The 1,153,433-nt window shown below is 41.7% G+C and overlaps 13 protein-coding genes and 9 long non-coding RNA genes across 91 annotated transcripts in view; 13 read left to right on the top strand and 9 right to left on the bottom strand.

The window, feature by feature from the left end:
• LOC310847601 (specifically androgen-regulated gene protein) overlaps positions 1–7,959 on the bottom strand; it is a 17,007-nt gene extending 9,048 nt beyond the window's left edge. Inside the window, exon 1 of one of the 3 annotated variants that reach the window (XM_083745537.1) lies at positions 7,895–7,959. The gene's annotated coding sequence lies outside the window, so the exon portion shown is untranslated. Of the gene's footprint in view, positions 1–7,583; positions 7,727–7,788 lie in introns of those variants that run through there. The other 2 variants (XM_083745535.1, XM_083745536.1) reach the window with 2 other exon arrangements.
• Positions 7,960–17,001: 9,042 nt separating this feature from the next.
• Positions 17,002–160,731, bottom strand: LOC310847648. The gene is made up of 2 exons (XR_014565934.1): positions 160,598–160,731; positions 17,002–19,322 (listed from the first exon to the last, which is right to left on the bottom strand). It is a non-coding gene; the product is annotated as an uncharacterized lncRNA (long non-coding RNA).
• YOD1 (YOD1 deubiquitinase) lies at positions 19,308–26,185 on the bottom strand (the record flags this gene model as incomplete). Its single annotated transcript, XM_083745636.1, has 2 exons — positions 19,308–23,781; positions 25,978–26,185. 2 exons carry the CDS (start codon positions 26,183–26,185, stop codon positions 23,075–23,077), a joined length of 915 nt encoding a protein of 304 aa, XP_083601762.1. The 3' UTR covers positions 19,308–23,074.
• On the top strand, positions 26,445–61,621 carry PFKFB2 (6-phosphofructo-2-kinase/fructose-2,6-biphosphatase 2). Of its 16 annotated transcripts, none has more exons than XR_014565913.1 (17): positions 26,445–27,000; positions 27,766–27,910; positions 31,307–31,432; positions 32,131–32,227; positions 33,031–33,097; positions 34,594–34,668; positions 35,282–35,338; positions 37,181–37,305; positions 38,299–38,506; positions 39,969–40,115; positions 40,683–40,787; positions 42,330–42,459; positions 43,142–43,204; positions 44,124–44,194; positions 47,521–47,712; positions 58,761–59,026; positions 59,121–61,621. XR_014565913.1 is itself a non-coding variant. In XM_083745556.1 (17 exons), exons 2-17 carry the CDS (start codon positions 27,811–27,813, stop codon positions 58,774–58,776), a joined length of 1,602 nt encoding a protein of 533 aa, XP_083601682.1. In that variant the 5' UTR covers positions 26,866–27,000; positions 27,766–27,810; the 3' UTR covers positions 58,777–61,621. The 16 variants fall into 16 exon arrangements, 13 of the variants coding, with proteins under 13 accessions (XP_083601686.1, XP_083601683.1, XP_083601675.1 ...); XM_083745556.1 differs by adding an exon at positions 49,394–49,416 and having other exon boundaries at positions 26,866–27,000; positions 58,761–61,621; XM_083745548.1 differs by lacking the exons at positions 58,761–59,026; positions 59,121–61,621 and adding exons at positions 49,394–49,416; positions 51,478–57,106 and having other exon boundaries at positions 26,866–27,000.
• LOC310847617 (membrane cofactor protein-like) lies at positions 66,054–99,258 on the top strand. 2 transcript variants are annotated; one of them, XM_083745603.1, is made up of 13 exons: positions 66,054–66,458; positions 67,804–67,992; positions 69,744–69,840; positions 71,326–71,411; positions 73,245–73,442; positions 76,045–76,227; positions 76,979–77,044; positions 77,938–77,970; positions 78,004–78,111; positions 78,517–78,555; positions 95,611–95,637; positions 96,515–96,590; positions 98,643–99,258. In XM_083745603.1, exons 1-13 carry the CDS (start codon positions 66,371–66,373, stop codon positions 98,716–98,718), a joined length of 1,266 nt encoding a protein of 421 aa, XP_083601729.1. In that variant the 5' UTR covers positions 66,054–66,370; the 3' UTR covers positions 98,719–99,258. The 2 variants fall into 2 exon arrangements, with proteins under 2 accessions (XP_083601729.1, XP_083601728.1); XM_083745602.1 differs by lacking the exons at positions 95,611–95,637; positions 96,515–96,590; positions 98,643–99,258 and adding exons at positions 80,022–80,051; positions 81,234–81,309; positions 82,767–83,824.
• On the bottom strand, positions 68,585–76,035 carry LOC310847653. Its single transcript, XR_014565941.1, has 2 exons — positions 75,799–76,035; positions 68,585–70,268 (listed from the first exon to the last, which is right to left on the bottom strand). It is a non-coding gene; the product is annotated as an uncharacterized lncRNA (long non-coding RNA).
• LOC310847644 lies at positions 85,798–90,882 on the top strand. Its single transcript, XR_014565928.1, has 3 exons — positions 85,798–86,261; positions 89,890–89,955; positions 90,822–90,882. It is a non-coding gene; the product is annotated as an uncharacterized lncRNA (long non-coding RNA).
• Positions 102,664–121,770, top strand: LOC310847627 (membrane cofactor protein-like). 5 transcript variants are annotated; one of them, XM_083745629.1, is made up of 12 exons: positions 103,130–103,484; positions 104,268–104,492; positions 105,502–105,594; positions 107,218–107,303; positions 107,772–107,969; positions 110,193–110,375; positions 110,811–110,864; positions 117,888–117,926; positions 118,205–118,246; positions 118,936–118,965; positions 119,872–119,947; positions 120,806–121,770. In XM_083745629.1, exons 3-12 carry the CDS (start codon positions 105,554–105,556, stop codon positions 120,912–120,914), a joined length of 858 nt encoding a protein of 285 aa, XP_083601755.1. In that variant the 5' UTR covers positions 103,130–103,484; positions 104,268–104,492; positions 105,502–105,553; the 3' UTR covers positions 120,915–121,770. The 5 variants fall into 5 exon arrangements, with proteins under 5 accessions (XP_083601752.1, XP_083601753.1, XP_083601751.1 ...); XM_083745628.1 differs by having other exon boundaries at positions 103,131–103,484; positions 104,268–104,488; positions 105,498–105,594; XM_083745626.1 differs by lacking the exon at positions 104,268–104,492 and having other exon boundaries at positions 102,664–103,484; positions 105,498–105,594; positions 110,193–110,376; positions 110,815–110,864.
• Positions 129,598–191,122, top strand: LOC310847596 (membrane cofactor protein-like). 13 transcript variants are annotated; one of them, XM_083745504.1, is made up of 19 exons: positions 129,672–130,087; positions 136,552–136,740; positions 137,952–138,140; positions 142,528–142,627; positions 143,824–143,909; positions 144,319–144,360; positions 144,556–144,600; positions 160,377–160,565; positions 166,375–166,471; positions 168,148–168,233; positions 176,489–176,686; positions 178,939–179,121; positions 179,221–179,271; positions 181,801–181,866; positions 182,702–182,737; positions 183,002–183,046; positions 185,838–185,867; positions 187,041–187,116; positions 190,219–191,122. In XM_083745504.1, exons 1-19 carry the CDS (start codon positions 130,021–130,023, stop codon positions 190,304–190,306), a joined length of 1,863 nt encoding a protein of 620 aa, XP_083601630.1. In that variant the 5' UTR covers positions 129,672–130,020; the 3' UTR covers positions 190,307–191,122. The 13 variants fall into 13 exon arrangements, with proteins under 13 accessions (XP_083601635.1, XP_083601631.1, XP_083601632.1 ...); XM_083745509.1 differs by lacking the exon at positions 182,702–182,737 and having other exon boundaries at positions 129,598–130,087; XM_083745512.1 differs by lacking the exon at positions 187,041–187,116 and having other exon boundaries at positions 129,663–130,087.
• Positions 191,123–191,274: 152 nt separating this feature from the next.
• Positions 191,275–233,022, top strand: LOC310847587 (complement receptor type 1-like). 2 transcript variants are annotated; one of them, XM_083745463.1, is made up of 32 exons: positions 191,275–193,127; positions 198,422–198,604; positions 198,807–198,906; positions 200,632–200,720; positions 201,990–202,181; positions 202,458–202,640; positions 204,516–204,695; positions 205,282–205,461; positions 206,934–207,128; positions 207,270–207,369; positions 208,278–208,363; positions 213,244–213,429; positions 215,428–215,610; positions 216,630–216,812; positions 217,650–217,829; positions 219,762–219,941; positions 220,856–221,038; positions 221,599–221,781; positions 221,893–222,075; positions 222,258–222,443; positions 222,915–223,121; positions 223,292–223,474; positions 223,827–224,009; positions 224,121–224,303; positions 224,486–224,671; positions 224,869–225,075; positions 226,931–227,113; positions 227,878–228,054; positions 228,768–228,797; positions 230,516–230,597; positions 231,433–231,527; positions 232,729–233,022. In XM_083745463.1, the coding sequence occupies exons 1-31, from the start codon at positions 193,055–193,057 to the stop codon at positions 231,488–231,490; spliced, it is 4,887 nt and encodes a 1,628-aa protein (XP_083601589.1). In that variant the 5' UTR covers positions 191,275–193,054; the 3' UTR covers positions 231,491–231,527; positions 232,729–233,022. The 2 variants fall into 2 exon arrangements, with proteins under 2 accessions (XP_083601589.1, XP_083601588.1); XM_083745462.1 differs by having other exon boundaries at positions 227,875–228,054.
• On the bottom strand, positions 211,968–215,522 carry LOC310847662. Its single transcript, XR_014565951.1, has 3 exons — positions 215,389–215,522; positions 213,656–213,726; positions 211,968–212,835 (listed from the first exon to the last, which is right to left on the bottom strand). It is a non-coding gene; the product is annotated as an uncharacterized lncRNA (long non-coding RNA).
• Positions 233,023–235,555: 2,533 nt separating the features above from the next.
• Positions 235,556–278,256, top strand: LOC310847599 (membrane cofactor protein-like). Of its 11 annotated transcripts, none has more exons than XM_083745523.1 (14): positions 235,556–235,922; positions 239,080–239,259; positions 242,733–242,924; positions 244,348–244,450; positions 245,049–245,134; positions 247,714–247,905; positions 249,951–250,136; positions 252,556–252,747; positions 256,420–256,611; positions 267,035–267,061; positions 268,227–268,290; positions 269,987–270,182; positions 272,631–273,164; positions 278,106–278,256. In XM_083745523.1, the coding sequence occupies exons 1-12, from the start codon at positions 235,790–235,792 to the stop codon at positions 270,180–270,182; spliced, it is 1,743 nt and encodes a 580-aa protein (XP_083601649.1). In that variant the 5' UTR covers positions 235,556–235,789; the 3' UTR covers positions 272,631–273,164; positions 278,106–278,256. The 11 variants fall into 11 exon arrangements, with proteins under 11 accessions (XP_083601649.1, XP_083601648.1, XP_083601645.1 ...); XM_083745522.1 differs by having other exon boundaries at positions 252,556–252,778; positions 256,424–256,611; positions 273,059–273,164; XM_083745519.1 differs by having other exon boundaries at positions 252,556–252,778; positions 256,424–256,611.
• A 2,380-nt stretch (positions 278,257–280,636) lies between these two features.
• On the top strand, positions 280,637–300,502 carry LOC310847628 (zona pellucida sperm-binding protein 3 receptor-like). Of its 2 annotated transcripts, XM_083745630.1 has the most exons (8): positions 280,649–281,310; positions 284,132–284,305; positions 287,647–287,826; positions 290,403–290,594; positions 292,061–292,252; positions 298,039–298,065; positions 298,988–299,051; positions 299,958–300,502. In XM_083745630.1, exons 1-8 carry the CDS (start codon positions 281,226–281,228, stop codon positions 299,986–299,988), a joined length of 945 nt encoding a protein of 314 aa, XP_083601756.1. In that variant the 5' UTR covers positions 280,649–281,225; the 3' UTR covers positions 299,989–300,502. The 2 variants fall into 2 exon arrangements, with proteins under 2 accessions (XP_083601757.1, XP_083601756.1); XM_083745631.1 differs by lacking the exon at positions 290,403–290,594 and having other exon boundaries at positions 280,637–281,310.
• Positions 300,503–303,027: 2,525 nt separating this feature from the next.
• On the top strand, positions 303,028–324,963 carry LOC310847615 (membrane cofactor protein-like). Of its 13 annotated transcripts, none has more exons than XM_083745600.1 (10): positions 303,032–303,197; positions 308,036–308,218; positions 311,520–311,702; positions 313,110–313,301; positions 316,024–316,215; positions 318,214–318,240; positions 319,350–319,416; positions 320,225–320,516; positions 320,676–320,738; positions 324,816–324,963. In XM_083745600.1, exons 1-9 carry the CDS (start codon positions 303,113–303,115, stop codon positions 320,688–320,690), a joined length of 1,236 nt encoding a protein of 411 aa, XP_083601726.1. In that variant the 5' UTR covers positions 303,032–303,112; the 3' UTR covers positions 320,691–320,738; positions 324,816–324,963. The 13 variants fall into 13 exon arrangements, 12 of the variants coding, with proteins under 12 accessions (XP_083601715.1, XP_083601716.1, XP_083601726.1 ...); XM_083745599.1 differs by lacking the exon at positions 324,816–324,963 and adding an exon at positions 321,483–321,547; XR_014565920.1 differs by having other exon boundaries at positions 303,031–303,197; positions 320,225–320,738.
• Positions 321,564–350,629, top strand: LOC310847624 (zona pellucida sperm-binding protein 3 receptor-like). Of its 6 annotated transcripts, XM_083745614.1 has the most exons (9): positions 321,564–321,689; positions 325,318–325,418; positions 329,894–330,088; positions 332,083–332,265; positions 332,676–332,867; positions 334,676–334,867; positions 337,178–337,204; positions 346,028–346,094; positions 349,800–350,629. In XM_083745614.1, the coding sequence occupies exons 2-8, from the start codon at positions 325,400–325,402 to the stop codon at positions 346,090–346,092; spliced, it is 873 nt and encodes a 290-aa protein (XP_083601740.1). In that variant the 5' UTR covers positions 321,564–321,689; positions 325,318–325,399; the 3' UTR covers positions 346,093–346,094; positions 349,800–350,629. The 6 variants fall into 6 exon arrangements, with proteins under 6 accessions (XP_083601740.1, XP_083601741.1, XP_083601739.1 ...); XM_083745612.1 differs by lacking the exons at positions 321,564–321,689; positions 325,318–325,418 and adding an exon at positions 326,366–327,071; XM_083745616.1 differs by lacking the exons at positions 321,564–321,689; positions 325,318–325,418 and adding an exon at positions 327,084–327,213.
• A 14,590-nt stretch (positions 350,630–365,219) lies between these two features.
• Positions 365,220–394,844, bottom strand: LOC310847645. 3 transcript variants are annotated; one of them, XR_014565929.1, is made up of 5 exons: positions 393,364–394,844; positions 391,022–391,240; positions 384,044–384,183; positions 366,917–379,266; positions 365,220–365,765 (listed from the first exon to the last, which is right to left on the bottom strand). It is a non-coding gene; the product is annotated as an uncharacterized lncRNA (long non-coding RNA). The 3 variants fall into 3 exon arrangements; XR_014565930.1 differs by lacking the exon at positions 393,364–394,844 and adding an exon at positions 392,071–393,357; XR_014565931.1 differs by lacking the exon at positions 393,364–394,844 and adding an exon at positions 392,282–393,357.
• On the top strand, positions 392,762–395,276 carry LOC310847650. Its single transcript, XR_014565936.1, has 2 exons — positions 392,762–392,830; positions 394,841–395,276. It is a non-coding gene; the product is annotated as an uncharacterized lncRNA (long non-coding RNA).
• A 39,032-nt stretch (positions 395,277–434,308) lies between these two features.
• Positions 434,309–569,229, bottom strand: CD34 (CD34 molecule). 2 transcript variants are annotated; one of them, XM_083745611.1, is made up of 9 exons: positions 568,830–569,229; positions 560,916–561,075; positions 455,367–455,513; positions 453,907–454,151; positions 453,098–453,178; positions 442,641–442,776; positions 440,448–440,500; positions 437,192–437,356; positions 434,309–436,440 (listed from the first exon to the last, which is right to left on the bottom strand). In XM_083745611.1, exons 2-9 carry the CDS (start codon positions 560,938–560,940, stop codon positions 436,249–436,251), a joined length of 1,044 nt encoding a protein of 347 aa, XP_083601737.1. In that variant the 5' UTR covers positions 560,941–561,075; positions 568,830–569,229; the 3' UTR covers positions 434,309–436,248. The 2 variants fall into 2 exon arrangements, with proteins under 2 accessions (XP_083601737.1, XP_083601736.1); XM_083745610.1 differs by lacking the exons at positions 560,916–561,075; positions 568,830–569,229 and adding an exon at positions 473,499–473,685.
• On the top strand, positions 463,755–503,464 carry LOC310847659. Its single transcript, XR_014565948.1, has 4 exons — positions 463,755–463,878; positions 468,325–468,391; positions 494,730–494,865; positions 502,789–503,464. It is a non-coding gene; the product is annotated as an uncharacterized lncRNA (long non-coding RNA).
• A 4,343-nt stretch (positions 569,230–573,572) lies between the features above and the next one.
• On the bottom strand, positions 573,573–988,995 carry PLXNA2 (plexin A2). Of its 2 annotated transcripts, none has more exons than XM_083745460.1 (32): positions 988,401–988,995; positions 943,203–944,479; positions 939,843–940,025; positions 827,035–827,169; positions 758,009–758,109; positions 739,465–739,588; positions 737,122–737,275; positions 735,361–735,457; positions 731,832–731,946; positions 712,470–712,670; positions 708,622–708,718; positions 702,797–702,996; positions 685,271–685,422; positions 677,662–677,779; positions 669,748–669,884; positions 664,133–664,300; positions 659,958–660,051; positions 649,777–650,016; positions 648,987–649,130; positions 645,973–646,207; positions 638,591–638,733; positions 635,673–635,941; positions 616,133–616,199; positions 613,651–613,797; positions 611,928–612,087; positions 611,637–611,740; positions 598,767–598,866; positions 595,356–595,567; positions 594,283–594,452; positions 586,254–586,466; positions 585,513–585,663; positions 573,573–583,027 (listed from the first exon to the last, which is right to left on the bottom strand). In XM_083745460.1, exons 2-32 carry the CDS (start codon positions 944,388–944,390, stop codon positions 582,932–582,934), a joined length of 5,715 nt encoding a protein of 1,904 aa, XP_083601586.1. In that variant the 5' UTR covers positions 944,391–944,479; positions 988,401–988,995; the 3' UTR covers positions 573,573–582,931. The 2 variants fall into 2 exon arrangements, with proteins under 2 accessions (XP_083601586.1, XP_083601587.1); XM_083745461.1 differs by having other exon boundaries at positions 595,356–595,546.
• On the top strand, positions 859,511–875,824 carry LOC310847665. 2 transcript variants are annotated; one of them, XR_014565954.1, is made up of 3 exons: positions 859,511–859,588; positions 870,463–870,547; positions 875,684–875,824. It is a non-coding gene; the product is annotated as an uncharacterized lncRNA (long non-coding RNA). The 2 variants fall into 2 exon arrangements; XR_014565955.1 differs by lacking the exon at positions 859,511–859,588 and adding an exon at positions 868,303–868,397.
• Positions 988,996–999,173: 10,178 nt separating the features above from the next.
• On the bottom strand, positions 999,174–1,088,672 carry LOC310847657. Of its 2 annotated transcripts, none has more exons than XR_014565945.1 (4): positions 1,088,603–1,088,672; positions 1,087,510–1,087,623; positions 1,085,422–1,085,502; positions 999,174–999,256 (listed from the first exon to the last, which is right to left on the bottom strand). It is a non-coding gene; the product is annotated as an uncharacterized lncRNA (long non-coding RNA). The 2 variants fall into 2 exon arrangements; XR_014565946.1 differs by lacking the exon at positions 999,174–999,256 and adding an exon at positions 1,009,037–1,009,180.
• Between the last annotated feature and the right edge of the window lie 64,761 nt (positions 1,088,673–1,153,433).

Genomic DNA, 1,153,433 nt, shown 5'->3' with positions numbered 1-1,153,433 from the left:
ATAAACTCCTCCTATCTTCATCCATCACCGCATGCTGTTCTAGGTGTTCTCCCAATGCCACGCCCCACCCCCACCCCCAGGCTGACTGGGTTGGGGGTGCGAGTGGAGGGAGGAGAGGAAGAAATCTCTGTTGCACCAGTGCAGCTCATTGCTCCCACTAGCGCAGCTATTTCGTTGAATCTATCCCTATGACCGGATGTAACCTTTGTAGAAGAGTTTGGATTTGATATCCCGCTTTATCACTACCCGAAGGAGTCTCAAAGTGGCTAACCATCTCCTTTCCCTTCCTCCCCCACAACAAACACGCTGTGAGGTGAGTGGGACTGAGAGACTTCAGAGAAGTGTGACTGGCCCAAGGTCACCCAGCAGCTGCATGTGGAGGAGCGGAGACGCAAACCCAGTTCCCTAGATTACGAGTCTATCGCTCTAAACCACTACACCACACTGGCTCTTGTAATGAAAGAAAGGCTCTATGTTTCTCCAAGTTCAGCCTCAGGACAACAGAAGACCTGCATGCATGAAATGCACTACATTAAAGCACCAGCTTTCTTTGCACAGGAGCACATTCCTTCGGAATGACAAGGAGAGCAAAGGATGACATTTCACAATATCATATCCCTTTATTATTACTACTAATGCTGACTCTGCCTATGAACCAGCAACGCTGCAAAGTCACAGATTAACTTTAAATATTGCAAGGTTGTCACAGGCTGTATGGGCAACCTGCTTATTTACTTAGGGCAGAGGCCAGGGTGTGCATTTCCCTACCTGGCACATACCTCACATTCCTTATGTGAAGGAGAATGCCTTAAAGGGACAGGCCACACACATATGGTAGGACAGGGGTCTTTTAGAAAAGGCCCGTCCAGACAGCCCCTTCCCACGTTCCCGCTTTAAAGCTATAGTGCACAATGAGTGGTGTGGGATGAGTTGGAGGAAACCTAAGCAGGTGTCTTTCACCCCTACTAGGGATGGAGAAATCTGCCAGTTTAAGATTTGCATTTTTCCAGTGTTAAATTCAGTCCATCACATTTTCACACCTGACTGTGATTTTTTAAAAAAATATCTTATTCATTAGCATTTTATTCCACATTTTGCCCAATGTGCACACTTTTGTAAGCAATTTTACCTAACGGAGTGTATTTTTGTAAGTTATTTTCACTATTGTGAGCGTTTTCATGTACATTTCCCCATAATATATGCAAATTCTGAATCTTTTGAAAGAAAGTTGACTTTTGGTTCACATTTTGTTTTGGTGAAATATAAATTAGGTACAATTATGGAATTGTAGAGTTGGAAGGGACCCCAAGGATCATCTAGTCCAACCCCCTGCAATGCAGGAATATGTAGCTTGTCCCATATGGGGATCAAAGCTGAAACCTTGATGTAATCAGCATCACACTCTAACCAACTAGATTCACATTTAAGCGTACACTGAAATGACTTTCTTCCCCATCCCTCATCCCTACACACATATACGAGAGGCCACTGAAAGAGGCCAGCTGCTCTGGTGCCACTGATATAAAATTAACAGCAACAACATATGTCTGATTCCTTACCCACCTGTCACCATAAGCTTCCAGGGAGGATTACAGCAATTTAAAAATACAATATTAAAAACAATTAAAAACAAATTATAGTCACAATAATAGGGTGGATCCTAATAATATATATCTCATATATATCTCAGGTCATGTACCAGAGGCCAAGGTACAATGGAGACTACACAAGGAATGTGTCAGATACACCTCTGTGGGGAGGGAATTCCAAAACTTTGTGGTGGCCACCAAAAGTGCCCTCTCCCAGGCCACCACGCACAAATTTCTGAGGGTGGTGGAACTACCAAGGTGAGGCCCAGATGAAAACTGCAGCTGTTTTAAAACAGAGGTTGATACATAGGGGACTAGTGGGGGATTAAGCTGACTGAAGTGTGGAATTTAGGGCATGTCCGGAAATTCTACACCGGTTACAAAAGGCAATATTGACTACACCCCAGCTAAGCTTCAAAATCGTATTAAAGCTTCAAAATCATATTAAAGAGCAACTGAGGGGGTAGGGGTATGATGGACAGGTGGCATTTACAATTCAGAACATTCATCAGTTCATGTGAAATTTGTGCAAAGTTTGCCTCAAGGTGATACAACATCCGCTGTTTATTGAGCCTTCATTCCAATTTGTTTGCACAGTTCATAAAACTTCACTTTGAATTATTGTTGTCCCACACTTCCGAGTGCACGTCCTCATTTTTTAATAGACTTTTTCTTTTATGGTGTGTATAAACACTTCCTTATATACTGCTTTTCCTCCAGGGAGCTTGAGTATGTGGTTTGGCTATACTTTATCCTCACAACAACCCTGTGACGTTAGCCTGTGATAAGATCATCCACCAAGTGTGCTTCATAGCTAAGTGAATGCCTTTCCAGTCCTAGTCATTTAGCTTAACTTATACTAACAAAGACCTGATTGGACAGGAAATAATACAACCATAGAAATACAATGGCTATATTCACATCAACCTCAATACAGCCTCATGGTATCATCCTCTATGTCACATACTGTCTTATTTTTCCCACAGTCTTGAGACTCGAATTCACCACGTGCTGGTATGCTCCCTCTTCTCATATATTGTCTCCTTCACAGTTTGCTGCGACAGAGCCAAGCAATCAGAATTGCTTCAAAGCTATAATTTACAAACCTTCACCAAACACATTTAAAGCCTTTTAATCCTAGTTTGGTCCTAATGCAAATCCTACAGAAAGGGAAAAGCACACCTCTGGTGAACCTTGAAGCCCTCTGCCCCATATTGTTTTATGTCAAACAGCCCTGGCCACAGCCCTCATGTTCCCCAGCTTCCCCCTCAAAAAGTTTAGAGTTACATACTAAGGCAACTCTACACACTGAAGCCATTCATGTTTCACCCTGATGCTTGACTCGCACCCAATCCCCTCTGCCTTCTGTCCTTCCAAAATAAATAGACATAAGCCCTAGTCCATAGACACTGAGTCTCTTTGTGTGTGAACCTCCAGGCTGATCCGCAAGGTCAGATTTGAATCTTCAAGCTACAGATCCAAGCCATGATCCAACAGCCAAGCTATGTGAGAGGCACCCTACAGCTTCTGTTGAAGCAGCTACTGGACTTGCCTAAGACTATGCAACAAAATCAGTGGCAGAAGCCAAGAGTGTCACCCATCTTTTCCCACCACTCCCTCCCCATGCTTCGTTCAGTACATGAAGCCATTCTGCCTTGTGAGGATGTGGTCACAAGCTTTCTAACCAGAAAGACATGTTTCCAGCTCCACCCCTCTGCCTGTCACATTCTGTAAAGTCATCCAGCAAGAGATGGGAAGACTACTCCCTCTTAACATGGATAACTAGTATTTAAAGCTCAGCAGCACTGAAAAGCTTCTTTTCAAAATGCAGGCATGTCAGTTCCGTTCGTAAGAAGGCGCTAGAGCATCACAGGGTGTGTTCATTCAAATTGCAAAAATCAGCGTGATCAAGGGTGCTATCACGTCAGCGAATCATCTTATATAATAAAAAGGAAACTCTCAAAGATTGCAGTGCACGTGTGCCAATCATAATATTTACAGTTTTCACATGGGAGACTGAATGCCTTCCATTATTCCTCAGCCTTGGCCATGCCCTTGATGCCACATACATAAGCAACAATCTAGATAGGGGTCAGTCCCTGCCTCACTTCCCATCTCATCTTCCTTAGGTTAGGAAGGACCTTTATGAACTCTGCTTGGGGGAAATAAGCTATCTTGTGTTGTACAAAATCCAGCAACAGGGTTCTTTCACATCACGGCACTGTACACAGAGATTAAATCAAGACAAAATCCCACAGCCTCCTATCAAAGACAGCAAGCTCTCCACTCGAGTTACCGTATTTTTACGTGTATAAGACTAGATTTTTTCCCCTTAAAAATAATGTCAAAAATTATGGGGCATCTTATACACGGATACATCTGCCCCCCCCCATTTTCTTAAATCTGAGTCCCCCAAAATAGGGCGTGTCTTATACATGGGGGAATCTTATAGATGGAAAAATACGGTACTCTTGTGTTCCAGTACACAGTATTTGTGACGAAGTTGGATAAGAGAGTGACTAACAGGTATTTAGCAACACCACCATCATCAGTGCAGAATGTTCAGTATGGACAAAAGGAAAGTTGCTCAGACACAGATACACATACATCTTACCTTTGCTTTAACAGGATGAACACTGTTGTTTTGTGAAACAGTTTTTCTTAGCCATCAATTATACCATTTACTTTCAAGTGTATAAGGAGGCAACCATGACAAGAGAGTTACAGGACTGGCCCAATACATTTTAGCACCTGAGGTGAACTACAAAATGGCACCACCACCCCTTCCCCCAGGGAAGAATGGGTGAGTGAAAGTCTACATCAGGAACAAGAGGGGAAATAAACATCTACATCTGGATCTGCTGCCCCTGTGGATCCTGTCGCCTAAGACAATTGCCTCACTTTGCCTCCTGAGTGGGCCAGTCCTGCAGAATTATTTCATTAGGAGGATGCCTCATAGTAAGAAAATGGGGGTGGGGGGAGAGACTCTCATCACATTGGATCAACAATGATCACAAAAGAAGATATGTAAAAAGCAGTCTTCTGACTTCTGTTACTAAGAGGAACAAACATGTGTCCAATATGATATTAAAGGGTTTGGTGTCCTGAATAAGCAGCCAAGAAAATTACAACCTAACTTGCCCAAGACTGTATATTACTACTTAAAATTTTGATCCCTAGCATCACAATTAAGCAGCTGAACCTGGAAGGACAGTTGAGTAACCCAGAGCCTAGATATTCAAAAGGCTTTAGAAGCTAACAAAGGTGTAGTTAAAGCTCTAAAATCTGAGATATTAAATATTAACTCACAACCTGAAGCCACAGTTCACTGATAGTGATTATGAACATAGGACACAGCAGTAAAATGTTTTCTTGCTGTATTGCCACTATTCTTAAGGAAATGAAACCAGGGTGTGCCCAATACCCGATATTGTTATGAGTTTGAGGGAGAGCAAATAGGCTGTAGGTGAGATCCTTGTAACCCCTTGATCCAGCAAGTGTTAAAACATAAGCCAGGCTATGATAGGCCAGCTAGATGAGGTGATAGCCTGGGTGATGGGCCATTAAGGGGAAAACAAAGGAAAGGGGCAATTGAGTTTAGAGTTGAGTTGCAGTGATGTGGGCCAGATTTCAAGCAGCAAACTGGGAGGAGAAAGAGAGAGAGAGAGAGAGAGAGAGAGAGAGAGAGAGAGCGCAATGTTTGATGTCTGTTTGACTCCAAGGCTGTGGATATGGGAGAAACAAGATCCTTTTGGGTGTTGATGCTATGATAGGCTCAGGTTGTATACATGTGCAAATAAACCATATATCATAAAGGCACCACAGTCTCCGCTATGCCTCATTCCCAAAAGGAAACATAACCCCTGGGTAAGCACCTAGAATCCCTGTAATCTTGCCCCACTCGGAGATTAGGGTGGTGTGAAACAATATCAACAACGCATATCATATATGAGCCAACTGAAGGAGGCAGGCATTTTCGATTCTTGGCCTTCAGCTACAGTGGAGTCCCTGTAGGCTCTGGGCCCACAAAACATATGTTTACCATCATGTAGTGAAACGGGTACCAACACTGTGGAGGGAGAAGAGGGAATGGGCAACTGTGCACAGCCAGCTCTAAGAAGGGAAGGAATGAGTGAGGCAGCTGTACCCACTACCACCTCAATTTAAAGGGGGGGTAAATATGGATTTGAATCCAAATTGCTTCCTGCAAACTGAGAAGACAAGCCCCATTGGAGCTCCCAATGAGGAATTACCTGCTGGATCTGATCCCAGCTGGGTTCCCTCTCAGCATCTATCCCTTCAAGTTCTCAATTGTGCCTTTGTAGCTGTAGCTGTATCTGTCCCGCACTGACATCACCTATGACATCATTTGTGGGAAAGGGCCTCGCTGGCCAAACTGGGACTCTTGTGGGCTAAATTACCTATGCCACGGAGCAGAGGTTCCCCACTGCTATTTTATATCATAGGTATTAGAACAGACTAATAAAATAAAGGTGATCTATGTACATTCACAAAGAGCCCTCGGTAAATGTAGTAATGCTGATTACTTTTTAGACAGAGGCAAAATACTTGGGTCTACAAGATCAGATCTTCTCCTCTATAACTAGTTGCTTTTTAAACTATAAGAAGATTTAAGTACTAGGTCCTACAGTCAAGAAGGTAAAGTCCTTCCACCAAGGGGCATTATAAATATGGTTTATTGTCAACAAGTGACGTTAAATGCCAGCTCAGGTCCTTCATTTGACGCTTAGCTGCAAGTGGATTTTAATAGTATAAAATGCAAGTCTCATCCAGATCCCTCCTCCTTTCTACAACCTTTTTACAACCAACCTATTTATTATATGTGCACTGTTACATTTTGTTTATTGTATATTTTAATTAATGTTATTGTGTATTTTAAGTATTGTAGTAAACTGCTTAGATTTTGGCATATACCATAAGTGGATATAACAATAAATAAATAAATAAAGCTGATGAAGCAGTGCATACTGTTGGAATTTAGCATGCATCAGGACAAATAGCAAGAGTCAATTACTATCTCTTTTCCCTATTAGATCATTTCATGGTCCCCTCAAGTAGAGGTTACTTTAATTTCTTTTATAGCATTTTCTTTGGAGGTATAGACTTGCTCCAGTTTTTAACCTAGCACACAGAGCTTAGCTGACTGACCGATACATTGCCCAAGAATACCCTGCAAATGAAACTCAGTGACTCCATTGAAGAATTTAGATTTTGTTTTTAAATAAGCTTTGGTGGCATGTATTCTTATGTATTAAAAACCAACAGAATTAAAGAGAGTTGCCAGTTCACTAAAAAAAAAATATGCTACTTTGAATGCATCTGCATGGACTAATGCTATTCTGCATCCCAATGGCCAAACCACATCAGAATAAGAGACAGAACGTGTCAAACATACATGCACAAGCACCTTGACCCTGGAGACCCATCCACTTCTACCTACACAAAAGACTCTTTAATCATTACCCTTACAGCACCAGAGCTGCACAATCCTAGTTTTCCAGTTTCAAATTACAAGCAGGCATAGTTCTGCATGTTTACCTACATTTAACTGATAAGGAGCACATTTCCACCCCCATCTCATGTTAAAAACAATTTCCATCCAAGTCTCTGAAGATTTATTAAAATAATTGCAAAACTTCAAGTAAGCTTATTTTCCCATAAGTGTGATAATTATATATATATAGAGAGAGAGAGTATAATGTATAATATATAATATATATATAATATATTATATATTATATATTATAGAGAGAGCGCATTTATGCTAGGTTGCATCTTCCAGATTTTTTGAAAGGAAGCCGCTTTTCTTACTATATATTTTCATTGTTAATAAGCCTGAACAGAAGCCATGAAAGAGACAAACATTTGTCATTCACAGATTTACAGATTAAAAGTCATTTTAAAAGCAACTAAGCTACCAACAGAATTCCCCCTAAAATCTGTCAGGAAAGGTTTGAAACATGCATGGATTACCTTCACTAGGAAACTCGAGACTTTCCATAATCCTTTACGAGCCCAAAGATTTCAGTAGGAACAACGGCAAGAAAGATAGCACGAAATAGGGGAAGCGTATAAGCAAGACTGGACAAGCCAGCTATCTGGTCGGCTATTTGTATCTAAATCCAGGAACACTCCTTTTCCGCCTAAGCAAACATAGTTTAGTTAGAGTTTAACTCACCTTTACTAGGAAATAAAAACAATTCCAGCTACTCTGCTATGAAATGACACGACCAAACAGGCTATACCACCTTCTCTGTTCTCTTCTTGACCTCCTACTGACTTACCTAGACAGGTAAATTCCTCCTCTGTCTTCCTCACTCCACCCTACTTCTGACTCTCAACCAATCATGCATCTTCCTTCAAACTCCTCATTCCAGCTGTTACCAAAAGGAGGGGAAGGCGGGATTACAGAGCTCTCGGCCAACCACTTTTTCCCCCAGTTCTAAACTTTGGCAACCAGGAATGAAGCAAAACAGGTAAATGTTTATTTTTAATCTGCATTTTCTGAAGATGAATCGTTTTGCAGCTAAAATGTCACAGGTTATATTTCCCATTCAGGGGGAACTGTAGGATATGAGTTTTCTCTTCCACTGAAAAAGGGGGGTGGCAAAAAAAAAAATCAGAAGCCCATGCTTGGCGTGGGATGCATTGCTTCATTCTTTGAAGCCCCTTGGCTTTCCCGTCTTTGTTAAGGCTGTATTCCTACTGCTTTTCTTCCCCTACCAATTGCTCAAAAATGCAGGCAGAGGACAGTCAATAACTCTGGAGAATGGAGTTGTAGACGTGGGTCACCTTCCATCAGCTATCTGGCTTAGATCCAGCAGTGTGTGTTATTCATTGTTTTTCTTCTAACGTTCTCAGTGTAGCCAAGCTTCCCCTATCTCATTGTTGGCATCCGTCTGTCTCGGGAGACAATGGAGGAGTGTGCCTTTGGGGGTGAAGTCAAACCGTTGGAAGAGTTACAGCACCTGCTGCGGCTGTAGAGACCAATGCAGGCGAGACATGTTTTGTTGCAGCTGGGGGAGGTGAATACATCTGGTTGTGCTGCTGCAGATGCACCATGGCATTTCTTCTCTCTGTACTCATTTCTCCTCTGGTGTGTGCTACACACTCACAACCTATCAGTCTCCAAGCACTATGGTTGTCTGTAAGGAATTCCAACCCAGTGGAGTTGTTGTCAGCCTTCATGTCTCACAGACATTTTTGTAATGCAGAGTTAATGTGCCAATGGGCCAAGTGCCTGAAGCCAGCTTTCCATAGAGCACGACCTTTACACCTATATGTTAGCATCATCGCTACCCCTTTACAACCATGAAAACTAATGAAAAGAGAAATGGACCTCCCTCTGTGAACAGACTGCAGGTGTGGGAACTGAATCTGTGATCCACAGGTACCAGCTGCTAGAATGAGGCAGGGAAAAATGAAGGATACAGAAGTGCATCTGCAGGCCTTAGAGTGGATAGTCATTGCCCAAAACAGACTCAGGCTTATCACCATGTAAATATGCTTGGATATGAAGTCTTATTTTCATTTCTGATCCATCAGAAGTTTCTTGGCTGATGCTAGAACTTGTTCAGATAAATGGGTTGCTATTATATGCAGCGACACCTAGCTGTTCCTACACCTAACCCATGAAAGGCTGGCATCGTATAAATGGGAAATAATAATAGTAATTGGGAAATTGTAGGCTTGCTCTAGATTAGTGGAATTTAAACTTCCTACCCTCAGGAAACACTTTCTACATCAATCCATCTCCAGAATACCCCTTGTATAGTACAGAAAATTCAAGGACATACCAGTAGTTCCAGTATGCATTCTAAAATACATAGCCATCACTGGAGTCTTGCTCCCAAGGAAGAAAGTGTTCATAGGCTCCTAGCATGGGAATAAGGACACCCTATGTACACTTATCCTATGTACACCCTATGTACACTAAGGGACGCGGGTGGCGCTGTGGGTTAAACCACAGAGCCTAGGGCTAGCCAATCAGAAGGTTGGCAGGTTCAAATCCCCACGATGGGTGAACTCCTGTTGCTTGCTCCCTGCTCCTGCCAACCTAGCAGTTCAAAAGCACAAAGTGCAAGTAGATAAATAGGTACCGCTCCAGCAGGAAGGTAAACAGTGTTTCCGTGCGCTGCTCCGGTTTGCCAGAAGTGGCTTAGCCATGCTGGCCACATGACCCGGAAGCTGTACACCGGCTCCCTCGGCCAATAAAGCAAGATAAGCGCCGCAACCCCAGAGTTGTCCGCGACTGGACCTAATGGTCAGGGTCCCTTTACCTTTATGTCCACTTGCATGCATATCCTAAGTGAGCAAAAGGGCCTGCTGCTATGCCCTTGGCTGGTGAACCAGTCTCTAGTGATGAGATAGCCGTTTATACATATGAATATGTGGAGCAGAAGCAGGAAACCCAATTGCAGCAACAGTGGCAGAATTCTTGTGGCTTAAGAAAATAGTGGCACCAGTGGGCCTTCAGAACTGGAGTAAAGTGACCAGACTTGCATTCCTATATGCACTTTGCTGAGAGCAAACCCAGTAACCCACTGAACTATGTGGGATTTACCTCTGCATAAACAGTCCTGGTATTGCAAATATTAGGAAACGAAGTATTTCCAACCCAAAATACAAACCAAATGAAGTCTGAATGAAGTCCAGTTTAGTAGTCCTATGATTAGTTCATATATATATATATAGAGAGAGAGAGAGAGTTAGTTTACAGGTTATTTCTGTTTCTGTCGTTTGCTGTCCCTCCTCCACCCAACCCACTTTAGAACACATCAAAGAGAGTAAGAATGGTGGCAATATCAACTATGCAACCTCCCATCCCACCAACCAATTAATGAATGGAACACAACCTTTCTTTGTCGTGCTCTCAAGGCTGCTGGGCTACCTCAGAGATGGCAATAAGCTGCCTATATTTTCAGATGCACAAGTGCCTTTCTTTTGCCTCATACATTTCACTGGGAGGCACCACCTTCATTTGGCATGTCGCTCTTCTGCATAGTTTGCAAGTGATACCTTCAAAAGAGAAACTCATAGCTTTGACTCTAATATGCTCCTACCTATTAATTAGTTCCTTCTAGGATGTGGCTTAAAATATATTAGTTCATCAGATTTATTGTCCTAAGTGATTTAACATGGCGTGCTTTACAAATCGGCAACAGGAAAAGCTGAAGAGGCTGGTTCTTTCACAAATTGCTCATGAATCAAGCTTGGGCTGTGCTTTACAAACATTTCCCCAGCACCAGGCATATACAAGAATTCAACCTGAGCATGAGAGATTTACAATCCAAAAATTATTGTCATCCTTCCATTGGCTGTTTATAAAGATTTATGGACTGCTTAAACACAGAACTCTCTCAGTGGTGTACATAATAAAAATTGTAGATAAAACACAGCTAAAATGTAGCAAATCACCACTATACAAATACTGGGAGCCTACTGTAGTCCAATAATGAGAACAAATTGCCCAGCAGCTATGATTTATTTAATTTTACAGATTAACAAAGATTTGAATAGTAGAGTGAAGAAAAGATAAACTACTTATCAATTCCACATTTACTCTTCTCAATTCCACATTTTTCAGAAAAGGGCAAGAGACTTTAAAACATAAAACAGAGCAAAGAGGAATGGATATTTGAACAAAGAAATGTTGGTAAGATCCCAATAGAAGACTAAGGTCTAATTTTGAAAAATTCTAGGAAAAAGGCAGCCAAGCCTCATTGAATTATATATAACTCATTATTTAACAGACAGGTATAAAATATAGTCTACACTAGGGATGCCGTATTTCAAAAAGTAAAGTTTGCTGAGCTTTTAGAAAACCCACCGAAATTGTTGAACTTTATAGTAAAAGCTACAAGAATTTTAATCCAGGACGCCTTTTTAATCCAGACCATATAGCAGCCCTTGTATATACCAATTTTCAACTATGGGTATAGAATGTATTTTCCAAATTTGTTAAATGAAGCCTAAAAGCAAGAGACTACATAGCAAATAACTCTCGTAACAGCAGTTTCTCAGACCCTCTCATGACAGAGACAGATTTAGGGAAGCTCAGTTGGTTCCACTGCACTGGGCATGGGCGTTGCATGCAACACTGCAGGGGTATTGCAAATACATGGCCAACTGAGCAGAATGGAAGGCGAGGGGTAGCGGGTGCTGAAATTTGGCCTTGCACAGCACAATGCTGAAATTTGAAATACCAGACTCCACCCCTGCTCACGAGCATCTTCATGGTTACACAGCTACACAGCTTCACTCCTTGAGTGGGGCTTCAACTTCTAAGATTTGTTCTCAGAATTAAATTTAATGTGCTGTCTATTAAGTGCTGAACTTTATATGGTCTTTTTTTGTTGAATTCCAGGTGTGTTCACACTTGTGCTTTACAGCACAATGGGCTTTTTAGTGAGTTTCATGGCACTTTGCCACCTAGCTGTTTGCATCAAGCCAGCTTCATTCAGAATTAGGAACAGCTAAAAGACACCATAGGGACCCAGGTGGCGCTGTGGTCTAAACCACTGAGCCGCTTGGGCTTGACAATCAGAAGGACAGTGGTTCGAATCCCCATGACTGGGTGAGCTCCCGTTGGTCGGTCCCAGCTCCTGCCAACCTAGCAGTTCGAAAGCACGCCAAAAAGTGCAAGTAAATAGACAGGTACCACTCCGGCGGGAAGGTAAATGGCGTTTCCATGCACTCTGGCACTCATCAGTGTCCTGTTGTGTCAGAAGCGGTTTAGTCATGCTGGCCACATGACCTGGAAAAACTGTATGCAGACAAACGCCGGCTCCCTCGGCCTGTAAAGCGAGATGAGCGCTGCAACCCGAGTCTTCTGCGACTGGACTTAACTGTCAGGGGTCCCTTACCTTTTTAAAGGACACCATGCTGGATGTTAGGTTTTCATTTTTTAAAAAAAGTAATGGAAACTAGTCCAAATGCAAATGCTGGAGAGGAGAGGAGAGGAGCTGTATTATTAGTGTTAAAGATGAACACAAATTTTAATAAATGTTACCATGTGGAAGTTAGGACAAACAGGGCCCCCCTCCTCTGCCCAACACTGTCTACTCTTTCTTTTGACATCACTGAAGTATTATTCTAAGTTGGCACACAAATGTCACCTCTGCATATGCTTAGCATTCCATTTTCTTAATTATTAACTAAAAAGTACTTGATGGAAGGGGAGAGGAAAAACTCAACATTTATTCCAGCTCAACCAGTACAACACTCCCTGAAGTAGGTTGTGAAAGTGAATAAAAATCAAACAGCAATTTGCTTCCCGTTAGTCCACCAAGGTAACATTTGAATTAGGACCCACATTGCAATAGTATGGAATGGACTTCCTGATGAGATGGTCCCTAGAGTGCTGTGACCAGCGGAGTATACTGCACTGCAAAATGAACTACTTTAAGCCACCACTTAACGGGCAATATTTGTCCTGAAGAAGCTCAGTATTTGAGAGGTACCAATTTTGGCATCAACAGTTTGATGAGGTCAAAGGACTAGATAGATAACTTTCAGGTTGCTCCAAAGGCTGTCGCTCATGAGTCACTGCGTTATGATTAACACCAGTGCATTGGCCATTGGACTGGCCTGCTGTTTTTTGTATAAGTTCTGCCTACAGCTGTCTTGCTTGTCCTTTGGAAATATGGAGCTCATAGTGGTAGGCCTTACAGATTGGTTGTTAAGAATTTTTAAAAAGTAATGTATCTAAGAAAAGGATTATGAAATTAAGCTTAACACTAAGTATTTCCATGTGTCTGGATATCTCTGTGTCACTTGGTTCCTTTCCTTCTATAAAACAGACTATGGTGAACTCCTCAAGACAACAGAAAATAAGCAGTATGTTTGATCTGAAATGCTGCAGCACAACTCCAATGGCACAGGACACTTTCTAGAGTGTGTTCTAATTTTGTATTACGGTAATTGATTCAAAATACTTTGTCCTTATATTCTCAGCAATGCAACTCACAATTCCACTTTACTTCTAAAATTATCATTCCACCTTTCTTTTCAAAATAAATTCCAAGAAAACTAACAAAAGCCATAAAATATCAAAAAATGCAACAGAAAACATCACATGCCACAAATGCCGTTTTGCCCAAAGGTTTCTGAACGAGAGAGAAGAGATTTGGCAGGTCATCTCAGGAAAATTCTGTAAGTCGAGTGCCACAATCACAAAAGTGCCTTAACAAATTTACTTTATGTACTACTACTACTACTACTACTAATAATAATAATAATAATTTATTTATACCTCGCCCATCTGGCTCGCTTTCCCCAGCCACTCTGGGCGGCTCCCGAAAGAATATTAAAAACACAAAACATCAAACAATAAAAACTTCCCTAAACAGGCCTGCCTTCAGATGTCTTCTAAAAGTCATAGTTGTTTAGCTCTTGGAACAGGGCTTTTAACTAGAGATTCCTGTGGTCAAATGATGGTTTATGAAACAAGACTGCATATGCAGGATCTCCTAAGAGTTTTATCTGAGTTAAGCGATTCTCCAGGTATGGAGCCTTGTTTTACAACATATGAAGTATCTTGCTGGATCTGACTAAGGTCCCCCTGCTCAGCATTGTTTGCAAGAACTCCCCCCCCCCCCCGTCGGAATTCCCATAGTCCACTGGAAAGAGACCAGTAGCCCAGTGTCTGCTTTTCACAGGGTCCTGTCATAATGGATGAGTCATCTTACTATAATTAGCATGTACAGTGCAGTGATACCTCTAGTTACAAACTTAATTTGTTCTGGAGATCTGTACTTAACCTGAAACTGTTCTTAACTAGAGGCGTGCTTTCGCTTATGCGGCCTCTTGCTGCCGCTGTGCCACCGGCACACGATTTCCGTTCTCATCATGGGGCAAAGTTCTCAACTCGAGGTAACTCTTCCAGGTTAGCGGAGTTTGTAACCTGAAGCATTTGTAACTTGAGGTACCACTGTATAATATTAAATACCATATGCCTCTAGAGATTTGAAACAGAGAAAATAAACAGACATACAAGAAAAAGAAGTTTTAGGACTCAGCCCTGCAATGATACATAATGGTTAAGATTTATCACTTCAGCTGCTGGTCAAACCAGTATGCAGGTAAATTTTGTTGTGGCCTTTACTCTGGATTTCATCCATGTTTTAACTTTAATTCCAGCAGCAAACTTCATTTAAAGAAGCGAAGCGCAGATTGTGGTTACTGGAAAAAAATCCACAACTGATTTTGTACATATATTGGTACTCCTTATCATAATGCATCATTTTTAGTAACATGAAAAGTGGAGGGGGGAAGGAAAGTTCCATTATTCATGATTCAAAGGTATACAACCCCAGGCTGCTAAAATGTGCTATGGTCTGAAAATAGGACTAAAACCATTTGAAGTACGAGCATCAAACATTAACCCACAGGGAGCAGCTAGAGCTTTGAAAACAAGTTACACTGCTTTTGTGGGAAAACATTTTAAATTAAAAGGCTTTGTTAATAATGAGCAGAGCGCTGAAACCCACTAGAATGGCAGCAGTCAGACATTCACTGTTAGCTTCCCACAGATTTTATCCAGCCACCAGCTAAAGCAGGGGTAGGCAACCTAAGACCCATGGGCCACAAGCGGCCCAGGGGGGTCGTTTAACCGGCCTCCGAGCCGCCCCCGAACCAAGCCGCCTGCTCAGTGAGTCCCCACGTGCTGTGCTAAACCAGCACGGTGCAGGGACTCACTTCCAGAAATTGTCTGTGCATGCCCAGATGCCGAAAATCGTGGACATGTGTGCTCGCACACAATCCGGCCCACAGAGGAATCACCGCTGGAGTGAACCGGCCCAGGCGAGGTAAACCTTGCCGACCCCTGAGCTAAAGCAAAGACCTACAGTAGCAGAAGACCCTTTGCACAAGTGAGCACCTTCTTCCAGCTGAGTTAATATACTTCCATGCACAGGTGAGCATAAGCTGTATAGCCTATGCCCAAAGCCCCTCTAGTCTTAAGGAAACGACCAAGGGCTGTTTGTTCCGCATTCAACCAATCTGCATTTAATCAATTCATGCAATCAGTTGCTTTGCTCTTTTTTGTTTTCAATCAGCTGTCATTTCTGTTTGGAGTGCTGAGAGCTACCCTGATGGCTCTAGTAGTGAGCCACATGGCAGTATACAAGTTTAAGAACAATGCACTCCAAAGAAAACTTGACTTTTATTGCCTTTCTTCTGGTGTCAGAAATACTGTACAGTATGAATATGGAGACGCCCTCTGCTGTTGGAAGTCTCCTGCATGTGAAGCACCACCAAGCATTTCTTTTGGTCTCTAGAAACAAGACTTAGCATTCAAAAGCTTGTGACTAGCTTTAAATGAGCAGAATATAAAATCCCAATTAATCTTGCTTAAAACGTAAACATTTTCAGTTAACCAAGCATCTAGTAATGATTACATTTGTAAAGACCAAGCATCAGTAGTTAATAACCTGGATAGAAGGCTTGATAACTAGCCAAGTGATTACAAGTTTTACACACCAAATTAATGTTTCAATTTTTTTCGAAAAGTTAAGGGACATTCATTGCCATATTGTAGATTTACAATTTTGTAATTCTTCTAGGGAAGAAAAAAAATGATCCTGTATTTCTGATGTGCAATTGCAACAAGACCAGCTAAAGAAGCATTAGAATGAAACATTATTCATTCTCCCACCAGCCAATCTTAAGGGAATAAATGTGGGGGCGAGGGAAAGAATGGCAAGCCAAAGATTGTATAGGCACACCTTCTTCACACTGTACTCTGTGACCCAGGAGTTTGTGCTCCTTGCAGCAACAATACAGATTATTGCTAATTTTACACTATAGATTAGTTCCAATCGATTTTTACAAGCTCTCCTTCCCTCATAGACATGCAATACGCCATGCAAGTGAGATGTAGTTTATTGATGTATTTTGTTTTCTGACCCAAATCATGGTCATTTCCAGAGCATGAGATTAAAGAAACTGAACAATTATGTTGCTGTTTTTCAAATGAAGGAAAAGCATCCCTTTTATAAAGCACCATTACCTCCCATAAGTTGCTCATGTTTTATAATATTCTAGGAGGGCTTCATAGTTGCTCATCAATGCCTACCGTACAAGTAAGCCATATGGCATTAAATGCATTGATGGCCAAAGCTCAAATGGAGCACACGTATTGCACATAGGAGAGCCAAGTTCAATTAATTTAACTGAAGAAGGAAGGGATGAGATAGTAGATGATAGGCACGATGTCCGCTAGACACCCTGGAGAACTGCTAAAAGTATGAATAGACAATATTAGGCTAGATGGTTCATCAGTCAAACTCAATAAAATGCAGCTTTATACATTCATTTAACTGACGTAAGTACTTTGGCAATCTAAACACATTTGTAGTTCATCAATTTCACTACAAGAAATAAACTGACATTTATTGGTTCGGTTTGGTTTTTATTATGTATTCTGTGTTTTTATTTTGTCTTTTTATGCTGTGAACTGCCCGGAGATCTACAGATGAAGAGTGGTATACAAATTTAAATAATAGTATTTTTTGGTAGAAGAGGCAAGAGTCACATTTTCAGTAGAGTTTGCAGCAGTCCTTGTACTCTATGCACATGTTCAAATACCAATGTTTATTCAAGATAAAAAGCAGAAAGAAGTACATGTGATCACAATGTTGAATATGCATGCATAAATATTACAGTTTATTGCTGCTATAACGACTTTAAACTCAAGGGCACATGTTCAACAGAACATACTTTAATGGTATGAAACAGCAAGATGCAGTGCCATTGGGAAATAGTTACCAGGAGTTTTAAAATGTTGTATATCAGAAAAATAATTAATAATGCACTTTCTGCACCACTTAACTCCTAGGCAAAAACACTAAACTTGTAAACTTTGATTGACAAGCTTTTAAAGTGCTGTTAGTTGAGACAGTCATCTCATATAAGAGTGTGCGAAAGGCCACATGCTTAAGAGTAAGTGAATTTTCTTCATCTTTATGGAAGTTAGTGCTGGTGATAGCTGCCAGATCTGCAAGTCTCAGAAGAGAGCTTCAACATATAATCCAGTCATGTAACATTACAGGTTTGCGTTTCATTAACATTTAGACATTCAATATTTATACCACACCCAGTTCTCAACATTTACTGAAGTGTTCAAGGTTAATGATAGCACTCAGAACATTAATATGGCAGTTGTATGTAGCAGTACATAGAAGCTGGCACTGAACAGAGACTAGGAATAGGTGCATCTGTTCATCATTCCAGACTGAAGACGATAGCAGGAAAAACATTTTTCCCTATTATAAAAGGATATAGTATATTGTAACATTAAATAAGAAAGCTACTGGAAGAGACGTCTTTCTATTGTCCTATGTCAACATAGTCATTTTGAGAAATTCCTATTATGTATTCTTTTCCACCAGAGATTGAATGTGTTCAGTAATGATGCTTTCAACCAATAATTTTCAGAATGATATTTCATATCAACTCCTTCCACAGGACATGGAAGTCCTATGAATTCATTGATATTTCTGTATCTATAAGAGGAATGCAGACAGTAGCTTCTAAAGACAATGCAGGTGTAATTTTTAAAAAAATAATAATAAAAACATCACGAAGGAACAGGGAACACTGACTATTTGATAAATACAGTTTTTATTTTTAAAAATGTGTTCTAGGCTGTGACCTAGGCCTCGGATTTACCAGCATACTTGAGTTTTCTGTGCAAAGTAGTTCTGTAGGCAATGGGACATCCTGACAGAAGAACAGTATTTCCTGCAGGAAGGTTTATGTCCTATTTGATTGGTGCTTGGAGGAATGGGGGTATCATCCCTACAAGGAAAATCTTAAGTGTTTAGGACTAGTCTAGAAGAGGCAAAGGGAAACATGAGCGATTTATGAGATTACAAAGCATGGGGGAAGCTGGGAGGGTATTTCCCCCCACTCATTTCATAATAATAGCACTCAGGGTCACCCATTGGTGATTTGTGATTGATTCAGTACAAAAAACCTTAACAGACAACCACTGGAATTTACTACTAAAGCATATGGTAAGGGCTGCTAGCTTAAATGGCTTGGTCTATCAACGGCTATTTGGCAAAAGTCAAATGGCACCTCCATGTTCAGAGGCAGCATGACTTTGACAACCAGATGTTAAAGAGAAACGGGAGATAACCATCATCTTTGTGCCGAGCTTGAGAGCTTTCAGATTAAAACAGCGAGCGAGATTTAACAGGCTTTCAGTTTTAAAAGTCTGTTTCAAGGCGGTTTGTATAATTTCAAACATTTTGCTCCTCAAATGCACCAATCTTTCATGGTCCTTTGAAGGTACACGGCTCCTGGTTTCAGCAAAATCAACCTGATCTACATTTGAAAATATTTTATCAAAAAGAATTAAAACGTAACGTGCATACATAATACTGATGGTCAAATTCAGGAAGACAAAATAACACTTTTGCACTTGTTTTCACTTTTTTAAAGATAGGCTGCAGGGGGGTTAAAGTCTACTAGTTCAATATTAACCATTATCAAGCGTTGCCTCCTGAAAAACCACAGCAAAACCATAAAACTATAGCTTGAGATATACTTCCAAAATTAACATTTACTAGGAAAAAGATATACAAAACTAATGACCTAGGGAATCTTTGTCCATGCAAACAATAAGTCACCTTCACACCACTGTTGTGAACATTACTAATTTCTCAACCAGCCAAACTGAGGACAAAGTAATAGCCTACCAACAGTCTGAGACAGTCAAGGCTCACCTCAAGAGGTTCTGCCTTTGCCCGACCCCCCTTTCCCCCAGAAAATCCGCTCTTTAGTGCTAAGTTGAAGCAAACGTTAATCCACAGAAAACCTGACTGATATTTGCTTCGATTCAGCAGTAAACAGCAGGTTTTCCTGGGGCAATCAGAAGTGTGGATGAGCCTTAAGTGAACAAATACGGGAATATAAATTTACTCTGAGCTAAAGGACCACAGGGATTCAAGTGAATTTCACTCAAATCAGTACTTTCAGATCACAGCTTTTGTATCTTATTTCAAATACCGTATTTTTGCTCTATAAGACTCACTTTTTCCTTCCCAAAAAGTAAGGGGAAATGTGCGTGCGTCTTATGGAGCGAATACAGGGTGCACAGCTATCCCAGAAGCCAGAACAGCAAGAGGGATCGCTGCGCAGCAATCCCTCTTGCTGTTCTGGCTTCTGAGATTCAGAATATTGTTTTCCTCCTCCAAAAACTAGGTGCGTCTTATGGTCTGGTGCGTCTTATAGAGCGGAAAATATGGTGCATTCAATTGGAGGTCCTACTGATTTTAATGCAAACTTCTTCGAAGTACATGGCTTTAGGACTGGTGTTAGGCCAGCTCAAGTATTTTGTGTAAAATGTGTCACATATTTATTTCCTCTATTCTTCCACACATTTTAGACCTATATGCACAGGCTTGTAAAAAGTTACTGGAAGAGACTTAAAACAGAACTATTTTTAAAAATTAAATTAGTTCCACAGTGCAACGCTAGGCATATCTACTCAGAAGTAAAACCCACAAGTTCAATTAGACCCACACCTAGGTATGTGTGTGCTGCACTCTTAGTCAGTCTGACTTGAAAGTCAACATCAGTGCCAATATTACTTATTTAAAATCCATCTGTTTCATTGGCTTCACTCTTCATATGCACTACTTAAGACACAATCAAGCAAAGCCTAAAACACATTAATTGGAATTGCAGTTGTACCTCGGCTCCCAAATGCCTTGGGAGTCGAACGTTCCGGCTCCCGAACGATTGAAAACCAGAAGTGAGTGTTCCAGTTTTCGAACGTTCTTTTGGAAGCCGAATGTCCGACAGGGCTTCCATGGCTTCCAATTGGCTGCAGGAGCTTCCTATCAGAAGCCGCGCTTTGGAAGACAAATGTTTCGGAAGTCAAACTGACTTCCAGAATGGATTATGTTCAAATTCCGAGGTACAACTGTATTTACTCCTTTACTTCCTTCAGCCAAGGAAAAATTGGAAGTGTCTTCTTGAAGCATAGCCCTACTGTACTTGGCTTGTCCAATTAAGGCTTCTGTCAAAATATCAGAGGACAATTCTATGTAGTATCTGCACTAGCCTGAACCAGCTAGTTAGTTATGAGGATGCAATCCTATGCATCTTTCTGGGAGTAAAACACCACTAGACACAGTCAGACTTCGTTCTGAGTAGCCATGCACAGAATTGTAGTGCAAGCTTTGTTGAAAGCAATGGAAGTATTTCATTCTAACTTTTCCCTTTGCTATAAATGGAACTTAAAACTAACATCACCTGGCCAGAACAAATCTGTTTTCATCAACCATTCTGAGCACTTATAACTGGATGAAAGCGTTTCAATGTTTCCAAATGGAAATAATGTAGAAGTATAGCAAAATGGCTAAAAAACATATGTAGTGAATGTAAAGTACCCTTCAAAAGGTAAAAGCATAATGTTAAGGTCTAGCACCCCAAACCAACAGCACGGACAGCTGAAAGCACAAACAGCCATGTCAACATCGTAGTGCAACACGTCAGTAGTGCATGTCAGCTGCAATCTCATTCCAATACCAATCAAATATTAGACTCTGGGCGGGATTGATGCCACTGACTCTGTCATGGAATAAGCCTCAACCTGTTTATGTTGGACAACTTTATGCTGTGCTGAAATTGGCATTTATGGCTGATCCCAGCATAATGTAAACCCATAGTAGGCTGCTAGCACTGGCTCCTTGCAATTCCAAGGCTCATGCTACACTCTTGTCTACTGATTCTATCCACATTCCAACCATTTATTTTCCCACTTAACTATGGATGAGTTGGGGGACTTTTATAAATATGCAGGCCTTTAATTATAGGAAAATAAGAAAATAACAAGTGTACCTACTGGATCTTAAAAAAAATGCCTTTAAAAAGATCCTTGCCTTAAAAAAAATGTTGTAACTTAAACTGAAATTAAAATAGCCCAGGGGTAAATGTGGGTGTTCTGCAATCTATTAATGACCTGGTTTCTACTAAAAAATAAAAAATGTACATGTAAACCAAACTATTAATTATTCATAATTAAAGAAGACAGAAGCATTCAAGTGATCAAAGTTATTTAGATACCAGGTACAACCCAAATACTGAAGCAGTTTCAAGACCCAACGCCAAGAGCCCATGTACAAAATAGCTTACACTAACCAGTGATACGTCACCCACTTAAAGGCCTCAGCAGCAAGAAGACTGTGGCACTTAACCATGCGATATAATAAGAGTTGGATCACAGTATAGGAGCACTTGCTGTCATATTAATAATGGCAACCACAAATGTATAACTAGCAAGTCACCAAATTGTGGTACTGGATATAGATCAAGAACTACCACTATTGGTGAGAAGCACCAATCCCAATTGACAGATTACATAAACATGCTAACCCCTCAGTTCACATCATAAAGCAGGTACATGTTTGAGGTTCATCTTTCTTGGACATGTTTCAAGAGGAGACAATCAGCAGTTAGTGAAATCCAGCACTGCCATATTTAGAAACCAGAAAAGAGGCAGACTTACTTGGAATTTGGCCCCAAAAGTTCCACTTTAAGCAAATAAACATGTGGCAATTTGGGAGGGGGCATGAAATATCCCCCCATGCACCTTGAGTATATGATTTATCTGTTGTTTTAAAAAACTTTTATTTGTATTGCTTGGAATGTTGGAATTTCATTAATTTTGAAGAACGTGCCATGCACGTAATGCACGCAAGCCTCCAAGCAGGCAACAACCGTTTAAAATGTAATTAATGGGACCAATATATTAAGTACTAAGGAAATGTGGTCTTATTGGTAGCTTTTCACTATCTAAGACAGCTGAAGACTAAACCTCCAAGCTGAAGCCCTTTATCACAACAGCTTCACTTACGCAAACATGGTATGCTTGTTCAGTGATTTGAAATAAACCAACTTTGGGATTCCTATACTGAAGAGGCAACTGTGTAGCTTATCTGCCTTTAGTTAAACAAATACACACATTTTGCATGAACAAAGCTGAGAGACACAAGTAATCTTACCAAATTTGAATGGAAACTAACTTAAACTCTTCAGTAGATTGTATAATCAAAAACTCTGTAACCAAGCTGACATTTTTATTCCATCAGTGATTCTAAAATCTTATATGCAAGCCTAGCTAGCTACAGTAGTGAGTGCATAACCAGTTGTGTCACAGAGAAATTCCTGCATCAGCTGTTCAGATTCTTTCAAGAGCAGTTGGTATCAATAGTTGTCTCTAGTTCTCTTAGACATGCAAAAGAACACTCCAAGCCAGTTGGAAAATGACACACATACACGCTTGTAAACTTCTCAAACTAACCACAGCAAACCTGTGCGCATCAGCCATAATTAAATTTAGGTCTTTCAAGCTTATAATGGATTCATTTGATTACATACAGCTTATTTAAAAACCTGGAGGCTTGTTCTTGTTCCGTGAGGTAGTAGATATAACCAACCCCACAGAAAATTCACACTTCTCCAAAGTTGGTGTGCCCAGTCTCCTTGGCATGTTCTCTGGCTTCCACTTGCCCTGTTAATCCTTTCTGACACACCATACATCTCAATGTAAACCGGTTTACGTCAGTAAACTGTCTTTTTCTTCTGGCTTCATCTGCTAACTCCAAAGCCTGTGCAAGGACAATGTCATCAGATGCTGAAAAAATTGTCTGGGGTGGAATATCTGAGTTGGGAATTTTACGCTCAAGTGGATCATAGTGAATACCATCATAAATTAAAAGAACCCGTTTGGCATAGCCAGCATCTTCCCCAAAACGATCAATTCTAACCGTCTGAGTGTCCACTACACAAATTTCACATTGATAGAATTTAGACAAAATGGAAACCTCAATTGCACCTCCCCATGTATCTTCTCTTCTGATCCATTCACAGTATTCCTGGTTAGTTTTTCCTAGTACTGCCTCACTATAGGATTCTGGATCACTTGCTACTATCTGAGCTATAAGATTTCTCATCTCTGGGGCACATCCTGGGTCATAAACCCCACCTTCTACCACATAGTATATACTGGTAAAGAGACATGAGTTATCTGCTGGAACAACCTTCCGAGCAAGCACAGGGAGTGCTTCCCTGACTGAATTAGGAACAGTCCGTTTTGTAACTATGGGTGACTCAGTCTTGGGCTTGGCTGCATCTTCTTCAACTATTAGTGTATCACCTGTCAAGAAAAACAGAACAAAGAAATAAAGGTATAGTTTACTGCAGCAATTAAGAGCATGAACTACAAGTCCCTCCCTACTGAGTCTCAGTTGACCATGAATTAATCTTTCAGATGCCCCCCCCCCCTGACATTATCTAATAGGGTAATAATATTCTGTAGGCTGAAATGAGAAAATATATTAAGTACTTTGATACTCAGGTAAAGCATTATAAAAACTGGTCATGAATATGTAGGTAAGATTTAGATTTTACTGCCAGCATGATTTCCTGGTGGCTAAATGCAGAAATCAGAAAACTCAAAATTTCATTGTAGGGCTTCTAGAAATAGCTTTAAAATTTAACAGTCAACAATTTCTGAATGTTTTCTTCAGATGTCAACGGGATTATTGTGCATATAGAACTACAGCTCGCTGGGTTTTATGACACATTAAGTGTGTTTTTGGAATTACAACCTATTCCTGAACAAGATTTATACACACAAAAAGAGAAAGAGAGAGAGAGAGAGAGAGAGCGCATATTCCCCATTTTAAATAGATGGGAAGCTACACTAATCCTCTTGTGCATCAGGGTAGGCTGAGAATATTCAATACTAATACTAACAGCAAAAATCTGAAATTTAATTAGTGGGTAGTAACAACCAACACCCAGTCAATTTTAGACAATTATAGGATGTCAAAACATCTGTGTCATTGTTTCAATATTTCCTGTTATGCGATTGAATACATGCTGTGCTTCAGAAATATTTTGCAATGTATAGTTTCCCTCCAAAGAAATGTTGCACCACTCATCTTTTGATAACTACAATTTGTTAAGAAGACAGCCTAATATTATTGCTGGACAGAACTATTCCTCTTAAGCTGCCAATACTAAAGAGGGCAGGTAAGAGGAGAACATGAAAGAAAATTGAACTGCTTTATTCTAAGATATATAGGACGTAAGCCCAGCAGAGCGGAAGCAAGGGCACTCCTGCATTTCTATCCGTTTCCTGCTGTAATCAGAAGCAAAAGTAAAGAAAGGGAAGCAACGTATTTTGGCAATTTTTGGAGTGTCTCTAAACTTCCTCCTCCCTGTACAGTGGTACCTCAGGTTACATACGCTTCAGGTTACAGACTCGGCTAACCCAGAAATAGTGCTTCAGGTTAAGAACTTTGCTTCAGGACAAGAACAGAAATCGTGCTGCTGCGGCGCGGCAGCAGCAGGAGGCACCATTAGCTAAAGTGGTGCTTCAGGTTAAGAACAGTTTCAGGTTAAGAATGGACCTCCAGAACGAATTAAGTATTTAACCCAAGGTATCACTGTATGTGGACTTGTGGGGGGGCATAGATAGTTTTGGGTCCTTGCAGCTTCCTAGAACACCCCCTTTTTGCCCCACCATGTTGGAGCTCCAACACTGTTTGGGCCAAGACACCTAAGGAGGAAGAAACAGAAAAGGAGACTCTGACATCAGGTCTCCTTTCCCAACAGTAAAGGGGTAGATCCATTCTATCCTATAGCCTCTGGGACACACTTCCAAGGGCCACAGGATTGCATTCTAAAACCATTTGTGAAAACACTCATTCAGCTGCAGCAACTGAAATCAGGCTTGTCCCTTCCTTACCAGCTGGCAGAAAAGGAAATGACTGGTGCCCTCCAGATGTTACTGGACTATGTCTCCATCATCTCTTACCATTGGTCGTGTGGCTGGGGCTGGAGGGAACTGCTTGAAACACCCAAGAGGGCGCCAGGTTGGGGAGGAAGGATAGATACATCCATTGTAACTGGCCAAAAAACTGAACGAAAATCCCAACCTATGTTACTATTACATGCTGCTTTTAATCAGTGTTGGACATAACTGGATCCGCTCACCACCTTGGATCTTACCTTTGAAAAGTGTGGGGATAACAACCAACTTGGAAGCTTTTAAAAAGGGGAACAGAGAAATTCGCGGAGCAGAGTAAGACCAGTAACACTTGGTTGCGATGCCTACCTACGGTACCCTGTGTTCCCAGTTCCGGTGTAAGATGCCTCTGAATGCCACTTTGCGAGGACGCATATCCCAAGGCTACTCGTGAACTGACCCTTTGTCCAGCTACACAACAGAAGGCTACACTACCACACATCGTACAGGGCCAGGAGGAGCTTCGAGGGACGCCCCCCGGCTTCTCAGGAGGAAGCTAAGACACCCCCCAAAAAATTCTCATCTGAAGAGGCCTACCAGAGTGGATGCCGAGCTCCCCGAGGCGCCGCTCCTCGTCGCTGAGGTCGAGGCCGAGCGGGGGGAAACCGAGCAGCAGGCGCTGGGCCTTGACGGGGACCCCGGTGAGGGTAGCGATCGCGGCCTGGAGCTCGCGCAGGCGGGAGTGCGCCGTGAGTCCGGGCAGCGGATAGGAGCCGCTCCGGGCTTTACAGCGCAGCCGCAACATCTCGCCGCCTGATGTTCCAGTGTTGTCCCGGCGGCGGCTGCCGGGTTTCAGAGCCCCCCAACAGCAAAATGGCGGCGGCTACCGGCAGCCCTCGCGCCTCCTTCCTCAGACTTTCTATTGGTCCCTTTCTCCCATCGAACCAACGTGCACGGCACCGGGGCAACCAATCAGATTCGGGGGAGAGCTCCCAGCCAAAGATCGCTTGAAAACATCCGGCTTAGGCGACTCCCACGCCATTCCTTCCACGCGCATGCGCGGTAGAGGAGGCTCTGAGCCCGGAGGCTTAAGATGCCTCGCCGCGGCGGCGGCTTTCTGCGCTCCCTTTCCCCCACATTGTTTTGTAACAGGAGCCGCTGCTACGCGGAGCCTCTTTGCACATGCGTTTGCGGCGTGGGTCCCGAACCGTTTGCTGCATTACATTTTGCCCATTATAAGTGCCACCAGCCCTCTGGATAAGTTTCCTGCCCTCGGTTACCTGTCGTCCCCCCGTGGACGGCTTGCTTTTCAAATTCAGTCCGCGAACGTGTGCACGCATTGAGTGTGATGCAACACCCAAGAAATATGATGGATGTACAAGGCTTATGTAATTTCATGCACATCGTTAAATACACCACCACCCTTGAGCAATACCCTTGTGATCATACGCAAGTGTACGATAACCCTCCTTTTGCCACTGTTTTTTTCCGTTTCCCTCTTTCTGCGTTTCTTTGCGTCACTTACTGAATTCGCACCTCGTAGCCGGCGCTGCCGGTTGGCCGTTTTCATTTCCGCATCTTCGCAGAGCCGGCCTCCTTTTCCCTCTCGGCGTCTGGAAGGTAAAATAGGATGCACCTGGATACCTGCTGCTGAGGTTTCGGATGCACTGCAGTGCCCTGGCTTCACTGGCCTTTGGGGGCAGGCAGGAGGGGGGGCGGGCTCTTTCTTAATCTGCATTTCTGCTTTGGAGCTGCCGGACCGGCTCCCGTTCTGTGCTCAAGACGCTGGACTTGCTGTCCCCAGCGACGGCGTGCTAAATTCTGCAGGTGTGTTGGGCCCGGTGGGAGGAAAGCCTCTGAGCTTGAGCAAGAGATTTTGAGGCTCCAGCTGCCGAACTGACAGGAGGGCTCTAACTCCAGATATAAATCCTCGTCAACAGTTATTCGCGGCTACATGTCTGGGATCACCGGTGTGTGTTGCTGCTGGCTTTGGGCTGATCACTGTAATGCCCTCTAGCCTAGAAAGGTATTTAGCCATTGGAATTCTGCAAAAAAGAGAGAAAGAGAAAGATGATGTAATTGTCAAATGAAGGATGCTAAGGATTATATAGGGTCAAATACCTATTTCCTGGTTGTAAAGGTTTCTTCAGGGAGAATGACACCTTTTCCTACTTTCCTTCTTTATGGGGTTTGTGTCATCTTTGAAAATAGTACGATGAGTATCTCTTGACCTTGATTAGCAACTTCAATGTAGCTTCCGCTTTTCCCTGCCCCACTTTAGTCCCTCTTGGAAGGAACATCAGGGACAGATTGCTGTTTGTGCATGTTATTATTTTACTGTCAGAGAGCTGAGCATTTCATAATACTCCTCCTTTGGTTTTCCAGGAGAAGGCTGGCGATCAAAAGTGAGGAAGTGTGTGCCTTGCAGCAATGTCAGGGGATGCAGCTCCAGTACCAGAGCTGGTAAACAGCAACGGTTGCAACCAAGAAAACAAACCTTCAAATCAGCGATTCTCGGAGAAAAAGTGCTGTGAGTATTTGTGATGCTTTGCTTTGCTGGGCAGCACATATATAAATACTGAAAGAAAAGTGGTGTGTGGGTGTGGGTGGGTGTGCTCCAACTTTCAAATTTAGCACAGTGCTAAATATAGGGATGAATTATTCCCTGGGGCACAACCCTTGATGTTATGAGACCAAGCTAAATTATATATAGTGACAAGCTTTCTTTTAGCCTCACCTGTTTCACAGGGGTTTTTTGAGGAGAAAAAGAAAACTCTGGAAAGAGAAGAGGGAGAACCATGTTACTTTGATATGTGAAGTTCTGTGAAAGGCAGAATAAAAATAAAATTGGAATAGAAATACTTTAAAGGAATTGATAATGGGAGTAATCTTATATAAATTACTGTCAGCTTGGCCCACAGCTACTTGTGTCATTTCTGTTAAAGTGACTAAACTACTACCGCTTCCCCCACTTTGAATACTTTTAAAATGTCAGCCACAGGGTTAGTTGTATGTGTAGGACCCTAGTTTCTAGGAGACTTCCTACAACTGTCACAGAGTCATGAAATAGTTTGCTAATGAAGAATAAACAACCTCAGTACCAGGATCCTTTAACCTATATTCTTAGAACTCATTATTTGTTTTAGATCCTCTGGGAAGAGGGTGAATAAGTAAATGAATGTGAAGTCCAGTAGGTCAGTAGGGTAACTTACATTCAGTTCCTTCTACGCTGGTAGGGCTTCTTGCAGTCTTGTGATTACAGAAAATATACATGCAACTGCCAGTCTCTCTCTACCACCAGGAAATTGCTGGTCTGCACCCCATTCCAAATATTTCTCTGTGGCTGTATGACTGTAGTCCCTGCAGTATTCCTGTAATCAGTGCTTTTTTCTGGGGGGACGTATACCCTAAACATTTTGTGAATCTTTGTACTTTTGTTCATTTACTGTTTTTATTTTTCCCTATTTGAACTATAAAATGGTGATTTTCTTGAGTCAAAGTTGAGAGTACTCCTAAACATATTTAAAGGGAAAAAAGCACTGCCTGTAATAGCTAGGTTTGTTGCATTGTTCTAGTACAGTGGCCTGCATACAATTTGTTTTTGCTGACATGACAAATTTTTTTATTTTAATTTTTTGACTCTGTCTTGAACCCTATCCCTCAAATTTTTGTAATGGCACTGACTTACTTTATTGGTTGAATCCTATACTACTGTAGTGCACCAGCCTAATCTCTGAGTAGCAAGAGACTGTGGGGGTGCCTGCACTTTACTCAAGGCTTCATTTCGTTGGAATGAAGGTCAGCAGACTGTGGTGCCTTTAGGATACATGGTTTTATTTACACTTATATACAATATGAGTATACGATGGAGGGGCTCATATAGCATTAACACCACACCATATCTTGCTTCTCCATTAGGCTTCCAGGGAAGCCCAAAATTCAGCTTCAGATCCAGGACAGAACAGATATGTCTAGCTTCCAGCACCAGCTAAACAAACACACACACACACACACACACACACACACACACACAGCACTCATACCATACTATTGTTCTTCAATCTAAAATGACAGTGGCATCCAGTCAGATGAGGGGAGTGGAGAGAATGTCAACCCTCCATCCCTGGACAGCACTATCACTTAGTTGTAGCTATTGCAGTCTAGTTCATTCTCTTTGACATGCCAATGAGAGTACTTAAGTGGCCAGCTAAAGCCATTATCTTACATAGAAATTTTGTCTGACCTGTTCAGCAGCCTCTCCTAGATTGTAACTCTCACTGGGTACAGGCTCACAGGTCTGGAAGGAATCCAAGGATATAATCCAGACTGACACACAGACACCCAACTCACAACACTATTCTTTGAAAATTAAGGCCAGACAGACCCTTAGTAGGGTTTAGTCATGGTAGACTGACAGTTTGAGCAGACAATCCGTGTAGAGCAGGCTTCCTCAAACTCAGTCCTCCTGATGTTTTGAGACTACAATTCCCATCATCCCTGACCACTGGTCCTGCTAGCTAGGGATCATGGGTGTTGTAGGCCAAAAACATCTGGAGCTGAAAAAGCAGCTTGAGGAAGCCTAGCTGCTTTTTCAGCATAAGTTGCCCAATTCCTTCAACACAAAATTTTGATCTGGAAAATTGCTGTTGTCTGTGGTTTTGTACTTTCAGGACTGTCACACTGAAGCTAAAATGTGATTTAACTCTTGTAGAAATAAGCTATTAAAATTGTTCTTTCTCTCAGACAGACCTAGCTCATCTTTACATGTCTCCTTATTTTTGACACTAAACCCAGTGAACTTCTTTTGCTGATGCCCCGCTGAAAACAAAGCAAGTTGCATAAAAATAGAGATTTCTTCATCTGCAACTTCCATCTATTTCAGCCCAGCTTGCAGAATTTTTATGTTACAATCTACTTCCTTTAACCTTGGGATAAAAAAGAAATTTTGTTTAGGTTATTGCCAGATTACATTTGAGAGGGAAATTTATCTCATTAGTAAAATTGGTAGGCTTGGGGGTTCCATCTTATTTCAAGAGATCCAGACAAGCCAGTAATGAAGTAGCTTCAGGTTTCTCTCATATGATATCTGTCAGAGATGGATATGGCCACACATTGGTAAAATGTTCAGTTATGCAATTTAATCCTGGATCCACTATAATAATTGAGAATGCTGGTGCTGACTGAAATGGAGCCAGGATTTCTTGGAGTAGTAGCTACAGCAGCCACCCCCAAACTAGTCCTTCCATAAGCTGGGGCTATAAATGGGGAGAAATTCTATTTAGTTTGCTTTTTAAAATAATGACATCTAGACAGTATCGTGTTGGGAAGGTTTGTCTGCAGGTTCCACAGAGATCTTTTTTTAAAGCTTTTGATCATTGCTGTACCGAATACAAATCATGTACATGAACTGCAGACTATTCTTTCACTGAAGAAAAATTATATATTTCTTGATAAGCATCATACGCAGCTCCTATTCATTTGAGGGCAGCATGAATGTTAGAAAATTCAGCGTCTTAGACAAAAAGCAAATAAAAGACCAGTTTAATTTATTTTAGATCTATATTCATCATGTTCAGAAAGGAAGCTGGCTCCATTGGTGTTCTCAAGAGGGATCGTGACCTTTTTCTGTTAACCTTGAAAAGCCCACAGCTTAATTGGGAAATATTTTTAACTGAGTGACACACTCGGTTTGAGGCACATAGTCAGTGGCTATTTTTTGCTTGGTTAGCCTTCTTCATTAGCAAACACCTGATACAACCATGCCATAGTCCGCTGATTGATTGGGAGCAGAACACAGTGTCCTTGTCTATGGCAGATGTATGGGCAGAAGGAGTTGTGGGAAGCCTTCATTATTTTGGCTTATTGCCAGCATTTTTCTTTTTCAGTCTTGTAGAAGTCACCTATTCTGTCTTTGCTTTCTTTGCAGCATGGGCCTCTTATATGACCAATTCCCCTACTCTGATTGTAATGATTGGCCTCCCTGCAAGAGGCAAGACCTACGTGTCCAAGAAATTAACTCGCTACCTCAACTGGATTGGAGTGCCTACAAAAGGTTTTTTATATTTCTATGCATGAGATATAATAGTTATTACGCAGTTAAAATAATAAATAGTTTCTGATCAGCTGCAAGTGGCTGGGAAAGTTGGTAGTTAGAAGCTTGCATTAATCCAGTCCTGGTTGAATGATTATGCCTAGATGTGGTTATCTTTTTATTTCTTCCTATAATTGAAAAGTTGTTCTCAACAAGTGCTAAATAATACTGACACTTTTTGGCAGTGTCAGTACAAGGCAAAGAAATATGTTTCAGTGGTTCTTTAGAAGTCTAATTTCAGCTCTATTTTTTGAAAAAAGTTTCTTATTGTGATCCCCAGAGTCTTTAGGTGGTTGAGAATCCCAAACAAGTTGGTGGGCCTCTATAAGCATAGTGTTTGTGATTCAGTTTTCCCCATTTGGAAAATGGAAATAACCAGACTTTCCTTACTTCATTTATAGGTTAAAAATATTAACAGAGATATTCATGTAGTACAGCAATATTTGTACTTAGATCACAAACAGATGCATTGATGCCATGTTTTTAATTTCTTAATCTCCTTTTTTAAGTGAGGCCCATGAGGAGGGGAGTGAAGGCAAAATCTGAATGAATAGTGGTATTTCGATGACTGGCATTTAGATACCAGATTTCCATCTGCTATTAGTACTGTAACACTATTTATTATGAAATGTTGACAACTGAATTTCCGTTTTGTGAAGTATTTAACTTAGGAGTCTACCGCCGTGAAGCAGTACAATCGTACAAGTCATATGATTTCTTCAGGCATGATAATAAAGAAGCCATGAGGATTCGAAAGTAAGTTAATGCCAGCATCTCTCAAAATATTGGTGACTGTTAAATAATAACAGATAATCATAATTCAGTATTTATGTTGCTAGTTTTGGAATTCACGTTACATACGCTTCAGGTTACATATGCTTCAGGTTACAGACTCCGCTAACCCAGAAATAGTGCTTCAGGTTAAGAACTTTGCTTCAGGATAAGAACAGAAATCAGGCTCCAGTGGCACGGCAGCAGCAGGAGGCCCCATTAGCTAAAGTGGTGCTTCAGGTTAAGAACAATTTCAGGTTAAGTACGGACCTCCGGAACGAATTAAGTACTTAACCTGAGGTACCACTGTAAATAAAAGGAAGGGCAGAATAGTAGGGTAGAGAGGGGCATGTGAAGAAACTATCCTGCTGTACCAGGGGCAGCCCATCCCATTTCACCACCCCCATATCTGATTCAGTGGTTTGCACTATGAAATAAACAGGGAGAAGGCTATTATTGTATAACATATTTCACTCACTCACTACTTCCAGTACAGTGGTACCTCGAGTTACAAACACCTCAGGTTACAAACTCTACTAACCTGGAAGAGTTACTTTGAGTTGAGAACTTTGCCCCAGGATGAGAACAGAAATCATGTGCCGGCAGCGCAGCAGCAGCAAGAGGCCCCATTAGTGAAAGCATGCCTCTAGTTAAGAACAGTTTCAGGTTAAGAACGGACCTCCAGAGCGAATTAAGTTCGTAACTAGAGGTACTACTGTAGTTTGGTTTGATGTCGTCTTTGTTTTAAACCATCCTACTCGATGATGATGATGTTGATTATCTTGCAGACAATGTGCCTTGGTGGCTCTTGAAGATGTGAAAGTTTATCTCATGGAGGAGTCTGGCCAGATAGCTGTAAGTGCACACAAGATTATTGTCCTTCAGCTGGTGGTTTGGGACCCACTACAGGCGGGACCGAGACACAAGAGCACCACTCCCATCACGTAAATACATACAGGGGAAATTAAGAATTGGCCTCACAGTGTATGTCTGGGCTAATGGCGTGTCCAAGATCTCAAGGTGGGCCCTAAATGAATTAGAATTTATGGCACAAGCCCAGAATACATCTACTCGTATCTAATAACAGGATGTAATTTCTCATGGCTTTCTCTCCAGGAAAACCCGCTCTTTAGCAGTGAATTGGAACAAACAGCAATTCAGTTTTTCTGTGGAACTGTTTTCAGCAGTAAAGAGTGGGTTTTCATGGGGAAAGTGTCGGGGCAAAAGAAGAAGAAAGAAAAAGCTCTTAGACACATAGAATCATAGAATTGTAGAGTTGGAAGGGATCCCAAGGGTCATTTAGTCTAATCCCCTGCAATGCAGGAATCTCAGCTAGATCATACATGAGAGATTGCCATCCAACCTCTGCTTAAAAACCTCCAAGGAAAGAAAATCCGCCACCTCTCATGGGAGTCCATTCCACTGTCGAACAGCTCTTACTGTCAGAAAGTTCTTCCTGATGTTCTTGCTTGGACTCCAAGATCATCTGCTAATGCCCTTCTCTGAGTACCTCTCCCATCAGAAACTGATAAAGTGAAGTGAAGTTGGTATCAACTACAGAGAGGACTTTTCTTGGCTAGACTGCCCTAATTATGGAACTTCCCTCTCCATGGGGACTTGTCCAACCCCAACATAATCTTTTAGGTACCAGGCAAAATGTTTTTACTCCCCCAGGCCTTTTAAGCACAGTTTCTGATATTTTATCTGCTGCTTTTATTTGTGGTCAGTGTCAACATGTTCATTGTTTTATTGTTGTGAATCATCGTAGCATCAAATTTAATGAAGGGCAGTAAACAAATGTTTGAATACATAATTAAGGCTGTCTCCAAATACTGCTTTCTGAAAAGATTGGCATGTGTTGGACTTGTAGGTGTCAAGAGGTGAGAAGTTCCAAAGATTGGAGCCACAGCCGTAAAAAACTTCCTTGTTTGTCCCCGCCAATCTCATTTACCTGGGTAGCAGGGTCCCTACCCCATGTCAATCTATCCTAAGTTTGAGTTTTTATCTCTGTTTATATTTGTTGTGTCACTCTAGGCTCTCGGAGAGGCAGCAGATTAAAATGTAATAAAGATTTTAGTATGTGGTTTGAGTTGTAATTAAGACCTGGAAGTTCTGCTTCATATGTGCAGTGAGATTCTGCCAGCTTATCTATTTAAAAATAATAAGGTGTGGAGTCCAGTAGAGTTCTTTGAGATTTTGTTATGAGGTGGACTTGAATTCAATCCATTATTAAATGTTTAGCTGAGATTTATAGCTGTCTAGGCATGTGTGTATTTGTATGTTATCTGCCTATTCTTCCAATGTTCCGTGGATACCTAAGTTTGATGGGCACATTTGTCTATCTCTTTAAGGTCTTTGATGCAACTAACACAACTCGGGAAAGGAGGGACATGATTTTGACCTTTGCTAAAGAAAATTCTTTTAAGGTGATGACTTCATTACAAGCTTGTTCCCAGTTCAAAGTCAAAAATGAGCTTGTCTATCATTGTGTGCTAGAGCAGGAGTGGGTGCAGGTGGGGGGGTGTATAATAAGTTCTCAGAGCCGGTTACCCCTCATTTTGGATTCTTTTTAATTGGGAAGGAATTATCTAAATTTCTAAATTAGGACTTTCTGATTATTAAATTATTATTACTGAAGTAGAAATTTTAGGGGCCTGATGACAGCTGTAGATACAAAATCTAAATGAAAGTAAAAACCCATTCAGGTGGTGGGCCCATATCAGGCAAAGCCAGAGTAAAAGTGGCTGGACCCCCCCCCCCCATTTCTCTCTCTTCACTTTCATTGTTTCTTTCACTTCCTCCCTCTGCCTCTCCTCTTCTGCTACCTTCTTTTCTGCCTCTCTTTCTGCCCTCCCTTTTCTCTCCCCAACCTTCCTCTCTACCCAGTGATCTGCCTGCTGGTGGCAGAGAATTCCAGGGGGCGGTATGAACTGATTGCATACCAAGGCCTTTTGAAATTAGGCTGAGGGGGCTGCAGCCTGTAGAGGACCTGCAATTTAATAAGCATCTTTCCTCCTCCAACCTCCAATCCTTTTGCAGGTGTTTTTTGTGGAGTCTGTCTGTGATGATCCAGAGGTCATTGCTGCCAATATATTGGTGAGTATTTGACATATTCCAAAGGTTGGCCTACTTAGATTTTCTTTGTTACAGAATACTTAACTGGCATTAGTTCGGTGTTGCTAGAGAAAGACCACCATTTTGTGATGTTTTAGACCAGCTCCACATTTCATGCATCAATTGTTCTTCCTGCTGGTTTGCCAGTGTTGTGTGGATATTCATCAAAGAAAAGGCATACTACAGATTGTATGTAGACTTCCTGTGAGAGGAACTCTGTTCAGGGGAATGCTTCTGCCAGGGAAAAGGGTGTAGGCAGCAATTTTCATGGGTTCCTCCTTCCCCCTGCATCTCCCTGGAAATCTGGTCTTGAGGGTTGAATCTGGATTCAGTCCAGTTTGAACACCACTTGAAAAATATCAAACAAAATAATGGCACATACTGAAGAGCTTAGTTCTTAGTTCTCGATGAGAGCTGGGGCTGGCTCATCCATGAGGTAAAGCGAGGCTACCATCTCAGGTGGCAGAATCCATAGGGACAGTAGATCTCAATGTAGATCTTTACATTTTCTCCCTTGTTCTTCCCTGGTGGGGAGGGGGATGCCATTTTGTGGTTCACCTCAGGTGCCAAAATGTCTTGGGCCTGCCCTGATGAGAGCTGTCCAAGGTCATTCAGTGGTTTTGTTTTTTATATTGCAGTATTAGACAGTGCTGCTGCCAACACTATCTGTTCCAAGACTCTTGTTTCAAGTTCTCAAAGGGCCACTCTATACTGTGGCTGGAGTTCCCTGGTATGTGTCTGCATATGTTTATGGTCACATATTGCCCTTCACATGTTATGTAGTACACTTGTTACAATGGGGTGACCCTGGTCTTTGCCAGAGTAACCATGTAAATTGGCTATCAGCACTGCAGTTAGACTTCCTGCTAGCAGCACACCTGCATTTTAGTGTCATGCTTAGATGCCAGGTTACACAAGATAATGTGTGTCTTTACAGATTCATCAGTCCAATTTTCAAATGGCATGTGATTTTAATGACAAAAGCTATCTGCACTTGTAGAATGTTGAAACCCCTTTCCCTCACCTAGAAAAGGGGGTTCAACACTTGAGGTTATTTCCCCACATGAGGTTATTTTTCCACCAGCCAGGCTGCAATATCTGAAGTAAACCCAGCTGGGAGAAATGGCCCTGCAAATGTAGAGGAGGGATTGTTGGCCTGGCCTTAGAGATCAGTGGAACGGTGGTTTGACCCCATAAAAGACACTTTTTAAATAATTTCCGGGCTTTGTGAGTAAATAAATCCAGAACATCTTAGTGATCATTGGGTTTGCTTATTTCTATTTCAAAAGTAATTTTATCAAGTTTATATGTATCATATACTTCCCCCCTCCATAATTTTACTCCAATGGGGTGGGTGAGTGGGGGATGTAAGTAATAGCTTTTGGCAATGGCTACTTCCTTATATGCAGAGCTTGAAGAAAATAGTGTTGGTTTAGGTATGGTAACTTAAGGCTAATGGATGTATTTACGTAAGTTATGTAAGACTTTGGAAGCTAAAATTAAGTCATCAAATTATTGACCTTGGAACATATTTTTGGCACAAGCTTGCAAACAGCATGCATTGAAAGGTAATAGAAAGGGCAGCCCAGTCTATCTATTCCCAAAGCAAATAATGCACTATTCATTTAGTATTGTCCTTTGTTTCTGTGCCAGGGTGAGACAGACATTTAAACAGTATCTTTTTGTTTGGAAGCTTAGGGATGTGTGTTGGAGCCACACTGCTTCAGGAGCAACCAGTCAGACACTTATTTCACTAGTGTTTTTTCTTTTCTTTTTATGTATAAAGTTTGCTTAATTTTTGAAACAACTTTCTTTGTTGATCAGGAAGTGAAGGTTTCCAGCCCTGACTACCCAGAGAGAAACCGAGAGAATGTGATGGATGATTTCCTAAAGCGAATAGAATGCTATAAAGTCACCTATCAGCCTCTTGATCCAGTTAATTATGACAAGTAAGAGGCAGGACAAAGGAGTCGGGAGGTTTTCAAGTTGTTGTATGTGTTTGGGGTGGAAATGAAGCCAAGAAGAGAACTACATGTGGTGACAATTCAGCATTTCCACAAGGATATTGTATGAGATATCAGAAATTCATATGTTCTAAACCAACAAGGGGAGAGGAAGTTCAAATGAGTTGACTTCCTTTTTCCCCACACTTGTTTAGAACATGCGAAAACACTCTTCATAGTAGCAGAAACAGCAATCTCTTATACAAATATCCATTCTTGCGTCCTGGGAATGTTCTAATATTCCTCTCTGCTTAGAATTTTAAGCACTATCCTTGCATGTTTGAAGTTCTCCATCACTGATAACTGGAAACACTTTGTAAAGAAAAGAAAGGTGGTTTTTTCCTTGTTGTTCTGTACTCTTAAGAGACTAAGCATTCATCACCTTAGCACAAACATGTCTGGTTTGGCTCACAGAGTTGCACTGTCGCTACTGTAAGTGTCAGTGTTGCCAAAGTTCATAATTACCTGGTTTGGAAAATGAATTTATCCAGCTCATAATCGACATCATTTCCTGTAGGTATTTCTCTGCACATATGCAGAAAATCATTTCTGAGCTGAGCAGTGAGTTTTCAACTGCCCTATGCATATTTATGTATTTTTCATCGCCAGCCCTATTTCTTGGTTCAGGCTGGGATATGTTATACAAAAGCCTCCCAAAAATTATTTTTAAGGCCCTGGCAGATCTCTGATGAAGCTTATAAATTCTGAGCCAATTCCAAATCCAGCTGATGGGAATTCACACCACACTGTATCCTGTATTTATGCAGCAGTTTGTGATCCCGGTGGATATGCTGTTGTGAATGAGTTCAGTGATCCAACTTTACATGCAGCTCTTAATATGTATACATTCACTTATGGGTTGTGAAACATGTACATATGGAAGAAAATACGTATTGAATTATTATATTGATAATGTTTCTGGTGTTTTCTGAATTCCAGAGACCGTTCTTTCATTAAAGTGATCAACGTAGGGCAGCGCTTCCTTGTCAACAGAGTCCAAGATTACATCCAAAGTAAAATTGTCTATTACCTTATGAATATCCATGTTCAACCACGCACCATCTATCTCTGTAGACATGGTGAGAGTGAGTGCAACCTGGTTAGCAAGATTGGTGGGGATTCAGGCCTGTCAGCGCGGGGGAAGCAGGTATGGTCTACGCATAAGTTTTGTTGCTCTCTGTATTGGCATTTTAAGAGCTAAGTTGAGGGTCAGATTTTCTGCCAAAATTCACCTTCATTTGTGCTAAGCATAGTCACAAGTCACAGCAAGCCATACTTAATGGTTCAACGTGAATGCTCCTTCCTTGCACCAGGAGGAATCAAACAAGGATCCCTTCATTCAGTTCATTCAAACCAAGGGTTGTAGTTTGGGAGTGAGACAAATATCAATCCTTCATTTTGGGCATAACTCTTAGCCCAGGGATTTTGATTTGTTTCCTCCTACTGTGAGTGGGGACAAGGTGCAGTTTGCTCGTGCATGTTAAGCCATGGTTTACGGTGCACCATGATGTGCCAATGCAGCCAATAATTGCAAAGAAAAGAATCATAATCCTAAATTCATCACCCTGCTAGGGTTTCTGATGGTAAAATTGTTCCGTTTATTAAATGGCTTTCTGAGAAAACACCTACAGATGTTTCATTCATTTATTTGAAACCTCAAAGCAGTTTTCTTCATTATTTAAAAACATGCAGAAGATGGTTAAAATCAACAGTAGCTAAAAAGAGATAAAACACGTATAACTTATACATATCTGAAAGTTACACAACTACAGTCGTACCTTGGAAGTTGAATGGAATTCATTCTGGAAGTCCATTCGACTTACAAATCACGGCTTCTGATTGGCTGCAGGAAGCTCCTGCAGCCAATCAGGAGCCTTGGAAGCCCTGTCAGCTGTTCAGGTTCCAAAAGAACGTTTGCAAACCAGAACAATCATTTCTGGATTTGTGGCACTTGGGAGCCAAAACGTCCAAGTTCCAGGGCATTCGGGATCCAAGTTACAACTGTATTGCTTGTGTATCGATTTAATCATTTATTTTTTTTTGTAAGTCGAAAGCCTCGTTCTTCAATTAATTTTATAGAGTTGTGTGTGATCGTTCATATTGGATAGGTTCCTAAACTTAAGTCAAAAGTATACTTTTACTTGTCTTCACAGATACATTCTTTCTAGAACAGGAGTGAGGAAATGTTTTCGTATGAAAAGTCAATAGCCCATAGGAAAAGTCAGTTGCTTGTCACAGCCAGTGGTAGACAAAAACCACAACCAAAGCTGGTGGAGTTTGCTGCACTGCAAATCTCTCTTTGTTTTTGTGGAACCCCATTCTTGTGGGCTGCATGAAATTAAGGTTGGCTCTACTCCTATATAAAAAAAATATGGCAAATTCTGTACCAAACTGTGTTTTTACATACTTTTGGGAAAGTGTGCTTTTCCAAGGACTCCCATCATCTGTCTTGATTCTGCATGCCCTTGTAGCTACCTGCCCTAGCATTGTGAGCAGCATCAGACTTCGATTGGTATTCTCATATTCTTAATAAAAGAAGAGGAATCTTTCCCCAGGACAACAAGCTAAAAACTGCCTAGGCATCTCAATTGTATTGTATTGTATCCTAGTTTGCACAAGCATTGAAAAAGTTCATCAAGGAGCAGGAGATTGTGGATCTGAAGGTTTGGACTAGCCAATTGAAAAGAACTATCCAGACAGCAGAGGCCCTGGGAGTCCCATATGAGCAGTGGAAGATATTGAACGAGATTGATGCTGTGAGTAAAATTACAGAAAGGCCACGCACTGGTGGCGAAGACGGTGGTGGGTGTTGCAAGTGATTTGTTTTGATGTAATGATAATAATCTAAATTAAACTTTACTTCCTTCCTTCAATAAATTACAAGTAAGCCAATTTTTTCAAAAAGTATACCGTAATTAGTCTAAATTTCAAAAGTTTGAAGCTCAGTCTTGTGAAAGGTTAACACACAAATTCATGAAATGTTCTGCATTTTTGGATGTTACTCATTTTGGTGCATGATGTCCTGAGCTCTGATAGGAGGAAGGGTGCAGTTAAAACATAACAGACAAACATTTAAATCAAAGGAAGTTCTGGCATACTCAGTAGTGTTTACTCCTAAATTAGTGGGCATGAGATTACAATCTCAATGTCATCAAAATTATGGAACCTCCATGTTTTGAGATAAAACCTTCTATAATCCACTGAAATTATTTTCACTCTTTTGTAAGTGAATGCAAGCTGGTGTCACATATGTTAAAAAGGGGAATTTCTGAATGCAGATAGCTTTTCTTTTTATCTTCTGGAATTAATTCCTATTTTGCTAGGGAGTATGTGAAGAAATGACCTATGAAGGAATTCAGAGGAAGTATCCAGAAGAATTTGCACTTCGGGATCAAGATAAATACCTTTATCGCTACCCTGGAGGAGAGGTATGGAGCTTTTATCATCAATTAATAAAATATTACTGCTTTTGACTTTATAGTTTTGAAGGGATAGGCGGTGATCAGTGGTAAAACTGCTAATACAACTGCAAAATACAGTAAAACAGGAAACTACAGCAGGGACTCTTACTGAGCTGATTCAGAAGCTAAGACAAACCATTGTATCTCATAATGGAGACAAGTCAAAGTGAGCTCCTCCTCACCTCTCTTCCAGAACAGTAGTAAAGAAGAGATCAGAAGCTTGCTTTTGTTTTTGATTAACTGCTTCTTGTTGTTTTGTCCACTCTAGCAAAATGTGGATAATCTTTACTGTACATTCTTTGAACCAAGCCAAATTCAAACCGTGGTTACAGTAGGGATACTACTACTACTACTACTAATAATAATAATTTATATCCCGCCCATCTGGCTGGGTTTCCCGAGCCACTCTGGGCAGTTTACAGCATATAAAACACAACAAAACGCCAAACATTAAAAAAACAAGATATCCTATACATGCAACAAACAAACCAATAAATCAAAACCAATAATAATAATAACAATACAGTAATAATAAACAGTTTACAATTATACCCTAATTAAAGTAACAACCAACCCCAACCCAACAAAAATGAAACAGAGGAACCAAAATTAGAACCGTTTAAAACATTTTAGCCAGTTCCCCCAACCCTCCTTGCAGCTGTGCTGATGAAGAGAGAGAGGGGAGCCTGGGAGCCTGATGGTCACTGCAGCTTGTTTCCATAATAGTTTATCATATTGTCTGAACTGGCCCATTATTAGATCTCAATTTTGTAATGTGAATATCTGAATTCATTGTGACTTCCCTAGGTAGCCTCCTTCCACATCATCAAAATTTGGTGAAATTTAAGTGTTGTTGTTTTTTTAAAAAAATTAAGGCATACTCTTAAGCTCTACTTAAGTATGGTCGGATAGATTTCAGGCATTGTGATTATTCTCATAACTTGGAAGAAAACCTGCTGATCTTTAAACTAGTAATTACTTCTAACTGTGGGTGATTCTGCCATAACTTAGAATTGTCACAAGGGTCCACTTAAGGCATTTGTTGTTTGTAAAGGAAGAGTCAGAAAATAAGTCTTAATAGATTATGGTGATTGATTGATTGATTGATTGATTGATTAAATAACTAACTAACTAACTAACTAACTAACTAACTAACTAATTGTAACAAACTCAGCTAGGGGGCATATTCAACTACCCAGTTCCAGTAGCGAAAGCCAGAACAAGGACTTCTGCTAGTGTAACAGGGCTTCCTCCCTCTCTCTGTCCCTCCATAGTGCCCCTTCACTTCCTCCATATCTGCACTGGGGTGTAAGAAGAACCCCAAGAACAGTATATAGGGGAGCAGAGGTGAGATTGTTCCATTAGTGCAAGCATTTCTCCTTAGTACCACATTGAATTCCACTGCTGGTTTTTTTAATATATATATTTCTGATCGCTTTGAAACTTGTGAGGTTGTAAAATCAGGTGAGTGCCTTTTGTTTCTGGTAAATATTTGTTTTTCTTTCCTAGTCTTACCAAGATTTGGTCCAACGCTTGGAACCTGTGATTATGGAGCTGGAGCGTCAGGGCAATGTTCTAGTTATTTCTCATCAGGCAGTTATGAGATGCTTACTGGCCTATTTCCTTGATAAGAGTGCAGGTAAGGCGCAGAGCTGTTTTTTGTACATCTGCTATTATGAAGCACGTTGTTATCTGGAACAATGCGGGCCCAAACTGCACATGACCTAAATACATTATTAGGAACCACATCACTATTAAAAACATACTGATGCAAATCACCCAAACGCAATATTTTCTTCAGGGCTTCAGTGCATGGGAACCAGATTTATCATGACATCCAAAGCTCATTCCCCTCACTGCAGTTCCAACATTAACAACTCCTCTGTGCCTATTATCCTATTTCATTGTTCTTAATTTTCATTCTCATTATGACTGTACGCTTTTATTTTAAAAAATGCTTTGGCTACAGTTCCATACACACACTTCACCTAGGAGTTATTACTGTGTAGACAAGTGTAGGATCTTACTTCTTGTAAACCACTTTGCGAGTGATTTATACTGGATATAATTGCACAGACTGATAGAAATTATCTCTTGCTAATTGGCTTTTGCACATCTACATCCTCCAAGCATTATAGTCAAGGTACATTCACACGTTTACCACAAAGTTCCTTCTGAGTTGAGGCAACAAGGAGAGTTGCATAAAGTACATTTTGGACCATGCTTGGTAGTTTTTAATTCTTATTTTAGTTGAGATTCCTGCATTGAAGGGGGTTTGACTAGATGATCCCAACTCTATTATTCCACTTCTATTCTTATAGATGAGCTGCCCTACCTGAGGTGCCCTCTTCATACCATCCTTAAACTCACACCAGTTGCTTATGGTAAGTATTTGTTTGTTTATTAATGTGGGCAGGGAGAGAGGAAGGAATGATTCTAGTGCTTACTAGTGCTTAGAATGTTAACTTGAGACAAGGGTTCAGATTGCACCTGTTTCACAGAACTAGCAGAAAGTCATTTCACCACCCTGAATCATCTCCCCCCCACCACTTCCTGTAAAATGAGGGACTGATAGGGTTGTGTTCAGTTGGTGCCCTTTTATCTGCAGAAGTGCCTTTGCCATAGCAGACACAAATACAGTTGTACCTTGGATCCCAAACGCCTTGTGAGTCGAACATTTTGGCAAACCCAGAAGTGAATGTTCCAGTTTATGAACATTCTTTGGAACCCGAACGTCCGATGTGGCTTCCGCAGCTTCCGATTGAGTGCAGGAAGCTCCTGCAGCCAATCGGAAGCCATGCCTTGGTTGTCGAACATTTTCAGAAGTTGAAAGGACTTCTAGTACAGATTCCGTTTGACAACCAAGGTATGACTGTACTAACAGAAGAGGAAGTTCCCCCCTACAGCTCCCAGCAGCCCCCCAAATCAGCTCCAGAGTGTTGGAGGACTACCTGGAGCAGGTGGAAGGTAGCATGGAAGGAGCTGCAGAGAGAAAGAAGCAAGAATGGTAAAAAAACGCCCCTTCTTCTAGCAAAAAAACAAGAAGCACTAATTGGATTGCACCTATAACCTGTCCTGTCCTGTGTTGTTGAATTCTTTGCCCAAATAAGAAACAATCCAGACCGAATGTTGAGAAAACTTGGGTGCATACAGTGGAGCCCCCATCTCTTCCTCAGAAGCATCTTTGCATTTCAGTTTTGGAGTTAAAATTAACGGTTCAAGATTTTTTTTCCCTCTGTGTTTATTGTCTAATAATGTAGTAATGCATGATTTTAAGTGTATTCCATTTTCACATTTATGAAGGCTGTAAATTGGAAATGATTTCCCTGAATGTGGAAGCTGTGGACACACACCGGGACAAGCCACCCACAACAGTATGTATAATATATACCAGCCCTTTCCTGTGTATTCTGTTTTGTTTCTTGCTGAACTGAAAGTTTGACCCACGACTGTTAACTTGATGTACCTAGATTTGAGCTGTCAAGTCTCATTAACTTTTACAACTTAGGCCCAAGTACTTTGGTTTCATTGGCTATGGGTACAAAACACTTGGAAATCAATGGGAAGCACCTAGTCCACTTCAGATGGGGCCTATTGTGCTTTACTCATGAGGAGGGTAATCTTTTTCTAGCACACTCAGCTCCCCCCCCACCCTCGGTTCTGAGAAATATTGTCCCCTTCTTGTAGTTGTTTTTTTTTCCAAAATAAGCCATGGAATATATTATCAGATTAGAACTGAGGGATCAAATTTACAGTGGGAGAATTCTCATATATGTGTGCATGTGTGCCTATTCTCATTTTTTGAATGCTTTGAAAATACTGTTTAGGGATGAATAATGTATTTCTTAGGCTATTATTTTAAAAATGCATAAAGGGCTATCATGATAGTATTTCTTTAAAAACCTCAGACATAAATGTCTAATCTTCAGTTTGAATGCTTTAGAGCTTTAAAGTATACTGTTAATGGTTTGGGAAGTAAAACAACAACAACACAGTTGCGTTCCAGATATGGTCCATTTGTTGAGTTGTAAAATATAAAGATGCGTCTTTAGACTTAGTAGCTCAGGCTGCAACCCTGTACTCATTTGCCTGGGAGTAAGTTCCACTGAACTCGCTGGTGTTTCCTTCTGAGTAGGCACATCTAGGCTTTGTATTGTTACTCTTGGCATGCAAGATACGTGAACTGCATATCTAGATACGTGAACTGTAAAATGAATCCAGGCAAGTATTCACCAGGTCACTATGTACTCCCTGTGGACATAATCACTTGAAAACCTTTACCTCCCCTGTCTGTCTAACCTGATTGGAAATCTGAGAAAGCAGAAAAAGAAGTAAAATCTCACCTCACCCATGCAGCAGTCATCATGTAACAGGTGCTCTATTGCCTCTTTAAGAGGTTGCCAAAGTACAGGATGAGTCCAAATTCTTGTACGCACATTGTATGTTCTTGTACTGTACTAAAAGGCTGAAATGTAACCTTTGCATATCAGTTTGTCATAAGTGGAGGGAAATCTTGTACATTATTTCACTGAAGTGCCAAAATAGCAGCAGTATATTTGATATACAGTAGTTATTTGGGGGAAATAAGATTACATTATTACAGCTTGAAACCCAACTTTGCCTTTTTTTGGTTGCTTAATTTACTGTAAGAATGTGATTGCTGTGAGCTTAGTGCCACCAACAGATCTAATACAGGTTGCTAAAAATGGTTTAGTCACAATTCAAGATTTATTTATTTTTAAGCATTCAGTTAGGCCTTTTGCCCTCAGCTCTGTAATAGCTAGTATGCAATAGATACTGCTTAGCAATCTTATAGCAATGGTTCATTCAGTTCAAAAGCAGTAAGTGCTTTGAATATGCAAAATCCGCATGAAACTGGTACTACATTACAGCATGACATATATATCCTATGAATTTGCTGGTTTGAAGTTTTTATTTTACAAGGAAAATAAGTCCCAGGGCATTGTTATGACCAAAAAATACTAGGTGGTTTCAATATACTGGGAACCACTGCACTTTTGGGATATTTTAGCCTAGCTTCCCTCAGTTTTTACTGTGAATAAAATAAATGACCGGAATATTCTTTTGAATTACAAAGGTATTTTTTCTTCTTTTTCTCTGAAACAAGATGCCCTCTGCTCTGCAGGAAGGCCTTCTACCCCCTACCCTCCATCCTCACCTCTCTTACGCCATCTAGATTTCAAATCATTAGATTTCCTGTTTTTCTGGGACTCACAGAAAGCAAAACAATGATGAAAACGCTGAAGAGCAGAAAAATACATTTCAGTGTGTAGCCACAGTAGGGTGAAAGTAAGCATGAACTACAGGATTCAACCAAGATTTTTTATGACTTTGTTTAAATCATCTTTGTTTTGTTTTCGGGCTTTTCTTTCTTTCTTTCTTTCTTTCTTTCTTTCTTTCTTTCTTTCTTTCTTTCTTTCTTTTTTGATCCCATTCTAAGCCAGGGTCAAAAGCCAGGAAAGTGGTGTGCAATACTGTGTCGCTAGTAGGCACTAAATCCATAGAACAGAAGGCAGTATTTATGTGGTTTTTGGGTGGTTACCCATCCAAGCCCTGACCAGACCCAGACTTCCTTTGGTGGCTTCATGGGCCTTCAGGCAATTCCCTGGCCAGTATGCTCAATAACATTTGGAACAAGTATTACTGTATTCACATGAGTTTCCCCTTGATTTCAGGACTAATCAAGGAAACTTCATGAAAAATAGAAAATAAATGAATGAAACTGAACAGCTTGGCATTGTCACTATGTTGACTGATTCACCCAAAGGGAACAGGTGTTATAGTTCAAGTGCAAAGGACAGTGCTGAACTTTTGCTTCTTGCCAGTTCTTCCGTGACATTGCTGTGCTATAAAAGAGACCACGGGCTTAAAGCAGAGGAAGGGTTCGTAAAGACTTATTTCTGTTACTTCCTGAGAGCTCTTAGACTAGCCCAAGAAGGCTTGTGTTGGCCCAGCCCTGCAACCAGGAATTTGTTTGCTAAGGAGCTCTGAAGGAGCTCTATTTAAATTGAGCATCACAGTGCTGCTTTAGCTGCAGCAACAAAACATTCACTCGAAATGCTGTAGCCAAAAGTAGACCCTGAAAATCAGGCTGCCCTAGTGTCACACTTCCAAACAGCTTACGTAGGAAAAATAGCTGAAGTCATCTGATCAGTGAGCAAGAATTATATCCTGCATGCAGAGACCTTGAGCATGCAGCATTTAATATTTAACCTGCCTGAGCGGTACTGAAGGATTCCCTACCTGGTAATACTCTACTCATTCATTTGTATTTCCCTTTTCTTCTCTAAGAAAATACAGCTGGGTAGAAATGAACCTTATTTAGGTTTATTTTGCTGATGTTTTACTTACAATATTTATACTGTTTTCATAGGCAATAACAAGGCAGGGTACAAAAAAACTAGATGTATATAAAATAAAACAACAGTTCACAATAACATGGCAGCCTTCTCCCTGTACTTATGAGAAGCACTTGGAGGAAGAGAGAAATGTGCCCTTACTCCTTCACCGCAGGACAGCACAGCATATGAAGAAGATATGAATATCAGTGGCATTATATATATATATATATATATATATATATGCCTGGCATCAACAATATCCAGTGGTGTTTTAACTGTGGTTTAAAATTCTGTGATTCGATTTCTCACCCCTTATAATATCCTCCCTTTTCAATCAGAACAACCTTCCCAAGAGCCAAACCCCTGTAAGGATGAGAAGGAACAGCTTTACACCACTAGCCAGTCCGGACACATTAAAACGTCCTCGCAATTACAGTGTTGGGAGCCAGCCTCTCAATCCGGCAGGGTCTCTTCTGTTCCGGGAGGCTCAAGACGGGGCTGATCAACAAAAGCTGCAAGACAGTGTTCAGGTGGTAATATCTCTATCCTAATCTTCTATTCCAATTTCAAGCACGGCAAAAATTGTGCAGTCACTCCTTACTTCAGAAATTGACCTTTTCAAGCCAATTGAAAGCTGGTGATGCTTTACGTGAGATTATTAAACAGAACCTACCATCAAAAGTCAGGATTCAAAGAACCTACTGTGCATGATTAAGATGCTTCTGTGCGTGCATTGCGGGGAGGGGGCGATAATTTCCCTTCCAGCTGCAGCCTTTTGCACCACATTTGTTAACCTTTAGGGTGTGACTTTCACAAAAGTGGAGTAGCTCAGGAGGCCTTGATGCAAAGAACTCTGTGTGGCCTTTTAGATTTTGGCCAAAGGGTTCATGTCAGGCCACTCCAAATAGCTATGTACTTTGAAGTATTCTGGTTTGAAAATTATGGGTGGACACTTAAAAGTAATAATGATTTCTGTTGCTGCAAAACTTTCCTTTTTATGAGGAAAATATGTTTCTAATGCTAAGCAAAAGCCCTTTGAATAAGGCTGTTGTCTAAAGTGAGCATTTTAAGACAGATTTGTCAGATCCATAGTAATTTGTAGCTGAGTGCATAGGCTCTACACAATATACCCAACATATACATAATTTCTTACAGTGGACAGTCATATTTGCTATACAGTGGTACCTTGGTTGTCAAACGGCTTCACTCCCGAACAAATCGGCTCCCAAACACCGCGAACCTGGAATTCCAGGTTCCAATTTGCAAACGTTTTTTGGAAGCCAAACATCTGACACAGCTTCCGATTGAGTGCAGGAAGCTCCTGCAGCCAATCGGAAGCCGCACCTTGGTTTTCGAACAGTTCTGGGAGTCGAACGGACTCCCAGAATGGATTAAGTTCGACAACCAAGGTACCACTGTACTATATATGCAGTAATTTGCTGCAGTTTTCTTTGACCCATGTATATCCCTCAGATTGGATAAATAGTTTTCAGCAGCATTTACAATATCACTGCAATTTTGCTTGCTGATTTGCATTTTGCTTTTTTGCTTTTTCATCAGCTGCTTATTTCTCAGGCTACAACATAGTGCTCTGTTGCTTAATAAAACAAAGACCCAGTTTCCAGGGCGTATGTCAGACACTAGTCTCTGCCAGAGCAAGTTCCTGGAGTGAGGCCGTAGATGAAACAGGATTTCAGACTATTTGCAATCTCTTTATTTGATATGGAAGTCCAGGATCTTTTAAAAAAAATAAAAATACCCAGGTTTGTCACTGTAATATATGAGAAGCAGATTGATGGAAGAACAGGAAAAACTGGTGCTGAAATCTTGTTCTTTGCAGAGCCTTTCGACAATGACTTCAGTATAAAAAACAGTAATTGGCCTCACCTCCAACTAATAAGTAGTTCATGCTAAAACTGAAATGTGTTTCTTGGGCATGGTGATAAAAAAAAATGCAGATGACCATTTGTTCTTGTAGCTTCTGCTCACTAGCTTTGCTTGCGGAGGGAAAGAGCTATATGTAATTATGCTAGGCCAGTAGCCATTTAACAGTCACTGGCTTGCATTTTACAATAATTTTGGATGCAAGTTAACATTGGTCTTCTTGCTCATGAAGTCTGCTTTCTATGTGCTGTTCTGCTTTCTTGCTTTTTATATCTTCATTGAACTGCAGCTTGAGCTTTCCTATACTGTTTTTTTCTTTCTTTGCAGCTTCAAGTGGGAAGTGCTTGCCTGTGAGTATCGTTGTGAAAAGCTTGCAAGTGTAATTGTATGTTTTTGAGAAATAAACATTTACCAAGAGATGATTAGAAGTCTGTTTCAAAGGAATGTACATGGAGAGAAAATACCAAATAATTCTCCTACAAATTAGAGCCCCTTTAAGTTGGGTATAATATTTTATAGCTCATAGATCAATATCCATTTATAGAAAAGTGACTTTTCTTTCAAAATGAGCAAGATGGATGAAGCACAACAAAGAATCAAGTATAAAACCTTTCTTTAAATAAGCTTGCTGAAGCTGTACAAGCATTATCTTATTAGGACTACTACAATTTATCTTTTTCATACTCCGAAGATGTGCTACGTTTTAAGCCAAAAATGAAAAGCATGACTGCAGGGGTTTGCAAATGAGTTTAAAACATGAATATAAAAGTTTGCCATGTACTGAGTCAGACCACAGGTTTAGCTAGCTTAGTATTGTCTGCTATGGTGTGCACTGATCTCAGGCTGTGTTCCATCCAAGTCCTGCTACTTATGATCCTATTTCAACTAGAGATGCCAGACACTGAACACAGAATAAAATATTATGAATACAAAGCATGAGCTCTGCCATTGAACTGTGGTCCCTACAAGACTGCATGCTGTTGCGCTCATGGGGAAGCTGCACTAGTTTGCAGTTACCTATTGAGTCTACAGTTATTTGTAATTTTCTCTAATGGGATGAATTCTGGGCTAAATTCACAGGAGTGTATTCTAGGCATGCCTTGCATGGCCATGGAGACAGGATAAAAGCAAATTAATGACAAAGCATTTTGACAAAGGCATCTTCTAATCCCTTGATACGCAATCTCCTCTCGAGGCTCGGTTTACAGGAATTTTGTAAATCATATATTTGCTTCCCAATAGCCCTGTAAAATGACACGTCTGCATCTCACAAAAAGTCGGAGATTACTGTTGAGAGGGTAAGGCTGAGAGCTGCTGGTCACATTCCAGTACCAGGAACAGTGGGAAGAAGTTCAGAATAGTGGAAGCAAGCTACCACGTTGCAGAAATTGCCAAGTGTGACTTGGTACCTGTAGATTCTTAGAACCTGTGCACTATTTTGAAGAGAGAGTATCTGTTAAGTAATATGACACACACATTCTCTGGCAATATGAACTAATATAATCCTACCAGGAGTGAGTACAGAAATGAATGCAGGAACATCAGACCATTGGTCCATCAAGCTGATAGACCAGTTTTCCACACTGACTGGCAGCAGCTGTCCAGGTTTCAGATGGGAGACTCTCCAAGCCCTACCTGAAGATGCAAGGGATTGGACCAGGGACCTTCATCCAGCTGCTCCACCACCAAGTTACAGCCCTTCACGCAGGAGTAAATATAATGAGGAGGTGTAGGTTATGACCATGAATTAATGAGAGAATGAGAGATAACAGAAGAGTAAATAAATATAAGTGGAAGAAATAAGAAAGGAAATTAAGAAGACAGGAGAAGTTCAGAGATAGGTAGGAAGTCACAGAGGCTCCTATACCCCTGTATCTGACTTATACCCATGTATAAGCTCTGTCACACTCAATGAGACTTATTTGTGAGCAGACATGCATAGGACTGTGTTGTAAATGTGAGTCATAAGCCATATGAGGAGACAGACTTTCTGTCATAGAATGTTGCGTGAAAGAATTCATCTGTTAACAGTTTGTGAACATTCTGTGACATCACATTGCTGCAGCCAATTGCTATTGGACATGCTTAACAAATCATCTAGCAATTGTGAATTGGTTATTGCATATTTGCTCACACACATACACACACACTTTGTAAAAGAATCCTCTGTCTTTTCTTGGTAAGGAAGGTAGTCAGATCAGATCTGATTCTGCTCTTGCAGTGCTTGTGTGCTGCAGTCCTCCTGAAATGTCATGCCTTAAGAGTGCCAGCTAGATGTGTCTAGCACACCTAGACATTGTCAGTTGTCCCTGAGAAGCAGAATACAAAGAGTTGGAAAATACTATGCTGTCTCTTTCTCACATTATAATGTGAGAGGATATGTCAATGGCATGTTATTTCCCTCTCTACAGGGAGAAATCAGACGCAATCATCTGTGAGCCCCTGGTCTCGCTACCATCAAGTGAGATTGTCCCATGAAGGAGGCATTTGCTGCAAACCTGCACAGAATGGCCAGTCTCTTAAATTTCCTTCCCCTTCTATTGCTCTGCAACTATGCTGGTCTGCATTCCCCTTTGCAGCATTACTAAATGTGACTGTGGCAAGTCTCTCTTTGATATCTTAGCTTTTTCCATTTTGTGTGTGGACCTCACCTGTATTAATATTTGTAAATCTGTGGTTATTTTTGTAACATTCCCCAATAGCTGTGATCGTCCTGTACAATTGTGTGTGTGGAAGAGAGAGAGGGAGGTTGTGTATTTCTGTTTGTGGTATTTTTGCTTTGTGGAGTTAGATTTCTGCCCTGCATGTAATGGTGATTGTGACAGCTGCCATGCAACACATGTGGGAGTCGCTTTTCCTTGCCATTTATGGAATGCATTTTTTCCTAGAAACTACAATCCATTTGTGGTCCCTAGCTGCTTTATGGGAGTGATTTCATAATAGAGATTTTTTTTGTTAAATATTTGCTGCATATTAGGAAATAGATGCAGGGATATGTGATTCAGGGTCTGGAATGCACTTTCGATACTTGGCACTGTTCCCGTACTTTGCCTTAATGGGAACACTCCCAAAGAAAGATTATTTGCCTGCACAATGTGCTTTATTGTTTGCTGAAAATGTTTCAGTTTTGTCCCTGGCTGTCCTGGAAACCTTTTCATAGGTTCCCATACCCTAGTGCTTGCATTTTCCCATAATTGCAATCTTGTTGGTGTATGTTTTGTAAAATGATAATAGTAATAATAATCTTGGTGAATGCTACATTTGTGAACTTTCAATAATCCGCCCCCTGATAAACTTGATTCACTTTGCTGGAGGGAAAGAGAAGGCAACAGGGTGGGTCTCCTTGGTTCAAGGATTGTGAAATGCAGCCAGGTTTTGATGAATGACTGAATATTTTAAATTGGAAATTTGTTCCATTATTTTTAAACGGCTTGATTAGTAAAGGAATAAGAGGGTGGGGCAGTGATGAGGAAAAATGAGAGCATGAGACTTCTGCCCAGACCAGCCACATAAAGTAAGGGTGGGCAAGCTGTAGTCCATCAGATGTTACTGGATTTCAGCTCCTATAACCCCTGGTCCTGCTGGCTCTGAGACTGATGGGAGTTGGAGTGGGGGGGAAACCCACAGGTTTTGTTTGCCTCCAGACTGTCAGTATTTTGCAGGAGGGCTTCAAGCTCATACTAAAATTAGGTTTGCACAATTAAAGTGGATTAAAGTTACCCTGGTGCAACAAATCTACTTAAAAACAACCAACCCCACAGACTTTCTGTGGTTAGAATAATGACAGTGGATGTATCCTGGTTTCTGCTTCCTGATACACATTCAAGATGCGTAGACGTGCTTTCATCCACTGTACCTACTTTTTACAGTTTTAAGCACTTGGAAAAAGACAGAACCACTAAGAGAGTGGTGAAACTCTCCTAGAACAAAAGAATTAGTGGACTGCATACTTGAATGATGGTCACTTTCAGAGTAAACCCTCAGAATAAATTATATTCTCCAAATACACAAGCCTATAATTACATAGTAGACATCTAAAACATACAATTCCTGTTATGGTAGATCTACACAAAGCCCTTTAGAGCCTTGGGACAGCCCTAAGAGGCAAAGGTACGATTGCCATATTTCAAAAAGTGGCACAACATTGTTGAAATCTCATAACAAAAAAAGTTAAAATTTTCTTTAAAAACTAAACTTCCAATATGCATACAGATTTTCCAAGCCATTTCTGCATTTTCTGTCCAAACACAGTTTCAAACAGCCAAATCATGGCTGTGTCAGGGAAATTCCGGACATATGGCAACCGCAGGCATAGGTGAGGAGTTTGATATCTTACATTTTGATGTATACTGTTAACTTTTAAACCACCACCCTTTAAGGAATTCCCCAGTAAAGGTACTAGACTGTATCTTGATGGTTTTTGTAGGGAAATCTCCACGAACTGCCACCTTACAGTTTACCCAGTCACGGATATGTACATGCTTAGTATGGAACCCGTTACCATACTTATTATTAGTTGTTTTTATTAAATTTGTTAGTTGCTTTATCTTGCCCAAGGCAACCCAAAGCAACTTATAAACAAACAGTCAATAAACACCACATAGCTACATTAATACAAAGAGTGATGGGAATACATTAAAAGCATTTGTAAAAGGCACAGATGGTAAAAGGCCAATAGCCTAGTTATAGAGAAACATTTTTGCTTCTCACCAAAAGTTAAATAATGATGGCACCAGGCAAGCCTCCCTGGGGAGAGCATTCCACAAATGGGGAGCCACTGCAGAAAAGGCTCGTTCTCATGTTGCCACCCTCTGGGCCACTTGTGGAGGGGGTACATGAAGGAAGAGCTCAGGTAATGAGTTCAGGGTTCAGGTCAGTTCATATGGGGAAATGTGGTCCTTGAGGTATTGCTGTCCTGAGTCATTTAAGGCTTTATAAGTCCAAACTGGGACGCGGGTGGCGCTGTGGGTTAAACCACAGAGCCTAGGACTTGCCGATCAGAAGGTTAGCGGTTCGAATCCCCTCGACCGGGTGTTGCTGGGTCCCTGCTCCTGCCCACCTAGCAGTTCAAAAGCACGTCAAAGTGCAAGTAGATAAATGGGTACTGCTCTAGCGGGAAGGTAAACGGCATTTCTTTGCACTGCTCTGGTTCACCAGAAGCAGCTTAGTCATGCTGGCCACATGACCAGCTGTACGCCGGCTCCCTCGGCCAATAAAGCGAGATGAGCACTGCAACCCCAGAGTCGGCCACGACTGGACCTAATGGTGAGGAGTCCCTTTACCTTTAAGTCCAAACTAGCACTTTGAATTGGGTAGCTGGATGTAATGCTGTCATCACAGCATGCTTAATTCCAAATTAATTAAGCCCTGTATAACATATCTAAGTTTTGCTTTCAGAGGCAAAAATGCATTAGCCTGCTCATCTTAGGCAAATGAACACATAAAGGAAGTAAAAGAGAGTGGGGAGCACATACTCTTTGGGAATCTGAGCCAGGACACCCACACTTGCACAATTTTTTACCCCTAGTGCTATACATTCATTTGCTGTCGTCTGTAGTTGAGTGGCCTTAAATTATTCTTTTTACTGGTAGCTCAGCATACAAAGCCAGTTTTCATGTAGACGTTACAAATGGAAAGGTATTTAGTTGCTAATACTGAAACACCATGTTCAGAATGGACTGGTAGGGGGTTTGTGAATGGCATTCTATCATCATGTAAGACAAAGCTGTAGCAAAACCAATATAAGCGTGCATTGTGATTTTTCTGGTTTTTCCTGAGCAGTTATTTCAACACTAATGCAAGCTGAGCAGGCATAGAAGTAGTTTGTGCACAGACACACAAAAGATACCCAGACTACTGTTTCAACTAACTCCCAACTTTGAGAGATGACCTCAAAAAGTGATCATGTAGTTTAGCTTCTTATCTAGGACTTTATTCTGTATTACCCTTACAGAGCAACCCCAACCCTGGGTCATCCAGGCCTGGGGGCATTCAGAGTGTCAGAGCCACTACTGCATTCAAAGCAACATCAGCTCCTACCAGTCAGGAAAGGGGAGAGACCAACTTTTTTAAAAAGGAGCACCACCAGCACAAGCCAGTACCTTTGGCAGGCACAGTGAGGTCTTATGTGGTGGCGGAGCCTCCCCACCAACACCCGAGCCTGATGGAGGGACACCTCTGGCATCCTAATCGCCTCTAGTTCTATGGATCAGGGGTTAGAATTGCTCCCTTAATCTAGAAGTTCATATGCTAGACTTCAGCAGTTTTAGTCTGCAACATATGACCCAAGATTAATTCTTTTAAAAATCCTATGTGATACTTTGTTGTGGTAAGGACGCATAAATGTGCAGGCAACCGGAGAAACGCTCACAGCCACTTTGCTCTTCCCCAGTCTTTTGAATGCGGCTCATGGCTAAAGCACATGGTTAGTGGGATGAGAGCTTAACCACTAGAAAATCAGGGCTGTAGAAGATAGTAGAGACAATTTTATGACTAGGCTGGTTAAGCTGGGTTCTCCATCAGTCTGCACACCCAAGCCAAAACACATTAGACTTCAATTAGTTCATTTCAGCAAATTCATTTCCTAGCATGTTTGGACATCTCTTTTTTTCCTGTAGTCTCTTGCTCAGAGATCTCTGATGGTTCTTTAAACCTTTATTGGAAGAATGGAATTAGGAGTAAGTTTGGTTGATTTATTCTTCATTTGATAATTTGTGGTCAGCATTTTCAGAGATGAATCACCGTCCTGTGTTTCTTAGAACAAATGAATGTGTTTCAAGTTAGAGGGCAATGTGCCTTGTTTTCCTTGGCTCTCTAATGGTGAACTTGAAATAATAGTGAAATCATAATAAATATTATGTGTTTATTTATATGTACACTGTAAGCAATTTGACTTTTACCAAAGCTGCAATAATGCACAAGCTTAAATAATGATCTCCTGTATGTGTAAATATGAATGTTTTGCATATGGTCAAAGGTAACTTTATAAAGATGGCATCAGAGCACTGTGGAGGTCTCTCTCAGCACGTGTGCACGCGCACACGCACACCCCCACACACGTGTAATTCATTTTGCCCATCTGTTTCTTTTATAAACCTCAAAATTTTCCAAGTGCCAGAACAAGGATGTTATCATATAGAAGATGATGACTTTTTGCTGCAACAACTTTGTTATACATTCAGTGGAAATTTTTTTAATTGTATAATTGAAGGCTAATGCACATAGAACTGTTTTGCTGTGCAATTTATGGTTTTGACACATGTATGCTACCTTCCATAGGCAGGAGCAACTGGATAATCAAGGATGCATTGCTTATGCTGGTTCAAATGCAGGAGGGCTCCATTATTACTGTATTGCCCCATCATTCCAGATTATCGACTAAGCAGGGACATACAAATGAGACCATTATTACACTCCATGGGAATCCAAATACTAATGCTGTTAATTGTGGCTTAAATTAAGACCAAGGCCTAGAACCACTATTAAGTTGCATTGCCCAGGAAACAACTCAAATTTAGAGATGCACCATGGCTTTATGTGGTGGTGCATTTGTAACTATAGCCATATTTATGTTCATGTTGCTGTCGTGTGAATGAAAGCACTCAGGTAGATAATGATATTTTTCATCCTATATAATTGTAAGTTAAAATACTGCACATTGTTTCATTTTTCTACATAATAGTTTCATTTAAGCAAAAATTTACTGCCCAGTTACCTACGAGAGATTTATTAGATCTTACATCTCAATCATGTCTGCTCTGTATGCATATCTTCTTGGTTTATTTCATTTAATTTGCGGGTGTGTATATGTGCAATTATGCTGTGTGAATGTATACTTCTAAAAAGCATCAAACTGCCAGTTGTTGACTTTCTGTGCAGAAATAAGTAGAAGTCATAAAACCAGCAGGTTTTTTCCATAAAGGTTGGCAGTTTTAGCCTGGAAGCCTGAATATCAATATTGTAATGAGTCATCTTAAATAATTGTATTAGCATTGTGAACTTTCTTGTGGACCAGGTAAATAAAATTTCACCCACTGCAAACCACCATGCTGCAATGCTTTTCTTTCTCATTACTTTGTGCTGGCACTCTTTTCAAAATCAGTAACAATTTGTAAAGCTGGAGGCAAAAATGCACTTTCTCAATTGTGTGGAGCTCAGGCAGATGTAAAGGGTAAGTGGTTGCTTTGCACATCGTGGCTGGAATCCAAACACTCACATCCATGTGCAGGTGGAAAGCACTTGTATGGGGAAGGACCAGCCAGTGGTAGGGCTCCAGACTTTAGAAGAGCTTCTTGGGAGAGCATTGTAAGGGAGAACTTGAAATCACCATGCTTTATGGAAGGTTGACCGTTGGGTCCCACTCTACATCTTATACATACCTGTATAAATGTGACAGATATGTTCGCAGACATTGCACAATCATCAAGAGCTATGACTGGCCACAGCCACTTTCAGTTTTCAGACTGAAACCTAGCATCTCTTAACCCTGGACAGGTCTTTGAGCATTTAAAAGAGGTGTATGAAAGACAAAATATATATATATTCTGATGTGAACCATACCCTAAAGCAGCCTTCCCCTAGATTAGTGTCTTCCAGATGTTTTGCACCACAATTCCCACTAGTCCCAGCACAGGGTTGGAGAAGGCTGCCCTAGAAATAAAAGTGCTTTTTGGTGTCAAGGCCTGAAATACAAAATAAGGTTTAAAGAACTCTTGAATCAAGCATTGTTTGTTTTTATTCCTGTGTTCATTTCATCAATGTCCATTAAAAAAAAATGTGCCAGTGACAGGTCGCTTAAGCTCAACTTTGTGAGTATTTGCAAGTATTTACATTTAATAATCATATATGATCAACTATGAATGCATGAAATACATATTATAAAGAATGATTTTGCAGATGAAGTTATTGGACACCTCCACAAAAGTTGTCTTTGAGCAAGTTTTACTCAAAAGTAAATCCATCTGAGTTGAGTGGGGATCTCTCATAAATGTGCTATGGACTGCAGCTTTAATTGGTTTGAATGCACTTCAAAATGCAAAATTAACAAATGTGATGAGCAATGCAAAATTATTTTTTGAGCATGTGTGGAATTCATTGCAGTCAGATTTGTTATACTCACTTGAATTCCATATGAACCCTGATTAAAATTATTATATGGAAAGATAATAACACAGGATATAGGTGTGACAAGGACAGACAGTGGACTTCCCTGATTCTGTAGTTTTAATTTGTTTTTGTTTTAATCATAGTTTGGAAAATGACAAGTTAAAGTTTTTTTAATGTACGATACCAATTAGCCATTTTGGGGAGGAAATAAAGGCATGTGTTACAAGTTAAAGATGGTCAAGGGCTGAGTTAGGCTACAGTAGCATAACAAACATGCCTACAGATGCTGAGAAAAGGGATGGTCCTATGAACTTGGCAGCTAGATGAGTATATTGAATGAGGTTTTGAAGGTGGAGATGCCATGAAGACTTAATCATTCTAGAAGTAGAGCACAATTTTGTACTGTTTGTGAAACATTACTTTAATTCCAGTGATTTTATGTGGTCCAACATTATGCATTTAACATGCATTTAATTAATCTTACAGTTAATTAAAAAGTGAACAGAAATATTGAGAATGGCAATGTGGAATTCCTTTAGGATCTAAATGTTCATAGTTGTGACTTTTGCATTTGGTTTCTCCTTTCCAGAGAACAGCTGGCATAGCACTGTAGAAGCATTCCGCTTGTGTGATGGGAAATCGTCACGGAGGCCTCAGAAAATAAGCCACCTGGGACTGCAACCCTTTGCACTTGATCAACATCCTGAGTGCTAAATGTAGTTGTTGTCTCAGGAGACTAAAGTGTGGTGGACTAGCTAGTTTTCTGGACCAATGACAAGTTCTCTTAATATCTCTAAAAATGGTAGTGCTGAAAATCTGCTTTGTGAAAAATACGCTACTCAACATCTAAATCAGGCATAGGCAGACTCGGCCCTCCAGATGTTTTGGGGTACAACTCCCATCATCCCTAGCTAACAGGACCAGTGGTCAGGGGTGGTGGGAATTGTAGTCCCAAAACATCTGGAGGGCCGAGTTTGGTTGTGCCTGATCTAAATACTAGAGCAGGTGTGGGGAACCTTTGGCTTTCCAGATGTTGTTGAACTCCCATCATCCTGATCATTGGCCATGCTTACCAGGGGCTAAGGGGAGTTGTAGTTCAGGAATGTCTGGAGAGCCAGATATTCACCATACCTGCTCTAGAGCAAACTCATTTTGAACCTCTCAAGCTCTGGTGATGCACTTTTAGATCTTCGAGAAATCATGTATCTTTAAGACATATTTGCCATTCAAATTTAAATCACTTTCAAATCTATTTAAATCACCCAGTTCCTGACAAGGTAAGCTCTGAGAAATGTAGTTCATGATGGTCACTATGAGCACAGGATGTTGGACAAGATGGGCCTTTGACCTGATCCAGGAAGCTGTTCTTATGTGTTATGTTTCTTGTCTGCTATCATCACAACCACAACCCGTGTTTTGTCTGCCCAATCTAAATTGCATTGTTAATACTCAGGAAGATTATTCCTTGTAGAAGAGATCCTGAGAGGAGTCTTCTGCCTACATATCAGGCATGAAGACATGATGAATTTTCTTAAATATGTGACATTGAAACACTGACAGTACTGCCACAAAGTCCAAGCAAAATCTAGTTGTTTTTCTCATTTGGTTCTGTGGGAACTCTGAAATGTTTCTGGAGCTTTTTTTCATAGACATTCAATCATGGGGAGATATGATATCTTAGCTTTTCAGTGCCCATTCCAAAAATAGACACAGCTTAATGAAATTGCTAGCATTAAGGTTTCCAAGAGCACAGGCAAGATTCATTTGGCTATGGAAGATCCATTTTCATGGCTTGGATTAATAGAAATAACGAGAGATAACAGACTCTAGAATGACACTTTCTTGCTAACCATCCTGAAACATCTGTCTTTCACTGTTGGTAGACATACTACTTAAGATGGGCCATTGGCTTGAGAAAGTCAGGCAATTCTTATTAAATACTAATAATTTATTTTAATGTATAACCATTTGAATATATGCTATGGGTACACTAATTTCAGTGTTTCAGGTTTACCTATGGGAAATATTAGTTATATCCAATGGCGTCCATCAATGTTGATGAAATGCTCTTTGATCTAATGGAGGTTTCCATCAAGAGAATGGGGAGGAAGGTGTTTTTTTTGCCGATTCTCCTTCTCTCCTGCAGTTCCCACGCTATTCCAAGGAGTCCCCCAACCTTCTGGAGCAGATTTTGAGGGTCAGATAAAATGCTTAATGCAACTTACTGTTGAACTGGAACTTACTCCCACAGGAGGCAGGGATGCCTACCAACTTGGATGGCTTTAAAAGAGGATTGGGCAAATTCATGGGGAGATCAACGACTACTAGGCACAATGGCATTTTCCATCTGCACTGTCAGATGAAGTATGCGTCTAAATGTCAGCTGCTGGAAATGGCAAGTGAGCAGATTGCCGTTCTGCTTGTGTTCTGCCTGCCTTCAGGCATCTCTTGGCCACTGTGAGAACAGGACACTGGAATAGATGGGCTAGTGGCCTGATGCAGCAGGCTTTTCTTAAGTTCTTAAGGCAAGCCATGGCATAGCTACAGAATGGCCAGGGAGGAGCAAAGTCAATGCCCACCATGTCTCTCAGAGCCCACACATTCATACCCAGGCATAGTTTGGCATAGCGTAATTTGCAGGGCAGGGCATTGTAGGTTCAGAAGTTCATTCAGGCATTATTGTGTGTCTTTTTTTCTGAATCCTGAACAGAATGGAGAGGAATCTATATGCAGTGAGTTTGAGCTTTCCAAACTGTGTGTCGCGACACATTCGTGTGCCAGTGTGTCGCGCTTCTCTCGGGGCTGGAAAGGGGTTAGTTTAATCTCCGGTTTGCCAGCAAATTACTGTGTCTCAAAATGATGCATGTCTAAAAAGTGTGTCACCAACATGAAAAGTTTGGAAAGCTCTGTGTTACATAATGGATTAATAGCATATTTTTTATTTCTGCTGATTGAGCCCACTAAAATGGGTTTAGTGTAATCATTCCTATTATTAATATTATTAATTTATTTATGCTCTGCCTTTTTCCTGGTGGGTCTCAAGATAGCTTACAGATAAAAATAAGAATTGCTTTCCTACTCTTATCCTTGTTTACTCAGAAGTACCCTATTCAATAGGAGTTATTCCCATGTAGGTATGCATAGGATTGCAAACTTACTGTTACTCTTGATGTTTATAAAGAAAATATATAGGGGACAGTTCCACAAAATTAAGCAATTTCCATAGAATATATTTAAGCATACCATAACCACATTCCAATGTGATGCTACCGAAGTACACAATCCTGCTTACAATTAGGATAAATATGTTGCCATAGAATTAATCTACTACCTATTGCCTCTACGCACAATATACTGCTGTATCTTTTGCACAGTTTTATGAGGGAATGTTTTTGATAATGACTCCCTGCTTGCATCAAGAGGTAAATAATAAATATGTTTTAAATGCCAGGACATATGAATGTGACTGCTTATTAATGAGCAGTTTGATCCTAATTGACTAAAATCACTGCTGTAATATAATAATCTTCTTAATGTTGGGGGTTGTTTCTGCCACAAACAGCCTGCGTTGACCAAGATGCTTTCTGGTCAGGGATGTCTGAAATTTCCTTTTGTATATCTAAAACTAGTGTTGTGAGTAATGTGCTGTTGTCTTAGATTCAGAATGCAAATATGTGTTTTAAAAGCACAGCCATTAGTAGGTAATCATTCAAGTGCAATCCTATGCTGATTTTGGTTCATTATAATGGTACCCATGCTCAGTGCCTCAACAATAAAACAAATCATTATGACATCTGATAATCATTCAGTAGATACATACTGCAGACCCTCCAAGTGTCCGTATTTTCCAGGGGCAGTTCCAGATTTACAGAGGCAGTCCCGGTTTCTATTTGATCCCGGAATGTCCCGCTTTTCCTTAGAACATCCCTATTTTCATCGGAGAAATGTTGGAGGGTATGGAGTTATGTGACCACCACCCCTCCCCCCGAGACAAGCAGATAAGTAACTATGCAAGCTTTAAAAGACATCTGAAGACAGCCCTGTATAGGGAGGTTTGTTAATGTTTTATGATGTTTTTATATATGTTGGAAGCCACCCAGCATGGCTGGGGCAACCTGGTCAGATGAGGGGGGTATAAACAATAAAATTATTATTATCATTGAATAGGGTGTCCCTATTTTCATCAGATAAATATTGGAGGGTATGATACTGTCGGGACGCGGGTGGCGCTGTGGGTAAATGCCTCAGCGCCTAGGGCTTGCCGATCGAAAGGTCGGTGGTTCGAATCCCCGCGGCGGGGTGCGCTCCCGCTGCTCGGTCCCAGCGCCTGCCAACCTAGCAGTTCGAAAGCACCTCCGGGTGCAAGTAGATAAATAGGGACCGCTTACCAGCGGGAAGGTAAACGGCGTTTCCGTGTGCGGCTCTGGCTCGCCAGATGCAGCTTTGTCACGCTGGTCACGTGACCCGGAAGTGTCTCCGGACAGCGCTGGCCCCTGGCCTCTTGAGTGAGATGGGCGCACAACCCCAGAGTCTGTCAAGACTGGCCCCTACGGGCAGGGGTACCTTTACCTTTACCTTTATGATACTGTCACCCCATTGCATGGCTTACCAAAGCTGCTGTTGTCTTTGTGCCCTTAACTGTACAACTAGGCTCTAGTCTAGTACACATGCTCACAAAAGCATTTTATCTTAGTTAAACAGTAGCTTCTAAGATAGGTTGGATAATGAGCATGTCTCAGTCAGAGAACTTGGCACCACCCCAGGCTTCTTGATTGATTCACTTTTCCAGATAGAGAAGGACCAGTTGATTGAGCACATGGAAAGCTTAACACTTCCAGGGCTCAATCCTTCTTTTCAGGGAGGAGCCCAGTTTTCATCTAGTAGAGTCTCTGGTTATCTAGCACCTCTGGCCAGCTTTAAAGTGGGCCTACTACTGCTACTATAATACTACTACTATTTATAATAATAATAAATTTATTATTTATATCCCATCTATCTGGCTGGTTTTCCCCGGCCACTCTGGGCATCTCCCAACAGAATATTAAAAAACTGATAAAACATCAAACATTAAAAACTTCCCTAAACCGAACTGTCTTCAGATGTCTTCTAAATGTCAGATAGTTGTTTATTTCCTTCTGATGGGAGGGCTTTCCACAGGACAGGCGCCACTACCAAGAAGGCCCTCTGCCTGGTTCCTTGTAACCTCACTTTTTGCAGTGAGGGAACTGCCAGAAGGCCCTTGGCACTGAACCTCAGTGTCTGGGCTGAATGATGGGGGTGGAGACGCTCCTTCAGGTATACTGAGCTGAGGCCGTTTAGGACTTAAAGATCAGTACCACCGCTTTGAATTGTGCTTAGAAACATACTGGGAGCCAATGTCAGAGCAGTGTGCCCTGACACAGAGCAGGGGTTTTGTTTCACAGCAGCCTGTAGCAGATATAACAATATACCTTAGCTTTATATGTGAGAATTCAATGCAATGGGGCGTACTGCCTTCAGCTTGGACTGTTTTAATGCCACTGAGTAGGCAATGCAATCCAAATTCAGGTTTGTAACTGAAATGTTCAGTGTCATCTTCAGACAGATCACCATTGGCTACAACAGAATATGAAGCATTCGATCACACAAATACACACTGGAATGAATGTAACAGTTTGAGTGTTAGGAGTTTGCCACACAGCATTCCATAGATTGCACACCAAATATTATACAATATACTAGTTCCAAACAGACATGAAAGCACAGATGTTGGAGCTGTAGTATATGGGAATGATAAAGAATAAAAAGTACCGTATTTTTCGCTGTATAAGATGCACCGGACCATAAGATGCACCTAGTTTTTGGAGGAGGAAAACAAGAAAAAAATATTCTGAATCCCAGAAGCCAGAACAGTAAGAGGGATCACTGCGCAGCGAAAGCAGCGATCCCTCTTGCTGTTGTGGCTTCTGGGCTAACTGCGCAGCCTGCATTCACTCCATAAGACACACACACATTTCCCCTTACTTTTTAGGAGGGAAAGAGTCTTACAGAGCAAAAAATACTGTAATTGTCAATGGCCCAAAGTAAGTGAGGAGTTGGTTATACATACCAGTTTTGTCCATATTAGATTAGTAGCTAAATGTGACTTATCTTCTCTTTTTATTACCCAAAGCTCTGCACATAGCAATAATTTTAAAAATGAAATATGATTGAACTATATGCTTTATGAAAGAGTAATTATTGCACTGTTATGCACTTTAGTAAGTAAATAGAAGCATGCCTTGTCTTTGCATGTTCCTATTAGTAGAACATAGATATGTTTTGTTTTTTAAATACATCTTCAGTTAACCAGGTCAGGATTAGTTCAGACCCTGAAAAAGGACATGCATGAGTGTGTGAAATAGGCTAAACTGGTAGGTTTAAGTGAAGAACTAGCAAACAACACATTTGCCTTCAAATTCTATATTTGAGGGGGAAATGCCTAGAATTTCTTTCATGTTGCTGTCCAGGTTAAATAGTACAATGCTGGAATCTCATGTTCCAAGGTATTTGCACAATGTTTTTTGATTTGTGAAAAATAATAAAAGCATTCCACTAATGTAACCTTGTTTCTCCCTGTTACTTTCCTGCAATTGTTTATCAAACTGATCTGTTAGAAGGATTCAAGAGCTGCTGCTTTGTTTGCCTTCTATGCCACGCCTCTCCAAACTTGCTCAAATGGAAACACAGGTAGTGGCAGGAGCTGTGAAGCACTGCTTAAATGCTGACAGCAGCTCCATGAAAAGCAGGATGCTGAAGGGAAAGTAGCAGGGAACTAATAAGTGAAAGGGAACAGAGGATGAAGGAATCAAAAGAAGAAAAATTTAACAGGAGGAGGAAAAATTAAAGTGAAGGTAGGAGAAAAACCGGATTGGCTGCAAGTAGAACTAGAGGGAAGAGCAATTCTGGATTGTTAAGCCCTGTGGGTGAGCCAGAAAGAGGCATTATAGGATAGCGTAGGTGGGTGAAAGGAACTACACTACCGGCATTATGGCACTAAGGCATTATGACGGGTCTAAGTAATACGTAACTACACAGGACAGAAAAGGGGTCTTGTTATGGGGGGGAAAATGTCCAAGCCCCAGGGCCGGATTTAGGTCTGATGAGGCCCTAAGCTACTGAAGGTAATGGGGCCCTTTATATGTCCAGCTGTCTTTTGTCAAGAACAAATTGTCACTTTTTTGTGTGTGTTGAATATATGCTATATGGTAATTTATGGACCTACCGGTAATCTAAAACTATTTTTTATTTGCGCATAACAAATAGGAGCCTACACAACACAAAACACTGTTGCTGTATGTTTTATTTTATTTTTATCTCATATTTTGGGAAATGTACATCCATTCCCTTAAAATTTTTGGTGGGGCCCCAAGAGAGTGGGGCCCTAAGCTATAGCTTGCTTAGCTTGTACGTAAATCAGGCACTGCCAAGCCCTAGTATTGTGTATGGAACTAAGCATAGGTCCTGGGTGCCTGAGCATCCACAAAATTCCCCATGAAGGGGCCAGGCACCCACGAATTTTGGCGCCAGGGCCATTCACGCTGCATGGCACCCACGGCCCCTGGCACCCAAGTTGCCGGGCCATGTTGGCACTCCTGCAACTAAGGCTGCCATTTCATGTTCGCCTACTGTGGAGCGAATTCAGCGATCCATCGCATTCCCTAAGCACATCCAGGACGCCAGAGCGCAAGGCAAGTTGGTTGTTGCAACTGCTAGGAGAGCTCCTGTGAGCAACTTGCTCTGATGAGGGCTAGAATTTTAAGTGGAGAACCGTCGGTCAGCGCTGCTCCTCCCCACACCACCCGCGGGTGACCGCGTCCCAGCGGGGGCTCGCGATCTCTTCCCCCCGCGCGATACCGAGCGCACTACGCGGCTCTTCTACCTACGTTCCCCACCCGCCAATCCCGAACGCGCGCCTTTCCCGCCGCCTCCAACCGGCATGCGCGCGGCTCTGGGGCGGTAAGGCCGGGAACCGATAACGGCGGAGACGGCTCCTTCTCTTCGCCCTCCTCCTAGAGTACCTTACCTGAAACCACGCTAGTGCTCACGCCCCTTGGGTGAAAAAAGCGCCGCCGCTCCCTTCCCCTCGAGTTGTTCCCCGGGCCCGCCACGTCGCCTTGCTTTTCCGTTGGGGTGCTTTCTGTTTTTCTGACTCTGGGTTCTCCTTGCTGTGCTGCTGCGATGGCGCCTCTTACAAGTTACTCCAGCGGGCCTTTGTTGTTGGCATCGCCGCCGCTGCTGCTGTTTCTCTCGTTTTCCAGAGTTCGAGGTGGGGTGGGGTGTGAGGTAGGGTGAGGGGGTTCAATGCATTTCGGTAGTACCCCGCCTTGTTCAGACTGTTGGCATATCTGCCAGATGAGCTGCCGGCCTCTTGTGTTGTTTTGGAAAGCTAAGCGCAAGGCGGCCACTTTCTGTGTATGGACTGAGAGGCCAGTTACTTCAGAACCTGTAAATTTAGGGCATTAAATTTCGCTAAAAGTTAAGGGTGTCCTTTTCTTGTTGCCTTCAAAACTTCATAAAACAGCAAACTGTCAAACGCTGAGGGTAAATGTGGTTGTTGCATATAACCTATCTTCAGATAAGAGGATTATACTTTAATTCTTGAAAAACTGAAGGTCATGGTATGGCAATAATAAATAGTTGTTGGGACCAACCAAAAGGTTACCAGCAAGGTTTCAAATGAGCTAGGATATTTGTTGGGGATGTGCCATGAATGAATCCCAGATTGGAGGAAGACAACATGGACTTTGTATGAATCTGCAAAATTATTTATTAGTTTCATCTACTCAAGATCCCTCAAGAATACAACACATTCACACAGGCTCTGCAGGGATATAATTATAAAAGGTAGTTGCTCTAACTAGATGGCCAGTCTGCTCACACAAAGGAATGGATAGAGCTGGCCAGTGATGGAAGATTCACATTGCTCCTTGGCCTTCTGAGCTTTCTGCCCCAAAATGGCCCTATGATTTTTATACTTTAACAATATTGCCTCTTGGTAACATGCCATATTGGTTCATCTTCCAGCCCTACTTTAAGTAAATAGACATAACTGTCCTAAAATATGGTATTATTCCAAGGAAAGTTCGGCAGTGTCATCTTTCTGGGAATGCTCCTTAATCTGCTATTTTAAGTCCTGTTTAGTTAAAATAGCCACCATTCATTGGACCTGTTCCCTCTTTGCATCCTTTGCACAGAGCTCCCTCTGACTCCTGTTAGTCATTAGATGGTGGTAGCAGGTGTGCCACCCATATGGTTCTCACAAGTCTGTTTAGATGAAAAGGCAACCACTTGCGGTATTTTCCATGTGAGTAGCAGGTGGTAAATAAGGCTTCCATCTGAACCTCACTTACCTACAAGCAAGCCCCTTAAAATTCGAGAGAGCTTACATCTGAAGAGACATAGTTATGATTACTCTATAAGTCTTAATGGTGCCAGTCTTCTTCCAGCTATCCTCTGCACATGAACTCCCAAAATCGATTGGAACATGGTCCTATAGATCCCAGTAGAGGAAAATGTCATAAAGATTTATGAATTATCCAGAGTTCTGCACTACAATGAACCTTGTTTTCTCTCCCATAGCTTCAGAACTTCCTCTGAATTTTTATTTCCAGGTGATTGCTCCTATCTGTATGTAACCAATGCTAGCCTAAGGACTGGGAGTCCAAGAGACAGCTATCCTACTGGGACTGTTTTGCAGTACCGTTGTATCCCAGGTTATGAGCCTATTCCTGGACAGAATCTTTCTATTACATGTCTTGCCAATTCAAAATGGTCAGTAGAAAATCCTAGGTTTTGTCAAGGTAAGTTTCACTTAATTTTCTGAATATCTAAAACTGTTGAACAGCCACCTTAGATCAGACCAGTTATGTCAGTAACTTGCTTATGAACTGGAGGAGGTCCAAACATTGCAGAAAGTTAGGAAATAATAAAGGAGGCTTTTCTTTTGTAGAACATTGGAGACTTAAATCAGGGAAATGGAATATTCTGAGCATCACTTCTCCTAATGATGAACTCAAGTGGTGAATGCCCTTGGGTCTGTAGATACAAGGTGCTTCTAAGAAACAAGAAAGAGCAATAGCATGTTTGAATGAACCCCAAAGTTTGCAGAAGTACCAGATATTTAAAAGGGAACTAAGGGGGCAAAACAGCCCAGTGAAGCTTCGCTGTCTTAAACCTTAGGCAGGAGCTCCAGCAGGTCTTGCTGCACCCCCCCCCCCCCACACACACAGGCATGACGTGGCAGCTCCCATAAGCTCTTGGGCAAGAGTGGTGTCTAGCACACTTCCCTGTGCCTCTGAGCCTTCAGACTTCTTCCTGGCTCCAAGCAGAGTATCACAGCAGTGGTGTGTGCCTTGTGTAGGTGCAATAAATTGCAGTACATACGCAAGCTTCTTTCTAATCTGAAGAGGCTTTAATGAACAGCATAGCTGGGAGACCTAGCAGCCATCCTCCCGGTTCATCAGCCAAGCCACACCTTAGTAGGCTAGACAATACACAGAACTGTTTAACCCTGTAAGTTCTGATTCTCCTCACAGAACATAGCTGATGGACTGTCCTTCCTGGGAGGTTTTTAAGCAGAGGTTGAATGGCCATCTGTCATGTATGATATAGTTGAGATTCCTGCATTTTAGGGTGTTGGACTTGATGACCCTTAAGTCACACTATACACTATAATATTGTGAAGGTGAGAGGTACCAACACTGTCACCTCTTCTCCAAAAGTAGGTGAGGAGGATGTATTGGAGGTTCTCACCTTAAATAATGACTAGAAGCTGCCCCAGCCTGATTTTTCTCCACCATGGAAGATGAATAGTATGCTTCCAAAACTACTGTACTTAAAAGTATAACTGTCTTAAAATTATTTGAACAAATATACCTTTGTTTTACCTATTGTCAGAAATACAGGGGTGTGGGAGTACTATTACAACTTTATAGTAAACAAAATAAAGCTTTTAATGATCTCAGATGTCAACTTTTTGATACTGGATAGTGTCAGCAGCAACAGTCCAAAAACTTTGAACATCTATATGCCAGAGGCAACAAAGAAATAAGTGTACATAAAGCAAGAAATGGTCTCTCAACTGCTTTCAACTCATGAAGGAATAAAGAAAGAACACTTAAGGCTGCATCCATCCCTAAAGATCACATTATTGTGAACCACCAGTAAAACTGGATATTGAATTATCCTTTAATGAATATAGTATTTCCAAGGACACTTTCAGACTGTCTCTATATTGTAGAAGGGATTCAATTAAATACCAACAAATTCAGGTAGCACAGTTGACATGTATTTGGTTCTCTTGTGCACCAAATCTGATTTTTTTTAAAAAAATGGACATTTTGCAGTAAAGAATGTGACAGGGAATTGCACTGGAGATACTGAGATAATTTTTTTGATACAATGTCGTATAACCTCTCCCCAAACAAATCAGGATGACTGCTCAAACAGATCATCTGGAAGTGGCCTTGGTGTCTGTAGTGTACCCTTTTTATTTTATTTTTAAAGAAATCAAGGCTGCATGTGCTAATGCTTGTTTTGATTTTCCTGTTAGGAAGGCGATGTCCTACTATAAATTTAGAGAATGGCAGAATAATAAAATCAAGAGACTTGCGGCTAGGTGATGAAATAACTCTAGGCTGTAATGAGGGGTGAGTTGTAGGTTGCCTTGTACCTACTTTGCTTTGTTTAGAACTCCTGGGAGGGGCTCGTGACAGACATATATTAATTGTTAAAATATTAGGCTAGATTTTTGACATTAATTCTTATCTAGTTGTGTTGTTATTATACTCCAAATAAATTAATAAACACAAATAAGCAGCACCTAAGAACAGGTCTACCATTTCTGGTTGATTTGGTAACTGAGCAACGGCAACCTCTGGCTTCTGAGAAATGTGTATTCAGGTCTTTCATTTGGTTATTTCTCAGTGTGTAGAACTGTCTTTCAATGCTGGCATCTGGATGTGTTTCCACTCACTGATGAAATCCCCAGTTCTTTCCCTGGCTCCTTTTACTCCTTGCAGCCCTTAATTAAGTGCACTGCTGCTTCAAGCAAGTTCACAGTTCTCTGTTCATTTCTCTAAAAATAAAATAAATATGCTAGAATAACTATATTAGAGGGTTTTCATATGCCCCTCTAACTTCCTGTTCTCTCCAGCAAAATAGACATAATAATATTTTGCAGAGTTCATGTGATCCACACTTTCTCAACCACAGCTCTGCCCCCTATGATATGGTGTGATAATCATGGATTTTATCTACAATTGTGTTCTACAATCCCTTCTCTCCAGCAAAGTAGACACAATAATATTTTGTGTAATCCACACTCTCTCAGCCAGACAACCTGCAATATAGTGTAATAATAGTGGATTTTGTTTATAATCGCTTTGGGAAAGTAATTTTCTTAATGGCAATACCCTCAAGTAGGGTGGGATGGCATTTTTAATGACATAAGGTCTGTTGGGAATATCATGAATTCCTGCCTTTACTGCTCCCCTTTGTTTTTGAGGTCACACACTACTCCCCATCATAGCTGAATGTCAATCCTGGATTAGATACTTGAATTGTGTTTCAAGTACTTCACCTTGAATTGAGGAAGTCCACTATGATGAAATTTGAAAGCCTAGGTTGCTGCTTACAAAGGCACTATGTCCAAGCTACTGGCGTTTTTATGTTGGTATCACTTTTTCTGGGCACTCTTTAACAAAGAGATAATTCCTGTATCTGGAATTAAATTAAATTGCTAGCTTGTCTCAACCTCGACTGAGAGCACCCAGAGAATGGGCTTTTTCAGTTGCCCCACCTTTAGAATCCTCTCCTCAGGAAGTTTCCCCTGGTCTCATTTTCACATTGTTTTAGCAGCAAGTGAAGACCGCTTTACCAGGTCTCATTCAGTGTTGTTTGAACTGGCTTCAATCCTACTGTTATTTATATTATTGCTGCTGTGTTGTTTGTAACTGCTTTTGAACTGGTGGTGGTTGACTTTATTTTTTTCTGTTTATGTCAACTTAGCACAGTGGTGACTCTGTAAAATGGGATATAGTCTAAATAAAGCAAGTGTACTAGATAAGAAATATGCTCTATCTGCACACTTTATGTCGCGTGCATTAAAATACAAGATTTGTCTTTCTCTTTAGGTACAGAATAGTAGGCGTAAATACTCTTCAATGTAGGCTTATAAACAACAACGTTAATTGGAATAGAGACCTTCCACTTTGCCAACGTAAGATGATCTAGTTTGATTTTATTAAGTGTGAGCTCAATGTGTTACTGTGTTACTTTGTTTATTGCAAAAGTGTAACCAATATACAGAGTTCAAGATATTTTCTGATCATGTACCATATACACACCGTCATGGTTGTTGCCAACTAGCTGACTTCACCTACAGCTTTCCCCAGAGCAGGAAATTGGTGTTCTGAAATAACCCATTTGTTTGCAAAATCACACATAGATGGGAGCTGATGGAATTGGTATTAGATCAATGAGAAGTCGTGTGCATAAGGAATTGCTGCAGTCATTCAAACCATTGCCATTCCCTACAAATGGATATATTGTTAATCAGGAACCCTACAGATCCTGTCCATTAAGCCACTTTTCAACGTTTCTTGGAACAGAAACGATTTCTTCCGTTTAATTTAGCATTTAAGTTTTAGTGGAAGCATCTTTGCTTCATTGTTCTTATTAAGACAAGAGAATCTAAGGGAGTAAAGCAGTGCAAATAGAACATGTGCATTGCACTAATCCCACATTGTGCTCACTGAGCCACTGGTGAAAGGGGTTAGTTTGGGGAGCACCAGAAGGTCATCATCTCTGTGGTTTTTCATATGGGAGCAGGGGAGAGAATCATGTATACCACCTTGAACTCATTGGAGGAAAGGTGAGATAAAAATATAATATGAAATGAAATGAATTAATTAATTTGGCTACAGCAGATTCCATAATGCTTCAACATTTTTTACCTATTTTTTGGGCTCACCTTTTGGCCTGAGTGCTTAATACTTAACAATGGCCTCTGAGGAGCCTGAATTTGAATCATCCATTGGTTGCCCTATATAACTTATGGGGACTTACATACTCTTGGAATTATGAGTTTCACCTGTGGGTGGATTGGGGAGCAATTGGGTCAGATCCCCCTGAATTACTGGAAACCTCCTGGAACATCATGTGCCTTTTCATCTAAAGCAGTCTCTTGTGGGCCTCTTTACATACGTTTCAAGTGGTTTTCTGCATGCGGAGGTTCTCTCTCCGCTCCCAGTGGTTTTCAGGGGTTCATCCTTTATTACATCATTTAAAAATACTTTTTATTAATTTAAAAAAACTATGGAATTCAGCAAATTTATTTGACCTACAAGCAAATATGGTTGATAAAGTGACTTAGGGCATTCATATACTCTCATTGCTTTCCCTTGGTATAATAGGGTCCTTGTTTATAACCTTTCCTTGTCTGACCATTCTGTCTATGGTATATACAGTTTTAGTCACTTCCTTTCATGCATTCACATACCTGTGGTTTATCTATTTTGGTTTTATGTCATGTATGAATTTGTTCGACAGCGATATGAAATTGTATATGGACTATGTATATTGTCATTAAATCCCATTTGATACCCTGCATTTTGGGGTCAGCCTTTATTATTTTTCTGTGCACAGCTGTGAAGGCAGCCCTGTCTCCATAGGCATGCATGAGGGGAAATAAAGGCTAATAGTAAGGAAGCTGAGGCCACAGCCGCCGCCCCTGAGCATTCCTTGCTCTGAAGGTGGCACTGGGGCTTTGACAGCTCCCTCTGTGAAGCTTCAAGGCTAGCTTGCTTCACAGAAGATCTAGTTTGCTTTTGAGGAGTTTGTAATACCTACACACCTAATACCTAAAGTCCACTTTAGTTCAGTGTTTGGGTGACAGCTAAAATGGATGCTCAGGCCTTGAATTATGAGAAGATTACTTCATAAAGTGGAACATCTTTTCCATGAAAATAACTTTAGTCCAAATACAATGCTAACAGAGATGCTTTTACAGTTGTCGTCCTACTGAACGGTTAATGTTGCTTTTGATCCCCAGGAATCCCCTGTTTCCCCCCTCCTAAGATTGCCAATGGTCAACACAGCGAGTCAATCGATAAACATTATGACTATGGCACAACAGTGACGTACACTTGTAATGCTTATTACTCACTTATTGGAAGCCCTACTATTACATGTTTAGTGGCTGCAGATGGTGTAAACGGAGAGTGGCGTCCAGCTGCACCTGAATGTAAAGGTGATGGAAACTAATGTTTGGTACCTTTCCTGTACTATGTTAATGTCCTTTGTGAACAGTGGCAGGAAAAAGTAAATCCTTCTTGGAATTTGCTAACTTTGCAGTCTGCTAAGCACTGTGCTGCTGCTGTTCAGCCTGTGAGGTTTTCAGTGGGATTGCAAGTGATTCAGTGTGGGAGATGCCCACACTGCACTGCCCCCTCAATGAGTTGCTTGTTTTAACCTGAGTCATTTTCAGAGGAGCTTATGGTCTGGTCCAATTAAAATAATCACTATTATGTCCCACTGAGAACAAAGGAACCTAGATTTGGTTGTGAGCTATGTATTTGATTAAATTAATTTGGACTTAATCATTGCCTTTAGGTTGTTTTGCTCAGGGTGCTAGGAAGAATAAAAACAATATAAATATAATGTTTCCTGCAATAAATGGAGGAGTATTAAGTAGTAATTGTTATCCTTTATAGATTTAGATTTGTTTGGCTTTCTACATTCTAAGAGCTATCTGTGCAGGAAATGCCTGTCTCTGAAGTAGTTTATAGACCTGTAGAAATTTAGTTGGATTGAAATTATATATTTTAATCAGCTTAATTAGTTATCTGAAGTCACCAGAAGTGTGTCAACCTATCCATAAAATAAAATAAACCCCAAACAGGTGTGCTAAGAATTTATTTCCAAACCACCCCTTAATGGTTCATGCCTAGGTGAAGAAATAACACCTTAAAGCAAAATGCAACCAAGAGAGCTATACAAACTCAGCATCTGGTAAGGACCCAGTTTATTAGAGGAACCATTGCAGTAGGGAAGCCTCTCTAAACCAGAACCACCAGTTAGGAGAACTGCTTCAGAGGCACATTCTACCAAAGCTTTTACAAGATTTTCCAAACACAATACATTATTAGCCAATAACACTCATACATAAAGAGAGGTCGCAGGTCTTGCTCCTCTATATTATCTTCTTTCGTTCATTATCTTGAGTACCCCCATACTCTGGAGCCTCAGGAATCATATTTCATCCACTTATCGTCCATCTTCCATGACAACCAGACCATTAAAATGTCCTTAACATACAATTCCTGTAGCTTCCCATGTTTTGGAAGACTCAAGGTAAGAGCAGCCTATATTCTAAACATCCTAAACATTTGTGCTGATAAACTATGCAAACAATTTTTGAGAGAGAAATATATAGGAAATTTGTAGTTCAGAGGTTCACATAAGGTATCAGGAATACAGGAATTGAACCATTCATTGATACATAGCTTTTACATAGAGAATAAATGCAAAATAAACATACAGTGGTACCTTGGTTCTCAAACTTAATCCGTTCTGGAAGTCTGTTCCAAAACCAAGGCACGCTTTCCCATAGAAAGTAATGCAAAATGGATTAATCCGTTCCAGACTTTTAAAAACAACCCCTAAAACAGCAATTTAACATGAATTTTACTATCTAACGAAACCATTGATCCATAAAATGAAAGCAATAATCAACGTACTGGACTATAAAATAAATAAGGCAGTACAGTGGTACCTTGGGTTACATACGCTTCAGGTTATATACGCTTCAGGTTACAGACTCCGCTAACCCAGAAATAGTGCTTCAGGTTAAGACCTTTGCTTCAGGATGAGAACAGAAATCATGCTCCGGCGGAAGCGGGAGGCCCCATTAGCTAAAGTGGTGCTTCAGGTTAAGAACAGTTTCAAGTTAAGTACGGACCTCCGGAACGAATTAAGTACTTAACCTGAGGTACCACTGTATTGTAGATGATTAAAAAATGCACTGATGATAGTCATTGTTTGGATGGGGGGGGAGGGGTTATCCATTTCCATAGTCACACAATCAATCAGTAGCTAAACTGGGTTCCACACAATCAGAAAAACAAATTAACTGAAAAAGCCACAACAAAAACACAAAATAAATAGCAAAAACAAAAGCGCCTAATTTAATCCGTTTTGGAAGTCCATTTGACTTCCAAAATGTTCGAAAACCAAGGCGCAGCTTCTGATTAGTACAGGGGCCCTGAAAACAATAGCTGACAGCCACATCGGACGTTTGGCTTCCAAAAAACGTTCGACAACCAGAACACTTCCGGGTTTTCGGCGTTTGAGAACCAAGGTGTTTGTGTGCCAAGGTGTTTGAGAACCAAGGTACCACTGCAATTATAACAAGTGGCTAAAGAAAAAAAAATCTATCACCGGCATGGCTAATTATATTCCCTTCTTGCCAGAGTTGGGAGGTTTACAAGTTTAAAGTCCCTGCTGCTTCTTTGGTGGAACATTGGTCTGGTTTGCATAGAACACTAGCCCATGATACAACAAACCACAAGTAAAATTCAAATTTTTCCACAGACAAATAAGCAAACCTTTGTTTTGTTTTCCGGGCGCTCTTCCTTCCTATCATTGCAGTTTGGCGACTGTCTGAGGTGGGATGGCTAAACAAGCCACGGTTAAGAAAAGGGTGCTGGGTGCACCTGTAATGCAAATCCACAATTTAAATTTTATATGCTAACATCATACTGTAGTTTATTGGCAATAGTTAAGTCCTTGTGCAAGCTTTAGCAAGCCATAGTTTAAATAACAAGTATATTTCTAAATGCTGTTCTTTTCAGTGGTCGTATGCCGTAGACCTGACATAAAAAATGGAAGAATAACAACAGCGTATAAGCCTGCATACACCTATGGAGATCGTATAATATCTGTATGTAATCGAGGATATACTATGGTGGGGAATGACAGTAGTATATGTGGGGCTAACAATGCCTGGCAACCTCCTATTCCAACATGTGTTAGGCGTAAGTATCTTCCTACACTTAAATGGGTTCCTTGGGAGGAATCACAGGGTATAAATTCAATAAATAAATATCCATAGAAAACGGGAGATACGTAGCCGCTCCAGCAACATATCTCTATTTCCTCACATCCAGAAACGCAAGAAGGGCTTTTACTCTTGCTAGAAGCTCGGTCTTGCCCTCACCAGTTCTGGAAGGCTTCTATAGAAGAATACTGTACGCACAGAGACTTTGTGCCTGCCCATTAGGGGAAATAAGCCCTGAACATATATTTTTTTAGATGTCCTTTTTATGTTGAGATATGTAGAGACACCATTGATCCATTGCTGAAGAGGCTCGCCGATCATGCAGACAAGTCTAAACTTAATTCTCTCCTCTTAGGCAAAGATCACAAGACAACCTGGCTGGTAGCCAGATTCTGTGCCCAGATTTGTAGGCACAGATCATCCTCTAGAATAAAATAGCTCACTAGGGAAATGCTGAAGTTGCCCTTTAGGTCAATTTTTTTATGATAGCCCAAATCTCAGTTGTATGGGTGTATGTATATATCTCAATTTTAACTCATATGAGTTATTGCTGCAATCTGCTCCGATTGTATATTTTATCTTTATGAACGCTGTTTTTATTGTGTTATGTTACGGGAGCTGGTCTTTGACTGTAATAAAATCTAATCCAATAAATAAATGTCAGAGCTATTGTGTTGCACTTTAAAGCAGATCATCCTTATTTCTTTGCCCCCTCTCTTTTCTGCTAGAATCCACCACCACTGTTGCCACCATCCGTCCAAGTGGAAGTACCAAAAAAACAACTTCTAGCAGACGTGAGTTAGAAAAATGTGACTTAAATATGAGATATTAAAGTCAGGATTATCTTACTCCATGTATGCTAATAGGATATATAAGATTTCATAATGAAACCTCTTGGTGGCAGCATGGATGGGGCTCTGTTGTTTCCCTGACTTCTTGGGTCACAGCCACTTACCAAGATGGCGGAGGAGTGAGGAGAGGGGATCACTGCATCTGGTGGACCTCACACCTCCTCATCCAGTAACAATCCATGATATTGGTTAGTGATTTCGCCCTTTCACCACCTGCTTCACCTGTCTGGGCCAGTGACTCACTCGTTGTTCCTGCTGGGGCAGGAAGACCAAGGGGCAGAAGGAGTATTCTCCTTCATCCCCACCCCCTGCCATATTGACCCACAAAAGAAAGCCCAAGTTTTGAAGTGCAATCTTCCTTCTTTTGGTGGTGGCAGCAATGTGGGCATGGCAGTGACTTCTTCCTGGGCCACTTGCTTGCTTTACTCACTTCACCAGCCTACTCAGACATTCCGCAGTCCTGTCTTCCGCATCAGTGGTAGCATCAGTAATGGTAATCCTTGACTGCCCACATGCACTCTGTTACCTGCCCAATGATGGACAAGTACTAGAGGAAAAATGCAGATAAAATGAGATGTTGAAGAAAAGTTGGCCTATAAAAAATTCAAAATATAAGTAACATCAGATTATTATTATTATTATTATTATTATTATTATTATTTTAAAAAACTATTTTAACTTTCTAAAGCTGATTCCAGAGACTGAGACCATAGAGGACCTGGTGTCCTGAGACCATATGGCACCCTATACGGACCTTTCTGACTCCTAATTTTGAAAGAACACATAAATGCAGAGCAATCAGCAACTTGAAAGTTGATATAAATCTCTTTACACAGCTGGTTCAACCACTGGAGGTGGTGGTGGTGGTGGTGGAGGAGGAGGAGGAGGAGGAGGAGGAGGAGGAGGAGGAGGAGGAGATGAAGGAGGAGGAGGAGATGAAGGAGGAGATGGAGGAGGAGGAGTAGATGATGGAGGAGGAGGAGGAGACGATGACCTAAACCCAGAAAACGGTAAACAATTGCTTTTCACTGTTATGAGTTGATGTATTTCAATAAGTGGAGAGTGACCAAGGAGTAAGCTTATGGATAGAACCAGAGTGGAGGAAATGGACCCTTGTCAAGAACTGGGGGGGGGGGGGCTGGTGCTGTGGTGTTTGTTATTGTAATTATCTGTATTTTTAATAGGTCTCTCACTCTCTCATACACACACAAACAAACACACACACACACACAGAGAGATAATTTAATTGTTTTTACATTACTTTTTAAAGCTGTTACCATTTTATCTATAAGCTGCCTTGACTCCCTGTCTGGGAAAAAGGTATGATATAAATAAATATAAAAATAACAATCCCTCCCCCTCTTTTGTATAGGACCTACAAACAAACTACTGACAACTCCCCTCTTTTTTTATAGGACCAGGTCCACAGACAACGCTTCCTCCAGACGATATAGGTACAGCGGAAAGGTGGTAGTGACAGCAAATTTATAAGCTTGTTTTTAGATTCAGTATAAAACTTCTAATGAGTGTGGCAGCTTTTTAAAAACAGGAAATGGTTTTGAGCTGAGAATGGGAAGTTGCCTTCCACCCAAACAGTTGGTAGCTTGCTAAGTATTGTCAACTCAAACTGGTAGCAAGTCTCCAGGTTTTCAGACAGCGGACATCCTGGGCGCTACCTGGAGATGCTGGGCAGTGAACCTGGGACCTTCCATATATAAATATTCATTCTTATGTATTTATCTGTCTTGTGACTATCCTTCCTCTGCATTGGGGAGGACTCATTAATCTGATCCGCCCCCCTGAGACTTAATGGAATTTGATGGGTTCTTCTGGGGTATTTTGTAGTAGGCAGCCAACAGTCCTCCTGAGACCTTAATCTCACATTGGAATAGGGAGATACAGCGGGCTTTCAACATAATTGCCCCTGTATGCCTTCTCTGGCACTGTTGAGCCCACTTTGCTGCCTGGTTTTCTGCGGTACTTGCAGCAGTGAAGCAGGCTGGATGACAACTAGAGTGCAGGAGATGTAAGGCTCCATATGAAGTTAACCAGACACATGTTGGAGTGTATGGCAGTGAAAGCTACAAAGGCTTATTTTTCTGTCTTGTTATTGGCATGTACAGCCCTGAACAACTTGGAACCAGGGAACACCTTACCTTGTATACTGCTGCCTGGACACTTTGACCCTCAGGAGATACACTCTCAGTAGTGCCATGTTCTGCTGAGGTTCATCTTATGTCTAATAAGACCAGGGGCTTTAGTGTGGCAGCACCTGCCCTTTGGATTGCGCTTCAAGTGAACATCAGGCAGCCGTCTTGTCATTTAGGCAGCTGCTTAAAGCTTGCCTATTCACTCAGCCTTTTCTTGGAAGGTGATTCAGCTGTGTTGCTATATTAACTTTGTCTACAGATTTGTGATACATTTTGTATTTGTTTTATGGGTGTAAGACACTTAAAAATACATTTGTATGCTCAGACCTTTCTGACTAAATATTATTCTACTTAAATTCTATATATATCTCTGACATTGTTTATTGTTTGCTGCTGATTTTATTTTAGTTTGTTTATATTTTAATACCTACAAAAATGTTTAACATGTTTAACATTTTAGTATTGAATTTTATTCTATAAACTGCTTTGGGATCTTTGGAAGCGAAGAGGCTTAAATAAGTAATTAGAATGTGTGTGAATTTTTTTAAAGTGGGAAACCCATTTCTTGGTTCCAGCGAAATACCTCTATATTCAGTCTTCCATTGAGTACTGGAGTAGATTATTTCCAGTTATTAGTTGTACTATATTTTATTCAGTGTGTGACACACACAAATGCATACAGGCATAGAAAGAGAGAGAGCACACTACGATCTGCCACAATTACATTGCTTCAAATTTTAGCTCACAGTTTTTATTTACTTCTTTTCTAGAATATGACAACACCGCAACAATTATTATCGGTAAGTAATTACAGAGCAAGTTACTTCGCTGCTATTGTACTTTCATGCCTTGTAGTAATGTGTGTTTCCTTTACCTTTTACTCCAGTTTTGGTTTAAATGTTGAAGACTCCTACTTGGAGAAGATGTTGATTCTTTTTCAAATATGCTTAGAGTGAAAACTTTTCTCCAAGATCTGCTGTTTATTTATTTCTTTGGTGAGGCCAGCTCTGCTTCCTCCACTGTCTTTGCTCCTGTAATGTACATAGCTGTCTCTAAATTCAGCCCAGACTTCCCCCATGCTGTGACTTCTAATGTTCTTGCATCTGGGTGTGACTGGGGCTTTTCAAAAATCCTCAGGAGTAAGGGTGTCTTGAGCTCAGGCATGCCAACTCTAGGGGGCCTAGTGTTGAGGTGGCTGTGTGTGAGAGACACATCGCAGGGCTAATGGGCAGCTCCTTCAGAATGCTTGGTCTCCTCCGCTGCACATGCATGACACGCAATACGTGTGACATCACACACATGCTGGGCCCCCTCAATCTTGGGGGCAACCTGGTGACTCTGTTTCAGCTTCACACACTGCTTGGGTTGGAGAGTTGCTCTTTGACTGTCATTAGGGCCACTAAGTCTGCAGACACCTGTTAGGGGCAGGAAGAACTCGTTGCTGCAATCAATCTCTGAGGACAACGGCACATCTGCGCCAAAAGGGGGTAACTGCAGATGTACAGTGGACTCGCTGCTGAAGGTATATATGTGCCAAGTAACTCATCCACCCGAGTGGCTTTAATGTCCATTGAGCAGTACAAGGTAAGAAGAAGAAGAAGAAGAAGAAGAAGAAGAAGAAGAAGAAGAGGAGGAGGAGGAGGAGGAGTTTGGATTTGATATCCCGCCTTTAAGGAGTCTCAAAGCGGCTAACATTCTCCTTTCCCTTCCTCCCCCACAACAAACACTCTGTGAGGTGAGTGGGGCTGAGACTTCAAAAAAGTGTGACTGGCCCAAGGTCACCCAGCAGCTGCATGTGGACGAGCGGAGACGCGAACCCGGTTCCCCAGATTATGTGTCTATCGCTCTTAACCACTACACCACACTGGCTCTCAACAACTTGTCTCGTGACTATTGCTTTTCCTCAACACAAAAATAATTACTTTGTCTTATTAATTGGTACTACGGCATATCACTGGATTTATTTCTTTTTTCCCTTCAAGGATTGATCCTGGCTATTTTAGTTGTGCCTTGTCTAATTGTTGCATTTTGGAAATACAGATCGTCCATGAAAACTAGGTGAGCCAGCCCAAGAGCAGCTGTCCCTGATTCTCTGTTGCCTTCTTGGTTGCTGAGTGAGCTACCATATGCTTCTTGACTTCACTTTGCCTTCTACTTTGCTCACACTTTCCGCATACATGTACTTAGTGTTCAGAAAGGGCTTGCACATTTTTTGTTGAACAGTTGCACTAATCTGCTACCACAGAATAAAAGCACAGTAATTTTTCTAGAATGGGTAGTCAGTATTTTATCCCATTTGGTGTTCTGATGTGACAGAAATGGTCTGTCTCCATTTACATCAGCTGTCCATCCTAATGCTGACTTCACAATGACTATTCTGGCCCTGAAAATCTTGAAATCTGCTATTAAATAGTTATAAAACATTCTGTATTATACTGGGGCCACCAAGGGTACTTGCAGTTTGTGGTTATTACTTTCAGAAATAGTAAGCAGAGGCGGAGCTAGCTGCTCCAGGACCCGGAGTGGACGGCGGAGGTGCGCCTGCAGCAGGGAGCGTCCCAGGGGGGTACGCTGGCAGCGGTGCGCGTCTCATGGGGGTGCTACCCATGGCGATGTCACCCCCCTCAGGGATGACACCAGGGGTGGGCTGTACCCACTTTTCTCCGCTACTGATAGCAAGAAAATGGATTTGTTGAATAGTTCTGTCTAAAGGCAGTAATGTTTAGTTTTGATTTTCCCCCTAGAAGAATCTAGGCCAGTGCTATAATCATTCTAAACCAACAATTTGCAGCAATAACTTATTCTGCACATTTCTCTTACATGGCTTTTCTTTCTTTATTTGTATCCAGGGCTTTCCATTTTTGTTGTAGCATTGTATGCATGATTTTACTGTTTAGATATGATGCATATATCTTCCCATCGCTTTGTGAGTGCTAATTAAGCTGTTTCCATAGATTAATACAGAAATTATTTACTCATTATGAATAGCCAGTGCAATAATTTCTGTCCCAGGTAGGTTACATGTCTTTTAAGTCTTCTGTGGGATTCAGATTTGATACCAAAGCATGCTGATCATTTTGTCAAAGGCAAGAGTTCTGTTTTATGCAGAGGCAATAACAATCCCAGTAGAGGAAATGGCAGGCTCATCTAAGAGGAATCTGTTAGTAGTTACTATTTTCTATAGTTAGTGTGTTAGTCTCCCACTCTTATATCTGTTTTGCTTATATAATCCTAATTCACGTCATCTGCTTTACTTCTAATATCCTGCAGTTGCCAACAATCAGTGCATTACTTCTGAAACTTCTGAAATTTATTTTCCTGCCCAAGAAGCAACAGCATGGCTACTGTTTCAGTGTGAAAGTTACTTACAATACTTTTAAAATTTGAATAACATGAAGTGGAATGCTGATGTATTTGTGTGTTGCTTTTTTCCTTCCCGACAGGAAAACAAAACAAAATAATACAATGTTTGGAACATAGGTATTAATTTTAAATATTTTATTTTATTTTTACAGAGTACCTGAAGCTCCTTCTAGTCCTGCTCAATTTGACAAGTCGGTATCAAAATCTGGATTGGAAGCCAAAGGTTCTCAATTGAACAAGGTTTCTTCAGTAAACCTGTAATCCAGCACCCTTCCAGTTGATCCTAACAGTTCTAATTTTTATAACAGGAAATGAGAATTAAGGGAAGGACTATGTGAAAAGTCAAAGCCTTTTTCATTAAGAACTGGCCATCCAGCTACTTGAAGCATGAAGCAGTACTGGACCCCAACACAACTCTCATCATTTGCTCTTAGTTTTGCATAGAACTGGGTTCCAGCTTTCCTCGAAGAATGTCTCTTTAAGTGCCTTAATCAAATACAGAGCCAAGCAGAACTGATTGTGTATCTACCCTGGCAAGGTGCATTATTATTTCTTCAAACCTTGTAAAGATGTCATGGGTTCTGTGTAGGAAATGTGAAATGTTACCATTTGTTTCCTAGAATCTTGTTCATCTCATGAAACGGAGGGGGCAAGTGTAGTTGTTAAAATTTACCAAACTTTTGACTTCCTCAAGACTTCCTCATGCATAATTCTAAAAGCTGCCTTGATTTCCTTACAGAATTTTCAAAAATGTAAACAACAGTAATATGTGCCTAATATGATATGTGCCTCTGTGTGTGTGTGTGTGTGTGTGTGTGTGTGTGCGCGCGCGCACGCCTAATACACACACACACACACACACACACATATATATATATATATATATATATGGTCATAGGCAAACAAAAGCTCTGCATCCTTAACCGAAAAATCCAGGAACACTTTTACAACACCTTAATTTCAATGGGAACAAGTTAAGTAAAATAACTCTCCCATTAAAATCAATTAGAGTTAAAAGTGCAGTGCTTCAGATAGCTAAATTAAAGCTTGCTATATTCGTGAAGGTATTTTGTTTGTTATACACTGTTTTTTAAAATCTAATTGTGCATCTTTATTTATTTAAATTGATTAAATATGTATAGAGAAGAAAAGTTGTTTATCTTAGAATGCGTGCAAATAAATTGAAATGTTGAATAAAAGACATTAGGTATTATCACTAGCTTTTCTACTCCCAATGTGATTATGCAGTACAGCTTGAGTTGATATAGCTAATGCTACATAGCTGTTTCAAATCGCTTTCTGGCTATGCATAGATACACAATGCAGTGAAGATACAGTGATACCTCAGGTTACAGACACTTCAGGTTACAGACTCCGCTAACCCATAATTCGTACCTCAGGTTAAGAACTTTGCTTCAGGATGAGAACAGAAATTGTGCGGTGGCAGCAGGAGGCCCCATTAGCTAATATGGTAACTCAGGTTAAAATATGGTAGTTTCAGGTTAAAAATGGACCTCCAGAACGAATTAAGTTCTTAACCCGAGGTACCACTATAGATGTTTGTGGGCGGGTATTTAACTTCTCCTTTACAGCACCTAGCCAAGCATTTTGTGCACTCTTTTTTCTTATGCAAAGCCTCATGCATGGTGCCTTGAACAGAAGTGAGTGTTCTCGGTATCTCAGGTGGGCCCTAGTATCTCAAGTGTTGCTGCTGATCAATGCTAGGTCGGTGAATGGCAAAACAGCCATCGAGGAGTTGATCTGGGATGAGCATACTGGCCTGCCTTGTGTTACAGAGACCTGGTTGGATGAACTGGCAGGTAAGTAACCTCTCAGCTTTGGCCACTAGAATTATCTGTACAGGAGGAGGCAAAATCAGTGCAGTGGGGAAGCAGAGCTGTAACGGTCTGTCATGATTGCATCTCCCCTGACCAGGTGCCCTTTATCCCAGTTTGTTGGGTTTAATTGTATGCATCTGAAGATGGGTGGCTGGGACAAAACAGGGATTCTGCTGCTGTACCCTGGGGCTCACAGTCTCCCTCAGTTAGCCAAGGAGTCTTGGGGTTGGTGCTGGAGTCCCCCAAAGGTGTGCTAGGGAACTTTCATTCATGCATAGATACCTCTGTCAGAAGCCCGACTCTGTCCCAAGTAATTTCTGGCCCTACTCATGCATCTGGGCGCACTCTGGACTTGGTATTCTGTGCAGAATTGGATGGTGGTGGTCTTAGAGTGCAGGAACATTCTATAGCTCCATTGTCATGGTTGGATCACTACTTTGCGGAGTTCAGACTCGCTGAAACTGGATACATTTCAATTTGTACAGCCTAGAGACATACAAAGGATCATTGGAAATGTGAGAGCTACCACGTGTACCTGTGGTGGGGGGCATGTTGTGCACCTTCTGGGATATTTGTCTACCTTCCCACTCTGCACTCAGCTTTCATCTGTGGTTCCTAGAAGCTATCAGCATATGACATCTACACACCAGGAAATGGCTTCAGCTAGCTGGCGAAACCAGGTGGTTAGGGACTTGCCCTGCATCGGAAGACAGGCTCTGGCAGATTGAGTGGACAAGACTAATAGTGGTCCAGTGATCAATAAAGCAGTTTCTCCACGTGTTGTAGAAGGAACCTGGGTAGGTAGCCCATCTAGGATGATTAATTCTCTGATTCTAACTCTCCCGCTGCCATGTAAGATCTGAGCCCGGCTTCGGCTGGGGAGGGCGGGATATAAATAATTTTTTATTATTATTATTATTATTATTATTATTATTATTATTATTATTATTATCTCTTTGGGAGAAGAAAAGGCCTTTTGTAACCCTACACAAATTCAGAATACAGTCCCAAGGATGGTTGGATGGCTCCTTTCGGCAGTTGCTGCAGCTCAGCTGGAGCCAAACGTATTGCTCTACTTTCCACATCGAAACAAAAAAAATTCCTTCCAGTAGCACCTTAAAGACCAACTAAGTCAGTTCTTGGTATGAGCTTTCGTGTGCATGCACACTTCTTCAGATGCACACGAAAGCTCATACCAAGAACTGACTTAGTTGGTCTTTAAGGTGCTACTGGAAGGAATTTTTTTTGTTTTGACTATGGCAGACCAACACGGCTACCTATCTGTAACTTTCCACATCAAAGTGGCCGAAAGGGGTCTTGCCATGCGCAGATCCCGCGATCTCTCCCCCTTGGCGGTGCAGAGAGCAGACCAGGCACCACGCGGCTCTTCTCCCCACGTTTCCCACCCGCCAATCCTGAGCGCGCGCCCTTGCCGCCACCTCCAACCGGCATGCGCGCGGCTCTGGGACGTTAAGGCCGGGCACCGATAACGGCGGAGACGGCTCCCTCTCTTCACACTCCTCCTGGAGCTCCTGAGCTCAAACCACTAGTGCTCACGCCCCTTGTCTGAAAAAAGCGTCGCCGCTCCCTTCCCCTCGAGTTGCTTCCCGCGCCCGCCACGTCGCGTTGCCTTTCCGTTGTGGTGCTTTCTGTTTTTTCTGACTTGCCCCAAAGGGTTCTCCTTTTTGTGCTGCTGCGATGGCCCCTCTCAGCTGCTCCTTTGGCGGGCCTTCTTTGTCGCCGTCGCCGCTGCTGCTCCTGCTGCTGTTTCTCTCGTTGGCCAGAGTTCGAGGTGAGGCGGGGTGTGAGGTAGGAATTCCTTTCGGTCATGCCTTGCCTTGCCTAAAAGATGGAAAATCTGGCACCTTAAATGTTGTCTGAGGGCTAAGCAAGGCTTTCTCAGGGATGGGGAGAAGTCCAACTCCTCCCACCACTCAGTGTAGGGCAGTGATGGCCAAACTTGGCCCTCCAACTCTTTTGGGACTACAACTCCCATCAATCCTAGCTAACTGGACCATTGGTCAGGGATGATGGGAATGGTAGTCCCAAAACAGCTGGCGGGTCAAATTTGGCGGCTGCTAGCATTATGTATCAGATGAGCTGCCGGCCTCTTGTGTTGTTTTGGAGAGCTTAAGCGCAAGAAAGCCACTTTCTGTGTATGGACTGAGAGGCTAGTTACTTCAAAACATGTAAATTTAGGGCATCAAAATTCACTAAAAGTTAAGGGTGTCCTTTTCTTGTTGCCTTCAAAACTTCCTAAAAGAGTAAAGTGTGCAGCACTGAGGGTAAATGTGGTTGTTGTATATACCACCTATCTTCAGATATGAGGATTATACTTTAATTCTTGAAAAGCTGAAGGCCGTAATATGGCAAAATATACATTTGTTAGGGCCAACCAAAAGGTCACCAGCAAGGTTTCAAATGAGCTAGGATATTTGTTGGGGATTTGTCATGAATGCAACCCAGAATTGGAGGAAGAAAACATGGACTTCATATGAATCTGCAAAATTATACATTACGTAGTTTCGTCTACTCAAGATCCCTCAAGAATACAACACATTCAAAACAGGCTCTGCGGGGATATAGTTATAAAAAGTAGTTGCTCTAACTAGATGGCCAGTCTGCTTACACAGAGGAATGGATAGAACTGACCAGTGCTCCTTCGTTTTCCAAGGTTTTTGCCCCAAAATTGCCTGTTCCTATGATTATTGTACTTTGGGTCTGCCTCTTGATAACATGGGATGTTGGATCACCTTCCAGCCTTACTCTGGTGCATTTAAGCAAATGGGTACAACTGTCCTTAAAAATGGTATTCTTCCAAGGAAAGCTGTTCTGCAATGTCATCTTTCTGGGAATGCTCTCTAACTTACTCTGCTATTTTAAGTCCCGTTTATTTAAGATAGCCACCATTAATTGGACCTGTTCCCTCCTTGCATCCTTTGCACAGAGCTCACATTTATTCAAAATTTATACAGTTATTCAGACAGTTTTGAACTGGTTATATCACAAATAATAATATTGTGTGATAGTTCCATCCATATGTTCCTTCCTTCCATTTTTGGGCATAGATATTTTGGGCAGCTGTGGTAGCATACATAAATAGTTTTTTTTCTGTTCAGTAGGTACTTCTCCACCAATTATACCTTAAAGAAAAGCTGTTGTTTTGTTTTTGTTTTTTGCAAAGTGTGATTAAAAAAATGATAATCAAGGATAGAGATGCAGTTTTGTTCTTCATCACTTCTGGGTTTCTAACACAGCTCAAAGAAGAGTAATGTAACCATCATGGATGTCCTATGAAGCATACTATTCTCAAACAAAATGTCATTATTATTATTTTTTATCTTTTCCGCGCTAATGGTGGAAGGCTAGATCTCCCTTTGTCTTGGATGTGACGCACTGAGATTTGCCTTTGTGTGCAGAAATTGAAAGTTGCTTCGTTGAGGATTTTGGATTACAACAGGAAAATAAAGAGAAGAAACTTAAAAATATTCCACACAGAAGCACAATGGACTAACCCACTTGCTAAACTAATTCAGATACTAGGGGTGATGAGCCTCCATTACCTTCTTTTTATATACTTTACATTTGCTGTTTATTCTGCAAATCTCCCCTGAAAGACTGATGTTTGAAATGCAAGCGGGATTGAAAGAATATCTTGTTATTGCCATTGTTACGGTTTAACTACAAAATTGACTGTGTGAAATTTTGACTTTGATTCTGGCAACAATCCTCAATGGAATGATAAAAAGAATTATTGATGGGAGTTGTGGGGTTTCTCTGATGCATCAGCTTGTTAGCAGCTGGAACGAGATCACAGAAGGGAATTTCGGATATCTGACCGGTGTTAATGGTGGAAGGCTAGACCTCCCTTTGTCTTGGATGTGATGCGCTGAGATTTGCTGTTGTGTGAAGAAACCGAAAGTGAGTAGCTGAGGACTTTGGATTACAACAGGAAAATAAAGAATTCACACAGAACTACAATAGACTAATCCACTTGCTAAACTAATTTGGAGGCTGTTAAAAAAAAAAGAAGGATCAACATTGGCAATGTTTTATTTGGACTATTTGGACTAATTAAGAAATGCAGTATGAGATTAGATTATCACCCCCTGAACTTCAGAGCATGGGAAGCCACCCAAAAGATATAATTTGGCATTGAATATTTGGGGGTTTTTTTATTGTATTATAATTTGGAATGTTTTAATGTGGTTTTTATTGGATTGTTAAAATGGAAAATTTAATAAATATTATTTTTTAAAAAATAGAATTACATGTAATGGTAGGCAGCTGTTTCCTATGCACTCTTTTATCTTATAGTTTCCCCCCTTATGTTTTGTACTGCCTTGGCTAAATCTCTCCAAAGTAAATCTTTTTATATATGTATGTAAATTTTATATATTTTACACCACATATGATTAAAACAAAACAACCTGGACATTTTGCAGTAAAGAACATGATAGGAAATTATCTTTGATACTGTGTCGTATAGCCTCTCCCCAAACAAATCAGGATGAATGCTCAAACAAGGCCGGAAATGGCCTTGGTGTCCGATTCTTTTCCTTTTAAAGTATGAAGGCTGCATGTGCTAATGCTTGTTCTGATTTTCCTGTTAGGAAGGCGATGTCCTACAATAAGTTTAGAGAATGGCAGAATCATAAAATCAAAAGACTTGCAGCTAGGTGATGAAATAACTCTAGGCTGTAAGAAGGGGTGAGTTGTAGGTCACCTTTTGTACCTACTTGTCTTTGTTTATAAAGGTAAAGGACCCCTGACAGTTAAGTCCAGTTGCAGATGACTCTGGGGTTGCGGCGCTCATCTTACTTTACAGGCTGAGCGAGCTGGTGTTTGTCCACAGACAGTTTTTCCGGGTCATGTGGCTAGCATGACTAAGCCGCTTCTGGTGCAACGGAACACCGAAACCAGAGCAGCGCATGGAAACACAATTTACCTTCCTGCCGGAGCGGTACCTATTTATCTACTTGCACCTTTGGGCGTGCTTTCAAACTGTTAGGTTGGCAGGAGCAAGGACCGAACAACGGGAGCTTACCCCGTTGCGGGGATTCGAACTGCCAAACTTCTGATCAGCAAGCCCAAGAGGCTCAGTGGTTTAGACCAAAGCGCCACCCGCATCCCTTGGCTTTGTTTAGAACTGAAATAAAAAATGGAAGAGTGACTCTGGTCCAGCCCGTGAACACATACAGTATAACAGTTGTGTAAAGTTTGTATGTGATCCTGCATACACTCTGGTGGGGAGTAGCAGTAGTAAATGTGGGGCTGACAATGCCTGGCAACCTCCTGCTCCAGAATGTGTTAAGGGTAAGTATCTTACTACACTTAAATGGGTTCCTTGGGAGGAAGCACAAGGTATAAATTCATAAATAAATGTCAGAGCTATTGTGTTGCAGAATCCTTATTTCTTTGCTCTCTTTTCTGCCAGCTACCACACCAACTGCCCCACCAGCTGCCCCCACCATCAAACCCGGAAACACAACTCTTACCCCAGGTGAGTGAGAAAATGTGACTTTAATATCTCAGATTTAAGTCAGGATAATCTTACTCCATGTATGCTAATAGGATATATATGATTTCATAATGAAACCTCTTGGTGGCAGCATGGATGGGGCTCTGTTGTTTCCCTGACTTCTTGGGTCACAGCCACTTACCAAGAAGGGGGAGGAGTGAGGAGAGGGGATCACTGCATCTGGTGGACCTCACTCCTCCTCCTCCAGTAGCAACCCATGATATTGGTTAGTGATTTCGCCCTTTCACCACCTGCTCCACCTGCGCGGGCCAGTGACTCACTCATTGTTCCTGCTGGGGCCGCCTGCCATATTGTTTTTCTCCTTCATCCCCACCCCCTGCCATATTGACCCACAAAAGAAAGCCTGCAGTTTTGAAGTGCAGTCTTCCTTCTTTTGGTGGTGGCAGCAATGTGGGCATGGCAGTGATTTCTTCTTTGGGCCACTTGCTGGCTTTGCTCACTCCACCAGCCTACTCAGAGTTTTCTCTCCTTCATTCTGTCCCGTCTCCTGCATCCACACTGCTAGTGGCGGCAGCAGTAATGGTCATCCTTGACTGCCCACGTGCACTCAGTCACCAGCTGGATGATGGACAAATCCAATATAGTATTAGAGAGAAAATACAGATAAAATCAGATGTTGAAATAAAGTTGGACTATCAAAAAAATCAAAATATAAATAACAACAGCAATTTATTTTTCATTTTAAAAACTATTTTAACTTCCTAAAGCTGAGTCCAAAGACAGTGTCCTGAGACCATGTGGCACCTTATATGGACTTTCCTGGTTCTTAATTTTGAGAGAAGGAGTAAGGACAGTTGTAGTCAGCACTTCAAAATCTCTTTACACAGGTGGTCCAAAACCACCAACTACTGAAGACGGAGGAGAGGGCGCCGTAGACCCCGGACCAGGTAAACAATTGCTTTTCACTGTTATTGGTGGATGCATTTCAAGAATTGGGGGGGGGGGGGGAGCAAGAATTGAGTTTATGGATAGAACCAGTGGAGGAAATGGTCTCTTGTCAATATGTATAGAGATACGTCGCCAGAGAGAGGATTGACTTTATTAGAAGAATATCATGAGGATACTTGGGTACATGGTAGTGCTGTAGTAGTTTTGAGACAATGGAATTATACACCATAAGAGCAACCTGTAACAGAATGTTGTGGTGTGTGGCCTTCCTTCTGAACTGTGCCTATTCAGAATTTAGCAAGCAATTTCCCCCAGTCAGTGCATTGCATTTCCTTTGCCCGATCCCACATTCTGTTTTTGTTTTCGAACTGTCACGCTGTTCAGCTATTCAGCAAGGCCAAAATTGTCTATTTATTGAAATTTCAAACCCTCATAACTCAAAAATAAGATGAGATTTTTAAAAAGATTTAAACTTAGTTTTGATCATTCAATAAGTGTACAAAATATGAAGCAAATTGGATGACATGAGGTAAAAAAGTTGGATCACTTGATATGAAATGACCCTTAAAATATAATTGTGATAGAGGGTCTGGTCTTTATTCTCTTTTCTTTTTCTTCTTCTTTTTCTTAATTTTCTTCATTTGCTTATTCTTACTACTTTCCTATTTGTGGGGCTTTTTGCTGTTTTAGATGCTAGAGAATCCTTTAGTTCTGCCTGGCTTTCTGTGAATTGTGTAACTTATGGAATGCTACTCTTTGTACTAAGACATGTCTTTTACTGTATAAGAAATTCAAGCAAGCTTTCCAGTTTTCTTTGCTTTCTTTTAAAATTTTCTAAACTGCTTTTCATAAATTCCAGTGCAATGTTTTATGAATTGGTGGGGCTGGTGCTGTGATTTTTTTATTATTATCTCTATTTCAATAGCGCGTGCGCGCTCTCTCTCTCTCTCTCTCTCACACACACACACACACACACACACAGTTATATTAGTGTTAATTGTTTTTTTTTTAGCTGCTACTATTTTATCTGTAAGTTGCCTAGACTCCCTGTCTGGGGGGAAACACATGACATAAATAAATATAAAAATAACAACCCCCTCTTTTTTTATAGGACCAGATTCACAGACAACGCTTCCTCCAGACGATATAGGTACAGTTGAAAAGTGGTAGTGACAGCAAATTTATAAGCTTGTTTTTAGATTTGGTATTGCACTTCCAATGAATATGGCAGCTTTTTAAAAACAGGAAATGGTTTTGAGCTGAGAATGGGAAGTTGCCTTCCACCCAAACAGTTGGTAGCTTGCTAAGTATTGTCAACTCAGACTGGTAGCAAGTCTCCAGGTTTTCAGACAGCGGACATCCTGGGCGCTACCTGGAGATGCTGGGCAGTGAACCTGGGACCTTCCATATATAAATATTCATTCTTATGTATTTATCTGTCTTGTGAGTACCCTTCCTCTGCATTGGGGAGGACTCATTAATCTGATCCGCCCCCCTGAGACTTAATGGAATTTGATGGATTCCTCTGGGGCATTTTGTAGTAGGCAGCCAACAGTCCTCCTGAGACCTTAATCTCACATTGGAATAGGGAGATACAGCGGGCTTTCAACATAATTGCCCCTGTATGCCTTCTCTGGCACTGTTGAGCCCACTTTGCTCCCTGGTTTTCTGCAGTACTTGCAGCACTGAAGCAGGCTGGAGTGCAAGAGATGTAAGGCTCCATATGAAGTTAACCAGACACATGTTGGAGTGTATGGCAGTGAAAGCTACAAAGGCTTTTTTTGCTGTTTCCATGGCATCCTTTAATAATTGTTCAGAGCTTTTTGGAGTGTTGTAGGAATAACTGTCATATATTGCAGTTGGAGAACGGCTGAGACAAATTTGCAAAGCATTTTGAGAAGAAAGCCATCTGTATTTTTGCTGCCTTGAATGCTACTATTACTGAAGTACCAAATGAGGTGATCAGTGCCCAGTCTTAACCCAGTTTTATGGGACCAGTTTTATTTTTGTGGCCTGAGGACATGGACCAGATACTTGTAGCTGTCCAACTCACAACCTGATTTATCAACTCTTGCTCATTATGGTTTATTTGAGCTAGCTGAGGGGTACAATAGAGTATGTTCAGGGCCTGGTGAATCCATCTCTGCATAAGCTGGTAATGCAACCCCATTAAGAAAATCCTGGACCTGGTATCACATCTCAGTCATTCCTGGATTCAACTTCAGGTAGTTTGCCCTCATCCAACCCATCACTGCCTCCAGACAATGAGTACTCCTTTTGGCATTATCATTATCATTAGAAGAAAAACCCTTTGGTTGCTAGCAAGCACCTATCACTAGTTTTGGCTAGTGCCCCAACTATGCTCTTACATGGACAGGATCTTACCTCTGTGGAGCGCACATTGGCAACCTCACATCTGGAGTGCTGTCGTATGCTTTGTGTGGGCTTGCCCTTGGGATTGCTCTGGAAGTGGCAACTAGTGCGGAACACAACAGCAAGAGCACTGAGTGAAGTAGCCTGTTGTGCAAACATTATACCTGTGTGAGCAACTCCTTGGATGGCAAGTGGCAAGGGTCTGTAGACACAATCTCTTCGGAGTGTTCCAAATGATGCTATGGCGCTCCCTGGTACTGTGGGGACTTGTGGACTAGGAAACAGGACCGCAAATAACTAGAGATAAATTTCACTCCAAGTCCTCCTGAACACAGGTAACCACACATAATTGTGCCTACTTTCTGCATGTACTGCAAACTCAAGCCACCAACCAACAGAACTCTTCAGGTAGAGGATACTTTGTGACCAACAGTTGACAACATAAAAGATAGGAGAGTGTGGATAATGAGGTAAAGGAATTTATGTATATGCAGTTAAGCAAGAAGTAAAAAGAACTGTCTTGGAGTGCTGGTAACAGGACTACTGTATAAAAATAGAAAATGATGTAATTGAAATGATGTAACTGAAAACTTAAAAAAAGGGAAAGAAATACGATTGTGTTTGATACCATCAAACTTGATATCCTCCTGGATTGGTTCCATAGGATGGGTATGGGGCACAGTTTTACAGTGGCTCCAATCCTATCTCCCAGGCCTGTTCCAAAGAGTAGCACTGGGGAAGTACCCTTCAGCCCCCTGGCACCTGTGGAGTTTTATGGGGCATGATTTTATCCCCAGTGCCTGGCACAGTGGTGGACTCAATGATGGCTAATAAACTGAGCATTAAACCTGGTAAGATGGCATGTCTGCAGGTGAACAGATCCTGAGACTGGGAAACAGTTCAGTTGCTTGTTCTGAATGGGGTTGGACTCCCTCTAAAGAAGCAGGTATGGAGCTTGGGGTGCTATAGGGGTGCTATTTGTGTAACCAGGGGGCCAAATGGGTTCAGTGGCTAGGAGTGCCCTTCTCTTGACTTCAGCTGGTGTGATAGATACAGTTCTTGGGTACCGTAATTTAGTATGGTAGTACAGGCAACATGCTCTGTATGGTGTTTCCTTTTTTAATATTTTTAATAAAGTTTTCTTGGTTTACAAAGGTATGCGCAATGTCTCTTTAATATTGGGTTTAGAAGCTGTAGCTAGTAAAGAATGCTGCTATAAAGCTGCTGAAGGAGGTGCCCATGGACAGTACCTAACATCTGTGCTGAAAGCTGCACTGACTGCCAATATGCTGCTGAGCCAGGTTTAAAGTCTTGTTATTGGCGAGTACAGCCCTGAACAATGTGGAACCAGGAAACCCCTTACCTTGTATACTACTGCCTGGACATTTTGACCCTCAGGAGATGCACTCTCAGTAGTGCCATGTCCTCCTGAGGTTCATCTTACGTCCAATAAGACCAGGGACTTTAGTGTGGCAGCGCCTGCCCTTTGGATTCTGCTTCAAGTGAACATCAGGCAGGCTCCAGCTTTCTTGTCATTTAGGCACTTGCTTAAAGCTTGCCTATTCACTTGACCTTTGCTTGGGAGGTGATTCAGCTGTGTTGCTATATTAACTTTATCTACTGATTTTGAATATATTTTACAATTGTTTTATGGCTGTAAGACACTTAAAGATACATTTGTATGTAAAGGCTTTCCTGACTAGATATTACTCTATTTCAGATTCTGTGTATATCTCTGACATTGTTTATTGTTTGCTGTTGATTTTATAAATGTATATTTTAATACTTACATTACTTGATATGTTTCTAACATTTCCATAAACTGCTTTGGGATGATTTGAATCACTAAAGTAAGTGATATAGAGGAACAAATTTGGAATGTACAGTTGTACCTTATTTTATGACCGGGATCTGTTCTGAAGTCCCGGATGCTAGACAAAAAGTACGCACGACAAACCGCCACTCTGCACACACACACGGAGCGTTTGCACTTCTGTGCATGCACAATTTAGTACTTCTGTGCATGTGCGAGTGGCAAACCCGGAAGTAACCCATTCCGGTACTTCCGGGTTTGCCGCAGACGTTTGACGAAACGGACGCTCGACGAGGCAGACTCAAAACTATATGTGAAATTTTTAAAAGTGGGAAACCCATTTCTTGGTTCCAGTGAAATTCAGTCTTCTGTTGTGTACTGGAGTAGATTAACTCCAGTTATTAGTTGTACTATATTTTATTCAGTGTGTGACACACACAAATGCATACATGCATAGAAAGAGAGAGAGCACGCTACGATCTGTAACAATTACGGTACATCGCTTCAAATTTTAGCTCACTTTTTACTTACTTCTTTTCTAGAATCTGACAACACCGCAATTATTATTGGTAAGTAATTACAGAGCAAGTTACTTCAGTGTACAATCGCTGTTATTGTACTTTTCATGCCTTGTGATGTTGATTCTTTTTCAAATATGCTTAGGGTGCAAACTTTTCTCCAAGATCTGCTGTTTATTTATTTATTTGGTGAGGCCAACTCTGCTTCCTCCACTATCTTTGCTACTGTAATGTACATAGCTGTCTCCAAATTCAGCACAGACTTCCCCCATGCTGTGACTTTTAATGTTCTTGCACCTGGGTGTTACTGGTGCTTTAAAAAAATCCTCAGGAGTAAGGGTGTCTTGAGCTCAAGCATGCCAACTCCAGGGGGCCTAGTGTTGAGGTGGCTGTGTGTGAGAGACACATCGCAGGGCTAATGGGCAGCTCCTTCAGAGTGCTTGGTCTCTTCCGCTGCACGTGCATGACACGCGATACGTGTGACATCACACGCATGCTGGGCCCCCTCAGTCTTGGGGGCAACCTGGTGACACTGCTTCAGCTTCACACACTGCTTCGGTTGGAGAGTTGCTCTTTGACTGTCATTAGGGCCACTCAGTTTGCAGAGTTGACATCTGTTAAGGGCAGGAAGAACTCTTTGCTGCAATCAGTCTCTGAGGACAACGACACATCTGCCCCAAAAGGGGGTGACTACAGATGTACAATGGATTTGCTGCTTGAGGTGCGTATGTGTCTAGAGACTTGCAGTACCCAGTAGCACATGAACCTATCCACCTGAGTGACTTTAATGTCAATAGAGCATTGCAAGGTAACAACCTGTCTTGTGACTTCTATTGATACTATTGCTTTTCCTCAACAGAAAAATAATTACAGTACTTTGTCTTATTAATTAGTACTACGGTATATCATTCTCTTTTTTCCCTTCAAGGATGTATCCTGGCTGTTTTAGTTGTGCTTGCTCTAGTTGCTGTATTTTGGAAATACCGATATTCTGCGAAAACTGGGTGAGTCAGCCCAAGAGCAGCTGTCCCTGATTCTCTGTAGCCTTCTTGGTTGCTGAGTGAGCTTCCATACGCTTCTTGACTTCTACTTTGCTCACACTTTCCTCATACATGTGCTTAGTGTTCAGAAAGAGCTTGCACATTTTTTGTTGAACAGTTGCACTAATCTGCTAGAACAGAATAAAAGCTAACTAAAGCAAAGTAATCATTCTAGAATGGCTAATCAGTACCGGTATTTTATCCCATTTCCAGCATTGGTGTTCTGATGTGACAGAAATGGTATTTCTCAGTTTACATCAGCTGTCTATGCCAATGCTGACTTCACAATGACTATTCTTTCCCTGAAAATCTTGAAATCTACTATTAAATAAAGTTATAAAACATTATTCTCTCTTTTACAAATGTGTACTTGTGGTCTGTGATTTTTGCTTTCAGACATAGTAAGAAAATTGATTTGTTGAACAGTTCTGTCTAAAGGCAATAATGTTTTGTTTTGGTTTTTCCCCTAGAAGAATCTAGGCCAGTGCTGTAATCTAAACCAATAATTTGCAACAATAACTTATTCTGCACATTTCTCTTGCATGGCTTTCCTTTCTATTTTTTTATCCAGAGCTGTCCATTTTTGTTGTAGCTTTGTATGCATGATTTTACTGTTTTGATATGACGCATATATTTTCCCATAGTTTGTGAACACTAATTAAGCTGTTTCCATGAATTAATTCAGTAATTATTTACCCGTTATGAATATTCAGTGCAATGATTTCTGTCACAGTTTGGTTACATGTCTTTTAACACTTATGTGGGATTAAGATTGGATACCCAAATCATACTTATTGTTTTGTCAGAGGCAAGAGTTTTGTTTGATTCAGAGGCAATAACAACCCCAGTGGAGAGAAGGGCAGGCTCTCTAAGAGGAATCTGTTAGGAGTCACTATTTTTCTATAGTTAGGCTGTGTGTCTCCCATAGGCCTGGGTGATATATTGATCTCAGGAGTGAAATAATGTCACCTTCACTCAGCAGTATATCGCTTGTGAGACTGCCACCGCTCTTGAGTCCCTCTGCTAGCAGCGCTCGCTGAGTGAAACCACCACCCCACTCTGCCCTCATATGGTACAAAGGGAGAAACAAGCTGCATAGTTCCTCCCTCTGCATCTTTAAACTGCTCGGCTGAGGAGTGTGTGGCTGCCCTTGCCTCAGTTGAGCAGTTTGATGGAGCATCTGATCCCACCATTGGCTCACATTATCCAGTGGGGGTGAGGGCTCCGTGAAACTGCTTGGCTGCGGAGCGCAGTTGACGCTGCCCTCAGCTGAGCAGTTAAAGGATCCCCCAGCCCAGCATTGGCTCTTGCAAGCCAGCCACGTGGTGGGGGATCCTTTAACTGCTCGGCTGTGGGACGCATGGTTGCCTCCCCTTGGCTGAGGGGAGGTGGAAGAGAGGCTTCTTCCATCCCGCAACTGAGCAAAGCCGGATGCTGCTGAGGGATCGGTGGTCACTCAGTTGGGGGGTGGGAGCCTTTCTGCCCCCAACTAAGCAGGGAGCGGAGGCCAGCTGCATTGACCCCAGCCTGTAAGGCGCTAGGGTGAAAGGGCCTCAGCTCCTGAAGTGAGAACTGCCTCAGTTTCACCATACGTCTCGCCGGCTGGGGCAGTGCAGCTTGTTTCAGCATCGCAGTGTATCACCAAACTGTGATGTTGGGCTGGTGATATAGTGAGATGCTGAAAACTTAACATCAGCCAGCCCTAGTCTCCTACTCTTATATCTGTTGTGTTTATATAATCTGCTTCACTTCTAATATCCTGCAGTTGCTAACAATCAGTGCATTACATCTTTTTCTGTAGCTTCTGGAATTGATTTTCCTGCTCAAGAAGCAACAGCATTGCTACAGCTTCAGTGTGACAGTTACTTGCATTACTTTTAAAAAATGAATAACATGAAGTGGAATGCAGATGTATTTGTGTGTTGCTTTTCTCCTTCCTGACAGGAAAAGTAAACAAAATGATGTAATGGTCAAAATATAGGTGTTAATTTTAAATATTTTATTTTATTTTTACAGAGAACCTGAAGCTCCTGCTGGCCCTGCTGAATTTGACGCGTCAGAATTGGAACCCAAAGGTTCCAACTTGGAGTAGCCTTCTTTAGTAAAGCTGTGCTCCAGCACCCTTCCAGCTGATTGTTATTTCCTAACCGTTCTCATTTGGAGCTGTTACTCTACAACTGGAAATGAGAATTGAAGGAAGAACTATGTGGAAAGCCAAAGCAATTTTCATTAAAAACTGGCCATCCAGGCTATCCAGCTACTTGAAGCATGAAGCAGTACTGGGCCCCAACAAAACTCTCTCCATTTGCTCTTTCTTTTGCATAGAACTGGGTTCCAACTTCCCTTGAAGAATGTCTCTTAAGTAACGCAATCAAATACAGAGCCAAGCAGAACTGATTGTATATTTACCCTGGCAAGATGCATTATTCTTCCTTCAAACCATGGAAAGATGTAATGGGTTCTGTGTAGGAAATGTGAAATATTACAATTTGTTTCCTAGAATCTTGTCCATCTCACGAAACAGAAGGAGCAAGTGTAGCTGTTAAAATTTACCAACCTTTTGACTTCCTCAAGCCTTTCTAATGCAGAATTCTAAAAGCTGCCTTGATTTACTTACAGGATTTTCAAAAGTGTAAACAACAGTAATATATGCCTAATTATATGTGATATATATTGATATGATATGATTATGAGAGTCATAGGCAAACAAAAGCTCTACATCCTTAACCAAAAAATCAAGAACACTTTTTCAACACCTTAATTTCAGTGGGAACAAGTTAAGTAAAATAACTCTTCCATTAAAATCAATTAGAGTGAAAAGTGCAGTGCTTCATATGGTTTGAATTAAAGCTTGCTATATTCATGAAGGCATTCTGTTTGTTATACACTGTTTTTAGAATCTAAATTGTTCATATTTATTTATTTAAATTGATTAAATATGTATAGAGAAGAAATGCTGTTTATCTTAGAATGTGTGCAAATAAATTGAAATGTTGAATGAAAGCCACTAAGTATTATCACTAGTTTTTCTACTCCCAAATGATCAAAGCAGCTGATTATACACTGCAGTTTGGGTTGATACAGCTAATGCCACATAACTGTTTCCAATCGCTTTCTGGCTATGCATGATGCATAGAAGCATGATGCAGTCAAGATAGATGTTTGTGGGCAGGTACTTAACGTCTCCATTACAGCACCTAGCCAGGCATTCTGTGTACTCTTTTATCTTATGCAAAGCCTCACGAGATGGTGCCTTGAACAGAAGTGTGTGTTCTCAGTATCTCAAGAGGGCCCAATAGCTCAAGTATTGCTGCTGATCAATGCCAGGTCCATGAATGGCAAAACAACAGCCATCCCAGACTTGATCTGGGATGAGCATACTGACCTGGGTTGTATTACAGAGACTTGGTTGGATGAACTGGCGGGTGAGTAACCTCTCAGCTTTGGCCACTGGAATTATCTGTACACCAGGAGGCAAGATCAGTGCGGTGAGGAGGCCGAGCTGCAGTGGTCTATCATGATTGCATCTCCCCTGACCAGGTGCCCTTTCTCCCAGTTTGTTGGGTTTGAATTTGTGTATCTGAAGATGGGTGACTGAGACAAAATAGGGATTCTGTTGCTGTAGCCCCAAAGAGGTCTTGGGGTTTGTGCTGGTCTCCTTCCAGCATATACTGGTGGACTTTTAACATTCATGCTGAGGCTGCCCTGTCAGATACATGAGTCTGTCCCAAATAATTTCTGGCTCTACTCATGCATCTGGGCGCACTCTGGATTTGGTTTTCTGTGAAGGATTGGATGATGGTGATCTTAGTGTGGAGGGATTTTCTATAGCTGCATTGTCATGGTCAGATCACTACTTGGTGGAGTTCAGACTTGCTGAAACTGGATACATTTCAATTTGTACAGCCCAAAGATGTGGACAGAATCCCTGGAAATGTGAGAGCCACCACATGTGTACTAGATCCTTGCTCTTTCTGGCCCATCAAAAAGTCCAATGGGCGAACTTGCTGGGTGGGTGAAGGGAATGGTCAGTGCCGCCTTACAACAAAGTTCTAACATGCCTAAGGGAGACAGTTAAAAGACCTCTATTGAAAAGGCCGTCCTTGTATTGGATAATTATTGGCCAGTTTCTAATATTGCAGGTGTGGTGGCATCTTGTCTCCAGGAGTTTCTGGAAGAGTTACCCAGATCTATTTCAATCAGGTTACAGGCCTGGTCATAGGAGAGAGACAGCTTTGATCACCTTGGTGTGGATTACTTACACCAGGAAGTGGACCGTGGAGCGTGACCCTCTTCAAGATTAATATTGGGAGGGAGAAGCTGTACTGTAATTACTCTAGGGGCCAAGGCAGGGCGGTAGAGGATTGGGGTAATTTGTACATGCTTGAACTTTTATGGGGTGTATGGGGTGTTATGGGAGTGTTGATACCTGTGGTGGGGGACATGTTGTGAACTTTCTGAGGTATTTGTCCACCTTTGTTCCCCACTCTGTATTTAGCTCTCACCTGTGGCTCCTAGAAGGTATCAGCATGTGACAACATCCATAATCCAGGAAATGGATTTAGCTGGATGGCTATACCAGGTGAGGGTAGCTAATGAGTCTCAAACCCTCAGTGTGTTAGGGATTTGTCTTGCATGCAAAGACAGGCTCTGGCAGATTAACTGGACAAGACCAATAGTGGGTCCAGTGATCAATAAGGCAGTTTCTGCACCTGCTGTAGAAGGGAAGGTAGCCCATCTGGGAGAAGGAAGTCTCTGATCCTAAACCTCCCCTGCATTGTAGAATATCTTTAGGAAGAAAAGGCCATTTGTAACCACAAATCTGGAGTGTAGTCCCTAAGATAGTTGGATGGCTCCTTTCAGCAGCTGCTGCAGCCCAATTGGTGCCCTGCCTTCCTTTGAGCCACATCAGTGAGGCTCAGAAAGGGGTCTTGCTGTCTAGGCCGCAGAGGTCACCAGTGCTGCTAACACCGCTGTTTGACTTCACCCCTGGAGACACATGCCATTGTCTCTCGAAACAGATGGGTGCAGACAACAGCAGAACTTGTGTGTATGTGTTTGCAGAGATAGTGCTGGTGGATGGATGGTGGCAGTCAGCACTGCCCAATCCTCTTCTAAGCTAAACTAATGAAGAGTACAGGAGAACTGCAAAACCTTGGCATACCTGCTGCATTGAAACGGCAGTAATTCTTGGCCTATTTGGTATTGATACCAGATGCCCAATGTTGTGTTGTTCACTCAATTCCTATCTGTACTGTACACTTAAAGCAATATCCTATCACCTTCATCTGCCCCAGCTACAACAAAACATGTCTCTACTGCATCATACTCTACAGTCTAGGCAGGCGCTGCAACCTTCCAACCGTTTGACTTCACCACTAAGGCAGATGGATGCCAACAAATAATACGTCAAACAGTCATGGGATATGTAGTTGGTAAGGGTGTTGAGACTTCAGGGACTCTTATTTCCCTCCCAGTGCTAATTTGCATTGAGAGTGTCTTTAAACCACTTTTGTTGTCCACTGACATTATCTTACCATTATTAATTTGGGAACAGTAGTTGCTTTGGAAAACGATAATCAAGCATCTCTGAACGACATGACCAGTCCAACGAAGCTGATGTTGAAGAATCATTACTTTGACACTGGTGATCTTTGCTTCTTCCTGTATACTGACATTTGTTCGCCTCTCTTCCCAAGTGATATGTAAAATTTTCTGGAAACACCGTGGATGGAATCTTTCAAGGAGGTGGATATGTCATTTATAAGTGGTCCATGTTTCACAAGTGAATGTCTGAGTCCTTAATCGAGAGAAAGCTGCACTCACAGACCTCAGGCAATGCTGGGTTTCGGTATCATTGTTGGCCGTTGTTGAAAGATAACTGCCTTGGTAGGAAAAATTATTGATATTTGCCAACATCATAAAGTTGGATTTGTGGTGCTGTGTGTGTGTGGGGGGGGGTGTTTTGTGCTTGCTTGTTGGCACAGCACTTTGTTTTTTTGGATGTTGAGCAATAGGCCAGGCTTTCCATAAGCTTCTGTTAACATATTTAGGATGGTTTGGAGGTCATCTTCTGAGTGTGCACACACTACATGCTTTGAGCCTACTTTGCTTTGAGCTTTCCATCTGTTTGATATATGATTTCTACACCGGTGGGGAGTATCTCTTTTACAGTGTGTAGGGTCATGGTGCTGAAAATAGTAGGCGTTCTTTATTATCTTAGGAAGTGGGATGGGTTGTTAAACCGTTCTGAGAGCAGAATAAAGGGTCTTTTTCTGTGGGAATGAATTCGGGCCCCTCGAGGTCTCCCAGTCCCAACACCAGGAGCAGCTGGACACGCCCCAGGTTGGGCTGCATTGCGCGGAGCCCGTTATCTCTTCCCCTCAGGGGTCCAGACCCACCACACGGCTTTTAACCTAAACAATAGGGCGCCTTTCCCCCTCAGTTATGGTTTCGCCCACATTTTCCACCCGCCAATCCCGAGCGCGCTCTTGCCCGCAACCTCCAACCAGCACCGCGCGGCGGCCTTGGAGCGTTAGCTAATACCGGGAACCGATAACGGCGGAGGCGGTTCCTCGTGCGGCTCCTCCCTCTCCGCCTTCCTCTCGGTGGAGCCTCTGAGGCGACGCTGCTGCTCACGCCCCTTGGCCGGAAAAGCGCGCCGCCGCCTCTCCCTTCCCGTCCAGTCGTTTCCTGGGCCCGCTCCGTCGCTTTGCTTTTCAGCTGCGGCGGCGCTTTCTCTTTCTCTGACTCCGGGCTCTCTCTTTCGTGCGATGGCGCCTCTTCCTGACTTCCCTGGCGGGGGGCGGTTTCCGTTAGCGCTGCTGCCGCTGTTTTCCTCGCTGTCCAGAGTTCAAGGTGAGGCGGGGGGGGGGGGGCTTCGGGATGCCCGTCGGTTCTTCTGTCAAATGGGAGGCGCCCCGCCTCGCTCCAGTGACGGGCGAAGCAAGGCTTTCTCGGGGATGGCGAAGGCAGTTCCCGCGTCCAGGGCAGGAGGGAACTAGGAGCCTGTCTGTGTTTACCTGAAGTTAGCTCTCTTCCCCTTCCCACGTGTTCGTTCTTATTCTGCTCCGCCTTCGGCTGTGACAGCACTTCAGATATAAAAAAACAGCCTTAACGTCTCCTCTTCAATCTTCCATCTTCCAAGGCATCCTCTTTCTATTGCGCTTCATAAGACCTTTAACCATAGTTTCTCCCACACAGATTCTTTCTCAAAGTAATGGCTCCATCATGGGGAAGGAGACAAGGAGTTGCTGGTGTTGTTTGTATCTTTCTCCCTCTGTCTCCTGTTAGTCATTAGATGTGGGTAGCAGGTGTGCCACCCATGTGGTTCTCACAAGTTTGTTTACATGAAAAGGCAACCACTTATTTTCCATGTGTGTAGCAGGTGGTAGATAAGGCTCCCATCTGAGCCTCAATTATCTGTGAACAAGCCCCTTAAAATTCAGCTTACATCTGAAGAGTCATAGTTATGATTACTTTATAAGTCTTACTGCTGCCTATCTTGTTCCAGCTGTGCTCTGCAAATGAACTCCCAGAGTCTATTGGAACATGGTCCTATAGATCCCAGTAGAGGAAAATGTCATGGAGATTTACGAATTATCTACTACACTCCAATGAACCTTGCCTTCTCTCCTATAGCTTCAGAACTTCCTCTGAATTTTTATTTCCAAGTGATTGCACCCATCCACATGTAGCCAATGCTACCCTAAGGAGCGGGGATCCGAAAGACAGTTATCCTGCTGGGACTGTTTTGCCCTACCGTTGCATTGCAGGTTATGAGTCTATTCCTGAAGACACTCTTTTTCTTACATGTCTTGACACTTCAAAATGGTCAATAGAAAATCCTAGGTTTTGTCAAGGTAAGTTTCACTTAATTAGCTGAATATCTAAAACTGTTGAACTTCCATCTTAGATCAGATATCTTGTTTGAGGACTGGAAGAGACCCAGAGACTAATAATAATAAAGGAGGCTTTTCTTTTATAGAACATTGGAGACTTAAATTGAGGAGATGTAATATTCTGAACATCACTCCTCCTAATGATGGACTCAAGTGGTGAATTCCCTTGGGTCTGTAGACACACGGTGCTTTTAAGAAACAAGAAGAGAGCAATAGCATGTTTGGAGGAAATATTACAACATTGTAGTAAACAAAATAGAGTTTTTCATTATCTCAGCTGTTGTCTTTTAAAATTATTTGAACAAATATACCTTTGTTTTACCTATTGTCATAAATACAGGGGTGTGGGAGTACTATTACAACTTTATAGTAAACAAAATAGAGTTTTTAATGATCTCAGATGTCAACTTTTTAATACTGGATAGTGTCAGCTGCAACAGTCCAAAAACTTTGAACATCTATATGCCAGAGGCAACAAAGAAATAAGTGTACATAAAGCAAGAAATGGTCTCTCAACTGCTTTCAACTCATGAAGGAATAAAGAAAGAACACTTAACGTCTGCATCCATCCCTAAAGATCACATTATTGTGAACCACCAGTAAAACTGGATATTGAATTATCCTTTAATGAATATAGTATTTCCAAGGACACTTTCAGACTGTCTCTATATTGTAGGAGGGATTCAATTAAATACCAACAAATTCAGGTAGCACAGTTGACATGTATTTGGTTCTCTTGTGCACCAAATCTGATTTTTTTAAAAAAATGGACATTTTGCAGTAAAGAATGTGATGGGGAATTGCACTGGAGATACTAAGATAATTTTTTTGGACACAATGCCGTATAACCTCTCCCCAAACAAACAGATCACCTGGAAGTGGCCTTGGTGTTTGTAGTGTACCCTTTTTATTTTCTTTTTAAAGAAATCAAGGCTACATGTGCTAATGCTTGTTTTGATTTTCCTGTTAGGAAGTCGATGTCCTACTATAAATTTAGAGAATGGCAGAATAGTAAAATCAAGCGATATGCGGCTAGGTGATGAAATAACTCTAGGCTGTAATGAGGGGTGAGTTGTAGGTTGCCTTTTGTACCTACTTGGCTTTGTTTAGAACTCCTGGGAGGGGCTCGTGACAGATACATATTAATTGTTAAAATATTAGGCTAGATTTTTGACATTCTTGTTTAGTCTGTGTTATAATTATAATTATGGGTGTCCAGGGAAAGCGTGAGGTGGGGAGTAAATACTCCAAATAAATTAATAAACAACTTAGCAGCACCAGAGAACAGGTCTACCATTTCTGGTTGGTTTAATAACTGGACAGTGGAAAGCTCTGGCTTTTGAGAAATGTGTATTCAGGTCTTTCATTTGGTTATTTCTCAGTGTGTAGAACTGTCTTTCAATGCTGGCATCTGGATGTGTTTCCACTCACTGATGAAATCCCCAGTTCTTTCCCTGGCTCCTTTTACTCCTTGCAGCCCTTAATTAAGTGCGCTGCTGCTTCAAGCAAGTCCACGGTTCTCTGTGCATTTCTCTAAAAATAAAATAAATATGACAGAATAATGATATTAGACCACACTTGAAGGTTTTCAGATGCCCCCCTAACTTCTCTCCAGCAAAATAAACATAATAATATTTTGCAGAGTTCATGTGCTCCATACTTTCTCAACCACAGCTCTGCCCCCTATGATATGGTGTGATAATCATGGATTTTATCTACAATCGCTTTGGCAAAACAATTTTCTAAATCATTATAAACTCAAGTGGGGTGTTATGACATTTTTAATGAAATAAGATCTGTTGGGAAGATCATGAATTCCTGCCTTTACTGCTCCCCTTTCTTTTTGAGGTCACACACCCCATCATAGCTGAATGTCAGTCCTGGATTAGATACCTGAATTGTATTTCAAGTACTTCACCTTGAATTGAGGAAGTCCACTATGATGAATTTTGAAAGCCTAGGTTGCTGCTTACAAAGGCACTATGTCCAAGCTACTGGCGTTTTTATGTTGGTATCACTTTTTCTGGGCACTCTTTAACAAAGAGATAATTCCTGTACAGTGGTACCTTGGGTTACAAACGCTTCGGGTTACAAACTCCACTAAACCACAAGTAGTACCTCGGGTTATAAACTTTGCCTCAGGATGAGAACAAAAATTGTGCGCCAGCGGCAGGCCCCATTAGCAAAAGTGTGCCTCAGGTTAAGAACGGTTTCGGGTTCAGAACGGACCTCCGGAATGAATTAAGTTTGTAACCTGAGGTACCACTGTATCTGGAATTAAATTAAATAGGTAGCTTGTCTCAACCTAGACTGACAGCACCCAGAGAAAGGGTTTTTTCAGTTGCCCCACCTTTAGAATCCTCTCCCCAGGAAGTTTCCCCTGGTCTCACTTTCACATTGTTTTAGCAGCAAGTGAAGACCGCTTTACCAGGTCTCATTCAGTGTTGTTTGAACTGGCTTCAATCAAACTGTTATTATATTTTTGCTGCTGTGTTGTTTGTAACTGCTTTTGAACTGGTGGTGGTTGGTTTTATTTTTTTCCGTTTCTGTCAGCTAGCAGAGTGGTGACTCTGTAGGATGGGATATAAATAATCTAAATAAACCAAGTATACTGCATTTGAAAATATGCTCTATTCACATACTTTTTAATGCCCAATTCACTAAAATAAAAGATTTCTCTTTCTCTTTAGGTACAGATTGATAGGCGAAAAGACTCTTCGATGTGTGCTTGTAGGCGACAAATTGGAGTGGCATACGGGACCTCCATTTTGCCATCGTAAGATGAATTGTTAATTTGAATTTAATTTAATATAAACTCAATGTGCTATTGTGTGACTCTATTTATTGCAGAAGTGTAAGTGTCCTCAACCAATATTCAGAGTTCAGGATGCTTTCTGATCATGCTCAATATACTCAAACCCACCCCCACCCCCGCCGAGCATTCCTTGCTCTGAAGGCGGCACTGGGCTTTGACAGCTCCCTCTGTGAAGTTTCAAGTCCAGCTTGCTTCACAGAAGATCCAGTTTGCTTTTGAGGAGGTTGCAATACCTACACAGCAGTCTACTTTGGTTCAGTGTTTGGGTGAAAGTTAAAATGAATGATCAGGCCCTGAATTATCAAAAGATTACTTCATAAAGTGGAACATCATTTAAGTGAAAATAACTTTAGTCCAAATACACTCCTAACAGAGATGCTTTTGCAATTGTAGTCCTGCTGAACTGTTAATGTTTCTTTTGATTCCCAGAAATCCGATGTTACCCCCCTGAAAACATTCCCTTTGGCTCACACAGTGGTCGACCTTTTGAAGAGTTTTATTATGGCTCATCAGTGACATACACTTGTAGAGAAGGTTTCTCCCTTATTGGAAGCCCAGTTAGTACATGTTCAACTTCTGCAGATGGTACTCGTGGAGAGTGGCAGCCATCTCCGCCTAAATGTAAAGGTGATGGAGATTATGTTTAGTATCTTTGATGTACTATGTTAATATAATTTGTGTGCAATGGCTGGTGAATGGAATTCTTGTTAGAAGGAGCTAACTTTGCAGTCTACTAAGCACTCTATTCCTGCTGTTCAACCTGTGAGGTATTCAGTGGGACTGCAAATGATTCAGTGTAGGAGATGCAATAGTATTGCCCCCTCAATGAGTTGCTTGTTTTAATCTGAGTCAGTTTGAGAGTTTATCCAGGCATATCCAACTCCCAAGAGACTGTGATCTACTCCCAGTATAAAAAAGCTGGCAGTGATCTACCCATTGTCTTTGGAGGGAGGAGGAGTGTGCGTGGGGTGGGTGGATTGCCCAGAATTGTTGAGCTTTTTTTAGGAGGGAAGTGCCCAGAGTTGCTGAGCTTTTTTGGGGAGGATTGCACATAGTTTTTTGTAGCTTTCCCCCATAACTTTTTGTACATAAGGATCCCATGATCTACCAGGATCAGCTGGCGATCTACCAGTAAATCACGATCTACTGGTTGGACATCCCTGGCCTCTAATCCAACCAAAATAACCACTATTGTGTCCCACTGAGAACAAAGGAAATTAGATTTAGTTCTGAGCAATTTGTTTGATTAATTTCATTTGGACTTGGTTTGGCTTTCTACATTCCAAGGGCTCTTTGTGCAGTATCTATACTAAACAAATCTTGCATTCAGATGAAGTAATCAGTATATAATGACCTAACTTTACCCATAGTATACTGGCATAATACTATATGCCATATATCAGCCTTATTAGGAATAGCCTGCATAGATGTGGTGGTTGTTTAAGAAAAATATTCAGTGGGTCACGAATACTTTAGTGAAATAACTTCAGCAGACGGACTGAGGGCAGAGGATGCAGTCATCTTTCAGTAGCTAAGCAGATCTAGGAAGGCAGGTTCTGAATGTACTAAGTAGATCTACACCATTTAACATCAAAATCTGAGGCATTGGAAAACCTGATCCAAAAATTGTATAGGGCTTTAAATAGTTCTTAGCAGTTTCCAGAAAGCTTTCCCTGAAGTGCAACTCAGCCTATTTTAATTTTATACTTGCTGGAATGATGTTAATGTTTCTAGAGGTTAGTCTTTTGTATCTTATCTGATTTTATCTCATTGTACATCACTTTGATAGTTCCTATCTCTGAAGTGGTTTACAGACTTGTAGAATAAATACAGGTGAAACTCGGAAAATTAGAATATTATGGAAAAGTTCATTTATTTCAGTAATTCAACTTAAAAGGTGAAACTAATATATGAGACAGATTCATGACATGCAAAGCGAGAAATGTCAAGCCTTTATTTGTTATAATTGTGATGTTTATGGTGTACAGCTGATGAAAACCCCAAATTAACAATCTCAGAAAATTAGAATATTAAATGAAATCAGCAAAACAAGGACTGCAAATAGAGCAATATTGGACCTCTGAGAAGTAGAACCGTGCACATGTACTCAGTACTTGGTTTGGGCCCCTTTTGCATCAATTACTGTCTCAATGCGGCGTGGCATGGATGCTATCAGCCTGTGGCACTGCTGAGGTGTGATGGATGACCAGGAAGCTTCAATAGCAGCCTTCAGCTCTTCTGCATTGCTCGGTCTCATGTCTCTCATCTGTCTCTTGGCAATGCCCCATAGATTCTCTATGGGATTCAGGTCAGGCGGGCTTGCTAGCCAATCAAGCACAGTTATCCCATGGGCACTGAACCAGGTTTTGGTACTTTTGGCAGTGTGGGCAGGTGACAAAGTCCTGCTGGAAAATGAAATCAGCATCCCCATAAAGCTCATCTGTGGAAGGAAGCATGAAGTGCTCCAAAATCTCCTGGTAGATGGCTAAGTTGACCCTGGACTTAATGAAGCACAGTGGACCAACACCAGCTGATGACATGGCTCCCCACAGACAAATAAGCAAACCTTTGCTTGTTTTTCTGAAGTTTGCTTAGTTTTTTCTTTCTTGCCTTTGCAACTTGGTGAGTGTCTGAGGTGGGATGGACAAACAAGCCACAGTTAAATAAAAAGGTGCTGGCCGCACCTCTAATGCCAATCTACAATTGCAACAAACTGAAGTTTATATGCTAATAACATCAGACTGTAGTTTATTTGCAGTAGATAAACCATAGTTAAGTCCTTGTGCAGAGTTTAATCAGCCATGGTTTAATTAACAGGTAGATTTCTAAATATTGCTCTTCTCTTTTCAGTGGTCCGTTGCCGTGATCCTGAAATAGAAAATGGAAGAGTGACAACAAAGCCTCAGCGTTTTTACACATATGGAGATCGTGCAGATTTTGAATGTAATCCAGGATATGTTATGGTGGGGAGTAGCACTTGTACATGCGGGCCTGACCATGCATGGATTCCTCTTTTTCCAAAATGCTTTAAGGGTAAGTATCTTACTACACCTAATTGGGTTCCTTGGAAGGAAGCATAGGGTATAAATTCAATAAATAAATGTCAGAGCTATTGTGTTGCACTTGTGTTGCAGAACATACTTATTTCTTTGCCCCCTCTGTTTTCTACCACCAATGTTGCCACCATCCATCCAGATGGAGGTCCCAAAAAAACAACTTCTAGCACACATGAGTTAATAAAAAGCAGGGTGGATTTGATTTAAATGAATGGATTAATGGGATTCATTTACCAAAAAATTTAAACATTGCATATAAAGCCTCATGCTACATAATTAAAAACAAATCCTTATTTCCTTATGAATAGCCTTTGGACTATAATGTTACTTAAATAGAAAACTATCTTTAGAAAGATTTATCCTCCAAAATACTTTTTTTTAAAAAAAATAAATCCATTTTTATCCTCCACAGCGGGAACGCCTGGAGGAGGAGCTGGAGGAGATGACAACCCAGGCCCTGGAAATGGTAAACGTTTGCTTTTCACTGTTATTGGTGGATGCATTTTAAGAAGTGGGGAGTGAGCAAGAATTGAGTTTATGTATAGAACCAGTGGAGGAAATGGACTCTTGTCAATATTTACAGAGATAAGTCAACAGAGAGAGAATTAATTTTATTAGAAGTATATCATGAGGAGACTTGGGTACATGGTAGTGCAGTAGTTTTGAGATACTGGAATTACACGCCATAAGAAGAACCTGCAACAGAATGTTGTGGTGTGTGGCCTTCCTTCTGAACTGTGCCTATTCAGAATTTAGCAAGCTATTTCCCCCAGTCAGTGCATTCCATTTCCCTTGTCCCGTCCCATGTTCTGTTTTTCTTTTCCAGCTGTCACTATGTTCAACCGCTGTTTGCCCTGCTCTTTCTTCATTAGTCTATGTTTTGAAGGGGTTGCCTCTTTAGGTTTTCTTTTACCAAGCATGCAAATATCCACTTGTTTCACAGTCGATCTTCTGGCTGCAGTTCAATAGGCACTCAACAATCCGAGTTTGCATTTAGGTTAAGGCAAACTAGGTGGTTAAAGTTCAAAGATAGCATGATCTGCCAGCTAATTAGCACCCAGAGAGCTGGTGGGTTGCTGGGGATCCAAAAAGCACTGGTTAACAGGCTAGAAAGAAAATAAATAAATAAATAAATAAATAAATGCAAGCTAGCTAGCTTAAAGGAATTACTTGATTTTGAAAGAATACAACTGATAAGATAAACACTGAACCTTCAGTTTATACTGCCTGTAAATCTCCATCTTGTACATGTGTTTGCTGCGAAAACAAAACTGAATTCTGTCTGTGTGAGAAAGGAATCGGAGTCAAATGAAAGGAATTGGAAGACTATCTTTTTCTTTATTTCTCTTCTTAGCTCGCTTTTCTATTATCTTTAATTCTTGTTTTCTCTCTGCTAAGTTTATCTATCTATCTATCTATATGCTTTTTGAAGTTTCCTATCTTGGATTGATGAAGATACACACAGGAAGGTGATGGATGGAAGATGAAGGGCCCTGCTTAAGGGGCAGTGGAGAGGATCTCCCAGGGTGGGAGGCTACGGGAAGAGGAAGAAAGTCCCACCCACGTGAGAGCTGGGAGGGTTCACTTCTGTGTGTGGAATAAAGGTTAAGGTATAATTGTGATAGAGGACCTGGTATTTATTTTCTTCTGCTACTTTTCTTTATGATTCATTATCTTCTTATTTTGGTTATTCTTGCTTCTCTCCTATTTATCTTCTTTAGATTAGTTCAGCTTTTATTGTATTTTATGTTGAAAACTCTTAATAAAAAAGGATAGCAGGGGAAACTGAAATGAGAAAATGTCAGTGGGAAAGCTAATCTACAGAAATTGTGAGAACCTGTCTTGTGGTAAAATGGAAGGGAGAAGTGGAAGCATTTGTTCTGTTGTGTCAATAGATGTAAATTTTATCAATAGTACATATGCTCCTTATTTTTTGTTTTTGTTTTGGTACAAATTTTATTGAGAGAAACTAATCTACAAGAAATAACATAAAAGAAACTAAAAAGGAAGAAAAGAGCAAGAGAACTACACCATCCTTTCTCACCACTGTATCTTAAATATTATCCTATTATCTAATGCTTCTTGGGTATCTCAGATACCTTCTGACTGCTTGGTCAGTTTGGTCAACTCCTAAACCCACTAGTGTCTGAAATACTTTTTTTAATGCTGAATTTTCCCATGGAAAAATCACTCAGAAATTTTGAGGAGTAACTGCTCTGAGGGTTTTTCCCTTTCCACTTTAGTTCTTTGTGTTGGATATAAGCAGTGTCCAGTGCACAGCGGAATGATGAAAAGTACGTGCCAACATGCTCTATATTACTTTATTTACACTTCAAAGCTGGTAATTTACAGAAAAACATTTTTCCCTCTGCCGGAGCAGAGAAAGGCATCCTCTCTCCTCTAAAGCACGGAGAGAATCACACTGAACTGCAAAGAACAGTGAAAAACAGGAAACCAGTGTACGTCACATCCAGTCTCCTTTCCCGTGAGAAAACCCAACAGCACTTGACTGTGGAATGTAAACATTGTCTTGTGACAAGCACTTCGCTGCTCAGTGAAAGAAGCAGAAACCAACATCCTCCCCCTTTCTGTGAACATCACTGGGCAGCGTGTTCGTACAATATCAGTACAAACCCAACTTCTGCACATAGGTACAGTGTTGATCCTTTGATACAATCTTGGACAATACATCAGCAGGAATTTCATTACCTGGCATATAGGACACCGTTACGAGTCCCTTTTGAATACGTTCCCTAGCATGTTGCAACTTCAATTGCAAGTGCTTTGTGCTTTGCTTACAACCTTCAGAATTCAGCAAAGCCAAACATGCTTTGTTGTCCTGGTAAACCTGGATTGGACATTTGACAGGAATTTTCATGTCTTTGCACAATTGTAACAACCATTCACAATCCTTAAGTGAATAAGACAGTGCATTCAGTTCAGCTTCACAAGTACTTAAGCTAACTGTTGTTTGCTTCTTGCATGACCAATCAAATAGACCCTGATTGTACTTATAGCAAACTCCAGACGTACTTTTCCTGTCTGTAGTGTCACTTCCAAAACTTGCATCTGCAAATATCTCAAGACCACCAGACTTCTGATTGTTAAATCTCAGTCTGTAATGCATAGTGCCTTTCAAATACCGCGCTATGCGTTTTAGAGCTTTCCAATCCTTAACAGTAGGATTGTTGACTTGTCTGCTTAGCAAATTACAGCTAACAGCAATGTCAGGTCTTGAACATCTGGCAATGAAGTTTAGCTTGCCTAGCACACTTCTGTACAGTGTAGTATCAGAAAATGCTTCTCCAGTGTCATCTACCTGATAACCTGTTGTCATCGGTGTGTCAACAGGGTTAGCATCCATCAGGTTTAGTTTGCTTAACACATCAGTAATTTTACGTGACTGGTGTACTAGAATGTTACCATCTTGATCTCTCTCTATTTCCAGAGATAGGTAGTTGTTTACCTCACCAAGATCTTTCATGTCAAAGTGCTCTTTCAATTGAGCTAGGGCGTTATTGTACATTGTGACATCTTTCCAAAAGAATAAAAGATCATCAACATAAAACAAACAATACAGTTTCTTTTGCCCCTCCTCTTTGACAAATACACATGGATCAGCTTTCCCTTGCTTAAAACCTAGAGAAAACAATACTTCAGTGAGTTTTGTGTGCCAACACCGTGCACTTTGTTTGAGACCATAAAGGGACTTCTTCAGAGCACAAACAAATCCCTGTTTTACCTGTACGCCATCAGGTGGAAGCATATAAAGTGATTCACCTAGAGATCCGTACAGAAAAGCTGTATTCACATCATGGTGACTAATGTGTAGATTCTCTTCTGCAGCTAGCTTGAGCATAAGCCTAATGCTCTCATACCTCACGGTGGGTGAGTAGGTCTCATGATAGTCTTCACCTGGTACCTGTGCAAAACCTCTGGCTACCAATCTGGCTTTGTGTCTGACTATCTTGCCATTTTGATCTGTCTTCGCTTTGAAGACCCATTTGCTTCCAAGCAGTTTCATTCCTGGAACTACTGGAACAAGGTCCCATGTTTTGTTCCTTTCCAAGGAATCAAGCTCAGCCTTCATGGCATTTAACCATGGCTCAGCTTCCTTTGAATCCAAATCCTGGATTTCTTGGAAACTTGAAGGTTCAAACACCTTCTTGGAGCTTTTAACAGCTGTTACTGCTATCTTAGCAAACTCATCAGCAAATCTCTTAGGAGGTCTGCCTTTTGTGGCTCTCTGTGACCTACGAATTAGCCTTAAGTCTTCAACACTCTCCTCTTCCTTCTTAGGAGAAAAGTGACCTATTGTGAACAATGGTTCCTCCAATTCTTGATCAGAGCTTTCAGAGGGTCGCATAGAGGCTTTCGCACTCTTGAAATCCTCTGAATCACCTGATTCAGTTTCAGACTCAGAATCAGAACCTTCATCAGTGGGTGTGGGTTGTTGCGGTTGCTTTTGACTATCCTCAGTTTCATCACTGTCATCAGGATAACATTGGAAAATTCCCACATTCTCCCCCCACTTGGCATTGTACTCAACACTTCTTGTGAGCTTAATTGTCTTAGAGTCAGTCATCATTATTCTGTAAGACCCTTTCTGATAACCTAGAAAGATACCATGCAATCCACGCTTGTCCAACTTGGAGCTTTGTGGTGAGTGAACCCACATGTCAGAACCAAAAATTTTCATGTGTTTGATGTATGGCTTCTTGCCAAACATCTTCTCATAGGGGGTACAACCAATCGCTGAAGATAACCTGCGATTATAACTGTAAGTGAAACATGAGAGAGCTTCGGCCCAATAACTCTCTGGAAGATTGGCATCATGCAGCAAGGTTTTTAACCCTTGAAGCAATGTCTGATTTGCTCGTTCCGCAAGTCCATTCTGCCATGGCGAACGAGGACTAGACAAATCGTGTTGAATTCCTTTCTCAGTCAGAAAAGCTTCAAACTGCTGAGAAGTGAATTCTCCCCCGCGATCAGTGAAAAGAATTTTTATCTTCTTACCATGCACATTTTCCAACCAAGCACAGAATTCCTTGAACCTTGGAAAAGCCTCTGATTTCTGCTTGAGATTGTACACATAAATATACCTGGAAAATGCATCAATGAGAACCATGAAGTACCTGTTTCCACCCAAAGAGGGCGCTAGTGGTCCAACCAAATCAGCATGAACAACCTGGTATGGTTCTGTAGCTTGCCTACTAGACACCTTACCTTTCGCAGCCATTTTTACCTTGTTTGCTGCGCATGCCTTGCACTTCATGTGGTACCTGCAGGGTTTAATAGTCATACCTTCAACCAAGGCAGGCATTTTAGATACTGCCTCAAAATGCAAATGACCAAATTTTCTATGAAAATCATGAATACATTCTGCATGCAAACTTTTGTTAGAACCTGCAATGCAACAAGTGTCATCCTGCACAACATCATCAAAATACAAAACATACAAACGATCAACATATTCAGCATGCAATACATAATCATTTTTCTTTGTGATGATGCACCTTTTGTTCTTAAAGGAAACGTCAATTTTCCGCTCATTCAGCTGTCCAACGCTGAGCAGATTATGCTTGGCATCTGGCACATAAAGCACATCCTGTATCGATAAGTCCAAACTGTGAAGAACAACAGTTCCGTAGCCTTTACTGGGGATTGTGTGGTCATCCGCCTGGTGAATCGCACCTTCCTGCGGTGTAAAAGACACGAACAGTCGCTTATCGTTGCACATGTGGTGGGTCGCCGCTGAATCAACAACGAAGAAAGATCTAGATGTCTTCTGGACCTCTGCAACCTTTGGAGTGAAGCGTGAGACCATTGCCTTGTGCTGCGTTGTCCTGGACACCGGACCTTTGCCTTTGCCTCGGCCTTTTCCACGCGATGAGCTTTCGCTGCGCTGCTCTGTCTTGGCCCTGGGATATCTGCATTCCCTCTTCATATGGCCTAGACGTCCACACGTGTAGCATTTCACTGCCTTCAAAGCTTTGGCGCCATCTGGTGGTTCCACTGCACTATGGGATGACGTCTGTGAAGACTCCCCCTTGCCCATGCAGCTATCACCCTGGCGGTCTGCTTCATTCTGAATCATGGCAGTATCACTGGCTACTGTGAGTTGAGCATTTGGCTGATTGGCATCAAATTCCCCACTTGCCTCATCCAGCCTTCTGCAGCTAGCCATCATGACTTTGGCATTAGCCTTCTGCGTCATCTCTGCTGCTTTAAATCAGGCTGCTTTATACATGCTGCGTCTGTGTACAGCTGCTTCAATCCAAAAGCAAATTCAAAAACAGCCTCTGCTTTGTGAACCTGTGCCTTTCTGCTTAACTGCTTTGCTTATCTGCAGCTGCTTCAAACCGCATTCCAAAGGCAAGGTCAAAAGTGAAAGTTCTCTCTGCTGTCTTAAATTCATGCTGCGACACTGCTGCAGCTGCTTTACTTTCGATTTCCCCCAGCATAGGAAAAATTTATCCTTCTAGCCTTTTGCCTGTGCCACGGCAAAACCGGCTATAAAAGTTCAAAGTCCAGCCATAAAGCCATTAATTAGAAGCTGGCAGGCTGCCCGGAGCTGTAGCACATACCTCATCAAATCATCTTGACGCGCAGAGATATCGTCCGATCCGGCCCTCTGCATTCCGATCCTTTGCCGGCACTCCAATTCTTTGCTCCTTTGTTCCTTTGCCAGGAGCCCGACTTCTGGAGTCCATTCTCAAAACACTGCGTTTTTCTGGGCCCGGAACCAAATGTTGGATATAAGCAGTGTCCAGTGCACAGCGGAATGATGAAAAGTACGTGCCAACATGCTCTATATTACTTTATTTACACTTCAAAGCTGGTAATTTACAGAAAAACATTTTTCCCTCTGCCGGAGCAGAGAAAGGCATCCTCTCTCCTCTAAAGCACGGAGAGAATCACACTGAACTGCAAAGAACAGTGAAAAACAGGAAACCAGTGTACGTCACATCCAGTCTCCTTTCCCGTGAGAAAACCCAACAGCACTTGACTGTGGAATGTAAACATTGTCTTGTGACAAGCACTTCGCTGCTCAGTGAAAGAAGCAGAAACCAACACTTTGTGGGGCTTTTTAGATGCTAGAGAGTCCTTTAGCTCTGTCTGGATTTCTGCAAATTGTATAACTTATGGAATGTTTTTCTTTGTACAAAGACATCTCTTTTATTGTATAGAAAATCCAGGCAAAGCTTTCCAGTTTAATTTGCTTTATTTTAAATTTTTCTAAACTGGTTTTCATAAATTCCAAAGCAGAACTGGTTGGGCTGGTGCTGTGATGTTTTTTATTGTAATTATCTGTATTTTAATAAGTTGGTCTCTCTCTCTCTCTCACCCCCCCCCCCCCAGTGTTTAATTGTTTTTACATGACTTTTTTAGTCATTTCCATTTTATCTGTAAGCTGCCTTTACTACCTGTCTGGGAAAAGGCATGATATAAATAAATATAAAAATAACAACCCCTTCTTTTTTTATAGGAGCAGATCCAGAGACAGTGCCTCCTGGAGACAATACAGGTACAGCTGAAAAGTTGTAGTGACAGCAAATTTATAAGCTTTACAGTTTTCTTTGCTTTAATTTAAAATTTCCTATACTACTTTTATGAACTAGTGAGGCTTTTTATTGTAATTATCTGTATTTTTAATAGGTCACACACACAATATTGGTGTTTAATTGTTTTTACATGATTTTTTAAAACTGTTTCCATTTTATCTGTAAGCTGTCTTGATTCCCTGTCTGGAAAAAAGGTGGGATATAAATAAATATAATAATAACAACCCCCTCTTTTGTATAGGACCGACACACAATCCAGAGACACCTCCTGGAGATGACACAGGTAAAGCTCTATGCTGGAGATACGGCAAAGACAATGCCTACTTGAAACATAAGTTTGTACAGTGTTGTATACGCACTATGCTTTGGGAGGAAGTGCTGGACTGTATAACTATGACTATGCAGAAAAAGCTAAAGCTTTTAGCAAAGAATATTCTTTTGAACTATATATCTATTCTTTTAAACTATATACCTATATGGAAATTAACAACCAGACAATGAAAATGGATTCTATTTGCCAGAATAGTGGCCAAGAGACTGATGAATTGGAAGAATAAAGATAAGATTCCTTTCAATCAATTGATTGACAATATGACAACACTCGTGACTTATGAATGGCCTGCTTATAGACATAGACTTTGTTTGGGGAAAAATGACAACATTTGAACTGAGTTTATACAGAATGTAGCATTAATATCCACATATTTATTAGGATTATAACATATCTTATTTATATAAGTATGCATGGGAGTACATTACATTGCAACTTTGTATATTGATTCTTTTGACACATATTTATTCTTTTTTTTCTTATCTCACCTTTCCTTTTTTTGTCTGTATTACTTTATTTCTTTATAACTGGAATTCCTTCAATAAAATATTAATACATACAGCAGAGAGAGAGAGCCACAATCTGTCAGAATTAAATTGCTTCAAATTTTAGCTCACACTTTTAATTTTCTTCTATTCTAGAATCTAAAAACATCACAGCAATTGTTATTGGTAAGTAATTACAGAGCAAGTTACTTCAGTGTACAATTGCTGCTATTGTATTTTAATGCCTTGTGCATTTCACTAACTTTTTTCTCAAATTTGTGGTTTAAATGTTAAAGACTCCTGCTTGGAGGGGAAAAATGATTCTTTATCAAATATTCTTAGGGTACAGACGGATATACTTTGTCTGTTTGTTTATTTGGTGAGGCCAGCTCTGCTTCCTCCACTATCTTTGCTCCTTTAATGTACATAGCTGTCTCTAAATTCAGCCCAGACTTCCCCCATGCTGTGACTTCTAATGTTCTTGCACCTGGGTGTGACTGGGGCTTTTAAAAAAAATCCTCAGGAGTAAGGGTGTCTTGAGCTCAGGCATGCCAACTCTAGGGGTCCTAGTGTTGAGGTGGCTGTGTATGTGAGACACATCACAGGGCTAATGGCCAGCTCCTTCAGAGTGCTTGGTCTCCTCCGCTGCACGTGCATGACACGTGATACGTGTGACATCACACGCATGCTGGGCCCCCTCAATCTTGGGGGCAACCTGGTGACTCTGCTTCAGCTTCACACACTGCTTGGGTTGGAGAGTTGCTCTTTGACTGTCATTAGGACCTCTCAGTCTGCAGAGTTGACATCTGTTAGGGGCAGAATGACTCGTAGCTGCAATCAATCTCTGAGGACAACTGCACATCTGCCCCAAAAGGGGGTAACTTCAGATGTACAGTGGACTCGCTGCTCAAGGTATTTGTCTAGAGACTTTGCCCAGTAACACCTAAGTGGCTTTAATGTCCATTGAGTATTGCAAGGTAACAACTTGTCTTGTGACTTCTATTGATACTATTGCTTTTCCTCAACAGAAAAATAACTACTTTGTTTTATTAATTGGTACTACGGTATATCTTTCTCTTTTTTCCCTTCAAGGATGTCTCGTGGCTCTTGTAGTTGTGCTTGCTCTAGTTGCTGGACTTTGGAAATACAGATCTTACAAGAAAACTGAGTGAGTCAGCCCAAGAGCAGCTGTCCCTGATTCTCTGTAGCCTTCTTGGTTGCTGAGTGAGCTTCCGTATGCTTCTTGACTTCTACTTTGCTCACACTTTCCTCATACATGTGCTTAGTGTTCAGAAAGAGCTTGCACATTTTTTGTTGAACAGTTGCACTAATCTCCTAGCACAGATAAAAGCTAACTAAAGCACAGTAATTATTCTAGAACGGCTAGTCAGTATTTTATCCCATTTCCAGCATTGGTGTTCTGATGTGACAGAAATGGTATTTCTCAGTTTACATCAGCTGTCTATCCCAATGCTGACTTCACAATGACTATTCTGGCCCTGAAAATCTTGAAATCTACTTAAATAAAGTTATAAAACATTATTCTCTCTTTTACAAATGTGTATCACAATCTGTGGTTTTTGCTTTCAGACACAGTAAGAAAATGGATTTGTTGAACAGTTCTTTCTAAAGCAGTGATATTTTGTTTTGTCTTTTCCCTAGAATAATCTAAGCCAGTGCTGTAATCTAAACCAACAATTTGCAACAATAACTTATTCTCCACATTTCTCTTGCATGGCTTTTCTTTCTATTTTTTTATCCAGGGCTGTCCATTTTTGTTGTAGCTTTGTATGCATGATTTTACTGTTTTGATACCATGCATATATTTTCACATAGTTTGTGAGCACTAATTAAGCTGTTTCCATGGATTAATTCAGTATTTTATTTTAAAATTTGAATAACATGAAGTGGAATGCAGATGTATTTGTGTGCTGCTTTTTTCCTTCCTGACAGGAAAACAAAACAAAATGGTGTAATGTTTGGAACATAGGTATTAATTTTAAATATTTTATTTTATTTTTCACAGAGTACCCGAAGCTCCTTCTAGTCCTGCTCAATTTGACAAGTTGGTATCAAAATCTGGATTGGAAGCCAAAGGTTCTCAATTGAACAAGGTTTCTTCAGTAAACCTGTAATCCAGCACCCTTCCAGTTGATCATTAATTCCTAACAGTTCTAATTTTTATAACTGGAAATGAGAATTGAGGGAAGGACTATGTGAAAAGTCATAGCAATTTTCATTAAGAACTGGCCATCCAGGTTATTCAGCTATTTGAAGCATGAAGCAGTACTGGGCCCCAACAAAACTCTCATCATTTGCTCTTACCTTTTTCGTAGAACTGGGTTTCAGTTTCCCTTGAAGAATGTCTCTTTAAGTGCCTTAATCAAATACAGAGCCAAGCAGAACTGACTGTGTATCTACCCTGTCAAGGTGTTTTACTATTTCTTCAAACCTTGTAAAGATGTAATGGGTTCTGTGTAGGAAATGTGAAATGTTGCCATTTGTTTTCTAGAATCTTGTTCATCTCATGAAATGGAGGGGGCAAGTGTAGCTATTAAAAATTACCAACCTTTTGACTTCCTCAAGCCTTTCTCATGCAGAATTTTAAAAGCTGCCTTTATTTTCTTACAGGATTTTCAAAAGTGTAAACAACAGTAATATGTGCCTAATAGAAAATATTCTTTTAAAAAAATCATCATAGGCAAACAAAAGTTCTGTATGCTTAGCCGAAAAAGCAAGGAACACTTTTGAGACACCTTAATTTCCGTAGGAAAAAGTTAAATAAAATAACTCTCCCATTAAAATCAATTAGAGTGAAAACTGCAGTGCTTCAAGTGTACTGAATTAAACTTGTTACATTCATGAAGGTATTTTTTTTACAATGCTTTTAGAATCTAAATTGTGCATCTTTATTTATTGATTAAATATTTATAGGAAAGAAAAGTTGTTTATTTTAGAATGTGTGCAAATAAATTGAAATGTTGAATAAAAGACACTAAGTATTATCACTAGCTTTTCTACTCCCAAACTGATTGTGCAGTGTAGCTTGGGTTGATACAGCTATCACCACATAGCAGTTTCAAAGTTTTCCTTTACAGCATCTGGCCAAGCATTCTGTGCACTATTCTATCTTATACAAAGCCTCATGGGATGCTTTTATTGAAATATATTTGGAGGCCAAATGTGGCATTACAGTAACTGTAAAATAGGTTTTTACAGTTTCTCTTCCTCAGCTAGCCATGGTGGTCTTGGGGTTGGTGCTTGTTCTCGGGGACTTTGGAGCTCCCCTGTCAGAAGCCTGAGTCTGTTCCCTGTTTCTGGTTCTACTCATGTAGCTGGGCACATTCTGGGCTAGGTTTTCTGTGCAGGATTGGATGACGGTGATCTTAGAGTGGATAAACTTTCTATAGTTCCATTTTAATGGTCAGACCACTTCTTGATAAGAGTTTAGAATTACTGAAACTTCTGCAGAGGTGGGGGACCTACTAAGATTGTAACTACTTAGTAACTACTGGAACTGGACAGGGGTAGTGTGGCTCTATTGGTTCTGCTGAACTTCTTGGCAGCTTTTGATACCATCAACCATGGTATCCTTCTGGGTTGCCTCACTGAGATAGAAAAGGAGACACTGTTTTTCACTGACTCTGTTCCTTCCTGGAGTGACAAACCCAGAAAGTGGTGGGGGAGAACTCCTGTTTGGCCTGCAGGGTTCCTCAGGATTCTGTTCTGTCCCCCATGCGATTTATCATTTACAGGAAACCACTAGGAGGGCTTGTCTAGAATTTCAGGGTTCATTGTTACAAGTATGCTGATGACATCCAGCTTTAAATCCTTTCTACCTAAATTGAAAGAAGTTGCCTCAGTTCTAAACTGATGTCTGTCACAAGTTACAGACTGCATGATGTTGAAGAAATGGAAACTTAATCCAGACAAGACAGATGTGCTCTTGGTCAGTTGCAAGGCAGAACAGGGAATAGGGATTCAGCCTGTGCTGGATGGAATGTAAAACTCTCCCTGAATACACAGGTCCACAATTTGGGTGTTCTCTTGCACCCAGCCCTGATGGGTGCTCATGTTCTTCAGTGCCCAGAAGTGTATTTGCACAGTTAAAGCTAGTGTGCCAGCTGTGCCTGTTCCTTGAGATGTTGATTTGGCACACCTTAGTTACATCCTGTTTGGATTACTGTAATGTGCTCCACATGGGGCCTTGTCAATGTCCTCTTGTGTATACACACAGAGAAATGAATCTGACACTGATGAAGCTGTGCTGATCTGAACAGCTAGAGGGGAAAGAGCTGCAAAACACACTGGGAAGCGGGGGACAGACTGTGTTCTAATGCAGCAATGTGAACACACCCTGAGTTCGCCTAACTCAGCCCAACCAAGGATGTGAGGTTGATGATCTTGCAATAGATCAATATCATTGTTTTATATCTGTCTTCCGGGCTCTGTATGCACGAAATTGGTATCTGAAGAAATGTGCATACATACGAGAGCTTATACCAAGAACAAACTTAGTTGGTCTCTAAGGTGCTACTGGACTATTTTTTATTAGTTGCTATAGTATAGGTAAAGAAAAACATATAGCATATAAAGTGAATCATACCAGTAAATAATAATTTCATATTCATATATATATTCAGGTACAGAATAAGCTATCTGCCACCTCATCCACCATGACACTATGACAATGTTACTATGAATATTCAGTAGTAACAAATGCATGTACACAAGCATGCAAAAGATAAAAACTGCAACAACCTCTTAAATCAATGGGTGCTTTGATCATGCATGTCCTTTTTAAACACATTTTTGTTCTAGTTGCATTTGCTTTCATTTGCCATCTGTTTGGCATGCTTCTCTTCTGCTAAGCTACCCAGTCATGAAGAAGTTCTGTACTTGGCAAGAGAGTTTTAATGTGAGATAAGCCGACTTTGCTACTATCAGATGACTCCAGGCATATTTGAGTCTAGAATATAGATTGCATGCATGTGACTAGCTGAGCTAATGGCCCCTCCAGACGTCCTTTTCATTACACATTCCTGATGCTTTGTGCTTATTCTGCTTTCAATACAATAAATATTTATTGCTTGTAGCAAATACAATAAAATACACAATAATAAAGGATACATAAATATACTCTCCAGTGAAAATAAAACCAGAATCAAAATTAAAATCAATTATAAACTTTTTTTGAAGGTAGTTCTTAATTTTAACTTTTTCAAATTTACAAGCTTCCTTTACAAACCATTGATGCTTGGCTCAAAATTCTTGCTTAGATTTTATTCGCTGCAGCTGCAAACAATGCAATTTGATAGACTAATACAGTATATGTGCTCACATTCATCAGATAACAATACTGTTTTATCCTGCAAAAGCTTTGAGGTGGTCACACTGCTTCATTCCCAATCAGTGCATCTCCCATAGCTCACTGCTGAAATTCTATAAATATTTATACCACAAATGTACTGGTTTATTTTCATTCTGCTTTTGTTGTGCAGAACAGCGGGATAGCATTGGGATAACATCGCAGAAGAATCTAATGCAGGATAAATACACCACTAATGCACTTTCCCACAAGTCAAGAGCAAAGATACATAGAAGACAATGTGTTAAAGCACTGGTCTGGATGGGCCATAACATCTCATTCTTGATCCGTAAACATGCACATTGTGCATATTTTAAAACACAAGGCATGAGATTTCCAGCAAACTGACCAGTTTTTGCAGTGGCAAAAGTAATGCCTCAGATGGAGGGAGTTTCTGTACAATGGTAAATCAGATATTTCAAACTTACGTCAGGTTCAAATTCCACTGGGAAGGGAATAACTTTATTGGGAAGGCTGAGGTTTTGCAGTGAGTTTTCAAGCCTGATAATTGAGCTAAAACAGAACTGTCAGGGGTTGTTTATTCATATATCTTCACCCCTGCCGTCTTAATTCCTGGCAAGAGTCTTATGTATTTTTCTCCCAGCCTGACTCCAATAGTGAAAGTGAGCTGCTCGGGGAGAAAAATATCTAAAGCAATGGAATGCAAAGAGGAAGAGCAGAGAAGGAAGAGGATTAATGTTGTTTTTGATGTTGACATTGAACTGCAGCCACCCTCTACTCCACCCTGCTGTACACATGAACAGAGCAGACATTTGAAAAACAGATGCAGAGGCCGCCATCAGGTCCACTTTACCTATTGAATAAACATAGCAAAAGGACAAAAAATAGTGTGGGGTTCAACAAATGAATCCCATCAGCAGAAGCCCCGTGCAAGGACTTTGGTTTGGGCAGTGGTGCTTTCTGCCCTCTCTTCTCCTGTGTCCATCAAAATGCGCTTGGGGGTGTCACGAGAGCCTCCAGAACAATGCAGCAGGGAGAGGGGGATTTTGCTGTCTGGCAAGCTAAAATGCTTGCCCAGACACAATGAGCATTGTAGAGCAACACTGAATTTCTCACAGTATCTTTTAAGGGCATGTGGCATTGCGTCTTTTGTTTACATCAAAAAACTGATAGAAATATTGTCAACACATAGGACTCGGCTACATTCGTCACAATAATACTTTTTGAATGCATTATAAACATGCAACACCAGATGGCACTAAAGAGCAAAAAGGAATTTATATGGCTTTTTACATAGGCCTTTTTATCTTTTGTTGTAACGATTTAATTTCTGACTTATTTATAGCATTTTTAACCTGTGTCTAGATCCACCCATAGATGAAATAGTTTCTGACCCAATCGTTTACAGAAATGGATCCAACAGATCTTTACAGAAAGACTGCAGATAAACAGTTAATCCAGTTAGGAGCTTTCCAAATGTTAATTCACCATTCTGAAGAACAAAAACTATGCTCAGCGTCAGCCTGGCCTTTGGTGGTACAGAAAGCTCCTCCTTCAGGTAATTTCTAATTTATTTCTGTGGCATGAAATAATTCATGCCATCAAACTGATTTACCAATTGTCAAAGGCAGCAATAAGAATGAATGGGCATGCCTCTTGATCCATTATAATATACAGAGAAATGAAACAAGATTGCTCCCCCTTCCCTCTGTTATTTGTTCTAGCTTCGAAGCCATTGGTGGTGGCATTAAGAGCCAACTTCAATAATAAAGGACCATAATAAAGGGAAAGGAACATTTGATAATTTTATTTGCTGACAATACAGTTGTAATGTTATCTGGTCCCTTGGTGGTTCCAATGTAGTATATAGCACAAATACTACAAAAAAGTGGCTAGGATACAAATAAACTAAGCTATAAAAGGAATAAAAAATACTACAGACCTGACAGAAAATGATAGGATTTATATTGAGAGCGGGGCTTGAATCAAAAAGTGCTATTTCTTAAAGGGAGAGGGAGGATGGGCCATATACATACTTATTGTGAGGCAAACCAGTGGGAGGCAAATTTGGCCTTTCGGTAATAAAGATGAGGGAAACCCCTGGTTGATACTGAAAAACAATGGTCTAGATGGAATACCTGTAACAACAGCTTTTTTTCTCATTAAAAACTTGGGGCATGGAACCTAAACTGAGTTTGTAACCCTTATTAAAAAAACAGAATTTTGGAAATGTAATCAAAGGTCAAACATTTAGTCCCCGCCCCCCCATCTCCACTTACTTCTCTTTTCTACCATCCACATTTTATGGTAAAAATCAATCCCAAAGTATCTTGTGATAAATCACTATGTAGGCTTTATTATTTTTACAGTAAAATAAGGATGTGAACTTTTAGAAGAACAAGTGCATGACAAGTTAGCTCTTTTATTATAAAAGCTTTCATTAAGCAACAAGCAAGCAGAGAGTTGATTAATGCATCTATTAATGCATCTAAGATGGTCTCAGCATGAATCCAAAACCGGCACTAAAAACAATATAGAGATGATGCTATACTCCAGTCCAACTCCCTCTTATATGAACCTCCACCTTTCACCACAGTGACGGTGTTGTAAACAAATTAAATGCTCATACCTATATTTGTCCCCTTTGGTTTGTGTGCCATCTACTGGCAGATTTATGGGATATGGTACTTCAGGAAATCAATTCACTCTCTAGATAGGACCTCATGCCAATACCTTCCCTAGCATTGTTAGGTTTCTGGGATGGATTATATGAAAAATGAATAAAGAGTTGGTTGAGTTTTTCTTGAGGCTCAAATTTGTTGATGTTTAGTCGTTTAGTCGTGTCCGACTCTTCGTGGCCCCATAGACCAGAGCATGCCAGGCACTCCTGTCTTCCACTGCCTCCCGCAGTTTGGTCAGACTCATGCTGGTAGCTTCAAGAACACTGTCCAACCATCTCGTCCTCTGTCGTCCCCTTCTCCTTGTGCCCTCAATCTTTCCCTACATCAGGGTCTTTTCGAGGGAGTCTTCTCTTCTCATGAGGTGGCGAAAGTACTGGAGCCTCAGCTTCATAATCTGTCCTTCCAGTGAGCACTCAGGGCTGATTTCCTTAAGAATGGATAGGTTTGATATTATTGCAGTCCATGGGACTCTCAAGAATCTCCTCCAGCACCATAATTCAAATGCATCAATTCTTTGGCGATCAGCCTTCTTTATGGTCCAGCTTTCACTTCCATACACCACTGCTGGGAAAACCATAGCTTTTACTATACGGACCTTTGTTGGCAAGGTGATGTCTCTACTTTTTAAGATGCTCAAATAGTTATTGCTAAAAAAATTGCAATTTGCTTAAGAGGTTTAGTTTATCAAATATGGCCTGTTGCTGGGCTTTTTTCAGGGGGAACTCACAGGAACTCAGTTCTGGCTCCTCTCAGGTGAGCACTATTGCCATTCTAAGAGAATGAGGGAGGTGTTCATGGTGAGTTCCGGCACCTCTTTTTCTAGAGAAATAGCACTGTCTGTTGCAATGGCAGAAAAAATTGAACCAAGATTAAGACTGAGATAAAGGAATAGAGCTTTATCTTTTTTTGTAAATTATGATAATAATATTCATACAGTTCCAGCAAAATATGCTAGTATCCTTTTTCCCCCCTTTAGAATTTATAAGGAAATTTTCCCTAGGTAAACATTAAAAAGAGGAATGCCTTTTGACATGACAGAATGTGTCGTCATCAAACCTTCTGTGATTGCTCTCCTACTTAAGTTTGTATTACTTTGTTACAACATCTCTTATGTATGCAGATAGACAGAAAAATAGATATTTATAAAATGTTGGGACACAAATGATATGTTCTTTTCTTTTTTGTGTTATAACTTATTTTTTTCTAACACTGTGTTTTTAAAATGAGAAATAATCACTATTTTTATAAGAACTTCTTTTTTAGACCTCAGAAAGTTGACAGTAATATTAGACTTCAAAAGCACCTAACATTTTCAAAGCACTGTACAAATATTAAAAGAGTACCTCTGCCCCCCACCTCCACCATACAACACAAAGAGCAAAAAAAGGATGGGGAGGGAAGAGGAAACACAAACAAAGGAGCAGGTGCTTCTTCACTGCCAATGTTGGATTGGATAGGTTAGTCTCCCCTTGTGATTGAAAGCTATGTCAAAGCTATAAAGATTTCAAAGCAATGTTCATGGAATTGATAAAGAGTACAGTATTGGTTATTTCATTTTTTTCCTAATCTTGTTTAAAATTTTAATAATGAAAAATGTATTAGTGGTGTGATTGTGTTTTTGAGTTTGTTTGCCCTTCATTGCACGGAATCAAATATATTTTTTTGGAATTTGACTACAAATAAACATTCATGTGTGAATGTCCTTTGAGGGGGTTTGGGGGGGGTTCTATGTGATTTCTGCTAATGCTGTGAATTCCTAGCCTACCATTTGTGTACTTACAGGCAGAAAGGCTTCTGCATGCCATTTGACAAGGGCACACAACACAAGTATCTGATTAATGTGGTTTTGCTTCTGACTGCTGGACCAGATGACTCAGTATACACTTGACGTTTAAAAAGAGAGTCTGCTTGGAAATGTCCTTAAGATGCATAAATCCTCAAATTGTTTATTAAAACTAAGCACTGGCATTACGTTGCTACCACAGTTTTGACTTTTCTGTCCAAATGGAAATGGCCCAGCATTGCTGCTAAATCTGACAGTCAGGGAGTATTTTACTGTGCTTACAAATCATATTACATTTGGTACCTTAGTGCTGAGATCCGAAAAGTCAGCTTATTCCATTCTGTCCTGGCTCCATTCATGGCTGCCAGATTCTAGTTAGTGTGGGGCAGTGGTTATTTTGGAAGACCTAGGCTCAAATCATCACTCAAAATAGCACACATCCACAAACCTCCATGGGTGACTTAAGTCTCAGCTTACCCTACCTCACAGACTTGCTGTATTAATGTTTATTTTGCAGGTAGCAACATTTGCCAGCATGGCAACCAACTGTAACTGCTCACAGCACCCAGGATGTGGCAGAAGAACAGGATGTAACCGGAGAAATTTCATTTATTTGTGAAAAAAAGAGGAACTCCACAGTTTAACATAATTGCAATGTTAAGAACACAAGAAGAGACTGCTGTATCGGGCCAATGGCCCAGCGACAATTCTGAGGGCCAGCAGCCAGCCAGGCCTGGAGGGCCACATTTGGCCCTGGGCCTGAGGTTCCCTATGTGTAGTAAGCCTTCTGTACATTCTCCAGGGCCTGACACTAATCTAATATGAAATACAACATGGTTCAGGCACGAGTGAATATGAGACTCCTGGACTGCAGGGGGTGGACTAGATGACCCTTGTGTCCCTTCCAACTCTGGAGCGAGTTCTACGAGTCTATGTATATCTTTGAGAAAAAGACACATGACGGCATTCCCACACACGCCTTGCCAAAAAACCAACACCACCACCACACCTTAACATTCCGCTTTGGGGCGTAACTAGAACACCGAGCGAGGCTATAATTCTGGGCTGAGCCTTAAGGGTCTTTAAACTTTCCAATTCCCCAAACGAGTAACTATTTTCATTCCGTGGTAGCAACATCCTTGGCAAGTCTGACAACGAACCGCCGAACTTCCCAGGCTTCACGTCATAGCGGGGGGAACAAAAACTGTGTAAGAGGACCGAATGATTTCCTCGCAGCTTTTGCACTTCCCAGCGCGAAGAGGAGGAGGCGGGCAGAGGTTCCCCTCGCGCGTCGCCGCAACAACCCCCTGAACCTCCCGCTCTCCCCGCCTCGACGGATTCCTCCCCTCGAGGCCCCGCCCCGCGGACTCTCGCGGCGGCGTTCTCGGAAGCCTTAATCGCTCCCTGGAAGAGGCTCTTCTTGGAGGGCGCGGACGCTGCGCGCTGCGATGCTCTCGCCGCCCAGCCTTGGCCCGAGGCTCCTCGCGCTTTCTTCGCTACTTGCCGGCGTCCTGAGTGAGTAGCTGGAGGGAAAGCGGGAGCCGCGACTCGACAGAGGGGATCCCACCCCCTGCCCCTTGGAGCCACTGGGAGCCAGCTAGGAGCGCCCACCATCCTGCCCGACTTCAAATATTGGTTCTTTATAGGAAAGGATTTCCTCTACTTGTGGCTCAGAGAGGCAGGGAAACCTACACCCACACCCACATATATATGTGTGTGTGTGTGTGTGTATATGTATATGTATGTGTATGTGTATATATATATATACACACATATACACCAGACCCACACTTCCGCCTTTAGGTGTTGTTGAGCTGCAACTCCCATCATCCCTGACCACTAGTCCTAGTAGCTAGGGAGGATGGGAGTTGTAGTGCAACATCTGGGGATTCGAGTTTGAGAAAGGCACATATCTCTGCACACACACTTTTCTGCACCTGTTTAAAAACATTCCTATTTAGACAGACCTACCCGGCTGCTCAGAAAGTTGAGGCAATGTTAATTTGTTTTAGTATTTTAACTTTTGTACATTTTACAGTAGGGTTGTAATTTTTTTCTTGCTTTTACTGTCCTTTGTAAACCACTTTGGGGATTTTTACAATCAAGCAGTGTATAAAGTTTATAGAATAAATAAACACACACATATGTAGTATAGTATTTCATCTTATAGAATCATAGAAGGGTAGAGTTGGGAGGAATCCTGAGGGTCATCCAGTCCAGCCTTCTGCAATGTGGGTATGTGGGGGGGGGGGGGAAGAAAAGGTAGTATTTCATCATAGATGCCTGTTGTTTTAACTATATAATTGTTAACTGGATTTCAGTAAATCTTACTCAGCAGCATAAGTAGGAATGCCAAGCAGAAACTAACAAGTATTATTCTGAATGATGTTTGAATGAACAAGCACATTTTTAATCTAAAATGGAATACACTAATAGTATGGATGGAGGGGTGGGGTAGGGAGAAAGAGACCAAAACAACTTCCCAGCCAAGTGGATGTCAAGCCTGTTCCTATCTTTTAACTCCCCTGATATTTCGTTCCTTTGTTTTTATTTGATGTAATTTGCCTCACCCAAAGAGCGCTTTTGAAAGAAAGAAAGAAAATACCAAATCGTTTCATAGAACTTGTATACTCATAGAACTTAAAGTCACCCTAACTGAAGTGGTAATTCTTGGTAGTATGCTACTGAAGGTCAGCTGCTGGAAATTGCAAGAGGGGAGCTTGGCCACTGTGAGAACAGGATTCTGGACTAGGTGGATCACTGGCCTGGTGCAACAGGCTTTTCTTAAGTTGTTTTGTATATGGTGCAACTCAGGAATAGGTGAAGTCCCATTGATTTTGGGGGGAGTAAGGCAGGACTGGGCCTTCTTAGAATGTGATATTTAAAGATGACGTATTACATTTTCACCAAGTAATTGGTTCTAAAAACACAATATCCAAATAATCAGCTTAAGCAAAATAATCCGCTGTTTGTATGGATTGCGTTTGTATGGATTGCGTTTGTGTTGTAAACTGCTTTGAGAGCCTGTTTGGCAGAAAAGTATGGTGGAAATGGGGGGGGGGGACCTGTCAGTAGTTTGCTTTTAATTCTTGAAGCACATCTAATTTGATGGGAATAAACTACCTCCCCACGCTTCCCCCCCAAAAAACCCCAACTACAACCATAGGTATCAGGGCCGAAATAAGTGCTGGAAATCATGATGACATCTGAACTTGACAATTTTGCTCTCCTTTCCTCTTGATTACTAGTGTTAGTGACCAAAAAAGAAAGCACATTCCTAAAGCAATTTCTACAATTTCACGCTGTTGTTGTTGTTGTTGTTTTCATCATCATTAATTACACACCCTTTACCAACAGGTCCCAGGTTGGGTTACAATTTAAAATTCAAAATTTAAAACAGTTAAAACAGTTAACAATCAAAGGAATAGAGTGGGCCCCGGAAACACACATCTCAAAGGTGGAGAGGTTCATCTTCAGCTTTTGCCGAAAGCTGAATAGTGAAGAAGCCAGACACATATCTGTGAGGAGGGAATTCCACAATTTAGGGGATTCCACAGAGAATACAATCTTCTGGGCCGACCCCCCCCCCCCAAATTCTGAGGGCTGTGAAACTCCCAAGAGCTTCCCCTCTGCTGATCTTAACACCTGTGAGGTTTTGCAGGGAAGGTCTTTCAGGCTATGTGGGGCCTAAGTTATTTAGGGCTTAAAACACTAAAGTGAGTACTATACAGTGGTACTTCAGGTTACATACGTTTCAGGTTACATATGCTTCAGGTCAAACACTCCGCTAACCCAGAAATAGTGCTTCAGGTTAAGAACTTTACTTCAGGATGAGAACAGAAATCGGGCTCCGGCGGCACGGCAGCAGCAGGAGGCCCCATTAGCTAAAGTGGTGCTTCAGGTTAAGAACAGTTTCAGGTTAAGTATGGACCTCTGGAACGAATTAAGTACTTAACCTGAGGTACCACTGTAAATTGAACCCAGAAATGAACTGGCAGTCAATGCAGCTCTTTTGGAACAGGGCCTATATGAGGTGATGTTCAGAGGTTATTTTAATACAATCCAGTTTGAGGGAGTACATGGTTCTGGGGCAGTTAGCTTAGCACAGTATTTAAGTGTGCTCTGTACCATTCTGTTCAAAAAGACAGTGAATTATTATTATTATTATTATTATTATTAAAAATTATTCATCTTTTTTACCAAGGTAATTCAAAGCTTTCAATATATGTACATACAAACACATACATTGAAACCGGCATAAAAGAAAAGAAAAAATAAAGACCCTAAAGGAAAATCCTATTTTTTAAAAGGCAGGATTAAAACATTCCACCCACTCAAGGCCAAAGATAATTAAAAGGCAAAAGCCTGGTTAAAAATGATTTTATATAATGTTGGTACCACAACATTCCACAAACAGGGAGTCACCACTGAAAAGGTCCATTCTCACATTGCCACCTTCCAGATCTTCCAGGTGACAAAAGCCAGGTCCAGAGTGCTTTACAGGGAGAGGTGGTCTTTGAGGTATTGGGATCCTGAACTGCATAAGGCTTTATAGGTCAAAAGCAGCACTTTGAATTGGACTTGGAAACTTAACTGGTAACCAGTGTAGTCAGGCCAGGATTGGTGTTATGTGCTCAAGCCATCTTGCCCTATTGAGCAATCTGACCACTGAATTCTGCACCAACTATGATTTCTGAATCACCTTCCATTGCAGTCCTCTGTGCAGTGATCTACCGTAATGTAGACAACAGAAGATAGGCTATCCCTGCCCAAATAAGAGTATAGTTGGGCCTGGTCTGCCATCTGAAGCTGATGGAGGGCACTCTGCACCACCAGGGCCACGACAGTGATGGATCCAGAAGTACTCCCAAACTACTACCTGCTTGTTTGGAGGGAATGTAATGCCATCAAGAGGAGGCTTCGCCCCATCCATCCAGTCTAGGGAACCACCCACAAACTCCATCTTATCTGGATTGAGCTTTGCTAAGCATGGGCATGAGACTGCTCAGCCGGAAATCAGCTTTTTATCAGAAAGCAGTGATAAGTTAATTGCTGAAAAAGCAGTTGCCTCTACAATAGCTGCCACAAAGAATTTGCAGGGACTTTTCAAATACCAGTGCTGTGTGAATATAAAATGGAAGAATGGTATAAAGAGGTGTGGGATATAGTTATTAATGATAAATTAACATGTGCTATCAAGATAAGGTGGGGAATATACAGGAGAAATGGTTTTGATGAGATATAGGAGGTATTTGTAGAATTTGCACTGTTAAAAAGGAAAGGGGTCAGACCATCACATTTTTATTTGTTTATTATTATTACTTTGTTAAAATTAGAAATAAATAAAAATAAATTTAAAAAACAGTTGCATCTACAACAGCTGCCACAAAGAACTTGCAGGGACTTTTCAAGTACCAGTGCTGTGTACTGGTGGTGAGTTAAAATTATGGGCAGTATCCAACAAAATGGTTCCATTAGTCCAAGGATTTCTGTTTGCACGGTGTAGTGGAACAGCCTCTCCTTTTCCTCTCCCTGTATGCTCCCTCAATATGCTCCAGAAAGGAAGAACCCCAAACTAGTTTAGGAGGCGTGCAGGGAGAGAGAAAGGGGAAGTTACGGTATATTGCGGAACCAGAAGTCCTTCCGCTACCTGAGCAACTTAATTGGATACTGCCCGTTGACTTAGATATATTTTTGTTACTGCTGTATGTTTAGTCACATCCTTCCAATGATTCAGCATTGCAAGCTGAAGAAGAACTTTTATAACTGTTGAGGGGAAAGAGTATATGTAATTATGCATACTCAAGCACAGCCCGCTAGTGACATCATCATGTGATTTATATCCTTAAAGAATACTCCTTCAAAAGCTGTGAGAACAAAGTTCTGATATGCCTAATTTGGTGTATTGAAATTTGGCCAAGATGCCTAATACTTGGATACTGTGTGTGAGAGAGAGTAGGGAAGAAGTGGCACTGAGACAGCGTTCTGGTTGGATACAAATGTTTGGCCAATATGAGTAACCTTGGCAATGGCCTCTTGTGCATCTACACAGCTGACAACACTCGTAAACACTTGGTGGTTAGGAGTGGCTATTTCCACTGTGATAATAGGATGCTGCACTAGATGTCTCACTGAGCTGATCCAGCAAGACTATTTTTAGGTTCTTACAGCTTTTGCCAAATGCTGATCCCTGGCCTTTGGCATGCCCCAGTATGCTCTGGAGGGTCCCCTATCCCTACAGGCCTGATTTTGAGGGCATGCAGGGGGCTGGAAGTGACAGGAAAATAGAGTTAATTTTGATGTGGCACATGGAAGCCTGTTGTGTAGGCAGAGCAGCACTGTTGGATAAATACGGTTTGTGGTGAGCCCTGTGATGCTTGGCTGGTAACGCTGCAATCATATATGTTAGTGTAATGCTCTTGTCTCCACGTTTCTCCCAGCTGCAATAACAAAATTACTTATTAAAAAGCTCCGTGGCTTTTCTGTAAATATTGTGAGTACAGGAAACATGATTTTGCTAACTCCTGTTTTATTTTCTTCTCCTCCCTCTGCCAGCTTTTTTAAAGTTCAGTTTGCAAGCATCTTAAATGTGGGTTAAGTGTGGCATTGTGCCAACAGCTGGTTCCTGGGCACGCTGGTGGTTTGTCATTCTTGTCTCACCACAAGATGATATGGCATTTTGCTGTCTGAGGCAAAGATCTGGCTAGCTTCCTACATTATTCCATGCCCAAAAGCTCACTGAACTAGCAGCTGATATTCAACAGGTTCCATCACAGCGCCGAGGGAAGTTGGTAGCCTTAGAGGGGCAGAGGCATACATAGGCAGTTCTTTCCTCCAACACTTTTAAGACTGTAAGCCCATTCCATCCCCAGGGCTAAAAGTGTGCACAGAATGATCACCTGTATACAACACAGCAGCAATTTTATTTATTTATCAAAAGTATTTATAATCCACCCTTCACCTAAAGGCCTCTTCAAAAACAAAAACTTCAAAATTTGACTTCACCATAAATCTAAAAAAGGCATAAAACAACCCAATACAAAATCCAAAACAAAGACTGAAAAGCAGCAGCACCAACCAAAATACACAAATCCCTTGCACACTTTCCCCCTCCACAAGGACATAGGCGAAGAGCTGTGTTGCCATCAAAATGAAAGCAATGTGGTGGTGAGACACACCTCAGAAGAGAGGGTAAAGCAGAGAACGCACCACCATGGGCCCCTGCACCACAGTGCTTATTAGGCATGGGAACCGCCAGCAAGGTTTCCCTGGCAGATCTGGAAACTATGGTAGGTCGGTATGGCAGCAGAATAACATGTGCACAAATGTAATGCTTGCTAAAGTGCATGTCCTGGGCTGGCTGCCATTCTGCCTGCTCACTCAAACAGATGACTTTCCCAGCACTACTGCCTATGACATATTGGGAGGTGACCAAATGAGAAAACAGGCTAATCCTGCCCAACTCAGAAACAAGCAAGTTCCATTGCCAGTTCAGGAGATTGGAAAAAGCTAAATACATGTAGGTATTGAGGGTGGGAACCAATAAAAACCACAGGAAGCAGCTGCCTCACCTTGCCTAATAGTAAGGTCAGCTTTGCCTGATCTGTTTGGTTTTTTATTCTTACAGTTATTGCAGGCTAAAATAGAGAATTAGATTGGCTGAGAGTCTTGGGATAAATGACTCTATGTTAGTTCATTTCCCCTTTGCTAAATAGGGACTGTCTCAGGTTTGGGAAGATGGATGGATGAGATACTGGTTGTTAAAAGGTTTGTGCATTTAAGGTGTTTTAAAAGTGCTTGGTCATCCTTGCAATATACATCTAAAATGAAATACAGTATTCTGCATGAAAGCTGAATGAAACTGAACAAGGTAATGATGTGTGTTTCTGCCAGTTCTCAAGGTAAATCCATAGTAATATTTTTTTAATACAATGCCAGCAATGCATTGATTTAAAAGCAATATTTTCTGCCTATCATAGGTGATTGTGGCCCTCCACCAGTCATTCGCAATGGAGTCCCTCATAAGAATATTGAGGGCGCATCTTTCCCTCCAGGCTCAACGGTAATTTACAAGTGTCTGGGCAACTTTTTTAATGTCTATGGAAAAGTAGATGTTGTAACATGTCTTCCAGATTCAAAGTGGTCACACATAGAACAGTTTTGTGTGGGTAAGTGTTTATTTTTTTAATGTACCTATCCTTGACTTATTGTTATGGGTGGGGAGGGGGTTGTTTGTGGCTTTTTAAATGACTATTCGTTTTAGAATCAAGGGTGACATCTTGTTTAATTCATGTATTGATGGATTTTAAGCAAATGTTTTATATCCCATTCTACAGGTTCTCAGGGTGTCTTACAATTGCATTGCTGCTGCCGTTTTCCCTGCCTCTGCCACCGATCGCTGTTGCTGTGGCAGACACAGTAGTGGCTCCCACTTTGGCCGTGCCAGCCTCAGCCATGCCACAGCCTGGCTGGCAGGAGATTTGCTTGGTCCACCACAAAGCTTGGTGAGCTGGGCTAGGCGCTTGGGCGTCTCCCAGTTGAGCACATCTGCGATATCACAGGTGCTCATTACATCCCGTGCAAGTGATGTCACAGGCGTGCCCCACGCTTGTGATGTCACAAGTGTGTGGCACGGCACTGAGCCCCTCCAATATTGGGCCCAAAGTGACTCCTCTTGTCACCCTCCCTCACTTTCAGGGAGGGAGGAAGTTAGGGTTATTTCCTGGACTTAAGTTAGTTGGATACAACCCCTTATTGTGTATGCCCTCCAAAATATTCCGCATGAGGTTTTGCTGGAGCAAATATGCCTAACATTATGAAACAATTAAATGGAATGTTATATGCAGTCCTGGACTCTTTAAAAAGCAGTTAAGCAGTGTCCAAGCTGATCTCTGCAATCCGCATTCCCGGAGGTTTGCTTTCCCCGATAATGATGGATGGAGGTTTCTTCAGAACATCTGAAGTTTGTTCTCTGACTTCCTCCTAATCAGAGAGTGGGGTTCGGCTGTCAGATTGAGACCTGACTGCCTTAAATAACTGCAGCTGAATATTATTATATTTTATGTAAAAAATAAATCAATAAAAATATATTTTTTAAAAAACTGGCAGGTAAGACCACATTTTCCTAAAATTCAGCTAAAACTCCTTGGAGTGACTCTCAGCTCCTCATTGAAATGGCAGAGTAATACCAACAGCCCACAAATGGCTCAGCAATCAGGAAGGTATTTACCTGGCAGCAAAATGCCGACAGTGCCAGTTGCCTGCATTTGTGATGTAATGCAGTATTGCAATCAAAAGGTTCAAAAATCAAAAGTCTCTTTCTCTCTGACAAATCCTTCCCAGCACATTTCCCCATTCTTTTGTCTGCTTTTGTTGCCAGGCAGTTGCATGAGCCCACCAAGGTCCGCATTTGCTCAAGTAAAGAAAGGGCAAAGGAAGGATTACTATATTGCCAACACCACCGTGGCCTATATCTGCCGCCAAGGTTACGACACTATCCCTGAAATAACTCCTGTTATTACTTGTCGTGAGAATTACACTTGGACAGAAATCCCAGCTTTTTGTAAAGGTCAGTATCTTGTTGCAGTTAACTTCAAGATCACATAGTTGAAATCTTGTTTTCATCTGTAATATGTTTAGAAGAGTATGATACTGTACTGCCGTACCTCAGAATTTGAACAGAATCCATTCCGGAAGTCCGTTCAACTTCTGAAACGTTTGACTTCCAAAGTGAAGCTTCTGATTGGCTGCAGGAAGCTCCTAGCCCTCAGAGCAGGAGAAAATAAGCTTGCTTCATCCTCTGTGTGGCATGACAGCCCTTTAGATATTTGAATACAGCTATCATATCTCCTCTCAGTCTCTCTTTTCCAGGCTAAACATACCCAACTCCCTGAACTGTTCCTCATAAGGCTTGGTTTCCTGACCCTTGATAATCTTGGCTACCCTCCTCTGCAAACATTGCATCTTGTCAATGTCTTCCTTAAATGTTGGTGCCCCGAACCAGACACAGTGCACCAGGTGTGGTCAGACTGTTACTTCTGTTGATGCAGCCAAGAATACCATTAGCTTTTTTTTTGCTTGCTGACTCATGTTACGCTTGTGGTACACTAGATCCTAGATCTTTTTCACATGTTGTTGTTTAGTCGTTTAGTCGTGTCCGACTCTTCGTGACCCCATGGACCAGAGAACGCCAGGCACCTCTGTCCTCCACTGCCTCCCGCAGTTTGGTCAAACTCATGCTGGTAACCTCGAAAACACTATCCAACCATCTCGTCCTCTGCCGTCCCCTTCTCCTTGTGCCCTCCATCTTTCCCAACATCAGGGTCTTCTCCAGGGAGTCTTCTCTTCTCATGAGGTGGCCAAAGTACTGGAGCCTAAGCTTCACAATCTGTCCTTCCAGTGAGCACTCAGGGTTGATCTCCTTCAGTATGGAGAGGTTTGATCTTCTTGCAGTCCATGGGACTCTCAAGAGTCTCCTCCAGCACCATAATTCAAAAGCATCAATTCTTCGGCGATCAGCCTTCTTTATGGTCCAGCTCTCACTTCCATACATCACTACTGGGAAAACCATAGCTTTAACTATACGAACCTTTGTTGGCAAGGTGATGTCTCTACTTCTCAAGATGCTGTCTAGGCCTGTCATTGCCCTTCTCCCAAGAAGCAGGCGTCTTTTAATTTCGTGGCTGCTGTCACCATCTGCAGTGATCATTGAGCCCAAGAAAGTAAAATCTCTCACTACCTCCATTTCTTCCCCTTCTATTTGCCAGGAGGTGATGGGACCAGTGGCCATGATCTTCGTTTTTTTGATGTTGAGCTTCAGACCATATTTTGCGCTCTCCTCTTTCACCCTCATTAAAAGGTTCTTTAATTCCTCCTCACTTTCTGCCATCAAGGTTGTGTCATCTGCATATCTGAGGTTGTTGATATTTCTTCCGGCAATCTTAATTCCGGCTACGGATTCATCCAGCCCAGCCTTTCGCATGATGAATTCTGCATATAAGTTAAATAAGCAGGGAGACAAAATACAGCCTTGTCATACTCCTTTCCCAATTTTGAACCAATCAGTTGTTCCATATCCAGTTCTAACTGTAGCTTCTTGTCCCACATAGAGATTTCTCAGGAGACAGATGAGGTGATCTGGCACTCCCATTTCTTTAAGAACTTGCCATAGTTTGCCGTGGTCGACACAGTCAAAGGCTTTTGCATAGTCAATGAAGCAGAAGTAGATGTCTTTCTGGAACTCTCTAGCTTTCTCCATAATCCAGCGCATGTTTGCAATTTGGTCTCTGGTTCCTCTGCCTCTTCTAAATCCAGCTTGCACTTCTAGGAGTTCTCGGTCCACATGCTGCTTGAGCCTTCCTTGTAGAATTTTAAGCATAACCTTGCTAGCGTGTGAAATGAGTGCAATTGTGCGGTAGTTGGAGCATTCTTTGGCACTGCCCTTCTTTGGGATTGGGATGTAGACTGATCTTCTCCAATCTTCTGGCCACTGCTGAGTTTTCCAAACTTGCTGGCATATTGAGTGTAGCACCTTAACAGCATCATCTTTTAAAATTTTAAATAGTTCAGCTGGAATACCATCACTTCCACTGGCCTTGTTATTTGCAGTGCTTTCTAAGGCCCATTTGACTTCACTTTCCAGGATGTCTGGCTCAAGGTCAGCAACCACACTACCTGGGGTATACGAGACATCCATTTCTTTCTGGTATAATTCCTCTGTGTATTCTTGCCACCTCTTCTTGATGTCTTCTGCTTCTGTTAGGTCCTTTCCACTTTTGTCCTTTATTATGGAAATCTTTGTACGAAATGTCCCTTTCATATCTCCAATTTTCTTGAACAGATCTCTGGTTCTTCCCATTCTATTGCTTTCCTCTATTTCTTTGCATTGCTCGTTTAAGAAGGTCTTCTTGTCTCTCCTTGCTATTCTTTGGAAATCTGCATTCAATTTCCTGTATCTTTCACCATCTCCCTCGCATTTTGCTTGCCTTCTCTCCCCCGCTATTTGTAAGGCCTCATTGGACAGCCACTTTGCTTTCTTGCATTTCCTTTTCATTGAGATGGTTTTCGTTGCTGCCTCCTGTATAATGTTACGAGCCTCCATCCATAGTTCTTCAGGCATTCTGTCCACCAAATCTAAATCCTTAAACCTGTTCCTCACTTCCACTGTGTATTCATAAGGGATTTGACTTAGATTGTATCTTACCAGCCCAGTGGTTTTTCCTACTTTCTTCAGTTTAAGCTTGAATTTTGCTATAAGAAGCTGATGATCTGAGCCAGAGTCAGCTCCAGGTCTTGTATTTGCTGACTGTATAGAGCTTCTCCATCTTTGGCTGCAGAGAATATAATCAATCTGATTTCGATGCTGCCCATCTGGTGATGTCCATGTGTAGAGTCGTCTCTTGTGTTGTTGGAAAAGCGTGTTTGTGATGACCAGCTTGTTCTCTTGACAGAACTCTATTAGCCTTTGCCCTGCTTCGTTTTGATCTCCAAGGCCAAACTTGCCAGTTGTTCCTTTTATCTCTTGACTCCCTACTTTAGCATTCCAATCCCCTATAATGAGAAGAACATCCTTCTTTGGTGTCACTTCTATAAGGTCTTGTAAGTCTTCATAGAATTGGTCAATTTCAGTTTCTTCAGCACAAGTAGTTGGTGCATAAACTTGGATTACTGTGATGTTAAAAGGTCTGCCTTGGATTCGTATCGAGATCATTCTATCATTTTTGAGATTGCATCCCAGTACAGCTTTCGCCACTCTTTTGTTGACTATGAGGGCCACTCCATTTCTTTTACGGGTTTCTTGCCCACAGTAGTAGATATGATGGTCATCCGAACTGAATTCACCCATTCCCGTCCATTTTAGTTCACTGATGCCCAGGATGTCAATATTTATTCTTGCCATCTCATTTTTGACCACCTCCAACTTACCCAGGTTCATGGTTCTTACATTCCAGGTTCCTATGCAATATTTTTCTTTACAGCATTGGACTTTCCTTTCGCTTCCAGGCATATCCGCAACTGAGCGTCCTTTCGGCTTTGGCCCAGCCGCTTCATCAGCTCTGGATCTACTTGTACTTGCCCTCCACTCTTCCCCAGTAGCATGTTGGACGCCTTCCGACCTGAGGGGCTCATCTTCCAGCGTCATATCTTTTATATGCCTGTTGTCTTTGTCCATGGAGTTTTCTTGGCAGGGATACTGGAGTGGCTTGCCAGTTCCTCCTCCAGGTGGATCACGTTTGGTCAAAACTCTCCACTATGACCTGTTCATCTTGGGTGCCCTGCTCGGCATAGTTCATAGCTTCTCTGAGTTCTTCAAGCCCCTTCGCCATGGCAAGGCAGTGATCCATGAAGGGGTTTTCACATGTAATTTTCAATTAACCACAGTATGCTATGTAACAAAGACCCATCATGTAACCTTGACTATGGTTACTTTCAGCAAGGTAGGATAACCTATAGTTGGTACAAGACACTGCAAACTGCAGGCCAGCTGTTGTGGTGGTGGAGTGTGTGAGCCTGTTTGCTTCAGCATATTCATGCACCACTAAAGCATTGTCTACTGTCTTAATGTGATGTATGGATATAACCACAGACTTGAAATACATTTAATTTGCTTTTGATTTGGTTGGAACAACAACAGCCTTTTAACAATAGCAATTCCATGATCTGTCAAGCAAATGAGTGTGCTTAAAGCCATTAATTTCAATGGACTTTTTATATCTAAAAGCCTTGTGTATTTTTTGTCACCCACCTCGAAACCCTGCATCAGCGTTCTTGTTAATTTCTTCTCACTTAAAAGGCAGCTTTTCTAACACTGCAAGGGGCTGCTTCTTGAAAACATAGGCAGATCATAAGCTTTCTTAGTTACCCTTTGACCCTGGGGCAGAATATTTGATGAATCAAATTGTCAATGAATGCCATATCCATATAATCCTAATATGCTAATTCTCACCTTTCTGTAGGAAAATCATGTGGTGATCCAGGAAAACCAGAACATGGTGATGCTGTTATTCTAACTAATCTCCTGTATTTGGCAAAAGTAAATTTCACATGTGAAGATGGGTGCGTGTTGACTTGGCTCTGTTAGCAAGTCTTAATTAATACATAAAATTTAATGGGTGAATTCTGGAGAACAAATCTATAGTTTACCTTTTTTTTAAAAAAACCAAAAACCAATAACTTAAGAGTTGAGGCAATCATGCCAATAGTACTTTCTTAAAATAAACTTCAGAGAAGCTAAGCACAGCTCTCTCCCATAAATGTTATGGTAGTAAGTATGATACGTTCCTATTTATTCTGAGAGGATGAAGTTTTTCCTCAGTAAACTGAAATAAGCAAACCAAATGTGGTGCATTGCAAAATAAACCAGCTCTGAACTTCCTTGTCAACTATTTCACAAAGGACCTCGCAGGAAGAATGCAATAAAATACATTCCACAGGTGTTGAATATGCTACATTCTTCAAGTAGAAAGTAATGCTCTCCTCTACCCACTTTTTTAAAAAGTTGCTATTCTGAAGAATTTAGGCATCTAGAGTTTGAGATAAACCAAAGAGAAACTGTTTGTTAATCTAACAGAGTTAAGGGTTCTTGGCCCTGCCTTATTCTTGTGTTGGGATTATTTTGCAAATTTTTTATCAGATGATTAATGCTAAATTGTATAGGATTTACTGTATGATATTTTTTTACATGTCATTACTTGACAGAGACAGCATCAGGTTTTGGGAGACCTTCAGCCAACTTTAATAGGTCTCGTAACTGTCCAGGAGTGGCAGAGCATTGCCTGATGATACAGAGGGTAGCAGAGGGAAGCAGGATATCAGAAGCACTTGCTCTGTGATAAGGAATTCTATGATGAACCATACATTGGCCCATTTGCACTGTCCATCTAAAGCAGTGTAAATCCTGGAAACCATGGTTTGTTAAGGATTCTGAGCATTGTTAGGAGACCCCTTTCAAAGAGCTACAATTCTCAGAGTGGTTTAATAATCAATTCCTCTTCCTTAGGGAACTCTGGGAACTGTAGCTCACAATAACGTTTATAAACAAAGATGGTAGAACCTTCATTTATGGGGAATAAGGGAATAATAGGGAAAAAACATTGAAACTGCAATGCAGAGACAATAAAAATCTCTCTGTTAGGATGCACAGCTAACTTCTTTGATATTGGTAAAGTGCATGCTTCAAAATTAAGAGTTATTAAAGGTATTGCTGAAGAATTATGTATAAAGGTGCACCTTGTACTTTTCCTTTTATTTAGGTACACATTAAATGGATCACCTACTATTCAGTGTCAGTGGAAGAAAGATCATGTTGAATGGAGCCAGAAGCCTCCAGAATGTCAACGTAAGATTCTCTTGTGACAGATACCAGATTAATTAGGACTGACCACCTTATATTGTGCCACCTAACAGCAACTAAAGTCTCCAAGGGGAGCCAAGGAAAAGCCATTATTCTTCATAGAAAAAAATGCCAATAGACTCTCATATCTGCAGTAAGAATATGAGGATGCCAGGAAGTATTGCAGAGGGAAACCCTTCTAGCTGGCATGCTCATCTTCTCTGGTACAGAGTTGTTGTTTATGTATATGGCGTGCGTCTGTATATGCTTGATAACCACAGAGAGTTTTAATTGCATCACTCATGTCATAGGCCATAGCCCTCCGTTACACTAGATTAAGGAGTAGCGAAAGCTTTAAATTGTAATGTTTTATAAGAGTGAGAACTAAATATGCCTGTATGTGCCTCTTATACAGGGCTAATTGAGAAACCCACAGAAGATGGTACAAACACAACAGGTTAGAAACAAATTATTTAATTGCAATAGCTTGTGTGGTCAACACAGAATTTTTAAATTAGGTTTTATTGGGATTATGTTGTTATTTTTGCTTTTTCTGCAGTTTGTTCTAAAAGCTGTTAATTCATTTGAGAGTTTTGATTATTACCATTTAAAGCAAAAACTTTAAATCCATCTGCATGTGCCTCTTATACAGGGCAAGCTGTGCCACCATCAGGAGGCGGTGCTACAAATAATACAGGTTGGAAAACTTTTTTTTTTCATTTCAGTAGCTAGCATTGTAATCGCTTGTGGTACTAGTGGTTAATTCAGAGCTTTTATTAGGATTTCAGAATGTTCTGTTCTTTTTGTCTTGTCCTGCAATGTAATTATTTGAATACCTGTTAACTCCTTGGAGAACTTTGATTTTTACCGTGTCCGTAGTGTTGGTATCTGATCTGTCTGTCTATCTATCTATCAGATTTAGCATAGTGCACCCTACAAACCAGCTCAATATGTGGCTTGTTGCTCAGAAACAAAAAAGAAGCTGTAATGAGGGTTCAAGCATAGGCTAAGCCTTTATACAGAGGTGTACCTAGGGTCCCTTGCAGCATTGGCGTCCATCCCCAACAAAAACACTTTACAGCTATAGCCACATTAGAAACTGCTACATTTTACACAACCCAAGTACTCAAAGCATCCAGAGTGAGGGGAGAAGGGTGAAAAAAATCTCATGCCTTTGTGCCGCAGTGTGAGAAGGATGGGAAGCTTCTTCTGCATTTGATCTTGCTGCAACAGGTCTCTTAGAATTTCTGTGCGATGCTGGGCATGAGGCTGCTAGTTGTTAATAATCATGTGATATTGTTTGATTTATTCTGTTTTCGGTTTTTATTAACCTGTCTATTTAATGTCTATTGCGTGCAGCCCCGGGACCCTTGGGTGAATGGTGGAATATAAATTAAATAAAGTAGAAGGCTGAGTTTTACTTTTGGATTCCTCTTAAGAGCTTGATTATGCAATGAGGGCTTTTCTTTTCCTTTTTTAATTTTTTTAAAAGGAGTGGAAGAGTATTTACACAGCTAGTGAGATTACCTTTTCCCACCGTTGGTGATGAATGTAAAGGTATGTAGAGTGCAAGAGAGATTTCATTTGGGTGCTAATGCATTTACCAGTAGGTGGCATATGGCTTCATGCATGGTGCTTTTTCTCCTCAGGGTTCAGCATTGCAAAATAATAGTGCTTTGGGTGATTTGACTATATTAGGAACCAAGTGGAAAGTAGTGCATGTGCATATTCTCAAGATCCCAGGTCTGCTGAATAAAGTGTGGAGCTACTCTTCCAGCCTAGATTAATGAAGGCCAAGTGTACACCACAACTTTGTCTTGGTGACTAACCCTCTGCTTAGTATACCTTCTGGAGCAAATGAAGGCTTTGGAGTCAAGGTGCTAGGGAAATAATTTGAAATCATAGTATTTTAGTTGCTTTTGTGACTTGTATCGTATATTATTAGGAGTATTTATTCATGTTTCCCATTTGCTACCCTCTTTGCTAAAATTCTTCCACACATCTTTGAATCTACTAGAGTGAAGTTCTTGAGATGAATTAACTAGACTACTGAACATAGAGTAAGGTTTTGATGTGTAGTTCACTGGTGTATTCAATGTGTAGTGCTATGTATAATGATTGGGGAACTGCACCTGGTGTTTGGATGTAGTGTTAGGGAATATCCATGCTCAATGGCTCATATTTTTTCAAAATCTGAGGTTTTGTCTACATGTTATTTGGTTCCAATGTGGTTGGTTGGCTGCCCTTGCACTGTGTTCCAATGATAGAAGCAATAATGTGCATTGATTTTGGGGTTTATTTTACATTGTTTCCTTTACATTGACATATCAGTGAAAGTGGTTTCAAATACAAGCTTTATACCTGTGATCGTATTGTTCAGAGGCTGTAGCTGCATACTAATTTCATTTCCAGCTTATCGTACTTTGTAGTAAGGCTGTGTTACCAAGCACTTTGATACACTTGTTTTCTGTGTTTGCATTTGTGTGTGTGTGTGTGTGTGTGTGTGTACGTGTGTGTACTACACCAGAGAACGCAACTGGCACATCATTAAATATATTAAAATGTTTTTGGAAGAACAATCTATTGAGGCACTACAGAGAGTGGTTTTAAAGAGAGATCAATGGTGATAGATGCTCCTTAGTCTGGAATCGGGATTAAATTGGGCTTCTCTATGTGCAGACACCAGATCCTCTGACAAACTCCTGCAATCCTTGTTCTCCCTGGTAACAATCTCTCTCTCTCTCTCTCTCTCTCTCTGTGTGTGTGTGTGTTTGTGTGTGTATATATTACTATATACATAAAAATGGAACACTGTCATCATGGTGTGGTTTACGCCAAAAGGAGGAGGAGAAGGTTAGACAAACCTCTCTCTGGAGTGCCCTCCCCAATTAAACCCGCCTGCAGTGAGGTTTAATGGAGAAGGGAGGCATGTCAGATACTGGTTTGCCAAATGGTTCGCTGAAGCGCCTCCTTTAAAAGGGGTGGGGCTTAGAGTGAGGGACGGGCACACTATGAGGGTATAAGCAAGGGGGTTGGTCAGGTGGGGGGGAAGGGTTGGCAAAGGGTTTGAGTGAGCAGAGGCGGCATCTGAGAGAGAGAGAGAGAGAGAGAGAGAGAGAGAGTATGTGTGTATATGTATATAAGATCTTGTATATAAGATCTATATTATATGTGTGTGTATTCTCTCTAAAGCGACACTGCCCATGTCTACTGCTTTGAATCAGTAAGTCAGGATCAGCTTATAGCAGATTTGGTCCTATAATGAATGATATCTCCTTAAGTAACATGTCCCTGCATTACCCATGGCCTTTGAAAAACATTTCTTTTTTATTTTATTTTATTTTAAGGACCACAACTTCGAACTCTACTTTATATTTGTAAGTTATCTTATTATGCATTTGTTTGACTCTAATCAGGCATTTCTTTAACTATGATTGAAATACTTTACAAATAGTACTGTAAGTTATTATGTGTTCCTCTGATTTTCTTTTCCCACTAGTGTGAGAAAGTGAAACATTACTGAATAGCGCAGTATGAACACACTGTTTCATAAGAGGAAAATCCATAACAAGGAGTCATATGGTAGCCACTGCCAATAAATTATGTGGATACTCCCTCCCTCTCCCAAATTATGTGGCTATTGCGCCATAGTGAAATGGCATCTAAATGTAGTCACTCAAGAATGTAGAGTAAGACCAAGGCAGCACAGAAGCCAACTGCTAGGGACCATGGGAGTTTCGGCCCCCACAATAAAATATTTGATGGGGCCAGGCCCCTGCAAAGTTGATGTCAATTCCCATTCAAATGGTGTGTGCGCGCACTGCATCATGTGATCAGTTATGCAGGGCAGGGCTTACCTGGGCCCCCACAATATATTATTCAAGTTGGCACCCCTGCAAGGCCATGGTTCCCTCAAAATGTCGATGAGCTGCAGCTTCAGTCATCCCTTACCATTGGCAATGGTGGCTGGGGTTGATGGAAGCCAGAGTCCAATAAGATCTGGAGGGCATCACCTTGACTATCCCAATATAGAATCTCAGACTTTTCATAATATCACAATGAACAATTTACATTTGTAGCGAAAATCTGTGGATCTATATAGTGAATGCATACACACAAATGCTTTCATCTCTGTAGGGGCTTGAATTGAAAGCAAAGTGTAAACTTTGCCACTTAGTAATGATAATATTCTGGTTATTTTCCTTTTCAATATTATTGTTTTCTATTTAGATTAGGGACTGGGCATTCTAGGTTTGTCCCCACATTTTAACAGAGGATAGGTTTGTATGGGACGTGGGTGGCGCTGTGGGTTAAACCACAGAACCTAGGGCTTGCTGATCAAAAGGTTGGCAGTTCGAATCCCCACGACGGAGTGAGCTCCCATTGCTTGGTCCCTGCTCCTGCCAACCTAGCAGTTTGAAAGCACATCAAAGTGCAAGTAGATAAATAGGTACTGCTCTGGCGGGAAGGTAAATGGCATTTCCGTGCACTGCTCTGGTTCATGACCTGGAAGCTGTACGCTGGCTTCCTCAGCCAGTAAAGCGAGATGAGCACCACAACCCCAGAGTCGTCTGCGACTGGACCTAATGGTCAGAGGCCCCTTTACCTTTACCTTTAATTTTGTATGTACTATTAAACCATGGTTTAGCATTACAAGGACAAGCTGCAGTGAGCCCAGGCTTGCATGCTCCTCCTCCCCAATTTGTTGCCTGAGATTAGTGCTGCTAATTAAATTAGTGCTATATAGCACTTGCATTGTGGTAATACTTCATTTATAGTTTCCATCACCTGCTTTTCTCCCCCATCTCTCAGCACTTCTGGTTGTGGCATTTCTTCTTACTGTTGGTATTTTTTTCCTAAAGAAAGTTTTTGAAAAGAGAAGAAGGTAAGCTGGTCATAAATTCTTGTTTAGCACAATATTCATATCTAACCCATTGCCAGTTTCTTCTCTGTAGCACCTTTGTTCAGTCATGTCTTGTGTCAGGGTCACATCTGGGGACGGATGGTGTGTACAACAAAACAAAACAAAACTTGACTCCCCTCTTCTTCTGAGCATCCTTACTGTTTCTAGACCTGATGCAGCAAGTGGTCCAAGCTCTTTGCCTTGCTTACCAGGCTCTGGGATGCTTTGTGAAATCTTGTGGGGCCATCTGAGTTTTCACAAGAACTCACAAGACTCTCCCGGAGCCCAGTAAGCAAGTCTGAGAGCTTAAAAGCTCTTTCCACACCAGGAAAACTATGCACAAAAGGAGCTTTTAAGCTCTGCCTTTCATGCATTTGATTTGTTTTATTTCAACTGGCCGTCCTTCAACCACGTAAAGCTGAAATCACACATGTCAAATGCCTGGGAGTTGCAATCGTACTTTTTAAAAATCTGTTCTTATGCATTTGTAGACGCTTTAGGGTTTCTTCTTCTTACAATGTAAGAAAGCAGGGGGTGGAGAACAGCTTGTAGCCACTCATTGTAATAGTATTCTTAAATCCAACATACAGTACTGTACGGGATACATTGGAATACATTCCCTGACCTAGAGATGAGAATAACTCATCCTCTGCAAAAAATAGTGTTTACACAACACAGCAGAGAGGTACATATTTGAAACCTGGCAAATAAAAGGTTAGGCTGAAATCTAAACACCTTATTTAGGGAGTAAGGACCACTGCCGATTGTGAAACTTTCTTCTGAGTAAGCATGTATAGCGCTGTGCTCTTAGTCATTCTTCTTCTTTATATGCCTGCCTCTTTCTTTTGCTTGTTCAGCCGCTTGAATCAAGGAACTTTAAACCATGCAGTCTTATGAAATATGGTCTGCAGAAATAGGAAACAGCACAGCTGACTTTAGCATCAAAAGGTATTATTTTTAAAGTCATTTTAATGTTGAAAATTAAATTAAGTAGCAGTTGTGACTTTGGGAGGGAGAAGGGATTCTCTTTGTTCTCCTGACTCTGGAATCATACATGCTCCTGTACCTCTACCCTTCCCAAAATAGTTATGGGGATTACAGTACAGTATATCTATGCTGCCTTTATACTGGGCAAGCTGGCTGATTCTCATGCAGATTTTCACAAACAGATATGATTGCTTAACATAGGAGGGACGGGTGGCTGAGCAAAGAAGCTTGAAGAGCACATTTTCTTGCATGGCGAGTTTTCGTTTGATAACATTTCAAGCCTCCTGGAGAAGACATTCATAGAATAAATCAAGTCAAGTTCATTAATAGTCCACATATCTTAAAAGAACAAATATTTGATTTCATGCAGCTGAGTTTATTTCATTTAAGAGAAACTAAAAAATATATAAGAAAGCACAATAAAAGTATATTTTTAAAAGATTGGGACAAAATTGAAACCAGTGCCTCTTAATAGTTATGTAAAAAGTTGTTCCCAGATATTTATAACTTGATATACAGACTTCACAACTGATTTAGGGTGCTTCCAGATAGGGCTTGCCGATTAGAAGGTCGGCAGTTCAAATCCCCGCAACGGAATGAGCTCCCATTGTTCTGTCCCAGCTCCTGCCAACCTAGCAATTCGAAAGCATGCCAGTGCAAGTAGATAAATAGGTACCACTGTGGCAGGAAGGTAAATGGCATTTCCATGTACTCTGGTTTCCGTCACGGTGTTCCGTTGTGCCAGAAGCAGTTTAGTCATGCTGGTCACATGACCCAGAAAGCTGTCTGTGGACAAAGGCAGCTCCCTTGGCCTGAAAGTGAGATGAGCGCCACAACCCCATAGTCACCTTTGACTGAACTTAACCATCCAGGGGTCCTTTACCTTTTACCTTACCTAATATTGTAAAACTGGTCGTGAGATAGCACAAATGGGTTACTGTACTAAAAAAAGTAATCCTTTTTTTCCTGGAAGGGGAAACCAGGCTAAATGGAGGGACATGTGTTCTAGCTAGCATTTTTTTTGCCAACCACTGGAAGCACAGTTACCTAAGTGTGTTAGATATGACCATTGTTGAATGAATAAATCCCGGTTTCCTCCTATAGAGGGCACATGCTATCTTTTATGTTCTCTAATTCTACTGCTTTTTAAATATGAGGAACTTAATGTTTCCGTTGGTGCAGCCTGTTTCAGCGAAAAGAAAAGAAAACTTGTTGCCACATAAATAACACATTTTTCGCACGAGCCTGTTTACATTAAACCTGTTTCTTTGGTGATATAAAAAATTTATATAGTTGCAGGTTATACATTTATTTACAGAATGCTTTAAAAGACCAAGGCTGCATACACAATCTCCTGCTTGTAGCAAAAAAATATGTTTTTTTCAATCCGAAATATTCATACTTGTCCTCATAATGTTTTCACTCTAGATTGATTCTATATCTTGCATCCTGCATCTTGCATCCTGCATCTTGCATCTGTGCACCGCTAATAAACTAGCAAGCATAACACTGGAAGTAAAAACTTAAGATTAATCTTCATTTTTCCTTTTTCTGCATACAATTTGTGGATCATATTATGTTTTCTCTTCTTAGACTGCACTACAGTAGGGAGCTGTTGAGTTGAGGAGAAATGAGAAAAGCAACAGATTACCCCTGTATCAGCTGGTTTTGCATGCAAATGTAGATATTCCTTAGCTAGAAAAACATTTCCCTGAACTTTGAAGGCATGTTTGATAAGGCTTACTTACAGTATTAAATGTTACATAACTTTGACTTAGATTTGCATAGAAAGTCAAGTCTTTTATTGTCTTGGACAGAATCTAATTGGATGTACTGTATAAATAAAGAACCCATCCTATTTTTTGGCATCTAAGATTTATTTCTATTTTTTTGCACATCTACCATAAGGAACAGCTAAAACATCACAAATTAGGGAGTAAGCATTTGGGTTCACTAGAACTCTGTCTTCAGGCTTAAATGTTCATTAAAGACAAGAAAAGGGAAAATGTGTGTCATGGGCATATGTCATGAAACATATTTTTTCTCTTCTCAATCTTTGGCTGGTTGACCTTACTGAATATCCACCTTGAAGAAGAGTTCTGAGTAATTCAAAAGCTCACTCATTACATTATTGCAGTAATTTAAGAACTAACAGTAGGTATCCAACGTAATGCTTACAGTGGATTTTTGGGGAAGAGAAGCAAACCAAGACCACCTAAATATCTATATCTCCTCTGATCATAGCCCTGATTACTTAAATGTATTTTAAAATTGTGCTCCTGGAAAAGTGCTTATAATGTTTGGCTCTGTTTTCTGCTGCCTTAAGAAAGGAAACAATTGAACATTATATCTCATTGATAGAGTTTATAAGCAATTTTCTTCCAATGAGAATTTTTATTGGGATAGTCTTTGATATAGGTTGACACTAGTTCTCAACAAATCAAATTATATATACAAGGTGGTGGTTGCTGCCCCTGTGGTGCCAGGATTAAGGAATGAAAATGATTCAGTATAAACTGCATCCTATTTAATGGTGTTGTAATGAAAACCCATTAGGCTGCAATCTTATACCCATTTTACCTGGAAGTAAAGCCCACTGTACTTACATTTGAGTGCATGTGTATAGTTTTGCACTTTGAATCTATATTTAGCTTATCTATATTTGACTTATATTTAACTTAAACGTTGGATCAATTTTATGGGTGTATTAAATGGCCATAGTTGCTAAGTGTTTGCCCAAGATGAGAAACTTTTTTAATACACTGGACTTTGGGTAATGCTGAAGCTGCTGTACCTCCACCAGTCTTCTTCCACATACCCCAGCTGTGGTGCAAAATTAGTTGTCCTCGCCTGGTTGGTTGGAGAAGAACAGGGTGGAGGCACAGAGGTTACAGATTTCCTCTGTGCATCAGAGCATATAAAAGCTCTGCCATTGTCTTAACGCAAGAATTGGCAAACCTGCTGGTCACAGTTTTGTTTACAATGAAGTTGCTAGGCATCTGACCTGGTTCTGGCCAAATAGGCATAGCCAGAGCCTGGGAGTGATGTACATCTGGAACATGCATCCAGGTATCCCTGTTGGCCTAAGAAGCTTTTAAGGGGATCTAGGCTTAACATATCACTTGTTCTGAATGATTCTTGTTCAATGGGCTTCTTTTGTGGTCCAGTTATCCTATAATCCACTTCTTTTGCCAGAACCTGGTGGTGTATTAACCTTGGTTGTGTATTAACCTGAATTCCCCTGGTACCTTCTTGGGCACCGTAGCTAGGGAGTCTGGTTGAGAGAAGGTGCCCACAATCCAGTTGGCCATTGGCTGCTTGTTTATTTTTGCTGTGGCAATTTTGGGTAGCTCTTGAACCACTTTCTGGCTTGACACTTCCAATACCTGCACTCACCTATGGCTGGTATGTGAAGACCCTGGTAAAGCCCTCCCAAAGGTAACCCACCACTTGGCAGTCTGGGAACAAAAACAGAAGCAAGAGGAAGGCAGCAGGGTGTACTGGAGAGACGGCAAGGGAGCATAGGACCTGAGGTTTGGGTGGGTGATTACTCCCTCTCTCCCACACCAGTGGAAGGGGCAGGGTGCAAATATCCTTCCTTAGTCCCCCCAGGACCATAGCCCCAGGGTCCTCAAAAGAAGCTGTGGGGGGCAAGAGTACAGGTGCAAGTGGGTTGAGGGTGGAGAGCGAGGCAAAGTTCACACGTGTGCATGACCTTACATTGAGGTCTTTGGCAGGCCTCCTGATTAAACTTTCAGCAAACATGGCGTAAGGGGTCCCGCTTGGAAGCAGGGCTTCTTTGTTTAAAGGCCCTCTGACCTCTCCCTGATATGGGGTCCACCAGCTTGAACCAGAAAACACTGTTACGTAGATTCCACCTGGCATGGGGATTGCTGGAGGCCCTCTTATGGAAGGCCTTGTCATAGTGGAATAGCCCACTCGGTGGAATAACCTGAACCCTCCCCTTTTTTTCATACCTCCAAGATATTTTAGGTTTCCTTTTCCCAATTCAGGAGGCAACAACGTAAAAAGGTAAATGTATTAACCATTGGCCTCAGCCCTGACAAATTGCTACATGCCAATGGTGGGTGGGAAAGTAGATGGAGCAACTGATGTATCTCTAACATTTTACAATAGGGTACTTCCCGGCCACGCAAAAGTTAGAGGACATCTCTTTGCCCTCCATCCAGGCAAACAAGAGGCGTTATCACACTTCAAGAACACGTTCCAGCCAGGCAAAAGCACTATCAGATTGCGCAGAGCAGAGCTGGGGAAGAAGCATTAGCTTTGGAGAGGGTATAGCCTGGCTGATTCTTCAGAATAGAAAAGGCATAAGGACTTCCCTGCTTCAGGTTGGAGTGGGGCCAGGAGGAACCGCACATCATAAGGGGTGGGGTCAAATGCACAGCACCACAGCATATTTATTTAGTTATTTATTGCCCATTCACGCAAGCAAGATATAAAGGGGTGTTTTATCCTCACTTGAGTGTCTTCTCTCCATTGCTTTGCATTTTTGTATCAAGTTATAAGGCTTCTAACCAGGAAGTAAAGTCACTGTTATTGTTGGCATGGGGACAGCATTACAGTAAAAAGGAAGTTATTGATTTCCACTGAAAGCCAAACAAATATTATAGAAGTGAAGTACTTTACTGCTGAACTTAATGCAGGAGTAAGCTGCTTGAAAAGGCAGGTGTGAACACATCCATTTGTGTCCTTCAATTGCTGATATATTATTAGCTATACTCTGTTCAGCAACCACAGGAAGAAGTCAGAAAGCGGAAAGGGTGTGGGAACTGAGTATTTTCATGACATCAGTACTGTGCCCATCCGTACTGAACATTTCAGAAAGATAACATCATTTTTTTAAATAGTCTGTCCAATAAAAAGAATCAGACTGTTTGTTTTATAAAAGGAAATCACATCCTCTACAGTGCCACGAGGTAGTCTCTCAGAAGTCAGCACTTAAGTCATAAACTATATTTACTTTAAAAATCATTATGGGCTAGTTTATGTGGAAATAGATTAACCATGGGAGGGTTTAATTACTCATTTGTGCCTATGGGCAGCTGACAATAGTGATTTTCCTTAGGCAAAAATCTCCCTAAGTATTATTCTCCAAAAATAATGTGTGTATCTGGTCTGCCCACTGCACTATTCAGTAACAATAAAGCAGCCTCCCTTCACCCTAATTTCAGCCTTCCTGTGTTTATGCAGTGTGTGTGTGTGCATGCGTGCGTGCGTGTGCTAGAGGAGAAAATATATAGTAAACTGAGTGGGGGGAGCATATCCGTCCATTTTTTAAAGCTTTTTACATTTTTATTCCGTTTTTCCTTTAAAAACATTATATACAGGATTTGATTTGGGAGCATGGGTAAACTCCCTGAGTTTATAATGGTGTCAACAAATTACTCATTAATCCCATAAGATGCTAGACTTAATTTCATAATGAACAGAACAATTCATTTCACCATGAGATTTCAGCATTCTAAAAAAGGTGAAGGATTTAGAAAGATGAAAAGCTGCTCTCACCTTATTTAAAATACTTTTGTAGCAATTACCACAACAACACAATGAAATGGTTCTGCTTTGAGGAAATAAAATGTTATGCTCCAGGAAAGAGCAAAATATCTGAAGAATTCTCTTGATTATCCAAAATCTGGATGTCCCAACAGACCTTCAGGATGATAATTCATTTATTGCTCATTACTTTATCCCACCCTTTTTATTTTAGTTTATTTATTTAATTTCTATACTGCTTTATATTTTTAAGAAAAACCTCAAAGCGGTTTACAGCATATTAAATCAAGATCCTTCTTCCAAGATGCTAATATATGGTTATCTCACATTATCTGTAGGTTAGGCTGTGAAAGAGTGACTTAAGTGGGCAGTGCTATGGCAAGGTCTGCCGGGAAGAGCACCTTAGGATGCTACAAATACCTGGCTCAACCAGCATTGAGGCCTCTATGTTGGTTCAGCAGATGATTCACTGGTGTAACTTGTTCAGCTGGCTGCGCTGAAGCCAGTGTAAGTCCCCCCAAAAGGGGTATTCTGAGGCAGGACCAGAGAGTGGGGACTTAGGCTGCTTACCTTGTTCAGCTCAGTCATGTGACCTGGCAACTTGGCATAGGCACTATTTTCAAAGCTTGTTTTCCGTCTACAAGGCTTATAGGCAAAGCAACAGCAGCCCCACTGCTAAATGAGATTTGGACCTGGTGTAATGTTACATTGCCTTACCCAAAGGAAGTGAATGAGTTTCATGCTGAATGTTTGAAGCCTGGTATCCCAGGGGAAGTCTTAACATTGGTCCATTAGGCTACACAACAAAGAGGACTTACTTGCTACTCAATGTAAACTGATAATAATAAGTTTTATTTCATTAAGTGCTTTTGATCTCAGGGTTAAAAGATTTTAAGTTTTACTCAGACCCATTTAAGTTAATCATGTTCATCATTTTTGGAGTAGGACTAGTATTAAATACAACCCAATGACAATACTTATTTACTGTTTCATGCCACAGAGCGAACAAGAACTGCACATTTAATATATATAGAGAGAGAGTGCCAAAGGTTTGATAAGCAGCTGAAGGTATCAGCCTTAGAAAAATGAATGGGTAGAACAGTTTAAGCAGCACCCACGACATAAAGGTAGACTGGTAATTTTTTTCTAGAGATATTTATACTCTTTATTTTTTCCTCATGTTGCTTTACAAAACTTATCCCCCATTTCCTCATATTGTGAAAGACATGAATATATGCAAAGCAGAGAGTGGGTGAGGCTGTAAGACAAATAAAAAAATACCCTGCTTTCATACCTTGCCTTGCTTTGGATGATGCAACAGTTCTTCAGAAAGGGAGTAACAACAATTATTTTGGCAGGATTGCCAAGAATGTGGTTGTCATGCCAGTCCCTATGTCAAGGAATTGAATTTGACCTCATCAGTTATACTGCTTTCTATCCTAAGTAGGCAAATCCAACTAATCAGATTACTCCTTATCTGTTAGCTAACATAAATGCATAAGAAAGATAAACACATGAGAAGAACAATGTTGGATTTGTACTTCCTGCTTTTCTCCCACTGTCATAGCAAAATTCTTACCAGTTTCAGAGACATCACTAATGAGAAGCTATGTACTAGAAAATGAAATCTTACAACAAAAGGCTAAGAAGGGTACTAAAAGTGGTATACAGAGTGTGGAAAGAGGGAATAAAGAATCTTCTGTTATACATACAGGGATTGGCAAGAAACTTGAGATAGACAAACAGAAGTACACCAATGGTGGGTCCAACAGTCAAGAAGGTGGTTTCTGCGTGTGCTTCAGAGGGAAGTGGGGGACAGATGGGACACACCTCATCAACCATCTGGAAGGAAAACTCAGTTCCTAAACCTCCACTGCCTTATGAAATATATTTAGGAGAAGAAAAGGTTAAAGAGTAAACACTACAGAAATATGTAGTCTAAGACAGTTGGAGGGTGCCTTGTACCCCGCCTTCTGACAACTCCTGCAGCCAAGTTGATACAAAACACTGCTCTGCTTTCCTTTAGACCATTATCAGCATGACCAAGATGGGGGTCTTATTGTCTAGGCAGCACAGGACCTCCATACACACTGCCCAGGCTTGCACCCTGGGGGTCACTTTGGTGCTGCTAATGCAGCAGACGGCTTCAGCCCTGGAGGCACACACCATTGCCTCTTGAGACAGATGGATGTCAGATTGTGTGCATATGTTTGCAGGGGTAGTGCTTGTGGATGAATAGTGGCAGTCAGAATTGCCCAATCCTCTTCTAAGCCAAACTAATGAAGAGAACAGGAGAATTACAAAAACTTTACATACTTGCTTCATTGAAACCATAGCAGTAGCTGGGGCGTACCAGGCCCAGGTGGGTCCTGTAGGACGACTCTGTTTGGAAATGATACCAGAGTGTGGGGTTCACTTAGGTCCTATCTGCACTATACATTTAAAATAGGATGCCTTCATCTGCCCCAGATGCAAGAAAACATGTCTCTACTGCATCATACTCTACTACAGCATAGGCAGGCGCTGTAGCCGTCCAGCACTTTGACTTCACCCCTAAGGGCACACTCCTCCATTGTCACCTTAGGCAGATGGATGCCAACAAATAACACTTTAAACAGTCATGGGATGTGTAGTTGGGAAGGGCGTTGAGAGGGGGCTTTTATTTCCCTCCTAGTGCTAATTTCTAGGGTTTCTTGGGAAGTGGGATTTATTGTTAAACCACTCTGAGAATTACAGTTTATGTGGGAATGAATTCGGGTCCCTCGAGGTCCCCCAGTCCCAACACCAGGAGCAGCTGGACACGCCCCAGGTTGGGCTGCCATGCGCGGAGCCCGTTATCTCTTCCCCTCAGGGGTCAGAGAGCAGACTCATCACGCGGCTGTTATCCGAAAGTTAGTTTCCCCTCAGTTATGGTTTCGCTCACATTTTCTACCCGCCAATCCCGAGCGCGCTCTTGCCCGCAACCTCCAACCAGCACGCGCGCGGCGGCCTTGGAGCGTTAGCTAATACCGGGAACCGATAACGGCGGAGGCGGTTCCTCGTGCGGCTCCTCCCCCCCCCCGCCTTCCTCTCGGCGGAGCCTCGGAGGCGACGCTGCTGCTCACGCCCCTTGGCCGGAAAAGCGCGCCGCCGCCTCTCCCTTCCCGTCGAGCTGTTTCCTGGGCCCGCTCCGTCGCTTTGCTTTTCAGCTGCGGAGGGAGCTGCGGCGCGCTTTCTCTTTCTCTGACTCCGGGCTCTCTCTCTCGTGCGATGGCGCCTCTTCCTGGCTTCCCTCGCGGGGGGCGGTTTCCTTTAGCGCTGCTGCTGCTGTTTTCCTCGCTGTCCAGAGTTCAAGGTGAGGCGGGGGGGTGGGGGTGGGCTTCGGTTCTTCTCTCAAATGGGAGGCGCCCCGCATCCCTCCAGAGCCGGATCATGACCGAGGGCGAAGCAAGGCTTTCTCGGGGATGGCGAAGGCCATTCCCGCGTCCAGGGCAGGAGGGAACTAGGAGCCTGTCTGTGTTTACCTGAAGTTAGCTCCCTTACCCACGTGTTTGTTCTTATTCTGCTCCGCCTTCTGCTGTGACAGCACTTCAGATATTTGGAAACAGCCGCCACGTCTCCCCTTAAATCTTTCTTTTTTCCAGGCCTTACTTCATAAGACCTTTAACTATACTGGATGCCGTACTCTTGACATGCTGCTGGGGCATATGAATAATGTGTTGCAATTCTGGACAAGCCCAGAGCTTCCCTGACCTTGCTGTGGGTCCTTTTTGCTTTCTTCTTCCTTTATCTTGTACTGTTTTCAAGAGTCAAAAACAAATAACAGGGAGCCTCCTTGACTAATGATGTCAGTACTAAGCCAGGCAGCCAGGCAGTGCTAGACACAGAGCCACATAAGATCACTGCATGCAGGGGAGGGCTCTTAAAAAAGCGACAGCCTGCCTACCGGATGCAGGAGCTTGTGTCATAAATGAGCATCAATGGTATTCACAACATACCTTGATTTGAACATTGCAGCATGCTCTATAAGCATATTGGACATGTGCTGGACAGGACTGGCATTTGAATACTATGTGTTTGTTTCCTTTTGCTGTCTCTTTGAATACAATTTTTATTGCATGGACTTGAAGTAGTTGTGAGACAGCTACCTAACATTCCAAATGGCATTTGCAGTTACTAGAAAACATGTAAATTTATTTGGTGCATTATATGTCACTAAAATTTAAGGGTGTCATTATCTTGTTGCTTCCAAAACTTCCTAAGCAGGAATAGCCAAGTATGAAGCGCTGAGGGTAAATATGTTTTTTGTACATCGTCTCACTTCCAATAAGAGGATTGTGTATTAATTCTTGAAAAGCTGAAGGCCATACTTTGGCAATAATATATGTATTTTAGGGTCAACCAAAAGGTCACAGGCAAGGTTTCAAATGAACTAGGATTTTGTTAGGGATTTGTCATGATTGCATCACAGGATTGGAAAAAGAAAACATAGATGTAAGAATTTGCAAAATTAATTAATGTTTTCATCTACTCAAGATCCTTAAAAAAGAAAACCAATGCTGCAATAGTTAATTGCTTACAGCTCTAGTAAATTTGTTGTGAAGAAAATAGTTCTTAATGTATGATGAAATACGTTTCTTTCTTAAAGCATTTCAGCTAGCTACTGCCTTTTTGAAAAGCATGTAATTCTTTGGCAACCTGACACTAGACTCACAAGCAGTGTGTGCAATGGGATATTAAACATGCTTCAGTGGATAGTCCCCTTCATCTTTCAGGATTTTGGCCCAGTACAGTAAGGCTGCAGTCCTATCCTCACTTACCTTCAAGCAAGCCCCACTGAAGTAAGTAGGGCTTACTTCCAGGTAGCTATGGTTATGATTGCTCTGTAAGTCTTTCTGTTGCCACTCTTGTTCCAACAATGCTCTGTAAATGAAATCCAGGAATCTATTAGGACATGGCTCTCATTAGATCCCATTAGAGGAAAATCTCGTAGACATTTCTTTATGAATCATCCAGTGTTCAATGCTACAATGAACCTTCATTTCGCTCCCATAGCTTCTAAGCTTCCTATCAATTTTTATTTCCAGGTGATTGCACCCATCTGAATGTACCTAATGCTAGCCTAAGGAGTGGGGATCCAAAAGACAGTTATCTCGTTGGGACTGTTTTGCAGTACCGTTGCATTCCAGGTTATGAGCCTATTCCTGGAGTGACTCTTTCTCTTACGTGTCTTGCCACTTCAAGATGGTCAACAGAAAATCCCAAGTTTTGTCAAGGTGAGTTTCACTTACTTTGCAGAATATGTTACAGATAGGTAGCCGTGTTGGTCTGCCATAGTCAAAACAAAAAAAATTCCTTCCAGTAGCACCTTGAAGACCAACTAAGTTAGTTCTTGGTATGAGCTTTCGTGTGCATGCACACTTCTTCAGATACACTGAAACAGAAGTGTATCTGAAGAAGGGTCTGGAAACTTCTGTTTCAGTGTATCTGAAGAAGTGTGCATGCACGAGAAAGCTCATACCAAGAACTAACTTAGTTGGTCTTTAAGGTGCTACTGGAAGGAATTTTTTTTGTTTTGCAGAATATGTAAAACTATTGAACAGCCACCTTAGATCAGAGCAGTGGATTAGAGGAGATCCAGACACTTCAAAAAGTTAGGAAATAATACAGAAGGGTTTTCTATTGTATGTTGAGGGCTTAAATTGGAAAACTAGAATATTCTAAGTATTACTCCTCCCAGTGGTGGACTTAGGTGGTGGATGCCCTTGGGACTGTAGTCACAGCGGTGCTTCTAAGAAACAAGAACAGAGAAATAGCATCCTGGGAGGAATCCCAGAGTTTGCAGAAGTACCAAATAACAACTTTTAAGAAACCAAATAGGCAAAAATAGCCTGATGAAGATGGAACATGAACTATAATAATAATAATAAAAAATTTATTTATACCCTGCCCTCCCCAGCCAGAGCCGAGCTCAGAGCAGCTAGCACCAATAAAATCACAGTAAAAACATAATAGGGGGGAAAGGGGGGGGGAGAAAAAGGAAAAAAAACAATTTAAAATACAGGTTAAAATGCAATTTAAAATGCAGCCTCATTTTAAAGTAGCTGATAAGGTGGTTATCAGGTGGTTGGCTAACAGCCGGGGGCGGGAACTGAATGGAGAGGATGAATTTGTTTGGTGGAGAAAGGGCCTGACTGGCTGTCTACCAACCTTCTCTTGGAAGGTGACTGAATATCACAGCATTTTGTTGTAGCTGGTCCTATTTGTTCTTTCTAATGCTGTTTCTTTCTAGTCCTTTGCACTGTTGGCCATTATTTATTTTGATTCCAAAGTTCCATACACAGAAAAGTATTTCCTTGTGTTTAAACTGAACCTGTGTTACGTTAAGCATGATGTGTCCTTCATAGTTCTAGAATTAGATGTAATGGTAGGCTCCTGTTCTCTATTCACTGCCACATTCTGCATTCAAATGCATTTTTCTTGCATATCTCTGAAGTATTCCCTTTTAAATTTAACAATGATTACCACATAGATGAGGGTTCTGCTTCAAGCAATCCAAATATATAAAAGATGAGATTGACCCAAAAAAGGCTTAAAACTGGCCTTGAGATGTCAACATGTTTGATATACTGTTCTGATTGTTAAGCCATATTAAATAACTTTTACTAGCTATAACATCTTATTTTCCAAAGCTTTGTTCATGTGACTAATTCTGTTCAAATTTATAAGGTTGCTCAATTAACATACAATTAACCAGTAGGAATTTATTGCTCCTTGTTATGTTCTGAACAACCTCTTACTCTCCAGTATCTCATATCTGTTGCTCATTTCCTTCTCTATCTGATCTTAAGTCCCTATCTTGCCCACCTAACACACCTTAATTGGATTTTTGAGGAGGCTGTGTCATGTATTTATAGTATACAACTGTGACGTAAAGCTCAGAAAGAGCAGTGTAGTGATGCAGTGCTGTGAAATTCCACCAGGGTGGTGTAGCTTGTAGGGCGCTGGCTGCAGGTGCAGCTTGCCTGAGGGAGGCGGAGTCAGCACCTTGGGAGGGAAAAGGAAAGGCAGTTGAGAGTTGATGTTCTTTGTGTTTTGCTGGATAGGAGCATAACTCCTGAGCTGTGTGAGAGGGATCTGTTCTGAGGATCATATCTGTAGCCAGGGAAGGAAGTCTCTGAGCTTAGTTTGAAAGATAGTGATAAGTGCCTTTTTAAGGAGTATATAGACAAGAGAAAAACTGGGAAATTGAATAGGGGACAGGAGAAAGAGTTTTTAGGGAACACACTACTTGGGTCTCCATTCAGTAAGAAGCCTCAGGAATGTGATTTATAAAAGGCTGGGAGACCATGTGAAAGAACCCAAGTATTAAGACCTAAGCTGTAACATCTATACAGTTAAGTTTAAGGAACTGAAGTGAAATAACTGAAAAGAAGCTGTGTGTTTGCCACCTTGTATGGAAGCCTATAACATCCACTAAATTTAATATAAATATAAATAGTCTGTTTCTTGAAAGATTTCTATCTCCTTACACATCCTTTGTTTTACTAGTTTTGTTCTGTAAAATAAAACCTTTTTTCCTATTTAATTTATCCAAGTCTCCAAGAACCAGAGTTTTCCTCATAAAAGCAAAAAATTAACCAGTAGTTAATAGTTGGTTCACCTCATTTTCACAGCCCAAAGCTGTGAGAGACATCGGCAGCAACACCAGACCTGTGGAATTCCTGGCCTATGAACGACTTATATCTGGCTGCTTTAGCACCCATTTCCAGGCCAGGAGATTCAGCAGCAGAGTGGTTGTCAGAACATCTGAGAATGGGGGTTAAACCTGTATAGCTATTGGCCCTGTCCTAGTGAGTCTTCTCTGTTTTATTGTATTTCTATATAAAATATATAGTAAGCTGCCTTGGACAATAATTAGCTGTAAATAAATAGTGAATAGAAATTGTATTAGGCAGCTGCTATAGCAACCTCTTTCCTAAGACATTTAAACTGTACCTGAAGGTTAAACTAGCTTCTTTAGCTGGATGCTTTAGCTGAGATTCCTGCATTGCAGGAGGGTTGACTAGATGACCCTTGGAGTCCCTTCAACTCTACAATTCTGTGATTCTTACAATATCATGATTGTAAGAGGTGTCAGCAGTGACAGCTGTTTTCCTGAAGCGGGTGGGAAGGATCTTGTGTATTTAGCGGCATGAGGTGGACTGACTGGAAAATATGCACATAAGTGCACAATAGCCTAGCAGGCACACAAAACTACTGTACTTAAAAGTACTGTACTTAACTGCCCTGTCATATTCACATGAAGGCTGGTAGATCAATTTAATTAATTAATTAAAGTATAACTGTTAAATTTATTTGAACAAAATGCCTTAGTTTTAACCAGTTGAGATAAACACAAGGGTATGGAAGCAGTATTACAACTTTGTAGTCAACAAAAGAGAATTTTTAATTATCTCAGCTGTCTTCTTTTTTGATACTAGACAGTGTCAGCACTAACAAAACTTAGAACATCTATTTGCCAGAGGTGAAAAAGGATAAGCATACAATAAGGGGAGAAATGATCTTTCAGCTGCTTTCAACTCATGGCGGAGAAAAGAAACCACCCTAAAGGCCGGATGCAGCCAACAGATGACCTTATTATGAAAACCCAATAAAACTGGATACCTGTTAGAGAAGATAGTATTTTCAAGAGCATTTCAGGACTGTCTCTATTTTGCAGGTGGGATCCAATCTAATACCCACAAATTCAGACAGCACAATGTATTTTGTGCCTTTGTGTAGCAAACTTGTTGCTTTTAAAAAATAGGCTTCTTGCAGTAAAGTGTGTGACAGGAAAATGTACTGAAGATTGTGGTATAACAGTTTTTTGACACAATGTTGTATAACCTCTCTACACACACACAAAAAAAGCATGAATGCTCTAACAGGTCATCTGGAAATGACCTTGGTTCCTGTAGTGTTGTTGGCATCTGTCTCAAGAGATGTGAGCAGCACCCAAATGACCTCCTAGGGATGCAAGCTTGGGTGGTGTGTAAGGATGTGCTGGGCAGCCCAGACCACAAGACTCCCACTTTTGGCCTCTTTTTTTGTAAAAAAAAAATTATTAAATTTTCCACACACACCCCTAAATTACATTACAGTGGTGCCTCGCAAGACGAAATTAATCCGTTCCTCGAGTCTCTTCGTCTAGCGGTTTTTTCGTCTTGCGAAGCAAGCCCATTGACGGCTTAGCGCTATTAGCGGCTTTTAGCGGCTTAGCGGATAAGCAGATAAGCGGCTAAGCGGCTTAGAAAAGGGGGGGAGGGGAAAAACCCCGCAGGAACTCGCAAGACATTTTCGTCTTGCGAAGCAAGCCCATAGGAAATTCGTTTTGCGAAGCACCTCCAAAACGGAAAACGCTTTCGTCTAGCGGGTTTTCCGTCTTGCGAGGCATTCGTCTTGCGGGGCACCACTGTATAACATATATCATAATTCACCAATCCCAAATTATCCCTCCCCTCCCCCAACTTCTCTCAATCTCCTTTTTCTAGGTTATTTTCAATATCAAATCCTGCTTATTTCCTTTCCATTCATTTTTTATATTTAATCTTATAATTTATACAAATTTTGTTATTTGTAAATGTTTACTTAAAACCTGCTAATGAGTCCAATTCTTTGCATTGTTTCTGTAGATAAACCGAAAATGGTTCCCAATCTTCTTTAAAGGATTTCCCCCCTTATTTCTTAGTCTTTCAGTTTTGCCATTTCGGCATATTCTGTAAGTCTTTCTTTCCATTCTTCTTTCGTTGGTATTTTATCGCTTTTCCATCTTTGTGCCAATAACATCCTTGCCGCAGTTATAGCGTACATAAAAAGTCTGTGTTTCCCCTTTAGCAAATCTTGACCTAAAATTCCTATCGAAAAGGTTTCTGGGGTTTTAACAAAAGTTACCTTAAACATTTTTTTCATTTCATTATACAGTGGTACCTTGAGTTAAGTACTTAATTCGTTCTGGAGGTCCGTTCTTAACCTGAAACTGTTCTTAACCTGAAGCACCACTTTAGCTAATGGGGCCTCCCGTTGCTGCCGCACCGCCGGAGCACGATTTCTGTTCTCATCCTGAAGCAAAGTTCTTAACCTGAGGTACTATTTCTGGGTTAGCGGAGTCTGTAACCTGAAGTGTATGTAACCTGAAGCGTATGTAACCCAAGGTACCACTGTATATCATTTCCCAATAATTTTTAACTATTTTACAGTTCCACCATAAATGATAAAATGTGCCTTCCTTCTCTTTATACTTCCAACACTTATTGGAGCTTGATCTATACATTTTTGCCATTTTCATTGGAGTAATATACCAACGGTAAATCATGTTCATATAATTCTCTTTTAATAATATACAGTCAGTAAATTTCTCTCCATAATTTCTCCCAGTCCTCTAATTGTATCTTGTGCCCACTTAATCATTGTGGATTTCACCTCCTAATCTTTGGTCTCCCATTCTAATAAAATACTATACATCTTTTTTTAATAGTTTAAAATTTTCATCTACAATTTCTTTCTGGAATCTAGATACTGTATAACAAAAACCTTTCTTGTTATCTTCTTTAAATATCTCATTTAATTTTTGATATTGCAACCAGTCTTGAACAGGTTCTCTTATTTCATCAAAGTCTTTAAGTTTCAATTTTCCTTCTTTCTCCTCTAACAACTCTCTATATGTAGGCCAGACTTTTTCCTCTTTTTTTTTTATACTATTATTATTTCTATTTGCCCACTTTTGGCCTCGTTAATGTAGTCCAAAGGAAAGCGGAGCAATTTGTTTGGCACCAGCTTGGCTGCAGGAGGCTTACGAGGCGCCATCCAACCGTCTTAGGGACTCTGCTCTATATAGGGTTTGCTCCTTAGCCTTTTCTTATCCTGAAGATATCCTGCAGTGCAGCGGAGGTTTAGGATCAGAGCTTTCCTTCTCCTAGATGGGCTACCTTCCAAGGTTGAGGAGCCCCATCTGTCCCTAATCTGTCTATAGGATACCCTTTTTAAAAAAATGAATGAATGAATCAAGGTTGCATGTGCTAATGCCTGTTCTGATTTTTCTTTTAGGAAGGCCATGTCCTGCTATTACTCTTGAGAATGGCAGAATAATAAAAGCAACAGACTTGCGATTAGGTGATGAAATAACTCTAGGCTGTAATGAGGGGTGAGTTTTAAGTCAACGTTTGTAACACCTTGCTTTGTTTAAAACTCCTGGGAGGGGTTGGTGACAGACACATATTAACTGCTACCATATTAAGCATTACTGTACTCTTAAAAATCTGCTCTATCTTATAATTAGAATCATGGGTGTCCACAGAGAGGGTAAGGTGGGGAGTAAATGCTCCAAATAAATTAATAAAGAGGGAACAGATCTACTGTTTCTGGTTGATTCTACTACCTAAGCAGTGGCAATTTGAATTCAGATTTTTCATTTTGTTTCCAGGCAGCCCTCTGTTTATGCACATTCAATATTGGGAGCAACTGTGTATATGCACATTGCGCCGAACCTGGAAGTGACCTGCACAAACATCATAAAGATGTCACTGAAACATCATGGGGTGGAGCGGGGTATTAGCAGGTTTTTTCCAATGGGTTTTAATTATCCATGATTTAACCAGCATGCACAGTGCTTTGGAATGTAACCCCGGTTAAACAGGGCTGCCCGTAATTCTCATTTGGCAGAACCACTGTCTTTCTATGGTTGGACAGCATCTGAATATCTTTCCAATCACTACTGAAATCCTCAATTCTTTCCCTGTTTCCATTTGCTCCTTGCAGCCCTTAAGTGATTGCACTGCTGCCACAAGCCACTTCACAGCTCACTTCACAGAAAAACAATATGCCAGAATAGCACCATTACCATTAGATAATAATAATAATAATAATAATAATAATAATAATAATAATAATTTATTAGACTACACTTCAGGGTTGTCATATATTACTTTAACTTCTCCCTTTCTCCAGCAAAATAGCAAAATAGATATAAGAATATGTTGCAGGGCTTGTTTAACCCACACTTTCACAGTCACAGTCCGCCCCTTGCAATATGGTAAAATAATGATGGGTTTTATAGATAGTGGTGTTGGTATTGTTATTTTTTTTATGGTAATCAAGGATGGGGACTCGCATAGTTTTAATGAAATAATACATGTTTAAAAGATAATGAATTCCTGCCTTTACTGCTCCCCTTTGTTTTTAAGGTGACATTCCACTCCCCATCATAGCGCAGTGCAAAACCCTCATTAGATACCTGAATTGTATTTCAAGTAGTTCATATTGACCCGAGGAAGTGCACTATATTGAAATTAGAAAGCCCAGGCTCTCTTATGAAAGCACTACAGCCTGTCATCCAAGCTATCAAGGTTTTTATGTTGATATGACTTTATCTGAGCACTCTTTTTTAAAAAAGAAATAATTCTGTATTGTGAAGTGAAGTGAATTGCTAGGTTGTTTCAACTTAGACTGACAGCAACCAGAGACAAGACTTTTCAGTTGCAGTACCCCATCTATGGAATCCTCTCTTCAGGAAACTTCTCCTGACCATATTTTTGTAACATTTCAGCAACAACAGAGACTTTTTAAGCAGGCTTCATTGAATATTACTTGAACAGATTTTAATACTACTGCTGTTAATATTCGTACTGCTGTGTTGTTTCTTTTTGCTTTTGAACTGGTGGTGGTTGGTTCCATTATTTTCTTTTTGTGTCAACTAGCAGAATTGTGACACTGTAGGGGAGAGTATAGTCTAAATAAGGTATATGTACTGGCTAAGATATATTCTCTATCTGCACACCTACATCCTTTGCACTAAAATATAAGGTTTCTCTTTCCCTTTAGGTACAGAATAATAGGCCAAAAGACTCTTCGATGTTCCCTTATAGACAGCAAAGTTGTTTGGAATAGAGATCTTCCACTTTGCCAACGTAAGATGATTTGTTAATTCTAGCTTATTAAGGTTAATCTCAATGTGTTATAGTGTGGCTCTGTTTATTGCAAGTGTGCAAGTGTCCTCAACTGATATGTAAAACTCAGGATACTTTCTGATCATGTTCCAGATACTCACCATAATTGTTGTTTCCAACCAGCTGGCTGTATTTGTAGCTTTCCCCAGAGCAGGAAATTTGTGCAATGAAATAACATATGTTAGTTGACAAAATCACATGTGTCAGGGGTTCAGGAGCAGAGACACAGGAGATGGAGCAAATGGAGAGTGAGGAGGAATCCGAGGGGGGTGTAGGCAGTGACAGTGGTCAGAGAGATTCCACGAGTCTCTCCAGCGAATCGGAAGATTCACAAAAAGGAGCGCCGATGGCCAGGGCAAGGGGGGTGCCAAGGGGGAAACCCCAGAAGGAAGGGGCCAGTGGGGACTCCCTGAGCAGCAGTTGGAAATCAGGACCAGCTTCCCCACCAGAGCGCAGTGGGGGGAAGGAGTCCCAGGCATCGGGACCAGTGTTCTCACCACCAGAGAGAGGAGATGAGTCAGGATTGACCACGCCTCCATCGGAGAGCGGGGAAACGGTCAAGAGGAAAGTCACAGGCTGGGCGCGCGTGCCAAGTTCAAATGTACAGGCGAGCGGCACAGCAGGTAGCCCGGATAGGGAGCCAGGTGCTAAAGCCCGCCGGAAGGAAGGGCAAGACTCAGGGGGGTCAGCGTCAGAAGAGTCCAGGAAGGAGGAAACCCCAGGGGGCAGAAGGACCCAGAGGAGGAAGGAACAGCGCAGGAGGTGAAGCCGGGCTAGGATCTTAAACTGGTGCGGAAGGGATAGTGACTCAGAGGGGACTTCGCCGATCTAGAGTCAAGACGTAGGGCTACACGCTCTGGGGTTTGAAATGGAAACTAAACTTCAATAAAGACTTTTGTACATTACATCAACCGGGCGTTGGTCCTCTGTGAGCTGGGACCTAGAGGCAGCTCTGACAGTAAGTCCCCTCCCGTCACCTTTTAAAACCTCGCAACGTGAAGGAACGCAGCGAGGGGCGAAGATTGGTGCTTCGCGAGCTCACGAAAAGGAGGCAAAATGACTACCGAAGAACACATAGCCAGTCTGCGGAACGCAGTAACACAACTGAACGCGGAAATTTTGGCATCCAGGAAAAACGAGGCGGAAGCAGCGGCTGCCTGCCAGGATCTGCGAGCCAGGTTAGAAGCGTTGACTACACAGGGGCTGCCGGGACCCAGACCAGAGGGGATTGGCCTGGGGAAAAGAGGAGGGAGCCTGGTGTCTCATTTCGATGGGAATCTGCAGCAGTATCCTAACTTCAGAGCAGACGTGATTTATGCGCTAAAGTTGCTGGAGAAGGACTTTAGAGATGAGGAGGAGAAAGTAGGCTTCATAGTCAGTCATCTCCATGGAGAAGCTAAAGCATGGTTGCGCAATCTCTGGAGAGATAAGGATCCAGCCCTCCAGAAGGCGGATGCCTTCATTAAAGCGATGGATGCGTGTTTTTTGTCAGAGATTGATGTAGATATCGCCAGGAAAGAGGTGCATGGACTGAGACAAGGCAGAGCCACTGTGAGACAATATCACTCCCGTTTTTTCGCATTGGTCAACGCACTGGGGTGGGAGAAAGAGTCAGCTGCCGTCAGGGACCTGTTCTGGGAGGGGCTGAACGGTGCTGTGAAAGACGAAATCGCAAGGGGGGAGAGACCCCAGACCACCAAAGATGTGGTGCAGAGGGCGCTAACGATTGGGGTGCGCCTGGAGGAACGCCCTTGGAGCAAGGAGGAAGGGCGTTGGGGACGCACGCCAGCAAGAGCACCGCCCCCCTTTCCCAGGGAAACAGCGCGCGCTCAATCCACGCCTCCGCTGGGAGGGGGAGAAGAGCCGATGGAGATAGGTGGTGCTAAGGCTCAGTCAGCAGCCGGAGCCCTAACGCCGGGAGCAGTCAAAACGAAGCCTCCTAGAGGGAACAGGAAATGTTACATCTGCGACAGTGCTCAGCACATGGCGAAAGAGTGTCCCCGGAGGATTCACAAGCACACTGCAGCCTCAGCAACAGTAACAGAATCAGTTCAGCAAAATGCACCACAGCAGGGAAACGGAATGGTCTGGCTGGAATCGGAGGCACTGGGGCCCAGCCAGACAAGTCAGTGAAGCAGTCCCCAGGAATTTTACAGCCCACAGACCCCCTCCCACCCAAACCAGTGGTGCAGCTCACCGCATCCCTCCAGCTTCCCAATGGGCTCACCATGGAAGTCCCTATTACCATTGACTCTGGCAGCAATGCAGACTTTATCGGAGTGGATTTTCTCAAACAACACAACGTGGCGCTCCTGCCGGCCGCGATGCCCCTGAAAGTAGTCACGGTGGACGGCAGAGAGCTACTAGGAGGGCAAGTGCTGCAGCAGACACCTCCAATGGTGATGTGAATTGGTAATCACTGCGAAGTCATCAGCTTCAATGTCACCCACCTGTCAGACACGCCCATAGTGTTGGGCATGAGTTGGCTGGACAGGCACAGCCCGGCATTAGCATGGTACCAGCGTCAACTGACCTTCGGCTCCTCCTACTGCGCAGAACACTGCATCCTCGCTAACGCGGAAGAGGAGGGGCACGAGGATGGACCACAGCTTAACTTAGGCACGTTGCAAGCAGTACCCAACAAGTACAAAGAGTTTTTGGAGGTTTTCTGCGAGAAGGAAGCGGACAAGCTGCCTCCCCACAGACCCTACGACTGCAAAATTGACCTCCTGCCGGGGGCGACGCTGCCGACGGGGAAACTGTATTCCATGTCTGAGGATGAGCTGCAGGAACTCAGGGAGTTCATAGATCACAATTTGAAGCGGGGATTCATCCGAGAATCCAAGGCGGTAGGGAGCAGTCCCGTGTTCTTTGTGAAGAAGCGGGACACACCCCAAAAGAGGCTGGTAGTTGATTTCAGAATCTTGAACTCGAAAACCAAGCCCTCAGCCTTCCCCATGCCCAAGATCGACGACCTGCTGGCGACGGTGAGGAAGGGTCACATCTTTACTAAGTTAGATCTACGCGGAGCGTACAATCTCATACGAGTGAGGGAAGGTGACGAGTGGAAAACGGCCATGTTTACGCCGCTGGGCACCTATGAATATAGAGTTATGCCTTTTGGATTGCAGAATGGTTCCCACTGTTTTCAGGCCTTCATGCACCACGTCTTAGCGGGTCTCCTCTACAAGAAGTGCGTCTGTTTCCTGGACGACATCCTGATCTTCTCGGAGTCGCAAGAGGCCCACGAGAGAGATGTCAAGGAAGTTCTGCAGCGGCTGAGGGACCACAGGCTTTATGCCAAGCTGGAGAAGTGCCAGTTCGACAGGACGGAGGTGGACTTCCTGGGCTACAAGCTGTCCGACAAGGGACTCGCCATGGACAGCGCCAAGGTCCGCTCGGTGCTGGACTGGAACAGCCCGCGCAATCGGAAGGAGGTCCAGAGGTTTGTCGGCTTTGCCAACTTCTATCGCAAATTCATCAAGGGTTTCGCTATGCAGACGGCGGCCATCACCGACACCCTCAGTTCCAAGAAGAAGAAGTTCATCTGGACTGAGCAGGCGGAGCAGTCCTTTCAGAAACTCAAGCGTCTCTTCGCGTCTGAAGAACAACTACTACATGTGAACCCCACCAGGCCCATGAGGGTGGAGACGGACGCCTCAGACAGAGCCGTGGGGGCCGTCCTGTTGCAGCAAGACCACCAGGGGGACTGGAGGCCGTGCGCTTTCTACTCCAGGAAACTCAGCAAGTCGGAACAGAACTACACCATCTGGGACAGGGAGTTGCTGGCCATTCATGCAGCCTTCAAGGCGTGGCGGCACTTCCTCATCGGAGCCAAACACACGGTGCAGGTCCGCACGGACCATAAGAACTTGGAGTACTGGCGCACGGCGAGGTTCCTGAACCAGAGGCACATCCGCTGGGCGGAGTTCTTTGCAGATTTCGACTTCAGGATAGAATACATCCCGGGAGACAGCAACATCATGGCGGATGCGCTATGCAGGAAACCGCAGTATCTAGAGGAAGAGGTACCGGCGGCGGCCAAGCACATTTTCGCACCGGAAGCGTGGGCATGCGCCTCAGCCACGGTGGACCTGGACGCGGTACGTCGCGCGCTGCAGACGGACCCCTTCGCTCGAGCCAAGATGGAGGAGGTGTGCAGCGGCACAGCGAGGGGCGATGAGTTCCAGATAAGTGACGGACTGCTCATCCGCAAAGGGGCCCTCTACGTGCCGGGAGATGACCTCCGAGCGAGAGTACTGCAACAGTTGCACGACGCGCCCAGTGCTGGGCACTTCGGCAAAGAGAAGACGGTGGAATTGGTAGCCAGAGACTTTTGGTGGCCCAAGATGCGGGGGGAAGTCGCGGATTATGTCAATAGGTGCGACACCTGCCAAAGGGCCAAGCCGGTACACAAACCACCGGCGGGGCTGTTGGAACCGCTACAGACACCGTTCGAACCGTGGGAGAGGGTGGCTCTGGACTTTGTCACTGATCTGCCCAGCTCGAGGGGGAAGACAGCGGTACTCGTGGTGGTAGACCTGTTCACCAAGATGGCCCACTTCATTCCTTGCGCGAAGGTGGCCACAGCGGAACAGACAGCCAAGCTGTTCATAGACCACGTGTTCAAGGTGCACGGCCTACCACGGTCTATCCTGTCCGACCGGGGGCGCCAGTTCATCTCCAACTTCTGGCAGAAGCTGATGGGCATCCTGAACGTCAAGGTCAACCTGGCGTCGGCGAGACACCCGCAGACCAACGGACAGGCAGAAAGGGTCAACGCCGTCATGCAGCAGTACCTGAGATGCTACGCGAACCAGCAGCCATCGACTACCTACCGCTGGCCGAGTTTGCCTACAACACGAAGCACGTGTCCACGGGGGTGACACCGTTTTTCGCCAACAATGGGCGGCATCCCAGAACCTTCCCGGGTTTAGAGAAGGTGAGGGAGGGGGAGCCGCAGGGAGCAGAGGCCGTGGCAGCGGAGTTACAGGAGGTCCACGAGCAGCTCAGGAGGCAGTTGGAGTTAGCAAAACAAGCTTACAAAGTGCAGGCAGACCGACACAGCAGAGTTGGGGAGGACATCCGGGTGGGGGACTGGGTCTGGTTAGCAGCCCAGGCAGTCCCGGCCAGATCGTTAGCCAAGAAGAAGCTCGGGCACAAGCAGCTAGGGCCTTACCAAGTCGAGGCACAGATCAACCCGGTGGCCTTCCGGTTGACACTCCCGAGGGATCCAGAATGCACCCGGTCTTTCATAGATCAGTGCTAACGCCCTACAAGGCACCTCACAGGTTTCAGGCGCCAGGGACAGCACCAGAACCGCTCAGGGGGGCACCTGAGAAGGGGGGGGTCGCCGGGAGAGGAGCCACTCAATGAAGCCACAGAGATTTTAGACTCGAGGTGGGGGGAGGAAGGGATAGAATATCTCCTCGCCACAGAAGACACCCCAGCCAGCGCCAACAGGTGGGTGCCGGAGTATGCAGTGGAGGAGCAGTGGCTCAAGGAAGAATTCCATACCATTTTCCCGCACAAACCCATGCCAGCGGATTATTTCGACGAATATCTTTTCACGCCCACACTCTCAGCCAGCACTTTCCAGGGTTTCTCATCAGCTGAGGAGACGACTCCGGGGACTAGTTCCCCAGAGGGATCACTCTCAGGGTTTGGCACGGGAGGGTCTTATTGGTGGGAGGATCAACCCGAAGTGGGCTGGCGCAGAGACCTGCCGAAGGGACCTTGGCACGCAGTGTCGTCCCAGGAACCAGGGGAAGAGGGGGTCTTGGGGGATCTGGGGGTGGCTCCAGGTTTCGAACACGCCTCCCAAGAGATGGAAGCAGAGGAGATCGCCGTCGATGAGCCCATGCAGGACTTCCCGGACTTATCCCGATGGCGGCACACCACGGGGGACAAACTGTATCCAGCGCTCACCCCCACAACACTGGAGCTCCCGGAACCCGCACCTGAAGAGGGGGAGGGGGGGCTTCGAGGGGGGGATGGATGTCAGGGGTTCAGGAGCAGAGACACAGGAGATGGAGCAAATGGAGAGTGAGGAGGAATCCGAGGGGGGTGTAGGCAGCGACAGTGGTCAGAGAGATTCCACGAGTCTCTCCAGCGAATCGGAAGATTCACAGAAAGGAGCGCCGATGGCCAGGGCAAGGGGGGTGCCAAGGGGGAAACCCCAGAAGGAAGGGGCCAGCGGGGACTCCCTGAGCAGCAGTTGGAAATCAGGACCAGCTTCCCCACCAGAGCGCAGTGGGGGGGAGGAGTCCCAGGCATCGGGACCAGTGTTCTCACCACCAGAGAGAGGAGATGAGTCAGGATTGACCACGCCTCATTCGGAGAACGGGGAAACGGTCAAGAGGAAAGTCACAGGCTGGGCGCGCGCGCCAAGTTCAAATGTACAGGCGAGCGGCACAGCAGGTAGCCCGGATAGGGAGCCAGGTCCTAAAGCCCGCCGGAAGGAAGGGCAAGACTCAGGGGGGTCAGTGTCAGAAGAGTCCAGGAAGGAGGAAACCCCAGGGGGCAGAAGGACCCAGAGGAGGAAGGAACAGCGCAGGAGGTGGAGCCGGGCTAGGATCTTAAACTGGTGCGGAAGGGATAGTGACTCAGAGGGGACTTCGCCGATCTAGAGTCAAGACGTAGGGCTACACGCTCTGGGGTTTGAAATGGAAACTAAACTTCAATAAAGACTTTTGTACATTACATCAACCGGGCGTTGGTCCTCTGTGAGCTGGGACCTAGAGGCAGCTCTGACAACATGTTACTGGGAATTCATGAAATTGGTATTAGAGGAGAGAGGAGTTAGATGCATAAGATATTAGAGCAGGGAACCTCTGCCATTCCTTGCAAATGGGTATGTTTCATCAAGAACCCTACACAGCCTGTTCATTAAACAACTTTTCAACGTTCCTAGAAACAGAAAGGATTTGTCCCTCTCAATCTAGTTTTAGTGGAAGTAATGGAAGCAACTTTGCTTCATTATCATTATTCAGAGAGGATCTGAGGGAATAAAGCAGTGTATATAGAACATCCACACACTGGTGAAAGGGGTTAGTTTGAGGACCTCCAGAAGATCCTCTTCTCTGTGGTGATCTTGTATAGGGAGGTAGAGAACCATCCCTGGAGGAAAATTGGGATAAAAATATAATAATAAGCAGATTAAAGAAGTAAAAAATTATTAGACTTCAACGTATTCCATTTTTTTTACCTATTTGTCTTGGGCTCACCTTTTTGCTTGGGTGTTTAAAACTTAACAATCGCCCATGAGCAGTCTGAATTTGCGTCATTCACTGGTTGCCCCATATCATTTTTGGGGACCTATCTTTTTCTGGAGTTAGTATCCCACATGTGTGTGGATTGAGGAGAAATTATGTACCTTGATTACTGGAAGCCTCCTGAAACATCATTAAACTTTTCAGCTGAAACAGTTCCTTCTTGGCAACTTTGCATAGCTTTCGAGTAGCTTTGCTGGGTAGGAATGTTCCCTCCTCCTTCCAGTGGTTTTCAGGGGTTCAGGCTTTGTTATTTCTCTGTGTTCAGATGTGAAGGCAGCCTTGTCTCCATTGACGTACATGGGAGAAATAAAGGCTGTACCCCTGGTAATAGTGAGGAATCTGAGGATAGTGGAATCCCTACACAAGGGGCCACAAGGACCATCCTGGGGAGCAGGGGTTCCCGCTCAACTGTTTTCAGAGGACAGCTTTTATTCCCTGGTTTTACTGCCTCCATAAATTTCCATGAAGAAAATAAAGCCCACTGTAAAAATAAAAGCTGGGAGGAAGTTTTCTCCACCAAGGAACCTTGGGGCAACAGAGTTCTTGGTTGTGGGTTGGGTTGTTTTTTTTTGTGTGTGTGTGTGTACTATTTATCCCACCCCCACAGCTTTCTTGATAACTCTTTTTTTCTATAGCAGTCCCTGCTCTGAAGTTGGCATGGGGGCTTTGGTAGCTCCCCCTGTGTATATTTAGGGGCAACCTGCTTCACAGAAGACCCAGTTTGCTTTGGAGGAGGTGGAAATATCTTCAAAACAGCCCACTGTTTCAATGTTTGGGTGTCATCCAAAATGGATGCATATGCCTATAATAAGTATCAAATGATTACTTTATAAAATGAAACATCTTTTCAGTGAAAATAAATTTAGTCCAAATACCCCCCTAACAGGGATGCTCTTGCAATTGTAGTCTAACTGAACTGTTAATGTTGCTTCTGCTTCACAGGAATCCCCTGTTTCCCCCCTCCTGACATTGCCAATGGCGTACACACTGGCAAAGGTTTCCATGAGTTTGACCATGGCACAGCAATAACGTATACCTGTAACCCTACTTTCTCCCTTATTGGAAGCCCAACCATTACGTGTTCAACTGCTGCAGATGGTATAAATGGAGAATGGCGTCCAGCTGCGCCTGAATGTAAAGGTGATGGAAATTTATGCTTAGTAGCTTCCTTGTGATACGTTAATGTAAATAAAGTTATTGCTAGAATGAACTATATTTGTAAGCTGCTGCTATTCAGCCTCTGAGGTTTTCAGTGGGATTGAGATGCAGTATGAGATGTGCAATAGCATTGCCCCCTCAATGAGTAGCTTGTTTTAACCTGAGTTATTTTGAGGGAAGCTTATGGCCTGATCCAGTCAAGGATAGCCACTATTAAGTCACATTGAAAACAAAGAAACTTAGATTTAGTTGTGAGTAATTTATTCCATTGAGGGACGCGGGTGGCGCTGTGGGTTAAACCACGAAGTCTAGGGCTTGCCGATCAGAAGGTCAGCGGTTCGAATCCCCGTGACGGGGTGAGCTCCCATTGCTCGGTCCCTGCTCCTGCCCACCTAGCAGTTTGAAAGCACGTCAAAGTGCAAGTAGATATATAGGTACTGCTCTGGCGGGAAGATAAATGGCGTTTCCGTGCGCTGCTCTGGTTCGCCAGAAGTGGCTTAGTCATGCTAGCCACATGACCCGGAAGCTGTACGCCGGTTCCCTCGGCCAATAAAGTGAGATGAGCGCCGCAACCCCAGAGTCGGTCACGATTGGACCTAATGGTCAGGGGTCCCTTTACCTTTACCTAATTTATTCCATTAGTTTCATTTCGACTTAAGCATTACTACCTTTAGCAGGAATGGGTTGTTGTGTTCAGAGTACAATGAATAATCAAAATAATATAAATTTCCTGCAATACATGGAGGGAAGAGTATTAAGTAGTAATTGCTATTCTTTGCTGGGTTTTCTTCCTTCCTTTTTTTTTTTTTTTTTTTTGGCTGTCCACATTCCAAAATGCTTTGAGAAGAAATCAGTTATCACTAAAATACGTAATAACCTAATGTTACCTCTTAGTATAGAGGCATAACACTATATGCTGCATTTCAGCTTCATAGAAAATGACTTGCATATTTGAGTTGCTTTTTTAAGAACAATACTCAGTAGGTAGAAATTGTCAAGTATACCTTGGTGAAATCACTTCAGCAGATGGTCTGTGAGCCAATCAATGATGTAGTCACATTGCTGAAACTAAGCAGATTTGGGTCAGATGTGGTCAGTTCACTGCCCAGATGGAAGGAAGGCAGGTTATAAATGTACTAAACAAATAAACACACCCTTTAACATCCAAATCTGAGGCACTGTGTAACCTGGTCCAAAGTTACAGAGGGCTTTAAATAGTTCTTAGCAATTTCTAGAAAGCTGTCCTTGAAGTGTGACCCAGACTATTTTATGGGATTGTAATAGTATAATTGCAGGAACAGTGTTACTGTTTTTAGAGGTTAGTCTTTTGAGTCTAATCTGATTTTATCACTTTAATAGTTTCTGTCTTTGAGTTTATAGACCTGTCAAATAAATAATGTAATATAATGAAGATTATATATTCAATCAGTTACAGTGGAACCTCTACTTACGGGCATAATCCGTTCCGGAGGTCTGTCCACTGGTCGAAACGGTACGCTAGAAGAAGCGTATTGTGCGCATGCGCATTTGGTGGTAGCATGCTTCTGCGCATGCGCAGACGGCAGCAGCCACTTCTGTGCACACGCAGGTGGCAGAAGCCGCTTCCGTGCATGCGCGAATTGCGGCAAATCCGGTGTGTACTTCCGGGTTTGCCGCGGATGCAACATGGAACGTCTATGAGACGAGAGGTATGTAAGTCAAGGTTCCACTGTAGTTGTTTAAATCCACAATAAGTGGACTCCTCTTTTGTGTCCACTTTCAATTTGGAATATGCAGATTCTGTTAAAAAAAATTTTTTGCCAAATTTGGGTGGTTCTTGGTGGTTTGCATGTATAAAGTCCCTGCTGCTTCTTTGGTGGAGACATTGGCCTGGTTTGCATAGAAGCCACTGTTTAACAAGTCATAAGTAAAGTGTGAATTACCTCACAGATAATAATGCAAACCATTGCTTACTTTTCCAGTTTGCTTTCTTTTCCAGTCTCTCTTCCATTGTGTCTTTGCAGTTTGGTGAGTGTCTGAGATGGGGTGGCCAAACAAACCACAGTTAAGAAAAGGGTGCTGCACCCACATGTAATGCCAATCCACAGTTAAAACAAACTGGAGTTTAAACACAAACAACTTCAGACTGTGGTTTGCTGGCAGTAAATGAACCATAGTTAAATCATTGTGCATGGTTTAATAACCCATAGGTTAATTAACAAGTATCTTTTAAAATGCTGCTCATCTCTTTTCAGTTGTCAGCTGCCGTAGACCCTCTATTGCGAATGGAGGATTGACAACTACATTTCGACCTACATATGAATATAATAATATTATAATGTATGTTTGTGAACGTGGATACACTCTGGTGGGCAGCGACAGTAGTAAATGTGGGGCTGACAACGTATGGCATCCTCCTCCTCCAAAATGTCTCAAGGGTAAGTATCACAAGGGCTCCTTGGGCGGAAAAGCAGGGTATTGTGTTGCACTTTAATGCAGAACATTCATATTTCTTTGCCTCCTCTCTTTTCTTGCAGGTATTTTCACCACTGTTGTTCCAGGTCCTGGAAATACAACTTCTAACACAGGTGAATTAGAAAAAATGGGACTTCAATCTCTCAATTTTCAGTTTGTTTGTTTTTTATCTTGGGTCAACTGCTTCAGCATTTATATTTTATGTTTTAATTGAACAATATTTAATTATTAAAATCTTTGTAAGTGGTTTACCAAAAATATACATTAACTGGGGCTGTGCCCTTATTTGTGTAGCTCGCCAGCCCCGTGTGCCTACCTTTCAGACACTACCTATCTCCCGCATGCTCCCAGCTCCTTACATTCTGCAGTGGCATCTGGTGAGGCAGTATGAGTGGGGCATTGTTGCTTTCCTGACTTCTCAGGTCACAGCCACTTGTCAAGATCGGGTAGAGTGAGGCGCAGGTATTGCGGTGTCTGGTGGACCTCTTTGGAGCTTGTTTCTCCAGTAAGCAGCAACCAGCCCGTGGTATTGAGAAGTGGCTTTCCCCTTTCACTACCCACTCCACATGCTTGGGTGACCAACTCACTCACTGTGCTAGCTTGGGCTGCCTGCCACCAATGGGCAGAAGGTCAAAAGCCTGAAGCATTTTCTCTCCTTCACCCTCCCCACCTTAGCCCAGAGAAGAAAGCCTGTAGTTTTGAAATACAGGTTTCCTTCTCTCCAGAGTGGCAGCAATGTGGACCTAGCAGCGGCAACTTCCTGGGCAGCTTGCTTGCTTTGCTCACTCCACCAGCCTGTTCAGACATTTCTTTCCGTCCACTGCTAGTGATGAGGGTAGTAATGGTCACATGCTCCGCTCGCTTGAGGCTTTCCTCATCCTGTTTAAACTTGACTGCTCATGTGCACTTGGTCACCAGCCCAACAATGTACAAGTAAAAATAAAGTGTTACAGTATAGAGAAGGTACAGATAAAATCAGATGTTAAAAACAAATTGGCCTATGAAAAATTCAAAATACAAATAAGATCAGCAGTTTAAAAAATATGCATGTTAACTTTCTAAAGCTTATTCCACAGACAATATCACGAGAAAACCCTGTTTGTGTGAATCTCATTAATGGCACCCCATACAGAATTTTCTGACTATTAATTTTGAAAGAAGGCATAAATGCATTAGTAGTCAGCACCTGAGAGTGAAAGTGAAAACTTGAAACTGGTAAACAATTTCTTTTTACTCTCATGGAATTATATTTATTATAGAAATTATGTACTGCTCCTCAAGAGAAATTTATAGGTCTGTTCATGTGTTTGGTCATAGTGTCTTGAGCTCAAAGTACATAGATGCAGAGGGAGATAGAAATGCCTGTACAATTTAAATCATTGCTCCACCTATGTGGTTTGGTGTGCTCTGAGTAACAACAGCTTTTCAAAGGCTTTTTTGTAGTAAATACTTTTCTCAGTCCTGATACACAGTGTCCTTTAGTTAGGAGGCTATGATGGGCCTTAAAAACAGACAAAACTGAAGGCTTTGATGCTGTAGGTTCTCAGTAATATGTAGGCTGCCTAGTAGACATTAAAGTTAAAAGCTTGCAGGCAGAAATTTGATTTTAAAATAATAAAATTGAGAACGAGTATATGGCAGGTCCTCTACAATATCAAGTTGTTGGTCTCCAGATGATGTTGGACTCATAAGTCATATCTTTTATCATGCTACTGCTGATAGAAGTTGAAGGGCCGCATTTTCCACATTCTTGCTGTAAACTAGCAGTGTAAAACCTCCAGCCCAGGGGCCTAATTAGGCCTGCTAGGCCTCTCCATTGGGTTACAAGACGCTGTTGGCCAAGCCACACTCTCCTGCCCTACACTTCGCATCACATATGATGTGAAGGGTTGGGCAAGTAAAGATGCAGCTGGGCCAAAAAAGGGTTTGCAGCTTTGGAGGTTAACATGCTTCAGGACAAGCTTCCCCTGTTGGGCACCTGCATAGCATCGCTTGTGGCTTTTTGCAAGCCCTGAGAATCAGTTGATCAGCGGTCCTTGCAGAGAGCAGCGTGCATTGCTTTAAAGCCCCAATGATTAGCAAGTTTGACTACCTTTCACACTTGGCCTTTTAGGGGGATAAAGATCTGGCCCACTGATTGGATCCAGTTTCCCACATCTGATGTAAACGAATCCTTGTGAACTGTGCTGGCTTCATTGGTGGTGGTAGCAATATGGAAATTTCTCCCTTTCATTCCACCCCTCCTTCTTCATGTCAGTGGCTGCTGCCTGGGATGCTTGCTTGCTCCACTCCTCTTACTCCGCTGGACTGCTCAAATGTTTCTCTCCTTCATTCTTTCACCCCCACCCACACACTGCTAGTAGTGGTTGCAACAGCAACAGTTGCTTCCGTTGCTTACTTAAAATCTGATGTTAAAAACAAGCCAGCTTTTTAAAAAATCAAATTATGAAGTAGCATCAGCAGTTTTAAAATATATATACATTTTAATTTCCTAAAGCTGATTCCAAAGACTGAGACCAATGAGGAGCTGGTGTCCTGAGACCATATGGTACCCCATATGGATTTTTCTGACTCCTGATTTTGAAAGGGCATAAATGGAGAGCTGTCAGTACTTGAATGTTGATATCAGTCTCTTTACACAGCTGCTCCAGGAACGGGGGGAGGAGGAGGAGCAGCAGGAGGAGGTAACACCCTGGACCCTGGAATTGGTAAACGTTTGCTTTTCACTGTTATTGGTGGGTACATTTTAAAAAGTGGGGAGTGAGCAAGAATTGAGCTTATGGATAGAACCAGAGTGGAGGAAATGGACTCTTGAAAATATTTACTGCTGATAAGTCAGCAGAGAGAGGATTAATTTTATCAGAAGAATATCATGAGGAGACTTGGGTACATGGTAGTGCAGTAGTCGTTTTGAAGCACTGGAATTGCACACCATAAGAAGAACCTGCAACAGAGTGTTGTGGTTTGTGGCCTTCCTTCTGAAAAGACTGCATGTTCAGAATTTAGCAAGCTATTTCCCTTAATCAGTGCATTCCATTTCCCTTGTCCTGTCCCATGTTATGTTTTTCTTTTCCAGCAGTCACTCTATTCAACAGCTACTTGGTTCCCTCAGTTCTCATTAGTCTATTTTGAAGGGTTTCCTCTTTAGGTTTTCTTTCTCCAAGCATGTCAATATCTCTCTGTTGTTTCTCAATGGATGTTCTGACTGCAGTTACAGTCCATACTCAATAATCTGAGTTTGCTTTTAAGAGTGATTAAGGCAAACAGGGTGGTAGAAGTTCAGTGATAGTGCTAGGCAAAACTGAAATGAAAAAATGTCATTGGGAAAGCTAATGTACAGGAAATTGTGAGAATATGTCTTGTGGAAGAAGTGGAAACATTTGTTCTATTTTAACATTAAATGTAAATTTTATAAAGAGAACAATTGTTCCTTAGGCTTTTAATGCTTCTTAGGAGCTCAGATGCCTTCTGACTGCTTAGTCAAATGTAATCCAACTCCCAAGTTCACTACTTCTTAAAAATGCTGAATTTTCCTTTGGACAGCTTCAACAGCAGACAATCACTCAGGATTTTTTGGGGGTAAATGCTTTGAGTTTTTTCTTCCGTTTAGTTCTTTGTGGGGCCTTTTGCTGGTTTGCATGCTAGAAGGTCCCTTAGGAATGCCTGGCTTTATGTGAATTGTGTAATTTATGGAATGTTTTTTCTGTGCATCAATGCATTTCTTTTATTGTGTAGGAAATTCTGGCAAAGCTTTCCAGTTTCCTTTGCTTTTCTTTAAAATTTTCTATACTGCTTTTCATGAATTCCAAAGCCAGTGTTTTATAAACTCCCTCTTTTGCATAGGATCTACACACAGTCCAGAGACAAAGCCGCCCAAAGATGACACAGGTAAAACTGAAAGGTGGTGGTGGTAGTGACAGGAAATTAATCAGCTTTTTTTTTTTTAGATTAGCTATTGCACTTCTATTGCAGGGTGTGGCAGCTTTTCTAACACAAGAAATTCTGAGCTGAGAATGGGAACATTCCATTTGAGAAGGCAAGGTGACGTAGGGGAGGATTTCTAGTCTTGTGAATTATTCCAGGAATGTTTCTTACTCAGTCCTTACTAATCAGCTTGTTAGGCGGTGGCAGAATGAGGAAGGAAGGATTCTGCGTGTTAGACTCCAGTGACACATCTCTGTATAATCTCTGTGGCCTTGGTGTCTCTTCCTTGTAGTTCTGAAGGTGAGGGGAAAGCTCATATTTGCTGCTTAGTATCTGGAGACACTGTCTGGCAAACAAGTACCCATAAGAACATAGGAAGTTGCCTTCTACACAGACAGTTGGTCCATCTAGCTCAGTAATGTCAACACTGCCTGGTAGTTCCCCAGGTTTTCAGACACAGGACATTCTGAGCTCTGCCTAGAGATGCTGGGCATCGAACCTAGAACCTTCTGCATCCAGGACAGGTGTACTACCATTTAACTGTGGCCGTTGCCCTTTAGATTTCTCTCCTTAGTATAATGTGGAAAGGATTAAGCTGGTAAAAATAGTTTGTTTTCTGAAACTGAGTATTTCTCTTGAGGCTTGCATACCATAAAGTTCAACTTGCATATAATCCTCAACTGAATAGATCACCATGGTTGGCTTGTTGTCCCATGATTTCCCAGTGCAGTTCTGGAATTAAGTTTGACTTTGATTAAATCCATTAATTGTTCTCTTCAGTTCTGTAACTCACTGTAGCTAGGCATGATGATGGCTGCACTCCAAAAGCCCAAGCAATGTGTTTCCTAGGTTTTGTGTGCTGTCCTAGTACAAGTGATTCATGGGCTGTGCCAGTGGGCTTCTTCTCATTATCAAGAAGAGGAGAAGGCTGTAGCATATTAAAAAAAACCCTGAAATAAGAGAATGTTGTCTTTTAGACAAATGTTGACAAACAATAACAATGGTGTTCCAACAAGCCCTGTGCTTGTTAAAGCAGAGACAGTCTCAAATGTGGTTTTGGACAAGCCCAGGGACTTAAATACCTACGCTAAGGCCCTCTGACTGGGGATTTATGCCATCTAATATATGCCCAGCCATTAGGCTTTCTAAAATGGTCATTAGGTCAATGGGCAGGGCATACCTTCAGTTTAGTTTTTGCCTCAGGGTATGAGGGTGAGAAAGCTGACAGTTCCACCAAAGCCATGGTTTCCCAATAGAATGGTCAGATGAAACGGGTGGTGAACATGCTCACCCCCAAATTTCCTCATTGTGGAACCAGGGTGGCTCCTTGGTAGTCTGGGGAACTTTGGGCTGTGGAACAAGGTTGATGAAGACTAGAGCACAAGTGGTGGAATTCTTGCTCCAAAGCTAACCAAACACTGCTTAATGGTTGCAGTCACAGAGTCCAGAGAGAAGCATTGGAAGTGTGTTTTTGGGCTTCCTGGCACGTGTGGTATAGGGTGCCACAGGAACCTATTTCATCCATAATGCTATTCAGTATCTATATGAAGCTGCTGGGAGTGGTCATTAGGGGTTGGAGCAGGCAAGGTGCCAGCACTATAATCATGACGCTCACCTCCGTTTCTCTATAACATCTGAATCAGTACCTTTATGCAGTAGTGGGATGGGTGGAGGATAATAAACATATGTTGAAACCTGGCAAGATTCAGTACTGTGAGTGAGTTGTTCCTTTGTCTGAGAAACTGAAGAGTTGCCTGCCCTTGATGGGGTAGCATTCCCCCTGAAGGAGCAGGTATGTAATCTGCAGATGCTTCTGGATCCAGCTTTGTCACTGAGGGCCAAGTAGCTTCAGTGGCTAGAAGTGCTTTTTATCAGCTGTACTCGGTATGGCAATTATGACTATTTGTGGCCCTGGTGAGTTTGACCACAGTAATTCAGGCAGTGGTGAGTTGAAATTGGATTACTGCAATGTACTCTATATGGGTCTTACCTTCTGCTTGATACGGGAACTACAGTTAGTTCAAAGTGCTGCAGCATGGTTGCTCAGAAATCCTATTTGCTGCCCTAACCAAACCCTTATATGCCTACTCAACCTCTTTAATCTGTGGAACTGGCACTGTTACAGGTGCCACATAATATTCATTCCACACCTGTAAGAAATATGTTAACATGACAACACCTATACTTTGGAACTCCCTGCCTAAGGACATCAGTCACTATACACCTTTTGGGATCTGCTTTAAACACTTTTGTTTAGGCAAGATTAATTTGGCATGTTACCTATTTTTAACTGCCTTTTATTGATAATTTTAATGTTGTTTTTTGGTAAACCACTTAAAGGTTTTATTACCACCAAAATAGTATATATAATAGTATATATATGTTGTATATAAATTTATGTATATAACTACATAACTGTCTTGTGACCTAAACTGGTAGTCTCCTCCCCTGCACTGGTCTGCCACCCAGGACTTTTAAGTGAGAACCCCATTTCTTGGTTTTCAGCTGGATCAATTGGATTAATTATTAATTATAATTATTTATCAGCTAGATAAATGCTTCTAATTAATAATTAGAACATTTAGTCTTCCATTGTCTACTGGAGCAGATTATCTTCAGTTATTAGTTGAACCTTTAATAATACTTTAATGTACTATATTTTATTCAGAGTGTGCGACAGATGCAAATGCGGTGAGAGAGAGCTAGAATCTGTCACCCTCACATAACATCTAACTTTCTTTTTCTTCCATTTTAGCACCTAACCACTCCCCAGGAGTTATTATTGGTAAGTAATTACAGAATGAGGTACAATCCCTCATTGATTTGCCGCTGTTCATTCTCCAAAGCCTGGAGTTCAGCACCCATTGTACATTATTGCCTGGTGGAAATGTGTGTGTTCCTTCCTTTTTTTCTCCAGTTTGTGGTTTAAATGTTGAAGACTCCTACTTGAATAAAAAATTTGATTCTTTTGCGAGAATTCTTAGGGTGCAGACAAATATACTTTCTTCCAGGTTCTAGTGTATTTTTATTTTATTTTATTTTATTATTTATTTATTTATTTATTTATTTATTTATTTATTTATTTATTTATTTATTTATTTCCTCCACTACCTTTGCTTCTGTAATGAACATAGCTGGCTCCAAATCCAGCACAGATTTCCTCCATGTTGTGGTTTTTAATGTTCCAGCTTCTGGGCGTGGTTGGTGCTTTAAAATTATTTCAAGAGAAAAGGTGTTTTGAGCTGGACGCATTGCTTGGGTTGAGGAGTTGCTCTCTGATTGCCATTAGGGCCATTCAGTTTGCACAGCTAACATCTGCTAGGAACAGGAAGAACTTGTTTGTAAAACCAATCTCTGAGGAAGACTGCATAGCCGCCCAAAAAGGGGTGAGTGCAGATGTACAGTGGACTTGCTGCTCAAGGTATGTATGCATCTAGAGACTTGCTGTGTCCTGTAACACTTGAATTCATCCACATGAGTGGCTTCAATGTCCATTGAACATTACAAGGTAGCAACTTGTCTGGTGACTTGTTCATACTATTTCATGGACTAATTAAAGTTGTTTAAATCTTACATAGTTTGATAAGCCACATATTTCTAGGATTCCTGGCTTCACTACGAAGTCTGATATTGGATTCAGAGTACAAATAGTGGAAACAAATGGAAGTGGTCAAACACTGAAAGCACAGCTTTTATGTTAGTTCTTCATGTGCAAAACAAACTGACAGGTTTTTCTCATTGATTTTAATAGTTTGTCTATCTTTTGTTAAGTCTGCAGTAGGATTTGGATCCTGTTGGGGGTTGTTGTCTCAAACCTATTTTGAAGTTACTGATGTGATTACATTTCAGCCTTTATTTAGAACTGGGCCAGTTTTTTCTTCAACAGAAAAAAACTATTACTTTGCCTTGTTAATCATTACTACAGTATATCACTGGATTTCTTCTTCTTCCCTTCAAGGATCTGTGGTGGCTGTTATATTGGGGATTTGTCTTATTGCTGCAGGTTGGAAATACAGATCTTGCTTTATAAAGGGGTGAGTCAGCTCAGGAGAAGCCATATCTAATTATTTGTAGCTTCGTTTGTGGTGGTGTGAGCTAATATATGCTTCTTGGCTTCACTTTGCCTTCTATTCACTTACACTTTCCGTATAAATGTGCTTGGTGTTCAGAAAGGGCTTTAGTATGTATGTATGTATGTATTTATTTATTTATTTGGTGAACAGTTGCACTAATATGGCAGCACAGAATAAACATTAACAACTAAAACACAATAATTTTTCTAGAACGGCTAGTCAGTATTTTATCCCATTTCCACCATTGGTGTTCTGAAGTGACAGAAATGCTCTGTCTCAATTTACCTGAACTGTCCATCCTAATGCAGACTTGACAATGAATATTCTGGCACTAAAAATCCTGCAATCTACTATTAAATTAAGTCATCAAACCCTCTGCTCTAATCTAAAGATGTTGGAACCGTCAAGGGTACTTGCTGTTTGTGATTTTTACTTTCAGACACTGTAAGAAAATGAATTGGTTGAAAAACCCCTCCTGAAGCCAGTAGATTTTTTCTGGAAGAATCTAGGCCGGTCCTGTAATCTAAGCCAACAATTTGCAGCAATAACTTATTCTGAACATTTGTCTTGCATGACCTTTCTATTTTTGTGTCCAGGACTGTCCATTTTTGTTGTAGCATTGTATGCATAGTTTAACTATTTTAATATGATGCATGTGTGTATGCAGACAGGTTCGCTTAATTTGTGAGCACTAATTAATGTATTTCTGTAGATTAATACAATAATTATTAGTTTTGAATATTCATTGCAATAATTTCTGTAACAGATTGTTCACATGTCTTTTAAGTCTTTAAGATATTCTGAGATTCAGTTTTGATACTAGAGAATACTGATTTTTTTGTCAAAGGCAAGAGATCTTTTGGATTCAGAGGCAGTAATAATACCAGTGGAGAGAAGTTCAGTGATTTTATCAAGTGACAGGCTAAATACAAAATACTAATCAGTGAAAAAGACTTTCAGCAGAGTAATATAACATAAGCAGGACCAGATATTTCCCCATTCATTTGTCGGGAGCCCCAGGGAGAGACCCTTTCTGGCCAACATGCAGGATCCAGCTGGTCTGGGCCTATGTCAAATCTCAAAACTTATGTTTGCATCTGGGAGATTTATGTACTCTAAATTCTTCGTAGCTGTGTACTTGTTGGCATAATGTCCAAAGCCCTCAAACCTGCTTTGGAAGTTGTTATTTAGAAGGCGTGAGGGATACGATAAGCAAATGGACAAGGCCAGCATAATTAACCTTGGGGTCCTGCTGTAGCTATAATACTTCTGGCAGGCGCTTGACCTTCAGACAGTGACTCCTGCCCCATTCTGCAGACACCTAACCTTGGAATAGTCAAAGCAATAAAGCAAACAATGCAGGCATGGAGGAATGATTGTACCAACCAACCTACCTCCTCAAAATACATCTTCCAGTGTGGGTTTCCCCAACACTGATATAACCTCATACTCATGATTATGGGAAATATAAATATAATCTATTGTTGGGACTGCCAACTAATTGCACCTTAATGTGCATACCTGTAGAAGGCCTAGGTGTGTAGTTCTGCACAAATACTTGTTAAGGAATTGGGGGGGGCATAGCGCTGTTTTGCAATGGGTCTTAGTTTGATTTTTGAACAACTATAGGGTTATATTTACTTTGAGAATGTTTAAACCCATTAATGGCATCTTATCTGCTTGACGTTGTTCATGTTTATAGTTTTCTATTGAATATTGAGCATCTCTGCCTCATTTTAAATGTATTGTAAAGTACAATATTGTCAAGCCTTTCCAGTGCTAAATATAGTCATCCTACTGTATGTGCTGAATAAGCTTCTCAATCTTAGTCAAACAACCTAGAGATTATTCTTTGAATAACATGTTTTGTGTTTGAAGATTCTCTTTTTAGAGCGATCTGGTGAGCTTGTGGGAAAGCGTTTTACGTTTCTTTCTCGTGATTGTTAAATGTCAAACTGTGAGCAGGCATTGATTAAAGCACAGAAATGGGAAGGACATTGGAATCACCTGTGTGGGTCAGGGACATTATTCTGGCTCATGGGTTCCCTTTTCCCCAACTCACCCTCTTTCTTTTCTGTCTCAACTGATCAACCAGTCATATATTTTCAGCTGCTAGCATGTTTTGTCCTGAAGTCAAGGATGTTTTTATGTAGATGGTAACCTGTATTTTTAAATAGTTAATTGTGGTGTTATATGACAGCAAAGGACTCTTCTTCCACAGTGTGTAGCAAATAATGCACCCTGCCTGGGCACAGACACTTCTTAAACGTCATTTAGCAATAGCTACTCCAGCCGTGAATTATAACTATAGTCACATTTAAATACTTGAGTGTTACAGGTGTGTGAGAGAACTACCAATGCTCTTTACTAGTGGAAATAAAGTGGTAAGTGAGAAGGTTGGTACATGTACCTGGCCTCCTGGCAGCCAGGGGTATAGTGCTGTTCCTGATCACCAACCACTCCTAGTGGAAGCATTACAGTGAGAAATTTTATTTTGTAGGTCACATGACATCCACACAGTTATTCCCATCATCTTGTAATCGCTTTATGCAGAGAAGTAGACAAAAGTAAATTCATTCTTGTTGGTAAACAAAAGGCAGTACTCCTTGCTTACAGAAGCTCCATTGCTGACACTTGTCCAAGTTTCCCACATGGACAGTGGTGCCTGTGGAATGTTGATTCAAGGGCAGATTCTACAAGGAATGTTAGAAGGGACCATTTTTCTATACTGTACTTAGGCTGTCTCTCTCTGTTGTGTTTATATAATCCTAATTCTCTTTATCTGTTTTACTTCTAATATCCTGCAGTTGTTAACAATCCGTGTATTACTTCTGCTTCTATAGCTTCCAGAACTAATTTTCTTTCCTAAGAAGTAACAGTATGGCCGCTTCTTCAATGTAAAAGTTACTTACATTGCTTTCAAAATGTCAATAGTATGCGGTGGAATGCTGATGTATTTGTGTGTTGCTTTTTCCTTCCTGACAGGAAGACTAAACAGAATGATATAATGATTCAAACATATCAAAATCAATCAAAAATATTTGTAACTTTTTTTTTTTACAGAAAAGCTGACCCTTCTTCTTGCAATCCTGAGTCTTACCGTGCAGTTGCCACTCACACAGAAATAGGATTGGAACCCAAAGCCTCCTGATTGCAGTAGAGCTGTGCTCCAGTAAGCTTCCAGTTGATAATTAATTCCCAGCAGTTCTTATTTTGAGAACTGGAAATGAGAATTGAATGAAGATCTGCATGGAAAAAGCCAAAGCAATTTTCATTAAAAACTGGGCATCCAGGTTATTCAGCTACTTGAAGCATGAAGCAGTATTGGGCCCCAAGAAAACTCTGATCATTTGCACTTACTGTTTTTGCATAGAACTGGGTTGCAACTTCCTTTGCAGGATGTGTTTTAAAGTGCCTCAATCAAATACAGAACCAAGAAGAACTTATTACAGTTTGTTTCCTAGAATCTTGTTCATCGCTTGAAGGGGAGGGACAAGTAAAGCTGTTAATATTTACCAAACATTTGACTTCCACAAGCCTTTCTCATGAAGAATTGTAAAAGTTGTCTTGATTTCCTTACATGATCTTAAAAAGTGTGAACAAAAGTAACATGTGCCTAATTGAAAATACTCGTTTTCTTTTTGATATATTTTCATAGGCAAACAAAAACTCTGTGTACTTAACCAAAAAATCAAGGGTCACGTTTACAACAGCTTAATTTCAGTGGAAACAGGTCAAATGATTCTCCTGTTAAGATCAATGTGAGTGAAAAGTGCAGTGTTTCCGATGGTTTGAACTATAGCTTGTTACAGTCATGAAGGTAACTTGTTTGTTATATGCTGTTTTAAAATTTTATGTTGAAATGTGCACTTCTTTTGTTTAAATTGATTAACTATGTAGTATGTATACAGAGAGAAAAATTGTTTCTCTTAGAATGTGTGCAAATAAACTAAAATATTGAATAAAAGGCACTATCATTGGTAGCTTTCTACTCCCAAGAGATAAGAGGAAACTGGTGATGCAGTGCAGCTTGTGTTGATACGGCTAATAGCACATAGCTGTTTCAAATCTGTTTCTCACCATGCAGAGATACACAATGCAATGAAAATAGATGTTTGGGGCAAAAACTTCCTGGTAACTTCCTTTACAGCACCCAGACAAGCATTCTGTGCACACATTTTAACTTTGCGCAAAGTATCATGAGATGGTGCCTTGGCTATAAGTATGTGTTCTTAGCATCTCAAAGTGGGCCACGTGCTGTTCAGTGTTGCTCCTTTAATTTTGAGTTTTGAATGTGATGGACACGTGTTAACTGGCTGAGATAAAAGTACATACCTTTGTTTAAAGGTCATTTGGTTATGGTAGCTACAATGAGCAATACTAAACATGGCCTTTCCTTGTAATAGTAAGACTTGCATTGTTTGTAACTAATTTCTCCATATTCCCTGCTGTGGAAAAAGGCATCTGTATAGCGGCTTTGTTAATATGTGCATTAATTGAAATGTACCGGCAATTGGCAGCTGACTGTAGAAATTTATTTTAAGTTGGCGGGGTTTTTATGTAAAAACCGTTAGATCTCAAAGTAGCTAAAGCTTTCCAGATAATTTTGGACCACAACTCCCATCAGCCTCGCAAACATGAATGTTTAACTTTGAGCTTGCCTGTGGCCACCCAGTCCTTCATGCATAGTAAGTCCATGTGCCTCTGAGCCTCTAGTTAGCTCTGCTACTACAATAACAGCAGGAATAATAGTTCTGTTATCCCCTGCAATCACTGAAGTGTTGCGTACCATACTGGGTCCTGTCTTCTGCAGTGGGTGATTAGCAGGGGATGCATGTGTGTTCTGCAGTTGCATATGCATTGGTACTGCAAATCCCTTTCTGTATTATGTATTTCATACACTGAGAACACTTCTGTGCAGGAAATGCTGTAAAAGGTTGTAGAAGGGAACTGCTTGCTCACATATCCGAGTGTGTGAACATATGCTGGGAAGCCACAACTGACTAAAGTTTTCCAAACTGGAATGTGGACACAGGAATGGGATAAAGGAAAGGAAAACTCATGTCTGAATCCACTATTAATTTTCCTTTAATTATTTAATTGTAAATGGCATGTACCATTAATTAAGAACAGTTTCTGTCTACTGGTGTCCTTCTGTTTTTAGTAAGCTCAGTGCCTTACTTGCCAAGCAAATCCCATGAGTAGAATTTGCAGTGCAAAGCAAACAACTGAATTCAGACCGTAGATTTATGGTAAGCAGTAAAATGCAGTGCTTACTAATCAGCTTGGAAAGTAGGCAAAAACCCCAGCCTCTGGAATCACATCGCTGTTGGTAGGTGCATTTTAAGGTGCCAAATAGTAAAACTTCATCCTAGCATAACTCATCCTAATCTTCCAATTTCAGTATTTCCTAGGACAATAGGGGTGCTAATTCTAAAAGCCAGTGACTATGCCAACCTTTTTGCTGTCCAAAGGCAGCAGCTCAACCGTAATGTAATACAGTTTTTTGTATCTTCTTGGAAGAAATGGAGGCTGAGCTGAGGACAGTTTTCAGCAGTGGCACTATAGTAACTGTAAGATAGGTTTGGAGGTAGGATGGCCAGAACCAGTGCATAATTTCTCAAAAGAGAATCTCATCAACTTAACCCTTTCTATTTGCTATGTTCAAACTGAAACCAGACTCTGGGCTAATGTCTGCCTGGAGCTTACACAATGCTTTTAAGTGCTGAGAAAGACTGGGAAGCCTTTTATATAGTTCTCTGTCAAGCTTCCTTTGGGTTTTTTTCTGTAAAAGCCCCATTTATTTGCCTGCTGCTGCTGCTTCCTCTTCTGCATTTATTTATATATCCCTTTTAGGTTCAGCAACTTCTCATTCATTGCTGTGACCTGAGTGAGAGCTATGATGCTTGCATGCATGCTTCCCTTATTATGGGGCTTGATGGAACTTCTGGCCATTACTTTGGAAGATCAAGGTGAGAAGTTGGGAATAGGGACTCTTTATGTCTAGCTTCTGTACTTCTCCTTTCCCATCCTTTTTTGCGGGGAGAGGCTCCCTTCCCCATGGAATGTGGCAATACATTTTTGTTCTGCTTCTGTTGGGAGAAAGGAGCTTAAGGAAGGGTCATCGGCAGTTAAAAGGGATTTCAAGAGGGTAGCTAATGGGGAGGGGAGGGATGGCTCCTAATCCTTGCTTTATATTGTTTGTTGTTGGTTGGCATCCATCTGTCTCAGAAGACAATGGAGGAGTGAAGTCAAACCATTGGAAGGCTAAAGTGCCTGTTGTAGCTGTAGAGGCTAATACAGGAGAGTCATGTTCTGTTCCAGCTGGGGCAGATGAAGGTGTCCAGTTGTTGTGCTGCTGCAGCTACACCATGGCATTTCTTCTCTCTGCACTCCTCCCAGCAGTCATTCTTCCACTGGTCACTGCTATGGATGCACAACCTGACTGTGTGTCTCCAGCACTCTGGTTGTCTGCAAGGGATTCCCATGACGGGCTGATGTTGCCTGCCTTCATGTCATATTTGTAACACAGGCCTGGTACCTGAAGTCAGCTCCCTGTAGAGCATGTCCTTCAGGTTTCCTGCCATCTTCCATTCCATGTTCATGACTAAACCAGCATAGATGTCGCTGAGAGAGCAGTGTGAACATACTGTGTCTGTGGGCTTGGAAAAGCACATCTTGAGACTCTGTTGTGCAATATGATGCTTATGCCTAGTGCAAAAGTTCAGTCTGTTTGGGGGGGTAGACTCAGATTTATTGGGTCTACTAATTAGCATGTCCAGCATCTCCTCTTGGTCTCATTCAAATGAAAACTTTTGATTCACTTTATGCTTCTTCCAGCCTTTCTAGTCCATTGTGACTGCAAAGTAAAACCTGGGAAACTCAACCCCAGATTGGTATAATTCTGCTTGTAGGAGCATAGGAAGATGTGTTATACTATATAGTCAGACTAATGGACCCTCTTGCTCAGTATTGTTTACACTGACTGGTAGTGGCTATGCAAATATCAGGCAGGAGTGTGGCTTATCTAACTTTTCCAGGGGTCTGTGGATGGCAATGGTACAGTATGTTTAAACTATGAGAACTGTGGGGACATGGATTACTATATATCAGTGCTATTTTTCTAGAAAAAGAGGTGCCAGAACTCACACTTGATTTTTTCTAGTTGAGAGGTGCCGAAACTGAGTTCTGGCTGAAAAAAACCACCCCTGCTTTATATCCTTTTAAAAGTGTATTTTAAGTGCCTTAAGACCTCAGGTTAGAACAAGGTATAAATATTTCTAGGCAGACCCAAGCCCACAGTGTTAGAAGGAAAAATGAGGGACACACAAGGGAAACACAGCAAGTGAAAGCAATTTTTAGAAATGAAATCACTACATATTTAAAGTTTACTTTCATGTAAACAGCTGCAATAATATGAGTAGGATGCTAAAACCAGTTGGCTCATGGTTGAAGGAAAGGGTTTTGTTTATATAAAAGGGAGTTAGATTAGTCAAGTTAGATTAGTCAAGTTTAAGAGCAAGAGCTGACATTCTATGGCTTTTAAAAATAGTGTGAGAGTCTAATGTTTGGATGATCCCCCTCACATGTTCACCAAGTACATGAGGAGAGTGGGATGATGCCTGCTACTGACACATCCCAGATCTAATGCTGTCAGTGGTCAGACCCTTCTGGTTGTATGTGCATGGTACTGTGTGTCTGTCCATAGGGTTCTTCTGCACAATCAAGAAACTTGGGACAATCAAGGTTTCTGGTTACATTGAAGAGATGTACATGCTTACATTTAACATTAATGCCAAACACACAGCCACCACAGCATGTAGTCTATAGTAACACTGGTATTTTAGGGTGTAGCCAGGTTGGTACAATTATGCTTCTTTTATTCTTCTTTTTACAATTGTGCTTCTTCAGTGAATGAGTGAAGAGAGTCAGTTGAATACTCCTATAAATCCATTACATAAAATAGCAAGAGGAAGTTTCTGAAGGAAGAAACTGCAAAATATTAAACTTCCTCAGTGTCTTCTTGTAAATAAACAATTTTAAAAAGTCCCATTTGATTACTAACTTTTGTATTAGAAAGTGGGCGGAGCGGGAGAGCTGTCTAATAAAACAATGCACCTAATATATGGCAATCTTATTTAGGATGTTCCTCATTCATCAATGGATTATGTATAAATATTTCACTATGTGTCCCTAGACACTATTATTAAGAAATAAGTGGATTTATTTATTGTGCTATCTGATATAAAATTGCAATATATATGCTGTCTGATGTAAAGTCTCAATATTTATCTGTTAAGTTTATTTATCTCCCTCCCTCCCAAAAATGCAAGGACAACTAACAAACAACATATCCAACAATAACAAAAAGATTTCTAAAGACAGTTTTAAAATCTACCATGCCTAAATGTTTTTGTCAGCTTACAAAGGCCTGAACAATAAAATGTATTTAAATTCTTCCTGAACATGACCAGGGAAGGGAACTGTCTGATCTTTCCTGGGAGGAAATTCTTATTATTATACCAAAAAAAATGGGGTGTTTTGCAGCTCAACTCCCAATCAAGAGACCCAGTATCCTTTAAGTCTATCAACAACAACAACAACAACAACAGACACTACAGAAATTGCCCAACCCCTTAGCCAAAGACCACCCAAAATCATCATGCAAGCTTTACAGAAAAAGGTCTACAATAGAAATTTGAGAGTATGACTTGTCTCCTGTTGGTCAAGGTACCTGACAATACCTAATTGTCTCTCCTGGCCCCAATAGGAATTTTCACCTATTTGTAGGTATATGCTCTTTTGACAGGCCTGCTCTGTTTTTAACAGATACTGGCCAAACTGGTTTTGCAAAGCAGTGGTCCAATCATACAAATATGTTTATCTATTTACAGCAGTGGTTTTCAACCAGTGTGCCATGGCACCCTGGGGTGCCTTGAATGATGTTCAGGGGTGCTGTGGACAACACTGGCCTCTGTCCCTCTTACCTTCCCTTCCTCCTCTGAATAGTGCCTCTGTGGCTGTCCAGGGGGTGCTTCCCAGGCCCCTGTGGGGCAGTGTGAGGAGGCATTAAGAGAGTAAAGATGGCTTTGGGATTGCTCAGTGAACTCAAATAAAATGTCTATATTTTTCAGGAAATCTTCCCTAATTTTCGAAGGGCAAAGGATTGGTTTTCTGTGGAGCATGTACCTGCTCTGTGTATGCACCTTAAAATTTGTATAACAGTCTGTTGAATAGTTTGTTGTAGCTGGGGTTTTTTTTAATCTACAATTAGGGGAAATAATTATTGATCTTTCTATTAGCAGTCTTTTTGATCAACATTTTGCCTCTTTGCTGTCATTCCAACTTTCCACAATGCTTACTTTAGATTCATATGCAAGTTTACTTTACTCAAAAGCAGGCTCCACGATATTCAATGAGACTTAATCCCAGGTAAGTGTGTGTAGTATGATAGCCATTGGCCACTAAGGCTGAAGATGCAAGCAATACGTCCATTAATATAAATAATAATAATTAGTACAATCTTTGGTACTATACAGATTAGTAAGAACTCTTTTCAACATTTGGTTAAATGAATTTACTGAGTTCCAATGTAGTGATTGTCAAAAACTACATTTGCCTGGCAGCACATCCACAGGGGAGTTGAAATTTCCAGAATCGTGTGGTTTTTGATAATCCCTAATTGCCAATTGCAACTTATGGAAACCATCTATTGTGTGGATCAGTTTGATCGTTTGGAAAGTCCCCATGCTAGGTCCATGGGGCATTTTGGTCTCACACTGAACTGTTGCCACATGCTCTTTGAAACTTCAATATGGATCCAAAACTTTTGAAGCATGAAACAAAGGTAACCATTTCTGATGTGATTATGAAAAGCCCGGAGGCAGAAAATTCATTTGAGGGGCCTTTCTTGATGTAGCATTTGTCCTCATTCCCTTAGCAACCATGCATATTTTAAAAATGTATTAACATTATCCTTCTCTCTCTCTCTCTCTCTCTCTCTCTCTCTCTCTCTCTCTCTCTGTGTGTGTGTGTGTGTGTGAGAGAGAGAGAGAGAGAGAGAGAGAGAGAGAGAATGAATGAGTGACACCAGAAGCAGTGTATGAAGATTTCGTTTCTAAAATTCATACGCACGTACACACACACACACACACACAATTCACTTCAATTGTTGCTCCCATGTCCCATCTTAAGTAGAACATCCAATTAATTTCCTCAGATCATCTCTAAATAAAATTAAAGTGCACACACATGTACATATTTATGCCAATATGTCCCAGGCCCTGACTGCTCTACTTTCTTCCTCTGCTAGGCACAGGCCTGAATCCTCTATTGTCCTTTCCCCCAGCCACATTACATACATTTCTTCCTTGGTGATGGTGTAGACATTGGTGCTAATTTGTTGTCTCCTAGTCTCTCTACATACTAGCAGCAATCCGTTTAGAACTTTTCTCTCTACAGGCTTTTTCCAGCTAGAACTATCCCCAGAGAGAAGAGGAGGAAGAGTCCTAATTGGTCTCTCTTTGATCTTTGCTGGCAGCATCCAATTAGAGTAATTCCCTATCTCCTCTCCTCTGAGTTTCCTGGAAATGAGCTGCCTACAGGTAAAACAGGCTTGAAAAATAGCCTGGTGGCCCAATCTGCCCAGAAGAGACTGGAATGCAGTGCAAAGTTGTTGACTTTTCAGGGTGTAAGGCCTTTGTCTTTGCCTAGTTGTAATTTGCTGGGTTGTTGTCTTTCCCATCATGTTAGGTAGGCCCACAGGTATCCTATTGATAACATCAATGCCAGAGGTTATCCTATTGCTCTCCCTCACAGTTCCTCACCAGTGGCCTCTGGTGGGGGGAGCCCAGCCCAAAGGGTGAGAGAGGCAGTGAGTGGAGATGGCAGTTCCCTTGCTGTCTGTTGTTTCTAAAAGTTGTCAGCACCACAGCAATACCAATGCTGACATGGTCCCACCATGTGTGAGGCCTGGGGCAATTGCCGCCTGAAAAAGGCCCATGGCAATTAATTATTCCAGAACAGCTAGAAGATAAATACAGAAAGCCTAATGCATTAACATTCTAATACATTTAACTTGTGGCATATCCCACAAGGAATCAGACTCCCACCAGTTCTGTACAGCTACTGCCCCAGGGGTTACTTTTGATGATAAGGAATGGTCATTTCCATGTTAGAGGTGGAGGAAATGATATGGTGGTTCAAAACACAAAATTGCACTGAGCAGAGCTTCACATTTCCTTGATTTCCCCTTTTTTATCATTAGGTGGCTGTGGCCCTCCACCTAGGTTAAACTTTGCTGAGCTAACCGACGAGTATAAGGAAAAGAATTTATTTCCTGTTGGCTCGATTGTGAAATATATGTGCCGTCCAGGCTATACCGGACTGAGGTACTCTATTAAGTGCCTTCAAAGCCAGGAGTGGTCCAAAGTTCTGGAGCTCTGTAAACGTGAGTGTCATAACATTCTTTGAAATACTTGTGAGAATATGCTGTGTATCAATCTGAATCATTTCAATGGTTTGAATACAAGAGATGTATTGAGGTGTGCAGTTCTGCCCTTGAGAATTTATTAATTTAAAACGAAAAGCAGATGGAAACTTTAGATCAGCATTGTACTTTAAGGCACACTTTGTCTCTTTCTTCCTGCTAGGACAATCTTGTGGAAATCCAGGGGAACCAGATAATGGGAAGTTGATTGTGCCCCAAGGTATTTTATTCGGTTCCACTGTAAATTACACCTGCAATGAAGGGTAAGCATCAGAAAAGCCAAGAAGGGAGAATTCCTCTGCTGCCTCTGGCCTGACTTCCCACTAGGGCTGCTCTATCTCCCCTAGTTGCATAAGCAGAAATAATCTGGTAAAGCTTTTCCTCTCACTTTTCTCTCCCATCAGGAAAATCTCATCTGACTTATTTCTGTTGGTTCACTATGCAGTTTTTAAAGGCACCAAACACATAGAAAATGAGAGAGTTTGTAACCCTAGAGACTAACGATTTTCTACACTTAACCCTAGGCCTGTTGGTTCAGAAAGGAATGAAGTACTTTGCATTCATGTCCTCCTTAGGCATATGGTTGGTCACTGTAATAGGTGAATGATGGCTCTTTGGTTTGGTCCAGCAGAGCTCTTATGTACTGGGTGTGGTGATATTTTTGTTTTTAAGAATCTGAGCACACAGGAACGTTCCTACTGTGAAGCATTTCAGTTTGCCAGGCAGATCAATCCCCCCCATGCTCTCCTCCCACTGTTCTGGGGGCAATTTCAGGAGACACACAGGAAGGGAGAGAAAGTCGCATTGTACAAGCAGAAGTCTTTGCACATGCTTCCATGTGCAAAAAATTACTTATTAATTTTTCATACCGCTCTTCATCAAAAGATGTCAGAATAAAATACAAGATAAAATAATTAAGCCAAAACAATAGCCCTCCTTGTCAGCCAAAGGCCTTGTTGAAGAGGAACGTTTTCACCTGACACCTAAAAATATATAATGAAGGTGCCAGGCGAATCTCCCTGGGGAGAGCATTCCACAAACGGGGAGCGACTACAGAAAAGGCCTATTCTCGTGTAGCCATCCTCTGGACTTCATGTGAAGGAGGTACACAAAGGAGGGCCTCAGATGATGAATGCAATGTCCAGGACCACCACAAAGCAGTGCCACCTATCCCCAACTCAGACAGCTACTCCAGAAGGATGCTATGGTCAATGGTATCAAAAGCTTCTGAGAGGTTGAGGAGAATTAACAAGGAAACATTTCCCCTGTCTCTCTCCCAACAGAGGTCATCATGCAGGGCAACCAAAAGAGTTTCTGTGCCAAAACTAGGCTGAAACCCCAACTGAAATTGATCTAGAAAATCAGTTTCCTCCAAAGGCACCTGGGTCTGGTCCACAACCACCAGAATCTTGACAAGAACCTTGCTCATGAAGGGGAGCAAGGCAGCTGGCCGGTAGTCAAAGATTTCTGAGTCCAGGGAGGGTTTCTTAAGGAGTGGTTTTACCACTGCCTCCTCCAGGCAGGAACCACCGCCTCTTGTTATGAGGCATTGATCACCCCCCTGGCCCAGCCCAACTAGCATTTATCAGTGTTGGCATGTAACCATTTTCAGTCATTCCTTTCAGAGGACAATGTATCATATTTCTTAACATACAAATAAAATAAATTAGGTATGTTGCATTATAAATCCATATTACCCCAGGAAGTGTACTGGATTGCTTGCTCAATGGATATTAGTTAACTGGGACACTCGACACCAAGAACAATTGAAAGAGGGGTGAACATATTACTTAAATGAATATTGTAAGATATGTTGAGATAGCTGCACAATCCTGGCTGACAAGAAATGTGCTTCCCTGTCTTTCAAAAAGCATTTCATTTGTTTGTGGAAAGTCAGTAAGAAGAACGTTCACATTATAAGCACATCAGTTCTATGCATCTCACGAGGCAGAACAAGACAACCCACAGCTACTTCTTTCTTGATACAGGCACAGGTTAATTGGTAGTACTTCCAGCAGAAAGTGTGTCGTATTTGGCCGAAAAGTAGGGTGGACTAATGATGTTCCTCTTTGTCAGCGTAAGTAAAACATTTTTTACTGCTATGTTTGTAAATAGTATTCTTATATGGCACCAGGAACACCTCAAAATCAATTTGGTATGGATGGTAAAGGGTTAATACATTTGCATGCTCTCGTCTAGCAGTATTACAGGTAAATCAGTGTCAAAATGTTGTTCTTGTTGTTACAGTGGACGCTCGGGTTGCAAACGTGATCCATGCGGAATGCACATTCGCAACCCGTGTCTGCGCATGCGCAGGTTGTGATTCGGCGCTTCTGCGCGTGCACAAAGCGCGATTTAGTGCTTCTGCGCATGCACGACTGCCGAAACCCGGAAGTAACCCATTCCAGTACTTCCAGGATTCGGCGGTCCACAACCCAAAAAAATGCAACCTGAAGCTGCTGTAACCCGAGGTATGACTGTACTTTGATTTCTTACCTATGCTGCACCTTAAGGTTCCAAGGCAGGTTACAGCAACTGAAAATACAACATTGGTGGCGCTGTGGTCTAAACCACTGAATTGGAAAGTTGGTGATTCAAATCCCTGCGACGGGGGGCGCTCCCATTGCTCAGTCCCAGCTCCTGCCCACCTAGCAGTTCGAAAGCACATCAAAGTGCAAGCAGATAAATAGGTATCACTCCGGCAGGAAGATGAACAGTATTTCTGCGCACTGCTCTGGTTCGCCAAAAGCAGCTTAGTCATGCTGGCCACATGACCCGGAAGCTGTACGCCGGCTCCCTCGGCCAATAAAGTGAGATGAGCGCCGCAACCCCAGAGTCGTTCACGACTGGACCTAACTGTCAGGGGTTCCTTTACCTTTACCTAAAACAAATTATGGCATTGAAGCTTTGTTTCACGAAGCGTAGTATAACTCACTCTTTGGAATAACCTCTGAGACTCTGCTGAAATAAGCAAATAAACATAGGAATAGACAATGGTTCAATATTGGTCACATTCAGTATAAGAAAAAGTGAAGCAGACTCCTGTATCTTCAAGCTATTTTGCGAACCTACTTCTTACAAAAGAAATTCAATATAACAATTCACAAATACAAAAATAAGTGTTCAAAAATACAATTCCTGTAGGGCATTAAAAAACTTTCAGATTTCTAATTTACAAAGATAATAACTGAACACCACTGCATTTCCTCAAATTAAATGAAAGCACTAGTGTTTCCTTAGGTAGGGAGATATTTAGATGCAAAATGAACTAAGACACAATAAATATTAAAAAAAACACCCACTAAAATATTTGTCTTTGGCATGTATCTTCTGCTTATGTTTCTAGGTATTCCATGCTTTCCACCACCAGATGTTCCCCATGGCAAGCACAGTGGCAGGTCCATGAATGACTTCTCCTATGGGACAGCTGTAACATACACCTGTGACAAAGGCCACCCCCTTGTGGGAAATGCCACTATTTACTGTACTACTAAGGATGGATTAAATGGAATTTGGAGTGGCCGTGCATATTGTGGAGGTGTGGTTTTCCAGTGTTACTCTTTGTTCTTCTATTGTTTATATGGAAAGGTCCAATTTGTGTTAATTCCTAAACATGATGATTTGGTAATGTGGCAAGCATTTTCTTCTGATAGCTCTAACAGAATAACTATTAGGTATCAATACTTCTAAATTTTCAAAACCAACCCACCTGTCCATGATGCAGCAGATAAAGGCACAGATGCACTGAGTGAGGGTCTATTCTTTTACTTTGTCCTTTGTAGCTGTATGTTTATTAAACACATCTTCTTTTCAGTGGCTCACTGTCCAGCTCCTCAAATTGAAAATGCAAGAATAGTAACTGGTTATTCCGCCACCTATACATATAACCAAAGGGTGACATTAGACTGCAATGCTGGCCACAAAATAGCTGGCTCGAGAGAGATCCATTGCCAAGTGGATGGCACATGGGACCCTCCACTACCTCACTGTGAACAGGGCAAGTATCACTTTGAAGCTCTTTCATATGAGACTCCTCACCCGCAAACAGACTTCTCTTTCAGGCTGCTTCTGACTGTGTTTCTAATATGAGGGCTTTTAACCTGAGCCACAATAGAAGGCAATGCCTTTTTGAACTATAATAAGCAGAAATTTCCCATGACTCTTTCTGGTTTCTGTTCCTCCTAAAGTTTATGTTCCTAGTAATCAAAGAAGCAACATACAAATCACTAGAAGCAACCCACAAATCACTTGCTGTAAAATGTTTGACTGTTTCCACTAATAATTGTTTGAGAAAACCATCTAGTGCTTTAATGTAATGTTCCATAAATTCATTTTTCAATCATTAATATGTAGGAAACATAGTTAATACCTTGCAGTGGAATCTTACATATGCTTACTCAGAAGTAAGGGCCATTGAGTTCTGTTAAATTTACTACTACGTAAGTGTGATAAGATTGCAGCCTTCATGTTGAATAGATTGTTCTGTTGGCACCCATCTGTCTTGGGAGACAATGGAACACTGTGTCTTTGCGAGTAAAGTCAAACATTTGGAGAGTTACAGCACCTGCTGTGGCTGTAGAGACCAATATGGGAGATACATGTTTTGCTGCAGCTGGGGCAGATCACAGAATTGTAGAGTTGGAAGGGAACCTGAGGATCATCTAGTTCAGTGTTTCCCAACCTTGTGCCTCCAGCTGTTTTTGGACTACAATTCCCATCATCCCTTGCCACTGGTCTTGCTAGTCAGGGATGGTGGGAGTTGTATTTCATAAACAGCTGGAGGCACAAGGTTGGGAAACACTGATCTAGTTCAACCCACTGCAATGCAGGAATATGCAGCTGTCCCATATGGAGATTGAACCTGCAACCTTGGTGTTATCGGTACCATGCTCTAACCAACTGAGCTATCCAGGCCCACATTAAATAACTTGCAGCAGTGGGATAAAGGTGTCCAGTTGTGCTGCTGTAGGTGCACCATGGCAATTCTGCTCTCTGCACTCCTCCCAGTGGTCATTTTTCCTCTGGTAACTACTATGGATACATGACCTGACTGCCTGTCTCCAGGCACTGTGGTTGGATGCAAGGAATTCCTACACAGCGAGGATGATATTGCCAGCCTTCATGTCATGGTTGCAGACAGCTTTGTAACACAGAGCTGGTCTGTCAACAGGCCTGGTGCTTGAGACTAGCTCCCCATAGAGTACATTCTTGGGGATCTTGCCATCTTCCATTCTGTGGACATGTACAAACCAATACACTTCCTAATTATCAGGAAAGTGTTAAGAGGTTGTCTATGATCCTAGAAAGTTAAGATGTTGAATTTTACATCAAGGTTTTATATTTTCTGCAATACACCCTTCTTTCAGGTCTCACATATTGTTGTTGTTGTTTAGTCGTTTAGTCGTGTCCGACTCTTCGTGACCCCATGGACCAGAGCACGCCAGGCACTTCTGTCTTCCACTGCCCCTGCAGTTTGGTCAGATTCATGTTTGTAGCTTCGAGAACACTGTCCAATGATCTCGTCCTCTGTCGTCCCCTTCTCCTTGTGCCCTCAATCTTTCCCAACATCAGGGTCTTTTCCAGGGAGTCTTCTCTTCTCATGAGGTGGCCAAAGAACTGGAGCCTCAGCTTCATGATCTGTCCTTCCAGTGAGCACTCAGGGCTGATTTCATTAAGAATGGATACGTTTGATCTTCTTGCAGTCCATGGGACTCTCAAGAGTCTCCTCCAGCACCATAATTCAAAAGCATCAATTCTTCGGTGATCAGCCTTCTTTATGGTCCAGCTCTCACTTCCATACATCACTACTGGGAAAACCATCGTCTCACATATTATAGAATTTAATAATGGCTTTATCCTTTTTCCTTCGCAGTCACTGGTTGTGAAAATCCAGAAATCCAGAATGGAAGAATAACAGGATCTAGAGGGAAAGTTAAACCCAAAGAGACAATTACATTTGAATGTGACCCTGGCTATATCCTGAAAGGCAACCATACAATTCAGTGCCAATTTGACAGCACATGGGATTCTCTTGTGCCCATTTGTGTTAGGGGTAGGTACTAGTATGTCTTTCATTTGCTTCTAATAGTTAGAAATACTTTCCTTTTGTTTGGATCTCCTTTGACAGTTTCAGATATGAACCAAAAAGAATGAAAGTCTCATCTGAGCTTGGGCTCATTAAAGACTCTCTACAAATCAATACCATACAGGGGTGTGTAAGTACTTAAATAATTCCACTGAATAAAGATAGCCAAATTGGTGCCCTTCATGTGTTGCTGGACTACAGTTCTCATCAGCCCCAGTCAGCATGGCCAATAGTAAAAGATTATGGGAGTTATAGTCCACAACAACTGAAGTGCACCAAGTTGGCTACACCTGCAATAGAGTGTGATTGAGGAAATAAGCCTTTGGGGGTTTATTGATTGGACTGAAACCTGAAATAGGAATCATAACAAATAATGACAGACCATTGCAAATGCATGACCAAAAAGAAGTGCACCTGCTTGATATCAATAGGCAGGGAGTTCCCAAGTATAGGTGCTGCCACACTAAATGATTGAGTTCTTACAAATGTGGAATTTACAGTCAAGGATGTTTGTAATGTGTTTTTCCATTGTAACCACCTTTTTCCCTTTCAGTGATTCAATGCCAGCCACCCCCACATGTTCAAAATGGGATGTACAACCAGGAAGCAGCAGTGTTTACTAATGGAATGTCTGTGAAATACACATGTGAGCCTGGCTATGGTCTAATTGGAGAAGGGACTATTTACTGCACAGCATCTGGTACATGGTCTTCCCCTGCCCCTCGTTGTGAAGGTACATCTTTTGACCATGTGATTGTCCATATTGGCTCTAGCAGGGCAAGCTACAAAGCAATGTTTACACCATTTCTTCCATTCAGCCTTGGAAATTTGGTTTCAGGCAAATAATTAAAGTAGTGCTGCTTCCTATAATGAAAGCACACACTTAGAGAACTGTCACACAGAATTCAGTTTTGTGCAAGTTAATGGAACTTCTGAAGGGTTCCTTAGAAGAGACAAAGAGTGATACTGCAAGGTAAAGGTAAAGGGACCCCTGACCATTAGGTCCAGTCGTGACCGACTCTGGGGTTGCGGCACTCATCTCGCTTTATTGGCCGAGGGAGCCGGCGTACAGCTTCCGGGTCATGTGGCCAGCATGACTAAGCCACTTCTGGTAAACCAGAGCAGCCCACGGAAACGCCGTTTACCTTCCCCCCAGAGCGGTACCTATTTATCTACTTGCACTTTGACGTGCTTTCGATCTGCTAGGTGGGCAAGAGCAGGGACCGAGCAATGGGAGCTCACCCCGTCATGGGGATTCGAACCACCGACCTTCTGATTGGCAAGCCCTAGGCTCTGTGGTTTAATACTGCAAGGTACTGTAGTTCTATTAGTGCAAGGACTTTTGGTTGTGCGGTATAACTGCCCCTTCTCCCCCTCCCCCTGTGCATACCCTAAACCTTTTCTAGGGTTCCCTCATCCCTTCTATAGCAGATTTGGAGAAGGCACAGGGAAAAGAGTGGGGTGGGAAGTTTCGTTGCACAAGCAGAATGCAATTACTTTGCTGGCTGCTGCCCAAAGTCAAACTGGCAACTGTTGAAGGAAGGCCCTTCTTATAATAGTGAAGGCACTACCACCTTCCAAGAAACAGAAGTAATAAAACAGCTTGAATGTTCTTTAATCTTCTTGAGTAAGGAACTGCACATCACATCTTGTTCCCACTGATGAAATTGCTTCTCTCATTTTTGTCTTGTGCATATTATTTCCTGCTTGATGCAATTATCCTATTTTATGTTTCACATACATATAAACGCATAAAATAAACAATTTTTAACTTTTTATATGGTTTTATGTATGTATAATTGTTGTAAACTGCATTGATTTTCCCCCCCTGAATAGCAATATATGCATATTTTTAAATAAAATTCAAATGAATAAGTAAATACAGTACAGGTGAGAAGAGAGAGGTGAGGACCACCGCTATATTATAGTTGGAGGAACCAGTGGCGCAGCGTGGGGGGTGCAGGGGGGCCAGCCGCACCGGGCGCAACATCTGGGGGTTAGGGTTAGGGGGCGCAAATCCACAGGTTAGTGGGCACAAATTACTTGCCTTGCCCCGGGTGCTGACAACCCACGCTACGCCACTGGGAGGAACTGGAGATTAGTTTAAAGTTAGAAGCACAATATTACACTTTGTAGACCTTCACAATAACTACTGGCCTCATTTTCCCCTCTCTTCCTCCCCACTTCCTCCCTCCATCTCATCAGGAGGTAGCTGTGCACCCCCACCCAGTTTACAATTTGCTGAACTTCTCAATGAGTATAAAGAAAATAATTCCTTTCCCGTTGGCTCAGTTGTGAAATACATGTGCCATCCAGGCTATGCTAAGCATCCCGGATTGAAGGCCTCTCTTATGTGCATTAGAAATCAGGAATGGTCAGGAGTTCAGGAGTTCTGCAAAAGTGAGTCTCTTACCATCCTTGTATTGATTGTTATATTAATATAAGTGGTTTGATTAAGTTTCTTCCTTTGTGCTTTAATTAAATTTGTTTTAAAACAAATTACAGAGAGAAATTCTGTATGGTTTGCTTTTTTTCTGACAGGAAAATCATGTGGATATCCAGGAGAACCAGATAATGGGAGGCTAATTGTAACAAAAGATCTTTTATTTGGTTCTACTATAAATTACACCTGTGAGGAAGGGTAAGCATTGGAAAATCAATAAGGTTACTTTTTCTGGTAGGGCTCCTCTTCCTTTAACAATTTAAGAACAAGTCATTGGTGTTAACTTTCTCCCCTCACCTAACCTCCTATGCAGGAAAAGGTTCACAAATCAATTTCTTATTGTAATGCAGCTTTTGAAGAAACAGGACCCCTGCGACAACAGATTTAGCCAATCCCAGGCACTAACTTGTCTTGCAGCCTAATACTAATCATCTGAGGGGAATGCCAGTAGGATTGGAGACAGAACCATAGATAGAGGGAGATATCATCATGCTTGTGCAAATTGCAGGGTTTGCAGAAGAGAGAATTCTGGTCTGAATAGAATATATTTTGCTGTGATAATCGCTCAGTATACAGTTTTGGTATTGGTTGTGAATGGGTACACATGTTAGGAAGTCATTCTTCAAAGAAACAAAAAAAAAGGTTATTATAGTGTTAAAGAAGTTTTCTTTAATAGTTAGGAGTGACATTCTAGGCTGATTGGTTACAGCTGGGGATGAAAATAAAAAGAGGAAGTTGCAGGTTGCAACATCCTGCACGAGGAAAGAGTACCCACAGGCTGTGAGTTTATACCAGATGTATGTAAATAGTTTTGTATATAGTTTGAACTAAAATTCTTGTGAACCAGTCAAGAAATAAAGGTAACTCTTGACTGAGTATTTTGCACAAGTCTCGTAGTCTCTTGTCATCTGCCGCAAGGAAGAAACTGCTACAAGCTGTTTAAAGCAATTTTATTGAGGAGCCACTACACTAGCAGCAAGTGCAGTAGAAGTGTGTGGGCTGTGACCTCTAATAACACAGTGCATACATTTTGTAATATGCATTTAATTCTGTGCATCCTGGGATAAAGAATTTGACAATCCATAATTGCTTCTATCTCAATTCAGGTACAGGCTAGTTGGTCTATCTTCCAGACAGTGTGTGATATCTGGCCTAAAAGCAGTATGGACTGGTGAAACTGCTATTTGTCAGCGTAAGTAGAACACATGTTAACATACAGTGGTACCTCGGGTTACAAACGCTTCAGGTTACAGACTCCACTAACCCAGAAATAGTACCTCGGGTTAAGAACTTTGCTTCAGGATGAGAACAGAAATCGCGCGGCGGCAGCAGGAGGCCCCATTAGCTAAAATGGTACCTCAGGTTAAGAACAGTTTCAGGTTAAGAATGGACCTCCAGAACGAATCAAGTACTTAACCGGAGGTACCACTGTATATCATTTTTCCAGAGGGCAACTGAGAAGTTCCACCAGGATTTAATAACTTTTACTTCACCTGAGCCTAAATCAGTCAATGCAAGTTCACTTTCTGGACACTGCTGTGCAATTACATAATGGACATAATGGAAAGCTATTGGCCACTGCACATACTTATATACTTCCAGCTTCTACCCATATCACTCCACAACTTAAACAGTGGCATCAGACATGTATCAGGGTATAAAACCTACCCAATGAAATGGGGGAGAAAACAGATTGACAAGGTAAGGCTGGCACCGAGGGAAAATCTACTATAGGATAGGCCTAGAAGAGAACATCACTTGTCACATGTAACATCCAGCTAAAGACACTGAAATGTATAATCAATTACCTACAACCTGTCCTGAACAATAACACTTCCCTCTCGTAGGCTTACATATATCACAGCCTTGGGCTCATATCTGCTTACAGACAGCCCCCAAACCTAAATGAAAGGCCACATAACAAAGACACTGACACAGGGACCAGATCTTATGACAGATCCATTTGTCAACTGCGTGCCACTGTCCTTGCTTGCAGTACCTAATATGGTTATTTGCAATATCACAGATTCATTCACCTGCTGTACTCTGCTGCCAGCGCCATGGCGATGCCCGCGAAGCAGTGGCACCAACGTCTGGTGAGATCTTGTGAGATCTTGTCAAAGTCTCATTGGATCTTAGGATCTTGTGAGATTTTGGCAAGATCTTGCCCCAGACCAGTGCCACTGCCAGTGCTGCTGGGGTGGGTGGAAGAAGTGAGGCGGGTGCAGCATTAGATACAAATCTGTTTGTCCTCATTAGTGGGCCAGGCCTACATTTAAATCTCCACTCCCTCCCTCCTGATTGGATGACACACCACCCAGCTCTGAATGGCTTCTGGGTCCCCAGGAGGCTGATTCAAGGCCCGTCCACCACAAGGGTTGACTATTAGCTATGTAAAAATAGCATCATTGACACAAAAATATTGACAATTAGTGAATAACTAGTAGGTGTGGTTCACTTCTACAGCTCTTCCAGTCTTTTGTGCCTTGGGCAGCATCTGATATTTGCAATATTGCAAATAGCCTTTGGATATTTGAGTCAATGCCAGTCAGCCCAACTCTTGAGAACCATTGCAGCAACCCTTCAAAAACCATACGGTTGTTGGAAAATTAAAGAGAGTCTTGTAATCAAATAATCAAATAATATATATTATTTCAATCAAATAATGTGAAAATAATTTTGTTTGCCCCTATTTTTATAGGATTTTGAGCAGCCTACATATCTTTGTGCTTTTACTATTTCACCAGATTCCAGATAAATTAAATTTTAATTTTTACAAGTAACACTTAATTTTAAAGGACATAACTATTTGCACTCATATAATAGTGTGCTTTTGACTTTTGTGCTAGTTGGCACTGAAAGACCAGTTGTCCCCAATCAATGAAATCATATGGTTCAAGAGGCCTGAATTCAGAATAATCTAGTTAAGGTAGCATATTCACATTTTTCTATATCTAACCTAATCAGTGTCAGTCACATAGCAAAATTACATAGCACAGGAAGCCTGGCAAGGGATATTTATCATGTTGAAAGTATAAATGTTGGGGATTGACATGACATCTAAGAATGTGAACTTATTTAAAGATAACTATGATAAATGTTGGACAGAGGTAAAGAAAGATCTAGAAATATGGTCAAATCTGAGACTTTCCTTGTTAGGCCGAATTGCTGTAATTAAGATGAATGTATTGCCTAGAATGCTATTTTTGTTTCAGACATTACAGATTGTGGACAGAATGGACTGTTTCAGGAAGTGGCAGAAAGACATATCTAAATTTGTCTGGCAGGGCAAAAAGCCCAGAATAAAATTTAAGATATTAACTGATGCAAAAGATAGAGGGAGGTTTGCCCTGCCGGACTTGAGACTGTACTATGAATCGGCAGCTTTCTGCTGGTTGAAAGACTGGCTACTTCATGAAAATACAGACATTTTGGACTTGGAAGGATTTGATAACAGATTTGGTTGGCATGCATATATATGGTATGACAAGGTAAAAACTCATAAAGGATTTAAAAACCATATTGTCAGGAAAGCACTATACAATGTTTGGATTCGATATAAGGACTTGTTGGAAAATAAAACCCCTAGGTGGCTGTCACCAATGGAAGCAAAGGAGGTGAAAAAACTTAACATGGAATCGAAATTGCCAAAATACTGTGAAATTTTAGAGCAAGAGAGTGGTACAACTAAATTGCAGAGTTATGAAAAAATGAAGTCTAAAGTACGAGATTGGCTTCATTACCATCAAATAATGGAGGTGTTTAAACAAGACAGGAAAATTGGCTTCCAGATGGAGAGATCAAAATTAGAAACAGAACTGTTAGAACCCAATACTAAGAATTTGTCAAGAATGTATAACCTGCTGTTGAAGTGGAGTACACTAGATGAGACAGTTAAATCAGTTATGATTAAATGGGCACAATACATTGGTTATGACATTATGTTTGCAGACTGGGAACAGTTATGGACCACCGGTATAAAATTCATGGCATGCAATGCCTTAAGAGAAAATATTATGAAAATGATTTATAGGTGGTACATGACCCCAGTCAAGCTTGCAAAAATTTACCATCTGCCCAATAATAAATGTTGGAAATGCAACGCGACTGAAGGTACCTTTTATCACCTTTGGTGGACTTGCCCGAGGATTAAAGCCTTCTGGGAAATGATTTATAATGAAATTAAGAAGGTACTTAAATGTACTTTTCATAAGAAACCAGAGGCATTTCTCCTGGGCATGGTCGGCCAATTGGTGCCAAGGAAGGATAGGACGTTTTTTATGTATGCTACCACAGCAGCAAGGATTCTTTTAGCAAAGTATTGAAAGACACAAGAATTACCCACACTGGAAGAATGGCAGACGAAGGTGATTGACTACATGGGATTGGCGGATTTGACGGGCAGAATCCGTGACCAAGAAAAAGAGACGGTGGAAGAAGATTAAAAGAAATTTAAAGTATATCTCAAGAACTGTTGTAAAATTAATGAGTGCTAAAATGTCAAGGGAAAGGAAAAAATATAGAATTACAGCTGTAATTGACTAAGTATGAGAAGAAGCTAAAAAAAAGAAAATGAGCAATTAGTTAATTGGAGTGAGGGGTTGTTGAAGAAATTTTAAAACAGGGATGCAGAAAAGGGGAGGTAAGGGGAAGTCTGGGAAGTAAGGTTTATGAAAAAGAGGTTTTGAAATTATACATGTTTATATGTTTTGTTTGTCTATGTATTGTGCGTTGTTTTGTATTTTAATTTGTGTTGGAAAATCAATAAAAAATTATTATATATAAAAAAAGAAAGTATAAATGAAGGGGTTGGGGGATTGTAAGATATATGGTTGCCACCTAGTGGCCAAAAGGCAAAAGTATTTATTGAGAAAAAGTTGGAACTGAACAGGTTCAAGGCTTGCGCTCTTGGGAGTGGTTCCAAGATGGATGCCAGACTAACAGAAACTGGTGTAACCTACATACATTATCAGTATCATAATCACATGGCAAAGTTATAAAGCACAGGAATCCTGTGGCAAGAGTATCAGAATATAGTATCAGGTTATCAATGAAATCATGAGAATAATGGAATACCATTATGGAATATCTTACACCTTACACTAGGTAAGGTAAGGTAAAGGTAAATGACCCCTGGGCAGTTAAGTCCAGTCAAAGACGACTGTGGGGTGTGGCAGCCATTTTGTTTTTCAGGCCGAGGGAGCCAGCATTTGTCCACAGACAGCTTTCCAGGTCATGTGGCCAGCATGACTAAACCACTTCTGACACAACAGGACACTGACAAGTGCCAGAGCGCATGGAAACGCCATTTACCTTCCCGCCGGAGCAGTACCTATTTATCTACTTGCACTTTTTGGCATGCTTTCTAACTGCTAGGTTGGCAGAAGCTGGGACAGAGCAACGGGAGCTCACCTCATTGCGGGGATTTGAACTGCCAACCTTCCAATCAACTGCCAACCTTCCGATGGCAAGCCCAAGAGGCTCAGTGGTTTTAGACCACAGCACCACCCATGTCCCTAGTCTTACACTATTAAAACAATGTTTGTAATATTGCTGCTTTCTTTGCCCTTAGCACAGAAGTGTAGTTAACAATATCATTGCTGACTGACGTTCCTTCCAATTTTCCAGCTGAGGAGCATTAATCCTCTCTCTTCTGATGTGTATCTGCAGCAACAACAAAAATACTTTCTTTATTGTATGCTCCTCGGTTGTATTTCTCCTAAGCTGATAAATCTTTCAGCCTAAAGAAAGTGGTCAGTCTCTGTCCTGTTATTGTTATTATTTAATTTATGTGTCTTACAGAATAGTTCATCTCTCTATTTTGGTATTTATAAGTAGCCATTGTAGTTCTTGCGTTTCATGTAATCTCCATGGCAGATTATGGAACTCTGGATGCCTTGTATTATTTTCTTCCTTTTAACTACTGGCTGTATTCAAGGGATAATCATAGTTTAGCAGTCATTAATATTACATACGCTGTTAACTTCATCTGTTGGCTCCAGTAGTAGCCATCAGAAATAGAAAACAGAATACATCATTTATGCTATATGTTTGTCTTCTATCTTTCTCTAGCTATTTCGTGTTCTCCACCACCAGATGTTCCTCATGGCAAGCACAGTGGCATAGATGACTACTTCTATGGGACAGCTGTATCATACACCTGTGAAAAAAGCCACCCCCTTGTCGGAAATGCCACCATTTACTGTACTACCAAGGATGGAGTAAATGGTGTTTGGAGTGGCCGTGCATATTGTGGAGGTGTGTTTTTAAATATCCTCCATCCCATTTTGTTAATTGCAGGAAGTTGTGTTAATCAATAAGCATGAACATTTGGCAAAATCACAGCTGTCATTACTCTATTACTACCCAACAAGAAGAATCATTAGCTATATGCATTCCTAAAAAAATGCAAAGGCAAGGGTGGGGGATTCATATTGGGGCAAAGCAAAATGTCCCCAAGTATTATACAAGCTGCAATGCCTACCTGCAACTATAATTAGGACTGCTGGGATGAAAAGACATACAATGGTTGATTCCAACATAACAACCCCATTTCTGAAAATACAAAATCCAGTTGTTAATCAGATCTGCATTCCTCCTTAGGTGAAACATGCAGTTCTTTGGTTGGGTAGAATAGGGAAGTGGAGAAGAAACTCCTGCTTAATGTCTGGAAAGAGAAGGCAGGAATCCTCACTCCATCACTGTCTCCATTGACAACCACTCACCTTTCACCCACTATCTCTCCTACTTTTCTCTTGCTTTTTCTAATTGAAAAGTCTTTTATCAGATCCTCAAAACTAATCTTCCATAACACACATGCTTCTATACTTTGTAGAGATAAGGCATCCAGCCCACCTTGCTGCATAGCTGTTCTGTTAGGATTTTTAATATACTTCAACTGAGAAAATAAACACTCAGCTGAGCAGTCTTTGACGATTTGTGACTATTAATATTAAAATATATGAAAGCAAATGTCTGCATTTGGAAAGGCAGACTCAACATTGTCTTCTACAATTGGTTTATAAAGTTCAGCATGACTGAATCTTGTTTTTACATTTTTGGTTGCACTGAACTTACGATGCACATATGAGTGAAGCTGCTGAAGCTCAGCTGAGAAATTAATAAATTGATGAGTTCATAGTGATGCACATATAATTTCATCATAAATTGACACATCAATTGTCTCCCAAATCTGTGTGGTTATTATTTTGCTGCCCCAACACACACCCAGAAAAGCTGTGGAGATAACCATTTTCACCAAGGCCTTTAAAAATCTGCAAATTTGAAGGAAACCCCCCCCCCCCAAATCTGGCAACACTGCACTGAACACTGCTCCACTCACTCTCAGTGGATGACTGAACAGGACAGCTGAGATGACCAAGATAAGAACGATTACATGAGCCTCAGTGAACTGAGTGGCAGTTTACCAATTACCAGATTCTAATTTCGTGGTTTTCCCAAGAATAATGATTGTGTGGGCAGGGTGGTCCCTCCCGCTACCTGGCCTGATCACCTTGGCAACGCCTCCCCAGGCAGGATTGGGCAACTGGCTGAGGTAGGCGGAGACCTCCAGGTATCCCACCTGGGGAAGGCGAAGCCAATCCTGTGCTAATGGTGCCACATAGGGTCCAGGGGGCTGTGTGCGACCATGCAAAGGGCGCCCCCCATTTAATGTGGGGAGTGGTCATTACTCTGTTGTTACTAATTCATTGTTACTAATTTATTATTATTATTTGTGTGTGTCCGTGTGTATTCATTTTTCACTTATTTTGGGAAACTTTTTTGTGGAACCTGGTTCAGCTGCGCCATATGGCAGTGGCGTAGCGTGGGTTGTCAGCACCTGGGGCAAGGCAAGTAATTTGCACCCCCTAACCCGTGGATTTGCGCCCCCTAACCCTAACCCCCAGATGTTGTGCCCGGTACGCCCTGCACCCCCGCTACGCCACTGCCATATGGTCCATGTTAAATCCAGCAATGGAATTTTTTTGTGGCACCCCCTTCCCTTGATGCCCTAAATACGTGCTTATTTTGCTTAAAGTTTAATCCAGCCCTGAGCGTGGGGAGAGACTTGAGGGTCAAATAGAGAAGCAGGGTGGGCTACATTTGGGCCCTGAGCCTGAGGTTCCTCACCCTATTCTATCAGCCCTTAATCCACATGTCTATAATACTGCCAGCTAAACGCACAGATATGCAGAGAACAGGTATATTCCTTTTTACCTTCAGTACTATATGCTTGTTGAAACTTTGTCTTCTCAGTGACTCGGTGTCCATCCCCTCAAGTAAGGAATGGAAGGATAGTAACTGGTTATTCAGACACCTACACGTATAACCAAAGGGTGACTTTAGACTGCAATGCTGGCTACAAAATATCTGGAACAAGAGAGATTCATTGCCAAGTAGATGGTACATGGGACCCTGCTCTACCTCACTGTGAACTGGGCAAGTATAAATAAGAAGCATCCATATATATGCAAGCATGAATATGAGCCAGATACATACATGCTCGTAACTTCAATATTCAGGGAGCATTTGTAATTCTTTAGTTATAGAAGGAAGCAGGAATATCTGCAGTAAATGTTCACACAAGTAGTGATATTGCTATACTTGCAAACAGATTGCCAGATCTCATGCGTATGGCATAGACAGCGGGACATGCGCAAAAGACATGGGTTCAAATCTTCAATCCTATCAACTTCACTAGTTGTCCTTGGGCCAGTCACTGGCTATAATTGGACTTAACACAAAATCATGATTTAACAGGGACTAGTCTCCCCTCAGGCTTATGCACCCCCAAATCTCTAGCACAAGCTATGCAAATGAAATTGGAGGTGTCAGTTTTAGAGTAACTGCAGTTTAGCATTCCATCCAAATTCTAAACTGTGGTTAACCTGAACTATGGTAAATTCAAACAGGGCAGCTCCATAGACTGAAGCTGGCTTATTTTCACTAACCATGGTTAAGGCAATTTAGTGTAGGATGTGTCCAGTGGTAGTCCTAATCCAAGTAAATGGATAGTACTATAATACACACAAGTTAGTAGTGTCCATTGATTTCAAAGGGTCTACTCAGAATAGGACTAGCATTGGATACAAATCTGTTTGTCCATAAGATGCCTTGTGTTCCTTGGATGACAGGTGGAATGCCCTCCCCAGGGAGACTCACATGGCACCTTTGTTACAGATCTTTAGGTGCCTGGCAAAAACATTGCTGTTCTCCTAGGCCTTTGGCTAATTCAGCAATCTATGTTCTTTAAAACTGTTCGTGGTCCCCCCCCCCTTTGTTATGTATTTTTGAGTTTCTATATTGTAAACTGCCCTGTGGTCCTCAGATGAAGGGTGGTATAGAAATTTAATAAATAAATACATTAAAATATTTTAAATTTTTTAAATACATTTTCAGTTAAATGTGCCATTAATATGTTATTGTGAATGTTCTCTCCTATTTCATTTTTCTTTTAGTATCACAGTGCCCCTTGCCTCTGGATATACCCAATGGAAATCACAATGGTTTTCCTGGGGAAGTGTTTACTTCTCAGAAGTCTGTAACTTATTCCTGTGATCCTGGTTACTCACTTGTTGGAAAGGCATCTATTTCCTGCACAGCTTCTGGAGAGTGGAGCAGTCCTCTGCCACGTTGTGAAAGTATTTAAGATGACATTTTGTACAATCTCGGCAACAGAGGATATAATTGCTTTTTATCATCTGTACTGGTGTTAACACTGGTCTTTGTTCCTTACTGTCACCTGCACTTCTGCTAAAATTGGTGCTCCTTTTCGTTTTCATTTGAACAAGATTTCTACTTTCTGAAGGAAGCCTTCTTGTCTCTAATAGTTTCCTTGACTCTGCTGTTTAACCATGCTGGCATCCTCTTTCCTTGGTGGTACTTTTCCTGATCTGCTGTTTAGATTCTAGTGAGTTTTTATTACTGTGGTTTTTTAATAACTTTCCCCTCCCCAGCATTCTGGGAATATTGCAACTTTCCCATTCAACTTCCTTTTCTTAATCTCCTCATTTCTTTGGTTGAGTTCCTCATCTGAAGTACAGTAGACTTTAATTGTGTTGGACTTGCTTGGCAATTGCTTGCTTGCATAGACAGTATCGCCACTCACAGGGATTGGATCAGAGTTTGCCCTTTTAGGAACTTCTAGCTTGTATTATCTCCAGTACTAAATTACTCTTGGGGCCTGCAGCTCACCACCCAGAGCAATTCAGAGAAGACATCCACCCCTCTTGGGATTTCTAGTATGTCAGGCTCACTGAAACTTCACATTAGTACAAAAACAGAACCGTCAGCACTGCCCTAAATCTGCCACTGTGTTCAACTTTATATCCTCTGTGATATACAGAGCAGCATCACCTCCAGCCGCTAGTATAAGACAGTCTGCATTTGGAAGATGTAATCTGATACACCATCCCAGATGTTGTGACAGTTTTCATTTTTTTTAACTCCTTGATATACTTTACCCTCTCTTTTAACAGTACAGTGCCCCCCACCTCAAGTGGTCGCTCACGGGAAATACAGCAGTCAGGAAGCAAAAGGTTTTACTAATGGGGGGTTTGTAGAATACATTTGCGATCCTGGATACAGCATTGTAGGAGATGCCAGAATTTTTTGTACAGCATCTGGGTCTTGGAACTCCTCAGCGCCTAACTGCAAAGGTGAGTCACCCTTTTTATTTCAAGCAGCATATGCAAATCATACGACGAGTCTGAAAACATTGGTAGGAAAGATATTTCATACATGACACACTATGTTTAAAAAAAATAGTTCGCGGTGGAAGGAAATAAGAAAGTTTAGCTAATGTATGACTTTATATGTCTACAAGTAGTGTTTTGCTTTCTATAATAAACATTTGTCTCTTGGGGGAGCAGCTTCATCAATCGGCTAATTGATTACAAAATTCAATGAAATAGGACAGATTTAGATGTATTTTCCTTGCTCCTACATCTCTTGAGAAGTCTCAGACTGCTCAAAGTTCTCCTAGCATGCTGGGGAAATGAAGTCTACCTCGTAGAAGACTCACTTTCCACTGTGTAAGCTACTCAAGATCTGGGTGGTGAAGGGAAGGGCCTTGCTTTACCAGAGAGATCAGAATTTGCATTTATGCTGAGGTGCAGGTCCATGGTATTTTAGTATATAAAGGTAAGCAGCATTGTTTGTAAGTATGGAATATGAACCCCTAAGCATAGACTTCCTCTGTACAGAGAAGTTCCAGTTGTTCCGACAGGACTGAGAATAATTCAGAAATCTGTATGCAGAAAATGGGGGAGGGCAGCCTTGTTTTCTGTCCACTGTAGCTAATAATGTTGGTGATTTACAAATAATGGGTCAGGGTTTTATGAGCTCTGTGTATTCTTATTGAATGACTGAAGTGTAGCCACGTCATTAACCCTCTTATAGTGTGTTGCATGCTTTTTCCCATCAGAAAATATCCTCCATATTTCATATCAAAACTGTATATATTTCTCTCTCCCCCCCCCCCCGACTGACATGTTTTATTGTTGCTTTGTTGGTATTGGTCCATTAAGTCACTGTTTGTTGGGGTGGGTGCTTTTGTGAGTATGCATTGCTGTAGCCACTATTCTTGTTGCTCTGTTACCATCCCTGTGGCTGTCAGAAGGGCAGTACCTAAAACATTTCAAATTCTGCACTTCTGATTTCCATAGGGATGGCTGAAGTTTAAGTGGACAGCTATGGACGCATGCAACAACGACTGTTGTATGCACAACAAAGATCAAAAACACAAAGGGAAATAACAAGCACACAACTAAAGTTGTTTAATACAGTAATGTTTGAAAACTGAAGTTTTATTTTAAACCAAATTTAATCACACTATACTACGATCTAAAGTAGTAAGCTGACTTCTTATGTATGTTATTGTTGGATGTATCACCTGTCTGTCTTGCTGAAGAACAAGATATTCTTCCCTTGTTGTTGTTGTTTTCCAGAGATACATTGCCCCTCACCTCCCAAAGTCCAGCATGGAAAGTACAGGGCTCTGGGATCAGAACAATATACTAGTGGAAAAATTGTAAAATACAGCTGTGACCCTGGTTATGTGCTAATAGGAAGGGCAACTATATATTGCACAGCATCCGGTGTGTGGAGTCTCCCTGTCCCACGCTGTGAATGCAAGTATTCTGCTACACTGGATTTTCATTTTGGCTTTGTATAGGCTAACCAGTCAAAACAGATTTAAAATGCAAGTGAATGTTCATACAAGTACCTTATTTCTGCATTGAAAATTATAGCTCCAGTTAAGTCCTTAAGGGAAGGGCACCTCAAATATTATGTGTGAGCCACATATATACAGCTCTGTTAATGGAACAAGGCCTGACCAATGGAGTGACCATTCTTTTCTTTTTTTGGGTCTCATTTCCTTGCTATTCCTAGGCAGTCCAAGCTAAGACTTTCTAACTCCAAAATGTATGTTGCACTATCTTGCTATTGATCCATAAAGAGCCTTATATAACAATTTAAATTTTGAGCTTTACATTAAATGTATTAAGAAAACAGCTCTACAGTATACTCCTTACTGCAGCTGACATACACTATGTAGTCTACTAGCTACTTTATATTTTCCTTTGCAGTCACTGGTTGTGTAAGTCCAAAAATTCAGAATGGAAGAATAACAAAATCTAAAGGGCAAGTTAAGCCCACAGAGACAATTACATTTGAATGTGACCCTGGCTATATCCTGAAAGGCAACCATACAATTCAGTGCCAGTTTGACAGCACATGGGATTCTCCCACACCCATCTGTGTAAGGGGTAGGTACTAAGCACAGCTTTGACTGGATTTCATTTTTCTGTGATAAGCAAAAAAGTTAGTTAAATCTGTTGAAGTCCTCCTTGGGAGTTTCCAGATACGAGCCACAAAACATACAAACTTATCTAACAAACTTATCTAACTTGACACACTCCCACAAAAAAAAACACACCACCCACTTACTTCCCTCCCAAATTAGGAATATGGGAAGCTGCCTTATATGGAGTCACACAACTGTGGGTTTTTTTTGGGGGGGGGAGGGCATTTCCAGCCTTACCTGGAGAAGCCAGGGATCTTCTTCATGAAACAAATGTTCTACAGTACAGCTCCCTTCCCCTAAACACAAGAGGGGAAAACTCAGCAAGTTCTGTTCTTAATTGATTGAACTGAATTTTGAAATAGAAATCCAACCAATAATGATAGGCAATATCACTAGTAAAGGAAGGAAGATGCACTCAACCCTGGCTGGACAGAGACTGTGGTTCCTAGATCTGGGAACAACCACTAGTTGCTTCAGATGTCTCGTCTTTGCCCAGGCTTTACCTGACCCACAAGTTCGGAACCAACTTTCTGTGTTTTAATCCCCATATTCCTGTTCGCTGGCACTGGTGGCCTTTTTCACAAGGCACAGTACATGCTGCCTTAAAGGCAATAGTTCACACGAGTTCACACAATGGTGCCCTTTTAAAACAATGTCAGCACCTCTGAACCAGGAATACTCTCTCTGAACCTGGATCTCTGTGGACCTTTAATGGCTGACAGGAAGAGCTTCTGTATCATGGGACTTGGAAGAATCTAGAGTACCAGCTTAGCTCATTCCTATCTGCACATAGGAAGCAATTATGATTCCTTGTGATAAATGTTTTATTTATTTATTTATACTTTTTTCTATCTACCGCTTTTGCTCTCTTGTCAGAAACTCGGTGCCAGCCACCTGCAAAGATTGAAAATGGGAATCACAGCCACCATGAATTATCAGTGTTTACCAGTGGAATGTCTGTGAATTACACATGTGAGCCTGGCTACTTTCTTACTGGAAATGCAACTGTTCACTGTACAGCATCTGGTACATGGTCTTCCTCTGCTCCTCACTGCAAAAGTAAGATTCTTGGTCATAAGTTTTATTTGGATAGCTCTCGGAGTGAAGGCTACAAAATTTAGAACTGGTGTTCACTCATGATTCTTCCTTTCTACATTGAAAACCATTGATTCAGACACATTCTTATAGTAATGCTGCCTCAAACTGGAAGCACATATTTTGGAAATTTATCACACAGAGTTTTGTTTTGCATAGGATAATGGAGAGTGTGAGCTGTCTGTTAGGAAAGTCAAAGCCAGATTGGGAAGTGGTGACGTAACATGCTACCCAGAGCGTAGCACACAATGGTGCCCTTATAAAGAACCTCTGGACCAGAAATACTCGTTCTGAACCTGGATCTACACGGCAGACATGGGTTGGAACAATAGTTCATAATAGTAGGAGAAGAGGGCTGGTACTCCTGTGATCTCAAACCATGATTAGTGGGGGGAAAGGTAGCTTATGCTAGCTACAAAAACTAGAATCTACTATAGTGAAGGAGTTGTAATCCTCGGATCAAGAATTGGGAGGGTTTCTACTTGCTTTGAGATAGGCTTGGTGCTCATATAGTTTTGCTTTAGAATTGCAGTGTCCCCCTCCTCTGCCTATTCCAAATGGTGATCACAGTGGCCATGGAGAAGCTCATTTTGCTACAGGAAGATACGTCAATTACACCTGTGACCGTGGCTACCTGTTACGTGGCAAGGCTTCCATTCAGTGTACAGCCTCTGGAGCTTGGAGTCAACCTTTACCCCAGTGTGAAGGTTAGTATTTCCCTGCCTATCCTTGCTGGCTAAAAACACAGAGCAAGTGATACTTGGGAATTCTCAGTTAGCATTATTATATCTACTTCTGATTTTCTTTTCTTTTTGCAGTAATGCGTTGTCCACCGCCACCAAGCATTGCGCATGGAAAGAATATAGGAGAAGACCTCACCTATGGGAGTTCTGTAATATACATTTGTGATGGCGGTTATTCCCTTGAAGGAGAGTATCTGGTTACCTGTATTTTAGAAGGCTCAAACTCTGTGAACTGGACTAAACTTCCAAAATGCAAAGGTTATTTTCATTCACTTGTACAGTCACTGTCCCTGGTCCATAGATGTGCACATGACTCTGTACAATTTTGTAGCCCTTGTAGTTAATGCACGTCTGCCTAAAGTGCACTTGTCCTGGCTTAGGTCTTGCAGATCTAAGTAAAAGCTCTGATGATAGTTCTGCATTGAAACATTTCTCCACAGGTTGCCCTGCACCTCAAGCGATTGCCAATGGGGAACATGACACTGAAAGTCTGGAAGATTTTCCTTATGGCTCCTCTGTGACGTATCGTTGTGACCCTGACTACTTTCTTACTGGAGCTGCGACAATACACTGTCTGTCTTCTGGAACATGGGATCAATCTGTTCCGCATTGTAAAAGCAGACAACGTAGGTGGCAATAAATTTAGCTTTTCCAGATGAATAACAGTGCTACTATCAAAATATAATAAAATAATAAAATGATTATAAAAAGAGATAAAATACTTAAAATGATAAAACAAGTAAAACCATTTGATACGGAGCAGAGCAGCTCTAATTCAGTAAAAAAGTGTTATGGGACCCACAAAATACAATATTTTTAAATGTCAAAGGGTAAAGAAGTGCATTTTCAGCATGTGGCAAAAGCTATACATTAAAGATATTAAGCAAACATTTGTGGGGAGAGGGTGCCGCAGTTTCTCTCTATCCATGCTCAAACACCTCCTCCCAATATTGTCACAATTACTTGCCCCCACATCTATTTGTACTGGAAATGAGAAAACAAGTGTACTGAATTAAGTCATTTGAGATACTATCTGCATACAGGAAACTATTATGGTTCCTTGAGTTGAAGAATCTTTCTTATTTATTTTCTGCTAGATTCCACTTCTATTCATCTGTCAGAGATTCAGTGCCAGCAACCCACAAAAATCGAAAATGGGGATCACAGCCACCAGGAATTGTCAGTGTTTACCAGTGGAATGTCTGTGAATTACACATGTGAGCCTGGCTACTCTCTACATGGAAAGGCAACAATTTATTGCACCCCATCTGGCAAATGGTCTGCTCCTGCTCCTCACTGCAAAAGTAGGTTTCTGGATTGCAATACACGAGACATAGGGTGGCACAGTATTCTGTACAAGCCGATGGAGAAGAGATCCAAACTGTATACATGTAGAAAACATGAAGTACACAAAGATGATGGAAGAATAATTTTGAATGGTCTTGACATTGTAAGTACACTCTTTTCCTTTCAGAAATTCAATGCCGGCCACCCCCAAGTATCCAAAATGGGATTCACAGCAATGAGAATTCATCAGTGTTCACCAATGGAATGTTTGTGAAATACACCTGTGAGCCTGGCTACTCACTTACTGGAGAGGGAACTATTTATTGCACAACCTCTGGAACATGGAGTGCTCCTGCCCCGCACTGTGAAGGTGTGTGTCTTGATCATAGGCCCTAGTGGCTTTTTTCCAGCAGGGACATAACATGCTACCCAGAGCGTAGCACACAATGGTGCCCTTACAAAGAACCTCTGGACCAGAAATACTCGTTCTGAACCTGGATCTACATGGCAGACATGGGTTGGAACAGTAGTCCATAATAGTAGGAGAAGAGGGCTGGTACTCCTGTGATCTCAAACCATGATTAGTGGGGAAATATGCAGCTTATGCTAGCTACAAAAACTAGAATCTACTATAGTGAAGGAGTTGTAATCCTCGGATCAAGAATTGGGAGGGTTTCTACTTGCTTTGAGATAGGCTTGGTGCTCATATAGTTTTGCTTTAGAATTGCAGTGTCCCCCTCCTCTGCCTATTCCAAATGGTGATCACAGTGGCCATGGAGAAGCTCATTTTGCTACAGGAAGATACGTCAATTACACCTGTGACCGTGGCTACCTGTTACGTGGCAAGGCTTCCATTCAGTGTACAGCCTCTGGAGCTTGGAGTCAACCTTTACCCCAGTGTGAAGGTTAGTATTTCCCTGCCTATCCTTGCTGGCTAAAAACACAGAGCAAGTGATACTTGGGAATTCTCAGTTAGCATTATTATATCTACTTCTGATTTTCTTTTCTTTTTGCAGTAATGCGTTGTCCACCGCCACCAAGCATTGCGCATGGAAAGAATATAGGAGAAGACCTCACCTATGGGAGTTCTGTAATATACATTTGTGATGGCGGTTATTCCCTTGAAGGAGAGTATCTGGTTACCTGTATTTTAGAAGGCTCAAACTCTGTGAACTGGACTAAACTTCCAAAATGCAAAGGTTATTTTCATTCACTTGTACAGTCACTGTCCCTGGTCCATAGATGTGCACATGACTCTGTACAATTTTGTAGCCCTTGTAGTTAATGCACGTCTGCCTAAAGTGCACTTGTCCTGGCTTAGGTCTTGCAGATCTAAGTAAAAGCTCTGATGATAGTTCTGCATTGAAACGTTTCTCCACAGGTTGCCCTGCACCTCAAGCGATTGCCAATGGGGAACATGACACTGAAAGTCTGGAAGATTTTCCTTATGGCTCCTCTGTGACGTATCGTTGTGACCCTGACTACTTTCTTACTGGAGCTGCGATAATACATTGTCTGACTTCTGGAACATGGGATCAATCTGTTCCGCATTGTAAAAGCAGACAACGTAGGTGGCAATAAATTTAGCTTTTCCAGATGAATAACAGTGCTACTATAAAAATATAATAAAATAATAAAATGATTATAAAAAGAGATAAAACACTTAAAATGATAAAACAAGTAAAACCATTTGATACTATCTGCATATAGGAAACTATTATGATTCTTTGAGTTAGAGAATCTTTCTTATTTATTTTCTGCTAGATTCCACTTCTATTCCTCTGTCAGAGATTCAGTGCCAGCAACCCACAAAAATCCAAAATGGGGATCACAGCCACCAGGAATTGTCAGTGTTTACCAGTGGAATGTCTGTGAATTACACATGTGAGCCTGGCTACTCTCTACATGGAGAGGCAACAATTTATTGCACCCCATCTGGCAAATGGTCTGCCCCTGCTCCTCACTGCAAAAGTAGGTTTCTGGATTGCAATACACAAGATATAGGGTGGCACAGTATTCTGTACAAGCCGATGGAGAAGAGATCCAAACTGTATACATGTAGAAAACAAGTCTGCCCCTGCTCCTCACTGCAAAAGCAGGTTTTTGGATTTCAGGATCTTTCAGAATGGTTCAAAGAGTGCAAGCATCTAAATTTTGTTTCGCTCTTTACCCATTATTGTTCCTCTCTTCATTGGAAAATTTTTGATTCAGACACATTCTTACATTAATGCTTCTTGAAACTGGAAGGACATATTTTGGAACTGTATCACACAAAGTTTTGTTTTGCATAGGATAATAGAGGGTGTGAGCTGTCCATTAGGAAAGACAAAGCCAGATTGGCAAGTGGTGAAAGCAAGTGCTTGCTTTATCAGTGGAAGTCCCGCCAAGACCAGTGTGTTGGACAATGCCTCTACAAGAGTTCAGCCAGATTAGCAAAGGTTACATCTTGGGAGGCTGCTGTATGATTTAATGCCCTTCTGAAAATGTTTATGGGTCCTGGAACAATTTATGCAATGGCAGGGGTTCCTGTGACCGAAACCCTAAATTACTAACGTCAATACTCAGAACATATTATTGACTGTACTGCAGTGGGTGCTGGTACTAAATTAAAGCATGTTTAATTTAAGCATAATTTAATTTAATTAAAGCAACAACTATCCTTCTGATTTTTCAGGCCTATTATGTTAGGCTTCTCCACTTAATTATTTATTAAAAGTATAAAAATAATTACTAGTACAGCTATTGAATACACACAAAAAAAGGAAAACTTTTAAAGGGCTCAAACTGAACTACTGCACAATTTAAAGACTGGACTCCTTACTTAGATACCATATTCTGAAAGTTATTTTATTATGTATATTACCAACCAAAGAGTTTATTGTATTAACCAAAGGCCATTGCAATTTGCCAAACAGCAAACCATAACATACAGCATACAACAATTACATAATGCAGGGCATCAAGGATTTCAAGGAAGGTAGTAGGAGTTCATACCTAGCTTAACTTCTGTTAGACTCTGAATCCCCAGTGCAACGTATTGCAATATTGTCTAGCTCTCGCTCTCTAAATCTTTCTGGAACCCAGAGCGTAAGGTATCACTTTATGTGTCACAAATCTGTTAGCATCACACAAAAGAAAGTGAACAATTTTTGCCATAGTAAACCTGCTTCCAGGAATTCCAGCAAGAGTTTCAGTAATTGGTCTCTTGGATCCCTGTACAAAAGGCAGATTAATAAGTAATGTGTGATGCCTTCCACCTGTGCTTGGCCACAGACTGTCGTCATATGGAACGCTGTTGTAGTGCCCCCCCAAGACCACCATGGGCATCACCTGGAACTTGAGCTCTATTTTTTAAGGCAGCAGGCATGCGTTTGGGCAAATAACATGCTCTGAAATGTTCCATTTATTTTCCAAAATGAGAACCATGGCAAGAATTTGGTGTTATATACTGAAGTTATCACCCTGGGCCAGCAGGGGGCTGTATATATTTTTCACTCAGGTCCACATATGCAAATAAGGGATTGAAAGTGACGTTCAGTGATTGGATAGTTACAGAAAGCTGTTACAATTGCATTGTAGTGGAGCTCTATATAAGCAGGCTGTCTGAACCCTTTAGTTCAGTTCTGCTCTGGCCTGTGAATAAACAAGAGCTGTTTGAAGAATCGCTGTGTCGTCTGATATGTTCACTCACAACTTAACTTTTGGAATTCTTGATTAAATGGATTCTGTCCAGAAGGTTATGTATAATAGTGTTGGAGATATTTTCTCCCTCACTCACTGACTAGTGCAGAGGAACACGACTTTCTATTTCTATTTCTTTTTTCAGTGATACAGTGTCCCTCGCCTCCAAATGTCCAGCATGGAAATTACAGTGCACCAGAATCAATACAATATACCAATGGAAAATCTGTAAATTACAGCTGTCAACCTGGTTATGTACTAATAGGGGAGGCAATGCTGAATTGCACAGCATCTGGTGTATGGAGTCTTCCTGTCCCACATTGTGAAGGTAAGTGTGTATATAATTCCTCCACAGCCATAAAGGACCCTGGCTGCCACTGCTGGCCAGGAGTATTTATCCAGTTTATCAAACTGTCTTCTTTTTCTGAGGTCCCCTCAGAAAAGCTGCTATTGCAACTCTAATTACAAGAACAAGCCTGATGAGCATTCCAGGTAGCTACTTCTCCAAATCCCAAATTATTTCCAGATTAAGTTCCTACTGCCAAAATAAGGAGGATTTGAAATTTGCAGGCCCCAATACTGTAAGACGCATGATCAGTGTTTTGTACTCCAATATGCTTTAAAAGAAAATGGCTATAGATGACTTGGACAAGTGAGCCAAGCCATGCACTCTAGAGGAAGAGGAAAAAAGGGTTTTCTACAGTTTTTCTAAACTCACAATATATTACAGTGGTACCTCGGTTTACAAACTTAATCCATTCCGGAAGTCCATTCTTAAACCGAAACCATTCTTAAACTGAGGCGTGCTTTCCCTAATGAGGCCTCCTGCCGCCGGTGCCCTTCCACCGTTCGGCTTCCGTTCTTAGACCAAAGTAAAGTTCTCAAACAGGGACACTATTTCCAGTTTTGAGGAGTTCGTAAACTGAATCGTTCTTAAACCGGACTGTTCTTAAACCGAGGTACCACTGAATTAAGTTTATCAGTCACAGGAGCAAAAGTAAATTGTCAAAAAGTATTTGTAAATTTTAGATAATTCCCATCATCACCTCTTTTTCCTGATATGCCATTTTGATTATCTTTGATTTTCAGCAGTAGGCTGCATCCTCCCACAGATTTCTGGTGGCAAGAAGGAAAACTCAGAAATTGTGATTCAGATTGGAGCTAATGTGACTCTGGAATGCGAGGATGGCTATGTCTTGAAAGGCAGTTCTCGTGTTCAGTGTCAGCCTGATTTCATATGGGATCCTCCTGTACCAGTTTGTAACCAAGGTGAGCAACAGAATGGAAGGGTTTCTGTAGATGACGAATTTGAATTTCGTTGAAGTTTGTATTGATAGAAAGATTTGTATTGCCATCCAGCAAGTGAATTTAGAAAACACCATCAAAAGCTAATGGCTTTATTCCACAATAAAGCCCTGTCTTGATTTCCTCTGGGCACCACAAGTGGCACATACGTCAAGAATATACTTCATGTCTGGAGAGAATGGGAGGGCCGGTAGGCCTGAATCCCGTCTGTTCTCCTTTACTGAGCTACTGCACAGTCCACAGCTAAAAAAAAGGCTAGAGGCAAAATGATACCAAGCTGTCGGGGAGGGGCAGAAGGATAGTATAATTCCTATAGTATTTCTTACTGATTTGGTAGATTTGTTAAACTTGCCAAAGTCTGATCATGCTTGATTTGATCATTAGTGACATAATAATAGTGAAATGGCATATTAACAGGCCATTGATCAATTGACTGGCATATGGACATTTATTTACGTTTCCTAAGGTGAATATATTTCCTCAGTAATAAAAAAAACATGCATTGCTTGACAATTACTAATGCCATTGTTACATCCCTCAACATATTTACTTTAAGTTTTATTTGATAGTTAAATCAGTTTCTTAATTATAAAACTATGTGCTTAGAAAGCTTTCACTCAATGTTTCTTGATCTATAGTAATACAGCTCATTCCTTATGTTTCATTTTGCACTTTAGGTTTTTATATCTCTGTAGCCACAGGCATTGGTAAGTAACTTCCAGAGAATTCCATCTGATTCTTTATAAATGTAGGATGCTACAACTCCACAATACATGCATAGAATGGCTTAAGCCTATTAGTGCCAGTGGTGGCTGATGGGTCATTGGGACTAGTAGGGTGAAAGGCAGAGAGACCAACAGTAGGTGGAGTCAGAGCTAATGAGAGGCTGAACCAACTGATCCGTTTTGTCCTCATCCTCCTCACTACTGAATTCTATGAAAATGGAGGAGGAAACTGATAGCTGCTGCCACCTCCTGTAAGAACGCAGGCAGACAGGGGCCAGCTAAGGGTAGACCGAGGTTGGTGGGGCAATACCCCATTTTCCTTAATGGTCCAGCCTTTGCTAATTTTCTGTCTCATAGTTTAGCACATATTTTCCAGAATCATCTATACTAATAACAAACTCAGGTGCTGCATTGTGACAGCAATGGAGGCAAGGCAGGATTACTGAGAAACGAGAAGAGGTGGTAGCAGCATGCTTGGCTGGCAAAACACCAAGATAGCAGGTAGAAAATAAACATTTAGGAGAGTACACTAATATGGGGTGCACTATTACTTACATTTGAGAGATATGGTACGGGGGATTATTGGTTTGTTTTTGTTCTTATTTTCATTATGCAATTTGTGTTTTTAATATTGTAATTTTATGTTGTGAACCACCCTGAGATCTACAGATAAAGGGTGGTATACAATTTTAACAACAACAGCAGCAATGATGATGGACTGGCATCTGAAGTAGTATTTGGAAGGGGACAACTCCACTTTCACTATCACAGGAATGTTGTGTCTCTATTCCCTCTCATTGTTACATATTACTTCAAAAACAAATGTATTAAGTTTTTTAAATGTATTTTATTCTACTCTAGCAACAGGCTCAGAGAAGTATTTTATCCTCACAATAACTCAGTGTAGTATTTTAACATGACAGAGTCATTTGACTAAAGTTACTCAAACCGGAAGTTCCCTTTCCAAATCCAACCCTAACACCCCACCTTCTACTATGCTGGCTCTCAGATAAGAAATACAGAACATAAGCAAAGATCACCACCACCATGTCTTACACATTTGAGTACAGTTATAAGAGCTGCTCTAGGTTTCCATTAAAAAAACCAACCTGGAGGAAGCTCAGATGGCCACTTTTATTATACAGCTATTTTGTCAGGAACAGAGTCAAAACATGCCATGACTCAAGAGCAGAAATGTTGCATTGGATTGCTTTATTTCCCTTTCAACCTAATCCTAAACGGTTATATTCAGAATTCTAGGTAAACTAGGATTTCAACTTGTTTAAAAATATGTAATTTAATCTAGAATTTAAATGAACATTTATCAAAACCCAAAAACATTTTTGTAAATGTCAAAATTTACGAGAGCGCACTCATTCATATTCATAAATCTCATATATAGCTCAGGATTCAAGAAACTGTAATTAGCTCATAACTGTCTTCAAATAAAGGTTACAGAATTATTGACTATGAAATTAGAAAGATGTTTTGTCACGGATATAAAAATGAAAACCATGCCAATTAATGGGTTAATTTTTAGAATGTTTCTTTTGGATTCTGTAGTGTAAATGATTTCTGGTGAATTATTGTAGTATTATTATTAAAGAACTTTTTGTTTGTTTTCCAAAATATTATGGTTTTATAATGTTGCTATTAGCAACTACGGGATACAAACATTATTCATTCTTTGGTTTCAACAGGCTCTCTGGTTGGCGCCTTGCTTCTTTTGGTTATTGCTGGTGTTTTCTGTGTAATTGTAATTGTTTTGAAGCGGAACAAAGCGTAAGGCACATTACTTTATTTTTATGACTTATTTGTAATACTCGGTACTAATTTACACACATTTGCAGACCGATCTGTGTCCCAACCCCTGTACAAAAGTACAAGCAGTGTCTTTCAGCTCTACCTGGACAAAAGCCATAGCCTTTTACACAAATGCAAATGTATCTTTTGCCGTCTGTTTGGGGAAAATGGCCATGGGGTGATATCAGCCATCCTCTACCTTAGGTATCCCCAACCTTCAGCCCTCCAGATGTTTTGGACTACATTTCCCATCATTCCTGACCACTGGTCCTGTTAGCTAGGGATCATGGGAGTTGTAGGCCAAAACATCTGGAGGGCCACAGGTTGGGGATGCCTGCTGTACCCTCCATGCGTTTTGGGCAATAACTTGCATCAACCCAGCTGCTTCATCAGATTCTTTTGCACCGTAATTAAAGGAACATTGGCTATATCTTTAATTTTCCCCCTCTGTAAGATATGTTTTTAAATAGAACCCCCATTAACAGGGCATGCCAAGATTTCACACTTCTGTAAATTTACACTGATCTTTCAGTACGGTAGTTTGAAGAATTAGTTGTTATCTTGGCAAACAGCCACATCTCCATGTTGAGAAAGATAATGGGGTTAGAAGAATCTGAGGAAAGGATAATCTGTGCGGCAAAAATCACCTCCCTCCTGCCCAATCTCAAGCTGGATTGTCCTGTGAACAGAGTTCCACTCACAGGAACTCTGGATCCCAGGCATTTTTTAAAAAAAAAAACATTTTAGTTTATTTATTTGAATCCCGAACTCTTCTACTTGATTCTTTAATACTGTTTTCTTCCTATTTCTTAAGTAAATATACTCCTGCAAGCAACAGAATATATGAAAGTCCAGACCTTCAAGTAGCATGATCCAACTCTGAAAAAGGCTTCATTTTTGCAGTAATGGGTAAGACTTTGATTTAGATAATTTTGTCCACATTCAAAATGTCCCAGTTGAATGTTAAAAAGGAGACCCTGAGTCCGATGCTAAAAGAAAGGGGTGGGGAAACTATGATCCTCTAGATATTGCTGTATTACACTTCCATCATCCCTGACCATTGACTAAGACAACTGGGGCTGATGGAGTTCAACATCCTCTGGAAGGCCACAGGTTCCTCACAATAGCTGAATCTCTCCCCCAGCCCCCAATAATACACCTTTATTTCTTATATATGCATGTAATGCATGCAGTAATAGATAACTAGCTATGGATTACAGTATGTACCAATATCTGAATCTTCTGATATTGCCCCCGTTCTAAAGATAACTGTATGCAGCAAGATAAAATGTATTTATTTATTTATATGTTTTATTTTCTTGCATTCATATCCTTTCTTTCATCTGTCATGGAATCCTAAGGGGGCATACACATGGTTCCAAGATGGTCACCTGTTGAGGTATTGACAATACTCAGCAGGGCCATCTTAAGTATATCCGGTGCCGTGGTGCAAAGATCCCTCTGGCGCCCCCCTCGGTTTCCCAGAGTTGCCGACTTTTTTGCAGCCAGCGGCTGGAGGGTGACTCGGGCGGGCAAGAGGCGGAGGCTCCAGGTGTGGCGCTACTTCAGCGAGGCGGGCGAGGGCGGCGAGCTGATGCCGGGAGGCGCCACACCCATCCTCCGCCTCTTCTCTGGCGCCCGTGCCGCTGTGGCCACGGCAGGTGGAGGCTCCAGGTGCGGCACTGCTTCGGGGCGGCATGGCGGAGGCAGGTGAGGGCAGCCAGCTGATGCCGGGATGCGCCGCACCCAGCCTCTGCCTCTTCCCTGGCACCCTCCAGAACTTGGCACCCTGCGCCACTTGCCTCTATGAGCAAGACGCCCCTGATACTCAGACCTGCTAAATAGTGGCCCCATGTCCCTTCAGACCTGGGACTCTTTGTTTGGATTCCCCATCATCATTCCTTGCTACTGTTCATGTGGCACTTACTCCAGCATTTAGGAGGTGCCTCCTTGAGAAGGAATTCTGAACCAACCAGATTTAGCTTCATGAATACATTAGTAGTTAGAATCATCAAGGTGAACATGTGCCTGGATGAAATAGTGCAAATTCACTGTAAATAAAAGGAACATTTACTGAATACTGCTACTGTTGTTCCCACCTAAATTACAGGTGAAAGTAACTGGATGAACAGATGCCAACAAATATATCTGCTTCTTTGGACCACTTGACACAATCACTGCTTGGAAAGTGAAAACAAATATTTTGCCACATGCAAAAGAGGAACGCATTCATGTTTTAGTTTTTGTACTGTCCCCTTCAGGTAGAAATAATCACTGTGGTTTTGATATGTTAACTTTTTTGTATTTTCAAAATACATAATATAATATTACTTGTAAGCTACCTTGTAGAATTAATATTCTGAAAGGTCAGAAATAAATGTTATAAATAAAATTAAATTTAAAATTATGAATTTTGTTCTTAATTCACAGTCAACTTGCATTTGACATAATTGACTTATTGCAGCAGGTACTGAAATTATTTGATGGTTGTGGCTGTTTTCATTAAACAGCTGTATGTATCATAAATGGAGCTGCCGCCTGCAAGAGAAGTTTGGCTTGCAAGTTTCGGAGATATCACCGGTCTACTCAATGAAATCACTCTACAGATGTGAACAGTAGAAGGAAAGATGTTTGACTTGGAATGATGCAGTCTTCCCTTTATGAAGTGATAGTCCTGATCAACATCTTTATCTTACTAAACTCTAGACATATAAAACTACTTTGTACAGATATATACATTTGTGTGAGGGTTTGTTGCTGCCTTAAAGGCACACCCTATCACTTGGTAACCCAGTATCCTAATCTAAGATATATGCAAGTGGCTGCAAATTGTGGGAAAAATAGCACTGCACATGCCTAGAAGCACAGTATCCTATATGTATACCTTCTTATCATCCACAGCTTTAACCCTGGCATTGAAAACAAATTTCATGAATGAAACAAATATTGCAGTCTTATGTTAACTTACTTGATATTGATATGCATTGAATTGAGTGGGTTTTGCTTCTGGGTAAACAGATTTAGACTCAGAAACTAGTGAAGTAGTATTTCAGTTTCCCAATGCATTCTGTAGCAAACCTGAAAAACTATCATACACCAGCAAAAAAAATGGAGACTCTAAATAAAGCTACCATGCTGAATAATATTAGAAACCTGGTCATCAGATCCTAGAAATTCATAGCTCTCTATAAAAAGATTCTTTAGTTTTCAACTACTTACTGCCCTCTGCCTATTTGCCATTAGTTGGGGGTAGGTCATACTGAAGGAAGGTGAGGCACCCCCCACCAAAGCAGGCTCAAAGCTTCTCAAAGCTTTTCAAAATCATTTTCTCAGCAGCTAAGCATCAGAAACATTCCGCTCTGCTGTAACAAAAGTTAGAGAACAGTCCATTGTTTCTCAGGCCTTTCTCACGCCTTCTGGCCTTGCTAAAGAACCACATTGCAACTTACTTTCTGTCCGGGAACCATGCCAGAACAAGAGATTGAAACATATCTGAACACTCTGAAACCCCTTTCCTGGGAAGGGTGCCAAGAGTCCACAATAGTCCCAATACAGCTTTCTGTTCATGCTCAGAGGAACTCATGGGGCAGGACTCTGGAAGGAGGAGAAAGGAGGGAACTGGAAAGGGGTATATATGCTTGTGCACATGACTGTGAACTTCGTGCATGCTTTTGTGGACTATCACACTTGCTCCTTCTACCAGTTCATGGACGGTAGAAATAAAACCTTTTTCTCCAAAACTATTCCTTGAGTGTCTGTTGACTCCCACTTCCCTTTCCCAGGCACAATATTTTTCCCACCCGAGGGCAAAGCCTCATAAGGCTACATTTCTAGTCACACTAACTCTCACCTATTTGGATGCAATATTCTTATGTGCTCTGTGTGGTGCATTAACTTTATTGTTTCTGTCAGCTTTTGGCCTAATTGGTTCTCTCCCCACCACTCTCTTCTCTTTGTACTGTATTAGGGTATGTGTGGCCCACCAAAGCTTATGCCACAAAATATGTGTTACTCTTAAAAATGCCACAAGATTCCTTAGGTGTATTTTGTAAATAAACTTGTAACAAAAGATGAACTGCCATACTAATTGATTAAAATAGCTTGATACGGCCTGTGGCTAGCACAATAAAAATTCTTACAAAAAGTTATTTTTTTTTAAAGAAGCCTGCGGTTTCCCATCACACCAAAACACATCCAGCTCCCTTTGCTGCTCCAAGATCATAAAGGTTGCGCCCCACTCTGTCCCCCAGACAATGTTTGTTGTTGTTTAGTCGTGTCCGACTCTTCGTAACCCCATGGACCAGAGCACGCCAATCACTCCTGTCTTCCACTGCCTCCCGCAGTTTGGTCAAACCAGACCATGTTATTGAACTACAACTCCCATGATTCCTGATTAATGGCAATGCTCGTCGGGGCTGATGGGAGGTCTCACCCCACACCATCAGGAAGGCCAAGGATTCCTTTCCAGTGTCACCTTATTTTCCTTGCTGCCGCTACGTGCTGCCTTTCCTTCCTCAACCTGTCTAATACTTAGGGTTGCCATATGTCCAGAATCCCCCGGAAATAGCCAGTATTCTGTCCTTGTAAATGGCCTACGGGCGGAAATCGCTGAAATGTCCATGAAAATCCGGGGATAATGCAGCCCATATCGGTAGTGTAGATCTGGGCAATTTTCACACACAAAAAAAATCGCAAAAAAAGCTAAACAATTTTGGGCAAAACTTAAAAAAAAACCTCAACAACTTGGCCAAAACAAAAAGAGAAGCTCAATCACCTTTGTGTCCGGATTTTCTCGCCTTCACTGTAGCCTGGGAAGCAGGTGGGCGGAGCAAAGGGGGCGCAGCCGTTAGCCAAGCCGCCCACCTCTCCTATCCCATCCAATCGTAGCGCGCTCTCAGGCGGGGGCGGCGCCTCCTGCCGCGCCCAACACCCAGCACGAGCTCAACTGTTTTGCACACGCTGGACCTCGCCTCCCTCCCGCCTGCCCGCATGCGCAGTCCTGATACTCGGCATTCGACGGCCGCTTGTAAAATATGTAACAAGGGACCAGGAAACCTACTTCCTCTATAAGTGGCTATAAGTGGGAAGGCCGGTAGCGCGAGCTGAGGGCAGCGTTCGGCACGCGCCTCGCGGCTCCTGCCCAACGTTATTTCCCGCCGCCGCCTCCCCGCATGCGCAATGAGGGGCTCTCCGCGCCGCCGCCTCAGCTCAGGGTTATGCTGCGGCTATTGTGGGGGCTTCTACGGACTTGCCGGCTCTTGGCGATGTCGATGCTGTTGTTGCTGCTGCCTCAAGAACTGGTGGGTGAGTACGAGGCAGGTAGGCGGCGGCGGCGGAGCCTCTAGTGGCCTCTCTCCCTTCGCGTTGCCTCCCCTCACGCCCGCTCGTGCTTTGAGAGGCTTCGCAAAGCGGGGCATGACGTGGGTTAGAGGCCGCCGGCGAGGAGGCGTCGAGTCCTGGCTCCTCAGCCGCGCGGCAGTTGCGCTCCTCTCCCGCCCAGGATTCGCAGCGGGCGGCAGGTGAGATACGAGGCCGCCGCAGGGACCTCGCTTGCAGCGGCACGAAGGCATAGGCGCTGTTCAGGCACATATAAAATAACTTATTAAACACTATTCCGTGTGACAACTACCGATTTAAAGTTGGAACGAGCCTGCATCTGTCTTGTTTTATTTTATTCCCTTTTACCCTATTGTACGCATTTGACTCTCCTGCCAACCTGGCAGTTTGAAAGCACTTAAAAGTTCAAGTAGATAAATAGGTACCGCTCCGGTGGAAAGGTAAACGGCGTTTCCATGCGCTGCTCTGGTTTGCCAGAAGCGGCATAGTCATGCTGGCTACATGACCCGGAAGCTGTACGCCGGCTCCCTTGGCCAATAAAGCGAGATGAGCGCCGCAACCCCAGAGTCGTCCGCGACTGGACCTAATGGTCAGGGGTCCCTTTACCTTTACCTTACACATTTGACTAATGTGTTTTATGTGCTTTCTATTTTGTTTCGTTGGTGCTGGTTGTTTGATTGATTTGATTTGATTCAGATCGATGTCCTCTAGGGCAGCCATTCCAGCTGAGAGGCAGAACTCGCTCCATGCGCTCTTCTGTGACCAGCCAGCTCCACCAGGCCTCCTCTCTCCTCACTGTCATCTGGAGGCCGTTATTCCATCAAGATAGGAAGCAGGGCTGCTTTACCTGGAAGCCCAGCTCCATCGGGCACCACCTGCCCCAGAACTGTTTTCGCTGGTCGGTTATACGGACCTACCCACGTGACACTGATACAAAAACCTACACAAACACTATGCAATAGAACGAAAGATCATTATACCTCTATCTATCTCCCCTGTGTCTCCTCTCTTCCCCTCTCCCCCCACCGTATAATGCATGCCACAACAGTGTCTCATACCAAAGGTAAATGGATTATGAAAAAGATTCTATGAATTGAAAGTGGAGACACTATACAGTGGTACCTTGGGTTACATACGCTTCAGGTTACTCTGCTAACCCAGAAATATTACCTCGGGTTAAGAACTTTGCTTCAAGATAAGAACAGAAATTGTGCTCCGGCAGCAGCAGGAGGCCCCATTAGCTAAAGTGGTGCTTTAGGTAAAGAACAGTTTCAGGTTAAGAACGGACCTCCGAAACGAATTAAGTACTTAACCCGAGGTACCACTGTATGTACTTTTCTTTCTTTCACAATAAAATCTTTACTAAAAACTAATTTTAAAAAGATTATAGGAACATCTCTCCCTGAGTTTTGGTTTTGATTTTCCTCTTCCTTTCCTGGCCCTTTTCCCTTGTGTGATGTCCTTTTTTAGACCAGTATAGTATGTGAAGAGAAGATGAGTCTTTTCACAAAGACCAATTTTTGTTATACTTGTCAGTTGCTTGAGGCTCAGGTGGTGTTGGTGGCGTGGAGTGCCTTCGATCAGCTTTGTCTGGTGGCCCAGCTGTATCCCTATCTCGACAGGGATAGCCTGCTCTGGTAACCTCTGGGTTAGATTATTGCATTGCATTATACAGTATATGGGGTTTAACTCTGAAGACGGTTCAGAAACTTCATTTGGTGCAGAATCAGCTTCCAGCTTGCTCGGCAGGGAAATACGGTTTGAGCATATAACACCAATGGTGGCCATGGCAACTGAAATTTTAACTGATGGTATGCGATTCCCTTTAAATGTGTATAGATGGTTTAAAATGTTTTAGAAATGTTTTAATTTAATTTTAAATCATACTATTGTAGCATTAGATGCTTACTACCCTGGGCTGCTTTGGGAGGAAATACAGTTTTTAAAAAACCAAATAAATGTGTGAAAAATGCACAAAAATCTGTTTTGATGAGGTAAGGTAAAGGTACCTCTGCCCGTCAGGGCCAGTCGTGACCAACTCTAGGGTTGCGCGCTCATCTCGCTCAAGAGGCCAGGAGCCGGCACTGTCCGAAGACACTTCCAGGTCACATGGCTCGCGTGACGAAGCTGCATCTGGCGAGCCAGCACCAGCGCCGCACATGGAAACGCCGTTTACCTTCCCGCTATAAAGCAGACCCTATTTATCTACTTGCACTTAGGGGTGCTTTCGAACTGCTAGGTTGACAGGAGCTGGGACCGAACGACGGGAGCTCACCCCGCCGTGGGGATTCGAACCGCCGACCTTACGATCAGCAAGTCCTAGGCACTGAGGTTTTACCCACAGCGCCACCATTAGACCTAATTTTCTAGCGTGCATACAGTATATGCGTTGAACACTCCCTTCTGTTATTTATGTTTGTGTTTTCCTGTGTGATTTATTTGATCCTCCCTTTTCTCTTTCCTTTGCTGCCCCTCCACATATACAGTTTGGTGTCAAGTCATATTCTTCATCGAATTACCACAATACAGATCTTCTCCTTAGTTAACTTGGCAAAAACCTCTGGTCTTTCGTGTAAGGGAAAGCCTGGGCAAAATACATCTTTAAAAGATGTTTGAAGCATCTGATGGTTGCTACTTCTCATATGACATGAGGAAGAACATTTCATAGCACAAGGGCAATAGCGGAGAAATCTGATTTTATTGGTATTTGTCACTCCACCCAGTTTTGCTTCTGGCCCTGCCTGCTACTAGAATGTGTTCTTGAAAGGTTTTTCAAAAGGGAATGTGGCCCTAAAGCTAAATACGGTTCCCTACCCCTGCCCTTAAGGGGCATTCTGGCCAGAATTTTGAGCTTGGAAATGTATAAGAATTTATAAGATAGCATCAGTGCTAGTATCATGAGTTTGCACAAGAGAAGATTCAGGAAGGCTGAGTTTTAAATTTCAAAGAGTACATGAGTATTTTCAATTGTTCTTTCATATCTTAGTTATAATAATTTGCTTTTTTTAAAGATACTTTATTATTTATGTTTTATTACATTAACTATCAGAACAAATATGGTGAAATAGTGAACAATGTTTTTAGTTCAAAAGACTTAACATCTTTAACTATTGTGTTTTTAAAGGGGACCGAAAATGGTGTAAAATTGAGGAGTTACCAGTGTTTTCCTTTTCTGAGATCATCCATGAACTACCTGGTAATGCTGTATATGAATGCAAAAAAGGTTTTACAAGATTACCTTCAAAACCAAATATGACTTATTGCATTGATGGAAACTGGACGCCATTGGAAGACCCCTGTGGTGGTGTGTTGTTCTTATTGTTGTTCATATAAAGTTGCTGTAATGTTATAGACTCAAGAAAAGTTGAGCATCTTCTATTTTGTGGTTGTGATTATAACTATAGTTACCTAGAAGTGAGCTCTACTAAAATGGAGATGACATCAAACTGGGAGAGGTAGCTAATACCAAAGAATATAGAATCACAATTCCATAATACCTTAACAGATTAGAGATCTGGGCCAAAACTAACAAAATGAGTTTCAGTAGAGACATATGTAAGGTTCTACACTTAGCCAGGAATAATCAGATGCTCAAATATAAGATGAGGAATACTTGGCTTGCCAACAGTACATGTGAAAAGGATCTAGGGGTATTAATAGATCATAGTCTTAATGAGTCAACAGTGCGATGCATCAGCAAAAAAGCTAATGCTGATCTTGGCTGCAGAAGTATAGTGTCGAGATCAGGGAAGTCATAGTATCACTCTATTTTGTCTTGGTCAGACCGCACCTGCAGAACTTTGTTCAGTCATGGGCACCACAGTTGAAGAAGGATATTTAAAAGCTGGAACATGTGCAGTTGAAGGCAACCAAGATGACCAAGGGTCTGGAAACACAGTCTTATGAGGAATGGTTGAGGGAGTTAGTTATGCTTAGTATGGAAAAGAGACTGGAAGGTGATAGGACAGACATCTTCAAATATCTAAAGGGCTGTCACATGGAAGATGTTTTAGAATGTTTACTAGAATCCAGTAAGCCTCATGACCCTGCACAGGTACTGTTGGTGGTGACTGATGCATGCAACCAAAAAAATTAGCAAGTTATGATTTATCTGGGATACAAGGAAGACTAGGTTGAATTTCATGAAATCTGGGTGGACCTTGTAAGTGCTTGGATCTGTTCCAGAATAAAGAAAGGCCTCTGTTTTTTTCTAATAAAATTTTGTTAAGACTATTTAATAATACAATACAATGAAAAGCAAATTAATCTAGATAAAGAAGAGAAAAGAAAATACAGAGTCAGCTCTCAAAGTTAGATCTTAACCCTTTTCTCACAGAAAAAGGTGAGAGCTGGGAGTTTACCTTTCTTCCCCCAGTCTCAGCCTGGGAGACATTCCCTTCCCTCTCTCTCTCACAGGGTCCTTCACCAAGCTATGATTTTCCATCCTTTAAAAAAAAACCCCTTCAATTTCCACTTCTTCCATTCTTTCTCCATGAGTTGGTAGCTTTCCCCTGTAAATTCACTCCAAATCATATGTAGAATCCTTTCTCTTCAACTCTATCCCTGCCAGCTCAGGATGTCTCTTAGTCTCTCCATCCATGACTTCATTCCACTCCTCCAACATCATAATTCTGCCTTTTGGCTCTTTTATCCCTCTAGATGCTTTTGTGAAGGACTTCTCCATTTCATCATCTGCTGCCTCCAACTTTCATTTCACTCTCCTGTTCTGGCAACATTTTATTGGTATTGTTCTCCAAAGCTTCTGTGTCTTTAATTCCATTTTCCATTTCATCCTCCTGTGGTCCATTTCCATTCATCATTTCATGGATCTCAACTCTGATCTATTTTAATTGCTCATCCACTAATTACTGTAATATGCCAACAGTCAGTGGGGTGTCCAACAATGCATTTGCCATACAGAATAGTCTTAGTTGTATTAACAGCTCAGTCTCTACCTTAAGATCTCCACAGTCTCTACCTTAAGAGCTTCAGTCTCCCATCTTCACCTTAATGTCTTCACAGGATTCCTTATTGGGCCATATTCTTTTCCCACAGTGACATAGAAAAAATACTTTTCAGTTTGAAGTCAGCACCATTGATCAGAGAGTTTAAAATAAAAAAGTAAAATAAAATAAAGATTTCTAGCAATTGGGATACCATTTGGCTATCTAAAATTTTCTTAGTTGCAAATAATTAAAACATGCTTTTTGTTTTGCTTTCTGTCTTTTGGTAATCATCTCTTCTTCAGCCAGCAGTTAGCTCACAATCCAGATGTAAATTTCAAATGGCAGACTGATAACATCTCAGCCGTAATTTAAGCTGCTTGGTCCCGGCATGGAAAGCTGCTTTTTCAGAGCACCTGAGGTTAATCCCTTGTTCATTCTCTTTTCCCAGAGCGAATTTGACTGCCAAGATTTACAGCTTGGCTATCAACAATCACAATGAGCTGTTGACTGGAGGTGTTCACCATTGACTGAGTTCACCATTTCCTTCCCCAGACATCTGGGAAAGCTTCTGTTATTGATGATCTAGCATAGCAAAAATTGGATCAAACATGTTATGTGGAATTTCATACTTCATCTCAAACAGCAGGATATGTTCTGCTGATGCCATTTTGTTCTGCATTTGTAGGCTTTGTTAGCACAGTTCAAGTGTTGAATAAGTTTCTTCTGGACCTCTTAAAGGTGTGGCAGGAAGCCTCCAGCAGTAGGCACTGAAGATGAAGCAGGGGTGGCTGAATGTGGTCTGGATCATGGGTTTATTGTTCTTGACAAATTCCACAAATGGCCAGAGCATTGGATTCCTTGACAGAAAGGCAGTATATTCAGACAGTCAAAATCAAAAACAAACAAACAAGATGAAGGCTTTGGGCTTGAGGGGATGGCATGGCAAGGGAGCTAAGTGATGAAGGTATTGGAGCTATCCTATTGCTTGCCACTTGGCTGATGGTCATTCTATTTTTTTTCCACAGCAGTCAGATCAACAGCTGCAGCCTATTTCCTCCCCCCCCCCCCCATTAAGATAAATGGAATATACTTTCCTTATGCCAGTTCTGTCATCTAGATTTTCCCAGTTTCAAGCAGAAAATTGCACATTTAAGCTGTATTCCTGTATGCACTTACCTGGCTGTTTATTTCTGAGTAAATATCAGCACCAGTTGGCAGAGTGACAGCAGTTACCTGACCTTCCATCACCAGCATTGCTGCACTAAACCAGGAGTGGGAGTAGGCTGGTGCACTACAAATGCACCGACAACCAATCTGGTGCTTGTAGTGGTGTTTTCACCATGCTGACCCCACTATTGTGACTGGTAAACATGCATAGATTGTGGTCTTAATCTTTCAGTTCATTGAACTCCATAGATTGCTGTGTCTGCTTGGTTTTTGTGTGTGCACAGTCATACCTCAGGATAAATACGCTTCAGTATAAGTATTTTCAGGTTGCACTCCACAGCAACCCGGAAGTAACAGCGCACGTTACTTCCGGGTTTTGCCACTTGCGCATGCGCAGACAGTCAAAATGATGTCACACACATGCGCAGAAGTGGCAACCCGCACACGCGCAGTCGTGTCTTACGTTCTGTTCAGGATGCGAACGGGGCTCCGGAACGGATCCCGTTCGCATCCCGAGGTACCACTGTATATACATGTGATAAAACAGGAAAGCAGGCAGGATGTAGGCAGTCTGTTAACAGTGGTGAATCTTCTAACATTCTGACGTTTGTATTCTAGTTTCTAACATGGTGTCATAAGTTGTTATATTGCTTTTTGTTTGCAGAAGTCTGCCCCTTTCCACCAAAGCAAACTAGAGCTAAACTAAAAGATGAGTTTGGAACTTCAGTATTGTTTCCTGTTGGGATGGTAGTACACTATGTATGTAAGGCAGGATTTGAACAAGTTCCTGGTATCTTGAATACTATTACCTGTGGTAAAAATATGAAGTGGTCACCGCTTGCAAGGTTCTGTAGAGGTAAATCATCTTTTGCTTTTGCTTTATTGTAATGATTTGCAGGTATTTATGAACAAAAACCAGACTTTGTTTTTAAAAAGATAAAGTCCCCAGAACATGCACGTCCTTGGACATTATTAAGATGAAAGGTTTTTTGGTTTTGGCCCTAAAGACGTATTGGTGGTTTGGTGAACAGGGAAATAAAAAGTAGCCTTATGACTCAGTTTGAAACATCTTTGAGCTAGGGAATGTAAATACTGCAGCTGTTTTACTTGATACATTTACATTTAACCCTTCCTTTAAAGAGCTCAGAATATCATATATGTATTTTTCTTCAGACATGGTTTTCTTCATCTTTTCTTTTATCCTACAAATCCTGTAGATTTAGGTTAGGCTGAGAGACAGTGACTGTCCTTAAGTCACCCAGTGAGCTTCATGTCTGAAAGGAGATTTGAACTTTGACCTGCCTAATCCTAGCTCAGCACTCTAACCCCTACAACACACTGGCTATACAAATAACTGCTTTTACAGTAACAAGGCAAGTGCTATTTCTGACAAAAAACTAACTACATAACCACCTTAATCTATGCTGAGTTTTGCATGATGAGGCTGCCAGGCAAGAGAAGAATAAATATATTGATTTTGAATTTGTCAAGAATAGCAAGTTGCAGTCTTGTAGAGATGAAAGAAGCAAACATCCCAGATTTTATGCAAAGTTTTTAAAATACCTAATGCTAAGTAATTTTGTGGCATGTGTTACAACTATGCTGTAACCCATGGCAGGATATTTCACACAGAGCATCCTCTTCACAACATGCAGCACCTCCTCCACCCAGGTGATAGTGCAGTACGATCACTTTTTTTTATTTGTACTAATCTTCTGTGGAAGATTAAATAAATATGAGTGATGCCCACTTCCACTGGAAAGGCATCCAGAAACAAAATTCTTATTCAAGATGTGCAAGAGATTGGTTTGTTTACTCATTGCATTTGCTGATCTGTGCAATGATTTTAAGATGGTGTACGTCAACAGTTGAAGTTCAGTTGATGGTTCAAAGAGCAGTGAGGGGCTGTTTGAACAGTTTTGTTAAAATATGTGAAGGAAAATGTAAAATAACAAAGTATGGCACTTTGAAGCTCTCTCGCATGGTGATCATTGACATTACAGTATCTTTTATGTGTAGTTAATGATCCTGGCAAATATATTCAGAATAATGCTTGGTTTTAAAAAGGATATTTGCTAGGAATTTGAACTTCAGACATAAGAGATCTTGTATGTTACTACGTTGTTTTATGCATTATCTTATATATAGTTTGCTTTCCTTCATGTTTTTAATGCAATTTGTCAAAACTGTTCTCCTTTTATTAATGCCAGACATGTAAAAAATATTGTTTGTTTCTTTTTCTGGTTTTGTATGTTTAATTCCAGAATGTTTCTTTTCAGGAAAAGCATGTGAGACACCAACACTAATAAAAGATGGAAGTATTCTCTCATTTAATTCAGAATACACCTTTGGAGCAAGAATTTTATATATGTGTATTCAAGGGTAAGGAAACACCATTAAAGGCCACCAATAACATTTCCAATATACTTTTGCTCTTAATTGTTTTTGCAGAAACTAGTAAAATTGGCAGTACTTTGAAAAGATGCAGTCAGTTAAGTTTAGGAGGAAAATCTAAATATATTATTATAATCATCATAAATTTCATTATTATATATGTATACCATGCCTTTTACCCTTTTACCCAAGGAAACTTAAATATAATCCTAAAAAATTCAAAATAATACATTATGAAAGAGGTTGACTACAGAATGCACATTTAACACAGCGAAGTTAACAATATTTTATCTTAAACATTTTAGAAGAAAACATTAGTAAAAAGAAGTTCAATATAAAATACACTTTTAAGACAGCATAATTAGCAAGAGATTTAAAAATTACCATAAGCATAGAAGACATGAAGAATCAGGGCTAGATCGAGCAGTACCTCCCATCTGTAATCTTGATATTTTAAGGGCAGTAAGACCTTGTCTAGGTTGGAGTAGACCTGAATAGCACCACTCTATGAACTGCCTACCAACTGTACTTCTGATTTATATGGATTAAACATCACTTGGTTGGAATTTTTATCCTGTCCATTCAGATACACAATGATTGGGAGACGTTGGAACACATGTCAGGCAAAGGGAAGTGATGTTCACTGGAGTAATCCACCTCCACTTTGTGTGCGTAAGTAGTGTAAATTATTTACAAATTTGGAGTGATATTTTTTGTGATTAACAGCACAGTTGTTTTGTACCCAGGTAGGAATATAGAGGATTGCACCTGAAGGCTGCATTCCTATGAACACTTCCTTAGGAGAAAGCCCTATATTGAACTCAGTGGGACAATTGGGCTATGAATTTGCCTTAAAATTTAGTAAGCATGGTCATTAAAATAAGTGAATTAGTTAGTTCCTATTCTGTGTTTGTTTCACAGCTATTCATAAGTCTGTTCTGTCTCATTTCTATAGTAACCTGCTAATTAAAAATAGCCACATGGAAATACATATTGAAGCATGTATAGTCTCACAAAAAGATACATTACTTTTTTCTGTTTTTGTATATTTTTGTAAATTTTAATAAATAAAATTACAACATAGATTATCCATAAAAAGCTCATATTAAACAGATAATTCAGTCAAAAGATGAGAAGTACAGGGATGAATCATACGCTTCTAAACATATTTTATCCTAAAGTTGTGTTTTCATGGTGTGTTTTTTTTTAATCAAAAATCACATCTGAAATTTTGGAGTGCAAAATCTGAAGGACAACTTTATTCTGATTCCTTGCATTAGCCTGCAAGTTGTGAATCCAGCAGGTTAGGTACTGGAATTTGCAAAGAATGAATTCCTCAAGCATTTTCAAAATGTAGTACGTTATGCATACAATACAAATAAAGAAAATAAAAAATGTTAGTTATAGGGTTTACAGTTTTGTTATTTAAAATGCTATTGTAGGTGTCTAAATGAGATTTCTAAGTTTAGACTAATCAACTTATATCTAAATTACACGGAACATTGAGCACCCAGAGGTAATTGAATCCCGCCCTGCTTCTTGTTGATTATTTTCTGGTTTGCACTTTCTTAAGCTATTTTAAACAACACGAACCTCCCAGATTAGGTTTAGGTAATGTTAATTCAGCCAGGAGTAAATAAACAATGTCTCGTCAATTGTAAATGGCTTTTTTCATTACAAGCGTTTAACTGATAGAGACTATGGTAAGGATTTTTTTATTTCATAAAATTTACACAGCTTGGTTGTAAAACAAAAAACTCTCAAAGTGGCTATGGCAGATCCCAGTCTAGAAAATTTCACAAAAGAATTTGCTAAAAACTTCTAAGAATAGGTTAAATCAGATAAGAGGTAAAAAGCAGGGAGAACTTTGTGAGAATATATATATACAGATACACCCAAAGGCATACAGAAGGCATTTGAAGAAGGTAAGTGCTGCTGGCTGTACAGACGACTCCCCACCTACACAAGGGTTACGTTCCAGCACCCCACAAATTACTTTCTTCTTTAGTCCACATTTATGGGCCTATACAGGCACCCCCCTGTATAGGATTGATTGATTGATAAGACAAAGGGCCCTGCTCCATTATTGTTGCTAGTGTAAGGAAAAAGGACACACTTAGCGTTGTTATCTTAAAACTGTTGAGAGTATGTACAACATGCCATGTAGCATTCGGTTGAGACGAGAATTAGATTGGGGCCTGGTGGGTAGGGAACACAAAGGAGGCTATGTTCCAGAATGCATCATGGCTTGCATCAGGCAGCAGTCCATCAGGGTTCTGGTGTCATGAGTTATCGTCATATCTTCCCTATGTTTCCATAAGGAATAAGATTCAGATTGCATGTAAAGGTTAGTATACGTTGTTAGTAGGGTTATATATAGAGATCTAAATAGATATTCCTCAACAGTAATAGCATTCTTCATTCATGAAAAAGTATAAAACAGAATGTTTGCACGTGCAGGTATTTGAATATAGAAAACTCAACTGGTCTGGAATCTGCTCAGTGCTTGTATGGTATATGTACTTACCCTATTCGTGCTACCTTGAGTTCCATGATGATAAAAGGCAGATATCAGTGTAACTTAAAATCTGGTGTAATAACAAAGGTTAGGTTTAAATACACTTAAATGTGCAAATTTATCTTGAGCTTACTCTTCAAGTGGCTATGCATCGGGTTGTGCAATAAGGAACATCAGCTGCAGAAAATTAATGGGGCAGTTCTGACCATTATTCAATGAAGCTGGGAATGAGCGCTGGACCCAAGCATCTTCCCCTCTCCCTCTTCTCCTCCTCCCCTGGTTGTGCATCAATTTCAGTATGAAGATCCTGGCTTTATTAAGGCAGAGTTCTCTGTTAACATAAGAAGCAGGAACTTCTGATTTACTTTCTATTAATCTAACAGGAAAATAAGCCAGGATATTGAGTGTATTTCAGTACTTCCAAAAAGTCTTCCTGTCTGCACAGAACTGCAGATGTGTTCCTGTATGTGCAGCTCCCCAGAGAATGACTCAGAGAATCACAACCAATGGTAATTCCCTGCTGCCAAAATGTGAGCCTCTCTTCTTATGATTTTGTTCATTTTTGGTAAAATAAAAAATAAATTAAACTGAGAAATCCAATAGGCATTTAAAATATATCACTTCTAAGTAAATATATTTAAAATAGTAGTTGTTACACTGTATGTTTTGGATTTTTCAGCAGTATACTGTTGACAGTTCTATCATTTTGCTGAATTATTCAGTTTTCTTTTAGGAGCCCTATGTAAAAACCTTCCAGACATTCCTGGTGGATCCCACAACGGAACTGCATCTATTTATCCTTATGGAACAGTGATCAAATACAGCTGCAAGGAGACTTTCTCACTCATTGGAGAACCTATTATATACTGTGATGTTGATAAAACTAATAGACCACTGTGGAGCAGTAAACCCCCGAGATGCCAAGGTTATTTTTTTAATATATACCAGTTTTTCCTTCATGATGATTATAAAAAACAAAACCTGTTGACCTTTCCCACCTTACATTTTTTAAGAATTTGAGATAAAAGTCAAAATGTCCAGACTTCATTTTGTCTACTTTTTTGTGTGTAAAAAGCCTTCTGGCACGACTTACCGTATTTTTCGGCCCATAGGGCGCACTGGCCCATAGGGCGCACCTAGTTTTTTTGGGGGGGAAACAAAGAAAAAAAATTATTTCCCCCCCAGGTGCGGGGCTGGGGCGGGGGAAGCCCAAGCTTCCCCCGACCCCAGCCCCCAGAACAGGCAGCACTCCACAAGCCTTGGGAGAGCTGCGCGACTTCGTGTAGCCCTCCCACGGCTTTTGGAGAGCTGCGTGAAGCCCGAAGCCTGGGGGCGCTGAGCTCAGCGCGCCCCCAGGCTTCGGGGTGCAGGCAGCTCTCCACAAGCCATGGGAGAGCTGCGCAACTTCGTGCAGCCCTCCCATGGCTTTTGGAGAGCTGCGTGAAGCCCGAAGCCTGGGGGCGCTGAGCTCAGCGCACCCCCAGGCTTCGGGGTGCAGGCAGCTCTCCAAAAGCCGTGGGAGAGCTGCGCAACTTCGTGCAGCCCTCCCATGGCTTTTGGAGAGCTGCGTGAAGCCCGAAGCCTGGGGGCGCTGAGCTCAGCACACCCCCAGGCTTCGGGGTGCAGGCAGCTCTCCAAAAGCCGTGGGAGAGCTGCGCGACTTGCGGATAGCTTCCTGAAGCCTGTAGAGCGAGAGGGGTCGGTGCGCACTGACCCCTCTCACTCTCCAGGCTTCAGCGAAAGCCTGCATTCGCCCCATAGGACGCACACACATTTCCCCTTCATTTTTGGAGGGGAAAAAGTGCGTCCTATAGGGTGAAAAATACAGTATACAGTTTTAACCAATAAATGACATCATAGCAATTATTGATATTTAGGAAAAGGCTAAAGCATTAACTTCCTGGTTCATTGTTAGAAAAGTGATTGCTGAATCACAGAAAACAAGGATTTTACCCTGGATTTTAGTGTACAGGAGTGTGTCTATTCCACATACCCCTTGCAGTAAAACAAAGTCAGGTGTTTTTTCATACAGAATGGGTGACATCATCCCCATTTGTTAAAGCCTACCCAATTATCACTGTACATTCAGTGGCTGGATACATTCCCACTAGAGAAAAGTAAACTGGTCAAATTAACATGGATTTTTCTTCTCTGGATGGATGTTATACCACTTTTCATAAAAGTCTGTTTTTTCTCCTCACTTTCTGAGATAGAATCTTTTAGTCGGGTTATAGACTAGTGAGAAGTACAGTAAAGCACTACTTCATATTAAAAACATAACAATGTTTCATTTTTAATTATCTGTTTAATATTGGGTTATGGTTTAGTCCCTGTTAGTCTAAAAGCAGGAAAGATAACTCTTGCCCATTAACAAAGTGAATAATTTCCACCAGTATGTACTTCTACTGGTATGGCACAGAGGATTTTGCTGTGCTTCAGAGAGGGCTTTATTTTCCTTCTTAAAGAAAGTTTGAAAATGTTGTGTGGATTGTGTAATAATGTCTTTCATCTCTCTTGATTCACACACATGCTGCGGTATAGCCACAGCTACATGGCAGTGCTTGTTGGAGAGATAATTTTCCCATGAGCTGTTTGATTGCTAGGAATACTGTATGTGTAAGTACTAATTGGAGGAAATAGATTTGGATCCTTCTAAAGTTAGTTCAGCAGATGGGACTAATTTTGGAGACCTTTGATTTGCAGCAGCCATTACTAAAATAATGTATATTCCTCAAACAGAAAAACACCTGTTGGAAGAGGCCTTAAGATAGCGGGAGCCTTTTTTCATCATGTGTTCTATGCAGTCTCCCAGGAAAGCATTTATAGTCTCATTTTCAAAGATCCAGATTGATGACGGAATATATTATTTTTTAGTAAAGTTCAGCAGAAAAAATAACTTGTAATAACATAGAAATGTAAGGATTCTGTTTCTAAGGGATTTTGATTTTTAATATTACTTTCTGCTTTCAGTGATTACATGTGCAGATCCAGTAGTTCAAGATGGAATAAAGAAGATAAGTGAGTTTAAAGATTCCTATACCTTTGGCGGCAATATTACATTTGAATGTAAAATTGGATACTTCATGATTGGAAGTTATTTCATTCGATGTGAGGCGAACAATACTTGGATCCCTAAAGTGCCATCCTGCAAAAAGGGTAAGAATTCTTTAAAAAGAAAAATATTAGCATTTATGTTTCTGCATTCAACAAGAAGAAGCCATTTAAAATGACATTTATGCCTAGGGCGTGCACATTCCCAAATGCAGGCATACAAAGAAGTACTGTATGTTGAAACAGATAGCTTAAAGAGAGCTTATTTAGCCTCACTAGTCCCACAGATGTATGTTAGTTACTTGTAACAAAAGCCAAAGTCATACGAACTCAAATGAAAGATATCAGAAATAATAATTATTGGAACTTGAACATATGAGAACATGTGTAGATATGTGTACAAAGCATACAAAATTACAAAATACAAATAGATTTTCAAAGCTGTGGCCACTATTTATAAAACAAAGAAATTCTGCAAACAATACAGATTATAAACTGACAAGATTTCCAGGATTAAATTTCATTTCATATTTCATAAAAATCAGAATGGAGAATCAGTCATAGATGGTCCTCTGTTTTGTAAGACCTCAGCCAAATTTTGACCAGCAGCAACATACTGGTATACTTACTCCTTGCTCAGGAGTCTAAATTCTTCCCTCTTGGATTGCAGTTTTGAATTTGAATGTTCAGATTCCATTATCTGAGGAAGTTTTTCAGAATTCATTTTTTTATATTGGAATCCCATTTTTATTACAGTCCTTTGTAATATTCAACCATTTGGTTGAATCCAAATGGTTTAGAGCTTACAGAAGAAACAAAGGAGATGTCATATTATTGTGACTTTATATATGTACATATTATAACATTGTTAAACACCACAGCAGTGCCAGAGTCCAGGGAGTACCAGACACTTATTTAGGGTCTGTGTTTCCTTTTGGAAAATGAAGCACAGTGGAGCCTTGGGTGTCTTTATGATATTTGGTTTATTTACACAAATATACAACCTGAGTCTACGATATAAGGGTGCCCCAGGCTAACACCTCAAAAAGAAATTAAATGATTTAATTAGCTCTTGACACATGTTGATCTCCCATGCTTTAGAAATGTCTAATATACAATCTAGGAAGTTTGCCTGACATAATTTTTTCATAAATGCTAATTTCAGAAGGTTCTAACATACATCTTAGACTTGTTCTAAGATTACATTCTTGATTACATTCTAACACTTGGAGGTCTGATACACAGTTTTAACATTCAAGCCTTATTTAAATTATAGCACCTACCAACCTATAACAATATTATTAAACAAATGTTAACATTTTGCACAGTGTTTCTATGAAAGTAAGATAGAAAAAACTGAGGTACTAAAGGGGATCTATGGCTGTCATCTATGAAGGTAGTTCCCCATCTGTTACTTTGTCTTTTCTTACATATATTTGGGCACCCTCTCCTTTGATTTTTGTTAGTCATTTATGCCTAAAAAGAAAGAAGCTGCCTGATAAAGTTTCTTAGCCTGGTTGCCTGTGAGCTGTGCTTACCACAAGCAGTCAAGTGGCTATTTTACAAGCTTGCCCAATGTGTGACTGCTCAGAAAATGCTCAGAGAACAGAAGTTACTTTTGGTGGTGTCACAAGAATGGGATTTGCATGACTTGGCCATGAAGCAATTACCATATTTTTCGCTCCATAGGGCGCACCGGACCATAGGGCGACCTAGTTTTTAAGGGGGGAAATAAAGGGGGGAAATTATTTTTCCACCCCAGCCCCAAAGAGCAAAGAAGCCAAGACAGCCAGCGGGATCCATCCTGCTGGCTGTCTTGGCTTCCTCTTTAGCCACGCGCAACCTCTCCAGCTGGGAGAGGCTGCGCGCGGCTTTGGCAAAAGCCAAGATAGCGAGTGGGATGGATCCCACTTGCTTTCTTGGCTTCGTTTTCAGCCGTGGGGCTGGGGCGGGGAAGCCCAAGCTTCCCCCGACCCCAGCCCCCAGAACAGGTCCGGGAGCGGCGGCAAGATTGCGTGCAACCTTGTCGCCGCTCCTGGAGCTTGCGGGGCTGGGGGCGCGTTCCGGAGGCTTGCAGATAGCTGCCTGAAGCCCGGGTAGCGCAGCGGGAGTTGGCGCTGCGCTCCCTGGGCTTCAGGCTGCTATCCGCAAGCCTTCGGAGCCTGGCAGGAACTCCCGCCGCGCTCCGAAGGCTTGCGGATAGCTGCCTGAAGCCTGGAGAGCGAGAGGGGTCGGTGCGCACCGACCCCTCTCGCTCTCCAGACTTCAGCGAAAGCCTGCATTCGCTCCATAGGATGCACACACATTTCCCCTTCATTTTTGGAGGGGGAAAAGTGTGTCCTATAGAGCGAAAAATACAGTAGTAGTAAACTGCATTTTGTGATTTACTTTCATAGATTACTCAAAATTCAGGTAGGTGATATTATGGTAATACTTTGAATCTTACCACAAACTTATAAAAGCAAGGCTAAAATTATGTAGACATTATTTTATATATTTTGTGGTTTTATTTTTATTGTTATAGTTTCTCAAGATATTTGTGGTGCTCCAGTAATTCTAAAAGGAAGTGTGTATCCAGCACAACCTTATTATCACCTTGGAAGTATCATTTCTGTGCAGTGTGATAAAAAGTATTCTTTTCCTGATGAAACCATGGAGATGAAAGCACAGTGCAAAGGCTACAATCAGTGGGATCCCCCTGTACAACTTTGTTTCTGTATGTACAAATCCAGCTTTGTGGTATTGACGTCTGTTGATAAAGAAGACAAAAACTTAAAAACCCTACTAGGTAGACAAGTCTACTTACCTTAGACGGTCAGACGGCATTGCAGCCTGGTCAGAGATTCAGCAGTCGGCTGGAGAGGACTGCGGGCCTGCCTGCAGATTGGCCTTTGGCTTGCAGGCCCGAACCCGGGGATTCCCAGGGATGGGGGCAACCAACCAATGGGCTTTGCTTGGGTCTGCCCCCGGGGAATAAATTTAGATAAGCCCGGCAAAGGCCCATCTAGCCCAGCATTCTGTTCACACAGTGGCCTATAGGAAGCCCTCACCCAGCACATGGTGCAATTGCACTCTCCTATTCATGACCCCCAGCAATTGGTACTGAGAGGCATGTTGCCGCTGATATATAACAATTATGACTATATCATATAGACCTTGAGAGCCTTATTCTCCATCAGATTATCCAATCCCTTTTCAAAACTGTCCAAGTTGGCTTCCATAGCTACATTTTGTAGTTTAACTGTGTTGCATGAAGAGCTTTGTTTTGTCAGTCCTGAATCTCCTATTCAGATTGATTTGATGACCTTGGACTCTAGTATACTATGAGAAGGGGAGAAAAATATTCCCCTATCCATTTTTCTTCACACCATGCATCACTTTAGATACCTCTATAATGACCCCCCTTATCTTTTTTCCCTAATTAAAATACCCTAAATATTATACCCTTTCCTCAAAGAGTTGCTCCAGTCCATTCAGAAATTTCCTTTTCCTTTTCTGCATCATTTCCAGTTCTACAATACTGCTTTTTGCATTGCAGTAAGCAGAGCTGTACACAATATTCAAAGTGTTGTTGCACCATAGATTTATATAAAGGGATGCAATTGGCAGTTTCATTTTTCATCCTTTTTTCTAATCCTCATCACAGAGTTTGCCTTTTCACAGCAACTGTAGGTTAGATGGTACTCTGCTTCTAATACCATGCTCAAGACAGATACTATTTCCCAATTGTCTAAATCAGAGATAGGCAACCTGGACCCAAACCTTATCTGAACACCTCCTGAAGCTATTCATTTCTTACATCCCACCATTCTTTCTTTTTTCCTGGGTTTAAATCCCTTCCCCTTAATAATTAGTTTCAGAGAACAACTAGAAGAAGTATATTTTATTTGATGAAGAATAAAATCCCTTTCCTGTTTATATTGCTTGAGAAAAAGATGTCCCACATCCATCTGTCAGAGAACAAATTGGCAGGCTTCTGCTTTGTGTGTGTATAGCATACTAAAGGAAGAAAGGGTTTATTTTCACTGGTTTTACAAAACCATAATCAGTTGTGCTGAATTTTAAAAAACTTAAATATAAGAACATCCTGCTAGAGCAGGTGAAAGACCCCCCCCCCCAACATCATATTCTTACAGTGACCAACCAGATGCCTATGGGAAGCATGCAAGCCAGGACACCCAAGCACAAGAGCACCCTCCTCTTGTGTGCTTTCCAACAAGTATTCAGAAGTATACAGTCTCTGACCGTGGAGACAGATCATATCCATCATGGCTAATAGCTGCTGATAATTTTATCTTCCATTAATTTGTCTAAATCTCTTTTAAAGCCATCCAAGTTGGTTGTCATCACTGCCTCTGGGGGGGGGGGGGGCGGACAAGTTCCATAGTTTATATGTTACATGAATAAGGTTCTGAATACTCCAGCATTCAGCTTCACTGGAACAGCTTCTAAGTGTTATAAGTTCTAGTGTTATCAAAAAGGGAGAAAAACTACTACTTCTAGGTATACAGTTACAGTCTATGTATATATACATGTTTATGCATGCATGCATTTTTTCATAATATTTATATACCACCCAATTTAGCATTCTTTGGGCAGTGAAAATATAATGGGTGGTAGTCAACTAGTTTTTATACTACTGGAAGGAGATTTCACCCATCTCCTCCTCCCATGTATGGCTTGCACCATTCCTATATCTCCAAAGGGATAGTGAAACCCACTGAAGAGATTTTGGAGGAACAGGAGAACTGTCAATTGCACAAGGATAAATCCTTGCACTGATGGAACATTCACCTTAGTGCTGTATTGACTGCAATCCATTATAGTGAATGATTTAATAGTTTGCTTTCCCCTGCTAATGTTCTAATATTAAAACATTATCTCCTTAATAAAAGAAATAGTGAATGAAATATTTTAATCCACAGGCTTTCCCTCTAATATAGAGTGCATCTCATCTCATTCACTTCTGGGTTTCTTTGCAGGGAAGCTACTACCTGGGCTCCTTTCAGGAGAAAAGGAGGGTTATAAATTTGATAAATAAATAATAAATGATAGTGCTACTGTACTAATATTAACATAGTGCTGCTTCATTTGACAGTATTGTGCTAAATGTTTATGGAAGAGGCAGTGCATTAATGCACTAATTGATGGATTTAAATGTACATTGTTTTACTTTATTTGCAAAGCAAAGACTAGAAACAATGGGACAAAGTAAAAATAATAGTTATTTCAAGTAACAAAATGCCCAGTGTAGTGTCAACTATAAACTGCAACTGTTGAATTCTCTCATTCCTTGTAATGCAGGATTGGGATTAAGCTAAAATGTTGGTGTTTAGGCCATGGTTGCAAAGCTGAATGCAGTGTGTCTTACTCAATAGCTAGCTTGTGAATTGTTGGGACAAGTAAAGAGAGGGTGATGCTGGGTCTCTCTCTCCCCCCACCCCCATTTACCTCTCCTAAGGATCCACAAACTAGTACAGTGGTACCTCCGGTTGCGGATGGGATCCGTTCCGGAACTCCGGTCAGATCCCGAGGTTTCTGCAACCAGAGCGACTTCTTCTGCACATGCATGCAGCATGGTAGAGCGCTTCTGCGCATGCACGTGTGGCGAAACCCGGAAAAATACTTCCAGGTTCGTTGCATATGTATCCTGAAGGATACGTAACCCGAGGTGAACATAAGTAGAGGTACCACTGTACTCAATATTTTGATGCATCTCACACACACACAGCTTTGCAATCATGGCCTAAGAGTCTAGCCACACTACTGGAGGAAGCAGCAACAAAGCTAATCTGGTGATGAATCAAAAATCTCAACACCCTGGCTCAGATACATCAGGGCTTTTTTCCCCAGCCGGAACTCACCAGGACTCAGTTCCAGCACCTCTCAAGTGGGCACCATTGCCTTTCAAAGAGAATGAAGAAGGTGATTGTGGTGTGTTCTGGCACCTCTTTTTCTAGAAAAATAGCACTAGATAGCATATTGATGCATAACAAAGGAGTAAAAAAAGCCACCCTTGTAACTTTTGCCTCATGCAGTCGTGAAAGAAAATTTGTAAGATTTATACAAGGTGTCTATTGTGTTCATTTTTTTCTGGAGTAGCTCCCCTAAGAACTCTGCATGGAATTACCTCTGTTGCCATCCTGGAAACAATTATGCCCCTTCCTGCCCCTTTTCACAGATACTAGTTTTGGGGAAACAGACAGACCTGCTCTTAGAGAAGGGAGAAATTGTGGAGGAGAGGGTCAATTCGAGTGGAGCCTGCTTGGCAGCTTTTTATCTAAGCAACAAAAGGGGGTAGGGGGTCAGCTCTCCTACAATTTTATAATCTTATTTCTATGTGGACTTTTGTGTTACTTTATTGTTTATGATCATTATTTGCTTTCAGTTAGATTATCCCCAGACACTGCTAAACTCCATATCCCTAAAGGAATAATAAAAAAAGGGAAAAAAGAATACTATTACCCTGGAGATGAAGTTATTATTGAGTGCTATGCTGGCTATTTTTTGGAAGGATCATCTAAGATTAAATACATTGGTGGAAAAAAATGGTTGCCTAATATTCCACGTTGCTATCTGAGTAAGTATTAATCCTTGTGAAAATGTAACATGCCAAATACTTTTCCATTGATATGAGGCTGCCTTCTTTTAAATATATTCTTTCATAGTGGTACAGAATCTAGACATTTTATCTCACAGTAGTGCATCAAAATTTAAAGGATTAGCTGGCCCTCTATGTAGTCACTTCAGAGTCTCCTCTACTACTTGATATAATGATCTAGGAAGAAGGTTGTTTATTCTGAGAGGCTGGAGAATCCATTTCTTTCACCATTCCCTCATAGGTGAACCTACCCCATCACGTCCCTGCCCTACTAGCTTTTTTACTTTTTTGTAATATTGTTTTTATTGAAAAGCAAACAAACACAAACAAAATGAGTCATTGGTTTTAATCCTTATGGCCAGTTACATACAAGTATATTTTCATCATATAAACATGTATTGAAGAATATGGCCAATGAACCTCTCCAGAAGGAGCTGTGAGTTACCGTAGGTTTGAGCACTTCTGTTTGGGAGCTAATAAAAGAAATAAACTGAAACCAAACTGTCTCAAGCATGTCATTTGTAGTTTCCCTTCTAGCTAGCTAACACTTTTGTATGATCTTGTCCTTTAGTGCCAGATGCCACACTCTGTCACACCATTTACAAAATGAACAGCCTTCTGTGTCCTTCTACACATGCACAGTAGTCAGAAGATTACAAACAAGTGACTTAGATAACAGATATTTGTTTCGCCTTTGAAAAAGAGAAAGCAAAGCTATGCCTGTGAGATAGCTCATTTGGTAGAACATACTGTAAGACTCTTACTCTCAGGATTGTGGGTTTGAGCCCCACATTGGACAAAAAGATTCCTGCATTGCAGAGGGTTGAACTAGATGACCCTTGTGGCCCCTTCCAAGTCTTTATTTCTGTGGATCTAAGACCACTTTCATTTCAACCTACTAGTGTAGCAGTTCTGATATGGTCTTGAACACAGATCACCAAAAACTTGTACCTTTGAGCACTCACACCAAAGATGAATTAAGGTCTCCAATATTTGGTAACCTCTCCAATATACAGGTGGAATGGAGTTGTCAATGTAATGTAGGCATACTGGAGTCCAGTGCCATCTATGAATAAGTTTCAGTGTTGATTCTTTAATTTTAGTGGAAATAGTTTTAAAAGGAGGTGTGTGTCCATTCACCCTCTGTGATACTCACATTGAGATCTGATTCCTAGAGTGATTTATCTACCATGTTTAAACTGAAAAATCAAGTATTTTATATGTATCTGTTGCTATCCCCTTCACATTTCTAGAACCAATTTCACACAGCTTCTTAAAACAGACTAAGGTATTTTGGTGCATCATGAGTTTAAAACCATTGTTTTATTACATTTATTTCCTACCTTTCATCTAAACAGCTCGAGGATGAGTATAGCTCTGTTTTCATGAAATGTGAGGATTTGTAAGTACTTATTTTTAATATGAGACTTGCAGCTTTAGTACTGTAAAAGCAAATTCTAACCCTAGCAAAGGGGGGGGGGAGAGAAAAAAAAAGATTTGGAATTAATGAGTCAAATAAAGTCTATGATTATTCTTTTAAACCTGTATGATTTCTTGTTTAGTAGGACATCCGGGTTGGCGCCTCCGGCAATGGTGGAATTCCTCTGATCGGGAGGAATTTGCTTTGTGGGAATCCGGGTCTGGCCGCCACGGTGAAGGCGGAGACCCATTAAAAATCACAGGCGGGTGAAGCCTGTGAATGTGGGATTCGGCGGGCACCTTTTGCACCTCCCCTACTCGCGGGGAAACCCGGTTTCGGGGATCCGGAGCGACGTGGGGTGAGGGGTGCAGGTGCTTCGAATCGACTGCTTCTTCCACGTAGCGAAGCCGTATAGCTGTTGCCGGAGAGCGCTGACTTTTTCCTGTGGACAATTTGACTTTAAAGCAACTACGAGTGAGTAGAGCGAAGTAGGAGAATTGGATTTTTTTTAATAGGATATTTATTAAGATTTTTTAAAGTATTACAATAAAAATGAAAAAAATAACAAAAATACAAAATAAAAATAGTTAAAAACACACAGATTTTCCATTGCTAATTTTCCTTTAGCTTATTTCCCGGACCTCCTCATACCTCCCTTTTTTGTATTCCACTTCAAATTGTTGGTTCAGCAAATCCTTACCATTAGATTTTTACCTGTTTATAACGTTTTTTCATATTCTCTTAAAGCATTACAGCTGGAAACCCCTTAATTTCTATCCAACATCATTCCAACATTCATTAATTTTACAATATTTCTGTAGATAGTCTTTAAATTTCTTCCAATCTTCTTCCACCGACTCTTCTCCCTGGTCTCGGATTCTGCCAGTCATTTCTGCCAATCCCATATAGTCCATCACCTTCGTCTGCCATTCTTCCAAAGTGGGTACATCATTTGTCTTCCAATACTTTGCAATAAGTATTCTTGCTGCTGTTGTGGTGTACATAAAAAAAGTTCTGTCCTTCTTTGACACCAATTGGCCGACAGTGCCCAGAAGGAAGGCCTCTGGTTTCTTCAGAAAGGTATATTTAAATACCTTTTTCATGTCATTATAGATCATTTCCCAGAAAGCCTTAATCCTTGGGCACGCCCACCAAAGGTGAAAGAATGTACCTTCAGTTTCTTTACATTTCCAACATTTATTATCGGGCAAATGATAGATTTTTGCAAGCTTGACTGGGGTCATGTACCACCTGTATATCATTTTCATAATATTCTCTCTTAAGGCATTACATGCCGTAAATTTCATACCTGTGGTCCACAACTGTTCCCAGTCAGCAAACATAATGTTATGTCCAACATCTTGTGCCCATTTAATCATAGCAGATTTCATCCTGAGTGTTCCATTTCAACAGCAAGTTATACATCTTTGACAAAATCTTAGTTTTGGGTTCTAACAGTTCTGTTTCTAATTTTGATTTTTCCACCTGGAAGCCAATTTTCTTGTCCAAATTATATGCCTCATTATCTGATAGTAATGAAGCCAATCTCGCACTTTGTTTTTTAGTTTCTCAAAACTCTGCAGTTTCAGTCTATCTCCCTCTTGTTCCAAAATTTCCCAATATTTCAACCATTTGGCCTCCATATTGAGCTTTTTCTGGGCTTTTGCTTCCATTGGTGACAGCCACCTTGGGGTTTTATTTTCCAATAAATCCTTATATCTTATCCAAACATTGAACAATGCTTTCCTGACAATATGGTTTTTAAATGCTTTATGTGCTTTAACCTTGTCGTACCACAAATATGCATGCCACCCAAAAACATTGCTAAAACCTTCTAAATCCAAAATGTCTGTGTTCTCAAGAAGCAGCCAGTCTTTCAACCAGCAGAATGCTGCTGATTCATAGTAAAGTTTAAAGTCTGGCAGGGCAAATCCACCCCTTTCCTTTGCATCAGTTAATATCTTAAATTTTATTCTGGGTTTCTTGCCCTGCCAGACAAATCTAGAAATATCTTTCTGCCACTTCTTGAAATAGTCTATCTTGTCCACAATTTGCAGTGTTTGAAACAAAAACAACATTCTAGGCAATACATTCATCTTTATAGCTGCAATTCGACCCAACAAGGAAAGCTTCAAATTTGACCAAATTTCTAAGTCTTTTTTCACTTCCGTCCAACATTTTTCATAATTATCTTTAAATAAGTTCCCATTTTTAGTGTCATGTTAATCCCCAGGTATTTCACTTTCTTAACCACAGTCAGACCTGTCTCATTCTAAAACCTCTCTCTTTCAATCAGTGTTAAATTTTTCTCTAAAACCTTAGTTTTTAACTTGTTCAGTTTAAATCCTGCCACTTGACCAAATTCTTGAATTAGTTCTAAAACCCTTTTAGTACTAGATTCTGGCTCCTGTAACGTCAATACTAAGTCATCTGCAAATGCTCTCAGTTTGTACTGTTTGGCTCCGACCTGTATACCTTTAACCAACCGGTCCCTTCTAATCATATTCAGCAGAACCTCCAGGACCGATATAAAAAGCAATGGGGAAATTGGGCACCCCTGTCGTGTCCCTTTTTCTATCTTAAATTCTTCCGTCACCACATAATTTACAATTAATTTAGCCTTTTGTTCAGAGTATATTGCACCTATACCATTTTCAAAACCTTGGCCTACCCCCATCCCCTGTATGTTCTTTTTCATAAAACTCCAAGAGATGTTGTCAAAAGCTTTCTCCGCGTCCACAAATATCAGAACTGCTTTGGTGTTTATATTCACTTCTAATTTTTCCAGGATATCAATTATGTTCCTCAAATTATCAGACAGATGTCTTCCCGGGAGAAAGCCCGCTTGATCTTTATGAATCTCTTCCATCAATACTTTCTTCAATCTCTTGGCCAAAATGTCAGCAAAAAATTTGTAATCCACGTTAAGTAACGATATAGGGCGGTAGTTCTTAAGCTGAGTCTTTTCAGTCTGTTTTCGGTATAAGTGTAATATACACCTCTTTCCACGATTCTGGTGCCCTTTTCCTTTCCAGAATTTCATTGCAGACTTCCTTCAAAGGTTGTAATAACCACTCTTTCAAATATCTATAATATCTAGAAGTCAGCCCATCCGGTCCTGGAGATTTGCCCAATTGCATATTTTGAATGGCACCTTCTACTTCCTGTTCAGATATTTTACAGTTCAACATTAATTTACTTTCTTGGGAAATTTTTTGTAATCCATTTGTCTTCAAAAATCTGTCTATGTCCATTTCTTTCTGTGGCCCTTGTGAATATAATTGTTTAAAATACCTCTGGAAACAATTTCTAATCTCAATTGGGTTATATATGTTCTTTCCTTCCACTTCTAAATTTGTAATAGTATTTAATTTTTGTCTTTTTTTCATTTGCCAAGCCAGCAATTTCCCACATTTATTAGCTGATTCAAATGTTTTTTGTCTCATTTGTTTAATTTTCCATTCTATTTCCTGATTCATCATTTCCATATATTGTACTTGATATAATTTTATTTCTCTCAAGATCTCCTGCGACTTTGGTTTTGCTCTCAATTTCTTCTCACTTTCTTTTATTTTCTCCAAAATTTTATCTTTCTTCTCATTTTGACTTCTCTTCTTTATTGCATTCTGTTGTATCAAAAACCCTCTCATAACAGCTTTGCTTGCATCACAGATTACTCTTTTTTCTACATTAGTATTCATATTTATTTCAAAATAATCTCTCAAAGTTTTTTGGGCCTTTTTATACACTTCATCTCTAAATAAGGTGTCATTCATCCTCCATCTGAAGGAGCCAGTTGATATTTGCTTCATCTCCATCCTTACAGTGTTATGGTCAGAGCATGTTTTTGGGCAGATTTCCACTTTCTTTATCTTTGGTGCTATTCCTCTAGTTACCCATATTTGGTCAATTCTAGTCCATGTCATCTTGGCTTCAGAAAAGAAGGTTCCCTCTCTTCCCAAGGGGTTCTTTATTCTCCAAATGTCCACTAAGTCCATATTGTCTGTCATCTCAAAAAAAGTTTTTGGTAGTCTACCATCCTTGGTAACTACCTGTCTTTGTGCCTTGTCCATGTTTGTAGACACTACTCCATTCATGTCCCCCATCAGAATCAGATTGTAATCCAAATAGTCCAATAAGGTCTCATGCAACTTTTTAAAAAATTCAGATTTCCCCTCATTCGGTGCATAAATCCCTACAATCAGAAATTTCTCTCCTTGAACTTGAATTTCAATTGCCAGGAATCTTCCTTGTTCATCTTTGAAAATTAATTTCCGTAATAATCTCTCCTTTGCATATATCACAACTCCTCTTTTTTTAACTTTGTCAGATGAGATAAACTCCTGTCCCAATCTCTTATTAATAAGTAATTTCCTGTGTAATCTTGTTACATGTGTTTCTTGTAGACAAATCAAGTCCAATTGTTCCTTTTTTAGTAAGTGAAAAACACTTTTTCTCATCCGAGGAGAGTTAAGACCGTTGCAATTCCAACTTAAAAGTTGCAGAGCCATGATGGGGTTACTTCGCTTTGCCTCCGACTGCACCAAGTGTCTGTTCTTGTTCTGTCAATGGTGTCTCTTTCTCTGGTCCGTGCAATCCAAAAGATAGGTTTGCTATGTCTAGTATTCCTTTTTCCAGTGCTCTTGGCTCTTCTCCGGATTCCACTTCTTTCTGTAGATCTTTGTGGTCTTTCAGAAACCTGTCTTTGTCGTTAACTGATCTTATTTTTATCTTCCTTTATATTTAAAGGATAGGCCTTGGGGAAATTCCCACCTAAAGAGAATTCTATTTCTTCTTAACAGGGCAACTAGGTCTCCGTAGGTAAGCCTTAAGTCCAAAAGATGTTTTGGAATGTCCTTAAATATCTCCACACTTGAGTCGTCAATTTCCAAAGTCCTTTGATAGTGCAGGTTCAAAATTTTGTGTCTCTCCTCTTTTGTTCGAAGAGTAATCAAGCAGTCCCTCACCTTGTTCCTCCTTTGTCCTCTTCCAAGTCTAAATGCACTCACTATCTTAAATTCTTCCTTCCCCAAGTCCTGTTGCCAAAAATCTGTAAATTCCTGTGTAAGAAAGTCAGCCAGATTATCTTTCTCACGTTCTGGTACAGCCCTGATTCTTAAATTTCTTTGTTTCTCTTTCAGTTCAATCATAGACAATATCAAACCGTGGTCCTCCAATTGCTTGTATACTGGTGGTATCTTCTCTTGAGTAGCAGTTGCAATATCTTTTGCTTCTTCAGCTATCTTTCGGGTCGAAGCAGATTCCTGTAATAATTTTTCAATAGACTGTGTATTGGTATTCACCTTCTGTCCCAAGTTATTAATGCTTGTAGTATTCAAATCAATTTTAACTGATGCTTCAGCTACTTGTTTATTTGTCTCAGCTACCTGCTTAGCTAAATTTTCCAAGGAGTCATTAATTTTTCCAAGTGCATGTGCCAAAACGTCTTCGGATGACATAACTTTTGGTTTGACCTGTGGAGGAGCAGCCCCTGATGTTCCAGATGCTCCAGATGTTGAAGCCCTTCACTCCTGCGCAGTGTCAGCCCGATAGTGTCTGCTAGACCTAGTAGTTTTTTCCTGCGCCAGCTCTAACTTTCCTCTCCCATCTGCCATAACACTCTCATGAGAATCCAAGGTCAATCCCACGGTTGAAAGTTTGTTTTGAAAAGGAATTTTCCTATAACCCAGTTGTTATTGTAGCAATGTCAATCCTCCTCAAGGGGGACACAGTAACAGCCGAAGCTTGCAACTTTTTAGAAACAAAGATAGTCCTTATGAGTCCCCCAATTCACTTAAAAACAAGTTTCAGTGCACTTAGACAGTTACTTTTAAACCAGGAGAAGTCCAGAAACACTGTATCTCTTTTGCAGAGCTAAGTCAAAAGTCCTCTGCTTACCGATAGGCTTTCCATTGAGTGGCCTTCTTTGTCTAGGGGCAGTCCGTTCCCAGGTTTTAGGCAGTGGATTTTAGCTTCCTTTCCCCCTTTTTTTGCAGGTAAATACAACTCAAATCTTCCCCCCTCCTCTCCTGCAATCTGGAGGGGAGACCGCTTTCCTGATGTTAGGATTTAAGTCTTTTTCCAAACGTCTTTCCAAGTTTCCGCTTTACAGTCTCTTTGCTTTGATCTGTTTACAAGAAGGGAAGGCAGACTTCCTGTTTATACCTTCCCGCTTCGGTGTCAAATTAACTTGTTCTTAGTCCTTTTAAATCCAATTTAATCCTACTCACAGGTAGTTGCTTTCAAAGTCCAATTGTCCCAGGAAAAAGTCAGCGCTCTCCGATAATGGCTGTGCGGCTTCACTCCACAGAAGAAGCAGTCGACTCTCAGCACCACGCCGCTCACCCTGTCCCGCTCCGGAGCCCTTAAAAGGGGTCCCTTCGCGAATTGGGGGGGGCAAATGGTGCCCGCTGAGTCCCCACATTCACAGGCTTCCCCCGCCTGTGACTTTTAAAGGGCCCCCGCTTTGCCGCAGCGGTAAGACCCAATCCCATGGAGCTGGTCCCTCCGAGACTCAGAGGGAATCCACCATTAATCGATGGCGCTGACCTGGAAGTCCCAGGAGAATTGGATTTTTAAACGTCTTAATTTGGCATCGAAACAGGAAGGTTCAATACAGGAAGTCCGCCTTCCCCTTTTGTAAATAGACTGAAGCAATGAGGCTGCAAGCTGAAGTCTTGGAAAGCCTATTGTAAAGGACTAAATTTCCATCGATAAAAAATATTTAACCCCCCTTGGAAGCAGGAGAAGAGGGGGGAAAGTTTTGGACTGAGTATGCCTGCAGGAGAGAGTTAAAATACCACCGCTCCGATCCTGGAAACGGGCTGCTAGCAGGACTGACGTTTTGGAATGTTCATTGACAGTGATTAGAACGTTCACTGACAGCTAGCTAAATAAGAGAAATACATTGTTTCCACTGTCTCCGTCTGCGCTTAAAAAAGAGTAAAAGTAACTGAAAACTGAAACTAAGTTTATTGTTTAAACTGTGTTTAAAAGGGGACATTACGGATTAATACAAATAGAAACTGTTTCCCCCTAGAGGAAGCTTTGGAAACTGTTACAAGAGCTGGGCTAGGGGAATTTCCAACTGTAAGATAAAAACTGTGTGACTGTGGGACTGACCTTGAATCCTTTAAGTATTATGGCAGATGGAAAGGAAAAAATAGACCAGTCAATTTCTGAAAAAACACTAAGATCTGGGAAGACTTGGCAGCAATTTAGGAGAGCCTCAACATCAGGCCCCCCTGCCTCTTCTGCGGCTGCACCAGCACATTCCAAATCAAGAGGAATGTTAACAGAAGAGGCCTTAGCGGTTGCATTAAGTAAGATAAATGATTCATTGGAACAGCTTAACAAGAAAGTGGATGTGGCAACTACTAAAATCGATCTAAATATAGAAAGTATAAATAATCTGGGACAAAAGGTGAATACCAACACAGAAACCATTCAGAAATTGATACAGGAATCTACTTTGATACGGCAGACCGAGGAGGAAGCTAGGGAAAAAGTTGTTGCTGTGGAATGTAAAGTAACACAACTGGAGAGAGAGAGAGAGTCCCAGCCCTACAGAGGCAACTTGATGACCAGAAGCTGACACTTTCTATGATTGAACTTAAAGAAAAACAGACCAATCTGAGGATCAGAGCTTTACCTGAACTGGAGAAGGAAAGTTTGATAGACTTTCTCACGCAGGAATTTGCTAACTTTTGGGACTTGGACTTGGGTCGAGAAGAGTTTAGAATTGTGAGGGCCTTCAGACTTGGAAGAGGAGGGGGAAAAAAGAAGAATAGAATAAGAGACTGTTTGATCACCCTTTGAACCAAAGAAGAGAGAGACAGAATTTTGGGTTGGCATTACCAGAAGACTTTAGAAGTACAACAGTCAAGAGTGGAAATTTTTAAAGACGTCCCGAAACATCTTTTGGATCTTAGGCCTAACTACGGAGATTTGGTTGCCCTGCTGAGAAGGAATAAAATCATCTTTAGGTGGGAGTTTCCCCAAGGTCTATCCTTCAGTTTCAAAGGAAGGAAAATAATAATAAGATCAGTAGAAGATAAAGCAAAGTTTTTGTATAATTACGAAGAAGATCTGCAGAAGGAACTTGGAAAAGAGCCAAGAGCATCGGATAGAAGATCACCAGATAGAGGACTAGAGCAAAGAGCATTGGATAGAACATCACCAAATAGAGGAATAGTGGATATATCAGTATTATCTTTTGGATTGGATCCCCCAGGTTGATGGACTATATGGAACTGGCAGAAATGACTGGCAGAATCCGAGACCAGGGAGAAGAGTCGGTGAAAGAAGACTGGAAAGAGTTTAAAGATTATTTATAGAAATACTGTAAAATCAATGAATGTTAGAAAAATGTTGGAATGAAGTTATATGGCTTTAGTAGAAATGTTATAAGGAACTAAGTACAAATAGATTACTAATGTATTAAAGGGGAAAAATAAGGTTAGAATATGTTAAGATAAATTATAGGACAGAAAACAGAGGAAGAAGAAAAGGAATTGCTGAAACAGTTAACTGAAGTGGAATACAAAAAGGGAGGTGTGAGGAGGTTGTTGAAACAAGTGAATGAAAGATAAGATATTGAAATTATTGGATGTGTTTTAAATTGTTTTTGTTTTTTGTTAGTTTAATGTCTTAGTGTAAGTGTTATGTAGTGTCTTTGCTTTTGTATTGTATTGTATTGTTTTAACTTTTTTTCTTTTGTAGTGTTTAAACTGTTAATAAATATTATTTTTTTAAAAAAGATTTCTTGATTAGTATAGGAAAAAGTTTAAAATGGCCAAGTTATATATGAGAGTACGTGCAGTAAGCGAAACATATAAACCAGTTGTGATATGAAATCCACCTTGAGCTGCAGTACTTTCTTATGAGACTGCCAGTCTGAATGAGTAGACTTTCGAGAAATAGTCTTACAATGTTCTTTTCTGAGAAGTTTGCTTATTAGAACCATTTCCCCTTCTTTTCTAGGTATTTTCCTGAGATTACTTATAGCTGGTATGTACCGTATTTTTCGAGCTATAAGACGCACCAGACCATAAGGCGCACCTAATTTTTGGAGGAGGAAAACAAGAAAAAAATATTCTGAACCCCAGAAGCCAGAAGAGCAAGAGGGATTGCCGTGCGAAGCCTCTTCAGGGTAGCAGGATGAAGGCTCCCCCTGCCCAGAAGAGGCTGCGCACTGCTAAGGCAGAAGCCAGGACAGCAAGCGGGGCTCCGTTCCTCCTGCTTCACAGTTGAGGTGCTTCGCTGAAGGGGCGCTGCGCAGCTCTCCCTCTCTATTCAGCGCCATTCGCTCCATAAGACGCACTCACATTTCCCCTTACTTTTTAGGAGGAAAAAAGTGTGTCTTATGGAGCAAAAAATACGGTAATTTATTGAAAATGAATGGGAGAAACAGGAAGATATATTAAACATATTTAAATACCAGTGTTTTGTACAATTTCAGATGCTTTTTACCAATAGCAAAAAATACTGGGGTCAGAGATAAGCATTTTGAAGTTTCACTTTTTGGAGAGATTTAAGTCCATGCTTAATTCTCCTTATTAAATTAAGTCCCCTGGTTTTCAAAAGGGAAAATTAAGCATGGATTAAAAATCAGCTCATGCCCCTAGAAGTTTCTCCCATATTTTTCTTTGCTAGACAGGACTTACGTTTTGTTGAATTGACTCTGAACATTGTGCACACCATTGGTGCTTTGTAAATCTTCCACATTTTATCAGTTTAGCACTGGTGCTCAGATATTTGCTCATCAATTGATGAATCTCATCCTTGGGTCCAAAATCTATATGTACATTGTAACACACACACACACACACACACACACACACACACACACACACACATGGTATTTACTGGTAATAATTTAAAATGATTTCTGGTACTAAATAGCAGTGTAGGCTATTTAGTACCAGAAATTTACCTTTACTCCATCATAATAATTGGTGTTTTTTTGTCTTGGAGTAACATGATCACCTAATGACAAATCATTGCATTTTATTGTTAACATTCAAGAGGTGTTATTATGCTTTGAGTAACATTTGAAGGACATTTTCAAAACTGTTTTTGAATTATGCATGAGTTTTCTTGGCCTCTTGTGAGCTTTTTTTAATAGGATAGTATGGTGTATTTTTCTTGTGTGTTTTTTTTCTTTTTCTTTTAGGATGCCTATTACCTATATTGATTGTTGGAACCAAAATGGTTTATCAGAATTTTTACTTAACAAGGTAAAACATCTCTTATTACTAAACTCCTCTTTTATTTTCTGTTTTCTGTTTCTAAATTTTTATTGAATTTTCAATTTTACATCTCAAAACAAAAATTTTCATACTATTTTATCTCCAATGACTTCCCTCCTGCTTCCATGGTTCATTTTGCTTGTCTATCATTCCTGCACATTTTACTTTAACCATTTTAATCAGTTCTCCACTCTTACATCACTCAAATATTCATTACACTGTTGAATTTATCTTAATGTTACCAGTGTTTTCAGCTGTATAAAATTACTTCCATATATTCAATAAATATTTTCCACTCTTCTTTGAATACATGTTCTTGCTCTCTTATTCTATGTGATAAACCTGCTAGTTCTGTGTATTCTAACATCTTAAGGTGCCAATCCTCCTTGCCTGGGACCTCCGTTGCTTTCCATTTTGGGGCTAACAAAACTTAAGCTGCCATTGTTGCATACATTAATAATTTTTTCTGGCACCTAGGAATTTCTGTCTGAACTATTCCAAACAGGAAGGACTCCAATCTTTTGGGGAAAGTTATTTTAAAAAATTTTTCAACTCACCGTAGATCATCTCCCAATATTATTTTACCTTTTTACATGTCCACCACATATGAAAAAATATTCCCTCCATTTCTTTACATTTCCAGCACATATCTGATTCTGCTCTATACATCTTCACCAAGCTGTTCGGAGTTACAGTGAGGGGGGGGAAGTATTTTATCCCCTGCTAAATTTTCCCATTCGCCCTCTGACAAAGAAATGACCAGTCCATAATTTTAATGGTAGGTTTATTGTGCCTGTGAGAGACAGAATAACAACATGAACACCCCCAGAAACCCAGAAGACAAAAGTCAGAGATTGATGTGCAGTATAATGAGTGAAATAAGTATTTGATCCCTTTGCAAAAGATGACTTGGTACTTGGTGGCAAAACCCTTGTTGGCAATTACAGAGGTCAGACGTTTCTGGTAGGTGGCCACCAGGTTTGCACACATCTCAGGAGGTATTTTGTCCCACTCCTCTTTGCAGATCCTCTCCAAGTCAGTAAGATTTCAAGGCTGATGTGTAGCTACTTGAACCTTCAGCTCCCTCCACAGATTTTCGATGGGATTAAGATCTGGAGACTGGTTAGGCCACTCCAGGACCTTAAATGTGCTTCTTCTTGAGCCACTCCTTTGGCTATTGTGATTAACTGTGCAATCCTGTACATGTCTACTCAGAAGTAAATCCCATTAAGTCCAATGTGACCTGCTCTTAGATAAATGGGCAGGGGGTTACAGTGAAAAGAAGGCCTTATGCATCCACAAAGCACTTCCATGAGGGAGAAGGAAGCCCATTTTCTGTAATTACTTTTCAAAGATAAATGCAGCATCTTTTAAAATTAAAAATAGTATTCTGTCTGCAATGATATTGTGGTTTTTATATTACGGTGTGGTGTGGTGGGTTGGGTTGGTTTTGGTTCCAATCCATTCCCACCAATTTATATACAATTATATAGGTTTTGCACCTTGTTTGGTACCTTGCTGCAGTTTTGGTCGCCTCACAACAGTGGAATACTTCTATACAGATGACCCCCCTGAGACATGGAACAAGTATATAGGTGGAGCTCTCCATTGAGCCTAGAGAAGTGGAGAGGCCTAGATTGGTTAGCTGAAAGAGTGGGTTGACCATACTTCCATTCTCTGACAGGGCAAGAACAGAGAGCAGAGAGATGCAGCAGAGCACAACAGCTACCAAAGAACTTAGTTTGCAGCCAAAGAGTAAAGTAGCAGTGGCCAGTCCTAACCTACTCAGCAATGACCTTTCAAGTGAAACATCCAAGAGGATAGCAGTACAAGGAAAATTGGGCCATCCCCGCAGCTTCAGAAGCAAATCAGTGTACTAGGTAGACTCAGCTTATTTCTGCCCTTTCTTTTCCTTCCCTTTCTTTTAACTTTAATACCCCTATCACCCTTTACTTATGTGTTAAATGAGAGAGGCAGTATTCTGTTTAGGGTGGTCAGCAAAGGCCACCGCATCATCAGTATTAGTAGGCTTCCATAGTGCTGCATCCCATAATAACTGTGTATGGCTCCCTCATCTCTATGAACTCAGCATATGGTCTCTGGAAGATATGTGCTCCTACATATATATTTTTAATGAGAAAAAGCAATAAAGGGACATACGATGCAACAGCACATTCAAAAAGATACCCAATTTAGGGCCATATTTATCTTAAAAATCAAATAATAATTGTATCTGTGATCTGATCTACTTCCCATCTTTTAACATGTGTCTGAATTTAAATTGTGTTAAAGCCAAAATTCTTTTTGCTAATCTTTAGCTAATGCTGCATTTCCGCACTCACATTCAGTAAATAAATGTGCAAAGAAATACAGGTACCTCGCCAGTTACATTCCTGAGTACCACATGTACAGTGGTGCCCCGCAAGACGAACACCTCGCAAGATGAAAAACCCGCTAGACGAAAGGGTTTTCCGTTTAGGAGGCGCTTCGCAAAACGAATTTCCCTATGGGCTTGCTTCGCAAGAAGAAAGCCCATAGGGAAATCTCCGGGGACCTCTTTTAAATGCTAGCGGGGGGGAGCAAAGCCTTTTCCCCCCCTCCGGCCTTCAGAAGAGGTCCAGGAAGGCCAGCGGGGGCCGAAAGGCTTTGCTCCCCACTGCCAGCATTTTAAAAGCAGTCCGGGATAGCAGGGAAGCGCTTCCCGCTATCCCGGAGGGCTTTTGAAGGCAGGCAGGGGGAGCAAAGACTTTTGCATTTTAAAATCGCCCCGGGACAGCGGAGGAATTCTCCGCTGTCCCGGGGCGATTTAAAAGCCCCCGGACGGCTTTTGAAGGCAGGCGGGGGGGAGCAAAGACTTTTGCCCCCCGCCCGCCTTCAGAAGAGCTCCAGGACCTCTTCCAAAGGCGGGCGGGGGGCAAAAGTCTTTGTCCCCCCTGCCTGCCTTCCCGGGGGCTTTTAAATCGCCCCGGGACAGCGGAGAATTCCTCCGCTGTCCCGGGGCGATTTTAAAATGCTGGCGGGTGGCAGTGCTGCCGCCCGCCAGCATTTTAAGATCGCCCCGGACAGCGGAGAAGTCCTCCGCTGTCCCGGGGTTTTAAAAATGCTGGTGGGCAGCAGCGAAGGCTTCACTGCCGCCCGCCAGCATTTTAAGATCGCCCCGGGACAGCGGAGAAGTCTCCGCTGTCCCGGGAAGGCAGGCGGGGGGGAAGCAAAGACTTTCGCCCCTTGCTGGCCTTCAGAAGAGGTCGGGGGACAGACTGTCCCCGGACCTGGTCTGAAGGTGGTTTCCATAGGAACGCATTAATTGATTTTTAATGCATTCCTATGGGAAACCGTGCTTCGCAAGACGAAAAACCCGCAAGACGAAAAGACTTGCGGAACGAATTAATTTCGTCTTGCGAGGCACCACTGTATATATGAAATGACGTATAGTGGGGAATACCATATAAAAAGCCTGTAAATACCCTTTAGACTCCACCACAATCGCTCCTTCCTAACCTCCTTTCTCAAACTCCTGCTGTCTACAGGGCTCAAAGGTTGGTGCAAAGGCACCTGGGATTGCTAGACATCTCCCCACTCTTTCTTGCACCATTTTTGCCACTTTACCCACTCTTTTCTGGCTGTTTCTGCCCTTTTTGTGGTTTAAATCTTTTTATTTAATTATTTCCTGGCATTGCATGTATACGCGGTTGGGCATGAGTGAAATGTGCATAAATGGGGTGATGCTTGTGTGGTATGACAGTTCACACAGTAAACTGCAATGTCCCGCAAACCTGTGCCTATAATACACATAGTTACAGGAAAGTGCCTATTTCAGATTCCACTTTTCAACATTTTAGTAATGAATGTGAAAATTCTATAAACACAACTATAAGTTAAAGAGTAGATATTTGCTTCAAGTAGAAGAATATGGGCCAGACTAAAACCTATATGCAGGTGCTTATTAGCACAGTCCCAACGGCTACTTCAGAAGGGAATTATTGAGAAGCAAGAAGAGTGCTCCTTTGCTCACCACTGCTCTGATTTAAATGGCCCCCAAAGTATGCGCTGGGGCCAGAGATACGTTGCAGAGAAGCAGAAGGCTTAAGCAGTCTTCTCTGAAAAGCTGAAATGGGTTGCTAACATGGTGCCCTTCAGATTGTTGGACTACAACCATTGTCATTTATGACCAGGGATGGCCTATCCCATTTCACCACATGGGACAAAAACAGAATGTGCTTTTCTGTGCCCCCTGCCACACCCTCCCCACTTCTGCTGCACACTGTAATGCTCTCACCCCCAGTCATGCTGAACTCATTCCACAAGGCTTTGTCGCTTTTCTTCTCCAGGGGTGAGGAAGAAAAGTGAAGCGACACACCAGAATACCCTCCTCTCTCCAATCTCAGCAAAAGTGGGAGCAAGTCTGCAAGGGCTTGATGCTTGTCTTCTCTGTCCCAGGGACTGGGGAGAGAAGCTGCAATGCAGCATGCTGGAGTGCTCCCGACATCGGCCCTTTCAGTGTTGGGACACCACCTCTTGTGCTTCTTCCACCTGACACAGCCACTTCACCCTGCCTCATGGGCAGGCCAGCTCTGTTTATAACTACTGCCTGTGCTGCCTGGGACTTATGGAAGCTCTAGTCCAACAACATCAGGAGGGCACTGTGTTGGATTCTCCTGATCTAAAACAATAAGATTTCACTGTAAATTATGTTTCAGTTCTCCTATAAATTACTATGAATGACATCATATGTGCTTACTGTATTCATGTTTTGAAGTTGAAGTTGCTCCAAAGAACTCACTTCACCATCTTGGCCTCGCAACAGCCCTCGGAGAAAGCTGAAAAATAGATGCTTGCCCAAATCTGCCAAATGATCTTCATTGGTAATAATAATAATAATAATAATAATAAATTTTATTTATATCCCGCCCTCCCCAGCCGAAGCTGGGCTCAGGGCGGCTAACAACAATCAAAATAATCCAACATTCTAAAAACATTCATTATAAAATTAATTAAATTAAAATTAAAATCAAATTGATGGCGACCATTAAGCAAAATTCTGTGCAGATTGCCAGAGGAGCGGGTCAGGCTGCGCCGTGACCAAAGGCCTGGTGGAACAGCTCTGTCTTGCAGGCCCTGCGGAAAAATGTCAGGTCCCACAGGGCCCTAGTCTCTTGTGACAGAGCGTTCCACCAGATTGGAGCCACGGCCGAGGAAGCCCTGGCTCTAGCTGAGGCCAGCCTAACCTCTCTGTGACCTGGGATCTTCAGGATATTTTTATTTGCAGACTGTAAATTTCTCTGTGAGACATACCAGGAGAGGCGGTCCCGTAGGTACGTGGGTCCTAGGCCGTATAGGGCTTTAAAGGTTAAAACCAGCACCTTAAACCTGATCCTGTAGTCCACCGGGAGCCAGTGCAGCTGGTATAGTACCGGATGAATATGATCTCGCAGCGAAGACCCCATAAGGAGTCTCGCCGCGGCATTCTGCACCCGCTGGAGTTTCTGGGTCAGTCTCAAGGGCAGCCCCACGTAGAGTGAGTTACAATAATCCAGTCTGGACGTGACCGTCGCGTGGATCACAGTGGCTAGGTCAGGGCGAGAGAGATAAGGAGCCAACTGCTTAGCTTGGCGGAGATGAAAAAATGCCGCCTTTATTATAGCTGTAATCTGTGCCTCCATAGAGAGGGAGGTATCAAAGATTACACCCAAACTCTTAACGGACGATGCTGGCACTAATTGCACCCCCGCAAGAGATGGGAGTTGCCGCCTCAATCCCATATCGCTCCGTCCCAGCCAGAGGACCTCTGTCTTCGAAGGATTTAACTTCAACCGGCTTCCACGTAACCATCCAGCTACAGCTTCCAGACATCTGGTCGGTGTGTCTGGGGCCGAGTCAGGATGGCCGTCCATCAACAGATAGAATTGGGTGTCATCGGCATACTGATGGCAACCCAGCCCAAAACTCCAGACAAGCTGGGCGAGGGGGCGCATAAAGATGTTAAAAAGCATCGGGGAGAGAATCGCACCCTGAGGTACTCATAGAATCGTAGAATCATAGAGTTGGAAGAGACCACAAGGGCCATCGAGTCCAACCCCCTGCCAAGCAGGAAACACCATCAGAGCACCATCTGAGCACTCCTGACATATGGTTGTCAAGCCTCTGCTTAAAGACCTTCAAAGAAGGAGACACACTCCACACACCAAGAAGTGGCGCGATGACAATTCCCCCCCAAGCGCCACCCTCTGTCCCCGACCAGAGAGAAATGACCGCAGCCATTGAAGGACTGTGCCCTGTATCCCCACGTCGGCAAGGCGGTGGTCCAGGAGTTCGTGATCGACCATGTTGAAAGCTGCTGACAGGTCTAGAAGAATCAGCAGCCCCGACCCGCCTCGATCCAGCTGCCTGCGGAGATCATCTGTTAGGGCGACCAGAGCCGTCTCGGTCCCATGACCAGCGCGGAAGCCGGACTGGAATGGATCGAGAGCCCATGTTTCATCCAGAAACCTACCAAGCTGTTCAGCAACCGCTCTCTCAATCACCTTACCCAGGAATGGAAGATTCGAAACCGGGCGGTAATTGGATAGATCTAAGGAATCTAATTATGTTTTCTTTAAGAGCGGATGTACCACTGCCTCCTTCAGTTCCCCTGGGAATATCCCGGTGCCAAGGGACAAATTGATATCACCCAGGGAGGCCTGCACCTCGCCTGGACACGCTCTAATCAGCCAAGGCAGGCACGGGTCAAGAGGACAGGTGGTGGGCTTTCCAGCTTGGAGGAGTCTGTCCACATCGGCTGGGGATATCCGGTCAAAGTGGTCCAATACTGGACCCGAGGACAGTCGAGGGGCCTCCAGTTCCTTTATTGTATCCAAATTGGCAGGGAGGTCATGGCGGAGCAACAGGACCTTCTCCACAAAAAAGCTCGCAAATGCCTCACAGCTGTGTGTCAAATTGTTATTTAAATTTGGCTGTCCTTCAAGGGACATTAAAGACCTAATTATACTAAATAATTGCGCCGGGCGAGAGCTAGCAGAGGCAATGGAGGCCGAGAAGTAGGAATTCTTAGCGGCCTTCACTGCCATCTTGTAGGTTTGCATAAAAACCCTATAAGATGTTCTTGAGGCTCCATCACGGGCACCCCGCCATACTCGCTCTAGCCGTCTGAGGTCCCGCTTCATTTTCCGAAGCTCCTCGGTAAACCAGGGAGCCCGGTTTCTGCGGGGTCGCAGAGGGCGCCTAGGTGCGATCTCATCGATGGCTGCTAGGAGCTGGATATTCCAGCTCTCAACAAGCTGAGTCAATGAGTCGCCAGGGGGAGCAAGGTCCCATCAGCCTCTGCGGGCGAGCCCAAATTGGCTCGCCACCTAAGCAGGGTGGGGGTGGAAAATCAATCCTGGCTTTCAGAGCGTAGGGATCAGACCATGGCACCTTCATCGAAGGAGACATGATCACATCTATACCGGCGCCAAAGATCAAATCCAGCGTGTGGCCTGCTTGATGTGTGGGCCCCGAAACAAACTGGAAGAGCCCTAGTGTCGCCATGGAAGACACCAGGTCCAGAGCCTGTGAGGAGGGAATGGCATCAGCATGGATGTTGAAGTCCCCCAATACCAATAGGTTAGGGAACTCCAAGGCCCAGCCGGCCACCGCCTCCAGCAGGCCTGACAGGGTGGCTGCTGGTGCGCTAGGTGGCCGGTACACCAGCCAGACAGCCAAGCTAACCTCGGAGCCCCACACTAGGCCAACACATTCAATGCCGGGAATCGATGGCGATGGTAGAGCCCTGAAAGAACAATCTTCTCGGATTAATAATGACACCCCTCCCCCCCGGCCCACAGTCCGCAACTGGTGGAGGACAGAGAAACCTGGGGGCGCCATCTCTCGTAAGGTAACAGTTTCCCCTTCGCGCACCCAGGTCTCCGTCACACAAGCCAGGTCAACCCCGTGCGAGGTGAAGAAGTCTTGCAGGGTGGCGGTTTTGTTGCCTATAGACCTGGCATTGCACAACACCAGTGACGGAGGTGAGTAATCCTTGCTCACCCTACCTTCGTCCCTCGGGATGGGGCGCAGATTGGAAGGGGTACGAGCATATCCGTATCTCGATCCCCTTCGCCTATGACATCTGCCCCCACCGCCATACCTCCCTCGCCCCACTACAGTAGCAATCCCAAGCCTCAAACCAACCTCCATTTACAAAATAGAAAAACAAATCAAACCAAAAACAATTGTACCAACAAAACAAATCCCCACCCCACTCACTATCCAACCCCAAACCAACATAAAACGGAACAAAATAAAAATACATGTATACAGACCACCGTTCACGGTGGTACAACAAAGTAAAAAGTCAAAACCCCTTTAAAACACTTTAAAATATATAAAAACATTTTTAACATTTGCTGCAACAACACCAGCGTTCTTAAAACTGTAGCGGTGGCGAGTGTGGGCCCCGCCCCCTGGGCCAGGTGGAATCAGCCTGAGGAGGGAGCGGCCTTCCCCAACTCATAGTGCAGCAGCAGCAGTGGTGTCCCAGTGCCTCAATGAGGCCTCTTAAGCTGTGGCGGTGGTGAGTCAGTCAGGGCCCCACCCCCTGGGCCAGGTGGAATCAGCCTGAGGAGGGAGCGGCCTTCCCCAACTCACAGTGCAGCAGCAGCAGTGGTAAGCAAGAAAATATTTCTAGATACTGGAAAATCTACCAATTCCTGGCAAACTTCCAACCTCAATTAAATATTTTTTGATACTTTAATTCACCTGATACTTAAAATGAGGAACTACTTCACAGAAATATTTCATAAAATTGAAAAAATTATGTTCTTTGCTTACAGTCCTAGATAGGGACAGAAGGACTTCATTTGTGGTTCAAACTGAGATCCATTAAGTGTGGCATTTTGTTATTAGAAGCAGCCAGCTCACAACCACAGTTTTAGAATGGTAGGCATCCCTTATTGCTTGTCCTCAGCATCTGTACTTAAGAGTTCTTCGTAGTCTCTATACAGTCCATTGTGTGGGTTCTGTGCCCAGAGCAGTATTAAGAACTTTCTAGAGCAGGTACCTTTCAGATGCTTTGGACTGCAAGTCCCTATTCCATGACCCTTGGTTGTGCTGGCTAGGGCTGATCAGAGTTGGCATCAAAGAGTCAGGAGCAGACCAGTTTGGGGGAAAGTTGGGCTCCTAAAAACATTTTGGTAGGTCTGCTTCCATTCCACATTTTGGTAGGTATGCTCCCATCCCCCTCAGTTCCTTATTGGCCACTGCAGTGGTTGCATCTTTGAAACTTTATCACCCTTCCCCCATTCCTCTTTATAAAAAAAACAAACTTTATTCTGTTTTATTTTCTCTTCTCTCTATACAGTACTTCCCCTTTCAAATTTTGTATTTTATTTCATCTCTAGGATCTCTCTAGACCAGTACTAATTTTCTAGAAAAAACAGTGCTGGAATTCACCACAAACACCTCCCTCGTTCTCTTAGAATGGCACCCACGTGAGAGGTTCCAGAACTGAGTTCTGTTGAGTTATGGCTATAAAAACCCCTGCTCTAGACTATCTGAGACATCTTAGTGCTCCTCCAGAACCTGCCCCCTTTAAATTTTGTAAATATTTTTTTGCCATGCACGTAAAGCTGAATGCACACAAGTTGCTGGCTTACTGTGCATGCCCAGACAGATGTTTTAGTTGTCTGGCTGTTTTAAATGACAGGTAAATCATAATGGGTTTTGTTGATGTTCAGCTGCTTCTTTCAAAGACTTTGCATTTTAGAAAGTTACAAATGTCACTGTATAATGATATTTCGTATTTGAGATGGGTTTTCTTTTCTTTTCAGGCACTTGATTAAACGAGCACTTCCTAAAAGCTACAAGGGATAAATTGTAAATTTCTGAAGATAATTATACACTTACATGAATCAAAGACTTTAACGTTGAATTTGTATTATATATTAATTTACAAGAAATAAAGCATATACATGAATATAAGATCATAAATCTCATTTTTAAAAATAGATTCTGTACCTAGTGGTGACTGATACTCATGGAACAGTAGGCAGGGAAATCAACATATTCAGACATATTCAGATACAGTATATAAACAGCCAAACCTGTGTGTGCTACTTTAAACAAATAAGCAGTCTTAAATAAGCTTTTGGGTTTTTGCATGTGGCCGATCTATGGCAGCTGTTTCTCAAGAAACCATTGGGGTGGTTGTGTGTGGAGAGATTAGATACAGTGGTACCTCAGTTTATGAACTTAATCTGTTCCGGAAGCCCGTTCTTAAACTGAAACCGTTCTTAAACCAAGGTGCACTTTCCCTAATGAGGCCTCCCACCGCCGGTGCCCTTCCACCGTTCGGATTCCGTTCTTAGACCGAGGTAAAGTTCGCAAACCAGGACACTACTTCTGGTTTTGCGGAGTTCATAAATCGAATTGTTCGTAAATAGGGCTGTTCTTAAACCGAGGTACCACTGTAATGCATTTTTGCCTTCCTTGTTTGCCTTTTTTGATGTTTCGGAGGGTTTTCCCAGGTTTTTTTTCATCATTTTGGGGTCCTATTTCCATGGTTGGGAACACACTAACAATTTCCTCATAGCAATCAATGGAAATTGTGAACTCCTGTAAATGCTTGCCTAACAAACAATTTCATGAGAAAACATAGTGTTCGGATATCAAGACCTGATTGCAGTTGCTTAGATACACTTCCATGCTACGTGCTTAAAAGTCATGTGTTGCCATCTGGTTGGATAGTAAACTTAATCCTCATATTGAAACTTTAAAATTATTATTTAAGTAACACCATCAATGTTTACGATACTCTACTGAGTAACAAGTAAAAAAGGACTGGTCCTGGAAGCCTACAAAATCTGAGCGTGCTGAAGAAAACAAAGGTTCAGATATAGGGAAATTCAGACAAATTCAGATGTAACTATCCCGGCTAAATAAGTCACGGTTTGTTAGATTTAGAATGTGCATCATATCTGCACACTTCCCTACTTCATCTTCGCTTTGTTGCACACTGACTTTGGTTGTCAAATCATGCTTTGTTAAAGCCACAATTTCCCATTACATCTGGGAGAGGTAGCAATTAAAAGTGGATAGCAACAGTCAGTCAGCCAGCCACTAATTATTCATCATTGCATCAAATATTTATGTAGGCAGTAATAATTGTTATGGATTTAAGGACTTTCTTTAAAGAAGCTTCTCTTTAAAGAAGCTGTTGATACATAGTCCTGTTTACAGCTGCTCCTAATACAACTGTATTTCCTGCAGACTCTGTACTTCCTGTTGCTTCTACTGTTTTCTAGAGAACAAGCTTGAGTCAAGTCCACCCATCTCTGTCTACCCCTTCTCTCTATGTTGCTTCTACTACATAAACATCCCATAGGCTAACAGCACACTGTCTCTTTTTTTATTCCAACTGTGCTTACATTCAAATGAGGAAAGGCTTAGCTGGGAGAGAGGAAAGCAGTTTGTGTTGATTTATCTGAGAAATTCTTTCTGCGGGATATGGGGGAAATGCAGCACTTTGACAATCCTGGTTGTTGTATATGGCTATGGTGTAATAGATTTCTGTTGCAATGCATAACAATTCTGGATTAAAAAAATTAACTAATCTGGTACGCAGGCTGAGACCCTATCTGCCTGCGGACTGTCTTGCCAGAGTGGTGCATGCTCTGGTTATCTCCCGCTTGGACTACTGCAATGCGTTCTATGTGGGGCTACCTTTGAAGATGACCCGGAAACTACAACTAATCCAGAATGCAGCAGCTAGACTGGTGACTGGGAGCAGCCGCCGAGACCACATAACACCAGTCTTGAAAGACCTACATTGGCTCCCAGTACATTTCTGGGCCTTCTTGGTAGTGGCACCCGCCCTGTGGAACACCCTCCCACCAGATGTCAAAGAGAAAAACAACTACTGTACCAGACTTTCAGAAGACATCTGAAGGCAGCCCTGTTTAGGAAAGCCTTTAATGTTTGACGGACTATTGTATTTTAATATTTTGTTGGAAGCTGCCCATAGTAGCTGGGGAAACCCAGCCAGATGGGTGGGGTATTATTATTATTATTTATTATTAACAAATGCTTTAAATTAATAAATCATCACTGGATGGTTCTTCTAAATTATTCCTCCCCAGCCACTCTCTCAATACAAAGTTTGTATTGAAAATCAGTAAAATGTCAACCTTGAAAGACTGATAAAACAAAAGACAATGTCAGCTTCAATATATCAAATAGAAGAGCCGAAGCAGCAATAACCAAAAGACAAATACTTGTTCAAATAGAGATGGCTCTCCAGTAGCCCAAGTGTCTCCCCCTAAACACCCCCCAAAAGATGGGTCCTGGCAGATTTCTGCAACAGATATGAAGTTACATATTTGACTAGTCATAAGCCACAAGCAGCACCCCACAATACTGGAATAATAATACCGGGCTGCATTATATAGCTGTCATAAACCACATTTTCTCAGCCACGTCTAGACCCTCTCTTCAGCCTGTCACATGGCGTAGTAAAACTCTGCATTGCACTGTCTAGGATTTTTTTTTTAATTGATTTTTAAAACCTCAAAAAGCAGGAGGAACCATATTTTCCCCACTCAATAATACTTCGATGTGAGAGAGCATGATTTCTACACTTTTTTCAAAGTGACGGCACAGTCCACCAACATGTCACAGATGCGATACAATCCTGGATTTTCCCCGTTGTCTTTCGCAAGCAAGCTGTCGTCCCTGAGGTAGGGAGGAATAAAACGTAGCGAAAAAGTACAGTCTGCAAAGGATCCATCCGGCATTCTAGGTGGGAAATGCTATAGGGGGAAAACAGGGAAAGCGAGCTGAACAGCGACCATCGCGCGTCGCTCCCCGCAACGCGGCCCTTCACCGAACGCTTTTACGCCACTCGCCCGCGCAGTCGTGAGCCTGCCTTCTCTTCGCTGTCGCCGCTCAGCGTTATGCAACGGCCGTCCTGGGGGCTTCTGCTGACTCGCCGTCTCTTGGGGATGTCGATGCTGCTGCTGCTGCCTCAGGGAATGGTGGGTGAGTACTGTACGAGGAAGCCAGGCGAGTGACGACGGAGCCTCTAGCGGCCTCTGAGCCTCCTTTCTCCCCGCCACCTGCCCCTTCCCCTCCCGCCCGCTCGCGGCGCGCGAGTGGGCGGGTCTTTCCAGGCGCCTGAGGTAAACGCGGATGTCCCCCCGCAGCCCGCCAGGTGGCGCCGAGGTGTCCGTACTCCTCAGCCGCGAGGCGGTTGCGCGCCGCCCGCCGCGTCCTAGGCTGCGGCCTCCGTCGGCAGAGCCAATTGGACTGCCCATCCTCCCAAGGGGACTTTCTCTGCCAGGCGGCCTTTCTTACTCCCGAGGAAGCACGCATGGGGAAGACCTTGGTGCCTCCCAGAGGGGTCTTTTAGAGCCATTGATACAATAATAGTGCATTAGCGGTGGGGTTGTAATACTTTATTCTGTGGTGCTTCACTAACTCATTATATAGAGAGAGATAGAGATATGTGTGTATATATATATATATATATGCAGGTTTTGGTGTCCTCGGGTGTCTTCCCGTGTAAAAGTTGGGGTGTCTAGGCGACGTTTCGACGAGGTCTCACTCGTCATCTTCAGGCTGGTGCTTTCGGCTTCTTGTTACTTCTTGTTCCAGTAACAAGAAGCCGAAAGCACCAGCCTGAAGATGACGAGTGAGACCTCGTCGAAACGTCGCCTAGACACCCCAACTTTTACACGGGAAGACACCCGAGGACACCAAAACCTGCATTCCTGTACCCGTGAAAATCTACGAAAGCATATATATATATATATATATATACACACATATCTCTATCTCTCTCTATATAATGAGTTAGTGAAGCACCACAGAAAATATATATATATATATATATATATATATATATATATATATATATAGACACACACACAACCGAGTTAGCTGCAACGCATAGGTCAGTTAGTTAACTATTTTTATTTATTTATTTACTTACTTGATGGGGGGCAGCTGTAGAATGAAGAACCTAAGGTTAATATCAATACATAAAATCATGAACAAGACAAGACAAAACAAACTGTGCAGGGTCTTTATACCTAGTTGCTTATCTAGCTAAGCGTTTTGAGAGCACCTGGTGATCCACCAGAATTCAGGATTTCAGGGCTTTCCGGTGGAGGGAATACCACCAGTAGCATTCCACCTGCCAGTACAATTCAGTGAACAAAGGGGGAGATCTTTGCTGGCAGAGTGACACAAGTGGCACGCTGTCAGCAGAAGGAGCCACCAGAAATGTATTCACTCAATCTACACACACACACACACACCAACCTGGCATAGGGTGATTGTGGATTGCAGCCCATAAATTGCAAAGCCTATAAATTCTACCCAGGATATTTGGCAACATGAGAAATAAAACTACCCCAACAAAAAAATGAGATTCATGTTTCCATTACATCACATCTAAAATAAGACTTTCTATTCTTGACATGGCACAGATACCAAAGTGCATCTGGCTGCAGCCTTTGTTATTTGTGTAAGTGAATCAGATAATCTCAGATTAATGGTGTGTGAGCCTTTCCTGGTCATCTCTGTAAAAAAGAGTGCTTTTTTCTGGTGGTACACAATGGTACGTAGTACCACCACCTTTGGGGGGGGGGGGAGAGGAGGTCTCTCAGACCCCTGTCAAGAGTATCACACCTCATTCACTAATCTGGGTAAATGCAAGGCGCGTGCCCATGTCCTGGCAGAATGTTGGATTCATTCCTGGCTAATTTATGGGTTCATTATTTTATGATAGTGTATGTATGTGCTTCATGCCTACCTGTTATTGCATTTTACTATTAGGAGGGCCCAAGATCTGTATGTATGTATTTTACTGCTTGTCAACTGCTACAGAGGTTTTAGCTTGAGAAGTGTTACAGAGAGTAAAGAGACATGTTCTTTATTTTCTGTGGAAAAACTCCAGTTGAAAAGCGTTAGCTGGAGGATTTTTTTTAAGGGAACAGCTTAAGATGGTTTTGTCCTAGACCTGCGGCAGATGTAAAAAAAAAAAAATCTGTGTCAAAGGTGGATTGACGACTCATTGGGAAGGATGAGGATCCTGGGTTCCTCCATTCCACTGACAAGCTGCCAAAGAGACCTGAAACTGTGCTAGACTGAGAGCTGGTAATTACAGTGGTACCTCGCAAGACGAAATTAATTCGTTCTGCGAGTTTTTTCGTCTTGCAAAGCGCGGATTCCCATAGGAATGCATTGAAAATCAAAAGGAAATCAACTTGCAAGACGTTGTTGTCTTGCGAAGCAAGCCCATAGGGAAATTCGTCTTGTGAAGCAACTCAAAAAACGAAAAACTCTTTCATCTTGCAAGTTTTTCGACTTACGAGGCATTCGTCTTGTGAGGTACCACTGTAATTTCTTCTCACTGGAGAAAGCCATCCCACCTCAGAAAAACTAGTTGCTAAGGATGGCACAAACCAACAAGGTTTAGGACCACCACCACGAACCTTGCAGAGCTTGTCACAGGCTGGGAGGCCTGGGATGTTTGTGACATGACAGTGTAAGTGTGGTAAATTTGAAATTAACAAGAACTGTGTAAGAACATCAGAGCTAGTTTCACTGGAGCTTGCAGAAGAGAAGATTAAGGATATTGAGTCCTCAGTGTGAAAGGTGTCTGCTAATACACACTGTTTAATGAACTCAACTTAAAACACTTTCACTGCATTGTCAGTGTTTTTCTTTCATTATTGTTTGTTATAATTATCCCATATTTAGTTTTTTAGAACAAATATAGTGAAACTGTAAACAGGATTTTTACTTCCAAAGGCTTATGTGTCATATTAATCTTTGTCTTTTTATGTGAATCCAGAGACCTGTGATCTTGACGATTTACCAATATTTCCCTTTTCTGAGGTCAATATCTTTATATATGACCACTTCGCAGTATATGAATGCAAAGAAGGTGCTGTAAGACTGCATGATAAAACTAACACAACTACATGTATTAACGGTTCCTGGACACCGTTGTCAGACCCCTGTCATGGTATGTGTTGCTCTAAACATGTTCGTTTATTTTGGTGATTTCTAAAAAGTTACTCTAATGCTTTAAACATAAGAAATATCAAGCTTCTCTTAATTTGTGGTTGTGATCGTACCCACACTTACTTAGAAATAAACTCTAATGAAATAAGAAGAAGTAGATTGCTGGAAGAAATATCAACAACCTCAGATATGCAGATGTCACAACCTTGATGGCAGAAAGTGAGGAGGAATTAAAGAACCCTTTGAGGGTGAAAGAGGAGAGCACAAAATAAGGTCTGAAGCTCAACATCAAAAAAATTAAGATCATGGCCACTGGTCCCATCACCTCCTGGCAAACAGAAGGGGAAGAAATGGAGGCAGTGAGAGATTTTACTTTCTTGGGTTCCATGATCACTTCAGATGGTGATAGCAGTCACAAAATTAATAGATGCCTGCTTCTTGGGAGAAAAAAAATGACAAACCTAGATAGCATCTTTAAAAGCAGAGACATCATCTTGCCAACAAAGGTCCGTATAGTAAAGCTATGGTTTTCCCAGTAGTGATGTATGGAAGTGAGAGCTGGACCATAAAGAAGGCTGATCGCCGAAGAATTGATACTTTTGAATTATGGTGCTCTTGAGAGTCCCATGGACTGCAAGAAGATCAAACCTCTCCATTCTTAAGGAAATCAGCCCTGAGTGCTCACTGGAAGTACAGATCCTGAAGCTGAGGCTCCAATACTTTGGCCACCTCATGAGAAGAGAAGACTCCCTGGAAAAGACCCTGATGTTGGGAAAGATTGAGGGCACAAGGAGAAGGGGACGACAGAGGACAAGATGGTTGGACAGTGTTCTTGAAACTACCAACATGAGTTTGACCAAACTGCGGGAGGCAGTGGAAGACAGGAGTGCCTGGCATGCTCTGGTTCATGGGGTCACGAAGAGTCGGACACGACTAAACAACAACAACAAAGACAGCAGGTGACAGAAATGGTGGCCAACTCATGCCTGGGGCCTGCAGGACCCCTTTTTTGTGGGGAATATTTGTACTCAAGATGGCTTTGTTTTCTTGTGCTCTCAACATGCACTCCAGACTATTTCTCTCTGCACATCAGTGCAGCGTATTTACCAGACTCCCAACATTTCTATACAAGTTTTGCCTATTTGCTAAATTGTTCAATATTTTTCTAGGAATTTCTTGTGCAGTTCCTCCAAGTAGTCTTGATGGCTCTCACAATGGGACTGGGACTTATCCTTAAGAAATAGTGATAAAGGCACAAGATATCGGTCATGATATTTTGTTTGCTGACTGGGAACAGTTATGGACCACCGGTGTTAAATTTACGGCATGTAATGCCTTAAGAGAAAACATAATGAAAATGATTTATAGGTGGTACATGACCCCAGCCAAGCTTGCAAAAATTTATCATCTGCCCAATAATAAATGTTGGAAGTGTAATGAGACTGAAGGTACTTTTTATCACCTATGGTGGACCTACCCGAGGATTAAAGCCTTTTGGGAAATGATCTATAATGAAATTAAGAAAGTCCTAAAGCGGACTTTTCCTAAAAAACCTGAGGCCTTTCTCTTGGGCATGGTCGGCCAACTGGTGTCAAGGAAGGATAGGATGTTTTTTATGTATGCTACTACAGCAGCAAGAATTCTCCTTGCAAAGTATTGGAAGACACAAGAACTACCTACTCTGGAAGAATGGCAGACGAAGGTGATTGACTACATGGGACTGGCAGAGATGACTGGCAGAATCCGCGACCAGGGGAAAGAGATAGTGGAAGAAGACTGGAAGAAATTCAAGATATATCTTAAAAATCATTGTAAAATTGAGGAGTGCTAGATGTCAGGGAATAAGAAATAGAGAATTGCAGCTGTAACTAATAAGTCAAAGAAAAAGGAATGAAATGAAAGTGAATTAAATAATTAACTATTTGGAGAGTTGCTAAAGGAATGTGAAATAAGGATGCAGCAAAAGGGAGGTATGGGGAAGTTGGAGGAATAAGGTGTATGAAATCAAGAGTATGAAACTATACATGTTTATATGTTTGTATGTTTTTAGTTTGTTTATTGTCTGTTTTAATTATGTGTTTGGAAAACAAATAAAATTTTCTTTAAAAAAAAAAGAAATAGTGATAAAATACCATTGCAATGAGACTATATTGGTCATTGCAGCACCTTCTATTTCTTGTGATATTGTTGCTAATAACAGTAAAGCACAGTGGAGAGGGGAATTCCCTCTACCCACATGTGGAGGTTGATTTTCTTTTCATAACAATTATATCTGCAGTGATGCTATTAAAAAAGCCTACAGACTTGCTAGGAAGCTGTGTGCTGCTATGTCCAGATCAGTGATAGGATTTTATAAATACATGTGTTGTGTATGTTTCCTACTTCCCTGACTGCTCCAATGTTTTGCCAAGTTTGTCTTCCTTTTGAAGGAGAAATCACTGGAGACATGTATATTTGAAAATAAGCCAAACATTAAAAGAACAAATAGAATAATGCTGGAGGAAAACAGAATATGCACTTATAGCAGGCCACTGGAATTGCTGCCCCTGCCATCATATCTCTCAGCACTCCTGATTCATAAAGATGCTAGCTAGCTAGTTGTCAATGACAATCACATAAGCAGAATTTTTTGACTCTTCATGTTTTCCTATTAACTGTTTGATTGCTAGGAATCTGATTTCCCAATAGTGCAAAAGCTAATTTACGGAAAGATAATGTTGAACCCTCACAGGAGATGGATTTATTTTATCAACCAATAATCTTGCACAACTATTACAAAAGCATTCCTCACACAGGAAAGCACTTGTCTGAAAAGCTGTTCCTCTTCAGAAATGTGCTTCATGCAGTAAACAATGTATTCAGGGGGCAAAGACAAGCTGCTGATGGGCCTGGGGAAATGGTGTGGGGTTAAACCTCCACTCTCCCATCCACATTGCAATCCTAATCTGAATTGAAGCTTAGTGAGACTGCTTTACCTGCAGAAAGTGGCCGGTTCTAAGACCACTTAAAAGAAAAGTGTGCTTGTCATAACATGCATTTGACCCTTAGTGGCTGTTCCTTTAGGTGATTATACTAAAGTTGCACAATTATAAATGGTGAAAAAATTATAGTAACCCAATACATAAAGTGAGTCTAAAGATTTCTTTTTAAATCATAATATATGTTACTTCAGCTATTGGGTTGGCCAATGGTAAACATGGCCCTTGGACCAAAAAGGGGTTGGCCACTCCTGATCTAGATTAATGACTTAGGAGAGAAAATACCCCATTCTCAAGAGAGCAGAAATGTAAATATTCTAGTTTTTAAGGAGTTCTGCTTTTTAATTTTACTTTTCACTTTCAGTTATGTGTGCCAATCCAGTAGTTCCGGATGGAATAAAATTAAGTGGATTTAGAGATTCCTATACCTATGGCAGCAGTATTACATTTGAATGTAAAATTGGATACTTCTTAATCGGCAGTTATTTTATTCGCTGTGAGAAGAACGGTTCTTGGGTCCCTGAAGTGCCATCCTGCAAAAAGAGTAAGGCTTTGAAAAAAGCACTGGATTAGAATATATTTTTCTCTTTCCACAATAAAAAGCCATTTAAACATAGGGAACTGACATGTTTAAAAAGGAGTAAGGAATGTTGGCCACCAAGGTGTATTTTTGTGTTATATCTCACAAAGTTCAGAGAACCAATTGAGCTTTAATTGCTTAAACATTAGTATAATAATGGTACACTAATGCAGAAGAAGGGGCAGCCCAAATTTGAAAACACATTTGTTAGTTTTGCATGTGTTTACTCCAGTGGGGAGGGCAGAAAGTAAAATCATAGTAGGAAGTAGTGTCTGGAGTTCACCAATGCTAGGAGGAGAAAATTAAGGAATCCAAGGCAGAAGGTAATCAAAAGGTGGAATCCAAAGAGGCTGCTGTATGGAGCTGCAAGTTCAGCTCAGCTAAGTTACAAGCAGCAAAGGCAAGGTTGGGGCTGTGTGTGTGTAATCGCAGGACTGCTAGAGTGGCAGCGACAGCCTCACTGGTGCACCTGTGCAGCTCTGAGTTTGCTGCTGCCCTAGTGCTAGCCAGGTAAGCAAGAATGATGCTGGTGTTCAGCATCCGCCCCATCACATGAACCGCTGCTAGACTTATAGAAGTCAGTTGACCAATAACCTGTTATACTGGGCCCACCATCCGTTTGTTGATACTATACCAAACTTCTAGCAGAGTCATCCAGCAGAATGTCAGGTTCTTCCTGCTTTCCAGTAGTCAGTCTTTTCCAGAGTTCCCAGTTCAGAAAACTCTTTGCTCAGACAGTTCAGTTCAAATTATATAAACTGTTCAATGTCTCACGACACAAAACAAAAATAAACACACTAGCTACATAAAATCTAAGAGATGCTGCTGCATCATGAACTCATCTACTATATTTCAGTTCTTGTGGTTGTAGAAATAAATCATGTAAAGACCCAAGTTTATAGAGATCCACTAGCACTTGACCATGCTAGCTCATCATGCTATGTTATCGCCATATAGCATGTTACCTTCAGCTTGACTGCTGATAACTTGGAAGTACCTCACATTCAGCCAGTGCTGGTGAATCCAACCTTGGCTTTATACCCACCACAGCATGTATACTCATTCCTTAGAGAAAGGGAGGGTGGATGATTCCCTACTCCTGGCCTAGGACCTACACCTTGCCAAATGGTCTAGGACCTACACCTTCCCAAGTGCAGTATTTTAAAGAAGTCTATTGAAATCTAGCTTACACAGAGATTTTGTAGCTTCACTCATCACATAGATGTTAGTCATTTGTTTCTGAAAGGGTAACTCTTATTCCGTTTGTCTAATAGCATTTGTTTTACAAGCATGCCCAATGTGTGACTGCACAGAAAACATTTCAAGAACAAAAGTTTAAGAATAATTTGACTTTTCTCCTGTTGTGTTCAAAAGAATAGGGTTTGCATGACTTGCCATGACGTAATTGGTGTTAAACTGTTTTGTGCCTTCTTACAGAGCTCAAAAACAGGGCCGTCTTAAGCATATACAGTGCCGGAGTGCAAAGATCCGCCTGGCGCTCCTAGGTTGCCCAGAGTTGTCAACCTTTTTTAAGGGAGGGACCCCAAAGTTGTTAAGGAAATAGTTGTTTACCTTTAGAACAGTTGTGGGATGCAGGGACTCAAAGCGCCAACCAATGGGGGTGCCAGTGCCCCACGTACAGGGGTGTACAAAGGTGGGTGGGAGTTCCATGCTGGGGACAATGACAAAATGTTGTGTGGCACAGTCACTGGGCTGTCCGCCCGCTGCCTCCACACACCCCTGCTGCATGGCGGCTAACTGTTTTGGCTGCGCATGCAGCACCTGGAGCACTGTGAAACGTTGTGGGTGCTGCGTGGCGCATCCTGTTGCATGTGCCAAGCTGTGAGTTCCTTTGCTGGCTTTTCTGCTGTCGGTGCATGTTCCCAGTGCCTCCCAATATAGGGTTCCAGTGCAGAATGACGGGGAATGCAAGCGGCAGCAGAGGAAACATCTCCGGACAGGATCCACATGCTCCTGTTCGTCAGGATTTGTTGTTGCTGTCAGCGCATGGCAGATCCCGTCTGAAGATATCGCTTGCATTCCCCATTGTTCTGCACTGGCACCCACGTTGGGTGGTGCTGGGAATGTGCACCAACAGTGGAAAAACCAGCAAAGGAACCCGCAGCTTGGCGCATGCAACAGGATTCACTGCGCCACGCCCATGTTACATGGTGCTCCGGGCGTGGCACTGAAACAGCGGCCATGCAGCTGGGGGAAGAGTTGACAGCTGAGCGGAGCAGAACCTGTCGGAGCGCTGCAGGCTCTTCTGCTGCAGGCTGCTCAGTGCAAGTTCGGGGGCAAGCGTTGGAGTCCGGCTGTTGGCGGCTCTTCCCCGGACTCCAACACTCGGCCCCAGACTCTTGGTCTGGCACCCCTGAGAGCCTGGTGCCCAGGTGCCATGCACTCCTAGCGCCAATGGTTAGGACGGCCTGCTCAAAAATCCAGGTACCTGACACAATGGTGGCATCTTGAATCTTGTGACTGATTGTATGCTACTAGTCTTGCATTTATATCTTCCAGTTTTATTTTTCTTGTTATAGTTTATCCAGAAAATTGTGGTGCTCCAGTAATGCCCAAAGGGAGTGTGTATCCATTGCAATCTGAATACAAAATTGGAGATACCATCACAGTTTACTGCCATCCAAACCATTCTTTTTTTGATGAAACCACAAAGATGACTGTAAAATGCAAAGGCTACAATCAGTGGGATCCTTCGATACAACCATGTTTCTGTATGTATATAAATCCATATATAAATGTTCCTTTTAAAGCCATACTCAAGACAGATATTTCCCATTATCTACAGGTAAATCACAGATGGGCAGACATACCCACAACATTATATGTGGTCTTGACATCTTCTGAAGCTGCTTCATTCTTCTAGCAGTTTTTTGTTTACTTTTTTGTTCATTATTCCACCTTTCTTCCATAGAGATCAGGGTAGTGTACATAGGTCTATGTCTCCCAATTTTATCTGTACATCAGCAGTGGAATGCTGTTCAGGCCAAGAGACAGTAAATGGCCCAAGGTCACCTAGGTAGCTTCATGGCTTACTGTGGATTTGAACCTGGTCCTTGTCTAATCCCCCCCCCCGCCCCCCGCAAAGGTATCTTAAGTACAATTTGACAGACTTCTGTCATGTGTATTTACATGAATGCTTTCATTTGCTTTCCATAACATTGGCTGCATTGGTCTATTGGACTAAAAATGATATATTTTAATCCCAATTACAGTTGATATTTTTATTTTAGTGGTATGCTAGCTACTGTGTGCACCTCATCATATCCTGTCCCTGATTAGAGATTCAGTTCTGGGTCCCTTTGCATGAAAGTTAGTACTGAATATGGCTTACATGAATGTGGCTGGCCATGGGATCGCCCAACTTCCATATATGAACTTTCTTCTTGCCAATACCTAGAATTTTTGTCTTTGCAGTAATAATAGATGCTGTTTCATACAAAACTTAGTTGCTCAGTAACTTCCATATTCCAATTAATGTGGTGGAGATAACTGCAATAGCATCAGCATGCAGAAGGTCTGAAATTGAAGTATTCCAAACCACTCAGTACTTGTACAATGTTTTTAATATAAAAACAAATCATTAGTGAAAAAAATCCATGGGAGTGATAGAGCAAAAGCTGCAACTTTGGAATCCTTTCATTTTGCACAATGCAAGAATGGGATGGGGCTAGAACCATGACAAATAGGCCAGGGCTGCAGAGTTGACCAGTGGAAGAAGTAAAAGAGAAGGTACAATACTGTGGCTGTGAACTGGATTGCACCCTCTCTTAACCTTTTCCAGGGATCTACAAACTAGCTATCAATATCTAATAGGATGCATCACACCAAGCTTTGCAAACATGACCTAAAAATCTTCCTTTTAGCCCCATCCTAGGAGAAAGAAGTAACAATGCCACCTGGATGATGAATGTATTTTCACTTAGAACAGAGAGAGAGCTGGGTGTCATCTGCTTATTGTTGACACTTCACTCCAGATCTCCTAATGGCAGCTCCCAGACACTTCTGACAGATGTAAAATAGCACAATATTATACATAATATCAGGAAATTTTAACTTTTTTGTATAGAACATTCTGCATTTTGCAAAATCAAGTTGCACAAGTATGATTTCCCCCCCTATTTTGTGTGCAGTTTAGTACTGCTTTATATTATTTTTAATATTTTTTTTGTGTTTTCAGCTAGAACATCACCAGACACTACTGAACTCTATATCCGTAATGGAAGAATAATCTATGGGGAGAAAAAATACTACAACATTGGAGATGAAGTTACTATTCAATGTGATATTGGCTATATTTTGATCGGATCACCTAGGATTAATTACATCGGTGGGAAGCAATGGTTGCCTAATATTCCAACTTGTGCTCTGAGTAAGCATTATATTTCTGAAAATACTGTTATAAATGCTAAATCTCTGACCGGTGAGAGATTTGGGGGTGCAAATGCATACCTCTAAGATGGTGGTACCTGCAAAAACATATATGGTTTTATTTACACATGCATACATACTTGTCATCGGTTAACTGGAACTGTGTTAACATTCTGGTCTCTGCCCATGGGTACAGCATCCATCTCATCTCCAAGCTTAGACATATCAGGGTGCTTCTCAAGAAGGATACCGGCCCCCGTCTTGCAGCTTTTGAGCAGGATACAGGAGACAACAATGATATGCATATCTAGCAAGGTATAGAGGGACCTCCACCTTAACTTTAAATGGCCAAAGCCTTTTCACAGGCAGCCAAGCTGAACTGTGGTAGTAGCTGAAGGTACAGTCCATGCCTATCCATGTAGACCTGTAGGAAGACATCAGCTACGGTTTGAAGGTGAATGCCTGAATGGTGAAGTTGAGGGGGCACAAGGAAAAATCATTGACAAGCACCACTAGGCCAGGGAAGACTGGACCAGCCTCTGGCTTGTCAGCAAGGGTGGGACATCCAGAAGATATCTATACCATGTTTTCTCCCAACAACACAGACAATGACATCCATAAAGTGGCCCTTGGTGTTCACAACCTCTTGAAGAACCATGCTGTTGAAGTACTTTTGGTTGTAGAACTCTGGACTGCAACCCTCTAGAGCAAAATGTGGATATGGAATGAATCCTGGGCACCACTAGTCCATGGGAAGTCAAGCTTCCAGAAGTCTTTGAGAATTTTTATTCTGCCTCTTACTTTTATAACATCTTTCAGGTAATATTTGTTTAGTACCTAGTCAGTCTCTCTGAAGATCTTGCAAGCTGAATTTACCCACCCCAAAGGTGATATTCGGGGCAAACAACCTTCTCTGAAGGCTATATTGTAAATTGTCAGCACTAGGCACTTCTGAACAGGCACTGCGCTTTGCATCCCAATTTCCTGGTGCTGGATCACAAGGTGTTATCTCCTTAGTCAGAAAGTAGAATTTTGACGTGGTCATTTGAAACATGACATAGAAACTAGTGTTGTCCCTGTTGTTGGGATACTGCCAGGGAGACAAAGGCCATCATGCTCCCACGTTGACTCCGGACGATCCATCAACCTCCCGTAGAAACGCAGTATCAGTCAATTAGTGACACAAGCCTCAGAAACATCTGTCCACATTCCAAGAACTGGTGCACACCCTTTCGCAGAGTTCGCACAACGAAAGATGCACTCAGGAGAGCATTATTTACAACTTTATTCAGCGTCGGTCAGAACAAAGAAAAACACGACTGCCTGCCTGCATGTCAAGGCACACAGAGAGAAGCAACAGCTATATACAAAACAGAAACTTCCTGTGAACAGGAAATACGCAGGCTGTGACTCACAACAGCCTGTCCCCTTTTAAGGTGGAACGGAAATATCCTAACATCCTCCCCCTTTCCGTGTAACCTATAGTACCTGTGGTTCAACCCAATTACAACCTCTGTACATAAACCTTAAGTTGTTCTCTGTTAACAACCTTAGACAACAGATCAGCAGGAATTTCATTTCCTGGCATGTAGGACACCTGAATGAGTCCTTTCTGAATACACTCTCTTGCACGATGTAGCTTAATCTGCAAGTACTTGGTACTTTGCTTGCAACTCTCTGAGTTCAGCAAAGCCAAACAGGATCTATTGTCTTGATACACTTGTATAGGACATTTCACAGAAACTCTGATGTCCTGAAACAGTTGCATCAACCATTCACAATCCATGAGTGAAAATGACAGAGCATTGAGTTCTGCTTCACAGGAACTTAGGCTTACTGCCATCTGCTTCTTGCACAGCCAGTCAAACAGACAGTGGTTGTACATGTAGCACACTCCAGAAGTGCTTGTACCATCCGTGGTGTCACTTCCAAAACTAGCATCTGCAAAGATTTCAAGACCTCCAGTCTTCTGACTGGTAAACCTCATCCTGTAGTGCAAAGTCCCTTTCAAATAGTGGGCTATGCGCTTCAGAGCTTTCCAATCCTGAACAGTAGGATTGTTGGCATGTCTGCTAAGCAGGTTAGTGCTTACAGCTATGTTAGGTCTTGAACATCTAGCAATGAGATTCAGCTTGCCTAGAATGCATCTGTACGGTGTAGTGTCAGAAAACGCTTCAGCAGTACTACCTGGTAACCTGTCACCATCGGTGTGTCTGCTGGGTTTGCATCAACCAAATTCAACCTGGTTAATACATCAGCAATTTTCTGTGGTGTACCAGAAAATTACCTGCTTGGTCCCTCTCCACCTGCAGAGAAAGATAGTTGGATACCTCACCAAGATCCTTCATGTCAAAGTGCTCCTTCAAAAGATCATCAACAAAACATAAACTATAGTTTGTTTTGCCCCTCTTCCTTGACAAACACACATGGATCAGCTTTGCCCTGTTGAAACCCTAGAGAAAGCAATGTCTCAGTGAGTTTTGTGTTCCAACACCTGGCACCTTGCTTGAGACCATATAAGGATTTCTGCAGTTTACAGACCATTCCCTTCTGTATCTGCATCCCGTCAGGTGGAAGCATATACAGCTCCTCCCCCAAAACCCCGTACAAAAAAGCTGTATTAACGTCGTGATGGGAAACATGCAGTTTATCCTCTGCAGCAATCTTGAGCATTAGCCGAATGCTCTCATACCGGACGGTGGGTGAGTAGGTCTTGTGGTAATCATGTCCTGGTACCTGTGAAAAACCTCAGGCAACCAATCTGGCTTTGTGTCTGACAACCTTGCCATTCTGGTCTGTCTTGGCCTTGAAGACCCATTTGCTGCCAACCAGTCTCATTCCTGGGACTACTGGTACCAGCTCCCCAGTCTGGTTCCTATCCAAGGAATCAACTTCAGCCTTCATGGCATTAAGCCATGGCTCAGCATCTTTAGAGGTTAACTCCTGAACCTCTTTGAAGCTTGAAGGTTCCCACACCTTCTCTGAGCTACTAAGAGCAGTTGCTGTCTTAGCAAACTCATCAGCAAATCTCTTTGGAGGTTTGCCTTTTGTGGCCCTTTCAGATCTGCGTACTAGACGCAAGTCTTCTGCACTCATCTCCTCTTTCTTAGGAGAAAAATGACCAACGGTGAACAGTGGTTCTTCCAGTTCATTGTGAGACGCATCAGATGGACTAACTGAGGCCTTTGCGCTATTGTAGTCTGCTGTGTCATCACTGTCGCTGACACTAGCAGCAGCGCTGCCCACTGAGCTGGAATCCGAACTCTGATCATAATCATAATCATCATCCTCAGCTTCCTCATCTTCCTCAACATCATCTTCATCTTCCTCTGGGTAACTCTGGAAAATTCCCACATTTCCCCCCCACTTAGGATTGTACTCGACACTCTTTGTGAACCTAATGGACTTAGAGCCAGTCATCCATACCCTATATGCACCTTTTTCGTACCCCATGAACAAACCATGTGCCCCACACTTCCCAAGCTTGTTGCTCTGTGGGGTGTGTACCCACATGTCAGAACCAAAGATGCTCATGTGCTTGACGTAAGGTTTCTTACCAAACATCTTCTCATAGGGAGTACAACCAATAGGTGATGACAATCTGCAATAAAAGGCATAAACAAATGAGTTCAAAGATTCCCCCCAAAACTTCTCAGGGAGATTGGCATCATGCAACAAGGTTTTCAGGCCTTGCAGCAACGTTTGCTTTGCTTGCTCACAAATCTCCCATGGAGATCCAGGACTTGAGAGGCTATGCTGAATTCCCTTCTCAGTCAGGAAAGCTTCAAACAGTTGAGAAGTGAATTCAGCTTCTCGACCAGTAAACAAACAGCCAATGTGTTTACTGTGAACATTCTCCAACCAAGCACAGAATGCCTTGAACCGAGAAAATGCTTCCGATTTCTGCTGGAGCATAAACACATGAATTTTAGGGTATTGACACATGTATATTTGTATGCATGGATATTTAGTTTAAATGAAAATTTAATATCCAGTTGTATGTGGAATCGGGTCTTGTTAGTGGCTGAATTGTCCACTCACAAACCCCAAGACCCAATAAAATTATCAGAAATGGTATTTACAGACTAAAACACATTCAGAGTGGAAACGGTTGAGGTGCAAATATTTACAGATATTTGAAGAAATGCTTTATACTTCACAGCACACCTTCATGAAGGCTCTTTTAAGAAAATGGAACTGGGCATTTGTCTCTTAACCAGGGTCTCCCAGCTTTTGAGGCCCCTACCCACAATTAAAATCTAAAAATGATGAGTCAACATACAAATACAAATTAACCAACCTCATTCAACAATCAAAACCTGCTTTCTTCAGTTTCAGAGCAAGAAATCCATCTGAGGCCCATGTCAAGCAGCTGCTTCTTACCCCACTCCCACATTTCAATTTCGATATTTGTACCTCGCCCATCTGACTGGGTTGCCCCTGCTACTGTGGGCGCCTTCCAACATATATTAAAACATAATAAAACATTAGACGTTAAAAGGCTTCCTTATACAGGCCTGCATTCAGATGTCTTCTAAAGGTTATATAGTTACTCATTTCCTTGACATCTGAAGGGAGGGCATTCCGCAGGATGGGTGCCACTACTAAGAAGGCAAAAACCTGCTACCGTGCACACATATTCAAGAAGTCCCTCAAGTAGCTGCCTGCCAACTGCTCCATGTGATTGACAGACAGCAAAGCAAACAACAGTTTCTGCACTTCCTCTAACACACTTCCACCCCAACACACATTCTCAAAAGCTTCTGAAGTAGTTGTCTGATATAGCTGACAGGCAATAAAACAAATTAAGTTTCCGGTTTATGAGAATCTAAATGGTTTGCATAATCCTCAAGTATTTCATTTTAAAATGATATTTGCAACTTTAGTATTTTAAAAGGAAGTTCTTACCACAGCAAAAAACAATTATGATTTGAGATTGAGTCATGTAAAGTCAACATCTATTCTTTTAAACCCATGTGGTTTCTTAATATAGTATTAATTTTTGAAGTGCCCGTCGAGTATACCGTATTTTTCACCCTATACGGCGCACCGGCTCATAGGGCGCACCTAGTTTTTTTTTGGGGGGGGGAATAAAGTGGGAAAAAATATTTCCCCCCCAAGCTTCCCCCGACCCCAGCCCCCAGAACAGGCTGCTATCCTGAGACGGAGCACACCCCGGGCTTCGGGGAGCTCTCCGCAAGCCTGGGGAGCCCGGCGGGAGTTCCCGCCAGGCTCCCCAGGCTTGCGGAGAGCTCCCCGAAGCCCGGGGCGCACTGCTTAGTGCGCCCCAGGCTTCGGGATGCAGGCTGCTATTCACAAGCCTAGGGAGCCCGGCGGGAACTCACGCGGGCTCCCCAGGCTTGCGGAGATCTGTCCGAAGCCATGGGCGCGCTGCTGAGCGTGCCCCAAGCTTTGGGATGCAAGCTGCTGTCCGCAAGCCTTGGGAGCCCGCGGGAACTCCCGCCAGGCTCCCAAGGCTTGCAGATAGCTTCAGCGAAAGCCTGCATTCGCCCCATAGGACGTATACACATCTCCCCTTCATTTTTGGAGGGGAAAAAGTCCGTCCTATAGGGCGAAAAATACAGTATATGGTGTGTGTGTGAAAATGATTTAAGTAAACATATCCACCAGCTCTGATACAAAATCCACCTTGAGCTGCAGTACTTCAGTTTATAAGCCATTTCAGATGTGGCTGCCAGTCCAAATGAGTAGCCTTTCTATAATTAGTCTTACAAGGTTTTATTTTGAGATGTTTGCTTATTAGAACCATTTCCCCCTCTTTTCTAGGTGTTTTCCTGAGACTACTTATAGCTGGTATGTGATTTCTTGAAAATGAATGGGGGAAACATGGTGATGCATTATAGTTTTTTACATACCCATATTTTATACAATTTAATATGCAAAAAATATGAAATGGTATAAAACATTGCTATGTGAAAAATGGCAATAATATTATGGGGTCATAGAAAGCTGGGCACTATGCAGCCAGAGATAAGTATTTTGAAGTTTCATTGTAGAGATTTAAGAAATTGGGCCTTAAAAGTGCTTACAGTCAGTTGATGATTCTAGATGTTTTCCCTATTTTTTTTCCTAAATAGGAGTTTCTTTTTGTTGCACTGACTCTGGATTATTCAAGGACTGTTTGTGTGTGTTTACATATAAACACACACACACTTTATTCCAAACATTTACAAAGCATCAATAGTGTGCACAATTTTTCATATTTCCAAAGCTTGGCATCAATGCTCAAATCTTTGCTCATCATTTGTCTAATCTCCTCTGTGGGTTGAGATACATCTTTAAACTCAGTGGAGTTTACTTCCAAGTACAGTTTGTATTTCCCCGCTATGGAAGCAATCCAAATAAATTTGCTGGCAAGTTTTACCTTAACATTCCAAGAGGTATAATCATTTTCATAATAATCCTGTCTGTGAAACTGTAATTTTAGAATTTTGGCATCATAGTTATTTCAGATAGGTTCCCATAACAAAACAGCAAAGACAACAAATCACCCGTCTTTACACCCTAATAATAAGTGGTTTGGTCTTAGAATGACTTGTGACCACCAAATGACAGTTTAACGTATTTTATTGTTAAGTACATTCAAGTGTGAAATGTTTATTAGTAATATTTGCAGAGCATTTTCTATGCTGTTTTTAATTATGCATCAGTTTTATTGACCTTTTGTGGGGGATTTTTACTAGAATGGTGGTGTGTGTTTCTTCTTCTTTTTTAGCAAGCATATTACCTATATTGATGCTGACACTTAAATGGGCTTATAAGAAATGTTCACAATCAAGGTAAGTTTTCTTATCACCAAACTCCTATTTTCCTTTCTGTTTTGCATTTCTAAGGTCCACAACATTTTATCTAAATAAATATACTCTCCTTGTAGATAATAAATTGATATTCTCACAACCTTGCTATGGGGGCTGTTTTGAAATTTTAAAGGAAATGCAATATACTTTTTATATTAAACCAGAGCTACCCAATATTGTTAACAAAAAATGTATTAATTTTTCCTTTTTTGCTGAATATCCAGACAAGGTCAAGTTACAGTATCTGAATGCTTCATCTACCTAGGCATTGGTGTTCACTCTGTTCTGAATGGGGTTGCCCAGCCCACACAGGAGGCAGGGTGAAGCCAATTGGTGCCAATGCTGGTGCTGTTTTTCCACCGGCAGGAGGTCTCAGGCAGCACTTCTTATTGCACCTCAAGTGGCGAAATGGGACACATGGCTCCTGGTTGCAGGCCGGGGTTGCCCCTTGTTTCAGCATTGTCACTGGTTGTTCCTTTGGAGTGTGGAAACTTTGGTCCTCCAAATGTTTATAGACTTCAAGTCCTATCAGGCCCAGCCAGAATAGCTAGCAGTTTCTCACCCCACAGTGCTTCAGAAACTGCAATGCCTCCAAGCCCATTTCTACACACAATTCCAAATTGTTTTAAGCTTGTTCACATCTTGGGACCAGGTACAAAGGATGATCCTGTCTGTACATGGTCCCGTCCATACACAAATTTCTGAAGTGGAGGCCTTTTTCTGAGTTTCATCACTATCTGAGGTCTCATGGATACTGGAGAAAGGATTTTCTCCAGAATGAAGGCTTAGCTGACGTGTTCATTGATATAATTTTGATGCCAGGTGATTTAAAAAATAATAATCCCAAGACTTAATCAAGTTTATTGTGCCACTTCTGTTCTCCGACAGGCTACCAAAGGAAGAACAATGTGGCATATGAATGAAGTCACAGAAGTCACTAATGTTGTCACTTGGGCAGTAGCAGGAAATAAAGGAGAGGCAGAAACAGAGCAAGAATACCAGATAGAAAGCAGACGTCTGGAGGAAAACCAAACCAGTCTTCTCCAATGAGTAGTTTTCAGTAACAGAGCCAAGGGGACAGTGTATGAGGCAGATTTGACATAATCTTCACAACATGAAGAGCCAATCAGTGGGTAGACTCATCTTATTATTCTCTTTCTTTTCCTTCCCCTTCTTTTGACCCTTCTTTCCTTCCCCTTCTTTGGCCCTTTACTTACATGTTACAGGACAGTCAGAACTCTGTTGAGGAACTCAGCAAAAACCACTGTACCAACTGTATAGTAGGATCTCATAGTGCTGCATCCCACAGTAAATCTTTCTGTGAACTGCCCCTTTCTCCTGCTGATTGAGCATAATATTCCTGACAGGTATATGCTACAACATGTAGTTTTATGAAGAAAGCAACAAAGGCACATACTATGCAATAGTCCCTTCTGAAATTGCAAGATTGTGAATCTAGGGCAATAATCACCTTAAAAATAAATAAGTATCAGCGAAACACTGTTCAGTTTGATCTACTTTTCTTCCTTTAAAATGTGTCCACCTTTTGTTTCTTTAAAACCTACTTTTTTCATCTTTTGCTAATAGTGCCTTATTGTCATTTAGTAAAAACACACATGCAAGGATGTGTGACAGTTCACAAATTACAGTATCTTTTAAACCTAATTTACTCAGGTAAAGGTAAGTGCCTGGTTCAGATTTTATGGAAACCTAGATGCAGTTGCACATAGTTAAATCCTCACCAACATTATTTAAAAGAAAAAGACTACTTCAGAAGGGGTATTTTAGGAGAAGGAAGGAAAGAAGTGGATTCCCTTGCGCACTAATTCTTTAAAACAGGCCTAAAAAGTGAACACGTGTGAAATAGGAACAGATATGAAGCTGGGAAGCAGCAGGCTTTGGGGAAAGTTAAGCACCCTTTAACTCTTTTTTATGAAAATCTAAAGCTGAGGTTGCTGACATAGTGCCCTTGGTTTACATATTGTCTACATTTTTTTATATTCACCTCTTTCTTAAATTTAGGAATTCCTTCATGCAAATATATCATAAAGCTGAATAATTTGCATTCTTCACTTACAGTCTCTGATAAGGACATAAAAACTGCATTCCTGAGATCCCTGAAGTCCAGCATTTTATCTCTAGGAGCAGCTGGCTCAGAAACATAGTATGATGATCTTATCCATTCCCATTTTTGTCCACAGTATCTGTACTCAAGAATTCTTTGTGGTCTCTGTGCAGTCCTTCATATGGGTTCTGTGTCTGCATAAGGTAGCCTTTGGAACCTTCTAGGATAGGTTTCCCTAACTTCATGCCCCCCAAATACTTTGGGACTGCAATTCCCATAATTCCTGAGGATTGGTCATGCTCGCTAGATCTGATTGCAGTTGAGATGCAGTTGAGATTTCCCTTCAGCTCACCTTATCAAACAGTATGCCCTGTTTTCCCTCAGCTCCTTCTTAACCACTGCAGTGGCCCCATATTTGAAATAAGAGGAAAGATACATCTTGGTTGTTAGGAAGAAATGAAGGGCAAAGGGAGAATCTAGTAGGTATTTTGGAGATTCTAAGGATTATTAGAAAATCTGGCAGAAGCAGAAAAGAGCACTAAAGGGGAGAAAACAGCAGCTTGTTATGACACCGGCCTAGTGTCCAATAACTCACTCAACAATCACATTTCAGACTTAGCTTAGCACTCATTGTGATTTTACTCATTGCAGGAAGGCAGGTGCAGACTGGTTTACCTCAAAGAAATGGCTTAGAAGGGTTGCTGCACATTTTGCCTTATAGCTTTCCTCCTGTTAGGGCTAGAGACTTACTTATTTTTTTTAAGCGAAAGCTCAGAGTTTGGGTCCCATTGCAGGCTTGGGCCCTGGTGCAACTATATGATGATAAATATGGCCATGTGGTTGGCATCTGTCTGTCTTGGGAGAAAATGGAAGAGTGTGCATTCAGGGATGAGGTCAAACCATTGGAATTACAGTGCCTGCTGTGGCTGTATGTCTCCCTCATTGTTTTTGCTGTGTTAGCAGCACCAAAGTAACCTCTCTGGGGTACCAGCAAGGGCATACCTAGGGGTTGGTTATGTTGGCTATCTTTATAGTAACTTGCTCCTGTAAGGCTGAATCATCTATTGAACTACATTCATATGCTTCATTCATCTGTTATTTCTTGTTGCTTCTACTGTTACACAGAAAACAACTGTAATGAACCAAATTTCATAGCATACACCCAAGAGTTCACAGGAGAATAGGTAGGGGAAATGACACCACTTTTAACAATCCCTGTTGTACATGTGTGGCTATGGTTGTAAAAACAAACTAGTATATACATAATAAACCTACGCTGGTTGTAAATGTTATTCTTCCTCAGCCTCTCTCCCACAATATGTATAGCCTGCTTTTCTAGTTATAGTCAGTCTGCCTAACAATCTAGTTTAAGACACTCATAAAACAGATATTCAATTATATCTCAAAATTGAGATAGAATTACAATTTTGAAATGCTTAAGGTTTCTAAGTGCCTCTATACCAAAATGAATGGAGCCTGACAAATGTGTCCAATTATATTATATTTTACTATTCGGGGATAAGAAGACAACACGAGGGAGAAGCAAGATTGGCATAACAACACTGGATTACTTCGGATGTCCTGTCATAACCTGCTGCCTTTTAGCCAGAGAGGTTTGCCTCCTGCCCCACAAACAACGCGATAAAATTATGCATTATGTTTGCACTGGTAAGGAATTATTTAAAATGTTTCAAAACTCTGTAAAAAAACAAACCCAACCCCGCCCCCCAAGACAACCACGTTTCCCACACGCAACGATGCTTCAATGTGAGAATCTTTGCTTCCATTTTTTTCCAGAGCCACGGCAAAACCCAATAATTGGAAGCCTGGTTCCTCTCTAAGGCCAAGCAGAAATGCCGGTAGCACGAGCGGAGCAGCGTTCGGCGCGCGCCTCCCTCCCAACGTCCTTCCCCGCCCCCCACCTCGCATGCGCAGCTGAGGTACTCGGCTTTCGCCGCCGATTTCTCAGCTGGGCGTTATGCTGCGGCTGTTGTGGGGGCTTCTGCGGACTCGCCGGCTCTTGGGGATGTCGATGCTGCTGCTGCTGCCTCAGGGAATGGTGGGTGAGTACTGTACGAGGAAGCCAGGCGAGTGACGACGGAGCCTCTAGCGGCCTCTGAGCCTCCTTTCTCCCCGCCACCTGCCCCTTCCCCTCCCGCCCGCTCGCGGCGCGCGAGTGGGCGGGTCTTTCCAGGCGCCTGAGGTAAACGCGGATGTCCCCCCGCAGCCCGCCAGGTGGCGCCGAGGTGTCCGTCCTCCTCAGCCGCGAGGCGGTTGCGCGCCGCCCGCCGCGTCCTAGGCTGCGGCCTCCGTCGGCAGAGCCAATTGGACTGCCCATCCTCCCAAGGGGACTTTCTCTGCCAGGCGGCCTTTCTTACTCCCGAGGAAGCACGCATGGGGAAGACCTTGGGGCCTCCCAGAGGGGTCTTTTAGAGCCATTGACACAATAATAGTGCATTAGCGGTGGGGTTGTAATACTTTATTCTGTGGTGCTTCACTAACTCATTATATATATATATATATATATATATGCAGGTTTTGGTGTCCTCGGGTGTCTTCCCGTGTAAAAGTTGGGGTGTCTAGGCGACGTTTCGACGAGGTCTCACTCGTCATCTTCAGGCTGGTGCTTTCGGCTTCTTGTTACTGGAACTTCTTGTTACTGGAACTTCTTGTTACTCCAGTAACAAGAAGCCGAAAGCACCAGCCTGAAGATGACGAGTGAGACCTCGTCGAAACGTCGCCTAGACACCCCAACTTTTACACGGGAAGACACCCGAGGACACCAAAACCTGCATTCCTGTACCCGTGAAAATCTACGAAAGCAAATATATATATATATATATATATATATATATATATATATATATATATTAAAAAACAACAATTTGGATGACCTAATCCAAATTCTCGAGTGAGATAACAAACAGTGTTGCAGAGGCTCAAGGAGAGTCTGAGATCAAAGAGATCAATCCGAAGAAGTATTTATTTGATGCGCGCCAATTTGCTGGCCATCTCCCAACTATCTAAAGGGCTGTCAAATGGAAGATGGAGCAAGCTTGTTTTCTTCTAATCCAGAGGGTAGAACCCGACCCAGTGGGTTCCAGTTACAAGAAAGGAGATTCCGACTAAACATCAGGAATAAGTTTCTGTTCAACAGTGGAAGGGAGTCCTTCTTTCACTGGAGGCTTTTAAGCAGAGGTTGGACAACTGTCTGCCATGTATGATCTAGTTGGGTTCCTGCAGTGCAGAGGGTTGGACTAGATGACCCTCACGGTCCTTCCAACTCTACAATCTATGATTCTATGTGGCAGGGGGTTTCAGCAGGAAGTTACAGGTATGCATATTGGTTGGAAGAGAAAGAGTATGACTGGCTGAAAACTTTGCAGGCTCAAGCAGTGTTGAAATGTGATGAACATCAATGGTCACGAGTATGCAAGGTGCCCCTGTAGCTTTTAACATGGAGCTGACCATTTTTTACATGATTGCAAAACTTGTGTAAGAAAAGCAACAACAACAACAAAAAGTCCCCTTCCAATTCTGGTTTCTCAGTGGCCATCTAAATAGCTTTGGGAGCTCAAAAACAGTGAAGTAATACTCTTTGCTGGTGATATCCAGCAGGTGTTATTGTAAGCCATACGTTTCAGATAGTGGAATGTTATACCCATTACTAGCCTTGTTAAGGTTAAGGTACTTGTTAACCTTGCTCATTTTGTATCCATTCACAGCTACAGTATCCTGTTTATTTATTTTGATGTTGGAATGCCAGTTCGTCAGTGAAGCATTGCTACAATCCACATATAATAATATTACTAAATAATATTCCATGTCTTCATTATTTATTTAAATCTGATTGGCGTCTGTTTGATTATCAGTGCATTCAAAAAATAAGTTCTATGGAAATGATATGAATTGCCTCTCAATACCAATACTTGCAATAGTAGTCCAGTAATCCAATTTCAGATTGGATGATATATGTAATGTAGCTGTAACTGGCTTCTAGTTTTCAGTCTAATATTCCATACATTCCCTTGGACTACAATTCTATGCATAGCAACATTAGACTAAGTTTCAGTGAAACAGAGTGAGGCTTATTTTTAAAGTAAACATGGATTGTGTTGTTGGTCACAGAACCCTGCTTTGATATTATAGCCTTGGACCTGCATTGCAAATGGCGATGTTTCTACAGCAAATGTGTATAGCGACATATGTGAGAAGTGCATGCTCATCTGTTTAGCATTGTTTCACTGAGGCTGGAAATAGTAATTAGTCATGACTTCCCAGCATACATATATGGGTTGAAACAGAAATGTTTTATAATTGTAATAGGTTGGTGGGATTCATTTCAGTTCAAAACTTTATGAAAGTTTTATTGTGTTTGGACTTTGGTTTTATTTTTATTTTTTTATAATAATTTTTATTAAGGTTTTCCAAATTAAAACAAATCAAAACAAATTAAATCCAATCTATAAACTTTTTGCCAATAACTAGGACTTCCCCTCCCTACCCCCTCTTGTGTTCCAAATCTTCCAAATAAGCAATTAAATTCAACAAGTTCTTATCCGCAAATTACACTCATCATCAATAACCCAATTTATCCAAATTCCCATCCCCTAAGATCGATCTATACCCTTCCACGAGTTTCCCCCTTTCAAACATAGTACAGATGGAAATAAAATAAATATGAATAGTAATTTTACAGCCTTTGGATTCCAATTTTCCCTCCCCTCTTTCCCCTTTGCGTTTCACCTATTCCTCCACTTCTAATATCTTCCTGGAGTTCCCACATTACACTATATCCCTCAAGTTCTTTGCCAGTCTTTGATTACGGATGTCCAATCGTAGAAGGAGTCTATCAAAAAAGGGGCCCATTTCTTCTATCCAGGTTTTTATATCCAGGAGTAAAAACTCCAATTTTGTATCCATAAGCTTGTCAAACCTGAATATCCCAAATGTTCCCCCAGTTCTGTCCAGTTCTTGTTATTTCCTTGTTCTTGTCAATCATTCTCCTCCTTTTTATTTCTCTGTTCTCCCACAGAAATGTTCTTTTTCCACAAGTTTCTAATGTCTCTGCAGAGGCTTGTTATTCATGGAGCAAAGCATTGTCCAATCGTAGAAGGAGTCTATCAAAAAAGGGCCCATTTCTTCTATCCAGGTTTTTATATCCAGGAGTAAAAACTCCAATTTTGTATCCATAAGCTTGTCAAACCTGAATATCCCAAATGTTCCCCCAGTTCTGTCCAGTTCTTGTTATTTCCTTGTTCTTGTCAATCATTCTCCTCCTTTTTATTTCTCTGTTCTCCCACAGAAATGTTCTTTTTCCAAAAGTTTCTAGTGTCTCTGCAGAGGCTTGTTATTCATGGAGCAAAGCATTGCATCATGTTCCTTTCATTTTCCAACAAATAGTTCCATTATTTCCTGTAGTGTGTAGACCTCTGTAGACAAAATAATGTTCCATTCCTGCAGTTTCCCAGGAGATTAAAAGTTCCATTCAACTGTTCAAGTTTCCTGTGAAAAACACATGCAATATCCCTCGGCTCCTCTAGGTGGGTTGCAGTAGCAAAGTTCCCTTCCAGAATCACATCCACCAGACCAAGTAGCTTGTTGACCGATATTTAAAACAGTTTATATTCAATTTATAACAAATATAACCGGCAAAGTCCTCATAACTAAATCTCTATTTTAATCTTCCTTTTTGACAGCTCTTTGACAGCTGTCAAAACCTCCATCGCTTTTCTCCAGGCAGTTTCACGAATCGCTCCGGGGATTCCGGGGGGGGGATTGCTTTTTTTTAAAACAATTCCACTTTTCTCCTCCAGCTCAATCTTATAATTTTCCCTCGCGAAGTTGCTGATTCGGCAAGATAAGGTTACACTCGATCTTAGTTGTCCAGTCCTTTGTTTTGGCTCTTCTACAATTTAGGGGTGGGCTGACTTCCTTTTTTCCGCCTCCCCCGTTCGCTCCAAATTTTAAAAATTTATCCCCTTTTTTTTAGTCCATATTCCAATTACTCACAGGTTCTTCTTTAAAGCCGAATTTTCAATAGAAGAAGTCAGCGCTCTCCGCCGGATGGCATGCGGCTGCGCTCGGCAGGGATAGCAGAGAACTCAAAGCACCACGCTTCTCCCCGGCACCCGATCCGTAGCCTTTAAAAAGGCTCCTTCACGAGTCGGGAGAGCGCTAACGGTGCCAGCCGAGTCTCCATGTCCACGGCCTCCTCTGGCCGTGGTTTTTAAGGGTCTCCGCATCGCCGGTGCGGTAGGACCCAGCCCCTGCCAAGCCGGCTCCCTCCGGAGCTCGGAGGGAGTCCGCCATTCGGCAATGGCGCCGACCCGGAAGTCCCGACTTTGGTTTTATTTTTGCTTTCATTTATGATCTATTCATTTATTTAAATATTTGACCTTCTCTTTTTCTCTCTCTTGTTTGCTGTGCCTCACTTGTCCATGGCCAAATCTTTGCTGTTTGTTTTACCACATTGCAGATATACATACCTGGTAGCACCAGCACATATCTCCTCCTCCCCGCTATTAGGACTGCTTTGCCCTTCTCCTTTGGGGGAACATTCCAGCAGGAACTCTTCATTTGAAATGAAGAAAACGTGTATTGTATAAGGGAGCATCAGTGCTAGTTTTGCTGGAGTTCACACAGGAAGAGGTCCAAGGACACTGAGGTTTAAACTGAAGGTGTCTACTAATACACAGTAGTTCATGCACTCATCTTGAAACACTTTCATATGGGTATTATGAAGTGTTACATGTTCATTTCTGTTAGTTATAACCTCCCGCCCATATTTGTTCTGTTGGTTGACATGACAAAAATCTTAATATTAAATATAGCAAAGTTGTAAATAACATTATCAGTTCCAAGGTTTTCTGTAACATTTTTAACTATTGTCTTTTTAAAGTGTGTGGAGAGGCCTGCGACATGGCTGACTTACCAAAGTTTACATTTTCTGAGGTGTATGAAGAACTTATTGGCTTCGCTGTAATATACCAATGCAAAGATGGTGCTGTAAGATTGCCTGGTAAAAGCACCGTCACTTACTGTCGTGATGGTTCCTGGACAGAGTTGGAAGAGCCATGTAAATGTATGTGCTGCTTAATTATTATTTTTAAAAAACTGGTTATTTCAAAAAGCTTACTCTAATTTTTCAGGCTTCTATGTGACAATCCTGGCTGGTATAAGCCAGAGTTCCCTATTAACATCTGAACCAGGAAATTCATTCTAGGAAAATAAATGAGAATATGGAGTGAAGTTTACTGCCTCATTCTTGAAGCTCTGTAGTCTGTGTTCCCAAATATTCCCAAATCCGTGACTCCACATGTAACCTATTAAAGAATCACAATTTCTGGTCATTACCCAACCCTGCCAATTTTGAGTCTGTTTTATTATGGTTGTTCCCATTTGGTGTGGAACACAATATTCCACAATTTATATGTGGAATCTAGTAAGTTGCTCCCATTCCTTGAGATGCCTGTTTTGTCTACAGTGACACATACCTTAGTTATATCCTATTTGGATTACTGAAACATGTTCCACGTGGGGCTGTCTTTGAAAAGTGCTCAGAAACTTCCAACTGGCTCAAAGAGCTGCAGCCAGATTGTTGATCAGGGTTGGTTATAGAGAGCATTCAACTCCCTGTCACAACAGCTGCATGGCTACTGCTCTGTTTCCAGGAAGAATTAATAGTGCTGATTATGACATATAAAGCCCTATACAGCTTAAGTCCAAGCTATCTGAAAGACCATCTTTCCTCATACAAATATGCCTGGTTTTGAGATCTTGTGGGGAGGCCCTTTCTCAGTCCTGCCACCCTCACAGGCATGCTTGGTAGGGATGCAGGCGAGGGGCTTCTTGGTGGCTGCTCCCAGGCTTCGGAACTGCTTCTCTAGGGAAACTAGACTGGCTCCCTCCTTGTTGTCTTGGCAGGTGAATACTTTTTGGGAACCGACTAAAAGGTCTGGGGCTGTGTTGTTTTTTATTGTAATTATTTGTATGATTTAAAAAGAAATGTTAATGTGTTTAAAGCAACAATAGTTGCATGATATATTTTGGATTTTTCTATGTTGTCTGGTAATAGTTTCACTTATTTGCTAACATGTTCATTTTTAAAAATGAATTTCCTGTGCAGTCCCTCCAGACATTCTTGGTGGATCTCACAACAGGACTGGAATAGTGATACAATACCATTGCAATGATACTTTCTTGCTTATTGAAACACCTTCCATTTTTTGTGATATTGTTGCTAATAATGGTAAAGCACTGTTGAGAGGGAACCCTCCCCCAAATGCACAGGTCATTTTTATAGCAGTTTTTCTTTCATTGATGATTTGTTTATTGTCAAATATACAAGTAGACCAGAGGTGGGGGGAAACAGAAGGCACATTCCTAATAGGGCTTTGGAATTGCTGTTCACCTGCTGCCCACCAATGTATCTCTCTCATTACTCCTGATTCAAAGAGATGCTAGCTAATTAGGTGTCAGTGACAACCACATAAGCAGAATTACATGACATTTCTCGTTTTCCTAATAATAATAATAATAATAATTTATTATTTGTACCCTGCCCATCTGGCTGGGTTTCCCCAGCCACTCTGGGCGGCTTCCATAGAAACCAAAAATACACTAAAATATCACAGATTAAAAACTTCCCTGAACAGGGCTGCCTTAAGATGTCTTCTGAATGTCAGGTAGTTATTTATGGGAGGGCGTTCCACAGGGCGGGCGCCACTACCGAGAAGGCCCTCTGCCTGGTTCCCTGTAGCTTTGCTTCTCGTAATGAGGGAACCGCCAGAAGGCCCTCGGCACTGGACTTCAGCGTCCGGGCAGAACGATGGGGGTTGGAGACGCTCCTTCAGGTATACTGGGCCAAGGCCGTTTAGGGCTTTAAAGGTCAACACCAGCACTTTGAATTGTGCTCGGAAACGTACTGGGAGCCAATGTAGGTCTTTCAAGACCGGTGTTATGTGGTCTCGGCGGCCGCCCCCAGTCACCAGTCTAGCTGTCGCATTCTGGATTAGTTGTAGTTTCCGAGTCACCTTCAAAGGTAGCCCCACGTAGAGCGCATTGCAGTAGTCCAAGTGGGAGATAACTAGAGCATGCACCACTCTGGCGAGACAGTCCGCAGGCAGGTAGAATCTCAGCCTGCATACCAGGTGGAGTTGGTAGACAGCTGCCCTGGATACAGAATTGACCTGCGCCTCCATGGACAGCTGTGAGTCCAAAATGACTCCCAGGCTGCGCACCTGGGCCTTCAGGGGCACAGTTACCCTATTCAGGACCATGGAGTCCTCCACACCAGCCCGCCCCCTGTCCCCCAAAAACAGTACTTCTGTCTTGTCAGGATTCAACTTCAATCCATTAGCCGCTATCCATCCTCCAACCGCCTCCAGGCACTCACACAGGACCTTCACCGCCTTCACTGGTTCTGATGTGAAAGAGAGGTAGAGCTGGGTATCATCTGCATATTGATGGACACCCAGTCCAAACCCCCTGATGATCTCTCCCAGTGGCTTCATATACTGTAGATGTTAAAAAGCATGGGGTAGAGGAAGGAACTCTGAGGCACCCCACAAGTGAGGGCCAGGGGTCTGAACACTCATCCCCCCCACCACTTTCTGAACACGGCCCAGGAGGAAGGAACGGAACCACTGTATGACAGTGCCCCCAGCTCCCAGCCCCTCTAGACGGTCCAGAAGGATGTTATGGTCGATTGTATGAAAGGCCGCTGAGAGATCCAGCAGAACTAGGAAACAACTCTCACCTTTGTCCCTAGCTCGCCGGAGATCATCAACCAGCGCGACCAAGGCAGTTTCAGTCCTATGATGAGGCCTGAATCCCGATTGGAAGGGATCGAAATGGTCCGCATCCTCCAGGCGTGCCTGGAGTTGTTCAGCAACCACGCGCTCAATCACCTTGCCCAAGAATGGAAGATTTGAGACTGGGCGATAGTTTGCCATACTGGCCGGGTCTAAAGATGGTTTTTTAAGAAGCAGTTTAATGACCGCCTCTTTCAGCGGATCTGGGAATGTTCTCTCACAGAGAGAAGCATTCACCACCCCACAGAGCCCATCGCCCAGCCCTTCCCTGCTTGCTTTTATTAGCCAGGATGGGCAAGGATCAATAACTGTTTGATTGCTGGGAATATGTATTTTTTTAGCTGTGCAAGTGCTAATAACAGGGGGAAATAATCTGGATCCCTGGCAGGAGATGGACTAATTTTCACAACCACTAATCCTGCACAGACACTACAAAAGTATTATTCAAACAGGAAAACAGGAGAGTATTTTTAAAAATAAGCTTCATCAGAAAAATATCCCATCTTTAAGGAAATAGAAATGCACAGATTCTATTTTTTAAGGAGTTTTGCTTTTTAATCTTACTTTCAGTGGTTATATGTGAAAATCCACGAGTTCAAAATGGAATAGAATTAAATGGATTAAGAGATCCCTATACTTATGGCAACAGTGTTACATTTGAATGTAAAACTGGATACTTCATGATTGGAAATCATTACATTCTCTGTGAGAAGAACGGTACTTGGGTCCCTAAAGTGCCATCCTGCAAAAAAAGTAAGACATTGACAAAAATCACAAGATTTACATTTATATTTTATGATTCAACAATTAGAAGTTGTTTAAACTTGGAGAAATGCTGTGTTATAAAAGAGTAAATAATGTATCATGTAGCATTTTAAGCTGAAGTGTATATATTGACATTCATTCTTCTCTGTTATGTCTCATGTAGGGATCTTGGCCGAGTTCAGAGAACACTATTGTAAAAATGGTGCACTAATGCAGAAGGAGAGGCAGCCCAAAATCAAAAATATTTATTCAACACATTTATTTCTGGTATCATTCAGGCACTGGGTTGGGCGATAACCTTTGTCCAGGACAAGGCAGGAGCGAAAAGGTTTCAGGGAAGTGGGATGCTCCTAGCACCAGTTTTTCACTCCTGCCTTGTAGTGAAGCAGTCAGCTATCTTCCCTCCCACATTACTTCTACTTTCAGCCAGCAGCTCTTATCCTTCTACCTATTTTCCTTACATCTTCTCTGTTGTTAGCCAGTATTTACCTTTAATCTTCATATTTGCATTGTTTTTACGTTATCTCCTTTGAACTCCAGATAAGGTCACTGAACAAAGCTGCAAGTTCAGTCAGTGAGGTTACAGACAGTAGCAGTTAATGCGACTGAGTGGAACTGCCCTCCTGATGCTGGTGTCACTGCTGATTACCTGGACGCTGTTCAAGCCGGGCAATGTTGGAGCTTTGTGTGTAGTGGTTGGAGTCCTGGACAGGGGGCAACGGGGGTGGGGAGAGGGGAGATAATTTCATCAGGCAAGCAGAAATGTGCTGACAGAGTGAACTCCTTAGCACCAGTTTGAATTCCAGCCATTATGAATTAGACAGCCAAGGAGGATGACATGAGAATGTTTTCTTCTTTCAAAGTTCTGGAACCTTCCCATGTGCATGCCTAGTATGTGCACATTCTGAAATCAGCCTTGCAAATGAATCTATTAAAATGTCTACCTTAAAAGAGAGTATATGTAGCCTCAGTGGTCACACAGATGTAGGTTATTCATTTGTGTCTGAAAAGATCACGCTTCTTCACCTGATTGCCTGTGAGCTTTTCTTACTCATCACCACAACTGATCAAGTGGTTATTTTATAAGTCTGCTCTGTGTGACTGCTCAAAAAACCTAAGAGAATTTTCAGAAAAATCAAATCTGTTTTCTCTTTTGATTTTCAGAAAAATCAAATCTGTTTTCTCTTGTGTACTGTGGAACAAGGTTACTTGGTTTGGCCATGAAGGAATCAGTAGTAAACTGTGTTTTGTGCCTTGTCTTCTTACCACGCTCAAAAATCCAGATACATGATATTATGATTACAACTTGACTCTTACCGCAAACTTATAAAAGCAAGGCTAATATTATACAGACAATAATTTTTATCTTCTGCAGCTTTATTGTTCTTGTTACAGTTACTCCACATATTTGTGGTGCCCCAGTTGTGCCCAAAGGACATGTATATCCATTGCTATCTGAATACAATGTTGGAGATGTCATTGATGTGTACTGCAATCAAAACTACTCTTTCATTGATGAAACCACAAAGATGAGTGTGCAATGCCAAGGCTACAATCAGTGGGATCCTTCTATACCACTATGTTTGGGTATGTATAGAACCAGTTTGAGAAGCACACAAATATGTTCCTTCCTCAGTTGCTCCATACCCAAGACAGATGTTGCCCATTATTGTAAATCACAGATGGTCAATCTTCACCCCCATCTACAGCCTTGTGAGGCTGTTCTTAAAAAAAAAAGTAGATAAAACGAGCATAATTATTTTAAGTGATGCAGTACCTAGTCTGCTATCAAGTAATCATTTCGTTTGGGATTTGAGCAGTGAGCTTCATCCCTTCCCCTTGTATAATCCTATTGGGGCAAATACCTATAGTCTCTGAATCCTCTCATTCCTCGTAATGCAGGACTGGGATGGGACTAGAACAATGGCTTTTTAGGTCATGTTGGAAAGCAGAGTGCTGTGTATATTGCTAGATAACTACCATATTTTTCGCTCTATAACACGCACCTGACCATAACACGCACATCGTTTTTAGAGGAGGAAAACAAGGGAAAAAAACATTCTGAATGAAACAGTGGATGTATCATTTTTGTGCTTCATGCTGTGGCCACAGACATGTGATCTGATGGTGAATTTGGGGTGACCCAATGCAAAAATCCTGAGAATCGCTGTGGATCCATGCTTTGTAACCACGTCTTTGCACCATTGCAGCCCCAGGCAACAGTGGGTGTGTGATTTTTGGGGGGCAGGCTGTAGCCATGGACATGCTATGTGCTCTGATGGTGAATTTGGGCTGACCCAATGCAAAGATCCTGAGGATCCATGTGGATCCATGTTTTGTAACCACGTTTTTGCACCATTGCAGCTCCAGGCAACAGTGGGTGCATGATTTTGGGGGGGCAGGCTGTAGCCATGGACATGCTATGTGATCTGATGGTGAATTTGGGGTGACCCAATGCAAAGATCCTGAGGATCCATGTGGATCCATGCTTTTTAACCACATTTTTGCACCATTGCAGCCCAAGGCAACAGTGGGTGCGTGATTTTTGGGAGGCAGGCTGTAGCCATGGACATGCTATGTGATCTGATGGTGAATTTGGGGTGACCCAATGCAAAGATCCTGAGGATCCATGTGGATCCATGCTTTTTAACCACATTTTAAGTGGGGAGGGAAGGAAAAACACAGAACGGACAAGGAGCACGAGAGGGGTGTGCAGAGAAGCAGCTGGCTAAGAATGCAGGAGAGGGGTATAACGGGAGGGAGGAAAGGAAGGCAAAAGTTTTCCCTCACCTACCCACCCAAGTCAGCCAGCTCTCTCTCTCTCTCTCTCTCCCTCCTGCATGTTTTCAGCAGCACCGGAGCACAGAGACGACACTCTGCTTTCCCCTCTGCTTGCCTGGAGGGGAGGGGCTTTCCCTGCTCTTTGTTCGTTTGAGCAAACACAGCAAGGAAACAGAGGTGGGTGGGCAGTAAGACCCTGAGGCAGAATGCAGGAAAGCAGCCACTTCCTCTTTTCTGGTTTCCCTTCTCCGAGAGGCGCAATTTGATTTTTGCCTGCTTTTTTTTGCCTCCACTCGCGCCATTTGGCTCCAGGGACCACACATTCGCTCAATAACACGCACAGACATTTCCCCTTCCTTTTTAGGAGAAAAAATCTGCGTGATATAGAGGGAAAAATACGGTACCTTGTTGAGGTTTTTGGGTGAAGTTAAGAGAAGGTGCAATCATATTGCTTTAAAGTTGGCTATCCCAAGTTTCTAATAAGACACGTCACACTCAGCTTTTCAAACATGGCCTTCCTCCCAGGAGGAAGAGGCAAGAGGGCCACTATGATGATGAAACAGATTCAGTCCCTTGCCTCAGACAGCAAATTTGGGATGCACTGAGCCTAGGGCTTGCCGATCGGAAGGTCGGCAGATCGAATCCCCATGGCGGGGTGAGCTCCCGTTGCTTGGTCCCAGCTCCTGCCAACCTAGCAGTTTGAAAGCACATCAAAGTGCAAGTAGATAAATATGTACCACTCTGGCGGGAAGGTAAACGATGTTTCTGTGTACTGCTCTGGTTTTGCCAGAAGCGGTTTAGTTATGCTGGCCACACGATTGTGAAAAACTGTCTGTGGACAAACGACTGCTCCCTCAGCCAGTAAAGCAAGATGAGCGCTGCAACCCCAGAGTTGTTCACGACTGGACTTAACTGACAGGGGTCCTTTACCTTTAATTTAGAGGGGTGAAAAAGTTGGGACCATCCAAAGCTACCCTTGCAACTTTTGCCTCATGCAGTAGTGAGAAAATCTGCAAAATCCATGTATTATGAGCATGTTTTCTGGAGTAGCTGCTCCAAAAGTCTACATGCCATTATGGCTGGTGTCATCTTGGAAACAATTAAGCTTCTTCCTTCCCCTGCTAAAAGCTACCATTTTGGGAAAACAGTCTGAATACATCTGTGAGAAGGGAGAGAGCATAGAGGAGGGTGCCAGCTAGAGTGGATCCTGTTTGAATCATTTTACGTCATGAACAAGACAGGCTAAGGTCAGCTCTCCTATTAAATTTGAAGATATTTGGATACACTCTTATGCTTAAACCCTTGGTATATTCCAAATCTATATACATCAGAGAGGTTTTTTTTAACCTTTTTGGTGTAGAACATTATGTATCTTGCACAAGTTGCACAAGTATGATTTTTTTTGGTTTTGGAACGCTTTGGTTTTGGAACAGACTTCCAGAATGGATTAAGTTTGAGAACCAAGGTACCACTGTACAAAGAAACAAAGCATTGCTTTATCATTTATAATAGTTATTTGTGTTTTCAGCAAAAACATCACCAGACACTTCTAAATTCTACATCCATAATGGAAGAATAACCCAAGGGGTGAAACAATACTATACCCCTGGAGATGAAATTTCTATTCAATGTAATGCTGGGTATACTTTGTTCGGGCCATCTACAATTACTTACATTGGTGGGAGTAAATGGTCACCTAATATTCCAGCTTGTAAACTGAGTAAGTATAATATTTGTGAAAATGCCAAGAGATGTTGGGGGTGCCAGTGCTTACGTCAGGTTTGGTTTCATTAGAATGAAAGTCACTGAAGACTTTTAATTATGCATATATACTAACTGAGCATAAGGAAATAAGGCTCACAACACCAGCACGCTAACCAATACTGGTTGTCCATTAGGTTTCTAGAGAGGGAACCATAATGTGAGAGAGGTAGAACCCAGAGTCTCCCAAGGACCAGTATTGGAACCAGTGCTTTTAAACTTCTTCATAAACGGTCTATCATTACAACGGAGCAGTGAGGTGACCAGGTTTGCTGGTGATACTAATTTTTTCAGGGTTGTTAAAACAAAGAGAGATTGCGAAGAGCTTCAACAGGACCTCTTCAAATTGAGCGACTGGGTGGTAAAATGGCAAATGCAATTCAATGTAAACAAGTATAAAGTCATGCCTGCTGGGACAAAAAAAAAATCTCACCTATATGCTCATGGGGTCTGAACTGGAGGTCACAGACTAGAAGCAAGACCTTGGGGTCATAGTAGATAGCTCAGTGAAGATGTGGACCCAGTATGTGGCAGCTAATTCCATTCTAGGAAGCATTAGGAAAGGAATTGAAAATAAAACTACCAGGATCATAATGGCAACATAGAAATATTTGGTGCAACCACATTTGGCATACTGTGTACAGTTCCAGTCACCTTACTTCAAAAAATATTGTAGAATTGGAAAAGGCTCAGAAGAAGGCAACCAAAATGATCAAGTGGAAGGAGCAACTCCCTTATGAAGTAAGGTTGCAACATTTTGGGACTTTTTAATTTAGAGTGAAGGCAAGTAAGAGACAACATGGTAGAATTTTATAAAATTGACATGGAGAAATTGGATAGAGAGAAGTTTTTTCTCATTTCTCTCATAACCCTAGAACTCATAGGCTGAATGCTTGAGGATTCAGGACAGATAATAGAAAATACTTCTTTACACAGTGTTCAGTTAAACTATGAAATTCACTCCCCTAGGCAGTGATGGCCACCAACTTGAATAGGTTTAAAAGTGGATTAGACAAATTCATGGAGGAGAGGTCTACCGATGGCTAGTTGCCACAGTGGCTATGCTCTGCCCTCGACAATTGGCGGCAGCAATGCTTCTGAACATCAGTTGCTGGCTGAAACTCTTCCTGCTTGGACACAGATACACAATTAGAAAAGGACTATGGAACTTTGTTTCAATATATGATTACGGTGGCGAGACTATTATATGCACAAAGATGGAAAGATTAATCATCATCAACAATGGAAGAATGGTTTTTAAAATTTAACTAGGGGTGCCATATATCCAGAATTTCCCAGATTGCCGGGATTTGGCCATCAGAAACAATTTTTGGGTCACTTTCTGAAATATGGCAACCCTAAATTAATGGACCCAGCTGAGATGGCAAAATTGACATGTTTAATCAGATAAAAGTCATTGTTGACATTTACTAAATACTGGAAAGCTCTCATAGACTTTTGCATGAAAAATAAAAATAAATAATGGATGGGCGGGTTGAAGATAAGGTTTGTTGATAGAAAGCGGTTTTGTTTGGTGTTATATTGGAATAGATGAAGTGATTATTGTTTATATATAGCGGACAGATGAAGAATGGGAAGTTCTTTAATCTCTGAACTTTATCCTTTCTATTTCCTATTGAAAACTCTTCTATTTTTTTTCTTATTTCTCTATCTTTTTACTTTTTTGCCATGTTTTTATCTTAATGTTGGACAAAAAAGATATTTGAGATCAGGTTTTGTATTTCTCTTTATAAACTCTAATGAAATTTATTTTTTAAAAATGAATATCAGATGCTGGAAACCACAGGAGGGGTGAGTGCTCTTGTGCTCAAATCCACCTCTTGTGATATGAGATCTATATTGAGCTCCAGTACTTCCTTTTATAATTTGTTTCTGATGTGGCTAAGTCTAAATAAGTAACCTGTCAATAATTAGTCTTTCCTCTCCTCTTTTCTAGGTGTTTTCCTCAGATTGCTTATAGCTGGTATGTAATTTATTTAATATGAATGGGGAAAATAAAAAGATTCATTATAAATGTTTGCATGCCAAGGTTTTATACCAGTTCATAGATTTTTTCACAATAGCAAAATAGAAAGTGTGGCACTCTCCAGCCAGAAATACACATTTTAAAGTTTATTTTATAAGAGAGATATAAGCCTATGCTTAACTACCACCAGCTGTGTTCACAGTCCTCCACATTTCAGAAGTTTTTCACCAGTGCTCAAATCTTTGGTCATCATTATCTAAACACAGACCTGCAGGTAACTTGTAGGTTTTTTGTTTCTTTTTGGGTTACAGTTTTAAACTGCTTAGAGAGAAAATTAGTATTTTGCACACACACACCCCAGGAACAAATAAAGTTGTGTGGAGGGCTTTTTCCCCAGCCAGAACTCACCAGAACTAAGTCCTGGCACCTCTCAGGTGGGCACCATGGCCATTCTAAGAGAACAAGGGAGGTGCTCATGGTGAGTTCTGGCACTTCTCTTCCTAGAGAAATATCACTGGTTGTGTGCCTTTAGAATCTAGATTTTGCAGAATACTGCAGCTGCACACTGGAACTGTATGTTTGTGCAGTTAACATGGATTAAAAGGCTCAACAAATACACTTTAAAAAACAATCAGACTTTTTATTATTTGGAAAGTAATTGGGAAATGCATTGAAAGGTAGCTGTGTGATGCATGGATGACTAGCGGGAAGACATTTAAACACCCCGCAAGCAAATCAGGATAAATGATCATTCTTGCAAAACTTCTCCAAAAACAAATCAGAACAATTGCTCAATGAAGACTGGATTTGTAAGTATTCTGCAAGGATATCTGCTGAGTGATGAATTAACGACCCATTAATTTTTCTTAGAGTTAACATTGGTAGGATGATTCACATAAAAGTCCTGCCTCTCACCAATCTTTGCCACTAATAGTCTAGTGATCACCAAATGTCACATTGTTGTTAACAGTATTCAATAATGTAGTACTGTTCTTTATGCCTCAGGTAACACTGAATAAAATTTCCAAAATGGCTGTTTTTAATTGTACATCAGTTTTCTTGGACTTTCATGAGCTGTTTTTCTTGTGTGTTTTTTTCTTTTTTAGCATGCATAATGCCTGTAGTACTCGTGGCAAGTAAAATGGTTCATAGGAAATGTTGTTCACAAGAAAGGTAATTTTTTTCTTAATATCAAACTCCCCTTTTCCTGTTTCTTTTACATTTCTAAGGTCTACCTTATACATTAACTACACAGAAATTATCTCCATGTAGAGGAAACACTCCATGCTGTATCATCTGAACTGCAGTGCAAATTTTGTTTTTCCTATGAATGACCTGACTGGGCTGCTGATCTGAGATATGGGTATATGGGTGTTCAAACAGTAAAATGGTACTATTTTTTGTACATGGGGATATATATATTTCTATTTCTATTATTTCTATTTCTATTATGGTTTGTTTCACTATATTTGAAAATCAAGAAAATGTATTTTTTTTAAATAGTAACACTTAAGGGCCACATATAACACATAGCATCTTACTGATATATCAGCATACATTGTCAAATGTGAAACCATATATTTAGCTTGCTGAGAGCATACATTTAGGGAAACTGTTGTATAAAGTAGCTTCCCGATATGCAAAATGGTGGCAATTCAGAACCTCAGATAATTTAAAATGTGCCTTCTGGATTGCTAACTGGGATTATGTATTATACCAGTGTTTCAACAACTGCAGTGCCTGTGCCTCCAAGCCTGTTTCTAGGCTTGTTCTTCATGGGACAAGGTACCTGAAGGATTATCCTGTCTATATATGTGTCTGTCTATACCTAATATATTATGTACAGGCACTTTTCATTTCTGAATCAGCTGAAATGTGCATAATGAGGAAAGAGCCTTCTCTGGAATGAAAGCTCAGCTGGCACATGCAGTGATAGAATTTCAGCACCATGTGATTTTATTTTATTTTTAATTTTCCAAAGATTTTTAATCAGATTTACCCTGACATCTCCATTCCCCAGCAGCCTAATCGTAAAGAAAGAGCAAGAGAGAGAGCAAAAGAGAGCAGCAACCAAAGAAGGTATTTTGTTGCCCGAGACCATGGAAGAGTCAGTGGCAAACTTTGAGCTAGAACACCAGAAAGAAAATGGAAGGCAGCAGGAGAAGCTAGTAAGTTTTAGTAAGCTTCCCATTAATACAGCCAAGGAAACAACAGATGAAGCAAACCCAACATCATCTCTGCATGAGGAGGGACCAATCAGTGAAGGCAACTGGGTAGATTCTGCTTATTTTCTCTTTCTTTTTCTTCTTGTTCTTTTGACCCTGAATACCCCTATACATGTAAAAAGACAGAGGCAGTCCTCTGCTGAGATGCTCAGCAAAGGCCACTGCACCAAATGTACAAGTAGAATTTCATAGTGCTGTATCCCACAGGAACCCTCTGTGTGAGTCTCCTTTTTCTCTTGTGGACTGAGCATAAGACCCTTGACACTACAGGTAAGTGTTACTATGTGTATTTTTATGGCGCATATGCAGTAGCCCATTTTGAAATGGCAAGATTTTGACTCTATAGCCATAATCATTCTAAAAAATAAAACTATAATTGTATCAGTGAAATGTCTGACTTGGTTTTTTTAACACCAGAATCGTTTTTGTTCATTTTTTTCTAATGTTATATATTTTTATTGTCATTCAGTAAATAAGCACATATGGAAGTATGACAATTCACTAATTACAATGTTCCTCAAACCTACACCTGTAATTTACACAGTTACAGGTAGGTATCTCTTTCATATTCCACTTTTCAATGTTTAAGTAATGAATATGGAAATTCTGTAAGTGTAGTAATATATAAACAAAAGAGTAGGCATCAGCTTGAGTAGAGGTCTGTGGGCCAATTTAAACTTAGATGCAATGCATATACTGCAATCCCAACAGTTACTTTTTGGAAGAAAAAAGCCACCTCAGAAGGGGGAAATTTAGAACAAAGATGGTTGCTTTGCCCACCACTGTTCTGCTCTAAATCAGTCTTCAGAGTTGAACACAAGTGGGATGGGAGCAGAGATATGGAGCAGAGAAGCAGCAGGCTTTGGAAGAGTTAAGCTCTTCTCTGCTCTAGATCCCTCACTCTGCAAGCTGCTTTTGCTTTAAAAACAATTGCAAAACTGGAATTACCACTGAAATTTAATGACACACAGCTGTATGTAGACACCGTCCCTCTCCCTTTTGTTTTCTCACAAGGTTATAAATATTGTATTGGCTTAGACAATAAATGAAAGCTTATGTTAAGCTTCTCAAGACCTGAAAATCTAAAACTGGGATGGCAAACATAGTGTCCTCCGGCTGTTCTTTGACTACAATTTTCTGAAGGTACTCCAAGGAATCCATTGAGGCATTTTGTGAAGTAGGGTAGGGTGCCTGCTCAAGGGTGCCATGTGATCTTCATTGGTAAGCAAAAAAATATTACTAGATTCTGGAAAACCTACTAAGTCTTGACAGACCTCTAACCACTATTATTACTATTATTACTATTACTATTACTATTATTATTACACTCATCTGTTTCTTAAATTGGTGAATTATACAAACATTTCATAAAACTGAATAATTTGCATTCTTTGTTTAGTCTCAGATAAGAACATAAGAAGTGCATTCCTATGTGAAACTGAGATCCTTGAAGTCTGGTCCTTTTCTCTAGGAGCAACTGGCTCATAAGCACAGTATAAGGATGATAGCTTTCCCCTATTGCTTGTCCCCAGCATCTGAACTCAGGATTATTCTATGGTCTCTGTACAGTCCTTCATACGGGTTCTGTGCCTGCACAGAGCAGCGTCTGCAACTTTCTAGAGCAGGTTTCCCTAACTTAGTGCCCTCTAGATGCTTTGGACAGCAAGTCCCATAATCCCTGAGCATTGGTCAAGTCGGCTAGACTGATGTGAGTTGCAGTAGAAAGCATCTAGAGGACACTAATGTGCAGGGGTGTTCTTGCAGAAGGCACTTAAAACATTTTGGTGGCAGGTCTGCTTCTAGCCCTTAATATATATCCTCAAGTGGTATGCCCTTGTCTTCCTACTTGGTTCATTATTGACCACTGCATTGGTCCCATCTTTGCAAAGTTTTTTCCCCTGTTTTATTTTATCTCTATGCAGTTCTTTTCCTTTCAAATGTTGCATTTCATTTTACCTCAGTGTTCTCTCCATGCTTTCTTAGCACACCTCAGTGCTGGTTCTCAAAGTACGTAAGCCGAGGCAGCAAACTTTATCATTCAGTTTAATGTTAAGTAAACGTCCAGTGCGCTTCCAATGCCATAAATCTTATCTCAGCAGAGAATTTTGTGCAGCAGTTGAAGAAGGCAGGAGAGCCAGTACCTTTCAATGAAGAATCCTGGAGCAAGCACTTTGGAACTCAGGAAAAAACTTTATTTACAAAAGAAAAACCCTGGCGATAAAGCACACATGCTTTTATCTCCGGCATAAAGAAAACTATACTCTAAACTTAACTCATATCAGCAAACACGCCCATGGCCACAAACTGAGTCTGCGAGTCAGGTCAAGGGGGGAGGGGAAAAACACACGGGTGAACTGACTATTTATACAAACTAACTCACATTCCTGGATGCTTAATGACTTCCAGCTGCTCAGTGATTAGAGCGACTTGTTACCTTTAGTACCAACAGATAGTCATCATTGTTTGCTTCTCTGCTTTGAAAAGGGGCAGGTGTTGGACCCTTGCCCCATTGTGTAAATTTTACGAGACCAGCATACCAAAATACATCCACTGCCTTTGGCTTACTTTGTAAGAGCAAACTCACTCTGCTGGAGTCGCCCAATCCCCACACCCACAAAAACTGGCTATGCAATTAATCCTCAGTTTTCATTTCTGTTGAATCGAGTTCACCTTCACAGGGCTCTCCAATATAATACAGTTGCAAGCACTGTAACAGTCCCCTTGAGCCTTACTATCCACTTTGGGACCCAGGCCATTGACAACTGCTACATCCCTTGAGTCTGGTCTTACTACTTTCATATTAATACTAGTTTCAGTTCCAGACCATGCCAGGGAGGCAGCTCCTTTGACCATGAGGCAGTGCACCTACTTAAACTAACTTGACTGCCATATTTTCAGAATGCAAGCAAGGGAAAAAAGTATCAGGGAAACAGACCAATGACTTGGGTTCTGCTGGATTTATACATAATAAAAACCTCTGTTCATTATTATTCTTCTGCTGCCTGGGCTACTGTCCCTCTCAGCCAATATGGCTGTCCCTGCAGCAACTATTTGCACATTGGAGCAACATATGAGAGAGAGCTTGTCAGCTAGTTTCCATGCATGTGGTTTAACTATTGCTCCCCTTGATGTACAATCCCTTTTGGCTCAGACAATTGAGAAGGTATGTAAGGTGGATGTAATGGTTTGAAAGTTTTAACCTAATGCCACATTCTTACTCTGCAGTGCATGCCTGTGTGTCTCAACATCAGCATTATCTCTGGGAGAAATCCTCTCTCTTCTTCAAGCATCTCCTAGATGACAGGGGATGGCTTACACAACCAGCATTGCCTGGCAAAGCAAGAAATCTACACCTTTAATCATATGATGGACTGTGACTCCAGAGCCATGTAAGGCTCTGTCATTCTCCATTTTCGTACTTGGCTTTAGAGGAGGATTTAAAAACTCTTCTGCAATGGAGCAGTAGAAACAGAGTTCAGGGTACAAAGGCTTGTACCCTTCAAATAATTTCCCTATTGCCAAGAAAGATACCTCTAGCAGATGCATGACACTTTGGGTTTTCTCTTCCTTCATAAACCCCCAAAAGTTCTAGATTGCTGTTTTTTCCAGCATCCTCCCATTTCTCATTATCAAGTCAGGCTTTATTTCAACAGACCAAAAAGATGTCTGCTTTCATATCTCAATTCAACCAAAGCATTTGTGTTTCCTTCCAGACCATTGCTTTCAGTTGAGAGTTTTGGTGTTTGGCTCTTAGCCACACAGCTCACAGAATTTTCACAAAATGCAACACAATAATTGCTGCACATCTTGGTCAACAAGGCATTTCCAGCATAGCACCAGCCATCAGCATATACTGCATTCCCATGTGAGGTCCTCAGAAATCAAGTTCCACATGCCAGAGATTCACTTGATGCCAATGTGTCACTTGAAGTTTATAGGTGCTCACTTATGTTTCATAGCTAGTTTCACCTCTTTGCCCTCTGGCGAGCTCAGACCCCATTGCTTTAACTGTCCGTCTCAAATAACTGTTGGGTGTGCTTAGGCTAGAGAAGAGACATGGTAACAGGTGACATGGTAAAACCCTGTTACATAGATGATGCATTATCAACAAGTTCAAGGTGCAAGGAAATTTTGACTAAATATTTGGAAGAATTTCCTGATTTTACAAAGTTTTATTCCCATATGCCCATACATTTTAGTTCTGCTGTTGTAAACATAAGCACATCAGCACAGCTCATTATGATTTAGCTGTGCTAAACACAGCTGTTTCTTTTAAAGTCACTTTTCGTTTTAGAAACTTACCAGTGTTGTTGTATAATATTTTGTATTGGTTTATTTTCTTTTTAGGCTTACATTGACCACTTCCTTAAAGCTACAAGGGATAAACTGTAAATTCTGAAGAGTATTTTGTACTTATGTGAATCAAATACTTTAAGGTTGAATTTGTGTTGTATATATTATTTTGCAAGAAATAAAGCATATACATGAATACAAATCTCAACATTTTAAAATGCTTATTAGACACTGTGCCACTTTGAGGCTTTTTTGCTTACATTCAATGGGTGCAAATATCAAGAGGTTTATCAGAGTTCTTCAATATGTAAAATATAGTGGGTAAACTAGATAGACTGTAATCTATAGTGAAATGAAATTGTGTTCAGTTTCAACCCATTTTATACATAAGAACAAAGTATTTGCCTTGCTGCATTGGCCATCATTGCCTTTTATAGAAGTGAGTTTTATAGTTAAACTGTGTGCTGTGTGGATATGTAATATAGCTGCTAGGCAGAGAACAAGACCAGGGAAAAAAACTGAGCAGGAGAAACTGCAGCTGACTAATCTGCTTCAGGTGTGGACTTTCCTGAATAATATAAGCAGCAGTAGCAACAAATGGCTGGTTCCCTACCCCTGAGAACTTGCAAAATTTGATAATGATGAAGACAACAAAAGGTAAAAACGGATGAGTGTGAGTAATGTGCTGTGTGTTGGCAAGTAGATGAGTGTGAGGTTTATGAGTAATGATTAGTTTGTATTTCAGGATATATTTCAACTCTAACTTAATCATGATAAATTACAGCAAAGTAATAAAAAATGTTTTTATTGTTTTTTAAATACAGTAGTTTTTTAAAGATAGTTCTGACTTAGGCTTGGGCAAATTTAAATGCAACTATCCCAGCTAAATAAAGTACAATTTGGCAGTTTTAGAACAAGGATTATACTTGCACACTCCCTATTCACTTCAATTTTCTTTTATTGTATGCTGTTTTTTGTGCTAAGGCCATGTTTTGTAAAAGCCCGTTTCCTGTTACATCTAAACTAGGAATCAGAAGCATACTAGATTGAAAGTAGATTGCAACAGACTACAACCAATTAATGGCCATTGCATCAAAGATATGTGCAGGCAGTATTCAGTCTACATGAGATGTTCACAATATTGTCATGGATTCTGTAAAGAACCACACATCTCTCTCTATAGGTACTTGCTCCTCTGTAGCAGAATAGTACAACTGTGTATGTTCCCTTCAGACTGTCTTTGTTACTTCTGCTGTTCCTTAGAGAACAGCTGCAATGAAGTAAAGAAACCACTCTCAAGCCCATTAATCTCTACCCATCCCCTCCTACCTTCTCTTCCTTCCTGGAAAAATACAATTTTCTTCTATGTTGCTTCCTTTACAGTTCTTATGGGATCTTAAAACATCCCATATGCTGGTAGCACATGCTCTCTGCCTTTTGCTTTTATTTGGCACCTCCATTTTACATGTTAGATGAATAAAAGTAATAGTGTTCACAGGCAGTGGAGTGGTGGGACAATCCTAATAGTTGTGCATGGGTGGCTGTGGTGTAGTATGTTCATGTTATATAATATATAACGTGGTGTAGTATGTTCATGTTATATAATATGTAACAACTCTGGATTACAAAATAAACTAGTATAAAAATGCTTTAAATAAATAAAGCTACACTGAAGGATTGTTCTAAATTATTCATAAGCCTCTCGCAATATTTCTAGTATCCTTTTCCCTTTATAGACATAGCATTTAATAATTGGTTAAAAATACTTGTAAAACAATCTGTTTTACTGAAAATCAGTAAAACTTCACTCTTCAAGGATGGATAGAACTAAAATTAGAACAGATTAAAGTTTCAATGTGTCAGCTAGAAGGTACAAGGTAGCAGATTTCTACAAGGAAGGTGGTCCTTTACACAGGGACATGAACAACCGTGAATGATCAGCTACTTTGTCCGCAATAGCTACTGCAGCTGTCGCGGGCCTGGAGAGGCAGGGGACGTAACAAGGAAGTGCCAGCTCCAAAGGAGCTATTAAATAGGTCGTATGGGAGCCACCTGTTAGTCTCTTTCAGGTGATGTTAACGCGCGGGGTGGATGCGACCCGTAGAAACGTAGAGCGCGCGCGCGTCTCGCCACCACCGCACAGCTCCTTCCGAACGTTCTCCCCAACCCTCGCATGCGCAGTTGGCTCGTCGCCGTCTTCTAAGGCCAGCGCTATGCAACGGCCGTCGTGGGGGATTCTGCGGGCTCTCTGGTTAACGGGGATATCGATACTACTGCTCCCTCAGTGGTCCCTGCCTCAGGATAGCGTGCGTGAGTACAAGGGAGGACAGAGCCTCTAGGGGCCGCTGAGCCTCCCTTTGCCCCTTTCGCTCGCCTTCCCGCCGTCTCCTCTCGTGCTGCCTGAGGCTTCACGAAGCGCGGCGCGATGGGCGGGTCTTTCCAGGCGCCTGAGGTAAACGCGGGTGTCTCTTTCCCCGCCTACCGCCAGGTGGCGCCGAGGTGTCCTTCCTTGCTCAGCTGCGAGGCCCCGCCCCCCATTCCGCTGAAAGCGGAACAAATTGGGCTCCACATCCTCAGGCGACTGGCTCTGCCAGGCTGCCATTCTGCCCAGCCAGCTGCGTTTACTCCGGAGTAAGCGCGCATGGGGAAGATATTGAGTTATAGTTTGGTTGCCTGGGGGCGGGGAGAGTGTTTTGGCATGTAAAAAGACTGCATTGGTGGGGTGTTGTTTTTTTTAATGCAGTGTTTGGTACCCACTAATAGCTGCCAGCTGTGCAATTTACAAAACGTGTAGTTAGACTGTTGTGGAAATATAAAGTATTGTGGACTAGAGGGTAGGTATTTCATCATATTATTTACTTAAACAGGTTTCTCTGTGTTTTAGCAACTACAACAATCCCCAAAGAACCTAGAATATGCGCTTTGAAATAGATACTTAACCTTGGCTCATTTTGTGTTCATGCTCAATTATTCCATATTTTCATACCAGTTTGTCACTGGCATATTGCCACAAGCTATGAATGCAATAAGTTATCAGAGACAATGTCTGGCAAATCACCCAATTCACATGCCTCTTGTCAGTGAGGAAATTGATAAATTTGCTGAACCTTAATTCTTGGCAGAATTTGAGTTTCAACAGATATCAATTGAAGTCTCCCATGACTACTGTGTATCTCCTTTTTGAATATTTTGTAATCTGCTCTAGGAAGGCATCATTCCAAGTCTTCAGTCTGGCTTGGCAATTTATAGCAGACACTCACAGTAAGGTCCCTGATTATTATTATTTATCCATATACTCAATCTGCCTTCCATGCCCATGGATATTATTAGGATATGTTACAAAGGCAGGGATCTTATGGCTCAAATACTTCCTACTCCTTCCTCTCAAGTTTCCTTTTCCAGATTGCAATTCCCTTTCCCTGATAACATGCAAAGTACCTGCACCCACGAGCCTCTTTCCCCAGTTTACGCTGCAGCAGCTGTGGCGTGCAAAGCCAAATGTGCTTGAGCTGCCTGAGCCAAAACAACAAATAAATAAATAAATAAATACCCCCCCCCCTCAAAAATGGACATTTCCTTTAAAATATAAAAATCCCCTCAGGTGGGCATGTTGGCCCCCCAAAAGAGAACATGTCCAGGATTTCCCAGACGTATGACAACCCTATGGCATAGGAGCTTGTATGCCTGGCACACTTTTATACCTGCTTCCTGATGAATTAGCTCTAGTCTCCACATGGGAGACTCTGCAAAGGTAATAAAATCAGGGTACAGTGGTACCTCGGGATGCGAATGGGATCCGTTTCGGAGCCCCATTCAGATCCTGAACTCAACGTAAGACGTGTCTGCAAGTGCGCAAGTCGCGTTTTGCCGCTTCCGTGCATGGACATGACGTCATTTTGAGTGTCTGCAGATGCGCGAGTGGCGAAACCTGTAAGTAACGTGCTCCGTTACTTCCGGGTTGCCGCAGGGCGCAACTCGAATGCGCTCAACCTGAAGCACATTCAACCCATTGACTGTATTGTGAATTTCCAGAGCTGAGACAAAATGACCATCCAGTTCATAGGTAGCCAGGACCAGATTTCAGTTATTTATGGGGGGGTTTGGGGGGCTGGTTGGGGTTGGGAACAAAGCGTTTTGGATGAGATGTACTTACCATGGCAGTAGTAGAGGCTTCCTTCTCTCTTTTTTTACCCCTTTTGACTTTAACACTTATGAAATGTTGCCTGTTGTGGCAGCATCTTTTTGTTAACCATTTAAAAATGCTGCCTGTTGTGAGGGAGCAACCAGAACAGAGTTCTGTCTGCTGTATCCCAACTACCCTACCCTCCAAATGCTTCAGCAAGCACCATTTCTTTCTATATAAAAATGAGGTTTAAAAATGGCACTGAAGCTGGGGAAGATTTTTGAAGGGAAATAACTAATGTTCTCTGTAGCTGCACAGGAATTGGAGAGCATTCCTCCAGGCAGTCATTCTCCTCCTAGACGGCACTGTGACAATGTTACACAGTGCTACAACTTGCATCATCTTGCATCTTTTTTGGAGGAGAATACTGTAATGGCCAGTAGAAAGCCTCTCCAAGAAAGAGTGCCTTTACAGAGAGGCAAGAGTGCTTTTAAAATGGGATGGAGGCATTAAAAGGTAAAAACTCCCTCCCTGAAACAGGGATAGTTGTTTCCATTTGGGGACTGAACTACTGTTCCCTGAACTAGTTTTGCTCAGCCCTAAAAGCATCATTTTCGACCTTTCCAGAAGATTCTATCTCTGTGGGTAAATTCCCATATGTATGACTCTGCAAATAACTATTTAAAGAGAAATAATTATTGGTTTCCCCCAATTTTGGTCTAATATTACAATTTTGCCGCCATTATACAAAATAAAATAGAAATTTACTTGTCATCTGGGCAGCGCAGGACCTGTATACACACTGCCCTGGGGAGGTCACTTCAGTGTTGTTAACACACTAGTTTGACTTTGCCCTTGGAGGCACACTCCATTGTCTCTCAAGATAGATGGATGTCAAACGACAATATGCTTAAATAAATTTTAATATTTTAAAGCATCAAGAATTGAATAACCTAATATAATACTATTATAGCATTATGAATATGAACTTTTTCTGATATGTTTCTAGGTTTCTTCTGTACAGCTCCTCCAAACATTTCTAATGGATCTCACAATGGGACTGGAGCCGCTTTTTATGTTCTTAGAACAGTTATAACATACACTTGCCGTGATAATTTCTCTCTTATCGGAGCACACTCTATTTCCTGTGGCATGGATGGTGATACTAAAGGAGTGTGGAAGGGAAAGCCCCCAAAATGCAAAGGTTGCATTTTCTTTTACTCTTCATTCATGATATATTATGATTCATAATATATTAAAAGGGAACTTTTTTCTAGATAGCTGTATCCCTCCCTTTATTTGGCTTTGAATTGATATTAAGCTTCATTGTTCATGTTCAGAATCCCTAAGTTGTTTAATGATAATTTATGTGTGGAGTGATTGACAGAGGTACTTTTGTTCTCCTTTTATGTTTGTGCTCTATCTCAGTAAACATTGCATTTCACTTTTGTGCTATACAGAAATGAATGGGGAAGCCCCAATGTTTACAGGCAGTGAGGCTATATACCACACTCCGAGTTCATGGATGTAGCCAGGATTTTTGTTGGTGGGGAGGGAGAGAACATCAGTTTGCTAAGTATTTTCATTGATTTTTATTTATTATGGAGAGCAGCTTATCTTAGTGGTCCTGATTTTGGTTAACGTGCATTAGCAGATTATTAGCTCTACAGGCCGTTCCTTCTCTGCTACTTTTCAGAGAGAATGATGTTTTATTTCTAGGTTCCAATTTCAAACCAACCCATCCCTTTCCACTTCCAGCATTACCCCCTCCACCAAGGTGATGCCCTGGACTGGAAAATAAATTTAGCTTCCCTTTTGCACTGTTAAATCCAATGCCACTTAGCTCACCATGTTAATCAAAACACTGACTAAACCCCACCACTCAGGAATCTAGAGGGGGTCAGGGCACACAGAAACTTTGTGGAGTCAGGGTACCCACAGTGACAGTTTTACATGTCACCCTAACCTCTGCTGAATGCGTGCAAGATTCTAGGGTTTGGGGCACTTGACCACAGTTTGTGTTCCTTCAGAATGAGGCACAGCAGAGACTTTATTTTACACATATTTACCACCTGGGTTTTGATGGAGAGAGAGTTCACAACATTTAAATCTCAAGAGGGGCTTGCCCTTTCCAGCTGCACAGCATTGGATTCAGTGCCATCCCCATGTGTCTCTGTAAAAACCTGGTCCAGCCAGCCTGCATGGCTGCACAAACCAGACCACTATCAGCCTTTTGTTTCTTCAAGATGCACTCCCAGCAAGCCATTGCCAGGCTGGTCTCATGAGGAAGCTAGCCAGTATTATTTCCTAGCTTTGGCTAAATTAATGAATTTATGAGTTTGCTCAAATCACAACCCTTCACTGACTCACTTATCAGGTTATACACACAAAGGGGGCTGGAGATAGATTGGATGCACGATCATGGCATAGGGAGTGGGGTTCACACTTTGTTTCCTTATATGGCTTCTATTTGCATTGGGAGAGAAGTTCATTTTTTAAAAATCATGACTAAAGCTGTGAATAAAGCCATTTCTCTGCAAAATCTAAACATTTGGGAGATCCATTCATCATGCTTTGTGGTCTAATGGTCAGTGGATGGATTGGCCTTCCATAGTATCTGTTTAGCATTTCTGTACTGGATCTGTCACCATATGTTTATTAGCACTTGGAGCTAATAAATTGTTAACCTTGGAGAGGTTTCTAGAAGATTCCACCTGTGATCTCCTTAATGGATTATTTCCTATATATATTCAGGTAGGTAGCCATGTTGGTCTCTGACACAGTCAAAATAATATGTTTTTTAATTGTCCATTAGCACCTTAGAGACCAACTAAGTTTGTTCTGGGTATAAGCTTTCGTGCACATGTTCCTATATATATATATGTACTGTAATTGTTTGGAATACCAATTTAAACATTACAGATCAGCAATTCTAATACAAGTGACACCACGTTTTAGTTTTATTTATTTTAAATATCTAGGGCAGTTGGTAACAGCTTTTGTAGAGAACGTGTGACATAGGGCACAGAGTAACATATAGCCAGACAGTGAGTATCAGGTTTTTTGTTGTTTTTTTAGAAAACTAACTTTTTAATAAGGCTTCAGCAGAATATAATGACATTTGAGAAAATGTAAATAAACTATATGCAATGTTCTATTTCTTAGTTTTTGTTTTTTAATATTCCTGTCTGCTTATAGTGGTGAAATGTAAAGATCCAGTAGTTGAACATGGATTAATATTAAGCGGATTTGGACATTCGTATACATATGGCAACACTATTATATTTGAATGCAAAACTGGATATTTTCTGATGGGAAATTATTTAATTAAATGCGGAGCGAACAGTAGCTGGTATCCTGCGCTGCCTTCATGTAAAGAAAGTAAGAATATCAAAGCATTCAAATAGCAATTATGCTTCCTCAGTCAGTGATAAAAGATGGTTTACTAAATGTGGACTTTATAAATTCAACATCACTTTATATAAATTCACTTTATAAATTCAACATCAGAAGGGACATCTCCCAAATTCTCTCCTACTTTTATCCTGTTGAATAGCATTAACAAAGTATGTGTGACTGTTGAATGGTTAAAAGAATATTTGACATCCTGGCAGAATGCACTTTGAGGAATGTGTGTTTATAAAGGGCCAGTTCTTCTTTCAGTTTCCCGCTTGTAAGTTCTCATCTTTAATTAGCTAGAACAAGTTTGTTTGTTTACATTTATATTTCATCTTCCCTCATGGAACACAATGTTTATTTTTACAATTTTTGTGGGGACTTTTTTGTTGCAGTTGATCCAGGTTTATGCGGTGCCCCATTAATTCCAAGTGGGACTGTGCGTCCATTGCAACATCAGTATAAGATTGGAACAAGTGTTGTTGTAACCTGTAATAAGCAGTATTCTTTTCCTGATGAAACCATGGAGATGAATGTAGCATGCCAAGGCTACAATTCCTGGCATCCTCCTGTGCAAGCATGTTTCTGTAGGTATAAATATAGCTTTGGGGTATTCAGTGAATTCTGTGTTTATTTACCACAAAATTAATACCTCATCATAGGGCTACTACTTTAATACCTCCCTATGTTTGTGCTCACATATAATGCAAGAGGAGCTACACTGATTAATTGCTAGCTGGATTCAAACGGCATTGCTTTGCCTTACGTTCAAAGGATAGTCTAGGGGAAAAGTAGAACTAATCAGAACAATTGTTTAAAGTGGTATGGTGTCTGCCTACTTTCAAGGAAATGTATTGCATGGGATTAAAGCAGAGAGTTGCATCCTTTCCTTTTGAATTAACTAATCTGGGAGTATACGCAGCACAACATTGCTCAAAAACAGTCAGTTGGGATTGTTATTTTGCTCATTATTGTATGTACTACAATTCCAGAAACTGAAAGAATGGGAGAGACATCAAATCGGATGAGTATATAAAAAGAAATAGAACTCAATGAACTTTGTTACTGACAACTTGATGGTAGAGGAAGGATGATGGCTAATTTTGAGCCATAAAACCTTACATAGCTCAGAACCTCAATACCTTAGGGGCTTTTGTCACCTCATATGAACTTTCATGGACTCTGTAGTTATAATCAGACTCCTCAGTGTACCCACCTCTGGGGGAGGTGTGGGAGGTGGCAATACAAATATGGGCTTTTTAAGTGGTCACTCCTCCTTTGTGGAATTGTGGCACTAATGTTTATCCAGGCTGTTAGTTAAATGGAATCATGCTGCAGGGATCAAGACCATATTTGGCCTGATTGTAGTTGTAATTTTTAGTTGGCTGTGGTAGGTTTTATGATTTTTACAATATTTTTTATCACTTTTTAGATCAAATCTGGCTTTTTGTATTTTCTTGCTGTATTTGTTTTTAAAAGTGAATCTTGAATCTGCTTTGAGACATTGTGGAAAGTGCCAAATAATATATATATATATATATATATATATATATATATATATATATATATATGATTTTTGTATACAAACCAAGAATTAAGAATTTACAACACTATACAGATGAAACTCGAAAAATTAGAATATCGTGGAAAAGTTCATTTATTTCAGTAATCCAGCTTAATAGGTGAAACTTGAAAAATTAGAATATCATGGAAAAGTTCATTTATTTCAGTAATTCAGCTTAAAAGGTGAAACTATGAGATAGACTCATGACATGCAAAGAGAAATATGTAAAGCCTTTATTTGCTATAATTGTGATCATTATGGTGTACAGCTGATGAAAACCCCAAATTAACAATCTCAGAAAATTAGAATATTAAATGAAATAAGCAAAACAAGGATTGCAAATAGAGCAATATTGGACCACTGAGAAGTAGAAGCATGCATATCTCTCTTTGCATGTCATGAGTCTATCTCATATATTAGTTTCACCTTTTAAGTTGAATTGCTGAAATAAACGAACTTTTCCACGATATTCTAATTTTTTTAGTTTCACCTGTACATTGCAATGTTTTCTTAATGTTTTGGTGACAAATGCTTTTCATGTTGCAAATTAAATTGTGCCTTTTTTACGAAGTCAGACTATAGGGCCATTTAAGTCAGTATTACCCATACTGACATGCAGCAGCTCTCCAGTATTTTGGGCAGGGGACATTCCCAGCCCTAGATAGCATAGATTAAACATGGGATCTTTTGCATACAAAGTAAGTGTGCTACCACTGAGCTACAGCCCTTCCAACCACAACAACACTTTGTTAAGCTAAAATATGAAATATTTGGAAAATAATGTGTGCTTTAGTGTTGCTTTGTTTTGTTTATAATAGTTTGTGTTTTCAGTTAGAACTTCACCAGACATTTATTACCTGTCTATCCGTAATGCAAGAATAATCCGGGGGAAGAAAACCAGCTATGAGCCTGGAGATACAGTTACTATTCGATGTTCTGCTGGCTATACATTAGCAGGGCCATCTGAGATTCGCTACATTGGTGGGAAGCAATGGTCACCTAAACTTCCATCTTGTTACCTGAGTACGTATGAAGTTGTAGATATATAGCAACACTTATCTGACACTGCTGTCACTTTTCAGGTGTCACTCTTGCTTTTCCTCATACAAGAGATTTTCTTTCTATTACTAGCTTGAGTTTGATGCATATGAGCAGTTCACCTGGCAGTAGGCCACTGGGAGCACCCTCTGTAATAAGAGTCCCTGTGAGTGAGCTAGGAAAGAGGATAGGTGGCTAGGGAACCTGTTCCTGACACCAGTGGATAATCTAAATCGGGAATAGGGCTTCCATGTGTTACTGGACTACTACAACTCGTAACAAATCCTAACAAACTTTGAAGGTCCATAGGTTCCTCATTCCTGATCTGAAGTAAATTTCCATTCTACCAACTCTTTAAGAAGTGTAATATTTAAAACCAGTTAGAAGCAAATAGTATTCTCCTACCTTTCATTGTATAAGCCACATTGAAAAAGAAACTAGACTATTATAAACAGAAATGAATGGCCAGATGGGGAAGGAACTACTACATTCATGAGCATACACTGTCATAAACCTAGTTTGTGTTTCATTTTGTGGATAAAATTGCTATTGTACTTGGATGTCAGAGTTTGATAAGAAGGATGGATGGATTTGCAATGATATCTAGTCATGTATTCCAACCTTAAGATGTAGAGAAGCTTCTTGGAGGCTTGAGACTTACCACCTGTTCACTGGATCCTAGGTTCTTTTTGGATATTAAGGACTGAGGTGACCATGTAGATCTTTGGAGTAATGAATTGGACCAGGGTGGAGAGCCTTTAGCTTGCTGGCCAAACTTGGTCCACCAGGGTTCCAAATTTGGTCTGCAGCAGCATCCCCCCCCCCCACAATAAGAAAATATGTCCACCCATCTCACCCTTTACATTGTATGTGATGTCAGTTTTGAGGCAGGTACTTAAAGTCAGTTCCCAGTTGTTCCTTTACTTGAGTAAGATGTGGTCTCACCACCCACCTTGCTCAAGGAGGAGAAAGTGTTCTTTCAGCAAGCATCAAACAGAGACTAAGACATGTATAGCAGCAGCAGCAGCATCAGCCCCATTGCTAGCCCTGTCTCACTGGAAGGTGCCTTTTCAATTAAAGGCCCCCAGCCTGTTCCATCAGTCTTCTACTCCAGTGGAGCAGGGGAGACCCTGGTCTCAACCGGGGCCTCTGTGATGGAGTCCTTAGAGTCTGAAGATGGCAACACTGTATCCTCAAATTGGAGCGGCACTGGCACAACAGAGGTATCTCATGGAAGTGTTTCTAGGATTGGTCCCGCAGGTCTTTCCCCTTCTGCTTCAGAGTTCTTACCCTCATCCATTGAAGACAAGGAATCCAGCTCCAGGGTTGTGACATAGTTTTGCCTGGTGTACTAGTTACTTACCTTCCTGGAAAAAATAGCTCTGGCCATGGTGACACATACCTTGGTCACTTACAGGTGTAGGGCTGCCCTTGAAAAGTTTTTGGAAACTGCAGCTGCTGCAAAACATAGTTGGCAGGTATGTGCTTTTAGACCATAGTATGCTGGTTTTACATCAGTTGCAATGATTTCAGATTTGTTTCCATACTCAACTTATGGTGCTGGTTTTACCTTTATAGCTCTAAAGTGTTTTGAGACTAAAATAACTGAAAGACAGCCTCCTCCAATACAAACCTGAATATAGGTTACATCTTTGGAGTCCTCTTGCCCCACCACTTAGAGTTTCTCTGTGGCAACACCCCATCTCTGAAATTCCCTCCTGAAATATGAGTGGCATCCCTGATAGACTTCAAGTGCGAATTAAACACATTTAATTCTCCTTGCCTTCAGTGGTAACTAATTAAGATAGTTGTAATCTCCTGGTTCTGCTTTTATCCTTTGCTGTTAATACTATTGAAATGTTCTTATAGTGATTGTACATTGTTTTGACTTACAGAAATATTTTTACAATGCTTTAAAAGGTGGAATAGATACCTTTGAAACCATGTAATTGGTGCCACTTGGTGCTTTCCTTGTGGGGCTAATAACTGAGCTAGTAATTTTCATCAGGACAGTACCAGAGGGGGAAAGGATTACACCCCACACAAGTGGACAAAAAAATACCCCCATGCCTCCTTTTTAAGAACAATACCCAATAACGTGACACATTTAGCATTACATCTACTCTGGCCCTGAAATACGTCCACCAGCTGTAGTTTGAAATTCATAGTCATTGGCAGTGCTTCAGCTAAAATTTATTTCTGATGTGGCTGTCAGTGCGAATTAGCATTTCTTTTAATTAGTATTAAAGTTTTGTGAGAAGCTCACTTATCAGAATCATTTCCCCTCTCTTCTAGGTTTTGTCTTCGTACTGCTTATAGCTGGTATGTAATTTATTGAAACTGAATAAGAAATACCTGAAAATGCATTTTCAAATTTCTTAAGCAAGGACTAGAGTTTTGCAGAGTCTACACACTTTTACAATAGGAAAGCTGAGCACTATTCAACAGATGTTAAGCATTTTTAACTTTCACATTTCAACTACTGTTTACTTTGTCTAGAGGAACAAATGCAAACAGGCACTGGCATTTTTTTCCTGATGAGGAAAAGAGCAAATAGTTGCTAAGGCAGCAATATGGGGTGTAGTAGAAATGAACTTGAGGTGAAGGTGTGATGGAGGTTCCATCATTCCAATAAAGTTCTGCCATAGAATTGGTTTAATTTAATCTGTCAATTCAGCATAAAATCCAAACCATGGCCATTAGAATAACGCAATAAAACCATAACCTCTTACTTAAAAAATGGTCTGCATCAGAAATATTTTCAAAGCCTGCATCTCCCATGGTAGAGAGTTTTGTATCCTTGGGCCCACTGTCATAAATTCTCTGTGTTCTGCCCACCAACCTACCTGACTCCGCTGGTGAGCATTCAAATAGGGCTTCTGTAACTGTCAATAGATGTTCAAGGTGGAGAAAGCTTGTGGCTCAGTGGGAAAGATCTTCATTTCCTCCCACTCTGTGGGCTAACTTTGACAGGTGGCTGCTTCCAATTACCTGTCAAAGTTGACCTGCAGGCTGGTGGGGAGGGGATGAGTATGCATTACTAGTATTTTCCCCACAGCGAAAGAACTTGCAAAATAGTGCCCAGTAGGACTGAATCCTACCACTGCAACAAACAGTTGATTAACAAGTGGGTGTGGTTTGGGGGAAATGGCCTCACAAACCAAATCAGACCTGATAGACCAAGACTGGTCCACATGCTGGAGGTTTCCCATGCCTGGCATAGGCAGTCCGATAAGTGACTCGACCACAAAACATTTAGTGTTGTAAAAGTCAAAACCCACACTTTATTTGGGCTCAGAAGCAAATAGGTCCAATGGGTTGGGTTCAAATGTTGCTGGCACATCAGTCAAAATTGATGAAACATACTCTTAGGCACTTCTGTTCCCTGTGCTTCCATAAATAACACTAAGTCTAGGAGGACCCCCAAGTTACAAATTTGGACTTTCAGAATGAGTTTAAATATCTCCAGATCCAGTTGAATACCTCTTTTCAAAACAATAGACACTCACAGAATCTCAATCCTATCTTAATCTTCAGTTTATCTGCTGTGCTCCCCCCCAAAACTGCTTTCAGATACCTGTTCAAATGTTCCACAATCCAGTCATGCAAAAAAACAGTGATTTCTTACAAGTATATCTCACCATCCAGCAAAGACAGAGGTATCATTTCAAGCAGGCAATGGCACTAGAATGTGGGGCTGTGGCCTGGCAGATAAGGCCTCAAGGAAGCGGAGACCCACTTTGGCAACCCACAGGCAGCAAGAGCCTGTGGTCTTGAGACTCGGCGGGCGCCAGAAGCGGCCCCCAAAATGCTGAAGGAACCCCGTAAGGGGCTCCGGAACGTGGAGGGGGTAGCGGCGCTGTGAGTCGTTTCGCAATCTGCGGAGTGAAGCCACGCTGCTGCTGCCGGTGAGCGCTGACCTCTTTTCCTGGAAACCTCTGATTCGGAAGAGCAACAACCCGTGAGTAAAGAAGGACTTTATAAAAATTTGAGACTAAAAATACTGAATTTGGCTGAAAGCGGAGCGACGTAAAAACAGGAAGTCCGTCTTCCGCTGCCACTGAACTTCAAAGCAAAGAGCTGGAGGAGTGGATGCATAGAAAGAACTTTCAACCTAACTGATCTGAGCACCCACTGAACTTTTCCTCAAACAAAATAAGGATTTTAAGCATCTGATTTTTTGACTTTTATTAGTATTGTGATACCTTTCTTCTATTGGAACTACAATTTGAGTGAGAAACCCAGGGGCTGGAGCTGCCTGAGCAACTGAGCTGTCAGTTTGCAGATCTGGCTATTGTGTATTAAAACTTGCAACAATCTGAGGGGTTTGGACTTGCTACTTTGAAAACACCATTTGAAACACCAGTATGCACTGTCTGAAACATTGTGGCTGACAACACTAACTCTGCTTAAAACCTGCTATTGAAGGTTCTTGGACATTAAATTTGATTTTAATAATTTTATCAGAATGGGATTCTTTCCTAAAGACATTTCAAGCTCCCCCTAGAGGATTTGGGATTTACAGCAGTGACATCATTTTACTTTCCTTTTCCCGACCTCCTGTTTGACTGTTTTTCTCTGGGCTGCAGCTTTCTCATGGGAACAACTCAGCTTGACCTTGACTTTTAGATAACTCTGGAATGAGTGGCGCAAGAAAGAGGGGAAGAACTAGACAAACAACCTTAACAACCTTAACCTCAGCCTCGCAGACACGTAGATCATCTGTACCTACTTTGCCTTCAGAGGAAGTAGCCGCCTCTCTGCCACGGGCAGGGGAGGGAGAAACTGAGCAGCTACAATTAGAAGATATGGCCTCAGGAGCAACTGCTTCTATTTTAGAGAAAATTTATGAAAAATTTGAATCTCTGGACAAGAGAGTGGAATCTTTGGACAAGAAAGCTGATGAGCAAACTGCTAAAATTGATCAAAATACAGAATGTCTAAATAGATTAACTGGACAAGTATCTCAGAACGTACAAACAATTGGGCAGTTGACGGAGGCCACAGTAGAAAATCGGAAATTAGCTGAGGATACTAGCCAAAAACTTGAAAATTTAAAACAAGAGGTAAGACCACTCTGTAAACAAGTAGGTGAACACCAGACCTATCTCTCCATGATAGAACTGCGGAACCGAGAGAGTAACTTAAGGATAAGGTTAATACCAGAAGCGGAAGAAGGCAACTTAGCTGAGTTTTTGACTAAAGAATTTTCCAAGTTTTGGAATTTAGAGGAAAAGGACTTTAAAATTGTATCAGCTTTTAGGCTTGGAAGACTTGCAAAGAAAGAGAAGCCCAGAGACTGTTTGATAACATTGAGATCAAAGGAGGAAAGGGATAAGATTTTGGGCCTACACTACGAAAAGTCGCTGGACATTTTGGACAGAAGAATTGAAAATTTACAAAGATATTCCTAAACAACTGTTGGACCTTAGATCCGACTACTTGGAATTGGTTAGATTGCTGAGGAGCAACTCAGTTATCTTTAGGTGGGAATTTCCCCAAGGACTATCCTTTACCTTCAGAGGGAAGAAGGTTAAAATTAGAACACTGGAAGATAGAGACAAATTTCTGACTGCATATGGAGAGGACCTTCAAAAAGGAATTGAATCACCCTCTGGGCCTGGAGCACCGGCGGTACCGGCACCCTTGGAACCTGAAGATCCAGCGAACAAGATGCCACCCCTAGGAAAATAACCAGATTTATTTAGGTTGTCTCTGCAACTCTTGAGCTGGAATATAAATGGCTGTAACATCCCGGAAAAAAGGAGGAAAGTATTTCACATATTAAACAAAGAACAATTGGACATTATTTGCCTACAAGAAACACATGTGACTAGGCTCCATAGAAAAGTGTTAATAAACAAAAGACTTGGCCAGGAATTTATTTCTTCGGACAGAGTAAAGAAGAGAGGTGTGGTGATATATGCAATAGAGAGTCTGTCACCTAAATTTTTATTTAAAGATGAACATGGAAGAATCTTGGCAATTGAGATACAGCATCAAGGAGAGAAGCTTTTGATATTAGGAATCTATGCACCAAATGAGGGGAAATCGGAATTTTATAAGAAGTTGCATGAGATTATGCTGGACTATCTGGACTACAACAACATCATCATGATGGGAGACATGAATGGGGTCGTATCAACTAACATGGATAAGTCACAAAGCCAAAATGTTACAAAAGACGGCAGACTACTAAAGACTTTTTTTGAAATGACAGACAATATGGACCTGATTGACATCTGGAGAACAAAGAACTCCTTGGGAAGAGAGGGAACATTTTTCTCTGAAGCCCAACTGACCTGGACAAGAATCGACCAAATATGGATATCTAGAGGTCTGGCACCCAAGGCCAGAAAGGTGGAAATCTGCCCAAAGACCTGCTCCAACCATAATGCAGTAAAGATGGACATGGCACTACTTCCTTTAGATGGAAGATGAATGACAATTTGTTTAGAGATCAGGAGATTATTAAGAAGGCCCAAAAAGCTTTGAAGGACTACTTTGAGATAAACATGAACACTACGGTGGAAAAAAGAATTATCTGGGATGCAAGCAAGGCCGTGATGAGGGGGTTCTTGATACAACAGAATGCTGTAAAGAAAAGGACACAAAATGAGAGGAAAGATAAGATCCTGGAGAAAATTAAAGAACTAGAGAAGAAGTTAAGATTAAATTTTGAATCGGCAAATAAATGTGGGAAACTGCTAGCTTGGCAGCTGAAGAGGAGACAAAAACAAAATACAGTTACAAATCTAGAGATTGAAGGAAGAAATATTCAGAACCCTGTGGATATTAGAAAGTGCTTCCAGAGATATTTCAAAAAATTATACACTCAAGGGCTGCAAGACGAGGTTGAGATTAAACAATTTTTGGAAAAAAATGGATTACCAAAATTGTCACAAGGAAATAGATCAATCCTGAATTGCAAAATAACACGACAAGAGATCGAACAAGCCATTCAGAACATGCAATTGGGCAAATCCCCAGGGCCAGATGGGCTGACCTCCAAGTATTATAAGACATTAAAAGACTATCTGATACAACCATTGATGGAGGTTAGCAATGAAATTATGGAGGGGAAGAAGGCGCCGGAATCGTGGAAGGAAGCTTTTATCACATTGATACCAAAATCGGAAGCTGAAAAGACACAACTTAAGAACTATCATCCCATCTCTCTTTTAAATGTGGATTACAAAATATTTGCAGACATTCTGGCAAGTAGACTTTAAAAAGTATTAAATGAAGTAATTCACAAGGACCAGGCAGGCTTTCTCCCAGGTAGACATCTGTTTGCTAATACAAGGAACATTATTGACATCTTGGAACTTTTGCAAACAGACATAAATACAAAAGCAGGGTTAATTTTTATAGATGCGGAGAAGTCCTTTGACAACATTTCCTGGAAATTTATGAAGGGAAATTTAAAAGAAATGGGAGTGGGACGGGGTTTTGAGAATGGGATTGATGCAATATATTCAGAACAAAAGGCCAAACTGATAGTTAACAATGTGGTTACAGAAGAGTTTAAAATTGAAAAAGGAACACGACAAGGCTGCCTTATTTCCCCTTTGCTATTTATTTCGGTTCTGGAGGTGCTCTTGAATATGATTAGAGGGGACCGGTTGGTGGAAGGAATTCAGGTCGGAGCGAAACAATATAAACTTAAAGCTTTTGCAGATGACCTAGTTTTGACCCTGCAGGAGCCAGAATCTAGTACGAAAAGAGTATTACAATTGATTCAAGACTTTGGTCGGGTGGCGGGATTTAAATTAAACAAACAAAAAACCAAGGTATTGGGAAAAAACTTGACAGATACAGAGTCAGAACGGTTTCAGAGAGAGACAGAATTAAATGTTGTTAAAAAAGTAAAGTACCTAGGGGTAAACATAACAGCAAAAAATCTGAGTCTATTTAAGGACAACTATGAAAAATGTTGGTCAGAAATTAAGAGAGACTTAGACAGTTGGACAAAATTGAAACTTTCTTTGTTAGGCCGAATTGCTGCTATCAAGATGAATGTATTGCCAAAAATGTTGTTTCTGTTCCAAACACTACAGATTGTGGACAAGACGGAGTGCTTCCGGAAGTGGCAGAGAGACATCTCTAAGTTCGTCTGGCAGGGCAAAAAGCCCAGAATTAAGTTTAAGATATTAACTGATGCGAAAGAAAGAGGAGGCTTTGCCCTGCCAGATCTAAAGTTGTACTATGAGGCCGCAGCTTTCTGCTGGCTAAAAGATTGGCTACTTCTCGAAGACACTGACGTACTGAAAAAAAAAAAATTCCTTCCAGTAGCACCTTAAAGGTAAAGGTAAAGGTACCCCTGCCCGTACGGGCCAGTCTTGACAGACTCTGGGGTTGTGCGCCCATCTCACTCAAGAGGCCAGGGGCCAGCGCTGTCCGGAGACACTTCCGGGTCACGTGGCCAGCGTGACATCGCTGCTCTGGCGAGCCAGAGCCGCACACGGAAACGCCGTTTACCTTCCCGCTGGTAAGCGGTCCCTATTTATCTACTTGCACCTGGGGGTGCTTTCGAACTGCTAGGTTGGCAGGCGCTGGGACCGAGCAGCGGGAGCGCACCCCGCCGCAGGGATTCGAACCGCTGACCTTTCGATCGGCAAGTCCTAGGCGCTGAGGCTTTAACCCACAGTGCCACCTGCGTCCCCCCAGTAGCACCTTAAAGACCAACTAAGTCAGTTCTTGGTATGAGCTTTCGTGTGCATGCACACTTCTTCAGATACATCTGAAGAATGTATCTGAAGAAGTGTGCATGCACACGAAAGCTCATACCAAGAACTGACTTAGTTGGTCTTTAAGGTGCTACTGGAAGGATTTTTTTTTGTTTTGACTATGGCAGACCAACACGGCTACCTATCTGTAACTGACGTACTGGATCTGGAAGGTTTTAACAATGCTTTTGGTTGGCATGCATACTTATGGTATGACAAGGTTAAGATCAATAAGGCCTTTAAGAACCATATTGTCAGAAAAGCAGTGTTTAATGTCTGGACAAAATATAAAGACTTATTGGAAAACAAAACTCCAAGGTGGCTTTCACCTCTGGAAGCTAAGGGCCGAAAAAGACCCAATATGGAGGCCAAATGGCCAAAATATTGGGAAATATTAGAAAAAGATGGAGACAATTGGAAATTGCAGAGTTTGGAGAAAATGAAGGATAAAGTGCGAGACTGGTTACACTACGCTCAGATTAAAGAAGTCTTTAAAAATGACAAAAAGTTAGGGTTCCAGGTGGAGAAATCGAAATTGGAAACAGAACTGTTAGAACCTAAGACTAAGGTACTTTCAAGAATGTATAACTTGCTGTTAAAATGGAATACACAAGATGAAATGGTTAAATCGGCTATGATAAAGTGGGCACAGGATATTGGGTATAATATCATGTTTGAGGACTGGGAAAGGTTGTGGACCACTGGGTTGAACTTCACTGCATGTAATGCTTTGAAGGAAAATGTAATGAAAATGATATATAGATGGTACATGACCCCAGTCAAACTTGCCAAAATATACCATTTGTCTGATAACAAATGCTGGAAATGTAAAGGAAATGAAGGAACATTCTTTCACCTCTGGTGGACGTGCCCTAGAGTGAAGGCCTTCTGGGAAATGATATATAATGAGTTGAAAAAGGTATTTAAGTATACCTTCCCTAAGAAACCAGAAGCCTTCCTCTTGGGTATTGTCGGCCAGAGGGTGATAAAGAAGGACAGAACTTTTTTCCTGTATGCAACAACAGCAGCAAGGATACTCATCGCCAAGCATTGGAAAACTCAAGATCTACCCACACTGGAAGAATGGCAGATGCAACTGATAGACTATATGGAACTGGCCGAGATGACCGGCAGAATCCGAGACCTGGGAGAAGAGAGGGTTGAAGAAGACTGGAAGAAATTCAAGATTTATCTACAAAAATACTGTAATTTGGTTGAATGTTAAGAAGGATGCTAGATCATAAATAATTGAGCACTACTAAATTAGATGGAATTAGGACGATAAGTGAGACTGAGGAAAATATAAACCTTTTGGAGAATCATTAGATTATATTCAAATGAACGGGAAGTAAGATTGTAAACAAGATGATAAATTGCTGGCAAAAGTTTGTAATGATGCAAGTGGGAGCGGGAGACGCGAGGGAGTCCAAAGAAGTTATGAAACTATGTTATGATATATGTTATATTGTTTATTATCTTTGCACTTATATTTAAAAATTTTAATAAATATTTATTAAAAAAAAAAGATAAGGCCTCAAGGGTCACGCTTGGCCCTGGGGTCTCAAGTTCCAGACTCCAATATAGAAGTGAGGCAATGAATAGGGCACTCTTTTCTAATCCACTGTGACAAGAAAAGGCAATTTGGAAGGCATATGTGAAATACTCACTTGGCCTGATGGATATTTCATGAGCATCCCTTTGAACTGGCCTTCAGAACAGAAATTTAGTAAAACTCTTATTAAGGACCACCCTGGGATTGATTGCCTTTTCTACAAAATGAAATAGATGTACACTATTGACTAGATTGTATTTGCTGGATTGATGACATTATGTCACTATATATTGGCTGTTATTTTCCTATTTTGAATAAATTCTGCCTAATCTGAGTTAAGACATGAAACTGTATTATAATAAATTCTTCTTTAAGAAGCAGAACTCGTTTGTAAAACTCAGGGTGTGGGCAATGTTTCCCTGATTCAGTTATTAGAATCAACATTGCCTCTTTCCAAAATTTGAATAATAGTCTCAGTTGTATTGCCTCATGGATGGTTTTCCAATCATTTCTTGAAGCAAACTACAACATTATTCAATGTTTGTTCAGGAGATTTATTGTTGTACAGAATATTCATTCTTGTTTTTAATTCCTTTGCTGTATTTTTTCCATAAAGAAGAAACGATACAAGGAAGTTTTATGGTTTTTACCATATGGTTACAAAATTATGGGGAATTCACACAATATTGTCTATGAAGTAGTATCTCTGGAAATCATGGCAAAGCAGCTATTTCAAATGGTTCCGCATATTTGAAAATAAATGTGGTGAAATCACCATGTGCATTCTGTTCTTTACTATCTCAAAGTAAACCAGTGAATGGGTTCTTAAGGTGACTTTTTCCTGTTTTTGTTTTTTTTTTAAAGCATGTTTGCTTATTTTCTTATGGCTGCCAGCCCAATCGATTTACACGGCCTTGTGTTCCGGATAAAGGTAAGACTTTACCAACCTCTTACTCTCCTTTCTTCTTTGTACCTCTAAGGACCACCACACACATTATGTACACAGAAAAGGGGGCCTGGGGGACCAGATCTCTTATCCGAGAAAGTATGTATGCATTCAGGGGCTTTTAAGCACCTACTTTTGGGGATAAAGCCTTATAGCTCCCAGAAAGCCCCCACCTAAATGTGGTGCAGGTCCTCCAAAGTAGCATAAGGCACTGCTAATGAAAAAAGGTAAGGCAGCCCACTCCTGTGCATGTAAGAGCTTGGTGATTCAATCACTTCAGTTAGTTTATGACTGAATAATCCTTTAGGGGATTTAACTGATGAAATCTGAGGAGCATACATGCTTACTTTTCCAGGGTCTTTTTAATTTTCCTATACAGTGGTACCTCGGGTTAAGTACTAAATTCATTCCGGAGGCCTGTTCTTAACCTGAAACTGTTCTTAACCTGAAGCACCACTTTAGCTAATGGGGCCTCCTGCTGCCGCCGCGCCGCCTGAAGCAAAGTTCTTAACCTGCTTGGCAGGGGGTTGGACTCAATGGCCCTTGTGGTCTCTTCCAACTCTATGATTCTATGAAGCACTATTTCTGGGTTAGTGGAGTCTGTAACCTGAAGCATATGTAACCTGAAGAGTATGTAACCTGAGGTACCACTGTACAGTGGTTACGAACTTAATTCATTCCGGAGGTCCGTTTTTAATCTGAAACCATTCTTAACCTGAAGTACCACTTTAGCTAATGGCGCCTCCTGCTGCCACCACGCCGCCAGCACATGGTTTCTGTTCTCATCCTGGGGCAAAGTTCTTAATCCGAGGTACTGCTTCTGGGTTAGTGGAATCTGTAACACGAAGTCTTTGTAACTCGAGGTGTTTGTAACCCAAGGTACCACTGTATTAAGCTTGTGGGCTCTTGATATTTTAGCCCCCACAATATTAAATGCCAGGGAAAGCTACAGATTCAAGAAACAACAACAAAAAAATATAATGCTGAAACAAGTGTTTTTAATCTTTAACATTTAACCCATTGTTTGTTAAAACAAGGCTTTATTCTAGTTATTCAGCATAAACACATGCAGTAGATCTAATTGCATGATAAAAATGTTATCAGACAAGCCTATAGCCTCCCTCCAGCCCACCTAGTTGGGTTACATTTATAATATAGTAAGCATTATTTTGAGAGTTCTGCAAGCCTCTATTTCAGAGTGTTTATTTAACCTTAAAATGTATGTATAGTTATGAATGTGAAAATCATTATCATATATAAATAAAATTAAATAAATACATTTAAAATTAAATTCCTACAATACTAATACTTAAATGGAAGACTCTGGGCTGAACTAAGCATTTGCATGTGAAGCATGTAATTAAATCTAACAGCTGTTTTAAAATAAAATATTTTGGAATGGGGCAGTATAAAGAAAAAAGGAGACGCTGAACCCTTCCTACTACTTCTCTGCCCTAGATAAAAACTGGAATCTGAACTCTCTATGGGGTAGAGGCAGGGATTTGAGGTAGGAAAGCAGCAGAACTGGTAAGAGTTAAGCACCTCTCCCCATGTCTGCTCTAAATTGTTCCATCCCAAGCTTTTTTTCTTAAAAACTGGACACTATAACCATGGTTTAATTACATGCACCTGCCAGTAGAACTATCACAGTTTATGTTGTTGGTTAGCTTTATTCATTTATTTATTTCATTTATATTCCACCTTTCATTCAAGTAGTTCATGGTGCAGTACATGGTTTCCCCTCTCTCCATTTTATCCCCTCAACAGTCCTATGAGGTACCGTATTTTTTGCTCTATAAGACTCACTTTTCCCCTCCTAAAAAGTAAGGGGAAATGTGTGTGCGTCTTATGGAGCGAATGCAGGTTGCTCAGCTATCCCAGAAGCCAGAACAGCAAGAGGGATCGCTGCTTTCACTGTGCAGCAATCCCTCTTGCTGTTCTGGCTTCTGGGATTCAGAATATTTTTTCCTTGTTTTCCTCCTCCAAAAACTAGGTGCGTCTTATGGTCTGGTGCATCTTATAGAGTGAAAAATATGGTAATTAGTGTGGGAATGTTAAGGATAGTAGGAAAGGATATATTGAATAAGTATTATTCTTCTTCACTCACACTAGTGAGTGATGTAGCAGAGCAATTTCTCCTCAATATAGCTGCAAGCTAGTTTCCAGATTTGTTTGAATCCCTTAGTTAAGATTATTTCCTGGTGTCCCCTTTAATCCCTTTTACAAGAATAAAGACACAAGAGTCTTTCTGAATAAAGTAACAAAAAGTTTACTCACATTTCAGTTCATGATTTGATCCCTGAAAGGCAGGCTTTACTTAATAGTCACACAATAAAGTCTGAGTTTGTCTCATATGGAGATTGAACTCAAGTGCAAAATTACATTAAGATAACAAAATAGCTGCCGGAGAGCAGCATGGCAGCAAAAGATCAGCAAGCAAGAGAGCAAGAAAGGACTGAGGAAATGGCTGTGTGACTCAGCCAGCGCCATGTCCATCTTCCAGGTCACATGCAGGGGGAGGATGCTCCAGATCAGTGGAACAGGAAGTTACACTGACTGGATGTCCCCCTGCCTGTGCCCACTCTAGGGAAATAAGGAATGTTGCACTTAACTGTACCAATGGATTACATCCCACAATTAGATACTGGAATATCTATTCTGTTGTTTCTATAGAATCTTTCACAGTACAAAGTTATACAGTGGTACCTCTGACAGATAGGTAGCCGTGTTGGTCTGCCATAGTCAAAACAAAAAAAATTCCTTCCAGTGGCACCTTAAAGACCAACTAAGTTAGTTCTTGGTATGAGCTTTTGTGTGCATGCACACTTCTTCAGATACCACCATCTGAAGAAGTGTGCATGCACACGAAAGCTCATACCAAGAACTAACTTAGTTGGTCTTTAAGGTGCTACTGGAAGAAATTTTTTTTGTTTTGACAGTGGTACCTCTGGTTACAGACAGGATCCATTCTGGAGGCCTGGCCATATCTCGAAAAGTCCGTAACTAGAGGCGCCCTTCTGTACATGCATGCAGCGCGATTCAGTGCTTGTGTGCATGCTCGTGCAGCGAAACCTAGAAATATACACTTCCGGGTTTGCCGTGTTCACAACCCGAAGTTTACGTACCCGGAGGGATACATAAACAGAGGTACGAGTGTATTCTGTGTCTTTACTTGAGTTCTCAGAGTTAGAAGTTTTGAAGTTACTCCAGGAATCTGAGAGAGTGTTAGCCTTGCAACAGTTACCCTGGGTATGTCTTTTGGCTGAAAGGCGGCATATAAATTAACAGTAACATAACTGAGAAATAGGATACCTAAGAGTCAGGAGCTTGCCCAGTGTCATTATCATAGAACTGTAAGGTTGTAGAGGACCCTGAGGATAATCTAGTTCAGGCCCTTGATCCTACAACCATGGCGTTATCAGCACGGTGCTCTAACCAACTGAACTATCCTTGTTCTAGCAGGGCTTGAAGGTTAAATCATGCTCTAAGTTACTAACTCAGTTGCTCTGGAAAAAACCCAAAAGTAGAACTTTTGGCAAAAATAGTACTAATGTGGCAAAATTATTTTCCTCGCCCTTAAAAGTGTACTGTTTTGTTGTAACTTTCCTCAAGCTAAAGTATAGGACTTGCAGTTAATTGTAGGAGCTATACGAAGCTTAAACTCTTACTTTCTTTTTTCATTTACTCTAGCTATTCTAAAACAACTGCTAAGATGATACACCAAGTATACTAGAATACCAAAGATGCTTAAGCTCTACTGAATCTTCATACCTCTTTGGAAAAGTGACTTGTGTAATGACAAATGCTGCTGTGGCAGCACCTTGGTGAATTCTATATGAACAAACTGCTGCATTCCCCAACAGTCTCTAAGGATGGAACTAAATGTTAAAAGAAATCCAGGTTATCTCTGAAAATGCCACATCTGTTCTGACTTTTATTCTTTCTTCTCCTTAATGTCTAGTCATTGCAACTTACCCCATGCAATCATGTCATTTCACCGTGTATATGCTCAACTGCACTGTCACTGTCTTCTGCTGTTAGAGAAATGTATAGCATAAAGATGTTGAACACATCATTAAATTCTGTAGAGCAGAAGAAACCCAAACCAGGGCTGTATCCACTTTGAGACTGCTTCACTGTCAGTCTCCGTTGTCATGAAAAGGGGTTACCTTGAATTAATTAAAAACCTCTTACAATCCAATATATCAAAATACAGTAGTAGTCCTTCTGTTGTAAACAGAATGTCATTACTATCCATGATGGTTTTCCAGAGCAACACTCGGCTGCTTTTTTCAAAATCTCTTTGGATTTTAGAAGTTCACAAATGCCATTCTGGGGTAAGACTTCATGTTTGAGATGCACTTGGTTTATACTGACCACTGCTTTAAATCTGAATTGTATAAATTGATGAAGATAATTTTGTACTTTTGTGAATCAAAGATTTTATATTGTAGGAAATATCATGCATATGTATCAATGTGATATGTTAAATCTCTGATTTATAAATGGTGTGTAGATAGTGTGTGTCCCTGTACCTTTTTAGGCAGTTACTAGTCCTTGACTAAAATGATACTGTGTGAGAATCTTGCAAGAGTAGTCTGCACCACAAATGAAATCCTAATATACTAACGTAAGTTTTCAGCCATATACAAAAAAACAACAATACATACCACAGATCACCAGTAAATCCTCAGCTTCAACGATGTCATTTTCAATCTCCTACAGATGAAAATTAATTCTAATTCCTTTAGAAAAAAACTTCATCGGATTCCACCTAGAACAAAGTGCACTACTCTTTCCAGGATAGTTGCCTGCATTAATTTTTCCAACTTAACCCATTTTCCTTTAAAGGAAATTACTCCCTACTACATAATTCTCTGCTGAATTATGCTGAGGCATATTATAAGACATTAAAATTTCAAAACATTTACACACAAAATGTCTGGAATGCTATTATACCCCATTGGCCCAAAGATATGATACACTCCCCCCAGATCTCATCTGTATATTAACTGGGGCAGCCTTCACCTGCTCCCTTAAAGGAACAATGCCACATTTGTGCCATATGATTTTTAAATAACATGAATACCTGTATTTTTAAAAATCCTAAGTAGAAACAGACTCTGTAAAACTAATCTTCTTGCAGAAATACTGTTATTTAAACCATTAGGAATAACTGTCTGACATATAATATGCTTCTCGTTGAGAAAGTATAAATTGCTAAAAACCTCAAGGGCATATGTTGATTTGCTCCTGTTCCTTTTAAATGTTTTGTTTTTGCTTTCTTTCACCACAACCTAATTGAGCTCTTTACCTTAAGTCACTTGAAGACTTTTGGGTGACAAGTGACTAATAAATTTAATAATTAATATATATATATACATATTAAAAATCACATTTTCATATTACAGTACTGTCCTTTGGTCTGTAGTCTTCGCTAGTTACTAGATTTTTCGTTTAATTTTATAGCTGATTTGCAGAGGAGCAAAAGGCCCACCCCCCTGTCCCTGCAAATAAGCTGCAACTTATTCTACAATTCTATGATTCTATAAGGTGTTGTTGTTGTTTCGTCGTTTAGTCGTGTCCGACTCTTCGTGACCCCATGGACCAGAGCATGCCAGGCACTTCTGTCTTCCACTGCCTCCCGCAGTTTGGTCAAATTCATGCTGGTAGCCTCGAGAACACTATCCAACCATCTTGTCCTCTGTCGTCCCTTTCTCCTTGTGCCCTCCATCTTTCCCAACATCAGGGTCTTTTCCAGGGAGTCTTCTCTTCTCATGAGGTGGCCAAAGTATTGGAACCTCAGTTTCACAATCTGTCCTTCCAGTGAGCGCTCAGGGTTGATTTCCTTAAGAATGGAGAGGTTTGATCTTCTTGCAGTCCATGGGACTCTCAAGAGTCTCCTCCAGCACCATAATTCAAAAGCATCAATTCTTCTGTAATCAGCCTTCTTTATGGTCCAGCTTTCACTTCCATACATTACTACTGGGAAAACCATAGCTTTTACTATACGGACCTTTGTTGGCAAGGTGATGTCTCTACTTTTTAAGATGCTGTCTAGGTTTGTCATTGCTTTTCTTCCAAGAAGCAGGCATCTTTTAATTTTGTGGCTGCTGTCACCATCTGCAGTGATCATGGAGCCCAAGAAAGTAAAATCTCTCACTGCCTCCATTTCTTCCCCTTCTATTTGCCAGGAGGTGATGGGACCAGTGGCCACGATCTTCATTTTCTTGATGTTGAGCTTCAGACCATATTTTGCGCTCTCCTCTTTCACCCTCATTAAAAGGTTCTTTAATTCCTCCTCACTTTCTGCCATCAAGGTTGTGTCATCTGCATATCTGAGGTTGGTGATATTTCTTCCGGCAATCTTAATTCCGGCTAGGGATTCATCAAGCCCAGCCTTTCGCATGATGAATTCTGCATATAAGTTAAATAAGCAGGGAGACAATATACAGCCTTGTCGTACTCCTTTCCCAATTTTGAACCAATCAGTTGTTCCATATCCAGTTCTAACTGTAGCTTCTTGTCCCACATAGAGATTTCTCAGGAGACAGATAAGGTGATCAGGCACTCCCATTTCTTTAAGAACTTGCCATAGTTTGCTGTGGTTGACACAGCCAAAGGCTTTTGCATAGTCAATGAAGCAGAAGTAGATGTCTTTCTGGAACTCTCTAGCTTTCTCCATAATCCAGCGCATGTTTGCAATTTGGTCTCTATAAGGTGCAGTCATATAAAAAACTGTCCACCGAAACACTGTCACAAAGCTAAAATCAAAACTTTTTTTACACAACCCTACACATGGCAGGAACCCATTATACCCAGATATTACCATGTGTAGTCAATTTAAATTTTAGAGAGTAATAGCACATGTACAAACATGTTGGTGGACAAGGATTTGAAGCTATAAGGAAAATAAACTTGTAGATATGTGGGAAGGAAGAATTATTAGATCAGGGTAGCTACTTATCAGAAGGAAGGGTAATTATTAGAATCGGAAAGCAATGAAGGATAAAACCCTGTCTACTGAACACCCAGTAGAGTTGGAAAAATAAACGAAAGAAAGATTGCATTCAAAAAGACTCCCCAGAAGCCAAAATAAAGGCTTCTGGATAATTATTTGCTGCTATCTAGTGGTCAGCTACATGCAGTGAAAGCTACTATCCATAACACATCATTTTAATCTCCAACCCATAGAGATCAAGCTTAGATGAATCATAGAATCGGAAAGTTGGGTCCTCAAGGGTCATCTAGTCCAACCCCCTGCGATGCAGGAATCTTTTTGCCCATTGTGAAGCTCCAACCCAGACCCTGAGATTAAGAGTCTTATGTTCTACAAATTGATCTATCCCACTTTCATCTATTTCTACGAAAGTTGTGCCTTTCCAGCTATATCAATATTTGACTGCAAATTTTAATTATTAGTATTAGTAGTAAGCATTTTAACCTGCTCTTCAGCTAAAAAGGTTTCCAAAGTGAAACAGCAACATGCATATGGCATGTATAATAGTGAAGCAGGGTCTATTGCTATGATTTGAATTTGAATATGTTGGCTAATTCTAACGATTTACATCTGTCAGTGATGTTTGGGGGATATGGGCAACAGGTGGCCTGCCTTTGTAGGTCCAGTTGGGCTTTGGAGCCTTTCCAGTGAACAGACAGATCTCTATGCATGAATACTCTTTTAGTTTTATTTCTGTTTTTTGGTGTACTCTCGTCTTCGATAAGGAACTTTATCAAAAGCATTTTGAAAGCCTGGTCAGTGTGTATTAGATTCTCATCATGAAAATGCATCTCACATCTTTAAACATGGTTTTAGCAGATCGACAACTCTAGTAAGTAGAACCACTGTGGCCTTCATCCCCGACCCCATTGGTGAATTGCTGAAAACACAGAGGAAAAACTATGTGTGCATGTTTCTCACTTTCAGGTTTTAGGTATTCTTTTATTCTGGGTGGGGTGGGGTGGGGCTCTCTGCTAATCCAAGCCTTGATCACTCTTTCAAAAGTTATTGGAGGAAGAAATTTGGAGGAAAGAACAATAGTAAAAGAAGCAGAAAACACAAAATTGCTTTGTTTGCGGAGGTGCAGTAAGAAGGGTTGGGTCGGGTTGGGAGAGTTGAACTGTGATTATTATGATGTCTACCTTATGTTCATATCTGAGCTCATTAGTAAACCAATGCTGATGTGGAAAATCTGTTTATTTTTTTTTAAATAACACTATTGCTTTTCTATTAAGTGCAGTAAACTCCATCTGGAATGCAAATGGAAGAAAATTAAATCTCTGTCCTGTTCCTCTCCTCCTCTGTCTGTTGGGTCTATTTTATTGCCCTGCCACTGTCACAGTAGAATCTTGGATTTTGAAGTTAAAAAATCACGGCTCCGCGTGAACCCGGAAATACCTTCTCAAGGCAGTGAAGTCCACTCTCATCTTTATTATCTCTGTGGCGGACCACGCTGACGTTTCCCGTCTCTGCGTCCCTCAGCTGCCGCCAGGAGGAGCGGCGGGGCGTCGTCAGGTTCTTCTCGCCTTTCCTTGGGATGAGAGCTTCGAGTGGCTGGACTGAAGGGTTCCTGCGTTCTGCCGTTTACAGGTCTGTTGCAAGCTATTTTCTGTCATCCTCTCCCCGCCCCATGCTGGTTGTGAAACACTGGATTGCATCACGGATCTCCCTACATTGTAAGGGCAATAATGCTAGATTGCATTACATGGCTGCCATTATTATTATTATTATTAGTAGTAGTAGTACATTTATTTATTTAGTTATTTATTTTCCGCCTTTTCCCCTGGTGGGACTCAAAGTGCCTTGCAACTAAAATACGAAACAGCTGAAAGCATATATTCCTGCAGTAGGAATTTTAAACAATAAGATTATTGTGGGTCACCTTCTAAATTAATTTGAATGGGTCTCCCTTTGAGTAGAACTGGTCTCTCTGACCCCCTTTTGCAAGTCAGGAATAACAATACTTGCCACCTACACGGCAGGGTTGTTGTGAAACACACTCAAGACTCATCCACAAAATCTACTGAAGGAAGCATTTGCAGCACAGATTTTTCTCACATTAAGACCTTTCAGTATGATCTGTCTTTGCTTGAAGAGAGGGTAGAAAATGCCTCTGCTAAATCACTGCAAGAAAATAGTCCTGGGTTTCTTAGTTTCTGCTTTTCAGCAGCTATCAGTATTCCAACTCTTACCTTCTAATAGCAAAAGTTCTATTAAAACACCTAAGAAACAACAACCCCAAGAAGAAAATCCAAAGTTTCCTCTGCACATCTGTTTGCAGGGTAAACACAAGTATGTAGTATGCCAAGTGGAGTAATATGCAATATCTTATGCATTTTGGTATGTTTTCATCCCACCTCCTTGCAGCTGTTGCTTCCATTTACCATTTTGCGTTAAATAGTGTGAAGCAGAATTGCTGTGCAAATTTAAATGAAGTTGAATTGTGTCAACAGCTGTTGGCTGTACTGTACTAATCTAGGCTCCTCCTTAAAAAAAATCTAGCCAGAGTGCTCTGAATATGAGATTTGAGAGAACACAGATCACTCTCAAAAGTTCAGGGGTGGTGGCCTGGGAGAGGGCATTCTTTGTGGCAGCCTCCAAGTTGTGGAATTCCCCTGGTGGGTCTGGCTTCCTCACTAGATTCCTGGCCTTCAACAACTGACATTGTGTGTTTTCAGGCCCTTCCTATTCTTGTGATTATAATCTGTTTCAGCTGTTTTTAATTTGTTGTAACCTGCTCAGACCTTCTGATGAATGGTGGGTAGTACATCTGGTGGTGGTGGTAATAATAATAATAATAATAATAATAATAATAATAATAATAATAATAATAATAGCAGCCTTGAATTGGGCAAAGAGGGCTTGGATTTCAGGCCTAAAAACAAGTCAGGTGGAGCCATGCAGATACCAACCAAAAGAGCCATTCAGCAGCAAGGAACAGCAGTCACCATCCAGATATTTTTTGGCTTCAAGACCATATCTTGCTCTTCAAATGATAGCTGGGATCCCAGTGTAACACCTGTCAAAGCAACTCCCCATGCCCCCAGCATCCAATTAAATTTAAAAATAAAATGAAGTTACTAATATACATGTTTTTGTTGTTTAGATGAAGGGAGTAAGCTCCTTTTTTAGGGGGGAAATTTACTGGGGTGGTTTCTCTGTTGCAAGGGGAGTGTACAGTCATGGGAACAGCTTTATTTCTGTTAAATAAATCATGACATGGTGTAATATGTCAAGTTGTTCATCTGAGGTTGTATTTACCTAATTTTAAGAACCTGCTAAGGAGTTGATTGTTATTATACCATTATGTAAAACCACAGAATCCAAAGAGGGGGTGCTTTCTTTTCCCCAAGACTGTATGTGTTTAGCCTTTTTTTTAAAAAAGGGGGTGGATTCTAAGCATCTTATTTTTCTTGTATGAGATGCGAGTTCTTGTGATCATGAGCTTCTTAGATTTTCTTAGACACCCCAAGAGTGTTGAGATCCATAGATCAGAAATAGACAATAGCAGTTTAACACCATTCTGAAGTCATGGAAATAATCCACTAACCACACCTTCAAATTTGCCTGACTGGCTTTTGTTAGGTAGAGTAGGAAGAACAGCTTGGACCCTAAACTATCAGGAGTCAAGGAAATGCTGCTCTTTTTTCCCAGACAGGGCATAGTCAGTGGTAGGAGGTTAGCTTACCTGGCAGGTAAGAATGGATTGAAAATGGACTTGGGTAGGTTTGTCTGTTTCTTCTGTTCTGGAGGCTGTTATGTTGTTCTCTACTTTCCGTGTTTTTTTCTGTTGGACACTTTTCTAAGTAAGTTACACAGCAAGGGACCTATACTCTGTAGACCCATGACCATGTCCCAGCACTGAGGGAGGGTGCTCTCTCCCAGTCAGGGCATGGCAGATACCTGATTTGCCTAAGTCCTGTTTTCTGAAGTGGGAAGAGAAACCCAGACAACCCTTACCACTGTAGAAAAGGAACTCCTCACTGGTAAGACCAACCCCCCCTTTTTTTGTCTGGTTCCCAACTTCCACCTAGTAGAACACCTGCCATTGCAATTCAAGAGATACTTGCTGAGACTGAGAACCATTTTTTAAAGTACATCATGCCGCTCTGAGTCTTGGCTGGCGGGGGGCGGGGTATAAATAAAAAAATATTATTATTATTATAACTAGAAAAAAAGCTGGAAAAGCTGTTTGCCTGTTGTCATGGCTAGTTAAAAACAAATTTTAGTGAAAATATTGCAGATTCCAACAAAATTCTAGAATTCATTTCCCCAAGGACTACATTTCAGGTTAACAGTTCTGACTGGAGAGGTGCTGTTATCAGGTTTCTCATCCTATTTAATAATGAACTGAGGATGATACCAAAGAAGGCTGCAGAACCACAGGTGTGTGCAAAGTTCAATAAATTGTTAACACTTGAATGTGAAAGCTTCTGAAAACACAAATAGCATTTTTGGGAAAGTGGGCCTTGGATTCAGTTCCGATAGCACTAATCTGTTTTTCAGATTAAAATTGTATCCCTCCCCCCAGCAGCTATTGCAAAAAAGAAAAAAAGGAAGTGTATTTTTGTTTGCATAGCCTAGGAAACTCAGGAAATGTGCACAAAGATTGGAATGAAACAACAAATTCAGTTTTGTATTATTTTGCAATAGAATTCATTTACTTTAATAGGCACCATCATTCTCAATGTGATTTTACATTCCAGAAAAAATATAAAGAAAAATAAAATGGAGTTTGGGGAATGGATGGTGTTGCAAAACTGAATGATTTGTAAACTACATACAAAGCCCACATTTTTACAAAAGTAAAACAGCAGTGCCATATAGTGTTAGTTTATATCACAGGTTTAAACATTTCTGCTGATTTCATCTTGCATTTTCTGCACATAGCAGAATTTACAAATTAAATTTTTTATTTGCTTAACAAAATTTATATACTGCTTCATTGTTGTGAAAAGAGAGAGGAAGAAACCTCTTAAGTTTTTTTCTATTTTAAAACACCTCAAAAATTACCATATTACATCAGACCAAATGTCTTTCTTGTACAAAGGTCTCTCTGGCTCAATCTGCACATTACATTTTAAACCATAGTTAAAGAGAGTATGGTTTAATGTAAAGCTGCAGAGTGTGTCATATGCTACTCCAAAGTCCCCGTGCTCCTGTCGTACAGCAGATGAGCCAGGGTCTGCATTGTGTTTGTTTAGCTCCAAACAATTACCAGGGTTTGTTCTTAGCTTATTGCTCATGATTTGTTTAGAGACAAACCAACCACAAGTCCAGCTCTGGACAGGACAACACAAGCTTATTTTTTTCTATGACGTAGCTGGGTGGGGGGGGGGGGGAGTGCTGTGGGAACTTTGAGCAATGGGAACATTGAGGTGACATTAAGCCTCTGTCTGCAGCAGATTAAAGTAAGCAAACAAATACTTTATGTTTGTAAATGTTTTCTATTATAACATAGGGCAATTTTCAGTAAAAACCAACAACTCAACGAAAGTGTAACAAAAAGAAGAGTTAAAAATACAGCAGTAAAGTTAAACAGGAAAAGCCTGGGTAAATAAAAAGGTTAACTGACATTCCACAAAGTGGAGGTTTGATGGGCCTCTTTAGGGCATTATAGTTGTTTTATTTTCAATTCTATTCCTTATAAATATTACCAAATGGAATATAAAAAATGATTTGGCTGAGTGAGCAGCCTTAACTTTGTGTCTGCTGCCTGTCGGCAGTAGTGCATGATTCAAAATACTGGTGCTATTTTGGTTTTACACAGTACATTTCCATACTATTTTTTACTGCTAAGAATTTGGACAACATTCATTCAAACTTTTGTATTCCCATGTTGTCTCTCCCCCCTTCCCCCCAAAGTATTTATTTGTCATGGTTTTTTTTAAAAAAAATTCTCTTGCAGTTGCAGCATAGTTGTTTCTGGTACAAACCGACTACAGTGCTTCTCATTTGATGCAGAGGAATGGTCAGTGACATGTCTAGTCCACTATCATGTACCGTATTGGCCTGAATATAAGCCACACGTTTTTCCAATTTCAGACCCTGAGCAGTTAAAAGTGCGGCTTACATTCGCAACTTTTTACCATACGCTGCCTAGTTGCTTGGCGGTGGGGGTGGGGGGAGTGGCACGCCCACCTCCTAGGTAGCTGACAGCGCACACTGCCTAGATGTTTGGTAGTGGGGGGAGCGGCGTGCCGGGGGGGGGGGAGGAGTGGTGTGCCTGCCTCCCAGCTGGGGGGGGGGGGCGTGTCAGGCCAACCACCTAGGGAGCGTGCGGCATATATGCAGGCCAATATGGTATTAACTGCCTCAAGCCATTTTCTTCAAAATCTATCCAATCTGCGAGTGAAACTGGCTTGTCCAGCATTAAATATATATTTATTATGCATATAATAATGGAAATGATATTGAAGGGAGGGGGTGCATGAAACGAGGTAGTCAAAACAAGGTGGAAATAATAATAAGCCTCAAGGATCTAGCCCCAGTGTTTGCGTATTAACATTTTTTACAGTTCTAGTAATAGGGCTGGATTAGCAGAACACTTTGAAGTCTACAGCCAGAATAACAGTGCTATCATCTCCAACTAGAGGATTTAGACAGTGAAGCCCACAGATATCTATTGCAATGGAACTTACAGATAGTTACTGCAATATCTGCCCACACAAGAGACACAAAACCAATAGTCATATCATTGTTTCAAAGGCACTCTTCATAGAGCTTTTTCAGCTGAGAGCATCTTTAAACCACACTCTGCATATGCATTGCAGTTGCTTTTCCCCCTACATCATAACCGATTTCAAATGGTGCTAGACAAAAACTAAGACTCTGAACACCAAGAGAAATCGGTCAGCCTGTGTAAGAGACGTTTTTCCAGTTCAAGAGTATTTGCAAGTTGTTCAGATCATAGCCTATGAAACTTTGAACAATGGTCGTATTAGTCGATGCATCTTATTAGTCAATGCAATACTAGGTATTTACTTTGAAAGAGTTTGGAAGAAGCTGGCCTAAAAAATATAGTTATAGTACTACTGCTCAATAAATGTTATGTTCCTAATTATATGACTTACCACCATCAAAATTCAAATAGCCAAAAGTAAAATATAAATTTCCCACATTACTATTGGTACTTAAGCATGCACTAATTTGAAGCAAAAAGAAGGATGTTATATTCAAAATTTCCTCACTTTTATATTTTTATGGAATAACCATTGAAGTTGCATGCAACAGTGTTTTTAGTGTGAAAGCTGATGGAATTCAAATAACTATGGCAGGAAAATGAAAGGTGGTGAAATTAATGCAAATAAAATAATGTAAATTAACAGAATCCTTTCTAGATTAGAAAAGTGACAGTGGTCCTGAATAGCACGGACCAATGTAGATTGAACAGAGAAATGGCAAAAGTTAGCCATATTTTATGGAGTATAACTGTAATGCTGCAATCTGACAGCTAGCCAGAAGTTGGCCGAGGGTTCTTCAGAGTGTGCAAGAGTCCCCAGTACACTTGTGGAAAGCTCTGCATAGATGTACTGCTTTTGATGGGGTGGGAAAGGGTTGACCAGGTGTCTCTGGATCCCAACCCTTTCATAGGAAGTTCCACCATAGACTGCTTCCCCCAAGCCCAATTTCTTTGCATGTCTCACTAAGTGCAGTGGGCTCTCCATTTGCAGCTTTCACTGCTGCATGCAAGGAGTAGAATGGCATCCATTCTGTACTACAATGCATCTTCTTGTACTCTAGGCATAACTTAAGCTACATCTTGAAACATGATCTCTTACTGAGACACAGAGAAAGGCATGTGAATGTTACCAAATGCTTCCTGTTCTTCCCTGGATCCAGTGCTGTAATTCTTGCTCCTAGAACACTGATTTCAAATGGTGCTAGATACAAAGATGGGAAAATCTAAGCCACCATGTGAAACCAGCTTCCAGAGGAAGACACACTCTTGTGCTGGTACCATCTTCAGAATCCAAGCACTGTAAAGAAAGTTGCTCTTCAAGTTTCCTAGAAGGAAATGCCTATTTTTTGGTTTAGCATGTGCTCTACTTTCATTGTAATAAAACAAATGCTGAAAATATGAACATAAATGTATGCCAACATTCTATTATGCATAAAACCTGAAGAATCCAGAATATTTTATAAGGTAACTATGCTAGCATTTGAAAGCAAGAAAAAGATACCCCAAAACATTTTATCCATTAAAGTTTTCATTTTCTTCTTTACCTATTTATATAGTAAGAAAAGAAGATCTGTTATTTTACATAGTTTAATGTTAATGGATGGCTATGTTTCTTACTTGCATTAAACCTTATCTTAGTAACTTAACAGTCTGGCCATTTTAGCTAATCACGTACAACCCACTGAAGTCAATGGAACAAGTAAGCTACATCACAATTAAGTCCTCATTACTACCCCTTTTGAGGAGGGGCAAGGAAAGTCCCAAGTAATTCCCTCATTTTTGGAACACTTGATTTCCTCCACCCTCTTCCCCTACTGTACCAAATGTCTTGTGATCCTTTCACTGGTTTTACCCTTTGCCATATCTACTGATACTTATTTTTTGCAGTTTTTCTATGAGGGGTGGTGTTCTTACTTTTTATTGCTGGTGATATTTTACCTAATCTTAGTCCCTGCTCAATCTCATTTCCTAATACTATTGCTGTCCAATGACACTCACTGGCATATTTTGGCTTTAACTGCCATTCAGCAGTAAATGAAACAATTATTTTACACAGTTTTAATCCCAGTTTCTGTCATTGTTTGCTCTTACTGAGACAGGTAACTCTTCATTTGAATTACTTCTACCACTTTTTAGTTAATCTGCTTGCCCTTTTCCCACTCATTTCATGTTACAGAGCATGGTTGTGCTTGTAGTTACTTCCCCCCCTTCTTACCAGTTTCATATTCTCTCCCTACTCCCCCCGCCTCTCATTTCTTTGTGGTACTCATATCTTTCCATATTCTATTCTCTGCATTACTCTTGTTCTTTGGCTCATAGCTAATTCCTTCCCCTCTCTTATTCTTGGACATTTTAATTCTTATATTGATTATTTTGCTTATTCTTCTCTTCACCATTCTCTGTATCTTCTTGATATAAATGTTCTTAATTACTCCAAAAGTGGCAAATTACCATATTTTTCACTCTATAAGACGCACCAGACCATAAGATGCACCTAGTTTTTGGAGGAGGAAAACAAGAAAAAAAATATTCTGAATCTCAGAAGCCAGAACAGCAAGAGGGATCGCTGCGCAGCGAAAGCAGCAATCCCTCTTGCTGTTCTGGCTTCTGGGATAACTGCGCAGCCTGCATTTGCTCCATAAGACGCACACACATTTCCCCTTACTTTTTAGGAGGGAAAAAGTGAGTCTTATAGAGCAAAAAATACGGTACTCTGCCGGTCAGGGCAGAAAAGCCAGTTTTGTTGGGTGTGACAGGCCTGCCGCCTCCTCTTATAACATAGTGCTAGCCACTGAAGCCCAAGAGGCAAGAAATGATGCCGCTTCAAGCAGAAAGGGTTGATGCTTTCTTCCCCCATTAACTGCCCTATCATACTCTGTTCTCATTTTACAGGGTCAGGAGACTTGAGAGAACCAAATACAAGACTTGCAGAGAGCATCGAGGGCCTGAGAACATGCTGTCCCTTGGGGCTCTCATCTGCCATAAAGGTTTGTGGACCCCCAATATTTTTGTTTTACACCAGCGTGTCTGGCAGCAGTCCTATGGTCCTCTTGCTCTCTCCTGGAGTGAGCCACCAGCACCCAACCACACATTAATATATAGTTTGTTGATGAAACTTCAAGGATTCATTCTTCATTTCTGTTGTGTTTTGCCACCACTTTATTTCTTCTTTTGTCTCTTCTACTTATTTTCAACCTACTTTGTGTTCTCAGTTCTCCTGTATTCACAACCCATCCTCTTCACCCTCTCCTGCCTTGGTTTCTTACTCAACATCATAGATTGTTTTTAACATGTTGGGGTGCCTCAAGAGGCAATTCTGAAAGGCAGCCTATAAATACATAAAATAAATATATCTCCTCCTGTTTATTCCTCTTAAGCCATCTTTTTAATCTTTTGGATTGGTCCTTAAGTAGCTATCATTTCTTCTGTTTCAAAAAATTAGTGTTTGGATCCCATCTTTCTATTTCTCTTAAATTCCTTTCAAAGCTGCCTGAGGTTGTTTATTCTAATGTAAAATCTAACATGATCATTTTTAGTTTGCTTTCTGTCCTCATTTTACAGTAACTGCCCTGCATGTAAATCCACAGCATCTTACACTATCCCCCCCTCTTGTGGATTTGATCCTGTAGGCCATGCCTTGCTTTAGTAATCTCTTCACTCATTCACTTTTATCGTTTCTGTTTTTTCTTGACTTCACTATTTTTCCTGTTGCTCCTACTGTTTAATTTGACGTTGTAAGTCCCTGAGCCAGGATCCGTTCTTGTTGTTACTCTTTAAAGTGCTATGTATACTGACTGCACTGCATAATAATAGTAAAAATGAAACAATACTTCCTTAACAATATTACAACTATGCTGAATCCCTAAAAATGTATTTAGTTTATTTATGATTACTGGGATTTTATTTGGTTTCCCAATCTTGAGTTCTTCAGGTTGCTTCTTCTTTCCTCTCATTTGGACCTTCTTTCTTCTTTGCTTGCATAGTCTCTCTCTTCTTTACAAAATTACATTTCCTTTATTTATGTTTAAGTGTCTCCATAATCTTAGACACCTCTCATCTGTGTATTCCTTCTCAGTCTATTGAAATACTACTTTTCTTCTTTAATTTCATTTCTCATGCACTATTTATTTTAATCTCTCTGCTGCAAATGCCAGGAATGTTCATTCACCATCCACAATTTGCTTGTTCTGTTCCTGCATTAGAAGTTAGTAAAAAATGATAGTAATTATTGAATAACAGAGTTATATTTACAGTTGCTTTTCCTTTGTGCATTGTGTTTTGATGGAAAGCTAGCAAAAATCAGTATTGCTGCAATAAAATCTCTTCCAGATAAGGGGACTAAGACATCCAGTGTAGAAGTCCAGGCAGTGAGTAGCTATTTAGCTGCAATCCAAATCTAAAACCGCTTACCTTCCCGCCAGAGTGGTACCTATTTATCTACTTGCACTTTGACGTGCTTTCAAACTGCTAGGTGGGCGTTTCCGTGTGCTACTCTGGTTCACCTGACCACATGACCTGGAAGCTATCTGCGGACAAATGTCGGCTCCCTCAGCCAATAAAGCGAGATGAGCACCACAACCCCAGAGTCGGTCATGACTGGACCTAATGGTCAGGGGTCCCTTTACCTTTTAAATCTTAACTCTTTTTAAAGTTACTCCTTTGAGGTAAGTGAGTCCCTAGCAACCTCTTTTCCTTTGGAAAACAGACTGGTTCAATACTTAACTATAATACTTCCTTATTGGGCTGCAAAGCATCTGCATTTAAAGAGCAAGTCATTAATTTTTATGTTGACACTTTTTTCTTGCAGGTGCCACGTCAGCAGCTTTTTAGGAGTTTTTGCTGAGGTGCAATCAGCACAGAGGGAAGTGGCCTGACCTTCCTACCCTACAGGTATGGGCTTATTTTGTCCAGCATCTGCACCACCCCATTGGATCCAGCTTGTGTAATACAGACAGCTGTTTTTACCATGATGGATGCATTAAAATTAGATGTAGCTAGTTCTGGATCATCATCAAACATTCACTATGCTTGGCTGCAGGATACTTGGGCTACTTAGACATTAGCAGCTTAAAACACAGCAAGGTCATTTCCTCACTGCATTTCAAGTTGTGTTACCTATTTGTTTCACCACTCCTCCAACTGCCCCAATGGCTGTCTCCAATATACACACCTCACCTTAACTACAAAGCAAACGTGGCATAACTTCTCCTTTTGGACTGAAGCTGGTTTGAGGGTAAACACATCAAACAGTATTTCTCAGGAAAGTACACCATTAGAAAATGGTGGCGATATTGCCTTCCCTTTGCTAGTCTGTCTGAGTTCACCTAGCCTTGGCATGGAGTAGTTTGGTTGGCTAAATGCATTTTGCTTATAGATAGCTATGTCAGGTTTGAGGACCAGCAACACAGTGAAGGTGCTGACTATCAAATGGAGAGCTGACATGTGATTTATTTCTCATGCAATCAACTTGGTATGCTTTTCTGTGGCTGAGTAGAAGGATTCAGTGGGTAGCCAGGGGTGGTTCTGCCTGGCTTGTTAGAAGAAGCAGTGGCATGGTGCAATAAAGTTTTGGCTAGCTGAGCTGCCTGGACTGGTGCCACAGCCACTGCATGTAGCTCATCTTTTGTGCTTTTTGCATACAAGTCAGGCATAGCCATTCTTCCGTATCTTTTGTGCACACAGACGTATTTAGATTTCCCCTTTGAATGTCACATTACAGCTTATTCACATGGAGTATTTTAGGTTTTAGGAGAGTATCAGATAAATCACTTAAGTTGCTAACTTCATTCCATCAATGCAGAATTATGAAGGGAGCCTTCTGAACCAGCTGTAATGTGGCGATTTGAAAAAGAGGTTTTGGCATTGTTACCAGTGTTAACTTTCTGTTGATCCCATCATTGTTCTTGATGTATCAGTTTCTTGATGGTCTCTTATAAATTGACCATAGGCTCATACGTCAATTTTTGTAGGGCACCTAGTGACAGTAATACACACAGTAAAACTTAAAAAGTTGTGAATATTTTAAATGTTTTGTAACCAGCTCCTTCTACTTTTTCATCTGATGAAGCACCTTCCCCTCTCCACACTCTAATGGAGTACCGTATTTTTCGCTCTATAAGACACACTTTTTCCCTCCTAAAAAGTAAGGGGAAATATGTGTGCGTCTTATGGAGCAAATGCAGGCTGCGCAGCTATCCCAAAGCCAGAACAGTTAGAGGGAGCGCTGCACAGCTGTTCTAGCTTCTGGCTTAGCTGCGTGAAGCCTCCGCAGGGCACGGGGATGAAAGCTCCCTGTGCCCTGCAGAGGCTTCGCAGGGCTATCCCTGGCTTTTGCAGGAGGTGGGGGAAGGGACAGAGTGCAAAGCTCTGTCCCTTCCCCCACCTCCCAGAAAAGCCCCCAAGAGCCGCGCTCCCTTTAAAGAGCCGCATGGAGCATGTGTGTGGCTCTTGGGGGCTTTCCCTTCTCCCTCCTTGGGGAAAAGCCTGCAAGCGCCACACACACGTTCCTCGCGGCTCGTGAAAGGGAGAGCTGAGCAGAGCCTGGGATGCATACAGGCTCTGCTCAGCGCTCCCTTTAAATAATTTTTTTCTTGCATTCCCCCTCTAAAAACTAGGTGCATCTTATGGTCAGGTGTGTCTTATGGAGCGAAAAATACGGTATTTCTGTTATCTACCCTCTCATTTTAGTTAAATTTATTTAGGTTGCAGTCTACAAGCTGCTTATCCTCGTATGGCTGCAAACATACTATTGTGAATTTGGAATTGGGGGAACTGATTTCCTAGATGTTGGACTACAACTCCCATCATACATGACCATTGGCCTTTCAGGCTAGGGATGATAGGAGTTGCAGTGTAGCAATATCAGGAGGCCACAAGTTAGGCTGCAGTCCAACCCTCACTTATTCCAAGATGGGGGGTGGGGTTGGATTGAGCAGAGGCATTTCTACGCTTGCTTCTATGTCACTCTACCACTGCCACATGTAAGCAGAAGGCTCATTAGCATTATCTCTGCCAACAGAGTCCTGCAAATGGCCCTAAAATGGGCAATTCCAGGAGCAGGGCTGAGCCACCCTGTTTCAATTGTTTGTGGATGGCATTGTGTGTGATCTGCAGTTTTATACTTACTGACAATGAAGGTAGCCATCCTTGTATCAGTACAAGCATTGGTATTTCAGCTACTTGAAACTTGAGGAGCAAAACTAATGGAATCTGAAACATTTCTCGTCCTTAGATTTATTCAGCAAAGATACGTGACAGCTTTCCACTCGAGCTGTAACAGCAAGGTATAGCCAACCTATGGAGTAAGGAAAAATAATGCCTATTATGATTTTTTGATAACACTGTCAGTATAAATTATAAATTGCACTTTTCAGATCAACATAACCCAAACAAAGAATTCTCTGCCACAGAGACAAATCTTTAAACAGCTATATGTATGCATTTGAGAACCCTATCCTATCAGATTTCCCAGATCATGTACATGAAAATTTAAGGATGTGTGTACACAAGTGTATGACGTCTATATTACTTGTTGCTACTGCAGGAAACACTAGTGCAACAACATTTTTTCCTGCAGCAGTCATATATGGAACTTAAAAACAGTATTTTAACTACCTAGAGATAATATGGGATATCTCAAACTGAACTTTCATGAGAGACAGTATAGAGCAGGCTTCCTCAACCTCGGCCCTCCAGTTGTTTTGAGACTACAATTCCCATCATCCCTGACCACTGGTCCTGCTAGCCAGGGATCATGGGAGTTGTAGGCCAAAAACATCTGGAGGGCCGAGGCTGAGGAAGCCTGGTATAGAGGTTACTTTAAAATATAAAGAAGCCAAGCTGAGTGAACAATAATCTGGATGCTCTGGTGATTAGCAAACTCAGACAAACTAAAAAGAGCCAACTTCTCTTTTAATAGCATGACAAAAGATGAAATACTCTATATGGCAGGTTTTCAAAGTAAAAAACAGGAGGAGGAAGGCAAATTATTGAATATTATACAAATCTCAAGACAAGTGCCCTTTTCCTACTAGGGTGTTAAGGACAGTAGAGATTACATGGCTTTAAACTTGTTAGCATGAAACATCTCCCTTTGGCATAGATAAAAGCTTTTATCAAGCTCCTTATCAGCACTGGAGGTTGTATAAACGGTGCTTGGAGGCTATATTTAAAACCACCAATCTTCAGACAGATGGCATTTTTAAAGAACCAAACAATTTCCATGAAGCAATGTTTTAATTTCACCTTGCAAACTACAGTTATTAGCAAATAGCGTTTGTTCTTTCTTTTTAATACTCATAGCAAGCTGCCAGCTCTTTCACTCTCTCCCCCGCCCTCCACCAAGTCCTTTTAAGGACAAGTAAAATGTCAACATGAACCAGGCGATGGTTCCTTCCTGGACTCCTACCACATATGCAAATTATCATGCTGCCACGTAAGATGTTTTGTAACAGCTATGTAGTACCTCATTTTTCCTCTTTAATTGAAATAGGACCAGCTGGAGAGATTATGAAACACAAGGACTCTGTGCTCTATTCTTGTGTTTGTGGCTGAAATGCCGTAATAAAGCATTGGAAAAAGAAATGAAGCGAAAGCTTATCATAAGCATTCACATTTTCCTCCTGAGGACTTCCAGTGCAGCACTCCTAGAGGAAACTACTCTCTGGCAAGTGTGGAAAACACAGAATAATAAATGAAGAGGTTGTTTATATTTAACATAGTACTGGTAAGAGCACCCAAACCCATCAAGTGGCTGGTTGGTTCTTAAGTTATCTAGAATGGTTACAGCTTTCCTTTGGCTGCTTTCCATACAGTTCTGGGAAGACCAGTCACAGGAAAACCACAAGGGAGGGGTGAATGATGCAGTTACTTCCTGTGCTCTTCCCTTTACCTCTCCTGAGTCTGGCTGCTGTAGTGTAGGGAGATAAGTATGCCATATGTCCCTCCCCCACAAATGGATATTTTGCTTTTAATTTTATACTCTGTTTCTACAAATTGCACCCTAAGTTGTGTACAAACACCTGACAGAAAGTACAGTTGACTTGCAACCTGCGCACATTTAACTTGTGCAATTATAGCATTACATGTTTAGCAGCTTGGCAGCATGCAATTGCACAAATTAAACACTCCCATGCAAGGCAGAGAGCTTGAAAGCTCCCAGTGCAGAAAACTTTAAGCTCTCTGCCTTGATTCCCAGGCTCTGGAAAAGTCTCACCAGGCCTCTGGGCTTAAAAGCTCTCTGCCTTCATGGGGGGCGAGATCCGCTCAGTGCGCCAGCTCCAGAAAGGTAGGAATGGTCACCAGTGCTTTTTTTCTGGGGTAATCAAGGGTCCACCATACCAGCATCTTTTTTCTAGAAGGAAAACACTGATGGTCGCACATGTTCAGTTGTGGGGTGTTCCAGCAATAAGCAATTTTGCACAGTCCCTGGAACCTAACCCTCACGCAAGTTGTTTATATTAAAAATAACTACACACTGTTTATAATATAACATCGTTAACCAAAATATAAATATTTGTAGACCAACTAGGAAATAGGCATGAATGAATACAATCTAGAGACACTGCTTTTTCTTCTCCAGTGGATCACTTAGCAGCTGCTGAGGGCTGTGATACCAGCCTGTTTCCTGGACCAGGTGCTTCTTAAGCTGATTCAGCAAGACACGCAAGAATGCCCATTAAAGATCTCTTAATACACATTAGTTATGCATTGACTGTTAAGGACTACTGAAGATACACTCTTGCTTCATAGATTTAAAATGTGTTGGTGGACCATAGGGATTCTAGGATTAAAAAAAAGAACAAGACTGAAATAAGCATATCCTCAGGCATCATTCCACTGAGGAAAAGAAGCACCCAATAGCTAGCAATAAGTGATCTATATATTTTTTGTCTAATAATTGCATCAGTCAGTGACCAAGATGGCTCTTAATAACTTCATTTATGGACAGGAGGAGACTTGTTTGCTACATCCAAGAGAATAGGCTTATTCAACCCCTTCACTGCTGTTCTTCCAGCTATAATATACTAAACATGCCATAGGACGTTATTCACAGGCTTCTACCTGTAGGTCAGCTCACATTCTTTCCTGTTCACAGCAAGATAATTAGCACTGGGCTATTTTACCTTTGCCTAGAGCTAAATAACATTTCATACTCAACAGGTACATAGTTTACTGGTGACTCAACAACTGAAACCCTTTTTCTTTCTCAACAAAACGTTTCATAATGATTGGCTAAAATGTGTTAGATGTTTCAGAGTTAACCTAGCATTCCTGAAATGGTGGTCCAGGAGCAGATTACAGAGGATTTGCTAATATGAGAACAGGGAGCAATGCAGCTTAAGGGCAAAACTGTGTGTCTCTGAAGCCTGGGAATCCCACAGTAGGACCCTTTTGATTTTATTGATGGGTGATATTTGCTAGAGAGATACTTCTTGTGTACCACAGTCATAACTATTGTATATATCCAAATCTATGTTTTCAGTTCCATTTAATTCAATGGGAAAACTTGTTTCCTTAGAGATCTTTTTAATACAACATAAATGGAAACTAGCAGAACTAGAATGAAATGCACTCACTTGCATTTTCTTAAATTTTAAATCCCACCGTTTTTACATCATGGATCCCAAAGTGGCATGCATACAGTTCCCAGGAGCTTTCCCATCCAGGTACCAGATGCACCCAGATCTGCTCTGTTTCAGCAAAATGGTGGCCTCACGTGCCTTCAGACCATACCCTGGGACATGTGCATAGTTGGTCTTCCTAATCTCAGTCTAAATGAAAGGGTAGGGGGTGGGGAGCCACAAAAATCACCTTATTCAAGGGCACAGAAATGAATGAAGAAGAGTGGCGTTATCTTTTATCGTTTTCTTGCTGCAGAGGCTGACTACTATTGTTCTCATTGCAGAGAACTAAACAACAACAACAACAACAGAGAAGCATGCAAAATTTTTCCCTCTTTGCCCTAGTATTATTTACCCCCATCATCTGTTTTCTCTCTTACACTCTCCAACAGTGATTCCAGCTAGAGGCAGGCAGCACAAATTGACAATAAAGGGCAAAGAAAATATACAGTCGTACCTCGTTTTGTGGCTGGGATCCGTTCCAGAGCCCCGGCCGCTAGCCAAAAAGGATGCAGGGCAAAGCGCCACGTCTGCGTACATGCGCAGAGTGGTTTGCACTTCTGTGCATAGCGCGATTTAGCGCTTCTGCGCATGTGTGAGCAGTAAACCCGGAAGTAACCCGTTCTGGTACTTCCGGGTTTGCCGTGGACATTTGCCAGAATGGATGCTAGACAAGGTGGATGTTTGCGGAGGTATTACTGTAGCTATAGAAGGATTATGGAAGCCTTACAATTAATTGTTCACACTCCACACAGCAGAGATCTACCCACCCCGATTGCCCCAAACTTCCACTGCTCCTCCCCACCCCACTGGTCCCTTCTTCCCTAGCCAGGCCCTTGACCCATGAGCTCCAGAGACAATGAGGAGTTCCCCCAACTCACCACCAGTAGCAGCACAATTTCTAGGTCTCTGCCGCTTCAGGGACAGCTCTCGCCTATCCTTCATTTCCTCCTTCCTGGCACTGAGGGGCGGGGGCAGCACTGGATTTAAGGCAGTGTGACCGGTTTGCTTGCACTGGGCATCAAGCTGAATGACAGCCTTTTCAAAGCCCAGAAGGCACTTGCCCAGCTTTGAGGAGGTGACATGAGTGCTCTGACAGGATCTTAGAGCCCTCCCACCTCCGTTCTACAGCTGGGAAAGCACTAACTAGGTTTTGGGAAGGAGACACAAGGACTCAAAGACCCTGTCAGAGCCGTCATACCTCCTTCCTAGAGCCGCTCCTGCACAAGGAGTCGCTTCCTGTTCACTGCCTTGCCAGGGGCTGCCGAAAAATGCCTTGCAGGCCGGCAGGGCATTGGACCACCCTTCTATAAAGAGTAAAATGTTACTTTGCTGAAATGGCTGCATATGGAGATTCTTTTTTAAAAGTTCACTCAGTTCTGACAAAAAAGGACACATCGGCTATTAAGAAGTGAGATGATTCATACATTTTCGGATTGCTAGATGTATTATTGAAAGGAACCTGAATCAACACGAATCCATTTTGTTTCCTTCAGGAAAGCCTGCCAAATTCTGATCAGCCAGTGCTGAGAAGAGATATTCTACTGTTTCACTAGCTATTCCTCCTAAATCAAACAAGAGGTAGTCAAGCATGCCGGAAAGGCAAGATAATCATTCTACACAAGCCAATGAGGCATCACAGTAAGATTCTACTCTGTGCTGTGAGAACAAACAAATGGTTACATGATGCTACTCCACATGCAGCCATTTGAGCAAAGTAACATGTTGGCAATGTATTAGTTCTGGTGAGGTCCTGAAAACCATAATCTCAGTTGTGTTGGAGACAGTCATGTACACACTGCGTTAAAGAAAAAGATATCACCCAGCTGTTTCGATGTACTCTTTCTCTTCAGTTATTCTTGAAGTGCAAGGACACAGACCATGATAACATGTGAAATGGGTGTTCCTGGATGTGACATCATTCTGCCTAACAATTCAAGTGGCAAATGCTGATAGAAACATAGCCACTAAAAAACAAGATGAAGGTATCCTCATACTTGGGAATACCCTGAGCTTTGCAGAATTCCACAAACAAACAAACACCCCCAAAACCAGTAAACCAACCCTGTTGAAAAATGTAACCGGGCGAGCTCCCCCCCCCCCCCGTCAATAAGGACTGAATATGCTCACTAGCCATGAAGTGTAGAGCGAGAGTTGGAAAGTATGAAATGGATGTGGCACCAGCTGCGTTAGCTTACAGAATCCTGGGAGATGGCATGGCTGGTTGGTGAAACCCTCTACAGGGGCAGCTGCGCTAGAAAGTGAGGTTACAATCCAATGTTTTCTTGCTGGTACCACTTGTCATCTTTTGAAATTGAGGCTGAACACTCACTGAGCACTCACTGCATTTCTAGTGCTGGGTTTTTAACACATGTTCACACCACATTATCCATAACATATATATCCTGTACTTTGTTGTAGGATGATAATGTTTGATGCTTTGTTTCTCAAACTAGCTTCACAACCATGTGAGCCCTTAAGGTGAGATGAGGTGGGGGTGGGGAAGTGCTGTGAAACACAGTGAAAAATAACATTTCTGTGCTCTAAGGCAGTAATGTGAACACATCCTAATTCTCTGTTCTGATTCCATTAAGCTCTGTCTGTAATTAAGCACCTAAGCCCAATTTTCTATTGTTCTGACTGGTCATTGTCTAATCCATGCTCTGTTTACCTGAGCTTTATGTCACAACTTCTACCACACTTCCTACCCTCACTCTCTCCTTTGCTCTTTCATCTTTCCTGTGGCACAGCTGTCAGGCTACATCCCTGTCTTCTAATCATTAGCAAGAATGTACAATAGGAGCTGAAATAAGCAGTCACTCCAACAATGTGCTATAGAAATACAGTATGGGACTGAGGTATCAGCTCTTCCAGCTCCTCTTTCTAGCTTTCAGGCATGCCTGAAATTTCTCACTGAAGAGCTCTAGGATTCTCCCACTCATTCATACTATCCTGCTATTCAGCCCATCCATCCATTTGTCTATGATTCAAGATACCCATTCTGCGGTACAGCTACATATATTGTTTGAAATAGATGTACTAATAAACACACATGACAGCCTAACTTCAGAAACCAGATTAGTTCTATGCAAGAAACGACAGCAAATTCTGGCTACTTTACCACAACATTATTAGACTGCCCAGGCAGTCTAAAGGATTGCTTCCCTGTGGTGACTCTTTGGAAAACTGGCTATTAGTGCAAGGGAAAACTCAACAATTCCCCAAACATCCTCAGCAAAACATCTGCTGGGTTTCTTCAAAGCTTCTACAATAGATTAGTTGAAGCAACGGCACTAGCTACCTATATACTACTGGGCTGGGTTCAAGGTGTTGTTTCTAGTTTACAAAACTCTAAATAACTTGGAACCAGGCTTCTTAAAATACCACCTCTCTTCTGCTCCAGCCCAGCCACTACCTTCCCTGCAAAAGATGGCTTGCTAGTCCCAAGAGTTCCTGCAATTAACATGTCCACCTGCAGTACAATTTTCAGTGCTGTGGTCCCTTTAATGTGGAATATATACAATTAAGAGATAAGGAATGCTCCAGCAATCCAGTCTTTCAGATGCATGCTTCAGGCTTGCAGCCAATGTAGTGCTAAGTAACCATCCCATCAACACAAGCATTTCTGCTTGTGCAACAGGACTTGCCCACTCTCCCAGCATGTTCCACAAATCCATTCTGGAGCAAACGTGGGAGGGCAAGGGGTATATGCTGGGGCAGCCATTTAGCACAATATAGAAACAAGCCTTAAGACACTTAGATTTACCTACTCCCTTTCAGAATGAAATTTTAAATTATTGTTCAGTGATACATCCTATAGCGTTGAACATTTTAAATATTAGTTTCGATGCATACCTTACATTCTGGTTTTCCGTACACTGATCTGATAATATTATAATGTGAGCAGATTATATATTTCTTTAAATAAATAAATAAATAAATAAATAAATAAATGTATCAACAAGCTTCACCCCCGTCTTCCCTTGATCCACAGGCCATGAACAAAGGCAAAAAACATTGTCATCCATGTAAGTCCTATTCGCCACCTTGATAGATTGCTTGGGCTGATTAAAAAGTTATAGTCTCTTTATGGGGCAGTGATGATTGAATTATTCCTATGTAGTATCAATGGCAAGACAAATAATATTTTTAATGATGTGTGTGTCATTCTTAGTACCTCAGTGATATATTTTAGGGACATGATGGCCCAGTGCCAGATTCCCCCAGCAGCCTTTATTGCTCAAAGAGAATTGGCAGAGAAGGCATTTTGGTTGCACTATGTATGATGAAAATCCAGGATTATTACGGGAAATTCACAGGCCATATATAAATAGGCCAAGATTTAGCAACTCCCGATTCAAGTCTTGGCTCCATCAGAAGCTTCCTATGGCCTGCTGGGCAGGTAATATGCATCCAGCTATGTAACCATTCTGGCTAAGGTACATTCTATAGGGTTTACTCTCTGCTCCCATCCCATTAATTCTTATAATAGTCAGATATGAAAGTAAGAGATGACAGTTTCTCGTCTTACTCTGGGCAGAGAAATCATACTGATGTGACCTGTACATCCCATATAGACAACAGTATCTATAAACATTTCCACCCAGATTACTACGGTCTGGCTTTCTAATATTGTTTACGGGATCTGACTCTCCACCCCAAATGTAGCTGCTAATTATACTTATTTTTTAAAAAGCTAAGATTTGAACACAAGTTATGAACAACAGGCTAGTGAATGAGTGGATTGTGATTATATTCTTATGGATATGAATCAGGACTACAAATATATTTAAGATATGGTATTTAACCAAGTGCATTCAGCAGAGCAATCTAAAGTCAGTAATTTTAATATGGACATTCCATATATTTCTAGCCGTTTCATTTATAATAAATTTTAAAAATTGAGTAACCCATTAATCAAGCAATTAAATGTTGCAGCTGTAATTATAATACAATTTTCACATTGAACTTACCAACTACTAAGTGATAATTTGCTTTCTGTTTAGATATTTAAAATGCAAATATTATTATGGAAAGTTTAACTGGCCAGAGCTTCCATCTTTCAAAGATTAAAAGAGTCCTCTGTCTTTTAGCAGTTTCTCTAGTTTTTTTTCTTCTTTTGTCTATAAACATCTATCATGCAGGGCCGTGCAAGCTGCTTCAAAATCTCGTGCGAGCATCCCAGAACCAGCATACTGAGCAGGCCTCAAGCAAAGCAGATAGCCTAAAAAAGCTCTTTTCGTGCTAGGTCTGCTATGGTTACCTGGAATGAAAAGAGCTTTTAAGCTCTCTGCCTTGCTTGAGTGGGCAAGGCCTGCTTGATGTTCAGGCTCTGAGAGTATGAAGGAATCTCTCCCCAAAACACTTACTAGCTGTGGGGTGGCTCCAAGAGCTTCAGTATATGCATTCGTACTGTACTTGTATAATTTATTCATACAGTAGATTTTTGCAGCCTTCTCACTAATCTTCCAAAAATACCATATTGGCCTGAATATAAGCCTCACTTTCCCCCCAAATTCTGACCATGAAAAGTTAAAGTGCGGCTCATATTCGCGACCTTACAGTATGCAGCCAGGGGCACGGGGCAAACAGCGCCAGGAGCACATCAAAGCAGCGCCTGCCCCACACGTAGTCCCCTTTCATCTCCCCCAAGGCCGGGAAGGGAGAGAGAGCGAGGAAGGGGAAAGGCTGCCAGAAATGCAGCATGGCTCCCCCCCCACCCCCAGTATGCAGCCAGGAAGGGAGCAGCTTATATTCGGGTATTTTTTCTTTTCCCTCCTCCAGTTTTAAAGGTGCGGCTTATATTTGGGCTAATATGGTACTACTTTAATTTTAAGTGTATTTTTATAAGATGAAGCAATGTAAAATAATTAATGGCAACATCCAGAACATAAAGCTCTCAAAGTAAATGGAAGCAAATTAGAACCAATGGAACAAGATTCACAGTGAATGAGAATGGAAGTCTTGACCTGTAACACAATGTACAAGTCTGCTTCCACTTCTGCTCAGAGACAAGCTGCTTGCACTATTTAAAAGGAGGTCACAACTATTTATTCAACAGTTTGCTGGTAAGTAATTTTTACCCAAAATCAATGTCTCTTATGATACTCAGCTCCTAATCAGAGAGCTCTTTATAAACTTCATACATCTTTGTTTTTGCAACACTTATGGGCTCGAATGAATACTGCACTGTTATTGTTCAAATCAGCTACTGATGCAGACAAAGGCTGTATTCACATGGTAGTTCTATTCTGTTTTCCTGACGTTTCCGTAATTGTTAATTTCCACATTATATTTGAGCTTTCACACAACAGAAAATAAATACCTATGTGAATGCTGTCAAAGAAGCTCACAAAGTAAAGAAACTTTCCCTCAGAGTTGCCGTTGGAGTTGGCATTGAAACACCTCTCCTGCTTTCCCTTCTTTTACTGTACAATTTCCCACTTACATTTCAACCTTGTAAGGCACAAAGTCTGATATCAAACAGGTATAACTCTAGGAAATGGTAAGATTAGAAATGGGCTCCTGCACTTCTCATAGATGAACCTGTTTTAGCCCTTTTCAGAATCAAAGCCCAAGAAACCCATTCTGTTCATATGCTTAACCTTCTTGCACTAAACAAACTCCCACTATCTATTCCATCTCTGAAACTGTATACAGCAGGCTGACTCAATAACATCTCCACAGAGGCAGATTTTGGTTCTGTTGCACTGAGCACCGAGCCTAGGGGGCACTGCAGGTTGTCACAACTATGATGCAGTGAATTGAGCAGAACAGGAGGTGGGGGGGGCATGTACTGAATTTTGGCTTTGCACAAGGCGCCACTGAAATTTCAAAGACCCAAGTCCTCTCCTGATCTCCAGGTTCACTGGATCAGTTCAGTGCACAAGCTAAATAAGGCCAAGCTGAAATGTAGGCTGAAAAGAGATGCAATGTGCCGAACGAAAGAGCAACTGAGACATAAAAGACTTCCCATTGCCCCCATTTTAGTTTGAAATTTAAGCTTGACATTTTTTAAGCTGCAACAATGTTTTTTAGCAGCACAATCATATGTAGAAGTCTCACCAGGTTCTATGGGAATTACATCCCAAATAAGTGTACGCTGTATAGTAGCATTAACACACACAACCCTTCAAAGAGGTTTAGTCATCTATCAATTATATTAAATGTATCTTACATCAGAGGAAAATAAGTGTAAGAACTGTTACATGCAGCATAATCCTAGACAGGCCTATACCTAATATAGTAAGATTTCTTCCCAGTTAAATATGCTAAAAGACATAAAGATAAGTCAACTCATTTTGTTTAAGAATGAACTAAGCGTAGACTCAGCTGACCTTGTATACCAGGTGGGATAGGTGGTAACAACAGGACACTAAAAAAGAAGAGCACATTCTAAATGTTCAACTGTGCCCCACCCCCACTTGATGTTTAGAACAACTTGGCAAGCTAGAGAAATTAAATCAAAGCCTATTTGAGAACAAAACATTCTCAACTGACAAACTCATGCCATTGTGAACAATAGTAGCCTGAGCACTAGCCTGCATGCAAGGGATTTCCTATATACAGTGAGGTAAGTTGCACTGTCTCTCTGAGCCTTCAGTATCCTTCTGTAAAATGTTGATAAAATGTCGCTTACAGCGTGGAGAACTAGTGGTAAATACGCCAGTAGTGGCTACTTATGTATGTGTGTGCACTTACACTACATAAAGTTTATCCAACTAAATACTTCATAAAACTCTACCATAAAAATTTTGCTGAAGTTAAAACTAAAGTTGGGCCATTGATGCTATAAGGAGCTCTATACCACAAACTCTTGGTTCTAGGAATCTCACTCTTTTAAATAATAAAGTATTACTTGCCTCCCACCTTACATAAAATGCATATTTATATATTGGCCAGATTCAGATAATCAGCAGTAAAAAGGCTATGCAAATAATTAATCTTATGTGATGTATCCAAAGCATACATGTTCTAAGTAAATTGAGGTTTCATACCACATGCCTTGGTTATACTCAGCTTAAACGATTGCTTGTTCTTTCCAAGTTGAAAATTAGTTGCCCAAGTTTGCTTTATGTCAAGATAGGGATAGCAAATGTTAAAATTTATTTTACAGGGCACATGGTACTTTTCCAGGTATGGAAAAAAGGTATTAAATGTAATATTAAGTCAACTAAAGCAGAAGGTGATAAGACTTTCCCTTTCCACCAGTTGGTTTTACAAAGCTATCTGAAATCCATTCAGCTCTGGAATTAGTTTAATACTCCCTAAGTATATGTAGAAATGTAAGGACTGCTTGACCAGCATCTTTCGTTCACACAAGTCACTACTATAAAATACTGCAGAGAAGCACTACTATCCCAATTTTACAGAGGCTTAATATTTCCAGAACTACAAAAGGGTTCTGTAGCAAAGCAAGGAACTGAACTTCAGAGTTTCATGTCCTAATAAAGTATTTAACTATGAAGCACTTCCGTGCCTTAAATCAGTGGTATCTATGCCAATGTTCTCTTTTCCCGATGCCTAACGGAGGAATGCTTCAATTGTATCCTGTTGTTGAATGTGCCACAGGAGACCGGCAAATATGTTAGGTAAGGTTACTTGTCTGTAAGACCCAGTTCTTGAGAACTTGACAGCTGTTATATAAGGACCCTGGTTTAAAATTATCAGCCATTAATCACTGCCCCCATTTTCAGTATCTCAGCTCCACAAACCTTGGAGCAATGTTTTTGTTTCCTCCCCTAGAGGCTGACTTGTCACTCTCTGTAATTCAAGTCCGTCCGTAATTCAATACCTTCTTAAGATGAGAAGGGTTGAAAATTGTAGAGGCTCTCCAGAAACAACCAGTACCTCCTTGAAAAGGTAGGCCAATGGTTGGAAACAGCAAAGGGAAAAAAATAGTAAAATAAAAACGGAATCTCACATTTTTGACTATCACTCTAATTTTACTCTAGTAAAATAAAAACGGAATCTCACATTTTTGACTATCACTCTAAACAAATGAGACAGGGAACAACTTCCAGTCTGCTGGTGGGTAGGTAAGGTGGAAGAACTGTCCCAGCAGGTAATACTGAAGACATCTGCAGTTGGGGGTTTTAAGAGATTTTTGCAGACATCCATAATGAAGGGACTTGTGCTTCTATAAACCACACTTCTGTAGCTGTGGCTTTTGTAAATACTTTGCTGATCCAATGCAGAAAGGATGACTCTGTGGGGTGAAGATGTACCCTGGGATTCAACAGGCACTGCAAAACAAACAGGCAACCACACCAAAGCCTGACCAATCCACTGGTTTCAAACTACTTGCCAATCATTTCTGTTCTCTTTTCCATCTACATACAGTTCTACTGTACTCAGCAACCATTTTCTCTACATCAACTAGTTAACTATGCTAGGCTGCACATTTCTTTCAGGGCCAGTTCTGACTGATGGTTAGCTTTATCACATATGTTTGTATTTTTTAAGTGGCATGCCCTCTTAAAAATTTGCCATGAACCTTTTAAAACATGTACCACCAGACTGATACGGTACAAGCCAGTCTTACCTAAAACACAAGCCAACTCTGTGCTAGAAGCAGCAGCTTTCTAAAACAGAAACAAGGTAGTAAGCCCAGTGAATTATTCATAAAAACAGCATAATTAAACTAGAGGTGGGGAAAAGGGAGAGGAACAGAGGTTACAGCAGTGTAACAAAGAACATTCCAACTTTCCACGGTAACCAATAAAATTACCTCCTGCTAGTTCTAAACGTTATCTGATTATTTTGCCATCAGAAACAGAACCTAAACTACTAGCATCCGCAAACAATTCAAAACAAAAGTAGGACCAGAGTCTTCACCATCCTGTATACTGCACATAGGGATGAATAGGTCAACCTGTTTCTGTCCCGTACTGTTTTCATGTATACACATAAATGGCTCAATGTCATTTGTGTGCAATTTTTAAAGGGGAAATCCTTTAAAGAAAGTGCAAAGTTTTGTTGCAGTGGGGGTGGGGGCAGAGGCGTAGGAAGGTCAGGTGGCACCCGGTGTGGAAAATTTCTTGTCACCCTCCCCCATTCATTTTTTAATTTTTTTTTTTGCCTGCAAAAATGGTTTTACGTTATTTCATATTTTCTTACAAAGGAATAAAATAATAATAATAATAATAATAATAATAATAATAATAATAATAACTTTTATTTATATCCTGCCCTCCCTGGCCGAAGTCGGGCTCAGGGTGGCTAACGTCAGATACATAACATTGGTATAAAATCAAACAATAATTAAATTAACTCCTAAAAACATGTCAAAATCAAATTAAAGTCTAATTAGATGGCTTTCCGCAGGGTTAGGGTTGGGAACAGTAAGTGTTCCACTGAATTGAAATTTCAGCCTTCACGACATAGGAAAACAGCCAAGTAAACAGCTATTTTCGTGGAGGAGGGTCAAGATATTAACTGATATGCATGAAATTTCATATATAGCTATATCATCCCTAGTGTAGTAAGATAAGACCTTTGGAGCAGGCATTTTTTAAAAAAAGTTTTATTATGAACTGCCCTACTAGGGCAGTAATTGTTCCTTGATAATTTGTTACCCACCCTCCATGATAGAACCTGGCACGCGCCCCCCCTACTTCCTACGCCCCTTGGTGGGGGATGCTGTACTTTTGTGGTGGACAAGGCAAGGGGAAATCCCAGGGATTTCCTGAAAGACAGAAATTAGTTTTCATGTGCTTTGGCTATGGATTTTTGTTTTACTCAGGAGGCTTTATTCACGAGGAATGCATTTTCCCACCTATCATCACAGGCTACAAAACCCCCAAACGGAATAGTAATAACAACCTTAAACAACTATGTGAATGATCAACGAGGTAAAGGGGTTTGTTTCAGCCTATCAGCCTCACCAGACAAACCCAGCCAGATGGGAGGGGTATAAATAATACATTTTTATTATTCTATAACTCATATATGTGCCTTCATTCTAGCACATTCATGCCAGTCTCCATAACCAAGATTGCTTGAGGACCAGAGCAGGGAAGACTGGTTTTGTTCACTTTACCAGTGCAACCCAAGCCTCTGCAATATGTTTGGAGCTTGCTGTCTTCAGTGCAGCCAACACACTTCTCCCAGGCCAATACCAGCAGTCCACACAGTCTCTGTATCAATTCTGTCTCACTGTTTCATGTGTACTGGAGCCTCTGTGGCATCATTTTATTCTCAACACACTAGGAAGGCATATGGAACAGCCACCACTGCCATTACAGACTAGTCAAACTATGGAAGTACACATGGGTGGGGCAGACAAAGGAAGAGAAGGAGAGTCTTCTGCTTCCTTCTGCCCCTTTTCACCATCACACACTTTAAAGACTTGCTGATGAGACTATTATTACAACAAAGTTACAGTCCTGTGCACACTTTCATGGGAATAAGCCCTGTTAAGTACAATGGGTCTTCCCTTTGAGTAAGTATGCATAGGGTTGTGCTGTAAATAAGTTCAGACTTTTACTTAGGCAAAAGCACGCAGGTGCACAATCATACAGAAAATAAGAATGTGAAGTTCTTTAGTCATTTATGGGACACAAGTTGAGTTACAGATTCTCCAAGCACAGGAGGGGTGTAGGGGTGTGTGTGTGTGTGTGTGTGTGTGTGTGTGTGAGAGAGAGAGAGAGAGAGAGAGAGAGAGAGAAATTGGCTGTTTGCCGGTTGTTTCAGTCATCAGCATTCAGCACTATCCAAAATTATTATTATTATTATTATTATTATTATTATTATTATTATTAAAATTTATGTATGTTACAAAATTGTTTAAAATGAGATCCATGGGTATAAACCAAAAAACAAGCCTTGTGTTCACAATTTGTCTTTTACAAAGAGCCAGTGCTTAGGGAAAGGGGAGAGAGCTTGACTGGGATCACAATGTGTAGGTGGCTTTAACCATTTCTCCTGCTACAGTTCTGAGCCACGTTGCTTCTCTTGTAGCTATTTACATGGGAGTAAAGGCTCCCAGTGGAGTGAATGGAGCTCCACCCATGCAAACACTAGGCCCAGTTTCTATTGGGACTGCGGGGGGGGGGAAGGGTTAACACCCTCCCTGGTACTGATCCAGCTCAGGGAATACACTATATATTGCTCTTCAGTGCTAGGAAAATGTTGCACTCAAGAGCAAACCATATGAATAATGTATCACAGGAAAAGCCAACGTGGTGCCCTACAGTTATTGCTTGATTCCAACTCCCATGAGTCCCAGTCAGCATGGCCAAGGGTAAGGGATGTTGGGAGTTGATGTCCAACATCATCTGAAGGACACCACACGTAATGTGTTGTTTGGCCCAAAGGCAAGTAACTCAAAACGTTCTTTCTCAAAGCACTCCGCAGTCTCTTTACTTTTCTGGAGCTTTAGCCAACACAACAATTTGAAAATCAAACTGCTCTTCTTCATCTGCAATAGTAAGGATAATTGTTCAATTTGATCTAAAGATTAATCATTTATATACTGAGCCTAAGAAACTCTGGCAACTTGACCAAGATACAGAGGTCAATGAAGAATGACTTCACAGGAAAGCTAATTTTATGCGGGGAAGGGCCTAGATCATTGGCAGAGCACATGCTTTCCATTCAAAAGGTCCTAGGTCCAACTATTGGTATCTCCAGATAGGGATGGGAAAACCTCCTGCCAGAAATTCTGCGCACCTGGATTGTGGGCGGCAGCTGTGGCGTGGCTCGCTGCCACCGCCAGGCTCCTTTCTCTGCTTCCAGCAGCTGGCGGGAGATGACATGACCTCTCCCCGCTGGCTGAGAGTGTGGGGTAGAATTTTGAATTTAGCCTGCCTGTGAAACTGACCAATTACGGGCAGGCTCAGGAGGCTGGCAGAATGGGGGGTGGAGCTGGATGAAGACTCCTGCAGGGTTCTGGTCCTATTCCCAGACATAAATTAGGCTCGCCTCCTTACCCTTTACTGCAGTTGAACTTTTCCAACCAGAAGTACACCCATCAGTTCCAAAAGTTACATTCCCAGCTATGTAAAGGCCACTGGATGGGAACTGGAGCTTTTATAGGAATTATTCCAAGTGGATGCACAGACATAAATTTGGGAAGGGAGGAAACTCGAAGGGACCTGCTATGCAACCAGGAGCCAAGTATTTTCTTTTCCGCATTATCAGTGGCCTAGTTCAAGAAGTGGTCCTGAGATTCCTTTCCTTCTGCTCACACGACACCCCAGTGGTGGGCTCCCTGGACAGCTGCAGTCAGGCAGTGAAGATAGTACTGAGCTAGATGGACCAATGGTCTGTCTTAGTATAACAGAGTGTCCTATGTCCCCATTTTGTATTTTTATTTTAAAAATTATATCCCACTTTTATTAGGAAAAAAATCAAGTATGTTTTCACTGGGTAATGACTATCAAGTATGTGCCCAGAGATGATAGTTGCAAGGAATAATATGGGTATCAATAAAGAAGGGAGCTAATAACTGTAAACAAATTAAAAGAGTTACAGCCGATAATGCCATCTCATTTGTTCATACTTTCTATGTTGAATTATTTTCTTCAACGATGCTATTTGGGTCCATAAGAATTTGCATCATACTCTGAAAAAGCAAGATCTTAAAATAGCAGAAAACCAGAAGCTTATGTGCACCCCTGTGCCTTACCACATCAGGTTTTGATGGGACGAAGGAATGGCAAGCATCATCTACCAGACGAGACAGAATTCCTGCTATTAGGCATCATTCTCTCCAAACTTTGTGGTCTGTTGCGCATCTGATATGAGATTGTTCATGAGGTAAGAATTCTGGGAAAATAAAGCAAAAGGAAGTTGGCATCAACAGAAGAAACAGCATACAAGTAAAAAACCAATTCCCCACATTTATGTTTCCTTATTTAAAACTGTAGTGTTTATCACATTCTTGAACGTCTGACTCGTGATTTTAAAACTCCCCCTCTTTCATCAAAGGGCCATATTTCCGCGAAGTAATAGAAGTTACCGTCAGTTGAAGCCAATGAGAACAATGTTGTCAAACGACTTCTGATAAGAAAGGGTTGGGCTTTTTACAAAAGTTAAGCCATGTTGCTCAGCTGCTTCTAATGATGGGCGGGGGTGGGGGGAGAAAATGTAGCACATCCTTAAGTGTTTTATTTACTCCCACTGCACCAATTAAGGGACCATAGGGGTGGCAGTCATGAATACCTGCTGCATTGCAGAGAGTGGTGCTGGTAAAAGGGCTCTACTGCAGCCCAGTGCCTCATTTTCAGAAGCAAAAGAAAGGACGTCCTTTGCAGGGCCTCTCCTGCCTTGCTAAAGCCACCATGAACTATGGTAGCATTTAGAAAAAGGTCCAGTACAAAAGAATTTATACCCCAATAGACAAACCAGTTAGAGCAAGCCAAAATGGAAAAGCTAAACACCCCAAATTAAAATGTGTGGTGACAGACAACATGACTGACAATGTTAAAAAACCAAAACATTCCTTAGAGAGAAAGAAGTTATGCTTTATCTCATTCTGATAATGCTGAACTTGATGGCACTATGTCTTTCAGTTTGGTGGTGAAAAGGGGACTTCCCAGATGCACAGTAATGCGTTTGAAAAATTTCGAACATCCCCTCCCCAGGCCAGAAGAAGGCTGAGCATAATCAGTTAGCATCCAGCAGCTGCAGAACATCACAAACGTTGGTTATATTGAGTAGGTGGGTGAGGAGGAATTAGGAAGGTGGGAAATGGGCTTGCTTGATGCTCTAACATCTTATATTGTTCTGAAGGTGAGAATTAGGTTGGCAGGAACGCATGCTGCAAAATAAAATAATAATAGGTAGGGAAGATTTCAAAAGGTGAGAAAGAAGGATGGTATCCTTTTTCTCCCTCGCTGTCCTTTTTGGGCTTCGAACAATGTCACAAGACTCTCCCCCACCCCCAGGAACTGCGAGGTATTGGCAGTGCCCCACCACATTTTGCATTTGGATCCCCATTTGTCTTATTATGATACCAACTAGGAAAATTATGGTGAAAATGGAAATACAGTGGTACCGCAGGATGCGAATAGGATCTGTTCCGGAGCCCCGTTCGCATCCTGAAGCAAACGCAACCCGCGTCTGCGCGTGCCGCGTTTCTCTCCTTCCGTGCATGCATGTGACGTCATTTTGACCGTCTGTGCATGTGCGCGTGGCGAAACCCGGAAGTAATGTGCTCCGTTACTTCCAGGTCGCCTCGGAGCGCAACCCAAAAATATTTAAGTTGAAGCACATTTATCCCAAGGTATGACTGTAGCAGAAATTGCCCATTTATTTATCATGTCTAGAATGGAAATCAATCCAGCAAATAAGGTCAGTATTTGCTGTTGCTTTCTGGCCACCAATGATATGTTCCGCCCCCCAATCCCATTTGTATTGTGTTTCCTTTGCATTGAAACAAATGGGATGGAAGAACGTAATGACGTGATTTACGTAGATTACATAGTTAATTACGGACATTAGGCAGGTTACGTAACTTTGTCACAGCAAACAGCAAAACAAATAGTGTAGTCTTTGGCAGAAGACAAACAGCAGCACAACGGAAATAGGGACGCATGCGATGAAAACAGGGCAGAACAGAAAGAGGTACCTTCTTTCATCCCTAACAGGAATTTTAAAAACACGGACTAGGACAATGTTCCAACTGAACCATGTTCTACAACAGATGCAGTTTCCCTCTTCAAAGATCTCATTAAATCACCTATGAAAGTTAACACAAAGCTGGCTCTTTACCTCATGCTAGCCAGCTTCTCTCACAACCGAAGCTTGCAAATCCACTTTAAATCCTAGTTTCAAATCCTGGTGAAGATGAACACCCTGGTTAGCATTAATTATGGCTACTGCTGGTGCACAGTGTTGGTTTCAGCTTTTTTTGGCAGTGGCGAGGCACTGTGCCTGATCTGCACTGGGTGGAGGCAGCTGCTTCCTCACTTTGCTCTTACCAGGCCTTGCATGCTTGGGAAATGCACAGAAACAGCAAGTAGGAAGAGGAAGAATAGGGAGGCACTGCGAGCCAACAGTGGGCCTTGCTGGGATGTGGCCCTCATCAGATGCCCAATGACCTTGCTAGCCCTGTGGTGCACACAGCATGCAACTCCCCACCCTCCCGGTCCAGTGCACAGAAAACTATCCCTTTTAGAAATTTGTCACAGATTTTGAAACATCCATGGAACACATTTTTGAAACTTTGGCTGCAGGGTGAATGAGGGTGAAGTGGGAGAAGCCCTGGTGATCCAACGCTACACGCCACAGCAATCAGATCTGCCTCTGACTGTCGCACTGAAATCCTCACTGTATCAAAGCAGTGGGAGTTAAAGAAAGTTACTCTTCTTTACCCCATACCACAGGGCACAAGCACGAAAGGAGGTAGAACGGCCTAGAGTGGTACAGTCCATTTGGGGAGTTACCATTACCAGTGTAAAGAGGGCAATGATACCATGTGGTTTCTACTCCCCTTCTACTCTGTAGCACAGATGTACTTCCTTACACAACCCCACAACACTGTTTAAAAATATGTACATGCAACATATGAAGGAAGCCAACTGTGAGAAAAAGGTCGAAACTGGTTAGCTGGTTAACTGGATCTAAAGAGCTACTTTAGGTACTAGGACATGCCTTGTGAGGTCTTCTTCTTCTTCTTCTTCTTCTTCTTCTTCTTCTTCTTCTTCTTCTTCTTCTTGCAACCCCGTTACACCGTTTCAAGAACTGTCCTCCATGTGAAAAACAAGGTCTTCTTTACATGAACCAGAAGGCTGCAGTTATCTCTCACGCACACAGAATTGGTTCTTTGGAGCCCTGCTGTTATTTTTATTTTTCAAAATTATAAAAGAAGTCTGATTTATTTACTTATTAATCAATCGAAAGCTAAATATTTGGGTCACAAAAAATCCCCTTCATTGTTTTGTCTCACACTGACACCATGATCAATGAATTATTTCAGCCTCAATCCATGATCTGCAACACCAACAGGGCCTCTGACTCTGTCAAATGCATCTTCTGCAAGGCGGGATAAGGGCATATCTGTCCCAAGTTCAAACACACTTCAACACAAGGGAGAAATGAATGGCTTCATGAACTAAGCCCTGACCACGCAATCCTCTGCTACAGTCATAAATGTCTGGACCAGAGCCACAGCCACATATGGATACGCCCTAACTGAGTTAAGGCAGCAGTCTACATCACAGGGCCACCTATGAAGCACATGTATTGTTTTTACCTGTTCTTGAGACATGAACAGACTTTCATTCCACTTGTGAATAAATACTAGAAGTGTTTAATCTAACTCCCTAAACAAATAAGGAATGCATTAAGAGAACAAGCAATATTATTGCAGTTATATTAGTCAAAGGCCACACCAATCAACCTTTACACTTCCTGCTTGCTATTCAATTTAGCAGTAGATCTGAAATTATCTGGAGCCAAATAAGTGGCCATGGGTAGCCTGACAAGATTGCCACTCAGGAGATGTTGTGACGCATTTAGATTAGACATGTTCAACTGCTAGTTCTCTACAGGGTCCGATTTTAACATGCAGGCCACAGACTACAGAGGACATCTTACCACCAACAACCATAAAAAGGCAGCAGAAGCAATATATCAGGTCCTTAGATTTGCAAAAACTGTGAAAAATAGTAGCAGCAAGTACATGGGAAGATAAAGTCTGCCAGACCAGAGAGTCTGTCTGCTTCTTTGGAAGGGCAAGGAAAGTACCAAAACAAAAGTGAGGGCTAGTGCATTTTCTCCCCCCCCCCCTCTCTCTCTCTCTGTGTGTGTTATCTGTATACATATATACTGCTGCTACTATGGCAGAAACTACCAATAATGCTATGATAATGGCAGCCACAGAGAAAAGCACAACTTACGATGCACTGCCGTCTTGACAAGAAAACAGGTATAAATGCAAATACCGTATTTTTCGCTCTATAACATGCACCCGACCATAACACACACGTAGTTTTTAGAGGAGGAAAATCCGTAGGCATGCCACCCGTAGGCATTCCCTCCATAACACGCACAGACATTTCCCCTTACTTTTTAGGAGGAAAAAAGTGAGTGTTATGGTGCAAAAAATACGGTACTTCCACACCTGCATACATTTGTGAAAGAGTGAAGAGTTTTTCTACCTGGAGGTAATTGCTCAATATTTTGGGGACCTGACATCAAAACATCCATTTATCCCACAACAATGTTTTCTATATGGTTTCTAAGTATTAGCTTGGTGGTTTTTTTTAATGTGATAGTTTCCATCCAAATGTAAGCCGAGAAATCCTTCCTTATTTACTATTCTGTGTGCTACATTATTGCTATTCCCTGCGCTATATTATTGTCAGTTCAAACCACAAGCAGGCTAATGAACTACCCAGAGAGTTCCCATTATCCCCTAGTGGGTCTCATCCCACCACCTGGGCTTCATTGTTGTACAAGTCATACCAAGTGGGGTGTTCCAATGTGACTCAAGTAAATAATTTGGGATAGATCATTACATATGATTACACCTGAAGTGGAATTCATGCCCCTTCTAAATTTAGTATCCCATCTCTCTGGCAAGTAAACATACAATGCTGCAAAAGAAAGTTCAAGAGACTGCAGGATGCAGCTATGCAACACAATGGAGTGAATCATTAGAATACTCCCAATTAACTTAGTTTCAAACAATTATAGGGTGTTTTGTTTTTGTAAAACACGTATCTGATTCTGACCATAATTTAGGGTTTCACATTGCTTTTGAATTCATATTTGAGTTCAGACTGTTGCAGAAGTAATGGCTGGTAACAAAATAAAGATGTTGGTTCTGGGCGTATGTCTCAGAACCACAAGTAAAACATAATCTGGGGATCTGGAATACGCTAGTGGTAGATGGTGATGCAGCAAAATGGCCACCCAAGCAGCTGCGTGGCATTGCCCCTGCTCAGGCAAGCAATTCGGTGAGGGGAAGCAGTCGTGCTAAGAGAAATTTCTTTTAAAAAATCAAGCTACTTTTATTTTTTTAAAAAAAATGGCAACAAACCTAACCTATTCAGAAACACAATTCTCCATTGCCATCTTTAATACAGGGACACTTGTACTTTATATGTGGCCCTCTTAATAAATAGTTTCAAGTTCATTCTTTTCCATTATCATCACAACCACAACAGAAACCCAACCTTCTTTTTCTTACCCTTGACAAGGTTGGGGAGGGAGGTGGAAATAGTCGACAAAGGCCACACCCAAACTACTGCAAAACACTCCCGAGCGCTGGATTAAAAAATTGCAAAGTGGAACTGTGTTGTTTTTTATTTTTGCAAGGGAGGGGCTCAAAGGGTCGGGGGGAAAGCAAGTTCTATAAGCACAAGGGTAGGTTTTTTTTTTAACGTGCTCTCTTAAGAATCCGAGAGAGAGAAAAGCGATAGAATAAACGAAATTTTCAAGAAGACTTTATTCTCCTCATAGCATCAGCAAAGCTCCCGACACAAAACCCAATACTGTTTTGATATGACGTGGAAATTAACAGCAGCAGTGCTGCAAGCACTGAATCTACTCTGCCAGCAACAAAATGGCCAGGAGTGCAGTTGCCGCCATCTATATTCTTCTGCTGTTACCTGCGGTGAAAGCAACACATGCAGACACCACAAACAGTTTTGAGTAATGACGTGTAGTTTTAATACAGAGGTTTTAAAAATGTGTTTCTTCCTCACACCCACTTTTGTTTGCATCTTCTGCCTTCTCAAAGAACAGCAAAATACAGATGCATCACAATGGACCACTACCAAAAATAACACCATTTAGAATCATGTCCAGCTGCTTGCTTAGATAGCACCAATTAAAAAATGCATAGGAGTTGTTACACTGCCCTGATATGTTCTATCATGCCTCAGTGTACTTCACAAAAACTGTGGAGTCTTATTGCAATGGAACAATCCCAGGCCTATGAGGGAGAATTATGGTCTTGGCAAAGACTTGGAGGTATTCCTTGTTAAAGAAATACAGTTTGAAACATTGATCAGAATCAGTTCTTGCCATGCCCACTTTGCAGAAAAGAAAACGGAAGCAAGCAGAAAGAAACAAATTAGCCCAAGGTCACAAAGCTCAGCCGAGAACAGCAAATTTTCAGACTTCGAAGTAAACCACATAAGCTTCCAAACTACTTTCAGCCAAGGCTCACCTGCCTCCAGTGTCCCTGTATGAATATAACTCCGGACACACGAGATGGACAGTCTTGCTTTCCTCATCAACCTACAGAAATATTACGCTTCTCTCACTCCTTGTAGCTTTCAGGTTCCATAGATTCCCTTGCAGGAGCAGCCACCGATCACCAAAGAAAGTGGTTTAAAAAAACAAGCCCCCTAATCCAGATTCACAAAAACAAACAAACAAACACCAACATATCTGAGCGTGGTAAGAAAAATAGCAAATCTATCTCCATGCTCAGTCCTAAACATTCAGAAAAGTGTTTTAGGGAATAAAGAAAAGAGAGGAGTTTGTTCCATCCGTATTCCTCATTTATGAATCCAGTTCACTCCCCAAAATACTAAGGAACGCCATTATGGATATGTAACCCCTAGTGGTCATGTCTAGAAGACACAAGAGGTGTTTGTTTAGATGGCGTCGGTCAAAATGAATTTAACCCAGCACTCTCCCAACCTACCCAGCTGCATTATAGTCTCCAAGTCCTGCCAGGAACAAGCATGATCTCAGCACCGAGTCGGTCCCTTCCCAGGAGCAGCCATCGCAGTTGTGCCTCCTGTTGCCCTCCTCTGCGGAACTAGCACTGCAGGATGCAAGACTGCCTCTGGAGGAGACAGCTCTGCAGAGCAAGGGCTCACACCGGGGGCGAGGGGGAGGGAAAGAGAGAGAAGTGGTGCACCTACAATGAAAGAATTTCAAATTAGGCATAACACTTGGCAAATCAGAAAGGAAAAATGAAGGTGTGCATGAGGGGATAATACAGGAGGGGTGTATTTGCTGTGTCTCCTTGCTTTCCTCCTTCCACGCATCATGTCTGCCTCCAGAAATGGCTTCCTGATTATTTCTCTCCTTCCCCTCCGCCTCTTGCTCCTTTGAGCTAGCAAATCTGAATAGAAGACTATGCATATTCACCTTTCTTGGGGCTTTTAAAGCCTACTGGTGAGAATACATCTTGTAACAACACTTGAGAAGACAGAGTACTTTAAAAGAAATTAAGATGAAGAATCAAAATGCATCTGATCTGGTTCCAAAGCCAGCAAACTGCTGCTGAACGACTGTCTGTACTTGACTCTCTCTATGCCGGTGAGTCACCAACACAAATCCTTTTACCATCGTAAACCCTTCAATTCATTGGAGCATTTTATGAGAAAACGCCACAAGAAACTCACCCTCTCATGTTATGTGATAATGCTAGTTACTCTGGATTTCATGGCAGGTTCCAAAGAGAAGAAGAGAAGATAGACCCCATCCTCCAGAACAGAATAAATGGTTGACTGGGATTGGCTATGGGATTGTCCAGTATGGAAAATCTGATTCATGAAATGGTTAAAGCAAGCACTACGTCTACCTATATGCCGGATCCTCATCCCCCCACTCCGCTCCCTGGCTCGATCTGGTGGTTTATTCTTCTTGACCGTCCACCTATCGTTCTCCAGCCATCTTAGAACTCTCCATCCCCTCCTTTTAAAACAAAACAAAATGACAGAAAGCAAGCCTCATAGATCTTACCACTATGTTCTGTTGCCATTCAATCCCATCACAGCACTGACTTTGAGGTTACACTGACGTAACCTAGGACACATTTCAGTTTTGGTTCAGTCCAGGTTTTTACATATATACCAGTGGCAGGCACTCTCACTACCCCAAATAGTTTACAATACATGTAAATAGCTCTGCCTAGTTAGAATTTTTCCACTCACAGAGAGAGATAGCCACCCACCATAGTCTCTTTTTTGTTGTCTCTTCTGAAGCCTATAATAATGTCACGTCATCGTGGCTTGTCTCACAGCAGCCGGAAACACGCCTGTTACTGATGCAACTCGAGTCACAGAATATTTGTTTTTCCTTCTGCGTCACTTGAACCAGTAATAAACTAAACTAATCCACAATACTCAAGTTCCTGCTTTTTTGCTTTTCTCTTTAAATGACCAGCCTTGAGAACACAAACACATTCCAAAATGCCTGATTTAAGGAAAAGGAGGGGTGGAGAGAAGCAAACAGCCAACATTTTAAGTCACAAATTGTTCAGACCCCCTTTTAAAGCAAGAGGAATGGAACATTTAGATTTGATATCCTGGCCCCAGCCAATCTGAGGCAGCTTTTCACCTGCCACTGCCTCTCCCTCCAATGGAAATGTGTGTTTAGAATAAGAGCCCTCCCCGGCCAATCATGTGTAGGCTCAGGCACTCAGTTAATGATGCAGCAGTACAGGGAAGACTATCACATGTGAGCTGGAAGACTGCCAACATGGAGACACGGAGAGAGCAAGGTAAACAACTTTCCAACGCCAAAATGATGACATTTAATTCCTAAACGCTATCTTCCCTTCTTAACTCAGTCCCTTTCAGCTGGCCTGGAGATTCACAGTGTACCTGTTCCCCCTGATGCTTTTTAAACCCAGTAACATGCTAGGCAAAGATCACTGCGTCATCATTCGCCACTTTCTGAACTATGCAGATACAGTCCCTCAGATTTAAAAATCCAGAGACTGTCTTTTTAACCCCTCTGCCAACTCCTTGATGTTAACCTCTGAAAAACTACTGTTCTCTCTTCCTTCCCCAAATCTGCATTACAGCTACGCAGTGACATTTTACAACCTGTGCCTTCATTCCATTGGTGTGACGCAGGACACAGCCAACAGTATCTAGCCACAGAAAAATAACATGGGGTGTAAGAGTTCTGGGGGTGGAGAGTTTGGGGACAGAAAGAAACCCCAACAAATACCCCCCCACACACACATACACAACATAAATGAGACAGTCGGTTCAACTCCCCCACCCCACATCCCAATCCGATACGTACGTAAGGAAAAAGAGGAACCACGAATTCTGTTCATCTACACCTGTGCAGTCCTCAACCCTCTGTTTGCGCCGCCGCAGGATAGAACATTCCAGAATTTTCCTCCCATTAACCCTTCCTATGTATGCCCCCCCTTGCGGGATTAACTGCGTTGCATCTTTCCGGTATCATCAGTGGACAAAATCTGCTGGTACCAAACAAGCTTCAAAATAGCGGTTCTTTTTTTAAAAAATATGCTGTATGGGTAAAGGAAGCATGCTTCCCAATGTTGTTATCACTTCTCTTTCATGAGCTCTCTCTCTTGCTGCAGCAGGGCTGTTGCTAGTAGACCTATCGACAGAGCTTGCTTTCCCTCTCTCTCTCTCTCCCCCTCTGAGCTGTGTGACGCAGCTCAAAATTCTCCAGGCTGCTCCTTGTGTTTTAACAGCAGAACTGCAGCTTTCCCCAGAGAGCCGATGCCAGCAGTACCAGGGTCGGACAAACCAAGAGAAAGTCACTCCCAGGCTCAGCACCCATATCTCTGTGCTCCCTCCTCATCTTGGTTTCTTTGCTTCATTTCCAAGCTTCCCCTTTCTCATGTTCGCATCGTCAGCTTCATGTGGCTCTGCCACAGTTACACTTGCTAGCTTAACTCTTTTTAGGGTTGGCAAGCATCTCCTGAAGAGGCACAGCTTAAAAACAGAGCAAAGTTTCGTGTCATTAACCCCCACCAGCTCATTCCCGTTTATAAAGCAACACAAAGCAGATGTTTTTCAATCCTCGAGAAAAGCTAGTGCACATCCCAGTGACACATGCAATATAATTTTTGATTTAACTCAAAGGGCAGCAAAGGCACTGCAGTTTGGAAAAGACAGTTGCTTTTAGGCATACACCCGAGCACATGCTTTTAACCGTTTCATTTCTGCAAATGTCTGAAAACTTCAAGCCTTCCACACTCCACTCAAATACATTTTGGAAATTTGTTAATTTGGAGGGGGGGGGTAAAAAAACAACCTGTTTCTATGGATGCATGAAACTCTGCAGGCCTAGGTCACCAGCAGTGTTAGCCTCAGGAGAGGGTTTTTCTTACAACAGCTAATCACTTCAGCATGGTGAGAGGAGCAAATGGTTTTCCCTCCAAAATGTTCCAGGGGTGTGTGTTCCCCTGGCAGCAAGCTGTGTGTTAACCCTTTCGGCCCCACAGATAAGTTTACTGGAGTTCAAATGGCCTGTCTCAGCTGTGAGAGGAAACCATTAGGAGCACCAAGGCATGACAAAAGGACCATTTGGGGAGCGATTCTTGAAAATCAGAGTATGAAAGACGGAATATTTTGCTTTGTTGGGGTAATTCTGAAAGACTAGATAAAAGAAAGGCTCTGGTGAGCACCTCAAAACAGAAACATGCCAGCCTTAAATTTGTACTGGAAGGTTGACTGCACAATTTCGATGTTCTAGCAGAGCTGAAGAATCCAGTGATTCTCCCCCTCCCTCTTCTTTACAGAGTTATTTTAGAGTTATTCACTGCCTGAAAGTGACATCTGTTGTGCACAGATGCATGCAAGAACAATTGCAAAACTTCCAAATGCTAAAACAGTCCACACAGAGATGCAGAGCTCAAAATGTATGCGGAGGCAAGGCAAAGGAGTAGTGATGGACAACGATAAAGTACAAGGCACTTCCAAGACTCCCAAGAGTTCTGAGTGAACTTCCTGGATGTCTTTGATACAGCAGCATTTCTTTCAACTCTTTCCCTTCGAAGTTTTGTCTTGTTGTTTTGATATGCAGAATTATTTGATTCATATTCAGATGAGTTAAATAGGATGCTAAATGGTGACTAAATGGGTTTGGGCAAGGGAGAGGGGGTTTCTGTTTAGGTATTTGGGAGGTATTTGGCCAGGAACCGTTACCAAAATAAAAATAAAAATGACTATTTTTAAGTACTAGTAAGGCAGTAAGAGGGACGCGGGTGGCGCTGTGGTCTAAACCACTGAGCCTCTTGGGCTTGCCGATCAGAAGGTCGGCAGTTTGAATCCCTGTGACTGGGTGAGCTCCCGTTGTTCAGTCCCAGCTCCTTCCAACCTAGCAGTTTGAAAGCACACCAGTGCAAGTACATAAATAGGTACTGCTGCAGTGGGAAGGTAAACGGTGTTTCCGTGCGCTGCTCTGGTTTCGCCAGAAGCGGCTTAGTCATGCTGGCCACATGACCCGGAAAAACTGTCTGCGGACAAATGTCAGCTCTCTCGGCCAGTAAAGCGAGATGAGTGCCGCAACTGGACTTAACTGTCAGGGTCCTTTACCGTTTTAAGACAGTACAACAGCAGTAAGAATTTGAAAGGCAACATTGTTCCTGCTATGAAGAGACTGTGCTTAGCTTTCTTTGCTTGGAAAAGCCAGAACTGTACACAAGATGCCTACAGGGTTTGAATCCCGTAACCTGAAAACTGGTGTGGACCCATTTGAAGCTCATTTCACAGTTGGTAGCTTTCCCCAGGGATTGGAGCAGCAAGAACTTCCTGGACACTCCATTTGAGGAAGGCTACAGCACATCAGAGGATGCTTCACAATACGACTGCCTGCCTTCACATGTGTTACGAGTACAAACTGTTCCCAAAATTGAACCATGCCCACATATTTCTTTATTTATAACTAGAATGCAACCTGTAATGTACAAATTACAGGGTAAAAGGCACTACAGTGTTCCCTTGAGCTGTAACATGGGAGAATGCCAGCAACAGCATTGGTGAACGATATTTACAAAAAAAAGATGTTTAAGCAGACATACAATGTCTATCACTCACCCAGATTATTTTGAGCATCCAAGTGAGGGCAGGTTCATGCTGGAAGTATACATCAGTGTACTGCTAAACCTACAACTGGATGTGTCCCTGTGACTAAAGTTCACATTTGACCAGCAGTAGTTTGGTATTAAATTACTGCTCAAAGAGCCAGAAATAGTTTATCACTTTTTCCGTCGAGAAGCTTCAAAAAAGAGACAGTGCAGACAGTTGTGGGGTATGGCTGCTTTTGTTCTACTGAGCAAAAATAGTAGGGTGGTGTTTTAAATGGCAATCTCTTCTGTACAATCCTTAAAAGAAAAAGGCCTACTTTTCTTCCCAGCATGGGGGCAAAGCCAAGAGGAACAGCAGTAGTCTAATGCCAACACTGGAAGCATTTAAAAAGTACTTTACTGCTGGAGTTAAATGAGGAAAACAAGCTCCAGCTTTCAAGATGGCAATAGGGGATTGGTCAGGTCCTTGTTAAAGCCATAAAATCTCTTACTGAATATTGGGGGCGGGGGGGGGAGCACGAAAGTTGTATCCCTCAAATTGTTAAAAACTTTATCTTCAACACTACTAAACAGGGACTAAAATTACGAGTCTTATTTTGTGTGCAGCCACAAGAATTAGTAGCGTTGGAAGGGATAGAGGGCACACGATAGAAAGAACCATTAGTTATGAGGAAAGACAGAATAAATGCATTACGTTTTGACCCTGTACAAATAGTGAAACTAGCATTACTAGCAGATAGACCAAACCACAACAAGGAAACCACATGCTAAAACAGATGCTCTTTGCTGCATGATCCACTTTGAAATCAGGTATGGAACAGGCGTCTTCCTCATTGACTACAAAGCAGAACTGGTTCATATGCAGCTAGCTCACCAAGCAGCCAATCAGGCGAAGAAGGAACTTATGTCACCAAGATCCAGCTGCTGGAATGGGTATTATGTGGCTGGCACCTGTAGTAGTGCCAATTCCAGTGATCGACGCAATCAAGTGGGCACATGCAGGGTCAGGCAATCTTGTAGGTAAACTGGTCCTAAGTTATTAAGGGCTTTGCATACGAATAACAGCACCTTGAACCTGGCCCAGGGTATGAGCTTACCCTGGCACTGAAATCATCTTCAGAGGCTCTTTTGCACACCATTCCATTCCCATGTCTGCTGGGATGTGAGACACATTGAACAGAGCGTTTTCTACAGCAGCAACAATTTTTTGGAATTTGGGAGGTCCACTTGACCCTGCCCTGCTAGCTTTCTACAGGCTCAAAGAAATCTAACGGGGAGTTAAGGCTCCCCCACTTTCCTAAAGGTCCTTGGTGAGGAGTCATCTCTCCCACCCACCAGCCATTTCCTCATGATACTAAATAGGGAGATTCAAAGCTCTGGTACTTCCAAGACCAGGTTCTGCTTCAGGCTGAAGTGAAGGCGCTCACCTCTAAAGCAGTTAGAGCACTAAAGGGATTTCAGACTGAATGTTGTCTTCAGTCCACACCACTAAAAGTGACACTTTAAGACAGTCAGACAAATGCTGACTTAATGAGATACAAACTCCAAAGTACTTTGATCTACCTTTCACATTAAGCATTTTTCTAAGGCCTGGTCCCTATTATTCAATTATTCCCTATTATTCCCTCACGTTCTCTGGCAGTATTGAATTCATTTTCAGTATGTTGACAGTGAGTTTTACAAAGCATGCATATTGGATTGCTGTAAAAATGCTTGCACACTTATTTTAGCAAGTACAAGTAACTGCACACACAGGAACAAACAGCGATAAAACTGAGGAGTGGAACTAAACAGCAGGCATTAATATAGGGAACACAAAGTCCTAGCATTGATGAGACAATACAGCACCCTATGCCTCCATTTTAAAGAGACAATTATGCAATCACACGCAAGGAATTAATTGAGGGCTTCAATCGTGTTCTGTGGCATCATAGGATATTACTGTTCTACATTTCATTTTAACCATAAAACATACACCATCTGTAATCACCTTTAGTATTAGTATGATGGGTGTGACAGCATCAGAAATGGGGGCCTCTTTAAAGATACTGGAGTGGGCAGTGATACGATATCTAGTACCGTTACTCTCTGCAGGTGGGGCAAATGACAGGAAGCTGATCGCCTCTGTAAGCAGGAGAGCTGGCGAACCTCTGAAGCCAAGAAGCCAGTAATGCTGAAGAGAATTATTTCCATGATTAGCTGCTAAGAATAGAGACCACAGGGATGCCTCGTAACATGAAGGTACACTTGACAACATAACTGGAAGTTGCAGGGATTGCATTGGTAGCCCATAAATAGCCTTTCTCTACGCTTGACATTCTGTGCTTCATTAGCCATTAGTCATGAAATAAATACAAGAGAAAAGCACAAGAAAAATAAAAATACAAGATCAAGACACAAGCACATGCTATGAGGCATGTTCCCAGGGAAGCTTGGGAGACGCAGGGTAATAGTGTTATGTATAGTAATGTGATAAATCCAAGGGATGCATATAACCTCTTCATGTCCAATTCATGTTTATTCAGATAGAAGTCCCAGTGTGTACAGCGCACAGGATCATGGCCTTAGCATAAGCTACATGTCCAAGAAGAAATAATTCAGAAAAGAAGGTACAATATGCAGTAGGGTTCTTTGGCCCTACTTCACTTAACCCTTGTGTAGGCAGCATGCAATTCCTTATATTGTCCACATAAAAAGGTGGGGGGAAGCAATGCAAATTGGGGGGACGGAGAGACAAGAGAATTATTTGTACAGTTTTTACCATATTTTTTACCATATTTCTGAAACCTGCAGGATAAATTATGCTTTGAAATCCATTTTCTAGTACATTAGAATTCTGTTTATTTCCTCTTAAAACCATTGCTTCAAGTAACACCCCCCCCCCCAATTCTCAACATGCACACATTCCTTGCAGTTGCATGGCAAGACATATAGCCTCAAAGGGGACTGAATGTTCAGTGAATCTTACTGTGGGATTTAACAACACGAGGTGATCTGACATGGTGGGGTTAGGGGAGAAATTTGATTCAATTTAAAGGTGAATTGCCCAATCCACACTTTCCAAAGAGAATATGCAAACCAAATCCTAGCCATCCTTCAAAATTCAACTTCTCTGAATTTTGTATTATAGTTCTCCGACCAAGTAATGTGCACAGAAATGCATAATGCAAAATGTGCATAAAAATAATAGTGGAAATAATGTAACAAAATGTGTTATATTGTGGTAAACTGCCTTGAAAAAATGCTTGTATTATGGAAAATTACATCCAATATTGTAAATATGAAAATGCTTATGAATTCATGAGGATTTTTTGTACACTGAAAAAAATGCAGTCTAATGTGGAAATGTGGAGAACAGAAAAATTGGAGCAATGAGCAACTGAGAGAAAACCAAACTGACAGATTGGCCCATCCCTAAATGAGGCTAAACTACTGCAAGGACAAAGATGCAGTGAGAATATTAAGCACTTTTTGCCATAGAATGAAAAACATTGGAGTACCTTTATGGTTTGTATGGATCTTAAATAAATACAAGCTGATTTTTAAATGGTACCTCATATCACAAAGATTAACCCAAATATTTACAAATAGCTGTCTGAGAAATCACAAGAGCACTGTCAATATGTCTCATATTTTGGGCATGCCCTAAAATCAAAGTCCAGGTAGTAAGTAAACTAAAAATAATGACTGCTTATGAACTGCCCATGGACCATTAATTATGCTTTTGGGTTATGTAAAAGCCGCCTTGTCCCCTGGTGGCAAATCAATGATCACTTATTTCCAAACAGCAACCCTGGTAACTATCAGTTATAAGATTAATCCACCCTTTATTGGGGACTGGCTAACTAAGAGTCTGGTACTTGGCTTACATGGTCAAACTAACTTTATAATACATACTAACTTACTAACTAGAGCTTTATAAAAATTAAAAGGCAACAATATAATTCATTCATAAATAACTGGTATTCAATAATGAATAAGTAAAATGAAGAAGTACAAGATGCGGTCCAATCATACATTGTCTTAGGAACAATCTAAGCATCTGGGGGCAAGGCAAGGGGAGACCTTAACCTCTTATTTCTTTCTTTACCTTTTTTTGCACTTTAGTGGCTATTTTACTTTACTTGATGGAGAATTTAGATAAGCAAACAAAACAGGACGTCTTTCCGTGCTTAACATTTATATATAGATTGTCCTGGGGTATCTTGCTATCGAATTTACTTGATTGAGAACTCTTTTAACATGTACTATATATATTTATGCTGAATATACTGTTACATATAGTTGTAATAAAACAATAAATGGGTTGTCGTTTTTTTAAAAAAGAAAAAAAGGAAAGCAGCGTGCCTCACAAGGATGCCTAGGAGCCATACATATATAAAAGGAACATTCTTTTTCTAGATTATCAATTCTTGCAAAAAGTAGGGCCTGTGACTACCTATTGTTGGAAGATTCAGAATGAACAAAAGAAAGTACTTATTCATGTAGCACATAGTTGAAACTATGGAATTTTCTCCCACAATGCGATGGCCACTTGTTTGGATGGCTTTTGGAGAGGATTAGACATTTTCAAGGAGGATAAAGCTATCAACAGCTGTTAGCCACAATGGCTATGTTCTACCTCCACTGTCAAGAGGATTTGTGCCTCTAAACACCAGTTCTTGGGAATTGCAGGCAGGCTGAATGCTGTTGCATTCGTGTCCAGCTTGCAGACTTCCACAGGCATCTGGTTGGCCACTGTGAGAACAGGATGTTGGACCAGATGGGCCATTGGCCTGATTCAGCAGATTCATCTTATGTTCTTAGCTCTCCAGTCGTCTCAAATCAGCTTTGTACATATACAACAAGCCTAGTATAATGAACTAATCTGCCACAACGTATTTAAATAAAAAAACAAAACAAACCCCCAACCCCCACAGTATACAGTATATACTCAGCCTAAAACGGGCTTGACCTAGACATTATGATGCCTTGATAACACTACACATCTTTTCTAAATTTCTCCTATGCTGCTCAGCTTCTGTTCCTTACACACCTTGCTTTCCCTTTCTCCTGGTTAATCCAGAGTAGGTTAAAGAGTACATCCTGGGTTTATCTCACCAACCAGATGCACTATCCATTCTTGGAATCTGGAAAATGGCCAGGCTACAAAGGCCATAACGTGAGCACAAGCATCCAGATTCACAGATTAACTAAGCAGGAAACACAATGACCCTTAAAAAGAATATCAAAGAACAATCATGATCATGTACTTGTCTGTTATGCTTTTACCCTAAATAAACACAGGTGACAACTCTAGAATTAGCAAATTACAGAAATCTCTTAATTTGAAAGTAGTAGTGTCCAACATATTTGAAGTTATTGCTAGATAATCAAGGTTGTGTGAGTTTTGTTTTGTTTCTTAAATCATTTGGTTAATTTCTGTTCAGAACTTCCCAATGCCCTTAAGGAGCTGCTGTAAACGTAGTGCTTAATATTCCTGTTAAGTAAAGAGTTTAAAGAATTAAAGGCCTGGTGTTTTGTTTTGTTTTAAAAGCAAAGTTCAAAGGAAAGGGGAAGTTGATGTAGCAGCAGATACAGAGAATTAAGTCAGAGTTATGTAACACCTCTGCTGGGACACGGACAGGACAGCAGACTGCTTGCTTCACGGGCTAAAAATAGAATAATCCCAATTACAGCCACACTTCTACTTTTTCAAGGTTTCCTGTTTCATGAGCCCACAGAAAGCTCATGAATGGACAGGGTAGGAAGATAAAAGTGTGTGTCCCTAGAGCTCACTTGATTTTGTATTTTAACTGAAGGAACACAAGTTTCTGACAGAGCTATACAATGGAATAACATATTGTCTCTTTCCAAAGTCACCCTTCTGGGCTATGAGATTCTGGATCTAAGCAGATCAGATGAAAAACTTTCAAATTCAGTCCTCTCAAACAGCACAATAAGGGCACAAAATGCCGCATACTAGGAAATGAAGGACTCAGATGATGATCTGTTCGGTAGTCAAACAATTGTAAGCAGAAAATAAATATAGTTTTCCAAACAACTCAGAATTACACTTGGCCCTCTACTCCCCCAAACTCCGTGGATAAGCAAATGTTATGCTTTTGTTCTGGAAAAATGGAACACCAACAATATGTGTTGGGAGGGAGGGTATGATTTTCTTTATTAATGAAATATGATACTGTGTTTGGCTGTTCGTCTTTAGGAAACTGAGATTATACAATTATTAATGGATAAGATCCTAACTCACTGGATTGTTTTTTTCTGCAAGTGGGTATGGAGGGCCCAGATTGTGTGTGTGTTTATGTTGATGATGATGTGTGTGTGTGTGTTGATGACCTGAAAACAGATTGTGAACAATTAATTATGGTTAATAAATTCTGATCATGAAGTTACACATCAAAAAATAATTTACCGTAATTATAAAAGGTTAAATGAAATAATTTAATTATATAATGTTAAGCGTCTATATTATCCCAAGTGATATTATTGTTATTTGGAAGGACTTAAGTATTCAGCAACTTAACTAATGAAGAATAGTTATTTAAATTCAGTAACTTTATTGGAAAGGGGCTTTAATGCTTATGTTGGAAAAGCAGAGGAGTAATTAGCATTTCTACTGGGATTTAAAAGATTACAACGTATAATTTTCTCCCCCACATTTTGTTTTTACAAATGTTATTGAAAAATTTGAAAATAATTACCAAACATAAAGTGCTGCCTTCCAAGACAAATACATATACAGTTGTTAAGTCTTGTATGAAGTCATCCACATGGCGGCAAAACCAACTTGGAAAATCTTTTACATCGTAGATTTAGCTCACATTCACAGGGTATACCCCAATATAAAGCTGCTGTGACTGAGACAGAAGAGATTGCTGCACTATTATTAATAAATGATATAAATCAATACCCTGGAGCCAAACCCATCTTTATTTGTTATTCCTCTTATCGCCCTCTGATGGTGAAATAATTTGTAGGGTAGAAAGATAAAATCTGTTGGGATTCACTTAGCGATTGGACCAGCCTTTCTGAAGCTGAGTCCCCAGATGTTGTTGAACTACAATTCCCATCATCCTTAGCTAGCAGGACCAGTGGTCAAGGATGATGGGAGTTGTAGTCCAACAACATCTGGAGACCCAAGGTTGAGAAATGCTGGATCAGGCTATGAACAGTTAAATGGGAAGGATAAGTTAGCTGCTCAGAGTAGCTGGGGGAACCCAGTCAGATGGGAGGGTATAAATAAAAAAACATTATGAAAAAGTTTTATTTCACACTATGGTGAGTTCTTGATTAAATGTGTGTTTGATTGCACCCATCTGGCAATTATTTGAATTTTGAACCTTGTAACAGAGATTCTCAAATTTTGTACCCCTAGCGCCCAACTAAGGCAGTCAGAAATTAATGAGGCCCACCAATCAAAAAATGGTGGTGTAGGAGCAGGTCCTGTCACAAAATCATGACAGACTGAGGCAGAGTTTGACATGATCAGTTGGAAATTACTGAGCTCTGGGTAGCCTTCTACTGAGCTCTGTGACAGCCTTCCAGCAGATCCAGAGGCTCTACATGGAGAAGGCTATTTCTTTTACACTTTTCCCTTCCCATCCCCCATGTCTTGCAAATCATTAGCTCCCTCAGGTAATTTCTTCTTCCATCTCCCCTTCATACTCAATTTATACTTTATTCTCATACCACCACCCCCGCCCAAACTGCCAGCTCCTTTTATCTCTCCTCCCTGAGGGACATTCACTTATTTCTCCTCATAACAACTTTCCTCTCTTATACTCTTCTCTTTTCCCCGTTTATGTATTACAATCATCGTCATCTTATTCCAGTTTCCTTCAAAACTTCCTCTAGCATATTTTCCCCTCAAAGGAGGGACACATTCCTTTCCTCATCCCAACGGCATTTCTCTATCTCCTAGCCACCTTTGTTGTGCATACAATGAGTTGCTGGTGCTGGCATTGGTTCAGCCAAAAGGCTATGGCATGTTAGAGGGTTGGACAAGCCAATAAGGAGATACTGGTCTGGCTGTGGCATTGAGGCTCATCTCAAAATAACCCATGGCCCACTTTTGGGTCTCAGCCAGAGTAAGTGCCTTATAGGTCAAGCAACCATCAGCTAATAAAGACTAGCAAGACTACCAAGAAGAGCAGTGGTTGTAAACAAACACTCTATTACACAAACCTCAGTTAACAGCACTAGATATTTATGATGGAATGGTAATTCTTTCCAAGGCTATGCTTCCCCTGTAGTATACCTTTTCCTCTTCAAACATTCCCCCCGTGGTAGCCATGCTATGTAATGCTCTGTCCCCATCGCAGCCATTTTGCGTTATACCACGCCTCCATGGCAGCTAGTTTGGGATTGGTGCCCACTGCACTCTTTCAAAATTCAGAATTTGTCCACCGGTTCAAAAAGGTTGGCAACCACTGATCCAGATGATTATGTAATTTCATATAACCTGGATTTCCCCAAAGACAGTTATTCTAAGGTTACCTGATTTTTCCCAATGAATCTGGGGACACTTTTCAACTTGAATGGATTTTGTATGGGGACTGATTTGTAAATCCGGGGACTGTCCCCGGAAAACAGGGACGTCTGGTAACCTTAAGTTATTCCTGTAGTGCTAATAATATTTTCCCCCTTTTGGTTTATTATCTGCTGCTGTACCTCTGCCTCTGATTTTATGTCTGAATTTGTTTGTAATTTTGTTATGGCCCGTGGCTGAAACAAATAAACATAATTAACCAATGATAAAAATGCAACTGTTAATGTTATATTAATGGTTACTTTAAAATGTGTTCTATTTTACTTTTATTACTGCAAAGCTAAACTCATTTTTGACATACTGATTTTAAATTAACTAATTAATCGGAAAGATGTTGAAGTCCAATGAGTAGCTATTAAGAAATGTGTAGCACGTAAATAATCTAATCCTTGCTTGATTTCTCACTGCCTCAATTAGTTTTTATTTATATGTGTTTAAAATTCTATTGTGATCTTGTTTTGTGGTGAATCACATTATCAAGACCACCCATAAGATACCTGAACTCCCTCCAGGGAGAGCTTGTTATACTGGGATACAGATCTCAAAGTCTGAGGCCATGTACATATTAGAAGCTTGAAACACAGTGAGGTTGTTTCCCCCCACTGTTTACATTGCTGTACACACCATTACTGATTACTTGATTTGTTTCCCTACAGCTATAACCCTCTGTCCCAGAACCCCTTTTCAGTGAAGTTGTCCTTTGCACATGCATGGTAACCTGTGCTCTTCCAAAAGGCCACAAATAGTTAAAGGCCAAAGGCTTGGTTATAGAGGAAAGTTTTTGCCTGGAGAGAGCATTCCACAAATAGGGAGAAACTGCAGAAAAGGTTTGTTCTTGTGTTGCCACCTTCCGGACCTCTCGTGGAGGAGGCACACAAAAATGTACACACCTTAACCAGGGCTTACGTTTTCAAATCAGCTGGAAGCTAGTTTGGGAGAAAACATTATCAATCAGCACTACTTCTCAGGAAACTACGGCATATAGATGGATTGTGGCCAATGTCATGTGGCTTCAAAAACTAGCAGTGGAATTGCACTGGAGTAAATGGTAAGGTGTACACAGCTGAACACTAAAGCAGCAGAGGCTTTAAGAATTTAAGTACTTCAGTTGGTCAGTCCAGACCCTTTTTGTTTTTGTTTAAAGCTGACCCCAGTTCTGTTCTGTTGCAAACTGTTATATGATTAATTCTATATAGTAATTTTCAGAAAGCTAACCTATAAATGATGTACTGGATATGGAGTCAGATACAGAGGCAATGACACGTTATCTGTGCTGGTGTAGAGGGACGTGAGATACTGAGCTTTGTGCATCGATGTCCTGAGTTAACCCAAAGTCCTAGTTTCTATAGGTAACCGTAGCAACCTGAATTCTCATAGCAAGGGGCCTGTTTAGCTGATTGCAACACACACGTCACCTAAAATCATATCCTTAATCATCAGCTGTCGTTCTTACATATATTATATCAGTGTCTTGTGTTCATAAGGACAAAGCTAGATGTTTCTGCTTTATAAAATTGATTAATTAAAGCAGAAAATTAAATAGAGGTGGGGTGGGGGGAGAAACAGAAATGAGGATACCATAGCAATATGGATTCCTAGCAATATGACTGGTTACTTGGCAACCAGAAAGAGGTGTGTCAAGAAAATTGGTTACAATTATACAAGAAACAGTTCTGGAAGCTCACAGAATAGGCTTGAAAGTAGAGCTTTAAGAAGAGTATTTGATTTAGTCACTAGGAACAGCAGTGACTATCAGCAGTAAAAATACTGCTGAGTAAAAAAACTGATATAGACTGCCTGCTTGCCATTCCAAATGATGTTATATGACTGCATTATCAGTGTTAAAAAAAGAACCTGCAATTGCTTCTTTTTTTTCCACCACCCAGGTAGCAAAACAATAGAACACCCTTCAAGGCCAGACATGTCAGTTTTAATTAGTTTTTCACTTTTTATCATTAGTTTTGGTCTTACTAAGTATATTTTTATTCAAAAACTGCCTGTCTTTCAGGAGTAAAATCGTAAATTCGGAGTATGATCTAGTGCCAGGCTTATGGTAGGAAGAGTTTCCATGCTACATTTGGCACAAGCACAGAGACCTAATAAATAATCCTTCAGACATAGGGCACTAAGTTTCCTTCTGAGAAGCACTACATGTGATGAGGCAAAAGGAATGTTCTGCTGAAGTCATAGTAAGACTACAGATACATGACATGTTTCTTTCTCCCCACTCACCACATAAAGACTGGCAATGCAGGTGCACATGCTACACATCCTTCAACATGAGCATCAAGACCAAATAATTTCCCCCCAAGCTCAGTTTTGGAAGCAACAGAATTAATAAGCTTAAACACCCCAATTGCAGTGGTTCTGGGCAAGGGAAGGCATGGGGTAGGAATGGGGCTGGGGCAGGCCAGGTAAGAGCTCATGGTACAGGTAGTGAGTGACTGTGCCATGCACCAGCCCCTCCTCCAACCTGGGGAATTGCAAACGTTCTATCAACCAGCTCTCAGGTCTGCCGCTGCTGTTGCTGAATGCCAGATTGGTTCTGAGTAAGGCCTCCATCATCCAGGATCTGACTGTGAATGAGGCTGATCTGGTCTGTATCAGAGAGATCTGGGTGGGTGGACAGGGTGATGTTGGTCTCACCCAACTGTGCTCACCTGGCTGGGTATTTGGTGAAGCAGCAGGGCAGACCTGAGGGTCGGGGAGGGGAAATTGTTGTACAGTGGTACCTTGGATTAAGAACTTAATTCGTTCTGGAGGTCTGTTCTTAACCTGAAACTGTTCTTAACCTGAAGCACCACTTTAGCTAATGGGGCCTCCTGCTGCTGCTGCGCTGCCACTGCACGATTTCTGTTCTCATCCTGAAGCAAAGTTCTTAACCTGAGTAATATTTCTGGGTTAGCAGAGTCTGTAACCTGAAGCGTATGTAACCCAAGGTACCACTGTAGTCTAGAAAGATTCCATCTCTCTCTCCAAGCTCTCTGTCCAATTGGGAGGATGGAGCGATCTAGAGTGTGTGTTCCTGGCACTGGGCAATTGGGACAGATTAGGGATACTGCATGAGCTGTCAATCAGTTTTCAGGCCCAATTCAAACTGTTGGTTTTGACCTATAAAGCCTCAAATGGCTCAGGACCACAATACCATAGATTCTGGCGTATAAGACGAGTTTTTAACCCCGGAAAAGAGGTTAAAAAGTCAGGGGCCGTCTTATACGCCAGGTATGGCTGCAGTGGGTGGCGGGCTCTGCTCCGTGCCAGTAGAAAGCTACCCAGCGATGCTAAGCCGGCTTCGTGGAGCCCACTGCTCACTGCTGCGGCGGTGGCAGCTTTGCTGGGCAGCAGCAGTGGGCAGCGGGCTCCGCTCTGCACCAGGAGGAAGCCGGCCAGTGAAGCCGGCTTAGCTTCGCTGGGCAGCTTCCTCCCGGCGCGGAGCCCGCCATCCACTGCCCAGCGAAGCTGCCGAAGTGTATAAGGCAACCCCCCAAATTGGCAGCTGCCAATTTTTTTGGGGGGGGGTCATCTAATAATAATAATTTTTTATTTATACCCCGCCCTCCCCAGCCAAGGCTGGGCTCAGAGCGGCTTACAAGCAATAATAAAAACAAGTTGAATTATTACAACTTTAAAAAAAATTAAAATACAACATTAAAATATTAAAAGATAGCCTCATCGCAGGAGAAGGAAAAGAAAAAAGAGAGGGAGGGAATCAAATTGGCTCCAAGCCAAAGGCCAGGCGGAACAACTCTGTCTTACAGGCCCTGCGGAAAGAAATCAGATCCTGCAGGGCCCTGGTCTCATGAGGCAGAGCGTTCCATCAGGCCAGAGCCAGAGTTGAAAAGGCCCTGGCTCTTGTTGAAGCTAATCTAACTTCCTTAGGGCCCAGGACCACTAGGGTGTTGCTGTTTATGGACCTTGAGGCTCTCCGTGGGGCATACCGGGAGAGGCGGTCCTGTAGGTACGAGGGTCCTAGGCCGTGAAGGGCTTTAAAGGTCAAAAGCAGCACCTTAAATCTGACCCTGTACTCCACCGGGAGCCAATGCAGCTTGAAAAGCACTGGGTGAATATGCTCCCATGGCAGAGACCCCGTGAGGAGCCTCGCTGCAGCATTCTGCACCCGCTGGAGTTTCTGGGACAGCTTCAAGGGCAGCCCCACGTAGAGCGAATTACAGTAGTCAAGCCTGGAGATGACTGTCGCATGCATCACTGTGGCCAGATCGGGGCAGGAAAGGTAAGGGACCAACTGCTTGATGCGGCGAAGGTGGAAAAATGTCGCCTTGGCTGTTGCTGTAACTTGCACCTCCATGGAAAGGGAGGTGTCAAGGATTACACCCAAACTCTTAACGGAAGGCAATGACACTAATTGGGCCCCCGCAAGAGAAAGGAGTTGGTCCCTCATCCCCATGCCATCCCGACCCAGCCATAGGACCTCTGTCTTTGAAGGATTTAGTTTCAATTGGCTCCCACAAAACCACCCAGCCACAGCTTCCAAGCATCTGGTCAGTGTGTTCGGGGCCGAGTTGGTGTGGCCATCCATCAGCAGATAGAGCTGAGTGTCATCAGCATATTGGTGACAGCCCAGCCCAAAGTTCCGGATAATCTGGGCAAGGGGGCACATAAAGATGTTAAAGAGCATCAGGGAGAGAATTGTGCCCTGTGGCACTCCACACACCAAGGAGTGGCGCGACGACAATTCCCTCCCTAGTGCCACCCTCTGGCCCCGACCAGAGATAAAAGAGCACAGCCAGTTACAGGCTATGCGAGGCGATGGTCCAGAAGATCATGATCGACCATGTCAAAGGCTGCTGACAAATCTAAAAGGATCAGCAGTCCTGACCCGCCTCGATCCAGTTGTCTACGGAGATCATCTGTTAGGGCAACCAGAGCCGTCTCGATCCCAAAACCAGGACGGAAATCAGACTGAAATGGATCTAAAGCCGATGTTTCCTCCAGAAACCTACCAAGCTGTTCAGCAACTGCTCTCTCAATTACCTTACCCAGATATGGAAGATTTGAAACTGGGCGGTAATTGGATAGGTCTAAGGGATCTAATGAAGTTTTCTTTAAGAGTGGACACACCACTGCTTCCTTCATTTCCCCTGGGAATGTCCCCGTGTCAAGGGACAAATTGATAATTTCAACCAGGGGGGTCCGTGCAACATCTGGACACTCCCTAATCAGCCAAGACGGGCACGGATCAAGGAGGCAGGTGGTGGGCCTACCAACTTGGAGGAATCTATCCACATCAGCAGGGAGTATCTGATCGAAATGGTCCAACACTGGACCTGAAGTCAGTCGAGGGGCCTCCAGTTCAGTCACTGTATCTAAATTGGCAGGGAGGTCACGGCGGAGCAACAGGACTTTCTCCGCAAAAAAGCTCACGAATGCCTCACAGCTGTAGGTCGAATTTGTGCTTAAATTTGGTTGTCCTCCTAAGGATGTTATTGACGTAAATATTCTAAAAAGCTGTGCCGGACGAGAGCTAGAGGATGCAATGGAAGCTGCAAAGTAAGATTTCTTAGCAGCTTTCATAGCCATCTCATAGGCTTTCATAAGCCTCCTATAAGATGTTCTTGAGGCTCCGTCACGAGTCCGTCGCCATACTCGCTCTAGCCGTCTGAGATCCTGCTTCATTTTCTGGAGCTCCTCAGTAAACCAAGGGGCCCGGTTTCGACAGGGTCGCAGAGGGCACTTAGGCGCGATCTCATCAATGGCTGCCAAGAGCCGGTTATTCCAGTTCTCAACAAGGTCATCTATTGAGTTGCCAGGAGGAGCAGGGTCCTGCAAGGCTTGTTGGAATCTATCAGGATCCATCAGTTTTCGTGGACGAGCCCAAATAGGTTCGCCAACTGAGCAGGGGAAGAGCGGGAAATCAATCTTGGCTTTCAGAGCATAGTGATCAGACCATGGCACTTCCACAGGGGGGAGCATGATCACATCTATGCCAGCCCCAAAGATCAGATCCAGCGTGTGGCCTGCTTGATGAGTGGGGCCCAAAACAAACTGGGAGAGCTCTAGTGTTGCCATGGAAGTCACTAGGTCCAGAGCCTGTGAGGAGGGAGCAGTATCAGCATGGACGTTGAAGTCTCCCAAAACCAGTAGGCTTATACACCCAATCGCCTATTATGCCAGAATCTATGGTACTTCAAGGACTGCCTCTCCCCATATGAAATGACCCAGACCCTGCAATCATCATCTGAGGCTCTTTGTCGTGTGCCTCCTGCACGAGAGGTCTGGAGGGTACCAACAAAAGAATGGGCATTTTGCGGTGGTTTGTGGAATGATTTCCCCAGGGAGGCTCACCTGGCACCTTCATTACATACCTTTAGGCATCAAGCGAAAACATTTCTCTATTAACCAGGCCTTTGAATGATTAAGCTTATATGGCATTTTAAATATGTTTGTGGGGGGAGGGTTATTGGTTTTTGTTTTATTATGCAATTTGTGTTCTCATTTTGTATTTTTCTGTTGTGAACTGCCCTTGGATCCTAGAATGAAAGGTGGTATACAAATTTAGTAAATAAAATAAATAATGATAATAATACAGTTAAACACTATTGGGCAGGGGGAGAAAGAAATGAACTGAAACTACAACCTTCCAATATCTCATGGGAAAAATAATACTTGACTTTCTTATTGCCATGGTAACATCCTCCCCCCTCCCCCCAAGTGCTTTTCACATGATTTGTTTTTGATTCCTCTGGCTTTGTTATTTGTCCTGGAACAAAACGGCCAAGGCTGAAGTGCTGGTAGCCATGGGACAGGACATAGAAATCAGCTAAGCAAGTGTTTGCTTTGTCTTGAGCAGCTGGTTTCACGCAAGACCACTTCTCTCTTTATTAAATGTCAGTGCATCCTACTGCCAACCTGAATGCATACATTTTTATACCAAAAAGTTATGGTGATGGGGCCTACGGCAAAATTTACTGTTTCTGATTTGAGGAAATGTAATAATCCAAACCTGAGGTAGCCAAGCTATCCACATAATCTTATTTATTTATAATAACAAATATCTAGCTCGTTTCCACAAAAGCAATAAACATATAGTACTATGCAACAATAATATTCAATAAAATTTCCTAAAAACTAGATAAAACCAAGCAAAATTATATCAAGGCTTCTGGAACCGCTGTGCACAAAGTTGGAGATTTGGGCAGGTGCCATGCAAGACAACAGTTTAAAGGTGTAGGACCCAAAATATTAAAATCCTGGTCAGCCTTATTGCCAGCCTCTACTTCCATTAAACACTGAAAAGCTGACCATACTGAAAAGAACTCTTTGATAAATAAAGTACAGTCATACCTTGGTTCTCAAATGCCTTGGTACTCAGGACAATTTGACTCCCGAACACTGTAAACCCGGAATTGTATGTTTCGATTTGCATACGTTTTTCAAAAGCCGAACGCCCGACACAGTTTCCGCGGCTTCCGATTGAGTGCAGGAAGTTCCTGCAGCCAATTAGAAGCTGCGCCTTGGTTTTCAAACCGTTTCTGGAGTCAAACGGACTCCCAGAATGGATTAAGTTTGACAACTAAGGTACGACTGTACAGTATAAAGAAAAGTGAACGCTAACTGCACTGACTATCATTTGCTTCTGGTTCTTATAAGGCAGCAGTCACCAACCCAGTGTGCCCACAAGGGCTTCCAGTGGTGCCCCAGGCAAGTGCCTCAGACCCTTAGCTTTCATTTTAAAAAAGTAAGCCTCAAGCGCTCCTAGAAAGAAAATTACAGGGCAAAATTTGCAGGTACCTTTTAAGCAATTTCTGTGAAATGAGGGTGGTGTAGCTACCTTGTATATTTTTCCTGGTCCTGAGGAACGCTCGCTGTTGTTATTAGACAGCAGCAGCATCGTTCTGTACATTGGCACAATACTGATATGGTGATTTTTAGAACCACCTACAGTACTTCAGAAATATAGCTCTTCAATGCTACCAACAGTACTGTTAGGAAATCATTCTGAAAATCTAGCACACACAGTGATATATAGAGGTTTACTAGCTTTATAAACGATTAAAGAGGTCCTGTTTTTAAAAATAGGGTTCCTTGCAGACAACTAGCCTACTCTCTTATTAAAAGTAATGTCAATAGGAAACAATCACTCTCAAAAATAGCAAGTCAGAAACATTCATAGAATGAAAACATGTCCCTTAACTAAGTCACTATTACCTTTAGGTTTTTTTGTTTGCAATGTTTCATTACTCTTATAATGTGGCTTAATTTTTTTTAATTTGGAACTTGCTAACTGGCTTAATGCTGCCTCTCCCAAAATCAGTGAGTTTTATCAGTGATAAAATATGGGTAGATTGTATCCTAAATATCTGCAATATTAAATATTTTATAAGACTTCTATTATTTTATTAGTTTGATGAGGTTTAATTACTAAAAATTATAACAATGAAATTGTATATAATGTACCCTTTCCTTTAATCAGGAAGTTCAACTATGTGACATAACGGCAAATAGGAATAAACCACTGTCAAAATGACAGAAACTAGATTTAGAATACAAGATAGATCCTGTTTATACAAATAGTAATTCAAAATATGGCTTAGTGACGGAACCATCTATTCAGTTCCCCCACAGAAAAAAACAAAATATTAAGAGAATAAAGCTTTCAGAGGCACCTGAAGTCTGTTGTCTATAAAAACAAGGTGCTTTAATCAACAAGTTTAATCGTCATTAAATGAAGCCTTCATACAGTAAGAGCTCATATCACAAGCAACAACATGGTTTCCTTAGTAGCACTAAAGGTCTTCTGCTCTTAATACTGCTGACTAAAATCACCTTTCTTCTAGAATTTGTCTCCATTCCGCAAGACTGACTCTGGCAATTGTCAGCAGCATTTATGGAGATATAAGTGACCCAGATGACTTTGGGTTTCTGTTGAAAATGCCCCCACCCTAAAGTCATCAAAATAAACTGAAAGACACGGTAACCAAACTAACTTCCCGTATTAGATTCTGTGCTATAATCAACTGCAGCCACCAGGACCAAATATTTATATTTTCTATATACGTGATACCATACTGCTACACTGCATTTTCCTAATCTTGTGCAAGTTAAAGAACGCGTTGGGGGGTGGATTCTGAGTGGTCTGCTAGTATTTATTCCCTGGTAATGCCAACATGTCAGCTCTTCTGACGCTGGGGGGGGGGGTGCATCTTCAGATAAATGCAAGTTTTCATCTTCTTCAATAATTTCCCTCAAACTCACAATTTCTGTAGCGAGGGGGAAAAGCAACGTTTTGAAAGCAGCTTGCTTTTGCCAATGCCAGTTTCAGCTGGCCTACAAGCAGCTCTAGAAAGCTCAAAGCAATGTGGCCTTGGTTAAAAGCACCCTCTAAATCTCTAAAAAGAAAGAAGAATGGAAAAACAAACACACCACAGACTCCTTACACCTCCCAAAGAATTCTGTTTTACTGGAAAGCTTGCTTATGCCTCATGTTATCAATAAGCAGAACAATTGCACGTTTCTTTGCTGTCCCCCGGAAATTTGATCCTAAAATCTTTAGGGCAGGAAATGTTTTGCCTAGACGCTGACTTACAAGTATGCCCCACTGAATTTACTACTCCTACCAAACATGCCCAGGCCATGCAACTCTTAAGATCCTCCGCTGCATGGCTGTCAAAATGCTTTTTAAAGCACCCCCAGAAATTCAGGGTACTAAGGAAAGGGACCATTGCTGTAGAAACAGAACTTTGGAACTGCAGCCGCCGCAGTTCCGCAGCAAGCCTGCCCGCCCTTCTCTCCCCCCACAGCAATACAGAAGTGCGACTTTTATCCGGCAACCCAGCTGGGCAAGCGTCGAAAGTGCGCCTGAGAGCCCAGCATGGAGGTTCCTGGCGAGATGGGCGGCGCTTGTGCGCCTCTTGAACCGGTTACACCATTTGCATCACCGTCGGCGCTGTCATTGCCTCGGCAACGGCGGCAGCGGACGGAACAGAACGTTTCCCTCCGAGTTGCAGAGCGCTCTTCCCTTTCTCCCGCAACAGGACGGCAGCAGGAGCGCTTCCCTGCTTTTCAGAGCGGCTCCACCACGCGGCCGCCCTTCTTAAGTGGGTCACTTGCCGCTCACGCTAGTTTCGGAAAAACAAAAGAACAAAACAGACCCTCCCCCCGCCCCCCACTTTGCACGCATCAAAAAAGGCCAGATATATTCCAAAAACGAGACCTGGAAGCGGCTAAACAATAATTTTAAAAAGGCCTTCGCACAGAATGTCCTTGTGCTGGAACAGCAGCTTGAAACCCTTCAAGTCACATCACGTGGAAGGTTTTCCTCGTCAACCAGGAAGGCTGCAAGCAAAATTAAGGCGAAGATCTTCAAAATCATCACGGGGCGAGTCAAAACTACCAGCAGCTGTTCTTCTAACGTTCTTAAAAGGCTCCTAACAACGCACTGGATCGACGACCTTACCTCCTTGCGTGGCGTTCATTTGTTTTTCATCTTGAACTGTTCAGGGCATATTTCGCAAGGTCAACCACGTCGCCTCTTCCAACATACTGCATATTCCTGGAGCGTCATTCCAGTAGACCTCTCCTTTCCTCCGCCTACATGCAGTTTTAAGTTACAGGTTCCCCTTGTAATTATCAAATCTACTTCTTTGCGTGCCAGTTCATCGCAAGCCTCCGGTAATGAGATTTTGCACAAACCGTACCCGGCGACTCCATCCAAACGAGGCGCAGGCATATGTTTTGTTTACGCGCCTCTCCTGGCTTCTTCGCTGGCTCCCTCCACTGTTCCGCAATGCAAACTGCGTCAGATGACGATCAAGGTCTCCTTTTTCTATGCCGCCTACTTGCTGTATTCATTTCTGTCTTGTCTTTTTTAAGCATGTCCATGCGTGGAGGCGAAGATGTACCGCTCTTCGGCAAGTACACTCCGACCCCGCTAAGCACAAGAACTTCCTGCCTCCCACCATTCTGAGTGTGCTTGTTTCAGGAATGAAAAAGTGCTGCAAAAGCAACCCAGCTCTGCTATTGGCTCAGCACGGTACACCTCCGTATACTTATTGGCTGAACGGAGAAAGCGATCAGTTCTAAATGGGCTTAGAAACTAAACAAACTCAGATATTGTAATAGTCGCACAGGAATCAGAATTATATCAAGTTATAATCAGATTGCATTACATAGTATTATATTATTATTGTTACATACCACGCAGAATTTTCCAAGTGCTTCTCAGATATTGAATATTAGTCTCTGCCCACAAAAACACAATTTAATATACACAATACAAAAGTAAAAATGAAAGGGGTGGGGGAGATGAAAGCAGTTGGAGTCAGAAAGATTTAAAGAGCAGATGGAAAAAAATAATCCAGTGAAATAGCTGATTTTCCTCACCCAGTTCCAAAGATTATGCATTTCAGAATCATGACTCTGCAACTTTTGCACTGCACAATTCTTTGCAATTCTAACCATGTCAGTGGTAAACCTATTTAATTCAGTGGGGCTTGCTGTCAGGGAAGTGGGGTCAGGATTGCAGCTGCACAGTAATGCCTAGTTCTCACTGTAGGTGAGGGTCATAACTGAATGTGGGAATACTCTGCACCAGCCATAAAACTAAAAATGGTATATTCCTGCAGAAAGAAAACTAGCAAGTTATAGAGCAGGTGGATAAAACTTCTCTCCAGCATTGTGTCTTATGAGGAATTATTATTTTTTAAATGAAATAGCATTCAGTCCCACTTGGTGGTTCAAATTGGTGCAGCCTTGAGACAGGTTTACTTCACAGTAAATCTGTTTGTATTCAGTGGGGCCTACTCCCAGAAAAATGAATAGGATTTCATTTTTAAGCTCAACCACACTCAAAATAGGAGCTCCATCTTTCCTCTGTGGAGAGGTAGACTCTACCTTCAGCATTTTGAAGTTGGGGACCTTTAACTTTGAGAGCAGAGTGTTAGTAACAGGATACCATATTAAAGCAGGTGTAGGGAACCTTTGGGTGTCCAGATGTTTCTGATCTACAGCTCCCATCAACCTCAGTAAGCATACAAATCTATTAAATACATACATACATACATACATACATAAATAAATACATAAATATAATTTTCTCAATCCCTGTGAATATTATGCTGTTCTCAGAATTCTACATAAGGAACATTTTGTGCTTGAGCAGAAATCCTCAAATACAAGCATCAGCATGTTATGTTTATTATGTAGGCCAGATATATATATGTGTGTGTGTGTGTTTGTGTGTTGTGTGTGTGTGTCTGATGCTGTCAGATGGATTCATTTTGCTGATATTTTAAGTAGTGTGCAATGGTGTTCCTTGTTCCTAGTATTTTTAACTTCATTATAAAATAAACTTTCACAATTAAAAAACAACAAAAGGTAGCAGAATGATCCCCCCAGCGTCTTTTTTCACAAGTGTTTTTTTCTGTGATTTCTTTTTTCTATTTTTTCTGTGTTTTTTCCTAAGTACAGTATGTATAAACCTGCCCAGAGATTACGATACTTTAATGGTGCCCAAATTATGGCGTTTATGTCCTAAGCAGGCGCGCTTAGCACCTATGTCATATCTCGGTGCCAGACAAAATCCATTTTGTTCTCAGGCTTTTAATGCTATTTGAGTTGCTCTTTTTAAGATATCTGTGATTTTTTTCTTTTTTACTGGTTCAATTTTTATGATTTATACATGTCTGATTGTATGCAGTTTTTTTATTCAGGTTTTTGTTTGCTTTATTCAGTTTAGTTCATATGTGTTGCTTATAACCATAGGTCATTACAATATGAAGGAGGGGGAGATAGACAGGCTATGAGAAATAAATGTGGTATGAAATACAACAAAACCTAATAATTAAAATCTGGTTGTCAATCCAATGAATAAAATAATTACTAAGGGTTGCCTCTAATGTTGGTTCTACTCAAAGCAGACCTGTTAAAATTAAAAGATCTATTTTAGTCATATTAATTACTTTTATTGTGTCTTCTCTGAGTAGAACTAACATTCAAGACAACCTTAAATTTTAATTAGTTATGTATCTAGATATAAAGTCCCACCATACCACTTTTGAGTTTTAGTAAGAAAACTATTAGCCATAATAAAGCTGACAAAAATACAATTAACATGATTGAAATAATTAAGATTCTCCAGTAGTAGCTCATTCTGTTCATTAATTTTAAAAATTAATTTTTATGTTTTGATATATTATTCAATTGTGAGCTGTCTTGAAACTTTGGAAAGAAAAGATGGCACTGGTTTTTTGCCATTTATTTAGCTCCCATTGGAGGAAATGGGAATAATGGAAAGGAAATGGGGTGGAGAAAAATATGCAGAACTCTACTGTCCTCACTTCCACCCAACAGGTAATTGGAAAAGCCGAATTAATAGCCTCTGTTTCCCCCTCCCACCCCAAGTTTTAGGATTGCAGCCATAAATACAATATGAGCACAATATCCATGGACACCATGCGTAACAATTACAATATTGTTACATTATAACATATAGGCAGTTTGACAATTACTAGCACATCTAAGCATATAAAACATGGCAATTAACAATATCCAACAGTGATAATATCACTGTTATATCAACATTAAGCAATTTATTGTGTAGTTCATATACTTCAGTAGTTCTCCATGACTCTGTAGGGCAGGCACGTCCAACTCCCAAGAGACTGCGATCTACTCACAGTATAAAAAGACTGGCTGTGATCTACCCATTGTCATTGCCAGGGGTTGTTGAGCTTTTTTTTAGGGGAGATTTGACAAAAGGAACACTAAGGCAATCACTAACTTAATACCATGATCGACCTGTTGGGACATGCCTGCTATATAACATCACTCCACTGCAAAAACTTCAGGTACAAAAGATTATCGGGTTCATCTCCCATCATGCAAATACCTCTGTATTATAGGTCTCCCATTATGGGTCTCATGCAATAATGAGAAAGTACAATTCCCATCAGCCCCAGCCAGCACACCCAGCTATGTTCCTACCATTGCAAAAAAAAATTCTAAAGGTTATTTGCTTGCTGAAATAATTATTCATATGATTAACAGAAACAACAACCACCCTAAATTGGCAACATCCCTTTAGCATGCAGAAGAGCTGATAAACCATGTTATGACCCAGCCATAAATTATATCACACAACAAGGGGAAAATGTCTGAATGATTTTTCCTGTAATAGGCCATTAAGAACATTGTACGACTAATTAATCTATTAATTAGACACCTTATCATCCTTCCACATGATAGCATGTTGCCAAATAAAAAAACTGCCTCTGGGCCAAAAAGAGACTAGGAAAGGAAAGAAGATACAAAGAAAAAGGAAATGTTGGAATTTTAAAAGAGAAATGCAAGGAAAGGAAATGAGTGGGGGAGAGGGAGAAGTAAAGTAATACTCTCAATTTTATGATCCTTGTAAACAAATAAAGTATTTATTTATTAACTTTATCCATATGCTGCCTTAAAAACAGAAGTAACTATAGCATGGAGAGCATTGATCAGGAAGTCAGAATAAAGCTAGCATCTCCTACGTTTCTTCCCAGTTCTCTCTTATGAGCAGCCTAATCTCCACAACGGAAGGATAGTTTTTCCCTTTAAAGAACCTAGGAAACTTATGCCAGAGCATTTGTCCTGCATTATTTGGTCTTATTCTCTCCAGGGTCCCAGGCAAGAAATTTTACAAATACCTACTCCTGATCCTTTTTAACTGGAGATGCCAGAGACTGAAACTGACACGTTCTGCATGCAAAGCATGTGCTCTACTGTCTCTCCTCAACGTGGCTGCTGCTTTCCAAAGCTCGTCTAAACCCAAGTGTCTGATGCAAGTCCAATTCCCACCTTCTCTGCTCATCTCAATAACGGAGGGTTGAAATAAGGTATCTGAAGAAGTGTGCATGCACACGAAAGCTCATACCAAGAACTAACTTAGTTGGTCTTTAAGGTGCTACTGGAAGGAATTTTTTTGTTTTGACTATGGCAGACCAACACGGCTACCTATCTGTAACCAAAACAGCAAAGTCACTGCTTGTAAACCACTTATAGGTTTTGTTACAATTAAGCTTTATAGATTTTTTGTTAAATAAAACGAATAAATCACAACATGGGGAAGTTTAAGAAAAGCCTTCTGAAACTAGTGTGCTCTCACCAACCCCTATTTATTTATTTATTTATACCCCGCCCATCTGGCTGGGTTTCCCCAGCCATTCTGGGCAGCTTCCAACAAAATATTAAAATACAATAGTCCATCAAACATTAAAAGCTTCCCTAAAGTATATCCCATATACTTCGGGGTTGAAACGCCAAACAGACAGTGATAAATACTCAGTAAGGTTACCTCTTCTAGAAGAATATGGGTGTTCTTATCAGCCTCCATTCTAACTATTCCAGGTGAGTTAGCTGCTAATTCCATGTAGTTAACTGCTAATTGCCAATGTCAGTAGGATTCAAAGACGGTTTCATAATTAAAAATCTTGCTACCCACTCCTTCAATGGGGTAGGCAACACAAAGCAACTTATAACCAAGCAACCAGACAAAAAAAGACTCTCCGACACATTAAAACCAAGGGGGAAAAGAAATACATTACAAACATCCTACCCACTGGTAAAGGTAAAGGGACCCCTGACCATTAGGTCCGGTCGCTGAAAACTCTGGGGTTGCGGCGCTCATCTTGCTTTATTGGCTGAGGGAGCCTGTGTACAGCTTCCGGGTCATGTGGCCAGCATGACTAAGCCGCTTCTAGCGAACTAGAGCAGCGCACGGAAACGCCGTTTACCTTCCCGCCAGAGCGGTACCTATTTATGTACTTGCACTTGACGTGCTTTCGAACTGCTAGGTTGGCAGGAGCTGGGACCAACGGAAGCTCACCCCGTCACGGGGATTTTAACCGCCAACCTTCTGATTGGCAAGCCCTAGGCTCTGTGGTTTAACCCACAGCACCACCCACGTCCCCTAGCCACTGCTAAAAGGTCACATATAGTTAAAGGTCAAGGGCGTGGCTATGGAGTAAAGTTTTTGTCTGGTGCCTAAAGATATATAATGATAGTGCCAGGCGAGCCTCCCTAGAGAGTGGATTCCACAAATTTAAGTAACAATCACTACCATATATAAATTTTATTGATGATGATGAACAGGGATGTCAGTGTCTTGTTGTATGTATGCTATTGGCAGTCAAAAAGGGAAAAGGCTGAGGAAGCACATCATGAGGCAAATTTTTCCAAGCACTTTGTCAGGCGAAATCAACTGTAGATTATACAGCCAGTCATGACTAGTACAGCCCATGAAGACTTTCAGTTTAGTTCCGGACACCGACTCGGCATCCAAGTTTGACCAAGTCACAATGGGCTACAACTGAGGGTTCCATGGGTTCACCAACTGGGTGGCCATACAACCCTTTTAACAGCTCATTTGAATGGCATTGAACAGATACAAGGTTGATTGGGAAGTAAACCGTTTTCACCACCAATACTGTCATGGTATACACCTTCAATTGGGATCTAAGTCATGTTGAGTTTGGATTTATTTTGGCCTAGGGCCTAAGAGAGTTCTCTGTTATTTACTTAGATTAATTATTTCTGCCCTGTTTCTTAGTAGCTCACAAAATTAACTTGAAGGCTACATTTACTTACCTAGGACTTGGTGGGGCTTACTTCTGAATAGACATATGTAGGATTGCAATGTAAAACAGTGCAAAACAAAACACAATTATATTTGGGGGGGGGGGAGAGGGGCTAAAACAACAACAAAAGGAGAAAAACTAAAATAAGTGCTTAAAGCATATGAGCCTATACAACCGCGTAATACATGCAACATTAAAAGGCCTGGGTAAATAATACTTTTGCACTGAGTGCATGGCCTGGGTGAGGACATACCGGAGTGGGTGTGCTCCTCTGTCACAACCTACTTCACTTCAGGAGGAAGGGGTACTTGGAGTAGGGCCTCCCCTGCTTACTGCCTAAATGGTCATGGGATCCTAACAGCCCTACGGTATCATAAACTGGTGATATAATATGTGTATGTAACTTAGCTGATCCTCCAAGGTGTCAGAGTTTGACACCCTGAGCATAATGTGTTAGCTATCATAGAGACAGCTGATGCATCAACAAATTTATTTGTGTTAATGCAGTCTGCGTAGAATTTAAGTTATGGTTTTGCTCCTTCTGAAATTCCTGAGGCCAAACAACTGAGTGAAGAGTAAACAAAAGAAAACTGCCGCCAAAGGTTTAACTTTGGATAAATGGTGTTCAAAATTATGGTTTGTGGCATCTATGGGATTTAAAATTCACTATCTAAGAGTACTGAGAGGTAAATCCAGAAAGGATTTTTTTTATCAAAAAACCTACCTAGTGCGATTTCGTAGCCTATACAAATAAACCAAATTTAGGAAGACAAACATCAAGACAATATAAATTGATCTGGCTAAAGCTTTGAAACAGTCTAAAAGATTATTTCAGATTGATACATTTCTTTTTATTCACTCCTTAGTCAATCACTGTCTAAGTGAAATATTGGATCTCCTTTGTGTGAGGATAACATCTGTAAAATAAAATAAGGTGTAGTTTATAAGGCTAAACTATGTAATGCATTGTTTCCACTCTTGCTCCCAAGGAGCTGCTAGCTCTGTTGCTGGCTGCAGACTCTAAATTGCCAAACCTTGGAAGTCTGCAATGGGTCTTTCTAGAGACAGATAGTTTGAGAGCAAGGCTGGCCCACACATAAGGTTGGGTGAAGCAGCCATCTTGGGCAATGGAAGCCCCCAAGGTGGTGCCCCCACAGGCACGCTGCCTGCCATAGCACCTCCACCACTGGTGGAGAAATGGCACTGGCACTGATTTCCAGTGAGATCTCACCAGAACTTGCCACCGCCACCGCCCAACCTAGGCAAGGGTGGTGTGGTGCAGAAGGACAGCACTTTCTGTTTCCCTTCAAGTGGCAAAACAGGTGCATTGCCCCCTATTTGAAAGGGTGTGAGACACAGCCTTGTCTGAGCATTTAATCCACCATAGGAGGGTTCTAAGAGGAGTTAAGAAGCAAGTCTTTTTGATGTCATATGATCTCTGTTCATATAATTCGTAGTAAAAAAAATAATGTGCTGCATAGGCCCCCGACAACACATCTCTCTATGTGGCAAGGCAATACATATATTGATATGTAACTCTTACAAAATGTTCATTTTAAGAATCTATTTTATTGTAATGTCTGCAAAAGTTTACTTAACCTTTTCTTTATTTTATTCTCACTGAAATAATATGCTCCACACAATTGTTTGTTTTTTATTGTTTTTGAAAATTTGATATACTCTTTTAAAAAACTGTTCCTTTGCTGTCCTTAGTTTTTACAGTTGTATCTTCCATCATAATTCTTTTAAAAACTGATTTAACATGAAAGCAAATGAACATTCATGTAAGTACTGTAATTTTCGCTCCATAACACGCACTTTTTTGCTCCTAGAAAGTAAGGGGAAATGCCTATGCGTGTTATGGAGCGAATGCACTGGATCGGAGCCATGGCTGCCGTCAGTCAAGCAAAGCGGGAGGCGCTTGCAGGGCTTTGCACGGCTCTAGCTTTGCTTGCTTTACAGCCAGGAGGAGGGGCTCTCTGAAAGTAAGCAAAGCGAGAGCCGCTTACACGCTCTACGGGGCTCTCGCTTTGCTTGCTTTAAAGCGACCTACGGAGGAGCCGGGGAGGAGGGAGGGAAGGAGAGCCATGGCAGCAAAGTGGGCAGCAGCCACTTACACGGGAGGAGGGACAGACGGGAGCCAAAGCGAGCCGGGAGGAGACAGGAGGTTCAAAGCTAGCAGGCACTTTTAAAGTAGGCAGCAACAGCCGCTGCAGCCTCAGCTAGCAAAGGTCCGCACGCTCTCTAAACGGAGCAATCAGGCTGCAGAAGGACAGCAGGGCACAGGAGGGCTTGGATCAGCAAGGATAAATTTAAGCAACCAGCAGTAAAAAAAAAACCAACCTGGAGCTCTGAGCCACAAGTGCAGTGAAAACCAGGAAGTAAAAAAAAAGGCCAGGGAGGGCACGGGATGAGGGAGAGGGGGAAACTTGGCAAATCCCCCGCTTCTCAGCTGTTTTCAGGCAGGATAGATTTGAGCATTGTCTGGGTCCTAGTGCCCCTACCGCTTTTTTGTGCTCCATTCTATTGCTGCTGGTGGCTGCTTATCACTCAAACTGAACCTGATACCAGTAGCCAAGTGTACAAACCAAGTAGAAGGCTGCAAGGAGGAGCGCTTTTACACAGCTAATGGCGAATCTCCTGCAATCCAAGTCCTCCTCACTTGCTCAAATCTATTCTGCCTCAAAACAAGGAGCAGAAGGAACAGGCTGCAAACTGTTAAATGGAAAAAAACCCCAGGCACAGAGCAAATACCTTAAGTATACCTTTAAAGCAACAGTGCTCTTTTCCTCCCTGCTCAGCTCCCCGAAAAGCTCCTTCTCCACACACCCCACGCGTGCTCCTTGTTCCTTGAGTGCTTTTCCTTCCCTCTCCACTTAAAATGTGGTTACAAAGCACGGATCCACATGGATCCTCAGGATTTTTGCACTGGGTCACCCCAAATTCACCATCAGATCACATAGCATGTCCATGGCTACAGCCTGCACCAGAAAACACACACGCACCCACTGTTTCATGGGGCCACAATGGCGCAAAAACGTGGTTACAAAGCATGGATCCACATGGATCTTCAGGATTTTTGCATTGGGCTACCCCAAACTCACCGTCAGATCACATGTCTGTGGCCACAGCATGAACCACAAAAATCATACATCCACTGTTTCATTTAGAATATTTTTTCCTTGTTTTCCTCCTCGAAAAACTACGTGCGTGTTATGGTCAGGTGCGTGTTATAGAGCGAAAAATACGGTAATTTAGCATATTCCATCATCTTTCAAATGTTAAAATATCAATGTGTGCAGCAGATGGCGGCATTGTACCACAAAGAACCTTCAAATCCTACTGGTTTTGCTTTACGAGACAAGCATACCTCTAGAAAGAATGATGCTGACTATGAGTGACTAAGTCTGATATTCTACTAAATATCTATTTGTTAGTGAAGACATATCAATCCATTTTCCTTGTCTCCAGCGAACAAGTTATTATGAGGAGGGGGCTTTTGTGTGCCAGTACAGTATGGAAAAGAAAACCCATGGAGAGAATGTAATAAAGATCAATTGATACCTTAATCTTTAAGCAAATATGACTATTCCAAAATTAGATCAGGGATTAATATTGAGCAATATGGCAATTCTATGACATTGTGGTCAGACTGCAACTCTGCATTCAAATTTCCTTTCAGCCATTAAACTCACTGTGACTTTGGTCCAGTCACCATCTCACAGTCTAACTCACCACACATGGCTGTTATGGGGTAAGATGAAAATGAGTAAAGAATTATGTATGCCACCTTTTTGCTCCTTGGGGAAAACATGGGCTATATCTAATAAAAAAATAAATTTTGCACCAGGGACTCTCGATAACATTTTGGACACTAAAGCTATGTTAGATTATTACTCTTCTAGGTGGATGTTTCTTCCAAGGCTGAGAAGATGGCATTATAATAGTAGCTTATTTTCGGAGAAAGTGTAAGAATGAGAGGGTGTCATGAGCTGAGTAAGGTCAAAGCACTGAATAAGATCACAAGAACTGTTCAAGATGGCTAGGGTGGTTGTGAACTGGCCAAGAAAAGGTAATGGCTGCTTAGCCTATTCCTGTGCCTCTCGCAAGTAATTTGATCTGCAGAAATAAGCAAGTGAAGCATCCCATGGCATGGAGATAAACACTATCTGTCAATGGCTGCAGATCAAATTGCTCATGAAGTGACAACAACAAGGGCCTGTTTAGAAGTTGGCAATGCTGCATGTAACACATTTTATGGTAATGTTTCTCAAACCTGTCTAACAAACAACAAGCTGCTTTCTGTCTTTAGGGCAGTGCTTCCTGTTCTCCTCACTTTTTTTTCTAGTCTTAATTTAATTTTCAAAAACGACCTACATTTTAAAGCAAAAGAAATATTATTTTCCTGACATGCTGCTCTTGATCCTGACTTTTACTCCAAGATCAAAATGAAGTGTGCTCTTCCAATTTTTCAGGCTACGGGCAGAGCAATTTCTGCTAGAAGAATAAGGAATGCAATTTAATTAAAACTCCTGTGCTAGATTAAATGGGATACTTCTTACAAGGTGTATAAGGGGCCTTCGATTTACAAAAGTATATTGAAGAGAAGAGAAACAGAAACATTGCTTCGGTTTTTAAAAAAATAGAAAAACAGAGAGATTCTAAATTAGGGTTGCTAAATGATGAGAAAACAATATCCTGGGCTGCTCCAATGCTTTTTAAAGCAGCCTGATCAGTAGAAATCAGAAGCTGATGTTTTCATAGTCCTGGAACTACACATTATCCCCGGATAATATCTGCAAACTGCAGTTAAAAACACAGAAGAAACCTTCCCCCCAAGTGTGCAAAATACATGAGTCAGCTGTGAAATAAAAAGCTGCAATACTGACAGTACAACTACATGTCTACTCAAAATCCCAAGACAGAGAAACACATTTTGCAAGACACCAAGAAATACTGAAAGCCACAGTGTTCACCCCAAGATCGTTCTTTGTTGTTCTACTGTTAGAGCCTTATGGCTGCAGAGAGATCACAGGATTCACCCACAGCATTACTGTCAGCACAACGTACCCTTTGATATACACAGCTTCTGTGAGGTAGACACAGTGCCTTTGGTCTGTGAACAGAGTGAGCTGTGAGGATTAGATAATTCACTGCCCTGCAGGAGTTAGTTCTTCTGAAGTACTTGGGTGAAAAGGAAAGTTCAGGGTAGGCCCAAGGCAACTGCCTTTAAGTTCTGTGTTCAGGCTGAAATGCATCACTTCAGCAAGAAAAAGAAGGAACAGACCACCACAATCTTATGAACTTGTTGGTTCAATGTAAAGCAGTAAGAAGACTAGTCTACCATGTTCGCCAACTCAGATCCAGAGGTCAAAACTTAGGACTCTGTCGTATCTTCCCCAGGAATCCCAACTGCCTAGGTGACTCTCTCTGTAGTTTGCTGCTTTTGTGAAGTGGTACTCACTTGAATAAAATATTGGGGGGGGGGCAGGTAAGCCCCACCCCACATAATCTGTCTCAAGACATAGCGTGCACATACCATTTGAATGGCAATGCCTATCAACTTTTGGGGGGCCTGCCCCCCTCAAATATTTTATGGGGGGAGGTTGAAGAGACATTGGCCTCAAGGAGTTGGCTACTATGCCTGGAAAAATCACAGTGAGCTATTGATATAATTTTGGCCCCCAATAAAAACCTTATTGCTAAGCTAACATGAAGTTGTCAACACATCACAGATACAGAAATTTACAATTTATAAGGTGGTGAGCGGAAGTTTGAAGCTGCCCCCATTTCCTCTTGGTTGTCAGTAACTGAATAAAGTTTATGAGTTTGCCATTGTCTTAGGATGGAATTCAATATCGTACTATGAGCACAAGCATTTCTGCTTGCCAGGTGGATTGATCTCTCCTCTCTTCTTCCTGTGTGCTGTTTCTAGGGTTCTCTTGAACTCCCAAGCCAATGGGGGGGCAAGGACACATGGGACAAGGAGGGGAAACCTCAACGTGCTAGCGGGGCCCATTGTACTTGCAGGAGCCAGCACAGCTTTCGAGTTGAATCTGCCCCCCCCCCAACATTTATATGTGGTTTCCTTGACTTGTACAAATACTTTAGTTCAACTGATCCAAGTCTAATAATAATTTTTCTTGTCTGTATATGTCAGGAAAACATCTTGAATTCAACCATGCACTTTATCATACCACAGATGTGGTTCTAAAGATACAGCTCTCTTTATAGCTGAGCCAAGCTGTGCAAAGGAAAACAAAATCACATGCTTAAAAAAAAAAGGTCCCCCCACCCTGTCTAGCTTTCTTTATTTCAATATGTAAAGAATAAAGGGAGGCAGGCAGCAACTTACTGTACAATCTATACTGTACCTTTAAAGAACATTCAAAACACATTCTTTCCCTCAAAGTATTCTGAGCGCTGTTGTTTGTTACGTGTTACTGGGAACTGTAACTCTGTGAGGAGTAAGCCACAGTGCCCAGAATTATTTGAGGATGTGCTTCAAAGGTATACTTTAAGACAGAGGTAAAGAAAGATCTAGAAATATGGTCAAATTTGAGACTTTCCTTGTTAGGCCGAATTGCTGTAATCAAGATGAATGTATTGCCTAGAATGCTATTTTTGTTTCAGACACTACAGATTGTGGATAGAATGGACTGTTTCAAGAAGTGGCAGAAAGATATATCTAAATTTGTCTGGCAGGGCAAAAAGCCCAGAATATAATTTAAGATATTAACAGATGCAAAAGACAGAGGGGGGTTTGCCCTGCCGGACTTGAGACTGTACTATGAATCGGCAGCTTTCTGCTGGTTGAAAGACTGGCTACTTCTTGAGAATACAGACATTTTGGATTTGGAAGGGTTTGATAATAGATTTGGTTGGCATGCATATATATGGTATGACAAGGTAAAAACTCATAAAGGATTTAAAAACCATATTGTCAGGAAAGCACTATATAATGTTTGGATTCGATACAAGGATTTGTTGGAAAATAAAACCCCTAGGTGGTTGTCACCAATGGAAGCTAAGGAGGTGAAAAAACTTAATATGGAATCCAAATGGCCAAAATATTGTGAAATTTTGGAGCAAGAGAGTGGAAAAATTAAATTACAGAATTATGAAAAAATGAAGTCTAAAGTACGAGATTGGCTTCACTACCATCAAATAATGGAAGTGTTTAAACAAGACAGAAAAATTGGCTTCCAGGTGGAGAGATCAAAACTAGAAACAGAACTGTTAGAACCCAATACTAAGAATCTGTCAAGAATGTATAACCTGCTGTTGAAATGGAACACACTAGATGAGACTGTTAAATCAGCCATGATTAAGTGGGCACAAGACATTGGTCATGATATTATGTTTGCTGACTGGGAACAGTTATGGACCACCGGTATAAAATTTACGGCATGTAATGCCTTAAGAGAAAATATTATGAAAATGATTTACAGGTGGTACATGACCCCAGTCAAGCTTGCAAAAATTTATCATTTGCCCAATAATAAATGTTGGAAATGTAACGAGACTGAAGGTACTTTCTACCACCTTTGGTGGACTTGCCCGAGGATTAAGGTCTTCTGGGAAATGATTTATAACGAAATTAAGAAGGTACTTAAATGTACGTTTCATAAGAAACCAGAGGCATTTCTCCTGGGCATGGTCGGCCAATTGGTGTCTAAGAAGGATAGGATGTTTTTTATGTATGCCACCACAGCAGCAAGGATTCTTTTAGCAAAGTATTGGAAGACGCAAGAACTACCCACGCTGGAAGAATGGCAGACGAAGGTGATTGACTACATGGGACTTGCGGAGATGACCGGCAGAATCCGTGACCAAGAAAAAGAGACGGTGGAAGAAGATTGGAAGAAATTTAAAGTATATCTTAAGAACTGTTGTAAAATTAATGAGTGCTAAAATGTCAAGGGAAAGGAAAATATAGAATTACAGCTGTAATTGATTAAGTATGAGAAGAAGCTAAAAAAGAAAATAAGTAATCAGTTAATTGGTGTGAGGGGTTGTTGAAGAAATTTTAAAACAGGGATGCAGAAAAGGGGAGGTAAGGGGAAGTCTGGGAAGTAAGGTTAATGAAAAAGAGGTCTTGAAATTATAAATGTCTATATGTTTTGTTTGTTTATGTGTGTGTGATATTTTGTTTGTAATCTGTGTTGGAAAATCAATAAAAAATTAATTAAAAAACAAAAAAACAAAGGTATACTTTAAAAGTATAGTTTGCACACAGCCTTCACCATGTCTACTCAGACGTCCTATTGAATTCAATATTGTTTAGTGGGATTAGGATTGCAGCTTTAGTACCTCTTTTCCTCAAACTGAACATAAGGACTTTGGTATTCATCATTTCTGGCTCTAATATTGTAATTAGCCTCCCCCCCCCAGGCCAACTGTGCACCACATTATAACAAATAATATTCACTGCCATGACCCTTGAATATAGACGTATGTTTTGTTAACTTTTAGGGCTGCTGTGTCCTCACAACTTCCAGATATGCAGTAAAGTAGCAGTTAAACTAGCAAACAGGCAGCTATTCAAAGGCAAAAGAGCCTCACCAAAGGGGTGGAAAGTACTTGCAGCTCTGTATAAATATTGAGGGAAACTGAAAATAAGGCTGCAATCCTAAGCATGCTTACAGTGAAATCCTAACTCCTGATCTACGTTGCTGGGGTGGGGGTTAGGATCAGGTGGAGGTGACTCTCTATTGAGATCTTTGGGTTTGTACTTGGCAAGGAGGTCTCTGACTCTGTGTATACTACTGCTAGACCAGCTTGGCAGAATGCTGCCACTTACCAGCATTTGTGATCTGCCAGAATACTAGTGAAGAGAATAAAATTCTTACAGCAAATAAGTATGTGTAGGAGAGACGGACATGGTGAAATGAAAAACTTATCTTTTTGCTATCAGTAACCCATACATTTAAAAGTCCTTTAAGGAATTTGAGCTGCATTCGTAGCCACACTTACTAGGGCTAAGTCCCACTGAATTCTAGTGTGGCTTCTGAGTAAACATTAATAGGACTGGAATGCACTTCTGCTTTCAGGGGGGTGGGAAGTAAGATAAAGATAGAATGACATTTGCAGCATAATGAGTTGATTTTATGGAAACACTAGCAACGTGTTTATGCTTTCTTATGAGACTCCCAATGTGTCTGTTCACACCAGCAGGGTGGAGTGTTTGTGGCCTGCCAGAAACCACAGCTTCTTAATGTTTTACACTGGAAATGCTCCCTTAAACTGTGTTATTAACAAGATCTCACAGACACAGTTATTCAGTTACACCCAGCTGGGAAAATCCTAATAGCCTTCAATCCCACCAAGAGGAAGGATTATTAAGAGTTTCCAAAGAAGTAATAAAAAAAAACCCATTGGTGTTAGGAGTAGAATTTGAGTTAGACACTTGTAATTGGTTTAAAGTCTAAAGCCCTATGCAGGTGTTGGTCATTTATTCCGAACTTTGGCCCAGTCCAGAGGAGTTGTGAATGTGACCATTCCCGGTTTCTCTTTGAAGTTCTAGAGCAGGTCAATGTGTTCACTGACTCATGTAGAAATCTAATGGGCTAACTTAAATTCTTCAGACAATTCCAATTGTAATTGAATGAAAATGCGCACTGAACTGCCATGTATCACATTTCCCCATAAAAACAAAGGCATTATTTAAAGAAAAAGTTATCTTTGAAATAATGGGTGGTTTATCCATTCTTTGCAAGGTGGGTTCTTGACCAACTTGTAGCTCACAGCAACTTGACAACAGAGGAGACAGTAACTCAATTTGGAGCTGACTAGCTGGTCCAGAAAATGAGCAAAATCCCTTTGATTTTGGAACCATCAGCCTAGGGAACATGACTGCACACGTTTTTACCATGTGTTGTAAGAAACAGTCCTTCAAGAAAGCCATTATTAGCCTCGCAATATTTCTCACAATGCATCAGACATAAAATGTAACTTATGAACACTGGCCTATTTAGCTATGGTTGGCAAGAGACTTATCAAGGACTCTATCTTTCTCCCAGCCCATGCTGCTTATAATCCTCAAACTGGAGATGGGATGAATCTCACAGAGTAGCCGGATACAAAAGATAAGAAGGACATCTGCATCACCAGTAGTAGTACAGAGGAGGAATTTCAACATGCACAGAGGAGGAATCCCCTGTCCTCTTTTGCATCTGGCAATCATAGAACCTATTACCCTGCATTTTTTTACCTCTGCCACTTAAATAATTGCACAGCACAGGATAGTGTAGTTCAATGAAACAATTCTCCCTGCAATAGGTGGCATATTATTGTTTCCATGAGGTACTAGGCTCTTGCACTTCTAATAGTAAGAAGCCACCTATAGATCCAAATAAGATGAAGTATTAGATTACTTCCATTACTTTCTTATAGCAGAGAAACTGTTAAGAAATTAGGGAGGGAGAAACTCTTATCACCTTCTGAACTTTCAAAGCAAAAGATTAAGGAGGAATTTCTGCAAGGAAGAAATGCATGTAGATTGATAAGGAAGGAGTAATAGCACCTTCAGTTTTGTTCAAGCCAAGCCTGACTGTGTTTACACACTTGGGGGAAACTTCCTGTAGCTCTGAGCACTGCCTTTCCGGACTGGAATTCTCTCATGTTCTGCACCTCTGCTGGAAAAATGCACTGTATTTCCTTTGGGTTCAGACTGTTTGGGAACAGCATTTGTTTTCTTATGTCACCACAGATCAGGCTACATTTATTTTTTTTCTGAGCTGAGAAATTTGCCTGAGGCAGAGCAGAGGTATGTCAAAAGATTCACTAAAATGAACAGCAAAATTAAGTTCTAGGAAATGAATTTATTTCCTGATTCTTACTTTAGTTGTAGGCACAGTCTTGATTTATGACATGTGATAGTTTGTTCAATTGCAACTCCTAAAGGCCTCCAAGAAGAATATCATCTTATATAAAACTACCCACATTAGCAATGTGGGTAGCTAGCAGGCAGATGCTTCCAGCAGCGAAAACTGGTGGTGGAAGAGGGGAGCTACACCAGCAGAAGAATCTCCTCACCTCTACTCCACTTAAAACTGCAGAGGGAAAAGGAAAGGGCTGCCCTCATGCTGCTCCCAAAAGTTGAGACCAGGCACAGGTTCTTGGCTGGGATGGGAGTTCCCTGTCAGTCACTGCACTGCTCTCCTCAGGATCCTTTAAACCCAGTGTGTGGAACCTACTGAGCGCCAGATGTTGCTGAATTCCAACCCTCACAAGGCCCAGCAAGCATGGCTGATGGCCAAGGATGATGGGAATTGGAATTCAGTAACATCTGGAAGGTCAAAGGTTCTGAAGAGAAATGCTTCTCGACATTTAAAGAATCGTGTGTGTGTGTTGTGTGTCGGTTTATGTGCAGAAAACCTGGGAGAAGGGTGCCCTCCTTTCTTCTTCACCTAGAACCTGGGTGCTTTCTGGCTTTAGCAGAGATAGTGGGAAGAGTCGCAGCAAAAAATACCTTCCATTTGGCTCAGACTGTCTCCTTTCACCTGAGTGCCATAGAAAGAAGCTGTACTGTAATAGCTCCTGCACCACTAATGTAATGTGAGAAAGGGAGCCTGACACAACTCAGGGTCCATTCCCATGATTGCCTCAGCCCAGACAGTGCTATACTGATTTTTAGTCATAATGCCATAAGTTAAGGCTAAAATCAAGTGACTACCATCTGGCTCTGGCATTCAATCTATCCCTACTAACAGAAAGCTTTCATTGTATCTGTGCAAAATCTCTGCATAAGTGACTGAACTATGAATTGGGAAGGCCTGGCCTCAGCATTCTTATTTGCTTTAATCTGTAAAGTGAGAATGAAAATCCTTCCATTACAGCACAGGTGGGGAAACCTTTTTCAGCCGAAGGGCCTGTGTTCTCTTCTGGTCTGGGGAGAGTTCTGAGGGCCCTATAGAAAGGCCTGGAAGGCTGCAGCTAGGCCTCAGGCCTGAAGTTCCCCACCCCTATTTTACAGACAATGCATTTGTTTTGAATACTCAAAAGTATTACACAAACTCAGTTTACTCATGACACCTTCTATCTCATGATTCAGTATAAAACATAATCAAAGCGGCTAAATGCTAAGTATTTCAAATGATATCACTGTTAATCCTTTTCTCAGTTGAGAGACTTGAGAGTGTGCTGGTCTGCAGTCACAAAGCTGCCTCAGGCCACATACACAATAAACCCATTTGCAACACAAAAATGTACCTTTTCTCAATCCGGAATTGTTCCTGCTCCTCTTCAACATGCTTTCAATTCAGATTGGTTATAGATTCAGCTGGCCACAAAAGTGGGTGTGGTTAATTGATAGACATCTGAAAGCCCTCCCATAGATTAGGTCATTATCCACATGCCCCAGGTGATTGCAGTCTTAATATACACCCACCCACTGTATCAATGTATGTGGAACTAAGTAAGAAGGTTAAGGACTGATGTCAGCAGGAGAAACTTAATAAAACAGAGGGAAGGCACAGGTTAAGGGAACAGCTACCAGGAAGTGATTCGGTATAGAGAGCAGGTGTGTCAGAGAGAGTTAGGAGTCAAAGAAAGCTTGTTTAAATAAAGTTCTTTGTTTTACAATACACCTGCCTTAATATAATAAATGTAAAATATCAGTTAATTATTACCTGGGCTGGCTCTACCATTAGGCAGAGCAAGGCAACCACCTCTGGTGACAGATAATGGGGGGGTGGCAGTGGCAGTAGCCTACCTGGTTGTTGCTCCTTTAGCTTACTGTAGCGTTCTCCTGAATGAGGGACAGGATGTTAAGCCACTCTGAGAATCGTAGCTCAATGTGGTAAATAGTGGTCTTCTAACAACTGTTAGTGCCCTTAATAAGCTGCATTCTTTGTGGGAAGCCGTGACTGTTTAAAGTGCTACAGTACTGCTTAAAATGTGTTGTGAAGATGGGGCCTAAGTTACTGGATGGTGGACACATTATCCCTTAACTATTTGGTCCAAGATCCAAGCATCATTCATATTAGAATTTCCTGTATTATCCCTATTGATAATCTGTAAGTTTAAATGTAAAATAATAATGATCATACTGACTGGGTTGGGGGAAGAAAAGGTAATTCATTTCAAAGCCTATTCATATTTTGTACTGTATTGTACAACATACAAAAATAATAATACAGAGTCAACAAAACCCAGAATGGCATTTAACATGGGGGATAGGAATAATAAAGCACAACATAAGGAAACCGCTTCCTAGTATTCTTTTTTTTTTGGGGGGGGGGGAGACAAATATATAGAGCAAAACAAATATATATAAAGAGAGACACCAGATGTGATTAAGGCAAAGATTTACATTTGCAAACATATTCTCATTTGTTTGTTTCGAAACAGGGTTCAAAGCATCCAAACAGTCAGTTTACTTAATTTACAACAAAAGTCATATACAAGTTCAATACAGCTTATTTCCACGTAAGACTGCAGGCTTAAGAGAACTGACAGTACAATCAATTTAACTGTAACTGATTTGTCCCATTAATTTCAACAGGACTAGCTTCATTAGGATTGAGAACAATGTTTTTAAGACTTGTTCTGTTCTTTATAGCAGGGGAACCTGTGGCCCTCAAGTGTTGTTGGACTACAATGGTGCAACAATAAAACTGCTAACACATTTGCAAAGCCACACAGGGTCTTGTATGGTTTTAAATTAGATGGGTGTTGAGATTCCTGCATTGCAGGGGGTTAACCCTTGGGATCCCTTACAATTCTATGATTCTATGAAAATCCACAATCACTGGCTATCAGCCATGCCGACTGGAGCTGATGGGGGCTGGAGCCCAACAGTATCTTGGGGGACACTGATTAGCGACCCCTGATTCCTAGCCGACATCATTTGCTTTATGTCATTGCTTCTGTTTACATGTTATTCTAGGAATAATGGAGACAGAATCTTCTAGCTGAAATATTTCGCTGACATGAGCAACATTTGTAGTTTTGGGCCAGTTACCTATGCCAGTTCCTAGCTGAATATGGAACTGCCTTTCAATATTTTAGAATGTTTTTCACCTGAAAAACCATCTAGTTTTCTGCTGAAAGCAAGTCTATTGAAGTGTTTAATGTTGTTTGGTGATTGCCAAATGGTACTTCAGAAGGCTTGCGGGGTCGGCTGCTGAGTTCTTGTCAGTATGTGTTAAGGGCATTGCATCACATAGTAGAAAGGCTGGAGTGAGATGTCTGAGCTGGATCTGGATGTGGGAATGACAAATGGTACCTACCAAAGAAGTAAGAATGTTGGTGGGTTTCCTGAGGTTTGATGCACACAATTTGTTTAACTCTCAGGTTGCCTTTTCAGTGATTTAGTATAGTGACTTGGACCAATAAATACACCTTACATGCATCCAAATGGCAATTTTTTGTATCTTGAAAAAAATTAAATGTGGGTTGAGCTAGGTTGAGGCAAAATACAGCCATGTGTTTGAGCATTCACCGGTTCTCTTGTGTTGAAAAGGGTCATAAGAAAAGGGTCATCATGTGCATCAGTACTCAGAATAGTTGACCTAGGTGGTTAAATGCCTTATTGTTCATTATTTTTATTTATTCTCACTGTGAAGAGATCATTCCTCCCCCTAATCAGCACTGGAGCTGAAAATCAAATTCCTAACAATGATAAATCTACTCTAAATTTCTAGAGAAGCACCCCTATCATTTCCCTAGATAGATGGTTGTAAGGGACAGTCACATCTCATTTTGGTCTGAGAGAGAGCAAAAAAATATACTATGAACAAGCCCATTGAAGCAGCTTGCTAACTTCATGTACAAATGAAAGCTTGTATAAACGAAAGTGTGTACAAACGAAAGCTTGTACACACCCCTAAGTCCTGTGGCAGCTCATTAAAAATGTATGCTTTGGAATGGGATTTTTGAATTCTTTGTAAAAATAAAAGGATAATGATTCCATTTATGGCACCCTTGCACTCTAGCTCCTCTATATTTCCACTCTGGTCTTTCAAGCCATGTTAATAAGACTTTTGGCCATATCCTTTTCACAGTTCAGTATCAGCCACAACATGGGGCTTGGTTGAATGTCCATTTTTTGAGGTTGGTTGACCAGTCCCATTTTCCCGAGCCCCTCCATTGAAGTTTGGTTTATCCTGCAGGTCAGACTGCTCATGAGAGGCCACAGAAACCACAGTGTTGCCATGGCTACCATTTTCTGTGTAATATGGATCTTCTCCCTAAATGGAGGAGGCAATAAATAATAACAAAATGCAGTGTTAGATAAGTGAATCAAGTGGACAACAAATTGGTTTAGATTTCACACCAAAAAGAAACATTTGATCTTTAACTCAGGCATTTCTGCTATTGGGAAAAATATTGCTCCCTCTTGCATTGCCTCCTCCTACAGTTCATTTGCCTTTTAAAAAAAGGGGGGGTCTTCAGGCTTGTTTATACATGCAAACAAGTATAATACAAATTTCAGCTCTTGGCCTGCTGAGTTTCTGTACCAATATACGAACATCTCAAAATATTAAACTGTAAACACAGCTGTAATTACAATTGAATATAACTGGTTAGGGTTAGAAGTTGGATGTTGGCAGCACAATGCAAGCTATAAAGAGGGAACCAAAAACAGGAAGGCAACCCATGTATCAAAGAATAACATTATTTCTCATGTCCTTTATTGTCTTTAAACTTTTTTGGTTGAATGGTAGGGGACAACTTTTTTGGAACAACCACACTCCCCCCCCCCCCCGGGTCTAACAAGATGTGTTCATTGATAGAAAATAGCTAACTTGTAGAAAAGCTAGCTCACTAGATCTTTTTCACCATCACTCGCCTCTCTTTAAACTCCTGAAATAGACAGCTAACTACTTGAAATTCTTAGCCAGCAAGCGGTCTCTACAAAAGCTTCCACCATTCTTCCTTTCACACTCCTGCTGAACTTAAGAGATCTCTCTACTTGTTTTGCCAGCTATAAGCACTAACCAGCCTCTCTCCCATGGGGCTCCAGCTCTGTCGTTTCATAAGGAAGTATGCAGCCAATCCCAGAAATGCCAGCAGCAAACCAGAGGTGACCAAGGCAATAAGTGTCTTCCGGGAATAGTCCTTGTGACTCGAAATGTCCTCCTGTTTGTGGGGCTTTATCCCTAGCTGAAAAAATACAGAACAGAGCCAAAATTAACATAAACAGGAAGCATATTACATTCAGAGGCTCTCCCATTTACACCCAAAATTCTCAGTTTGGTTTCTTTTTTCAATTTCAAGTAGGGTTGGGAGGGGAAAGGTGAAACATAAAATTTACAGACACATTTACTATCACAGTCTCACTGCAAGGTACTTACAGTAGAACTTACTTTCACATATAAGATTAAGCCATAGCCTAGGTACCGTTTTTGAAAATTCTTCCCTGAAAAAAGGGAAGTATTGATGCAGCCCCTAGTGAAAACCAGTGGAACAGTTCTATGGGGCATCTTAAATTGCTACAACTTTTAATATAATATTATCCACCCTTGGGTTTATTTTCTTCTTGAAGGAAATTTGTTCAACTGACTACACAGGGGCGGCGGGTGCCATTTCACCACTTGAGGAGAAACAGGAAGTGCTTCCCTGCCCTGTCCACCCTGCTGCCTCCACCACCAGCACATCAGTGGTGCTGGTACTGGTGCCAATTTTGGGTGAGATGATTCCATTGAGCCCTCACCAGAAATCAGCGCTACTTCTCTGCCAATGGTGGAGGCAGTGGGGCAGGTGGGGCACTCATGGGAATGCCCTTAAAGGGGCTTCCACCACCTGCAGCAGCAGCGGCCTCACCCTGCCTAATACCTGGGCTGCCCTGTGAATACACATGCACAGATTTTTCAAAGTACTTAAAATGTCAGTCGAGCTTGTGGAGATTTCTCCTAAAATACACATTTTTTAATGCAATTTTACCTGATATACAGATGTTTGCATTACATTTTCCCTAACACTATACATTTTTGTATGTTGTTTTCACTAATATATGTTTTACATTAGTATGCAGTGCTTTTTTTCTGGGAGTACTCAAGGTTACACGGTACCAGCACATATTTTTTTTCCTTAGAAGAAAAGCATTGGTTAAATGTGTGGCACTTACTGTAACAACTTCATGGTGAGTACCGGCACCTTTTCTCCAGAAGAAAAGCACAGCTAGTATGTGTATTTTTGTGCACATTACGTGATCAAGAACTGCACTGCAAAACTCAGAGAAGTGTGAATTTTGAAGGATGGTTGTGTTTTGGTTCACATTTTGTTTTGGAAAAGTGCAAATTGGGTAAGTTTGCCTTTAAATACAGACGAAATAGAATTTCTCCCTAATCAACCAGCATGGAAATCCCATATCACACTGCCTGATGCTCAGTTTAGCATCCTGTATATTAGCATATGGGAAATGATTCAATTCCCCTTTTCAGTGCTATGAATTGTACCCACAATCAAGTTTTTATTATTATTAATAATAATAATAATACCCCACCCATCTGGCCCAGCTTCCCCAGCCACTCTGGGTGGGACCCTGAAGTGCATAAGACCCTTACGTCTCACATTTTACTGCTTCCTGCATCACATCTAATTTTCAGCTATCTCCAAAATTAATTTTTCACCTAGTGGTTTTTCCCTGAGATTTACTGCATGACAGCTGTGGCAGCAATGTGCACATTTAGCTTTTCAGTGCTATTTTTATAGGTGCCTGGAGTCCAGCTTTACAAGCAGAGACCTGCCTCACTAGAGAATAGTGAGGATTGATTAATTAATTAATGTATTATTACACTTCAAAGATGTAAAGTGCCAAAATGTGCAATGAATTACTACTGGAGACCTTTATTAAAACTATAATAGGACTGTAGGTCTAGCAATATAATTGGCCAAACCCCTGCAGCATAAAAACTTGACTGGGCTCAGAAGTGATGACTGCACAAAGGTGATGACTTTATAAAGCCTTCTCAGTGGCTGATCCCAAACTTTGGAACTCCCTTCCCAGAGAAGCTAAATAGGCTCCCTCCTTCTTATATTTCTGCCAGCAAAGTGAAGACTGTTTTATTCCAGTGGGCTTTTGGGAGCTGACTGTTTTTAAGGAAAACACTTTTGTTTACTGGATTTTATAGATCTGTTTTCATGTCGTGTTAATTCTATTATAGTTTAATTACTTTTTAACTGTTATCCTTTATGCTTTTAGCTTTTCATGTTTGTTTTAATTTTTGTGCTCTGCCTTAAGGCCTGGTTTTGGGGAAAAGGCTGAATATAAATAATAATAAAGAAGAAGAAACCACTTGTGGCATATCTCTCTCAATATGTTGTTATATGCTCTGTTTAGTCAGAACAATGTTGCTCTTCTTCTTTGGTGATCACTCGTAGCTGAGTAAGATTGTCTTCTATAAACACGGTTTGTGAGTCCATAACTGACTGTGGAGGCCAATTCTGGATCCACACGTCCTTCCACAGAATTTATATAAGCAAATCATATGCAGACATATTGTGTGTGTGTGTGTGTGTGTGTGTGTGTGTGTGTGTGTGTGTGTAAGAGTGAGAAATAGATAGATAGGTAGAGTGCTTTTTTCTAAAACGATGTTTAGAGGTACTCAAGAAAATCACCATTTTATAGTTCAAATCAGGAAAAGTAAATACAGTAAATGGACAAAAGTACAAAGACTCACAAAATGTTTAGGAGTATGCATGCCCCCTGCGTCCCCTGTCCCCCCAGAAAAAAGCACTGGAGAGATGGATAGATAGATGGATGTTGGTTAAGATACTTTGAATGCTGAACCAGTGGCAACGTGCTGTGGCTAGACTTGATGGGGGCAGTGCTTAAAAAGTGGCAGCAGGGACCCACATGTTAGTTCAAAGTAAAAGGATTTAAAGCAGTATCATAACCACTTTAAACAGTCATTGCTTCCCTCCAAGAATCCTGGGAACTGTAGTTTGTTAAGCATGTTGAAAGTGGCTCGGAGACCCCTGTTCCCCTCACTGAGCCACAAATTACCAGAGTGGTTTAACAGTCAATCCATCTTTCCATGGAAGCCTGGAAATTGTAGCTCTGTAGAGGGAAAGGGGCACTCCTAACATCTTAATGAGACAGTTGGACATTCATATGATTTCTACGACAGAGAGTTACTAGCACTCACATATTTTGTCCAGATTTTAACATATTTTAGATGTTGCGGTTTCTTATTGTACCTAACTCAGCTCCCCCACATTCTTAATTTATTACCTATCCCTCATTTATTACCTGTTCCAAAAATGCTGCCTTCTGGTGAAGAACCGTTTCTAATGCACTTGGACCTGTTGATTTCAAAACAAACAAAAGATCCATCACACAATAAAATTTGTGTCCATCTGTTACCTTTCTTTGGTATTCATTGTTGTAAAACTGGAAGAGACTATGAGGACAACAAGCATCTTCGCACACATGCTTATATCACCAAAACATCGCTTGTGCTTTTTATAAGAGCACCTGATTGCTAATGCCAAGGAAATGTGTTTGAATTGTGGATGAGCATTCTGGGCAACACTAAATATTTTATAATTATAAAATATATTATAAAAACAGGGTCTGGTCCATAGGCTGAACCTCCAGCCTTATCTGCCTGGCTCTCAGGACTTCCCCCAGGCCACACCCCTCATTGGCTTTGCATTGTCCATGGGCGCCTTTGCCTGGCCACAATATATCCTTAATAATAATATAATAATTTATTATTTGTACCCCGCCCATCTGGCTGGGTATCCCCAGCCACTCTGGGCGGCTTCCATAGAAACCAAAAATACACTAAAATATCACACATTAAAAACTTGAACTGTGCTAATGTCTTTTGTTTATCTGGGTGAAGATTGGAGAGAGAGGTGTGTTTGTATAGAATCCTCTGGCTTTTGCATGGCTGGTACAACTGGCCCTGCCTTGGGGCAGAGGGATACAGCCAGCTCAGGTGGAAGACACTAACAGGTATGGAGCAGTTACAGGTAGGTAGCCGTGTTGGTCTGCCGTAGTTGAAACAAAATAAATAAATTTTAAAAATTCCTTCCAGTAGCACCTTTGGAAAGCTCTGGGTTATGGATCAAGGAGAACATACCACTTTATTGCAGTGCCACAAATGCAGCCAGGAAAGTGATAGGTCACACTCAAAGGATGAACGCAAGCAGGGGGAAACATCGTTTTTCTTTTTCTTGGTGTTGTTAGTTGGCTTACATTTTGCAGGTTATGAATTGGTTATCATCTAGCAATGAAGTTGCGGGTAACTAGAAACAAGCAAACAAAACACTGAACCTGCCAGAGAAAACTTTACTATAGTTGGACAGTCTGGAATCAGAGGCACGGGAGCGGTGCATTGGCTGGGAAAGCCTATTCTCCTTCACCTGAAGAAAGCAGCAAGAGGAGAGGCTTTTATGGCTTTGGGAAGAAGGCATGAGGGCTCTGCCAGGGTCCAAGAGTCCACCCACCTTCTTGCCAAAGTCTAGTAAGTGCTAAGTAGACTTTGGGAAGGAGGCCTCATGCTTCCTTCCCAATGCTGCAGCTGCCCCAGGAGGTGCCTCTGTGGCCCCTGTCCAGTGGCTGGGGGAACTTGGGGAGCCCCAGGATCCAGTCAGAAGCTGTGATGGCTTTAGGAATTCTGGGCTCATCCCAGAAAAATCAGGACACTTGGAGGGTATGTATCCTATTGCCAGTTTTGAAGTAAATTTCAACTGCCACTTTGGTTGGCTTTTGTACCTCCATCTTGTCATTTGTCTCAGACAGCAAAATGTCTTGGGCCAGACCTTGTGAGTGGAATGTACCCTACAGTACAGAATGTAGCCTACAGTACAGCTTACAGCTCTGCACTCTTTTGGCTCTGGCCTCACCCACCACTGTCATGTGCTCTCTTCAAGGTTGCCCATGATGAAATGTGGCCCTCAGGCTGAAAAAGGTTCCCCATTCCTGTATTATAGCAACTGCAGCAAGAACTGCTTTAAATCTCAGGAGTAAAAATGCCCACCATCTTTTGGGGCGTGGGTACAATTCATAACAAACTTTCAATAAATAACAACTGGAAGGGAAGAAACAACATAAAATTCACAGCCAGATGCCCATCACACACAGCTGTAGATTAGTACTATAGTGTTTGTTTTATGTTTTTCAAGCATGAGATATTGGATGGGATATTCTTGGGACTGTGGAATTCCATACCTTGATTTGGAGGATCTTACCTTTTAAGGAACAGATGATGCATTGAGAACGAACAGTGATTACTGATGAAAGCTAAGATGCAATTTTGCTTTCCGTACCCCACCACCCTCCCAAGTGTGAAGTAATGAAAACAGACAAAAGAACTCATTGAAAGATAAGTTATCTAACTACAACAAGCCGCTCACTCCCTGACATATATACACAATCTCGGTAAAACCATATCTTGCTCTATACACAAGTTTTACACCAACTTACTCAACTGACCTTTATTTGCTGCCTCAACCAGCAGTATGCAGTTGCGCTTCACTTCTGATTCTGACAGTTTGATATTGCATTGAGATGGGTTTTCTTCACAAACTACATTTGTTAGGTCCATTCCTTTTTGTTTTTTGAACTGGTGCTGCAAAAAGCCAGAAAAGAAAAGTCAAACAAACAGATGTTAAACAAATGTTCTCTTCAGCATTAGTTTATACTATACCAGTATCAATTAGCCAAGTAGGCTGTCACTGGCTTCTGTAGAACTCAAAAGCTTTCCAAAGAAACAGAATACAATATCAGTGGCAGTTGCTTGTGGACCTCATGAGCAAAGGACTCCATGGGGTGGGTGAACCAGTCCCACAAAGGTCAAGTTCCTTGCTATAACCCACATAGATACAGATTCCCTCATCTAGTTAATTGGTATAATTTGCCCAAAGTGGCCATTGGAATGTTATATGATGGTGCATTAGTACTGGGGTGTGGATGTTTCATCATGACATTATTAATGGAGAACAGAGCTACAGGGCTTAGGAAAACTAAGCTCTGGACTAAGCTTTGCTTTAGCTGTGCCAATGAAAGCCGTACTTTGCCCTGTGATAGCTACACTGGATGAACAGAATCAGGAACACAGTTGTTAAACAATAAAAGATAAACTAACAAAAAGAGGGAACATGAACCAAAATATTTGTCAACAATTTCACATCTGTATGCATTGATGGCAAATAAATAATAATAATTTTCTATAAAAGCAATTTTAAAGTTGATGACTTTTATAATCAATATATGCCATTATAATCAAAAACATTTTAATATTACATAGTGACCAAGTGGATCCTACTTAGGATTATTTTCTGTAAGGTTTTAAAGGGAAAGAAGCCAAGGCAGCTCTTATTGTTTTGAAATCATAAGCGCTACCTCCTTTTTCATTGTCACCAGGCAGGAGAAGAGGGAAATAACAAAGAAACACTTGGCCTTCCTGTTTTGGAAATGCCGTATTTCAGATGGCTCTTTCACTGCGGGTTTCACAATGGATAAAATCTTCCCACACAGAGATTGAAATAAGGTGATCCCTCTTCCAAACAATAGTGGCGCTTGAGAGGGAGGAGACTGAGGAGAAAGTTAGGGCCTCGCAGCTTTTTCCTCCTTTTGGTCAATCTGTGCGTCAAACAGGATGGAGCTTCTGGAATTCAGTATATACATGTCATGTGGGTCATGGGTCAGGGCCAGACTCTGGTGAAACAGAGCTAAAAATAAATATTCTGAAGTCACACGAAGTTCTAGAATAGGCAGGTTTGGTGGATCAGAAGCCTGAGAGTGGGTGTTAAGTATTTCAGTCAAGTGTTATGTTTTCTGTTTTATGTAAATTCAGCCAAGGTAAGCAGTAACAAGCTATCAGTGGTCAGAAATCTAGGGTTCCAACCATGGATCCATTCATGAAACTCTGCAATTCTCAGATGATAGCTCCATGTGTAGGCAGAAAGTTAGAAATGAGTCAGTAAATGTTCCACCAGAAGCTTTTATTTAATTTATATATGGCTAGAGTACATTAAAGGGAAAGGGAAAGGGACCCCTGACCATTAGGTCCAGTCGTGGCCGACTCTGGGGTTGCGGCGCTCATCTTGCTTTATTGGCCAAGGGAGCTGGCGTACAGCTTCCGGGTCATGTGGCCAGCATGACTAAGCCACTTCTGGCGAACCAGAGCAGTGCACGGAAACGCCGTTTATCTTTCTGCCGGAGCGGTACCTATTTATCTACTTGCACTTTGATGTGCTTTCGAACTGCTAGGTTGGCAGGAGCAGGGACCGAGCAATAGGAGCTCACCCCGTCGCGGGGATTCAAACCACCAACCTTCTGATCAGCAAGTCCTAGGCTCCTGTGTATGTGTGTGTGTGTGTATATATATGGTATACAGGCAGCAACCATTTTTTGTGTCTGTGTGTGGGGGGGTCCCTTTCTGACCCTCATGAGCATTGGCGGAGTGCGCATAAGCATGCCCCGTTCCGCCCTGTTTTCAGGCCACTTTGGGTTGGCAGAGATGAGCATGTGCGTGATTGCTTGTCAATCAGATGCACGTAAAATAGTCACTGCCTGTAATATGTTTGTGTTTCTCTAACTGCTGTAAGTCACTTGAAGACAAGTCATTTGGTACCAAGCAGCTAACAAGTCTAATAAATAACAGTAGTAATAATAATGAGAGAATGTTGAAAATTCTTTGTGTATGTTTTCTAAGTGATCTTTATGGTTGTATCAAATGGTAGTCCTACTCAGAGCAGAGTTACTCGTATTGTTACAAAGGTTACGCGCCACCCTCAATCTTTGTTGAGAGGTACAGTGGTACCTCAGGTTACAAATGCTTTGGGTTATAAACGCTTCAGGTTACAGACTCTGCTAACCTGGAAGTAGTAACTCGGGTTAAGAACTTTACTTCAGGATGAGAACATAAATCGTGCGGTGGCACGGTGGTAGCGGGAGGCCCCATTAGCTAACGTGGTACCTCAGGTTAAGAACAGTTTCAGGTTAAGAACGGACCTCCGGAACGAATTAAGTTCTTAACCAGAGGTACCACTGTAGTAAGATTCCAGGGACTCCAGGGTTGTGTTCCCACTGGGAATTAAGATGTGGATGAGACTGTCGGGTCTTTAAGAAATATGGTTTATTAACACATAATCACAACTTGTGTAGAAAGTACAGAGTTTACAGCATTCGCATCTCAGGAGTGGCTGGTCTTTCACAGGAGCTCAGCATTGCATTCAGAGGCTTTCTGAGTGTCACACCTCAGCCTCCCACATGGAGTTCTCACCGCTTCCTGCTTCTCCTTCCCAGAAGTCCCATGCCAAGTAACTCTTCCCCTTCTCTCTGCTCCCCCCCTCTCTCTGCTATTCCAAGCCTTTGAAGGGTCACAATTTTCCTGCTACCTATGTCATCGCTCAGTGTAAACTTGGCAACCTTCATTGGCAGAGACCCAAGGATTTCTCTATGATGGGCCATCAGCACCTTTTGCCATCTATCCCAGGTGATGCCTTGGCATGGAAATGGAGTTCCACCTGTTATTTTTCACTGGATTGGCATCTTCCCTTCAATACAGTGGAATCTTGGGTTGTGGACGTAATCCGTGACAGAGGCACGTCCACAACCCGCAGCATTCGCATCCTGAAGCGCCATGTGTGCGCAGGCGCCAGTGCGATTTGGCGCTTCTGCACATGTGCGAAGGGCGAAACCCGGAAGTAACCCATTCCAGTACTTCCAAGTTTCCCGCGGTACGCAACCCTAAAACACATAACCTGAAGCGGCCGTAACATGAGGTATGACTGTACTAAAAAAATCAGTTAAATCCTACCCCTTTATTACTTTCTAACATTCACAAACTCTAGCAGTTATGGGTGCCCTTGCACCCTCAAACTCTGTAGCCCCAGATCTGTAACAATTTTAACGAGCATTGCTAGCTTAGGTTGATTAATTTCAATAGGTCTACTCCAAGTAAGACTTGGCTGGATACAACTCTTTGTTGTTGTTGTTGTTATGCCCATATTGCAGGTGGGGAGCTGAAGTTGAGTAAGATTGGCTTGCCGGAGGCCACTGAATGAACTAGTGATAGATGCAAAATTTTAATTCAAGACTTCCTGGCTCAGCTGGCTCAGTCTTTTACCCATTATGATATAATAGCCTTTGTGGTTTTCATTATTCTCCTGTCATTTTTTATATATGTAACTTTATTCCCATCATGCCTTCACAGCATGGTTTGGGGCAAATGATTCCTAAGAGAACAACAAACTTAATGCTCCCAAGTGTACATCAGGGAAAACATCTGTTTTTGAAGGGATTATGTCATTTGGCAAATGCTCTTTGCCCATTTTTCCGGTTATGTTCAAGATCCAGATTTCAATCTCCAACCAAAACATGAGATTGTTAATATTTGCCCATTCTAGAGAGAACTGGAATCCACAACAAAAGATTACAGCATTTTCTTGAGATAAGGTTGGATTCATGGGAAATTTTTATTAGAACTTGGCCTATCAAATTAACTCGAGTTGCACACTCTTGCCGCTGGCTGTTTTATTCTGTTCTATCAATGGTTTACACTGAGCTGAATAGAATTGGTAGCAGCTGCAATCACAATGCCTAGTGGTATTTTCTGTTGATGCATGGTTCAAACACTATCACTCACATAAATAATATTGCTTTGTTTGCACAAGTAATGTAGTTTTTTTTGTGTCAAGACCATCTGACTTGGAGTAATCTGTATCACACAAACTTGACCCAAGAGAACCTCGACACATTCCCAACTGGCAGCCAGACAGTCAACTGATTCCTCCCTCAAACAACAGAAATGATACAGCTGAAATAAACAACCTGCCTGGCCTGATAAATCACACTTTATCAGTCTGTGATCATTACAAATTTGATCTTGAATTTTCCAGTCCTATGAAGGTTTAAAGTGCCTGGTCCTCTATAGGACATCATAATCCCCAGGGGTGCACAAGATTTTCTGGGCTCAGTATGCTGTGGATTAGGTTTTCCATCTCACAAGAGATCACACATTGTTTTGTATGATTTGTTTCTTCTGCATATTTATGCAAATCTGTATTCTCTTTTGCAGGTGAGGGTAGCGGGTCCTCCAAATAATTTGGAGTCCACATACAAGTAATAAGATATCTGACCAACTGATCCAATCTGATCGACATTTAAATCTTTTCCACAACTGTATCTCCATTTTAGAATATAAGCTTAGCTTGTTGAATGTCTACCTGCAAATCCACTTGTTGATGTTATAGCCCCCCACCCTCAACTGCATTTCCTTTTAGAAGGGGGAAGACAGGGTGGGGGGGACTTCATTTCTTGAGTACAAGTCCTTGCATGGGGCTTTCTCTGACAGGGCTTGTTAGGTGAATCCTGCCCCCTCAGGGTAGCAATCACTCCTCTACCAGGGAATATGAACAGCAGCTTCAAAATGAACCAGAAAGCTCCTTCAGAATGACCCAGGCAGCCATTCTTCTGTATGAATTTCAAGAAAAACTAGAGTCACGCACACCCTCACCTCAAGGAAAAACTCAAAATGACTTCAAAATGAACTAGGAAGTTCCTTCTCCATTGTCTGGAGAAGATGTTTCCTGATTCATTCCATCTGCCCTGAGGCACTCAGCTCTGAATTGTTCTATAGCATGTGCCGATCAATCATAGCTAAGGCTTAACTCATTGGCTAAAAAAATCCCCCAAACTGGGAGCAGGCTTGTTTCTCAGAAAGCAGTTGGAGAGAATGGTATGTTTGGCTTTGTAACTGTCATGCTACAAGACTATAGATCCCCAAACTCAGCCCTCCAGATGTTTTGGGACCACAACTCCCACCACCCCTAGCTAACAGGACCAGTGGTCAGGGATGATGGGAATTGTAGTCCCAAAACATCTGGAGGGCCGAGTTTGGGGATGCCTGCTATAGACTTTGCTTAAAATTGAAAGGTCAAAGTCTAGCTTGGGCATGGGCCCAGTACAGCAAAATACTCCCTCCCCCAACAACATGGTGGTCCTGATCTTTCTCTGGAATCAGACTCCTGCTGATATTCGTTTATAGGACTAGAACTCAGGGTCACCCCAATGGTGCTGACTGGAAAAGGTTCACCCAACATATAATTTAGTAGTCATCACCCACATTTAACCCCAACTTACAACTTGAGACCCATTTCTCTCTCTCTCTCTCTCTCTCTCTCTCTCTCTCTCGTCACTACGTATCTCCATCTTCCCTCTCCACCATGATCTGTCTTCATGCCTCCAGCTTTCTGCTTTACACTCTCTTTCCAACTTCTCCTTAAAATGTAGTTGTGACAAGAGCAAGAGGAGTAAAAATACAAATTATTAGAATCATCGCTGCCACTGTCGTTTTTAACTTGATGGTTTTTTTTTGTATTTGCAAATTTCATTAAAGAAAACAAATGTAGTGAAAGTGCAAATTATGTAATTAACTTGTGCAACTCAATATCACAAGGCATAGCGATGGCTACTAGTTCAAGCCTGGTCTATATGCAGCTGAATTAAGTGACAGAGTAGCATTTTTCTACTTTAAGTTACAGGGGATTGGTGTATGTGTGTGTCATTTTTTAATGCTTCACCATGTTACAAAGGAACAAAACAGCAAACAAACAAGCAAACAAACATCTTCTTTAAACAAACACTCCAGCACATCAGGAAAAAAGACTCTAGCCCAGCTGTCTCTCACTTGCTAGATTTCTAATTGAAAGGATCTTTTTAGATAGGCAGGTTCCAAGCCCAAGTATCAGACCAGTTAAAATATATATGCAGCAAACTTCACTATCACTACAAATGGCTTTTTTTGGGGGGGGGAGGACATTATTTGTCACAGAATACTTTATGCCTGGGAAAATGGAAGTTAAAATAAAACCTAGTCAAACTGTTCCCATAAACATTAGTTTGATAGGTTTGAGGAAAAACACTCCTCTGTAGTGTTTTTCCTTTGCTGTGGAAAGAACTCTTGAAAGAATGTCAGAGTTTCCTCTGTACAGAACAGAGATATAAAGCAGTTTACTGGGAAAGGGCAACAGGAAAACAGAGAAGTACCTCAGTCTATTCTATCTACGCACAACTCAGATGCAGTTATCAGTTTTCTCAGAAATAGCAGCTCAGACTAGCGATGGGCAAATCTGTCACTTTTGGTTTATCTGAATTCCCATTTTTCCATACTTAAGGTCAGTTCTCCACATTACAACATCACTTTGTGAAAAATATTTTTAGAAGTCCTCATGAATCCGTTAGAATTTTAAGACAATTTTCCCCCTACATGCACATTTTTGTATGCAGCTTTGCCTAATATGCACAGTTTTGTGAAACAGTTTCCCATAATAAAATGTATTTGCTTATGCTATTTCCACTAATGCATGCATTTCACCCTAGTAAATGCATTTTTGCACACAGGACTTGGTTGGGAAATTTCATTACAAAATTCAGAAGAGTGGGAATTTCAAAGAATGGCTGAGAGCAATGTCAATTTTTATGAATACACTAAATCTGGAACTTTTCCTAATGACATTGATTCTGCATAATATTTATTGTTATTGATTAAAATCATTGTTATGCCACAATAACCAGAGATGGCAAGAGCCTGTATTGACTATCGGGGATAACCTAGGGATGTGGGGGTATGTTTCTAGTTGCTGACAAAATCAACTAGCAGTTGGTGCCTGCCTAATCTCAGGTGCCACCACAGTGAAAGTCCACTCTGAAGTGGACATCTGCAGGCCATAGTATAGTTAACAGGGCCTACTCTAGTCTTCACAGTAGCTTCAGAACATGTATTCATGTTTGTGTTGAGTACTTGTTAGGAGCACCCCTAACAGGGCATCCCTCAGGTCAGAGAGCTGTTGCTATTGCATGAATGGTATAGTTTCATATGCCTGTCTCTGACTTTTGAATACAAAGTTTACTCTTAAACTTTTCCATTTCCAGCTGGATAATCCAATAAAGTTAGGTGGATGTTAATGTTAAATTTACAAGAAAAGAAATTCCAACTAAACATCAGGAAGAACTTTCTGGCAGTAAGAGCTGTTTGACAGTGGAACAGACTCCCACAAGAGACAGTGTATTCTCCCTCCCTGGAGGTTTCTAAGCAGAGCTTCTATGGCCATCTGTCATGTATAATCAAGTTAGATTCCTGCATTGCAGGGGGTTGGACTAGATGACCCTTGGGATTCATTCCAACTCTACAATTCTATGATTTGTTGATTCCCATCTGCACCTTGTTAATTGTGCAAATTATAAAGCTCCTCATTGACATGTATTTCATTATTAATTATCAATTAACCATCACTTTGATCATTATATGAACTCTGTGTTCTGAAACATTAGCCTGAGCAAATTCAGACCTATTAATTATGTTATTAAAAGCACTTAGAAGCCATAACCGGTATCTGTATCACTAGTGATTTAAAGGTTAAGGGAATGTGCACAACTATATAAAAAGATGAGATAAATCATTTGGGGCAGAATTGGAATCTTTACTCAAAGTGCAACTTCAATACAAAGAATCAAAGCTTAGCAGCCAGATCTAACGGCAGTGCCATTAATTTCAATATATAAATTATGGCAGTATTACAGGGCTGCAATGCTGCCTGACTGGCTGAAAAGGTAACACAGATATTTAAGATAAAGTTTTACATGATGATAATCAGCCCTGAAAATTTACACACCAATGAACACCAAAGCGGTACAGCAAACAGATAAATAGAATTAGAATATAGCTAGCCTGAATTTTGTGATCATGAAACAAAATGTACCGTATTTCATCTACACATATGCACGCTATTCGTTTTCCTGCTGATATTTCATCCACTAGGTGGCTCCAATATTAAACTGTAAAGTCCCTGAGAAGTTTGTTTCAACAGATGTTCAGCATAGTTCTCCTTGATATGCTTCCAGTATATGTAAACAGGCATAAATTCAAGTTTGTGTGTGTGTGCTTTACAGGACAGAAGCCAATAACACAGTAAGATTAAGAATCCCATCCCAATGCCACTTTCCACTGCTACGGAGCAGCAGGAGTTTATTCCACAGCAGCTGGTTCCTCTAAAGAAGGGTGGATAAGCTGTGGCCCTACAGATGTTGTTAAAACTCCAAAGCAATTATTTTACTTTGACTGCAACACCAAACTCTAGTTTTGGGGGCCCTTGGATAAAGTGCCCTCACTGATCCACCCTCTTTGAGGACACCCACCTTGTCCTAGCTAGCCAGTCACTCCTCATTTTCTTGCCCTTTTATTCTGGATCCAATCAGCATAACTATTCAGAGAAGGACTATGAGTGATTGCCAAAGAAGAAGAAGCAGAAGCAGAGAAGGACTGAAAGGCAAGGGGAGGGTGCTGTTCCATCTCTTCATTCATTACTGCAAGCACACTCAGAGAGTGAAAGTGGTGTCAGGCTTCAAGCGGACACCGAGGAACCTCTGCATTAGCTCTGTCTTCCTTGATCTTAGAAGCCATCTGAGCCTCCTTGTCCACTAAAATATGCTGGGAAGCCCTTGCTTAGATTTCCCTTAATCTTGAAGGGTCAGAATGCTTGGGAATATAGAAGACCCCTTTTTGTTGTGTTCACCATACTCTGGGATAATTTATCTAGTAAGACTCACCAGCACCTTAACAAATATAAATGAAATTGTTCCTTTTAAGACTCGATTAAGACTGCTTTGGAATGGGGAATAAATCCCACTTAACTCAGTGGAATTTAGTTCTGAATAGACATGGATAAGAATTAGATGTAGGGCTATTTATTTCAGAAGAAGATGTTGAGATTATTATTATTATTATTATTATTATTATTATTATTATTATTATTATTAAAATGACCCCCCAATTTATTGTTAGCTCACTTGAGTATAGAATGTGGGGTATAAATTTTAATTAAGAATAACGTTCACCTGTCTGTTTTTCTGCAATTGCTTTTCTGCACTCCTTAATCCTTCTCCAAAACATTCTTTGATTTATTTCTCCTTCTCTGGACATGTGAATGAAACTTCCATCCTAAGCAGGCTTAGTTGGAGGACATCTCATTTAACATGGTGGTACTTAGTACTGAGTAAATATGCATAGGATTTCACAAGACTGCAATTCTTTGCATTCTTTGCATAGTGGCACGTATTTCAAAGTAAACATGTATATGATTATGTTGTAAACCAGCCCCTTCTCTGCACATCCCAGCCTCCACCTTGCACCATACAGCAGTCCCAACTGAGATATATATATTTTTTGGCAGAAAGTATCCTCTGTCCAACCAAAAGAAAACACTGGCAACAGCTTCTAGTTTAATTATATTTTTATATGTGTTGGAAGCCACTCAGAGTATATAAAAATAATAAAATAATAAATATAATAAATAAAAATAATAAAATTTATTATTATTATTATTATTATTATTATTATTATTATTATTGCTAAGTAACAGGGGAACACATTTCTCCCACTGTCAAACCCTCATGTTTAAGAGCAGCACCAATGGTAAAGTAAATTTTAATAAGAAGTAAGTACTTAAAAAAAGAGAGGCTAAATACAGTGGCCTGGGAGATAGAAGATGGATTAAGCCAGGTGAATTAAAGGCAAGAAGATGACATTGGATTGTCTTAAAACGCACACACAAAAAACCCTTTAACTGGATTTTATCTGTTTATATTGTATCCTGTTAAGTCACAGTTAAGTCGTTTATATTGTATTCTGTTAAGTCACAGATGTAAAGTTAAGTTGCTTTTTCATAAAGTGACTAACAAATAATAAGAATGGTAGTAGTAGTAGTGATGGTAAGAGAAGGAAGGATCACCCACGAAAAACTAAACTGCACAAATATTCATTCAAAACATAAAACAATGGAGGATGGGCACCACTTTTTCCTTTTTCCAAGTTGGAACAGGCATCAGACACTTCCCAAAAGCCTTTTTCCACCCTGCCAATTCTTTATGGTCTGGTTGTTACTTACACAAGAGTATTCCTCATTGATTTCCAAGCATATCACTTCAGTGGTCTTAACGTTCTTGATATTGAGGCAAGTGATGTTAACCTGACAAAAAGAAAGAGAAGAAGCACTGTCATTGTGGCAGGAGGAGTGGGTACATAATCATGCTCAGTGCAGGGGTAGAGAATCTTTTTTGCCCGGAGGGGCAGAGCCTTATCTCTCCCCCCCCATCTTGTGGGGCAACTTTGATAGCTTGGTGGGAGAAGTTGATCTGCAGAATGGTGGGAGCACCCAGTGGGACTGGACTCTTTGCTCACCAGCTGATGAATGGACAGTTCAGTCCTGCTCTCTCCAGGGGTCTGCTTTGCCAGGGTGTTCCCCACAGGAAATGCACTGATGAAGCAGCACCCCACAGGATTGAATGCAGCTGCCCTACCCACTGGCAGGTGGGCATGGTTTTGGGGGAAAGGCCTTGTGGGCCAAATATGTACCTTCTGGTGGGCTAACATGACCTAAGTAGCTGGAAGCTGCCCATCCTTGGCTTTAGTATTAGGCAATGTTTGCATTCCACTAGAGGTGTTCCAGATGGACAAACCATCCCATCAACCCCCTCTTTTTGAAACTGTCATCCCAGTGGAACCATCCCCATTCCAATGGTTTTACTTGGAGTTGACAGAGAAATAGAATATAGAGTTGCAATTTGCAGACGCTTTCCAATAGGACTGAAGCAATGAATTGGTTAGTTAGTGGGATTAGCTTTGAATATAGAAATCAGATTGTCCTACTATTTCATTGCACCCAAAGCAGCAATCTAAATCCTTCATGCTTCTTACCATCGCACTATGGTCACCAGCTTCAGTTGCAGTAGGTGTACCGGTATTTGAAAACGTATGTTTTGGCAGCTCTGTAGAAGTAGATGTCAGAAGTGGTGTTGAAGTTGTGTTTTGAGTTGTCTCATTTCTGGAACTGCCCTGTGTTGTAGATGCTTGCACTGTTGTATTTGAAGTGGGGTTTGCAGTGAGTGTTTCAGGGGTGGTGACATTTGTACCATTTGTTGCCTCAGTTGAAAATATTTGATCTACAAGGAAGAACACACAGACACACTTGGAATGTCTGAAAAGTTCTAAAACCAAACCATGTCTCTGCATTTACTGGAATCTTTCTTGATAAATGGCATCAGGATTGTGTCATGTCTCCAGAAGCACAGCAGATTTACTTCCGGATGACATAAATATGGGAAATAGCGCAAGAGGAAAGCGTCAAAACACTTCCCATCCTAACCCCTGGGAGCACTTTGCCAATCCAACCCCACCCTGCTGCTTGAAACTAAAAGCAAAAACAATCCCCAAAACAAAACATGGGATATAATGCCATGGCTCTCCCTTTATTTTATCTAGTTTGGTCCTGTTGTCAACTTGGGTACAGTAGGTGGGGAGGGACCAATTCACCCAAGTGCCTGGCTGATCCTTAATAATAATAATAATAATAATAATAATAATAATAATAATAATTATTATTATTTTATTATTTATATCCCGCCCATCTCGCTGGGTTTCCCCAGGCACATCCTTAAAAACAACAACACCCCAGTTATCTTAATTAGTGCTAAAGCACTTAACTTAACTTAACTTAACCCAGTTAACTTAGTTAGTGCTAAAACACTTCAAGAGTGATGCCCAATTACTGCCAATGAAATGTCACAACCCATAGTGTTTACTGCTTGTTCTGGATCAGACATACAGATTGGCCAAAATAAAGGTGGCTAGAAAAGCCATTTTTAGTAGTATTATAACAGTATAAAGTTGGCTCATTTATTTAAGCAGAATTGCACTATTTTTTATTTTTAAAAATATATATAGCCAGGAAAGTGCTTTCGCATTAATTAATATATTGATTATAAAAACAAAACAAAAAAACACACAAGGACATAAAATTTAACACTCACTAAAAGATGCACTGAAAGTACGTGGAAAGTATGCCTCTTAGATGGAAGAACAGTACTGAGAATCAGCCATACTCCTGCCACCATATGCTGCACCACACCTTTCCCTTCCTTTTCTTGGTAAACAGCCATGACCTGCAGTGTTGGGAAGTTGAGAGAGCCCCACCCGTGCTGCCCTACTTGGCCACTTTACTGTCCTGTCCCATCCCACCCCCACCCTCCAATACATCGGACTTTCTCTGGTCCGAGAAAATATGAGAGAAGCACTGGGAAAACACAGGAGGACAATAATTTGATGGTGCAATTGTGTGGACATCCCATAAGGGAATAAATGATGCAGTGCCTTTTTACCTGTTGATTTAGTAGTTGAGATGGAGAAGTTCCCAGATGGCAATTCTGTTGTGTTGCTGCTTGTCAATGGCTGTGTTGTATTGCTGGGTATTACTGCAGGACTCTCTGAAGTTGGTGCAATAGTTGATATGGCTTCATTACCAGCAGCTTAATCATATGGAAAAGTAAGGAAAAGGATTTATAGCTCAACAGCACTGTAGGTCATTGAGTCTCTGGTGGGGCTCAGAATAGAAGTGCTTCAAAGAAAGCAGCCTTGTTCCTAGCTGCATGTTCATTATTTAAAGCACTGCAGGTGTGGAAGCGCCATCACAGTCCAGACACCACAGAAAGAAGTTTCTTGTCACCAAAATGGAGAGAGTTAGCATTGTTCCCAACAAAAATCAAAGTTTCCTGTGCTCCTTTTATAGTTTGGCACCACGTGAAACTGAAACAGACTATTGTTATTCTAATTTATTTTATATATAGAATCATAGAATTGTAGAGTTGGAAGGGACCACAAGGGCCATCGAGTCCAACTCTCTGCAATGCAGCAATATTTTGCCCAACATGGGGCACGAACCCACAACCCTGATATTAAGAGTCTCATGCTCTACAAACTGAGTCACCCGCACGTCCATGCACATCAAACTTTACAAAGAACAGGATTGATAGGTTCCAACCCTAGGGACTTACAATCTAAAATAAACAAAGGGAAATACAGGGCGTGGGGGTGGGGAGAATGGAGGCACAGGTAAAAACATACTAATGTTTAAATTACTCATACTGTGGCTTAGTTACAATAGGTTATTGACTGTTTCAAAGGCTCCCTGTAAAAAGTAGAGTTTAAAAGTAGAGCTTGAAGGCAGAAAGATAGGTAGTCATTTGGTGGTATTCTGGAAGGCAGTTCCTTTTATAAGGACCAGGAAGAGAGAAAGGGCATAATGACTTCAGGGTGTGAGGGAACTCTGGATAGTTGAAAATGATGAAGCTGGGTGGACAAAGGTTGCAGGAAGGGATGTGATGGAATATAAGATTGAATAGATAAGAGAGGCAAAACTATGGGGGGTTATGAAGTTAAGGACAAGCAACTTATGCAGTATCTGTAAGAAAACAGGAACCCAATGTAGAGATGGAAGGAGAAGTGTCCATGTCATGCTGTCCAAGTGATGAGAGAGCTGAATAATTCTGCCAGCCAAGTGGATCAAGGGAAGATGAGAGACAAGAAGTAGTCAAGGCAGGCGAGAGATGACAAGGCCAGGACTTTGTCATAATCTGTCAACATCTTAGATAAAAAAGGGCTGCCTTGTTTTTCTTTTAGGCAATTTATTAATAGTGTAACTAATTACAAACACTACTAGCAGAGGCCATTCAAACTTGGCATGTTTGATGGAGACAAATCCTGTTTTCTTCCTTAAGTAAGCCTTTTTGAACTACCTTTTCTTTCAACATGAGGACAGGTTTGTCTCAGAGGCAGGGACCCCCAGATCTTGGAACACAGGCAGCAAGAAAATAAGTTTAAAATCTCCTTCCTTCTCCTCCTTGTATTTTGCAAAAGCTGCATTTTTGTTCCTTTTAAAATATGACAATTCCACGTTCCAACTAGTGAATGGTGATTCTGATATATTTCAAGACTTCCTGTACTATACATTGCTTTTATAAATTCCTCAGTAATTATTTTATTATTATTTTTGTTCTATTCATTAAATTTCTATACTGCCCTTCATCCAAAGATATAAAAATACATACCATAATAACAAGCAAAAAGAATAACCACACCACCCAAACAGAGTTTAAAAGGCTATAAGCAAAGGCCTTGGATATTTATTATTTCATTTAATATAGCAGTAGATAAGAGAAAACAGTTATATGCATTTTAGTTTGAATATGGGCAGTAGTTTTGAGGGGAATTTTAATTCTGTCCCTCCATACCACCCTGTTCTCTCTTCAGGTCAAAAGGTTAGAACAAGAACAATAAATCAATTATTTCCCAGTGTTTCAGTAAGTTGTTTATTTATACCCACCAGCCTTATTAAAAGAACAGTCTGTTGTGCAAGAGGATACACTCTCTCTGCCAAGAATTCTGGATTATCTTAAAATTAATCTAGAACAAATATTCAGAGCCAAGTGCCTGAAACAGCATGACTGATGTATTACCATATTTTTTGTCCTATAGGCACACTGGCCCATAGGACGCACCTCGGTTTTTTTGGGGGGAAATGAATAAAAAAAAATTATTTCCCCCCCAGCCGCGGCTGCTGCCCCAAGCCTTGCGGACACTCGCCTGAAGCACGGGGAGCCCTCCGGAGGGCTTCCCGTGCTTCGGACGACAGGCTGCTGCCCCAAGCCTCACACACTCGGCAGGACCTCCCACCAGGCACGCAAGGCTTGCAGACACTCGCCGGGGCTGCAGGCTGCTGCCCGCAAGCCTTGTGAGCCCGCGGGAACTCCCGCCGGGCTTGCAAGGCTTGCGGATAGCTTCCTGAAGCCTGGAGAGCGAGAGGGGTCGGTGCGCACCGATGCCTCTCGCTCTCCAGGCTTCAGCGAAAGCCTGCATTCGCCCCATAGGACGCACACACATTTCCCCTTCATTTTTGGAGGGGAAAAAGTGCATCCTATGGGGCGAAAAATACGGTAGATGACACTACCCAGGATGTGTGTATTTCATATGGTTGCAGGCTCACCATACCTGAGTTGGTCCAAGACCCTTCAGTGCCTTAGTGGGCACATACCCCCACCTCACATCAAGGTGCATAGTACCCAAGGGCTATCAAGTTATTTTGGCACCTAAGGCAGAAAATTCCACAAGCTCCTCTCATTGGGCACTAAAAATACAATTATGATAAATTAAATAATTACTGCTTTGCTGCCCTTTTGAGACACCAAAAATAATCTACCTGAGACCTTTTTCTAGTAGAACAAAGTTGGCACCTCTATGCTGTTTAGTTCTACCATGCTTCAGCTATTGAACAAATGGAATCATACCCTTTGCTGAGCATCCTACACCATTTCAGAGTAGATTCTGTGGGCCAAACTAGATTTTACAGCAGAAGGTCCATGAGCACGTCTTCTGCAGTTGTTAAGGATGCATGTGTGTATGTATGTGTATTCTTGATGTTACTTATCAGAGGCTGAAAACAAGGCTAAGGGGTTCAGTGTGACCTTTGAGATGCTAGACAAATAGAAACAAGACAAAAAGGGATGTTGGGATCTGAGGAAGCAGATGTGTGCAAACACTGACACAGTTGACCAAACATGACTGTTAAACCCCAGAGAGTCCTTCTGAAACCTATCTTCAAGGCTAGACAACTACACACAGGGCTTTTGGCACTAAAAACAGCCCTATAAGAACCCCAACACCCAAGAAGCAAAGAACTGTGGCAGCACCTGGCAGAGGAGGGCAAAGGAGCAATTGTTGAGTGGAAGAAGAACAGCATGCCAAAGAGATTGACCAAGATGTGGCTAGGGCCATGGGGCAGTCACCATTGACTCCAGAACTGTGTAAAGATTGAACACATCTGACAGCAAATCAGAGGTCAGCAGCGTGTGCACCGCCAGAATCTCTGGCCTTGTTTATATCAGCTATATTAAAGGTTGGCCACCTTTAATCGTGTGCTTGCATAAGTACCCTGAACCTAAGCCATTTAGGGCTTTAAAGATAATCATCAACACTTTGGATTGTGCTTGGAATCACCACCTGCAGGCCTCCCATAAGCAAGCATCCACCTTTATTCTCACTGCTTCATTCTGGACCAATTGCAATTTCTGAAGACTCTTCAAATGGAGTCTCATGTAGAGTACACTGCAATAATCCAATCCAGATGTTTCACCTTGGCTGAAGGAGAAAAGCTTAAAGTCTCGTCTCCCAGCTATGTAACTCCTAATATGAATCAGGCCCACCTGCAGTTGCATTTTTTCTTTTAAAAAACAGTTTGAGATCCAATCACAAATCTCTTGCCATCTCATCTAACTGCGCCCTGTAAAACAATATTATTATGTGCTACATGTTCAAGGACAAATAGACTTGCACAAAGTAACAGCTATCCTTTCCCTCAGGGCTTTCCTCCAGCAAAAATGATATGCGTAGCTAATAGGAGGATTTTCTCCAAGGACAGCTGCTGTATTTTCTTTGGGCATCAATGACTTGTCTATCATGAGACCATAAGACTCTGAGAATGGGCAACTGGTTTCAGCCTGAGTTTGGTCAAAAGTAGCATAGGTATGGCCATAAATCAGCACAAGTATCCATCGGTAAGTACAATTACAGGACTAGTGTCCTTTATTGCCATCAGGACTTATTTGCACATTGTGTGAGGGATGCGGAAATGATCTACTTTTGATGAAAACTGGCTCCCCCAGCTGCCAAACCAGGAGAGTAGCAGAAGCGGCAGCTGCAGTAATTATTATTATTCTTTATTAAATTTGTATACTACCCTTCATCCAAAGTTTCCAGGGCAGTTCACAACATACAAATACAAAATGAGAACGCAAAATACAAAATAAAACAAAAGCAAGCCAATAACCCCACTCCCACAAACACATCAAAAAGGCAATAGAGTGTTAATTAGCCAAAGGCCTGATTATAGAGAAACATTTTCACCTGACGCTTAAAGAAATATAATGAAGGTGCCAGGCGAGCCTCTCTGGGGAGAACATTGCACATGGGGAGCCATCACAGAAAAGGCCCTTTCTTGTGTTGCCACTCTCCAGATCTATTGTGGAAGAAGAAGTGCCTCAGATCATAGGGTCCAGGTCGGTTCCTATGGGGAGATGTGGTCCTTAAGGTACTGCAGTCCTGAGCTGTTTAAAACATTATAGGTCAAAACTAGTACTTTGAATTGGGACTAGAAACTAATTGGCAACCAGTGCAGCTGGGTCAGGATCAAACCATCTTACCTCAGTGAGCAACCTAGCTGCCAAATTCTGCACCAGCTAAAATTTCCTAGCCATCTTCAGAGGCAACCCTATGTATAATGCATTGCAGTAATCTAATCTAGAGATTACCACAGCATAGATGACAGAAACTAGGCTTTCCCAGCCCAGATGGGGGCACAGCTGGGCCACCACCTGAAGCTGACGGAAGGCACTCCATGCTACCAAGGCCACCTGAGCCTCAAGTGACAGCAATGGATTCAGAAGTACCCCCGAACTACAAGTGTAACCCCATCCAGAGCAGGCAACATCCCATCCATCTGCTCTACGGAACCACCCACTGATAGTCCCTCAGTCTTATCTGAATTGAGCTTCAGTCTGTTGGCTCTCATCTAGTCCATTACCAAGACAAGACACATCTACTGCCACACCTGCAGATGTAAAGGAAAAGTAGAGCCAGGGCTTTGTTCAGATGGAACTCACTGGAACTCAATTCCAGCACCTCTCAGGTGGGCACCATTGCCATATAACAGAATAATAAAAGTGTTCATGTTGAGTTCTGGCACCTCTTTCCCTAGAAAAATAGCACTGAATATAGCTGGGTGTAATCAGCATATTGCTGACTAAAACATTCCAAATTTCCAGATAACCCCACTCGCGATTTCATGTAGATGTAAAACAGCACAGGGGATAAAATTGAACCCCAAGGAACCCCAAATTGAAGGCTCCACAGGGCCGAAGAGCACTCCCCAAGCATCACTGTCTGGAAACGTCCAAATAGGACTAGACTCATCACAAATTGGGGCCACTCACACTCAATTCGGACAGCCACTCCAGAAGGATACCATGGTCAATGGTATCGAAAGCTGCCGAGAGGCTGAGGATAATTAACAGGGACACATTTTCCCATCTCTCTCCCAACAGTGATCATCATGCAGGTTGACCAAAGCAGTTTCTGCACCAAAACCAGACCTACACCACATTTGAAATTGATCTAGAAAATCTGTTTCCTCCGAGAGCACCTGGATCTGATCCATGTCTACCCGCTCAATAATCTTGTCCAAGAAGGGGAGACTGGCAACTGGTCAGTAGTTAGCTAGATTTCCCAAATCCAGAAAGGGTTTCTTAGGAGTGGTTTGGCAGCTGCCTCCTTCAAGCAGGTAGGAACCACTCCTCTTGCAAGGAGGCACTGATCACTTCCTTGGCCCAGCCAGCTGTCCCCTCCCTGCTAGTTTTGATCAGCCACGAGAGGCAAGGGTCCAGAGAAAGTGGTCACCTTGACTGATTGAAGCACCTTGTCCGCATCCTCAGGCAAGCCTTACCAACTGAAACTCATCCAAAACAGCAAGACTAGAAAGTGCTCTAGACTCTCCTTCAGATTCATCTGCTGTAAAAGTCAAGATCCTGGTGGATGCAAGCGATTTTATCCTCAAAATGCTTTGCAAACAAGTTGCAGCAAGCTACCATCAGTTCTGTCACCTCCTTCGGGTCAGACTGTAAGAGGCCCCACACAACCTAAAAAAGTTCTGCCAGATGGCACAATGAGGATGCAATGGAGGCAGCAAAGTATGCCACAAAGTGGGCTCGATGACAAGCCCTCACCAGTATTTGATTGCATTCGAACAGAGTTTTCCTCCACTCACATTCAAATTGCCTCCTAACTTGTTTTCTTGCCTTAAGTTCTGGAATATACCATGGAGCCAAGTGGACTCCAGGAAGGAGGAAAGGGCACTTAGAGGCGCTCGTGTCAATGGCCCAAATCATTTGGATGTTTTAGAATTCGTCCAGGGCTTCAACAGGAGTGCCCATCATAGATGGGAAATCCTCCAGAGTTGTTAGGAAATGCATTGGGTCCATCAGCCTCTGAGAGCACTAATTGGACTTAGGCCTTCTATAGGAGACGTAGAAGAGAAGAAGGCCATGTTCTGCAGTGTCCTCAAGACGAGAAAAACATGCCAAGCATGTTATACTAATGCCATGCTGAGACCTGGCACCCACCTCTGACTATGTTTAGTTTTACACTTTAAATAGTAGCAAGAGAACTGTATCCTGTCTTAAATAACAGAGTATAAGAAAGCCTCAAACAAAAAAGCATATTGAGGGAAAGGAACTATTTAAAATAGCTCTTGCCAATGGCACAAGTACAGTTTATTTTGTGTGAAGCAGGTCTTTAATCACAAGGGAGGCCTGTGATGTAGTGACTAAAGAAGGATCTGTGCATTCTATTCCTGACTTTGCTAAGAGAGGAGGATGAGCCTTCTATGGATGCTTGCATGCTTCCTTCTCGAAGTGGTGGAAACATGTAGGGGTCAATTGTCATTCACCATGGACTGAAGATAAAGAATGCAAAGGAAACACAATACAAATGTGTATGGGGGGGGGGGGAGGGAATAATCAATTACATAGTGTTATGTACCATTTGTGGCCTGAAAAGAACAGTGGATATTTATCTTATTAGCTGGGTTGCTTTCCTTTCCAAACATGGGATAGATAAGAGAACGATGGCAATTGACACACCAGTTTCTGTTGGAATTTTCTGACATCCCCACTTGAAGGCACCCCAGAAGCTGCAGGTAGCACCACACACCACTGTCACACTGGGCAGCAATAGGGGATCTTCTTATCATGCAGATCTTTAAAACTTTGGATTGGTTGCCAGTGAACTACCAGGTCCAATTCAAGGCCCTGGTAGTTGTGTATAAAGCTCTGAACAAATTAGAATCCTAGTACTTGAAGGAGTGTTTCCAATACCATCAGCCTTGATAGTTGTCTCCTCCATGAGAGCCCTGGAGGGTGGCAATATGGGAATGCGCCTTTTCTTTGCTGGCTCCCCACTTGTGGAATGCTCTCCCCAGGAAGCCTTGCCTGGTGCCTTCATTGCATGTCTTTAGGTGCCAGGCAAAAACATTCCTCTTCTTCCAAGCCCTCGGCTATTTAAACAATCGATGTCCTTTTAAACTGTGGGGTGTTTGTTATGTTTATGTTCGTTGTTATGGCATGTATTTTTGTGTTTTAATATTGTAAACTGCTTTATGATCTTCAGATGAAGGGCATCACAGAAATTTACTAAATAATAATAATAATAATAATCAGGAGTTGATTGCTGGTTGGGGCCATAGGACAGATCCTTCTCAGTGGCACTGTCCCATTTACGGAACTTCCTCCCCTGTAAGATATAGCTGACCCTCACAGTAAACATGTTTAGGTGCATTTAAAAACTTCATCCAGGCATTTTGAATGTAAATGCCGATTCTGTAGACTCTACTGCTGTTTCTAATGATTCCCTGATTTTTATGTTAAAGGCTTCTTTTTTTATTACTGTTTCAAAAATATTTAATTGCCTTTATTGTAATTTGCCCTGTGTTTCCTAAGGAAGGAAGAGCAGGATATAAGAATGATGGCATAAATAGATAAACTCCCATTCTCCCCGACCACTGGCCCTGCCGGCTGAGGCTGATGGGTTTTGGAGTTCAACACCATCCAGAAAACCACAAGTAAACCACCCTGTTTTGGCGTTTCCTTTGCATTGCTATTGTAGAACACTTTAACAGCAACAAACAAGGAGGATAGTCTTTCTTCCACTCTGAATCCCAAAGGAGGATGACAGCATACAACATTAAGAACAATACTGGAACAGCTGTGCACACAGCAGCCATAACTCCATGTGAGCAAAGGGAGTTCCTCGTTTATTACTTAACAGAAGCCAAAGCTGATGTAAAAAAACCAAAACAACTTGGAAAATTACACAGAGTCAACTGAATAAATTAATTTAAATTGAATCGAACCCATGACCCTGAGATTAAGAGTCTCATGCTCTACCAACCGATTTTAAGTTAATAGTAGGGTTGACAGCACTAAACGTAGACCTGTCCATTCAGAAAAGAGTCCCATTGAGTTCAGTTGGATGTACCCACAGATAAATGGACTCAGGGTTGCAGCATAAATCAGATAAATGTCTCTTAATACAGCTAAACTCACTGAGATGAAACCATTCGTTCCCAGTCTGCTCAAGGACTAAGATCAACATCAGAAGCCATTCTCTCTGTTCTATTGCTTGGAAGTTAGGCGTGAGAGACAGGACCTTTTATGTGGTGGCATCTTTATTGTGCAACATCCTTTCTGGGTAGATCCACCAGGCTTCTTCTTTCCATTCATTCAGATGGGCAGTTAAGACCTACTTGTTCCACCGGGCAGGATATATATAAATAAATAAATAAATCCATCCAAATACTCAAGGTTCACAAACTGCTTTCCAACCTGATCATTATCTCTTTCATGCACTTGCCTTATCCATCCTCTATTTTGGATAATAGAAATAAAAAAACCCCCGGAAGGGGGTCTTCACTGCTAAAAGCTCTGAAATTTTAGCTACAGATATATAGTTATATCTGTACAGTTTGTAAAAACTATATGCAGCCACCTTTTAGAAATCCTTAAGTTGCTTATCCTGATTGCCCAAGTTCATGAAAAAAGAATTGTTTATCCATTAAAAGCCATCCCTTTAGTAATGAGCATTAAAACCTCAATGAAGAATAAAAAAAGATTACTTAGTTCCATGAGATGAAGGTGCCTGGAAGGAAATTGAATTACAGGAAAAGAGATAAGATTTAAATGGGTAGCATTTTAAATAAACTCTAATCGTAATATTTTGTCTTCTTATAAACAGAGCAGGCAGATCTATCTAAATATAAGGGGATAGGGTGAACTAAACAGCCAACCAAGCAGTACTTCTCACCCATGTTTCATTGTAAGGAGGGACTGGATTATCTTCATTTGCAAAATATGTTGGCTATCATTAGATGTACATATTCAAATTTCAAGACAATGTTGAACATGCTGCACAGGAAAGATTTGTAAACTTCTGTATTCTACTAGTAACTCCTTAATTATGCACCACACTTTGAGGACAGTAGAAAAGGGATGTTTGAATCAACTTGCAAAGCTGATTAGCTGGCAATCCAAATTGCTCCACCGATATAATTCTTTAGACCTGATTTGTACACGAAAAGGACTTACAATGCATTCTGCAGCCTGATTACAAAAAAATAAAATAAAAAATAGTTGCTACATTTTGTTTCCCCAAGAACAAGTTAGATCAAATCAAGAACAGGAGACAAGATTTTTGTGGCAAAGGATAAATAGAGTAATCAGCGTCATATACCGCTTTCATAAGCCTTCATGAGTGTGTGCCATTGTTTACATGGACATTAGCAGAAAGTCTTACTTCATTACAATGGCATAGTTCCTAACACTTGGCCTCCCCAAGTGCCACAACCACCCAAACAAAAACTTCTGAATTTTTCCAGATGTTTTAGAAATCACCTTAACATTTTGGCAAATATTTTCTCCACCTCAAATACTGTAAAACAAGGTCCTAATTATTTCTTATTTATTTATTCCTTCCCTGCCACAGCCACACCCAAATTTCCCTACTTTTACACTTCATGTAGATACTTCACACTATGAAACTTCAAATTGTTCTGTATCGTTAGAGCCCAAAGGATCCTTAACAGTGCACATGGGCATGGAATTTGCCTCAATTGTCACAATTTTATGCACAGCTTGTTTTCATTAGTTTTGGAAACTCTGTATGAATTTATTAGCACTGAGAGTTTACACTGCATTGCTGAAGCCAAGTGGACACAATAAACATAAAACCACTGGTGTTTGAAGCCGCTACATGTTACAGTTTGCATTAAAAAAACACCCCTTTGTTTATATCAACTAGTTGTTGGAGAGGAATGACATTTTGCCAAGTTTAATATTATTTGCATTCTGCAAACTTTAGCAAAATATCATTTGCTCCAAGTATTGGTCCCCTTTGGCTTTCCAAAGACAATTAACTGAGAACTATTTGTCCCAAATCAAATCAAATAGTCCCCAAGCAACATAAACACATCTTTAAAATGATTTGTCCTCACACAGTCAAACGGAAGTTCTACATCATTACCTACGCTACTCAAATATCTGTCTCCACAGAAACAAATGGAAAGACCTTAACCTTTATTGGGTGAAACTGTGTAAGCTGTGAGGCTAACAAAGGGAGTTTGTATATTTAGCTTCCTCTGTGTAATCAATCGTGAGCACACCATTTTTCATACTCCCTGAGAGTGTAATGTAACAGGTAATTCTAGACATGCCTGCTCAGATGTAAGATCCACTGAGTGCTGCAGGTCTAATTCCCAGGTAAGTAGGTGTAGGATTGCAGCTTTAATTGATGTTGTAATTTAAATAAAAAGAGAAAACTTTACCAAAAGACTATAATGCACCCATAAATATACTCTTCCATCACAATGTTCACGGCAAGTACACCATGGGACTTCTGAATAATACTGATATACATTACAACAGCCTTCACAAACCTGGTGTCCTCCAGATGTTTTTGGACTACAATTCCCATCAGCTGTTGTCCATGCTGGCTGAGGATGATGGGAGTTGTAGCCCCAAATATCCAGAGGGCACCAAGTTGGCAAAGGCTACTGGGCTGTTGTTAGGATTGTTGAGATAATTATAACACTGAACACCAAAAAAATAACCCCACTATAGAAATGATAAATTTCATTACTACTGTTGTTAACCATCCTGTTCTTTAAACTACGCACTCTGCCTAGCAATGTTGGTTTTTAAAATAAGGAATAATACTGCTTAATGAGCTTTTCATAACGTCATTCATCCTCTTCATATTGCTACCGCACTGTTCAGACAGGGCCAGTGTACTTTGGATATTGCTCCCCCACTCAGCGCACCAGTATAAGATGTACAGGCTGGTTGCTGAATCTCTCTCTCCCTATCACAAACACACACACACACACACACACACACACACACCTGTTGGTTTTCCACATGTGTTATTCTGATTCAAGCACAGAAACCTGTTAACAATTGTTAAGTAAATATTGCTTTATTAATTGGCTACCACATCTTAGGTGTTCCCATCACCACTGTTTGTGGTTATAGAAAAATTATAGCCTGGGCACATATATAGGCAACAGCTCTCCTTACATGGCAGCCATTTAGGAAACTGCCCTGTCAGGAAGAAGAGGAAAAGAAGTAGCAAGGGAAACTATCACCACAGATGTCTCCACCTGCTGTTGCTCCAGCAGCTGGAATGGGGTTCCTCATGCTCTCTCTCTCTCTCTCTCTCTCTCTCTCTCTCTCTCTCTCTCTCTCTTTCTCCCTCCCTCTCTCTCTTTCTTCAGTGAAAGTTGTCTGCCTCCTCTCACACCTGACTTTTGTTTCTGCTGTAGATGGCAGGAAGGAGTCTAAGTAAGGTTAAGAGAATTTGAATAACGTACATTTGTCAAAGAGCAGAATTTGAAGGGAAAGGCAGGGACAAGTGCTCATGGAGAGAAATGACATTTGTTGTTGTTGTTTAATTATGACCTCTTTGGTCCGCTCAAAACTGCCATACCCAGTTGTGGAGCAGTAAATGGCACCCTTCCCACCGAATTAAGATACACAGTACCCAAGGCCATTCAAGTTGTTTTAGCATCTGAGGTAAAATGTACCACAAGCACATCATCTTCCGCCCTGATAGTAAAAATACAATAACAATAATTTAAATAACTAACAACTTGCTGCCTTTTCATGACATCCAAAATCTGCTGTTCGAGGCAACTGTCATGCTCTGGCTAATGGTAGGGCCACCCCTGCTGCCCAGAGCCCATGGAACAGCATGTGATCTGTGTAAATGTATTCAACAATAAAGGCATACTGTTGTGCTAAGTCCATGGTGAAGATATAAGGCATTCATATGAACTTTCAGGTTTCATGCCATAAAGTTCAAAATGTACACTGTTTTGTAACGACACCAAAAATTGGCAAAGAAGCTGCATGATATACTGCTTTAAATAAATTACATACATGCACAAAGGGGGGAATAAATATGGTTTACTGTCTCACAGTCTCTACTGCATGGATATACTTTTGGGAATTACACTTGTATCTGATGATACATGGGGAAATATGAGTAATATTATAAACATGTATGTCTCTGAGAGAGATTCCATAGACTTTTGAATCAATTTCTGAGACATGCTGAACACAAGTCTTCACTCAGTAACACTTTGGTCAGTTAAGTCTCACTTAATGATTTTATGTGTCTTCTCAGATCTTCCAGATGGTGAACTTGCAACTTTAAAAAGTAACATGAAAAGCAGCTGCAGCCCTCTTAAATGGTATGTCCACTTGTTTGACTGCCCAATTATAACTGGATATTATAATGATAGATTGAATGAGATTAAAAATGAAAATGGGAGGTAGTGGTAAGCACCTTTATTAGTACTCAGAATGCAAAAGAATATCATATTGATCCCATAGCATGCTAGCAGTGATAATGCTCAGATCCAGAATTTCATATCTTGGATGAAATGGGAAATAACTGAAACCGAGAGGCCAGGATTACGAATTCCATCAGTATTTATATTTTATTCTTCCAGCAGTTATAATGAGCACCACCTTTGGGGACTCTGAGCTACATTACTCATGAATCTCTAGCTTTGCTCCTCTCCTGCCATGTGGCAGGAATTCAAAGGGTGGAGTCCCTTTCCCCCTGGAAATATCCGATAAAATTCTATGCTCTCCCCCTCCTGAACCCTTTTTCCTATTCCATATGGCCCAGACAGGATTTGGGTGTGGGCTTTTGCAGTCATGAACAATGCCAAAAAAGGGCGAAGAGAATGTGGGAAGGAGAGAGGATGACAGCTCAAGCCATTACATCATTGCAAGCATGCTCACCTAATAAACACTCAGACAAAACTGATAAAAGAGATTTTTTCTTGGCTGCTAGCCTGCTATTTCAATAGCTTATTCTTCAGACAATGGATTAAATTATATGAATATCTGGGTTCTATAATCTTTGTAAACTTTGAAACCTGACTGAAATAATTTGAATGTAATTGCTTGAATATTTCACTTCAGCTCAGGTAATTTGTCTTTTAGTTGTTTATTAACTATTTGAATTTAAATCTGTAATGATTAATCACATTATGAATTTTCTCTTCTAGACTGCACTTAAGTCTAACTGAATGAACACACCATCTCATAGGTACACATTTCAAATAAAATTAATTTGTAAATGTCAAAATGAAATTTAGCATCCAAACTGTATAATTATTAATTTGTTGGGAATGTCAGGTTCAGGCTACTTGAATATTCCATTACTCATGCCAAAGGAAACTTTTCTTGAACCGTTAATTTAATATTTAAGCATCTTTTATGAGGCCAAAAGCAACATCAAGAACATTATCTTGACATGAAAAGCAGAAGCTGGCTTGTATATTGATATAGTTTTCTAAATAACATAATTAACAATCAGCTGTGATTGCAACATTCTTATTTAAAACAGATTGACCACAAACATGGTGGTCATCAGGACTGAAATCTGGAATGTCAGATCCACTTCAAGGGGTAAAGCTTCCTACATAGCATGGACAGACAACATGGCACCCTCCAGATGTTGTTAGATACCCTGCAGGATGGCTAATAGTCAGGGATGATGGGAGTTGGAGTTCAATAATATAAGGAGGGCACTGTGTTACTACTCCTGTATATAAAAATCACACTTGCAAATCATATTTAGACATGATTGAGATTGCCACATATGGCATGGTAGTAGTCTTCTCGGTAGTGGCGCCCACCCTGTGGAACGCCATCCAATCAGACGTCAAGGAAATAAACAACTATCTGACTTTTATAAGGCATCTGAAGGCAGCCCTGTTTAGGGATGTTTTATTTTATTTTTAATATTTTGTTGGAAGCCGCCCAAGAGTGGCTGGGAAAACCCAGACAGATGAGCGGGGTATAAATAATAAATTGTTGTTGTTGTTACATGCTTTTTGCAATAGTGAAGTTGTTTCCATGTAGGAGTTTTCTCTTGCTTCAGACATTATGTAGTGGCAAACATATATTTGTTTCTTAGCATACACACATGGAGGGGGGGCTATAGGCAATCCTAGCTCCCTAGTAGCATATAATAGGCATGTTTATAAAAATATGTTTGTTGCATTCATACTTTACATTTTAACATGTGCATTTAAAACAGTGTAACTTTGTTAACAGTGTGTGTGAACTATGAAATCACAGTGAAAATCAAGTTAAATAAAGAAACAAATAAAGTTACAATAAGATGCTCTCAGAACATAAGCCATCTTTTTGGTAATTGGGGAAACTGACCTTATTTTCATATAAATCAGTGGGAGTTGAGAAACTAGCATCTCACAATAGATGTCTTGCAGAACCTTGCAGGATTAGATCAATGTATCACTTGATGCCTCTGAATGTCATCAAGTGTACTACTATCTATGCAGAACAAAACCCCCTAAAAGCTGCTTCACAATCATGTAGGCTATGGTTACATTTCTGTTTGCTGTGGTAAACATGTAATGTGTGAAAGGGAGTTGTGTATGACCTAAGAGCTGTGGGCATGCAGAGAACATGTGCTGGAAAAATGTGACTGGCTTAGGTTTACCAGTTCAAGTCTACAGTGCGTTTGGATGTGTATAATTCATTTTTGCACTTAATATTTTTACCCACACATACCTCAAGATAGCCTGGGAAAACACAACTGATGCTGAAAATTAGGAACAGGAAATAGACATAAAAGTGGTTGACCTTTGTGCCAAGAAAATGACATACTATCCACATGCAAACTAAGTGTTGTTTACCTCCTCCCACAGTATACAATTCCCAGCACCCTTAACAAACTGCAGCTACCAGGATTCTTGTGGGGGGTGGGGTGCTTTAAATGTATGTTGTGTACACAGCCAGTGGACCAAGGGGGGACAGGACATTTCCTCAACTACCAAGTGCCACCTCACAATACTATCACCGTAGGAATGTATCTGTAAATTACTCTTGTTCTTAATGTGTTTAACTAACTTTATTTATTTATTCAGTCAATCAATCTGTATACAGTGGTACCTCGGGTTACATACGCTTCAGGTTACATACGCTTCAGGTTACACACTCCGCTAACCCAGAAATAGTGCTTCAGGTTAAGAACTTTGCTTCAGGATAAGAACAGAAATTGGGCTCCGGTGGCGCGGCGGCAGCAGGAGGTCCCATTAGCTAAAGTGGTGCTTCAGGTTAAGAACAGTTTCAGGTTAAGTACGGATCTCCGGAATGAATTAAGTACTTAACCTGAGGTACCACTGTACCACCCTAAGTCTGAAGATCTCAGGGCGGTTCACAGCATAAAAATACAAAATAAAAACAATTACATCTTCAGAGAAATGCATGGTTTTAGCTGATAGTCTTCTGAAGCATATTCAGTTTGATTAGTATATTTCTGAAAGTTAGTAATAGTGTACTGTACGTTCTAAGGTGATGGAGGTTTTGGCATGGGATTTACTTGCATGCCATGATAGAACACAAATTAAACCCATTTGTTTTTCATGTTTTAGAGAGGGAAATCCAGCACGTTCACAGCCCAAGATATGGTGACTACTAGCTTTACTTACCAAAACAAAAACAAAAACCATGTTTCCCTAATAGAAAATGCAAGCTCACTGATGAGGATATATCTAGGCAGCTAAGCAAGCTTCGTATGCCTGCATTCCACCACTGCTTTAACTATGACATAATGCTTTTCATGCATACATTTCTAGGCAATATGCCCAAGAAGATAAAGTATTATTGCAGAAGACGAAGCCAAGACACGCAGGCGTAAAATTACCTTGAAAATATTTGCCAAGTGTAGACAGGAGCCAAAAACAGAACCCTATGTGCATCTTCAAAATGCAAATTCATGTGTTGGAAAGCATCTCTAATTGCGATGGAAATCCAGCTCTATTTGTACATAACTAATGGACCTGGATGCACCTTCTCATTCACATTAGAAGCCTTTCAATGTAGTATGAATGAGAGTCATAATAGACAGATGCATGCCGATTCCTATCTTTATTCAACATTGGATTTCATTGGTAAATGTGCTTACATGATTTTCTCCCTAGCTGGATCAAGTAATTGTGTGGAGTGAAACCTACTTTTTAAAGGGAATAGAGCATCATATTGCTTTTTCAATTACTAGATAAAATTAGATAAAATTTCAAAAGGGTTTAATAAAGTTCAACACTGAACTTGCAGATACTGCAGCAGTAGCAATTCCACATGTATTTTTTTTAAAAAAAACCTATATCTGGATGTTAGAAAGCCAGCCTCAAGACAATTTTCACACATAACACTGAAAAAGCAGACTATATTGTATTTATTTGTTTACAAAGTTAATTGCAGCCACACAAATTAGGCCTTACTTTGCTTTTTGCTTTCAAAATCTTTGAATTTTAAACCTGAATGGTTTAAAACATGAGGGCAATTAATTGCATAGCCACCAAAGTGATGTCCTTGAAACATGCTGTGACCAGCTGCAGACACACATCTCTCCTGCTCACTTGATGTACACGGGCAGCAAATACAACTGCCATATGAACTGTGACTTGGCCAGTAGATGTAAGAAGGAAAAACAAAACCCCGCAAAATAAATAAACAGGCTGTGCCAGCTTCAGAGCAGGATAAGCACGATCCTTTGGGGAGTACTAAAAAGTGCAATAAGCATTAAAAAGACAGGAATACAGCCCAGTGACTTGTCTAAGGAGGGTCTTATGGTCTAGTGGATAAAGAGAAATTAAAGTAGTCTGGCTGCAAAAGTGTGCAAAATACTCAGTTGTGCTATACATACACTATGCAGTACCTTCAACTTAGAAAATAGTAACATAACATTCCCTAATCATTATTTTTTTAAGTTGTACAAATAAAATGCATAAGCATTCAAAAATAGTAACAGTAATTATCAAAAGTAGTCAGTTGTGCCAACCACTATAGGCTAGCAGGCTACAAACAGATGCGCTCAGCTACACAGTCTAGGATTTTATGTTTAATAAAAATAATGTATGTTAGTCTCTGGGATACTGAAGCCTTGCTAACAATCACTGGAGATGTCTGGTATGAAGAATTGCAAAACCATGAATGTGTGCATCTGATATCCTTCTGGATGCCACTTCTGCACATGGGCAACTATACAATTATAAAACCTGCAAAAATTCTATATGCCACTAATTAGAGTATTTCAGTTGTGTGCACTATTCCTTTACATGCTGTGTATTCTGTTTACCAGTTTGCTTCTAATGTTATTAGCATCTAGCTATCTAACAGATATTACAAGAGATAAACTTCCGTCAGTATTCAATAACTATGGCACAGGCAGAACAAGATTCATTCTTCATTTTCTGTCTGCAAGTAACACAGCAGTTGTAAGGTTGGGTCCACCCCCCCATACCAAATACTCACCCAGCAGGCTCAAAGCACAGAACACTGTCCAGAATAAATGCCTTTCCTTCAGTACTTTAAAACTCCACTGTAACATTATTTCCAACGGTGAACTGTTAAGCAGTGCCTACGAGTAAAAGTGAGGTCAGTACTGAGTTCGATAGGATTCCCTTCTAAAAGATGTTTCCAAACCTCTGATCTCATAGCTTTATATAGTTCTCACATTTGTTAAACTTCCGCCCTACAATATTACATCAGTTTAACTCTTTCCTGGAAACTGCTTTCTATCACTGTGGACAGGACATTCCCAGAATTTAAAACTGTGTAAAAATGTCACAGAAAGCTTTTTGAAGGTAATCTAATATGAACACTACATAAGTAGAGAATGTAAATGCACATTTCATGTGTTATAACAGCAACATGGTGCATGTCAGAATTTTAAAAACTGCAAACAGATCACAAATCATTGGAGGGAACTTGGGGAAAAACCTTACAAGAATCCAGTTCTGGCTCCTAGTACTACAAAATAAGTAATGGTAGAGTGAAGGGGGGAAATGAATAACTTAATGTGAATTAACATCAAGTTAACCCAGGAGGGGACATTGCCTGTAACTGGAAACATTCTGAAATGTAAGCAAGCAAGCAAGCAAGCAAGCAAGCAAGCAAGCATGATTTTCAAAACCAATGAAATTAGTCCTTGTTTTATTTGGGTGTCACTGCAAGTAACAAGAAGCTTCATTGTCACTGGATTTCTCTGAATTAAATGAGATAAATCACACTAAAAACATTTTGCTTGCCCTTCTTTTAATTACTTCACACATACAAGTGTTAACGTTAACTAACTCATACTTGTTTTAAGTTCCACAGGATTCTACCATACAACAAAGCCACAATTCCACCTAAACTAGAGAGGAAGTGGATTTACATATGAAGCTGCCTTATACATTGGCACAATTAGCCCAGTATTGCCTCCTATTACTAGCAGTAGCTGCCCAAAGTCTGCCTCACAGAGAGGTCTTTGATATCTCCTGCTAAATCTTTATTTTCACCCGAGATGCTAGGAGTTCAACCAGGAACTTTCTGCATGCAGAGTATATGCTGAAGAAGTGTGCATGCACACAAAAGCTCATACCAATAACAAACTTGTTGTTGTTGTTTAGTCGTTTAGTCGTGTCCGACTCTTCGTGACCCCATGGACCAGAGCACGCCAGGCACTTCTGTCTTCATAACAAACTTATTTGGTCTCTAAGGTGCTACTGGAAGGAATTTTTTTATTTGTTTCAACTACGACAGACCAACAAGGCTACCTACTAGAGTATATGCTGGACCACTAAGCTTCGGCCCTATGCTCTGACCTCTATCAATGTAGCAGAACCTCTGATGTGAAACTACATGCATTCATCTTGCATGTATATGGGCTATGTGCACATAGGCATTATGCAGAGGTTCTGCTGAATGCACAGAAGTCAGAGGTAGAACCAGAAGAGCTTATATTGCATATGTCTTTCCTCACACCTCTGTGGTCCATCTTCTGTTCCACACTTTATTCTCCCACGCCATTGTTTTATGTTAGCAGGCTTCATAGTTTACATTGACATTCAGTGTGGCACTCCCCCTACCCAATAAGTATAAGTAGCAGTCAATGTTGGAGAGCAGCATCAGAGCAAACTACAGCATTGTAACCATCTAGGCACAGATGGGTTCTGTTAGACAGGGAAAGGGAGGGGGAATCTAGACAAGCAGCCATTTTTGGTAGCAACCGCATGTTAAGTGTAAGACAGGTGGGGAACTTCTGATATTACTGGACTCCCAATTCCCATCAGCCCCAGCTGGCACAGTCAATTATCAGAGATGATGGGAGTTGTAGTTCAGTGACATCTGGAAGGCCAAAGTTTCTGACCTGTGTAACTTCTAGTTTGGCTCTTCCAATACAATGCACCCCCATATTCAGGACACTTCCAGATCAACCCTCCTGCACAAATCACAGCAAATTTTTCCTGGCACAGCACCCAAAAATGAATGTTTTGGGGTGCTACACAAAATCACTGCTCCCCCAAAATGCTTTTTTCAGGGCAGCAATCTTGGGCAGCACCCCAAAATGTGTGCTTTTGGGTGCCATGCCTGAAAAAAGTGCAGCCCAAAATCGTGCAAAATCATGGCAACCACTTTGACCACTGTTCTTTTGTGAGGAAAAAAAATGAGATATCCCGTTTTTTCTGGAGCAGTTGACAGGTATGAGGTAGTTCTAATCTTTGCTAAAGATACATCACTGCTGCCCATTGGCGGAGGAATGGGGGCGCGTGCGGGGAGCGCACCGCCCCCAGCACTATCAGGGAGTGGGGTACCATCGTGACTGCCCCCTCGGACACACGCTGTGCGCCCCCCCCACCGCGCTAGGTGCCATGCCCCCACGGACGGCGTGCCACACTCCCGGGATACGACCAGCCACGCCCCTGCCTGCTCTCCGCCCCTAGTATAATGCCCAGTAAATTGAAAATACACCTACAAGTCTCAACAATTTCTATGTTACCACAGAGATTCTGATTTTAGCATTTCTGGCCAAATGCAAAAACAAATATTTTATTGAAAGACCATCTTTCTACTGCTGTTAAGGGTAAAGAACCCTGTTTGGCTAAGTCCAGTTGAATTCAACTATGGGGTGTGGCGCTCAACTCTGCTTTCAGGCTGAGGGAGCTGGCATTTGTCTGCAGATAGATTTCCAGGTCATGTGGCCAACATGACTAAACCACTTCTGGTGCAACAGGACACCGCGACAGAAACCACAGTGTACGGAAATGCTGTTTACCTTCCCACTGCAGTGGTACCTACTGTGGTTATCTACTATTTTCTACTGCTGTAGATTAATGTGAATACCCTTCCCAATCTCTGGGAGGTTTATATTTGAACTTGGGGGTGAGGTGGGGTACACAAGTTTAATTTATGTGATTTAAAATTACATGGGGGCACTGTAATTTTTTTAACAATAAACCATAGTAATAATAATTACATGAACCTGAAAAGTATGAGCAAAATTTCCCATACTTAGTAGGCCACCCTATATTTTTCAACCTAGAAATTAATTTTCATAGAGACTCCCTAATGAAAATTAGAATACACTTTCCTGCAACTGAGAAAACATCATTATCATGGATATACGGTTATAACCATGAAGATAAACTCACTTATTTTATGGAAACATGATAAGCAAGGAAATTCCTTAGTAGATTATTTTTTAATTTATATTCATTTACTGGCATAATAGCTTTTATTTTTAGCTTAGGACCGGAAACTATTACTGCAGGGGAAACATCTGTTGTTATAATATTTTGTTTCAGTTTATATATATATATATATATAGAGAGAGAGAGAGAGAGAAAGAATGATTTATACTCCCTTTTTCTTTTAGCTGGCACAGCTCAGTGACAGGTATAAATATCCCAAATTAAGGAAGACAGAGTGAAAGATAATTAAAAAATAACAAGTGAAGCTAGTGTCTTCAAGATGGGTTTAAGGTGCACACATTTCAAATCCTTGTCAAGTGTGTTTAAAAAATGCCAGGTCTTATCCCAGTTTTTGAAAGAAGAATCATGCTTCATTATTAATGTGGATCAGAAGCAAAATATTCTTGAAATGTTCAGGATGTTTGATTACTGGGACATTGAGCTGATCTTCCACTGGGGGCTTGTGCCTAAATAAATAAGCCCCTGTCTCATCCCTAAACATAAGTACTCCACTGCATTACTTCATCTACTTTCCTTACCCCTATTTTAGCCATTCACTAAAAGAGAGTTGCAGGAGGGAGAGATCTAACACAGAGGTCAGCAACCTAAGGCCCATGGGCCAGTTCCGGCCCATGAGCTTCCTGGAACCGGCCCACAGCCGTTCCATGGATTGGCGTGGGGATTTTGTGCTCCCCCCCCCTCCGTGGCGCCATTTCTTTTCTCATTGCAGGGACCAACTTCTGGGTCGGAAGAGCGCCAGAAATAGCATGTGTGCATGCGCAGGTCGCACAGGCATGTATGCTCCGGCCCACCAAGAGGTCTACGGGGAGTGGATCGGCCCGGCCTCAAAAAACGTCGCCAACCCCTGATCTAACATATATTTAAGTTGTTCAGTTGTATTCCATGCATAGAAGCAGGGCTTTTTTCAGCTGGAACTCGCTGGAATTCAGTTCCGACACCTCTCAGGTGGGTGCCACTGCCATTATAAGAGAACAGCAAAGATCCCCCGTGTTGCAAACAGAAAAATCTGGCAATCTAAAAGCAACACGACAGGCTAATAAATTGATTACAACATTTTATTATAGCTACTAAATTGTATCTTCATTCAGAGTCAAATGGCATACAACATATACAAGGTAACACCAAAATAAGTATAAATTCCCAACCTGTGGAGCACCAACTTCTTTCAGCGTGTTCACTGCTAAATATATGAATAAGTTGTGAATATAACCAGGTGCATCCGTGTTGTGGTTGGGACTTTATACCTATTTTGGAAGGCATGTGGCCTCAAGCTTAAATCGTTCTCTGTTTGATACACCATTGAAAAAATTCCCTACTTTGGGAAATTCTCTGAAGTCACATTAGTTGGTGTTACCTTGTATATATTGTATGCCACTTGACTCTGAATGAAGGTACGATTTAGTAGCTATGTAAAGTGTTGTAATCAAATTATTAGCCTGACGTGTTACTTTTAGGTTGCCACATTATAAGAGAACAATCAGTTCATGGTGAGTTCTGGCACCTCTTTCTCGATAAAAATAGCACTGCGTAGAAGCTATGCATAAAGGATCCCGTAGGACTATCTGCACTTGGGTGCAAATGTCCAGGGGTTGGGACTAGTTCCTTGCATAATGTCACAGGCAGAACCTGCACCATGGTCCTATTGCTCTCTTCTTCACACATATTTTGTATGCATGGAGAACAACTGAACAGGGTTTTATCTAACCAGTTAAATTCTCATTACTATTGAGTGTACTTTTCAAGTAGGTGACATAGGATTACAATCACAAAATCACTGGACTGAAATATATGAAAGCCATGTTAGTCAGCTCCTTGTCCTATGACTCACACCTTCCATTTAGGTTAACACCACACTAATTCACTGACTATCTGTGGTGATAGTTAAACCTTCATCCTCAATGCATTTCCTAAAATCATTAGTCCTGGCACTAGTTTGTGGTGACAGTGAAAGTTAGACAGCTGCCACATAATTTGCACTCCTTGTCTCTGACCCAGATGGCTCAATATACTGCAGGCAGGCAGTATATTTCCAATTTTTTTTGCATTATTTTGGACAGTTTCTTACTAAGCAATTTTAAAGCCCCCTTAACAGTTTTGGTTTTGCTTGTTTGCTTAGAATCATGGAAATGACCTTAAAACATCATCTACTCCAAATCTCTGCCAATGCAAGAAACCAGATCCCTGCATTGGCTGATATTTGGAAAGCAGAGTTTACTCACAACCTTGCTTTCTGGTTTCTCTATGGCTCAACAATGTTAGCTTATTTTCAATAACAGCAAATGGATCATTTTTAAATAATTGAATATAGTATACATTAATTATCCACGTGACAAATTGTGGCAACTCCCCCCCTCACAATTTTTGCCCATATGATGAGACAATTAGAATGCATTTTTTTCTCTTAGTAAGAATGCTATGATTCTATAACATACAAGTCCATTTCTGAGAGGAATGTCGTGCAGGGTAAACTTCAGGAAGCAGAGCCTGTATGACATTTTTATGCTACTCCCCCCTCCCCACCTGTTTTAATAAATATCCCAGTGTATTATACAAGCAAGAGTTGATTAATGCAAAGGTTCAGAATCAGGTTTTAGTTTCAGTATAAGGGCTGTGTCCTGGAACACACAAAGTAATACTAAAGAAGAAGAAAACAATCTGAGCATGCACAGAGTGCCTTTCTCTGACTGCTGGGTAATCACAGTCTATCTCCACACATTCAGGATTAAGGAACAGAGTGTTCAGACCAGAAGGGCTTGGGCATCTTACTTTTCAGAAATTCAGCACTTCAAACAAATTATACGTAAGGTCAGAAGTCTGAGATGGGACCACAGTTCTTCTACAAGGAAGTTTTCACACACACAAAACCCAGATTGTGCAAAAACATGAAGTCATGTTGACTTTTAAGTTCATACATACCAGCAAAATAAAAATATGATATCATCATCGCATAACGTATCTCCTTGACAGCCACATCATTAATCCCATTGATTTGGTAAATGTCAAATGCAGTTTCCTGCAGCTAACACACCCTCTGCTTTGGTACTCACACCAAACTGCTCCTGGAGCTGCCCCACATATTCATTCATTGATATTTGCATGGAACATGTTGACATTACATAGCCAATATTATAAAAACACCCCATGGTGTATACCACCCACATCATAAATTCAAGGCACTGTTTCTGCCCTAAGAATTTAATAGTCTTCCTGTTTTTGTACTTAAAAGCAGGGAGCGGGGCATGAGTAAGAGCATAAGATCCCTCATTCCCACAGCTTCTTAGCTTACACAACTAACATGTTAATGATCTCTGGTACATGCCAATTGTAGGTTTGCCCTCCACAGAATTAATTGTCACCCACTCACAACAGGTTTCCCAAATAAAACACAAAGCCAGCTATGGCCCATTAATTTAAGACTTGTCTAGTAGCAAAACACTATAGTTATAGGGGTCAGCCAAGAGGACCATATCTGTGAATCACTGAAAGCCATTTTGGTGTTAATCCATATGCCCTTCCTGTTTGGCTCTGCAGAGCGCTTAGGACAATAAAAACTTCACCCTGTGATTGCTGGTTTTTAGGTATTTTCAAACATAAATTTTATTATACTCTAATACAGTTTTGAAATATAGCTAAATAAGAAAGATAAGGTTTGTTTATAACTATGAAAGCTTCTAGACTACCTAGGAAAATGTCAGATTGTTAAAAACAACAACGGGGGCAGGTACAATAAGTGGGCATGGCAAGTGTATGGAACTGGTTTTCTACACAGTGCACACACATCTCTTGCCATCTTCTGTCAAGACAAGCACAAGGTATTCTCACCATTCAAGAACACATTCTATTCAAGGAGGGCAGAGCAGGAAGAGGCGTGGCCTGTGGAGGGAGCATAGCCTAGGAGAGTCTCAAGCGCCAGATAGAGAGGCATGAAGGGCTTCATTTGGCCCCTATCACCCATTTGGCCCTATCACCCCTGACCCTTAGTCAATGCTGGCTGATGCTGACACCATGTTGGCTGGTGGGCACCACTTTGACTAATCCTGCTTAAATCAGTTAGAATTGCATTACCTACCTCTCCCCTTCAATGAATAGCCATTTATTCCCATGGACACATCAGTCAGGCAATGAGCCCAGGTAGATATTTCATTTCTATGGGATCTTAGGTCAATATCTGAATAACCTTTCCAGTTATTCAGCTCTTGCTAAGATTCTTACCCATACTAGTTTATTTTAAAAGATCCAGCTGTCTGGCTGCTGTTATCAACCCACAGGTAGTGTGGAAAAGCCAGGGAATTATCTTGTAATTGCTGTCGTGTTTGTAGTGTTGCAACTCAGGGTTATTGTAAATTCTCCTTGAGAAATTATTACATGTTTTTGCTGAGGGAAAAATCAATCTGTTTTCAGAAAAACAAGCAGATTTTAGGAAAGGCGTTTGCACAGGCAAGTTTTAGGGAAGGATGATAATTGACCTTTCACATTTAATTGCTACCTACTGTTTACTGAGAAAGGTTTTCAGACTTCATTGATTGGAGAGGAATGTTTGTTCCTCATAAATGCAGGCCATCTCTGGAAGAAACAAGCTGCTACTGGTATTGATCCCCAGGCTATTGCTGCCGTCACAAAGTTTTCATGTTCATAATGAGTCTAGCTCTGAGATGGGATAAAGATGAAATAGCCAAATCTGCCAGTAAAAAAGATCAAGAATGTTTGAGAACATTCCCCTGAGTTTCTTCACAGATTTGTAGTATTTCTCCAAAACGTCACATCAGGTGTTTTTCGCCCATAATGAGTGCAGTTCATTGAATTCTGGGCTGTTTCAATGGGCCTTTCCACTTATGACAGTTCTGTCCCATATTATAGAAAAGGAACTGGTGAACTTTGCCTGAGGACATGCTCTCCACAATGGGAAAGTCTTTTTTTTTTTTTAAAGAGAGACATGAAATTGAGCAAAGGATGAATGCTCAATATATCCTCTCTTTTTTAAAGGAAAATATTAACAGAAAAATGTTTTCAAGTGACAGGTAAAAATGCTGTCACTACTAGCTAATTACAACACTGCTGTAAGGTATCATTTAGAGAAGAAGAAGAAGAGTTTGGATTTGATATCCCGCCTTTCACTCCCTTTAAGGAGTCTCAAAGCAGCTAACATTCTCCTTTCCCTTCCTCTCCCACAACAAACACTCTGTGAGGTGAGTGGGGCTGAGAGACGTCAGAGAAGTGTGACTGGCCCAAGGTCACCCAGCAGCTGCATGTGGAGGAGTGCAGACGCGAGCCCGGTTCCCCAGATTACGAGACTACCGCTCTTAACCACCACACCACACTGGCTCTCATTAGTATGATGCTAGTATGAGCTAGTATGATGCAATGAGCAGAGGTTAGGACTTCGGGCAGAGTTCATATCCTTACTCAGCCATGAAGTTTACTGAATGATGTTGACCAAACCACTCTCTCAGCCTAATCCACCTCACCACAGTTGTGAAAACAAAATGGAGGAATATATATATATATGCCTTATGAGCTCTTTGTAGAAAGGATGGGGTGAAAAATTAAATAAATAAAATTGCCTACTTTGTTCACAACTCTGCCTCCCACCCAAATCCATTGTCTTTGTTTATTTCAATTTATAGGCAGCTTTTTAAACCCGACAGTTTCCAGAGCAGTGTTTAATGAAAGTTAAAACAATTATATCAACAAAATTATATCACCCACAATGCGGTAGTAATAGAACAGATAAAACCAACAGGAGACAGCATAAAATAAATGTTATCAGAACTGTACAAAGACTATCATTAACAGTTGTTTGAAAAGGACTCCTGTTGTCTTTCCGAAGGAATCATTTGGTTTGTTTCTCATGGTGTAGCTCTGACTAGTGGCATTCATTCATTCATTCATTCATTCATTCATTCATTCATTCATTCTCTGCCTTTTCTCCTGATGGGACTCAAGGTGGTTTACAGATAAAAACAAGAATCACTAAAACATAGAAAAAACTATAATTAAAAACCAATTAAAAATTAATAGAATTGAAATTATATGTATATAAAATATGTTTAAAACATACAAATAGCTTTACGATAAAAACATCATTGCACCAGCCCTTTCATTAAAAGCAGTCCATTTCCTACCTTGTTCTTTACACTGGGAAGGATGAAGGACATAAACCTCAGGAATCACATCTCTCCTGATATTGTGAAAAGATATAACATATACTTGGTCAATGAGGTGAGCAGAAAATCCACTGGGAACCACCCTGAAGGCTAATAATTTCTCAAACATAAATGTGTAAATAAGCATTACAAATTCAAGAATTAAATAACGTCTTTAGTGTATAGCCAATAATAATATGGGCTGAAGTCTTTAGCATTTTTTGCTGTGTATCTGCATCTTCCCAAACCAGACACAGGTGAAGAGGCCACAGAAAGTGTATATGCAAAAGGACAGAGTACAAGCCATTAAACAAGAGCAATGTGGCACGTGATGCTTTTATCAGTTGCCAAACATGCAACTGATAATTTTTTGTCTTTCATAGTTTGGTTGTAAATTATTCTTTTACTGAAGGAAAACATTTCAAATAAGTAGAACCTTTCCAGTTATTCACTAAAACTTCAAAGCTATTCATGTGCTTCACAGTAAGGAAACTGGGATTTTTGTGTAGAACCAAAAACAGTAGCATTTCTGTAGGTTTTATTTAGGAGTTGTTGTATTTAAGCACCTTTCAGCTTGGGCTTTAAAAGCAGTTCAAATTAAAATGAAGCATTGCAGTAATACAGCAAAAACAAGTCCCCAGCTTAGGTTTAGAAGATTTTTCTCATGGTATCAATGCATCACAGGAGTAAATAATGCTAAGCAACACATGCCCTGAGGTGAGTCCATGTTGGTTGCTTATGCATATGCACAGCACACAGAGAAAAGTGGCACCAGCATCTTATCCTCATGGGTATGACAGCAGGAAAGATAGAAAGCTAGACCAGGAGCCCACTAGCTTCCTGTCCAAATTTGCTCCACCCCATTTCAAAAGCATTTCTTTCCTGTAATGCTACAAAGCAGCTAAATAAAGGCACCACTAAATGTTAGGAACTCTGGATCTGAAAACATTCATTTTGTTTTAATTTTACCCTATAAATGATCAATATTTTTAAAAATTTTTAGTTTTTGCCCATTTTTGATGGACCAATTATTAAAGAGAAGATTGTATGAGAACAAGGTTAAAGTATCTGAAGAAGGTATTTGAAGAAATGTGGATGCACAAGAAAGCTTATATCCATAACAAACTTAGTTGGTCTCTAAGGTGCTTCTGGACAATTTTTAAATTTTTAAATTTATTTTGACTGTGTCAGACCAACGCGGCTACCTACCTGAAGGTTAAAGTTTGGTTTTCTTTAAAATTGCATTAGATAGGCAACAAGATGCCCTCTAGATTTTTGTTGGACTACAATTCCCATCATTCATGCTCATCAGCTACTATGGCTAGGGCTGATGGGAGTTGAAGTTCAACAATATCTGGTGCTGGAATTCAGCACCACATTGGCTACCTCTGCTTGAAAGGATAAAAAGATCCATATGTCACTTTGGTATGGATTTGATTATCTCTCTTTGTCAAATAGAATAATTCATTGGATGAGTTACTTACTTTTAAGTGGAAATTGTTTGTCAGGTGATTATTGTTTTCATTCCTATAGACCTACGCTTTAAATTTAAGTTTTTGAAACACAGTTTTATAAGTTTTCATTTTCATCCAAATATGCTAGAGGTCTTTTCCCACATACTGTTTTATATTCTCGGTTGTTTTTTTTTTTTTTTTTTTTTTTTTACAGCACTGGGCAGGAGCCTAAGAAACCTTTCACAGTACATCAAGCGAAAGCTATAATTCCCAGGCAATACTCTCCATGGGGATCACTTCAAAACAAAATATGTGAGAACAAAATATTATGTTGGAATCGGCTTTAGATTCTTTGTATGGTGGGGTGGGTGGAGGAAAGAAACTGTATGGGAACAGAAGATTTTTATAACTGAAAGGATCCAAATTCTGACATTTTCCCTCATCAACCACAAATCACTTGCCAGCTCCCTGCACTCACAACACTCATACACAATTTCTTCCAGCTCTCAGCTTCTCATGATGGCCTCTCAGGTTCCCACATATCTTCCCCGCAAAGAGTTCTTGATAACTTTATTTATGGCTGGGCCCTTCCCTGCTGCATTCAGTGGTAGAGCATCTGCTCTGCATGCAGAAGGCCCCAGGTCTAATCCTGGCATCTCCAGGTAGGACTGGGAAAGACTCCAGTCTGAAACATTGCATAGCCAGGGCTCACCAGAGAAGACCAGGTGTGGGGAACCTTTGGAACTCTGGATGTGCCTGAATTATAACTCCCATGGTCCATGCTCCCATGCTGGTGGGAGCTGTAGTTCAGCAACACCTGAAAGTCCACTGGCTCCCCCCACCTGATGTTGACAGCACTGAGAAAGGTGGACCAATTGTCTCAACTCAGTATAAGGCAGCTTCCCATGTTTCACAAGGTTAGAAAACTTGTAGTTGCTCAGTCACTCCTTTCTGAGGCTATGAAGGAACATTTGGGGAAAATTTTCTTATTGTACAGTCGGGATTCACACCACACATACATCTGTTATACATTATTCACTTACTGCAGTTGCTGTCAGAAAGCTCTTCATCTTTGGGGCAATCCATGCAATGGGGAATAATGTCTGAATGTCTCTTCTGAGTGTTTTAGTTTAAATGCACTGAATATTCACTTAGAATATCAGCAGCTAGTACAGTATTCATGTTCCATGTGTTTAAGTTTGTACACATGTAACAAACATGGATCACCCAGAAATGAAACCATCTTATGAACAGCCAGAAGTTAACGCCTTAGAGAGCCTGGCTACATGTTACACTCACCACATGAGACCTCTGCTTGTTGAGAATATGGAAGGATTCATCATCAATAAGCAGAGAAAGATGAAGGTGATAGAAATCACACTTACATGCAGTCAATGAGCTCTCTGTGCACTTTCTAATTTTCTAGCAACTTTCCTACCAGCTCCTAGAGGATATTGCTTCTATAGAGGTGGCTCGTAGCCACCTGTGTAAATATGGATTTCTGGTGGGGATAGAATAGAGGCTGGTATTTTGAAGACAATGATGTGTGGCCATTGCAAACAACAACAACAACAAAACTTACACGTGCTGATTCCACAATAAATTGCTGTCTGGAAGCACTGGCAGTGACCAAATTATGTCAGTTCTAGAGAAAACGAGTTGTGTGGAAGCAATCTCAGCCAAAGGGTAACTGCTTGATCAGTCTTGTTAAATAAACAGCATTAGAACCTTATTTTACTTTCACTTAGCTTCTTTACCCTAGAGGCAGAAAAAGAAAAAAGAAAGAAAACCAGAACATTTGCCCTGCATCCCATTCCAGTGATCAAAGTAATACTGATCTTCCTTTAAAAGAAGAAAAAGAAAAGAGAAAAGAAATGTCAAGCCTGTCTCAGCTCAAAGTCTTATTGCCTTCTTTACTCCCCAAGGCCGCAGCAAGAAGGAACTCTCTTCCACAAAGGAGAGCAAACAGGAGTAAACCAATTGGCCCTCTATAACCAAGTTGTGTTTGTTTTGCACAGCTGCAGTCAGGGTAAAAGTTTGCTCTGCTGCTGCACCTGTTTCCATATGTATCTGAAACGCTGAGAGAAATGCAGAGAGAGATGCAATTTGCATCTGTGCTCTCAGCAGCTTCCAGTTTTAAAGAGATGGTAGACCAAAGTTGAAATTCCCCCAAGGACCACAATCTGCCCACCGGATGTATGTTGTTTGAGCCTGTTTGAAACCAACCCTTATCAAATCATGTCACACACTTTCTCTTTCCTTTCCTTAACTGCCTGTTTGAGAGATTGCTGTAGGATCATCAGATATTTTGTCTGGGCCTTTTGTTTTTTTGTGGTCTTTCTCAAATGTTTGTCCACTGATTCACTCAGAGTTAAAGGGAAATGTTTTCACATTGTAAGGACTGGAGCTATTCCACACAACTTTAATGTTACGTCTCTTTTCTGGATTCTCTATCTAACAACTATGTAATATATCTACATCCAGATATCTGAGCGTATTGGTTTCCTGAGCACATGTGTTCCATAGCAGTGAAATCTTTCCAGATGGCGGCAACTTTATTATAGACCAATCAGGGGGTTGCCAGTTTGTACAGTAATCTTTCTTTCTTTCTTTCTTTCTTTCTTTCTTTCTTTCTTTCTTTTTTCTTTCATTCTTTTTATTTATTTATTTTCAAACCATGCTAAACCACTTTTCACCCAAATGGATTCCAGGGTGGTATGCAATAAAAAACAACAACAATAAATAGAAAACATAACCCCTGCAAAACAATAAAAATTCACAGACAGCAGCTGTAAGCCAAAAAAGCAAACTGAAGACAAAAGTAATCACTCTAAAATGTGTGGGTAAACAAGAAACTCTTAACCTGCTGCCAAAAATATATTCTTATTTATTCTGTTTCAGAATTTATGAACTGCTCTACAGAGAATATCAAGAATAGCCAAGTGGTGTACAGAAAATGAATATAAAAACACAATAAAGATCTTCATAATGCATGCTAAAAGCATGTGCTTGAATCACAACAAGCTTTACTGTGGGATTATGTGGTGCCATCAACAAACCTTTAATTCACAGATCTAAGTGTCTGGGTGGGATGTGGGGAGAGTCAACTTCTCATGCCACTGCCTGTTGAGCCAAAGTCACAGTACCACCACAGAAAAGGCTCCTTTGTGCTTGTTTAAGACACTTTACCAATGGTAGCACTTGCCTCATTTGAAGACTGTATTGTACAAGGATCACATTCTTTAGGTAATTTGCTTACAAACTTGAAAGTTAAGCATCAGCACCTTGAATTGGGCCCAGAAGCAAATCACCACCTAGTGTAATTCTTTAAGAATTGGTGTAATCTGGACTCTGGATAATTGCCAAATAAGAGTTCATAGAATCATAGAATTGTAGTGTTGGAAGGGACCCCGGGGATCATCTAGTCCGGCCCCCTGCAAAGCTGTCCCATACAGGGATCAAACCTGCAACGCTGGCATTAGCAGCAGCACACTCTAACCATCTTGTTCTGGAGTATTCAGAAACTGGCCACCCCTGTTTTTATATAACTAGCATTCTTTTCCAGGAAACACCCAACGCTCACTGGTTTCATTTACAACAAGCAGCCTAATTTGCTGTCATCTTTGTCGCTGTGCTGCAACGAACAGCTAAAGCAACATCTGCTCCCTGGAAAGTGAGGCACAGTTGTAACAGAAGCGTCAATCAAAGCTAAGGCAAAAGCCATTTAAATGCAAAGGTGAATTCCACAAACCAGATGTCAGTTCCTGCCTGGAGCACCGAGAATAATGACCACGTCACCCACATCTTTTCTCTTCCTGGCTGCCCCTCTCAGTCACTCCTGTTCATGCTGCCCAGTTTCCTGGCATTCTCTCTCATTTCATTGAAGTGTGGGCTTGAATGGAATAAAATAGCAGGCCCATCCGGACTATAGCTACTGACCTTGACTCGCCTTTCCTTTTTTAAAAAAGGTATTAAAAATAGTTCATTCTACCAAAAATAGGGTAAGAAAGCAACCTATAGGCCTTTAGGATACAGAAACTTGAAAGTTTATTCTTCACTAGTGTGAGTGCAGATACTGTAATTCAAATGTAACCTTCTCGATAACTTTAATTTACTTATTAATAAGTAATAAGTAAATGAGAGCTGGACCATAAAGAAGGCTGATCGCCGAAGAATTGATGCTTTTCAATTATGGTGCTGGAGGAGACTCTTGAGAGTCCCATGGATTGCAAGAAGATCAAACGTATCCATTCTTAAGGAAATCAGCCCTGAGTGCTCACTGGAAGGACAGATCGTGAAGCTGAGGCTCCAATACTTTGGCCACCTCATGAGAAGAGAAGACTCCCTGGAAAAGACCCTGATGCTGGGAAAGATGGAGGGCAGAAGGAAAAGGGGACAACAGAGGACGAGATGGTTGGACAGTGTTTTCGAAGCTATAAACATGAGTCTGACCAAACTGCAGGAGGCAGTGGAAGACAGGAGTGCCTGGCGTGCTCTGGTCCATGGGGTCACGAAGAGTCGGACACGACTAAACGACTAAACAACAACAACAAAGTAATAAGTGTTATTTCTTTAGTAGACATCTGCTTAACGTGCTATAGTGAAAGTTTCTTCCACTCAAGAAGAAGAAAGCCACCCTTGCCAAAGCCACCCTAGCCTTACGATTTCTGTTTCAGCCAGCAGGCACTAAGAGGTGGGATGCCTTGGTTTTGTTTAACCCTCCAGGGGCCTCAGTGTGTTCACCACTCATCCAACAGGTGCCTCCACTGAATGCCCTAACATGACGGGGGGGGGGGAGGGGGTTGGAGGTATGAGCCAAAACAGCATCACCCGAAAGGCATACGAAGTAGGCAAAAAATAATATTGCCCAATGGCCAATTAAGGTCCCACCAAGAGAATTTCTATATGCAGCCCCCACGAAAAGCAATCAACCATAGCCCCCACTATCAACCAAAGGATGGGTGATTACCTGAAAGTGGGGGAGATGGCATAGGGCTGCTGTGTAAAGGTAAAGACTCTACCCCTATAGTCACATCCAGGATGTAGACACAGCATGCTTCCTTCTCACATGCTTATTCTACCCCTAATTGGGGGGGCAAACTCACCCCCAGTAGCAATATTAAAATATACAACCATGCAGTGGGCAGTTGCGTATTGCAGAAACTTCAATACACAACATGGCTCTTCCTTTTGTAATTAGCATCCGTTGAAATCAATGGCATTAAAGTAATTGGGTATTTGTATAGTGACCCCATTGTTCCCAGTATGGTGACCTGAGCTCTCTTGCTTCCAGCAGACAGAGAAATTCCCTCTGAAGCAGAGGATTCAATTCTTAACTATTATGGTCTGATATTGCCCACAACTGAAGGCTGGTGAAGGAGTGATTGCTCCTCTTGGTGGTATATTCATTCCTGTTTGCCTCTGGTAAATACTTTTTGCAAGGTTCAACAACCTCTTTTACTGGAGGCAGCAGATAGACAAATAATAATAACAACAATAATGAAAGGGATGACATTTGCAGTTTTGAGTGAGTGCCATGCATGTCACCAGTTCTGGTCACTTCTATCCTCCTCCTATGAGATCTGCCTCCACTCAAAAGACAGAAAGAGAACAAGCACATGGACACATACTGGACTTTTCCTAGGGATGTGGGAATCCGAGTGGAGTCTTGAAAAGCACATAGAGCTGAAAACGGAAGTAGGAAACTGTTTCACTATTCCAACTTTGTTCTTCAGCTCCATGTACTTCTCAAAGTAACCGAATCTTAACTTACAGTACAATCCTATACATGTTTACTCAGAAGATAAGCTGAATTCATTGGGGCTTCAGGCATAGGTAGGGGCGGCTTACCTATAGAAGCTAGTGGCGTGGGGAACAAGGATGCCAAGTTCTGGAGGGCACCAGGGAAGAGGTGGAGGCTGCACACAGCGCCTCGCCGCCCTCCGCCATGCCGCACCAAAGCAGCGCCGAGCCCGGAGCCCCCGTCTGCCATGGCCGCTGTGGCATGAAGTGGCCAGCTGAGCCGGGAGGTGCCGCGTCCAGCCTCTGTCTCTTCCCCGCTGGAGGAGCTGCCCTCCAGCTGCTGCCTGCCTCCTCCAGCCCTGCCAGCAGTGCCGTCCTCCCTAAAAAATTCTGGGAAACGGGGGGTGGGGTGGGCGCCAGAGGGAGCTTTGCACCTCGGCACCGGATATGCTTAAGACGGCCCTGGGCACAGGATCGCATCCTTAATTGTGCATTTGTTTGTGTAAAAACAGCTTGTTCCGTTTTTCCATAATCTACTGCCAGACAATTTCAGCACCACTCATAATTTTTTGTATTAAAAAAATCTGGTATGTTTTATGTTAGACGCTCCAGTGTAGGCCAGATCTATTTTGCCGTTTTCAGTACAAACATGGACAAGAGATAATCAAGGCTGAATACTCATGCTACAGTTGCTTGGACCTATACTGTAAGGGGGCCCAGAGTCTGAGCTTTCTTTTTAAAGTAAATTTCTAATCTAGCCCCTTGGAAGGGGGAGGGAAGCAGTGACTTGGTAGGCTCCTTTCCATCTTTTTCGTTCTTGCCTGCCTTTGTGTTGGTTGTGTTGAAAGGCAGATTTCACTGCTTTGCCAAGAAGCAGAGGAGAAAGGAAAAAGATGCAGCATAGTGATTTTCCTTTTGCTTCATAATCTGCTCCTTGTTTTTCATTTCTTTTCTGTAGTACATGAAAGATTATGTCATTTTAAACATGTTAGTCTTCAAGATACCACAAAACGTTTATTGTGGTAACTTATTTCATGTGTTCCCTTTTTTGGAAAGGGGAGTGGTCCTGTTTTGGAAACAGCACCAGGCCCCTGCCCCCAATCACCTTAATCTGGCCTTGGAGATGCTCAAATCTTTGAAGAAAGTAATCTGATTCTAAGCAATGGTTGGTAGGTAATAGGGTGCTAAGAGCTTGCAGGTGGCTTAACTGATTTCCCATGCTTTTGTGTTGAATACTAATTCAAATAGACTAGGATTTTGTCCAAATATTTAAAAGTCTATTTAGTTTCACACTAAATGATGCAATGGACATATGGTTAGGAATTTATCTGCCAGAAAACATGTTTTCTATAAGTTCCTTTGCTAAATACTGCAAGACAGATGGTGCATAATAGTTTTGGCCCAATCTTTTCCCCACATGAAGAAAGGGTCATTTCTTTGGAGACATTCCTTATTATACTCCCAAGGTTTCAAAAGTTAGTAGCTTTCAAATGGATATTGTAAAGAACAGTGAAAAAGATATTAGAAAGACCATTTTCCAAAATATTTCTCATGTAATTCTTATGTGAATTAGGTAAAAGCAGCTTATTGTACAAAAATGAATCAGAGAAGGTCGGTAAAAGCTTGGTACACTGCTCCTTACATTTCAATGAATATAGTTTTCTAAAGATTTGTTTTAAGACTAAAACTGACTACAGCAAGACTTGAAGGAGAGGGATGACCAGCCAGCAAGAACTGCCTGAAAGAAACTGAGAAAGGAGGTGTGAATTGCTCAACTTTGCAGTAATGTTCTTTCAAACACACAAAATGCTCCCAGCAGTGTGGGAAGAAAAAGGGTTGTAGAAGGAAAGGATTGGTGGTGGTGACTTCCCACTTGCGCTGGAACAAAGGAAGCTGTATCTGAATTCAAGCTAAATCCCTTGCAACATTATCCATAAAAATCTTAGGCAGCAACAACAGTCCTTGCTTACCACACAAACGTGACACTTCCTTTCGATTCACTCCATAAGAAAGTTAAGTACGTATATATACAAACATAACTATTAGCTATGACATCTGGAACTAAGGAGCAAGAAGGTTACCCCCTCTCTCAAATGGTTACAGTACAGTATTTCCACGCTGCCTAGAATGCAGAAAGTTGGTATAAATGTAACTCCAAATGCTATAGACATAAAAACACAGCATATATAATACCCAAAGGCAGGGATATGGGTATATATCAGGCTGTTGATATGTATGTATCTATCTCAGTATTGGTTACACTGACTCAGTGGTGGACCGTAAGGAAACACAGCACCCACTCTCCTCTCTCTGCTGGGGCCACTGGGCTGGGTGCGAGGAAGCAGCAGGTCCATCACACTCTGCGGCATCACTCCACACACGTGTCAGGCTAGACATAGGGATGGAGCTGCCACGGCTGGCAGCCTCTCTCCGCTGCTGTGGAGCTGTGCATGGTGCAGCCCAGCCAAGGAGAGGGCGGCAGCTCTCTGCCACCAACTCTTCACTCTGCCCCTGGGTCAGAAGCGGAGCTAAAGCAGAGTGGCGCTGAAGCGGAGCTGCGGCTGGATGCGAAAAAGCTGCCTTGACAGCTCCCTGCCAAAGCCAGGATCTGATGGGAGTCTGTTATGGGGGTGCCTGGTCGTTTCCCCCCCTCCAGAAAATGTTCCAAGGACAACGACAACCCCACACTATACCTCTGCACTGACTGGCAGCCGCTCTCCAGGCTGGGATCTTCATCAGCCCTACCTGGAGATGCTGGGGATTGAACTTGGGTCCTTCTGCACACAAAGCATGTGCTCTACCACTCAGCTCCGCAAATGATTACGGTACTTGCACACCCACTAGGAAGCTGAAATCTTGTTCAGGACAAACTGATTACTAGAAGGCCCTGAAAACAGGTTCCCAAAGCAGAGGACATGGACATCCCCCAAACAGTTAAGCAGCTCCCAAACTAGCTAGAAAACTTGAATGTTGTGCTCAATTTGCCTGAGATAATCCAATTATCAGGAGTCAGAGAAACCATGTCTGCTTTTCAATTAGCACAGTAGATAGTTAAGCAGTTTCTATACTATGCAGGTGGTGCCGTGGGTTAAACCACAGAGCCTAGGACTTGCCGATCAGAAGGTCAGCAGTTCGAATCCCCGCAACGGGGTGAGCTCCCGTTGTTCGGTCCTTGCTCCTGCCAACCTAGCAGTTCGAAAGCATGTCAAAGTGCAAGTAGATAAATAGGAACCGCTCCAGTGGGAAGGTAAACGGCGTTTCCGTGCGCTGCTCTGGTTTGCCAGAAGCGGCTTAGTCATACTGGCCACATGACCCGGAAGCTGTATGCCGGCTCCCTCGGCCAATAAAGCAAGATGAGCGCCGCAACCCCAGAATCGGTCACAACTGGACCTAATGGTCAGGGGTCCCTTTACCTTTATACTATGCTTCTTGTTCTTTGTAAAGCACCTTGTATTTGTTGTGTTCTCTGTGGCTTGTTATTTTGGTATTATTTGATATTCTTGACACCACACACACACACACACACACACACACACAGGTTTACGGTATAGAAATGAACAAACAAACAAAACCAAATAAATGGTGTATATGGAAGCTATTGTATAAATAAATTAATAATATTAATTGTAGGTATTACAGGAGGCACAGGACTCACTACTGAATGAATTATGGTTTGTGTTCATTCATCAGAGATGTGCTAACAATCTTATCTCCAGGGAGGTTGATATGGAAACATCGTCAAAATGGGGGTAATAATGAAGGAGGTTACTTGTCCCAACAATTCACAAATTAAGACCTCAGCTGCTACAGTTCCATTAAGGTGCAAAGTGTTACATTCCTGTTCATATGTTAAAAACTGAACTGGGGGGGGGGGGGAGAAGAACCCTAAATATTCCCCATTACCAAGGGTTTCGAAAGAAGGCTGCTGCATTGGCTTAATCTGAAGCACCTTAAGTTTAACCAGAACTTAAATGCTCCCTTTAATCAGATGGACTTCAAGGCTATGCAACACAATTCTAAACATGTTTACTCAGAAGTAGGTTCCCCTGAGATCAACAAAACTTTTTCCTTTGCATGTGTATCTAGGTTTGCATTTTAAAATCATCTTAAATATTTGAGGAAAATAGTTCTAAAGATAGACCCGTTGAACACTTCTCACATGATGTGGCTGGTGTGTGTGTGTAAGAAACTAATCTGTCTCAGAGTTCTGCTGACTCCGGAAGCCCCAGTTGGTAGCCTGGGAGAAGGAGATAAGCATCTGTTTGGGAGGCAGGGAACCTCCGGTGATTAGCTATTGTTCAGAGGTTCACTTCCTGTTGCTTCTGAGAACTAAAGGCCAGTTTTGGCCATATATAAAGGCATCTTGAAGCAATTGCCTTTGTGTGCAAATGCACAAAGGGAGTGTATTTTATTGTCTGGAGTCTTACCCCTCCGCTACTCCTTAGTTTTAAAAACAGTATTGTGAAAGGGAGAAAATATAACTAAACATTTCAGGGGCATTTACTTAAATAATATGGGAAATTGCAGGCTGTATTTGTGTGTCACCATTCCTGCCCTGTGTTGATTCACTGAATCGATATTTAGTGCATAACCACAAACAAGCATTATATGACTGTCTCACAAGTAAGAAACTGTAATTGAAGGAACAATGGCTGTCACCTCTTTCCACAGGAACTCTAACCCAGCTGCAACTTTGAAGTCATCATTGTTATGTGGTGAGCAGATTTTTGGCATGCAGGATCTTTTTTAAAAACAACAACAACAACCAAGAACACCAAGATCCATCAAGGAGAATCAGGTGCCAAAGGTATGCACATAGAATTAAAGAATTCTGAGCCCAGGAATTTGTTTTGAGTACCAAAACCAAACTACCACTGATTGAACCCTTCTTTCCACTTCCTTTATTTCAGCAGCATAATTTAGTAGGTAGGGGGTCATAATAGATCAGACTGGCAGAGGATTTCTTGCTTTAGGCCTTAAGATTTGTAATTCTAAAATTTATAATATTTGGCAAAAATAAAAGCAAACAAAATAACAGCAAACAAAAACCAAATCTACAAATATGTTTTCTTGCTGTAAGGGAAATGAAAAGTTTTGAAGATTTCCACAATTATTTATTCCCTGCTAGCAAAATCAAGACATGTATTGTAATCTGTTTACATCATTCGCATTTAATTTCCACTAGACTGAAAGCTGAAAATAAAAATTTAATAAATCCCTGGATATACAAATGTATGAAAACAAGTATACCCTATCTCACTTGACATAGGAACGTTTGCTGAAGCAAATCTCATCACTCAGAGACTGACAGCTGAATGTGTGAAGTACCTCAATTGAAAAATACTGTTTGAGGTCATGACAGGTAAAATGAAAGATCTATTTGTGCCATTTGGCATTTTCGCACATGCAAGTCATCATGATGTTTCAGTCAGTGATGAATGTGTATGTGTGAAGTTACCTTCAGATGCCATACCAGAAATGTTAGGAAACTTGCTCATCCGGTATGTAGCAGGTAGTGTTCATTTAAGTACTTGCAGTCTCCATCAGAGACATTCTAAATTTCAGGAAACTCAGTTTAAAGATGTGAAGGCCTGGAAACACCCTCCCCCATCTGTCCGTCCCCTTCCTGGGCCTTCACATCTCTAGGTTGATTCCTTCCCCCAGCCCTGCTTGCTTAGGCTTTATACAAGAGGAAGAAGCCTACAGTGATCCTAATCTCGCTTGAGATACTAGCTATTCCCTGGGGGTAAATACAGCAAGGGGAGTGAAATTCTTTAAGGATACAGCTGAATTGTCTGACAAGACAGACCCCTGAGAATCTGTGAAGGGGGGGGGGGAATTAATTGCTTGACTTCCCTGTGAGCATTTCAAACCATCTAACCAGTCCTGACATTTACAGGGTAAGGGATGCCAGCCACCTGTTTTTAGTGGGTGGAAGGAAAGAAGATACAGAAAAAGCTTCAGAGCATCCAGTTATTTTAGATGCCTCTGTTCAAAACCACCTGACTGTGCTGCTTTGTACTTCACCCCATCCCACACACCCTTCCAGCTGATTCATGCAACAAGTAGAGTCAGAAGCAGTATTTGCTTTTAAACTGATGGTGGGTGTGGGGGAGGGAATGCATGAAGACAAACCCATGGAACTATGTACAGATAGGTAGCCGTGTTGGTCTCCCATAGTCAAAACAAAAAAAATTCCTTCCAGTAGCACCTTAAAGACCAACTAAGTTAGTTCTTGGTATGAGCTTTCGTGTGCATGCACACTTCTTCAGATACCTGAAGTATCTGAAGAAGTGTGCATGCACACGAAAGCTCATACCAAGAACTAACTTAGTTGGTCTTTAAGGTGCTACTGGAAGGAATTTTTTTTGTTTTGACCGTGGAACTATGCACTGTAGTTCACACTGAATATTGCGGTTCGGGCTACAATACTGTCCAGAAGTATTAAGGCTTCTGTTGTAGGCTGGAGCATGGGCTGAAGCTGAGAAGGTACAACAACCTTGCAGAATCATCTGTTGCTTTTAACTCCCCTGTTGCAGGATAGATTGAGAGAGTTGCATCCACCAGCGCTGCAGTACACTGTTGCACTCATGTTGCAGTGTTGGAGAGCTGTGATGAGAGAGAATAGCATACAGAGGTCTTGCCAAGTAATCCATTGCTAACATTGCAGTTCAGAGGCGAAACTCTGGCTAGCTGATTCACAGGCAAAAGTTTCCTATATCTTTCAGGCTGCAGTAAAGGGCAGCCTATTAATATTGCCTCCTGCCAGGCAAATCAAGCACTCATTTGCATGCAGAAGCCTTGTGCTCCATTGACTTGCATGGTGACTGGTCTGCATTTTTTAATGTTCTAAACCAGCAAGCAAGCTTTGCACATGGACTCAAGTTAGATCAAGGATTAGCCTTTGATGCTAATTTTTGTTTTTTCCAACCCCAGGCTCACACCCAGGGATACAATGCAAAAGCTTGTTGAGGAGCCCCCTTGTTTATATGTCAAATATACTACTTCCTGGGACACTGGCAAATAAAAAAGAACAAGGACAAGGCAGGAAGAGCAGAGAGGTCAGATTTAGTCAAAGTCTGTCCACAAAGGTCAGTGCTAAAGGAACAAAGAGGTGTGCTCTTTTTTCTGAAGGTACAGTGACAAAAAAGAACAAGAAACAGGAAGACAGAGATTAACTGGTCAGGTTCCCTAATAATTTATCAGTACATTTGGAAGGTGTCAGGGAGTCCCATTAACTTGGCTGGTTTCACTGACTGCTCTCCAATGCCTCACTGTCCAAAGTACTTAACTATAATAAACAGCATCACAACAAAACACCAATAAAAATCATTAAAGCATAAGCTTCATAATTTAGCATACAGTTTAGCCTCTCCATACTTGATGTGCAGATTGCTGATTGCGATTTATTCCACCCATTTATGGATGTCACATGAAGGCGTGCACTAGATTTATTAGGGCGATATTTCATCCATCAACAGTTTGACTGGCAAAAATGGGCAGTTATTACCAGAGATAGATGTTGGGTGCTTAATTTAACCTTAATTTTCAATAAATGGCTTGTTTGCCACTCCATATATTTTAAAGATTATTTTAAACATTGGCAATGTTCATCAAGATTTAAACCACAGCATATTGACAAGTATCTTGCAGTTACAAGCATCAGATTTTGATGCAAATGTTATTGATAACATGCAACTATTAGATAAAGCTCTAAATGCCACAAGCCGCAGCACAGGGAAGGGCAGCTCTGGATTAGAGTAAGAGGAAATGATGCCCCAGTCTTGGGTGTGGTGGAGCTATGACGGGTCCAGGACTAGGATAACAAAAAGTGAACCAGAGCATGTGAAGCCTTGGTAAAACCACAAAATAGTAAAAACACGGCCATAAATTAGGACATGCCTTGGGTGATGGTTTGGGAGGGGTGAATGTTAACAGTATCAAGATGGCTTGTGCCTTATTTTCATGATTGTTCAATTCCCATCAGGCAAAAGGATCCATTACATTCAAAAATAAATGATCATTATTTCCACCAGGCATTTTTGTCCCTTGGCTGAACAGACCTATCTGTGTAAACACACAGTTACAGCTGTCACAATGAACTGTATTAAGTGGTTCAGGTGGCTTGATAGGTAGTTAGATTCCCTTTCCCCTTCTTCATACCACTTTGTCATTATTTTACTCCTTGCTGAAATGCTTTATTCCCTCCCATAATATCTTTTTATCTATTGACTTTTTTTAAATGAATGGTGCAGGAACTGGGGATCAATACATATCCCCTAAAGATGTGCTGCTGTAAATACAAACCCACTGCCTTACCTATTTCCCCTTTTATAAGCTCTCCACATATGGTTGTCTGCCCCAGTGCCAAAATCTCCTACCTATTTTTAGTATCCATAAATATACCAGTAATTGTGTGACGTTACTGAAACTGGTGGCTATCATTTATATACCAACAAAACAGAGGCCTATAGAAATGTATTTTGACCAATGAATTTCCATGGGCTGCATTCAGCTAAATCGTTGCATTAGCAGAAGCCAGTGCAATTATTCCTACAAGTGTGGTGGGCTTCTCCTTTCCCTCCCCAAGCCCTCTTGGGAGTGCCAGCTGAACCCTGAAAATAGCGTGGGGAGAGGGGAGGATGTGGTAGCTTGTTGGGCAAACACAACTGCTTATGCAGACAGAATGATCTTCTTAGTGCTACCAAGAGAATAGTGAACTTGAACTCACTAAATTGAAAAAGGGAACATTTTACTATTCACCCAGGCTTCATTTTCAGAACACAAGTTATTTCAGCCTTTTATACTTAGGGATGGATGAATCTATATATTTCTAGTCCACATATTTTCCAGTGAATTTCACTTGTATTCCTTCAAAAGTCATTTAGGTCCTATTTCTGAATGTATCATTAAAAAAAATAAATGGCATGAGAATTCCTAAACATCTATTTAATTATGCATTTTATCACAAATACTATTTTAAATATGTACTTTATCTCACTGAATGCACTTCTAAGTGTATTTTATCATAAAATATGTATTTTAATGCATTTTGGTGTTTTTTTGTTTTTTGTTTTGTTTCTTGCCAAGAACTATATCATAACATTGGGAATGGTGTGAAATCCAAAGGACAATTATGTTCTGATCCACACATTAGTGCAGGAGGCGAGAATCAAGTTATTTTGCATTATAATTCTGCAAGTGTCTCAATTTATATCCATAGTTTTAGAATATGGATTACATGGCACAATGTTTCCCCCTTGTGGTAGGTGTTGCTATTGCTTCAGTTTTCACAATAATATAAAAGTGCATCATTTATTAAATTTTACTTCCCTCCTTTCCTATGAAAATTATAGATGCCACTAGAAGACACACTATTGGCATCACCACAATACAGACACAGCAGTAACAACCAGTTCATCGATGAGGTTAATTTTGTGCTGGTCTTCTTCAGTCTCATGCTCTTTCCTTGAAGTCTTTTGTGATTAATGAATGAGATTATCACATAGGCTTTCCTTAACAGATAATGGGAAAATCCTATTTTACATAATGAAGTGAGAGGAAGAAAGGAGAGGAAAATTATATATTTAGCTCCTGGTTGTACTGAGAGTAAAACAAGTACTTTGTCCTTTTCCTGATTTATATCTGGTCAGCAATATTACCCCTATTATTTATTTAGTTTGATTTATATCATGCCTTCCTTCCTTCCATCCTGGAGGTCAAGGCAGCATACATGGGGTTCCCAGATAGCTTCCCATCCAAGTACTGACCAGGCAGAAGCCTGTTTACTATCAGCAAGACAGCTGTATCATGTGCCCTCATGCCTGTTGCTACTGTTATTTAGCACTTGTCTTCTGGAGCAGCAGCAATGTGCTGAATTCTGTGCAGAGCTCTTTGAGAGCAGTTGCTGTGACAGCAATTCTATGCAGTCTGGGCTACTTTCATTGGGACTGCAGCCATAATGGTGAAAATTGCTGAGAGGAACAGAGCAAAAATTCACAATGGTAAATAAGTTCATTTTAAAGCTTGAATTGATTCAGACTGTTGTGTTTTGATGGTGGTGGTGAGCTTCCTTGATTCCATCCTGGACTCAAAAAATAGTTTGTTTTGAAGTGATTGTCAGTCAGCCATTTAGATCACAATATAGCCCCTTTCAGATCTTCAATCTGTGGTGAGTGTACATGGGGAGGGGGACTGTGTACATTACTCCTGGCTGAGTCATAAGCCCCCAAATTCCCAGCTTTCTTTTTAATCAGTGTAAGTTTCCAACACAGGTGGAAACAGAGAATTGAGGCAAAATGTGCAGCCACAATGCTCCTCATTTGTTCTCTGAAGAAAAATCGCCTACTCCATACCTGTGCCCTGTTCTTTCCCCATGAGATTGCGGAAGCCATTTTGGATGCCACACTCTCGCACTGCACTCTCACTTTGAAAAAAAAATGCCTCTTTTCAGGGTGACATCAAGGTGCGGGTCATGTGATTCTCCCAGGAGTGCATCATGGAAGATGTGCATCACAGTTCTGAGTTTCCATAAGTTTGGATGGTATGCTTTTAGCCAATGAATGAAGTCAGGGCAAAGGCTGACATTTGGGTAAGCAGACAGACCCAATTAGACAATGAGAAGGCTTGAGTAGGGTGCCCATTGTCTGTGCTCCTTTCCTATAAAAGTTAGTTGTAGATGCCACAGGAAAGCCCAATATTAGCATGGCCACAACTCAAAACACAGCAGGAGTTTTGGACTACAGCTCTCATTATTCTCTTCTAGTTTATCTAATGGACAAAGATGATGGAAATTGTATAGCAGCAACATCTGGGGACTCAAGGTTGAAGAATAGTCTAGGCTAACCATCTGCAACCTGGTGTCCTCCAGATGTTGTGGATTTCGACTCCCATCAGGTCCTGCCAGCATGACCAACAATCAGGGACATGGAAGTATGAACAGCATACAGTGATACCTCGGGTTACAAACGCTTTGGGTTACAAACATTTCAGGTTACAAACTTCGCTAACCAGGAAATAATACCTCTGGTTGAAAACTTTGCCCCAGGATGAGAACAGAAATTGTGCGCAGGCAGTGCAGTGGCAGCAGGAGGTCCCATTAGCGAAAGCACACCTCAGGTTAAGAATTGTTTCGGGATAAGAATGGACATCTGAAACGAATTAAGTTTGTAACCAGAGGTACCACTGTACTCTTTTGTATATATGTACATATGTATGTATGTACATGCATGCACGTACACACACACACATGCGCGCGCACACACCACATACCAGACTTCTTCCTGGGACCTGAAATTGTGGCTGCTGCGCCAGTTCTGTACTGTGTTGGTTCCATAGCTGTCAACTTTCAGATTTGAAAATAAGGGATCAGCAGCCTCACCTGTCCCAGGGACAGTCTATGGGATATCTAACAATCTGGGATAGCAGTGGGAAGCAGCGGGAAACGGCGCTGGAATAAGGGAATTTCCTGCAAAAAAAAGGAAGGTTGGCAGCTATGGTTGGTTCTGGCTAACATGGGTCTGATGGTTGGAGAGCACTTTGGCAACAGAGACAATTTGGACCAATAGAAAATAGAGCAATAAACAGGAAGAGCTAGTCCATCCAGCATGTCATCTCCTTGTCCCACCATCTTTGACCCAGGTCCAATCTGACCCTGCAATGATGGCAGGTGGCATCATTGTCATTATTCTGCTGGTGCCACTGCAGCTGCCATGAGCAGTGAAGAAGAGAGTACTAAGGCATTCACCAGACTTTGCTCTCACCACCACCACTACTCTGCCATGTGGCCCATGGGAAGCTCCAAGGCAGGGAAGTAATCAGGAGTGGCAAAGGAAGAATTTGCATTTTTCCTCCCACTGTTGGAAACATACAGTGCTATGGGCCAATCCCTGGTGTGCCTGCAAGTGTTCTATATCCATGCACAGAATAATAAAACAAATATTAATTTTAAACAAATGCATTCACTTAATTAAACAAATGAAATTAATTATTAATTTTAAATACCCAATCTTTTCTTCCTGCCTTCAGGTACGTTTTGTGAGGGAGAGACTAGAAAACAAAATTTCAGCTACATGCCCTTCTACATGAGCAAACATTAAAGAAGAATAGCCTGTTTTCCAGTTGTAGGCAAATTTAAGATTCTGATAGTCTAGCCAATAAGCAGAACATAGTGAATTCTGTAACTTAAATGTTAATGGCCACTAGAATGTGCTTCATCATTGGGCTTCAGGCTTTTTTTTTAGCCTGATGCTGCTGGTAAGACAGTTCCTGAAGTCTACTTTGTATAATTCCTAACTTGATTGGCCTTTGCAGCAGGGCTAGTTGGCTTATTAAGAACACACTAATTGAAGAATTCTTGTCATCCATCAACTGACTGTCTCAGAGGGTAGGCCACTGATCAGTGGGTTAACTAGGATCTATTGAACACAGCTTAGCATTGTTAAATCAGTGAACAGCTTATTATTAAACCACAGAATAGCCACAGAACAGTATGGCAGACAGTAGCAGACAAGGGGAAAGAGGGATGATTAAGAAGAGAGTACTAATACATTGAAAAGTAGGAAAGCCACCCACACCACTGAGCAGCCTTCAATGACTGCCAACTTGAGAGCTTTTAAAGAGGTGTTAGAACTCTGGTAAACCTAAAGTCAGAATAAGAAAAGTTGAAAGAAATAAGTCTCACAGTCCTCGGCTACTATAGTGCTGTACTGGTTTGTTCTCTCTTTTCCAGGGTGTAGATTGGTGCTGCAGGCCTGCATGTGACTTGAGAGAGGACAACATCAGCATCATACATTGTCTGGGGAGAGAGATCTTCAAGATTTAAGGACAAGGGACAGGGATCTGTTAAAAAGGGCAAATGCCTTAAAGGAAATCCGAAGCACATTAAGGCTTCAGAGCCATGTCTATGGAAAAACCTCACAACTTTAACTGAAAAATACAATGTCTATCCAAAGAAGTACATCATGGTGTACAGTATCTAAGGAACATCTCTGCAACATTAAAAAAACAACAATTTGCTTCAAACTGTTTTTAATATTGCATTTTAAAATTACCATAACACAAGAGAACAAAAGTGATAAACTGCTATTTAAGGGACAAACTGTAGGGGGTGCTAGAATCCCAGCTAAGATAGCCTAGGCGCATTCCATTGTTAGTGATGTGATGATTATCAAAGCTATTTGTGAAAGCATATGTTAGTCATGGCAATCTCCTTGGTAATAGAGATCTGGAGGATTTAGAGCCTGCTCTAAGCTGAGAAAGTGAAATGGTGCTCTCTTTTCTTAATTTGTCTGCCACGAATGGCATTGCTGTGTGACAGGTACAAGGAGGGCAAGAATGAATTCCCAGATCATAGGTAGTTGACTTATACCAGGTTAGACTGTTTGTCTAACTAGCCCAATATAGTTGTTGTTGTTGTTATATAGTTGATTCTGACAGGTGGCAGGAGGTCTCTGAGGCCTTGGGCAGAGGTCTTTTCGCATCAATTCCTATGCTGTTTGATCCTTCCAACTTAGGGTGGGGAATCTGTGGCCTCCAGAGGTTGTTGAATTACAGATTCCATCATACCTGACCACTGGCCATTAAGAATCCAACAATATCTGGAGGGCCACAAGTTCCCCATCCATGTTTTAACAGGAGATGTCAAGGTGTTTTCCAGGTGCCCAGTCTTGTTGGCACTCTGAGCATGCCTCTTAACCCCTTGACTCTTCTGTTTTCCTCCATAAGTGGCTGTACAAAGAATCATAGAAATGTAGAGTTGGAAGGGACCCTGAGGGCCATCTAGTTCAACCCCTTGCAATGCAGGAAATCTTAATTGAAGCATCCAAGACAGACGACCATCCAATCTCTGCTTAAAAACCTCCAATGAAGGAAAGTCCACAACCTCCCAAGAGTGTCTGTTCCACTGTTGAACAGCTCTTACTGTCAGAAAGTTCTTCTTGATGTTTAGTTGGAATCTCCTTTCTTGTAACTTGAATCCATTGGTTTGGGTCCTACCCTCCAGAGCAGGAGAAAACAAGCTTGCTCCATCTTCCATGTGACAGCTCTTTAGATATTTGAAGGTGGCTATCATATATTTCCTCTTTTTCAGGTTTTTCCAGGCTAAACATACCTAATTCCTTTAACCGTTCCTCGTAAGGCTTGGTCTCCAAACCCTTGATCATCTTGGTTGCTCTTCTCTACACACATTCCAGCTTGTCAATATCCTTATTAAATTGTGGTGCCCAGAACTGGCTGCTTAGCATGCCAACCGACTGTTTTGGAAAGCCCTTCCTTAGCCAACTATGATCTCCAAATGGGTCACATTTTGTCCCAGGTAACCCATCAGAAACCACAATCCTTCTGAGGGGATCATGTTGTCCAACATGTTCAGTTTGTTCCAGCTGCTCCATGGCATATTTCAGGACAAGTCTCATAGAATCATAGAACTGTAGAGCTAGAAAGGATCCTAAGGATCATCTATTCCAACCCCCTGCAATGCAGGACTTTGCAGCTATCCCATATGGGGATCAAACCTGCAACCTTGGTGTAACCAGCAACACACTCTAATCAACTGAGCTATCCAGAGGCCCTTTGAAGTACTTTGTAAGTACTTAGAGCTCCTCCTCATTGGAACTTAAAGTCAATTAACTTCAGCTGGTTTGGGACAAACAGCTTACATTACATTTCCAGCAAGAACAACATAAATATGTAACCAAATAACTCCATATGATATAACAAAACACACATGCACAGTGTTACTCCACACAGATTACATAGTCAAGGGGAGGAATGCTTTAAGATCCAATTTTACCTTGGGGTATTGGTGCTCACTAAGAAGTAGATTGGCATCTGTACAGCATTAGTACAAAATGTTTCCTTCTTCATCTCCTTTATTTACTTCATGGCATGTTTTCAAGAAAAGTCTCACAAATCTTTGGTTATGTTTTCCATCCTATCACTGGCAGGAGACATGAAAAAAGCTGATAGCCCTGCCAAAATGTATAGCCCACTGTGGTCTGTGCTCTGTAGTCTTAAAAGACCACCCAGAGCATTCTGGGACACTATCCAAAAATTTATGTCTAGCTGGAAGTGTTTTTGACAGCAAATTCTCATTTTCAGTTGTACAGAAGCGTTCTGCACATTTGATTTAGCACTGTGGTGGCAAACCAGGGGCACTGTGGTCTTGATATAAAACTCCTGTCGTTCTTGTTGATGCACTTACCTTATTGTAGAGCAATGAGATGAGGTTCAGCTTGGGGGTGCCCACTTCAACACTATGGAGCTTGTTGTGCTCCTTGGTTTTCCTCAGAGCTACAAACAATGATGTAGGCTGGAGAATGGCTGGACTAGAAGTGGTGCAAGATCAAGTGTGAAACCAATGGAACAGTGTTTAAAGCATGCCACCATGCCTAAGATATAGTGACAAAGGCAGAAAAAAGGCCTAAATTGCTGTCTCTGTTGCACCCTCAAATAGTCAGTGAATGGGATGTTGGAACCCCAGGCCTGCTGTGATACATTCACAGGTTCAGATGCTGGTAATCACAGACTACTGTAATGTGCCCTGTATGAGGTTTCTCTTCTGGCTGGTCCTGAGGTTGCAGCTTGTGCAGAATACTTCAGCCGGAGTAGTGAGTGCTAACCCTTACCAAATATATATCATGGCAATGGGGTACAAGCCATAAGAGTAGTAGTAGTAGTAGTAGTAGTAATGTGCATGTGGTGCCTACCCTATGGATCATAATTGTGGCATCTCAAGCTGTGGGGCAGGACCACAGTTCAGAGGCAAATCTTTGGGTTTCCTACCCCAGAATAAAGGACAATTGGTGTAAAGCAGCTTCCTTCCAATTCCAATTCCATTCTAGATATAGGATTGTATCGAAATCTGTTGCTGCCCCCACATCACCCTTTCCAAATCAAGATGCAAGTGCGCAAAAGGGACTCTTCCAAAAAGACAATTCATTTTCCTCCCCTTTCACATTTGCAAAGCTAGAGCTGTGAAGTCCTTCCCTTCCTCTTACTTTCCTGAATGCTTTCCTGAACATGGATTGTTAGGAAGAGTGGAACACTAGCGTCTCTAGTAATGTGAATAGAGGAGCAGTAAATTTGCATCCCAGCTCTCTTAAAAAACACAAAAAACCTGCATGCTGGAGTGCCCTTATTCAGATAAAAAGGACACATGAACATCAACTGCAACACAATACAAACTGTGATATAACCACAACCTGAGCAATAACCTGAGCAATATTGCATGATTACATTTGCCACCATTTTATTATGGGGCCAAAAGTACCCCTAAGAATTTATATCACTTGCTCAATAGCTCACCTATACACTGTCCTTTGCTTGCAGGTCTCTCAGGCCCAGTCACTGAATAAAAAACATTTTCTTGAATAACCTTGTGAAAGTCAAGGGGCACACGATTCTCTTGCATCTGATGAAGAGCTGCAAAGAAAGAGTACAGTCTCTTCATTTAGCTTGTAAAAGCTGCAGACTGGAAGAGAGTTTAATTTAATATGGTGTGTGCATTAAGAAAGAAAGAGGCTGAAAAACTGAACACTTGAGTGTGCTGGTGCTTGTAACTGATCGTTAGGCCTAATTGGATAGTCTGACATAGTCAGAAAAGTAACATTAACTAGGATTAGGGGGAGAAAAACACCCCTCAGAATCCATCATTCAAAAGGGGAAGATCCCCTCCAGCTGTAGTTTATTTAAAGTAAGCACAGTCTAAAGCAGTGGCAATATCATTCAACAGGAAAGAGAGTGTGGCTCTTCTACAAGAGATTTACTGTTTAGAACAGCTTCGCTGTGAAGTCACTAACATTTAGAGCACAACAAATTGGTGTTTATGTAGCTACACCACAATGAATGACAGTCTTTATGAACCTTGCAAGCAAAACTTAGTAGAGGCTGACAGTACTTGAAAGGAGAGAAATGTAGAGTTACTGGCACCGGCAGCTCAATAGGAGGCCCACCGTATTGTATGTCAGTGCCAGGCTCAGCCCAGAGGCATACAAAATAGGTGGCATCTTTTCCTTCTGTGCATAGATTCTGTTGGCCAATGTTTGTGTTGGCTTGGTGTTTCAAAAGCCTATGAACTCTTACAAATATTATTCAAATAAAACATATAAAATGTACATATTGTGACTTCCTAACCAATATGTCAACAACTGTCGTAAAAAGATACACAGCCATTACAATTACGGGACTATCTTCCATTCTGCAAATCCTTCTCAGTATACATGGCTTTTGCTGTCAAGAGAATAGGGATGACAAGGTATTATATATCTATTTCATTGGACCGATTCCTGCTGGAATAGCAACGTACAAGTTTCAGAGGGGTAGTTGTTGATAGTTTAGTTGCAACAAATGCAAAAGTTCTTATGCAATCTTAAATACTAACTGGTTTATTATGGCATAAGCATTAAAGGACTAGAGTCCACTTCATTGGATGTATGGAAGGTTATGACAAATTGGCAGATATATAAATGGGCATTGATGTAAAAGTTATAAAATTTTAATAGTGAGGCCAGAAGTTAGGGATAAAATGCTAAATGTATGAAAATAAATACTGTAGTGATGATTTACAAAGCAGTGTTGATAATAACATAAGCTTCCTGGTACTGGCACTGATAAGACAAATAACTATATTGCTAAGACAATTAAATCCATTATCTCGATTCAGGCCACATGTGATGAATCAAGCTTCTACATAACAACTCATCTACAAGTTTGTTTTTGTAGACTCATAGACAGAAGGCCTCATCAGGTATTTGGATTAGGTGCTAACACACAATGGGGGCTGTGGGAATGAATGAGCATGCTGGCTGTAGCCATACATCAGCCTACATGAATTGAAGGCTGAAATTCTGAAGTGGGGAGCCCCTATATTCATGGAGGATCCCCACACGTTTTGGAAGGTTTTAAAATACACCGGGAAACACCATAGGTGGTCTCCACTTCAGAAGTTTGTGGAGGGTGAGGGGAGCATGGCGCTGATGCATTCATCCCCATGATCTTTCCTCATGGGTTAGCAAGTCTGGAGAATGCTTTAATCATGCCTGATTTGTGCAGCATGGAAGCTTGTATATTTCTTGCAGAGTTTGGTATGACACTACTTTCATAACTGACTACTTTATAGCCTGAATCTAATCTCTGACATTGGCAAATGAAGTGTTGTTAGTTGACACCATTTATGAGTGCAGCTACAGCTGTCTATTGCTGCAACTTGTATTGCACAAGGGGCATAAGCTGCCTAGGTGCACCTGTGTGGTTTAAGCCTTTGCACAGTATATAAAAGGGTGCACGACATGACATTTGTAGGGAACAGGATTGGCAATGTTATCTGACATCTTTTCTGGGACACTAGAACCAGGACCTCTCCTTGGCACAACACAAATACTAAAATTTATGACATTCCCAAAATATTACATTAAACAGTATTGCTACTCTTACTTTACTTTTCTGAGCAGTGAGCAGTTGCAGGGGTTTAATGTGTACATGGGTTTAATTTCCTTTGGAAGGAAGTCACTGGAATATTTGAAATTATTTACAAATCTACAGCTAGGCATAGGTGGATGCAAAACCTAGAGCACTCCAACAAACAGCCAAAGTAAACTCACTGTCCCAGCCAGCCCAAATGCTGTTAGTATAGGGACCAAACTAATCTCTCTGTCTCCAGGTTTTTCTCAATCTCTGGCTCAAACTTGACAACTGCAGTCTGTTGTTTTTCCTTAAAGTTAAGGAAGATTCAAATTGTTCCTCACTATTTCAAGCCATAAGCCAGCAGCCTCAGGTATGACCAGACGTGGCCGGCAGGTTTAATCAGCTTCAAGGCACAGCTAGCTCTCTTGAGTCCAAACCCCAAAATGTATACCATTTATAGTACAGTACAGTCAATGCAATGAATTGGGACGTGGGTGGCGCTGTGGGTTAAACCACAGAGCCTAGGACTTGCCAATCAGAAGGTCGGTGGTTCAAATCCCCACGGCGGGGTGAGCTCTCGTTGCTCAGTCCCTGCTCCTGCCCACCTAGCAGTTCGAAAGCACGCCAAAGTGCAAGTAGATAAATAGGTACCGCTCTGGCGGGAAGGTAAACGGTGTTTCTGTGTGCTGCTCTGGTTTGCCAGAAGCGGCTTAGTCATGCTGGCCACATGACCTGGAAGCTGTACGCCGGCTCCCTTGGCCAATAAAGCAAGATGAGCGCTGCAACCCCAGAGTCGGCCACAACTGGACCTAATGGTCAGGGGTCCCTTTACCTTTACAGTCAATGCATAGCCCCATAGCAACACATTACATATGTTAATGATATGCACCCAAATACCACAACAAACAGCAGCTGTGCAGTACACTATGCACAAAGCCTTATATAGACGCCACATCATTTGTTCTTCCAACAAATTAGCAGCTTGTATACTGCCCCCCTTCTACCACTTAGACATCCACACAGAATATGTATCACGTACAGGAAATTGGACTTCCAAACACAAGGGATGGAGAGCAGTCCATAGACAGCACAATAAAGCCACTTGAACAGAATAACAGCTGCTCACCCATTGATTATAACATTCTTGACTCACTGGTGTTGTTTATCCCTAGTAATGTCTGTCACCTGAAGTACAGTCAACTCATTTGAACTATCTTTCTTCTCTAGAAGCAGAAGGGGAAAAAAATCAATCTGTCCCTTCTACTTCGATTACAGAAGTGAGAAATAAAAGACCTTCCAAACCATCAGATGACCCTATATATTTTACTGATGTGTTTATATATCAGTGGCAGTTGGCAAGTCTGTGGACTGCCAAGCACCTTCTGATGACACATAATAAGCACATGTGTGGGGGGAGGCTTGCATGTGTATGCGCACACACATACTCACAGAGGCCTGTGGTGAATAATAGAACAAAAAGCTCCTAGCAACTCCACAAATCAAAGTGCACAGAAAAATAAACAAAGTAGTTAAATATCTCATTAGAAGGGCAAAAGATAGGAAGGGGGTGTTGCAAGAGGGTTTAAACAAAACTTCAGAGAGAGAGAGAAAAGATTTTAAAGTTTTAATGCATTAAAAAAATTATTAATTAATTCAGTTTATAAGTCAGGCAATAACAATAGTTATCTAGGTATAATTTGTTGGTTATTGTTCCCTTTTTTTTAATTCTGGTTGTGAACTCTCTCATATTCCTCTGTCTCCCTTTGACCAAGGCATGCTCTCTTTCAACCTGCCCCACTTAACATTTCTTTCCTTTGTTATTAGCCTAGTCAGACAAAATTTCTAGACAGTTCCATCGATACTGGTACTCAGTTATTTGCTGCTCTCTTTTCTTCCCTTGCTTCCCAAGCAGAAGGTTGTTTATGTGGTGACAGCAATGACTATACTCTCCTTCATTCTGTGTTGCACCATGTCGGCACACCAGCCATGTTGTATTATGCCATGTTCCCATGGCAGCCATTTTGTAACTGGTACCAATGATATTTTCTCAGTATTCAAAATGTGCCCACTGCTCTAAAAAGATTGGCAACCCCTGCCTTGGTACAGTGTTCAAAGCACGTAAACCAAGCATTTGTCATTTTTTTCTCTGCCATTTTTTTCTGTGGTATGCAATCCTGATTTTATCACCAGTCTTCCCAACATGCTTGCCTTCCAACTTCACACATTTTGCTTCATTGAACTAGAAAAAGTATTTTTCTAACTAACAAGTGCAAATACTTACTAAAAAACTGGTTGCACGATGAGATACACAAAATACACAAAACACTTTCCCCTTGTTTACACCTCAGGATAAATGAAAACTGCTTAGCTAGAGACAAAATTGACTACACTGAATTGTCGTCAGTAAGCAAAGTGCAAAAATCAATGGCAGCTAACTGTTAAAAGGTGAAAAGTAGTGGAATGAATTTAGCCTTTTTTGGTGTAAAAATTATCATGAAACCCCGGTGCAAAAAGACCGTGTCAGCCGCATCTTATATAGTCATTTGCGTAGTCATTTTATACATAAAATCGTCTTCCTTGGAATCTTTTGAATCAGTCTCCAGGCTACTATCTTCCAGGTTCAGTGAGGCCAGCACAGGAGGTCAAATATTTTATTGTAACAGGATATGGAATTCACAAATGCCGGAATAATTTTGCAATAAAACAAAATGTTCAGGGCTTGTGTACTATAATGAGACATATGAAGAACCATTAACTTGTCCCTTTCATCTGACTGCCATCTATCTTGATGTCCCATGGCCCTGAGGTTAACTGTATTTGCAGTGGGTGAGAATAATAGACACATTACGAATACTCGAGGTAGGATAAGACTCCCCAGCATAATGAAGAATTAATGATTCCTAATTTGTCTAGAGATACAGGATGGATGTCAGATCTGATGGATGCTTGCTGGGTGAAACAAGTTTGTCCTTTCTTTGCTCATGGTTGGCATCTTTTCAGCAGCTAAACATTAAAGTCATACTTGTACCAAACACTCGCAGTAATACGGGGTATATTTTATTGACATTGCAGTTCTGCCTTCCGTACAGGTTATGACAATTAATAGGTATCGGCAAGGAATAGTTTCCAACAGAGAAAAGGTTAATTGTTTTGCTACATAATCTAACTCCAGGGAATCTTTCACTCTGCTGGAAAAGTCACCTCTCATGATGCAACAGAAGAGAAGCCAGATGCTTCTTATTTGATAGGACTGACCCTTATTCTAGATCCCTGCAGCTCCTTAAACAAATGACCTTCCTGTAAGAACACTGCAGCTCTAGTGGAGTCAGCGTCAAATATTTCTAAATTCTCTTATTTTTGAAATAGTGTATTCACCATCTTAGTATCCTGGATATGATGATATAGACTGGTTGAGACCATTCACATTTATTCATTTATTTATCTCCACCCTGATGCTTTGCAAAATGGTGATATGTAAGTACTTTTCTAAATGAACTAACAATAGCTGCACTGGTTGCCAGATTGTTTCTGGGCCCAATTCAAGGTGCTAATGTTAGTGTTTAAAACCTATAACTACTCAGGCCCCAAATACCCACAAGACAGACTCCTTCCCTACTGACCCTCTTGAGTGCTGAAAGGGGGCCATCTTGGTAGTTCCTCTGCTCTCAGAGGATCGAGAGATGGCAGCCCAGGAGAGGGCATTCTCTGTGGTGCCCCCTAAGCTGTGGGACTCCTTCCCCACAGAGGGGCATCTGGCACCTTCATTATAAAGCTTCAGGAGAATGCTGAAGATGTACTCCTTTACCCTGGCTTTTGACATCTGAGGTGTATGTTTTCAGGACCCACCTTATTTGTATGAGTGCAAATTGTTTTAAATTGATTTTAATATTATTTTAATTTTTTTTAATGTTATAATCTACCCTAGGACATTAGGATGAAGGACAGGTAATCAAAAAACAAAAAACCCCAACAACAATCCACTTTTCCTCCCTCTTTAATGCAGATGCACTATTTCCATGTTGTTTTTTAATTTTCTTTTGCAGAAACAGTAAATGTGGGTTAAATGGAAAAATAATATCGGACAGCATTTCAATGAGCATTTCAATGTGTGGACACTGTAGAAAACATCCATGCATGAGCATCACTACATCCACAAAACACTGCTCTGTGGAAGCAACCATTGCAAATTAAAAGTACTGCAGTCTTATTGTGCCTTTATTATATCAGTGGTGTTTTTTAAGTAGTCAGCATGCTGGGTAAACAGGAACTCTTCTCTTTTCAACATATATCCCTTCTGTCCTTGAGGGCCATATGACATGACAGGCTCAGTAGCATGTAGCTTATCCCTGGGGAAGTCTTCCCCCCTTGTTCTTTTTTGCTTTTAAAATGCAGCTATGGACTCTACAAACCAAAGGAGAAGAACAGCATGGGGTGAAATGTGCTGTTTCCCCAGTCAAAATCAAAACTGCTTTTTGCATTACATAGGTAGAGATACATACCCCAGCAAAAAGCAGCTGGGGAGAATTCAGCAGAAAAATAGCACCAGGGAAAGGGTTGTGCTGGGTTTCCACTGCTCTTTGCAGCTTGTACGGCTGCAATTCATAAAACAAAACAAAGAAACCAACTATGAATCAGGTGCCGCTTTATTTAAGTCACTGGCTTAAATGCTTTCTTGCTTTCTGTTTTTATTGTAAAAGGAGGGGAAAAGGTCAAGACATCCTGGTTGTTCACATGAAAAAAAATAATACTTTGATTTTCCAGGAAACTGCAAAAGATGAAAATAATAAGAAAAGAAACAAATAAGCTGGGGGGGATGGACAACAACTCTGGCAGCTTCTCCCCTTGCTTGCTCCATTTGCCCCCAAACACCCACCTGACCATGTTAGCCTGTTCATTTTCATGTACGACCTGGTGTTACAATGAGTACAAGCATGGATGTGGTACGCTCTGCTGCACAGAGACCCGGAGCCCATTTCCACTAACCTTGACCTGTTGTAAGCCATCAACCTCCAGTGAGACTTGCCTCTGCTACACGCTGTTGCTACAGAGAGAATGGGGAGGGGGAAACCCACAAAGCATGTTTATTCTTCCAAGGGGACTTACGGATGGCTTGCCCCTATGCCACTCTAAATAGAAAGCACCATCCATTCAATTGCATTGGCTTCCTCCTCCTCTCCCCCCACCAGCTTCTTTCAGGTACATTGCTTCTCTTCAGCAACAACTACACATGCCCTGTTAGGGTCGCATGCTGATCAATTAAAATTACTTCTGCTGAAATACTTCTGAAGCCAGTTGCCTCTGTGCAAAGCAGGAAAACAGTGGCTATAGGTGCACAATTTACCGAAGCTTACAGGGCAAACGGAAGCATAGGAAGCTAGAGTAAATTATGCTGGTGTAAGTAAAGCCAGCATAAAGTACACCAGATCTAGAGTTCGCTCAGGAGGCTCAGGAAGGGGAGGCTGGCTGCACGCACCCATATCAGGTGTGTACAAACTGTGAGGCTGGCTATAGATAACTCATGGGAAGTGGCACAGCAAAGGAATGCAAGCAAAAAGGAGATGGAGTGTCCACCATGTCCACAGCGATGCTCACTACAGTGGCAGCCAAGCATCACTATGCATCACAAATCCCAGGCACACCAACTGCACACCCCCGGTGGTGGGAATGGGCAGACAAGTGGGAGGCCAGGCAGGCAGGCACTGTTGGAAAAATCCATTCCACCTTTAGTTGCAGTCATGGAACTATTGCATGTCACATGTCTGTTTACATACCAGCACAGTCTGCTGGGAACTTCTGTTGTGCGTATAGCTTTTGCTTCTCTCTGTCTCTCTGAGAAGACAAAGAGAGAGATGACATGTTTCTTTGTCCTGATTTATGATTAATAAATCGGTAGTTGTAGTATGCTCCCACAAGCCTCATGCCTATTCTGTGTGCTCAGTTCGCTCGGCTGTTATTGTGTGCCCTAGCTTTGAAGCCTGGGTCACTGATTTACATCGGAGCAGAGGCCAATGGATCTTCGCAGAGGGGCGACTGGAAGGAGACGACCCAGCTGGGACTAGCCAGCTGGCCTTGCGACCCTCTGCATACCAAGAACAGGCACTACACTGGCATTTCTTGTGCCTGCCGTATGCAAGGCCTGCCTGGGAGCTGACAGCCCAGTGCTGAAGGGGAGCCTCTCCACCATGCAATCCCAGCACCTGTTCTTGCCACTGCTGCCTCCCACGATAAGGTCTGGCATCATGTTCAACTTTGGCCAGTCTCCGTTGGGCCACTAAGGTTGGGGGCATTCTCTTCCAGACCCCTGTGGGGCAGTGTGAGCAGGCACCTCTCTTTGGGGCAGGTGGCACAGCTCAGAGGCCAGGGCAGTGGTGGCTGCTGCCCAGAGGATTCCGAAGGGGAGGGGAGGGGAGAGGAGGCTGAGGGAACACTCCACAAGGGAGGGTATTCGAAAAAGGGTGATGCTGCCAGCTCTGTAGGCAACGGGTGGCATAACTGGGCCCCTGAGCCCCACAGGGGTGCTGCAGAAAGAATGTAGTTGGTCAAGGGAGCTGTGGACTCAAAAAGGTCAAAAGCTCTAAGCACATGCTTGTTTTGCTTAATGGTTAATCCACCCCTGCTCCAAGGAATTCAAAGCGCATGGGGAAATGTCAAATGGCAGCCCCCTAAAATATTTTATTGGGTGCTCCCAAGGGACCTCGGTTGGCTCCTATGACCCTTAGGGACCCTTCTAACTCTATGATTCTATGATTCGTACACTGAATCAGAAAAAATGATTAATATGCTTTGCTGCTATTAAAGGTAAAGGTAAAGGTAAAGGTACCCCTGCCCGTACGGGCCAGTCTTGACAGACTCTAGGGTTGTGCGCTCATCTCACTCTAGAGGCCGGGAGCCAGCGCTGTCCGCAGACACTTCCGGGTCACGTGGCCAGCGTGACGAGGCTGCTCCGGCGAACCGGCACCAGAGCAGCACACGGAAACGCCGTTTACCTTCCCGCTATAAAGCGGTACCTATTTATCTACTTGCACTTAAGGGTGCTTTCAAACTGCTAGGTGGGCAGGAGCTGGGACCGAACGATGGGAGCTCACCCCACTGTGGGGATTCGAACCGCCGACCATGCAATCGGCAAGTTCTAGGCACTGAGATTTTACCCACAGCGCCACCCACGTCCCGATTGCTGCTATTAGGCTGTTTATTTGTTGCACAAAGATCAGAGTACTATTGCTACTGGAGATGAGAACTTAAGATGGAGCAGGGTGTGCAGCATATTGACAACTAGGACTGTCCTAGACGTCAGGGGATTTTCTGTTTTGCACATCACAAACTCTTGGAAGCAGAAGGAGAAAGGGGCTCTCTCACCTTCAAAAGATACAGAAGAGTGAAATGTCAAAAGGTAGCCTAGAAGGGCAGCAAATTTTAATACCAGAAGAAACAAAGGGTACTAAAGTTATATGCTTCCATATTTAGAGAAAGAAAGAACAGAAGGAAGGAAGCCATCCCTATATCCGGCGTGTGATTCTGGCTTCCAGTAAATTCAATAAGAAATGTTAATAGCAAGCAAGGAATAAGAAGACTGTGGCAGAACTCTCTGCAGCAGCTGCTCGTGCACACACTGCCCTGGCTACTTCCATTCATCTCCTTACTTCTCTCTTCCCCACTGGCTGAAGAACACAATGGATCAACTACTTTGCAGTTGAATCTGGGGGCAGGGGGGAATGCTGGGATCTCTCCTTAGTAAAAAGTGAAAGCAAATTAAATTAAGACTGCACAGTCTTGCAAGCTTGGGAAATAAAATCAAACTTCCCAAATCAGATAAAAACAAAATCAAGAGGGCAATTAAATGTTCTGTTCCAAACTGAAGAAGGTATAATAGGTTTGCTGTTTTAAATTGAACATGGCATGCTAGGATACAAACTTGGACAACTCCACTCTTGTCAAATAGTTCATTTTAAAACTGGAAGCCACAAGAAACATTTTGAACAGCTTGCAACAACATTGTCAATAGCTTTTGAAATGAATAGATGAATAAGGTGTAAAGAAAATTATCATTGCTGTTATTCAGCCAAATAGAATAATAAACTCCCGGTTCAACTCAGTCCATTAAAAGCCATTAATCCAACCCATCAAAATATTCCTCTTCTTTCTTGCATAGATGCAAACAAAAAAAAAATTTAATGGTTAAAACTAGATCACTTTTACAGTGCAATCCTACTATGCATGTTTACTCAGAAATAATGTCCACAATTTTCAATGGATTTTATTCCCAGGTGAGTATCCATAGGATTATGGCATTCAAATAGAGCATTTTCTCTCTCTTGCCTGAGGAAGGAGCTTGAATGCAAAGCACTATGAATCAAAGCCCCTTCCTCCACCCCCCTTGGCTGCAGGACCAGTTTCATGTCAGGGAGCTACCTAGTGTAGTGGTTTTCATTCAGTGTGTCATGGCACCCTGGGGTTCCTTGAAGGATGGTCAGGGGTCACACAGGCAACAATGGCCTCTGTCCCTCTTTCCTTCCCTCCCTTCTCTGATGCCCTCTTGCATCTCTGCCTCTCAAAGGCTTGCACACAGCTGTTTGTTGCAGAGGCCCTGGCTACAAGCTCCACAGGCGAATGATGCCCCTGGGGCTGGTCAGGGGGTGCTGGTCGCCAAGAGCTGAGGGGGCCTCAGAGTAAGCAAGCAAGGGGATGAGGCAGCCAAGCCAGCTAGTCCACCAGTCCTTGCTGTTGGGAATGGACAGACAAGTCCTAGGGCCCTGTGGGGCAGGGGGGAGGGCAGCTCAGAGACCAGGGATGGCAGCAGCAGCTGCCTGGAGCTCCCAAGGAGAGCAGAGAGGAGAGGAGGCTGAGGGAACACTTCACAAGGGGGTGGTGTTTGAAAAGGGTAAGAGGCTGCCAGCTCTGCAGGCAAGGGGTGACATAACTGGGCTCCTGAGTCCCATAGGGGTGCCACAGAAAGAATGTAGCTGGTCAAGGGAGCTGTGGACTCAAAAAGGTTGAAAACCTCTGCCCTAGCAAGGGCCCTTTCAGTTAGCTGTGCTGCAAAACTGGGTTATATTCAGTGCTTCCTCCCCTAAAAATGTTTAGGGGTACTCTCATTTTCCTACTCATATTGAAATACTGCCCCTCAATGAAGCCAAACTTAGATTCACAAAATGTTTAGGGGGATGCGTACCTCTGCTTCCCCACAGAAAAAGCACTGTTATATTCAATAATTTTTATGCACATTAAACCCATTAAAACCAATGGACCTAAGTTAGTAATGGCCATTGATGCCAATAGGTTTATTCTGGGTAAAGTTTGGTTGAATACAGCCTTTTATCTTCTGTCCTTTTCTAATAGGCTGATCATATAACAAGAATGCCAAATAAAAGAAAGGCTGGTAAACAGAACAATGGACTCAACCCTTTCAAGGTGGAATATAGTTACAGATAGGTAGCCGTGTTGGTCTGCCATAGTCAAAACAAAAAAAATTCCTTCCAGTAGCACCTTAAAGACCAACTAAGTTAGTTCTTGGTATGAGCTTTCGTGTGCATGCACACTTCTTCAGATACACTGAAACAGAAGTCACCAGACCCTTCTATATAGTGACTCCTACCCACTCAAACCTGTATAGTAACTCCTACCCACTCAAACCTCTCTTGTACCTGCGATACATTGACGATATTTTTATCATCTGGACACATGGTCAACAGACCCTGGACACCTTCCACCAGAAATTCAATGATTTTCACCCCACAATCAACCTAACAATGAATCAATCTATGCAAGAAATACATTTTTTGGACACTACTATAAAAATACAGGATGGGCGCATAGACACCACCTTATACCGTAAACCAACTGACCGACAAACATGTGTATGTGAATCCGGTCTTGGGTGTTTGATTTTCGTTGTTGTGTATACTGTGTATATACGGACAATGACAATAAATTTATCTATCTATCTATCTATCTATATCTACATGCCTCTAGCTACCATCCCAAACATACCAAACAGTCCATTGTATATAGCCAGGCACTACGTTACAGCCGTATCTGTTCCAATTCTACAGACAGAGACTCTCACCTAAGAGATCTACAGCAAACCTTTTTAGAACTAAAATACCCAGCAGATGAAGTTAGACAACAGATCAACAGAGCCAGACTGATACCCAGAGAGAACTTGCTGCAAGACAGACCCAAAAAAGAAAATAACAGAACACCTCTAGTCATCACATACAGCTCCCAAGTTAAAACAGTACAACGCATCATCAGAGATCTACAATCTCTCCTGGACAATGACAGTTCTCTTTCTCAAGCTCTGGGAGGAAGACCTTTCATTGCCTACAGACAGCCACCCAATCTTAAACAACTCCTAACCCACAATAATACTACAACCAGACTTAACACGGACACTGGCACCAGAGCCTGCAATAAACCCAGATGCCAACTTTGCTGCCACATACACCCGGACAACACCATTACTGGCCCCAACAACATCACACATACCATCTCGGGACTATTTAATTGCTCATCGTCTAACATTGTGTATGCCATCAAATGCCAACAGTGTCCTTCAGCTCTCTATATTGGACAAACAGGCCAAACCTTACGCCAAAGAATAAACGAACATAAATCTGATATCAGGAATCACAAGACAGAGAAACCAGTAGGAGAACACTTCAGTCTCCCAGGACATTCTATACAAGATCTCAAAGTAGCTGTTTTACTACAAAGGAATTTCAGAAATAGACTGGAAAGAGAAGCTGCTGAATTGCAACTTATTACCAAACTTAAAACCATGGAGAGACCTGGTCTGAACAAAGACATTGGATTCTTATCTCATTATACATGACAAAGCCATTTTTCACCTTCTCACCCCTTGCTTTTTCCTGTAAGACCTATTGCAGTCGTTAAGAGTCATCAACAGGCTCATCACAGCTATCTGCCAATCACCCATTCCCACCACCCTTCTGAGTAATACCCCTCCCCACCTTCCCACTATATAGAAGGGTCTGGTGACTTCTGTTTCAGTGTATCTGAAGAAGTGTGCATGCACACGAAAGCTCATACCAAGAACTAACTTAGTTGGTCTTTAAGGTGCTACTGGAAGGAATTTTTTTTGTTTTGAAGGTGGAAAATAATTCATTTGACCATGGCTATTGTTACATGTTCTGTGACCTTTGAGCAATGAGGGGTTTTAGAGGTCCCTGCATGTACCTTGGGGTTTGGTTTCCTTGGAACAGAAGTCACTAGAGTTTGGTGACATTTCTCTGTTACAAGGTTTCTTCACACATATATCAAGACAGAAGGCTCACAGCATTAACATTCCAACAGATACTTCTTCTCCATTAAGTTTCTACAGGGGCCATAGCTGTCGGTTTTGCACATAAAGCAAATCTGTCTCTTTCCAGCTCCACTCCCAAGACTACCAATCTATTGTTCTCTTTCATATGGACACACCTTGATGACATTACCTACAGCCAGAAGATTTAGAAGATATGTCCCCTTCAATGAGGTTTTCCAACTATTAGTTTCTGTGACAACTAACCACCTGTATTTCACCAAGTCTTCTGTAAGGCAAAGGTCCATTATTTCAATTCAGGTGTATCTACCAGGCCAAGCCTGTCCATCCAGGTTACCTCCTTAAAGTTATTCTTCTGTAGAATGCAATCATATAGCTATAAAATCACAAGCTTGGAGAGGACCCCAAAAAACCAATTTAGTCCAACTCAAAAATTAAAACACTATTAGGAGACTTACGTATTCTCCCCTCTCTCTCTCTCTTTGGCAAAGAAGACTGATATGCATGACGGAGATTGGGGAAAATCAGCTTCAGCAGGAGCCAAAAATTATCTTGGATTTTCAAATACTGGCAGATATATATGCTCTAACTTTTAAAATTTGATCAGTGGGATTTCTATGGTAAAAACAGAACTGGCAGCAGTTCATTTTTGTGCAGTGTGATAAAGTTCACTTTTAAACTAAACAGTCTCAAATACATCTTCTGATCTCACCACTGAGCAACCATAGTCAGCCACTGTTTAAGCAAAAGCCATAACAAAGTAACAGAACAAAGGTTGATATTCAACTAATAGTGCAATGCTTACCATGCCTACTGAGGAATAAGTCCTATTGAACTCAAAGGTGTTTACTCCCAGGTAAATGAGATTAGGATTTCAGCCTTAGTCATATGGCCCTCTAATTTTACCATTAATGCTGCTGCAGTCTTTTGCACATTTACCTAGTAGTGAAGCCCATTAAACCCCTTGCATGATGGGATAAGGATCTGGTGCACCATCTGGATCCAGTTCCTTATTTCTGGGCTAAAACATTATTTACATTCTTCTAAATTCCTTAGGAAAGAACAGGCTTTTTAAATAATGGCTTTGTGGCGCCTTGTTGAATTACTTTGAAAACTATGAAGATCAGGAAAGGCTGAAGAAACTTGGATGTGTTTCTGGAAAGGGGGAAAGACGGTTAGTTACAAGGCACCCAGAATTTCTGCTATTGGGGAATGGTAGCCTTTGCCTGAAGAAGGAGGTTCCACTCCAGTCTTGGGAAAGGCAAAAGTGGAGCCTTTGCTATTGCTGGGATTTAAGAACGTCATGTTCAAGGCAAGGACTCTGAATGACCTTTAAAAATACCCTTCTTGTGAATCTATTGTCTCTGACCTTTTTGTCCCCCTTTCAGGTTATTGCTTGCAAATTACAGAAGACAGCAAGATCTTTTCTTGGGTGTGAAACCTACTGAAATTGCAGGGTTAACATTTAGGAAATCAGAGCTAAAGCATTAATAATTCACTGCCCGCTGTCATATATATGTATATATATTCATACAATCAGTGTTTAGTTTTAAAATAATAATAATCTCTGATCAGTTATGTAGATGAGTGGTATGTGCCAGTGTTAACTGTGATCAGGATTAATCTGCCCACAAAGTCTGTCAGCATTTCAATACAATGGAAACCCTGGAGATTTACAAGGCTGCTAAGATCTTATGCTTTATTGGAACAATGTGTAAACCTGACGCTTTCGTTGTTCAGCAGGTTTTTAGGAATTCACTGTTCTCCTGAAAATTCCAAATATGAATAATGCCAAACGACACCATGGGAAAAGAGTTTCAATACCACAGGGGGATGGGAGGAAAAATATTGAAATCTGTACATAGCGCAGAAGAATGGAAAGGAAATTATTGCAGGAGTTCCACAATATAGAAATTAGGGGTGACTTCAGAGATTACAGCTAGCAAAAGATGAAAGCTTCCCAAAAGAATTCTTCCCTCGAGGCCTTTGGCTTAACTCCTCACTCCCAACCAAAAAGTAGGGATGGGAGAGGACATGCCAGTGTAGTGAGGAACAGAATCAAGGCATGAATAGAGATATTTCCTTCAATCTATCTTGATGGGATTCCCTATTTAGCAGTCATCAGAGATTTGTAATATGAAAAGACCAGAACCTGTACCTTCATGTGTAACAAAACTAGCCCAGAGATGAAATGGTAATTCATGGCATGTGGTTTGTTTCTAAAACTGATGATTCTACTAGCATTACTAAAAATGAGTTTGTCTGATTGTCTCCTATACCTTGTTTTCTTTTCCCTTCCTCACTTCCCCAGCCCACACACTCTTCTTTCCCCTTCCATCTACCAATTCAATTTTGTGAAACTCTTGTCTCTTATGACATTCATCATACCTGTCCATTCTTGATGGAGGGTGCCATGATGTCATGTCTGCAGTCTTTCCTTACTGTAAGCAAACATAAATTATTTTCTCTTTTCAATGTCATGGGCCCTGATATTGACTTGAGTTTCTCTACCTCAAAATATATATTTTATACCTCAGTCAATTCTTACTCTGATTTACGAGTTATCAGATGGCGCGGGTTTTTTTAATGAGCTCAGACTAAGCTGTATGCATGTTGATCCCCACCTTTAGTTCTGTCCATTGGACATGAGACATTTTGTGACTATCATTAAAGCAGTGAGTTGCCTAAGGCCACCCACTGAGTTTCATGTCTGAGTGGGGATCTGCATCTCAACCTCCCAGGTCCTAGTGCAACACTCTAACCATGACAACACGCTGGAATCGGGCATTTTTCAATTTATCACCCACACTCTTCACCACACTAGTTCTCAGTACAGAGATGAGAGCTGCAACATGTTACATGAGGACAAGTATAACCCCCCCCCCCTTTTAAAGTTAGCAAGAATTCCTTTAAAACAATTAATCAAGTTGCCTGTTCATGAGTTCAGTACTCACTACTTTTGCCTTTGTTTTTGTTTGCATGTTTTAAGCAAGCTCTCCTACTCAATGCCCTCCCCCTTTCCTTTTTCTCTTGTCACCGTCTAAACCTGGCAGCTGTGAAATATTAATTGTCTCGTTTGAGGCCTGTCATAGCTGTCAGAAAACATCAAGCTGGCATTCACTGGGAGCAAAGCCATTTCAAAACACAATGCTGAGATCACCTTTTGCATCAGGGGAGAAATGTGGCTTTGTTTGTTTAGAGAACCTTCAATTCTCCCTTCATGTCCTTCTGCAGCTGAACCTGATCTGGGAAAAACATATGAACGAGAGGGGGCATTCAATCAGGGCTCTCATCAAAAAGCTATATAGTGCCAATTCCGATGATGTGGTAGGAAGCAGCCCCAGAAGGCTTCCCCTTCCAGTCACCTATCAGGGAGCAAAGGGTCCTATTTATTCTGTTTGTGCTCTCTCCAGCCACCTTGCTGCAAGCACAGCCTAGCATTACAATGACGGCTGATGAGCCCTGACTGTTAACAGAGATTGTCAAGAACCAGGTACAAGGGATGCCAATGAGATCTTTCTGGGCAAAGTCAAGAGTGAGGGGAACAGCTTGCTGATCCAACCTAACCTTGCTGTGATGCCAAATGACATTGGTATGTCAGAGATGTGTCATCTGGGGAAAGCACCAAGGCAGAATGGCATAGGTCATGAAACCCCTATGGACTGCAACTCTCCCTTTGCGCTTTCAGACCTATGTGGGATGTAGTTAAGCCCAAACCTTTTAATATTCACCCTCTTCACACATTACTTGGGCAAACGGATAACAAAGGGGTTGAAGTGCTGCATGTTTCATCCTGTCTCTGTGGTCATGTGGCTTCTCCTAGCCCCTCCTGTGGTGCGGGTTCACTTTTGAATCAGGGAGCTTTTTTCTATCCATGCAGGCACCCTTCATGATATAGAACTAGGGTGGCCACCTGTCCTATCTTACAGATGAAAGTCCTCTATTTTGAAGGGCTGTCAAAAAACAGTCCTCTGTTTGAAAGTGTCCTCCATTTGTGGACTCTTCAACCTAAGTCTGGTTTAAATATAAAGGAGAGCAGGAGCCTTGAATATGTCCATCAACAGCCAGCAGCACCTGTTCAGCAGACTGAACAAGCCAACAAGCCACCCGGTGTCTTCCACACTATGGCGAGGTGAATGCTGCAGACATGCTGAATATTATTCCTCTGGAGATCAAGTGGAAAGGATTTTCTCCCATGGAGTAAGGGAACAATAGCCCTGAATACTTCATTGGAACATGCAGAGTGGAAGATAGCTGTGTGCCTTTGCTGGGGGGTTGTCACAAATGGTCCTCAAATGGCAGGGCTGCAGAAATCTCTAGCTCAGTTGAAGGAAAACAAGTCACCAATGGCTTATTTTAAATACGTTGTGAATGGGGGGGTAATTGGGTGGTGGTGGTTGTTTTTGCTATTAATTTTGTGTGTTTTATATTGTAAAATTTATGTTGTGAACCACCCTGAGTTCTACACGTTCAGGGCAGTATGAATGAACGAATAAATAAATAAATAAATCCCAATTTTGCCTTCTCTGAATTTTGTATTGAATTATTGTTAATTTAATACTTTTAAAGGATGCAGCAGATTTGGTCCAAATCCTTCCAACATTCAACTCTTAGCCTACAGCTTCCTTTATCCAACAACATCTAGTGAGGTGAAAATCATTGGAAAAGAATTTTATGACAATTTTGGGGGCAGGGTTTTCTTTTTTAGGCTCTGCTTGAACTGGGAAAACATGGTTCAGTTGCATAGTGTGGTGGTTAATATATGTTTAGGAAAGTAAACAGCATGCTTTTAGTATATGTATATATTTATGTATATGTTTAGGTGGTTAATATATGTTAATATAAAGTGGTTAATATATGTTTAGGAAAGTAAACAGCATGCCAACCTCTGACACAGAGCATTAGCTGAACGTGTGTGAGAGGAAAATAAGGAAGCAGTTGATAAGGATTCTGAGGAGGTCAATTGACTACAAAGTCTGACAGAATCCTGTCAGGTCAGAGACAGATGATTGCTGTTTGATGACTCCCTCTTTCTGCTTCCCAGAGCAGTTATCAGATCTTCCCATTTTCAGTTATCAAATTCACTATGCGAAATTAGAACTTGCCTACCTATCGGGCACTACATCAGCCTCTGGAGCAGGGTTAGAGAACATCTGGCCATCCAGATGTTGTTGGTTCCATCTGCCCTAGCTAACATGGTCAATGGACAATGGAAGTTGTAGACCAGCAACATCTGGAGGGCAACAAGTTAGGCACCTCTGAATTAGCGGCTCAAGGACAAAACTGATAATAGCCTTGAATGAACTGGTCATAGTGTAAGAAGTTTCCCAAGCAGAGAGAATCAATGTATGCTTTGGTGTGAGAGCGATCATATTTACCAAAAGTCCCTATTTCTCTTGGTTGCACTCGTTCTCCCTCTTCCTCCATTTGTAAATAGCAAACTGGGCACCACCACAACATTGAGGTTATGTGAGTAAAGTAAGTTAAGCATAATGTGATGTTCAGATGTTGCAGCACTGCAGCAATGAGAACTACACAAATACCTAGAGAGAGCCGAATACCCCAGATATTAGCCAAATACTCTTCCTGTTGCAAATCTTTAGGGTTTTATCCCTCACTGGTAATGAACATTAGCAACGTGCAGTTCTGCAGAAGTGTGTGCATCTGCTATAATCCCTTCTGTTATTTGATCATGAGCCTGGAGCATATTTATGCCACATGAGTCTTCTTAGTCTCACCTGCTTTCAAGGATAATTAAAACCTAAATCTGCATTGATAGAGTTGCTTGATTCTTTTCGGTCTTATTTAGAACCAGATGACAATCAGAGAGCTTGTTTGTTTTTCAGAGCCTTTTCATATGTGACATTTCCCCTATGCTAAGATAATCTTCATGCAGGAAAAAGTATTACCTTCTCACATGAAGCATAGCACAAAAGCTCATTTTGTCACAATTTTATAGGGAGGCACTGTTTTCTTGCATGATGCTTTCCTTATACAGTGGTAAGGTAAAGGTAAAGGTACCCCTGCCCGTACGGGCCAGTCTTGACAGACTCTGGGGTTGTGCGCCCATCTCACTCAAGAGGCCAGGGGCCAGCGCTGTCCGGAGACACTTCCGGGTCACGTGGCCAGCGTGACATCGCTGCTCTGGTGAGCCAGAGCCACACACGGAAACGCCATTTACCTTCCCACTGGTAAGCGGTCCCTATTTATCTACTTGCACCCGGAGGTGCTTTCGAACTGCTAGGTTGGCAGGGGCTGGGACCGAGCAGCGGGAGCGCACCCCGCCGCAGGGATTCGAACCGCCGACCTTTCGATCGGCAAGTCCTAGGCGCTGAGGCTTTAACCCACAGCGCCACCTGCGTCCCTATACAGTGGTACCTCAGGTTAAGTACTTAATTCGTTCCGGAGGTCTGCTCTTAACCTGAAACTGTTCTTAACCTGAAGCACCACTTTAGCTAATGGGGCCTCCTGCTGCTGCCGCATCGCTGGAGCCCGATTTCTGTTCTTATATTGAAGAAAAGTTCTTAACCTGAAGCACTATTTCTGGGTTAGCGGAGTGTGTAACCTGAAGTGTATGTAACCCGAGGTACCACTGTAATCACATGTAGAGATGATGGACTCCTGCTTTGTCAAGAGCCCAGCCACTTCTTGATTATTATTTTTTAATCAAAGGATAGTTTGGGTAACTTTTAAAGCCTCACTACCACAAGGGTGCAACCAGTTGCTCCAATTCCTCCCACAGAATAACTGTCCAGTTTGTGTTACAGATAGGTAGCCGTGTTGGTCTGCCATAGTCAAAACAAAAAAAATTCCTCCCAGTAGCACCTTAAAGACCAACTGAGTCAGTTCTTGGTATGAGCTTTCGTGTGCAGTTTGTGGGTGACATGGGGGCAACAAGCAGGCAATAATGACTTGATTGATTGCATAGGCCTTTAAACATTATGGTAACATTATGAGATGAACCCACAGAAAACCAGCTCACACGTGTCTCCCAAAAGCTCCAGGCATAATGGTTAACAAACAGGGTGATAGGAACCATAGCACAGCAACATCTGGAACATCACAGATTCTCCATCTCTGACCTAAAGTGTGTCTCAAAAATGCAGAAATGCCCCTGGGATCAGCAATGCCTGAGAATAAGAAAACTATTCATTTCCCAATGCAAGAGGGGATGCACTAGACCACAAGTTTGGATTAATTCATCCAAAATAATCACCAACCGCACTTTCCACATTCACAACCACTGATGCTGATCTGAATCCTCCAGAAGCATGCACTGCAATAATAGCAAAAATAAACACTTTTTACATTTTATCTTTCATATTTTATAATTCTTTAAATACTATGGCTGCATTCCAAAATGATGGCTGAAGTGTGTTATGGGGATGCTAATCAAGCAATTAGCAGTATCAGTGGTGCTCTTGGAAGGTATTGTGGCAGATTTTTATTGCCCACGCAAAGGTTTTGATTTTGGGGGGAATTTTTTTTTTTTAGCATCATCCACAATAAAGGAAAAAACCCCACCTCAGATCCAGTTAGCAACTAGTGAAAGCTCACTTCCTGTGAAGAACCCTTACCCAAGAAATTGAACATTTCTGTTACAAAAAAAAAATATCTGCTAATCAGAAGACTATCAGGATCAGAAATGTTTGGAGCCAAAAATGTGCTGTTTGGGAAGTATCTTAGGTTGAATGAGGTTACGTTTACACAGACAAACATAGAAATCAGGATCTGCTTAATCTCCACACACCCCTACCACAGCTTGAGACCAACTTTCCCATACTTTAACAACCCATTTTACAGATATAATATCAGAGAACTGAACACTAATTCAATAAGATATCTTGTTCCTCCCCTGTCTTGCTCTGTGGCACAAGAAAGACTGAAATTTGGCGTAGGAACTCTATAATGGAACTCTGTAAAACGGGGAACATTAAAAATGCATAAGAAATGAGGTTTTTCACAGTTCTATGCTGCTATGAGGAATGAAGAAAATATATCCTGAGGGTGGTTTAATACACACATCTCTGAACATTTTTAGCTTCAGCAAGGAAAAAGAAATGAGCAAATTTCAGTGCAACAAAAATGGTGGAGAGCCTCTAGGAATGGGGAGATTCCCCAACATGAGATGGGTCTCCATGGACATTCTAGCTCTTTTGTGATGCATGCCATCCAGATGTTTTTCTTGGAAGAGAATTTCCTTGTGCTAGGCAACTAGTAACCCCTCCTTCTGGCAGTCTTTGTTGCTGGAGAGACCAGTGAAAAGAGTGAGGAGATTGTCTCTCATAGGGTTTTTATTATTTAGAGATGTGAAATATTCAGTATCCCAATATTATCTTGGGGAGTGGGGGAGAGAATGGTTGCCTTGGTAACCACGAGAGTTGTGAAGGAATTGTATTTTTATAAGTCATAAGGCTACACACAGGACATATCTATCCCACTGTGTTTTTTGAACTCAGAGGCTTTATGAGTTATTAGTAGAACTATTGCAATCAGGAATCCTGGTTTTCCCCTCTGTGCTGGGGATACCAACTGATCAGGAAAAACAACACACATTGAGTTTGTCTAGTTGCTTTTGATTCACTTTTAGGTCAGTTGCCAGAAAAGAAAGGGTTTTTTTTTTTTTTTTTTTTTTTTAATTTCTACACCTTTTAATATAATCCCCTGATGAACAACCTGTGTTTGAAACACATTGAGGTTAGCATGTCTACCATTTGGTCCAAGTCTTCTGCATCTAACGCATTCACTTTTGCTTCTGCTTTGTTGTGCTGTAATTTTGTTGTGTTTCCTTGATCGTGAACAAACTTTTCCCAGCTTTCTACACTCTATTTCTTACCCTTCTGGTCTGAAAACTTTCCTTCTGGACATGGGATGCAATCATAGCAACAAAATGGTTTTCCCTCCTTCACTTTCTTGCTGGAACCGGGATAGCAACTCTCAGAACACACAGAAAGAGGCTGGGCCTTATTCGAAAGTGAAAGAGTAGAATAATTATCTTGAGAAGGAGTCTCATGTTCTTAACATGATCTTCATGTATAACTGAAACCAAATTGGGACCACTCTTCCGTAACTTCATCTGACATCCTTTTTTTTTTTTTTTTTAAAACTTTTTTTATTGCTTTTTTAAAGATACAGAAATACAGAAAAAAGAATAAAGAGTGGTTATATGAAAGATAAATATAAATAACAAATTTCCATATTCTTTTTCCATCTAACCTATAGGACTTCCTCACATCCTCCGAACCCTGCGTTCTCTGTCTTATAAAGCATCAGCAATTTGTTAACTTATTTCAAAACTTATTGTAACTTCCATTTTATCATGTTCCCTATTTTCAATTTTACTGTCACTCAATTCTTATATGCTTTGTATTAAACACAATAAAGTTGTTTCATTATTTTACCTCTAAATTCTTGTGTCTTAATTTTCATTTCATTAACTTACATTTGCTGAAGCTAGTGTTTCCTGAAAGGTGCATTTTTTAACATTCATACAGCTTATAGTGTTTTTTCAAATAGTCCTTAAACTTTTCCCAGTCCTCCTCAATTGTTTCTTCTCCCACGTCTCGAATTCTGCCAGTCATTTCAGCCAATTCCATATAGTCCATCAACTGCGATTGCCATTCCTCCAGCGTGGGTAAATCTTGTGTCTTCCAATATTTTGCAATCAGGATCCTTGCTGCTGTGGTAGCATACATGAAAAAGGTTCTGTCCTTCTTAAGCACTCTCTGGTCCACCATGCCCAGAAGGAAGGCCTCTGGTTTCTTAGGTAAGGTAAATCTCAGTACCTTTTTTAGTTCATTATGGATCATTTCCCAGAAGGCCTTCACTTTCGGGCAGGTCCACCAGAGATGAAAGAATGTCCCTTCCGCCTCTCCACATTTCCAACATTTGTTGTCAGACAGATGATATATCTTAGCTAACTTGACTGGGGTCATGTACCACCGGTATACCATTTTCATAATATTTTCCTTCAAGGCAGTGCATGCCGTAAATTTCAAACCGGTGTTCCATAACCTTTCCCAGTCTGCAAACATAATGTTATGCCCCACATCCTGAGCCCATTTTATCATAGCGGATTTGACTGTCTCATCCTGTGTATTCCACTTAAGCAGCAAGTTATACATTCTCGAAAGTAGTTTACTTTTTGGCTCTAACAATTCAGTCTCTAGTTTCGATTTTTCCACCTGGAATCCAACTTTTTTATCTATTTTAAATACCTCTTGAATTTGCGCATAGTGCAACCAATCTCGTACTTTAGTTTTCAATTTCTCCAAACTTAGCAACCTCCAATTGTCTCCAGTTTTTTCAATTATTTCCCAATATTTAGGCCAATGGGCCTCCATGTTGGGTCTCTTACGAGCCTTGGCCTCCACCGGTGAGAGCCACCTCGGAGTTTTACTCTCCAATAAGTCTTTGTATTTTATCCAGACCCTCCAAATTGCTCTTCTGACAATATGGTTTTTAAACAATTTGTGCACTTTAACCTTGTCATACCACAAATATGCATGCCACCCAAACGCATTGTCAAACCCTTCCAGATCCAGGACATCAGTGTTCTCCAATAAAATCCAATCTTTCAACCAGCAGAAGGCTGCAGATTCATAATATAGCCTCAAGTCTGGCAGGGCAAATCCCCCTCTTTCTTTCACATCAGTTAATATTTTAAACTTTATTCGGGGCTTTTTGCCCTGCCAAACAAACTTAGAAATATCCCTCTGCCACTTTCCAAAACATTCCACCTTGTCCACGATCTGTAGGGCCTGAAACAAAAATAACATTTTCGGCAATACATTCATCTTTACAGCAGCTATTCGGCCTAACAAGGAAAGTTTCAGTCTTGACCATATATCCAAGTCTCTTTTGATTTCTGACCAGCATTTCTCATAATTATCTTTAAACAAATTCAAATTTTTGGAGGTCAAGTACACCCCAAGGTATTTTACTTTTTTAACCACATTCAGCTCCGTTTCTTTAGAGAACTCATCTGTTTCTGTAACTGTCAAATTTTTTGCTAAAACCTTGGTTTTTTGCTTATTTAACTTAAACCCCGCCACCCGACCAAAATCAGAAATTAATTCTAACACTCTTTTAGTGCTGGAGACTGGTTCCTGAAGTGTTAATACCAAGTCATCTGCAAATGCTTTCAATTTATATTGTTTCACTCCGACCTCAATTCCCCGAACCAACCGGTCCTTTCTAATCATATTTAGCAACACCTCCAGGACCGAAATAAACAATAGGGGGGATAGGGGGCACCCCTGGCGTGTCCCTTTTTCAATTTTAAACTCCTCTGTCACCACATTGTTTACTATCAATTTAGCTTTTTGTTCTGTGTAGATTGCTTCTATACCATTTTCGAACCCCCGCCCCACTCCCATCCCTTCCAAATTTTTCTTCATAAACATCCAAGAAATATTATCAAAGGCCTTCTCTGCATCGACAAAGATCAAAACCGCTCTAGTATTCAGATTTGTTTGTAGAAGTTCCAAAATGTCAATAATGTTTCTTGTGTTGTCAAACAAATGCCTACCAGGGAGAAAGCCAGCCTGGTCTTTATGAATCACTTCATTTAGTACTTTTTTAAGTCTATTTGCCAAAATATCTGCAAAAAGTTTGTAATCCACATTTAGGAGTGAGATGGGGCGGTAGTTCTTAAGTTGGGTCTTTTCAGTCTCTGATTTAGGTACCAATGTGATGAAAGCTTCTTTCCACGTTTCCGGTGCCCTCCCTCCCTCCATTATCTGGTTGCAAACCTCCATCAAAGGTTGTATCAAATAGTCCTTTAAAACTTTATAATATTTGGAGGTTAAGCCATCCGGGCCTGGGGACCTGCCAAGTTGAAGATTTTGAATGGCACTTTCAATTTCTTGCTGTGTAATATTACAGTTCAGGTTTGTTCTCATTTCCAGGGGTATTTTTTGTAATCCATTAGTTTTTAAAAATTGATCCACCTCTGAGGCTTTTTGCGGCCCTTGTGTATAAAGTTCTTTGAAGTACCTCTGGAAGCACTTTCTGATTTCCTCGGGTTTCTGAACCATTCTCCCTTCAATCTCTAGATTTGTAACCGTATTAAGCTTTTGTCTCTTTTTCGAAAGGGGTTTTTTTTTGGGGGGGGGGGTATTTCCCCATCCCCACCCCACGTTTTAAAGCTGCACATTTTAGGAGACGGGGCAGTGTATGTGCTGGACTTCGCACTTTGTAATCCTGGATCTCTATTGTGCCTCCCCCAAAAAACTTTGGGTCAGTACCATTTGGATCTGGTGATTTGTTGTTTTTGAAATTGTTAATAAAGTTAAATAATCATCTCTTGTCACTGTTACTTGTCTTATTACTTCAGAGGCTTCAGACTGCCTTCTGAGGAAAAAAATCTGTTCAGGCACAGGTATCTCTGTCTTCTGTCTTACATCTTCCACAGTTCCAGTTACAGATAGGTAGCCGTGTTGGTCTGCCATAGCCAATCACCCATTCCCACCACCCTTCTGAGTAATACCCCTCCCCACCTTCTCACTATATAGAAGGGTCTGGAAACTTCTGTTTCAGTGTATCTGAAGAAGTGTGCATGCACACGAAAGCTCATACCAAGAACTAACTTAGTTGGTCTTTACGGTGCTACTGGAAGGAATTTTTTTTATCTTCCACAGTGAAAGCAGGCGCAAAGAAGTCATTCAGTTTTTCTGTCATCTCCTCATCCTTATTTAGCACATTTTCAACTCCCTTGTCATTCTGCAGTCCAGCTACTTCTCTAGTTGCTTTCCTGCTTCTATCAAAGTCTTTTGTGAAGTGATTCCTAAGTATCTGATAGCCAGCTGGTTGTTGAGCACTTGAGAACCACAGCGCAAGGGGCTTTGCCAAAACTATGGTTGCCGGCACCAAGCATTGAACTGGCCAATCTGCTTTCTGCAGGGATCAACTTTGTAATTCTGTCCCCATGGGGAACTGGTTGCACAGCTGATCTAGCCATATCTCTCCCTGTCCTACAACCGACATCACATATTTAGAGATGACTATGATTAAGTGGAATACAAATTGTTGAAATAAATACATGTTGGAATAAAGTGGTCTAACCAACCAAATTCGGGTCTGTGCTGTGCCAGATGTGGCCCATGGATCACAGGCTTCCCACCATAGGTGCCAACTCCCTGGGACCCGCACCCACAAAATTCCCCATGAAGGGGCCAGGCACCCACAAATTTTGATGCCAAGGCCATGCATGCTCAAGGGGCCAAGTTGGCACTCTTGCCTCCCACCCTTGCTCTACAAGGAAGCAATAATACTTGAATAGTGCTAAGGACATGTGGTATCTGTGAAAATGATAATATTAAGTTTTCAGAGTGATGCAATGTAGGCACTTGACAGAAAAATAAACAGAGCAAATAAACACATTCCCACTTCTGTGTCTAAACTAGCTTAATCTTATTGACTTAACCAGTCCACAAAATGTGTAACATCTCTGATGCATTTGAGCTTAGCACAGTGATAAACATTAACTAAGGTGTAATTCAGTTTCTGCATCAGTAAGATGGAAATATATTGGAAAGTGGTTAAATATAATTCTGGTGATTTTCACATTAGCAAATGCTACCAGAAGGTAAAATTTACAATATCTCATAGTGAAATTTAGAAGTTCCTTAAATTATGTCCACAATATATGCCTGTTGAGTGCACGCGTACACACACACACACACATATATATACACATACTGTATACACACACACTATCTATTTGTCTAGGTATCTGCATGCTCTGGGCATTATATACAGATTACAGTATAAAGGCATTCACTCTTCCCCTGTTAACTGAGATTCAATACATTTTTGTTGGACCGAAGTCTAGAGAAACCTTGAAGACTTCTCTACAGAGAAATCCAAAAGAAAATGGCATGTGCCAAATTAGAAGTGGAAGCTGCAAAAGGTCTATATTGTTATGAGTTGGGGTGCTGTGTTGGGAAGTAGGCTGTAGGCGAGCTCGTTCAAGCCCCTGGATCCAGCAAGTGTTAAAAGATAAGCCAGGCTAGTTTCCTGTGTTGAGGTGATAGCCTGGCTGTTGGGAAACAAAGGAAATGGGTTCAGTGTGAGATCCCTCCCACAACTCAGAGATAGTTAGGACAAAGCTTGAGTTTAGAGTTGAAAGTGGCAGTGATGTGACCTAGAGGTAAAGCAGCAAAGGAGACAGACAGAGAGAGACAGAGCAATGTTTGAGAGCAATGTATGGTTTCTGTTTGAGTCCAAGGCTGCGGTTATGGGAGAAACAAGAAACGTGAACCAGAAGTACACAAGATACTTGCGAGGTAACATGTCTGAGGTGCAGACATTGAGTTTGACGGCTGTCTGTGGGACTGTTAACATGGGCCATGTGGGGCCTTCCCCCACTATCACTCTGCTTGGAATACAAGCTCCCCTATTGCTTGTGCAAATTGCCATTTAATGAGGCTTACAGCACATCCTATATCATGGGGTGATGAAGCATGTGCATGGAGGGGGTTGTCTGGGAAGAAAGTGGTATTTAAATCTCAAAGCACTCAAACAATGTGGTAAAATGAAGCAAGTGACTATGAGGGCTTCAGGATACCACACACAGTACTTTTTGCTGATCATAAAACCTATCTTCAGAAAGCTTTTCCTTTCATTTCAGAGCTGATGTTCCATCTGATCCTTATAGATGCTCCAGCTCAGAGGCTATTTCCTCCCAAATCGTTATTTCACAGACATTCATTTTTACAAAGCCTCTTCCCACTGTCCAGGCTTCAGTAACAATGGTATCACCTCACAGTTCGCTGTGTGACAAAAGGCATTTAGTTTTTTGCTACTTCACACTTAAAAAACCTTGGACCCTCACATTTCAACCTTCCCTTTTCAATGCTATTCCCCTCTCTCCTTCTGCCACCGCTCTGCTTAGCAGGTGTGAAATATTAATTGCTACACTGGGGACTGGGCGTTCAGTCTGTGCATCTAACTGAAATATAATTCTCCCTTGCAAATATAATTATTTGAGGGTTGGGGGGAGAGAACGGCAATTTTTTGAAAAATAACTTCCCGCCTGCCTCTTAATTAAGAGCCATGCTTTGCTTCATACTGAGATATTTTGGCTAATTATGAGAAGGGGGGGCACAATTTGTCACCTCTTTTGTTTTCGTTCCACCATGTCTCTCAGTGACAGCGTCACCAAGATGTGATGTACTGCTCAGCTGACAGTTCCAGATGCTCTCTTGCAAATCAGGAGAAAACCATTACTAAAAAAATTAAAATTAAAAAAACAACTTACACGTTTCTTTAACACAAGAATTAACATTTGCTTCCTCCATGAAAAACCCATGAATAATGTTAAGCACAGCATCTAAACTTCTTTCAAAATATTCAATTCCTCCTGGATTTCATTTACAGAACCTGTGACCATTATTGGGGGAGAAAAATGGAGTCTGTTGCAGAAGTTTGGCAACCTGAGAATCTCAGCGGTCTCAAAAAACCAAGTGTTTCTAGCCCTCATCATTCCCTCCTTTGGTATTTAGTGTGAAAGAAAATAGTCCTACTAATGCAAATTCTACAGCACCCTGCAATACACTTCTGATTACTATGATGGCTGAGGCTGATGGTAGTTGGACAACACCACTTGGAAGGCACTAGAATCACCAGCTTACTGGTTTGTGGCTGGCCTGGCCAGTTTTGAACTTCTGGGTTGATTGCCAGACAAGGGAAGGTTCACTGGATTATCTTCTGCATTGATTTCCCAGTGTGTACACAATTTAAACTAGTCACCTTATGGCTAGGATTCCATTTCCCAAAAGCAAGGAGAGGAAGGAATTTGGCTGATTCATAGGGTTACTTGCTCACTCACAGCCTTTGTCCACAGTGGGGTGGTTAGTAGCAGCAGCAGCAGTAGTGTAGGCGGTAAGGAAGCATTAGAACTTCTGGACCAGATATGAGACTTATGGGAAGTGCCAGGCAATCTTGGAGTGAGGACTGTTTGTCCCCACAATGATTTCCATTTATGAGGGATTTTTTTAAAAACCCTGCAGCCATATTCCCAGCATAGAAGCCAACTCCTAGGGGTCAAGGGGTCTTTGGCCCCTCACAATAAAATATTTCAGGGGGCCAGGCCTCCCCAAAGTTGATGGGTATTGCCATTCAAATTGTGTGCATGCATCACAGCATGCAGGGTGATGCTTACCTGCTACCCCCCAATATTTTATTCAAGTTGGCACCTCGGTTCCCAGGGTTGTCTCACCTGTCCTAACTACTTGGTGTCATATTAAGCAAGTATCAACTTTAAAACGTATAGAATGCTAAGTTATAATTTATATATTTTTTAACTGTTGCTATATCTGTATTGTCCCTGTTATACCTAATTGCAAATTCAAATGTATCCCTATTGTGTTTTATGACTTTCTTGATATTGTATGAGGGCTGGAACTGGTCTGTGACCAAAATAATAAAATTCACATTCACAACGTATAGAACAGAAGAACTAACTGTGAAAGCAGTCACTAAATGTTACTTTGAAGACAGACACCAAATTACAAGTTAACATCATCAGAACCTGCTGAGTTATTTTCAGACTAGTAGAAGCTTGTATATAATCAACAAGGAGATTTACACTAGACAAGAAATCTAACCCTTTGGTGGTACATTTCCTCCCAAATAAGTACTGAATCAGTCCTTACTAGCAGTTTCAGGCTCTGGCAATAAACAAAATGGATAGGACAGCAGTCCGGGACACATAAGGAATTTATAAGGGCATCAAAACGCAAGTATAATAATCACAGGCTATGTCAAAATATTAGTAAAGTAGCTAGCCAGCTAGACAGACAGACAGACAGACAGACAGACAAGACAGACAGGAGAGAGGGCTCTGATGTAGGAGAGGAAGATTTAATGTCAACTTTCCCCTCTCCTCCATTGTGGAAACTTTCGTGCCCCTGGCCCTACTGACACTGTAGCACTGATGTCAGTAGACCAGAAAGGGGGCCTGTCAGAGGAGGTTTGGGCGCATGTAGGCAGAGAACTAGAGGAAGGCTTGATCTGAAGGATCCAATACCTTCCTGGTCCTCCAACATGCCCCCAAACCCAGAAAAAAAGTACATCATCCCAGGTGCTGTCATAAATAAATCCCATTCATTTCCCTCCTACTGTTTCCAATGGGAGGGAAATAGTTTTTGAAAAACAAAAGTAAAAATGGAGAAAGGAGGTCAAGAGAGCTTCTCTGCTCTTACTTCCGGGCAGCAAATGAAATCAGCTCTGGTGGCTCTGGCACTTCCTGAAGCATTGACCCATGAAGTTTATACTGAGAGAATGGTACTCTGCCCCTATGACCTTTTGCCTATGGGGTACTGCAGGGTTCCATTTTGTCACCCATGCTTTTTGTAATCTACATGAAGCCATTGGTCCGAAGGGCCACCCAATATGCTGAAATCACTCAGCTCCCACCTCCAATACCATCCCAGGGAGGGGTGGAAAGCTTGAATCATTGTCCGAAGACAATACTGAATGTGTGGTGAGGGCAAAGAAAGCTGAAACCTAATCCAGCCATGACGGAAATATGGTTAGTGGGAAATTGTGCAAAACAAGATGGGGACATACAAGCCATTCTGGAAGAAGATACAGTCACTCCTTAAAGGACCAAGTTTGTGGTTTGGGGACTCTGCAGAACCCAGTGATAACTTTATATGCTCAATGGGCACTGGTGACCAGTAGTGCCTTCTATTCACTTTGGCTGATTTGCTCCCTATCTGGAGAAAGGAGACCTGGCTTCAGTTTTGCACATCCAGATTGGATAGCAATGATCTCTACTTGAGGCTACTCTTAAAGACAACTCAGAAGTTTCAATTGGTTCAAAATGCATCTGCCAGGATGGTAAAAGTTGGTAAGATAAAATAGTTATCCTTTGCCAGTTACAATATCAATTTGATTACAGTTTCAAGTTAGGGTGCTGCTTGGTTCTGAAGGCTTCATTGTTCTCTGTGTCTAGGATCCCAAGATAAGGGCATTTACAGAAGGAACATTCCCTGTCATAGGCACCAACTCCCTGGGGCCCTGGGTGCCCAAGCACCCACAAAATTCCCCATGAAGTGTCTATAAATTTTTGGTGCCAGGGCCATGCATGCTGAATGGCACCCACAATTCTGGACAAAATTCATGGTTGTGGAGCCAAGTTGGCTCTCCTGTTTCCTGTTCCTTCCTTCCCACAGCAGCCCACCCCATACATTCCCTCTGACCCCCCCCCCCAAAGGTTGCAGATAGTTATAGAGTGGAGAAATGGATAGCAAACTCTACTTCCTTGAACTTCAGTTAAGTGTGCTTAGGATGCAGGCTATGCATTTAAAGCATGCTTTGAAAACCCTTTTATTTAGGATAGTTCTTATTGGTATTACATTTGCATGTGCTGAGCCATCTTCATTTATTTTGTTATGTTGTAAGTCTGTTTAGATCAGTTATATGGGTTTTATTGTTTTACAATATATGGTGTGAAAATATATGGACAAACTACTTGGAGTGGTCAACATTTCATTATAAAATATTTGTATATGGTTTCATATCAAGGCAGCCTTCTAACCACTCCCTTCTAACTACTATAAAGTGTTGTGTAGTTTCCCCTAAAATAGCTAGTAAAAGGTCACTATGACTGAGAGTGCACTGGATAATGTCACATATCTGTTGAAGTCAGAGCAGCCATCCATAAAAAACTTGAGAATGGCTTTTTGTTTTGTTTTTAACTTCTAGAGAAACAGAACCTCAGCTGGATCTCAGTAAAGCTGCAGGCAAACTGTGATATAAAAATCTATGTATTGAAAAACAAGGTGACGGACATTAGTTTAAGGTCTGATGCTTCCTTTCTCCCAGTGGTGAGATTTACATGCAGTAGAAGATGGACTCCAGCCTTGTAGCCTCTTGCCTACTCTCTCTTGTGCCACATACAGCCCTTCTTCATTTCATAAATCTAATTGTTATTTCTGTGTTTGTGAATAAAAAAAAAAGGATTAGCAACAATGCTTTGCATTAAGGTGCCATTTCGTAAAAGGCTTTATAATTATTTATGAAATTATCCCACATTTCATAGTTTGCCTGATAACAATTCAAACTGATGTATTAAACAGGCACAGTAATTATTTTAACAATATTAAATGTCTCTCTCTGTCAAATAATCATTTCATAAATATGAAGAAAGCATTTCTAAGTGGCACAATCATTTAAGACGTTACCGGATTAGTGACACAAAAATCCTGTATCCTTTTTCTTCAAGACAGATGGAGCTCCTTATCTGGTGGTGAGCTCCCTATGTCTTGAAAAATGAAAATGAATTTTTAAATTAAAAAAATTATATATTATAGAGGCAATTTTGGCAGCGAACCGGAAAAATAGAAAGGAAGATAAAAGGAGGTATTTCTTTATCCAGGAATAAATTGTGCAAACCTTGTTCTATTACAGACGGTCCCCCAGGGTCCAAAGAAATAATTCATTTTCTGTCATCTGTTTAAGACTCACAGTTCAGACTGGGTGTATTAGCTTGAGGTGTCTGAGTCAAAAACAAGCCGCCAGCCCCCCCAAACCCATGAATTTAAATAGTCCCATTCTTTGGGTGAAACACAAATGTTAATGCCACTTTTAGCCCGAGGATACTCTAGTGCAGATGTTCACAACCTGGGAAGATAGAGTGTTTCAGGGTTTCGAAACACTTTTCCCATGTTCTCTATGCTGTGCAGTAAAAAACAAGAGCGTCCCAATAGCATCCCCTCATCAATACAGTTATTAGAGAAAACATTATTATTTACAGGCTAATGATGTCTTAACATTTTTTAGCAGTGGAAAAAGAGGTTCAGAACTCATCATGAACACATCCTTCATTCCATTAGAATGGTAATGGCACCCACCTGAGAGGTGTCCTAACTGAAAAAAAGCCCTAGACAATTACCAGATGCTTCCAGTGGGGTACTGACAGTTGATGTAGCATAGGAACATGGTATGCTGCCTTGTATTCAGGACTGGCTCCAGGTTTGAGGGGGTGCTTGGCATTGTGCCTTCAGGTGGAACCTACTTCTGCTCATGCCTCCCATGTTGGGAGTGTTGGGACCATTTGAAGCTACCATTTGCATTTCTTTCAAATGTACCAGAGCAGCCATCCTCCTCCTGCTGATTGGTGTTTGCTTACTTTCATTTTGTTTTGAAATGCTCAATCAAAATGCTTTGCATACATGATCAAGTTGCAATTTATTCATTAAGAAATGAACTGGGCTTCACCCAAAGGCCATGGGGCAGTTTACAACACAAGAACTTAAAAACAATTATCTCAAAGCAGCTCATAATACAAGCATCAAAATCAGACTACTAATAAATTGTTATAGTCACAGTCCCTGCCATCACAGTGCCTATCTACCAGAAGCAGTGCATTTTACTTACTTTCTAGATGAAAACAACGGTGTGGCTAGGTACACTTCATTGGGCACAGTGTTCAACAGATGTGGAGTTACCACCAAAAAGGTCCTTTCACCAGTTCTCGTTCTGCATGAGGACCACCAGTCAAGCAACAGAACACATACTGCACTCCAAATATTCCCTGCCGTTTCTGTCTTTCTGCCACTGCCCAGCGACTCTCAGAGGAGTGGCATGAATTTTACAACCCAGAGGTGGAGATGAGACATAAAAATCTTTTTGAAATATTGAAGATGTAGTTCATTATAAAGGGAGAAGTGACCCTTTATTTTCATTAAGTGGCATGAGTGTAGAAAAATGTCAGTGTAATGGTGTTAGGTAGAACAATTATTTTATCTTGACTTCCGGAGGCGGCGCGAAACAGCAATGGCGGTCCTCTTTGCGCTGTGAAGAGGGGCTCCGCGAAAAAGGGTCGTCCGCTGCGGCAAAGCGGAGACCCATCAAGAAAAACCGCAGGCAGAGTGAGCCTGCGGCCGTGGGACTCGGCGGGCGCCTGGAGCCCCCCCAGAAGCGGTGAAGGAGCCTCGTAAGAGGCTCCGGAACGTGAAAGGGGGAGCGGCGCTGTGAGTTCATCGCTCTTTTCGTGGAAGCAAAGCCGCGCTGCTGCTGCTGATGAGCGCTGACCTTTCTTCTTGAAATTATCGGAATTGGAGCAACATACCCGTGAGTAAGGGTCCTAAATTTTCCAACTAAATTGAAGAAATTCGGCCGAAAGCGGGAGGCGAGTAACAGGAAGTCCGCCTTCCGACTCTGCTAATCAGATCAAAGCAAGGGCTCGGAAACGAGCTGAAGTATTTAAAAAGGGATTGTTAAAGTGGAAGAAAGGGTGCATTGAGAGACTCTGTATTTTGAAGCCAAAAAGGAAAAGAACTGTGGGTTGTATAGACTTTTATTCTTTAGAACTATCCTCCAATCTTTGGGCTAAACGGGGCTGAAAGAGATAACCCCGTCACCGGGCTGCCAGTGCATAGAAAAAGAACTGGCAAACTGCTGTCAAACTGACGATATTGTTGCAGAGATCGAAATTGTTGCATAGACTGAGATACTAATATTAAACATTGTTACATGGACTTGTATTGATACTTTATGGTTGGATTTTAAAAAACTAGAAGTCCTGGAAACCTTCCTTTTGTGTTTGGGAATTACTAAACTCAATATGGGGAATTGAGGAACTTCAATGGCGGAAAATAGTTCCTTTCTTTTTCGAAGCTTTGGAATACTCCCCCTATAGGACTGTGGAAACATAGTTGCATGGGAACTGAGTTTTATTGAAACCTTTCGTGGTTTTTTTATTTATATTTGGGACTTGTTTTTCTCATGGGACAAAAGACCATTTGACCTTGAACAGAGGCAGGTGTGGAATGAGCGGCACAGGGAGAACAAGAGCAGCTAAAGCTAAAGATAAAGAAAAAGAGAAAAAATCTGGGCAACTTTTGCAAACAACTTTAACTCATCATCGCAGATCATCTGTCCCAACTGTGCTGACAGCACAGGAGGTGGAACTAGTGCAGCCTGCTGCAGAAGACATGGCAACTGGAGGATCTGAAACAGTTTTAAAACAAATTTTGGAACAATTGGCAGTCTTAAACCAAAAAGTGGACAATCAAACATCAAAGATTGACCAAGCTACATCCTCTATTGGCAAATTAACTGAACAGGTTTCGCAGCACACTCAGGCAATTGAGAAATTGCAAGGAGCTACGGCAGAAAACTTTAAATTAGCTGTGGAAGCCAACCAAAAAGCAGAACAGGCGAACTTAAAGGTGGATGAAATTAAAGGAGAGGTAAGACCTTTGAGAAGGCAGGTAGGGGAACAACAAGCCTATCTGGCATTGGTTGAATTGAAGAGTAAAGATAGTAATCTCAGGATAAGGGCTATCCCGGAATTGGAACAAAATAATTTAGAGGGATTTTTGACACTTTTGTTCACCAAATTCTGGGGAATTGAGGAAGAAAAGGACTTTAAAATTGTGACAGCCTTTAGACTGGGAAAATCAGTAAAGAAAGATAAGCCCAGAGACTGTTTGGTTGCTCTGAGATCAAGAGAAGAAAGGGATAAGATACTAGGCCTACATTTTAAGAAATCTTTGGAGGTAGAAGGTAAAAGGGCCGAAATCTACAGAGATATACCCAAATATCTCTTGGAACTTAGGACTACCTATATAGATTTGACCAAATTGTTGAGACACAACGGAATTCCTTACAGGTGGGAGTTTCCACAAGGACTTTCATTTACTTACAAAGGAAGGAAAATAAAGATTAAATCACCTGAAGACCAGCAGAAGTTCCTACACGACCACGAGGAGGACCTGCAAAAAGGAGCCGCAGCTTCTTGGCCTCCACCACCACCGGGACCATCTCCAAGAGATATACCACCAGGACCAGGACCAGCATTACCTCCCCCGGGATCGGGAGGAAGCTTAGATACCCCATTGTAGAACCCGTCAACTGATTCAGGATGTCTCTGCAGCTTCTTAGTTGGAATATAAATGGCGGAAATTCCCCGGAAAAAAGAAGGAAAGTCTTTCACATTTTGAAAAAGGAACAATTGGACGTTATCTGCCTACAGGAAACACATGTGACAAGGCTCCATAGAAAAGTGTTAATTAACAAAAGACTAGGCCAAGAATTTATTTCTTCGGACAAAGTTAAGAAGAGAGGAGTGGTGATTTATGCAAAGGAGAGCCTGTCACCGAAATTTTTATTTAAAGATGAATACGGCCGAATTTTGGCGATTGAAATACAGACACAAGGAGAAAAAATTTTGATATTAGGAATATATGCTCCAAATGAGGGAAAGTCGGAATTCTTCAGGAAGCTGCATGAGACCATGCTGGATTATTTGGATTATAGCAACATCATTATGCTGGGTGATATGAATGGGGTTGTCTCTGTACATATGGATAAGTCACAAAGTGCTAACATATCGAAAGACGGCAGACTACCCAAAACTTTTTTTGAAATGACAGACAATATGGACTTAGTGGACATCTGGAGGGTTAAGAACCCTCTAGGGAAAGAAGGGACTTTCTTTTCTGAAGCTCATCTGACATGGACACGAATCGACCAAATCTGGACAACTAGAGGACTGGCACCTAAGACTAGAAAAGTGGAAATCTGCCCAAAAACCTGCTCCGACCATAGTGCTTTGAAAGTGGAATTGAGACTTAACACAACCGGTACCTTCAGATGGAAAATGAATGACACCTTATTAAGAGATCAGGAGATTGTGAAGAAGGCCCAAAAAACCTTAAAGGACTATTTTGAGATAAATTTGAATACCACCGTGGAAAAAAGAACAATCTGGGACGCAAGTAAGGCAGTTATGAGAGGGTTTCTAATACAACAAAACACAATTAAGAAAAGGCTCTGGAATGAAAAGAAGGAGAAGATATTGGAGAAAATAAGAGAAGGAGAGAAAAAATTAAGATCTAGGCCTAAGTCGAAGGATGTGTTAAGAGAAGTGAAATTTTTCCAGGCGCAATATTCAAAATTGATAAACCAAGAGGTGGAATGGAAAATTAAACAAATGAAACAAAGATCCTTCGAATCGGCGAATAAGTGTGGGAAACTGCTAGCCTGGCAGTTGAAAAAGAGACAAAAGCTTAATACGGTTACAAATCTAGAGATCGAAGGGAGAATGGTTCAGAAACCCGAGGAAATCAGAAAGTGCTTCCAGAGGTACTTCAAAGAACTTTATACACAAGGGCCGCAAAAAGCCCCAGAGGTGGATCAATTTCTTAAAACTAATGGATTACAAAAAATACCCCTGGAAATGAGAACAAACCTGAACTGTAACATTACACAGCAAGAAATTGAAAGTGCCATTCAAAATCTTCAACTTGGCAAGTCTCCAGGCCCGGATGGCCTAACCTCCAAATACTATAAAGTTTTAAAGGACGATTTGATACAACCTTTGATGGAGGTTTGTAACCAGATAATGGAGGGAAGGAGGGCACCGGAAACGTGGAAAGAAGCTTTCATCACATTGATACCTAAATCAGAGACTGAAAAGACCCAACTTAAGAACTACCGCCCCATTTCACTCCTAAATGTGGATTACAAAATTTTTGCTGATATTTTGGCAAATAGACTTAAAAAAGTACTAAATGAAGTGATTCACAAGGACCAGGCTGGCTTTCTCCCGGGTAGGCATTTGTTTGACAACACAAGAAACATCATTGACATTTTAGAACTTCTACAAACAAATCTGAACACGAGAGCGGTTTTGATCTTTGTCGATGCAGAGAAGGCCTTTGATAATATTTCTTGGATGTTTATGAAGAAAAATTTGGAAGGGATGGGAGTGGGGCGGGGGTTCGAAAATGGTATAGAAGCAATCTATACAGAACAAAAAGCTAAATTGATAGTAAACAATGTGGTGACAGAGGAGTTTAATATTGAAAAAGGGACACGACAGGGGTGCCCTCTATCCCCCCTATTGTTTATTTCAGTTCTGGAGGTGTTGCTAAATATGATTAGAAAGGACCGGTTGGTTCAGGGAATCGAGGTCGGAGTGAAACAATATAAATTGAAAGCATTTGCAGATGACTTGGTATTAACACTTCAGGAACCAGTCTCCAGTACTAAAAGAGTGTTAGAATTAATTTCTGATTTTGGTCGGGTGGCGGGGTTCAAGTTAAATAAGCAAAAAACTAAGGTTTTAGCAAAAAATTTGACAGTTACAGAAACAGATGAGTTCTCCAAAGAAATGGAGCTGAATGTGGTTAAAAAGGTAAAATACCTAGGGGTGTACTTGACCTCCAAAAATTTGAATTTGTTTAAAGATAACTATGAGAAATGCTGGTCAGAAATTAAAAGAGATTTGGAAATATGGTCAAGATTGAAACTCTCCTTGTTAGGCCGAATAGCTGCTGTAAAGATGAATGTATTGCCGAAAATGTTATTTTTGTTTCAGGCCCTACAGATCGTGGACAAGGTGGAATGTTTTGGAAAGTGGCAGAAGGATATCTCTAAGTTTGTTTGGCAGGGCAAAAAGCCCCGAATAAAGTTTAAGATATTAACTGATGCGAAAGAAAGAGGGGGATTTGCCCTGCCAGACTTGAGGCTATATTATGAATCTGCAGCCTTCTGCTGTTTGAAAGATTGGATTTTATTGGAGAACACTGACGTCCTGGATCTGGAAGGGTTTGACAATGCGTTTGGGTGGCATGCATATCTGTGGTATGACAAGGTTAAAGTGCATAAATTGTTTAAAAACCATATTGTTAGAAGAGCAATTTGGAGGGTCTGGATAAAATACAAAGACTTATTGGAGAGTAAAACACCGAGGTGGCTCTCACCGGTGGAGGCCAAGGCACGTAAGAGACCCAACATGGAGGCCCATTGGCCTAAATATTGGGAAATAATTGAAAAAACTGGAGACAATTGGAGGCTGCTAAGTTTGGAGAAATTGAAAACTAAGGTACGAGATTGGCTGCACTATGCGCAAATTCAAGAGGTATTTAAAATAGATAAAAAAGTTGGATTCCAGGTGGAAAAATCGAAACTGGAGATTGAATTGTTAGAGCCAAAAAGTAAGCTACTTTCAAGAATGTATAACTTGCTGCTTAAGTGGAATACACAGGATGAGACAGTCAAATCCGCCATGATAAAATGGGCTCAGGATGTGGGGCATAACATTATGTTTGCAGACTGGGAAAGGTTATGGAACACCGGTCTGAAATTCACGGCTTGCACTGCCTTGAAGGAAAATATCATGAAAATGGTATACCGGTGGTACATGACCCCAGTCAAGTTAGCTAAGATATATCATCTATCTGACAACAAATGTTGGAAATGTGGAGAGGCGGAAGGGACATTCTTTCATCTCTGGTGGACCTGCCCGAAAGTGAAGGCCTTCTGGGAAATGATCCATAATGAACTAAAAAAGGTACTGAGATTTACCTTACCTAAAAAACCAGAGGCCTTCCTTCTGGGCATGGTGGATCAGAGAGTGCTTAAGAAGGACAGAACCTTTTTTATGTATGCTACCACAGCAGCAAGGATCCTGATTGCAAAATATTGGAAGACACAAGATTTGCCCACGCTGGAGGAATGGCAGTCGCAGTTGATGGACTATATGGAGCTGGCTGAAATGACTGGCAGAATCCGAGACGTGGGAGAAGAAACAACTGAGGAGGACTGGGAAAAGTTTAAGGACTATTTGAAAAAACATTATAAGCTGTATGAATGTTAAAAAATGCACCTTTCAGGAAACACTAGCTTCAGCAAATGTAAGTTAATGAAATGAAAATTAAGACACAAGAATTCAGAGGTAAAATAATGAAATAACTTTATTGTGTTTAATATAAAACATATAAGAATTGAGCTACAGTAAAATTGAAAATAGGGAACATGATAAAATGGAAGTTACAATAAGTTCTGAAATAAGTTAACAAATTGCTGATGCTTTATAAGACAGAGAACGCAGGGTTCGGAGGATGTGGGGAAGTCCTATAGAATAGATGGAAAAAGAATATGGAAACTTGTTACCTATACCCTATCTTCTTATAACCACTCTTTATTCTTTTTTCTGTATTTCTAAAAAGCAATAAAAATATTTAAAAAAAAAATAAAAAAAAAATAGAACAATTATTTTATCTTGATCGGGTACCATAAAGTTAAGCACTTTGATAGCCACCCAGGTTTTTGATGGTTCTTCCCCTCTTGTATTACAAAGTAATAATTCTTTGTTGCAAGTATGAAGACTTGTTTTTGTTCTTTCCCCAACTGAGACTATTTCCATGCTGTAACAGAAATTGGGTCTGGCAACACAGTTACCTAACGTTGGTTCCAAATAGTTTCTGGAGGGAATTGCTAAAATCTTCCTTTAATATTGATTAAAAACACTTGACTCTGTTGTTGAATATGAAAGCCATCACAGAGAAAATAAAATACTTCCAATGCTTTGTAAAAGCAACAAACCCCAACAACATCAAACCTGTACTGGTTGAACACTCGCCTACCTTTTTACAAGTAAGATGATGTCTTCACAGAAGTACACACTGAAAACATACAATTAACTTCCAGCCAACAGACAAAACTCCTTTTGCCAAATGATCCAAATAAACTTGTCTGAGTTACAGACTTTCAACTATTTGCTTTGTGCATATGGCACAATTGGAATCTGGATTGTGTTAAGCAGAACTGTGTTGGACTTCTATCATGTACAGATGTGCTGCTTGGTGGCAGGGGTAACCAGGGACTTCCTGTAAGCACATATTGCACAAACCTTTTGTGGGGGCTATGCCCTTTTAATTCTGGTATTTATCCCAGGTGAAAAACTCTGTGTAATCATTACTACTCAGATAGTTTCTTCCCTCAAACGCTTACACTAATCTCTTGACTGCTGCTCTCTGCCCCTGACTCCACATACTGCCCTTATACCTGAAACATTTGAGCTGCAACTGAACCTGCTTCAGGCTGGGCCATTGGCTCTAACCCTACACTCCCTCTGGCCTGGTCTGCACACCACACCCAAATACCAGCATTCTTTTTGTCCACACTTGACAAAGCTATTCTAAAGTCAATGTTGTTATAAGGCATAGTGTATCATAGCTTGCCTTTTGATAAGAAGGAATATTATCTAGCAATTAGATTATCTAATGACCAATCTAATTAATAGTTTTGAGGGGAATCTTTTGTCTAATAGGGACCAAAAGTCATCTATCTGTGCTGCTTAAACCTTGAAACTTAAATTATTGCAACACATATTATATATTCCTGTGCCTGAAAATTGTTTAGCACATAATGAAGATACAGCATTGATTGTTCATTGTATGAGTGAGTGATCAACATGAATAGAGAACTGGGTCATATATAAGAAAAGCAGCCTATAAATAAAGATCAATGAAATATTGTTCACATTTTACAGATGGGAAACGGGAAGGTGTGACCTAGTGACCATTCCCAGGTCACACATAAATAGAAGCCGCAGATGTGCTATCCACTATGGTTCCCAAGCCCTTTCCACATGTTCATTTTCTGATAGAAGTAAACATCTGAGAGGGGATGTGGGGAAAAGTTTAGTGTCTCCACTTACTGGCACCATTCCAGTTGCCCTCCACAAATGGGAGGGCAAACTTATTGTGCTGGTGGCGCCTGCTGTACTTGTGGAAAAACCAAGGTTCTAAAATGCACGGGGAGTCTATACAATCATAGGAAGCTCTCCATTTCAGAAGGCCACCCTCCAACTTGTGCAGGGCGCTGGAGTGGAGCATGTTTGCTCTTGGGGGCTCCCTGTGCATGTATTTAACATGGATGAAGAACACTTCAAGAGGGCTTTGGTTGATTTGTGTGTGTGTGTGTGTGTGTGTGTGTGTGTGTACACCCACACCCACACCATTAGTAAACTCCAGTGTTGCAATTTCTTTATTTACAGTGAACAGGATCCAACTACACCAGATGAGGTTAACAAGAGTCATAAACCTAACTATGCTTTTCACAGGAATATATCATTAATCTAGCTAAGATGATATTATATCAAACTTTAGGAATAATAGCATGAATCACAAATGTTGCACCTTTTTTGCAGGTTTCTTTTTTAATGATGGGAAAGGAGCAAGCCTCTTAGAGGACAATAGATTTGCAAGCAGAGTTAGAGTTATCATCCCTTATTATCTTGTGTCAATAGAAAACCTTTTTATGATGCTGTTCCTGCTCTCCTTTGGGTATGTGTGCATGCCACTTTGCCCACATTATATGTCATCATGAGGCACTTTGCAAGAATGACAGAACTTTTGTCTGGGGGAAATTTAAGCTCTAAGTGCTTCATAAATGACTGTGCCACTCATCTCAAATGTTACCACTTTTAAGAGACCTTTTCTTTCCAATTTGTGAAATATTATTGTAAGCCTTTCCCATTGTTCACTCTTTTAAAAGTGATATCCATCCATTAGATACTTTCCCATTCTGTGTGAAATATTATTGCAGGTTCTTCCTAACATCATTGGAATGTTTTCACCTTAATGCTTTTTGCCTTCCTACCTCTGCTTAAGACATACACCTTCTTTCTTGCATACTTCATGCTGCAATATTGCCGTATTATGAGTGCAAGGTTCTTATATTTGGTTCATCCTGTCAAAAAACTGCAAAGCCCCTTACACAATGTAATAAATACAGAAACAAACAGTATTACTCTACAACAATTTAGGCCAGGAGAGGGGAACATGGTTTTCCAGATCAGAGGTGCCAGCTTATGAAGGCAATTTGTCAGGGGGAGGGGGGAATGCCATGCACGTCATGTTGTGACATCCCAATGTCACACGCGTGGTGGCTGTGTGCCTTCGTTGGTGGCTGTGTGCCTTCATTGGCTGGTGGCTCCTTCTTCACTTCCTCCTGATGCCCCCTCCAGCAGGAGACTGCTTCAACCCTCCTTCCCCTCCATAGTAGGAAGAGGAGAAGGAACCAGCCATTGGAGCCGCACCACAGTTGGCTCCATGCTTCACCTCTGGAACATGGAGTGAGGGCAGCCCCAACCCCAAAAATATAGGGAGGGCCAAAAGGGCTCAGTCCCTTTGAGTTGGTACACTTTGAGCTGGAATACAGCTCCCATCCTATCTGACCATTGGCCATGCTGGTTGCGGCTGGTGAGAGTTGGAGTCCAACAAGATCTGGACGGCCACAGGTTCCCCACCCTGCCCTAATTCAGGGCCAGGGATCAACATCAGATAATCTACCTTTAGGGTATCTACCCAGGCTTGGATTAAGCAAAATAAGCATGTGCTTAGGGCATCAAGGGAAGTGAGGCACCACAGAAATTTTCCATTGCAAGTCCATTTGCAACAAAAAATGTAAAAACATGGCATCTCCATGTAGGGCTGGGAGAGACGCCATCTGAAATTCAGCTAAGCTGCTGCTAGCCAGTGTAGATAATACTGAGCTACATGCACTAATGGCCTGACTCAGGTTCCCAAGCATAAAATACAGTAGCTGAACAAATAAGGAATGATGAAGACTGATACTCAAAACACGTGTCAAGTTTATCACATTTCATTCCTTATTTGTTCAGCTATTTTTTGTTCTGCACCTGTGTGGTTTTCCACAGTTTCTATTTTTTACCAAAATCAATCCTACATTCATCTCAGGCGATGTTAAAAAACAAGTCACACAGTTTTTCTCAAACAAACCAACAAACCTGAGTCATTATCAATCTTTTGTCCAAATTCTGAACTTGGATCAAGCTTGCTTAGCTTGCATTATGAGGAAGGATGGCTACAATCTCCAAGGGAGAGGAGGTCTTGTGGGTTGCCCCAGCACCACAGAAGTAGTTGCTAACTTTGCCAAAATGAACATTTATTCCTCCTTCTGCTGTCTCAGCAGAGGCTTCTTGTAAAGTCATGGCTAACATCCAGAGAAGCTTTCACTGGGTGCAGGGCTGAGTTTATCTGTCACAATTGTGAAACATTTATGCCTAGAACTGGCCATTTACAAGCAGATCTGCTCAAATATTGATACCACAGCAGAATGACATTTGGTTGTGCCCAGAGTATCTGGGCAAATATAAGGCCAGGCTCCAATGTTTTGAGAGCAGTGTGCCTTCCTAATGGCATTTCAGAGCCTGTCAATAACTTATGCATGGGATTTGTAAACATGCAGAGTCACAATAAACCAATCTTATTAGTAAAAGGAATAAGCTGTTAAGGTTTCAGAATAAAGACATGTGCCTTACACTATCACTCCCCCTGTGTATTAAAGCTATTATCCCTTTCTCATTAATGGGTGTCTGTTTTTAATGAACCAATTATCACAACGCTTAACACAGGTCCTGTTTAAATGAGGAAACTGACAAAAGAATACGGTGCATCTGAGTATAACTAAACTGTGCATGCTGAGTCAATAATATATTTTTAAATAGGTAAGTTTAGATCCAAACAGTTTATTTAGTTCTCTCCCAAACCTATGACTTACCAGTGAGTAAATACCTTTGAACAGCTTAGGCTCACACCTTTATTAACAGCTCAGTCAACTGCATGTTTACTCAAAGGTGAGCCCCACTGTGTCTATAGGGCTTATTCCCATCACAAGTAAGTGTGCACAGGATTTCAAACTTAGCTAGGAGGACTTGCTTCCAACCGAAAATACATAGAATCAGTTTGCACAACAACCACACTTCTAAAGCCGCCCAGAGTGTCTGGGGCAACCTAGTTAGATGGGCAACATATAAATAATATGTAAACTTATTTATTATTGTTGTTGTTGTTGTTAACGTCTGAATCCTACACACACTTACTTGGCAGTAAATCTCACTGAATTCAGTGGAATTTACTTCTGACTGAGTATGTGTGGATCAGGTCTGAATCAGGCATGTGATAAGCAACCTGTGCTTTTCCAGGCATCCACCTTATCTTTTCAATAGGCTAATTCTGCCTTGTGAACTACTCTTAAGATATCCTTTTAAAAACAGGTGTTCTGTCCAAACACATTTTGAGAGCACATACTTGTGTAGCTCAATCTTATCCATGTGTGCTAAATTCCAACCGCTTCCAGTGGGACTTGTCAAAGCTCTTAAGCCAAAATGAAATTACACACAAACAGATGCCACTATGGATCTCTAACCTACTTTGCTCTTAAATATAAAGCAGGGGTACATGGAGGCAAAACAAATAGTGATTTTATAAACACGCTGAGAAATACTTTATGCCTGTATATGAGTTGAGAGGCAACAGGTGAATATTTTAAGAGCTTGGCTTACCAGATTTTTGCCTCTTCTTTGACTTGTCTGAAGCCTAGAGTTTGAGCTCTATTGCTGTTAATTAACAGTGTTAAAAAGGTTCAAGAACGCTTTCATAAAACAGAATAGCCAAGATACTTTTTTTTTTTTTTAAAAGTGTAATCTGTTTCAGGCAATGATCATCTATACAGCACTTCTAATGTGGTGTGTGAAATTCAAATATCCGTATTAAGGAGATGAACTCATTATATATATATATATATATAATGAGTTCATTATATATATATATATAATCCAAAAGGATAATCCAATTGGATTATATATATAATCCAAAAGGAAACACCCCCCAAAAACCAAGACACAGAAGAAAACAATGGCATGGCCCTCCTTCCTTATATCAAGGGCACTACAGATAAAATTAGCAAAATCCTCCATAAACACAATATCAAAACAGCCTTTTGCACCAACCAAAAAATAGCCAATATCCTCAGAAACCCCAAGGATAAAATCCAGTTGGAAAACCAAGGGATCTATGAAATACCCTGCAAAGTCTGCCCAGCCACGTACATTGGACAAACAAACAGACGAATAAATGCACGTATCGCAGAACACAAGAATGCCGTCAAAAAAGAAGAAAAAACTTCCTCTCTTTTCCAACACATGAAAGAAACAGGACACGAAATTAATTTTGCAGATTCCAAATTGCTCTTTAACACGGAACATCACCACAAGAGAATAATCATGGAAGCCATCGAGATAGAGAAACACCCTCACAACATGAACAAGCGTGACGACACATCCCGCTTGCCAGACATCTGGAAATTAGCCCTCTCCACAAAAACTGACACCAGATCCAGAGGCACACAGAACGCCAACACCAATCAACCACACCAGACCCAAACCCAGACCCTCTCCACAGATGAATTACTGACACCATCCAGTAGCCAATCCATGGTGGCACCTCCGGATGCTGCACCCCCCTGCAATCCCTACACAGATCTGGCTGACACAAGCCACAAAACCACAGCTCGCCCCTATACACGAAGCCAAGCCAAAGCACAACTAAGTGCAATACAACCATCTTCTCAGGAAAACTCTTCACAAAGTTCAAGAGGTCAAGACACAAAGACTTTAGCAACTAATCCACACCTAATGACCCACCTAAGTGGTACTCAGGATATCACTCAAGAAATCACTCAAGGTATCTCTCAAGTAATTAAGGAACAAAAGAAGAAAAGGCACACTAGCCTGGGAACTTCCTCTCTGCCCAGAACATTGGAGGCTAGACACCACACCCCCTCTACAGTATTTATAGGAACTCAAACATTGAGATCCCGCTCTGTTCCAGTAACAAGAAGCCGAAAGCACCAGCCTGAAGATGACGAGTGAGACCTCGTCGAAACGTCGCCTAGACACCCCAACTTTTACACGGGAAGACACCCGAGGACACCAAAACCTGCATATATATATATATATATATATATATACACACACACACACACAAACTGCTTTTAATAGTGCTACTGATTTTAATAGTGCAGAAATAATCATTGGTGGAATGCATAAATTATCTCCATAATCACCATGTGTACAAATTGTAGTGTATTAATCACTACAGTGCGCCAATTAGTTCCCCCCCTCCAACCTGCAAAGGAGAATCTCTATTGCCAATCAACCCCATTGCTAGTGAATTAGCAATTCCTGTTCGCTACCCTCTGTTTCTATTCAGGATTTGTTTGGTAGTGGGATTGGGCAGTGCTCTGCAAAATGGCAGTAATTAACTCAGCTGCATTATGCAGCAAGCTGAGAAAATCCCTATCATTTTCTAGAATGGGGGCGTTTGCAGGAGGAGTCTTCTTGTGGCAGCCCTTTTCGTATTGTAATTGTGATAACAGATGCTGAAGGAGAGCTAATTTTCCCTCCAGTCCCGGGTTTCTCTCTGCTTGTTACCACCTGTGAGGACAGCCACTTTCACCCTTCAAAAGCTAGTGTTTAATAAGCCTCTCTCAGTGGCATGTATCAATTATTACTCAAGTACCTTGGCTCAGACTGGGTAACTGTAAAAGCTATTGAGTTAAAGAAATAATGAGTGGAAAGCCAACCCTCGCCATGGGGCATCCACAACAAACCAGGGGCTCTGTTGTTAAGTGAAATTCGCCTTTTTCACGCTGGGCTTTCAGATCTGAGACCTGTAGATGGTTCCCCCCTCTCAGCCATCTGCAGCATTTCAGATGGTTTCTTTATAAAATGTGTGGTGAGAAGGAAATTAAAAGCCCAACTGTATGTAAATAGGAACCTGAGCAAATGCACTCGGCAGCTCTGGGGAACGAGCAGCTGTGATTTGCCAAGCCAACCAGAAAATTAAAAAGATTGTTTTACAAACAGGGAGAGGAGGTGTGTCGGAACATGAAACTCTGGGAGCGCACACAGCTTACTGAAGGCAGCTTTGTGAGGATTTCCTGTGATTTAAACTTGGTTTCTCAGCCTCTTGGCATGAGCCAGACCAAAGCAGGACAAGATTTACCTGGGGCTTATCCCCTAGAAGCAGCCCTTGTTCGGCCATGAGTTTTCTTCTGCTTTGAGTGAAGATATGCCAACTGCTTTTACTTACATAACTTCATGGTTTCTGGGTCTTGGGCAACAATGGCCACCTACCATCACCAGGTTGGGGAGATCTTAACTGTTACCTGGCAGGTTCTGCCTGGATTCCTCCATTTCTAAACAGAATAATCTTGTAGCATAACCAACAGGGAGTGGATGGAGACAGTTCCATCAGGGTGCTCCTCCTTACTTATTAACTGGGTGATTAATAAGTCTTTAGAACATGAAATCATTTTAGTACAGCTTTCTGTATAAGTAGCTATAAATCTAGTAGTAGATGTACTCACTGCTTTAATATCATTCCTTTATGCTGTTATTCAGTTTTACAGGTAGAAAACTGAGTCACAGAAAGTTGTATGACTTTCGACAACGGGCAGAGCAATACTGACACCCCCCCCAGCTGGTGCTGCTGTGTGTTGGAAGTTTTCCCCATACCTGCTAGTGAGGAGCAAGGCTCAGCTATCACAGAGTGCCCTGCATTGCCTGCCAACAAAATGGGCTGTTGCCAAACTATTGCCAGCAGTTTTCAGACTGGAAGACTAAGGCCCCTATATGAGGGCAGGGCAGAGATGGGCCAGCCAAGGATCCACTGGATCCTAGATCTATCCAGCAACTTGGAGCTAACACAGCTAGTTCAGTGCTGTTTGTACTTGGGATCCATCACCAGCCTGCCCAGTAATTATTCTTCTTCCTTACTTCAGAATTATAGGGTGCTTCCATCCTGATGGCTCCTAATGCTATCCAAGTCCTTCTCTCCCACTGTAACTTACATGCAGAATTGTAGTTGTACAAATTGAAAAATACTGGATTTTGTGTGGTATACATCCTCCTGTGTTTCTTATACAGGGCATGGCATGGCTCTATAGACGGGGAAAGAAAATTCACCTGAGCACCTCATTTTAATAATTTTTCTGCCCCCCCATCAAAATTTTAAATCATTAAGAAAATAAGTGTGCTAAAACATTTCTTAAAAGCACAGCATGAATGATGTGATTACTTCAATAATGTTATAAATTTGAATAAAATGGCACCAACATATTTTCATCTTACATTATTCTGTGAACTTTTTAATAGTTTCTAAATATAAAATTGCCCCCCCCCAAATCACAAGATTGAATAAAAAACCCCTGTATTTTTTAACTAACAAGGTAACCAGAAGGTGCCTGAAAACATGGGTGCAGGTGATAGGCTCATCCACCTTTTACATCACTCTGCAAGTGAAAAGCACATCATCAGTTATTTACACACTTTTAATTAAAAAGTTGGATTTTCTGTAGTTTGACAAAAGATGGAAGAACAGGAGGGCACTGATGACAGTATCACGAAGACCTCTTAAAATTGAGTGAGCATAGTGCAACTGTGGAAAATGTGTGGTGTGGAAAGATCCTTGCTGGTATTAAGACAAGGAGCAGGAATGAGAAAGGAATGCAGTTTTGGCTCCTTATCCTTAGGAAAGCATTTGGGGAACTAAGTCAAACTAACCAAAACTGATATCAACACCAACTGGATACAAACGATATTATTTTAGGCAGTACACTATTTTAGCTAATATTCATATGAAAGAGATTATTCATATGAAAGGGAAGACTGCTGAACAAATTCTTTGACAGCAATATTTTGTGCACTTTCTTTAGCCGTGAGGAGTGCTGTGTTTCCACATCCCCAGCCTAAAGTCCTCTCATATTTCCTTCCTGGGTTTCTATCTGCTGCTTATTTGCCCTTGCAGATAACAGGGATGATGCTCCTTCTCTTCTGTGTGCAGCAGCCTTTTCCGACTTACACCTGCCTGCCAAAGGCTAAAGTGCCATTTGAGAGTACTTGTAAAATATGCATTGGGATCCCTGACCTAGGCTATAAACTCCTGTACTGCCTGAGGCAATGCCTCTGTGGTGAGCTCAGGCCGACTGTGGGTTCTTGCTGTAAAAATCAAATGACTCTGTCAAAGGGATGTTTAAAAACCTCATTCAGGAGCACTCCCCACTCAGTGCCCCCCTCCCCAAACATCCCTTTGGAGAAGCTGAACATGGCTTAAAAAAGAAAAAAGTGAACCTAAGCATTTTATATGTTCCCTTCAAAGCCAAATCTAATTGAGATCTAAAAAGGGAGAAAATGCTTTCCTCTTTCTTTCAGAAACCAGGAGCTGGACTGGAATTGCAATTTGGAGAGCATTAAGCAACAGCCTCACCTGAAAAAAGGAAAGGTGGTTTCTCACAGGCAGCTTAAATAGCCTTTGAGGTGTGTGGATTTTTTTTTTAATGTGAATGCCTAATAGAGACCTTTGTAATTCTAATACATGGAGCAATTTTGATAAATTTTGAAGTGCAAGGGGTCATAGTGATAGTCCCTACAGCCACACCCCTAAAGGGATGTCCATAGCCATACTCCAAAAATCCAAAAATGCAGATAGCTGTGTGTGCAACGCCCCCCCCCCCGAGCAGCAGTATATAGCTCAATACTCAATTTATTAGGATCAGCATGACTGAAATGCTCTGCATAGTTTCCTGGAAGTAAGCTGAATTTAACTCAATGACACTTACTTCTGATTGCAGAGGTTTAGCTTGTAAAACACATTGAGCTTTAAGGAAATACGGTAACATCAACCAGCTGAAATGCAACTTTAGATTTTAATTAAAAAAACAATCTTGCAAAGAAGTGTTACTATGCAAACTGCTAGCATGAGGTAGGAACCCCATCAAAGAAAAGGATAGTTGTATCTAGCCTGTGCTTGAACATTTTCCTGCTTGTTTGATTTTCTGTATGCTAAGCTGCCTTAAAAGGTAAAAAAAGAGAAAAGGACCCCTAGTCGGTTAAGTCCAGTCAAAGGCGACTATGGGGTGTGGCGCTCATCTCACTTTCAGGCCGAGGGAGCCGGTGTTTGTCCACAGACAGCTTTCCGGGTCATGTGGCCGGCATGACTAAACTGCTTCTGGTGCAATGGGGCACCGTGTTGGAAGCCAGAGTGCACGGAAACACTGTTTACCTTCCCGCCTCAGCCGTACCTATTTATCTACTTGCACTGGCATGCTTTTGAACTGCTAGGTTGGCAGAAGCTGGGACAGAGCAACAGAGCTCACAGATTCGAAACAACCATGAAAGCCTCATTATCACCTCATTCACTTGCCAGAGCAGGAAGAGTTTGTCAATTACTCTGGCACTCTGGCAGACTGCTCTGAAAAAAAATATGTTCCCATATCTACATGTAACCCCTCTACTAAAAAACTGGACCAAAATGACTATTTTCAAAAGTGGTTTAAGTCTCCTATTTTACAGTGCAGCACCCAGTCAGACACTTGTTTCACAAAAAGCTTAAAAAGGCTTCTAGTCCAGCACCCTATTTTCACAGGCGCCAACCAGCTGCCTTGGGAAGCCCACAAGCAGGACATGAGTGAAACAGCATCACCCCCACTTGTTATTCTCAGCAACAAGTATTCGGAGGCAACTGCCTGTGATGGCAGAACAGGGTTCACTGATCATAGAACTATAGAGTTGCAAGGGACCCTTTTGAGGACAGTGAAGGGAAGGACTCGTTCCTTATGTAAGATACCTTAAAAATGTAAAGGAAAAGCTCATGGCAATGTTTTCCCCCATAGACTTGAGAATCTGGAATACAGAGTATTTTTATTATAATTAACAGAATAATTAAGATCTTGTGCTATGGAAGGTGATTAGTACAGAGCACAATCCACAACAATTCTCTAGAAGGATGGAGCTTTCTCAGTCATGGCCACCTATCTCCTTGCCTCATGCCAGCCTTATTAATCTTTCAATGCCCAGTTAAAGGGGGTGGTGACTTTTGGTGGCTTTTAAATTATATTGCTGCTCTATATATCTTGTGCTGTCTTCTGCTATTTATTGTTTTATTTCGTGCATGAATTCTATGTGGTATGAATGATACTGCTGCTTTAGGAATGAGAGGATAAAACTGAGAGGATAAAAGAGCTCTAAACAAGCAAACAAGCAAGCACAGGCCTCATTGACTTCAATAAGAGCAGACAAGAGCAATTAAAACTTTACCCAATTAATCTATGAGTTAAAATCAGCTGACGCAACCATGAAAATACCAAGAAAAACCTGCCATTGATTTTTTTAAAATCCATGTTTCACATCCAGATAGTGGGACTTACATTTGACTTTATTCCCATTAAAACAGAAATGATATGCTGTAATTCAGGAAACACTGAAATTCAAAACAAACAAAACAAAAGGCCCTGCTTACCATGTGTATATAATTACATGATTCTGAACAGACTCATTTAATACATATGGTTGACCAAAATAGCAAATGTTGTATAAGAAGCTTACAAAAATAACAATTATGATCTCCCCCAACATTAACCCTCTGGGCTTGCCCATGTAGTTAGGGAAGACAATTTTCAAGAGCAGTAAGGGTGAAATGGTAGCCATAAGACTTCAGTAATCAAATGTAAAAACAATAGCTCAATTCATCAATACAATGACAAACTAAAGGAGATGTCTGTCTTAATTATCAAATGGAGCCATGAATTTAATTCTAATGTAATTGTTTAAGCTTGGGTAGGTGTCCCATCACTTCTTAGTTACAGATATTTTGCTTCAAATTGACTTGGTGAACAACTGAGACTAGATTCCGCCACTGGAAATAAGTATAAGGGCACAGCAAATGTTGATGGACTTCTGTTTTATTAGATAATAATAATTTTCATTACTACATGAAAAGGGATAAGGAACTTAAAAAAAAAAAAACCACATCCCCTTTGTGAATGTTAGAGGGCACACTTACAGCAACTCATTACATATTTACTTGGAAGGAAGTCCCATTCCCTTCAATGGGACTTACTCCCAGGTATGTGTTTTCTGCTTCACTGTAGGAGAGCTATCTCTTGCCACAATTCAATTATAGTAGGCTGCAGTGCTCTTGAGAAGAGTAGTTTGGAAAAAAGTGGCTCTCCCTAACCTTTCATGATTCAGGAGTCCAACACGACAACAAATCATGGTAGCTACTCTGGCTTATTCAGCCTACTCTTCCATTCATTAAGGATCTAGCTTCGTTACTTAATGAACGACCTTCAGCTCTGCTTCCCAAAGCGAGAACCCAATGTGCAATTCTCAGCTCCGAAACACTAGGTGCATGACTTCAAATAAGCATTCTGGCCCTAGACTGACCTAGCATTTGTTGCCGGAAGTATATTAAGCCCCAGATACATAGAAGTACATGAAAGAGCCACATGTGGAGTGGTGCATTTTGTCATCAGTTCCACCTAGCCACACTAAAAAATGATGCTTGGCTCTGCTCAGAAGGAGAACCCACAATGCAAATGGGGAGACCTATAAAAATGTGGTTCTGTTGGATAGAGGAGGACTGTTCCAGGGATATAGTCAGCCAGGGTTGGACAGACCTAAGGATGAAACAGGCAAGAGGTTAAGCTGCTTCAGAAAAAAAGGCTGCAAGAGCTGCTGCAGAAGCAAGGAACTAGACTAGGGAGCCAGGCGCTAACAAAGGATGTTGCGCTCAACCTCTCCTTAATGCTGTCTGCTGCAGCTCAAATATAAGCTCATATATCTTATCTGAAATGTCATTTCAAGAGAAGTAATGATGGAAAGAAAAGGAAAAGGGAAGAAATTGCTCATTGTAGCCTGTGTATGAGTGATGATGGAGGACTTAGTAGTGTGCGTGGGCTGAATAGAGCTGTGAGGGGGTTTTGGTTTGTGGATCTGGGGAGGAGAATGGCTATGGAGAAGGTATTGCAACTCCCCCTCCACTGACAACTGTGCATTTCAACCAGTAAGTGTAAAGAATAAAGTACAGGAATATGCACAAGGGGGAAAAGGAGAGAGAGGTGAATGATTTGGCACACAACCTGTGCACTGCATCATTTGGAGAAACAAATAAACATATTAAGATATTTTAATGACAGAACTGTTAGGTAATATTTAGGGATGTCAGTGATTTCCGGCAGAATTTGCTGAAATTTGCTTATTTGTCCTATGCCAGAAATGGAAATCAATCCAGTGAATACAATTCATACAACTGACACATAATTGATGGTCCCACCCATTTGCATTGTGTTTCCTTTGCACTGGAATGAACGGTGTGGAATAACATAATTACAATGTAATTGATTGCATAGCACAAGCTGATGAATGAAATTTTTGTCAGAAGTCAAATTGCAGTGGAAAAGAAACAGCACTGCATGTGCTGAACATGAGTTGAAATAGAAATCAATGCCTTCTCACAACTCTAGGGACATATTAGGCAGCAATTCCATTGCTGTTCCCAAAGAGACAGGATCAGAATGAGACAGCTGCCTCAGGCAGCAGATGACATATCCCTGGCTGTTCCTTCTGATCATCCCCAACCATTCCTCTGTATTGGAGGACAGAGCTATGTATGCCACACAGCTTGACCTGAGTCACTTAAACAAGTTTGCTGCAGAAATAATCAGTGCATGTGGTGGTGCCACAGAGATACCCTCCTGACACAAGCATCACTGCCACTTACCTGAATGGTGCAGGGTGAAGGCCATGTTGAGGCAGCAAGGGCTCAGGTTCAGTGTAATGCAGTGTCATCAGTGTTGAAGTAAGGTTTAGCTGCCAGCCTGGTTGGGGAGAAGGTGCTCTCCTGTCTTTAACCTTAGGCAGCAAAATGTCATGAACCAGTCCTGAAAGGAAAGTCAAATAATAGTGTTTTTTTTCAGAGAGCTGGAGGCAATTTGAAAGAGGGATTGCTGCTCGTGGTAAGTACAGTCATCTCCCTTATGCCTCTGATAACAAGTTTGGCAGGTCTTGTATTGCTTCAAAACAAATTCCCAATCTTTTTGATCAGATGTGACAGTGGAAGAAAAGAAATGTGTGCATGCACCATGAGATGTGAATCCACTTGCAGGCAGCTCTCTTAAACACACTGTTTCCCGTTTAAGTTTCACATCAATGTACTACACTGAATTCTGCCCAGATTTACAACTCTGCATTTTTTTGGGGGGTGAAACCACTTTATTTGAATACTTTTTCAAATACAAAAGAGCAATACATTAAGCAACATTCTATTAACCACTCATTTCAAACATAGCCACCAATTTTCACTCACACATTTTCTGTTCAGAGTTACCAGAGATCACTGAATGCATTACACTCAAGATATTACAAATTTGTAACACCTCCTCTGCAATTTTAATTCCATGCCTGTAGCATTCGTTTTCAATGTCTGGTTAATGCATCAGGACATCACCCTGACTGACACAGGGGAGTGCTGTAAAGAATAACCCCCCTTCATATTTCTAACGAATAAAATAAAGAGAGAAGCAACCTTCACTTAGAACACAGCTGGAACTTTACTACTCCCAGCACTGGAGAGGAACACTCCTCCATTAAACTGGCCCCGACCATGCAAACACATTATTCAGAAAATAATCATTCTGGTCTTCCTGCTAGGCAGACCTGCATACGCACACTACCTCCCCTTCCCTAATTCCTGAAAAGAGACTTGCAAGAGTGAAAGGGAATTCATGCAGAGTAAGTAGGCTTTTCCTCTTTTATTGCAAAATAATCCCTTCAAATTCTGGGGAAGTATTTCTATTGATATTGTCTTAGAGCACAGTGTTTCCTGGGTGACAGATTTCACATTAAGCAACCAAACACCATAATCTTCTGCCACTAAAGTTCTGTCAATGCAAGGCCCCTTGATGGTGCCCAGGAAAGTGGGAACATCCACACCATGCCTGATACATGAGCAGGACCATGAGACAAAAAGATTACAGTAGGTCCTTCTGAGGTCCAAATGAAAACTTTATCAATGAGAAGAATGTGCTGAATTTCACAGTTTGGCACCTGAAATACAAATCAATGGTCACTGAAGAGGAGTTAACATTTATAGGTGAATGAAAGTGCTTGTTCCATTTATATGAGTATCATTCATATTTCTGATACCACACTGAAAGTTTGCGGCACACAAATGTGCAATTCTCAAAGAAGCTCCTGGTATACATGCCCTCAAAGTTGCTTCTGGGTACTGAAGATTGTGTAGTCTTTAACCCTTTCACCACAGCCATAACATATTTATGTAGTATTTGCTGATTTCAGTGAAATTGATTTGACTTAAGATCATAACCTTAAACTGATGAAGAATAGGCCTGTCTGAGAATCTACTCAAAGTGTAGGAGCTGAGTTTAATGAGTGCTATGATCATGGAGTTTGGCAATGATCAGGACACAGAATCAGAGTGCCATTATCTGATGAGCTGGGCCACATTGCCTCTTCAGCCGGTGATCAGGGGTCATGTGAGCCTGAGGCTGGCTGGTAGGAGCCCAGTGAATCAGATGTGACAACCCACAGAACCACACCAGGGACTCTCAAGGGCACTTTACCCTGGCCTACCATACTACTATGCCAGTCCAACGGCATAGTGGAAGGCCCTGAAGCACAGGAAAAGTCACCACCTTCAAGCTAGAGGGCTGACCCTTTAAGGACTGTCCAACAAAGAGGGTGCAGCATAAGAGGTTGACTGGAGGCAGAGGCTCAAAAGGCCTCAGTTCACTTTTATCTATTGTTGGAGCAAGTGGCTCAAATAATAAATTATTTTTATTATCTCATATAACATTTAGGAAACATCTGAAGGCAGCCCTGTATGGGAACGCTTTTTAAGGTTTAATGTTTTATTATGTTTTTATATATGCTGGAAGCTGCCCAGAGTGGCTGGGGCAACCCAGTCAGAGGGGTGGGGTACAAATAAATTATTATTATTATTAGCAACTCTCTATTAGTGCTGCAACACTCGCCTCTCTCCATGTGCTCCTCTATGGGACCAGAACAGGACATTTAGAGAGATTCATTGTGGTAGTCCTTATCTAGCAAGAGTAGGTCCAATATAAGCTGAAGTATTCTGGGTTGGTGCTGGTAACTGGACTCTGATTTGACTTTTCAGGGAGAGAATACCTGATCACCTTACTTGCATTAGCACCTTACTTATTAGCATGCCACACACAAAGTCACACTATTTGTTCATCTTGACCAATATTGTCTATTCTGACTGAGGCAGATCTCAGGCAAAAAACTTTTCTGCCACCTGATCTTCTTAACTAGAAACTGAACCAGGGAGTTCTGCAGGCAAAGCATCTGCTCTGCTTCTGAGATCTGGCCCTGACTTAAATTTAAGTCTCCCATATTCAAAGCCAGCTTTCTCTATGCGTTATATGAGAGTTGCTGCCTATGAGATATGTGATCTGAATTTCCCTAAAATTACGTGTGTGATTACAGAGATGGCTAAAGATTATACAATTGCAAATTCTTTTAAATTAGTTACAGGCAATTAGAATTTCATCAGGGTGATGAGAAGTGGAGCCTCTATCAGTAGGAGCATCCTACAAGGGCAGAATTAAAGGTCAACACATGGGAAAGTCAGCATGCCAGAAATACTTAATGCTCCAAATGGCCCATACTCCAGTGGGAAATGGGAGGTCATAAAGGCCCAATTTGGAAATGGGGAGCAGCAATTTTTTGCTGACCTTTTTGATACTTAAATTCACCATTGGGTCCTAGTACACCACTGGCAAGATGTGCATAATTAGTGGAATACTGCACTCAGATGAAGACAATAGAGCTGGTTTTTTCCTTTTAGAACCACTGTGGGATAAACAAAAGCACATTCCCATCACCTTACTCTCTTGCTAATGATGTCCTCGGTGCATCCTAGCTGCTGAACGAGTCTGGAATTTCCCACAAGGGAATGCAAATAATCAGATTCCATAAATAAGCCATTTTGGGTTGGGTTGGGGAGTTCACTCATTAGGCCTCAGGAGGGGCTTATATGCCGGCCCAAAAGCTAAACTCATTATTAGGAGAAGAAAATATTCAACTTGTGAATCTTTCTCCAAGCAGAAGAAAGAAAGCTCTGAAGATCTATGTGGTACAGAGTACTATGGACTACATTGATCTGTCTGCCACTAGAAATGCCACTGGTAAATTTAAATTTCAAATGATCCATCTATACGTGTTAACTCAAAGGAATACTTATTGGAATAAAAGGCACTGGGTTTTGGGGGTTTATTATTGTCAATTTAAAACAACCATCTGTGATTAAAACCAATTATGTGACACCCTCCAGCAAAGTGTTGTAGAGATGGAAAGATGTTGGGATTTCAACAACTGCAGGTCAAAATTAATGTAGTGATTATGTTTGATGATTAAAATGCCACATCTATTAGCTTATCTTGAAAGGCAAGCAGGAAGAAACTGAGAAATGTTCCTGATACGATGCAGCTTAAAAGGACAGAGAAAAGGCTAAACAAAAGCTGTGACTGGCAATGAAGAATGGAGATACCTATGGGAAAATTCCAGAAGAGTAGCCATGTGAAACCGAATGTAGTGAAAACAGCAGAGTTGTGTGTCATCTTAAAGAAGAACATGTTTTTGTGGCATGAGCTTTCTTCACTAGATCCTACAATTCTACAATAACATGAAGTAAAAGGGAGAACAATTAATTTGAGCATCCCTGCTCCTGGCTTTTTGATGGCAGTTCTAGGATATCCTGAGTCTTGGTCTCAGTACTCACCATGCACACACTGATCATTGCACCAAAACAAACAATTGACTTTCAGTGGAGCTGTCATGCCAACCAGACATTTCAATGCTTATAAACACTCATATTTTACCAGGCATGCATGAACCTATATTTTTGAAAGAGCTCAAAGGCATAGGAGAGAAAAATAGTTACATGTAGATTACAAACCTTACAACCACTTTCACTGTAGCCTAAGATTGATAATGGTTGACAGAGCTCGTGAGAAGTGGTGGAGAAGATTTCCAGAACCTTCCTCTCCAGAGAATGCTGCCATTTGCCCTGTATGGGCTTTCTTTCCCTCTTCTGCAAGATCATTACAGTTGTCACCTTCTCTTTCGGCTGATTTGCAAGGAGAAGAGAGGAGGTGGGGAGAAATTTTGGTTTCTGTTTGCCAGAATAGGCCTTTGGGAATTGTGATGTGGTAAGCATAGCAGCATTGTGGATTTTCCACTTGTGATGAACAGCAAAGCCAGACCAGAGTCTGTTGACGCAGTCCCTCAGAATCCCACCAGAGCGCTGGAGCCTCTCTCTGATTGGCTACCGAGACAGCTAGCTAGAAGGGTTCGTGTGTGGAGCAGGACTTTGGGAGGGAGAATAAAATGAGCAATTTCTGAGGGAGTTTGGAGAAGGGAAGAGAGAAGGGAAAGAGCTGCAGTGAAATAGGGTTTAGTTTGAGAGAAAGGGCTTGATTTGTGATGGGAGATAATCATTAGGATAGGGTTTGTCCGAGGGAGAATTGGTTCTGATTTGAGTTGAACTAAGTAAAGCAATGAGAGTGAAGTAACAGAAACTGAGCCGAGCATTTTACCACATATTCTAGAAGCCTGAACATCTTCTTGAAGTGTAACAACTCATTTTTAGCAAGGGAAGTTTATGAAAAGCTGAGCATATACTATTGTGTTTAAGCATGTGACAACTTTATATTTAAAATAATAACTTCTACCTGAAAGAACGCATCTTCTGACCCAACTTTGTTTCATGAACCCCTTTGGTAAATAAAACTTTTGTTGTTTGCTCAACTCCTGCTGGAGACTCCCTGAATCAAAGTTTCCCTTGCACAAGAACACCCCCCCTCCCAAGATAGTCTGTGGTAAATTGTAGAAATTTGTTTAATTGGCGTACTGTGTGGTGGGTCTGCTACATATTAATTGGTGGCAGTTAGTCCGTGCTTTCTTTACCTAAACAAAATCCAGGAGGGAGACAGACAGCACTGGGGATGAGGGAGCTTGGAGAGGGGTTAGGGCAGTAATCAAAGGAGTTGTCCTTTGGATGACTGTTTCTCATGAAAGGTTTACAAAATCAAATTCTGAAATGCCATCCTCACCTAGATTTTCATCTAGGTGGTTCATCAGAAACAAAGTGAAGGAAGAAGATGGGAAAGGAAAAGCAAAGCTGACAATTAAAACCATCTTTTCTAAAAGCTGGATTCCTCAGAGTTCTTGTGTGAGCTTGTCTTTATAACTATATGATAACTGTGCAACATTAAAGCAAGCATCGTGATCCTGTTCAGGCAGGATTAAACATGCTCCTTAAATATGAGGAAAGGGCTAGTTTCCACATGTTGCATTTTGAAGTTCCTTCAGAAGCTCTTCTGGATGCAGGTCCTGGGCTCGCCATGTTCGACAGGAGAGGTTGATAGGGTGAGGGCTTTGAGAAGAGCACACTATCTGCATTTTATATTAACTTTCCTAAGCATCATTTGACCTTGTCAGTGCAGATAAAGCCCTGTGAAGTGCACACTAGACAAAATGTAATTTTAATTAAGTATAGTTATATCCGGCCAAGGTGGCATGGAATACAAATGACCCTGCCACCACGGAATCCTCCTTATTCCCATTAAAATTTCTTTTGTAACCCACAAGGCCAAAAGAGACAATGGCCTCCCTGAGGAAGGATTTGGAGAAGGAATTCTTCATCTTCTGGTATCTGATTGCCTGCACTACTGAGATGCCCCTGAAACTCACAGCCATATCTTAGTTTCTCCAGAGCACTGAATTGCAAGAGCTTCTGTTCTGTTCCCTTCTCATCACTTATTTGACACTTCATATCCTGATTTGTTTTGGCCGTGGTACAGCGAGCAGCACAGAGTATACCCCTTGTGTAACAATATATTGTACACACCTGCTGTGGTGTTTGTGGAGGCAGGCCAAAAGCATCCTGCATGAATGTAAAATCTGACAAAGTTCTCAGAAAATTAATTTGTCATCACCAGATGACTTTTTGTTCCGCATCTCAAATGTCATTGGAACGACCACACTAAAGAGGTACTAAGAACAGTATATGTTCATAAGAAGAATGAAAAGACTACCTTGATAAAAATATATATTCAGCTTTCCACAGTTCACCATTAACAACATTCAGAAGTAATGAATGGAAGACTAAAAGATACATTAAGTATCACATGAGCATTCTCTGTACAATTGTTCCCCTTGGCAATAACAGAGCCCAGAAATTGCCGAAAATGCTAATGTTTAAAGGCAAAGGCTTCTGGTTTCTGAAAACATGGTATGGTTGCAAATTAGAGATTGACAAACCTTCCAGACATGCTTAATGTGAATCATGTTCCTTCTTCATACAGTACAAGGTGCTAATTCACCTAGGTTCCTTCTTCACATCATTTGAATGAACCTTTGTGACTAATTTCTCCACTTTGGATTTTAAGCCCATCCCTCCCTCTCCACCTTATGAATTGCTCAGCTGTGCAGCTTGCTTCAATGACTCTAGCAGGTGTGGTGCAGTTCTGCTCTCCCCAACCCATTTATGATTGCTCAGTCTTCCCTGTCATTAATTCTCTATCAATGGAGAAGAAACCACCAAGAGCTCAGGAAAGCCTGCTATTTTGTGCCTTAAGAGCAGTGGCATACCTTGGGGTCTCAAATTTCAGCAACACCTTGTGTGATTCCAAAATTCATCTCCCCCCAACTTCTTGTGCTCCATTCTAAATCATAGTTGTGACATTCTCTGTGGTACCCCTGAGACTTGACACCCAGTACAACCAAACCAATCATGCTCCCCTAAATCTGCCTCTGTTTGTAGCCCATCTCCAGCCTATTGCCACTTTTGTACGCTGAGCATTCTCCTGGCTACTGACTGCCTTGTGATTGGCAGGACAATGCCAGCTGTCAGTCAAGATCCATCTGGGTCAACACACTCTTAAAAATTGACTGTTTCAACATAGTCCTTTGTCCCTTAAATGACTGTCAACAAGGCTCCTTGTAAGGAGACCAGAAGCCTGTTTGTAAGAAGCTGTAACAGAATATTCAGTATGACCTTAAAATGAAACATGTTGTTTATTTTTCATGTACCATTCTGTTTTAACCTTTGTCCTCCTGTTTTGTTTTTAAATTCTTAATACACTTATGCCATATACTTATTAATACACTTATTCCATATACTTAGGCAATTGTTTCATGGTACATATGTATGAGTGGCGCTTGACAGAGAAAAGCAAGCTACTTTGATCTCTGGGGAGGGACGCATTAAGCTGGATGCCATCTTGATTCCCCTTGTATTTCCCCTTGTATTCTCCTTGTATCCGCTGCTGCAAAAACAAGCAGGCTGCCCCTGCGGCCTAGCCAGGGACCCAGCAGGCCGCCCTTGCGGCCTAGTCAGGGGCTGTGCCACCCGCTCGGGCTGGCAGAGGCAGGGGAGCCATGCCCCCCTGCTGCAAAAACAAGCAGGCCACCCCTGCGGCCTAGCTGGGGGCCTAGCAGGCTGACCCTGCGGCCTAGCCGGCAAAAGCTGAAAAGGCCACAAAAATGCGGCCTAGTGAAAGAAAGAAGGCCGCAAAAATGCAGCCTAGCCTGGTGGAGGGGACAAGCCCCCCCATCCAGGCAAAACACAAAGAGGCCAGTTACTTACCTCAGTCCGGCTGCCTGGACACGCTCCTGATGATCCTGGTCTTGGAAGGAAGAACAGCAAAAAAGGCTTGGGCAACTGAGACAGCCTCTTTTCTTTTCGCCTTGGGCCCACCCCGGCCAGCCGTCCATTGTCCTCCCTGGCTGAGGGCGGGTCAAAGGCCAGCCCAAGCAGGTGAGTGGCACCTGCCCAGGTGAGCCCCGCTTGGTGCCGCAAACCCCGCCCACATGTGGGGGAGGGAGGGTGGATACTGTCTCGGATCTTTGGGAAGCACTCCCATCCAGGGTTAGAGGAAGCACAATGGGTGTGGTAGCAAGTTGGTACAGACTGACCTACCCAGTCTAGCAGTTATGGAAGGAAAGGAATATCAGGTCTCCCACCCTTCTGTTACAGCAGGTAGATCCCCTCTCATCCTCCAGTGGTGGTGTGTTGGAGCAGGGATGTGCAAGGGCTGACACACTGCCACTTATTTCATAGCAGCAACAAATAAGCTAAGCTAAAGAATAGGTAAACTGCAGTAGCATACATAGCTAGGGTTTAAGGTACAATTTTCTTTTTTAAAAATTCCAAAATCCATCGGAGTGCTTCTTCAGGCTGACTGCTAAGAAAGAGGAGTGAGGAAAAGGCTAGCTTGGTGTTTTTAAGACATGGTGAATCCATTAGTCAAAAAAACATTTATTTTATGTTGAGTGTTAAAAGGGCCGCGGCTAAAGAGCGCTTTAGAATTCATCACTTCACCACTGTCCCCCCAAGCACATTGCAACAATGCTGGTGGTTCTGGGCACCCACCAGCCCTTCTCCTTGTTACACTGGCAGAGGGGGGCAGTTGCCACTGCAGTAGGCCAGGGTGAGTGGGTGTTGAAGGGTTTAACAATTACAAATTGTAGCAAAAGAAAGAAAGAAAACTTTTTGGTGCACTTTCAATTGTAAATCACTGCTTCCAATCCAAATCAGTCTGGGAGAATTTACCCATCACTATGCTGGACTGCTGTGAGGCTGTAAGTTTATTTTCTAAATGAAGTCATTTCTACATTCTGAAAATTGGACAGTATCCCCTAATAAAGCAATGTTCTGATCCATTAACTCTCTGCTGTTCGCCACACTGGAACTTGATGAGGAGCTTTTATTGGCAGAGTCTCTCAAAATATATTAAAAAATCTGAGCTTCATTTTGACATGAGTGAACAATTCCCCCCCCCCCTTCCACCTTTGTCCTGGATTAGCATATTTCCTTTCTGCCCTCCCCAAAGGGTCTCCATTTCTCTGTCTCTTCTCATCACCCAGAGTAATTTGGGGCTGTTAGAGAAAGTTCATTGCTGTAATTGCAACCAGATTGGTCATTAAAGTTGACAGACAGCTGCTGGGAAAGTCGCTCATTGATTCCTGCCACTCAGAAGCAGCTCCCAGTGCCTGCTCAAAGGACAAGCTGGGAAAGGCAGTGCATTCTTTCTACCTCAAGGAACAATAGTTTCTGGGGGGAGAACGTGCTCAGAACTCATGCCTTCATATGTAAACAAGGTTCACATGCAGCTTTGCTAAATCAAGCCAGACTAGTCAGCAAACGAAAGATTCCCCTGGAGCTCTCTCTTATGGTACAAAGTTGGTAATGCATTTTTGAAAGCTTATGCTTTATCCTTGCAGCTGAGAGAACAGCTTACCTCCCAGGATCTTTAGGAAAACAGGAATACCATACACTGTGCATAGGTTCTCAGTTCCTGGTTGAGATTGCTTTTCTGAAGCGGAACTCCCTAGCTCCTTCTGTCCATTTAATAATATGAAAATGGATAGGCTGAGCCCTCCCTTCCACTTGTTTACAGTGACACAGATTTGAAACCTGCAGCTCAGGAATGAACCTGTTTTGCGACATTATGGGAATATATACCAGTTCACACCACCACAAAAATAGCTCACAAGGACTAGACTGAGATGAATGTTTGCTCACCTTTAATCTGAGGCTTTAGGTTAGGCGTTGCAACCCCATGCACATTCACCTGGCAGCAATTCCTGTTGAGTAAGTAGGACTTTCTACTGAACTGGCATGCCTGAGATTGTACAGTTAAATATCCACACTGGAAGCCGGGTTTCTTTTTTGAAAGGGGTTTCAGCAACCACAGGAAGTTTCCTGATATAAGTATTTGTTCACTGTCTTTAAAAGTTATAAAACTTTCCCCTGGGGAAATCTAACTGAATTGTCACTACAGGATTTGGACCAGGCACCTCTTTCACAGGGGAGCAGAATAATGTTGCTGTACCAGCTCAGTTCCAATTGTATTTTCAAAAGTGTGGCCAGATACAAGAGGGGGGAGGAGGCTCCTATACCTAGAATAGCTGAGTTGAAGGGACTTTCAGCAGGTGTAGCTTGCATCATTAATAAGCAACACCTGCTGCAATTACCTCTTCCAAACAACTATTACAGGTGCAGGAACCCTCTCCTTTTTTGCACTTGGCCACCTTATTTTCAAGGCACCCCCAAACTCTTATGGTTGACAGTTCCTCCCTCCACCCTTTCAATTTTCATGATAAAATTTTGTGTGTGTGTACACACACACACACACACACACACACACACACAGCTTTTTCCCTATGGGGTACTCAAGGGTACAGAGTCCCAGCCCCTCTTTTTTTGGTTGTTAAAAAGTGTGACACAGTAGCAACTTCATGGTGAGTACTGGGTCCTCTGTGATTCAAGAGCAGGGCTGTAGCCAGCATTTCTTGCTTGGTAGATCAACGACAAAATGAATGAGAAATCAGTTATTTCCTGTGAATTAACACAAAGCTTTATGTGCCCATACGTGTGTGGTTTTTACACTTTACCATCCCTAGGTGCTTCTGAAAGTCCTAAGGGACTTTGAGATTAGCCACATGGCGGTGGGCCTTTATGCTAGAACCCTGAGATAAAACAATGAAAGCATGTTATAATATCTAATGGGCCACAGTATTTGTTAAGTGGGGAGAGGAAAACAATAGAATGATAGAATTGTACAATTAGAAGGGACCCCTAGGGTCATGTAGTCCAACTTCTACTAAAGCATCCATGCGACAAGTTTTTTACAGCATTAAAAATTGTGGCATACTTTGTGGTAAGCCCCATCATTGCTGAGTGTGGTACCCTTCTTTTTGTTGTAATTTGACTGTGTTTGCTAGCTTCATCTAAGATTACTTTATGCTGTTGGTGGACACAAGCTTGATTTCTCTGGTGTCCAAATAAAGGGCTATTGCAGCAGAGTACAACAGAAAACAGGCAAGACACATGGATATGTTACCAATTTTCTAGAAACGAAAACAAAAAATCTCTCCCCAGCATCCATCAATAGTTCCTTCTGATTACTGCTTCCTGCTTAATAATTTAGAGAAAGTAAATATATGGAATCTAATACACAATGTGAGCAGGGGGAAACAGCTCAGTGAAGAATGGCAGCTCACAACTGTCTTGGTGGCGATCTTACACGCCAGAATTTATAATTAAAGGATCTGTGTACATGTTATGACTATTGTTCAGAGGTCACTTGAAACAGCCTCTGCTTGGTGTCTTTTCCATAACATGCATCATGTAACACCATTCTCTGTACAATCCTGACTTATTGTGTAGACTTGGAGAGCTTGGTTGTGGGTACTCTCCATGGGAGGCACTGGTATCACATGGAGAGAAGTAATATATTACTGAGGTGGCATCACTCACTGTTTCAACATGAAGAGGATTTTCCATGCTAATTGGAAGTCCCATATCATGTTTAGAACAAGCACAGGATTGACGGAATAGTCAACAAATAGTCAAATGAATACTAAATTCTCTTGGAAACCTGATCTAAAGTACTCAGCTTAATCAAGCAGCTCATTCAATGTCTTGTCTTGAAGATTATGCCTTTGACAATTATGCATGATGCCAAGTTACATGCAGGATCAGATTTCTCTGTATGAACCAATAAGGGGGACGGGGATAGCTTCCAAGAAAATCACCAAACACACTAGCAACACCACCCAGCATCATATGAGCATACTTGCAGATACTCACATGTTGCACCAGATAACTGGTGATGTTAACCAGCTGTTCAGGTTATTGCTGATTTTCTGACCTGCTCTGCACCTACATAGGCCTATAAACCTTCTATGCAACACCCATTTGTGAATGTAGCTCCTCATTTAGAGAAGGGTGTGTATATATGCCTTAGAGAATTGGGAATCTGATCAGGCTGTGAAATAAAACACAAGTCTCTTGCTATAAAAGGCTAAATGTGAAGGTGCATATTCTTTGGCTATAGGAGGAGAGATATCGTGGAAATGTCCTCAGGATCATACCGCAGGCCAGGTACAAATGAATAGTCCCATACCCTAAATGGAGAGTCAGCATAGAAAACAAAATCTCCCCCATTATCATTTCACAACCTAAACAAGTATTTCCTCACTCTTAATTATTTGACAGTCACAAGTATTTCTCAATAGTATGACTTTTTTTTAAGAAAACAGTTATTGCTGGGGAAAATGTTTCTTTGTTAAGGAAAAAAAATCAGTACATGTAGCTAGATGGCAGTGTTTAACCTTCTTCTTCTTCTTCAGCCTCTTGAGTTTTAAGAGCTTGGCATGTTGCAAAAATAAATTGGAGATTAAATATTTCGTTTCGCATCTCCCGTTACTGATTTATTACTGGTGCAACACAGCAAGTAAATATCCCTCACTGGTTTAGCAAGTGCAAGCAGTAGTAAATCCTACCTATCCCAAGCCAAGCTCGCTCAGGAACAAGATACAGATATTTTTATCCAGTAAACTTTATTTATATATAACAACAGTACAAAGTGAGTCCTTGGATTGCAAAATAGGAGTGTTTCATATTTACAATAGGTACACAATAATATATTAGAATAACAAAAACCTTTTTTCCCCTTGGAACATTTTTTTAAATACTTCAGCTTTCTTACATTCCCCCCCCCCACAACACTTGTAAAAACAACAAAAACCAGACAACCATCTTAAAAAAAAATATAATACAGAACTCCAGTGTGTCAAGTATAAAGGAGGAGGAAGAGGATGAGAAAATGTTTAGGGTAGTGTAAAGTGGGTACATGTAGGCTATGCAGTCCAACAGCCTTACCAGATTGCTGCAGCAATTCAGTTCCAGGAATGGGACAAATTAAATAGAAGCCCTTTCTCATGCCACCTCAAATCTTCCTTACAGTACTCAACTGGATCATTATTAGAAATCCCACCAGATTAATTCCACAAGATTTGGGTCCTCTCTATTATTATTTTTGATATTAGTGCAGTTACAGAACGAAACATCAAATGAGAATATAGATTCCTTGTAGCACAACACTGGAAAGGAATCCACCGAGCATGGCATCGTCAGGGCCCCCATCCATTTTAACAAGGCTTGGTAGGAGCCGCTCGGTGGATTCGGCCGCCAGTGCTGTCTGAACATACTTGGTTGTAAATAACCCCCATCCTGCTGTCAGGCACAATGAAAGCTTATGGACAAGACCTATATCATGCTCACAATAAATCTAGAAAGTTTTTTGAACATTTCAAAACAAAAGCACCATTTCAGAAACTGTTTGTGCAAAGTACGGTCCCTGTAAACCTTCCAATATCTTGTTCCAAGATCACTGGGACATTATCTAAGCAGAATGTTGACAGCAAATTTTGAAATGCCAACTATTTTTACTTTTCAGAAATGGTACTAAATTTTGGAGAATTAAAACTGTCAGGTACCAAAGTTCCCTTTTTACTTATGAACAAGTTGTCAAGTGTATTTTGGTATCTCCCCCTCCCCAATTTCATAGTATCCTATTAAAAAAGCATCCATTTTTGGCCAACAACATGGTTTTAAAAAAACAACCATATGAAAAGTTGGTTTAAAAATGTTACTGACTTCTCTGAAGCACCACATGCCTTGTAACAAGTCAAAACAAAAGATATGGAAGGTTTAAAGTGTCCACACTTCTGCTTGTTTATTGGTATAAATGTATTTTTCAGACTCAGACCCTCATCAGGTTTCATCTGTGAAGGGGGGAAATACACAGACAAGAAGGCAAAACACAGACAACATAAAAGAGAAATTCTGGTCAAAAACAATAGACAAACACAGACACCTAAGCATTAACCACATTGAAAACAAACTGTTTCAGTTACGTGACCTGATTGATTCCATATGTTGAAAAACAATGGCAGTCTCAAATGACTAGATGAGATGAATTGCGTTATGTTCTTCAAATTTTCCTGATGCTGTGTTTGTTGCTAAGAGGAGCTGAACACAGCATCTAAGCAGATTCTCTCCCTGCCTGCATCTGAGGTAAGGATACAGATGTACCACAGAGCCTTGAAATGTTATGGGGGGAGCTCTCTACATTGATTCCTTATGAAAGCCCTTCAAGATCTGAAAATTGTTTACAGCAGGGCTGTGGAAGCTGTGGCCCTCCAGAGGTTGTTGAACTACCTCTCCCGTCATCTCTGACCATCAGCCATGCTGGCTGTGGCTGAAGTTCAACAATTGCTAGGGGGTCACTTGTTCACCATCCTTGGCTTACAGATGCATAAATAAAACACAGGGTTCTGGAGTTCATTTGTATCCTCAATTTGTCTGGAAACACTGCTTTTGGTTCCCAGGATGGCTTTAGGACAGGGGTCAGAAAACTTTTTTCAGCAGGGGGCCAGTCCACTGTCCATCAGACCTTGTGGGGGGCCAGACTATATTTTTTGGTGGGGGGGAATGAATGTATTCCTATGCCCCATAAATAACCCAGAGATGCATTTTAAATAAAAACACACATTCTACTCATGTAAAAACACCAGGCAGGCCCCACACATAACTCAGAGATGCATTTTAAATAAAACAACACATTCTACTCATGTAAAAACACGTTGATTCCCAGACCATCTGTGGGCCGGATTTAGAAGGCAATTGGGCCGGATCCAGCCCCTGGGCCTTAGTTTGCCTACCCATGCTTTAGGAGGAAGAATGAGTACACTTTCTTTTTTGCACTTCTGATGTAGTGTATCAAGAGAAAATTTGCAATCTCTTCTGGTGAGATACCTGATTCCCAGCTCATTCTTCTCACTCTGAGAGAACTGAGGGAAAAGGTCCCCATTTGCAAGTGACATAAGAAGTCCAAAAAGAGAAAGAACGGCTGACTCATGCTTCTTCTCATTTCCTAGTATTGTGAGACACTGCTAGTTATATATACTAAGTGAAGATGTACAATTGGAAGGGGGGGGGGAGGAAAGTCACAGAAGATCTCAAGAATATTTCAAAACACTACAAAATCCTTCAGAGACATATTTTACTGGAATTCCACAGAACCATTTTTTTAAATTCTGATGAAGTCTTTCAAAAGGAAATACATTCAAAAGGTGTTTCAATTTTAAAACATTTATAAAAAAAATCTTCTAAAACTGAATGACCTGCATTTAGATTGTGGCCTTTCCTCAGCACATTGGTTTATGGGCTATGATTTCTTTCAGAAACTCCTCTAAGAGTAGGCTAATGCATCGAACTCAAATTAACATCCCTTGATACATATCCCTGTCTACAAAGGTAAGGTGCCTTATCTGCATTACCCTGGCAAGGTATGAGGTTGATTGGTAGTCATCACACACAGATACAAAAGGAGGGAGATCTGTTTATTGTTGATAGGTTTGGGAAATTCAGTTAGTATCTTGAAAAATGATGCATGTCTCTTGAATATTTTTCACTTAGCTCCCACTGCTGTGCTCACTGGATGGGATCTTGGACAGATGGGTAACAGTTAATGGGAACCAGAACTAACTGGGGGAAGAGAGAGAAGTTATCTCTGGAAACACATTTATTATTTAGAAGATCAGACTGCTGACTAGCAAGTAAACATATACAGTTAGCATCTCTGTGTATTGTTACTGGCTTGTGGTTTATAGTACAAATGGAATGCTGAAATCTGATAAACTCTAGCTCTGCTGGAGTTTAAATGGCTCTTTCATGTTGGGTATTTATTCTTCTCCAACTGCTCCTGCTGCTGTGTCCTTTTTCACCAGGGTTGAGTCTCCACTCAGCCTCTCTCTCCTCTCCCAAAGCTTAATCAGGTCAGGCTATTTTTGTTTCATTTTGCCTGTTGAACTGACTCCCATTGACAGGTGACTGTAGATAATACTGGAGCCTAAAAGGAGGGCTGAAGGGTAAGTCACAGCACCTGGCGATGCTAATGGGAACTGCTCTCATTCTTACACAAGTTGAAATAAGAGTTCTCTCAAACTGGAGCCTTCTGGGGATGTTCTCAATCCTTCATCCAGGTGTAGAGCATGGCAAGCAAGAGCAACAAAACACATGCCACTATGCCTTTCCATTACTGCAACATTTGCACACTGGAGGCATCCTATGACGTTGTCTACCTCTAACTGGAATGGTTGCAGATGAGTTCCATTCATCCACACACTACACAGCTTAGGTGAACAAACAGGGCTACTTGGAGAAGAACTGAAGCACAGTACCAGCAGCTCTTGTGTTTGGATGGGAGGAAAAGTTTAAGAGAAGAGACATTGCACTGAGATGCACAAATGATATATCAAAACTTTGGCCCCTTTGTTGGGCTGATGAAATTTTGGGGCAGTTCATCTAGACTATGATGACAAATGATTTCACTTAAACTGAAGTAAACCCAAATGAGTAAGTGGGACCATTCTAACAAAGTATCTGCTGCTAAAGGGGTCTGGGAGCCCTTCTACCACTTTGGCAGAGGGCAGAAATGAGCTGCCCTGGCAGGCATTCTTGTGATCCAAAATATTGTTAACAGCAAGGAATGGGAGGACACTTTGATAAAAAGTCCTACTTTATGATGTCAGCCCATGACAATGATACTGAGTCTAGAAAACATGGAGGTACGACAGATAGGGAAATAGACTATTTTGGAAGGAGATTTACAACTGAGCTTAGGTGGGGCTGCAGTCCCTTTTAAGAGCGAAGTCCACACTAAATAGGCACTAAATAGGGAAGCTTAGATGGCTGAGGTGGGTAGGTATGCTCTTACGGTAGCTGTTGGCACAGCAGCCCATCTAGATATGTGTACTAGTTGCATCTGTGTTGTTTGTAGGATTGCATTTGCAGAGAGTTCAGAAACTTCAGCTACTGCAAAATGTAACTACTCAAGTTCTGGTGGAAGCCAGGTGGTCAATTCAGGTGACACATGGCAACAGCTGAACTGGCTGCCTGTGCATTTCTGATCCCAATTTAAAGTGCTGTTTTTAATTTTTAAAGCATTAAAAAAGTTTGCGGCTGAGTCAACCAAAGGACCACCTTCATTCATAACAGCCTGCCTACATGTTATGATCACCAACCACCCTTCTTAGGAGAGAGCCTCTTCTGCAGTGGCCCCGCACTGCTGGTATACATCGCCACATTAAAGACCTGGCTTTTACATGAGATATTTCCTTTGGCTGTTTCATGGTTCAGTAGCTGGTTCAATATGTGTAATTTTGGGTCAGATGGGTATTGTTGTTTTTTAACTACTGCTGGCCTTTATTATGTATTTTCAGACTGTGACTGTACTGTATTTGATTTTACCTTGTATTTGATTTTACCTTGTTTTTATCACTTTGAGAGGGTTTCCATCTTTTAAGGTGACCTAAACCTCTTTTAAAGAAATTAAATTATAAACATTTTTGCAACACAAATTGTTAATTTAGCCAGAGGCTCTTCTAAGAACAGCTGTAGCTCTTTAGCTGTTTACCCCTTCTACCACACTCTAAATGATCATGGAACCTATTACTGACAGAAGGGTCCATTGCTTTGGCAAGTGAAGCGGATGCAGAATTTTAGTGCTGGGAGGGGGGGGAACCCCACTACAGCAGGGGCAGGCAAGCGTGCTAACTAGATGGAATTTTATTTTTTTAAAATGAAGGCCTTCAAAGGAAAGAAGCATTTGATTAGCACATCACTACCCCTTGCAGTGGGCTCTTTGATGGCTCTGGATAGCACTCATCAATGGAAGATTAAATGGAATTATTCAAACGGCCGTGCTAGGCACAGAAATTCCAGAAATGACGTCTCTGGCTTTGATGTGAAAACACCTGAAACAGAGCAGGCTGGGACTCAAACATCAGGGGAAGGAGTCACTGACACAGATAGGGAATGTCACCTAAGGCAAATGCAACGGCTTTTAAATGTTCAAACCCTGCTGTCCAAAGAAAACACTATTTGAATCCTACCCCACCATACTTAAGCCATCCATGAATCAGGCTATGAAGCAGCCACAACTGGACTGTTTATTAGCCGTTTGGTTCCCATATTTATTTAATTGTGGAGCAGAAATTCGAGAATGACTTGTATTCCCAGTTCAGCTTTAGATAAATTTCATCCAGCCAGAGGGCAGAAAATACTAGAAGAAATGATACCACACAGGAGATCCCTTCCAGCCTTAAAAACTGTGTGTGGTGATCATCAGTATACAATGGAAAAGTGTAACTGTAGGAAGCAATGCTTATAGTTAGGGGGCACTTGCAGACAGTGTCTCAATCAGCATGCCTGACACCTGCTAACAACAAAAGGATCAAGCCAATTGATGTGCATTTTGCCACTAGATGGCTACACAACCTAAACCAGCAACGCTAGTGTTACCCATCCCTTCTAGATAGTACCTCTGGGTGAGTTACCTCTTCCTCTACTTTTGACTAAATACTCAAGAAACTGCAGCCTTAGTTTGGAAAGATGAAGGTACACCCATACAGAACATCTGTAAAAAGTGGAAACCAATAAAAATGAAAGTGCACTGAAGGAGACCTAACATGATCTAATTGTGAAGTACCTGTAATTGGGTGAAGTAGAAATTCTTTTAACAAAAATTGGCTGTTAAACATTAACAATTAAGTTCAGGAACAGAGGAGACAAATCTGCTCTTGCAGTCAAACTCACACTGCCAGACAGTACAGAGGTAACGCTCTGGAAACCAAGCTGCCCTTCTTCTGAGATGCCTCCATTCATTTGGCTCCTGGTCCCTGTTCCTGCCAAGTCAATGTAAATCAGAGCTTTCTGGCTGCAAAGCTTTGGCTGCTGTGAATGTCAAAGGCTTTGGCTTATTGCACAAGGTCAGTCATTAGTATTTCTTTCAGGCTATTAATAGGGCCCAGGGAAACTTATGAAAGTGAATTATCAGGGGGAAAGTGGGCTTGGCACAGCTTTTAATGAATTATAATTAAAGCAGCAAGTTGCTCCTTTCCTTTATCCTTTTGCTGGCAGCATTCAGGATAATGATTAGAAAGTAAAAACAGGGGATTCTCACAGAGTAAGGAATTTAACGTGCAACCCACTCACCCTCAGCCTTCTGTGGAAGCAGCTCCATCTCTCACTATAGGAAATAGGGGTAGTGACATGGCTGCCCAAGCCATTTAGTGGCAAGAAGTGTCTGCTCTACCAGAGAAGTTGCTCCTTCCTCATATGGTGAACAGGATCTTAATAAAGTATGAGCCTGCTCATGAAAGGACTCCACTCAATAAACAGGAAAGAGGACTGAGGGGGTCCTTCCCCTGATACTGCAAGCCTCCCTGACCCAGTGAGTATGGACAACTGAAGAGAGGAAGCCTACAAACAGACAGCTCTACGCCTGTGCACTTCCACACAATTTGGAAACCCATTCATGCAGAATTCCATATCTTGTGGAAGCCGATGCACATAGAGCTTTAGAAACATAGGCTCCCCCTATTCAGATGTTCATGCTCAACATGGGGGCAGGGAGGTGCACAATGTCATGGGTAGGGCCACCAGCACCACCCCACTTCCTAATTGCATGGAGCCCCCTTCATGCATACAATAGCACCTTCTAGTGCTTCTGAAGTCTAAATCCTGCTTTGGACTGATGTGGCAAGGATAGGCCCAGGAGATAGCTGAGATATATAGGTGCTATAGAAGTGAGTTAGGAGCAAAAGCCTTTGGGGTGGGGGTGGGATTCACCTAATGACTCCTCCTGTCAGTGGAAGCACTACACAATGACTTCCACTTGTGCAACATGTCTTTAACCCTCTCCTCCCCATGCTTGCCACTATCCTCCCCAAAATTGATTCAGAGTGTGTGTGTGTGTGTGTGTGTGTGTGTGTCCCAGAACAGTGCGCAGGGGGAAGAGAGCAAATTTTCACCTTAGCACAATGTTGAATTCCTCCCTTGTTTTTCCTGTTTCTGAGAATTCCCTTCATCAAACAGCTATACAAAGTTACTAAATGGTTACTTCATGACAACTCCTCCCCAAACACCTTTAGGTTTTCCAGTACAGTACTGGTGCCCTGGCAACCTATAACAGACAGGCGATAGTATCCACTGTATCCATCAAGAGCAGCTGTTTTAAATCCTAGACATTTAATTGTCTTATGCTGAAAATGCTATACAGTTTGGGAAGTGGTGGCCCAGTCAGAATGGTCATACAAGCTGGTGTCACAACCAGCTTCTTCCTAGACCTTGCTTGAGGGAACCATTCTACTTCTCTCAAATCCGACTCAGATTCCAGTCACGGGATCTGAAACAGTGTGGTCGATAATCCTGCCTTCCATTAGGCCTAATTGTCTTGCCCCAGTCACCCTTCTTAGCTGCAGCCTGCACAAATATCAATATTTATTACAGAGAGAAATATTTACAGCATCCCACCTGCTACTTGGCACTCTCGAAAGGGACAAGAAAGCTTTGGTCTTTTTCTTTTTTAAAAAAGGAACAACAACAACAACTCACAGACACCAGCCTTCAACTGATCACTAAGAAATGGGCTGTTAGGGTCAGCTAAGAAACCTAACCCAAGACAGGACACATGGACAAAGACAACAGCCATTAACAGGCATGTAGAGTGTGCATTTCCTTTTGTCTCCCCTCCCACTAGACATAGAAATCTTATGCTCGACCTTTGCATGACCTTGCATATGGTGTGAGGAAAAAAAATGCAAATGCCATTTGTCCTGATTGCATAAGCACCAGTGAATCCAATGTGGGAAAGCAATAAATATGTTGCCTCACTAGGTCTACGCTGTTCAAGTATTACTTGCTGTAAACATTTTTTCCTTTACTGCAAGAAATCACATAGTGACTAGGAAAACAACGACCCAAAAGCTAACCAACCCACACCCCAAGCAACTAAAAAAGCCAATTAGTTTTTACACAAATTGCACCTGCAGAAGCCCACAATGCACCAGTTTCAGTTTAAACCACTCACAATTTCCTTAGCTTCAAAACGGACAGGACATTCCTTAGGAACACAGTTGTCAAATACACAGAGACAGGGAGGAATCTCTTCAACAGGGAGAAGGTTTGTATCAACGCAGAAGAGGAATGAAGGACTTTCATAAAATCATATGCCCCTCCAACGGTAAATAAGGAGTATTAAAAAAATATCTGTACTCTATAAATACACAGCTGAAGATGAATTTCAAGACAGATGGGCTGAAGGACTGGATGGCTTTTCCACTCAGGTACATTTCTGCTAAGTGCCTCTTGCAGATACAGACTGCTGGACTTTCTTTCCCCAGCTGCACTATTTGAAAGGTTTGGTGCAAATTTGTGCTTGCGGGGCTTTCTGTAAGTTCCCAGGCAGAGGCATAAATGGAGTTTTTCAAACATTCCCAAAGGCGTGAAAATCCACTTGCGAACCATCCATCTGAGCCACAGACAACAGGGATCTCATGAGATGGGAGGGGCAGTGTATGCAGCAGAATTTTTTCAATGGGATATTTGATGTGGCCACTGTGGTTTTTGTTACATTTCATTTTTTTCTTCTCTCTTTCCTTTTTCTTTAAAAAACAAAACAAAACTTTAAATAGCATTTTTTTTATCTCCTAATATACATCAAACAACTTTCATGCAAAGCAGCAGTCATGGAGGAATCTAGGCTTCACAGAACCTTTCTAGGTGTACAACTTGAGGAACTGAACTTCTTGGCAAACCCAACTGGTTTCTTTTTTAGATGCGCCATTGTTACTGGTTTTCTCCTGTCCTTTTGACTGAAATCTGATGATCGAATTTTGAGCTACGTATCTGGGCTAACATCTCTTCCTCGGTGGGGGTTGTCACAGTACTTTAGGTGTGTTCCCAGCAGCCTCCTTGATGGTTTTACTCAGTTCCCAGAAGTTTTTGAGGCAAGTACTTCCATCTCTTTGTTCCAGGAGTTCCTGCTCCTTTCTTCAGCTCTCCATAGACATGGCACCAATAAGCTGTTCTACTTTGTATGCCAAGCGCTGCCGGCGCGCCTGCTCATCCTGCTCCAGAGCCCCGATGATCTAGAACCAAGATAAATGCCAACGCGTTAGAAAGAGCAGAACTAATAATAAAAAACAGCCAATATAGTGAGTCAGATTAAATGGAGAGAGGGATGGAAAAAAGGAAAGATAGAAACAAAGAAATGGTTTTAGAAAATCTAGGTGATTTTGGTATCTATATATATTCTGCTAAGAAAACTGCGTTGATTCCATTCTGTGAATTAGACATAAAACCAAAAGTGGAGTTCTGCTTGACTAGAAGTCCAGCACCTTGATTTCACAGTGGCCAACCAGATACATACACAGGAGTGATGTTCTGACATTTCAGTCTAGCTTTGTTAGTAGTTACAATATATATATATATACACACACACACACACACACACACACACACACACACCCTACACACCTGTTACTTTTTTTAGAGAGCTTGGAAGATGCATGAGGGTAGATGACCAACCGAATCCTAGCCTTTAGCTGTATTTTCCCCCAAGAAAAAGGTTAAGGGTAAAATGACTGCAAAGCAGAGTGCCACTGCCTTCACCAGCCCATACGCATTTTTGTGTTATCACAGTGGTGCACATTACCAGCAAAAAACACAATCATATTCTGGATGCTACATTTCCTGTATCATTTAACAAGAAAGTAATGAGGTTCTCATCCCTAATCGGCAAATGGCTGCTGCACAGTACCACACGCTTATACATGCAATTAAATGACAAAAGCCTTGCTTTTAATGGTTGTAATTGCAAAATAGGCTTTTCTTGCACTGCAAATTAAAGGGTTGAACAGATGGTGGGAACTTGGTTTCAAGTGATGCATCCATCAGAAGAGCCCATGCTGCCAGCAACACTTTGCAAAATAGATTGTGTTTGAGTTGTGCCATACTATTCATTTCTGGGGGGAAAGGGATGGTGGGACAGCACCGTAGGTCAGAATGCGTTTTTGAAAGCATTTGGAGAGCAGTTCGGCTTTTCAAGTAGCTTTTTTAAAATAAACATTTAAACCACAACTCTGCTTTCTCTGACGACTGTGATGTAATTACATAATGATGAAGAGTAGTCACTAATTCAATTCTTTTTAAAATAAATTTCGATAATGGTAGATAGTGGATAGAATCACAAATGAGGCAACCTGACAAAGATAACTAGAAATTATCACAGGCCTCAAATAACACTTCAGAGGGTGTTTTGGGGGTTTTTACTCCACATTTCACAATAAAGCTATTTTACAACACATATTTTAAATCTACAATACTACAGGGATTTATAAGCTCGTTTATAGAAATTTAGAGATGACTGCTTTTAGATTTATATTAGGGACTCCATGTTATATTAGGGACTTCTTGGCTGTGGCATTCTGCTTATGGAATTCAGGAAGAGACCTTTACTTTTCTCTCTTTTTGACGCCATTCATTTTATTTCCCCAGGCTTTTAATGGTTTAGTTTTTAAACCATTAGGATGCAATACATAAAAACTAGGAGCATTCATGGTTTGGGTTCTTTTGGTTCCAAGTTACACTAAGAATATGTATATGATATATGGGACCAGAATCTCAAGAACTGGACATGTACCTTCACAGACAAAATGCCACAATGGCAAGCTGTTTTTAAAACTCGGGTGTTTCAAACATATCTTTTGATATGGGATAACAGGGTGTGTGTGTCTGCTGCTCAAATACAGCTGAAGGGCTTTTGACCGGGACCAATTTATTTTCTTAAGTATCTTCACTAGAGTTCCCATATTTCAAAAAGTACTTTTGGAGCTACTGTTAAGGAAAGTCGGCAAAAATGAAACTGCCGACATAGATTGCCAGATTTTCCTGGACATTTTTACGATTTCCACCTGGACATTGCTTCCAACTGCAGTATTCCAAGTATGTCCGGGAAATTCTGGACGTAGCGCAACACTATCTTCACTGATCCCTGACTCATTTCTGAGCATCATTCAATATGCTTGTGCTAACCTCTAAAGGCCTTCATGGCTTGGGACAAGGTACAAGCCTGACTGTGCACATAGACTTCACCAGCTGAGTTGAAAGCAACTAGGGAGAGGGCCTTCTTAGCTGTGATGCACTGTTTATGAAATGTTACTACTAATATTTAATATTGTAATTTGTTAAGGCTGCAATCCAAAATATTTTCTTTTCGGTGTTGGTGTGTGTGTGAAATCCAAAGGTGGTTCAACTGCTTAGTCCTATGTGCTGCAGCATAGAAGTGTGAACAGGCTCCTTAGAGCTTCAGTCAAATGTATTTATATCCTTCCTCAAGCCCTTTCTGCTCAGCATGGAAAGACCAGGAATGATGCTGGTGGGGTTGTAGTGGGTGTGTTGAAGGGACAGCATTTATGTCTTTGTGCCCCCTACATGATTCCACTATGCCCCCCCACTGAATAGTAACTGAATAGGCCTTGTGTGTCTTATCCATCATGTTATGGCAACAACACTCAGGTGCCTCATGAGACAAATAGTTCCTTGGGCCCCTCCAGGGAAGAAATGTTTCCTCACCTCCTCACTGTATTTGCTGACATAGGAATAGATTTCATTGAGTGCACTCAGCATGTTGAAATCAATAGAGTGCAGGCGTGACTGTTCTGCGAGGTAGGCATTCATATCTTGGTCACTGATGGCTGGGAGTTTTGCAATGTCTGCATAATACCTGGAAAAGAAATGGAAAGGAATACATGAGAATGGTGTACTCTGGAAACAGAAAGGAATGTGTATATTGCTAGACAGATAGGTCTTGTAGGGTATATAAAGAAGCTTAAAGTAAGTTGCATTTTTTCAAATAATGGATATGTTGCCACATGCCATGTTAACAGCAAAAACTAGCAACTGCTTATTTCTGAAAAAACAGCAACCCTGTATTACTTAGTAATGGAAAAGGAAACAAGCAACTCCACTTGTAGAAATACTTTTGGAGCTTGAGAAGGGAGAAGAACAACTGATAATCAAAGAGTGAAAGCTCAGTCAAAAATTAAAACAGCACTAGAATGAATTGAAAGAAAAAGAGGAAAGTACATTAGGAAGCAAAACAAGAACATGAATGGGAGAGGACACTGTGGTTAATACTACAACACTTCCAGTATGTGCAAATAGATATTTGATGACACAAGAAGACAACACTTTTCTGTCTGTGCTAACCCAATGCAGCAGTTCTCAGTGAAAGTACCACAGTAACTGCATACTTGGGAGAAATTTGGAGGAAGCAGCTCACGACATAGTAGGCATTCATTGATCCCCACTTACCTCTCTACCCAGCTTTTATAGCTGGGTATGTCCTTAGCATAGAGCAGCTTGTTGGAGGGGGAGTCCTTGCCCAGACGGTGCTCTGAGGTGGAACAAGAATCCATAAAGGTCTGGGCCACGACTGAGAGGCAGGCATCTGTGATACTTCCCTTATGGATGTCGAAGACGAACTGCGGATTTTTAATTACATTCACCCAGAAACGGAGGGGAAGGCTGTAGAAACATAAGCACACATTACAAGTTCAAGGAAGAGAATAACTTATCTTCTCTCACCAAATCTTTCTTTCTTTCTTTCTTTCTTTCTTTCTTTCTTTCTTTCTTTCTTTCTTTTTTCTTCCTTCCTTCCTTCCTTCCTTCCTTCCTTCCTTCCTTCCTTCCTTCCTCACAAAATAGCATGCAATGCCCACAAAAAATTAAGAGTATACGTTTAGCAAGAAAAGCTCCAAGCAGTACAGAAAAAGAATCAGAACCAGATTACAATGGAAACTAAACTGCAGCCAAATTCAAAATCTTTTTCCTGTAAGATGTTGGGAAAAGTACACAAAATCAAATTTGAGCGATTTTCTTGTTGAACTCTGTTTTTGTTGTTTTTTTGTGCTGAACACTCACTAGAGTGATTATGTCTTCTAGCCAGTTCTGTGCAAATCCTGTTCTATGGCTACTCTCCAAAGGGGTATGTGTTTGTATTTAATATGTTAATAGGTTCCTGTTGCATATATTGTGCCAATAGGCTCGTGCTATGTACATAGAGCCAACTCACAATAAGTTTTTTTTTAAGAGAGTGTCAGCCCTTCTCTTTAATTTTTAATTAATCTGAAGAGAGCCAGTGTTGTGTTCATTTACTTGCTTGTCTCTTTTGCTCATAAAGGCTAACATTATCCTCGGAGAAAAAACAAAAACTCTGTGTTCCTATTTTTTTTAAAAAATGAGTATCTGTTTCAAACTCCAGGTAACCATCCTCAGAAAGAGAACTATACATTTTGATTGCATAAATGTTCTTTACAGAAGTTTGTGAATAATGGCTGGTCCTAGGCACGTCAACAGCTATTTTCATCCATTGCTGGAGAAAATTAGTGATATTGCCATACTTGATAATTCATTGGTTTAGAAAGTAAACTTGGTGACTTATAATTCTTGCCTTAAATACAGCTGCAGGTGGTGTGGTAGGGCAGAGGTGCTCACCCAATCTCCTGGCAGATGAGTTGCTGCTGCTTACCAGGAGAGGTGAGGTGGTGGGGAAGTGCAAATGCACTGGCTGAGCCAACCCTGTGCTCCTGCCAGTGTGTTTGCACTATGCTACCCTCTCTGCTGTCTTGCCCCTCTTGGTAAGCAGCAGTGACTCACCCGCTGAGAGGTCAGGTAAGTACCTTCATTTCACCATGCTGCCCACTACTGCTTAACCACTGAGCATTTCTAGGGAATGGGTTTTTAATTTAGCTCAGTATTCAGTCTCTCAGATTCAATCTTAAGCGAGGGATGGCCTCAGATCCTGAAGAGCCACTTCAAGTCAGAATAGATTGGGCTATTTCCTATGTTTCTATGCCAGGAGGGAAAACTGAGTTGCTTCTTTCCCTCTGGCAGACCACAAGAAATGCTTTCCCCAGGGAATTCCCCTGGTGCCAAACTTGTCATCATTTCAGATGTCAGGCAGAGATGTTTATGTTTTCCTGGAGATTTAGGCTGCAATTATATGCTATTGTGCTGTGAAATCTGTTTTTAATAATGTTTATGCAATTTTTATTTTTTTACTTGGGTTGTAAATCACTTCAAGATTTTTTAAAGTGGGAAATGAAGTATAAATTGAATAAGCCTAAACCTGTCAGCAGGTAAGGTAAGGTTGGGGGGGGGGAGTGTAGTGATCCTAAGTATCTATAAGAGGTTTAGGGACAGGCTAGATTCTGCCATGCTTCTTATAATATCAATGCAGACTTAAGAGCATATGCCCAATTTTGGGTCATAGTTGGGCTTGAAAATGTGTTATTTTCCAGTTTTTAAAAAGAGTTCGGTTTGACAAACACAATCATAAAATGTACTAGAGGGATCATGAATCTCCAGGGGAAATTACTGCCCACTGTGGGCTTGATTCCCTCCTGAATACCTGTCCAGGGAGATTTTGCCTCTGGGCTTCTGTTCTATAGTGAATAGATCAGTTGTGTTAAAGACATAAGAAATAAATACATGAGCTGAACCAGGAATAAGTCACAAACAGCACTGCTGTTCTTGAGGAAACTTGACTGGCTGCTAAACTCCTGCACACTGCATTTTACTAATACACAGGGGCTAATTCCTTACATCTTTCCTTAAATTGTGTCAGCAGTGGAACATGACCACAGGCAAGTTTCTTTTGACTGTGTTCATGATGAGGTGCAACACTGAGACATGTTTCTGACAAATCTCTAGAACCCTTTCTCCCAATTGTTCATGCAGCTCAAGAGTTGCAGCGTCAGTTTCACACTACAAAGTCATAGGGCACTTTTAGCCATTTTCTTACTGCTTTGCCAGATGCCTGCCACAAAATGCAGAGGATGACTGCCTGTTGCCCTGTCCTCTTGGACAGCGAGTTAGAGGCTTTCCTTCTAAATCCTAGGCATCTGCAATATATGATTCACTTTCCTCTGTGGCAGGATCAAAACAAAGCTGCCACTTCCTGCTAGCTTTTGAGCATGTGACAGGGAATCCTGCTTTAATAAAGATGAACTACTGTGTGCACCCAATGCTAAACTAGATTGTTTCTCTGCTGTTCCAACTTGGATTCTGTCCAATAAGCATTTCCCAGTCTGCAAAAGAGTGTAATTCCCAACAAATTGCCAACCTTGATCTTTCAGTAACTTTCAGTTACTTCACTCAACACTTCTCCTGACTGACCTTCACAGCACCAGTAAAACACCTCAATCTACAAAACACTATAATGCTTAAATCTTTCTTTCTTCGGGACAATCAGGGGATAAGAGTAACCCCTCCTTCAGTGGAGCGACAACACCCAGGAAAGAAAAAAGATGGTGCTCTAGCACTAAATAGTCTGGGCAGCTTGGGTCAACTGCCAAAATCTGCTGCTAATGACGGGCATGGTCCTAAATCTCAGTGAGTTTGATTGCCCATTTGTAAAAACAGCACTGCTTCCCCCTGGCTGATAGCACTATTTGCCAGGCTGTATATGTGCTGTGGGAATGAACGAATCCAAAAGAGGCATAAGAGAATCCCATAGAAAAGGTGCAAGGATTCTTAAGGTTTTTTTCTTGGAAGGCCTGGGACAACATGCTTTTCTTTCTAGATCACTTATGGTACCCTCTGGATTAAATTCAATCTGCACATTTATTTGATTTCAGTAATTACTAGCCAGCTCCAAATGTAGCAGATGTACGGGGGGGGGGGTGATACTAGGAAGGACTAGATAGATTTGGAAAGAGGCAAGTTCTGTCTCACATAAGCAAGTTGCTGCTGGCAGTGTGGTGGCAGCGAGGATTGGAAAAAACCCCTCAATTTATCATTCAGCAGCTGCCAAAAAGCAGGTCAAAAAGGGGAACTTGCCCACTCCAGAAATGCTTCCTGCAAGTCTCTGCAATCTGGCAGGCATACAAACTAAAACCATGAAATAAATATTAAGTTCTTGCTTTCCTTTTCCTGAGTCCAGCTGTGGCAGGATCTGAGTGCTCAGGAAAGGGCAACAGGTCAATCGCAGGATACCAACTTTGCATGTAGAAAATCCAAGGCCCAACTAAGATGATTTGAAGAATTCTGTCTTCACAAATTGCTGTGCCAAATTGCCCTGACCAAATGACCTCTTGGACTAATGTGTGGATTGGAACCTAGCTATGCAATACACTGTACACTTCTCCAAATGTTGTACGACAGTTCTTAGCAGTTTGAGCATATCAAAATAAGTTTTTTGTTTTTTTAAAGCCAAAATAAAATTTTGAGATAAATCAAAACGATGTGTTTTGAGAGAAATTGCACAATTAAATAGATATTGAAATATGTATTTCAAGATGCATTTTGAGACAATTAAGACATGTATTCACAGATTAATGCAGAGATGGAATGGGACTACTGTATGGTTAAAAAATATGCAAAAATGACACGAGCTGGAAAGAGATTAATCTATCCCTAGGTTCGATCCTTGGTATTTCCAGTTAAAATATCTCAGATGGCAGGGAGGGAGTGGACACTTTTGCTGAGCTAAATGGATCAATAATCTGACTTAGTGTAAGGCAGCTTTGTGTGTTTGCATGATCACTGTTGAAAGGGGAAGATTTGGATGCCGGTTGGAATTTGGACACAGGAGTGTCTGTCTCTCCTTTCAAGATTCCCCCCCCCCCCAGCTGCTATATGCAGAGATCAGCTACGGGTGAGGATCTCTCCGTACTAAAGGCTCATGGGGTCTGGCAGCCACAGGGGGTGGAAATCTCTACTCATCAGCACCACTTGGTAGCATTAAGATGTGTCATTTTATTCCAGATTCCAACATTTTATCCTAATAACTCATTCCTCTAAAGCTTCTGTTAAATTGTTTTTAGCTCCCTACTGCCTTAGCAGGGAATCTGGCTTTGGCAGACAGGATGATTAGAGGCTTTTCAAACCACAGGGGATTGAAGAACACACACACAACAGACACATTGTCTGGGGGTTCATGCTTGGTATACGTATGAGCTTTTATTCTCCTTCCAATGGTAAATTTCTAACACAGGGAATTCTTAATCCTAAAATAAAAGCCAAGAGAAAGATGTAAAAGCAGCAATTGTTCTGAAAGTGTGGAATAAACTGCTGCTTGAATCAGTTGTACTTGATTGAAGCATGACCTCCTCTCAGACACCCTATCTCGTAAGCAAGATTTTGGGTGAAACTCATCAAACACACTTGGGAAGTGGGTACTTGACCAGTCACATCTGTTAGATGCTCAAACTAAGTCGGGAGTTCCCTAACTGGTCCATGGACCACATTCAGGTGATCTGTAGTGCGTCTGTAAAAATACGATTGCACATTACAATTGCTACAAAAGGCAGAAAAAATTATTAAGTGGCCCTCCAAGACCCTCAGCAATTTTCAAGTGGTTCGTGTGCAATAAAAGGGTTTGGAAACCACTGAACTAAGTAGTTGTTACAACTAAGGTAAGTAATAACTATCCTTTCAGGTTGTTTTTGTTCTACTTCCAGTAGCCCCTTTGAGACTTTTCTTTCATCTCCTAGAAGTTCAATTTTAAGGTTTTGGGGGTTTGGACAGACAAACTGCAGTGTGGGGAAGCTCGCAAACATGCATGTTAATAATAACAATCTTTCCCCTTAGGATCTCACCAGCAACCAAGTAATTGTTATGCTAATGTTTAGTTTGTCTACTTAGATCTTGCAATGCATCTATGGAAACCAATAAAAAATTATTTACAAAATAGTTACAGCCTGCCCCACCCTACCACAAGTACAGGGGTGTGATAAGGGTTTAAAATGAGACTTATGAAATTCATGAACATTTGGCAGAGTCTTAGGAACGTAAGAAGCTGCCTTATATGGATTCAGACCCTTGGTCCATATAGTTGAGTTCTGTCTATAGTCTACTCTACACTGACTGGCAGTGGCTCTCTGCGATCTCAGATACAGATCTCCCCTAACCCTACCTGGAGATTGAACCTGAGACCTCCTGCATGCAAAGCAGATGCTCTTCCACTGAGCTCCGGTCCTTCCCTGGTCTTAGCTACAACTGCACTTTTAGGATGACTTCATGTTGGCTTCCCCTCCTCAGCTCCTGTCCAGCCTTTTCCAAAACCTGTCACCTCTTCTCAGTGATAAAGTGGAGAACGCTGCCTTTGCCCTTTAGGCGCCTCTCTGCAAATTCAGCAAACATGGATTGTGTTTCTGGCTCTGCTGACTGAGAGAGCATCATTCAATCAGCTCTAGATGTGATAACACTATCAAGTAATGGAATAATTAATAAGGCTGGAATAATTAAAGAGAGACAGGTAGGAATCAATCCCAAGCCTCTGTCCTGAAAATAAATGGCTATATACTGAGCGATGTTGAGGTCAAATTATTCCACACTTTCCTAATACAAATCTTGTGCTTTCTTTGAAGTGTTAGGGTTTTATCATTGTCAAGAACAAAATAGTGAATCTGGTGAAGCAGGGCCCTCTGCTGGATGGAGTAGAAATAAGTGTGTCCTTTATTGTACCTTTAGTCCTGAAAGCCTCAGAAGTCTATTTTCATTACTTCAAACATTGAAAATCATTCCTGATTCAGCTACTTCTCCATATTGGTTGTTGAGCAAATGGTCACTACAGCTTCAGATGAACTAGGCTTCTATCAGCTTATCTGTTTCTGCCAGTGTGGCCATCAACCAGAATATGGGTTGTGGCTATGCGAGTATTGACAGGCCAGCAGACAGGCAAATATGACAGGCCAAATTTGTTTCAATTGTATTTCTTTTTGGTAGCTTTGGTGTTGATCTGATAGGGAGGCTGGTAGGTTTTTATGTGACTGCTCTTTAAGTAAATCTGATCATTCTGTGCTAGAGAAATAGTTTTAAACACAGTAAATTCTGCAGAAGACACCAAGGACGTAATTTGTATTGTTGTCCGAGGGAAGCAGATGGTGCTACAACTATAAAGCTGCATAAAATATTAGAAAAAAAGAGCTGAACAGGAAAAGAATCAGCAACTCTACTTAAATACTTCCAGTTAGAATAAATACCTAGTTAGAAATGGATCTGAGCACAATGAAATCCACTTTCTTTTTCAGGAGTAACCAAATAAGAATTTTCAGGAGAACTATTTCTTTTGTTTGTTTCAAGCTTGAAAGGCTTTTAGACAATGAACAGACTTTAATCTGAGTCTCTGAATTTGCCTTCCCTTTGGCTGCCCCTGCTCCACTCCACTATGAATTTGAACAAGGCAATTCAATACAGTTCAGGTTTGCCCAGAAATGCCCAGCTATATCAAGGAGAGCATATTCTCCCTTGGTTTTATCTTTTTATTATCTCCAACTCATACCAGAGGTGGTTTGCAGCTTCCCTGGTGGCTATTTCCTGTGATACAAAGTCCTTTCCCTTTCCTTTCCCCCCTTCTCATTCCTTTCAAGAAGCACAGCTATACTCCTCTTGCTCACATATATTACCTGCTTCTCCTAGAGTGGGGGAGGGGGCAGACCTCAGGCCTGGGGTCTCTGGGCCTTTCTATCTGGTCCTCAGAATTGTCCCCAGACCACACCCCTCACTGGCCCTGCTTCACACCTGGATTAAAGGATTTTTTTTTAAAAAAATTAACCCATCTTGCCATATATCTGGGTTTTCCCAGACATTTTTCCGATTTGCTGAAAATCTGCCTGGACGCCATTTTCCAGTCGAATTCCTGGATGTGTCCAGGAAAACCCAGACGTATGGCAGCCCTACTGATGTTTCCCATTTTAAAAAGTAAGAGATTATGATTTTAAATTAAGGAGGAAGGGGACTGCTTTGTGGAAGACTCTGCTATATAGACTTCTTCTGTGGCACCATGTAAGCTTCTGCAAGGCACCGTGGGGCTGTGCTGGCATAGCTTTTGTTGGATCATTGGAACTCAAATGGCTGAGCTAGAGCATCGGTGACTCAAATCAGGACTGAGCTTACACATATGCATGATGGATTGAATGGAATGAATAGATAGTGCTGAGGGAGGGTAGCAAAGCAGCATGAAATGGCTGAGTCAGGAGCAGAGCTACACTGTTAAACCTACATGGGTGTTTCAGGCATCTCAAATCAATGGTCGGTATCCCACTAAATAGATCTGCTGGCAGAAGGATTTCTCCTTGTGAAAAATGTATGCCTAAGGCCCCACGAAATGCAACAAAAAATGCTAGTTCACAAGTAAAAAAATGGCTCCGTCTACTTTTAGAGGAATATGGAGAATCCGAAACTGTGTTTGCCTTCAGAAAGCAAGCTGAACATGATCTAGACAGTTCTGTGATAGGCTCCAACTGAATGAGACAAACCCTGCTCTGACCACAAGGGCTTACACATTCCCGTATCTCAGCAATTTTTGTCCACACTCATAAACTTTGACCCCTCTCACCAGTTGCTCTTCCATGTGTGCCTCACGTCAGTGTCGTGGATGCCGTGCTTATCCGCTTGCTCATCCAAGAAATCAAACATATATTTGATGGCCAGTGGGAGAGCGCTGCCTCGGTGCACAGTGCTGAACAAGGTCTCAAACAAGTCATCCACAAACTTTTGCAGCGTACCCTGATGGGAGCAGAGACGAGAGTGTGAGGGTATTTGGCGACAAATCATCAGCAGAGGCAGTTGCAGGACAGTATTAGGATAGGCAGGGCTGAGCTGAACCAGCCTCAGTAACTTCACAGACTCATTTACAGACTGTAAAGCTGCCCCTGTTATTATTAACTGATAGTTATTTTAAATATATGTGCCACCGAGTCTTCATTGTTACAAACAATCCCAGAATGCGGCAAATAAAAACGTTAAAAGAAAGCACAAAAATTTATATATATTATCCAAACTGGTGTTTAATTGCAGGTGTATTCTACAGCATGTTATTGATACAATAATAGTGCAATATATGTGGTTTGGCATTTCAGGTGCTTCCCCATTGCTGTCTGCAGCAAAAGCAGGATAAAAGCATACCAGAATATATGCAATATAAAAAGTTACAGGTTTTCAGCATGAAGTTGCAGGATAGACACTGATTGGAAATGAAGCAGTGTGATCATTCCAAAACTTTTGCAAAAAGTACTGGAAGTGAGATCACGTGCGACTGCCCCGGAAGAATAATAATATTAACTCACTTGTGTCTTACCATTGCTTCATGCACTGATGAAAAAGAGATACAGGATCAAAGCTCTGGTGCTGGACCAGCCAGTCAAGTATTAATAAAATATGGGACCCTGGGGTGACATTTAAGGTGCAAGAAGCTTTAAGGTGCAAGAGGGTTGCCTTTTCACCTGTTCATCAGCAACCCAAAAGCATAATGAGAACAATGGTCTCATTTTCACAAAGCTCTACAGGTGGCCAGTTAATATGCTGCTTCCCAAACAGATTTTGATCTTTCTTTGTTAACATTACTGGTTAATATACCACAGTTTTGCATGGACGGTGCTTTGGGAGCTTTGCAACAGAAATTGATATTACCTTTGTAGCAAGCAGCCTTGTCAGGTAGATCTCTGACACCATCTTACTGCCCCGATCACCTTCCTTCTGGTCACCGTGGTCATGGTTCTTGACTAAGTGCCAGACTTTCACCCCACTCTCTAGGTCTGGGGTAATCATGGGAGCCCTGGAACGGAGACTGTCTGGGCTACCTGTGTACCGAAATGTGGAATCTGGGCAGGAGGAAAAAGAAGCTGGTGATGCACAAAAGGAAAACAGGCTTGGTTATATCTCTGTCTTACTTCATCCACAATTTTCTAACAGTGAAGGCAAGTTTAGTGGCTTATTTAAAGAGCAGTGAAAATGTGAACACACTATCAAGCCACAGTCTTTCACAAACAGTCTGCCATTCTATTGCAAAATACGCCAGATATTTTTTGTACTTTATGATGGATATGGGCACCATTATGTGCAACCACATGACCTTGGATAAAAGAAATGATTAGGTGAAACACAGTCACCATCCAGTTAGAATTGAAAACAAAACCTTCTAAACCTAAGTAATCTTGGCTACTATAGCTACTACACACAGTAGCAGCTTAATGTAAGATGACAAATTGTGCAGTATCTGCCCATGCCATGTGAGGAGTCTACTATTATTCACCAGGGGATTGGAACAGGGTTTGGTTTTGTTTTGGCAGTAGATGAAAGCTAGACTAGCCACTGTCCGTCTGTTTGATATTTCTTATGCCTTGTTTTTAAGCAAATCCTTGTTTTGCTATGACCAGCTCAGGGTAGTTTCTTAATTTGCTGTTCTTTCCTTCTGGGTGACAGTAGGATTAAAGGGACCCCCATAAATTAGGAGGCGAGTGAGTGAATCATTACAAAATTTTCTGAAGCTTCACTCTTGATTAATGCTCAGATAAATATGAATATTCCTGTGGATGTAATTAAGGGGTGAGAGCACTGAATCATTCTATTTTTAGATCTAGCTTTGCACCAATACATAATGCAAATGCAGAGAGAGTAAATAGGGCTTCATTTGCATGCCATCTGCGCAATCAGAGATATCAATATCAATATTAGCAACAACTGTGGAGACTTAGTGTGCAAATGCTCTAATGGCAACTTCTGACTCTGAATAGTTCAATATTGATATTGCTTGAATACAGCTTGAGTTCTATCCTCCAAATCAGGGGTCCTTGCCCAGAAGAACTCTCAAAAGGGCTTTATACTGTGGTCTAAACCACTGAGCCTCTTGGGATTGCCGATTGGAAGGTTGGCGGTTCGAATCTCCACAACGGAGTGAGCTCCTGTTGCTCTGTCCCAGCTCCTGCCAACCTAGCAGTTTGAAAGCACGCCAGTGCAAGTAGATAAATAGGTACCACTGTGGCAGGAAGTTAAACGGCATTTCCGTGCGCTCTGGTTTCTGTCACAGTGTTCCGTTGCGCCAGAAGCGATTTAGTCATGCTGGCCACATGACCCAGAAAGCTGTCTGTGGACAAATGCCGGCTCCCTCGGCCTGAAAGCGAGATGAACGCTGCAACCCCATAGTTGCCTTTGACTGGAATTAACCATCCAGGGGTCCTTTATCTACCTTTTACCTTTACACACCATAACTTTAAAGCATATTCAAAGCATTCCCCCCTCAAAGAACTCTGGGCACTGTTAAGGGTTGCTAGGAATTGTAACTCTGTGGAGGGTAAACTACAGGGCCCAGAATTCTCTGAGGGAAAGAATGTGCCTTACAGGTATAGTGTGGATGCAAACCCAGTTAATTGCAAGCAGAGATAAGTTGTTGCAGATAGTTGTAATGGTGCTGTCTCTACAAAGTATTCCCTTCATAGTTTTCATTTGGTGTTTTGAAATAAATATTTTGAAATTTTTATGAATAGAGATCGGTGGTACTTAGACCTTTTCCTCACAAACTAGCCAGCAGAATGAAAGAGCTGAAAATCCATTTCACTTGTAACTTCAGCAAAACATCTCAGCATTTTTGTTACAGATAAATGTACAGCAATTATTTCATTCAACACAAACTTTTGCCAGAAACAGATGGCAAAAATAAATATGTCCAAATTCTCAAATTTGTTATTTAATTTCAATCCCAGTTTGATTCTTTGATAAAACAGTTGTGCCCTCCACAATCAGGACTTGATCACCTCACAACATTCCTTTTATAACTGTCATAAGGAAATTAGGAGAATAAATGATAGCAAATAACAAAGCAATATAATACAGCCCAAATTACAATTAATTATCTTGCAAGAAAAAGATAACCAATAACCAATTATAATTTATTCAACTTTTCTAAAAATGGACAGGCATGCAGCTCATTTTACTGCAATATGTAGTTCTTTGGTATCTTGCAAACAAAACAGCAGCATATCTTGATTAATGACTGAGTGCACACTTGAGAGCAAACTATAATCAATACGGCTTTTTGAGGATACACAAGTTTCCACTTTAGGGCTGAGTCAAAATTACCCACTGATTTCTTCCCCAAACCAAAACGTGAGAATAATAGACACAGCCATTTCCCAAACAGCCACGGTCTAGTCACAAATTACATTTTAGGTGTACAGTACCACCCTGGTGCCCTCTAGATGTTTTTGACCACATCTCCCAGCAGCCCAACCCATGGCCATGGCAAATGGCCAGGGTTGATGCTCAGAACATCCAGAGGACAGCAGGGTCGGGAATGCTGAATTGCACAAGTTTTGATGCACACATCAAAAGGATAACATCTGAATAGGTCCTTTGCCGGCCGGCCTAATTTCTTACCAAACTGGTTAATTTTGTGATAATTTCAGTGGGGACATCTGAGAACCCTGGATATTTGAAATTAGCACCCATTCCAACAAATTTCAAATAGAGAATTGAAGAAACAGCAGCTCTGTAGGAGTAACTGCTTTAAGAGAATGCTTCTAGTTCTGGTATACACACAGATAGTCCCATTTCATAGGCACAGCAACTCATAACTCAGGGCTCTCCCACACTTCCATTGTCCCATGCCTAGAAAGCACAGGTCCCAGCAGTTATGCATTTGCCCTGCAGCTTTCCCCTGCAAAACACGCTATTTACAGCTGAATCAGAACAAACAGCAATCCATAGAAAATCTGATTGACATTTGGTTTGATTCAGCAGTAAACTCTGGTTTTCCTGGGAGACAGTGGCAAGGCAAACAGAGGTGTGGACAAGCCCTCAAAGACAGAAAGGGGCAGTCCTGGTATGTGATGTGATCTATGTGTGCATCAAAGCTACTGTACAGCTTTGGACTGCGCCCAGTGATTGCCCAGTGATTTTTTGGTGTACAAAAAATAAAAAGATAGCTTGTCCCATGCCTCAGAGCCAGAGGTAAGAACTCTAATAAGCTTGCTGGCACAATTAGCTGATTAGACCACTAATCTGGAAAGTCAAGGAAAGTTTACATCACATCACTTTGCTTCTTACCATATCTGCTAATTGAGGTCCGTGATATGCTGGCAGAGGCGGGAATGTTGTAGGATGAGGTCTGCTTGGGAACGAGGGCCACTACAGAGCGATCAGACACCTGTTGGGAGAAAGGAGCACAAAAGATAAGCAAGCAATGGAATATTGTAAAGAAAGCTGTTCACAGAGTCCAGCTAGCTAAGAACACTGAAAGTTTGGCAGAAACATAAGGAATGGCACATGGTGCCAGAGGACCAATGAGAAAACAAAGGAGATATTTCCCTTGTTGGTTTGTTCTATCCCTGAAGAAAATGACTGAGAATGGAGCTGGGGAAACATATTGAGGGTATTCTTGGTCATTTGATTTAGGATTACATTTACTCCAATAAAAATTGAGATTCCCAAGAATTGTAGCAACCCAATTAAAGCAATAATGCACTGGGAATAAAACAGCTATAATAATGTTATGGACCATAAAACATTCATATTAAACCATTTTTTATTTTAACCATTTTTATGAACTTTAAAAGTTTGATTTACAGCAGAACAAGTCATAAAACCATCTTTCAAGATCTTAAATTGTCAGTCCCACAAATGCACCAAAAAGGAGGGGTGAATTAAATTTGGGGAAGTCAAACCATAAATGAACATTAACACTAACGAGATTTTGTTATAGCAGGTTTTAGTGGTAGCATTTAATTTTACCCTCCCTATAAATCTGAGAGTCATGCAGTTTTTAACTTATCTTCATTAACAGACCTTTACATCTCTGAGATTTGTGTTAACAGCCTCCTAGTGTGGAACAGTTGTGGGAATTTAAATGGTAAGCTATTCAAACTGGGAATGCTCTCTTGACTTGTGCCTGTCTTATATGAGTTTGGATGGGCCTATACCCTTTCAAATCATCCCACTGCTGGTGTTAAATCATTAAAAAGCTGTTCATTTTGAAGGTGCTCAACCAGGCTTGCCAGCACATGTGAAAAGGATCTATGGGGTCTTAGTAGACCACAAGCTTAATATGAGTCAACAGTGTGATAAAGAAGCAAAAAAAGCTAATGCTCTAGGTTGCATCAATAGAAGTATGGTCTCCAGTTCAAAGGAAGTAATAGTACCACTCTATCTTGCCTTGGTCAGACCCCACCTGGAGTGGTGTGTCCAGTTTGGGGCACCACAATTTAAGATGGATATTGACAAGCTGGAATGTGTGTAGGGGAGGGCAACCAAGATGGTTTGGAAACCAAGGCTTATCAGCGGTCAGCAAACTTTATCAGCAGGGTGCTGGTCCACTGTCCCTCAGACATTGTAGGGGCTGAACTATATTTTGAAAAAAAAAAAGAATGAACGAATTCCTATGCCCCACAAATAATTCAGAGATGCATTTTAAATAAAAGGACACATTCTACTCATGTAAAAACACCAGGCAGGCCCCACAAATAACCCAGAGATGCATTTTTTAAAAAAGGGCACATTCTAATGTAAAAGCATGCCGATTCCTGGACCGTCCGCAGGCTGGATTTAGAAGGCAATTGGACCTTAGTTTGCTTACCCATGCTTATGAGGAACAGCTGAGGGAGTTGGGCATGTGTAGCCTGGTAAAGAGGAAACTGAGTGGAGCTATGATAGTCATCTTCAAATATCTAAAGGGCTATCAAATGGAAGACGGAGCAACCTTGTTTTCTCCCCCTCAGGAGGGTATGACCTGAACCAATAGCTTAAAGTTACAAGAAAGTGATTCTGACTAAACATCAGAAAGAACTTTCTGACAATGAGAGCTGTTCGACTGTGAACAGACTTGCTCGGGAGGTGGTGGACTCTCCTTCATTGGAAGTTTTAAAGCAGAGGTTGGATGGCCATCTGTCATGGATGCTTTAGTTGAGATTCCTGAATTGCTGGGGGTCAAACTAGATGACCCTTGGGTTCCCTTCCAACTCTACAATTCAGCCAATAGAGTGCTGAAGTGCAGACATGATGTCAATGATATATCTTTGTTTAAACAGTAAGACTAGGCAGACTCACATTTTGAAATGCTGCATATTGGTCTTGACACCAGCCTTGCTCTTACCTACAAGAGTCTCAGTCCTATTATATTTATTTTTAGATGCAATTATAATCATTCTGTTTTATGAATCTTTTATAATTTTGTGCATGTTTTTTTTTAAATCTATTTACATTTTTATTGCATTATTCCTTTGTAAACTACCCTGAGGTGGTAGAAAAATACTTATAATAAAGAAATAAACCAGACTCAAGGATGTCACAGACCTCTTTTAATTATTATTTCTGTATCTGTATCTAGCATGTAAGGGTGCCTTACATTATTTTAGCTTATTTGTCTCAATAACAAGTAAATATTTTGATCTGAATTTAACAACCCTCGGTCTAAACCCAACACCTTGCTTCATTCACAGGGATGTTGTGAGAATTCATAAGATTGTGAGTTTAGGCTGTAATCTTATACATACTACCTGAGAGAAAGCTCCATTGAGCTCAACAGAGCTTCCTTTTGAGTAGGCACACATAGGATTGTGTAGCCAAAGCACTACATCAGTGATAAGCATTAGAGTTCCCAGCAAAAGGCAAACGATTACTAATGTATGGAGGCCCATGAAGCCCTTCATTACAGAAGTTATTATAAATGTTATTTTTTCCTTCTATTAATAATAGAGCCTAGCATGATATGCAGCAAGAATAATGTATTTATATTTGGCAAGCACAACACTTTGTGCCTCTGTTATTTCTCCTCCTCCACATCCTTTCACCCAATTTATAAGTCTCTAGAAGGAACGATCAACAATCATATTATTTTCTTATGATGTTATTAGCTGCCACTTCGGTTTAATTCCAGCAGCTGAAATACAAAAGGCAGTTCACACACACAAAAGAAATCACTCCCAGGCTTCTGGGTTTGCAGAGTTTCTTCAGAGCTGTAGTTAAGCAAAAGAAAAAGAAAAAATCCAGATACAACACACATGCGCACACGTACTCTCACTTCAAACAGGGTTTGACAAATACTTCAAATTCTTAGCCACCAGTGTCAAAGTACTAAATTCCTGGGTAACCAAACACCTAGTGGTCTGAGTCCATCCAAGGCTTCGGTGGAATGTTTGTTCTTGTCAGCTAAAGTAATATCTGATGCACATTTCACACATATCCATCCAACTTCACACATATCCATCCAAACATAAAATCTGGTGAAGAAGGAGAAACTGATGGATGTCTTTCAGTTTTCATCCGTATCTTTGTAGAACCTGTATACTTAATTCAGTGAGATGACTTCAGTGGCAGCTGGTGTACATATTTTACAACAGAGTGTTGTGCTTTCCACCTGAGCCATGGCATCAGAATGCTATGACAGGAATGGGTAAAACGATGTATCCCAAACCATTCCTGATATCTGATTCATATTGCCATGTGAATTGACTCATGCATGGGCCCTACCTGCCAGTTCTATACATGTACCTTATGTAGCGAAGGCTCTAGGATAACTTGGTTGGTAGAGTGTGAGACTCTTAGTCTCAGGTATGTGGGTTGAGACCCATGTTGGGTGAAAGATTTCTGCATTGTAGGGGGTTGGACTAGATTATCCTTGTAGCCCCCTCCAACTCTACAATTCTATGATTCTTCCAAGCTCATTAGCTCATTTAGTTTCAGAACTGTCCAAACAATGCATGCAAAAGGCACTAGTTATTCAGTGGAGAAGTTTTTCCTAGTCCTTTTAAAAAACCTACTAGGTTAAGAAACAATAAAAAGAACTTGGGAATACATTTTCCATTCACGTGCATGAAATTATGAGAGTGAGCTACTGGATAAGGCAACTGGGTTTTGTTTTCTGTTTTGCTTATTCTTCCCTATCCTTAATATTTAATTGGAAAGAGTCTCTAATCTCTCTTTCCTTAGTGCTTTCAGCTTTCCATTGACTTGGTTTGCCGCCTTGGAATTAACCTTACATATGCAATTATACATTGTTCAATGTTAAATTGAGGGCAAGCCATTTTTCTTGTAATAGGACGCATTTGTGAAAGCTATATTTCCCCCTTTCAATCTTCTTGAATCTTTCAGTCTGTTTTCAGAGCACTTACATTTTCAGTTTTATTTATTGCAATTGGTAATAAATGGTGTACATTTCAAGGGACTGCTAATCTGAAGTTAACGACATGCTGCAATATGCTGGCTCTTAGAAACAGTAAATGGAGATTTTGTAGCTTTCCACTGACCTGAACTGTACAGTTATACAGTGCCTGAACTGTATTTGATTTGTGTTTCGGCTGCATCTCTATTTGGAGAACTGCTGCACTAGAGGAGTCCCGTACAGCTGTGTGAGTCACTTATACAACACATGCAAATATCTAGGGATGCAATTGTGTGGACACTTATGTTCTTCAACACCTTTGGAGGTTCTGTGGCTGCATTAAAAATCCACAAAAGCAAAGATAACCTATGTTGCCCTCTGGTTAAACTCCCATCCGCCCATCAAAAAGTTGTTAAGCTTTTTTTCCTTCTTTTTTTTAGGAAGACCCAGACAATATAATTCAAATTGGAAAATTGGATAGGGCAGCTCTGAAGTAACTTCTTAAGTTAGAGCTCTCAAAATTCAATCTGATATTGTATGTCAGCATCACTATCATGACCTGCACCTAGCATTTGCATATGTGAAAGGAATGATCTGTGAGCTGAACTTTGCTTCTACAGAAGGACTGTAGCTAGGAGCCTAGCTTATCACCTACTGTGGGAACCAGCCTAGGCCATATGAAGAGCTTAGACAGCCTGATTGTCCTGTTAATGGGGATGCTGCAGCCATTCTTCCTGGGCTTGTTCTGTATGAGGCAGACCATATCTAGGGAGCACAGTATTAAGCAGGGTATCCATGCCTACTTCCAAGAGAAACAGGGAGCAACTAGGACAGACATTCCTCTTAAGTGTCTGCAAACAGGAGGTTATGGGCAAGATTTTAAACTCTCACTCTCATATTTGAGGCCACAGGGTTTAATGTAAATCCACCGTTACGTTTTTCAAGGTTAGGCTCAGAGATGCTGGGTGGTGACCCCAAGCCTCACAGTAACCTAATATATTGCTATAGCAGGAAGAAAAGGGAAGACTACAAAATATATGTATGATTTCTTGTTTTCAGATTATATCTTGTCATTTCACCTATGCTCAGGATGAGAACAAACAATAAATCCCAACAGAAGGAAATACCAATTTAACTATTAAAATCAACGCATGTAATCTCTCCCCCCATAAAACAACAAGGTAAATCAGGCTTTTAAAAACACCTCCAAAATGCATGCTGAAAAGAAGTTTTGGTCAGGTGCCTGAAGGTAAGAACAGATCTAGAGTGTCCCAAGTTCCCCTGGGGAGGAAATTCTATAATACAGGTGCTACAACTGAGAAGGGTCTGCTCTATGTCTCTTCTGATAAGGAAAGAGCTCAGAGCAAAACCCTCATCTTAAGACCTTAATGTTGTATATTTTTGGATGCCTGATCCAGCAAAGTTGCTCTTATGTAGGTTGTGGGCTTTTAAGGTTAAAAGTAACTATTCTAATTGTATTCTGATTGGGAGCCACCACAGACTTCCAGTAGACATGTAATGTGCTTTCACTGTCTCCCAGTCACCATCAAGGTAGACTGAAGTTTCTGAATAGTTTTCAAAGGCTGACCCACATAGAGTGTGCTACTGCACTCTAATGTGAAGGTTACCAAGCTATGCATCATGGTGATCTTTTCCTAGTGGCCACAGCTGGCAAATCAACTTAAAATGATAAAAGGCACTTCTGGTCACAGCTGTCACCTGAGATTCCAGAAGCAATACTTGGTCCGGCAGCACCCTCAGACTGTGCACCTGGTCCTTCAAAAGAATAGCATCAATTTGCTACAAATGTGTGTCACTTTTAAATGGTATGGGGCACTCAGTTATTGCAGGAAAATGAATTGTCCTCAGTTCAGGACTGAATAATAAACTGTGGACACCTTCTGGCTGCCCTGTTTAGAACACACCTGCATTCATTGCATTGTCCGGTCCTGAAGCTTCTGTAATTTTGATAACTAAAAGGAACATTATTACTGAAAGTGAAAAGAAAATTTGTTAGGAATGAACTCAGAATTGTGACTAGCATTTGTAGAGTGTCACTTTGATAAGACTTCTGTCGCAGAAAAGCCAGCTGCTCTATGCGGCTTAAGCAATCTCTAGTTGGGTTGCTAAATGATCTGGTATACGCTAAAAAAGGATTGTGCACATTTGGCAGCAAATTATTGCTTTTTCATACTCATGAAATAGAAACAGCTATTACTGTCAGTTGGGGCAATGGGCTGATTAATGTAAAGGACAAACCAGGAGCACAGCAAAATGCTAGCATCCCTGAAATGCATGCCTTAGGCAACTGCTACTGAATACATGCATACGACAGCACACATGCCCCCACAACAGAGGTTGATTTAGCACAGTGAAAGAACAAAAGAACAGGGCATTTAAACCCTTACATGATCCTGGCAGAGCGGGTGATAGCCCCAGCTATTTATTAATACTGAGACTTTCCACATTACCAAAGGGATTTGGATACTAGTTGATTCCCAATCATTTTAAATGGAGGCTGGGCTGGGATTTTCAAAGTGAAGGGAATTTGTGCTTTTTACTTATTTAGCTGCTTGTGAAAATCCCCACTTCTCCATTCCCTTTAATAATAGCTGAGGTGGCTTTGCAGAAATCTTAGCCTGCATTTGTACTATATTATACCAGTCTGCAAACCTACGACCAGAAGACTGCATTTTGATCTGTAGGCAAAATGTTGGTTTAGACAGGGCAGAAAGCAGCTCTAGCCCTGCTTAGTTATGAAGCTCCATGGGTGGCTGTGGGCAAGTCATGATCTCTCAGCTTTACCTGCTCTGCAGAGCAGCCATGAGGATAAAACAGGAAAGAGCTGTAAAGCACTCTGCACCTTGAAAAATGCTGCTGACACAACTCCTTCCAACAGTATGAATTTAATTCATGAAAAAGCTTCAAACAAGGAAGGGTTTGTCTGTATGAAGAATCCTGGAAGTAGCCCAGCACACCTGCATCTGACTTATATAATGTCATGGATACAATTGGTTCTCATGTTTTTATTTTCACAAATTACATGTGGGAATACACTCCTGTGCTTGTGAGTGTGTGTGTAGAGACCCTGTACCATTGGCAAGAACTCTTTGACCACACTTCCACAGTAACACAAATAGGCAAGAGGATTTCTGTGCAATTTGCCACAATTGCCATCATGCTGTTGGCTCATGATGATGCACCTGCACTGTCACAGGAGTTGCCGTGCCCTTCTGCTCCAGCCAAAATTTACAATGGAGTCTTCCTTCTCCAGCCAAAATGGAACGTGACAAAACAGAAGCACAGGGCATTACAGATGCATTACTGTCCAGGGTGACTTTCTTGGTAATCACACAGTAGCCTATGAGGTATATGAATTCCTCACATACTGCACTGCAGTCAAGGATACTGGCCTGGGTTAACAATCTGTATTATAACTGGAACAAGGGGGCACCACCCTGTTTAAAGGCCTTTCTAAGTTACTAGTTTGTTGCAGAAAAACCTGCACTCTGCAATTGTTTTAGGGGATCCAAACGTCTTCTCTCTTGCCGGCCTCCCTAAATGTTATTGCAAGGAAATAACATTTTTTGCCATTGTTTTATCCCCGTGGTTGTCCCTCTGCAAGCACCTCTATGGTGAGTGATACATGACTGTAGCTCTGTGATTGCTATATGGGCACCAACTGGAAAGTTTTTATGAACACCTCAACAGCTACCTTATGAGGACTGGACATAGTACGACTGATGCTTTGTCATATGGACCTGCCCACTTCTCACGATCTACAGGGAGAGTCCCCCCCCCCACCTGCTCTTTATTTTACTGAGAACCGTGGCAGTCCTGGGCCAGTTAAGTGCTGCTGGCTTTAAAGCTTGGTTTTGTGAGTAGATAGGTTGTCAAGAGGGCCTCCTTCAAGCCTATAACAATAACAATGAAAGCAATTGAAGGAGGCTAGATTTCTAAAGTGAAATGTTTTCTTCTTTGTACAGCATATAGAGAAGGGGTTACAGTGCGCAAGGGGAATCATTTGAAAAGCTTCAAGAAGCAATATTTATTCTGAGCTGAAAGTTCAAGAGAAACAGACAGGCTGAAATAGTTTAATCAGCAATCTTACATCCAAGTACTGTAGGGTTGGAGGGAAACAGAAGGATTGTAATGGGTGCATAGGCCTACTGCATTCCCCTCAATCAGATAATATTTTCTTCCCAAGCAAAACTCTGGTTTGCCTAACTACTGATGCTTCACTTTTCATCGTTGTCCAGAATTCCTTACTACTTTCCCCTCCATCCTTCCCAACTCTGCATCCTCCCCTCTTTCACCTAGTGCTTTCTCCTTCTATGGAGCAACCTCTCTTCTTTAGTTGCTTTTCCATTCTGGAATCCTGAAATCTTCCAATTTACATATACGGTATGAATCTCTATGATAGACCACTGATAGTACAGCTGCTCCAACTCTCTGCTACTCTTGAATCTCAGTTGGGGGCAGGGAGGGAAGCAGGTTTTTCATTTTAAGTCCATTTTTCCTCTTGGAAGGCTGGAGGAGCTAATAATTAGCACAGTAGGGGGAACTGTGTGCACAGATGTGTGTGTTCAATTTAAAACAGAACCACAATATGTATAATATGGTCACAAGATATCTTTTATCATATTATGTCAGTGCCTTATCAGGTGTAGTGACTCTTGGTTTGTTTCTGGACCAGTTCAGAGTGTTGTCCTTTATATCTAAATAGATTGGGGCCAAGTCACTTAAAAGATTAACTTTTCCATCTGTGTATATCTACTGAGAATTTACGATCCTCTTCAAAGGTCCTGCTCAAATGACGCAAGATGAGCGGCTACTATGGACAGGACATTCTTGGTGGTGGCAACCTGACTGTAGAACAGCCTCCCTAGAGTGGCTTGCTTGACAATTTCTTTATGGTCTTTTTAGCAACAGATGTAATTTCTTTAATTGCCCAAGTCTTTAAAATAATTTGTGATTTTAAAATTTGGGCTCAGAGACTGATATATAATTGGTCTTATTTCTTTCTCTGTGGGTTAAAGTTTTTATGATGCTATTTATTTGTTTTGCTCTTTCATTTTTATTAATCAGTGTGACTCTTATTTCTTATAAGCTGCCCAAGAACTTATGCCATTGGTGGTCTATAAAAATACAGTAACTAATAAGGACAGTACATGGGGTTGTATATCTTTTATCCAGATATTGGTTTGGCCTCAGAAACAGAACTTTATCAGGACCCTTTAGAGAATTTTCACTCCATAAACATCTGGATATTTTAAAAAAACCTAATCAGAAACTGCATAAAGCCAGAGGACAGCCACCTGTTAGCAAGCTCCTTTCCTTTCCCACAGGAAAATGTAAAGCAGCTGCAACACGATCAGTCAGCCCCTTCTTCCAATCCTTCCCTCACCTGTCAAATATTCCTAACCACTGGCTCACTGGTGGGGAGGTAACCCTATCTCAGCAAGGGTTAAATCTGCTCTCAGTCTAGTGCACTCTCTATTTCACCCTAATCAGCACCTGCAATTGAAAATTCATTGAATTCCTCTGCCATGCAATCCTTGTCTGGACAATGTCATTTGCACACATTACAAGGCTGAATCCTTTGGGGAAATGGGGTTATCAAGCAGTGAATTGCAAGGGTTGCAGAGGTTGCCAGAAGCTGCATCTAGGAGACTGGCTCGTTTATTTGCTGACTGAAGATAAATAAATGGTTTATGCATGTGACACCAACAGTATATGCGGCCCCCAAAATCTCTGTAGTAGACACAAACCCTCCTGCTCAAACAGCAGGCAAGAATATGTTACCATTCCTAAAATAGGCAACTTACCGTAGGTTGCAATGCAAACTACACTTACAAAGGAATGTTTAATTTAACAAAGTTGGGGTTACCTCTGAATAAACATGCTTAAGATTGCACAGGATTCACCTGGGTGCTTTTTGACCATCACAAAGAGACAGTAATTTATTCACTTGGCTCATATTGAAATCCACGCAGACCCATATCATGCAAAGGATTCAACATGCATTTAGCTTCCTGGACATACAGATTTAGAAAAACTATTTTTTAAGTTTGCTAAATATAGTAAAGTGGTATACAGTGGTATCTCGGGTTAAGTATTTAATTCGTTCCGGAGGTCCGTTCTTAACCTGAAACTGTTCTTAACCTTAAGCACCACTTTAGCAGGGCCTCCTGCTGCTGCCGCGCTGCCGGGGCACGATTTCTGTTCTCATCCTAAAGCAAAGTTCTTAACCCGAGGTAATATTTCTGGGTTAGCGGAGTCTGTAACCTGAAGCGTATGTAACCTGAAGTGTATGTAACCCGAGGTACCACTGTACACTTGTCATGCCTTTTCAATTAACCAGTGTAGCATTTACAAGCACATAACTTAACTGATATAAACAAATGAATGATAATATTTACAGTAAAAGAAGGGTGTTGGGAACCTAATTTCTGGAAAAAAATCCACGTGCCTGCTGTGTGTCCACTTGTCTTGTTTCTAAGAGGCTAGTGCAGTACAGAGCATTATGAGGGATACAATCTAATAATATTGAGAACTAGTAAAAGGAAAAGCAACGTGGCAGTTCAGGGGTGTACCTTTGTGACTAAAATGGAAATGCTTTGCAATTTAAGGGGTGTTTGTGTGATTATTATGGAGCTGACCCTACCCCCCCAAATCACATAACTTTCTCTCTCTGTCTCCGTACTGAGCATGGACACCTGCAACAGGGAATGTTTATGTGCAAAGACAACAGTGTGCATAGGCTTCAATGTGAACATTGTGCGGTTAGGGCTCTACTTCTGAGTAAATCTATACAAAAGGTGGTCTCCATGTACAGGTTTTCCTCCTGCAGATGTCCAGTCAAATCAGTGTAGACAACAGCTCAGTTGTTAGAGCATGATACTCTTAATCTCAAGGTCATAGGCTCAAGCCCCACACTGGACAAAAGGATTCCCTTGTGGTCCCTTCCAACTGTACAATTCTATGAATCTATGAAATCATGGATGGATGGCTGGAGCTAGGCAGAACAAGCAAGTGATACAGCTTCACTCCCCGGTAATTACAGGAGACCCTTCATACATCTAACTTGTGGAGGGGCTTTATGTTGAGGATATACATGCAGTCAAACAGCATTTCTGATATTCAGTTTCAAGAAGTATTATGTTTTCATTGGGAAGAACAACACAGTTTTACTTTTTCTCTCTTATATTTCTATGCTTATGAGCATGTGGACATAACCACAGGATAAGAGCTGAATTGTCCTGAGTACCCCTCCCTCCTGAGAAGCCAATGGAGATGATGGCATTTGTGACATGGACAGGAGTGGATTACTGTACCCACCACCAGTCTTACTGCAAAGGAAAGCCACACATGGCTGTGTAATGGACTAAATTTAAGACAAACTGAAAAGGACTTCTGAAGGAGCAAGTGCTGAGGAAATCTGTTCTGTTTTAGGATATGCAGTAATACCTCCGCGAACATCCGCCTAGTCTAGCGTCCATTCCAGTGAACATCCATGGCAAACCTGGAAGTACCGGAATGGGTTACTTCTGGGTTTGCAGCTCGCACATGCGCAGAAGCATTAAATTGCGCATGTGCAGAAGCACAAACCACTCCGCACGTGCATGCAGACACGGCACTTTGCCCTGCATCCTTTTTGGCTAGTGGCTGGGGCTCCAGAACAGATCCCGGCCGCAAAACAAGGTACGACTGTACTGCACACAGAAAAATCAAACAATTCATAGAATTCATGGCCACGAGGGATTAACAATATCCTTTGAAATGATCTGAAAATTGTAGACCTGATAAAAATCACATGACCTTCTTACTTTAAATGCCAAGCATCTGGCTAAGCAAGAGTCAATCTCCCACCCTTTTTGATGAATAATTAGAAAAGCTACTAAGTAGGAGGTTTCATTGTAAAGGAATGGAAGTGTCAATTGAAACAAATGACAAAGCAGATAGGATTACTAGGACAGCACATCTGCCCTTAGGAATGCTGTTCTACCACCTAGGGCTAATACAGTTCCATTCCAATACACACATTTCTTGTGTATCACTCCAGACTCAGATAAGCGGATGGGCTTGGTTGAGTATTCATACTTGGTGATCTGCAATGCAACATAATTAACCAGTTTCTGGCTTATGCAGCCTTTGCAAGTTTCATCAACACTGAATTTGCATGGCATGACAAATTATTTCCTCAATTATTTGCTCAAAAGTCACAGATTGGCTCTGTGGCAGAGTAGGGAACTGAGCCCAGATGTTCACAGTATGGAGACAGTGACATATGAAATGGGCCAGTCTCCCTAAATTGAGCTGTAGCAGAGCTTTGTATGTGTGAATTGGTGGAAAACCAATTGCCCATGCAGCCTGATATCTCGGGACATTTGTTCTGACTATCGCTCTACCCAGCTGCATGATCTGCAGCCCGTGGCAGATTTCACCCCCACACTCCTCTGTCACATTCCAGCCCTCCGCTTCTGACAGGGCAGCTACTACACTGGCCTCGGTATCCTTAGTGCTGGGAGCTCAGCTCCTCTGCATATGCTGTCTGTCTTGTGAACACGGCTGGCATTTTTAATTTAGTCAATTTTCAGCTCTGCTTGTTCCTGTGAGATGTGTGTCAGGGCTGTTTTCCCTTTTAATACGTGAACACATTGAGCCGTTCTGATTTATCATAAGAATGTGACTCTCTCTGCCTGTCTTGTTAGAGGAGATACAGAGGAATTAAATTTCTGTGGTGGTTTTTTTTTTTTTTTTTGCTTTGTCTTCCGCTCAGCTGATTTCTGTGGGCTGAATTCTAGGCTTTACTTGCTTACCTGATAATGAATCAAGGTGTTTAGCCGCTTCCAGTCACCCTCAATCTTGGTGGTGATATCTTCATCCTGAAGGACCACACGTGCTATTCGGCCTTGCCGCCACTCTGCAGGAGAAGGAAGACAATGTTAGACAATCAAGGACAGAGGCACAGGCATCTCATTGGTAGGATGGTTCTCTGAAATGCTGAACCTCCAAGAAAGGTTAAATTATTCTTCTATTGATTCCTGTGTAACTGCTGTTCCCACCCCATTTCCATAAGTAGCTCTTTCCCAAACCAAGTATGTTCCTACCCAAGTCCATGTCAACAGCTCGTGGCCTTTGTGAGTATGGAACATTTTTATACACTGCATCCAGAATCTTCTCTTTGACCTGAGTGATGGTGTCACAGTTCAACACTTTCACAGGAATCTCAGGACTGTTCTCATTGTCTGGATTCACACAGTTCAAGATCTAGAGAAGAGAAAAGAATGGGAATATTAAGATGAACTCAGAAAAGCTAAGAAGAAATCATCTGCATATTACAGGAATTCTCAACCCAAGTTGGAGGTATAAAAATGCCTGTTCACAATTAAGTCCTATTTAGACAGGGAAGCTAAAGTGATAAAAAAAAATGATTTTCCATTTCATAGAAAGCATGTGGAGACCTAGATCTGTAAGTATGCAGAGATGTAGTCTACATAATTAGACAATTGCGTACATACAATTACTGTAGCTCTCTCTCTCTGTCCCTTGGGAAGGTGGATAAAATTTGTGCATGGATGATGCCCACGGGTGATGTACATAATGCTTTGGAAAGCCTGGTTCATCCCTTCAGATTACGGATGGATGGCTTGCTCTTTGTCCGGTTTAAGCGTATTTTATTTTTAGACACTAACAGATTAACTCTGTCCTGTTTTTGCAGTTTAATGTGCAGGTTTTTGGGTTTTTTTTAACACAAATCTACACCAATGTAGTTAAAAACAGGAACTAATGAGGTGGTCTAGTGCAGGGGTGCCCAAACGTTTTTCAAAGAGGGCCAGTTTTGATGAAGTGAACATGCATGAGGGCCGACTGAAGTTGCTGAGCTTTTTAAAGGATTTTACCCCAGGACACGGGGCCCGGATTAAATTGACTGGTGGGCCATATTAGGCCCCCAAAACGGACTTTGGACATGCCTGGTCTAGGGGCTTTACAATCTTTCCCCTCTTTTCTCCAACAGGACCTAGCCACCTGGAACTGCTAGGAAGTGTGACTGGCTCCACACAGGCAGCAAACAAGGTGGCAAATGCCTCCTGGCAATATTGGTGTTGGGATATGATGCTCTGCCTAGGGATATTGTCTGAGGAAAAATGTGATTGTCACTTTGAACCCATGGTATTCACTATGTCCCCCCCCCCCATACATTTGTCTAATGTCCTTCCCAGGGACAATGTATACATTGGTCCAAGAGTTTTGTACAGGTGAGTCCACACTGGGATGTGATTCCCCCCTCCAATATTCCTTCCCCATTTGTAATTCAACTGTACATATACTATACTATATTATACTATACTACAGGATGAGTCCTTTAAAAGAGGCCCCGTGGATACAGAGTACACATATTCCACGGGGCCTCTTTTTAAAAACTCACCTGTATCATGGAACATCAGCCACAATTCTGAAAATGAGGGTTGGAACTAGCTGAGATGGCTAACTGCCTATTTCCACCCTATGTGGAATCTTTAAGCATTTTCCCTACCATTAAAAACAATGGCCTGGCTTAAAAGTAAAAGTATTAGGTTTGTATTACTATTCACTAAGGTGCCTGGGCTTCACATCTTTTCTCAGGAAGCTTCTCTGCTTGGATATGGACCTAGAGTTTCCACAATAAGAATCACCATGAAAACATTCTACTATTATATAAAGCACCTGGGACAGGAAAAAATTGCCACCTAACTTCCCCATTCAATCTATGTCCAGCCCTGGGGATTATGGTCCCCATAATGGCTGATGGCTGGTGCAACCAAAAATTGTTCAGAGAAGGCACCCACTCACTAGAGTTTTGTACTCAATCTGCTGCCGGATCAGCTTGTCCTCACTCAGGGAATAACGTGCCTCCCCCGTAATGGCATCAATTGGGCCTTTCTCCATCTGTTGCTTGATGGCACAGTACAACATGAAGAGTGGCTCTCCAGCACATTCCTGTTTGACACAGAACACAAGAGAACTTGCACACTGATAAAGATAGAACTTGTCAAAGGCAGAAAAACCATGGCAAACAAGTATAATTTAAAAGCAGCTACACAACCCTCCTGATTTTTTAAATTCATTGAGCTTCACAAGCAATGTTGGCTGATTTGAGTTTGCATGGTTTTGGTTTCTAAAGATTACAGGATGCGTTGCAAAAATACGTAACCAGAAAGGATGTGTCCTTGTTTTATGCACCATTTAGTAAGGAAAACACAAACATTGGCTTTTACACCTAACATGTATACTGGTCAGTTTCATTATAGGTGTTATATGATGTCAAGTGACTGACAATGGGGTGATCCTGCCCATCTGCCAAAATGACCCATGGAGGGTTGGCCGCATTTGCAGCCAAGACTCCGTCTAGATCCAATTCCCTGCCCTAGAAATAAATTCATAATACTGCTCAATTTACTGGGGATGTACCTCACTAAATAGTGTTCAAAACATGTGTGCTTTCAATTTGGTCAGCATTAATAGTTAAGCAATAAAATAAAGCATTAAATATGAAACATTCACAACTAAAATATCTAAATAAACCAGAAATTCAAGAAAAAGAAGTCACATAATATCTCCCTTGTTACATTCAATCAACTACAAAGACACTTTTCTTTTTATGTTATTACAAAAATTCACCCACTCCTCTCTGATCCCTTGGCTAAAACTCTGATTCATTCTGTGGTAATCTCCAGCCTTGACTACTGCACTGACTCTCATCTTTGGCTTCCTCCTTTTATATCTAAGTTTTCTCACATTGCTCCAAAACTCTGCTACCAAAATTATTATTCTTTCTTAACCCACATGATGCAGAAGCTCAGGAAAGCTCAGTCAGTTAAAGCATGAGACTCTTAATCTCAAGGTCGTTGGTTCAAGCCCCACGTTGGGCAAAATATTCCTGCATCACAGGGGGTTGGACTAGATGACCCTCCTGGTCCCTTCCAACTCTATAATTCTACAATTCCATGACACCACTCTTCAAATCCATCCACTAGATGTGCAACTGCATTTGCCCATATTCAACCCTTTGTATTATTGCCTCCCCCCACCCCACTTTATTTTTGATTGCAAGCTCCTGAAGAGCAGGTACCTCATTAATTTTACCTATAGGACTCTAGAAGTCATCAAGTATATAGATGGTGCTGTGTAAACAATAATTATGATCAGTGCTATTTTTCTAGTAAAAGAGGTGTTGGAGCTCACCAAGAACTTTTCCCTTGTTCTCTTAGAATGGCAATGGCGCCCATCTGAGAGGTGCCAGAACTGAGCTCCAGTGAGCTTCGGCTGGGAAAAAAGCCCTGATCCCAATCATCAAATGTATAAAATGGGGAATAACTGTCTATTGGACTGCATTATAAAACACCACAAGATCAAACAGGCGCCAACATCTGTAGCCATCTGAAGTAGCCATAAACTGTATTCAATGTCTAAAATAAAATATGAATATCCAGCTCTTGATAATGCATTAGATACAGTATAGGAGAATGGGGAACTGAACTGCATTGGCTTGAGACCAGTAGAGTATTTCGTCTTCCTACTCTTTTCTCTTTTAATCTGTTGTATCTGTGTCTTGATTTCCCTCTACTGAGTACACATGTGTGACATTTCAGATTTGTAATGTAATCTAGAAAGTCATGTGCTAAGGGAACCAGTATAGAACACACCTGTACTACAATCCTAAATCATCCTGACTTCCCCCATGTGAATCTAGGGAAAGTGCTGGGAATTATTTTGCAGAATTATGGCCTTTTCAAATAGTAACAGTTCCCAGAATGCATAGCAGAGTGTAGTGTGGGCAAAAACCCATTCACAGATTAGAGAACCAAAGCTGCATTTGTACACAGGACTGGGCAGTCTCTACACTTTCCTCCTATTACTCCCTGTCTCTGGGTTTAACTTCCTCCAGCCACTTGAAGAGTTAATACAAAGCTTACATGCAGATTAGACAATGTCTGGTCTTTATTGAGCTTTTGATCTGATTTGTGATACAACAATGAGAATTCATCCTGATTTGCTTATGTGGTGATTTACACCTTCCTATTAATTATTTGTCCATCCCACACTTCTAGCACATTTGCCCATTACTTTCCTAACTTCATAAGGTCTGGTTTTTGTGTGTGCTAGGGTTACAAAGCACTTTAATCCACTTTAATTATGGAAACCTACATTTCTGGCTTAAGCTTGCATCCTTACTGCAAAATACTGATGCTCTGGAGGTGACCACAGAAAACAAGAACCTGCAAAGAACATAACAAAGGAAATGGATTCAGAGTAGAAGCAGCTGACTCTTTACCTTTAGGAATTTGTGGAGAAGGAAAGCAAACCAATTAGTCAACATCTTCTCAGCCACTGACTCAGTCCTGGGAAGAGATTAGAAGGAGTTTTATTAAGCCCACATAAAAATAAAAAAAATGAATAGATCATCATAATTTAATTTGTATGTTGCCTTTAGATGGCTAGAGCCATGCTGAAGGCTGCTTGAAACATGAAAAGATTTACACAATTGCAAACATAACAAAAGTAGTCATAAATAAAATACACTAAAAAGCACACAACCATAATTGAAAAATTCCAACAAGTCCCACAGAAATCATTCTAAGATCAAAAAATTAAGATACAAAATATTAATATCAATAACAGCTGCAACAACCAAACCACCTAAACAATACCCCAACCCAAAAGTAAGGACTAGTTTAACTTCTCCCTCCCTCCTAAATTAAGCACAGTAGCTTTTTATGTGAACAGTCCTGAAACCTCCGGGTATAGGGAAGTATATATCAATCAATCAAAATCAATCAATCAAAAATATATGATTGCAAAGACTCCTCCCTTTACAATCTTTTTCTTCGCAGAACCAGGGGATTAGTGCCAGGGCACCAATGCAATAGAAAAATGTGGCATTTCATCACACAATATAATTGTGTATCTGTCTGTATTTTTTTATTTTTAGATTTTTCTGCTTTTTGATGAAATAATGGACAAAAGGCACAGCAGCAGACAATACGCTAAGTAACAGAAAGCCATCTGCTGCAAGAAAAATAGTTCAAACAAAGATAAACATAAACTCCACAATGTACTCTGAGGGCAAAACTAAACGTGAACTACAGTAGGGATCTATTGCAATACTCATTGCTGCATATGCTATGTGCTAATATCTATCAAGCTGTGAACTACAATGTTTCAGTGTTCCTTTCAGTGGAACATGCAGCCTTATCTTACTACAAAGCAAGTTGGAACCTCAATTTATTGTGAGAAGGGCTACTGCCTTGGTCACAACTAACAATTGCTGGGCGAGGGACACTCTGTTTTCCTAATACTGTACCTGCTATGTGAGCAACAGCACCCAAAGAGCTAAATAGCCCTTTTAAGTTTGGAAGTAGGAAAATGGTACGCTGAGCTTTTTAAGGCCACCACACCTCTCCTGACTGCATCAGAAATGGTGCATTTTTCAAGGCTAATCTTAGAAACAGCAAGTATGCATTCATTTGTCCAAGCAGCAGATGATGTTCTTGGGGCTCACGATACAGAGAACGTGTGTCCTAATCCCTGTGGAATTCAAAGTTCTGTCATTGGGTGGCCTTTGGGTAAGACATACTCTCCCAACCTATTTTACCTGACAAGACTTGCTGTGGGGCTAAAACAGCCTTCCCCAACCTGTTGCGTCCTAGATATTCCACACTAGGACAACTATTGGCCCAAGCCAGCACAACAGATAGCTGTTGTATAACCCAAAGCATCTTGTGGTCAATAGGCTGGGGAAGGCTGAACTGAAATGCCACAGGGAGCTCCTTGGTGGAAGGGTGGGAGCCAATGGAATACCTATAATAATAGTAATTGTTAGGAAATGTCAGTTTCCCGCCTTCAGGGTGTCTGAAAATGTGATTGCAATGCATTCCAGCAGAAAGTGGGGGAGGGGGGTTGAAGGAACAAGAAAAATTGACTTTAATGCCATCGTTTATGAATGCTGGAAGGTCCCACTCTTGATTTTTGATCAATTGGAATTGGAAAGTCAATCTGAAGCTTTTGTCCCTTCCTCTGCCCCTCCCACATTTTCAGCAAGAAGTAAATGCAGATTGCTCATGAACTGAAAGTAACAAAGCCCAGCTGACAGCCCATCACAGCAGCCCCTCTGAAGGGGATGCCTGGTAGAGCTGTAACTCCTCACACTTGGTGCAAATTATACCCTGTAGTTCAGTAAATCACTGGAATTTGTGGCTGGTGGCAATCAAGGACAGCAGAGTGACAATGGCAGGGGAAATTGCAGCTTTTCTCAAGGGCCACACCCAGCACTAGCTCCTCACATTGTGTCCAAGATTATCTCTAATTTAAATACAATGGTTCTTAATGATAGTTTTTAATGCTGGCACGGCAGGATTGCTGATTCCTCTTTAAAAGTGATACAGCCTCTGTTCCTGGGAAATGGGGAAGATTTTGAAAGATGCATCAATGAAAGGAGTAGAGTTCCTGTTCTCACTACGTGCTGAGCCAGGGTGTTCATAGAGCAGCTGTAGATGAGCTACTTAATTTATTACCAGCTGTGCCAGCTGAAAACATGCTGCAAATGAATCTTTTTCAAGGCAGGATGATATCCTTTATAAGTGGAACGTCTATAGACTTTCTTCCATAGGACACTGATCAGTGGCGATGTTTAACCATCTGACTTTCCCACCAGCAACGAACAGCGCTGCGATGCATCATTCAGCTGCACGTTGTCCTAAAATTATATGCTAGGGTGCATCTTTCTCAAATGACAATGAAGTATACAGTGCTTTAGTAAGAATCCGTTTTTGGCAGAGTAACTGGTCACCAGAGATCCAGTAAACACTTTTTCCTACCTTACAACTGGTACAGACATTTTTCAAATAGTTTCAGGCATGACTCTTTGCTACTTGATGAGTGAAGGTGAGATTCTAGAGATTTTTCTTTATATAGAAAAAGGAGGGGCTATTGCTCAGCAGTGTTGAATGCTGCATTCCTGTTGACATCTCTGTTTAGACAATTTCAGGTACGAGGGCTTGGAAAATATGTGACAAAGGTCACTTCAAATATTTTTCTTGACAGTGTGGTTAATCTTCCTAATTTACTAATGTTAGGGAATCTCCCATGTTGTACGGATCAAAGTTTAAATAATATCTGGTTCTGCTGTACTTATACAAGCCAACAAATTCTGGGGTATGGAAACTTATTCCTAAAAGCAGAGCAGATTGCTCAAATTCTATCTGTCTCTCACTCCAAACACACACACATACACACACACACACACACACACACACAGAGAGAGAGAGAGAGAGAGAGAATTGGGTTTTCATAGAATACCAACTATTTTAGGAAAGGAAGTATGCTGCGGATAGAGTGGCAGAAGACAGAACTAGGAACAGAAATTCATCTAAAGCAATCATGATTACAAACTTGCTTTTGAAAAAAATGAAAACCAAGAATCAGAGTCCACATTCTGTGTCAGATTCCATGTAAAGACCATATGGTCATATACTATATGAAATTGTAGGTCAATATGTTTTTATGTATCCTGTCTGCCCCTCATTCCAGGAATAGTGTTGATATGGAATATGTTATTGTTTCTCTTTGCCAACAATTCACAGACCCTCAGAACAAATATTAACTATAGCTTTGCAGCTCCATCTATTTTTGTATGTTTGCTTTTTTACTCCATAGACAGATACATGTATAAAATGTGTAGGGAACTGTGAAGACAAAAGATTTCCACATCACAAATAGTTGTGATTTGATGAGAGGAAAGTACCTTGCTAATGCCTTCTGTTTTTTAAAAAAATGATTCTGACAATGAGAAAAAATAATAGTTAACTTCTATGAAACACCTTGAATAAACAAGCAGTCAACAGTAAACAAATATACCAGTCCATTGAAAAAAAACAAAACAAAACGGTATGTATCCAGATCATTAGGCAAATGATCTAAAAAAGCCATACAGAGAGAAAGTTGTGACAATCCTGATAATGGCCGCTTACCGTCCTATCCGCAGTGAGTGGCAGCTGCGACCCGGTGCGATTCTCTCACCTTGCCTCATTTAGTCTTGCAGCCTCCCTGGCCACCACAGAGACTCTCGGGTTCCTGTCAAAAGCTCAAATGAGCCAATCTGTGGTGTCCAGGGTGTGTGGCCTGGTGAGCGGACCTGAGGGAGGCAGGCTTTCCTCAGATCCACCCGCCATCTATTTAGCCCAGCCAACCCTGCACGCGGCAGTCCAGTTGTCCTGGAGCATCACCCACCCTGCCCCCTCCTTTCATTAGTAGCTGCTTTCTGCTAACTCATCCCTTTCAGCTAGATGGGCTTTGCTGTGGTCTGTTGACGGTTGCCATGTTTGGGGCCAGGAAGGAATATTCCCTGCATGGCAGGTTTTGCCTTCCCCATAGCACTAGGCACAACTTTGGCAGTTTAGGTTTAGGTCTTGGGAGGAATCCTATAGTATATCATCCAAGCGGGGGTGGGTGGGGGTGAAGTGGTGACTCATCCCCCTCTTTTTCTCCCTGTGGCGGCGCTAACAGCGTACCCCATTAGAGGAGTCTGGAGGGAAGTCTCTGTCCAAAGAGTCAGTTGTGTGGGCTAGTGGGCCATAGAGCTCCCCTCAGCATTTGGGGGCCATCCATGTAAACCTGTGTTTTGCGATGGATCCACCCCCGAATCCCTCATGCATCAGTCCTCCCAGCAGGGTGGGCCTGAGAGGGATATACGTTTAATGCCTATGCCAAGGCTTCCTACATCTGAAATCAATAAAGATTTATTGATTTCAAATCCCAGACAGTTGTCATGTCCACCTATTAACCCCTCTTTACTGATTGGGCACACCAGAATGGGAGCTCTGTGGCTAGACATGCAACAGTTCGAACCATTAGGTCCCAAACAAGCAAATAACCTGCATTTTTATCCCAGCTGTTGTTCAACAATTTTGAGTTTGAACAGAGGCCCAGGGGGAGGGGAAGTTTTATGTTTTCTCCAATTTGATCATACCACATCTCATCTTGTGACTTTACACTGTTTTTGTTTTTCTGTACAGAATTCAGTTTAAACTTGTTTTGGCACTTAACATATTTCCCCTGTTACTTCTTTATGATTGCTCCTAATATTCTTTCTTCATCCTTCTTGTTAGGTATGATGTTTCTCATCCTATTGTTTATCTTAACCACGTTTCAACCTTGGACTGAATTCAGACTGTCTCAGAACAGAGCCGCTGCAATCAAAGGGACTTGAGATAATTGTGACTTCAGTGGGTGTTTTCAACAAGTCTGCTCTAAGCATAACAATGTCTGGATCCAGAGCCCGCCTTTATAGAAACCTTTATCAGACCAGGTGTGCAGCCTGATTCTGTGTATGTGTTGAATCAGCTAAAAGTAAATCCCACTGTGTTCAATGGGGTTTGCTTACAAGTAAGTGTTCAGAGGACTACAGCCTTAGACTGAAAGTCACTATAACAAACAATAAATATCAGGTATGATCTAAATAACTATGAAACTAACTACGTGAACCCAAGGGGGCTTTTCTCACAGCCCCACTCCCTGACCATGATGCATGGTAATTTGCTTTTCCAGCTGAAGGGCATCTCATAAAGCAATTTGTGAAACTGCATGTGAGTCAGCTGTTCAAAGGGGGGAAAGACCATAAGTTTGACTGGGCTAGATAGAGAAGGATCTTTGGATACTGACTGTTAAAAAAACAAAAATAAAATCATTACTATAGTTTTGTTGCCACTGTAATAATTTTGAATGTCATCACTGGAAAAGGAACACCCAAATCTGTGCTAATTTCCTGAGTTCCAGCAAGAAATATATACACATTCTTCACCCATTACACTGAGCTCCCACAGTAAGTTTCTAATCTTCTGCATATCATTTTGCCACCCACATCTTACTGTGTTCAGCAATCTCTGAAATCTGGCCTGTGCTGGAGGTCCCACAAGCACTCCCTTAATGCTTTCTTGCCATGTTTTGGAGGGACCTCTGCTATTCTCTCATCTGCTAAAGAGGACCTTCTGATCTGGAAGCACTGCATTGACCCACACAGCAGGTATGCTTTTTGCTCCACAGACTCGGAAAATACTGCTATAGATCTGCCTCTAAAAATATTAAATAAGCTCTCAAAGATTAAAGCAGCATGGGACCATCCCCAGACTCAAAGAAAATCCTTTTCATATTGACCACATAACGACAGCAAATCACACTCCAGAGATGAGCCAGCTTAAAAAAAAGTTGGGGCGGGGGGGGGGGGGAAGGAAGCCTGACGCCAGAAACCAAAGCCCTTTGGCTGTCTAGAAGCAAGGGGAATAAAACTAAGCCAATCAAAGAGGTTTAGGAGATTCCCTGAAAAATCAATGTGTATTTTATTAATTTTTCTTGGGTTTGTCTGGGACTCTGAACTGCCTGTCTGATTCTTGTTCTAAGTACAAGCATAGCAATTTCATTTAGTATCAACTTTCCCCAGATTCCTGAAAAGTAAAGTGTAATGAGAGACAGAGGGGGAAGGGGGGTGGGAAAGGGGGGAAACAAACGCCAGCTAGAAAGTGCTTCCATCCCAGATCTCAAAAATAAAATATAATCTCCCACTTTGTGGCTGCTCATTCATTATTAACTTAGAACAAAATGTTCCATCTCACAATATTTTGCATACTAAATAAAACTCAAGGATTCTGCCGATCCACAGGGCTGGAACAGGCCTTTATTTGTAGCTTTCTGTCTGAAATGTTTGATCTTCACACAGTGGAGTAGGCTTTTAAGTTGTTTTGCTGTTCCCTCTGGTTCCCTCCTTGCATCTTTCCCTTGCCTATGAATAACTGCTACTTCTCATTAACCCTTCTGAAGCTGCTGCTGCGGTTTCATCAGACCTCATGGTTCCTCCTCTCAACCTCAGCAGCGTGTCATCTATCAAAGTAAACAACAGAGCAGGAGCAAGGGGAAGAGTGGTATAGCACTCCCGGCACTGCATTTCTGGGACAGAAGAGGTGAAATGCAACACACTGTGCGCTGAAGTGCAGGAGAAGGTGACTGTCTTAAATGCACAGCTGGAAAGCATTCTGCATAGTGAGACCTTCGGGGATCACTTGGGGTTGCAATATTCAGGTCTCACCTGCCCTCCACATGGACTTTATGTTTAGAAAACTACTCTAACTTTCATAACTACACTCCATTTATTTTTTTTCCACTGAAGACCAGAATTCTTTGCAAAAGAAAAAGGTGGCATGTGAATATCTGAGGTTCTTTATATGCTAGATCTAACCCTGAACTCTAATATTCACACCGTTTTCTTAAATTTGAAAGCCTGAAACTGTAGATTGCATGTGAAGCAGTAGAAGGTGGAATTTTCACTTTTGCACGGGCCGTGTCCAGAAAGTGGTGTCGGGGGTTGAGTGTTCAGACCCCTGGGCTCTCACTTGTGCAGTGCCTCAGGGTTCTGTCCTCTCCCCCATGCTTTTTAATATCTATATGAAGCTGCTGGTAGAGATCATCAGGGGGTTTGGGCTGGGTGTTCATCAGTATGCAGATGATGTTGGTTTCTGCTTCCTTCACTGAGCAGCGAAGTGCTTGTCACAAGACAATGTTTACATTCCACAGTCAAATGCTGTTGGGTTTTCTCACGGGAAAGGAGACTGGATGTGACGTACACTGGTTTCCTGTTTTTCACTGTTCTTTGCAGTTCAGTGTGTTGTTCTCTCTGTGCTTTAGAGGAGAAAGGATGCTTTCTCTGCTCCGGCAGAGGCAAGATGTTTCTCTGTAACATACCAGCTTTGAAGTGTAAATAAAGCAATATAGAGTATGTGGCACGTACTCCTCATCCTTCCGCTGTGCAAGGGACGCTGCTCATCACCAACACTTGGTTATGGGCTCCAGAAGTCGAATCGGAGTGCTGGCAAAGGATCGGAATGCAGACGGACAGATCGGAACGGAATCTGCTCTGTGCGTCAAGATGATTGATGAGGTATGTGCTACTGCTCCGGGCAGCCTGCCAGCTTCTATTTAATGGCTTTATGGCTGGACTTTGAACTTTTAAGGCCGTTTTGCCGGGCTCAGGCAAAGGCTAAAAGGAACAATTTCCTATGCTGGGGAAATCGAAAGTAACTTTTAAAAGTGCTTTTGGAATAAAGCAGCTGCAGCAGTCACGCAGCATGATTTAAAGCAGCAGAGATGACGCAGAAGGCTAATGCCAGAGTCATGATGGCCCTTCAGGATGCTTGTGGGATTCCTAAGCTCAATAAGAAAAACTATGCGGACTGGGTTCTCTATGCAGAGGCTATTCTGCGGAAAGAGGGTCTGTTTGAAGTTATTACAGACACCCCCCCAGCTCCAGTTACAGATGCATGGGAAGCTAAAGATTCCAAAGCAAGGGGAACTCTTACATTGATAATATCCCCAGAAGAGCTCTGTCTATTGCGTGATAAGACCTCAGCCAGACAAATTTGGGACGCTTTGAGAGAGGCTCACTTGAGGACAGAAGCTGGATCCACTATGTTTTACTTTAACAAGCTGCATAATATGGCTCTTGCTGAAGGTGGAGATGTGCGTATACATCTGATGGAGATGCAGAATCTGAGACATGACCTGCAACAGAGAGGACTCAACTTTCCAGAGGCTGTGTATTCCTTCATGATACTACAATCTTTGGGTTCAGGTTGGGAGTCTGTTGCGACTCAGATTGCTGTACAGCCAACTGCTCAGCTGACAGTGGACTATGTTACTGCCGTGATTCTGAATGAAGCAGATCGCCGGGGTGCTAGCTGCATGGGCAAGGGGGAGACTTCACAGTCGTCATCCCATAGTGCAGTGGAACCACCAGATGGCGCCAAAGCTTTGAAGGCAGTGAAATGCTACTCGTGTGGACGTCTAGGCCATATGAAGAGGGAATGCAGAAATCCCAGGGCCAAGACAGAGCAGCGCAGCGAAAGCTCATCACGTGGAAAAGGCCGAGGCAAAGGCAAAGGTCCGGTGTCCAGGACAACGCAGCACAAGGCAATGGTCTCACGCTTCACTCCAAAAGTTGCAGAGGTCCAGAAGACGTCTAGATCTTTCTTCGTTGTTGATTCAGCGGCGACCCATCACATGTGCAACGATAAGCGACTGTTCGTGTCTTTTACACCGCAGGAAGGTGCGATTCACCAGGCGGATGACCACACAATTCCCAGTAAAGGCTACGGAACTGTTGTTCTTCACAGTTTGGACTTATCGATACAGGATGTGCTTTATGTGCCAGATGCCAAGCATAATCTGCTCAGCGTTGGACAGCTGAATGAGCGGAAAATTGACGTTTCCTTTAAGAACAAAAGGTGCATCATCACAAAGAAAAATGATTATGTATTGCATGCTGAATATGTTGATCGTTTGTATGTTTTGTATTTTGAGGATGTTGTGCAGGATGACACTTGTTGCATTGCAGGTACTAACAAAAGTTTGCATGCAGAATGTATTCACGATTTTCATCGAAAATTTGGTCATTTGCATTTTGAGGCAGTATCTAAAATGCCTGCCTTGGTTGAAGGTATGACTATTAAACCCTGCAGGTACCACATGAAGTGCAAGGCATGCGCAGCAAACAAAGTGAAAATGGCTGCGAAAGGTAAGGTGTCTAGTAGGCAAGCTACAGAACCATACCAGGTTGTTCATGCTGATTTGGTTGGACCACTAGCGCCCTCTTTGGGTGGAAACAGGTACTTCATGGTTCTCATTGATGCATTTTCCAGGTATATTTATGTGTACAATCTCAAGCAGAAATCAGAGGCTTTTCCTAGGTTCAAGGAATTCTGTGCTTGGTTGGAAAATGTGCATGGTAAGAAGATAAAAATTCTTTTCACTGATCGCGGGGGAGAATTCACTTCTCAGCAGTTTGAAGCTTTTCTGACTGAGAAAGGAATTCAACACGATTTGTCTAGTCCTCGTTCGCCATGGCAGAATGGACTTGCGGAACGAGCAAATCAGACATTGCTTCAAGGGTTAAAAACCTTGTTGCATGATGCCAATCTTCCAGAGAGTTATTGGGCCGAATCTCTCTCATGTTTTGTTTACAGTTACAATCGCAGGTTATCTTCAGCGATTGGTTGTACCCCCTATGAGAAGATGTTTGGCAAGAAGCCATACATCAAACACATGAAAATTTTTGGTTCTGACATGTGGGTTCACTCACCACAAAGCTCCAAGTTAGACAAGCGTGGATTGCATGGTATCTTTCTAGGTTATCAGAAAGGGTCTTACAGAATAATGATGACTGACTCTAAGGCAATTAAGCTCACAAGAAGTGTTGAGTACAATGCCAAGTGGGGGGAGAATGTGGGAATTTTCCAATGTTATCCTGATGACAGTGATGAGACTGAGGATAGTCAAAAGCAACCACAACAGCCCACACCCACTGATGAAGGTTCTGATTCTGAGTCTGAAACTGAATCGGGTGATTCAGAGGATTTCAAGAGTGCGAAAGCCTCTATGCGACCCTCTGAAAGCTCTGATCAAGAATTAGAGGAACCATTGTTCACAATAGGTCACTTTTCTCCTAAGAAGGAAGAGGAGAGTATTGAAGACTTAAGACTAATTCGTAGGTCACAGAGAGCCACAAAAGGCAGACCTCCAAAGAGATTTGCTGATGAGTTTGCTAAGATAGCAGTAACAGCTGTTAAAAGCTCCAAGAAGGTGTTTGAACCTTCAAGTTTCCAAGAAATCCAGGATTTGGATTCAAAGGAAGCTGAGCCATGGTTAAATGCCATGAAGGCTGAGCTTGATTCCTTGGAAAGGAACAAAACATGGGACCTTGTTCCAGTAGTTCCAGGAATGAAACTGCTTGGAAGCAAATGGGTCTTCAAAGCGAAGACAGATCAAAATGGCAAGATAGTCAGACACAAAGCCAGATTGGTAGCCAGAGGTTTTGCACAGGTACCAGTTGAAGACTATCACGAGACCTACTCACCCACCGTGAGGTATGAGAGCATTAGGCTTATGCTCAAGCTAGCTGCAGAGGAGAATCTACACATTAGTCACCATGATGTGAATACAGCTTTTCTGTACGGATCTCTAGATGAATCACTTTATATGCTTCCACCTGATGGCGTACAGGTAAAACAGGGATTTGTTTGTGCTCTGAAGAAGTCCCTTTATGGTCTCAAACAAAGTGCACGGTGTTGGCACACAAAACTCACTGAAGTATTGTTTTCTCTAGGTTTTAAGCAAGGGAAAGCTGATCCATGTGTATTTGTCAAAGAGGAGGGGCAAAAGAAACTGTATTGTTTGTTTTATGTTGATGATCTTTTATTCTTTTGGGAAGATGTCACAATGTACAATAAAACCCTAGCTCAACTGAAAGAGCACTTTGACATGAAAGATCTTGGTGAGGTAAACAACTACCTATCTCTGGAAATAGAGAGAGATCAAGATGATAACATTCTAGTACACCAGTCACGGAAAATTGCTGATGTGTTAAGCAAACTAAACCTGATGGATGCTAACCCTGTGGACACACCGATGATAACAGGTTATCAGGTAGATCACACTGAAGAAGCATTTTCTGACACTACACTGTACAGAAGTGTGCTAGGCAAGCTAAACTTCATTGCCAGATGTTCAAGACCAGACACTGCTGTTAGCTGTAATTTGCTAAGCAGACAAGTCAACAATCCTACTGTTAAGGATTGGAAAGCTCTGAAACGCATAGCGCGGTATTTGAAAGGCACTATGCATTACAGACTGAGATTTAACAATCAGAAGTCTGGTGGTCTTGAGATATTTGCAGATGCAAGTTTTGGAAGTGACACTACAGACAGGAAAAGTACGTCTGGAGTTTGCTATAAGTACAATCAGGGTCTATTTGATTGGTCATGCAAGAAGCAAACAACAGTTAGCTTAAGTACTTGTGAAGCTGAACTGAATGCACTGTCTTATTCAGTTAAGGATTGTGAATGGTTGTTACAATTGTGCAAAGACATGAAAATTCCTGTCAAATGTCCAATCCAGGTTTACCAGGACAACAAAGCATGTTTGGCTTTGCTGAATTCTGAAGGTTGTAAGCAAAGCACGAAGCACTTGCAACTGAAGTTGCAACATGCTAGGGAACATATTCAGAAGGGACTCGTAACGGTGTCCTATATGCCAGGTAATGAAATTCCTGCTGATGTACTGTCCAAGATTGTATCAAGGGAACAACACTGTACCTATGTGCAGAAGTTGGGTTTGTACTGATATTGTACGAACACGCTGCCCAGTGATGTTCACAGAAAGGGGGAGGATGTTGGTTTCTGCTTCCTTCACTGAGCAGCGAAGTGCTTGTCACAAGACAATGTTTACATTCCACAGTCAAATGCTGTTGGGTTTTCTCACGGGAAAGGAGACTGGATGTGACGTACACTGGTTTCCTGTTTTTCACTGTTCTTTGCAGTTCAGTGTGTTGTTCTCTCTGTGCTTTAGAGGAGAAAGGATGCTTTCTCTGCTCCGGCAGAGGCAAGATGTTTTTCTGTAACATACCAGCTTTGAAGTGTAAATAAAGCAATATAGAGTATGTGGCACGTACTCCTCATCCTTCCGCTGTGCAAGGGACGCTGCTCATCACCAACAGATGATACCCAGCTCTGCCTCTTTTTCAAATCAGAACCAGTGAAGTGTGAGTGTGAGTGCCTAGAGGCAGTTGGAGGATGGATGGCAGCTAACAGATTGAGGTTGAATCCTGACAAGACAGAAGTACTGTTTTTGGGGGCAGGTGGGTCCTGAATGGGGTAACTGTGCCCCTGAAGGACCAGGTGTGCAGCCTGAGAGTCATTTTGGACTCACAGCTATCCATGGAGGCGCAGGTCAATTCTGTGTCCAGGACAGCTGTCTACCAGCTCCATCTGGTACGCAGGCTGAGACCCTATCTGCCCGCAGACTGTCTCGCCAGAGTGGTGCATGCTCTAGTTATCTCCCACTTGGACTACTGCAATGCGCTCTACATGGGGCTACCTTTGAAGGTGACTCGGAAACTGCAATTAATCCAGAATGCGGCAGCTAGACTGGTGACTGGGAGTGGCTGCCGGGACCATATAACACCAGTCCTGAGAGACCTGAATTGGCTCCCAGTACGTTTCTGAGCACAATTCAAAGTGTTGGTGATGTCTTTTAAAGCCCTAAATGGCCTCGGTCCTGTATACTTGAAAGAGCATCTCCCCCCCGGACACTGAGATCCACTGAGGGCTATCTGGCACTTCCCTCATTGTGAGAAGGGGAACAAGGCAGAGGGGCTTCTTGGTAGTGGCACCTGCCCTGTGGAACGCCCTCCCAGCAGATGTCAAGGAAATAAGTAACTATCGTACTCTTAAAAGACATCTGAAAGCAGCCCTGTTTAGGGAAGTTTTTAATGTTTAATGCTGTATTTTGTTTTTAATATTTGATTGGGAGCCGCCCAGAGTGGCTGGGGAAACCCAGCCACATGGGCAGGGTATAAATAAATAAATAATAATCTGCTTGAAGTCCAACAAAGAGATCAATTTTTCTCCTTGGGGCCTCATGAACATTCCTAGTACAAGACACACAGAAACTTCATATGAGCAGAGCAAACCAAATGGAGCAGTGTACTGCATCTGGAGCCTAACTGCTCACACTGTCCAGGTCAGAAGGTGGCTAGGTTTTTTTTATTCCTTTTTTGCTATGCCAGGCCCAGGGTAGTGTAGCAGAGGGGCTCTGATTGGGCTACTCTCCAGGAAACAGACCTACGCATTGCTGACCACGCTTCATCCCCGCAGAGCCCCATTTCAGGCTTTACACTGGCAGTGGAGACACCTCCCCACCTGCCAGCTAGCAGAGCGCTACTCCTAATCTTAACTCTCTTTAGGGGTTAGAATGGCAGCCTTCACCTTTAGTAAACAATGCTATTTTTTCATTTGGGTTTCTGTCTGGTCAGGGGTTTCAGAGTCCGGGGTGTGGTAACAAATTTCCATTAAAGATAAATTTTAGAAATCTGAACTTGTGTTCATAGAATCATAGACTTGTAGGAATCTACGATGCAGAAATCTTTTGCCCAATGTGGGACTCGAGTCCATGAGGTTAAGAGTCTCATTCTCTAACAACTGCGCTATTACAAAAAGAGAATAGGGTTTCATAAATTTCTGTGTGAAACTTGAGGGGTTGATTGGAAATCATGCAGGATTGACCTCCTGTTCCTCAATCAAACTACATCAAAATTGATACCTATTCTGCAGCTGATTTTGATGAGAGCTCACAAGAAGTTTAAGCCTGTACAGAGTCCTAATTTGCATAAGGCAATGTCTTGCATGAACTGGAGCTTTCTCATGCATCCTAGGGCAAACTACACTGTATGATTAATGCTGGAAAAAGTACATCACACAGAGCTACAATTCCCAGAGTTTCCTATGAAGAGGGATTGATTATTAAACCACTCTGGGAATTGAGAGTTCTTTGAGAGGAATAGAAGTCTCTTAACAAGTCTCAGCACCCTTAACAAACTACGGTTGCTAGGATTTTTTTAGGGGAAGCTATGACTGCTTAAAGTGTAATCACAGTGCTTTAAATACATGGTATGAATATGGTCATACTTTAAAGTATTTGAAGTGGGGAGTAAAAACAACCATTTGTGTCATCATAGTGTGTAGCTCCACCTCTGCTTTTGAAGGGTCACTTCATAGTGATACCTGAATAGGACCCAGCTGCTTATAGAAACTGAGCCATACCTATCAAGTAAGCCTAGAACATTATGGCTGCCTGTAATGAAGATTCCTGAAAGCTACTCCTGACATGTTTCTGTAACTTAAAAAAATAAAACTGCATCAGCCATGAAATACAGTACATGATTTCTGCCCATTCAAACTCTAAGACACAGAGTGAGCAGTAATATAGGAAACCTCAGGCTAAGGGGCTGAACACGCCTTGTTTACATGGATGAAGGCTAGAAAGTGGTGTGTGAGTATGTGTAGAAACTAGTTCACTGTACAAAAGTAATATTTACATTCATTGCTCCAGCCACTTTTGCCTCAAGCCCTGCCCATCACTGGCATGTGGCCCCTATAAGATTGCCCAGAAAAGAAAGTGTCTCTCAGGCTGCAAAAAGCTTTCTGTGCTAGCTCTATACTGCTCAACAGGATCCTGTGCTGGGCTGTGGACTACTGCTCTGTCCCAGTTTAGTAGTTCTTATTTTACTTTGAGTAGCATTAGTGTTATCTGAGGGTTGACTTTCTCAGCATCTGACTCTGCCACAAGAAAGGCTGTCAGGGATTTCTTTCTAAGCCTTCTTCAGGCAGAGAAACATCTGCTTCTGACTTAATTCTTTTCCCTTTTCAGCTCCAAGACGCCTTCACAGCTCATAACTGGATGCACTGAAGACTCTGGGTTTGGCATGGAAAAAGTCAAATAAAACATGTCATGTACACTTTAGGCAGGCAAGAGAAGACAAGAGCAGTAGGACAGCTTGCCACACACAGCCCCTGTGGGCTTGTTGTTCTTGCCTTGTGCTCTGTCTCTCTGGGAATGAAGCTATGAAGCTGCCAGGCTGGCTCTGATGTGGTGCACTGGATTACGGAGAAAACCTGCTGGTGGCGGTGGCAGGATGCAAGGAAATGCTGAGATCATCAGCCTTATATTTTTAGAGAACAGTGAAAAGTCATTACTAACAGCTCTGCCAGAAGAATTCAGTCTTCTGTCCTTTTCTGCAGCTACAAAAATTATTGGGGGCTGGGGAATGACAGAGCACTTCAATTTCTGAGCTGAGTTCTCCTTCTATGACCATGTTCCACTCCACTATCAGAAATAGGGTTTCCCTCCATGCAAGCAAAGATTTTCAGGTTGCTGAATTCATACTACTGTTACTACTACAGTAGTTATACTACACCAATAGCTAGAATATCTTTTGTTGGCAGTCCCATTCATGACTCTGAAGATCACACCTCTTTCTTATTCCTAGATAGGAACAAGAACAGGATTGTGTTGGAGCAGTGTTGTAACATACCTATTCCAAGCACCAAGGCAGTCCAGCATTGCAGTCTATGAGCTAAAATTACCCCTGTCTGTCTGGTTATTTATGCCTTTTCAATTTCTGTAATGTCTGCAGGGCCAGAGTAAGGAGCCAAACAAGAAGTTAGGTAACATGCAATATAGTTAGACAATTCAGAGACACAAGAGAAAGGAAATTCTGCCCCTGGCATTGTTCCAAAACTACCACTTTGCTGAACACTGGATGGCATTTAAAATGCAAACATATAAGGCCTTCTCACTCTGCATAGAAATGGGAGGAGAGAATTAGATATATTCTGCTGCAAATACTCTCTTGTGTTACCCAAACTCTAGTTTGTTAAACTTTTAACTGCAACCTTTAGTCCAAAATATCTTCTGCAAAGAAAGAACCAGGCCAAGTTTTAAAAAAGGCAGGAACTGAGCTCTCTTCATAGTGCTCTTTTTGTTTCTGTCAAAACACTGAGTAAATAGAACTCAAAGAGGCTAGGATACATATCTGATGTAAAAATGCAATGCAACATGACATTCATTAAGTCTTGCCCTCGTGGAATAGCTGCCATTCAGAAAATGGGCATGCATCTGCACAAAATCATGGGGAAATGCCTTGGTAAATGCCTTTTCCTCCTTTTCAACCTATGAGTTAACTTTCCCTGGCATAACCTGTACCTAATAACGTATTTGAACACAACAATTCTTATTTTGGGGGGCTGTTATGTGGAATATCATTCAGACAGAAGGCTGTAAGATTACTGCTGACTGCGAAAATTAGCCCATGTACTACTGTTCTGTGAGAAACAGGCCAAAGAAACATAACACCGAGTGGCTTTGTCATAAGGACTATGTCACTTCAAAGATTCAGATAAATTAGGTGTATTGAATCCTTGACCTGAATCTCCCCTCAGATTAATCTCCTGTCCATACCTAACTCCTGAGGGAACATGTTTTCCTGTATACTTGCCCTTCATCTTGTTTCCCTCCTTTTGACAGCTACTCTCTTGCTCGACCAAATAGAAGATGAAATAGGTTGGAGAAAGGTGGAGGTTGCAATTGAGGTGGAGGTTGGAAAGGCAGGGAGTGTGTCTGATACCTAAGGACCTGTGTAACCTCATGACAGTGGTGAGAATGATGGTTCTCTGGTGTTTTTAACCCCTCCTCTGTGGAAAGAGGTCAGAATTTTGGAAAGCACAGATCCCATCTGGTAGACGCGGGAATTCTATCCTCATCCATCTATCAAAGTGAACCCCTTTAAGAGTCAGCAGCCAGTTCACCACAAAGTCCCAGTTGTGCTATACAGGGCTGGTGGCATGAAGAAAAATGCTATTCTCTACCAGGGGCCATGAGCAGCCAATTCATTTCCCTTTCCTGTCTCCAGTAACATGAGGTTAACTCTATCGTATGATTTCACGGGTGGCTGCGCAAGGTCTTAAACTGGATATAAGAGAATGATTGCCTCCAGTGCTTTTCTTTGACATACTTTCTGCTCCTTTCTTCCCTTCCTTTCATTAGCATAGATGAGGCCTAACTGTATGCAGCTATCCAATGAACTTTGTAGGGTTTGTACCCTAGATACTGCCTTCCTAGCAAGTAAAATGGAACTGGTTATAAGCAGAGGGATGGAATGTTCAGACCTTAGAGAAAGCCATCACTACCAAGAGTGATGGCAAAATGAGAAGCTAGCATTGGTCTCCAGGCTCTGATGCTCTCTGTGTCAGTCAAAGTGTGTCCATGCAGGAATAAAATAGAAGATATTGCTACAAAAGGTAGGTAGAATTATGCAGAATTTGTGCAACATTATTTGCTGTCCTATGCTCCACCTACAATGACCTTACTATTTCCTTTTTCTGTCATTTGGATTAAAACAGATATGCACGGTTTGGAACAGTTGCCCAGTGGCTTGAAGACATATTGAAAATGATGCCTCTCAGACCCAGCAATTACTCTATATGGACACAATTGAATTGGTGGATCTGATTTCCTGTCAATTCACAATAGCTAGCTTAGAGGAGGGGTGAGAGAATCTCTACCAACATACCAGGTAGGCTAAAAATGGTGTGCCTGGGAATAAAAACCTGACATCTGGAAAATGTAGAGTAACATGGCTAATGTCCCTTTAGGTCAGGGTCAGGCTGCTGAAGCTGAGTAATGCATTTAAACTGTCAAGTTGTCAAAACCTCTGCTGCATATTCTTACTTATTACTGTCACCTAGGGTCACCCCATGTGGAGTTGCTCCTTGACAAGACTGAGACCTCCAGGCACTCCTGGTGCAGGTCAGGTGAAAAGCTTAGGCAAGGATCCCTGGCTCAGTTTCTGAGACATTAAAGGCAACATGAAAAAGTAATTAATAAAAAAATGAGAAAGTCACATGGGGTCTTGGTGTGTCTTACCACAATGAGAATTCCCTGCTCTCTACTGCCTGAAACTCTGTCCTCAGATTTTTCAGAACAAAGACTCATTACAGAAGTCTCTCTGAACATACAGCAAATTTCTAAGCACAAGTTTTGTGCTAGTGCAGCATCACTAAACTTGACATTACATAGGAACTGAGGTGATATAGAAGATAAATCAGCAGATAACTTTAATAGAAGATAGAATAGTCAGATACAACTGACATGTTTTTTGCCCTCTGTTACTTGCCTTCCTGGTGCCCCTAAGCAGGAAACTGGCCCATAGCATCAGTTGTAGCCAGGAGGCTAACATTTCAGTTTTGCTACCATAACTATGACTGAATGATGCTCCTCCTCCATGGCTTCCTCTTAGCCAGTTGTGTTATCCTTTGCTACTCTTGTAGCTACTGACACTTTGCTCCAGACTTGCCCACTTTAAAATCTTACACTTATGGCAGAGGTTCCGCCCTCCTTGCTTGTGCTTGGTTGATACAAAAGCAAATAGAGTCATCCATATAACATGTTAGTTTTCCCAGCAGTCATTGGGAAAGAGGAACAACAGCAGGAAGCTGGGATATCAAACATTCTAATGGAGACACCAGATTTTCCAAGGCAAAACCAGAATGGTACAGCAAAAGTTTTTGCAAAAGGTCTTTAAGCACATGGTATTGTATAATACCATGACATGGTATTGTATAATACCATGACATGGTATTGTATAATACCATGACTGACTCTGGGGTTGCGGCGCGCATCTCGCTTTATTGGCCGAGGGAGCCGGCATACAGCTTCCGGGTCATGTGGCTAGCATGACTGAGCCACTTCTGGCGAACCAGAGCAGCGCACGGAAACGCCGTTTACTTTCCCGCTGGAGCGGTACCTATTTATCTACTTGCACTCTGACGTGCTTTTGAACTGCTAAGTTGGCAGGAGCAGGGACCGAGCAACGGGAGTTCACCCCGTCATGGGGATTCAAACCGCCGACCTTCCGATCGGCAAGTCCTAGGCTCTGTGGTTTAACCCACAGCTCCACCCACGTCCCTGTATGGTATTGTATAAATACCAACAATTGGGAAACACTTGCCTGCGAGCGCACCAATTGGAGAACAGCCTTTACCAAAGGTGTCATGGCTTTGAAGACACTCAAACTTAGGACACAAGGGAGAAACGTGCTAAGAGGAAGGCACGCTTAGCAAATCCACACTGTGATCAACTCCCACCCGGAAACCAATGTCCCCACTGTGGAAGGACATGTGGATCCAGAATTGGCCTCCATAGTCACTTACAGACTCATTGTTAAAACCGTGTTTATGGAAGACAAATCTTACTTGGCTACAAGTTATCGCCAAAGAAGAAGACTGTTCAAAGGTTAAGTCTGGTGGGTGAACTTGGGAGCATTCACTTTTCCAGCCCCCATGCCCTTCACATTAGCACACCTGGGCCATTGCATTCTTGAACCACAGCCTTTCCAAAAAAGGTAACAACATCTACAAACCACCTTCTCTCTTCACTTTTACCTGCGCAGAAGAAGCTTGGGATGATTCTTGTTCTCCAGGTTCTTCTCAATCAGATCAGAGAGCAACTGCTTCAGGACATCAGTGGCATACTCTAGCTTTCCCTGAAGTCCTGTCATGATGAGGGAAGCCACATTGCCACGGTCACGCATGGAGAAACTTCGCTGCATCTCCAGGGTACGGATAAATGTCAGCAAAAAGACCTTGTTATTGATCAGGTGGGCAAATAGCTTCAAGGCCTTTTCAACATTCTGCTGTCCATTCCCTTGCACCTGTAAAATGGGAAGTGGGTCTTCAGGGATCAGTTTAAAGAGTAATGCCTCCTATTTCTAGCCTGGCTTCAACTTTCCAAAAGCTCAGAGTGTAGCCCTACAAAGTACATCAGTACATCAATCAATCAATCAATCAATCAATCAATCAATCAATCAATATAAGTTTATTGTTCTAGCCAAAGGCCATGACAAACCTGCAGCAACAGTACCAATGCAGACCATACATGAATAATATGAGCCACCATCCATGAAAGGTTACCAGAGAAACCAACAAACTTAAATCCAGCTTGATTTTAAATTAAACTTCTGAATCAGCACAACAATTTACAGTGATTTTATCTAACTCCTTTTTCCTGCTTTTTTTTTTGGGGGGGGGTAGCCAATGCATACAAATATGTTACAAATATATTATTGTCACTCAGAAGAAACTGAACTATTTCTGCTGGTGTGTACCTGCTTGCTTGTGTGAGCAAAGGTTTCAGAAAGTGATCTCTTGTCTCTCTATACATGGGGCAAGCTAGCAGATAAAGTGTGATGTCTCCCACCTAAGGTTGACCACAAAGCTGGTCCGCATACAGGACCTTATTGCTAAGAAGTACATTATATTGTCTGTGCACTGAGGTTAAAAGCCCACTAAGTGGCACGTGAATTGTGCATCGGTTGCACAAAAGTGACACTCCCACTGGCAAATTAATTACTAATTTAGGCAACTGCTTTATTGTGAAATGGCAGTAAAACAACAAAAAAATTCAGGTTTCCCACTAGTCCTGTTTGTAAGTAATTCATTATGAGTCAAAATGATAAAGCACTGAGCATAATTCTTCTCCAAAGTTTTCAGTGACTTATGTGTTCAAGTTGCTCACGTTATGTAACTAAGCAGCTGTGTAATTGGCAGCACATTCATCACTACTATAGTTTTTTTGGGAAATGGTAAATAAAAGAAGTAGCTAGCATCAATATTTGCTTGCTATTTTGTGATATAAATAGAGAAAGCAAGGCACGACTGATTACACCCATTTCCACAGGTGCAATACCAGTGGCTTGGCTAATTGCCCCAAAGTCTGTGAGACAAGAAAGTTGGGGGGGGGGTAAAACTTGTCTTTATCTGACTGCAAGTTATTTCAATTTATAATATAAATTAAACATCTTGAAAAAAATAAAATCATATAGGTTGAAAGAGGTCCTGCCATTCACGTCATATAACCCTCCCATATGTAGACCAATGTTTTAGAGCAATAAATAATTAAAAAGTGCATAAATGGGTTAAGCTTTAGTTAGGCTTAATTTGCAATCAATCAAATTTAGCTTTGTTCATGACCTTTTCATACTAGTCTATAACTGCTCTCTTACTAGGGACAAAGAGATTTGCATACAAGCTGTTTAGGCTTAGTAGTAAAATAAGAAGTGTTGTGCAAGCCTGTCAGAACCCATGAGACTTGTACTACAGCACATTTTTGCCATTGGGCTTGGTCAATTTTCTTTTTATTGTAAAAACACACTTGAAAAATAAAACCTGGTGTATATTTCTTTCACTTAACTTAGGTCTGATCCTCCAAGCCCAGGTCTTCAAAATACTACCACTTGAGCTACGAACAGTAGCTACCAGGCTTGTTTTAATTAGAGCCCCAGAGAAGGACTTTGTATATTGATCAATAAGTTAAACAGCTATCGGCAGGGTACTGCAGAAGTATAGTAGGACAGCAAAGCTGTTAATCTACCCTATATGCAGACATTGAATTTTATCTGCCATCATGTGTAACCTTTTTGCAAACTGGGGGTAGGAAGAGGCAGGCTGCAGAGCTCCTTACATTCTACAGCAGAATCTTGACTGACAAGGCAAAGGGGACATGGAAATGTTTGTACAGGATCCAGCAGCAGGAAAAATGAAATGCAAACAGCTTCACAGGACTATTGAGGCATGGGCATTTCCATGTTATTACTCTCACAAAGGCAGCATATGCGACTAATGCACAGAAATGCAACTGATGGCAATGCTCCTTCTTTTATTTTTCCATGGTCAAATGCCAGCAGCAGCATTTTCATACTGAATAATGGGTTCCATCTGCTCCTGCACTTGTTTCATCTATATAAAAAGTAACTCAAAATTGGGATGGCTGGCAACACAATTTTTCAGCGGACAAAGCCGAAGGGATGTGCCCAAGGTCCAAGAGCTCTGCCAAGCGGAGGAAGAGATGTAGAAAATTTGAGAAGTTGTTGGGTTTTGTTCTTTGCAAAACAGGAGAGTTGTTTTCCTTGGGGCACAAGCAGAGTGTAATTTTCCCCAGACACCCCAACTCTCTGGTTTTCTTTCAACAAACAGAGAATTCAAGAAACCTTTAAACAGCTGCTGGTCATGGGGCTTTAGCAACTGGGGGTGTGGGGAATAGTAGGACTGAAGCCACACAGAAGACATCAAGAGGAAGCAAACTGCGTGTAAACTACACAAAACACAAGCCTTTTGTTACAGCGAACTTGAGTGTTCAATGTGCTTAGCCCAGCACTTCTAATAAGATTCAGTGTGGGAGGCAGAAAGGTGCTTTCACAGCTGTGTAGGTTTCAATCTAGCTTCCTAGTGGGAACCTGGGAAGCAACAATGCTTGCTACCTAATGAAACAGAGAGACAGGGGGAATGTGCTGCTATTCCATTACCTCTAGTTCACGCAGGACAGGGTGGTCCTCTATGCCAGGGAAGAGGACCCTCATGGCATATGTGCGATAGTCAAGGTACGGGATCCCTGAGCGGTCCAGGTCGCTGGTTAACTCGTTGATGTCTGTCTGCAGCTCTGCAAAAGCTATTAGAGAAAGGGAGGAAGAAAGACAAGACAATCAGAAGTGAACACTGGAAATGCAGGCTGCAGTACAAGCAATCAAGGACTGCAAATGAGCCAGCTCAGGGAAGCTCGTTTACTCTAGACCTCTCTGTGTCACTCAGACATGCCCTCAAGCTGGGAGCCACTTCCCCAGCATGAGAGAGAGGAAGAGAAGCACAATGCAAAGAACAGATGCTGAGAACAAAACAGACTTGCTAATTTGTATGCTGTTCACACCTTGTATGTAAGCACTGAAAATGCCTTGAAAGGCACTAGATAAAAATAAAGATCCTATTTTTAAATCACTGTACTGTGCAGCTTCTCTTTCACAGTCACTCACTCACTCTATCCACACCTCACCCTAAATGTTTTGGGTTTTTTTGCTGTGGCTAGCACATGGATTCCTTCCCCATGCTCTGCAGCTTAAATGGCATTAGCCAGTGCCCAGGAAGAAAACAATGGTTTCAAGTGGGGATAGAGAACTGCAGGTGTAAAGGACTGCAACAGGCTTCATGCAATGGGCTTTTGATGTGCATAGGGAAAGAGCACGAAAACTCTAAATGCAGTGCAACATGTTTCATGGCAGTGTGCATGTACAATGTATCCAGTCCTTCCTCCCCCCATTTTCAAGGAGGAAGGACTGCAGAAACATTCTGCACATATGGCAGCATCACCTGTCATGCCTCCAACACGTTAAGTGTTGGCATAGCGGCACTGTGCAAACGCGGATGCTCTCCTAAGACATACACACACTGGAGAGGCTTGTTCTGGTGAATGTAAACTGGCCCTAAGATGCAAACATAATTGCATACTTATTTGTAAAAAATACCAGTGCTGATTAGGGGGTGTTTCTTTGTCCTCATTAAAATCTGCTATGGTAAAAGATAGCAGACTTCCCTGCTGAACAAGTTAATGTTATTTACATTTCTTCACAAATGAGAACTTTGTTGGTGCGTTGGGTGTCATGTGTCCTCCTCTATAAGGGATAGTTCTGTATTTGAAGGTGTAAAAGAAGATCTATAAGGAGAATGAGCAGGGACCTTGAAGTTCCTCACCAGGGAGTCACAGTCTTTACTATGGTGAGATATACCTTATTTCTATATAAATTATAGTAATTTTCACCCTAAATCTGTATCTAAATATATAAATTAGCAGTCTTGTTCTCCTTTTTAGCAATGCAAAATTGATCACCCTACTAGTGTTTCCCTGTCATGTGACAAAGGGATAGCATAACTTTCAGAACTGCAGGGTTCTTTTGCTGGGGGCGGGGGAGAGAATCCTACCTTGTGAAAATTGCATATTAACCTTTAGTGAATAATTTCTTGAGCATTCAGTTCCAATTTGCAGTGAGACAAGAATATACAATAGGAAAACACTACAATATACCCTGTAGGTGGAATTTTGTTAGGAGGGGGTTTAAAGAAACAAGCAATTGTTGCAGAATAACCATGCCAGGTAGTCTAATATATTAATATTTTTAGCTGTATTAAAGAATTAGGGAGATAAAATATTTAAAAAATAATAATAGATAAGGGCCTGATGCTTATCATTGTTTGTGCTCACTTGCCACAATACTGGAAGGCAGGAGTAACACTGTTTCCCAGTGATCAATCAGATAAAATACTGCCTGCATTCTGTTCATTATATCACCAGAAGTAAAGACTAACTCCACCACCACCGGCCTGCCCCATAAAAGTTCCACATTCAGGATGGGACCTACCGTAACAAAAACCCTGAGATGTCTTGATACCCAGAACTTGCCCACCCACACTAGGCTATTGTCTTCCACTGCACTTTGGTCAGTGCAGAATGGCTCTTGCTCGATGAGATAAGCTTACATTCAAATTAGTTTCTATAACCCTGCTTGGGAGATCACACTGGGGTTGTCTTGCTTGTGGAAACCTGAATGAGAAGCTAGATGACACAGTAAAATATGAAGATGTGGGGTGATTGCATTACAGTGGTGCCTCGCAAGACGAAATTAATTCGTTCCGCAAGTTTTTTCTTCTTGCGAGTTTTTTGTCTTGCGAAGCACGGTTTCCCATAGGAATGAATTGAAAATCAATCAATGCGTTCCTATGGAGACCGTCCGGGGACAGAGGGGAAGCGCCGCGCGCCTTCCCCTCTGTCCCTGGACCTGTTTTAAAGCAAGGGGCAGCGGGGAGAAGATTGCTTCTCCCCGTTGCCTGCCCCGCAATCTCCGGGGACAGAGGGGAAGGCGCGCACGCCTTCCCCTCTGTCCCCTCTTTTGAAGCAAGGGGCGGAGCGGAGAAGATCGCTTTTCCCTGTTGCCACCCCTTGGTTCAAAAGGGGTCCAGGGACAGAGATTGCGGGGCTGGCAATGGGGAGAAGCGATCTTCTCCCCGCCGCCCCTTGCTTCAAAAGAGGTCCAGGGACAGCGGGGAAGGCGCGTGGCGCTTCCCCTCTGTCCCTGGACGGTCTCCATAGGAACGCATTGATTGATTCTCCCCGCCGCCCCTTGCTTCAAAAGAGGTCCGGGGACAGCGGGGAAGATGCGCTGCGCTTCCCCACTATCCCCGGAGCTTGCGGGGCAAGCTTCGTTTTGCGAAGCAAGCCCATAGGGAAATGCGTCTTGCGAAGCGGCTAAGAAAACAAAAAACTCCTTCGTCTAGCGAGTTTTTCGTCTTACGAGGCGTTCGTCTTGCGGGGTACCACTGTAATGAGTTTTCAAATCTCCAAGATCTCAGAAATGTTTTAGAGGACCTTTAGGTCCTATGCAATCCTAAACCATTTCCCTCAGAAGCATGCCCCATTGAGTTCAGTGGGACTTATTCCCAGGTAAGTGGGTATAGGATTTCAACCCTATTGACTTATCTGAGAAAATTTACTGGTGCTTCCTTTTATAGGACTGACATTTACATGGTAACTCTGTAAAAATCATTCTATTGCTCACCCATGACTACTGCTGAGAAGAGTTAGTTTTTGATCTGTAACAGCAGATCAAAAGAAAACATCCCAAACCAACAAATTGCACATCTCAAACAGTCACCTGTGAGTGCTACATTCCCAGAGTTTTATGTACCCTGCTGAGTAACCACAATAAGTCTCTTCATGCATACATGAATCTGCTGCTCACCTGAAAGAGTCATAATGAACACTTGTAATGGCTCAAACTTTTTTTTTAAAGTCTCTACAGTGAATGTTTGAAAAAAGTTTGGTCCCCCCCCCAAGCACCTTCCACCAATGTCTCGCCTGCTTTGCCCAAGACAGGGTGGCAGAAGAACAGGGAAGTGATGGCACTCACTAGCTTGCCTTTGAACTGTTCACAACCATGGCTCAGAAATGAACTCCTGGGCTCTCAAAAGCTCACTTCAAATGATAAATGGGCTTTTAGTACCCCCAAAAGCGTTCAAATCCTTTTCTGGCTCAGACCAATAACCAGATCATAGAAGGCCCCCTGCCCTGTCTGCAAAGCAACCTCCCCAACTTTCCAAATGTAATCTCAGTGTCCCTTAAAAGGACTACAAATCCCAAGATGGCACCACTATGGAAGCATCGTGGAGCCTATAATAGAATCAAAGAATCATAAAATTTTAGAGTTGGAAGGGACCCTGGGATCATCTAGTCCAATCTCATGCAATGCAGGAATAGGCAGCTGTCCCATACAGAGATTGAACCTGCACCACACTCTAATCCTGACTGTATTGGTTTGAAAAGAGGACCCATCTCTCTTGCCATTCAGAACGTTACAACATGGAATGTGTTCATCTCTATTTCCCAATGAAAAATATTTAAACAGTATTTAAAAAGCAGTCAAGAGTGAGAAAGTTGTCTTCTTCTTCGTCTTCTTTAAAAAAATCCCTTTCAATATTTGCTTTGGGGTGAAGCAGGAATACTAGATAGGAAATGGTTTTTTTTATTATTGTGCAAAATACAGGCAAGAAACTGCACATCTACTTCCAGGCTTTGGCCTTTCCCCCTCCACTGGGTGGCCTGCGCTCCTATTCAGTGTTCTGAAGTGTAAAAATGTGTGAATTCACTCGCTAACTCTGTCAGTCACTGAGGGCTGTAAATTATTTTTCTGCCTGGTTCTAACTCACTCCATGTAACACTTGTTCATTGCAAGGTTTCTGGCTTTCCTAACATCCACATAAAATGCCTTCAGGAAAGGGTCAGCAGACAGCAAGGCCTAATGACCTGGCACCAACAAACTCTGTACATGTTGCTTAAATAGGATCAAGGGCTAATCCTGTTCTCCACACATTAGTCAGGCAATGGATGTCTCTGCATCCAATACACTCGTTACTGTCTTCCCTTGCATACAGACTTCACGGGAGAGCTCTGAGCCTCTCCCGTCTGCAAAAGAGGGCATTTTATGAGTGGGTGTGTTTAAGAGAGATTGACCAAATGTTTATTTGACAGCTGTACGTGAGCTTAGGCCCTGTTAAATTCACACCAGATCAAAGGCAACAGGGTAAGCAGGAGGCAGTTACCACGGAAACAAGACTTGGTACTGTTCAGTACTGGAGATGTATTCAGTCAACAGGGAAAAGTTATGTTAGGCAAAACAGATGTGCTAAGAAATATGTGTGTATATATGAAAATGACAATGTTTTGTGTGAAATGGCTCATCCTAGTGTCTGCAGGGTTCTTCCATCCTGATTTGATGAATGTTTATTTGGAAATAAGCCCTGCAATGTTCAGTGGACTTTGATCCAAGGTAAGTGTGCGGAGAATGAAGACCTAATGCGTGATTATGGCAGTCTATCATCTTCTATAACAATGTTGTTACAGCCATGATTATGATCCTCAGACACTTACTTTGGAGTAAAGTCTGTATATAGTGCAAGGGTAGGAAAAAGTTAATGATTCTTTTGTCTGTGTCTAATCCTAACACATAGTGGATTGATAAGATTATGAGTACATTGTTTTGTGTTTCCTTGTGGTCTTGTCTCTCTTTCTATGTTCATCAGTTGAGCAGTCCTTGTTCCAGGAAAGCTCAATGTAAACAAAGTTATGTTGTGGGCTAGTGGAATTTTTTAGCACTGTGGCATTATGGGGACAGGTCTTTTCTCTGCCCTGGCCATTTCAAACACTGGTGCTTTGCTGCATTTGTATCCCTTCAATTGAAGCTTGAATGTCATGTGTATTGGCAAAATGATACCCTTTCCTCAAAGATTTATACAGTTTACACAAGAGAAAGGTTAAATTAGCCTTGGGAGTCTGTAACACCAAGGCAGGAAGTATGCTATGGCAATAACTCTTACCAAGAGATAATATAAAATTAATGTCCATGGCTTTTTGTCAATGACGTATGTAGCTGATAATGGGAAATAAGTTAAGGTCTGACACTTGCAGCAACTCTCCACTCAGAGTTGCTGCAAGTGTCAGACCTTAACTTATTTCCCATTATCAGCTACATATGTCATTGACAAAAAGCTACTAATATTGTGTCCAGTAAGCCATACTGTGCATGGTTTCATCCGATTCTGTGGGATCAGTTCCAGTGATTGAGACCTGAAGATATAGATAAGATGCTTCTGGTTGTCCATCCCACTGCTTGCCCTTTTGACCCTTGCCCATCCTGGCTTGTTCATACAAGTTTGTGGGGTGCTGACTGGCAGTTCAGCTGCAGGCACTTATGGAGGAAGCAAATTGTCTGGACCCATTCTAGTCTGGGTTCAGGCCTGGGTCTAGCACAGAATCATCCTGGTGGTTGTAACAGATGACCTCCTTCAAGGGACAGGTAGGGGAGTGCAACCCTACTGCTACTTTTGGATCTCACTAGCTTTTGATACCATCAGCCCATGGTATCTTCATGGACCATCTCTGGGGGTAGAGAGCCAGAGGCACCATTTACAGTGGTTCTGCTCCTATCTGTATAGTTCTGCTCCTATCAATGCAGAAACTCGCATTGATGGACTACATATTGTGCACTGCTTTCCCCCCAATGCTATTTAACATCTATATGAAGTCATTGGGAGGATATATGGGGCACTATGAAACTCAGCTCTACTTTTCTATTAAATATGAGTCAGGAGAAACCATGCATAAGCTGAACTAGCACCTGCAAGTACTGGTGGAATGGATAAGGAAAAGTAGACTGAAGATGGAACATGCTAAGAAGGAGCATTGTGGGTAGGTTGTTCCCAGGTCTGAGGACTGGGGAGTCTGGCTGTTCTAGATGGGACTGCACTCCCTCTGAAAGAACAGATACACAGTTTAGGGGTTCTCTTGGAACCATATTTGTCCATGGACTCCTAGGTGTCCTCTGTGGCAAAGAATGCCCATCCACAGCCACAGCTGGTGCATCAACTGAGCCATTTTTGGATTTCAGTTATTTGGCCCCATGACATGTTAATCAAGCAAGTTTTAAGACTCTGTACATACAAAGCCAGAAATCATTCTGAACCAGGTTACCTGGGAAATTGTTTTCCCCTTCATTGCTCAGTAAGGACAATTAAGATTAGCAAATGGAACCCAGTTAGAAGAAGAAGAAGAAGAGTTTGGATTTGATATCCCGCCTTTCACTCCCTTTAAGGAGTCTCAAAGCGGCTAACATTTTCCTTTCCCTTCCTCCCCCACAACAAACACTCTGTGAGGTGAGTGGGGCTGAGAGACTTCAAGGAAGTGTGACTGGCCCAAGGTCACCCAGCAGCTGCATGTGGAGGAGCGGAGACGCGAACCCGGTTACCCAGGATTACGAGACTACCGCTCTTAACCACTACACCACACTGGCTCTCTACAGTAGTTACAGTAGTTTTGCCATAGGCTGGGGATTATCGGCTTGTGGTAACATGTCTCAGTTCTTGGTTCCTATGTTCTACCTGGTTTTCTGTCCAGCCAAGACAGGCTCAAGCTGCTGCTGGCCAGGCAAGTTGATACCATCAGTTTGAGACCATGAAACAGATGCCTTAGTCATTTGTTAATGGACTTCACATATTAGCAATAACCTGAGGAGAAGGAATCTAGATCAAGAATATACAGCTTTCCACCGTCTTCTGGAACTGATCTCCATGATGCACTTTCCTTCATTCACAAATTATGCCACTGTCAGTGCAACAAAGGAAACTCATTTTCACTGATAAGGAACTTCTCTGGATCCCTCTGATGCTTCTGTCAAATTGTGCTAGGCAGTGCTGCGAATATACTTTTTGTGAAAGACACATGCACAACCCCTTGCTTAAGTAGACCTTTTCTCATGTGTCATTAGACATTACCAGATTAGTGGAGGAGAATACCTGGGGTAGTACTACTGACCTTCTTTGCATTCGAGGGCCACCCGAGACTCTAGGTTGTCCATCTGCATCTGTAGCCTCTTGAGGGTAAGGTCGTTTTCACGAGATTTGCGCTTGTAGGCAATGAGGACAATAATGACGATGATGAGAAGAAGGCTGCCTCCTGCTGCAATGCTGACAATAGCTGGCAAGGTCAGGAGGCTGTCCGAGATCACATTCACTGAGCCAGGGGAGAAGACGATGCCACCTACATGCACCTAGTCAAGCAAAATACATTGGACATAGTCATCAAACTTTATTGCAGTGCTCTCAAGTAGAGTGGTCTAGGGTGAAGATACCTACTTAGGAAGGAGGCCATGCCAACTGTTGTGCAAAGCATCAAACAGCTTCAACAACTTGCTTCTGAGGAAGACCTCAGGGCTGACCTTGCCTGTCCCACCACCTCCACTCCTGGCAGAGAAGCAGTGCCTGCACTGGTGCCAATTTCAGGAGAGAGCTCACCAAAATCACATAGGAACTTGTGGACCATGCAACATCTTACTTGAAATCAGTGGTGATGCCAGCACAACTTCTCTGCTGGTGGTTCAGGCAGCAGCAGCAGTGGCAGGACGGCACCTCCCATTTCACCTTGGGCATCAAAACAGGGTGGGCCACCCCCAGAAAGACCCAGAGAATTTCTATTACAGGCTCTAAATGTGTCTCTCTGCTTATCTGCATAGGAGCTGATCTACGGAAAGAAACTTCTATTTTTGCTCCAGTAGTCAGCTTTGCAGGATTTTTCTTTAGAAATGTGTGTCATCAAGGACTAGTACCTGACAGTGGTCCCCTGCTCATGTCAGACCTGCTCTGGGAATAATTCCCAAAGAGCCAACTATGCCTTCAGAGGGCACACAGTCTAGAGTTTGGTCGGCCAAATCACAGACACCGCTTGCATGGTCTTGTCTATCTACACAGAGAAAGGGCACAGCCTACTTGAAACACAGAAAAGGCTTCAAGTTGTGATAAATGCGTCATCCCGGCACTATCTCTGGCTTTGTTCTGATTATCTGATGGCTCCATTTGACTTTCATTTCACAAGCTTTCAGCTTCCTTTTGTAAACCATGGACATTAGAGACAGAATGACAATTTCATTGACCAAGAAGTTTAAAGAGGAAGTAGGAAAGAAGAGAGGAAAAACAAAAGAGATGGATTGGCGGGAGCCTAGGGTAAACCATGGGATTGTGGCAGAATAAACAGATAGACAGTTAAGGATGGACTAAGTTTTGCAGAACATGCCATGGCCTCTGATAACTGCAGATACTAATGGGAATGGGCTATGTTACAGTGCTATTTCAACAGGGAGCTGTTAGGACTTGGCACCAGAGAGTATAAGACACAAAGCAGATAAGGTTTTACTAGATCCCAGCAAAATAAACTTGGAAGATCGTTAGGCAGGTTTGATTAAAGGACCAACTTCTTTTGGGGATTTGAAATGTAAGCATACCAGCTTCACTGGTTTGTCCTCCAAATACGATAAATAAGAGTCCCAAGAGAAGCTTGCCTTATTCAATAAACACACCTTTCCCCTGCATTTCAGTTCAATCCTTTTCAGTGGGTAAACCTGAGAAAATTATCTGGAACCAAAGCATCATGCAAGCACTGCCAAAACTCTTCAGAGGTTGCCTGTTTGATCATTAACTGTATTATATTATACACCAGTGGCAGTATTTTGAATGGGGCATTATCATACAACTGTAATTTCCCTTGTGCTCCCTGGCTCATTCATTTTAGGTGAAAAGATTACCGTAGCTTAAAAATGAGGTAACACACTAGCACTTTGCTACCATATCTATTAAAGTTGAGACTAGCTGGAAGAAAAACATCTACTTCTAATCCTATCACCTTATTTCAAGAAACCAGTTACTAAAACAAGTGTGTAAAAATTCTCATAGAATTATGCATCACTTTTTCATCTGAGTGGAGCAAATTACAAACAACAATTAGTTTGTGTCCACCCTATTGTCCTTGTACCATTTTTAAAATGGTTATTTGTCTGTCATCATTGTGTCTTATTTATTATGGGATGTATCTGGCGCAGACGTGCCCTTAGAGCATAAAGCTGAATAAATGGTTTTCATCAATAAACCTGACAGACAAGCTAATCCTGTCTTCAGCTATAGCTTATGCTAGCATGAGCTGAGATGAGGGGTTTGCTTCCCACTGTGTTGGGAGCCCAACACACCCACTTACATGTTTTGCTGTCTGCAAAACCTCTTGCAGCATAAAGCTAGCTAGGCTCAAAAGTGTAATGGCACTTTTTATTTTTCAACAGCTATGGGGTTTCAGACTTATCAGGTAGAAGGTCAGAGCTAAATCTGATTTATCCATTGCTGCTATATATTACCATGCAAAATTCACACTGATCCAGAGTGTGCTTGTGTAATGTGTGTGTGGCTAAAAAAAAAAAAAAAGGTTCTACAAATACAGAACCTCCTGTCTACATAGGAAGAACCCTACTGGATCAATCAACAGATCCATCTAGTCCAGCATCCTATTCCCACAATGGCCAACCAGAAGGCTATAATGGCAGGACCAGAGCGCAACAGGACTCTTCCCACTGGTCATTCCCAGTATGCAGTCACACTGTCCCCAGCAGTGCAATACAACACAGCCATCATGGTGATTAGTCATTGATATCCCTTTCCTCCACAGTCTAGTCCCTGCAGCAATAACTTCTACAAGGTGTTATATATTTACATGTAAAAGTTAAAATGTTTTATTGCAGTGTGTTATCAAATTCATTCATTTATTTAGAAAAATATCCATGTCATCCTTCAATAAAATTCATAGGAGTATTCAAAGACATGCATCTGGATTTCCTGTATCTCTGAAAAATCTGGGACATTCACATCAAAGGATTGCGCCCTATCTCAGCTCCATGTCAAAAGCCAGAACAGTAGATGAAGCAGAAAGGGATACTACTTCCAAATCATCACTAAGAGGGGGAAATCAAAATCAGAAGATGGGTAGACAAAAGTATTCTTCTTGGACCTCACCATAACTTTGTGTTGCCCTGTGAGATTTGGTGGTTCACACAGCAGCTGGGTCTCAGAGACGGTGACAGCACAAGGAGTCTCTCCAATCAGAACAGTGTAATTCAGCTTTGCTCCACCAGTGGCAGGGGGACACAGATTTTTACCCTGTGGGAAATAAGTGAGAGAGGGTTCTATGAAGATCCTAGTAAATGCCTGGCTTCTTCTTGATCAGCTTTTCAGCACAAAATCAACAATTATGACATATTGTGTGTGCTGTGTACTTTTAAGGATATGCTGTAACAAATTTCGTGTATAATTATTTTCCAATAGCTATTAGTGATAACGGTATATGTTTCGATAATCAACTGCACAGTTTAATGAGAGCTAACTCCTAGCATGGAAAGGTACATGATGAAAGTGTGTGTCTGCTGCATTTAAGCTTGAACCTTCCTCCACCTCCCAAAATTCAGGATGGCATCCAACAGCATTCTTGTGCAAACTAAATAGTTCTTCTGCTTGCCGAAGTCTTTGATCTAGTGGAGGCCAACATCAAAGTGTTGTTGGGTGGTGCAGGGGGAATCATCAAATGCTGTCTGCTTTCCTCTTCCGTTAGTGGAGACCTCTGTTGGACATTACAATTTTAGATGCACAATTAACAAATCCAATGTGTGCACCTAAAAATGTAAAGTGTTAAGTGGTCCTAATGCAATAAATACATAGGGAGATTTGTCAAATGAGGGCAAGATTTGAAATGTGGTGTTCCAATGAGTTTGGGTTTGTGCTCTTATCAGGGATATGTTCATCATCTTACCTTCAAGATTATGGGTGAGCCTGGCTTCTGATCCAGCACCCCAGTGGCACTCAGAAGTTCAAAGGTAGGGTTTGGGTAGTAGATAAACTTGGTGTCATTGTAAATCAGCAAGGACTGAACATTGTTGAAGATGAATCCAAACTCATCAGGTCGCTCAACAGCATCCAAACCGGGTCGGTACTCCAGAGTGAGGGAGGGAGCCAGGCAAGTTAGGGTGGTTGAATTCACAACTTTGCATACCTGGAAGCAGATAACCAAGGATTTTATGCTTTGAATAAAATCTTTTTGTCTTTGGGAAGTGCCCAAATATTTCATGTATCTCTATTGATGTCACTGGAGTTGGACACAAACAAAACATCAGAACTTGTTCCAATCCATGTGCTACTTGCACCAACATGTGCAACTTGAGTCTACAGACAAGACTCAATTTGGTGTGTGTCTGACTCTGTACATGAAAGAGAAGCATTTTCTCTTCTGCATTTGTTCGCCAGGAGATTTTAAAAAATGTCCTTGCAAGTCACAGATAACTAATAGAGATATATGACACTGGGAGATTTGGCATAGCTGTAGTGTGCTGGAAATAATGGGATATGCTACCTAAGTACTAAAATAAATACAGGGACTCATGAAGATGTTTTCTTGCTGTATTTGCAGACTACAAGAAACAGCTCACAAGCTCTCTTCCATGTTTTAACATCACACTAATTTGACTACAGATTTCACTTTTACAAGCATGTGTAACCACAGGCATTGAGTAGAAAAGTGGTTTCCGCAACACATATCTGGTTCACATCTCTCTCTTCCCTATTTTACTATGCAGAAAGATTTAACGATATAGCACTATATCAATTTAGTTCTCATTGCACAAAGTTATAATCCCCTGCCCCAACAGTTTCAAAATTAAAATTTGTGTAATAAAGTCAACTGATTGCAGTGAAGGTTTGTAAAAGTGTGGGACTCTTTTCTATTTCACATGCTGATTAATCCTCAAGAAAGAGAAACAGACAAAAGGAAAACAAAAATAAACCAAAATTCTTTAAATTATTGGTATTTATGGGAAAACTCCAGATTCTAAAACTCATTGTCCCCCTCCCTAATTCTTACATAAAGAAAAATTCAGAAAAGCCTGGGGCAATACCAAGGAACTTTGATAAGTGTACTGAACATACAATAAAAGCTGCACCAAACTAACAATTTGTTAATCAAAACTGGGCATCTATTCAGGTTCAGGTTCATTTTAACAGATGGTTACAGAAGAATACCAGAAAGAAATGTGAAGAACTCTTGAGTCGTTGAATCAAACCTGTTTGGAATATTATTTATTCATCACCTGCTCACATTATAATATCATAGCGGTGTACAGAAAACTAAAGATACCGGTAAGTATAAAACTTGCAGCAAAAGTAATAGAGTTAAAATAACAAATAACACTAGAAAATGAGCAGTGGAAAATCATTAAGAATTTCATTCAGTATAGTCTTGGGTAAATAAAAAAGTACTGAGTATGCATGTAAAAGAAAAGAGTAGAATCAAAAAGAGGAAAGGTGGAAGCCAAAACCTGGCTGTCACCAGGCATTCTTAAAGCAGGAGCCCTGCCACATGTACCACCTGGGCAGAAGGAAGCTAGGCAGCCTGAAGCTGGTGCAGCAGTCCAGCCCTTATCAGGCCCACTGCCATTGGGCCAGCTTGAGATCCAGTGGGCCCTGGGGCAAGTCAGCCCACCCTCTGACTGCCTCATTTCAGGTCTTTTCACTAGATCTTGGTAGCTGAACCACGTTTGTGTCAACGGAGTGTGGGTGGAGGCCACCAGGTGGACTGATGGGCACATTTGCCCAATACCCCCTTCTAACCTGGTGAAAAGGAGGTTTGGGTTGTACCCTCAATTGTTGGAGCAGCCTTATCACAATAGTAATGAATTGTACATTAAAGGGGCCACAACACCGAAAGACCTGCTACTGGTGGATGTAAGGCAAATGGTATTTCTCCTTAGGTTCTCTAACATGGAATGTAGCAAATGTATCATGAGCTCAGATCTGCATGTTGTACTCTCCCTTTGTCCTCAGCCAGTCACTAGGCCAGCAGACAGCACTTGAAACTGAAAACAGTAGCAGAACGTAAGTTCTGAACCAGACCTCTACCCCCTGCTCCATATACACACACTACTTCCATGCTGTGCTATTGTCTGCCACATATGCCTTTCAGCTAAACTTGTAATTAATGTCTGGTTCTGGTGACAAATCTAAGCAATTTCCCCAGGCCAGCTGTATAGAACAATCAGTGGGTCACAAGGGATTTGAGGTAAAATGAAGGTTATGTCCCACTGGTAAAAAGTTGGCAGTCCAGTTCCCTTCTTCCCCTGGGAGAAGAGTTCATTAGGAAGCAGAGCATGGCTACTACTCCTGGAGTCTATAAGCAACTGAAAGGTGCTTATACCCTTCTAAGCATGATTCAAGGTAGGCTTACATCTTTGGTTTTTTTTAACTAATGGTGCTTTAAAGCACACGTGCCTCAGACCTGTAGACTCATCTAATCCAATAGTCTTCTTTCTTTCTTTCTTTCTTTCTTTCTTTCTTTCTTTCTTTCTTTCTTTCTTGATCACTCGTAGCCGAGTAAGATTGTCTTACATAAACATGGTTTTAATCCAGACAGCGGAAAAGGGAGGCAGACTATGTTTAGGGCACCTTTTCTAGCCCCTCCCTCCTCCTTTTCAGGGTGAGCAGAGTGGATCCTAAAAAGGGCTGCTCAGTCATTCCTTGAGTCAGAACGACTGAACCTATCCACCAGCCATGTGCCAGTTCTTGACTAGGGGCTTCGAAATTTGACGATCCTGCCCCTGTTACCATTTGCCGATCGCCACGGGACTTTTGGGGTTTGGGTTTGGGATGGGTTTTTGGAAGACGCCTGTGTGTGAATTTGCTTTATGTGTGTAGAACGCTGACCAATGCACAGTCTTCGCAGTAGGGCACTGTTCTGATAGCATGAGTAGTCACGATGAACCAGTAGATTCCTATCTGTTGCAGCCTTCATCCACCTTCACAGCCATTGTAACATACTGTTTGTTATCATCCGCCTGTTCTGCCATTGAGGACTTCTTGGGTCATTCTTGTCTAGCTCCTTCCCTTTGACCTTACCACCTTGGGTGACCCTGCTGGGAGTACGAGATTTCCGACGGCTTCACTCTTAAGGGTCATAGGAATGTGCAAACCCACTCACCACGACAAGGTGATGATCCAGCGAGTGAGAATCCAACAGTAATGGCAGAGCCAGGTCTACAAACGAGAGCTTTGCCATAAGCAATCCATAACAGCCACATCTTTGTCTGGGATGCAAACTTTTTCTGTGCTGGCTTCCACTGAAGCTGTTATGTCAATCTGCCTGAAGAGCTCCAGAGCAGTGAGAAAGTGTGTGGCAGTAATACTTGGAACCCACCTGCATGTATTGTATGCAGCTGGAATGCTGAAAAGACAAGAGTATTCCAAGTCACCCCTTAGCACCTAGTGTTATGAGTTGCAGGGTAGGGGTAGGTTGTATACCTGAGCCCCCTTCCAATTCCTGAATCCAGAACAGATTCAATTCCTTGAATAGCCAGGCTAGCTTCCTGGCGAGGTAATGGCCCTCTAAGTATGGGTCATTAAGGTAACAAAGGAAGTAGCTCTGTGTCAGATACCAAATGGATGGGCCTCCCTCAACTCACTGGTAGTTAGAAAGACAAAGGCCAGAGTTGAGTGTGTGTGTGTGTGTGTGTGTGTGTGTGTGTGTAAGGTAGAAGCTACAAGCAAGGTTGCAGATTAGGCAGCTTGGAGACAGAACCATGTCTGATTTCTACTGGAATCCAAGGCTATGGCCATAGGAGAAACAAAAACCCCTTGGGGTGTCAGTGCTTTAAGCCCCTCCATCATAGGCTTGGGTTGTATATGTGTGTAAACAAACCATATATCATAAAGACACCACAGTCTCTAATGTTCTTCATTCCACAGAAACTGAACCCTAGGTAAGTGTCTGGAAGTTTAGGCCATCTGATATATATATATATATATATGCAGGTTTTGGTGTCCTCGGGTGTCTTCCCGTGTAAAAGTTGGGGTGTCTAGGCGACGTTTCGACGAGGTCTCACTCGTCATCTTCAGGCTGGTGCTTTCGGCCGAAAGCACCAGCCTGAAGATGACGAGTGAGACCTCGTCGAAACGTCGCCTAGACACCCCAACTTTTACACGGGAAGACACCCGAGGACACCAAAACCTGCATTCCTGTACCCGTGAAAATCTACGAAAGCATATATATATATATATATATATATATATATATATGCAGGTTTTGGTGTCCTCGGGTGTCTTCCCGTGTAAAAGTTGGGGTGTCTAGGCGACGTTTCGACGAGGTCTCACTCGTCATCTTCAGGCTGGTGCTTTCGGCTTCTTGTTACTGGAACAGAGCGGGATCTCAATGTTTGAGTTCCTATAAATACTGTAGAGGGGGTGTGGTGTCTAGCCTCCAATGTTCTGGGCAGAGAGGAAGTTCCCAGGCTAGTGTGCCTTTTCTTCTTTTGTTCCTTAATTACTTGAGAGATACCTTGAGTGATTTCTTGAGTGATATCCTGAGTACCACTTAGGTGGGTCATAGGTGTGGATTAGTTGCTAAAGTCTTTGTGTCTTGACCTCTTGAACTTTGTGAAGAGTTTTCCTGAGAAGATGGCTGTATTGCACTTAGTTGTGCTTTGGCTTGGCTTCGTGTATAGGGGCGAGCTGTGGTTTTGTGGCTTGTGTCAGCCAGATCTGTGTAGGGATTGCAGGGGGGTGCAGCATCCGGAGGTGCCACCATGGATTGGCTACTGGATGGTGTCAGTAATTCATCTGTGGAGAGGGTCTGGGTTTGGGTCTGGTGTGGTTGATTGGTGTTGGCGTTCTGTATGACCCACCTAAGTGGTACTCAGGATATCACTCAAGAAATCACTCAAGGTATCTCTCAAGTAATTAAGGAACAAAAGAAGAAAAGGCACACTAGCCTGGGAACTTCCTCTCTGCCCAGAACATTGGAGGCTAGACACCACACCCCCTCTACAGTATTTATAGGAACTCAAACATTGAGATCCCGCTCTGTTCCAGTAACAAGAAGCCGAAAGCACCAGCCTGAAGATGACGAGTGAGACCTCGTCGAAACGTCGCCTAGACACCCCAACTTTTACACGGGAAGACACCCGAGGACACCAAAACCTGCATTCCTGTACCCGTGAAAATCTACGAAAGCATATATATATATATATATATATATAACAATCAATTAAATAAATATTTGTATATCATTTTGCTGAAATTATACAACAATGGGGAAAGGCAGGGGGAGAAGGAAAGGTAGTTCGACCAAGGAACATGCCCATTCCACTTTCCTGTTCAGCTTCAGAAGTATCCCTATTGAGCACTTTTTCTGACCCTTGAAAACATCCCTAATGAGAACAAATGAGAAGGAAGAAGAAAGCTCTGCCAGCAAACATCAGACCATTTCAGAGTATTGCTCTATAGCTACCATTTAGAATCGTACGAATCTCAGCAGCAACACTGCGCTCACTTAAGTGCACTTAAATTTCATTTATATTAATGGATTTGAGAGCAAATAACTGTAAGCACAACTGCAGTCATCAGTTTTACCATTTCAAGTCTTGACATTTGTGGGGAACTGCCTCAGCAGTGCGTTTTAAAACGTAAGTAATCAAAAGCAACATTTTCACAGATTTATGTGGTTTTCCTTCCTGAAAAATGGCAGGCATCATAAAAGCACACAGCTCATCAGCACAGTATACCACCAATACGTATCTACATGCCCTTCATCAATGTGACATCTTGCTTAGACTTCCTCATGACCTCCATAGTCAATATCCAATCCTGTATGAGGATCTTTTTATCGGCTGTGAACTCTGAGTACTGCCGGTAACATGCACACAGACAAAGTCATGTTGCCGTGTAGTAAAATTCAGCTGTTTTATTGAAGAACAGCTCCTGAAAGTCACTTAAAGGCATCAGTAAATTTGCTTTCTTTATGGTGTTCTAAGCTCCTTGCAAAACAACAATATTCAAAAACATAAAACATCCCGCAGCACCACAATTCATTGAGGTATAAGGTGTGTGCATTTGACATATCATTAATGAATTTCTGGTGCTGGCCAATGCTGGAACAGTTGTACACAGTCTTTGCAACTCTACAACTGGAATCAAATATTAGTCTTGAGAGGGGAACATCTGAGGGACCCAAACAAGTATTTAATTCTGAAAATTGAATGGCTGTGCATCTAAACCCAAGTGTGTTCACTGTTCCAAGTTTCACACCAACTTGTACCAGTCTTCAATAAAAAATCCAAACAGTCATAAATCACAAGGATTGAAAGGGAACAAAATCTTAAAGCCAGATTAAAAACAATTAACATGGTTGAGGCCAGACTGCGGCCAGACTATTGCAGTCCAGGTAGGGTTGCTGGGAACAATGGTTTAGGTTTATCAGTACTCAAGGCAACACTGATAGTGCTTTTCTCTCTCTCTGAGTACTAGAGTAAGTCTAAGAGAAAGGTGAATCTAGATGAAAACATAATGACCCACATCTCTTGTGATCTTTTGTTGTCATTTTGTATTTTTATGTTGTGATCTTCGGATGAAGGGGGGTATACAAATTTTATAAATAAATAAATATGGTAAAAATGCATTAGTGACATGGCCTATAGACACTGGCACAGAACAGAAGCAGGGCAGGGAAAAGTTCATTATCAACTGAAGAAAAGGAAGAATATATATTTAAAAGTTCCCTGATATGGAAACATGTCACCTGACCATAAATACACAGGAACGTTCCTTATATTAACTCCGGCCATTGATCCATCTGCTTCAGAATTGTCTATGCCAAGGCAGGGGGAAGCAGGGGGTAGCCTGTGGCTCTTCAGATGTTGTTGGGACTCCAACTCCCATCAGCCCCATCCAGAACGGCCAACAGTCAGGGCTGATGGGCACTGTAATCCAACATCCAAAGGGCACCATGTTGGCTACCGTAAGTTCACACTGTTATTGGCTCTTCTGGCTTGAGTTTTTCCCAGCCCCTCCTGGAGATGTCAGGGATTGAAACGGAGCTGTGTGTATGCCAAGCATGTCTGCTACTGAGTGAGCTCTGCCCCTTTCTTCTGTGAATTCTGATTACCCTGGCAGCTGTTGCAATATCTGAATTACAGAGTCAAGGGAGATCACAATTTACATTCTATACCCAAAGATAAAATGGATTACAACCCTATTTATTGGCTTTAACTATTCATGGTGGTTTATAAAGTGAGGGACAAATGGTTTGAAAGGCCATATAGAGCTAATAAAAAGAGATAGATGGAAAGGAAAGGAAAGGAAAGGAAAGGAAAGGAAAGGAAAGGAAAGGAAAGAATGTCATATTTACTTAAGGTTTCAAGTTCCTAAAGTTTCATAGTCAGTAAGGTACAGGAGGCAAGTTGCACCTCTCCTCCACTACAAACATGTATATCCGCGTATTCTGCACAAGCACAGAATCTCAATGTGGAAACGAAGACTAACCAAGAGTACCATCTGGGAAGCATGAAGGCCATTTGGGTTGGAATGCTGTACTCGCAACAGCATTGTGCATAAACCAATTTCTTGCACTCCTTCCTTCTCTGCGGGTCTTCTTCCTTCAATTGTCTTGTGTAAGTACCATGCACAGCTGCATATGTAATTTCTTAATTTTCTCATAAGATGCAGAGAAACCAGCAGCTGCAGAAACATTTACTGCATTTTGTCTTGGCTCATAGGTGCACATTTTTTTGGCAATGGAACAGCAACACAAACCATGTTTAAAAATTAAACCTGCTTTGAACAAAAGCACCTCAAGAGTACCTTGTTGGGGGGGTGGAACTGAGCTAGGGCGGCAACTTCTTTGGATGCTATGAAAGGGAAGGAACTCACAAGGACTTGCAGTGGTACAATTGTTATCATTTTAGAGGTGTGACTGAAAGCGGACCTCTAGGTGTGGACCCTTAGTTACTGAACTCACAGAGGGCATCCTAAGAGCAAGGAGAAACTATGGGGAAATGCAAACATGAACTACATTTGCAAGGCCCATGGGCTATCTTTCACACTGACCTGGGGCAGGGCAAATGTGTGTGCTTAAAAAGGCTCTTCATCTCTTGTTTTTATGAGGCTCTGATAGTTTCACAATGCCCCCCAGGGTAGCCTCTTTTCATAAAGCAGGTGCTCAGGAGTGGTGGATTCAGTGGAGACACCACTTCCATTGTGTCTCTTTCAAACCCTCTCTGCATGTTTACTTAGTGCACCTCTCCCTTCTGCTGAGGGTTTTGTGTGTGTCTTGGATGATATATAGTGGGGCCTCACCAATGACACCAGCCCATATGTCTCCATTGTCCTCTGCTTAATGCAGTTTCTCCAAATGACAGGGCTTTGTGGGGCAAAGTTGGAATGAGCCCTCTGTGATAATGACTCCCTGCCCTAAAAAAGTAGGTTCACCTGATGTCCCCTAAGATATGACTGCACAGGGGGAGTCACTCATGCAGTTTAACTCCACATTGGTGATGTAGGGTACACTCTTCAGATATTATAAAAAGGTACTATGTAGAGCGAACTATTCTGCACAAACACAATTCTTTTCTGGATGCACTGCACTGCCCACACAGATCTCACAATTCCAGATGAAGGAGAATCCAGCATTTAGCTTAGGCACTGTGTGGCCAAGTGAGTGGATCTTATCCTGGAAAAAGTCATTATGCACAGGCATGTGCCTTCCAGGTAGTTGTCTATACAAAACCTCTTGTGCGAAACCAGTGTAAAAGTAGCCACATGCAAATATGAATCTCATGATAGTGAATTACAGTATTTCCTTCCACGTTACAAAGTTGTTTTTCCCCCATTTCTATCCCACTGAGCTCTTAAGTTACCTCACAACTACCCTGTGAGGTAGGGAAAGCTGAGCAATTGTGACTTGCTCAAAACTATTCAGGGAATTTAACAGCTGAGTATCAATCTGAATTTCCCTCTCTCGTAGTGAAATCAAATATTATAGCCACTATGACAGACTGCTGTGAGACTGAACCATTAATGTTCACAAATGGAATTTGTAAATTTGTAGGGTTTAGATGCATGAATCTGCAAGGGCCAATGGACAAGTTAAGTCAGTACTAGTTGCTAATGGGTAAAAAAAACCACCAAATGAAATAGACTTCATTTGATTATCCATCTCCTAATAAAATGTCAAAGGTTATCACAGTTAATAGCCTATCCTATTGATTCCTTTTATTACAACAGAAAGCTGTGTGAATGCATCAACTGTCTGGAATCTTGTTACTTACACCTGAGAAGTGTTACTTTCACCTGAGTGTTGAAGTGTTATTTTTAAAATCCAGTTTTAACAAATAAATCATCTGAATGATAAACAACGGCAGTTGAAACCTTTTGATACAGAGATGCTTTTATTTAAATGGCTTTAAAGATTTAAAGTGGTGTTAGTTTCAGGGTAAATGTAAAATGAGACAGTAATTGGAAGGTTTCCCTTGTACCTTTGGCGCTCATGGGAAATAATTGTTTTGTTGATTGTATGTTGGAAAAAGATTTGCTTATGTATGTTTGGAAAAAGATCTGTAGAAGCTATGGGCTGTATCCAATCAAGTCATGTTCAGATCAGATCTGCTGAAATCAACGGACAAGTTAGTAATGGCTTCCCTGATTATGACTAAGTATTTATGTTACATTTTACCTTATAGTCAAATGACTTACATTAAAATAAGGTATGTCCCAAAGGGAGTTTAAGATGGTGTATCATCTAGATTTCACTTCACAATACTTTTCTTCTCATGTAGAGAAGTGATGTTCATATGAGTGAAATATGCTTGAAATTCTCCCACTGAATGTAGACAACTCAGGCTGAAATCCTGCGCAAGTTGCTTGGGAATAACTGCCACTGAACTCTACAGGATCAGGTTGTTAGTTTTCCTGTTCAAAGGACTTCTATGCACATGACCGCTTGTGATTCATGTCTCTATGTCTTGGACTGTAAGTGTAAATTTGAAACTTTTTGCAAGCCAGCTAGTAAAAAAAACCTCTATAGAAATACAATTTATGATGACATGGCCATGTCCACAAAGAACCATGCAATGAGTGGATTAAGGCAAGATGAAACCATTGGCAAGAGCAACTACTTACATTGACAGACTCTTTGCCATTGTACTTCACTCGGATCCTGGGCTCTTGTATGACATCCAGGTTGGACCCTGTGACAGTCAGAGGTGTGTGGCCGCTGTGGGGAAGCAAATGACATTGGGTTAATAAGGTTTGGCAAGGGGGACAGGGACAGAGCCCATTGGCCATGTTTCTGGCAAATACAAATGCTTGTTGAACTCAGCAATATGTTTTCTCCAGGCTGTATAGGAACTAGGTGACAAACCGGATTAATATACCATCACCCTGACTCTGGCTAGAGCTGTCTTACAAGTTAATTGGATTTTCTAGTATCATCTGTCCCCCTAGTGGGCAGTCACCTCTCCCCGTAACATTTCTTAGGGTTGGCAGGAGGAAAAATATAAAGATCCAGGACTAAGTAAATAACAACAATGAATTTGTTAGAGTGCTTAATGCTTTATACAGTGATGCATGCTCCGAAGAAAGAGAAGTGTCATATTATATAGCTCTTGCAGTGAACAAGTTGCTGTTTTGCTAGCCTTCCTTCCTCTGTAATTCCCAGCAGAATTATTACACACAGGGCAAGAATTTACATGGAAGAAACGGTTGTCAAATAAGTGAAAAGAGGACTATGATGGCCAAAGCAAGTGACAGCAAAGCTGCTCATCAAGGAACTTGAGACCATTTCCTCAGCTGAAACACTCAGCACAGCTTAGCACAGCTCAGATCATTTGAAAATCAACCAGTAAATTTCTTTTTAACCTCCGCCGTAGCAGAGATGTCAGGGAGGAGTGGGGAATTATGGTTGTTCCACATTAGAAGTTAAAAAAAGACCCACAGCCAATCCAGCCTGCTATAAACACTGACCTTATGCAGAGCTTCTTTGACAACAGCCCTGCTGTATTTGAGAAAACCAGCCCCTCAAAATTCCTACGCAACTTATGAGTGCCTTCACAATCACACTTAGCCCAGTCTGAGTCTATGACTTGGCAGTCTACTGAATCACTTCTGTGCAATAAATGTTATCTTCAGTTTCTCCTGCAATGAATTTATAGTGTACCAGAGATCTGCTCAGCGCCAGTCACTCAAATTCTTCTCCCTCCCTTCACTCTATTTCTGGCCTTAGGCTGATGAGAAGGTTGGCCACTACTAGCCAAGTCTTTATTTTGTCTTCCCTACATCCAAAAAGCCAAAGTTTGACATGATCTAGGGAGGTTCATTAAAGTATTCTTATGAGGTTAGAGGAGGTTGGGGAACTGGTCAGGCAAGTTTCTTTGAAGATGAAGACCAGTTGGCCACTTTAGTACCCTGCCCTGATGAGCTTTTCAAAGCAATGAGCTGGGTTGCAACAGCTGCATCTAGGTGAGAAACAACCAAAAGGGCAAAAAAATGGGGCTGGGCTGGAAAGTTGCTGTGTTGAGTGAGTTGGAAGCTGGAGGGGAGATGCCACAAGAGCTGATGATAGAGACATGTCTTGCTCTGTGCTGGATTGAAAGCTGTGACTAATAGAGAAGCAATATATTATGGGGTGAAATGCTCTAAGCCCCTCCATCCAATGCTCAGGCTGTGTATATGTGTAAGTAAGACCACATATCTTCAAGCACAGTCCCTGTGCCACTGAGTGCACAGAACTAGTTTCCCTAAGGTGCTAGAAGTTTTAAAAAGTTTTCATACTGATTCCCGCCCCCCCCCCCAGGATGACGTACACAATGTTCCCAGTGATGTCTGGAGTCAAGGCAGAATCTCCTCTTAAGATTTCACTTCTGCTCATTTATGTAGGGAACATTTCCATCTCCCCAGATGTCCAGTTTTGTTTTCAGTGTGAAACTAGTGTATAAACATTTCATCCTTTGCGTGCAGCTCTACAAAAGCTAAAAAAAGTTACAGCAGTGAAGAAACTGACCCAGCATTTTAGACAGTGGTCTATCAGCTCCTGCACTTTAGAGTGCTCCTGGAATGTGTAGCTGTGAATCTTTAGGCAACTGGTATGTTTTGATCAGCTTTTTTTAAAAAATCCTGACTCTCTGGTGCTCTTAAGAAGGAGGCCTTAATGAGTAATTGTGCACTTCTCCAGCAGATGGGAGCGATCACGGGGCTCCATTTGCTCTCCCAGAATCTCGTCACAGATTGCCATGGTTGTAATTGCCTCAGTAATTACAATTGAGTTAATAACTCTTATTTTCCAACTCAGGGAACAGGGATGTTCTAACTGCCTAGCAATGATGAATGCAGGTCTGTGGATGGGAAACATACTATTCCAGATAGTTTGTACTTTTGCATTATGTTGAACAGGAATGGAGTGGGATCCCCCACCCCCCACCACCAGAGAGACTTCTGAGCTTCTGCAACTACGTAGGAACATAGGAAGCTAATTTATACAGAACTACTGTTCAGAGGCCCAGCAATCATAGTGCACTGCTCTGAGGGGCCTAATTCATCAATATGCCCAGGTCATTTGAGTCCAGAAAATCCACAAGAATGGATGTCCCAAGCTTCTTGGAAGATCAGACCTCATCCATAAATCTGCAGTATTTACACAGGTGGAATAAATCCCCAAGGAGCCTGAGAAGCTGGGTGTTGACAATAGCGAGCAAAGCAATGGAAGGGAAGGGAATTATAGATAATAGTCCTTTTTCTTCACATAAGGGATTTGGCTTTGCTGAACTGAGTCATAGACCATGTTTTCTTTGCTCTGTGTGCTTTTAAATTAGTGTTTTTAAAGTTAGTGTTGATTCTAGAGTCATTACTAATAAGTTTCCAAGGGCTGAGAGGGATAGGAAGCGGGAGAATCTGCAGAAAGTGACACACAGTTCAGGCTTTCATAATTCCTTAAAACTTTTGCTGTACTTAAAAAAAACACAATACAAGTTGAATGGACTCTTGCACTGTCATGTCTATAAAATATATTTATAGAATTTGCATCTGCAAAGAGGTATCTTCAACAAGAAACTAATTCAATCAGATTTTCCCCTTCTTAGTTTATAGAAAGAGGCATTTAGAGAGGAACTTGGAATGAATTAAAAACAAAACAACCATCCCCCCCATTATTATTTCAGTATAGCAATTATGAGCAACTGTTTCAATTGTTTTCAAACGATGAAACACTTTCAGCAGATACTAAAGATGCTTAATGGGTTTTGCAAAAAAATTATTTTAAGATTACTAATATCTATCCCTTTTATTAAAGACATTTGTGAAGACAAGTATTATGTGTGCCTTTTATATCTGCTCTAGAGAAGAAGCCAATATAATGACAATTCTTTCCCACTCCTCCACACCTAATATTTGTTTTATTTGTTCTTTTTGGGATTGGAACAGGCAATAGCCTAGCCAGAGGCACAATCTGATGAAAGCGCTAGCACCAAGACTGAGAGGATCACTGCTCATCACCCATACTATGCCTGTTATCAGCTGTGTAGCCAAGTATGCTACTTTGAACTATGATACCCCAGGATACCAGAGTGAATCTGCAATTTCAACCTATTTCAAGTCCCAATTACACACCTAAAGCAAGGTATCAAAATGGTATTGTCACATGAAACATAATCTGATTCATTTTACCGCACAATCATCTCTGTTTTTTAACTGCTACATGAGGTTGGACAACTCTCTCACTGAGAACCTTCCTCACAGAATGGTTGAATTCTCATAGAACTGAAGCATGATCCAAAAGGAGACATTTCAATACATTTTGACTCACTTGAAGCCCCACTGAATCCCAAAACATTGCAGTCCTTGCAAAAACTGTGGCTTTGGACCAGGGCCATCTTAAGCATATCCGGCACCGTGGTGCAAAGATCCCTCCGGTGCTCTCCCCCCTCCATTTCCCAGAGTTGTTGAACTTTTCCCAAGCCTCTGCAGGGATTGCTCTCCTCCCGCGGTGGCTTGGGAAGGAAGCTGCACGCCCACCAGCCATATGGTTCATGGGGCACAGCTGCCGGGTGTGCAGGGAAAGGGGGAGGCTGCCAGCAAAGCTGCACAGCTCCCCCACTCACTGGGGCACCCCTGAGGGGCCAGCGCCCTGGCGCAATGCGCCAGTAAGCCCAATAGGAAAGACGGCTCTGCTTTGAAGCAATCCTTCCAAAACTACAACCAGCTTTGATAACTTTCACCACTGTTGGGAAGCTGGGGGATTAGCCATGTCCTAATTCTAACCATTTGCTCTCCTGGTGCTCCTGCTGTTAAAAGACTCCAGTTACCTGGCAATGCTCCACTCTGGATCAATACGTTGAACTCTGGGGTCATCAATGTACTCAAACTGCAACATGCTCTCTAACTGGGCCCGGTCCACACTGACTGAGACATGGACAGAGCCAAGGCCATGAGTGGAAGGTGCCGACACACACACAATTTCGTTTATGGACCTCCTGTAAAAGAGAAGAGAGAAGTGGAACCTTTAACAAATAGGAAGGCAATCAAGGAGCAGCTAACAACAAGCACTCAGGATAACCCACAGATAAAATGAATTCATTGGGCTCACTCTACCAAAAACAAATGGGTGACAACCTTTGTAGAGAGATGTAGTGCCTACCTAACAGATATGGTAGCTACCTGAAGGCACAAGACAAATAATGCCACAGTACAAGGCCTATCCAACTGAAGGCATTACAACTTTTTGCATTCAACTGACACAACTCGTTGTAATATTAAGACTGGAACTTGCTCATAGTTTTAAATTTGCTGTGGTGTTTCAAGTGTTCCAAGCATGTGGTAGAGTCCTATCTATTCAGCGTCAGGTTGCATGTGGGTCCTTGCTGGATTAAAAACACGTTTGTGTGAAAACCTTTTTTCATGGAGGTCAGGCAAAAGGCTGACTAATGTTTATGTGTGTGAAAGAAGCTGGGGAAGGAAGGTTTGCATGCCTCTGTACTCCTGACAGTTTGTTTCTCAACGGAAACAGCCTTCGATGGGTGTAGGTTTGAGAAAAGAAATGGGCAGGGAAGGGTTAATTAAGGACGCTTCCAGATTGTCACTATATTTAGGTGGGAGTCAATCACATCCTGACAAATTCCAGGCTGTGCAATTAAAGCTGATTTCGAGCTGTTGCAAAACAAACCTGCTTCCTCAAAAAGATTGAACTTTTAATGATAAGAAAAGTGATGGGACAATGAACAGGCAAGTGTGGGATAGCACTTGCTTGATGCCACATCATCTAATCTGCCTGCAAACAAATCAAGATGAATTAAATAGCCTATGTTGCCTAATCTTTCCATGAACAAATCAGGCGAAAAACTCATTAAACAGGTTGTCTAGAAGTGACCACTTTCTGCTCTTAGTCTGCTCAAAATCAGCCCCAGCAAAAGATATGGAGAACCTATACATTTCCCCTAAGGATGGGAAAGCAGCTAGGAGAGAGGAGTGATTCTGAGCTAGCAAATGTCAGGAAAAGAGATAGTTAAATCAGAAGAATCGCATGCCACAGTGAGTATATGCCCCAGAAATACAATGCTGATGTGTAAATGTGCAATCATACAATTAGAATTCTGAAGGTTCTTGGCCTTCTTAAGAAAAGCTGTAATAGACATGATTAACCATAATATATTAATAGTAATACTGCTTGGGTCAAGTGTGATGTTGGCACACAAAAGCAGCAGGAAGATTCAGTACAAGGTATGAGATTCAAGTTAGACTGCAGTGATAAAAACATAGGTCATGTTGGAGATGGATCAATAGTTTCAGCCCAACTTGGGGGGGGGGGGCAATTTGGAAAGAGGGAGGTTGAAAAGAACCTGCTCTCAAAAACTGGGATGGATAGGAGAAATCTCATGAGGCGGAGCTTGGCTTACTTTACTTAAAAGTGAGGTGGTGACAGCAGCAAGTGTGTGATGTGACAGGACTTCCTTATCCTACCATGGGGCATTCTGGTCAGCCTCAAGCCAGGAAATGAGATAGGAGCAGCTACATAAGACTTTTCAGACTTAAAAAAAGCAAGAGGAAGAAATATTACCACCTCATTTTTAAGTTAAGTAAGCCAAACTCTCCCCTTCCAATGCAAAAATGTCCAATGTTTTCTCATGCCTCCTCTTCCAACAGCCAGTAAGCATTCTGTTTTAAAGATCATACAACTCAAATTTATATGTGTGTATCATGAGCCCCGAAGGGACGCAGGTGGCGCTGTGGGTTAAAGCCTCAGCGCCTAGGACTTGCCGATCGAAAGGTCGGTGGTTCGAATCCCTGCGGCGGGGTGCGCTCCCGCTGCTCGGTCCCAGCGCCTGCCAACCTAGCAGTTCGAAAGCACCTCCGGGTGCAAGTAGATAAATAGGGACCGCTTACCAGCGGGAAGGTAAACGGCGTTTCCGTGTGCGGCTCTGGCTCGCCAGATGCAGCTTTGTCACGCTGGCCACGTGACCCGGAAGTGTCTCCGGACAGCGCTGGCCCCTGGCCTCTTGAGTGAGATGGGCGCACAACCCCAGAGTCTGTCAAGACTGGCCCGTACGGGCAGGGGTACCTTTACCTTTACCTTTATCATGAGCCCCACATCCCTGTTGGGACAGGCCATGGCTTGGCAGTCTCAGACTGAGGAGGAGGCGACAGAAGTGGGGGAATTATGGGGACCGGGTATAGAGGATGCAGGTTCTCCCATTTCCACCTCTTCTGCTGAGTGTAGAGCCTCATGAGGAACAACCCATTAGGGATGGCTGAGCCAGAGGTGGCAGGGACTGAATAGGAGTCAGAAGAATGAGTGCATTTCTCTTGCCAAGCACTGTGCACTACTTCAACTGATGGGAACAGATTCACTCGCCCAGACAGAATGCATTCTTGCAAGGCAAAAGAGTCTTATGAGTAACCTTGCCACACCTCGTCTATAAAAACTTGACAGGAGGGGTGTGAGGACTTGTTGGGACATCTTTGTTGTTTCTGCTCAGTTCTAAGTTTCTAGCCTGGCTTCTGAATTATTGAATCCTACTGCTATTGAGTAAAGATCTCTAATGTGCAGTTAAGAGCCTCTGGTGATGTGTTGGCAAAGGTCAGTACATTCTCTCTCTCTCTCTCCCTCCCTCCCTCTCCCTCTCTCTCTCTCTCTCTCTCTCTCTCTCTCTCTCTCTGTGTGTGTGTGTGTGTCTGTGTGTGTGTGTGTGTGTCTGTGTGTGTGTGTGTGTGTGTGTGAGAGAGAGAGAGAGAGAGAGAGAGAGAGAGAGAGAGAAAGAAGATAATAGAAGAGGAAGGAGGAAGAAAGGGTAACAAAAGAGAGAGAAGGAATGGAAGATGCAAAGTAAAAAAGGAAGACTAAGTAGAGTTACAGAAACAGCTACAATTATTTATCTTGGGCTTCAGAAAAAGTCAACTCTGCTTAGAGCTGAATGATTCCTAGCTATTCTCTGTCATGTCCTAGCTATTCCCTGCCACCAGTGGCCTCATGTGAGTACAGGCATTTTAGCATGCTAGAGACCAGACTTCAGAGAAGCCTGCTTAGCCCTTGTGTGAGATCCAAAGCGACACATCACTGCTGGCAAAGAATTACTGCAAGCTCCCTGTGATCAGTTAATTAGCTTTCTGCGCTATTACCATGTCGTCATGGTGAATCTCCCCACTCCTCCGATCAGAGGCAGGAGAATAGAGGGAAGCTGTAATTATAGTGAATCTCATTAGAAACTGCTTCATCTAATCAGTCTCCCTGCACATCATGAGTACATGCCAAGTTCATCACCTACAAACCGTGCAATAAAAAAGAGAGAAGGGGGTGGGAAGAAACAGGCCATGTTATGACCTTGTATGGAAAGGCTGGAGTAAACAGCATACTGCTGGATTCTCAGCAGTGTTAGTTTACAGGTTATATGGAGTAATTAGATCAGTGAATTAGGAGCAATGCCTAAATATAACCATTTATTTATATGGATTATTATGCTGGACCAAGTCTGGCCTTGGAAGCCAGACTTGAACAGCACACTGAAATAAAATATTCTACAAAAATTCTACCTACAGACCATTATAAAATAATAATTTTGATTACCAGGAAAACTATTCCCTCTAGCAGAGTTGTAAAGGCTTACTGGTAGCTATGCCCTTGAAACCTTAAGCTGTTCGAACGGGACATTTAGAATTCCAGAGCCCTGGATGGCCAGAAAATTAAAAGAACGTATCCCTTCTACTTCTTGTTACAAAAGTGGAGCCCCCCAAGGAGTACTCAAGGGCATGAGGTACCGGCACCTCTTTTTTTTGTTGTTAAAAAGTGTGGCACTTACTGCAACAACTTCATGGTGAGTTCTGGCACCTATTTTTCTAGGAAAAAAGCATTGGCTACGTCCCAGCACTAGTTTCCAAGAAAGCTTCTACGCAAGTCAAGACTTAAAAAGACATCGGAGAACCAAAAGCTGTGAAGAAGAAATCTCATCTACAGATATGAAATGAAATAGGTGGTAAAGTTTAACTAAGCATATTCTGTTTTCCTTTTTATCTGTTCCAAAGGTATAAATGAACCCTTTATTGAATGAGATGAGGAAATACTAAGTCCATTAAATCCTACTCACTCATTAACATGCTGTCCCTAATCTACTGCTTCCCAGTCCAGGCATAAAATGGGTGCTCAGCTGCAGAAAGGAGGCTGCAGAAAGCAGCAATTCCCATATATTATGCCTCCATAGCACAGCTTGGGAAAAGCTGGTTTTATAGCAGGTGAAAGGAGAAAGCAGAACAGGCAAGTGACATTGTACTTCCTCATCTCACCGAGTTCCTTCTATCTTACAAACAAGTGGGGAAAATAGACCAAAAGGTGGAACCTAGCTTTCCACATCCCTTCTTGAACAATGCACATACATTTCCTACTCCTCTGAGCAACTATTTTATCACTTTTACTGCAGTTACATTTATATCCTACATTTCTTCCATCACGGAACTCAAGGCGCTGTGCACAAGTACTGACTGGCAGTCCCTGTCTAGTGTTTTGCCAGCCCTGCCTGGAGATACCAGGGACTGAATCTGGGGCCATTTGTGTGCCACACACATGCTGCTCCACTGAGCTGCAGCACCATATGACTTCAGACTAGGCCCCGAGAGCACTTTTACTGTGAACATATGACATGTCCCCCATCCTAGGACATTTGAGGTGGGGATGGAGTGCCATTGAGCATAAGAGCCTCCCAAATTCCATAGCTCATCATGAAGCCTGGAAAGAATGTTTTTCATATTATGAAATCTTTGGAACAGTTGATAAAAAGCTACACTAGTACTACAATGTAGAAAGGCATATGTCAACAGATGCTTATTGATGATCACTGTAGCTCATATGAATGGTGCATAAATCAGGGTGTATCTATCAATGTACTGTATATTTTTAAAATGACAAATAATATAGTATGCATTTTTCCATAGAGTAAAAGTGGTGAAATATGGAATTCATCCCAGAAATAAAAACAGGTATTTGTTGGTGACAGCTCAAGTTTCAATAAGAAAAGAGTAACACTTTATCCTTAGTCTCTGTCAATTAGAACTTTCCCCACCATTGTGGCAACTGCCAATCTTCTGCTACATCTACAATCAGGATACCAAAGTGGAAAGAGATGCCTATAGTTCTTTCAGGATTGCATTTACTCATGAGACGAGGGGGGTGGAGATACTTTAAAGGGATTTTTACAACAGCAGAACATGCTTGGGATCTGCAGAAGGGGCAGGATTTTACTATATGAAAATAAAGCAATGGATAAAATGAATAAACATTAAACTGGCTCATTGCTATGCAATGTTCATTGTCAGTGACAGGGTAGCTTAAGGTGATTAAGAAGATATTGGGCATATTATAGCTGGAGTAGCTGAAACGCTGCCCATGGAAGCACAATTACAATAACACACACAGATATCCATGGACCAGCTCCCTTACCCATAAAACTCGCAGGTCTGGTTACCCAGCAACACCGATACACTGCTGCCAGCCCCCAGAAAATGGCCAGCGATGGTCACCATAGTCCCTCCTGACTCTGGTCCACGGCTAGGACTCAAGGTGCTCACTGCAGGGTTCTTGGAAAGAAAGAAAAGAACAAGATAATCTGCTATGGTGTGATGCTGTTGCATATAAGACTACAGCACTAAGTTGCATTTCTATGTGAAGGTAGGTCCTTTGGTTGAAGACATGAAATACATGACCAAATACAGCTAGCAGGAAGAGTTTGTATCCAGTTGAATTTCTTTCTTTCTGCCCCTCCCCTCAAGTTTCTTTAATGTAAATAACTCCCCCAATTTGGTGCTTGGATGTGGGAAACTGCTATCCATACCTCTGCTTGTCCTGTGCCTCAAAAGCACAGATCTGAGTGGTTTTCCCTTTGCTCTAATCCTTTCCCCACTCTTTAGTGCTAAATTGGAGCAAACATCAATCCAGAGAAAACCGAAATTGCTGTTTGCTCTGACTGAGTGCGAAAGAAGGGTTTTCCCTGGGGGAAAGCAGTGGGACAAAAGGAAGTGTGGATAAACCCTGAGGCTCAAAACATCATAAAACAATAAAAGTTGCTTAGCTTGGGCCTAGGCACTATTGTGAAGCCTAGCCATGTCACAGGATTTTCATGAGGAAAAAACACTGCTTTGGACTCCTTGGACAAAAGCAATGGAAGACATAGTAACAATAAAATAAAACCATCAATGTCACAGATCACAAAAATATACATAAACATAGAAGTTTTATGAACTGTTAGGATTTGAAATGAAACTATTTTAGAGACTGCATTTCTCCCCGTGCAGAACTAAAAGAATTAACGTGTCAATCAACGTGTTCATAATTAGTGACTGCTGCTTATTCTTACTAAATAAATCTGAATAAATCAGGTACAGCTTGTTTTTAGTCCATGGATATAACCAAATTGTTTAGCTAGTCCTTTCCACACAATGACTCATATCCACTGTTGGGCAACATCCCTTCTGAATTCCCTGAACAGTACCATCTTTGTTCAATAACAGACAGTACAGTGAATATGACACACTTCATACTACATATAGTATGACAGACTCTCAGATCATGGTATTTCCCAGAAGGCAGCATCCAAACTGCCATATAAAATCAACTCAGTGGTCAAACTAATCCAGTGCCCTGGCTCTGAAAAGTGACCTACACTGAATGTTTCAGATATGCTTTCCCCAGCTTTGGGGGATTGGAAGGCATTCAAAGAGGCTATATAAGGAACAATCAGAGGGATAGGTTTTATCCAGATATGAGACTTACATCTGGGCCTGAGTTTTATGCTACATAATGATGCTCTAATGACAGCATTGTAGTCTAGGTAGGTGATTGAACTCAGTATAAATAAGTGCTTATCCCAGTTCCTGCCTAGCCTACTGAATGGCTCTTCTGTGTCATGATTTCTCTCCTCTATACAATGTAGATAATGATGCTGACTTCTAGAGCAAAATGCTCTGAAATCTATCAATGAAAAGCACAGCATCGTTAATATTAAATAGCACTTAACACAGGGTGGTTACAGCCCTGAACTCCTAAGTAATGTAAAATGCACAATTCTATGCAATTTTAGATAACAATGGACAGGATGGCTATTGCAGAAACTGGCAGACTTTAGGTCTCACATGGTCTCCAAGGTTTCTTAGTTTGTTAGGCTATTTTGTTTCAGTTTTGAAGATTCTGGCCCTCATGATATATCAAGCCAAAATAAGGAAAAGGCTCAAAATTATGAGGAACAGTAATAAGAAGCTCAAATTATTTTTGCTTGTTATGATTTCAAAGACAGAGCAAGGTTTTTGAGGGTATCTCCCCAGAATATAAATACTGTAAATTAAATGTAAGAGACCTAACATGCTGCAGTTCTCCATTCTTGAAGCTAATGTGCAAATTAGATTAATCCCGCATAATGAAGTATTCAAATTAGTTATGACTCTCGCAGTATCCTCTGGTGCTAAACAAAGTCGCCTTTCCTTGGGCCAACAGTCCCCCATGTTTTGGCTAGCAGCCAATTTTTTCACTGTGATTCCCCATGTATTTTCTGATACACTTACCAATTATTATGCTGGGATAACAAGCTCTGTCTACATAAACAAGGAATTTCAGGGTGTTTCAGTCAGACACCCTTACTGACTCTCTTAAATCACTGTTTTCCTCTATGAATTGTGAACATCTCACCTAGAGTCACAACCCTGCTGCTGCTTACGTAACGGTTTGTCCAAGGATGAAAGGGGGAGGATGACAGAATTTACCTTGCATGGGGTGATTGACTCCTATTTTGCTTCAGTTGATTACTCACCTCTTGAATCAGACTCAGAAGACTGTCAACCCAATAGAACTGATGTCTTATGGCCAAATAAAATGTGGCCATTTTACATTTGCTACTTCACGTCTAACCTGCTCACACATACATGTATAGAGTGGGAAGGGTGTCTAACTGTCATATCAAAAAGGAGCACTGGTGTGGAGAGCTAAACCGTTTCTCCTCTGGCCCTTTGATCAACCTCCTTTTTCTCCTGCCAGATTTAATACCAGAGATGAGGAAGACTTAGACAAAAGAACACAAATGCTGGACTAACTACATGGAATCAAGACAGTGCAAGGAGAAGACAGTGGTCGTAATTCTGCTCCCCTTACCTACACATTGCCTTTAATGTTCAAATTAGACATTCTCTGCTTTATACATGAATGGGAAAGACATGTGAACAAGCAAATGGGGCAGCTGCCATCATATCTAGTTTGGCCGTAAAACATACAAGCAAAATCTGTTTAGTGTCAAATATAGGAAGAGAGTGTTGAAGCTGAGCCCCACCTTCTGCCATCTCTCCATCTCATTACAATATTTAAGTACCACTGACTTGCCTTTATGAAGCCTGTGCCAACAGAGAAGCAAAAAATATATATCCAGGCAACAGGAGAAGGCTTCTTCCATTCATAAAAAGGCCTTGCAATGCAAAGGATGATAACTTACAACATATGTTGAACAAGTTGCTGCAAGGTGTTACATGGAGCTTCATCTTCACAACTGCCTTCACTCATGCACTGGCTATTACATTACATGGCCCTAGACTGCTGGCCTTCTGTACAGTAAAAGAATTGTTCTTCAACAACAAGCAGTTTGACATGGACCAATACAATGAATGCTCTGTACCTCTGGCACTAGCGGCGTGACTTCTTCTGATGCTGAAGGGTTTGAATACAAAAGGCAGTTCTAAGCTGGGCGAGGAAGTCCTATGGTTGGCTTGCCAGATCAAACTCGGCAGACTATGTTACAGAATATCATTACTTCTATTAGACTATTTAGAGACCTTACATAGGAAACTGTGAATGGTCTCAGCTCCCTTTCTAATAAATTGTTGGAGGTGAAACCTGCCTCCACTGCAGGCACTATTTACATTGCTGTCAACGTTTCCCTTTTTTAAAGGGAAATTTCATTATTCTGAATAGGATTCCTCGCAAGAAAAGGGAAAAGTTGACAGCTATGACTATTTGCTATGATACAACATCCTTTTCCTTTCCTTTTTTCCTTCTCATTCCTTTCAAGAAGCACAGCCACCCTACACTCCTCTTGCTCACATATATTGCCTGCTTCTCCTAGAGTGGGAAGGGGGCAGGCCTCAGGCCAGGGGCCTCTGGGCCTTTCTATCTGGCCCTCAGAAATCTCCCCAGACCACACTCCTCACTGACCCTGCTTCACACCTGAAGTGTTTTTGCTTGACTGGGATGAGTCCACGAATTCTGATAATGCTTTTTGATTACTTGGAGGATTCAGAGGAGTGTGTGAGTGCATGTAGCCTAGGTTACATAGGCTTAAAAAATCAGATTACTAGTCCATCCCCTGCAACTGTCCTAGAAAAACCGGGACATCCTGTTTTTTTCCTGTGAGAGCACAGTGGCCATTTTGGGCACTGCTCTGGATTCATTTTGGGATGTTTGGAAGCACTTACTCTATATAAAAAAAGCAGCTTCATGCAAGCCCTATATGGTTACTCTGGATAAAATTATCACTATGGATCAGGGATAGGCAACCTAAGGCCCGGGGGCCGGATGCAGCCCAATCACCTTCTCTATCTGGCCCGCGGACGGTCTGGGAATCAGCGTGTTTTTACATGAGTAGAATGTGTGCTTTTATTTAAAATGCATCTCTGGGTTATTTGTGGGGCATTGGAATTCATTCATATTCTCCTCCCCCCCCCAAAAAATATAGTCCAGCCCACCACATGGTCTGAGGGACAGTGGACCAGCCCACTGAAAAAGGTTGCTGACCCCTGCTATGGATGGTTTTCAACTAAGGCTTACTAAGAAGAGACCCATTAAAATTAAGTTACATGACTAAGTTAGGTCCATTAAACAGGTCTACTCTGAGTAAAACTTCTATGTTTATCAACAAGCAAGGCCTCTCAGTTCAAAAATATGCCTGAAAGTATGTTCAAAAGCAGGCCTTAAGCTCTTTAAACAATTTTGTCCTTAGCATCTGAGGCAGCCTTTAAAGTTATGGCTTGATTCATCTCTAGCACCCATGGGTGCATATTTCGTTAGGCTTTAGCAGGATTTCTTTAGGCTTAAGGAAGACTGTGTGCTTCCTCAATGAAGGGCTCTCCCCCATCACATTACATATAGCTTTCTTGATGCAGCACCAAATGCACCAAGATGTCACCAAAGCAACCCCACCATTGCCTTGGTGTTTTAGTAATAAAACTAGAAGGCATAATAAAATAAAATATAATAAGTAAATAAAAATATTAAAATGTTTTCTGCTAAGATGATCCTTAGGGTCCCTTCCAACTCTACAGTTCTGTGATTCTGTGAACTCTGATCTCTTGACTCCTTGTCTTCTGCAAGCTGTTCACGTGCCACCATTAAAGTAATATTGTGCCACCACTAAATTAAGTTTCCATTCTAGCATGTTGCTCATAAAAGTGATGGGAAGGCAGGTGCTAACTGACTCATCTATCAATTACTATACAAATTGTGGACAATTGGTAAGCACTAGCATGCAGTCAACACAAAATCAATGAGGCTGGATAAAATGCCTTGTTTAGGCAAAAGAGGGAATGCAGAAAAGCCCCAGGTGCGACTTGCAATCATATGAACAAAATGGTTGATAATTAAATAACAGAAGAGTGCAATGATCGCTTCAGGAATGGAAGGCTGCAATGAGGAACTCTGGATTAAGCAGATAAATGGAACCTCTATTGAATTAGCATCCATTTGCTACCTAAATGGAGAAATACCACTGTAAATCAAGCAAAGATGCAAAAGAAAGTGGGGGAGGATTGAGGAGAGAGATAGAAGAGAAAGAAATCTTTACTTTTCAGCATAAGCAGTACAAGAAAACCTTGTTTTTAGCAGCTACACAAAACTATTCCATAGTGTTCTGAATGCATGTGTAACATAATAGAAAGAGGCAACTCCATAGATTAATTCTATTAATTAAATTCCAGAGTAATAAGTGTTCTCATTATTCTTTCCATTGTGAAAGTAGGGCGTGGGGAGAGAAAGAATTATGCATCCTCGGCAGGATGACAAAGAGGGAGGGAGATATCAAAAGTATTGCAAACTCACATTGCAAAGACACTCTTTGGCACAGAAGATACCTATAAGCGGTAAAAGTCAGCCTTACTTTTGGGTGAGGATATAACATGATTTTACAAGGCACTAGTGCAAGCATAATACATACACTGTTATGTATGTAACAATATAAGCATAACACATAAACTGATAATAAGCAGTCTAGGGGCAATGGGAGATTTAAGTTTGACAAAACATTTGCCCCACAAATTAATCACTAGATCGAACCAAAGTTATGGTTGATGTTAGGGCCCCACATTACCTTTAGTTTGTTAATTTGTGTTTTAATGGTTGGATTATTAATTTTCCTTTTTATTTGTAAACCACTTTAAGCAGGCTTAAGTCAGGCTTAACAGAGGGCTTCATGGACACACTATTAGTCTGGATCAGAACCGAGTTTCCTTTATACAATGTGGACTGTAATGTTTAAGTACTAAATCCCAATTTTAGTTAATGTCTTTTTATTGCATAGAATAGTGTAGTCATAAGGGAGAAAGTTGCTCCATGATTCTTTTTTATATGCTGGAAATTATATTTCTTTCTACTATTTTTAACCACTACTTCTCTCACCCCTAAATAAGTCTTCGTTTAATTCTTCTTCATTTCCCCGTGAGTTACACAACCTCTAGAACAGAGTTTCCCAAACTTGGCTCTCCAACTGTTGCTGGACTACAACTCCCATCATCCTTAGATAGCAGGACCAATGGTCTGGGGCGATGGGAACTGTAGTCCAAAAACAGCTGGAGACCCCAGTTTGCGAAACACTACTCTAGAAATGCAAAGCCTTGCATGACCAGTGGGAGGAAAATTGCTTCTCCTATAATACAATGGACAAATACATTGGGAATTTTAAGGCCTTCGGTAGTAAGTAAAGGTAAAGGTAAAGGTACCCCTGCCCGTACGGGCCAGTCTTGACAGACTCTGGGGTTGTGCGCCCATCTCACTTAAGAGGCCAGGGGCCAGCGCTGTCCGGAGACACTTCCGGGTCACGTGGCCAGCGTGACAAAGCTGCATCTGGCGAGCCAGAGCTGCACACGGAAACGCCGTTTACCTTCCCGCTGGTAAGCGGTCCCTATTTATCTACTTGCACCCGGAGGTGCTTTCGAACTGCTAGGTTGGCAGGCGCTGGAACCGAGCAGCGGGAGCGCACCCCGCCGCAGGGATTCGAACCGCCGACCTTTCGATCGGCAAGTCCTAGGCGCTGAGGCTTTAACCCACAGCGCCACCTGCGTCCCAGTAAGTAGGAATGTATAAATTCATGACTGCTCTTTTTTATCATTCAAGCAGGTGGAGAGTACATGGCTGTCTAAAGAAACAAAGCCCAGGTATCATTATGTGCCTGAGTAATAAAGGGGGAAAAGTAGAAAAGTAACAAAATTAATATATAAAACTATTCTATCAAAATACAAAAGGAGTTGTTACACGTTAAATCTTAATGGCGAGCTCAAATATGATGTCCCCCCCCCTCCATGTGCTGGTCACTAGAAAACACTTCTCCACAGCCCTCTCACACAACAGACTTTACATTTCTTAACAACTTATCACATAGATCAAGATATCACATGAAGCTGCAATTTGGGGACAGTCACTGGCACTGCAATGGAGCCACATTTAATTTATTGTGATATGCTTTCAAATACTACTTTACTAAACTGCGACCAAGCTGAGAAGAAGTCGAGGAAGACATATCCAAGTTAATAAGATGACAGTAATGCAAAAGCAAATGATCGATCATATCCTGATAGCAGGCCCTCCAAGTGTCCCTATTTTCCAGGGACATCCCTGATTTAGAGAAGCCATCCTGGTTTCTGATTTGATCCCGGAATGTCCCACTTTTCCTTAGGGCGTCCCTATTTTCATTGGAGAAATTTGGAGTGTATGGAGTTATCTGACCCCTGAGCTGCCTGAAGGCAATCCTGTATAGGAAAGTTTTAAAAAAAGTTTAATGTTTTATTATGTTTTTATATACCGGTATGTTGGAAGCTGCCTAGAGTGGCTGGGGCAACCCAGTAAAATGTGTGGGCTATAAACAGTAAAATTATAATTATGAAATGGGACATCCCTGTTTTTATTGGAGAAATTTTGGAGGGTATGTGATAGCTGGTATGCTAAACATGATTACAGTTTATCAACTAAACATTTGCTGGATCATCATCAAAGCATGGATAATAAACCATTTATATACCTTTGGAAAAATTCTGTATCCCCAGTAAATATTAATTTGTAAGAGGTGGAAAGACTCTTTTTCTTATTTGGTAAGAATTTGACTGCACTGGTACTTACCACAAATGTGTAATGCTGTGCAGACTTGGCCACAAATTCTGACTTGCACTCTCCGATGCAGAGAAGTGCAGGGCCGGAACTGATGTCAGGCTCAGCCTGTCCCATCTCACACACAATTCTGAAAATGTAAAATCCATAGTGAGTCTTACAAAAAGAACGGAAGTTGTACCTAGCTGCGTTCCCAGCCCCATCATTTTCAACCTTGATTCTCTCATCTTCTGAATGAGCTCATGATAGAGTATTTCTTTTTTCCTTTTGCCATGCAGTAATTCAAAGGGGAGAAAGTCAAAACTAGTTACAATTATTGCAAGCTGTAAACTTGAGTGCTAAGCAAAGCACAAATGGCAAATATATTAGCCTATAGAAGAGAAAGTGTGAAGTCCTTGAATTAAAAGATGAGTTCATTAACGGAATGGCTCTCATTGCAGGTCACAGTTTAATGAACAACAGGCACACATACACCAATGGGGTACGATAAACTCTGCAAGTTGATCACAAGAGAATGCTCCGATAGTGATGAGAGCATGAGGCAAGTGGAACATAACATTGGCACAATGATATAATATTCACAGATAAAACAGCTACTGTTCTCTCTCTCCACATGTTCAATCAATGCACGAAGGAGATCACTGTGACTGCTGGTCCCACTTTTCATACAACAGGCATTATGCACAAATGGACCCTGTGCACAACTGTACATGTGATCAAGAACCATTCTTATGCCCCCCTCCAAAAAAACAGAGATTGGGGTGGGATGGGGGCTAGAATATATGCAGGGATGTGGTGTGGGACCAGCCACAATGACTGACTAAATGGATTGAAAGCATTGAAAGCAGTGCCAGATTTATGTATAAGCTAAACAAGCTATAGCTTAAGGCCCCACTCTCTTGGCTCCTCCCTCCCCCAAAAATTCACTATTGCTATATTTCTTCTTAATTGTATTTCAGTTCAACCATTACTTTGATAAAATACATATTTTGTTATGTGCAAATGGGCTTTAGATACCTATTAGGTCCATAAATTACCACATAGCATATATTCAACACAAAAAACAGCGACAATTTGTTGTTGACAAAGGACAGCAGGACATATAAAGCGCCCCATTACCTTCAGGAGCTTAGGGCAGGCATAGGCAAACTCAGTCCTCCATATGTTTTGGGACTAAAACTCCCATCATCCCTAGCTAACAGGACCAGTGGTCAGAGATAATGGGAGTTGTAGTCCCAAAACATATGGAGGGCTGAGTTTGCCTATGCCTGGCTTAGGGCCTCATCATACCTAAATCAAACCTAAATCCGGCCCTGATTGAGGGGGAGCATAACAGACAACTAGTACATGTACGTCTCTTTCTGTCTCCTTTATATTTTCATTGCCATTATCAGGCTGAAACAGGATGAGACGCTCCTTTAAATAGGGCTGCTGACAAAATCTGAGCTCGTATTGGAAATGAGGGTGAGTTGGGATTCAAAGTAATGAAAAAGGGTAGTAACTCACAGTGAAGAATGTAATACATGTTGTGCCATACAACTGAGTGGGTGGATCTACAGCTAAAGTGGGGGTGATTATACTACCAGATACAGTCCAGATCTCTTTAGCAAACTGTCCGTACTTCATGGTGCAACTGTGCCATATATATAAAAAATGTGGTTTTTTTGTGTGTGTGCGTGTGTGTGTGTGTGTGAGAGAGAGAGAGAGAGAGAGAGAGAGAGAGAGAGACCCACTTGATTTCTTGCAACACCCCAGCTTGCTGTACTGATGGCAGCTCATTCTGTGAAAGCACAATAACAACAGCACCCTATACCATCCTACCACTTTCTGCAGCCTTAGTCAAATCTCCTTCCACAAAGAAACTTAAATAAACCACAAAGAAACACTTTAGACAGAATCTTTGAAAGAGGCTTAACATTAAACACGTAAATGCTACCAAATGTGAGATCTGCTATCGCTGCACATCACAGCAACACAAGCTCTTCAAAGAGTTGTTGCCCTTGGAGAATCATAGCAGTTGTCCTGTATTCCTAAATCCTTTGTATGGTCTTCTCTATCATCATTTTAATCATGGATTATGTGCGTGCCTCTCTCTTTCACTCTGATCAAAATAGAGCTTCTTCCTTCTCCAAGCTTACGCACTAAAGTCAGTGGGATTCATTTTGGTCACAGTATATAAACAGAATAAAAACCTACTGGAGGTAAAGAATCTCCCACAAATTCCCCTTCTTCTCAAGTATATTTGAATGCTGATTTAATTTGACTTCAATAAATAATGATGTGTTTTAAAGCTGTATTATCAGCATTATTTTTTTGTGAATTAGATATATTAAGGACACTTCTGTGATTGTTTACCCTCCACTTATCTTGCAAGCTATCTTAAATTCACCATGCCACATGCTACAGAGCTTCTGAAATCTAGTTGAGCATGCGTCCGGTAAATGAGCTGATTTAGATGAATTGACAAAAACTTTGTGATGGTTTAGCAGGATTGCACCCACCCCTGGTATGTCTGTCCCTCCTCCAAATTTATAGCTGCCTAGATTTAGTTTGCAAATTTTGCATGGTTGTTTTCTGTATTTAATATAGGTTAACCATCATGTGGTTTGGGCCTACACATGTTTGATTTTTCAAACATAACCCCTATGCAAACATCACATCCATCCAAGGATGCAGGTTTGATCCCTGTATAGGACAGCTGCATATTTGTGCATTGCAGAGGGTTGGGCTAGATGATCCTCAAGGACCCTTCCAACTCTACAATTCTATGATTTCTAAGTACCCATAGACAAGACAGGTACTTCCTGGGAAAGTGCATTATATAATGCTCTTGATGAAAATATACAAACCATGTAGTTTCTCACAGTTTTTCAAAACCCTATCCAAATTTACTCTGAAGTAAAGGTATTTCAAACATTCCACTGGTCTCAAAACCACATAAGAAAGCATTGCTGTAAATTTTGCAACCTTTTGTGTCTCTGACAAAACACAACTTGTGTTTTCCATGGACTGAGATTCCATTCCTTTTAGCAGCCTTTAGTTAAAGCTACCTTTTCATTCTTCCATTTCAAAGGCAGAATTTATACCTTTGAATAATAATGCACAGTTATGACACCCACAGACAAGTAAGAAATTAAAGATGGGATATTAATTGCTATGGTCAACCTAATCCAAAATAGAAATCCTAATTCAGGCCAAAACTACAGGTATCATCTTAAAAAAACCGACACTCTTAGAAGAGCTATAGGGAGCCGATTACTAGGTTAAGTGGCCCTTTAACCAATATTAACCTAATTGCCGGCTGATAGATAGCATGCCTAGAACATGGCAAATCATTACAGTCTCAGGATTCATTCTGCCCACAGAACCCTTAAGAGCGCCCTTTTATCTGGATTCCTATTGAAAAGGCAGCCAACACTTGCTGTTATCTGCCCAGGATAAATGTTTTAATGATGTTAACAATCTTTGAAAGCTTGAGAGCTCTAATTAGAATTGCGATTATAAAATCAGGGTTTCATGCCACCATCAAAAGAGGATAATTTCAATAATCCCCCATCCCTTCTCCTAAAAATAAAACAGAATATTACAGTTTATAACGTGGAATGGCTGTGCAAACCCATTCCTACTACAGCTTATGATGGCATTAGTACACGGCCTCAAGCTATTACTGTAATAATAATGTTACTTTGCTCTTCTATAGAATCTTTTATCCCAGGATCTAAAGGTACTTTTCAAGCACTAGGCCACCCACGCCACCACAGGCAAGAACAATAGATAAATATAGCTATGCTGATTTTCGAGAGGAGGCAACTTAAGGCACTTAGTAATTTAGTGATTTGCCCAAGGTGAGTTAGAGCTAGGAAGCAGAATCTCCTGGTGCAACCATTTGAATGCACTGCCTTCACCAAAGCAGGAATGATTTTTTTTTTGTCCTGCACTGTACAACATTTGCTAGCACTGTCAAATCCATTGCTTCCACCCACATCACTTTAATCTTCAGGGAGCATGCCATCAGAGAACAAGACTAAGAAGGTCTCCTCTGCCCACCCCCTTCATATATCCTACAGTCATTAGCATCTACTTTAATACAGAATTGTTGCAGCATAAAGTTTCTTCTCTTAAGCTGCAGCTTTGTCAGTGGGAAATTACATTTAAATGCTTCCATGTATTTTTCAAAAGGCAGCAGCTCCCAGTAAACAGAAATCTTGCAGAGCAGAGTGAGAGCTAAACTTCCCTCCCAGAAATGCTACTTTTCTATTTGCAGCAGGATATGCGGAGAATAAGGATAAGGATAAGGGACGCGGGTGGCACTGCAGGTTAAACCACAGAGCCTAGGACTTGCCGATCAGAAGGTTGGCGGTTCGAATCCCCACGACGGGGTGAGCTCCCGTTGCTCGGTCCCAGTTCCTGCCCACCTAGCAGTTCAAAAGCACATCAAGTGCAAGTAGATAAATAGGTATCGCTCTGGCGGGAAGGTAAACGGCGTTTCTGTGTGCTGCTCTGGTTCGCCAGAAGTGGCTTAGTCATGCTGGCCATATGACCCGGAAACTGTACACCAGCTCCCTCGGCCAATAAAGTGAGATGAGCGCTGCAACCCCAGAGTCGGTCATGACTGGACCTAATGGTCAGGGGCCCCTTTACCTTTATGCGGAGAAACAATAAAAAGGCATCTCCTACCTGCAGTCGAAAGTAGTGGTCTACTCTACTACCTCATCCTGCTTTGTATATAGGCCAGGTGTTAAATCTTAACAGGAGTTTATTCCAAAGTATGAACACTGATAGCAGTAACCTATAGGGAGCAAGATTGTCTGAAGAATCTTCCTAAACCTCATTGAACTTGATTACTCAAAGGAGAAGTCAAGCTGAGAATATTACCCCGTGCTTTGGTCTATGCCTTTACCAAGAAAGAGCGTTATCTTGCTTAGTAGTTCTCTACTATTATTAATTTCCATAGGGGTAACCATGTTAGTCTGTTGCAGGAAAAAACAACAAAAAGCCAGTGGCAAAGACTAACAAATAACAAACAAACTTTCATGGACTACATTCCACTTGAGACATGGAATGTTATCCTGAGTTACAGGAAAATATAAATGTTTAGGGACAGGAGTGGGATTGTAAACAGTGAGATTAGAACGAAATTAAATGCAGAAAGTACAGATGATGACAACTATGTTATTAACAATGGCTATTCACACAAAGAGGGCTTTCTGTAACTGACCTTAAAGTTACACTCCTGAACAGTGGAACATCAAACGGAGACTTGTCATATGAAACTGCCAAATTACAATGCATCAAGATGTTCAATACTATCACCTGCGGACTAAATCGGGACAAAGGTAGGCTGTTGTTTTTAAAATCACACTACATGTGTCAATTGGATTGCCAATGCCTGTTATCAACAACTGTTTTTGTGTGAATGGCCACTGTAAACAATTAGCATTATCTGAATTTTTCTGCATTTTGTTTCCTTCTGACCTCAGTGTTTACATACAAATGCCCAACCATGTGTACATATTTCTGTAATTTAGGGTATTACGTCACATATCTGATGAAGCAGGATGTGTCAATGAAGGTTATGCCATAATAAATGTGTCCATTTAAAAGGTGCCACAGTATTCTTCCTTGTTGTTCTTTGCTGCCACAGACTGTCCCTCTGGAAATTCTTAAAGTTTCTAGTCAGTGGGTGAAAACAATGCTTAATGTTTTCTTTCTTACCTTATGCTGCATGAATGAGCACTTACTGACATGCTCCTCCTTTCAGTATACTGACTCCCCCCCGCCCAAAGGAAACTCCACAAAAACAAACAAATAAGCGGCTAACACGAGGACATGTGTCACTGGGAAAGGGTTGTTTGCCCATCCTTTGTTACATGCCTATTTTCTAATTTTCAGCTGACATTTTTCTTAGTGAAATAAATGAATTGACTCCAGCAGAGGCCTATTCGGATTAAACTGCTGTCACTGCCTCACACGCTTAACAAATGGCTGCCTGCATCCGGCAGCACGGCAGGACGCATTCCAATTGGAACCGGGAGGAAGCTGAGTGCAAACTGCAAGGTGCTCATCAGGAAAGTTGCTTAGCAAAGCAGGAGCCCAGGCTTGGAAGGAACCAAAATGCTTAATAAAAGTTTTAAAGGGTTGTTTAATCCGCAAGATAGAAAGAAAGAAAATCCAGCCTCTCGGTTCTTAGTTGGTGCAAGGCAGCCCTAGATCTTTGGAGCGCTGCTGATTTATACTCACCGAGAATCTCGCCTGACAGGTATGGGGCTTTCCTTTGTGCAGTGCTGTGGAACGCGAAAGGAGGAAATGACAGGAATATAGAACTGTGTGAGGTGTTATGCGGGAAGGTGACCCCAGAAATCATCTCAGTGCCGAGGCAGGGTTAATTAAGCATAAACTATTAACTGGAGTTGTTGCCCTCCTCACTGCCACACACAATATGCTGTTTAGGTCATGATGGCCTTAAGAAAAGCAGTATGGTTTTGCATCAGAATGTCTAGGAAGAATCTATTTGCACCCTGAGAAAAAGCCCGTGGGACCATACAACCTCAAAATGCACGTGCATGAAGGTTTTGAAACAGGACCCCTTTCTAACCATAATAATAATTTCCTCAGCCACTCTGGGCGGCTCCCAACCAAATATTAAAATACAACCATGATTCCTTCATCTGCATGCTGTTGACATGCAGAGTTTTATATGCAGAAACTGAAGTTAACTTTTGTTAAGATAACCTATACTTGGAGCACAACTTTAGTTGAAAGATATTCACACTGAGACTTTGTATAAAATATGAAAGCTTATTAAAGGAAGCACATTCCTGATAGGAATTATGTTGTCCTATATAGTTGGAGAAGCCATGTTTGCCCCTTTGTTCACAGAAGATGGACTTGGAATGAGGTGGTGGTGGAGAGAGTCTAATAATTTCAGCCAGGTGAAAACTGTCACTTAACTTCACAATAGCCATGTCTTATTGGTGATGCACTTAACATAATGAGATGTTCACATTCACCACCCCCTTGCCCCCACATGGTCACAAGGGAAAAGTACACAAGTGCTACTGGGGTGAATTAGACTCCATATGAATTCAAATGGCGAAGTCATTAAAGACACCAGATACTATTTCTATGAAGAGCGCAGGTTGGTACTTTCTCCTGTGTTATAAACAATAATCCTTAATACAATTTCATATTTTACATTACACTGGAGTAATTGCCAAATACATCTTTAAAAACCCCCACCAACCCACAACTTGTGATTTAATTGGGGTCTATTTGATCCCAATATATGAGAAGTAAAGTGCTTTTTACACATGTAAGAGGGTTACATTGGGTCCTGCACATTACATTACTATTACATTTATTACAATCCTAAAGCAGCAAATGTCACAGCTTATACACTTTTCCCACTAATGCCTCACCCAGGCTTACAGGTTTATCCTCGTCAGATAACCAATTAGGATTCCAACTTTAAAATATAATCACCTGCCATGTTGTTCCTCCTAGCATAAGTATACTCAGTTGTACTTTCCCCCTTTGTTGCAAGGGGTAAAAGCATTTATGCTAAATGCTGTAAACGATTTTTAGCTCGCATAAAGGTTCAGGTGGCGCCACGTCAACTCACTGTTCAGCAATAATGTACTGCTCTTCCAATGGTGTACATTCCACACCAGCCACTTGTACGTTGTGGGCGATCTCAGAGAAATCCAGGCCCAGGTTAACACCACGAATTGTAACTCGTGTTCCTCCCTCTGGTGGGCCTGACACTGTTAGGATCTGGTGAGGGAAGCAGAGCACAGGGTCAACAATAAAAACAAACTACCAGTATATCTCACAGAAAGCCAAAAGCTGTATGGCCACACAAAAAGGGATTGGAGCTGCATGTGTTTGTGTAGAAAGCCTAGCTTTAAAAAAGAAAACAAAATCAACCCCCCACCATCTATTGTGAATATTGTTTCAACAACTTCGAGCACACTACAGTACTTCTAGACCCCAGTGACCCATCTAGAAAATGAGCATACAATTTAGGAGCATAAGGTGGCTAAAGTAATGTATGAAACCAGAGAGCAGGGGCTGGGGAAATCAATTTGTCATTAATTATCCTTGTCAATATACTGTTGTTAGTTTGTGGTACACAAACCACCATCTTCTTAGGATTATGAAATCTGTTTTTGTTTTTTTAATGATGCTAAATATTCAAAAATTATCTCCCCACCACAATAACTTTGGTGTGGTATACCAGAAAGCTTAGTGAGGGGAAGAAAAAGGTTATGGACTAGGTACTGTATCATTATGCAGGTAAAAACAATTCTCCCTCCTGTCACCCCCACCCAGAAGAATGCACCCCCTGTTTGGTATAGATATGTGCAAAATCACTGTTATAAAGATGCATGAAATTGCCTTTTAAGATTTGGACAGAGCTGCTTTTGTCCAAATGTAAAGGAGGATCACTGCAGGGAGATTAGTGCCTATTTAATGAGTTACTAAGCAAAGATACCTGGAAATGAAGCATTAACTGGAACAGAATATTCAGTGAAGTGTAAGTTGTTCAAGACATCTGCAGTGTTTCCAGGTATATGTAATGAGGAAATCTGCCCATCTGAATATACTCAGTGAACATTGCAGTAGCAGAAACAACTTAATGGCCTGTGACTGTGAAAAGTCTAAATACACAGCTGAGTTATACTTTTATGAGGACCAATGTAAATGCCACAAAATGGTGAGCAAACACTCAAGTTCCCCAGAGCTCTTCATCGGGCTAACATTAAGCAAAATAGAGGGAATGGGGAGGAGAGCTGGCTTGGTGTTGAAGCATGAAGCCTAGCCTACATTTAGCCTTAAGGCAGCTTGTAAGAGGACGCTGCAGACTGACTGCACAATCTAAACCTTGGGATTGAGAGAGTTTGGATTTGGTGGATCTTGGGCTCTTCCAACTGGGTCTCAACTAGTGTAAGCCCCTCAACCCAGCTCAGCAGGGGTTCAGGTGGCTGAGCCAGGGTTGTTCCCCCAAAAGAGGAAAGGGGTGGGGGTGGGATAGGGCAAGGAGAGACACCTCTTCGAAACCCCTTGGCAGCTTCCTCACATGACCTAACAGCTTAACGTTGGCTTTCTATAGCTAGGCTTGCTCTGTTAATTGAATTATATGCTGCTAGGATCCAGGCTAGGATCCATTGTGAAGCTGAGGCTCCAGTACTTTGGCCACCTCATGAGAAGAAAAGACTCCCTGGAGAAGACCCTGATGTTGGGAAAGATGGAGGGCACAAGGAGAAGGGGACGGCAGAGGACGAGATGGTTGGATAGTGTTTTTGAGGTTACCAGCATGAGTTTGACCAAACTGCGGGAGGCAGTGGAGGACAGAGGTGCCTGGCGTTCTCTGGTCCATGGGGTCACGAAGAGTCGGACACGACTAAACGACTAAACAACAACAACAACAAAGGATCCAGGCAGGCATTACTAAGGGCTGTTGGGTCAAAGAAGCAAATAATGGTTGATTCCCCATTTTGAAAATGTAAAATCTAGCAGTTATCCAAATTTGTCTCCAGTTCTAAGCAAAACACACAGATTCCTTGTGAAGGTAAATAAAGGGGGAAATGTTCATCTTACAATTTTAGCTTGTGTACTAGATACAAAGTCCATGAAAGTCAAATTAGGTGGCATTAACTAGTGGTTTGGGGGTATAGAACCCTGAAAAGTTAATGCGACATTTTTGTTGGTCCTATAAAGGTATTTCCTGATTGTAGAATTAGATTCCCCTCCCCGCAACAGACCAGTTTGAATCTTTCTACTTTGCTTGTATCTTGGAGAATCCTGAATTGCATTGGTCAAAAGTAGGATCCTAAAACTGATTATTTAGGCCAATTTATTTCTGTAAAAGTTAGTAGATCTCCGGTAAGTTCATCAATGGAAAATAAATTCTATGTATGTTAAACTATTATTCCCTGATAATAACATATTCACCCAATAAGAGATAATAAGACCAATAAAAATTTAGATGTCATTCCCAAACTCCAAATATATGATGCTAACTCACAAAGCAAAAGACTAACATCTTACAGCCCCTTATTGACATCTAGTTCCTAGTATATTATACTTTTATAGTGCCTCTAATTCTTGCGATATAGTTCCACATTTGAATTTTCTCCCACATTTGTAGAGGTGATAAAGTTATTTTATTAAGAAGGGAAAACTGAGATTCTCACATTTTCAGCATGTAGTATTAAAAAAAAACAACAACTGAAGAACTGAACAGATTCCCAGAAATTTCTATAATTTCCCATTGCCTCTACTGCTTGGCAAATTTTGTGGCTGTCATCTTATGAACTAGGAATAGGCCAGATTTTGAGGCACTTTCTGCAAATAGTTGTGCTTCCTTTTGCAAAGGGGTGTGAAAAATCACCCCAAAAGTTGAGCGTGTTTCACTGGGATGCATGTGCGGTGTTTATTTGTTTTACAAATGGACCATAAAACAGACTATAGCTAACCCCCTCCAGCACAGTATTTGGTATCATCTTAGGATACATCTGCAGCACTCGTGTTCCTGTCTGGTTAAGTGGTGTGTGTGTGTGTGTGTGTGTGTGTGTGAGAGAGAGAGAGAGAGAGAGAGAGAGAGAGGGAGGGAGAGAATCTTTATTCCTTCCAGACCATCATGTATTTGTCCACTGCAGCACAACTGTATAATCAAGAAACAGTAAACACACATGTGATATGAGGAAGAGAAGACCCAGTGAATATAAGATTATTACTTCTCTCTGTCTCTCTAATGCCATCTATCTGCATGGTGCTGTATAGAGCAGCATAGGCAAAATAAAAATAAAAATGGGTAGTAGGATCTCTGCCCTAAGGAGATTAGAAGAAGAAGAGGAGTTTGGATTTGATATCCCGCCTTTCACTCCCCTTCAGGAGTCTCAACGCGGCTAACATTCTCCTTTCCCTTCCTCCTCCACAACAAACACTCTGTGAGGTGAATGGGGCTGAGAGACTTCAGAGAAGTGTGACTGGCCCAAGGTCACTTAGCAGCTGCATGCGGAGGAGTGGGGACGTGAACCCGGTTCCCCAGATTATGAGACTACCACTCTTAACCACTACACCACACTAAATTTTAACAGCAGGGGAGATAACAAAGGGGGAAAGGAAAGGAGGAAATGAGAAAGCAAGAGCTTTCCATATGATCTCATGCAGCAACTGTGAAGGTAGAAACTTAAGAATTAAGGTGTTATTTTACTCTGTTGTACTTTATATGGCTATGTAATATATAATATGACCCCGCACCAATGGACCGTAACTCCAGTATAAGTTTAAATATAATAATTCAACAGCTGTGCCAATTGCCACCTGTTTCTTGCACAGCTGTGGGAGGCCAGATGTGAAAGTTACTGTAAATTCATACCAATGTGAGATATTCACAACATATCCTTAGAAAGTGTCACTAGCAATCCAATCATTCCTTTTAGCCTTTGTTGTTGCATTTCCTCTTGCAATTTTCACATGCGCTCTAAACACTGCAAACCCACTAATTCTGTCCGGCTAAGAAGGCTGTGTCGTTTACCGTAATCACTCCTAGCCCAGCATCTACATCTCAACTTCTGAATCATGCCCTGACAACCTACAGGCGTGGGAGGCAACCTCCGTACCTACTATGGTAGAACACAAGAAAGCTGGTGGGAGGCTACAGCTGGTTGTTAGTGGCAGAAATGTCTGCTGGGAGGTTTAGGACTGGCTTTTTATAGACTTTTATAAAAGCTACTAACCTTAAAAGGCTTGACAGTTACTTTGGAGAACTTCATTAAGCTCCGCTTTGGACAGGCACTGAATGTTAAATACCACATTTTATTAGGGAGCAAAGCATTCACACCTCCTTAAATGTCTTTTTGAAATACTAAAAGGGGGAGTTTACTTCATGACCTGTCTATTTATAGTACACCTCTGCCACAAGCACTTCAGTTCCTAGTCTAGGAAAAGGCACCCTCTGCAACAGGGGTGGGCGAACCACAGCCATGTCAGATTCACTAGGACCGTAAGATCTAGCCAGCAGAGCCAGATGTAAAGGATATATAGTCAGAATTAAACATCAGGTTGTCTCTAAGCACATTCTGAGCTGAAGAAATTGCTTTTGGTTCAAGAACCGAACAGAGGTCCCAGCCTTTCACACAAAAGTATGCCTGCAGACGCCTAATTTAGGTGGGGAAAGTCAATTTGTTGTTCCTGTTGATAAAGCAATTGGGAGTCAGGAACCCTGATCTGCAAAGCACCCAGAGATTTACCAGTAGATCCTGATCTCCCTTCTGCCCACCACTGATCTACAGCCACCAACCATCTCCAATACACCATTGCCTAAACTTCAGTGCCCTGTGCTCAAATTATAACCTGAGTACCACTGTGTACTCACTCTCCACTCCCACTACAAGTTGGTCTTCTAGCTCACATATGAGTGCCATGGGCTACATGCAGCCTTTGGCCAACTTCTGTGAGGTATGCAGGACCTCTTCCCACTGCTTAGCTCTAGAAGCAGTGGAGAGGTGCTCCTATAGTAACACTCAGTAGCTGTTCCTATCACACCATGTGCTTTCTCCCTCTTGCTGTCCACCTGATTGGTGCTGGGAATAACTGAGGAGTGTTCTGAGGGGATCTAGACACTCCCAATGACTTCTCTGAATGCAAGCCTTCCTCACTCATTTCTTGCCCTCAATCAAATCACAGCCAAACCCAATTCTTTCCTCTCTCACTTATGTTTCTTAATTTTTCTCACTTCACTTCTGCTCCTTTATTCCGCAAGTCTAAAATCATATTATTTTAATGCAAAGCACATCCTAAGATATAGTTGACTGTGTAGGTACCATTATGTATAGGGCTGCATTGTGTTCTAAAAAACACTCCTTTCTTTCTCTTACCTCTGCTTTAGTTCCCATCCTCTCCTCTGCATTCAGCCCTGGGACTAAAAGCTTTAATCTCTTCACTGTGTAGCGTCTGTTACACTCCCGCTTTCTGTAACAAGCACTCTGCAGTGTGTCTTGTATCATTTTCCTTTGCAAAGCATCATGTGTCTACAAAGGACACGATACAAAAATCAAATTGCATTATATTATACTAAGCACCGTTGAAGGCCTGCTGCTGCTAATGTTTACAAGTCACCCGTACACTATGGTTCACGATTCTTGACAGTTATTTCCCTTACATCCGTATGTTATTTTAAAAATGCATTTGCTGCAGCATTTGCATCACAAACTGAGGTGCTTTGCCCCTCCCATAAAAATCCAAAGCTTACACACACACACACACACTTATTTAGATACTGGGAACGTTTCTTATCTGACTTGAGTCAACAAAACCTTACTACAATGTCAAACAACGCAGTGTGGCTTTTCTGTTTTCCAAATGTTTTGACCTGGAAAATACCCGAACCAGACTTCCCATTCGACCTAGATTTTAGTGGCCGCTAATTGAACAGTTTTGAAGGAACTGTGTCACAATGCAGCCGCGGGGTTAGAACAGATGCATTCAATTAATTACAGCTGGGGAAATTCAGTAATAATCACAGAAGGCAGCAAATACTTAAAGGGTCCAGTAATATAGACCTCTCTAGACATAACAAGACCAGGCCAAAGTCCAGCCAGCTGCCATGTCTCTGGTATCCAAACTAGAAGCATTTTTTTATAAAGAAAAACAGTAGCTTTTAGATCCTATTTGTATGTAGATTCAAGGTAAATTATACGAGTTGGGGCCAACTTCAGGTTTTTTTTGGCATTACCATGTTGACATAAAACCAGCCACACAGTTGCTATCCTTTTACTATAATCCTCTACCTATAATATTAAATAATTTATTTCATTTATTTATATTTTACCTTTCAGGATACAAATTCTTCCAAGGAACACCAAACTACAGCTCTAAAAGCCACAATAAGTAAGATCGACATATAAAAATTCATCAGGATCCTTCTCACTGGGCAGATGGTTGTAGAATGGCTCTGTGGTTTGGGAAGGGGAAAGTCCAATTGAAGCAGGCTCTGAGGTGGTCTTTGCCTCTTCTTTCTCTCTGAAATCCTTCCCACAGGACAACTGGTAAAATGGGGTGGGAGAGCAGCAGGCTCCGAGGTGATCTTTGTGACATGGTTATGGCCTACTCACAGCTTCTCTCTTCAAAAACTGACAGTTTGCTCAGCTTCCATTCCCTAGAGGCAAAAAGACCATTGTAGCTCCTTCCAAGTCCCAATATACAAGCTGGTTTTCTGGGAAATTGAGCAACTCCTGCAGTAGTTAACACCCTGACAGTTGCACCTACCAACTTCTAAAAGGCGAGAACAGCACATTTCCATCTGACAGGTGGCTCTGTCCAGCCAATCCATCAGAACCCAACTTGAGTCAAGAGCCCTTAAGAATTAAATGTTGCCAACATTTCTTTGCCCCTTGCCCTCCAAAATGCTGCACTGCTTTTGAGGAGAAACCTAAATTTGTGTAGGCATACCTTTCATAGACTACATTTTTATTTTCTTAAAGCACCTTTCTGTCCCTTCATGTGGCTAATCCATTTGGATTCATGTGTGCATCAGTGGGATTTGACAGAGAAAACCAACCGATCTTGGAGCTGCATGACAATGGGATATTCTCTTAGCCTCCCCACAAAAGTATTTGCTTTGTTCCCTTGGGGTTCAGAACAAACATAAGGGGAGTATGGTGGAAGGCCTACCTAAGCCCCCCCTTTCACAGCTGGCTTACGCAGATTGGCAGTCGTAACAGAAGAGGAAGAGTATAGTCTTCCCTTTACAACCTTTGCCTCTTTCCCTCTCCCTCCTGGAATCCTTCCAACAGGACAGGCCTGAGAGGGTGGAGAAGGGAACGTCTAGCTGGAACTGGCTCTGAGGAGGAAGCCTTTACTGGCTCCCTCTGGCTCCTGGAATTCTTCCCACACATCAGAAGTTGGTATAGCAGCAGCCTATCACACAGAAATTTAGCAGGCGACGCTTTTCCTAGAACAGAGATAAATGATGGAAAAAACTAAAATTCTGTGTGTCAGGCTGCTAAAGGCACAAGATCAGTGGTGTCAGAAGATGTTAATTAAATATGTCATAGAAATGCTTGCTTTGGGTGAGGGGAGGGGTGTTATTAGCATCAGCAACCAAATTACAGCCAGATCATTGTAATTATCATCTATATTTCACTTTTCAGCTCTGATCCAGCAAAGCATGTGCGCAGCAGTCAGAGATGTAAACACAGAGTCCTTTTAAAAAGCTGCAGCTGTACTGATGATTGGTGGGTAAGGGGGAGAGAACAGAATTGAATCCAGTCCCCAGGTAGCAGATCACTGGGATCCTAGCTTAAAAAAGAAAAAGAAAAAAAGATTGTGTGCAGTAGCTATGAATACTAGATTGAGCTGGGAAATCACATGAATAACACCCTGCTGCATATACAATGCCCTATCCAGATAGGGATATATATGCAGAGCCCTTTTCTATTAATGCATAGTCCCTAGTTAGCTGGTGTGTTAATACACAAGATGCTTAGTAATCCTTACTGCATTCATCGTTGCAACAAAGAGGAAAGGAAGGAGGGTGTTTCTAGGACAAACCTCCAACTCCTGGAATTTGCTACTTGTGAGTTCTAATCCCAACTCTGCCAGCATGTCACAATGCTCCAGCTGCTTCTGATATTTAAAGCCCTTTACAATCACTGGATAAAAGAAGCCACGCAAGGCAAAGTATTATATTATCATTATGAAGGTGTCAGTCAGGAGCAGTATCTATGGGGACGAACATATATTAGGAAACGTCCTCCAATGGTTCTCCTCAAATCCTGTCATCCAAGCTCCAAAATATTAATTACCCATCACAAGGCTTCGCTGATAATAGGAACAACCTTATTTGCCTGCCCAGAAACTGAAACAGGAGTTCTTTTAAAAACATTTCTCCTATAGGACAGGTGCAGAAGAAGAGCTGAAAAGCAAGACTACATAGGCACACATGTGTTATAAGTCAGACCATTCTCCACTCTAATGGGCAGCAGCTCTTCAGGGTTTCAGACAGGAGACACCCCCAGCTCTAGCTGGATATTCTAGGGATTGAACCTGAAACCTTCTATATGCAGCCTTTGCCCATGACTCCATTATGCTCCTGTACCTCTTAGTTGGGATGCGGGTGGCGCTGTGGGTTAAACCACAGAGCCTAGGACTTGCCGATCAGAAGGTCGGCGGTTCGAATCCCCGTGACGGGGTGACCTCCCATTGCTCGGTCCCTGCTCCTGCCCACCTAGCAGTTCAAAAGCACATCAAGTGCAAGTAGATAAATAGGTACCGCTCCAGTGGGAAGGTAAACAGCGTTTCTGTGCGCAGCTCTGGTTCACCAGAGTCATGCTGGCCACATGACCCAGAAGCTGTACGCAGGCTCCCTTGGCCAATAAAGCGAGATGAGCGCCGCAACCCCAGAGTCGGTCACGACTGGACCTAATGGCCAGGGGTCCCTTTACCGTTACCTCTTAGTTACCTCCCATCATCATTAATTTAGCTCAATCCTGTGGTCTGCTGTGCAAAACAAACAACTTGATAGCACTGGGTAAATGGGCCAGTACAGCCTTGCAGGTCATGATGTTGCACTGATACAATACAAGAAACAGCAACTAAGCAGAAACTCAATTTCTGCAGCACAATTAGACTGCAAAGACAATAGGGGGTAATATTCAACATGTGGGTACCAGGACCACATAAACAAGCAGCACCTCTTCAGCAAAACAAACATAACTGACACACAGCTGCCATTGCATGTACCACATTAACACAGACACCATCCTACTGACATTCACAAGTCCATACTCTGCAAAAGGATGAGAACAGGTGTTGTGTGTGTGTGTGTGTGATATTTTTAGAATTTTGTTTTGAGCATATTATAATATATTCCAAGGTCTCGCAACAGGAAGCAAGAGAGGAAAGAGAGGATAAATAAAATCAATTAATCACAGGTGGGGAAAAATGAGCCCATCAAGTCCTGTAATAAAAGCCATCTTGAACATAATAGCACCGTATCTGACAAAAGAGGGGAGGGGAGAGTAGCAAAGTTGTGGCCTTTCAAAGCTATACGAATAACATACGCTTTTTGTTGCATGGTTATATTTGTAGCTGGCTCCATCCCAGTAGATGAGCCCAGCAGGGGCTCAGCACATCCACAGAGCTAGTTCATCAGCCTGGCATGATCACTCCTTGTCTCTGTCTTAGCTGATAGTACATTCCAAACCTAATTGTTATCTCAGCAGAGCAACTCCATTATTCAGCCTGACACTCCTTCCCGCACAACCCCCGTTAGCTGTTTGTTGCAGTGATGTTATATTAATGAGGCCTGCAAATAAATGAATAGGAGATCAGAGCACTGCTTGTTCATAAGGAAGCTGATTTTTTATTTATTTAATCACTGATGCTGCGGGCAGCAGGGGAAGATTTATGCTGTCAGGGGGGACATGGGATAGATCCCAACGATGCACTGTGTGGGTGGAAAAGATTTTATGCTAACATGTACACTATTATTGATTTTTTCTTTTATGTCAACAAGTAAATATCCCCCTAATCTCCACTCCCAATTGGCTCATTACCGTTTTAAAAAGCTTACATCTCCTTGATCTGTTTCCAGTGTTTCTCAAACTTGGACCTCCAAGTATGTTGTTGGACTAAAATTCCCATCATCCTTGGCTAGCAGCACCAGTGGTCAGGGATGATGGGAGTTGTAGTCCAACATTCGCTGGAGACCCACATTTGAAAAGCACTTCATGGAAATAATAGTAATCTTCCTTTGATGAAATTTCACCCTCTTCCTCTAGTTCCCAGAAAGTTCACTTGCAGTCCTATACATTTTTGTCGGCTGGTACAGCACTCCTGGATAGCTCAGTCAGTAGAGCATGGAACTCTTCATCTCAGAGTTGTGGGTTCAAGCCCCAGGTTGGGCAAAACAGTTTTCAAAGCATGGTTTCAGAACCTGGGTTAAATGGGAATCCTGGGTAGCTCTAACCATATCTAATGATACTGCTGGAGTAACGCTTAACTGACGTTAGACTAGGAGTTCAAATTAGTGCTCCAGAATGCAGAGGGTGGGGAGAGATTTTGCAATCCTATGGTTAAGAAACGAAATGCTACAGGCGTACTGGTGCTCAGGAGTATGTTCTTAGTTCAATGGTATGAACTCATCAAGTATCTATGCCTGCACATAGATAGCCTGCATAAACTGGCTGATTCAAACTTAAGTAGCCTCACTGTTTTTCACTCATGAAATCATTGATACATATTACTATCTACCATGGACATTGAGAGTTGATGAAGAGGAGTGGCCTAAGATTTTCCTAACTCTAATTTGAATTCCTGTTAACAAAGATGAGTTGTGTTCATTTCCTCCTAGACAATCAAACCAATTATACCATTCTTTTATAACTAATGGGTCTTATGCTCCCCCCCCCAAACAAGGGCTAAACCATTATGCTTTTCTCTTCCACAACAGTCCTATAGGCAATCTGAAATCATTGTAACACCTAGTAGAATCCAGTACAATTCACAAAACAATCTTATACATGTCTGCTTGGTAGCAAGTTATATTGCTATCAGTAGGTTGAAACCAAGTTATTGTGAGAACTGAACAATTTCCACATGTGCAACAGAACTTTGCATCCCACCTCTACTCATTGTAAACCCCACAATCATGTACACAAGCACACCCACCCAACAGATCTGGTCTGGAGGTTTGTGGGAACTATCAGGGAAGGTTTGTGGTGTGAGGGATATGCAGAAGAAGAAGAAGAGGAAGTTCTGGTGTAAGTACAGAAGGTGTTTGACTTGTGGAATGGCTTTGCTGGATGCAATCCTATGGGCCTTACTCTCAGGTAAGTGTTGATGAAGCATGTTTCTCAGTAGACACATACAGCCTGCACTTTTAGCCTGCACATTCTGTCTTATGACCATGACTAAACTGAGAATAGTCAACATCAAACCAGATTTTTCTATCCTCACTTTCTCTGTTTGGATTAACATCCTGTCTGATTAAGAATTCCAGAGAATTGATTAAAGTCCCAATAAAGATATTGTAGATTTTGAAATTTAACTCAAGGATGATATTGGAGAAACAACTTGGCCAGCATTTGCTGTGAGATGTTTCTTTGTTGAGTCAAGGTATTGCTTTTGCCTTCTGGTTCACTTGAGGAAAGGAAGTGAAGTGAAATCTCTGATTTCTGAAAATGTTACATCTGTCTGAATGTTTCATTTGGAACGGGGAAATTGTTCTCCGATCCCTTTTCTTGCTCCTGGTGACTTGCAACCCCCCAGGTCTTTGCACACAGCACAGAGATTTTTGTGAAAAGAACAAGTTTAAAATGCAGAGAAGGCAAGTTTGTTTATTTATAGAAGGGCTCAAGGTTTTGATTAAAAATAAAAAATGGAAACTAAACCCCTTGGGATGAAAAAAAAATGCACTAAGCCCATCAGGTTGGCAGAAAGGGCGGGTCTTAGTGTCACACAGAATCAAGCTGAAAGAGAGGAACATTGCTTGGTTTCTAATGGCTGTAGAAAGGAGATGAAAAGTTCAGTCTTGGGCAAAGAGCCAGCATAATGTCTGCGCTTTGCTTAAATACTATTGAAAATGAAAGGCTATGGCTAACAAAGCACCAAAAACCTAGTGAATGTGGGATACCAAAGTTAGCTAAATACATTTTCACACATGCTTGCATGTTGTTCTTTCAGAGCAACAATGGGGGTGGGGCAGGGAGCTTTATTTAGTCCCTGATTATGCAGAGGGGAAGATCTGCAGTACTATTTTTCAATAATCACTTACAAACACAATATTCATTTTAATAGTGGGATGAGCTTCATAATGGTGTGAATGTTTGCCCATTTGTTTTGCCATGGATTTAAAAAACCCACTGGTTACACTTCTTGTATTAGCCATAAAAGTAAATTAACATAATTGCCTGGGTTTTTGCATAATTGTAATTTATATATAAGATTTCTATCCTACTCTGTGCCTCTGTTAATACTCTATTTATTATTGCTATAATTGTATTGATACTTTATTTTTCTTTAATTATAACCTTCTTTGAGAACAACTGTTGAAAAGCTATACATTTGCCAAACAAACAAACAACCAACCAAACAAACAAACAAACAAACAAACAAACAAACAAGAACATAGAGAAACAAAGACTGAACCACTTTGCTTATGAAACTAACAACCATCTGAAGGAAACACTTGGAGCCAGGAAGTCCTAAGTCATCAGTTGCTACTTGTCACTCCCCCCCTCCCAGAGCTCCCGAGGAAGCTTAACAGCAACAAAATTGATACCAGGACTTAGTGTGGTATTTCTCTGGAAATGCATTTGATCTATACCCAACACCCATTTTGGTCTATCTAATACTCATTTTCTCCACAAAGTATCATTTTCATTTAAAATCAGTTATTTCAATTATCCTAGATTTTTCTTCCTGCCATTTTAGTATCCTTGGCATGTGTGTCTCAGTTCCATGTACACATTTGAGTTTTTGCAACCATTTCCTCTTCAGTCTCCACCTCAAGCAATGGCAAAAGATGTACTATAGATCAACTTCCCTACCCTGGGGCCCTTCAGATGTTTTGGACTACAACTCCCATCATCCCTGACCTTTGGCCATGTTGGCTAAGAGTGATGGCAGCTGTAGTCCAAAACAAGGCTGCTGCAGATGTTGCAGGATCTCATTCAACAAGTGAGCTGATGGGGCTTTTTAGTGTTGACTGGTGTCTCTGTGTGACATATAAACAGTATGTGCTTTCACAAGAGCACTCAAGTTGGGATTTGGGGATGATTGAGTGAAGTTAATTGAGACTCATTTACTTAGAATAAATAGGTACCATTTCTTGTCAAAAAGTAATAAACTGAAGCACTAGGAGTTGTTTTTTTTAACTAACAACCCATAAAGAGGGTGAGGAGTGATTCAAGGGAGCTTAATGAGGAATGTGGGGAAAGTGGTGAAAAGAATATTCTGTTCAAGTAGCCATTCCAGCCATTTGTTCAGCCACTGCTCTGCAGAATGAGCAAAAAGGAAACATCTTGCAGTACTTACTGACCACTCCACAGCCAAATGTTCTTTGCAATTGTTCTAGGAATCCTAAGGTCAGGAATCTCATTATATATATATAAAACAAATGTTCATAAATGTACAAGGCAAACATATGTGCATAAGTATAGTGTACAGTCTGCCAAGTATCTGTTAAGCTGAGCAAACTATCAATTTATGTAAGAGATTTGGGAACTAAAGTATTTACCATCACAAAAGAATGGCCAGACTGCCCAGGTTGAGCAATGGTTGACCATTATCACGTATCCTGACAGACAGGTTTTTCTGCTGTAGACTGCCCCCCCCATGTATGTATGTATGTATGTATGTATGTTTTTTTTTGGGGGGGGTGGTCTTCAGCTACAGGGAAGGGAATTTCAAAAAGTCTATGTAAGACCTTGCACACCATTGTTCTGAGTTCCTCTCCTTCCACCCTGCATGGGGGGAGTGGGGGACCTTGTTGCAACAGTTTAATAAAGATCATGCTTACTAGCTGCTTTGCTTCTCAGTATTCTCTGTTTGGCCTCTGTTATTTTTTCCTACCGATAGAGAACCTACTTAAGGACTCTATATGGGCTCTTGGATACCCCATATAGGAAAGGGAGCAGTATCTTTCTTATAACATAATGGTGCTGCAAGCCCCCGTCTTAATTAGTCTTGTTGGTTTGCATAAACTCTCAGTTCCTCAGCTCTGAAGTCTCTCTCTTTCACTTCATTGGCTTTTAAGAGATTGGCACGAAAGAGCTTGCCTTCTAATCTGTTCCTGCACTATGTGGCCACTGTGTTGCCACAAGGAAGGGCTACCATAATAACCATGTTAATAATTACAAAGATAATTACATAGATGCTGGGATAGCTCAGTCGGTAGATTCTTAATTTCAGGGTCGTGGGTTTGAGCTCCACATTGGGCAAAAGATTCCTGCATGGCAGGGCATTGGACTAGATGAGCCTTGTGGTCTCTTCCAACTCTACAAGTCTATGATTCTATGCTTGAAACAAGGAGACATCATTATCTATGTCAGGAATGGGGAACCTTTTTACCCCCGGAATGGCCTCTTGTGGACCACTCTCTGGGGGGTCACAAGGCAGATGGGACAAAGGACAAAACATGTGTGGAGCCATGGATGTGACTCATATGTTTGTGCAGCAGACTAAACCCAGTTGTGTTAAATCAGAGATTTTTATACACATATCCTCCATCCAGGCAATCAAAAGGCCATAGATTGTTTAATTAGCCAAAGGCCTGGGAAAAGAGGAATACGTTTGCCTGGTACCTAAAGATATGTAATCCCCAGGCAATGCCTCTCTGGGGAGAACATTCCACATGGGGCCACTGCAGATAAGGCCTATTCTTGTGTTGCCCTCTGGACTTCTCATGGAGGAGGCACACAAAGAAGGACCTCAGATGATGATTGCAGGGTCTGGGTCAGTTCACATGGGGACAGGCAATCCTTGAGGAATTGCAATCCTGAGCCATTTAAGGCTTTATATGTCAAAGCCAGCAAATTGAATTGGGCCTGGAAACTAACTGGCAGCCGGTGAAGTCGGGACAGGATTGGTGTTATATTCTCACTATCTTGTCCCCATAAGCAACCTAGCTGCTGAACCAGCTGAAGTTTCTGAACTGCCTTCAGCAAATCTAACCTAGGGGTTACCAGTTAACCCCCTTCCTTATGGTGGATTCACTCCACATCAATTAATATATTTAATTTTCTTAATACTATATAAGTATTAAATGGTATTAATAGTAAGAATCATAGTTAATCAATATATGAATTAAAACACATATAGCATTTTATAAACAAGGATTTCCCACATCACATCTGTTTTGGCCTTCTGCCTCTGCTTCTTCAAGCTACTTCCTTCCTGATGCATTTGCCATTTGTGGCAAGGTGAACCACCATAAAGCACTATACAATATGCGTAACTTGCCCTTAAATAATTTCCTGTTGATTAAAATGAGGACCCTGTAAAAGACACAATGGATTTCACCAAACTAATGAAAAGCAAACCTCCTCCAAAATGCATGAATATTTAATAAAATCTAAACTGCCCAAGTATGTTTTATGATCTGAGAAAAATCTAAAGCATGTTTTGGAAAGGGGAGGGGGACTAACGTCACCCTTAGAGTGCAATGCAAAATTCTAAAACTGCCACCAACAAGCCATCTGAGAAAAATCTAAAGCATGTTTTGGAAAGGGGAGGGGGACTAACGTCACCCTTAGAGTGCAATGCAAAATTCTAAAACTGCCACCAACAAGCCAGTCTTCATTATATTTTCTCCCTGAAATTTGGCCGAGCTTAATCCCTGGTGAAGTAAATTCTCTATGGCAAAATTCTCTATGGCAAACTTCCGGACGTTATAACATTAACACTAAAGAACCAAGTTACTACTCCTGCAGTTCTGCAATGAGGCTGATACTGAATCTAGCTCTCTATTTATAGCATTTTTACAGAGCTCTTTAGCTAAAAAGGCTCCCAGAGTGACTTACAAAGATCAACAGTAAGACAGTCCCTGCCAAAATCTTTTCCTGTAACAAACTCAGCCTTCTACATAAGCATCTGCCTAGTAGCCACAAACAAGGTACTGAATACAGGCTAGCACATGTAATTCTATGCAGGCAAGTGAGCAGGCTTGAAGAGGAGGCTGAACATGCAGTGATCTGCTAGAGGAGGGTAAGAGCTCTCGGTGCCTGCTTCATCAGCCCCCCACAGGCTAGTAAAGTTGTTTGCAGGCTAGTAATTTTTATGGCTCTGTTTACAAGGCTGAACTAATTCTATATAATCTCTGGTCAGAAGTTAAGTAGAGATTGTTCTGCCTCTGTTATACACCAAATTTGAATTAACTAGAACATTAAGAATACTTATTTGACAGGGCATTTTAATTAATTTTTTTTTTTTTTTTACTATGGTCTTTAACTGGGTAATGCTTTTATTGCTACAAGTTCTGGCACTGCTCTAAGGCTTTCTCTGGTAAGTTACACAATTCTGAAATTTTGAAGTAGCATTGGTATAAATATCAAGGTAATGAATAAAGGAAGCTCAGTGTCTGGAATCAATAAGCAGAGGACCAGTGATTATCTCAGTCTGTAGTTTCACTACTGAAAGCTACTGCTAAACATTGTCAGTTTCTACCAATGACAGCATCAGAGAGAACAAAGTTTTCATAAGACTATTGCCCCCTGCACTGGCCTGCAATCCAGAGAAATCAATTACGGACTAATTACTTCCTTGTTTTAATTAGTGTGCCTGCCGAAGGGCAGGGAGGACACCCTCATACTGATGTCTGAGCCTGACAACCGAGAGTAGGTGATCAAGGCCAGTAAAAGTGCATGTTGGCCGTGAAGCACAGATGCTGCACAATTAATTTAATAGGAAATCACATACCACTTTATTTCCCACTTTTATGTAACAAGGAGAACATGTTATATCGGGACAAACCAGGTGGAACCAGGAACAGGTAATTCCTAAGTGCATGGAAGTGAAACAGTGGAATTAAGTGGTGGTTCTGCCAAGTTTTTGGGGGGATGGAGGAGGGGTGGGATCAATATGCCCTCTGTGGAGTCCCCAGATCATCACTTGCTAAGTGGTGGTGGGAGGAGGAGACACACTGATCAGGCAGGCGGAGAAAAAGCAGACAAATGGGTCTCTTTTCTGTAGAGCTTATTCATTTACTTATTTTGGGTGTTTACTTCCCTTACTTTAAAAGTATCTCCGCATGGGTAATCATCAAATACAGGAAATGGATTTTTAAAAATCCATGAAAATGTAACATCAGCCTAAAATTCCATGGTAGAGATAAAACCGGTTTAAACTGGCAATAAAATAGATGGAAAGACCTGACAGAATTAAAAGGTCTTTGCCCTGTGCTGAAAGGATATCAAACGAGGCATCAGGTAAGTGTCTCTGGAAAGGGCATTTCAGAGCCAGGGTGTCACCACTGAAAAAGCCTCTTCCTGATCATTATACATTATTGAAACATGCATATTAAGGTAGTTGTAATATACAAAAAAGGGGGGTTGTCTTAAAAATAGAAAGATAAATCAAGTAAACAAGCAAAGAAGTGAATGGAATAGGAAGAAAATCCAATTGATTTAAATATCTTTACCTCAGTGATTCGTGGGTTGGAGCATTTGACATTCCTGCTTGACCAGTCGAGCCACCTTCCCCATCCACCAATAGGAGAGGGGCAGTGCTGACGCAGAGTACACCTCCCTTCTCCAGTGCACCAGCCACACTCAAATTTCTGATCTGCTTTCAGGCACAACCCACAACTTTCCCGCTGGGCTGCACATTTGTACAGGTGAACTGTGGAGACAGAGATTGGGAGCATGAGCAGAGAGTGGGAGACAGCCCACACCTGACAGATCAAAGGAGATACACCTGCTCACATTGCTGGAAGGTGTGAACTGATGCTTGTACTGACCCAGATACAAATCTGCCCACCAGGTGAAATGGCCATCTTAGGCTTTTACTGGGTACCCTCATCTGCCAATGTTAGATGGGTGACTACTGAAAACAGGGCCTTTTCTGTGGTTGTGCCCTGACTTTGCAACCCCTTTCCAAAGGAAACCTGCCTGGCCCTTTTGCAGGAATCATAAATGCATCAAGCAAAGCCTGTCCTGTTTACTCACACTGCTTTTTTTGTGGATGTGTTTTGGGTTACTCTGTCAACTGTTAATGATTAAACTGGTCCTTTTATTGTTGCCATTTATGCATAATGGCATGCTCTCTGATTTTATATGTTTTATGTTTTTATTATATGGAAGTTTTTATGAGATTTTGTTAAACTAGCATGAATGCCAATGATGGAAGAAAACTGGAATAAATGAAAAAATAAAGACTTGTCCAGATTGTATTCTTCAGCTATCTTCAGGTATCTGGTCTGAGCATGAGAGGGCAGAGAGTTATGTATCATTCCCTTCACTGCTAACTTTAGACAAAAACTTTAGACAAAAAATTGGAAAAGGGCTTGTAAGTGTGTTTAGCTGAATGTGCTTAGAAGCCTTTCTGTGATCTGGAAACCTACATTTTCAGGATTCCCAATTGTGAGGAGTCTTCTAATCATGTTAAGACCCTGAGGTGGGGCTGCCCAGCCTCCAACACACTTTTTGCTCTCGTGCATGCAGACTGAATACCTGAAGAGGAGTTGCATGGCTTGAATGTGTAGTTCAGACCAATGGAGACTTTCAGAACAGTACAGCCTGAATGTAAGGTGTGTTCATCAACATTTTGAGGCTTAGTAGTAGAGTTTTCCATCCCTGTACTACAAAATGTAAATGTCTTTTCTGGGTACTAAAGTACTCAGGGCTGGCAAAATGCAACCGAGCTATGAAACTGAAGCCATCTCTGCCAGGAGCTTATTTGGCTGGGTAGGCACTGAACCCTGGTCAAAGTGAAGGTAAGAGCTTACAACCAGCTGCTTTAGTCCCTGTCCATATCTCAACATATCTCTGGGTTCTCATAATAACAAAAAAATCCTCCACCACAATTTCTACTCTTTAAACAAGCGCAGGAGGGGTGAACCTTATTTTGTGTGTGTCAAGTACCACATTTTTTCAGGGGGTATCTGCCAGTGGTGGAAAGGGCCAGGACGAGTGGTGGATGGAAGTGAGACCAGAAGAGGACAGGGCATACCCTTCACTTTATCATTGTGCCCCCCTCCCATTTTCTTTCTGCTTGCCATCTTCTCAGCGCCACAGGCTACCCACCTCTACTTTAAACATAAAACAATTTTCAGAGGGGTAGATATTTTAGCCTGTTGCAGCAAAAACAGCTAAGAGACGTGGCACCTTAAAGACAAACAATTCATTATAGCATAAATTTATAAACTTTTTTGGACTATGAATATATTAGTAGTTAATATGCCAGAATACTTGGGATTTTTTTAAATGTATGCATACATAATCCTTAAAAGGAAAGAATTCATAGCACAGAAGTCATATGGCAGAAATGAGAGAATGTTTTGATAATAAAATTAAAGCTATTAGGTCAATTTGCTTTGTAAAAGGAGCAGGTCCATTATCACCTACTTCTCCAAATATCTTAATCACTTTCACACTGTCCAAACTACAACTTCTTTGTGTGTGTGTGTGTGTGTGTGTGTGTGTGTGTGTGAAGTCATAGTTGTTTCTATTTGCTGCTTTGGCCTCATATTTTCTTGTTTGAGCAAGGGAGAATGAAGCATCCTGACTTTGAAAATGATCACCAGTGCAACTATTTTTGCCTAGGTAGACAAGCATATTGTTCTATGCTTAAGAATAGTTTATGCTGATCCTTTACTGTTGGTTCCCCTGATACTTGAATATTCCAGCAGTAATTTAATACCAAACCAACTACTGGTAAAGTGCAAACCTAATAGTGATAGTGTGTCCAGATATAGTTAGAGGCAAACCACTAACATGAATGCAGCTTTGATACTTGCAATCTGAATTGAGGGATCAGTCAAACTTTACTCATGACTCTGATTTTCAGGATTAGTAGGTTTTAGTTACGATACTAAACCTCTGTTTAAAGATGTGCATTCATATTACTGATTTTACTCTCTATCTCCCAACCTTTTACAAAGCATTTTAATTTGGATATCCATGCTCCATATACAATATTCTGACGCATCTGAAGAGTATTTGGCTCCCTCTCCCCCAAACGTTCAGAGCAATATCTTATATCTCAGATTGTTAAGGTTTGCTAGACTAAGGACATACAAACTGTGGATCAAGATCACTTTTGAAAAGATTGCTGAGTAAACTCCTCCTCCTTTTTTGATTTAGTGACTCCAGATACTAATATCTCCAGATATTAGTAAATAGTACTAGCCAGCATGAAACCGAAAGCATAACAGAAGTACTTTGGGCAAGGTCAAGCAAGATTTGTACTTGCATACAAGAGTTTGGACAATGGGGACATATAAACCCTTCTCCTTCCTGTTGAACCTTTCTGCAGATGTTCTTAGATACTATTTCTTCCATGCTTGATTTGGACGACAGCCTTCAAAACCTCTTTGTTTAGTTTCCTCCACTGATTTCAACCAAGAAAGACTTCATTGAAAACAATGTCTCCATTCCCAGGGAGCCTGGCAAGACTCACAATATATCAGGTTCCACAGTAAACTTCAAAAGCATTTGAAAGCAAAATATAGCTCAGAGGGGAACAAATGGGAACCCATTTAATGGATGTCCTTGCTGCTGTAAAAACCAGATTCCTTAATAGGTATTCATTTCATGGACCAAGCCTGCTGTTTTCACAGGGCTTGTTTGGGTCATATAATAACTGACCCTGGCATCATGTGTATTTTTCTAGACACGTCACCTGTAGCAGCAGTTACCATTAAGCATCCTTCCTTCTTTAATGTGCAGAGTCAACCAACTAAGGCTGCCATCCTAGACCAATTTAGCTGACTCCTTTCAATCATCTTGAGTCATATATAATTATGTACTGAATGGGACAATCCAATTGCTAACCCATGTTTAGAAGTCTTAAAGTCTTTCAAATATGGATTGGTTCAGGATCTGAAGATGTGATGGGTCAATTATATCAAGTCTTCTTCTTTCCACAATGGGGATCTCATGCCTGAAATATTGTGTTTGTGTGTGTGTGTGTGTGTGAAGTTGTACCTTGGTTTTTGAACAGAATGCATTCCGGATGTTCGTTCGACGTCCGAAACATTCAGAAACTAAGGTATGGCTTCCGATTGGCTGCAGGAGCATCCTGCAGCCAATTGGAAGTCGCACTGGACATTCGACTTCCAAGGCAAAGTTCATAAACCGGAACAGCTACTTCCGGGTTTGCGATGTTTGAGTTCCAAGTTGTTTGTGAACGAAACTGTTCAAAAACCAAGGTACGACTGTACCATAATAAAAAAACCCCATGTCCTAATAGAAACTTATGTCAATTTTAAAGGGGGGGGGGCAAGTACTTTTCCTGTGAGTTCATCTGTCACTAGAAAGTGCTGTGAATCACTAGTTTGATTCATACCTTGGAGTTAGCACGTTGCTCCTTTGATCTTCCCTGGATCTTTTTGCTGCTGCACTGTGCTAAGCAATGTTTGCTTTGGTTTAGCATGCCATTTGAACCAGGGCTTCATAACTGAAGCAGTAAACTTCCCCATGTCAGAAATCCTGGTTTGACTATCAACTGAGCCCAAATGTTCTGCAAAGTCCGGGCTTGGCTTGTAATAGATTTTCTGCCAGTTGGTTCTCCAACTGTTTTTGGACTACAACTCCCATCATCCCAAGCTAGCAGGACTTGTGGTCAGGGATGATGGGAATTGTAGTCTAAAAACAGCTGGAGACCCAAGTTTCGGAAACCCTGGACTAGGACACTCTTTCCCTCCAGAGTACACAGGAGTTGTAGTTCCCAATGCCTTCCAGTTGATAAATTCTGAAGGCATTATAAACCAAATCTCCTATGAATAGATTCCTGCAAAACATGGACATCATGAGCAGTGATACCTTCTTCTAACAACCCTCAACGCTTCAGAAAACAGCAACTATTTGTCTCCAGCCTGACACCTTTATAACGTCAACATTAAGCAGAAGGGATTCTGTGAGAGTTAGAATCAGAGCCATAGGAGGTTAAGGATGTCACACCTCAAGTGAGTCATAGAGGCTGGCAAATCTCATTTAACCCAACAGGTAGGTCATAAATAGTGCATATAGGGCAATAGATGGCAACATGGTATTGCAAAAAACAAGCATACAACCTTGTAAGCCAATTACCCTCAGACCTCTCCAACACTGATTGTAAAGCCTTATAACCCGCTTACATCCAGATGTCTCGAGGATTGAGCTTAGAGCTCAACTTATGTTCTATGGCAGGCTGAGAGATTCATTTTTTTCAGACTGTTAATGCCAGATTCACGCCTCCCCCCCTCCAAGCCTTTAAGAAGAAATAATGTAAAAGGAATCTTAAGGCAGCTGCACATTTCCATCTCAGTTATGTTTATGCCAGTTTGGGCTTAAATGATAATCCTGATACCCTTCATAATCAAGTTTCTCCTTGTTCCCTGAAAGCAGCCGGAGAGGCCCTGCCTTGCACTTAGGACATGGAATAGATTTTCCTTGGTTACTCTCAGACAACCTGCTTATTGAGAATTCATCCTGATTTGCACAGTTTGCAGGAAGGCTAGACGACATTGCAACAAGCAAGGGTTATTCCATACTTTCCAGTGCACTTTCCATTTTTTCTGGTGTGTGGGGAGGTCAATTTGTTCTGCAAGAGCATCAAATCATCTTTAATTGGGCAACCTCCAACAGCAGGTATGTGATTGACTCCCACCTGAAAATAGCGACCCTGTGGAACATGGGTAATTCATAGGATGACTTGCCTATCGTCACTGGGGCAGTAACAAAAGCCTTTTTGTTTTTTGGAATTCTAACAGTATGGATAACATTTGTAATATGGGCCTTGGCGGCTTTATGTATTTTTGGTGTTTTTTAAATATTTGTAGTTTAGGGTGTAATATCGTATACAGCTTTGAACAGCAGAAAATTGTTTCCTATAAATTATCTGAAATATATATTTACATAAAGTCTGTGTAGTTCTTAATCTATTTTCCCTCTCACCACTGAAATGTGGCACACACTCATCCCATTTCGATTGTTTCAAGCAATGACATAAAATTTTCCCGCAGCAAATTTACAGTCATCCTTCGGGAGGTCTAAGGATAAGAGAATTATAATGCTGCATATATATATATATATATATATATATATATATATATATATGATCTTGCACACCCACCCCCTTTGTCAAGAGTCTGGTCTTCCAGAGTTTAAGAAATGGCAAATATAACCATATTGCTCTAGTGAAACAGGATTTATTTTAAAGCATCAAATGATCTGAATTGGATGAAAATAAAATTTCAAAAATTCCCACAATACATATTAATGAAAATGAAAATATATCAAAATAAACTAAGAATATATTATTTACCTTTCAAATCCTCTGGGTTGTCAATAATGAAGTTTCCATTCCAAACCACAGCAAAATCTACTGCTAAGTTACTTATGTCCATTCCATCATAGAGATACTAAGGAACAAAGAAATGAAATACATATATGAAGGCTTTGTGTGAAAATAAAAGGAAGAGCCATTAGAATGGACAAATATTGTTTAGAAATTTTTGACAATACATGCCTTAGGAATGGGTGGCAGGAGTTGAATTGCAACATATATTTCCATTATCTGCATGGAGAAACACTTCTGCTTGCCATAGAGGCATAATTAAATCAGCTGATGGGCCCGGAGAGAGATAATAGATTAATTATCCAATTCATGCAGCCTGTTCTCACCACTCAGCCCTTGGTTTGCCAATAAAGCCCCATCACCAAGAATTAATGAAATGAAAAAGAGAATCCTACACTCCTATAGGAGGCCACATTAGGCTCTACTATATGCAAACATGCCAGAGTATTTTATGGAACTTACTTGGAAAATATATTCTAATTGGCATTGGCATAGCGATGCTTTAGGCAGTACAAAGGAAAATACATATGACCATAGTTTTAGGAAAAGTTTTCATCCAAAGGTCAGTGGCTCAAAGCTTGCTGGGTTGATATGAACTGCAGTCTTCTCTCTTCTTCAACTACCACCACGGTATATACTGTTAGATAATCACTCAAATGCTTGTTATCACCAGCTCTGCTTCAAAACATCACCACTTTCACCTTTCACCCTTAAAAACTCTCTATTCTAAATTCTGAAAACCAATCTTTCCATCTTTCTGTACCAAAAAGCAAAACTGGGCTGAATTTCAACCCATCACCACAGTTTACAACAATACTAATATCAAACTCATTTTCTGAATGCTGATCCTTATGTATTTAAGTGGCACTATCCATGAAGTAGAGGAAGGTTATCAGCAGGCTCAGGAAAATCCTGAGGTTTGCAGAAGAAAAGAATGAAAAAACTTTGGGGGGAAACCTTAAGGTGTCACAAAAAGAAAAGTATTGGCTTTCAAGAGCTGGAATTCTCATGCCTAACCGATAGAGGACTAGGATTGGGGCTGTCCAATGCCTCTACAGGTTGCCTGTGTGGAAGAACAAAATCTATAATTCAGCTAGCCTGTCCTCCCCTTCCCCTTTCAAAAAAAGTCTATTCCTCAAATTACATTTTTCAGTGAGAAGGTTAGGCTCATTATCTAGAAAAAGCTGTGCATTTTGTAATATGTGCACAATGAAGCAAGTGTCTCTTTGGTTTTACAGACACGGTACTTTTGAACTGCACAGTTAGGGCCAAAAATGCCACAGGGAAAAGGAGCCCCAGGTCGGGAAAAAGCAGCAGTACCATCCATGACAGAAGTCAAAAAGTATGAACAGTAAGTGTGTAAGTAGACTTTTCCTCCCCTCTCCTGTTCTTTGTGACTCCCAGAGAGCACTACAAGAGTCCAGTCTTAGCACACAGATCTGACTGCCTCTGCAATTAAAGTGGCATTCTAAGCAGGCAAGTGAGACACAGCCATCCAGCTTGCTACTGTAGGTGCCACAAAGCCTACTCCCTTTTAACTTGAGGGAATAGTAGTTTTGTACAATTTCATAGCACAGGTACCTACTACTGCCTGCAGTGAAAAAGACGTGAGCCTGCTCATCCCATGTAATGTTCTATAAGCTTTCATTTTCCTTACCTGAAAGGAATATAGGAAATACATAGCATTTGTAGAAATCGTATATGTGAGTGGGATTTGAGCACAATATAAAGGAACCAGCTGGATTAGTCCCACGTTTGTTTGTCTGTTTGTTTGCTTTTGAAGGCTGCAAAGTTGTTTTTCTGTGCCACAGTGACGGCAGTTTTTACGGGGCTTGGGAATGCAATAAAGGCTAATTGCCCTGACTGGTGTGATTGATTCCAACATTATTCTTGTCAGCTTGGACACTCCTGTGGGACAAAGAACTCCCCTTTCGCAGCAAGAAGCATTGCAGCCACCTCCTTGACTATGCTTATTTAAGGGAGGCTGTTTTATCTTCCTTCCCTCTCCTCATCCCAGTTCCTTCTTTCTCTTCTCCCAGCAACAGGCAGCTTTCCAGTATTACACATTCTATCAAGCTACTGCAGCTTGGAATTTGACAGCTCCCTGATAAGAGGCCTGCAATTCTCTTTATCTCTCCTGTGTGAATTAGCTTTGCCTTAACACCTTTGTCACATCCCCACCCCAGCTCCCCCTTTCCTGACCCCCCACAGTCACAGACGGGGAAGCTGACAGATAAAAGATCTTCTCTGGGGCCAGGATTCTAATTAAACACCTCACTTGCCTGTAGCACATTCCCGTCTGGAATTCAGGATTAGCTTAACCCCTGGTTCTTTTGTTTCATCTCCCAGAATAATGCTTCCCAATGCCTTTTATTCTACCATCTACATTTTCCTCATTTGTAGCTTTGCCTCATTTGTAGCTTTGCCTTCTAGGGTGGCAGCCTCTTCAGTACCTTGAACATGAGTAAACATACATGAGCAAGATATTCCTGCAGTTATCAAGCACCATAAAAGAAATTTCTCATTTCCAAAAGAGATTCTGAGTGTGCTCTATTCAAAGGGATTGGACAGAAAGGCCAGCATTGTGCTGTGTAACAGCCTGCTGTGGCATTAAGGAATGGGCAGTCATGATGAATGGATGCAAGCGGTAAATGCTCCACGCATGGTGCTTTGTATAAGCACTCCCGGGAGATCTCTTAGTTTCTAAATATTTGTCTAATTGTCAGGCAAAAAAAGAAAGAAAAGAGAATTCCTTCCAAATAACAGGTTTTTACTATTACAGCAGACCTAGATACAAAACCTGAACTATATCTGTACCCCAGACCCTTTCAAGAGGGCAGTGGCAAGGATGCAAAAGTCTTGGGGGTGAGTTTTCCTAGTGAATGAATAATAATAATATAATAATAATAATTTATACCCCGCCCATCTGGCTGGGCTTCCCCAGTCACTCTGGGCAGCTTCCAACAAAATATTAAAATACAGTAATGCATTAAACATTAACAGCACTATTCTCAGGTAATCTATGAAGTTTCTTCATATAGTTTACTGATTGTTGAAATAATGTTGAAACTGAGGATACAGCCTCAGTATATGCATATGTGTTTTATCAACATCAGATTTATCAACATATAAATTCAGAATAACCTAGTGAAAGGAGTGCCAGCTTGGCCCCACGACCATGGGTGCCTGGGGCCGTGGGTGCCATCCAGTGTGCATGTCCCTGGCACCAAAATTTGTGGGTGCCTGGGCCGTTCATGGGGAATTTTGTGGGTGCTCGGGCACCCAGAGCCCCAGGGAGTTGGCACCTATGCCTAGTGTGCGGAAGCCGCTCAGCAAGCTACAGGGATCATGAGTTAAACAGCCAAGTGATGGGATGGTAAGTATCACTCATTTATTCAATTAAAGCAACTCAGACTAATAAGATCACTGAAGGGTCACTGTGTGCTAGAAGCCAAATCCTGTAATACCATATAACTCAGGAGCTAAACGCTAGGGTAGGAAGCCTGTAGAAACCTAGTTTTCAGTGCTCCCCTAGCAGAGGGAGACTTTTTAGTTCTCCCAGGCAATTGGGAATTAGTTGGACATTTTTGCTGTCGCTTTTATGTAGTTTTAAACTACTACCTTCTACTCTTTTGATTTTATATTCTACTTCCCATCTTAACAAAAATTCTGTAAAGCCACTAAGTACTGGTTTTTTTTGAAAGGGAGTCTAGAAATATTGCAAATAAACAAATCCCCAACTCCTTTTATGCACAGCCTTTTCTATTCCAGCTATTCCTTTTATTATTATTATTCCTCATCCCCCATCAACTTACAGAACTATTCTGGCACTGGACACTTGAACTGTTGAAGCGCAGAGCAGGAACCCGATAGACTACCCCTTGGATGTTGAGGACACACTCATAGCCACGCTGGCCGGACTGAGGCTGAGGTAAATTTCTAGCCTTCAGGGTGATGGGCTTCACTTCACCAACAGGAATCAAAATCTCTTCTGTACGGAACAGTTGTGGGCAATCCTGGAAAACATATTTGAAAACAGCAATGTATTAGGCAACTGCGGGCACAAGGTACTCTGAATACAGTTGTTTCCTGAGGACACACATGGACTCTGGGGAATTGCATATCAATAATGTAAATGCAGATACAATTATGGTTCGGCTATTTTGCAGAAATCTGTTGTAGATACAAAACATAAATAAGGGATGAGGAACCTCAGGTGGAGGGGACAAATGTGGCTTTCTCTAGGCCACCCCCTCACCAGCCTTGCTTTACACCCTTCTCTTTTTTGCCTGGTTGGAACATAGCTTGAATGTCTTGCTGGCCTAGATGGGTGATAGAGGGAGATATGGGAGTTTGAAGAAAGCAAATGGTAGAATTCACTTTTGTTGTTCTGCCTATTTTCACCTCCAGCCACATTCACCATGGGCTTTGAACCCTGAAAGGTTTCCCAGAAAGAAATGCAGCCTTTGAGCTGAAAAATGGTTGCAACAAGGGTTAAGCTTAAAACTTTGATTTTAAATTCAAGGATTCTGAGGGGAGGTGGTGGGAGGGAAGACAGTTCACAAAAATGTTTTTCACTGCCATGTCTTTTGTGGGCTTAGCAGTACAGGCAAAGGCTTGTCCAGTAGACCACAGAGAAAGTGAGAGCAGGAAGCATGGACTTTATTCTGATCCCAAAGTATCTTCATCTAGTCATTTTGCTAGTCATCTAGTCTTTTCAGGGCCTGCAGGGATAAAATTGCAGCTATTGGGACTCTTGGTGTCACCACTGCAGCCAGTGATAAATTCACCTCACCCTCTTTCATGCCACTCTCCCAGCCACGCAATGGCCAAAATCCTGCTCCCAATAGTGTAGCATACAAAGGCATCGGGAGAGGCATTTTGGCTCAGCTGTAATTGTAACTGGAGCAGGTGGAAGAATTACCTTAAAAAAACAAAAAACCCAAGAGAGATAGAAGGCATTTTTAAAAATGAAAACATCCATTTCAGCTAAAAACTTTGGATTATTTTCATACTTTTCCTTTGTAATATTTTTGCCAGCCTTTGCTTTCTAGCAACTGAAATGTAAAGGAAAACCAGGGTTCTTTTGTTCGGTAAAATCAAATATATAAATAAAGTTAATAGCCACAGTTTCTCAGGTACTTAGAATGAAGGGTATTCATTTTGAAATGCACAAAAAGGAAATAACTAAATCTTGCTGGGAACAGGGTTCTAGCTGAGACGAATCTCTGACCTGATCCAGAAGGGCTCTTACATTTTTACCTATATGACAGCAGCAGGGAATCTTTGATCAGCCGAAAGGCCACAATCCCTCATAGGTAACCTTCTGGCGCTCTCATCCCAGTAGTGGACAAGGCCAGGGACAAAAAACAGACACAGCAATGGGTGTGTCTCCTATTTTGTATAGTCAGCCACAGTCTAGCTATGAAAAAAACAAAGGTTATACATGCAAACAGACAACCATGTATGCATCTTTCTTCCAGAAAAGCAAGAGGTGTTCAAAGACACATTCCAACTAAGTTAAGAGCGCTCGAGGAGGGCATGGATGAGGGCTGGTGAAGGTCTTAGGAGATTCCTGAGGGCATTTAGTACAGCACCCTGTTTTAAACAGAGGTCAGCTAGATGCTTTTGAGAAACCTATAAGAAGGTAACAAGCTCTGTCCCCTCATACAACTCATATTAAGAAATATCACTTTTTTCCTTGTGAAGAACAAATTTGTCTATAGCAACCACCCACATCTATCCTTTTTTTAATGGTCTTGTGAATTTAAGCCCACACTCTTCTGGGGCAATCTCTCTTGATGCCCTAGAACAACTTCTTATTAAGCACGGGAATAAACAAACCAGCCTGTCAACAAAGAAAACATCTCTGATTTAGACAGACAACTTATCAATCAGATAGCTAGGAAGGAATACAGCTCCTGGAAGATGATTTAGTGAATAAAAATTATGAGCAACAGACAAGTCAAAACTCCCCATTTGCTTTCTCAACCAAATTGGAGCTGCTCTAAAAATGACTGCCCCTAGAAAAGAAATCAGGAAAACAGTTTCAAAGGGTCTTTTTCAAATAAGGATTTTTTTTCTATTTAGGGCTTAAACAAGTAGGGCTTTTCAAACTGACAAATATAAACTTTTGACAAATATGTTGGCTTAGCATATTAATCTGCTTTGAGAACTTCCTTTCTGATTTGTAATAATTTGTTTCATTTGTCTGGCTTCACAAACAAGAAAGCTAAAATATATAATTCATAGCACTCACAACTTTCAAAATAAATCACTCATCCAGTTACATACTGTGCCCTGAAGCATGATTTGTTAACAGCAAATGACAACACTTATATTTGCTAATTATGAAATGGAAAATTTGGGCTTCCAACATAACCATTTATGTAATACTCTGTTTCCTGGTGTCACAATCTTTTTCCATTAAGAAACTTTTTTTTAAAAAAATTAAACATTAAGGAGTTTGAGCTCAACCACGGAGAAGGAGAGAAATCTCTCCACTCACATTTTGCATGGCTTGTAAAAAAAGGGGTCACAAGACACAGGAAACAGCATAAGTGTGTTTCTTCTTCCTGTGCTGTCCATGTCTCACCCTTGACTCTGTCCTCTTTTGGCCATTCCACATCAATTTTCACTAGTGCCATTGTGTGTTCACACTAGCTCCATACTTTAAAGCGATAAAATATCAAACATTAAAAACTTCCCTAAACAGGGCTGCCTTCAGATGTCTTCTAAAAGTCAAATAGTTGTTTATTTCCTTGACATCTGATGAGAGGGTGTTCCACAGGTGCCACCGCTAATAAGGCCCTCTGCCTGGTTCCCTGTAGCATCACTTCTTGCAGTGAGGGAACCGCCAGAAGGCCCTTGGAGCTGGACCTCAGTGTCGGACCCCTCAGCTGGACCCCCAGAACGATGGGGGTGGAGATGCTTCTTCATATATCTTTTGCAGGCTCAATTCCCAGCATCTCCAGGTAGGGCTGGATACATCTGCTGTCTGAAATCCCAGAAAGCTGAGGGCAGGTCAGTGCAGATAATATTCAACTATATGGAGCAGTGGCTGATTCAGTATAAAGCATGTGTCTGTGTTCTCGTGACCTCGTTTACTAAAGATTCCAACTTTTTGACTAGCTCAGGTGTGGATAAACGGGAAACAGATGCTTTCCTCTTTGGGAAAGCCAGAAGCTTTGTCCTGCTGCTTTATAGGGCCTCTGGTATATATTTTATTTTGTTTTTTCAAAAGGGATTTTGGGCAGATTAGTAGTAAGAAATAATTTTCAAATCCAGTTGGGGGGGGGGACCACGTTGTTGCCAGGGGGGAAATGACCTTACTTTCAAGGCAGTGACTTTATGAACTGAAAGAAAATGTTTATGGCTCAAAGCATCTATGCTGAGTTCCCTCAGCTATGCTTCTGAAGAAGCTCATCTTACACAGGTGGAGTAGTACAACAGACCCAGATCTACCATTTACCTTTCCTTGGGTACTGCTGAAATCATGCTCACTGCTCACCATTACAAATAGAGATATTCTTAAGGAAGTCAAAGGATTAAAATAATTTTAGACACATGTAAACTAAGGATCAGTTGACACAATCAAGTTATTTGTGGATTTTTATTAGTGTTTTTTATTAAAGCCTCTCTTGGAGGCTTTCTCCTCATTTCACAAATATTCAGTGCCTCTACTTTGTCATGAGGTGTCACTATAATGTTTGTTTGCACAGCTAACAGAACCAAAGCAGCATCTAGTAAGTAAGTAAACATTAACTCATGTAGCAGACTAAGAGACGCTCCGTAAATATAGCCCTTATTTTATATCTTAAGGAAAATAGTTTCATGGGGCTTCTTGGTACCCATTTTATACAAATCAGTAACCTTGGTAGGGAACATATGCAAAGCAATTTTCAATATATGTGATCAAACCTCACATGTGATACTGATGACAGTAACAAATATACAACCATTTGCTTTTTTAAAAATTTATTTCGGTTGCAACAATTTAATAATGTCGAAAGCAGACAGAAGCTATGTGATTTACATTAGTGGATGGCATGGTGGAGGAGCACTGATCTTCTGACCCCTGGTTGGTTATGTTACTGCCGTTTACTGGGAGGCATATGGAGAGGGTGATGAAGTCATGGTGCAAACACACCAGCAGGAGCACCAGATTAGCTCCTGTGGTGTATTTGCACCATGCTGACTATCCTACCCTATCCTAACTGACTGGAGTTCAGATGAGCAGCAACACCTGACCCTGCTGTCCACTACTTGTGACTAAATTCACATCCTAACTATCCATCTTACTTCCCGAGATATCCTGTCAACTGTAAAGTTCCATCCTAGCTGCACATACTAAAAACTGGTTCTTAATGAGGGAGTCACTCTTGGTGGTAATGTCTGTATGAGCCTCATAACCAACCACTACTTTTGAAGATAGGCCCAGGCTCTCCTGATGATGCCTGATGATGACCACGTCCGAATTCTCCACCTCCTGGGCCCAGATTGCAATTTTGTCTCCATTGGTTGGTGACTGCTCCACAGTCGTCTTCACAGTAGTCAGTGGAAGCATTTTAAGTATCATGACAATGTGATATTGTGACACGGTTACCAAAGACACTGTGGTGTGGCTGTCAATGTTGCTGTATTCTCTAGTTTCCGGTGACACTGTTGTCTTTTCTGCTTTGTTGATAAGAGTTCAAATTATAATTGTACTACAAAAGCAGGACCTATATACCAGAAAAGTGGAACCGTGAGGGATTCTTGAAATCGACACATTTCAAAATAAAAATAAAAAATGCTATCCAAAAGACTGCAGATGAAGACAAAGGATAGATAGAAACAGACTTCAGTACTAATCGGCTATCATGCACTTTTGTTGGTGGTGCTAGTCTACTGCCAGCATTGATTTTATTTCATTCATTTTGTTTTTAAGACTGCGGTCCTCAAAACATCATGAGATGAGATAGGCACCAAAATTACAGGTGTATAATTATGATATTTTCAAGATTCAAAACATGACATTTAAGATGATCTGCTGTTTTGTTGAAATATAACAACGATTGTAATATAAAAACCCTGTAGGCAAGTCATTGTATAGCCTCAGAGTTTACGTCTTGAAAAAGAACTGTTATATGGCCCACTATTCTCCAGGATTAGTCTTTTAATAGATCTGAAGCGTGCCGGGAAAACAGCTTTTTCCTATGGCAAAGTGCGTGACAGTTCCCTTTCCTTTTCACCCTCAAACCAAATCTGTTGACTGCAGGGTTAGAAATGCTGCTGGCAAAAAGGATTTCTATTATTGTTACATACAAGGAGGCTATAATGGAGTTTTTCTCGTAGCAAAGGTTTCATTGGGCGAAAAATGTCACATCGGAACTGTAGTGAAAGTAAAGATTCAGACAGCATGTATGCTCCACTCCAGGGAGAAGAGAGTAACTGTAGGACCTTTCTCCTGTTTGACAGCTTCAGTGATTGCATTAATAAAGGCATCCAAGATGTGGAAGGATATGCTACAGGATGCAACATCACCAACTGCACAGGGCACTTGTGAGTACTGCATTGCTACTGGCCATTTTTACTGAATTTGTCAGATGAGTGAATGAAGTCACAGAACCTGTAGGGGCTTGTGCATAGCACTGGGTTTGCTTAGGAGAGACATATATTACGGAGAGCACTGTTGAGTGTTTCTATAGTGCTCTGCGGTGGCTTGCTGCATATTGGGTTCTTTTTTTTTTTTGCTTTATGGCGATTTGTTTTAAGGTTGCCGAATTCACACATGCAAGGTCTTAGGTAAACAGAACAGAACAGGGTGTTAATACAAAAAAGAAAGAAAGAAAGAAAGAAAGAAAGAAAGAAAGAAAGAAAGAAAGAAAGAAAGAAAGAAAGAATTCTGCATGCCATGAGAGACCATCTGCACTATTCCCCTTTTTGACTTTCCAGTTAAAATAAACTGCTTGGCCACATGAATCATTATCCTTTTCATTGGCAACAGACAATAATACTTTAAAAGTTGATGTGATGTGCTGTCTGAAGGGGGATGCAAACGAATAACATACATCACTGGACTTTGTATGAAAGTTGGGCATCTGTTCCAAAAGGATACTAGCATATTATCCAGTTAGAAAATAAGTAGAGTTGTATCAAGTCCTGGGATAGCTCAGTCGGTAGAACATCAGACTCTTAATCTCAGGGGTGTGGGTTTGAGCCCCATGTTGGGCAAAAGCTTGCTGCATTGTAGGGGGGTTGAACTAAATGACTCTACATAGAACTCTACAATTCTATGATTCTTTGAAATTGGTGTCCCTCTGCTGACAAAAGTCTTATTGATTCAGAGCAGCCTACCACCAGTGGAGGAGGGACTGAAGCAATCTTCATCAATTCCCTCTTTCCACTGCAACTCCCTTGTTCTGAAGGGTGCAATCCTTTGACACAGTTTGGCTTAGCATGTTGTCCAGACTCTGGCAAACCATGAGCCTGACTTTGAATGAAATGCTAAGACAAACCATGGCTTAGCTCACTGCAGTTCCACAGCCACAATCTCCTCTCTGGATCTCACACCCTCGGACACTGACATTAAACCATGATTTGAATTAGCAGCACATGCCAGCTGAGCCAATATGTTGCAAGTTTTCTAAAGGACGTATCAAGAAGATCATCATGGGGTATTTGAAAACATATTTTATCACAGTCACTAATGTTTGAGAATGACTTTCTAAGCAAAGCAGATTTGGAACCCAAGGGACAGGAACAAGCTCCTTATTTACAGGCTGCCTTCTCTCAAGCATCTTTGGAAGCATTAGCTAATTATGCACATTGATAAACACTAACAGAATTGGCATGTGATCTAAAACTCTGCTCTCACCGTACAGTGTGGATGGCTTCATTGATTTTGCTAACATAATTGCTAATTTAACTGGTTGAATCCAAAGAATAATGTGATCCTTTGGAAACTTGGCATTAAAAAGCCAAAACCCAATAGAAGCCAAAGAATTTAGCTGCTGTAATCTCATATTCCTTTAAGAAATCCAACTGCTTATTGCATGTTGTTTTCTGGCCTTTGCTTTGCAAACAGACAAGCTCAGTTTTACCATGATGATTAAACATAACAAATAATTTAAAATGCAGTTCATGTCAGCCAATTTCTTTTGAGTAAATATGTCCCTTTGCACCTGCAACCTCAGCTTTATCTCATTTATGCCTTTGATTCTTGTCAATATTTTGCCCTAAAATGTGAGTCACCCTCTTGTGCTCCTTTCCCAAACACAGTGTTGGTAACTTCTCTTATCTTGTTGCAAATCTCTCCATTGCCAAGTTACTGAAACTTGACAGCCTACATTTTTTTTAAAATCAATCAGATTCACAGCAGGTTTTTTTTTTAAATAAAAAAACAAACACAAAACAAAATGAAAACTCTTACACTACAGAGCTGCAGGAGAAAGGACAAAATCATGGAAAGTGTATAGAAAAGCCCAATTTGTAAAAAGGAAGGATCCCTATATAATGAAGGTGTATGTGTATACAAGTGAAACTGTATACAGTGGTACATTGGTTCTCGAACTTAATCCATTTCCAGGAGTCTGTTTGACTCCTGAAACCATTTGAAAACCAAGGTGCAGCTTCCGAATGGCTGCAGGAACTTCCTGCACTCAAGCAGAAGCTGCAGAAGCAGTGTCGGAAGTTTGGCTTCTGAAAAACGTTCATAAACCAGAACACTTACTTTTGGGTTTGTGGCATTCAGGAGTCAATTTTTTGACAACTAAGCCATTTGGGAACCAAGGTACCACTGTAGTGATCATTAGGAGATCACAGGAGCTCAGTCAAACACATAGTAGTAGGTTCGATGGCTCAAGTCTGACTTGGTATAAAGCAGCAGCATCTTTCCAGTGCAAGCAAACCCAGGCCATTCTGGCTGATATCCAACAAAGCTGTTACACAAGCAAATGAACTTTCCCTCCTAATCTGCTCCCAGTGTACTCCGCCTCCTCCTGCAAAAAATATCTGCTTGGGGTTTCCCCCCAGCCCTCCAGGATAGATTGGAAGTGTTGTGAAGGGGTGGGCAGGGGGAGGAGAGAGAGGGAATGTTCCACTGCCAGTAAATTTTAAAATCTATTTCCCCCCCTTGAGGTTGAAATCCCTCTCCCTCAAAAAATAAAAAATACCACACACACAACAGAACTCTAGGCAATATGCAGCACAAATCTAATCAACAATAAATCATTTCCCTGACAAGCTCAGGAGAACTGGGAAAAGTTGATACTGGCTTCTTTATCCTTCTTTATAGGGAAAAAAGAGAGGAAAAATTCATTATGGAAACAAAGAGTATGACATTCTTTTTGTCACCTCTTGATGATAGCTAACAATGTAATTTGTTGACTGCTACTGGCTTAAGTTAACAGCCAGCCTAGGATAATGAAAATCAGATAATGAAAGTTCAGGGAACACCAAGTTCTTATTTTAATCCCCACCTGAAGCAGGTTTCCATCTGGGGAAATGAATAAATTTCATACGCAGAGGAAAAGTTCAGCAAAATAATTTCTACAAAATATATCTAAGATCTTGGCAGGAAAAAAAATAGATGAGCAGTCAATCAGACTACAAAGCTACAATTTGGAATGCATATTTTGTAGTGGTACATATCATCTCCATGGCGTCAGATCTATGGACAGGTTTTCCCATATTTCTCTGGATGCCATCTACATAATATTCCAGAAATAACTGTTTTCTTTAAAGAAACTGTTGATGTATTTTTGCTACTCTTGGACCTTAATGAACAGCCCTCCCCCCCCCCCCAATTGATCTAGGAAGCTGGCAATAAACACTGACTCTACATTGAGCAAGTGATATCTGGTTTTACATCTGATCTCCTTCCCTCCTATCTTGATATCTAGTCTTCTGATTCTGCTCTGGTATGTTTTACACTTTTCTCTGAGGTTTCCTAAATGGCATTAGTGGCAATTATGGTAAGTAGTCCAATAGCTGAAATTGCAAAGCATTTGGCACCACAGCTTAGCTCTTTGACAAGCTGCTTTATTTTATATGTCTCCATCCAATCTTTCTTTGAATGATTAATTAGGAACTGAGCTATGTTGCAAAAACACTGCCCTATGTATCAGCAAACTCAGCTCTTGAAATGATATATAAATAAACCTTGTAGCAGGGGTGGAGGAAGGGGTGTGTGAGCCGCCTAGGGTGTCACCACTGAGGGGGGTGACAAAATGTTGGGTGGCACTCACCGCAGGGCCTGCAGCATGCCCAAGCCACATGTCTCTCCTGGGAGAGACGCGGTGGCTTGGGTGCACGCAAGCTCCGCGCTGCCCAAATGGTTTGCCTACTGCCTCCCCCCCCAGCTGTAAGGTGGCTGAGCGGGAGGAGGCAGGCAGCCTCTGGAGGCCCCATGGTGCACCCAGCCCCTATGGGCATTTCGTGCTGCCCCAGGCACCTGAGCGGCCTCCTCTGCTGCTGCCTTGTAGAGCAGGAACTTCTAGATTAGGTGGTTTGCTAAATTTGAGCTGCTAGGTATTTCTGAAGTCTTTTGAACGGAGCTTGCTAAAAAACGATGAGGTCAGCATTTCTACCAAGGCAAAACAACAAGCGCTTAAAGCTACATTTGAACCTTAAAGACTGACAGACATGGAGCATAAGGATTTTGTTTTCAGCATACCTCCAGGATTGCATTCTGAATTGATATCGCTTTCTCTCCGAGGACATGAATCCCCCGCCCCAAAACCCAAACAATGTTTTGGTAGGCCACAAAAGAAAATCGCACTTCAATTGCACTGTGTGAAACTACATAAGACATTTCCCAAGAGGGATGTGCAGATGAGAACTAAATCAATGTTTTGGTTTCATGTATTACATTATTTAATTTTGCCCTAACATGAAAAAGGTAGTATAAACCCAATTTACATGATAGGAAATGTGTTAAAAGAAGAGATTTTTGCATTTCCAGAAATATGGTCTCTTCAAGAATTGCAATTCAACAAAACATGCCGTATATTTCATGCTAACGGCACATTCATGAATTAGATTACAAATTGCGTGTGTTGTGAAGTGAAATGTTAATTAGCTCTGTTAAATGAGACAGATATTCAGGACGTTTAGGTTTTGTGCTGTACATCCTAGGTCTCCAACCTATTTGCGTTTGTGACTACAACAGGAAATTTAAGAAAGTATCATTTGCACTGCCACAAAATGGCTGCTGTAAAACTATAAATCCTACCTAGTTTAATTGTACATACACACTTCCCTTGTTCTAGACTCTTTTTGTTCTAACACAATGTCTGATTAGCTCCAGAAAAATCCCACAATATCTGGACAATAGTTATAGAGAAGTTATGACCCCAAAGCCCAGCAGTGAAGATGACACTAAGGAAAGGCTGCCATTCTACCAGCTAAGGAACCAGACTGGATCCATGGCTCTGAGTCTAATGCTGGTGATGGGGAAAGCACTGAACCTGGGAATGGCAGGCAGGTACTAGTGAAGCAGATGTCATAGCATCAGGGCTGTCATAACACAGAACTGGAGCCAAGACCCTCACAGACACCTTCCCCTGGGGGAAGGGAACTGAGTGCCTCCTACAGGATCCTACCAGTCGAACAGCTGCAAGTGCACCAGGCAGTGGGGGCCCTTGGCATCTCAAATTGCAGTGGTGCCCTGTGCAACACCAGAATCCGGTGCCCCCCATCTCTAACTTTCCATCGGATAGAATAGTTGCAGTGCAAGCTGTGGTATTCCAGAAGCTCTATGCCCAGTGTAAACAAACTGGTCATGCTCCCCTAGATCTGCCTTTGACAGCTTACTTGTCATGCTGCTTTGCCTCATGGGCTCCTTTGCAGGATCAGTACTGGGTGATATGAATTCAACCTCAATCCCAGCCCCACATTGCAAAGGTTCTGCAGCCAAGGTAGGGACAGGATCTCTGCCTCCTCCTTGCCACCTCAACAAACTCTCTCTTCTGTCTCTCTGCCATCCCACCCTACAATGTGTACACTTGCTCCCTTTCTATGGGAGCAAAAGGGATTTCATGGACTTGGTGGGCAATGAACCCACATTCACAAGAAAGAACTTAGACATGACTTCAGTTGAGAAGTAGGGGATTTCTTGTTTCAGCAGAGTATGAAGCTACAAACCATCAAAACCCATAATGCACCTAGCTGGATTTTGAAGTCTTTCCATTTCAGCCACAGAGCTACAATCTGCCTTTCAATCTTGAAGAAATGTAAAACATGTTTTGGTGGTTCAGTTCTACCCAGGAAGGAAAAAGGAATGCTGAACAGAAAAACAACACAAAAATCGCAAATGCATGCACAGGTCTTTTCATGTACATGGTTCCATGTACTGCCTAATAAATAGAGGGAAACATGCACATGAAAAGCCTCGTGGATACATTTGCGATTTTTCTGTTGTTTTTCTGTGTTGTTTAACATAAACATGTGCCCATGTTAATGTTTTGTTCATATGCAAAATCTATCAGCAAAAACTCATGAATAAGTCAGTTAACTCTTTACAAGACTTTGGATTCCAACCTCTAGTAAATAAATCTAGGCATTTAAAGATCAGGCAGATACTTCAGTTTTTGTTGCTGCTGCTGACAATGACTATAATTACAAGAAACTTCAAAACAGGCTGAAAACACGATCAGAAATGGGGATTAGCCAGGTGATAATATTACCTAAACATTTCCACTAAAAGGAAACAGAACACATGTCCAGTTTAACCTTCCAGAGCCTGTGAATGTTCCACCTGCCTGATTCAGTGCCACCCCTGTGGAAGCAACATTATCTGTACAAACTGAACACCAAAGCAGAATGGTGATGTTCAAATTTGGGAGAACAATTGAATTTATTTTCTCCTATCTTCCCACTGGGATGAGACTACGGGAAATATATAAATATATTCTCTGCCATCTGAAGATTTCCCCCATTTAAACTATTTTATTACCATAAATCTCACCCAAGCACAGCTTTATGACAACTTTCTTTTTCTTACATAAATTGTTCATGTTATAGGGCTCATTTGAAAGTGACATGCAAGGTGAAGGTCCTTTCTTATAAGCCCTTTTCATCAGACAAATCCCTTGCTTTTATGGGTGCAGATATGTTCCATGTTCCTTTTCTTTTAATCTTAGTTAACTCCATTTCTCAAAATATTAATAAGAACAAGTATACACTAGTTTACACTAGTATACAAGTATTTAATGTTGTAGTGCATTTTTTTTCAATCCCTGAAGAAAAGCAAATGGAAACTACATCCTAGAAGTCTTGTTTGACCACCTATGGATTGCTATGACAGTGGCCCAAGTTCATTTCTTCCAGTCTCCATTAAATGGCATGTCTGCTCTCTGCTTAAATGTAGATCTGTTAGCATCAAGGGTTTCCTTGATTCCAATGACTCTGTTACAATAAAATGATTTCCCTCCCTAAGTGCTATCACTGAAAACAATGTGGGGATCTTAGATTCAAGCTGGGTTCACTGCTGTTTAATTTATCAACAGAGATGGCAAGTCTCTAGGCCACACTCCAATCTCAAACTGCGTCTTCTCTTGATGCTGAGCTTCATGTTAACTTTGAATTCATGGTGAGAATACACTGCTTCTATTTCCACTTTCCAAGCCAGTGTTTGTATATTCACAGTAGTCCACCTTCCCTACATTTTTATTTTTATTTCTCTGGTGTTTCTTTTGAGCTGTGGGAGAATCGCCTGAACAGAAGACATTCATAGGCAAAAAAATATAATTGGGTTGCTGCCCATGTGTAGGAATTAAATAACAACCCAGACATGCATGATATCATTGCTATCCTATGTTGGGTCATAAAAGACTTGGATCCATTATTTGAAGGAATGCCTTTCCTTATATCACCCTGATGTCTTATAGTTCCACCAGGGACACGGGTGGCGCTGTAACCTCAACCACTGAGCCTCTTGGGTTTGTCAGTCGGAAGGTTCGCAGTTTGAATTCATGTGACAGGGTAAGCTCCCGTTGCTCTGTCCCAGCTTCTGCCAACCTAGCAGTTTGAAAGCACATCAGTGCAAGTAGATAAATAGGTACCGTTGCAACGGGAAGGTAAACAACATTTCTGTGCACTCTGGCGCTCATCATGGTCCTCCATGCGCCAGTTTAGTCATGCTGGCTAAATGACTTGGAAAGCTGTCTGTGGACAAACGCCAGCTCCCTCGGTCTGAAAAGTGAGACGAACATTGCACCCCATTGTTGCCTTTGACTGGACTTAACAGTCCAGGGGTCCTTTACTTTACCTTACCTTATAGTTCCACCACATAAGATAGAACTTTTTCTGTGGTGGTACATTGGCTGGGAAATTTCTTCTCGAAGATATAGCTGCTACTGACATTGCTTATTTTGGGGCGCTGCCTAAAAATATATTTTCACCAAGGCTTTTGTGGGGAGCTTTTTAGTTAGTTCAATTATGCATTAATATTTATCCTAATGTCTCTATATAATAAAAATGTTAATGTCATCACACAAGCCGCCATTGGAGGTTTTGGAGTGCCTCAACACCATCCTGGATTTGCGTGAAATCAGGGTTGGAGAGAAGGCAAAAGACAAGGCAGCTTGCACAACAGCAGTGGCCATGGCTTAGGAGCAAGAAGGGATGGACAATGAGAGGGGGAAGTGGTTTAAAACAATGGCAGAAGTTAAAAAGTCAGTAAAAGAGGGAGCTGAGAGGGAAATGGTGGATTTAAACAAAGTCAGAGGTTTGAGTAAAATACTATGGAATTTTTGACGGCTCTGCATCCTTTATCTTTACATGAAGTAGCTGGAATGGAAGAGGGAGATTTGAGTACAGCAAATAGAGAGGGACACTGAAAAGGGAAAAAAAAACTGGCCTCTTCAAATAATGGCAGAAATTTGAGTAAAGTGAGGGTGCAGCAACACTGAGAAGAAAATAGGGGGTGTTAAATTTTCTCTTGTGGCTATTTTATATTGCCATTTGTTCTTAAATTCTTCAACTTTATATTGTAAGCTGCCTTGCGGATGCTTGATGGAAAGGTAGGCTAGAAATGTTTCTGTCAACAAATATTGTGACAACTGATTCACACAAGATGAATTATACTGTTGTCAGTGAATCCCTCAGACAAATTATGTATTTCACTTCCTTGATGCCATGGCGGGTTGGTTTGCACAGGCATAAGTGCACTGTTGTTTAACTGTGCTAAAGATTAATTCTGCCAAAGTGCAAACAGTAAAAGAAGCCAAGCAGTGCAAATTTACTTGAGTGATTGTAAACTATAGTTCTGCCTCCGAGCATTAACAGGCAACAAAGTGGAGAAACATGAAAGTGCCACTTTTTCAGTCATTTTGCAAAGTATAACCTTACTTTAAAGGCTTCAGGTTGCCTTCACACTGGCACAAACAAGCAATTGCTAGCAACATGTCATGGTTCTTACCATTGGTTAACATCTGACAAAGGGTATGATTTTAACCTTTCAGAACAGATGTGTTAACTAATGCATTAAAATGGTTGTGGAGGCAGGATGCTGCACTTACATCCTGATTCTGAGCTGCAATCGGCAAGTATCCATGTGGGACACTGTGCATATAATTCTTTCTTTGACAGAAAGTAGTTTGATTGAAATATTATCATTTTTGCTTTGCTTCCAAAGGGCAGTGCATCTTCTGTTAACAATGTCTATTTGTGTGTGAATATTCTGCTAATATATTAAGGCAGATGTAAGAACAGCTTTGCTAACAGGATGGTGCTGAAAATAGAAACCTTACAGAGACCCCCCCCCCCTCCATATTACCGGTACTATCTACAAAGTGGCTTTTGCAAACAGAATAACTGGATTACACTTTTGTTCTGACAAACAGCATTTTATTTTCTTCAGAGAGACTAAGCAAATTAGACTGCTGAGCTAGTTGGGTCAGTGTAAGCGCATAAGCATGTGGAGCAAAGAGGAACAGTGTTTCATTTGTGTCAACATGGCTATGCTGAGCAAAGAGGAACAGCATAACAGCATAGTTTGCTCAACATAAGCTAACGAAAGAGTGCTTAACAGAAGTTCTGCCAGCTATAAAGGACAGGCAGGAAGTGACAGGCAGAATTTCCAAGCACCTTGGTTTCCCCAAACTAGGTCCTAGAAATATATTTTTAATAGGTAACAAAAATTAGCATGCTTCTGCAGCCCTCAGGACTTTCCACATTGACAGACTTTTAGTATACTTTAGCACAATGTGAAAATGGCCCTCTGGAATGTCTTCCTCAAAACCATGAAGAGGTTTTGCAATAGCAATTAGAAAAGAAACAGAGTCAGAATTCCCTCTGGATTTTAGATTTCCAGCTGTGCCACTCATTCGCTTCCTTTTCCTGGTCTAGACAAATCCTGTTTCTCTCCCTCCCTCCCTCCCACTGGGGGTAGTAAGAGCAACCTCCAAAAGAGGGGAACTTCGAAATCACTGCCTTCAAAGTGCAGAAACCGAATTCCAAAGTTGAGCAAAGGGAATGCAGGCAACCTCACCAGATAGGAAGGAAAATCCATCCTCACTAGAGCACAGGAAAAATAAAAGATAACAGCTCCCTCTTGCCAAGTTTGGAAAGATGCTTCTTCCTTTTGTATCAAGCTATTTAAAGCTTTTGCTTTGTCTCCAGAGTTGAGAACCCCTTGAGTGTCTTCTCTCACTTCTGATGAAACACTTAAAAGTTCAAACACTATAAGCCACCTGGTGTCACTTTTGGTTAAAGGCAGAAGCGAGGCAGTGGTGGCTTCCAATCATGTATGCCTGTCTGTTGCCAAGCCCTGCTCATGTATATACATATATTATGTCTAGTTTTATATTACCTATTTCCTGGCATCTTCTCTAACCTGGAAGGCACACATGTTGTTTCAGCTTGATGCTTTTTTTGTTGATGCAGCAGGGAGCATCATTACTTGATAAGAAGAAAGGAAACTTGATGGTCCCTTTTATTGCTGAACATTTTTCCCCTCTTCAATCTCATTTCCTTGCTGGTCAGGCTCCATCTTTATGAGGCTGAATGACAAAGCGTGTTCTCCCTAACAGAGAGCACGTGTTGCGGTTGGGGGAACAGGCCACCCTGGCATGATTAGGCAAATTTGGTAAAGCCCAGCCTTTAAGAGGTTAACCGGCTTGCTGGGGACTTTTGATGACGTTAATTTGGAGGAGGGGGCAGAGGCTTTAAATATAGGGGCCAAACGAAGGGACGTCCTCTTGGCCGTTTCGGACTGGATCACCCGCCCTCCCTCCCTTTAATTAGGGTGGTCTTGCTTAGTTGACCTTGCTATGCCTGTCATGAGGTCGTTCGCCTTGGTGCGGGGGCCTGGTAGGAATTTTGCCATTTGGCTGATTGGCTGGTGCCATTTGGTTTTTGCCTACTGCGTAGCAAATCGTCACAACTTGTAAGGTTGGCGGTTAGGCATTGGTTAATTGGTGCTTGGAGGGGTAAGTGCCTACCCCTCCAAATGAGGTGAAAGGGAATTCCGTTAAAGGAATCCAGGGGCTTGCCATTCTTTGTCCTTGTCCGTGGAGCCAGACTCGGGCCATGCAAGCCCCACCGGAACATGAGGGTGAGAGGTGAGGGTCTGTGCCCCAGCTTCATTTTCTCACCCAATACTTGTTTCCCACGCTGGCTTCCGGTGGGGTCCGGAAGGGACCAGCTCTGTCCTTGGGGGGCAAGGACAGATAGTCATAACCAATGCCTAAGCAACCACTCACAAAATTTGTATTTGAATAAAGTTGTGGCCAAAATTATGCCAAAAACCTTAAACAAAAATTGAAGTGTGAAGTGTGAATTATTCGGTGGGTGGCACTGTGGGACTCAACACGCAACCACTTATTCCTGTTTGCAATGTCAAATATATGTGAGGTTTTCAACCAAAATGTAGACGCTCTCCACCTCCAATGTTTTAAAAATGCTGATGGCTTAATGTTCTTAATGTCAGAAGGAAAATGAAAGTGTTCCCTTGATCTCATGGATAGTATCCTGTCCCTCATTCCTCCCTCAAATACTCACTCTTCTCAGCTAGAAGGGTATAGCACTTCTTCAGCACAGCCCTCAAATAATCTCCATCCATAACAAGACCTGAACATCATTACTCTAAGACCTACAAAACGGGCCCTTTCAGGTTCAATTGCTTTCGGCCAGAGAATGACCAACAACTCAAAAGATCATGCAGCTGCCAAATTTCAATGAGACACTTTCCCTAATAACTAGAACAACCTGTGAATCTCAGTTCCAGCATCAGGACCTGACATCCTTTGGCAGCTGATAGGGCCTCAGATCTCTAGCAAAACCCAACACTAATGCTTAGACCCTCTGAGTATGTCGGGATTAAGGGATAAACTAGGAAGTAGAACTGAAGAGTAAGCCAGAAGTCAGGACTGAAGAGCAACTAAATAATAAAGGAACAATCAAATGATCAGGAAGATCTTGTTGCCTGGGAAAAACTATTGGGAATAAGAAGGTGCCTCAGGTGCCTCCTGTCCAGGAGGTTCCACTAGTCAGCTTTGGAGGGATCAGTCTTGGGGCAGAGTATACTAAACTACCTTAGGCAGATGCTGCAATGTGAAGTTCAGTAGCCTGCCACGTGGGGCAGCTGCACAGAGACCCAAAGGTTAAGCATGGTAGCTCTTAAAACTGTTAGCAATTATAAGTCATAACTGCCTTTAAAAAGAATCTTATATTTATCATGCTTTAATTTTCACTCTTTCTCAGCAGCCTCAGAAGCCTGTTAGGCCAAAAGCTGGTACAGATAGACAGGTGATAGATAGAGTTTGTTCCCACCATATTACTAGCAAACAGATGAGAGGGGAGCTTCCTCTTAGAGGAGGACATGCTTGGTTGAGCTGGTGTGCCTGAGTATGCTATTCCCTGCAGCAAGGATAGCCACCTGGCTGCACTTTTTCTCTTGCCCTTTACTCAGCCCCTTCTTAGGGGCAAAGGATGCTGCCTTATATGGGGTCAGGCCATTGATATTGACTAGCAGGGGCTCTTCAAGGACCCAGTCCTACCTGGAAATGCCAGAGATGGAACCAGGGACCTTCTGCATGCAAAGCAGAGGCTCAGCCACTCAGCTATGGCCCTTCCCTATAAATGTGGGAGCAGACCTTCAAACCTGTGCTTCAGGGTGTTCATGTTTGCGATTACCTAGTTTCAGCCTAGAGACAAACAGCAGATATCCATAACATGAATCCACACCACTACAGTTGTACCATGGGTCCTGAATGCCTTGGTACTCAGACATTTTGGCTCCCAAACGCCGCAAACCCAGAAGTGAGTGTTCTGGTTTGTGAACGTTCTTTGGAACCCTAACATCTGATGGGGCTTCTGTGGCTTCCAATTGGCTGCAGGAGCTTTCTGAAGCAAATCAGAAGCCGCACTTTTGTTTCCAAATGTTTTGGAAGTCGAATGGACTTCCGGAACGGATTCTGCTCGACTTCCAAGGTACAACTGTATTCACAAGTATGTTTATATTTACAGATAGGTTAGTACATTTGGGTTAACATCAATCACAATTCAAGTAAAAACATTGATAAGAAACAATGCATCTAAAATTTCTCTCCATCGCTCACAGAAGATGAAGCATACAACAGTTTTACCTTCTCTCTAAACTACTCTGCACCAATTACTCTGTAAAGCCTGTTATTGCCAGTTCTGTGACTGAGCTATCATGTCAGAAGTACACATTGTAAACATATATGCACTGCATGGTTGTGACAATTCATGTAAAGTGGTGGAATCCTGCCAGCTATGAATGGATAAACCCCATTTATTTCTCTGAGATTTATGCTTGAATAAGCAGATGGTACATTGCTACCTAAAGTTACAGAACCCAATTTTTGCTAGAATAGAAGATGATAGGGATCATTATCTTTTGCATCAATCAAATAGGTGCTATTTACCATGCTTCCAATAGAGAGAATTTTTCACAAGCCTTCTGCTTATAAATATACATCCATCTTTGACTTGAGTCATGCTATGCACCTGAGTAGTTCCGCACCTTCCATTTACTTTTAGCCCGCCTACCCCTGGTGCTGAAATGAGCTCATCAACCAAACTACTCACCTTTACTTTTCACCTTGGGAAATCTTGAGACTTTTTTTCAGGGGTGGGGATGGAAGGAGGGGGGAAAGAGTCAGGCACCATCATGAAGATAACATCTAAGAACAGCACTCAAAGGTGCTCTTTAAACCCAGTATTCATACCTCAGAGACATTGATCCTCCCCTCTTGAAACGAACACGTTGTGGGATCATGAGTGCAGAGGTTTCGATATTTACACCAGTGGCAACGAAAAGCACTGTTCACACAAGACAGGCACCTGCCAAGAAAGGAATAAAGGACCTCTAGGTTTCAGTCTGGGCAAATGTGTTTATTATTGACAAATGTATAATTATTACCGAAGAGCCAGTTAATGATACTATTGACATATCCACAAAATTTATGGATGATAGAAAACATTTACACATTTGGTTAACATAATTAACCCTTAAATATGATTTACTAGGTGAATATTTATTACATTCTTGTGTCCATGATATTGCCAGTTTTGTGCCTTTTTCATTTTTAATGTCAGCCTTGACTGCCAAATGTCTTTCTTCCTTGCTTCTAGCAAGTGTCAAAATTTAAAATCAACAGATGGGCAGTGGGATTGCAGAATAATGTGAAATTATCTAAATAAAACTTAAGAATTAAGAAAAAATAATGTTTCTGCACTGCAGGCCTATGCTGACAGGCCTACGCCAATGATAGGAAGCAATAGTAATACAGTGGTAGCTCAGTTTAAAAACAGCCCTGTTTACGAACAATTAGGTTTACGAACTCTGTAAAACTGGAAGTAATGTCCTGGCTTGCGAACTTTACCTGGTCTATGAACGGAATACGAACAGTGGAAGGGCACTGGCAGTGGGAGGCCTCATTAGGGAAAGCGAGCCTCGGTTTAAGAACGGTTTCGGTTTAACAACGGACTTCTGGAACAGATTAAGTTCGCAAACCGCAGAACCACTGTTCTTAGCATTTATATTGCACTTTCTAAGTGTTCTAAGTGCTTCACATACATAATCTCAATAAACATTACAACAACACAGTAAGGTAGGTTAGTATTATTATCTCCATACTGCAGTGCAGGACTGAGTCAGAGGGAATAGCGACTTGCCTAAGGCATCCTAGTGTGTTCAACCTCTGATCCATGACTACTGGTTTTGTACAGTAAATTGCAATTTCAAGGCTAGCCTTCATGTGATAGCTACCTCTGCACATAGAAAAAGGAAAACCATGCCAAAATAATTTGAGTCAAATTATTTTTGGCCCGCAATGACTATCTTCCCTTCCTTTAACTTTGCAGAGCTGAGGTTTGCATAACTCAACTGGTCAATGCAAAATTAAGCGTGGTCAATTTCACTGTTTGTGTATTGAGGGTTTTTCCTCTACTGTTGTAGTATCAGAGCTGAAAGTTTACAATGTGGCCAAATGGTTTGGAATACAATTAAGTATTCACACAGAGGGAAAAAATAATTCTGTCCCAGGTCTCTGCTGGTGGCAGATTGGTATAAATTTGCCTTCTGTCTTGAGAGTTACAGGTTTCATGTAGCTCCAGATGGGCATTGTGCTGGCAAGCCACATACCTGGAAAGTTTCTGTCTATAACTGGTATGTGACAGCACGAGCAATAGTTTAATGCCATCTAGTGGGTCAGCTAGAGCTCAAGCAAAGACAGCTATGATTGCTTCAGAATCTGCCCAGGGCTTTGGTTAGCCTCTGCAATGCATGCAATTTTTCTTTGCCTGTCACTGAGATGGTGTTTTTATCCAATTTTTGCCTTGGGATATTTTGAGAGCAGCTGCTCCCAAAGGGACAAACTTCTAAACAGCATTTGAATCATGAGCATTTCTGCTTCTAGCACACAGAAGAGCCATTTCTTCTATTTCTAATAATAAACGTGGGAGAAAAGGGAGAAGTTTATATTTTCAGAGGCCAACAGCATCTGTGTGGTGTAATAGTTCAATTCCTCATGCTAATTTCCCCATTTCATGGCACTGAAACCTTTGGTTCTGTTTTCCCATAGCAAGCAATGGCAATGGAACAGACAATGAGAGGTTGTTTCTTTTAGGCCAGTATGGACAGGCAGATATTTTTAATGTCAGCATGATCTATTAGTCTCTCTGTTACCACTGAGAAAACTAATCTAATCTAAAAAGCTAATATGAGTTATGAGGAATTTCACCACCTCACAAACAGAAGATACTTCAATGCCAAGCTAGAGAGTGTGGGCAGCTCCCTCCACCCCACCCCTTACTGTGCTAAAACACACATTAACCATCTTCTTCCATCTTATATTCTCAATTGTAATTGCCTTTTGATTCCTCTGTAATGACCTTAATAGCTAAGGAAGCTTATTCTAATCATACAAATGCAAATCTGAGTGGGGTAGGAATATTAAGCAGTATGAGCATATTTAATTACTCATTTATTTGACCCATTTCTCTCCCCCTTTCTCAGATTGGCAAGGATCTGTGTGGCACCTGCTTTTCAGCTCCCATTTCCAGGATCGAAATGCAGCTTTCTTCACTTAGCATATCAGTTCTAAGATGAAGCGTTGGCTATTCCCATTGTCAAACATGAACATGCCTGTTTCCAGTGCCAGCAGCTCCATTAGGGCAAATGGGGCTCTGCCTCACTAACCTCACTGTGTTGTCAGCCATCCCTTACCTGCCTGCCTTCTCACAACCACTGGCTGTCAGCTTCCTTTTCCTTAGTCTCAGTGGTGCCCTAGGAGAATGGGGGCAAAACTCTGCTTGCCATTGGCTCTTTCTCTACCTGCTGTTGGCCTCTTTGTCTTCCGCTGCAGCAGTCTGGAATTTCAGTTTGGATTTTCCCCCTCATGACTCCCACCACTCTCCCAGTTTAGGACAGCTTTTGTTTCATAGAATTCCTGCTTCCCTGCCAGCTTGACCACTTTCCCAACAATTAGTTATGCTAAGTTTATGGCATCACTTTGGACGCCTGGATGACAAGCCTAGCTTGCTCTAATATCACGGGTGAGCAGTCATTCTGATGAACCGCTCACCTCTTTTGGGGAGAGATGGATTAACATCAAGCTTGTGGGTTACAGTAATTAAGGAAAGCAAGACTTGGGTTCAGGATCTTCAAAACCAACAGCTAGTATATAAGGGCTTAACATGAGACATATCAATAGTTGCACAAGCAGAATACCACAAAATTTGATTTATTGGTTTTATTTATTTTGTCTGTTTACAGAACCGCCTCCCTCACAAAAATGCTTGAGGCAGCTTATAATGATTTACACCTTCATGCTATGAGAATGTTATATTGGCCTGTCATTAGTATCTAATCATTTCTATACTTCCATTAGTGACAAGATAATCAAGTTGTGCTTATAATATATGGGTGCAACTAAAAATAAATAAATAGCTTTCCTGACACACTCGAGAAGTAATTGTTCTGCCTAGTGTAGATGGTGGTGGATATTGTTGCCAGGGCACCTTTATCCATCTTATCTTGGTCTTCAAGTCTAATGTTTGACACAGGCTGCAATCTTATACTCACCTACCTAGGAGTAAGCCCCACAGAACCCAATGGGGCTTGTTTCTGAATAGATACAGATATACACACAGAGACTTTTCCTGTGCTGAGAAACCTTTATAGTACAGATCTAGCATTATTGCTAAAGCCTTCAGGTTCTGATAGATAAGGAAGAACAAGAAAGGGTGTCTTACAGCTGGTGGGCACTGCAGTTGTAGAACTTGAACTCTGTGCTGACAAACATCTTGCCTGTCTCTCTGGATTTCAGAAGCAGCTCTATCCCAAACCAATCTGGAGAAAGAAAGAGTAGATAATTGAAACATAATGATATAATATTTCAGATTCCTCATATATCATTCAGTATCTTTGGGGCATCTTTCCTCCATTTTCCTGTACTTGAGTTGCAAGCAAGTTTGCTTCCCCACAACTCCAGTGAGATCTTTGCAACTTTTTCTTTCTAACTTGGGTGTGGCAAACATAATTCAGAGCTTCAAAGCCAAACAGAAGGCTTTTATCTTCAGCTGTGACAGTGTGCAGTGACCTGCCTCCTGCTCTAAGAGGATACTGGGTCACATCCCACTGGTGCTTTAGCACTGGATCCCTAATGCCTTCCAGATACTGGTAAATGGCACTCTTCTGAACAATAAAACCTTAAAACGACTGAACTGTGCATACCTAAGAAACCACTTCTTCTCTTGTGTCCTGTCACCATCTCTCAAGGCCTGATACTCACATGGGGAAGGGCTGTGGCTCAGTCGTAGAGCATCTGTGTTGCATGCAGTGGGTCCCTGGCATTTCCAGAAAGGTCTGGGGATGTGTGTTTTTTTGTCTGAAACCCCGGAGTGCCACCGATAGTCAGTGGGGGCAATACTGAACTAGATGGACCAATGATCTGACTTGGTATAAGACAGCCTTCCTATCCACTAGGGCTATGTGAGAAGCAGAGGGCCATGCAGAAGAATACCAGGCTGCACCTTTTCTACATGATAACTCAGTTTCCCCAGGATATTGCTGACAAGACAGGTTGCACTGCTGCATGGTCCAGGGGCTTCTCATGTTATCCCAATGCTGTAAGAAGTGCCATTGATGCTGAAACTCCCACAACATTGGGATAACACAAATACCGTGCCTAAGACTGACAGGTCATGCTTTCCTGATTATTTCACATACGTTCCAGGTACTTATTAGAAGGATATGAACAAAGGTGTGCATAATGCTTCCAATACTTTATGGAAATGTATTCCTCTAATGGCTCCAAAGTCAGCATTAAAGGAGGAGGAGATGAAATCATCAGAAAAATGAATATGCTAGTTGAACTGCAACAGGAGTTTGTGCTGAGCCCTGTTCAGAACTTTCAGGGCTGCCTGGATTTATGTGCATATTCATTAAGTGTTTTCTGCATATAAAACAGATAAGAAGAAAGTATGGATATTTGGAAATCAGCCAATGAGAAAACAAGTTTGAAACAATGAGCTGTTTGGTAACTGTGTATGTCAGAGAGAGTTTGACAGCCACGGCATTAGCAAAGCAACAGCCCAAAAATTAGAAGACTTCTCCACCCACTCACGGTGACTGAGTCATACTTCAGAGTGTGAGTAACACCCACACTACCTCCTTTCTGGCCCGCCTCAGATAACAAAAGACTGAGACCCCTAGTGATGCAGAGCCCAGAAAGCAGATGGCTTGGAGACTGACTTTTAAATTTGTGTGGTACATAAATTTGGGTAGAATTACTGGGATGCCAGGTTTGTGGATGATATCCCTTTCTTGCCTGCTCTTGGGAAAAATAACTTTATTTACACATTACTGCAGGGGAAGGCAGGAGTGCAGGCCTAAATCTAAATCTAGTCAAGCCCGCCAGCCATCCAGCTGCTGTCCTTTTGTGCCACAAATTCCTGCAGTGTGTACGATGGGTTGCCTGCCTATATTGTACCTCAAATCATAAGCCAGCTCACCTTGGTCCACAGGTATGGCAGGAACATCTTTTGATGCTGGTGAAATGCATACAATTTGGTTGCCCAAAACTTGGCCTTCAACTTCAGTGAGGTTTCCAAATACGCAAGTGATACCAGTCGACAGGTCAGGTGCGTCTCTCACCAGCAAGCTGAGCTACAACGAAACAAAACAAAACCAAAAAGCAGAAAGGGAAAGAGATCACCACCTGTCATTGCATAAGAGAGAAGGGAAAGGAAAGTGGAGCATTTAGTCTCTTTCTTTCTCAAAGAGATGAGAAGCAAAGATGCACGCTGCTCTTCAACTGTTTCCAAAATCACTAGTTAACATCTAGTTGCTCCACAGACCTGAAGAGTCATAATACCAGGAGGTAGAGGTGAAATTGACTATTTTCTCACAGCCTAACAGTTCAAATCTTTTAATAAAATCACAAGCACCTCAGGTTTCAACCAGGGGAACTTGCCATTTGAAAATATAATGAGGTTATATTTTCCATTCAAAATGAGTGATTGTTCAGCCAATCATATCTGCTTAGGGCCTATTCCCATTAACCGCTCAGGTCCCAGTGTACAACAAGCACATTTTTGTTGGCCAACCACTGGTGACACACAGCAAGGTTATAGAACAGATGCCAATGCTACACGCAGAACTCAGCAAGGATTGGTTCTTTAACCACTAGTGGGAACACTCCAGAAGCCAAACTCACAGTGGCCTGTAAAAAGACAATTATCACTGAGTTGCATGCTGCTGCTTCAGAGCTATAGCACCAGCAGCTGAACGTGAACAGAGAATGATTTGAACTGCAGCTTCCACCCTCTGAGAGGGTTATGGAGTAGCCTTTATAACTCTATAACAGGCAATACTAAGCATGATTTTAAAATCAATGTCATAGCTGATGTAGGGTTTCTTTTTCTTTTTTTGCCATACAGAGTAAGTAACCTTACAGCATCCATCTTCTCACAATTCTAAGTTGAAAAGATATTAGAGCTTTGCACTGCCCACCCCACTGCTTGGAGGGTAGGGATTGCAAAAGGGCTTCTTCTTTTTGGCTACTATGCAGCCTTTGCGTGTCGAGGTTCCCAGGTCCACCCCAATAACTCACACATCACACAGAATTTTTGTTTAAGGTTTTTGGCATAATTTTGGCCACAACTTTATTAAAATACAAATTTGTGAGTGGTTGCTTAGGCATTGGTTGCGACTATCTGCCCCCACCATGGGGGACAGACTGACATTCCGCACGTTGCGAAAGTCAGAATGGGGGTTACGCGGAGCAGGGAACCTGCCCTCACCCCAAATGCAACCAGGCATTGGTTGCGACTATCTGCCCCCACCATGGGGGACAGACTGACATTCTGCACGATGCGAAAGTCAGAATGGGGGAATACACTTGGGGGTTACGTGGAGCAGGGAACCTGCCCTCACCCCAAATGCAACCAGGAGCTCATTGCTATGGCCCGAGCCCCCTTGACAGAGTGGACAAGCAATAGTTAGCCCCCAATTCCTTTAACGGAATCCCTTGCAGCAGCAGCATTAGAGGGGCAGGCACAGCCAATCCATGCCCCTCAACCAACCAAACCATAAACCAATGCCTAACCGCAACCTTACAAGTTGTGACGATTTGCTACGCAGTAGGCAAAAACCAAATGGCCCCAGCCAATCAGCCAGATGGACAAAATTCCTACCAGGCCCCCGCTCCAAAGCAGACGACCCGATGACAGGCATAGCAAGGTCAAAGCGAACAACCCTATTCTAGGGAGGGAGGGACGGGCAATCCGCTGCATGAGCGAAAAGAGGAAGCCCTAGCCTCGTGCAAGGAGTTTTAGCATTTCTGGCTGTCAATCAATAAATGGCAACATAAATTTCTTCCCAACAACAAGGGAAGCCCCAATCGCATCAGTGGCCAACGATCAGTTAGCCCGCCCCCAACTTTGGAGTGTCCTGGTGGCCCCCACCGCAACACGTGCTCTCCATGAAGGAGAACACGCTTTGCCAATGTGTGGTGGCTGGGGGTTGATGGGAGTTCTAATCTAAAATATCTGGTGGGGGTGGACTAGGTTAGCGAAGGCTGCTCTAGTAGGAAGTATAAAGCAAAATCATTCTTGTGCCATTTTCTTTGATGACACATCATGCTGCATATAATGATGCTGTATTTGGAGAGTTGTTGTTGTTGTATGTATGTATTTTTGAGGTTTTATATTCTAAACCACCCTGTGAACTTCAGGTGAAGAGCAGTATGGAAATTTAATAGTTAATTAATCAATAATACTCTAGTAGTACTTCAGAGAATAAACAAAGGAAATGCTCTTTAAACAAGCAAGCAACCACCCACCATGGCTACCTACCGGAAGGCTGTGCTCAGAAACCGGAATGCTGCTAGGTTGCACAATGATGCTCATGCATTGCTTGATGCTGGCTGCAAATCGATATGGCTCATCTGCCCTCTCACACTTGTCCCTCCGGGAACACCTGATATGAAAAGTACAGGGGAAGCAGATAAGGAAGACTCTCAAAATTTGGCCATATAGCCTTGTATTCAGCTAGTTCCAGCCATTCCCATCCACACAGCAATAAGATATTGAAAAACATTTTGCATACACTGGCCATACACCTACATTTCTGATAGAAATTTGCATAATTTGAATGTCTGTGTGTAGGAGGCCTAGTCCTATTGAAATGCCTTTCACCGGTCTACTGTGGGAGGAAAATAGGTTTTTGTTTTTTAGTTTAATGCACCACCTTCGTATTAATTAACGGACTTCATCACTGGTTCTGAAAGCCCACGTAACGTTCATTTCTCCAATTCACTCACGATTTAAACCCATCGCATCCTGTGTTAGTCTTTCCAATAGCTAGAAAAAGCATTATCAGTCAAGGCACAGATACCTCAGCTATGGGGAATCCAAATCTGGAATATCAGGGAGTGAAAATCAGCTGAAACCAGAATAATCTGTTGAATAAAGAGCAGGGTTAGCCAGTAAAGGGCCTTGTGGGCCATCTGGTCAATAAAGCAATTTTATTTGGCTCCCATTGACCCTAACAGATTTTAATCAAGGTTGTGCTTATAACCAAAATTGTTTTCAAAATGAGAGATAAGAGATATGCAACAGTTCGTGTTATAGCTGCATTTGCCTTTTATATATAATGTCCTAGGCATGCCTGAATGCTTGTGCTTCATCATCATGAAGCTTTTACTGCTACAGGGTGCTGATTTTACTATAGAGTCTGATCATTAGTAGACTGGCCTGTGTGTGTCGCTGGACCATTCTATGGAAAAAAAGAGCCACCTGAATAGAGAAACTGCCCAGCCCTGTTTTAGAAAAACCCCATATTCTAATTTATTTGGGCTTTGTTGCCTGGGGCTGAGAGTGGGCTAAAGAACACTTGCTATTTTTTTGCTAATAATAAAAAAAACCTATCTTGCCCATGAATATCAATGTCATGATAAATGTCTGAAAGAGGCTCAGGTGATGGTGAGCTAAGGGCAGTACTAGCCAACACTGTGCCCTCCAGATGTTGTTGAACTACAACTCCCATCAGCACCAGATAGGCCTTAGAACCTTCAGCTGAAAGCAGATATTATTTTTTTTAGATAAAGTTCCCATTTTAAAATTCTTCAAAAAGTCAGTTAACAGATGATAGTTCAGGCATGTATCCATAGCAGTGACCGGAGGATAAATGACCGCCGGGAGGAGCACAGAGAGAAGAAACACCATGTTGCATCTGCAGCAGCAGAACTGAACACCTTCATCTGCCTCAGCTGCAACAAAACATGTCTCTCCTTCATCAATTTCTACAGCCACACCAAGAGCTGCAACTGTCCAACAGCTTGACCTCACCCCCAAAGGCACACTCCTCCACTGTCTCCTGAGACAGACAGATGCCAGCAATGGAAACCTCTGATGATAAAATCTTTAAACAAAACAAGAACCAATCAAACAAAAAGATTCTCTTGGTTAAAGTCTAAAACTGAAGGAGACATGGATTTTGTATGCTAAGCAGTTGGAAACGGAGCCTCAGTTATGGAGAGTGAATAGCTAACACTCTGTGTCTGCTTGTGGCCCTTTTCTCTTTTTTTCTAAACATTAGAAAACTCTGCCACTCAGACTTAAAGAACCGAATGCCAGAGGAAGGCAAGAGCAGCGTGACACCTATGCTTTAGTTAAAAACAAAACCTGTGGCTAATTAATCTCCTTCCCAGAGAGGTGAAGGGGCTTGAAGCTTGAATTCCTCTCCCTCACACTGGAGACACTAGAGTTAAGGCCTGTTATCATGCCTGAGTCTCCCAGGCTCTCTCCTCCCCCCAACGCTCCTCTTTGAACAGAAGCCATTACGTGTCACAAGCTGAGTTATGAGCACTGCAGCTGGCATGTGTTGGACACCTGGCTCATCACCAAAGCCATTTCATCTGAGAAGGCCCCCAGAGCGGGCTGAAACTCTTGAGCTCCTATCAAAATGAAGAAAAATGGAGAGAAAAGGCTAATCGTCCCTCCATCTTTCCATTTTCTTCATCACGAGAGGCTAAGAGGTCATTGAGCACACTAAGAAACAACTTTGAGAAAGTGAGAAGAAGAAGGAGTGCTACTAAAGAAGCACCACGGATGCTGTAGTTCTGCCTGCAGTGCTATTCAGTGCAGCAGGGTAAATAACAAGGCACATGATGAGGATGGGGCAGGAGGCCCAGAACAAAAGGTGGCATTCATGGTTCATGGCCTTGTCTGGAAGAGGAAAGTAAAACAAATTTATCTGGAGGGGAATGGGGTCTGTTTTCATGCTCATTGCCCAGTTTCTTTTGAAGGAAAAGAGGAAGAAAAAAGAATTTTTCTAGGAAATTGGGGTGTAAGGCAGCGGCGTAGCGTGGGTTGTAAGCACCCGGGGCAATGCAAGTAATTTGCGCCCCCTAACCCGTGGATTTGCGCCCCCTAACCTGTGGATTTGCGCCCCCTAACCCGTGGATTTGCCCTAACCCCAGATGTTGCACCCGGTGCGGCCGCCCCCCCCTGCACCCCCCACGCTACGCCACTGGTGTAAGGTAACCATGCACTTTTCTTTTATTTTCTTTTACTTGGCTTATTTGAATTAGCTGGTACATTTCAGTCCCCACAGGTGAATGTGGCACAGAGAACCTTGATGGTGCCTGTTCTCAGCTGTTGCAAGACACTTCTACATTTTCAGAGCTACAGACTGCTCTGCTACTAGTTTTCAAGGAAGACGAATAAGATGATGTTCAGACACAGACCCCTTGCAACAATATGATTTTTATTTTTTTAAACACACACATTCTGCCTGAGAGTTGCCAGTTTGCCCCTTCTGCTAGGGAGACAGTTTTCATACAACAGTTGCTTAAGAAGGTAGATGTGTGTCTATCTTCTAGCCATTTTGATTAAATATTTTGCATTGTGTGTTAGACAAACACATGGGAACTAGTACTACATATGAATTCCACCAGGTACAATGTTTTAGTATAAAATCAGTATGGCAGGGATAGCCAGTATAGTGCCATCCAGATGTGACCAATGGCAACTATAATTCCAAACATCTGGAAAGCACATTAGCCACTCTGGACATATGGCATAATTATGAATAAATGCTGAAAGACTCTGGAGCTCCACACCAGAACTTTATGCCCTTCTATAGACTCCTTCTTCAAACTACTGTTAGAAGCATTTTGTTACTGTAACCCAGGAGTAGCCAATGTGGTGCTCTCCATATGTTACTGAACTTATGCTCACATCATTCATAAATATTGGTCATGCTGGCTGGGGATAATGGAAGTTGTAGTCCAACCTCTGGAGGCCTCCATGTTGGCTATCGTTGTAAGTAGAGCAAGAGGATTTAGTTTTTCTCTTTCTATTGAGACCTGATGTAATGAAAAGCAAGCACATAGCAAAAAAACCAGTTTCAATGCACATTGCAAAAGAACCAGTTTCAATGTTTTCCTTTTGTGATGGCTGGATTCAAGCTAGCATAAAATGTCTACATAAGCAGACATGCTGACTGCTTAACAAAGAGTCTTAAGCTTTCTGTGACAAACTTCCTCCAGATGAGGTGACAAGAACAGCTCACAAAACCAGGAATCTTCACTGAAAAACCATTTACTTCTCAATAGCCTTCCCCCCTGCAGTGGGGTGGGGGAGTACTAACCATTTCCCCTTTGCAAACAGCCACAGTGATACCTGGCAATTGATACCGCTATTTTCTCCCTGCACCCTTCTCCTTTACTTGAATATAATGGACCAAAATATGAATGCTGCCAAAGAAAAGAATTATTGTGTTTTAAGTGAATCGGCAAGATTGCTCTAAAGTGAGCTCTTGACTGGAGCCTTTATCTCATTGACTTGCTGGAATGGCTCTTTTTTATCATACTATTTATGGCAACAGACCTAACAGAGATAAATAGGTCTGGAGACAATAACATAGTAGCAAACAGCAACATATGGAGGAGCCCTGCAGGTTATAGATCCTACTGGACCAAGGAGACTCTTTAGCAGTCTCCTTGTGGGCTCTACCTGCCACCAGAACAACAGGGTGGCTAATGAAGAAGGAGGAAGAGGAGGAGGAATAAGATCTTCCATTCTTTTCAGTTTAACACGGAGACACTGTCATTTAGTAGGCACACCAGCTGCTGGATACTTTGCACACAAGACAACAGTCTTTCCTTCCATTTTAACATCGATTTTTTTTAAAAAATGAGATTTTATGGAGAAACCAAGGCTTTCTGAAGTATGGCATGGAGAGATGCTGCTGAATACTGCTCAAAGCGAAATCCAAGGTAGAAAGGTTGAGATGAGGTGAACAGTGTTTCTCACAGGGCTCAGAACATCTTTGTTGCCACCAACTTTCACCTTTGATTTGATGCTGGTGGATCTTGCCGTGGTGAAATGTTAGGGGAAGATAAAATCAAGATCACCATTCATTTGTAACTGAAAGCACCCATAGTAGTTTTCCTGACAGAGGTTTTGTGCATTAAAAAGCTGTGCGGCAGGTAGGGACTCAACAAAGCAGTTTTCAGCATCACTTCAATGTCCATAAAAGGAAGAAAAATAGCAATCTTGAATAGAACTTGCACACAGGTTCTATAAAATATTTGGGAACCTATCTTCTTTCAGGTGGACTCAGCTGAATTGTCACTTATCAGAGATGCTGTAGGAGTAGCTGTGCATTTTCTGCATCTGCAGAAGTTGAACTAGATTATCTTCAAGGGACCTTCCAATTCTATGAACCATCTTCTTTGTAGCAGAACTCCTGTGCCACACTATCTTCTGGTTCCTGCTTCAGAACCGACTCCAAACTCTGCCCTCTTATTTTAGTTAAGCTGTTTTTAGGCTCCTTTCCTCACTCAACTTCCTGGGCTTTAGCACCCCTCGTTTCTAACAGCAGCAAGCAGGCCCCTGGGGACAGTGTGAAGGTTGTTCCATATTCCAACATGCTCTCTTTTCACCAGCTTCCCACTATCATCACCCACCACCAACTTGTCTGTAAGTGTGTGGAATTACGAGTTCTTCTCCAAATCCTAAAAATGAGCTATTTTGCATTTGTACAAAAATGGAAATGAACACTGTGCATGTGTCCAGAGCTTGGAAGAAGCAAAGTACACTCATGCATGCACTGCTGAATCAGATGTGAACTTTGAGAGCCCCAGTTGAAGAGGTGGCGGCCCGTAATTCACAGATTGGGAATAGTGAGTGACCTATAAATCTGCCTGACTTCATCATCCAAGGGATCATGGCAAGGAGCCTCAAGCATTTAAAAGTTGGCCATAAATAATAATAATAATAATAATAATAATAATAATAATAATAATAATAATAATTTATTATTTGTACCCCGCCCATCTGGCTGGGTTTCCCCAGCCACTCTGGGCGGCTTCCAACAGAGATGAAAAATACACTAAAATGTCACATATTAAAAACTTCCCTGAACAGGGCTGCCTTCAGATGTCTTCTGAACGTCAGGTAGTTGTTTATCGCTTTGACATCTGATGGGAGGGCATTCCACAGGGCGGGCGCCACTACCGAGAAGGCCCTCTGCCTGGTTCCCTGTAACTTGGCCTCTCGCAGTGAGGGAACCGCCAGAAGGCCCTCGGAACTGGACCTCAGTGTCCGGGCAGAACGATGGGGGAGGAGACGCTCCTTCAGATATACTGGACCGAGGCCATTAAAAAGATAAAATGATATCACCATCCCTAATGTCCATATTCTTATCAGCCGCCTAAAAAATGCAATGTGAACAACACTGCCTTGACCTCCAACCTCTTCTGTGCAGATCATTGAGGCAACTGACCCATCTGACAGAGGGAACATAACAATTAGAAGCAAGAGCTGACAACTAAAATACAAACATTCATGTGCTAAAAGCCTCCAAGCAAATAGGAGAGCAGCTCTGGGAACAGTAAGATTAACACAGTTATTCATAAGGTTCAGACTAGGGCTTAAAAAATAATCAGTGCTCAAAGAAGACATTTTTGAGGCAGGAAAATTCTAAGGAGAGGCTGATAAAATATGATTAGACTGAACAGAGCCACTGTAACATGTTATAAACTTGCAACTCCATGCTGCATTTGGTTGCCTTGGGACCAGTAGATTTTTATTCTGATCTGTAAACCTACAAAGTGTCACATCTTGCCTTGCATTTCAATTGTTACCTAAGAAGGGATTTTGGGGTTATATTAAGAATAGCTGCATGTCAGAACTGGGAATAAGGGTCCCAGAGGCTGAAATGTTCCTTTGCCACTGACTGGCTCTGTGGTGTTAATAAGTCATCACAATTATTGCAATGGTGCTTCATCAATTCTTGTCCCAGCTGTGTTCTGTTTCTGGTGATAGATGCCTGCAAAAACTTATTGCATCATAAAAACTTATTGCAACCAAATCAAAATGAATGCCCAGGAAACAACTAACATTCTATAACCTTCCCACTAACTTTGTGCAAATAAATCACGATGAATGCTCAATAAACAGGTCATCTGGAAGCAACCTTAGAAGTATCAGTGACTAAAGGATCCTGATCCTTCCTTGAGACTCCTGTTTGCTTCAAGTACACCACAGCTGGCTGAGAAACACTGTTCTAATGGTGACAACTAAGGATCACCTCTGACAAAGCTGATTGATGTCAAGTCTATTGAGAAAGTAGGAGCAAGCGGGATGTTATCCAGTGGTTTCTTTCAAAACAAGTAAGACCCGAGTCTGTCTAAAAACTCTGCCCTTTAATGGGAGAAGCTGTGGCCACTCTGCATTTACTCAGAGGGAGATTCTTTCAGAAGATTACTTCACACAACTTAGGGATGAATGCTAGCTTTAAAAGCAGGTTTTCTTGCTGAGTAATGGGCCTCTGCCTGACTCAAATTAAGTACAGTGGTGCCTCGGGTTACAAACACTTCAGGTTACAAACACTTCGGGATACAAACTCCGCTAACCCGGAAGTAGTACCTCAGGTTAAGAACTTTGCCCCAGGATGGGAACGGAAATCACACACCAGTGGCGTGGTAGCAGTGGGAGGCCCAATTAGCGAAAGTGTGCCTCAGATTAAGAATGGTTTCGGGTTAAGAACGGACCTCTGGAATGAATTAAGTTCGTAACCCGAGGTACCACCATACTGTACTTTCTATGGAGATGAGTATTCTTGCTTGCAGTTTCTGTTCTGTCTTCATGAATCACAAGTGGTTTTGTATCTGTGTAGGTGTGAACTTGACAGCAGCTGCAGATGTCATGCCAAAGTGGCAAAAGGCGATATGCCACTGACTCTCACACTTGCTTTTCATGCTTCAAGTGAGGGGCGGGGAACATTTCCTTGTGGCAAATGTGCAGGTTCCAGATATAGGGGCATTGCAGTGAAGGTGTGCTCGTTTCCCTTTGAATGTTACACCAGATGCATGAAAAATAGATGTATGAATCAGTCTTGCATATCCCCTTTTCTTCTTTGGCCAAATGTTGGAAGCTACTTTCCATACATTGCTGACTGTCTGCCCATTAATCCTCAAGAAGGCACTGTCAGACAGCTCTCTGAGATCTCTTTCAGAACAGGCACTGGTCTATTTTCCGTTGCTGGCCTCCCTCATCTCCCAAATGACTCCTGACCTCTCTATTGTGGACACATTGGGGGGGGGGGGAGAAATATAGGCAATATTATGCTAGAAAAGACCTTATGCCATGGCTTGAACAGCTTAATCAAAAGAGACTGCAATTAGCTAGGTATTCCCTGTTTGTCTGAACAACACAAAGCAGTGAACCTGCCACACTTTCTGGTCAAAGAACAAGAATCCATCTGGAGGAGCAAAGGGTCTAAGGTTCAACTCACAGCAAAACATGTTTTGCAGTGATTAGAAGGATTTTGCAGGAGTTACTGGTTCAACATCTGTGGTCTGTGCAAGGTATAATGCAGGAGGTCAGGCTAAGTAATCTATTAATCTTTCGTTCTGGTCTTGGAACATAAGAGTCTGAACCACACAGTCTCAAACCTTTTCATACTGAGCCTATGCAGGTCAAGAAAAAAAGAACAGCTGACAGCACAATCCTATGCATGTCTACTCAGAAGTAAGTCTCCCTGCCTTCATAAAGTTTACTTCCTGGCAAATGTGTTTAGGATTATAGGCTGAACCTCTGCAAATGTAGCAAAGCTAGTCACTAAGCTTACCCTAGCCTATGTAGTGGTAGGATGGACCTATGACATGTTTTAAGAGAGGTAGCCAACATGGTGCCTTTTAGATACTGTTGAACTTCAGCTTCTCATCAGCCCTAGCCAGAATGGTCAATGGTAAGGGATAATGGGAATTGCAGTCCAACAACATATGGAAGTCACCACCCTGGCTAACATTGTTTTAAGGTACCCACCCACTACACAAAACTCTGGAGAAGAAAGGGCTTACACAAAGAGGTAGTTCCCAGTAGATTGCACCAGTAGAAAAGAAAGGAGGGAGGACAGAAAATAAGAGAGTTTGGATTTGATATCCCCCTTTATCACTACCCGAAGGAGTCTCAAAGCGGCTAACATTCTCCTTTCCCTTCCTCCCCCACAACAAACACTCTGTGAGGTGAGTGGGGCTGAGAAACTTCAGAGAAGAGTGATTGGCCCAAGGTCACCCAGCAGCTGCATGTGGAGGAGCGGGGAATCAAACCCGGTTCACCAGATTACGAGTCTACCACTCTTAACCACTACACCACACTGGCTCTCAAACAATATGCAACCAGAACTGATCAGAATGCACAAAACATTGCTCTAAAATGGCTTAAGCCCTAACAGCAGCCCCTGCCACTGCCCTAACAACAGCCCTAGTGACTTTAGCCTCAAACTTGAGAATCAGGCCAACAGGAATGTTGCAGAGTTAGATGTGGGAATTTGCAGAAATAATATATTCATGTGATGTACAATGTTGAAGGTGTATGGCAATTAGCATGTAATGTGAATTAATAGAAAATAATTAAAAAATTATTAATGGGAGGGGGAAAGGAATGTTGCAGAATGTGATCCCAAGATGCTTCAGTTTAAAACAATGTAGTTTTCTTCCTTCAGAGAGCCTTCTGAGCACCTATGTACTTATATATAGTGCTTTCACTTGCCAAATCTAGGCTCTTAATCAACTTTTACACCTTTAAAAGTTGCAGAGAGATGAAGGGAGAAACATCCAGAATCCTGTGGAGATTAGAAAATGCTTCCAGAGATACTTCAAACAACTTTATACTCAGGGGCCGCAGAAAGAGACTGATATAGACCAATTTTTAAGAACTAATGGATTACAAAAACTATCTCAAGAAAACAAGACAATATTGAACCATAAGATAACGGAACAGGAGATTGAAGGTGCCATCCAGAACATGCAATTGGGCAAGTCTCCAGGGCCGGACGGGTTAACCTCCAAATATTTTTTTTTTTAATAAAATTTTTATTAGGGGTTTTTACAAAATAAAGTACAAAGATAAACAACCTTTCTTTTATCTCAACAGAGTTTCATAACTTCTTTGGACTTCCTCACATCTCCCGCTGCCATTTTCATCATCATAGATTTTTCCATGCAATTTATCATCTAATTTGCAAATTTTATAACCACTTATTTAAATATAATCCTCTGTAAATTAATTTCTCTTAATCTCACTTTACATCCCATTCCGATCCGATTTTGTGGTGGCCAATTATTTATGATCAAACATCCTACTTAACTTTCCACCAAATCACAATATTTTTGTAAATAAGTCTTAAATTTCCTCCAATCTTCTTCAACCCTCTCTTCTCCCAGGTCTCGAATTCTGCCAGTCATCTCAGCCAGTTGCATATAGTCCATCAGCTGCATCTGCCATTCTTCCAGAGTGGGTAGATCTTGAGTTTTCCACTTCTTGGCGATAAGTATCCTTGCTGCTGCTGTTGCGTACAAAAAGAATGTTCGGTCCTTCTTTGGCACCATCTGGCCGACAATGCCCAGGAGGAAGGCCTCTGGTTTCTTAAGGAAGGTATACTTAAATACCTTTTTCAGCTCATTATATATCATTTCCCAGAAGACCTTCACCCTGGGACAAGTCCACCAGAGGTGAAAGAATGTTCCTTCATTTTCCTTACATTTCCAACATTTATTGTCTGGCACATGGCATATTTTGGCAAGTTTAACTGGGGTCATGTACCACCTATATATCATTTTCATTACATTTTCCTTCAGAGCATTACATGCCGTGAAGTTCATCCCCGTGGTCCACAACCTTTCCCAATCCTCAAACATAATATTATGCCCAATATCCTGTGCCCACTTTATCATGGCCGACTTAACCATTTCATCTTGTGTATTCCATTTCAACAGCAAGTTATACATTCTTGAGAGTACTTTAGTCTTAGGTTCTAACAATTCTGTTTCCAACTTCGATTTCTCCACCTGGAATCCTAACTTTTTATCCTTTTTAAAAATTTCTTGAATCTGAGCGTAATGTAACCAGTCTCGCACTTTGTCTTTCATTTTTTCCAAACTCTGCAATTTCCAATTATTGCCCTCTTTCTCTATTATTTCCCAATATTTCGGCCATTTGGCCTCCATATTGGGTCTTTTTCGGGCCTTAGCCTCCAGAGGTGATAGCCATCTTGGAGTTTTATTTTCCAATAGGTCTTTGTATTTTGTCCAGACATTAAACACTGCTTTCCTGACAATATGGTTCTTAAAGGCCTTATTGATTCTAACTTTGTCATACCATAAGTATGCATGCCAACCAAATGCATTGTTAAAACCTTCTAAATCTAACACATCAGTGTCCTCTAGGAGTAGCCAGTCTTTTAGCCAGCAGAAAGCTGCGGCTTCATAGTACAACCTTAAGTCTGGCAGGGCAAAGCCCCCTCTTTCTTTCGCATCAGTTAATATCTTAAACTTAATTCTGGGCTTTTTGCCCTGCCAGACAAATTTAGAAATATCTCTCTGCCACTTCCTGAAGCACTCCGTCTTATCCACAATTTGCAATGTTTGAAACAAAAACAACATCTTAGGCAATACATTCATCTTAATAGCAGCAATTCGGCCTAACAAAGAAAGCTTCAATTTTGACCAACTGTCCAAGTCTCTCTTAATTTCAGACCAACATTTTTCATAATTGTCCTTAAATAGACTCAGATTTTTTGCTGTTATGTTTACCCCTAGGTACTTTACTTTTTTAACCACAGTTAGTTCTGTTTCTCTCTGAAACCGTTCTGACTCTGCATCTGTCAAGTTTTTTCCCAACACCTTAGTTTTCTGTTTGTTTAGTTTAAAGCCCGCTACCCGACCAAAGTCCTGAATCAATTGTAACACTCTTTTTGTGCTAGATTCTGGCTCTTGCAATGTCAAAACAAGGTCATCTGCAAAAGCTTTAAGTTTATATTGTTTCGCTCCGATCTGAATCCCTTGCACCAACCGGTCCCCTCTAATCAAGTTCAAGAGCACCTCCAGGACAGAGATAAACAGCAAGGGGGAAATCGGGCAGCCTTGTCGTGTCCCTTTTTCAATCTTAAACTCTTCTGTAACCACATTGTTGACTATCAGTTTTGCCTTTTGTTCTGAGTAAATCGCGTCAATCCCATTTTCAAAACCCCGCCCCACTCCCATTTCTTTTAAATTCCCCTTCATAAATTTCCAAGAAATGTTATCAAAGGCCTTCTCCGCATCTATAAAAATTAGAACTGCTTTAGTGTTAATATTTGTTTGCAAAAGTTCCAAAATGTCAATAATGTTCCTTGTATTAGCAAACAAATATCTTCCTGGGAGAAAGCCTGCCTGGTCTTTATGAATTGTCTCATTTAAAACCCTTTTGAGTCTTCCTGCCAAAACGTCAGCAAATATTTTGTAATCCACATTTAAAAGGGAAATGGGACGGTAGTTCTTAAGTTGTGTCTTTTCAGTTTCTGATTTTGGTATCAATGTGATGAAAGCTTCCTTCCACGATTCAGGCGCCTTCTTTCCCTCCATAATTTCATTGCTGACCTCCATCAGTGGTTGAATCAAATAGTCACTTAATATCTTATAGTACTTGGAGGTCAAGCCATCTGGCCCTGGAGACTTGCCCAACTTCATATTCTGAATGGCCTGTTCTATCTCTAATCGTGTTATTTTACTATTCAGGAGTGATCTATTTTCTTGTGATAGTTTTTTAAGTCCATTTTTCTCCAAAAATTTTGCAATCTCTTCCTCATTTTGTGGCCCTTGAGTGTATAACTTCTTAAAATAATTCTGGAAACATTTTCTAATTTCCACCGGGTTCTGAATATTCCTTCCTTCTATTTCCAAATTTGTTACTATGTTCAGCTTTTGTCTCTTCTTCAACTGCCAAGCCAGCAGTTTCCCACATTTATTAGCCGATTCAAATGTTTTTTGTTTCATTGATTTAATCTTCCATTCTATTTCCTGATTTATCAGTTTGGAATATTGTGCCTGATGAAGTTTAATTTCTCTCAAGATCGGCTGTGACTTCGGGTTTACTCTTAGTTTCTTCTCTAACTCTTTTATTTTCCCCAAAATCTTATCCTTTTTCTCATTTTGTAGTCTTTTCTTTATGGCGTTCTGTTGTATCAAGAACCCTCTCATCACAGCTTTGCTTGCGTCCCAGATTGTTCTTTTTTCCACAGCAGTGTTCAAATTTATCTCAAAATAGTCCTTTATTGTTTTTTTGGCCTTCTTAATAATCTCCTGATCTCTAAACAAGTTGTCATTCATCTTCCATCTAAAGGAGCCGGTTGGTAATAATGTCATGTCCATTTTCAACGCGTTATGATCGGAGCAGGTCTTTGGGCAGATTTCCACTTTCTTCACCTTAGGAGCCAGACCTCTAGAAATCCATATTTGGTCAATTCTTGTCCAAGTCAGTTGGGCTTCAGAGAAAAATGTTCCTTCTTTCCCCAAGGGGTTCTTTGTCCTCCATATATCAATCCAGTCCATGTTGTCTGTCATTTCAAAAAAAGGTCTTTGGTAGTCTGCCATCTTTAGTAACCTTTTGGCTTTGTGACCTATCCATGTTCGTTGAAACGATCCCATTCATATCTCCCATCATGATGATGTTATCATAGTCCAGATAATCCAGCATAATCTCATGCAACTTCTTGTAGAATTCTGATTTCCCTTCATTTGGAGCGTAAATTCCTAATATCAAAATTTTCTCTCCTTGATGCTGTATTTCAATTGCCAAAATTCTTCCATGTTCATCTTTAAATAGAAATTTTGGTGAGAGGCTCTCCTTTGCATATATCACCACTCCTCTCTTCTTAACTGAGTCCGAAGATATAAATTCTTGGCCTAACCTTTTATTTACCAATATTTTTCTGTGGAGCCTAGTCACATGTGTTTCTTGTAAGCAAGTAATGTCTAGTTGCTCCTTTTTTAATATGTGAAAGATTTTCTTCCTTTTTTCCGGGCTGTTGCAGCCATTTATATTCCAGCTTAAAAGTTGCAGAGACATCCTGGATGGATCTGTTTAGTTTCCTTGGGGTGGTATTTTGTTCTGTGAGTCTTCAGGGTTCTGAGGTACAGGCACCTGTGGTGGTTCAGGCCCTGAGGGTAGTTCAAGTCCTTTATGAAGGTCCTCTCCGTAGGCAGTCAAAAACTTATCCCTATCTTCCAAAGTTCTAATTTTAATCTTCTTCCCTCTAAAGGTAAAAGATAATCCTTGGGGAAAGTCCCACCTAAAGGTGATTGAGTTGCTTCTCAGCAGTTTTACTAAGTCCAAATATTCAGATCTAAGATCCAACAGCTGTTTAGGAATGTCCTTAAAAATCTCAATTCTTTTGTCCGAAATGTTCAGGGAGCTTCCGTAGTGCAGGCCCAAAATCTTGTCCCTTTCCTCCTTTGATCTCAACGTAATCAAACAGTCTCTGGGCTTTTCTCTCTTTGTGAGTCTTCCAAGTCTGAAGGCTGACACAATTTTAAAGTCTTCCTCCTCTAGACCCCAGAACTTGGAGAATTCTTTGGTCAGAAACTCAGCTAGATTACCTTCTTCCACTTCTGGTATCGATCTTATCCTTAAATTAATCTCCCTGTTCCGAAGTTCCAACATGGAGAGGTAGGTCTGGTGTTCCCCAACCTGCTTACTGAGCGGCCTTACTTCTTTTTCCAACTCTCCCACTCTTTGGCTGGTCTCTTCGGCCAGTTTCTGATTTTCACCTGCAGCCTCCTTCAGTTGTCCGATTGCTTGTGCATTCTGTGCAACTTGCCCAGATAATTTGTTTAAAGTTTCTGTATTCAGGTCAATTTTCGCAGTTTGTTGGTCAACTTTCCTGTCCAAAGACTCCAATTTCTCAAGAATTCTCTCTAATACAGAACCAGATCCTCCTGAGGCCATCTCTTCTAGTTGTAAATCCTCAGTTTCTTCCTCCCCTGTCTGTGACAGGGAGGTAGCTTTTTCCTCCGAGGGCAAAGTAGGCACAGATGATCTGCGTGCTTGTGAGGCTGCAGTTACGGTTGTCAGAGTTGTTTGTCTGGTTCTTAATCCCTTTCTTTTTGCGCCACTCATTCCAAAGTAGGTTAACCTCCAAATATTATAAGACTTTGAAAGACTATTTAATTCAACCATTAAAGGAGGTGTGCAATGAGATTACGGAGGGGAAGAAGGCACCGGAGTTGTGGAAAGAAGCTTTCATCACACTTATACGAAAATCTGAAGTTGAAAAGACACAACTTAAGAACTACTGTCCCATATCCCTTTTAAATGTGGATTACAAAATTTTTGCAGATATTCTAGCCAAAAGATTAAAAAGAGTGTTAAATGAAGTGATACACAAAGACCAGGCAGGCTTTCTTCCAGGCAGACATTTGTCTGACAACACAAGGAACATTATCGACATTTTGGAGTTATTGCAAATGAACACTAATACAAGAGCAGTTCTAATTTTTATTGATGCGGAGAAGGCCTTTGATAATATTTCTTGGAATTTTATGAAGAAAAATCTTAAGGGAATGGGAGTGGGACGGGGATTTGAAAATAGTATAGAAGCAATCTATTCAGAACAAAAGGCAAAACTGATAGTTAACAATGTGGTGTCAGAAGAGTTTAAAATTGAAAAAGGAACACGACAGGGTTGCCCTATCTCTCCACTGCTATTTATCTCGGTCGGGAGGTGCTCTTGAACATGATTAGGAAGGACCAGTTGATTAAAGGAATTCAGGTCGGAGCTAAACAATATAAACTTAAGGCTTTTGCAGATGACCTGGTTTTGACACTACAGGAGCCAGAATCTAGTACGAAAAGAGTTTTAGAACTGATTCAGGAATTTGGTCAGGTGGCAGGATTTAAATTAAATAAGCAAAAAACTAAGGTTTTGGAGAAAAATTTGACAACGGAAAAAGAAAGGTTTCAGAAGGAGACAGATTTAAATGTGGTGAAGAAAGTGAAATACCTAGGGATAAATATGACAGCCAAAAATCTGAATTTATTTAAAGATAATTATGAAAAATGTTGGTCAGAGGTTAAAAAAGATTTAGAAATCTGGTCAAAATTGAAGCTCTCCTTGTTGGGTCGAATTGCTGCTATAAAGATGAATGTATTGCCAAAAATGTTGTTTTTGTTTCAAACTTTGCAGATTGTGGACAGGATGGACTGTTTCAAGAGGTGGCAGAGAGACATTTCTAAGTTTGTCTGGCAGGGCAAAAAGCCCAGAATAAAATTTAAAATATTGACTGATGCTAAAGAAAGAGGGGGGGTTTGCCCTGCCGGACATGAAGCTATATTATGAATCAGCAGCATTCTGCTGGATGAAAGACTGGCTACTTCTTGAAAACACTGACATTTTAGATCTGGAAGGGTTTAACAATGCGTTTGGGTGGCATGCATATTTGTGGTATGACAAGGTTAGAGCTCTCAAAGCATTGAAGAACCATATTGTCAGGAAAGCAGTATTTAATGTCTGGACAAGATACAAAGATTTATTAGAAAACAAGACCCCAAGGTGGTTGTCACCTATGGAAGCTAAGGCTCTGAAGAGACTCAATATGGAGGCCAAGTGGCCGAAATATTGGGTGATACTAGAACAAAACGGAGACACATGGAGATTGCAGAGTTTTGAGAAACTAAAAGATAAAGTGCGAGATTGGCTACATTATTATCAAATTAGAGAGGTTTTTAATATGGATAAAAAAATAGGTTTCCAGGTGGAAAAATCGAAATTAGAAACAGAATTGTTAGAACCTAAAACTAAGGTACTTTCAAGAATGTACAACCTGCTGTTAAAATGGAACACTCAGGATGAAACGGTCAAACCAGCTATGGTTAAGAGGGCACAAGACATTGGTCATAATATTATGTTTGCTGACTGGGAATGGTTATGGACCACGGAAGAGGACTGGAAGAAATTTAAAGACTACTTGCAAAAACATTGTAAAACATTTGAATGTTAAAATGATGCAGGATATAAAGACAATATGCCATTAGTGACATAGCTGAAAGGAATATGTAAAAATGTTTTATGAGAAATAAGGGTGAAAAGTTAGAATAACATTATGTCAAACTTAAACAAAATGTTATAAGGGGAAAAATTGGAAACATAATAGTTGAAAGGTATAATACAGAATAAGATCTGAAAAAAAGGTTAGGTATTGCTGAATATGATTGTTTAAAAAGGGAACACAGAAAAGGGAGATGTGAGGAAGTCAGGAAAGAAGGATATGTAAATAATGGGTAAGAAACTGGATATATATCTTTCTTTTTAGGTCTTTTTTGTTTTTTAGGTTTCGTGCTGTATTTTTCTGTTTTTGCTGGATTGATTGATTGTGATGGTGTTTTTTTTCTATTCTTTCTTTTTTTGGGGGGGTTTGAGTGTGAGGTTTTTTGTATTGTTTGAAAACTGCAATAAATATCTTTTTTAAAAAAAAAGGTGCAGAGAGATGGAGGGAGAGAGGGAGGGAGAACCACCCTTTCTGTCCGCAGCTTCCCCAGTTCCGGTAGAACTGTGATGTAGAAAGCTTTTGTTGACAGGCTGCATGAAACTGGATGCTTAGTATTTTAGAAAACCCAGTGCTTATTTTTATGCCCAAACAGAAGCTGCACTTTATGGAAAACCCATCTGCATTTGCTTTACTTTGACTTCAAAATGGCATGAGGAGCAGGTTAAAGAGAAAACTGTTTGTTGTCATTTTTTAATGTCGCAACGAGCCTTGGAAGTTAAATGCCTTCTGACAAAGTGGCATAGAAATTAGCCTGCTATATGCAGGTCTCTGATCCAATCAGGATATTTCATCAGAGCCTTCCTCTGCTCTCTCCCTGTCACTCTCTCAACACCTGCTGCATGGGCATTTTGCCAGCTGCTATTGTGTGGGTACCCTTTGCCTCCACCCCAACTGCTAAACATTTAATGGGAGTGCTGGCAACAGGCCCAAGGGGTTTTTTGGACTCCTTTCTGTAAGTGAACTCCAGGCCTCTCCCTCCTTCAGTCTTTGGGCACCCCTTCCGCTTGAGGCAGCATTGCCATTGCGGGAGAGAAAAAGATGCCAAACACCTCAATAATTCAGAGGCACAGCTTCCTAAGCTTTCCCCAGGATGTTGCCTAGAAAACCTTTCTCCTTTGTCCCAGCAGACACCGACAAGCTCAGTGGAGAATAGCTAGGCTAGGAAGCCTGGACAATTTCATTACTTTGCAGGGTTTAAGCCAGAGACTGAAGTGTACAGCCTTTCTGAAATTTCTAAGTGGTATTTAAACAGTGATTCTGTTAGGTTACAATGTAAGGGAAGTGATTGATGCCAGGAAAGGCTGTTGGCAGGTGTGCGGTAGCTTGTTTTGTAGAAAAGAAATAGAAGCAAGGAGAAAACAAAGTACAGGAGAGACATTGCAATAAGATTGAACTGACAATCTTGGGCTAAAATAAGCAGGTTTTAGAGGAGATTGTGGCTGTTTCTGGAGTTTGATATAAGAAAATGTCTAATGAATGCATCACATTAATGGTAAAAAACACATGTCTATGTAACTTGGAAGCTGAAAATGATTACTATTATTATTTGAAAGCATCATCAGTTTCATATCATTTCTTTTCTATCTCATTTATTTGGGCAGATTTTACAGCCACATCACAATACCGATGTAAATGAAAATGGGATTATTGTGCTGATGTGACTGCCTGTGAAAATGCAAATGATTCTGCTCATAGTGTTTTTGAAAACAGTGCAAGATTTAGGGATCACTCAGATGCCTAAAATATGTGCGTATACAAGATTTAGTGTCCTGAAGGAACATTCCATGTTGCCCTACACCTTTGCATTAATTTCTCTCTTACAAAATGCAGTATTCTCTAAAAGCTGAAAGATTTTTATCATATGAATTAAGAAAGAAAGAAAACAACAATCCCTAACTGGTATAGTGATGGTGGCTTTTAGAACTGCATTAATTAAGTAATAATGGCATCACATATGGAAGGAATTAAGAGGTATTTGAGTTGATCTTAAGATAATAATCACCAGTTAATGCTGAACTTACGTATGGTGCAGAGCACACCAACCACAGTGAGGGTCTCCTGAACTCAGACATTCTCCACAGGTTGTGTACTGTTCACATGATTCAACGGGAACCTGAGACACCTAGGAAGAAAGGGAATAAAGCAAACATTCACTCATCTTGTTTGCACAATAAATCAAGAAAACAAGCTATGCACTGCTGAACTTTCTGCAGTGAGTGAACACATAAATTTTAAAATTAAAGCACATAACGTTCTTAGAAATGTAAGTAAATAGATTGCCGCTTCCCACCGCTGCTTTCATTCTAATGTGGGCCCAATATGTGATGGATGCATCTCTGTGGGTGATGATTAGCTGCAGCCCTTAAGAAAGCAAGTGTGCCTGCTCCTGAAAAAAAAGGGGGGGAGTGGCACCCTGAGCCAAGGGTGCAAGGGACCCTTAGCTACACCTCTGTTTAAGATACTAGTATCCTTGTGCCAATATGCCTACTGATAGCAAAGTACTTCTGAACTGATACACAGGCCCTGGCTGAATGAAGTCCTCAGAGCACCACTAGTCAACTGATTTTGATTTCTTCTCAAAGTATTGCAGGTTGCAACAGTTTAGAATAGACTTCAGAGCTGGCCCACGACATTTTTCTGCATGCGATGGAACAGTAAATGCCATACCCTACAAGTCAAAGTGCACAGTATCCAAGCCTGGCCAAGTTATTTTTTCCACAGGAGATAGTAAAAATACAACAATAATAAGTTAAATAACTAACATTTTGCTACCCTTTCATGACACCCAAAATCAGTTGCTTGAGGCAGCCACTTCAGTCTGCCAAATGGCAAGGCCACCTCTGTTTCACCATTTTCAAGCTTATTTTACCCACTGATGTCAATCAACAGGGGCTTAGAGTTTCCTCAGAGTCCATCAGCAGAGCTTTCTATCTGAACAATTTATCAGACTGAAGCAAGGCAGAGGAAAGTCAAAAGAATAAAATGGAAACCCTCAATCTTGTCAAGCAGAGGAAAGCAATAGGATTCAAAATATTGATTATTAATTATTGTTGTTGTTTAGTCCTTTATTCGTGTCCGACTCTCCGTGACCCCATGGACAAGAGCACGCCAGGCACTCCTGTCTTCCACTGCATCCCGCAGTTTGGTGAAACTCATGCTGGTAACTTCGAGAACACTGTCCAACCATCTCATCCTCTGTCGTCCCCTTCTCCTTGTGCTCTCCATCTTTCCCAACATCAGGGTCTTTTCCAGGGAGTCTTCTCTTCTCGTGAGGTGGCCAAAGTATTGGAGCCTCAGCTTCAGGATCTGTCCTTCCAGTGAGCACTCAGGGCTGATTTCCTTCCTTTTATTCAATATCTTTTCCATGTACAATGTACAGACAGGCTGACAGAAAGTGATTTGCCAAAGACCAAGTAACGAATTCGTTTCTAAGGAGAATTCCTGGTTTCCTCAACCCACATCAGATTTCCCCCTCAAAGGATCACATTAACTCCTGGACATTCATATCTGTGGCAGACTGTGGGGTCTCAAATTTCAGTAGCGCCCTGTGTGACACCAAAATTTGGTGCCCCTCCACCTCTTGAGCTCAATTCCAAATAATAGTTGTGGTGTTCCCTGCAGCACTCCTGAGGCTCTGTGCCCAGTGCAACCAAACTCATTGCACGCCCTTAAATCTGCCTTTGTTCATATACAGCCATTCCCATGGAAGAAGTGTAACAAGGTGTTGAGTGGTGCTGAATTTTCATCTTCCTAACTGATGAAGAATCAAAAGCCAGGGGAAATAATTCATTAGTGGGGAGGGCACATTAGGCAGCAGTACAGTTCCATAGAGTGGCACAGATGTCTATTCAGATGACAAAGGGACCATGCAGAGATCTGTGTTACTTTATATGTTTACAAGCAGCGTCCTTGATCACAAATCTGTAGAGGTGAAGGGATTCTCTGCTGGGTCCAAACTCGGAGAATGTTGGAGACAGAATGCTGCATTGGAGCACATATTCCAGAGATTTCCACTGACATTTCAGGCAGCACATGAAGCACCAGAAGAGCCATGCAGCCTAGCAATAGGGTAGCCCATGCAGCAAGAACTGCTACAGCTTTTGTGTTTGAAAATGTAATTATGATAGAAGGGTAAATTCAAAGGAAGAGGTGGCAGAACAGGATGGAAAGCTGGCAACCAAGTCTGGCCAGTCAGTGCCACAAGCTGGAATAAATCAAATACCCATTTTATAAATGAGGGCTGCTGCATTTGTGTCTTTATGGGGCCTGTAAACATTTCTCTGAACAAAATAACAATCATCATGATTACTGCTTTCAACTGCATCGGCACAAGGATAGCTGTACATCAACCAACAACCTCCTCGCTGCCTGCTGGTACTCTGTGTAACTGCGGAGAAGCCTAGCAGGGCCAGAGAGCAGGGTACAGCCTGTGCTGACAGATGGCCCAGCAGTCCAAGCTGAACACATCAAGGATCGATTCCTGGCTTGAGCAAGGGAAACCTGTCTGCTAATGCCTCAAGCAACACTTCTCCTGGCACAGCTCCGGATCAAAAAGCTGTTCCCACAAATGTCAAACCACATGAATTACAGCAGACATGGGTGTGACCAGAAGATGGCTGTGTATTCCACATGGATCTGAGAAAATGCACTCTGTGTTGCCTTGTTTTCAGGCAAGACTTCCTCCAGGGAAGGGTCATAGCAAGATGTGGATTAAAAGAGCCATGCACTCATTGATAATGTAGTGTTGGGAAAGATGCTGGAAGAGGAAGATTAAAGGATCAAGGGATTCAGCAACTCCCTTACAAGGGAAGATTGCAATGTCTGTAGGTGAATTGGGGGGGGGGAGGGTGGCATGATAGAAGTTTGTAAAATATTACAAGGTGTTAAGAAAGGGATCTTTAAATGTTCTCTTCCTCTCTCATAATACTGGAACCCTGGCCACCCAATGATGCTGAATGGTGGAAGAGTCAAGACAGACAAAAGTAGATACCTCTTCACATAGTTAAAACTATAGAATTTGCTTGCCCAATATGTGGCAATGGCTGCCAACCTGGATGGTTTTAAAAGGGTATTGAACAAACTCATGGAAGGTAAGTTACCAATGGCTACTAGTCATCATACATATATCCTACATCCAGCAACATGATTCTGGACATACTACTGGGGAAGCACATAGATGATGATGATGATGATGATTTGAATTTATATACCACCCTTTAACCAAAGATCAAGATGCATTTTTCCTTCATGTCCTGACTTAACCAGATCTTTTTCTGTTCACCTATCAACTGATTTGCAGTTCATAGGCTAGTTAATTTGACTGGGGACTCAAATATTATGTATATATGTGGAAGACACATTTCTCCTTGAATGGTATGTTTGTTGAACTACCTGGACTTGATATAGGGAAAATGAAGTTCTGGAAAGGAAGATGAATAAGTTACAGGTACTTTTTGTGTATTTCTGGCACTATATACACAATGCTAATAATAAAGAGAAAGAAACAGGCAAGGAGCTAGGAAGAATGTAAAAGAAAATGAGCTTCTGGGGTTTTGACTGGAAGTGAAGAGAAAATCAAAGTTTTATGTCCCTCCCACTCTCAAAAAGCTTTGTGCTCCAGTAGGTTTGAGGAGACTTATTTTTTAAAAATTCCTGCTCCAGTTCTCCTCTTCCATGCATAAGCAAAGCCTGCTGTATCTGTTACACTCACCAATGGGCTCTCATTCTGCCTTGCTATCCAAATATAGTTCTTGTGCCGAGTTAACTAAAGGAAAGAATCCAGACTCTTTTCCCCCTCTTAATTTTTCTGGCCCTTGTGAGTGATGTCGGCAACTGGCTAAGAATTAAAACAACTGTCTGCGTTGCATTTGCTCCGTTCGTCAAAACACTGCCCAGCTCCCAGCAGCTGGAGAGTCAGAAGCTGAAAGGAATCAGTGTGCCTTGGAACAAAGGCCACTTTCACGCCAAATACTGTTGATACAGTGGGAACTCAGTTCCTCTCTACATTTGAAATCAATAAGGCCCCTATTTTTCTTGTTTCCTGGGCCCTACTTAACAGATTTCTCCAGAGGAAAAAAATGGATGTGTGTAAGTGAGTAAAACGAAAAGGGTATGAAGTCAGATGCAGCTCAAGTCCCCTTGGAACAAGCAAGCAGGTGTAGCTATCATAAGATTCTTGGATCTTATTCCATAGTCTGACCCTATTGGCTCAAGTTAAATGAAAGGTGACATTAAGTCACTTGCTAGGTGAAACAATGCTCTTGTTCGATATTTGGCAGTCGGGCAAAAATATATGCACTGATAAAGTAGATAGAGGTGAGTAGTGACTAAAACGTAGGCAGTATCTTGCAGGAGGCAAGGAAAAGAAGCTTACTATGGTAGGATTGCCACATTAAAGTTCTCCATATTTGGAAAGCATAATCTGCATATTGTGGAAGTAATTTACTAATTCTGCAAACTTTACACTTAATTTTAATGAAATTATTTTGTTTTAAGTATCTAAACATGCAGCGCATCACCATGCAAGTAAATAAGATGTCTGCATGCAACTGAGTGGAGGATTGGAGTGGGAAGAGCTTGGAGGTGGGCAACTGAGCTAGTTTTACCCCTGCAGCAATTTGAGCAATGTTTTATATACGAGATTTTTCGCCAAAAATCCACACCACCTCAAACCACTTCTAATCTGTATTATTAACTGGACTATATTGCAGGGCTGTTATAAACGACTCTTTCTCAGTCACAAGCACACACATATGTAATATTGAGGGTGGTAGTGGTGGGGAACAATTTTTTTAAAGTTAAAAAAGAAATCACTTTTTATATGAAGTAAGACCTGAGTTTGAAAGCATAAATTACTTTATTTTATGCGACCTTCTGTCAGGTGAAGAACCTTGCTGCTGTCCTATTATTAATTAATTAATTAATTAAATTTCTATACCACCCTCCATCCAAGGATCACAGGGCAGTTTACAATATACAAACACAAGAATACATACCATAGTAATATAGAGTAGCATTAGAGTAACACAGTAACTCCTCTCCTCTTTTTAAAGGAAGTAGTTATGATCTGTAATTTTTTCTTATCTTTCTGCCACTTTGTGTACTCACAGGCATCTCACTGTCAAAAAGTTTCTCTGAAGTCTCTCTGGCACTTTTCAGTTACAAGAATTCCATTTGTTCTGTCTTGAGACTCTCGCTTGTCTATATTTGATACAGGTATGCCTGCATTCTCAGTTGTTTCATCCATCACCAGCTCATGACTTGTAATGCTCTGCAGATCTCTTCTGTTGCTCTTGTAGTCAGCTGAACCATCAGTCTGAACCAAATATTATCTTGGGGTCATATGTTACTCAGTCACTTTTGCAGGTTTCTACACACCATTCTGACAGACAGTAACTGGGTCCTTTTGGAATTTCATGAGGCAAAGTAGTTTCTGGATTTTCTTGCAGGTTTGACATCTGATACCTGTCTGTTCCATTTCTCCTATACGAGAACCTAGGCCTGGCTAATCAACAGCTATATGTGTCCTTATTTTATGTACCCCAGTTTGCAGATGGTTGTCATGTATGATATTCAGTACTCATTATATTAAGTCTTGAGGCCATTCTCTTATTCTAAAAAAGTGATTCCATCATATATACAATTACTCAAAATAAATTTCAATAAGCAAGAGTATCTTCTGAAAACAATGTTGGCCTAGACGGGCCTTTGAGTTGATCCAGCAGGGGTTTTCTTACATAAGAAATGCAGAAGTGTTAAGTAGAGTTTATTTTTTCACACCTCAGTCTCCTGTGGCATCTTTTTACAAAGCAGATACAGTATTACATGAGATGGCTACCATACCCAATCTCTAAAAATAGCACCATCAGCTACTAATAGCAAACTTATTATCTGTGTGTCAATCCTTATGTAGCAGAAACAGCCGGCCCTGTGCTGAAAATTTCTCAGTAAGAACAGAAATCACATTAAAAAATTATCAAAGTGGAGAGAAAAATCTGGTGAAATTCTCATGAGTGGGACACAGGGTTTCTGTAGTGCTTACCTTAATTATGAAGTGATGGATGTATGTTTGTGAGTGTCCCTTCATTCAACAAAACATCTTGTCAATAGTCTGTACCAGGGGTAGGCAACATAAGGCCCAGGGGTCGGATGCGACCCAATCGCCTTCTAAATCTAGCCCACAAACGGTCTGGGAATCAATGTGTTTTTACATGAGTAGAATGTATCCTTTTATTTAAAATGCATCTCCAGGTTATTTGTGGGGCATAGGAATTCGTTCATTTCCCTCCCCAAAAATATAGTCCGGCCCACCACATGGTCTGAGGGATGGTGGACCAACTCACGGCTGAAAAAGGTTGCTGACCCCTGGTCTATACTCTGCAGCCTTCCCCAGTGCCTATGTTTCTGTTAATGCCCAGGGGCAGACATAATTGAGTAGCTCTTCCCACATAAGGAAGTGTGGGTTGCTGGAGAGGTTGCAAAGTAAAAACATTTACTGGAATAAAACACACACACTATCCCTGACCACTTTGCAATATTAAGGTAAGCTTAAAACCACACAATTGCAGAAATCTTAAAGAAATTGTAAAGTGCCTTGAGAACGAAGCATAAAAAATGCATGCCTCTTTCACAGGGGAATAAAACTTTCAAGAAATTGGAGGGCAAATTCCCACAAGGCACTAAAATTACCATCACCCACATACAAGAGGAAAGGGAAACAGTGTGTGTGTGTAACTCAAAGATTCGCAGAAGTACAACCCTGCCCCACCCCCCCTCCAAAAAACCTGTAACTGCCAAAAAATAAATTGAATGTATAGTCTGGAACTTTTGTGTCATCCAGCTGAATTTGCCAATATCCACTACTGGCATCAAAGACTATAAATAGTTCTGCTAACTGACTGGTGATTTCTTGTACAGTAGGCATCAGAACGGTTTCTTTTAGAATAGCTTTGCTCTTATCTCAAGTCCATATATATTCTTATCTTTTTTTGCCAGACTTGCCCACAGATCACTGTTGGAATGACCCACTTTGTAGGATCTTCTACCTTAGTTTCCCCATATAATTACTTTTATTTTGAATTTTATGTCTTCGTATGATTGGAATCTTCTGAGGTGCTTGAATGACAAGTGCTACCTGTGAATCGATTTTTTACTGTGCTCCCATTTTCCCCACCCTTGTTATAGGGTTGCACCAAATGCTTGCAGTCTTTCCCCAGATATCAAATATCTAAACTGATATTTGAATGTTTAAGTGGCTGAGCTTGTATGCTTCATATTTTTTTCTAAGACATTAGATAGTATCCAACTAAGACATTGGACAGCATCTAAGACATTAAACAACATCTAAGACATTGGATAGCAACCCAACCATGTCTACTCAGATGTAAGTCCCATTGAATTCAGTGAGGCTTACACCCAGGTAAGTAGAGTTAGAATCGCAGTTACATCATGCTTGGAGTACATCCATTAGAACCAGTGATGTCAGTCATAATTAACTAAATACCATTTATTTCCATAGATCCCCTGTGAGTATGACATACTCAGCTACCACCCATTGCACTAGTTTCTGCCTCTGTGTCAGTTTTAAAATGCACTGCTCTGTTATAATTTATTGGAAGAACTGCATGAAACCACTGATTTTGCAGAGCTAAAGAATTCAGGGTACCAGTGGGTTTCCATCTAAACGCACACATTAAATACAATTCAGGCAATGAATCACTACAGAAGCTGGACTCTTGGGAAATTATTTGTGAACCTGCAGTGAAGTCTTTCTTACAGGTAGTAAAAGGTCCCACTCTCAAATGGTGTGTTCAGATAACATTTGTATTCATGCAATGGACAGCCCTTCTAACCAGGTACACACACCAAAAACTGATGTGACTGCTATCATTATTAACTTGCACATTTTGCCCAAACACACACACACAGATGTTTGTGTACATTTCCAATCCCATTTAAACTATGCTGTTCTATGTGGTGTGCTTAATTTCCACTCCTGAATGTGTTTATTACCGACTTTGCAATTTCTTAGAATTTCTCTCTTCCCAACTTCTTTTCTTTGGGAAATTTGATTGTCATGCTTGAAAGGAATGTTGCAGTGGCACAAGGACTTACAAAATCAGGTGGGGTGGTGAAAGAGGTGGGATTAAGTTCTCTGAGGTTTCCAAAGGAATGAAAAACAACCAGAAATAAAGAACTTAATCCCATCTCCAATCTGGAATCTGTCTCCCTCCCTGTGCCTCCTCAGCAAGAACACTCGAATTGGACACCTGTTTTTGCAAACATCATCTCTGAAAATGAGCAGACAGGCTGCAAAGAAAACAGAAACTGGACACACAAGAGGACTGTTTGTGGAACACAGAGTGAGCCCTACACAAAATCTGCAGCCCCCATTCTCGGAAATTGTTCTGAAAGCAGAAAGAAGAGCAGCTCCATGATTCAAATCACCCTCCCTTCTCTCTGAAGTTGTCACCCCAACGGCTGCTGAATCTCAGCGTCGGAATTCTTCTCACTCGGCAACATCATGCTCACCGACATCCTACAGTGTTTTAATTAAGGCGATTGTCATGGGACACTACGCAAGAGGTGGATTTTTCTTTCTTCAGAGAGCAGGAAAGCAAGTCTCTGAGCCCGTCACATGAAACGCCTGCCAAAGGCCACTGGGGGCTTTATAACCCAGGCTTTTTGACATGACGGAACACTTTGCAGTCCTGTCACGCCTTTCATCAAGGATCTCAAAGCACAATAAATTAGATCTTGCAAACCTTGCTGGGAGAATGTTAGGCATGCAGTGTTTGTGGACAAAGCCAGTTGACAGAGAGGTTATAACTAGGATGGGGTTGGACAAGCTATCCTGGGAAGGAGCATAGCACTGGAACTGAATTAATCAGCTAACAAAGCACTGCCCAGTTCCCTTCTTGCAGTGTCTTTGAGGTTCACAGGCTTCATGAACATGTGTTTCTTCAGTGCTGTAGAACTTGAGGATCCTCTCACATGTTGCGTTTAAAAGACAGGCATGTCATTAGTGTCACACATTAGAGCTAAAGATCCATTATCTTAACAGTGGAATTAATATGTACGTCATTTCCTGTGTCCAGATCTGTTTCTAGAATTTTGTCCTATATGCATTTCCTCTCCAAGATGTTAGGCTTCATTATAGCTCCTCAGGATGTTTCATACATGGCTCCAGCAAGTAGAATGCACATGTAGTGACTACGTGCCTTGTTAATGTGCACACACACACACACACACACACAATCCACAGAACCTTTAATGTGTCCCAGGGCATACATGCATAAGTGGCTGCATCCATTATCTGAGGCTCTTCTTTCTGTGCCCCTTCCAAGATAGCTCTGGAGGGTAGTAACATGAGAACAGGCCTTTTCTGCAGTGGTTCTCCACTTGTGAAAAGCTCTCCCTAGGGAGGTTCACCTGGTGCCCTCGTTACATAGCTTTAGGCACCGGACAAAAACATTGCTGTTCTCTCAGGCCCTTGGTTAATGAAACAATCTATGGCCTTTTAAACTTGGGGGAGGGGTAACTGATTTTATTTGTTAGAATGGTATGTATTTTCATGTTTTTATATTGTAAACAGCCCTGTGGTCCTTGGATGAAGGGTGGTATAGAAACAACAACAACCAGTGTTTTCTGGGGGCACTTAGAGGTACACAGTACCAGCACTCCCCCTTGCTCCAAAATGTTAAAAATGTGGCACTTACTGTAACAACTTCAAGGTAAGTACCAGCACCTTAAAAAAAAGCACTGATGTTGATAATGATAATACTCTCAGCAATCCACATTGATTCCTTTGCCTTTATAGGTCTTATAGGCCTTATAGTGTCACCCACTCAGTGCCATGTCCTGTGCACATTAGCAGAGCTATGCTGAAACCAGCTGTGTGCAAGTGTGATACTTTTGAATGTGTAGCCTGAGAAAGGTTGCCTGTCCTGCCTTTTAAGAAAGACCATCAAAGGTTAATAGTGGTGTATAAGGCTGCCATATGTCTGGATTTTTCCAGACATTACCAATTACCAGGATTTCAAAGGCGGAATTTCAGAAAAGTGGCACTCTCGGGTTTGTCTTAAAAAAGCTCAGCAACTTTTGGCTTTTTGTAAAAAAAAAAAGGTAGAAAGATACAGGACCCCTGGCCAGTTGAGTCCAGTCAAAGGCAACTATGGGATGCAGCGCTCATCTCGCTTTCAGGCTGAAGGAGTCAGTGTTTGTCTGCAGCTTTCTGGGTCATGTGGTCAGCATGAGTAACACCATGGAACACCATGACGAGAGCCAGAGCGCATGTACCGTAAATGCTGTTTACCCTCCCGCCACAGCGGTACCTATTTATCTACTCGCACTGTTATGCATTCAAACTGCTAGGTTGGCAAAAGCTGGGACAGAGCAATGGGAACTCACCCCGTCACACGGATTCGAACCGCCAAACTTCCAATCGGCAAGCCCAAGAGGCTCAGTGGTTTAGACCACAGCGCCACCCACATGGCAGTCCTAGTGGTGCATACAGTGCAAGCACATGTCTCTTTATGTTATAACTAAAGTGTTTTGAATAGATTGAGAGTAAGAAAAAAAATCTAGATTAAAACCTAATGCGGTACTGTTCTCAGTATGTACACATTCTGCCTCCTGAACACTCTGTGATATTAAGAAATATGGTTCTTTTAGACTCCACACCTATGCCACAAACAAGCATGGCAGGTGCTTCTCTTTTGTTTTCTGCCAGACATATGTTTAGCTCCGCCATTTTCTAATAGCCACATCTTTGTCAGGGAGAAGGTGAGTTACTGTTGAAGATCTCCATCAAAGAATAGCTGGAGTGGATTCATTTTAACAACCAAGAAATGTTCCCTTCTTGATTTTGTTTGTCTGTGTTTGCTCTTGTAATCCACAATTTAAATATGTCCTCCTATTTCCATTCTGCCTCTCACACACAATTTAGTTGATTGAGGACAGAACTGCCACTGAATTTGCATATTATCATGTAGTTCTATCTCACCACTCTGGGCTCTGAAACTTTTAACAGCACTAAAGGCAGAAAAAGAGTGTGTGGGTTCTTGCTCTTTACAAAGGCAGAAAATGAAAGCACACTTGTTTGTGTCTTAATTGTTTTTTATACTGTTTGCTGCCGTTGTAATTATCGTTCTGAGATCAAAGTGCTTTTGCATGTGGGATGCCACATGAGGCAGAAACAAACAAAAAAGAAAAGTGTGACTGAAATACAAGACTGTAGGATGAATGATATGTATCATTGTTGACTTAAGGCAATGAAATCAGGAAGTTTAAGAAGAATCTCAAACCAGTGCAAAATGGAAAATGTGGAAAACAGAATAATAGCAGAAACCCAAAGTAACTTGAAAGAGCTGCCATGAAAATTATCTGCAACATCTTTCCACCTGCAACAGGAGATGCAAGTATTGGGGGTTGGGCAGAGTGTTTCAACCTTTTTTAAAATCTCAAATAAACATCTTGAATTTATTTCATTGCCACAAGAGGTACTTCCAAGGCATTGCTCTCTTTGGTTAGGATTCAATTAAATACCATTAAATTCAGATTGCACCATTTAAAATTAATTAGGTGCTCTTCTGCAAAAAGCCCACTTCTCCCCCAAATTAAATTATTTTGTAGTAAGGAAAATGAAGGGGAAATGAACTGGAAAGTGTGGGCTTAAAATTACTTGACGCAACAAACAAACATATCAGAATAAATGCTCGATAAATAGCCAGTGGCATCTAACATCCCCCCAAAAATTATGCAAAGAAATCAACATGAATGGCCAAGAAGCAGGTCATCTGGGAGTGAGCAACATCAAAATAAACTTTTTTGGAAAAAGAAATACTTATAATTGTAGAAGTTTTGTTTGTAAGTTTTAATGAATATGTTTAAAAAGGTAAAAGTAAAGGGCCCCTGACAGTTAAGTCCAGTCACAGACGATGTGGGGGTTGTGGAGCTCATCTCACTTTACAGGCCAAGGGAGCCGATGTCTGTCCACAGACAGTTTTTCCAGGTCATCAAGACTGGCCAGCAAGACTAAGCTGCTTATGGCGAAACCAGAGCAGCACATGGAAATGCCGTTTACCTTCCCGCCGGAGTGGTACCTATTTATCTACTTGCACTTTTTGGTGTGCGTTCAAATGAAATTACAAGTATTTTATATAATATGTACAAGAGGTAACACATTACAAGTATTTACACTTTTAAGAGCAGGCTCTGCCTATATAGCAACACTTCGCAAGGATCCTACTGCAGAATCCACTTTACTGTCAATATTTTTTACATAATGGCAGTTCACACATTCAGCTGCAAGGTATCAAATCTAGTGGTTTGACTGTTGGACTGGAGATGTGAGAAAGCCTCTCTCATATGTGAAGCTCATTCTCTCTCAGCCTAGCTTATCTTGAATAGCTTTCGTGAGGCTAAAATGCCACTTTGACCTCACTGAAAGAAGTCTGCAAGAATAAACGTGACCGGTACACACATGTGAGAATCAGCACTTGGTACTAGATCAATCTTCTTTTCAAAAAGCATTACTACAATATGGTAGTAATGTGTTGCAGATGCAGAGGGGTCTGCCATACCCACACCTTTCTTGGATTAAGTAGGTTTCCAGTACATGTGAACAAACAAGGTGTGAAAGTTGTGAATGTGCACAGACTGATTCTTATGACCAACTGAACATCCACGAACAACCTGACATCCCACCCCTTCTTATCCCCATTCTCTCCTATGAACCCTGCACAACTTTTCCAAGAGGAAAGAAAATTTTAAAAAGTTAGGGGTAAAAGAATGCCGCAAAGCAACAGAAGAGAAGGAAATGGGGAGAAGCATCACATCAAACATTAAAGCTATTAATAAAACACAACACAAATATATAAACTAGCTTAGATGAGAAATGTTAATAGTAAGTTAGCCTTGAGCTCATAAAGAAAAACCTCCTCCAACAACCCTATCTAGTGTTACCCCCATTAACAACATATTTTCCTAGTACATAACTGTCTGAGTCCCTGGCAATCAGAAATACTTTTGGCATAGGGAAAGGTTCCTGACAAGTAGAGCAAGAAGTCTCAAGATCTCTCTGCTATGCTTTGATGGACTCCTCTCATTAGTGTGCCCATATCTACCTGCTCCTGCCTAAGGTTCCAAAGCTCTCTAACAGAAATGGACAACAGATTGACAGGATTTGCGGGGCGAAGATCATACAGCAAAAACCTAGGGGCAGAGAGGACAGAAGCATGTGTGTGTGTGTGTGTGTGTGTGGTGAGGGGTGAGAATATTTCCACGTATCTCCTCCACCCACCTCCACATTTATACCACGAGTGGTAAATTCAAGGTGAAAAGCAGGTCTCTTTACCTGTAAAGGGATATGTGTGCAGAGCTGTCTTTGCAAAGTAGCATGGAAGGGGATTGACTTGCAGCTGTCTACAGTGGGTCCCAGAGAAAGAAAGTCAAGAGGATGAGGAAAGACGCAGCATTCCCATCTGTGTACAGTTTGAAATGTTCTAAATTGCTAAACCAGCTGCACTTTCACCTTCCCATTCCATATCTCCCTGCCCTTCTGCTATCCTTTTTAATTACATAAAATCACATGCATCACACAAACATATGCCCCAGACTGCTCTCACTCGAACACAATGGACACGCGAGTCAGCCTCACAACTCCTCCAGACTTGGGGAATCAACTGGTGAGCTTCATGGATAAAAGGAGAATTCTTGTTTTCCCAGGTCATATGTGAGACACAATCCACCATACTGTCTCTTGTGGGCTAACAGTGTCATGTAACTTGAGCATGGCTTAGCTTTTGGTCCTCATCTGCAGCTTCTGAGAGGTTATGATCAAGTGCTAAAAAGCCAATCCATGCCAATTTCAGCAGATAGGGTCAGCAGTCATATGACTTGCTGTGCTGAGCTCATGGCAGCCCAGCTGCCACATGACTGTCTGAACCAATGACAGAATAGCTTGAAGTCAGCTGGGTGAACAGTAATTTGTATCTGCAACAACCTTAATGAAACATGTCATCTCAGCATGACTACATATTAAATTATTAGTATAATATATTCTACATACTGTATTTCATAATTCTTTTTTAAAGCCGATGAATAAGTATATATGAAAGGAATGAGTACAAAAAAATGGTCAAATAATGTATACCATTTACACAGTTTTCATTTTAAGTCATTTCAAAATAAATTCTTAATATTATTTCTCACAAGTACCAGGATACCAGCATTTACCTGGTACTACTTCCACTTTTTTTTACAGAAACCTCAAGACACACCAACCTTTTTGTTTGTTTGTTTGACATAGCTGCTCTGGGGCTCACTTTTCACTTCCCTAATTACAGAACTTCCTACCCAGTAATTAAATGATAAAGACTCATTACTGTTTTCCTTGATTGCCTGATTGGCTCTGTTTTACAAAACCTATAGGGACATTCCGCAACCCCTTATGCTTAGATCTACTTCTTTCCTTGACTAGCCATCAGAGCCATAAAACAAATATGCCAAGCAATATGGTCCTAGAAATAATTAATTAAATAATAAAAAATTGCTCCTTGTGTGAGCAGGGATGATTGGTGCAATCCTGAATACCTTTCTCCCCTCCTTATGCCTCCATTCCCGCCTTTGTGATTGCTACCAAAACAAGCTGCCGACCTCTCTGACTAGGAGCCAACCCATGGGGCATCCCGTCAGCGGCACACTGCCTTGGAGACCCGTCGTGGTGAGAGGAGTTCAAACAGAAAATCTATTTTTAATGACTTTGGGGAGTTCTGGGGAGATGCTGAGTAATTCAATGTAATTAAAGCTATCTATCACTCAGTGAGCAGGAGCTGAAAGTTGATGAACTTTTCAGTGATATTTTCTTTCATTCATTAAACACATACAACTATGTGCTCTGTTAGGAGTCATAAAATTGGGATATATCTGTATCTGTATATAAAACTTATCAGTTTGTAGCAGTTATAAAGCATGAGCTTAGAGAAAATAAACGTAAGAGCACCATCTCTTCTTTTCAGCCCTATAAAAGTTCAGCTAAACCAGACAAAGAGAGTGCAGCCTGTTTCTAAGCATTGAGCTAAAAGACATTTCACGACATTTAAGATTTATACCTATAATTAAATATAGGAGGTAGTGTGGTTCAACAGAAAGAAACTGGGAGGCCTGACTTCAAGCCATTATCCCTCACTCAACTTTAGTTCCTCATTTCTAGGAACACTTTTAGAAAGTTGTTCCCTGCAATGACAGTATCATCAACCAAGAATTGCAAAAGGAAGCATCTCAAAGAAGAGTTTTGTAGATTTTTATAGCCAGGGGTCTACACATTTTGAGTGGCCTTGGTATCCTCAGGGAACTTGCCCTTTGAGGCTTAGTACAACTGCAGGAACATAGCCTTACCCCTCCACTTCCAATTTCCAGCTGGAAAGGAGGGGAGGGGGAGACTCATCCCCTGAGTTTGGAAGTGCCTGGACCACCCTCAAGACCTGCGGAGGACAGGTTCTGCATTTCTTCTAGAGCTGGGGAGTGGGTGCGAGTCACTCTGCTGCTCCTCAACTCTAATCTGAGAAATAGCTGAAGAAGAGAGGCTGGTCCATTTGTGCTAGGTCCAGTGCTATGCCAGGGTGAGCCTCTGTCTGTCTGTAGCCTGATGGGTATCAAACTCACTAGGGGTCTCAACAGATTTGAATATGTCTTTGTCAGTGCTGAGCTGAACAACACAATGGTTGATCCCACTTTACTGATCCTGCCGTCCATCTAGACTAGCAGTGATGACTGTCAAATTGCAAGTGACTACTGCTGTAATTTAGAGTGCAGATAACTTAACGCTGGATCATTCGTTTGGGCACATACTAGGTGCCTCTGGATAAAACTCTCGCTTTGAAAAAAAAATCTGTTCATTTACATAGGCCATTGTAACAGAAGAGCGTATGCAACGTAGACTATGTTGTGTGTGTTTCTGGATCAGTATTTGACCCACAAAAAAAAGATGGCATCAAGCTACAGGGGTTCATCTGTCTTGCTTTGATGGGTCTTCATGGAATTAAGGCTGCTGGGCCCCAAATGGCAGTTATTTTAGTTTTGCATCCAACACTCTTTTGACTGGTCCTTAAAGGTCAACGTTTCCACATAGCTGACAGTAATTGTATGATTGCCTACATTGACATTATGGCAGTTGCTAGATATGCATATTTATGCTAACCTCACTTGGTTCAAACCAAAGGTGGATTAATTTTAAAATATAACACATGATTCTTGTTTTGACAATTCCACTGTGGCTCATTAGAATTAAAAAGGTATTCCATTTTTTCCCCTAGGCCATCAAGGAGTGCAATAGAAACAGGATATTCGTGGTGTGGTGTTATACCTTCCAGATTTCCTTGGGAATGAGTTATCTTCATTTTTAGACCATATCTGATTACCATAGCTGAAATCCATGAATGGGGTTGTTAGGAGAGGTTTGCGGAAAGCGAACAAACTTCAGTTCCCTGATAGAATTGTTGGAGTATTTCAGATTCCTTCCCAATATATGGATCATGCAAGCTGCACAGTAAACACAATACCAGATGGTGTTTCTAGTTTGTACTAGAAACAGGGCTTTTAGTGTTTTAGCTCCAGTCTTCTGCAATCATCTGCCAGCTGAAATTAGACAGGTGCCTAGCATCCTGATATTTAGGTGGCTACTGGGCATTTTTGTTTAAGAAGGCTTTCCCTGAAGCGTGACCCTGTCTTTTTATGGAATGATAATTGTATAATTAGAGCAGTGATTTTATTTGTTTGTAGAGTTTGTAACTTTTGTATTTCACCTAATTTTATCTTATTGTACACAGGTTCATTAACCTCACCTTTAGCAAAGGTTAATATATTTGCAAAATAAATAAATTGGTATATAGACTATTTGGAATTATATACCGTGCTGTAATTTTTATGCAATATACAGTATCTGACTATGTTGCAACATGAAACCAGTTGTGTGGCTTAACGTGTCTGTATATTGGGGATAGAGTGCAGATGGTAGTGGTCCTATGAAACTATGTGAAACATCAACCACATCTCCGATCACCCCTGGAAAATAATACATGAACTTTTAAAGCATTTCACATCATGAAGGATGTTGATTTGAGTTTCCAGAAGGCAAAGAGGCAGATGCATAGCTAACTCCACTGGGTCAAAGAATCAAAGGCATCTGGACCCATTCTTTCACAAAGTATGACGTTTTATGGCCTCAAACACAATCTGCCTTTCAAATAGATTCCCCACCATGTACTAACACCTGCAGGTACATTTCAGAGCATCTGTTGACTTTCTTTATATCTAGCTGGTTCATTGCTATATTGACTCATTTCAAAATATGCATGTGGACAGATAGTGTGAAGTTTGATGGTGAGACAAAAGAAGAGCATTTGGCTTTAGGACAACACAAACATAATCTGAAAATAATTCAATGTATTGTTTTTAATCTGTACAATTGGAGATCAAAACACTATCCCCAACCATGAAATAAATGACCTAGGGTTACACAGCAGGACAAGAGGCTGAGTCAAAGCTGGATCTCGTATTTTAAGTCAACTGGTCCCAGTGGCCTGGGCAATTTTCTGAAATCAAATCCACAGATGACCCTTATAAGCTGCAGCGTCATCAAAGGGTAAATACCAAATCTGAAGTAAAAAAATTCCTACATTCGTTTATCATTTGTACCTACAGCTACTCTTTACCTAGTGGTTTCAGGGAGGAAAACAAAGTTACCACAATTAAAACAGGCACAACTTACATTAAAACCATAACGTAAGACTACAAAGCAAAAGCAAAGAACAGCCATGCAGGAGCAAGGAAGACATCCACTTGGCTAAATACCCATGTCTAAAGAGGTACATCTTGACCAATTGTCAAAAAGCATGCAATGATGGCACAGGACACACCTCAGAGGGGAGGGCATTCCCCAGCCTTGGAACCGCCACAGATAAATCCCTCTCACACTTTGCCACAACTTGAACCACAGAGATCGGCAACACTGCCAACAGGGCCTTTCCTGCTGATCTAAACACCCAGGCAGGTCAGTGTGAAGGGAGGTACTCCTTCAGACATAACTAAAAATGGATTACTAAAACCAAATGGCCTAAATTTTGCCCAATAACTTATACTAAAATTACTTGTCAGTGTGATGTTATTTCAGGGGAAGGGCTTGGGGGCCTCGGGGCGCAAATGGGATCCTCCTTAATGAGGGTCCTGGTTGTGCGCGGGCCCCTAAAGCAACCCCCATGGGGGGAGTTGTTGCCAGGCGTGGCCCAAGCCTTAACCGTTGGGCCCCGGGATCGTGCTGGGTTGTTTGGGCCAATCGGGGCAGTTGGCACGATTCTTGGGGCCTATAAAAGCAGCAGCGCGGCGTAACTGAGGGAACTTGCATCACGCTGCCGAACACCCGCCCTCCCTCCCTAATTTTAGGTGCTGCTGCTTTGGCCTTGCTTTGGATTGGGTCGCCTGCTTTGGAGCAGGGGCTGGGTAGGAATTTTTCCATTTGGCAGATTGGATATAGCCACTTGGTTTTCACCTACCCCTTTAGCAATCGTCACAACTTTGTAAGGTTTGGCGTTTAGGCATTGGCTTATTGAAGTGTGTGGGAAGGGCCCATCACCTGCCCCTCCATGAAGAAGGGTATTCCGGTAAAGGAATCTGGGAGTTCTGGATCTCATCCGAAGTCCGCTTGAGGGGCTAGGGCCATGCCAGGACCACAGGAACCCCAGGGTGAGCTTCGTTGGTCTTCATCGATGTTGCTCCCTCGTTTGGTGTTTACCCTTCCAGACTTCCAGACAGAGAGGCAGGAGTCAGTTATAGTCTGTTGCCAATGCCTAAGCCAACATCGCTCACTTTGCTGTAACCAATAAAGTTGTGGCCTAAATTCTGCCCAATAACTTAAACTAAAATTACTTGTCAGTGTGAAGCTATTTCAGGGGAAGGGCTTGGGGGCCTTAGGGCGCAACTAAAAATGGATTACTAAAACCAAATTCAGGAAAAAATGGCCTCCCTAGCACACACATTCAATTTCTCTGATGAAGATAGTTCTACTTTGCTCAAAGAGCAACTTAAGAACATGAAAAGAGATTAGCTGGATTAGACCAAGGATGCATCTAGTCCAGCATCTTTTTTTCCAAAAGTGGACAACATGTTTCTGGAAAAACCAAATAAGGGCAAGGCCCTAGCTGTTCTCACCCTACAGCATTCAGTATTCAGAGAAATGTTGCCTATAAATATGTGAGCCTCATCTAGCTATCACGGCCAATAAAAGACTTACCGTTCATAAATTTGTCTGATCCCATTTTAATAAATAGGATTTAAAACTTGTGGCCATCATCAGATCTTGTGGCAGTGAATGCCATAAATTAATTCAACTCTCGTATCTTAGTTCTTTCATCTTAGGGCAACTCTGCCCAGGCTGTTCCCCGAAGGGAAAATATGAAACAGAACAGAATGCTTAAGGAAAGATTCAGAACACCAAGTAAGCATTCTGGTTGGAGCAAATGAATGCTGAGGGGAAACCAAAGACTGCCTGTGGCTTGCCACAACTCCAGTGAATCATCAGAGTTCCTTGAAGAGCTCCAGTGAAACATGCTGAAATAACAGTGAACTTGGGGAAGGCTATCTTTTCTTTTCTCAGATGAAATGAGGGGAAAATGTGAGTTTTCTATGCAAACAAGAACCATTCAAATCCATATTAGGGAAATGGCTTTATTAGGCCAACCAAAATGTCACAAAATAGTATGGAACTTTTGCATCCTCCAAGATTTCTATTTCTATTTCTTTTTTTATATATATAGCACACCACCTGTAATTAATCTGCACTTTGTTAATAATGTACCTACCAATGTACCTAATGTACCTACCAAGTATTCTGGTTTTCCCCTACAAAGGAGCCTGTTTGTGTTCACCTAAGGATGGAAACACATCTGGGTAACAGCTTTTCTTTTTGTATTTTCAGAGGTGTGGAATCAGCCATTGTCCATTTCTCCTTCCCAACAGGCCTAGGTCCAGTCTGATACCTGCCTTTTGCTTGTATGGAGATTGGCTTTATCCACGACACTTTTACCAATGCAGCTCCCGGATGATTGTCCCCACCTTTGCCCAATCACTTCTGTCCATAATTTACAATTACAATGAAGCTTTCAGAGGATACTGCAAAAGTCTGTTTCATTATCCAGCATGTGTTTGACAAGGCAGAGTGTTGAACCCTGAGGATCACTTGAATTCATTTCTGTTTTGCTGCATTTGAATCTGAGCTGAGGGAAACTGGAGAGAGCCTCTTCATTTATTCATGTCACCAAAAGTATCCTGTGCTTTAGGGATAGAATTGGTGGATGGAATTTTCTCTTTAGGGAAGGAATTAGTGGGTGGAATTCTCTGAAAATTTTAATGTTGAGGTTATCTGCACAGATAATTTTTTTTTCAAATTCCCATCTCGCTCCTTTTATTAATAAGTGAGGTTATTTTTTGCTAGTTCCTCTAAAAATGTGAACAATGCTTCTGCATTATACACATTCTTATAAATATAATATATGCACATATGCACTTCAGGTTTCCTAAGTAACTAGTGCATAAACAGGTACACACAACAATGCATATAAATCTATACAAATACTTTTTTGTATTAATACTTAAACAATTAGGCTGCAGTTACTGTATATAGTAAGTACCACATGAGGCTTGACTTTCATATACAGTGGAACCTCGTGTTACGTATCGTCCTCCTTATGAATGCTTCGGGTTATGAGCTCTGCTAAGCTGGAAGTAGATGCTCTTGATTGTGAACTTTGTCCCGGGATGCGAGCAGAAGTCATACTCCGGCGGTGCAGGAGCAGCAGGAGGCGCCATTAGCAAAAGCACACCTCATGTTAAGAACGGTTTCCGGTTACAAATGGACCTCTGGAACGAATTGAGTTCGTAACCAGAGGTACCACTGTACGTATTGTGCAAACAGTATATGTATTTTTGTGTATAAGGCTGCATATGATTAGTTTAGAATTTTATGACAATGGACCAGCGGCACAATCATAACCAGGTATTCAAGCAAGAGGTGGTCTGATGTGACCATAGCTTTATTGATTCATTCCGTGTATGAATCTGCTAAAAATGGATTCCCATCTATCTGAAATGTACAGCAAAACAAAAAATATTCCAGCATCTTAATGAAATTTCCAGGTGTGACTAGCTAACACTGCATCTGTTGCAGATCTCCAGGTACAGCATCTATGTGGACTGTAAGATGTCATCTACAGAAGTTACATGAGCAGATTCTGTATGTTTGGAGGCAGTGGTCAGCATAAGATATGTCAAGAGTCCACCAGAAAATAAGAAACTATCTTCCCACCTTCATTGTTCAAAGAATATATTTGTGATTTTAGATAAAGATGCCAAACCTGCAAAAGAGGGTAAAAGAAGCAGAGAGGATTGCTGGCAAATAACTTTGTGCTTCAAGTGAGCATTTATTCTCCTCCTTGCCAACAACTTTGGGCTAAACTCAGGAAGGAAAATGATAGTCCTGCAGTAGGTTAGAACTACCAAAGTGAGCACTGCAAAACCTGAAATCAGTGCTGGATTCTAGGGATGGTTAGGGATAGCAAGACTGTTTGGAAGCTCAGGGTGTTCTGCTCTTCAGACTCCCAAATGGGTGGATGGAGTGGGGGCACGGGGGCAACATAAACTGGCAGGGCCAGCAGCATCAGCATGTGGAGGATCCTCACAGGAAGCATGTACTATATGTGGGCAGGGACATGTATGCTGCTTGGAGTGCCTTATAAGAAGAAGGGGAATGCCTAAAAAAAATTAGTAGCAGTCTCTTGCCCAATAGAGGATTCTTAGTCTTTTACTAACAGCAAGGCATGGTACTTCAAGAACACACACACACACACACACACACACACACACACACACACATTGTTTACTTCTGAAAAAGCACAGGAAGGACAGAGAGACAAATGACAGTAGGCTGGTGATGGTTCAGTGGGAAAGAGAAGCTGAAAGAAAAAGTCACCCAGAATAATTCTGTGATGGTAAGTGGAATGAAAAGAAAAAGGAAATTTGGGAAGTGATGAGGGGCATGGAGAAGTGGACAGGAGTCTGTGAGGCAGGGGGAGAATTTCACATCGCTCATTTGGAACATACAGGTCAAATATTTGGCTGCAGTTTATCATTATTATTTCCACCCTGGCTGAAAACTTGGTGCATGGCTCATATATACTCTAGCTGGCTAAAATTTCATATAAATATCAAATAAGAGTCAACATTTCCTCAGCAATTCCCAATGTGCCACCCATGGCCTCATTTTCAGAAAAGCTCCATAAACTGAACAAACTCTGGCCTTATATAAACACATGGCTCCTTCCAGACACATCACTCAGACAACCTGAATAAGCTGCTGAAATCTTTATAGTATCCTGGCTCTGCCACAGGCGTTGCTATTTAAGCTATCCTGCGCATGTACATGTCACAGATAAAGCCAGTGCAGGATATCTTAAGGACCATCTGAGCCCTTATATTCCAGCCTTATAAGTGAGAAGATGCAGAGGAATGCTTTTAGTTCTCCCTCAAGTTATAAAGCCTAACTGGCCTCAACCAGACGTGAAGGCATTTAATGACACTAGTCCCATGTTGTATCCAGCAGAAATTCAGCAGGCAACCTTGCTTGTGACTGTGTCTTGAAGACTTTTCATATGTTGACAGGCCTATGCACAATGCTTTTTTTCTGGGGGTACTCAAGGGTACCCAGCACCAGCACATTTTTTTTCCAAGAAGAAAAGCACTGGTTAAAAGTATGGCACTTACTGTTAACAACTTCATGTTGAATACCACCACTTTTTTTCTAGAAGAAAAGCACTGGATAGGGTTTAAGATTTTGTTGAGTTACTAGTCATTTTAATGGTCATTCTGTACTTCTTTTAATGTTTTATGATGTTTTTTACATTGTTGTATGCCAGTTACAGATAGGTAGCCGTGTTGGTCTGCCATAGTCAAAACAAAAAAAATTCCTTCCAGTAGCACCTTAAAGACCAACTAAGTTAGTTCTTGGTATGAGCTTTCGTGTGCTCTGAAGAAGTGTGCATGCACACGAAAGCTCATACCAAGAACTAACTTAGTTGGTCTTTAAGGTGCTACTGGAAGGAATTTTTATTGTTGTATGCCACCCTGATATTTTATGAGAGAGTGGTGCTAGGGTGAAGAAATGAGAGAGCCTGAGCCCCAGATGCAGTGATTTAGGACTGCACGGTTCAAGGTCATAAAGCCTCTGTTGATTTTGAATCGGGTCAGGACAGAGTAATGGCACATCATCCACAGTGGCCAATTTTGCACAATCTCTTCAACATGAACACTAGGCTGTCGAATCTATGCATGCAGTAAGAAACCTTTTCACTTTCCTGAAAAAGGGAGTTTCTCCTCTTTTAAAAAGGCTGTAATAGCTAGGACCAGAGACTAAAGCAAGACTTTAGTAAACTATTTCAAAATAAATCCTTTCTTTGCAAATCACCTACTATTGGAACCGCAGGAACCGCAAAGCTTATTTTCATCTTCCAATGCCCCCCCTGCATATCCCCCCCCAATCATAGTAGTGACCTTTCTTTGTTTAGGAAAACACCCTGTCTGACTCAGCCCACGCTCCTGTGAGAATCTTGTGGAGATATATAATTTGAGTAAAAGGAGATTGCTGATTACAGATTGCAAAGTGCTTGCATCACAATGGGCAATGTTATACAGCAGACGAATACAAATAATAAAAAATAAAATAAAAAAGTGCAAGTCTCTAAAATTATAAACCTGCCCAACATAACAGAGAGGAAACTTTGCTGAAGAAGGAAAGACTCATGCTCAAACAAGCCATGGCTCAATCATATTCAGTAATAAGTCAGTGGCTTGCACACTTTCCTCCTCTTGTGTGTGACTTTTTTCTGGGGCTACTCAAGGGTATGCCTTACTGACAACTTTTTTCAAATGTTAAAAGTGTGGCACTTACTGTAATAACTTCATGGTGAGTACTAGCACCCCTTTTCCTTAAAAAAGCACTGCTTGTTACTGCTAACCATGGTTTGCCTTGACATCTGAATTGGTCTGGTGCGTATCTGCCCGTCAAGCCAGAATCAGAAACCAAGGTTTGAAGTGAGTTTCTGATTTTGGTTTGGAAGTCAAATGTGAACCATAGTCTGGATGTCTAAAGGCTAATAATGGTAGGCAAGAGAGACGGAAGTTCAATGCAAGGGGGAACGAGGGACAATGAGGATGGAGGTCCTCAAGGAACTCTGATGATTCACTGTCATGAGGCCTGATAACCACAGTTCCGTTATGAGTAAAATGTCAGATTGTTTCTTAAACTTTTCTGGGTCAAAAGCCAAAAGAGAAAATGCCAAGTATTTATACTGAAACAAAATGGCCCCTCTTAAAAGTTGAAAACATTTCAGTTTGTTCTGAAATACCCAAATGTTCATTTTAATTTCTTTTTTCAACTTATTAAGGTATCATTGACATTTTGTTGAGAAGAGAGAAACATTGATGCTTTGAGTTTCAGACACAATCAAAAACAAAAAAGTGGGGCAGAGGGCAGAATATCCAATCTGACCTATTCTAATGTCCCACCTGAACTGTCTTTTTCAAAGCATGCAGTGCCTTAACCTTTGCAAATAAGTTGTTCTCTTAAAACCTGGTAATAGATTCAGAGTCATGCACTGCATCCATATACCATCAGGTACCCGCCAATCTTATCCATCAGACCTCAAAGGGAAATATTTATTACGGGAAAGGGGGAAATGTGTGAAGAAAATTCTCAGCCCAGGTAGAGAACTATCCAATGCAACTGGAATTAGATTTCACATTCGATAACAGCATTACCCATGGCTGTTATTCCTCCTACCATGTAACCTGCAAAACAATGCCTTACAGTCATTTAAAGACAGAAACTTAATTAAGGGGAATAATTATTGGGCAGGTGTCCCTCCCACTCTAGGTATAAGTGGCAAAAATAGGATTTTAAATAATTTTGGAGTTATAACCGACGTAATTAGGTGTTCAGTGAGCACTTAACAATCAAGCTATGCTTATTAAAATTACTGTTTTAATCAGAATGTTGCCAGAGAATCTTTAATAGCACAATGGTTTGATTCCCTGGAACTCTAATTAGGCCCAGACTCCTCACCACCTGGGGAATGTAATCCTGCCTTGGTGCTATAGGTAATGAATTATTATTCCCCCCCCAACCAATCCCTGTGGGACAAAAGGATTGATGCTGCTTTGTCATGACCTCACCAAACATTCCTTTGCAGACCACAGCTAAAGGTAGTGAGTGGTGGCTGCAGAAGAGTCTGATAAAAACAAAAAAGGAATGTTGGGAAAGGCTGTTCTGAAATATTAAAGAATCTTACTCTATTGCCTCCAGGAGTGGGAAGGAATCAAAGATCAGGTGTTTACTTTAGTTTGAAGAATTGGTTTCTTTGGTCAGACTGCAAAGGTCACCCCAAGACAAGCGATTCTGTAATGCCGTTGTCTCCTGATGTAACTAGGGAGAATCTCTGGCTGCTTTGTACTAACTCCTTTAATGCTTCTCCTCTGTGCTTCGTATAGCTCTAGGCAGGGAAGTCTGTACTTTTCTTAATTCCATCTTCTAGCATTTTTGGCCTTGTGCCACTAATAGCTGCTGTTTCAAGCCAGAATTCAGCACCTCACTTTAAGCAGAAGGGCACCAAGATCATACACCTGTGGCTGAGAGCGCATTTGAACATGCACTTAACATGCTAAACTGTGCAGTTATTCATATGCATGATATTATTTTCAGTAACACATTTAGAACACACACACACAGAGGATTCTAGCACATTAATATCCACCCTCTGCAAAGCAGTTAGGTTAGCGTCTGTATTCCCAAAATATATATGCCAATTAAATTTTGTGTGCAGTTCTGCTTTACATGGGTTTTATTGCACTTGTCTATTAACAACTGCTCTCAAAACGTTTTGCAACATCGTCTTCATCACCATGTCTGCACACAGTAAGCCACATGAAGGTTACTGGAAAGGAAACTGCCAACATGATCTGGGTCTACCCACACTGGATGTATATCCATCTTCAAGCATTAATGCCCACACAGGAACATTCCGTGAGAGAGCTGCACTAGATGTAATTACCAGCTCATAGACCAATAGAACTGTAGCTTTGGAAGAGACCACAAGGATCATCAAGTCCAACCCCTTGCAGTGCAGGAATCTTTTGGCCAACATGAGGTTCGAACCCGCAACCCTCATGCTCTGCCAACTGAGCTATAAGGTCAGTAGGCATAGTCTCACTCCCCAATATTTGTAGGGGAGCAATCAAGATAGGAGCATTCTTGGATAGCCCATGCCCAGGAGAAGTCCTTGAGGAACTGAGTCCTTGAGGTTGATTCCAACACTGTGCATGCAGAGTTCCACTTGCACAAAGGAACTACCTTTTATTCATTCTGCCCCTGCTCGCATCTGCTCCTGGGGGTGCACAGGGACTGCAGGGGAGGGGGATATTTTGTTGTGCGGGTAGAAGTCTGTTGCACAAGCAGAATGGCAGCGCTGGACACAACCCAATATCAATGTGTTCATAATTTATCTGGGCTTCAGAGCTTAATGATGGAAAAATCACCCCAGATATTTTTGGATTGGGCTTCAGTTTACTTTCATTTGGAACCCATGGAAATCATTGTGATAGCACATCTATGCATCGTGGCCTTCTTCCTTTTGTCTTGCCCATTTATAATGTACATGTCTTCTGGTTCTGAGATTTGCATACAACTTCTGCTTTTAGGTCATCTGCATCTCCAAGCAAATAGGCTCCACATTTGCATATCACCCACCTACAGGGATCTTTAGGCATTTTATAAACAAGGGTGAGAATATTCAAAACGGTGGGTTGGGGGGTTGGAGCATTTTCAATGTCTAACATTCTATATGAAGCATACCTTCTGGAAACACCAACAATAAAAGGAAGTCTATCTAATCATTCAGTATTTGCAGTGCTTTTTTCTGGGGGGGGGGGGATGCAAGGGTATGCATACCCCTAAACATTTTGTGAATATTTGTACTTTTGTCCATTTACTGTATTTATTTTCCCTAATGTGAACTATAATTTTCTTGAGTCAAAATGAGAGTGCCCCTAAACATTTTTTGAGGAAAAAAAGCACTGAGTATTTGTACTTAGTACCCAGCATTACATATGCATTTATGTTCACATAATAAATAAAGGGAGTGATTTTGTAAAAGAGATGTGCAATAAGTCAGTGAAGACTAACTGCAGCTCAAAAAGAAACCAAAAATACAACAGAAGTGTAGGAAGAATCTGTATGGTACTTTGTGTCTCAAGTAAGAATGCTGGAAGGAGAGAGTATTTTTGGCCACCATAGTTCCACTAAGGCCCAGGCTACCTACAAGAATTCTTCTCATCAACATTAACAGATTTAGAAAGTGCTCTGCTTGAAAACACATGGATTGTTTCAGAAGACAAAACAGATTCAAAATTACTGTGGCAAGAGATCAGCTGAAGTCCCCAATGATTTGTTAATAGTCATCAAATAAGTGTGACTGTTCTGGCATACACTCGCACAGAGGATGTAGGCGAGTATGGGGAACTAGCAAACTCCCAGCTACTAACCCAGAGAGCCACATGAGAAGGGTATCATGGTTAATGTTATGAAAATCAGCCAACAGATCCAGGAAACCAACAGAGTTTCACTTCTTTTCTGGCTTTCCCAATAAAAGTCATTCATCAAGGTGACCAAGGCTGATTCTGTACCAAAATCAGGCCTGAATCAAGACTGTAATGTGTTTCCTCAAAGTGTGCTTGGAGGAAACGCATTTCCTTTCCTAAGGAAATGACATTTGCAACTGGACATTAATTGTTGCAGACCTCCAGATCCAGTGGAGGCGTTTGAGTAGTGGTCACATACACCCCTCATTTAAAAATGGAAAAGTAATAATACCTCTTCACTGCCACACGATAGGCACAGGAATATGTGCTCTAGCCCATGTTAAGTCATCTTCATGGTGAGTTTCATGCCATTTGCTCTCCAACCATTGTCCAATTTACTTCATCATCCAAAGCTTCCTGGAAATCCAGAGGGCATTTTGTACTCAACAATGTCAGAGAAGGCACCTGGGAGGGATTCTATCAATGACCCTTCTCTTCCCACCATTCCACAGTGAGACCAGAATCTCAAAAGAATCCCCAGCTCTACTCAACTCCCTCAAAACATTCAGGATACCATCAGCTTCCTTAATTCTCTGGTGATGGACCATCTTAATGCGTCTTCCACCCTTACAGGAAGGCAAAGCTGCCACCACTCCAGCCCTTACCAGAAAATGGTCTGACCTTGTCAACAGGCTTTCAGAGGGCCACCTTCACCATGCAGCCATTACAAGACTATGCTGACCAGTTTTTCACCATGATAGATCATCACGACTGTGTTCCATATCACTGAACTTTCCAGAAGCTCAGTTAAAGGGAGCTGAGCTCCTCTGGCCCATTGCCTTTAATTACAAAGGCCGATCCATTCACAAGAGACCCGCTGTTTCTAAAGTACCATATGTTAGGAAGCAGGGAATCCCTCCCCCCTGCCTGCTGCTGCCAGAAACCCCTAAGTTCAGTTGTGCTGTTAAAAAAGGATTAGGACAGGCCATGATTAAACCGGGGAGTTTAAAATGACAAACAAGCCTCTAAATGGGATTAGAGCCTTAATGAAAGCAGTAATGAATGAAAGAAGCACCGGAATATTACCCATAAATATCCAACAGATAGATTAGATCCCTGGATACTGCATTAGCAGACTCTATAAAATTATTTCAATTACTCTTCATCGATAAATAACAAGGCCATATTCCATGTAGAAGCAAATTCTTCTCTGCTGCTGTTTGGAGCCATTAAAAGAGATGTGGAGTTTTTTAATCTCATGAAAAGTGAGAAAGAGGCAACACACAGAGATGTTGAGAAATGCTGCAGAATATGACAAACATGTATTAGCACTGTATATTTTAAAGCATATTCTTGCAGCTGCTTGGTTTCTCCTATCCTATTTCTGATAGCATTATAAAGCTGGAGAAATACAATATTTGTTTCTTTAAGAGAGTTGAAGATAGAGGCTGCAGTCAGATATGCAGTTTATTGTGTTAGCTTTACTGGTTATCCCTGCTTGCACAATGGAAATTCCCTTCTAGCCTCGGCCCTGTATACCTGAAGGTACGTCTCCTCCCCCATCGTTGAACCTGGACACTGAGGCCCTCCTCCGAGGGTCTTCTGCTAGTTTCCTCACTGCGAGAAGTTACCAGGCAGAGAACCTGGTTCTCCGTAGTGGCACCCTTCCTGTGGAATGTCCTCCCTTCAGATGTCAAAGAAACAAACAACTCTCTGACTTTTACAAGACATCAAAAGGCAGCTCTGTTTAAGGAAGTTTTTAAGGACTGATGTTTTATTATGTTTTTAGATATGTTGTAAGCTGCCCAGAGTGGCTGGGGAAACCCAGCCAGATGTGTGGGGTATTAATAATAAAATTATTATTATTAAATTATTCTTCAATGGGACTTCTTGTTTCTCTTCTTCACCCGCTCAGCTGCTTTCAGTTTTGTCCAGTTGTGTGAGTGGATAGCTGCTCGTTCTACGTTGGATCTCACTCCTAGCATTTATATCAGACCCGGCTAGTCCATATTATCTGCCAACCAGAAGGGCCGATGCTGCATGTCTCTATTTCCTACCATGATTAGAGAGAGTTCTTAGACCTGCCTGTGTACACAGTGTCCTCCTATGTAGCTCACCAAACCGGGGTCAAGCATGGAGACACACTGCAGGCTTTGAGACTCCTAGTTACACGCTCCAGCATTCCTGACACAGTACTTCCTTCAGAAAAGTCCAAAAGCAGGCATCTCTATAGAATGCCACTGAAGGAACAGAGGCACCATGAGTGAAACTGGGGAAGTGGGATGCATGTTCATGGAAAATATATATTAACTTCCCACTGTCTCTGATTTTCCCACTCTAGCCAAATGTTCAGGAAGGCAGAAGAGTCACATGAACTATCATTCCTGCAGCTGAGGGACAGATGACCTTTCCAATTCAGTACCTTTATAAATCTTAAGTAATGAAACTTCTTACAAAAGAAATGAGTAAGCTCAGGTTAAATAATTTTCTGCAAGAGATTTATGCTCAGCGCTTGGAGCATGCAGACAGAAGGGTGGATCATATAATAGACCTTCCACATTCTTTTTCTTAAAACTACAGTAACTCTTAAACCAATGGTTGAATGACAAGAGCCCTGGAAACAGCAACTAGTTTGCCAAATCAAGGGGGTGGGTGGGTCAAAGAAGTTAAGCTGTATCTGTCCTCCCCCACCCTTCATTATTATGACATGATTAACTCAGCCTTAACAGTAAGAACACACTTTAATATGGTATGTTCCCCACATTCCCAAGCAGTGAGAGGTGTCTGGGGCAACAGTGTTACCTAAGCTTTGGTTTCTTTTGGATGAAACCATTTTTGTCTTTGTAGTGTCTGCTTGGTTTACAAATGCAGCATAAGTAGACGCAAACAGCTTCTACAAGGCAGCAGACCTACCACTGTACTCCACAGATCCAGAAAGAGATATTCTGCACCCCAAGGTGCTTCTCAGTTCAGCCAACACTCTGTTCTCACTTTGCCCCCATCTATTTGAAATTGATTTGCACATTTCTTTGGGGGACAGGAGGGTCACCAAGGTTTCAGGAGACCATCTCTCAACAAGAGACATCAATTCACCATTCCAGGCTGTTAACCTAACTGAGGGACATTTGGCCAGGAGTGGGAAAATATCATGTTGTTATGGCAACAACGACATTAGCAGCATCCCATCAAGACTTGACTCTTCAGAAATAACATTCTCCTCTTGAGGCTGGACAGCTCTCATTCGCACAAGCTAGCTCGTCAAGTACATTTAAGTTCCTGGCTTCTCCTTTATTCTGCTGCACACAGCAGAGCAAGTACTAGTGTTTGTGGTTTAGAAGTGCCCCAGGGAACTAGGGGAAAGAACATACAAGAAGCTCCCATTAGCCTACTTAAAAATAGAAACAGCTGTCTGAGCCACAGGAGGTTTGGTCAAGGAGTTCAGCCGTGAGCCAGTCAAATAAGGTTAGTGTATTGGTTTCACACAGCACACAGTGTTATTGTTTAGATCACTCATTATTTTCTCTTATTAATAGTTTATTAGGGTTTTATTCTGAGCAAATGTTTTTCTACTTAGAAGAGATACTAATACAACAATACTTTTTGCAAGTTTAAAGGATTCTAGATAAATAGGTTTTGCTTTCTCTTATATTTGATAAAACAACTAGAGAAAAACTAAAACTATAAAAACTTTTGAGAAATCCAATTCCTGAAAGCTTCTCCAACAGAAAAAAAAATCCATGTATCTCTGTCGTGTTACTTGTTCAACTTTCAACCTTGAACCCCAATCAAGAGAAACTGCAATATTTTGCATGTACCAAGGAAAACTGTATGAACTAATTCTGCCATAAGGAATGTAGGATATCAAATAATAAATGTTTAAAGTTCAGGAATAAACATTGACCCTGAAAAGGGTTTATTGAATAGGCTCTATGAATAGAAACAATACTTTATTTTTTATAAAATAATATTATTATTTTGCTATAACTGCTAACTAGGGATTTCCTTTCCATGGGACAGAACTGGCCAAGAATAAGCATAATAATTAGCTGTTGGCAATACGCACAAGCAAAATGTTTAGTACATTGTAAATGCTGTAAAACATGTAACATAACGAAATATGTTAAAAAGCATAAGTTAAATTGCATTCTTATTTCTAGAGGCTGAAAAAGCCTTTGATAGGCTAGAGAGCTTTTATTTTTTGGTGAATCCTTTCAAAAATGGATTATCTACTTAATGCTTCAGCCTTGATAAACAGCTCTGTTTCCGAATCCAAATTAAACCAGGGTATGATAAAGATATATTCATTCTCTGTAATTTGTTTGCAATAGTCATTATATGTGTGTGTGTGAAATAATTTTGCATGTTTTAAAAACTATTACACAATATCTAATCATGTTTAATATTTAAGCATTAGGAAATATCAATACTATAAAACTGAATGTACTATATTACCAAACAGTTTTATTTCAAAATATTCTAGTTAGTTTGATGTGAAGAAAATATGTTCTCTAAGTGGCAGAAATAAATAGGTTCATAAAGAATAAGAAAAATCCCATTTATTAATAGTAAAATCATCATTACTTAATAACCGTTCAATAAAATAGTTAAAACTACTAAATCTGACCATGGGAAGAAAAGAGCGCATAGGGTGGCCCTTCATTCAGCAATGATGACTGTTAGCCTCCCACTGCTGATGGAGTGATAGGAACTTGACTCTCTCAGCACCAACCTTCCCCTTCTGCCTGCTAGGCAGGTGGGCAGGAGGTCCTCTATGGGAATGCAATGAAGCATTTATTAAAAACTGTTATTAAAAACATACAGCATCTTACTTAACTCTTATGAATATTAGCAAGCATGGTAATGTGCCAGATGGAGTAAAGATTGCCCGGTGATATTCCTGATGCACCCACCTTACTCTTAAAGAAATTGTTCTTTTCAGTTGAATGTACAAGATAACTACTTTAAAATGGCTCTGTGATGGCACCTTACATCTCCCCTAGCTTCCTGAAATTTTATCAAAGGGTCAGGGGAAAATTACCAAATCTCATGGGCTGTAACTTTTAGCATTGCAGTGGAAGCAGGAAATGGTCTAAAACAGGGAATCTTGTGTGTGTAGCGCAAGATTCCTCTGTCCAATTCCAGTTAATTTCTCCCTCTCATAGCAGAGCCCATAATGTTCAAGCAAGTTCTGCTACCCTTTGGATAGTGATTTTGGGGAAGAATGCAGGGAATGAGGAGGGAAAGGAAATAGCAGTTTTGTTAGCTCCCTTCCACTTTCACAACATTGTATGCAACTGTTGACATTGGGCATGAGCCTTCACTATATGGTTTTAGTTGTCTCCTGAACATTTTTAGAAAGGCTATCCAGACATACAATCTACATCTGCTTTCAAAGTTTTACTGACTTATTTTTGTGTTTTATTATCTTTGGACATTTGGGTTTTAAAAAGTTTTGTGGGTTTTAGCTGTGCTTTACCAATATTTTTATTGTGTGTACCATGTATGACCTTTAAGATTAAGCTGTCTAGAAATCTTTCTAAATGAATAAAAATATAGAGTTATACCAGGCAAAAAAGCTGCATTTCTCAGGATGCTATGGGGCTTATTTACACTGGTCAGGCATACCAAAGATCAACAGAACATTAAAATGTGGGAGATATATGCAGCTTTGTGGCAAGTGATATTACAACAAAATACACATTGCTAATGTGAATTATGATTATTTGAATTTGATTAAACAATCTTGATGGCTCTTTATTGGAGTATTAATCCCCCCCTCTCTATATATATATATATTATATGTTACCGGGATTAACAAAAACAGGGTTTTTAAATTTATGTTGCAAAACCTTTTTGGCTTCTCTGATAAAAATCAAATGATGGTGGAAATCAGAGCAGGAAACAGTATAGTTTCATTTTTATCACAGCAGCTGATGAAAGGGGAAGCCAAAAAGTTTTGCCACATAAATAAAATATTATGCTTTGTTAATCACAATAATGTATATATTATTTTAACGAATAACTAAATTCAAGCTGGGACCCAGAGCCAGCTTGCATGAAGTGCTGTTTGATGCTTTTATAACTATATATTATATACATTTTTATAAATACAATAAATTATCTGCCAAACAAAATAATGACAAATAAAACTATCATGATAAAAATAGCCACTAAAAGATGCGGCACAACTGGGAGTGTCAGAAAATGTCATATAGCCCTATAAATAAGTCAGGTATGTAGCTAAGCCTCAAGAGTTTGAAAAGAGGCAATAGGTAAAATGTAAAGAAAAACTCCTTCTGTAATAACTGCCTAACTCAGCCAGTATCCAACCTAAGCTCATCCCAGTTCTCTTTTGCTGGTTTTCTTCTCTTCTGTAGACAGCAGGGGCACAGGAAGCAGTGAAGCGCCGACTTCCCTCCCTTAACCTCCCCTTCAAAGCTGGATGAAAACTCAGTGCTGCAGAGAGGTTTCTCCATAGGACAATCAGCCAGGGATGAGGTTAATAGGCCTGCCCCGTGTGTGACCTCCCCTTTCTCACTCCAAAACCTCTAATTACCAGCCAAAGGAAGAAAGGAAATCCTATGGAGTGGACCCACCCTGCCAAGTCGAGCTCTTCTCTCACTGATCGATTGGCAGCCACCTGCTGGATTGAAGGAAGGAATTTCCCTTCAGGTACAGCAAAGGGAGACCACGAATCCTGCTTTTCATCTCTTACTGGGCAACTAATCAAGGCCAAGCTGGCGCTTGAAAGCAGGAGCAAAGCAGCAAGTGTCCTCAGTAGCTCGTACAGGGCATAAATAAATAACACTGCTAATGGGAGGGGAGGAAAAAAATGGTTAAGAAGAAATGGAGTAAATCAGGAATTGGCAAATGAACCTCCATACTTATCTGTTTCTTTTCTCATGAGAAAAATGCAGGCAGCAGGAAAGCAGGGTATGAAAAATGAGAAGCATATGTATCCAAGACAAAAGGGAGCAGGGGTTTGTTGTGCACTAAGGAAACCTGGCAGCTTTTCTCACATTCTCTTTGCATGTCCAGAAATTGGTATCAAGTCAGTTATTTACCTGCCTTGTTACAGAGACCATACCTATGAACAATTTCACTTGTAAATGAAACCTGAAAAATAAGGTCCCCTTCACGTTATTTGCCTTCGGTTCACCATCTTTTCAGTGATGCTTCCAAAAATTAATTCACTATATTATGGGTTTTCTCCAATCAATTTGAGCCCACTTGAGCCTAATTTGGGCAAAAGGGTATAAAACGTATAGCCCCAAATTGTATATTACTTTTTAAAAATACATAATTAGGATGTGGGATTTTTGTTCTCATTTTGTTTTGCTGAAAGCTACCCATTACCAATGGTCAATATGGCTGATAATTTTACTGGGCTATCAAAAAAGGTCACATTGTTCATTAACTCCATCTGGTAATTACCATCCCTTCTGGCCCATAAGACATATGTAGCATTGAAGGCACAAAACTACATTTCATAATCCGAAAGGTGGTAACGTGTACAAGTAGGAAAAGGTTAAGAAAATGTACCGTATCTAAAAGAAAATGTAGTTTGGCTAAAGGCTTGGTCTCTCTGTCTGTGTCTCACACATGCACACACAACACTGAGAAGCACAGGATGGAGACAGGGAGAAGAAGAAAGCAATCCCTAAGATCCGTAGCACACGGACATCATAAATGAATTACTTTCACTTGCTTTCCAAATCAGTATCTGCTGTAATCTCCCCGCCCCCCACTCCTTCTTATCAGGGATAACTGCATCAAACCCTGAAGGTTTACTTCTGAATAGACCTGCATAGAATTGGGAATTCTAATCTGATGATAATTGTAAAAAATGAAGTAGTGTGGTCTTTATTCAAGATTATTTAATCCAGAAAACTTTTGTTTCTGGTTTCACCTCTTAGTGGCTCTCTGGCTTTGCCTACCACTGGTGTATGTTTACAAAGGCCTTCTGTAGCCCTCAAAAGGAAAAACTGCCCACCCCAATACATATGTATCCTACAGAAATGCCCAAGGCATGCATGCACATGATAATTATAGCACTGAATACAATTTCCATTGCCATTTCCCAGTGACACTCTGAATGGTGATGCTATATGAGTTTACACTGCTAGAGAATTTAGAACTTGGCCATCCATCCTTTGGGTTGATTGCACCCCTGACATACTTCTATTGTAGAGAACTGTTTGGTGTCATTTTCTAACTACCTTCTATCACCCTTACTGTTTGAGCACTCACGCTTTTTTTTTATCTGTTGTTCCGCCCAGTTCTATATATCAGCTTGTCTAGCTGTCAAAAGCAATTTAGGAACCTGACCGCCATTGTGAAAAATGAACCTTTGTCAGATATCCATGCAGAAAACTGTAGCATTGCAGTAGCTGGTTACTGCACAGAAGCTGCTTGGGAAGGAAGAGTGCTGGATGTTTGATTACATTCCACGGGAGATGAATGTTGCTGAAAATGCCCCAAACAGATCTCGGAAAAAGTGAAATCTCAGCTGTGGGACTGTGTTACACCAAAGAGAAGTGTTTGTGAACAAACCTAGGTGCCTTTTTCAACACCTATACAAATTTCTGAAGCAAACACAGGGGGACTGCATCTACTTTTCTGTCCTAGATGCTGCTGCAATACCCTTGTGGTTGAAAGGCCCTTTCTTTTAAAAGGGTTGGTAATCAGGGTTTGGCAGCAAATTGTGTTATCCTTCTTGCATCAGTGTGAGAATAATTTGTAATCTAATCCCAAGCCTCTCTATGATTTAGGCCTTTGAGAAGAACTGCCCTGTGTAATTATAGAGAAGAGTGGTATATTAGTGCCATGAATGAAATAAAATTAAAATAGCTGGGGAATTGCCACAGGTTCTGTAAGATTTTTGCCCTTGGTTTCTCTCAAATGTTGGAGAACCCAAGAACTAGCTTGTTTGTAGCTAGATAGCTAAGGACATCTCCACACTGCCTATGAGCAAAAGACACAGGGATTGACAGGTGACTTCACTGGAAGAAAAAAGCTGTGCCAATTTAATTGCCTTATGGATGGATCCAAATAATAAACCCATTAAGAACAATTCATTGGTAACCACCTTCAGGAATGATTTACCAAAAGCAATCACTTGGCTTGCTGCTCTTTCCAGAGAGAATTAAAGAAGCTTCACTGAGTATGGTTGGAATGAATGTGGCAGAAGCAACAGCTATTAACACAGCACTTATGCCTATCAACACATGCTCACTGATAGAGGACTTGGAAGTGCCATGTGACAACCTTTCCTCTCTGCACAACATATAAGCATTCACAGCTAGGTTTGATTGTTTTGAGGTGAACCTGGGGTGGTTCATTTACTTTAACACTTAGCAGGATTATACAGAGGTGTAGGAGGTAGATCACTCTGGGATACTTCGGTCAACTGTATGGGCTCTTCTTTGACGATATTGTCCCATGAAAACATTGTGTTTTTAACTTTTCAGAGTGGCAGAAAATACTCACATTAATAATAGAAATGTTGATTTGCCAATTTGTTATTCTGGCAAAGGGCAGCACACAATACAGTTTTCACCCCTGCAGCATCTCCAAGGTTATTCAGGCTTCATGAAACCAGCTGTGCACTGCAGACCCCCCATGCAGCGCAGGACACACAACTAATTAGTTTCCTTTTACAATTAATATGATTTCGTTCTAGAAAGTGACTGAAACTAAAGCCAGAAACAAATAGCGTTGAGTTTTAGAACAAGCCATGCTTGTGTTTTGCTGAGCTGTTGGGGGTATATGGACAATGGAAAGCTGGTTGGCTCTGTTTTAGCCCAAATATTTATAGTGAAATATCAGCACTAAAAATTGAACTGAAACAACTGGATTTTTTTCCTACTAATTGTGGTTTATTTTTAAAAAAGCAGTTCACCTTCTGTTTGTATTTCTGAATGTTTTTGAATTTCTGTATGTTTCTACAAAAAGTTTACTTTTAAAAACCCCTCTAGAGTGGTACCTCGGTTTACAAACTTAATCTGTTTCAGAGGTCCATTCTTAAACCGAAACCGTTCCTTACAGATCTGAAATGAAGTCTTCCCTTTACCCACAATGCAATGAGCTGTAAGTCAAGGAAAAACTTTACACCTATTTCTGCAGAAAGTTTCAAACCACTCAGAAGCTCCCTGAGGTCTTCCCAACATGAAATAAAATTAAACTACTCATTCTATTCCCGCCAGACCTTTATTTCAAGCAAGGCTCCCTACATGATTTATTGCAGTTGAAGAAAAAGAAATTATATCAGGAATCTAACAGTGACAGAGAGAAGCCTTTCAGAATATCTGGCTGATGTCTAGAACAATTACCATACTCTGAAGGGCTATGTCCACTAAAGAACCCAGGCTTAAGCTGCATTCCCTGAAGGTCCAGGAAGAGGGTAAGGGGCAACTGATTTTCCTCTAGCCCTATTCATATTCTGCCAGTAATTTATGGTACTTGAAAAGTTTTTTGTTGTTAATTGTTAAACACAGTTTCACTTTTAAGAAGCTGAAAAATAAGAAGAGAAGCTCTGATCAGGCACCTTTAATAAACATGACACAAGTTAAAATTGACAGTTCAGATTCACTCAGTAATCCATCTTTCTTTAGCAATTTCATAAAACACTGACCCCTCCCTACTAATCCCTTATTTATTTTCTAAGGCTGGTATCTGACTAGGATACTCTGAGTAGACCTATTGGCTATGATAAATCCACCTATTTCAGTGGGTCTATTCAGAGAATGATTTAGTCCAATATCACTCTTAGTCTAATATTTCCCCCTGTAGGCACTCCTGCAAGCAACTATCAGTTGGAGAAATTATAAAACTCTTTCATCTTGTTTCCTGATTATTTGCTTTGAAGCTCACAAATGTTGAGCTGTAGTCTGACATTTCAGGTCCACTTGGACTCAGCATGGCAGGTTTCTGTTACACCAGCTAAGTATAACATAAGCTACCTGCAATAGTATTCTGAAACACTGATAGGAAAACTAGCTTTCATTTTGTCAGTAGGTCACACTTATGTCAACCTTGCCTTTTCTTCTTCCAGGGCTGCAATTTCTTCCTGACGGTTTTTGGATGCTGAACCAAAGCTTATCCCTGACTTCAAATTCTACTTGCTTCAATGTGTTTGTCCCATGAAGTCTGTTTGGCTCTGTGTCATCCCATTTTATCAGCTCCCCCAGTAATCAGCTCCGGAAATAATTTGTTGTTTGCCTTCTCTGATGTTTCCCTCTTTTGTGCATATCGAAACGACAAAGCAATCAGACCCTCAAAGTCCAATTGAAAAATAATTGGAATCCAAAGTGGCACTAAATGTTATTTTCTAAATAAAACACATTCAATTACAGAACATGCAACTGTGGAACATTAAGAAAGATTAGTTAGCGTTTTAAAAAATGTATTAAATGTTCAAAGCCTTCATTATACGCAAAGGACAACGAACTCTCATTGGGCCAGGCAGGAGATGAAGAGAATGCAAAACAATGCAAACTCCACGTCCTATAAGCAAAATGGAAAGCTCTTTCTATACTGCATCTGTATCTTGTCCACCACATGCATTTTTGATTGGTTACACATGGAGTTTATAAATCATAATCTTTTGCCCGTACATTACAGTCAGGTGTCACCAGTTTTATTTCCTTTATTTACTTTTAATTAGCCACAAACAATCGCCTTTATTTTTTAAACATGGCAGCTTTGTATAGTAATACCGTAAAGGTGTTCCAGAAACGTATAGAATTTACTGAACTGAAAAAGTGAAGGGGATATATTTAGAAATGGCTGCAATATTTAATAAACTGGAAACACCCATTTGGATAAGATCCATCTGGCTTAAGTACATGGTCTCTGGCACAATCTACTTCCAGCAGTGTTGGCTCCAGGTTTGAGGGCACAGTACCATTGGCCACCCCTATATACGTATGAGCACTGCCTGCCTTTCTGGGCAAAGGGGTGTGGGGAGCAGCAGTGGCAGAAGATTAGCCATCCTACAACAGGGCACTGGGAAGTGGGTAAAAAGATTACTCTTTCACCAGTCCATGCAGTGGTCGGTGTGCCTCTCAGCAGTACAAGCCTAATGGGAATTTTTTTGCTCCTTGCTTCACAGCACTGAAAGGTGCACGGGCCAGCTGCACCCACTGAACATTTTAATCGCTCCCCAATGCCAGGGACAGTTGGGAGGATTGAAAGGGTGGCGTTTTCATTCACTGGAGATGCCTGCTGCCCACTTATCCACAAGCGGCAAGCACCCGAGTTCCAGGTGCTTTGGAAGAAATGCACAGGAGCAAAAGGTATTAAGAGTATGATTTCTAGGATCTATTCTTGTTATTAAAATAATACATGCTATTAAGTTTATGCCAGGGTAGATTCAGACAACTATTCTGTTACTTGCTAACCCCACCCCCTTGGTATTTTAAGGAACCACATACATAATGCTGAAAACCATTTCTGCAAGATGGTAGTAAAGGTGTGATATTAACCCCAAGGTTCCCAGGCCAATGGAGTGGACATGTCTTCTGCAAGACTCAGCTGCTGCAATCATGGAAACATTATATGATTGGCTTACTGAAGCAGAAAGCATAGTACATCACCTTATGTCCCACCACATAGTCACTTCCATACGGGCTCCTCCAATAGCTCTTCTAAAAATGAATTTGGTCAGTGTGGGTACTATTCTGTTCCATAATATCTAGCATAATATCTACCTATCTATTCCACGAACTGAATTGAAAAAGTTCTGGTTATTCCTTAAATGCTTGTTTTAATACATGTAGCCATACTGTTTAACTTCTTTTATTTGCTTTTCATTGTATTATTGTACTGCTATAAGCCACCCTGGGACCTTGCTGTGAATGACAGGCAGGAAATCAAACAAACAAATACACTTCAAAAAATTACTGCTTTCAATTTTTCTTGTATTAGAATATATGTTTATGGTTGTAAACCACCTGGGTTTAAAGGTGATATATTAATATTTTTATAAATAACTATTGTTATATGCCGTTAGCGTATGATACTTAGCTCATCACACAGTGGTTGTTTTTTTAAAAAAAGAAATGGCATTCTAAAAATGGTATCCATGATATGTGACAAAGTAATAATAAAGAGAACAGGTTATTACATTGGTTGTCTAAATCAACTGCCTAAATCTATTTTGGAATGGCAGAGAATGCAATCATGGTGGGTGCGGAATGAACTGGGCAGGATGTCATTCTGAAGGTGTGCCTGATCTAGAGATCAATATTCATAGTCAGACAAAGGTCAAGTTTAAATAGCCAGTGGATAAGACAAAGCATGGCAGAATGTGGGAAGCTAATTCACAAAACAGGAACAGTGAGGAATTGTTCTTTGATTGCTTAGCATGGGTTAGAGCTGTCAGATTCCCACACCTCCTCAGCTGGTAGTTGAAGGAGGAAGTGCTGATTTGGCTTATCAGACACCACAGCTCCTTCAGCCACTGGGGGTACTTCACTGGCATAAGCAGAAAACACAGCAATCATTATTCAAGTCCCCCTGTCTGATTTTTGACAGATTTCCTTCTAGGATTACAGATACCTGTTTTTTATTATTATTTAAGCCTCTAGTACTAGTTTCAACTCTTGTATTGCAGTCCTTAAAACTAATGAAACAACTAAAGACACAGAGTAACTCCATATACTCAGAATGTAGTAAGGTTATTTATTGCCTCTTATTGCTGTGTCCTGCCTTTTTACAGCAATCAGACAGGATGATATGATGACCATCATTTAGAGCCTGGTGTTGCATCAGTAAGTAAGGATACAACTCACAATCACAGGAACTCCAAAGCCACTCCAAATAGTGGCTAGAAATAGTGGCCTGGGGTTTCCCAACTCTATCAAAGCGGAAATCTCCAGAGAAAGGCACTGGTGCCTGTGTGTGGTCTGGATCTGAAAATGAGCCTTTGTGCTCACAACTGTTTATTGGGATTTATTCTAATAAGTCAAACAATGCAACAGATGCACACATAAACTTCAGCACACATAATGGACTCTGAACAAGAAAGAATCAAGATAATCCTGTTTCACACAATAGGAGCTGCCACGTCAGTACTTAGCAGCAAAGTGAGGGTCTAAGCAAACACAACTCTGGACGGGAGCCAATTCCACTCCATGGACAGTCCCAGCCAACAGAGAAAATGTAAAATTAAACACATAGATCTGGGAGACGGTGCTTCGATGATTTGCTTTAGGGGCCCATTCCTTCAATTTACACACAGAAAAAAGCTGACCAACAAAAAAAGGCAAGCACTACAGAGCTTAATTGACTTATTTTGTTAGCCATTTTCACATCCTGCTTGGTATGTTGTGGATTTATTTTTTTATTTTTATTTTTGCAGACAAACAAACTGTAATTTTCACAGAAGCATACATGAAAAAATTACTGCCCTGAGGCTCATATTCAAGAACAATGGCACCATCTCATCTACTCCAGCTAATACAATCATGTGTAGAGGCAAAACCATAAGAAAAGTGAGAACAGATTGCAAGTAACTGCGATGGATTCACCTCAACCTCTGTTATATAAGACTTAAGGATGGGAAGCTGAATCCCTCTCTCCCAGGGTTTCATTATCCAGGAATGGTTTTCTATCTAGATTTATACATTCTTGCCTGGAGCCTACAGTTCTCACTCCTTATATCCTGAGACAGTAACAATAGAGAGCAAAAGGAGATGCTGCCTTTTTTTCTGGAGACACCAATAATTCAAACGCATTATGCCACTGCCATCAATGTGATTACACACAGACTGCACAATGAAATAAAGCCCGGCCTTCTATAGAATTACAGCTTGATTTCAGCTGACCCTCTGAGTTACAGGAAGCCACTCCATCTCAAAGCCAGGCCGTTACAGAAGAGTGTAAAATCACAAATCAACTTTGGGGAGGCTAAATGACATTTGCCATTCTCCTTGTGTTATACACAGTCTGAGTATAGTTGAGATGTATTGTTCGTACACGCAGCCTGCGCTTAATAGTCATTTCACACAAGATCAATTCCCCACTTGGAAGTCAGTTCCATGTAAGAAATTGCATGACTCACACATGAAAAGCATCTCAGGGCCAACCTAGAGACTACTTTTATTGTGTGGTTAGCAACCATGACTGTGTTTATTTTTTTAAATAATCCTTCCTAGGTGTGGGACTGCTCATACTGATTGAGATTGCAGTGCATGGGGAGAACAGGGGAGACAGCAATTGATACCAGTGGGCAACAGCTTCAGGACTCCCCTAGGGAAGGTATTCAATTCTGCTTACACCCCAAACATAGAAAACAGCAGCCTGCAAACAACCCTTTGGACAGGGCCAAAGTCAAGGCCAAGCATGGGCATAATAGTGTACTGATTCAATGGCAACAGCCAATCTACTCTGTAGCCCATAACTCCAGGCCCCCACACCAGGAAAAAGGTACTAATTATTCCAGTCAATGTTAATAGGACAGTGCACACAAGACTGAAAAGAGAACAGGATTAGGTGGAAGTTAATTGATCTGATACATGCAGGATTAAAGGCAGATAAGGAGTCTGCACATTTTCTAATATTCATTGTGCATAAGAGCCGCTGTCCAACAGAATATATTTCCCATAGTTCCAAGCATATCTGGATGCTTGCTGCTTGAAACCTGAGACCTAGAGTGTCATGAACTGGCCGGATGCAGAGGAGCGGTGGGAGGTACCTGTTGGGGAACCCTCAAGGCAACCCCCAAGGGAAGAAGGCTCCGAGTCAGGGGATTGGAGGTGGGATGACAATTAGTGATCAGAGGGAGAACAGGGAGCAGACTGGGAGGAAGAGGTGTTGGAAGCTGAAAAAGTAATAGGATTATGTGAGCAAAAGAAGGCTGTGGCAGAGAGCAGTCCAGAACCAGAGGCAGAAGAGGAGGTTAGGGAAGCTGGGGGCCAAGAGGCAGAAATGAGTTAGGCTGGTAAGGAAGCCAAGCTGTCTCCTGATCCTGTTGTGACCAGCTCCACTCCCTGCTGGTCTCCCAGAACCCAAAGAGGTATGATGAGGGAGAAGCAAAGACAGGCAAGACGACAGAGCCTCAGATTGCTTATGAAAGAACTGGGGGAAATGAATCCTTAGGGAGCTGTAGGAAGACAGGGGCCTTCAGTCATCACAACTGCCTCATAGGGGCAAGTTCTACTGGGAAGAGATACTGTGCTGACTAGGCCTGGTTCTGGACTGCATTGTTTCTTTGAATAAAGAGTTAACTTCACCGAAACCATGTGAGTTATTGCTGACCTACTCCTGGCACCCTCCCCTGTCATACAGCTGCCAGGAGCCTTCCTTGCCTCTCTCCACAAACCTCTAGGGGCTAGCAGGGCAAAACAAAGCATTTCGAAGGGAACTTGGACTCCTTTATTTCCAAGTGGGCATGCATGTAGTATGTGCCTAGTTTTGTGTATCCTACCTGAAATGGACCTAGGAATAGACCACAGAAATCCATTTGAAACTCACCCACTCCCAACTTCAGCTCTGCCCCATTACTAAATGCTAGTATAATCCAAAGGCAGCAACAGCGATTCTATAGTTGCTTCCTAAAACAACCACAGTAAATTTATTTATTTAAAATAGCTCTAAGCCACCATTCACTGCAAGTGATCTCAGGGCAGGGTACAAGGAATAATTTAAATACATTATCAATAGAATGAATAGTTAGAGCAGATAAAACTGATCAATAAAATAGGTCAGGGGTCGGCAACCTGCGGCTCCGGAGCCGCATGCGGCTCTTTAACGCCTTTGCCGCGGCTCCGGGGTGGAGGCGAGGGGAGGAGGCGCATTTTCCTTTGTTCCCGCCCCAAGCCTCGCGCGCCCGACGGGAGCTCCTGCCGGGCGCGCAAGGCTTGCAGACACTCGCCCGAAGCACGGGGAGCCCTCCGGAGGGCTCCCTGTGCTTCGGGCAACAGGCTGCCGCCCCAAGCCTTGCGCGCCCGACGGGAGCTCCTGCCGGGCGCGCAAGGCTTGCAGACACTCGCCTGAAGCACGGGGAGCCCTCCGGAGGGCTCCCTGTGCTTCGGGCAACAGGCTGCCGCCCCAACAGGCAGCCGCTGGCTGATTTGCTGCTATTGCTTTGCAATTTGCAGCTACTGTTTTGAAGGGGAGTGAAGAACACACACTCAAAAAAAGGTAACTTGTTAATATAACGTTTATTTCTATGAGGAGGAGTAATTCTGAGGGGTCAAACAAAAAATAATTAAAAAGTGTCAAAAAAGTTATTTTTATAATGACGAGGATAACATTGGGCTAAGAAACAATGTATGCAGTGTTATATTTGTTTTAAATGTCGCAATGGTTTTGCGGCTCCCAGTTGTTGTTTTTTCTTCGGAAACGGGTCCAAGTGGCTCTTTTTGTCTTAAAGGTTGCAGACCCCTGAAATAGGTAAAGGTAAAGGGACCCCTGACCATTAGGTCCAGTCGTGACTGACTCTGGGGTTGTGGTTCTCATCTTGCTTTATTGGCCAAGGGATCCGGTGTACAGCTTCCGGGTCATGTGGCCAGCATGACTAAGCCACTTCTGTCAAACCAGAGCAGCACATGGAAACGCCATATACCTTCCCACAGGAGCGGTTCCTATTTATCTACTTGCACTTTGACGTGCTTTCGAACTGCTAGGTTGGCAGGAGCAGGGACCGAACAACAGGAACTCACCCCTTCGCAGGGATTCAAAGCGCCGACCTTCTGATCGGCAAGCCCTAGGCTCTGTGGTTTAACCCACAGAGCCACCCATGTCCCAGATCAATAAAATAAGTGCCTATAAAACAAGACAACTACATTTTGATGCCCGGTCTAAACATTAACTTCCTGCAAATGCCAGAATGAACAAACCTGTTTCAGCTTGCCTTGCAGACTTCAGGGAGGAGAATATCTCATAGGGCAGGTTTCCAAAAAAAGTCCCACGCCTAGGAATGTAAGAAACTGCCTTACACTGAGTTAGGCTTCTGGTCCATCTAGCTCAGTACTGCTTGCACTGACTGGCAGTGGCTTTCAAGAGTTTAATACAAAAGTCCTTCCCACCCAACTTGGAGATGTATCTGGGACCTTTGGCATACAAAATATGGAGCTCCCCCACGTAATGAACACCAATCCCATTCCAATAATGAAGGCATTTTGATAAGTGCCCAGCTTGTCCAAGAAAGCTTATACAGTATGAGAAAAGTGCCCTCTCAATAGTGTATCAATGATAGTGTTATCAGCACTATCATCATCACACATTTTTCATTCATCGCTTTGTATTTGGGTAGGTTCTGAAATTACAGCCCGACCTTTTCCAAATCCTAAAAATAATCCTCTTTATTCCTTTTAAATTATAGCATCAGCATAGTTTCCAGAACTGTATCAGATCATATGTATTTATACTGAAAGAGCTGAGAAACCACACGCTTGTACTTGGCTTGATTTTCATTAAAAGGAAACATTTATACTGAATAAAGAAACAGAAGACCACAGAGCAAGAAAAATATAAACAGCTAAAAAGATTGGATTGGCAAACTCTGTCCAAAATATATTCACCCATACCTTTGATGGTGACGTTATCAGTAGGGCCTTATTATCACCTCTCAGAATGTACATAAACCAGCCCAATTTCAAAGTCTGTGTGACTTAACATGAAATAATGTATTTTGACTTCCTCTTATGCCTGCCAATCTTCCACCCCCTCTTTTATGACACACACCATTGCCTTGGTGTCAGTAACATACATAAGAAATAATATTTTCTTTCTGAAGAAGACCATGTAAAGCAGCCTTTATGCTCCAGCTCCCAGCTTACTCTGAAATGCTGGTAGTGACTCCTCCGCAGTTGAGTGCCCTGACAAATTCCCTTTTGGGCTGGCAATCCTCAGAGTTGGAAGATAACCATAATCTGATGCATAATCTCTTTCCTGCTGTCTTCTGGATGTACAAAAATAGCCCAATTTTGTCCAACAAGGAGAGACGAGCAATCACGGCAGGAAGATTGGATTTTAGATGGTAGCCTTGCCCAATTGCATAACCTTTCATGAGCACAGCAGAATCAAATTTGCTGGTACGAAATGGTTCATGCTGTGTGGGGGTTACTACTAAGTGAGGACAGCACTGCCAGATTTATCCTGAGAATGAATGTGTTGCCAAGAATATAGATCATTGCATACATCTTTGCAAAATATGAGCTGTGCAAGACTATCTCTATATCTTGAGGAGGAGCTTTGATAAAGACATGACATTGAAGTGATGGAGAGAGGGAGTGCTTTCTGAGCAATTCAGACAGCACAGCAGAAGGTTGAGGTAGGGAGAGGGATGGGTGGAAGAAGAGAGCAATGAAGGTTTCACCAGACAATATTTCATTTGAAATCTAACCTCATTATACCTGAAAAATGGGATACCCCCCCCCCCCATTTCCAATCCTCTTGTTAGGAATTCTGCTTAATAATTTAACCTCAGTTTCTTACTATTCCCCACTTTATTTACACTCTCCCATGTCCTACCAAGCCAACACAGGTATATAGCTCATAAAAAAGGACTTCGGCTGCATCCGAACCCCATTTTCCTGGAAGTAAACTCCACTGAACTCAACAGAACTTGCTTTTCAGTAGATAGGACTGTACTCTTAGACATTAACAACTATGTTCCATCAGCCTACATCCCAACATTCTTCTAATGTACTCTATGTGTTGCTTCTCTGAGTCCTCATCTGGAGGCTTCAGCTGGTGCAAAATGCTGCAGCTAAACTGCTGGTGGGGCCAATCTTATTGCTAACACATCTTATTGCAGTTCTTATGGCAATGTGGACAAAGGCAATGGTTTCGAAATAAATAAATTACCATGTATTACCTGTTGGTAAAGCCCTATGGAACTCAATGAGACTTACTGAGTAGACATGTATGGGATTGCAGTCTCTGGCTGCAATCCTAAACACACCTACTGAGAAGTAAGTCCCAATTAATAAAACGGGGCTTACTTTTGACTAAATACCCACAGAATTGTGCTTAGTTGTTTTTTTCCAGTGATTTGTGTGTCTTTTGCCAGTCTCATATCAGGCTGGAAGAAATCAGAATGTTCTACAATGTATTAAATTGTCATTGAAATCTCCAGGCAATGCTACAGATATCCATAGACAGGTTGCTAATCCTAAATGTATCACAGATAGAGGGAATTTATACAATTTCTAAACTGTCTTGCAATGATTACATATTCACTACTGCCTCACTCACCACCAGAAGAGCATTTTCCTTTCAAAGCAACAGTATTAGCATAGAACACTCCAACTGATGCTGTGTTTGTCTGAGCTAATAAATCTCTTAAATTGGGAGAAGGAAGATTAGGAATTTGAATTTTATCCAAAAAGGCTTAAATCATCTGCTCAGTGAGAATTTTCTCAGAGGTTTGCCCCTGGGGACTGAAAGAGGATTTCCAGAAACCCTTTCCATCTACAACATTCAGTCTGGGATTTACACAATGACAGCAAATGGTTCTCAAAATTACTTCTGTGTTGGACTTCATATATAAATTGTGCGTGCATTTAAAAACAACAACAGCCAGCCATGGTTCCAATCAGAAAGCAATCGTAGCATGCTGCAAAGGTATCATAATCCATCATTTGTCATGCTAAACACAGAAACATTATGCCCAAATCTCTGAGCAGAGCTCCTGTTGTCTGTAGAAAATGCAGTATGCTAGAATGACATTGTTCGTTTTAGACAATGACTACTACTCTCTCAACATCTGGGCACATCCTCTGACAGTCCTTCCAACACATAACTTATAAGTCAAAATTCTAAAGCACGCCATAGATTAGTTATGTGTTCACAGTGAGGTATCACTTCACTTTGTCAACGTGGGGGCCCTCTAAATGTTGTTGGACTACAACTCCCACCAGCCCTACCCAGAATGGAATGCTGGCTAGGACTGATGGGAGTTGTAGTCCAACAACATATGCAGGGCACCAGACTGGTGACGGCTGATGGTATCATTATATATTTGTGAAATGGTTGGCTGCTATTCTTACTATAAAAGGGGGAAATGACTTTCAAAGCCTATTAGTGGCAAATTGTGTACTACTACTTCATCCTCCCTCCCTCCCTCCTCCATTCCCAACTGAATCTGAAATCTAAAATTGTGTGCCCAAGGCCCAGCAAGGTTCTCACGGTGCTACTATTCTTGTCCTATCAGGCACCTTCTGATGAACACTACATTCCACTCTCAGCAGGGACACTAGCAACTTGGCAGATTTAAAGTTGCAGGCTTAGCAGTGGGCACTGTTGATGCTGGCATCCTGCCCTCCTCACTTCCCTACTCCTATGAGCTTTGAGGTAGAGGGGAAGCCAGAATGTTTAGTCTGCCTGGCACATTCCTGGATTGCTAAAATAAATAGAAGATTATTAATGGAGCTGCTTTTCCTCAGCAACGTCGCCAGGAGATGCCAAAGTTATCAAGTGCCTCCTGAAGAATGTCGGGAGCTCTGTGGGGTACGGTCCAGAGTGACTCTTTATATAAGCAAACTCTCCCCCCCACACACTTTGGAGGGAACATAGATCTCGACTGCTAACCCAGGTTTTAGCTGCAGAAGTTTTGTAGCCTCAATTCAGAAGACTTCCCAAAAAATAGCTGGCTTGGTGGAAAAGAAATAAGAGTGAGCTGCAGACATAAATCTTTTCTCTGCCACCAACTCCCCAAATAGTTTTGGTCAAGTCACTCAGTGGCTGCATTCAAATGTAATGATAAGCCAAAGTTTTTGACTGATCGTGGTTTTAGGGATGAGAAGTGTGCTGCTGCATGCTGCCCAATACACTGTAGGTCCCAGTTTGCTCTTCTGTGGGATAAACAACTTGACTTTCTGTTATGAACAGGGATTGTGGTATGTGGCTTCCTAAAAAATAGACTACAGCAGGCAGAGCAATCTAATCCCCTGGCCTTCACCAGCAGCAGAGCCCCACTAGAAAGCAGTGCCCCCAATGCATTTGCCTAAGCGGTGAGTGCAATTGTCAGCAGTATCCCTGCTGAAAGGAGTCAAAAGAAACTACTGAAACAAGCTGTTTTGGGGTGGGTAAGGGGCAGCAGGATGCTGAGCCAACCTTGTTGCCATCACATGGTGGCATAGAGTTCAATCTAGGACTCTTTGCCGTACTGGCTTGGTAGCAGTGGGGCTGTGAATGTGTCAGTGGATATGCCACTCTATTAAGCCCGATTGTGGTTGTCCAGGGGGTTAGATTGAATTTGAAGGTTGGCCAGTTATCTTTTTAGGCAGCATCAAACCATGATCCCTGGTTTGGTTGTAATGGGAAGCCAAGGTTTACAGGTTTGTTTATTATGCCATATGAGGAGCAGGTTTGTTTATTATGCCATATGAGGAGCAAAGTGAGAGTGATCAGCCAGCATCAGTTACAATAAACCAAAAAGTATGGCTCATCTTTATGCACAAACAGTCATTTACAGTGGTACCTTGGGTTAAGAACTTAATTCGTTCCGGAGGTCCATTCTTCACCTGAAACTGTTCTTAACCTGAGGTACCACTTTAGCTAATGGGGCCTCCCGCTGCCGCCACGCTGTTGCTGCACGATTTCTGTTCTCATCCTGAAGTAAAGTTCTTAACCCGAGGTACTACTTCAGGGTTAGCAGAGTCTGTAACCTGAAGCATCTGTAACCTGAAGCGTCTGTAACCCAAGGTACTACCGTACTCTTCTCTCCCTTTGAAAGATAGAGATAGTAAGACCACACTGTCTTTCAAAAATGCATGCATACATATGACAATTACAGTAATGATGTAAAATTAATCTCAGATAAGATGTGATGACCAACCTCAATCTACTTCAAGAAGACGTTTTTACCTAAAACATGAATTCTGAAAGTATTTCAAAATCTTCTCAAGGATGCAATTTGAAGTGTCTTTTCTAGTAGCCACTAAATCTTTACATGTCCTTTGTCCTTTGGAATTGAAATCATTAAAAGATATACAGAGAGCAAAGTGACTGCTTTTTTAAAAAAATATATGTTTTTTTCTCCATCTGCTTGATCTCATCTCACTATTTCTACACCGAATGCTAGTGTTTTACATGGCGTTTGGGACTTTCACAGCATCTAGAATGGCATTTTGGGGGAAAGCCAGTAATAGCAACATGTATTAGCAGTATGTAAAGGAAATGCCCTCCTCTCAGTAGTGAAGGAAAGAACGTCCAGGCCAGAGGTGATCCTTTGGTTTCCATGAACTTGTAGGTGGTTCTGCATATGACAACTTTCCATGCATCCCTGCTGAGTCTTCATGGATCAGCTTGATGAGTCTCAGCAACCAGGAGAGGGTCTGCGTGCCTCTTACATTCACTCCCTGCAAACTTCATAATAATAAAGTGATACACTATACCGTATCCCTTTTCCCATTTCACCCTTCACTGGATCATTTTATGCATCTATTCCCATTGCTAATTCAAACTAATTAAAATATAAAATGGAATAATTTGTGCAATTTCAAAGCTCCCTTCTCCATATTGTGAGTTATGTTTCTTTTCTGTTAGCGCCCAGCGTGAACAATTCCCCTTCCTCACCGGCTGACTAGCCGCCAAACTCATTTACTGAAAAGCCTCTAACAGTACAGTACTGAAAAGGAATAGGAAAGGAAGTCCTGATAGAGAGAGAACAAGGAGTATGGGGTTTGCTTTTAAATTTCATAGTTGAGCACTTTTTGAATTGGGCAATGGGACATTTCAGCTTTGTCCTTTAAGTAATTACCTGACTTGAGAATATAGTTTCCAACCTTGTTATTCTTACTCTTATGAAAAGGGAGGGAGAGTGACAGTAAAAATGGATCTGTTTATCACTTTCTAAACCAGCAGCTGCTAGTCAATGTGTGTTTTCATATATCCCAGTGGGGAACTATGTCCTCTAGGCCTCCACATTTGGCCCACCAGGTCATTTTGGTCAAGCCACACCCTTAACAAGGCTGCTATTTATTCAGGTTACCATGGAATGTGTAACTAAAGTTTTAAAATGTTCAATTTCAAAAATAAGAATAAACAGAGCAATGCTACTGTTGTTTCCTGCCCCCCTCCCATACATCACAAGCGCAGCACCATTTAAGTGGTGTCATGGTCCGACTGTTGGACTAGGGCCTGGGACATTAGGGTTCACATCCCCACTCAGCCATGAAGCTTACTGGGTGACTTTGAACTTGTCACCAGCTCTCCACCTAACCTACCTCACAGAATTGTTGTGTGGATCACAGGAAAAGGAGTTGAGCCCTACACTTATCTTGCAGGAAAGATGGAATATAAACACATTAAATAGGTAAATAAATTAAATTCAAATAGAAGAAGAAAGCTGTTAAGGGGAAAAAACCCTTCCTTAAAAAAATGTAAGTTCTGTATGCTAATATTTTCAGTTTGCTTCCCACTTCTGCTCCTAAGAAATTATATTCATTTGCAGAAATCAATAGGGTGTTGCAAATTCAGTATTTATGAAGTCTTCAATGAAAGGGACTTCCTGCTTATTACTGTTTCCAGGTCCCACGACTTGAGATGGAAACTTTCCCTTGCATTTAAACCAGGGGTAGGCAACCTAAGGCCCAGGGGCTGGATGCAGCCCAATTGCCTTCTAAATCCGGCCCATGGACGGTCCGGGAAACAGCATGTTTTTACATGAGTAGAATGTGTCCTTTTATTTAAAATGCATCTCTGGGTTATTTGTGGGGCATAGGAATTCATTCTCTCCCCCCCCCAAAAAAATATAGTCTGGCCCACCACATTGTCTGAGGGACGGTGGACTGGCCCACGGCTGAAAAAGGTTGCTGATGTAAACAAAGAACTGCCCCATCCTCTAGGAAATAGGGAAATGGGTGGGTTGATTTTGAAAGCAAAAAATGTGCCCAGGTGAAGAGAAATAAAGAACCCTCATCCTACTTGCTGCTATTAGCACTCCACAACCTCTCATCCTAGTTTCTTTTTCCCTGAGCCAGAACAGACAAGCCACAGAAGTGTAAAGAGTTACAAATTATTCACCCACCCACTTTGCCAACTCCATCAGCTGTTACCAGGCAGCAGCCAGTTCTGTCAGGTTACAGCACAGGGAGGGAAGGGAAGCAGTGTTGCCATCTTCTCTGTTGCTGGTCAGCACCATCTGCTTCCCACATCAACTGTCACCTGACATCTGCCATTTCACCAGCCTATAGCAGAGGGGAAGAGGGGAAGCAGCGCTTCTCCATTGGATCTGCTGAGAGACCAGACATCTTTGGCTCCTCTCCTTGAACATTTCCTTTCCAGCTAGTTGTTAAGTAAACTTTGTAAGGGGATCTGTGGTCCTGAGTTTGCACCTCCCTTTCAAATGGCTTTTCCTTTTGTTTTGTGTATTTTGTCTACCTGAGGGCATGAAACTGTCTTCTTATTTATCTTGTAATCTGCTCTGAGAGCCCTTTGCAGCCAAGCAGCAGGGTGAAAATACTTCAAATTATAAACAAATAAAAGTGGGCACCCAACTGTCTTTTCAAAGTAGTTTTGTGTTTAAACATGTGGAACTGCTGCTGTTAGGGTTTGACTTGGTTTTTAGAAGAATGACAACAGCAGCTGTAAGTTAAATGTATGAGGTTGCATTAAAGTGCCTTGTTCTCATTTTGCCAGAGAAAAGGGGAGAAATAAGTAAATTAAAGCAGTCACAGTACAGTGGTACCTCTGGTTGCGAAAAGAATGCAACCTGCAGCGGTGCGTCCGCGCATGTGCGGGTTGCGATTTGCGATTTGCCACTTCTGTGCAGGCACGTGATGTCATTTTGCGCTTCTGTGCATGCGCAAGCGGCGAAACCCAGAAGTAACGCTTTCCGGTACTTCCGGGTTGCCACGGGACGTAACCTGAAAGAACGTAACATGAAGCGGACGTAACATGAGGTATGACTGTATACCAAATCCCAGACATGCATCCATCCTATACATTTAAAGCACATGGTTTTTGCCAAAGAATCAAGGGAACTGCAGTTTACCCAGCAGAGAGCTACAATTCCCAGCACTCATATCAAACTACTGTTCCCATGATTCTTTGGGGAAAGCTATGTGCTTTAAATGTATGGTGTGGATGTGACTCAGGTGGTTGTAGGGAAAAACATGGATTTTAAGTATTCTCCATTGTGAAAAGCCATTACTTCTGCATTGGCATTGGTAGAAACTATGCTTCCCTTATGAGAAAGCTAGAAACATTTCAGTGTGGTGACTGCTGATCGGACAATTAAACAACAGGAATGTGTTAAAAATGGGGAAGGAAATGGACATCAAGGCAAGTTCATGCTGGGAACCTTGGGGCTCAGATAGGCAGGTGGGAAAGGATTAAGCAGGGAATTAAAAGTGAGTAATTCTAAACAACATTAAAAAGAGAGACTGAAATGCTGCATAAAGCATTGCACTTTCTGAAAAGCCAGTGCACTCGGAGCAAAGACATTAATTTCTGCTAGAATAAATTCATGTTGGATTTTCCTCATTCAAAAGGAAAAAACCAGCTTTAACCTCTCATCCCCTCAATCACGTGTAGTTTGCAAATTATGTGATAATATTAAACACAGACAAACACACAGCCATGCAGTTTGAAAGACACACGCAGAGCTTACAGTAATACTTTGCTGAATGGCCCCTGTTGAATAGACAATAATGTCCATGGGATATTGTGATTGTGTGCACGCGTGTGCAAACTGAGTGACAATTCAGAAATGTCCTAAGATTGACTTAGGCAAGGACAAGTGCTAGAGCTCTTAAAATCGGACAAATTATCTGCTAGCAGAGAAAAATGGAGCAGTATGTTATCCCACCTGCTTATGCTCTTTTTTTAGATCAATTAAAAGTAATTAAAATGTCTTGCTTGTCAGGTAGCTTCTCTTAAATGACCTCAGACTAATTTTAGCCAGATTTCTCTATTACGTGTAAGTGATTGCAGGAAAAAGAGAACCTGGAAGTTTAATCTAAAAGTCGAATGCCATAATGAGAGGGGAAAGGGCAGTAATGAGCCAACAGGAGCATCCTTCTTTGCCAATCCCTCTCTAACCAAGGACTTCCTCAACAAGAAGCCATACCAGCCCAGTTTTCATCCCTATAAGGCAGCAGCAGCATCCTTGTAGTCACTGATCTGTATCTTGAAACTGACAGTGGAAATTATATCCTGCTAAGCCTATTCGATTTTTTAGTCCTCTTCGATACACTTGATCATGAGGTGACATGAAAGTAGGACTTGACAGGAGTTAGGACTGACTGCTCTTGAGTGGATCTGCTCACACAGTAAGATCTGTCCTCTGCGCTTCCTAGGGGGATCCATCTTGTTCGCACTTTGGCCTACTATGCACACTGTGTACAGCTTTTTTTCTTTTTTAAATGAAATCAGTGTCTTCTGTGAAGCTGGAAATACCTTCTTAGAGGACTAGGTCCCCTCTAAAGAGCAGGAGTGACTGCATGGCATCCTCATCACACTGGGAAACCAGGTCCACTACTGCCCCAAAGCTTTTTATCGGGATAATGCAGTTCTCAAGCCACCCCTGTCATAAGATTAATTTCCTGTAGTTTAATTTCTTCTAAACTAGTGTTATGGGGAACCTGTGGCCCTCCAGATGTTGTTGGACACCAGCTCTCATCAACTGCAGCCAGAATAGCCAGTGGTCAGGAATTATGGGAGTTGTAGTCCAGCTGGTATCAGTCAGAAGACTCCATGATATCTTTCTGGATATCTGCTTTGGCCTCTTCTACATTTGTGTGAACAGTTGTGGAGTGGAGTAGTGCCATGGCACTAGACTCCCAACATTGCTGATGCCGCTGCTTACTGGGGTGGGGGTGGATGGGCAGGGTTAGGCAGGGGTGAGATGGACTGCTGCTTTTAAGGGATCCATTAATTCTACTCAAAACTATTTAAACGCTGCAGGTGGGTATGCTCAGAATCTGAAAATGTTCATTTTAATTTCCACTCAAGTGGAAACATTTGTAAATGCAGGTTTCTGACCCAATTACAATTCTTCTTCTTTTTTTTTTTTTGCACGGCTACACAAAGTGCAGATATATTTAAATTCTGAACTGTGTGTACATGACCAGTAAGTACCTTAACATCTTGCCTTAACACAGAACTTGGCAAGATTGGAAAAGGTATATATAGGTATTTCATTTTTTTAAAGTATGCCTTGAATTCCATTAAGATGAGAGAGCCTATAGCTTCAGCTCTCAATACATAAGCCAAACCGTTACTTTTTTAAAGCCTGTTCCAACTGCAATCAATCTCAACCTTATGTATTCCACCCATCCAGCATAATCATTATCAGAAGAGATATCTCACTGGAATGGGTGTAAACATTGAGCAAAATATATTTGATTAACTTAACAACAACAGAGCTCCCTGGTTTCAGTGCAGCAACTATATTCAGGATCATGTATAGAAAACCATCTGGAAAAGCAGTTTAACTTCAAATTTAAAATGGTTTGCGTTTTACCCTCCTCATTTTATTTCCCAGCTCTTTCCATCCTTATGCATTTCTGCCGGTTCATCTCACTTCTTTTCAGGACACTAGGAACATTTATGGCCTTCCTGATCAATTGATAGCCCTTCTTTACTTTTCTTAGCCCTCAACCCAATCCTAAATGCTTGTAAATCATCTGGGCATCTAGCATTTACTCCTTGTCCAACCCCCCCACCCCACCCCCATGCCGGACTCACCAGCCAGAAAATCCAGCGGAGACACAAAGCTGTTTTCATGGGACTTACACATTTTAGGGTTATAGGGCACAGAGTTTCCTTACAATTTACTTCCAGAGGTTCCTGTGCCTCTGTGGCTCCTGACACTAAAACATTTGCTAGGCAATTACTTCACAACCAGCAAAGGGTGCTCTGAGAGGTGACAAAAAATAGATACACATATGACAACAGCTTTCTTTACAATAAATTCTGATAGTGTGGTGTGGAACAGTAGTGTAGCAGTGGGCCAATAATAAAATTAAGAACATTTGTCCTAGGAAATATGGTCTGGAGCATTTCCCAGGTAAGAGGTACAAGCTGTCCAAATTTCAGAAAAAGATGATTTAGAGCAGTTTAGAAATTGGAGGCAGGTGGTACGGTACATCATGCAGAGTCAAGGCCAAGTCACACAGTAGGGCTCTAACTCCACACAGACAGCAGAAAGCAATAGGCTCCACCTCTGGTCATATGAGCACTCATGGACACATCTACAAGATGCACACACAAGGCAATTGCAGCTCAATGGATTTTGTATAAATCTAATAGCATCTACTTGCAAGATAGCAATGATTCTCCTCCCCCTTTAGCCCAGGTGTCCAGCAGACTTCCACTGGAGGGTAGAGGAAGTTGGATTTTAATTCAGGTCTTTCAAGTGGCTTCTCACATGGAGGCCATAAAGGAAGAAATGTGGTCTGCCAAGAATAAGCAAACTGGAGCAGTAGTGCTCAAGAAAATAAATTTAACAACTAGTGTTCTGGGAGATACTGACGACAACTTGCCCTGAGTACTGTACATTCATCCTCAGACTAGCACTAAATCTTGAAAATGCACAACACATACTGTATTTTCAGAAACCCCTGAAGAGTGGAGCAGCAACATTAGTCAATTAACTGAACCGATTAATTGATTAAGCATTTTGTGTTGTGTTTAATAAAAGTGTTGCAAGAAATAAGCTCCAAGGAACAGCATTATTTGCCTTGAAGGAAAAGAAAAAGGATTGTGTGTGTGTGTTGTGGGAGAAAATCTGGGCCCAGAGAGGCACTGAAATTCAGTTGTTGGTTTGCAGTTTAGTATCAGGATGATTTTGCACCATGCAGTAAATAAGATACAATAATAACCAACCAACATTTACAGTAGTGGCAAGTCTGATGGGACAGAGCCACCAAGCCACCTTCTTGACATTAGTTCAGCCTACTTGAATCTGCTGGAGTAAACAGGAGGAAATATAAATGGCTATTAGCAACAACAGCTAAATGGAACTTCCATAAGCAGAGGGAGTGTATCTCTGAATACTAGCAGCAAGACTGCAAAGAATGTAAGGGTAAAATAATATCTTGGACTCTGCAGATGATACAGTGAGCCGGAAAGGTTATTTTATCACACTTTTAATTTATCTTTATAATTCTTTTTATTCATAAACATATTCAATCAGATAATCCACCAGTTAATTGACTAAAACTCATTTGAAATGAACCAAGATTTATTATTGAAGTGAGTGACAGCCCTGGTAAAGAAAAAATATATTTATTTGCTATATTTTCAGATTGAGACTGAAGCACTCCTATGCAAATGTATAGTGTTTCCCCTGTATCTTTAAATATTTCCAAATTTTGGGAACACACTTTTAATCTCTTTGCAGCCCTGCCAATTATTGGAATGGTCTTGCTGACAAACATAGCCAGAATTGTAGGTATTCACATCATTCAAGAAGAAACTAACCTTCCCAGCATTAATGTAACAGAGTCCAAAAACTCCTTTGTCTTTCCCAGAACTTTTCTTTCTTACTTTTCAAAACAGCAACAAGACTATGAAGTCAACATCAATGTAAGTTGCTGTGAGACTTTGTGACAGGGCACCAGGTGCAAGTTCTAATTACAGGCTCTTGGAACTCGCATTCCTATGGAGCTTTTCTGTATAGAGTTGGCAGGATTTTATTTTTATTAGTAAATGTCAATTCCCACATTCCTGCACACATCACTGAAACAGATCCCTTGATAACAATTGAAATTTACTGATAGACAAAATGATGAATGCTACACAAACATATTCGCAAGCATTCCCAAAACAGAAAAACTAGCAAGAAAAGTTTAGATTGTTTTTGGAGGATTTCTGGGGATTGGATTGCTTTTAAAACCCATCTACTATCTTTACTACACACACAAGTGTGTCTTGATTCCATCTTTTCTGATGAAAAATATTGGAATGGGGGGGGGGACATGGTGGGAGGACTCACTGGAATCTGTTTTAATACAAGGCTTTATAATACACATGCTTTTATTATTCAAAATATTTATTGGCTGAGTTCCTGAGCAAAGTACATACAACACAGCTTTAATGATGAAAAACATCCACGGTACAACAGTAATATGAAATAAAAATACAAATTTATTTCTACAAGTATCCCAGCACTAAAAGCTAACTGGCCCAGCAATATATTTAGTTATGCATGGTCTGTAGGTACGTCTCCATTAGCCTCTGCAGAAAGAGAGGCGTTTGTGATGGTGATCTGCTATGCCATGGTCTATGCCCAGGTGGGCAGAAAGCTCTGAAAGGTCTGATGCAGGGCAATATGCCAGTAGTTTTGGATCCACAAGAACCAAATCCTCAGAAATCCCCCAAGAACCCTGATCCTCCACACACCCCTCCAATCTAAATTGAATACAAAACTACCACCTCCCTGTCTTCGACTCTGCCTGGCGTAAGCCAGCCAGGCTTGGGATGCAGCAGGGGGTCTGCAACCCCTCAGCCCCACTTAGGTGTGTTCTGCCCCAAAACAAAATGAAAAAACTACAGAAAATTATAGCTCCTATCTATACTGTAGATTTATACCACACTTGAATCAAGATACAAGAGGCTGCCATCTTCATGAGATGGGCATACAGGGCCTTCATTTTTTGTAAATTGCTGCTTGCCCTCTTCCGGTGATTTTGGAGATTCTAGAAGCAAGTATCATGAATCTGATGCCTTCTTGACCTGGCCGCTCCCTTGGGGTTAATCTTCACACCTCTCACTTCCAGTGGCTATGACACAGGCATCTTGGTACAAAGGTACAATCCAATGCATGTCTGCTTTGGGTTCAATGGGACCCCCAGGTAAGTGCACATAAGAGGGATGGGGAACCTCAGGCTAGGGTCCACATGTAGCCCTCTAAGCCTTTTCTGTCTTCCCCCAGTTCAAATCTCTTCTTGGTCCTGTTCCATGTCCTCCTCAACCAGCTGGAATGTCTCCTTGCACTGTGATAATGCATCTTGCTTGCCTGGATAGAGAGATGGTTGTAGGCATGTAGAAACTTCTGATGCGTGTAACTACTGGAATGTAGCCCACTATACATAGGTATGAATTGCCTCCACTACTTCACCCACTTTTTGCCACCAGTGTGTAGCTCATAAGGAGTTTTGGTCCTCAGGCTGAAAAAGGCCCCTAGGACTGCAGCCAAGAACATTTATACTTTCAAGGCTGCCATCGTATTTGTGTTTGTTGGGAAGTAAGAGCCACTACACGAAGAGGGTATTATTTCTAAGCAAACTTCCAGACAATTTCTCTAATTGCCCACAACCATATCCTGTTCCCTGTTCCAACCATAAAGCCAAATTTCATATTCTTATTAAGTTGCAAATGAGTCCCCTTTATGTTGTAAATGGAGTGAAATAAGTCCAGGTTTAATAAGAAATAATGTACTGCATATATTAAAATTTTCTCAACATGTCCTTTAAAAAAAGGGTGTCTGGGGAATTCACAATGGCTTCAAAATTTCCAGAAAATTATATCTCTAACTGAAATTAATGGAAGTTTGTGAAAAAGCACTGCTCTGTTGATAGTGGGGAATATCACCTTGCACTCGTAATCTTCAGCCCTTATAGCAATTAAAACAATTAATGACACATCTCATAATTGCCTGCAATTATGAAACTTTAAACGGATAGAAACGGATACAATGCTTACAATTCTCCTTAGTACTATTATGCATTACCAGGGCAATATATTTTCTCCTTGCTAGCTTGAGTGACCCCCCCCCCCCCCATTTTCTTAACTCTGATCAGGTCAACCTTAAAATAGCCTCATTATTTTGGCTCTGTCATCTTGCAGTGTTTGGGTGATCTTAGTTGAGCAGCAGTGTTCGGCAATCGCCGATTTTAAATTTGCTTAAATTTAAATGAATTCACATGTGCAAATTCAGACACAACAGCAGGCTTGGTGAGGAGGCAGCTTCGCCGTGGACGAAGTGGCAATCCTATGTAGATGTTGATTAGTATGCCTAGCTTCACTCAGGAGGGTAAAGAGATACCCTCCAGCTGTACTGGAATAAATTGCACACCAAACTTTGGTATTGGGTAATGAGCAGAAAACCCATCTATTCCCTCATGTCTTCCCTTTCACAACTTCTTGGAATGACTCCCCCATAGCAAATGCTAATTACCTGGTCCAATGAAAACTTCCTGGGATTGGCCTGAGGGGATCTATCGCTTTCACAAACCTTGGCAATTTATGTAAAGTTTTTTCATGGCAATAAGGTTTCCTTGAACTGAACTATGTATGTAACCTTTCTGTGGCTCTTCTCTGGCTGCAGTTAAAAGAAGAACGCCCCTCCACCCTTTTAATTCAAATAACCTTCAAGAGTCAATGTTCCCACCTCTTCCATACAGAGTTCACCTGCCTCCCCTAGGCTTGGTGTAAGAAGGCCTATCATTTATACAGGCAGGGGCCCAGCCTTCCCTCTGCTTTGACTGTCTTGCCCTTCTCCCTGCAACGTGAGGAGAATCTTTAGGGCATGGCATTAATCTTCTCCCACCTCCCGCCGAGTGACAGGCGTGAGTGCAGCTCTGTTCATAATATTCTGCATAAGGGTCTCTGAACTACATCAAGCCAGTGTAAAAATGTCACATAAGCCATGAGAAATCATTTCAGGTGCTCTATTGTTCACTTATTCTCTCTTTCTCTCTCTCTTTCAAGAATTATTTCCACAGGTGAAGCCAAGGAATGAGAACAACCTATGTTTCCTAAATAAAGCATTAGGCAAGATTTGGGAATAGTAAGGTCCCAAGTTTACAGCACAGCCTCTTTGAGCTACTCAAGCAATGGAAAAGAGCTATCGTGCAGTGTGAACAAGCCATGCTCAAAGGATGAAGTGATGTAAAGAAGCTTTATGTGGAAGGGATGGTTAAGGGTAAGGTATACAGAAGAGGAACTGTGTGCATAGAAAGTAGTTGTTCAAATGACAGATCAGTGATCCATCACAAAAACTCTAAAGGTGGTGGTGGTGAGGCATTAAACCACAGCAGAACTAGTATTAATACATGGTTTCCCACAGTCGCCAGAGAAATCCTCAACTGTCCTAAGAATGAGGCAGAAAAGTTTAAGCCTCTTTCACAGTGAACAAAAACCTCCAAAAAACCAGAGGCAAATTTTGGTACAGCACTAGTATACTCAGAAGGAAGTCCACTTAATATCAGTGGGATTTGCTTCCCAGTATGGAGGTTGGGGACCACAGCAGGATGAATCTGCCTCCACTATGTGGGCTGGTGGCAATCCCTGGACATTTACAAGTGTTCTGCTGTTGTTTTCTCTTTAACCCCTCAAGCTGTTGTGTAATCACTGAGCGCGACTCCAGGTGCAACATGCCCAATTGTGTATCCTCAGGGCTCATTAATTTCTGCAGAAGCAAGCAAAAAATAAAAATAAAAATAAATCACTAGCAGAAATAGCAGCAAGGACCCAGGATTCAGTGCTGTATTTTCTTTAGAAAGCACACACATAAAAACATGCTAATTGAATTTGGATGTTTTTGAGAAACGCAAGGCAGCTCATGCTGGGAAGCGAGCTAAAAATGGCTCCTCACAAATTCTCTCAGTGCAGATGTGCCAGTGGGCCTCAGTTTTGCCTGCAACAGTCGCTGCAATTTCTAGCTTCTCTGACACAGCATATCACCCTGTGTCAGTGATCTTCATCCTAGGTTGCAGAATCACCTGCTGCTATTCCACATATGCAGAAGCACAAACGGCTTTGCTTCTCTGTCAGAGACAATTTATAGCACATTATTTTAAGTATGGATGCTGTGAAACAACTTTCAAAATAGCACAGATATAAAATGGTACTCCATTTTTTCATGTAGCCCTCCAAACCTGCGCAGGATTCCTAGGGATATATATATAGTGACCACATGTGCAGAAAATACTGTTCCGTAGCACACTTCAGGCGTTGCCCCTCACACAATTGCCATAATGTGACGAGAGTCATGCTGTACTCCTTGTCCCTGTAGAATGCAATGAGATACACTCATGTGGGAGAAAATAAAAGGGTGCAGTAGAAGTTTAGCCTGTGACCCCAGCCTCTGAGAATCAACCCTGTCCTATTTGCCTTGCACCTTGCTGCAACTACATTGTCTTATCCTAGGCGCCAATCATTGTAATTCCAGCGCTTGACAAAATTTTGGGAACTGTGCTTGGTTGACAGATAGAGCACATGGCTTATCCTGACACATTTCAAGCTAAAATTGTTTCTCTTCATATGATTGATTTAGTATTATCTCTTAACAGTTGGAGAGGCTTGCTCACAGCTCACGTCAAGCAAAGACAATGGCACCAAGTGAGAAAGATCTGCAAGGAAAGATGCATTTGTTTGAAAATACACCGAGAGCTCAGGAACTTGGGCCAACTGAATCTCCCAGGTATTTTCAGACACTCCTCTGTCCTCCACATATTGCAATGCTCAATGAGGAAAAGAGCATTTCTGTCTCATAGCATGCAAAGTAGCCCATAAGATCAGATCACAATAGTACAGAGCAGTTGTGTTAAGCTTGTGAGTTAAAAGCAACAAGAGCATTTTCTCTTATTCAGGACAAATAGCCTAGAAATAGGATATCTGTTAAACAGATGTGACAAATCATTGACAGACAGATATTATGTTCAATAGACCAAAGCTGAAAACATTACAGATTCAGTTTCAAATGCTGTACAAAAGGAAAATAATAGAGATAAAAAGTTATATGGTGACATCAGCAACCTATGATAACTGCTTAAGGGCAGTTTCCCAGAGAATAAAGGTCAAACCATCAATTTCACCAGCTGATTCCTTTTTTTGAATTTTCTATTTTACATATACAAGCAAAATGAAAATATAAACATAAAATCCCCTTTGACTTCACTCCCCCACATTGTGGATCTTAATATAATTATTTCCCCCTCTGCATCTCTTTCATAACTCTATTCTCATAAATCATTTATCATTCCATAGTTCAATTTTTTGCTACACGTTTCTGTCAATCCTACCAATGTATGTAATTGTTTACAATAGTTTTTCAAATAGATTGTAAACTTTCCCCATTCGTTATTAAAGTCTACCTCTTCCTGGTTTCTAACTCTTCCTGTAAGTTTTGCCATCTCAGCATAGTTCATCAATTTTATCTGCCACTCTTCCTTGGTCAGAGTTGTAGCATCTTTCCATTTCTGGCTAACAGAATCTGTGCAGCCGTGGTCACATACATAAATAGTTTAATCTGGTCCTTCAGGATCTTTGGACCTTTAATACCTAAGAGAAAAGCATCTTGTTTCTTAGGAAAAGTTACTCCTAATAAAAGAACTGATTCCTAGTCTGCTCTACTAGTTTTGCGGATACACACATGCATACCACCAAAGAAAGTCAAGGAATATAATCTGCTAATAAATAACTTAATATGGTGAATAGGCCAAAAACAGAGGGAGGGTCTTTGATTGCAAATGGCAGAATAGAAATCATAGGAAAGAAAGACATGGACCACACTTTTCTCCCTTACATCACTGCATGGACAGAATTTCAAAGCCAGTGAAGTACTAGGATATCTCCCTGACAAAACTTGTGAAGGCAGAAGAAGTTTATTCAGCTTTCTTTGCTTCTCTTTTTGCAGACACTAGTGAAGTTTCAAAGTCTCTTCAAAATTTCATATTTGATTCCAGCTGCTTTTGCAGATTGAATTTGGTGGTCTTTTTTTTACTTTCCTCTATTTTTGTCCCCAATGAAATAACCTATGCTTTTTTTCCTGCTAGTCATTAAAAAGCACTCTGCACAAAAAATGTTTCACTTTCTTAAGATCTCTGTGAGAAGAGTCTCTTCTCTTAACTGGGAACAGTGGTACAGAAACAATCACGAACAGGTTAACAACAAAGGAGACATGTAAAACACTTCACCATTGAGTAAAACACAGTTCTTAATGGAATTGCACTTTAGGTATTTTTCATTATTTAGTAACTCCCCCCAATTCACAATTAAGAGAATTAGCAGCTCTGATGAATATTTAGGCCCTCTCACCCCATAACAGATGAGTTGAAGGCATCCCTGCTCCATCTCTATTGGGAAACTTTGTGTGTGGTTCAGTTTCTTTGAATTCTTCCTGCCAAGCTAGAGATAAGGCATTCTTACAAAAATGATCAGCCAGTTTAAATTTACAATGGGACATTATAGTTGAGGAAGCACAACTCTTGCACCTCACAGCTGGGCCCACCTCCATTTGCTGCTTTGACAAAAAATAGAATAGAAGAAGTCATGTTGATCCATTAGAAGAAGGAGGAAAAAAATCTAAGATGCAGTATCATAATACATTTATTAGGAGCAACTGAAGGTCATGAAGTGCTGAGCTAGCTTTTGTGATTCACTGAACTCTTCCTACAGCTGGATGTTAAACAAACAAGAAGGGGGGAGAAGCAAGAAAGATGTTGGTAAAGGGCTTAGAGCACAACCATCTGTAATATGAGTTGTAAGAAGATGATGATTCACGAAGCTGTCTGGGGTACACTGTACTCTGTGTTTATAGCTCCAAGGCAGGGGTGGCTAACTCTTTTCACTTAATAATCACACAGCAGGATTATCATCTCTGATGGCCATGTGTCCGACTTTTCAGAGGACAGTCTTCTGTTTGTAGGCCTGTCAGAGGACAGTCATCTCATTTGAAGGGTTGTTCAGTCCATGTCTTGTTTACAGATAAAGAACCATAAGGTGAGAGGGCATGTTGCACTTCAAGAGTCAGCACCTGGGCAGTGCAGATCACCTGGCCACAGTCTTCCCCACAATGCAGAGATGCAACATGTTTCTATTTAAATAATGATTTCCAAATTTACATCTGTACACATTAACTCATGCAAATCTAAAGCAGTTCTGTGTTCCTGTCACAGACCGCTGCCCCTGCTAAAGAAGTTGATAGTTAACTCTTTATTGACAAGAGAAGCAGCTCCCATGGTGCTCCGGATACACACACACACACACACACACACACACACACACACATTTTCTAACCTCTAGGCAGCTGTCCACAGGTTACAGCAACAGTGGGGCCCCTCCCCTCCTCCACTTATATACCCTCTTCTGAGGGGTTGCATGACTGCAACCTGAGACTTTGCCTGCATGGAAGTTGTTGCTGCTCTTCCCTTTTCAAGCCCCTCCTGGTCCTAGAAGACAGCGGGGTTGGAGAAAGTAAAGAGTGGACTGGCCCTTCCCTTGTCTGAATAGTTTCTTCTTCCTCCGTGACATCCTGCACACCTTCTTCCATCTCAAACTGCCCTGATTTGGCTCCTGCCATGCAGGCAGCACTAAGTCCCATAAATCATTAGCTCCCACTCCTGGGTCACACTCCTGACCCCCTGCCTCCACCCCACACTTTTTGGAGCCCTGCCAGTCCATGTCTGTTCTTCTGTGCCTTTTGATGATGCATAAATGCCAACCTACTGCTAGCTATGGACTATCGGTCATTTGAATATAGCCCAAGGGGTCTACTTTGAGTAGAACTACATTGAATACAGTGGTACCTCGCAAGACGAAATTAATTCGTTCTGTGAGTTTTTTCGTCTTGCGAATTTTTCATCTTGCAAAGCACGGATTCAAAAAAGAAAAGAAAAAAAAGCACGAAACAAACTTGTAAGATGTCTTGCAAAGCAAGCCCATAGGGAAATTCGTCTTGCGAAGCAACTCAAAAAATGGAAAACACTTTCGTCTTGCGAGTTTTTCGTCTTACAAGGCATTCGTCTTGCGAGGTACCACTGTACAACCCTATGAGTCTTTTTTTTATTCAATATGCGCTAATGTAGAAAATTCAAAAATTGGAAAATCAAGTCCATTATACTGCCTTCTGAATATCCATTTCCAAAGAGTTAAATTTTACAAATAAAAATGTAGTACAAACCAGACTCCTTGAGATGATACCCTCATCTACTGCCATACACACAGCACTAGACAAATTATTCATCATTACAGAGCCATGAATGATAGCCACTAAAATGCTTAACTGAATCAATGAACCCAAGAGCAGGGCTTCATGGCTGGGACCTCTTGCATTTTCTCATCCCCGACAGGAGTGGAATGCAGTTGATCTGTTACAGTCGAGGTTCTGGATTATTTACATGGTGTTGGCTCCTTTAAGCAACAGACTCTAGTGGACTGCAAAGGCAATAAATTTCCATCATAATCATTTTGGTGTTGCCGGGTACAATCTGGTTCCTTTTTTCAGAAGCACAGTTTATCACACTCATAAACAGGTTCAGAGCAAGGACCATGAAGACAGTAAATATCAGGGAATCGAACAGCTGACACAACCCGGGAAGCAGTGACTCAGCTACCGGCTCACTGTTTAAAATTTGGTTTAGAGGGAGTTTGTCACTCTCCTGTTTCCTCTCTAGTGAAATGAGTTTTGAACATCAAGAAAGTTCAGAGCAAACCATCAATTTCATACAATTGCATGCTCACATTAAATACCATCCAAGTGGAATTGTGCTGTCTTTAGTGCATGCTCACCAGCTGAAGTGTTGTGTGGATCACCACCCACATCTATTCACAATGGCTATAGGGTAAATGTGATAAATGAGAAGTACTGACAAAACAGCCTGGGGCAACTGAGATATGTACATTGTGAATTCACTGCAGAGGGATCACTATGAAGTAGAGAAAATTATAAGTGACACTCATGGAGGACAACACAGATAAATTGTGCTTGTTCATAAGAAAGAGGAAAACCCGTGAAGATAACAGTGGTATCACACTAAGAGAAATCTCCTATCTAGATTGCATCTATTGATACAGTCTAGTTCTAGTAGAATTCATGCACATGTTGCCACGGTCTTCAATCAAATGGTGATTATTTCCAGTTTGGGTAAAGTCTTAGGCTGAACCTTTCAAACTGAATTGAAAAATTATTGAACAACCTAGTGAGCAGTGAATGGATAAAGTCTAACCCCATCACAGAACCTGTTTGCAACTACTCAGAGACACTTTCTTTCCCCGCATCAGCCCATTCCAAGATAGCACAGATGTAGCACTAAATGAGCAATCCAAACCCTCCTTACATTGGGCTGAAGGTAGGTTTGAAATGAGCAGAGGTGTCCTTCCACCCAGCTCTCCTTGTGCCAACCTCCCCCATCTACCTACCTACCATGCTGCTGGGTAGAAGGCACATTTGGCTGGATCACTGTTGGATGCCCCACAAAGCCATATCAGTGGGGAATTGGGGTATGGATTGCTCTAATACCAGGTATAGGTAAGTTAAAGGTAAAGGACCCCTGGATGGTTAAGTCCAGTCAAATTCAACTATGGGGTGCAGTGCTTATCTCCACTTTCAGGCCAAGGGAGCCGGTATTTGTCCGCAGACAGCTTTTTCCGGGTCATGTGGCCAGCATAAATAAACTGCTTCTGGTGCACAGAACACCTTGACAAATGCCAAAGTGCACAGAAACATTGTTTACCTTTGCCCCATAGCAGTACCTATTTATCTACTCATGCAGGTATGCTTTCAAGCTGCTAGGTTGGCAGGAGCTGGGACAAAGCAACGGGAGCTCACCCTGTCATTCGGTTTCGAACTGCTGACCTTACGACCGGCAAGCCCAAGAGGCTCAGTAGGTTAGACCACAGTGCCACCCATGTCCCTTTAAGACCAGGTGTATAACTGCATTATGTGGGTGAAATTTAAAGCAAAAATTGAATGTATTGGTTATATCTAGACATTTTAAAGGCCAGGGCCAATGAGTTCTTAAAGGTTTAGAGGTGGATCAGAGAATCATTAAAACTTATTAAGCTGATCATTTGGTCATGGAACTGTATCTGAATTTCCTACATTTCTAAAGAAAAAGTACCAAAGTCTCAAAATACTTTCAATCTAAACATGCTTTGTATGTTACACTAACAACATTCAGAAGTGCCATCCAGAATCCTTGCCACTGCTATATTTTCTAACACTAAAAAAGGGAAGGTCAGGATATGGCTGGACAGAAGACACACGTAACAAAACTGTATCCTGCACCTGCCACACATTTTATCTCCAATCACAATATTGTGATTTCATAGCCTCTTGCACACACAAACACAACCTTGAAATCTAGAAGAATAAAACAACAAAGGGCAATTCTATGTAAAAGTAGCCTACTGCCAAACACAAGGAGAGGAATGAATGGAAGTGGCTTCTGCTAGGGATGGGATTTGATAGCAGAATGAAGTCCAAATCCCCGAACCATATTTCATTCATAGTGGCACTGTCCAATTTCCATTTCTTAGACACTATAGTGTGCTGATGAGAAGGAAAACTCCTCCTCCCCTGGTGCACTGACAGTTGTCTCTGGCCAGACTCAGATAAAAATAAAGCTACCTTTGGCACTATCCATACCTGAAGCAAATGTTAAGAGCCCTTTGGAATATGCAAGGCTTTCCCATTGCAGAGGGGCTAAGCTTAAAGCCTACTGTGGTTTTAAAGAGCAAGGCTTACCTGTCTTTCTGACATGACATAGAGGTAATTATGATCTGTGGAGAAGGCCATGTCACGAAGGATATGACTCCCGTCCTTGAAAACTGGCACCATTTCATATTGAATGCCACCATGAGGAGGCCCATCTGCTCGGATCTGGAATAAAGACATACTGCAGGTTAAATCACTGTCATTAAATGTGAGGGAGAAATACAGGCAGATCCTAACCAAGTGGCTATACAATGGAAAGTAAATACATGGCTGGTTTGATACCCAGCACATCCAAATGGAAGCATATTATAAGAGTGCTGTGAAGAATTCACAAACGAAATTTGGAATGCATTTTAGGTATTCAGTGGTTAAATTGCACACAGAATGGAAAGGAAAACAGAGGAGAGTCCCTGCTCCAATCTCCACAAGTCCATTGACCTTGTGTGCACAGAGCATAAATGAATACTTGGATGCTTATAGGCTTTCTTCATGACTGGGTCCCCCACTATTCAGGTTCCAGTTGTGTCTATGCAGATACAACTTGAATGCATGCAAGCCCTTTGTCAGGGATGGGAAACCTTTGGCTCTTGCAGGTATTGGAATTCAGCTAGTCCCAGCCAGCATGGCCAATGGTCAGGGATGATGGGAACTGTAGTTTAGAAGCATCTGGAGGGCCACAGATTTCCCGTCCCAGCTTTATGTGTACATAATAAATGAATATATGGAAGCTGAATGATTTTGCTCATTCCCACCCCACTATGTGTTGATTCTTCATACAATTTCACCAAGTGAAAAAAGCAAGTGTGTCACTTCTAAATGTCAGCAGAACACAGGCTTGACCTGAATGCATTGTTTGATCATGCATTCCTTTGAAACAGAATATAGACATTCAAACACAGTTCTTCATTTAATTTGTGAGCAACAGGCCACATAACAGAGGTACGAATACAGGAACCAGACCCTGCAGCATACCCAGATGCCAACTCTGTCCCTTTGTCTACACTGACAACACTATTACAGGTCTGAATAATGTCATACACAACATCAGCTCATCTTCCAATGTGAAATATGTATATCTGTATCTCTATATAACCCTATATACCTGTCAACAATGCCCTCCTGTGTTCAACATAGGAGAAATAGACCAGTTGCTACACTAAATAACAAACAGAAACAAATCTAATATCAGCAAAAGCAATATTAATAAAAACAGTGGGAGAACATTTCAACCTTTCAGAACGCTCTGGAACAAATAGTTCCACACTGGAACAAAGGAATTTCAAAGCAAAACTACAATGTGAAACTGCTGAATTACAATTCATCAAGAGGTTCTCACTTGTGGACTGAATCAGCAAAATTTAATTTTATCACGCTATGTGTGTTAATTGGCTTAACAATGCCAGAATGTTTGTATTATTTATACAACTTTGTGTGAGAGAGAATGGCAACTGTTACCATCAGTACTTTATTTGTATTTTATTCCCTCTGCAAATACCCCCTCTCATCTGATGCAGGACCTGATTTAGTAGTTCAGAATGGACACCAATCTGATCCAGATCGATTCAGACCTGAATTCAAATTGTGTTTCTCCCATTCACTTGCACTGGGAAACCAAAACAGCCATAACCTTCTTGCACCCCCCCCCCCCACATAAGTGAATGCAATTTGAAGTCACGATAGTCACTTATGAGGGGAATAACTCTTTGTTAGCCACAGTTAAAGTATTGCTTTTTTCAGTTACCGTTATTGGAGAGTATTGGGCAAGATTCTGGCCTGGATTGGAAGCTATAGCTGTCAGGGAGGATAGAGGGGCCTGGAAGACTGTATTTGGGGCCCAGGCCTAGGGCTTTCTACCCTTAATGTACCTTCACTGTGAGAGGATGGAAAAGTAGACAATGTAGGTAGGGGCTCTAATCACCGATTCCCAGGTTATTTTCCATTATTCCTTTGTACATTTGCTCCAAATTTGAAAACAACACTTTAGTGCACCTTTACCTATCCCCCTTTTTCTGAAACCCCCCAACTATTAATTTCTCACTTATAAGCATTGGAAAGAGGACCCTAACTGCCACCCATGCATGTCTGTGCCTATCGCCTTCCAAGGTGACAGGCAACATTATCCAAAGCAATAAAGTGTTTCAAAAGCCCCAAATTCTAGTATCAAAACATAAAAGTAAATAAAACAATAATTTTATTACATAAGAGCAAAAACCTTCCATCAGTTATACATGGCGTACACTGAGTGGCATAGCAGCCCACAGTCTGAGTTAGCAATTACATATATAATTGCAGCTTGGGCTGGTAATAGTTAGAAACTTGAACAATGACTTTTCAAATTTAGTTACAGATAGGTAGCCGTGTTGGTCTGCCATAGTCAAAACAAAAAAAATCCTTCCAGTAGCACCTTAAAGACCAACTAAGTTAGTTCTTGGTATGAGCTTTTGTGTGCATGCACACGAAAGCTCATACCAAGAACTAACTTAGTTGGTCTTTAAGGTGCTACTGGAAGGAATTTTTTTGTTTTTTCAAATTTAGTTAGCAGACGCCTACATCCCATTGTTTTAATGATTCTCATTGAAGAGCTAAACCTGTGTCTGGGCTATCACCACCTTGGGCTATAGGTATCGGCAGCATAGCAGCCAACTCCTAGGGGCCTAAGTTCCTTTGTCGTCCCCCCCATAGAATATTTGAGGGGGCTGCCCCCCTCCCCAAGTTGATGGGCATGTGTGTGCACTGTGTCTTGTGAGCAATTATTTGGGCCAGGGCTTACAAGCCACCCTCACCCCCAATATTTTATTTTAGTTGGCAGACCATAGAATAATAGAGTTGGAAAGGAAGTTGAGGATCATCTAAGCCAGCCCCCTGCAATGCAGGAATATGCAGCTGTCCCTTACGGGGATCTAACCTGCAACCGTGGCGGGATCAGCACTATGCTCTAACTAACTGAGCTATCCAGTAGGTAGGACTAAGCAGAATCACAGTATTGAATGTTCATCCACACAAAAATAGAACATCAGGGAAAAATATTCTAGCATAGGTCTCCTCTCTAACACTTAAAGGTTTTTTTTGGGGGGGGTTGTTAAATGAAGGAGTATTCAAGCATGTGAGCCCCACATAAAGTATGAAACAGTACAACCCTGACATGGGTTTACCACCCAGCAACACCTAGGCATTTACCTAAAATCAGTAATGAAAATGTGATTTAGTTCAGCCCTGTGAGGCTGCCCAGCTTGTGCAGAAGATTTTGAGGTGTTGTTACAAGCAGCAAATTGTGAGCTATTTCATTTATTATGTCTTTTTTAAAACCATTGTGAGGAGTGCCATTTGGATTTGTCAACTTTGGGAACTAGAATGAAATACCTAAAAACAAGTTTGAAATTTTTATCCAATACGGGTCACCTCCTGATGTTTGCCGACTCCAATAAATGAAAATATAGTCCTTGGCTGATAAACAAATGAAGCAGAAGGGTATTTGGCTTGTTCTGTACGAAGGCCTCCTGGCCTGTTGGTGTGGGTGATATTTTAGGCTTCATTATACAAATCCCTCCTGCTGCAAGAAAACTCTGCTTGGATTATAACAGACCCCTACGCACACAGCAGGAACAGAACTGTTTTGAGTACACCCGGGTCTCTTTTCCAATGTTAATCATTTATGGCCTTTGGGGAGAGAGGGGGGAGGGATAAACAAACAAATTACATTGTCTTTTCCCTACCAGGATTTGCATATTTGAGTAGCCATTTGATTACAACATGGTGTCTACATAACACCAAGCTGCAAACATTGGCAACCATCAGGCTGGGAGATTAGACCAGCCATGTGAACCAAGGGCTCCATGAAGCCGCCTGATGGGCCAGTGGCACTCACTGACAGAGATTCTGTTACTTGCTGGCCAGAAAACCGCTGTGTGCGAAGGGGCGCTTCAAAGCACTTGCATGAGATTCCATGCTAGGAGGATGGGGACAGAGACTGAGCTGTTGCGAGGGGGGAGAGCTTGTCACAAAGGAGCCATCTGCTGCAGCCTCCTGCCTGGCTGTCGCTCATTGTCCCATCTTGCTGTTCAGTGACTCAATTTCTAATTGTCAAGCTATGTTTGAAGCATGAAAAGAAAATGTTAGCGATGGCTGAGCTTCTGGGAAAGGTAGAAGAGAAGTCGAGAAGGGCCGAGGAGAGAATCAGAACATTTATAGAACACTTTCCTTTCCCCCCAAAAAATGACAACCATAATAATTTATAATGTTGGTTTAGCTCCAAAAGGAAAATAAGTGTGCCATGTTGCATGATGGGTAAGACAAGACAAAACTAATTCAAAAGCCCCATCTCTGCTCAACATCTCTGCCACATTTAAGAAAGCAGATTGCTGCTCTGTCCCCAAGCCCAGCTCTCCCAGCAACCTCCTTCTCCACCCATCATTAAACCAGCTGTTTAAAACAGTTGCCAAGACAACAGCCTCCAAAGTCCTTCCATTAAAATGTCTGATTGTAATTTAATTAATCCTCGCAGGCCAGTAGGCAATGTGTTTCTAGGCCTGGCATGGTGGCATTTCTTGATCACTGAGACATGACTGAGTTGGAGTTTCTGGCAAGGACGCATTGCCTTTTCTTTCCATGAGCAGATAATCAACAAATCCTTCATAAAATGGGATATCCTCATCTCATTCAGGTCAGAAGAAATGCCCTGAGTGGAGTATGGTGCTAGGGAGGCAGTTCAATGCCCTCCTATGCCACAAATTCTCTGTATGACTTTGGCTGTGTCAGCTAGTCTTGCTGTTGGATTAAGGCACTTGTCTTTAACACTAGGTACATAATAAATGGTAGAGGAAAAAATAAGCACATTCCTGTGCATTTTCTTATGACTATCAAATAAAAAAACTTAGGTGTTACAAATGAGGAAGAGAAAGAGGGTTAACATGCTAGTTTCACCCTCCTTTGTCATTGTATTGGTCACCATCTAACTCACAGAAGGTGACAATCTGAAGAGAGCTTTGAAGGCTCCCCGTGCATTTTAGAACCCTGCATTATTAAGGTTCTAAAATGTACCTGGTACATCCATGGCTTTAGAGTGACACCTTGTAACAGCAATAGAGGTGGCAGAACCAGCATGCTCATTCCTGCTGTCCCCCTCACATGTTTGTTAACAAAGCATGCTTCCTGAAGCAATTGCAAGCATTTACATGGTTTCCATTGATCCAAACTAGAATGTGCAGTTTTTAAAATGCCAGTGTGGAAGCTATGCATTATTTAGGTTTTCTAGAGCCATAAACCATTCTTACATTTTGAAGGAGGCCTTAGATGCATTAGATGTTGCTGGACTCCAACTCTGATAATCCCTGCCCACTAGACATTCTTTCAGGAGCTGATGGCACGGAGTCCAAAAACATCTGGAGGGTCACAGTGTGACCACTTCGGCTTCAGATGGACAACTGTTGCACAGTGGCATCTTGGGACAGGTACCTTCTCTTTTTGTCTACATTAACTCACTTTCATAGCACTACAGTTTTAAAACCTTTCCCCCAAAGGTCTCCATTAATCATTTATTGGGGCCATGCAGATTCTGAAAGAGCTAGAGCTAATTAATAAGTGACCAGTTGAATCTCAGAAATTCCACAGAAAAAGGCATATCTGCAGGTAGAAACTCACAGAACAGTTCATGAAACAGAGGATGGAGAAGAAGCCTACACTAGGACTCAGCTGTGATGCTGAGGAGTCTCCTGGGATGGAAGAAGCTTGTTTTCTCAATCAATGCTGATGTGTGTTTGCAAATACTGGTTGAAAGGAGCCTAACAGCATAATCTGCAAATCCAAATATTAGCACCAGCTCAGAGCATTCAAGGCCAGCAAAACATTTGCATGTGACCAAGCAGAATGCATTCCAATTTGGAAATTTGAGTTCTTTAAAGGCAAGGTGGAGATTTGTCTCGCTAATGCTCCTACAATGTAGACTGCAGGCATAAGCTCCGCATTATCTTAAGAGATTAGTAAAATACCATATTGTGCCATGTATATGTTGCAGCATAGCACCCCTGGTGATAGTGTCTGATCCATTCAAGTCTCTGACACAACACAGAGGCCCCCACTCGCCTATTGTACTGCTTCTTCTCAGTATTTTACTCACCATCACAACTGTCATTGTAACTAAGCTATGATGGGTCGGCATCTCCTTCCAGTTCCTCTCCGCAGGCTCTCATTAAAGGGTGTTAAAAACTCTTTGTGGGAACTTTCCATGATTAAATTACCTGTCTTTTTTCATTATGAATTCTTCAGAGAGACAGAATTTAATGACAAACTGTTAGGTGCCGGAAAAATAGCTGTATAAGTGCCTGCACACCGAGCTTCATATCATGAAGGCAGCAAGGTTTATTCCTCTTAATTCCCAGAGAACCATGGCTACATTTCCCATGTCTTCAGACATACAGAAAGGGAATATCCAATCTGGCATTTTGAAGAACTGCATCCAGTACCTTCTGTGCCCCTCCCTCCAGGAGACCCCTGCCCCACTAACTGTCTTAGCCCAACCAGAAGGGTAGGCCTGAAAACTGATAATGAAAAATGGGGACTATATTTCAAAATGAGCAAGGGCTGAAAAGCCAGCAACATTGGTTCCACCCTGGCCTACGTTGCTGGCTTATCATGGTTTATTGTGCACCAGCAACATGCTCATGGACATGACCACGTTGCTCTAACTTTGCTGCTCATTTGGTGTACGCAGGAGAAACCAAGCAGGAATTTGCAGTTCAGTTTGGCTTTTCATGAAATGTGAACCTGGGGTCATGGCTTGTTGCTCCTTAATATACAGGGATTCTTAAGCCACCTCTTCCTCCCAAGAAGGAAGGGTAATGCAGCTGCTGTGAAGCTAGTTTAGCAGCTCTGTCCCACCTGGCAAGCTGCTTCTGTCAAGCTGCTGTTTATCTGGGCAGGTGACACCCCTACTTAATTCAGACCTTTTCTAGGGTGTTATCTCCTGCCTCACCCACCCACCAGAGTTCTTTGCAGGCTACACAATTCAGGCATCAGTGTGTAGATGGTGCAAACAAATGAGCCAAGATATAAACACACCCTCTTCCAGAAGTTGCAGTCCAGTACGATATACAATAAAATCCCCAACCTCATTAGTCAGATCCTTTGGGTACGTGCCCCCAGAAATGTTATGGTGCTGAAACACCTGCATGTTTTTAGCTGTAATGATTTCTGATATAGCTGAAGAAAGTGAAGGGATCCCTAAATCCCATAACTGGGGCAGGGGAGAGAGAGAGAGAGAGAGAGAAACCTTATGACTACAGAATGCCATGATAACAAAATGAGAAAAGAGAGTCACAAGGCATATTTCATAAATTTACTCCACTATTGTGAAGCTGCAAGGATCGCTGGATCCTGGGCTCTTCGGCATCTACGTGGTGGCAGTCACTTAATTTAACATTTCTTTTTGCTGCTAACTTTGGCATCTGCTAAGGCTTCTATATAAATAGCTTCACTATCACAAAATACAGCAGAAACACCCAGCCTCTCAAAAGGCTGCTGTTCAGCTTCCACACCTCATCCTGTGTTCTGATACATTAAGGAGCAATACTGGCATGATTTAGTGCCCTGTCTTCTGGGTGGGAAGCTTCCCCTTTGAAATTAAAGTGAAATACTAATCCTATTAAAAATCTTCCCCTTAAATCATAGATATGTCCATGAGGAAATTAATGATGACTCTTTACACGCATATTCAATTCAAATCAGCGTATCCAATTAACCGTGTTACCTGCAGGCCCCCTCATCTCAGCATCTCTGTCACACTTCCTCTATTTAGCCCTAAATTATTGTGGAATAGAGTAATTCGTAGTGGACATCATCTCCATTTGTTGTTGTGAGGGCATCAGTAAATGGGTTCATTTTCTAAAGGCTCTGTGAGAATCTGCTGTACGTGAGAGAGTATGACACGAGGCACAGCTCCTTCCAAAGCAAAAGGAAAGCCATAAACACAAAGCCAAGAAGCCATTTCACCTCATTAGAAATTAAACACACTAGTCAGGTTACCACTTTCCCAGTGTTCCAAATGGGATAGAAAATAAACCAGCCTCATAATAAAGGCTTGTATCGACTAAATTATGATGGGCTGCTACGTAGACATGGTAGTAATAAACACCATCATCCATTTTAGACTGCAAATGGGCAGTGAAAGCTAAGAAGCTTAGTTGATGGCAAAACAATTCCTACCATGTGGATGCAACAAAGCTTTACTTGCTGGATTTCTACGACACATGTATTACAGGTACAAGAGCCCTGCTTTGGGGGGTGGGGTGTAGAGACATACTGGCAGCTGTACTCGTTGGTACAATAAAAGGCATCACAATTGACTAGCCTGTAGGCCTTAAGATGTTGCTGGACTAACAGCTTCTATCATCCCCGACCACTGGGCACCCTAGCAGAGGCTGATGTGAGCTGAAGTCAAACAATATTTGGAGGGTCTCAGGTTCCAAAGGAAATGCAACTGCCATGCTTACATCACCATCTCACCCTTTCTCTCCTACCTGCTAATGTCTTTCATAAGAACACAATTCGGGAGAAACTTTTGACACACTTCACCAGACCCAGTTTCCAGTGCCAGCTCCCTCTCATCTAGGAGCTGTGAAAAAGCAAGCCCCTATTCATACTCAGAATGCCTTCCATTTACTACCAAGTAGCTACACCATAAATCTAGCCTTGGGAAATTGTTTCCAAGTCAGGGCGTGCAGTTGTCTTGCTTCTCCTTCCTGTTTTAGAATTAAGCTTCACCTAACTGGTGGGAAATACAATGTTTTGAGCAGCAAAAGCTCTGTTTTATTAAAACACAAGCAGATGTGGTGGTAATATTAGCAGAAGACAAGAAACAAACAGATGTATGAATCCTGGCAGACCTCCATGTATAAAATATAAGGCACTGGTGTGGTGACCCTAGCACTGAAATAGATTTTTGAAGCCACAACAATCAGGAACATTAACATGTGATTTGGGGCTGCAACTAAGAACAGACAATTGAGCTGGGACTGCAAATCCAGCTTGACATCCCAGGCTTTTTCTCACACTCCTGGGCATAAGATAAACAAAGCAGCAACACAGCATGAGGCCAGGCAAGCCTGTCTGCTTTGATTTTCAGGCCTAACCATTCTTTGACATATGCCTTCCTTCTTACTCCCATTTTTTCCTGTTTATTGTTTAAGGCACATGCTCTTTGCAAATATACATATCCAATGATTCCACCACTTCCCACCCCCCCTTCCCAGCTGTAGTAAGTGGTAATTATAGAGTTAAATATTGCCTCCGTTATTATGGGTTGGGGCTAAGACCCCACCCCTTTAACTTATTCTTGTGGTCACTTTCATTTACTTTTCATTTTCCTATGTAGTTGTCTGTGTTACTCTGTTCATCAATAAACAGCCTCTTGTCCTGGGTCTACAACAAGGCTGGCCTACCCATGAGGCAAGGTGAAGCAACTGCCTCAAGTGGCAGGATGCACAGGGGCAGCAGATCCAGCCTCCAAGAAATGCATCCCCCATTGCTATGGCAGTGGCCTTGGTGGCAGTAACAGCTGCAGCACACTCCTTGGAGGCTGGATCAGCAGTCCTCCCACTGCCTCCTCTACAGCAACCTTTTGGTGAATAGAAGGTGCTCCTGGTCTCCTACCCTCCTTGTTCCAGATGTAGATCTTCACTCACCCTTCCTCCTTGGCGGGGGCAGGGGGACTCTTAAGTTGTGGGCGAACATATCAGACGACACAGCGATTCTTCAACAGCTCTTGTTTATTCAGAGGCCAGAATAGAACTGAACTGAAGAGCTCAGTCAGCCTGCTTATATAGAGCTCGAGAACAGCGTAACTGTTGCAACTTTCTAAAACTATCCAATCACTGAATGTCACTTCTGATCCTTCATTTGCATACAAACTATCCAATCACTGAATGTCACTTTTGATCCTTCATTTGCATAACTATCTACAGTATCCCCCTGCTGGCCCAGGGTGAGAAATTCAGTACATAACAGGGACACCGCCACCATGCTGTGGTTCATGTCAGGTGCCAAAATGTCTTGGCAGGCTCTGGCCTACAAAGTGAGGAAGCTTGCCTTAACTGTTTAGTATAGTCTATAGTCTATAATGATCATCAAACTGCAGTTTGCACGGCTGCCAATTGGCAGCCATGCCTCCTGCAATACGACAACAGAGCAGCACCCAGGTGTCCCAGCAGGAAGGCAAGTGAATGGCGAAGCAGTATGGTGGCAGGTGGACCAGGCGAGTTGCAGAGGAACAGCCGGGACAGGCCAAGGCGGGTCCCCAGCAACTGTCCTGCCCTGCTGCTTCTGCTGCCCATCTCACACCGATGCCACATCTTTAGCTTCATCATCTGACCACCCTCAGCCCCACCCTGCATTATTGATCACATGACATGGTCCATGCACACCATTTGAATAGCAATGCCCTCCACTTTGGTGGGCCCGTCCCCCGCAAATATTTTATTGGAGGGGTGAAGAGATGGCTCCTGTGTTCATGTCTGTGTGAAAAAAACACACATGCATGTTCTGTGAATCACTAGAGGAGCTTCAAGCCATAGAGAATGTGAAAGGAGGAGAGCTGGGACTTAGATCTGAGAAGCTGGAGAGTGAACTAATGAGGCAGAATTGGGAGTGCAGCACCACATTCAATGCTGAGAAGAAAAAGAAAAAGAGCCACAGGGTTTATTTTCATAAGGCTTTATGACCCAAATTATTTATAGATTCAAGTCTTTTGTAAGTTCAACACTCGTGTCAAAATGTTTGGCTGTGTATTTCTTTTTCTCTCTCTGGCACACACGCACTCACACCCAGGCTTCCCAAGCCCTATTGATGGAAATGTTAACTAAATGTTCAAAGTCTCGACTCAGCAGCCTGAAGCTCCCTAGAGGAAGGCTCATAGTCTGACCCTAAATGCCAAGATAATTGTAAGGGAGGGCAGAAAACTTTAAACTATCTCTCCATGCAGCTGCCTTGCCTGCTAATGCTGCACTGTATTGGAAATGGTTGGGGACAGCTTTCTTATGCTGTATGTACAGTGCTTGTTGTTATTGTTAAAAATAAATAAACAAGGTGCTAGTATTTCTGTCTTGATAAATTGTAAAATGCCTCTCCCACCTCTCCCCTCCTCCCGTGTCCCTCCCCACTTTTCTACTGAACTTGTGGTGAGCTTTTAAGAGTTGATAATAAAAATAAAACATGCACAAAGCCAAATGTTTTATTTTTAATAGATTTTACTAGTTTGATTTATCAAGAACTAAAAATTAAGACTGATGCCAAGGGCACCAGTCCCAAAATGGCTACTATAGGATGTGTGGCATTGCACAAAATCAGAAAGAGGAGAGTCATTGATGTTTGCCCCTGCCTCATCTCCCATGTGTACCATAGGAAGTCACTGCTGTATCCTGTTGGTCCTGGTTGTGGCAATCACACAATATTGATTTGCTCTGCATGTACAATGATGCTGTTGCTGCCTAATAACAGGGAGCATTCCCTGGTGCCAGGGTAAATATACAAGTTGGCTAGCCACACTCTCACTTGCACACACACACACACACACACACACACACAGTGCATACATGTACTCATCGTACACATAGACTACAGATGCACATGCAACTCCCCCGCCCCACATTGCACACAGATATCTCCTTTGTCCAACTTCACCTCCCCACCACAGACCTCACATACATGCCTCTTGTTCTCTTACATGCACATAGACAATATCTAGATCTCTCTCCCCACTTCCATCACACACAAACACCACAAATATATCTCTTCTGCTCTCACACAAAGCGCAGCTCTCAATCACACTCAGAGAGAAGCCCAATCATAGGGCAAAGGAGGCACCCACCAGGCCTGAGCATGTGGGGATAACCCTGCCACCCCTCCAGCCCACTGTCCCCACCCTTCATCTAGTCCCAGCATGAGATGAAGATGTCACCCACCACTGATGGCCTGAGTGTGCAGGGATAACCCTGCCACTCCTGCCTTCCATCTCCAAGATACACACACGTGTGTGTGTGTGTGTGTGTGTGTGTGTGTGCCCCTAGCATTGGGCAAAATAGGTACCCACCTCTGGCTAGCAGGCAGCAGTGGCATCCTGAACAAAGGTGCCAGTACCCTATTCTGGAGTGTTCTGCCAGGAAAAAAAACAGTGCACACACAAACACACACTTTTAAATAAAGTATTATGATGATCATTTGCTATCTTGTCCTGAGAAAATCTTGACTCAGCTCTTTGTGCAAACATAGGCATGCTTTGTTACAAGAGTAGGTAAACCAGGACCAATTTGCAAGACAAAAGTGGCATGGTGAGAATACATGAGCCTAGTGTAACCTGGGCTAAACTGTGGCTATATGTGATGCTCCATGCTAGAGCTGTCACAGCTTCCTGCAGTGATTGTTACTCTGTGTATGTGTATGTTCGTTTTATTGGTGCTTTGTGAATTTGCATGAGATGTAGGTTTTTTTCATGTTGCTGTACCTTGAGTCTTATCTGCTAATACATATTTAAATAAATAAACACACACACTTCCATGTTGCCTCCTTCAGAAACATTCAGAGGCACTGCAGACGTTCTTGGTACAATGGCTGCAAACCCATGTGCTGAGGCCCTGTATCGGATTTTAGACTGCAAGTCCCTTAGGACAGAAACCTGTATAAATAATAATATTTATACTGGGGGATAGAACAGTCTCTTCATAGAGGCTGTGAATGTGTGAAATTTAAATTGGCTCTGAGGTTCAATTTACTGTGTGATGTTCTTACTTCCCATATAAATGCCGGTGAAATTAGTGTGAGTTTTGTTTGGCAAATTACAAATTGAAGTGATAATCCGGATTTCACTGTCGCCTGTATTGCAGGTCAGTCTCCTTGAGATTTCAGAGTATCGGCATGGTATACAAAATCCGATATAACCAATTTGCTTCTAACTAGATAAAGAGCACTGGCAGAGATGCTGGACTGTTAGAAAAACTCTAAACAGGGCTGGTAAAACTATACCTTTTGGAGTCTTCCTAATAATACGTTTGTGATTTGGGGCTGTTCTAAAAAAAAGTATTTTGGGTATTTGGGACTATAAATCCCACCATCCTTGACTACTGGCCATTTTCACTGGGGCCAATCAAAATTGTAGTTCAAACATCTGGAGGGAACGAGGTTGTGGAAACGTATATGTTACTGGCAGAACCATGATTACATGTGTGCATTTTCAGACACAAGAAACCTGTTAGCATAGAACGTGTGTGTGTGTGTGTGTGTGTGTGTGTGTGTGTGTGTGTAAGAAACACAATGACTGAATACTTGAAATTCTAAGTATCCTAATCTTTGTGTGCTGAGAATTTGTGGCACAAAAATGGTACATGTGGCAGTCCAATAATTCTCTCATTTCTCTCCTTTTGTAAAACAAGGACACAACATTCCTTTTGTTCTGTCTTAGGAAAACAGATCAGTGCACCATGTTCCATAAAAACTGAAAGGGCATGGATTGCTTTAAGCCTCTTCCCATTGCTCTGGCCAAATCCTTTCAAGGGCACTTTGGTGTGGGCAAAGATTGAGACAAAGTGACCCCTCCTGAGTCCAGACATGGACACACAGACAGGCAGATGCCACATACAGCTTTTATTCTAGCAGGAGCCCATGGTTCCCTTTTGGCACCAGAGAGCCTGAACAGTTGCAGCTCTGGGAAGGGACTAAAACTTGGAGACGGATCCAGCATATGCAGTGCTCCTTACTTTGGGTATGAAAACATTTTCACTAAACAGAAGCTGGAAACTGAAACTGAGTCAGTCCAAAAAATGTCTTTTCATTCCACCCAATAAACACATGCATGCAAGTGCCTGTACACACAAATGTACATTTTGCTTCATATGCTGCTAGGCTGTTACTCTGCGGTTCATTAGAGAAAATTATTATGTACCGTTTGTTACAGGAAATTGTCAGGGCACACAATACTTTGCATAACAAACAGCTTGCTGCCCCAAAGGGATGGGGTTTGCATGTTTGCTGTGGTGGAGCTGCTTATGAATTGCTGAAGCTCAGTGGGCAGATTTCTTAATCCAGGACTGCTGCAAAATCAACAGAACTGCATATGCAAGTGGATTACCATAGGGTCTACTGATCACCAGCTCTAGACTCCTCAGTGAGTAAGAAGGTTTTAGATTAGTTTTTCCCTTTTTCTCTCTATCCTTACTGTAAAGATGCTGAGATTGCTGGCAATTTTTCAGAGTTAATAATCTAGTTACAAAATGAGATGAATACATATACAACACAGTGGGACAGCTTCCAATATTCTTAATTTCGCATGTCAGTGAAATAACCCACAAGTATAGGAACAAAACAAAGTCGACACTTTTAAAATAGTCTTTTATGGTCTTTTGTGTGTGTGTTACATAGACTTTTTTTTTATTGTGAATTCCTTTGAAAGTATCCTAGCTGAAAAGCGGTGAATTAAACAATCTATGGCCTTTTAATCTATTTTTTGTTTTTGTTTGTTACTATGAGATGTATTTTTGTGTTTTTATATTGTAAACTGCCTTGTGATCGCAGTACACAGAGCCCCAGTATGGAATGTAGTCACAGCTGTGTGAGGGATCAGATGTGCATATGCTGCAGATCAGTGTCCCTACAAAAGTGCTGTCTAAAGGGACTCAAAGAGACAAGCAAAACAGAATGCTTATTCCTACCAACCTCTGCATCCCAGATAGTGTCCTTTCATAATGAAAAAGGTTCTCTTCAAAAAAAGAAAAGGAAAAATACTAATGTGCCTAATGATTACCAGCTTGTGGTACACCAGAGCTGGGTTTTTCACTGGTGGCACCAGTGTTGTGGAATGCTCTCCCTGCTGAAACAGGTGAGGCCCCATTGTTACTGGCGTTCCACTGGTGCTTGAAGACACACCTGTGTGGTCAAGGGCTTGCCTACACTTCTGCTTCTCCCACTGGTTTCCTCTGGGGAAGCCCGCTGTTTGCTTCTGAATCAGAACAAATGTCAATTGGGTTTTCTGTGGATTGAAATTTGTTCTGATCGTTGGTGGGGTAAACAAAAAACCATTCAGACCCATGCCTATATAGCATGGGATAAGTCAGGGGTAGTCAACCTTTTTATACCTATCGCCCACTAATGCATCTTCCTTGATGGTAAAATTTCCTTACTGCCCACCATTGCTCGATGGAAGGAGGATTCAGCTTGTGCTGTAAAACTCCCTACCGCCCGCCTAGAATCCTGAAATGCCCACTAGTGGGCGGTAGGGACCAAGTTGACAACCCCTGGAATAAGTGGAGGTGTGGATGAGCCCAACCCTTCTCCTGATCTCAACTTAAACTTCCTGTTTCCATTGCTGTTTTAACTGCTGTGCTGTTTTAATGGGATTGTGGCAATGTACATTCTAATTGTAGATGTTGAATGGTTTGATGAAATTGTTTTTCTGTTATTTTAATTACAGGTGTTTTATGTCACTGTCTTTACACTTGTAAACTGCTTAGGCGCCATCTTGGCAATTAAGTGGCATATAAAGTATTATCACTGTCAGTATTATAATAGTAATAATATGGCACAGTGATTAAAGTGCTAAATTTCAACTCTGCCATGAAGCTTAGTGCCTCTGCCTAACCTGCACCATGCTATCAATACAGGGATAAAATAGGATAACATACCTCTCTGAGCTCTGTGGAGAAGAGGGCACAACTTTAATAAATAAATATATCAATGCAAAACAGTTGATCCTAGAGCAAGAAATTAATCTAGATCTGTCTCATGCACTGTAGTGGAAATGGAAAATTTATGCATGGGAGGTCATAAGGCTGCTGTGCATGGCTGCAAGAGCAGTGCAGGCTCAGTAAGGAAGTTAGAGGTAAAGTCCACATCAGAGAGATTTTGAGCACAAAAGGAAGCAATGAATGTATCCTCTCACAGCTGCAAATATACAACCAGCTGTGGAACTAACTTTGCCTTTCAGTCAATATTTCTAGAGCAAAATGTAATATTCAAGCTATTCGCTTCAAGCTCTACATAATTGAAGCAATGAAAAAGGGAAGAATTTGTCTCGTTAAATATTTTACGAATGCTTTACTGACTGGTGCCATTCCCGTGGTTTCTGCCTTGTGGCAGAAATAAGAACTTCAGAAACAAAGAGGATTCCTCACCACCATTAAATGTATAGCCCAATGCAATTTATAAGGAAGGGGGTAAGGAACCGTTTTCAGCCCGAGCGCCGCATTTTATTCTAGGCAGCTTTCCAGGGTCGCGTGCCAGTGGTGGGCGAAGCCAGAGGCACAAATGGACTGAGCCAACCTTTTGTACACTACATTTGTTTCTACACACACTCAGACACCCCTCCCTTTCCTCCATCCAGGCAAACAAGGCTTAGATCTGACATGCTGGCCCACCCTCTGGATCTTATACTTTGCCTTGCGTTATCCCTGCAAGGGCTCACCCTCACCCTCAATTCATGATACTTTTATTGTTAACTTAAATGGACTGCTTTTATATATGCTGTGTTTTTTATATATGCTGTTATTTATTATTATTATTATTATTATTATTATTATTATTATTATTATTATTATTATTATTATTTTATGAGTTTGTGGGTGCTAGACAACTTAAAGCCCTGAGTCCAGTAGGTGATATAATTTAATGAAGACGTTGAGTGTCAAAAGCTAACTAAGTTAGGCTAGACCCTGTGTATTAGGCTGTGTACTAGACACTTGTAAATGCTCTGGAATCAGCATCTGTTAAAAGCTAATTAAACCAGACTAGCCTCCTGTGTGAGGTGATAGCCAGGGGAATTATTAAGAGCAACAGAGCAATCATTAAGAGCAACAGAAGATCAAAGGAACTACTTGAGATGGCAAAGAGGTGGGTTCCCTTTCACTCTACAGATAAAGCCAAGGGTTAGAGAAGTAGGGGAAAGAATACAATGCTAGCCAGAAGCTGAAGAAAAGCTGCAGGCAGGAAAGGCAGAGTCACAGCTGGTTTCTGTTTGAATCCATAGCTATGGGAGAAACAATATCATCTCTGGGTGCCGATGTTGTGAATCACTTCATGGTAGACTGAGGTTGTATATATGTGTAAATAAACCATATATCATAAAGACGCCACAGTTTCTGCTGTGACTCATTTCTAAAAGGAAACACAGTCCCTGGGTAAGCACCAGGAAACCCTGGGATCTTACACTGCCCTGGAGATTGGGGTGACATGTGACAATGGGGTCATAAGTCGGATCTATGTTTCCAGAAGGAGGGCCTGTGAGTGAGGTGTGCCTGAGTCAAAATGGAGGGGGGTGGGAAACAACACTGTCCTGAAGCTCTGGCCTACCTGGCAGCAAGGCAGTCCAACGTTTAAAGTCCAGGGGTCGATCCACACAAGCAAAGTCCAAAATCCAAAGGAAATGAGTCTAGGGCCAATCTAAGTAACCCAAGTCTGAAGTCCAGCAGTCAGAATACAGTCCTGTGGAGGTCCAGGAGAATCCAAGCCAAGCCAGCAAGGGCTGTTGAGCAGGCCCAGCACCTCGGCTCTGCTTGCTTTGTGTACTTTGCATGCTGTTTGCAGCATCTGAGCTTGATGAAGCAGGTGAGCCACACCTGCTCCAAGCCTACTCCAGCTGTGGAATCACACCCCTTCTCCCAGAACTAGTGAGCCCCACCTAGCCAGCTAGGGAGCTGGGCTGTGGGCCTTTGCCTGCCTCAGCCTCCTATAGTACCCCTCCCTCTGCTCCCTGTGCCTCAGAACCCACCGTGTTCATGGAGACAGGGGCCCCTCTGGCTCTGCTAATGGGTCCTGCTGCTCTGGTTCCAGTGTACTGACCCCAGTCCCCTCATCACCCTGTGAGTACTTCCTTCCCCATCCCCGGGTGTATCCCAGTCCCAGCTACACTCCTTGCCGGGATCCTCCTCCTCCTCTCTCTCCTCCCTGTCATCCTGCCAGTTCATGACAAATTCTCATTGAGCAGCTTGGGAGAATGGAGCAATGGCAGAGCCAGTGGTTTGGGCAGATGCTCAATAGCAGCAGTGATGGATGGAGCAGCAGAACCAGCAGTTTGATAAAAATGAACCAGTACCTAGCAAATGGGGAGCCACAGTTAACTGATTTCTTTAGTCCCTGGGAGTCAGCTGTGGAAAATGGGGGAGCAGGAGGAATTTGAGGTGTGTGAGAGCATGCAAGAAGAGCAGCTGATGCCTGCTGAACAGGTGCCTGTGGAGGTGTCAGGAAAGGATGCAGCAGGAGGCATTGGAGGTATGTGAGGACACACAGGAAAAGCTCGAGGCTTGCATGTGCCTGCCGGAAAATCGGCTGGCTCCTGCTGAATTGGGTGAGATAAAACCCTCCAATGATTTTGTTCCTTGAGTGCCCCGATATGGTCTTGTGGGGTGAGGACCCTTCCCTATATTGGGTGTAGCCCTTAAGCAGGCTCCAGCAGCCAGGGCCACGCAAGGTCCCATGGGTTTGGGGGACAAGAGTGACTGGGAGGGTCACCTGCCATTTTTGGAGCCCATGAAATATTCAAAAGGTGTTAGGAGTAAGCAGAGAGTGGTATTCCTGGCCACCAATTAGGGTGGGCTGGACTAGCTAGTCCTGAAAAAGGTGCCTCCAGATAAGACTTACAGCAGGAGTCGCACACACAAAGGCGAAAGGTAAGGACGTGCTCTACACCAAGAGTAATCAGCTGCCATAGCATCTTTAATTTATTTCTGCCCGAGAATACTTGTTGAGAACAAAACCAGCAGTTCAGGAAGATCATTTCGTTTGAAAGGTTTTTTATTTGAAAAGCTGTCATCCTGCACCTTGTCATATCCCTGCTCGCAGGAGAGGAACTTTAATAATGTGCCACCTCCATGCAAATGAGCTACTAATTAATTAAGTACTATTCTTCTGGGGATAGATTCATTAGAATCAAATTTGGGGAGCTGGGCAGACAAGGTTGGTTTTTCTTTTATCATGATCTGGTATTTTATTTTCCCCACGAGTCTGGACACTAGAGATTCAACTGATCGAAATGGCATGACCTCCCTTCTTTTAAGACAAAGTACAGTAGGTGGAGCCAAACTCATAATTCAGTCCCTTTGCCTTAACTGCGGGCCAATTACTTTGAACGTAAGTGTGTACAGGATTGCAGCCTTACGCTGCCTTGCACAACAGCAAGAGCAACACTCTTCTTCCTTCCATTGTACAGTAACAACTAAAAGCAGCCCAGACATTCAAGGCTCATAGTGCATGCACAGAATAACATATCCAATGACAAATTCTGAGTAGTGCTGTGCAAAAACCCAAAATGTAATAGAATATTGCTTGCAGTTTTGCATAACTCTCTACAACTGGTGTTAGCTTCTGTGGAAGGACCAATAGCAGGGAAATTTGTACCTTTAAAGCAGGAACTTTTAAAACCTGTTGACACCAATCCTTATGTTGCCAATACCATTAGCAATGCATAGAGGGACGCAGCTGCCTCAGACAGCAAATGCTGAGGGAGAGGGGAGTGTGTAACAGCAAAAATGTGTTGGAGGATAGAGTTGTGTGGGCCACATGAGCCCCTAAGCTAGACTTCTGCTATGGGGAGGACACTGTCCTATCACTAAAGTTGAAATAAGATTGCCAATTTGAACAAGTCCTATATAAAGGATGCGTGACACCACCTGTCTTTTGCTTCAGGCAGCAGTGTTTCTTGGGATAGTCCTGCCTTTATAAAGAAGCATGGGAGTGATTCGGTGAAATGTATTGTTATTGATAACAGCAGAACCACAAGAAAGCTCTTTTATCACATCTAGATTGGTGTTTGGCTTTCCCTTTTTTTGCTAGGAAGTTCTACAGAAAGCCCTGTTAGTATTGTCCATTCATGCCTCTCCATGCCCATCGACATGACTAATCCCCTGACCTTCAGTGCCGATTTTTCTCCCAGAAGATAACTGTTTCACAGTAACAGGTTTCACAGCTGACAGGACAGCACACAGCCTAAACTAGCTGAGTTTGGTTGAATGACCAGGAAACATGGAATAAATAGCCGTTCACAGCACAGTTTGACAATAGCTCAAGTGTGAATCATTTGCTCGGGGCAATTCATCTCCATAGGAAATTGTAAGACAAGTTATCATCAAGGATAAAAACTTAAATTGGGGGATCCTTCCCATGCCAGATGAAGCTAGCTCAGAATTTCAGAGATTGTTCTGGAGAGCTGTGTTTCCCCCTGTATCATAACTGGTAAATTGCAGCAAGAGAATCTTGATGCACACGCGTACAAGACTACAATGCACAAGCATGCACAATGACTGATCTCAATAGTATCTTTACTGTTGACTTTCATGGGATAAAGATGTCTCTTTCTGTTCTTAGCACAGCATTGGAATGAATACATTCCATAACATCGTCAGAGATCTATGAAATACCATCGAATGATTGTTGTGAACCTATGAACACAATGCATTTTTAAATGGTTCCTGCTGGACTGCAAGCCATTATACAGTTCCTTTGAAATGCTAAATTTGTTTTCTTGTTTGTTTGGAGTTTTTTTTTTTTGTAAAAGTGTTGCAGAGGCATCCAAGTGGAAACTGCTGATGCAGCCAGACTCCCTGTGGTTAAGGATCTAAATTAAACGTAATAGCTGGAAATCTTACTAATATTATTATAATTAATAGTTGCTCAGAAGTTTTTCCTAATTGATAATTATCCAATCTTGAATACCCATAACTTCCTGGGAAATCTCTTGGTGTGGTAGCAGGACTGAAGTCTTCACACCTACTCTTCCCCCTCCAGTAGTGGCGCCCTCCCTGTGGAACGCCCTCCCTTTAGATGTCAAGGAGATAAAGAATTACACAACTTTTAGAAGACATCTGAAGGCAGCCCTAAGGGACTGTATTCGGAGGTTTTTAATGCTTGGTGTTTCTATTTTGTTTTTAGATATGCTCTAAGTTGCCCAGAGTGCCTGGGGAAACCCAGCCAGATGGACAGGGTATTAATAAAAATAACCTAATAATAATACACTAGCTGTTGATGGAAACCTGCCATTTACAGTGCAGAAGATTACTGGCTGTTCCATGTTAGGAATATGTTCTATCTTTTAAAATAAGTATGTGTGCATGCGTGTGTGTTTTTGCCTACAATTTGCAAAGACTGGACCTGCCCCTTTCAATTTCCAGAGGCGTAGCCATGCTGGTCTGCTGCAACAAACCCAACAGAGTCTTCTAGCATCTTAATCATTGATAAATGTATTATAGTGAAAGCTTTCATCCTGAGATGCAACTGCTGAAGAAATCTCCAGTCCACAAAAGCTTATGCTGTCATAAACGTGTTAGTCTTTAAGGTGCCTCAAGACTCTTTGTTATTTATCATATTGTAACTGAGGCTCATGCTCAGAAACGCCATTCTGGATACCTTTTTTTTTAAATGGCCTGTAAATACATTGGCTTAGGTGTCATGGCATACCTCAGGTCTCAACTGGAATAGGTCGTAGCAGTAGAAGTGTGAGTCAGTGAGTTGATTCACTTCTACCACTAAGCCAAACCATGGCTTAGAAAAAAACGCACGAACATGCAGGTTGGCAGCAAGGAGATCATTGCTGTTTTGCTCCTTCTCTGGTTCTAATGCTGCTTCCTTGCTGTGAGCTATGTACACTGTACCCGGGCTTGTGGTTTGTCTCATTTCAGACAAGCTATGGTATGTAAAAAAAAGTATCTTCTTGGTTTACCACAAGCTCAGGTTCAGATGACACACTAAGCCAAGCCATGACATAATTCACAGCAGCAGAACTGGAAGAGGAGCAAAGAGATAGCAATCCAGCAAGTTTGTAACTGCATGGATTAGTGATGTGCTGTGAAACAGCATCATGAACAAACCTGGGATGTATAAGTAGTAGCTGAGTACCAATCTTTATAACAGGTTCAATGGATGAAAGCATTTGTGCCCCAGAGGCTGGCAAGGGGAACTGGTGGGACTCAATTGTTTGAACCTGCAGTCATTTTGGATAAATAATGAAATCTGCCACAGGTCTCAACACTGCTCTAGGCAGTCCCATATGCTTGTTGCTTCATGCCAGGGTGACTTTTAACATTCACATATGAAGCTGGCTTATACAAGAGCCAGCTATTAGTTGAAGTCTGCTTGAATGGGCAATGGCTCTCCAGGGGTGAAGGCAATGGTCTCTCCAAGCCTTGCCTGTTTGATATCTGTATGTTAGCTCAGGATGCTTTGGCAAACTGAACCTGATTTTGTGTTGGTAAAATGCTCATTGCTTTCCTTAAGCACTTAAGAACATTTTCTGGAATGTTTAATCTTGTTATAAACAAGCTGCAACATGTATCCTCTGGACAGGCAGTTAGAAACGTAAAGAACATTTTAATTAGGCATCTCCCCAAAGCAAAGTAGGGGCCAAACAGGGAGAGTGATTTATTGGGACAGGTACCAGTTGGAATGTATGCCATCATCTTGCAAATGATATTATGCCAAGCAGCTTTCACACTGAAGCCTAACTCTGGAAACTTCCAGTTACTTTGTACCCTGTGGGATCCACAGGGAGAATACACAGAATACACAGGTTTCTGTCTTCATGCACATGGTTTTCTGGAAGATCATGTGTCTCCCCTACCCTATATTTTATAGCAACACATAAAGGGATTCAAACTTGCTGTGACTGAGATGTTGTAGCTGGCAAGAGCCTTGAAAAAAAGAACAAATTCAGACATTTGGCCATTTTTTGGTTTATAATCACATAAAATAGCATTTTGTTAATTGCACACATTTAGCTTATGTGTAAAAAGCCAAACATAATTATTTACTTAGATCATTCTTCCAACCAATAATGTTTTCTGCCTGTGTCTCAGCTGGGTGGAGGCTGTCAGCAGTATGCCTCTTTGGAAATTGGTCAGTCAGGCTATGAGCTGAAACCCAAGTCACAGAAAATCCCTCCCTTATCAAAGAAATGAACTCTTTGAAGTAGATGATGTCGCAAACCCATGTGGGTAAGGAACTATCTTTTGAAGTTTGCATATAACAATTGGCAATTAGTAGAAAACTTACACAGGGAAAGAAGGCTGCATGTTACAAGTCCCACTAGTATACTTAGGCAGTGCAGCTATTGAGATATTGATTCAGAATTGGCAACAGGAAAGCTTATATTTGATGCAAAAGGAAGGGAGAGAAGAGGTGAGAGTTGCTCCTACACATATTCAGGAACAAAGTGCAGGAGGGTCTGGAAAGCTCAACTGTATTGCATCCATTCTGGTATACAATATTAATATACAGTGGTACCTCAGGTTACAGATGCTTCAGGTTACGGATGCTTCAGGTTACAGACTCTGTTAATCCTGAAATAGTACCTTGGGTTAAGAACTTTGTTTCAGGATGAGAACAGAAATCATGCGGCAGCAGCGCAGCGGCAGCAGGAGGCCCCATTAGCTAAAGTGGTACCTCAGGTTAAGAACAGTTTCAGGTTAAGTACGTACCTCCAGAATGAAATAAGTTATTAACCCGAGGTACCACTGTACAAGTACAGACACTTTCATCTTTCTGCCACACAAGTAATAATAATAATAATAATAATAATAATTTATTATTTGTACCCTGCCCATCTGGCTGGGTTTCCCCAGCCACTCTGGGCGGCTTCCATAGAAACCAGAAAACACTAAAATATCATACATTAAAAACTTCCCTGAACAGGGCTGCCTTAAGATGTCTTCTGAATGTCAAGTAGTTGTTTATCGTTTTGACATCTGATGGGAGGGCGTTCCACAAGTATATGTCTCTGAAGCATATTCATTGAAGGGTAGAACTTATCAGAAAGTTTGTTCATCCAGAAGGATCTGGGACCCCAAGGAAGCAGAAACAGATTCCCATAAGAGTGTTGCAATTCAGCATTGCAGAGGATTTGGCAACATATGTGAATTAAGGAAACTAATCCAGCTGCCTGCCGTCTCTGTCCACTGCTCCCATCTCTGGATGGAGTCCTAGATTCCTAGATCATAGGGAGAGGAGATGTGTATTCCCAGATGGAAGCATTATGGGTTCCAGATTAAGTTCCAAAGTGCAAAATGGCAATAAGCAGCTTGGCTGGATTTTTAGCCTAGTAGATGCCTGCTCCTGGAGAATGACATAAAGCAGTTCAGTGGAAAATAACAGAAAGCCAGGAAGCCGGGACAGAGCAATTGAAGCTCACCCCTGTCATGCAGATTCAAACTGCGGACCTTCTGATTGGCAAGCCCAAGAGGCTCAGTTGTTTAGAACACAGATGCTTCATGTGTATTGTTAGGAAGGAGATGAGGTAGTGATTCAACACTTAGAATCCTGAGGCAAACTTAAGAACTGCTAGAATCTTTGAATTCCCCAACAATTGTTTGTGCCTCTTAAGGTAATCTGTCTCCCTTGTTGAGAATCATGCAACTGTAGCAAATTAACAAGAAACTGGGCACAGAGTTCTGTGCAGAGAAGAGCACAACACACTTGGGGGTGAGGCTGGACAGCTCTCATCTTCTACTTGTCTTCACCATCACATTGAGACTGTCCTTAAGTGGAAACAGGGCCAAGTCTTCTCTCATCCATGAAAACAAAATGAGCAGTTGGTTCTAATGATGCAGTACAGTGCTAGAGAGAATCCTGCGCAGGATTTTCTGAATATGCAGTTCTCAGGAGCTGCTGGGCTGAGCTTATACAGCTTGCATCCCTTATATTCTTCTTTGAAGGAAGCCAGTGTAAGTAATGCAGCCAAAGGACAGAACTGGGTCAGGATAACAATAGGCAAGCAGTACTAACACAGGAGGCTAGAGGAGAAAAGCAATTAGGTTGGGCTCCTGTGGTCCAGGTTTCAGATGTCCAGTGTCAGGAGGTCAGGTTCAAAGCCTGCTCAGGCAGGATAATATGATTAAACCTGATGGCTTTTCTGCTCATGACCTCCAGGGCAGTGACCCGAAGTGCCAAGCTTTAGATGGTGCAGTCATCAGCACTAGGAATTACAGCAAGCTTTTGGGAGTTCCTCACAGTTCCATGAAGGAAACAGTAAAAACTCTGCAGGATCTTCTCTGTGAGAAAACGGAGGCAGGTGCCTGCTTTGGTAAATGCCATTCTGACCATCTCAAATTGTATGGATATTAAAATATGCCATAGACAAGCCTACTCTGGCTATACTGCCTGGGGCTGATGTGGGTTGTAGTCCAAAACATTTAGAGGGCACCTAGTTGGGAAAGATTGCTGAAGACTCAACTGAAAAATCACCTGTCCCAGAAATCAAATTCATAGTACCTGGCATTTCTGAACCCCTCTCTTCAGCTGTTGTTTCTTCTAACCTTTTCCTCTCTCTCTTGAACTTCCCTAGCATATTTTGCGAACCACCCTGTGGATCTTTGGATGAAGGGTGGTATGGAAATTTTAATAAATAATAATGAAATGATAATAATAGTATATATCATGCCAGACGTGTCCTTCATTCTTTTTGCCTGTCCTTAGTAGTTGTGGTTCTGATCCTGCAGAAAGCTCCCCCCTCACATCTTTTTGAAATGACCAGATGCAGAGGAGGGCAATCCTCCTGTACTATTAAGAGCAATAGCTGAAGGTGCAGTTTCTCTCACCCTTAAATAACAAGTATCAGGTTTGTTTATTTGCTTTCTTACATTTATATCCTGTGTTTTTTCCACCATGGAACTCAAGATGGTGTATGCTTGTTTCTCAGGGCGGCCCCTCATCCAGGCACTGACCAGACCCAGACCTGCTTAGCTTCAGCAAGCTGCCAGCCTCGTGTGCCTTCAAAAGAGGGCTATAAAAAACCCCTCTCTTTTACATGACTCTTAAACAGGCAAAAGTTCTATTCTTCACATTTCATAATCTTACCTGACCCACCAGTGGATAAACACAAGGATGTTCCTTTAGCCTCCTTACAGCCTCTAGACTATTAACTGCACTACATTTTTCATGTAATTAAACAGAAAACTCTAATCCAACGTAATTAGCTCCCTCATTGCCAACGTCAAGCAGAAAAACACTGTTTTAATAGTCTTTCAGGTCTATTTGGCTAGGAAAATACAAGTGTGTGGTTCAGTGGTTTTCACAAAGAAACAGCCCACCACCAATTCTCTTCCCCTCCCCTCCCTACTATCCTTGTAGATTTGTTTTCCTAGACAACACCAAATGATTTCCTGAGTGTAATAGGCCTGACATCTCTCAAAATACTGCATGGCTCGTCTCATCCAGACAAAAAGGCTGCTACCGCATCCCTGTTGGGGTAGCAAGAAAACTGGCAGACCAAGTACCGGTAGTAGCAGTTGCCAGTTTGGGCAACTTTCCCCCCATCTGCACTTCTAACTTTGCAAACCAACACACACACACATCAGGAGAGAACAACATCAGTTTTCTCAGGCCAATTCCCTCCCCACCCTGCAAACATGTCTGCCTAAAGCTGGGCTCCAGAATCTACATTTAGGCCTGTGAATAAAAGTGGCTGGCTTCCCAGAGCTTCAAAGCTGAGGCAGCTCTGACTGATTTCAGATGGTAAGAGTGACAGATGCTCCACACTTTGGAGAATTTAGCCACTTTAATTGGAAGCCCAGCTGTGAATTTTGGAACCCTGGTTTTTAAAACAGGCAGGCTTGGTTGGGGCGGGGGGAGTGTCAGCTGAGAAAAGAGAAAATGCAATCACAACATCATACTGGCATTCAAAAATTCTTGTGTGTTCTTCCAAGTTGAAAAGGGTGCAAATGAAGATGTAGATGGGACACATTTTAAAGGTCAAAATCACATACAAATTGGCTACTTCAGAAAAAAATTATGAGTCTTCTAAAGAGGGCCAGACCCAGAACATTTGGAATTGTATCCAGCTAAGATTTGATGTAAGGGACGCGGGTGGCACTGTGGGTTAAACCACAGAGCCTAGGACTTGCCAATCAGAAGGTCAGCGGTTCAAATCCCAGCGATGGGGTGAGCTCCCGTTTTTCAGTCCCTGCTCCTGCCAACCTACCAGTTCGAAAGCACAAAGTGCAAGTAGATAAATGGAAACGCCATTTACCTTCCCGCCAGAGTGCTGCTGCTTTGGTTCGCCAGAAGTGGCTTAGTCATGCTGGCCACATGACCCGGAAGCTGTACGCTGGCTCCCTCGGCCAATAAAGCGAGATGAGCGCCGCAACCCCAGAGTTGGTCATGACTGGACCTAGTGGTCAGGGGTCCCTTTACCTTTACCTTTTAAGATTTGGTGTTAGTTATGTTCATTAATTTCAGTGAGTTTATTCTGAGTAGGACTTGAATTGGATACATTTCTTGAATACCTAAGGGCAGGGAGACACTCCTTCCCTCTTTCATGTATAAAAGCCCTTTCAACTGGCAGTTGTATCTTATTTTAACACTGGCAATGGGATTGTAACCTCTTAATATGGAAAAGGCCACAAACTAGTTATGGGGACATGACCAGTCATGTGGTACAGTTCTGCCACACTAACAAAGGGGAATGGCTGGGGGGGGGGTAATGAAGATGAATTGCCACTATTACCCTAACCCCAGCATCTATTGCCTGAGTGAGTCGTCACACTCTAGCTAATGGTAGAGCTGGCCCTGCTTCTAACCATTTGTTTCATCAGCTTAACACTCAATATACTTGGGGAATTGGTAGAGAAAAATTGCATCTGGGAGCATTCTATTTAAACATGCATTAATTCAAACTTCTGCAGGGACAGAAGAAAACAAAATACTATGATCGGCTCCATCTGCCATAATTGATTCTTGGGAACCCATAATTCACACAATCATAGAATTATTGAACTGGAATGGACTTTATGTCATTTTGCCAAACCCTGCTCTGAGCAGGGTCATCCATTCACAACATTCTTAAGCAACTCTTTTTGCATTGTGTAGATTAGAAGATGCCACAAATATAAGTTTGAGGATCTCCTTGATAGATGGGTCCTTAGTGAAGAAAAAAAGAAAGAAAGAAAGAAAGAAAGAAAGAAAGAAAGAAAGAAAGAAAGAAAGAAAGAAATATATGATCTTTAGCTATGTTATAATGAAGAGGACATCTGCTGAATGTCCAAACATTCATTTTTTTAAAAAAAGACTAAGGATCAGTCTTTTTGAGCAGTCCAAGTCTAGATCTCCTGGCCCCTTGGCCCTGCAGATCAGGCTTTCCCTTCTACCTCTTCTATTTCACACTATTTGTGACTATTTGTTGAACATCTGATGGGAGCTAGAGAACTCTGCTCACAGCTTGATCCAAGGCTTCATGATCTTGGTTCAGGAAAGGGCCATAACTTACTGACAGAGCATATGTTTTGCATGGGAAAAGGTCTGAGGTTCAATCATCAGCATCTCCAAGTGTGACTGGGATAAACTCCTGCCTGAAACCCTGGAAAGCCACATCTGTCAATGTAGATAATAACCCAAAAGACTGAAGGCACCTTCCTGTGGACCACCATCTCTACCAATTAAACTGGTGGGGGCAGTAGAAGGACATTGAACCTAATATGCAGGTTGGAAGGGGTGTAGTAGATGAGGTGGCCACTGGGTGTCTTTGTGTGTCTAATGATGCAGTCATCAGGCTTGTCAAAGGGCTCAGATTCTGGAAAGGATCAACCGATTTTTATTCTTTTGAGACCCATTTCAGATGTCTGAAACTGAAGATTTGAAATGAGCCTGGGAGAAAATGGACTGGAGTTTCTTGGACTGGAGTATACATCTTCCAGAAGGAATATTACATGAACACAAATAAGGTGTTAATAAGTGAGTCATGCAAAATGCACACAGAAATAAATGTTCTCTCCTCATGGCTCATCCCTTGGGTGCCTGGGGGGAAATGCATTTTCTTAACCCTATGGCATTCAATTAGCTCCCAAGTCTTCCCACAAGACAAACTTTTCATAGCTCTTTAGCACAATTCCCCATAGTGCAGTAGGCCATCTTCAAGTCATGGCTATATTGGATTTCCTACAAAAGATAAAGGTTCTTCTGATGTAGGAACCCCATCCCTTTCATTAACAGCCAAATTGTGTCGCTCTAAGTTTGTGCAAGTTAACCCCAGTGGTGTATTCTTTCAAATACAAAAGACCCTAAGCAGATTCATTTTCAAAGTACTGTCTCTTAATTCTGATGGATGACCCCTTCTGAAAAGCAGGCTGTTAGGTTAATCATACAAGTAGAGGAAAATAAATCTTCTTGCTTTGATAGGTACATGTGTGAGCTTATGGGCCTAAAATTCTCATTGACAAACATTTTCTTCCTCCTTACCATATTGAAGTCTGCAGAAACTGCAGCCAGAAACATTCATTGTACTAAACCCTGTAACAATCAGTTATAGGAAAAGAATGCACTCCTTTTTTTTTTACACAAAAGTTCCTCTTACAGTGAAATCCTATGTGATGTACCAGCTGACACCCATCATTGCACTGAACAAGGTAAACCAATCCCCTGCCTCAAAGTTCAGTTTTCCCACACAAGGGAGGCATCAGGAACAAGGCATTGATTGCAACTGGAGCTTTCTGGCTTGATGACAGAACTTCAATAATAGGGCATTAGCCTGCAACAACAAATATGTAACAACTCCTCCCATGCCATCAATGCATCAGAAATAAACTCAAACATGCCGTCCCAGAGGAGTTTGGACAGATCAGCTTGTAAGGCAAGCTGTCCCAGGTGTAAGATGTTGAAGCTTGGATAACATTGGAGTGTGTCAGTTTCCCTGATCTGCAGTCTTCAGGCAAAAACTAAGCTGTGCATGCCTGCAAGACACAAAAGGGTAGCCTGAGCCTGGGTTCATCTGTTTAGTTTATCCTGCTGCTGTTGTCAGCATCAGCTGATAGTGTCAGAGCAAGGTCCATATTTAATGCAACTGGCTAATGTTTACCATTACTAATATTCTATCAGTGTACATTTTGCTTTAGAGAGGAGTGTGCAATTGAAAACAGACAGTGGAGAAGACAACAAAGAGAAGGGTGAATATACACAAAACCCTCTGCAAGGACAGCATACAGAATCAAAAGTCAATATAAAAATCATGGAACAAAAAAGCAGCACATCAAAACTCAGTATAAAAATACAACAGAGTGGATCAAACCTCATTAAAAACGGCTCCTCATATATGCTAGAATGATGGTGGGGCAGGGGTTGGAATGAAGTTATAAACTGTCATATATCTGAAAACATGGCTGGTTAAGGGCAACCAGTCCCAAGTACATAACTCCCCTGGTCTATAATGCCAGAGCAGTTTGAACTTTTCATGAGTGACACAATATATCCAGGCCCCAGCTGCCTATGTTCCTAGATGGGAGAGCAGAAAGAGCCATGGAGGCAGGAGGGAAGGGGGGGGCATAGTTTTTTTCTGCAAATGTTGCCAGATGCGTATAAATGGTGAGATCAGGGCTCCTCATGCATGCAAGTATTTCACAGCATCTACATGTTAGCTGCATCAAAATGCCAGCCCATGTTCTTCCCCCATTTTAATCTGGAAATACAAACTCCAATAACTAAGAAGAAGAATACTGTTGCAAACTAGCTAGCTGAATGATCAATTTGCCCGTCTGGAGGCTCCCTGAAACACAAACAATGTTAACATAGGTTGTGTACACACTAAACCTTTTTTTTTTTTTTTAGAAAAAGAGGTGCTAGAACTCACCATGGAACACCTCCCTCATTCACTTAGAATGGCAATGGCGCCCACCTAAGAGGTGCCAAAACTGAGTTCTGGCTGAAAAAAAGCCCTGCCTTTATTGCACATTCACATAGAAAGCTCAGGACAAGTGGAAAACCCATGCTTTCTAGGCATAGGACATGTGGAAGTGTGGGCTTATCCATGCTTCCTCTTATCCCACTGCTTTCCAACCCAGAAAACTGCTCTTTAGTGCTCAATTGAAGCAAACAGCAATTTGGGTTTTCTATGGATTGATGTTTGCTATGATTTAGAGCTAAAGAGTAGATTTTCCCTGGAAAAGGAGAGGGGCAAGTGGAAAACTGCTTGGACCTGTGCATTTTAGGCATGGGGCAAGTGGAAATGTGGATGAGCCCTCAATCAGCTGGGTTCATACCAAACAGCGACAGAAGGCATTAAAAGCTCTATCCAAACAAATTGCATGGTTTTCATTAAATCTCACTGCAGATTTTTTCAGGCTGGAAATGTATTCAGTGAAATTTATGACCTGACAAGATAGGATCCTATTCCTAGAACAAAAAAAAATCATATAAACTCTCCTAAATATACAATAAAACATTAAGCCCCCCCCCCCCAAACTGGCTTATTCCTAATTTCTAAAAGCCAGCCCAAGCAGCTGGTTCTTAAATAACTTCTGAAAGATACTCAGTCAAAGAGTTTCCAAGTAGGGTAGTGGGATTTTGTAACTGTATAGGTAGCCACCAAGAGACCCTCCTCTGTCTGAGGATACAGGACACCTTTGATGCACAACCATTTACATTTCCTTGGAATTGTAAACCTTCGTAGTTTAGTGTAATTTGACGAATGTATAGAGGACAGACTTTGCCTTTGCCTGCACTTGCCAAAAGAAAAAGGGAAAACGCAAGGAGAGAACAAATGCAAAATGGTCCAGAGCAAGCTGCTTCCCAGCAGACTGGGGTATTTCGGGAGCAGACAGTAGAGGAAGCTTACAAGCGAGTCATTCTCTCCACAGCCCAAACGAAAACTTGATAAATTTCACCTCTTTCTTCTCTAGCCACAAGTGCCATGCTAAGCTAAACACACTATGGAGGAATTGAATTGCTAATGAACTCCAGCTGGGATATCAAGTTTACACATTGTGGTTGCTGCAAGGGTGGGTTGTTTCTGAAGGGTGAGGTTTTTGAGGGTTGTTTTTTTTTTTGTTCCTTTGCCATTATTCCACCTTTTATTCAGCTGCTGGGAAATCATTCCTGCCCCCCAAAACCACCATGGAATGCCAATGTAACATGAGTCTGCCCCTTGGCTGGTTTGTGGTCTCTCAGCCTCAGAGCCATCCTTGCAAAGTTGCCTCCCCACTCCTTATCTCACATGTCTGGCAGAAAATGACACAGTTGTAAAGCTTGTAGAAGGCGGCTTCCATCCATGACCACAACTTTTCTACTAGTTTGCCCGGGGTGGTGGTACTCGATAGTGGGAGATTCCCTTTGTGGCCTCTGAATCATAAAGGTCTGGGGCTGCAGATTAATCAGAGAAAGCCAGACCACTAGCCAGATGGCTGGAGGCTGAGGTAGAGTGGATAAAGCTTGGGTAACTGGCTATGACCTTTCTCTCTCCCGCGTATTGTGCTGCCACTTGGCAGGTGATAAAGCAGCAAGCACAATCAAATCAGTTCAATAATTTTTCAACAGCCTTTTTTACAACATCTAGAGGATGGTGGAGATGTCTCAAACGCACAACCGGGAGTTGACTTGTGCTTGATTTATGAGCCAAGTGGAGCTGTATCTAAAGTCAAGTCCTGGGGACGACAAAACAACAGATTGTGGCTGCTTTTCAAATCACACTTCAAAAGCCATAAGGTTAGCGGCTGCCACACAACTATCTTGACATGTGACTATTTAAACATTAAATAGCTAGCAGTTGCTGAGAACTGTCTCTGGATTCCAGGGACAAGCATTCACTTGATCTGTTGAGATATACCCGGCGGTGGAAGGTGATGAGTCTACTGGGTTTCTCTCTCTTTAAAAGGTTAGCAAGGGCAATAAGCCCCCTTAATTATAGACATTGTATCAGAAAGCAAGTGAAGCTCTGTGCTAGGATCTGAAGGAAGCATTTTAAAGGAGGGGAGTGGGAAAGGAGCACAAGTTCTCGTATTTGCATTAGAAATGCCTCCCTATCCAGCACATGAACAAAAACCCTACAAGATGAATTGTACTTGTCACATTGTGTAATATATGGTTGTGTTAATATCTTCCTTTGTATTGACCTCAGCAACTTTTGACCTCTTTCCACAGTGCTTATGGGCATTTTACTATTATTGTTTAGATGTGAGCTATCCTTTTAGGCAGGGGAAAAGGGGGAGAAGAAGGAGGAGGGATGTTTAGTTTGTAATTTTCCCTTTTCAATTAAAAGAAGAAAATAGAAACACCCGACTATCCTTTGCAAACTTTTACAAAACTCCAGCACTGCCTTTGGAGTTTAAATGCCAAAGATATAACCTGGGGCATTCTGAAAGCAAAGAACGTGCTTTACAACTGAGCGAGTTATGCCTTGTCCCCAGCTATGATTCCTCTTAAATGGCAAAATACACCCACAAGCCTCTTTGAAACTGATTTATACTAATAACTCAATTTACATTAAGTTAATGCATTAATTTACATTAATTTACGTTAAGTTAATTTACATTAACTTAAAGCTGTCAATTACATTTTTTTTTCATAGGGTTGATACCATGTGAGGAGAATAGATAAGGCTATGATTTTTATTGAACTAATTATCTCCAGAATGTGAGTGAGGAACCATATCAGCCACAGTTGGGAGACAAGTCAGTTTAAGCCAGAAACATTTGTATCATAGAAATTCTATATGCAACACAACTAGACTTGCTTAAATTATATATTATAGAGTGTAACAGAAGGGAAGGGGTGGTGGCAAAGATCCTGGTTTTACTCTCTGCCTCCCTTCTGTTCAACCAGTCAAGGTCTCTCAAAGTGATCTCATAAGTTGCCACCATATGCCTCTGAGCAACCTCCCACCCTAGGTGAGAATCGCTTCCAGGGAACCAGCAGACCCTACACTTCTTGCACCTATCCAGAGATGTATTTATAGTGTCTGCACCCCCACCCACTTGCTCCAAAGAGAAACGATTTAACACTATTAACTCACATTCAGACATGAGGAAGACAGTGCTACTGCAGCTCAGGGGCACACGTTCCTAGAAAGGCACCTCCACCACCACCGCAATGCTCTTCGGGACACCACTTTGCCCTCCCTTACCCAGGGAAGCAAGGTGTGTTAGGGTTACTGAAACTTAACTGGTGAAGCTCCCCTTCTCTCCCAAACATTGAGACTGCAATCCTGTATGCACTACCTGAGAATATTCCTAATTGGATACAGTGGGACTTACTGCTGAGTAAACTTGTATAGGAATGGGCAGCAAGTGATAGGGAAGTTTCAAGAGCAGTGGGGCAGGAGTATAAGTGGGACACGGATTCCTACAGATTCTGAATCATAAACCAGAATCCCCTTTCAGTGGGTGGAGGCATGGAGGAGGAGGAAGAGAATTGCCCCATAAACAACAGAACCTGTTGTTGCCCATTGTTGCTCAAGTCAAGACAGTCCATCCCATCCTGCTGCATTTTTACCTGTTTCTTCTACCATCACCCCTGTTGCCAGAAAGGGGAAGAGGAAGAAGAGGAAAAGATCCTGTCTGACCTGCCAGGGAGTAGTGGGGAGAAATAAGTCCTGGGCCCCCAAGGAAGGAACTGTTGCTGGCTCTGTCTGGTGGAGACACGTGTGGGGTCCCTGGAAAGGGCTCCTGCACCCTTAGCCGACAGCTCTGACTTCATTCATTAGGGTGATTTAGAGCAGCCAAGCTACATTAGCACATTTCACAGAAATTGTGAGGGAGAGGGGCTCACATATAGGCTTATGACATTTCTCCTAGAGCACATGCAAACTTTTTTTTTTTACTTTTTTTAAAAAAAATAAGAGTCAAGGCCCTCTGCTGGTCTGGCAAATGCTGCCTCCTCAAATTCACCACCCTGGAGAATTGCCTCCTGTTTTCCCTCCCATAAATGCATCACAGCACTTAACAGGAACACAGAACCAGCATCCAGCTGCCTATCCCACCTGCAGCCTGCTCAGTCCCAACTCAAGTAGTATGGCACATGGGAGATTACAATAACATACCCAAGACTCCAACAGCCAAATTATGTGAAGTTTATTTTTATTAATAATAATAAAGGAAGAAGAGGACAACTGGAACAAAGCAAAATGCTGTGTCAAAAAAATAATGTACAAGAACCTTTTTAGTTCAAGCCTAACTGTCCTAATATTCACTATTGCCAACAGGCTTCTGGTCTCCTAATGAGCAAAACAGGTTAGATAGGAATATATGAAGCTGCCTTACACCGAGTCAGACCATTGGTCCATCTAGTTCAGCGTCTACACTGAGATGCCAGGGATTGAACCTGGGACCTTCAGCTTGCAAGGCAGATGCCCCACAGTGAGCTACAGTCAGTTGCAGGTTTTCTGATGGTCAGTGAGGGACAAAGCTATATGGTCACAGCCCATTTTTAAGGGTTTGGTACCCATATTGGTTTTGACTGCCTGCTGTTTCCTGCCAAGCACAAGTCCTCTAAAGTTTGCCAGCTGAGGAGCTGGAAAAGATTGCTAGCACTGGTGAAAATGGCTACTGGATTTCTTTCTCTGTTGGAGCTGATTAGTAAACTGTTGATTTGAGAAGAGGTGTGACTTCTTCACTAAAGAAGAATTGCAGGCAGGAGACCAGGCTTTGCTATATGCACAACCTAAATAGGGTTGTGCATGTGTGGCAAGCCCATTTTAAGACATAGCTGTTCACTGCCATTTATCAGTTATTTGCTAACTAGCTATTAACCTTTTTTCTCTGTGTGCTATCTAATAGCAATAAATCAAATTAACGAAGCAAATCACTATTATATGGATTGATTTAAAAAATGATCAATAGTGAGATATGGTAGCTCCAAGGAAATTTGAACTGGAGGATCATGGAACTGCACCTTCTCCAGTTTTTTGCTGCCATCCATACGGAGCTCAGAAGCTAAAATAGATGGGAGAAGTTTTATTCACAAATGACATGCATTTATAGAAACTTCCCAAAGGGGAGAGATGTTCGAAAAAGCAGAACATAATTGTTGCCCACACTAGGACTGTGGCTGGATACTAGGAAATTAATTTTAGCCCTATCTTATGCTCCCTTCTTTTACTCTGCATTGCACACAAGGTCATTTGCTACTGAATCCATTGCTTTCTTTTCCCACTCACATCTCTGTATTTCCTGCCATGTTGCTCCTTTATACATGGAATAGCACTCCCTTAAACTACTCTGCAGTATGTGTCTCCTTCCATCTTTAAGTGCCTTTGTCTAAACTGACTTGTCATGCGTGGGTGTGGGAAGAAAGGCCAAAAATTGTTGTATGGGGGTGGGGGGGGGGAAAGGCTGGGCTTTGGAAAGGAGGTACAAGACTCTGGTAGAGTCAAAGAGCCCTCCCACCATCTCCCCAAAGCTGGGAAAGTGCTAATTAAGTTTTGGGAAGGAGGCGGAAGGTCTCTAGTACCCTGTCAGCGCCCTCAAGCTTTGGTAAGGCAGTGTGAGAGCTGGGGGGGGGGTCAAATGTTGCTGAGGGCTGCCAAAAAAGGGACCGCATGTTGGACCGCATGTTGGATCACCCTGACATAGACCTTTGCCATCAGTAAATTCCCACACTACCCTAGCCTCACTTAACTAGCACTTCCAGTAATACTTTGTCCCCACTAATTCATCACTCACCAATAAATCAGTGGTGGGGAACATGTGACGCTCCAGATTTGGACTCCCCACTCCTGTTGACCCCATCCAGCATGGTCAATGGTTATACACAGCATTAGACATCTGTGTGTTTGGTGAATGCATGGAAGTAAGAGTGGCACTATGTTTAGGTGCGCACCAACATGTTAATCTGATTTCCCCCATACAAGTTACTGAAGTTTTATGCTTGTTTTTTAAAAAATAAAAATCCATCCCATAAGCCATTCCCCATCAGCATATTTGTAATTTTGATAGGGTTGGCCTGGAATATTAACTGAAGGAATCTGTGCCACCCCAGACAACCTCTTTTCCAATTTGAAGGCCCTATTAATACTTGTTGTCAGGACATCCAGATTGGTTATTGCTGTTTTTCATAAGACTCATCCTTTAGCTTCTCCATGTTTTGTTTTTAAAAGCCCACACAGATTCATAACAACAATGCTTTGCTGCAATGTCACATTTCATTAGGCATGTTGTGGTTTGAATTCAGCTTCTGAGAATGCGGTTGGTGAGCAAAACTGCAGGATTCCAGCTCCTCTGGTGTACTGCAGAAGTCTCCAAGGGAAAGAACTGAGGCCTACAAAGGACTTGTAGACAAATTACGTTGTGGGGTTCAGTGTCTTGTGGTTTTGAATGCAGACAAAGCATGGGGTAGCAAATCTTTTGCTATGCCATAGTGTGCACAAGCCATTATAAGTGTTTATCATGTTGATTCTACTAAAAAACAGCTGTGCATTATACTTCAAATTAGAAAAGAAAATCCATTTTTATTGTGTTTGTGGAACAGCAGAAACAATATGAGCCACTGCAGTGTTTTGCTAGGAACCAATTATTGTGACAAAAATTATTGAAAGATTCAAAATCGTCAACAGGTACAGTTGGAATAATCAAGCACTTAGTTTATATTTCAGCCTAGCTTACTCAGTGTGTACTTTAGATGACAATGTCACAACTAACCAATAGTGCCATCAGGGCAGTACTTTGGTGAAGAAGTCCAGGGACTCAGCAGAACGAGCATGAAGCTATGATATTTTGAAGCAAGCAAGGTAATTCACAGGACCATTAAAAGAGAGCCAGTCTACTGTTACCTAATGACACTGCTTTAACCAACTACTATTGTCTGAAAGCAGTTATATACTATTTGAATCCTCAAACTCAATAGTGCTTACCTGAAGCTCCTGCCATAAAGCACTAGTGCTGAAAACTAAAGCAAGACACACTAGATTTGATATCTGGAGAGGTAGCCAGTGTAGTATCTTTCAGATGTTGTTGGATTACAACTTTCATCAGCCCCAGCCAGCATGACCAATGGTGAGAGGTGATCTGGGCTGTAGCCCAGCAACCTCTGGAGGGCATCACACTGGGCATCTCTATTGCCAAGGACACTGCTTGCATGGCTACTTGTAGTATTAGTAGCAGTGGCGGCAGGGGGTACACCTGCCAGAACCTTTTGAGTTCACTCACTGTGGGGAAGCAGGTGGTCTTATGCATTACAGAGCCACACAATACAAAACTCTACATCATAAATGTATGAAGAAGCTTCATGCAGAGGGGATGTTGAACCTGGTTTTCTTGGCCCACAAATACGAACAACTAGAAGGTCAAGTGTAAACTTGCAGTCTATGCCCAATTTCTTTTTTTCTTCCAGAAAGGCAAAACTGCTGGCTGCTTAGGTTCTTTTGAGTTCATCCCAGGTGTCTGAGGAGCAAGGGGTTGCTACCTTTCTTTTAAATTACCACAACCACTACAAAACCCCAGAGAAAACACCTCAATCAATGAAGCGGCACTGATGGGAATTTTGTTGAACTTGATGTGCACCTCAGATTAACATCTAGGGGGAGAATACCAACTCAAGGCCGTGTGGGTTTCCAAAGGGATGGTGACAAACTGAGCGCTTGACTGAACCAAGCAGACGGCTCTGCCGCTATTAGCAAGCTACTCTGGGCAATGATTTCAAATGAAAGTCTGTATTTTATTAATTATGAGTCTGCTTTGCTGCTGAACTCTTTAATGAGTTCCCCAGCTGTATCAATCCATAGCCATTAAGTCTAAATAGCTTGTGTGCGTGCACGGATAACAGTTAGGCTAAAATGCATTCATCACCCAGAAATTAAGCATGTAGGTTTACAAGAATGCACAGCTCATCAGCTGCACATGAAGCCATTTTTGCCTTGTGATAACATTTGTGAGGATTTAAACTTTCATTTTTGGAGAATAAGGAAAGCTTAGGACCCACACGGTTGTCAAGGAAAGGTTTGAGAATGTTAACTACAATGCTTGTGCTGCAGGCTAAGTTGGAGGAAGACACAGTGCCTTATTTTAAAGCAGAAAAACTGGTATCATTATGAGGCGGGGCTTGTGTGTAGAGGAAGGGCATGCACATTCTAAGGACTGGGTGGGTGGGGGGAGAGTTCAGCTTTGTGTCAGTTGTATAACTGGTCTGAATATGACATAGAAGCAAGAAGGGTGAATGGGTAAGGCTAATCCCCCATTTTCTACTGGGAGAAAGCATGGTTACCACAAGCTGTCCTTTGAAAGACCCTTCAAAGGATAGAGTGGTCATCTTAATCTGCTGTATCTCCTGTCGGAACATTGCAGGATAACTAATTCAAGAAAAGACAAAGATTAACATAGCATTAGGAGATAAGCCATTGCCAAATTCATGCTTAGCTTGGAAATGTGCATTTCTTACACTAAAAATAGCATTTCTGGTTCTGACTAGGGATGGCTGGATCCATCCATTTTCAATCCATGCCAGTTTCACATGTGTTCATTCATAGGTTTGTTCCCTCCCATTTCTGCACCAATCTGCAATTTTGAATTTTGTATGTAAATTCATATTTGAATTTGTATTTCCCCACTCAATCCCATGCATGCATTTCTAAACATATTTCATCCTAAAATATACATTTCAAAGCATTTCAGAATGTTTCTTGAGTTGCAAACTGTATCTCAAAACTTAGAGAAATGCAAAGGACAACTCCGTTCCGATCCACACATTCATCTAGTGGGTGCAGTTTGCAGAAGAACGTGCATAAATTGAATTCCTCCAACATTCCTATTTCTGAATAGAAAGCCTCTAAATCAAGCATGAGTGATGCTTGTCCTAAATCAATCAATCACATCCTGCAGCTGATGATTGGAGAACATCCTATCTATGAACCACCTTACTCTTTCAGCTGTGCATCTCTTTCTTAGGTGGATACGTAGCCCTCAAACCAAGACCAACAGTGCTTTTAGACAATGACAATAGTCATTCTCCACCTGGTGGATTGAAAACAAATTACAGGATGGGAATTAAGAGTCAAGAGAGGATGTGGTGGCCTGACAAACCCATCAGGATTGTTAATTTCTACAAAGCAAGGTCCATCTGGTGACTCTGCCGGGTTCCTCCATCCTTCAAGCAGGTTGGCAGGAAATGCAAATAGCTAGCTCTATCACTGCTGGGTTTCAACTTAGTGCATTGCCAGTGGCTGTCAAGTAGATAAGATGAGAAAAGGAGCAAGGATCATTTGTATTGTTGCAAATGCTTCTAGTCTCATTTACAAACCCACCTATCCCAGCAAATTCTGCTAGTTTTATTGATAAATCCCTCAAACCTTAGGCTTTCCGCCTCTGTATTCACTTCTCTGGCAACTGCAGTATATGATTTTGGGTATTCATCTTTTCCCAACCACATAGACAAATTAGCAAGATCTACTTCCATACAGCTGAAGATTTATTCATCTGTGAAGCAACAAAGTCTGTTGATTTTGATGGACATGGTGAAATGCGTGGTTGTGTTTACAAACAGTTTAGTATGAGAACAGGCAAAGTTGTTCATCTCAGAGATGGTGTTAGAAGACATTTAAAGCTTTTCTTGGCTTTGGCATATTTGTTTTACAGCTGAGATTTCAGCCAGAACAGCCATCAACCCAGGGCTCTTCTTGTGTGCAACACTTTTATAGTGATGCACAGAATGAAACTCCCTTGTCCTAAACTTTTGCACATAGACTATACAACACCAACAGAATTGCTTTTACCATCGGATTTGTCAAGCAGGGAAATAAGTATCCTACATCTCCAGGGCCATCAGCCCAACCATTTCCACCAGTGGGTGATTCACTTAAGAAAATAAAGTAGCTAATTATTTAACAACCTCCCTGTAATCCTAGCAGCACTAATGGGTTCTGCTGTCTTACCGCTGCTCTCGTTTAAAGCTTGTAAAGCTAAGCAAGAGAGGCAGGAGGTTAAAAATATCACCTTCCAAGCAAAACAGCATCATGTTTGGATCTTCTCAGAGAAATTAAAGCAACAAAAGGGCCGTGAACTTGCTCGTAGTGTAACCAAGAGACACACTCCTCTCGCTGCTGTACGTGTCCATCTGGCAAAGACATACTTTCGATTTTAGCAAGAGCAATGACGAGTGGACAACAAGAGTGATGTGCACATGGCAAAGAGGCCGGAAGAAATGAAAGCTGCCTGGCAGGCAACACATTCGTTCATCTTATGAATACTGTACATCTATTCATATCTGAAATTATACAACTGCTACTGGTGCATGCGCCTGCCGTACACAGCATGAAATTAAAATTCCTCCTCAGTATCACATTGCAAGCTAGAGTTGTTCCACAGAGCCGACAGAAAATGTATCCATTGGCTTCCTCAGCACTGGGATTGGAAGCCAGTGGGGTGAGGGAGACAGGTCTATCGCCTGAGGTAAAAATATTCCATTTCCAAAATAAATCCCGTAGAAATATTGCTAGCCTAGAGCATATCTCTTGGTATTAATTTCACAGTATGGATTCATGCATAACTTCCACACTGCTCCCCTCCCTCCCTCCCTCCCTCCCTCCCTCCACGCTCACTCTTTTCCCTCTTATCTTTCCAGAACAAACACAATGTGAAAGCTAATTCTAGTAGCCTTCCAGCCCAGAGTCCACCCAATGTCAGTGGTCCTGCTGGAAATGTACTATGCAAGGGAAGTATGAAGAACAAAGGGACACTAACTGAAGGAACTGGGGACAAGTGAGGGCTTTTGTGTGCTTCATGCTGCAGTAGTTCAAATGGAGACATGTGCTGTGACACACTCTACACAAGGGTCTCTACATTCATTTTGATTACCGGTAGGTTCAATTCAAACATTACCCCAGATACATATTTGGTGCCAAGGACTCTATCTGCAGGCCTACCTCTCCATATGGTTAGCTATTTATGTGTGGCAAACCAGGCCATGTATGCAAGCAAAGTTAGCTGAATAGGAAAGACCTAAGAACATAAGCTGAAAGCTGCTGGATCAGGCCAGTGGCCCATCTAGTGCAACATCCTGTTCTCACAGTGGCCAGCCAGATGTCTATGGGAAATCTGCAAGCAGGACCTGAGTACAACAGCACTCTCTGGTGGTTTCCAGCAACTGGAATTCAGAAGCATACTGCCTCCATCAGTAGAAATAGAACATAGCCATCAATAGCTTTATCCCCCGTGAATTTGTGTAATCCTCTTTAATAACCATCTACTTCACCCATGTAGCTGAACCTTCTTCTCTGGCCTGACACAGTCTAGACATTTGGAAGTCCAAAATCTCATCAGCCCCAGCCAGCATGGCCAATGATCAGGGTGATAGAAGCTGTAGTTCAAAACTGTACTGCAGCTCCAGAAATGTAAAGGAACTTACTGTATCTTATATCTCAGAGTATTCGGCCCACTTGGCCCAACAGAGTCAAATCTGGGTAACTGCGACTCTCCAGCTCTCAATGTAATTTATTATTATTATTCAATTTATACACTGTCGTATACCCAGGGGTCTCAGGGCGGTTCACAAACAAGACCACAACATATAAAACCAAACAAAAAGCAATAGCCTAATAAAAAAAACCCAAAAAGAGCCACATTCTAAAAGGGCATTGGATGTCAGTAAGATCAACCAAAGGCCTGGTTTAAAAAAGGAACATTTTTGCCTGGTGCGTAAAGGTGTATAATGAAGGCACCAGGCAAACTACCTTGGGGAGAGCATTCCATAGATGGGGAGCCACTGCAGAGAAGGCCTGTTCTCATGTTGCCACCCTCTGAACCTCTTGATATCAATCTTAAACTAGGAATGACATTATCTTCATCTTCATCATCTACATTTATATATTCACCCTATAACAGAGGTTTTCATGGCAGCTTACAAAGCAATAAATAATAAATGTTACATTAAAATACAGTATAAACCAATAAAACTATTAAAAAAATACCGGTACTTAAACATTAAGGCACAATTTATAACAATTTAAAATTGAGAGGTCCAGAATGTAAAACTTGTTGCATGAATAGCTGCAGTGGGTATTGTAGTCATACCAGTGTAACTGCTGCTTACCTGGATGGGTGGGGCAGCAGTGAAGCTGGGGCATGTAGTTCCATTATCAAAAATACTGTGGTTAACCAGATGCTTGTGCCAGTTCAGCTGTATGGTGGTGTGGCTTTGCTATCATCCCGCCCCAGTCCTGTCCAGGTAAGCAGCAGTGATATGTAGGTCGGGAGAGTGGCTTTCTGGCTCCATCCCACATGTCCCACTACTGGCGAATAGAAAGGTGTTCACCTAGTGCTGAAAAGACCACACAGATGGCACCAGGTACACCTCTGGAAATATGATTCCATAGCTGGAGTGCCACTACTAAAGAAGCCTCACTTCATTTGTCAGGGGAATCCAGAGCAGGGAAGAGATATCAAGGATCAGGTAGGCACATGTAGGAGAAGACATTCTTTCAGCTAACCTTACACATGTTCTCCATCACTGAACTACACCCCAGTCCTTAGTTCTTTGAATCTTAAGAATTCCTGGTTAAGTCTTAGGTGTTAGCCTAGGCTGCTTCATTATGTAGTATGATTATGTGCCTGAAACATGCCAGCAAATTAAAAATGTGCTGATTTGTGATTGCCGGTATTTGCCGAAAATCTAAAGTGATAAACGGCATAAGGTATAAAGAAAATGTGTTTGAGGCTTCCAGTAGAGTGCCAGGAAACCAATCCAGAAAGATGAGGCTAGAAATGAAATTGTCTCCCCTTGTGATTGAATTTTCTTTCCTAATGCTTAATTATTTTCACACATTAGAGCGACAGGTCTGTCAACTTGCAGAAAGTAGACTTTGAGGACCCCCATCATAGTCGGCTGAATTAGGCCTTAAGAGGAATCCCTGGTGAGTGAGAATTGAATCTACTTGAGAACTCAAAAGCATGCACTCTATGTTGTGCCATTTTGATTGATCTAATAACGGGCTTACGTTAATTTGGAAGTTGAAATCTTCTTGAGTAACATATCTTTTTTTTCTAATGGAGGAACTGAGACATCTGTGCACACCTTTTAAGTGTAAAAATATCTCAAAAATACTAGATGCTAGACAATCTGGTTTTAGCTAGTCCTGGCACCAGGAGCAGGAATGCTCAAATAAATGCCCGTGTCTCGTATAATGTGATCCTTGTGGTGGGTAAGAACAGCCTCTTGGGGGGTCATGGTGGTCCTTGGGAACTTTGAAAGAGTTGAGAGCAGAGGTAAAAATGGAACCTCTGACCACAGCACCTTCCTTTCTTAGGAGAGCCTTAGACAAATCTGAGGATGGAAAGCGAACAGCTGCAGAGTTCTGCATTGCTCTGTGTAGAGTTTTTGCTCAGAGACAAACATCACTATATACCATTAAGCCACAGCTACAGTTATAGTGGCTTTTACCTACTATTAGTAGGTTTTCTGCCTCAATGGCACTGGGTTAGAAAGAAAGAAATGGACAGTGCCTCTTTCTCCTCTTGCTAGAGAAGGTTTCTAGATGCAGAACTTAGAATCAGTACAGTACTATCAAGCTGGACAAACCATCTTTGTGCCTTTAAGAGAATGAGGTGGGGTGGGATCTATATTCATGTTAGGATCCACACTAGCAAGTCAAGATTGCACGAAAAGGATGAGATTGTGTATATGATCACATATGGATATGTAGCTGGGTGTTCTAATGCACACAATCACATAGAAAATGATTCACAAACATAATAATAATAATAATAATAATAATAATAATAATAATAAATTTTATTTATATCCCGCCCTCCCCAGCCAAAGCCGGGCTCAGGGCGGCTAACAACACTAAAACAGTACAACATTGTAAAACATTATAAAAATGAATTAAAATCAAAATTGATGGCAACCATAAACTAAGGCTTTGTAAAGATTGCCAAAGGAGGGAGTCAGGCTGCGCCCTGACCAAAGGCCAGGTGGAACAGCTCTGTCTTGCAGGCCCTGCAGAAAGATGTCAAGTCCTGCAGGGCCCTTGTCTCTTGTGACAGAGCGTTCCACCAGGTTGGAGCCGCAGCCGAAAAAGCCCTGGCTCTAGTTGAGGCCAGCCTAACCTCTCTGTGGCTTGGGACCTTCAAGGTGTTTTTATTTGAAGATCGTAAGTTCCTCTGTGGGGCATACCAGGAGAGGCGGTCCCGTAGGTACGAGGGCCCTAGGCCGTATAGGGCTTTGAAGGTTAAAACCAGCACCTTAAACCTGATCCTGTACTCCACTGGGAGCCAGTGCAGCTGGTATAGCACCGGATGAATGTGATCTCTAAGCGAAGACCCAGTAAGGAGTCTCGCTGCGGCATTTTGCACCCGCTGGAGTTTCTGGGTCAGTCTCAAGGGCAGCCCCACGTAGAGTGAGTTACAATAATCCAGTCTGGAGGTGACCGTCGCATGGATCACAGTGGCTAGGTCAGGGCGAGAGAGGTAAGGAGCCAACTGCTTAGCTTGGCGGAGATGAAAAAATGCCGCCTTTGTTATAGCTGCAATCTGCGCCTCCATGGAGAGGGAGGTATCGAAGATTACACCCAAACTCTTAACGGACGGTGCTGGCACTAACTGCACCCCCGCAAGAGATGGGAGTTGCCCCCTCAGTCCCATGTCGTCCCGTCCCAGCCAGAGGACCTCTGTCTTCGAAGGATTTAACTTCAACCGGCTCCCACGTAACCATCCAGCCACAGCCTCCAAGCATCTGATCAGTGTGTCTGGGGCCGAGTCCGGGTGGCCGTCCATCAACAGATAGAGTTGGGTGTCATCAGCATACTGATGGCAGCCCAGCCCAAAACTCCGGACAAGCTGGGCGAGGGGGCGCATAAAGATGTTAAAAAGCATCGGGGAGAGTATTGCACCCTGGGGCACACCACACACCAAGGAGTGGCGGGATGACAATTCCCCCCCAAGCGCCACCCTCTGTCCCCGACCAGAGAGAAACGAGCGCAGCCATTGAAGGACTGTGCCCTGGATCCCCACGTCGGCAAGGCGGTGGTCCAGGAGTTCGTGATCGACCATGTTGAAGGCCGCTGACAGGTCTAGAAGAATCAGCAGCCCCGACCCACCTCGATCCAGCTGCCTGCGGAGATCATCTGTTAGGGCGACCATGACCAGCGCGGAAGCCGGACTGGAATGGATCCAGAGCTGATGTTTCATCCAGAAACCTACCAAGCTGTTCAGCAACCGCTCTCTCAATCACCTTACCCAGGAATGGAAGATTCGAAACCGGGCGGTAATTGGATAGATCTAAGGGATCTAATGATGTTTTCTTTAAGAGCGGGCGCACCACTGCCTCCTTCAGTTCCCCTGGGAATGTCCCGGTGCCAAGGGACAGATTGATGATATCCCCCAGGGGGGCCTGCACCTCGTCTGGACACGCTCTAATCAGCCAGGACGGGCACGGGTCGAGAGGACAGGTGGTGGGCTTTCCAGCTCGGAGGAGTCTGTCCACATCGGCTGGGGATATCCAGTCAAAGTGGTCCAATACTGAACCCGAGGACAGTCGAGGGGCCTCCAGTTCCTTTATTGTATCCAAATTGGCAGGGAGGTCATGGCGGAGCAACAAGACCTTCTCCGCAAAAAAGCTCGCAAATGCCTCACAGCTGTGTGTCAAATTGTTATTTAAATTTGGCTGTCCTTCGAGGGACGTTAAAGACCAAATTATACTAAATAATTGCGCCGGGCGAGAGCTAGCGGATGCAATGGAGGCCGAGAAGTAGGACTTCTTAGCGGCCTTCACAGCCATCTCGTAGGTTTTCATAAAAACCCTATAAGATGTTCTTGAAGCTCCGTCACGGGCAACCCGCCATACTCGCTCTAGCCGTCTGAGGTCCCGCTTCATTTTCCGGAGCTCCTCGGTAAACCCGGGAGCCCGGTTTCTGTGGGGTCGCAGAGGGCGCTTAGGTGCGATCTCATTGATGGCTGCCAGGAGCTGGGTATTCCAGGCCTCAACAAGCTCAGTCAATGAGTCGCCAGGGGGAGAAAGGTCCCGCAAGGCTTGACAGAATCTATCAGGGTCCATCAGCCTCTGCGGGCGAGCCCAAATTGGCTCGCCACCTAAGCAGGGTGGGGGTGGAACGTCAATCCTGGTTTTCAGAGCATAGTGATCAGACCATGGCACCTTCATCGAAGGAAACATGATCACATCTATACCGATGCCAAAGATCAAATCCAGCGTGTGGCCTGCTTGATGTGTGGGGCCCGAAACAAACTGGGAGAGCCCTAGTGTCGCCATGGAAGACACCAGGTCCAGAGCCTGTGAGGAGGGAGTGGCATCAGCATGGACGTTGAAGTCCCCCAATACCAATAGGTTAGGGAACTCCAAGGCCCAGCCGGCCACCGCCTCCAGCAGGCCTGACAGGGTGGCTGCTGGTGCGCTAGGTGGCCGGTACACCAGCCAGACAGCCAAGCTCACCTCGGAGCCCCACACTAGGCCAACACATTCAATGCCAGGGATCGATGGCGATGGTAGAGCCCTGAAAGAACAATCTTCCCGGATTAATAACGCCACCCCTCCCCCCCGGCCCACAGTCCGCGACTGGTGGAGGACGGAGAAACCCGGGGGCGCCATCTCTCGTAATGTAACAGTATCCCCTTCGCGCACCCAGGTCTCAGTCACACATGCCAGGTCAACCCCCTGCGAGGTGAAGAAATCTTGCAGGGTTGCGGTTTTGTTGCCTATAGACCTGGCATTGCACAACACCAGTGACGGAGGTGAGTAATCCTTGCTCACCCTACCCTCGTCTCTCGGGATGGGGCGCAGATTGGAAGGGGTATGAGCATATCCGTATCTCGATCCCCTTCGCCTATGACATCTGCCCCCACCGCCATACCTCCCTCGCCCCTCTACAGTAGGAATCCCAAGCCTCAGACTCGCCTCCATTTACAGAATATAAAAGCAAACAAACAAAAACAATTACACGAAAACAAAACCAATCCCCACCCCACTCCACAACCACCCCACCCCAACCCAAAATAAACCAAAACAAAATAAAAATACATGGATAAAAATACATGGATAAAAACCACCGCTTATGGTGGTACAACAAAGCAAAAAATAAAAACAGTTTAAAACATATAAAAACACTTCAAACAACCGCTGCAGCAGCAGCAGTGTCCCCAAAGCTGCGGCAGTGGTGAGCGTGTGCCCCGCCCCCTGGCCTGATGTAGAGTGGGCCTGCAGGGGGAAGAGCCCTCCCCACAAATGCACGGCAAAGCGGCAGCAGCGATGTTCCGAGGCCTCCTTGGAGCCTTATATGCTGAGGTGGAGTCTGGGGCCCGACCCCAGGCCCAAGGTGGAGAATGGGCGTGCAGGGGGAGCGGTCCTCCCCAAGACTCACCGGCAAAGCGGCAGCAGCAGTGTCCCGGGCCTCCTTGGGGTCTTTTATGCTGAGGTGGAGTATGGGGCCTGTCCCCAAGCCCAAGATGGAGAATGGGCTGGCAGGGGGAAGAGCCCTCCCCACAAACGCACGGCAAAGCACGGAAATCTGTTCAAGTGGCAGCTATGCATGTGTCACCTCTGAAATTACATGATTTTTCCATGTAAAATGGAAACACAGGCCAAGTGAAATGCGGGGCAGAGCCAACCAGTGGAGGAATTACAAAATGGAATGGGGAAAAATAATTGTCCACCAGTACATATGACTTGTACCGGTTACAGCATCCTTCTGTGTGGCCTGGCCTCTGTTGGGTTAGAAGCCATAAGCAGCTCCAAGAAAAGCTGTTTCAAGAGTGTTTCTGGCCCAGGTGAAAACAGAATTTGCCAACATTCTCATAAGGAAGGCTGTTGTACTGCTACAGCTTGCCCAGATTTATTCATTGTAGGTTTGAAAAAAGGAGTCAAACTCACTAGTGTTAATTCAAACCATATTTTCTGAGTTCATACTAAAAGAACATTAGTGACCAGCAAAAGCGTTAACAAGGACAAGGTGCTACCTGTCTTGTATACAGTAAAATGGGAAAAGGAAAGCCACTCATTTTGTACTCCAAATATTTCATATCCCAATTCTATTTTGCAGATTTTGTGAAAACCACCTTCTAAAAGGCAAACATCTGAAAGGATCTGGGAAGAAAAAAGATAATGTTCCACCTCTGTTTACAACAGTACAAATATATAGTACAATCCTTCTTCTCTATCTTCTTTGCAAATATATGGTTCATGCCCTGGTGATTTCTCACTCTGACTACTGCAGTCTTCTTCTCTTTGGTCTCCCATTTTCTTACCTCAGCCTCCTTGCTTTTTAGTGCTTTTTAGTACAGTGGTACCTCGGGTTAAGAACGTAATTTGTTCTGGAGGTCCGTTCTTAACCTGAAACTGTTTTTAACCTGAGGTACCACTTTAGCTAATGGGGCTTCCCACTGCCATTGCTGCGTGGTTTCTATTCTCATCCTGAAGCAAAGTTCTTAACCCGAGGTACTATTTCTGGGTTAGCGGAGTCTGCAACCTGAAGCATCTATAACCCGAGGTACCACTGTATCCACTTTGCTGTTATTCCTTTGCTACACGTTCTTTTTATCCTGCTACTTTTTCTTTTCTTATTCATGCTTCCCTTCCTCTGGTGAACTACCCAGAGAACATTTTGTAAATTGGTGGCATGCGAATACCATAAATAGCAATGATGAAAGCACTTCATTGGATACTGCCCACCTCCATGGCAGAACTCCGGCCTCTACTCTCTCCATGAGCCACCTGCACCCTCCCCAAATCTGCTCCAGAGGAAACCCTGGAGCAAGGAGAAACCCAGAACAGATTTAGATGGTGCACAGGGAGAGGAAGGTCCATTGTGCAGCCAACAGAGAATAAAGCATGGTAATCAAATAAATGCCCAACATATGACAGAAACTCTAGTGTAAAAAACCTTCCATTTCTGTAAGGCATTTAGTTGGTGGTGATTTTAGTGAAGTTTATAGGGTTCTTTTCCTTTTTAAAAAAAACAGCTGTTCTCATGGTTCTATCTTTTGTCTGTGGATGATCACTGGATCAGGGAAAGCAGTGTATGAAGGACAAGATGCATATTTCTGACACAGGAAAAGGGAACCGCTGCACATTTTCTTTATCTCGACAGTTGTGCTTCCATGCTGATTTAAAAAACCAAAAGAACCCACATAGAAACAATTCTCCTTTTTTAAAAACGCTGAAATTTGTGTTTTCAGGTTAGTGATGATTTGGGACAGGACAGAGAAGGGAAATACCCTGCTAGTTTGCAAAAAAAAATTAAAAATCCCCTGCCACAAAACATGTCACATAGTGTGTAATGCTTAAGAATGTTAGCTTATTATATATGCAGAGAAACAGTGGGGAAAATCTATATTGTACTGTAAAACGATAGAGGATTAATCCCTCTAGGTAACAGAATCCCTCATAAATAGCAAATGGGGGAGATATCCATAGTATTATACTTTATCACACTTTCTGTCAAAATATCCCCCGCAGGGAGTCTTTCACATGATGATATCACCAGTAGAGTCTTACTTGCGGAAGATGATTTTTAACCAGACAGCAGAAAACCATCAATATATTTCTTAGTGAGATGAGTATGTAAGTAGACACCTTATAGTTATATCTAGTCGGTTATTCCTCTTCCTTATGGAGTGTAGCTACTTTATTTTTATGAGTCTATATACCACAGTACATACTACACCGTTTATTGTTAATAATACAAGACTGACTTATATTGACATAGCACTTCCTATTCTATATAGATTTAAAGGACCGAAATCAGTTAGCCCATAATGTGCTGCTACCCCAAGGGCAATAAGTGGCAGCTGTTTAAGCAAACAAGCTGCACAGAGCAGACGCTGGGAAGGGACTTCAAAGTGTCATCCTATGGAGTTGGAAAAGCACTTGATGCCATAAACATACCCTATGTACCCTTGGTGGGGGATGGGTGGGAAATTAGCATAAAATATCAAAAAAGTGCCACCATGCAAGCAGAGATAGATTAAAAAGCATTCACCTGCACCAAAATACTAGGGGTGGACTGCCCTCTGTTGCAATTCTGCCAGCCTATCCCCTCCTCAAATGCCTGATGAGCTTGCACAGGTAATTCTAATTCCTTAAGGATCTGATTGCAGTCTGCCTCTTGGAAAGATAAATACTGTGCAGTCTTCTGATGGTTGCTAAGGCAATTTAAGTCTCTGAAAAAATGTAGGCAATCCTATGCTGAATAATAGGTCTAAATGTTCGAGGTCATACATGGAGTTCTTATGTACCCTTGGCCTGCACCTCATCAGTTTGCATTAGTGTAGCTACATGATCACTTATTCCAGCACAGATAAGGCCTTGTCCTTTTGCCCTGAAACATTTCAAAGGAATACAACTTCATAGTGATTGCAGTTTCATTCATCTCCCATCTAACATATAGGAACTCAACCCAGTAAGGCCAAATCACTGTATCTGAGAATGTCTGAAAGTCCTAGATAAACTAGTTCCAGTGATTTAAATAATAAAAAAATCTCCTTCCTATCCCCCCCCCCCCAATTCTGAAGCACAGAGGCCGTATTTGAAAACAGATGACGCAAGTAGCTGGCATGCCCCATTAAGCTCAGCCATGGGTCTTTCTGCCTTGGCTTTGTGGCTGATCCTGCAAGGGAGAGGGTCTGCTTATTATCTCTTCTGATTCCTTGATGCTCCAAATCAGTGACCCCTAACCTGTCACTCTGCATTTGCCCTAGATGCTTTACACATGGCAGGGTCAAAGCCATTACAATTGATCTCAGCCAAGTCCCCACACTTAATCTTTTCATTGCACTGCAGTGGGTTAGGCATTTTCTTTATCAATAGCTGCTGCATCATCATCTTCTTCTTTCTCAGGCTGACAAAGGCTTTTGATGCAGGGGTTAAGGTGCCTGTTCCCTACTGGGGCCAAATCTGAAGGATCGATGAGCATAGAAGGCAAGGGGAAATGTGCAAGTGCCAACTTTTGCATTTATCTTAATCACTTGTTTATTCTGAGAATCTGAGCTCCCCAAATTCTGGAAACTCCCATCTTCATTTCAAAGCAAAATTTAGCCTTTGTTTTGGCAGCAGCCAGCTTGGAAGCCTGCTTAAATTTTGAGGGAGTTGGGTGGGGGTGGGGTTTAAGCAAAACTTAAGCTTCTTTTCCCCCCACCACCATTACAGTGGCAGTCTTCCAGAAATTATGAAATAGTAGCCACCTTTCACCTCTCCCAAATGCCCTTGGGAATAATGCTACAATTCATTTTGGTGATGTGTGTATATGAGAGAGAGAGTTCAGGCAGATCTTATAAGTGGCAGCAACACACCATGTGACACCACTGGCTGGTGAGCATCAGTCCCCCACCCTCCTAAATGCCTCTGGGAATGACACTTAATAGTAAGTAAAGGACGGTAAGTAAAGGACGGTTAAGTTCAAACAAAGGTGACTATGGGGTGCGGCACTCATCTCACTTTTCAGGCCAAAAGAGCTGGCATTTGTCCACAGACAGCTTTCTGGCCAGCATAACTAAACTGCTTCTGGTGCAACGGTACACTGTGACAAGTGCCAGAGTGCACGGAAATGCCGTTTACCTTCCTGCTGCAGCAGTACCTATTTATCTACTTGCACTGGCGTGCTTTTGAACTGCTAGGTTGGCAGAAGCTGGGGCAGAGCAACTAGAGCTCACCCCGTCGCAGGGATTCAAACCGCCGACCTTCCTAACAGCAAGTCCAAGAGGCTCAGTGGTTTAGACCACAGTGCCACCCTGGCTGGTGAGCATCAGTCCCCTGCCCTTCTAAATGCCTCTGGGAATGACACTTCATAAGAACTGAGGAAGAGTCTGTTGGATCAGAACAAAGCCCCATGTAGACCAGCATCCTGTGTTATCACAGTGGCCAACCAGCCACCTATAGGAAGCTCACAACCAGAAAGCACTCTCCCCATATGATTCTCAGCAACTGGTATACAGAGGCTTGTAGCCACTTAGAAGTAACTTGATTGTCTGCTCAATCTGCTGTCCAGTTGCTAACTGCTGACAGCCAACTTCAAGAGTCCGGACTCCTTTCTTGTAGTTATCTTTAAACTGGATATCAAGAGGATGTCTTCAAATAGAGGGCTGTCCTCTGTAAAGCAAGACACACGGCTACCCTAAAACCAGTGGCCTTTCCCTATTATGGATTATATGTCTAATTTAACAGTTTAACCCTAATATCTGAAGTCCCATTGAACTTAATTACCCCTAAGCACAGTAAATATGTTAGGTCACTTTTTTTGATCACCTGTTCTTCACAAAAGCAACATGCCAGAGAAAGATAACCTTCAAGACTGTGGTCAGTTGGCCCCTAGAACTATGTGCTATGTGCCAAGGGGAAAGGATGTTATTTCAGTGAGAAATGCTGTAAAGAACAAACCTGTCATTCGAGCCACAGTTTTAGAACCACTTGCATGTTTGTGTCACCTTTCACACCCTGGACGTTTCTGCTTATGCGTGTGTGAAGGCTGCACAGATTCTACACAGGTAAACAGTCTGGGGCTTGGGCTTGTGTATACTCCTAGGGCTGTATCCTGACATGCTGTTGAAATGATCTATGGTATGCCCTTGATTATACATCCCCAACTCCCCTCACTCTGTCAAGCGCATGACTTTGAGGACATTCCAGTCCTATAATTCAGCAATTTTGTGCACCACAGTAGCATTGTCGTACAAGAAAACAGGAAAAGCAGCAACATATCCTTTAGAAGACCTGTATCATTACAACACTTTCCATTTTAATACTTCTCCCTCTCTCTGTCCCTCACACATATAGTACCCCAAAAGCAGAGCTATGAGTTGATTTTCTGTAGGCAAGCCATCAGTTGGGTCCAGACAACCACTCTATGGCCAATGTACTGTCACCTGAATGGGAGCTTTTGAGAATTACTAAGACATCAATCAAAATTGTGATCAATCAGATGGTACAAACTTACTCTGACAAGGCACTAGGGAAAGAGCTCACCATATCCTACAAATAGTGTTAATTATTTACATTCCTGGACTTTTTCAATTATCTCTCAAACAGCGAGGGATTGCATTCTGTTCTTCAGGGATATTGATTGCCCAGAGAAGAGAAGAAGAGCATTTAGCTCAGTGCACCATTTGTTTCTGCAAGGGTTTATTGACATAGGAACATTATAGAAGATTCAAGGCTTGATCAGACCCTCCGTCGTCTTAGCTTAGTATCATGCCTCATATTACGGTAAGTCTCTTGTGCTGGCAAAATCATATGCCATGGACTCTGTGTGTCAGCAAGACTTGGAATATTCTGCTCATATAAGGATCTCTTCCCCAATCCATTTTTTTTTTTATGTTTACTAATTTTGGGGGGTAAATAAAACACAAAGATAATTCCACATTTAGACCTGCATGGAGCTTGAAGGTTTCAAGTGATCAGACTGTACAACCTCAAGCCAAAGTACTGCCTAACTGGTCCTTAACTACATCCTACATCATAAAGCCCCAGAGCATTCTCGCCTAGATAAGTCTATCTGCCTGTGTTAAGAGAGCCAAAACCCGTCTCAGAGTGCAGAGATATCACACAAGACAGGTAGCACATGTAGAAGATGGGGAAAGGAGATCCAAAAGTATGGACGTTCCATGCTGTGATGTTACAGAGCTCTCCTGGGCATATGCTTTTCGATTCAGTTTGATGGATCAATATAGACCTTCGTTGGACAGAAGTGCAATGCAGTATGATCAGTAATGTAATGAAATGATCAATAACCACATCTCCCTGAACCAGATCTGTACAGTTTTGGAAACAATGTATGAATGCTTCCCCAGAGGTTCAGGATCAAAGTTGACTTGGGTTATACACATTCAGGTTTAGAGTACCATATTTGTTTGGTTTCAAAGAGCTCACAACTCACAATGGAAGCTATGGTAATAAAGGTTCCTTTCGCAAAGGGACACTTATGAGTCCCCCTTTATACACACCAGCACGCTTGCGTAATTTTACACCAGAATGCATAATTTATGAATGCTCAAAAGTTAACATTTCATACTTTCAGAAATGCCACCACAATCATTCTCTAGTGTAAAGAGGTCATGCCCCAAGAAGGATTGTCTTTATGCTGTTTTGCTTGAGGCAAAAATAGCAATCAGTAATTGATAATGCACATTTTAAAGAATGTATCTATTCAGAGGAGCATGAAAATACATTCCCGCCAGATCATTGGAATTACATAGTCACATATCCAGGTATCAGCATTCTAAGAAAAAATAGTTGTTTCTCCTGTTACACCCACTTAACCATATCCACAACTCTTTTTTTTTAATCCCTTCCTATCTGGAAGAGGCAGGAGGAAAGAGATTCTTACCATCATTATGACATATTGGTTAGTTTTGTGGCTTCAATTTTTGATTTTAGTATCATTTGTACTTGTTTTAATTACGATATTTTTGTAACCTATCAGTGAAGGGCAGGTGATAAGGAAGATTAATTAATTAAATAGATTGCTCAATCAATCAAGCTCTAACTGTGCAATCCTCTTCATGCTTGCTATGTTCAATAGGGCTTGCTTCCTAGTGTGTTTAGGACTGTAGCTTGTAGGTCATTTGCTAGCCATCTAAACCCTATGAAAACTATCAGTGTGTTGATATTAACACAAGGACCTGCAGGGTTAATCACAATGAATGCAATTCACACCAAAGAGCTCAAAGTGCTCCTCTTGACAAGATGAAAAAGTGCCACTGAATCTGTTTCTTAAAACTACTCATTCTATCCTTAGAGCAGTGTTTCCCAACCTTGTGCCTCCAGATGTTTTTGGCCTACAACTCCCATCATCCCTGACCACTGGTCTTGCTAGCTAGGGATGATGGGAGTTGTAGGCCAAAAACATCTGGAGGCACAAGGTTGGGAAACACTGCCTTAGAGAAGCACAGCTACTGGCCCTATGTGAAAATAGTGACAAATTTATCATTGGGTGTGGAACAGAGGTCAGGGAAGGAGCAGGCAACTAACCTGACCATAACTCAGCTCTGTAGTCCATCTACAGTTTCAGATGTCCCCGATGGAGACAGGCAATATAGCATATATTTAAATTAATTGATTACAGATTTTTTTTATTTAAAAAATGTAACTCCAGTCCACCTTACATTGCCTGCTATCTTTGTTCCCAGGAGTGACTATAATAGACTTGGGTTTTGTTATATAATTAAATGCTAATACATGTAGCCTTTGCTTAGCACCATTTCTGTATTTGCTTCTGTTAATTAGGATGTGAACCTAAGAATCTCCCAATAGCATTTTAAACATGCTTCCAGGCTTCTTCTTTTTAAACATTGGTTTGGATAGCAAAATCTCAGGTCCCCTAGCATCTTCTACTGCAGCCACCTTCTTTAATATGCAAGGAGATTCTCCAATATGTACACTTCTCACACATACCCCTGTTTCTTAGGTGTGTGTTTATATAGCTCACTCCACAAGAGCTCCATCCCACCCTTTGGAACAAGTACTGGCACAGATGGATTTTTGACATGGCATTACACTAACAAAAAAAATATCAATCACTTCATTAAAATAAAACCCATTATCCACATGCAAACCAACCCCCAAATACTGGGAATGTATTGCTTGTAATAGAACAGAAACGCCACTGCTACTACTGCTATTTATCACCAATAATCTTCAGGGAAAGGGCTATAGCAAGCATAAAGTCTCAGGTTCAATCTCTGGCATCTCCAAGTTGGGGACAGGGAGAACCCTGTCTGAACTCCTGTAGAGTTGTTGCTAGACTGTGTATACCAGCCTTTGCCTACCTGGTACTCTCCAGATGTGTTGGACTACAACTCACATCAGGACTGGCTGGGGCTAATGGGTGCTGTGATCCAAAACATATGGAAAGCAGATGTATACAACACTGAGCCAGATAATCTGACTCAGCATAATGTAACTTCCTGAGTTCCCATACAGTGCTTCATCATGCCCCGGGCAGCATTCAAGTGGTAGAGCTAGTCATACTTTTATATGAGGTTTATAGGCCACTTTTGAGGTCATGTTCCCACCAAAGCAGTTTACAACAACAATCTGAACAACTTAAAACCACACTGCGAGGTTGAAACAATCCACGGCACTTCAAAGAAACCACTGCACCTACTGAAAATAAAAATATGAAAGACAAATGGCAGAGGAGGGGGGGGGGGAATCAACCAAAAGCCTGAGCAAAAATATATAATTTTAAATGGTGGCAAAGCCTCATAGGGGTTGCAACAGGTCTTATCGGGAAGGGAAGGGAAGGGAAGGGAAGGGAGTTTCATTCAGGGCAAATGCAGCAGCATCAAGAGAATGATGGATTCAATGTCTGGGCACAGGTACTTATGGGAGAATGTGTTTCATCAGACACAGGTCCTGAACTATATAGAGCTTGGCATGTTAGCAGAAGTACCTTGAACTTGGCCTGGTAGCATATAGATAGCCAAAAAAAACACTTTTAGAACTGGGGAACATGTACCTAGTAGCCTGTTGTTGGCACCCACCAATCTTGAGAGATAGCTGAGTGCACTTCTGGGGGTGAAGTCAAACCACTGCATTAGCAGCATTGAAGTGACCTCTCTAGTGTGCAAGCCTAGCCAGTGTGTATGGAGGTCCTGGGCTGCCCAGAAAACAAGACCCCACTCTTGGCCTCAGTGATATGGTCCAAAGGAAAGCAAAGCAATATGGCATCAGCTTGGCTGCAGGAGTTGCTGGAAGGAGGCATACAAGACGCCATCCAATTGCCTCTGCATTTTCTACTGCCTGTAGCTTCCAGACCAACCTCAAAGGAAGTACTCATAGAGCACACTGAAATAGTTCAGTCTTGAGGGTCATATTTTACCAGTCTCCAGGAGCACACCATCTTCTGGATCCCCCAGCTAAGGAAGTAGGTCAGCTGCCCAGTCCAAATCTCATTAGGAAATAGTCCTAGATGTCTCCGCACAGAGTCATTACTCCAAACACCCACACATAAATAATGTATTACATAAAGCAATTCTGCAATCTAATGTGGAATTAGGCATATGTAAGTCCACCGATTCAGCACCTAATTCTGTATACAATCAGGCCCTGATAACTGTGACACTGAACTGAGCATCTCCCAAAGGAAATTATAAATTACCTGTTAAGTTTCATAAAGCACCTATTTTTTAAAAAAATACATTCCCTTAATGTCTCTCCAAAACATTTAGGATACCCAGTTTAGAAAAGCTAAACTGTCTATTTTACTTTCTTTGCCATGCTGAAGTGTACACATATATAATTTAATATAATATGCCAAGCATGGATTCTCCTTTGCATTTCTTAGCAGAAACGTATGGATTGCTTTTCATTTTGAACACCTGGGAGCTAATTAAATTCCACACATGAACCTTGGCTTCTCACTACTAGACCAGATGATTGGCCCATTAGGATTGGTATATTTTTAGGCAGATTGTAAATGAAAATAAATAATAATTGGCATCCCATCTTTGATACTTTGAAGAAAATGAATAAATCACTATGCAAACTGCACAATTCACATAGAATATGAATAATCAGTGAATGAGCTGCACCATAGCACCAAGGGAGGGTCTTCTCCTGCTCAGTGCAATCAGCACTGAATTACATTGTATAGCATGGAGTCCCTTGTCTACCCTCCTCATCTTAATCTATTTATTTTGGACAGTCCTCAACAGAATCCTTGGAGGCTAGATGTATTACAATGAAGAAATCAAAACGTAGGCTTGCTGCTCTCCAAAGCACTAAATTATTTTTCCACCTAGATTAAAGCAATAGAGAATAGGGGTTGAATGGCCATGTTTGTCACTTAACACAAACTGGCATCAAAACTACCCAAATGACATTTTCCAGCCAAGAGCAGCTCAATAATACCTCATCCCACTCCTAAGCATTATGGACCAGTCCTATGAGCAACCTCAACAGCATTTTGGTGACAGTATCAGGTGCAAGCAATGAGCCAAACTATCTCTATCTATCTATCTATCTATCTATCTATCTATCTATCTATCTATCATCTATCTATCTATCTATCTATCTATCTATCTATCTAATCTATCTATATCTATCTATCTATCTATCTATCTATCTATCTATCTATCAATCATCTATCTATCTATCATCTATCTATCCATCATCTATCTATCTATCTATCTATCTATCTATCTATCTATCTATCTATCTATCTATCTATCATCTATCTATCTATCTATCTATCTATCATCTATCTATCTATCATCTATCTATCTATCTATCTATCTATCTATCTATCTATCTATCATCTATCTATCTATCTATCTATCTATCTATCTATCATCTATCTATCTATCTATCTATCTATCTATCTATCTATCTATCATCTATCTATCTATCATCTATCTATCTAGCCATCCACATGCAGGAACCATTGCTGAACCACTGCTCTGTAATAATAAAGGATAGAATAATGCCACGGTGCAGGAGATGGACAGCTCGGGATGGATAGAGCAGCTGGAAACTGCCACAAAGATGGCCATTCACATTGCAGCAGCTGAAACCCAATCAAGTTAAAAATCCAAGAGCTATTATATTATTCCTATAACACATCATATTGCACATAAGCCAGGAGGTACATGTGACATGCCAGCAAACTTTCCATAATTATATGGATCTTTTCTAAAAGGATCTTGCTAACAAGAGCACTGTAGCAAGTGACAATAATAATAGTGGGACAAAGCTTTATACCCACAGCCATGCACAAGTCATACCTGGATATGCGCTAAACCATTCCATAATTGTCAGTGTGCCCTACATCTGATCCTCATAAGAGGATCCTACATCTGATCCTTCATAAAACATAAGTTATTGTACAGGGATCATTTACTTGCAGGACCAATCTTGGGAAGAACAAACTGGAACTTCTGAAGCAGCTCTGATTGCCTACTGCTTTACATCTCTTTCTTACCACTTCAACAAATGGAAAAATAAAAAAATAAAACAGACTGAAGAGAATGAAAACAAAATGTGGAAAGAGAGTGGGAAATTATAAACAGACATTTATGACCTCACCAGCATTTTCGTCTGAGGAAATTTGCTTAGCTTTTAATTCAGAGCAAGCAACATTCAGAATATTTTCCACAAAATGCAGCAAGAGTACAATTGGGGGTAGATCACTATAGTACTATGTAAGTAAGCAATGACCCATGCACTAAAACAGAAGAAGGATCTGTAAACTCTGTGCAACTGCTGTAGCTTTCTGAGTTTATTTATAGACTGATGAGTTAAGGATGCCTTGGGCTACAGCTGCACCTTCATGACACATCCTCCCACTACACATATGGTCAATTTTCAGTATTATGAGCAATAAGAGAACCCCAGTAATTATTGCATTGGCTAAACTGCAGCAGTTTCCTAGTCAGCTAAAAAGGAGCAACAATAACAGCACATATATTGTACATGTAAGGGAGATAGTTATGTGATTCTGTTTACAAAGAGAGAAAATAAGTCACCAGAAGCACAGCTGTGCTGGCAGTCTATGTCTGTGTTCAAAATAGGAAAGAATAGTTGTGCAGATGTTGGTGATGGGGCAGCCAGGGTAGGACCATCAATTTAAAAGGAAAATAATCAAGCACAATACAAAAGCCGTTAAGTCGGGGAAGGCAAAACCATCCATCCTGGTTAAATTAACATGCTACCCGTTCCTAAAATAACTCATTGCTTATTTTTTAAAAATAATTTACACAGTTTAAAATTAGATGGAATGTTTGTGGATTGTAATTCTCCTCACTGCTGAGCCTTAACAAAAGCCAGTAGAAAAGAGAGAACTTGTCTGAAAAAAAGAACACTCTGGTTGAATATCCATCTGCCTCAGGCTGCAGCACAGCTGGGGAACAGCTGGGAAGGCAAAACCACAACATCTACATATCCCCCAGTCACATGAGAGTGGCAAGACATGAAGCAGAGTTCTGTGGTTGTCAACTTGGGCACTGAATCCTGGAACTTATTGCCACAGATGCAACCAAGTCAAATAAATTTCAGCAAGGGACTGCTGATCCACTTTGGGGGAGGGATTTGCTTTGCATGCAGAAAATTCCAGCATCTTTTGGTAGGTTTGGGAACATTTCCTGACTGAAACACTAGAGAACCACTTCCAGTTAAGGCAGACAATATGGAGGTATATGGACCAATGGTCTGATTCAGTACAAAGTGTCTTCTTTTGTTCCTGTTCACTTGATTGAGGATTATCTTGAACCATAATAGACCATGCCATCAAATTTTGAACAAAAATGCTTCATGCGTGAGATCAATTAATCAATTCCTTCCACTATTACTTTTCCTTTATGAATTTCCAGAGAGGTAACCATGTTAGTCTCTTGCAGCAAAAACAGCAAAGAGTCTTGTTGCAGCTTTAAGACTAGGAACTATGAAACAAGCTTTCATAGACCTTTGGACTACTGATGGCTGTTTCTTCTGATTGGGTTCCTGCCCCTCTTACAAATGTTATTACAATCATTGCTCATTTAACATACTGTACTCTAATTAAGCCACTGCAGTGTAGTGCTTATCTTGAATGAGGACCTGGGAGACCAGGGTTCAAATCCCCACTCAACAATGATGTTCACTGGGTGACCTTGGGCCAGTCACTGTCTCTCATCCTAACATACCGGTACCTCACACGGTTGTTGTGAGGAAGAAATGGAGGGGAGAACCATATGTTTCACTTTGAAAGGTGGGACTGGGATATAAATGTAATTATTACTGTAATTATCACTGGCTGTAATTTTTTTTTACTCATTGCCATTAATCTCCCACCATGCTGTACATTTTTCTCCTTTATATAGATGCAAAAATAAATAAATAAATCTCAGTTCATCTAGCTGATGAAAAGGGCTTGTGCCCATAAAAGCAAATGCTTTTGAATGCTTGATCTCATCAAACATGTGCTATACAACTGTTGTTGGAAAGAGAACTGATAGTTGTGAAAGATAGCTAAATGAAAATGGGAAATATTGTGAGGAAAAGCTACTGGATAAGCCACCTGCTTAGGCCCTTCAAGATGGAGTAAGGAGTTCAAAACGGAATCTGGAAGACTTGGGCCAATATTCTTAGTGATCCGCACTTTAACAGATCCTCATGCAGACAACCAGCTATTATTCTCATTTTAACAATGCTAGTCTGAGGGGGAGAGGCAGTAACTTGCCTAAAGAAAGGTGGAACTTCAACCCAAATCTTCCTGGTCTATGCTGAACTATCCGTCACACCATATTAGTAGTTCAGAGAATATGGCAAAATTTTAGGCAGAATGAAGCAAGTTATACCATATCTTTCTTCAAAAGCATTGTGCTGTCACTGTCATAGATTGTCCTCTAAGCCTATCTATGCTACAAACTTATATTGGCTTTATATCACTTCTGCTGCCATAGCTTTCTCCAAATACCCAATGGTGAGGTGTTGAGAATTTTATGCTAAGAGGTTTCTAGCCCCTTCCTCATAACGCAGAACAGTCCCCATGATTCTCTAGAAAGAGGGAACAACCATGAAGCCAATTTAAGCCTGTAGTGTCTGACTTGAAGAGGGATGCATTCAGATGCATTCAGTCACTTAGAGTCAACACGCCAGGGACTACGCTTCATGGTGTTCCCTGTCCACCCACACAATTGATAATGGGAACCAGGGAACCAATTCAGGAGTAAATACAGCTGGACACATTGTTAGAACTCTTGAATCTATGTAGTGGAATAATTATGTAGAAAGATGATTCTGATAACATTTTTAAAAAAAATATTATTAAAACTGTGCAAATGCAAGGATGGAAATAGATTCCAGAATGCAACCAGTTTGTTTCTGTCTTCAGACATTTGTACCTCTGGGGCACCAGTAGTTATAGATTTCTGTCAAGGTCAATTTACTCAGACATCACCTTGCCTCAACTCACATGCTCCTTAGAAATAGCAAAAAAAGGACTGCAGTGCCCAAAGGTTGGGCAAGGACAGATCAGAGTGCAGGCTGTCCAGAGAAGGAGGAGTGTGTGACTTACACAGGGTAATTCATTTGGAAAGTTTACAAGCAGCACCAGACAAGAAGGCTCCAGTGACAACAGACACAAATCTCTCAGCTGAGATGGAATGGAGCCTCAGCATTCTCTTGAAATGGCAGCTGCTTAGTTACCAAATCTGTGATTTCATATCAAGAGTTCGGATGCAGTCACATTTCTGTCAAATGTTCATCTCTGCTAACTCACAGGCATCCATGGATGGGTTCCAAAAATGGCTTGAATGCAGCAGTGTGATTTACAGTGGTTTATTTAGATGGTGGTAATTAATTCCAGTGGGATACATTTGCTGCTATTTGCATTGCACCAGCAATCATAATCACCCAGTCGGACTTAACCATGAAGCCACATTTCTGCTGAGGTGGCAACCACGTGGCCCATGAGGAATCTGGATTCCACAATTATTAAAGGTACATGAACCCTCTCCTGTATTGCACCCTGTCATGCTGTCTGCATACATATTATGAAACTCTCTCTGTGGGTTTAATAGCAGTTCATAGAGTTTATTAGTAAGGACAGGGTTTGAAATGTAACTGTTGTCAAAGTGGTTGGGAACAGTGACCATGGTGCTATCCAGTACTATATATATGTAAATGGACAATCGTAAAGAAAATTGAACACAGTCACATTTGATTTCAAAAGAGCAAATTTCCCCAAAATGAGGGCAATGGTAAAATGATGGGTCAATTCTCACCAAAAAATAAATAAATGCTTGGGAGTTGTTTAAACCCACCATATTAGAAGCTCAGGTGGAATGTATACAGGAGATCAGGAAAGATACCACCAGGGCAAAGAGGGCTCATGGAAAGTAAGGGTATCAATGGCTATTAGCCATAATGGCTCTTTTCTACATCCACTGATGGCAGTATGCCTCTGAATGGCAGTTGCTAGGAATTGCTGGTTGACAAGAGTGCTGTTTTGCTCATGTCCTGCTTGCAGATTTCCCTAGATGGGCCTTTGGCCTGATCCAGCAAGGCTTGTTATATGTTCCTATGTTCTGAAACATGAGGGCATTGTCAATTTCTTAGGGAAGCCAGCTCCGTATGTTTAAATTGCAGCTCCAACGTTAGATATAAATGCAGTACATATCAGCGAAGAGTATACAGAAAATAAGAAAGTACTTAGGAACAATCATAACACAATGATGCAAGTCATTCTCCTAACACATTACTGACCACTTGCCCTTTCTAATGCTACAGGGACACCGGATTTGGTTCTGCTTTGAACATTGGGTGGGAGGCGGCACTGAGATATTTTTAGCCCAAGTGGTTAATCAAGCCTAGGCTTGTTCATGGATTTTTACTGCCTCTCTTCTTTGTTATTTGATTGGGTTGGAGTCAGGAACTCCTCTCTGGGGCCCAAGGAGTAATAAGTCACATCACTTGCATTCCTTGTACAGTCTGCTCCTTAGTTAGATGTGCCAAAAAAGCCTGGCATCAATTATCATAAGACACCTGTTGTCTGCACTGAGGGGTGGGTGGGAAAGAAGTGGAATAAATGCTGGCATCTATGGGTTGCTATAATTTCTCACCTGTGAGGAGGGCATGCCTTTTATAAAGGAGGAAGCCTCCATAACTCAGAGGAGACACACCACTGACTTACGAAGGTTTCTTTCTTTCTTTCTCTTTCTTTCTTTCTTTCTTTCTTTCTTTCTTTCTTTCTTTCTTTCTTGGGCTTTATTTGTGGCAGTTTTAATTTTCCACCCTAAAGAGAGTCAGTATGCTATTTTGGGTGCATTAACCCCCCAGATGCTGGCAGTTTCCAGTCAGCCAGTCACATAAGTGCTGGAGGGAACATGGAGATGGATTATTAGATAGACTTGCTACACGTCAGCAGTCTGCAAAGGGAAGATAGGGATGGATTGCAGTCTGAGAAAGAGGGGAAACTGATAAAGCAAAGAAGCAAGAGACCTGGGAAGAAACAGTCTGCAGAGAAGGAAGTAGGAGTCCAGTAATTTGGGCACAAGCACCCAGGTTCAGCCATATCACAGATCCTTTGTGTGTGACCTTGACCCGCCCTGGCCTTTCTTAACCTGACAGTGCCTTCCAGAAGTTTTGGACTGCTACTCCCATCAGCCATAGCTATCATACCCAATGGTCAGGGACGATGGGAGTTGTAGCTCACAACATCTGGAGGGCACTAGGTTGGGAAATATTGAGCGAGGTTTGAGCTAAGCATGTCAGAAGTTTCCCTACAGGGTTCATATTCTATTTCTTCATGCAAGATGAGCTTTGGGGGGCGGGGCACAGGACTGGGCTGCAGCAAACACAATGAAAATGGGAACTCCCACTGCTGTGCAGAATAACTTGAATCTTCATATTTGAAACTTACATCACCTGTCTCTAGAGGAAAAATGCTAGTGAATCATGCAAAGACTGGTAAGCACCCACAGAAGGTCTCCCTCCCAGACATACCAAAGCCTCTTGGGAATACAGTACAGTGCTCATCAGTGATTCACCTTTTCCTCTTCTACCTCCTCACAAACCTCTCCCCTCCCCACCTTCTTCCATACAGCTGCCATTCTTTTCCTAGCTTCCCCCATTCTGATGGGTGCTGACAGGTAAATTGTTCTCTCAGACAGCACCACCAGATTGCCAGAGGCTGATTGTCAAATGATTTTCCTTCTCCTAATAACATGGAGGTTCTCTCTTTCTCTCCCTCCCACCCTCCTCCCCACTCTATTCTATTTTCCATATCTCTCTCCCTACCCTCCAAAATTCCACTTACAGCTCTGTCTTGCTTCTTGGTCAAATTCAGGAAAGGAACTTTAATGAGAGTTGAAGTGTCTTGGAGCAATTATTAGTATCCTGAGAGATGTGGCAATGAGGCGGGCAGATTAGTTTAGAAAACAGCAGAGAGCAGCTGATGTGTTTCAGTGTTTATTCTAATCTGAAAGAAGTTCAAGATGGATGATAAAACCTCTGTCACCCACAACACACAGCATTCACTGAAGAAGTAGGCTCTTAGGAGACACAATGCAAGACTAAAATCAATTTGATTATGCATCTGTAGGTCGTCTTTCAATTTAAAAGAAAGAAAGAGTGCAAGGTGACTTACAAATTTCTTTTCTTTTTTTTTATAAATTTTTATTAAGTTTTTCTTTTACAAATAATTTTGACAACCCTGATTACAAATTTACAATTTTTGGACTTCCACCAGCACCTCCCTCAATCATCCATTTTTCATATCTTCACGCATTTTCTGTGTAGTATTGCCGATTTGATATTAACCTTCCATCTCTGTTTCTTTCTTACAATATACCTTGTATTATCACAAAGCCTCTTTAAAACCCACTAGCGTTATCTGTTCATCACATATAGTTTTCAGATATTCCGTAAACTTTCCCCAGTCCTCAATGAATTTGTGATCTTTCCGATATCTAATTTTTCCAGTCATTTTATCCAATTCTGCATAGTCCATAAGTTTCATCCTCCACTCGTTCAAGGTCGGTAATTCCTCTTGTTTCCATTTTTGGGACTTACAAATTTCTAAAACCAACATGCAATACTGCAACAAAGAAGAACACTAAACCATTCAAACTCAACAGTGCTTTGCATGCAGAACATCCAATCCATGGCATCTCCAGGTAGGATTGGTAGAGACTGGAACCTTGGGAAAGCTCCTGCCAGTTAAGGTAGACAATACTGAAGTGGATGGACCAATGACCTGATTTTGTATAAGGAAGCTTCCTATTTTCCAACAAGAGAAACAAGAAACAGAACAAAGCAAAACACCATACTAATGAAAAATATTTGTGCTCATCACCTGCTTAAAGTTTGGTTCGCTTTAAAATGCAGGCCAAATGAATTTCTCCTCTACCTCTGCTTGGGACTAAAACACACAAATGACTGTGAATTTTCCTCCATCTGATATTTGAAATAATCTTGGATTAGGGAGGATGGGTTACCAGTGGTAACAATAAAATCTATGGTAGCTGTTTTTACCTGCATATACTATTTAGGGAATTCCCACCCACTAGGGTGACCAGATGTCAGACATGTGGCAGCAGGCTTAAAATTAAGACTAAATTAAGACTAATAAAGATATTTGCCATGTGCTGAAAGGACAGCAAGGTAGGTAGGTGCCCGGTGGTCCTCTGGAGACAGCATTCCGTAATTGGGGCACCATAATTGAAAAGACCCTCTTTTCCCCTTGCTTCAGACATAACAGCAGGCATATACAAAGAAAGGTGGTCCTACAAGTATTCCAGTCCTAAATTGTAAGCCTTAAAGGTAAAAAACCCTGTCACTTTAAATTGGACCTGAAAAGGGACTGAGAGACAGCAATTGGCACTAGTGTAATATGACCATAATGTTCTGTCAAAGTTAGTAATCTACAACATAATTCTAACCATGTCCACTCAGAAGTAAGTCCTATTGAATTTGCTGCGGCTTACACCCAGGTAAGTGATGTTAAGATTGCAGCCCCAGTCACCACATTCTGAACTAACTGCAGTTTCCAGATAGTCATCAAAGGCAGAGCTATGTAGACTGTATTAAAGTAGTATAACTTGGAGGTTAACATTGCATCGATCAACAAGACTTTTGTTTTGGTTTAACTGAAGGCAATTTACATAACCATATTTTCTGGTTTCTCATGCAGTAATTCCAACTGTAATACAGTAGACAAATTATGTAAAATGAGTTAGCACGCCAGTCTTCATGAATAAAGTCTTTGTTTCATGCAAAGAAAGTGCCTGTTGTGGTTGAGAAAAAACTGGCATCTGATAATGTCTTGATGTAAGATGGTTGTTTGACTTTGCCAGTATTTGTTTCCTGACTATTAATGGAACGTTATTGATTCATTTTCCTCCTACCCTCAAATTGGATCCCCAAACCTTTATATTCCCATCCAGAAGACAGCATAGCAGTCTTGGGTACAACTATAGCAAAGATCAGAATCCCAGCATGAGCCTTTTGTGTGAAGCCAATTTTGCAATGTGCTATTTCTCATGCAAATGAAATTAAAATGTGCCCTGCCAAGTTCTGTATAGATTATTAGAATTAGGAGACCTGACCACAGAAGAATTAGTGAAACAAGCAGCACAATTTTCTGGCTGTGTGGTGTTCCAGAGATGCCTAGAGCATTTAATATGAGATCTGGAGAAGCAAAAGCCTACAAAATGCACACCTGCTGTTTATCTGTTTCTAGGTCCATGTTCTTCTTATGGAATCAGTGCTTCTTGAGCAACCTTAAGCCCATTGCCATCTGGACCTTACTTCCAAATACCCCTCAAAAGACTCACTGTCCTCTTTTGCTCTTTGTGCAAGTCAGATAGAGACAGAAAAAAGTGGAAATGGGAGAACACAGTGCTCACATATGTAGACTAAATTATAGGCATGGGAGTTGCCAATTCCAGCCACTGTGTTACTCAGTTCTGATCATGTTGTTTTATTGCAGAAATGTGGCACAAGCCATATGTCTACTTTAGAAATGTGTTGCTGTCCAAAAGTCTTAAAGTTGTCGTTTTCTATGCCTGCAGGGAGGTAAGGGGCCCTACCACAGACATAAGAGGCTTCTACTGTCATAAACACATAAACACATTCCATTTTGCAAAAAAAGAGAGGTTTGTTAGCAGGTGATGTGAAAGACCTTTGCCTGAGACTAGAGAGACACTGCAGTTAGAGTAGACAATATTGGGTTTGATGAACAAATAGTCTGACCTGGTAGAAGGCAGCTTCCTATGTTTTCAGCATCTTCAGACTTAGTTCTGATTAAACATTCATAGGATAACACAGTATGTTGCTGGGGATATGTGGATTTGCTCAAATGTGACTTATGCAATGCCCTACATGTCAGAATTTCTCTTAAGGCCCTTGAAAAGTGGGTGGGAAAGACAACATCATTGTGGCTAACGAATGGTGCCATAAAAGGAATGTCCCAGTATCACTTGTGAATTTCAGAGGCCTCTTTCTTTGCACAAGAATAGATAATTGACATATCCACAACATTAATTGGAACAGAGTCTTAAGTACACAGCATATTCTTGTTGCAATGCAAAGTTTAAAGTATTCATTGAAGGGATGGCATTAACTGCTCTACTAATAAAACTACCGGGCTTGGGAAAAGGTGGCAAAATGTTTCCCATTATGTGCTTTGTGCAGTAAAGTCCAGGGGGCGGGGAAAGGTCATGATTTCCCTTTCGGTATGTCAGAGAATCCTCAAGGCAAAGTTGAATTAGATCTCTCATAAGCAACATCTCAAAAAGCACAGATCTTCTCTGAGAAAGAGAACTGTATACACACACATATGCAGAACCCAAAATCGCAGGCAATGAGGATTCTTGAGGAATTTGATCTCTGTGAATTTTAATATAAACGCATCTGATCTGCACCTCCTGAATTAATGTGCAGATCAGAACATAGTTATCTGTTTCAGTGATCCACTCAGATAACCTATCAAAATACATTTTGAGATACATTTTTAAATGCTTTTAAAATATGTTTAGAAGCAGATTTGCATTTTTAAAAAATAAAAAGTAGATTAATTGCAAATGAGTGGAGCGGACTTATGGATAGACCCACAAAGGGTCCAGAAATAGTTTGATCCATGTCTTACAGGGACTTGATAATAATAATAATAATAGACATTTTAGCAGGTAGGTTTACTCTGTCAAGTATATGTTGGAACTTCAAATAACTTTTTTTTTTAGCACACAACACAGTTTTCAAATTACGTCATGACAAATCTTTTTTTAAAAAACATGTCCAAGTGGCTGTTTTGACAGTCCTTGTTGGCCAGTGTTGAACACAGAACTTCTATGAAAAGGATTATGTTTCCTTTAGTCATCAGAGAAATCTATAATGAGGTTTACAAATCTGGAGGGGAGGGGAAGTGTGATGGCAACAGAACCTACCAGGTGCGCTGTGGAATCTTCGGGAAGCAGTTGGGATTTTAGTCTTATGTGTCATTCAACAAATTTCATTGTTCTTTTCATTGCTTGCTTACGGTTCAATTCTTCCAAAACACACAGTGATAGTCAGGTTTCCCTAAAAATCCCCATCACACAGTGTCTGAAAATGCTTATACCAGTCTCTCTGAAGGCTACATTCAGCAAGAATTATCACAGAATTATTATGGCAAATGAGAGGTTTCATGGTACTGCAAGCTTCAGAACATTTGGTTAAGTGTGTGTGTGTGTGTGTGTGTGTGTGTGTGTGTGTATGCGTGCCAATAAAAACACTAACAGCTGAACAGCATGGACCAGCTGCATGAGAAGGTGTGGGTAAAGGGAGGATTAGATTAATCCTTTCAGTATCAGCCTGACCCTTTAAAAATGGAAGGAATGGGCATGAAGGTTCACTGTCATGAAGTAAAGCCAAGGGGATCAACTAACAGCAGCATCTGCTAGTCCAAGCCAGTTCAGCTGTAATCTTTACCATTCCAGCTGGGGCCACAGACTAGAAACTGCCAGAAAACATTCATTCATAAGACACAACAACCCATGCACTGGAATCATGTGCTCAGGAGTAGTTCCAGGGGGGTGGGAAATTGAGAGGCAGGCAATTTGCTTCGCAGAAAGACACAGCAAAAGGTTTCAAAGATGGAGGAAAGAAATATTTCAATGCACTCTCCTGTTAGTCCCAATCAAGTGGCAACAATGTGAAGCTCATTTCTGTTTTCCTGAATCAGGTGACGCATATGCAGGTCTCAAAGTAATGCATGGATGTAGTCGTTGGCTGGATGAAGACTAACCAGTTGAAGATGAATCCTGACAACACAGGAGTTCTATGGGTAGGCAGTTACTGCATCTAAGAATTGGGAAGCTTGCCTATTCTGAATGGGGTTGCATTGCATTTGAAACAAGGGGTGCAAAGTCTGAGGGTGCTCCTAGCGCCATCATCATCATTGGATACCCAAACAGCCGCCACAGTAAGGGCGAATGACTCTAGCTGCTTTGACAGCTACAGGTGTTGCAGGACAATGAAAATCTTACCACAGTGATCCACACGAGTAACCCCAGGAGAGGGGTAAAGCTTCCACAGCCAGAATGAGTAACTCAGCTTCATTACTGTAGTACTCTAGCTATATTTTAACTAATCTGGAGCTTTAGGTCACTCTTCCAGGCATTATCAGTTATGCTATCTGGTAGTCCTCCCATTACTTTTGGGTACCAAAACTGCATTGGGGGAGGAGAGAAAAGTTAACAGTACCACCAACCAGGTGAACAAAGACCTCTGGTAGGTTTCACCCTCTGCTTCCCAGGAGAGCGGCACCTTGGCCCCATCTGTCATCCACAGAAGGCACAGCTTCTGGGAGTTTGCTTTCCCCCTCCCTGCCAGAAAGTACACTCTGCTCCAGCTGCCAACTGGCCTAGCACTAGCCCCTTCCATCATCCAGAGGCCTACAGGCCATTGGTAAACGTGTGTATGTGTTGTCTTTTGTTTTTGTTTTGTGTTATTTCCAGTTGCTCATAAGTTACTTTGTGAATCATTGGATTGGAAGGTAGGAAACACAGTTGTAGAAGTCCATAAAATAGTATTGACCTGGGGAGAGAGGGAGAATTTGATTGCTTTTCACCCATGGTCCTTATTCTATTATTGCATATTCATATTGTTATTATGGCATTTGTGCCATCTTTTTTGCTTTTCCCCAGTCATGCCTCCTTATCATGCTACACAAGTAATTGAAAAAGAGTAAGCATGCAGGTAGATGCCACGAGTATATCTAATAGCATTAATTAATACTTCCCAGTGTTGTGACATCCCGACAATGTTATCACAAAAGAGAACGTGAATCTGTTACAAGCCCCATCCCTTGAATGCAGGTCTTGGGCTGAAGTTCTAGAGGGCAACAGTTGAGTAGCTGCCTGGTCAGCTAAAATGGAAACCATCACATGGACATCTGCCCATACTAGGGACTCAACTAAGACCCAGGGGCTCATTCTTCACAGCCCACTGAACATCAAGCTGACAGTAATGACTTTTGACAACTACCGACCTGGGCAAGGGTCAAACCAGTGACCCAAAACAGAGTAGTTTCTCTAGGCTTTCACCAGCCCCCAGGAGCTGCGCACAATTTGCCTTTGCTTCTTAAAAGACAACCCTACAAAGAAACCCTAAACAGGTCCTGAACTGCAGCTTGGTAGTAACCTTATCAGCATGCACTCCAGATAAAGGCTCCTTTTTCCCTGGGAGGAATCAAAGCCTTATTGATACGTGAATTATGAATGAAACCTTAAGCTTTTAAACTTTTAACCTATGTGGTTCTAAGAAAAAGTTTCCACAATGGATCTAGGGGGCAGGTCTTGTGAAGAAGGCTCTTACCGGCTCCTGTGAAGTTGTTTACTCTAGTTCTAAGCTTCAGGATATAGAGCCCTCAAGCTGGACTAAAAACTCTGGTCTATGAAGCCGAAAAGAAAAAGAATCCTTCAGTTGAAAACTCACTGAATCTAATTGGAGCTCATTGTGCCACAGTTTCTAGAGTTTTTTTATATATATAATCAAGCAGGATTATCATAACTCCTTATCTGATATTCATTGAGCATTTAATAATCCTTTCCCCACTTGACTCTTGAAAATATCTGTGGCACTAAGACCAATGCAGCTTTATGAATCATAAGAGGGATGTGATAGCTTTCTTCAGGCTTGGCATTAGCACCCAGTATCTTTAGACAGCTGCCAAGGCCCAAGGGTGTTGCCTGCTCTTCTTTGACCTACCTGCCCTCCCCTTTTTCCTACAATTTAATTCAACATTGCATGATAATTGGCTGGGAGCCACCCAGCATTTAAAATGTTCTCCAGTGCTCTAGAGTGATACTATGACAAAGACATGGTATTCTATAAAATGTTAAATGATTGATGGCTTGGACCCATTGAGGTTTTTTACTGCTGTGGACCCCTTGTATGGATAACACCAAATTACAAAGGAACATAATAAGAGCCTGCTGAATCAGACCAATGGCTCATTTAGTACAGCATCCTATTCTCAAAGTGCCAGCATCCCATTCTCACAGTGGCCAATCAGATGCCTCTGTAAAGCCGGCAAGCAGAAAATGAGCACAACAACAGTTTCCTCACCTGAGATTCTCAGCAACTAGTATTCAAAGCCAAACTCCAACAGTGGAGGTAGAAGCTAGCCATTATGCTTAGTAGGAAACTGAGATCTAACAAGCAAACAACTGGTTGTTGGGACTTGCACGGGATTGTGCATAGAGCTTTGCAAGCATTAACGAGCAACTCATCACCACGGCTTGCAAAGGGCTGTGCAGTGCACTATGAAAAAATAGGGTCATGTGGCATCAGGCGACTGATATGTGGGTGGTCCAACCACTTGTTAAACTTGGCTCACAGGTTGGGAGTGGGTGAGATAAGGATCTGGCCGACTGGCTGGATCCAGCTACTCATTCCTGGTGTAGACTCTGTTTGCATGATAAAGAGTTCTGCAAAAAGCAGGGCTCTCTCTCACATACACTGTTTGTACACATCATAGTCTCTCCAGCATGTGGACAGTCCAAGTATCACTACAGAACCTCAGTTTGGAAAGTACACATTACAACACAGAAGAAATGTAATTTAAATGGAAATAAAAGTCTTTGAGTAGAAGGGTTCTTCAGCTAAAACAGAGCTTACACCAAAAATAGTAAGGGGTGTAATATTTTAAGTGTGAGAGGCAGCAATATTTGACATGACGACCTTCTTGGAAGAAAGACGACATACTGAATAAGTTTGTGGCATGCAATAATATAGCAGGATTGAGGAGCAATAGCACAAATGGACAGCAGTAGATAATAAGGGGCATGAGTGTGCTACACTGGATTGTCAGTTTCACTCTTAAATTTCAGAAAGGACTATTTTCTTGTTCTCTACAATCACATCTAAATACATATTTAGAAAATAAATATCTGTTTTCCATACCGAGTCATGCATATCAGCTCTGCAATCACTTTCAACAAGTCAAAGCTCTTGTATACCTGCAGAGCTCTTAGCCTCTGGTGTTAAGTATAAATTCCATTCACCACCAGTAACTTGTACACATAGTGAGAAAACAGAGATAGCAGCATATGTTGAGGGATAGGTGCTGGGTGGTGGTTGCTATCTCTTCACCTAGGGTGCAATGCAAGCTGCTCCATTGAGTGCTAATAATAATTGTCACATAGAGAAAGGAGAAAGGAGGAAGGGGGGGGAATCAATTACCTATAAATTATAAATAGAGATGATGCAAGTTGGAATAAATAAATAAATAAATCAGCAGATTCCCCCAGCCAGAGAGTGCCTAAGGCAGCTTTGACTAATTTTAGTTTCCCTGTTGACTCCTGTTCTGTTTGGTTCGTTGACTGCTCATGCCTTTTAGCTGCTGATGGCTTTACTGCAACCCAGAAGCTCATGTGGGGTGGCCTAAAGCATACAATATACCAAAATGTTTTAAATAAAAGAAATGATATTGTGATGATGGAAGATATGGATGGTGGAAAATCTTGTTTTTGTTGAGATCTCCCTATGTAGGTGGGCAGAGAAGCTTCCGTGGAGATTGGAAGCTTGCCCAATCTGGCTGGTAGAGGAAGTGGTAGAGGAAGAGGTATATTTTTTAAAGCTAGGCACTCTTCTTTTTGTCCTAGTGCTTTCCCCACAAAACCCCACTCTTTACTGCTGAACCAGAGCAAATGGCAATCTGTGAAAAGCCTGGATTGCTGTTTGTTCCCCATCAGTGTTAAAGAGCAGGTTTTCCTGGGGAAATTGGCAGGGCAAAAACAAAAATGCTTGGAGACGGAGCTTTAAAATGCCAGCCTGTGCCTAGAAAGCATGTTGAAAGGTCTATCCCTCATTAATTTGTTTACTCCCCTTTTAAAGTCATGCATTTCAGTGGCTATCTCCGTATCCTGAATCAGCAAACTACATCATTTAGTTATCATGCAGTTCATTAAGAGCTGCTTGTTTTGATGTCCAGAATCTCCTGAGTCAGTTTCACTAGGTGCCCAGAGAGGGAGAAGAAGGACCACTTTCTCTACATCACTCATCATTTCTTTTTATCCCCAAAAAGCAACCTCTATCATCTCTCCTTAGATATATGTTTTCTAAACTAAAAAGTGTCTTCCTGCATATGAAATGTACTCCATTCCTTTGGTCTTTTCTGTTGCTCTATTTGGTATGCTTTCCAGCACTATGGTATGTTTAAACTCTGTGCACAGCTTTCCAGTTGTGTCATTATGACACTGTTTTCTCTTCAGTCCCTTTCCTAATGCTCTCCGACATTTGCCTTTTCCAGAACTGTATACTGAGTTGAGGTTCCCCCTAAGCTGTCACTCAAAGATATCTTTCTTGGCTAGTCACTGCCAGGCTCAGAGATTCCCAAGTATCTCCTAGCCATCAGCTCCCATTTGCCACCCATTCTGGGATAACTGCAATGTGCCTAGCAAAGGAAATGCATCCTTTGAAACAGTATGTATAGGTTGGCAAAAGAACAGGACTGTCAAATTATATAAGGCATGCATAGATGAGAGCATTTTAACAGGTGCGGCTTTTTCTACTACTGAATCACTATAGTGTACGTGCAAAAATTCTCCCTTTTCAGCAGCCAGGAAGACATGCAGATCTCTTGTTCTGTACTGAATCCGAAGAGCCTGCCTAGTTTCCAAAAACACATCTCCTTTTCTCCTTGTTACTTTGTGCCAGGAGAAAATCCCAAGGAGATGTGTGCTATCAGGGATGCAGCCCCAGTATTTATTCTGCAGGGAGAAAGAAAATGCAGCAGTTTTATAGAAGTCTCTCCTATACAGTGGAATTTATTTAAATTACTAATGAAGGAATAAATCTGGGAGAGGGAGACATTTACTGCATTCTTATTCACACAGGGCTTTTGTGTACATGGGGTGAAGAGGGGGAGGCGAAGCTTTGTGCGATACTAAACCCTGCTTTGCCAGTATAATGAATACTGCAAGATTCTATTAAAGGAAGAGCCTACCTGTCAGGGAGGAAATTGAATGCTCCCCACGACAGTGTGCATTCCAGGAGCATCGCCTCAATCAGGATAGCACCTGTCAGAAAAAAGCCTTCTTGTGGCAGCAGGATGGCACAGAGACACTTGTTTTCACAGTACTAAAGACATACACAGACAGCTTGGTGCCAACTCAAATCTGCAGAGGCCCAGAGTGCTTGGGGTCCTGCTGCTCTCTCCCTGGGCAAGGTTCCCAGAATTGAGATGAGCTGATTGCACCTGAGATGACTGAGGGATGGGTGTTTGCAAAGAGGAGCCTACTGCTTGCTGTGTCAAAGTATGTCAACACATTGAACAACCGCTCAAATCAAATCTGATCTCCATGCTTTTAAGAAGAAACTGAGCTTGGGAAGCAGGATATGGCCAGCACTGGGAGAGCTATGCCTTTCCCCACAGATACTGTGCATCTTCAAGTAACCTACAAAGGCACAGCTAAACTAGCACCCTACCCCTATTATGCATATTTATTTAATGCCTGTGATTTCTGCACTGTGCGCAGCTGGAATACAGCATAGTGAATTGAGTGAAGAGTGATTACAAGCTGCACTATGCATTTTACAGCACTACAAAGTATGTCCAGACCCAAATTTGGATCTAGGTCATAGAAATAACTTCTCATGATTTTGTGCATAAGAGATTAACCAGGGACTGTAACACTACCCCCATCCGTGATATTATAGCAGCCTGCTGCATTTTGTAGTCTGCTGCACTACGAATGGTGATAATCTACATAGGTAAGCTTCTTTTGAACTGGATTTGCACAGACTTTTGATTCTCTTGCTCATTTACAGTTTTCCTATGCCATGCTCACAATCAGCCTGTGGCAGTGGCAGATCTTGGGGTCTCAAATTTCAGCAGTGCCCAGGGCAGTGCCCAATCCAGTGCCACTCTGCCTCTCATGCTCCACTGTAAATAATAATTGCAGCATCCCAGCAGCGCCTCTGAGGCTCTGCACACAATGCGTCTGAACCAGTTGCGCTCCCCTACATCTACTCCCACCTGTGGGAATAGGGAACTGTGCTATTCTCAAAGGTGGAAGGGCAATAAAATGAGCAAACTTTTCCTGCAGGTGTGGAGACTTCTTGTTTTTGTTTTTTTTACTACTAAAGGCAGTAATAGGTCTCTCTGCATGTGTAGCAACACGCAAAATTATCTAACGGTAGAGTCTGATCTACATTCTGCCCACCCCTACTTTACACCAAGTGATGCTGAGTTAACTCCAGAACTATTCAACAGTGCAGATAATAAAACAAAATCAGGGCATGGTCTGACCCTAAGAGGAAATGATGCAGTCACCTTGCTGAAGCTAAACGGGTCTGTGTTAGGTTGGTGTATGGATTGGAGACCACTTCTACACCACCTTGAGCCCTACAATGGAAAAAGGTGGGATATAAACATACTAAAGAAAGAATAAAAGAAAATGTGCATGAGATCAGGAGCACATGAAAAAGATAAATATGCTGTAAATCACAGCTACATGACATTAACTGAAATAAATCCTGCTATGAAGAATTACTTTGAATGTGTCCCCATCTGTCCAATATGGATAAGGACACATATGCCCAACCTTAGAAGGGTGTTATAAGGATAAATACAGATTGTGACATATTCAGGCACTATGGTAACCTTCATATTATTATTATTAATTTAAAGCATATGTAAGCAGCATGACATCTGTGTGCTGGGGTATGAATAAATACAAGAGGCAAATTCCAAAAGCTGCTGCCACCATGAATTTCCCTGCTGCAATGCAATCTACAGTATTCTTATACTAAATGCTATTCCAGGTGGTAGACTCTCCTTTCTTGGAGGTTTTTAAGCAGAGGTTGGATTTAGGAGAGTGTGATAGTTTTGCCCACACTGGGCGGTGAGCCAAGAGGGTGCCACAGGAAGGGCCACAACAGTGACTTAGAACGGAAGGTGAGAGGCATGTGTGTGTGTGTGCGTGCACACACGCTGAATTCTGGTGTTGCACGGAGTGCTGCAGCAATCTGAAAGCCCAAAGTCTGCCACTATTGGATGGCCAACTGTCTTAGATACTTTAGTTGAGTTTCCTGCATTGCAGGGGGTTGAACTAGATGACCATCAGTGATTCTGTTAAGTAGCTCCCTTTCGTATAAATGGGACTTTTGCTGGAGAGCTCTGGGTGAATTGTGCCCTCTGTTAATAAGCTAAGAGCAGATTTCTCAAAGTTCTACTGGTCAACAGCAGCAATGTTTTAACCGTAGCTATTGCAAACATACTGCAAGAAGCAAGAGCAATGCTCTCATATCACTCAGGGAACACATGACGGGTGTTTCTCTCTGCAGGGTGGAAGGCATTAGCATTGTTAGCAGTAGCTCTCCCACGTGTTAAAGCCATTAAGACTGTAGAGAGAGAGTTGAGATGAAAGAAGGATGGGGGAATAGCTCTGCCCATGAGCTGTCAGCAGAGGAACTCATCCAGACCCATGGAGGGAAAGTGATAGATTTGTGGCCCCTCTCTGACCCAAGGTTCTGGTGACATATCTAGATAAACAATGAGCTTTCTGGCATCTGTGAAACTGTTCTCCCGTTAGGGCTAGGGGAGGGAGATGATGTCAACAGGGTGAGAGTCTCTGTTTCAGGTTAGATTCGGCAACAGCAGAGCACATTTTTCTATACCATACACAGTATGTCTTCATCGTTCTTGCCAGCTTCTTGTAATCTGTGAAGGAGCCCGTGTACACAACATGCACTTCTCTTTCTCACAAACACCCTGCCACAAAAAGACCCTTGCATACTGGATAAGGTTGCACTCCTAGCCCTACTTGCCTGGGAGTGAGCTCAATTGAATTCAATAGTTCTTACTTCTGGGGAGACAGGATTGCGCTATAAATGGTAACATCTGCAAATGTGCTTCCAGCAGAGAGTGCATGCTATTCTCTCTTCCTTGCCTGCTTGCTGCTTTGGGGTGATATTAACACTTACATGGTCACCTATCTCTGAAATGACAAGTCCGTTGCATATTCGGATTATTTCAGGGATCTTTTTTTCATGCCCCAACCTGCTTGAACTTTGATAAAGCTATTGATTGTGCAGCCTATGGAGTTGCTATCTTGAAATAAGTGATAATATAAAACCTTGCTATTGTGTATGTTCACTGTGTTTTTCTTGGGGGTTTAGATCTCCGTCTTTGCATATGCCGAAGAAAGCTAGGAATTATATGGAAGCAACAACACAGTAGAAAGAAAGTGGAAACTTTGGGTAGTGTTGATTTGAAGCAAGAAATCAGCTGTATGTTTTACATTTCAGGACATTAAATGTACCAGTGTGTGTGTGTGTGTGTGTGTGTGTGCGCGTGCGTGCGTGTGCGTGTGTATACACTGTCTGCTGGAGAATTGCCCACTGGTTCCACAGCACGCATGTAGCTTAGCTTGCAAACTCAGCCCTTTGTTCCATACTGGTGGTGTTTTCAAATAGCTCTTCAGCTTGACCTCGCACCACCCCAATGCCCCTATCATGGAAAGGTCATCTCTGAAATTTTGAGGTCACCCGGGACAACCGTAGTAGAGTCAGAGGGGAAGAATTTAATCCCAGCTCCAAGTGTCTGTGGGAACAGTACAGATCCCACCTGGCAAGAGAGATGCAAGGACTCTCCACCAGGGCTTGGATTACATTGAGGTGGGTGGGCAGAAGATCCTTTACACTTTACAATGGTTCTTTCAAGTTGATATTTTACAAATGCTAAAGCGGGGACAGGATCAGGCTAGAGCTGGGGTTAAGGTGGGAGTATACGGAGGGACTCCCCCCTCCAATAATTCAAGCACTATGGCTGCTATTGAAACTATGCAACTCACATTAAATTGAGTTGGCAGGACTGGCGGGTCTGTGTGTGTACTGTTAAAATAAATAAATACTTCAAGTAAAGGTTAAATGTATGCAAAGTAAGTACAGTGACCACTCATAAGACCACTAAAATAATTGCTACTTAAGCATTATTTTAGTATTTTAGAGTTATTTTAGTTCTTAAGATAGTGAACTTGAGGGAGCTTTAAAACTGCCCACCCTCTAGCCGCTAAGTAGCATCCCAGTAGCATCAACATCCCAGAAGGATCATTCAAATAGGCATAAAGCAACTAGTGCATAGTGAAAGCCGAGCTATCTTCCTCTGCCTTCCACAACTTGCTTCTGCGGCTGATGTTTATGACAGCTACAACTGTCAGATTTATTAAGTTTCTCCACAGGCAGGGTGAACATTAGAATTCTGTGCTTTGCATGGGCCACACGAGTGCTCTCCTCCTTCTCTCTCTGTGTCTGGCGCCATCAAAGCCCCAGTCGGCTTTGACCCCAAGCACAAGGGAATGAGCAGAAACCCAGCATGCTGTTTATCTATCACTGTTTAATAGACTAACAGCTCGGCTGGCCTGGCCCCAACTAAAATTCCCTGCAAAGCTCAGTTCATCTGAGCAGCAATATTTTTTTTTTTTTTTTGGGGGGGGTGTCAGCAGTCACTGAATCCAGTTAAGGAAGAAGCAACAGCTGGGGTAGCTCTCTAACCCAACTCATAAAAAATTCTCAGCATCATATGCCAGAGGGCAGCAAGAAATGAGAATTTGCATCTGCTTGGTCACACATTGCTCTATTCACTAAAAAGAAACAGTCCCCTTTTCTACTTAGCCTGTGTCTATAACAGAGGTGGGGAACCTCAGGCCCTCCAGGCTCCTTGGGACTCTCCTCTGGCCAGACTCCCTCTCCTCAGGCCATACCCCTCCTAGCTGGGATGTTCCTTAACCTCTGATAATCCCCCTGGTTGCCTTGAAGTGATACATGGCAGGTGGATGTGGGTGTGAGAAATCTCTGGCTTTTGCTGGAATGTAGTTTATAGTACACAGGTAAGAGTCACATCCATTTCCCCACCCACTTTTGCTCCTCATTCCACCCACCACTGGCATGCAGCCCCTGGAGTTTTTGTATGAAGGAAAGCGGCCTTTGGGCTGAAAAATGATTCCCTGGTCTGTGCTATCTTTTGTTTACTTCTTCATTTCAGTTATTTATAATCCACCCCTCATCTGAGGGTCCCAGACCCCGGTGCACACACACATTATCAACATAATACTTAGAACTAAACATATGTGTTCACATGACAGCAGAAGCAAAGTAGAAGTACTCCCAGGCCTCAACACACCACACCTTCCAGGCCTTATAACGGCCTAGAAAAAGTGGAGCATCTTCACAAGATGGAATGAAAACAATATCGGTGCATGATGCATCTTAATTGTAACGTAAGTGGGGTGTCACCACCGAGAAGTCCTGTTATAGAAATCACTGCTCCTGCTGTGGTGTGGTGTTATAAACACATGAAAATCTGCAGTATTTTGTGGAGGTTGGGGGGGGGGGCAGCTCCATAGGCTTTGCATCTAATGAGATTTTTCTGTAGCCATTTGGTTGACAACAAGCAATGAGGGAAAGACCTGTGATCTTCATACTCCTACTCAGCTGCCACACCTACTCTGGCTTCAAGAAACCAATAAAAGAGCTGCCCCAAGTTTCACAGCAAATTAGTAGATAATAATATTGCTTTTTTGTTGTTAGCACTGCGTACATTTATCTCAGGAATCCTTACAACAAATTGAAAAGGTAAGTCAATATTATTGAGAGGCAGGGAGTGTTGAAGCTGAGCAAATAGTGGCTTGCCGAAAGCTACATAGACATTAAAGATTTTAACTGGCTGCAATCCTTTACACACTTACCTAGGAATAAATCTCATGGAAGTCAACTGGGCTTACTTCTGAGGTCCATGAGGAATGGATTGCATTGCATGGCGAGGGGGTCCCCTAGCTCAGACTTTGCACCAAACCCCTTCTCATTGCACCTATTCATTTAGGAATAGGACTAGCACAAACTTGATCTTATAAATTCCCATATGATGTTACATTATTCTGTGATGGACTACTCCATACACTGATTGCAGTGTAACAGTAACCACCTTGGTTTATTACATTTCTTCACATCTTATTAAATTATTCCTTTCTTGTCTGTGAGTAGCAGAGAGAGAGAGAGAGAGAGAGAGAGAGAGAGAGAGACAGACAGACAGACAGACAGACAGACAGAGACAGACAGAGAATATGTGTGTGCTTGTTGGTAAACGCCTTTCCATATTTTAAAGTCTGAAGCATCTTGATGACCATCTAGTAGGATCAACTAAGTAACAAGACACAAACTTTTCCATGCACTTCTTGCAGTGAGCTCAGAAAGTCTGGATGTAGCACATTTCAAACACGTTCACAGCAGATGCTTGTCAAGTCCTGCTTACTCATCACTTGGCTAAGCAAGCCATATTTCATCTTCAGTAGCTAATTCCAGCCCTTTCAACATTTTTACTGCTTGCTTGAATCCTCTCCAACTTAGGAACATCTCACTGATTCTGAGGGGTCTAGAAATGAATATGGTAATAAAAATGTGCCTTGTATTAGAGAATGCACTCCTCCTATCTTCCCCGTAGCGTGAACTTTCCAGGTGCATCCAAAATGGCAGTACATTTTATTTTTCGTTAATAATCCACAATAGTGACCCTACAAGCTAAAATGTTCCTAGACACTGTGTCTTTGGAGAAAACATCTTCAGCAAAACCTTGTTAACAAGTCCTTGTTTGCCAAGGTAACATGACTGCTGCAAGAGCTGCAGGCAGAAGTGTAGGAAGGGGTGTGTGGCAGGTGCGGACCACCCCGGGTGTCATTGCTGAGGGGGGTGACATTCGGCATGCCACCCACCCACGACTCCTAAGCCTACGCCGAACCGTTGATGTGTATGTGGGGGGGGGGTGACAAAAAAAAATCCACACTGGGTACCACCTGACTTTGCTACACCTCTGGCTGCAGGTCCAATGACCCTTCCTTTGCCTCTCTCCTGTAAATGGCCTCAAGGATCCAGCTGGGAGGGCAAAATGGGCTATAATATCCAGGCCTCTGTAATTAGCCCTGGGCCATAGACATACACCCACCAGGCCACAAGCCTTACTGACTCTGCTTCACCTGGTTGGAATGATGCCTGTTCCTTTCCAGGATGGAGAAAGGTGTGTGTCTGGTCACAGCTACTTTTGTCACACACCAACCACTGCTAAGTAGCCCCCAGAAGGTTACTCAAGAGGAAATTTGGGCTGAAAAATGTTCCCACCTCTCTAGAAGCATCCAGAAAGTATTTGCTTGGGATAATCTGAAGGTCTAGGAAGATTCAAACCCCTTAAGGCCAAATTAGCCACCAACTTGGGCCTGCATCAACAGTAAGGGCTTCACTCTCCTTTCTTCAGCAAGATTTACAGCCTCTTCTTCATGAAACACTACCCTCTTCTTCCTCCCTCTCCCTCTTATGGAATTTCTCACAGTCTCTTGCCCTGTAACTAGACCTTTCCCTGTAATCCTTTCTCCTCCTCCTGATTTGGCCAACTTGTGATTGGGGCTTCCATCTCTCTACACCATTTACACAAATATCTCAGATAAATAGGGAAAGGAATGCAAACCCAACTTAAAATGCATTTGTGCTGTGGAGGCAGAAAAGTTTAAGAAAAGAATACTATTTATCAACATTTTCTAGCATGTGTCAGCTGCTCTTTAATGTTCCTAGAGAAATAACACACACAGATATCATGAAACCTGTTTTGCAGCAGCCCTGATCACAGCTTCTTAACGATCCCAGCTGCTATGTGAGACAAAGGGTTTTTATAGTTACACCTGCTTGCTGGGATTCATAAATAGCCACTGCTTGCATCTCTCTAAATCAACCTATTAGCTGTGTTGCAGCTTCTTCCTGCTCTTTCTGCAACGCAGTTTAAAAAATACAATGCCCTACCTCATCTCACTGGGCAATTCAACCAGAGGGGAAGATGCACAACTAGGGACTTAAAGGAACTGTGCCCTTTTCTCTCTGCCACAAACCTCCTGCATGATTTCTCTATACATCCTCGGAGTGAGCAAACAACATCTTAAGGGCAAAATGATTTATAAGCATCCAATGAATTGTGCCTTTGCTGTGTGGCTCCACAGTGAAGTGGAATGCTACAAAACAGTTATGTCACCTCGTTTTGATCATTGCATCCCTTCCACCCATTCCCTAGCAATCATATGGTGGGGGGGGGGGAAATGCCTACAATGGGGAAGGATATTGGATGCACATGATCTAGAAGCCCTCATTGCCTCCTGTGTGATCAGAGCCCAGATCATGGGATAGGAGGCAGCTATATGCATTTGGCTTCCCCACTGCAGACATTTCTGCAACTTGTGGGCACTGAGGGTGGAGACACAACAGTGGGGTTGGAGCCAACTAGAGTGACTTTGCTCTTTTGTTATGCCATTGTTAACAGAGGGAGGGAGGATGCCTGAACACATACCCTCCAACATTTCTCCAAAGAAAACAGGGATATCCCATTTCATAATGACAATCTTACTATTTACACCACACACACCTTACTGGGTTACCCCAGCCACTCTGAGCAGCTTCCAACACATATAAAACATATATATAACATTTTTTAAAAAACTTCCCTATACAGGATTGCCTTCAGACGGCTCAGGGGTTGGATAACTCCATACCCTCCAACATTTCTCCAATGAAAATGAGGACACCCTAAAGAAAAGTGGGACATTTTGGGATCAAATCAGAAACTGGGGCAGCATCACTAAATTAGGGATGTCCCTGGAAAATAGGGACACTTGGAGGGTCTGTGAACGGGGTTCTGGTCTGTGGAATATTCAGCATAAGGGCCTCAGGCTTAGCTAAAGCTGCTGTCTGATGCTAGGATGAAAATTCATATCAAGTCTCCTGAGCTCTTGGTATTCCAAGGAGGAGAGCTCAGAATGCCAGGTCAGCATATAGATTGTCAACGGCCTACCTGTCTGCAAGTTGAAATAGTGATTGAAGGCTATACTCTGCTTGCTGTTTCTTACTCTCTCTTTAATAAGAAAACTTGGCAGGTCTTTTCCTAGCTGAGTAAATGGAAAGCATCATCTTTCCCCCCTGACATTGGAACACAGAAAGATGCAAGCAACACATCACTTTTAGCTAAAGCTTGCTGTTGACCTTTCCATAGGAGCTCCTGGAGCTCATCCTTCATCTATAACTCTGCCAGCACTATTGTCTTGAACATGGTTACTTAGAAGTCCGTGATGACCCCCCCTCCTTTTTTTTTTACCCTTGGGGCACTAATCTGCTTCCTGCACCACAGATACACAACTGCATATAACACTGTGAAATCGAACTACACAGACAAACTTTGATTTCTGCCATCATGTTATCACCAATATATCTAACCATGATAAAAGAAATCACTGCTAAAGTGTTCCAGGGACCTCTGTTTCACACCCCTACTTTCCCCACACAATGATGATGAGTGTGTTCAAGAAAACAGCATGTCAAGGAAAGATAAAGTGCTGCAAAAAATTACAAGTTTATACACTCTGCTGTTGGAGGCAATGATTTCGAATACTGAAAGGAAAACTTGAATCAGTTGGAGCCTAGGAGGAAGACCACTTCTTCTTAACTAACCCTACATCCGAAAAGCTTAGCCAAGCAGATTTCAAGCATCTGATTCAATTGTTTTGCCTGTTGGGGAACTCCAGTATGCTTGGCATGGATGAAACAACCACAGGTTGGAAAGAATTTCCAGGCACTTTCTATATTATATTCTTAGTTCATGTGAAGCATCTGCCAAGACATCTTAGCTTCACTGTTGGTCCACACAAGATGACAGCATGCTAAAGTGTACATTTAAAAATGGGCACACAAAACACAGCTATGTTCCTAAGGACATACGTCTGACGAATTGTAAATTGGCTCCAGGCCAACTAGGTGAATTTTGGGAAATTTGGAACAAATGTGGCTAGATCTTTAGATCCTTGTTGGTATCAGCAGTCTCCAAATCTGTGATAATTCTCATATGTGAAAGGTAACCCCAGTGCTCCAAAGACGTGGAAAGGGGATAAGAACAGAACTTCTGATCCATTATCACACTTCATTCCCAAGTAGCAGCATCCATCAGCTTAATTCTTCCATTCTGAATGGCTTCTTAAAGCTGAGCTAAACTTCTTGTTACGAAGAATGGCCAGGCTTGATTTGAAGGTGGGGGAAGAGGTGGGGTTAGTAGAGAGATGAAAGATCTGGTGGCAGAAAGAACTGCTAATTCCTTTATTGCTGCGACAGTGACAAAAATCTTGCAAAAGTAAAAGAAAAGCTTTATCCGCTTTCACGGTAATTATATTCCCATCACGCATTGCAAATCCGGACCCCCTTGGAAAGCTAAGCAAGCCCTAATCCAGTCCGGGGATCTTAACAGATGCAATTTTATCCGGGTCTCTCCCGCCTTCAGGTCCCCTCTGTGCCCTTATCAGCTGCCCAAATCAAAGCTGCTCTCTATTTTTAACCTACCCTTTGGATTAATGGGAGCCTTTTATCAGTTATGATTTAAAATAAAGAGAGTGAAAAAGAAAAGAGAACTCAAGCAGCTACCCATCCGGAAGACTATTTCTCACTTGCTGAATTCCTTTTTTTGCATTCTAATGAAAACAGAGGTATTTCCCGCTGTGTTTTGTTCATACTTTGCTTTACTATTGTTAAAGTAAAATAAAATAAAAAGCCAGGCTAGTTTATTTAAAAACCAAGATTTTAAAATAGATTTTTGGAGGAAGGAAGATCTGAATTGCATATCATACACTTAATGCCACAGCAGCCAAAGCAAATTCTGCAGAGCAAGGAGCCAAGGAAGCCCAGAGACCACTAGACATAATTTAAAGCCATAAATAGTCCCAAATAGAGTAATTCACTGGCTGAGGCCACAAAACTAAGGGGTAAGGGGTAAGGTGGCAAGGAGGTAGATTGAAGGCAAAGGTAGGAAGATTGCCTGTCAAGACTAGTTGTTTTGGCCAAGGCAAAGACCCAGGCTTGCCCTTAAAGTAGATATATGTCATTCCAGATCAGGGAGAATCAATGGATTGTTTAAGGCTGGAACAACTCTAGAGTTTGGAGAAGATGATACTGTCCTTTTCCTCTCTGTTCTACAGTCTCAAGTGGTTCACTATAAAGGGCACCTGCATGCAGACCAAAAGTTTATTGAGTGAGTCCCAGCTGGCCCTGATTTAAATTATTTAACTGCACCAGTTTAGCTACCTGACTGATTGTATTTTGATAAATTCATGGCAGAAGGCTAGAAAACAATGTGAACAGGATAGGTATTCCAAACCTATACATTGCTTTCTTTCCTACTTCAGGATGCAAATAGATTGTAGTACCCTCTGGTTTCTGCAAATGTGACATCTTTAGAAATCATACATGATTCCAAGCCCCTTATAATTGTATTGCAGATGCTTCCCACTCTTTACCTGTCAAACAGTGTCACAGAAGAGGAGAAAACTGTTCATGGCAAAGTGATTACAGGATAGGAGTCTGTAATGCCAGGGTAACTATGTGCATCTTCTGTGAGCATTCAAAATTCACCAGGAATATCCCAAGCTATAATGCTACATGTGAACAAGTCATGTCAAAATTTCTCTTGGATAGACAAGCAGCTGCTTCCTCTGAAGTTACATCTGGTAATGGCATGATCTTCCCCAGAGATGTTCAATTGGAAGATTAGGATGTCAGCTTTCCAAGAATTAAAAAGGTGCAGAAAGCCTTCCGTCTTCTATGAGCTGGGCAGACCCAACACACTTTGGTATCAGCTGTAGGGGTGGAAAGGAATTTTCCCTCCTCCCTTCTGCCTTTTGGTCTTTTCATGTTGAAATAGACTCCATCTGTGCCCTCCTGTTCAGACATAACAGGAACAGAGTTTAAAGAGTGTAAATCTCCTTGTGCTCACTTTATTTCTTATGAGCATAATTAGGACAGTAGTGTTGACAGTGATGGGGAATTGCTCTCCCCAGGGGCTCTGAATTCCAGCCAGCAGTCTGTTAAACAAAAGAAACGCCTGCTGATCAGGAGCTCTGCACTGATATAATGCTTCCCTGTCCCCATAGCCATGATGGTGAGTGTCTACAAACTGGAAAGGAATGGGACCCTCTACTAGGGTGGTGGATCAAGATAGACATCCTTCTTTATAGCCAGTTAAGTCTCAAAACTATCACTTCTTGGAAAAAACAACAACAATCCCACACAGACCAGTGCATCCTGCTGCCCTTATAGAAAACCATTTTTGTGCCAGCTAAATAAAGCACACAGATTCCTAGTAAATGCAATTCATTGGCCTAAAACATCAAGGCTCTTCTTATATTCTAAGGGCAAATTCTCACAGTGGCCAGCAAGATGTCCATGGGAAGCCTGAAAGCAGAACCTGAATACAACAGTGCCCTCTCAACCTGTGATTCCCAGCAAATTGTATTTAAAGGCATATTGCCTCCAGCACTGGAGGCAAAACACAGCCATTGTTGCTAGTAGCCATTAAGAGCCTTATCCTGCATGAAATGTCTAGTACTCTTTCAAAGTCATACAAGCTGGTGGCCATCACCACCTCTTGTAGGAATGAATTCCACTCCTTTTAAGTATGCAATGTGTGAAAAAGTACTTTCACTTGCCTGTTCATTTCATGGATTGGTTAAAATGAAGGACGGACCATTCCCAGACTTCTATAATGGTGTTTTGTCATTTGTGGCACGTTAATTTTCACTATCACTTGCTAAGATAGCAGGAACCTGAAAGTCAGGTCCAATTCACATTACCGATCCATAGCGGTCACTTGTTTCATTCTACCTGTGGCAGTTCTCTCTTTCTGTGCTGAGTACATTGTGCAAACAAATTAAAGGAACCAAAGTTGGTATTTGCATGCCACTGCGACCCACATTGATGTAGTTTGTGGTGGCATGTTAAACATGCAGAATCTTGTTGGAGTAAAAGCATCACGCAACTAACACACAGGCTATGGGTTCAGAACCTCCACTGGTTGAATAAACAAGCTGGCACTATGTATGAAATAGTTCTCACTACCCTGTTAGATGATGCATTCAGTTGTGGACAGGTGTGTATGGGAGAGCCAAATAGAACACACTTGTGTTTGTGCAGCCCCCACTTAAATCCATTCCCTGGTGCAATGGAGTGGTGTGGTGTCATTCTGCAGCCTTGACAGGATAATGCAGTGAATGCAGTCTGAGATCCTGGTTATGCTGTGTAATGTTTTGCCTTCAGGTCATGAACTTCACAGGGTGGGAAGTATCAATATGAAGTGGCCTGTTACTCACTTGCTGAATTGGAGAAAAGGTTGTGACATTTGTTCTATAATCTATTTGCTTTACCAAAACTTGCCTCCCATAATGTGCCAATAAACTAAAATGTCAGTGAACAAAGGCCTGAATGGTCCCCCAAAGATTACTCATTTATGTACACAGGTTATGCACACAGGCTAGCTCCTTCTACAGAAAGCAGCAAATTTAGCACTTTTTTATTTATTTAAGTAGGATGCAGGAAAGAGACCCAATGTAAGCATCCCGTAAGGCAGCTGGGAGCTGCTGGCTGAGGCTCAAACTTGTGTTCTGGTAACCCAAGAGATGTTTTACCATACAAAAAAGTCATTTGTAATGGGCAGTTTGGAGTGGAGAAATGGGTGTGGTGGATGTGCTTCATTGTTTCCCAGTATAGCCAACATGAAGCCTTCTAGATATTGCTGGACTACAGCTCCCATCATCCCTGACTATTGGCCATGATGGCTGGAGCTAATGGGAACTGGAGTCCAATAATATCTGATGAGCACCATGTGGGCTACCCCTGTCCTATTCCCACATGACATTACCTGGCTCCACATTGCTCATTCCCTAGCTTTTCCCCTGTGGATTTTCAAATGCACAATTTTCAGATGGAAAGCTTTTGGTGAAAAGGAGACTTGGAGCAAGGGAAATAGCAGACAGAAAAAAGGGTTATGTCCCAATCAGTCCCACCAAAAAGAGCTCCTAATGAACATGTTTACTGTCAAACACAACACGTCAACTGCCAAGCAGCTGAAGGAAGACTAGAAAATTCTTTGAAAGAACAATTTGTTTTAGATTTTTGCTATACTGGTTGATCTTAGATGCCAAAGGTGCAAATCAGCTCATAAGTTAACATACACAACTGTTTTCAATAAGCTGATAGGTTTGGGTGAACCAAGTCCATGCTAAGATGAACAATTATTAACTATAACCAGTCAAAATGTTATGTTGTTACCATGCACATGCCTTATAGAATGCTGAGGGTGGCATAAATTTAATAATAATAATAATAATAATAATAATAATAATAATAATAATAATAATTTATTATTTATACCCCGCCCATCTGGCTGGGCCTCCCCAGCCACTCTGGGCGGCTTCCATAGAAACCAAAAATACAGTAAAATATCACACGTTAAAAACTTCCCTAAACAGGGCTGCCTTAAGATGTCTTCTGAATGTCAGGTAGTTGTTTATTGCTTTGACATCTGCTGGAAGGGCGTTCCACAGGGCGGGCGCCACTACCGAGAAGGCCCTCTGCCTGGTTCCCTGTTGCTTTGCTTCTCGCAATGAGGGAACCGCCAGAAGGCCCTCGGCGCTGGACCTCAGCGTCTGGGCAGAACGATGGGGGTGGAAACGCTCCTTCAGGTATACTGGAGCGAGGCCGTTTAGGGCTTTAAAGGTCAGCACCAACACTTTGAATTTGCTCGGAAACGTACTGGGAGCCAATGTAGGTCTTTCAAGACCGGTGTTATATGTCTCGGCAGCCGCCCCCAGTCACCAGTCTAGCTGCCGCATTCTGGATTAGTTGTAGTTTCCGAGTTACCTTCAAAGGTAGCCCCACATAGAGTGCATTGCAGTAGTCCAAGCGGGAGATAACCAGAGCATGCACCACTCTGGCGAGACAGTCCGCAGGCAGATAAGGTCTCAGCCTACATACCAGATGGAGCTGGTAAACAGCTGCCCTTGACACAGATTTGACCTGTGCCTCCATGGACAGCTGTGAGTCCAAAATGACTCCCAGGCTGCGCACCTGGTCCTTCAGGGGCACAGTTACCCCATTCAGGACCAGGGAATCCTCCACACCTGCCCGCCTCCTGTCCCCCCAAAACAGTACTTCTGTCTTGTCAGGATTCAACCTCAATCTGTTAGCCGCCATCCATCCTCCAACCGCCTCCAGACACTCACACAGGACCTTCACTGCCCTCACTGGTTCTGATATAAATGAGAGGTAGAGCTGGGTATCATCCGCATACTGATGAACACCCAGCCCAAACCTCCTGATGATCTCTCCCAGCGGCTGCATGTAAATGTTGAAAAGCATGGGGGAGAGGACAGAACCCTGAGGCACCCCACAAGTGAGAGCCCAGGGGTCTGAACACTCATCCCCCCCCCACTTTCTGAACACGGCCCAGGAGGAAGGAGCGGAAGCACAGTATGACAGTGCCCCCAGCTCCCAGCCCCTCAAGACGGTCCAGAAGGATGTTATGGTTGATGGTATCAAACGCCGCTGAAAGATCCAGCAGAACTAGGAAACAGCTCTCACCTTTGTCCCTAGCCCGCCAGAGATCATCAACCAGTGCGACCAAGGCAGTTTCAGTCCCATGATGAGGCCTGCATCCCAACTGGAAGGGATCCAAATGGTCCGCTTCTTCCAGGCATGCCTGGAGTTGTTCAGCAACCGCTCGCTCAATCACCTTGCCCAAGAATGGAAGATTTGAGACTGGGTGATAGTTGGCCATCATGGTCGCATCTAAAGATGGTTTTTTTAAGAAGCGGTTTAATAACCGCCTCTTTCAGCGGGTCTGGGAAGGCTCCCTCATGGAGGGAAGCATTCACCACCCCACGAAGCCCATCACCCAGTCCTTCCCGGCTAGCTTTTATAAGCCAGGATGGGCAAGGATCCAGGAGACAGGTGGTTGGTTTCACTCGTCCAAGCAGCCTGTCCACATCCTCGGAGGTAAGAGATTGGAATTGATTCCACTCAACTTGACTAGACAGAACTCTAGCACTCTCCCACCCCGGCCCTGCTCCCACGGTGGAGTCTACTTCTTCCCGAATCTGAGCAATTTTATCTGCAAAAAACTTTGCAAAATCATTGCAGGAGAACATGTGGCCTGTACTGGGCCCCGATGTTGCAGGTGGTTCCGCTAAATTGTGAACCACCTGAAAAAGTCTCCTGCTGCTGTTTTCTGCAGATGCTATGGAGGCGGTGAAGAAATTCTTCTTCGCTGTCACTATCGCCACTTGGTAGGCTCGACGTTAAGCTATACCCTGTGTCCAGTCAGATTCGGAATGAGTTATGCGCCACCGCCGCTCCAGCTGTCTCAACTATTGTTTCATTGCCCTCAGATCCGTGGAAAACCACGGGGCTGTCCGGGCTTCATGCAATCGGAGAGGGTGCTTCGGAGCCAAACAGTCAATAGCCCTGGTTAACTCCACATTCCAGTGGGCCACCAGGGAATCAGCTGAAAGGCCATCAACATGGGATAAAGCATCCCCTACCACTCTCTGGAAACCATTTGGATCCATTAAGTGGCGGGGGCGGACCATCCGAATTGGTCCCACCTCCTGCAGAGGGGATGGGTCACAGAGAAGTCCAGTTGCATCAGGAGGTGATCTGACCATGACACTTCTTTCGTTTCACTTTTACTTAGTGTCAGATCAACAACATCCCTAGAGGTAAACACCAGGTCCAAGGCATGTCCGCGGCTATGGGTTGGGCCAGACTTATTCAGCCTGTAGGCAGCATGTTAATGAAGTCCAATATACAATAATAAAGGTAGCGTCTCTCTCAAGCAATAGGATGTCTACATATATTTTAAATGCACTCCACTTTCATCCATGTGCCTTTTTGATGCAAACACCCATAACTGAACAAATAACTGAGCCAGTGTGGTGTAGTGGTTAGAGTGTTGGACTAAGACCTGGCAGACCAGGGTTCAAATCCCCACTCAGCCACAAAGCTCACTGGATGACCTTGAGCCAGTCACTGCCTCTCAGCCTAACCTACCTCATGGAGTTGTTGTGAAGATAAAATGCGGACAGGGAGGACCATGTATGCCACCTTTTTTCTTCTTCTTTTCTTAAATTAATGATAACAATAATGAACTAGAATGGCAACAGGGATAAGAAGCAGGCATTGTGATAATTGCATAGGATACATTTGACTCATATGCTAATTATTCTGAACTTGCTGTCATTTCGTGTTGTTATTCTGGGCTGCTGTTTCTCAGCATTTTGTTTGCTGATCTGCATGTTGGAAGAATCTTACTTCCCCATTTAGCAAATTATTCATTCAGACTGTTTTTTCCCTTTAAACCATCTATGTTTATGGAATGAAACTAGTGGGCTTCAATCACCCTTTGCTCATTGACTACAAGATTAACCAGCTGAATGCTAAGTGAGCTTTTAAGTCTAACTTTAGGCCTGCTGGATTTTGTAAGAAAGTGCCTCGTTCATTTATTATCATGAACACTTTGCATCTGATATTATTTATTTATAGAACACCACTATCTAGAGGCCTTAAATGGGGTCAGGCCCCCATTTGTGAGAGGTGTTACAGTTAAAGACAGGCTCTGAACAAAGCATGCTATTATCTAGAGTGGAAAAAGGCAGGCAGAATGGATGATCAGCATCTTCATTTTGCCAGCCATGGCAATAGCTTTCCACACCACACAAATAGCAGCTCTGGAGAGAGCACTGTGCTCCCAATTAAGAAAAAGTGCCCAAGGGGTTAAAAAAAACAAATTTCACCTGTGCTCCCCCACCGCATCCCAGATCTGGTGGCTCCTATTTATAGTCTAAACCAAGCATAGTTTGGACCCAGGAACAGAAAAGAGTAAGTTTACATCATCACTAATTAATTTATTATTCACAATATTAAAAAAAAACATTTTTAATCTCAAAATTAAAATAGCAGATCATATACATTATATTGTGCATTTTAATTACAAATAATTTTAAAAATACTTAAACCACTTAGAAATTAAGAAGAGGAGGAGGAGGAAGAGGAGGAGGAAGACACCACACTATATAGCTGCAAATAAAATGTTTTAAGTGTGTTTTAAGTGCAATATACAATGTAACACTAGACGGCGATGATGAGCCTTATGGAAAATTCAGTGTATTTTTAAAACGCTTTTAAAAAAGCATTTTCAGAACGATTTTTGTATATGTGTAGATTCCACCTAGCTGTCTTTTGAGCTTCCAATTTTAGTGTATAATAGAACTATGGAGTATAATTCTGAAGCAATCCAACAATTCAAGGGTCTGGAACATTTCCTTAGCAGGGAGAAAATGTAGGAACAACGAAAAATTATGGGCAGATTGCAATGCATAATAATCTCAGTGAAGGCCACAATGTACTCTGGAAGGTGCTATGCAGAAAAGCCAAAGTACCAACCTGGCATTTGACCAACCCTAATGGCTGGCAGGCAGCTCTACTGGTACTAAAATCATAGAGCAATGGCTATGTTTTAAAAGCTTCAGAATGGGCATTCCAGGGTTTGGGCCAGCCAGGATGTACCAGATTAAGACAGTAATTAATCCAGGATGAGGATCTCCTGCATCCTTTTTTTTGACAGCAGATCCTATACTGTATTTATGCTGTTCCATTGATTCTCTAACATAGAAGCAGTAATGTCTATAGCACAATGTCTATATGCATGCATCTTCCTGCCTCTAGGATAGTTTGTATCACAAACCATGTTTTATCTCTTGGCTTATTACCTAACTTAGGCCTGAGAAAGATGGCATCTGCCTTTCTAGGCATCTATTTCCAGAAATGCAAAGGGCAGTCATCAAAAAGGGGGGAAGGAACTATGCATCATGAGGGATGCAATAGACTTGCCATAAAATAAAGTTTGGCTGCATCCAGCTTGTGCCAATTTAATATGGCCATAAATACCCGGCAGAGGCTTATATGATGAATTTGCATGCTCAATACATGTAATAATTTTGACTATGGCCTTTTATATTTTCCTACATGCTGCTGGAGCAGCACTAGCTGGCAGCATTCAGGAACGATAACAATAATCCACAGCACACTTGATCAGAAACCAAAACAGCAATTTAGGGAGGCATGCTGTGTTCCAGAATAGCTTTGAAACTGAGATCTGCCCACAGCTACTTCTGTCTTATGTTTGCAGGGATTGTGCTCAGCTTTTACACCTCTGTGTGTGTGTGCGCACACACACACACACACACACACACACACACGCACACGCACACATAAACCATTAAGTTGATAATCAGGTTTGTTGGTGGGGGGGGGGCACTGCAGCATTTTATCAGGTTCTTTGCAAATTCATCATGTTCCACTTCTCCAACAATGAGAATAGGATGGCAAGGTCAGGAATAATTTTTAAAAACCAAACCTTCCACTTTGGACCTGCCCAAGCCTGCCTCTCTGAATTGACAGATAAGGTCAGAGGAAGCCAACATGGTAGATCTTCCAGGTACTATTGGATGCAAGTCCCAGCAGCCGCAATAAGTGTGGCCAGCATCTAAAGGGCACACATTGGCTACCCTGGGCAAGGACTTTGAAACAACAGGCTTGTACAATTTTTAGTTTACCTACCCAGACACACACAGTTCATCTCCAAATATGATGTAAGTGTGCACGGTCACTACTAAGAATGATGCAAAGGGTGAGGGCCACCCTCTACTTTTTCAAGTCCCAATGGGAATTCAGCAGTCTTACTTCAGCATGGTTTGCCTGAGAGTTTTTCATTACCCTTTGACAAAAAAAGAAAATATGGATCTTGAATTGAACACCAGGCTTTCATCCTTGAATCCCTGATGGATTTGCTGGTTGGTAGAAACAGACAGAGCAGAAACTCGTGCTTACCAATCAAACCTTAAACATTTATAGTAGAAACTGATATTGAGAAGAGACTGCTTTCTTCTCTCTCTGTTCCTCCATGATTTCTTTGTAAATCTTTCTTGAGCATAGCAGCATAACAGCTGCGCCCTAACTTCACAAAAGAAGTGCAAGTAAAATTATATCTGCCTTGTTACGTGCCCTCTAGAACTGGAGTGGGCATCCTTAGACCTTTCAGAGGTTGTTGGGTGAGGAATAATGGGTGTTGTAGTCACAACAACTTCTTTAGGACCACAGGTTTGCCTTCTTTCTTATTGACTTCATACTAACCCGGAAATACGGGAAGCAGGTACTTTGATACAGGAGACACCTTTTTCTACAGTTTCAAAGTATTGCACAGGTTGCACAGTCTGTGGTGGTCTTGCATTTGCTGTCACACACACTGTGGATAAGCCAGGACAGGCAGTGGATCATAATGAGATAAAGTCATAAGCAATCTAGATGCTTAGTCAATGTACACCTGTCCCACATCAAAACCACCGTGCTGATGTGGCTTGGGAGAAGCAGGCAGGGGGAGAAATGATGTTTTACATTTGTATTATGTTGGGAAATGTTATGTTGATATTTGCAACAGGCTGATGTTGCAAACCTCCCTCTAAACCTCAGGAATAATATTCGGAATAAAGAAATACTGTAGCTGTGCTACTCCCCGCCACCCCCCACCCAATTAGTACAATTATATCATTTAAAGGAAGCAAGACCCCATGAGTGATTCAAAAGGCATTCTCTAATGAGAACCTTTAAGGATAGCTGAGCTTGAGATAATAGTATTATTTACCTGTGTAGAACAAATGTTTTATGTTTGCCTATGAAATGTTCAGTATTGCCTATAATTGAAGACATGGTGTTAGACTAAAGGATAAATTCTCTCTCTTTTTAAAAAATTACATACTGATCCTTTCTCAGTCTCCACTTCTTAGGTTTTTAAAAGACACACACACAGCTAATTCTATACTAACACATCCATCAGAGGTGCATTTTGCATGTAGGCATGTGTAACAATTTTTTTAAAAGAAGGGATGGAACTCATTCAATCTGGCAATCAATTTCCTAAGGTCTAGGGAAATGTTCAACACGCTTTGCACTTCTGTAGGCTTTGCTCCAAATGCTGTCTATCTGGTGCGTATTGTGAACTTTCACAGGCAAAAATAAAACTCTCTTCCAATAAGAACATATGGAAGAAAAGGAAATTTGTCTTCAGCAAAAGCAGAGTGAATATGTGGAGAGGCACCAGAGGGGCGGGAAGGAGGATAATTTAAACATTATGAAGAACACCTTGGCAACCATTCCTTTAATTACATTAGTGCTAATCAATTTTCATTGTGATGGGATGCCTGCACGCTGGCAAAATGAGCTGCTAGCTAAAAGATGTGGAAACACTAGCTTTGTTCCATCACACAATGTGCTTGATTCAGGAGAATTGTGTGGGATAGATGAACAGGTGTAACATGGCACAAGTTTAGAGGGGCAGCAAAAAGGAACCTGAGAAAACATGTTCTACTTCAGAATGAGCTTTTAAGTAAATTTATAGGTATGTTGTCCAGTTATGACCATGCAAGAGAAGAAAGTAGCAGAAATAGTGAAGAACTAGTGGAAACTGTCTAGTTTAATCCATGTTATTCAAACATCCCTGATATCAAAACTTACACAACCAGTAAAAAGGTGGTCACTTATCCACTGACAAAATAATAGCAGAATCCCTATGCCAACAGCTACTGGTCCTCAGATACTTTGCACATGGGAAATTCCAGAGTCAGTTTAGGTAAAGATCACATTACTGAAATATCTACAAGAACATTTCCCTAGATTTTCAACAAATATATTGCTTTTTAAAGTGCCCATAGGCTATAAAAACTTTAAGAAGAGTCCTGGCAAACATCACCAAGCAACAGTCCTGTGAAGCTGTGTGAACCAGTCTTCCCCACTGGTTCCCTGTCTTGCCAAAGGCAAGGTGGTTCTTTTAAAATGAGATTCAGAAGCAATACAAAATACACAAGTGAGTGAGAAGATTAAAGATTTTATTCTAAAACAGCAAGCAATGTATACATACCAAGCAAGCACTTCAACCTGCCACTTGGAAGCCCTCAAGAAGTGGCAAAGCAACTCCCCCAGGTAGCCTCAGTTTGAACGGCCCTGCAACCAATCAGTCTGTGCACAAGCTTCAAAGAAACTCTGCCCAAACTGTGCAATTTTATAGATAGCCTGTGTGGCTTCCAAGACTGGCTACGTGCAGATCATCCATTAGCCAACCCCCTCCCAATGCCTCACTTTCTCAAAACAATGTCCAACATCAAAGAAGGTACCCAGCATTATCCTCCACAACTGATTAAGGCAGCTGTGTGTAGGGCTTCGCCTCCTCCCAACATTCTCATGGCATTAAAGACTGTTCTCACACTATCAGAAAACTTAACAAGAGTGAGGGAGGGGGGAGGAACAGAGGCAGGAAGGGCTCCGTGTTAGATCACTAACTTCTCGATACAATTTTGTCTTCCGGATGCATTTCCCATACATTACCTACTGGTTCTGAGCTTGTGTGCTCCAGTGCAGAGTGTACAATAATCCTATTGGTTTTTAAAAATGACAAATGTGCAGCACTGCTACTGCTTTTGCAGCAAGGCCATATTTTATATGGGTGCAGCATATAAAACTATCATTAGGGTTAAAGGATAGTGCTGCTTTTGGTTATCTGCAAAGGTGTTAAAAGTACTGGGAGGTTTCTGTTTTCCACATTTTGCTAAATTAATCCATTTTTTGCACATCTTTCTCATTCTATTTTAGTTATCACTATTGTGTGTTATGATTAAAATACAGTGATTCATCTTTATGCTTGAATTCCTTTGCCAACTCAAACATTTTTGAATAAGTCTTGTAATATTTATTCTATTTTTAAATGTTTCTGTTCCAAGTTTTAATGGGCACAATCAAGCTCCATTAAAAACTATGACACCATTGCTATTAAATTCAATGGGTTGTGAATTAAGCCCATAATTTTGTGAGTCAAGGAGTTAAAAACAAACAAACTCATTTTCAGCTTACATTATCATGAGGAAATGCTTGAAAATGTGGCCTATATCGTGTCTAGCCGCAAGAATACCAGAAACCAGAAAATCAGTTGAAAAAGAATCACAGTTCACTTGTTAAATCCATTTTGTGATTTTGGAACACATGCTGGCGATTTCTGATTGCCTAGTTCAACCTTCCCCCCCCCCCCCCCGCAACTAACAGAACAGGATTGGTATAAAATACAGTTAGCACAGACAACGCCGGGCAGAATAGCCCAAGCCATGGGCAATGTATATTTTCCAAGTAAATTCTGTAAAATGTATTGGCATTCATGTGGCAGTTTATTGCACATTTTTCATGGTAACTGCTATTGGATTTGCCCGTACCATTGGAGAGTTCACAATCCTCAACAGTAATTCTATATTTAAAATGATTTAAAGCATATGTCAGCCAAAGTTAAGCACTTTCCATTCCAATTGATTTCAATGGGAGAGTTAAGCACATGCTTAAATCTCAGCTGCTGCAATCAATGTGACTATAGGGCTTAGATTGTATTTCTGTAGTGTTAGATGGTGGGCACAAATATTTTGGTGTAGCAAAAGCGCCAATTCCTTTAACCATTCCCAACTATGGGGAATATTCTGCTCAGTCTTGCTGCGGGTGAGCCTAAAATGATGTTTGGAGAAAGCAATCCGGAACAGATAACAAGGACGGGGGACATGACGTCTATTCACTCTGTATCTCATCAAGACTGAGAATCAGAACCAGGAAATAAGGATGGAGGGAGGGAGAGAGGTCTTTCAGTACCTCGGACAGTTCTCTAGATTAGAAGCAGACAACTTGTTAAGATGAGTACTCCGTATTTCTTGCCTATTTCTCTCAGGTCCTGCTGCATTATTGAGGAATGCAGCTTTCTAAAGGGAAAGTCCTCCTGTTTGAAGCCTAGCACTCTGTCAGCTCTCTGTTATGTCTCACAGGGCATTTTGCTTGTGACAGAGCATGTGATCAGTGGGGACAAGGATGCTGGCCTGTCACAGTTCACCCCCGCCTCGTTGCTGAACCTGAAGATTACTGTGGGAAGTAGAACCCTCTAGCAGATTTCTATATTCCAGTGGCCATGAAACCTTTGATCTGGACATCCCTGCTCTAGGACTGGAGGTCCCCCCCAGCAGCTGCCTGGGTTCCTGAACAACATTCAGACTTTCTCATCTCCCCTCAGGCCAATAGAATCATCAACAACAGAATAAATCACACCCAGGTAAGCTGCATAAAAAAATCAGCACATTCAAGTGAAAGTCATGACATTTGAAGCTAGCCAGTCAGGAGAGCCGGGCAAATGTGATCCCTCACTACTATTATTTAACTGTGTGGAGTATAAAGCTATTGTCCATTGCCTGCTTGGCTTATGAATATAGATAGCATTATGCACAGTGCATTGAAATATTCAATAGGTACATAAAGCTAACTGCACAGAGTCTTGGAGTTGTAATAATACAAATGTCTCAACAGAATCACATTTTAAAGGCTGCACGTATGGAAGAATTACCTCAAGCAAACAACAAGGAAAGGTAATCAAAAACAAGAGCTTAAAAAGCTTCCCTATCCAGCGAGGAACAGAGCTTCTCTTTCTTAGCAATGACTAACACACCTAATCCCTTTTGTTCAACTCCCCATTGTCTTATACTTGCAATCCTAACACCACGTATCTGGGACTAAGCCTCATTGAATTCCATAGCACTTACGTCTGGGTAGTTATGGTTAGGATTGCACTCTTAGTATTATTTCCTCCATTTCCAGAGTTGCAGCACAACTTTGTTCAGCCACTTAGTGTTGCAAAGAAGGTGGAGAAAGAGCATTCATGGGTTCCTCATAGCAATCCTATCTGATCAAATCTGTCCAATACTAATCTGTGGCTAGTAGAGGAAAACAATCAACCTGGGACATGGGGAGAACGAAGTTTGCTTTCTTCCCCTCAAGGAGGGTGTTCCAGGTACTACCTGCTGGGACACATGCTGGTGAGGAGCTAGAATGGAGTGACCAGTAGCACTTGAAACAGCTGAGGATGCCTCCCTTAAACTGTCATGATTTTGCAGGAGTGATTCAAGTGCATAGAGGAATATAAGGTTTGTGCAATGAAAGTACTGTAGATTAAAGTGCAAAATCTTCCTAGAACAACAAATCCACTTTCAAAAAGAAGAATTTCTGTGGTTTGGAAAATGATAGGAAAATGCAGTGAGATGTGTGGGATGGATGGATGGCTACCAGTAAGATGTATAAGTGTCCAACAAGCAAATGAGCATAAAGTTGGGATGAATGCTCACTGCTGTTTAAGAGAATGAACATATAATACATGCCCAATAAAGCCTGGAAACACTCTAACTCTGTATTAGTAAATCAGGATGAATGCTCAAAAAGCAGGCCATTTGGAGGAGTCCTGAATTTGTTTGGTCTTTCTCACTCTCCAGTTATTTGTTTGAGAACTGCTGAGCCAGGGCTTCATGAGTCTTTGGCTCCCAGCTGCATGAGTCTTTGGCCTGAGCCCCTTGTGGTTGAAATATTCCAAGACTCCAAATAACAGAGAAACGGGAAAACCTCTATCCATAGCCCATTATATAAGAGAGAGCGCTAGTGTGGTACAGTGGTAACAGAGCGTCAGAGTATGAACAGATTTAAATTTGCCACTAAGCCAGGAAACTCCATGGAGAAACGGAAATAAAAATGAAATAAAAAATAAATCACGTTCAGGACTTGCTAGGATTATTATCACAAATGGGTGAAAGGACAACAACTATGCAACATAAAGCAAAATAAAAGGGGAGGAGAAAGAAAACAAAGATTTACAATAGGAAATAAACAATATTGTGGCTGACCAAATTGCTAGTTTCTCACAGGAGAAATACATGATTTTACCAACACACACAAAAACCATAGTTCTGCTAATTCTCTTGGCAAACTGGCCATATTTCATACAACATATAATTGATTATTTCACTGCCCACAATGCATATTTCATGGCACAATGTCCAAGAATGAGGTAACTTCTCAGTTAAACAAAATATTTACTAGTGTCTGGAAAAGAGCCTGACTGAATCGATTTTAGTGAACTATGGCTGTCTAGGATTTTACTGGATTCTAAATACTGTGAATGAAAAATAAATCCAGATTTGTTTTGTTTTTGTTTTTTTAAAAAAGAAGCATGCAAATTAGTCAGCTTTGCATGATTTAGCATTTGCAACATATTGGTTATAGCAAAATTATGTTGTTCTGTCTGTGACTAGGGAAGAACTAGGGTTGGCATGCAAGATTTGTGATGTGCAATTTGAAGGACTGTGAAAAGTGGCAATATACTGTTGAAATGATCATTGATATAATCAGCATCAAATGTGTTAAGTATAATAACATCAAATGTGTTAAGTATAATAATAACAACTATAACTATTATTTATACAATCATCAGTGTGCATGCACATAATTATTTGTTTCATTATTCATTTTAATTCTACCTTTCTTCCAAGAAGCTCAAGGTGGCAAAACATTTTATTTTCACAATGTTGAGAGGTAGGTTAGGCAGATAGGCAGTGATTGACCCAAGATCACCCAATGAACTTCATGACTCCAGCTGGGATAAAAGCTCACAGCTCTTTAAAAGATCCAGTGGCACCTGGTCTGTCTTTGAGCAGAATGCAAAGTTCTGGTTCTTACCCGTAAAGAATACAGTTTTACTGTGTTGTAGATGCAAGGTAAATGAAACAACATTAGTTCACCTACCACCTCTAAAATGGACAACTGCTTTCATGGACTTGCATCTGATGGACTGTAGTCCACAAAAGCTTACATCTTAATAAATTTGTTCATATCTGACCTGTTATTTTTTAATCAAAGATTTGAAAATCTGAAAGCTTAAGACCTTTTGAATCAAGAGGACAAGACTGTTCATATGGAATAACTGACAGAACATTTAGACTTATCTAATACACAATACCTGTCCATTCCTACTGATACAAAAACAACTAGAATTGTGCCATGGTGTGAATTCTTTGCTAACAAGAAGGGGGGGGGGACCCATTGGCAAAGCTACAGTCTTCGGTTTGTTTTTTCTTTCTAGGGTGTTTCTGTGGCCCCTGACCACATGCTGTTGCAGTGTGTGGCTCTAAGTTATCCTAGCAAACTCATTTTTCTTATAGTAGCAGGTATAAACGGCATGATGGCAAAATTATACACACACTTCTCCATGCCTGACAGCACTCTGGCCTTCATTTATTCTCAATCACACAAACACTGTCCTCCACTGACAAGCTGGATGAAGGGCACTTCACTGATTTATTAGCTATAATATGACACACCACTTCTTGGCATGAAAGACAAGATTGATTTTTCACCCATGAACCAGGCAATCTACCCTAGTCATTCCATCTGCCCTGCTGTGACACGACAGGGGACACGACCCCAATGTCAGGAATGCAAAACATGTGTGGATCGGTGTGGTGGTGGTTCGGGCTGGGATGGATGTAAAAACTACATCTTAATGGAAGGTTAACTGAAACATAATCTGCAAAGCTGAAATGAGCATTAGTTCACCTACCACCTGTAAACCGGTAATACGCTTTTCATTCAATAAATTCTTTCTAGCAGGTTGGGATGGGAGGAAAAGACCTAGTAACCCAGATGCATTTGCTGCTAGTCTCAGATGAGCACCAAGGAGCGCATCAGTTTAAGTACAGGTTTCCCTTCATTACCTTCAGCTGCAGCCAGAAGAAAGCATTTCCCAGAAGAATATCTACATGCTGTACTACTCCAACAATAGGATTCTTTATTCTAATGAAGGCCATCACACTGCACTTTAGGCAAGGATATATCAAACAAGAGGATATGGTTAGAAAGCATTAGAGCTAACTAAATGTCATTTGAAACCCAGATACAGCAGGATTAAATTAGTTAGGCTCAGATTGTGCCCAGCCCCTTAAATATTTGTTCCCATGACTCATGCTAGCAAAAGTGCAACTTTTAAAGCTGACCTTTACTGATGGGATAGAATCAACTCAGGCATTCGGTGCTTTTAGTAAAGCAAAGCATTATTCTCCAGACAGAGGGACATTATACCTCTAAATGCATAAGCAGCAACACATTTTCTTATTTTTAAAAGAATATATCTTGGCATCATGCCATTAAAGCAACCAGCTCATTGGAATTCAGATTTTGGCATCAAATATTTTCTCCTTCACAAAACTTCATCAGATGGCAGCTGTGCAGCTATAAGACTGTTTGTAAGATCACTACAGACTGTTCACATGGAATTAATAGGAACCATGCAAGATCTCCACAGTGGCTTGTTACATGTCTAACAACAGGACAATAACTTGTCCCTTTATTTCCCCAAAGCTAAGCTCCCCCCCAACACACTGTTCCATCCAAGATTCATCCAATATCTATGGAAAACCTCTGCAGGCTGTCTCTGTTATCCATGGAATACCTTCTGTAAATTTGTGCATATAATTCCCCCCACCTACCCCCCCCAAGCTGTTTCCCCACACTTCTCTGCTTCCTTTGTGCATCCAGCTACTGCTCTTGGAAAATCCAGCACTAAATGTGCATTATCAATCTAGACCCCCTGCAAAAGCTGCAAAAAGCGGTGGTTAAACTGACAGCTTTTATTTTTTGCTACAATGAGAAGTGCCTTCAACGTATTATTATTATTATTAATTATTATTATTTATTATTATTATTATTATTATTATTATTATTATTATTATTATTATTAGTGTACTACCCTTCACCTGAAGATCACAGGGCATCTCACAACATAAAAATACAAAATGATAACACAAGAAACATAATAAAAACTAAAACTAAACTAAACCTAACCAAACCAAACCAATAACACCTCCCCCTCCACAAACACCTTTAAAAGGACATAGAATGTTTCTGAATTGATCCTGGAATGTCCCACTTTTCCTTAGGCTGTCCCTATTTTCTTTGGAGAAATGCTGGAGGATATGGTAAGGTGTCCCTATTTGCATTGGATAGATTTTGCAGGGTAAGAAGTTATCTGACCCCTGAGCTGTCTGAAGGCTATCTGAAGGCAATTACTGTGTTTTTATATATGTTGGAAGCTGCTCAGAGTAGCTGGGGCAACCCAGTAAGATGTGTGGGGTATAAATAGTAAAATTATCGTTATGGAATGGGATGTCCCTATTTTCATCAGAGAAATGTTGGACTTGCAGGGTGGAAACCAAGAGGAAATAGCTTAGTACAGAGTTGAAAGAAGTAAAAAGAGAGGAAAGCTTCGAGCTGGCTGGTACACAAACAGATTTTTTTTTTAAGAGATAAAATGTCCCGTGTGTTTCTTTCTTTCTTTCTTTTAAATCAACATCACAAAAATTTCTGCTGGAGCCTAATTTATTTTGCCCTTATCTACTGAAACAACTTTCTCACGATTTTTTTCTCCTCTAGAGAGTAATCTCAGATTTTGAATCACTGAGCAAAAAACTCCAAGCTTTCTTTGACTTGTCCAAAATTGCCAAAGTTTTCTAGTGGCAGAATTTTTTCAGAAGTCCATTATTGTTTCACTTGCTTAGAAACTAATGCAAAAGGCTGCAAAGGATTTGTTTTGCTTTAAATTCACCATGGGTACCATTTTCTAGAGTGCATAAGTGGTTTAAGGGTTCTAAATCTTAGTATAAAGCCCATGGGACTTAAATAAGTGCTTCCCATCACTTTTGAACCTAAGAGTTGGCCACTTTTGCATTTATGCCATGTGTAAAATTCAGCTGAAACTGTCTTATTTAAGTGTGCATGTGGAGACATGCCAGAGAACTACTACAGCCCATAGTAAGAGATCCTGAAAAAGTAATACACCAATAGTGTCATATTGTCCTGTTCCAAACATCACAACAAAACCTCTATCCCCTTGCCAGATACTTAGCTTTTGTCCACCTCATTCCTTGCTTCAGGATAGCCAAATATCCTCCTGGCATTTGACATGGATAAAATTTGGCCTGGTCCCTGGAGGGTCCAGCATTCTCTAGACTTGTCACAAAAATAAAGCTCCCCCATAGGCTGGTTGTAAACTGTAAATAAACTGCCGACACTGGCCTTGCCCAGCTTCCAAAAGCCCAGCTCGCCGGGCCCTCTGGGGCTCATAAAACAACAAAACAAACAGCAAGCTCACTAGCAGGAGTCTGGGAAGCGAGCCAATCTCATTATAGGGGAAGCAGCATTAAGCTCTCGCTCTTTTAAAGCAGACAAACCCCCCTCCTTTCCAAAAGTCAGTTATAGCTGTGACTGGCTGGAATAAAGTAGTGTGGGGAATGGGGGGGGGGGGACAGGGAGAGGGGGCTTTGTAGACAAAGAGGGGACAGCACCCAATGGCAGGTCTCTAAGTGTATGTGTACAGAGATTTGCAATTTGCAGCAGAAATGAAGTATTTCCAAGTGTCCAGAACGGTCAGGCTTGAATCACCATGACAGAATTTCAATTTGCAAAAGGAGTCTGGGTTGACCATAACCCACTGCTAGCTTTTCAATCTTAAACAGAGCTCTCCTTAGCTTTATGGAAAAGCAAGAGGTGCTCCAATGCCAGGAAGTTAATAAATATGTTCAGTTTGATTTTACACAGCAAAGTAGCTGCTGGAAATAAAGGTTTGCAACCACCCAGAATGATTCACAGAGGGAAAATGAGCAAAGAATTTCTGTGCCTTTTTTTTTTTTTTTTTTTTGGCTACCATAAGATGCCTTCCAGAAAATGGTCCATTGCACTCATCAAGGCTTTACAAATGTTGGTTGGCTTTGTCGCAGAGCCCAGATGTGTGATTTGTCATCAATCCTGCCTCTTCTTCTTGAATGAAGGGCCAGCATCCTGTCTGTGATGGCACACTGAGTTTGGGAAATGCTCCAGGTGCTGTGAAAGCCCAGCATGACTGCAGGGGCAAGGCCCTGCACTTCTCTGTATGCCAAGCTGATGTGTAAGGGAACGAGGGCTCATCCGTATCATGATCACCTTGGGCAGTTGCTCTGAGCTGAGGCAAGGGGGTTATGTTACCCATGCTCAGCTTAAGGATTCCCCATAGTGATAACAGCAAATGAATTTATTTGTGGAGTCTTGGCATGGATGCAGCACTCCTCTCCAGTCCCCAACCTTAAGCATAGCTGGGGAGCTAGAGACTATATTGATGATAGGCTATGTAACAGTATTATCTGCTCCTGGGACATTTTAAGATTGCCATAACCAGCACGTTTATGGATTACACTCAAATGCATACAGTATTTGGTTACAATATGCACAGCCTGTGCTGTTGTCATCTCTCTCTCTCTCTTTCTTTCTTTCTTTCTCTCTCTCTCTCTCTCTCTCTGTGTGTGTGTGTGTACACACACACACACACAATTTCCCACCTTAGGTCCCACCTTTACCTAAATGAACTCAAGATGGTATGCATGGCTCTCCCCACTCCTTATTTTATTCTCACAACAACCCTTTGAGGTAGGTTAGGCTGAAAGACAGTGATTGGCTCAATATTACCCAGTGAGCTTCTTGGCTGAGTGAGGATTTGAACCCTGGTCTCCCGGTCTAACAGTCTAATCATATATTCCTGACTGTTAAGCTGTAATATGTTGTACTTGAGGTTAAGAGTATTCACTCAGTATTTGCAAAAGCAATATAGAGACCTAGCATGTTTGTGATGTAGCCAGAAATAAGGAACCTCTCCAGCTCTTCTGCTGTACTGGGGTCCTTGCAACACTGAAATCCTCAGAGAAAAAGAGACAGACTAGACTGTCCAAAGAGTTTCACAGGAATGGGCTAATTAGCTAATAGGAAATAGCACACCAGCAAAGGAATGCAATGTTTCCAATAATGAATCCTTGGAGGACATGCAGATAAATTTAGAAAAATGATACATTCAGCATCCTGACTTTTTTCTAGCAGGGAAATCCCCACAGGGCAAAAAGAAAGGGAGGGGAAATCATTCATCTGGAGACTTCGAGTAATAGCTATGAGGTGGCTTGCTATACAATCAGGATTCCTGGCTTTTCACCCCCATTGGCTCAGACTGGTAATCAAAGTGGTGACCCTGTAAATTGTGTTTAGATTTTACAATGCACTTCTCCTCCACAATGCTTTAAGGCAGGCAGACAATTGTGTTACTGGCAGGAAACTGAGGTAGGGAGCATTCCATCCCCTGAATGCTATGGCAAAGTGTTATTGCTTTCAATAGCAGGTTAGTGTCCCATCCATTGTTAACAGCCTGTCTTTTCCCCCCTGTGTAAACACAATTTCCTGAAAGCCTTCTAGATTTTCCAAAATTGCTGCTAGCAACCCTGGAGGAAATGCCCCTCCCCCCTGCCCGCAGAGTAACCAATGTCTTATGAATGGCAATGAATAAAGCGGCCACAACCCTAAGATCAGAGACACATGAAGGTCATTAATATCAATAAAACACAAAGTTGTAATAAAATATGCTCACCCAAAACAAACTTTACCAACACTGTCTGATTTTTCTAGGATGCCCTTTGCAATTCTTCCCAACTAGCTCCCTCTTCATCTGATGAATTATTTAATTTATTACATTCATCTACTGCCTTTCCTCCAAGGAGCTCAAGGTGGTCTTCATGGTTCTTCCCCTTATAACAACCCCGTAAGGTAGGCTGGCTGACTAGTCCTAGTCCAAGATGATAACCTTTCCAGTTTTTCTATAACAAAGATAAAATCAACTAGCACAATAGCCCTGAGATCTAGTTTTCTAACTTACCTGGGGCACCTCCCTCTGCCCACAGTTTTCAGACTGATTACCCACAACAAACTAGGGGAGAGTATGTGATTTCATTTAGAAAGGTGATAAGAGATGCCTCCCCCACCCCTTTAAACTTTTTTTTACATGATTGTCAACTGCCCTGTAAAATCAGATTGATATACAGAGGGTGTGTCCCCCCCCCCCAATGAACAAAGTAATAATCCAAAGTAGAAACATTACAGGCTGGTAATTCACCTTTTTTTAAAGCTCCTATCATGGTGACTGATATATTAAATTTGAAATTCTCCCTTGCATAAAGAGAGAGGAAGGAAATACCTAAATCATGGGTAGGCAAACTTAGGCCCAGGGGCTGGATCTGGCCCAATCGCTTTTTCAATCCGGCCCGTGGATGGTCTGGGAATCAGCATGTTTTTATACGAGTAGAATGTGTGCTTTTCTTTAAAACGCATCTCTGGATTATTTGTGGGGCATATGAATTCATTCTTCTTCTTTTTTCAAAATATAGTCCGGTTCCCCACAAGGTCTGAAGGACGGTGGACCGTCCCCCTGATGAAAAGGTTTGCTGACCCCTGACCTAAATGGTAGTTGTATCTGGTGTTCTGGAGCAGAGATTAGCCACCACTAAGCAGCAACCAAGGTGACCAGGGTCCACTTCACAGAATAGAGGAATCTTGTCTTTTACAAGGTCAGAGTGTTTGTCTGGCTCGCCCAGTACTGCCCACTCTGGCCAGCAACAGTTCTCCAAGGTCTCAGGCAGAAAGGTCTTTCTACCTGATCACTTAAAGAACAACACATACTATGCTCCTGAACTATGAATCCTCCCCCTTGGTGGTATTTACTGGTTGTGTTGTCTTACTACCCTCGCCTCACCAGCTGCCATTACTAAAAGCACACAGAGCTTTCAGCCCAACAACGGAGCTGCTGCTGTCCCACTTAACACTTGGATGTTCAATTCGCTTCCATGTGATGGATTGGTTGGAGAAAAGAGTAAGGCAGGTCAATCTGTAAGTGTACCATTAAGGCTGGCAAGTTTGCAATGAACCAATGCAGCTGACCCAACTTCTCTGAGGTGAGTCCACTCACTCTGGGATAGATTGCCCACTATGTATGAATGTGACTAAGGATGCCCTTAGTGACCACTTCCCACCCTACAGAATGTTGATAGTTCCGCTGTCTTATCTACTGCACAGTATCAAAAACTGGAAGGTATGTAAAGCACGATGCACCAGTAAAGCTAAAACCATTACAGAGTAAGAATATCTAGGTTCTAGGACGCATCAACTAATCCTCTGTGATGACTCTTTGTCAACCCAATCCCTCTTGTTGGATGGCTGGCAATTTTAGTGGAATAGGAAAACGAAGCAACTTCAGATCAGGCACGCATGATGGAGAATTCTGTTACATAATAATAGTATTAAACAGCACTACAAATAATATCATCTTTTAAACGCCATGAAGGATTAGTTTCAGTATATGTTTGGGATAAATTAACCAGAGATTTAATCTAAATTCCCAGCAAATGTTTGCAGACCTCTGGAACACAGGAGGCATAAACACAAAAACCCATTCCCTCTCTTTTTTCTACTCTGTGACTGCAGTAAAGCCAAACACCATATATAGATCTACTCTGCATCAGAATCGTAGATGTTTAAAAGGCCTCCACTACATAAATGCCATCGGGGATTAAACCAACCCGGAAAGAGCATTCCTTTAGTAATCCTACATAATTAATGGGACACAATTCTACTTGGTATATTAAACAGCTAACATGCAAGCACAAGCTGCTTGCTTTAAGTGCCTTTAAAGCTAGGCCTTCCCCAGCCACTAATGCAGTACAACACACTCACCACCCACTGTCTACTCATCTAGGGTATCTTTGCAATATGTTATCCTGGAATGCGGGGTTCAAAGCTACAGATGAATGGGGGGGGGGATCATTTATATAGTGGGTTAGGCCAATAGCTCACAGAGTACAATGCTGCTAGTAGTCTATTGGAGTCTGTTCTAAGTGCAGTACTGGAAGCAAAGGAAGCAATTATAGAGTGATAAACCATTTCCTGCCCTGGATTTCAAGCAGCTAGGTACTACACATGAATACTGAGAAGTGTCTTCAACAAGGCTTATTCACAGATAAATGTACATAGGATTGCGGCCTAATTAACACTTACTTATGAGCAAACATGAATACATAATTATATGGGAACAAGACCCATTGATCATGGTAGAACTTACTCCTTATTTATTTATTAATATATTTTTATCTTGCCTTTCCTCCAAATTGCTCAAGGTGGTGCAAATGGTTCTTCTATCCCAATTTTATCCTCTCAATAAACAATCCTATGAAGTAAGTTAGGCTGAGAGATGGTGACCAGCCCAAGGTTATCTAGTGGCCTCCCAGGTTCGGAGTAAATGTGCATGGGATTGCCCTGCCCTGAATGGCCAGTTTATCATTTTATTACTTGTCAGTATGAGATTGCTCCCATGTACCACTTGTCTGGCATGCTTTGTTAAATTCCACCCTTGGATGAGAACCTAGGTGACCACAGTTCAAATACCCACCCAGCTATAAAGCCATGCTGGGTGAGCTTGAAGCAGTGGCCACACCTCAGCCTAACCTACTGGTTGCTGTGAGAATAAAATGGGGAAGGGAGAGAATCATGCGTGCCACCCTGAGCTCTTCGGCAGAATGGTGGGCTATTTTGTTCATATAATATAATAAAAATGTTGCCCCACTGATATATTGTACTATGTTGCATTTTTATACACAGGTACCAGGCTGCTTTCTGTCCATTTAAAATGAAAACTGGTACCTGCCCAGGACAGGTCAAAATCACCAGCTTTGTTATCATTCAATGGAAAGGAATGGATCAATGTATTTGGAGACTGCTGACACTAATTTAGCAATGAGCTTTGACATGGATATATGGAATGGAAAGTCCAACTTAATCACTGACTCCTAAGCTCCACAAAACAAGGCTTTTCTTTAAGGGCAAAAGGAATTTGGAATATTTCTTTGCCTCAGGCAAGTAGCCTTTCCTCTGTGATGCAAACAGGAAGGAATGTTATCTAATGAAGTCAATCTATCACACAAAGGTCAGTAAGAAGGGTGGAAGGTGAGAGGCAAGACTACATTCAGAAAAGCAAAGCTTACCTCAGGCTATGGGCTGCTCAAGAGGCTACCACTGCCAGTTAACCCGCTCCCTTCTCACCAGAGAGAAGAGATATTGTCCAGTCCAAGCAGGACTTTTACTAGCAAACAGTAGGAGTGCTATCAAGAGTGCCTGCTCACCAGGCTTTGGTAAACATACAGATAGTATTCCAAAAGAGATTAAAGATCAGTTCTCAGTGAAAATCTGTGGCCATGAATAAATGCATGAACCTCAAATACAGTGCAACACATTAATTCTTGGTAGTGGCATAACTGTGAAACTACCCAAGTGTGATTTTAATATTGAATACCTTAAAACACCAGGTGTTTTGCACACTGTGCCAAATTCTTTCAGACTTAAAAGCCAGCTAACTGATGTCAATGCACAGGTTTGCACTATTTCCCTCCTCCATTTACTACTGGAGCTTCCTACTGTAGCAAATATCCCCCTTTTCTTCCAGGACATCCAACCACACTCATTGAGGAAGTCAGCCAGCCAGCCACACTGCACAGCCCACCTTAGTATTATACAATTCCTTCCACTGCTGTCTGAAGCACCACACATGCTTAGGCTATGGGAGATGAGAAGCATGACACTGTGATCCTGACAACTTCTGAAGGTAGAACCAGCTTGATAGGACATGACACTTATCAGTACTGTGATGGGTCAATAAGCACTCTTCAATGAATACAGTCAGCAAGGAGACAACTAGAGAAGGTACAGGGAGGCGGAGCTGCCACAATGAACTGAGCAAACATGACACATGAATCCTGTCCCACTATGGTCTTTGATCACAATAACCTTTGGGGTGACTTGAGAAGAGCAGAATCCAATCCCACAAACATTTATATTCCAGAAGTCTACGTTGACAGTGAGAAAAAAGCCAGCAAGAGAACGTAAATGATGGGCACCATCTACTACTGTTAAAATCCATGTTCACTGCTCTGCCCTACCATCACTAAACAGACACTCTCGAAAGGATGCCCTTTCACTCGCTCTAACTGAAGACAGTTTTGGACAGTTTCTTGCTTCCTAAGTAAAGAATCACATTTCTATGTGAAAGAACACATTTCTTCAAGAAACAAGTGCAAACAATTTTGGATGCCTTGCATATTGTCTAAGGCAATCCTTATGAACTGAACATCTAAACATCCAGATGTGCCTCTTACAGCTACATGGAACTGTGGGAGAAAGTGGTTATTAAGCAGACCACGCAGTCTCAGGTATATTGAATTGCATCCCCCCCCAGGAGAACGATAAAATCTACTTTTTTCCCTTTGTAAAGCAACGAGAACCCCACAAGAATCTGTGCATGTGTGAGAGTCTTTACATTTCTAGTGGCTTTTGTATCTCTGTAGTGCTTTTAATGGCTGGGCTTTGACTTTAGAGCATAACTGACAGCAAATACAAATTACACTTACCTGTCTGATGGTTTCAAGTGTACCCTTTTTATTTTCAAATTACATTTATTTATACTTATCAGTAAACCGGCCTCTACAACTATTGGAAGCCAGTTATACTCTCCAGCAAAAGACAGAGAAAAGAAGAGATATGGTCTGGGCTCGCCAGAGCCAAAAGAACAAACTTACTTTCTTCAGCTTGCCACTCTTGGTGCCCACAAACACCACACTGTAGCCATTGTAGACATATGAAGTGACAGAAGTCATCCGATCGCGGCTGGATGTGTAAAGAGTCACCCCTTCTACTGGTATGGAACCTCCCAGTGGCTGGTTAATGTCCAACCCACAGAAGTTGTCATCTATTGGGACTGGCTGAAAGGGAGAAGGCATTTTGGTGAGTGTGGATGACAGGCAAGAAAGTGGAGACAAAGCAACCTTCAAAAGGCTAAGCCTCCCTAAGCAACACCTGACAACATCTAGCGTATAACAAATCTTTGTTCAGCTGGGCCCAAGGCAGCATTCCAAAATCTGAGACCAGAATCTTTTTAGATCTCTTATAAGACTTGCCCGGAAGATTCAGTTCATGGTGGCATCCTCAGAACATGTTTTACAAAACCCTTTGCAGAAGTGCACTCGTGCACATGTGCATATGCATATTCACACAACTGCATATATCATTTCCATTGGTGTCTCAATTACATTTTGCAGACTTTGGACCTAAGGAACAAAGATTCCTTATACTGAGTCAGACCATTGGCCTGTTTAGCTAAGCATTGTCTACAGTCGCTGGCATAGCTCTCCAGAATTTCAGAGAGGGAATATCCCCAGCCCTATACCAATGCAGATGCTCTACCTCTGAGCTATAGCTTTTCCCCAAGAAAAGGATTGATCACTCACATTCCTCTGTGTTTCATAATTTCCCTACCTTCATTGAGAAGAGGAGGCCTTGCACACACCTTGAAACATCATAAGCACAGGGGTGAGAACCTGTGGTTCTCGAGATGTTGAAAGACCACAACTCCCATGTTCCCTGAACATTGGCTATGTTGACAGGAGCTGATGGGAGATATAATCCAACAACACCTGGAAGTTCCCCACAGGTTCCCCACCCTAGCTCTAAACTGACCCTCAAAGCTTTGTTGTCTTTTCACTAGCTACTAGTGTACATAGACATAAGCAAAATGCTATTCAAAGTCCTTAGGATGCATTGCTTCCTGAAATGCACCCCACCCTCATTCCCCTATTCCATCACCTGTTAGCATTTTTGCTTCCACAGTTCAGCAGACCCAGGAAGCCAGCCAAGCAGAGAGCTAACTCCTAAGCCATTTTATCAGCCCTGAATTGAATTTAGTACCATTCTTAGTACACTGGACTTTCCTCATTCAGACACAGAGCTCTTCATTCTGCTCTTCCTCTGCAAATGACATGGCAGAGGGGTGATGGCTGAAATTGGCTATATCATTTTCCCCACTTGTCAAAAGAAAGAAAAAGATTCAGCTGTTAGCAGTATAGGATCAAAAACAGCCAGATAAAGTACAGGTCTCTTTACTCTGAAGGGAGAAAAGAAACTGATTTTCTCTATGTGTTTTGTTCCTTCTCTCATGCAGTCATCTCCACACAATCCAGCTTTAATGACAAGAATTAACAGTTTGCTTTTAAGAGAGCTTTCCCACAAAGTACCTGGTGAACAGCAATCAGCTCCAGGAGGCCAAACACTTTTGGGAACCCTTACATTTTTGGGATCGGGGCCGGGGCTCCCCATGCCTAAAAACCACAGAAGCGCCTTCTCTTCCTCCTGCCATGGAGGGGAAGGAGGGTCGAAACAGCCTCCCACCAGTGGTGGTGCCAGGAGGAGCCACCAGTCAGTGAACAGTGCAGCTGCTGCATCTGGCTCCTCCCCTGGCTCCTCCCAACATCCTGACACCACAGGTACAATGTTGGGATGTCGCTTGTGCAACATTGTGCCCCCTTCCCCATCGGCCTCATAAGCTGGCACTTCTGTCTATCATTTCCCTTCCCCCATATAAATCAGGAGCATGGCCCATTCCAAGGGCCACTTTGCTTTCTGGGCAATCTTTTTTTGGTTGGGGGAGGCACATGTCAGTAAATAGGCAAATGTGAATAGAACAACCGGTGTAAATCTTACCTCTCTATAGTACCCTTGTATCTACACAGAGTCACAAATCTCTTGCTATTCCCTATCCAGGCAAGCAAGAAGCATTATGAGAATTCAAGGACACTTTCCAGCCAGGCAAAAATGCTAAAGCAGTGGTTCAAAACAGTGGTGGTGAGAGCAATGGCCTGGGGAGGGTCCTAAGGGCCAGACAGAGCAGCTTGGAGGGCTGCAACTTGCCCTCCAGGTTTGCGGTTCCTCACCTCTGCAATAAATGTTAAGAGACCCCCTCTATAAAAACTTTGAGCATTTTTGAAAACGAAGATCCTGAATAACAAGTGAATGCTACATAGCATCTTCTGTCTATGATGAGTGTGACCAAACAGGGTGACTATCTAGCTGCAGTGAAATTAAGGAACCTTGTCTTAAAAATGTTTTAATTACCCTGGCACAACTAGCTGCATGAAAGTACACATTAAATGGAATGTCTCTTAACACCCCAGTTTCTTTTATTTGCCACAATAAGCTACAGAATAAATTGATTTTTCTCTGTCTTGGATCTTCTGCACTTATCCAAGTGGGCCAGCTACATTAATCAATATCCAAGAAGACCAAAATGTGCAACTGAAATTGGCCATTAATCTTTCAGGCTTGTTTGCATGAAACCTTCCTGCTCAGGGAGGAAGGGTACTTCTTTGCTGCACTTTCAGGTTTGGCTTCAGACCAGATTTCAAGAAGAAATGGAATCTACCAAATCAGCTACATCTTAGTCTTGCCCTCCATTACTATAACAGAAGAACAACTCTTGGCCATAAAAGAATTTGCCTTTCCATTGTGATTAATGAATGGATTCTATTTCTCAGTTTGATACTTGGGGAGCAATGGCAGAAATAACTCGGTAATACCTCTGCTTTATGCAGAAATGCTGATAAATGGCAAATGTTTTTTTTAAAAAGATTTTCCATAACTAGTTATCCCTCCCAATGGCCTGCTGAGGCTGATACATCATTACCGGTGTTCTTATTTTCCATACGAGTATGAGAAAACAGAACTTGCTTAGGGTCGTAGAGGAAACCTATGATTTGAACCTACTTGAACCAAAATAATCATTATATATATATATATTTTATGTTATATTTTAATCTTGTTTTTAAGTTGTATTCATTCAACTTGTTATTATTATTGCTTGTTAGCTGCCCTGAGCCCGGCCTTGGCTGGGGTATAAATAATAATAATAATAATAATAATAATAATAATAATAATAATAATTAGAAGGCAACAATTTTTCAAGAGATGTTCTCCAAGTTTCTATGAAGGATATCAGAAACCAGTTTTTACACCCTAGAATTTCTATTGCTACTCTATATTGCTCACTACAATATTTTCTATATCTTCTTCTGCAGGAAATCTAGGTGAAATACTGTGAACATTCTTACCGCCTTGGTACACTGAACATCTTTCCCAAGCAGCCAGTTGAGTTCCAGGTTGCCTTCCCCTTGGTAGCAAGACTGTAAGCGCTCCTTAATTTGGGCATTGATAGCACGGATGGGAAAGATGCAAAGAGCTGAGTCATCAGGGGGCTGGTGATACTGCTTTTGTCCCTTGGAGAAAATGGCAAAAAGGACATCATCCTGGGCAGTGATATTGAGGGACCTGGCCAGCACCTCCCCGGGCTTGGAAAGGTAGGCTGCCTGTAGGAGGCGATATTCCACATCACCTTTGACACAACCAAATGGCAGAGAAACATAGGAGTGGAACTTGGGGTCATCCTTGCAGAGACGCACAATTCGAGATGTGTAGAAGAGATCGCTAGCTGAGTTGATGGAAACACCCTCAGGAGTCTCTGGCTGGACAGTCAGAAAATAGACAAAGTTGCCGCTGGAAAATCCATAGATATAAAAGATGTCAAAGTGTGAGACCAAGGCTAGTGTGTCTGAAGGGATTTTTATGAGTGATGAAACAAAGTCACTGTGAAGTTCATAATCCAACATAGCTGATGACTCTGGGTCACGTGGCAGCTTCCGGCTGGAGAGAGTGGGGAAGTAATCCTGCTTGCCATCTACTGCTGTACCAATGAAAAGCTTCCCATCCTCACCCTCAGAGCGAACTATAACTCCATACATAGTGCCAGTTTTGTTAACACTGGAAAGATAGTGCTCCTTCTTGTGAGATGGTTCCACCAGGATGAAGAGATCATCCAATCGCAGCAGCTTGCAGACTCCTTGGTAGAGGCTCCCACAGGCCAATAGCCTATTTTCTGTGTAATCAATTATCAGCAGCTTGTTCACATTGTTAGTCAGTGTTAAGATCTCAGTGCAGGGCTGCACTATGAGTGGTGGGTAGCAGGATTTGTTGTCCTCCTCTGGTCCTGTCTTGTGAGCAACCAAGATGGTCAAGTTTCCAGACAGCTTGTAAACCCGATTGATGGCTCCCACATAGACTGCTCCAGTGGCCTGATGGACAGTCAGATGGTTGAAAGTCCAATCACGGTTCTCGGAGTGGAAGGTATTATAGACGGGAGTGCTAGTGGCATTCCATGAAAATAAAATCAGGCAAAGAAACACCAAGGCCACCGATGAGTCTTCGGAGTCCCATATCCGAGGCCAGATCTTTCTCTGTTCCATCCTGTGGTGGAGAGTGAGGAGGAAAGGGAGTGTGAACCTCAAAACTCCCTGTGTGTCTGTCTTGCCACAGCAGTGTTTCTCACATGATTCTACAGAAAAAAGAAAAGAAAAAAAACAGAGGGGGGGGGGAGATTAGACCTAAAATATCATGTAGAAAGAATTTAAACACTCCTCTACCCACTCACTAAAACTCCTTGAGATCAAAAGAGGACATCTCTAAACCCATGAACAGCGTTCCCATTTGGGTAAACACTGCAGGCTTTAGCACTCTGTTCCGCCTCTGTGCATTAATTGTTACGCAGTTTAACTGCTCATAATATGCTCTGAGTCATGAGTTCATTCAGCTGCAGGAGGGAATAATCAATCTCAGCCCAAAGACAAGTATTTTGCAGACAGTTCACCTACCCAGGCATCAGATCTAAGAACCTTGGCTGGGAGGGGGGCTTATGACAAGGTGTTGAATTGACAGGTGAATAAGAAGGGTTTCCTCTCTGTGAAATCCATGAGGGTTACAATGTAATTAAAGAGAAAGAAATATCAGGAAGAGATGGCTTACATGTCTGCAGCACCTTCTGTTTGTTTCTACATTCCTCACATGCACAGGCATTGTGGTGCCTTAGGCTGTGTCTGCACCTTCTGTAATTGGCAAGCCCACAGAGGGCTGGCTCCATGCCTGCTTGCATAATCTGCATCAAGTGGCCTCAGCCACTCACCAATATGCAACCATGCTGGGAATTTTGACCCCTGGCTGAAGACAAAGAGTCCCAGGAGACCGGAATTCAGCTTACTGCAGTGTGAGCTTTCATTTATAACCTTAGTGAATGCCTGATGGTTCACTTCATAGATACCACTGGGGTCTGCTCTGAGGTGAAAAGTGATGTTCTGCTTTGTAAGGTACAATTGTTGCCATGTCTCTCCTCTTGCATGGAGGGGCAGCAGGGGAAAGTGCAGACAGAGCCTTGGGCTATTAGAAAGCGATACCAGAGCATTTTCATGTCTGTTCATTGTGCAAAGCAAGAAGTGAGGAGAGAACTGTGTTGATCAAGGAGATTGGTGCAAAATTATTTTTTGGCATATCATTTTCTGCAGAAGAAGAAGTGCAAAGTTTGCACATCTGTTGAACATGTCTAGTTAGTAAGAGCATGGATTGAACAAGCCATGCATCTGAGCACCATATTTATTTAGATACTAGGTTCAGTTGAAGAAGTTACCTAGAAGATAACCATGTAACCTTTACTCTCCCCATGGCTACTGCTACATATTTTCTTTGGCCTTCTCTCACAAAGGCACAATCATACAGACATTATGTAATGAAGCTGCTTCTTTCAAGATGCAGCATTGGTTGACACAGCTAAGTACCATCTACTCTTCCTGGAACTAGCTTTTCAGGTTATCAGGTGGGCATCTTTCCTTGCCATCCTGCCTGGGGTCTTTCAGTTGGAGATGCTTGGAACTGAATATGGGACCTTTCACATTCCGCTCCTTTCCCATAAATGGGCCATGTGGAAAGAAGCACTGAAGTTGCCTCTCAACAAAACCAAAACCTTTCCCCTCTTACCATGCTCATTCTTTTTTTGCCTCTTTCCCACTTTACTGCCCCACCTTTGCTGTGCTTAAACTGAAAGCAGTTGCAGACTGTGTCCGGTTGCTATCTGACATTCCCTGACCATCTCATTCACTCCTTAGGCCAGGTGAATTGTCCATCTAGAACAAGGATAAAGTATTTTGTCACTATGCATCACTTTCAGGGCTTCATCCAATTATTCCATATGATATATGCTGCATTTGTGATGTTCTATTATGTCCAATCACGTTATTGTTATTTATTGTTTGTAAGCCGCTTTGGGATTCATTTGAATGAAAAGCGGCATAGAAATATAATCAATCAAATCCAGTCCAATAGTTGAGCTGACACCAATGGTGTGTGTGTGTCTTAAGCTCCTTAATATACTCCCCTGTTCTTACTTGCTTTTTCTGTCTTTAATGCTTCAGAAACATAAGACTGAATAACACTGAACCAGGCAAGTCAGGGAGCTTAAATCAAATGTTGGGGATGAACTTCTGAGAGATACTGAAGGAGCCTCTGTAAAAAGAAAGGTTTTCCTGCCGCTAGTCAGATATGAGTGAAGTGCTTTGTTTGAAAGCTATTTGCTCCTCTTGTAAACAGTATCCTAAGGTTTCTGTCAGTGACAACCTGTGTAGCATTGAACACTGCGCTGAAGCCTTGTGGAATCTCCCAATTCTGCCACCTCCTCTCTTTTCAGCTAGCTGACACTCACCCTGACTAGGAGCAGCTCAACCCCTGCTCTTTGTTATCACAGCAGGGCAGCCTTTGATTGGTTCTGGCAGGCAGTAGCTGTACGCTCTTTTCAATACCAGCTTCTGTCCCTTTTTTGATCTGTACGCTGCCCATCAGCTGTGCATAGTACCTGTCTGAAAGAACATTCATTGCAAGGGGGTCGAGTTCAGCAGCTGCAATTCTCCTTTCCAACAAAAGGACTCAATGGACTCAGACAAGGCAAAGTGCTGTTTACACAAAGTCTGCAATTGCTGTGGCTCTCATTCAAGTAGTTTTGGACATCCACTTACCACACTGAAGCCCTTGGATTTTGGTGTACACACTGCTCAAAGCATCTATTTCAGGTAACCTAAAGGAGGAGCCATGCTATATGTTGTGATTGGAAGCATCAGTATTCTGCCAGTGTTTGTGCAGCAGATATGTGATGGATCGAAGTAATACGTTCATCTTTTAGCACACATATTGATGCATATTGGAAAGGAGGGCTAATCAGACTTTTGGAGCATGTGCATTTAAAGATGCATATGCACCAAGGATGAGGCACCTTTTTTTCTATTGTGGATCCACAGGGAAATTCAACCTAGGGCTGGAGATGATGTTTGGTGAGCCCTCCCTTCTCTCTTTCTTTTGGCCATCTCCTGCTCTGAATCAAGATTCTTCATTAATAGGGATGTGTTTTGGATTTGGACAAATCCCCAAAGGGTTCGTCCACACTTCTCTTTGTCCAGTGCCTAGAAAGCACGGGTCTGAGTGGTTTTCTGGTTTTCCTGCACTTTCTAGGCATGGGTCTGAATGGTTTTGCATTTGCCCTGCAGCTTTTTCCTGGAAAACATGCTCTTTACTGCTGAATTGGAACAAATGGCAATCTATGGAAAGCCAATCATCATTTGTTCCAATTCAGTGGTAAAGAGTGGGGTTTCCTGCAAGAAAGCGGCAGAGCAAATGGAAGTGTGGGTGAGCCCAAAGCAGGGGATTTTTGGGGGGACAGATTCAGCACTTGTCTGAGCTGAAGAACAATCTCTTCAAAATGCCCAAACTGAAGGGAGGAGCTCCATACTAATCTGGGGGCATTTCTCTGCAAGCTTGCCATACAAAGAAAACATCAGAATAGGGAGTGTAGGAGGTCTTTTGTGACTACAGGTCTAGCTCCTAATCAGAGGGACTGATTTCATCAGAGCTGCCCAAACACAGTGCTTTGGAAGAAAAGATGTTGAAGTAATTTATTCCATTGTTCTTGTATGCTTTGTGTATTTTGTGAGCTCTGCTAGTGGCGCTTGCTTTGAAAATGCTGCCTATGCAAGTCCTTCTGCCTCTGCTGCATGCCCACACATCTACTCCCATCAAATCATTTTTAGGATGGTTTCAGCCTGGTAACAAGCTTTTTGCCAGTGTTTGCTAAGTAATGCTTAAATCCAGATGCTGTAAATCATTGGCTTGTTTGAAACAGGCTGGTGGTGGGGATACACTATGTCTGCTACCTTCATTGTAGAGCTTTCATCATATGCTGAAGATGGGCCTCTTTAACAGGGTGCCTCTGTAACTGATTTTTAAAATTATCCTTTGGGAGGAAAAGCAGGGCATAAATTCAATTAATAAATAAGTAATATCAGATTTTTATATTGTTGCAACCTGTCCCAGAAACATATGGTGATATGTGGGTAAGAAAATAATAACGGTAGTAATACGGTCGAGCCAGTGTGGTGTAGTGGTTAAGAGCGGTAGTCTCATAATCTGGGGAACCGGGTTTGCTTCCCTGCTCCTCCACATGCAGCTGCTGGGTGACCTTGGGCCAGTCACACTTCTTTGAAATCTCTCAGCCCCACTCACCTCACAGAGTGTTTGTTGTGGGGGAGGAAAGGAAAGGAGAATGTTAGCCACTTTGAGACTCCTTAAAGGGAGTGAAAGGCGGGATATCAAATCCAAACTCTTCTAATAGTAATACACTTTTCAATCAGCAATGATGTGCCTAGATGGCTGTATGAGTTAATAGAACTAACACTGTGTGGACTGAAATAAGCAAGCCGTTTGGCAAAGGGCTGGAGTAGGACCTTTAAGAGATCCTTTCTGCTGCCCACCTGCCTCTCCTTCCCTTTCAAACACAGGCAACTGTCAAGTAGAATTAGGAGTCATAAGGTTGGGATTTCCTTAGGAAATAGGAGGCTTGCCTTAGAAAAGCACTGGTTATGTGATGCAGGCTTACATCAGAGAGCCTTTTATCCACCCTTCCGGGATATGAAGTTATTACAAGCCAGCTGTCTCTGTGTGTTTTCCTTCTCTGAAATAACCACCTCCTTCCTCAAGCTACACCATGAGGATGAAAAAAGAGAGAGACAAAATGCTTTATGCTTCATAATCCCCCTTTCACCTAAGAACTCCCTACTTACCTGAAACACTGGAATACAGCTACACAATGCTATTTACAGGATGATTTCTGCTAAGTGAGAACCAGAACTTCTTTTAACTTAATCCTGTGAAAACGCTTTAACCAAACTGCTCCAAAAAGCTTGTTATCCAAGTGCCAGTTCCAATACAATCTGAGGGCTCCTTTTTTTAATGGGATAAAGTAAGTTCTGGCTACACTGAATTGCATGGATAGCATAAGAAATGAGAAGCTTTTGTTCTATAATTATTGGCACCATAAACCCAGGAGTCCTCAATACATGTAATATTTCATCCAAACAAAGCAGTTATTTTTTCCTCCCCCATTGTCCCCCCCCTTTTTAGTATATTACCCAGAATTATCTCTCCTCAGATTCTAAATCCTATGTGCAGTGTATTTTGCAGGTGAGGAAATACTTGCTTAGAATATATACATATACATACTAAAAGTTCTCTTAGTGCCATCAGTTACAGTACATAAAGATCTCTGTTTTTATTGAATTTAAATCCACACACAACAGGAAGGTATCACCATGTTTGGAGGTACCTCCAGGATTACAGAAGTACATAAAATGGAGGGGAGGGGGAATAACTCCAGAACAGCCTCATTACGACTGAGTGTGCTCAGTGGCCCTGACATGCTTACTGATTGCTCTAGAGAAATTGAAAACCAGTAGCAGACCCTCCAAGTATCCCAATTTTCCAGGGATGTGCCTGATTTAGAGAAGCCATCCTAGTTTCTGATTTGATCCCGGACTGTCCCGCTTTTCCTTAACAGACTCTAGGGTTGTGCGCTCATCTCACTCTATAGGCCGGGAGCCAGCACTGTCCGCAGAAACGTCCGGGTCACGTGGCCAGCGTGACAAGCTGCATCTGGCAAGCCAGCGCAGCACACGGAACGCCGTTTACCTTCCCACTTTTCCTTAGGATGTCCCTATTTTCAATGGAGAAATGTTGGAGGGTATGGAGTTATCCAACCCCTAAGCTGTCTGAAGGCAACCCTGTATAGGGAAGGTTTTTTTTTAAAAAAAAAAATGTTTAATGTTTTATTATGTTTTTATATATGTTAGAAGCTGCCCAGAGTGGCTTGGACAACCCAGTAAGAGGTGTGGGGTATAAATAGTAAAATTATCATTCTGGAATGGGACATCCCTAATTTCATTGGAGAAATGTTGGAGGGTATGCAGTAGACAGGGGGAATGAACAGAATATAGAGGGCATGCCTGGCTGCACTGGAACCCTGGACAGGAACATCCCATTCTGTCATATTTTGCTGCATGTCAAACTGTTGGGTTCCATAAAATGTGCTTTTCTGTTTCAGGAGCCAAAAATAACATTTAAACTTCAAAGGAGGAGCACAATTTTTGCTGCTGTAACTCAGGCAGCCCTGGTTCTTCTTTTCTGAAGGTGGGAGAGGCAGTCAATAGGCATGTGGTGGTACAAAGGGAGAGGAAGTTTGGTGCCAATTCAAAAATACAACAGGCCATTCTCCTCTTGCAGAGAATCTCTAACTATTCACTAAAATGAAACATTATTCTTAGAATCATAGAATCATAGACTTATAGATCTATAGTCATTTAGTCTAACCCCCTGAAATGCAGGAATCATAGTTAAATCTCACCAGAGAGCTCTGCTCATCCAGCTTTCTATATCCAACAGGGGACAAGCAGATATCTTTGGAACCACAAAATCAAGACATGAAAATGATGACCAATCCCTATCATTTGTGTCCATTATCTGGTACTTAGTATACTGGGGCTGTATATGGATGTTCCATTTAGCTGTCATCCTCAATAGTCCTTACATAGGAACATAAGATGAGCCTTGATGGATCAGGCCAAAGGCCTATCTAGCCCAGCATCCAGTTTCCTACAATGGCCAACCAGATGCCTCTGGGAAGCCTATAAGGAGGACATGAGGACAATAGCTCTGTCTCGAGCAACTGATATTAAGAAGCCTCTGATACTGGAGAAAATAACTATTATTACTAATAGCTATTGATAGACTTATCCCTTCATTATTTCCAGTACATCTTGTGGAAACAAATGCTGTAGTTTACCTGTGTGCTGTGTGAATTACTTGTTATCAGCTTCACTGAATGATCTTGGGTTCTAGTATTATGAGAAAGCCAATCTGCCATGAGTTGTTTAATTTCTTTTTTTTTTTTAAAAAAAGAATTTAAGTTAGTGACCATCACATCACTGTAGCTGTGAATCCCATAAATTAATTAGGCATACTGATATGACATTAAAACGTGAAAAGACTTTGAGAAGACCCCACCTATGTTTTAAGTCCTCACATATTCAGGCAAAGGGCTCCCAAATTCTAATGTTATATAGAAGAAGGGGAGAGTGTATATTCATTGTCTCTACACTGATAACCCTCTTTTACATTCAGTTACCTTGTTTTCTAGATTAAAAGCCATAAAGGCTTTATCCTTCTTTCTAAGAAATACACTGTATATGTTCTAGCTGTAAGTTATGGTTTTTAATAATGTGGGATTTCAGCCTTTTGACCCTTCAGTTTAGATATTAAGCACAACAGAATGCCTGATACAGATGGGCCCCTTTAGAAGAGCACTAGTTACTTTATTTAGCCTCCTTAGAAAGATGGAGTGAGTCAACCCAACCGGAATCTGATTGCTCCCTGCAGAACCAACTAAGCCTCATTCAAACCTGTAGCTTTAAGCTGCCCCTCAGGCTAAAAACACAGCAGAGATGAACTGAAGGTACAATACAGGAAGCCACAATACAGGTTTTAGTGCTTCAAGATAAAAATTGCCTTCTGTAATAACCTGATTTTCATGACTTAGCAGTTCTGATGCAAAGTAGGTTAAGAAGCAGCATAAGGGAGAGACAGTCAACTTTGGGGAAGCAGCAAGTAAATTAGGTCATTTAAGGAAGTGGTAGTGAAGATGTGTGTTTCCTATTAGTCTGAGAACAAATAAAGTTGGAAGGATGGTATCACGGATTTGTCCAACTCTTCAAACGGCTGTCACAGAGGCCTAGTGCACACTGAGGTAAATAAACCTGTTTGGGTTGTATAATTTCAGGTTGCAGGTGTAGGCCTATATGACTTAAAGCACAAACAAAAATAACATTTCAGGAAGAAAGCTAGGCAAGAATATCATGCCATCTCAGTGAGAACTAGCCATAGGGTTTCTGGACCCATGGGCAAAACCAGGGACAAGGAGGTTCTTGGGAAAGTTTTTGTGTCACCCCTACTGCAGGCTTACCTGGCAGCAGTGACAGGTGGCTGGGAGGCCACTATTTTAAATTTCCCACAACGCCTTGCAGTGATGCTATGTCATGCACTTTGGGATTGTTGGCAGCCATCTGTCTTGAGAGACAATGGAGTATGCCTCCAGGGGTGAAGTCAAACTGCTGTGTTAGCAGAATCAAAATGACTTCCCTGGAGTGCAAGTCTGGGCAGTGTGTATGGAGGAACTGGGCTGTCCACTCTGACAACAAGACCTTAAAGATTTAAAATGGTGGCTTCCCAAACCCAGCTGCCCAGTTCAGGAAGTCTAGTGCAGACATCAGCATGGGCCTTGGCAGCTGACACCAGACCAGGGCAAACTCTGTACTACAGTGTTAGATGTTTGCATGGAAATGGAATATTAATACTCCCCCCCCCCCACTTGTTCCATTTGGTCTGTCCTGTCCTTTCTAACAAGACTTGAAGAGTAGAGAACTGGTGTGATGTTGTAGTGCTGGGAATGAAGAAATCGTTGATTAAAAAAAACCACCCACAAATTAAATCAGGCAACCCACCATTCACTCAGTCTCATTTTCTTTCTGCAATATGCGAATAATAAGTGACCCACCTTTGTGGTAAGTGTGCCTAAAATTGCCTTTTGAAATGCTTTAAATACTTTAAAGTTCTAGATGGATAGCTGAGTAATATTATCATATACTGTTTCCGTAGAGATTTAGTAGATTTCAGAAACTTCTTCTGGATTGCTTGGCTATATAATTTAATCAAGCCTTTTCCCTTTCAGTTCACTCACTTTTAAATCAGATATACCACTTTCTGAACTTACAAGGCTGAAATCCACAAGTGAGTATGATCAACTCAACTGCTGCTGAAAATATAACTACCACAATTTGCAGAATTCCTAAAGACATCACATTCTTCTAGCATGCCATCTGAAAACACTACCTTAAGGAACCTGCATCTGAGCTCTAGGTTTCACAATAATATACATATTATCATTCCTTTGCATTTTGTTGAATTGTGTTTTTTAAGCAGATGTTCTTGTCAGCTTTCACAAACATATATAAGCTGTGTAGTCCAGCAAAGAGATTCTCTCCTGCACTAGAATTAATTCTGCTTCTGTTATTAAATACTGTATGTCATAAAACAATGCCAGATGTAAAGGGCTCATGAAGTTAATGTTTAGTGATGTTGAGATTAATCTGCAGAGGTTCATTCAACACCTTTATAGATATCTCTGACAATGAAAGAGCCTACAGATTTTCTTCCATTGCTGAAACCTTACTGCAACTACTAAAGGTGAACCTCCGTCTGACACTAAGACCCCAGTAGACAAAGAAATCCTTTGAGGCTTAATGCAAGTGAACAGTGTAGGAGGGTAGAATTTTATTTTACACAAGAGGAATTGCTGAATAAATATGCAAACAGTTGGAGCAACCTGTGGTTAAGAACACAAGTTATATACTAGACATCCCTTGCTCTAATTTCAGCTCAAGCATGATTTCATTGAGTGGCCTTGGCAAGCAACAATCACCATATTCAGACATAACACTAAATCATGCATGTGCATGATCAGCAGTAAGCATCAGGCTTGGGATTAGGGAAATACTCTGCCACTCTCTGACAACACTGAGTCCCATGCACGGCTGGATTTTTCTGCCTAGTACGAGTTCACCCATCTACAGCCTCCTTTTGAAAAAGTAGTCTTGGAATCACTGTCTTGGAATCTCTGGCCCCTTTTCAGTTGACACCCTAGTCTTTTGTTTTCTTTAAAGTACAACTGCCTTTGAGCCTCTGCATTTTGTGTGCCTTTGAGAGCAGTCTTGCTGGCAGACACTCTGTCTCACTGACTCTTGAAACTCACAGTTGGGTGCCTGCCTTTGTGCCCTATTACCCCAAACTTCTGGCCAATAGAAACCCCACTGTGGCTTGGGAACATCTGATGTTCCCACTCTTTGAATTTAATCTACCATTGAAAACTCCTTTTCCTCCATTTTCCTCAGAGGACTAAGGATAAGAAACAAGCCCTGTTTCTCTCTCTGCTACTTCAGCTCATCTTCTTCCCCTCCCTTACAACCCGCCCCCTTCTCCATTTGCTCCAACTCATAAATTGATGCTTCTTTTGCTATTCTTCTAACAAAACACACTTTTCTTAGTAAAAAGAAAGTCTGGGTTCTGTTTCTTCTACTGAGAAACCTATGGTGATGCTCCACTATCTGGATTATAGGTCCTAAATTATAGAAAGTAGTTCACTGTGGTTTGGCTAAGGTACTAATTTGCTGAGCCAATTCTACTGGATTGTTAATATCATTGCAATAGGGCTGGTAAGGTATGGCTGGCTGGCCGGCCATGTCCTACTTCCAGTGTCAAAGATAGGTAAAAGTAAAGGGACCCCTGACCATTAGGTCCAGTCGTGACCGACTCTGGGGTTGCGGTGCTCATCTCGCTTTATTGGCCGAGGGAGCCGGCGTACAGCTTCCAGGTCATGTGGCCAGCATGACTAAGCCGCTTCTGGCGAACCAGAGCAACGCACGGAAACGCTGTTTACCTTCCTGCCGGTAAGTATTTATCTACTTGCACTTTGACGTGCTTTCGAACTGCTAAGTTGGCAGGAGCAGGGACTGAGCAACGGGAGCTTACCCCGTCACGGGGATTTGAACCGCCGACTTTCTGATCGGCAAGTCCTCGGCTCTGTGGTTTAACCCACAGCGCCACCCACGTCCCGGTCAAAGATAGCATGCTTCTAAATACCAGCTGCTGGAAATCACAGGAGGGGAGAATGGTGTTGTATTCAAGTCCTGTTTATGGGCTTCCCATAGGGATCTGGATGGCCATGGTGAGATCAGGATGCTGGGCTAGGTGGGCCACTGGTTTGATTCAGCAAGTTTCCCTTACATTCTTGGGAGAGCAGCAGCAAATGTCATTCAGTGTGCAACTGAAGGGTTAATTCAATGTTAGCCATCTACCCAAGGGTGTCTGTTTCTGTGTGTGTAGTTGCTAACACTTAGGATCTTAGAAAAGGGTCCCCTAATGGGTCAAAGAAAAAGTGTACAAGTTGTCCAGTCTTTCTGTTCTTGTTTCCCATTTTAAAAATAATTTAAGATGCTGCAAGCAAGCCACATCAAAATCAGGAGCTGATCAGGGTGGATAGGCAAGCACCATAGAACAGTTTCACTTTAAGTTTGCTAACATTTCTTCCAAACAGGGAAGCTGAAGATACAAGTGTTTTTCAAAAGTAACTAAGGTGCTCCTGGGGTACAGTGACACGATGGAGGAGGGGGGAGGTGAGGGAAAGGGCAATTATAACAGGCAGCCAGTTCAGTTAAGTGATGACTCCTTCTCTTCTTGGAGGCCTTTTCATTTGAAGCCATTGTATCTGTCTCAGTGTTAATGAAAGGCAAATAACAGTTCCTATTATGAGGAGGACGATTGCAGCAGTGGAGCTGGAGAGTTACCGTGAGGCGAACATGAATTAAAGAGTGGAAACAGAATGGGACTGGAACGCAAGGTTACCAGCTCACCTTTCAGCTCAACCTCACTCACATATTTCCTCTCATTAATTTCCCAAGTGAAGTTTTACAAAATAAAACTCTCCCTCCTTCTTACAGGAGTAAGATCATTTCCAAAGGGCAAAATCAAGTGGCTCAGGTGCTCCTGCTCTAAGGAAGACACTTGAGGCTGCTAACTGCTTTTCAAGTGTACAAAAGGAGCATGATAACCTGTAATAAACACCACTGACTGGAACAGAGAACCAAAGTATCTAAGTAGCTTTGTTCTCTGATAAAATGGCAAAATGACAGCACAGCGTGAAAGCAGATACCAAGGAGTGTGTGTGTGTGTGTGTGTGTGTGTGTGAGAGAGAGAGAGAGAGAGAGAGAGAGAGAGAGAGACAGACAGACAGACAGACAGACAGACAGACAGACACATAGACACTATAGGAAAAATACATGGTAGGACATTTGCTCTTCTAGGGCGTAGTAAAAAAATATGACTGTATACCAGGGACTCCTATCATTGATCAATGTTCAGGAATGGTGAGATTTGTAGTCCAAGCATCTGGGAGGAACCAGATTAGAGAAAGCTGCAACGAGTCTTCCGTTGTCATTATTCCTAGAAGGAAAGCTTCTGGGTTTGGGGAAAATGTTCTTCTAAATGTTTTAAGTTCATTATACACCATCTCCCAATATTCTTTTATTATTCTACAAGACCACCATGAATGGTAAAATGTGCTGGTTGTTTGTTTGCACTTCCAACATAAGTCACTTTTGGATCTAGACTTTTTGGCTAGCTTGCTTGGTGTCAAGTACCGCCTGTGGATCATTTTTAAGGAGTTCTCCTTCAAAACCAGCAGTGAATTTGAAGTTTATTTTCCACACTTGTTCCCACAGATTCAAATCAATATTATGACCCACATCTTGTGCCCATTTGATCATAGAGGATCCCCCAAATTCTTCTTTTGGGAAACAAAATTCTCTTTAATTTTCACTTACTGATATATTAGCAAAATTTATACCTCATCTTTCTTTAACTATAAATATGCAAGGTTGCCAAAAACAAATAAATAGATATTCCATCATAAAAGCAAATAGCTATTTCCATATTCTGATACAAAGGCAGTAGGTGCATAAAAGCTTTAGATCCAGAAGAGTTTTTGCTCTTGATCTGCACCCCTACACCTACTTATCCTGAAATAAGCCCCACTGAACTCAATGGGAGGTACTACTGAACAGCCATGTGTGGGATTAGATTACTGTATCTTCCTCCTAAGCTTGAATTCAGCTTCCACATGTCTTAGCCCACTGCATATTTCCTACACTACAGCACCCTAACATGCCCTCACTCTCCGTTTGTCTTATTGTGTAAACAAGGATAAGACAAGCAAGTTAACTCAAATCATTTATACTGCCTGTCCACTCTGTGGGGTGGCTTATGGGGAAAGAAGAGAGCAGTGTAATTTATGTAGCCTATAAATGCAATTTTAAAAGCAATTTGGACCCATTTGGTAAAGGAAGTTGAGAGGGAGTAAATGCAGCAGTGCAATCGAATGCAGGCAGCTGAAAGGCCTCAATTAGTCTGAAAGGCGTTATCTGGTATTTAAATAATTATTAGATTGAAGGCATAATCACAGGGTTTGAGCTGATTTTTTCGCCACTGTCATCTTAATGGAGACCATAGTATTATTATTCAAATGCCTGTGATTCTCATTGAAGGAAAAGCGGGAGCGGGTGTTTGAAGGGGGGGGGGAGAGTTGTAGAAGTGTCATTTAATCTCCATGTGATGGCAGGAGGCATGATTAGTCTTTTCTTTCATTTTTGCTGTTAGTAGTAGACAGATGCTATGGACTACCATCAGTCTTGTATGCAGACAATTAGAAAATCTCCTGCAAAAATAACAACGGGAACAAGAGAAACATTTAGATGTGCTTTAGCTGTGCACGCTTCATTAAACTAGAGTTTGCTTTCTTTGGGAAAATTGGATACATTTCACTTTCTAGGGTGTAATTTATCGGTAAATCCCTTTTATTCCTTTGGATGCTTCTACTGCTGGGTTTCTTCCTAGTCCCCTTGTGACTCCAACCCCTGAACCTCTTATATCAGCCTTCTCCAAACTGGTGCTCCAAATAAGGTCCAGGTGGTATGGAATAAACTGTTTGGCAGTGGAACAGAATGCTAGGAAGCTGGTGGACTTTCCTTCATTAAATATTTTTAAGCCGAGGCTGTAAGGCCATCTATCAGGAAAGCCTTTGCAGCCTTTTTCCTACGTTAGCAAAAGGTTGGATCAGATGACCTTTGAGCACATTTCCAAACCTTATGATTGTATGACTCTGAATTGTTCTACATGTTCTAAACCATTTACAAGCAGGCTTAATTGCCCCCGCCCCCTTTTTTAGTCACAGCTCATTATACCCTTGAGAATTTGGGTTGAGTTAGGAGTGATGGGCTTTCCATTCATCACACATACATGACCCGTCATGATATTAAAACAATCAATCACAGGGACCCAATAATGACGTTATGGTGACTTTGTCATAGCAGCCATCACTTCATTTTGAGTTAAAATTTTCAAAACACAACAGCAAAATAAGGAATCATGAAGGTGAATTTGAAGTTTGTAAGGCAGCAGTATGGAACCTGTTGTGACTCAGATGGGAGGAACCTGTAGCTCTCCAGATGTTCTTGCCATGATGACTGGGGCTGATGGCAGCTGCGAGTCCAAACATCTGGAGGGCTGGCCGCAGATTTGCCTCCCATGTTATAAACCATGATCAACACAGACACAGTGTGACGATGACCTAATTGAGAACTGGCATTCTAAGGCTAATCCCATCATATTTGATAATTGGGTGCTTTTTAGATTGTCCTTCACATATCACCTATGCTTGGAAAACAAATGTGTAAGGATTCATCAGAGAGAGAAAGCACATGTGCAGGGCAACCCTAAGCGAGTTTGTTCAGGAGCAAATCCAAAAGGAGAATTTAAGACATAGGGTCATTTCCCAAAGCCTACATATAGCCATTCTTATTCCAAAAGTCCCCCAATCGCTATCACATTCAAAGTCCCCACCATCTTATCCATGTTGAAAATAAAACCTGTTTTAAAAAGGGTATTTTCATATTTGCATTAAGTGAAAATGGCACCTCAAATCTACAAACAGGACCTGCAGCCAAATATTGCCCCTAAAGGGATTGCTGGTGTTCAAGCTTCCTGAAAATGACATAAAAGTCTCAAGAACTCCAAGCTATTTTACATTCGCATATATGAAGAAACAAGTTTCCTTGCATTGTTGTTCTAATCTAAACTTGGAATTTCAGCTGGAATGCCTAGAAATCTACAGTGTAGTCCTATCCATGTCTGGCCAGAAGTAATTGCCACCCAATGGGGCTTGCTCCCTGGGTATATAGAATTGCTGTTTTGTTAAAGGTAAAGGTAAAGGTACCCCTGCCCGTACGGGCCAGTTGTGACCGACTCGAGGGTTGCGCGCCCATCTCGCTTAAGAGGCCGGGGGCCAGCGCTGTCCGAAGACACTTCCGGGTCACGTGGCCAGCGTGACGAAGCTGCTCTCACGAGCCAGCACCAGCGCAGCACACGGAAACGCCGTTTACCTTCCCGCTATAAAGTGGGGACGCAGGTGGCGCTGTGGGTTAAAGCCTCAGCTCCTAGGACTTGCCGATCGAAAGGTCGGCGGTTCGAATCCCCGCGGCGGGGTGCGCTCCCATTGCTTGGTCCCAGCGCCTGCCAACCTAGCAGTTCGAAAGCACCCTTGGGTGCAAGTAGATAAATAGGGACCGCTTTCTAGCGGGAAGGTAAACGGCGTTTCCGTGTGCAGCTCTGGCTCACCAGAGCAGCAATGTCACGCTGGCCACGTGACCCGGAAGTGTCTTCGGACAGCGCTGGCCCCTGGCCTCTTGAGTGAGATGGGCGCACAACTCCAGAGTCTGGCAAGACTGGCCCGTACGGGCAGGGGTACCTTTATAAAGTGGTACCTATTTATCTATTTGCACTTAAGGGTGCTTTCGAACTGCTAGGTGGGCAGGAGCTGGGACTGAACGACGGGAGCTCACCCTGCCACGGGGATTCGAACCGCCAACCAAGTCCTAGGCGCTGAGGTTTTACCCACAGCACCACCCGCGTCCCAACCCGCTGTTACCACAGCACCACCTGCTGTTTTGTTACTGAAGTTAATTAATGCATAGAGGAGCTCTTACGTTTTCCCTGGAAGCTCTGCAGTCTTGCCTTAGTTGAAAGCCAAGATTTTGGAAAACGTCAGCAGGGAAGGAAACATGTGGTAATATCAATGTAAAAAGTAAACCGAAGGAAAGCAAACCGCCAGGAGGTAGAAAAGAAATAACATCGAGGGTCTCAAGATAGATAGATCACATATCTGTATCAAGGTAGAGGTGGTGGGGTTGGTTTCTCTGAGTGCAGATGATACTTCTGCCTCACCAACTTTGCAATGTCAAAGCAAGATTCATTATGGGCTTGCAAAGAACAGGGGGAGGCACTGTTTCACCCTACTGACCACAGTTATATGTCACCAGCATGTCACAAATTCCCTAGAATTCCATATATTGTAACAAGGGTCACCAAAAGGGCAGATTTTACAAGCTTCAATGACTTCGGCTAAAAAAAATTATATCTATGAGCAATCCTATTGAACCAGCCTCAACCCATCCCCCTATTTATCAAACCACACTATCTGTTCCTGTGCACTCTGGCTTGTTAGTGGCTCAAATGGATAGAAAGGGCTTAGCTGATGGGTGGCGAGGGAGATAGGCAGAAGGGGCTATAGCTCAATGGTAGAGTATATGCTTTCCATGTAGCAGGTCTAGGTTCAATCCCTGACATCTTCAGTTAAAGTCTGGTGAACCAACTTTTCATACCAATTGGGCTGAAAGAGTACTTGAACATGGAACCTGTGGGCCACACATTGCCTTGCATGGGGGTGGGGTGCAAGGGCAAAATATGACACCCCCTAACCCTCACACTGCTTTCCCATAGCCAGCGGCACAAGGCTCTGGCAGGGTCCTAGAGCCCTCCCTCCCCAAAACCCAGCGCCTTGCTTACCTGACTTTGGGAAGGCAGTGTGAGGTGTGTGCGTGTGTCAGATGTTGCCAAAAGGCACTGAGTCATCCCTTGGGCTGCACATTGGACCAGCCTGAGTGAAAGGGCCAGGCAACAAGTGCTGGTGAAACGATGGAGAGCTACTGGCAATTTGTAGACTCAGTGTAAGGTAGGTACATATATTTAGGATTGGGCAAGATCCAAAGGCAACAGCATATAAGGGGAAAGGGATAATAGATGGGGCAATGCAGGCCAAGAAATAAAATAACACAATGGGATTAAAGGTACAGGCACAGCCAAGGAACGTTAGATGCTGGATGTTGACCAACAGGCTATCATGCAAAGTTAGGAATACAGTGCATAATATTGCATGTAACTCTACGCCCACACTGGTTACATTGCCTCCAATGCAAAGATTTCAGATACCATGTAGCACCTTTGGTTGGTATTTCCAGACACAAGCAAATTAGCAAAATGTGCATTGTCCTGCTAGAACAAGTGTGAATTTGCTTTGACCTGTGCTCTGCATTGGGGCACAAGACACTGCCTCTAGAACTGCTCAACTTTGCTAGAGAGCTGCTTTATAAGAAATCCAAAATGCCAGAGGCAAATGCTTGAAGTTTCTTTGTTCCAGGAACTCACTCAAACCTGAAACTAAACATAAACTCTGCCCTGCTCCAAAAACTCCAACCTCATCCTTTCCGTCCTATTCCTCCCCAATTATTTTCATGTATTAAATTACAGGTTCCCATACGCAATGCACCTATAACAATCCCACAGCAGAAGGGACATGAAAACTGGCACCAGACTATTCTAACAGCTGAGAGCTGGCATAGCAATGGGGCCTGCAGACTGGGTGGTGGCTATGCCTCCTTGTCATAGCTCACTACCTCCCAGCTCGGGTTTTGATTGCTCTGCCAAACACACATTTATTTCCTTGACTGCAATTTCTGTGTTTATGCTGTATAATCAACCTAACGTCTTGGGCAGGTATACTTGTGTGCTATGATCCAATGGTATTTATTATCTCACCCACATTTAATGCTGTAGTCTTTTTGACCAAGTTACTACCACCGATAACACTTTGGGAGAGTTGGCAAGTTAGAGGCTGAAAGCTGGAAAAGTTACTAGCTAGATCTCTAAACCAAAGTAACTGCTCCCCACATTAATTGTTCTAATCTCTGCTATAGGTGGTGGCAGAATCTCTATTTTATGGTATGAAGTACATTTAGTTCCAGTGATAAAGCTGGATTAACTAGATCACCATCAAATATATCTTACCAGAACCCCCTGGGGTGCCAGCATAGGAAGCAGAGTAAAGACTTGCAGACAACCTGTTTAAAGAGCATTCATTCTGATTTGTTTGCAGGGAAGTTATATAACATTGCATCAAGCAATTGTTATCCTGCACTTTCCAGGGCATTTTCCCATTACTTGTCTTACTTCAGAAAGCCATCTTTTTGGCGGGGTGTATTGTGAAGCTGGTTTGTTTCACAAATGTGCCAAATCAACTTTAATTGCTGGTATACAATTAAATTCCACCCACAAAAACAGAAGCCAACCTCTCTAAACTTTGGACCTTGGGGATGTCACACAACTTAACCCTACTTGGTTTTACAAAGGCAGCTGGTAGGCTAGAACCAATGAAATCAGAGCAGATGAATTAGTCCCAGGTGAGTTGCACTGCAAAGCCAGCAGAACAGAATTGAGAAGTGATTCCTAAATCTAAATGCAGAGTAAGTCAAGTGAATGAGGGAGAAATGAGCACATAAAGCTGTTGCTAGTCGATTGAGGTGGGGAGAGGGAGGTGTAGCTTAGGATACATAGGAGAACATACATCTTGTCTGCCACAGTATGGCATGGTCATTTGCTCCCATCTGTTAAGGCAGCCATGATAATAGAATCCAGACATGGCTGCTGCAGCAGCCAAGATAGGTAGAAGCTTTCTTCCCAAGCCATAAGGCAAATGAAATATACCCACTGCCTTGCTTGTTACTTGTCGGCCTCTTTTTATAAGGCTTGAGAGAAAGGGTGCAGTTCATCCAGGCTATGCCAATGCTTTATCCACATACAAAGAGAAACAGTGGGCATAATCCAGTCCCATGTAACCATGTAGGGGTTCCCACTGATTTCAATTACCATTCAGCAAAGACTTGTTTACTACTCCAATTGAAACTAATGATATAACAAAGTGCTTCTGTTAGGTTGGATTGGGCCCTGTTTGTTGATTTTTCATATGACTGTTCATTGAAATGTATGCATGCTTAAATGCTTCCCTTAGTTAGCATTGAATGTGAGCAATAAATATAAGTAAAACTAATAGGAAAAAGAGAAGGGTGAGGGAAATACACAGTTGGCACCAGCGGTTGTCATCACCCGGTACCTGCTTAGGTACATATCCTACGGGGGAGGGGGAGGGGAGATGTGCTGTTGACCCCAGTGCCCTCTTACCCAGCTCCTCCTCCTTGAAATTGCTGCCTGCTCAACTGTCCTCTCTAAGTGTCCAAATAGTATCAAGAGCAAGAAGGACTGTTAGTCTTCACTTGTCTTGGTTTCTCCTTCTGGGCAATGCTGCAGATTGGACTCACAAGAAGAGGGCAAAAGGGGCCGTGGTGAAAGTGGCAAGGAGGACACGGTGTCACGGAGACCCCCTCCCCACTAAGGGAATCTTGTTCAAAGCTCCTCAAGTTTTGGAGCCAGCAATGGACAATCCTACCTTCTTGCCAAAGTTCAAGGGGATTAGAACTAGCTGTGTTGTGGGTGGACAATAAAACTACTGGTATGACCATATCCAGTGGCTGTGTGCGCACCATACTGGGAGCTGTAGTCTAAAGGGTTATAATTCCCAGCACCCTTAACTACAGTCCCCATGATTCTTTGGGGGTGCCAGGTGCTATGTTTTAAATGTATGTTGTATACACAGTACCAGTAGTGGGAATGGAAATGTTGCACATCTAAAACATGTCAGTGTCCAGGACCTGTTGGCCCACCCATCTTCCTCCTGCCCTTTATGTACGCACAGGGATAATATTTCTGCAATATTGTATTCACAAATCTGAGAAATAGCTAGGAGGGCCAAGTACAGTATTCCGATAATTGCTTCCTGCCAAATTTGGAGGGAGGTGGGGGGGGTTCAAGAGGAGGAGAGCTGGAGGGAAAGAATAAAACCCAGCTGTGAAAAGGCATTTCCCTGATAACAAACATAATCACATGAATTATGGACTTAATTCTCGCTTATTGTCCCAGTTTCAGATATTGTTTATCCAACAAGTGTACCGGATGAGCCTTCTCTCTTTCCTCCCCCACCCGCTACCCCATATCTCTGCCTCACACACGTCAGATTGTCTGGGGAAAAAGAGGAAGCATAACTGTGGGCAAATTGCAAGTTATGACAGCATTTAGCTGCAGACAGTGGTTTGGAAGAATAGTGATTTTCAGCCAAAGTGGAGGGTGGGGGGTGGAATCTATCTCCAGTTTTGCCACTGACTAACTAAATAACTCTGTGAGTGAGTTACTTCCCTTCTCTGTGATTCAGCTTCCTTGGTATGGAAAAGAATGAAAATGCTTTGAGGTGCAGACAAGAAGTGGTATGTGTGCCTTGGGCTACACCAGAGATCTTCAGCACCTGATCCCATGTGGGATCTGCCTGAAACCCAGTATTGAGCCAGATGAACCAAAAGCCCAACTGGGTATAAGTCAAACCATTAGTTCATCTCACCCAGTACTGTCAGCACTGATTGGCAGAAGCTTTCCAGGGTTTCAATCAGGGGTCTTCTCCTATCTTGGCCTGGAGATGCTGGGGGCTGAACTTGGGACCTTCTGTTTGCAGAGCATCTGCTGAGCTACATCCCTTCCTGCTATCCAAAAGGAATTGCCAAGAGCATTGTCTAGGACAGAGAGGCACCCACACACATAGGCATTATTTTCTTCCAGGGCTGGGATGATGTGCCATCTGGCACCAAGGAGCCCTATCGTGAAAGTGAGAGGTAGTGAGAGGACTCACTACCACAGATTTCATTAAATCACAGAACTCATCGCTGGAAAGAGCTCCATGACTCAGAATGACTACTGTATCTTTCTGAGCCACAGGTTCCCATCCAAACACATTAGTGTGACTTGGGACTTAAGGTTATAATCTTAGTCTAGTGATCTGGATATATACAATATTTAGCACAGTGGGGAATTTACGTAAACAATAATTTGAAGAAAGGCACAACCAGCTCCATGAACTCTAGCCCAATAGTAATTATATATGCTGCTTCATGCCCGTTGAGATCCTTTGAGCTTCATCTGAGAAACCAGACTGAAATTTCAGCCTTGATTCCCATGCATGGCTTTCATCTCAAAATTATCAGCCCTCAATGGATAAATAGATAAGCTCTATTCAGACTCACCTGGAAAGAGCATCACATAATTTTGGAGTCAAGCTTGTGCTGGGACAAATCTCAGAAGAGTGGAACATTCATGCTGGGAAAATCAGGTATGTTCTCTTTTTCTCAGTCACTTATTTGCAAATACTGTGCAGCTGGATAGCCAATTGGTTTCCAGAAACACTAAGCCAACAATCTTCATGTGTGAGGATCATGTGGAACCAAACCCAGAGAGAGAGAGCAAGAGTGAATTTGCTACATTTCCCTGTAAGCTATAAAATCCAAGAAAATACCTATATCCTGAATTTGGCAAGCACAAATACCTATATCCTGAATTTACTGCAATCAAAATAAGACTTGTTCTCTTATCTGTGTCTTTCCCATATGTGTATTGGCTGGATGGGGTTAGGAAGAGGAATTTAACCCATACTAAAAGTGGTTCTGTGTCCAAGGTTTCTAGATCTGAGCTCTGGCTGAAACTAACACCCTGGAGCACCTCTTTATTCCCTCTATGCTACCTCCCATGTTTCTGCTGCAGTTATTCCTGAGTGAAATGGCAATCCTTTGTTCTGAATAGTTAGAGACAACTCCCAACTCTAGACTGGGGAAGAACAGTACTCAGTGCTTGTGTAACAGATGAATGCATCTAATGGATGTAACCTACAGTACTGGCCTGCTAATGGCCATTAAAACAACATTTGTGTTTAAAAGGGTACCTTAAAATCTTTTCAGTGTTCCATTCCACCTTTGGATGGCATGAACTATATGAAATTTAGATTGGATAGTTTTGGCCCATGAATTGAAATTTCAAGATCCTGTTTTTAAACCTGTTGGGCTTTGTCTTAACTTCGAATAGTATTTTGTTTGATTCTATATTTTATGATTATCTGTAAGCCACCTTTTGGGGTTATGCCTGAAAACATTTAAATAAACAGATAAGAAAATGTCTCAGGTTTAACCTCCTTTTAATTTTAAAGAGCAGAATCCTGCATAACAGACCTGGGCTGGGAGAAACACAACCCTCTGTTTTATCCATGGGAGGCCACTGCCAGTCATATTAAACATTACTGAGCTAGATGGAACATTGACCTAATTCAATGTAACCCGGCCCCACTTCTCATCCTTACTAAAACCAAAACAATGCAGGAGAGTTAAAATGGTTGCAACTGAAGCATAGGCTTAGGCAAAACAGTTTTTATATAGTGAATTTTCATGCTTCACCACAAACCGAATTTTTGAAATTTAAATCTCACATCCTGTTAAGGTTGTGGGTTTCTTCCCCACCCCTTATTGGAGTTGTGTGTCATATTTGCTGGTGGATCAGAATGACTGATGTCAGACTCTTCACTGGTGTTGGTAACACAGCATGTGCATTAGGTTTATACAACTCCTTGATAAGGCTGAAACCAGCTGCAAGGTTTCTCTAGGCCAACGAAGGGGTAGAATCTGGATAATGGGCTGCTGCTTTGTGCTAATGGGACAGTTCATACTGTTCCTGAATGTAGCACAATCCTAATGCCACTTACTATGTAACAGACATTGCACAGCCCATATGACAACAGTACTGCATCCACAATGAATGCAACACCTTTGTAAAGACCCTCAGTGCTTCAGACATGAAGCCCTTTGGCTGATCTGATGGGGTAGGTAGAAAAAGTGCATAGGAAAGGAACAGGCGCATGAGGTAGAATAACCTTGTCCAAGGTTATGGAGAAGCTCTGTATCAAAAATTGACTTCAAATGAATTGAATTTAAGACTTCAGTGTCAAAGTTCAGCACACTAGCTGCCTGCGTGCCACAAAGCACAGCACGGAAGCAAGTGCAAGAGGATCTTTGTTTCCCCCCGTCCGTATGCTGGAAAAACTCCTTGCAGCAGATAAACCCACCCAGCACCAAATTAAATGACTCCCCAGGCACCCCATTAAAACAACACAAGCCCTTGGCCGTGCCAGCCCTTTAAAAGAGAGTGGCGTTCATAATCCTCAATGCTCCCCATGGTGGCTTTACAGAAGCCACAGTGCTGTTACATAAGTAAACCCGGAAATTGTATATTTGTTTAAATTAGGTTCTGAAATTCCGAATCCCCGACTGTGCAGCTATAGATTTCACTCTGCTGCCGGCATTGATATTATTAGGAACAAGCAGCAGCAAAAGCCCGCACATACACAAGCCCTGAAATATTCTCTCTAGTTACAGGATAAATAATTCTATTCCAGGTGTGGGATTATCTTCAGAGCTTGTGAGCAGTAAGCGCCAAGCAAAATCAACAGGAATGTAAACCCTTGCTGTCAACATTCTGGTTCTTATTATTCTCAGAGAAACAAAGACAGTACCCCAACATATCAACAAGGAAGGTAAGAAGAAAATAGAAACCCTCCCCCATACTAGAGTATCACATGCATGCAAACAGCAGAGGTTCATAAGTATGCTTACAATGAACTAGAGCAGCTAAACAGACCTCTTGTTTATTCTAGTGATATGTGAATAAAATGTAATGTTGAAAACCATTTGGAAGGGCTTTGTATGCAGCAGTGTAGAAACCAATTAGTATGGCTAGACCTGAGTTTTATTTGGGCCAATGCTAACCATTTAGTAATTTTGTACTAACATGATTTTTTAAAAATAGGAAATGTTAATTTCCATTTATGTTGGTTTTATCTCATCTTGATGGGTTCGTATTGGTGTGTTAGATCAGAGACAGAAAATGGAAACATCTCCCATAAACAGATGAAGCTAGCATATGGCGTTGTATACTTCTGGGTACATGCATGATCTGACTTTGTGGCTAAACTAAGTCACGTCACTCTGCTCTCTGTGGTCTGTTTGAGTATAGGGAGGGGGAATGTAGAGCAAATGCTTTGTATACAGAAGGTCCCAGGTTCGATCCTTGGTCTTTGAAGAGACAATGCCTTAATAGGACATGGTGGAAAGAAAGAACTCTGCCTGAAACCCAAAAGAATTAGTGCACTATACTAACTAAACTACCAGATTAGATAGACAAATAGTATGGCACTGTTTGAGGCAACTTCCTATACTTGCCATGAAGCTGACTGTCCATTTAGCCCAGTATATGCTACTCCGAAGGGATGCGGGTGGCACTGTGGGTAAAACCTCAGCGCCTAGGACTTGCCGATCGTCAGGTCAGCGGTTCGAATTCCCGCGGCGGGGTGCGCTCCCACTGCTCGGTCCCAGCGCCTGCCAACCTAGCAGTTCGAAAGCATCCCCAGGTGCAAGTAGATAAATAGGGACCGCTTCCTAGCGGGAAGGTAAATGGCATTTCCGTGTGCTGCGCTGGCTCGCCAGATGCAGCTTGTCACACTGGCCACGTGACCCGGAAGTGTCTTCGGACAGCGCTGGCTACCGGCCTCTACAGTGAGATGAGCACACAACCCTAGAGTCTGGCAAGACTGGCCTGTACGGGCAGGGGTACCTTTACCTTTTATGCTACTCTGAATGACAGCATCTTAGGCTGAGACTCACAGCTCTGCTATTTAAGGCCTTTTAGCTGAGGATGCTGGGATTGAACCTGGGCACCCCACATGCGAAACTTGTGCTCTGCTACTGAGCTATGATGCCTTCTGCATTTTATAACTGCTCAATTCATGGCAGTTCTATACAGATTTACATACATGCAAAAAAATGTATGATGAGACTATGGGTGGGGTTATCTTCCACTTAAAAGGAGGCAATTTGTACAAACTGTTCAGAGTGTTGAATACATAGATCTGTATAATAATAAGAATTAGAAGAATTAGTAGCTTAGCTTAGAAGGGAAATAAATGTGACAACACTGGTCCAGGCAGTACACACATCAAAATAAGCTTGTAAAAACTATCTATCTATCTATCTATCTATCTATCTATCTATCTATCTATCTATCTATCTATCATCTATCTATCTATCTATCATCTATCTATCTATCTATCTATCTATCTATCTATATACACACACACACACACACACACTATGGAAAACATGCTTGCAAGCACAGGAACTGAAACCTATATACCTTTTAAGATTTGTACTTGCTCATCTGTGAATAAACTATGAACAAGTTACTCAATTACATAGTTTCCTGTTGGTCAGTAATGGTATGATAATTAATTGACATGGTAAGACAGCAACAGGGAAGGGAACATGTGGACCTCCAGATCTTGCTGGACTCCCAGCAGCCCCAGCATCTGACCTTGCAAGGGACAACAACTTCTGGAGCCACCATCCCTGGTATAGAGCCCATACACTGCATGAGGCATAGTCCTTTGCCCTGATTTCCGAGGTCTGGCATTGGGATGGATACTCTGATGAAGGATAAATGCCAAGGATCTGTTACCAGGCACTGTGTAGAGTCACATGATCCATCAGGCAGACGTAATCATGCTATTCTGAACACTTTGAGATTTGAATCTGCACCCATTCTACTGGGAGCTGAAGTGGAGGCAGGTGGGAATGCTTCCATGCTTGGCAATATGGGTGTCTTGTACTCAGATCATTGGTAATGGCAACACCCCCGACTGAAGGGTTTTCTATGCATCTGTTTCCCAAGAAGCAGAGGGCTGATGAGCATATCTGCATCCACAACAGAGCACAGTATGACCTCTTCAATAATAATTTAATGTAAATGTGTACCTGGGAAAGTGACTTTCTTCCCACTCAGTTCTCAGCCCTGCTTTTCCATTTCAGAGCAGTGGCAGATCACTGATTAATTCAAGCTTCTTTAATAACCTCTCTGTTTGGATGAAACAAGCTGTCTTGTTTTCTTTTATTCTTAACACTGACTCTTGCTTCTTTGCTAAGGATGTTCCTGTCATTAAAAAAACACAAAACCATTTTCTCTTCCCCAGCCATGCTAACAGGGTGGAGGATGCAGCTGATGAGAGTTCCACATGATAGTGATTGCCATGAGAAATGGGCTGGATGTAGACAGGGAGGACCAGCCAGAGTGATGATATAATGAGGTCCTTAAGCATCATTCAGCTCTGAGAGGATTGGTAGCCTGGAATGAAGTCTCATTTTCTTCCCTCTTGCCAGATCTCACTTATCTTGCAAGACTTTGGTGTAGAAGGTTCTATATAAAGATGGCCATTGCCATGCTTGCCTAACACTATGCTTTACTTTCTAACCCCATAGCAGTATAGATACAACTTGCTGTAATGGTGGGAACATGAGAACCCTGTGGGAACAGGTCAAAAGCCCATTTTGTCAAACAGTGTGTTCCCACAGTGGCCAAGTAGGTGCCTATGAGAAGCCACAAGCAGGACATGAGCACAACAACCTTTCTTGCACATCTTTCCCAGCAACTGACATTCAGAGGCATACTGACATTGTACAGGTATCATGACTAGCCTACGATAGCTTTATCCTCCATGAATTTGTCTCATCTATTTAAAGCTGTCCAAGTTAGAAGCCTAGTTACATCTTCAGCCAGATACCTAGACTAAACTTAATATATATATTGACCAAGGTCAAAATGCAGAGCTAGGTAGTGGGAAAAGACTAAACTATAAAATACTATTGTAGACCTAGCTTTCAGTTCAAGCTCAGTGTAGGCTCAGCTTTAGGTCTAAAGAGCATGCTACTATTCCCAGAACACCATTCCTCCTTAAATTCAGCCACGTATTTCCCTTGGTGTGCCACAGCAAGAACTTGGCTTTGCTTGTGACACTGGTGCAAAGCAAACAGGACATGGCTCAGGGTTCAACTAACCTGGTGTGCTAGCAGAAGCCAGTGCATGGGCTCCTGCTAATGCAATGAGGCTTCCTCTGCTCTTCTCCCACACACCCCATGCTTCCCTCAAATCCACTCTGGAGAGTCACAAGAACCCCCAGAAGAGTACATGAAAGGAGATGAGGGTGCTCATTCCACCTGGCAGTCTGATGGAATCACCAGAAGAGGGTGATGTTGAATTCCTACTATGGTAGGGTTGCCATAGGTCAGGAATTTCCCGGAAATAGACACGATTCTGCTGTCCGGGCAGAAATCACTGGTTTTTCCCTTTTTGAAATGTGGCAACCTTGTCCCATGGTGTTACGCCAGCAGCTCCTTGTATGTTCACTTTTGCTGTGCAGTGGCTCATAGAATGAGATCTTAAGGAACTTTTTAATTGCAATAGTGAGTAAAAAACTGACACACACCCCATGGTATCTGACACTGTGGCGAACCAAGTAAAATGCATCCCCCGCAATGTGCACACAATGTAAAAATGAACAAGTGCTGTTCCAGCATTCAAATGGCAGGATACCGATCTGGGACCAGCTTTTCCTCCCTCTCAGTGTAATGCAAGGGTCTGTGACCTTTTATTTTTGCAATCCTTCTTCTCTGGTGTTTGTCCCTTGACACAAGCCAAGCACTTCATTTCTACCTGGCAGCAATAGACTGTTTCTGGTTCCAGTACAGAAAAAGGAAATGCAATTACACATGAGGGACTTAGGGAGACCTACTGTGACAAAATTTGACACTCTTGCTCAATTAAATACAAAACCTTCCTGATTTTCATATTACAACCAGCATTTTTGTAGGTGGAATACCAGTAAATAACTCGAAATACATTTTATGCAAAGCAATGAAAACGAAAGCCCTAACTTATGGTTAACACTGTAAGGGCCTTTGCTGGAGCAGGATATGGTCCAAAGGTGCATGATGCAACAAGCCTGTGAAACTAAGCAAGACCGGATCTGTCAATGCCTGGATGCAACCCCACACATGTTGTCCAGAGAGCCATTATGGAAAAAAGGGGTGATAATAAATATTGAATGCCTTTCCTTGGTTCCATGATCTCTTTGTCACATTTTAGTGTGACCAAGAAATAGATGGGGACCATGCTAGTGTTTCTTAAATTTGGGCTCCATTCTAAATAAACTGTAGTTTAATATGACATCTGAACTGGGCCAGTGCCTCTTGATGTGCATCCTTACATTCTCAGAGAACAGCTCCCACGTGTTTTCTGGTGCGCAATGTCTACCGAATTCAGGCTCCACACAGGTGGAGCAGCTCTCTGAAAGGGCTCAAAATACAGGCCTGCAACAAGGTTTCTCCTACCTAGTCAAAGGGAAATGGGGGTAGAGTGGGGAAAGAATCCAGAGGTTGGGTTGTAATTAAAGGGACAGCATACACTTTATTCCCTGTGCCTGAAGACGACAGAGCTGCCATTTAGTCCTACAGGCTAAAGTTAAACATTGTTCTTGTCTCACAGTTCAGGCTCTGACATTGGATGGTCTGGGATCTGCTAAGTGGGACCACTGTTTCCTACATTTGTCTCAAAGAAAGCAAGTGTGGGAATGTTAGCTCCATTTCAGTCTTTTGTCAGTTTCCAAGCTGCTTTGGCCTGTAGAGCCACTGAGTCATTTCCTTCCTACATCTAGCCCTAGAAACTGAATCCAGGATAGCCTGGGATGCTGATAAATCTTTCGGAACCTGCATATTTGTTCATGGGGCTGTTCTTCACAGGAACACAGGAAAACCTGCCTCATTCCAAAATGCCTAGAACACTTCTCCCATCCTGTTGCTTAGTCAAAACTCACTTGCTTTTAGAGCCAACAGTCCACATTATGTAATTTTGCTGAACTTTGCCAGTACATGAAGAATAAGTGTGTGTGTGTGTGTGTGTGTGTGTGTGTGTGTGTGTGCTACCTCCACTACCACAGCTCAAACAACAGTAGTGATGGTCCTGTGTCAGTGTTTGGCATATTCTATTTTTAATGCAAGCCTGCCCAGGCGTTTAGTATTTTTAGTATTTTTGAAGAGTTATAAAATCCCCAGTGTTGCACAGACAAAAATAATAACCATCATAATAAAGTTTAGATAGGAAAAACTGATCCACAAGAAGAAAGGTAGTTTGATAATGAGACAATTTAGCATGTTGTTATCTACAGTTGGTGCTTATCACAGAACTGAGAAGGAATCGTTTGGGGATGACCGCATCTATGAGTCAGTATTTTGTGAGTTTTCTCATTTCAATTTTTCATCATTAAAAATAAATTTAAACAAACAGAGGAAGGAACTAGTGTCAGATGTGTTAGAGGATGTTTGTTTTCAAACATACAGTCATTTACTGGCTAAATTAATGCCGATGCAAAAACATTCTACTATGCAGTAGTTAATTGTTACAGAGAAAACTTCTGGCACAAAAACCTGCCTAGAAGCTATAAATTCTGATCTGAGAAAGCTCTAATTCCTGAGCTATGGTTACTCAGTGATAATAATAATAATAATAATAATAATAATAATAATAATAATAATAATAATAATTTATTATTTGTACCCCGCCCATCTGGCTGGGTTTCCCCAGCCACTCTGGGCGGCTTCCAACAGAGATAAAAAATACACTAAAATGTCACATATTAAAAACTGATGAAAGTACACTCTGCATGTGCCCAGAGATAACTTCCTTTATTATTAGATGCTATGTGGGAGCTATGAGTAGCCTGAGAACACTTTATGGTGTAACATTGCTGAAACTAAACAAGTGTGGACTTGGTCATGTTTTTGACAGTAAAGCACTCCACATCCCACCTAAGATGTGTCCATCTAAAAGTAGGATGCACATTTGTTTGTTTATTTATTTTTAATCATGACCTTACATGTTCCCTGGCTTTCAAAACCAATTCAAGACCTTAGCCCTTGCTTAAATTAAAATATCTGCTGTTGTTCGGGCTCAAGTTCTAAAAAAAAAGTGGTAGTGCTGGATGACTAAAAAGCTATGGAAGACTTGAACAATTAAAGTTCTGAAAACTGGTGAGAAGAGGAGAGTTTTCTGCTCATCACTACTGATGTCATAGTCTCTATGCAGAAGCTGTCTTCAGCACTTATATATATGTTCTGCAGCCCAGCTCAACCTCACTTGCACAACGTGATTCTGTGCAATAGAAGAATTGATGTTCCTTAGTAACAAAATACTATGTTTTCAGTGCTGAGAAAATGCAGGGAACAAAAATGTGTAACAAATGCGTAACGACTGATGTCCACATCTCTTATGGTGGCTGTAATTTATGGCACTTTTATTCTGCTCTTCCTACAGAAATCTCAGTTGTGGCTCACACCGGCAGGCAGCCTCCCACCCCTGGCAAGAACCAGTCAAAGACCTGCTTAAACTTCAACAACACAGCAGCATAATACATCCTCAAATCAATCCCTAGGAGTCCTTTATGTCTATTCTCTGCTGCACACAGATGTGGTAGTTTCTAGCTTCTGTGGGCTGCACAGGCCAATTTCTCCTAATGGAGACAAAATTTCCAAAGTACTTGGCAGAGCTTTTTGAAGATGTGGCTACTAAATGTCAATTATAAGGGCCCCTTAAATCTGAAAAACAGAGTACTATAATCTTTTTAAAACCAACTAAAGCCTAGATTCCTTTTCAGAGGTGGGCTGGGGGTTGGGAAGACAAAAATACCAACTATTGCCTCTTGAAAACTACATGAAGAGTGGTAAAATTTAGGCTAAAAAATAAAATAAAAATCAATCGGGGTTTCTAAACTTAAAAAGAAAAGAAAGAAACTTCACACTGGTCCACTATCCCTATGGCATATTCTACTTATTTATCCATTTTTGAACAAATACTGAAACAGGCTTTGGAGTCCTTAAACAGCAGCTGTCTTTGCATCTTCCCAAAAATTTGTTCTGGTGCTTTGCAGCCTGGGCTGCCATAATGTGTGACCACCTCCAAGTCAGAGAATTTATTTGGTGGAACTGATGCACTAGAATTGCCCATGCCGTGTGATTTCTATGCTTTGAAAGGCTGCATTGCACAAGCCCTTCTATCAGAACATTATTACACAGAGAGCAACCAAGCAAATAAGAACTCCTAGGCTTGCTCTTTAACTGGGTTCGCAGGCTCTCTGCCATTGCTACACAGCTTTAAAGCTGACATGGACCAGTCTTGGCATCTATCAGCCCAGGCAGATTGTAGCAGCACACTGAGCTTTGCAAGCTTCATGTTTCCAGAGGCTCCCAGGTTGATTCTAGATCGAGGGTAATGGCTGGAAAAAAGGCCTTCTGCAATATTAGGTCTACCATTGCAATGATATCAAAGGTGCAGCCAAAGTATGTACAGGATTCCCTAGCTCAGGCTCTTTCCACTGAAACATTTGGTAATGAGAATGAAAGTTGTGAGTACTGGGGTGGGGGCATTTATGGAATAATTGTGAGTCCTCTAGTGGTGATTACCATAAACCACATTTAGCACTTTCCAAAAGTTTGCCTTGAAGGATATCCTCAGGGATGCAGCTGGACTTTTGTGTGATGAGAAATGTGCTGGTGAATGTGTCTAGGACAGCACAATGTTGTCCATTTGGACACTTCATCCTGTGTGTTGCATGAAGGCCATAAATATGATCCAGGCTGTATCAGGGACAAGGCTCAAAACAAATATAATTATGGCACTGACTTCCTGGAGCAGTGTTCTTGGGTCCTTGGAATACAAACTTGTTGTTGCACTACAAATCCTATCATCTTCAGCCAGCTTAGCTAATGGCCAGGGATTATGGGAGTTGTAGTTAAACAACACCTGGGGACTCAAGGTTCAAGAGGGTAACAAGAGGGTTATCCTAGGGTAACATGGCATTCTTCCCTTTTGTAGTGATTAGCACTGTGTGATGCACTAAGTCAAGTTCAACTCCCTGTCTACACATTACAGTCCACTATGGGCTTTGATAAATCTCCTGGTTTTGCTTTTCAGTTGAGACTTCAAAAAACAGGGCATTTGGCTTGGTGGGTCACACGTTGTGCAGGCCTACAATACAGCAATATTTAATGGATCATTTATGTCAGTTAAAGGGAACGTGCTTTGGCTGCTGTCCCCTTGCCTCTCCATGGCAATGATGATGCCACCGACATTAAGGTCTCATTAGCAACCTGGTACACCTGCACTAGAGCCATTAAAACATGCCCTGCATTTCTCCGGCACTCTATGTCTAAGTGCGGTAGGTTATCTGAACAGCACTAAAATGCATTAAAGAAAAGATGGGGATGTTCACACTGTTAAAAGAAAACATTACAGCTGAACAGGAGCAGGGAGGAATGGATTGAAGAGTGTGAGCTGTTCATCATAATTCAATGCTGTTTACTCAGAAGTACATCCTCACTGTGTTTATTGATGTTTGCTCACAGTTAAGTGTGCATATGATTGCAAACTTCGTGATAATCACACCGAGGCTGAATGACAGACTTTCTTTCCATACATCTGTCCTTGGGGAACATGCAAAAGACCACCACCCAAGGACATATATAGCAATCTTAGGTCTTCTAAACTGCTACAGTCCATTCCATTCACGAACTGTATAGAGGTGGCAGTATTTTTGCTCCTGATGCTGGCTAAATAAACTTCCCTTCAATTTACTCTCCTCTGAGAATAGTAGCTACTGCTCTGGGATTCAACAGCATTTTAAAGAAGTCTGCTATGGGGACCAGATGCCATTAATTCCCAGAGACACTCACACAGGGCTTCAGAGGCTAATTATTCTGGATGTAGATACATCCCATGCTTAGCACGGTGAGGTTTGGAACAAAATAGTAAATCTGTTGCTGCATGCCTAGACCCTGTGCGACCATGTCTTTCTGAGCCTTCCACTTTTAGGGCAAAGATCAAAGTAGAGTGGTAGGAATAAATGTTGAGGTGCTAACCTGACTGCCTTTTGGTTAACCACAGGGCTGACCTATGAGAAGCGGAAGACTTTGTTTGGTAAATCTCATTGACCTGATGTCACTTTCAGGTCAAGTTCATCTAACCATAACAGATCAGATCAATGAGATCTACTGAATGTGTTTCCACTTCCCATGGGCAAAGCTCTGGGTTCATTTGGAAAGTGGTAGAATTGACAGGTATGGATCTTTTCCTTCACTCTCTTAATGTGTCTCCCCTCCCCCCACCCGAATGCCACACAGACTATCCATTTACATAGCACTGAACAACTTTAGGTGAGAAAGAAGGATTTCCAACTTTAGAGGGACCCCCATTTTCCAGTTTATTTTCAACGTTTATATTTCACTTTTCAAACAATATCCCCCAAAGCAGTTAATGCCAATTTAAAAAGAGGGGAGAGCTGCCATCAGGCTTAGAAAGACAAAGGCAGATAAGGAAAGGGGACTTAGGGAGAAAGGTAGAAGAGGAAGATCAGTTCAGGTGTTACTTACTGAAGAGGCAAGGCAAACCTCTACTGGATTTTATAGGATTCCCTGATTACAAATAAGGTAACTGACCAGTAATGAAATATAGAGAGTCTCAAGCAAGCATGCAAACCTCTCCCAGAGGCATTTGTTCCTAAAGAGATCACCTCTGGAAATAACCCGAATGATTTTTTCCAAGGTGAGTCAGCAGCGTCTTGCTAAGGCCTGTACATAACAGTGGTCAGCTTCCTTGAAAGCCTCCATATGTAGAACAGTTTGTGACTAAGCACTGCTCCCTAGAAGTTTCCTGTTTTTCTCAGCTTCCTGAAAACTGGTAAAGAGCAGTGGGAGTTTGGCTGCCTTATGCTGCTTGGTGCTTTAAGGGAGAAACATAAAAATTGGCTTCTCAGCAGCTGATAAGAACTGGTGCAATGTTGCAGCTAAGTCTTATGTATGCAACAACGGCAGCAAGGATACTCATCGCTAAGCATTGGAAAACTCAAGATCTACCCACACTGGAAGAGTGGCAGATGCAACTGATAGACTACATGGAATTAGCTGAGATGACCGGCAGAATCCGAGACCTGGGAGAAGAGAAGGTTGAAGAAGATTGGAAGAAATTTAAGATTTATTTTAAAAAGTATTGTAATTTGGTTGAATGTTAAGACGGAGGCTAGATCATAAATAATTGACCACCACTAAATTAGATGCAATTAGGATGCTAAGTGAGATTGAGGAAAAATCATAAACCTTTGGGAGAAATATTAGATTATTCTTTAAATGAATGGGACATAAGTATGTAAACAAGATGGTAAATTGCGGGCAAGAATTGACAATGATGCAAATGGGAGCGGGAGATGTGAGGAAGTCAAAAGAAGTGAAGAAAATATGTTATGATATGTGATATATTGTTCATTATATTTGCATTTATGTTTAAAAATCTTAATAAAAATATTTTTTTTAAAAAATGTTGCAGCTAAGTGTGTGAGTGGGGAAGCCATTGGTTTAACTCTCATCTCAGCTATGAACGTACTCAGTGGTTTTAGGCAAACCAATCTCTCTTGTAGACTCAGCACCCACCAATCTGTAGGGGGTATCATAATATCTACTTTACATGATTGTTGAGGGGTTTACTGTGATCATAACAGACCCTGTTTATATCCAAGTCAGGGTTTATGAGGGATAGAACAGTCGCAATCACAGGAGGAATGGGCCTGGGTAAGCGTGGAGTATCATGTTCCAGAACATGGGTGTAGGATCTAAGCAAATTTCGTGGAAGCAGCTCAGGGGTGCAAGCAGTAAAGGAAGTCTCAGCTAGGACCTTGTGAATCCCTGATCTTGCTATAAAAGCTCCCTATATTTCCACTATCATTGTCATGTTTTTCTCTCTGTTTTGGATGGTTCCTTGATCTGCTCTCCCTTGTGACCCGCCATCAGCTCCCACATTTCAGCCTTGCTCCTGCATAGTACTTGTCCTCCATCCTAATCTACCTTTCCTATCCAATCACCCACCTGCTGCCCTTCATGAGTGGACCATTTTAACTCTTGCTGCAGGTATTAACACATTCAATAGTCTTGCCTGAATCCTTTGTTTCTTTTTCTTATAGTCTCATCTTAGTCCCGTTATCGTCAGCCCTGATTCCACACCACAAAGCCCTTTACATCACCATTCTTTAACTTTGGGTCGCCGAATGTTGCTGGACTTCAACTCCCATCATCCCCAATCAATTTAGCCCACACATCACGGGGTACAAAGCTGAAGAGCATTGCCTTACACTGTTGGAAGAACTATGCCTTACACTATCACTAGATGCATTTTTACCCCATGAATATGGTGGCTGGAACAGTCATTTTCACATGTGTTCATTCATAAATTCATTCCATTTCTGCATTAGTCAGAGGTGTTTTTTAAATCTATAGAAAAACAATAAATGCGTATTTTCTCACAAAATACACATTTCTAAACATATTTTCTCTTAAAGTACACATTTCTAAATGTATTTGCCCCAAAAACGTGCATTTTAATCTACAGTTTGGTATTATTATTTTTTTAAATCAAGAGCTGCATCTCAAAATTTGGAGAAATATAAAATCTGTAGGGTAAATTGCATTCCAATCTGCACATTAGTCCAGGAGGTGCAGATCAGGTAAATTCTTATCAAAACTTGCAAAGAACAAAGCCCTCCTGCATACCTGTGAATGACACAGGAATCCCCCAGAAGCTCAGGACCAAGGCACCCCAATGTGAACATAGCTGATATTTTAAAAGCCCCATCTACTCTAGCTTTCAAATATTTATTGCAAAGAGCAGAGAGACGGGGTGAGAAAACAACACTATCACAAAATTACAGTGATTTTCCCAAGAGCCAACTTTGAGTATTTGATAACCTCAGACCTCAGCTGCCTTCAACAAGCTTGGGGAGTACAGACTGCCTCACTCCAGTAGTGCTTTGATGTTGCAAAAATAAAATAAAATAAATGTTTATCTCGCACTCGCCCAGCCTCCCGGTCACTCCAGGCAACTAGGAAGGAGACTTTCCTTTCCTGTTTGGATGTTGGCTTCAAAATAACTGAAGTATTCCTCAAAATTTGGAACACGTCTTCCCTTTACCCACCCCTGAGGAAATTGGTGCTGGGGGAATAAAATTTGCTTTGGCCTGGAGGAGCTGTTCTCCCTCCTGCTGCCACATTGATGGATTCATTAGGGAGTGATAAGAAAGGCGAAGCTGGAGGAGGAATGGGAGGTGAGAGGTCACCGTAATATTTATCCAGATGTCACCTTTCACTTTCTTGAAGTTTACTTCAAAGGAAAAGAAGGCCTGCCTGCCTGCCTGTGAGGTGAAAACCACACTTGTTACTACAATGATGCTCTCCCTCACACTTTCTGTCTATAGCTATGTTGCTCAAATTTGGGTCCCCAGCTGTTGTTGGACTACAACTCTCATCACCCCTAGCTAGTAGGATCAATTGTCAGGTTGATGGGAGTTGTATTCCAACAAAAGCTAGGGACCCAAGTTTGAGAAACACTGGTCTATGGGTTCAAGTCAGTGGTGCAAATGCTAGGAAAACTGGCAGAAATGACTTGTTGGAAACTCAGCATCAGGACAAGAAGAGCAGATGCACAGAAAATGCTACCTCAGGGTGGGGTGAGGAAAACTACAGTTTAAAACTGGACACAACAAATGTATGTGGGCTTTTCTGCCAGAGGAGGGGAGTGTGGATAATTCTATATACCTATGGATTGGGCAAAAAGAGTGTTAGGTGTCATGAAAGAACTAAGAGATACTGGTCAGAAGACACTAGAAAGAGAAACCATACCTAGACGCAGTAATAGAGTGAGGGCCTATAGTTCAGTCATTGGGGCAGGTGGTCACTGTGAGGTCAGAAAAAAACAAGTCTGTCAGCAGACAGAACAATCATAATCTGTTCTCTTTTCAGGTTTCCAGCCCAGAGCTACCATTAGGAAAAAATGGATAGCCAAAATCAGGCAAAGGATGTGGTGGGGATTGCTGCATACAATTGCTGTCCACTTGTAAGATGATTACAAGCAAAGTGTGTACACACAAACACACACACACACACACACACACACACACACACACACACACAGAGTCAAACCTCGGTTTTCGAACATCTCGGCTGCCAAAAACCCAGAAGTGAATGCTTCCATTTTCAAACATGCCTCGGATGTTGAACGGCTTCCGAGGTGTGTTTCTCAATTTTCCCCATTGAACTTGCTGACAGCCCTTTGATCCCTGGTTTTCAAACATTTCGGAAATCGAACAGACTTCTGGAATGGATTATGTTAGAAAACCGAGGTTCCACTGTATATATAAAGTTACAATAGAATGGATAAGACAACTTGTTTGTTTAGAAAAAGCTGTTACTGCTTCTTCTCCCCTCTCCTCAGGGTAAGATGCTCCTGTGGTGGCAGTTGGGGTGTGTGGAGGGAGAGGCCACTATGGGAGCTGAATGGTGACAATTCCTAAAGCTTCTTTCTGTCTTCTCCAGTCCCTTCAACTTCCAGTCCAATGGGATTCATTCAGCTTGTGGAATTGGGGAGAAAAGGGGCAGCACTGTATTTTCATTGCCTCAGGCAGTAAATTGTTTTGACTAGTCTTGCTCCTTCCCCACCGATAAACAGAAACTCCAACTAATATGGAGGTGTGAACCAGTTATAAGTTATATCTCAAGTGTTTATTTTTGAATTTTGTTTTCCAGGAAAAGAGTGTGCCTATTAACTCTTCTCTTGGCTGACACTCTACCTCAACAAAAAGAAGTAATGCAGCAAGGCCTATACCAACTGCTATTTGGCTCCTCTTCTCCCAGAGTTCTCATTCTCATCGGTCATTAACCATTTGTGCAACATTCTGAAGAATATTGGGTTGAATTCGCTTTCTTTCCTGGCCTTAACCCAGAAAGTTCATATGTAAAGGAGTCATTGAGGACTTCAGAGGTACTGAACACATGAAGCACCCAAACAGCATTAAATCATTGGTGGCAGTTGGAGAGAGGACTGATGAATGCATGTGCTTCAAGAAAGATAAAGAACCGGTTTGGCCTTTGCTTTTTCCAAATGTCTAACAAATAGGGGTTGCTATTTAATAATATGAAATATACACAGGATCTAAGGAGAGCAGCATTTGAACTCAGGTCCCCTACGCAACCCATCTATTGAAACACACAAGCTGCTGACAGCATTCTACTGTTTCACTTCCACCATAGTTCACATTCACTCCAGTGTGCCTTATTGAGCAGCATCGTGTATGTGCCAAAACTTCACAGACCCCTCAACCTTCTGTAATCCTCCAAGTGTAGCTAATCGTCTCCAGATTGCACTGTTGGGGTCCCTGAGATCCCGCTGTTCAAGGTTCCCCCAGCCAGCCCATTCCAGCCCACGAAGAAAGTGGCCGACAAGCAACACACCAGGCAGCCGGTCAGCCGTTTCTCATATATGGACATTCTGAGCCAAGTGCCTTTTCTTTTCCCACTGCAGCAAGTCAGCAGTATTAGGCAGGAGGGAACCGGCAGCACACCTCATTTGCTTCTCCGCTCCCTTGGAGAACTGCCTCTGTGTGTGAGCATTGGATTGATGGCTTGTCTGACTTGGGCTCGCTATCGCTCTGCCTTTTAAGATGATCTAGCCTTTTTATAATGTTACTCCGATGCCTTTTATCTCCAGCCCTGAATGTAATTTTAGCCACAGCAAAGCAGGATTAAACTTTCATAACACGATACATTTATCTCTCTTTTCATATTTCCAGCCTCCACCTGCCACCCCCCTTCTGCCACCTCCACCCCCCAGTTCAATTTCAGCCCAAAGAGAAGCGTAGATTAAACTCAGAAACACGAGCTGGGCTCGATCAGATTGGAATGAGGGAGGCCAACGCTTTCCCAGAACCCCTCTGCTGGCATGCACCATCCCACAGAGATGCCAGCAGTATCCCCGTTTGCCAACAGAGTCAGGCCGCACTATATTCTCCCAGCCAATGAAGCAGCGGAGCGGACATGGTGCAAGGTATATTGGATTAGAGAGAGAAAGGGAACGCAAGAGAGAGACCTCACAATTGACATCGGTTTTCTGCGTTGCTGCATTTTTATATTTCTGAGAGTCCTCCTAATGCTGTTTTACTAACATCTGTGGCTGTTCTCAGAGCTACATTCCAGCCACAGCAGGGGCGATAGAAAGAGGGAACCATGCTGAGAAGATTCTGAAAGCAGGTCTCTCTCCCTGATAAAATGAGGGGAGAAAACATCAACCTGGTTCATAACCAGGAATGCTTTTCAAGTACTCAACTGCTCTTGCTCCTCCCCCCCATACTGCTACTGCCATTCAGAGCTAGGACTTCGTGAAAAGAGCAGGCCAGATGTATATCACATTTTAAGCACACAACTGCACAGGCATGCCTTGCTTCACCATATAATATACAGAAGGAAAAGACTGGGTGGTTTTTAGCAGATTCTGAACAGTGGCATGATCATAGCAGAGTGTCCCGCTCCCGGCACCACTACCACCCACCCACTGCTCTATACAAAAGCTACTTCCCACTATATCAACCTTTATCTGCAGGAGCCCCCTCTAGTGGGGAAAAGTGGCACTGCAGGTTTCACAACCCATTCATGTAAAAATCGAAAAGATGAAAGTCACTGGAGAAAACTTTGGGATGTCTTGAGCATAGAGAAAAGGGAAAGGCAGGCGCATTTAAATAAACAAGAAGCTCAACAGAAAATCCACAGCATTCTTAATCAGTGGCTCTGGGCTTTTTTTTGCCAAGCTCAGAAGTCCTTGGCTTGCAGCGCCCTGGAGTTTATTTAGTGCAGCGTTGGGTCTTATGTCAAAATGTTATCAAGGAGAAGATGGATTGCAGGTCTGGCAGGAGCCATCTGCTTCAGAGAAGGAACCTTATTTTAAATAAATAAATAAACAAATCCCACCCCACAACTAACTCCTGCTCATGCCAAAGTGGTTTGACAGGGAGATTTCTTTTTTCTTTTTCTTCCTTCTTTCCTCCCCCCCCCTTCCCTCCTTAACACTTCTGGATCTGAAAACGATGTCAGAAAGAAGAAAAATTGGAAGCACTTGCCTCACCTCCCAATCATTAACATACATTTGACCTTGGAGCAAAACTGATACGCTGGGCAGAGACGGAATGATTCTGCACACAAACAGCTTTCCTTATTTGTCTATGTGTCCTCAGATCCATCTCTAGGAGACAAGAGGGTGAAGGGCCTCCACTGAAGGGACTGGGGAGGGTTCAACTGTTTCAGAAAACTTCCCCGCAAAATGTTTGGCAGAGAAGAAGTTTTTGGCTCATATGTCAGCACCCTCCCTCTCATCACAATTCATAGGCTATATATAGCACAGGGGTGTGTAACCTGTGGTCCCTTCCAGACATTGCCAGACTCCAGTTCCCATCATCCCTAACCATGGACCAGTTGGGGCTGGTGGAGCTTGGGGAAACATCTTACAGAGTTTATTTTTTTAGCTGCATTGGATGAACTTGCCCATAAAACACGTTAGGCAGCAGCCTGTACCTGCCAAGTAGAATACACTGCCTTGATCCTCTTTCTGCTCTGATCTAAGCTTTCTAGAAATCTCTTTTCTAAGGACAAAGAACTTGCTTTCCTTTGCCTCAGCCTTTAAGTTTCACAGGCACTAATTTGGGGTCATGTAGGGGAGGGCTGGGAATACAAACCACATCAAGACAGAGCCCTGTTCTATGAAGGGATCCCTCACTGAGAGGAGCAGTGGGCCTAACTTGACCATCTACAGGGCTCTTATTGGATAGGATGGACACTGTCATCAGTAATGGTGGAACCCTGAGAAGCAGCCCCCTCTTCCTCTATTCATCCTTCTCTTCCTTTTGTAAGCGCCCTGGCCTGCCAGCCAAGCTGGTTAAGAGATTAACACTCTTAAAACCACATTTACTCTAATTAGCCATGAAATCTTTGTAACTAAGTGAAAAAATGTTTCCCTTGAGGGAGTTTTGTCCATTCACCACTGTTTGAATTGTGAGAAGGGGGGTGGGGAGGGAGAATACCAGGAGGGAGCAAAATAAAATAAAATAAAATAAGATCAGATCTAATGAATTAATAACAGAATGCCCAAGGGGGTAAGCAGGCTTTGGCTATCAAATACAGGCACCTTGGATGAAGGAAGGAGAGGGAAATGAGGGTGTGGGGGGGGGGCTTCTTTTGTAGGCTTCCCCCTCCTTCCCAGGCCTGGCTAAATGGATGGTTGTGAATTATTTCTAGTTAACAGACTGTAACACAATGCGTGGGTCTCTTTATGATTTGGTTAGTAGCTTGGCTAGCAATTCCTGGTTTTCCCATTTGTAGTGATGGACAGAAGTACATTGTACCCCCCGGCTACGCGTGTAGACAGCTGTGCGCAGCTACACGAAGAGACAGCTGGGTGAGGGGGTAAAGCGTAAGAATGAAGGGCCCCGTGCTGAATTGTTTAAATATGATTTTTACCGAGGCAGAAAGGGGAGGGATGGTGCTGAAAGGTTTGCAAAGAGGAAGGGGGAAGGGGGAGAGAACCTCGCCGCAACTTAGAGCCATAAATATTTCATATCAGCAGAATAAGGACGATTATATTCCTGCCAGCGCCTTTCTTGTGTATTTTAAACATGTCACCGCCTTCCACTCTCTCTCCCTCTGTTTGTGTGTTTCTTGTAACGTGCCCATGAAATAAAGATTAGCTGAATAATCAAGACTGTTTGGAAATGGGGGAAAGGGCCTGTCTCAAGAGCACCCACTGGCTCCGGTTGGGAGAGAGGCGGGGAACTATTATTATTATTATTATTATTATTATTATTATTATTATTATTATTATTACTGTGCTGCTGCTGCTGCCATTATTCTTTTATGGATGCCTGACAGGCAAAGGAGTAAAATGTTCCAGGGACTGAATGGAAATATCAGAAGAGAGAAAGCAGGAGGACACATCCCTACCAGTGCAGTTGCTTAGAATTAGATGGCCAGGTAGACTGCCCAAATGGTGTTTGCAAAAAGAGTAGAGGATGTGAACTTTTAGCACACATTGATCCAGGGCAAGAGTTAAAGTGTGAGTGGAAACAACAGAGTAATACTTTATTGTTGCCAGTGGAGGATGACAGCCTTTTGGATGCTACTGAGGAGATAGTTCTCTTTGGGAACAGTTGTGAAAGTGGGCAGAAACAGACAGTCATGTGTACCTGCACTTATGAAGTTCTGGGTTGTGTGTGTGTGTGTGGGGGGGGGGAAATCACTCACATGAATAACTTTTCTTGGTGCACCAGAATACTACAGGGAGTTTTGGCTAAACATGCAAATTACTTGCACCATGGCTTTGTGGAGTTTTGCATGTTGGCATCCAAATGACTTCCCTAGAGTTGTTTGCAACTTTCTCAGTGCAAGTCCCAAAACACTGCAATGGAACATGAGGGATGCCTATAGCCTGAAAGTAGCAAAAAAACCTTTCGAAGCCTTCAAGAAACCTTGCAACCAAGCAGAAAGTTCTTCATTGCTCCTTTCAGCACAGGGGGTTTCAGATTACAGGAGACACCTTTGGAAAACCCTGTGGTCCCTGTGTCTCCACCACAAAACCCATTCCAAATGCCATTTCCATTTTGCTGCACTGAAAGCCAATTTGTCCTGTGTTAAATGTAATTTTGCCAAACAGAGAGAGCCAAAGGCAGGGAAACATTTATTCTCTACCATCAGAGTGATTGGAACTGCTGGATTTGTTTCTTTGTTTAAATTTTGTATTCTAGGAAATTCATATTCTTCAGCTGAGGAGTTCAGATGATTACAGGGTTAAAGAGAAATATCAGGCAGAGTTAGATCAGGGATGGGGGGTTTTAAGAGAGAAAGGAAGTGTCTATTACATTTTTGGAATTTGTTCAGATTCTGAAACAGAATCTGTTACCTCTTTCCACAGCACAAACCTCTTTTAAGTTGTGCTGGGATGGGGTGACTCAACAAATAAATACACTGAAATAGTGATTCAGGGAATGGTGAATAAATAGGGGTTACCTTCATCTTCTTGTAGTGGGTCCATCGGAGCAAGGAATCACTTTTTTGCCATTATGTTCCATTTCAAGACCCACACTGCACGAAACTTTCAACTGTATATTACTTCCAAAGTCTACACTGGTTGTTTTCATTCAGTTTTAACAGAATGATACCAAAACACTGTGTTATAAAAAGTCTGCAGGTTCATGGAGGGAGGGAGGAGCTGGCCATGGGGGATACCAAGGAAATTAAGTGTTGAAGGTATTGACGTTGCAGGCTTTGAATGGCATTTGGTCTTTGCTGAATAGTTATATCAGTCTCCTGACCATAGAAAAAAGTAGGTCATTGACTTAACTTGGTGAAACGATGTCATCAATGAGGCAGCCCAGTCAATGAGAGCTCATAACCCACAATCAGTCAGAGCTGCTAAAGTGACCCATTTTACTGACAAGTTATACAAATCGTGGGAGAATGCTTGTAAACACAACGGGGGGGCATTCACAGGGTAAGTTCAAATGCTGACCATACTCAGAGTAGACCTGTTGAAATGATTGGGCATAACTTTAGTCCATTGGTTTCAATGGTCTACTAATTGGATGTATCCCTTATTATTCCTTCCTCACCTGCAGAATTCCCAAACCAAAGCAGATCCTATCACTTTCCTTACCATGCAAACTCCTCCTCTGTTCAGTGTGGTTCCGTGGACTTCATCATCTAAGTGGGAGTTATTGTGGCAGCACTTAACAACCCACAGTCTCTAGAAACACGAAGTTTTGCAGCGAGCCACATTGCAAAAGAGGGTCCCAGAGAGGCTGGTACCCGCATTATAAGGAGGAATGCAAACCAGTGTAACAGACAGAAAAGCTTCAGCGGTGGGATATTCTATTAAGCAAGCAACTTTGGGTTGGGGGGGATCACCATCTCTGCAGGGTTTGAACCATGGTAGAAAGTCACCCCCCACCCCCGAGAAGCTACTGGGACACTGGGAGAGACGTTTCCAAAGGGAAATCGAAACCACTTCCAAGTCTCTCTCGGTGGGAACTTTTCTTCGGGAGGGTGAACCTGTTTGCTTCTTCTAGCGCACTTGCCTCCGCCAAACGCGGAGCGGGCTTCCGGAAAGAGCAGCAGAATCCCGAAGAGATCGAGCCGGTTTGGAAGCAGCGACCCCAGAAATCGGGGGAGCGACCTCCTGCCGCCATCGACGGCTCGAGGGGAGCGGGCTCCAGAGACGCACCTGTCTTGCAACCCCCCGAGCCGCCGTTCCCGCCGAGGGAGAAGCGCCTGGACGGCTTGCAATCCTCTACATGCAGCAACACTCCCCTTCCAACCTGGGAGCGAGTCCCGCGGAAGTCCAGGGGGAGCAGGAATGGCTGTCAAGAGAGGCGACACCTCCCCCCTACCCCCCCCCCCCGCCGCGACGGCGGGAAAGTGGCTGGTGAACCACCACCATCATATTGAACATAAACCCGGCGAGAATCGATAAGGAAAGCAGACTGCCCTGCTGCGCTCCAAAGCGGGGCGGGCGGGGCGGGAACCAGGTGCTGGCGGGCAAGGCGCGGGCTCCGCGGTGGGCAGCCTTCGCGGACTTACCCAGGCTCCAGAAGGACTCTTTCGCCTCGCCGCTCCCCGGGCGCTCCCCGTCGCCCTCTCCCTCCTCGAAATTACGGCGAGGTAATCCACACACAGCCCGGCTTCATGAAACCCCCGGCGAGCCTGGCATGGATCTGTATTCCGAAAGTCGCGCGGCGGCTGCTCCTCCTGCCTGACGGAGCCGCTGCCTGCCTGCCGCCCCTCCGGCACTCAGTCCGCGCGTCAGTCAGTCAGCCAGTCAGTCAGTCAGTCATTCCGCGGCAGCAGCCCGGCGCGCGCGCCTCGCCCGCTTGTTGTGCCCGAGATGCGGTGCCCGAGGCTGCTTCCCGCTCGTCTGGCTGGCGGGGCTTGGCCACCTCAGGGATCCGTTCGGACTCCGGGCTGGCATCGGCGAGCCCCGGCAGGCTTCCCCTTGGCGGCGGCTGGCTGGCTGGCTTGCTAGGGCTGCCTTGCCTCGCCTGCCTCACGCTGTCATTTCCTTCATGGATGTGGCTCGGCGTTTCCCTCTCGCTCCCGCCCACCCTCTCTCCCTCACGCTCGCTCACTCCGCGCGCTTCGCTCTCGCTCGCTTTCTGCCAGTACCACAGGAGCTAGACTGGCACGGCGCTCCTTCTCCCTCCCTCCCCTCCCCTCTCCATCACCAGCAGCCTGCCCGCGAAAGCCGGCCTCCTTGCATTACCATGGAGCTCATTAACATACAGGCACCGGGGATTAACCCTTCCCCAGCCAGCGCCCACAGATCCCAGGCCTGCCCCAATTTGCTGCAGTCTTTGGAACTCCCCCCACGACCGCTTCTCTCTCCCTCTTCCTCTCTCCTCAGCAACGTCAGAGCAAAGCAAAATCAAGGAATCCGTCGGAGGGAGGGGGGAGATTTTGGCTGGATCGGAAAGGAACGGGGATGATTTTTTGGGTGGGCGTGTGTAGAAGCAGGTATACGTTTTGGAATAGATCCGCAGCCGGGGTTGTCGCCCCCCCCCCCATTCATCCACAGCAAGGATGCTACCTGTCAAGGGGGTGGGTGGGGGGTCCTCGCTGGCTCCTAAGGGAAGAGAGTGGAGAGGCAGGGGGAGGAGGGAGGGAGCAGAAAGCCAAACTCCAGCGGAAAAGCAACAGAATTCAGAGCTCAAGAGGAAGAAGGTGGCTGGCACCGGCTCCTGCGTCCGAGGCTGGCGGGCGAAAGAGGAGACGGCAAGGCAGCCTGAAGAAGGGGAAGTGGGCTCAGGGGACTCAATCCCAGAGCTGGGCGACCTGGGCCAGGTAAAAACAGGCGCACAGGTGCGTTGCCACAGGTGGGACATCATCCTGGGGATGGAGGGAGGGGGAACCTCCCTCTCTCCTTCACTCTGCTCCTTGTCCCCCCACCCATACCACCAAAAGGTTTGCGGCAAGTGCCCCCGGGAGGTAGGCTCCCAAGTAAGTGACCGCAGGATCGCAGCCTTCAAATAAAAAGGGGGAAAATGTGGTCCTGGCTCTTCCTTCCGGCCTGTTGCACATTATGCTGAAAGTCTCTCGGGAGAAAGTTTTGCGATTATGGAATGTAGGGTTCAGCGTTTCCATATAGGCGAGTGTCAAGCTAAGCTACGACGGCGTGTCATATTGGATGTGTATCAATTCAGGAAATTCCTGTGCGGAAATCAGGAAACACAGACACACCTGGGAGTGCAAAGGTGCGGCGGGTAGGTGCAATATAACACGGGGAAATAGTATTTTTCCCACCAGATTTCTAGGCAGGGGAAGCAGAGAAATGAACAGGGCAAGGTGATGCATGCTTACTCAGAAGTAAGCCTTCCTCCCTAATAAAGTGGGCACAGGAGTGCCGCAGAAGAAAGCTAACACATTTTAACTACAGACGTTTGTCCGTTTCCTTCAAAATATTGCTAGATATCCACCTTTCTATACAGAAAATGTAGGTAGTGATTAGTCTAGTACTATGACAAGTGCTGCAAGCCTTTTCAGTGGTGGCCCCTCTCCCACCAAGAACTCCCACCCTCCTGAGGCCCCGTTTCTTAACTGTAAAGTTGATAGCTTTAAGACCCACCATTTTCAGAGGACGTTTGGAGGAGGAGACAACTCAATTAGTTGTTACTGCTGCTATTAATAAATTGCAATGTAGCGAATTATTGTTGAGTTGCTATATGGAAAATTTTAAGGGCTGTGTTATTTTATGGAGTTTTATGTATTGTTCTTATCTTAGTTGACTTGGTCTTAAAGGGCCCAGTGGCTTGTGCAGCAGGCAGGTTATAAATAATCTAAGTAAGTAAGTAAGTAAGTATCTAGGAAGGGGGGATTCTTATTCTTTCAAAAGAAAGGCAGGATCTAAATATATTCACTAACAATCTCTGAACATGGGAATTGGGAGTGGGCAGTGAGGAATCTGCTGGTATACCCCAAAAGACATTTTGATTGCAGATGACTCTTCAGTGATCTTTTTGGTTGGAAATGGGAACAAATGTAACATACGCAAGGCAAATCATCACTGGAACTACAGTGGCACCTCGGGTTAAGAACTTAATTCATTCTGGAGGTCCGTTCTTAACCTGAAACTGTTCTTAACATGAGGTACCACTTTAGCTAATGGGGCCTCCCGCTGCCACCGCACCGCCACTGCGAGATTTCTGTTCTCATCCTGAAGCAAAGTTCTTAACCCGAGGTACTATTTCTGGGGTAGCGGAGTCTGTAACCTGAAGCATCTCTAACCCGAGGTACCACTGTACCTGCCTAGGAAATTTGTGCTGTATCTTTTCCTTCACTGAGTGAGCAATCGGTTGGAACAGAACAGCTGCAGGAATGCCTTGAATCTGTGTAGGACTGTCCATGTGAAAGAGTGTGCAAGAGAGGTCAGCCCCCAATCTTGCACCATTTCCCCAATGAAAAGCACATCCAAATTACACATATTGCTGTGGGGAGGGGGAACCATACGGCAAAACATGATGTGATCTGAAGGGGTAAGTGAGTTTTCACACTACAGTTTTCCTGCACCATAATTATGGAAGCTGATTCCATATTGGGTATACAGTGGTATCTCGGGTTACATACACTTCAGGTTACAGACTCCGCTAACCCAGAAATAGTACCTCGGGTTAAGAACTTTGCCTCAGGATGAGAACAGAAATCGCGCAGTGGCAGCACAGCAGCAGCAGCAGCAGGAGGAGGCCCCATTAGCTAAAGTGGTGCTTCAGGTTAAGAACAGTTTCAGGTTAAGAATGGACTTCCGGAACGAATTAAGTACATAACCAGAGGTACCACTGTAGATACCCACTCCTTCCATGTACAGAAGCCAACAGGCTGGCAGCTGTGTCTTACCTCGCCTCTGGTGATAGGACAGTGCACCTGAGGATAGTAGGCTGGCTTAGGGGATGCAGGTCAAGTTGTGTGGCATACAAAGCTCCATCCTCTCTTAAGACTTTACTGCTGTCCCCCACTTCGCAGCATCTGCTGCCTGGCTCTTCTACTGAAGGGACCTCCATGTATTCAGTGGTCCTTTTGTACACAGTGTAATTAAATGACACATGCACACAGTGTGCAGAGAGATGCTTTGCGTGTATCACTTGCACTTGTGTAGATTTTGTGCATAAGATCACATGAAGGCTGAGAGGAGGAGCCAGAAGTTAAGATCCTGCTTCCTCTTCTATGCATTCATGCATTCTGTGAACTGCCTTGAGACCTCCGGGTATAGGGCAGTATATTATTATTATTATTATTATTATTATTATTATTATTATTATTGAAGAATTCAGTACCAGATGTCATGCTGTCTGAACAATGTTTACCCAAAGGGGCTGAATCATATCCTTGGTGTTCAGATCCTACCTACTGTGTTGTTCTTGTCCAAGCCAAGCTATGAAATGGGTTCTATTTCCTTGCCTCCAGCCTTTGTCTGACATAGTTCCATATATATGTATATCCCAGGATTTGGGCTGAAGAGGAGTGCCTTCATCATTTTGGCTTTTGCGTCAAATCCTAAAACTGACACTGAGTTCTGATACAACAATGGCTATGTTCATGGGGCTGGATGATAAACTAAAGTTGAAACTCAACAAGGGGTTGTGGGTTGGTTGTTCTTGTGTTGAGGAATTGGGTAGATAGCCTGCAGTGGATGGGGCTCATGGATCCAGCATGTTTTTGCAGACCCAAGTAGCTATTTCCAGCTATGACTAATTTGCCAGCTATGGTTGTTTTGGGACCTGGACTACCAAGACTCTGTAATCCATGCTCTGCTAACTCCCTCATCTGATTGCTGTAATGTAAGGCTTCCCTTGACATTTTTGGTGCCAGTTAAAGATGGAGCTCCACATTAGGGATGGAATATTCTGTCAATTTCAGTTCTCTCGGTTTCTCATTTTCCCCGGTCTTAAATTCATTATCCACATTTTGCAGCAATTTGCAGTTTTTTAAACAACAAATCCTCCAGACAATCTATCAGCGTTTTAGTGTAAATTTCCCGCTAATAAACACATTTTTCATGCAGTTTCCCCATATGCATTTTTGTATGTTATTTTCACCAATATCTTCATTGTTAATGCAGTCTTTCCCCTAATATGTAGTATGCATTTTTGTACACATCCCTTGTTAGGAGGACTGCATCACAAAATCTGGATAACTGCAAATTTTCAATAACACTTTTTCAGTTCACATACTGTTTTGGAAAATGTGAATTTGATAGATCCAACTGTAAGTGCATACTGAATCAAATTTCTCCTCTCTTCCTACTCTTCACCCAGGCCTTTGGTGAAAATTTCTTTCACAAGTCCAGCAGTAAATTGATGAGGGTTGTCCTCTGTACTGATCATATGGTTTGTTTTAAGCTGTTTAAAAATTGTTAGTTAAGAATTCATTGTTTTAATGAATTGATGCCTGTGCTGTAAATTGCTCTGGGATCATAATTGATGAAGGGCAGTTCAGAAATTGAATTAGAAATAAAATAATGAATGGTGAAGTATGTTTGTTAATCATCATCATAATTTTTATCTCAGCCTTCTGCCAAGCAGCTCAGAGAAGCATCCCTGGGGGTTATTCTGCTGATCCTCACAACAACCTTGTGAGGTAGAATAGACTGAGATGGTGGATTGACTCAGCTTTATGAGTGACCAGGGAAGTAAACTTGGGTACTTCTGGTTCAAACATAGCATTCTATCCACTACTTCACACTGGCTCTCTCAAAATTCCTGGCATTGAGTCATCACAAATTATCTGCTTAGCCAGAAGCTTTGGGCTCAATTAGAGGGAGATTTAAAGACTAGAGCAAGTCCAGCAAACATTCAGTATGAATCCCAGCAGTCCTGTTATTTATTATAGTTATAAAAAGGCTGCAGCACAGGGTCTGTCACAGCAACCTCCATGCCAGAACAAGAGAATAATGTCTCCTTGCTCCAATGCTGCTTGCACCCTGGTCTATGCCACACATTGGTAGAGTAGCTGACATTAGTATTGGTTGACACACTTTTTTTTTACCCAGAATAGTTCTACTGTGTCACTCAAAGGGCCTTTCCATGTCAGAAGACAGGGTAGCACTACTTTTATTTAAAATGGGCTACATGAGCACAAACCCTCCCCACATGCTTAAGCAGTGTGTGTGTGTGTAATACTCACCCTTTAAATAATTTAAAAACCAAATCTTTTTAATGCTTTCATAAAGCTGAACATGCTCGAGGAGATGTTACAGGTACTGTCCAGTAGGTGCTGATATTCCAAACAGTACCACCTTTTACAACTGATATTTAAGCTGGGGAAAACATTGCATTTTATCAGTGGCAAAATAGTACAGTGTAAATGTCTGTGCTTTTTAAAACCATCCTTCATCAGATGATGCCAGGGCAGGTAGAAGTCCTAGCACAGGGCTTTTGCTGATGGGAAGGATTGGATGAATCCCACCTAGAGGGTTCTAACTAAGAAATACACTGTAAAAAAGGCTTAAGACAACAGAGTTGAGAGAAAGCAGAACGTGTTTTAACAGTACAATTCTCTGCCCACCAAGTTCAATGAGACTTTACACCTTCACAAGTAGGTGTGCATGTTATTGCAGCCTAAAATAAAAAATAAAAATGTCAAAGAACACCTAAAAGGTCTGGGAGAACAATGATGTTTTTATCTCATGCCTTAAAGGCAGCAAGGAAGATGCCAAGCAAATCTCCTTGGGGAGTGAGTTCTGTAAACAGTGCCACAGCAAAAAGAGATAGGCCCTTTTTCAGGTTACCACCTGTCTCACCTCTGAGGGCAATGGTACCTACAGCAGTGTCAGAAAGATGACATTTGCATGGGAGAAAGGATACTTTGTCCCAAACCAGGGGTAGACCATCCCATTTTGGCTCCTGATGCAAAATGGAGATGTGCCACCACCGCCAAAGCTTCATTTACCAGGGTCATGAGGCTGTGGCAGCGACTTCTGGATTCCCCAAGGATCTCATGAGATTTCACGGGGCTCTCACAATATCACCATGAAACCTGGAAACCATTGCTGCAACCGCTTCTCTGGTGGTGGCAGGGACACCCATGGTGGCACCCCTTGGGTTCTGCTGCCTGAGGCAGCTGCCTCAGTCTGCCATCCGGGCAGGCCTCGTCCAAAACCATAAGAGCTTTATGTTGGCTGGAGCTGATTGGCATCCAATGCCATCTGGAGGACCACCGATTCTCCGTTGCTGCCTTATGTGGTGCTCTTTCCCCACAGAAAACATCTACAGTACTCTACAATCTCCTACTGCTTGAGAATGGCAGCATAAGCATGGGAGAAGCGCCATCAGTGCTTAGTTCATCATTTGTGGCAAGGAACATTGCTGTGGGCCACACTGCATTTGTCCCCCACCCCCATATGAAGCAGCTGCAAATGTTCCTGGCAGAGCACTGCAGTGTGCAGTCTGAAGAATGGAAGTTGTTCCAGGAGAAGACAGGCACCATTTTCTCGCAGGCTACCCATACCAACAACAGAAAACCAGTAGTGTGGGCTACTTAGTTGCAAAGCACTGTGCATGGATTTTTGCAAGCTACTGATCGACAGTGCCTAGAAATCTCCTTTCAGCCCAGGAAACATCAGTGCCTCACATCTAATGTAAATTGTGGGGCAGGTGGACATGCCTTGGCCAAAACGATCTTATGGGCCAATTAGTCTGGTGGGCCTAATTAGGCCAGTGGGATGGAGGTTCCCCATTGCTGAGCTATGGGATCAAGGAGTAAGCCTCTGCCGCATGCAGATGTACACACCCAGCAGGAGCATATGCAACCTCTCAAATAAGTGCTTTGTATGCTTAGCCCGACATCTCTGTGGCTCTTGCCCTATTACCCCAAGGCATGACAATGATTTGGCTATGTGGTGAACCCACTCATCTGTCACTCTTACAGCCAGCACTTTCAAATGTTTCTTTTTAAAAAACCAACCTGGTTGAAAAAAATAACTCCAACATGGGATGCATGAATCAGTTATGAGATGCAGTCAAGACAGGACTTGCTTCAATAAAGCTTTAAAACGATGTCCTCAAGCTATCACACACAACCACTAAATTATCAGTCCACAGTAAAAACTTTTAGTTGCTACCAACGTAAGCTGCATTTGAGCAGGTGATTACAAGTTAATGGTTCTAAAACCACTTATGATCTGGTGAGCTATACTCCTTGCTGAGTTGCTATCCTATACATCAGAAATAAGCCCCATTCAGTTCAATAGCCCTCACTTGTATGTGAGTGTAGGGTTGCCTCATTTATTTCCTATGAAGCATGATTCCTTGACATTTTTATTTTGAGGAAAGGCTGCATTCTGCCCCCTCCAAAATAAAACCTTTTAAGTGACTCACCTTAAAAAAAACCTCTTATCCTTGAAAAAGTTAAAGACAATTTTGACAAAAAAGAGGCACTTCATTATTAGAAGACCTCCCTTCCAATTGCATTTCAGTGAGGACATTGTGCAGCACAACTGTATTTTTTTTTTAAAAAAATAATCCTAGCCAAATTTTCTCCCAGTTTGTATATCCCTTTTCTACAGGGTCATCCACCGAAACTGATTTCCAATAGGTTAACCACAAACAAAAGGAAGTATCTCTTCCCTCTCAACACATAATTAACTTACAGAATTCATTACCACAACACGGTCCTAGTCATTAGTTTAGTTGGCTTTTTAGAGAGATTAGACAAATTAATGGAGGATAAGTCTATCAATGGAGGATAAGTCTGGATGAATTTTGGGTCTGCTCCAACAAGGCATTTCTCAAGGTTCTTAAGTGGTGCTATCAGGTATGGCGTACAAAGGTATGACTGTTTGGTTTAAGCACTCTAGTGACACCTTAAACATCATCAGATTTATTATGGCATAAAATTTCATGGACTAGGATTGAGTTTTATCCACACACATACACACTTAACAGTGGTGTCAAATGGCTATGAAATGCAAATACAGCAAATACACTTGGTTTCACTGTTTTACATTTTCCTCTATAGCTGTGTATGTACCCACCATACTATAGAGGCAATAATGTTGTACTGTGTCTGGGAGAGACCAGGTTCTAATCTCTACTCAGCCATGAAGCCCACTGGTGACCTTGAGACTGTCACCATTTCTTACCTTTTTGCTACAACAGACTAACAGTTACCCCTCTGGAAGTTGTTCAGTGTGGTAGTGCAGAAACATTGCAATACAGTGGATGCTTGGATTGCAAACATGATCCGTGCAGGATGAACGTTTGCAACTTGCAGTGTTCGCAACCTGCAGTTGTGCATCTGGGCACGCGCGGGTTGCGATTCAGGGGTGCGATTTAGTGCGATTTAGTGCTTCTGTGCATGTGCAACTGCCGAAACCTAGAAGTAACCTGTTCCGGTACTTCCGGGTTTTGGCGGTCCATAACCCGGAAAAACGCAACCTGAAGCGTCTGTAACTCGAAGTATGACTGTACCACAAAATTGGGAAAGGTCTTCCTTCTCCTCTCCATTGGACATCCAAGACTCACCACTCACAGGAGAGTTAGGCTGTGCAGACATTCTGACAGTCTGTATGCCCAATAGTGCCAATAGTAGGCCTTTCAAGTCTATGAATCTGCTGCTTCCCTGGGCCAAGACAGTCACCATTCAGGACATTTCCACAAGTGTCAGTCAAAGCACCTTGTAGGCTTTCTTATGTAGTTTGTGTACACATTTGTGAAGCTTTGCAACCCATGCACAAGTTTTTAGAGTGTGTGAAGGTTCAGGGGTGGACTTCGGTCTTTCAAATTTCAGTGGCATCCTGTGTGAGCCCAAAATTCGGTGTCTTCCCTCCTCTTTCCTTCTGTTCTGCTCAGTTCACTATGTTTTGGTTGGCAATGCCCAGCAGCATCCCCTGGCTTGGTGCCCAGTGTGGTGGTACCAGTCACGCTACCCTACATCAAGTTACATTCCCATTTCAACCTTCATGAGCTTTTGGTATCACCTCTGAACAGATGCCCTCTGCCTTAAGTGCAATATTGGTTTCCCATCCACCATGAATACCACTATATTTCTAAAACTAGGCCAAGTGTGGAAAATTCCTCAGCATGACTAGCTATGAGGCACTAAAGGAGATGTCTCCCTTGTGAAGAAAGGCAATGTGAATCAGATAGGACAGTGCTGATATCATTATCAAAGGTTTGGCAGTGATAAGCAAAGTGATTTTTAAGGCATTCCCTCGAATACCAATATGCTACTGTGGCTACTTGGTGCACACCTATAACTGATACCACGACTGCTTGGAGACTTGAATTTCCCCATCACAATTTTATTGAATTTATTTCTTCAAGCAGTCTCCCTACTGATGATATTATTTTATCATCACCACCACCACCTATTTATACAGCATATTTGGAATGTGCTAAGAACTTTCCTTCCTATATATTGGGGGGGGGGTGGGATAATGTTGAAGTTTGAGGCCCACATTCTATTCTGTGAAGCTGCTCAGGAGCCACAGGCCAGTGGTGGGCGGGGCCAGAGGCAGAAGTGGGTGGAGCAAGGGATATAAATTTTACCTTTTTTTCAGTACAGTCATACCTCGGGTTGTGAACGTGATCCATGCGGGAGGCATGTTTGCAACCTGCAGTGTTCGCAGTCTGAAGTGCCATGTCTGTGCACGCGTGTGATGCGATTTGGCATTTCTGCGCATGCACGTGATGCCATTTTGCACTTCTGCGCATGTGCAAGCACCAAAACCCGGAAGTAACCCATTCTGGTACTTCCTGGTCTGGTGTGGTCCGCAACCTGAAAACGCACAACCCGCAGCATTCGTAACCCGAGGTATGACCCTTCCCTATCCTCTGCCTAGGCAAGCAAGAAACATTATTAGAGTTCAAGGACATATTCCAACCAGGCAAAAAACAGTTCAGGCAGAGCTGGTAAGGAGTGTGGCTTGGGAGGTTGTGTGGTCTGTGGAGAATCCCAAGGGCCAGGTGGAGAGGCCTGGAAGGAGGGCTGCACGTGGTCTGCAAGCCTGAGGGTCCCCAACTCTGCTATACATTACTGCAGTAATTCTAAGAAAGGCTATATGTCAGGCCACTATCATTATCCCCATATGCAGTCTGTCAGAATTAGTGACTTGCCTACGGCTATCCAATGAGTTTGTAACTTAAGCAATATGGTACTCCAGTGCTGTAAACACTGGTGTACACTGGCTACATCATGTCAAATGTTAGCTGGCCTTCAGGTGATAGCTAAAGCAGCAAATGTTAGTCAGTCGCCTGAAGTGGAAAATGAATTTATGTTCTATTCAGAAATGTATAAGGGCAATATTTTCTTATATAGATGTTATTTGGTGGTGACGTCCTCTTACCTGCATGCAACTTGCTCTGTACTTCTTCTAAAGGGAAGAGTGGGATGAGATAAGGTGCAGCGGCAGCAAGGAACAAAGGAGATCTTCACTGGATAGAAAACAGTGTCTCTGAGGAGGAAGGAAGGCAGGGCAAATTATGTACACATGCATGCATGCATATAGGCTAATGGAATGAGACATGGACAGCACTAGAGTTCAACAGGGTCAGGCAAGTGCTGGGTCCTGCTTCTGGCTTCATCAGACACCCAGAGCAAATTGAAGGACTCGGTTTTCCCAGATTCCTCTGGGGGAGGACAACAATGGAGGAACCCACCCAGATCACTCTGAGCTTCCCTTAAGGGAAATTAATGATTGACATCTTGCCCAAGGATTGGTCTATTGCCCAAGGAATTCCAAAGTCCTGGAGCCCAGTCCTGGGAAGAAGCCATTTTAAGGGGGTTTAAGCAATTGTCCTTGTGGAGTCAACACTTTGGGCTTTCCTTACATACTCATGTCACACTCCTGCTTTTAATCTAAAACCCTGGGACTCTATACAGTTGCATTCCAAAATCTGGGTTTTTTGGGGGGGGGGGCAGAGTTTTTTCCTCTACGTGTCAAATCACAGCCAAATCACATCCAAAGAAGACAACAAAAATAAAAAGATTGCTTTGTTCCATTAAGCTTAAAGTCTTAATGTAAGGTGAGAGACAACAGGTTCAGACAGCAGACGTTCCTTTTTTAAAATGCAGCAAGCCTCCTCCCCCTCCAAAGTGGGTCAGATGACCACTCTAGAGCCAGCCTGTGCCCCGTGGAGTGGCCTTTTCTAAATGAGATTAGGTTAATGTAATGTGCTTGTACAGGGGTTACTACTTTAGGCCCTGAAGAGGTTAAAGCTGGTGGGGCATTCAGCAGCTTGCTGAGTAAGCAGCATGTCTCTCTGACAGCGTGCTACATTCTCCACACTTGCAACCTGCTTATTGTTTCCAGGCAGAGTTATAGGGTGCATTCACACTTACTGTAGGTGGCAAGGCAGCAGGTCAGACTGAAATAATCCCATGCAATCTCTGCTGATGGAGCCGACCTGCATCCCTTCCAGCCAGACCAAAGGGAACTTGGCAGCATTGACAGAGAGACCCTGTGCAACAGGAAGGGTTTCTGAAGCCGCCAGTGACCTTGTGGGGCACTTAAGTGCCAGAGGAGAGCTGAGCACTTGTGAATGTCTGTCCTTGTAATGATCATAGTAATTTCAAGTGATTGGGAGTAGACGGTGCTGCCTCATTGCAAATGTCAAAAGTGATATTAATACGGCACTAAACAAAGGCCAGCTAACTTTGCAGGAACCTGATTCCAGATGCATCGCCGAGCCGAGGAAGCAAACAAAAAATGCCTCCCAGAACTCGAGAGATTTGACTGATGTAAATAAATCTCTCATCTCAGAAAGCACAAAGAACACAAATTATGACAAAAGGCAAGCCATATGTGCAGGAGCAGCTGAGGTTTTTAGCCAGCCAAGCCCGAGGGAAAGCGCAATAGGCAGTTCTCTCTTTGATGGCCTCCTCCTAACAGCCCACAATTGTTGAATATGCTTGTAGCAGAGAGCAGGTGCCAACGGCTGCAGTTTTGACATTCAGGTCAACTCTTGCCGCTAACTACGTGGGAAGTGCCCTGCCCAGGTGATTCTGCACTACTCAGAGCCATTCTGTTATTTTGGTGGATATGGAATAAGCCACAGCATAAACATGAATAAAGAAGCTGCTTTTATTTTTGCCATGACAATGAACACAGAGCCTCTAGTTTTCTTGACACAGTCTTGGGGAAGATGCGAGTTCTGCTGTAAAGGTGCATTAGACTCCCTCTAGTGGTAGGTTGCATGCCTGCAGCAATAAAAAGGAGCACTATCCATACACTGAATGGGATCTAAACTGGTGAGAGTCTCACTCTCCCAAGTAAGCCTCTGTCTCTTCTTATAACAGAAGGGACAGCCTGGATCCATCATCAACATCAGGGTTCAGCAAACCTTTTCAGCAGGGGGCCGGTCCACTGTCCCTCAGAGCTTGTGGGGGGCCGGACTATATTTTTTGGGGGGAGAAATGAACGAATTCCTATGCCCCACAAATAACTCAGAGATGCATTTTAAATAAAAGGACACATTTTACTCATGTAAAAACACGCTGATTCCCGGACCATTTGTGGGCCGGATTTAGAAGGCGATTGGGCTGGATCTGGCCCCTGGGCCTTAGTTTGCCTACCTATGATCAACATCTTCATACTTGTCCCATTTTGTAAAGGAGCAGGTTTCTGTTACTTCCTGTAAGGCTCACAATTGCAGGGTGGTCAAATTGCCTGTTAGCCACTTGAAAGCTTACTACTGGTATGTGTGTGTGGCAGTTATCTGTAACATTTGAGCATCTGGTCATCTTGCTAGCAAACTACCCACCCCACCACTTCTGAACACACCCAGGACTGGTGTTAGCTTGGTGATCGTGGTAACATTGAGCTTTCCACATGTTAAGCTAAACTTTTAAGCAGCTATTGCGTGGATCCCATTCATTAATTTCCAGCCTCATTTCCTGGCCATGAAAGGTTTCTTGGAAGAGAAGAGGGTGAAAAATGAAGTAAAACAGACAGTCTCTTTTTTCTAATTTTGCTCCTCAGAAGAGCTTAAGTATATAGATGCAAATGCAGTCCTTTTATTTACAAATTGAATCCTTTATGCTATACAAAGCCCCCACGCTTGTTTGAATGGTGCACAAATTTCCCATCCTTTCACTGTATTTGTTGTATAGCTCATAAACATTACCCTAAATGTAAAAACTGTGCTATTAAGTCTAAATTGTGTTTAATATTTGTCTTGTTTGTCTCTGTTTGCTTTGCTGTTCTGTTGCCAATATGTTCAGGATGCAAATTGAAGTGACTTCAATGAAATAGCAGGAAGTGCATAAAACGGCAGAAGAAGTGTATAAATATCTGCTATCTCTTGGTGCTAAAAATGTGGGGAAATAGCATGAAATAATTATGATTCCTTTGGAAAGCCATGCTTTTAAAAACAGACCAACTATTCTCTAACATGTAGATATGAAGTCTCCATTGCTATGTTTTTAGGGCCAAAGTCAAGGGCTATAGAAGTGTCATCAACAAAGACCATGCAAAAGAGATGCAAAAGAACTGAAGAAATCCTCTGACATATGTTCTGGCTACGTGTTATGAGAGACAGGGCACATGTGCCCACCTGTCCCTTGTAGCTAAGAGTTCTGTAAAGACCTAGAGAGAAGCAGAAGCCACCAGGTGGTACTGCACATATATGCAAATACGTTTATCTGATGTTGCTTTTAACCTTTTTCATTTTAAGCGCTAATGAATTTTTTACATGGTTCTGAGGCATGTGTGTGGAAAGCAAAATGCACACATGTGAACAATAAGGCATTGCACTTGCATGTAAATGTATGCACATGAACACTAAGGCACAAAGCCTGCCATTCCAAACACACTGTAACACAATGAGGTGTTGTTTAGAATAGCCAAAGGGCCTCAGGCAGTTTTATTCCGAACACCTATAAACCAAAACTGGACTGAGGACCATTTATGAGGAGCACATTTGAGGTGCAGCAAAACTAAGAAGGTCTGAAGGACCAAAACCCAGTGTCAGATTTACGTATAAGCTAAACAAGCTATAGCTTAGGGCCCCATTCTCCTGCCCCCCCAAAAAAATAAAGGAAAGTTTTTCAACAATTACTTTGATAAAATACATATTTTGTTATGTGTAAATGGCTTTAGATACCTATTAGGTCCATAAATTACCATATAGCATATATTCAACACAAAAAACAGTGACAATTTGTTGTTGACAAAGGACAGCTAGACATATAAAGGGCCCCATTACCTTCAGTAGCTTAGGGCCTCATCAAACCTAAATCTGGCCCTGCCGAAACCAGAACCCAAGAAAAAGAGCTCTGAGCCAAGCAGGATAAAGGTGTCTCCAAAATGCTCCCTGCAGCGAAAGAACATCTCCATCTTATACTGACAAGTACTCTATTCTAGACCTCCACTGAAAAACCTTCTATAGTTAAGTACGATCTATATCTATATACCACTAATGCATGTTTTCCTTCTGCAGTAAGATAGTTAGAGCATCTCCAATATTTCCCTTTTTGCATGACTGTCTGCATCCTACATCCTGTCTGTTATATATTGATTGCAAATGGTTCCTCCCACCTCTTCCTTGGGCTCACAGAAATGTGGTTGATCTAGCCTGGGCTTCTGAGAAGGCAGCTTGGCAGCCTATTTCACAGCCTGCTGGATGTTATGGGCTAGAATGCAGGCAGGAAGAAAACAGCTCAGGCGGGCTGCAATATTAAACCGGGATTGCTTATATGCAAAGCAATGAATACTGCAGCTTGCCTAATCAGGTTTCAAGGCTATTTGGCACTCGTCGTCAATCTGAACATGAACATGCTTTTACCCCAAACAGAGAAGATTTATATAATTTGAGGTGACCATCACCCACCCCCAGAGAAAGCATTGGTACTCAAAACACTTTTCGGTACAAATTGGCACTCATTCGGTGCCAATATTTATTGCTTGTTGTTCATGCACGTACGGTTGGGAAATAAAGAGGGAGAGTGGTTAGGCTTCTGCAGTTCTGATACAAATGTGCATGCAGGTCTCTCTGTGTATAGCTCTGTCAAGTATGAGCAATTGTGCCGATCAGCTGTTTGGTGGGAAGGAGGTGTGGGAGGGTGTTATAGAATGCTTTTTTATTTTAGCTGATATTGATTGGATTTTTGAAATCTCCAGGAGAGCTTTTGGTTTCTTCTAACATAGCTTTTGATGTTGTGTGAGCCACCTTGAGAGCTCAATAGTGGAAAGGCAGGATGCAAATGTTTAAAATAAATAAAACAGGACGCAAATGAGTGAGCAAGAAAAGCAAAATACTTTTGGCTCTCTTTCACACACTCCTCTGCCTGCTGTGTACTGGAAGGGGCGATTGTTAGCTTGCCTGAGGCGATTTCTCATCTCAGGAGAGAATAAGGTTAAACATTTGTTTATTGAGAGGCCTGATCCTGGGTTGCAATCCCCCTCCTCATCCCATCACCAGTGACAGAAAAAGAAGTATCTCTGTTGCATATCCAGTCAAATACATATGCATGAGATAGTCAAAATCCCAGATCTGAACACTGCAGTGACATCTGGGGTCAAACAAGCCTAATGGCCCAGAGCTATTTTCTCTACACCCCATAGACAGCTTTTTAAAAAATGGCAGCAGCACAGACAAATTGCGTAATTCGCATGGTGTACTGTTGCCTGCTATACGGAGCAATTTAATGCAATCTCCAAATTGTGTCTGTAAGATCTAAACTTTGCACCTGTTGTCTTCCCTTATATTCCCAGTTCTCTTTCTCTCACACACGTGGATACCGCTTTATCACCAAGTAGTTTGGAGGTTTGGGGTTACATCTGTATTGTGGTATACACAGAATCAGTAAAAGCATTTACTGAAAAGAACCAGGGCAGTACATCCTCAAACAGATCTCTCTTGTTTCAACGCTCAAATTTTGTCAAGCCGTCCAGTCGATTCAAACAAATAAAAAGCAGGTGAATCCAGTTCCATCATCCTGAAATGGAACCATTGTAATTATGTGTCCAAGGCTCTACTGGCTCTGTAAAAAAATAAATGCAACTCACAAGAACAGTAAGGAGCAAATAAGAGGGAAAATGCTGCAGGGTATGAGGCTATAGTTACACTATATACACCTTACACGTTGGTTCTGCTTGTAAAAGCAAGTGTTAAAAAGGAACACTTGGGCATCTGGACATATAATTTCCCCTGTGATCTTTGTGATAAGAATTGCAAGGTTCAAAGGGACAGATGTCATATTTTTGACTAATACTGAGTAGTGGACAATGTGGTGGGGTAACAGTGTCCACCTGACCTCCTGACAACTGAGCTGCTGCTGTTTACTGAGAGGAAGAGGGGAAGTGTTGTGGAAGTGGGGAGGTTGGTGTGGTGCAAATGCACTAGCAGAAGTGCCAGTTTGACTCTGCTGGTGCGTTTACACTGTGCCAAGGTCCCCCCATTCACCCCTTCGTCTCTTTGGTAAGCTGCAGTGACTTTGCTGTTGGGAGGTCAGGTGAACACCACCACAGCACCATCTGCTGCTGCTAATGCTCCTGCCACAGCTTAACTCTGGGCATAGAAGAGAAGCTGTGGAGTGGAATCACAGCAGGTCCTTTCCTGAAGCTTTACCAACCACTTCATTTCCTCTAGTGTCCTTATGCCCAGGTGTTTATTGGAAATGTCCCAGAATATCATTTCTCACAAGATTTCTAGTCTACTATGTATGGCAATGGCCAAGAAAGCAAGGTTCTCCTAGGGCAGGGATGGGAATCCTGTGGCCCTCTGGAATCCAACTCCCATCGGCTCCAAGTAGCCTCTGTAGGGCACCCCATTGGCTATCCCTGGTATAGAGCTTTATTTTCACACAAAGGGAAACAGATTGGGAAGCCAAAATACATAACTTATTGAGGTAAAGCAAAGCAAATGTTCAAGTTGCACTTCACAAGTAAGAATAAACACACATTTTCTCTCTATAAAAATGTATATCCATATTTTGGGGTGGGCATCCTTTGTGAAGCAGCCTCAGGTGTAAATGCCAATACGTTTTGCTCTGTCAAAAGCTTGCCTGTACATAGCTAGGATAGCACAAGGTGGCAGGGTGGGAGCGATAAACCATGTTATCACAGGTTTTGTGGGGTTTTTGGTGTGTGTTTTTTAAGAAGAGGAAATTGTACATCAGAAGGATCTGAAGGCCTGGAGAGGCAGATGGCTAAACAAGATGCATATTCTCTGTGTTCTTAAGCGGCATTGTTGATCAAAGAAAGAGTTCACAAGCACACAGGCCAGAATGGGAAAGAACCACCTCTCCTTCTCTGACTCCCAGCTCCATGGTCTGTACATGATAAAGCAATCTAGCCACAGGAGTGCAAGGTGAAGTGATCAAACTGCAGCATAAAGGAAACTCTATCTGGCCAGTGAGTCGCATTAAAAGTTATGATGATAGCATGACATATTAAGAATATAACCAAAAAAATTTATTCGTGCTCTAGACAATAATGTTCCCAGATTAATTCCATGACATAAAAAGGACATTTAAGATTGGAGAGAAGTCCTGCAAGCCATGGTGGCCATACACAAGCTACGGTAATTAAATTATGGGAAATGTATGAGTCAATTCACCTGCTATATCCAATTACATCTCTCCCCCCCCCACTTTTTTCAGCTTATGAAAGAATGTGATAAGATGATAGTGTCGTATGTGAATTGGCAATCTTCAGAGATCTTCTAAGAAGCTTTCATGATCTCAAAAGTGGTTTGTTGTGTGTGTGTGGAGATTAAACAATGAAGTTGTAGCAGCTGGACATTCTGATTTGCTAGCAGGGCTGTAGCTAGGGGGTGGTGTGGGCCCCCACCAGGAGCGCAGGTGATGCCACAAAATCAGCTAAAAATATGTCCATAAATATTGATTATTGCCTCATAAGATATGGTTTTAAATAGAGGGTGAATTGAAAGGGTGGGGGGTGGGGGGGTTGGAGGAGAGGCGGAAAGAACAGCTAATTTGTCCATGGCTAGGGTGTGCAGATCACCTAGCTAAGATCACCTAGATATGGCTCTGTTTGCCAGTGCACCCATTCCTCTGCTTGTCATTGAGCTCATTTTGTGAGCTGAATCAGCAGAAAAGTTACCCAAGATACCAAAAGATTCCAAAAGATACCCAAAAACTGAGTGTCTTTTGGTCTGACACTCTGGCATCATCCAGGTGACTTGCCAGAGCGCTGGAGCAGAAAATGGGACATTCCAGGAACCACTCAGAAGTCGTGATGGTTTCTGTAATTCCAGGATGTCCCACTCAAATTGAGAATGTTGAGTGGTAAGTACTCCCTCTGATTATATTTGCTGTTCCAGAGCTCAGCCCCTGCCATTTTTTGGAACACTGCCTCACTGTCTGGAGCTTGACAGTTGCTGAGATGCGACAGCCAGCAATGTAGGAACTTTGTGCAAGATCTTCAACATCAACTTCATTGAACTGGTCATGTTGTTCAGATGCCTGATTATTGTCTCCCAAAGCAACTACTCTACTCCCGACTCAAGAATGGAAAGCAAAATACCGTTGGACAATGAAAGAGGTTTAAAGACGCTCTCAAAGCAAATCTGAAAAAATGTAGTATAAGTACTGATAAATGGGAAACACTGGACTGAGAGTGCTCCAACTGGAGAACAGCCTTTACCAAAGGTGTCATGGACTTTGAAGAAGCACAAACTCAGGGCAAAAAGGAGAAGCAAGCTAAGAGGAAGGCATGTTTGGCAAACCCTCACTGTGATCAACTCCCTCCCAGAAACCTATGTCCCCACTGTGGAAGGACGTGTGGATCCAGAATTGGCCTCCACAGTCAATTACGGACTCACTGTTAAGACCATTTTCATGGAAGACAATCTTACTCTGCTACATGTGATGGCCAAAGAAGGAGAAGGAGAAGGAGAAGGAGAAGGAGAAGGAGAAGGAGAAGGAGAAGGAGAAGGAGAAGGAGAAGAACATGTCAAAATCAAAGCTCACAACTATCTGGATCACCTCTCACTTTGAACATTTTTCTACTTCATGGCAAATCACAACCTGCATGCACATCAATGCTGTGACAGAGTTCAGTGGTGTCACCATTATCACCACAATAGTTAGGCAATAAGGCAAATGTTTGTACTGTACTTCACAAGGGAAAACATATAATATTTCCCTATCTTTTTTATATTTTCCAGTGAATCAAGTGACCCTTCTCTCTTCCACAAAGCCATTTTGGATATTGTCCAAGAAACCAGCTGGCTGCCTGGTTAGGATTTCTTGAATGCTTCACTGGAAATCACAGGAAAAGAAAACAGCACCATCTATAGCTTCCTTGGTGTACCAGGCAAGCCTACAATGGAAAACTATGCTCACAGGCATTGCGCCACTTTGAAGCAACATTCAAGGGAGCTAATAATAATTTAACCTTAATCACTGCTATAGGCGAATCACAGGCAATTATATAAAAATTATTAGTTCTACTCAGTTATTACCTTCAATGGTGAATGGAAACATTAAACAGGAAAATCTGTGCATGCAAAACAGAGAAAAAAATCGAGGGGAGCCTTTACTTTATAATTCTTCTGCCCCTTCTTTTGTAAAAATGGCATTGAGCTATTTCACATTCATTTTGCTCTTTCTAGATTAATCCTTGGAAGATGGAAGATGATCTTTCTTTCCCTCACCAGTTTGTTGTCATTCCCCTCTAAGATCCTGGCAAATGTGAGATTTTCTTCTCTTCCCCCGCACCCTGCCATTTGAATGAAGGAAAAAATTAACAGGGATCCCACCCACCCCCATTTAAATATGTTTTTATTCAGTTCAGTGACAGAAGAACAGAATGCCTGAGACTCTTGAGTTACAGGATGTCTTGTTACTGTCAAAAACACAATTGCCAACAGTTTCTGCTCAGATACCAAAAATTGAAGGCTCAGATAATATGCTGTTTTGAACCTGCTTTCATAAGCTACTTAAGAATGGCTCCAAAGGACTAAGGCGGGATACATTGGAAAAGGATAGAATTACCCTAGAATTCTGCAATATCCTAAATAGTGTTTTGTGAGACACTGAAAGAATAGGATGAATGTTATGCCAGATATTTTTTCGCAAATGTGAATTCTAATTTGCATTATTTGTTCTCCACAATTAAAAGTGAGGTAACGGTTTAGCAGATGGAACATTTTCATTTGGCATGTTCTCCTTGCTGTGCCAGTAACTCATACCAAGACATTTGTTTGTATCTTTTAATGCATGGGTTTCCATTGTGCAGAAAGGTATTAAAGATACATGTCAGAGAAAACTAAAACATTATACAAAAGAGAATATGCAGTCATATTACAGGACAAATGGTCAGATCTCCTATACATCATCATGCTAATGCAGATCTCTCTCTCTCTTTTTTTCAGGTTCTCTCTTTATCAGAGTTCAAAGATCAATGTCACCTGAGGGGGGCAAAAAGGATACCAGCTATGAATGTGAAATCACCTATGAAAAGATTTCTAGCTTGCCAAATCTTGAGTTTTGGGATGGATAAAACCAGGTGGGGTATTGCTTTTGTTTGTTACAACATTATGCATTTTTGTGTTTTTGTATTTTAAACTTCCCTGTGATCCTCAGATAAAGAGTGATATAGTAGTAGTAGTAGTAGTAGTAATAATAATAATAATAATAATAATAATAATAATAATATTGAGGAAGAGCATATCAGCTCTGGGGTGTTGGACAGGGCTAGCTTTGGGCAAGTTAAGGCAACTGTCACACTTTGCTGCAGAGGGAATATCAATGGAGGCAGCCCCTTGGTTGCTCCACCAAAGCCCCCGACTACTCTCTTCTGTGGGAGGACAGACCAATGTATGCCACCTGGCCTGGCCTGATGTCTTAGGTGCAATGCAATGGAGGACACCATCCCATCACCAGTCTGCTAATCTATATGTGAATGGGGGAGAAGGTGCTAATATGTATTGAGCTTGCTTCGGTCTTAGATGCTAAGATTTGAGCTATAAGTGAAACAAATTATTTATTGCATTTTGTTACCATTTTGTCACAGAACAACAGCACCTTGTACCCCCTTCCACGTTCACATATTCACCAAATGTGCAGAAGGGGGAAGCAGGATTCTGCCTTTTATCCATGGCTATGAACTCCATGGGGACGCAGGTGGCGCTGTGGGTTAAACCTCAGAGCCTAGGGCTTGCTGATTAGAAGGTCGGTGGTTTGAATCCCCGCGACGGGGTGAGCTCCCGTTGCTCGGTCCCTGCTCCTGCCAACCTAGCAGTTCGAAAGAACGTCAAAGTGCAAGTAGAAAAATAGGTACCACTCTGGTGGGAAGGTAAACAGCATTTCCGTGCACTGCTCTGGTTCGCCAGAAGTGGCTTAGTCATGCTGGCCACATGACCCGGAAGCTGTACGCCGGCTCCCTCGGCCAATAAAGCAGTATGAGTGCCGCTGTGTTCAGCCTTTCCACCAAACCCATGTATGCCAGTGGGCAGGGACAGTGGGTATAACCCCACTTCATCCATGCATTCATGATTGATTGTGGTCTAAACAAGATTTATGTATTATGCAGTTATTCTAATAAATTTAAATACTATCTTTCCCACTTTCCATACAGACCCAAAGACCAAAGACAGATCTTGTCCATTTCCAAAGTCATGCCCCATCCCCTCGGAGCTCCAGGTTGCCAGATCCCAATGGACTGGGGCTACTGATTCATCCATGCCTCTCTCTTCTCCCCTGCCAAGCTTCTCTTCTTGGTCCTGGAGTTCGTAGCTACATTTCTCCCCCATCAGCCATTCCTAGTAACAAGCCTCCAAGAGCCAGTTGACAACCACTATTTGTTGATGCCTGAAGCACATTAAGCCTCATGATCGTCATCATGATCAGGATCATTATTGCTGCTTTAGTTCAGTAATACTCATTGACCATCATCATATTGTTAATGCCAGTAAGTCCAATCAGTGCAGCTTCCAGCTTGGCTAGGTACTGAACGTAACACAGCAAGGAAGCTGCATGCCAGGTTTCACTGCAGTTACACAGACGTCCACTTCATTCCCAGCCTGGAAAATAGTCTAGTAATGTGACCATTATGTGTCACAGGCCCTCATAACTCTTTTCATTAATACGCTTCTGCATCCTTGCTAGTTACACTCCTGGGCCTTGCAAACAATCCTGAGAGGACAATGCCAACACTACAGTGCTCTATATTTCCCCATTGCCATTTGCTGTTCTTAAAGGCAGGTCAGGGCTTTGCATCTACTCTGTTTCCTTGTGGAAATCCCTGTTTGGGAAGGAAGATAGTAATTTAAATGCATATGCTCACATAAATACATACACACATAGCGTGAGTGAATACTTTATTGTGCTTTGACATGTTTTCTCTGCTAAGGTGCTGCTAGATGGGCAGTCTGCACTACACATCGTGCAAGTCACAGTGGCACAAAAGCTTCATAATGCATTTTAGCTTTGACCTAGACTCTAGAGTTTCATTTCTCCATAGAATATTGAGAGTTTTACACCAGTAGCTCATTCAAAATATTTGTGTCTTTTCTAGGTCAACTGTGATTTTTGTTATGGACATAAGAAGAGCATGTTGGGTGATGTCAATGGCCCATCTAGTCCAGCATCCTGTTCTCACAGTGGCCAACCAGATGCCTGTGGGACGCCTACAAGCAAGACATGGGCACAACAGCACTCTGTCCACTATGATTCTCAGGAACTGGCATTCACAGGGATGCGGCCTCTGACAGTGGAAGTAGAACATCTGGGGCTGACATCAGGGATCAGCCTTATTGGGAACCTGCCAAGTGTCTCTCTCTGTCTCCACTCCTTCCACCAAAATGGGATCCCACAGCCAAGCACTGGAGCTTTCTGGCCATACTGCTTGTTGATCAAGTCTTCCTGAGCACCCAAACTGCTGCAACAATAAGCAGATGGAACAACAGCCTCCATTTCCCTTCTGCAATCCCTCTGTATCATTGCATAAACTGAGCCTGGAGGGGAAGGGAAAGTGAATAGGCAGTAGTGACAGTGAAGAAGACCATGCCCAGTCTGAAGTCAGCGTTGTGATTACTGACTGTAGCAAGGATGTGCTATATGTGCTGGAATGTGGATCAATAATACCATGTGCTAGCAAACAGGATTGAGTGAAACCACCAGCTGGGATCCCTCCCCACATCATAGGAAATAAAATAATTTTCTGGTGAGTGAGATGAAATAGGAATTCTGGTACTACCACCTCCTCATGGAGTGAGAAGTGATGGAGAAAGTTATTTGCTGTTTCATAGCTACAGTCAAAGTCTTGTAGTCTGCAACATGTTTATGGTGAGCAACAGTTCCTTCTACCCCTACTGCTGTTTGGCAGGTGAATGAGTGAAGTCCCTCTGTGTGCTTCATATGTAAACACTTCTTAGGGCCTGTTAACAACTCTGTAGTTTTAACAACCCCTGTATTTAAATGTAAATATACACACATTATATTTGTACATTGCTTATCGTGGAAGTTAGGCTAAAACAAATACTGCGCAGGCTGCAAAACAACCACCCAGTTCTACTGGGCCAGGTAACAAACCCAGGAAAAAGCACACACCTTCATTATCAGCAAAAGACTTTCCTGTTTTTCCCCAGCAACCAGTCACTCCCTTTGAGATGTTGCTGCTGTGAAATTGCTAGATGCTTAAAAAATAAAATAAAATACCCCCAGAAGTCTATTCCAGGTAGCCGCAATACTGTTTTGCTTCTTCCTCTCTGCTAATTTGGGCATATTTATTCTTTTTTTGTACCCATCTTTTCTATAAAATGCACACCCAACTATAAAACAAGAACTGCTTAGAACAATAGATTGTTTCCAACATTAATCATACCTAGAGTAGACCAATTGAAATTAATGGGCATTACCAACAGGTTCATTTAAATTGGTCTTCTGTGAGTTGAATTTAATTGCACAGCCCAATGCAAACATCAAAACCATACTTATAAAATTGACAAAGCAAACTGTAAAACAATCTTTAATAAGCAAGTATTATGCATTAAAATGGTGAAATTTCAAGGATCAATGAAGCTCACTAGGAAAATCATTCCAAACCTTTGGTGCTATCACTTAAAAGGCCTTCCTCCTTGTACCCATTCACTGGCGCTCTGCCAAACCCTCTCAGTAGTGAGGCCATTTCAGACTTTGGGGCCATCACTGAAAAGGGCCTCTGCTTTTAACCTGGCAGTTGAATCTCTGACAAAGCAGGGATTCTGAAACTGATCTCAGGGCTTGAGTGGGTATATATAAAAGGAGGGTGATTCTTGAGATATGTCAGGTCTAGACAATGCAGATATGCATAAATATTAATTTTTCTGGCTTCTCTATGGAATCTTGTCTAAAATAAAGCAACTGAATGAAAGTTGTACATGAATGGAGAACATAAAGGACTGTAATTTGCTGAACATTTGTCCAATGGACTGTATCTGATCAGAATGAGCCATTATGGGCTATTAAGTCAATTATTGATTAACTAACTAAGACGTTTCCACATAGTCCTTGAGGAGAAACAGACAAGCAGAGTTATTCTAGTTCTTTTAAGGCTTCATCATCTTCTAATAGTCAGATCAGGCATTCGGCTTTGAACTTGTACAGCTGTCAGAATATGTATGTGTGCGTGGGCTGGGGTGCTGGTGTCAGAGTTGCCAGATGTCCTTTATTTTAAAGCAACACCCCTTATTTCAGAAAGTGACAGCTTCATTGAGAATAATGGATGTCCCTCCTTTAAAAACACTATAGCTCTTATAACCCTTATTGGAGCATATTAGGCAGGGACATCTGCGTTTTCTCAATGCATGCATACATACAAAAAAAAAAAAAAAGGAAAAGGAAAAGGGGGAAAAGACCCTTGTCCATAATTCATACATGACAGCATATTGAATATGCTTTTTCCTATAAGGAAGCAGTGTTCAGGTTTTGTCATGGCTCACTTAGCTACTGTTCTTAGACGCTTATATGGGGAGATATTTCGAACACTTCATGACAAAGATCTCTGTGCAACGCAGCATCTTCATGAAACCCAGCTCCTAGGTTCTAAATAGCTTTCCCAAGCTGGAATACTCCAGATCTTTTGGACTGCAACCCCACCATCCCCAGTTAGCATGCTGATGGGAGCTAAAGTCCCAAACATCTGTAGGGCACTAGGTTGGGGAAGGATAGCCTAAAGAGAGATTTTGAGGTAAACTCAAGAACAAGAGATAAATGGTTGCCTACTTTCTCCCCACAAAGCTGTGAAGATATATCAGCTAGTACATGCATAGGCAAACTCGGCCCTCCAGAAGTTTTGGGACTACAACTTCCATCATCCCTGACCACTGGTCCTGTTAGCTAGGGATGATGGGAGTTGTAGTCCCAAAACATCTGGAGGGCTGAGTTTGCCTATGCCCGAGCTAGTAACTCTCAGTCAGGAGTTTCAGACAGCATTATTCTGAAGGGGCAGGGATAAAAGCTCTTGTAGTGCATACAGTTCCATTGCTTGCAATGATCACATTCTCCTTTTATGGTGTTGAAGCTGATTAGAAGTTCTCAATCTTTTATTTGAAAGTTGAAAATGCAGCTCAATTAGAAAACTTAAAATAGAACTAAAGCATATAGTACGTCCCTAAACCCCAAAGTTGTTGGCATCCGTCTGTCTTCAGAGACAATGGAAGAGTATACCTTCGGGGATAAAGTCAATCCACTGAAGAGTAACAGTACCTGCTGTGGCTGTAGAGACCAATACAGGAGAGACACGTTTTACTGCATGTTGGGGAGGTGAAGGTATCTGGTTTTGCTACTACAGGTGCACTATAGAGTTTCTTCTCTCTGTGCTCCTCCAAGTGGTCATTCCTTCTGTGGTCACTGCTGTGGATACACAACTTGTCTGTCTGTCTCCAAGCATGGTGGTCATCCACAAGGGATTCCCACACTGTGGGGTTAATGTTGCCAGCTTTCATGTCACTCTTGCAGACATCTTTGTAACACAGAGCTGGTCTGCTAACAGGCCTAGTGCCAAACCCCGAAGTAAGCTTTGGAATACCCCGTAATATAATATATCTTAATGACCAGGCAACTGTCTCCTTCATGAAGCACAATAGTTTTCTTCATTCATAATTTTCATGTTTTCACAGTGCTCATGAAAGCATGATGCCCATAATAAATAAGGAATTTGGGGTGTGAACCCCACAGTAAGCTTTGGCCCATCACTGATCCTACATCCAAACATCAAAAAAAGATCCATCTAGCTCAGTACTGTCTACACTGAGTGGCATCATTTATCTTTGTTTTCTGAACTTTGCTGCTGTTTAAACCTCTGGGGCGGCAGGGTGTCTGTGTGTTTTCAAACTGGCTTTCAAACAGTCCCATGCTGTGCTTTGAAGTCTCAACATTTCGGGCTTCAAAGCACTCTGCCACCTGACATCAGGTGATGGACAAGATGGAGACCCTGCTCACCTGTCAAATTTGACCATTGGGGTAGGGAGATATGTCCTGCCAGCCAGAAGGCATTGCTCGCCCCTCTAGTAAAAGGTATTTCTTGGCAGACAGTGGGAAGGGAATGATGTTGACTAGAGAGAAAATGTGGGGGAAGAGAGAAGCATGGGGCGCGAATGAAAATAAAACTAAGGTAGCAAGACTCATTCTCCAGAAAAATTCACTTCTCGTGAATAGAAAGAGGAAGGAATATTGATACACACACACACACACACACACACACACACACACACACACACAAAAATTGAGATAATAAGGAAATACAGAAAGATATAACGAGACTGAAATGAAGTGTTGTGAGATTGGTGGAAGTCTTTGTTTTATCAACTTTGGTTATGTAATGATGAATATGGTGTTGGGAAAATGCCTGTTTTTCTTCTTTCTTCTTTGTCTTTCTTCTTTGTCTCTTTTCTTTGTTTCTTTTTATTTTCTTTCATTCTTAGTTTCGTGTCTTAATCTGTAAGATTTGGAATTGTTTCTTTTGTGTTTTGGCATATTGTTAGATTTTGTTGTTAAAATTAAAAAATATTTAAAAAAGAAAAGAAAAATTCAGTTCTCAAATATTAGGTATATCTCTGGTTGGCTTAACATTCTACAGCCTATTGTGTGGATATTTAATAGCCATAAATACATTCTTTAAAAACCTGAAGGCGAATCTCTCTGTTTTTAACTTTTGCTGCACAAATTCTAATAAAAGGCACAATCCACCTGAGTTTTCTTTCTGATTTAAACGAACAAGAGCTGCATAAGGACACAGCAGAATATTAGGAAATTGTGCGGGTTGGTTGTGTCCAGAAGCTTAAGGGTATGGATTTCTGCTGGAAAAGCACATTATTTCAAATTATAATATAACCTGAAATCATCATTTCTACTAGGCACCTGCTTTCTAAGAGCTGCCCTTTGATTTGGTGTGCATATGTGGTAGTGGGCAGCTGAAGCAAAAAACATCAAAAACAGATACCACATTCCAGCTTATGCGATTGAATTATTATTTCTCACTTTACCCCTGCCACCAAGCTAACATTAAAAAAGGGGGAGAGACGTCCACTAAGACATCCCATATGCAAAAGGGCTGCTGTGAGTAGAAAAGAAATGATCACTGAAAGAGATTTATTGTGCGAGGAGGTGATTATTGAAGAAAGGTCTGTTGGGTTTAATTGATGTATTGGGTTATTGTACAATAAAGGTACCTAGGGAATTTGAGCATTGTGGCCAGATGTATTAGGGAGAGCTCACTGCCGATTCCTTTCTTTAGTTGAATACTCAGTGAGGGGCCCCTGGATATTGGGGGGATTAGTTCTGCAGCAAAGGATGGAAAACTCAGCCATTTGAAATATTTTATTTCACCAGGACACCAATTAAACATCGCTCTTTCTGGGGGTCTAGAGGAAAAAGTAATAGCAATGTTGTGCGGGGGAAATGGTCCCTATGGAGCTCTGGCTATACAGCTGGTCTTTTCACTTTTTTTACCTTGCAAAGCACCAAGAAAAATTATAATGAAATAAAAGGGCATTTTAAAAGCAGGGATCTGAGCATTTCTCTTCTTGGTCTTCCTTTCTGATTCAAAATGCTCTTTCCAAAAGTAATGCTTCCTCTTTGCTCATTGCCACTGCAGGCCTTGAGGTAGAAGTGGTGAATTTGCAGCTTCTATCCCTTTTGTTTCAAAAGACTCTGAATCAGCTCCTGAACAGAGATGGTGTTTATTTGGAGTCATACATTCTTAGAGTGGGGTCATACGTACAAATGATTGTTCACATTAATATTCCACTCCAGCTGCGAAATAAGCACCTCAGAGACAGTACTCATGAAAGAGGACAGCAGCTACTTCTGCTAACAGGGTCAGCTCCAAGACTGGAGGTGAAGGAGGGGTTCAGCAGGAACCCACCAGTAACCATGCCTATAACAGCACAATGGACTTGGGCTGTCCCTGACCTTTCTAGTTGCCTGCTGGAGAAGGTACAGAGAAACATGGAGTGTGATGATGTTATGAAAAGGAGAGAGTCATGTGAGATTCTAAAGGTTAATAATTAAATGGTAGAAAAGATTTTCTTGAGTTGCAATTCACTTCATTAAATGCATGAAGTGTTATCCACAGCTGGAAATCTATCTGTCTGTCCACAAGCCCACAGCCACACCACATGTGGAATACTTTAGGAATAGCCAACATGGTGCCCTACAGATGCTGTGGACTACATCTCCCATCTGCCCTAGCCACCATGCTTAATGGTAAGGGATGGTTGGAGTTGCAGTCCAAAAGATCTGGAGGGCAAGATATGGTTGCCCTGCTCTACTTGATCACCTAAGATGGTCAAAAGACTTTAAACTTGACATCACTCTAAGAATCTGACTGAAACACCTTTCCTTCTATTTATTCATGTTTATTTATTTGTACATTTATACATTGCCTTTCCATAAAAAACAGCCAAGGTAGCAAACAGACAAAATATCTACAAGAAGATAACCAAGATCTATCCATCTCTCCCCAATGAGCTATATCACCTATACAAAAATTAGGTAAGTAAGAAAAGACTAAGGAGAACAATAGCCTACAAGCAAATCTTTTAAAATGTCACAAGCGTCTTGTTTAGTTTTTGTTGCAAAAGACTAATACTTCATTAGTTATTCCTCTGGAAACGGATGCCATCATGTCACGTAGTGTCATATTGCAGAAGGAATGGGACTGCTGTTTGCCGTGTAATTTACAGTCTCTTCTTCTGCCCTAAGACCTAACATACTTGTTTCTGAAGAGTCAAACATTTTGGCATTTGGTAACAAAAACAAATCACAATAAATGTCTTGGCTTTCAAATGTTTCCAAACAAAAAAACAGACACGACACAATTCTTTTAGCCAAACATTTTCATAAATAAATCAATTCTCTAAAGTTTAGAGAACACTTAACAAATCATTTTGGTGATGCTATCTGGGGATAATCAACCGTCTTTAGACTTGATGTCATCTAAGGAAACTGACTGACCATGTTCTGCAGCTTTCTGTTTAGCTATATTCCTGTTCATTAGAAAACAGGATGTGCAGCTGCAATCTCTGTCATAGAAACTACTGAAAACAAATGACTTTGTGCTTATCTGCACTGGTTATTTACCATGTCAGTTTAAGGCATCTGTGATGTTGATCTGAACTGAAAGAGTAAATCTAGATGTTACATGCAGATGCATGTAATATTGCCCCAGTGGCCCCTTTTAAACAGGAAAGACAACCACAACGGGAATAGTGCTTGGTATCAGAAAAGAGGGGAGGAGGGGAGAAAAGCAGGTTAGCTTTTCCCTAACTCTGTATCTACTTCAATGTGTCTGCCTTCCACAGGGTTTCAATGAATATTTGCCCAAATAGAACACAGGAATTTGGAAGGGGAAGGGAAATTCTCTGGAGGTAATTTGGAGTGGGGGGAAAATGGATGACAAAAGGGTTAGGTGTCCCCTACTTCTCCCAATTTCACTTGTTCCCTTGGAAGCAGATTTTCTTCTTCTTTACCCTACTCTGTCTGAAGATGCACAAAGCAGCTTAGAAGAAAGCATTATGGTACAAATATTGAGAGCTGCCTTATACTGAATCAGACCTTTGGTCTAATCTAGCTCTATACACTGACTGACAGGAGCTCCTTAAGACAGGGATTTCTCTACCAGCTCTACTTGGAGATGATAGGGATTTAATCTGGGACCTTAGGCAAGCAAATCCGAAGTTCACCACTGAGCTACAGCCCTTCTCTATGGCGAGTGCTCATTCTTGGTGAGTTGGTGATGAAGGACACAGATCAGCCATTTGGCTGGTCTATCCCTAAACGTCTTTTGTCTGGTGGGAGGTGGGTGAGCAAGACAACTTCATATGTTTTACTGTTTTAGTTATGAGAAATAATAAAAAGGCGTCTATCATAAATGGACTAGGCGATACTTGTGATTTGTACCAATCTTGCCGAAGGGTTTCTTCAAAGTGAGAAGCACTTGTGAGCATAACAGAAATCAAGCCTGCATCCATATATCCTGAAGGATAATCTAGATGTTCCAGGCTTAGTAAATGTGTGAAAACGTAAGATGTTTCTCTAATGGGGAGCAATTGAACTGGTACAATAAGCCATGCAATCAAAATCACAGGAGAAATTTAATCTGCAATGGAAATATGTTCTTAGGGTAAATGCACAGCAGATTTATCAGGAGCATAGTATATTTTGGAATGAAATTTTGGACCAGGATCCGGAGCTGCTGGAATGATAATATTTAAACAAATTCCAGGTTTACTTTTAGCACAAAGAGAAAAAAACCCCAGAGGAATGCAGCAGAAAGGAAACTAAAACATCAAAAGCAGCAAAACAATTTAAAGCAAAAGATCTAGAAGTAGGAAAGGATGATGAGAGAGAAAGACTGGGCAGGCAGCTTCCACAATTTAAATGAACAAAGCACAAGGTTCAAATTCAGAGACAGAGTTAAGGAAAACAGAGGAGGGGGTGTCAGGTTAAGTGCTGACTGAATTAAAACAGCTGCATTTGGCCAAGTCTCCTGGACAGAGTTCCAAACACGATCAGAGAACTTGTTTGGAATTCAAGCAAAAATCATTGGGTTGTATCCAATGATGGCTTTGCACTAGTGGAAAATGCTTCTTCTTGCATATTGTGATCCCCCCATGTCAGGGAACTGCCATCGGCTCTGGGGCAAGAGGGTAAAAGCCGGATGGATTACAGAGAGCCCCCAAAGATCATTGGAAGCAGCACCTCCTCAGCGGAGGAGAGTAACCACGCCTCCAGTGGAGAGGAGCTGCAGGGGTCGGAGGAGGTGAGGTGGTGCCAGGACACCTTGCCTGAGCAAAGAGGCGAGGAGAGAGGTCCTCCTTTACCCATGCCCTCCTTGCGCAGTAGGCTTCCGCTCAGAGAGAGGAAGCGCAGACTGGGCGTCAAGAAACTACTCTGCTGGGAAAGGTTTAAGGACCACCCACTCTCAGATTCTGCCAGTGAATGAGCGAGCCACGGAATAGTGGCGCTCTGCATGGTGAAGGTTTTTTTTGGCACCAATAACAAGGCTTTACAACAGACCAGGGAGGCATTTACCTGATTGCTCTCGAGCAACCCCCTGACACCCTTACACCCCATTTGCACCATATCCTATATTCCTTCAGATTCTCAGAAGCAGATATTGTGTGTGTGTGTGCATGCATGCGTGCAATACTAAGGACTGGCAAAAACTGTGTGACCTGCTGTGTATGAGCAGAATGATTTCCACTAGTGCAAATCCACCACTGGCTGAAACCCATTAATTTTGTCTTTGCTCCAACAAAATTAGCTTGTCTGAGCTAAAACAAACCACATATACTTTCCCCATAGAAAGAGAATTATTCTTACATTAAAAGCTTGTGCAATAATTGCATTAAATGCTGTGAGAAACTCACATGGCAGCAAAGTCAGTTACATTAATTAAAAGAAATATGTAGATCTTTTATCTTTGCTGGTTGAAATGTTTAGACTGAGTGTGAAATATTAGACAGTACTGAAAGTTTTTATTTCACCTCTTCCATTTACAGTCAGATGACTGGCAGCATTAAAAAGTTTCAAAAGGCCTCTGGCTGAGTATGTATTTTCCCACAGCCTCAGTTATGGCTGCTCAGGGCTATAGCTGAGATTTTTAGCTTCAGGCTTTCCAGGCCATAGCTGATCACTGCTGCCTTGCTCTTTCCATTCTGTAATGATCATGATCTTCATGACAGTGGAGCAATTCTTGGTGCAAAGTGATGCTTGATATAATAAACACTAATCAAACCTGTCGGTAGGGATAGGTGAATCTGTCAGTTTCAGTTTCTCTCGTTTTTCCAATTTGAAGTTCAGTTCTCCACCTATCCACATCAGGTTACAGTTTATTTTATTTTATTTAAAGAAACCCTTGCAAAAATTCATTAGCCCCCAAATACATATTTTTGCAAGCAATTTTACCTAAAATAATGCATTTTGTATGCTATTTCTTTACTAATATGTTAATGTTTGCCCACATTGCTCGGTTGGAGAACTGTAGTGGAAATTCAAAAAAGTTGGACAAGGAAACATGAATTAGGTAGAGTCACCTGTCAGTAATTTGGTGCCCAGTGTACAGATTGGTAAAAGAGCACGCAGCTTTAAAAATAAAGGAAGAGAAAAGTGTGTTTACTGTGTTACAGTGACTGGCACTGTGCAACATTCCATGTGCTCCTCAAGCTGTGTGACCTGTAGGGCATTTGGCTAAGCAGCCTACCCACCTATTTCAATCATTTTTTTTTATAAAGAACCAACTGGATCAAAGTTAGGCATTTACCTCCCCCCCCCCCATGCACACATGATTAAATCCTATGAGTAAAATTTGTGGGTTTCTGCCAAGTTCCATTTCCAGACCATCTCAGTATTTAGATAAGGAATAAGGTTTTAGCAAGAATATTTTCCTTGGCAAATATTAGCTGGCTCTGGCACCCAATGAGCTAGCAACACTGGCCCCGATGAAGAGAGAGGACTGCTTTTAATTACAAATATTTGGAGATTTTCTGTTGTTGTTGCATGCCTTTTGATGTTATCTGGACCGGGAAGAACAAATTTGGACTGGCAACAGGGGAAACCAAAGAGTTGCCTGCCAATATTTTCAAATCTCTGAACAGTTTTAGCGCAGGAAATTCTTGGGTTACCAGCTCCTCAAATTCCAAGGTGTATAAATAATGCTATGTTGTGGCTAAAATTGCTTCATAAGAAGAAAAGCAAGTGCAGTGTATTGGTGTAAGCTAACCTCCATTAATTCCCCCTTAATTTAAGCTTCCCTTACTTTGTGGGAGTCGTAGCTTAGTGGATTGAAGCTCAATCTCCAGTTCTTGGCCTACACACACACACACACACACACACACACACACAGCCACAGAAACAGAAGAGATAAAAAACTAGGAAAAATATTATATTACTGTTGATTTTATATATTATAAAATCAATAATAGCAATAATATACAGGAATATATATACAGCAATAATATTCAGTAACAAAAAATTAGAGTATTAGTATATTGTCATTCACCAAGAAGTGCTTTAACTTTTTGTCTGAATTGTTGGGCTTTCTACAGTGTCCAAGACATAGCTGTCAACGTTTCCCTTTTCTTGCAAGGAATCCTATTTGGAATAAGAGAATTTCCCTTTAAAAAAGGGGAAAGTTGACAGCTATGGTCCAAGAAAAGTTCCTTTTCTAACTGTTGCATTTCCTGGTAGTCCACACAATATTAAAATGTTTATTTTGTGTCATTATTTTGCTAGCTCAAAATAATGGGAAGTCTGATACTATTAATTTAAGACTTCATCATTCTAAGATGTCAGATATATCATTTAAGGTATACTCAAGGCATTTTATAAATTCTTCTAAGTCTTTTTCTAAAGAGCTAGTTATATTACAGTGGTACCTCGGGTTACATACGCTTCAGGTTACAGATGCTTCAGATTACAGACTCCACTAATCCAGAAATACTACCTTGGGTTAAGAACTTTGCTTCAGGATGAGAACAGAAATTGTGCAGCAGCGGCGCGGCGGCAGCGCGAGGCCCCATTAGCTAAAGTGGTGCTTCAGGTTAAGAACAGTTTCAGGTTAAGAATGGACCTCCAGAACGAATTAAGTTCTTAACCTGAGATACCACTGTACTTCCCATCCCATCACCACATTGTATCCAACTTCAAAACCATCTAGCACCACTCATTCAAACCCACCATGAATAACTGCTGCCTAATGTACTACTATAATATGGTTTATGTTCTTGTAGGCTTGATCATTCTTGTAGGCTTGATCAGGAATACATCAACCTCTGCGCTGGACAAGGTAATTCAGGGTAATTCAAGTCAGTGGTGATCAAATCCTTGGCCTGATAAATAACTTGCATGTTTATTCATTTAATCATGTTCCAGAAGAGCAGGATGTATGAACTTCCCTTCTCCTGTTTCAAACTTTCTAGCAAGTTTTTTCACTATTTCTGTCCTCTTCTTCATTCAATAGTGGCTTCTAAGCAGCTAAATATCTATTGATAGTATCTTCCAGTTTTGGAATACGCAATCTGGGCCGGCTGGACTGGAAGTGCTTGGTAGGAATGGTGCTCCAGTGCACAAAAGGACGGTCCACTTCTTGTTCCAATTTGATGCCCTCTGGTTGTCCCACTGTCTTCCACGCTCAGCAGGGCCATGGCACCCCACTGAGGCTTCACTGCTCAGAGTGAGGGGGCAATGGAAGGGGCCAGGTTTGGGGGGAGGCAAGCAGGCACCAACAGATATTAACTGGCATGTGCTTCTCAGAATAATCTAAGCTGTTCCATTGCTGAAATCACTGCTTTAAGAGTGCCAGACTCTAGTTCAAAGCTTTCCTGAACTGGGGAAATGGGCTATATGCCTTCAACAGGATCCCTGGTTCATTTCCCACCCCCAATTCACCTTCTTTGATCCTGGCTTGCACTGTCCCTTTGGTACACTCCATTACCACGCATGACTACCCAAGGATGCCACAACTGAACAGCTGAAATTTGAAGGACACAGCTCAATTATGGATTCCAATTTTGAGCATGGTCAAAACTCTGTCGAGTGCTCTACAGTTCCTTCACGGTGGGGCTGGACCTCCTCAAAAATCCCAGTGTACTCATTGTTGGGTGACATCCAACCAGGAAAAAGGGGAAACAAAGTAATTGTGACAACAGTTGCGCAACATTTCAGTTCAACAAGGGTAGTGACTCTGCTCAGCTGCACTGTAGATAAATGAAGTGTTTGGATGCTGTGGCAAAGTGGCTCTTGTGTTCTTTCTTGGTATACAGAAGAACACTCCGATAATTGTTATATAAGAGAATCCATTTATCTTTGCACTGGCGAACTTCTGTCTATTTCTGGTCTTTGCAAGAAGAATGAAAGAAATCAGCATTATTATTCTTTGTTTCATCATGATTAATAATCAAGCATGGACCACTTCACTTTCCTTCTGGGGGAAAAAAGGCTAAGAAAAATGTCACAACTCATTAAAAGAAATCTGAATGTGCTTCAGAAACTGCAACCATTTGTTACCTAACAAAGGCACTAGCAAAGGAACTCTTTGATGTTAAGGGAGGACGATTTATCCTCATGGGCCAATGAGCATCCAAATATTTACAAGCTGTTCTTAGCCGACTGATTGCAGCAAAGGCCTGATGCTATTGTGCATGGGGGTAGGGGTGGGGGGAGGGGAGCTGCAGAGCAGAGAGGTACTTCAAACCCAGAGCAGGGGTCTGTTCATTAGCACAGATTATTTCAGAGGCATCTCCCCCTCTTCCCCCCTCTTTAGTCACTTGTTTTCTTTTATGATAATTTTGTGCCAGCTTAAAGTTGAAATCCTTGATCTGCAATATCTTTAGCTTTAATTTCTCTCTCTCTCTTAGCAGGGAAATGAATTCAAATCATTTGCATTTATTGCCAAGAATATACCACTTTGTCTGTAGCCCTTTAGTCTGACTGAATTGCTTTTCTGCTTCATGAGACACATAGCACGGGGGCAGAGCATGCCCCTTTGGCTGCCTGCTTTAGTGAGAAATAACACACTTTGTCTTGCAATATATATTTTTTAAATAGTCTTTATCATATTGATCACATACAAAGACAGATCACATAAGCAAAATTATATTACAGAATGCTATGATCTGATGCTCCGAATGGACCAGATCAATCACCTGGCAGGCAGCACAGGGAAAAAAAAGGATTTCTCTCTCCCCACCTGCACCATCTGATGCTATAGTAGATAGGGGTCTATGTGTAAAAACTAAAGCCCAGGACCATATTCCTTTACTCCTGATTAACTATGTTTCAGATTTGTAAAAGAACAGTGGCCAGAATTTTCTCAAAGCATCAAAATACTTGGCTGTAAAGATGCTGGTATCTGAATAGAGTACAATTCTGAACAGTGACATTCTACAGCACAGCAAATTGCTCCTTGCGTCTGAGTTATCTGCTGCTTAGTACAGAGGTAGAGAACCCTCAGCCCTCCAGATGTTGTTGTACTCAAACATGTATTCAGGGATGATGGTAGTTGCAGTCCAGCAACAGCGATGATGGGAATTGTATTCCTGTGACACCTGGAGGTTCTCAAACTTGAGTCCCGGCCCAGTATACCTGAAGGATATATATCTCCACCAACATCATTCAACCCAGGCACTGAGGTCCGGCTCTGAGGACCTTCTGGCAGTTCCCTCACTGCGGGAAGTGAAGTTACAGGGAACCAGGCAGAGGGCTTTCTTGGTGGTAGCACCCTCCCTGTGGAATGTCCTCCCATCAGACGTCAAACAGATTAACAACTATACAACTTTCAGAAGACATCTGAAGGCAGCCCTGTATAGGGACGCTTTTAATGTTTGATGTCTCACTGTGTTTTTATATTCTGTTGGAACCTGCCCAGAGTGGCGGGGAAACCTAGTTAGATGGACAGGGTATAAAAACAACAACAGCCACTGGACAACTTACACCACATTTACAATTTGCCTCTGGCAGACAGATATGGCCACACAGGCTTTTAATGAGTATTCTGTTGCTTCATTACACCCACAAACCATAAATAATTTACAGAACAATCTACCCAGAAGTAAGTTCCGGTGAGTTCAGTGGAACTTACTCCCAGGGAAGTGTAAATAAGATTGCAGCCTTAGTTTTGCCCTATTAAAAGCATCCTGCAATAGTTTGTCTTTCTCCATTTTTAGATGTGAACATATTTAAATAAAGTAATGGAGAGTAAAGTCACAGGTATCTGATGCCTCCAAAGCCATTCAGATATTTCAATCTCTATAAAGCTCTGAAAATGGTTTCCAAATTAGATCGAACTTCTTTGGATAATTTTCTCTGTTGCAAGCAACTTTTGCTTAATTGACTGAATCTAGTAGGTCTTTAGGTTATTGATCCACATAAGGAAAGTAGAAAGATTTTCTACCTTCGGCTACCAGAACAGCTGTCAATAGTAACCATAGTTACTATTGAGCATTAGGAAAATAATCTAGAATAAGAAATGAGAAACATAAAATAGGATCATGTTAATATCTACATCAGGCACAGGCAAACTCGGCCCACCAGATGTTTTTGGCCTACAACTCCCATCATCCCTAGCTAACAGGACCAGTGGTCAGGGGTGATGGGAGTTGTAGGTCAAAAACATCTGGAGGGCCGAGTTTGCCTGTGCCTGATCTACATCTTCCCACAAGCAGTGACCCATTATATAATGTGTACTAAAGTTGCTGGTGACCTCTCACAGTTCTAAAAATTATTTTGTGTTACTAATCCAATTTCAATAATTAATTAAAACTTGCCAAACTTACAAAATAGTAATTTCTTGAATGAGTTGTGGATATAAATCTATTGAAGTAGATGTAATAGATTTAATTGCAACTTTTCTTTATGAATGTGTAATAGCCAAGACTCCTGGATCTATTCCACTGAACTCTAGCTGCTCTCAATACAGTCACTTAAGCTATCCAATATGTTTTTACATAATACAATTGCTGGTTTAACAATTTGCCCTGAGAAAACATATTTTGCCAAGGCACTATATAAAACCTTCCCATGTCTTCTGAACATATAGCTAAAAGCAGGTATTCTCTGTATTTCAGCTGTAGACAGTATCCCAGCTAAATTCCCGAGATGACAGAACCCTGACTACAACCCAGTCTTCTGATAACCCTCCCCCCCCCTTAAAAAAGTCTGTCTGCTTTCCTGGGTGTGTGCAAGTTCCAGAGCTCTGAAGTTTTTTTTTTTTTTTGGAGGTGGGAGTACTGGAGACTTGTGGTACTTTTGTAATATTTGATTTATTTAGAAATAAATAGAAGGCAAGCAGCATGCTATTTCTAGTCGCTGTCAGTTTTGAATGTATACATGGTTATGCCAGTTTCATCCTGTTTCTGCATTAATTTTTGTTATTTTCTTTTAAAAAATCTGTATGACATTTTATATTTAGATACGTGTGTCTCTCTCTGTGTGTGTAAACACAAAATATGTACTTCATTGTGTATTTTCTCCTCAATGTAGGAATTTCTCAATGTATTTTCTCCTAAAATATACATTTTGAATAATTTTTGGTGTGTTTTCTGAGCTGAGAACTGTATTGCAAAACTCAGAGAAGCGCAAAATCCAAAGGAGAATTACATTCTGGTCTGTGCATTAGTCCAGAAGGTGCAGATTAGGTTGGTTCGCTTAAAAATGTGGAAAGAACAAAATTATTCTCCATTCCAAAGACCTACCAAGCAGCCTATATGCTACTTCCCACCATATCCCCAGAGAGAAAGATGTGCAATCTTCAGGTGCTATGCCTTTAAATTACAGCTCTCTCTTCCTTCTGTGTTTCTCTGACCCAAAATGGTATTTCCTTTATATATGCAGTGTTTCTATCACATAGCAGGACAGTCTCAAACAAATATATGCTCTCCAAGATCACATTCCCAGCATGTTCACATTCCTGTCTCAGCGACATCTACACTGGCTTGGTCATGTCTGCATAATGGATAATGGCCAAATCCCCAAGGACATGCTCTATGGGGAGCTGGCTTCTGGCACTAGGCCCAATGACAGCCGAACACTGTGTTACAAAGTTGTCTGCAAATGTGATACAAAGGCTGGCAACATTAACTCTGCTGTGTTGGAATCCCTTGCAGAAAACCACAGTGCTTAGAGACAGATTATGCATTCCTAGCAGAGTTCAGAGGAGAAATGACTGCAGGAAGGAGTGCAGAGGGAAGAAATACCATGGTGCATCTGCAGCAACACAACTGGATCTCTTCATCTGCCCCAGCTGCAACAAAATATGTCTCTCCTGTATTGGTTTCTACAGCCACAGAATGCGCTGTAACCTTCCAACAGTTTTGACTTCACCCCCAAAGGCACACTCCTCCATTGTCTCCCAAGACAAACGGATGCCAATCAACAGAGTTTACATCATCCATCTCCAGTTAGCTTGAGGGATGGGTGTGTCATCTTCAAGTTCTGATAGCTGGAGATACCTCTGAAGCATTTTAATTGGGAGAGGCTATTTCTTAATCATTAGCTCCCATTAAAGTAACATCTACCAATTATTTTGGCCGTTCTCATTTTTCCCCAATTGCATGCCATGATTCAGCATTACTTTCAGACAAACTGCAGATGTATGGGACATTACTACCCTGAACTGTCTGTGTATTATATGGGAATGTTTGTCTTGCTTGCATGTCTTGTCACAACCTGTAGGGGGAATATAGAGATAACTTGAAAGTCCTTGCAAGTGCCCTGAGACTCTAAACATCAAGACAAAGGCGTGCACCATTGCTGATATACAGAACTGCACATCTCTCATTTGAAGGTGGGAGATTTAAAAGCATCAGATTTCCTGAAACCCAAAGGAGGGGTCTATAATTGACAGGGGGAATCTATACTACCAGTTGTCATTCTGGAAACTATTAGATCAATAATTTCAACAAGTGTGACAAGTTTTGAAGATGGTGAGGAGGACTTCAAGGTACAAAGGGTTTACTTGCAGGTAAGGAACCCAGGTAAGTTAGGGTCTGTACAGACCAAGGATAGAGAATTCTGTTTGCCCAATTTTGGTTTGTTTTGCTCCAAAGGAAATATTTGGGTTTCTCATTTTGGGGCATTTATTTTTCATTCTTTCTAGTGTTTGCATGTCTTACATTCCATTTTATTTCCATCTCTGTAAACAATAAATTAAGCACTCTCACGCCTCAATGCCCTAACCTGCAGCTACCTAAGGAGGCTTAAGGAACAACCTGGCAAACAATCTCTTATCTGGTGGCAGCAAGTACCTCAAATGGGGGACACAGCAGAGGGACACAGTGTGCTGTGGCCAGTCTCTCTTCCCCAGAAGGCACAGGACCCAGAGGGTGGCTGGGACCTGCCCATCACACAAGCCCATAGTGATAATCACAAAAAGTATTCAGACAGCAGCCTCATGAATCTTACTATCAACATAGATATGTCTATAGCCTGAGCAGTTTATAGGATTTTTATCCTTTTAAAACCAAATAGAAATATGTGCCTCCTGCATAGAATCAAGCAATTGATTAGTTTTTTCAGCTTTGCTCTTAACTTTAAGTAGCAAGATCCAAATTTATTTTTCAGTACTTTGTACCACTCAGATGAAAATCCATTTAGCCCTGAAGCTTTTCCTGATTTCAAATTGTCTATCAAAGTTTCAGATTCAGACCATTTCAAGGGTGATACTAGCAGAGCTATATTATCAATGAGAGAGAGAGACATTTGCTGCAATTCTTTTAAAAAATATATACATTCAATATTATCAGGAGATGCTTTCTACATACCAGATTTTGTTTTAATTGAACAATGTTCTCTTGAACCTTTTGGGGAAAGTGCCATCTGTGTCTTTAATTGCTGGGATTTTTGTAGAACACTATATATATGAAATGCTAGGAGTTTTCTGTCTCAATCTGTAGATTCCCAGTGCTGTCACTAAAATCTCAGCATGAGATTAGTGTCTCTTCCTCATATGATAAAGTCACTGTACCATGTTTCTATGAGAGTATACTGCTTAGAATTTAATTAACGTGTCTTGTTTGGCCTCATAGTTTTTTTAAAAAAACTTTTTTATTCCCTATGAGAGGCATAAAGAAGAATACATGTTTTTAAATAACAACTATAGCAACTATTATTATCATCTTGAGAAACCTGGCAGTCACTACAACTTTAATTTTTTTTAAATGCCCCATTACATCTTAGATAAATGAACACGTAAGAGGAGTGTTTTCAGACATCACCTAGTAAAATGTTGAGAATTCATAACTTTATTTGGGTGCTTGCTCCATATTCAGGCATTCCTTGTGCAACCATGGTTCTCAATCATAGGGACAGTCTATGTGTGCAGAAAATTCTGCCCTTTAAATATGTTCTTCCTAATGCATGGTCAGCAGAGGGCCAGGGGAGGTGGGGGGTGGTGATGGTTGGTCAAAGGACTCTCCATTTAAGGATTGTCTTCTTTCTGTTCAGGGCAAAGTCTGAGAGTGATCTGAGAGTGTAAGAATTCAGTTTAAACAAAGCAGGTGTTGGAAGTTGTCCTCATGACCTGTCCAGGGTCCTGAAAGACCTGTATTTGGCCACTCTTGTTTGCTGGGTTGTTAATATTGGGAACCTGTGTGTTTCTGGATGTTGTTGGATTACAACTCCCATAATCCCCAGACAGCACTGCCAACGGTGAAGAATAATGGGACTTGAAGTCAACAACATCAGAAGGGCCACAGGTTCCCACTCCTGGATCAGAATCTCCCTATTTGTTTCCTGTTTTCTCTTTCAGACCCAGACTATTTGCTAGATTTGTTTCCTTCCAACACATCTGGAAGCTGGATAGCAGCAGGGTTGGGGACCAAGGAAAAGAAGCCCTGAAATGGACTGAGTTGCACAACATAGTATCAAGAAAGGAAGCTGTGTGTGTCTATGTGTCACAAACTGGGCTTAAATGTTGTCAGCTGCCCTTGAAATCCCATACAGTGGTACCTTGGGTTAAGTACTTAATTCGTTCCAGAGGTCCGTTCTTAACCTGAAACTGTTCTTAACCTGAAGCACCACTTTAGCTAATGGGGCCTTCTGCTGCTGCCACGCCACCACTGCGCGATACTATTTCTGAGTTAGCGGAGTCTGTAACCTGAAGGGTCTTTAACCCGAGGTACCACTGTACTTTGTTCTTATGATTTTTTTCTGAGTATCTGGTGTTGTGTGTACTGTGTACTGAATGTCAGCTGCATAGGAAATGGAATATATGACATCCCAAGAAACTGTACCCTTGTCATGAATAATAACTTTCATAATGAGAAACTAGACAGTGCTGTGCTCAGTAAAGATACCATCTTGAAAGGGATCTGTTTATCCCTGTCTTCATTTGCACCTTCATAAGAACAAAGCAAGAACCTGCTGCAGCAGGCCAGTCACCTATCTTGTCCAACACCCTGTTCTCACAGTGGCCAACCAGATGCCTCTGGGAAGCCCACCAGCAGGGTCTAAGCTTAACAGTACTCTCCTATCTTGTGCCTTCTAGCAACCAGTATTCTTCTCCAGTTGTCTACTCTGTGTTAAATATTAGATCATATTAGAGTACATCCTGTGTAGTTGTACTCTGTAAGTACAAGTTACTTTCTCAGATATCACAATGTGAATCCATAAAGTATATCACACTTGTTTAAGCCTTTGGAAGCTGTCCCTTTGTCACAATTTGCACCCATTTAACTAATCCTTCATATGTTCATAGAAACCTTATCGCTGGTTCATTTAGTACAGTTTACACTGAGTACTGTGGCTTTCTGGGTAGGAGTCTTCTTTAGTCCTACCTGGATCTACTTGGAATCAAACCTGGGGGTCTTCTGCATGAAGAATAGCTGCTTTACCACTGAGCTCCCCTCCTTTGTAAGAACTTTGCTGCCTATTCCCATAGCATATTTTATGGAAGGTTTCAGAACTGCAAATTCTCTACATGGATTAAAGCATTCTTATAAAGACAGTGCAGTTCATCTGTGCCCAGGCTGAAGCACTGTTCGTATTCCATAGTATTTTTCTCCATCCCCAAAAATGAAATCTAGGGGAACTCAACAACAACAACAACAACTCAACAGGAAAAAATTGGAGGAGGTGGCACTTGCAAAGCTGTGAAAGATTAAAATGGAAAAGAAGAGTTTGTGTAAAGTTTTTGTTTTTGCAACCCACACACAGTGAGAGCAAGACAGTTGGTTTCTCCCACACATGCTCTGTCATTGTGCTGCCAAAGGAGCATGGTGACATATTGCTATCTGCTCCATTTCCACCTAGCAACAGTATCCAAGGTACAACTTAACACATCAGTGTAAGCACCACTAGTGACCAGGTCATAAAACATCCTGAACATTTTTAAAGCAATTTCACTATTTATGATACAAGTGAGAGGCAGGGAGTGGAAAAAAGAAGAACAAAGGGATTAGAGAAAGTGATTATTTCCTTCTGGGCTATTCAGTTCCATTTGAATGGACACTTCAGTATGTTCTATGCAAGGCACTATGGAAAGCTTCCATGTAGTTCCATCCTATTTAATGGAATTGTTCTGTTCAAATTTTAAGGTTAAATATTCACTAAATGCTTGCAGAAATCTAGGCAAGAGTGTTTTCTGACATTTTCCATCTATTCTAAAAATATCACACAATTACCTGTCTTTATTCATAGATATCGTGCAGCCAAAAGTCGTGTGCTTTAAAAAAATTTAAAATACACAGATTAACAAAAATACATAAAATTCATCAATTTGATAATTACTTCTGTCTGAGAGGAGACATCACAACAGTATAATGGGGGATGAGAAGGAGGGGGTGCAACAGCTGAGTGAGAAGGAACAAGAGTGCAAAATGAAAGAGAAATCCTCATAATAGAGTTATCTGTATCCTTCTGTCTGTATTAATGTAAACATGTGTATCTGTTATGACAATGTCAGTATATCAGTCAATAATAATAATAATAATAATAATAATAATAATAATAATAATAATAATAATTTAAGGTCACTTTCCTCAAGAGTTGGCTTACATTGTTTTGCACATTATTACAATGCTGCCTAGACACTGTAGTGCAGGGATTTGGCAAGATAGCACATTTCCTATACCAAATCTTCATACTATGGGTGATCTAGAAGGATTTAAGCATCTTTCTTCCTGCTCTTTGCACAATTTCATGCAGCCATGAAATACACAAGAATCTTCCCTATAAAATCCAAGGAACCTTCCTAGAGGCAGAAATCAGCAATGAGTATGAGGCAGAATTGATCCATACTCCACCTTGCTGCCCTCAAAATCCCTGGTGAAATATAGTATGTGACACCCTCAAGCCGGCTGATTGCCCAGAAGATAAGACATTATTCTGTAAATATATTTCCATATTAAAGTGTAATGTCAAGTTCAGCAAATAAAAGACAGTTTCCATTACAGCATCAACTTCAGAGCATGCACCAGCAATGAGCAACAGCGTTTGGATGAATGCTGATAATACAGGTACAAAATTGAAATATAGACTGATTTTGAATTATGAATGGAGTAAAACTTTCGGGGGAAGGGAGCTCCATTCACAGTACAATTGAGTGTGGTGAACTTTTTTTTTTAAAGAACAATGAAATATTTCAGTTTACCACAGGAACACTATCCTGCAAAGTTGTTTTGAACTTTCTACCCCTTCCTAATTCTATAACTGCATAAATGTTCAGTTCTTCTAGGATCTAGTCAGTAATCAGGAGAAACAGAAATTCATTGAGGGATGGGGAAAAGTGATTTTTTTGGAATATGCTTCTTAGCCTAAAGGACATGTCCCAAAACACCAAATGGCTGAGCTCATCAAGAGGGCAATGAACAGATTAAAACTGCCCTTCCACAACTAACTAGCTGCAGTTTTGTCATTATTGCCAGCTGCTGTTGTGTAGTCAAGTGGAAATAACCCAGGGAACTTTCCACATGGTGTCTAGCCAAAGAGAAAAATGAGTCAGTCGGCTAGAGAAAAAACAGTTGAACCAAAGGGAGGATGGAGAAATCTTTGGAGAGAGCTGTATCAGCAGCGCTCAAGTCTGCTGTAGTAACTTTCACCCCAGGATCCTGAAGCACATAGCTCCTCTGTGATGAAATAATTCCCCAGATAAATTCTGTACACTAAAGTCAGATCCAGACAGCTGATTTTCTGAACATTCATCCTGATTTGTTTGCAGGAAGGCTAGATGACATTGCATCAGGCATTGTCACAGGCTTTCCACTGCATTTTCCCATCACTTCTCTGGTTATAAAAGTCTGTGCAAGAGTTCTAAAACAGCCTTAATTGTCCTACTTGAATTTGCTAGTATATGATTGAATCCCACCCCGAAATAGCAACAGTCTGGAAGGGCCATGAATGCCTGTCCTTTCTCCACCAATTCCTCTCTTCCCCTGGATGCTGTGAATATATTGCAAATTCAACTGCCTTCTACAGCACTGTGATTGTTTCTCTGGTCCCAGTAGGTCAGGTACATTTACAAATGAGTTTTTCAGCTACAGTAGGTTGAGAAGCTCTGGCTTCTGCATTCATGATACTTATCATGTTAATGTGAAATATGTCATTGCCAATCATCATCCTCAAGAAAAATGAACCATCTACACTTGGGAAGCAGATTGAGAATGAAGGCCTACACCTGTGTAAACTAAACAATATTTAGCCATTGGACTATGTGCTCATCTGTCCCAATCTGGACCATTCCCATTTCCCCACCTTTGATGTAAATTGTCTAAATGTGATGAACACCAAAAAAATCCCTTGAAATGATTCCTGTCATTGTTAGTCCAGGAGTAATGCATATATGTTACTGTTTCAGGGTAAGAATCATGCACATGGGATGCATGTGCAATCTTCAGATGTTACAACTTGAAACAGGAGTGCAAGATGTCACACAACTGTGTCCATCGCATGTTAAGTTTGTACAATCTGTTGTGAATGGACCAACAGGAAAGAAGATGCTTTAAATTAGTCTTCAGCAACCTGGTGCCCTCCTGATGTTTTGAGGTAAACTCCTATCAGCCACAGCAAGCATGGCCAATAGTCAGGGCTGAGGGGAATTGTAGTTCAGCAAGATCTAGAAGGTAATATGTGGACATAGGTTGCCCTAAGCATTTGAAACACAGGAATTTCAAATGCACTTATTTAACCAAAAACCTCCAGTGTGGCTGCTGGACTTTCCAAATCAATTCTGTGGCAGTAAGCAAATTCTCTAGAAGTTCTAGGAACAGCACTATACCACAGATTTGAGTCACAGCCAATCTGGAAGTTAATTTCATGCTACACATATTATTATTATTATTATTATTATTATTATTATTATTATTATTACAAATATTTATGTACTGTCATTCATCATCATAATCTCTAGATGGTGTACCAATGGTATCAAGACAACACATTAAGATCCAGAATTACAATTCATTAAAATACAAAATTACAAGAACAACAATCCACCACAGAAAACAAATCAATAAAAATGATCAGCACTAAAAGCCTGGTATTAAAAGTCAGCAAAGTCAGCTTGATTGAACAAATGAATCTTTAAAAGATGCCAAAGACTGCACTGTCCTACCTGGGGTAAGAGCAAAGAGAGGGAAAGTTTCCAAAGGCTGGGCATCATAGGAGAAATATGAACCATTGTGTTTCAATGGAAGGATGTGAAGATGGGGTTACAAACCCATGAGTATCTAAAGCTATCAGCGCAACACTGTAGTTCCAAGAATCAAATGTTGCCCTCCATAAGGATAGTGTTTGAGTACTTTGTTCAAAGCACCATTTAAGTGACAAAATGCAATATATATCTTGTAATGTATTGAAGTTCTCACCCTGGCCACCAGGAGTATCGTGTATATAGTTTTCACTCAGGTTCATGTCAGTTACTTTAGGCGGGAACCCTGGGTTGTTGTTGCTACAATGTTGACAGCCAGCTGCCTATAAAAGCAGGCCGGCTGAGCTGTTTGCAGTTCAGTTCTGTTCCAGCTTACAGATAAATAGCTGCTTTGGAGAAATCGCTGTGTCATCTGCTATGTCTACCCACTATTTAACATATCTATCCCAGGGTGAGGACCAGACAGTGCCTGAAGTTTATATTCTTTTATCTGAGACTGGAGTGAGCCCCATGATCTGAGTTGGCTTAGGGCTGTCATGGCAGTTGCTGCCAGATGAGGAAGCAGAGGAGGAAGATGTTGAGGAAGCAGCCCAAAATGAAGGATGCCCCCCAACTTTTTCACCTTCAGAGGTTGGGGGAAGGGGAAGCAGTTTCACTGGTTCTCTGTCCTGCCCCATCCATGGAATGGATAGATTCCCTGGCAATGGGTTAGGGTGTTGACCAGCCAAGAGGGGAGGCTGGACAGCTGGAGGGGCTGACCTCCATCCCATCACCATGGAATGGACAGTCAGAGGGGCAGAGCTGTATCCCATCACCAACAACTTTATGCCACCTCCTCAGTCGAACCTCCATTAAGTAAGCGTGTGTCTCCAAGTGCAAATGTCTCTTAGAGAGGGGGTCTCACTCATGAACACACTACTTCTCATCTTTAAAAGCTGGCAGGAGGGGCATGACCATTTCTTGAGACATCTTCACAGCTTTTGTCTGGCCTTGGACCCATGATGCCTCGTTTCAAACTCATTGTGTCTGAGGTGATCTGTATCTATACCATAAGCTATACTGTTGCGAGCCTTGACTAAAGCTTTCTTTCTTACTCACCTCTGTGGTAGCGTTTGGGATGGGATCCCTGACAGAGACCTGAGTGCATCCTTTATGGGTAGAAGTAACTTGCTTCTCTTTTGTGAAAGTTAATTGGGGAAAAATATCAACTTACACTAAATGCTACATTAAAAAAAATGAATAAGGAATGCAGGTAGTAATTTTGCTAACACAGTTAAACAGCTGTTTGTAGAACTATTTCAAGTGGCTCAGTTTGTAAACATGTGCATTTTCCACTATGAAGAAATATTCATGTGACACTCCCAAGGCTGATGGATCCATTTCCTTAATGAAATGCACACTGTTGATCTTACAAAGTCTAATTGCTTAAAGAATGAGTGTCAGATTTCTTTATTCTACTTGTGGCGCTGAAAGCATTCCAAGTTGCATGACAAGAAAGAGGTTAATGGGGCTGTTATTAAAAAGATGTTTGTAGCCAAGTTACATTAACAAACGGAGGCAAGAGCTGGCACTTCTTTCTTGGGAAAGTGACTAGAATAACTGAGAAGGGGTTGCTGTTTTGGGGCAGTCTATATTTGTGGGGCAGGCCTGTTTATTTAGCATCAATCTTGATTTGTTTGCGCAAAGCTCATACAGAGGTTATACAGTAACCACTGTTTCTTGAGTATTCACCCTGATTTGTTTGCACAGAAGTTATAAAACTTCTTATTGATTGAGTTTTATGGTACACTTTCTACTACATTTCCCCATCACTTTCCTTACGGCAAAACGTCCATTATTTTTTTTACAAATAGTCTTGTTGTGCCAGAGCACTTTAATCCAGTTATAGTTTGGAAAGGACCTGTGCTCCTCTATTCCTTAGACTGCAATATTCTAAATAAAAGGATATTGGCAGCAAAACTAGGGTCTCTCCAAAAGATCTCAGAGCCCTTTTACTTTATAGTAAGTGAGACTAAGGGACACTGACTGGCTGGCAGTTAAAGAAAAGGAAACCTTAAGGTCTATAGAGGTGGGTGATTGTAAACAAGAAGAGACGTCTGGGTTTGGAAATGGCAGTTAATTCTCTGCTTTCAATTTCTGCAAATTGATTATCAAGGGAATTTGTGCCTCACCCTTCCCTTTTATTGCTCATGTTTCAAGGTTTGGCAAGTTCCTTGTCTTAAATGAATGCAAACTGCTTGCAGAGGACTGAGAAAGCAACCGGATGATTATTTTCGTAGAGAGAGGAGGACAACAGCCAATCTCATTAGTGGAACAAGCTCAGAGCTCAGTAGCTAGCTTTCAGCCCAATGCTAACTTTGTTTACTCATTGATTTCAAGGAGGCTTACTTCCAAGTCATTATGCTTAGGACTTTATGTAGCCTTGCAGGCTGATCCTATGCACGGATTTGTGTGTTGTTACATATTAAAAATGCAAACAACAGCAGACCAAATTAAGCTGCAGACTCAGGGAGGTCTCCTTTCCCTATGTTCAGAGACAGAACCAGTATCACAGAAAAGATCTACACCTTACCTTTAAAGCATACCTAGAAATTAACATGGGTGAAATCTCCCTTTATTTTCCATTGTGAATGAGAGGGAGTTCCCATTTTCCCCAAACTTCAGAAGCTTCACACCTTTGTCCTAAAACTTTTGGAAGGCTTCATGTTCTGTGGCAAAGGTCTGCTTGTGATGATGTAAAAACACTTGGGGAGGGTTCAAAGTTGGGCTGGTGAGGGATGCAGCATGTTAGACAGTGTATGTTGCTTGAGGACAGTCACAAAAGCCAGAAAGAGAGTTCTGAAGGACCACATATGGCCCCTGGACCAGAGGGTCCCCACCCCTAGTGTCAAAGCTGAACTAGATGGACCAATGGCCTAACTTTGTATAAGGCAGCTTCCTATGTTCCAAGTGTTTATATGTAGTTGTATATAAATCTAAGGCAAGAAACAGATATATGGAAATAGAACAAGTGGAGCAGGAAGGAGGAGACAGATCCATGTATCGTGCAGCTGAATGTTCTCTTAGCAAGTGAGGAGGAGGTTTCACAAATGATGATGGGGGTTGACAAGAGCAAATGTCTCAGACATGGATTTAGTGAGAAACAAAAACCAAAAGGACAGGACCGGGCAGGATCACAGAAAGACAAGATTTTTTTCTGGATGTGAAAGGTCAAGGATAGCCTATGGAGATAACTGAGGAAAGGTTTGGTAGCTTCTATGAAGCAGAAATTGTGAGTAATCCTAGCAAGAGAACTTTAAACAAAGGTAAAGACAGCCAAAGCATAATAAAGAAGGTTAAATTGTAATATATCAATGTTAGGAATTTGATGGCACTGAAGAACCATTAATAGGCATGATATTTCACTCCTGAAATAAATCCCACATATTCATTGCTATGGATAACAAATAGCAAGTCTGCAAAGATTTTCATCATACCTGGGGAGAAGAGCATGGAATCAGGTTTACAACTGAACTGCTCAAGCCTTGTTTAACATCAGGAGTCAGGTGTGGAGACACAAAGAAGGGCCTTTTCCATGGTAGGGCCCCGAATCTGGAATGATCACCCCTTTAGAGGTGCATCTGGCCGCAAAGAACCTGACAGCATTCTACCTGCATGTTCAGCTAGTGGAAGGGGGAAGTTGGTGACAATGGAGGCATGCACTTGTCAGCAGGAGGGCTCAGTCAACAGTGCTGAATGGAGGTGTTGCCCAATCCGGCCCCCTCCCCTGACAGCCTGGCATAAGGGTGATTTGGATTGCTGTTATTTACAGCCTATACCAGATGTGCGGATATTGGCCCATGATCATTGTATGGGTGAATGTGCGTGTACATGCATATGTATAAGTGATTGTAGAAACGATCATGTTCATATCCAAAGCACACGTGTAGGAGAATATGAATAAATCTAGGATGAAGTTGTCTTGCAAACCATAAAGTTGCAAAGTAGTGCCATTTGTCTTTTTGTCTGATCATTAGCAGAAAAGCAATTCCTTCGAAACAGAGGAAATTGACATTCGCTCTTTGAAGTGAATGAAATGTCTCTCTGCCCACTTTTAGAGCCCCCAAAACATGACAGGAACAAGCTTGAAGATGGAGAAAACATGCAGGGAAGATAGAGGTGACAGTTGTGCAAATATGGGCACACCACGGAAAAGCAGATGGGGAAGGGAAATGCTGGCTCCTGAAGTACGGTAGCTTGCATCGACATGCTTCATTCCTTGTAGAGACTCTGCAATAAAAATGCTAACATGTACACTGACTAGTGAAGCACCATTCACTCATTCTGAAAGTGTATCCATTGGATGACCTTGCCCATGACCTCTGCAAATTCAGTGGAAGGTGTTGAAGGGTGCTGCATAAGTAAAAATGTTGAAATGGGAACAACTGAGCCTGCTCCGGATGCTAATACTTGATTAATACTGAGACTTAATCAATCAAGTACGTTTGCACAAATTTGCATATGCTAATAGTTTTTTTTAAGGAAGAGGGCATACAACCTGAATTATATGAAAACAGATCTGAAAGTGGTACTGAGATCCCACAGGAGAGATGTGATGGAACATGAACCAAGTGAGCCATGTGAATTCCATAAGCAGGGATATAGGAATCTGTGCTGACCTTTTGTACATTGCTGTCACTTGACCTCAGTGAATCAGTGCATATTGTACATTGCACAAGTGTATATCTATAACATCTTATCATCTGTGGAGTGGAGGGGATGTGGAAACTGATGGTACAAGTGTCCCTCAGTTCAGACATGTTGGATACTGGTCACAGATATAATGAAGAACTTGACTGAGATGCACCCAATCACTGAACTTTTTTCTATATCTGATCTGCAGATAAAAAATCCTTCACAAGAGTTTCTTATTTATGATGCTGACATGGAGTTTGTATGAAAATAGCCAAACACTGGAAATGGCACTTGCTAGGTAAAGGTAAAGGTACCCCTGCCCATACGGGCGAGTCTTGACAGACTCTAGGGTTGTGCGCTCATCTCACTCTAGAGGCCGGGAGCCAGCGCTGTCCGCAGACACTTCCGGGTCATGTGGCCAGCGTGACGAAGCTGCTCTGGCGAACCGGCACCAGAGCAGCACACGGAAACACCATTTATCTTCCCGCTATAAAGCGGTACCTATTTATCTACTTGCACTTAGGGGTGCTTTCGAACTGCTAGGTTCCCAGCAGGAGCTGGGACCGAATGACGGGAGCTCACCCCACTGCGGGGATTCGAACCGCCGACCATGCGATCGGCAAGTCCTAGGCACTGAGGTTTTACCCACAGCGCCACCCACGTCCCTTTAGATTCTAGATTCCCATAATATGGCAAATTTGGTTCCCCATTTTAGCTTATGCTATTGATAGAGTGGGTTACATAGTTCTGGAGGGTTTTTTTCACCATGACGCTAGCACTACAAAATCCTAGAAAGGAATAGGTGCATGCAACATGAACACAATGACTTGAGTTTTCTGTTAAATATGCTTTTTGTTATGAAAAAAATGCAATACAATCTATGGTGGGTTTTTTTTTTAAAGGAGAGCAAGCATAGGCTTGTTTTAGATGATGTATGTCTCAGCAGACATAATCTTAGAAGACACAGTCCCTCCTGAGCGATATAAATTAATTATGGACAGCTCTTTAATCAAAATCATAATGTTTTTAATCAATTAATTGAACCAATTTATCAACTAAAAGGTCCAGCCCTCACTAATATGTATGTGCCATGCAATAATGTTTCATTTTGCAAAAATCACATATTATTCTTAAAATGTACAGTGAGGGAATACAAAAAGTGTATACACATCCCTAATGAAATTGTTTTTAGCCCAAACTGGTGGTTTATGAAACCTGGACGCAATTAGTATAATCCTACACTTGTCTATTCAACTCCACTAAGTTCAAATAGACTGTCAGGTATGTGTATAGGGTTGTATTGTAAGACTATAAAGTTAAGCACACATACTAAGAGGTAAGCTCCACTGAGCTCAATCTGACTTACTTTTGAGTCAACAAGCTTAGGTTTGCCCTGCATCTCTCTATTGTGTGAAATACTATATATTCTAATAACATATATTACTTGTTAATGAAGGGCAGATGCACTGCAAATGTTGAATTTGCATACATAAATTCATAACTGAAAATGTGTTCAGTTTATAAAATTCACTAACAGATTTCAAATTTATGCCACAGTTTAATGCCACTGTAACCTGAAATATGATTTGCAGAAGTGGTCCTCTGGAGCTAGACAGTGAAAATTCATAGTACAAGTAATCTTGTTTGGAAAATCCAGTCTTATATTTGCTGCATACTGAAAGCTTTTGAAACTGTGCCTTTTATTAAGGTGTCTTGATGCTGACCTCTGTTCTTTGATATAATTTGGTTTTACAGATCCAAGTGGAGAAAATACGAATTTGATGGAGAGTTCTTTCCTGACTTTCAGTGTTGAACTTTTTTTTCCTGTTTCCTTTTTAAGCATCCCTCACCTCCAGAGACTTTGTGTGGGAAATGTCAAACCTTTGAAAAGTGTAAAAATTATTAGAAGGACCTCAGTGTGGTGCGTATCATCAGGGAGAGATCATGTTGCAAGTTGAAAACTGCTCATTTCTCTAGTCTTTTCATGTCAAAGATGTGAGAATCTGGTCAGAATGCTCATAAAACATATGATATCCCATACACAAGGCATGCTACAGCATCAAATAAAAGATTTAGCAGGTGAGGCCCACACAAGAAATGCATATTGCAAAGTTGCTTTTCTTTCATATTTTCCACTGGGCTAATAGGATCCAAAATGCTCAGCCTGTAGCACTTCCTAATAAGCTTTCATTAAATGACATTCAGATGCTGTTAAGGGCTTAAGAAAATCTAAAAAATGTCCCATTACTGGATGAAAAAAAATTCTTTAGAACAATGCATAGGTCATTAAAAGAAATGGTTCCATAGCAGCAATTATACATGGAAGCAGAGTCCAGGTTGTTCCCACCATGATATACTTTACTTAAAATGAGCTGCAGTGTGTAGGGTCCGAATCTGATTAGAGAAGTGGTGTTTGGGACTTTGGCATCTGAAGCAGTTAACCCTCCTGTGACAACTTCCTAATCTACATCCCTTTCACTCCTGGTGCTATTAGTCCTGCAGAGAGAGAAAATAGGAGTCTTTATTTAAAAACCACTTTTGTGGAGGGATATACTTACAATGGAATTGTCCCTAGGAAACTCAACAAACCTGTTGCACCTGGAACTGGGTGTGGAGAGTGCAGCTGAATGGGACACAGCTGTGGGCAGCCTGAGGAACTATCGTCGACCTTGGGGCTGCCCATAAAAAGTACAGTAAGTCTAGAGTAAGAGACTAGGGAGATGTCCACTGTTCCCAGGAACTCTTCTCAGGGTGAGTCTTTTGTGGGTAAGCTGAGAGTTTGTTTGAATCCTGGGTGAGAATCCAGAGGCTGGGAGGGAAGGTATGTCAGAAGGAAAATGAACTGAAAATTATATATGTGTGTGTAAAACTTTGTATTAATATAGCATTTTTATACGTAGCTGTGCATTTTTGTAATATTTTGTTTAAGTTGAATGTTGTTGCTTCAGTTTTTTTGTACCACAAATGGAAAGTCATCAAAGCTTTGATAGATTACGTAATTTCTATACTGCTTAATATATTAAATACATATATCAAAGCTTTGATCACTTTCCATTTGTGATGCATTCTTGTGGGATGCTGGCTTAGTGGAGCATCATGTGACAGTCACATGGTCACCAATTTAAATGACCCTCACATTACTCAGCCGTAAGATAAGCTGATGTATAGGACCAGAGGGGCCAAGTGCCGTCCGATATTGGGAGGGGGGGTTGCTCATTACGTACGTGTGGGGTCACACATGTGTGACATCACATGCTTTGGGAGGAGGCCACGAGGTCCTCCATTGATGTGGGGAGGCCCATAGGGGCCTGCTGCTGCCACAGTGAGGTTTGGCCCCTCAAGGTTGTGGGTGCTCAGCCCCATCTCCACATACTTGGGGGGGGCAGCTGAAGTGACCGCAGCTCCACAGAGTTGGCGCCTATGCATAGAAGCATTTTGTGAGTGTTTAAGGCCAGATGAAAACAATCCTGAGCCAGGGAATCTTCCTCTGCCTGCTGGCTTTGATTCTGAGGTGGGTATCTTTGTTCAGCATGAGGGCCACATTCCTGTTGTGGGGAACTAGTAATGGTTTGGGTCAAAGAGAAAAGTGGATGGAGAAATGGATGTAACTCCTACCATTCTGGTGGGCTACATTCCAGCCTTGCCAAAATAAGAGGCTTCAATTTAAAAATATGCATTTGGTTTGCCTCTGTAGTAGCCCAGGTATTCCTACCCTGAATGTGTTTCTGAGGATTTGTTTAGCTTCTCATTTGGATAAGCTGGACATGGTAGCACTGGCACTGATGAGAAAACACTGATGAATGGGTTGCAGGCTCAGAAGACGTGGGGAATCAACTTGATATGCATTCTAGGAAAGGTTTGAAAGTTGCACTGAACAATCAGTCGAACTGTTGCAGAGAATCTCTGAGATTAAGTTAAATGCAAAGCTCCTTTCCTCTTCCTGATAATATCTTGGGCATTGCTGCATCAGTGACAACAGCACCGGTAAATGCCATTGTTCTAACGCCAATTCTTTTTGATTTCTGACACACGAGCTGATGAGTGGCTGCTTCTTTCAAGCACTGTGCAGATCATGTCAGAGTTTGATTGTGCTGTGGTGTTGAGGGTGGACAGGACCCTGCCGCCTCCTCTAGCTGTTCAGTGTCATCTCTGTACATGCAAGTCCTGGCCTCTGTACAAAAACTGGCAGCTCATTAATGAGCATCAAAGTGCAGCAAGCCCCCGAGGTTCCCTAGGGAACTTTTTTATTATGGACTTTTTCACATGATTCCACCCTGCCCCCCCCCCCCCCAGCAAAGTTGTAAAGATCCTGACAGACACTTTCCTGAAGGTAGCATTGCAGTTGAGGGCATATTACATTAGTTTTTTACAAAAGCAAACTGTGATATTTCGGTGCTGTGGAAAGTGTAGTGGCTAAATTCCTCTACCTAGGACCACATGCATGATTTTGTAAGTTTTAAACGTGAGCTAATCTCATGTAAGTTTTGAAAAGGCTCCTTGTTAGAGTCACCACTGTGGAAGCTAAGTAAACACAAGTAGTATTCAAAATCTGGCTAAGTTTTCTTTTGATAACAGGATTGATTTCACATATTTATGTATATCCAATTCTAGAGTCAATTTTTGCAGCTGGGGTGTTGGTCACCATAGTCTCTATTTCAGCCTGATGCCAACACAGGCTACGGAGATATCTCTTTTGCAGGATCTGCATGGGCAAAGCCTGATATGATTGTTCTGCAAATATGTTTGCATTTAGGGCAGGGAAATCTCCAGATGGATGTTTACAAGTGGGAAACAAAAGGTTGATTGGAAGTGGCCTTTAAGGTAGACATTATTATTTCTGTGCAACAAAAAAGGAGCAACTATAGAGGAACTAGTACTAAATCAGGTCTGCTTCAGGAGTCTTTAGATGGTCATTCTAGTGCTGGTTGAGGATGGTGTACATAGTGCAGAGAAAAGTGGATTTTAAAAAAATAAGACTGCAATTCTAGTCTCACTTTCTTGGGAGTAAGCTTGTGAGTAAACATGCATACTATCATGCTGTACATGCAGTGGTGTATTCTAGCTCTGGGACATTTTTCAGAATAAGACTGCCAGGATGCCAAGATGCCAGGGTAACTGATGGAACATAATATTGTTTGTGACATATTAGCAGAGAGGAAGTCACATTCTGTGACCACCAGCTGACTAAGGGCTTATCCACACTTCCTCTTGTCCTGCTCTTTTCTCCTAGGGAAAACCACTGTTTAGTGAGCAATCGGAGCAAATGGCAATTTTGGTTTTCAACGGATTGCCAATTGTTCTGATTTAGAGCTAAAGAGCAGGTTTTCCCTGGGAAAGAAGTGGGGCAAAGGGAAAACCCCTCATGCTTAGGAAGTGTGGGTAGCGCCGCAAAGTGGAAAACCATGTGGACCCATGCTTTCTATGCAGCGCTGGAAACTCCCATTGTGCTAGGCACGTTTTGCAACAGAGAATTTCATTAATGCGAGCAGTTGCTGAGCTCTGGGCACAGTACTGCAGCTAAGATTTCAGATTAAAACTGTCACTGCTTCCTCACTTCCAGGCACTCTCTGAAGACTGGGGAAGGGACCTTCAGAAGAATATTAGGGGTGGGTGGGAAGGGGAAGTCTTCAGATGAGGACTAGACCATGCGGAAAATGAACATAAGATTTTAAAAGCAGTTCATGTTCAGCTTTGTATTCTTGTTATAATAAAGCGCGCCTAGACATTCTGTTGTGGCACCCATAACCTAAGTTTAAGGTGCCATTTGGCTCCTAGCTTTCATATCTCAGTTTCTAACACTGTTTCCAGGCTCAGGACAAGCAGAAATGTGGATGAGCCCTAAATTGGGTGTTATGCCATGCTCTGCTGCTCTGAGTGTGTGCATTTGTATATTCTGTAGGTAGGGACCGGTGAATCTGTCATTTTTTATTTATTTCATTTCCCCATTTTTCCACATTTCCACACCAGTCTGCTTAAAAAAAACCCACAACGTTCTTGTAAAAATTAAACATTAGTGTTAGTGCAAATTTCTGCAAATGTACATATATCTGTATGCTGTTTTGCCTAATACACACATTTTTGCAAACCAGTTTCCCCATATATGATACATTTTTGTTGGTTAAATTCACTATTGTTTGCAGTTTATGTACAATTTATCACAGTGTATGCATTTTTTGTAAACATTACTTGGCTAGAACTGCATTGCAAAATTTCAGAACAGTGTGAATTTCAAATTATAGCTGTGTTTCAGTTTGCATGTTGTCTAAGGTGTGGTTCTTTTGATATACCACAGCTGTTCATTCTTTTCCTTCAACAGCACATATCTATTCAGTTACTATTCAAGCTGTATCAGATTGTTTAGATTTATGCCTGCATTTTGGCATTTGTTAAATAAAAATAAAAACCAAACTCTACAGAAATTCTAGGAGAAGGAAGAGCTTCCTAATGGGAATTGCACAAAGTTGAATGCCAATATAACTAAGGCCAAAAGCGAAATAAAATGAAATATGCCACAAGCACTGGCCTAGACACCCCCTCAAAGTACTTTCATGAGAGGGGAAGACACAGATTGTAAAGCACTTTCAACATTACAGCAGCTACATAGATGATAAATGAAATGAAAGAGAAAAGAAATTAGAATTAGATGTTTAAAAACAACATGCTCCAGAGGCTATTTGGCTCAGACAAGAGGATAACTGTCAAATTCTTAATGCTGGGACAGATGCTAGTTACTCTGGCCCATTGGAATGGCTTATATAAACAGGCATGCTATTCTTGGCTTGCCTATTTGGCTATCCGCCACACCCAGACTGAGCTCCTGGGCATGAAGTCTGGTTAAAGTCACAGATTTAGGGACCAGCTTGATTGAGAGGAGCAGGCAGGAGGGGAGTTTTGGGCCTGCCATCCCAGCAGTCCATCTGCACTCCTTTCTGTGCAGATTGAAGCTCATTGCTGTGTTTGACTTTCATGGCAACTCTGTTCTCTTTTGAATTCTCCTGAAATTTGGGTTGGAACCTTAAACAGAACACACACACCCCGACTTCTGCACGGCTTGACAAGTGTCAATGGCATGTTTGGAAAGAGCAAGGCATGCCATATTGATATCTGCAGCTCCACAACCTTGGTAGGTCTTGAAGATGGCATATAAAGGAGTCTGCTCCTCATGCTGTTTTACAAAATGGCAGTCATTTGCTCATTGACTTCTGCAGTGCTATTTTTTCAAGCACCTGCTTGAGAGGGGCTGGAACTGAGTTCCTCTGAGTTACCAATGAAAAAAAGTCCTGGACTTCTGAGTATAAACTTATTAATAGCTAACCATCTCATTCACCTCCTCACTCTGACTATATCCCAGAGGACAATGCTGTGGAGGGTGGCGTGGGGGGTGGGATAGATATACCGTAGATCACCCATGTGGGGCAATTAGTAAGAGACTTGACTGGATCCCTGGATCCAAAGCGTGGGTCTAAACACACTCTCCTGTAAGAGAGAGCCCCCAGCAGAGTATTAAAATAACAGAATCATGCAGCATGGTGAAGCGTGGGAATAAAAGGCTATTAGACTTGTTCTATAGGCTATAAATAAGGGACGCGGGTGGCGCTGTGGGTTAAGCCACAGAGCCTAGGACTTGCCGATCAGAAGGTTCGAATCCCCGTGACGGGGTGAGCTCCCATTGCTCGGTCCCTGCTCCTGCCAACCTAGCAGTTTGAAAGCACGTCAAAGTGCAAGTAGATAAATAGGTACCGCTCTGGCGGGAAGGTAAACGGCATTTACGTGCACTGCTCTGGTTCGCCAGAAGCGGCTTAGTCATGCTGGCCACATGACCTGGAAGCTGTACGCTGGCTCCCTCGGCTAATAAAGCGAGATGAGTGCCGCAACCCCAGAGTCAGTCATGACTGGACCTAATGGTCAGGGGTCCCTTTACCTTTACCCTATAGGCTATAAATAACTTGTTCTAGCCACTTACAGTGCTGCCCTCCTCTACCCCTCTATTTAGTAAGTTTAAATGCTTTACAGTGGTACCTCGGGTTACATACGCTTCAGGTTACATACTCCACTAACCCAGAAATAGTGTTTCAGGTTAAGAACTTTGCTTCAGGATAAGAACAGAAATCGTGCTCTGGCGGCATGGCGGCAGCAGGAGGCCCATTAGCTAAAGTGGTGCTTCAGGTTAAGAACAGTTTCAGGTTAAGAATGGACCTCCAGAACAAATTAAGTACTTAACCTGAGGTACCACTGTACTTACAAACTCTGCAGTTCTGTGGTCTCAATCGCTCCATGCATTAACTGGTCCATAAACTTGCTTGTTATATTTGACTGAAGTTTCCCACAAAGGCATCATGCCTTATCCTGTCATGGTAGATAGAAGAAAAGTATCTAAGGTGGAAGAAAGCCTGAGTACTGTTTCATGACAGGCAGCCCTCGAACCATTGGTCCATCTAGGTCAGTATTATCTACACTGACTGAAGGGGACATCTGGCTGACAACATGTGGCACCATTTCAGAACCAGAAGAATCTTTATTTGTATCTGCCACTAGCCATAGCAATAAAATAAAATACAATGTACTGAAGATAGGGGTAAAAACTTAACTATACAAAATACATTCTGGAGGTTTACATCAATTGGCTAAGATCAAGTGTGACACCACTGTTAAAGCATAAGCACAGGCTGCCAATGAACTACTGAGCCAGGTTCAAGGTGTTGCAATAATTTACAAGACCCTGAACAACCCAGGTTCAGGATAAACCCTTATATCCTAACTTGATCACTGTAATAATTTGCAGGAGTGCCGTTGGTAGTTTCCTGAGTAGGGGAGGCTCATCTGACATCAACACAAAACAGAGCCTTTCGTACAGGCATGGCCAAATTTAGCCCTCCAGCTGTTTTGGGACTACAATTCCCATCATCCCTGACCACTGGTCTTGTTAGCTAGGGATGATGGGAGTTGTAGTCCCAAAACAGCTGGAGGGCCAAGTTTGGCCATGCCTGCTTTAGTGTGATTGGCTCAGTCCTGTGAAATGCTCTTCCAATGCAGAATCAGCAAGTACCTTGTGTTTCAACCTTTAAATATCTCCAGAAAATCTATATATACCACCAGGCTTATGTTAGCAATTAAGAAACTATCTTTACATAATAGTCGGTATCTGATTTAGTGTTTGCTCCAGATGGAGGAAGGGGTGATCTGGAGATGGAAGTGGGGGTGGATGTTACGTTGTTGTCACAGTCAGGTCACTTCGTGGCAGAAGTTTGGATTTATAGTTCTAATCCTCCCCTGCAGGATCTGTGGTGGGCAGATTAAGATGGTCTGTCCCTGGAGAGTAATGGAATCCTGAATGCCATGAGGGGGTTTCCAGTAGATAGAACTGGTGAACAGGTTGAAGTGCTTATCACACTTGTTGAGGTGGTTGTCCCTGAGCATCATCTCTGGTATCGTGAAACCTGTTCTGCACCTTGTTACACCAGTGCACTAAGCACAATGAAACAGGCCAGACAGCGAGAGCACAAGTGGCAAAACACAGGCTGTGAAGCCAACTGGGCATGAGTAAAACAACATAACCATGCCTCCTGTGTGGTGGTGTGCTGAAAAATTTTAAGCACTGATGTAGAAATATTATATATCTACCACAGGATGCTTCTATGCATTTTTATATATTTCTAATAAAAATAGGATTTCAAAAGGAAACCAGTTGACTATATGCCTGGAAAATCCTGTAATTATTGCTCCAAGGTAAATGAATATAGATAAAATCCTGAATATTTACATAAACTGCATCTTCTGTTTTAATATTATGAATCTGGCAATTCTGGTCCATCTGATGACCAGCAAGGAATTTCTACTGATGTCAAACTACCAATGGGATATCCTAAAAATCTCATTTTAAGTGTTTTATTAAACAATATTATTCATTTTTAATGTAAAAAAATGTAAGTGCCATCACAAAAAATACATTTAATTTTCTTGCACTCCGAGTCTTCTGTTTGATTTCAATATATTTTCCCTTTGGACTGCTCATTTTGGTGCTTCAAAAGTTATCTGAAAGTTACCTAATTTGCATATTTTTTATTTTGCTCATTGAGCTTTGATCTGCTGACTTGACCTCAGTGGGCTCTTGGTGAGAAGAAGCTCTCAATGCAATTTGAAGGGAAGGAACTTATTTATTTATCACAGAAGAACCCCGGGCAGCAAACAACAAGAGATAAAACAATAAAAATATATTTTAAATGTTTTTAAAATATTTCCAGTACTGATGCAATCTGGGAAAGATCTCAGCTTAAACTGCTTGCTGTAGGTTCTGAAAGGATAACAGATATATTCAAAGGGGAGGAACTTCAAAAGGGCAGGTTCCACAACACCAAAAGCCTGATTCCTACATTGTGTAGAACAAACCTCCTGATAAGATGGTATCTGCAGGAGGTGCTCACCTAAAAAGCACCGAGACTGATTGCATATATAAGAGGTGAGATGATGTTCCAAGTGAGATGATCATTTGATTTTATAAGCATGTAAGGGGTGAGACAATCTTTCAGCTATAGCTTAAATGATAGCATTTCCTAATGGGAACATCTCACAAACTCCAAAGGAGCCCAGGGTGGAGAAAATGTCAATACTAAAATACAATTAGAACTTATAAAAAACCCAGTAAAAGCAACCACCTAAAAACAGGTAAATCAAACTTCAGCACCAGTTATGGAACAGTGTCCTCCACTGTACCTAAGGAGACCAGCAAGCAGAGTCGGCTCAGGGCAGGTCACATGGCACACACAGTTCTGTCCTCTGTTGCACCAGAGTTTCCATTCCATTCCTCTGTTGCCATTCCTTTCCCAGCATTAGCTAACTGAGGCAGTTGCTGCCCTTTGCCTAATGGTGGGGCTGCCCTGTCAGTGAGCAGGTGCAGAGATAAACTTCTGTATTCGGCCAAGTTCCTGCCTTTAGCCCTTGCTAATTCTGCCTATGGGATGCGGGCTGCACTCTGGTCTAAACAACTGAGCCTAGGGCTTGCCAATCGGAAGGTTGGCGGTTCGAATCCCCGTGACAGGGTGAGCTCCCATTGTTCAGTCCCTGCTCCTGCCCACCTAGCAGTTCGAAAGCACATCAAGTGCAAGTAGATAAATGGGTACCACTCTGGCGGGAAGGTAAACGGCGTTTCTGTGCGCTGCTCTGGTTCTCCAGAAGCAGCTTAGTCATGCTGGCCACATGATCCGGAAGCTGTCTGCGGACAAACACCGGCTCCCTCGGCCAGTAAAGCGAGATGAGCGCCGCAACCCCAGAGTCATCCATGACTGGACTTAATGGTCAGGGGTCCCTTTACCTTTAATTCTGCCTATGCCCAACATTAAAAGCATCCCATTTTTACATCCCACAAGCTTCTGTACTTCAGAATCCTTCTCACGGATGATGTGGGGTAGAAAAGATTTCTGGTGCTATATTTTTCCACACAACATATTCTACTTATAAAAGTCCATTTTTTCTTGAATTTATTAGTAACATAAATGAATGGTTATAACATTAGTTAAATCTGGCAGTTTCAAAGTTGTATGGTTTTCCAAATACCTATCCATGGGAGGTTATAATATAATCACCTCTCTCAAACACATACAGGCTCCATTTATTTGTAAAGAGGAGAGGAGTAAATTAAAACAAAAAGTAGACATAAAACAAATCAAAAATGAAGTTAAAATTTATCCAGACTGGCTGCAAGTTACATCAAAACTGAAGCTCAATCATGTTTTATTCAAACTGATATATTTGTAGGTAAAAAACAAAATCAATATTCCTGTAATTGCACAAATTAAATAAGATTAAGTGAGATTTATTGATTCCCCCCTCAAATATTTCAGTTCAACTACTTTTGACAATTGGGAAAAATGTGAGATGTTTATGCAATATGTTCAAATAAAATGGTGTACTTTTAATGATGTGCTTATTTTATATAAGGGAATTAAACATGCTTTCTCAGATCCCTGTTGCTGGTTGTTGTTAAGCTTTGCGATTTTTTTTGGCTCATGAGTACAAACCTCAGACTACAGGCAGCCAACAGTGCTGCCCTACCATCAGGGCAGGTTGCTTTCGAAACTCTGGTGCAAGGTGCCATTCTGCCCCTGCTGCCCTTTCCCTCCTGTCTTTCTTTGGCCAGCTGACCAGAAATCCCACCTTCTCCCCACCTTCTCCTCTGGCCCTCTTAGATGCTTCTCCCACCCCACAGCATGCTCTGTGTTTTGTTTACATTGCAGAATGGTGCAACATCTCTATCATCGGGGGGGGGGGGGTAGAGCTGGTGCACAGCACAACATATTGGGTGAGCAGCTACCAGACCACACAGTGTTAGGGTTTGGCAATGGGGCAGCACTGGCTGGCACCTGCCTTTGTTAAGAATGTTGCAGCACAGATCAGTGAAACTTGCTAGATATTAATGATCTTGACTGGATATGCCCTATTCCAAGGTCACAGCCAACAAGTGTGCAAGAAAAACGTTCTGGGGAAGGCATTAGTTTTATATGCACAGATGCAAATATATGACTAGAATCTCCATTTGATCAGACCAAATTTATGAGTAAAGAGGCCGATCATGGTCATCTTGACAAACTATAATTATGGAAGCCATTTGCCTTCCCCGTTAATCTCAAGCAGACATTCAGTAGTGTATCATGCATCACTATTTTTGTAACTCACATTTCTAGCCGATAACAAGATACTTTATCATAAAGTGGTGAAAGAGGAAGTGAGCGAGAGAATACATTTCTCACTCATGTAATGAGTTAGATTAATCTATTATCTTTTCAGTTCAGGGACTTCAGCTGAAACCTACTCCAGTTCAGCTTGATCAGGAAAGTTTTCAACCTGGCCATTACTGCAGAAATTAATCTAAGTCCTTGACAACATGGTTAATTATTAATTTTATTTAATGGTCCACAAAGCCAAAAAGGATGTATGGAGGTAAGGGACATTGAATCTCTGTATTGCAAATGAATATGACTCATCTAAAGAAAAACAACAGTACTGCTAATGGAGATGTTATAGTCTTCTCTGCTGCTAATCCATGTTCAAAATGCTGTTCAGTTTGTCTTCCTGTTCTCTACCCAGATAATGAATTGTCATTTGCCCCCAGTAATATTTGCCACATATTTTGCAGTCAGAATTTGCAAATGTGCATTGTAATGTGAAGGCTTTTAGTCTGGACATAGTGCTAGCTTCTGGAGATTCAGGTTGCAATCCTAAATAGTGGAGGGAGAATTGAGGATTATTGAACCACCATATCCAGTGCCCTGGCAGGCTTCTCCCAGCAGAATAGAAGGGCGCATCAAAGGTAACCAGCATGGTGCTCTCCAGGTATTGCTGGACTGCTACTCCCATCAGCACTAGACAGCTTGGACTTTGGTCAGGGATGATGAGAACACCAGCTCCAAAAACAAAACTGCTGATTTGGGAAATGCTGGGGGACTAGGAAGGTTATGGATTCTTCAGGTCCATGCCTTCTTCCAATCCTCTTCTACATTTCCTCTGCTACTTTTTCTTCCTGACATGTTACCAATGTGCCAGAAAGGGAAGGAGCAATTATATTCCTGTGGTCCCCCAAACCACAGCTGCTGCTGCATCAGCCAGTTAAGAGTTTCTCTCTCTCTCCCCCCATCTCTCTGAGAAGAATTCAAGGCCTTGCAGTGTTGGCTCCAGATTTTGGAGGACCCTTCAGCAAAACACCCTCTGTGAGTTCCTTGGTCCCTGCCTCACTGAACCTAGCTCCTCAATCAGTAACTACTGCCGCTGATCCTTTTCCCAATCATTGCTACCATCTACTTGCTATCCAGGCAGACAGCTGATGAGTAAGCTATTGCTCCTGTTCCTCACCACCATACATCTTAAGGAGGTTAGTGAATGAACCACTACTGCCCAGCTAATGAATAGACCTTGAGGCAGAGGCCACATTCACACTGTACATCAAAAGAACTAAAATTCTGCTCTAAAAATCATGGTTTCCCCAGAGAAGTATAATTTGCTGAGACTTGTTAGGAGACTCCTATTCCCCTCGCAGAGCTCCCAATCCCATTGTTTCTTGGGAAGAGGGACTCTGATAAATGTAGCTCTATGAGGGGAATGGGGTGTATGACTCCTAACAACTCTCGGCACCAAACAACAAACTACAGTTCCCAAGATGCTTTAAATGCTTCATAATGCTTTAAATGTGGAAGTTGCCAGAGACAACATCCTCTTTAACCCTATGAATGCTACATGATGGTACAATTCTCTGGCCCAACACGACACAGTGACAGTTGTTGTTGTTTTAATTGAAATTCTGATCAATAATTCATACTAAAATGCTTTCCCTTCACGGTGTACACACTTTTACTGATCTTTTCGAGAACACTGTGGTATGTATATTTAATTGGTTAAGTGTGGAAGAGCTTCCCTCTTTCAAGGTGAAAAAGCTTAAAGCACAGAGGTCAAAGCGCTGGAAACACGGTGAGAACTCAGTCCCACACACCAAAATAAAAGAAGCAAATGTCATGGCGAAATGCGTGGTGAAATCAATTTAGCCTGTCTAAAATAACAACTGCGTTTTGAAAGAGGAAAAGGTTAAATAGATAAAGCAGGACTGGTATAAGCTTTTGTAAATGGCAGCTTTTTTTTTGGGTGGGAGTTCACGGCCATTCTCCTGGTGTGCTAGTCTCTACCGTCATCCTTGTTTCAAACATGACCTTCTGGGTTGGGAGTCTTCTTTCTGCAGAAAGCATTCTAGGTAGCAAAGCAAAAAAGCATAAAATCGATGCTTTCACTGCTGGCACTTGTTACAGGGGAGGTTATGTATGTGGGTGTATTTATCAGGACAAATAGCTGAATCATACAGAGTTGCCAAATAGGTTAACATGGACTGTATTACTGTGAAGAATGATAGCTAGGAATAAACACTCAGGGATGAGAAAGATCAAATGGCTGCAGCGTGATTACTTAAATGTGATGTCAGTATAAGTGGGATGTGCCAGCTAACTGGGCAAACAACTTCTCAGACTTTGTCAGTATGGGCTACTTGTGACTGATCCTATGAAAGTTGTAAGGCTAGGGCAGCAATCCCAAACCCACTTACTTTGAGTAGGCCCACTGAATACAGGGAGACTTACTCCTGAGTAGTCATGGTTAGGCTTGCACTGTAAAAAGGAAGCAACATAATTTGGCAAAATTAGGATGTTCTATTCTTGATTTCAGTGTGATGTGAGTTAATATACAGAGGTGGGATCTGGTGACACTTACGGTACCTGTTAAGCGTATGAGTTATCAGCTGGAATTTCCCATTTTACATCACTGTTGCCATTCTCTGGCAAGACAATTTTTCAAACTCAACCTCCACATCACCAATATATTGGACTACCTTAGAAGGGTGTTGCAAGGTGAACTGAGAATAAAGTGTATGAGATGTTTTTAGCACTGAAAGTGCCATATAGGTGTTTATTATATTGTATACCTGTGCCAACTATGAACCCTGACTCTAGTAGCCCCATATTAGAGATCCAGTTAAAAAGTACTGAAGCTCTATATTATAAACTCCAGGGACAGACAATGTAGTTGCTGGACTCCAGCTTCTATCCCCCATTCCCAATGTAGCTAATGGTGAAGGATGATTGAAGTTGATCCCAACCACCCTGGTATGTAATAGACAGAGGAGCCTGAGCTGCTGCCTCTGTTGTCTTTTCTTTTTCAACAAGCCTTTTAATTGGAGACTTTTTCCCAGTAGGTATCTATATTGGACTGAAATGATTAAAAAAAGCAAAAACTAATGGTTTTATATATGCAATTGTGTGTGTGTGTGTGTGTGTGTGTGTGTGATTTTATTGTGAAATCATTTCAAGATACTGCACAAGAAGCAATTCATTAAATGAATAAATAATAATTATAATAACAACACATTGGAGAGACCAAAATATTAAAAGATCATAAGCAAGTCACTCTGAAGTGTTGCATAGTTTAACAGGCCTGAGTAAAACAACAACTCCATATAGAATTTAAAATGATTTGAATTTCACATGTACGCTAAGGATATTTAGTCTGGTTGGCAAAGAACTGTAATCTTTTTTGAGTGTTTGATTCAATTTAGAGTGGGAAGAAAATAATCATCTAATGTTTTTTTTTTCTATTCCTTTATTGGATGAATATTTTTTTAAAAGCCTCTTCAGTGAGATGTTTCATGGTGAGACAAACCCTGAGCTTTCACTTTCCCCAGGAATTTGCTGTATCTGTTGTACAGTTGAACATTCACACACCAGGTTAATCTAATTTTACTGAGGATGAGCAGCAGAAATCTGGGACTGGAATAAGAAATGATACTGAGAAAAATAGCTTCAGCTGAGAATTTGAACCTTTCCTTGGCACATCTTAATAAAGAAAGGAACCCATAGGCAACATAAGTTACTTGAGGTAAGGTGAGGCAGGTCTCTTGGGATAGGTGTGGCCATCACCAGGGTATCACACAGATCTGACACATTGATCAGAATCCATGAAGAATCTCTCCCACATAAATCCAGCATTGAAAACAACAGGAGCAGAGTAGTGCAAGAACTCAGTAGTGTTCTCATATTAGTGTCCTTACCCTGCTCAGTTCAGTGAAGCTGTTGTCAGAGGAATCTCCAGTTTGTGCTATTTGGATTTTCTGCCTCAGTCACCATAACGCCTTGTCTGGCATGACACATGTCTACTAGTAGATCTAAGTGGAGCAGTCTGTTTCAATAATATTGTTAGATGCTTAACAAATCTCTGCACAGTTGGAAGTCTAGGGGTTCCACATTAGGCTTTCTTTGGATGGGAAAAGGCTGGAAACCTCTGTCATCTTTGTACTTTTTGCTTTACTAACAAACAGCAGACACCCTTTCAAAGCAGTGGATCTACTGTTTTTATTTATTTACTATATTTTATCCCACTTTTCAGACAATTAATGCCTCCCAAAGCAGCTCACATACTAATATTTCCGCTCTTCAGCTGAGAGGTTTGCAAAACCACATGGCAAAGTAGCCCTAGCTAATATCTTTAGATGGGGAAATTATCAAGACTCAATTAGACCTGTTGACAGTAATGCTTCAGCGCTATTTCCCGTCAGGCTTCCCTCAAACTGACAGTCACCCTCTTCGATTCAGAAGTTATTACTCATTACAAGCATCACCGTCAAATGGGTCAGTATGATAATGGGCTGCAATGAATGGAAGGGAATTAGACTCCGTGGCTCTCACTGCTTGTTGATCTTGTATTCAGTTTCTTGGAAGAGAAACCAGTTTTGGATTTTTTTTTTCTGTGTGTGTGTGTGTGTGTTTGCTTTGGTGCTTATTTTGTTCTGTAAGCAATTACAAAGGCAGCTGCAGCCTGTAAAACATTTCAAAAACCAGCTGCCTTTTAAAAACTTCCTTGTCTAGGGACCACTATGCTCCTTCCCAGCACACAATATAGTGAAGCCACATGGAACAACAGGGTTCATTTATCTGAGACTAGAATCTGATACTTGACTTTTCTTCACTTGAGAAGTCTCAAAGGGAGAAGGAATTGGTGGTCGTAATGTTATGTTTATTTTTTTGCTAACAGAATTAGAATATTGTGCATGCATGTACTAAAAAGTAAGGATGCTGATCTGCACAATTGTTTCCAGACAGCGCGGCATCTATCTTTAGACCGACACTTTCCCTTATGCACAGGGTAACAGTTTTCTTCCGGAAAATAGCTTGTCGTGTCACACTTGCATTCCTAGTAACATGCTGGTATGTGCAGGTTGGTAACATTTGTTGCAGCCTTACAGATGTTATGTGTTTACAGTATTTGTAAAACAGCTCTAAGCCCTTCAAATTTTGAAGTAAGATTCATGGGGAAGAAAGTTGAAACTCAGTGGTAGAGAACATGCAAAAGTCCCAGATTCAATCCCAGGGTAAGGGTAGGAAATGTTCCTGATTGAAACTCTGGGATCCTCTCCAGTCAGTGTAGCCAACACTGAACTAGATAGACAAAGGGTCTGATTCAGTATAAGACAGCTTCCTGTGTACAATGTCTGGATCACACCAGATCTCATGGAAGCCAAATCTCTCCATAGCAAATGCAATGGGCTTATGCCTGAGCAATTCTGATCTTGAGCAACACTCTCATATTTTGTTTCCAGCAAATTGGCACTTACAGATGAGTGCCATTGAACATATGCAGAATTCCTTTCCAAGGTGAAAGAAGTCTTTTAAAAAGAATATTAGTTATATCGAACATACTACCCCATGAATTTTCTGTCAGTGTAAGGATTTCTGTTTGTGCAATGGAATGATCTTCCCTTTGGAATCTGTGGATTCTCTCAAGCCTCTAGAACATATCCAAGGAGAGTACAGGGTACGCATGGAATCTCCCATAGAATCTGAGGAGGGTGCAGGATATGCATGGAAGGAGGAAAAGGTGAAAGTGTCAGTACAAGTAAAAATCCTTCTGTTGACAAGACTATAAGTTGAATGGTTAAAGTGTCCATGAGCATGTGCAAAATACTTTTTTAAAAAAGAACTCCATCTCTGCTGTCCAAAGATTGGGAAATTATTTTATGTATCTAGGTAGAACCTGAAGACTTTTTGGTGTGTGTGTGTGTGTGTGTGTGTGTGTTTCATGCGAGTTTTCTCAGTTGTGATAACTCCCCCTTTATAGCCATTTCCTTTCTACCTCCATGCTATTTCCTTGTACCACAAACTGATCTCTTAAGATTCCTTGCCATCTCTTATGGAAGCAGACCAGTCTGGAAAAGTCCCTAACAGTATGTCATAGAATTAATGGTGAAAGAAGTAATTCAAAAGTCTTCAGAGCATTTCTCCCTTACAGTATTCTGTGATACTTGATCTTCACTCATCAACAGAGTTGAACATAATCCCAAACCATGTAGTATAAGTGTGTGCAAAATCTCAATGCACTAATAATTCATAGATCTCAAGCCAAAAGCATTTTGAAAAATATAGAGAGAGTATTTGCAAATGCCTGTCAATTCTGCTCAGGTTTTTGTCTGGGATAATCCAGTTTCAGGATCATGTAGGTTGGGTGGGGAGGGGCCATCTTAATTGGCTGCAGAAAAAAGCCAATTTTGAGGGGTGCACAGGAGGAAGAAAAGGGCAGAAAGCCCCAGCGTACAAACAGAAGTCATTGCACAGGGTTTCTGTTTATAGCCAGCATCTTCAGCATATAATGAAGGCTATACAGTGGTACCTCAGGTTAAGTACTTAATTGGTTCCAGAGGTCCGTTCTTAACCTGAAACTGTTCTTAACCTGAAGCACTATTTCTGGGTTAGCGGAGTCTGTAACCTGAAGCGTATGAAACCTGAAGCGTATGTAACCCAAGGTACCACTGTACAATGAAGGTGCCAGATGCCCCTTTGTGGGGAGGGAATTCCACAGCTTAGGGACTACCACAGAGAATGCCCTCTCCCCGGCCAATTCTGAGGATGCCGGAACTACCAAGAAGGCCTCCTCTGCTGATCTCAACACCTGAAAGGATCTGTAGAAAAGGAGGTGGTATTCCAGATACTTAGATACTGTGCATTTATATTTCAAACATTTCTTTGTATTTTAAATATTAACCTAAACAACAAAATATTCTCATGCTGATTTTAGGAACTGATGGCACTAGCTCCCAGGGCTGGACTTTTCCTCTTCTGCTTTCCCTCAGGACACACATGTGTTAAATAGCCCCAGGAAAGGTCGTGGTAGGACTGTTCTCTGTTGATGGTCCTTTCAGGAGCTGGTGGTTATGTGCTCCTTGACCTGAGCTGAGGTGTGGATTTTGTCCAATGCCCTTTTTACTGGAATATATACAGATGTGTATGTGTGTGTGTGTGTGTGAATATAAAGTATTCCAAAATATATATATATACACACCCCTCTTCCCCTCATTCTCTCTTGCTTTGTCTATATGCCACATTCAGTTATTTTATTGCATTGTGGGTTCCTGAACATTCATTTATTGCTAAAGACTCTGCACAGACAAGTTGAGTTCTTGCTCCCACCTTTTTCTAGGCAAGTTAGACATGAAGGTACATTGTGCAACCCAACAATATTCTTTCTAAATATCAAGTGAATTGTGCTAACGTAGCATAGCCTGTTTTCTTACCAAGACCTTTCTATTTTATGACTATTGAAGAAAATTCAATAAGCAGATTATTATAACAACAAAAGAAGCTGTGTAGGAAGAAACCTTGGGTTTTGTTACAGATGTCTGTAGATGCATAAATTGAATGCCAGATTAAATTACTAATGCAGAAGAGAAGCACGAAGTAGTGGCTGGTGTAGCAGAACTGCTTTATTGTTCTTTAGAAATGTTCCAATGTGATGAGAGAGATGAAAAAAAAAATCAAGTGCATTTCTTCCCTATTTCAGTTCAAACAGGACAGCAGGGAAGTATTTTTTCTGGTAAATTCTGAAATCCTGAACATTTTCTAATTCCATGAATACAACCAGCCAAAACATTCACAACCTAGGAAAACTATTTTCTAGCCAGTCCCTGGAGGAAATAATGGATCCTGTGTTTTGTTGTTTATTAATTTATTTTCTTTATTTCCTGCCTTTCTGCCTATAGGCAGAACAGAGGGCTCCTCCAGACAACCATTTTACTGAGCATTCATCCATTTTTTCTGCATAAATCTTATATGGAGGTCAGGTTGTAGCTGGTCTTTGTGGGCATTAGTTCTGATGTGCTTGCATACCCAGGCACATGATGCCCACAGCCTGGTGAGGGGCCAACCACAGAAATAAGATGCAGGGCATTGGTACTGGGTTGAAATAGGCCACAACAAGTAGGTTTTGGCCAAGGCATTTGATATGTGTCTGTTATAAAGCAGCCTGTCTGTTGGTTGATAAATAGGATGAGGTTCACCCTAACTATGTCTGTGTGGGGGGTCATCCCCTGACATGCACCAGGTGGCATGATCCTGCCAGGGTCACAATTGGGAAAGGTGCTTATTGCCCTCCTGTTGTGTGGACTCCCAGACAAAGACACCCCTTTCCTGACCCCTCTTTAATGGGGTACCTGATCAGCTAAAGACCCAACTCAATACCTTATCTGCCCAAAGTTGTGACATTTGCTATGAGATAGACAAAAACCATCAGGCCAGCCAATTTGTTTGCAAGAAATATTCCTCCCTAGTCCCGAATAGACTGACCAAATAATACCATTGCAAGGTCCTCACACTGCCCTGCCTAATCACCTTTGGGCAAAAAATATATAGACTGGGTGGGTAGCATATCCTATGAAAAGATATGGTTCCGGGTTAGGGTTAGGGTCAGAGGAAGGAAGGAAGGAAGGAAGAGAAATATGGCTCCCTTAGCATCATGTATTGGTTCCTCTCTTTTGATGCACTGGGAAAATATAAGTGGAATTAGGAGGTTAGAAGTATAAGATAAATTGTTTAGATTTAATTAGCGTAAGGTGCTTTATTTTGTTATAATTCAACAACAGCTATATTTTATACAAATATTGTACATATATGTCTTGCTTGGAGTAATATGATATTTTTAAGATTGGCATGGTATGTAGTCTTTATTGGGATTTATATTTTGCTGTTGCACATTTATTGCTAATTTAGGTATGATATCAAATGTGGGATAATTTATGTGCATATTAACAATCCACTTGTTATGTATAACGCAGCACCTTCCCATTTTATTTACTTTATCTCATTGAATATGTGTTATACTTTTATTTTCTATTTGCATTAATATAATTAAAATGTACTGTTTCAGTGTTATCTGCAATAGCAAATAGTAAATATATACTCTTAACATGGAGAGGTTTTTCTGAATTATTTAGCACATTTATTTTTCAACCTAGCATTACTGTACACTGCTTTCTATAAAAGACTCACTCACTTGTCTTAAATATATTGCTTGTTTTTTTTTGTTTTAATATTGCACAGACACATCCATTCACACTGAGCCTGTGTTGTGTAGTGGTTAAGAGTGGTAGACTTGTAATCTGGTGAACCGGGTTTGATTCCCTGCTCCTCCACATGCAGCCGCTGGGTGACCTTGGGCTAGTCACACTTCTCTGAAGTCTCTCAGCCTCACTCACCTCACAGAGTGTTTGTTGTGGGGGAGGAAGGGAAAGGAGATGGTTAGCCACTTTGAGACTCCTTAGGGTAGTGATAAAGCAGGATATCAAATCCAAACTCTTCTTCACTCATATATTTGTATCAGGCTATTTTTTAAAAGAATCATACCTAATTGAAACTTCTCATGGTTTGGCTAACAATTGAATACAGTACCTGAATATTTCTTATCACTGATCCGTATTCAAACCATAAATGACCAGCTTATTATTATTATTATTATTCTGCCCATCTGACTGGATTGCCCCAACCACTCTGTGCAGCTTCCAACGACTATTAAAGAACACTAAAACATCAAACATTAAAAACTTCCCTCTGCAGGGCTGCCTTCAGATGTCTTCTAAAAGTCAGATAGTTGTTTAGTGCAAGGTTGCTGGGAATTCCCCATTCTGCAAAATACCAATGAGCCCCATCTGTACTATACATTTTAAGCAATATTATATCACTGTAAACAGTATTGTTTTCCCCCAAAGAATCCTGGGAACTGTAGTTTAAGGCTGCTGAGAGTTGTCAGGAGACCCCTATTCCCCTCACATAGCTTCAATTCACAGCGTTCCCAGGAAAGATGGATGGATTGATAAACTTATTTGGGATACATTCTGGAGGAAATGTGTACACCAGTGACCTCCATGCTGACCTCCTTGATGCCTTCACCCTCTTCCTCACAGGAGGCAACAGTGCCCTGTCTGCTGTGAAAATAGCATTGCAGCTTCCACCCACCCCACAACCTACTTATGAGATCATGTGTGTTTTGTAAATAAGGAATAAAAAAATAAAAAATTCTAGTAACAACTGGCCCTTTTGCAGTTTTGGCAGCTAAAACTACACAGCTATGGATCCCTCCTTCCCTGAAGTTTTGCTAATCACATTATATAATGTGATTAGTATAAATGTGTAGTATAATGACACATACATGAGATTATGTTCTTCTACTTAGTGTTCATTAAAACAGAATTCATGAGCATTGCTTTTTCACTTAGTGCTTATCATGTGGGTTAGAACCTGCATTTTCTTTAATCACACACTAAAAAGCTGGAAATCTTATCCGTTCTTCAACACTCTTTCAGCTACTTTGTGATTATAAGAGAAAAATGGACACAGCAATTCTATGGATCTTTTGGATAGGGTTTGGATAGGGCAGACAAACTACCTTTGCCCCCACTTTTTGCTTTAAGATCTTAACCAAAGGGATGCGGAATCCATTTTAAGTGGACCTCAAGCTACATTTATTTGTGCCCAGCAGCTGGGAGCTTGTGAATCTTTTTCATTTCATCATACTCAGTTGGAGATCACTTTAACTGCTTTGAGGCATTTGAGATAAGCATAATATAAATTTTAAACCTTACATGCTTTGAGCCTTTAATATAAAGTTAATGTTAATGTAAGTACAGTAAAAGCAGTACAATCCTATACTCAACTTTGAAGCAAGCCGCATTGAATACAATGGAGCTTATTTCCAGATACAGTGGTACCTCAAGTTACAGACGCTTCAGGTTACAGACTCTGCTAACCCAGAAATAGTACCTCGGGTTAAGAACTTTGCTTCAGGATAAGAACAGAAATCGTGCAGTAGCAGCGTGGCAGCAGCAGGAGGCCCCATTAGCTAAAGTGGCCTTCAGGTTAAGAACAGTTTCAGGTTAAGAATAGACCTCCAGAACGAATTAAGTTCTTAACCCAAGGTACCACTGTACTGTATATGCATGTAAGATTGCAGTCTAAATAAATGAAGATATTACTGTGCAAGACAGAGATAGAAAACAAGTTTCTTTTTATAGCAAGTATGTTACAGCAGCAAATGCATTTAGTAATTTTGATTAAGTGTTCCGTTTTAATTATTTACAGTAATGCTTGGTAGAATGTTGGTAAATGTCCTGCTGTATTTTATATAAAAGCGATGATATCTGAGCTACAGCTGGATACACTTTCATTCTAGTGAATTGTGGGAAGCAACATTACTTTGTTGTATTTCTGGGTACTGAAAAAAGTGTGAACATGTGATATTTTTACCGCATACCAAGGAAGAGTCTCACCTCTGCTGAACTTGTATAATTTACACTCGACTTAACTGTTTCATACTCATAGCATTCAGTAATGGATGCATCTGCAAATGTGCCCAGATCTTTAATAATGAAGTCTTATTTACATTATGTTCTATATCTCATCCATCTTCTAAGCCGATCAAAGTGACACACATGTTGTCCCGTACTATCCACAAAACTACCCTGAGAAGAAGGTTGGGCCAAGAGTATGATGATTTCACGGTGAATAACTTTTTTAAAAAAATGTTTCAAGGTACCACCCTCTCCATATTTTCTTGCTGTTCCATGATAGCCTAAGCAAAAAGTGCATGTCTTCCAGCTGCCATACAATGCATCTGTTGTGGCTGCCACATGAAAGCTGCTTTAAATTGTTTGACATGACAACTGTCACCATGTGTCAATCCTTTGTGTTTGGGCAATCTATCTATGTGGTGCCCACCACACAAATAGGACTGTTTTCTTCATGCTGCTACAAATGGGGAATGGCAAGAAGGAAGAATCTGTCATGGTGGGAGAGTCGCCTGAGTGGTGCTGTGAACCGCTGCATGAGAACTTGAGGGAGATCCACATATTCAATATACTTGGCCATAGTCAAGTGCTCTTGTCCTAAGACAAGTTTCAAGATGATGTGTTATCTTTAGCCTTCACCTCCATGCTTCAGTACCTACTTGAGCGCTGTCTGAAAAGTCAGATGAGCATAGGACTTCATAAACACCAGCAGGTGCATATCTATATGATATCAGCAGCGTATTATTGAGAGAGGAAGAGAGGAAAGGAAGGAGGGACTGAATCAGGCAGAAGGCAAGGGTGCTTCTTTTGCTGGATGACTGAGCACTAGTTGAAATCAAACTGAGCTGACAAACCCAGCTTTTTTCTTTTGAGAAGAACCCAACCCTCTGAACCTCATCCAACGCAACACATTCAGGCAGTGAGACCCTTCTTCTGTTCTCGCTCCCCCCTTTCCAAACTATCTCCATTTAATTTGCAAGCTGATTTCATGATGGAGCAGAAATGCCAATCAATTGTACAGCCATCAGCAGGAGAGCATCACCAATCTGCATTAGCCAGCTGGGCTGCTTTCCAGAGCATCATCTACAACACATGAATTATTACCGAAACATTACTGCTGTCAGCACATTCCTCTCCATACAACTTCCTATTATTATTTTTTTGGCGGACAACCCTGAAATTTTAAACAGCTCAATCTTGCTAAACTAATGCAACTGCCATGTGCCTTCAGGATGAACTTTCCATAAAACCAACAATAATCCTACTTGAGGAGTATAAAGAAACATACACAATCTTGCGATTTCCCTCCCTTTGTTTTTTACTTTTGGTCTTTGTGTGATTCCAGCTTCCATAATTTGCCATTGCAGCCCTTTATTTGCCTTTTTCTTTTAAGAGGATTCTTTACTTTCCAGCAATAGCAGTGTATAAATTAGACTCATATATAACATAGCTGATAAAAAAGTGTGCTGGTTGCTTTCATGTAAAACCAGCTCCTGCTTTAGTTCATTCAAAGCACTGCAAACATCTTAGATGAAAAGATAATGTAGACAAAGGATTTGTTTAAACACTATTTCGGATTTCTTCAATATATTGCAAAATGCTACCTTGATAGTGTCAGCCTCCAAAGCAAGACAGTGTGGAGTAAGTAAAGGAGCCTTAGAACTCAAGGAGACACACACTTGCATAGCTCAATCACATATACATGTTACTTTGGGCTTAAAGTTCCAAGTCCATGTATGCTTTCTTGGGAATAAGTATCGTGGGATCCAGTGGGATTTTCTAAGTAAACATGCACTGGTGCTTTTGACCATTTTAGAGCTGTTTGAAATCTCTTCCTTTATCTATAATGAGGAAAGGCAGAATAGATAAGTGATAGGGGGAGGGAATTCAAATTGGATTCTTTTTTTTTTTTTTAAAAAAAAAACAACCCGCTTAAAAATATACATAATAATTGTGGTAAATTTAAATTACCTGGTTTTAAATGAAACCTGGATTTAATACAAACATAATCTTGCAAAAGTGAATCTGTGATCACCTATTTAATACATTACATTAAAAGCTGTTTTTCTAGGAAAGGAAAGCAGCATGGGAAAAACACCTGTTTTTTGAGGTCAAACATTATGAATATAGTATACAGACACTGGAGTTGTATACATCCCTACTGTCTGTGGTAGGCTGAGATTATTTGTCATTTTGAGCATAATGGTAGACAAATATGTGGCAAGTCATCAGGGCACTAGGATGCAGCTCCTGTCTTCAGGAGATGGCATTCTGTCTTTCACCAGGATCATCTGGTGGTCATTCCTGTACGATCTCATTCAATGGCGGCAGATGAAGTGGGCTTCTGCTGCTGCTCTGCTCCCCAGCAGCAGTGGAGCCGTTGTTAGTAGTGGTATGGGGTGGGGCAAGGGCAGGGATGCCATACCCTCTTAGCCAGGTGGGCAGCACAGCCGGGAAACCACATTATTATTATTATTATTATTATTATTATTATTAATTATTATTATTTATACCCCCTCCCATCTAATTGGGTTTCCCCAACCACTCTGGGCGGCTTCCAACAAAATGTTAAAAATAAAATAAAACATCAAAATTAAGAACTTCCCTAAACAGGACTGCCTTCAGATGTCTTCTAAAAGTCATCTTTTTGATTTATTTCCTTGACATCTGATGGAAGGGCATTCCACAGGTCAGGTGCCACTCGTGAGACAGCCCTCTGCCCTTATACTTCAACTGGTCTCATTTTATTTTGTGCCTTACAGCTATTTGGGCTTGGCAATTTATCTAGTTTCAAATTATATTTACCATCCAAACATTTTAGTCTCAACATGGCCACTGATCTATCCTTTAACTATCCTTCCTCCTAGAACTACCCATGCTTTTTTTTGAAAACTGTGGGAAGTTGGAACTGATTTTTCAGATAAGGAATACTATGCATCTCGGTTCTCTTTTTCCTAAATTCATTATGTTTTGTGAATGCACTAAAGGAGAGAGGTATTTTTCTATAGTCTGTTTTACAAGACTGAAACATACTTCTCAGGTTCTTTGACAAATGCTAGTGAATATTTAAGAACATGATCTATAGGAGCAGCTGCTTAAATGCCAGGTTGCAACGTGTGTGTTGCACCCCGTGGAGGAGTGCTCTTGGCCCCCAAGAGGCTTTTGGATCAAATTCTTGACATTTCAGCAATTGGCTGGCTTGAAGAAGTTTTCTTTGTAAGAGGGAAATGGCATTAGCAACACATGCTCTATTGTTTTATGATGCTGTGCCAAAAGGATTTTCAGTTACCCATTCAGTTACGAATCACATTTGCACAGAATAAAAAAGAATCTGCTACTGAAAGTTGAATGTGTTCTTACAGAGAGATCAGTGACAAATGAAAAAGGTGTGTGGAGGGGGGGGACGACCAAGTGAAATGATAGCAGAATCAATACATTTAGAGATTGGACGTGGCTGGTTTGAAAATATGTTGCATTATGAAGTGAAATGCATCTATCTAAGCAGCAGGGCAAAATTAGATATGCAACACACAGCTGACCAGAATGAAACCTCTCTCCCATGTGGCTCAGAGCCTAAGGGGAAATGTTGCCATTGATGCCACTGGGAGCTTTCCTCCAAAGGTTCCTAGTTGTGCCAGGGTAGTGTTGGGGACATTCAAATTGTTTTGGGAACCAGCAAATGGCAAGACTGACCCCACCACACTCCCTTATATTTTTGTGCTTCCTCCTTGCTGTGTGTCTCACACAATATTCTTGACTGCAGAAAACCAGGGGTGGATCTATATACAGGAAAAAAAACCCTGTAAGTCTGAAATCAAATTGTTATAACAAAAGAAAAACAAACACTAAGGAAAATCGCTTAGAATTTCTTTGGCTCTCTGGTGCCACCTGGTGTTGCATGTTTATAACCCATTCAAAACACTGTTTCTTGACTAATGTAGCTGAATCCCAGGTCTTGACTGGAGCGGCAGCCATTCAATGCAGTGGAAAATTAGCATGTATGTAAGTTGAAAGGTATATTGGGAAATGTAGTCTATTTGATAGCTGACATATTTTTCCTCCACAAAGATTTATCTGTTACGTACTATGGGACTCTGTGACTCCATGGATTGATAATATCACAGTTTCAGAATGGGTGAACCAAAAATAAAACTAGAGCTTGCTGACATTCTTGTTGAATAATAGTCAAACACAAGGAGAAGAATGTTATGTTATATTATCTGTCATAAACTGTTTGCAGATGGTATCCTTCCTATAATTAAATGTTACAAAGGAATGAGTAGTTGAATTGGCATGTTTTGAGATGTATAAGGAGCTCTCTGCATTGACATTTAATGTATTGTAAGAATTGGTACACTGGGTAAGACCACAGGTCCCTCTGGTGAAGAGGTGTAGTACTTGCGGCCCTCCAGATGTTGGGATTCCTCAATCCAAGACAGCATAGTCAATGGTCAGGGCTGATGGGAGTTGTAGTCCAACAACATCTGGAGGGCCACAGATTCATCATTCCACATCTAGTGCAACATTGTCTTGTAATTGTGGCTAGGCAGACACTTCTCAGCTGCAGGCCATGACAATGACAACCATACCCTGTTGATTGTCCCCGTCACATGGCAATCAAAGGCAAGTTCCCAGAAGATCTGTGAAGTAGAGGTTGCATTTTTGATCTAATGACTAGAGTTTTTAACCCAATGACTTTTTAAAAAGCCACCTCATAACAAAGCAATGAATTCTGTAAGATATTTTGTTCCATGTGAGAATTTTGTTGGTTGGTTAGTTCTGAAACCACTATCAATAAGTTCAATTGGTTCTAGTGTTGCGAGAGAGTGGGGAAAATAATTTCTTTCTAGTCAAGCAGTGGGGAAACTCTCGCCCATTGGCTTCTGTATTTGTCCTACGACACCATTTTGGAGAAGCCCATACCCAACTGCCCTACACCTAATGTCATATATGATTTCAAGTGTGGAGCAAGTTGCATAGGCCTGACAATCAGCACATTGACTTTGCCCACACAGTTTGATTTCAAACCATGAAGGCAAAAATACGTCATCTGACATTGTGGCACCAAATGTGGCCTGCAGGGGGAGATAAACATTTAGCCATTTTCTCCACATTTCCATTCAGACGAACAATGTCTCATTTGAGTCTGTTTCTCAGCTCTTATGAAGTTATGCCCTCTTCTAAACTTTCTGCCTCTTGACCTAGCCAGACACCTTGTTCTATTTGACACCATTTTGATGGGGCTGTCCAACACTGAAGAAGACATATCCTACTTGGAATGTAGATCTTAACTCAAGCATATAAAGTTAGATCTCACAGCCATATGTGTTTTCAGTTTTGTAAGCTTAAGGGAATGTGGGATAGGAGCTAGATGGCTGGGGATGGCTGTGGGAACCCCAGGTTGTCGCTCACACCCAAACTAAATGTGGCAGTAGTTTTGTCTTTTTAAATGTGGATCTGCCTCAAGCAACAAATGGGAAAATATAATTTTAAGAGCCATCCCTTCACCTTGTCAGTAATTTCATTTCCTTACCTGTATCACTTATTCCCTTGATGTCACTTTTCTTTGAGTCTAATTTTAATATCCACACAATGAACCTCTTTTGCTCCTAAAATTGGATCCTGACCTGCCATTGACTCATGTGCTTTGGTCTGCAACTATTAAGCTTGCAGAGTAGCTTAGGGCAATTCAGTCTTTCAGCTTAACCTACCTCACAGGGTTGTTATGTAAGCCAAACATGGTGCCTGTTTGAGAAGAGATGAGTACAAAAAGAACAAATAAATAAGTATATTTACCTTGGAATACCATGATACAATACTGAATACAGTATGTGGAGGGTTAGGGTATGGCAGGGACCTAAGTATCTGAGAGACATGGGGGGGGGGGATTCTTGCTGCCATATACTGTGACTGCTCTCTTGTGTACAACCATCCCTGGGACTCAATATTTTATTAATGCAATGGAAAGAAATGCCTGCAGCTAAAAAACAAACAGGAAGGTTTTGCTGAGTTTGGAAGACATAATAAAGGTCATACTTCTAAATTACATGAAACCAATAAAGACTGCACTTAGAGCTAAGAAGACAATTATGCTGATTACACATCTTCCAGCCATTAAATACAGATTTGTTTAGCTTTCATAAAATTATAGTGGAGAATTGTCTATTTAATTTATTGCTAGAATATGATAAATGTATACCTTTTAAATGAGGATTTAATTGTACACCTAAATGACCAGTGTAGTTTTATTATTTATTAAACAGAAATTATTCTTTAAAGCTTTCCAAACTTTGTATCATAGGAATACTTCCATTAATATAAAATATTTAATTTCCTTCCTACTAAGGCCTTGATAAATGTTCTTTCAATTAATTTGAAATTAAAAATATATGAAGCAGAGAAGGCATATTTTTTCCTAAAGGTACAAAGTTCTTTACTGTTTTAGTGGATACACATTAGTCTTACTGCTCTTACTTGAAGCATCGGAGCAACATAAAAACATTTTTTTGCACATTTCACAATAGTTTTTTTAAAAAATAAATAAATTAATAATATAATATAATATAATATAATATAATATAATATAATATAATATAATATAATATAATATAATAGCAAATGTGATATACTGTATATTGGTTAGAGTGTTGAACTTCGCTGTGAAAAATCCAGCACCTTTATAGTTTTCTCATCTTATATAAGCCTTGGGCAAGTTAGCATTTCTCAACCCAACCAGCCTTACTGGGCTGCAGAGATATTTGATTGGCCACTTTGGGTGATGGGATGCTGGACTGTATCTGATCCAGCAGAGCTCTTCTTATAGGCATGGGTGTCTGCAGGATTTCTTCCAGCAGGGGTGGCAAAGTAAAAACACAGAGAAAGAACAGGCTAGTTTCTCACCAAAAAAAGCTAAGAATAGTGGCTGTACACTTTTCCTATCTCATGTTCTACAAATGCGAGGTACCTTCTCCCTCTCTTAAAAATTCTGGGAAAGATGGAAATTATGGTTCATCCTGGGGATGGAGGCAATGGGCCCCTTGTTTCCCTCTGGGGACTTAGCTAAGTATTCTGCCATTATAAGAAGAAACCTGGGAGGTAGATGGCATTTGTTGTCAGCTGGGCACTTGTAATGTGGAACAGATGAGGGAGTTAAATATGCTTAGCCTGGAGAAAAGAAGACTTGAAGTGAAATAATAGCCGTCTTCAAATTTCTAAAGGGCTGTCACATGGAAGATTGGGCAAGCTTGTTTTCTGCTGCTCCAGAGGTAGAACCCAAACCAATGTGTTAAAAGAAAGGAGATTCCAATTAAACATAGGAACAACTTTCTGGTGGTAAGAGTTGTTGGACTATGGAATGCATTACCACAAAAAGTGATTGTCTCTCCTTCATTGGAAGTTTTTAAACAGAGGTTGGATGACCATCTGTCAGGGGTTACTTAGCTGTGATTCCTGCATTGCAGGGGTTTGGATTAGATGACCCTAGGAGTCCCTTTCAACTCTACAGTTCTATGATTCTATAACTTCAGTATCATAGACTCCATGTGTCTATTCCAGCAAACAGACATATCTGAGACTTAGGTTCACCCATCTGCCATCTAACTCTAAGGCAGTGATGCAGCTGGAACTACTCACAACATATGATGCCATTTCATACCTATGTTGCCTGAATAATGTGTCCCTTAACAGCTGTAGATTCTTGGTGTATCAACACACATGGAGGTTACTAGGTTGGGGAAGGCTGCATGAAAAATCATCTGATGCTGAAGACTCTCTTCAGAAGTACTTGCATACATCAGGATGAAGAAGCAGGGATGAGACTGAAGCCTATTGTCAAGATGCTGCCCTCCTACATATTCATTATCCAGTTGTTATCCAGTGTTATACATTACACAGTTGTTTTATATTGTTTAAAATATTGTGTAATATTGTGCTTTAATATTGATGGTGTGTTTTAATTGTTGTAACCTGGGGAGTTAGATGGTGAAGGGCAGGTAATAAGGCATAATCATCATCATCTCCTTTCCCAGAGGACAGATCAGAGTAATGCAGAGTAATGCAGTGCAATCTTATATATGTCTACTCAGAAATCAGCCACCCTGAATTCAATGGAACACTCCTCGGTAAATGTAATTAGGATTGCAGCCTGTCATTAAGTGGATTTATATAATATAACATTTGAGTGGCCTTGCTTTGCTGAATACTCATACAAAAAATGTACAAATCCAGTTCTGTTGTTCCAACAGAAGTAAAATCCTTTCATGGTTAAAAACAACAACAACCCTATTTATTTTAATGGAAACAGTGTCCTAACCTTCAGACTGATCAGCGGCAATGAAGTAAGCAGGTGCATTCCTCTGCTACACAGGTGTTTGAATTTGTTGTAAGTCCCCCAGCCAACTGAAGACTGGATTGCACTGTGGGATTTTAAAAGCTTTTTTTTTTTAGATTGTCATTTCATGTGAGAATGCATTAGGCAGCAAATCCATTCATAAACTCTTCCACACTCCTGCTGCAAATCCTGCTGTGCAATGCAAGTGGCAGGTGCTGAGCCTCTGATGTTTTCCTTTAAAAACTGTGATGTAACTGATGGTGTCGCTCAGCGCTTTTTCTCAGCCAGAACTTGCCAGAACTCAGTTCCAACACCTCTCAGGTGGGTGCCATTGCAATTATAAGAGAACAAGGGAGGCATTCATGGTGAGTTCTGGCACCTCTTTTTCTAGAAAAATAGCATTGGTGTCACTCAAGAACCTCAGACCTAAGGGCCAAATTAGGCCCTCTAACTCTTTCTCTCTGGCCCTCAGGACTCTCCCCATGGCATGTCTCTACCCCAAGTCACACCCTCACTCCCCAGGTCACACCCATATGTGGACCTGTTTTATCCTCTTCATCCAGTTTTGTTTTGTTTTTTTGCCTAATTGGAATGTGTCAATGAACTGTAATAGCATCTCTAGCATGCCTGGTTGGAGAAAATAACTTGTAGATGACTTTTGGGTGGCTGGACTGCAGTCTGCTGTACTAAGATGAGAGCCACATTCATTACCTGACCCACCACTGGCATGCAGTCCCTGCAAAGTCTGTTTGTCTGTTCTATCTATATCTATCTACTCATAAAAGTATTTATTTAACACCAGCTCATGAAATATCAGGGTGGTGTGCAACAATATGAAAACATTAGAAGCAGCATAAAATATTGTCCATGGAGGAAAGTGGCCCTGAAAAAGTGTTCCCTACCCTGATAAAAAGTACCTTATCACACAGAGCATAGTTAAACTATGGAACTTGGTCCCACAGAAGGCAGAAGTGGCCACCAACTTGAATCACTTTAAAAGAGCATTAGACAAATTCATAGTGGTTAAAGCTATCAATGGCTTACTAGTCATGATGGCTATGCTCTGCCTCCACCAGTTGCTGGAAACTGCAGGAGGAGAAAATGCTCTTGCGCAGGGCTCTTGTTTGTGGGTTTCCCACAGACATCTGGTTGGCCACTGTGAGATGTTGGACTAGATGGGCCATTGGCCTGATCTAGTTGTTCTGATATGTACTGAGAACAGCAGAGCACATTCATCCTCTTCCTACTCTTTCTATGATCAGCATGAAGATGGGGCTCTAAGCTAGCCTACTTTTCTTCTAGCTTCTCCATCAATGTTCTGATATGAGGTGGCAACCCAAGTGAATCACAGTTGAATTTCAGAATTGAGTCCACTGATCCCTAATCCAATGAGGAAAAACTGAAGTTCGTGGGGGTGAAGATGTTATATCTGAAGGGTTGCCACAAATATGATGGAGCAAATTTATTTCCTGTTGCTCCAGAGGGTTGAGCCTGAATGACATGAAAAACCAATTAGACTAAGCATCAGGATGGTCTTCCTGATGGCATGAGCTGCTCAGTAGTGGAACAGATTCCTTCACATGGTGGTGACCCCACCTTAATTAAAGGTTTTTAAGAAGAAGTTGGATAGAAACATAGGAAACCATCTTAAACTTAAAACAAAAAAATTCCTTCCAGTAGCACCTTAAAGACCAACTAAGTTAGTTCTTGGTATGAGCTTTCGTGTGCATGCACACTTCTTCAGATACACAGATACATGTACATACATACTAAGTTTAAGATGTATCTTCAGATACATCTTAAACTTAGTCAGACCATTGGTCCATCTAGCTCAGTGTCATCTTCTACACTGACTGGCAGGGTCTCTCCAGAATTTCAGACAGGATTCTCTCTCAGTCCTACCTGGAGATCTTGGAGATTGAACCTGGGACCTTCCACATGCAAAGTAGATGCTCTACCACTGAACTAAGACAGTTGATTTCCTGTATTGGCACAGTTGGACTAAATAGGCTCTTCCACCGCTTTGATTCTATAACTCTATCATTTGTGGGGTGGGGGTGACTCTGCAAAAGGACATCGTTTCTGTCTTTGGTTCCCACCCCTGAGCTCAGTAGGATACCCAGAGGCACAGTTTTCACTACTGTCCAATTTAGAGATGACAAGAAGCCCACGCTGTCAGTGTCTTCTTGATCACACTGCGAAATATCACATCATTTTAGCTATTCTTGGAGTCAGCAATAGCTATTATATGAACCATCAGACTTAGAACATGCTTGTACTTGATGTTTCCAGAATGTCATTGTCAATTTGAGACATCAAATTGGAAGTACTGCTGTGTTGAAAATTTCTCCCACATTATTTTGACCATTCCCAATCAATAAGTGAAAAAAGAAATTGCATTTGAAATTATCAAAGGGAAAAGAAAATGCTGATGAAATTCTCATGGGTGGGGTTGCACGTATCTTACTTTTGAGATGGTTGAGGGGTTTTCCTTCCTTCCATTCTCCAAATCATCTCCTCCATGATCTGCAATCTGCAGACCCTTCTGGTGCCCGTATACCACTCAGGCCAGTTAAAAACCATTTAAATTCACAATGAAATAATAACATAGCTCTAGAACAATTCATCATTTGAAGCTGAATTGTGGGGGGCTCAGGACAGGCAAAAGCAATCACTCCTTCACATAATGCATAGTTAACTTGTGGAATTCCTGTCACAAGATGTGATGATAGCCACTAGGTCAGATGGCTTTTTAAACAGAATTAGAAACATTAATGAATAATATTGCTATCAATGACTAATAGTGATGACTTTATGTTAGCTGTAGGATCAGTGTCAGGATGCTTGTGAATACCAGTTGCTATGGATAAAAGAACAGGAGGGAGCTATGCCCTCATAACAACATAATAAGACCAGGCTGGATCAGACCAAAATCATGTTCTCACAGTATCCAACCTGATAACTAAAGGAAGTCCTTAGTCACTTTCATATCCTGTTATGGGCTTCCTATGGGCATGTGGTAGGACTAGATAGGACTGGAAAACCTAAGAACGTATAAAGGGCAAAAGGCCTATATTTAATATAGTCTTCATTTTTTAATAGTAACAACCCTGTTTCTGCTGTTTGGATGTGTGTTAAAATGCTTGCAAAACTGCTAATGGCAGCATGCTGAAATATTGACTATCCTAGACCAAAGAACTACTGTAGTAGTTTCAGCTTTCTTCCCTTTACTATAAAGAGGTATTACCAACACATGCAGTAGATATCCTCAGGCTGGTGAGAAACTGATTTTTTGTTGGGCCAACTGTGTGGGCAGCTGAGAATCCCACCCCCACCCCAATAAAGGGATTTGTTTAGAGTTTGTTGGAAGAAGCTTTCTTCCCCCCCCTTCCCCCACAATCCCTACTGCCCAGCTGGCATAACTTTGATGGTTGAGCGGGTTTTTGTTTGATAATGAAAGGGACCAACTGGTAAGTGAAGTCCAAGTCGTCAGAAGCTGGCTTTGTCTACAGCCATTAGCAGTTTCACAGAAGCTTTACAGAGAGAAATTTCCGTGACTCCCAGTGCTCAGAATGGAAGAGGCAATGGCATTCCTGGGATGGCTTTGCTGCTAGACAGCCGGACCAGGTGGAGCCACAGCCCTGCCTGCCAATCAAATCATTGAGCAGCTTCAAACATCACATTGTCCCACTCTCACTGCCAGATGGACTCCTCTGTTCTTGTAGCACCACCTTCTGACCTTCACACCCACCCAGCTCTCCAGTCTCTGAAATGAGTGCAAACTGCAAGCCATTACAAGTAGATGTCAAATATAAGCATTTTTCCTCTATAGAAGAGTAAGGCAAGTGTTGTTTGATATTGTCATCAAACCATACACATGTCGTTGGACCAATAAATCCTGCCATGGACTGCTCCTTGGATATGAAATATGGGGAGATGAAATAATGTTTTGTAGTATTGGGGGGTTGGGGTTGGGGGGAATTGCCATTATCTCCTATGCAGTCTTGCCACTTCATTACGTTTTCCCTAGGATTTATGTCCACCTGTCAGGGATGCTGTGGTTGCAACTTGAAATGCAGATCCTGCACTGAGCAGGGGGGTTGGATTATGTGACCTGCAAGGTCCCTCCAGCTCTATGGTTCTATGATTCTAAATAATGTAGAAATCTGTGTGCCAGTGCCCTCGTTATCCTCAACACAATAGTTCCTCCCCCCGCCCCACATTGCATGACGGTTTCTGCTAAAACCAGTTTTGCTGGTTTCTGTTATTCTTCAGGCTGAACCTGGGGAGATCCAATCCATCTTCTCAAATGGGAGCTGAAGAGTGGCATAGCTCAACAATGGAGTGTATAGCTGTTGGTGACACCTATTGGTTAGTGTCCATGTCATCATTTGGAACCAAGGAATGAACATACACAAACCAGGTCTACATCAGTTTTACAACTGCTTGTAAAAAATCATTTTTTTAAAGAGGAATTAACACATGTGATATGTATTTTTAAAAAAACTTTACACAGGCATACCACAACCCATAACCTTCTACACTACATGCCTTTCTTGGAGGTGAAGGGAAAAACACATTTGTACCCAGGCTCAGCATATCATTCTGCCCATTTATCTCCTCCTTCTTTGTGCACCCACTTCTTTTCAATACACGAACAGGATACTAACTGTACAGTACTGTGCCTATCTGGATGTTGTCTTCTCTTTTAACACTGATTTTCTGCTATGCTACTGAACATCTCATCCAATAGCCATTATTTTACTGTCAGGCAAACAACTTGGATGATCCATCTTTCTTCTCAGACAATATTATATCCCCCTCCCCAACAAGTGACTCTGAATTATAATATCCCTTATTTATCACCATGCTTTTTAAAGCAATGATGTTAAGGCTCTTATCCTTTATCTTTCTTTTCTTTTGGTGTGTTATGGATGTCACATTTTATTTATCAAGATCGGCCTGTGATTCCTCTGTAGACACTGCAAAGAATGACTTTATGATTTCCAATCTGCCAAGACAGAATCTCTGTAGAACACTACTCTCCGCACTTATTCAAGAGACAGAACATACCAACTTTCTGTTTTGTTTTGTACTTTAAAAAACCAGGCAAAATAAGCTGCTGAAAGTGGACTGATTCCACACCTCCACTAGCGAAATTACCACAGGCCTATCCACTATACTTACAAAATATATAACCATTGAATTTTCTTTAAAGAATACACAATATGATGATGAGGATGTTTCTTACCCACCACAAGGTCCCAGCTGTGGCTGGATGGCTATGTGGGAGCCGGTTGAAGCTAAATCTTTCTAAGACAGAGGTCTTGTGGCTGGGACTTGGCGATATGGGATTGGGGGGGGGCAACTCCCATCTCTTGTGGGGGCGCAATTAGTGCCAGCACCATCCGTTAAAAGTTTGGGTGTAATCTTGACACCTCCCTTTCCATGGAGGTGCAGATTGCAGCTATAACAAAGGCGGCATTTTTCCATCTCCACCAAGTTAAGCAGTTGGCTCCTTACCTCTCTCGCCCTGACCTAGCCACTGTGATCCACGTGACGGTCACCTCCAGACTGGATTATTGTAACTCGCTCTACGTGGGGCTGCCCTTGAGACTGACCCAGAAACTCCAGCGGGTGCAGAATGCTGCAGCGAGACTCCTTACGAGGTCTTTGCTGCAAGATCACATTCACCCGGTGCTATACCAGCTGCACTGGCTCCCAGTGGAGTACAGGATCAGGTTTAAGGTGCTGGTTTTAACCTTTAAAGCCCTATACGGCCTAGGACCCTCGTACCTACGGGACCGCCTCTCCTGGTATGCCCCACAGAGAAACTTACAGTCTTCAAATAAAAACATCTTGAAGGTCCCAGGCCACAGAGAGGTTAGGCTGGCCTCAACTAGAGCCAGGGCTTTTTCGGCTGTGGCTCCGATCTGGTGGAACACTCTGTCACAAGAGACTAGGGCCCTGCAGGACTTGACATCTTTCCGCAGTGCCTGCAAGACAGAGCTGTTCTACCAGGCCTTTGGCCAGGGCACAGCCTGACTCCCTCCCTCGGCAATCTTCGCGGAGCTCTGGCCCAATGGTTGCCAGTGGCTGGATTTGAATTAATTTTATAATGAATGATTTTAGAGTGTTGTTTGTGTTGTACTTTTGTACTGTTTTATTGTTGTTAGCCGCCCTGAGCGCGGCTTCGGCTGGGGAGGGCGGGATAATAATAATAATAATAATAATAATAATAATAATAAAATTCAAAAGAGAATTTTTAGATATGGTAGGGCAGGCAATCTCGTAGGCCACTTTGCCCAGAATGCCTTCCTCTGGAATACCTTCAGCCTCTCCTCAGAGCAAGAGCTGGAGTTCAAGATGTGGTCAGCACTCATCAGCAAAGCAACAAACAAGGGATGGGAGGTGAGAAAACAGAGGCTATGGCAGTGGCAGAGAGTAGAAGGCTCAAGGGAGTCATATACCATTTGGATTGCTGGCACTTGGATAACTGCTTGGGCTGGTGCTGGGGGGAGGGTGTCTGGGCATGCAAATATGCCACCCCCACCACCCAAGGCAATTACCTCATTTTGTCTCACAATAGAGTCACCCCTGGCTCCTCCCCTATGCAGACAGGAATACCAGAAGATGGTCATTGTAGATTTTTAAGGGGATATTTAATGAGACCTTTCACAAGCACCATAGGAGGTAATGGTTGTTGCTATGCTAGAGACCCCTATCCTAGATTAAATACAGCCATAGCTTGGGTTGAATCTGCTTTGGGTTGAGCGCGTTCGAGTTGATCTCCGCGGCAACCCGGAAGTAACAGAGCACGTTACTTCTGGGTTTCGCCGCTCGCGCATGCACAGACGCTCAAAATGACGTTGTGCGCATGCACGGAAGCGGCAAAACACGACCCGCACAGGCGCAGATGCTCCATCGCAGCTTACGTTGCGTTCAGGATGCAAACAGGGTTCCGGAACGGATCCCGTTGCATCCCGAGGTACCACTGTACCATAAAGCTCAAGGGGGAAAGCTTCTGAACGTGTGAATTGAGTTTAGAGGAGAGCAACTTGTGCAGGACAGTTTGTAATGGTATCTGCTTTGGTTTTGCCATGCATTATTTTAAGCCACATAAGCAAAAAGATTGGATAGATCTTTATAAGTTGGTATTTTCCTTTCTTGACATTTAAAGGGCTCAATTAGCCACTTGAGGCTGCAATACACAGTTCATTTAGTCCTAATGAGACATTAGGTGGCTTTTGAGGAAACAGTGATATAGTTTACCACTATCAATGGTTATTATTTCAGGACCAAAGTCAATGTGGCAATACAGCCATGTTTATTGCTCATGTACCTTCTGTATAAAGCAAGGAGAGGGCTTTATTTTAACATGAAAATTGGCCCACAGGCAAAGGGAGAGACTACTCCTACTTTTGCTTCATTGCTCCAGGCAACCAGGGCTGTATCCAAAGTATTACTACATAATCCTCATATCAGTGGAAGGATTTCTGCCTGCACAATAGGATTCCTTAAACCTGTTCTGGGATCAGTGCACTGGAGCAGATTTGGGGAGGATGCTGGGAAGGCACAGTGGGATGGAGGAGAGGGAGGAAATCCAATTGCATAAGTGGAAATCCTTGGGAAACAGGACAGGTTAGCTGCCTATCACCTATTGTTCTTAACCCAGCTGAGATACCAAAAGGAAGCAAAGCTCTGCAGCAGAATACTTCAAGCAACAGAACATGGAACAATAATTCTGGGAAGGCTCACTTGTGAAGCCTTTTTCATCCCCACCCCACCCATCTTGCTTTATACATGGGGGAAGCCCTACAATACACGTGGATAGATCTTTCCTGTCCAGTTTGACCCTCAGGTTCCCTGCAAATTCAAGCAAATGATTCCACCAAATGTATTCATTTTAGAGATTGGAGTTTAGTGGTGGGTTGTTGCAAGAATGGCATGCACAGATCAAACGTTTCTCAATTGAAAGCCTCCCTTTGTATGAGCTTTGTCCAAGGCATCATGTTTCATTGTTACAGCTATGTAGTGCCGGGCAAGAACGGGTGAACAGCCCACAATAATAGGGTTTGTATGATATAAAACTAATTTGAAAAATAGTCCATTAACATTAATACAAATATGGTATTCTGATCTATTTCTGAATCCATTACAGATGATTCTGTGGTCATAGATATCGGAAACAGAATATGCGCAATAGGATTACCATTGATACTGAACATATAATGCTGTTTTTGAAGATGGGAATTATATAATTCCAAAAAATTGTCTCCAATTAGGGGCAAAGGAGAGGCTAGTCATGTGGTAGTGGGCTAGAAGGAAGAAGAGGAGGAGAGACAGAGTGGGTGAGGTAGGGCTGGCAGAAAAGCTACTTTATAATTTTCCTACCAGACAAGGTCTACTCAACATCACACCACCTTGAGGCAGCTTTTCTTCATACATAGGAAAAGATTAATAATCCATATTTTCATCTCTTGCCCATGGATAGGAAATTAGCTGAGCTATGATTTTGAGTGGATGAGTTTTAAGTGGCTGGCAAGGAAAGGGTAGAGGAATACAGGCAACTTTCTTATACCGAGTGTAACATGGCCAGTTTGCATTCATGAGAGAAAAGGGCCTTTTCAGTGGTGGCCCCCTGGCTATGAAACGTTCTTTTTCGGGAGGCCTGTATGGTGCCCACATTGCTGTCTTTGCAACACCAGGTTAAGACTTTTATGTTTTACCAGGCCTTTTAAGTCCCTGTGGTATCCATTGGTGAATTTAATATTTATGTATTTGGTAGCTGTTTTAGTTTTACATTTGGTTTTTGGGTTTTCTGATGACATTCACTTAGGTTTATTGTGGTTTTATTGTTTTTGTTCTCCTTTTATTTGTACAATGCCTAGAGAATTGATTTTATGAGACATCTCATAAATATACTAAATGAATAAGTAAAATAAAATAAAATAATTCAAAGCATGTGCTCTACCACTCAGCTATAGTCATTTCCTGAAGTGGATTGTGCAGCACACTTTCTCCCTTTCTGGAGATCCCCTATCCTGTCCTCTGCTTAAGGTTTCAGCCTCCCAGAGGCAGTGGGGATGGGGAAAGAGCCACAGAACCACATGTAGTGTGTAATTCTGTTGCAGCTTAATTAAATAGAGGAATTTTAATTTGGGGACAAAAAGAAGCCAGTGAAAATATAGTGTGATTCTTTCAGGTTACATATCCCTTCAACATTTCACAGATAAGAGTGGGCACATATGTGCCATTATTACATCCCTCCTCTCACACACAGGACTGCTGCACTTGTGCCCTCTTCATTCTTATACAGAAGGCTCTTCTCTGCTTGCTATACACTGTATCCCTTTGTTTGTTATATATAGTCAGCATCTTGGTCAATGGGCAGCTAGTGCAGAATGCAGCAGCACGATTGTTGTCTGGCATGGGCCATAGATTGCATATAACACTTCTGCTGAAAGACCTGCGCTGGCTGCCAGTATGCTACTCAGCCAAATTTAAGGGGCAATAACTAAATAATTGCACAACTAGAACAACTCCCCCCTTTCTTAATTATTTGATTTACTGAATTTTCATTTGTTTACACATTTTTCTATAGACATTACATTGAACTCCCCTTGTGACATCCCATTCATTCTTTCATGATGTTCTGTAGAACAACTTCCCCTGGCGCAACAGGAACCCCCCCTTCTCCTCCGCTCAATGTGTGCCCTGCACCACCCCAAAAGCTGCTCCAGATTTTCTCAGGCCTCTTCATTTATTTGTTTGTTCAGCTTAAAGCATTTTTAACTTCAAGGTGGAGTTTTAGGCGGCAGCTGCATTTTTACCAGCTATATTTTTATCTTGTATTTTCTATGTTATATTATTGGCATGCTGCATTTTGTATTTCAAACAGGACACTATCAGATACACTGAGAATCCTGTTGAAGGGTAGGATCTAAATATTCAAAACATATTAAAATAAATCTGATTTTGGAGACAGGATGGGAATGATTTTTCTTTCTCAGCACTCATTGGGGGACTATACATTGCTGAGGTAAATGGAACCCATGTTCTTCCAAACTGAACAAACACAACATTTGTTTGACTCGCTGGCATGAACAAGGAACACCCAGAATGAAGTTTTGCATGGTGAACTGGAAAGATCAATAGAGCATCATTTTTGTCTTTTGCACAGGAATAACTTTCACCCTTTTTGTCCTTCATCGTCATTCTAATAAGCATACAAGATATTTTGAAAAGCATCTAATTGCAAGCTAGATCAATTGCCTTTTGCTGTATTGCACAGCGCGGTGATTAGAGAACCCCCTGCCGTGTGTGTAAGTGTTCACTAAGTCTTGGAAAGGTTGCTTCCACCCACCTTCCCCCTGGTTAGACAGACAGAAAAAATGCTTGGAAACAGAATCCATCTGGCTAAGTTTAAGAGCCCACCCCCTGCCTAAGTTTAAGAGCCCCCTTACTCAGAGAAGAAGTGAAATTAGGATTTCTTTCCTGGGGTCATGTGCATGTGCAAGTAGGGATACCATGCTGGTTCTGTTTACATTCAGAAACATTCTAAGTCATGCAAATGCCCATCAAAGCTCCATCTGAGACTCCATTAAACATTTGGGCTGTCAGCCAGAACATGGCTGCATCAAAAGACGGCATGAATGATTACAGACGCATTTAGGGAGCATTAACAGAATCATTTTGTCTGCCGTAGTGTTTGGGTGCATTTGAAATACAAAGGAGGAATAAAATGAAGAATTTTCTGCTTGTAAGTCATGGTGATGTATTAACGGCAGAGCAAGCTCTCTCACATTTGCAAGAGACCATTTGGCACAAAGTGGTAGTCTATGTCCAGTTCTGGCAATGGAGGCAAACTCATTTATCACTGTATATCTCATATGTTCTTCTGTATAATATATCTTTTAAAACACTTGGGAGGATAGGCTCCAATCAAGAGACAGGCTCCAACCACAAGCCTCTGGGCAGTATATTCTTCACTGAATGGCCCATTCAGGATACTTTAAATCAGTCTATGAACTCATCATCATGACAGCCTGATCAGAATTACATAGGTAGCAAAGACGGGTGGAATCCAAAGTGTTTCAGTGCAGATACTGAGTAATGGTGGTAAGCTTATTTGTGCTGTCCAGTGAAAGTGACTTTTGCCCCATGGTGCCCCCAACCTTTTAGGGGCTTGGTTGGAAAAAGTGCAGGATCTGCCACTGCAGCAGAGAACGGAAAAGCTTCTGCATGCAAAATACATGGTGTTTTGGAACCTAGTCAATGATTCTTTCCATCATAATGTTTGAATGATCACAATTCAAATAACAGGGCCCTGTCATATCCTCTCTACAGAGGTATAGATTGTAGCCTACTTGCAGAAGCTGAAATTACAAAGCTGAAATTTAAAACTTTAACTGGTGTCTTAGCATCCCTCCTCTTTATTTAAACAGTAACCCACAACCTTCTATTTACAGACAGATTTTTACACCATATGGGAGCTTAATAAAATATGCCAACATTTCTTGGCTGCTGGAGGACCCATAATTATTCTTGACTTTCTGTAATTTCTTTTCTAGTTTTGCCTGAATAAAGCATTCCCTCTGTCAAAGTCTATCCCACAGCCTTGTATTTGTTGCGAGGAGCATATGCACCTTAGACCCTTCTAATCCTGGACACATTTTATGGGCCAAAAATTTGCTAGAGTTGCTGTTGCCTTTCAATCCTATTCAGTTGGTGCCCCTTCCATATCTTTACGCTGCACAGAGGAGAAAATGAGACCACACTTGCTGGTCCTACCCACCAACATCCACACATTTTATGGAATATTATAAAAAGAAGTGTGACATGTGCACCTATATGCACATAGGTTCTTTACATATGTTCTCTGAAACAGAGATATCACAGTGCTAGTGTCCAGCAGGGAATATGATATCAGAAGCAGGACCAGTTGGCATGGTCTTGCTCCCTCCTCCCACTATACATGTGGTTAACAGGTGTAGCACAACACTGGGATAGTTAGTGAGCTCTTGAATGGGGAGGGACAGGGATTGTCTCTGTTCTCCCAGAGTCTTGATGCCTGCACAGTCATCTGATTGTCTGTATGGAGCTTGCACATTAATACATGAAGTTCAGGACCAAAAGCAGATGCTGCAGTTCTTAATTCCTTCCCCCTCTCCATGCACTCACCTACTGCCAATTATTATTTTTTTATTAGCTGAAGAGATTTCTAAGAACGATCGCCAACATTAATTTATTCGATGGAAACATTAATCCTTGTGCATGTAGCCACTCAGGATAGGGGGACAAAGGAACATTTGTGTTTGAGAACACATGCATGTTTATCGCTCACATGATTGCACTCACACAGGCACACTATTCTATCATAACAAGAAACCAAACTGGATGTCATCAACAGATGGTCAAATGTTTTGAAATGTATAGCATCAGTCTCGGTCATCCTAGCATCTTTTTTCCTGGCAGAAACTCTGTGCCTTCACAGCAGGCAGAAATTTTACAGATGCAGCATTCTCTATCACAGTATCACAGTGCCAGAGAATATTGTACGTACTGTCTTTTTGCTTCTACCTACTGCATTCTTGAAATGTAAAAGGCACAGTGCCCCGTTTGAGCAGCGGGGAAGGTGGCGTTTCGTATAACATATCAATTTGCTGGTATAGCCTCCATAACTGTAACAGTATGGCAACTTGGTTTTATTTTGTCCTCTGTTCACACACGACTCAGCCTGGCATCCATCTCAGAAAACAGCTTGAGCCCTGAAGTAGGCTCTGTCTTAAACTTTTCAGAATAAACAAATCTGCCCTTTGGCTACTAGGTGGCAACAACATGAATATATCTTATAGTTTCCCACCACCAGCTTAAACCCAAACAAGAAAATACAGATTTTCCAGAAAACAATTGCACTTGGTGAGTATTCAGAGAAAGAGAATCCCTCAATTACCTGCAACAGGACCTTCCTGGGTAATCTCATTATGCAAGCTTGACATGAAGATGATATCATCACTATGAAGATTTTCTTGGCCTAATCATAATGGAAGACAGCAAAAGAGTCAAGGAGATGGGCTCCAACATATGCAGGACCAAAGCTTTTACCATTACATTTGTTGCATTTATACCCCCCTTTTTCTCCAAGGAGCTCAAGGTGATATGAACACCTCTCCCCCATTTCTGCCTCACAACAGTCCTGTGAAGTAAGTTATGCTGAGAAATAGTGACTGACTCAAGGTTACTCAGAATACTTCATGGATGAATGAGGATTTGAACCCTGGTTTCCCTGGTCCTTCTCCAGTACTCTAACCAATACAGCACACTGGCTCTCAAAAGTTGCACTTGGCATCAGAAACACGATTCATATGAACATAGGAAGCTGCCTTATACTGAGTCAGACTACTGGTCAATATAGCTCAGTATGTCTGCACTGACTGGCAGGGGATTTCCAGAGTTCCAGGCAGGAAATTTTTCCCAACCCGGCTTGTAGATGCCAAGGATTGAACCTGGGACCTTCTGAATGCAAAGCAGATGTGCTACCACTGACCTGGTTTCATATTATAAAACCAGCATCTTGAACTGATCTTAGCAGAAAACAATCCTGGTGCAGAAGTTAACTAGAAGCATCTAAGTCTTCAACAATATTGCACCTTTGCAATCTCCTGGCAAGTGCTCAAAATAAATGCAGTTTGAGGAGGTATTTTTCCTTATTAGGGATTCCCCAAAGGAACAATTGGCATTTTGTTTTGTTTTTCCTGGGGGTAAGACACACAAAAGATTTTTCAGAATTTGCCACAAAGCTTCTGTAATTAGTTGTCTTGATGGCCTTCCAGGTCCATGGTTAACCACAAAAGAAGGCTGAGAGGGATCCTAATAAGGGCTCTGAAAAATCCTGCTCTTTGCGGGCTGAAGATATCCCTTTTCTGCTGTAATGAAAAAGGCCTCTTGTCCAGAGCTCTCCAACAATCTGCCTTTAATGGGGTTACGATTGCAGAGGAAAAGCATTTTATATGGAACCAGGTTTACATTATCCTTGCTATTGGAGATCTAGCTTGCAAGGCTGTTCAAATCCTTTAATCCATAAATAGGATTGGAGCCAGAGCTGGGCTGCCTTCCAAAACTGTAATCTCCAGTATATGAATTATTACAAAAAGATTAGGGTGTTTCTCAAGTAATAACATTTCAAATAAATCAGCTTTCATGGAGAAACAGCAAACTAATATTAGAAATAACAATATACAGACATATAAAGCTACTCGCTAGTGAATCTCACGTAACTGCGCAAGATTCCTTTTTTCATCCATAGTTTTCTCTATTGCGCCTCTTACCACCTCCTTTTTTTGAGGCTAATAAAAACGAATGTTTCCCTTTCCTTTTTTCCTATTCATAAACAAGAGAATTGATGGTTGTTGCTTTTTTAAAACAAGCACCACCATGGACTGAGGGGGGTGTTCTTTGATAAGCTATGCTGATCTGCATTCATCTACAGTTTACTCACCCCAGAATAGACAGGCATCTCCAGCAAGAGCACTCCTAACAGTGTACTGCTGCCGGCACTCAAGGGTGTGCCAGACCCACCCACATTGGTAGCCCAGACATTCATAATGGATGGGGGGCAGGCAGATTGAGCCCAATGCAGGCCAGCCTCAGGTGTGAGAGCAGTCTGGGATCCAAGGAATCATGGGCTTTCTGCAAGCAGGGGTACCACTAGTGGCCCTTCTGCCCACAGGTATATTCAGGAGATGTCAGCAGGCTGGCTTAGTGGCCTGGGTGTGTTTGTTTATGGTAGCCCATAAAAATAGCTCAAAAATGGGAATTTGCGATTTTACCAAAAAAGCGCTACAACGTTGGCTGCCTGAGGTGACCACCTTACTTGGCCTAACAGTCTGGCTAGTCCTGTCAGGTTCTTATTCACGTTTCTTAATTATTTCTTTAAGCTAGGGGGAACTGTGCCATACCTGAGAGGTACAGGGTGGGTAGCAAAATTCTCCCTACTACAACAGGAAGTAAATTAAATGCCATAGAACACACATTAAATCACCTTGAGCTTGTTGGAGGAAAGGTGGAATAAAATAATAATGAACTCAGTCCCTTGTTCAGATGTGTATGGCCACCGATGCCTCTTTCAATTTTCTGTGGAGTAACTCAGATGAGCCTGTTGTGAGTCAAACCATATAAGGAAGAAGATGTGGCTTTATAAAGTACTGCATAACCCAAGTGCTTAGAAGTAATACTCATATTTCTGCTGCAGGAAGCAATTCCTCTCAACCCAAAGAGACATCTAATTCAGGAATGGCTGTTAACTTTTGACTGTTGCTTAGAGCAGGAATAAAGGTTCATGTTGTGGTACTCCTTTGACCAGAATGCAAGCAAATGCTGGCACACAATGGCTGTTTTCATCCTATTTGTTGCTTGTGTAATCTTTTGCCATGTACCTTAATACACTCAAGAATAATGTTTACCTCAGAAAGTAAGGCCTATGGGTCCGAGACTTCAAGGGGCCCACATTTAGTGTTCTTTTGTGCATTAGTGTTTGAAAAATAAACAAAGGCCTAAGTGGCACAATCCAATTCCTTATTTATCTTGTGGTGTTTAGTGGGCAGCTGTGGAGATCTATATTGAATTTTTGTGGAGAAGTATGCTGACCTCTTACTTTAAACATGTGTTTGTTTAAAACAACACAGTTTTAAAGCAGGGTGGTTTTGGGTTTTTTGCATAATTCAAGTTTGAATCAGTAACAGTAAAAGTCAAAATGGAGCCTGTGCTATTTCTGCAACTACTATATTTTCCTATCATATTCCAATCAGTTTTCTCCCTGCCCCCCCCCCCCCCGCAAAAAAACTCTGAATAACCAGGCCTGGCATCATCAATGGCATGTTTGGCAGCTGCCTTCAACCCAGCACTGCTGCTGTAGCTGTGTTTCACCTCACCTTTCCTGGTGTTCTAATGAGGGCTGAGCAGCAAACCTTGTACTGTGCAAAAATAAAATTAAAAAATTCCACATTTCCCCCACAAACCATTCCCTATCAATTAATAAGAAAATAATCTGAAATCAAAAATTATTAAAGAGGAGAGAAAAATTAAGAGAAATTATCACATGTCAGGTGCAGGGCTTTGTGTTGGTCTTAGCTTACCTTTCAAGTTGGTTGATGGCTTTTTTGTGACTGCTCTTTCATTTCACAAATAATCTCTGGTCTGCATTCTATAGTCTTCACAGATGCCCCATGTCTGGCACCCAGTACACCCCCCCCCCGGTCATGCTTGCTCCTCAGCTATACCCCTGACTGGTCCTGAATGCTTTCACAAGGCTGTAATGTGTCCTGGAAGAATAATAATGCTTCTTGCTTGCCTGGATGAAGGACAAAGAGGTGTGGGGCATGTGTAGAAACGTGCCTACTATACAAGGGCAAAAGTACAGTTGCGCTGCCATTTTTTGCCTCTGACCCGAAACACCACAAGCATGTAACCCCCACACCCCATCCCGAGGGTTGCTCTGAAGAGAATGCAACCCTCAGGTTTGCCTGCCCCTCCTCCACTCTTGTGCCTGAAAACTTTAATAAATACCTGTGATTTTTCTAAGTGTACAAGTCACTGCCACCACTCTTCTGGCATCCACACACACACCTCATATACATTTCCAAAAACGGCAAAACTTCATTCTCACAAGATTGTTTTCTCACAGAATTGAAACCCCCCCCAACATAGAATAGACATTTAAACTCCCATATGCCCTGTACACTCTCTCTCTCTCTCTCTCTCTCTCTCTCTCTCTCTCTGTTTTCTAGCCAGGAGAAATGCAAACAGGTTCTAATCACATGAAATACAGCTCTCCTTCCTGACCTATAATTACAATTGCTGCTTGCTAAGGTGGAGAACAACATCCTAGTTAAAGGCTCTGTCAGCATGTCCATTACGCAGCTGGGGTTATTTTGCCTTGGAATCTATGTCTCAGCCATTTCAAATCAAGCTGAAACTTCAAGTTGCCCAGCTGTCAGCCCACAGAGGAATAATTGTGATAGCTACAGAATTTAATAAAACAAGCGGATGCTTACAACTACTCTTTTGAAAATAGAATACATGGACATCCCCCTCCCTCAAATTATATGTTATATTTTAACAATTATGTGCTTTTAAATTTTAATTACCCTGCCATACACATAGTAACGTAACAATACTGTGGGAGATATCCAATATTAGTCATACTTAAAGGGTCTTCAAAGGATCTGCTCTGAGTTGACTTAGCTTGCTACCACCCAGTAACTTCACAGTAAATTCTCCTAATTAAAGCTAGTCCCTAACATGAGGCAGCCACAACATTGTTTGGAATGGTAGGTATCATAATAAACTTTGAGGGCATATACACTGGTCAACTAGACATAGGGTGGTGGTGGTGATACACACAGAACTGAGCCTGTTGTTTCTACCTCTGACAAAGGCCAAAACATTTTGCTGCCTGAGGTGCTCCCCACTCCATGTCGGGGGAAAATGTTAACAGTGTAATCTCTTACATATTTTTTTTGCAGAACACTGAGTTAGATTATATCCCAGACACAGGACTGCAGCCTAAATGGTTTAGTAATTTGTAGCCATTTCATGACACCCAGTATCAGCTGTGTCAGGCAGGTGCATCATTCTGTCTAATGGTAGGGCCAGCTCTTCAAGCCCTGATCTCTTAAGCATGTATTGCTGTTCTGTTTATGGTCTACTTGCATACAAGCTGTATGTAAGCTGTAAATGCATTGGCACCGTACATGTGTTCTCTACCCTGAAAAAAATATATGCAGGAAACAGAACTTAGGGAGGAAACCTAAGTGTACAGCTTGTTCACACAAAGGTTCCACACAGGGCAATGGATAACTCTCAGGTTCCTGTTCACTCCTTCATTTGTTGAATATCCTCACATTCAGCCAAAAATAGATGATTCTGTGGTGAGCCAGTGTTCTCCTTACATTTTGATAAACAGCAGGTGCATGGTGGGGGTGGCAGGATTCAAAGCAGGACAATTAAAAAGACAATTTAATCATCGTGTTTGATATTTACGTTAATTACAGCAACAAATTAGCTAACTTATTGTACAACATTGGAAGTAACTTTTTAAAAATTATAATGAGTTTTTATTATATCTTTTAGCAATATTTGGCAAGTGTTTCTATACATGTGAATGATTCACTAGATAAGTCCCCCGCTTTGGCGTTTATCCTGGAACATTAAGTTCAGCCTACATATTTATTTATTTATTTATTTTGTCATTTTGAAAAGTCAGGTGTGATGAATTAGGTAGCAGGCCACCTAGTCAGCACTGTGGCTTTGTGGGATATTCAACAATATTTCACTGTAGTCAAATAATAGGTGTGCAATAAGCCAGTCGATTGACAACATTTGACCATTCAATTGAACTGTGTGCCAACCTTAACCCCAATTAAAGCCCACCAGCAAATTTCTCCCAACTACCATGGAACTAATTCATTTTCTCATTCCTAAGCAATTGGCCTTCTAGTTTCCTTTGGATAGTGTGGGAGCTCTGCCTCCCCCACTGCCTGAGCTTATTACAGCCCATTGCTGCATAACAGTGGCTGAAGAAGGCTTCATTTTAAAAGATGAAAACTCACGGAAGAATGAGAGTGTCTGCATGTCCTGAATGTAAAGAGATGTAAGCTAAGAAGTGATGCAAACTTTAAAGGTCTAGTGAACTTGGGAGGCAAGCGTTTGGGATTCACTATATGACCTTGTGCAAGTATTGCTGCTGGACTGTCAACCTAGTGAAATGTTTTGTCTTTAACTTTAGAGTAAGGATGCTGAGCCATGGAGTGGGCAGTAGTCTTCAGTTACCACCACTGAGTACTGTCCAAGGGAGAGGGATAACATGCCCTTAGTGGAGAGAGGCATATGCTGGCAACCCAACTGGCAGCAAGTTGTCAGCACTGTGTCTGCATATGGCTATTAAATGCTCCTGTGCAATGCAAACAGAGTCTTTCTGTCTTGGTTACTGCCTCATTCACCTTTAAAGCAGAGGCATTGTGGGAGGTGGCTTCACCTTGGTTGCTTTTCAGTGGGGGAAGCTTCATATTCCATGTCCCTGACTCTGGCCTGATAGGTAAAAATTGGTTGTCTATGTTGCCACTTACCATTTCTGGATGGTGCTCCAGTAATGACCATTCCGGGATAGGTTGGCCACTGTGATCCATACACTGGTAACATGTACCCACTATTCTCCCCACCCTAGGTGCTGGTACTCACCATGAAGTTGTTACAGTAAGTGCCACACTTTTTAACAACAACAGAAAGAGGTGCCAGTACTGTGTACCCTTGAGTACCCCCTGAAAAAAATCAAAACACTGCATGTACCATTGCAATGTGCTCTTTGTGAGACTGACTTTAAAGTACGTCTGGAAGCTGCAGTTTGTGCAGAATGCAATGACTCAGTTGCTTACTGGGGCTTCCTACAACACACATAACAACTATGCTAAAAAACTGCACTGGCTGCCAATGTACTACCAAGCCAATCTTAAGGTTATTTTGTTTGTTTATAAATCCATAAAGAAAAGGGGACCAAGATATGTAAGTTAATGCCCATACAACTCTGCCAGGGCACTAAGATATGCAGAGGAGCCTCTGTTAACCACAATACACAGCCTACAGAGGTTTGCCTTATGATGGTATGGAAAAGAGTCTTCACTGTGGTGGCACCTATATTACGGAATGACCTCGCTGGAGATGAAGCAAGTTCTAACTAGGGGGTGCTTATCTATTTGCCCAGACTGTAAATGCCAGTTTTTAGCACCTTGAATTAGTATTTTATTAGTTTGTTTTATTGGATATGTTTTATTCCTTTCTTGCTTCAGGAGGAAGGGCAGGAAAAAATAGAACTGGAAATGTAAAAAGGTATAGCACATTGGTGTTGGATGTAAATTGTCTTTGCTGTCTGGAGTGAAATCGTTTTAGAAATTAAAGTCTTATTTTAAAAATACACCACCACTTCATACGATATAACATGGCAGTGTACATAAAACACAATAAAAACAAGAGCCTTCTCACTTTGTAGTGCCTACCTAGACCCATTGTGCTTTACCAACTGCCATTATTTCAGGGGCAACTATGGCTTATTCTTTGTTCAAGAGTAGCAGCTGAACACTGCAGGCGGCATTTCATCCATTGTCTACTGTACATAAAGTCAAAAGCAGCTGCTCTTGTGTGGAGCTATCAGTCAAAACAGGACAGGGCCTGCATGTTAACAGCATTCTAATGGAAGTCTTTCTTCAGTTCAAGTATAAAGCACATGTCCTCTCCTCAGCCCTTGCTCACATGGTATGGTGTCCTTGTCAGTGAGTAATGGGAAAGGTAAAGGTAAAGGTACCCCTGCCCGTACGGGCCAGTCTTGACAGACTCTGGGGTTGTGCGCCCATTTCACTCAAGAGGCCAGGGGCCAGCGCTGTCCGGAGACACTTCCGGGTCACGTGGCCAGCGTGACATCGCTGCTCTGGCGAGCCAGAGCCGCACACGGAAACGCCGTTTACCTTCCCGCTGGTAAGCGGTCCCTATTTATCTACTTGCACCCGGAGGTGCTTTCGAACTGCTAGGTTGGCAGGCGCTGGGACCGAGCAGCGGGAGCGCACCCCGCTGCAGGGATTCGAACCGCCGACCTTTCGATCGGCAAGTCCTAGGCGCTGAGGCTTTAACCCACAGCGCCACCTGCGTCCCTGAGTAATGGGAAAAGAACCATTAAAACACCCATCCACCCCTATACCTGAACACTTGGGAGTCCATCACACTCAATGTAGTTAGGAGCCTTTTCATTTGTTATTCTGCTTTTTAGAGAGGACAGTATGCTATAGTGGCTTTTTCAAAATGAGCAAGGGAGATTGGCAACTATTCTTCAGTATTATTGTTCTTCTTCCTTAAGCTTGTATTGGCTTCATGGTCATTATGCATCACATATACATTATCTTATCAAAGGTTCTTTATGACTGGTAGTACCATGTGTCAAGGACTAGTAACAAGTGGATTTGTTGTGCTGCTACACCCCTTCTCCAGTTGGAAGTAAATACACCTGGATCAGAGGTGGAGTTGGGTGATGATGGGTGGGACCGGTGGTGCCTATGCTTCTTCAGCCAGCATATAATGAAGCCAATAGGCAGCGAGGACAAAAGTGGCAGCAGCATTAGTTCTGGTTAAAGGCTTCATATTGTCCTTTGCTTCAGCGTCATAGGTAATAATGCACTTTGACAGTGTGGGAGACAGTAAGGAGACAACTGGATAGTAGGGTGAAACTTTGACTCTCTCTCTCTCTCTCTCTCTCTTGTGTGTATGTCCCCTCTATATCAGCTGCTGTGTGCGTTGTTGACCAATATTGGATCACAGGGGATGGGAAAGGAAAGTTTAAACCTTTTCCCTTGTCATGGTCCTGGCACAAATCAGGCCTCTGAGGCGGGTATTGTTTTTTTATTGGGTGGGAAGCCTTCATTGTCACAATGGATTGTGTCATTGATCCATGTCAGCAAGGGAAACCAATCCAGAAGAAATCTGGTAGTTCTGGCTTATTTGAATTGGAACCACGAGATTCACTCTTCTTCCCCCCCCCCCCCACAATGAATTGGGTCTGAGAGGGCATCCTGAACAGAAGTATCTATACTGAGTTCTCATAGCCACTCTGCTCTTCCAAAGGACTATAGTGACATCTATTAATCCCCTGGGGGGTTACAATATTTTGATGTTTTCTATGTGGTTTACTTTTTAGAATATCTGCTGTGCAGGATTGTTTTGCTGTCTGTCTGATTTCAGAAGCAGCATGAGTGCATTATGTTATTTTCCCCCCATAGGTTTCCCAGACATTTGCATCAATTTGCTACAGCCTAACTGTGATAATCCATAATGTGCTGCAGATAATGTGCTTTTGTTGGATATTCCTTTAACCTTGTTGAAAAGTGAAATCTGTACCTCTGAGTAAAAATGTTACCAGGTTCTGAATCAAAACAGTTTGATCCATCTCTAAAACCTTCAGCTGCAGTACAAGGATGGAAGTGGTGGGGGCAATTGACCGTCATTGCACTTGGTTTACACTGTCAATGCAAATAACAATTTCCTGCTGAATTTTACTGACATTTTAAACATCTATTATTACATGCTGTTCTACCTAAATTAAATAAAAGCCACCTTGCCAGATTCCCTTTTTAAAACTCTGCTTTGTTTCTATCCTATTTAAAATTCTCACCAAGTCAGAGGGGAATTTTATGCAAATTGTTACACTCTGGGTAGTGCTCAGAGCAAATAATAATAATAACAACATCTGACAAAGTTTATTGTACTAAGTAGAAGGTTGAGAAATCACTTAACCTACTGTACTTGGAAGATTGGGCAACCCTGCTGAAAGGAAGAAAATAGCACCACTCAATGATAACTTGCAACTATTCATTGGGATGTCGGCATACTTTTCAAAAACAACCAAAAATATCCCCACATCTACTGCAGTTCAGTTTTAATAAGTAAATGCTTTCCATAATGTAACCATCTCATTACATTCAATATAAAAACTATGCTTTATAAACTGGAAAAAATTAACTCAGCAGGCTGCATTTTACAATTTAGACTTTTTGTCCAGTAACCTAGACTATCATTTTAAGTTAAAGGTGGATATAAAGCAATAAGTTCCAGCTTTAAATATTGTGCACCAGAATTTTGGGTAGGTTGTAATTAGGCAAGACTTTTAAAAAGCTTACACAGTCCCTTTTTAAAAAAACAAATCATAGCTTGTGACTTTGTGAAGAAATGCCACTGAAAGAAATAGATGTGAAACTTTGAGGACCTCAACCAAATCCTGTATTTCATTTGGCAGGGCCCAGCTTGAGCCAAGGCTCTTTCACAGACACAACTGACCTGATTTAGTTCTATTTACAATATGCTGGTGCTGAACAATAATGATGCCTACATCACGGTAGAATCTTTACAAATTTCTTTGAGTTTTTGAGAGACGAGAATACTAGTATTTCATTTTATAACAGAAAAACAAATTTAGAATCAGTAAACTTTCTTGGTTAATTGTGTCTGCTTCTAGACAATTATGTGTAATGTGATTCTATCTATTTTACTCACTCATAAATCCTACCGAATGGAATAAAATGTATACAGCTGTGCCAAGGATTGTAGCCATGCAGTTTGATTCTATCCTCATTTACTTTACCTTTACTTAGGGGATGGGCAAATATGTCAATTTTGATTTCTCTGAGTTTCTAATTTTTCCAGTCATAAATTCAGTTCTCCATATTTCTGCATCAGTTTGCATTTTTATATCTATATCTATATCCATATCATTTATATCATCTATATCATCTATATCTATGATCTATATCTATATCACCTCCTCATGAAAATTCATCCTCCAGCAAATAATCTCCTGACATACACATTTTCTATGCAGTTTTGCTTAAAAACACACCTTTGCAAAGCAGTTTCCCATAATATAATGTATTTTCTATATTGTTTTCACGGTTTCATCTATATATATTTTTTGTAAACATTACTGAGTTGCAGAACTGCATTTCAAAATTCAGAAATGTACAAGCTGCAAAGGAAGGCTACGTTTCTCTGTCTTCTTTCATAAAGTGTGAATTAGGTGTTTGCCTTTAAATGTGAACTGAATTTAATTTATCTCCCCTGCCCCCTGCCCACAAGTATGTCCCAATGAATTCAGGTATTCAGCATGGATTGCAGCCAGTCTTTTAAAAACATTTTGTTGGTGCAAGTCCCACAATTTTCCTTAGATTCCCTCCTTCCAATGCCCAATGCTTTCCTCCTGAAATATTAATAAGCTCAACCTTGAACTTGTTTAGTACAACTCATTCTATATATCTGAATTGCTTTCATGCCCCTTCTCCACTCAGTTTTTGAAGACTGGACTTGCTAAATTCTATCAGTCACTCTTGATAAATGTCAAAATGCTATTACTGACTTCACATGAATACTTTTCTCCATACTTCAAATCGATTCCAGCTTTGGCTCCATCTTTCCTAAATATTTCCATCCAAGCTTGGCCACTGGCAAATAGAGATAAACAACCATTTTTTATTGACAAGACTTCTGTTATGGAATCCCACAAAACATTTCCTGTTTCCCCCCAAATACCATTGTGGTGTTGATGTGTATTACCCCAAAAGCATGTCTAACCTTCCTTTTTCTTGAATTAGTGCCTTAGCAGGATATAAGATGCAACACAGAAAGATAAACAGTGGCTTCTAGTTCATTTCAGAACACAATTTAAAATTCAGATTTTTACATATAAAGCCCAGGGATTAAGATTAGGCTCAGGTTTGGATTCCTCCACCTTGTGAAATGGGATGAGTACTGACTAGCGACAAGGCCTTTTCAGTTGTGGCACCTTAGCTTTGAAATGCCTTCTTTAGAGAAGTTGCAGTGTCTTGTTTCTGTTTTCTTTTCAGTGCCAAGTAGAAACTTTTTGTACTTGACCAGGCCTTGTAGTGTTCAGCTATGCTAATGTACAGAAAGTCTGTGGCTCAATCCATCCTGCAAAATACTGAGAGTCTGGAGGCAATCATTGTAGAGCACAGTACTCATATAAACAAAGTCATTTATAAAATATTTATATATTGCTATTCATAGAAACAGAATCAGAGGAGTTTACAACAGTTAAGACTATAAAACCATACAACAAAAATTATATACAGTATATATATATATTAAAAGCAGAGATCAGCTAACTATTGTGGAATTAAAAAGCGTTCAGCAGCAGTAATAAAAAATAGAAACTCGGTGCAACTTCAGATAAAAGCAAGTCAAAATAAGCACCTTAGATAAATAAATGATTTTTTATAAATACAAGGTTTGCAGGGTTTTGATGATCTCTCTGTCTCTTAGTGAACTCTGCCACCCACACTGCCTGCAATTCTGCTGGTAGGGGATCAGATCTGGGCCAGCTCAGTAGCATCATGTGTCTCAGATTAGTATATCTGAGGCCTGGCAAAGCCTTGACAAAGACATACCTTAGCAATGAATCCACTAAACTCCTTCTTCTTTGTCATGCACTTGAGTTCCTTATAAACAATTCCTTACTCAAAGGCTTCACAGGTGGAGTTTAGAGCAAAGTTACTTTCGAATCTATTTCACTGTAGCATAAGAATGCTTAGCACAAAATATGTTGAGCTGCAAAATATTGTCCATTACAGCAACATCTGTTGTTTGTGCCATATTCACGGCCAAACTTCTGAATTCCTCTGTCGGAAAGAGCTGCTCTGTTAAACTAACATCTGTGAATGTTGCATTGACGGCAAGTTTAGTATGATTTTTCACACTTTTTTCAGAGTGCAGGTGATCTTGCTGTGATGTGTACTTAGGTACTTATGCAAAAATTGGATGCAGCAGCAACTGTTTCATTTTCTAAACACAGTTAATTCGTGTTGGAAATTTGCTTCTTTGTGCATGTTTCAGGAGAACTAAAACATCAGCTCAAATTGTCCCTGAAAAAATAACCATTGCATCCCTGTGGAGATTCTACTGGTTTCCAGCTAGTTAACCAGTATTATCAAACTAGCTGAAGAGAAGTGATAGTAATATATGATGGTTGTGAGCTCAGCAGTTTGTTGTTAGTGATTTAATTCTAATGGTAGGTGGAGATGAATGCCAAAAGGAGGGAGCAGTCGTTTATTGGGGGAGGGAGCCTGGAGGAAAACAGTATAAAAAGGTAAAGGGACTCCTGACCATTAGGTCCAGTTGTGGCCGACTCTGGGGTTGCGGCGCTCATCTTGCTTTATTGGCCGAGGGAGCCGGTGTACAGCTTCTGGGTCATGTGACCAGCATGACTAAGCCGCTTCTGGCGAACCAGAGCAGCGCACGGAGACGCCGTTTACCTTCCTGCCGGAGCAGTACCTATTTATCTACTTGCACTTTGACGTGCTTTCGAACTGCTAGGTTCGCAGGAGCAGGGACCGAGCAACGGGAGCTCACCCCGCCGTGGGGATTCGAACTGCCGACCTTCTGATCGGCAAGTCCTAGGCTCTGTGGTTTAACCCACAGCGCCACCCGCGTCCCTAAAACAGCATAGCATTGTTTATAAAAACCAAGGGTATCCCAGTCTTGTCTAAAGATACCAATGCCTGTTCTCCAAAAGCAATATGGATTCACATAAATGTATTAAAGTGGGGACTATCCTTAAAAAAGCCTAGAATAACATATTGGTTTTCATCAGCTCTTCCTGGAAAGAGGGGTGGGGGGGAGATAACACACACAGAGAGGGAGAGAGAGAATAAAGCTGCTACAGCTACATTGACATTTGTTGGTTATTTTTACACTAGGCTTAATGGAGCTAGTGTGGACATTTTTATGGACGAAACCGTAAAATCGTGTATACATTGAGGTTAGAACCATACGAACGCATTACAAAATATACTTATAAGGAATACATACATAACAGAGTTTACTTCATCTGTTCATATAAATGAGAAGTCACGCAACCTTGTGGTTAGATGAAATGCAGGATTAAATGTGGAATGTCTTCCATTAACATCAGTGCTCGAGTTCCATATTTACTTGAAAGGATTCTGGAAAAGGAGCATGGCTAACCAGTAACGCTCCCCCCTCCCTGCGGTCATAAAATCCCATTCATTTCATTGCTAATTCTTCCAACACTTTCCTTTTTCCTTTCACTGTATTTCCTCACTGCCTACAGGCAATGAGAATGTCCAGGAGAGAGAGAGAAGGTCTTTTACTATATATGGCAACAAAACAAAGGCCAGAATCTTTTTAAAAAACCAAAACAAACAGGGGAAGAGGATTTTGAGCTCTTCCTCTCTCCAGATGTAGGAAGAAAGAAACAAAGCCAGGTTCAGCTGCTGCTGTTTTATCCCCCTCTACTGGTGATCAGAAGCACCAAGCCTTAAGTTTCAAGCTGCCTAGGCACTTATGTGTATGATCTCGGTCCCCCTCCTTCAGCTATTGTATATCTGCATCCCAATAGGAGAAATACCATCTTTAATGGCCCTAAATTTTGTTTAAAAGGTATACTCAAGGCACAGAGGGGCTGAGCAATTGCATCAGGTTTTATATAATGCCTATGCAAAACAACACCAGGTTCCCGGGAGACCAATTTTTCGCTGGGATTTAGATGAATATAAACATCCAGCAAGGTCAGTCAGCTGTCATAGGCTCATGTATGTTTGATGGTCCACCAAGCTAAGACCCAGACCCAGAATAGTCTGTAATTTGCCTTTCCTCTTGCTCTCTCCAGGCATAGGGGAGATTGACAGAGAAGGTGGATTAAGACAGGATGTGCACTCTTCCTAAATGAGGACCCCAAAGTATCTGATCAAAGCACCTTATTTTAGTCACTTCCATTCCTGTGGGCACACTCTGTGTCTAAGAAATCAGAGGGGATGTTGGCTGATGTCTGAAAGGAATTTCCAAAGGGCATCTAGTCAGAGCCTTTGCTGATGTATGAAATTCCCTTGTACAGGGTGGATATTGAACCCTTGTCCCCAAAGGGCTGCATGCATTCTTTGCAGAAGTCTACACAGGGATGTATGTGGGTGCCACAAAATATGGCAGGGGATACCAACATTGCATAGGGTGGTCAGATGGAAAAGGCGTAAGACCTTTTAAAGGCTTTGCAGAAGAAGGTGTAGCTTGCATGACACCTGCTGAAATTCCCTCTTCATCACCACAATTCCAGGTGCTGTGGTCTTGCCATCCTTTGCATCTTGTCACTCTGCTTCTAAAGAAATAGGAGCATTCTCGAGTTTGCAGCCTGGCAATCCAGCCACAAGTCCACCCTGTATGAAGTTCTCTTATAGTAATGAGGTCATCTATAGTCAGGCTTGACACTGACTGCTTTGTTTGGCAGAGGCTGTCTAGAATTTCAGGTGGAGATTTTCTCAGCTGCTTTCCAAGAGCCTTCATATGGAGGTGTTGGGGACTGAACCTCTAAGCTGTAAATCCCCAGCCCCAAGATATTAGACAAGGGCTTAGAAAAGGGACTTCAGCAAGGCCAGCTTCTCTTCCCGTTGCAGCATTGTGATAGGATGAAGCTGGCAATCTTGCTCTGGAAAATGACCATCTTTAGGAATAAAAGAGTCAGCAATCTTGCAGCCTTATAGCCAAAGTAGTAAAATAAAACACAGCCAAATGCTTTGCTTGACAGGGAACCAGACATGGGATAATAGAAATGACAATGAAAATAAAACAGCACAATTAGCGGAATATTATCCAAACAGGAGGTAATCTTGGTGGATTCCTTTCTTAGATGCAGGCAATTCCCAGGAGCTGTTTAAAGAACCGGATGTTCAAGAGTCCTTGCCTTGTAGCTGTGCTATAATAATTCAGATGCATCTGTGTGTGCAAAGAAAAACTCACACATCCAGACATCAAAGCAGCCTAAGGAGTGCTGCTATAAAAAGCATGCCAGTGGCAAATGAAACATAAATGCCCATTTCGTGCCTAAAATGCCTGCGAGCATCTAATACCATTTTATGACCATTTTCGATGGAACAGCTCTTGATGGTTATAGCAGAGAAGTTTATTCAGAAGTACTTCACTGGAGTGTCCTTTTTGTTAACAGTATAGCACCCATGAACAACTATTAGAATCATCAGGGGCATTTTATCTACTAATGCCATTGTATATCACGAACCCGCAGGAAAATAAAACTAGTTCAGTTCATAGCACTTGGCAGCACATATATCTCAGCCAACATTGGATGTCTTAGGACTGGCCATAAATTAGAACCTGAAGCCTAAATGAAGTGCACTTCCTTTCAGATTTCCACATGGAACTTCAAGTCCTGCTTTGGCCATTGCTGTCCCATATTTTCTGTCCACTGCATGATAACGGTAGAATAATCTGAGACCCTATTTACACAAGGAAGCGTCATTTGACTGACTCAGACCATTGGTCCACCAAGTCCAGAACTGTATTCCAAGATATGGTAGTGATGTAGTGGATAGAGTGTTAGACTAGGACCTAGAAAACCAGGGTTCAAACCACTGAGCTTACTAGGTGACTTTAGGGCAGTCACACTTTATGTCTAAAATGCCTCACGGAATAGTTGTGAAAATAAAATGGGTGGCGAAAGGAAAAACAATGTACAACATCACCTTAAGCTACTTGAAGGAAAGGTGGAATATAAATGCAATCAATCAATCAATCAATCAATCAATCATCTATAAACCTCCGGGCCTGTTTACCTGATATTCTTTAGTTAGAGATTCAAAGACTGAACCTTGCAGGGGAAAAAATGTGCAAAATGCACTTTATCACTGTGCAAATACAGAGACCTTTTTCTAAAGGGAATGGAGAGGAAAGAAAGAGAATCTATTGATTCCTCTTCTGCTCCCTGATGGCAGCAGAGTCTATTTGATTTGAGAAAGGAAATAAGCCACCATCCCCAAGAAACATTTTAATCTGACAAGCACCTGCCTGAAAATAATCCTGAACTGCTAATGCTTATAAATGCCAGTGACACTTTATATCAGTCTTCTTCCATGTAACTTTAGAAAAGGGGTGGCAGGTGTGCTTGGGTTGTCCTGAGTGTTCTCAGGTACCTGAGAGCACTTGACCTTCCAGTTGCCCACACGAAACCCCATTTGTTCGTGCATCTATGCATTTTGCCAATATGAGTGTGCAGAGGTCTGAAATTTGAAAGGGAGGAGCTAACAAGCTTAGTCACCACATACTTCTTCCTGCTAGGAACAATGTATTATGTTGCTCTTGTTTAGTCGTGTCCGACTCTTTGTGACCCCATGGACCAGAGTATGCCAGGCACACAGCTTTGTGGTGTTTCAACAGTTGCATCTGAGAAGATGAAGCTCAGAGCCTAAAAACCTATTTCGCATCAGTTGTTTGCCAACAGGAACCACACTTACCTTGGATTGTTGTTGTTGTTTAGTTGTGTCTGACACTTTGTGACTCTATGGAACAGAGCATGCCAGGCACTCCTGTCTTCCACTGCCTCCCGCAGTTTGGTCAAATTCATGCTGGTAGCTTTGAGAACACTGTCCAACCATCTCATCCTCTGTCGTCTCCTTCTCCTTGTGCCCTCAATCTTTCCCAACATTAGGGTCTTTTCCAGGGAGTCTTCTCTTCTCATGAGGTGGCCAAAGTATTGGAGCCTCAGCTTCACAATCTGTCCTTCCCGTGAGCACTCAGGGCTGATTTACTTCAGAATGGATCGGTTTGATCTTCTTGCAGTCCACGGGACTCTCAAGAGTCTCCTCCAGCACCATAATTCAAAAGCATCAATTCTTTGGCGATCAGCCTTCTTTATGGTCCAGCTCTCACTTCCATACATCACTACTGAGAAAACCATAGCTTTAACTATATGGACCTTTGTTGGCAAGGTGATCTGTCTGCTTTTTAAGATGCTGTCTAGGTTTGTCATCACTTTTCTCCCCAAAAGCAGGTGTCTTTTAATTTCATGACTGCTGTCACCACCTGCAGTTGTCATGGAGCCCAAGAAAGTAAAATCTCTCACTGTGTCCATTTCTTCCCCTTTTTATGTGCCAGGAGGTGATGTATTATATAAATAAATAAAAAAAAAGGTACAACATGGCTGGCATTTAGTTACAGCCACTGGAGCAATCTTCTCCCTCCACACCCAGCACATATTTACAGGTTGACAAAGCCCCTGGTTCAGCATTAGCTGAGTAGGAAAAGGAAGATGGCAAGAAAGCATGAAGGATCTAGAGGATCTGTGGTGGCAGAGGAATAAGAAGGAGCAAGGGTTATGGTCCCAGCCTCAAGCTTGGAGTCAGTCAGTGTAGATGATACTGAGGCTGATGAACCATGTCTGATGAACCAGTGGCATGTCTTGATAAAGGGCAGCCTCCTATGTTCTCTACATTCTCAGGACCAGGCTTCTGACACTGAGCCTGAGCCCATCAGGCCAGAGCTCACCCAAGTGTTGAACCAGAGTTAGGAACCTCACATGAACCTTCCACTGAGCCTGATGAAAGAGCCTCTTGCACTCTCACACCTGCTCAATGGTGTAGGGAACATTCTGGGGGGTCAAAGAATACAGAAGAAGTGTCCATCTCCAGACCAGGCATTTAGCTTTTTAAAAGTCTCCATTCTTTGAGTAAGGGTAGACTGGAGTCAGAGTACAATCTCAGAGTACAATCTCAGTTTTTCAAAGCAAGTTGCTCCTCTGGCACTATCTGTGGCATTCATGGAGGATACTAGCCATGATGGCTATATTCTACCTCCATTGTTAGAGGCATGATGCCTCTGAATACCAGTTGCTAGGAATCCCAGAGTCATTCGCGACTGGACCTAACGGTCAGGGGTCCCTTTACCTTTACCTTTAGGAATCACATGTGAAGAGTGTGCTGTTGTACTCAGCTTCTGGGGCAAGGAACCAGGAGACTGATGAGAGGAGGAAGCAGGGTCTAAATGAGAGGAAGGTAGGGCAAAGCCTGATGGAAGCTCAAATAGAGAAGACAGAGACTATTCAATTATAGTCACCATTAGGACAACATTTTCATAGACATTTACAGTATACCATATGGTGGGCATCTTGCTAACCTTAATTGTACCTTAGGGGCAATTTAATTATCACAATGGTCCAATAACTGATGCTCTTACAATCTAGGTATATAAAATATGATAACAAAAATATAGAAGTGGAAAATTGGATTCTGGGTTAGCAATTGTGTGAGGCCAAGAAGTGGTCCCAATTAATTAACATGAAACATATACAAGAGTGTGATCTTGCATATCATTATCATCATCATTAGCCACTGACCCCCTGCCAAAAAAGGTTGACTAATTTTGAATTCATGAAATTAAGCAATAATTGAAAAATTCCGAGAGTCCTTTGTTCCTATTTTCACTGCAACTCTGAGTTTATAGAATATCCAGTTTGCTTCCATCTCCTCCTCTATCAGAAATGCTTCAAAGGTGATCTTCTGCAACTTGGCACCCTTGATTGCTCACGGAGGAATATATTTTACAATTTCAAGTTGTGCTCAATGTTAATTGGAATTTTGCACACAGTGCAAATGATGAATGACTCCTTCAATAATGTTTTGTTGACCAACACATGTACTATGTGTCAGGTGTCATAAAAGTAAGAGAAGTGCCATATGCAGCACAAAAATATCTCATTATTAATAACAGCTGCTACAATAATTTTCATCCCCCAAACATAGATGATGAGTCCCATGAATTGCTAATCCACCCACTCAAGTTATTGCTCCATCTGGTCAGTTTCGAATCAGCGACCAGCACATTTTCCAATCTCAAGCTGTCTCATGGTAGAATGATACGAGTTAATGTTTGCAGATATATCCTGAATCCTTTGGCAGTAGAAATGTTTAAAAACCTTTCTCTTGGCTTTTTAGGGAACCAGTGTGTCACATACCTTTCTAAGTATCTGCATTCTAGTTCAGCTTCTCTTCCTGTGCCTGGGACTCTGACAGGCCAACAAAGGTTACCCATGGGCACTGGGATCCTTGTTACTCACTTACATGATGATGACAGCTTTTGTTGTTATTAGTTACTTGCTTTGTGCACTTTTGTTTTGTTTTGCTAGCCGCTTTGGGTACAGATCTGCAAAGTACAGCATAAATAAATTAATAAAAATCTGTTATCCATGATTTTTGTTGAATAAGATAAGCATCACACCTGTTGTCTGTGGAGAAAGTGAAAGTATACATCAGATTGATGGCACATTCCCTTGTTTACCAAAGGACCATCCACGCACAGAAGTGGGTTTCCAGCAGGCATTCCAAGCTGAAAGAGGAATGACATGCACAAATGCTGCTGCTGGAAGGGTTCCTGTTTCTGATGAAACTGCTAGGATTGTGTATGGATTCCTTTTCAGAAATCTGTCTGGGTGGGAGTAAGGAATGCCTGAATTTCAGACCGCTCTATAGCTGAACACCTGATCAGTCCAATCTCTCCATTTTGAAGAAGGCTCCTTGGGCATGCAGTTGGATCGGGGTCTTCCTGTTTGGTTATTGATTCTTTGTGAGTAATCTGGAAATGACTCTGGCATTTTCCCCCCTTTGAGACTGAACTCAGACAATGATAAGTTACAGGTTTTGTCAGCATCTTGGCTGTGATTGCTGAAAACTCTTTGGAGTTTGATTCCCTTCTCTGAATTCTGTTGAGTGTATCCCAGTTCATCAAGGCCAATGGCAGCCTTGCCCCATACCCATTAATCAGAGCATTCTTTTGCCACTAATGAAAGGCCAGACACCATTGACAGAAGCACTTTGATCTCCTCTGCCAACTTCCCTGAGCGAGAAACAACCTAATTTTCATCTGTTCTGATATTTTTCTTTCCATTAGTATCTTGGCCAGAGATAATCTGGCCAGGTGTTTGCTTCTTCTCTTTTATATCCTCTTAGTGAATCAAACAAATCAAAGAAATTCAGCCCATTCATTCTATTCTGTGGGGCTGATGTAATCTCTCTCTCTCTCTCTCTCTCTCTCTCTCTCTCTCTTGCAGCACCATTTGGAAAGTTTTATTCCCCCCTTATGAATCACAGATGATTCAGTGAAAAAGTTTATTTACAGATCCAGCTCGTTAGTTTTCATTGTTGGCCAAGTTTCTTTGGTAGGTTTTGAAAAATGGTTTTTTTGTAGATGTTTTTATACTTCTGCAAACTTTGGAGTTACCCCATGCATATAGACAACACCCTCTTGAGCCTGGATAGTGCTGTTTTGGCTTCTTAGGCATCATTTTCACTTTGCTATTAGTGCTGCTATATATGATAAGCTGGGTTTTTCTTCTTCTCCTTTCTGAGGTACCATTCAGCTTTCCAGTAAATGTCCACTTAATCACTTATGACTGAGGGGACATCACTGGTTGTCATGGTATTGCCAGAGAATGAAGGGGAGGAGCAGAGACAGGCAGAGGAAGGGGGGCAGGAAGTGGCGATTGAGGAAAGAGGGGAAAGCCAGGAGGCGGAACGGCTCACAGATGTTGAACCAGAGCCTCAACACCGCACAGGAAGTTCTGGCACAGACAGTGAAACAATGCCTATTCCGTCTGCCAAAGAAAGGAGAGTGTTAAAGAGGAGGGGGCAGAGGTATCACGTAAAACTTCCCCGCCTTTTCTGTTGGAGAAAGGGCTGGCATAAGTCACTCCCAGAATCTGAGCGGGAGGATTCAGATGCATGATTGTAATGCTCTGCTTGTACATATGTAAAATAAAGACTGTATATATGTATCTCTGACGGAGCAGAGGCATTTCTTGCGAAGAGCATTCACAAGCCATCACACTGGTGCAGATTTATTTATTTACTTATTTATTTACAGTATTTATTGCCAACTCTCCACTGCATATTTTCAGGCCCAGAGGCAGGGAGCAAAGTAATAAAGATGAAGAGAGAGGGAGGGAGGGAGTGATAGAGAGATAGAGAAAAGCAGTATACAAAAATTACAAAATCATATCAGCAGGTCCAATAAACAGCAAATTAACAATTCTTTAAGGAAAACAAACAAAATCACAATGAAGATAAAAACTAAAATTTTCCATTTAATCAAATGCCTAGAAAAATAATAATAATGGGACATTCAAACAGATTAACCAACAATGGTTTTAGCAACTATTCCTACCCCATTTTTCACTCATGACAACCCATTCACTTGTCTTTGGTCTCTTACAGAAAGGAGGAGGTCTCTCTTGGCCAATAGATTCTGGCTGTGTGATTTTTGTGCAACTTTACACCTTTCACCCCTGTTCTCCTGCCAATCCAGGCTCTAACGCCTGAGTCATTGTCCACAAGCATCCACAGCAAGAACCTTCCCCCCTTTGTCTATAGTAGCAACAAAGCAAAACACAAGCGCAAAAGAAAAAGAAAAAGAAGGTGTCAATAAGTCACAACTGGTGTTGCTCTCCCCTTCGCAGTCCAGACAAAACTCATGGGCTTCCATGAGAGTAAGGCAGATAGGGAAGAATGTGCAGGTGGCTTTGAATCTCTGGGTCCCAGTGCATTCTCTAGCCCAACCTTTTCCAACCTTGGGCTCCCAGATGTTGGTGGACTACCACTCCCATCATTCTTTACTGGATGATGGGAGTTGTAGTCCAGCAATACCTGGGAACCCAAGGTTGAGAAAGGGAGGGGCAGAGGACTGAAAGAAGCAGGGGCCAAAGAAAAGGAGGGTGTGTCAAAAGTGATTGGGAGTAGGAGAGAAGTGGTAGGTCTTGCCCGTCTACTCAGCAATAGGCCCTTTGCCACCATTTTGTGGGTACCTTGCTTGCTTTGTGTATTGATTCAACAGCAGGTAGCCAAATTGTCTAATTGATTTGAGAACAATCACATTTCAATAAACTTTAAGGAATTTATGACTAAAATAACAATAGGAACAGACATTTCAGCAATGAAACATTCTTCCAACAGGGAAATGGAATACATTCAGTTGAGTAGATTGATGTTAGCTGAATTAGATGCCAGTGTATTTTATGCTCCCCCTTTGTGTGTGTGTACAAAGCAATGCTCTTTCCGAACTCACCAACACTGTTCCATTATGTGCCTCCATTTATTAAAGACAGAGAATGGCTGACTTCTGCTTTTTCTTACTTGACAGTCATACATTTAATTTCATCAAATAATTGAGTCTCTCTCTCTCCCCCCCCCTTTAATACATGTTTCTGTGCTTCATTCCTTTTGGCTTCATAAACCAGCTCAGTTACAGTGCAACTCTGCATGGCAATTCCCTGTTCAAAAGACCCCCAATTCAAAATACTGCGTGGTGCTGTGGGAGTTTATGTATTACATACTCATCAAAGATGGAGTTAAAATGTATAATTTCCCAGAATCACATTTAATCTGTTCCGTTTAATGCATTTGTGGCCATGAAGACATTTGCTAAATGACTTGTAATTAATTGTGCTTACTATTATTAAAAACAAGATATCTCGATTCAGATTCTAAACTTAGAAGACCAGGCAAGGGACAGGAAAATCCATAAAGTGCTTCCCACCCCCAAAACAGTTGCCTTCCTTGCATGCAGAGATGACTCATTTCCAAGCAGACTTTTCTCCTTCCCCCACAAACACAAAACAACATTCCCATTGACATTACAAATAAATGTGTTTTCCAATAGTATGCAAACTGTCATGGATTTAGAGCTCAAAGAAATGTTTTCTGCCTGATATAAATTACAGTAGTGATAAGGCATAATTTTGTGGAATTCATGAGATACCATTTCTAATATCTTTTGTTCTTAGACTTTGCTGTATATGGAGGCTCTGGGCCCTGGATATTCTTGTTAAGCCAAGGTTTCTGTATTTGTTTTCATGATCCCTGAGCATCCTGGCAAACACTAGTCCAGATTGTTGTCCAGACACATCTGAGTGACATTTATTCTGCCTTCTTCTATATCTTAGTTGGGTGAATAAATCCCTGTTGTAAGTTCATCAGCACACTGTAAGTCACAGAGACCACAGGCTAAACATTCTGCTCCTTCGGTTCCCCAGCTTCCTTTTTACCATAAAGATTTCAATCCATCTGAAGGGTCAGCTATGGAAGCCAGAACAAAATAACTTGAACATCTGTGGAAGTAAGATGACTAAGGAAACAGCTGAAGGTTGATTTGGAGCACTTGTAGACAGTTTAATGAGTGAAATGTGCATGTAATCACCTTGATGAACATTTAGAATCCATATGGCAAGAGTGGGGAACCTATTACCTTACAGATATCATCAGACTACCATTTTGATCAGCTCTGAGCATTGGGCATATTGGCTGGGGCTGATGTGATCTGGAGTCAAACAACATCTGGAGGGCCACAGCTTCAATGTATATTATTGCCAGTACATTTGGGCCAGTAAAATCACAGAGCTATCATTGCTCCAAGACACTGGCAGTGACTCATTCCTGTAAGTACTTTCCTCTTACTTTCCAGTATACCCTATTGCTCTTGGCAGCAACATCTGTCAGAACACTTAGTCCTCTCCCACCCATTGTGACTCCCATGAGGTCTCCCAGAGGGATCCTTCAGAAAAATCCTGTAATGATATTAAGCATCTGAAAGCCTAATCCATCTATCGCTCATCATCCCCAGGCTGCCTATGTATTTCCCCAAGCATTTTGCTCACACATTGATTGCAGAAGTGAGATGATAGGCCAAATCATCTGGATCCTAGTCTAGGGCTGGCTCAGTGGGTGGAGGGCTTCCCCTTGGTGTTTTCTTCCTGACTAATTGAAATATGTGTTTTCCTGCATGTGATGGCACACTCGATTAGCAGAAGAACTGCTTAAGAGAGCACAGTTCTCTCCTCAATACCAGGCAAAGCTCTGTCAGTCTAATGACTATCTTATTATCTTTTGCTAAGTTCATTATTGAACTCTAACTGTTCCTTATTATAATTTATTCACTGATAATGTCTTGGAGCCAGAGAACTATATAATTAGTGACACAGATAGGTTCCTGCTGAGTTGATGTCACACAGTGTTGGATTTAGGGACTGTAATGCTTACAGGATTTGTTAACTTCTATTAACAATGTTTTAGAGATTTTTGTCTCTGATATGTCATTAATAGTTTTTGCATATGTCCCACCTTTGAAAATGGGCACAGATTTTGAGAAAGTGATTGAACAGCAAATAAAGAATTTCATAAATGTGTGTGCCAACTTTCATTCAGGTATCTCTATGCTCAAGAGAGAGAAAGAGAGAGAGAGAGAGAGAGAGAGAGAGAGAGAGAGAGAGAGAACATTCTGGCACAATCTGTGTTGTTTCTGAACATCTATAAAACAAGTGTAGAGGGATGAATGTGAAACATAGAATAGTATCCTGAACATGCACGGCATCTTCCATGCTGATACTGATTCTATCTACAAGGCATGTCCCACACTGTTGTCTGCTTTGCATCTTTCCAAGGAACTTTGAAAATGGGTGCAGAGGTTCAAAGTAATTGCCTCCACTAAAATGTGGGAAATAGTCCCATATTTCTAGGCAAAATGAGAAATGTCTTCTCTATCTTTGACCACCAGAGTTTGAATTTTGAACACATAATATTGTTCTGAATGTGCAGATCAATTTTTAGTCTGATGTTTCAGAGTTCAGACCAATAACTAATGGTCTTGTATTTACATTTTCCTTTTATAGATGGAGACAGGTGATATGATAGAGGCCTGAATGGATTGATGGATTCCAAATGGGTTTCCTGGTTTATAGGGTAGGGTTGATTAAAAAAATATTCAGCTTGGTTTTGGAATTAGACAAGCTGAACTAATTTTGAAACTTTGGGGAAATATTCTCAGCTAGTGCAATATAGACAGGCAGGGGGTGTGGGAATCTCACTGACCAGTAATGAATGAAAAGATAGAAGAACCACCAGTGCATTAAAAGAACCAATCCAAACAACCTCTTACATGTACCTCTGACTAAATGACTGAGCACTACATAGAATACTAATGGCCAAAGAAGGGGAAGACGTTTCCAATTCTGAACAGAATTATGAGACACTTCTCATTTCACTATATGTAATTGCCATCAAGCCAGGAGCCACAGGCACATTAAACTTTACAGTCCATGACCCGCCAAGGTCTTGACTTAAAAATTATTTGTGCTCTGCTCTAATTGTTCACTTATGTTCTCTCAGTTGAGATGTTAGAATGAATGCTATTTATTGTGCAGGAAGTGATTTTTCCAACTTAAAGACAAAGCTTAAGCCATATAGCATTTTAGAGCAATTAGCAATGGAATAGACGTGAAAAGAGAATACACTTGTAAAAAACCATTTTGACAAGCATGCCCTTATTAGTAAATAAGAATGCTGAAAGACTTGAAGAAAATTTATTTCTTCATCTGAAGAACTATTCTTCTAAAGTCTATTCTTAGAATACAGTAAACTAAAGTCTTCAGGATGAATATTCACATGTATCTTCCAAAGGAACTCTAGTTACTTTGTATAACTCTAGTTATACAATTTAACTCTCACATTCCTTTCTTCATATTTTTGCTTCAGTCACATGGATGTAGTCCACCCAATTCCATGATGTGCAGGAATATTGCACCACTAATTAGTTTGTTTTCACAAAGAAATAATAATTAATTTAAAATATATATCTCACCAGTGGTAAGCTCTATCCCAAAAAATGAATTCTGAAGCTCATGGGTTTCTCTCTGATTCTTAGGCAAAAATCTAATGTGTGAAAACCCATTGTCTGCAAAGAAGTAGATGGATTTTACATTCTACATATAGGTAAATAAACAGCTGAACTAACTGTCATTTTAAGAAAAAGTTGGTTATGTTACAATATTTATGCATACAAAACTACATTGATAGTTTTATTGCTTTAAGTTGATATTCTCATTGATACATTTATTGATGACAGGGATGGATAACTGATTTTGCTGTTTAAGCCACATTATAAATATTTGCAAATGGTGGTGATGATGATGAATTTATACCCTACTTTTCTGCAAAAACTCATAAGCCAGAACAGTAACAAATACGAGACCAAGAGCAGTTAAAAACAAGCAACAGCTTTAAAACAGTCACACAGTAAAATACGGCCAGCTTATTTTTGTAATTATGAGGATGTACACACACCTTCAATCTCTTCATTTATTTGCTAAAGAAAACCAGTATTCTAAAAAGCTGTTGCAAAGATCTTTAGAGCTTCAGGTTGTGCCCTCTCTTTTACAAGATGATTCAAGAAATACTGCCCTAATAGAAGGAACCACAGTGAAGGTCCAGGTCAAAATTATTTATAGGAGGGATGGAGACCTGTGTTCTCCAGGTGTTATTGTTCTACAACTCCCATCATCCCATGCTGGCTGGAGCTGATGTTCAACATATGAATGACATTTGGTTCCTCATTGCTGCTTTGAAGGAAACTGGGTTGTTTTCAGTGGAAGTGGAGTGGGATATTTTGTTGCACATAAGGATGATAGTTTTTGACTGCTGTCATTTACCAATGCTACAGTGTCTGAGCAAACTCTCTTATTTTCAAATGTTCCTTTATAAAGATAAGCACATAAAATGTGCATAATGTATTTCTCACTATAATAACATGGCACACCGGGGTATTTCTTTTCCCAGAATATCAAAATGAATTGTAAAAAGGTCAATCTGTTTTCCTCTAGCCTGAGAGAAAATGAATACATGGAGAAAATTGCCTTAGATGTTGTTTCCTTGACCACCTTCCTACGGATGGGTAGTGTGCATATCTCCAAGCTAAAGTGGCCTGACATCTGATCTAGCTGCAGTATTTTATCAGGAGAGACTGATGCTGGAAAGCTGACCGATAGTGCTAATCTGAGCATTGCTGGCTTTCCATTCTCTCCTCTGTCCAATATTTTTACTTGCCTTTTGAAGATATTTATTTATTTATTTTTGAAATCTGGTTGAAGACGGTTCAGTGCTGCATTGGCTCTGTCAGTGACTTTGTCAATGGCTGCTTCCTAGCATCCTCACAATGTCAGGAAGTGGCAGTAGGATGGTGGGTGGAATTGCAGTTTAGACAAGGCTTCCGTACAGCAAAAAGTGAGTTGGGAAAAGCTTTGTTGTGTTAGCCTTTTGGTGCAAGCTTCTGTGTTGTAGCCGTCTCTGCTATTTTTCCTTGTTAACGGTTGTTGTTTTTTTAAATCATCATCAACAACCCACCCTTCCTTATCTATCCAGACCTCTCCCACTACATCCCACTCTTCCTTCCCTTCCCTTTTAGCTCCCATGTGGCAACCACTGCAGTTATGCAACCTGCGTTCTCTTCTGTTCCCCTAATTGACCCTGGCGTCCTGCAAATCCAGGATTGTTATGAGGTACTACAAATGTTCCAATAGGGGGCTGTGTGATGACAGCCCTACATTTTCATATAGTTAGGAACAAAGGGACATCAGGGAAAGCAAGGGTGCTTTCTGCTCTGTCACCACTGTCCCCATGACGGTGCCCCCATGAGTTGGAGGGTCAATTTCCCTTGGAGGTGTCCTGAATGATTTAGAACTGTAGAAAATATTACATGTCACTTTTACAAAGGCTGGCCCTACCATAAGGCAAACTGAAACAGCTGCCTCAGGCTGCAGGTGCTAGGGAGTGGGCAGAGCAAAAGCCCTCTATTTCCCCAGGATCCTAAAGCTAGCCTGCTACCCACAAGTGTAGCGAAGGGCACTGTCCCATTGCCAGTGTTGAGGTATGATTCTATTGCCAATTGGATTTTGTACATGGAATGGGAGGGGAAGATCTTGCCCTTTGCCTCAGGCAGCAAAAAGCCAGCCCCAGCTAGTATGCTTAAAGAGGGCTATTGCATTTTTTTATATGAGTTGTTTTTCTTATAACATTGAAAGTCATTCTGTAGTGAAAAGTAACAGCAATTTTCTAAGCAAATGAATATTATTCACCCTAAGATCCCTGGGTGGGTTACATCATTAAAACATAATATTAAAAACAATATTACATACAATAAACATACATCACAAGAGTAATGTCATAGCTGTAAATCCTCAATATTGTTTCTTGTGGATTTCTAGTTTGACATTATCCAAGATGGAGAGAGTGAGGGAAGAAGGGAGGGAGATTTTGCAAGCCCCCCAATATCATTTTTGTCAGGTGAGTGGGAAAGAAATATAGCAGTTTCACTGTCAAAGATGTGATTGTGCTTCATTAAATAACTTATGAGTCAAACCTGAACTCTGGATTTTGAGCTCAGGTCAAAATAAGCTGTGGGAAGGCTACTTATTACCGTATTTTTCGCTCTATAACACGCACCCGTCCATAACACGCACGTAGTTTTTAGAGGAGGAAAATCCATAGGCATGCCACCCATAGGCATTTCCTCCATAATACGCACAGACATTTCCCCTTACTTTCTAGGAGGAAAAAAGTGAGTGTTATGGTGCAAAAAATACCGTAATTTACCACTATGGCTCAACCATTTTGACCTTGGTTGTCACAATTCTTGGCTATGCCATCTTTGGCTCATAGTTGCCATTCCTTGATCTTTCCTATGAGGACTATATTAATGGATTTCTGTTCTTAGTAGCTTGCAATGTTGTGCTGCTTTTGCCCAACTGTAGGATTATTATTATTTTTTTTGCTATGTAACATTGAAATGTTTGTTTTTAAAAATGCAAAACTTTTGATTTCATTTAGTCTTCGTGTTACAGCATTTTCAGGTGATATTTCTCACTGTGGCTATTACAAGTCACACTGTGTGTGGCACAGTAACTGTGCTTATCTGTAGCATCACAATGTGAGCTAGGGAGACTGTGAACAGGATTGGTTGGAAACTGCCATGTCTGTGGCACTATAGTAATGGAGATCAAGAGACTGAGATAAACTCCATGTCTCTTTCCCCCTTTTAAGGCAGAATATGAGAATCATTACTGGATAAATTCCTCCTATTCCCCTTCTCCTGCTGCCAACCTTCCTTCTGCCCCATGGGTCATTAGATGACATAACACTCACATTGGCAAACTATATTATCCAAAGAGAGGGGCTTAGAAATTGAAATGCTTACATGGTCATGAACCCTGTCTGCTGTTAAAAATAAATCCCTTTATCTCTGCCGCATTCTCGGGCTTGCATTCTTGTACTTTTCCCTGTGGAAAGTCCTTTAAAGTGCTGTGGACTCCAAACTGAACAAGATCGAATGTGACTTTTTAAAAATAAAATGCCTGGTCTTATCCGCTCCCCTCTTCGGGACGACAATGGGAGATAAATTCGCTCTGCAGGAACCTTTTGTGGACCGTGCTGCTGAGGCAATTTGCAGTTTGCTATGGAAAAAGGCATCTTACGCTACATTTATCCCCCCCCCCCCTGCCGCTGGCTACAATTCAACCCACTTCGAGCTACTGAGCAGAGGTGCTGAGCTGAACTCCTGCATCCCCCATAATAATGGGTGTGCAGGGAAGCAAGAGACAAATATGTAGCCTGTTCCAGGAAGACTCAACTTGAGGGTGGAGGGAAAGGCCCACAGGGAGGGCAAGAGAGAGCAGGGAAGAGCAATTGCAAAACACTTGAATAAAACATTTTTTTAAATGAGGTCATTTCATTTGTCTCTGATGGTTCTAAATAAGCATATGTGGCTTTTGTGCATTCAGAGCTGGGGCAAGGCTGATGGAAATGGGTGCAGCCAATGCAAATGAAAAGCTGTTACTGAAAGTAATAAGCAGGAACTACTCAGGAGGACCTGTGGAGAAAGGGCCAAGGCCATGCAATCAAGGAGAACCCAGTTTTATACATGAGGGAATGAGACACAAAGACTTGGAGGGATAGGAAACAGGAGAAGGATGAATCCAACACATACCGGAAAATTAATACTTGACAAATTTGGTAGTTTTATACTATGTCCCAAATCAGGGTCATCTGAGAATGAAGCACAACATTGCAAAATGAACTGGGACATCAGATGCAATGATTTCTTATGGGTACAGATAGGAGCTCCCCACCTGCTAAGATTTTGTGGCACTGATTTCAGTGCAACCCATGTATCCAAAAGGATTTGCATTCATTAAAATGAAGTTACTATAGCAGTCCATGGGCATATGAATCCTATATCTACATGGGGTTCTAGATAGGTTACAACGCAACTGTAATTTAAAACAATGTCATGGGATAGCATTTCAAACACATCATTCCACAGTTAATCACTTCTTCAGGGTACATTACTTCATCAGATGAATGATACAGGTGAAATCCTTCCTCTAGGCTGATGCCTCAAAACACATAGCACAACTGCTAATGCTGTATCCTAATTACACCCTATGGATGCCCCATTTTTAGCAAACTCAAGCTAAAAAGCTGTCTGTTCCTCTGCCTTAGCTTCGTCACGTTCCCCAATGACAGAACACTCAACTTAGAATCAACCCTGCAGGTAAATTGCCCATTCAGGAAAACATCCCTAGTTGGTAGCATCTGTTGAGGAAACATCAATCATCCCTGGTTATTAGCAAGCAATCTGCTTAGCAAAGGATGGTAACCCAGCTACGGTAACAAGAAATATGGAAGCATGTATGAGACAAAGTATGTATTCTGGGTGTGGGGCATAGGGCTACTAATCTGTGTGTGTGTGTGTGTGTGTGTGTGTGTGTGTGTGTGTAACAGCTCCATGCATGCAACAGAACTCCTGAATTCCTTCTTTTTAGGATAGTGCTGCATGGCTGTCTGCAAAATTCAGGGGCACCTCTAGAAGTGACCTCAAACTGAATGTGAAGAAGAAAACAGCTGGTAAACCTTTGTGCCTGTTTCCAAGCCTTTGCATGCACCTCAAGGGGCTTTCTCAGCTGCACATAAACTCCTATAGCAAACAGCCAAACACCTTTCATTGTTCACCTTAGTGTCAAACCAGCCTAGGGTTATTGTCCCCATGACTGGACAGGCCTTAGCTTTAGAAAAGGGCATATTTTGCTTTGTGTTGCTCAATCTACAACCTGAATTTCAATTGAGAAACACAGCTGTGCCCTCCTGCAAGATAACAAAAAATTGCAGTAAAACTGTCACAAGCTGCTGCAGGGGACTATTCAATAATGCCGTATCTTTTTATAAGGGATACTTAAAAAAATAGAGTAGGAAATGGTTGCCAATATCTCAGATTCCGGAAAAACAAACACACAAACAAACAAACAAAAAACAAAGGAGGAGTGGTGGTGGAGAATGGCTTTCATTAAATACAGCTTGCAGGCAAACACGGCTTTATACTAAAGACCTATCTGCTCATGACTCTGTGCTTTGTTGAAGCTCTTTGGTGTCCGGTTTAGGCTAACAAGCATCTGTTGCAGAGACCTCCTGAGCATGTTAATTGTATGGATTCTTCACACAGAGACAAGAAACACTTTCGTCTTATTTTCCAGCATTTTACATCTCTGTGGATTAAGAAAAGAAAAAGCCTAATATTGTGCTCCCAACTGTGGCTGTTTGCTGTGATCGCTGCTTTTGGTCTTTTATGACCATTTTCAATGTCCCTGTTTGACACCTGTCATTATCATTCTGTCACACTATTGGCTATCTTCTCTCATAGCTAGGTCAAAATTATTTTTTTATTGTTATTTCCTGAAGCAGCCGGCCACAGGCTGAATAATAATTTAGGTTGTAACCTGAGGTTAATTATGGTTTTTCTGATTGGATATGTAATATAGCTTACTAAGAGTTTTTGTCTTGACTGCTGGCAGCTCACGAAGTGGACCTTTGTCTTAAACTTTGTCTTTAAACTTTAAATAAACTTTATTTTTGCTGCTGCTCTACTTGCAACCCCTGAAATCAACAGCTCTTGGCATTATCTGCTCTTCTAATGCAGGGATTGGGAAGCTGCTGGACTACAGTGCCCATCATTCCTGACTACTGGCTGGGGCTGATAGCATGGAGTCCAACAATGTCTGGAAGATCACAGGTTCCCCATCTCTGTTTTACTACCTTAGTCTACAGTTAACATCAAGCCTGTCCAGTTACTCAATAATCCACTTGTCACATGTGTACTTGAGTTATTTGACAAATACAATATTCATTTATTCCCTTTATCCCAAGGATTCAATTTTTTAAAATTACATATCCAATTTTGCAACTGACTACTACTTTTTTAAATAGAAAAACTTGTTTGTGAGAAGAGTATGAAGCAATGGATATAATTAGACTTGAATCCACTCTCAGAGTCATTCATTCCAATATATATTCCAAGTTTTCATCTGTCTGAGTTCTGCAAAACAGTTACATAATGTTGTCCTGCCTTTAATCCCTGTAGCACAGGAATATATTTTGAAATGTAAACTGGTAATCACAAATATCATGGATTTTACCAGTGTGAAAACAGATATGGACAACATAAAGTGCCAGGAACCTTGTAGAGCCAATGCATAATTGGGTAGCTCCAGCTTCAAAATTGTATCTTATCCAGCCTTAGAAGGATACAAGGGAAGAAGGCCAGAGTGGCGACAGGAATACAGATAAGGAGATTGAGGAAGTTTCCAATAAAGGAGCAGCTCATCTACTTGCAGGTATTGCTATAGGAAAGGTCAGGAAAGGAAGTACCTTAAAGAAGTGAGCTGGGGGAAAAACCCCAAATACATCTTGATGTTTGTAAATGGGGATCACTTTAATACCTAAGGTAAATCTTCTTTTGCATTGGATTGTACAGCTATATAGCTCTATGAGACTGAACTGTCAGAGAACCAACTGGAGATAACAAAAAATATATAATTGATTTATGTTCAGCCCCTGTGTTGCATTGGAGATGGAATTGCTTGGATTTTTTAGCAATAAAGAACAGCTTTTGCTATTATAACACCATAGATCATGAAACAGCCTGTCATGGCTGGAAGCGACTGTGCTGTCATATGAAGAAAATAGTCCAAACCTCAAGTTCTCAATGGCAAAAGCTGCTTTAAAACTGTGAGAGTATCCTAATTGGGTTTTCATATAAGGAGCTGGGATCCAGTCAAAGGTCATAAAGCTGTTTCAACTCTTCTTTGATAGAAAGGTCAGTTAAGTGGCTGGTGCACCAGTACAACCTAGAATTGGTCAGGTTTCCATGACTAACACTATTATATTGAAACCACCAAATACTTTTTCCCCAAGGAAAGAAGGCCTAATGGGTTGGGTGGAAAGCAAACTTCATCCTGAGGTTTATTAAGGCTCAGCTGAACCTGGACCATATTTAAAATGAATCTCAACGATTCCAGCGGAGGAACAGCTCATATTTGTGAGCTCACATTTTTGCCCCGTGTTTACTTACAGACATTTCCAGGGCATAATCACATGATATTACGTTGACCCTAGGATTTAAGATGGGAGTAGCCTTAGGCATTGCGGGGAGTACAGGAGGCTGATGTCAGAACTTCAAGAATGTATGGATTGGGTTTTACATTTATCTGTTTTTCACTATTTGTTGTGACCTGCACCATTATCATATGTGATGCAGGGTGGGATACATATATACATACGTACAGCCATTACTAAAATTAAAAACTAGGCTGGCTGAGAACTGGAACTTGCTTGTGCAGCTGTTAAGTTTTGAACAAGCAGAGAGTAGCATGTAAAGCTGTCTGAAGCTTTCAATTACCAGGTGTGGAGAAGGGAAACATAACTTAAGGCTATGAGCTCAGTTACATGGGGCCACTGGAAGCCTGATCCATGTCTAGGAGAAACTCACAGTATTTCAACAGGAGATCAACTTGTAGATGTCTGGACTTATGAAACATCTCTGAAAGCTGAGAGAGGCTTGTCTTTCATCATTAATTGTTCAGGGACTCACTGTCCACCTTATGAGAAACAGTGGAAAAACCTGACCCTGGTAAGCAAAGCCTTGGTATTTTGTGATGGCTGCCTCTGTGTAGATATGAAATTCTTTCTTCAGGTACCTCAGCTAAACTTCCATTGCCGAGAAGCCATTCTGCCTGCCAAATCCACTTCAATTACAAGTCTCTTCCTGGGGTCTTGCCTCTTCTAAAAATGTTACTGGTCTCTCAGAATGATTACCTAGATAGATAAGATTACTCAGTACTTGTATGTAAGGCTTTGAGCTGCTCTGTTTGCCAGCCTATTTGATTTACAGTAGGCTTTGAAAGAAAACTTTCTGATGGATATTTGTTTTTCAGTTGCTTTTATGCCTTTTCTAGACAGGCACATGCAGATGTAAAAAGAGAAGCATATGCAGGCTTGAAAGGAGCAGATGCTACACAATCAAGGGTAATTTAAAAGAAAAAGAGAAGGTGGTGGAAGGACAAATAGCAGCCACCGTTAAGATCTGTCTTTCTTGTTTTATGCTGTTGTGTTTGCGTCTCCAAGTCCCATAGTGAATACTTTGGCTAGATTCCAAATCAATGCCACCAAATGCCACTTCTTTTTCCAGATGTCATCGTTTCAATACTGTTGCTCCTGGCTCCTTGCCCTGAATGGGATATCATCCTCCCAACCTGCTTGCTCTATGCTACACACTGAATGGGATACGTTGCTTTCAAAAATGGCATATTCAGTTCCATTGGTGTGTTATCCACGTAAAATGCTTATTTTGGACACACATTCAGGAATGTCTTCTTGAAACCATATTGTGATAGGGATTTTATGGTAATGTTCATAAGTGTACCAACCAAGCACGTACATAGAGCAGCACAGGAAGGCCAACCTGGAACCATTTTGATTCCTAAACTGAGTAAATGTTTTCTCTGCAAGGTCAAAATGGGAAACCTCCCATTGTCTTTCCATTCACAAATCCTGTCTTAAGGGTATGTCTGTGTTTGAATACACAGGACGCCCCATCATTTCAGGTATTGGCACTATTACAGTGGGTGTCTCCGGTTATATGGACTCTGTTCTGAAACCATATGCCATCAGTGCTCCCAGCTATGTACGTGACACCACAGATTTTCTGAGGAAAATACAATCTTTAAATAATCTTCCCAACAATACTATACTAGCTACTATGGATGTGGAATCTCTGTATACCAACATCCCACACAACGATGGTTTACAAGCTATAAGGAACACCATTTCAGATAAAACCACAGTGGACTTTGCCACAAAACTCTGCCAATTTGTCCTTACCCACAACAACTTCAAATTCGGTGATGACCTGTTCCTTCAGATCAGCGACACAGCAATGGGCACCCGCATGGCCCCACAGTATGCCAACATCTTCATGGCAGATTTAGAACAACGTTTCCTAAACTCCTACCCACTCAAACCTCTCTTGTACCTGCGATACATTGACGATATTTTTATCATCTGGACACATGGTCAACAGACCCTGAACACCTTCCACCAGAAATTCAATGATTTTCACCCCACAATCAACCTAACTATGAATCAATCTATGCAAGAAATACATTTTTTGGACACTACTATAAAAATACAGGATGGGCACATAGACACCACCTTATACCGTAAACCAACTGACCGACAAACATATCTACATGCCTCTAGCTACCATCCCAAACATACCAAACAGTCCATTGTATATAGCCAGGCACTACGTTACAGCCGCATCTGTTCCAATTCTACAGACAGAGACTCTCACCTAAGAGATCTACAGCAAACCTTTTTAGAACTAACATACCCAACAGATGAAGTTAGACAACAGATCAACAGAGCCAGACTGATACCCAGAGAGAACTTGCTGCAAGACAGACCCAAAAAAGAAAATAACAGAACACCTCTAGTCATCACATACAGCTCCCAAGTTAAAACAGTACAACGCATCATCAGAGATCTACAACCTCTCCTGGACAATGACAGTTCTCTTTCTCAAGCTCTGGGAGGAAGACCTTTCATTGCCTACAGACAGCCACCCAGTCTTAAACAACTCCTAACCCACAATAATACTACAACCAGACCTAACACGGACACTGGCACCAGAGCCTGCAATAAACCCAGATGCCAACTTTGCTGCCACATACACCCGGACAACACCATTACTGGCCCCAACAACATCACACATACCATCTCGGGACTATTTAATTGCTCATCATCTAACATTGTGTATGCCATCAAATGCCAACAGTGTCCTTCAGCTCTCTATATTGGACAAACAGGCCAGACCTTACGCCAAAGAATAAACGGACATAAATCGGACATCAGGAATCACAAGACAGAGAAACCAGTAGGAGAACACTTCAATCTCCCAGGACATTCTATACAAGATCTCAAAGTAGCTGTTTTACTACAAAGGAATTTCAGAAATAGACTGGAAAGAGAAGCTGCTGAATTACAACTTATCACCAAACTTAAAACCATGGAGAAACCTGGCCTGAACAAAGACCTTGGATTCTTATCTCATTATACATGACAAAGCCATTTTTCACCTTTTCACCCCTTGCTTCTTCCTGTAAGACCTATTGCAGTCATTAAGAGTCGTCAACAGGCTCATCACAGCTATCTGCCAATCACCCATTCCCACCACCCTTCTGAGTAATACCCCTCCCCAACTTCTCACTATATAGAAGGGTCTGGAAACTTCTGTTTCAGTGTATCTGAAGAAGTGTGCATGCACACGAAAGCTCATACCAAGAACTGACTTAGTTGGTCTTTAAGGTGCTACTGGAAGGAATTTTTTGTTTTGAATAGGGTGTGAGCCTGTGACCTGGTCCAGGAACTAAGTATTTATCATTACAAAAGACTGGCGAGTCTACCCAGGAAATACAATCAAGTAACCTGCCAGACAGGAGATAAACAACAACAGGAGAAAAACAATATTCAAATTTCTGTTTTAGACTGCCTTTTCTGTGATGTAGGTGTGATGTATCTGGAGGGTGGTCTTAGGTTACGCCCCTTCTGTGATGTATGTATGATGTTTCTGGGGGTGGTCTTGATCTATGGGCTGGCAATTTCAAAAGTCTTTATAAGGCCTTGCACACCATTTTTCTGGGTCCTCCTCCTTTTCTGCGTGTGAGGGGAGCACCCTGTTGCAACAGATCAATAAAGATCAAGTTTACTAGCTGCTTTGCTTCTCAATATTCTCTGGTTGGCCTCTGTTATTTTCTCCTACCAATAGGGAAACTATGTAAGGACCCTATATGGGCTCTTGGGTACCCCATAAGGGAAAAGGGCAATTTTTTATTTACAACAATATGATAAACTAAGGAGCTAGTGGTTACCTACAGAAATTCCTTGCAAGGTAATGAGACAGACCCACAGCACAGTGAAGTGTGTTAACTCATCTACAGTGGTGCATACAGGGCAGGTTTTGGGCTTTGGAGACCAGATGAACAGGAAGACGCACAAATGTACCAGGGCTAATTTACCACATTTTGAACTCTGTGAGCTGAAACACATTACCATTTCCCACCCCCACCCCCTTTACTCATGTATGCAGAGATGCATGTGCTCAAGTGACACATGCATTTTGGGATCATAGGTCAAATTACCCTTATACACTTTTGGCTGGGGGCATTAGCAATCAGACAACAAAGGCTAGAAACAAAGAATATGTGATTTATTGCAAGATAGCAACAATGGTTATAAACAAGTGGTAATAAAAGTAAAATAATTAAGTGGTGACTATATATACCTCTAGTATTTACAAGCACTATATAGGGTACAATGGGGGAAAGGGTGATTATGTGATACATAAGAGAAGTCAGTGCTGGTAGAATGCATTAAAAACTTTTTGATGTTAATTTTACATAGGTTTGTCTCTGTGTTTTGTTTAGGGAATCAAAACAATAGATGGCAGTTGTCTCTCCCAGCCTTGCCCACAGGATGCTCATAGATGTTAAGACTGGGAACCACTGAAAAGGCTGGGACCCACTGATCTATGGGATACAACAGATTTGAGATACTGTGTCAGACATGCAACAATGTCAAAGGTTGAGAAACATAGCAAAAGGTGGTGTTGAACCATAGTGCTTTGAATTGGTTGGCAAATTATTCTGTGTCCACAACGTGTAAGTGAGATGTGGGTAATGGTATCCATACTTGATACTGGTGATGTTATTAAGTGGGATATTGGAAGTCTAGTAAGGATTTGTTGGGTGGTTTACACTAGAATCAACAACGTTGCACTTACTGAAGCATCAAATTTCGCCATCTTCCAGTAAAAAGCAAAAAAAGAGAGTAATCTTGCTGTAATTCAGCACAATACTAATCAATTGTGACAGGACTTAGAGAATATTTTCATGGTGCCAATTACTTAAAGGGCATAGATGCCATAGCACGATTAAAGTAATAGCCAAGACAGCTCTCTAGGACATCATGAAACAGTGTACTAAATGTTGTTCAACTTGTTCAACGAAATAAAAGATTGGATCATTAACCTTACCAATGTCAATGTGTTGTCACTATCAAATTCAGCTAAATGAGTGTCCAAGGTAATAGTTAAGAGCACATTTCACACCAAGGAATGCATTAATATATTACTGGCTACTAATAAAGAGAAAGAAAGAGACTCTTTGATGTAGTGAGAAGAATACAAAATGAATGCTAAAACTATGATATAGGAGAGAGCTTATACTGATCAGAAACAGATACACAAATACAAGCTATAGGAGAAGCTCCAAGTTGCATATACGTATGTCTCCTTGTCCAGTTCTTGAGGATTGGCAGTGATGACTTCTTCGGAAATATTCAGTCTGGCTTGTTGTATTGGTTGTGTTGCATTAAATTGGATGCAGAATCAGGTGGACCATTCTCTAGTGGCACTGGACTGGATGAATAACAGGGACAAGTGGGAGTATACATCCCTTGGGGTCTTGGGGTGACACTTCAAAGCCTCATCCTCATCTGATTTCTTCTCCAGTTGTATGATGCGATCACAGTATGAGTTTATGCTGTGACTGACCAGAGATTCATTCCACTCCCAATATTATACCAGCACTAGGGCTGGGATAGAGATATTGGTCATCAGTCAAGCTGCCCAATGAATGAATCTCTGCCCTGTGCAATGCCAATCCCTGTGAGCTGTAGCCATGTAATTCCACTTCAGTCTACTGTGTAGTTATTTGCCCCTGTTCTTCACTCCACACTGTGGGCACAATACAAAAACTCTGTGTTAGAGAGAATGCATATGGAAGAGAAAGAAATACATGAATACATGTAGGGACATGACCAAATCTGATACAGTACCTACCACAAATACTTTCAAGCTATTTTAGCTGCTTATGACTTTACTAAACTCTGAAATTGAGGAAAATTCAGAAGTAAGTAATAGAATATTAAGAACACTGGAATGCAAGCTTTCTTATTCAGAAATCTGCTGTATACTTCAAAGTATTCTGTTGGTCTTAGACCCATTTGTTGTAATGTGACTTGGCCCATGTAGAACTTTGAGGACTGAGCTGTCAGCCTAATTATTTTTTTTCAAAGACAAGGTTAAGATGTTATTTGATCTCCATAGGGAGGAGATTCTTGAATGCAGACGTCTCTTAACTAGAAGATGAAGGAGCAAACCTCATTCTTTTGAAGTCAACGGCAAGGCATTTTGTCTTTAATGTGAAGAGAATTGCAACTATATGTATAAAAGATGGTTAGAAGTCAAGCTGGAACAATTCTAATTAAAAATGATAGCTGAGTTCACCAGTCTTCACTTTGATTTTTAATTTATTTTGATTTGAATTGTGAGGATCCAGTGATGTCATCAGATAATTATATCACCATGTAATATGGCACTTCATTGTCAGTGTCCTATATCATTCACTGTGTTATTTTATCTTAGATTAGGCAGTGGCACTCAGGAATGCATGCACTTCATGTGCCAATTTCTCATGTACCTTTCTATTGGTTGACCATTTATATTTCAGCACAGTCAATAGAATGGCATATAGGAACAGCATGTAATCTTTTTACAGGTGTCATATCTGGACTAAAATCATGCAATTTCTGAACAGCAAGCTAGAGTTAAGGTACCTTGAAAACCTTAGACCCCTCCAGATGTTTTGAGACTACAATTCCCATCATCTCTGACCACTGGTCCTGCTAGCTAGGGATCATGGGAGTTGTAGTCCCAAAACATCTGGAGGGCTGAGGTTGAGGAAGCCTGCCTTAGATATTTTTCACATTTCCAGACAGAATTCCTGTAAAAAATGTTCATCATGGCATGAGATGTTCCTTAATTGTGCACACATAGCATGATAGAAAGTTCAGTTAAAAACATACATGTGCCAAATATTTTCAAAACAGACTTTGCTCTTCTACAAACCTCCCTCAGAAATACTTTAATGAAAAAGTAGTTCCACAAAAGTCCAGTTATTTACCTAAACTAAAATGGCAATGGCATTGTTGCTGAAAGGCTAGCTCTGCATCACTGCCATATCATGCTGACTGATCCTGGTTGAACCAATTCTAGAAGAGAGCTGCCTTCTTCCAGACTAGAGCCTGCAGGGCCAAACTGCCCAAGAACACAAAAAGTCCATACAAAAAATCATACTGTAGAGTTGGAAGGGACCCCAAGGTTCATCTTGTCCCACCCCCCTGCAATGCATGGATCTCAACTAAATAATCCCTGACAGATGGGTATCCATCCACTGTTTAAAAATCTCAGATGAAGAAGAGTCCACCACCTTGTGAGGCAATCTGTTCTGCTGTCCAATAACTCTTACAGTCAGAAAGTTCTTCCTTGTTAGGAATCTCTTTTCTTGTAATTTGAATCCATTGGTTCAGGTCCTGCTCTCCAGAGCAGGAGAAAACAAGCTTGCTCCATCTTCCATGTGGCAGCTCTTTAGATATTTGAAGATGGCTATCATATTACCTCTCAGTATTCTCTTCTCTGGGTTAAGCATACCCAAATCTCTCAACTATAGTGGTACCTCGGGTTAAGAACTTAATTCGTTCTGGAGGTCTGTTCTTAACCTGAAACTGTTCTTAACTTGAGGTACCACTTTAGCTAATGGGGTCTCCCGCTCCTGCTGCGCCGCCACACAATTTCTGTTCTCATCCTGAAGCAAAGTTCTTAACCCGAGGTATTGTTTCTGGGTTCGCGGAGTCTGTAACGTGAAGCATCTGCAACCTGAAGCGTCTGCAACCTGAGAAACCACTGTATTCCTCATAAGGCTTGGTTTCCAGATAATTTGCAGGAGATCAGAACCGTGGACAGCTCACTTGTTAGTTGATCAGTTAAGCTGTATGCTAGCTACTGAGAAATACTAGCATGTGAACCACTTGTACAAGTAGTCCAGTATTGAGGTAAAATGAGTTGAATTAAAAAGAAAGGGGTTAGATCAGTGTAGTTTTATGTGGTGTTAGCTGGCCAATATGAACCTAATAGTCCTGATCCATAGGTTATACAGGAGTGGGTTGTGTACCTGCTTCTGCTAGGGCAAGAGTCACTCTCCCCTAACAGCAGAGATCTAACCTCATTCAGGAAGGGAATGACAGTTCAGGGATATATTCACCCTTCGAAAGGGTCTCATCTCTAAAAGCACCATTCCAACAATCAGTCCTGCAAGCACCACCCATGTTTGGAGGCATGTGAACAGTGCAGAAATGTTGCATGTGAATATCTGAGAGTGGAATGTGGTGTTGCTGCTCCTTGGAGAAAAAAGGGGGGAGGGCTGTAGCTCAGTGCTAGAGCATTTTCTTTGCACGTGGAAGGTCCCAGGTTCAATCTCCAGCATCTCCAGGTAGGACTTGGAAAGACTTCCTTTCTGAAACCTTGGAGAGCCACTGCCAACCAATGCAAGCAATACTGAGCTAGGCGGGTTGTTAGTTTGATGGAAGATGAGGCAGCTTTCTGTATCCCTCCTTGCTTTATGGAAGTGAATGCCAATTTGCCTATCTAACCTGAAATGCTTGCAATCCCATTTTCATTATATACTAATGCAGAAAGGAAGTACCTAGATATGAGTGATGCCAAAATACTAAAAACATGAGGACAATATGTGCATGACCTGCTTTATTCTTAATTTCTTGATTAATAGTTTAAATGGCACAATTTAAAACTGATAATTCTTTTCAGAGAGTCTGTGTGAGCTCAGGTGATGCCAGATGTGTCTATCATAGGGAAGGTCAAATACTTACAGTGCTTGATAATTACCTAATCACCGTTACTATCTCACATTAATTCTACCCCAGGAACTGGTTCATTATGACTGGCCTATATTATTCTAGTATGAGTTGGGATGAAACCCCCTGTTGCTTGCACTGATTTAAAATAATAATAATGCTCCCATTTACTACAATCTGAATTGGAAATGAACAGACCAGATATTCTGTCACTGAACAGGCACAGCAGCCAGTAGATGGGGTTGCCCCCTCCTTTTCTTTCTGGAAGGACTCTCATGCTTTTAATAGCTGAATGATAGGCAGAAATTGAACATGTCACAGTGATGTGAACATTTTCCTGCTGAATCTCTGACTTTTCCACAGCTGTTGATGGCTTGTGAATCAGAATAAAGGTGAAACCTTGCTTTTTCTCAAGATAAGAGGTTGATGGTGTTTTCAGTTATTTAGAATAGTTAACAATATATTTAGGAATTCAGTGTAGTCAAATGGTGAATAAAGATTTTGACCTGTTGTCAGTTCTGGGCAGACTTTTAAGGGCTGCTTCACATATGCATGTGCCCTGGACTGGCTGGATGCAACCCCCAGGGAAGAAGGCTCAGAGCCAGAGGTGGTAGGATGACAATGAGTGGTCAGAGGGAGAAGATGGAGCAGACTGGGGGGGGGGAGGTGCTGGAAGCTGAAGAGACACCAGGGTTTAGTGAGCAGGAAGACACTGGGGCAGCAGTGGCGTAGCGTGGGGGGTGCAGGGGGGGGGGGCGGCCGCACCGACCGCAACATCTGGGAGGTAGGGTTAGGGGGTGCAAATCCACGGGTTAGGGGGTGCAAATTACTTGCCTTGCCCCGGGTGCTGACAACCCACGCTACGCCACTGTGGGGCAGAGAGCAGTTCTGCTTCAGAGGCGGGGGGGGGGGGGCAGGAGACGGTTGCTGCAAATAAGCAATTCAGATGGTGTGGTTGCAGCTCAATGTCAGAGTGCATTATTTGCATATAGAAGATCCCAGCTTCAGTTCCTGCCATCATTTTTTGTAAGTCACTTTGAGTTTCATTTTTGAAAAAAGCAACTAATAAATATAGTAAATATCATAATTAATAATAGTTTTTAGATAGGTCTGGGAAAGATGCCTGTCTGAGATTTTGAAGAGCTGCTCCCTGTGAGTGTAAATATTGGACCAATGGATTGATTTCTGGGCACTCGGGGAAAACATTGTTTCCTTTTCTTTGCAACCCAAACCTTGCTGGAGAAGATGTTTAGGTCTGGATGCATTATTTGAAAACTTAGTGTGGACCTAGCACAAGGGACGCGGGTGGCGCTGTGGGTTAAAGCCTCAGCGCCTAGGGCTTGCCGATCGAAAGGTCGGTGGTTCGAATCCCCGCTGCAGGGTGCGCTCCCGTTGCTCGGTCCCAGCGCCTGCCAACCTAGCAGTTCGAAAGCACCCCCGGGTGCAAGTAGATAAATAGGGACCGCTTACTGGCGGGAAGGTAAACGGCGTTTCCGTCTGCAGCTCTGGCTCGCCAGAGCAGCTTTGTCACGCTGGCCACGTGACCCGGAAGTGCCTTCGGACAGCGCTGGCCCCTGGCCTCTTGAGTGAGATGGGCGCACAACCCCAGAGTCTGTCAAGACTGCCCGTACGGGCAGGGGTACCTTTACCTTTACCTAGCACAAGTAAATGCAATTACTGAACTCATTGTGCTAAGCAGACTGCCATTTATGCCCTGGATGGGATAATGAAGCAAGCCCTATTTCCTGAGCTCAGGGATCTCTCCACACATTGTATGATAATGGTGTCACATTTTACCTTCCTTAGCAGAACCAGCCATGCCATGTTGATTGTAAAAGTTTATGAAGAGTTCCATTAGGATGACTTTAAAAGGACGCTGCAAAAAGAAGGAAGGAAGGAAAGAAAGAAAGAAAGAAAGAGCAGCAGTGTGTAAGTTCAGGATATTAATCTTGGCATGCTAAATACTATGCAGAGTGTGCTAATGCCTTTTCAGAGCCAAAGCAGCAGAAGGACATCAAAAGAGTAGCACACACACAAAAAGATTTGCTCTGCCAACATTCAAGCACCTGAGATAAGTGACCCACTTCAAAGATCCCGTCAAGGCTTTAGATGATTCATGGAGAAGCTTCTCATTTTGGAGCAAGACCATCCAATCAGAAGAAATCTGGCAGGTTTGTGTCAGAGGGCAGAAAGCAAGATACAATTTCTGTGGTCTGGAGTCAGTCCATGTTGGATACCTCTATCAAGGAGCATTATTTTCCAATTAAAAGTTAAGTCCTTCACATGGATTAAACAGCACCAGCCTTTAGGGTATTGTGGAGAGGAGAGAGCTTATGTCACTTTCCCAGCTCTGATTGCCGTAACATTTTTTAGCTTGCTATACAGTTGCAGTCTATGGTTATTGCTACGTTCCAGTACATTTAACACCTCCTAAATGTGAGTAAATGAAAAATCACATTTACTACTCTGTTTTGCAAGCAAAATGTACTTATGCCCCTTTTTTGTATACTGCAGTTTTAAAAGCAGTTTTGTTTTAAAATTCTGTATTTCCATTCCTAATTCTGCTTCCTCCCTGTGTAGTGGGGACTGGAGGGAAAAAATGCAGCATTACATTAAAATGAATTATTATTTAGATTCAAAGCATTGCCTAAAGAAGGAATGTCCTAATCAACATAAGGAAAATAAGAGCAGGGAAATTGAGTTCTCAGAGGATATTTGTATTTGTGCCTGCCTATGGGTGGAAAACAGAAAGATCAATTTCCAGCCTATAGTTGCACTTCTATGCATACTTATGTGGGATTAAAATCCTTTAAATTCTATGGAACTTACACCAGTCAGACTTGCTCAGCCTACAGAGATCAGGACACAGGTTACTAGGGTTACAGGTTACTAAGGCTCTTTTTGACACTGCAAATAAAAACCTCTTGGTAAAACCCATCCTATCCCAAATGTTACTTCTAACACTGCTTAGTTTCACACACTAACTACCAACAACACAAAAAGCAAGTCAGCAGGACTGAAGGCTGTATTACAGATCTAGGAAGCAAAGGCAGTCTATGCACCTTATCAAACAAGGCAGCCTTTTGGGATACAAATTCCAGTTTTTTCTTGTCATCAGTGATGGCGGAAATGAGCGATCTGGATGTGCATGTGGGGGTTGTAGCTTTTGCCCAGCTTAGATTGGTGGGCCAATTGCACACATCACTAGAGAAAGCAAACCTAGCACTACTGAAATATGCCATAGTTGTGTATGTATTATTTAGAATACTTATATGGCACTTTATAGCCCCAAGGTGTTCTCAGGGGGCTTCTTACAAAAGAGTCTCAAAATAGAATCACACTCAGACCTATTACAGAAATAGAAAGTATATGGTGTAGGGTCTTATGATATTTTTCTGCTATCCGGTTTGTTTTATTTCCCCCTATGAATTTTATTGTATTTTTTGTTTCTTTTGTGATATTGCTTTGTGGATTTCTATCTTAGCCAGCTTGGGCATTTCTACATCATCTTAAAGAGAGAGCCATCTGATTACCAGAAAGACCTCATGAATTCAGAGCTAGGTGATTCAGACCAAAAACCTATCTTGTCCAGCATCCTGTTTCCATGGTGGTCAATCAGATGACTATTAATGTGTACAAGCAGGGCAAGAATGCAATAACATGCTTCCATCCATGTCCACAGCAGCTGGCATTTGGAGATATACTGCCTGTGATACTGAAGACAATATAGTCATCATGACTAGTCACCACTGATACATGTATCCTCGATGAATTCATCTAATCCTCTTTTAAGGCCATATAAATCAGTGGACATCACTGCATTTTGTGTCAGTGGATTCTATAGTTTAACTGTGTGAAGTGCTTCATTTTGTCTGTCCTGAATCTCTCAACTTTCAGTTTTGCTGGTTATTCTGGGTTTTAGAATCATGAGAGAGACAAGAGCTCTGTTTTCTCCACACTATGCATGATTTATACATCTCTGTCATGTTTCCTGAGAATTTGTTACAGATGGAGAATTGACTATGTAGAGGCCCCTTTGGACTGAGCCTGCTATTCTACTGTAGACTACCAGAATAATGCTCCAGTCCTTCTGAGAAGAGATAGAACTGTTAGGGAAGTTGATAGAAGAATCTTGGTTGTAAATTTCCCTGGTTACCGTCTCTCTCATTTTTCACAGATTATAATAATCTTCTAATGTTGACATATAGGACAATTGGATCATGTCCACAACCCTTCTTTAATAAGCTTTATGGTCTGTAGATGTGCAATAAATTAAAAAGTTCATTCTTGGAATTTTTTCAGAATCTCCTTAAAATTCATTTGATCTGGCACATATTTAAGGAGCCATTGCTAACTTTTCACCAAATAATTCAAATCAAAATGCAAAAACAAGTACCTGAACTGCATCCCCACAATCCCTTTTCTGAAAAATTCATTTGCTCATTCACTTCCCTCATACCAACAACTTAAAGACCTTTCTTCCCTAGACCCTCTGTGTGAATTTTCCAACCCCATTTTCCTTGATGCTTTCCTAAATTTCTTGCTTTTACCTCCTCCACGTATCCATTTTCATTCTCTACTTTCTGTTCTGCCCTTCTTCCTTAATCCATTCTGTCACTTATCTCATTCCAAGACATCATGGTGTCTCCAGTTTCTGGCTAATTGGCTCTTTAATTTCTCTCACAAAAATGCTGTTTTCTCAACAAGCTATTGCTCACATCTTATTCTCTCTGCAGCTCAAATGCTCATTGACATTTGATGACATCACAGCAACTGAGGACTCAGCATTGACAGAAAGAGGGCAGGGGACACCACTTTAAAAGCTTATTTTAACTAATTATACTGCCAAAAACCAAATTGAATACAGCATTGCATCAGCATCTAATGAAACCAAAACAAGGTTTTCCATTCCTTTCACTGGATCTGGTCAAATTCATGTGCATCATGCAAAGGGCAGTCTTTGAACACTGAATGAAACAGCTTCAGAAAACCAAAGCAACTACTGATTTTTTTTATCCACTCCTGATGTGAACTGGGTAATAATAATAATAATAATAATAATAATAATTTATTTATTTATTTATTTATTTATTTATTTATTTATTTATTTATACATACCCTGGGACGCAGGTGGCGCTGTGGGTTAAAGCCTCAGCGCCTAGGACTTGCCGATCGAAAGGTCGGCAGTTCGAATCCCTGCGGCGGGGTGCGCTCCCGTCATTCGGTCCCAGCGCCTGCCAACCTAGCAGTTCGAAAGCACCCCCGGGTGCAAGTAGATAAATAGGGACCGCTTACCAGCGGGAAGGTAAACGGCGTTTCCGTGTGCAGCTCTGGCTCGCCAGATGCAGCTTTGTCACGCTGGCCACGTGACCCGGAAGTGTCTCCGGACAGCGCTGGCCCCTGGCCTCTTGAGTGAGATGGGCGCACAACCCCAGAGTCTGTCAAGACTGGCCCGTACGGGCAGGGGTACCTTTACCTTTACCTTTTACCCTGCCCATTTGGCTGGGTTTCCCCAGCCACTATGGGTGGCTCCCAACAGAATATTAAAAATAGAATCAAACATTAAAAATGTACCCTAAACAGGGTAAATTATAGGGTTGTGTACTTAGCTTGGGGTAGGGGGTTGAATAATGAGGCGCGGTGGGGTGGTTCAGGGATCTTTTACCCCTGTCTGAGTCAAAGCAGGATGTCAACACTCCCCCCAAGTCAGGCCCCCTACAAAGCCTTGTGCCACTCTCTTTTCCTGTGCTTTCCTGTTCTGTGCACTGCTCTGTATTTCCATATCTCTTATGTTTCCATGGGCTTTGCAAGAAGTGAGGCTGTCTAAAATGCTAGCAGAGCATTGTTACTGTCTTGTGTGTGTGTCAATGAACACAATCACAGGATTATTTTTAAAGTTAAAAGCTTCATTTAAGGTGTTTTTTTTAAAAGGGCTGTTGCTTTGCTTCAACAACAAAAGCTCATCAGAACATTAGGATAGCTTCACATTGTAAGACCTAATGGAGGAAACAAACAAGCACCAGAAAAGCCAATATGAAGCTGCAAAACTTTACAAATCTGCAGACAGGAAAACATACCACATAACCACCCCTCAGTTATTTTAAGGTAAGGAACAACAGGAGACAAACCTCTGCTTCCCCTCTGATTATGGTGGAAATATCTTATACACACCCCTCCCAAGGCCCTGGAATTATTCTTCTGCAAGTTGGTAGCCTTAATACCCTATGGAGGGACACCTTTAACAAACTACAACTCCCAGTTCCCATAACTATTAAAGTGGGATAAGAGGCTCGTAAATGGATAGTGTGAATATGACCTTTGTAGAGAATGCTTACCAGATGTGGGACAGGATTCTATCTAATGGATGGGGTTGTAGTAGAGGTATTAGAGTTCCCACTTTCTTTAGTACTGGGGCACATGTAGCTGCTTCCTTGCATACCTAAGAGCTGCTACTTTGCAGTTTTGCAGCTGTGACTACCCTGGACTTACTGGTTGCACCCCTATATTGGGTCGTCTGCTGTTTTCCCCGAATAGGCAAAAGATGAAGGGCAATTGGCTAAGAATAAAAAATGAAGACCAGCTTGTAATTACTATGGAGATGCATTTACTGGCATAATTGAGGCAATCTTCCTCCCTCCTTTCTGCAAAGTGCACTTCAACATCCAAGCACTTAAGAAATGCATCACAACAAAACTGCTTACAAATGAGGATTTGGGGAAAACAATCCCTCTCAATAGGGTTTTCAAGTTGGTAACAGGACACTGAAATTCAAAATCCCTAGGCAAATAATTACGTAATCAGTTTTACACTTTACAGTCTAATGTAGCATTTTTATTCTACAATGAAGTTTCAGAACACAGATGGGTCTGGGACTTTGGCGTTTCTCAAAGATCTCCAGACGAAGGCACAGAAAGGGAAATGATAATAATAATACAAATCATAAGTATAAACTAAATTGCATTTACTCATCAGTGGCATAGAGAGAAGCTCAAAATGAGAGGTGCAAAAATTAATTTTGATCAAAGCTTTTTTCTTTTTGGCAGAAAGTTGTATAAATCTGTAAAGCCCTAAATTCCCTGAGCTCAACTCAGTTGATACAGTATAAACATGTTAGTGGGGTCCCTCATAACTAGAAGTGTGAGCTGAGGACCATTTTGCCACCAAAGGTGAAGGACAAAATAGTGTCCCTTCCTATTTTTCCATGCAGGCAGTTGAGGAGTCTGGAACTTCAATCTTCCTTCAACACTAGTAACAGCACAGCATCTTCCACTGTGCCTGAATGCAGTAGGCTATCTTAGGAGGGGCAAGGCAGATCCTGTGACACATACAGTCCTGTATGCCCAGACTGCATACTACCCCTCTGCCACCTCACTCTCCCCAACAATCGGGCTTGCTCTGCTGATAGACCAAAGCAGACACAATGTAAGGGGAGATCTATTCCTGGATCTCCCAAAATGTTTTTGTTTTAAAACAGGTATGGATGGGTGGTTTTGATTGGAACAGCAATACTGGAGAAGAAGATGCTAAATTCTTTCTTCCTATGCTCCCCACTCCCACTTGCTGCTATTAGTCTTGTTTGGTGGTTTTTTTTAAAAAAAATAATAACAATCTGTGATTTGGGCATATTTATTTATTTATTTATTTATTTATGCATGTTTAGACCTATAAGAAAAATCCCCCCTAAGACAAAATTCCCTCTAAGACTGCATAGAAAAAAGCAATAACAAAAAACAGTTAACGCCATTATCAGCATGAGTATTAAAAAAGAGAGACAAGGACAATAATAAAAAAGCTGTCATGGAGCAAAAGAGACATTCCAAATTAGACAGCCAGTTTAGCATAAAATATGAGCAGAGCCATGAGAACAACTTAATAAAACCCTACCTTACCTCAAATACTCTAGGTAACCCTATTTAAAAGCAATCTGAAACAAATGTTTTCAGTGCCCAACTAAAAGAAAGGAGGGAGCCAAATATAACTCCCAAGTGAGAGAGTTGGAACCACTGTCAAAATACCCCAACCCTTGTGCCAGTTAAAAAACTAAACATTGTCACAGATGTTCTGATGCTCTGAGTAAAATTGTAGTCCTTTGCAGTACTACAGTTTTGCAGAAGAAGAAAAATCCAGTGATGATCTCCAACATCATAACCTGTTTCCATCTTGAGAGTGGCATCCTAAGGTTGCCATCTGTGTCCCAATTGTGGCTTCAAGGGAACACAAAGATGTGTTGATTTATTTAAAGCATCTTTATCCTGCTCTTCAGCTGAAAAGGTTCCCAGAACTGTTTACCTCAGATCAATGATACACAAGACAGTCCCTGACTTCAGGCGCACTGTCTAAAAGACATCTCAGGAAATGGGGGAAAATGAAAAACTGGAAAGAGGGAAGCAAATGCAGGCACCAGTTTTTTAATTTCCAAGGATGGCATCCGGCGGCAGTCTAATTCAGCGTAGATCTATTGAAGTTAATGGACATGACTAACTTAGGTTCATTGATTTCAATGGGCTTTCTCTGAGTAGAGCTTTGGCCATATTTACATCATACATTTAAAGCGCTATGATCATGGCTTCACCCCAAATCCTGAGAACTATAGGGTTGTTAGGAGGCCCCTGTTCCCCTCACAAATTGTAGGTCTGTGAGGGGGGAAGCCATGCCTCCTTAAAGTAATAGCATAGTGCTTTAAATGTATGACATGAAGCCTCAGCTGAATGCAATCCAAAGTTCTTAGACTCACTAACTTGCCGTGGTTCCAATTTCTCCCTCTCCTTCAGCCAGGTGGAATAGACTGCTGCTAGAAGAAGGAGGGAGCAAGTCCACAGATGGATTCTCAGTAGCTGCACGCCTCACCTGTGGAGATTTATGCTTTTATGTGCAGTGACACACCTATGTTTAACACCAGGATGGAATAAAAGGTAAAGGTAAAGGTACCCCTGCCCGTACGGGCCAGTCTTGACAGACTCTGGGGTTGTGCGCCCATCTCACTTAAGAGGCCAGGGGCCAGCGCTGTCCGGAGACTCTTCCGGGTCACGTGGCCAGCGTGACATCGCTGCTCTGGCGAGCCAGAGCCACACACGGAAACGCCGTTTACCTTCCCGCTGGTAAGCGGTCCCTATTTATCTACTTGCACCCGGAGGTGCTTTCGAACTGCTAGGTTGGCAGGCGCTGGGACCGAGCAGCGGGAGCGCACCCCGCCGCAGGGATTCGAACCGCCAACCTTTCGATCGGCAAGTCCTAGGCACTGAGGCTTTAACCCACAGCGCCACCTGCGTCCCTCCAGGATGGAATGCAGTGGGCTAAAAATGAAATCCAATGCATCTAAAAGTATATAGGGAAATTATGTGATAGAATGTACCCAGGTGGGCATACATAGGCAAGACAGTCCCTGTGGATGTTCTTATCTTAGAGTGGATTGATTCAAGCGTAAATTAAAGAGCCAGCCTGTAAAGCAGGTTTCTGACAGGATGGTTCCTGTGGTTTGACTGTCTGTAAGGACTGCGGATCTTCAGTGTTCTCTATGCGGGATTTAAGAGGGACTACTTAATTTCCTTGTGCAGAGAGTAAGCTAGGTCCCAGAGAAGTGAACTGGTCTGCCAAAGGTCAATCTGACAGGCAGCTTTAACAGTAAATCACAAATGGCTTACTAAATGCTCTAGTGAATTATGCCTTTCTTCTTTCCCAAACTTAACAGCCACTTCATGTATCCCCCCATTACACTAAATAAATCTAAGGTTCGTCATCTTCTGTTGTGTCAGCTACAATCTTGCTAATAAATGTTGCTAGGCGAACTCTTTTGGCAACTCATTCATTACAGTACATTAACGATTCTCAAAAGCTGTGAGCCCACGAGGGTGACGAATATACAGCTCAGTATATGAAAAGATACCCCCCCACCCGATTGTCAAACAAAAATGTAACTGTCAAAGAAACCTAACACTTTAAGGTTACAGTCTAAACCTACACTTGAGCAAGGTTCACTGGACAAGGAGGAAATGTCTAGTGCTGACTCACTGGCACTAAATGAACACAAAGTTAGTCCTTGTAAACACTCCACTGCAGGTGAAATGGATGCCATCTCTCCAAATACTGCTTCTTAATAGCACATTTCTATACATGTCTACTCAGAAGTAAGGCACATTGGGCTCAATGTAAGATTTCAGTCTTTGTCAACTATGTGACTATGGAATATGCAGGAGTCTGGTCCTCTTTTGCCCCTGAAAATTCAAAACCGATTTAAAAAAAAAAAATGGAAGGAAGGAAGGAAAGGCTTTTGAAAGATGGAGGAGATAAGAAGAGAAGGAGAGAGAAGAGGATTTATTTATTTATTTAGGCCTGGGAACAACAACAAGCCGAAATCTCTTATCCCCTCCCCCTTCCTTGGGAGATTTTCATTTGACTTTCATGCCATCTCCATGCATGCAGCCCTTCCTTCTCAGACAGGCAATGCAGTCAGAGTCCAAAATGGCTGATTCAGCACGGAATCATTTACGCAGGAATGATGAAAACTATCATTTATATCCCTGCCTGGTAATTTGCGGCAAAGGGAGCAGGAATTGGGCAAAGGGCCAACTGACAAGCCCTGTGGGCTTGAAGTGGAATTGTTTCTGGACAAAGAAACACCCCACCGCCACCACCACCAAGTCTGAAAAATGACCCACCAGCTACTGTGTGCATAGAGACAAAATACATAAATGAGAAAGAAAGGAGGAAAGGCAATACGGTTTTCTGGGACATAAGCAGTCGCATTTGCAATGTAAACTGGCTGGAGCATCCTTTGGTTGGGGGGATTCTGTATGAGACAGTGGGCTCGTGCTGGATCAATTATTTGACTCTGATGAGCGCGATGTGTTTGCGCAGCATAGTGCCACATGTCTCCTACCAAGTCAAAGTAATTACCCAGCAATGCCTAAAGCTGTGGTGATAGATTTAAATACAGAATGGCAAGTCTCTCCCACCCAGCTTATCCTGTTTGCTGCTGTGCTCACTAGTGCTTCTGTTGACATGCTCAGCCAAGCCATTGTAGAAACTGACTTCTGCTAGACATGTACAAAGTGAGACAATCAGATCACAGCCACTGGCCGGGTTAAGGAACTGGTGGCAGGAGTCTCAGTGGAGCTGCATTTCAGTTAATGGTGTTATAAAATAACCCAGTTATTATAATAAAGATCTAGAATAATCTCATGCTTTCGCCCTTCCTATTCACTTACTGAATGCAAGGACCAAGGACATCACAAAAGTGGTTATGTAGCATGCATCTTCAGAATAAAAGGACTGAATCAAACCCCAGAAATTTCTGAACATAATGCAGTCACAATCTCAAATGCCATTTGTGAAGGAGATTCAAGTGTTTATTTTAATAATTTGTTCCATTTTTCCTAACAAGTGTTTTGGTTATTGCTTTCTTGTCCCCCTTTATATTATCTTAACCATTGCCTCTTATCTCAAGAAGGAACAGGTTTCTCATTTTCTGTTTTGTGGCATCCTTTTAGTGTTTGAATCTTCCTCTCCATTAGAAGCAATGCAAAATGCAGGAAGTGACTCCAGGAGCAATATTGTGGATGAAAAAATGCTAACTAATTTATTTTTTTAAGTATGTGATGGAAATATGGAAATACATTTGGATAAAAGATGTCCAACTTAATCAGTAACAGATGATCTAGATTTTAATATAATTCAGGGGCATGTAGGAGAATACAAGGGATGCACAGTGATAGAGATTTAACTGTGGAGTCCTCACATCTTGTGAGAGCAAAACTAAATTGATAGGATAAAATTAACTTGGTTTGAAAGTATTCATATTTCTTCTTCTTCTTCTTCTTCTTCTTCTTCTTCAAATCAATGCATCATTACGATCACAAATACATTTTGAAAAACTGATTACTCTTCCATTTTCAGTTTGAGAAAATCTATGGAAGTTTACACATATGGCAACTTCCCTCTTGGAGTGAACAGCAGCTGCATGTGAAGCATGGAAGGTAGGAATAAAAATAAAAATAAAAATAAATTTATTATTTCTACCCCGCCCATCTGGCTGGGCTTCCCCAGCCACTCTGGGCAGCTTCCAACAGAAGGTTTCGGTTCTCTCTGTTTCTCATTTTTCCAGTCTCAAAATAAGTTCTCTACAGTTCTTAATTCACAAATTTCTTTTTTATGCATCCTCATGAAAATTCTTCAGCATTTTAATGTGACTTTCTCCTAATAAAGACCTTTTTTGGCATTCAGGTTTCACTAATGAACACATTTTTGTAAGCAATTTCTCATAGCATAATGCATTTTTGTAAACTATTTTCAGTAATATATTCATTTTTAGGCACACTTTCCTCTAATAGATGCATTTTTGTAAAACAAACAAACAAACTATGTTTGCCTTTAGAGAACTCCTTTGCAGACTTTTGATAAGTGTGCTTTTGGAGGAAGGCTGTGTTTCAGTTCTCATATTGTTTCATAAAGTGTAAGATTTGACATTAAATGTAAATTGAATTGAATCACCCCCATCTCTAGTGGAAGAACATCTGGATTTCAACTGGAGTAAAAAGTTAAAACCTCTTTCTTTCAAACTGGGAACCCCTCTCCCTGCAATTGTTACTCAGTAAAGAGAAAGCAAGCACACCGGAGCCAATCGTGCAAATAATGTCATATGGTGACATTTTGATGCAACATAACTTATCATATTCTGCTGCAACTGGAAGATGAGATCTAACTGAACAAGGAAACATTTTTTCCAGCTATTGCTGAAAAAAATCAAAAGAGAATTGGTGCTGCTATAAATATTGTGAAACACCATTAGTAGTTTGACTCAACTCTCTTTTGCTTCTAGCAATATTTTCAGGTGTTATGATAACTCACTCTCTTGCTTCCTGTGATTTTTGGGATGGGTGATCTGTCTACACCAGGTCCATTTACTTTTGCATGTTTTTATTCAGAATTCTGTTCTATTTCTGCATGAGCCTGGTGATCTTCCAAAAGCAGCCACTCTTAAAATGCATAATTAAATCATACTAAAATGTGTATTTTCCTTCAAGGTACATATTTAAGCATCTATTTTCTCTCAAAACACATATTTAAATGTGCATGTTATCTCAGTATTGAGATGTGTATCCCCATCCACACTCAAAATACTTTATATGTTTATTTCAATGCATATAAATACTGTCAGGAGAAGCACTGCAGCATTTGGAAAGGTGTGAAATCCGGCTGTTAGCTAAGCTTTGACACACATGGTGAAGGTGCCCATCAAATTCTCTCAAAGCACAAATAAGGCTGAAGAGGTGTCAGTCCGTATTTTGTAGAGGTTAGCCCTGTGGATCCAGATTGTTCAATTATTCTGTTATGTAAAAGGCTTGCTTGGTGCATTCGTTACATATATTTAGGCGCCAGGCAAAAACATTCCCCTTCTCTCAGGCTTGTTTGTTTGAGGGTATTGTTTTCGTTCATTACTATGTTATGCATTTTGTGTTTTTATATTATAAATCACCCTGTTATCCTCTGATGAAAGGCAGTATAGAAGTTTAAGAAATAAAATACAAAGGAAAAAGACGAGGCTCATGAATCTGTGCCTAGAAAGTGTGGGTCAAGCAGACAAACTCTTGGGCCCATGCTTTCTAGACACAGGAAAACAGAAATGTGAACAAGCCCTTCTACTATGTATAGGCCTTAGAACATTCCTGCCTTTTCCTTAACACTGTGGTCTCTCTCCTTCCCCACTTCCCTGTGTTAACAGCTGTCATAATTTTGTCTATGCCTCAACACAGCTTTATAGTCCATTGTTACCCCACTTTCTGCAGAAATATCCTCCACCTTACTGGCACCCATCCCCCTTCACTAAACAAGATGAGGGCTTTACATCCACTTCGTCTCATTCTATCAGCTGATTCTCCTCAAGGGTCACTTGTCTTCTCCATTGTTATTTGCAATTTATCTGATTCCCAAACCTGACATTATTGCTCACTGTGATATACAGTTGCTTGTCTATTGCTTACCATGTGCAAGTATATTATTCTGCATCAACAATTCTTTTGTGTGTGTATATGTGCTGGTCTCCCAAGTTTAGAGCAGCATTCGCTGAATTACAGAATTTGATGTCTGCAAATCATCTCCCTATCCACAGAGATAAGACAGGGTTCATTATAGCAAGCTCTACTGCAAGAATTTAGGTCAAATGGTCTTGTCCTTGCACACTGCATCTCTTTGGTATTGTGTTTATCATACCCAAATTCTGCACTCCTTCGTTGAAAATGAAATTGCCTTTGAACACATAAGAAACAATAATTCTGGTAAAATCCTCAAGGCAGCCACCAAACTATCTTGGCCTTTCCCACCTGATTCTCAGTTTGCTCTCAGAGTAGAAGAACATTAGGCTCAGCCTGCAATTAGATCAGTTGCTATAGTGTGTGTGTTTGTGTGTAAAATAGCTCTTGTAGATGCCTAGACGATTCCACACAAGTTGATGTATTGCACGGTTTTTGCAAGACTTTTAATATGGCCATTCCAAATAAATTCATATGGCAGGTATCTTTTGCAAGCTGTGATTGTGCTGACATGGTGGCCCCAATGTGTCTCCTGGTTACTCCTTCCTCTTTCTTCCCTTTATTACTGTTGAGATCAATGACATATATGAGATTGCAAATTCAGAGCCTATGCATCTTGGGCTAGCTGCCACATCCTGACTTGAAGGAGCCTCTTACTCCTATTCCGCAGAATCTTATTAGCGGTAATGGCATGGCCATGGCATGTGAGCAATGCTCTCTCTCTCTCTCTCTCTGTGTGTGTGTGTGTGTGTTTGTTTCACACTTAAAAATTAGAAGAAAGGGAAAACATAATTTGTTTATTCATCAGTCAAGGTACAAGTAAAATACAATCTACTTAAATTGAAGCAGAAATTCTGGATTTAGGACTTGAATATGGAGTACGAGTATGGTCTTTATCCTGATAAGTCATTTCAGAAAGACTTAGTAGTTGCATTTGAGAGATACCATAGTTAATATTCTATGTTTTATATCGGGGTGGCCAACTCCCAAGAGACTGCAGTCTACTCATGGAGTAAAAGACTGGCAGTGATCTACCCCCTTTTGGGGAGTTCAGGTCAAAGTTATTGAGCTTTTTTTTAGGGGAGCCAAACTTGTAGCTTCTTTGGGGGGAGCCAGTGATCTATTGGTGATCTACTACAGATGTCCAGTGATCTACCTGTTGAACGTGACTCCTTTATATAAACTAGTTAATATACTGCTTTATATAATATACCGCTTTATATAAACTAGTATGTTTCAGTTTATTCTTTTATATACAAAAGGAAGACTTTTCTTAGGATGGCAGAGTATCTATGGTCTAACTAGAGGTACTCCTACCAGCTTCTAAACCTATAGATTCGTGTGTGTGTGTGTGTGTGTGTGTGTGTGTGTGTGTGTATAGCTACATCTAGTTCTGCCTTTCCTGAAGCAGTTCAACTAACAATCTGGTGCAAGTCATTTTGTCATTTGCAGCAGAAGAGCTTCCTGTTTCTCTTCTCCCCCATAAGGCAATAACCTCCTGTTGCTGCTTTAAAGTGCTTGTTGAGGGAACATAAGAGGATGCCTTAAACCAAGTCAGACCATTGGGCAGCCCTGGGTGGTGGATGGGTATGTGTGATTCAACTCTCCTGATCCACCACCACAGCCAAGTCTTGGCTCGTGGTACAACCATCCCTGGAATTTTTACAATATAAAAATACAACAGCAATAAAAATAAGAACAGTATGAAGTAGAATGAAGTAGAAAGCTTAAGCCAATTCCAGCAGAATGTGAAAACTTAGGCCCCCAAAGACTTCCTAAAAAGGAAGCATTTTCACTATGTGGCAAAAGCCATTGACAAAGTGGGTTTCAACCAAACATATTTTAGTGAATGAAGGGACACTCTGGAGTGACTCCATTATGGATCTTAATAAATGGGCACATTTATCTGGGAGAATTGTAGCTGTTGTCAATTATAGGCATGCTTTTAAAACAATGCCTAAGTACATAAGAGCTATTTGATTGTCTGTTGAAATGTTTTATCTCCTGTGGTTTTAAGTGACAGATTTGATAGAATTCCCTCTAAAGTTAGATGCTGTCCATGTAACCAGAGAGAGGTTAAAGCAGTCTTCATGGTTGTTTTGTGTTTGTTTTTTTAGCAATTAGGTCTTTTACAGACCCTTATTAAAGGTACAAAAATATGCTCATTTTGTGTCTTTTCCTCATCAGTTTCTGCACTGGGACTCTGTGCTAGCAGATGTTTGAATCTCTCATTCTTCTACCTGTTTTCTTCCAGATGTGCTAAGCAGCACCTCAATAGCTTTTTTTAAAAAAGCATAATTACCCTTCCAAACCAGATATATGCCCATGTGGGTGTTTCATTGGGGGGCAGGTGGAAATGTGGGTCAGAGAACTCTTGGTGCTGGCTGGCCATCTGACTTGAAGTTGAGGAGCTGAATGTAATTATTGCCGCCTGTATTCTTCTTTACATCATATGTGACAGCAAAAACAATACCTTCAATGCTCCTTCAGAATCCTATTCATCTCTGATCAAGCACAGTTTAGATTGCCTGCAAAGTCACAGGAAGTTAACTGAGCATCCTTGCTGCCATAGTTCCACCACTTAGATACTTTGGTAATTAAATGGTATATAAACAGCTTCAATAAATGAAATAATAAATAAGGGGTAACGACTAGATCCCAATTGGGGTGTTGCTGTCAAGATTTTACCCTCCTCTTTTGTTTGCATTTCTGGAAGGACACAGAGGTTGCTGGCCACTCCTCTGCTGGGTGGATTGGAAGGGACAATTGGAAGACATTAGGACAACAGCCGTGGTTCCCAACATGGGGCACATGCCCCACAGGGGTGCAATTTGATTTTTAAGGGGGACAATTCGAGAATAAGTTATTAACAGTGAATGGCCTTTTAGGCTTCCTCCATGTGAATAGGAGTTCACTTTCTGAATAATAAGACTTATATGTCATGGGGTGGGGAGAGCACCAGTATTTTAGAGATTCTTAGGTGGGGCATGGCCATAAAAAGGTTGGGAACCACTGGACCAGAGCATTCCCTGGACATTCACAAAAGTTGCATAAAAGGCACAACACCAGAAAGTACCGCCAAGGTGTTAGTAGGAGAGTGGGAACAGAAACAGACAGAGAAAATAAGATATGCAGGAAGAGTGTATCAGAGCCCCTCCCCTATCTCTCCTCTTCCTGCATGTCCTCACAACCTCCTTAAATCTGCTCCAGAAGGTTGGGGAAAACCCCAGGACTGGGGAGAGGTATGGCATGTGCAGGAGAGGGAGGGAAATGCCATCGTACAGCCCAAAGTCATTACGTTAGTGGAGATATTTTGTTGAATACCAGCCAGGACACTGAAGAAGAAAAGATTCTCAGAGGGGTGGTCCCAAAACAAAGTGTACAGCGTCCCAAAGGCTGCATGGGTTGAGTCTGGGGACTGCAGACTCCCCACCACTGGCTTAGTTTATGTGAGATGCAATCTTGAGTTTGTGGGTTTTGCTTCTCCCACCAGAGTGCAGTTTTTCCACTCAGATCTACACATGCCAATTAAATTGTGCAGCTTCAACAAAGTCCCTTCTCAGCAGGCAACCTTCAACTCAAGACCAATTCCCAGCTGAATGTGATTGGTGAATGAGCCAAGTTAAAAATTTCCTGAGAAGAAAAGGAAGATGTGTGGCTTAGAAGCACAATGGCACAAAGAACAAACAGCAATTGACCCTTAACTATAGTGTTGCAAGCATGAAGCAGCAATAACAGTTACATGAATAACTGTTTATTCCATTCTGGCAAAACAAGCAAATAAACTGCCGACGGTGGTTCGAAACTTCATACAGTGTAATATTCCTTTAATGGAATGCTTTTAGAGAAGAGCAATAAAAATAAATTGAAAAGTGCTTTTGTACGGGATACAGCACCATAAGCACCATCTGAGCAAACAGGATAACACAAAGCTTAACTTAGCATCTCCTCTTTTATTACTCAGAGTCGACAGGCCTTATAATAGTATAAATTCACTTTAAAATGGACTTTTAAAAACAGCCTTCTGGGTTAATTCTGAGCAGTATAATTACAGGTCTTTTAATGATTCAGAACACAACTTGCTCGAGAGCAGTCTTAGTGATGAGAACAGAATTTCTCCGGAGTAAATGTCCTGTGAATTGCAGCCTTTGGTTTGAGACCAATTAGCTAGCTTCTGCCAGCTTTCAATGGACTATTTCTCCCTACTTCCCGCCATCACTGTGCAAACTCAATTTCACAGTGAATTTATCTACATGCAGTAGTAAAACTAAGTGGTTTCCAGGGCTGGAAATAGCCATATTTGTTTTCTTATTCTTTAAGTACATAGAAGCTATTGGGGAGAAATGCAAAACAAAGCCGCTTCGCAGCAGCCCACAGTGAATGTTGCTTTAGTTGGGGGAAAGAGTTCAGAAATCAGACAGTATTTTTGAATGGTCCTGCAACACTTTTTATAAAACCAACACCGTAGATAGCAAGAGTTTAAACTGAATTAGCAAGAACTTCCAGTTGAGACCCTGTGAAAAATGAGGTTCCATTTCACTTCCCCAGTGCTGAATGGTTTTTTTTATATAAAGAAGAACCTTCCAAGTTTAGAAGTAGTAATAGTAGCTGCTGCCCCATTTTTTGAGAGATTTAAAGGCAGGCCAGATAGAGCAGTAGGAAAGTGGGCTTAATTCTCTGTAGAAATGATAGCAGGGGAAAAGAGAGGATGGACCTGTAGTTCAATCTGGTACTGACAAGACAAGAGTTGAAAGGCAGATCAGGAAATACGGATTCAAGCTGTGCTGCACTGGATTACATGCCCTCTCAAAACTCAGGTTTGCAGCTTAGCTGTGACTCCTGGCAAGGAGTGCATTTGCACATTTATAACACCAGTGTGGCAGCTGTGCCCATTCCTGGAGATGTCTGATCTGGCCACGGTGATACATGCCTTTGTTAATACATGCCTATGTGTGGCTAGCTTTGGAAAGTGTTTAGAAACTTCAGTGGGTCCAAGATGCTGCAGCCAGATTGTTGACTGGAGCAGGTTACTCATTGTTACAGCAGCTCCACTAGCTATTGGGTCATTCCTGGTCACAATTCAAAGTGCTGGTTATGACTAAAATGACTAGGGTCCAGGTAATCTGAAGACTGTATCTCCCAATACAGTGGTACCTCTGGTTACATACTTAATTCATTCCGGAGGTCCGTTCTTAACCTGAAACTGTTCTTAACCTGAAGCACCACTTTAGCTAATGGGGCCTCCCACTGCCGCTGTGCTGCCGCCATGCAATTTCTGTTCTCATCCTGAGGCAAAGTTCTTAACCTGAGGTACTATTTATGGGTTAGCGGAGTCTGTAACCTGAAGCATCTGAACCCAAGGTACCACTGTATAAGCCTGTTTCAATTCTTGCTATGGGGGAAAGCCAGAATAAAAAAGAAACAAACGCACAAATGAATCAATACATAAGTTGCAAATGTCCATTGAAACTGAAAATACAAAGAAAGGCTCATTTTATAAAACATGTACTTTGCTTCTGGAAAAGAAATAGGTTTAGAGGCCTGCCTTAACCTTGACTTCTCATAACTTCTCTTTCTGTATTTGCAATATAAATGTTTTCTGTTGTTATGAACTCACATGTCTTTATTTTCTCACTGCTTTTTTTAGTATCTCATGGAACCAATGAAATCCTCTTACAGTATGCCGGGTTGCTTGCTGTTAGGTGTTAATATATTGCCATGGCTCATGATACCTTTATGCATCCAATAAAATGTATGAAATCCAGCACTTCATGTTCTGTTCCCATTAACAAATGGTGTGAGCCTTGTAGGTGGTTACAGAATTACTTGCTAAGGTTAAGAGGCCTCTTTCTTCTTTATGTTTTGACATTTCTATTCCAAAAAGTTAGATTTGATTTTGTAGGTGGCACGTGGGCAGCATAAGAGTGGTTTTTTGGCAGCTTTGAAAGAGGCTAATGCATCTCAACTAAAAATTTAACAGTGATATAATGAAAACAACCAATTTCTAATAATTAACTGGCTTTAGGATTTGCAGCAATTCACAGAAGAAACAGAGCAGTGAGGCTGAATGCATGAGAGATTCAGGTAGATATTTTGGACACTAACATTTCATGTTTTTTTTAAAAAAGAAAACATTTCTTTCCCTAGTACTGACAAGGTTTACGGGTAATGGGACCCCAATACAAATTTTCACTGCTCAAAAAATCTAATTTTGATAATGAGTTGGGGACCTTTACCATGACATTCTTACCCTGTTAGTAATTAATAAGAAGGCATATTATGAACTGATGTCCTGCTACTATATACCCGCATAGTAAGTCTTTCTGATACTAGGTCGGTAAGTCAACTACTCACTGTTGGTACATAGTCAGAATTTGATTTCTTTAACCCCTTGTTCAGTCTGAGAAATTATCCTTTCTAACAGCTGGATGCCAATCCAGTCTTAGATTTCAGTGCTGATTTGCATCACCCATTCTTGTGATTCCCACTTGTACCGAAAGTCTACACAATCACTTAATAGCATTAGGCTCCAGTTTCACATGGGGAGGAGGCGTGGCAGAAGAGTAGAAGATGCACATCACAGAAACAGATCTCTGCTCTAGCATAGCATCTCTGGATGGGACTCTTGCTATGGCCAAAGCCACTGGAGCTGCTATTACCTCCTTCTCTTCTGTATTCTTGCAATTAATCAGGTGCCAGTGCAGTGTGACTTATGATGAACATGAACCTGAACAACATTTGGTGGAAAGGCAACATTCAGGCATTTGCTAGATGCTGTCCTCCTTAGCTTCAGTAAAGAAGTGGCCTTATGAACTTGCAGACCACGGAAGGGAACCTCCGACCAAGGGCCAAATGCAGTCCTTCCTGCCTCCCTAACTAGTCCTTAGGACTCTCCCCATGCCGCTTACCCTTCTGAGGAATACATCATACCCAGCATGCTTTGCACCCTCCTTGATAATTTTTTTGGCCTGGCTGGGATGTGTCCTTACTTGCCTGAATAGAAGATCAAGAAGGATCTGTTGCTCTAGCTCCCTTTTACTCTTGCCCTGCCCACCACGGGCATGTGGCTGTCCATAGGCTGCCCAGAAGGGATCGTGGCCCTCAGGGCAGAAAAAAGCTTTTCCCACCCCCGATTCAGATCCTGGGAATGGGTTAAACAGTGCTAATATTGTTTTATGTGTTATATTTCTATCATGTAAGCTGCCTCGAAAGAATTGTATTCAGAAAGGTGGCCTATAAATATTTTAAAATATATATATATATATATATATATATATATTAAAAATTCAAATGACATCATATTTTGGGGCTGGTATGTGTGTTTGAGAGTGCAAGTTACAGTGAGAGTTATAGTTGATGATGTTTCTATGCCTGAAATGCTTTCAAGTCTAGCACCTCCTTTTATTCAAATAAAATCTTTTGTGAAGGAAAAAAAAATGGTTCTATCAAAGTAAATACGCCCGGGGATGTTCCTGAATCAAACACCTCGCTTTGTCCTTGTGATGGGTAAGAGTTGAGAGCAGGGAAAGAGCAAGTTGTCAGAGTTATGAGAATCCCTGCAGTGTAGCAAGAAAAAAGAGAGCGCTTAAGACATTTACAGCCAAGAGCCTGACTGCTTCTCCAATATTGCTTTTAATCGGGCATGCAGGCACAGTGATAGGGTCTTTAATATGTGACAAACATCTGATCTGTTCTCCATCCTGTCCCATTTCCCTTCTTGTTCCAGAGGGATGATTACAGAGCACTTTGTCAATAATCCAGCAAACCTTTCATACAGTAGATCAATCGGAGGTTGTTTCGTCGTAACCAAACTCAGCATTATGGTCAGTGCATGCCAAAGGGGTTTAAAATGCTCATTACATAATGTATAAGGGATAAGATTCCTGTAAGAACATAAGTAGGGCCATCTGGGACAACCTAGAACCCACCTAGTACAGCATCCTGTTCTCACTGTGGCCAACTAGATGCCCATGGGAAACCTACACGCAGAACACAAGCACAACAGCAACTGGTATTCAGAAGTATTACTGACCGTCTCTGTGGTTTTTACAAAAGCCCTCCTAGCATTCCTGATCAATGACAATAAATCTAAAAGCCAGTTTTGTGTCCTTGTTCCTAGTATTGGCACCACTGTCAAAATATTAAATATATAGTCTGCCCTACTATACAGATAAGGAATAATGCAATCCCCAGCTATCTCTGACAGTGACATGTGCTCAAAAGGTGGAAGCCATGGAATCAATAACCCCATCTTTATTGTATTAACCCCTAATGAGGAAGATGAATTCACAAATTTCGCCCATTATTGTCCTGCTACAGTCCTGTTCTGGTGCAAAACAGAAAATAAGGAAGGAGAGATTATACATATTTAGGGAGGCATTAACAGAGCTCAGAGAAGCAGCCCCCACTCCTGCAATCACAGCAGTTCTGGGCGAGGGACATGTGGTTTTGGGGTGGGGCAGGCCTGGTAAGGGGCACATGGCACAGTCAGTTAGTGAATATGCTGTGTGCCAGCTCTCCCTCAAACCTGGGTTGTCCTATCAACCAGCTTTCAGGTCTGTGTTTGTTACTGTTGAATGCCAGGTCAGCTTTGAATAAGACCTCTTTCATCCATGTTTTGTTTGTGGATGAGGAGGCTGATGTGTTCTGTATCACTGAGATCTGGGTGGGTGTGCCCACGTGTAAAGCTATCCTAAAACCATTAGACAGTGCTTTTTTTCTAGGGATACTCAAGGGTACCAGCACTTTTTTAAAAAATAGAAGAAAAGCACTGCCATTAGCTATCCTACACTATATTATCAACAATTCAAAATTTGCCCATGAAACTGCACGGTGTGCAAGATTACAAGTTTTGGACTTAATATACATGCATTTTCCTACATGTGCAGTAGACAGAAGTACCTCCATCCATCAGCTCAAGAGCTCCAACTTCTAGAGGACTTGAGAAGGGAGCTGAGCCCTGAACTCTTCTAAAATAAGAATTCATCACATAGGATGAGACATATTGAGTTTTAGTTTTAGCTATTAGTAGAGCCATCAGAAGCAGGCATGTGGCAAGAGTTCAGTTTTTTGTGTCGCAAACATGCGTCACATTGAACATGAAGTAACACAATTACCAAAGATAAAGACCATCTTTTATGTGACAGATGGGAGCCTATCAAAAGTTTGTGAAAGTTGATACTCCTTATAAGGCCTTGTATAGCTTTGCTTGTGGAAGTTAGCCTGTATAAAACACCTGTTAAGGTGGTTCAGTGTTCCTTTCTCTCTGGATGCTGCCAATTGCTAAAATTTAAAAATGTATCTGAATAAGGCCCCATCTGCACTGTACATTCAAAGCAGTATCATACCACTTTAAACATGCATGGTTTCTCCCAAAGAATCCTGGGAACTGCAGTTTGTTAAGGGTGCTGTGTGCTGTTAAAGGTAAAGGTAAAGGGACCCCTGACCATTAGGTCCAGTCGTGACTGACTCTGGGGTTGCGGCACTCATCTCGCTTTATTGGCCAAGGGAGTCGGCGTACAGCTTCCGGGTCATGTGGCCAGTATGACTAAGCCGCTTCTGGCGAACCAGAGCAGTGCACGGAAACGGCGTTTACCTTCCCGCCAGAGCGGTACCTATTTATCTACTTGCACTTTGACGTGCTTTCAAACTGCTAAGTTGGCAGGAGCAGGGACCGAGCAACAGGAGCTCACCCCGTTGCTCGGATTCGAACCACCAATCTTCTGATCGGCAAGTCTTAGGCTCTGTGGTTTAACCCACAGTGCCACCCGCGTCCCTCTGTGTGCTGTTGGGAGACCCCTATTCCCCACACAGAGCTACAATTCTCAGAGTGGTTTAATAATTGATCCATCTTCTGAGGGAACTCTGGGGAGGCTGGAGCAAAAGAGGAGGAGGGTCAGAGTGGACAGTGGGTTGCCTGTTTGTGATCTAAGTCTCTCTCTACCACCTAAGCAGGCACATAACTGTCACTGTTGTTTTCTGATTGATGCATTTATTGAACCTTATCTCAAGGAATAATGCCCCCTTTGTAAATGGACAACACATACAATACTATTCTTAGCCAGCACATTTTAGGAACTGATTTCAAAAAAAGATTCAAAAATAAAAAGGAAACAATTTATCTCTGTGGTGCTCAAAAGCAATCAGAGTCAGCTCATGAGCTGTTGCCCTCCATTTCTTTGGAACAGAATAATACCCTCCAGACTGAAACTACACTATACATTCCAGCCTGATCAATATATCCAGCTTCCTGGATCCATGTTACGTCCAAGGTAATATTTGAGCTTTAGTGCTAGCTGATATTATGTATGATTGATGGAATGTTTATTGTTTTTAATCCATTTGGCTGCTTGTTTTATTGAATATTTTATTATTGTATATTATACTGAAAAGCTTTTATGTTTGAGCCACTTCGGTAGCCTCAGTTGGAAAGCTGGCTTAAAGTATATATCCAGAAAGATATAAAAAGAAATAAGCAGAATTGTAGCAAATTGTCGTAATAGTGGGATTCAGACAGACACCTTCAGTTTCAGTAGCTCAGAACAGTGTTCTAGCTCCCAACCCATCTCAGCTGCTAAAAATCTCTACACAGATGCAGTGTGCTTGCTTGTGCCCTTACAATCCTAGACATATCTACTCACAAGTAATTCGTGCTGAGTTCAACAGAACTGTCTTCAAGGTAATGTAAAGCAAGGATAGGGAACTTGTGGCTCTCCAGATGTTTTTGGACTTCATTTCTCATCAGCCCCAGCCAGCATAGTCAAGGGTCAGGGGATGATGTGAATTGTAGTCCCACAATATTTGGAGACCACAGGTTCTCCTCTTCCTCCTGGAGGGTAGGATTGCAATGGATTTGATCACTTTCTTTCTTTGTTTTCATCTGCAATAGCTAAAGAGAGTTACATTAGTCCCAACGCTCTCATCACCTCTGAGCAGGGAATCAGAGGCTTTCACTAGCTATCATTGGATCATGCTAACTACTTGGAGCTCTCTGCAGGCAAAACCTATACTGTATGGGGCTTGGGCTTCCCCTTCCCACCTGCTTGTCCATGGATTTTGACAAGTGGACAATAATGAACGTGGCTACAGAATCTCTTCTGTGGTCATTATGCCTTGATCTTCTGCAGTTTGTTCTCTTCCATAGCGACCCTTGTCAAGCAATCTTATATCCAGTTATTTTGATGGAGCAGAGGCTAGGTTTGAGCGAATCTGCCAATTTAACTTTCTCCCCATTTCTATTTTTTTTTCAAATAAGTTCAGTTGTCTGCATTTCCACACTAGTTTGCCATTTTAAAATGTCATCATGAAAATTCACCAGCACTTTAGTGTGTCTTTCTCTTAATATACACATTTTTAGGCAATTTTCCCTACAAAAAAAGATTTTTGCAAAGCAGCATCCCCCCAGAAATGCATTTTATGTATTATTTTCACTAATATATGCATTTATATGTAGACTTTACCCTAGTAATGCATTTATGTACGCATTACTTAGCTGGAACTGTATTTCAAAATTCAGAGAAGTGAACATTTCAAAGGATGGCTGGGTTCTGATTGCATAGTGTTTCAGACAGTGCAAATTAGGTAAAGTCACCTTTAATTGTTAACTGAATTTAATTTTGCTCTCAGCAGAG

Source organism: Podarcis gaigeae (assembly GCF_964106915.1).
Source record: "Podarcis gaigeae genome assembly, chromosome: 6".
NCBI classification, from domain to species: Eukaryota; Metazoa; Chordata; class Lepidosauria; order Squamata; family Lacertidae; genus Podarcis; species Podarcis gaigeae.
Note: the sequence above shows the minus strand (reverse complement) of the source record. Positions and strands in the feature narration are given on the sequence as shown.

What these genes read in the sequence shown, in the direction of transcription:
- LOC310847587 (XM_083745462.1), top strand. Translation starts at nt 193,055, where the DNA reads ATGATGCTTGCATGCATGCTTCCCTTATTATGGGGCTTGATGGAACTT. An exon ending in TGAAACTGCTATTTGTCAGC is followed by an intron (nt 208,364 to 213,243) that starts GTAAGTAGAACA and finishes ATCTTTCTCTAG; the next exon opens with CTATTTCGTGTTCTCCACCA. An exon ending in TCTACCTCACTGTGAACTGG is followed by an intron (nt 215,611 to 216,629) that starts GCAAGTATAAAT and finishes TTTTTCTTTTAG; the next exon opens with TATCACAGTGCCCCTTGCCT.
- LOC310847615 (XM_083745593.1), top strand. Translation starts at nt 304,396, where the DNA reads ATGACCCTCACGGTCCTTCCAACTCTACAATCTATGATTCTATGTGGC. An exon ending in AGTGCCATCCTGCAAAAAAA is followed by an intron (nt 311,703 to 313,109) that starts GTAAGACATTGA and finishes TTCTTGTTACAG; the next exon opens with TTACTCCACATATTTGTGGT. An exon ending in CCTCAGATTGCTTATAGCTG is followed by an intron (nt 318,241 to 319,349) that starts GTATGTAATTTA and finishes TTTCTTTTTTAG; the next exon opens with CATGCATAATGCCTGTAGTA.
- PFKFB2 (XM_083745548.1), top strand. Translation starts at nt 27,811, where the DNA reads ATGTCAGGGGATGCAGCTCCAGTACCAGAGCTGGTAAACAGCAACGGT. An exon ending in GATTGGAGTGCCTACAAAAG is followed by an intron (nt 31,433 to 32,130) that starts GTTTTTTATATT and finishes CGTTTTGTGAAG; the next exon opens with TATTTAACTTAGGAGTCTAC. An exon ending in GGGACAAGCCACCCACAACA is followed by an intron (nt 44,195 to 47,520) that starts GTATGTATAATA and finishes CTTTTCAATCAG; the next exon opens with AACAACCTTCCCAAGAGCCA.
- LOC310847627 (XM_083745625.1), top strand. Translation starts at nt 103,400, where the DNA reads ATGGCGCCTCTTCCTGACTTCCCTGGCGGGGGGCGGTTTCCGTTAGCG. An exon ending in GGGACCTCCATTTTGCCATC is followed by an intron (nt 107,304 to 107,771) that starts GTAAGATGAATT and finishes TTTGATTCCCAG; the next exon opens with AAATCCGATGTTACCCCCCT. An exon ending in ATCTCCGCCTAAATGTAAAG is followed by an intron (nt 107,970 to 110,192) that starts GTGATGGAGATT and finishes TTCTCTTTTCAG; the next exon opens with TGGTCCGTTGCCGTGATCCT.
- CD34 (XM_083745610.1), bottom strand. Translation starts at nt 473,574, where the DNA reads ATGTTACAGTGGAGTTTTAAAGTACTGAAGGAAAGGCATTTATTCTGG. An exon ending in CTGGTGACCATAGTGCGATG is followed by an intron (nt 453,179 to 453,906) that starts GTAAGAAGCATG and finishes TCTTTTTGTCAG; the next exon opens with GTTAACATCACTTGCCTCAA. An exon ending in TCAATGAGGAATACTCTTGT is followed by an intron (nt 442,777 to 453,097) that starts GTAAGTAACAAC and finishes GGCTTTTTGCAG; the next exon opens with CACCAGTTCAAAAAACAAAA.
- LOC310847624 (XM_083745612.1), top strand. Translation starts at nt 326,834, where the DNA reads ATGTTAACGCGCGGGGTGGATGCGACCCGTAGAAACGTAGAGCGCGCG. An exon ending in AAAGCCCCCAAAATGCAAAG is followed by an intron (nt 330,089 to 332,082) that starts GTTGCATTTTCT and finishes GTCTGCTTATAG; the next exon opens with TGGTGAAATGTAAAGATCCA. An exon ending in CTTCGTACTGCTTATAGCTG is followed by an intron (nt 337,205 to 346,027) that starts GTATGTAATTTA and finishes TTTTTTTTAAAG; the next exon opens with CATGTTTGCTTATTTTCTTA.
- LOC310847596 (XM_083745504.1), top strand. Translation starts at nt 130,021, where the DNA reads ATGCTCTCGCCGCCCAGCCTTGGCCCGAGGCTCCTCGCGCTTTCTTCG. An exon ending in TCCTCCAAAATGTCTCAAGG is followed by an intron (nt 179,122 to 179,220) that starts GTAAGTATCACA and finishes CTTTTCTTGCAG; the next exon opens with GTATTTTCACCACTGTTGTT. An exon ending in AGATCTTGCTTTATAAAGGG is followed by an intron (nt 187,117 to 190,218) that starts GTGAGTCAGCTC and finishes TTTTTTTTACAG; the next exon opens with AAAAGCTGACCCTTCTTCTT.
- LOC310847599 (XM_083745522.1), top strand. Translation starts at nt 235,790, where the DNA reads ATGCGCAATGAGGGGCTCTCCGCGCCGCCGCCTCAGCTCAGGGTTATG. An exon ending in GCTTGCAAGGTTCTGTAGAG is followed by an intron (nt 242,925 to 244,347) that starts GTAAATCATCTT and finishes GTTTCTTTTCAG; the next exon opens with GAAAAGCATGTGAGACACCA. An exon ending in TAAACCCCCGAGATGCCAAG is followed by an intron (nt 247,906 to 249,950) that starts GTTATTTTTTTA and finishes TTCTGCTTTCAG; the next exon opens with TGATTACATGTGCAGATCCA.
- PLXNA2 (XM_083745460.1), bottom strand. Translation starts at nt 944,390, where the DNA reads ATGGAACAGAGAAAGATCTGGCCTCGGATATGGGACTCCGAAGACTCA. An exon ending in TGCCATACCTGTGGACCAAG is followed by an intron (nt 735,458 to 737,121) that starts GTGAGCTGGCTT and finishes TTCTTTCTCCAG; the next exon opens with ATTGGTTTGGGATAGAGCTG. An exon ending in AGATTGAGTACAAAACTCTA is followed by an intron (nt 612,088 to 613,650) that starts GTGAGTGGGTGC and finishes TCTCTTCTCTAG; the next exon opens with ATCTTGAACTGTGTGAATCC.
- LOC310847617 (XM_083745602.1), top strand. Translation starts at nt 66,371, where the DNA reads ATGGCGCCTCTTACAAGTTACTCCAGCGGGCCTTTGTTGTTGGCATCG. An exon ending in CTCGTTTTCCAGAGTTCGAG is followed by an intron (nt 66,459 to 67,803) that starts GTGGGGTGGGGT and finishes TTTTATTTCCAG; the next exon opens with GTGATTGCTCCTATCTGTAT. An exon ending in AAAAACAACTTCTAGCAGAC is followed by an intron (nt 77,045 to 77,937) that starts GTGAGTTAGAAA and finishes CTCTTTACACAG; the next exon opens with CTGGTTCAACCACTGGAGGT.
- LOC310847628 (XM_083745630.1), top strand. Translation starts at nt 281,226, where the DNA reads ATGCAACGGCCGTCCTGGGGGCTTCTGCTGACTCGCCGTCTCTTGGGG. An exon ending in CCTGAGACTACTTATAGCTG is followed by an intron (nt 298,066 to 298,987) that starts GTATGTGATTTC and finishes CTTCTTTTTTAG; the next exon opens with CAAGCATATTACCTATATTG. An exon ending in AAGAAATGTTCACAATCAAG is followed by an intron (nt 299,052 to 299,957) that starts GTAAGTTTTCTT and finishes GTTCTCCGACAG; the next exon opens with GCTACCAAAGGAAGAACAAT.